This window comes from Lycorma delicatula, chromosome 3, assembly GCF_047948215.1.
Source record: "Lycorma delicatula isolate Av1 chromosome 3, ASM4794821v1, whole genome shotgun sequence".
Lineage (NCBI taxonomy): Eukaryota > Metazoa > Arthropoda > Insecta > Hemiptera > Fulgoridae > Lycorma > Lycorma delicatula.
Window position 1 is genome coordinate 53,803,093 of NC_134457.1, and position 1,153,433 is coordinate 54,956,525.

The 1,153,433-nt window shown below is 28.9% G+C and overlaps 2 protein-coding genes and 1 long non-coding RNA gene across 6 annotated transcripts; 1 reads left to right on the plus strand and 2 right to left on the minus strand.

Moving 5' to 3' along the window:
* Positions 1 to 16,165: 16,165 nt before the first annotated feature.
* Positions 16,166 to 832,365, plus strand: LOC142321604 (uncharacterized). 4 transcript variants are annotated; one of them, XR_012755672.1, is made up of 4 exons: positions 16,166 to 16,434; positions 103,128 to 103,209; positions 393,966 to 394,099; positions 832,302 to 832,365. It is a non-coding gene; the product is annotated as an uncharacterized LOC142321604 (long non-coding RNA). The 4 variants fall into 4 exon arrangements; XR_012755670.1 differs by lacking the exon at positions 832,302 to 832,365 and adding an exon at positions 454,243 to 454,438; XR_012755673.1 differs by lacking the exon at positions 832,302 to 832,365 and adding an exon at positions 454,249 to 454,438.
* nAChRbeta1 (nicotinic acetylcholine receptor beta1) lies at positions 55,656 to 412,644 on the minus strand. The gene is made up of 7 exons (XM_075359825.1): positions 412,397 to 412,644; positions 252,144 to 252,280; positions 193,683 to 193,727; positions 122,376 to 122,485; positions 89,492 to 89,582; positions 68,190 to 69,107; positions 55,656 to 55,865 (listed from the first exon to the last, which is right to left on the minus strand). The coding sequence occupies exons 1-7, from the start codon at positions 412,455 to 412,457 to the stop codon at positions 55,701 to 55,703; spliced, it is 1,527 nt and encodes a 508-aa protein (XP_075215940.1). The 5' UTR covers positions 412,458 to 412,644; the 3' UTR covers positions 55,656 to 55,700.
* LOC142320749 (neuronal acetylcholine receptor subunit alpha-7-like) lies at positions 476,842 to 631,765 on the minus strand. Its single transcript, XM_075358742.1, has 11 exons — positions 631,720 to 631,765; positions 631,144 to 631,283; positions 569,275 to 569,319; positions 566,427 to 566,471; positions 558,286 to 558,395; positions 539,847 to 540,027; positions 526,875 to 526,950; positions 511,425 to 511,619; positions 493,725 to 493,811; positions 482,957 to 483,066; positions 476,842 to 477,522 (listed from the first exon to the last, which is right to left on the minus strand). The coding sequence occupies exons 1-11, from the start codon at positions 631,763 to 631,765 to the stop codon at positions 477,052 to 477,054; spliced, it is 1,506 nt and encodes a 501-aa protein (XP_075214857.1). The 3' UTR covers positions 476,842 to 477,051.
* Positions 832,366 to 1,153,433: the final 321,068 nt, after the last annotated feature.

Genomic DNA, 1,153,433 nt, shown 5'->3' on the forward strand with positions numbered 1-1,153,433 from the left:
AATAATTCAAAATCGTAACAATCTCGAGTTATAATTTCATGTTATTGTTTCCAATAAACTAAGCAACATTTTAATTCTCATCTCAAATACTCAATACATAACTGAACTAATGTTTTTGTTATGAAAATATATATTTCACCTGGTATTAGTTAATACTGTACAGTTTGTATTAGATGTTTAGCTTTCCTCAGTTTTGCTTAGTGCTGTCTAGGCTCATTTAGCTTCTTGAAAGTCCAAGGTTGTAAGTATTTTGTCAAACTGCCATTTTATTTATTTATACAAAACAGCAAGATAAATATATTTAAAAACAGTTGTAATGTAAAAAGATTGGAATTACTTATTAATAGTATTTCAAAGTTGACAGCAATTGAAAGATTTAAAAGTAGATACACTGAAATACTGAAAATAATTACATATGTCTCTTTTTCACAGAAAAATGTATTAAATATATTCTTTTAAGATTATACATTTATTCAAGTGAAGTTGTTAAGGATTTATTTATTAGTAAAAACTGGATGAATATGTAGTTATTGATGGATGAACATTCAGAACAGCTGTATAGTTTACTTGAACCATTACAAACATTAAAAAGCTTTTGTGCTTCAGGAGGATGAAACAGATTTTCATATGTTCATATTCTGTACCTATAAAATTATTTCAATGGTATTTCATCATGTATAATTTCTTTTGAAAGCTAATGTTTTTAGATAGGACATTAATATCATTTATATAATTTGCATTTATTTGTATTTTATTGACTTTTGTTTAGGTATGCTGCATTTTCATGTTTTTATAACTGTAAAATTTACATTATTTTAAATTTTTTACAAAAACTTCTTTATCAGTAATTTTATTTAACTTAAAAACCATTGTAAGATTGTTCGTAATTACCAAAATAAAATTACAATTTCTTTTGTTAAAAGCAATTAATATGCACTTTTTTTATCAGTAAATGATTTTTTACTCATTCTTTGTTCTTTCTTAAGTTAAATTTAATGAAGGTAATTTACTAACTGTAAAGTCTCTCCAAAATATTCCAGTATATTTTACTTAAACGTTTTCAGATGTATCTACAACTTGTTAGTCTTACCACCTTTAAAGCATTCTTCCTACTGAGATGTTTTGCTTAAGTATATTGCTACTTACTGCGGTCTATTAGGACCCAAAACAATCATTTTAGGCCTTCTTTAGAATTGTGCATGTCTTGAGAATTTTCCTTAATATCTTCTTTTATCTTAAATCATCTCCCTTTCAAAGAGGAATTCAGTTCAGGAAATAAGAGAACATACCCTGGTAGTAGGTCAGGTGAGTTAAGTGACCAAGGAAGCATAGTTATCTTACATTTAGCCAAAAAGTTGAACAAAGAATAATTTGTAAGTTGGCACATGTCATGAAGGAGAATCTTAAAGTTGTTTCTCCACAATTCAAATCTTTTTCTCTCGGATATTTACCATACCAGATAATATCAGTGATTAACAGTTAATCCCTGAGGTAAAAAGAATTATGGCATTGATGTTAGGGATGCCCAACATCATCAGTAGCAAAATAATAAATCATTAATATTATTTTCAATCGGTAACATTATTTTACTAGACACTTTTTGACATTTTGGTCTTAATAAAATTAAACATCATAATGCCTTATTTATACCTTTTTATATATACCTTAATTATCAAATCCATGAATCTCATCATAAGTTATTCTTTTTTATTATTTTCTCTTGATTAGCACCATCCAGAAGTCCTTGGTACAAGTCTTTTTATCTACTTATGCTGTCTAATTTTGTTGTTTAGAATATCATAGAATGATTCTATCTATATGTTGCACTTTTCTGCTGTTTTTTGAACTGTCAAATGATGCTTGGAAAGCAAACTTTCACGAACTTGTGTGACATCAATGTTGCATGATGTTGAGAGCCATCTTGAGTATGGATTATCTGTTTACTGATGACACATTACTGTTTAGTTATCAACATGTTTTGCTCATGAACATCACCATATACCTTTCTAATAGTTTATGAATTTCAGTAAATATTTTCCAGGGTTTTAGCAAAATTCATGAATAATTACAATAAGATATAGCTAATAATATTTTGGGCAAAAAGAATGCTACTTCTCAGCACAACTTACTATTAGATGCTACAACTTCTCATTAGTGTATCGTATTAAAAGATTTGGCACTTTTTGATCTAACCTTATACAGTTTATCTTTCTAGTAAAAATTTTCTTCAGAAATGATTATTTATAACCGTAATAAAAACTGTGAGGTAGATAAAGATCTTTTTTAACTTGTGTTCTATTAATTAAGCTAACAGTTGAGAAAATGAATGATTTACCTATTTTCTTTAAATAATTTTATCCTGTAAAAATAAATACTTTAAGTCTATCAACAATTAAATTTGTATAAGGTTTTTTTTATTTCTTTTTTTAGGAAAAAAACTAAGGAAAAATGTATCTAAGTTTGGAAATTATTCTCTATTTTTTTTTTTTTGCTGCGTTTATTAAAATGTTTTCTATTTACAAGTCATTCCATGTATAAATGTTTTTTTAATGTACATAAGCTGGCTCTTTAATACTTGACATAGTCTTGTTTAATTTGTTCATATGAGCTAAATAATAAAAATGGAAAAATTATTTTCTTGTTTTAAAAAATATTCCTCTATAAATGTAATTAAAATTGCATTAGTTGATGTAATTTAATGACTTCTTTGTATAAACAAAGTATCAGGATAATTTATATGTATTATTTTGTGAAAAATGTTTGTGTGATTATGAAAAAACTACTAGTTAAGAAATTTATTTGGTTTTTGTTACAAATGTTTACTTATGGAGGTTAATTTAATTTTTAGATTATATATATTTTGCAAATATGAGCCAATATTTTGTTCTGTTTAAATATGCAGAGTTTGATTTTTATAAATTTCATCTTGTTAGAGCATATAGGATGAATATATGGTATAAAAAACCCACTTCCATTTCTTAAGATATTGTAAAAGTTTCACAATAAAATCCATTATTCGGACCATATCAGATAAATTGCATTTGTTTTACAGAAATAAAAACATTTAAACACGAACATCTGTACTTGAAAACATCGCTCTTGTTTTATCAGTTACATAATTATTGTGTATGCATCATCTTTTGTATTTTATTACTATCATTATTTTTTATTACCATCATATTTTTATTGAATTTTACTATTCTTTGAATTTATGTAAAATTAAAATTGTGCAAATTTAATAGCCATTTTTAGCAAATGATGTTTTTAAAGAATTAGTTCATAATTAAGCAAACTAAACCACAAGGAAGAAAAAAATTTGGTAATAAAATAGTTCTCTGAAGTAATGTTTAGAAAAGAATTAAAAGCAATTCATTAGAAATGTTTTTATGTTAATGTAAATGAAATAAACTTTGGTCATGACATTAAGTTTACAACAGTGGTAGTGAAATGGAGATTAATTATTGCAGGTGACTTCAGTAAAAAACAGGTCATTGCAGTAAATCAGAAATATTATTCCTGACATGAAACAGGAATTATCAATTTCTGAGTAATATTATTCATATTGAAAAAAAAGATTGCTCCTAATTTTGAAAAAAATTGCATAATTTTTAAGAAATTATATTTTATTAATAATTAAATTTAATGTAATATTCTTATGCATTTAAGAATTATTATTTTTTATGATTAAATAAATGTTACAAATAACTGCTAGAATAACTTTTAAAAAAATGAGATATTTGTTGCCACAGTTTAGGATTGCCTATGAGAGTAATATAAAGGTTTAATGTTATGTTTGAAGTGGGATTTATAGGGGTGTACTTAAGATTTACATTTTTTTTTTTTTTTGCTTGAAGATATTACCACATAAGCATGAAGCTTGTGCTTGGGTTGTGGAAATGGAATTGTGTAGCATATGAAAAATGCCATGCCTGGCCAGGATTTGAACCCGGGACCTCTGGATGAAAGGCCGAGACACTACCACTCCACCACAGAGATTGATTGATTATCAGTTATATTAATAATTGAAAATATTTCCACAAACTTTGATTGATTTATACAGCTGCCATTAAATGTAGTCACATATATATATGTGTGACTACAAATAAAATAATGTCATAAATCCAATTTGTTCACTATATATTATAACAAATCTATGATGGTTATTTTGATTCAGGTTATTAGTGTGATCAAGAAAGTATGTTAGGGAAAAATTTTTTTTGATGACAGTAAAAAAAGTTAATAATCATTTATTTATTAGCTCCTAGTAGTATAATCCAAATTAACTGTATTGTTAAACATCTAAATTCAGCGTCAGTCTCACTTGAAGTGGTAAGTAGTTGGCTAACAGTTAAGATTGAATGTCATTTCTACTGTTATGAAAGTAACTACCATTGTTACTCTTGTAAACAGTCCATTAATTTTAATTTATCATGTATTTTTTGAAAATTGAAAATACAGTTTAAACATGTACGGATTGTGATCTAAAATATATGTGCTAACATTATGTAAAACATGTAACATACTTGTGCTTTTCTTATGATGATACTTTTATCTTGCTAACTACAGAATCATTACTTCATTGTATGTGCGCGCGCGTGCGTGTGTATTGTTTGGTTGTAATGATGTGATCTATGCAGCTGGTGTTTAGCGAATTCCAGTATTTTAATACCACTTATAGGAATATCTGCTTATTTAATTAAACCCATTACTGTTTGGATGTCTCATTCACCATCAAGTGATAGTAGAGTTGTTTTTCTTTAATTTTTGAATCCATTTACATAAAATGGCACCTAATTAGTCTTTATTAAAAAATTTAATGAAACATGGTTGTTTTACGTGTTTTTTGTTTTAATATGCTACCCTATGTTAATAGGAATTTATACTTAAACTGTTAAATGATTAATTCTAACTAATAATCAGTAAAAATAAAAATATACACATTGAATGCTAGCCAATTAAATTATAATGTAAAAAAATCAATGGGTAAAGAAAATGTTGGTTAAAATTAGTTCAACAAAAAATGTTAACATTGAATACTGTTAATTGCAAGTTACCTAATTCCCTAGCCATGTTGCTACGCATGGCAAAACTCATCATTTAAGTGCTTTTTATTTTTGAAATCTTCTGCATTACTATGTACAGAATTATAAAGTGTAGTAATAGAACACAATACCATCTCAAAAAAAAAAAATATCTTTGAGTTCACTTTTACAAATTTAGGTGCAGTCAGTGTGTTAAGATGTACTTGTCTTTGATTATCATTAGATTAAAAAGTGAATGTCCCAAGACAGTGACCACATTTAAGAACAGTACATTTTTAGATACTTAATAATTTTTTTTTTAAAGTTGTGTATTCTTTTTTTTATTTATTTATTATCAATAACCTTTAATTGAGCTGTAATGTTCGACTAGGTTTAATTCAAAATAAATTTTGTATGTCAAATTCTTCCCATAATCTGTAATTGTGCTTTAGCTGAGCATTATTATTTTTTATTGCCATCAAAAATCTGAACCATCATATTTACTTCTTCACTTCTCCGCTTAAAGAAACTTTTCTATAACAATTATGATTTTTCAAAAGTGTGTCATCTGTTGATAATGTGTTTTGTTAATAATTAAAATGTTGAAGCCATTTCCATATATATAAGTGTTAAGACAATAACAGTATCTTCTCTAAATAATCTCTAACTACATTTCATTGCTTAAATTTAGTATTTATTCAGAATAACAATTTAATTTCCTTGTTTTCATTCCGTAAAATAAAAAATTTTTTATTTTTCTATTTTATTATTTTTTAATAATTTTTATTTAATTCATATACATCATTTTGTGTTCATATATGTTCACAGATCTATTTATTTACAATTATTCATTATTAAGATCAGTCCTAGTCAGAATATGTACTGTGCAACGTTTTTATTCTAATCTTATGTTTTTATTTAACTATAGCTCAACAAATTTTGTACTTGTCAACATCAAGTTGTTTTATTATTTTTGTTAAAATATTTTTTTTTATTTATACAATTTTATTTATTATTTACTTTTATTTAATTATTATTAATTTATTAATGTATAAAAACTTTTATCATATTATTTTTTAACAATATTTTTATTTTGTATTATAATTGAAATTATTTTTAAACACTTTTGTTTTCTGCATCTTATAATTTGTTGTAATAATTACATAACATAATTATTACAATATTTTAAAAAGCTTGTTTAATAATAATTTTGATACTTTGTAGAATGTAATTGTAATAGTGTAATAATATTTTTGTAGATTTTAGAATGTATTATATATTACAATACAACAATTAAAAGTAGTTTGAGTAGAATGTAATCTTCCTTATTTTTCTGTCACAAAAACTTCAAACTGAAAGTTGTTTTTACTTGAATTATGAATGTTAAAAGTAGAAGTACGATTTTATATGTATTATAAATAACTTATAAAATGATAGTAATTGAATGTTTAAATGTAAGTAATAGATAGTATAACTTTATTAATTGAAAATGTGACTGAATTAGTTATATGAAGAGTTTTTTTTATATATAATAATTCATCTAGGTAGTTTTTTCTTTAATTCTGTTATTACTCAATCTTTTATTGCTTTTATTTTTTTAAATTAAATTTTTTTTTATAAATTTTCAAAACAATCATGAGCTTAAATTAACATAATCATGAATAATTTAATCATTTATATGTATTATTATTATTATTATTACAAATATTATCATTGTCATTGTTATAATTTTAAAAATTAATAAATTAGAAAATTAAAAGTTTTTTACTTACACGTGTAATATTTATAATAATTATGTAAATAGCTTTGATAATTTTTTAAAGTAATAATGCAGCTTCTTAGTTTTATGTAAGAATTAATGTCTGTAAAAAGATGCTTTTATTAATTGTTAATTTCTACAAATAATTTTCTTTCTTTTAACTGCTATCAACAATTATTTATAAACTCAATGAATTTTGTATTTAAAAAAAAAATTGTTAAGTGTTCTTTTTTATGTATTAACTAACATATTTTATTTTTAAAATAATGAAAGTGTAATTCAGTTTTTTCACTCTTATTGAGTTTGTCTAAATTGTATAAACATAGTATAATAAATAAAGAAGTAAGACTACAGTGGTTTTATACATATTTAAGTTGCCTTACGATCACATTAAGGTATAACTGATTGTGGTGATTTATCCTGATGATGGGGCTATAAACCTTGGAAACCATTGTTATATGAAGCAAATGATGTCGCAAAGTAGATCCGTAAGAAGGTAAATTTTACTGATCATTATTATCCATATTCATATTGTAAAAAAAAAATGCACCTGGGAGATATAAATACCAAATCAACATAGAATATGTAAATGTAATATCTTTTCATTTGATTATAAAAGCTGGAATTTTAAGAGTAGTTAAGTAACTTGGAAGTACCATTCATTAACTGTTGGTGTATGGTTGACATTGGTTGGTAATTATTGGTGAAAAAATTTCATTCAACTAATCAAATGCTTAATACTCAGCAATTTTCTGTTATTTTTTTCATTATTTTAATGATTTTTTACAAAAAGGTTACCTGTCGTTAGGATATCCGAAGTAGTAACTAAAATTACTAAATAAATCTTAAAAACTAATTAACACATTCAGAGTAGAGATTAAAGCTGAGAGAGTCATTGATAATGTAAATTTGAGCACATAAACAAGCTGGTCTGTTTTCTACAACTCAATAACAGGAATGAAATTACAAATAAATTAGATTTGTGCTTTTATTCTACTATTTTTTCTTTTTCTATGCTCTGTGTTTCCTTCTCATTGTCTATTTTATGGTCAAATTAAAATGTAGGTTTTAATTTAATAAAACTTAAATAGTTCTACTACCACTTATCGAGTTACAAATCAAATTAAATATTGTAGTCTGTGGGTGGTTTGATGCTTAAAAAATTAAACACTTTTCATGGTTATTAGAATAGTTAATAGCACTTTTTATTAACACTTTTCCATAAGTTTATCATTTGTAAACATGTAGCATATGCATAACATCATCAAAAAATATAAAGAAACTCAACCAACTGTTATTTTGGATTTTATTTGCCAGAGAAAATGTTTGAAATGGATCAAATTCTTTTTTGGGAAAAGTCAGAAGTATAATGTTAGAAGTATAAGTTAGAAGTTATGAAGTATTTTTCATATGTAAGAAAAAAGTGTAGGTTTTAAAGTATGAAAAGCATTAAGCTATGCTCCTGGTCAAATGGCAGAATTACAGATTTTACCTAAAATATTAAGTTTTATCACAATTAGAATTTGCAGATTTTTAAAGGGTATGATCAACAAGGGTATGCATCATTCACAAAAATTCATTTAAAAAATTTATGATACAGTGAAACGGTCAATCAAAATTTCACTTCCTAATTTATCCTTGACATCATTCTAAGTGATTTTTGCTATTTAATGTTACCGATTATAATTACATAACTTTATAACATAATCAGAGGATATACTAGCTACAATGACAGTAACTAGTGTGTAACTATGTTGTCCTATCTTAATAAATGAGAAAATGATTGTTTAATGTTTATTATTCTGTATGCTTATATGAGTTACCTATTATAGATTGATTATATACAACTGATTAAGGTTGAGGAATAATCTTCATTATTAACTTGAGTTATCCAATCCTTTGTGCTTCATTGAACATAAATTACATTTAAGATTATGAGCTTTTGGGAAAGTCTGTGTTTGTATGTGCATGGTGAAAAAAATATAAAATTTTGTTTCTTTTGGATATTTATCACCAGATTTATAATTTATATAGATATTTGAGTTTAAAATTTTTATTATGTATGTTAAAACTGTTAAAATTATTGATATAATATTTAATGAAAAAAAAGTGAGAGCAGTTAAAAGGTAATGAAATTGTAATTTTTATTTGTTGTGTAATTCTTTCTGAAAATTTTTTATGTATATGTATATTTTTTTTGTAACTACTATTGTAATGATTGAAATAATAAAGCAATAGACATTGAGTAATTATTTTTTTAAATCAATTTGTAAAACATTGTTATTTAATATCACACAATAATTATACATGAAATATTATATTTACTTATAATGAATATATTAATGTTTAGAAAACAAAAAAATAACTTTGTAAATTGAAAAGTAGGACAATAATGAATATGTGTTTGATGTCAATTGTCATTGTAATTTTTAATTAACATGCATGTCGGTGTCATATCAACGATAATTATAATAATTATTAATATGTTAATTCTAGTAATTATGTATAATCAGACATGAAACGTATGTTTATATGTTGAATGAAGTATAATAATTTCATTCTGTTTTGCACTATACTAATGTTGTAATAATAATAATATTCATAAAAATGATAACGTTGTGGTAAATAATGTAAACTGATTGTTTTACTGTTATTCTATTGTAATATGCTTAATAATGAATGAATAAATAAATAATTGGAAATATATTTTTAGTAAAATTTTTACCATTTCTGAAAAAAATTAATCTCTTATTTTTTATTTTCCCAGCAAATGTAGCTAGACTAGCTAATTAAAGGGAAAAGTATGGTGATTATGTCAAAAATGACGTATTGGGTTTTTGCAAATCTTTACACTTAGGGTTCAACTAATTTCTAGAAAAAAAAAAACATGTATCATACATTTGTATGTCTTACTGCTTTTTGCATTGTATGTCAGGATTGACCAAACTTATTTTCTTCATACTTGGCTTAAATATTAATATATAAGGCACATTTATCATATTAACTTTTTTTTTCAAAATTTGGTTAGAAGGTGGATGATATAGTGAAAAACCAATTTTGATTTTCTGTAGAGGCATTTTAGAGAAAACTTTATTAAAGCAAATTTGTTATCTACAATATAAATAAAACTTTTTTTAAAAAAATCAACCTCCACTTCTTAAAAATTTAAATATATATTTTTTGTTCTTTTACTTTTTCTTTGGTTTAAATATTTTTCAGAAGTTTTTTGAAACTATACTTCACATAATAGTGTTATCAATAATTGTCTAAAAAGTGGAGAAAAATTATTAGAACATTTTCTTATTTAACTTTTATTGAAGGGGGATGTTAGATTTAGAGAAAACTTTTCTTAAAACTTATTCCTCCGCCCTGAAAAACATGTACTTTTTATTCCTCCCCTCTAAGAAACATATAGTTTTATTTTTTTTGGCTCACTCTTTCAATTTTTATTATTAATAGTTGGGAAAGTCATGCAATACTTAATCAACTTTTTATTATTTATTATTATTGAAATTATCATCTTGGAAATAGAATAATGCCAGATAAAAAAAATGCATTACACTATAACATGACTAAACAAAATATTACTGCATCTAAACAAGAAACATTTTGACCAGGTGGTGGAACTATTGCATCTGTAAGTTTCAATTAAAATAAAAACATATTAGAAATTAAATTAAATTATGATTTTTTTAAATTTACTTTCTGCTGTTACTAGCAATTTCATGTTAATGTAAGTAAAGTACCATTTACCAGCTCACTGAGATAGATATCAGGTTGTTAGTGTTTATTGGCAGCTGAATCTTTATCATTACTCATTCCTTCTAGATAGTTACGTTGTTCGTTATTGGTTATGTTAAATTTTCTTTTCTAATTTTATATGTACACATGCTGTGTGTATGTAACACAGCATGTTTATCCTACAGTCATGCAAACCAATCTTATCTGGAATATGCCCTTGTAACAGTTGTTAAGCATATTTTGGTATGATGATTGATTTGCTATACAAATTTATTTGATTGTAAAAATGAAAATATGAAAAGGTAAAATTCTTGATTGACATCACATTCATCAGTCATCACAAGGTGTGAATTATGCTTATAATGGATTAAAACTGCAGTTTTATCTACATAGAAGAGTCTTTTTTTAGGAATTATAGTGAGTGATTTTTTGATAAGTGCAATGTTTTTTATGTTACCCTATCCAGATTTTAAATTTTATAAAATCTAATTAAATAAATTTAAAAAATCCAAATTCAATAAAACTGCATTAAACATTAAGAAAATAATACTTTTCAATTTTTCTTTTATTTAATGAAGTTAGCTTCAAATCAACAATTAGTAAGTCTTTGGTAGTTGTTTTTAATTAATTGCAAACTTACAACATTTAAAGAAAGCAAGAAAATAAAATTTTTATTTTTTACAGACTTCTTTTTTTTGCTGAATTACTTCATTTACAATCAGCTTCTGTATTGAACCTATAAGTAAGTTGTATGACAGACTATCACTTGAAATAGGATCATCCAATGATAATCCTCAGCAAGTACAAAAACAATTAATATGAATAAATACTAGCAACTATGATATAACAATATTTTATAGTGTCTGAATATAGTTATTTAACTATATTATATATTCATACCATTAATGAAGTCGGGTATGTAAATAGAACAAAATAAACAAAACATTAACATTAAATAGAATATCATTAAACAAAACGTAAACTTTAAGATAAATAGTTAACATAAGCATCCGTAAATTTGAATAATCAAAAATAATCCAACAAACTGGATCATCATAATGATCCATTAAGAACATGGAGTCTTTTCAACCTCCTAATGTCCTCACTGTTGTCAGGTGAATTCAAAGCTATATGATTCCAATCTGGACACATATCTCAAAACTAGGCATTCAACTTCTTGAATGTATGGAATGCATATGTAATCGTGGATCTCAGTATTCCTTGTGAACCACGGCGCTTGGGTTATGTTCCACAGTATTTTATTCTGGAACTATGATCTCCACATTGCTAATACTGGTTGTGCCCCATACTTCAATTCCGAACGTTCATAATGTCTTCAAGAAAGCCTTGTAAAGCAGAATCTTGTTGGATAAAGAAAGTTCAGATCCCTTACCCTACATCCAGTACATCTTTTTAAACTTAATGTCAAGCAACTTCCTTTTCTCCCTTACATGATCTCTCCAAATTAAATGGCAATCAAGGTAAAAGCTCAGGTACCTTATCTTACTGACATAAGGTATTCTGACTATGTTTAAATGATCTTCAGGGCAATCGTTTCTTCTCATCGTGAAATATTACATAGGTGCATTTTGTTGGATTTACCTTTCTCCATTTATGCAGCCAAACACTAACAGTATCCAGTGCAGATTGTAATTTCTTAGAGGCTAGATTCAAGCTATCGTCAATCGCCAAGATTGCCATATCATCTGCATATGATGTAACTGTAGCACTGTCTGGATTAGGAGGTCAGCAGTGTAAACCAGGAATAGAACTGAGCCCTGTGGAACTCCTGAGTTATTGTCGAAAAACTTAGACATCTCTTGGATTGTAGTTAACCAATTTGTGAGAAGTGATTATCCAGATAACTACTTAGAATTAAGTATTAAGGCTGTGGCAGGTATGATTTTAATTTGAAAAGAAGACCAGGCAACCAAACTTTGTCAAATGCTTGTTCTACATCCAAAAAGGTTGCCAAACAATACCTTTTCGCTTCTAGACACCTGACAATAACACTAGTAACTCTGTCAGCTTGTTCCTGTTGAATGACCCTCTAAAGCTTAACTGATGGTCAAGTATCATTCCTTAGCTAAGTCCTAAGGAATGCATTAAATAGTTCTTGTATATAAGAAATAGCTCTAGATGGTAGTGCAGATATCATCCTATGCATAATGCAGTCAAACCCTGGAGCCATTCATATGTTCTCAATCCTCTTTACTTCTTGTGTTATGTCCATGTTTGAGAAAGACCTCACAGTGAGATATAATGGAACCAGGCTATTTAAGAAGTCACTATCACCTCCTTGATAACTACTTGCATCTCATGGTGAAACACCTTGCCTTGTGTTTAGCAAACCAACACTGGCTGTAACAACAGCCTTTTGGCTGTTGTTACAGGTCCACTCATTAGTTGTATTTAACGATGGGAATGAGACGGGTGGTCACCTTCCACAAAGAATGATCATCTCTTTTCAAGGGAGATAGACTTTCAACATATTCTTTAAATGATTCATTCCTGTGCATATTTATTTGTACCTTCAATCTGCGAGCCATCCTATTGATTGCTGCCCTATCAGGCCTCCAAAATCATTGCCATCTCCTTCTAAACTTTCTCTCTGTTCTAACTAGGTCCGTAGTCTCCCTGAGATAGTCTGTGCATTGTTGTATTTCATTTACCTCCAGTGGAGTAAAGCGCCATGCTGCCTCCTGCCTAACATGGGTAACCACCTTGTAGAATAAAATTATTTTATTTTTTTTAATGTTTATTTTATATTTAAACAAAAATTATGTTATTCTTTTTTATTTTACAAATATCTGTTTAGTAACTGCTTGAATAGTGTCAAGAGTGTAAAATGTTAATGAAGTTTTTCTCCAAACAGATGTCTACAGAAAAATAAGTTGACATGTTGTTTTATTTGTATTATAAAAAATTATATGTTAAAAATTTTAGTTGACCTAAATTTATATAAAATTATTTAAAGAAAACAAATAATTGGTGTTTTACTTATTTTTTTGGAGATTTAACTTTTAACATATGAAACTTTACATGCAAAATTAGTACAAAATGTAAATCTATTAAATACCTTGTCAATTGAGTATGGATATCTTGTGAGTCACAGGAGATGGAATGAATATTTAATAACACCAGTGATCTAAATGTTTGAAGAATGCATTAATGATTTACATGACAGATACTTCATGGATTGAGACATTGTATAAGCAGGTTTCCTAAATTTGATTATGATTACAATGTGGCATCTAGGCAGATGTAATAAAATATATTTGAAAAAAAATTAATTTTATAAAACTATAATATTTCTATTATAAAATTAATTTTTTTAGCATCCTTGATGAATTCCTCTAAAGATTATAGCTATGGCCTCTTTCTAACCAGTTGCCCAGGTATTGCTCTGCCTAGAATATTATTGATTAAATAATTCATAAATTTTTGAGCTGAAACTGTATTTAATAGATTTTTCTTGTAATTTTTTTATAAATGAAATGAAATTGAAATTATTTATTAGTTGTTTATTGTTTTCTTATCTGTTACATGAGTTTTGTAGAGCTACTGAAAGTTTCTAGTGATAGTTACATGTACCACTACTACATGTTTCTTCAGAAATATCTGTCAGTTATCTCTGTCAGTTGCATAGCTTCTATGGTGTTACTTTGACATTAGAGTCAGCGTAATTTCTATTTTTTTTCTTTGTATTCTTAGTATTTGAAAAAATACTACAGAATATGCATACATCAAGCTATATCTATATAATAAATATGTATAAACCTTTGACAGTCTGTTGATATGCATCCTCAGTATTAAGTTGTTCTTCTGAAGCTGCTTTTGCTACTTGAGATTGATTTATGTATTGATATCATTCTTTCCTCATTCACATTTAACTGTATACTAAATACATTTGTAGTTATTAAGTTTGTAAAAAGTATCTTTCTTAAAATGTTATTTCCATAGCCTGCAGTTTTACTTTTTTTTGTTTTTCAGTACCTAAATCTTGTCCTAATTGCTGTACAACTCTCTACTATTAAATTACATGAGAGTAAGAGCAAAGCTAGTCTCAAAAAAATGGTTTTGGCAGGCTTTCATACTAGACAAGTAATGATAATAATGACAAGGCCAGGCATACGGATTGTAAATGAAGTATATTCATTCATAAACAAAACATCATTATTGTATGGTATTAATTTACTACAGTATAACATATTATGCCTGTATTACATATTATGACTGTATTTTCTATACTATGGTAAGTATATACCAGAGCACAGAATACCTAGTAATTCTTAGTAGTGTTTATTAATACTTAAAGAGCGTGTGTTATTGTTTTATTTAAACGTGAAAAAATAAAAACCGATTAAATATCATTGCAAAGAAATAGAGAAGACTAAAATAAGTTTTTCAGAAGAGGAAGAGTATTGCATTAAATGCAATACTGAACTATTGTTATAAATTTTACTTTACAAACTTATTTCTTTTCATTCCACATACTTTATAAAGTAAATTTTTTTATAGAATGATTTCATACTGATTTCTATCCCCAAAAAATTCTTTCCATTTTTTAATTGCTAATATCTGACATTATCTCTGAAAACTATGTTATTCATTTTTTTTTTTTAATTTGAAGAGAGATGCCAACAGTTATTTACAATGTGATTGTTCTATTTTTCTAGGCCTTTCTATAAAATATGCAAAGAAAATAAAATAGTAGTGCATATTAATGACATCACACTGTTATTCAAAAGCATCACAAGGCAATGACAATACATTACTCACATGCAACAACAAACTATATCCTAGTTCACAGTTTACTGCAGAATATGAGAACATAAAAGACTTAATTTACTGTACCTCATCATATCCATAGAAGGAACAAGCTCACTTTGCTAAATATGCAAAAACCTAACAGACGTTAATTAATACACTTACCTGACTACACACACACCACAATAACAAACTAACTTTTTACTCCATGAACATTTTTCACTCATCTGACAGAAAAAAATAAAAAATATATACTTTTCCCCCTAATGTGTATGTTGCTATCTATTCAAGTGAACAATAAGTAACCCTCCACATGGCCCAATGAGAGGAGATTGATTTGCACAACAAGTAAATGAGTTGTAGTCTTGTACAGACTCCAATATCTAGTATTCAAATCTACATTAAAGCAACTAACGTTTACTAGGATTTGATGGAAATAATATTTACTACAAAATAGTAATAATAATTTTTTAATAGGAAATAAAGACGGAGTTTTAGTATGTGGGGATGTAAATGGAAAATTTAAAACATTATTTGCCAGAATAGAAAACTTAAATAAAATGAACGGCCCTTTCAGTTATGACTTTTTTCTTGGAAACTTCTTTGGGTTCATAAAATTATATTTGAAAAGAATGGGAACCATATTCATCAGGAATAAATGGTAGTAATCAAATCCCAATTACCCGCAAAGCCTCTCGGAAAAAATAAAGTTTCTCTTTTTGTGATAGGTTTTACGCCTTCATTCATTTGCTACTTTAATGCGAGCTTGTTTTGTAAATTATACGTTGCGCTATAGTTGATTGTGGATATGATAGGACAATAATAAATTGTGCAATATTATGTTACGCAAACTACGAAGCTCAATTAAAAGAAAGTGGTTTTTGTCACTAAAACAACAATCAACCGCGACTTATTTAAAAAATCTGAAAGAGTAAAATGAACAATTTATTAATTATTTTTTTTATTGTTTATGTATTTTTTTTCATCGTTAGCTAGAGTTTTAATAAGTGTTTGTTAATGCATTACGTAGTACATACACTACTGTACGTATAAACTGTTTACGTAAAGTTTTAGTGATCGTGAACATTTGTAACGGTTTAAAACGTATTTTGAAAAAAAAAGTTTGGGTGTTACTTTTACCAGGTAAGTAATAAATAGTGTACTGCAGTATATTATATTTTATTTTACTATTTACCCTTATACCTTATTTTAATGGTGCACGTTAATACTGTATTGCAATACCGTATTTTAATACCGTCATTTTAATACATATTACTCTATTAAATATTATTTTTGGATCAACTACGTTTTTGCTATGATTTTGGATTATTCGCGATTCTCTTCCTGGTTATTATCGCTGATAATCGGGACTTGACTATTTAATTCTTACAGTAATTATTTTTTTCTTTTTTAGTTAAAAATTATATTAATGTATTTGGTTATGTTTGTATTCACCTGATTATGTATTTTTAATTATCTTCTTTAAATATGTTAGATTTATTGTTGTTGTTAAAAGTTTCTTTAATCACCAATGAATGGGCGGGTGGTTGGTTAGAAAGGATGAACTTGTAAATTAACCAGCACTATACTACAAACAATTGGACTTGGAAGATAGCTCAAACTGTACCTATGTAGCAATAGGTGCCTACTGCCTAAGATCCATTATGAGGTTGAGACACTTTTATCCAGATGGAAGCAGTACATTTCTGGCCAATGTTTTGCTCTGATGAATGTAACTGTAATTCTGGAATTAAGATGAACTTTTCTCGGAAATTAAAGAGCCATTCAAAAGTAGGCAAGCCCTCCAAAGGGAACAAATTCACCAATACTTGAAATTAAGGGCAAATGAAAGTTTCCAACTGATTAGCTAGACTCCCATTGGAAGTATTTGCCAAACAACTAAGATTTCTTTATTCTTTTTAGGTGTGCTTTGTAGATTTAAGTTTATAGTATTGTTCAAGCAGTAATCTCCTTGAACATTTTTAGAATTTTATTTTTAATATACTTTTTTCATTTAAAAAATAGTATTTGACTAACTGCATATGATAATATAAGGTTCTAAAAAATTGGAAACCTCAAAATGTATGGTTTTCAAAGTCCTGATTTTTTGTTAATAGAAATTAATCTCTTTAAGATGGAAAATTCTATAACACAGCAATGGAAAAGAAACATGGATTTTACTTTTAATTTCACGTGTTAAATTTATCCCATAAGACGGAAAGGAAATAAAAAAACCACAGTGGTCTGTAATCAAATAATTGTTTAAAAAACAGATTGTACGCAAATCACAATTTGTAAAATAATGAATCAATAGACAACTAATTGTTGTTTAGCACAAGGTATGCCTTACGAGTATTAGCCAGGAAGTTTGTTCTCAGCTTTTATGATTTATTTTTGATGAAAAAATTATTTTTTTTTTTAAGTTTGCCGAGATGAAAAATTTTATTAGAGCATTTAAAAAATTATCAGCTTGATTTTTTTTTACTCATTTTGAACCTATTCCTCCAATTTGGTTAAATAATCTTTCCCACAACATAATTATATGAGTAGATTAAAAAAAATATTTTTTCATTATTTATTCTTTAGTGTTTTTACAAGAATAATTTTTACAGTTAGTTTTAGCATTATAAATATCAGTGATTCTAGGATAAAAAGTGTGTGTTAAGTTTTTAAGAGATATTTGTGTAGCAGTGTTTCAATAACTGAGATAATATTACTTTTACATGATAATTTTTACTTTTTTATATTACAGGTTCTTGAATATATGCGTAATAAAGCGTTTGTATAAAGTTTGCTGAAAGTCATTTGAATATAGACAATATATTTAACGTTTGTAGACTTTTGGATCAGTTAATTTATTTTATTGATAAGTGTGTTCCTCACCTTTTAAGTTTCCTTAATTTCAACAGTTTGTTTGATTCATTGGTGCTACATTCATGATATTTTTTTATGTTTGGGCCTTTATTATTATATTCTCAGTTTCTTTTACGGGTACCATTTTATCTGTATTGACTTGAAAATTGCTTATCAATTTTGTGAAAATCGTTCTTTCTATGTATATAAATTGCTCACTGAGAGAATCCGTTCCCTGGAGAGGAGATATAATCTGATTTTCCAAGGACTGAAGTATCTTTTGAAGTCTTGGACCTAGAAAATAAAAGTTTTTTTTGTCTGAGTGCAATTTTGGTCAAAGTTGCATAGGATCATATCCACTAAGAAGTCTATAAAATGTTTGAATTGAAAGGGTATGGACTCTTTGACAGGCTGGTTTTCCTCTAATTGGTAAGATAAATGGTTAACAAGTGGACTAATCTACAAAGAGATTCTAGGATGACAGAAATGAAAAATCTGTCTGCTACTATGTTTATTCTTTGTTTGAAATAAGAATTTATTATCTAACAAAATGAAATCTACAATGAGATGTAGGTAAAATGTTATTAACAAAAATAAATTAACTAAAATTGCTACAACTTTAGCACCAGTTGTAAAACAAAAGGTTTAACAATATAATTTCATTGAATGAGATATGACGTTATTTGTTACTAATCTGTTTAGCTAATGTTATTTTTCATTATTCATTGTTTTATGCGAAAAATTTATACTGCAATTTGAAAATAAATCTTCGTGTACCACCAGGTTCAATTTTCTTGTGTAAGTCTCAAGGCCAGTGTAAATAACACCAACTGCACATTTATATAGTATTGCTTTTTTTTGAGGTGACGACTTCTTATGAGTTATTCTTTTCTTTTTTAATTTTATATTTTTTCTTTATTGCGTTTAAAATAATTAAAAATGTTATTGTTAAAAAAGTACGATTTATGTCGAACAAACTGACCCAATTTTGACATAACTATCATAGATATGGTATTTTCTTCAGTGAGTAGTAGTCTTCTAAAAGAAATTGTTGAGGGCTACTTAGTTTATCAATTGCAAGTTTTCTTGATTTTAGCATAATTTCTCTCTGAAGGCCCCCTTTGCCCTGTTGGATATTCTCATTGCTTACCTAGAACTGAAATCTGGTATATATTGTGATGTTAAAAAATTTAAGTATTTATTCCTCATTTTTAATTAATTTTTTGTTATTGTTGATAGATGTGAAAGAGCTTTAAGAATCCCATTTTTCATCTAATAAAAATTTTGTTTTAAAATGATAAAAAAATTGATTTAAAAAGTTAAAAATTCATTTTAAGTTTTAGTTTTAGTACAGTTGTTGATTCATATTATTGCATCAATTTTGTTTTAGTAACCATTAAAAAGTTAAGTTAGACAAAACATTGTTTCATTTTTATTTTCTGTAAATTATTGTTGTTAATTTTTGTAATTGTAAAATTCCTGTATATCTAATTTTTTATTTAATTTATTGTTTTCCTTGATCAATAAAAAAATCATTCATTGTTGTTCAGATAGTTTATTTGTCTTGATCATTTTTAGTACTTTTTGTAACAAAATCACGTTTTTTAAATATAAATAAATAAAAATGCTATTAATGAAGTGTTTATTGTAAATTGTGTTTTTATTAAGGAAATTGTGGAGTTTTAAATTACAAAAAAATAAAAATAAATAAAAAATAATAAGACAACATTTTTTGTATTTAACATTACATTTATTTTTTTTATACATACAAATTTAAATGTTTTAGTATAATTATTATTATTGACATTCATTTTTTTTTTATTAAAAATTATATTTTAACCAATATAATATAACATATATTGGTATTTTTTTTTTAATATAGTTATGTATATATTTTATTTATTATATACACACACAATCATATTTTTTATTATTATTTATTATTATTATTAGTGTTAGTATTATTATTAATATAACAAGAGACCAAACAATAATATTTTTTTGTTATAAAATAATTATATAATAATTATTATATTTATAATTATAATTAATTTTCTTATAAAGTACAGTTTCTGTAGTGTACATAGCTGTTATTTTTATTATTTTATTTTGTGATGGCAGGATTAATGTTGTGATAGGTGGAGTTTAATGTGTATTTAATTGTTTTATTTCAGGTTTATTATGATATAATCTGTCAGTCAATCTTATTTATTTTTTAGTTTTATGTTATTTATTATTATTACTTTTTTGTGAAGGAGTGATGTAGAATACTATAATATAATGTATACTGAGAAAGAGAGAGGGATTCAGAGAATGAGAGATTACAGAATTGACGATGAAGAGGAATATATATATATATTTATATTATATATATATATAAATGGAGTATGATGTAATGTTAACATAAGGTTAAGTGAGTAGAGGGAATTAGAGGGTGGAAATACCACGACAGATACAAGACAAGACAATGTGAACAGTTATTAACACAGGACACCAAAGCAAGGGTACAGCACATGTCATTCGGCGAGTCTAACTATGCTATATATGTTAGGTCGGGAAGGAATCTCAACTACATCTAATTACTCCACAACACTTGTTAAGTTATACTTATTATTATTAGTTAATTAATTAATCATTACTTTAAAAGTTAATAAATAAACAAAATTATATATTTATTAATTGCATTTTAGTGGGAAATTTAATAGTTTTTTTAAAAAAAAAAAAAAAAAAAAAAAAAAAGCATAAAAATAATATTAATTCATTTTGATTAGTCATTTGATTATTATGTAAATATCTTTTAATTTTTTTATTTTCCTTGAGGTTTTTTTTTAAATATTTTAGTTAATTTTAGTGGAATACATTCAGTTCTGAAATAATGGTTAGGTAATATATTACAGGTAAAATGTGAATTAAGAGTTTTTTTACATTGCTAAACTCTTTTAAAAAAATGTTATGGGATTCTAAGTTTTTAAAAATTTTGGTGTTAACTTTTTTTGATCTAAAATTAGCTGGACAAATATTTTAAAATAAAAGTGAAAGAATTATAACTATAGAAATGGGCCATCAACAAAATGCAGATGCTGTTGGTGGACATTTTTTAAAAATAATTTCAACAAATAATGATCATTTTGTAAAATACTTTTTTAAAATGAAATATAACATTATTTTTTAAAATAAAATGTGTTATGAAAAGTGATCCAATGTGCCAATTGTATATAGATGTCAAAAATGAAACTATGTTTTATTTAATTTTACAAAATACAGATTTCATGAATTGTATGTTTTAACACTTTTTTTTTAGATTTTTAATATGCACTTAAATAAATTTAAATTTAAATTTAAAGAAAAATATGAAACAAAAAATGGATTCAGAGGTTTTTTTATATTCGGTATATTATCATTATCATTTAATATTAAAATAATTTTTGTTAAAATTTTCAAGTGATGTTCATCAGAAAAATAATTTTTTATTTTAATTATTTAACTAACTAATTGCTGAAAATGCTATGTACTGAGTAATTATTCCCTGCCAGTAACAATAAAAACATAGAATCAGCTGTCTGACAAGCATCAAGTACCAAATTACATTTTATTGGTCGCTTTGTTTAAAAGAAATTAATTAGAAAAAAAAGTTATATTTAGATAAACATTTTTTGTATTATAGATCCGGAAAAAAAATAAGATTTCTTAAAAGAGGTTTAGCATTTTAGAGGTACAGATAATCCATGTACTAACAATGTACTCTTTTAAATAAGGCAGTTTAAGTAATATTTGAAACATTTTCACTAAGAATTTGTCTGTTTGTTTATTCTGTCTAATGAGGTATGTTTTTTACATACAAATTTTATTAATTTTTCCTGTACTTACAAAATAAAATATTTGCCATTCACAAAGATCGACATTTAAAGTTACATGAATTTTGGTAATATTAAATAATTGATTAGAGCTATTTAGGGATCTAAGCATGATTGAAAAAGGTAAACTGTTGACACAATTAAACCCAATATAATATTCAGAATCAGATCTATTGACTTTTAATGAATATTTAAGCTGATCTCTTTCAAAATGAATGACTGAGATTTGATCTGAAAAATTACAATAGTTGTTCCCCTAGAAACTTATTTTCATACTACAGTAGCTTGTTGTGAATTGGCATACTATTGGCAGACATTGAAATTGGCATACTATTGCTGATGTACTTGAGTAATTATAATTAAAACAAAGGAAGTGCATGCTAAAAGAAGAAACTGTGAATTGTTGCTAAACTTTGCTATAAGCTATTTCATTGCTTAACTGATATCAGATAAATATAAGAATTACAGCGTTATGTTAGAAGTAGTAAAAACAGGGAAGGATTTATGAACACTAAAGAGATTACATACAATCATGAAAAATGTTGGTTTTTTTGGAGTTTGTAATCAGTATGTTAAAAAGATATAAATTAAAAAAAAAAAACAATGAGTTTTGAAAAGATATTTTTAACTCTCAGCCAAAAGATGGCTGGATTAAGATAATGAATCGCTTTCAAATAAATGGAACTTGTTTATTTCAATAACTTTTGGAGTTAATTATCACCATTTTCTTCATTGGAGATTCTGATAGTGCCACTAGAAAGCAGAGATTCCAATAGGGGAGGTTTTGATAACTAGCTACAAAAAGTTTTTTCTAAAAAAGTTCTGTTATTAAAAAAATGTGAGTGCTTAATGATTTTTAATAATTACTGAATTTCTTTATTTATTTTTGCTGAAACTCTTTACATTATTCCTGAAGTACTTTGAAATTCTCTTTATGTATAAACAGGAATACTCCTTCATTTTCCAACTAGTATATTAAAAATTCATGACTCCTTCACCATGATGATGTTACAAAGATGGATAATCTTTTGTTACTGATAAGCCTTTTTACACAAAGGCTGATCACACTCTAGCAATCATACAGGTGGATGATGTCTGCCAAAAAGTAAGGATTTGATGTGTAGATGACTGCTATATGATTTTTTCTAATAAAATTATAATGAGATTATTTCTAATAATGATTAGATGAACACTGATTTCGGAGGAAGTAAAAAGTGGAAAAGCATGTACGTTTGAATACTCTGTACAAAGAAAACTGGAACTTAACCTCTTTTCTGTGGCATATTTCTGAAAAGATGCCAAAATGATTTAAATGAGTTCTTTTCAGTCCATTTTGATATCAGCAATGTCTAATTTAGAATATTATGCATAGATTAAATACTGGGTGGACAAATGTAACATGTCAAATTGTTTTTTAACTATCAATTGATATTTTTTATGGTATGTGATATATCATTTAATATATGATTCTTTTATGTTATTAACCTGACTAAAAGTTAATAGATCTAACTGGGTAGATTTTAATATAAGTACTAAGTATGGTATCACAATTTAGGAGATGTTACACAATTCATGAAACTTTCGATAAAAAGGAAAAATATGCTGAAATAAGGCTGAATGATAAAACCTTATCACATGCATTTACGTTAGATTAGTTTTTTAGTGTAATTATTGCAGTATGATCTTAATTATTGTTGTCAAAAATAGTTTTTTCGTTTAAACCCTTTATTGTTAGATTATTTACTTATATATATTTAGTAAAAATCATAAAAAAGCTTTTGAAATTATTTACACTGCCTCATGAAAAACGTAATCAAACAATCGCTGATTTTTGATGACAAAAATTAAATATTGATGAAAGTATACTGTACACATACTAATATGTAAAATTGATTAACACCTACTTCACCAATTGTCCAGCAACTGGTTTTATGTAGTTGAAAATTGCACAAAATAAGAATATTTTACTTAAAAAAAAATTATAAAATAGTTTTTATTTTTCCCCTAATGTTTTTTGTATGCAAATATGTGATTTATTTGTATGTATATGTGTGTGTACATATAGTCACCTGATAGAAAGCTAGTTTGACCTATCCACTTCTGTGTAAACTCTAAGCAGAACTAAAGAGGTGCCTTTGGTCAGTAGTTATTAAATAATGGCAGTTAACTTTCTCTTAAATATTTATATGTATTCCACTAAAAACTGTATTGTCTGATAATTTTTTTTAATTTTTTATTTTTATTAATATGCCTATTTTTACACATTAAACTTTATCATTATTATCAAGGTCATTTTTACATATTATTCATGTGTCTTTTATGTAACTTTTATATGTTATATCCTTTATTTATTATTATTTTTAATTAGTTATAATAAAATCATCATACAAAATATTTATGGATAATTTACCAATTTTTATTTATTTGTTTATTTAGTTATTAAAAATGCATTAAATAACATGTTTTTATATAATATCTATTACTCATTTACTTTATTAGTATTTTATTTTACATGAAGTTCACTGTTACATAATAATTTATGCAACATTAATATTTTAAGTATTATTTATATTTTTGAATGTCCTCATTATTATAATATATTTATTATTACTATTATTATTCATTATTATTATTATTATTATATATAATAGTAACATATAAATTAATTATTGTATTTTATTATTTTTACTGTGGTAAAAATGCTAAAATGTGCTAATAAATAAATTAATGTTATAATACTATGGTATTTTCTTTATACACAAATAAAATGTATTAATTATTATTATTATTATTAATATTAGTATTATCATTATTATTAATATTATTATTATTACCATATTACAATAATAATTATATCAATTCTAGTTAATTTTGAGCAAAATTTTTTAGATGGAAGGTCTTTGTGAATGGAGAAAGAGTGAAAGAGTGAGTGAAAGTGAGACATACTCTTCAAGAATCTACTTAAAAATAAAATAGATATTATTAATATCTAGAAAGATGGGATTTAATATTTCATTTATTTATTTCATACGTGCACTGCATAAGCCCACTGTTTTTATTTTCATTTAACAAATTTTTATGTCCTCTTTGAAAAAACCTTCAATATTTATATTCTTTTGTAATCAATAGAACCCCATTTAACCACAAGTAGTTTTCTAGAATTCAAAATCACTGGATTGTTATGTAAAACTTTAAATTTAATGTGCATATTTTTATTTTACGAAAAAATAAAGTTAATAATAAACATGTATGCGTTAACAAAATAATGTTTTGTTTTTATTGTGTTATTTTTTTATGATCATTATTTAATTATAAAAAAAAAACGTCTTTATTGAACACAATATTTTTAATGTGTTATAAAAAAAACAGCCAAAATTTTGGTTTAGCGTTGATTGAATAAGTCTGGTTGAAATATTTTTTTTTACTGTATTAAAAGATAATTATATTTGTAAAAAATTATAGAAATACTATTGTAAAAAAGTGTAAGATAAAAAAAGATTTATAATTCTTGTCTGAATAAATGAGAGATAAACAGTCAGGTATGCAGCCATAAAAGATTTTTGTGTTTATTCTGACTATGTATTAGTACTTAAATACATAAAAAATTAACCGCTGTAATGATTTTTTAACAGAGATAAATTTTTTGTAGATTATGTATAGATTTGACTGAAAGAAGCCAGCTCATGTGATTTTGGTTAACCAGGGTTCTATCATACAATTATTATTAATGTTATATTTTATTGTTATTTAGACATTATTATTATTATTGTTATCATAAACAGGTTTTGAAGAATAGAACACTTCTGTCTGTGACAAAAAGACATTATGTATTTTTACCATAAAAAATAGTACAGTTAGTAGTCTATATTACAACATTGTGATTTCATCATATAATTATTTATTTTTGTTGTGATCTTTTTTCGATGCATTGTACAATAACAATAATTTTTTTAAACAAATTATTATGTGTATAATAAACTGTAACAATAATATAGAACATTTTTTAAGTTATAAAACTTATCTCTACTGTCCATTTCCTTAACCAGAAAAAAATTACGTTAGTAATGAAAAATTGTGCTTTTTTATGTCGAAGTTTAAGCAGCTTCTTTTTCTTTGAAAAATTCTTTTGAAGCTGCAGCAAAATCAAGTTATGAAGTTTTTTTTAGCTTATCAAGTGTACTATGTTACACTATTTATTTTAATGATTTTCTTTAAAATATTTTTAGATAATTTTGAAAACATTGTAATGAATAAAAAAAATCTTTATTTTTGTAATGTTACTTGAAACTTTTTTTATCAAATTCATACATTCTTGAATATCATTATCATTAATACTGAGTTTAGAGTCATTATAATACATAATATTTATGTTTGAATGATTATGCTAGCTCGTATAAAAAACAATTGTTACTTTACGAAGACATATTTATTTTTAATAATAATAATAATTTGTTTGATATTTTTTAACTTCTATGATTAGTCATTCAGCGTTTAAAAAATGTTTAATATTGTGCCAAGTAACTGAAATAGTAATGTATTTTAACAAGATTTTATGAACGTCATTTTACGATTATAAGTAAATTTCTTGATATTGATAAAATAAAAAAAAGTAATATTATATTTAGTGAAGTAGTAAATAATTTGCTGGGTCATTTACATAAGTTCAGTAAAATATATTACTCATCTCTTAAAACATCTGTTTATCAAGTCTTTAAATTAATTCTTCAGTATAAAATTAAACTGAATGTTACAAAAAATTAACAAATTTAGTTTATGAATAATGTTTATAATATTTTGAAAACTTATAATAAAGAACTGAAACTGACAAACAAATTATCGATAGATTAAAAAAATATAGTACTTGCAGTCTTTTGTCATGTAGTAGACTTACTACAAATTATTTTATTCAGTAGAAACAATATTTTGCTCAGGACAAGATTGTTAAGTACTTCTGCTGTTAACCTGATGACTTCATTATAACTTTAATTATATCTTTGGGAGTAACATTACAATACAATGGAATGAAGTAAGGAAAGAGACAATGACCAAAGCCGTGGTTAATAAAGTGGGTCTCTTGTGTCGCATGAAGTTTTGTCGTTTAAAGTATTGGTTCTTCCTTTGATATAGATAAGTATCTTGGACTTATTTTGGATAACTGACATAAAAGCCAATGATAAATTAAAAATTAATCATCATAAGTTTTTAAATGCCTTAAAAAGGTATGTTCATATCCTTTTTGTAACAGACCTTGATAGGATTTTTTTCTTTCTTTTTTTTTAATTTTGATAATTACTTTAGAACATTTCATGTTTGAATATGGGAACTAAAATATACTTGCAACGAAAATTACCTCTTTTCACCTAAGTTATGTTTATTTTCTCTATCAGACTAGTGCAGCAGTCAGGAGGGTAGTTAAGTATAGTTAAATTTAATTATAAAATATAAGTGAGATTTTAAAGAAAAATTAAACATCTCTACTGTAAGCAAAGAAATAATCTGATATCTACCTCTTTAAAAGAAAAAAGGAATTAGGAAAAATATGTGTAATGCTTGTTAAAAAAGTTGCTTCATCACTGCTGTAGGCCAAGTCCTAATGGTTTTATTAAAAATTATTTACTGTGTTATGAAAGGAGGTTGCTGTTTCATTTATTTATCATCCTTTACCCTTCATCAGCTTGCTAAATGAAGAATATTTCTTACATGTAATTTCATGTATTGATGTATTTCTTACATGTTTTCTGCAAGTAATAAAATATTAGTATTACTTAAATTAATAGAAAGTTAATTATTTCACCATAAGTTCCTTTTAAATATTTCAGTTAAACATTTTAGGTGAATTTCATTTAATGTGAATAATTTTAAAATAAAATGATTCAAATTTAAAAACGGTTAAGTGGTTTCTCTATTGTTCTCTTCAGTTTAAATTATTTTTATTTGTTTGGTATTCGTGTTGTTTACAATAATAAACTTACTTCAAACCCGTTTATTCTGTAAAAGGGTGCTAATCTCTGAATTTTTCTGGGTTTTGTGAAACCATCAGGTTATAAGGGTGTGGTGTTATATGGCAGTGTTTTGTAGGGAAGTCAAATTGAACACTCAGAATTATTTAGATTTTGATCTATTATAAATATTAAAAACAGTAAGTATTAATTAAAAGATAATTTGTTAATTAACATAATATATTTAAATGTTTTTATAAATAATAAGATATATGTTTAGTGTTACTTGAACTACTATTTCTTTTATTTTGTGATAAGAAAGTTTGCTAGTAGCAGAATTTTAATATTTTATTAACTACTAGATGGCTGTTTTATGTTTTTTGCCTTTGCACTTCCTAACAATTTTGATTAGTAATTGTTTTAAACTACAGATTAAGTATTCTCAATGACTAGGTTAGAAAAGTATACAATTGTATCTGTACTTCCTGAAGAGATGGATAAATAAGATTGAGAAATGATAATTTATGATAAATTAAGTTCTGTTATTGATATATCATTTTATTCCCCCAAAAAAATATATGAACAATATTATTTTTAAGTGATTTATTTAGTTTTATTATATGGATGTTTATCTGCTACTTAACAATGATGTAATTCAAATTTAGGTAACAAACCAAGGAATTCTCAGTATTATCTATTTATCTCAATTCCTTTTTTATTGATTTTTCTAAGTATCTTCAGTTTTTCCTATTTCTATAAATTGGATGTTTTTTCAGTATTTAAAAATTTAATGAGTTATTTTACTTTCTTTTAGCTGCAGATTTCTTATTCAGTCGTAACCAATTCACCTCATTGACTAACATAACATTTTTTTTTTTAGGGAAAAATTGTAAATTTATATGAAACTGCTAAATATTTCATATAATTAAAATGTTATTTAGTTATTGTTAGAGAAATATTGATTTTTTTACACCTTATTTTTTAATAAAAATTAAAAACCTTAATTGAACCAAGTGACTAACAATTATAGCTATTTACTGATTAATAAAACAATTTTAGGAGGTTTGTTGTTATTAATGTAACAAATGTATTTTTTGGTTGTGGTGTAAATGATAGTCCAATTTTTCTTGTGTGTTTATTGTTGATTATATATGATCATATATTACCTATTAATTAAAAATAATATCAAAACCAAAGTATTAAAAATATTATTTAATTATTAATGAAAATTTAATTTTTTCCTTTTTTTTCCAACAAAATAACTTAACAGTTATGACTGCATAATTTTAATGAAATAAAGAGGGCTAATTTTAAACTATGTAATGAAATATTAAGATATTAAGAATTCTTTAATTGTTTTTAATGTTTTTGAGGTATAACTGTTAAAATTAGATCAGTTCAATTCAGTTTATTCAACCAGATAAAATTCGTTAATTTTTTGTTCACTGTTAAAGGTAATTAAAATACATAGTACTTCCTTATTCAAATCACCAGCAAATCTAATGGTATTATTCTTCCTACCATACATTATATGTCACCCAATTGACAAAGTTAGAAATTAATTTGAGTTTTTAAATACATATTTATATATATGCTTAAAAATTCATGCACCTAATTCTTGGTTAGGAGAATTATTAATACTACTATTTGGATACCAGATAATATTCTGAATCTTTAATCAGCAAGCAGTTTCTTCTATATTATAAAGTCTTGTTGTTTACCAATTTATGGACAAAAACATTAAAACAGATTTAGGACTTGGTTTACTTGAAGTTTCATAATTACACGTAATACATTACATTTTTATTTTTTCTGTGCCAAGCTAAAGTTGGACTCAACTGATAAAATTTCAGTAAATAAAATATTATTTTTGGTTGTAAAATTTGGTGTTTCATGACTTATGAAATAAAAGTACTTTACACAATTAACTGACAGGAATATCAACCAGTTGAGTAGATTTATTTAAAAATTAAAATAATATTGAATATATAACAAAAATAATATATATTTTAACTTCTTTTCATATATAAAAAATGAACAGTTTTTGAGGTATTAATTGTGTGTTAACCTACTTGAACATTTTATCAGAATAAAGAAGTATGGTCATCTAAATAAAAAACGTTATAAATTCAGGATGATTTGCATATTATCAGTTGGTTTTATTATTATTTTTTTTGTATAAAAACACTATTATTATTATTATGTCATTCTTCATTGCATATTTCTCTCATCATGTCTAAATTTGAATACATTACTAAACCAGAAATTCTGATGGGTTAAGTGTTACATTTTTTCATTAAATTTCTTTTTCTCTTACATTATATGCAATAATAATAAAAATCAAGAAAAATCTTTCCTATAGATATTTTAAACAAATTATTTATGGTGTTTTTAGATCCTTTTCATCTTAATATTTTAAAAATATATTCTATTTTTGTAGTACAGAAAAAATGGATAAATGGAAGCTGATGTAATTAGATTTAAGGTCCAAAATGTTTTCCAAATTGGAAACATATAGTACATCAGTTGTTCATAGATTGTTTTAAGATATATTTGTTACAAAATTTGCTGGATTGTATTTTAACATAGTTGGTAAAAGATTTGCTGAAATGTTATATAATAATATTATTCAAGCAGTTGCATTATACTGATTAAGTAATAATAATAATAATTGTTTTTATAATAATATATATTTATATTCTAAAAACTAAATAGCATTTGATACTATTTTCCAATATAACTTAACATTTTTACGTAAAATTATTAGGAATTTTGTAATTATTTAAAATGTTATGTTTTATTAGGCCTGTTAAAGAGAAAATTAATATGTTATAACAGTTAACATTTATTAACTAAAATAGTTTTACTAGATACTTTTGAAATACTTATGATACAATATTTTATGTATATAAAAATGTTTTAGGATTATGTTGATAAAAGCTACTTTTTATCTCGCTTTAAAGGTCATTGAATTTTCTTTTGTGTGGGGAGTAAATAAGCATCATGTAGTAAAATTCTCTGAAGTAAACCTGGATAATCTGTGTAATAAATCTGACCCACTTGTTCAGTGCATTGTTGTTTTGGGATCACAACCTATCTCATCTTAATGTAAAATAAAACTTTAGGTTACTGATGATTGTCTGTTATTGATAATACTTAGATCCTAATGTGTCCATTATTTTTACTAAACTGTTTTAGGGATATTTTTGATTTTTTTTTTCATAACTATGATTAAGGATTTTCTAATAAAAAAATCCTGCCACAGTTTCCCTTTCTTCTTTTTTGATAGTTTAAAAAGTAAGTAATATAATAAAATAATGGAATGTAAGTAAAATGTAATTAATTTGACAATTTAAAACATAAAAAATTATTTATAGTTTAAAATTACTTATAGTTTTATCTAATTAAAGTTATAGTTTTTAATATATAAATAAGAAATATTTTGCCTAATGTAAAAAATATTTATAATCATCAGTAAAATACGAGATACTGTATTACAGTATTACAAGATATTTATAATATTAGTAAAATTTAAAAGCATGTGTTTTTAAATTTTTAAATAAGAAAAATGATAAAGATCGTTACTGGCAATAACAAATGGTTGAAACAAATTTGTGTAAATAATATTATAGATTAGCCATGTAAGTTATATGTGTAATACTTTCTTCATATTCTGATAAGTTACATTTTGCACATTTTCTTCTCTTATAATGGATTCACATTACAAAAATTTATATCAAATCTAATTAAGAATATTTTTATAAATTTTCATAAAATTAAATTTTCTTGGTTAAGATATTGTTATAATTTTTGAAAATCTCTTTTTCTATATATTACATCAATTAGTGAAGCTAATTTAGTTATTTATTCTCATAAGTAACTACAGGCTGATATTCAGTTTTAGTTATAATATCTTTATGAAAGAGAATTTTGTCTTGGTTGAAAATTCCAAGGCCGATTGGGATTTGAACCAATACTTGTTTATTATTATTATTATAATACAATACATGGATTTAAAATTTAATTTGCAGAATTATATAAATGGTTATAAGCAAATGTTTAAAATTACAGTTAGAACTTAAATAATTTTTATACCTATCTGCACTAAACATCCCAGGTTTGAAGTCTAGGAGGGTACAGGGCTAAATCTGAAATTTTGCCCTCTAGATTGATCCATAAGACAAGAACTGTAAGTTGAAAATTGTAGTTGCATGAGAAAAAGTAAATTTAGTTACTTAAACATATTTCTGTCAATAGTTATTCATATCAAAACAACATTTTGAAACCTATGTATTTCTAGTTAGATATCAGATTTTGCAAGTGTGATGGCAGGGGAGAATAGATGTGTCATTTGTAGGATATTTACTGAAATATTTTCTTAGTTTGTAAGCTTCACCTACATGAATGATAATCTTAATGAATGTTTGTTAGGTGCCTAAGCAAACAGTTATGTAGATTTACTGTACAGATATATAATACATTTACTATATTATTATTATACTGGGAAGTCAAGGGCAGTATAATAATGATTATTTTCTTAATTTTAAATCAATTTTTATCTTTGTTAGTGGGGCAGTTGGAAACTGGTGCAAAAATATTTCTTCAGAAATTGCATGTAGGCTTAATGATTCCATCTTAACTCATTTTGCTTTGATATGAAACATAAAATCTTACGTGACTGACTGGATATAAATTTCTGGTTTTACCTTTAAAATAAATACAGTGCATCCCAGTTATAACATATTCATTTATCTGTAAAACGCACGCACGCATTTACATATTCATTTTTTTCTTTTCTGATATCAGTGTATTACTGAGGAGTTTGATTTATTTGGTTAGATGTCGAAAATTAATAAAATAAAAAATTGTTTTCTACTTTGTTTATTTTTACTTACGGAGAAAATGATAGAATTTCACATAATCAGTAAGGTTCCTATATCATTCATTTTATTTTATGGAAAAAGATGTTTTGAGGCATAGGTAAAACAATCATGACAATATTTTGTGCAAATAATTAATTTTAAGTTGGGAATTTTTTTTTGTTGATATTTTATGTGAAGAAAATTTTCTAAAAAAAGTTTAAAAGATATCTCTTCAAGTTTTGATCAGGCTATTTATAGTTTACTTGGACTTCCATACACTGACACACCAAACAGTTGGGGGAGGGAGCAAAAGAAGTTTTTTCATAGAAAAGTCTAAGGCTGTTCTGAGTGGCTGTTAAGTGTCTGCAGAAAAAAACAATATTTAATAGTATTTTGCCCAGTCGTAAAATTAGTGTTCATTCTAAATAAAGATACCTCAATTTCCCAAGTAATTATGAGTGACATTATCACCACTACCGGGATTTGAAGCAGTTCTTTGTGTGAGCCCATTCATGGTACTCTGTGGTTAGATTGTTGCTTTTAACAATATCCACTATTTTTAATTATCCTTAACCTCCCTCTTCCCTGAGATGTTTGTGGTTTTGGCTAGGTGATCACTGAATTTGTGCTAATTATGGTGGGTACCTGTAAAGTTATCTTCCATTCTATTTGTGTTGTTTGGTTATGGCAAACTTGCCTTTTCTTTCTTTTTCCTGTTTAGCCTCTGGTAACTACCGTTTTAGATAATACTTCAGAGGATGAATGAGGATGATATGTATGAGTGTAAATGAAGTGTAGTCTTGTACATTCTCAGTTCGACCATTCCTGAGATGTGTGGTTAATTGAAACCCAACCATCAAAGAACACCGGTATCTACGATCTAGTATTCAAATCAGTGTAAAGATAACTGGTTTTACTAGGACTTGAACACTGGAACTCTCGACTTCCAAATCAGCTGATTTGGGAAGACGCGTTCACCACTAGACCAACCCGGTGGGTTATGGCAAACTTGCCTGGGGGCTCCATTTCCCAACCAGTGACTGAATAGAAAGCTCACCTCAGACCAGATTTTTTTTGTCAGATACAGCTGGATCTCCTAATACCTCAAAGTACATGTGTAGTTTGAAAATACTTAAAATCAGATGATATTATGTTTAATAAAATATTTTATGAATTTATTTTGTGTATATGTATATAATTTATTTAAAATTTATTTTTAGAACAATACTGTTTGGATTAATCTGATTGAACAGTAAAAAGAATTCCTGGATTTACGCGAATCAATTATAATACTAAGAATAAAAAAAAAAATTAATTAATTAAATTCTTTTTAAAACTTATGTTTAAAACTGCTAGAACATTATTTTCCGAGATTATACTTTACTCAAAAGGCTATAAGCCTGATTACAATTCAGCGGTCATTACCATTAGGCCGTCTGTTCCTGAGATAATATTGTTAATTGTATCCCAATGGTAAAAGCAAAAATTGGTACATATTCAAATCCAGTTACATTAATTACTTAACCTTCATATATTAATTTAAATACCTTTAGCAGGATTTAAATCGGGGTGCTGTAGCATATCGCAACAGTTATCGTAACAACTGAATGATGTACATTCTGACCTTTTCCTCAGACTGATAGGTTGACTGAATGTCACATAATATTTACATTATAGTAATCATTTTTGTCCAAACTACATGTGTACAAATCTAGTTTAGAGAAACATATTCATTCTGTACTTTTGTTAACACTATCCCAAAACTTTTTCTTGTACACCTTTTTTTGAATATATACTTAATATTTATAATATAATATTTAATTGCTTATTATTACAATAAAAAACAATTCTCGTTCTGTCTATTAAATTTTCTTTTTTAATTTCATTTATTTATGAATTTAAAAAAAATATGATCCTTTAAATTTTAAACAGCGATTAATTGTTATGAACAACTACTGTGTACGTTATCCATTGTTATATTGTAGTATATGTACACTTGGAATCAAATATATCATTGACACAATAGTGATAAATATTTTCTTTGTTTTTTACACACTGAATGATTGTGATGCATAGCAAATTATCAAAATAATTTTTATTTCTTAAAGAGCTTTTTCTTAACATTTAATTTTCAGTTTCTTACTGTCTAAACAAACCATGATATCTGGTTAACATTTTTCTATGCATTGTTTGTATCAATTCTTAATCTTTACAATGTGTTTATACAATTTCATTCAATTTGTTTATTTTGGTGTATCTGTAAGTGAATACAAAATTTTTATTCTAATTAATTAAAAAAATAAATAAATAATTAAAAACATAATACTGTATATCTGCTACATGATATTTAATTTTCCTACATAACTCGTATCATTTAAATAGCCTATGTTTTTTTTTTTTTTTATAAAGGTGTATTGTAAATTTATTTACATATCATTTTGTACTTCAAAAAAATTGCTAAAAAGGAAAAAATTAATTTTTTTTATTCAGTAAGTTATAAAAGATAATTGTATGCCAAAGTGTATTTGTTAAAATTATATTTGAAATAATAATGATAATATTAAAGAATTGGTTAATAATTAGTTAATTATGGTTTAAGATTCCTTTACTACATGCATAAGAAAAGATTTATTTCATGTTAAAGAAAATGCATATTTAATTAGTAAATTTAGTAAAGTAAATTTACTTCTAATATATTCTATTTTATTATCATTATATTTATAAATACGTTTCATATTATAATTCATTTTTAAATAAAATTTATTGGAATGTAATGAATAGTATTTAATAAAAAAGCTTCTATATATTTTAGCTTAGTTTACATGATAATTATAATCGTGACATTAGTTTTTTAATTAAGTTTGTAGCTAATAATTGATACATAAGAATTATCTCAAGATAATATTTATGAAGAATTTTGTCTAGGGTAATTTAATATAAAGGATATTATGTGCAGTAATTTTGGTAGCAAAATTGATTCAAATTTAAAATCTTAATTAAAGATTTTTATATTTAAATTAATTTTTTAAAACACAGTTAAAGATGTAATTCACAAATGAATTCACTTGAATGATTTACAAAGATAGGTATTTTATGTCTAAATAACTGGTATCTGAATTGCACACAGTAACCATCTAAGGAATTGCATGCAGTTGAGTTAAATCAATGTGCAGAAACCAAACTTTTGAAAGCTAGCTTATTTTTTCCTTTTCTTAAATTTAATTTGAATCACTAAGTTAAAATTATATTGAGTCATCTGTAAAATGTACCCATTACATATTAAGAGGTTTTCCCAGTAATAAAATATATGTACTCGAGTTTTAATTGTCTTAATTAATATCCATTATTGTCTTGTTTACATTTTTTTTTCTAAATGTCTGACAAAATTTTTCATCAAATTTCAAAGATACAGAAGCAACTGCTAAAGGTGAGGGTAATTATATCCACTGCCTTAGTGATTTTTATTTACTTTTAAATATAGGAATAGTATACACTTATAGAAAACTGAACAGTGTGAAGTAATGGGAAATGAAGCATTGATTAAATAACTGGTTGTAATTCAATATTGAAGTTAAACAGTGCCGGTTACTGTTCACTGCATACCATTGGCATTGATTAGTGGAATAACCCTTAAATATGATTTAAATTTTATAAATAGAAAAAATACCACATGAAGAATAGTGTTTAATTGATATTCAAACATGAAATTACAATTATTTTTTAAAAAGGAAATATTTTTATGCTTCTTTTTTCCTTACCTAAGGATCATTGCTTCATGCTGACTACCGTATTTAGTCTAACTACTTAATTTTTCAGTTTATCTCATGTTATGAGACCTTTGAATTATTTTTCTATTCTCTCATTAGGGTTAATACACAGAGTGAATTAACTTTTACGTAATGTTGACTGTCATAATGCTCTTTTCGTCTTTATTTATTAGATTTAATAATGCAGGTACTTCTCCTTTCCAGTAATTTCATGTTGGTCACGTGACCAACATGGTTACATGATTATCCAAAACAATACAGTTTTTCTTAAAAAAATTTTTATAATTTCTTTCATCTTCAATATTTTATTTCTAATTATTTCTTTTCTGATTATTCCTTGTGAAAATCAAAAAATGTTTATTTCTGGAGTTTTCTTTGCATCATTTTATCTTTGAGTGACTACGTATGATTCATTGATCTATGTATTCAGTTTAAGTGTGATTAAACTTTTGAAAAAAAAATCAGTCTAATAAGTGGAATTATTTAAGGAAGCATTTCTAAAATCAATCATTTTCTACATTTATTTAAAAAAAAATCTAAATAACTGGATTAGTTTATTTTTCTCTTCATTCGATCTTGCTATTCTATTTTCCTTTAACATCATTTCCTTCTTAACCGACGTCACCATCCTTAATAAAATTTCATTTTTAAGTCCTCTTGATTGATCTCTCTCACTAAGAGTAAGTACTTTTTGTTTCTTGATTGATCTTTCACTAAGAACTATAAGTTGAAAAAATTATAGGTGGATGGAAGTAAATATATATTTAGTTATGTTATATTATGTATATTCTTTCAATAGTTTTTGATTATATTAAAACAAAATTTTGAAACTTGTTTCCTTTAGCTTAACTAAAATTTGAAGTATTGAAAGAACTGAATTGAACAAAATAGTTATTAATTTCTAGGATATTCTCTGAAGTACTTTTTTTTTTAGCTTTTTTTATAGTGATAATAATGTATATTTGTTTGGTGTCAAAAACAAATGGTTGTAGCTGATGTGACATGAAACATGTGTCACTCAAAATTTGTACAGGCATTTCATGTATAATAAACAGCCCAGCCAGGACTAGGGGTAATGAGGATAAAAGGGTTTCCTATTGCCTTTTTTTGCAGAGTAGAACATACTGTCTACATCTGAATTTCAAGTCCATCATACTCCAGATAACATTTAATTTTAACAAATGTCTTTCACTCTGTTCACTGACAGGATTTTCTGAGCTGTGAGTTTGATTAATCACAAAGAAACCAACTACGACTGGTATCTATTGGCTTTCAGATGATTTACATATACTTGTGTACAGTACAGGGAAAGTAGTACAAATCATCCAAGAATAACATTTTGTACATTATTATTGTAATAAATTGGTGTACTCCTCTCTATTGAAATACAGTGTAGTGAACATATAAAAATGTGCAGTATATAATTAACATAAACAAATAAATACATAATGCACATTAAAAACATAAAAATGTTCACTCTAGATAATTTTTAATCGTTCATATTCTTCATTGTAAAAAAGATATAATCTTTGTAATTATTATTACATTAAAAAATACAAAAGGCTCAGTTTCAAAATTCTATACAGGAATTAAAGATCTTTTAAGAATTAATTGTATGACTCCTTCAGTGGAATTGTTGAAAACATTATTACTTCTCTTATTTTTACAAACAATGGATGCTTTAAACAAACAGTAAAATTGTTACCGGTTGTATGCAGTTGTCATATTAGATGTTGTCGATGTAGTAATGACTATTATAAATTTAATTGCAAATGGGTACATTCTGATGTCATATTATTGGTATTGCATACAAGTCTGTCTGTCTTAATACTTCTATGTCTTGAGCAAAGTATACAAGGTATGAAAAAATGACAGATGGGAGACCTCCCACATTCACTTTCTGTTCTTTACAACGGCTTAGTTTGCAACTGTATTTTGAATTTTAGAACAATTTTAATGTTGAATATTGTAAAATTAATTTAAATTTTGAATACTAGTTTAATTACAGCAAAGTGTATTATAAAAATAATGCTTTATTATTATTTGTATACAGATATTAAATTAATATTTTTACTTTGCTTTACATAAGCTGTTCATAAGTTACACTGAGAAAACCTTGATAATTGACATAGCTGTTCCAATAAAATTTTACCTTAATCATATTTAACTGTATTGAAAGTTACTTTTCCAGTCGGAAGTTTTTTTATTATTTAGAATTTATAATATATTTAAAAGCGCATAATATCGTTTCGTAAATTTTTATTGTTTATGCTAATAATTTGGTATAAATAAAATTTTGACTTAAATTAACAATTTAATAATAATTTTTTAATATTTTTTCTTCAACTTTAAGAGAAACAAGAAAAGGTTAAAGTTAAAAAACCTGACTATGCAAAGTATCCTCAAGCAGTGGTCTTTTCTAATTTATGCCACAAACTTATTGGAAACGTAGGTAAATTATTTTTATTATTAAAAACAAGGAAAAGAAAATTATGCAATTTCTGATGGAATTCTGTAGCCTTTAAATGACTGAAAATATAAGTAGTATTTTAAAATTGTTAAATATATTTTCCCAACTGCCTCTTACCCATTGTCATTCATTGGATGTAGAGACAAAGAATCTGATTCCTTATTCATTTTTTTAAATGTTGTAAAACAGTATTCAGTATTAATTAATATAATTTACAGCATGGAATTCTTTTTTCTTTACTTTTAATAAAAGTTATAATTTATTTCTCTAAAGAATTTCCACTGATTTAATTAAAGTTTATTTTAAATTATATTAGTTTTTGTAATTAATGATTTTCATATACTCTTCAAATTTATTTTATTATTTTTTTTTTATTAGTATTTGTGATTTCTTTTGTTTTTATAAATAATATATGTTGTTTTAATTTCAATTATTGTATTTTGTAATGAAAATATTTATTTTATGAAATGGTCGTATGCACTTTTATTTGAGAAGTTTCAAAAAGTTTTCATGTTCATTATCACTCATTCATTTCAATTCTATCTCACAAAAATAGATAAAACTGTTCTGGAGATGTACATACCATTCTCCTTCTGGTAGCGTTGGATTAAAATGACTCTTTTCTCAACTCTCTTGGCTGTCCCATTACCACAGAATATGGTACATGGATCCAATTAATCTCCTCAGAGAGGAGATTAATTGGATCCATGGAACAATAAGCAGCCTTAAATTGACTTCAATAAGTCACAAGGAGCAATAAGTTACAGAAAGTGAATCGCTTAAAAATAGCTATTAACATTTTGGTTATTTAAATAATCATGTAAACTAAGCCTTTTTAGTAATGAAACAACTAACTAATTATTATTATTGATTTAAAATAATTTTATTTTATTTTCATAGGAGTTAATTATTAATGAAAGAATGAAGAATATTATAAAATAATATAAGTAATGATATTTTAAATAATTATTAAAATATAAATTTTAAAATTTACTGTTATGTTTTTAGTAATATGAGCAGAAATCAGGTGTGTGTTTTAATAATAATAATAATTTAAATTTGTATGAAATAATATTATTTGAAAACTCTTTAATTTAAATTACGGCTTGGAAATCTCCATTCACTTTCTTCAAATCTTATGTTTTATTTTATTATTTATTTATTTTTATTATTTTATTTATTTATTTTTGTAAACTAGAGATAGCTTTTGTCAACAACAAACAAGGCATATGATGATATTAACAACTGATTTCATAGTATTATATCCATATTAGCATATTATGATTATTATTATCTTCATTATCATTATTATTTTATTATTATTATTTAATAGTATTACAATAAAATAAGAGTTCTCTACTAATACTGAATGTTGAGCATTCTATTTTTTTTTTAATATTATAATTTATTTAATATTCGTTGACCATCCGTAAATTCTTCTTGGTTGTAAAATAGTCCAACTTCAACTTTTTTTCACTGCTGTTTGTTAATATGTATATTTTTTTAATAACCTGCATGTTTTCATTATTTATAAGTCCATGGAAAACACACACACACACACACACAAATGGTGTATTATTTATTATTATAAGTATTTTTATTATTATATTAATGTATAATATTAGTTATTTCAGGTTTGGGATCTATGACTTATTGTTTAGCATACAACCTAATTTTACAAAAAAACAGTTTTTTTAAAATTTTTTGTTTTTTTATTTATTAATAATATATTTTTTCTTTTTTTGAATAGTACACATATACCTCTTCATGATTATTTTAAATATTTTAGTTTTTTTCTCTTAAAAATATAAATACATTTCATTTTACTAGAATTATTCTTGTACATGGATTTATTCTGTTACTACTGTTCAGTAGAATTAATTCAAAATTCTAATTTTCATAGTGTGTTGTAGTTATAACTTTTAATCATAATTTTGTGACTATAATTTAAAAAAATTGTATAAATTATTTATAATTCATTTAATTCAGTAAAATTAAAGTAAGTAAAAAAAAAGGAATTAAGATAATGTGATAATTTTGTATAACAATGATATTTATAAATACATATATGTAAATTTGCTGCCAGATGTATTCTACTTTTGTGTTGTGCTTATTTGCTGAAATATAGTATAGCTTACGATTTTAATAAGTTATGAAATAATTTTGATGTGCTTATATGGGCATTATTTATCACAGTAAATTTTTCTAACAGTGGATAAAACAAAAATTTGTTTTGCTGAACAGACTTTATATACTATAGTTATTCACTGATTTTTATAGTCATTTAAAATGTATCTATTTTTTTGTAGTTATTGATTATGATTTCTGTAATAGAAATTGTTAACTATCATGTCACTAAGTACTTCACCACTAATAATTAAATGACATATAATTCATGGTGTGTAAGTTAACATCAAATTACCATTTGGAAATAATTAGTCTATAAATTTAAAAATAGTTGGATAATTCTAGATTATCGTATTACTTTGTCATTAGTATCTGTTACAATTAAGAAAAAAATAAAATAAACAAATTAGCAGCCTAACATAGTTAAGTAATGATTCTAAGACCCTTGAGGAAGAATCCGTTGGACCTTATATAGTTGTGCTTACTGAAAATTATCTACAGTTTATTTTATATATGATTTACAGAACAATGCACTTAACGTACGGGAAAATCCCTCTGAATTGAGGATATCCATGTACATTAATATAGAGCACTGTTAATTAAAAAACACTGTTTATATGCTAGTATTTATGCAAAATTATTGTTGCTTATTGCTTATTTGTTTATTATAAAACTTTATACAACTTGTAGATTGATGGAAGAAATAATTTTTAATTTTTCTCTTGTTTTCCGTTTTACATATTTTTATTTTGTTATATCTTTTTGATTATTTTATGAAAATTATTTAAAATTAAAATTTTTAAGCAATAAACTGAACCAAATTTTATAAATAAAATGTATTTAATAATTTACCTCAACAGATTTTCAGTTGTCCTTGCAACCATCCACTGAAAATGTCCACAGAGGTACTAAAGATAGTGATGAATGAAAATGTTATTAAGTAAGTAATTAGGAATGTGTTATTTATAAAATCTTGCTCGGTTTATTATTTCAAAAGTTTATTGCAGTATATTTCAGTAACTAATCTTTGTATTAGTTACAAAAAGTCAAAAGTAGTAAATCCATATCATTCATCAGAAAGAACTTTACTATATGTATTCATATGTATTTATTGCAGATGATGTACTATACTAATTTTATTTATTTTGGTACTACTTACACTTTTTCTACAGATAGTGCATGAGCTAATTGTTTATAATTATTCATTTAGTTACGAAGGAATATTAATTTTGACATATATGCTTTAATTCAGCTATCTCATCAGTTGTTTGGCTGTGTGTGATCTGAGAAAGAAAGGTATTAATTAGTTACCTTTAACACTTAACTCTAGACTTTGTAGAGATTGTGGAATACAGAAGCCCATTTGTGTTAATCAAATCTGCCTTTAATTAATGTATTTTATATATTTTCATGTAAAATGTAGAGATGATTAAAATTCATATTATAAAAATCAAATGCCGGATGAAATATATTTACTAATTCTCTAAATTATATAATTTTCATATTTGTTTTATTTTGAGATAACTGCCTTACTTAATAGCAACGTTTATTAGCCCAGTAATAGTTTGGCAGATAGCTTTGTGTTTTCTCACACTGACCACTTCTGCAAAGATAATGTTAATTGAATGACAGTGACTAAGTACTGGTGAATAATATTACCCTGTTGTAATATGGATACTACAATCCATTTAAATATTTTAGGGTTGTACAAGAGCAATTGATGACAGCTGTATGAAGTTACTTAATGTTTATTGAACAACAAGATAACCTCAGATAAAGCTTTTCTCTTAATTTGATAAAGTTTAAATGTCAGTGGATTATTTGAGAATACATAATTTTTTACTAATAGACTGCTTAATCAATAGTAGCAGTTGTATAAAAAATAAAATAAATTATCTATTTAAAAAAAAAAAATGTGTAATTTATGTTATGACTGATTTTTCAGTCTACTGGTTAATACGAGTATAAACCACACAGGATTATAAAGGTAGTAGCATACCTTAAATGAAGAAATTTGGAAATTAATGAAGAGGGTTTTAGTTTCAAATTGTAACAAATGTTATAGGAAGAAACATAGTGTAGAGAAAGTTAAACTGATATGAGCATCTGTAGAGAATTGGAGATTACAGATGCCAAAATTAATGTGGGGCTATTAGAATAGAAAGAAAAGGTAAAATGAAAGGCCAGCAGAAGAAAGACATTGACAGTTGTGGGATATGCAAAAAGAAAAATCCATCAGGATTATTGCAAAAGTAAAATAGAATGGCACTTAGTATATGGGATATAACCCCAACAGATGTAAACAATGACTGTAAATTAATATATAATAAAAAAAGTACTTTTCAATCAATTCATAATATTCAAATTATTGAGTAATTATAAACTTTTTAAGTAGTGCCATTAACAACAATTTAAACATCATTTGAATGAACATTAACAACAATTTTTTATCTGAATATAGAATCTGGAAAGAAATAATTTTGACTTATCAGTAAATTGTTTATTGCTGTTTATGTAGAATTTTTTTTTGATAAGTGTTTTATATTTAAATATGAAATTAATAACCAAAGTAGATTAAATATTGATTCTAAAAGAAATATATATTGTATGTATGTATCATAAAATATTTTACTTTTTATTTCATTACATCAGAATAATTGTCATATGTATAAAATACTAAAAATTAACTTATTTTATTCCTAAAAAAAAATATATATATAACATTTTTTAAGTCTGCTCATGCTAACCAATAAAATTTTGCCTTTTTAATTTCTTAGAGAAAATGTTTGAATTTGAAATGCAATGAAAAATTTATAATAATGTTGTACATATAAGAAATGAGTATACTACATAAGTGCATACTTATTCTGTTCACATTTGAATTTATTTATGTGTATAAAAACCGGATGATCAGTAAATACTTAATGCAAGTTTCAAAAACTGTTTGGGATTTAGATTTGTAAAATTATTTATGTTTTAGAAAATTATTGTTGTGAAAGTATTAGAGTCGCGCTACTGAATTTACCAGTCGCTAGTGGCTTAGTAGTGGTTGCAACAGCAATAATTATGATTGTTTGTGATACGTGTTCTGTCTTATTATTATGTTACCTCAAACAAATATTTATTCAAACTGTTTGACAAGATATTCAGAATACTCTTCTGTAAATCAATATGATGACTAATCTTAAAAACCATGGCTGTCATCATGAATATGTTTCTGCCTTTGATTTCATGGGTGCTGGATAGAGTGCATTGATACACCTTACATCTAACTGACTGTACTAAGAAAAAGTACAAATGAAAATGAAAAATAAAATATTGGAAAAAATATTTTACATATTTTTTTAATATAAGACTAAACTTTTCCTGTTAAAAATTGTGTTGTTACCAGGAGTGCTTGTCTAATCTTTGAATTATATGTTCATATTAGATACCATAACCTAAATCTAAAAGATTACAAGTGACCTAACATGAGATGTGTTATTCTGGAAACTGAAATAGCTATTCCTCAAAATTTCAAGCATGCCGGCCTTACTGAAGAAGACAAAGAGCGAAGTGGTTTCCCATTGTCTTTTTTTACTAATTCAATCATACTGTTGAACAGTGTCGTGTCAAGCTCACTGAAATGAAGGTAATTGAGCTGATTACCTTTTCTATAAGTGATACATATACTCTATTCACCACAGAGACTGGCCATGCAGAGAACATCCATTACTCTGACTAAAGAGAACATCTCTGACAAGTGCCTTTTTTACCTCAGATGGTTTGGGTACATCATAGCAATAAAAAATACTGGTACAACTGGTGAAAAGTAACAAATTAATCTTTGTAATACTTCAGATTGCTTCTATTCATAAAGGGATATGCTTGAATTAAATAGTGATTAGATGTTCACTTAGAAAGAAATTTTTAGATACATTCTCTTTCACTCTTTCCATGTACACTATTAATATTCCATGTAATATTAATTGTTTCAATCCAGATGTTCCTATTTTTAAGTTACCTCACAGTATTTTAATATATATTTGTTTATTAAAAAATAAACACTTTTAAATTAATATTTATCTACTTTTATAAGATAGTGAAATGAGTTATTAAAAAATACCAGCCCTGAGCAAAATTTTAAAACCAAAGACCAGTTAATGAGCACTCATCCTGTTAACCGCTACACTAACTACATGGTTATTTGAATAATTGAGCTTGGAGTCCTACACACTAAAAACAAATGCTAAATAACATTGCCTATTAATTTAGTAGATTAATATGTGAAAAAAATATTGAAAAAATATTTTCTTGACTTCTTCGTAAGATGGGATTTAAAAACAGTCTCAGGGATTAAGACATGTTTGTTTTCATGAAAGGCTGTGTTACTAACCTAATGTAAATAAAATAATTTTATCAATGAATGTAATTGTAACTTTGTTTTTCACAAAGAAAGAATTTCCTAATAAACATTTATTAAAAAGATTTTCTAAAAAAAATTACCTGCAGTCTTGGAAAATTCTGAAATTTCATTCGTGTGTATTTCTTGATTTTGATCATCTGCATTTATACACATACAGGTTCAACAATTTATTTCATAGATAATGTATGATTTCACAAAAACAACAATGTTATTTTTAAAATAATGCTGAATAATAGTTATCTTGTATTCTTGGCAGCAGTTATAATTACTCTTTCATCAACAAAATCTTAATTCAAAGAAATTTATTGGAAAAAATATTCTTATTTCATTCATTTATCAGAATATATATCAGCCGTTTAACTTAAATGATTTTAAATAAAAGTAGCATTTAGTAATTATCATGCTGATTATTGTACTGATTTATGTATCCACCAAGTACTACAGAACTGTAATTACTTAAATAATATATCTTTCAAATTAATAAAGATTAATATTCAATTTCATAATTAACCTTATTTTAATTTATTGTTATTGTAATTATTATTTATATTTTTAAACTACTCACACTTGAAATATTGTTTTAATTTAGACAAAAAAAATTATGTATATTTTTTTAACTAATTTTTAAATCAAGTAATTTATTTAATAATAAATTATTATCATTATCATTATAATAATTAATTATTATTTTAAATATACATATAATATTAATATAATTATTGTTGTGAGGCACTTCTGTAGAATTATGTTAATTTAACAAATAAGTATAGTAATTATTTGTAAACATTTAAACAATTATTTTATTGGAGTTTATTTTTTTACTAGTAAATTACTAGTTGATTATTATTTAAAATCTTTTCAGCTAACATTTCATGCTAATACAATTACTTACTGTGATTTTATTAAAGATACAACAATAAATTAAAACAAATAAGTTGATTGATTTTATTTTAGGTATTATCAAATAAAAATTCAGTTTTTTAATACGATTTTTTGTAAAAGTTATTAAAATGTATATTATATACATTTCAAATCTTATACAAAAGTATTTCATAATGTGTATCATCCAAATAGATAATAAATTTATACGTTTTGTAATTCTTCAGGAATCAATAGTAATTTTACCTCTTTATAAATATTTATTGTTTTCTAAACAATCATTTCAAAACTATATTTAATCATTCAGTTAAATGCTTTATTCACCAAAGAAATCTGAAAGGTTGTTAGTGAAAATATTATATAAAAAATTGTTAGTGTATGTTAAAAATGCTTAACCTTCCCAAATTTTGAACCTGGAACCACATTTCTATGTGTTAGTTTATTTTCAGGCAAAAGGAGTTACGTAAAACTTTTTTTGTTATTTAATTAGTGAGATAATAGATGTAAAAATTTTTAGGTTTGAATTATTGGAACTTAACTGTATCTGTCTAAACTGAGATGTGTTTGTTGATATTTAATAATTGTATAATTTAGAAAGGAGTAAAGATAAATTATTGTGATATTGATAATGAAATAATTAAATTAATTTCTATTTGGAGATACATGATTCATATATATATATATATATATATATATATACATAAGTATAATATGGTTTTATACTTATAACTGATTGCCTAATTATTTTTTTTCTAATTATTGTAATTAATTAAAAATCTACTTTTAAAATAAATTTTATAATTCAAACAGAATATATTTTCTTTGCTAAATGTGTTTTTATTAAAGACTGTATTTTATGTTTTTTCATACCAAGAGACATTAAATTTAAATTTTATTTAGTAAACAAAATGTAGGTTTGATTTCATTTAACTAAAATTTTGGAACTTTAGATGCAAACCGACATGAAAAAGTAGTTTTTTACTTTGACATTGAAGAATATTATTTTAGTCCTGGACAAGATAATTGCAACTCTTAAAAGATGGTAGGTCCACTACACCAACAGAGATATACCATAGAGCATTATGCTATATAGCAGTGGTTCCCAAACTTTTCCGAGTCGCAGTGCTCTTTCTGAGTCATGGCGCCCTTTTTCAATTAAAATTTTTCCTTGGTGCCCTACCCTAAGTAAAAGTATGACTTCTTGTAAATAAGAGATAAAAATAAATAAAACATGTGTATCATCATTATTTTTTTACTTTTTAACATTAAATTAATAATTATAAATGTCTTGGTTCAATTAATTATGAAGCTTTTACAATATTTCATGGTGCCCCTGTGAAGAGGCTGTGGCCTCTGCTTTTAATGATACTCATCTGACAATGTTACGAAATCCATTTAATATAAGATCAAATATTAATTATAATAAATAAAGCATTATATATATTAAGCATTATATTGTATTATTTATAATATAATAAAGCACAAAACATAAATATAATAATATGTATTGTGCTCGAGCACAAAACATATTAATTTGGTTTTGTCTTTTTTAATTGTTTTTTTTTTGTTTTTTCAAACATATTGTGTAAAATTTACATTCCTGCAAGATTTTAAAATTCACGACTTTGCAAGTAATATGTAAAATTTAAACTTTAGGTTAATTCATTTGGAATGATTTTCAAAGATTAATTCTGATGTCTGGATTGTTTGTGAATATTTTTTATATCTATGGGTGACTTTACATACGGTATGTCCAGTGTAGTATTCATTGCATTTATTAGAGTTTAATTTTTTAGAGTATGATTATTAGTATATACTTAATCAGTTTATTATATGAAATTTTCATTTTTTGTTTGTTTTAATAGAAGTATGATTTCAAGTTTTACAACATAAAATTTAATATTTATTATCAAATTTGTCCATGAACTAAATGAGTTTCCAAACTAGTGTAAGAGCTATTAATAACAGCACATCTGCCAACACCAGTTAGGAAGGAACTGAATTATATTCCTGAAAAATATTTTGGGGCATGTGTTTTAAATATTTAAAATGTTGTAAATAACTTATAATTTTAAATTTCACACAAAATTTACTTTGTAACTTATGTTAATTGAGTGCTATTTATTTTGACTAGTATATGAAAAAGCCAATTTGACCAGTATGTTTTCAGTGGCATTAATACTGTTAAGATTATCTGAAAAATCTATTGGTACAGTAATTACAGCTAAACAATCTATACCTTTGGACTAGCTGTTTTTGACAGCAGCTAAAAGTGTGTTTTTTTTTTTTGTTAACTTACTTAGGATTTTAAGATATGGTATCTTGTTTAAAAACAGCTTAGAATCCAGTATTCAAGTCTAGAATTAAAAAATTGCCAGATCTATCTTAGCAAAGTTACTACTAAAGTCTCAACGTTTATTAAGATTTGCTTGTGGAAATTGCTGGTTGTGTTGGCTTCTGCTCTAAAAGTTTTACAACTCAAACCTTGTGTCTGTTGATAAAAAAATATCTGACAAATTTAGTCATTTGGTCATTACAGTCGATGACATCTTTTGTTTAAATGATTAGCTATTGAAAACAAAGAGGTGCAGAAAAACTGATATTAAGTTAAAAAATATAACATTAAAATAAATTTTGTTTTGTTTATAAAAAAAAAATTATTAATTTGATTTAACTTATTTGCCCAATTGAAATCTTTTAGTGAGCATAAATGCAAAAATACACTTGACTTAATTCCTATATTTTAATTAAAAAAGAAATAAAGATAAAATTAATAGAAACAGTATTTTTGAAAATTAAATATTCCTCTGCTTTAAAAAATAAATTAAAGTTAAGTTACAGTTTGGTTGTTATCTTGTCCAGTGTTAGAGTTACTAATTTAGACTTATTACTATTATTTGTGGCCCAATGATTGAGGCGCAATAATAACATGAGCGTTATCAAATTAAAAATAATAAATATTTTAAATAAATTTGAACCTGGTTTTTATTGCAACAAAGAATAGCTGCTTTGACAGCTAATTGAAGAAATGATAATTTTCCAGCAGTCAACTATATGTAGAAATATGAGTATTATTTAATTTTTTTTTTTACCTTGCAATATTTATTTATTTAGGTTGCTGAATTTAAGGAAAACATACAAAATATTTTGTAAAAGAAGAACACAGATTTTAACCACCAACATAACACAATTGTATTTTTATTGATTGGTTGCACTTGGCTTGTAGCTATATTTTAGAAATTCTGTATTTTAGGCAGTCTTTGAATGTGTAAACTATTTAGAGATTGTTTACATAAGATGTCTTTGGTATGAAATAAGCATTAAAAATAAACATTTTTGATCGAGTTAGTCATTTTGATTTTTAAAAAAATCACTTATGTTTTTCTACTGTATTATTAAAAACAATGTTGGTCTGTATTTTTTTATTTTTAACATGAATGCTTATAATATACAAAAGCAAACAGTAAAGAGAACCATTATTGCAGTGATTTCTATGTACAGAATTTAAAATGAAATAAATTTCAGAAATAATATTTTTATATAATAATATGTTGATCTACAACTAAGTAAAAAGTAAAGAAAGAAGTATATATATGTATATAAATAAATAAAAATTTAAAATAAGTAACAACATACATTTTGCATTAAATATTGAGCATTAAAGCTATTTATATATATATATTTTAAAATAACATTCATCATTATGTATTATTGTACAAAATACTTAATAATAATTTGTGTATCGTAAATGTGTACTATTCAAACAGAATGTTGTAAATTCATTCAGATTATGTATATATATATTTTTATTGCAAGTAATTACTTACAACTTTCACGGAGCAGGTTTTTTATGTCCACATCTCATGAAATCATCTTTTTTCAAGCTCATCCATTATGTATGTACTTTTAATTTTTAATGTAATTTAGTATGTTTTTTAATTATTGATGTTAATAATTTATTGAAATAATACATTAAATATTGTACTAATCTTAATAAATTACTTAAAAAATAACCTTTCTTTTTTAGTGATAAATGTCATTAAAAATTAATGATAAATACATTTAATAAAGTAAAAGATACACGTAATAAGTATTTAATTTTGTGATATTTATTTTAAAATGATTATTAATTTTAAGATTGAAAAATTCAAACATTTCAGTTGATTTGAGCGATACTGGTGAATCCAAGGTGTTAAGGTCAACCTAATTTAGTCAGGACCTTTAGAATTACCTTAATGGTATAGATATTTCTATTTACAACCTTGTGTCTTTGGTCAGGATGTGCTGGTATATTAAAATCAATAATGAATTTTGTTAGACAATTTTAAGGATAGGTATTTCAGGTTAGACAATATCAAGAAGCCACAATATCATTAAAATAAACTGGTTTGACAAAGCTTAGAACTGTAATCTTTCCATTCCTAGTGGTGAACTGCTGTTCCACCAAACCACTAATGTTGTGGTTTGAGTACTAAATCTAATCAAACTGGTCAGCAAATAATAAAAAGATTATTAATTTTTCTTGTAGTGTATGTTACAATTTTTATGAATGTACTTACCACTTAATAATGTATGTGTGTTTATATATATATATTTATTTATTGAGTGAGTGAGTGGGGAGGAGAGGAACCAACCATTTAGCCTGTTAATCATAACCTATTGCAACTATTGACCATTCTATGTTATGTAAGCTGCATACAACACTTTATGATTACACTATGAAAAGTAAAATCTACTTTTAGATTTACACAGCTTTTAACTGTACGTTAATTAATTTTTTTTTTTTGAGTTTTCAGACTTATTTGTAAAAATTCCAAATTTCAGCTAGAAATGTCTTCATTAGCAAAACAATCAGAATTATTTTGAAGGTTTGAATATAATGCTAAAAGATTTAAAACAAAATTTCTATTTTGCATTAAGCTTACAGTTAATGAACTAGATTTTCCCATTTTGTAAATGGCATTTAAAGTAATAAAATGTATTGAGTGTAATAAAACAGATATTATCTGGAAATTTTTTTTTTAAATCCAGTTTAATTAATTTTATATAATTAATCGCATAAGATTTTCTTATTTATTTTTTTGGTTATCATATGTATATTTAATTATGACAGTACCACTTTGAGCTCTATAAGAAAAAAGAAAACTATATTCAGGACAAGAAAATTTCCTTTTCAGGCAATTTTGAATTTATTGATGACATTGCTGGAGCTTTAAGATGGTCCGTTGAGTTCAACAACTTATCTGCATTAATTTGTTGTTTTATAATTTAAGAAAAAATAATGCGTTGTTTAATTTTTTGTGTTTTGTTTTGTATGAACATTACTAAGAAAGAAATTACAATACAACTGCAGTGATTCACTTTGGAATGCAATTCATTTTTATTTAAAGAGTGAGCGTGTATGTTTTGTTTTAATGTACCATACATTTTATTCAGATAAAAATTTCTTGGTTGAATGCTTTAATAAAGTTAAAATATTTATGAATTATTTTAAATTCCTTTTTTGAAATAAGGTGTTAAAAATAATACAAAACCTATTATTATATAAATTACACGATATATTATTTGTATAAAATTAGTATTGCTATCATAGGCCATGAACCATCTCTAATAATGGTTAACTAAATACATAGGCCGTTTGATTATAGTTTATTGTTAGCATTTTTGTAATTTCTTATAAAGTATGTATTTACTAGATTCTGTCCCAGAAATATTTTTTACGTATCTAATCCATTATTACATGAAAGAATGGTACAACCTCTGCTAAAGTTAATTTGATTAAATGAATTATAAGTTTATAAAATGTTTCTTAAATAAAATGATTATTTAAATTACTGGATCAGCTGTTAGAAGGATTTTGGTTGCTACTGTTATTATAATAACTTTCCAAACTCTTGTTTAGAACAAAAGAAATTCATAGGTTATTTTTTAACATTAGTAATCTATACATGTTAAATAATTTATTAAGTTTTGATAACTTTTCTTGAAATTTTAATTTGATTTACACATGTTATATATATTTATATTTTTAAATTACATGAAAAATAAGTAGTACTTATTATTAATTTACTCAGGATTAATTATTTATTGCGGAAAAAATTATTGATACCTTATTTACCGATATTATATGTTAATATGTATAGTGGTTTAAGATTATAAGAAAACAGGTTATTTTATTTTGTAAATAATTCTATTACTATGAAAAGAGAAATTTATTTGAGACTAACTCAGTGTTTTGAATAAAAATATAATGGAAATGTACTGTTTATAATCTACATTTAACATTGTTTTTCTTTCCTGAATCTAATATGATGTTTTATGAATAAATACCATCGGTTTTGAGTACTGGGTTACTGTCATTCAACAGTGTTATTAAAACTTATTTAATATTATGTGCTTAGTCATCTTCAAATTTTTAAAAATATTTATAAAGTAGCCAGTCTAGAAATATTGAGACTGTTATTTTATGTTTGATTGTTTGTTTCATCTTGCTGCCATATATGTCCCCAGCATTTGGATTGATTGTTATGTCAGCTCACAGTATTATTTAATATACAGACTAATATTAATATTAAATTTTTGTGCTTATGACACTTAATATCAATGCAAAGTGGACATTCATATGTGAAACAATAATACATTATATCACTGATGCATTATACAATTTATGTCAATATTTGTAGGATAATACTGAATCACCACTTATCATGACACATCTATCTCTAGAACTTCTTCACTGCAGTGTCAATCTTTATGGACTGACATTTTATAAAATGCACTATTGCAAAGAAATAGTTATAGTTAATATGCAACCAGTTAAAATTAAAAATTGGATGTAAATCTTATTTACTAAATTTAAATTTCTCAAATGTGTGTTATGTTAATATCTATTATTGGAGGAAACTTGGCCTTCAGTGACTCTACCATCCAAACCAACGCCCTGTTTGTAGCATTAATATTAATAATAATAATAGTTAAACGTAATCTTTAATAAATTTTATGTTTTGAATTTTGATTCTTACATATTAACTCGTATATCATTTATATTACTCCGACCTTGACAAATTCAAAATGAAATAAAAAGCAACTGTTTTAGTTTGTTTCTAAATTAATAGAATAAACTAATGGAATTTATCATTCAATTGATGTCTGTGATGGAGTAATAACCTTTCCTCACAAAGTACACACTTTTCATCCATATTCTAATCAGTAAGCTTCAGGCTTATATGATAAAGTAATCATTATAAAAAAAAAGAAAAGATGATACAGTCTAAGCAAGTTATGGGTTATTGTAATCTTAGGTTTCATTTTTCATTATAATTTCTTTTATGTAATCAGTCATTTGACTAGACTGATGCTTCTATACTCATTTTAATTTTGGGCCGATCGCTTGAGCTCTGATCTCATATCTAAAGAGCCTAAATAAAGAAACATAATAAAAAAAGTTAATTTTATTTTAGTTAGTTTTGATTACAGCTGATTTTATTATTATTTGAATAATTTGAAGGTATATTTTTATTATCATTGAATATTAAATTTGTCTTATGAATTTCTGAAGATAAAATTAAAGGTTAAAAAAAAGAAAATGATCCTTCTATCATGTGAATTTTGTAAATAGAAATAATTTGAATGATTTATTTCTGTTAATACCTCTGTTTACCTCTGTTTACCTCTTATAGATAATGACCGGTTTAAAAAATTCTTATAAATTAAATTTTTTAAAGTTTTCTACTATTGAAAGAAATCTAGCGATGAAATCAGTGATAATTTTTACTAAAGTAATATGATTTTTGAAAATTTTACTATTTTCCCCACAATTTGATATATTTTCAATATGATATAACATTTTAAAATGACAATTGATCACAAGAATTGTTTTTTCTCCAAAGTTCTGTTATTAAACATTGGTTTATCAAATTTCATTAACAAGTTTCCTAATAAATCTTTTGAAATGTTTTATTTATTAATTAATCATAACATTCTTCTAGATATTTAAAACAGCATTTTTAGAGGTATTTATCTAATTGGCTGATAAGTTTTTTAAAACTAAACATCAGTGTTTTCTTTTTGAATGAATTTTTTAATTAATTATTGATGATTTCAGCAAGTCTTTTAAATTTGTAGGGAAGTGAACTAAATATTGATTGATTTTTAAAAAATAAAATAAAGAGAAAGAGAAAGCATATTAATACTGAAACATAAAAGTTTGATAAATTGTTTTAATTGTAATTTTTATTGATTTATTATGAAATACACAATATTTGGCCAATGACAATTAACTCAATACATTGGATAATAAAATAAATTATGTTTAATATATAAATGTAATTTTTTTTTTTGTTAAAATACGTATGAAAAATTGATTGTCTTTTACTGCTTTTTATGTTATAATAGTTATAACTTCAATACTATTAGGGTACAAGCTTAGAAATCAAACATTAATCAATCGGTAATAATATTTATAATGATCACTATGTAGGTCGTATTATATAACGTAGATTATTTTTATTATATTATACATTAGGCTATTTAGGGAATAATTATAATTATTATAGTATTGTATTTATTATATTTTTATAATATAAATAATATATTTAAAAATTATGAATTCATGTATAAAAAAAAAACCAAAAAAACCAGTAATATATACACATTAGGAATAAATAATAAATGGGTAGTTTTCAAAGTAGTAGCTGTGTATTTAAAAAAAAATTATATTCAAACTTTTAATAGTAAAAATAATAGATTTTATTTCAAATTTCATAAAATAATACCCAATTTCTTTTCAAAATTTGAACCTTTTTAAATTAATTTATTATTATTTAACTACGGTTGATTAATTTTAATAATTTTTTTAATTGAAAAAATACATTGATAAAATTAAATTACTCTTGTATAAATAAAATATGATAAATTATTTATTTATTTACACTTCCTTTTATTAAATATAATTAAAAATAAGAATTATTACTACGTAATAATTAATAGTTTTTTGAGCTTTTTTTATTACAGTGATTTCCTGAGTTGTAGTCATATCTACCCCAAGTATTATAATTATGTAATAATAACAGTGATTTAATCAACGATATTCATTTTAATTTCTACAAAAAAATCAACAACATATCACTGGAATCTTACACAATTTGTAATAATAATAAATTATTATTATTTTTATAATTATATTATTTATAAGAAAAACAATGTCAAATATTTTTTTTTGAGGTACTATATCACGATAACAACTGGGAAAATATTATTTCCCCCGGTAAATTTCTATTATACGATCCTGATCGACGTACTCAAATATGTGAGGCGCGTCCATTAGGATGCCAACGGTACCAGCGGTGGTGACTATGAAGAATATGTAAAGCTGCAATCTGTCTATAACCATGGCCACGTACTTCCAGTCCTCTCGGATCTAAAGGAAGAGAATAAAAGAATGAACATCAGGCATAGAAAAAAAATTGTATTAATTTTAATATAAAAAAGTTTCCAGAACCGGAACTTACACTCGCTTCAAAAGAAATACAAATGTTTTTGATAAATGTCAACAAGGTTTAACAGTACAGTATTGCAAATAAATCACGTTTCGTTAAATTTAAATTAGTTTTGGTTTCCCTTTAAAAACAATGATAATTTTGTACAGAATTTAGAATGTAGTTGTGGTTTTTAATATTTTTATCCCAGAAATTCTAGTAAGAAGTTTTATTGTGGTCACAGCTCACACGATGCACAAGATTCATAAGCACATCTTGAAAGTTATTTTCTGGAACATAATTCTCATAAGGGTTTTGCATTTAAAGCACTTATGAACTGGAAAATACAATTTTAAAAATTTTCACTTTAAGATGAACTTAAAAAATCCAGAAAAAAATGCAATAAACACACACACACACACACACACACACACACACACACACACACACACACACACACACACACACACACACATATATATATATATATATATATATATATATATATATATATATATATAAAACACGCAGTGATATTGTATATTTTTTATGGTAACCAGCAATATATTTACAAAATTATGCCGCAAGGTCATTATAGTAGTTAGCTTGACATCATGACACCGAGATACAGTTTTACAGACAATGTTTCATTAACAGTTTTAAGCACATTCATATAACATTGGATACCATCAATTCATCGACTTACTTTTACCGGTCAAAAAATTACATTAATATTAACTTCACAATCTCCACTACCATACATTATCTTATCGTAACTTTCATTACCCAAAGAGGGCTAGTGTATCCTAGTAATAGTGAGTTAGTGATCCTAGTGTAGGTGACCTTACAAGTAAATCCCCAAAATAAATGGTCATTTTCAAGAATATCAATCGTACCTTGCAAGGCTTACTCGGGAAAGTGAGGAGGAGTGAAGTGATTTCTTCATTGAGCCAAATATACAGTTGCATATTACAGTATAAAAAAAAGAGGTGATATTTTGATTAATTGACTGATATCGATATAAAGTTTTTCAAGATGCTATTATTTATATATAATTTTTCTTACATCACTTGGTAAATTTTGTATTTCTTCTAAATTGATCCACTGTTTTTTATCCCTTTTTTGTTTTTCTGTTCCTGTTACATAGCAGTTCTGATCCTGTTAACTATCAGTCTCCTACTATTAGTTGATACTGATATTTGTGTGAATGTTATCTACATTTTTTACCATAAAAAAAAAATCATTAATCGACAATTTTGTAAGTTATTTTTATTATATTTAAAGACACCATGCCTTTATTTTCTTCCTCATTCCAGAATAATCAGCACAAGCCTGTGAAAAACACATACACTCTCTCTCACACACACACACTCTCTCTCTCTTAAAGAAAAGAAAAAAAGACTGTCATTAATTAAGAGAAACTGAATAATAGTTGATAAACATAGGGGGATTAAACACCATTAAAGGGATTAAAAGGATGCTTAGTCGGTTCATTATCGAGCTATCATGCATTTATACATAGCTTACTGACCGATCAATCCAGGCTTCATGGAATGTTAGGATGCGTACTTTTCTTGTCAGTAGAATTCTCGAATAAAAAATACCATGTTGCATAATAATTTTATACGTATACTTGTCGCACATATGTACTTCATACTGTATAATAATCCTAGGAGTTCATATATATGTAACTAGATTTTTCTTTAAACATATCTAAGAATAGGTGTTTTTCTTAAATCTGGATTTCTTATAAAATTAAAGTAATTAGTAGGAACCCTTTGTTTTCAGTTAATGTATTTGTTAATATGAGCATTTCTCAAGAACAGTTGAATCGGCGTAACAACCTATCTTACCTCTGATTTAATTTGATGAGGAGGACTATCTCTTTTGAAGAAATATTGTTTTAGGGTTGAACTTAAAAAGACTTTTGGGACAAAAGTTAAGATCTAAAACACGAGTAAAACCTCTTAAAGAATATTTAACGGACGTTCGAATCTATTTTAGAGATAATTTTTTTTTTAATGATTATATATTAAGAATTCACTCTACCAAAAAATTATGAAAAATTAATTTAAACGGATTAAAATTTTTAAAAACTAGATAGAAAATATTTTTTTCATCTACGGAATATAACTATTTTTTAAAAATTCGATCGATTTTTCTCCATAGGAATATTTTTTCTAATCTACATTCAGGATTGTGTCATAGTAAAGAATTTCTAGTGTTAAAGATAAAAAAAATGGAGTTTTAAACAACTTATGCATATCTGGAAGATTTCAAAATTGGATACCGATCTTATCTGCAGGAACATTGTTTTTGCGATTCACTCACAGAGTATAAATTTCGGTTAAAGTTTCTAGGAATCAAAATCTGAAACGATTTTCCTGCGAAATATTTTTCCAAATTCGTATCCCGGATTTTCTTTTTCCACTTCATTAAAAGAATTGGTACCGGTTAAACACTGTTTTTTTTTTAAAACATAAACTCAAGGAAGTAATTTTAAATATTTTTTCATATTAAAATGATTTAGAACTAATTTTCTCTGTAGTCACCACTGAGGTTCAGATTTTTACTTCGACTCATTTTTTTAAGGGCTGGAAATGAGGTTACCATTTTAAAAATACTCTGAAATTGTGTTGGTACAGCTGCTAAGCTCTTTGTGCAGCTACAGTTGCAAATTAAAATCGTTGAAATTTTTCTGTCGTATAATATTTAAAACGAACCCGATATCCCTTATTTTCTACAACAAATTCTTTTATTACTTTTTAACCGAATTACCTACAAGTAATATGGGAGATCATTTTTAAAAATAAAGAACTTACTGGACTAGAATTAGGAAAATTAATAATAAAAAACCATGGTACGGGAAGATGCAGTTCTTTCCCTCACAGTCCAACATTTGTCAATTTTATTTTTGTGGATTTCCACCCTGAAATGTATGATTTTTTAAATTTAATATAATAAGAAACAATAGTGAAAGTTAAAATTTTTATCACGAAGTTCGTTAGAACTTCGCCGGTAAGAGTCCGCAGAACTGGACGGCACGGCGAAGTCAACGAACTATATTTGTAGTTTCTTAACATGACCTGACCTAAAAGTAAAATTACAATGGGGGAAAAAATAAGTATAAAACATTATATTTCAGTTCAGTTAGATTTATAATAAAGAATACTTTCAAAAAATACCTCGAATTTTGTTAGATAACGTTTTTTCATCCATTTGATGAACCGCGGGACTGGAATATGTCACTTTGTCACAAAAAGATCGGGTTACGAATTGCGCCGCTAGGTAGCAGTACTTGACAGCACCAGGTAGCGTAAAAAAACTTGATAATATATTTGAAAAAATACAATTTAATCAAAATATACTATAACTTGTTTTAATAGTAAATGCTCTTATGTAAATGAAAGTAATGATCAAACAATTTTTTTAATTCCCATCTCTTCTTTAAAAAAAATAAAAATATTAATTTACAAGAGATTATAGCTGCTAATAAAACCCCCAAAAACACGAACAGTAGGAAAGTGTTGCAAATGTGGCAACAAAGATTTGTTATATAAAACAGAAATAAATTCGATCGGTAAAATTTTTATTCTACAATTAGAACTAATTGAACTAATTAATGAAATAAAAAAAAGTTCGTTTAATAGTAATAATAATAATACAAAAAGTGTGTCCACGGATGCGATAAAAATCGAGGGTTACACTTACAAAGTAATACGTGCATTACTGCATTACGGATTTTCGATTCGTAAAGGTCATTATACTAGTTTTATTAAAAAAGGAAAAATATAGTATGAAGTGAATGATATGACTCAACCAAAAAAATCGGCCGTGAAATTAAATTTGTTTGTTCCAGGGCAATAAATTTTAATAATAAATCCATAAGATAAAAATTCATAAAAAATTAGATCAGTAATTCATATAAAAGATAAAAGAATAATGTAATTAAACGATAAACGGTACGGTAAGAGTCTCGCAAAAAAAGATATTTCTTCCGCTCAAAAAACAAAAATTTCTGTAATATAGAAAACTGATTTTAACAAAATGATAGCTAGCCATCGGCTAGCTGTGAACGATGTATTGACGTATGCTAACAATTACAGTCCGAAATTTATTCTGGACATCGGTTCGTTCAACTACGGTATGAAAGAAAGTTTAGGAAACAAAATGATACTGACATCAAAAAAGGTAAGACTATATTTCTATTAACGAAATCTGTTATTCATTTAGAATTTTGTTTAAAAAAAATACAAGTTAAATATATGTAATAGACAATAGATTTACAATAATAGATAATAAACAATATATATCACATTTATATATATCACATTTACAGATGTAATACAATTCTTATGAGTATTCGTTGTTGAATAAATGAAATCGGGCCGGTAAGAGTTTTGTAACTAATTTTTCTATTTTTTTTCTTACTATATGGAACGCTTAAACATTGTTTATTATCTATTATTGTATTTATATTGTCTAGTACATGTATTTAAGATTTATTTATTTTTTAAACAAAATTCTAAATTAATAACAGATTTTTATAATAAAAATGTAGCGTTACCTTTTTTGATATCACTATTATTATGTTAAAAACAATTTTATTTATATTAAGAAATTTTTTTGTTTTTGAGCGGAAGAAATGATATCTGCGAGACTCTTACCGTACGGTTCACAATTTCATTGTAATTTTTTTGGATTATAAGTTACAAAAATATAGGAAGAAAATAATAGAATAGAATAGATAAATAATAATAGAATTGAATAATCAAATAATAGGAATGAAATAGTATAATTCTAGTTCAGTTTAGTAATTTATGAGTTTTTTTTTAAGTTCGAATTATTATTTTTTCATTAGGCAAATGTCCTAACGTGACTGTTATTTTAGAAACATAAACAGCGATAGTAATAAAAATTTTCTGTATTTTATTTTTATGAGTGGTATAAAAATTAAATACTCTATATATTATTCTTCTTTATCTTCTATATCTTTAGTCTTATATTAGTAAAAATAGTATTCGTTAATGTTAGAAGTGGGGGTATGTTTTTTTATTGTATGGGAAACAATATTTTGTAAAATAAGTGTGACAACACACGGTTTTATTGGTAACGACTTATTCGTTAACATTTTAAAATACATGTACATATATAACTTTCCAGCTTTTTTTGAGGTTAAAAAAACTCTAACAAAATTAAGTAATTGTTTTCTTTCTATATGTGTACAATAATATGATTTACGATAAATTTAAAAATATCATTAAGGGTTTTTTTTATTCCTTATCAGGAGGTACTGGAAACGGTTATTTCTATCTGATGTAGCTCGTAGAAACTGGAAAACCATTTTTTTTTTTGAGCGAATCTTATACTTTTTTACATGTCAACTTTCTTCAGATAATTATGATTCTATGTAATTTTTAAATACGTGTGTGTGCGCGCGTGTTTATAAAACATAAATATTTCTTTGTGGTTTGTAAGTTAAATACGAAAAAAATATTTTTTTATTCAGTTAGTAATCGATAAATTACTCATTGTCAGATGTACATCTTTATTAATTTCTTCTTATTTCTTATTATTCAGTGTTCGGTTTAACTTTGAACAATTCGTAATTTTTCAGATTAAAGAAAAAAGTTATTCATATATGCTGCCGAGTGTACATTAGGCAGTTGTGTTCACAGAATAATATATATATATGCAAATTTTTGAATTAATCTAGTTAAGATTTTTTACAAATACGGTTCTGCATTAATAATATTTTTCAGTTGAGTTTATGAATGTATAAGTATGTATATATATATATATATATATATATATATATATATATATATATATATAAGAAAAAGATATAAATCTTCTCTTAGTTTTTAAGTCAAACCTCCTTTGTATCATAAATAACTTCTTTTTTAATGAACTGCACTAAAATCGGAATGAAGGAACTGACTGTTAAGAAATAAAGAAACGTCATCAAAATTATGAAATAATTGTTTCGAACGTAAGTGCTCCTAATAGAAATACATTTTGCTAATTGTGAACCATCTTTTTTACAAAAAGGTAATTTCAATAAAATAGTATTTTAAATTAGTTTTGCAAATATAGACAGGGACGTGTTTTTATTAAAGCGAGAATTATTAAAACGGGCTTGGTAGAATACTAAAATTAATAATTTTTTTAATTGTGGCTTAGGATTAAAAATAGGGTTTTGTAAATAAGTATTGAAAACGAAAACAAATACAACTTATGAGAAAGTTGGAGAAAGCTCAAGTATAAGTTAAACATTTAAAATATGAAGATGAGATAGAGTACTGGAATAATGTTCAGTAAAAGAAGTGCTGGTTATCGTAGTGGTGGTAATAGTAGTAATAATAGAATAGTAGTGGTAGTAGTAATAGCAGCAGCAGCAGTATTGGTAGAAGAAGAAGAAATAATTAAACATGTATGGTGGATAATAAGATTTACTTTGTGAAAAGAGTATGAATGAATGAGCGAATGTACGGTATGAAATGAAATAAGCACAGTTTGAAAAATTACATGCAAGAAGAGGGAAAACGTGGTGATTCAAAATGCTGAACGCTGAAAGTTTTATTACGAAGTGGAAAAGTGGATTGAAGAAGAACAGATATTATAAAAGGATAGAAAGAAGAAATAAACGATAAAGAAAGAGGAAAAGTGTTCACAGGAAAAAAGAGAGAGTGTGCGATGGTGGAAGAAGACGAGAAAATAGTGTAGTGAAGTGATGAAGAGAAAGCGAAGAGTTAGTAGAAAAGATGTAGCGTGAGAGCGTGATGCAGTGATAGGAAAGAGGAGAGCGTGTACAAGAGAAGAAGAGGGAGTAAGCGAGCGAGAAAGAGAGATAGTGATAAGACAAGGTGATGTGGAGGGGTAGGAAGGGTAAATCGATCCAAAGGGCGCGGCTCGGCATTGTCAAATAGCCAATTATTTGGCGACCAGACCACTTCACTGTTCGGCGCACTAACAAAACTAATTCGTTTATTTTACGAATTCTGCTTATTGATCACGACGATGGATTGATGATAATCGTACATAAAAAATTCCAATTTTGAGGAAAGTGGGAGGATTAAAAATCATTTCGTATTTTCGCAGTATTTAAAAAGTTGGGATTTTTTTCTTTGTAATTAACCTTATTCGGATAAACACTTATTTGTGTGTTTTCAAGTTGTTCCTTACTTTATATACTTTCTATAAACTTAACGTAATATTTATTACTCGTATACATTAATAAAGTGTAGGTGTTTTAAATTATTATTATTATTTCATCAAATTGAAATTAAAATTGTCGAAAGGGTTCAACAGCATAGAAAAACAAAGGAAGGTACACTGTATTCTCGATGATTATTTATGATAATAATGAGTGGAGAATACTGAACAAAATAGAATCACGGTGTATAAATTTAGTATTTTAATTTTAGGAATGTGTAAGAAATTTTGTAATAATTCATATTTAAAAGGATTCTTATCGTGAAATAGTGATTAGAGGTAATAATGTATTATTTTATTCCGTCTATCCCAGATTTCTTGTGGATGTATGCGGAATACATTCATAACTTTCCAAGTAATCTAGGCCTGAGATGATAATTATTCTTGAGCACAATTTCGTCACTTTCGAAATTAAAAAATTAGGTCACTGACATATTATTGGTTATAGAATCATAGAATAGAAAATGAACGGAAATACGTAAAAAAAAAATCATTTACTATTTCACTATCCAAACTGTCTCGTTGAACTACTTTTTCTACGTTTGAAAATCAATCGCTATTAAAATTCCTTGCTATAATCCGTTTTTGTTAATTTTTTCGTCAAGGAAATTAAAAACTTGTTGGTTATAATGAGTTTCAGGATTCCTTGCCATTCCAGGCCCCCTAAGCCTGGAAATCTATTTTTTTTTACTGAAACAAATTTTGATATTACTGTATATTCCTTCTTTTCCAACAGTCTTCTTTTCACCGATAAATAAACAATTCAATTGTGTCCAAGCGTTCTGATATACTTCCAGCTCCCTTTCCCTTTCAATTATTGAAAGTCTAAGTGGGTTTAAGATTAACACAAAACTAAGTTAGCAGAAATTAAAAGAAGCTGTTGACACAGTTATAGGACTTTTCCGTCACACGGCTAAGTCGCGTTCCGGGAAAGTTCTTCAACTGGGATGTTTTTGATGCACGGCTTGCACGCACTACTTAATTTAAAATATTTATCATTTTTTATAAATGTAATATTTTTTCGTTTATATAATTCAATGATTCTAACTAACGCGCATACCGTATTTAATTCGCGAGGATGTGGGGTACTAGCGGTGACGGTCGGCACTAACTAAACTAATGTAATTTCACAAATTAGAACAAATTTTGCTTGTACGGTCGGGGGACTGGTGTAGCCGCGGGGATTAACGCACCAGGTTACGAATCAACAGGGCGATCGAGTTCGAGACCCAGCCAGACCGACTTTCTCTTTTACACTTTAAATTATTCATTTATTTAATTCTACCGCACACCTTCCTTTTTCCTGTTTAGCCTCCGGGAATCACCGTCAGGTATTACTTCAGAGGATGATGTGCATGAGTGTAAGTGAAGTGTAGTTTTATACAGTCTCAGGTCGACCATTCCTGAGATGTGTGGTTAATTGAAACCCAACCACCAAGGAACACCGGTATCCACAATCTACTATTGAAATCCGTGTAAAAGTAAATGCCCTTATTGGAACTTGAACGCTGGAACTCTCGACTTCGAAATCAACTGATTTGCGAAGATGCGTTTCACCACTAGACTAACCCGGTGGGTAAACAGCACACCTGTGATGTCACAAAATAACAGTAGTTTAGAGCATTTTTATGAGTTTTTTCGGGTGCGATTTTGCAAATATTGTTGTGTTTTAACAGTTATCAAATATGCCTAAGAAAAATATGACCTTAATTAGGCGAAATCTCGAGACACTGATGGTGTCCTTGTTCTACAGCGTCATCTCCTTGACCTTTTAAGTTGAAAATTGAATGGCATCAGTGCCCCATATATATATATATATATATATAGAAGTAATCTGACCAAGTTTGGTCAAAGTCGGTTCTGTAGTTCTGGAGAGAAGATGATTAAGTGTCAACACCGAACACACACGCACATACGAACATTAACATCGGAAAATTTCCATCCAGTTTTTTAAATTTTTTGGGTTCCTTAGGTGTCAAAACGTCAAGATCCGTTGAAAACCGCATATACCCAAATTGGATCGATTACAGTGCTTTCCCTTGTAGAGCTATAGCGCTATCTAGACTGAAAAGTAAAAGTTGTTGAAGTTATTAACACAGTAAAAGTCTATTGAAATTAATAAGTTGAACTTTGTCTTAGTGCTCAGAGTAGGGTTTTTTCATATCAGCATTTAAAAAAAAAACAAAAAAAAACGACCAAGCAGGTTATCGCAATGTACAATTCATTTATTTTTCATTACACAACAACGAAACAAATTATTATTATGAAAATTGCAAAGAAGTTAATGTTACAGTCAAGACTGAAACATATTATGCCCGTTTAATGTTAGCTATTTGTGGAGAGCTGATATTCTTACTTTTTACATTTAAAAAAAAAATTAACCGTTCAGGATTCATGTAAGCAAAACGTTTAAAACCCCGAAACAAAACGCACACAATTTCCTAGTATCATTATGTGAAACGGTGTTTCCAAATAGATACTGAACTCTGTTTTCCAATTCAGCCAAATTATTTTTTCTCTTTATACTTGTTAAGCAATAATTTTAGCAAAACAGTTAAGGGGGTTTATAAAATTGAAACAACTTTAGCAGAAACCATTAAAAAAAAGGGGGCATCCCTTCTACCCATCATAAATAAAAGATATTCAGAGTTATTATCGGTAAGAAAATAATCTTACCGTTTTCTGGTGGAAAAAATATTTTCGCTTCTTTTGGCAGTTACTGTGTTGTACCAACCCCGTATGAATCCGGGTACTACCGTTAGTAAATAAATGAAAGTTAAAACTGGGTTAAATGTAGCTTTAATTCGATGTCTCCTTTTAGAAATGAATTTTCATATCCGAACTGGTATAATGATCGTAACTTTACCTTTTTATTTTAGAAGAATTATAGATTAAAATTTGTCAATAAATTTAATATATATATATATATATATTTTTTTTTTTAGAAGAAGAAAAATACATCAGCTAAGAGAACATTTAGCTGATGTATTTTTTTATTATAGAAGTGATAAGCAGTAAAAATTAAAACCTTTTTTGTTTTTCAGACATATAAAGTGATATGTAGAAGACTAATGTTACCGTCATCATTTTAAATATATTTGTTTTTATAATTAGTTTGAAGAAAGATTACTTATCGATTATTTTATATTAGAATGATCTTAAAACGATTTTATACAAAAAATTCTTGAGAAATAAAATTTATTGTTCACGTATTAAAAAAAAAAAAAAAAAAAAAAAAATGGAACGTAAATGTGCTGCAGAATTGCTTATCGGTATGGAATATAAAATGCTAAAATAGAGTAAATAGATCTGTGATAAAGATTGTACTTCGGAAACTATGAAAAACCATTCTAGTCCTACACATCTAGAGATAAGAAAGTATCTCTACGTCAAAAACTTGTTTGTGAGGCCTTAGTCATTCTGCAGTCGATTTTCATATTTATTATTTAAAAAAAAATTCTTTCAACGGTTATCATTATTTTTATTTTTTCTTACAGTTAAGTATATTGAATTTTATCATTTCTTAAGCGTTCTCAGTATCTAATTTATTTCAAATATCAACTTCCGAGGAGTCTCGAAGAATGATAAATCAGATTTACTCGCTAGTAAATACTCTTGCCTAAAATTATTTCTTCTAACTGTTTAATTAACAATATTATCTCTACCGCTTACATTCTATTTCAGATGAAAATGTACATAAAATAAAAAAAGGATCCAATTATTGAAAAATTAAGGATTTTTTCGGAATTCCCCCCCCAAACACTTAATTTTTTACTAATGGGCCAAAAATCGTTTTATTTTTAATATCCAATAAGAATTAGGTGGGAATATTCATGTTTCAAAATAAAAAAATCAAAGTTGGTAGTTTTTCGTTTCTCCCCCACCCAAAAAAAAGTTTGAAAGTTTTTCACCTGGAGATAACTGAAAATAACAAGAAATATTGATGTTAACAATAAGCAGATTGGAGAAATAACTCCATAACCAGTTATAACCATTTATATTACCATTCTTATAACCATTTATTTTTATTTTATAAATATAATCTAACTAAATTTAACCTACGCTCGCTTCGCTCGGTAACCTTACTAATTAACAGTAATGTTTTGAATATTTAAATAATAAATTCAGTAATTATTGCAATTATTGATGAATTAAATGATGAAAACATTACTGTTAATTAGTCGAGATTAGCGAAAGAAAGAGAGCGTAGGTTAAGTTTGGTTAGATTATAAACTTTTAATAAATTCAGTTAATTTTTACAATTATTTATTTTTTAAATCAACACATTACTGTTAGTCGAGATTAGCGTTCGAAGCGAGCGTAGTTTAAGTTTGGTTGATTATATTTATAATTTATATCTATAATTATAAACAATAACTCTTATATTTTTAATATGTAAAATATTTTAATACGGAGAACGTTTAAAATGACCGGTATAAAAGAGCATGTTAGTGTGTTATCGGGTTATTTCTGCAACCTGGTTATTATTAATATCAATATTTCCTGCTATTTTGAAACATGCATATTCCCACGTAATTCTTATTGGATATTAGAAATACATCAATTTTTGGCCCACCGGTTAAAAAATTAAGCGGTTTTTTTTTTGGGGGAGAATTCCGAAAAAGATCGAAATTTACTTCAAATTGAAATCTGTCAAATAATTACTTAAAAAATTTACAGGCCTTTAATTCGTAGTTATTATTTTAAATTCAAAATTTCTCCTATTACAAAAAACAACCGATACTGATTAGCGTTTTCTCAATTTGTGAGTAAGAAGTTTTTACTCGATTACTTTGGTATATAGCTGTGAAATCTTTCACTTAAAAATAAAAAATTAAGTTTCACACAGCGGGAAGTATATTTTTTGGAGTTTACACATTACTCACCGTTTTATAGGATTTGTAAATTAAAAGAGAAGTAATGGATTTCAGAAACGCTTTCCAGCGACTTTAAAAACAAATTTGTTCTGATTAAGATTAATCTAACATTTAACATTACGTACTGATTTTACATACACCGATTTAAGAAATAAAACGAAAAAAATTATTTACCTGAATGTACTGGTCTTCGTTGCGAAGATGCTCCGCTATAAATTCGACAGCTTCTGTCGCTTTGGACGCCTCCGGAGAGAGTAAGAGCGAGTCGGAGCTCTCACTTTCCCTTCTTTCGGCGCTGGCCTTGCGGTTTATCTTGCAGTTAGGATGGTGCAGGTCGGACAGCTCCATCACTTCCATTTTGCTTTTACCGGCGGCGGCAGCGGGAGGCAGGTGCTTGGGTAACTCGGCAGGTGAGCCGTAGGAAGGGTGCGGCGGAGCGCTCATGCCCGGCATTTCCATCATCCACCGCAGTCGCGTCTTCTTCGGCCGCTTCATCAGCAGCACTATCGGCAAGTAATAGAGGAAGACTGCTCGGATCCAGGGCGGCATCCGGTGCGTGCGCGGACCTCGAAAATTCCAATTAATTATAATAACGGTTACGAGAATACTGACAGTGTTCATAATGAATGTGAAAAGGAGGTATTTGGCTATTAACGGAAGGACGAGTGACGTAGGCGGAAGGATCTTCGATACGAGAAGCAGGAACACGACCAACGACAGTAGAATACTGATTCCTAGCGTTACTTTTTCACCGGCCTCTGCGGGCAGGTAAAATACGAGCACGCAGAGGAAGGAGATGAGGACCGTAGGAAGGATTAAGTTCACCGTATAAAACAGCGTTTTCCTTCTAATTATTATATAGAAAGTGATATCGGTCTCTGTCGGCTCGTTGCCCTGGTATATATTCAAGTAGGCAGGCACCTCTATTATGTCCCAAGTTCCAGACTTCCAGTAATCAGACAGATCCACAAAATTTTTGTTATTGTACAGCGCTAAGGACACTTGGTCGCCATTGAAAGTCCACGATCCGAATTTCATTATGCACGTCTGTTGGTCGAACGGGAAGTACGTCACGTCGATTGTGCACGAACTCTGAAAAAATTACAAAAGCGTATCAGATTATAGATTGATTACATTTTTTATAAAAAAATAAAAAGATAAATGTATTTGATTTTAAGACGTACGGTTACAGATATAATTTCTAATTTTATTTGAATCTCATAACTTTAACCAGTTTCCTATAAGTTTGATAAAAATAGTATAAAATATTTATAATTTTTCGTGCGTAATTTAATGCTTAGGTCTATTATATACAATTTAAACATAACTGGCTTATTTGCTGTAACACTATATTACCAATAATTAAATGAATATTAATATTTAAATATTTTAGATTTGAAGCTGTAGTTTTGTCAGTATGAATAACTGGATTGCCTATAGTATGTGCAATTTTTTTGTAACTTTTATTGTTTATTATTAATTCTAAAATATTGATTTAAAGTACTGCATACTTGTCGGTTAATAATTTCTTTGTTTTCATTTTGTTACTTTTTAAAAAATATATGTGCATAATTTTTTTCGTAGCATCTATTGATTTTTTAACAGTTTATGACAAACTATATTAAATTTTAGTAAGATTTTTTTTGTATACCGTTTTTGGAGCATAACGTATTTTTCAACATATAAATAATAGAGTACTGTATAATTATATGGAAGGTAAACTTTAAAATATAGTTATTTAATATAAAATAGGTAATAACAAATAAGAACGTAATTGAAGAATGTTGGAGTTATTGGACTTAGCTAATGACGTTTTATTACTAGTACTAGGTGCAAGGGCGTGCCTAGGGCACGCCTCCGTAGCTAGGCCCCCGGGTGGGTTGCCCTGGCGGGCGGCGTCTCGGTATGCTATTATACAAATGTAGGGTAGGATTAAAAAATTGTAAACGTTTAAAATTTGTTGCTTTCTCGGTTAATCAGAAAAAAATTTAAGTTTACTTCACAAAAATAGAGATTATCATATTATAATACTGAAAATCGATAGTATCGATTTTATTATGTAATAATTCAGTATCGATAGTATTTTCTGTATCGATGCTTATTTTTTTTATTGAAAATAATTTATTTTTCTTGTTTAACCTCCCGGACAACCATTAGGTATTGCTCCAGAGGATGAGATGAATAATTTGTAGCGTGTATGAAACGTTAAATGTCTGACCGGGATTCGAACCCGGACCTCCGGATGAAAGGAGGACACAACTATCGAAAATAGTTGTGTTTTAAGATCTGCTACGACATTGAATGAATGAATTACGGTAGTAAAATTTATTAATTTATTTTATAATTATTATTACCATTATGTTTATAAACAATAAACATTTAAGAAAAAATCTTATGATTTTTTGACGGGCAGTACGTTCAATCATGTAAGCATGTTCTCAGCTAAGAGGGACGCACACACACCACAGACAGACACACATACAAGTGCCCTTTAGTAGGGTAGGATATTGCTATTCATGTCTGACTGTTTTACTGTTCCGGATATAATGGAATTATAAAGATTTTTAGATTAAACGTTGAAGTTGTCATAGATTTGTTGTCAGTTCGACTAGCATATTTAATAATGGAATTCATAAAAACTAAAAACATGTAGTTTAAATAGTGTTTTTTATTCTTATGTAACCGGATTCATTTAAGTAAATAAATATAAAACCAGTTATCATTGAAAAGTTTAGTAAGATTTTCCCGAACGAACATTCTTATTATTGCTATTCTCTCAATTATTAATAAATTTCTAACAAAGTTATTATTTCTTACTTCTACTTAACTCGTGTTACATATTATATGTTTATAATATTTGAGTATTATTGATTTAATGCAATTGCTATTTGAAGATTTTATCTGAGAATATATGAGAGGTTATCTCTAAAGTAAATACCGTTTTATTGTAAAACATTTATTCTGAAAACTTTATAAATATTTTTTATTTCTCTAAAACTAGACATACTTCTTTATATAATCACCACATGAATTAAGACATTTATCGTAGCGATACATCAGCTTCAATATAAGCTCGTCGTATTCTTCTGCAGCCAGTTCATTTAGCCACTGATTAACAGCATTTTTAAGTTCACCGTCACCCGCGAATTGCTTACCGTTAAAAAATTCTTTCAATTTCTCAAACAAATGGTAATCAGAAGGAGCTAAGTCCGGACTATATGGTGGGTGATCGTAAATTTTCCACCCAAATGTTCTCGGTAAATCACGTGTCGGATCCGCAACATGTGGACGTGCATTATCGTGTAGCAGGACGACGCCGTCCGTTAGCCGCCCACCGCGATTTTGAATGGCGTGCGGTAACTTACGTAAAGTTCGCAATAGGCTTTTGAATTTATAGTCGTTCCACGTGGCATGAAATCAATCAGCAGTATTCCAAACCGATCCCGAAAGACTGTGGGCGTCAGTCTGCATCGAAATGGCTGTGGCTTGACCTTTTTTGGTCTGGTTGGTGACTGAGGATGATGCCATTCACTTGACTGGCGTTTTCTCTCTGGCGTGTGATACGAAATCCATGTTTCATCGCCGGTAACGATTGAATAAGGAACTCATCACCTTTTTCTCTGTAGCGCATCAAAAATTCCAAAGCAGATCCGATTCGGATTTTTTTGTGACGTTTCGTTAAAACGTGAGGTACCCAACGTGCACAAACCTTTTTGAAGTCTAATTGGTCATGAACAATGCGACCAGTAATATTTCTTGAAACATCAGGAAAAAGAAGGGCCAGATCGGAAATCGTTGAGCGACGATCTTTTCTGATTTCATCATCGACACGTTTCAACAAGTCCTCGGTGATTACCGAGGGCCTCCCCGAACGTTCTAAATCAGGCAATGTTATCTGTTATTTCTAAACCTTTCACACCATTTTCGGACGTTTCTTTCATTCATTACATTACCACGTACACAGCAACCAACTACCTATGAGTTTCAACCGGCTTAACGTTTTGATGGTTTAAAAACGTAGATTCCACGTATTTCATTCGGCAGCAACATCGATTTTCCTATTCATTTTATAACGTAATAACTCGCACGTAATCAAAGATACTACAACGCGACAACTTACAGACATTAATGCAGTGTGTACATTACTGGTGTGGCCATGAACGACACAGGTGCGCCAACTAAGGGGGAAAATTTCCCAGCGGTCTTTACTTTAGAGATATCCCTCGTATATATTTTTGAAAATTCTAATATTTTATTATCATAGTTACCACTGCGTTAATTGATCTTAACATGATAAAGAATAATACAAAACACAGTTATATAAACGTTTAATAAACTTCCAAGTTAACCTTCGCGGTTATCCCGCATCGTCAGCTGGTGATTAATATTTTACTTGAAAAAAGATTAAATAAATAGATAAATAAAAATTTTAAGTGAAGAACTTTAAAATCAGCTGGAATTATGTGAATAATGTTGTTGCTAACTGACTGTTATAACATACTGTTTAAGTAAATCATTATTTTCATTTTGTTGATTGATCATTATATGTTTTTCTTTGAATTTATAAGTGTAATATTTTTCTAGTACGTTTATCTTTTTATTATCCTTGGATTTTATAATTATAATCAATGTAATTATAATATTAATTACTGACGATGCGGGATAACCGCGAAAGTTAACTCTTGGAAGTTTATTAAATGGGTACATTCTAATTAAACGGAAGACACCTGTTCTCACAGAATGATGTTTTAAAAAAAAAACTGTATTTTTTTTTTTGTTTAACTTCCGGGTCCACCGTTAGGCATGCTTCAGAGGATGAGATGAATGATTTGTAGCGTGTGTGAAAATGCCATGCATGACCGGGATTTGAACCCGGGACCTCCGGATGAAAGGCCGAGACGCTACCACATTTGGTTAGATTGTATTAATCTAACCAAAGTTAACCTACGCTCGCTAGTCAAGATTAGCGGCCTTTATTTATATCCTCTAACGATCGCCGCGCGCTGTGTTAGAATGGCCTCCGTTTAATCAGAAAGTACCATTAAATGTTTACATAATTGTGTTTTTGTAGTTTTTTTTATTAAAAAAAAAAAAAAAATTATATCATATATAAAATTATAATATTTAATATCTAATTAATATAATATTTAATTATAATAATATGTCGTAATATAATTAGTTGAATAATGTCATTATTATATATTAAGGTTACGTAAGTCTCTTAAGATATTATTTTTTATATTTAAAAGTTCCCATAGGTCACGCGATCATTGTTTGCTGGCCGGCCGATCAAATCAGTACTTGTATATTACGTGAACCATAATTTATAGTCTTATATGACATTGGTTCCTTTTTAGTAACTGATGCAAATAAGTTATTTACATTTATAAGTTATATTTTTGTAATTTTAAATTTAAAAATCTTTTTTTAAAACTTGCAAGTAGCACAAATGAGTTTTTTTATAGTGTTAATAAATCTCTAATTGGGATCTTACGTAAGCTAAGTTAATTTAATTTATTTATCTCATGTTTTGGCGGTTTTTTGGAATATTTTTTAAAAAAAATTATTAAAGAGCTAGTTTTTCCGTCATTTTGGGGTTTTACAGTTGATTTAAAAAATTTATATTTATATATTTTATGCATTTCAGTAAAACTTACACTAATGCGTTTGAACCAGCTTGATAGCTTACACCGTTTAGCGTAATGATTATTTCAAAATTTTAATTTTGGCGCCCATTTTGAGGTGAACCCGACAACCGACCACGGTCATTCATTGTATTTTTTAATCCTCTCTTATCGATTCTTAATTCGAGTCCGAAAACAAAATAAAAAAATAAAGTGTTCACATCCACCCACACACCCACCCACACACACACTCGCGCGCGCACACTCACTCTCTCTCTCTCTCTCACAACACCCCCCCCCCCCCAACCACACACACACAATTTGAATTCAGTAACGAACTATTCGTTCCTTGAATATTATTTATTAAATATTTACGCTCAATTTAGCCTTTCGTAAGCTGTATTACAGGAACGACTACTATAATTATGATGTCATGTCATCTGACATACACGGAAAAGGAAAACGTCAATTTATCTGTCAGCTTTCAGGTGGTTTTGTGTAAGTTGTGAGATACATAAACACATAAATCTTGTCACAACGTATATTTTGATCATATACTTTATAGATAAAATTTGTTTTTCTATAAATATGTACATGGAAAATTTGAATAAATCTTAATACATCTGTCCTAAGTAGAGGTTTTATAGTTAAATTTTAATCAATTTAACTTAAAGCAAACTGGTGCAGTTAAATTAACAAACTTATTAAAGAATTTAATGAAAGAATTATCAGGTTTTTTTTTGTTTACAAATAGAATGATTTAAAAATAGGTCTTCTTATTTTTTAATAGACCGATAAAATTTGTTTGACACACTATCTGCCTAAGCAGATCGTCATTCATGTTTAAAGTATGGTGGCTGCATGATGCAGAAGAGAGAAAATGGACATTTTGCAACTATCTTAATAAATAATGGTTTTAGCGAAAAAAGCCACGATATCGTTATTTACACCCCTTTAATTTGGTTTTTATCTTACAGTTCTATAAAAAAATTTATCGAAGATGCTTTATTGTTCATGTGATTTTATTATACATTGTAATAAAACTATGTTTTCTTTCATTTTTATTATGTCATTGTTTACGTTTATTATATAAAGTAATAAGTGTAAACATGTACTGTTCTGATTTTATAATATAATACCTGATAATAAATTCCGTTTGATAATAAAGGATACTGATATGACAAGATTAGTACTTTATATTTTTATAAATATTTATTGGAGAAATATTTGATAAAAAAAGCCTATATAAGATGTTAAATGAATTTTACAAGCTTTAATTGACTAAAATTAATGTTTCGGTTATAAATCTAAGAATGAATGGTTTTTTTCTTTTAAATTTCATTGATTTTTTGTACGCCTAGAGAATGGAATAAAACAGAATAAAATAAAATGTTCAAAACATTAAAAAACTTCTGAATTAAACTAAGGGAAAGAAGGGTTATTAGCGTTAGTAGAGAGATGAGTATCTGTGTAAGATACAAGAATCAGCAGTTATTAGAATAATGGAGGAAAAGACAAACAGAAGGGAGGGGATATAGTCGGCCCCATCGTTTTTTAATTTGTACATATAAAATGGAATACCGGAAAAATTTGAGAGTAGAATAATTATCGTAGAAGAAAAAAAATAAGGATATTAAAGTTTTCTGAGCAGAAATCAAAGATGAATTAGAAAAAATAATGAATGACATGGGTTTATTGCTAGTAGAAAACTTCGGTCTGAAAAAATAAGAATAAAACAAAGGTAATGAAATGTAACGGAAAGGAAATTTATGAAGAATTAGATATTAAGAATTTAATATCTATTAAGTAATTAGAATTTAATATTATAATATACACAGTATACCAGAAGTGAGAAAATTTTGTTGTTTACGTAGTAAATTTTCAAAGGATGGACGAAATTATGCAAATATCAAAAAAAAAAAAAAATTATCCAAGCAACTAGAACTTTATGCAGAAAAAAAATTCCTTAAAATCAAATATTGAAATTTTGAAAATATTTGTGTGTGTGTGTGTGTGTATATGTATATATATATATATATATATATGTGTGTGTGTGTGTGTGTGTGTGTGTGTGTGTGCGTGTGTGTGTGTGTGTGTGTGTGTAGCGCAAACGTGGATGATAGGATAAACAGAAAGGAAAAGAGTAGAAGCCATTAAAACATATGGTGTACACAGATTATATAATTAGAATCGAGCATTAGTTAATTTAATAATTGTGGGACTCGCAGAAGGTAAAATCTTCTGAGAAAGACAAAAATTAAAATACATGAGACAGATAATTAAGGTTGTTGGATGTCATAAATAGGATGAAGTTAAAATATTAGCGAGAACATTAGAGAAGGAGAATGGCATCAAACCGGTTGAATGATTGATGACTCCGAAAAAGGTATAAAACATTCTCCAACTTTTGAAGTCTTATTTAATGCTATTTTGTTTACATTTACCGTTAAAAGAGCAGTCAAAAAACAACATTAAATGAAGTTTTGTATGCTATAATACAATTATAATGGTAACAAATTTAAGATACTAATAGAAGATGTATTTGAAGATATTTTAAAAGGTTTATTATTCTATTTAAAAACCTTTCGACCTTTTACAATTTGTTTTTTCTTAAATTATGTATCTAAAATATTCGCGCGATTGCGCGCGCGCGTGTGTGTACATATATATATATATAAAATCTTGTAAAGAACTACTAGAAGGGTTATATTAATTTTTTGATTAAATGCTTAAACGTAACTCTAAATATCTTGATGTTAATTTTTCACAAATACTCGTACGCACAGTTTTTTGAACATTTTTGGTTATAAGTTAATGTGCAATAAAAATAAATCTAACTTCTTGGTATGCCGTTTATCCAGACTAAATAAGTTTTTTAATAAAGCTGTCTTCTTTCTTTTTCTGTTTAGCCTCCGGAACCACACGGTGGTTCCGTGTGGTTGTGGTTGGGTTAATTGAAACCCAACCACCAAAGAACACCGGTATCCACGATCTGTTGTTCAAATCCGTATAAAAATAACTGCCTTTACTAGGATTTGAACCTGAGAACTCTCGACTTCAAAATCAGCTGATTTGCGATGACGAGTTAACCACTAGACCAGCCCGGTGGACTTAATAAAGCTGTCTACTTCATATTAAGTATTTTTTATGTAAAATATTTAATTTTTTAATATCTTAAAAAAGATAAGCATAAAAAATTAAAATATTATTTAATGAAAATCACTATACAAATATTCTTAAAATTTTCTGTTATGTTTAGTTGTACAATGGAAGAGAAATCAAATTAAAAATAATTCGAGTAAGTAATCAAAGCCGTTATTTATTTATTTATTTTTTTGTTAAAATACTATTGTTTATTAAGATATTTCCAAAATATATGCATTGTTTCTCCACTTCCCTTTGATTATAAATGACGGTTTAGTTAGGTAGAAACTTAACGGTCTCTTGATAAGTATGCGGTTTTTAACAGTTCTTTGAACAAAACACTTCTGAATATTTTTTCCGTTTTGAAATCAGTTTTTGTAAAAATAAATTGTTAAGTTATAAAATTTATAAAATATTTTTTATATAACTGTTAGAAATAAGTAGAAAAAGAGATGTAATTCCTCGAAAAAGAAGACAATAAAAGAACATTAAAAAGACGAAAAAATTCATAATACTTTGACCGATAGTGAACATATTGAAAAGAGTTTTTTAAGGTTTGTAATATCTACAAATCTATAAAGCACTTTTTATTTATTTTGGTTTATTATTTAAAGTTTTGTATTTTAATTTAAAAAACTCACACGCGCACGCGATAAGGATATTAGTTAAAGTAAAACGAAGTTATAACGAAATTGCGAAATGAATATTACATTACGCGTTGACTGAAAAAGTCACAGGATAGGTTACTCTTGCAGGCTTATTATAGCGTAACGTTATCTTTTAACCTGTAGTTTTCAAATCAGTAGTAGACATTTTTTGTTTGAACGTATATTTTTTCTATTTTTGTTCACGCCTGACTCTTTTTCAACTATAGATTCCGATGATTTTTTTTTTATTGATATTTTCTAATGAAATTCTTCCGGTTATCCAACTAGACTTTGAATAGAAGAAGAAGAAAACCTGAACTAGGAAAGTCCAGAATCTCTTGAAATAGGAAATTAATTATTTTGATATTACAGTTAAGTGTAGCGGGTGAAAGTGCAGTGTGCTTTCCTGTATTCTTCACTTCATTAATTCTTTATCAGTTTTTGTAACTAAGTAAACAAATTCTTACTAACATAATTTTCATAAAAACTTCTGATTTATACATTTTTAATATTTAATTCCTCATTATTCTCATTTCTGACATTTTATTAGATTCGAATTTATTCTTATTTATTAACTAATCCGTACTTGTTATTTTATTTTTCGTTCACATCTGAAGAACAGTCATCAGCATATTTTAGCGCATTTTTTATTTCCTTCCCTTGGATAGTTACTCTGCCTACAATTCCTGGATTTCTTTTCTTCTTCGATGTAAATGACTGCCAACGGGAGCAGATTATATCCTTGTCTCGCATATTTTTTGAATCTGGGTTTTTTTCGTCTTATATATTTAGTAAGCAATCGGTTCTATTTTAATTGATAAACAAACACAGTTTGTTCAGCTACGTGTAAGAAACTAGAAAAAGGAACCGTTTCAGTTTCGAGGGTGGTCAAATACGACAGAATATAGAATTTTCTAAATTCTCTAAATTTTCTAAAAAAAATCTATTTTTGGCATTTATGAATCAAATCTTAACATAATAGCTTTCTTTAGTTTATCAGAATAGAAATAAAAAAAAAAAAAATTGATGAAAAAATAAAGGATCACGATATACATGTGGTCTGTGTTGTTTAAAAGAGGATTGAAGGAATGTTGGATCATTATCGTAGAAACACTTGAAAACTTTTTCTCCTTAAAATTTTTCTTAGGAACAGTAAAAAAAGAGGTTAAGGTAAAACATGTAATTAATTTCTTGTACATCACACAAAAGTATTTACTTAAGAAAATTTGAAAATATGTGTAACTCTTGTTAAATAGAATTTATAATATTATTAGCATCTCCACGAAACTTTCTTGAAATGAAAATAAAAATAACAAACATCACAAAGGCGTGTCAAGTTTAATAAATTTGATGAAAAACTACTTGTTTTGTGAACATCAAGAAAGGTGAATCCAAAGAAGATGGTAGGTGAGAGGGTTTTCAGAAACCCCTCTATCCCCTTCATTCTGCTGGTTGGACGTGCTTCACTCACCCTTGTATGCAAGGAATTCCAAATTCCAAACGTTGTTTATTGATTTCCCTCCTTTGCTAGAGTTTCAAAGCTGTACTTCTAGTCTTTTCTCCATCTCGCTCTCTCTGTCTCTTACCTACTCGTTTTTTCTCTTTCTCTGTCTCTGTCCTCTTTCTCTCAGGTCTTTTAGTTAGGAACGTCACGACACCTTTGAAGGTTCTCTTCTAGAAAGGACATTTTGCTCTTTCAGATCCACTCCTATCTGTGATGCATACCTTAAAAACTTATCCCATGTTGGCAGCTGTCGACTACACTATCCTCTCTGTTTTTATCTCGTTTCTTAAATTTTTTCTAAATATAAGTTTACTAACAGAATATTTCTTATGATAAAGTTAAGAAAGATTGTCTGTTATATTTTTCATAAAAAATATATCAAATATCTTTTTTGTATTAAAAAAAAAATAGTTTGCTCTCACAATAAATCCTTATATTGTAAATTCATGAAAACACGAAAATATCACATTATAACAGACTCTTACAAACTCTTATGCTTTTTTAAAGAGATTTCCTCTAATACAGTATTTTCACGTATAATACTAATACATATGACTTCTTTGTCGTTTTTTTTCAGTTGTATAAATTTGTAAATTTTGGGAAAAATATAATTTATGTTAATACATTATGTAGCTGCTCTCATTTATGTTTTATCAACCAAGTTATATATTTTAATCTTTATTTTTGTAATTAAAATAAGGGGTAGTCCAGTTACAATAATTTTCACTTAATAGGGAATTTTATTTATTATTTTTTTGTGTTTAGGATTTTACAATTTTTCTTTCGTTGTCAGGAAATACACAACGTTCTTCCGGCAGCTCTTATTATTAGCGCTATACAATAAAGAAATAGGCGATTATTTTTTTTTTATCGATACAGTACTAAAGTCGATGGAATTAATTAGTTAGAATAAAGAATAAAGTTCATTATTAAAATACTTAAATGTCAGGGTTCTAAGAGGAGCTAATCTGAATTCTGACCACTACCTATACAGACAAAATTTACTTGTTTCTCGAATGAAAAAACCTCCAACAAACTTAAGATCTAAAAGAGACGACCCAGAAAAGATCCAAAACTCAGAATAATTTACTGAAAACTTTAGACTTTACAGATTAAAATAGGGAAGAAATAAAAACTGAACTTGTTTGTAAAGCTGAAACAATTGTTCCTTTCCTCAGAATCAAGAAAAGTAATTAAAAATACTAGAATGAAGAATGGAATAATTTCATAGACGTAAACCAACAAGCATGACAGAAATGGAGTTCTCTAAAACAGAAGAGAATTGACTGAATTTTATTCAACTTCGTAAAGAAGTCAAACCAATCAGAAAAGGATGAGAAAATCAAATAAACAAAGGTTTAAAAAAAACGACTCAAGAATTTCAACAAAGAATCTAAATGAATGTTATCTAAATTCAATCCTCCTAATTTTTCAGCGTTACAAAAACGTAGGGTACTGCAAAATATTAGCGAAATACTTCGAGAATTTCTTAATTGCGAAGAACTAGAAGAAAAGTTTGAATTCTAAACCGATAACTAAAAAAAATAAAATTTCAAACCTTGGATTGTAGAAGTCCAAGAACTAATCTTCGAACTTAAAAGTAACAATGTTTCGAATGAAAATATAATTGTAGCAGAACTTAGGAGAACAAAAAATTAAACTTCACTTTAAAGTATATTTGAAATAACAAGTTGCTACTTATAGACTACAAACCACCCTTAATTCATCCTCTTTACATAATGGGCTCAAAGATATCCTAACAACTATAGAGGCATTTCTATGTTGGAAGTAACTTAAAAAATCGTAACAAAAGTTCTCTTAAACTGAACATAACCACAACTTGGAGAATATCAAAAATGGTTTCGGAAAAAGTAGATCTTGTACAGAGCAAATTTTTAATCTTAAAAGTGTTATGAACTATCTAAAACTTTCAAACAAAACCATTAAAGATAGAAACAAATTAAGGAAATATTAAAGAATGAAAGAAAAAGATTCCAGAAGAAACCGAAGTCAAAACGTGGAACACTAAACTAGAACAAAAGAAAGCCATGTCCGAAAGAATGAAGGCTTACTGACAAATAAGAAAAGAAGCTAGACGGCGTAATAAGTAATTGATTTAACCTATCCCTAAGGTGGTTGATTCGGAAAAAAAAATCATAAAATGGATGTTTTTAGATGACATAAATTGCATTTGCTAACCGATTGACGTTTATAACTTTCAGTTTACCTAAACTTACTGAGTATATCTTTTCTTCGACTTTTACCTGGACATACACATTCCACTTATTTGGGTAAGCTAATTTTCGTAGCAAACAAGATTCGAAGATTTTAATTAAAATATTTATGATCATAACTGATGCGTCTTGGTTAAAAAAAGAAGAAAAATTACTCTAAAATCCCTTACTATCTTTTTTTTTTGCTTATACAGATTACACAAAAATTAAATTTTCTTAAAATAATCAACCGGATTTATGTAAATACGTGATCTCAACTTATGACTCCATGTACGACCTGTTGACTGACGATGGAGTAGACATATTGGATAAACAGCAGTTTTACGTATATTTTTACATTTTCTTTATTTTTTTTTTCTTTCATCCCTTATCTATATAAATAAAAATGTAAATGTTCGTTTGTTCAAAATCTTAAATCTCCGAAAGTTCTTCACCGATTGTTTTGAAATTTTGACAGAACGTTGCATTCGAATACGTACCTGTTTTTATATATCTAGCATTTATATACCTAAAATGTCACCTGTGACAGGTAAAAACATGCTTTTTTGAAAAACAGCACCATCTGTTGGATGTAAAAGCAACACACGCTTTACTAAATATTTTACGATTCCATTTCAATGTTTCCGTTATGTGTGTCCGTTATAGAATAAAAAACTATTGGACCGATATATTCGCGGGGAAAGAGGGAGAAAGGGAAAAATCGGAAAGGAAAGAGGGAAAAAATCGAAGAAGGTAAAAGGGAAGAAGGGGAAAATGGAAAAGAGAAAATAGGAGAAAACGGGGAAAAGTATATGGAAAGGAGAAAAAAGAAAAGGGGAAAGCGGGAAAGAGGAAGGGGACGGGGAAAATGGGGAAATGGAATGTTGTAAAAACGAAAATGGGAAAATGAAAAGGAGGAAATGAAGAGGGAAAATGAAATGGGGAAAGGGGAAAAGAAAGAAAGGGTAAAAGGGAAAGGTTACATTTTGTAAAGTTCTGTAATGTTCATTTTTTAATGTTTTATCAAACTTTCAATTGTGTTCATTTAATCTATATACTCGTATATATGTATTATCAAATCTAAAACTAGAGAAATATTGCCTAGTCTGCAAGTATATATAACAATAAAGAGAACTTTATTTACATACTAATAATGTAAATTATAAATTTTTCTGTTAATTATTAACAGAAAAGTTTTTTGTATTATAAAATAACAATTCGATAACAAATGATTCTATAATATTTTTAGCAAACTAGAGCTCATTACGTTGAAAAAAAGCTTTCAAAACAATAATAATTATATTATAATAATTACAATAGTATTATATAATAATAAAAATAATAACAAAAAAATAATAATTAGAGAATTTAAATTACACTTTTCCTTTCTTTACATAATAGATTAAGTAACAATAAACTGTATGTATTTTTCCTAAGATGATAGAAGATTATTTTACTGCATATTACATCGTAAACCATCCAAATATAACTAAGATTTGTCACTAATTTTACTTAAATAATTTATATGAAAATAAAATGCATTACCTACAACTTAAATAAACCACATTAATATTCCTTAAACAGCGATGGTCTAAAATATGGACAGTCTGTAACGGGTTTCTATTATTATTTTCTCAGAAAATAATATAGAAACAGATTTAACATTTCAAAAATACAAGACAAACACTTGTAAATAAAATAAAACCAACAAACATCATTCATTATCAATTCAATTACAGGCAGGCTTACCTCAATATCTAAAATCTGAAATAAACAATATATATATATATTTTCGTATATCGTTTTTAGTAATTGAACACCATTATCAAAAAATTTCCATATGATCCACCTTCCCCCAGAAACCTTACCAGAGAATTGCAATTCTCTGTTCAAGTTACTTCATCGAGTGTTTTCTTCTTTCCAAAGCATTTTTCCCTGATACACTTTAAAATCGTGCACATGTCTATAAATTTCTGAACATTTTCTACCTTTCCAGAATCGCACAACGAACACAAACGAGCCAACTCTAGCTTATGCTGCTTATTATTTAGCTTGAGCTGCCTTAGCCTGAAAAATATCTTCCATAAATCGGCTATAGTTTTCCTTTCCTATCGTAATCTCTTCCGACTGTATATGTTTATGCAACTCGTTAAACATCTGCTTGACTCTCTCGTTCTGTCTGCTTTTAGTATATTTTCTAACAATTGTAAATAATTTCTCCGTTCCTTCCTACCGTTGAGAGTATTCAATATCAAAGTTAAATTTTTTCATATCAAATTTAGCCAGTATTTAAACCAGCTCACTTTTTCGATTTCTACCAACTCAATTAATTTTTTCACGAGCCGTTGTTGTGTCGGTAATATGAAGATCCGTAAGACGTAGTTAAAATGCAATTTAAAAAAAAAATAAATGAAAATATCCTCTTCTAAATACACAAACGATATGTAATGTGCCGTATTTAAGTCGAAGATTTTCTTAATAGCAGAACTTTGAAATTCTTCAATGTCTACGTAATTGCGAAGTTGAGACCTGTAAACAGCCAGTGAATGGTATGTTGCGTTTAAAACTTCCAATTCACCTGATATAGGGATTAAACTGTCGTTATAAAAGCCTATCCAAGCCTTATTTAAAGTAAATATAGATGTTAAAACGTTTTCCTTTCCTCGTGAGTAAAGGACAGCGTTGTTGATAATTTTATCACTAAATATTTGTGATTATTTTCTATTTTAACAAGCATCGTTTTCCTTTACCACCTGCGCATTTTTTTATTCTTTATCTTCGAAGAAAAATTATAATTTTGGACTGCTCGGATTAAGTTCATCCAAGATAGATCTAGATACTAGAACATTGCCTCAGTCTGTAGTGACTGAGGGGCTGAAGTTAGGAGTACTACATTACCCTCATAACAGAAATAAAATCACGGGACCTTACCTCACATCCCTGTACATCTTAAAAATCGTTTGGTTAGAGCAAAAACAAATACGGCAAACAAAAACATTCCTAGTCTTACCCCGGTTCGCGTTGACAAATGCGAATTTAACCCCTCGTAACACCAGAAACTGGATTACGTAGCTTCATAAGAACTTTTAGTACTAAGAATAACTTGGCTGACAAGTATCGAACGTAGCTTGAAAATCAACAAAGAAACAATATAATTTCTTATCCGTACGTTTTAATTCAATTTAATAATACTCGTCAAATGAAAAATGTTATCGTTGCCGCTTATCTCTTTCTAAACCCAGCCTGATGTTCAGCTAAGATTTCACTTCCATTAGCCCAGTCCGTCAGCCTGTTAAGTAAAACATTGGTCTCCTTTCTTATGGCTCGTTGGAGTATCAGTCACTGCTAATTGCTGGATTCCTGCAAGTATTTTAGTCATTTAAACCTTTTTATTACATTTACTGATTTTTATTTCTCATATGGTTGAAAAAAATCGGTATAAAGTAAAATTAAATTTGTATTGTTATATAAATTAAAAGTGAGATTATGAACTATTTCTTATTAAAAGAAGACATAACAGTAAAATATAAATTATCTTTACAAATTTATTAAAACAGTATTCAATCATAATGCAAAAACGTTTTAAAATGATTTTGTTGTCATTTTTTTCATAAAAACCAAAACAAATATCATGAGTGGTTGAAACTGTAAGGAAATATTTGCAATTATTAAAAATAGTGTTCTATTTCGATTTGTATTTTTTTTTTCAATCAAAAGTAGCCATCACCTATGATCATGGTGGATTGCCTGCCTTTCATCCAAAAGGTTCTGGTTTCGAGTTCTGGTGAAGCTGTCATTTATTCACTTTCTAAAAATTCATCATTAAAAAAGCTGTTAGGTTACCTGTAATCGGGCGTTGACTATTATATTTATTAAAATATGTTAAAAGTCTTTTTCCAAGAAAAAAAATTAGTGTAGAATATAATCATTTGTAACTAAATTACTTATTATTTAAAAATATAATTATTCAAAATGATTTCCATTCCCCTTAATACACTTCTGGAAAAGAAGAATTACTCTGCTTAATATTTTATGGTACAATTCATTAATTACTATTGAAGTAGAAGTAATTTTCTTAAATGGTCAAAATTTCAGGACTTTTTTACAAAAAAACTTTCTCACTATTAAAAATTACATGATGAGAGTTCACATAACTTTCAGACCTATTTGTTTAATCCTGCTATCCAATCCACTCATTGTATCAGGAATTTCTGTGATTGAAAACTAAATATATAGAGGAGCGTTCATTATCTTGTTATTCCATCAATATACACAAACATTAGCATTTTTAATTCAAGAGTTGTTTATTTGAAACATATCCAAATAAGCTAAAGAACGGTTTCTAAATTTGCCGTCGGGATCTCGCAGTCGCACAGAAAATATTTAATTTTGGAGAGTCCCTTTCGCATTGAAAGAGTTCATAGGAATTTATTGACCCCTAGATACGGACATCAAGTAGATAACTTTTTTCCATTAAGATGAAATGTTGACTCATCATTAAACATGTAAACACAGTACGATCAAGAAAGTCGTCAACTTTATGCTGCAACATTTCGATCGCGAAGTCGGCACGGATAAAGACGTAGGTAGGCTTCAAAGCATGTAACAGCTTACTGTGAACGCATATGTAAGCGTTTCCTTAAAACATTCAATACAGTCATCACCGGCATTGGGGGTCCAACAAATTTTTTTAGGATCACGCAGAAAAAACTCCCTGAACGTTCAACATTTTTTTATGACACTCGGTTGTCCCGTACTGGATCAGAATTAAATTTTTTATAGAACTCACATTGAACTTTCGCTATTGATTCACATTTAGCAAACTGAAAAAAACACAGAAGGCTTTCTGTTCAGGAGTTGCCACGTTTGCTACTGTAGCTACCTTGTTGAAAGTTAGGGAATCAATCTACGGCCATGCACGCAACTAAAATTATCATTGTTTTTGACTAGCTTCAAAACAATGTGCACCTTATCCAAGAGATGTTATTGCTAATTAAAATCCTAATTTCTGTTGTGAAATTAGCGCGGCAGCATGTATAAATGATTCTACTAATCGAATATTATCTTAAACATCTTTTTACTATTATTTCTTTATCAGAGAGCGTATTAAAAACTAACAACAAATTTTGAAAAACTCTCGTTATATATCAATTGTAATAATAAATGACTGTTTTTTTTTTTTGTCAAGGAATAGAACAGTTATTTTTATTGACAACTAGCATCCCCGTCGTGGCTTCGCCCGTGATATATAGTAACATATGATTAATTAATTGTGTGCCGACCAATATTTTGACATTTTAGACAAATGAGCGAAATCAAACCATAAATACAATTTTTCGAAATTCTCAACCCCCAGCGCCACCTAGCGGGCCCAAAGTAATTCAGAAACCTTCGCGGGCGTACGCACAACTCACAAACTTTTAATAAAATCTTATCTTAATTATGCAACCGTATGCAAGTTTGTTAAACACTTTATTTTATTTTTTATTTTTTACACTTTATTCACCAATGCACTTTTTCACAGTCCTTTTTCTGACCACTTAAGAAAAGGTGTCAGAGCTTAGATACTTTTGCCTGCGACATCTTCTGAACGAATTTAAAAAAATGTAAAATTTTGTAGTATGTGTCTCGTCCACACAGGTAATCTTCAATCTTCTATGTTTATATAAAGATGAAAGTTTGTATTTTGCTTGTTTATTTCGTAAATATCTCGACACCGGTGCCACTTAGCGGATATAGTTTTTGCAAAAATTTTTGTTTTCACGTAACTACTATATATTCTGAATATGAGCCAAATAGGACCATAAATACAATTTTTCGAAATATCTCGACTCCAGCGCCACCCACTTAGCGGGTCCAAACTAAATCAGAAACCTTCGCAGGCGTGCACATAAACTCACCGGTTCCATCTCAGTTGGATGAATGGTATAGAAACGCATACGGGACAAACAAACAAACATTCATTTTTATATATTGTTACCACGTATGTGCCTAATTTAATATCGGCGGCCGAACAGGTATAGCAACTTAGATGCGACTAGCGCAAAGTATACGGACGCGCTGATACAAGCATCACTACCGCCGCGCAGATGACCGCGCAGTTCTCTTACCACAGCGATGCTGCAGCTCCACCTCTCAGGCTCCAATAAAAGAGCGTGCACCACGAGAGTGAATCCAATTCATCGTCGACCACCACCTGGAGAAGACCAAGAAAAAGAAGAAGACAGAAAAAGTTCCCTGGCCGGCTCAACGTGGGACCTCCCGGCGGATGCCAAAATCCCGGTCGGAGTAGCAGGCCTGGCCGGCTCGCTGAGGAAGCCGCTGGACGCGGACGCTACCTTCCCGCTCCAGCTCTAGCTCGCCGGGCTTCAATCGCCCTGGCCGGCGGACTCAGCAGCAGGAGTCGGCCCAGCGTGGGATCGCTCGGGGAGAACCGGTCTCGGCCGCCCCGGCGAAGGACAACCGACGCCGACCCGACACTGCGGGGCTCTGGGGGCCACCACTGCCACGCTGTAGTGGGAACCCAACTGCCGCTGAGGGAAAGCCCGGTCGGATTTCAATGAACGAGCCGCAACTCCCCAACTTCGCCGGAGACCAGCTTTCGGACCCAACAACTCTTGAGATAAAGAAAAAAACGGTCCTTTTCACGGCCACCACAAAGTTATGAATTACGAACCGTCGAAGCCATTCGATGACAACAGTCCTTCTCAGGGCTACCGTAAGGTTAGCAATTACAATGAGCTGTGGAAGCCAATCGACGACAAAAACGGCCCTTTTCAGGGCCAGCATAATGCTAGTAAGCGCTACGTGCCGTCGAAGCCATTCGGCGACAATATATAGAAAATTCTATAACAAGATTATTTTTTAAATCTTCACTTGTTAATCTTTAATAGTTCCTTGATGATTTTATATTTAATATAATATTTAACACTACATTTGATAAGTAAACCATTTATACGTTCTGTCCTGGTAATTTCATTATTCTTAATATCAACACTAGACCGATCGAAATAACTCATTTAGAGAATAAATGCGTAGCGGAGGTTGCGGAAGGCTGATTTGGGGGGTTGAAAAGGGGTGAAAAATGATATTGCGATTTTCGGCGAAAGTTGACATCAAAATATTTTTTGGGTATTTAAGACACAGAAAGGTATATATACTTTCACCAAGTTTCGTTAAAATTAAATTATTTTTGCGGAAATGAAAAATAAAAACCGGAAAAAAGAGGATTTTTCACATTTTTCTCGGATATTTTGAGGTTATGTTAAAGTAACCTCTACAACAGTTATAGATTTTTGCATGATCTACAATTTTTGTATTGGAAAATTTCTTTTTCAACCTCCCTAACCCCCCAAATCACCCCTCCACCACTTCCGCTAACGTATTTTTTTTTTTTTAGGTTTTCTACAAGCTCCTTTACCATTTCCACTTATAAAATTCCAGGTAACATTTTTTTTCTTCTCTAAGCGTAATTTGGTTGGACTATACATTTTTATGTAGTTTTATAAAACATTATATTTTCGATGAACTAGAGTAATTTCGATCCTTAGCAGATGGTTGTAGTAAAAAATGATTTTCCACACTCGCTCAGCAATAATTCAGAAAAATATTGGAAAAAATTAAAACGAGTGAGCCGGTGTGTGAACATACGACGGAAGAGAAGCTTCTTACGCAATATATGAATTATTTTTGGTGTAAAATAACGTATACGCAATATACGTAAATAATAACATTTTTTATTAATACGAAATATGAACTAACAATGAAATACTCATATTATAAAAAAGTCTGTATTTACATAAAACAGAAAAATTTAAACATAACATTAATCATTTAAATCATTATTATGAGTTATCATTAACATTTAACCATTATTATGAGTTGGAGCACGTTTTTTCTATGCTATGTAATCAGTTGTATCGTATCACACGCGATAGGCATAGTGGGGTAATTAGCTAGCGCGACGCTCTTTTTTTATCAGTTTATTCCCCATCCCGAAGTCTGCGTTAAGAAGCTTCGTTTCAGTAATTTTTAAGATATGTTAAAATTTTCATTATTATATAACTTTATTGCGATTAAAACTGATATCTGCAATTGTTATTCTACGTAGGTTTTTAAATCGGGTGAGGCATGGGTACAGAGTTAACCATCCACCTTCTTTTGTATACCTTTGGCTGAGAAGACCTTACATTTATTGCAGAATTTAAAGATCTTGATGTAATGTTTAGAAAATGAATTGTATAACAATTGATATTTTTTGTCGTACATTATCGTTACAATTTCTCATAATTCTTAATAAACATCAAATTATTAAATAACAAGAAAATTAAATAAAACATCTTACTTGATAAATGGCAGGAGGAACCCAGAGGACTTCGCCGTTGGGGTATATGAGCACATTGGACTTGTATCTAACTTCATAATTACCGTCCGCACTGAAAAAAAAAGTGTTATAATACATTTTTGTCAATTATTTTAAATATGCAACTTTAAAATATTATCATGTTCAAATCACAAGTATACCATTAGTATACAACCTATGGATTGTATTAGGAAATTCAGTTTCACTCGATTCGCACCTTAACCCTTGGTTGGCCTTTTTTTGTGCAATCACCCGGTGTGAAACAAGAATGCTAGAACGGAGTGATATGCGCACCGACCTTTTTAGCATAAATCCACTGAGGGTCTTACTAAAACTCATTGAATAATGTATGGAAAGTGGGATCAAGGATAAGGAAAAAAGACGAGTATTGAAAAAGGATGATCTAGTCAGCACAGTGTTTATAAAACGTATAAAAATTTCACTTTCAGGTCCCTCTTCAGAGGGCATTGTTGATGGGAAATTTTAAAGAAAGTTAATTAAAAAAATATAGTTAAAAAAATTAATTCATATTCCTTTATTCAGACAGTCTTACCCAACACATTCGCGTACAGTTTACGTATCGTGATTTATCCTCGTCATTTTTAAGAACCGGTTTTTTCCACCTTTCACATTTGTTTCTATTTATAGCTCTGTTCATAAAATTGAAGATTTTTTTTAGGACAGTTAAATTTTTAATTAAAAAATGAATAAGATCATTTCAAACACGGTCTAAAAGCTAAAAACAAATTAAACTCTTATTTCAGTCTTCACGATGTAAGCCCCAAATTAACGGTCTGGTATTTAATTTGAGTGTTAGAAAATTTATTTTATTTAGAATTATTTATCAACGTTTTGGAGCTTGGAGTTCCAATATATATAAAAACTTTTAGGTAAAAAAAATCATTTGTTTCCTCCGAATAGTTCACCTTGGAACACATTAGATAATTTATTTATTTGTGGTTGTTTCTTTTTTCTGTTTTTATATCTGCCCTCTTCATTGTTTCTTATATTTCTTTCCTTCGGTCTTCAGAAAATTCAGCACCGTTGTTCTTGCGTTTTGGTGCTTCTTTGAATCTTCTATTTTCATTTTTTAATATCCTCCTTAAAATTTCTCTTTCTTTTATAATTTCCTCAGTTACATTCAGTTTTTAGGTCTTCTTCTACTTGTGTGAACCATTTGCCTTTAATTTTTTTATTTTGGAAGAAATCAAGAATTCGTTTAGTCAATCTACTGTTATTCATTCTAAATAAATGCGAGTAAAATGCAGTCGTCTTTTCCTTATCGTATTGACAGTTTTTCAATTTTAGTATAAAGTTTGTTATTTGAAATTATATTTACTTGATTATTTTAAAATTTGTGAACTAAAATGTTTCTTATAATTTTCCTTTCTTTTTTTCTAGATGCTATAGTAGACCTTTATTGTAAGTCTTAGGTTTCTGCCGTATAGAGTACTTCAGCCTTTATCCTAGTTTTTTTAGTGTCGAAATTTTCAGTTCCATGATAAAGACTGTTTGTTATATGTGTTTTTAGTTAGCTGGAAAGGTTTTCCCTATTAACTATAACTGTTTTTTATCTAAAGAATTCCAACCGATCCATTCTCCGAGATACTTGAAATTTCTTTCTTTCTGACTTCCTTGTACAAAGTAAAGGAAGTATCGTGATTGCGAAATATTTTGGTTTACAGATTTCAACGGAATTATTTTTGACCATCCCTGATTCCATTTTGACTACTTTCGGCGTGACGTCTATACGTACGTACGTATGTGTATATGTATCTCGCATAACTAAAAAACGATTAGCCGTATGATGTTGAAATTTTGGATTTAGGACTGTTGTAACATCTAGTTGTGCACTTTCCTTTTGATTGCAATCGACTGAACCAAAAGTGTCCAAAAAAGCCCAAAATCAAAAAAATATTTTGATTATGGATTTTTTCTTAACTGCAGTAATAAGCCCTGATTGAGAGTTTTTCAACGATATATCATAAATGGTACTTATTTTCATTGGTTCCAGAGTTATAACCAAATAAAAGTTTAATTAATGAAATATTTGGATCTTACAAGGGGAAGGCCACATCGGTTCAAATCTGACTTCATTTCCTTTTTTTTACTATTTTTAAATTTAAATATATTTATTTATTAATAATAATTAACCACTGATTGTAAAAAAAATTACAATTAGTAATTCCATAATAACAATTAAAAAAAAAAGCTAAAATATCCGTAGTTATTAATGAAATAAAATTTTATATACTTTTCATTTAAAAAAAAAAAATGTGTATATGTAATTTAATTGGCGTACAAGGAATTCATGTGGTCTCTACATCATATTTTTTCTTTTTTTTTTCTTTATAGAGATAAAAGTAAACATGTTTTACATTTTTAACGTGTATTTAAAAAAAAAATTAGAGAAAATAACAAATATTAATTTTGTATATAATTTTAAGTTCCTACTTTGGTTTCTTTTCACAAAATACAGCGTTATCATAAAAGAATGGTGCAGTTTCAGTAATTCATAGGAAGATTGTAGGGAAATTTCTAGATGTTATGTTGGTATCCCTGAAAGCCTCCTACCCAAAAGTTTGTTTATCAGCAGTAACCACAACGTCAGTTCTTCTATTGTTGTTGCGGTGAGTTTAGCGAGTTACTATGTTCTCGGATAAAGACAAAGCAAAGTGTGTTTTATTGATGGTTGAATTAAAATTCGTAATTTTAGTTCAACGTGGGTTTCGACGTGAATTCGGAAGAGATCTACCACACAAAAATAACATAACACGTTGGTTCAAACAATTCGAAGAAACCGGATCAGTTAAGAAACAGAAATCTACCGGCAGACCAAGTGTACTAGACGAAACGGTTGAACTAATTAGACAATCGGCAATTAGAAGTCCTGGGAAGTCCATCTCCCGTCGAAGCGTCGAATTAGGTATTCCAAAATCAACAGTTCACAAAGTTTTACATAAAAAACTGAAATTACACGCTTATAAAATCCAGATACTGCAGGAATCGAAACCCGATGATGGTGTAAAACGTTACAATTTCGCTGTTGAAATGTAGGACAGAATAAGTGAAAACGAATCATTTTTAGACGATATAATTTTTACTGACGAAGCTACATTCCATGTGAATGGATGTGTTAACAGACACAATTCACGAATATGGGGCTCTGAAAACCCACACCCAATTATTGAGAAACAACGCGATTCGCGTTGTTAATGCGATTCGAAGTTAATGTTTGGTGTGGTGTGATGAAAAATCGTGTAATAGGGCCTTGCTTCTTTGCTGAAAAAACAATTAATGGAGTTGTGTATCTTGACATGTTAACCGATTATTGCTTTCCTCAGCCAGATGAACTCGAAAACATTCATCGACTTCATTTCCAACAAGATGGTGCTCCCCCGCACTTCAATGCATCGGTCACGGACGGTTTGATGAACGAAAAATTTGGAGATCGTAGGATAGGCCGGCAAGGACCCATACTTTGGGCTCCAAGGAGTCCAGACCTGACACCTTGCGAATTTTTCTTGTGGGGGTACATTAAAAGCGTTGTTTATACACAAAATATTCGCGACCTAAACCACTTAAAAAATAGGATTAATGAAGCAATGACAACCATTAACGAAGAAATGTTAACTGATGTTTGGAGAGAAGTTGAGTATCGTTTGGACATTTGTCGAGCGACTAAGGGCGCACATATTAAAATTTATTAATTATGTAAAAAAATGTTTGAGACGACTAATTTGAAAAATAAAAAAAAACATAAACTGTAAGTAATTCTGTTTTAATTTAAACCATGTTCAAAACCGCACCATTCTTTTATGATAACCCTGTACTATCATCTCGAATTTAGGCATTCTCCTTCATGACCAAAATAAGATTTACGTTCAAAAGTTTTTTATTATTTTTTATTTTTATATTTCAATCTAATTTTTCGTCTGCGCCCCCATAAAATTACAAGAAGTTTTAATAAATGAAACAATTATTAAGTTCATTCATTTTTTATTTGAGTACTTTATTTATTTTTTCACTTCGACTTAAACATATTTTTGAGTATAAAGTAGAACATTTAGTCGTTTTTTGTAACAGGGGAAAGAAAAATTTCACGAAAATCATTCGTATGCATTATATTCCCTTGAACTCTGGGGGTCGCAGCAAAGAAACTTACTCTTCCCGTAGGTCTACTACATTTAATATTTAAATCGACAAACAATCTTTAGGATACGACTTCTATTGCTGACAAGGGGATTTTTCTATAAATCCTCCAGTGATGCTTGTATAATGATTACAAAAGGATAACAGTATTGACAAAAAAAAGCAATAATATTTTTATACAAATAATCTTTTTCATTTCATTTTGTTGTTATCGACTATCAATTTATTATAAGTTTACAAGAAAATCGGTTTATAATTATATTTTTTCCTTTTTACATATTATAGATTTGACTGTTTCGTGTTATGCAGTTTCATAACTAATTGACCTACATTTGGAAAAATATTCTCTTTTATACAATGATTATTTTATTGAGTATTACTTTTTCATATAAAAAGAGATCTTGAGCTGAAATATTGACCTGTGAAAAAATATTTCAAGTCACTAGAGTTGTTTATAAGATAAATACATTATTTCGAAGTTTTATTTTAATTTCGAAATTAGATTAAACGAATGATGGAAAATATATTTATAATTACATCAATAACTTGTTAACTTTATTTCACTTCTTTTAGGAAGATATTATTGTTATAATGACATTTTAATTCATAATGAAAAATGAAGAAATCAGGTTAAAAAGAAAATTATTAAAAATTAAGTGGATTGATAGGATAAAAAAAAAATTGGTAACTTAAGATATTGGGTGTAATAAATAAAATGAGAATAAAGAATTGTTTTATGTTAACTTGATTTAAATATAAAGTTATACAAATTATGATGAAAGAAGTTTTTCACAAAAATGAAAAAATCAACACCAATTTGCACGGACAAAAATTTATATTTTATTTTTATAAGTTAAAAACCAAAGTAAAGAAAGTAAAAACCGTAATTTATTCTCATCTGATCAACAATGAATTGATCTACTGCTGCAGGAATGCATTTCAAGAGGTTATAAGTTTTTTTGAGGCGAAATATATCCAGCCGATTAACCATTGTCAAATCATTTGCGTGCTACATTGTCAATATTTACTCCGATTTATTCCAGAGTAATAGTTTATTGATTAATGTTGCTCTAAATACTGTAACTTCTAATTATTGTTTTTTTTTTAATTGAGCCTTCCGATCGATTCTTCCTTTCAAATTTAAAGCAATAAATTTTATAGAGTACTCTTAAAAAAATAATATCAAGATGAAATAGACTGTTCAATTAATTATGTAATTCGATTACAAAAATTCCACGAACGTAGATTGGTATAAGAAATAAAATAAAAGTTAAGTAAGATTTAGAAAACATGTATCACGTCATTGAAAAATTACACACATTGGACTCATATTACTGTTTTATTAATGTGATATATGTAGACTTAACAGACGTAATCAATACATTTTCTAGCTAATAATTAATTAAAAGCAACTGATGGCAAACTTTGTAACATTGTTACTTAAATATATCTAATAAAACCACTTAGCACTTATTAAGAAATTAAAAAGTACTTGATTTTTACTATATTTTAGATGTAAGTCGAATTTTAGACTATTTAACTCGTGCCATTTATAATGAAAAGATTTATATGCGGATGCATACTTTTTAGTATGTTGGCAAAGTTTCAGCGCTGTTGCGCAAGGGATTAGGGAGTTTAAGAAGTTTAAAAAAATTGTTATTTCATTCCCAAGACACTTAGCGAAATGGTTCAAATATTGTTATCCTTACAGGTCGGAAAGAAATGCTGCACAGCATTTTAGTGCTTTATGACTTTTATATTAATGAAATGTGGAGTATTTAGATATAAGTGAAACGGATTCTTTACGTTTTTAAGAAAGAGCGAGTAGGATACAGAACGTATCGGTGGAGTGGTGTAAAGGCTAATTCTAGTTGCACCCGCTGATGTAATGTTTTGCATTCTGCTTTGATTTACAGCGGATCAAATAACTACTCGTATCATTAATATGTCTGATGAAATTTAACGAACTGGAACAACGTAGGATAATTCAGAAATAAGTTTCAGTAAAGTGTTTTAGAAAAATAAAATACGTGGTATATTTCACATTAGGTTAATTACGTATCTGTTTTAAAACATTTTATCAATCTGCTATCGGTAGGTTTGTTTTTATATAAATATACATGATCAAATTTTGAGCGTAATATTTTTTTCACAGTAGTGTTGCTTTTTTTTTTTGTAATTCTGCTGTACAGTATTTCACACGTAATCGCTTTGCCGTGAACATATATTTCCCAGCAAAAAAGTATCGGAATACGTACGTATTATAGCTGTCACAATTCGATACTTCATGTTGACACTATTCCTTTCCTTCCTTCCTTTATTTCACTTTATTTTGCAACACAGTGTTAAAGATAAGAGCTGTTATTTTTACTTCTTTGTACGAAGTAAAGGAAGTATTGTGATCGCAAAATATATTGGTTTTCAGATTTCAACGGAAATATCCATTTTGACCATCCCTGAATCCATTATGACTAGTTTCGGCGTGACGTCTGTACGTACGTACGTATGTGTGTATGTATCTCGCATAACTCAAAAACGATTAGCAGTAGGATGTTGAAATTTTGGATTTAGGACTGTTGTAACATCTAGTTGTGCACTTTTCCTTTTGATTGCAATCGACTGAACCAAAAGTGTCCAAAAAAGCCCAAAATCAAAAGAAATATTTGAATTATGGATTTTTTCTTAACTGCATTAATAAGCCCTGCTTGAGAGTTTTTCAACGATATATCATAAATGGTACTTATTTTCATTGGTTCCAGAGTTATAACCAAATGAAAGTTTAATTAATGAAATATTTGGATCTTATAAGTGGAAGGCACATCGGTTCACATTCGACTTATAATAATAAGTGTTCTGCCCAAACGCAGGTTTTCAGATGGCCGCTCTCCATTCTGCTCGATTCTGTGCCATCCGTTGCTTTTTATAGTAACTTCCTTTCCTTTTTATATTGTCTATCATTTTCATTCGTCTCCGACATCTTGCTCTCTTCCCCGTTACAAATCCTTCCAATGCCGTCACCAACAGGCAGTCACGTCTCAGCTCGTGTCCCAACCAACTGCATTTTCTTCTTTTTATTATTTCATTATTCTCTCTCTGTTCTCCTACTCTATGAAATCCGACTTCATCTCCTTTTTTTTTAACTTTTTTTAAAAATTTAAATATATTGTTTATTAATAATTATTAACTTCCAATTGTGAAAAAAAAAACTTTTACAATAAATAATATTCAATAATAACAATAAAAAAATAAAAAAAATAAAAAATATCAGAAGTTATTAATGAAATAAAATTTTATATACTTCATTTAAAAAAAAAAAAAATGTGTATATATAATTTAATAGGCGTACAAGGAAGTCATACGATGTCCACATCAGAGTTTTTTATTTCAGTTTGCTTGCATTACATGCCTAAATGATTTTGTGAATGTTTTACACAAGTATACTTTTAAAACAGTAAATTCACTTCACATAGATACTAAGCGTAGCAATTACTTGGTGCGGTTGTATCCACTAATTCTTAAATCTTTATCTTTCAAAATGCCGGGATTTTTGTTTTGGCAAAAGACCTGAATAAGCTCTAAAACAAGACGTGAATCCAATTTTTGTAATTTCTCATCGATGTGACACGTGTTTTATAAATCTTATTTAATGTTTTGTTTAGCTTGTTTTGTTTTATTCACGAATATTGATAATACATTTTATGAAATATTTATTATGTTTTTATCATTAATAAAAGATCTAACTTATTAAATCAGTATCAAATCTAACGGTCAACGAAATAATTAATTTCAATTCCGTTGGGAGTAGACCAAACAGCATCGTCTGATCAGTGGTGGCTCGTAGCTAAAATTAGTGGGTGTGCTGCTCTAGAAAATCTTTTTCTAGGCCTTTTGAAGGCCATGGTTAAAGTTTTCTGTAAAATAAAAGAACCGAAAAGAAAATGAATCAAATAGAATAGCTGGAAGCAGGATAATAATCTAATTCTACACTTTATCACATTCAAGAATACGGTATACGTTTTTTAAGCTCATTGTGCTTAAAAACCGTATTCGGTTTAACCGAGTAAATAATAAAATTACAATACAGATAATATTTTTTAGTATTGTTAGATACTTAATAAAATACAATAAATAACTTAATAAAATATCCGCTTAAAAATGCTGTAGTCCAGTGGTGCTTAATTTAAATTTCCATGTACACAGAAACAAATACATAATTACTTTTTACTGATTACCTTCTCTTTTGCCCTTACAACGTGTTTTTGGACAGATTTGGCAATCAAAGAGCCGTTGATTTCCACCATCTTCTGATCACTACTGAAGAAACAACTAAACCGCTTTCATATTCCTTCTACCGATTAAACTAGAAAAGGGAATGAACAGGGAACGTTCAGTACACACGCGAAGTAAAAAAAAAACTACCTTCCACCAGCACGCCAGGGTCGGCACTGCGGGAGCGACAGTGCTGCTTTCTACCTCGCAGCCTCGTCTGCAGATTCCTATGTGCGCATGCGCACAACAGCCAAACACCACGCTGATGGAACAGTTCCATACAAAACGTTTTGTATCTTTTTCATAAACTGGGGGATGGCTACTGACATAATAAAAAGACTGAGATAAATAATATAAAGAAAGAATTAGAGAAAAAAGGACTAATATTAAATGTTATCGATAATATCTAGTGGAAATAGAGGATGCTGCAGTTACATAGTGCCTATACGCGAGCCGCCACTGCGTCTGATACTAATTGAACGTTTCGTGAAATATTAGAGACTGTTCCTAAGACTTAATTTTCTTAAAACAGTATAAATTAATTTTCCATTAATTTATCAGTAATTAGCGTATGAAATTTGTTTTACGGAGTAATCTGTTTCGATCTTGGATCTCTATATAATTTTAAGGAGAACCATAGATTTTTTTTGTATTTTTATGAAATAATAAGAATTATTTAAAAAAATTTCTCATAACTAATAATCTTATATTACTTTTCTTAAGTTTATTGTCATATTATGTTATGATATTTTCTACTATTTGTTTTTTTTTTAAAGTTTAATATTAAAAAAATTATTTGCATTACTCATAAAAATTTAGAAAAAGTAAATATATAGATCCGCAATGGTTAGTCTACTCGAGATGATAAGCATCGTAGGCATTACTATCAGCGCAGTGAAGGGGTTAGTGTACCGCAACAGGATGTCGAAGGTAGCAAGACAGGCGCTTTGTTACGTTCATGTTGTTAATTTGCCTTCATTTACACGTTCTATAAACAGTATTTTTTCAATCCATTTTTTCATTTCCACGTTTTACAAATAATATTTTTCAGTACTCATTCTTTATTTTATCGTTTTATAAACAATATTTTCAGTGCTTAATCACAATTTTTTTTTTATACTTCCTTCTCATTTATGCTATCTTCATAATACCGTTTTAGCAACGATCTAATCTTTAGAACTTTGATTGGAGGAGTGGTATGAATTTTTAATACCACTCCTCCAATCAAAGTAAATGTATAATAACGAACGTTTGCTACAAAATAACTGAAGAAAATTCAGAAAGCTGGTGTACATGATTTTTACGGTATACCTGTCCCTATGGTGCATAAAGCTATAAAAAAAAAATGCAAATTAAAATTTCAGTAAGCCTGGAGAATTTAAAAAAATGAAAAAGTTAACATTGATAACTTTGAAAGATGTGTATTAGGAATATATTATATACGGCATAATACATTACCCACAGAAAACAAGTTATTCACCGTTTTACAAACAGATCAACTGATAAAATTCACAATGTAACTTACGAAAAATTCTCATGTAAACTATTTAAAACAGATGACGATTTAGAGACGGGAAGGAAGACCAGTTATTTCTCAGATAAGTCATGCATTAAATTAACATGCCTGTTCCGTTCCACGTCGAGCCGTCCGGTGCTGCGATCTAGTGGGTGCTAGCGCTCACCGGAGAGTTCCGCTCGTACTAGCAATCTGATCCATGGCGGTCACGTCATACTCTTAGTCCGGATGGACTCCATTGTTTGTTCGGATGAATATTTTATTTAATTTTATATTTTTTATTTTTATATGTCAAGTTATACGTTATGTTAGAATTCATTTCATTAACTGTCAAGACGACAATTCATTAAACCATTCAACAAGCAACAAGGCGTTGTCTTCATTCATCACCTCTGAACATACAGTCTATCCTCGCTCTGAAATATACTACTGCCTAAAAACTTTCAGTTGGGTTGGTGACTATTAATGGTTACAAAAAGTCTTTATCCAAAGGATCGAAGCTGGTTCTGGTCCATGTCGGCAGTGCTGAAGGAGAAATTAGAATGCAGTTTTAATTTTTTAATCAAAACTGCAAAACATAATCAAAACTACAGAAGTTATTAGTGAAATAAAATGTTATGTACTTTTCATTTTAATTAAAAAATTTCTACAATCACAGGTTAATAATTATTAATAAATCAATATATCTAAATTAAAATATATATATATATATATATATATATATATATATATATATATATATATATATATATATATATATATATGAAGTCAGATTCCAACCGATGTGTGCAAGGTTACGGTCGACACTTTCTAATTTACACCGTATATCTAATTATTAAAAATAATTTTTATGTTGTAATTTTTGAATTTTTCCCCAAAACTTTCTCTACTATGGATTTCCTATTCAGGATCCGATTTTCTTTCTAGCCTTTCTGGTTTTCGATATCAAGTTAATTTAATTTTTCCGTTTTTAAAGGATTTTAATATTTTCTGTCAATCTATTTTTGTCCTTCATTGAAATGTTTATTTTTGTGAGTTCTTTTATGGTATATTTTGGAATTATTTTTCTATTCTCCGGGTTACGTTTTCTTTTGTGATTCGTAAGATCCTCTTTATTTTTTCCAATTTTTAACCGATTTCAAAAAAGGAGGTTATGTATTTGACCTGTATATTCCTTTTTTAATGTTTGTTAGACTATAACCTTTTTCCTATAAATCTATTGAAATAAATCTTGTTACAATTATCGCACCTGCTTTTCGCGGTGATACTTTGATGTTGAAAAAAATTTAAAGATACAAAAAATCGGTCTGAAAATTGACAAAAATAAATTTTTCGTCGTCCGGTAGGTAAATTGGGACACTGGGAATCCTGATATTTTATATGTATGCGTCATATTAGATGTTATTGGTCTTCTGCAGGACAGATAATGTGAGTTTCTGCATTAGATATGTAGCACTGTTTATAAAATCGTTAAAAAATTCGAGATATCTCGTCTTAAACCTTTAAGAACCCGATATAAATTATACTCTATAACTATAATATATAACTATAACTATATATATATAATATATATGTATATATTATATATATAATATATTATATTATATTATATATATATATATAATATATATATATATATATAATATATATCTATAACTATAATATATAACATCGGTAGGGACAGTGAGAATCTTATAATTCTATATCACACTACTTGGTCTTTTGTGATTTAACTCTAGTGTTATAGTACTTTATTTTTGCGTTTATGAAAAGGTATCTGTTGCTGTTAATCCTTTAGTTATTCGTTACGCTTTCTTTTTTTCTCGATTCTTTCATCGATCGCCACTTTTTCTAAGCATTTTTTTAGATCATTCCTTCTCAGTATTAAAATTTTTAATTATTTGAATTTTTTCAAAGTTAAATAGAATGAATTTGGCTCATTTTTTATATTTATTGAATTCAGTTTTTTGAACAAGTTATATATAATCCGGTTTTCCCAGCTTCTTATATTTTATTTTAATTGATTTTTTTTTCCAGTAAACTTCTGTTATATGGTAGCTAATCTCAGTAAAGATGATTAGTTTCTGATTTACGTCACCGAGTAAAAAAAATCTCAAATTTATTTTGTATATGCTCATAGTTCTTTTAAGTTAAAAGTTTTTATAAAACACGAGTAAAGTTTTGTAGTAAAGGAATGATCAGTTATTCTTTTGAAGATTTTATAATTTCTTGGTGATTTACTCCGTACTTAATTGTAATTAGCTCAATATATAGATCGATTGGATAGCGAAGAACTGCGTGATGTGCGCGTTCATAACGTTTGCCAATAACTCACTAGCTTTGTGATGGTCTACCCCCTGGCCACCTTTAGATTTATCTTTCACTGTGATTTAGTAACTAATGTTTGATAGTCATTTTAAAATTAAATATTAAAATAAAAGAGTAGAAACTGATGCGTGTTATGAGACATTTATGAAATACTTGAACCGTGATGTTTTAAACAAACAGAGTGATTATTTTAAATCATGTTTTTTAGAATGATAATCTAAACTACGGTTTATTTTTTCGTATATTCTTGTTAACTTATTATTTCACTGGATTTATATTTAAATTGGAGTATAATGTTTTTATTTTTTTCGTTTAAAGAAGCCACTTTTAAAATAAGAATGTAAATGTTTTATAACAGAAAATAAAGAAACAAGTATAACCGGTGTTACATTATATAACCAGTGTTGAATTAAAAAAAGGAGAAAATGTAATTCATAAAAACAGAAAAACCGTGATTTGAGAACGAATGAAATAAATTAAAGGAAAAATATTCCTTCATACATTTTTTAAAATGAATAATGAGATAAAAAAGAAATATATTAATAAAAAATTGAGAAAAAAAAATTATTTTGGAGTTTAGAAGTCCTGATAGACACAATAAAGGCGAGATTTTTTTTACATTTACTCCTGAATGAATAAGGTTTAATAAATTTACAAGATAATTCTAATCTATTTCAGTGGTGAACTATCAGAAAAAAATGTCCGAAATGAATACATAGCAACTTCATTTATAATTCAAAATATTTTTTATTCTATTGATTAACCGTTAAATAATTAATAGGTATTCTTTAAATTTCTAAATGGCAAAGGTCATTTAGTTTTATTTATGACATTAATTGTTAATAAATAAGTTTAAAATTCTTAATTAAATTAAACAAAGTTAACTGAAGTAATCGATAATGGTGTATAGAATTTTAAATTTATTGTTTGAAATATTTTATCAGTCCCATTACAAACAAAATTTTTTTTTTCTGATGAAGTGTACTTATATTTTAGTTCCATTTATATTAATCACATATATCAGTTTAGAAAATAATATTCATATTTTTAAAAAGTAGGTATGTAAAGTGCTTTAACTTTGAAAGGAATATATTTAACTAAAGCAAGTGCAATGAAAATGTTTATTTAAAATGTTAAAAAAAATTAAGTAAAAGGATTACTGAACAATCTGATAAGTAAGATAGAAGTAAAAAGGAGTAAAATTATGTATTTTTAATTCATGTAGTTTAATACGGGAATTCAAGGAATTTAATGTGCTGATGAAAATCTTTTAACTAGTTCTATTAATTAAATTATTACTTTAATTTCATGTCTAATGTGATATCAGAACTTGAATAATAATTTTTTTTATAGGGAAAGTCCTCGTAACAAACGGATGGAAAATTTTCTGATGTTAAAATCTGACACACACTTCGACTTCGTGAATTTTTAATTTGTAAGTATCTCTTTTTATTTTCTTGTTCTTTTTATTTTGTAAGGTAATATAATAATGGCCAAAAATTTCGGTTTTCACGTTTCAACAAAATATCTATTTTGACCATCCCTGAATTCATTTTGACTAGTTTCGCGTGACGTCTGTACGTACATACATATGTATCTTGCATTACTCATAAACGATTAGCCGTACAATGTTGAAATTTTGGATTTAGCACTGTTGTAACATCTAGTTGTGAACCTCCTCTTTTGATTGCAATCGACTGGGCCAAAAATTACCAAAAAAGCCCAAAATCCAAAACATTTGGATTTTGGACTTTTCCGTAACTGCAGTAATAAGCTCTCGTCGAGAGGTTTTCAACGATATATCATTAATGGTACTTATTTTCTTTGGTTCCAGAGTTTTACCAAAGTAAAATTTGAATTAATAAAATATTTCTGTCTTACAAAATTTCTATCTGATAGCACATCAGTTCGAATCCTTCTTCATATACGTATAATTTTTTTAAATTTAAATATATTTATTTATTAATAATTACTCACCTCTGAATGAAAAAAAAAATTAACAGTAAGTAAGATAAATATTTTAAAAAATCAGAAGTTATTAGTGAAATAAAATGTTATGTACTTTCATTTTAATTAAAAAAATTCTACAATCGCAGGTTAATAATTATTAATAAATCAATATATCTAAATTAAAATATATATATATATGAAGTCAGATTCTAACCGATGTGTGCATGCTTACGGCCGACACGTTCTAATTTACACCTTATATCTACTTGAGCAACGTGAAACAATATTAATATACTTATAAACTAACATAATATGCTAAGAAAAATTTTAGGGCCATTTTTCTTGAGTGTAATTGAATATTCCATGTTAGTTTCTTGTGATGAAGACACGTAAACAGTGTACTATTCACACACGTAATATGGTTCAAATCGGTGTCCCGAAGCTCTTGCCTTCTCCTTGTTAGTTACAGTAATGTGGATCTTAGATACCTTATACTGCTTTAAACATTTATAGAAAAAGGTCACTATAGTTTTTTCTTTCAGAATTAGAAATAATTTACTTACGTAAAACGATTTTTTTTAAACATTAAGCACGATCTTAGTATATTGTAGTAATTTTATTTCCAAAGTCTATCATCTTGTTTTACCTTTTACACATTATCAAAAACGATTAGGCGTAAAATATTGAAATTTTGTATTTAGGACTGTTGTAACATCTAGTTGTGCATCTCCCTTTTTGATTTCAACCGACTGGGCAATCGACATTTAGAATAATTGAATGTTTTGTGTTGGTAATATAACCATTTATACGAGGTTACATCGTATTACATCTGATTATTTAATATGAATTGAAAATTATAATTTAGAATCGTATCATTTTTGGATTTTCTTAGCAAAATCTTTTAGAAATTGTATATTTATTTAAAAAAAAATAATTTTATTTAATTATTTGGCAGAACAATAAAACAATGATATGTTGGTACGAATTTTACATTTTTGAATTGTATTCAGTTTAAAACGATTGTATCAATTATCGTTGACATTTGAATTCAAATAATAATGGTTTTAAAGTATTTGTATTTACTCGTACTTTACTAGAAAAATTATTTTCATTTATAATGATTTGCAAATTATTAATTTCAGAATACTTACCCTATTCTTCAAATTTCTATTTCTATTTAATAAAATGTAAGTATCTTTCAAATGACATCTTTTTCTTTTTATTATGGGGAAGTGATTGTGGTCGTAGGAAAAGTATAGTACATAACTCGATTTTTTTCCTGATGAGGGGAGAATCCCATTTACGGACAAAGTATCGGACTCGTAACAGGTTCCGCTAGTTGTTATTAAAGCGCGTATGTATGCCTGCGCCCTATCGACTAAACCTGACCATCTCATCAATTCTCCATCCCGGGGCCGGATCCGCGATCAAGCACTACACGGCCCCAGAAGGTGACTTTGGGCAAGGGGGAATCCGGAATCTCTGTGCATGATCACCGCCGACAAGATAATTTAACTTGTAACACATATTACGCATTCGTATAAATACGTAACTTTTTCACTTTTTCGTAACATGCTTCTTACAACTCTTGTTACATAATAAACTATTCTAGATCAGTATTATTCGTATCTCCGTGAGTTGGTGATTAACAAAAGTTTCAAATTTCTGGTGTGTCGTATAAATAGAAGTTACTAATAGTTGTCGTATAAATAGAAGTTAATAATAGGTAAACTATTCCATTTTGTGAACTCCTGTATACTGGGTAAATAAAGTTTAACCAGTATAAGTTTAAATGAAGTGAAGCAAAAAATGTGTATATGTAATTTAAAGGTGTACAAGGAAGTCACATCAGATTTTTTTTGTACAAAACATGATTAAACTACTTTATTGCTTAGAATAACAAATAGTTAATACAAGAAGTAATACAAGGGTTGTAATTTACAACAACGAACCGTGAAGTGTATGATAAAGTAGTATTAATTTCGCAAGTTAGGACGTTTTCGTTAATCTTAATTTATCGATTGCAGTTCAGAGGTTTGTTAAAAATGAAACACGTGGTTTTGATTTATTATCCTTGTAAATCTCTGACATCAGTATAATGGTCGATTAGGCACAATTTTTGGAATGATGTATAACTGAGAAATCGATATTTTAATACTAGAATGAGCGGTTTTGTGTATTTTGTTGTACAGTTAAAGAGTGTAAATATAAGTATTCAAAACTTTCATTCACCGGAATAATTTAATTTCAATAGTCTGAAAAGCGTATGAAAGTGGGTTCAAAGAGGATATTTTCATCAGTCAGGTAAATCTTAATAACAAATTATTAACAAACCCTTTACTTTTGAGTTCATAAACTGTCCGTGGTCTCTTTTAACATTTTGTTAGTAACCTAGTAGATTTTATACTATGCTGTTAAGTACATGATAACTTTTCCTTCATGTTATTAGTTCTGTTTTACTTCAAATATTTAAAAAAAATTATACCGTAACTTTATCAACATAAAAATACACGAAATGTAATTTTAATATTGCGGATGGAATTTGTTTTTTACCCGCCACGGATTGGAGACGGTATATGCATTTAGGGTACGAAGTTGTGTGTGTGTGTGTTTAATATTTTCCTAAAAAACTACTGCACCAATTTCGATGAGGGTTTTTGGATTACACAGGTATCACTTCAAAGCAGGTACATGTTTTATGGTTGTAAGCTACCAGGGGACGCTGCAGTAGATTTGTTTCTCTAAAACGGCTCGGCCGATTTTGATGCGGTTTTTTGAATCGCATAGGTATCACCTCACTGCATTGCATAGATATCACCTCAGAGCAGGTTCTTAGATTAGTTTTACGGTTTTAAGTCGCCATGGAGCGCCGCAGTAGATATGTTTCTTTAAAACGGCTTTTCAATGTTCCTAATCTTTCTATTTAATATTGTTTTTGCTTAATGTTTATTTCGTCGTGCGGTTTTTAACATTTTTAATTTTATTTACTTGTACTTATTTCATAGTAGGCATTAAGGCTTTTATGAAATTTTTTTATAAAATGTGTATTCAAATTAAAAAAAAATATTTGCTCTTTCCCTTTCACTTATCTTCCCTTTCTAATACGCCTTTCAGGCTATTGACTTTAAATTACTCCGGTAAATGATAATTTTGAAGACTTATGTTTACGCTCTAACTGAGGAATACGTGGAAAACCTTCATTTTTGCATTAAAATATCGATTTATCAGTAGGAAATCCTTCTAGCAGTTGTGCCTAATAGACCATTCTATTATAAAAATAATAACTAATATAAATTTTTTTTTGTTAAAAAAAAATTTCTGTTAAATTTTAAACAGTTAAAAAATGATTCAATGGTATTATTGTTATTATTATTATTTCAATTTTGTTCCTTTACAGCGAGTAATTTCTTAAATATTTCTATTAAAGTATGAAATAATGAATTTTAACAAAATTAGGGAAAAAATAAATGATTTTAATTAATGTGATGTAATTTGGATCGTAAAATGTTCGTTTTTCAAACAAATATTATTTTAAAATACACGTCATGGGAAAAGCTTACAGTTTTTCTTCCAGATTTTGATAATTGTGATTATAACCGTGTAATTGTGATCAATTAATATTTTACTTTTTACTGTATTTATTTATTTTCATAAACTTAAATTTTATTTTTGTTGAATCTATTCACTGAATAGCATATTAAAACGTCATAATATTTTTAAACAATTATACATTATTAAACATTTTACTTTAAGATTGATGGAGCTGTTTCTTCCAAAGGCATATCAAAATTAATCTTTCTTTAAAAGAATATACGTTACAACAACTGTTATAATGGGGGTCTTTAAGCACTTCCGAATACTTACGGAAACTGATAATTAGATTAGAATAGCTTTGGAAGTGAAATTCCTATTAATTTTAAAGTCTATCGTTAAATATTTAATAATTTTATTAAAATATTGACTTGGTTGATATTTATTAATATCAAACGGGTTTGTTTGTTTTAATGAGAAACTATTGAATCTAAAAATTTTACTTTTTAAATGTCGATACGTTCACTAACGAATCACGCACAATATATCGATTGTTACTCCTCTCTCCCTCCGATTTTTTATCATTTTGTGATACACAACATTTTGTGATAATTTAATAAACAATACAATCAATGAATTTACAGTAAAAACCTGGGAGAAAAACGTCAATCACAAGTCCAATGAACTCTGGAAATTGATTCTGGAGGGTATAAATACATATTTAACTATCTCGGAACCCACGCAATAAGAATTTATATTTTTTTTTGTAAAACAAAATTTTGCCTCCAGGTGGGAAAAACATCATTGTGCTGAAGAATTCTGGAATTTCTTTTCTTTGAGATTAGTCTCCCTTCAATTTGCAAACCATTGAAATATTGTAAATATATTGTAACCATTTAATTTGTAAGTATGTCTTTTTTTTGTACAAAACACAATTAAACTCGTTTATTACCTAGAATAATAGGAAATATACTTAGAATAACAATAAAAAATAGTTAATAAAAGGGTTGTAACTTACAACATTGAACCGAGAAATGTATGATAACGAAATATTAATTTTTTAAGATTCTGTTAAAAAGAATGTGGTGTAAAAGAGCTCCTGACCACTTTTGTTCCTTTAGACTCGTATGTTTTATGAAATATTGCTATATTTTATTTTCAGGTAGATTTCATAAGAAATCTACCTATTGTAATGACCATGATTCCTACCTACCTATTGTATCATGATTCGATTTCCGGAAAATTTCGACATTTCTTCGCGTTTCACATCCCCCAGACTTCAAAATCACCGTCAGCTCAAAAGTTTATATATACATTTATGTATCTATTTATTTATTTCGCTTTTTTGTGGACACAATAACTGCCGTAATTTTGCGCCAATCACTTTTCAGTTGATATATAAAATATAACGACCCAAAATCTCGGTTGAGTTCGTTAATGGATGAAATCGGATCATGGGGTTGGAAATAGGGTTTTTTCCGAAAAAATAAAATATCTCTATAACTTTCTTATTAAGTAAATATAGAATTCGTTTAAAATTCCTACTATTCTTTAGTTAAGGGCCTAAAACTTAGCTAAGTAAAGCTTTTTGATATCACCAGCGATTGGCCCAGGGGGTGGAAAAAATGGGGTTTTGAAGACAAAAAAAAAATCATATTTTCCTTAATAGACATAGTATCGAATCGGTTTAAAGTGATCCTTAGTCCTCTAAACATTACCTAAAACTTTTATCTGAAACAAGTTTTTATATGACCAACCGTTACGGCTAGGGATGACCAAAATGTTGCTGGAATTGTAAGAAGATGGGGCTTGTCGTATGCTAAACATGTGAAACTTTTTACACGTGCAACCATTATCGTTTTGAGTGAAGTTTTTCTTAACTTTAAGATGGAAATCTCTTTTATTCCCTACTTTGCACCGAAGAAATCTACCTCCGCCTTCCCGCGTGCCGAAAGGGATTTTTTTAAATTGCTAAGCCCCTGATGTGAGTAAAATTTCAGTGTTGTTGAAACATTACAAGGCTCTTTCTCTGCCGTTTCCAGGGCCCTTATCAATTGATGATTTCGTGAGGTGCTTTGTGATTTAAATATTACCTACAGAATAAATTAATTTAAAAAAGATTTAATATTTTAAAAAGGAGTCTGCTTTTACATTATTAATACGGTTATTTTGTCTATTTGTAATAATATTCTTCGTGTTTATAACAACGAATAATAAGTTAAAACTGAAGCAAGCTAACTTATCGCTGTCTATAAAAATATTTTCTCATGGTGAAACAACGGTTTAATTTAAAATAAAATTTTAAACATTGGAAAGTTAACTATGGTTGAAATAACGTAGGTTGTTTTTTTAAGGGATAACCTTCCTCATTGGAGAATTATTTTGTTCTTGGAAGAACTTTTATTGCTCAGGATGCACTTAAACAAAATACTTAAAAGTCTTAATTAAAAAAAAATAAAATTTTCAATAATTTATATATTAAAATTTATTTGAAATTTCAAATAAAGTTTCGACTTTAACTTAATAACTTTTTGTGGTTTATTTGCGTAGCGTGTATTTAACAAATATTTAAAATGAAAAACAATTAATGTACATAAAATTTAAATAAAAAACTTTTGTTGAGAGTCCATTTAAGTAGGCCTTTGGAACGCTACTGGGTGTAATAAAAGTTAAAAGAATTTTTTATTTATTTAATAAACGTTTTGCGTGAAAATAATATTTTTTTATTTCTATGAATTGGTGCTGATAGCTTTAGACCATTACTTGGTTTTGGCCGTCTACTGCCGCTGCTAATTTAAACGTCAATAACAAAACATAATCCAAGATTTCTTTATTTGACAAAAATTTCAAGGTTAATATTTTTAATTATTAATTATTATTACTAAATGAATAATTAAACACAATTTTTTTTCATGATACCTACCTATAGTGATTACGCGTAGTTAGGAATATTATTATTATTAATAACATAATATTGTCGCAATGCCATTCTTAATTAGTTCCGTTTTTTTATTATTTTTTTTTCCTCTTGATCAACAAAAAATATTAAGTATTGTACTGTTACGCAAAAAAGAACTACTATTTTGACAATTTCCTATATTTTTTTTTTTTGTTCGTTACGGATTGGATTTTAGAATTATTCTTGAAGAGAAAATTGATATTCCTTGTGTTATTTAAATAGTATAAATCTTCAACAGAACAGGAATTTTGCTTCACATATTTATGTGTACCAATGAATTTTGGCAGAAGGTAGAAAGTGAACATTTTCAAAATCCCAAATTGAATGTTGGAATTTGACTTTATGGAGTTAAAAAAAAATAAAAACAACTTTGTGAAAGCCTCTAATAATTAAAGATATTTTATTTCATGATATAATTTTCTTATTGAAATATGTGTGAAAATAACATTTTTGAAAAAATTTGCCTCTGAGTACACGTTTCGATTTTCAATAACCCAATGACTAAACACCAATTTTATTGTACGAAAACCAAACCGCAAGTAACTATCTCATTATAAAAACGTCAAAACAAACTGACCTACTTAAATTCGACTTATAGATCGGAAGAATAATACAAAATACGTCTCAGGATTGAACGAACCGATTTTCTTTTTTTTTATTCAAATATTTCTTTTTGTATGGGGCATTGATGATTATTTTTTCAAACTTTGTTAAAGAGGGTATAATGCAAAAAAAATCAGATTTCGATTTTTTTCGGAGGCATTTTAGAGAAAAGTTGATTAAATTTGTCTCCCTCCTTTACAATTAAAATACATGTTTTTTGTTCCTTTGCACTATTTCCCTTGCTTTAAATATTTTTCAAAACTTTTATAAAGTTTATTCTAGATGAGAGGCAAAAAATGTTTAGAAATAATGTTAAATATTTCCAGATCGACTTAAAATTTTGGATTTTTAAATAACTTTATTAAGTAGTTTCCTCTTAATAACCTTAATTATCTATATAGTTATACTATATAAAGCACAAAAAAAACGTATTACTAATAGAAAAAATAAGTATTTTTATCCTAGATTCAATGTAAATGTTAAAATTCGATTACTTTTGCGTTGTATAAAAAATAAGAATTAGAGAGGATAAAAAATATAATTTTTTTTCTAATAAAATAATTCGAAACTAATAAAAGTTTTAAGCCATTTTGTGACTGAAAATTGGATTAAATATAGCCTTAATTGTAGCTGAATGAAATACTTTATATATAATCAATTACATAAATCATAGGCTGTTATCGATATTGGCTTGTCAAATATAACTGTATAAATGTACATTACATAAAGTGCTTCGGTATATCTTGTGCTTTTTATTTGGTATCAATGTTAGAGAATCTTATTTTTAAGTTCGACGGAAAGTAGTACGGTAATGTCTACAAGAATAATAAATGGGATTTACTTGTGTAACAAGATTTCTTTTCTGAAAATAGGGTGAACGATCAGCTTAAAAAAAAAACAAACTAAAATACGATGAAGGAAAACCGCAACTAGAAGTTTAATAAAATTTTCCTTTATTGAATTTCCTTTAAAATATCAGTCACAAATGTCGTTTCTCTGTAATATTAAATAGGTCTAATCTTAATAATTCTATTTTAAGTCCTTGCTGTTAAAAATTCAAGCGGGAATAATTCTGAATTTGTTTTTTTGTAAAAAATATTTTTTTTATATCTCAAAATACAACACTCTGGATATTTACCAAATAAATACTTGTTCAATCACATGGACTTACTTTTATACTGTATAAATAATTTTGTAAGATCCGTAGTCGCTTTTTTTTCTTCTTGAAGCTATTTCCTTGGAAAAATAATGTTCTATATTAGTCTTGGTAAAAGTATTAAACGAATAACATTAGAGCTAATAACCTTTTTTCCTGTTTAGCCTCCGGAAATCACCGCCAGGTATTAACTTCAGAGGATGAATGAGGATGATGTATGAGTGTAGGAGAAGTGTAGTCTTGTACGATCTCAGGTCGACCATTTCTGAGATTTGTGGTTAATTGAAACCCAACCACCAAAGAACACCGGTATCCACGATTTAGTATTCAAATCCGTATAAAAGTAACTGTTTTTACAAGGATTTGAACGTTGGAACTCTCGACTTCGAAATCATCTGATTTGCGAAAACGCATTCACCACTAGACCAACCCGGTTGGTCTAGAGCTTTCTTCGGACCATTTTTTAAATACAACAAGGGGTGACCGGTAACCGCCTAGAAGACATTGCCTCGGTCGCACCCGTGTGTCGCGGCGTAGACTGCCCACCCTGTTCCAGTCCTGGACCTCCCATCGGGGTCACCCCTGAATCATGAGAGATTTCTGTCTTCCTCTTCCTCTTCCGGACGGCCGAGGTACTTTTCCTCAGGAGGGCTACTACCCTTTCCGTTCCTAACCTACTTGTGGTCCGGGTATGCACTCCACGCATTCCTCCCCCCCCCCCACATAGAGCTAATAACCTATCATTTTTTTCCTTTTTAGCCTCCAGTAATTTATCTTTCAGATAATATTTCAAAGGATGAATGAGTGTAAATGAAGTGTAGTTCTTGTACAGTCTCAGTTCGACCATTCCTGAGATGTGTGGTTAATTGAAACCCAACCACCAAAGACACCAGTATCCACGATCTAGTATTCGATTCCGTGTTAAAATAACTGACTTTACTAGGATTTGAACGCTGGAACTCTCGACTTCCAAATCAGCTGATTTGGGAAGACGCGTTCACCACTAGACCAACCCGGTGGGTAGAGCTAATAACCTAACTGTGTAAAATTTAATTTTAAATTAATTATTTTAAATCATTCATTTATTAGAATGTAAATTATAATGGTGATCTTCAACGATGTTTAAAAGATTATTACTAAACATAAAACATGTGATAAACAAGAATCTAACTTTAAAAAGTTTGTTTACTATTCATTTATATAACCAGTACCTTCTAGTACTATGTATTATCTGATCAACCCAAATATGAAGCAAGAATTATAAAAGAAAATTTTATACAGAACTTACTATTCAAGAATCGGTTACGTACACGTTTTTCAACTGTTAATTTTACTTATTATAATTATATCAATAATAAAAAAAATCTATAACAGGATTTACTACATAAGTGGCTAACGGGGTAGTAAACTGCAAATATGTACATTGTCTGGACGGTTTCTTATTTAGGCAATTGATGAAAAACTTCCTAATAAGCAAATCGTTTGAGAGAGATCAGAAGTTATAATGCGTATTGGACTTCTCACGTAGTAGATTTCGTAAAGATGTCGAAAACTTTTATACATACACATTTGAGTTCATTGCAGAAGTAAGTCGCTAATAAGGGAATTAACCGCAAATACTTCGCCTGATCGGATTTTCATATTTAGGCAATGTTTAAGAGATGATAAAACCTCCTAGTAAGTAAATCCTTGAGAGAGCCACATGTTATAGTTCAAAATGGACTATTACGTAATGCTTCTCTTGTAGAATTGAGTATCTGTAATAGATAAGTGAACTCAGATAAGAATTACCATTCTAAACATGGAAAGTAAAAAAAAAATGTTAATAACCGTTTTTCAATTTTTCACAATCGGTAATAAGCACAGTTTATTTATTGGCCTATGAATTATCCCATTTGTGGTTTTTATATCTTCAACATGTACTAGGTTGTGTGATCCCATAAATGTTTTTGTTATCAAACAATATTTCAATTGTAAGGGAGCTATATTTTCGTCCAGTATTAAAACTAAATCTCCTTCTCATAAGTATTTCTTAGTAGTTTACCGTTCGTTACATTGTTGTAAATGATGTAAGTAATACTTAGACCAAACATTCCATATAGATTGCGTAAATTTTTGAATTAATTACCAACAGCCTAAGCAATTAATAGAAGTTTCAGCAAACCGATATTAGGGTTAGGAATTGTAATCGGTGAAGATTCAATAAGGAAGTATCTGGGAGTCAGTGGTTGTGGAACCCTCGAATTCAAAGATACAGTTTATAAAGGGCGTGAGATTAAACAGTTTCAATTTGTGTGAGTACGGTAGATTTTCCTCGAAATTAAGAACATTTTGTCTTATAATACGAAGAAGATGATATTTAACACTATTTATCCCGTTTTCCCGTAATCCGTCGAAGTGTAGGCATGAAGGGATATACTATCCTTCACAATAGGAGAAAATTGATGTTGTAATTATGTGTCTGTTTTCATGTTCTCCACCTTATGTTCAATTCGATGAAATACTGATAGTTTTTATTTATTGTTAATTCTAGTATTACAAATTAGTATCAAATTAAGTAATAATTTTTTTCATAGTAATTGACCTAATAATTACGACACAAAATTACAACATCAATTTTCTCCCATAACTCGACTATTTGTTAACCGATTTAAACAAATAAAATGTCATTTTGTTCAAAATAAAACGCTTAATATATTAGCAAATAACATAAATTTTGATAAAACTAATATTTATGGAGATATAACGGATTGAAAAATAAAGATGGCCGCCATTTTGTAATTTGCGAAAGTATTTAAGTACTGGTTTTTTTTATAATTTTAAAACTTTATTACCGCTTACCAAATATTAATGTGATTCGTCTGTCCGGACTTGAGATATAAATTATTACATAAAAATTACAAAATGGAAGACAGGGGGAGAGCGAAGGAGAAATTACCATCCTAAGGATATTTTTTGTATAGTTTTATAAGTAAAATCCGAAAAAGTATACCCAGTTTATCGTTTAAGAAAGACTTTGATATTCCTTGCGAAGGAGTGAAGATATGAGTATTGTTAGAATTCCTTTGAGTTAAATTTCGAAAATGATGTATGAAAAATCTATTTGTAGTTTTAAAGTTACTTTCATTATCAAAAAACTTTTGTTTCGGAATAACGTGTAATAAACGGTCTGAGTGCGGCGATAAAAGCTTCCAAAGTTAAATCCGAAACTAATTCTAAATGTAGAGCCTCATTTGAAAGGTATATTGAGACATTAAGTCTTACTTGGTTTCTGATGTCTGCTCGCCTTTTGTCGTTAGAATCTAATTCTACGTTTGATTGCGTTGTTTCGTATTTCTGAGAAAACTCTCATAAGTTTCTTAATTTACGTTTTAATGAATATTTGTGATAAGTTTCAGGATCAAAACTGTTGAAAAAAGTTTGTATTCTAGTTATAGACGATTTTATTACCGTATCCTTTGACTGTATAAACGTATCTGAATCAGTAGTTATATTTATGATAATAGTTACCTTTAAGACAGGTGTAATAAACACGAGCGTGAGTTTTTATTCGTAGATACGTGTTGATGTAATAGAGATGTGACTTTACTAAAAAAAACTCAAGATTGTTAACTTCAATTTATGCTCAATATTTCTCTATGATTTCCGAATTGTTCCTTAATTGCTGTCATCCGGCCAGGAGGATCAAGATTCAACGTACGAATCTTGCCTCTCGGTATATCGAGCGGATAATTCATCGCATTATAGAGGTGCCGGATTCATCAAATAAAGTACCAATGTTTATATAATTAGATAATGCTTATTTTAATATTTACCTTATTTTTTTTATTATTATTATTTAATTGTAAACATTACATAATAATTTAACTCGAACGTTCGTATTAATTTTACTTATACATGTTTACTTCTTTGTACGAAGTAAGGGAAGTATTGTGATCGCGAAAAATTTCTGTTTCTAGATTTCAATGGAAATATCCATTTTCACCATCCCTGAATCCATTTTGACTAGTTTCGTTGTAACTTCTGTACGTATGTATCATCGCATAACTAAAAACGATTAGCCGTAGGATGTTGAAATTTTAGATTTAGGAGTGTTGTAACATCTAGTTGTTCAACTCCCCTTTTGATTGTAATCGACTTAACCAAAAATGTCCAACAAAGCCCAATACCCAAAAAAATTTGATTTTGGACTTTTTCTTAACTGCAGTAATAAGCCCTCATTGAGAGCTTTTTAACGATATGTCATAAGTGGTACTTATTTTCTATGGTTCCAGAGTTATAGCCAAATGAAATTTTAATTAATGAAATATTTGGGTCTTAGGAGAAGGCACATCGGTTCGAAAGAACTTTGTCTAATTTTCTTTTTTAACTTTTTTTTTAAATTTAAATATATTGATTTATTAATAATTATTAACGTGTCATTGTAAAAAAAAATTAAGATGAATAATATTTCAGTAATAAAAAAAAAAAATCAGAAGTTTTTAATGAAATAAAATTCTATGTACTTTTTGTTTAAAAAAAAAAAAAATGTGTAAATGTAATTTAATAGGCATACATATATTGTCCAAGTCAGATTTTTAAATCGTTACTATGTGTTTTAAGTTGACTCATTAAAGATTATATTTTAATTAACTAGACAATACGTTCTTAAAGAGTAACAGTTAAGAAGAAGAAGTAATTTAAGTTTAACAAACCAATTCAATAACAAGAATGGAAACTCCTATGTTTCCATGATCGAAAAATAGTTATAAAAGAAAAATAGAGTAAGATTTTCCAACTTATTATACTACTTTTAATCGACTAAAACAAACAAAATGTATAAAGCAATGCCGTGTTCATTCAGTTGCCATTTACAAAGCTTTTGTAAAACTTCACTATTTAAATAGTATTATTCTGCTGTCTTGCTTTATTGAACCATATTTTGTTTGTTCAATGATTCTTTCTTCATCATACGGTAGTCTGCCATAAGACAGGTCCTTTACAACATAACCATTTCTATTCTCCTCTATTTCCAGCTGAACGTTTAGGATTCTAATAGCTTCCATTTAATTCTAGATCATATATTATCTTATACTCTTTTTTCCACCGTCTAACGACTCTTTTAGTACTACTTAATCAATCCTTCTCCTCTGTTGATAGGTACTAGTCTGTTAATGTTAGCTTTTCTATTTCGAATTTTTGTGATTAACATCCTCCACTTGTTAAATATTCTCGTTACTTCTTCATTTTTAACTTTATCCTTTTAATCTTCTCTATGCCCACTTTTCAAATATCTTCAACTTTTTTTTTAGTATCTTTTTTTTAGTGTCCATGTTTCTCATTCATATAAAAGTATACTCCACAAATAAAACCTCATTGGATGCTTTTCTTCAGCTTAATACTCTAGCAAAATTCGATACTTTAAACCTAATATATTAGGTTAATGATCGGTAATTATTATTGAACGATTATTGTTAATCATCGTTTCTTATGAATCTCATTATTAATTTTTGTTGCAGCTCTTACGGTAGAATTATCCTTGATTGATATCTTGGCTTGTACAAAGAAGTAGTTCAACCAGCGAACATGGTACTCTATTTTCTTACCTCTTTATTCTTTGATGGATAGGTTCATCACAATATATATATATATATAAATTGTTATACAAACTACAACATCACTGCATTATATAATAACTTTCCATTTATGTTAAATGTTCCCTTATCAATTGTTATTTTTGTTTTTATTTCGTTTTCATATTTGCAATATTCTGTTAACATGGTACCCAAGCATCTGTACTGATTTAGTTCAATTCTTTTCCTGTTTTTTCAAAACGTTTATTGTTTTCCTAATATTAATTTTCATTCTACAATCTGTCGTATCATATCCTTATTTCGAAAACGTCCTGTGCTTTATTTGCTTTATTTAGAATATCCTGTGCTTTATTTCCTAACGAAACCATGTCATATGCGAGCCGTATCCTAATTTATTTTCCTTTTTTGTACACTAATTCCTTCATCATTTTTAAAACACAAATTTTTTTTAAACATTCTAAATATCTATGAAATTCACCATACTGGATTTGATGCTCCAAACATCAGTAATGAAGGTAGACAAAACGTAGAAAATATCTAATCAATTTCCTTGTAAGTTTATCCTATTAGTAGTTTTCGAAATAAGAACATTTTAGTTCGGATAAGTAGAAAAAAAAGAAGTAATACATTTTTGTTAGCAGGGTGTGTCGAATAGTAATCAAAAGAGGATAGTAATAGTAATATCCAGTTTTGTTATATTGGTATAAATATGTTTCATTAATGCAATCGTCATCGATCGATAACGGATAAAAATAAGTTAAAACCTAAATAACATTTATGAGAGAGGCACCAAAAATCGTAAATCTCCTCCTATTTTCTTAAAAATCTTTCTAATATCTGTAATTATAAAAATAACTATGAAATATAATGATTCAGGTTTTAGATGCGTAGTTAGTATCACAATAAAAAGTAAACGTTGGATATAACTACCATTTAGATTTGGTTGTAATTTGTAATATTATTGTCAATTGAAAGATACATATACAATTTTATTCAACATATTTATCCTTGACGCAGCTAGCAAAAGAAACCTTGAGCACTAGCCGCGAGTTAATATTATAACAGGATGATTAATAAAAGAACTCATTTGTTTCGTCTTCAGTCATTTGACTGGTTTGATGCAGTTCTTCAAGATTTACTATATAGTGCCAGTCGTTTCATTTCGGTATACCCTCTACATCCTACATCCATAACAATTTGTTGTACATTCTAAACGTTGTCTGCATGCACAATTTTTCCCATCTACCTGTCCCTCCGATATTAAAGCGACTATTCTAAGTGCCTTAATATATGTCATAAGTTGTCTCTTTTTTAACTATATTTTTCCAAATGCTATTTTCTTTATCGATTTGCCGCAACACCACTTCATTTGTCACTTTTTCCCCCATCTATTTTTAACATTCTCCTATAGCACCACATTTCAAAAGGTTCGAATCTTTTCATCTGAGGTACTCCGATCGTCCAAGTTTCACTACCATATAAAGCTACGCTCCAGACATAAACTTTCGAAAGTATTTGACGTTTAAATTAATTTTTGATGTAAGCAAATTATATTTCTGAGTTAAAGCACTTTTCGCTCGGGCTATTCGGCATTTTATATCGCTCCTGCTTCGACAGTCTTTATTAAAAATACAATATTTAACTAAATAAAAATGTATAATTTTTATAACATGATACATAAAAAAAACAAAGATAAAACATTTAAATTGAAAAATTAAGTTAAATGAAATAGATTAAATGAAAAAATACATAGAACCAGAATGTAAAATTATTTAAATTTACATTGAAATCAAATAAAATGAATCAAATGGTTGAATCATAATATTTTTTAAGCAGGTTTTTTCGGTTTTCTAAAATTACTCTTCATGTCAAATTATAAATGTACTGTTACATAAAGCAAACATTTATTATATTTACGCTAAATTAATAAAAAAGTGCATATTTAATATCAATTAAATCTGGATAAACAAGATGGAAATAAAATATTTGATAAGTATTTCGTATAATTTGAAATTATGACGGTCTGATGTTCTTATCATGTAAAATTACTTTAGATCTTAAAAAATTATTCGAAAATGAAAATTTTCTTTAATATTAAATCTTCTTATCTAAAACTAATGATATTTATCATATAAATCCATTTCGGCTTCAGTATTTAAAATTTAATTTGGTGAACATATAAGTTTGGGGATTATATATAACATATAAGTTACTTGGCGGGTTCGTAAATAGAAAAATTGTTTTGAAATCTCTGATCATTAAGTAGCTAAAATAAGAATTATTAATATTAACTTTTCCTAAAAGCCTCATAAATAGATTTTTCTTTATCTTATAAGTAGTTCTTTTATTTCATCGGGACGTTTACTGTTACATGTCTGAAGACTGCTTTAAGAAAATCGATTTAGAAGGCAATCTAGATGTAAAAAAGTACTATAAGTAATTTTTAATTCTATTTTATTCATTCAGATCAAAAGACATATCGATAATATATCGTTTTATTTAGATTATGTTTGAGAAATATTTTTGATTTATCTTTTTATTATATTTCTAAAAATAGTCGTAAAAGTTTAAGTTCAGTTGTTTTACAAAGATATTTATTTTTGTTACGCGCTGGGGTTCCAGAAAATTGAGTCTTCATCTACATTTGCTGCAAATTTCATTCGCATTCTAGGTGATAAAATTACATTTTGCACAGAGTTGCAGACTTTATGGGGTTGGGGACTGATTATGGGGTTTATTCCTTTTAATTTTCTGATATATTTTAAATCTTTCGATTTAATTTCTTTTTAATGAAGTTTGATATTGTTTAAGGATGGGTTAAGAATGATAATATGAAAACTATTTGAAAATCTCATTTAGAAATTTGTGTTAAATATTGTAAATGATTTGTGCTAAACCCTTTAATGAAGAATATATGGGTAGGACGTGTTTTAATGTGTGTATATTGCTGGTATGATCATTAATTACTTTCACACGTAGAGTAACTGTGAGTTTCATTATTTTTTACAGCTTTTTTTTACAACAGTATAGCGTAATAATTAAAAAATATCCCTACAGCTGAAATTACTTGTAGGTCATCGCTTACAAAGACCTGTCGATTTTTTATTATCCAATTTACAGGTTTATAAAAATTCTATAAGGATAATGTAAAAACAAATTGCTTCTAACAACTATAGTATAACAACGTATTGCTTATAAAAGACAAATTTTTTACGCATCGAATCAAATTACATGTATTTATTTATGAAACTGTAAATTTATTCTAGAGAGTTAATTTATAAATGATAATAAAAATAATAGTAATTCATGACATATTTTTAGTAAATGCTTAAAGATAATTAGTTGCCGTACCCGAATTTAGTTTTATTCAACGTCAAAAGAGGAATAATGATGGCAAAAAATTGCACAGGTTTGCTCAAGAACAAGAATATCATAATTACGAGTATAACGGTAACAACAATAACGATAATAAAAACAAAAACAATACAACATTACTGTGCCAGGAGTTGCAAGGAAAGTTTAAGATGAGTTTTCATTGCTTTTCCCGCAGCCTAATATATTGTTGTACACCAGCGTGTCAAGGTTACCAAAATTCAGTTGGTATTCGAAGTTCCCAGTGATACTTTCAGTTTGTTCATAATAGGGACTGACCGTATAGGAAACATTATTATTCCCAGAAAAAGAAAATTTGATTAATCCCTCTAGTACCTCAGATCTTCTATCCGTGGCATACCCATAAGAAAGATTGGGACACATATTATAAGCAAAAATAAATGGAACTTTTTTTTTGTATAAAAGAGTTGCAGTATAGAATATACACTAATTCTCCGTTTAGTAAGAAAAATGAGTTGAATTAAAAAAAAACATCAGAAATTTCATAGTTATGACTGGAAAATTAACTCGTTTAATTGTTTTATTATGTTGCTGAAAGTACCTCCTGCGCTAAAGGAACTATCCAGTCAGGGCGTTCAGGAGTTATGTTGAAATAGCCAAAAAATTACTCAGCCAAACTAATTAACTAATTAAATTAAGGTGGCTAGACTAATACTTGGGTCATCGACTTGTTCCACCATTAAAGACAAGCGACTGGTCGATAACAATAGCGAGGAGGTCTGCTATATTAATTATATTTAAAATTTTAATTTATCTGAACCAGCGACCTTTAATTAAATTGTTGGTGTTACACTTTTAAGCCATACGGATCTAATTTTAAAGTAAAAAACGTAAATTTTTGTGGGCAGCAATCTCTAACATACCTAATTTGAAGTAACGGTAGACTTTAATGAAGAGGTTTTAAATAAAATTATGAATTCATTATTTTTTTGAACAATACTATAATTGTGCTCTTAAACTTGATAACATTGAATACAAGGTGTGTGATGGGATGTAATTGTTCCGAAAATTTTTGACGAGTGATAAAAGAAGATACTAACAACCAATCGTATTCCCAGTACCAATTTTATTAGTTCTAATCGATAGTTATATATTTTCAGTTACAAGATCAAATATTTTATTCTCGTGTAGTACACATTATTATATCATTATCGTAATAGTGTATAATAAATATATTTCTAATTAAAGGTTTTGTTTAAGTAAATTAGTTAAGAAATACAAAGGAAATTTCAAAAGAATAAATCCGTATTCTAAATCTAATATCGATTTAATTTTGGTTGAAATTTTTTAAAATAAACTTAAGTGGTTGCAAAAGACTTTTCTATTTCCATTATGCGAATAATTGTTTAATAAAAATTCATATGATATAAGAAATCTAATTTAATATAATATTCGTAAATTAAATGAAGATTAATGATAATATTTTTCATACTTACTTGTTAAAAAGAACAATGTCAGGTTTCCAAACCTTATCAGGCGGTAGCCTTAGTACTCCTATCCCTCCATAATCCGCTTCATCCCATTGTAACTGATAATCGTTCCATACCTAAAAAATAAAACAAGGTATAAGTTGAATATTTTTCAATATCTTCATGATGCTCTTTGCTTGAAAAGCTTATTTTTCTCTATTTTCTAATTCGATATGCGATATCATGTTCTGTATTTAAATATGTATTTATATATTTTATACTAGCAGACTCGGAAATGCTTCACTATTGCTAGATTTGACTATATATATAGATTGATTGAACACAATTGAAAGTTTGATAAAACTTTAACAAAATGAACATTACAGAACTTCACAAAATCTAATCTTTCCCTTTTACCCCTTTTCCTTTTACTCCATTCCTTGTTTTTATTTTAATTTTACCATATTCCCTTTCCCCATTTCACTTCCTATTTCCCCCTTTCCTCCTCCTTTCCATTTCCTTCTCCAATTTTCTTCCCCCTTATTCCCCTTTCCTCCTTCCTCTTTTACTTTTTCTTCTTTCCTCTTTCCATTTCCTTTTCCCTGTTTCCCCCTTTTTCTTATTTTAATTTTCCTCTTCTTCCCTTTTACCTTTTTCGATTTTTCCCTATTTCCCTTTTCCGATTTTTTCCTTTCTCCCATTTTCCCCGTGTCCAGTAATTTTTTTAGTCTATGGCGGACATACATATCGGAAATATTGAAATAGAATCGTAAAATATTTAGTTCAGCGTGTATTGCTTTTACGTCCAACTGATAGCGCTGTTTTTTTTTTTTTAAAGCATGTTTTTACTTGTCACAGGTGTGACATCTTAGGTATATAGATAGTAGGTATATAAAAACACGCGTTATTCGAATACAACGTTGTGTCAAAATTTCAAAGCAATCGGTGAAGAACTTTCGGAGATTTAAGATTTTGAACAAACGAACATTTACATTTTACATTTTTATTTATATAGATAATTTAAAAAAGAGAAAGAAATTTTCTATTAAAATAATTTATTTATTCAAAGTTATTACATCGGATTTTTAAAAAGAAATTTTTCTCCGGTCATTTGTAAGATAATTTTATGAGTTATATTTAGTTATTATACACATTTTCACAACTTTTAAAACAAAACGAATATCTATGTATTAAATTTAAAAAAAATCACCGTTACTGATTGTTGTAGGTGTTATTTGAAGAACGGGTAATAACAAAAAAAAAAAAAAAGAACCACTAATCCAAGATAGGCCAAATTGGGTAGAGAAAATGATAAAAGTTCATAATTTAGAGGTCAGTAAGATTTACTTGTAGATTTTATTTGCGTGTTTCGTAAAGGCGTTACGTTATAAAAAAAAAAATAATAAAAAATGAATGCTTTTCTTAGTTTTTAAAATTTTTTTTTCGTGTCATCAAAGCTCTAGAACTTGTTTTGCAAGAAGGGAAAGTATGGTAATCAGTCAAAAAATGGGGTAAGGTTTTTTTTGCATTTTTTGACGTTTAATGACTTAGGGACGCCAAAAAAAAGTGGCGATGATGTTTGTACTTACGTACATGTATACATGTTGAAGCTTATCAACATTTGACTGAATAAACCGATGTTTAATGAATTATGGCATAGAAACTGGTATATGAAGGACAGTCTGTTGGTAAAAATTTGGAATCAATATTTCCAAGAAGTGAGGTAGATAGTTTCTTTGGGGCTAATTTTCTCAAAATTTTGCAAATATAACATTTTATATTAAGCTCAGAACATATGACAATACTTATCTTACTATTATTTTAAAACATTTTTCCCCAAAAAATTCTCACCCGTCCACCAAAATTGAAAAAAAACTATTCTTTTATTTATTGCATATTTTTAGGAATGTTTTTTGTTGTCTTAGATTTAACAGCAGTGCAAAAGAAAAAAAAATAGAATACTTGGGAGTTACTTTTATTCGGATTTCAATACTAGATCGTGGACACCGGTGTTCTTCGGTGGTTAGGTTTCAATTAACCTCACCTCTCAGGAGTAGTCGACCTGAGTTTGTTCAAGACTACAAATTTACCGGTACAGTTACATTACACTGATAAGTCGCTAATGACTTTAATTGTTGATAGAATATATAATAAAAGTATTTTTAAAAAAAATGAAATCTTTTAAAATCTTTTTTGGTTTATTTAAAACTTTAATTATAATATTACAGTAAAATTTCATCATAATTCACCCCTAACCCCAAAAAATAAATCGTAGGTAATCTCTTATTGGTTGTACATTTTTCAGTGAAAAATCTTTTTTTAGTTTATTATATTTAACGTAGTAAATCAATCTAGAAAATCAATTCTCTTGGGAGGTGATTTTGGGGGCGGGGAGCAGAAAAAAGTATACAGTTTTTAATTTTTTTTCATGTATAATTATTTTTCCACTGTATAAGAATAAATAACCATTGCCAGGAAAGTATAACAACTCTGTTATTTTTTTGAAGAATAATTTTAGAAATGTGATGAATTGCAAGCAATTACATGCATTACTTTTATTATTAATGGTAACAGAGAAGTAACCGAGAATAAAATATGAAATCTCATATTTTACTATTATTATTAAGCTTCAAACCTATCAGAAAATATGTAACGCGACTAATGTAAAATAAATGAAACAACCAGCAATCGCCTGAATAGATGTGATGATGTGTCATGTAGCGCTAATACGTTATAACAAATCTGGGGGCGATACTGTAGATATTTTTTAAAGATTATTTATTGTTTAGATACATGATACCTGTCAGATCAAGGATCGCTTTGTTTACGTCAACCTTTAGCTGGGCTGTCATTTTATAATCAAGGTCCAACTAACGGAACAGGTATAATAAATTAACAAAATACTTGTAATTAATTGTTTAGGTATACTGCAGAAAAATTCTTAGTAGAATGAAATAAAACAAATAAATAAAAACTACTATAGAGTTCGGCTATAATTTAGGAATTGTTATTATGTAACTAAAGTAAAAAAAAAAACACATACAAAAATATAATAGATACCAAAGCAGTGCTGCTTGTTAAGCATTGTTATAAAATACTGTTTTTTATGATGCATGCAATTTGAGACCTCTGTAACTTCTATAAAAAAAAATCTGTGCAGTATGTGGTTAACCTACTGACTAAATGACGCGTATCTTGTTTAAACGAACTTTAATAAAATAATGTAAAACAAACTGACTTAATTTGATATATATTTTATTGTTTTTTTTTGTAACTGTTAGACGTTATAACATCCAGACTTAGGCGTTTTCTTTTACTGGACAGAGTGGACAAACAAAAAAGAGAAAAGTATGATTTATGAAATACAAAATGATAAAGTTTCTTCTAATATTAATATTAAATCAATAATAATTGAACAATACTGCACATACGTGTTTATCTACTAAACTTTTGTAATAAAAAAATATATTTTTTACATTATAACTTGTAATTTTTTGCAAGACAATTTTTGATTAAATTACTGTGATATTGTCTCATTGTTTATCTTTCGTTCCAAAAAACCTCATCATTTCGCAATGAATCTGCCCTGATTTTTTATATTTTTGCTTCCTTTTATAGTTTTAATTAATAGATTACAATAGGAATAAAAGAGAAGTAAATATTGTTGAAATAGATGTTTACATAAGACATAAGTAATTTACAGTTTAGACTAAACATTTTTTTCTTGAATTATTAAGCGATGTTTGATGTAAAACTTGACGGTTTAAATATTCCAAAAATAAAATAAGGAAATCGTGTTTATATAATACTTGGTTCATTTTAAAGAGAATTTCCTTAGTGTATGATTATAAAATTAAGTTATAATAAGTACCACATATCTCAGAAATGGTCGACCTGAGACTGTACAAGACTACACTTCACTTTCACAAATATATATCATCCTCTGAAGTAAATACCTGACGGTGATTCCCGGAGGCTAAACAGAACAAAACGTTATAATAAGCAGTTTTAACAAAAATATAAATCGGCTGTTTACTTGAACGTTTTTGAAAACAAAATTAAAGCATTTAATAAAAAATTTATGCATTTCAAAGCATAAATGCAAAAATTGAAAAAAATTAAACTTTTATTGCTTGGTTAGTTATTGCTGAGTTGATTACTTATAGAAACAACTCGGTTAACTTTTAAGTGGCTTAATAGTTTGAACGTTTTAATAAAATCTTGCGGAACCTGTTAGCGAGTCCGACACTTTACCCGTAAATAATGCTCTCCGATTCATCGAAACAAAAAAAAAAAAAAATAAAATAAAAATAGTTTGATCGATTTTTTATGGACTATATTAATTATTATTATTATTATAGACTATTATAATATGGACTATATTAATTAAACTTTTTCCTGTTAATTAAATTAAAATATGTTATATTTCATTTATCCATCCTATACATCAGCAGTATACAAATATAGAGCTGTTACTTATAGTCCGTCTCACGAAACGGTACAGCAGATATAAATATGAAATCAGCATGTATGACTAATATCTCAGTAGTTTAGGCTGAATCATTCTGTTCCTCCCACGTGCAGGTGCAATTATTGCTTTATGCGTGTAATAATATTTTGTATGCTATCACTTGTATGGCGTCGTGACATGCCGATGATAAGTAATTAAAAATTTTGTCGAGTCTTTGTTTGATGTTTAATTACGATGACATCATTTGTAATGCTTCAAAAAATTATTCAATTCAGTAAAAAAAATATATTTCAATCTACGTTATCGTGTTACTGTGTTCGGTACGATACAGTTTTATACTTCATTTTTATAAGGGCTTTATTCAACCTTTTTTTCATTAATTTTAATCTACCCTGTGTTTTTGTGCCAATCGGATTTTAACGATAAGTGATTCTGTTGTGAAACATTAACCGGGAAAACCCTTAAGTAGCTCCGAAAAAAACTATTAATGTATATACGAGTATATAACCTTAAAACAAGATAACCCAGAAACTGCAGTCAGTCATTGACCCGGAAAGCAAGTAATGCAAAAGTTGTTAGCGAAAGAACTGTCTTTAGTATATTAAAGAAACACAAAATTGATGATAAACATGTTATCTCTAAAAACACTCGAAAAAGTTTGAAAAGTTAGACGATTTTACTAAAACCGCTATCAAAAAAAAAGTTCATTTGTTTTATTTCAATAATGAGCTTTCTAACTTGGACAGAATATTAAATGTTGTGAATGCTAATACTGAACTGCCAAATTTTTTTTAGAAGTATATTATTACATTGTCTTTTAAATCAATAAATTTTCGGTTCGTGTACAAAAAAAATAATGTTTTTATTGATTAAAGATAAACATATTATTTCATGGCGTAGGAAATATTTAAGCGAAAATAAAAGATTTCGTGAAGAGGATAAGACAATTTATTGTCTAGATGAAAGTCGGGTTAATGCGGAACATGTAAAGGAAAAGGTACGGGTGGATAAAGTAATACTGCAAAAGATGTTTTTATGAAAGTTTTGTCAACTGGGGTGAAAACCCCGGCTGGAAAAGGTAAAGGATTAATAGTAACGCACGTAGAATGTGAAAATGTGGGTTTTGAACGGTGTTTTGTGAGTATTTGGATCGAGATGTTCCCAAGAGTATCAGGATAAAATGAATGGTGACAATTTTATGCGGTAGTATAAAAAAATTTCGAAATTGTTGCTAAAGAATCCGTCGTAGTAATGTATAATGCGCCGTACCACTGTCTGAAAACTATAAAAATTCCAAACGCTTCGTACGGAAATCGGAAATTGCCAAATGATTGCCAAAATTACGTACGTCGAAGCCATGTTAAAAGTAGAACTTTTAAAAATAGTAAAATTAGTTAAATAAGAATATATTCATTATCAAGCAGGTGAAATCGCAAAATAAAAAAAATATGTCGTGTGATTCTTCCTCCTTACTATTGCAATTTTTTTTCGATAGAATTGATATGGGTGCAAGTCAAATGCTACACTGGGAGTAATAACACAACACTAAGTTAAGTGACGTAAAAGATTTATTAATGTTGTTAATAAAATAGATGCAAATGCTTGGAAAAATTGCATTCAACATTAAAAAAAAAAGATAAAAAAAGCATAGGAAGCGAGCAGATAGTTTTTGTGAAAATATTATTGAAGATAAATTGTAGTGATAAATTTGGAAAATAATGATAATAATTCAACAGGCAGGAGGTTATTCCGTATTGATGAAATACATTGAGATTAAAAAATAATTTGAATCTTCATACGTTATATGTTTTGGTTTGTTGCACGTTTTCGTGAGACAAATTATAGTAATAATTATCAAAAACGTTATTGCTGAAACTCCGGTAAGACGTGTAAAATGTTTTTAATGAAACTTGTTTCACATTTTATGTAATTTAATATTTATGTTACTAAATAATTGTTAATCAGATTTTTCCCCAGTTAAAAAAAACACTTTCACCAATAGAAGTTGATTATTTGTTAAATATTAAAAAAAAAAAATTCGTAAAAACTTTAGTTTTGGAAATTTCATTCTTTTCTCAATATTTTTATAGTTTTCAAGCTTATCTAATAAATTTTCAACATTTTTTTTTTATTAGAAAGGGAAATAATGACTATTTAAAATTAAACATAACGTAAAAATTTCAATTATAAAAAAAATATGCAAAATTACCTCTTAGCTGGTGCGCGAACAAACAAAACAAATTGAAACAATCGGAATATTTTCTTATTTGGTTCAGTTTGTTATAATATTGAACAAAACTTTTTTTTAGGTGGTATCTGATAACAGATTATTCTTTAAACAAAATTTCAACTACTCTATCGTAAATATTACAAGATTATAGCTGTCTATATAGCTATATAGCTGTCTTATTATAAAAAGAGATAAAAAATATTTCCGTAGTCTGTTCATGAATTTAGTCGTGCTTTCTTAAAAATCCGTCTAAAATCATTTTATCTTAATTATTTTATAATATTAAGAAAGATTATTTTTCAGTTGTTTTGTTTTTAACCAGGACTTATCTGATAAGGATATTTTATTCTCATTTCATTAAAAAGTAGAAGAAAAAAGATTATTTTATTCTTTCAGATAACAGCATTTCCAAAGAATTAGAATAATCATACTCAAATTTTTAAACGTATCTTGATATAACCCTCATTCACAGTATAGTTGGTTTTGAATAACTTATTACTTAAACAATCAGAGGTTTCACCCCCCAAAAAAAAAAAAAAAAAAAAATGGGACGGATATTCGGATTAGAATTTTAATTTTTTTAAATTTAGAATAATAAGGCGTAGTCAGTGAAATAAATATTTTAGAAAACGAGGAGAATTATACGACTTAATAAGTAAAGGTAAAGGATTCTCATAATTATTGTAATCTGACTTTTTTCTTTTGTAACGCATTGTTCTAACGATGGACAGTCATTATTTTAGACTGCCGCTACAACTGGTTTTCCTAACGATCGTAAAAGAACAATATTTTTTTTTATAGAATAAGATTTTTTTTATACAGTAATAAGATAATTAAATCATTAAGCTACTTAAATAATAAATTAAGTACTTTTGTCTTTTCCTCTAAATCCTTAACTGAATTCAGTTGGTTGGCTTACACAATCGACTGAATTTATTTCGAGGTACAATGTAGAAAAATCGAAAACTGCTCCAGAATAGTAGTTGAGATGGTGGTTTATGAGAACAGTAGCATCAAAAATCTATCTCCATGTTCAGTTGGGCATATCCGTTTCATACTGAATAAATTTCGATCCGCAACTAATTATATTGGAATTATTAAAAGTTTAGAAGTAAATAGATTGCCGAAGTCAGAAATATTTTTTTAATGAATAAAAACATAATTGGGAGAAAAATACTATTCTTAATTATGAATAGGATTATTATTGCAAATAATACGTTTAATGAAAAATATTATTGATTACAGAGAAATCCACAATAAATCATGTAAAAAATTTTATTCTGCCTAGTCAGGTAAAAAGTAAAAAATAATTTTTATATCAACTGACAAGATTTAATACACTGAGGAATATAACTGTGTGCTAGGTTGAGAATATAACGGTAAATTAATGGTAGAATATCAAATACAAATAAATTTTGAGCAAGTAAACATACAATGTATGAAATGAAAATTAATATATTCCTTTCTATGAACTTCAGTTTTATAACTGGTTTGTCCTAATAGATAGCTGGTCCAACGCGAGAAATTTAAGACGTATGTCGTATTTTCTCTTCTAATGATGTGTGTGTGTGTGTGTGTGTGTGTGTGTGCATATATATATATATATATATATATATATATATATATATATATATATATATATATACTTTTTTTTATTATTAAGAAAATTTGATTTTTTTTGCAAACGCTTATTTTTTCAACTTTTATTGCTAAGAAAATATTTTTGGGAACGGATGTAACTTTATTTTTTATGCGATCCTTCAACCGGTTAGATGGGTTAAACTGTGATATTAAACAAGCAAAACTATATATATATATATAAAAAACTGAAATATTACTGATGTGATTTTATTTAAAAAAAAGAGAGAATAAAAAAGAGTGAAAAAAGAGAGAGAGTTAATTTGAACCGACCAAATCCATATAAGTGTAATGAAAGGAGTAAAAGATAACAAGTATTAAGGTTATAAAAACGTGGAAGCTTATTAAGGTACGTACCAGTACATTTTATGAAGGATTCGGGTGGAAAACAAGAAAAATCATAGAAGATGAGATATAAGAAGATGTAGTGGTTAGGATACCGACTCATTTATGTATAGAAAGGTTATAAAAGGAAATGAAACGCGGAGATGAAAACAAAAATACGTGGTGGGGATAATTTCATTAAAATTTATCCGAGAAAAAATTTACATTTGTGATAATGATTAACTATTTTCTTTCTAAAAAAATAAAAATAAAGAATAAATAAAAAATGAAAAAAAAAGTCATTTTCTTTGTTGAGAATTACTGCTTACGCATTAATAATTTTGTGGTATTAGATGTGCTTAAGTAATATTTACGCTCGTAAATTATATATCTGTATTTTAATAGAATTCATTAATTTTAAACTAAGCAGAAACATATTTATGATAATTGATGAAAAGAATTAAATGTGTGTTTATATTAGAAAATAAAATTGATTTTTTAGTAATAAAATCGTACAATTATAAAACATTAATATATTTAAAAAATGAATGCATGTTGTATTTTTAATTGCTATATTCAATATAGTGTGTTTCAAAACGAATTTCGGGGTTTTAAAGTTATGTAGTATTTATTAAGTTTTACTTACATTGATTAATTATACATGAAATGAAAGAACAACTCAAACTGTTTTTCTATGTGTTAATGTGAGCACCATTTGGCACACGGCACATATCCAGCCGATCGTAGAGTTCATCCCGTATTTTAATCATCAAGTCTGGAGTAATGGATGCGACAGCTCTTTCAGTCCTGTATTTCAAGTCGGGTAGGTCAGCCGGTAACAGTAGCACATACACTTTGATTCTTAATAAACCCTCCAAAGAAAAAATCGCAGACTTCTCCGGAAAGGGGAGCGCATTGGTTCTACAATTCAATATAATTTTAAGTGGAGTACTGTTTATTAGTCTCATGATAATATTATATTCACTGTTTTTTCAACAGTACTGAGTACTGAGTACTAAACTAATAGTCTATTAGTCTACTCCGGTAGGGGATACAGGAAATGGAAAGAGAGATTACCAATCGATAGGTCGATTTGGATCAGCAACCGATAGGTGATAGATAAAACTTTGATCTCTAAAATTTGTTTGTTCATTCTGTGCACGTATTTGTTAAAAATAGTTACTTGAATCTCTCTGCAAAAAGTGTTTGAACTCGTTTTTGTAAAAAGGGATTTATTTTGTTTAAAGAATTTCATTAATGTCACAACCATAGAAAACGCAGGGTATTTTTCCCTTTCACCGCAATTTTTATGAGTCAGAAAACGTGAGTTTCAAAATCGAAAATCTTTTCGCGTCACGCTGATCTGCTAGTGGGTCTTCCGTCATAAATCTATGGACATTCGTTTAAATATGTAGTTAATATCATTTTATTTTTTATATAATATTGAGTAATTTTAAATTAAGAAAAACGTTTAAAAATTTCCGCTGTTATCTTAATTGTGGAAAAACATGCGTAGATATAGCCGTTACTTTGAATCCGGTAGTACTTTGCTTTTTTAATCAAACTGTTAATAAAATCTCCCATTCCTTTCACTTTCTGTGAGCACGCGTACTTAAGAGCACGAAACGTACAAGCTACATTTAAATGGAAAAACTCAACGCTCTGTTGAAGTCAATGACCTTTCATAACATATCAAACTCCAGCTTGGAGAGCACAAGTGGCGTTCCATAATGGTACTCATGGGCTGATAATGAAAACACTTTTGATAACGAACCAGGAAAAGTTTTCTTAATTTCAATAGGGGAAAAGTTATTAAAAGTAAAATTACAAGAAGTAAATCGAGTGAAAAATATCTTTAATTAATATTTTCAAGTACTTCTTTTATTTAATTTTCATTGACCTATTTTTTGCTTCTAAGCTACATATATATAATAAATTAAAAGCATCGTGATTTATAAGTGATTTAGTCGCGTTATATTTTTTTAAGTTTTATTTCGGTATATTATATAACTTGAACTGTCTGGGTAAATACCTTAAGTATTGGAATTCATTAGGCAATAGCTTAATAGGAATTATCTAATCGATTGAGTACTTAAAATAATTAATTAATTAATGTCATCAAAGGAACTTCCTACCTAACGAATTTAGATACTTAGGCGCAAAATTGTGGTACTTAGGATTTAGCCTATGTTTTGATGCATTAAAAAAAATACTTAATTTCATAAAATTAAATTTTTTTTAATGTTAAAACTCTTAATATTTTAACTGAATTTAATTTAAAAAAAAAAAAAAAAAAAAAAAAAAAAATTAAATGCTTTAAATAAATTTTTGTTACTTAATGGTATATCCTCTGAGGCTAACCTACAGAAAAAAAGGGGAAAAAGTCCTCCTTTTCATTATACTAATGTAAGTTATCATAAACAATTAACGAAGTTGGGTAGACATTCGTACATTGCTTTTGGTTAAGATTACTTGTAGCAATTAAAATAAACCAGGAAATTCCCGTAGGGAAGCGAAAAAAAAAGGGTTCACAGTATAGGAAGTTCATTAAAATAGTCGTCTTTTCTTCCCTTCAAAGATTTTTTTCAATATTAGAGGATAAATTTTGTTTTAAATTGAGGATATACATTATAAAAAAGTTATGTGAATCGTATAAGTTCGGAACTTAATTACAAAATGTAACAGTTTTTTAAATTTATTTCCAGAATGGTAATATTTCTCTAAAGCGTTGTTTGTAAGAATTCTTCTTTTTATCTGTGTCTGATAGTTTAAAACAATTATCATACATTACTATATTTATCGGAATGGTTTATAATGTTTAATAAATTAAATATATGTATACATTTACAGTGTTTACAGAATACGTAATACGTATTAAAATTCCCATTTCATCGTCAAATTCTTGTGTTACCCCATCGTTTTTTGATTAGATAATTTATCCTTAAAGCCATCAGTCCCAATCTAATATATATCAGGTTGTCTAAAACATACTGAGGCTTTGGAGGTCAAAATTGAGAATACATTTATTGTTATTGGAAAATAAAATTATGAGACCACATATGCACCACTTTTTTTTTATGACTTCTGTCATTTTTTCGGCAACACTATAATCCCGTTGCTATAGAACTGCTGTGGTTTCTGGTCAATAAAATTGTGACAAGTGGTTTTCGCAAGCCTCTTTTGAAATCACCTTAACACTATTTAGGGAGTTCTGCAGAGACCGAAACAAATGATAGTTTGATGGATTTTTCTATGCGGTGGATGCATTAAAACCTCCCAGTCAAGTTCTCTCAGTTTCCGACGGATAGTTAAAGATGTATGCGGTCTGGCATTGGCAGCGTGGTATATGACACTCTTTCTGTTGACCAGTTCAGGCCGTTTCTTTTGAATTGCTAGGTGTAATCGCGCTAATTACCACAGTACAGGTTTGAGCCTATTGTCTGCCTTGCATCACGAGCTGCTCTGCAAGATGCACTTCACATCACTATGATGTGCAAGATGCACATCGCATCGTGATGCGCGATGTGGTCTTCCAATCCCACCAAACGCGCAGCATAACCTTCCTGGGCATCTGGAGCTTCTCCTCGTTTCGACCACGATCTTTTTTGCACACTGTTGTCGTAGGTTATCCACTTTTCATCACTTGTGATCAACCGCTTCAGGAATGGCTCGATTTCGTTACGTTTCAGTAGAGATTCGCAGATAGAATTTCGATCGAGTAAACGTTTCTTAGTCAGCTCATGTGGTAACCAAAGGTTGAGCTTCTTTTTGAAGCCAGCTTTCCCTAAACCGTTTAACACTGTTTGGTAATTGTTATTGCAGATATCGTGATTGCTTACATGTCGGTCTATCTTGACTTTTGTCAGAATATCATTCACTTTTTCTTTGATTGGTCGCTGACTGCGAAGACCATCTTGGACATCGAAATTTCCAGAACGAAAGCGACTGAACTATATTTTGGCTGTTACCTTTGATAACATATCTTGCCCGTAAACACCGCAAATTTCTTCACGGCCCTGGGTACATTTGCGCCTTTATCGAAATAAAATTTTAAAATGTAGCGCAGTTTTGTGGAAAGTTCACTCATATTCACGGCGCAATACCTTACGTCTGACTGTAAGGAATCCATCACTTTTTGCGCATCGACTAGCTTCAACTGCTTGCAAATGACGTTCAGGAACGGAACAGAACGCAAGGGTAGCGGAGTTTATTATCTTCCTCCTAATCGCAGAACCTGGACGAAAGTCCAGTTATGGAGTACCAATTATGGAGTAACCAATTATGAAGTAATTTAATCAATCTTTGAAATCTTTCCGGATCATAATTCCGTACACGAAATTTAGAAAGTGATAATTTCATTTATATTTGTTTTTCCAAAGTTTTGATCGTCTTTTCACACTTATTAACGGAAAACTTTACAAAGTTTCACTATAAGGAGTTGAAAAACATTCTTGAATATAAAAATTGTTCGTAAACAATTAGTAGAAATGACAATAACGATAAATAACGATTATACAAGTACAATATATAGACTTAACAAATTTAGAAATATGAAAAATTATAAATTTTGCATTTTCAAATAGGACATGCAAATTTTCATAGGTTTCATATTCAAGAATAATCAATTTAACTGTGCAAAGTTTGAGTTATTTTCGAAATCTAAGGTTAGTAAGAAAGTAATGTAATTTTTACAATTTTTTTTTTTTTTTTTTTAATTTCGAATGTAATTTCTTTCATGCACAGTATTAAGAATCAAAAATAATTAGAAACTTTGTAATTTTTTGGAGGCTACGGAGATTTTGAATAATTTATAAAATATTGGTGTCCATTTTATCTTTTTTTAAATTTCCGAAATCTAAGATTCCGGAATTCTCTGTAACAGAGCTATAAATTCTGGTTCTTTATGTTGTTGAATTTTTTTATCGAGAGCGTAATAATAAAGTAGGTAGAATAATCCTTTGCTGATTGAAATGCAGTTGGTTTCAAACTGCATATGCAGATTAACTTACGTAATTGAATTGAATGCCATTAAGCTTTTCAAGTCAAACTGGATTTCAAGATTATAACTTATTTTTTTATACAAACTTTTTTAATATTTTAAAGGAATAAATGAACAATTAATATAATCCACCGTTCTCTTCATCTTTCGGCTTACTTGGAAGCCGTAATCAGGAGTTAAAATTAATGCATTTAAGTCAAGTTTAAAAATCATAGTTAAAATTTAAAAACAGTCATGACTGTCCCGGTTCTACTAGTATACTCCTGGTACTTGTCTAGGAGTGTCTAGACTAGTATACTTCGGACTGTCCTGGTCCTACTAGTACACATACTAGTAGTATCGGGACAGTCATGACTGTTTTTACATTTTAACTATGATTTTTAAACTTTGACTTTAATGCAATAATATAAACTCCTGATGACGGCTTTCAAGTATGCCGAAAGATCTAGAGAATGTATCAACGTGCTGGTAAGGTGGATTATATTAATCGTTAATTTATTTATTTAACATATCAGCGGTACCAGTTTGAGAAATTAATATTTTAAATGCTATAATGTTAATTAAAATTTTATCTACTCTAAGATTCTTAATATGTGAAAACTAGAAAAAAGTAATTTTTTAACCCTAAATAATCCAGTCGTGTTTTATGACTTTATTTAATATTAATCTTGAATATGTATCACTTAAATGTATTTAAAAAAAAAAAACATTATACTGTTTTAAGAAGATTTTTGATTTTGAAACTAGTATTTTCTTGTAGTTTCATGTAAATTTCACATTTTATTTAATTTTATTTTAATATTGGGTAGTAAACTTTTCGGTATTTTAATTTAAATATAAGGAATATATAAGCTTCTTATCTGAATGTAGCTTACTTATTTGTATAAATAATATTTAAATAAAAAAAAAAAAATGAATAAAATAAATAAACATAAAATATTTGTTATTCATTTGGTATTAATTTTAATACCAAACGTAAGAGTATTAAGAGGTGAATAAATATTACAAAAATTTAGTACAATTTGCGCTTTACTGGGCGTTAGTCCTTCAGATTAAATTAATACTAGTGATCGGAGGGGTATTTTTATTTTACTTCTATCTTTTAAATCTCAATTAATTACGGTACAGTATTCTCAAATTGATCAATCTCTAAGCAGGAAGTGTTGTTAAATTTACAGCTCTTTAATTTCTTTACACGTAAATACAAAAATGCTAATGTAGTCGGTTGAACAAAAAAAAAAAAAAGAAAGAAAATTGTTGCTCTCCGTAATATTTTTTTACACGTACTCATACTCATACTTATATTTCCATTTTTAAACAAATTTCCACTGTTAAAAATCAGTAAATGTTTACGCTTTTTAGTAAATTAATAAACGTGATTGTTAATACATTTGTCTCGTTAATAAATTCGTTAATTTCCTTATTTCCGGTCAAATCATTTTAATTGACTATGTTATATATTAAACAATTCATTATAATATTAAAGTTTCAGACGGGGTTTTTGTACATCCAAATCAATTAATTGTCGATTTTAATTATTTTTAATAATTAATATGTGCAACCTATTTTGTTATTGTATTTATTTTTAAATTATACTAATAATGTGTATGATAGTAAATAATCCATTAACTTTGTTACTTTATCTAAGAAATGCTCTGATAGCAGGTACTATCTGAAACCATGGGAATTTAAAGGTATAAATCTTTAAGTTTACAACTTGGAACATTTATTCTCAGTTCCATAGCCACAGTTAAAGAATAGCAGGTAGACAACTTGTGGCTAAACCTAGATGTCAGTTGATTCTGTGCTTATCAAGTTACTGGAGAAGAAATACGTATATTTTATTAAAAGTGTAGAGTACGTAGTTGAGTTGAAAACAACCGAAGCAATTAAAAAAAAAAAAAAGTTATAATAAATCATTCTGTATTTTGTTATAATACTGGTATTATTTATTATCTCTTTAAATGTGGGATATCACTAGCACGCTATATAGTTTTGTTGAACAAAAATTGCCGAAATAAACAGTAATTTAAAATTCTGTTTTTATTTTTCCATGATATTTATCTGTCCTTATCGACTCATACTGCTTGCTTTTAGAAAATAGTGATTAAATAGTAAAGAGATTTTAATTAATCGTATACACTTTTGTCCAGTTGAGTTATAAATTTTTGGCTTTGTGTGCTTGTTAGCAGAAAAGAAAATGGGATAAATACTCCCTAAATGTTGGCTTAGTACGCCTTAACAGAGTAAGTTGTATTAGCTACCTAAAAATTATCGAGAATGTAAGTATTACTTTAATGTGAAAATAAAAAAAAATAACTAAAACAAGACGTAGTTGTTCTCACTAAATAATATCTGGGTTCATGTTTAAGCTTATACTTCATGAGGTGATGTGTTTGGAATATTTTTCTTAAACCAAGTACATTTCTGTAGTGGCAATTGTGTTTTCAACTATAAAAACATACTAGCCAGTTTATGATTATATCATTGGAATTGCAAAATTACACGAAAATTTAAAAGCTTCCAATTTCATTATATTTTTTTATTAGACGTAAAGTTACTTTTTTTTAATGAACCGTCTGCTCTGTCCTAACATAAAGTTATTGAATGTCCATCTTTAAGGTATAAAAATAAATTTAATTTTTCTTTAATATACAATACGTGAGCTGAAAGTTTGTCCCTCGCCAACTGCTTTGTCTAATGTACTAGTCATTGTATTTTACTAGCCTGTTACGTTTGCATTTTATATACAAAGGTGTCATGTGTAATTGGATGATGTCATCTGGTTAGATAGTACAAAAAACCCCGCTCGACCGTCCCGTCAAGCTAGCTGACAGTTCGGTTGACAAAGACGGGGACAAATCTTCAGCTCACTTAGTGTACCGTAAATAAAATCTATTTTCTTGAGACGTTTTGTTTTTTAAATTATGTTTAATAAAATAGAATTTCCATTAAACTTAGAGGATCGGTTTTAGTAATAGTTAACAATTTAGAATGACAGTTATTTGTGTGGTATGTATGGTAAAACTTGGGTGTTTTTTTTTAAAAAAGTATAATAGTGACAGTTGTAACTGACTTAACATGATCACAAATATCTTCTGGAAACGGCATAGCTATTTCGAAAGAATAAAACTTGACATTCTCATGAATGCCAAATGTATCTATGAAGTAGTGAGGGATGAAGTAGTTTCCGTTTAACTTCTCTACTGAGAAGAAAACACCTTTTCAGTTCACCTACTAAGCTCCCTAAAATTCAAACGGTATAACTGACACCTTCACTCAATTTACCTCAAATTATGACTATAATTATTTATCTTGATGCTAACTTAACATATTGCCTTCAGTTCAATGTAACCGTGACTATTGATTTTTAAAGTTTAGGTAATTTACAATTTATGCTAATGGACTTTAAATATACTGGTAAATTTGAGGGTAATTAGTGTTGAATACATTTTTTATGATACTCATTACGTAATGCAAACTTTAAAATTTTAGTCATGTTGAAAATAAAAGAGTGGATGGCAGAGTAGGAATGAAGCTTAAGACTAGCTTTTTGTTGATAATTACTTAAAAGAATGTAAAGCTGTCGTTAAAAGAATTTATTGTTTGGAATGTTCGTAAATAGGTTATGAGGTTTTGTACTACGACAACGAGATTAAAATAAAAGTACAGAAGTTTTATAAATTACGACTTGTACGGTTCAGAAAAAAGAATCTGTAGTAAAACGAGAAAACGTAAGATTAAAAGTAGACTATTTTTAAGAAAACTAAAAGAATCTGTAAGATATTTATATTTTTATGAACACAATAAAACAAATCCATTATAAGAAAAATAATATTTTCTTTTAGCTCACTTAATTATTAATAATTAATTAGAGGTAGAAAATGTAAATATTTATAGAGAAAAAATGCTGCACTCTAAAAGGTTATGTGTATTCAAATATTATTTTTACAAATTAAATTAGGAGAGAAGGAAAATTTTTGATAGAAACATTTAATTTGGCTTTTCAATTAACGCTTTTGTTTCTTAAGAATAAAAATCATAAAGTTATTTATAACTTAATGATTTTCAGTAATTTCATTAATTTTTAATGAAAAACGATTCTTACAATGTAATAAACGTTTGGAAAATTATGAAGAGGAAAAATACATATCAGTTTGTTACGTAATCTCATTAAGAGTAAAAAAAAGACGAATGCGTACTTCTTTTACAAAATTCTAACTAGAAAAAATGTACATTATTCAGAATAAAATAGAGTTAAAGACGTGTTGTAGAAAAGCTAATGAACTAAGAATAACGTGTTAGATTTGTTTCAAGCATCTTGAATGACACAGAAAATTGCTTATATGTATAATAATTTGTAAGGATAAACTCCAAACATTTAATTAAATGTTAATTCCATTCTTGCTTTGAGATCTTAAAACTGATGGAAAAAAGGCTTTTCATCGGTTGAAAGAAAGGTTGTGACAACAAAAATGATTAAATGTGATTTTTTTATTGGTTATTGCAAAATTGTAAACGAAACATTAATAATATTAAGAATAGGAGACGAGTGTTGCGAACAAAATATATATAAAACTATTGAAGAAAAAAATTAAAATAATGTCTGTTACGTATTTTAATTTGTGCTGGACTACATATAAATTTCAGAAAAATAAAGTCTAAAATAATTTTGGTATTCAGTAAAGGAGATAAAAGGAATTCATACCAGTGTTAAGAAATACGCCTGCTGAATTTATTGTGTAAATGATAGTGTTAGGATACTTCTTTCACAAAGTGTTTCTTCATCAGCAAATACTTGAGTTGACGGCTGGGATTCAATTTTTTTATTTTTGTTTTATTTTATTTTCCTAACGTGTACGTTGCAATCTGTTCAACCAGTGAACATCCCAACCCTGTAGGGGAAGACACCCTTCTTGTGACGCTTCTGGTTGCCGCACCACTCCTCTCCGTTCCAAACCCTGATGGGCTTTAACGAGAGTCGTCTTTCGCCCTCTAACTTTTTACATCTCATTGTAATAAGCCAAGCCTCGTTGGGATGCCACTGATGTAAATGCCTCGCTAGACATTTACATCACTGATTTATAAATTCAGCTTTTGCCTTCGCTGCAGACCTCATCCGGACATCTTGAACGTCCGGATCCAGTAGTAGATGTAGTAGTTACATCGCTGCCCTCTGAACTAGCTGAGTTCGCGGAAGCATGAACCCCGCGTCTAGTTCTACATTTTATAGAACCGATTCGTGTGTGTCATAAATGTCTCATACATTTCTCGCAATTGTATAACATACCACCAAAAATGTTGTTCGCAACAACGAAATATATTCCTAGTGAACTCGACTTCAGTTCATAGCCCTTGACTTGGTTTCGTTCAACTAGTGAACAATAAGCAACTCCTTCCTCACGGACCAATGAGATGAGAATGAATGATATTGTATGACATATAAGTAAGGTGTAGTCTTGAAACAGACTCAGGCCGATCATTCTTAGACGTATTCTTTAAAATCCGTATAAAATTTTATTTTAGTTAATAATTACTGAAAGAAAAAGGATTTTATTTACCGATCTTTGTATCTTGGTTAATTTGTATCTTAGTTAATTTGTATCTTAGTTAATTTGTATCTTAGTTGCATTACAAATAGGCATTTAATAGATTTGGTAGACAGATATTCTGGGAGATACTAAATAGGCGAGGAATTGCGATATATTTAAAAGAAGTTATCAGAAATAACTACAGGGAATACACCTGATTGACTTTACACAATGTTCTGTGCAAGATCATTCATACAAAATATTGGTGGTATTAATGTCAGTGTCAAATAAGGATGTTCTCTGTCACCATCTTTATTTATTTTTTACGTTGATTATCCGTGAAAATAGTTGAAAACATAAAATTTATTCACGAATACGATTAAACTCAAGAGAGTTAGATAATTCTCTTTGTTTTGGTGATGATCTAGGCATATTGTAGGAGTCGAAGTACATTTTTCGAATATATTGTTTTTACTTTGTACTTCATACGAATTTGAATACTAAACAGTGGATACCGGTGTACTTTGATACTTGGGCCTAATTAACCACAAATTTCAGGTACGGTCGACCTGAGGCTGTACATGACTACACCTCATTGACATATAATACATATCATTCTCATCTCATTGGACTAGGGGGTTGCTTATTATTTGCAGTTTGAACAGATTGCAACGTAGACATTAGAAATTAAAAAAAAAACTTAGTTTTGAATAAAGCATGAAAATCAAGCGGTAGAACCTTTTAAAAAACATTTCTGAACGGCCAAATTTAGTATTTAGTAACTAGATCAAGATTTTCGATTGTGGTATTTAGGATGCTGTGTCACACATGAAGAGGGTTAGACTTACATGGATATTAAGGTTTAAGTAATATTACTAGAAGGAAGTTTAAAATAAATATAGGAAACATAAGGTTAAGTTCTTTAAAGAGATATTTTTGTATGGCTCTGTAATCTTACTAATCGACATAAAAATAAAAGAAAGTTCTAGATAGACTAAAAACAGCGGAGATGAAAGTTTTGGAATAGGTGAAACAATTACAACTGGGAAAAACGGAAGAAACTCATAATTGTTTATTATATGACCACAGCTGTAAAGATTAATATAAACAACACTTGATCTAAATACAATGAACAAAGAAAGATTAATGTATTCTCAAAGGAGTTATAGAATACCACCAGTAGGAGGAAGTGTAGGCAGACCACCTAAATTCTGGAAAGAGATGGATGAAGCGGAATTAGGTGATATTTCTTAATCCGTGTTGGAAAATAATACGATGATAATTAAGGTTAGATCTTTAATTACAATGATCTTTATAAAATTCTAGTTTTTGTAAATTTTAACAGACGAGGCAACATTTTTTGGTGTTAAATAACGATCATTATGATATTTTGGAAAGATATGATTCTCTATTCCGAAATACTTACTCTTACGAAGATGATAAATTTACATAGTACGAAGTATAATATAATTACGTCACTAAACCTTTTAATAAAATAGTCTTCTAAATCAATAAAAGATTTTCGATCAGGAAATGCTTTTAGTCTGTGACGAAATATATGTAAATAAAAAACAAATGAAATTAAATAATTAAATATGTATACTTCTGTTGTATTAATGGCTTTTTCCTGGTCCGATTTTAACATAAAGCATTTAACTTCTTGTACTTAAAAAACTTGAATGGTAGAGAAATCCGATTTCTCATCTCGAAAAACTTATCCACACCCACTATTAAGATTCACATTCTTTAATTATTACTTGGGTAACTTATTTTTTTGTATAGATTTCATAATTCTATGTATTGTTTTACAATTATTCTGTTTCAAATGACAAACAGTTAATTTTATGTAGTTGAAATTATTTAACGTTATTTCTTGTGAATTCTTTGTTTAAACATAAATTTTACTGACTTACAAACTAAATTTAAATTCTTTACTTGACTTTAAAACTAACTTAAATTTGGTTTAGAGGTTAATTATAACATGAAATCAGTTTAGATATGCAGCTATTTCCTGTGTTATTTGAGTGTTATAAATCTTATTAATTATAGGAACAGCTTTCTACAGATAATGAACGATGAAACTGAGGACAGCAAATACTTAAAAATAAACGAAATTCTGGTGGTTTAAATGATAGTTTGAACATATAGACATGGTGACGGATATCCTTGACTGTGTTCTTCGGAATTAAAATTATGCTTAACCATTTAATTTACTTTGTTGGACTTTTCCTGATTTAAACTCATAGGACTGCGTTAAAACCGTGTTGTAATCGTTCAGGAATTTATTGAACTACAGTCCAGAGAGTAATCGGAAATTATGTCCGATAGCAACCCCACCGCAGCAGTTTACCGTAGAAATTCATTATCGATCTTATTAGTGCAAGCCTTCACCGATTCAATAATTTCCGCAATACAATATAACCAAAATCATTTTTAACTTAAATAACACGGAATTTGTATTCACTCACTTATTTCCATAAAAAAAACCTTATTATCCACTGATATCTGAAAATGGGGGGAAAACCACAGCGTAGTTGTACCGTAACTTATGCCGTGACGTATCTGAGTAAATTTACTTTAATTAAAAAATGTGTCTATGGATTTAAATAATTTTATAATGTGGTATATTTACTGAACTAACTAATACAATTAACGCCTTAAATTTAACTTTTCTGATATTTTATGAGGTGTAAAACAGTTTACCTTACATAGATATTCAATTTTATGAAAAACTGACCTTTATGCATGTGTTTTCTTTCGGGAATGTCTCTTTAAAATAAAATGTAATAATGATAAAATATCGCCATTACATGTAACGACATAAAGGCATCATCTCATCTCTTTCCGTTTTATTCCAATAAATATAAAAATGTACTACAGTTGTAGTATAAGATAAATGTTTCTCTTAAAAGTAGATTGTAAATTCGGTTATCTCTGCTCGAACTAAGTTTAAAATATTTTATTGTTTCAATGAACGGTGTAATAAAAGCGAAATACGGCAATATAATTAAAGCAGCTTGACTTGACTGACTGCCTGACTAACTGATTCATTATCGCTCAGTAAAAACTACTGAAGATAAATCTATGAAAATTTGTATACATTTTTTTTTACGATGTAAGTGCACACTAAGTAAGTATTTTTTGAAATTCCGAGTTTAAAGGGTTAAAATGGATTTTGAATCTTTTTTGAACCCGAGTATATTTTTAATTTATCGGTTACAGATGAAGATATCAACTTGATTTTTGATGTGTGTAATCTTCATGTGAATATCTAAAAACCGATTTGCAGATTTTTTTGAAATTCGACCTTGAAAGGGGTGAAGAAATGGTAACAAAATTTCGATTGTATATTTTCCCCAATTCCGACTATATTTAACAAGATATTCAATAGATTTTGGCTTGTAAATACTCTTCTGATAAATATCTAAAAAATATTTTCGGGATTTTTTGAAACTTAATGTTTTAAGGGATAAAACCATATTTTGTTTTCTACATTTTGCCATTTTATGCTATCGCTATACAATCAATATTTATGAGGTTTGGTAACACTGTGATTATAATTTATGTTTGTAATTCTGATCATGCATGTATTTTGCGAGCGAAACTGCGACGGGAAAGCTAAAAACCAATTAGTGGGTCCTGTACTAAGGAACTGTCGCTATGAAGAAATTACAATACATGGACAGTTTTTTTTCAATTGAACGTGCTGTAATTTTTATTTATTGTTATTTTTCTTACAAGCATGCGTTTAATGAACGCAGTGGAGGCCAGGTGGTGAGCCTCTGGTTAGATGGGAAGGGCGAGCGAAGCGTGTAAACATCCTCTGACCGCAACGGGAAACGCAAGTAACCATATAACGCAAGCGAAGCCGGGATGGGGATGCTAGTTTAATTACGTAGCGATTGTATTCACTTACCAATTAGAGAATTAATGTTTTTTACTAGAGCAGCAGATTGTCATTCGACGATCATAGTTACAGTTTGTGAATTAGTTGTGGAGTTGATATATCTTCCCCAAATTTTGATTAACACGTAACCGATAATAGAAATTATTTAAAAGCATAGAAGTTTTTTTAGTAGAAAAAAGTATGTAGGGAATAAGTCCCCGTAACGGCCACATCAAAAAACTGTCATAGATTGATTTTATTGATGTGGACAGTATAAATTATTGAACGTAATTTTTATTTTTAATTTTGGTATAGGTAAGATTTGCTCAATTAAAATTTGTAAAAAAAAATCATACAGAAATTTAACAGTTCTTTTTGTAAAGGTTGATTTCATTGTTGTTATTTCAGTGTAAATGTAATGAATAATAAATAATATTCTTGTATTTATTCAAATGCACTTTTATAATATGCTTCAGCTTCATAAAATTATTATTGTAAGACTATAATTACGGTTTTTATAAAAATTTTTATCGATTATGTTTATGATTATGGCTTTACCAAAGGTTTTTTAATTTATTAAATCTGCTTATTAAATGAGTGGTTTATGAATGAATGAACTATTTAAGATCAAAAAGGGAGAGTTTTTTTACCAAAATGTAAAAATTAATTGATTTTTAATTTTCAGGTAGATTTTTTATTGCATTTCCCTATATAAATAAAACTTTCCTCTGGTATTTTATAAGCTAATTTATAATAAATAATAAAGCTTCGATAATCAGTATATTGTTTTCATTATAACAGATGGAAATATAGTCAAGTTATGTAACTTTCAGTCCTAAAATATTGGATAGACAATTTTTATGTATACAACTTGTTAATTTCTTCTTACATTTTTGTAATACTTTGATCTAAGTAATCTATTTGTATTATATCTGGGCCGGATAGTCAAGTCGACGGATCTACCATCGTTTCATGGTCTTCGCGGGCCGGATCGTCAATGGCCGAATTGAGGGACAGCATCGTCGAGTCGCTGTATTAACGACAGGACAGCCGCTCTACAGCATTCATCCATGGGTTTCGATAAGGTCAAGCCAAGTCAATAACACGGTATTTATAATTTATTTATAAAAAGTTTATCAAAAATTAGGGGTGTGTATTAAAAGTGCAATTAAAAATTAACATTAGTGAAACTTCCAAGTTTGTGAATATTTCAATAGTTAAATATTTCAATGGTTTATAACACAGTTAAGTTTTTGACTATCAGGTTCAGTTATCATTTCATTAACTGTCAACGATTCATTAAACTATTGTTAAAAAATAAAAATAAATAAATAATAAAAAAAAAAAAACATGAAACGTGTGGTAGATTTTAGAGCGAGGTTGGTCTGTATATTCTTAGATGAAGAATGAAGACAACGCCTTGTTGCTTGTTGAATAATGATTTAAGGAATTGTCGTCTTGATAGTTAATGAAATGTATAATTGAACTTAATACATATCTTTACATATATAATTAAATTAAATAACATGTAACGTATACTAATAAACTAAACGTTCATCCGAACATGCCAAAGTGCATACGACCGCTCTGGATCGGACTCTTACGTAGAATACTAGTACCCGCTTAACTCTCCGTTGAGCGTTAACACCCACTAGATCGCAACACTGGACGGCTCGACGTAGAACGGAACACTATTTAATTATGCAACTTTAGAAAATATAGTTTATGATCTTTACTTTATTAACAGTTTAGTTACGTGATAATTGAAAAGAAAGCAATATAATGATAACATTTTACTTGACCTGTCCGTGGCTGGCGAATTTTTTTTACTAAGGTAGCGTAGTATAAGGAATAAAGGGAGATAGGAACAAAGTAACCAGAGCAGCTTGTATTCTGAGCGAAAAAAATTGCTATGTCCTTCCTCCGACCATATATTTATCATCGTATATATGAAATATTTATTATTATTATACTTGTATTTCATATTCTTTTAAGAGGTATCTAACATAATCTTGAGAAAGATACTGAGAATTAACGATCTGTCTCGGAAGTAATGCTCACGTTGTGCTAGTGATTAAGAAGTCATTTGTAGACTGTTCTAAGGGTGCATTCATTGATACTGATCATCAAATTCTCGAAAGAATGCTTTAGTTATAAAAGCCCTAATTTTCTGAATTTAACCGGGTGAAATCAGTAGTTATACTCCCTTCTGTTTGAGATTTCCGGCAAATTGCTTGGCTGGTCCATCAAGGAAAGAAATTTACCGATAAAGATGAATTTAAAAATAAGACCGAAGGCCTTATTACTGTGGATAAATCTAGACTGGAAAACACCGACTATCATTATCTTTTCGAAATGTTTTCTATTTAGAGATAGTGTTAAGATGAAATTTATGTTCTTATAATGTTTTTCGCTCGGACAAGTTTAGGGGAGCCTATTCCATGTATTCAGTGTCCTTAATGAAAGTCTTAGATCGGCCCATATATAAAGCGAAGAAGTGTAATAATTAATTACTTCATAAAAATTCATTTGTACCAGAAAATACATTGATATTTATGTAAAAAATAAGGAAATTCATTACGGTAATTTCAAAATTAGCTATAAATCACATTAATATTGTGGTTTAAATATTTTTTTTTTAAATTTCGCTCTGATTATTTGCAGTAATGTGTTTTTCATTAATCAGCGTACTATATTTTTCCATAAAAAAGTAATGTAGACGACGAAGTGAAAATTTTTTTATCAAGGACTGAAACGTCTAAAAATTAAGTATTATTATTAATTTTTATCCTTAAAATTGACATTACTAACTTTCTTAAGAAAAAATGAAAAAAAAAGAATAATCTCCTGTATTGATATTAAAAAGAAGGTTTTGAGAAGTTGAAATTCATAAAAATATATATTTTTTCGTGTAATGTATAGATTTCCATGTGTACGTGTGTTTTGAAAAGAAACAGGTATACATTTAAATACAGAAGCAGAATTTATAGTTAGACTAATAAACTGATGCTGTCAGCAGTGTCATCAATTTCGCGAAATCAATACTTGACTGCTAGTAGGAGATTCGTGTTTAAACAATGGACACTGTTGTAGGGCAACGCTCATCTAATTGAAATATGATGTACTCTAAATCATATAACTGTAGTTTCCATTTAACAGGTGTGAAATACTGGTTACATCATAAAAAGCAATACTAGTCTGTTTTATATGAGATATTTTTATTATTTTAAAATTAAAACGTTTCGTGTCCAAATAATTTGAAATTTTTTTTATTATGAAAAAAGTCTTTTAATTATTTATTATTTTTTCACAAACTGATTTTTTTTAGGCATAGAGATCTGCATCTCCATGATTAAATCAATTACCAATCAATATTTTCCGTGTTTGACGAAATTTTCTGGCCATCCAGAATAAAACAACGAAGAGTTGTTCTTAAGAGAGAATAACTATATAAATTTATTCTTAAAACTTTTTCTCAGATATCAAACTAAGAAAAAATAAAAAATGGTTGGAAAATTAATTTGTAAGGGTCATTGAAAAAGATTTATCTAATATTATCTTTATTCTTGCATCCAAACTTTTGATATTTTAAAAATTAAACTGCGTTGTAATATATTTTTTCCTGTTTAGCCAACGGGAATCATCGCCAGTTATTACTTCAGAAGATGAATGAGAATGTTACGTATGAATGTAAGTGAAGTGTAGTCTTGTGCAGTTTCAGGTCGACCATTTCTGAGATGTGTGGTTAATTGAATCCCAACCACCAAAGAACACCGGTAACCACGATCTAGTATTCAAATCCGTATAAAAGAAACTGCCTTTACTAGGATTTGAACGTTGGAACTCTCGACTTCGAAATCATCTGATTTTGCGAAGACGTGTTCACCACTAGACCAACCCGGTGGGTTGCATTTTTATATTAAAAATTTTTACTTTCACTGCCAATGTAATTTGAAAACAGATGCAGGCTGGAATTGAAAAAGAATTAAAGATGCCAACTGGAGTCCTTTAAAAAAATGAACTAGTTCTTTTGAAAAAAAAAAATCAAACACGTTCTTTTACCAAATCAAAAAGGGTTTGGATTTTATTCACCATTTTAGCTTTATTTTATGAAAACCTATAAAATAAGTTTATAATTTTTATGGTGACAAATTTTCAGGTTACCTTCACCAAACCCACCGGGTTGGTCTAGTGGTTAGCGCGTCTTCCCAAATCAGCTGATTTGGAAGTCGAGAGTTACAGCGTTCAAGTCCTAGTAAAGCCAGTTATTTTTACACGGATTTGAATACTAGATCGTTGATACCGGTGTTCTTTGGTGGTTGGGTTTCAATTAACCACACATCTCAGGAATGGTCAAACTGAGAATGTACAAGACTACACTTCATTTACACTCATACATATCATCCTCATTCATCCTCTGAAGAATTATCTAAACGGTAGTTACCGGAGGCTAAACAGGAAAAAGAAAAGAAAGAGGTTACCTTCACAAAACTTCTTTTAAAATGTCGATCATGATTTCCAGCACCATTTGTGATATTTTAACTTCTTTTTATTTGCAAGTATAGAAAATTTTATTATTTAAACTGATTAATGATTAATTATTCTGATTGGTCATTCATGAAACATTTAATGACTATTTTATGATTAATAACTAAATTTCTGGATATTTCACAAGGCTTTTATTTATTTATTTATCCATAATAATTCCTGTATCCGTAAGCTTTTATGAAACTTGATGTCGCCAGTCTACCTTCCTTGGTAGTAATATTATCTATTTCAATTTTATTAATTTTTATAGCGTGACATGAGTAGGGATGATGTTTGTTAACAGATACATTTTGTTAATTAATATTCTGTTTTAGGATGTTTTCTAATTGTCATTTGCTTTCCTGGCCAACTTTGAAAATTGAAGGCTCACTTGCTGATTTACCGAATTGAAAATCGGTATCAAATTTTGGTACCTAAAGCAAAATATTCTTTTGTTAGTTTAACAAATCATTGGTTCCATCTCTAAAATAAATTTACCATTGTTTATTACATTTTAAGAAAGTTTTAGGTACAATGTTTTTTATACAACTACATAAATGGATAACTGGTGTAAATTAATCCAAGAACCTCTTGGATTTTCAAACTTCATTTTTTGATTAGGGATATTTTGCATAAAACACGAATTATAAGATATATGATTCATGTCAATGGAATATAGAAGATAGTTTGAATTACCTGCTGATTTTTCACACATCAAAGTTTATCCATTCAGGATATATCGGAAATGTTATATACTAGAAAAAAGGAGGGTCAATGGTCCATCGCGAAAATTTTACGATCTGTGTAACATTTTCTACGATGTTTATTTTAACATTTTATTCGATTTGTGTATGTTATATTACGCATACGTAAATGTGTTTCATTACGCATGAATTTTGTTAAATGTTTTTGCCAATTGTAACTAAATAACGTTCATGAATTTAGCGTACTAACAACAAAAACTTTTATAACGAAAAGCTTAAAAATCCAGAACATTTTAGCTGTTACTTGACTTGTGATTTTTTAACACAGCTCTAACCCCAATGTTTTCCTTTTTATCCCAAAACACAAATATAATTTTAGATAAATTGTTCGTATCAAAAAGCATAAATCGTTCAAAAATTATAAATCGTTCGTGCGCTGCGCGCAGCCGCCCGACACATTACCATTCGTCCGCTCTGCACCAATAGCAGCTAAAACATAAATGTGAGCATGTGCAAGAAACACACGCATCATCTTTTTTTATGGAAAGTGAAAAATTCTATTGTTTCACATTTTCAGTGGGTAAACAAGAGATTTACTTAGAGAATCATATTTATGTATTATATACAATAATATATTCTCGTGCGTGTATGTGTGTGTTTGTATGTGTGTATGTGTTAAAAATGTTGTATTTAATTGCTAATGTTATTGTTTTTAATTATATCTTATTGTTTCGTACATAACTAGATTAAAAGCTATCTCGTTTTAAATTTCAGCTACTTAATTTCAAACAGAACAAAAAAAATATACATTATCAGTTTTCTAGTTCAGAATGCCGTAAAAAACAAAACAAAATAAAAAAGTTGTATTTTGTATCAGTTTTCCTTCAGAAAGAAATGTTTAACAGTTTCATCAACTGGTGTTCTGCCGGGCGGCAGATTCTTTACGTCACCAATGATTCCATATATTTCTGTTCTATGCCTTCTCATTCATTGCCTTGAAGTCTTTATCTCGTCTGTTAACTTAATACTTTTTTCTTCACTTTGTTTTTCCTTCTACTGACCCTTCCAATGCAATTGTCAAGATTGAACTTACTCAAACCGCATGGCCTAACCAGTTTCTTTTTGTTTTGAGTTCTTCCCGCGTAAGTGCTCTTTCTTATCTAATCGTATTCATTACTTCCCAATTATTATTTATTTTCTCATTCCTCACTTTAACTGTCTATTTTCTCCATGATTCTCCATAATAACATATCAAAAGCTTTAATCCAGTTCCTGTAGTTCTTCCTCATCATCAGTGATTCACTCCCACACGACACTCATGTACAGCATTTGGCTAACTTCTTCCTTAACTCTAAGTTTTTCTACGTTTTAGTTCCCTCTTCTTACTGAAAGCTTCCTTTGCCAAAGCTATCCTTACTTTTATTCCATTGCCCTCTTCCAGTTCTCTGTCATCGTAGTACCTAAATATCTGTAATATTTTACTTTTTCTATTCTTCCTTCTTTTGTCATCTGTAAATCCTCTTTATTTACTTTAGTTTTTCATACTTTTTCATTTCATAGTCTTTCATTCTTTTTCAGGGCTCCTGAGATCATTAACAACCTTTGAATTGGGTGGATGCCATCAGCTAAAATTAAAATATCATTAGCAAACCTGTAGCATTTTCTTTTTCTACCGAATATGTTTATTCTCTTTCATTTAGTATATTCCTTATCATATTTTTAATGTAAATGTTGAACAGTGTTGGTGAGCTGCATCTTACCGACACTGTTTAACATTTAACGAACTGACTGACCAGGTGGTCAGTCTTTATTTGGCATTCCTTGCCAAACATCTCACCGAGAACCAGCCGGTCAGTCATATTATTTATTTTCATCGCTGCTGTTTGTCTCATGGTTAACCTTACGTCTTTTCATTCTACGTTTTTCTCTTTAAGAATCTCCATCACCTTCTCAATTTGACTATATCAAATGCGTTCTTAAAAATCTATGGAACACAGATTCAATCCCCTTCCTTTGTTTAAATATCTCTCTTCAACCATCCTTAGCAGCCTGATGACATCTCTGGTTCCTTTCAGTTTCTTGAATCCAAACTGTTCCTTTCCTGCATATTCTTTCATTATTCTTACCGACCTCTGGTTTAGGACTCAACAATATTTTAGCAAGTTGGGCTATTAAACTTATTGTTCTGTGTTCTGTACATTTTCTAATACCCGTTTTCTTCAGAATTACTATTATTACTGTTTTTACAAAATCTTCAGGACATTCTCCCATACTGTGAATCCTATTTACACAATTCAACTATTTATTTCCTTCTTTAAGCATTTATAAATTTTATGGAAAGTTCATGTACTCTAGTCGATTTTTTTATTCATTTCTTTAATTGTTGCAGGTCATATTTTAATATCAATGGTCCTTTATCCTCTTCTTTACTTCCCATTTTTTTTTCTATGTTTAGTTCCTCAGATTTCTTTTTTGTCATTTCTTCCATCTTTTTCTTACTTCTTGCTCTTGTTACATTTTAAAGTACTTATCAGGTTAAAGATCTTAGATGCCAAGCCTCAATATGAAAAAATCGTTATCCTCAATTTCTTCCATCTTACCATTCCCTTTCTGTTTATCTCATGCAATGAATCTTCCTATTCATCATTTTTGTACTGTCTTTTATTTTCTAGATTTTCAATATCACTGCATTCTTCCTTCACCCAACCTTTCCCTAGCTTTTTGTGTTTCCTTCCTTAGCTCATTGTTTAATCTGTGATATATTACTCTTTCATTTTCTCTTTTTATTCTCATTCAGCTTTCCGCTTTGTTCTGATTTTCCTTTTTTCTTTTCTTAGTGCCCTTAGCTGGTTTTCTGCTATTGTTTCTCCATTCAATTTCTTCAACCTTTCTGTATTTCCATTTCTTATCTACATTCGCTTTCTCTACTTTTTGTCAAGCTCATCATTTTGTCAAAATGATGAGCTCAATCTATTTTTTTTGCTCAATCTTTTTGTCAAGTTCATTCCCATCATAAGTAGTACATGATTACTGTTGATACGTTTGATTGGTATGCCACTGGCCTTTATAAAATCATTGCTATATCTCATCTAGTAAGGTTTATGGTCTTTGTGATAGAGTGATTTGTCCCCAGGGGATACCCACATATACCTGCTCCTTTTATGGTTCAAGGAATTACGCTTCATGGAAACAAGCGTTGGTGACAAATAATTTTTTCTGTTGCTAGACTTCTACTAATGTTTCCTTTTCCATTCCTTCCCCTAAGCCAAATTTTACATGTCACAATTCCATCTTCACCTTCTCTAACCGCAGCATTCCAGTCTCCTATCAGTATTTTACAGCAATCCTTTACTGATTTTATTAAATCTTCAATATGGTTATACAACTCTTCATTATCTTTTTCTTCATTATTTGTTATTAGCATAAATTCTTGTGCCTTAACTAAATCTTTTGGTAACATCCCAATTCTTGCCGGCCTCCGTGGCGCGAGTGTTAGCGTCTCGGCCTTTCATCCGAAGGTCCCGGGTTCAAATCCCGGTCAGGCATGGCATTTTCACAGGCCAAAAAAATTGTCATTCATCTCATTATCTGAAGCAATACCTAACGGTGATCCTGGAGGTTAAAAAAAAAAAAAAATACATCGCAGTCCTTAACGGTAGTCGGTAGTCTATTATTAATATAACATACTTTCTTCATCTGTTTTGCTAGTTCATTCTTCATAATTAATTATTGTGACTCCGTTTTTTCCTTTTTTCTTTCAGAATAGAATACGGTAACTTATCCACTCTTCATTTCACTCTGCCTTTCGGCCCTTACTTCACTCAGTCCTAACATATCCGTTTTATTTATCTTTATTTCTCTATTGAGATTTTATAACTTTCCATTCTGTTACAACAAAATTTGGACATTCCACGTTCCTACAAGTAATCGGTCTCTTGACTTCTTTTATTGCTTCTGGAGATCCGAATGAGAACCTTTTTTAACTGTGGATCATTTAACAGAAGAAGGCAACATAAATTAATGGAAGGAATTTTATCATTAGGATCTTTAATTCAGTGGTTTTTCATTGTATTACGGTTTCCTTCTGTATTCTAGTATCGTTGACTTTCTGATTAAATTTCTCCGCTTTATTGGGCAGTTTCTCAACTCCAGGTCAATAGAGTGCTCGTGTCCACCTCCTCAGAGGGCCTACCTACCACTTTGAGGAGGCCGTTGGCACTTATAATGGGAAGAACTCCTTGTACCGGGATTAATTTGGTCCATTCATTCTTTAGCCGTTCGTGCATACTATCAGTTTTTAATATATACAATTGTTATTCCCTCTCTCTCTCTCTCTACTACCAGGAGATGAATATCGTGATCTTTCCTTCACACCAAATCTTTGAGCTAAAAAATATTTCCTAAATTCTCTAGCACTTTTAGAGAGATTTAACAGTTTAGGATCTTTAAAACGAAAGATTTTAAATAATAAAAATTAAAGAAAATAGAATGTATAGTAACCTTTTTTCGATTTAACAGAGAAGCCTTTTCCTCCTTATTTCACTAATAAATAATTTTAATTCGCTTGTGGGGAATGTTTTTCAGTAAAATAATTTAGGGGACATGAATTAAAGTAATTAAAATTTGAACGAAACTTGTTTCCTATAAAGCACTGATGCAAACATTAAAAAATACTTTTCTATGAAACATTTTTAACATTCTGCCGAAGATTTCTTGCTAATTGACATATGATATAATTGATGTTCGAGTAATACAATCGGACATTAAGCATAAAACAGAAACAGTTTTTAAACGTCATAAATTTGAAAACTTTAGCCATTACTTTAATTCATTTATTCGCATTTGGTACTATTTATTCAGAAATTTCTTGTAATTCAATAATAATTATTGTCAGTTATACTAATTTTTGACATTTATCAATAATCAATCGCCTTTTTCTTACCGATCATAATTTCAGTACGCTTGTAAATGTGGTCAAAAGCGCTCTGGGAGAATTATATAATTTATGCTTATTAAAACTCTATTATCTTTAAATCCGAATAGGATATTCTGATCAAAAATTTCTTAAATGAATAAACAATTCCTAAATTTCATGAAGCCTGTGACATGACAGGAAATGCTGTTCGTTACAAATGTCACTGAAGTTGACATCACTTGAATTTTCTGTAATATAATTTTGACGGTCTCACCACAGAATTATCAAAATTGTTTTTAAAAAGAAATAAATTTATGAAAAAAAAAGGTTTTTTATTTAATGAAGAAATTAAAAGTAATAATAAATAAACTAATTTTAAAATAATGAATGTGATTATAAAGAATACGATGAAATAACAAAGGATGACTACGAACTAAAAGTAATTTATTTAAAGAATAAAAGTAATGAATTATGAAAATAAGGAGATAAATCTGCTTTTATGTTTATTTTTTAAGTTCCAGGTTTTTGTGTAAAATTTGCGACGCGTTCTTAGTTTAGCAAGATTAACTATTCGTACGACCTTGAACATGGAAAAGCAGACAAGATTAGCGTGTAGCTTAGACTGTGTAATTGGAAAATTAAATTTAAAATACACTACTTCCATTGGGACTTATTTTGAAAATTTAATGAACACAACTGTTTTAACAGTGGCATAAACGTACAAAGAAAATCAGTTTGTAACTGTTAGTCCTAAATAATTTATAATTAGCTCGAGTATCATTTCAACTTATCTATATATAACTTGTGTACTACGCTTTGAGTAAATAAAATTCGTTTTATAAAAATCTTTAAAATAATTTATAATTTTCAATCGGTATAGAATAATAATTCTAAACGTCAGGAGGGAGGGGGATCAGAAGCTCATTATTTTCAGTAAATTGAGAAATAAAACAGTTTGTTAGAATATGTAGAACAAAAAAATAAGAGGAAAAATTACGGTTTGTAGAACATGGGTTCGGTGAAAGTAAACGTGACATGCTATTTAATAATTTGTTTATTTCACATAACATAACTCTTATATAAAAAGGGGATTTAGATGATAAATATTCACCTATTTTCATTCTATATAAGTTATATATTGATATCATTAATAGAGATATTTAAACAAATAGTTGAATTTTATTTTGTACTTAGCTGAAATTAAAAGTGAATGTAAAATGTACCTCCACCATCTGATTTCATTTAATGAAAATCCGTGGAGTAGTTAACAGATTTTTTGTATCAATTCATTTATGAATAACGGAAATCTTTTTTCTCATTAGGCTTTCCATATATTTGAATATATATTAGTTAGTGTTAAGCTGTTGGGTACCATTACTATTAGTCATTGCTTTTTGAACCAAGAAACATATACTGAACAGCTTTTCTTTCTGTTTAGCTTCCAGAAACACTGTAAGGTATTATTTCAGAGGATGAATGAGGATGATACGTATGAATGTAAATATTGGTACAAAATCTTATGAATGTAAATCTTGTGGAATGTAGTCTTGGTGCAGTATCAGGCCGACCACCCTGAGACGTATGGTTAATTAAAACCCAACCACCAAAGAATCATGAATACCGCCTAGCTTGCTTGGCAATTACCGGACCGCTCAGCGTGGAGAACATAATCGCCACCATGTTGCGGAGCTCCATGAGTTTTGATACCATCGCAAGGTTCGTGGCGAGGGTTCTTCAGGAGAAGGATGGAGGGGCTCGGGGATGTGGGACAGCCCTCTGCAGAGCTGCCGTTCGCACGTACTTACACGAGTGGGCGCTAACGATGAGGCACGGGGACTCTCGCACCCCCGAGTGAAAAAAGACCGAGTCCCGGCGGGGATGCCCCACTCGGGTTGTCTCCGTTAGGGGCATTGGCATAAAGACCGAGTCCCGGCTCCCGGAGTGGGGACCCAGGGACGACATAGCCGGGCCTGGTGGATCCTATTCTGGGGGTTTGAAGCGGGCGTAAAGTAAGATCCGACCGGGGGGCCGAGACGTGGAGGCTCGTTAAAGTAAAGAACACTCCCCTGGGCTGTGTAATACTTAACTGCAGGATCCGGCCCGGGAGAGAAAGTAAAAAAAAACAGAAAAAACGAACACCGGTATCCACAGTCTAGTATTCAAAACCGTATAAAAGTAACTGCCTTTACTATTTTTTGAATCTTAGAATCCTCGACTTCGAAATCATCTGATTTGCGATGACGAGTTCACCACTAGACCAACCCGGTAGGGTACATACTGAACAACTCTACAAAATAAATTTATTGGGCAGGAAGGAGAATTAACGTAGAGAAGGAACTCGTAGCAAAAATGGGAACAAGTTTTTCCTATAGCAGACAATCTTATATTAATAAGTGTAATAGTCATAATAAAAATAATAATTTTATCCAGGTATGATTGATTTACGCAGTCACCTTTTTTTTTATAATCATTCTTAATTCATGTAAGTGTTCATAATTTGTAATCATGGTTAAAACAAGAAAAACAATATACCCGTTCGGTAAAAGTTTTATTGATAATAGGGATTACATTCTTAATGATCTGAATACAGTAAAAGCTTCATTCAGTGGATTATTAACCGGAACAGATTTTCATAAAAGTAGTAAGTGAGTTATATTTAATTAAATATCCTGTAGCCTTGGTAAACAATATTTAGATTGTATTTATTTAACAAAAGGAAGGATAGTAATACATAATACTGTAGATATTAATTTTTCACTGACTTTTGACGTTATGAAAAGTGAATTTTTATAACAAAAAACATCGTTCATACTTTGCCACTACTTTTAGATTCCTGATCAACAATTTTTTAAGTTATACATTTAATATATTGAGTGTATGTATATATATATATTTTTATTTTTTTTAAATTCTTTTATTTATAGTCGCATCAACAATTAAGTCCTTAGCAACTTATCAATGTAATGAAATTGTACCGGTAAATGTGTAGTCTTGAACAAATTCAGGCCGACCATTCCTGACACGTGTGATTAATTGAAACCCAGCCACCAAAGAATACCGGTATCCACGATCTAGTTAGTATTCAAATCCAAAAAAAAAACTTTATTAGGATTTGAACCTGAGAACTCTTGACTTTGAAATCAGCTTATTTACGACGATGAGTTTATCTGTAGACTAACCCGGTGGGTTAGTTATACACATTTAATGTATTTATTATTTATTCTATGTATGTATTTAATATATTTATTATTTATTCTATTCTCATTTATATTATTGACAGCAAATATTAACTAACATACACACTGACCTGGCAGCATATTGTGGTTTGTGAGTATAAGTTCACAGATAATTAAGTCAAATATTGTTTCAATTTATTGATCAAATATTGCTATTTAGTACGCCATAAAAATCTGAATAATTAATAAAGTAGACTTTTGCTGGTTAAAAAAATTAATGGCATCAAAAGTAGAAATAAAAACATCGTCAAGAAGTTACACGTCTTAATGAATTACTCACATACACTCTTACATAAACATAACAAACCAATCTAATGAATTCTCTTTAATTACGTAAAAGTTCATAAAGAGTTTCATAATTATGTGACTTATAGATAATTTATGAATAATTTTGTTCCAATTTACAAACTTATTATAAAGATTATTTACATTTTGCTCCTGAATTTTTGTGTTTAAAAATAGCGTTTCGAGAATGAGGTTTAGTATTTAACTGAAATCAATACGGTATTTAAATTCATTCATTTATTTAACTTTGTATTTCTGTTAATTTCTCTGTACTAAATATATTTTAGTTAACCTGTAATCTAAGGAGGAGGTTTTGAAAATGGAAAAGCTTCTGGCTGTTTCAATTGAAGAGGTTGAGACGACAACTAGTGGTCATCAAATGTCTAGAAAGTGTACACCCTTTGTGCCCTCAAAAGGGATCCAAGAAAGCAGTCCTGCCGCAAAATTATTACAGACAATTTTGTGCTTAATGTGGGAGATATGTCAGAGAGAAAGAATGATATTCTCACCACAAACTCGCAGGTAGATTCTGTACTATAGTAGATAAAGGTGCCAGCTTTGCGTTCCAAGAAGGTTTCACATTCTTCCGTTGCTACCACCGATTTTCTACTATCAAATCAGGGTCTCCGATGGAGGATCGTAAGAACGATGTCTCTAAAAACCTCATTTAGCTCCAGCCAATAGACCTATACGGCATCACCTATGTTATCTGGCTTTATTTATTAATTGAAACGGTGGTTAAAAAGTATGACTACAATGTAAGGGTATCAGCCCTAAACGATTACGTATTATCTCGGAAAATCTGGACGTCTTCCACCGAATTATTGACGTGGTGCATGAACACAATCTGTTCGGTGATACCTCAACTAGGAAGTATGAACCTTCCGGGTTGTACTATGGAACTTAGTACAACTTAGAATTATTCTGTTCGGATCGACCTTATTAAAGAAGAACTTGAGGAACACGGTCAAGCAGTTCAAAGTATAATTAACTCCTTGGGCCGGCATTTAAATTGCCCAGTTTCTATGCTTCATGAGGTATTTAAAGTTACAGTCTGAACAGATTTTCATACCATGTTACAAAAAGATGTTTTTGGGAGCCATACTGTCCTATGAAAGGGATTTTTTGTCCTATATACTGCGCAGTTATCCCGCGCCACGCCCACTGAAGGTCTTTAGCTATTACTGTGACAAGTGCATTTCCCTCTTTCCCGTTATCTCTCTCGGCATCACGTACTACAAACTCCTCTTGAGCATGATCAGTTTCACTATTGTCACTAAATATACTACTAACGCTATCTCTACTATTATCTAAAGCCTCAATAATCTCGTCACTCGTCAAAGAACGTGAAGGCCCGGCCAGTTTTCAGGGTCACTGCATTACACCCTGAACTGAGTAAATCTCCTCGTAGTAACGGTACTATCAAATTTTACTTTATCGAAATTAATAATGATAGTTACACATCTTCAAAGATGATAAAACTAAAGATAACCCTCAATACAAGCAACTATGCATTCCTAATATACAGACGTCAAAAGATGGCATGAGCGCCAAGGATTTGGATTAGATATTTAAAAAAAGTGTTTAATACTGCACTGCAACAGCCACAGTTATTAATGACAGTTAATTGTTTATTCCAACAGGTAAAAGGTATTTACCCATAAATTAAATATATAATGCACATTTAATAATATTTAGCTTCAGTTATATGGTTTTAACAAACATGTTGAAGATAAAAGATTGGTATAAGACTGAAGGGAGTGGAAAACTAAACAAATCATTCTTAATGAAAAAACAAACATTAAAGAAAATAACATAGAAGTAAACATGGTACTTTAATAAAGAAAAATAATATTTGTACTTCCAAAAACTATTTTTGGCTAAATTTTCTTTTGTTAAATTAAAATTGTAAAAAATAAAACTGTAAGTTAAAAAAAAAAAATAGTATTAAATCTTCCAATAAAGTAAGTTAAGTAAAACAAATCTTCAAAGTTATGGATTATGCATTCATGTTATGGACGGATGCGGTCTCCGTGGTGCGAGTGGTAGCGTCTCGGCCTTTCATCTGGAAGTCCCAGGTTCGAATCCCGGTCAGGCGAGGCGTTTTTCATCCTTTGAAACAATACCTGATGGTGGTCCCGGAGGTTAAAAAGAAAAAAGACAAAAGTTGCCTCTTTGTATATTGTTGCCTCTTTGTATACTATTGTATACAAAGAGTGGATAATTATTCCCTAATAAAGCTTCTAAGATAAAAACAAAAAGCAAAAAAATAATAGTTGGTAAAGAAATGAAACATGTGGTTGGAAGGGATGAAAATGAAGATAATGTCTAATAAAGTAATATTGTTGGTTGGAATATCTCCTAGCGCTCGTTGCTTAGCAACCGTATTTGTTTCTGTTTGTTGTGGAAATATTTTTCCTCTTACCAGTCTTCATTTACAAGTAAAATTTCTAGCAAAGATGCTGCTGTGATCTGAAATTTGTTTACATCTTAAAAATTAAACTCCTTCCGGTGTAGTAAGATTACAAATTATTTTACTCTTACAAACTTTCTTATTTATTTATTAAACAAAAAATCTTAAACTGTATTTACTCAACAGTAAATACAGTTATTCAAATATAAAATCAAAAAAATCTGATGTGGGCACCATATGACTTTATTGTACGCCTATTAAATTACATATACACATTTAAAAAAAATGAAAAGTACATATAATTTTATTTCATTAATAACTTCTGATACGTTTTCATAATTTTTTTTATTGTTATTATTGATCGTAAAAATATTTTTACAATCAGAGGTTAATAATTATTTATAAATCCATATACGAGTATTTAAATTTTAAAAAAAAGTTAAAAAAAGGATATGAAGTCTGATTCGAATCGATGTGCCCTCCACCGTAAAATCCAAATATTTCATTAATTAAAATTTTATCTAGCTATAACTCTGGAACCAATAAACGTAAGTACCTCATGATATATCGTTGCTGCCAAAAAAAAGGAAAAAATCTAAATTTTTTGTATTTTGGGTTTTTTGGATACTTTTGGTCAAGTCGATTGCAATCAAAAGAGGGGAGGTGCACAACTAGATGTTACAACAGTGCTAAATCCAAAATTGAAACATCCTACGGCTAATCGTTTTTATGTTATGCGAGATACGTACATATGTATGTACGAACAAACGTCACGCCGAAACTAGTCAGAATGGATTCAGGAATGGTCAAAATGGATATTTCCGTTGAAATCTGAAAACCGAAATTTTTCGCGATCACAATACTTTCTTTTCTTCGTAGAAGGAAGTAAAAAGTGTAGGCTAACTTAATCTGAGATTAAAAATTTTAGTTAAAAACAAAAATATTTTAGATTACTTGAGCAATTCGTAAATCAAAGTAAATTACAAAGATTGAGTGGTTTTCTACTATTCCTTCTATGAAAGTGACTCATTTAGAAAAAAATAAGTAAGTCCTTTGATTTTAAAGTTGAGAAAATAAATTTAAAATAGAATAATAGAAATTCTACTTTTAGGAATTAAATGATTTACGATTACTACTCCTTTTTATGGGGTAAACAATGTTACCACCCGGTTAATATTTCGATAAAAACAACAAAAGATTGAAGTAAAAAGGGTTTTTAAAAAGTACCGTTACTAATTTTGTATTTTTAATTTAGTCTACAAGTTTGTATTTTCATTTAAATTTAAGGAGAGATTTTTCTTTTTTTACATATGCAAAGGTGAAAAAAGTTTTGAGTACTGAATTTCTCAGATTTATTTATTTTAAGGCTTGAAATATCTCATGTGATAATACTTCTGTTTTATTATTATTGATGTTTTTTTAAGAAAACTGACAAATTCCATATTTTATGTAAAATAATTTGATTTTTACGGGTTATTAACTTATTTTGAATACAGAATTAGCGCTAACATTGTTATTCTTTGGCTAACATTTAATCAATACAGTGTTTGTAACAAAAAATGCATATTTGTGTTTATTGAATTTTAATTTACTTTCGTTTTGTTTTTTAATTTTTAATTCTGCTCATTGGACTGTCATTTTATGTATATATATATATATAATTATTTAAAAGAACATGTCGTGAGTGATTCATAATCAACACCCAGCTAGAACTACTGAAAATAATTTGTATAAACGTTCTTCTTACGGTGTAAGCGCACACTAAGGATTTTTTTTGAAAGGGTTAAAATGAAGTAACAATGAAATTTACTATTTTTTGAATTTCTCGGTAACAAATGAAGATATCACTTGCTTTTTGGTGTGTAATCTTCATGTGAATGTCTAAAAATTTATTTCTAGATTTTTTAAATTCGGCCTTGAAAGGTAAAAGAATTTCGAACAATGATTTCAAGTTTTCCCCCAATTACTACTATAATAAACGAGATATTCAATAGATTTTGGCTTATATGTCAATAATAACCTTAAAAAAAATTTTAATTAATTTATGATATAATTTATAATGAGTCTATATTCAACTGTGTAATTGTCTACGGATATTTAAACATAAAGATTTGAATTTTTATTTTTAATAAATAACTGCAACCTTTAACCGTTAACTGCAACCTAGCAGCAGAATATAAATGTATTTTTAAAAAAAGATTTTCTCACAGTTATAAATTTTTATAACATTTCTTTTATATTAATAAACATTTTTTTTTATTTCATAATTTTTTTCCTCAATGTATTTTATTTTCGTAGTATATCAGAACGTTTTGTGGAAATTAGTTTAAAAGTGTAATTAATATATTACAAATAAAGAGCAGTATGTACTTACTACCATCACAGTCACTTAAAAATTGCCTATTTTGTTTCTCTTATAAATTGTGGCAGATAATGGAACTGATACTTTTTGTACCATATTTCAATGTATATTGTAAATATATTCTGAATATTTTAAATTAACTGTATCATTTCCTCAAATCAATCATGTCCAATTTTTACTTATTTATTCGTTATATTTTCCGTTTTTTTTGTTGTTTTTTTTTATACTTTCTTGTATGAATAAAGGAAGTATTGTGATCGCGAAAAATTTCGGTTTCCAGATTTCAACGGAAATATCCATTTTGACCATCCCGAATCCATTTTGACTAGTTTCGGCGTGACCTCTGTACATACATATTTATCTCGCATAACTCAAAAACGGTTAGCCGTAGGATGTTAAAATTTTGTATTTAGTACTGTTGTAACATCTAGTTGTGCATTTCCCCTTTTGATTGCAATTAACTGAACCAAAAGTATCCAAAATTCCAAAATCCAAAAATATTTTGATTATGGGCTTTTTCTTAATTGCAGTAATATACCCTCATTGAGAGATTTTCAACGATATATCATAAGTGGCACTTATGTTCATTGGTTACAATGTTATAGCCAAATAAAATTTTAATTAATATCTGGAACTTACAAGAGGAAGGCAGATCTGTTCAAATCAGACTTCATCGCCGTTTTTTAACTTTTTTTTTAATTTAAATATATTGATTTATTAATCCCCGTGATTGTAAAAAAAATTACAATAAATAAAGAGCAGAAAACGGTTCGTTTGCGAGTTTCGGCTTGCGAAACATTTTGCCTTAATTTCTGCTCCCTCTGTGAAATTCAACCGTTCTAAAATTTTGGGGGATTAATCGGGGACATTTTTTGCCTTTTTACGGTTTTCGATCTAAGAAATTGAATAAAAGTTATTTCAGACCGAGACCTTTCTTAGGTTTTAAGAAAAACGGAAATATATGAAAAAGGATTAGAAGTTATTAGTGAAATAAAATTTTTTGTACTTCTAAAAATGTGTTGTGTAATTTAATATGCATTATTATATATATGTATATGTAATAAATTTGGTGAAACATCTGATTATTTAATATTAATTCAAAATTATAATTTAGAAACGTATTATTTTTGGATTTTCTAATTTAATATCTATTTAATTTTATACATTTACTCTGGAATTTCTGTTTATTTCTTTTTACTTTTTTATGGTTTTCGATCTAAAAATTGAATAAAACTTATTCCAGACCTCTGCCTTACTTAGGTTTTAGGAAAACGGGATAAAACACGAAAACGTTTGTCAAAAAATACATTTTTCTAGGCTTTGAGTAAAATAATTGTTAATCTACCAATAAAAAAAATTCTATTTAACTTTTTATAAAATTTATTTTTGTGAAAACTAATGTAAATAACGTCTTTTAAAAGTAAACACAAATTTAAGATGTGCAACGTTGATTAGAAACAAAACACGAAAAGTGATACGATTTTAAACAGATCAATTTACATAAAATTGCTAAAATTATAAATATAAATGATATTCTTCTAAAACATTCAGAAGGAAACATATATATATATATGTATAATTATATTACATATTATTATTTAAAATTATATTTAAAAATTATTGAGAACTCAATAATTTATTAATATAAAATAATATTTAAAAATTAAATATTATTATATAATTGAAAAGGTGAAAAAATGTAACGGAAATTTATTGTTATTCTAAGGACGTGTATTCTAAGGAATACACGTCCTTAGAATAGGACATGGGAAGTATTCCCTCAACCACTGAATTCGTTACTGAATACGGCGAAACAGTAATCGGTAGTTATTTCTATTTTATAAAGAAAAATCAAATTTGTTTTGTTGGTTCTAGTAAAATAAAATTTGTACTTAAGAAAGGTTTAGAAAGTTTTGTTTCTAATTATTAAATAATTAAGAAGTTTTAATAGAAATAAATCTTACAACAACTTGTATATATGCATGTAAATATGGAAGGATTTTGTACGTTGTTTAAGTAAGGTACTGTACAAAAAGCAAATGTTAACATGGAAATGACTGAATTAAATTTTTTCCATGATTTTAAACTTCATTATAAAATAAATTTCGGATAATTACAAAAAATAATTTATTTTTTCTCTGTTAAATTAGTTTTATTTTTATACGAAAAATAGGGTAATGGAATTTTTCTTTACCGATAATAAAATTAAATAATGTTCAGTACTACTTACATGAGCTTAAAAGAAACTCCATTTGTGCTTACCGTTTTTCCTCGCTTTATTTGTTTTTTTTTTCTTATAATGGCGGTTTCGCAAGGTAAATTATTATCGCTTTATTTAAATTACTGTAGTATTTAAAATCAACAGTTTAAAAATAACAATTATCTTTTTAGATAAGTAGAAATAGATTTTTGTTTTTAAATTATAATTACTTTACGATAACTGTTTTAATAAATTATTAAAACATCTAATATTCAACATTGTTGTGTTATATACTAACCTGATTTTTCTGGATACATTTTATCATTTTTTTTTTAATTTCTTTTAATGTTCCTTTTTATTTATTTATTTTTTATAATAATATTATTATTCATTACATTATTTATATAATAATATAATATTATGTAAATATAATAAATTTTATAATAATATATCCTACTAAAGAGGATTTATATGTGGGTCTGTGTGTTGTGTTTGTCCGTCCCCTTAGTTTAGCAACGGAATGTACCGATCACTAGCGGAAAATCCCGATTCGTTAGTGTCAACTTCTGGAGTTAAATTTCTAATTTAACTTTTGTTGTATCAATTTTTATTATTCGAAAAAAATATTTTTACACAAGAGGTAATCGATTTTGGACACCTAATAATCCAGTTCCGAAACGCCCCCCCCCCCCGTCCGGAGAGCCTAGCTGCCGAGGGCGTACTCTACGGTACGCCTCTGCAGCGTGCCATTGTTGTAGCTAGGACAGTTAGTTTTACTATAAAATAAATAATAAATTCTCTATTTGTTGTATAAAAATGTATCCTTTCTTTTTCTGTTTTTGAATTATGATATTCAATGTATTTATCAAATTGACTGGACCGGTTCACTTATGTTGATGAATAACATACATGTTCGCGAAGAGGTCAAACGGTTGCGATCAAATTATAGATAGTGGTTACATTGATAATCATGTGAACGCTTTTGGAATTAATCTCCTACAGCAAGGATGTCCGGCGATATCCTCGCCTAAAAAATGCCTGTATGTGCTGGACTTGAGGAATCTGAGTGTCTCTTAAGCTATTTCAATATCACATATGTGATGATATGTTGATGAATTGTCGTCTTTCCATGAATTTGTTATATTACTATTTTTTTTGTCTTCTTTTATTGTTTATTGATGTTATATATTTTGTTTGTTTTTGTGAAACCATTATGAATTCTTGTATCTATGTGATCTTATTCAGTGCGAGTGTGTATGTAAATGAACTTTATATTTATTTGTATGTACTTTATTATACCTTTTTGCATATGTAAGTTTTACTGAGAGTTTTCGTTGGAAACCCCTCAGCATGTGCTTTTACTTGTGGTTTATTTTAAGATTTACTTGTGGTTCCTTACTCGGAATCGATTGTAAATAAATAAATTACGAGGACAAAATTAAGAAACAATGAAATAAATTGAAATTAATTTATTTTACATCTTTTGAAAAATAAATCTAAATAAACCTGTTAAGTATGGTGATGATGTGATGTTGGTGAAATATTAATTTGGAAGTGAATTTTAAATATTAAAAAAAAAAAAAATCTTTCGATGAATAAAGACAAATTCCTCTGTAATTTTTTTCTCATTTGAAAAAAATCATAGTTTGTGCTCCCATTTTCCGGGTAGAGAATCCTGACATCAGGATTTATACACAAAATGATTTAAAATACCATTTACTGTGCGATAAGAATGTATTCCAATGTTTCATTATAAAAGTTTTGATGTTTTTTCATATGCCAATGATGTATGTAAATAACCAGAAATTTTAGAAGCGCTAGTACTTTCTCTAATAGTATTACAGCCAGGCCTAATGGTGAACAGAATAAAGGTAGTATAGTAGGGTGAATATTCGGTACATTTAGGTGGGTATATCATCATGATATGTAGCAGTATATGAAGCTTTGTTAAGAAGTCAAGAAACCACTCTACTACCTATATTCTCTCGTACGCTCGGCGTGGGGTACTAGTTATTCTCGATTACGGGTTCGTTGTTACAAGGAGTGACTTATGACTGTCAGACCACTTAAAATCGTTACAGTGACTGCGATTAAGAAATATGTGGGAATATAATTCTATATATTTCTAAAAAAATTACCTTACAATTTATTTTTTTAATTTCGTAATGGATTATGAAATTATAATTTTTGTTTTTTATTTTAAAAGTTTAGATTACTACTACTTTCTTCTTTCTCTTCACAATCCACTTGAAAGCGCTTTGCGACTCACTTGTTGAAGACCACTGGATAGCTTTTCATCTTGAACGCCTCTACACTTTTTTTTAAATCGACCTCTATTGTTCGTATCTCTATCCATACAAAGCTATTCTCCTCAAATAAGACTTTATAAATCAATTCTGTCCTCAGACTCCTTGATTGATATCAGCATAATTTCATCGAAAGCAATGCCGGGTGTTAGTTCTATCTTTGGGTATAATTTTTCTTGTTATTTTTAGTCATAACATTGCACATTCTTAATTATTCTGCAAGGACTTATTTATTAACATTATTTCTTTTTACATATTAAATAAAAGTTTTTTAAAATTTAAACGTTCTATCCGGTGAATTACGAAGATTTCTTTATATTTTACGGAAGACAATTAAATATTATTGATATTTTATTAAATTTGTAAATGAATGTTAAAAAATTTCTCGAATGTGATGCCAAATTGTTTATTTTTACTATAAAAAAAGATAGCTTATATTTTTGTGTTAATTTCTACTATCTTGAAACTTATACAATTAATGTTTTGCACGCTATATTATATTGTAACAGAAGAGCTCTCGAGTTCGAAATCAGCTTGTCATCGTAAATCAGCTGATCTTTTATACGGATTTGAATACTAGATCGTGGATTCCGGTGTTTTTTGGTGGTTGGGTTTCAATTAATCATACATTTCACGAACGGTCGACCTGATACTGAACAAGACTACCCTTCATTTACGTTCATACATGTCATCCTCTGAAGTAATACCTTGCGGTGTTTCCGGAAGCTAAACAGAAAAGAAAGAAGAGTAAATCAGTACACTTTACAAGATCCCAGGAGTACGTTTTACGTACTGATAACAAATAGAAAACGTTTTATAGAAGACCCTGAATAGGTTTTATAGCCAGATTATGGCTGTGCAACAAACCGCACAAATAATAGGATGCAGTACACTAAGAGATACATCTTTAACACGATTATAATTTACAAGATGCTACGTCTTTAATGCGGATTGGATGGGCGTCTAGTAATTCCTATAACAAACAATGGGATGGGATGGCTAGAGAAAGGGATGGGTAGGATAAAGGGACGATCGGCCTGTTTAGTGCAACGGGATAAAAATTCGCTTTTATAGTATCGCAGGATACCTAAAAAAAATAAGCACCTTCCAGCCCTCAACTCTTTATGAGATCGACTTATCTTTACGTAGGAAGATCAGTGATCAACGTTTAGTAGTTAATCAGCGATTTTTCTTCGACAAACTTAAATGTATGCTGTAAAAAACTGCTTTTACAATCGATATCACCTGAGTGATTTTAGGTTTCCTTAAGGAAAACTCTTAACCCACCGGGTTGGTCTAGTGGTGAACGCGTCTTCCCAAATCAGCCGATTTGGAAGTCGAGAGTTCCAGCGTTCAAGTCGTAGCAAAGTCAGTTATTTTTACACGGATTTGAATACTAGATCGTGGATACCGGTGTTCTTTGGTGATTGGGTTTCAGTTACTCACGCATCTCAGGAATGGTTGAACTGAGACTGTACAAGATTCTTTTTACACAAGATTCATTTACATTCATACATGTCATCTTCATTCATCCTCTGGTATTATCTGAAAGGTAATTATCGGAGGCTAAACAGGAAAAAGAAAAGAAAAGGAAAACCCTTTCTTATGTCTAGAATTGTGTCACCTCTTTCTTTTCTTTTTCCTGTTTAACCTCCGGTAACTACCGTTTAGATAATTCTTCAGAGGATGAATGAGGATATGTATGAGTGTGAATGAAGTGTAGTCAGAATTGTGTCACCTTTTATGTCATTTATTTTTCCTGTTTAGCCTCCGGTAACTACCGTTTAGATAATTCTTCAGAGGATGAATGAGGATGATATGTATGAGTGTAAATGAAGTGTTAGTCTTGTACATTCTCAGTTCAACCATTCCTGAGATGTGTGGTTAATTGAAACCCAACCACCAAAGAACACCGGTATCCACGATCTAGTATTCAAATCCATGTAAAAATATCTGGCTTAGAATTGTGTCACCTAGAAGTATCCAACCGAACTGTACATAAACTTTAACGATTTTTCTTCTATTTTATCCATTTTTTGTGCATGCAGTACCTAATTGGGTTTTTAATTACCTTAAGCATACTTGTATGTTATTTAATATGTTGTTTTACTTTTTATATTGAAGAATGATTTAGATGTCTATGGAAAATTAAAGGTTAAATTCTATTTATGGAAGGTCATATTTTATATATCTAAGGTTATTATACAACATTTTCTTTGATATCGTTCAATTTATTTTTCTAAGAAAATATTATTTTTGTTTTAAAAAAAATCCTAAAAATATAAAAAAAACTTTTAAAAAGGGTGCAATTTAATATATTTTGTCCAATTTGAAGGGGTTTATTAAAATTTCGCAGAATCTTCCTTGCGTTATACTATTTGTGTAGAGCAAGTGGTAATAAATTTTTTGTGCTTATTGTGTACTGAATCAATATGATGAATGAAGTCATAGGGATGAATGAAGTTTTAAATCTGTATTTTCTATTCTATTTTGTTTTTCTGCTTGTTATAAAATATATAGATAGTGGATTCTCCCCCCAACTCAAATAAATGCCCTATTACATATAATATATTGCATGTATTAAAAACAAAATCCATCTAAATCAGTCCATGATTCTATTTCTTTTACACTGTATTCAAAAGAAACTATAAAAAATTTATAGGAACTATAACAAATAAAGAATTCTACGATCTTTTAAAACTAGATCAAGGAGATAACGATTAGAAAGCTGTATAATTTTTCACTCGGTAAGTGTTAGAAGCTTACTGTTATTTTCTTTCGGCGATCAATGCTTTAAAGGATTAACAATAAAAAAAGTAAATAAACCTGTTAATTTCTTCCTGCTATTATCTCTTATTAAATAAAAATATTGAGAATCATAACTTTAAATTCGGTTCATATAAATAAAATATAGCTTCTGAAGTAAACGGCTACAGTATAAATCTTTATTTAAAATTCGAATCGCTGAAAACACTTTCAACAAACAATTAATTGTAAATGGATTTTAAATTTTAGTAAATTTATTTTTACAAATAAATAAGTCAAAGGAGTAAATTAATGTACTAATAAAGTAATACGATTATACAGTAAAAAAAAAAGTTATACAAACAAGTTATTATTTCTGTAAGTTATTAGTAGGTATTATTTAATTATTGAAAATAAAAAAATATCTAAACATAGAGTATATTTAATATTATTGATGATGATTAAAAAAAATATTAGTAAAAGATTATCATTTTAATTTTAATCAATTTTGTGTGCTCGTATTTAAATAGATAGGAATAATTTGAAAGGTCAGAGTTACATGCGTCTATTTCTTAAAAAAAAATTTTTTTCACTGTTTTAGTATAAAGCTCTGTTATTTTTGTTCTGGTTGTCAAACTTATAAGCGTAACTCTGTGGTAAATCCATATCAATCGGACAATTTAATCTTCCATCCTGGTTATAAATTTTTGTTTGTGTGTATGTATGTATGCGCGTGTGTGTATGTGTGCGTGTGAGCTCATGTAAGTGTGTTTATAACCTAAGATCAGTTAATCTGCATTTAATTTAATTTTATTTAGGGTATTTAAGTTTGTTATAATGACGCAAAAAAATAATTGTGATAACGGACAATTAATTTAAATTAAATTTTATTGTGTTATTCATTTACTAGTAAAACGCATTCTTTAAATATAAGAATTTAGTTAATTATTTTAACCTGAGTTGGTTTTACTTGTGGACAGGATTACACGTAATTAAGGTGGGTTATTACAGAGCGTTCGGAAAGTTGCTGATCATTGGAGTTATGGAAGTGTAATGATGAAACTTTTTTAATTATTACTTTGCATTTTTATTTCATTATTTTATAGAAACGGATTTTACAATAACTGCAGTAGTTTATAAAGGTGTTGTAAATGACTTCCAACATTAGTACGTTGCTTCAACTCACACGTTTCAGTTTGTTTTTAAACACATTATCTACTGGAATATCTTGTAAGTATGCCGTTACTGCGGTTTGTAGTTCGTCAATCGTGTGCGGTCTGTTGCGACAAACTGCTTGATTCGCTACAACCCACAGAAATTAATCTGGAGAAGTCAGTTCGAGCGATCTTGCAGGTCACAAACCCCTCGAAACGATTCGTTCACCAAAGACATTTCGTAAGAAATTCATTGATGAGTTGTGTGCGCTCTGGCACCATCTGGTTGGAACCAACCGTGATTGATTTCTGTTAACTGATTAATGAAGTTTGATACAATGTGACGATCACTATTACTGTATTTTGAAAAGAGATTGAGATCACAATGCACGTTCTATTTGTACCGACCCGTACTCCAATTTTCGCTTCGTATAAAGATTGTTCTTGTAATTCATGGGGGTCAGTTGTCAACCACAGTCGTGTATTTTGTAAATTAATATATCTTCCCGGATGAAACCACGCTTCATTTGTAAAAAAAACCTAATGTCGAGGATACCAACGGAATTTTGGTCAATAAAACGTTTAAATTATTTACGATAATTTAGTCCTTTGGCACGTTCAGTTCTTGAACACGCATTACTTTGTAGGGGAAAGATTTCAATTATTTTCTTACAGCTTTATATGTGGTAGCAAGTCCGATATTTTGCTGCTGTTCTAACTTACGCGTTGACTTTGATGGACTTTTGGCCGTACCGTCTGAAATATCAAGCAGCTTCTGTTTGTTTAGTTTAGGTGGTCTTCCGCTTCGATCAGCGTCTTCAGCAGAGCTTGTTGCCCGAAATAATACGATAAGAGTTTAAACTGCATTGCGGTGAGGAACAGAGAAGTATTTGGAAACCGTTTCAAAACATTTTGCCCTTCACTAAATCAGTATTCTTTATCAACTTCACGAAAGGCGTATACAACGAGAAAACTGCGTTCCACTACCGAAAGAACCATTACGTTTCTCGCAACTATTTATTCTAATGAACGAATCAACACGAAACGAAACGAACCACGTTCGATCACAACTCAACAGCTGAGATCTTGGTTTATTACTGAGCGACGTCCATGAACCTACAGGGCAACAAACCTAACACTGAAAGAACAGAATGCGCCTCTTATTATAAACCGTACTGCACAACGACTTTCCGAACGGACTATGCAACATCAGCGCCAAGATCACTCTTGATAAATAAAATTCAGAAACGAAGAATTGTGGAATATAACTGAATGAGTGGTTAGTTAATTTTTGTTTTAGATATATGTACTGTTATCAATAATGGTAACATATTTTTTATCCGTTTAAACTAAAGAAAAAAGCTCTCGATTCGAAAGTGTTTTAAAAAAAAAAAAAAAAACTAAATGGATTTTTCATCAAATGGACTAATTCCATGATTATTTTAGAGAAATTTGATCGGTTTGTCCTTTGTAATTCTTTCCGCATACCTTATTTAAGTAAAAGATCTTTTAAAAGAAATAATATTTTGATTTTGTAAACGATTGGATGATAAGTTTTATTTATTCTTTTTTTCTACATCATCATACAATATTGGATTATTATAGTTACCTGATGTTTCAAAATCAGTTGAAAACCACGCTAAAAAAAGTAATACAAAATCTTATCTAATGAGCCTTAGATGACGCTCTTTAGAAATCACTTTTCGATGATCGTCCTCATTCTTTCATTATTTTGATTAAAACCCAAGTTTTTCAATTTTGCGTTGTTTTCAAACTATGCAAAGGTGCCGTTTCATGCAATATAAGATTTTTTTTTAGAATTTTTGCAACGTCAATCATGTTTATAGTTTTTACTACTAGTTATTATGTACTTAGCATTTAATAAGACAAATAAATCAATATTTATTTTTATATGCGTGCCATCTATTTTATATTTCACGTTGCCGTAATTTTTTTAATCTTTTTTTCTGTAGGTTTTTAGCAGTGATTGAATTCATTGTTCATTTTACTCACCATTTGTTTTAATAATAATTACTTGCATTTAATTTTAAACAAAATTATAGCTATCGTTTTTTTTTTGTCTCCTGTCAGGTTGTATAATTAGGTATTTAAAATTTTACTTTAATTAAATCAAAATAATTTTATTAATCTTTTTAATAATTTTTAATGAAAAAATTTAATTAAACTAGTTTTTTTATAATAAAGCATCACGTTATAAATTAAACAAAATAAATAATTTCGATAAAAAATAAATTAAATAATTAATGTCAGAAATGTTTGTAACAGAGATTAAATTTATTTATTGTTAAAAAGAAAGATATTGTTTTTATTATAAAAAACTGATGTTTAAATATTTCATGTCAAAATATAATATTATTATAAAAATCTAATGTTCGATGGAAATCAGCAAATTAAATTAATTTTTTTTGTATATATTTACTTTTAAGTGCAATATTAATTTATTAGTATTTTTAATATGGTAATAATTATTAATCGGTTAGCAAATGTTCTTGAACATACATTACTAATTAATCAAATATTTTCGGGTATAATTTTTCACGTTTCATTGTTAAAAATAAATATTGATATTATTTGTATATTCTATATTTTTAAATTAATCATATATATTTTGGTTAAAATATTATTTTACTTTTTTTTCTGTCGTTGTCATGTACAATTTAATAGTGAACTGCCTTTTTTTTTTTTATTAAAATTAAAAAGAAAATTGATAAATTTTTCTAGAAATTTTATATATATATATATATTTTGTTCGTGTTCGCGGCTTGATCAGGATATAGAGAGATTGACAATTGAAAATGTTTATATAGTTACAATTTATTGATTTAAAAACATAAGTAAAACAATACAAATCAATAATAATGACAATAGTAATAATAATAGTAAATGAGTCGTTAAAAAAAATAATAATAATAAAAAGTGTAGTAATCACAACCACAATAATAATCAGAATAAAAAAAATATCAGACAATAAAAAAATCTCAAAATAATAATTAGTATGATAGTAAACAATAATAATATTACATGTCAATAACAAATAAATAATCATAAATGTCAATAATAAACAGAAATTAGATACAAAACAGAATTTACTGTACTCGTGAGGATTTATTCACAGTTTGATAAATAGAATGGAAAGCAGAAAGACATTAGCATGACCGTTAGTCTTAACACTTTTAACCACTGATCTTGTATTAACAACAATAGATAGGACAAGTATAAAATTATTTCACTTGAAACACCTTTGTCGTTCACTAATAAAACTACCCTAACTGTTTATGAATGAAATTTAATACATTATCTCTATCACTTATAGTCTTACAGTAACTCACCGAACCATTTCTTGTTTTCGTGTACCGGGATTACTTGTGACGTCACCTTAGTTGCATCCAACCTGCACTCCAAATTCTCTCCTTCGCTGACCTTCTCGCAGAATACACATCTTGCAGACTGACGTCGCAGACTCTCCTCGCAGAACTGATTTTTAACTGATCTTCCCCGGAGTATTTATACTCCTATCCTCTTTACTTGCCGGACCGGACCCAACTCGAAGCGTGAGAATGAACGACCGCCCTCGCATTTTCGCATGAAATTCCAAGCCTTGATCCGATAACTCTTAGGCAGTATTAAAAAGAGCCACTGTTAAACGGACCTTTACATAAAGGGTTCTTTTTAGTCCCTTTCTGGATTCTCCCATTATTATATTTGTACTGCTCTCTTCTTAATTGGTAGAAATCCGTAACTCAGATCCGCTGTACCGGTTTTGTTACACTGCTCCCTCCTTATATTCGTCCCGAACAGCTCCCTGATAAGATGCCGAGCGATCCAAATGAACCACAACCTTCTTCGGCCTTGAAATGCGCTGGATCCTGTAGACCACATCGTTAATTCTGTTCAAGATGGTGTAAAGTGTCTTCCTTTTCGTCTAAAGCTTTGGACATCTTCCGATTGTTTTCCTTGGAGGGTGGAGCTAAACTCGATCTTATTCTTGAAATCTAGAAGAGTTGGCCTCATTTTGGCCTCGTATCTTACTTTCATATGATCGCTGGCCATCTTCAGATGTTGTCGGACATACTGATGTACTTCTGTTAGATGACTAATCAATTCTGCTGCGTAGTGGATCGAGGGTTGTTTCTCAACCGGTGAATCGAAAAGTAAATCGCATGGTAACTTCAACTCTCTTCCGAAAATCATCTTGGCGGACGTAATGCCGGTCGATTCATGTACAGCTGCTCTGTAAGCCGTTAGAAATAGAGGTAGTTTCTTGTATTTTAATAATTAAGAAATGTATACTAGTTATTTATAATGAATTATTAAAACAGAATTTTTAATGTTCTGTATTTCATTGAACTACAATGGGATTCTGCAATTTTTAAACAAATAGTGTTTAGTTTTGAAATTCAGAGTGTACAACAAATATTGCCTTTAAAGCTAATTAATATCTCTTAACCTTGACTTTCGATAATGAATTACGAATAAAATGAAAAAGTAACGCTTACAGTTTTTCCTGCAAGTGTTATGTGCGCCTTTCGTCACGCGGCACACATCTAACCGTTAGGAGAGTTCATCCCATACTTTAACAAGATGTTTGGAATAATGGAAGCGACAACAGCTGCTTCAATCCTGTGCCTGAAATCGCGTAGATCAGTTGATAACTGAGGCACATACACAACTTTATAAAACCCCAAAGGAAAATATCACATGAGACCAGATCTGGTAACTTTGGACGCCAAAGAAAAAACGTTCTGGCGTCGGGTCTATGCTGACCATTCCAGCGTTGGGAAAACGTCATTCAACCGATCCAGCTCAGAGTTGTGCATTGAGGAGGCACTCTACATTGTTGTCAAATAAAAATCTTGGTTTCATCTTGCAGTTGAAGAAAGAGCATATACGTACGTAGCATATCCGTAATAAGCAACTCCTGTTACGCTTGATTCACATTTGGTAAACTGCAATACATAGAAAGCTTTTTGATCAAGAATCATCAACGTTGGTAGTGGTCCTGTCAAGTGGATAAATAAAGAATTAATGTACGATCATGCGCACATCTAAATCAGCCGTTTTAGCTGTTTGATTTTAGCCTTAAATCATATCTGTATATCTCATCTAAGAGATATTAAAACCGTGATATTATTATTTTGTACAACCTTTACATCTTGTAGAATAATAAACAAATAAAGTTGTTGTTGATTTATTTTTATATGTTTTTAATTAAAATATCACTTCTACATTTAAATAAAAAAGTATTGCAAACTTTTAAATACAAGGAAGTTTATTAATTATTATTATAATTTTCATTTTTTTGAAAAAGCTTATTACTTTTAAAATAAGTGATAACTACTAGGGTTCTTGGTAACAAGTCAAACGAATTTTCGTATTAATTTTATTTTTCTAACAGCGAATGGTTACACAGTAAAAAAAAACACATGCAGCAAACCGTAAAAAGAAAAGAAATGCAATTCATAAAGATAAAAATACAAAAAAAAAAAAACGAAATATTGATAAAAAAAAATACAAAGAAGATTTTATTAAATTAAAAGAATATTTTATTTATGTAGGAATTTTAATGTCTTTGTAACAAAAAGCACGTCTTAAAATAACGAATAAGATGCTTATAGATAGTATCAACGATGACGTAAACAACATGCGATCTATAAACATTAATTTACTTATTGGGCACAGTTAAATTTGGCTGCGATGTAAGAGTTGTTCTGATTTTTAAAGTCCATCTTGTAATTTAATAATGAAAAGTCACCAGGAAATTAATTTAAAGTGTTGTTGTTTATTATTTTAGAATATAATTGTGTAATTCCTGTAAACTCAGAAATTACCTAAAAATACACCAAACCAAATTTTTTCAGGTAATTAAACTATTACTTGAAAAAGTTTGATTACTTGCAATCTTTTTTTGTATTGGGGAGTTTCATATGGTTTGTACAGTTAACGATCGAAAAATAAAACAAGACGTTTGTTAATAAATTTATCACAAGAAATCTTCGGATGCAGTTGTTATATGGCATATTAAATGGAAATACTAATTTATAAGTGCACATCTGATAAAGTAAAACCGTATTTCCGTATGCTAATTATGCCATTCAATAAAAAAAACACAAGTTTTGAAATATTGTAAAAATTAATATTTTAGATTATTAATTCATGTACTCCAGAGAAAAAGAATAATCTAGATCTCTTAAAAGACCAACTTCTATATTTAAGTAGGCTTAATGCAAAATTTACAATTACTAAATTTGATCAAAGACATAATCAATATCATAGTGACTTAGTACAGTGAGGAGATAAAATGTTCATTAAGCCTATTAAATAAAATTTTGTAATATCTCATATATCGTAATTATAATCTAGACTATACATGGACATTGCAGAAGCGTGTGAGTTCGTATATATATACTTACATCATATATTCACCCAAAAATCTTTTATTCTAGACTTTTCTCCACAATTCATGGTGATCCTAACTGTAAAAAAATAAAACTTTTATCTGGTCAGTTATTCCAAATCATTATAAAACAAGTTTTATTAGGGGTAAGATTGTGAATGTCTTACAACATTTCCTGAAATTATGAAATTAATTTTTTTCCAACACGTGAGCTTACTGAGTTTTTAGTTTGCCCAAATGTGACCCACCAGGGTTAGTCTACTGGCGAACGCGTCTTCACAAATCAGATGTGAAGACGATAGTTCTCGGGTTCAAATCCTAGTAAAGGCAACTGCCTTTACGAGGATTACTTTTATACTGATTTGAATACTAGATCGTGGATACCAGTGTTTTTTGTTAGTTAGACACATCTCAGAAACGATCGACCTGATACTTTACAAGATTGACCTGAGACTTTACTTACACTCATACATGTCATCCTCATTCATCGTCTGAAGTAAAACTTGACGGTGATTACCGGAGGCTAAACAGGAAAAACGTTTGGCTAAATGTTTCATGCTGACAATTTAACTAGTTTTTTTTTTTTATACAGTCCCAATGGCCTGTGAATTTCAATTGGGACGTACTAGAGTATTACGGGACCACGGCTGGATTAAGGGTGAAAATATTTAAAGTAATAAAATTGTTATTACAGAACATGAATTATTATTGCTTAAAATTTGTATCGAATTAACATGGAAGGTGTACGTGTGTTTTTCAGGTTTGCAAGTTCTACTGAAGTCTTAATTTTTAAAAAATAAATTAGTCAAACCATCTAAATTAAATAACAAGAAACAAAGTTTTAAAAATTTTATGAATTTGTAAAAGTTCTTTTGAAACAGTAGTTTCAATTTTTAGCTAATTCGTAACAAATAAATTGTGTTGTCGGTTAAAAATTCTAAATAAAATTTTACTGACTGGTAGTGGGTGTGTAAAACAATTTATCGGAATAATAAATAACATGTGTAACAGTAATGAATATCTGATGAACAACTTTTCACATTATAACAAATGTTGTTACCAGTAAGATCTTTCAGCTTGCAAGAAACAAATTTAATAATAACCAGGACAGCTTGTGAATTCTGACTACAATCTAATTGAGAATGAAATTTTAAAACTTCCTCCCAATAGTAAATGAGTTTTGTTACAAGAAATGTGATACTACCAACAACTCAACCCAACTCAGTAATAAAAGTCTATCATTCTTTTACCAAAACCTGGATAGTTTATCACATTTAGAATTTTCCTCACAACTGTATCAAAACTCTCTGGACGTTTTTTGTTAACCCTCATCACTCAATATTTTGAATCAGATTTGAATCTGTTTCAAAATATAATCTCATTTCAGATCATCGATTTGGCTTTTTTCAACACCATTCCATGATAAAAGAGCTCAACCGGTTATTCGACTTCATAGAAAGACGGATGCATCAGGTATTTTCCTCGATCTGAGCTTTGCATTTGGTAAAGTTAGGTATCGAAAGCTATTGTAAATACTGAAAAAAATACTCCCAGATTCCTAATTACATTGTTCGTAGATACCTTATTCCAAGTTGTTTTCTGAATACTTTAACACGTCAAGCATCTGACTTTAAAAAATAGAACCAAGAATTCCAGAAGGAACAATGGTCTCTCCAATCCTTTATACTGCAACAACTGCAGATAATTTACTAACTGACATCTACGTCGACGGTACTTTGTTTGAATTCTGTTACAGAGATAATAATTTTTATTGTTAACCTAAGTGATGTCAGCATTCAGGACATTGAAATGAGCAAAAAAGTTCACGCTTCATTTTCTTCCGGTTCGTTCGCCATTTTGTTTTTTCAATATAAATTTTTTTTTGGCTTGGTGTTATCGCGACATAAGCTTGAAAATTGTTCGTGAGATATGGAAGTGGACTTTAGTAGCGTATGGAAAATGCCGTACATGACCGCGATTTGAACCCGGGACCTCCGGATGAAAGGCTGAGATGCTACCACTCAGCCACGGAGATAGGCAAATTTGTTTCTTAAGAACACCTTGAGATGTTTTTTCATGACATTTGATATACATGCATTTAACAAAATTTATTGCAAAATAGTTTTGAGAATTAAAGAAATGGAGGGGATTTAAATATTTTTAAAACTGTTAGCTCTGTAAACATTAGTTTTGTTGAATTATGTTTTTATTAAATATAATTTTAAACCTTTTTTTGTTGAAAAATATGACACTTCATAATCAAACCAGTTGATAAACAGCTACAACAATAAACAATTGTTATACTGGGTCACAAATATTTTACAGTTTGGTTAATTTGTACTTGTTTTCACTTCTTTCAATAATTTAATTAAAAATTGTTAATAATTCTTTTTAATAATAATAATAATATGATAAAACAGTTGACATAACCACTTATAAGTTATGACAACCACTTTTAATAATTTTAGTCGTATCTTATGTCCTGTCAAATGTCAACTAGTATCCGATTATTTTGTTTGCATGCGTTTAAGATTTTATCACTGTTAATTCATCATATTTGTTGATCATTAATCTGGCACTTATTATTTTTTATAATGTGTAAATGCATGTTAGTTGTAATAATAACAGATTTAACAAAATACCACTATCCTCGAAACATTATGTTTATGGATAACAGTGAGTGTAATGGCATGATGGTGATGTTAGTTACAATATTGCGGCGTCCTTGCGTTAGTTTAACTTTCAATTCTAAATCTTTGTTCGTAGAATAATATAAGGGTTAAGTTGGCGGTAACTTTGGGACCTAAGCAATTTCTCAGCTTATCAAAATTCAATCGGCGTGTGTAATATTTAAAGCGACCGACATCGACCCCCGCACACCATACGCCGCCACACAGAGTCCCATCACACCAGTTAAACACACGACCCGTCTTGTTTTCAATAAAGTCAGAACGCCGGGACATGAGACCCTCCACCGTTTGGTTGTCCCTCTTCTGCTTTTCTCTTTCTCATACTCCTCGACACGCTGAAATACTATCCTGTTTTGTCTCCAGTGTCGCATGAGTATAACTCCTTGCTTTTATTTTCTGATTTATAGCGCAGGAATATTTTCCGCTTTCCTATTTCCCGAGTTTGTCTCTGCAGGAAATGTGGTGCGACTGGTGTTGGTGGAATATTTCTATTACTATTACTGTAACATATAAGCCACTGCTACTGTTTATATTCTGACACGCTAAAGTTCACGAATTTGTATTTTCTGACATCGTATTACTACTGTTGTCGTTAAACAAATAAAACTTTTATAGTTAATTGAAAATATCTAAACGGATTAAAAAAAGGTTATATTAACAATTAAAATTAAATTTTTTCAACTTGAAATTTTAGTGTTATTTTTTCCTTTTAACCTAAATCTGCATTTATTAACGATTTATCAGTAAATTCCTTAAATATCTGTTTAATTTTCTTGATTTATTTCAAATCTAACTAAATCAGATAGAACATCTTGTACACTTGGTGTTTGAGTAGAGTTTTAGGTTTTTTTTCAGTTACATTAGCACAAACCTACTTTGTTTTTTTATTAAAGCACATCCCAGCTATCCGATACTAAAACACTTTGCTTTATTTCCTTATTTAATAAAATTATATAAATAATCTCGTCATTTCTTTTAATTAAAAACTAAAGGAATTTCTATTTTCAATTTTCTATTTATTTTATTATTTGAAATATTACAAATAAATCTACATTTTTCTACATCATTGCTTTTTTGCTACTTCCTTGTTTAAAGTAAAGGAAGTATTGTGATCGCGAAAAATTTCGGTTTTCACATTTCACGGAAATATCCATTTTGACCATCCCTTCATCCATTTTGACTAGTTTCGGCGTGACGTCTGTACGAACGTACGTATCTCGCATAACTCAAAAATGATTAGCCGTAGGATATTGAGATTTTGGGTTTAGGACTGTTACACATCTAGTTGTCCACCTATCCTTCTGATCCACTGAACCAAAAGTGTCGAAAAAAGCCCAGAATCCAAACAATTTGAATTTTGGACTTTTTCTTAACTCAGTAATTAGCCCTCATTGAGAGATTTTCAACGATATATCATAAGTGGTACTTATTTTCATTGGTTCCAGAGTTATAGCCAAATGAAATTTTAATTAATGAAATATTTAGGTCTTAGAAGGTGAAGGGACTCGGTTCGAATCAGACTTCATCTCGTTTTTTAAGACTTTTTTTAATTTAAATATATTTATTTATTAGTAATTATTAACCTCTGATTGTAAAAAAAATTAAGATAAATAATAATTCAGTAATAATAATAATAATAATAGTAATAAAAAAAAAAAAAAAAATGTAAAACTATCAGAAGTTATTAATGAAATAAACTTTTATCTAGTTTTTAATTTAAAAAATGTGTTTCTTAAAAATTTTTCATTTTTTTTTTTTGTTGGTCATAAGTTATTGAAATGGTTTGATATCCTCTTTATTATTCTTGTGTTCTTTTAAACTCATTTTTACATTTTGTATCTGTAATTACTGGTTTCATTTAGTCTTGTATTTATGTTTCTCTTCAATCCCGCCTTCTATTATTAATTATTCTTGAATGCCTTAATGTATAATCCATCAATTTCTAGTGGTTTTTTCTAAAAAAAAAAAAATTAAAAAAAGAAAGGAAAAAAGAAAAAATCTTGGTAGTTATTTCAGGCTTCTTTTTCTTCGTTTTGTCTTGTCATTTTTAACTTAACCAATCCAATAATTTTCAACGTTTACATAAACTCATGTTTCAAACCTTCTATTCTTTGCCTTTTCGGTTTGATTCTGTCTATATTAGCTGTCATACAGCGTTTTTTCATAAAAATATTTAAATAAAATTTCTTTCCAGTTTCTAAATTTTTGTTTAATACAAAAAATTTATTTTCTAAATAAAGTTTGTCCTATTTTTTTCTTCTTTTTTTGTATTCCATACATTGTTAATTCTTTCTAATATTTCTACCTAAATAAGAAAATTCTTTGAACTTGGAAATATTACGTTCACCTATCATAATATTATTCCTTTCTTTTGACCTTTCTACTTAAGAAGAATAAGGATTAATAAAAATATATTGATTTCGCAAATTCATTTAAAATCGATTACAACTTATATTAGTTTACTTGTACGTATGTGTTAGTGTGCCTCCCCGTGTGAGTAAGTAAAGTGCATTTTTTTGTAGGTTATTAATTGGTTCATGAATTTTACATAACGTAAATTCCATTTATTGTGAACGGTTTGATTTTTAATGACCTACCTTTGCTTATTTTTGTATTTTTAATATCGATTTTTTTCTGTAAACTATCTGTCAAAGTACAGTACAGGTGATATGTTCATAAAAATGTTTTGTTATGCAAGCTCAACAGTTGTATCTTAAAATAAAGATCTGCAAAAAAAATTGAATTAAATAAAGAAAAGATGTTTTAGATTATAATTAATTAATATTTTTGGTTTTCTTTAAAAATAAAATATTAAATATTGTTCATGTGACTGTAAATAAAAGCATTAATAAAAAAAATTAAATTATTTTTTGAATGTAACTAATAAATAGTTGAACACTAGAAATATTGTTCTATACATATATTAATCTAATCATCGATATAAACTTTGGAAATACAAAAACGTTATGATGTAGAAGAAAATAGATGTAAAAGTAAAGGAGAAAGAAAGAAAAATTAAGAATTAAGAAAGGATTTAAAGAAAAACAGTTATTTCTAAAATTCCTTATGAGAAGAATTTATTGTTGTAAAATAATATAACAATGTCATCTACTCATTTTATGCAAAATTACGAACTATTATATTAAAAAAAAAAGAAAAAAACTGTTCTAGTTGGATGTAATAAGTCGCTAGAAAAAACTGGAGCAGAGAACAGGATGTAACGCATTTATGATAAGGAGCTTTTTTTAAAATGTCTTTTTAAATTCAGTGACGCTGTTGATAAATTGATGGTGTCTGATAAAAAGATATATGATGAAAGGGCGTTTCGAAATTCTTTTTTACTAAAATCTTAAGATAAGTCAGATACTATAAAAATATAGATCAAATTGAACAAAATTCTAGATCGTTTTGTTTTATTCATATTTCATTTTTTAAATTAATAGAAATACGTCCGTAAGTAAATTTATAAAATATAGGTTCTAGATATTTATTAATATTAATAAAACCTTATTTTTTCAGACTTGTATACACGCACTCGTGCACACACATACACTTACATACATTTATCTACTTGTTAAAACTATGTTTATAAAATTATCATCATGCTATTCAATTTTTTATATATTTTAATGAACGCCTTTGTAGTTATTGCTATTTTATCAAATAAGTATTTAAATTAAATTGCTTATTAGTTGGTTGAAAAGTGACATGTTTTTTCTTCTTACGTTTTAAAGTTTTTGAATTAAACATTTTTTATTTTAATTTTAATATATCTGATGAAGTAAGCGACCCCCTACGAAAGCGCTCAAGACCAAATATAAATAAGGTGGGGTTTTATTAAAATAATTTTAATATTATTCTACTGCTGGAATGCATTGTCATAAATTATTCATTAGCAGAAAGAAGATTTATACTCAATCTTCTTTCTGAATAACATTATATGTTATTAAAATATATAGATTCATGAAGGTCTTTTTTTGGAATATTAAAAACAAAAACGAGTTGAGTAGAAAATGAAAATAAAATTTAGTGAAATTGCATAATATTATTGTTTTTGCCTATTATTGTAAGTTTATTTAAATTGATTCCCAATTAATTTATATTGTGATACTAGAAAAAAGCGAGCCTACAGCCCGCCCTCAAAATGATATATGTTTATCTTTTATTACGCGTGATTTTGTTAAATATTTTTTGCCAATTGTAACTAGATAACGTTCATGAATTTTTGTACTAACAAAAACAAAAACTTTTACAACGAAAAGCTTCAAAATCCTGAACATTTTAGCGGTTTCTTGAGTTATTTTTTTTAACAAAGCTCTAATCCCAATGATTTCCTTTTTTATCCCCAAAATTCAAATATAATTTTAGATAAATCGTTCGTATCAAGAAGTATGAATCGTTCGAGAAGTGTAAGTCGTTCGAACGAATGAATCGTTCATGCGCTGCGCGCAGCTGTCCGGCGCATCACCATTGGTCTGCTCTGCGCCATTAGCAACTAAAATAATAATGTAAGCACATTAACAAACAAACAAACACACAAACAAACCCACGCACCATCCTTTTTTACGAAGTAAAGGAGGTATTGTGATCGCGAAAAATTTCGGTTTTCAGATTTCAACGGAAATATCCATTTTGACTATCCCTGAATCTATTTTGACTAGTTTCGGCGTGACGTCTGTACGAACGTACGTACGTACATTCAAAACATTTGGATTTTTTCTTAACTGCAGTGATAAGCCCTCATTAGGAGCTTTTCAATGATATATCATAAATAAGTAGTACTTATTTTCATTGGTTTTACAATTATAGCGAAATAGAATTTTAATTAATGAAATATCTGGATATTACAAGGCGAAGGCACATCAGTTCGAATAAGACTTTATCTCCTTTTTTTTTTTTTAAACTAAATATTTTTATATACTGATTATTGTTAACCTCTGATTGTAAAAAATATTTAAAATAAATAATAATTTAATAATAACGGTAAAAAGAAATATGAAAAATATCAGAAGTTATTAAAGAAAAAAAGGTTTATGCACTTTTCATTTTAAAAATGTGTGTATGTAATAAATTACATATACACATTTAGGCATATAATACACAACAGGCGTACAAGGAAGTCATGTGGTGTCCACATTAGGTTTTGTGGGAAAAGAATGATGTTGAAAGCTCTGAATTTTGTAGTTATGTAATAAGTTCTTAGTATTTGCATGAGTGTAATTTTCTTAATTTAATTTTCTGAGCAAATTCCAATTTTATTACACATTACTGAAAACGTTTCGTTTTCGAGAGTTTTTTAATTTTTTAAAAATCTTTCCTTCTTTTTATCTTTATGATTTATTTAATATTGAGTTGATTGTGGCATAGAGCAAGAAAATATTTTAAAAACATATTTCAGAAAGTAATTTAAGAAATAATTTTAAATTATTTCTTTGAGGACATATCGGGAATTTAAAAAAAATATTTTGATATTTCAGATTTAAAGTTACTTAAATTTGCAATTTTATCAATGTATGTGGGATGTTAACAACAAATAACCTTTATAATCTCGGTTACGATATAAATCCAGCTAAATTTTTAATTTCTTTGAAAAAAAAATACATTAAAAATTATTAAAAAAAGCTCGTACAAAGTTTTTATTACCCTTTAACGTAAGATAAAATGTGCGATAGATAATTTAAAGTAAATTTATATGATAGATATTTTACAATTATTTTAAACGTATGTTTACCCTTACTAAATCATTGCGATGTTAAAAATATTATTTAAACGGCAGATTTATTACGTAATTAAAATATATTTAATTTTTTCGGGTCGTAAAAAGTGATGTAATAATCGAATTTTATATATTTTTTTCTAAGTAAAGTGGTTTATCTTTGTGTAGATTTATAATACAAACCAATTTAGTACATCGAACCATAATAAAAATAAATGTTGGTATTTTTTAATAAAAATCCATGAACTTTAAAAAAAATATTAATTTCCATTATGAGATTTTTATGAGGAAGTATGAGTTTCGAGAGGGTAATTTATCCTCTAATGGAGTTCGTTGATACTTTAAGCGCAACATCAATCAATTACTGGTTATTTATGACATATTTCAATAACACAAATATAAATTAGGAAAAAAACGTAGCTATGGTTTTACATCATAAAATGAGAGAAGAGTTTGTCATCTCTAAAGTGAGTTTAATGTAAAAATGAAAAACACACACACATACACACACACACACACACACACACACACACACACACACACACAAACAAAAGTAATTTTATTATTCTCCACGATACATTGAATTTCTGAAAATGTTTGCATTGTTATAAAGGTTTCAAAATTTCTAGGAATTATTGAACCCTCTTATTTGGCCTGTAGTTACGTTTTCCAATAAGAGCAGAGTGTATTTTTTTATTATTCATCAACATACGTATTGACTTTCAGACATATTTTCCCATTGGCTTCACTGAAACCGAGTAATTGCTTGTGTATGAAATTGCTTTTTTCGCTCCTGAATTTAAAGGCTCAATTGATCCCTTAGAACGTACTTTTTACGTCGGTAAAAGCGATAGAGTGGTAATTTTTAGGCGCTTTCAAACAGAATAAAATTGATAGTTGACTCTTGAAGGGGTATCATTGTTAGATCAGTCGAAAAATCCAATTTATTTATTTTTTTTATACTAGTTACATTTATCTCAATATAAAGGTTATGATGATCTTAGCAGAAAATGTATATATTTTAATAATAAATCCAATTTAAGTTGAATTAAATATTCTTCTAATATTTTTATTTCATATGTAATTAATTTACGTGTTCTTAATTGGCAAAAGACAATAATTTTGTTGTTAAACTAATAAACTAGTTATTTCTCTTTAAAATATAAAATTTCATAAAGAAGATAAAAAAATTGTATTTTTTTGTTAAAAAAAAATGTACCAAGTTATGTTGTAAATATTAACGACAAATAGCACTAAAGCTATACGTCTCTGAAAAGCAAATGAGATATAGAAGTTAATTTATATGCAGAGTAGGTTGGCTGTTTATAATCTTGGGCAATACTAGTCACTCGTCAGTGCGTTCGAGTTAGTAACATGTAGAGAAATTGCCAGTTGAAAAATCAAAGCTCTCTCTCGCTCCCTCTCTCTTTCTTTTTCTCTCTGTCTTTCCCTTCCTCATGATCCCATATATAGCCTCCCTCTTACAGTGTGTAGTATAATGAAAGAATATGTTATGTTTATGGAAGCAGGGAGGCAATCTGCTTTTTGAGTATACAACCCTACTTCATAAATCTATATTACATTTAATCTACCTACTGTATGAATTATATTAAACAAATCGTCGCTACACAGGATTAAGTTTACATTATATTTATGCGTTAACAAAATCGTTGAATAAATGTGTGGTTTCTTAAATAATCTACTTTTCTAATTCCTTTTATTAAATAATATTAAATTTTATGCATACTGTTATAATGAATTTAAAAAACCCAAGATACTATAGTAGTGTTACTAGTTTATTATTTATTTATATGCCCCGTTGATTTTGTTTCTTTACTTTAAGAACTGAAGCTCATTTTTCGTAATCAGTGGCTTCTAAACGTGCAGTAACGTAGTTTTTTTTTTATTAATTTACGTATTCTTCATGTCCTCGATAAAATATATCAATTTTTTTTGTTGCTTGATGAAATTCACTACAGAAACTGGAAGCTTGTGCGTAGGAATATGAAATGCAATTTTTATAGGGTATGAAAAACGCCATGCCTGATCGGGATTCGAACCCGGAACCTCCGGATGAAAGGTCGAGACTAAAAGTATATTACAGAATTTACTCTTTAAAGATCAGCTAATTAATTTTATTCTACAGAACTAGGATCTAGAACGTACGAATAAATCATATATGCCGTTGTAGATTTCCAGGAAAATTAGAAAATTGTTCTGTTGTTTTGTAAGTCATTGTAGTAAGAGTGTAATTTTACTTCTAAAATATGTCTGTATATTAACAAGTAGTTTTTTAAGTTATTCAATAAATCAATTATCATAGATTAATACATTTTATCCGTTAATAACAACAAACATCAGAACAAAATCATGGAAGGGTCACTATAAGATTCAATAGAGAATTACTGGTTTCCAGATAATATTTTACTAAAAATAACTCTTTTACTGTCACTGGTAGGTAATAAACCTGAATAGATCATTTCAGGAACGGATAGGTATGCTAATTCAGATAAACCGGCAGAGCAATATACTAGACCAGAGCAATATCAGATGATTAAAAGCTAATTATCATGTAAAAAATAGGAAAAAAGTTGATATTGTTAATAATTAAAATATAAATATATGAAATAATGTTAAAGAGGATATGTGAAGCTATTAAATTTATTTATCTATAGAAAGAATAAATCACAATTCAAAAGACGTTAATGAAAAATTCTTGGTCACATTTATGTAAAAGTTATACAATCATAAAAAATGTAAAATCTTTTAAGAAATTAATATTAAAAAACTAGAAGTAATATTATTTCTGTAAAATTATATATTTTAATTTTCTCTTAAATAAGTTAGACAAAAAAGATCTGTAGATAATTCATTATTCATTGAAATGACAAATGAAGAATTTTTGTAATTAGGTCCTTTTTCTTAAGATAAAGTACTGTGTTCGAATTATACGAAAAAAGTTCTGTTGTTTGATTTGATAGAGGCGGATACTATAATGTTTTAAGATGTAAGTGACTACTCTTTTTAGGAAAGAATAGTAACACATATAAATATAAGAACCTGGAAAACATGAAAATCATGAGAATTTTTGCAACTTAAAAACTCGTTCTGACTTTGTGCGGTAGCTCCTAGAGATGATAGAATATTTCACATGTGAGCAGGAATAATTGATATTTAATAGTAATATTTTATTTGAATTTAGTTATAAGAGTAATAATATTAATATAATAGCGCGCGCACACACAGACACACACAAAGGTTTATATATACAGATAAAAACAAATAAAATTCTGTCTCGGTGTACATTTTTATTTTGTGTATTTTTTGGAGATAAAATTTTTTAATAAATGTAACCGATACATATATTTTTAATATTTTGCTAGCTTATTAGATTTATCAAGTAAATTAATTATTAAAAGGAGTGTGGAACTGGTGCCTTAGTTATTTACATTAGTTTATAGTTGTAAAGAATTTTGTCTACCTTTTATCCAATAACTCTTTCAAGGAAAGCCGATTTAAATACAGTTATTATTAAACTTTCTATCATTTAGAAATTTTCATTAGAAATTTTATTACAGAACGTATCTTTTAACCGTTTTATTATATTTTTTAGGAGAATGAATATTTATAATTAAAAAAAGTTATTAATTAATTTAAGGTTTATTAAAAAAGTAATTCAAAAATTTATTTAATATGTATTCTTATTTGGTTACACTGTTAGGGTTTGTTTTATTTTTTACTGCTACACTTCCCCATGGAAGTCTAAATGGAACACTTGAGTTAAAAGCGGTACACATCCTGGTCTAACGATCTACAGAGATGATAAATTATAGGTAGCTTGCGATCATATTTTCCAATTAAAGCTTTCTGATTAAATTAAATTTGCTTTTTTACTTTATTCACAGCTTAAGGTTAAAATTTTAGGAAGTATCGCTTGTTATATCTGAAAACTTTAAATTTTTTTCGAAATCGTGCTGAAGTTCATTCAATAGGGTTGGAAAAAACGTGCTGTCAAAGTTGGAGTATAGTGTATTAATAAAATGAATTGCGGTTTGTTTCATGAAAATCCTAAAAACTGTTACTATGATAATTATTACTTTAATTTTATTGCTGCTAAAAAATCAGTAATTATATAACATCGCATTTGGTAATTTTGGAAAAAATATTAGAGCATCATATTTTAAAACTATGTAGAATTAACTTTAAACTTTAGCTTAATCAATCTGTATAAAAGAACATGTCATGATTGACTGATTCATCAACATCTAGCAAAAACTTCTGAAGATAAATTGGTGAAAATTTGTATACGTATTCTTCTTACGGTGTAAGTGCACACTAAGAAAGGATTTTTTGAAATCCTGAGTTTAAAGGGTTAAAATGGAGTAATAATGAAATTTACTATTTTTTTTTTTTTTTTTTTTTTTTAATTTCTCTGTAAGAAATGAAATGTGTGTGTAATTTTCATGTAAATATCCAAAAATCAAATTCGAGAATTTTTGGAAATTCAACCTTGAAAGCAGTGAGGAAAGGTAATAAAAAAATTGAATAATGCTTGCAACTTTCCCCATTTCCGACTATACTAAACGAGATATTCCCTCGATTGGGGCTTGCATATACACTTCAGATAAATACCTAAAAACTATTTTTGGGGTTTATGAATTTCGATTTTTTAAAGGGTACGACGGTGTGCAGCGCGGCGGCTCAACCAAGGAACTGTTATTGTATGTGCGACGCGACATTGTATGTGCGCCGGTTGCTTGACTGAAAAGTATAAAATGAAAGTAATTAAAAAGTAAATGAGAAACAAAGTACGGTCACATCCTAGTGTGTTTGTCGGGTAAAGATAATACCGGACCAAATACATTTGTACTCGTACAAAGTACGGGTAACCAGTTTAGTATTTCTAAGATAAAGGCTGACTGTTTTGAAACCTACATTCTTAGATCACTCGAAATTAAGGCCTTTTGTTTCTTTCAACCTCCGGGACCACTGTTAGGTATTGCTTCAGAGGATGAGATGAACGACAAAGTTAAGGCCTATACTGACCAAACTGTTCCTGTGAAGAAGTTACAATACATGATAGTTTTTTTAAATTGAACGGGCTTTAAATTTTATTATTTTCGCAATCATGAGTTTAATGAATACAGAATACAGATGAGTTTAATGAGTTAGAAGAAAGGTTCAGGGGGCAGAGTATCTGTCTAGATGAGAAGGGCGAGTGAAGCGAGCCCTGACCGGCGAAAAACTATATGGTTAGTTTTGTTTCCTGTCCACGACAGGAAACACAACTAACCATATAGCGCGGGCGAAGCCGCGATGGGGCTGCTAGTCTATATATAAAATATTATGTCGTGAGTGATTCAGAATCTACGCCTAGCAAGCGTAACTTTGAAATTCTGAGTTTGAATTGTTGAATTTTTATTTTGGTCCTTACTTATGGGGTCCAGGGGCAGAGTCCCCTGGCTAGACGGAAAAACATCTCCTGACCGTGACGGGAAACGCAAGTAACCATACAGAGCAAGTAACCATACGTAACGGGAGTTGCTATTTAATACAATTTTATTAATATTATTAGTTTTATTATAACTAATAATATAATAATTTAGTTAATATATAACTAATTAAACTAAATATAATTAGTTACATAATTTAACATAATGAATCTTAAGTTCATTTACAGTTAAGGCAGTTACTATCTGTAAAATTAAGCGTAGAATACTCTTAGAATTTTAAATAAAACTTTATCTGAAAATAAACTCAACAAGGCGTCATAAAATAAAATTCTTGATTTTTTTAACTGATTGATATCCGTCAGTCGTATAATAATAATTATTATTTTTATTATTATTATTATTGTAATAGTTAATGTTTTAGTCATAAATTTGTTATATAATATTAATGTATAAAAACAATAAAATAGATGTTTTCTACTTTTATCATAAACATTTGAATCCTTTGAAGACAAGGTTGACATTTTTCATACACTATAAATACAAGTTCATCATATTTTCTCCATGTCCATGACTTGAAGCATATGAGTGAGTAGATCATCTAATAAAAAATAAAAAATATTTCACAATTTTTGAAAATAATTACTCCGGATATAAATCAATTCAATATTACTCCTGATATAAATTTTCAAAAAAATGTGGTAGATTTTACCTAGGTGATAATAAAACAAAATTTTCAATATTACAAAACAAAAGAATTAAATATTTTAGAAATATAAACAATTAAACTAAAAAAAAAACACATAATCAAAACAATTTATTAAACATCTTCTAAGCTAATTAAAATTAATTTTATCTATTTGAAATAATTTATTTCATAAGCTGTCAATACTATGATTCCAAAAATTAAAACGTTAGTGTTTTTAAAAAAGGAGTAATTGCTTAATTGATCTACGATAAAATTTTGTTTACTGCTAGTTTAATGAAATGAAATTAAAAATAAAACTCCAGTTTTGTTAAGCTACACCTTTTAGGGAACTACTTTATGATATAATAATTCGTATGAAAGAAAAGCAAATATCGACGTGTAAAATATTTTATTCACAATTAAATTTTTTTGTTTGTTTTATTACTTACCAATCTTAACCATACATTCGATTTCATAATTTGATTCTTTTCATTCTGAAAAAAAAAATAAAGTCATTAATGATATATACCTTATATTATTAATTCATTAAAATAATAAATTATGTAACTTAAAATATAATTATTTATACTCTTCCACATAAATTATTTTTCTTTTATTATAAAGATTCCTTTACGGGACTTGATATGTGTATGCAGTTTAAATTAGGACACTTTTTAACAACTATCTTTCTGCCCGATCTTCTTTTACGTTTAATTCAGGTTGATCGTGCTTAATAATTATTTTATTTTATATCCAGAAAAACATTGAAAAATCCTGAAACAATCGGATCTTTATCTCGATTGGGCTTCAATTTTAAGATAAAATACTTACATTTATCAAGAGCAGTTAGTATTTTTTATCAAAAAAATTCTGAACGAGAATAAATCGGAACATTACAAAAATAACGTATATTTGGATATATGAACGTAAATAAACAAATTATTACGATTAAAATAATTCTCAGATTACAAATTTATTTTAAAGAAAACGCTTACTTGGAGGAGTGTAAGCTTTAAGATATTAAACAAAATAAATATTTCAAAAGTTATTCAGAACGAGTAAGAAAAACCGTAATCAAATCATGAAAGCCTAACTTAAATATCGTTTGTGTGATTTCTTTGACATCGTGTTTGTATCTTTGTACTTTTTAACTTTTATATCTCGGCTTTCAAAATTTTCCTAATGTAGCGTTATAGATGCAGTAAAAACCTTTTTTGATCAAAACAAAAAATTAATATTCTATTTTAATATTTATATAAGTAAAAGTAAACAACTCCTAAGTAAATATGAATGAAAACCTTAAAAATGATAAATTTTCAAAACATTTCTCATATAATAAACGATATATTATTATGAACTAAAAGATACTGTTTGTAGATACAGATAATGGAAAGTCCTGGAAAAATAACTAACGGTATGTAACCCATAGTGAGGATGGATAAGTTGGATTTTCATAATTAATATGATAATTAATGGATAAGTTGTTTATATTAATAATTATTTAAGTTAATGACGACAGTTAATAAGAAAAAGTCGTATCGATATTGATCTCAAACTACGTTTTCCGATTAGCTTTGTAATAAATATATTTCACAAAAATTGGATATACGAGTTAAACTGACAGCCATTTATTAAAAACTCAAGTGAAAAGTTTAACTTTTATTTTATATTAAGCTAATATTTATAATTAACAATCAATAATGAATAGAATTAAAAAATGCCGAAAAGGATTTTTTTCACCGAAAAGGAGGTAGATTTCACCAGTGCTCAGTAGGGGATAAAAATGATTTCTACCTTAAAGTAAAGAAAAACTTCAAATTTACTCGATACGACAACGGTTGCATGTGAAAAAGAATTTCACATGTTTAGCATATGGTAAGCCCCATTTTCTGAACAATTCCAGCAACGTTTTGGTCATCGCTTGCCGTACGTGTTGGTCTTATAAAAAATTGTTTCAGACAAAAGTTTTAGGTAATGTTTAAAGGACTAACGACTACTTTAAACCGATTTGATACTGCGCCTATTAAGGGAGGTATGATTTTTTTTTGTCTTCGAAACCGAATTTTTTTCTACTCCCTGGGCTAATGGTTGGTGATATCAAAATAATTTACTTAGATAAGTTTTAGATCCTTATCCAACGAATAGTAGGAACTTTAAACGAATTCGTTATTTTACTTAATAAGAAAGTTATAGCGAATGTTTTTTATTAACCTTCCCTATTTCCATTCGCATGGTCCGATTTTGGCAGTTAACTAACTGGACCGAGATTTTGGGACGAGTTATTTTTAAGGAACAATCTGAAAGTGACTGGCGCAAAATTACAGCAGTTATCGTATCCACAAGAAAGTGAAATATGTATTTATAGATATAAGCTGACGGTGGTTTTGGGGTCTAGGGGATGTATAACGCGATGACATGTCGAAATTTTTCGGAAGTCGAATCATGGTACGCATTACAATAGGTAGCTTTATTTTGAAATATACCTAAAAGGCATCAGTTACAAACAATATTTATTATGAGACAAAAGGATTTCTGCATTTACATAATAACGTTTACATTTCAGATGGTTTCTTAAAATTTGTTATGATGCTACTCAAAATTCCTTATGTCTCTTTTCAGAAAGATGTGTGTTCTCTCTTTATTTAAAACATTTCTTTCATTTCCCTAGAATGCTTCTTAATTTTTTATGAACTATTTTTTACTCCCTTTTAGTATCTCGGGTTATCTCATCCCGCATTTGTTTCAAAACATCTTACAACTGGTTAAAGTTCAATCAACTATAATTCTCTGGTAAAAGTTTATTTAATTATTCATTTTTAAATGAATAATTAAATAATTATTCATTTATTTTTTATTTTATTTTTATTTTACAGTTAGTATGCTGATTATTTAGCAAAATTCTTGCAAAAAAAAAATTAAAATAGTATTTTTATTCTTAAAAACAACTAATTTTAACTTCTTTGTATGAAGTAAAGAAGTATTGTGATAGCGAAAAATTTCAGTTTTCAGATTTCAACGGAAATATCCATTTCGACCATCCCTGAATCCATTTTGACTATTTTCGGCGTAACGTCTGTACGTACGTAGGTATGTGCTTATCTCGTATAACTTAGAAAGATTAGCAGTAGGATGTTGAAATTTTGGATTTAGGACTTTTGTAACATCTAGGTGTGCACTTCCCTTTTGACTGCAATCGACTGAACCAAAAGTATCCAAAGTCCAAAAATATTTGGATTTTCGAATTTTTCTTAACTGCAGTAATAAGCCTTTATTCAGAGCTTTTCAACAATATACCATAAGTGGTACTTATTTTCTACGTTTCCAGAGTTATAGCCAAATGAAATTTTCATTAATAAAAAATTTCGATTTTACTAAGGAAGGCAGATCGGTTCGAATCAGACTTCATCTCCTATTATTTAACCTTTATTTTTAATTTAAATATATTCATTTATTAGCCCCGTGATTGTAAAAAAAATTACAATAATAATTCAGTATGAAAAACGATCAGAAGTTATTAGTGAAATAAAGTTTTATGTACTTTAAAAATGTGTTTATGTAATTTAATAGTCATTATTACATATGTGTATATGTAATAGATTTGGCGAAACATCTGATTGTTTAATATTAATTGAAAATTATAATTTAGAATTGTATTATTTTTGGATTTTCTAGTTTAATTTTATTTAATTATTCTTGAATTTCTGTTTAATTTTATGTACATTAAAATTAACCCTCACAAGAGCATTACATACACTGAGGCATACATGCCCGATCTTTAATAAGTTGCAAAAAATTGTTATCTTTTAGTTCAGTACTCCTCTGATATTGTCGAACAATAAATATTCTCTCTAAGTCGGAGTTGATCATCGTTTGGTTTATTTACTTTTTGTTGACAATCGTTTAATCGCTCTTCAGTTTGATATAATTCTTCTGATCTTAATTTGTGTACACGTTGTCTAGTTTCAGCAATTGTGTAGCTCTCCACTTTATTAAAGAATTGGAAGATCGTATCTCACTTTCAAATGAAATAAGTTTAAATGAAGTACAGAAAAAAATGTGTATATCTATTTTAATAGGCGTACAAGGAAGTCATGTAGTGTTCACATCAGATTTAAAAAAAATATAAATTGATGCAATTTAATAATTTTTTTTCTGAATTAACCATGTTGTTTACGTTAAATAAAATATAATCTTCGTAATACACTTACTTCAATCGTTGAATATTTATTTATTTTTTGTTTCATTTACGCAATATTACAGAGAGAAATTTAATAGAATATATAGAAAGAAAAACTGTTTACAAAATAGCCAGCTGGTAGGAGATATAACGCGATTGGAAGTAGGGAAAGAATTTGAATTTAAATTATTTGATGAAAAAAGAGAAAAGAGTGCAACAAAAAAATTATAAAAAGTGGCGAGTAATATTTGGGATGAGCCGGAACCAGCAGGAAAATTAGTGAAAGTCAAGGAAATTAGGTAAAGGTTGCTATACAGCAGAAGAGTAAGGAAATATGAAAGAATCGTTTGAAAGATAAGCAGTGTCTTTGAATCGTATTAAATTTAATACATCGATACATAACGATAAAAAATGATTACACATCGTATCACCGAGTGTGGCGATGAGAAAATGTATTTATATGGCGGTTAATATCGGCTAGTGGAAATACTTGAATGGGTTTCTATGTGTGTAAAAGTTTTGTATGTATATATATGTGTTTTATGGAAGCTATAACAGTATATTCAATGTTTAGAAGGAAACAAAAGATAATATATAAACAAGTTGTTCTTTGTGGAGTGATAAGTTGGGGGGGCGGGGACGGTTTCGGTTTGGTTAGAGAAACCACTCAAAATGTAAAACACCTGTCATGCCGGTTGAGGTAAATTGTTCTTCCTGCATAAAACATTCCTATAGAGAAAGAGTTTTTCTTACCCCCCTACAAAATGAAACGTGATTCACAATCTTTTGCGATAAAAATACATCGATACTACCGACCTGATTTTATATAAGTTTTATTTCTCAAGAATAATGTTAATATAAATATAAATCTTACTTCTATTCTAAAAATACTTGTATTAAGATATATGTATGTAGGTATTTACGATTCTGTTTTATCTAGTCAAGCGTATCTTCATTATTTAAAGGTCAGAGGAACGCCTTGTAAAAAAAATTGACTTTTTTGAAAATTGTAGGGAAATATTCAAAATTACACCAACATGAAGTTTCTCCGATTGGTAATTTTAAAACTGAACTTGATAATGTGAGTCCGGTGACTCAGCTATGATAGCTGAATATATAAATCTATAAATCTAAAGAAAAAAAAGTTAATAAAAACAGTCTTGGGCAGTAAAAATTAATTAAGAAATACTAAATGCTGTTTTACATAAAAGTTAAAATATTTAAATTTTAACAGAAATAAATATTGCTTCAGAGGATGGGGATGAATGATTTGTAGCGTGTATGAAAATGTCATGCCTGACCGGAATTCGAACCCGTGACCTCTGGATGAAAGGCCGAGACGATACCACTCACGCTATGGAGGCAAAACCCGGCAAATGTAAACGGTTTAAAGTTTACTGATTTTAATCTTAAGGATGCAGTTGATCAAACTAAATTTCTGGAACAACCGCCAATTTTTTCATTTCTTTTTGTGTGACCACAAGGAGACCTTACAATATTAGTAAAACAAAAATCTGATGTGGACACCACATGACTTCCTTGTACGCCTATTAGATTACATGTATACATTCTTTTAAAATGAAAAGTACACACAATTTTATTTCATTAATAATTTTTGATATTTTTTAATATTTAATCGTTATTTTTGAATTATTTATTGTAAATTTTTTTTACAATCGGAGATTAATAATTATTAATAAATCAATATATTTATATAAAAAGAAAGTTAAAAAAAAGGAGACGAAGACGTCTGTTTCGAACGATGTGCAAGATCGAAATTTCGTTAATTAAAATTTAATTTGGCTGTAACTCTGGAACCAGTGAAAATAAGACCACTTATATACATTGTTGAAAAGCTGTTAATGAGGGCTTATTATTGAAATTAAGAAAAAGTCCAAAATCCAAATGTTTTGGATTTTGGGCTTTTATTTTGGACACTTTAGGTCCAACCAATTGCAATTAAAAGGGGAGGTGCACAAATAGATTTTACAACAGTCCTAAATCCAAAATTTCAACATCCTATCGTTTTTGTGTTATGCGAGATACAAAATGGATTCAGGGATGGTCAAAATGGATATTTCCGTTGAAATCTTAAAACCAAAATTTTTCGTTATCAGAATACTTCCTTTACTTCGTACAAGGAAGTTTCTTGAAAAAATCGAAATAAATTTATATAAAGACGAAAAAAAGCTTGGCTGTACCTCCTTTGTTACTCTGTGGAGAGTTCCTGCATGCGCACGCATGTATGATGTCTAAAGTAATTAATTTTTAATCTTTTATATGTATTCTCAATAATGTTATTGTGCTTGCAATATCTTGAATATTATTTGAAGGGACCGTGGACTTCAATTCAGTTATGTCTTGGTGGTACAGGTATACGGGTACAGGTGGTATACAGGTATTTTATTCAGGTATACAGGTAGAAGAGCTAATTTTATATCCTCGTGATTTTTTTTTTTTGTTTAAAAATAAGTTTCTTAAGTGAAAATAATAAAAAAATATTAGAATTAACAGTATTAACATTAAGCTAAATGTTAACATTTTATCCAAATCGGAGAAAACACTTTCGATAAATTAATTCTGGAATCAGAACTTTTATGAAATATTTTTTTAATGAAACTTACAATTAATATATGAGATTCTTGAAAAATCCGTTTACTTCAGATTAGTGTCATAATTGCACGCAATATTAAAATACGTACTCTTAAATTGGTTCACTGTCTACATTTTATTCATTCTAGCACTACATTGTAAACAAATATAAGTAATAATTTCACATTTTCTTGAGGAAAACATATACGATTAAAAAATGTAAGAGATAATTTTACAGTAGGCAAAATATATTTGATATTAATTATAGTCCAAAATAACTAATAAAGACAGTACCTCGGTAAAATACTTATTTTCGTTTCAATATTTCATTTATCCTTTATGATTTTTATAGCCAAATAATAAAAGTCTTGAAGGGCTGCTAACCAATGATCTCTCACTTACACCATAAGTAATGTCTACGAAACATTCCTCTGAACGTATAAAAATAGTCCATAACGCTTCTTTATTTATAGCTTTTCTTTAATGTGTTCTTTAGTACCTTCCGGTGATGATTTACTGGATAAAAACTAGTAAGTAATCTTCACAATATTTCGACAGCTGTTTAATTCTTTCATAAGTTTCAATTAGGATTTCCCTCTGTCTTGGTATTTTTTGTTATTTAATTGATTTTTTAATTTTAATTAATTTTATAATGTACATCAAAGGAAATTGAATTTGTATTAGTGATATTTAGGTCAACTTTTTAACTCATCGTTCAAGGCGTTTAGTAGGTGCGATTTCTTTATTCCCCATTTATTGTAGTATATACAAAAAAAGTTATCAGTATAATATTATTACACCATTGATTTTTGAATTTTTCTACGTTTTCTGTCCAAAAATATTAAAATTTTGTTAACAAATATCTGAATAGGAAGATTAATAAAAATAGTTTTATTTATAACGGAACAGTTTTAGCTTTATAGCTCAAAACTAATTCAACTTATAACCGTTAAACTAGGTATCTTCTGCATTACGGGAATTTGTTTTCACTAATTATTATTTTTTGAATCTTGGTATAGAACAATATAGTCGACAAAATAAAGAAACTAAAGTGAGACCAATTCATTATTTACTTTCTTGGCATCATACCTCTATTACATTCCTCGGCGTTTCATAACTCAGGAACCCCAAAAAACCAAAAAAAAGTGGGAATAATATTTCTACGTACAGAGACTCTTGTACAGAGATTCGTGTATACTGGGCAATTTGTCAGAACATTTAAAAAAAACGGAAAACCAGAAGACAGGAAGTCCTACTTCTCGACAGTTCCACCGCTCACCTAAGTGAACTTGAACTCCAATCGGGTAATATTTTCACGTCTTATCTTCCTTCAAACGTGACGACAGCCATCCAGCTAATGGATCAACGTGTGGTGTAGAATATGATATGCTATTATAAAAAACAAGTATTTTTCAAAAACTTGTTCAACATGATGGATCGTTTAAAGAATTCTTAAAAACCTACAGCATAAAAGACGCGATATTCAATATAGCTGTTGCTTGGAATATAGTAAAATAAAGCACCTTAAAGCTTTCTTGGAAAAACTTGCCTACAAATTTAATTAAAGTTTCATTGAAGTGAAGACAATGTCGTTCAAGAAATTGATCAACCCGTAAAGAAATTTCTGTTTCAAACTTTATGAGTAACCTCATTCAAGACGATGTAATTGAATGAATTGATACCGATGCAGAAACTGAATTTTTACGGGAGATAACGGATAAAGATTTGTTTAGCGCTCTTCTACTAAAAAATAATGACAGCGATTCATCGGATGATGAAGATGAAATTGCTCGAGAGAAGATTGGTCGGGTAAGTGCTACAGATGCTCTGTTAAATTTTACTGAGTCAGCGTGCTACTCGGAACAAGCAAGTTTGAAGCTGCATCTGCTTCATTCAACTGTTCTTCAAAAGCGATTGTCACTTAACAGGCAAACCGATATATGCAAGTTATTTTTATAATAAGGGAGTGCAAAAACATAGTTATTTTATAACTGTACGTATGAATTTTGTGTACAATATTCTTTTTAGTTCGTATTTTTTATGTGGATTCAATAAGAAATATTTTGATTTATCTTATAAACTGTAAATTTAACCTGTTTGTTTAACCTCCGGAACCACCGATACTGCTGATACTGCTTCATAATATGAGATGAATGATTTGTAGCGTGTGTGAAAATGCCATGCCTGACCGGTATTTGAACCCGGGACCTCCGGATGAAAGGCCGAGATGCTACCACTCGCACCAGGGAGACCGGCCTTATATACTGCACGTTTTAATTAAAATACCGAAAGGTAGTTTTCAATGTTTTGTGATAATTGTGTGAATTTTAAAACCGTGGATGATTTTGCTACAATTTTTTCTGGACGGGTAAGATAATAATTTTACATTATTATCGTATTTAATTCTATTTATACTACAGTAATTTATACTGTAGGCCTACTGTAACTAAAATTCAATCACATTTAATCTTTAAATATGTTTTAATGCCAGATATCTATTACAGTATAGTATTAGATTAATTCTACGTTGCATTTCAGGTAACCCACGTAATGTATAACGTAAATGTTAGTACTGTACATATTTCAGTAGAGTGTTTTACGTAAATTTCTATTATCCGGATATATCGATAACCCGCAAAACCCGTCCTCCAATTGTGCCGGATATCGAAATTTACATATAATCTATTTATTTTAAAAAAATACTTTTTTTAAATTAAAAATATGTATATTTAAAAAATAAGTAAATTAAAAATACCTTTACTTCGAAAATAGACATACAGATGCACATGCGCGTATGTGTATTTTCGAAGCGCGCGCACACTCACACACACACGCACACACACACACACACACGTATATATATATATATATATTTATTTAGTAAAGTAGTTGAGATGTCGTATTAAGATAAGATATGTTCCTTTTTTCCTTACATTTTTTCATGACTGAAAACGATACAACCGTAAAAAAAATCCTTCATGAAGTTTTTCTGTTAAGATGAAGTAACAAACTTATATATGAGTGTAACTCGGGAGTTCTGTCTAGTTTATCTGTCTCTCATCTGTCATTTCTTTGACATCTTCTTTTCTGTTTATTGTCTGGTTTCGTAAATCTTTCACCATAATCTAGTTGTTCTTAATATAAAACAATTTTATTGTAATTTTTTGCTAAGCTTATTCAGTTTATTCATCTTCATATTTATCATAAATCATAAATTTATTTCGGGTTTTCTACTGAATAATTTCGACAAAACCAGATGTTAAAAAGTTATTCAAAATGTGTTCGTAAATAAATTTTAATGTAAAACTAGTAATGCAAGCTCTAAATTTGTAAACTGTAAAATATTAATTTTTTCCTAATTAGACTATCTAAAAAAAAATTATTTCAAGTCGGTTTTCATTGAAAATATAACATTTGAAAAAGATTAAATTATTTTAATGAAAAATTATTGTCGAACTTAAATTAAATTTATGAACAGAATAACCAATTGAAAGAACGAATTTTTGCAACAGCTAATTAAAATAATTTTGTATAACACTGCTAATGATTGTTTTTTTTCATAAGAAATTAAATATCACAAATATTATTTGATACATATAATTTCTAATGATCTATATGGATTAATAACTGAACTTGCGTTATTTTTCGTGTTAATAAATTTAAAAACTTTTACTGTTTTTTTACTGTTTATTTGTTGTGAAAAAGTCATTTGCATACGATAAATAGGGTTGAAGTTATAGGTATTTTTTTAAAATCCCGTCTCATAAAATTATAAGCAAAAACTTATATTATTCCGTCTCCCTGAAAAAAAGATAATCGAATCATTACATACTGTTAAACGAATTCTCAACCTTTCTAAAGTAAACGTATTTTTGTTTTAGGAGCGTAATCTGTAAACTGAGGTTTAGTGAATCATATTTTATATTTATAATATAAATTTATATAATTACATAATATTTTACGATTACTGTACATAAATGTTAACAAAATATGTTTTAAAAACGTTCCAAAAGAAATAAATTACAAGCTTTGAAAAACATTTAAAGTATTACGAGGGTTATTTTTTTTAAGGTCCGATCGGTCACGAAATTAAAACCACAGTGAAAATAAAAAATTTTTTATTTGTAACAAGTACTTACATAGTTACGCTATTTCTCTACATAGTCGCCACTCCGATTTAGACATTTTTCGTAGCGTGGTACCATCTTTCCAATACCCTCATCATAGGCCGGAGCCGCCTGTGTTTTCAGCCATGTTTCTACTCTGGTCTGCAGCTCGATGTCTATGCCAAAATGTTGTCCTCCTACCCAGCGTGAAAATCGGATGGAGTCAAGTCCTGGCTGTATGGTGGGTGATCAAACACTTCCCAACGAAAACGCTGCAGGTGCTTCTTTGTTACAGCTGCAGTGTGCGGCCGAGCATTGTCATGGAGAAAGACAATGTCTGATGACAACATTCCTCTCCGCTTATTCTGAATTGCCCTTCGTAGACGTTGAAGAGTCACGCAGTATGAAGCTGCAGTGATGGTCTGCCACGTTCCATGAATTCCACCAAGAGAACTCCATTCCGGTCCCAGAACACAGTAGCCATACACTTTCTGTTGGAAAAGGTTCGCTTGAACTTCTTTGGTTTACTGGGAGAAAGGGAATGCATCCACTGTTTGGATTGTTCTTTTGTTTCTTCAGTTTCGAAATGGACCCATGTCTGGTCCCCTGTGACAATTCTGTTCAAAAAACTTCTCCTTCATCGTGGTAGTGCTGGAGAAACGTTAGGGAGGCGTCCTCCATTTTCATTGTTTTGTGATGGTCGGACAGCATCTTGGGAACCCATCTCGCACACAGTTTTCGGTACTGAAGTCTCTCACTCACAATGGTGTAGAGAGCTGACCTTGAAATTTCAGGAAACTAATCACTCAATACAGAAATTGTGAACCGACGATTTTCTCGAATTGCCTCACTTCACTCGCTCAACGAGATCATCGGTTGACACTCGCTTCCTTCCCTGACCGCCTGTATTATGAACATCTGTTCGTCCTGCTTTAAAGTTTCTGCACCATTGTCGCACTTTGCTGTCACTCATTGAAGTTTCACCGTACACATTACTTATTGTCGATGAATTTCAGCTGCATTACGCCCTTCAGCTTGAAAAAATAGAATTACCGCACGTACTTCACACTTAGCGGGAGATGCTATTGTAGTAGAGATGTTTATGTGCTAGCTGCGTGTTCAGAACTAAACGAAGTGACGCGGCGTGATTGAAGGCCATACTAGAGACGCTGCGCAACACATATGCGCAAAGGTTCATCCGATTTTTGCGCGGGTTTTTATTTCACGCGGACCTTGAAAAAAAATAACCCTCGTATTTTGTATAAAACTTTTCTTATCTACATTTAAAAGGTCAGTAATTACGTACAATCTGTATAGTGTGCTTTCTTTGTTCTTTATATATTTATCTAACACAAGAACAACAAAATTAGTTCATTTTTCTGTTTTTATTACTTGAAGAAAAGAGATTTTCCGTTCTTGGAGGAGCCCCTTGTATTATTTGTTACTGGTCTTGAGTCAGCGTTTAATATATCACAAACATAAAAAATGAAAAACATCATAACTGTAAAATATATAATGGGGTCTGCCGAACCCCGTTTTCTTTATTCGGATAAAATACATTCTTAGCATTTAAAACTAAATTGTAAATGTCTTTAGTAAAAACTGAAAAACAAAAAAAATCATTCTCTGATTTGCTAAAAAAATTGAAACTGTCATGGGTCCATTGAAATAATTTTTTAGTCAGAATTCGAACAAAATGGTCTCGATAAATCAGGATTTAATTTGGTGTACATTAAATTTTCTTAAAATGATTTGTTACAAATTACGTTTTATTTTGTTAACCGAATTACGGTTCAAGGTATTTCTTATAAGAATTTCATTGTTTTAATTGTTTTTAATACCTTCATATACCTAGGCGTAGAAATAATTATTTTTTCTTAATATTTACATATTGTAACGGGATCGGTGTAACGGGTTTCTTCTAGAAAGAAGAAAGAAAAAACAAATACAGAAAGAGGAATCTAGAAGGAAAGAAAAAGGAATTCTATGTAGGAAAAGACTTATAGAAAAAGTTCAAGTTATAGCAGAACGTAAAAACGTAGAAGGGTCGGGTACTGGTGGTGCTGGGCAGAAGGTATAAATACTGCCGAGGACCAGCATCAGAGTTAGTAGTTTCTCAAGTTCGAGCTCGGTGCAAAGTACGATAAAAGAGATAATAGTAAGTGTTTGATAACCACCACTGAAGAGTGGGTCACAAGTATTTTGGATAGTAATTGAAAACAAGAAGCTGTTCGGCGAGTTATTTGTGAACAGTAGTGAAAGTGACAGAATTCTATACATTCATAAAGATTAGGGTAATTCTTTTGTAAACGTAAAAATAATTATACTTGCAGAAAGTGAATTGTAGATTTTTTTATTGTTATTGCAATATTAGTTTTTATTAGTCATTATAAAGTTTTTAGTAAATCGGAGTGAATTTTGGAATTTACAGTTTAATTATAATTTAATCGATTTTATTATTTTTTATTTGAATTACACTTTTGCATCTTATATGTATTTATTATAATTATTTTTTATTTATATTTTTAGACTAATAAATTGTATTTATAAGAAATTTTTACTTTTGTTAGTCATTCAATATCCTTGTTGAACCACGAACACGCGACAATATTATGTATTACATCTATGTTAATTTAATCTTGATGTGTATGTTAATGTTACATGTATTTATATGTAAGAGTTGGTTACTAATCAGTGGTGGTTACCAATAATTTTGGATCAATTGGGTATTATGGCAACTAACCAATATCTAGTGGTTACACTTGATCCTTCTAGGAAAGTGATGTACTCACCGGATTGGTCAAGTGGTAAACGCCCGTTCGCAAATCAGTTGATTTCGAAGTCGAGAGTTCCAACGTTCAAATCCTAGTAAAGGCAGTTGCTTTTATACGGATTTGAATGCTAGATCGTGGATACTGGTGTTCCTTTGTGGTTGGGTGTTCAATTAACCACACATCTCAGAAATGGTCGACCTGAGACTGTACAATCACCGTCATTCATTCTGTAAAGTAATACTGACAGTGACTCTCGGAAGGTAAATAGTAAAAAAAAAAAAAATAAAAGAAAAGGAAAGTGATGGAGAAGTTCCTTTTATAATTTTTTCTGAAGTAAGCAAAATTATTCAACCCTAACGTTTATTGCACAATAAACTATACTGTTATGAGGATTCCAAATACAATCCTTTTTCTTCAAAAAAAAAAAATTACAATCAATTACAACATTAAAGAAATCATAAGTAAATACAGGGTCATTCACAGGAACCGGATGATTTTAAAATAATCATAAAAAATTGAATATTTACTTTAAAAAAGTTTTATTGGCACTGAAACACTTGTTAAATCAAAGCATTTGTTACTTACTCATGAACGAAAAATTATGTCCGGCAAGTGATGTCCATTTTGGGCAATACATTGTTGTAGCCTTTCACGGTAACCGGCCTCAATTCTTTGCAGCATGTCTACATCAATCTGGGTGACGTGAAGACGAATTGCGATCTTTAGGTCCTCCAATGTACACGGTTTATTGCCGTACACACGCGATTTCAGAAATCCCACAGAAAAAAATCACTACTACTCAAGTCGGGGGACCGAGGGGGCCAAGGAATGTCGCCGAATCTGGAAACGATCTGTCCCGGAAACAAGTTACGGAGAACAGCCATCGTTGCCCTCGTGTGCGCTGTAGCTCCATCCTGCTGGAATAACACATTTTGAAAATCGATTACCCGGTTTCGTAACTCAGGGATGAAAAACGTATTCAACATCGCAATGTAACGATCAGCTGTTACAGTTACGGCAGCGTCATTTTCTTCAAAAAAATACGGTCCAATAACACCGACCTTTCCTATTGCACACCAGACAGTCACCTTTGGGCTATGAAGTGGTCTCTCGTGAAGCTGATGCGGGTTTCTTTCTGCCCAATTCCGGCAATTCTATTTGTTGACGAAGCCATTCAGATGAAAATGGGCTTCGTCACTCATTAACAATAATAAATTTTCATTTTCTTCAAAAACGGTAAGCATTTGTCGACAAAATTGTAATCGCTGCGTGAAATCTTGCTCGTTTAACTGCTGCACGACGACTATCTTGTAAGGATGGAAATGAGGTCTGAATGCAGAATTTGTCTTACTGTACTTGTGCTCATTTGAAGCGCTGCTGAATGCCTCTGAATAGAGCGGCGTGGGCTTCTGACAATGGCTTCCCTTACTCGTTCGATGTTCTCCGGAGTGCTAGCAGTTCGTCGGGGACCCGGTGGTTTTTTCTTCAATATTGAACCGCTTGTTCGAAGGTTGTTTACCCATCGCAATATTGTGTTACGAGAAGGGACACTTGCATTACGATCGATATTAAACTGGCGGCGGAAATCTCGCTGAACAGCAGTTACGGATTCGTCATTTCGCATAAAACTGAAATACGCGTACAGGCGTTGGTCTAGCGTCCACGGCTCCATCTCAACGACTAAAATGTAAATGCTATGAACAAAGGGAACGTCAGACACCAGCCACGTGCCCCTCCCACCACGAACGTCCGAGTACAACCCACTTCAAAAACATCCGGTTCCCGTGAATGATCCTGTATGATCACATAAAATAACATGCAAAGGTCCCTCAAAAATTACTTACTAATATTCCTATACAAGACATTCAGTGAAAGTACACGCATAAAGTTAAGTCAGAAGACAGTACCATTGGCAGCTCAACACAAAACAAAAACAATCATAAGGATTAATAAACAAGAGAATCGATGAAACGCTGAGAGTGAGAGTAAAATGAAAATAAAACCAAAATTAATAACGAAAAAACTAAATGAAATAATGATACGATGGGTAAAACTAAGTTGATTCAGTTCCACCTCAAATCACGTAAATCACCAACACGTGGAGTCGTTTTAGCCTTCTAACGTCTTCACTACAGTTTTGAAGGTTAATAGCTAAATAATTCACGTAATTGTTTAACCGCAATTTATACCGAATAGCTGTATTTCTTCCTGAACAAACGGAAAACCAAAATATCCGTGGATCTCACCGTTTCTTACAAAACAAGGCTCCTCTGTTATTTTACTCAATAATTTATTTTTGGAATCGCTGTATTATCTCGATGTTGATGCTGCTTTTAATATTCCAGAGCTAGATCCCGTAGGTCCAAATCAAATTCAGAATTGCCGTACAATAACTGCTTGTTAGATCGTGAAAGTTGTGATCTCTGTTCAGCGAACAATATATCTCTTTAAACTTAATATTCGGTCGTTTTTTCTTTTCCCTTAAGAATATCTGTTTATTTTTATTTTTTTTTTAAATCTCGGAAATTATAAAAAGTATTTATTATAGGACGAGTTTTTAATTGTGTTATAAAAAATCTGATGTTTGCATAACATGACATCCTTGTACGCCTATTAAATACATATACATATTTTTAAATTGAAAACTACGTAAAGTTTTATTTCATTAATAACTTCTGATACTTTTTCTTTTTTTATTATTGAATTATTATTTATGTTATATTTTTTACAATCAGAGGTTAATAATTATTAATAAATAAATGTATTTAAATTCAAAAAAAAAAAAAGGTTATAAAAAAACGAGATGAAGTCTGATTCATCTCCGATTTGATTCGAACCGATGTGCTTTCTTCTTCTAAGAACCAAATTCCTTCTAACATTCATTAATCAAAATTTCATTTGGGAACAACTCTGCAACCAATGAAAATAAGTACCGCTTATGATATATTGTTGAAAAGCTCTCAATGAGGGCTTATAACTGCGTCTAAAATCCAGAAAAAGTCCAAACTCCAAATTTTTTTGATTTTGGACTTTTTTGGACGCTTTTGGTTCAGTTAATTGAATTAAAAGGGGGAGGTACACAAATAGATGTTACAACAATCCTAAATCAAAAATTTCAACATTCTACGGCTAATTTCGTTTTTGAGTTATGCGAGATGAATACATACGTATGTACGTACAGACGACACGCCGAAACTAATCAAAATGGGTTGAGGAATGGTCAAAATGGTTATTTCCGTTGAAATCTGAAAACCGAAATTTTTCGCGATCACAATATTTCCTCTACTTCGTACAAGAAAGTAAAAAGCTGCTGTGTTACGAATCTTTACTCGTTGAGAATTGATTTATGTAGAATTAACCATAATGTAATTATTATATGAAGCTTGATGATGTATTTTATTTTCATTAAAATAAAACATAATACTCGTAATACTAGTAAAAAAAAATTTTTTTTAATATAAATATTTCTTTGATAAGTTTAAAAGGTAAAAATGATTAATTTATATATATATTATTTGCCAATCGTCAGCCGTAAAATTACCCAACTGTGGTAAATGCGTAAGTAGTCTTTATCACCCACTTTTTTAAATGTATATGCAACTATTCAATGAATGTTTTTTTTTTCTCTTAATATCTTTTTATTTATAATCAGATCAACAATTAGAGTCGTTTGCGACTGGAGTGTAACTGTAAATGTACCGGTAAACGTGTAGTCTTCAACAGACTCAGGCCGACTGTCTCTGAAACGTGTGGCTAATTGAACCTTAACCACCCATAACGCCGGTATCACGATCTAGAATTCAAATCCGAATAAAAGCAACTTAACTTTACTAGGATTTGAACTAAAAATCCTGGACTTCGAAATCAGCTGATTTAAGACGAGTTTTACCACTAGATCAACCTTGTGGGTTGAGTATGTTTTTAATGTTACACAAAAATTTTTAATATCTTAATTGTATCAAAAACAACAATCAATTTTAATCAAATATTATTACAACTTAGATCGCATGAAATCTTTTACAATTTTTTGTATAAATATTTCGACTTCAAATTTACGTATTACGACTACAAGTTTAATATTATTAATGTTGATTGTTAGTGATTTATTGTTAATATTATGATATTATTTTTATTATAGCATTATTTAAAATTTTTTTTTTATTTAAGTGTAATTACATTAACCTGATGACTATGTGTGATATTAATTGATTTTAAATAACACATCGGCTGAATAAATAAATTAAGACCGTAGTCCCCATGGGGGATCCCTTCGGGGTTCCCCATTTAAGGCGAGACAACGTAAAGACCGGAGTCCCGGTGAAGGTACCTCCGCGGTGGTCTCCTTATTTGAGGCATGGCAAGAACAGACCCAGTCCCGGCTACCTGAGTGGCGCCTTCGGAACGGCATAACCTGGCCCAGGGTTATTGCTCAGGTGGTTTGAGGCGATGGCACCCCCGCAGAGCGAGTTTCTGTTTGAGTGCGTGTGTCCGGCTCTGGAGGGCGGGACAAATAAAGTAGAAAGAAAGAAAAAAAAAACAGCGGCTGAGAGATTTAGATTATGATTTAAAACGGAATATCACATTTTAAGTAATTAGTAATTGAATATATTTAATCAAAATTATGGTAATATAATAAACCCCAGTAAAATACTTTTTTTTCTACCTACATGTATCACTTGTTTAAATTAGTTCTTAATAAAATTATTTTGAAAACAGGGGAAATAAGTAAATAAAAAGATTATTAAAATAATTACTCTTAAATATTATATATTATAATATACATAATATATAATAATATGTTTATATATATTATAATATATAATATTATTATAATATATATAACTTAAGACGAGAAATATAATATATACGAGTAAATCTAAATTCTGAAGGTCAGGTATTATGTGATATAATATGATATGTGGATAAATTTAATTAATTCTTAATTTACAGACCGAGTAACTCAACCACAGTCCTAAGGCGTATATAAAGTGATACCATTTTACATGATGAGTTGCGGAGAATAAAGAGAAATTAAAATGTTCAATTGTGAATTACGTAAATTAAATTAAAAGGGATTCGTTTGGGCTGACCTGAGCCCCGAGGATCCAGGTTCTGTCTAGACAAGGCGGGTAGTTGTTTTGACAAATTAAATGTAGGGAAATAAATAAAAATACTAAAAAATTAAAAACATATTAATAACAAAAAAAACAATTCAACAAAAAATGAAATTTCTTACAAAATCTTTAACAAGAGATAAATATTAAAAATTAAAAACACGACTATAAAAAAAAACCGTTGCTCTTTAATATAGGATAATAATTACTAATATAGGATAATTTAGGAGCGTGTGGGAAAAAATTTCATATATAGGATAACGTTTTCAAATTTTTAAAATTTATTTAAACATGTATGTATGTTTAAATAAATTAAAAAAAATTGCAAAAGTTATAATGCCTAAGTTATAATGCCTATGTTATTTGCAAAAGTTATAAAAGTTGTAATGCCTATGACATTCCCAGTAACGTAAGGATTCCAACCCGGGAACATACATCTAAGTAGGTTCAACTATTGAGCTGCTGCAGTGGAACAAACATACATATACACTCCTGCCCTCCTTTTTGGGCAGTCGTATAAAAAGGATTTCCATTTATATTTATAAAACTTCTGTCTACATTCATAAAATTAAATTAATAATAAATAAGTAGACAGGATAGCACGAACATCACCTTACTTTATGTTACGGGATACTCCCCGGTGTACTACAAAGAAAATGTTTTTTGTACAAATTCAAATATTGCGTAACATTTGACAAGAAACCCAACCAAAATCTTCGCTTCCATAGATTAATACTGTCTCTTTATGACATCGACTACAACTGATATGTATTCAGGCAACGTATTGAATTAATCGGCAGATATTTCAGGGCAAAACAACATCAAAGTTTTAAATATAATGACTATGATTCACTAAACAGAGTAAATCAGCCAATACGGCAAACAAAATATCAAGTAAAGTTATTAGAAAATCTAATCCTCTAATTAAAGTGCATTAAATTCTCCCGTAGCTCTCTAGATCAATTGAAGTAACCTGATTTCGTTTTGTAATTTTTTTACTGTCTTGTCTTTTCATGCAACGCTGTTTTATTATGGGTATTTCGCATAAAAGTGATATTTTAAATAAAAAATTTAAACATAAAAATTAAAATAATAAAAAACAAAAAAAAAAAAAAATAATAAATTGACGTTAAAAAGTAAGTAAACAAAAAATCATTAATTTTAAGAAATAGACGAAATTCATGTGTTAAATGTACAACAATATCATATATGAAAACAAAAATACGTAGAGAATTTCCCTCTCAATCTCATGTATAACAATATCATATATGAAAACAAAAATATGTAGAGAATTTCCCCCCCCCCCTCTCTCTCTCTCTCTCTCTCTCTCTCTCTCTCTCTCTCTCTCTCTCTCTCTCTGTGTGTGTGTGTGTGTGTGTGTGTGTATGTGTGTGTGTGAGTGAGTGTACGAGAGCAGTTGTTTGAGCTAACTTAAGCAAAAGATCAGTATTTTGTTATAAATAAAGTATACGGTAAAAAGTTAAGACAGGAAAATTTAATTCATCAAAGTATAATACAGAAAGTAACAAAATATTATGCAACAAATTTGACATATTCAATAAAGTTTATAAAGAGTAGTTTAGCTGTTCGTAGTAGGAAATTTGATAACAAACTTGTAGGTGACAGCCCATCAAAGGAAAAGAGAGATAAAATAAAAGACGGCGATAGAAGTGAACGAGTATGCCAGTAAATTTTGTAAAGAAAGAATAATATAAAAAAAAATATATTATAACGTGAATAATAAATTCAAAACGATCAGTAGTATGCAAATATGATTAATATACGGAAAAACTGTAATGTAGAATTGTAAATTTATTAAGTAATATAAGCTGTACATCAAAACAAACAGTAACTGAATAAAAGAACATTAAAAACAATCTCTGTATAAATAGATACTTAAAGTTCTTTTATTCATATCTAAATAAAAAATTTCAATATTAATGAGCAACAAAATCATCTCAATAAAAGATAGCATTCTTAAAAAAATGTATAGTTACCAAACTTTATTCTAAATTTTAACATTCTTTTTATCGTATTATTTTTTAAATTAAAAACAAACATTCTGTAATCTTTTCCGATATTTACATTGACCTTAAAATTTAAAACATAATTAAAAAGTTAAAATTAAATATTATTTTCACCCACACAACCTCAGTCTCTTTGCATATTTTTATCTTTATTATGTGTTTATATACTAAAACAAAATTATCTTGAAAAAATAATAATAAAATTTAATTCAGTGAACTGGTCTAAAAGGTGTAAATATAGGTAAAAAAGATATTCAATTTTTTTTTTAATAGATTTTGATGTAAGTAATTGGCGCCAAATTTAAAACCACTTTCTGAAGTTGTTTTAACTTACTAATCTTCAATTTGGTACCAACTTCAAATACTCGAAATTTAAAGTTCTGAACACGTATTATTATTAATACTTTTATTATTATTAATACTTTTTACTTTCTTGTACGAAATAAAGGAAGTATTGTGATCGCGAAAAATCTCGGTTTTCAGATTTCTATGAAAATATCCATTTTGATCATCCCTGAATCCATTTTGACTAGTTTCGGCGTATGTATGTATCTCGGATTACTATAAAACGATTAGGCATAGGATGCTGAAATTTTGGATTTAGGACTGTTGTAAAATCTAGTTGTGCACTTCCCCTTTTGATTGCAATCGACTGAATCAAAAGTGTTCAAAAAAGCCCAAAATTCAGAACAAATCTGATTTTTGCCTCTTAACTGTTGTAATAAGCTCTCATTAAAAGCTTTTCAACAATATATCATTAGTGGTACTTATTTTCATAGGTTCCACTGTTGTAGCCAAATAAAATTTTAATTAATGAAATATTTGGTTCTTAGGAGAAGGCACTTTGGTTCGCATCAGACGTAACTCTTTTTTTTAAATTTAAATATTTTGATTTATTAATATTTATTAACCTCTGATAGTAAACAAAATTGCGATAAATAATGATTCAATAACAATAAAAAAAATGAAAAATATCAGAATTTATTAATGAAATAAAATTTTATGTAATTTTCATTAAAAAAAAAAATGTTTGTACGTAATTTAATAGGCGTACAAGGAATTCATGTGGTGCCCACATGAATGTGGTGTCGTGTGACATGTGGTGTCACACGAGTGACTTATTGAGGTCTTTTTTTAATTACATTTTTATTCATTGTGATTATATATACTCAAACAGAAGGTCAACGTCGTGTGTCAAATTAAGTATAAGGGAAATAATAGGAGTATTTAATTCAATAAAATAGTGAATGCAGAAAAATGTCCTTTCTAAAACGATCAAGTTTGTAAAATCAACCGAGAAATTAATTCACCCGGTTGATCACCTGTGCAGTAAATTCAAAGGATATAAATAATTATTCCAGATTTTATTTTTGTTGAACGTTTAGGTAATGATGTTAATAAACTAATAAAATCCGGTTGAAATATATTGCTCTTAGATTATACAAATAAAGGTCTGAGAAAGATAATCGGACTTATATGGTGTGTTGAAACACGGTCTTCCTGATTATGACATGTTCAGCAGGAAAAAGAGTAGATCTTCATTGAGAAGACCCGTTACAAAGTTCACAACGTCAGGGCACTGAGAAGTTTAACTTGGACTGCAAGGAGTTCCTAAGGAAAAAAGAAGATTTTTGAGTTTTACTGTTTTCCGGGAATAGATTATGATTTTATCTGCTGCATCTTAATAAAAGCATTAAATTGAACTAATAGAATGTGATATAGTAATTAAAAAGCCTTTTAGTATTAGATGAATGTTATCGAGTACGAGGATAAAAATAATGGGCTTCCCGGAGGGACTGCGTGTGAAGCTAGAGTGGTGAGATATGTGAGCACTTCGTGGGAAGCTAGACCAATTATCATCCTTTACTGGTAACAAACGGATGCCTCTGGCAGGTGCAATTGGGTGCTCTTGTAATATCACAGCAAATAATCGTCCGATTTTCAAAATTAAACGAGGTATTTGTTAGTAGGTTGAAGGTTGACTTTTGCATGCATCAAGTACATTCTCGATTTAACAGATCACAATTATTCGGAAATGTATATATTTAAATAAAGTTAGTCTGTTATTGTATCACGCGAGAACAAACCGACCCATTACTTTCAAATTTACAGGATACGTTTGTATTATCCCAGTGAAGGTTTTAAATCATTGACCGAGGCCCTCGCTCCCTTGAAGGTTACAATATTAAAAATATACATTATTTCTTCGCCCCCAAGGAGGGTGAAGTTGTGAATTAAAGACATTCATTAAAGAAAAAATAGATTAATCCCTTTACTTCATTATTATATTTCTGCCACTATCGCAAAGAAATAAGTTAGTTTCTTTTTTCAGGTTTCTATAAAGCCTGAATACTGTAATTATTATTTATTTGCATTATTCTCACGACCATCAGGATAACGTACAGTGCGAGGGTCCAGGGGGTGGAGCCCTCTGGGTAGATGAGAATAGCTTATTTCCATAAGCTCTGCAGGTGTCCAGAGCGCCGGTCCCCCTGGCAAAATGGTAATGGCGAGTGAAACGAGCTCTGCGGCCATGAGGTAGGTCCCTTGGTCCCGAGGAGCCCCTGAATTGGCACAAAGAGCATCGGTATCTACGATCTAGTACCCAAATCCGAATAAAAGCAACTAACTTTATTAAGATTTGAACCTGAGATTTTTGACTTCGAAATCAGCCGATTTGCGACTGCGAGTTTACCACTACACCATCCCGGTGGGGGTAAAGTAAATTTAATTTTATTATTTTTGTAATATTCGTTTGATTGATTCAAATCATTCAGTTGAAACCCAGCTTTGATAGACTCACAACAGTTAATCGATTCACTAAAGTTTGCACTTCAACTTTTTCTAGAGATTTAGATGAAATGTATCTAAAAACCTTCTCACTTATGCCAAGAAAATGGGTAGACATTTGGGTGCGATTGATCGAGCAGTTTTTTTATTTATCCCGAACAAAAAAAAACCCTCTTCCTCTTTATATACTAGTACCGATTTTTAGATACTCGCTACAATTTGTCTGAATCATGTTTTATCAGTTGATAATGAGTGCTTAATAATCAAACTGTCATAACTTTTATTTCAATAATAGGTTGGTTTAACCCTTTTTATGAATCTAAAAAAATGATTAATAGCTTATTTTATTAAATTTTATTCTAATTTTAATATTTTAAGATATGCGAACCTTCAACAGCGTAATTTATGATAGAAGTAACAATTACATCGGAGGTCCCGGGTTCGAATCCCGGTCAGGCATGGCATTTTCACACACTAAAATTCATTCATCTTATCCTCTGAAGTAATACCTAACGGTGAACCCGGAGGTTAAAAAATAAAAAAAATATAGGAAAATTCGTTAATCGAGATGATATAAAAAATTGTAAAAAAACAGTCTGTCAGATACTCTTTATGGTTCATAAAAAGCGTAATTTAAAACCATTCAGCAGTTATCAAGTTATGAAGGAACAAGATCTGCAGGTCAAATTTATAACTTAAATTTTATAAAATCGGTTAAAATATTTAGGGTATAACTATTACGAATTATGGAGGTGTAAAAAGCAATCAAATTTACTTCTAATATTTTTATTCGAATTTTAAAACCATACAAACCTACAAACATTCTAGTCAGTTTTGGGATTTTTTTGTATTTATTTTAAAGTATTTTTTAATTTTTTTTTATGTAGTAAAAAGAAACCTAAGTCCACAAAAATTATAATCTTTATTTTTACTTTTCGGTAATTAAAGTTTGTCTTGTTTAATTTATTAATAAATTTCTAGATAGTTTAAAATGATTAATTATTAAATTTAATTAATAGTGATATTTATAGATTTTGTATTGAATTCGTATACAATATAATATTGTTCCTGTTTGTTTGGTGGTCTGTGAAGAAAAAAAAAATGTTAAGAAGACCTCTTGACTGCGCTCAAATATATAGTATACTCACCTCTATGGATCTCTTAGAAAATTTCCTTTTCCTTTGGAAAGCTGCCAAGTCCTTGGTATATGTGAAAAATACACACTAAATTCAGATATCTAATGTAATGTTTTCAAATCCTGACCCTTTCAACTTAAGTTGATAATCGGTAAAATTCCAGCTTTAATGTTTTCAGTATTTATTGAAGTAATTTTTAAAAAAAAAACCGGTTTTTGTTTAAATTTGAGCACTGAAAACTCAGTTGTTTTTAATTTTTTATTATTAGTCCTAAATTTTGCTTATAAAGATATATAAGAAGTTAAAAAAAATATCAATACGTTTTGCTTACAGATAATTTAATGCTATTTTTTAAATATTCATAGTTATTTTGAGTAAATAATTTTTTTAAAGTTTTATAACCAGTACATGTACATAATGTTTTAAAGCAATTCTATACAGTAATATATTTTTGGAAATCCTGTAATAGAGCTTTTAGATCTGACACCTCATTTCATGTATCGAAAAACGTTTGGGTAAAGCGGGGAAAAATATTGCTTCTAATTCTTTTGATACTTATTATAATCGGTGAAACAGTTTACTTTTTTATATTGATCCAATATTAACAGTGTAATAAATAAAATACTTTATTCAGATTTAATAAATAATAGTTTCTTGTTGATGAAAGAGACCAATTATGACTTTATAAAAAAAAAGATAGCATGTGAATAACTTATGAAGAATTAAAGCCATTAGGGCTACGACGTTTTATTTGCTACCCGATCTTTACATAGAATATTTCTGAGATATTAAAATATAATTTGAACATGAAAATGCATCACGCTAGTACGAAACGACTCGTTCTCTTTATGACTCTGTCATACTCATTCTTTTGTACGGCATTAGATGAATAAGACATTAGAAGCATTTTAGGCTAGAACAAAGAAAAACGTGAAAGGAGACAAAATTAATATTTTATTACATTTAAGTTGTACAGAAAATAATCTGAGCGTGTTTTACAATTTATTGTTTGTTTTTTCATTTATTGTACGTCAATAAAAAAGAAAATAGTAAATTAAAAATTATTGCCCCGACATTCGTAGCGGCGTGGTCTTTCATCCGAAAGACTCCCGATTCGAATCTTTGTCAGGCTTGTCATGTTTGTACTCTAAAGATTTGATAAATAATGTTATCATATTCAAGCAATCAGAATCTCTTAGCTAATGTAATCATTGAAAAGAAAATAAAAAATCTGATTAAAAAATACTTGAATTAAGAAAAAAGGAAGCTTATATCAATGTAAGTAATTGCTTTTTTGTTTTGAGTAAAAATTTTTAACGGAATTTCTTTGATGTTTAATGTTACCTTTGTATTATGAAATTCTTATAATTTATAATTTTATTGTCCTAAAGAAAGATTTCTTGGAGACTGGTACAAAAAATTCCAATTTATTAATTCTAATTCTAATTTATCCTTTGCCTAACTAGCGCATAACCTCTGCGATTACAACCTTTTTTTTTTAGCTATCATTTTAAGTATTTTTTTAAATTTATGTACATTAAAATTTAGTAACACTTGTACTTCAGGTGTGGTTTTATGATTCTAGTGTTCTTTTCATGAAAATATTTATTTCTGGTATGAATCAAAACTATATATGAAATATTCATTAATTTACTGCGATCCTTGTTTATGAATTAATATATTTAATAAATTCTTACTAAATCGTTTTTATATATTTTTTTTAATTATTAAAGATAAGTGAAATGTCAAGTATATTTTCGGAAAACTAAAAAAATTATCTAGGCTGACTGCTGGTAACAGAATTTTATAACTTTTTAGGAAGGGACGGTTTAAAATTTGGCTGTTACGTTTAAGTTTTCCCTAATTCTACTTATCTATTTTTTTTTTTTAGCCTCCGGAACTAACGTAAGGCTTTACTTCAGAGGATGATATGTATGAATGCAAATGAAGTGTAGTCTTGTGCAGTCTCAGGTCAACCATTCCTGAGATGTGTGGTTAATTGAAACATTGAAACCCAACCACCAAAGAACATCGGTATTGACAATATAGTATTCCAATCCGTATAAAACTACCTTTACCAGAAATTGAAAATTACTACAATTTGAGAGTTCTAAGGTACTCTTGACTTTAAAGTAAACTGATTTACGATGACGAATTCATCACTAGACCAACACAGCGGGTTCTGTTCATCTGTGAGGGACGATCAGAAAGTAAGTTACATCCCCTCTATGAAACAAATACATATTTATAAGACAATTTTTTTTTATTGAACAAAAAACTATATATTTTATCTATTTTCGACATAATCATCAAGCTTTTCTAAACACTTTTCATACCTTTTGACAGGTTTTTCAATTCCACTCTCATAAAAATTTCGTCCAATTCTTTCAACCATTTATGGACTGCTTCCTTCAGTTCATCATCATTAGCAAAACGCTCTTCCCCCAGGTCTCGCTTGAGAGGACAAAACAGGTGGTAGTAGCAGGGTGCTAGGTCAGGGCTGTAAGGCGGGTGAGACCACACTTCCCAATTGAATTTTTGCAGTAACTTCTTTGTTACATGAGCTGAATGAAGAGTAGCGTTGTCGTGAAGAAATCGATCCCATCGTTCAATCTTCCGGGTCTTCGATCGTTAATGTCTTTACGCAATTTTTTTAAAGTCTCACAGTAAGTTTCGGAATTGATTGTTGTTCCTTGGTGCATAAATCCACTGTAAACAACTCCCTCAGGATCGAAAAAGACTGTCAGCTTAATCTTTCGATCTTGTTCGGATGTTTTCACTTTTTTTTTGGCTGCGGCGAATTTTTTTGTTTCCATTCATGTGATGCTCCTTTAGTCTGAGGAGTGTAATAAAGCACCCAACTCTCATCCTATGTGATGATATATTTCAAAAACTGTGGACAAGTCCTAGAATAACGTTGAAGAAAAGAAAGAGCAGACGAAAAACGTTGATGTTTGTGGTTGTCGGTCAACAGATGTGGCACCCATCGTGCACACATCTTACGGTAACCAAGCTGATCGTGAATAATCGCAAACACACTACCATAACTGATGTTAAGTTCACTTGCAATTTTTCTAATTATGAGCCGGTTACTCAAGATCATTTCATTCACGCGTTCCGCGTTACCCATCGTGCTTGCAGTTGAAGGACGCCCAGCACGCAATTCGTGACTCACATTTGTTCTGATTTCTTTGAAACTACCATTTTCCAGAAATACTTGAGGTAACCTTGCGAAAAGTTTTGTATATATTCATGATGTTAAGGATTTTGAAAATTCCATTAAAAATATTTTTTTCAACTAAAATTTAATAGAAAATCATTGAAAATGGTTGGAAAAGAATCTGCTGGAGTACAATCTACTCATTGATAAAAATTTTAATTAAATTTTTTTTATAACAGCTTGAGATTCAATTCACAAATTAGTTATCGATCTACATGAATATTTCATAAAACTTTTTGTTTGTATTTAAAAAAAAAATCTTTTTAGGTTGCGATTAATAGTTCCACGCAGTATTGGGCATTTTTTTTTAGATTTTTCTTATATTTATTAAAATATTTCTATTATAAGTTAAAAAAAAATTAAGTCAAGAAAAAACCTGACACTTATGGGGAAATATTTTTAATTTGCTTCTTTTTTGTAATGTGACATTATAAATCATATTTAGGAAAAAAATTAAATTAAGTTTTGCTTATAATGGAAATCACATTGAAAGTTTTATTAAAATACAATTAAATAGATATAATTTGTCAAAACTTAACCGTATTTCCAAGATTTGGTATTAAACAATCAAATGGGGAAAAAATGATTAAAAGAAATATAATTTTCCTCCCTGTTTAATCTCTCGTTAGATAATAAATTAATAGTATGCAATCATTTAAAATCCTTATTAAGAAGGCAAAACAATTTATATAAATCTGACAGTTCAATGAAAATAATTTTTTACTAGGTGATCCACTTGATTTATGTAAAAAGTGAATGAATATTAATTCCGATAAAACAACTGATTATTTCATTTTTTCAAATATATTAATATTTCAAAGAATTGTAACAATATTTTGCAATTAATCAGACTTATTTTCTTTTATTGTTGAATAAATTATTTTATTGTAACAGATAGTTAAGTAGTTATCCGTTGTTAATAAATGTATATCTATACAAATATTAAATAAATATCACCTTTACATTTGTAACTACTTTACTCATCATTATCCACAAGGGATGATTCAAGTAATGATAAATTTGGAAGTTACAGGTTTAAATAGTAGATAGTAGCTGGAATATAATCAATTAAAATTAATTTTGATTTTATATTAAATGTAATTGATTCCTTTAAATTTTATTCATTACTTTCTTTACTTTAAAAAAAAAATTAGCATTAACAATTAAAAAAAAATCCCTTTCGGTACGCTGGAGGGCGGAGGTAGATTTTACCGGTGCTAAGTAGGGGATAAAAAAGATTTCCACCTTAAAGTTAACAACAAATTTACTCAATACGACAATAGTTGCATGTGAAAAGTTGGAAATGGTTGCATGTTCACATGTTTAGCATACGGCAAGCCCCATCTTCTATCAGTTCCATCAACATTTTGGTCATCCCTTGCCGTAAGGGTTGGTCATATCAAAAATTGTTTCAGAAAGAAGTTTTAGGTAATGTTTAGATGATTAAGAACCACTTTAAACCGATTCCATACTGTGTTAAGGAAGGTATGATATTTTGTTTTCGAAACGCCATTTTTTCTACCCCCTGGGCCAATGGTTGGTTATATCAAAAAACTTTACAGAAGTTTTATCCCTTTTCCAAAGAATAATAGAAACTTTAAACGAATTCGATATTTTACGTAATAAGAAAGTTATAGCGATATTTTGTTTTTTCGAAAAAGCCCTCGCATTTCCATTTTGTCCATTAACGAACTCGACCAAGATTTTTGATCGTTATATTTTATGTAGAAATTTGAAAGTGATTGGCGCAAAATTACGGCAGTTATCGTGTTCACAAGAAAGTGAAATATATATAACTTTTGAACTGACCGTGGTTTTGAGGTCTGGGGGATATGAAAAGCGAAGGTATATCGAGATTTTCCGGAAGTCGAATCTTGTTACCCATTACAATAGGGAGCTTTCTTATGAAATCTCTCGAATAGCTTTAACCTAAAAAAAGAAGAGTAAGGGACATTTTAAGAATAACCCAGATTGTCTTTTAAATTTATTGACATAATCAGAAACTATCACATTAAGTATTAACAAAATGGTATATTTTTAACATGGTTCAAAAAGAGGTGATTGTCAATTCGAATAGCATAGTTTTTGTAGATACAAAATTTTATTACCAATGTACTGACTTAGATGATTGCTTTTAAGTTTTTTATAAGGTGTTCTTTGAGGACCCAACATAGATGGCTATGCTAATACAAAAGGAATGTCAACATTTATGAAGTAAGATGGCTAACATCGAAAATATCACTGAAATATTACTATAACTGCGGAAAAGTGTCCAATATTAACATTATTAAAAAAAAATCAGTCACAGAGACACTTGGGCGTGCATCTCGATAAATGAAGTTAAATTAACATATAACAATAAATCACCGCTTTTTATAGAAGTTAAAATTTGTATACTAGTATTTTAAATTACAGAAGGATACAATTTGGGGGAACAGCAGCTCATGTAACCTAGAAAAACTTAACGTCAAGTTTAGAAAAGTTTAACATTTTTTCTATTGATCCGTAGATAATTACATTAAAGTTAAGCAAGACAAAAATAATCAAATCAAAAAGAAAAATATTACTGTAAATTCTATTATAAGGAAGAGGTTTAATTTTCTGCTTAAATAACCATAAAGAAAAATTGACGAAATTTTTTGGAATTTATTCTAGTTTTTATTTTACCAACTGGCCATTTATTTATTTATAGTCAAACTGTACAGCATTAAGTGTTGGCTTATATTCTCTGATATAGAACCTTTACAAATTTGTACATTTCATGGATTTTAGATGTATATATATCTAATCATTACACATTTAAACACTTCATGTTTTGTAGATGTTATATATGTCCTACTCAATAGAAATCGTTTTGTATTCTGTACACGTCACTGATAACAGGCCAAAATATAATTTTGTGCTAAGTATGTGTATATTTATGTGAAAGCGCTTATACAACATCTGTCAGTATTATTTTAGTCACATATAACATTTTACTCTGATTATTTATTGTTAAAGATTGTTATATTTTACTATTAATAGATTTATGAAAGAAATGATCATTAACCATTGAAGTAGAATGATTTTGTTATGAAAGAATCTGTAACGATATTACGAACGGCATAAGTCTCTTGATTTTAATAAGTTATAAAAGAATATTATCAGCAAGAAAAAACCTTATAATACCATTTTATAGAGATTGCTTATGATCCTACAAAATTTTTAATAGAAGTTCATAGGAGATTTTAAATGTTTTAAATTATGCCTTTATTAACCTTTTCTTAATATAAGTTATATAATAAAAAAAACTACCTGTAAAGCGATAGAACACTAAAGAAAATTTAATATTTTATTTTCATATATGTTAAAACTTTACTGAAAAGAATCCGGGTCTAAAGATTTAATAAAATCAACTGTTTGAAAAAAGTTAAATAGTTTTGATGCCTACCGTGTTTTAACAGATTAAAGGCTCACGTTCATAAAAGCATATATAGTAGGACTATAAAAGTTTGTTTCTCAAACTCACTATATAAGTAAAGCTACAGAATTGTACCTGTATCATGTATCGTAGCTATATGTCGTGCTACTCGTATATATTATATATTAGCTATATATTATAGATTATCAAAGAAGACTGAATTTCGTTTCCTTTGCTATACTTTATTGTTTTATCCATTTACTACATAAATATTTAGCCACACTTCAATAACTCTCTGACTAAACGGTTTTTAGAATGTTTGAATAACACATACTAAATGCCACTCAGTTTTGTGGGTGGGAGATGGATCTTACTGAGAAGCCGAGGCTGTTGTCAAGTGTATCTTTAATGTGTAGAGGAAGAGTAATTTGTTGTTTATTGTATAATATATTTTGTATGTCATATAAGATAATCTACTCTGGTCGATGCAATTACTGAATCCTAACTACCAACTTGTTGGTTAGTAATGAGGTGCTCCTACTTTTCTTTCTTTTTCCTGTTTAGCCTCCGGTAATTGCCATTCAGATAATACTTCAGAGGATGAATGGGAATGATATGTATGAGTGTAAATAAATGCTCTTACCTTTCTTTCTTTTTCTTGTTAACCTCCGGTAATTACCATTCAGATAATACTTCAGAGGATGTATGGGAATGATATGTAAATGAAATGTAGTCTTGTACAGTCTCAGTTCGATCATTCTTGAGATGTGTTGATTGAAACCCAACCACCAAAGAACACCGGTATCCATGATCTAGTCTTCAAATCCGTGTAAAAATAACTGGCTTTACTAGGACTTGAACGCTGTAACTCCCGACTTCCAAATCAGCTGATTTGGGAAGACGCGTTCCCCACTAGACCAACTCGGTGGGTGAGGTGCTCCTACCTGGATACAGATTTTCACATTTTCCAAGTGAATGTAGGAAGAATTATACCTACTACCTAGAACGGGACTTAAAGCACTTGGCCGTAAGGGATTTTTGTCTCGTTTCGTTGTAACCCTATCTACAGGGTAACAACGAAGGTTACCCTTTTCTTATTTTTCACACTTTCCCCTGATCTTTGATTCTTCTTCTGTGATGATCTTAAAGCTATATTCCGGATGATTTCGCTTGAGCTGTCCCTTTGTGGGTAGCACCATTTTCTTACTGATTATGAGTTTTCCTTTATATTTGATTCCTGAGTCCCTATTTTTAATGGGGTAGGTAAAAAAATTTACGTTATTTCTAATCCTTCTTAAACGTTAGAATATAAAAACAGTTGAATCGACCAGTTTCAATCCATTACAAGTGGTCTGATAAATTTCACTCACGCTGACACTAATTTAACAAAACTAATTGATTCTAACAAATTTTTATAAAGCTTTTTACCTAACTTTCCTGGAAGAAGTGAATGGATATCGTTTAGAAAATAATTTTAAGTCTATTTGTACTTATCAATCGTAATATGTATATATTTTTTTTTATTTTATTTTTTTAGTCTTTAGTCAAGTAACCGGAGGCAAGTGCAGCCCATCGCATCGCACATAAAGTAACAGCGGCTGCTTTGATGGTTGAGCCGCCGCGCTGTACACCGTCGCACCCTTTAAAAAATCGAAATTCATCTAAAATGGCTTTTTGATATTTATCTGAAGAGTATTTACAATCCCCAGTCTACTGAATATCTTGTTTAGTTATGTCAGAAATGGGGACAATTTGCAATCATTGATCGAAATATTTTACCTTTCTTTACCCTTTTTTTGATCGAATTTCGAAAAATGTAGAAGTTGGTTTTTAAATATTCACATAAAAATTACACCCACGAAAAATCAAGATGATGTCTTCATTTGTTAACGAGAAATTAAAAGAAATCTTCATTTGTTAACGAGAAATTAAAAGAAACAGTAAATTTCAATATTACTTCATCATAACAGTTTAAACTCGGAATTTCGAAAAATCCTTTTTTAGTGTGCACTTACATTGTAAGAAGAACGTGTATACAAATTTTTATTCAATTTATCTTCAGTAGTTTTTGTTGGGCATTGATAAGTCAGTCAGCCATTCAGTCACTTGTTTAAAAAAATAATAAAAAAAAAACAAACGATTCTTGTAATATTTTAAAACCCAAATGTTTGATCATAAGCATTTTTTTTCATTACCCTAGCAATAACTATTATAACACAAAGATGAGGTAAAATTCACCAAAAGTTAATTTTCAAAGAAATAAATTTGAAATAATTAAAGGAAACTGTGATTGACAACTTTTTTCACTTAAAAACTGTGATGGACCATAGCAGAAAAATTGTTTCAAACACCTCCCGACTATTATGTAATGTTATTATTTTTTTTTGCTAACCGTAAAAGGTTAAGTAAAGCAATCATCCTAAACTTAGTTAAATAAAATTGGAAAAAAATAAAACATTTTTTTACTTTCTTTTCTTTAACACACAATGTTTTTTTTTATGTTTGTCCTTAAATCTTGCTTCCTTAATTTAACATACTTCCTGACAATGCCGATTGATGAAATGTTTCACAGTTACTAAAGTCTGGTGACAATACAATATTCCATCATTATTTTTGCAAAAATCCCCCGTATGAAATGTCTTGTACAGTCTCAGTTCGATCATTCCTGAGATGTGTGGTTAATTGAAACCAATCATCAAAGAACACCGGCATCCACGATCTAGTATTCAAATCTGTATAAAAGTAACTGCCTCTACTAGGACTTGAACGTTGGAACTCTTCATTAGAGCACTGTTCAAAACATGTACCATCTTTTAGGGTGTGAAGGCCAAGTTCAGAGCTTACTTCATTATTTCCGGAGTGTAATTTTTTTAATGAACCGTAGACGATGGCCCTTTTTTAAATTCCACCAAAAAAATTTGATTCTTTTGTAAAGAATTTGTAAAAAATAATTTCATAGTAATTATAATATATTGTGCAAATTTATATGAAGAACATGACCAACCTTTAAACGTGTACTCGTTTATTTTATTAAAAATATTTATGTGTTTATCCACAAATATTTATTCGCCCTCCATCTTGTTTATTGATTACCGTTGGAACTCAGTGGGTTAGTATTGTAATGGATATGTATTTTTAAGGATTTTATTAAATTTAGTGCCTTGAAACATAATCATCGATCTTGCTTTTGTTATAACAAACCTTAATCCCGATTTGTCTCTTAATTATTCATTAAAGATATTTAATCTGATTTAAAACTGGGGAATTCCAAAGCTCTATAAGTTCAGATATTAATCCTCTATACATTTTTTCCACGTCAATTGTGAAACAGTCATTGCTAGAAGAGGCTTCTTATCAAATATTAGTTGACTTTCATTAATTTTTAACATAAAAATAAGTATTAAAATTTGGAATCATGATAAGAAAACAGCTCAAAACATTTTTATTAAAGGATGTTTGACAGTTGTATGTTTGGAGGTCATTTTATGTGTATGAAATATCTGTACAACTAATTTCGTCAAAGAAAAAGATAATTTTTATCTCAACATTATGTTTTCTGTCCGTTTTTAGTCCAAGTAATTAATTCTTCATGAAACCATTACGAAACTTTTATTCGTATCTCATGTAGCCGTATTCAAAAATATTTTGCATATAATTGAAATACGTGTAAATATTTTTAGGTCTGCTTCCTTGCTGTAACTTAAAAAAAATGTTTTTCTATAGATTAATCTTTACTGGTTTTTAAGGAAAACAGTTATTCTATATAGTAATCGCTTGGTAGGTCTTAAGTTCTTACTAAATTAACTTATTAGGTTCATCTATATATAAGTTAAATAATTTTATTTGTGTTGTATTTAAGTTTATTGGGTGTGATTATCTTCCTTACTTATTTTTAAGACTTAGTATCTTTTTTCTTCTCCTTCTTACTGTTATCTGCTTAGTACAAAAAGTTTTCTTAATCAATAGAAATTTTGAAACATAGTAGCTAAAGAATAAATGTAATTTTTGAAAATAAATATTGAATTATTGAAAGAAGAAAAACACCTACACAAATTGAAAAAAGAAAAAAAAAGATGAAACCGTGAGAAAATCTCAATTTCCAATCAATTTATGCGCGATTCTGTTTTCAAGTTGTTCATGAATTATTCATTTGTAAAGGATAAAGTATTTCGGAATTTAAGGTATTATGTTTTCCTCGAATTGAGCAGAATACAGAATTCGTGAGGGTAAAGTATTGACGAATATACGAACCGATTTTAAACCGTTTATAAATGAAATAAATTTCTGTTAATATGTGTAATTTTACTCGGTTTACTGATTTTTAGAAATAAAATTTCTAAATTGCAATTAATTACAATTAGTAAACGGTTATTAAGGTCGCAAAGAATTAATTCCATTAAAATTTTGATTGATCGTTCATAGTCAGCGACTGTCTTGTATTATATTTTATATTGTAAAGTGTTGGAGAGTTATTAATAACGATGCAGTATTAGACCGCTATCGAAACAGCAGCATCATAAATCGGTTTCTTTACTGAAACTGAATACCAATATTTTCTTCCCCGTCCTTTCATAAGATTTTTAATGTAGTTTCATTATGAAGTCGATGGCAGATTATGATACAACTTATTAGTATCTCCATTATACACGATACTCTTAATTGTAGTATATTTATTTTAAAACTTAAATTACAAAATCATTTTATAGTCTTGGAAAGGAAAACAACCTTCTATTTTTTTTTTTAATTTTCATAATCGTGTTTATTCCTTATCCATAAAATAGCTTGTACGGGTTTATAAACGACTTGTTTATTAATCATTCGTTATCGAAAATTTACAGCCGTCGGACAGGTTAAGTACATTTTAAATTGACTATATCCGTCTGTTTCAGGTTGATTGATTAAAAAAATACTGAAATTCATTTCTTAATATTTATTTTTTTTTGTTCTCGATTCCGAAAATTATTAATAGTCTGTTTGTATATTACTTATGCAATCACAATAGAATTTAATAAAAATAAATAAATAACAAATAAATAAAATTGATATGCACTCTGTTATTTGAAATTTTGGCGTAAATTAATTTAATAATTACGTCTTAATTCTAATAATTAATTTCTTAAAGCTATCTTTTGGTGTGACTAAAAAAAGCCAGGGAGAAACCGCTTAGATAAACTTTAGAGTGATTGAGGTTAGGGAAATCACAAAACTCTGTGCTGAATAATAAAGAGTTAGACGTTCCTAGAGGGTGATATCAAAATAAGGATTTCTAAAAGCATGTTTCGGTATGTTAGTTGAAATGAAGCACAAGCAACACAGTCAGTCCAACGATTCGCCAACCGGGGTAATACAGTTAACACTGTTTTGGAGATTGTTAACACTGTTTTGGAGAATTTTATTCGGTTCTATTGTTCAGATGTCTTGTTCGGTAAATGAAAAATGTAAAAGTGCTCTAATATCATCGTAAGTACCAGGTACTTTTGATGAAATTTTCTTTTATAGAAAGAAATATGATGAAATTTGTTAGGCAATATTGATAGAGGTCTAGTAGAGAACAACTGTCACTATAGGAAAAGGTGGAAACTGGGAATAGAGAAAAAAATTCACTTTAAAATTTAAAACACTACTGCAAAATTAATTATATATATATACTAGTTGTAGAGGCGTGCCTACGGCACGCCCTCCGGGCGGGTTGCCCTGGTGGGCGTTGTCTGGGAATGGGATTATTAGGTGTCCAAAATTGATTAACTCTTGTGTAAAAATATTCTTTTTTCAATGATGAAAATCGATATAAGAAAAGTTAAATAAGAAATTTAAATGAGTTAAAAATGCCAAGCCTAACCTGGATTTAAAATCAGGAACTTTCGGATGAAATTGAAGACGCCAACATACACGCGCGCGCGCACACAAACAAACAAACAAACACACACACACACACACACACACACACACGCGCGCGCGCGCGCGCGCACACTACATATAGCTGGCTAACGGGGTTCCGAGTATTGTTTCTCGGATATACTTTTTTCGGCCGATTTTCATCTGTAGGCCGAATCAGAGGACTGGATTTCACGGCCACCTACAAATACGAAATTCTTACAGATTGTGGAAATGGAATGATACCACCTTTAGAGCTGGCGATGTGGCGGCCACGGTCGAAGTTATTTGCAGGTGTAACGGAGACCTTTCGTTGTCCACATGCCCCCCGCGATGGCAAGCATGTAGTTAAGGTGCCCATGTTGTTCGGGGCATGGGAGCCCTGAAAGCCTCGGTGTGTAAGGGCCTGGAGTCAGTGACTGGGCCTGGAGACTGTGCCAGGACATATGCCGGTTCCACCGGAGTACCGGAACGGACCTCCAAGGTTGGTAGCCCTGGAGTGGGGGTGTACCCCGGCGGCTAGCCTTACTACAGAAGGGATCAACGATCATGCAAACTGATCAAAAAACAAACGTGGCAGAGGGTTCACGTAAACACCCTCGTCTAGAACCGGCCGTTTCGCCTGAGGCAAAACGGAGAAAGAATGTGGAGTTCAAGAAAATTGAAGGTGAGGCTAGAAAAAGCTTACAAAAAGCTTTTTTTAAGAATAGTAATGTTCCAAAGCCTAAGTATCTGGTCATTACAAAGGAGGATGGTAATTTCTCGAGAGTGAGTCCTTTTCTCATTGCTCGGGAGATAACTAAATGCGCTGGAGGCCCTGTGAAAGAAATAAGAAAAACCTTTAGTGAAGCCCTAAACATTATAAAATGTTTATCGAACATTAATTGCGGCTCAGATAAAGAGATATTATTGTGATTGTATAAGGCAATTGAGATTGGTTCAATCAAAACTAGACTACGGATGTATTGTATATTCATCCGCTAGGAAGTCGCATTTAAGAAAGTTAGACGTAATTCATAATAGCGGAATAAGATATGCGACAGGCGCTTTCCGCACAAGTCCGGCAACTAGCCTTATGTCCGAAGCCGGAATAATGCCACTACATTATAGAAGAGAGATCCTTTTGCTAAGATATGCAGCAAATATATGGGCTTTTGCTGCCCATATAAATAACAAACTTTTCAACAACCATCCTATGGCTGCAGTATACGAACGTTGTGCTACCTATTCCAGGTCTGGAATTAGGTACCACGAATTGAGAAGGAAATACGAAATTGCTATTTCAGACACATTAGCAATTTCTACTAGAGAAATACCGCCATGGCTCTTGCCAGCGGTAAATACAAGGTTGGATCTCTCTCAGGAAGAAATAAAAAAGAAACCAGCAGTGATCATCCAACAGAAATTTTTGGCAACCGTCAGTAGTTACGAAGAACATATTAGAATTTATACTGACGGTTCTTAAACCGAACATGGTGTTGGATGCTTCATATGTGTAAATGGAGAAGCCCACTTTTGGAAACTACAACATATGTCCAGTGTCTACACGGCAGAACTTACTGCAATTCACCAAGCTCATCGCTACACTGAACACTACTGCGAAGAGAGAGTGCTAATATGTTCCGATTCTTTAAGTGCACTTGTTGCAATTCGGAACAAGAACATTAAGGATGTCCTAATTGCAAATATCCTGTCCATTTTATACGTTCTAAATCAACGAGGACAGCGGTGCGTATTTGTATGGACTCCAGGGCATGCTGGTATTACAAGTAATGAAATCGCAGACGAAACTGCCAGAAAAGCAACAGTCTGCGATGATTTGGATGCATTTCCTGTAAGAGTGGCAGATGTTAAAAACCGTCTAACTAACATAGTAAGAAGCAAATGGAGTACTGATTGGAAGAGTTTAAATACAAAATTAAACTGAGTGAAAACTTCTCCATATAAATGAAAAAGCGACGCTAAGTTGACTCGCCGTGAACAAGTAGCTGTGACCAGACTTAGAATCGGTCACACGCGATTAACAAATTCATATTTGTTAACCGGCGAAGAGAGACCAATGTGCGGTGTTTGTAATAAAACACTGAAAATCAAGCATCTAATAGAAGAGTGTACAATATATAAGGACCTCAGAAAGAGGTTCCGTCTAAGAAATGATATTATTGCTGATCTGGATAATGGAAATGAAAAAAAGATAATGCTTATTTACACGCTAGTGGACTTCTTAGAAGTCTGTAAAAGTGAGAAATTTAAAGCTGTAATAAAGAGTCTCTGAGAGGTAGTTTTATTTATATATGGGAGTCTCGAAGCGTGGCACGTATAGTGACGGGAGGTAGTCCTCTTGCCTAGGTCACCCTGGCTCGTCTGCATTCAAGAGCAGTGAGTCGGGGTGTGTCCGATGATGGCATGGGGGACCCTCAAGGGTGGACTGAGGGCACGAGGCTATGGGTGGGCGTGGTACATGCCTGTAGTCTATTTATAAGGAGTCAACTGCCACGGCACCCTGGCGCGACTGATATACTGCTCAACGGCAGTTCTGGTCGCCCCGAGGGTGCTTAAACAAACTATAAACGAGACACGTTGAAGAAAGAAATGGTATTGATATCTTGTATTTTAATTTCATGGTCTTTTGAGAACCTTATCTCAAATTTTAATAACGGGGCCCTTTACACCCCATAAGTGTTGTTTTGTCTTGTTTGTTGTGATTAATGTTTCTGTGTAGATTGTGCTTTTAAATAAAGTGTAAGGGCTCTTTACACCCTTACATATGACGATCCTGATGGTGATACTAATTTCTTTTAAAGAATGTGACGAAGGCTAATGACATTAGTAGTCGATGCCCGTAAAAATACACTCACACACACACACAATACATTTTCAGAGTAGAACATAAATCTATTTTTGGTGCAATATGATTTAATTATTTTTCATAATAGGGGTTCTAATAGATGAGGGTAAATTCAGAACTGCAGAACTGAGACTGGAGATTTGCTTTGTTAAAAAAAAATTTGAAATTATGCAATAAATTTCAAAGTTTTACAACTTTATGATTTATCAATTTTGAAATATTAATATAATATAAAACAATAAGTTTCATAAAAATCTTATTAACAACGCAATGCGGGATTAGTTTATACATATATACAAATATATATATATATATATATATATATATATATATATATGTACACGAGAGTATATAGCAAGAGTAATATTATTTTATTTTAATTATTAGATTTTAGTTTAAAAATAAGTAACTGTTAATTTAATTGACTTTCGTAGCTTAATTTTATTACACTTTTTGTTTCTTTCTATAATAAAATAACATTTTAAAATTAATTTAAAGCGTCATGAAAATAAAAACAAATATATACAATAGCACATAGTATTGGAAAACAAAAATGTTTTTATTGGAAAATCAACGAACGTAAGAAAATGAAGTATTTCCGATATTTTGTTTTACTGGGTTCTATCTATCACGCTAATATAATTGAATGAACGAATAAAAAAACTTAGAATTTGACTATAAATAAAACGAAAGAATGTATCAAAAAAATTGATATAAAAATAAGTAGTTATAAATATATAAATCTGTAAAACATTTTGAAATAAATATTATATAAAATTGTTTATACATGCTGCTCTGAAAACGTCAGAACCTCATATCAAATTTATTATAATAATATAATATCTTAAAATGTTCAAAAAAATATACGGAATACTGTATTTGTAAATTACGTTATTATAAAATATTGTAATGTACTCAAAATGTTCTGTAATTATTATTTATTAATCGTTAATTTTCAATTCAAAAATATTTTAGTTGGTGGATCTTCCAGTTAACTACTGTTTATTTTCACTTGTTACTTTAGAATAAAATAGAATCTTCGTAAAATTTTTAACAACTTTAAAAATAAATTATTTTATTTTCCCTTTATTAATAATACCTTAAAATAGAAAGAAGGTATATGTTTCACTGCCATTATTCATAACTTCGTTTTCAAATAGGTATTGCATAACATTCTTGCATATCAGATCTCTTTAATTTCAAGGCACAGATTTTTTCTTAATATTTATTGGTAATATTAATTTAATTCTACTATTTAAGTAATTTGTTCATATTTCTGCAAATCGTATAATTATGTTTTCTTACCTGTACATTACATCAGTGTAATACTATTACTTAATTACATTTTAAGTTTACTCAATTTTTATTATTTTCAACCTTAACGTAGGTTATTTCTGTTACCTACTTATAGGTAACAGTAAAATCTAAGCAATTTAAAAAATAATGTGTCTCAAGAATTCGTTAGTGGCTTATATTGAATTATTTTTTTAATTTCGGTACGTAGGTTCCGTACAGTAATACTTACTGAACTTAATTCTGTTTTCAGGCCTTTTATCTGTTTTAAATTTACTGTCATACCTTAACGTTTTACTATTCTAGTAGTTATATTAGTTATGGGAAAGCGACAGCATTTAGTGATGCAGTTAGAAAGCCAATATTTTCATTATTCACTTTGATTCAGAACATAATCTTTCTCAAAGAAAGCAGCTCTGGTTTGATCGGTGATTAACTCACCTCATAAGCTCGAAAAATGTTCATGAGAATATGAAATATGAGTTTTCTAACATATGAAAAATAAGATTGACCGGGATTCGAAGCCGGGACTTTTCTAATGAAAGATTAAGTCGCTATCTTTCCGCCACGATGATCACGGAGGTGCTGAAACGGAAGCTCGATAGTATTATCAAGGCACGCCCGTCATTGTCCGTGGAATGAATATTAGACTGATCACAATTATTTCAGACATGAATAGACCATTATTGAAACTTGTTATTGAGTAATGCTTTTATGGCTTTTAAGTTTGTAACTTGCTGAGTTCGGTGAAAACTACCGACGAAGATCCGTCTCTTCTTTTTGGGAGACAGATCAATTCGGGAGAAGTAAGGTTGAAGATGTTTATTCTTTATTCACACACACACACACACATATATATGACAAACATATAACGCTTAAAATTCACAAATAATATTGAATGTCTGGGGAACAGAGAAAATCCCGCAAGAATGGAAGCGTACCTTGCTTGATACACTCACTCCATAAGAAATGAAACAGGACAGATCCGAACAATACAGAGGGATCTCACTTCTCCCAGTCATTTATATGATCCTCTCTAGAGCTTTGCTGAACCGACTTGAACTTCAAGTCGGTCCACATATTGGTGAGTATCAAGTAGAATTCGGAAAAGGAGGGTTCTGTATCGAACAAATCTGAAAACTTAAGATCACATTACACATCAGACGATATCTGAACACTGCAGTCACATTTATCGACTTTAAAAAAGCTTACGACTGTGTCGACAGATGAACCTTGTTTAATACCCTACAAGAATTTGGAGTCGATAAAAAGATCAGAGCCATCATCCAGGAAACATCAGGAACCATCTCAAAAGTCAAATTCATGGTAGAAATCTCAAACCCATTTGAAGTTCACACAGAAGTCACACAAGTCGGCTTATCACTACTTTTGTTGAGCATCGTCTTGGAGAAGTTAATCAGAGAATGGGAAAAGCAAGTCAAATGTATCCAAATCGGAAAACAGAAAGGAAATAAAATTACCGTGAAATGCTTGTCCTGTGCAGATGACCTGGCTACATTAACAAATAATAAAGATGAAGCCATTTTCGCATTGGAGAAACTGCATTAAATATTCTGTAATAAAGAATATTACAGAAAGACGGTCTGGCGGTTATATTGTTATGCCTGAGTCATAACATTTGGAAATATTTCCAAATTTCGTATGAAAAGACGCAATATATGGACACCAAATCAACTGGGAAATTCCCGCTGCAAACACAGTACGACAAAATCTCACAAGCACCTCACTTCAAGTTCTTGGTAGAAACCATCCAACCCACGGGACTAAATGCAATATCCAACATAGGAAGAATACTCAAACTGCAAAAGACTGTTTACAGTTGCCTTGTAAGGTCATTTACGGCCGTTCGTCTGCAAGAACAACCTGTCTCAATGAAGGTTTGGTATCAAGAGTAAATTGTACGCCTGCTACATGGCTTCTAACCGTATTCTCTAAGAAAATTACGTTGATCTGCAGTTGTTGACTGCAAATCGTGAAACCAAAACACACAGCGGGGCCGTTTCACACTAGTAAATGTATCCATTTTTAAAAACACTGGTGACAGCGTTGGTGGCTGAATTCGGTAATAATGTACTACCTGAGTCATAACCTGATGTGTTTTTCTAGGAAGTGAGATCTTGACCGAATCTGTAACTTATCTCAATAAATAATTATATGCTTTTAAAGTTGTGAAGTCCTTTTTGAATCACCCGTTATATATATATGTAAAATTTTTTTTTTATGTGTGTGTGTGGGGGGGGGGGGTGCGCGCGCGTGTCTAACGTTATATTGTAGCCCAAATTTTTTCAAGAAATTCCGTCTAAGTAAACAAAAAAAAATAATAAGAATATTAAAGAGTTGACATTAATTTTAAAATGAAAAGATTAATTTTAAATAAACTAATTGATTTATAACGTTTTGTCGTTATGATTTATAAAATCTCTAAAAAAACTAAATTCAATATTAAAAATAAAAAAAAAGATCTTTTAAAGCTGAGTTAACTAATCTAAACAATGTAATCTTTCTCTTTCAGTGATACAGTGAAAGAGAGAAAGATTTTGATTATAACAATCATTATTTATGATTGTTGTTATTTTTTTTTTTACGAAAAGGAAAGATTAATTTTTGTATTATCCCAGATTTGATGCTAAGTTTAGAATATTTATTTATCTTTTATACGTAAATGACAATTTTCAAACATATCTAAAGGAATACTGAAAATATTCAGTTATCTGTTACACATAATCTCATAATTAAAGTATTCCAATAAGAGATGTTATAACTACTACAAGGAACAATTGTCTGAACGAATTTCTGAATAATATGTTTTCTTAACATTATTTAACAGGAAAATAAATTTCTCTCTTACTTTGAGGGTGATATGAGTAATTACAATACAAATAATACAATTGTGTATTGTATACACTAAAACAAATAAAACATTTCAAACTTCTTAGAAAATATTTATTAACGCGTTAGAAAAAAAAAATAAAAACAATATTTAAGTTTTAAGAAAGTAATGGTTTATTGACTTTTGTAAACATCATCATGAAACTTGAAAATAACGTCATTTAATGAAATTACGATATTTTCAAGTTTCATGCCTATCTTTTGAATTTGTCGAAATAAAATATTTTCTGTATTTTAAAGTAACAGGTTTTTGTTGCTAATTATTGCTGTTTTGTCGCAATTCTATAGACATGATCTGTACACAGTGATATCAACCACTTTTTTTTTATCTGTAGTTTGTCAAGATTCACAAAAAGAAGCATAACAAAAACATTGTTTTTAATTTAGCTCTTGCGACAGAAGTCGTATTGTTGTACCCCAGGTTCTTAATTCACTATTTCAATTCAAAAAGTCATAATGCAATTGATTATAAAGATGGGAGTACTCCATTTGTTAAAAAAAAATTGTGTTATTGTAATTATGAATAATTTAGAAATTATTTAATTATATCAAACTGTTATTATTAGTTTAGCGAAATCGAAAGGATCTTTTATTTTTAAAGAGCTTAAAGAAATAAATTGTTTACCTTTGATGATATGCATACTCCTTTTATCTCTTGTGGAATATCGATAACCTACATATCTTGCCATTCAGAAAGTAGCTTTGGCATAACAATATTTTATAAAAGAATTTTCCATCTGTCTCTACCTATTCTTTCAATCATTTTAATACAAACTTCATGCATTTTTCTGTCACTGTCACTTAGAGAAGTAGTTGTAAACAATATGCCTTATATTTTATCCAATTCTTTAAAATATTCTTGTTTATAGCCTTGAAAATAATTCATTTTAAAGAAAGATAAAAACTTCATTAAATACGTTTTTTCTCTCAGCAGGGAAATTATTTTAGACAAAAATTTAAACAAATTAAATTATTTTGTAATTTCCAGTAGTGTAGTAGTTGTATTCCCTTATTAATGAAATTAAAATTACAAAAAGGTATTGTTTAGAATAACTCTTGATAGTGAAATTAAATTTAATTTACAGTATAATTACTTATGAAAAACGGAAGGTCAAAAATTAGCAATAATTATAGAAACTGAAGATTTATCTACAGGAAGTAATATGAAGTTTATTAATACTTATTTATAAAACGTTAAAAGTAAATAAATATTTTTACAGCTCGATAATTAAAGATCTGTATTATTGAATTCATTTTAAATATTTAAATCATTATTTAAATATTTTAAGAGATATCATTTTCATATTATAACTTTAAATCTCTTAGAACAAAATCCGAACTAATTTAGCTTGTAATCCATTAGACCCTTCTTAAAAATGTTCGAGAGATATTTATTTATTAATTAATTTAGATTTTTGCAAATCCTCAAATAGCTAATTTAAAGGAATCAGTCTTTACATTTGTACTGTAAAATAATAAGTTAGAAAATAAATTATTTGAAATATCTGTTGTTTAGGATGATTGATTTACGAGATACAACCGAAAAACTACATCAGACTGACAAAAACTCTGGTGTGGACACTACGTGACTTGTACGCCTATAAATTACGTATACACATTTTTTTCTGCACTTCATTTAAACTTATTTCATTTGAAAGTGAGATACGATCCTCTAGTTCTTTAATAAAGTGGATAGTTATACTATTACTGAAACTAGAGAACGTGTACACAAATTAAGATCAGAAGAATTATATCAAACCAAAGAGCGATTAAATGATTGGCAACAAAAAAAAATAAACCTAACGATGATGAACTCGACTTCGGTAGAATATTGTCGACAATATCAGAGGAGTAATGAACTAAAAGATAACAATCTTTTTGCAATTTATTAAAGATCGAGCATGTATGCCTCACTGTATATATTGTTCTTGTGAGGATCTATTTTTCAGTCATTCTGTAGTTAACTTTAATGTAGATAAAATTAAAGAGAAATTTTTCTAGAAAATCGAAAAATAGGACGATTGTTAATTATATAGAACTATAATTTTTAATTAGTATTAATTAAAAAGATGTTTCACCAAATGTATTACATATACACATATGTAATAATGCCTATTAAATTACATATACACATTTTTAAAGAACATAAAATTTTATTTCACTAATAACTTCTGATTTTTTTTATATTTATTTTTTTTTATTGTTATTATTGAAGAATATTTTTTTTTTATAATCACGGGTTAATTATTATTATTAATAAATCAATATATTTCAATTAAAAAATAAAGTCAAAAAAAAAGAGATTAAGTCTGATTCGAACCGATGTGCCTTGACTTGTAGATTCAAATATTTCATTGATAAAGTTTTATTTGGCTATAACTCTGTAATGAATGAAAATAAGTACCACTTACGATATATCGTTGAAAAGCTCTCAATGAGGGCTTATTACTGCAGTTAAGAAAAAGCCCAATATCCAAATTTTTGTGAAAGGTTTGGCTTTTCTGGACACTTTTGGTTCAGTTATTTGCAATCAAAAGGGGATGTGCACAACTAGATGTTACAACAGTCTTAAATCCAAAATTTCAACGTACTACGGCTAATCGTTTTTCAGTTATGCGAGATACGTGCATACGTACGTGTACGTACGTACAGACATCACGCCGAAACTAGTCAAAATGGATTCAGGGTTGTCAAAATGGATATTTCCGTTGAAATCTGAAAACCGAAATATTTTCCGATCACAATACTTCCTTTACTTCGTATAAGGAAGTATTGTATGTACAAGGAATTATTGATCGGAAGTAAGTCGTACAAAAACGACTGGGTTTAGATTTACTTTCACATCATCTAGTCTAATTATGCTCGTATAATTTAAATGCATAAATATCAAATTATAAAAATTATTATAACTTAATTTTTTTTCTTTTTTTTTAATAAAAACTGGCTAAAAAAGGCATACTGTAAAAACCAATAATTTTAACAATCTTTTAAATTTTTAAGTCATTCGCAGAAGATAAAAATGCAACAAACCTGTGTTTTGATAATAAATATATTAAAGGAATGAGGAAATGTGAGCATTTTTACGAACCATATCTGCAGCGCGTGAATATATATTATGCAGATTTTAACAAAAATCTATATTTGTTCATTTGTAATGTAATATACAAAGATAGAAAATTTTTTCAATCGCTTCTAAAATTTTACTTTGAAAGATATTTAAATTAAGATACTAATTGCTGGACCACAAAAGAAAATCCTTTGACGTAATAAAAATCTACGTTCAACAAAATTTGAATTTCTATAAAATAGAAATTCGATGAACACTTGATCCTACATAAAAAATATATACTGGTCTAAATAAGAACTTTCCTTTTTAAAATTCGGTTAGATAAGAGAGTTATAAAAAATCTTTACTTAAAAAAATTGTTTTTAAAAAGAATTATTCGATACCTTCTTGAAATTCTATCTTTAAATCTTTGTATTACGAACATTTTAGAATTTAATACTTCTTTTACTACAACTCGACGACTTTTGGGCTTTAATTAATGATACTATTTCAAGACTATTATTTTTTTTTCCTGTTTAGCCTCCGGAATCACCGTCAGGTATTACTTCAGAGGACGAATAAGGATGATATGTATGAGTAGTGTAAGTGAAGTGTAATCTTGTACAGTCTCAGGTCGACCATTTCTGAGATGTGTGGTTAATCGAAACCCAACCACCAAAGAACACATGTATCTACGATCTAGTATTCAAATCCATATAAAAGTTACAACTGGCTTTACTAGGATTTGAATGTTGGAACTCTCGACTTCGAAATCAGCTGATTTGTGAAGACGCGTTCACCACTAGACCAATCCGATGGGTAAGAATGTAATTCTTATTCTGCACAAACACCACTCGTCATTTATATCATTTTCTAATATGGAGTGGATAAAATTGTGGTTATTTTGTAGATTTCACACTAATTAAATGAAAATAGAAAAAGACAACGATTAAATTAAATAAAAATAATGACGATGTAAAACCTAATGAACACGATTGTTGAACGTTGAGTTTTTTAATATTAGCCTGATTGCTGCAACCCACCGGGTTGGTCTAGTGGTGAACGCGTCTTCCCAAATCAGCTGATTTGGAAGACGAGAGTTCCAGCGTTCAAGTCCTAGTAAAGCCAGTTATTTTTACACGGATTTGAATACTGGATCGTGGATACCGGTGTTCTTTGGTGGTTGTTTTGCAATTAACCACACATCTCAGGAATGGTCGAACTGAGACCTGTACAAGACTACACTTCATTCACACTCATACATATCATCCTCATTCATCCTCTGAAGTATTATCTAAACGGTAGTTACCGGAGGCTAAACAGGAAGAAGAAAGAAAGCCTGATTGCTGCACCGACTCCGATCTGTTTCACACTGCTTTCTGTTATTGGAATGCTCATGTTATTTGGATCCTTTTTTGATTCATTTTAAAATCACTGTCTTAACAACGTAATGTTGGACAACAAAAATGCAGAGTTCTAATTGGATTTAGGTTGGTATTTGATAAGTCAATCTAAAAATCGGTTTATATATATTTAAACAAAACATAGATTTTATTATTTTCTAATCGATAAATGTTTTTATAATTTATATTAATATTATTTTTTTAAATATTTAATATCGATATGGGAACTGCAAAAACAAGTAATTTTAATGGGAAAATAATTATGTAGAAGTGGTAGAACAAAGGGTATAGGGTGGTAACTATTAAATTACAAGTTTTGTTGTTGAGCTTCCCTTTCTGTCGTATATAAGAGTATTAGTATTCTAAAGGACTGACTCTTATGCTAATTGTACAACTCAGTATACCGGTGGTGTAATTGCGTTGATTATAAGCTACCTATTTCCAGCGCAAAGTTGGTTAATCATTAATAAGATTGTTATCCGAAGTGAGTTTTACAACATAATTAAAATTTACTGTATTTATCAAATGAAGCATTATTTTATTACTTTATTTGTACGTATTTCAATTTGTTATAGTTTTAATTACAATATACGAGAAGGTACTCTGAATAGCATTTCAATCAAACGGTTGATGTTAAAAATAAGATTTTTACGTAATTGCTAAAATATAAATTACCGGTAGTTACTAAAATCTTAAAACTAAAATGCGTGAATATGTTTTTTCGTTTGCTGGAAATATCCTTATTATTAGTAAATTGTTTAGCTAATCGCATCCTAAAAACAAAATGTTACAATATATTAAAATTAATTACACTAATTGCGTTTATTTATTACCTACATTTAGTATTTTTACAGAAATTTCTGCTTCATAAGATGTTATATAACATTCAAATGAAAAGATTATACAGATATATCTTTTACGCTCCGTCATTGACATTAAATTAATTATTCTGTTGAAATATTACTGTTGGTAAATAATAAGATTGTTGATTTCTGGTATCATTATTTTTTTTTTTTTTATATCGCCTCACAAGCTTGTGCGTGGGATATGGAAATGTAGCGTGTGAAAAATGCCGCATCTGAACCTAGGAAATCCGGATGAAAGGCCGAGATTTACAGTAAAATCTTATAAAATTCTTTTGAAAATAACAGGTAGAGTACATATTTTTATAATTTTAATGTTTCAGATTATAAAACAGGGTTTGATGAATTAGAGATCTTTCTGAAAATATTAAACGTGAAAAAAATTAAAGAAATTATTTTGGCACGTATGTAATAAAAATTTATTTTAACATCGGATGGATAGATGATACAGACATTATGAGTCACGATAAAAGGGTTAAAGTAATTAGGTAATAAAAAAGTTAACGTTTAGATTTGTAGAATAACAAGATTTTTTACAGGAATAACAATTTAAAAAAAAAAAAACAGTGTTATGTTTGGGTCAGAAATTTGGATTTTGAAAGGCGGATTAAAATAGAACTGAATGCCATAAAAATAGAGTTTTTGAAAATATGTTGCTAAGTGACAAGACAATGAGAAAACTTAAACGAGTTAAAAATGAAAGGTGGAAATAAATTAACGGTTACATCTTCATTGTAGGACAATATCCCTGCCGAACAATTTTTGTGGTTCGGACGTACGCATCGAATGGGTCCAGAGAGATTTCCAAATAGTTTGGAAAAAGTAGATATTTATAGAAAAAGGAAAGGAAAATTACGGTGAATGTGGAGAATAGTTATGACGGAAGCCGTAGAGGAAGTCGGTTTGGAAGAAGAAACGACCCAAAACAGAAAGGGTTAGAGATTGGGATGCGAGGCCTCAACGTCTATTGAAATCGTTAAAACAATATATATAGAAAAATTCTTTTACCTTTGTTTATTATATTGCGTGAATCTTGTAATATTTTTCATCCTTTGTTAATATTTACATCCTTATATCTAATATTTTGGTAATATAGTAATCAAAAGTGATAAAATTGAAATTTTGTTCAATGTCTAGTATTATAAGATAAACGATCAAAAAAAATTTTATTTGTATTACTTGTTATTTCAAACAAGAAGTTAGAAATTTTTTTTTATTTCCTAACATTAAAATTAAAATTTTGCAACTTAAAAAAGGATTAATTAAATGTAACTAAAAAATAAGTTCAGTGTATAACAATATCTATTTACTATTACTATACTTAAGGTGTTCACGGTAACAATTTTCTAAAAAATTAGCGTATAAATGTGCTCTATTAATTAGCTATTAAAACATTTCACAGGTGATGGGAAATTTAGCGTAATTATTTCCAAGTTTTAATAAGATATAGGACTTTATTTGGTATTAGCGTATAAAAATATGGAGAGTTAAGTATAACTTTAAGTTTTTGTAAGACGAAATGGATTCAGTTTTTAAGAATTATGAATCTTGGAAAATCCTACTTTTGGATTTCTTATTTAGGTCAACTATAATTTAAATAAAATTTTTAATTTTCCATGAATATAGAAGATGATTTATTTGGTGCGGTCAAAGGGTGAATGGTAGAGCAATTGGAAAAGTAATTTACTGGTCAATTGATCAGTGATTAGTACAGTTGCCGATCAGCTGTTCTGTAACGTTTAGGATCTAAATAACTCCAACAATTAAAGGTGTATTTACTTTTATTGATTACAGTACTATATTGATTGGTTCTAGAATTCATTTAATGAAATAAATTCAGGAATAATAGCAAAGTATGAATGGGATCAACTGCCAAACCGTATTTTGATAACAGTTAATTGTCAAGAAGTGTAACGCACAACCGTTGGCATTTGTAATTAATTTATTAATTCCAAACAGTTGAATAAAGAAGTGCTAATGAGATTAATATATTATTAGATTATCTTTGCTCGTTTCATATGAGTTTACGTATTTTATACTAGAATTAATAATTCACGTGTAAAATACTTTCGGCAAATTAATTACATTTAAATCTTGTTGAATTCATTCTAGTAATGGTTGTAAACTGAAAATTTTAAAACAACTTCTAAATGAGTCGTAATTAATGAGATATCACAGGAACCTTATTCATCAACAGATCATGCCAACTAGTAGTAGTATAACCTTATGAGTTGAAAGCTCACGTACAAATTTACTATTCAATCATTTTCATTTCTTAATGCGTTTTGAGAAATACTCTTTCTCTATTTAATTTTGTTTTATCAATGACTTTTAAATCTACGTATTTATTACACGTTGAAAAGGTTTAATATACTTCATCATAATTTTACTGCTATAAAAGCACAATTTGAATTAGAATTTTATTTTAATTCGCAAAAACAAAATTTTCATCCGAATCGATAAGCTACATTTCTCAGCAGAGAATTCGTATTGACATGTATGAAACAGCTTTGTAACATTAAATGGTAGTAAAGTAAATGCGTTTAAAGTAATAAAAAAAACAAAAAAACAACTAGAATCAGAAGGAAAAAGTGAAAAAAAAAAATTAGAATTAGATGGAAAATATTCGTGAAGTAAATATTTACTACAAATAAAATATTTTATTTGTATTATCACTCATATTTTTATAAGACTAACTTACCGTTTATAAAAGGAATAATTAAAGAGATATACGTAGATTTTTAATTTTTCAAGAGCTTACTAGTACTTGAAAACTACTTGACTTAAAAACAAGAGGGTTTAACTGAGAATATCTTACGATAACTGGAATTCTAATTATTGTAAGTGGGTTTTCTAACAATAACTAATTTCTGAAGCGTATGTGATAAAAAAATGATCTCTTACAAAAAAATACATTCGTATAAAACAGCTTGAATTATGTGAACAGGTTTTCTCCGCCACCCGATACATGTGTACTTGAAAACCGCAGTAAGAAAAATGTTTCATATTTTATAAACATTAAATTCTATACAAAGTTCATTATATCATTAAGTTATGTAGGTTTTAAACAGTGCTAATGAATTAATTTATTTCATTCATAGAATTTCTTCAAACGATTGATATATTATATTATACGATTGATAGATTGTACTATAATTATCATTCGAGTGATAAGAATTAGAGTAATAAGAATTACTTTATCTCAGAACTAGCATCCTCGTCGCGGCTTCGCCCGCGCTATGTGGTTACTTGCATTTCCCATCGCGTCGTTTTTTGTTTTTTTTATAATTTTTAATCAAGCGACCGGAGGCAGGTGCAACCAGTCGCATCACACGTACACTAAGAGTGACAATGGCTTGATTGTGCCACCGCGCCGTACCCCTCTCACCCCATAAAAGATCGAAATAAAAAAATACTCGAGAATGATTTTTTTATAAATATTTATCTGAACAGTATTTACAAGCTTAAATCGACTTAATATCTTGTTTAATATAGTCGGAAATAGTGAAAATTTGCAATCATTGTTCAAAATATTTTTATCTTTCTTCATCCCTTTCAATGTCGAATTTCGAAAAATCTAGAAATTGATCTTTAGATATTCACATGAAGATCACTCATACCAAAAATCAAGTTGACATCTACACTTGTTACACAGAATTTAAAAAAGTAGTGAATTTTATTGTTATTCCATTTTATCCCACATTATGATTGTTTCATAAGAGATGTCATAAATTTATTGAAAGAGTTTTATGACAGAACATCTTATGGTATTATTTTATTCAACGTCAAGATTTCTTAAGTTGTGTGTGTGCGTCTTTCGCGCTGAGTTTTATTGCATTCCATGGAGAAACAATTTATGAATAATTTATAATTAATAATTAAAAATGTTATATTTAAGTATTTATAAATTTAAACGTAATTATTTTTATGATTAAGTAAGTACGAGTATTTTTGCCAGCCTCCATGGCGCGAGTGGTAGCGTATCGGCCTTTCATTCGGAGGTCCCGGGTTCGAATCCCGATCAGGCATGGTATTTTCACACACGCTACAAATTATTCATTTCATTTTCTGAAGCAATATCTAACGGTGGTCCCGGAGGTTAAACGAAAAAATTAAGTATTTCTGTAATATTTCAGTTTACTTTCATTTGTTAAAAGATTTTTAATTGTACAATGAATAAAAATCGGGCTTGTAAAAATTCTCCAAATATATTTTGTTACGTTTGCGGAAAATTGACTACGAAAAATCAACGAAAACCAGTATGAAAACTACTGAAAACTGCTTACAAACATCATTTTGACTGACCCTTTGGAAACCAAAATTAATCCTGAGCTCCACTTGTAGCGCCTTTATATTTAAAGACAGAGACGGCTTTAAATATTTAGCTGAGTTAATTGAGTGAATGTTGGCTTAATTAAGTGAAGCCAAATTAAAAGAGGGAATATTCATTCGGCCACAAATAAGAAAATTAATTCGTGAAGATATATTTGACAGCAAACTGAATCCTAAAGAACTAGCAACATGAAAGTCATTCAAAGATGTCGTTACTGGATTTCTTGGAAACAAAAAAGCTGAAAACCATGCAGTTTATAAATGAATTCTTAGTGAACTAAAAAAATCTAGGCTGCTGAATGTCATTGAAAATTCATTTTTTATATTCTAATTTGGACTTTTTACGTTTAAACTCGAGTGACATCAGCGACGAACAAGGAAAAAGGTTCCAACAAGTTATACTGCAGATGGAACAACGTTATCAAGGCAGATGGCATGAATCTATGATGAGTGACTACTGCTGGATGATAAAAAGAGAACACAAGAGGGAAATAAGAATAAAATAAACGTAAATGTTTGCAAAATAAAGTAGGAATTTTAATCGTAATTATTATTATTTTTATATTCGATTATTTAAAAAGTTACTCAGTATTTTAAAGATTATAACAAAAAATCTGAGGGTGATGAAGAAAAACTGATTTCATTTTAAGATTCAGCATACAAATTACATTCTAATTCACCTATTTTTATCTCAGTTCCAAATCATTAGTTTTTTTTTTTTGTTGACCTTAGTTTTGAATCACTCAAGACTTGTGTTTGCTTTTCAACAAATATCATAAGCGGTAGACTACTTATTTTCATTAGTTCCAGAGTTATGGCCAAATAAAATTTTAATTAATGAAATATTTGAATCTTACAAGAGGAAGGCACATCGATTCGAATCCGACTTCATTCCTTATTTTTTTAAAAATTTAAATATATTGATTTATTAACAATTATTAACGTTTGATTGTAAAAAAATACAGTAAATAATAATTTAATAATACCAATAAAAAAAAAGAAAAAATATCAGAAGTTATTAATGAAATAAAATTTTATGCACTTTTCGTTTTAAAAAAATGTGTTTATGTAATTTAATAGGCGTACAAGGAAGTTATGTGGCATCCATATCAGATTTTTTTCTATAAAATTCGTAGATTTCATATTGGCTTTCAGCTGAAATAGTAAGGAGGAAAGAGTAGGTCTAATCACACCTAGTCTGGCTTCTTTTATTACGATTAGATGACTTTTTTTTGGACTAATGCAATGACGGTTTTTTTGGACTAATGCAATTCCACCACATGAGAAACTCCCGCGTTATACATGGTCGGACAGTATCCCAATTTTTTTTTTTGGAAGATAGTAATTAATTTCAACCTTATTTAAGACTTTTCACACTAAAACTTTCATTTACTATTTCAATCTGTTGATTTGGGGTTTTCAATAAATTTGAAATACAAATTATGTCGACTAGTCTACACGCTGCCATCGTATATATTAATCTTTTATGAGTATTTTTGGGTGTTATGGTTATCCTACCGATCAGGCTGTTTTGCAGACTTGTACTATGAATGATGAAATAGCGTAAAAATTGCAGTTGTTCACTAAAAAAAAATTATTTATGAATGAATATATATAAGTAAATTTAGCAAGGTAAAGGGAAATATTGTATAGAATCGAGGTTAGCCAACTGAATTATATAGAAAATTTATAAAAAGTGAAACGGTTTGTACATCGTACGAATGATAAAGGTCGATGGATAATAAATTTATAAATGAGATTACCGTATTTAAGGATTTATAGTGTTTGAGCTGAAATTAATGTTTATTTATAATTTGCTTATCTTATTTTTTTTTTTTTTATTTACTGTCGTCGTCTTATCGGACCACGAATTTGTTCCTAACAAATTCACGATAGGATCGGCTTTTCGTATCTAACATTGACCTGGAACGTTTGTTTTACACAAGCTTTAAAAACCGATGGATTAAGTGCATTGTCCTGGTTAAATAATTAAAGAATTTTTTAAAGGATAAGAAAATATTCCCTAGTTTTCGCGAAATCTGGGAAAATATTTTCCCAGATTTCGATTTTCTTTTAATAGCAACTACTTATACATTAAAATTTTTATTGAATAAAGCCATGAAAATTTGACTTGTACTATGTAAATCATTCTTTGTGTTTTAGTTTATCGTATGACTGAACATGAGTGGATACATACATACAAAGTTATTATTATTTATTATTAATGTTCGGTTTTTCTTGTACTTACAGGAAAATTTGTATATAATTAATTTTCATGTTTATTTTTTAGCCAAGTTTTATTTAAATTATAGTTGTTTGTTTTAAATCAAGTGGGCTTTAATTACTTGTTTCCGAAATATAAAATTTGTGCCAGGGAATAAGTAAAAAATCTTACTAATTCATATGCGCTACGTGTTTGTGCATATAATCAAAATTCACCTGCGAAAAATTCATAAATAATTTTAATTTATTTTATTAAAATATACTTTATTAAAAAAATTTCGGCCAAAGGGAATTAGATAACTGAAATCTTAATTAATGCTTAATTTCAAAGTTGTTAACTCACATAATTTTTAACTGTTGTAGGATTCACAGTTAAACAGTAAATTGTCTATTCTTTAATGTTAATCGGTGCTATGTTTTAGGTGCCATCAGAAAACCTTTGTATATACAATTCAATACGAGGTGTTAGTCATTAAAAAAGTAGCATAGCATTCCAAAGAATAATAAGGTTTCTTGCTCAGCATACAAGTGAAAGTGAGGTTTGAAACGGTTTACTTCTTTTCTTTCTTTTTCCTGTCTAGCCTCCGGTAATTACCTTTCAGAAAATACTTCAGAGGATGATATATATGAGTGTAAACGTAATGCAGTCTTGTACAGTCTCAGTTCGACCATTCCTGAGATGTGTGGTTAATTGAAACCCAACCACCAAAGAACACCGGTATCCACGATCTAGTATTCAAATACGCGTAAAAATAACTGACTTAACTAGGACTTGAATGCTGGAACTCTCGACTTCCAAATCAGCTGATTTGTGAAGACGCGTTCACCACTAGACCAACCCGTTGGGTTGAAACAGTTTACATCTATTGACTTCTATACAAACTCAAGATGATTGTTAATCAATGAATAGTAATTTGTTAAAAATATTATATGAATATTTATTTTTGAGTTTATTATCATGTTTAACACTAATATTCAATCTCGTAAAAATATGTTTGATAATAATAGAAGATATTATAAAACATTGTACAAAATTAATTATTTTTGTACCGCATATATTTTTACGAATAAATCTATTAACATACATTTTATTCTAGTGTTTGCAATTACAATTTTTGTTTATTTTCAAAGTAAGGATTTTTTTCACAAACGAAACTTTTGTAAATATTTATGTTGCTAAGATCCATTATTTATTTTGTTTGATTATATTGCATTCTCTTAAACTTTTTTAATTATATACTTAGAGAGAGGACGTGTATATATTATTTTTTATGGCTAATTATTTTTTATTAAACAAATATTTTATTTGATTATTTACTGAATAAAACGTTTATGAGGAATATTTTTCTGAATTATGTTTTGCACACATTCAGTTTTATTTGGATTTCATAATTTTGTTTTCTGTAACATTTTTATTACGTTCATATTTCTTTTACTTTATATTATTCTTATTTTGGTATACATATAATGGAATTACTGTAAGTTATTTTTTATATTACAATATAAAAAGTGGAATAGGTTGTGTGATTTTACTTGCGGTGTTGAATAAAATGTGATTATTTCATAAATAGGAGATGAATGCAGCAATAATTCTGTTGTATAAATTTTATTGGCTTTTATTCAATCTTTATTCTTTTTATTAAATTATTTAACTTAATTTTTATTATTTATCTTGTTTCTCTTTATTGATTATATTTTTTACATTTTCTTACAATAATTTATTTATAATAATACAGCTTATTTTTATATATAGCTTGATTCAATATGCTTAAACACTAGGTATGTAATTTACACATCACTCATACATTTGAGACCAGAATTTTGATCATTTCACCAGAATTGATTCAGCCGATTACTCTCAGATGGTAGGAATAATTCATACGCGTATTCAAACAACTAGAAACTTAGAAAATTTTCATTATTTCACTTTCAAAAAAAAAAAAAAAAAATAGTCAGATTTATAAAAAAATTACATTTGAAACTAGTTGATGTCATGTTTGTTACATATTAAATACGATGCAACATTTTAAATACATCAGATTTATTTCTATTAGGAAAACAACTGGATTTTATTTTTAAAAAATAGTTTTATTTTATTCTTAAAAATAAATCTACGAGTTATATCAATGTAAATTATTTTGGATTTTTGTTGTCATAATTTTTAAACGAATTTATATATTCGTTTAATATAAAAAATGTTATCTAACTTCTAATTTGAATCTCTTTTATATTAGTGACGAAAAAAGTAGTTAAAGGACTTCATCTACATTTATCCAGCAAAATAAACTCTCTTAGTATTTTTTTTTATCTAACTATCCATATTTCCCTTAAAACAATAAATAAAATTCAGTAAGTTTACTGAATTCCATTCAATTGTTTTAAAATTATAAAAGTAAAACAAAGAACTAATTCATAGATTCAAACTAATGGTTGATGGCAAAGTTTTCACAAGCCTCTCTCTTCACGCTGTCAATAATGTTCAATATCTGAATTACTATAACACAATTATGCGTATTGTTATAAAAATATATATTTTAGATATTTACAAAACGAACAAATCATTTTACTTAACTCTTTTTTATAATTTCCAAAATATATTTACTCGGTTTAAATATATGCTCATTTCGTAAACAAATACTTGAACCGATTAATTTAATTGTTCCAGGTCCTATCTATTCAGGATATTTCTTTGAATATTTTGAGTATATAGAAGAGAAGCTATTGGATAAAATTACTCAATATAATTAATAATTATAACTAAATTTATAGAATCTTTACTTACCACATTGATTAGCTGTACAAAGGCAAGCCCGAATCTAACGTCCACTTTCTGTGTCATGTTTTGAACGGGTCTTATGAGCTTATTGTAACCGCGAAACAAGTCCCTTACTAGACGCTCCTCATCTTCTGAGCACAGACCTGTAATAAAATTATATTGTAGTTATTATGACTTTATAATAATGTTAAATTTCATAGCAAATGATAAAATTCTATTTCTACAATCATATATTCACTACATATAATCACCAGCATACACAGATACACCTTTAATTAAATGTAAAACGTTGTTTTAAAATAAAAATTACTTTAATTACCGATGAAAATATATATTAAATATAACAGAAGTTTGTGATTTTATTAAAAACAAAATCTATTATTTTTTCTGTCATTTTATTTATTATTATTTTTTAATTAATGAGTGGTAAATTTTTGAAAAATATTTTGAGTTCTTCCACCGCTCTCAAAAACAAATCATTTTTTATAATCATATTTTGAAGATAGACTGCCTGAAATTATCAAAATTAGATGTTATTGAGGGGTAGCATTTAACTTTAAATAATAAAAACAAACCTTACTAAACCGAACATAACCTGTATTTAATATGCCTTGTTAATCTAATGTCTTTTACGACCATCGGTTCACTTCAAGCCACTTCCGTTTCCTTAAACTAATGTCAGTTCCAGCATTTCCTTTTACGTAAAGGGTTCTTTTGTGGGTTTTTTCTTTTTACGGAAAGAGTCTTTCATTTCCATTTATCAATTTTTTGCATGATAACTGTAATTTTATAAAACCAGTAAAAGTGGAAAATCCACAGCCATTTTTTGTGTGTCTACAACTAAACTAACCGGATAAGAGATATTAAATATATACGCAATAATGTATGTATACGCAATACCAATTACAGTTAGCACACTAAATTTCCATATGCAAGTGGCCTACGGTCGATGTTCGGTGTGAGATAGAACGATAACATAATAAACAACGATACAACACCGTAGGGTATTGTACTGAGTATAGGCATAGCATGATTATTGATCATTGTTAGAGAGTAATTTCAATTTATTCTAAACAAATAAATAACAAAAGAATTTAAAGAAACTGCTTTGTTTAGCTGGCGGGAGGGAAAATTAGCAATAATGATAGAAACCGATTGTTCCCAAATGCTAGATTTTCATGAAATCTCAGATCTTCTCAAATTAAAATTAAACTGATAAACATAGCATGTACAGTAGTGATTTATATGATTAAATGTGGGCTATATTTAATACATTATTATACCTATTACCGTTTTACTGCGTTAGCAAATAATTTTGTAAAAGAATATAACACTGGCTGTCACAATTTACTTTTTTATTTAAGTAATAAAAAAAAAGATGGATACAGAGCAGGTTAACATTATTAGAAAATTCATAGAAGTAAATATAACTTTCATGCTCCAAAAAGAGATCTTTTGGTATTGTAAATCAACTGAGGCATTTTCTTTTTAAAAGTTATGTATTCATGCAGAAAGTTATGACAACAAAATCGGGTAATAAGAAAAAAAAATTGTAAAACAAAGAGTAGAAATTTCTGAAATGTGGGATAGAAGAAAAATGTTAATATTAGGTAGGTTGATTAGGTATGAAATGAGGAGTTGATCTGGGGAAATATGCTTAATATCTTGTGAAATTTTGAGAAGATAGTTGTAGTAAGCGACTTCATGTTAGGCATTCAAATTTAAATAATTAAATTTTCAGAAAAAATTGTAGAGTAAAATTGTATTAGAAGAAAGAAATTAGAAATAAAAGTAAATAGAAAATTAAGGATATAGAAATTAGCAAATGTCTTTAGTTTTTTAAAAAAAATAGCAGCTCAAAATAGGAGAGGGAGATTGCCATAAACAAGGCAAATGACTGAAAAAAACAATTTGTGTAAATATTCACAGATTTACAAACACGCACATATCGAACACGTACACACTCTAAAGGTACTGTCGTGTGTTCCCGGTTCGATCAGGATATTGAGAGAATGACAATTGAAAATGTTTTTATAATTACAATTTGTTAGTGTAAGAACATAAATAAAGGAAGACGAATCAATAATAAGAATGATAACAAGAATAATGAACAACTCACAATAATAATCAGAATAATAATAATGACAACAGAAAACAACAATAATAATAATAATAAACGGATAACGATAACAAATAAAAATCATAATAATCCCAACCACAACAATAATAATAATAGACAGTGATTACATACAAAACAGAATTTAAAGTAATCGTCCGGATTTATTTACAGGTAGTTAAATACTTATTGAAAATCAGAATACAACCTCATTGACAAAAGACATTAGCATGACTACTAATCTTAACACTTATATCGCTTCTTCACTGACCTCCTCGCAGAAAACTGTCGCTTCAAACTCGCACATTAACTCCTCGCTTAGAACTCTATCGTAGCACTCTCTCGCAGACTTCTTCATCTCGCAGAACTAATTTTACAGACTTTCCTCACAGACTGACTTCAACTGATCTTCCCCGGAGTATTTATCCTCTTGACCTGCAGGACTTGACCCAACTCGAAGCGTGAGAACGATCGTCTGCCCTCATATTTTCCCATGAAATTCCAAATCTGGGTCCGGTAACTCTTCTCGCGGAACAACATCAGTTTAGGTGTGCCAGTGGGCAGTATTACAAAGGACAATTGTTTAACAGACCTGTTACCTTTACTAAAAGGGTTTCTTTTAGCCCCTTTTAAAGTAAACTGGTTTTGGAATAATGTTTACACCGTTTATTTTTTGCCACAGATTAATATCTATGAAATTAGTAATGAATCAATGAGTTACATAAATGCATTTAAAAATGAAGTTATCTTACGTATAAGATTTTTCCTACAAGATGGGAGACTACTCAAAATATTTTTTCCTTTAGAACTGGGAATAGGAAGTTTATACTTGGTCAGTTTATTTAACTTACAGTTACAAGTACTTTTCTAAATTTTCAGATAACTACATTCATTGCAACCCCTAAAATAGGGGTTGGGGTGAAAAAACACTTCTCGTCAAGAATAAATTTATATCATTTGTTACTAAAGATAAAACAAGTGTCTAGTGCCTCGTGTATACACAAAAAATACATTTCGTAGAATTTTTGTTACAGATTTTTTTAAACAAAAAATTATCCCCATTTTAATTTCGACCTCCTCGACATATAATTATATATACAAGACGATTATCACATGCATCTAGACAAATATATTGTGTACAATGTAAAAAAAAATATGCATTTATCTCAATTACAACTAAAGTTATGATTTTTTTTAATTTTAATGAAACAGAGAAATTAAAGTTTTAATGGTTTTAGCAATGTCCTATGAACTTGAAAGTGGCGTAACTTTTAGGATGAAATGTGAACTAAATATAATAAAAAACGATGTCAAAAATGGCGAAATATTCATATTTCTATAATTTTTCATTCGTGAGATACAAGCTAACGAATTTCGCATTTTACACGGAGAAAATACATATATTGCCATGGAAACAGGCTTATAATTTATTTAATTTAAATTTTTGTGATCAACGGAGAAGAAAATAATTACACAGTAAAAAAGAACACATTCCGTAGAATAAAAATCACTAAAAAGAAAGTTTTATAAATTTTTATTTACTGTATCAAGGATAGACTCCCCCTTTTTTAAGTCGGTTTGATAAACAACGTAAATTTTTCAATCAACTTTGTTCTCTCGACAATTCTTGAAAAAAAATGCTTTATAGGCACAGTTGAATGAATCGCACAATATTCTTAAAAAACTGTTTCCTTTGTATTTAAAAATATTTTTGAGGATCGTAGTTGTATTAAAATCAAATAATAAGTCTTAACTAATTAGTAAGAATCTATTTTTGGTGTGTAACTTTCGGTTTATTTTAACTGTTAATTATCTTCGTAATGATATAAGAAAAAATCTTCTGTTTAACAATCTGCATTAAGTAACTGCAGTTTTAGTGAAACAACTAGTAATGAGAATATCATAGTATTGCTGGTGGTGTATGGTTTTAGAAATCCCCAGTTCGCTGTTGTAGCCCCTTGGGACTGATCCCTCAGGATGTACAGCAGCAGAAGCAGAAAGAGAAGTTGTAAGGAGTGTCTCTCTCGTATCTTCTCACTCTTTCTCTGTCTATCTCTTGATTTTATCGACCTGCTTCAACTACTCTGATCTGTAGAAAGTTTAGACCTCTTAAACTCTGTATTACTTGCTGCAGATGATGCTTTTGTTTATAAGTCTGTCGTCATAAAATTCATAAAATGTCTGATTGACTTTTTTGAACGCGTTCATTTAACATGTTTTTCATCTTGAAAAGATAGAATTTAATAACTTATTAATTTCCTCTTTAAGGGTTATAAAGTAGAATAATTGCTTTTGTTTTGAATTTCGTTCATAATTTTAACTTTCTGTTTCAATAAAGTTCAAGCAGTATAATATAGCGTATTTCATAAAAAAGTTTAACAACAATTAAAGTTATCTGTGTGCTAGTATTTGTTTGTATTCATACACACACACGCACAAACAAATAAATTTTATCATATTATTAAAAAAAGTATAAATATTATACTGCACAGCAAACAAATTGCTCGAAGCAAATTCTGTAGATACTGTTATTATAATTTTTTACAGAAATAATTTTAATTGATAAAATTGGTAACACTAAGTCGTAAAAAATATTTTTTTGAATTAACTAATGGGATAACCTTCATATCGTCATTTTTGGAAAGAATCCAGCAGTTACCTTGATCGATTTTTTGGTAATATTATTTTTATAAATGGCAGTTCCATTTCCAATTGTTATCTTTTAAGAGAAATTATTATTATCTTTTCTTTGTTAAATGGTTGGCATGCTGGTTTAATGATTTGTTATTAGTAAAAATATTGGGATTCTAAATTCAGTATTTCGAGTAAATTTAATATATATTTTTTTAATTTAATATTTTACATTCCTTTTACTATATTTTCCGTGAAAATTGGCCTTTATAAATCTTTGATAGGATTACTAAATTTCCTGAAGCCAAAAAAAGAAAATAATAAAATAAAATTTTCAAAGTAAGTAATACTTGAATATCTGTAATTTTCGAGTATTTTTTAGTCAGTGAAAAATCATAGACTAGTCAACAAAAAAAACTTTTTTCGTGTATCTGGAATCGTACATGGTGATTTTTAATTAATTTTGGGTTGTTGCATGCAAAACTTTTATCAGAATTTGTGTAATACGTCATGTTTTTTTAGATACATATGATTTAGACGTAAGATTTATTTTTGAATAATGCGTAATCACTAAAATCAATATTTAAGAAAAAATATTTATGTGTATTCATCTAAAATTTGTTTAAATCAACAATATTTTTATTTATTCAAACCCAGATGAATTGAAATACGTTAAAGAATTTTAAAATAACAGTTTCTAAATCAATGGAAATGTCTTTAAAATAACAGTATTTAAAATTTTAAATCGTTGGAATTGTACGTATAATTTTTAAAATATGTTTGACAATTTTTTTCGCTTGTGCAATGTTTGATCAAACAAAAAACAATTATAGTCACCCATCATTTCAGGATCCCATATTCTTTGGTATTGATGCTCCATGATCAGAATATCCTGATGGAAACGCTCTCCTTGTTCATCGTTGACAGAGCCAAAAGTTTCGGGAGAAAAGTCTAGGTGGGAGGTAGGAAATGAATTTTTAATGACATCCTACAGCCTAAACGTGTGTAGTTATCTAACAACTTATTAACCAAAAAAAAGCATAGTTTCCATGTAAAAAACCACCAACACACATTCGCTAAGTTTATCATCAAAAGTTGTGTCCTTAAGCAGTTTCTTGTTTTTTTTGTTTTCCGTAGGAGGAGGAAAAATCTCTGCCAGCCGCCGCCAGGCCCGCTCTGACGGCAAGTGCGGGGCTCTCACCCGCTAAAAAACCTCCCCCTCTAGTCACGCAGGGGACAGAACTAATTCACATGGTATGTACACAGCTCCTGCACAATCACCCGGGCGCTCTTGTCACCGAATTAGAATAGCCAGAGCGACGTCCCCAGGGGATCATCGGAGTTTTATGTGAAGCGGTGGTAGTATGATTTTACCACTTTCAATTAATGATAAATGCTTTATATGTTTTTTACCAGCCACTAAGTTCTGTCGCAATGGCCAGTTCTTTACTTGGTAATGACTTTTTGTATCAATATCCCAAAGACAAAGAAAACAACACTATTTCTTAAACCCCCCTTATAAACCAAGAAGTAACGCAACAACTTTCAACAACGCTCATTCTACTGACAGTCATATTCTTTATCAACCGTATTTAGAATATGATAAGTTCTTTACGGAGCTTAGTCTTTTATTGTATGAATCAAACCAAAATCATGCTGAATTAACGTAAAAATTAAAAAAAACGATTTTCTTTTAACGGCCACTATTTTTCTTTGAATCATATCAGCTTCATGATATTAATTAAATATTCTGTGACATTAATGTAAGTTTCCAGATTAACATTTAAATTATAAATTTTTTTTTTTTTTTTTTTGATCATTTCTACTATCTAAAGGTAATTAAGATTTATATTAATTACCAAATAATACTAAAAACAATATTAAAAATATTATAATCATTAGAATATCCACTCAGAGTAAAATCTTTCGTGTTTTACATTCTACTTGTAACCTCTATTTGAAGTGAGACGTTTTTGTGCTGCCTTATTTTTATTATTCTGCCATTCAAAAATATAGGCTTCATTAACATTAAAAAACAAAATTTAAATAAATTTTTAATATTATATTTAAAATATACTGATGTAGTCCTATAAATGGTCGCTACAAGGAGTAAAGTTAGGTGTTTCCATAAAATCTCATATTTCCATACTGATATTTAATGGTTTTTATGACAAAAAACTGCGGTATGCCACGCCATCAGATATAACATGAGTAAAGGCATTAATATGTAGTAGTAATTTGGTACATTAAAAATCACCTAAAGCTGGCAGGAATAACTCAAGCAGACATTCGTAAAACTTTTGCGCACAAAATTCGGAAATAGCAAATTGACCAAGAGGATAGATCAAAGAAGGAGATCGGAACAAACTGATCCAAATAGTGAAGAGACTAACAGTAGAAGAATGAAAGAAATATGGGCGTAAAAAGACAAAGAAACATCTCTTAGTACTTTACATAGTCATAAGAGGGCATATTCGCATCCAAAAGAAAGAAATGCTAACTTAGTTGTTCTGAGGTACAAAACGTTATCTGTAAATTTGTTTACTAGTTGAATTATCCATCCTTCTTCGGTTGCAAGTGCTTTTACATCTTTATATATATATATATTTCTTGTGTGCGTGTGTATGAAGTGAACTCCTTCTAAACGACTGGACTGATTTTGATGAAATTTTGTGTGTGTTCAAGGGAACTCGAGAATGATTTAGATTCACAATTTGGTCCACTGGAAAATTTTTTATTTATAAGTAGTTGTTGATTTTGGAATGTTTTACATTGGATCCGGCAGACTGCACTACCATCGCAGTATCGAATATTCAATAATATTCTATTTTAATTTTAGTTTGTCCCGACAGTTGGTGCTGCGATCAAATTGAGAAAAATATTTCGTAATTTTGTGTTATTATTGTGTTACAAAAAATCGCGAGAAAACAGTTTTTTTATAAATAAGAGGCTAATAAATCAGATGGAAATTTAAAAAAGGAAAACCAATCAGATCAATGCAAGATGGCCGCTGTCAAACACAACGACCAATCACAAAGAGCCCGTATGGCCGTTGCCAATGTAAACAAAATCACAACTGATTAAGTAACAAGTAGGCAGCACTGCGATCGCGTTTAGAATTGTGCGCGTATTGAAAAATATTATATTATTATTTATTGAAATAAGGCTTTAAAGTGTAATTAAAAAATATACATTGTGCAAATTTGTAAGGTACAGTATTGAAGTGAAAATGTTTTCTTAATTTATTTATGGGTTGTTGATCTTGAGATGGTTAAGGTTTACAATTGGGTCCGGTAGGCAGAGCTGCGTTTTAGAAGTTTTTTTTTAAATTTTTGGTTTATCAGTCAAACCCGGTAGTTGGTGCTGCGATCGGATTCTAGGAATTTTTTTTATTTTGTTGCTTTTTCGCACATCAGTTACTTGCGTTGTAGCTTAGTGTTGTTCTTACATTAAAATTCGTATTTAGAGAATAGTTTGAATTAAATCCGATAGGTAGTGCTGTTCTGACAATTGGATTTATTTAAATTCTGAATTTTATGAAGTTAAAGGTGAAATTTTATAAGGTTCCGTAATGTTTTGTAAGTTTCTTAATGTTCAGTATTAATTGTAATGATTTTGCAGCCACAACACTTTTCGTTAAAAAAAAAATTCCACCGAATACTGTGATTAGAGAGTGGTGTGAATTAAATCCGATAGGTAGTGCTGTTGTTTTGCCATTTGGATTTATTTACATTCTGACTTTTATAAAGTGAAAGGTTAAATTATGTTAAATTGCTAATGTTCAGTTTTTTAAGGTTTTATGAAACTTTCAATTGTTGTCATTTAATCTGTATGTATACTCAGACCTGGCAATAGCGAAGCATTGCCGAGTCTGCTAGAATTGCGCGCTTTTTGAGAATATTATATTATATTATTATTTATTGAAATAACGTTTTAAAGTTTAATTTAAAAATGTAAATTGTGCAAATTTGTAAGGTGCAGTACTGAAGTGAGTATTTTACATGAATTTTAATGATGTATACACGTGCATTCAATAACAATCAACTTAACCGACAAATTTAAATTGTCAGTTCTCATTTGATTCTATGCAACTTACGAAGTATTGAATGGCTCTTTGAAAATAAAAAAATTAAGTTTGTAAAATAAATTATAACATTTATAAAATTAAAATAAAGTTACTTATAATATAGTTTAAAGTATATTTAAAAAATTTAATTTATAATGTTCTACCTGATTAATTTTATAAAAAGTTTTCTAAAATTATTTTTAATTTACAATTATCTAAAATTTGGTAAAATAGATGTTAAAATAAAGAATGAGAAAAATGATAAAAATTTCTACTAAAATTTTAACTACGTTGCTTTTTTACAGTGCTTTAATTTTTTTATTAATTGATTAATTAAGCTGTTACATGGTTATGAAACATCAAAATTATTAAATAAAAAAAAAATATGTAGGAGGTACTTTTTTAGAATGATGTTTAGTGAAAATTAGTAGTAATGTGGATGAAAATTTATTAATTACACTAATTATTAATTTTATGACGTTTCGATTTTTTAATTCAATTTTCATCGTACATCTCAATATTTAGTGAAAATAAATATTAACCATACTACACATAATTAATCAATAAACCCATTACAATAATACAACAATTACAAACTGATAATATCATACTAACAGTCATTTTAATGAAATTTAGAACACATTCCTGCTAATTTTAACTTAATTAAATTATATTTATGTCTGTGCATTAATTAAAGAATAATGCCGCGTCAGGACAACGTCTGTCGGGTCCGCTAGTTTCTTTATAATTTTGTTTAAAATGAATAATGAAGAGATAAAAATTACAGCATCTCAATATTTTCCATAAAAAATATTCAAATTTCAAATGAACTATTTTTGATTCTTTACTAAAATAATATCCAACTACTAAATAGTACAAGAAAAAAAATCCTAATAATAATTAGTTTTGTAATAATAAAAATAAAAATAAAGTATTTGAAAAAAAATCGCTCTTTATATGAAAAAAAAAATTATTATTTTATAATTTATAGAGTACAAAATGAATTTTCGGTTTATATTTTATTTTTATCAATGAATATAATTAATATTCTTTTACAGTTTTTAAAAACATATTTTTTTTACTTATATACTTTTATGTGAATTCATAGTTTTTGATCAAGCAAATAAAAAAAAATTTGCAACGCAACGCTTCAAACTGTTTTCTTACTCTTCATAGTAATGTTGGAACTCAAAAATCGGAATATCCTTCAGATGGTCTGTTACTTTATTTTTATTGTTTTCTACTGTTCCAAAATGGTGTCCTTTGAGGTGTATTTTTAAAGTCGGGAACAGGAAAAAGTCGGAGGGACTCAACTCAGGTGAATAAGGTAGTTGATGAACTACAGGAATGTTTTTATTTGCTAAAAACTCTTTTGTTGAAAGTTGAGTGTGACAACAAGGTGCATTGTCATATGGAGCATCCAGTTATGTTTGATGGCTGGTCTCAGGCGGTCAATTCTATCCGCAGTCTATCAAGAATTTCTCGGTAAACATATTCTTTTACTGTTTGTCCTGTACGCAAAAACTCCTTACGGACAATACCATTACTATCGAAGAAACAAATTAGCATTGTTTTGATTTACTCATTTTTTTTTTGGGATGTGGTGTGCCACTCATTGCTCTGACGTTTTTTACTGGGTTGTACCCAAATATCCGAGATTCATCAGCCGTAATAATATTTTTTTAGAAAATCAGGAACGGTTTCAATCCGCCCTAAAAGATCACGGCACACTTCCACCGTGTTGTTTTTCTGTTAAACAGTGAGGTTTTTTGGAACCAATTTTGCACAAATTTTTTTTTCATGTCCAATTCGTTTGTAAAAATTTGATGGACTGTGGTGTAGTTCAAATTCAATTGTTCTGCAATCATTCTGACCGTTAATCGTCGGTCGTACCGTACTAAGTCTGTGATCGCTCAACATTGTCATCACCTTTTGAGTTTAACGGTCTTCCAGTGGGTGGATCGTCCGCAACTGATTCCCGACTATCTGAAAATCCTTTAAACCGCCTAAAAAATTGGGCTCATGACAGAGCGTCATCTCTATACGCCCTTTTCAATTTTGAAAATGATCCAGTAGCATTCTCACCGAGTTTAACACAAAACTGGATTGCACAACGTTGCTCATAAAAATGTCACTCATTTTTGTAACTCACAACAAAAACTCGTTTTACGAAAAGTTTTTTTACGTCTCACGTGGCAACAATAGACTAAAAATATTTATACCTAATATAAATTACCTGTTCGTATAACCATATGTTTACTAGTAACTTTACAGTGTTGCTACTTTGGCTGCAAAAAACGCTAACCTCATTACTTTATTTACAGACCTCGTGTGTGTGTGTGTGTGTGTGTGTGTATACATATATATATATATATATAAATATATAAAAATATATATATTTTTATATATATCCTTTAATATATATATATATATATTAAAGGAAATTACATTTTAAATAAATGATATTTTTGTACTCGTCATCCTTCAAAACAAAGAAAATTTAATTTCACCGTCCAATTTCACAGTGCGAGAGAAAGTAATACCGTACTTTTCTTCGACTAGTCGGTAAAGACTAAAAATAAATCCTGTTTACTTTCTGTCTACAGGGAAAGAATGTATAGGATAATTATGTTAATTTCGGAATTTTATTAGTGAATAAAAACTTTACAGCTTAGTATTCCTAGATCCATTCAATGAAATTTTCTAATTTCTTCGTTTTTTTATTTTTACTTAAAATTGATTTAGTTATTAAAGTTAGTTGCTGTTCTATTTTAATTTGCTTTACTGTTCTAAGAAAATATTTTTTCTTTTACTTTATCTTCCTAATGTGTACGTTGCAGTGGGCCATGGGGGTTGCTTATTGTTCAACTAGTGAACAATAAGCAACCCCCCATGGCCCACTGAGATAAGGATGATATGGTTGACATATAAATGAGGTGTAGTCTTGAGACACCATAGACTCAGGTCGACCATTCCTGCAACGTGTGGTTAATTGAACCTCAACTACCAAAGTACACCGGTATCCACTATTTAGTACGCAGATTCGTATAAAAGCGACTAATGTTTACTAGGATATGAACCTCGGAACCTTCGACTTCGAAAATCAGCTATTGATTTAACTGAACTGCGACAACGAGTTAATCAATATACCAGCCCTAAGAAAATATTTTAGGTAAATAATACTGAATATTATTTATTATAAGAATTGACTCCATATTTTTAATAAATACATAAATTTTTACTTCCTTGTACGAAGTAAAGAAAATATTGTAGTCGCGAAAAATTTCTGTTTTCAGATTTCAACGGAAATATCCATTTTGACCATCCCTGAATCCATTTTGACTGGATTCGGCGTGGCTTCTGTACGTATGTATCTTGCATAACTCACAAACGATTACCCGTAGAATGTTAAAATTTTATGTTTAGCACAACTAGATGTTGTGCTCCACCTTTTAATTGCAATCGACTGGACCAAAAGTATCCAAAAAAGCCCAAAAACAAATTTTGATTTTCGACTGTTTCTTAACTGCAGAATTATCCCCCATTTAGAGCTTTTCAGCGATATAAGTGGTACTTATTTTTCATTGGTTCCAGAATTATGGCCAAATAAAATTTTAATTAATGAAATATTTGGATCATACAAGAAGAAGGCACCGATTCGAATCCGACTTCATTTCCTTTTTTTTGACATTTTATTTTAATTTAAATATATCGATTTATTAATAATTATTAACCACCGACTGTAAAAAAAATGAAAATAATTCAGAAGTTATTAGTGAAATAAACTTTTATGTATTTTTTATTTTAATTCAAAAATTTTTACAGAAATTATTAGTAAATCAATATATTTAAATTAAAAAAAAAAAAAAAAATATGTATATGAAGTCGGATTCGAACCGATGTGTGCATAATTACGGATCCGACACATTTTTAGTTACCCCACATAACTACTTGAGCGACGTGAAACAAAATCAATATATAAACTAATGTAAATGCTGATACGGATACCACAAAAAAAGTGATACATGTGGTGTCTACCACAATGCACTTGTGTAACTGTTCATTTTATTAAAGAATTGGAGGATCGTATCTCACTTTCAAATGAAATAAGTTTAAATAAAATGCAGCAAAAAACGTGTATATTTAATTTAATAAGCGTACAAGGAAGTCATGTGGTGTCCACATCAGATTTTTAGAAAATCATTTAAAGAAAGAAGTTGCATGGAGATTCACTTAATTACATTATGCTCGTTGCCTATAAAATCGTGTATTTAAAAAAAAAAATTGTCGTTGAAATATTAATTGTGCATAGTATGGCTTGTACGTATATTTCTAATTGAAGTAGTAGCAGTAGTAATAGTAATAGTCTGAAATTAATTAAATTTTTATGAAAACAGAAAATAAATATATATTTTTCTTTCAATAAATACAGAAGATTATAAACTTTAATCGATATGAATTGTGAACGTATCATTATAATACTTGTAATTTATCTTTAGTTGAAAACAGTATTTGTAATTCATTTTAAATGCTTGAATTCATTTTATCTGTAACGGCGCAGTGAGATATCCGATAAAGTCGGTATTGGTTTGGTGTTGATGATGGCAAATAACCGCAAACTTTTAAATAGCTTATGCAAGGTAATCTGTAACAGAAACGGTGCTATCGACGTAGTGGAACAGGAATTCAGGAAAATCAGCGGTAGAGATGGTTCTGAAGGAGAGAAGCTGCCGGATATATCGCGGAAATTTTGTTTCTCTTCTGAACGCTTCAGTAATCAGATATTCATTAGCTATCTACGTACCACCGACTCCGCCAGCTTGATTTCCTCGCTTTTCTCAAAACTCTATTCCGACTAAATCTTCCTTTATTACTCAAAATTTCCTACTGTATTAAAATTATTAATATGTTTTAACTGTAATGATTACGAATTATTATAACTGTTATTACTATTATCATCATTATTATTATAAATTATCAACAAAATCTCTACATTTTTCTTGCAACTTATTGCTTTATACAGATTTGATATTTTAGTTTCTCGCAGAATAATAAATAATTTTTTTATGCATAGCAGTTATATAAATTAAAATTATCCTTAAGAAAAAGGTACCACCAATAATATTATAAGTGCATCATTTTTCAATGAAACTTATATGTTGAGATTTTTTTATCCATTAAGGTTTAAGGCATATAGAAAATGAAATACTTATCGGAAGGGTCACCTGCATCAACAACAGTTATTTATTGCATTATTCTCATGTAGAGGATAATTTAAGTGACAGCATTAACTAATACGAACGTCTTTTCTATTCCAACTTTTAAATAACGTTTTTATTAATTTTTTTCCACTTTGAAATTCCGGATCCGTTATCCTCCTTACAGTAAATTAAAAGGGTATACCTAGAACTTTCTTTTCCATTAAAAAGATTATGAAGTTATTATTTGCCATATTTGATTTTACGGTTAATTCGCCCTATATCATGTAAAAGTGATTTAGTTCAAAATATGTTCACTAAACTAGTCACTGAATTTGAACAACTATATAACAAAAAAAAATTCTATGATAAAAAGAAGATTCATGTACGATATTACTGAAATTTGGATTGATGGATAATTTTACTTTTTTGGTAGTTTGAATCCACATAGGCCCTATTTCGTTATTCTTATGTAGTTAATACGAGTAATATGTCAGTTTTGTTCATTTAGAGTTTATAATTTTTTTTTAACGTTTATTCTACTTTAATTATTGAACTTTAGAAAAATTTAATTAAAAAAAATAAATGAAAAAGACGTATCGTATGGAGTGAAAGTGTAAGGCAAGTTACGTATTAAAAAGTTTATTCTCATCTGCTTTAAGTATTTTTTCCTTTGTTCTAAATCAGCAATTTTCGTGATATTTAATATCTGAAGATGAATTTTTATATTCATATAATACTATAAAGTGAATTTCCATTCCTTCACAATGTGATATATTTTAAAATTATTATCTGTACAAAAAAAAAATTAATTCTCAGCTTTACTTGTTATCTTTTTATAGTGTTTAATTTTTTGTAATTACACTAAATGTCATCAAAAATTGTGCTGTTTAAACTGTTACTCATAAAATATGAATTAACTGTTTTTTTCTCATAGATCTACTATATGCTAATTCATAATTAAAGTTGTATCGGCTTTGATACTTGGATGCAGTTCATGTCAGAATAATTTACGAAAAAAAGGAATTTATGGAATTTTTACTTCATTCAAACGTATTGAGACGATATACAATTTCTCCCTATATCCCTAGGGAAATTTTCTGCATTAACCAAAACAATAATATACTGCATTATATAATTTACTCATTTAACAAATGGTTTTTTAATCATAAAAATGATAGGCGTTAACAATATTTAATAAAAATATAGAACATTTTACCAATAGGCCTGTAATTTATATGATTTATTGTTTTTAATTTTAAAATTTACTGTAAAAATAAGATGTATAAGCCTGCATTTTGTGAAATTTGTAAATCCATAATTCTTTTTACAAGTGGTTGCTGACAAAGTAGATTTACAGTTTCAATTACATGTAATTCAGTATTATACAAATGTCCACGTCGGTCTAAAATACAAATTAATAGTCACTTGGAATTATTTCACGCGGAAAAGGTTTCAATTTGTGTTTTGCTTTACGTGATTTTATCCGAGCGTGTTTTTAAGTGTTTGGTCGTAGAAGTAATTGCGCGTATGAAAGACAGGAAGAGAAAGATCACACTAGATTTTATAGTTTTATTTTTTACGTTTTCGTGTTTAACGGTTGACCGGGTATTTCCAATTGTCTACTGTTCTTAGATAGATTTTTACCATTCTTTTTGTTCACCCACAGATGGGTGGGTCATGACGTTCTGTTATTTTTCATTTTCTTTCTTTTTTATTTAAAGATGTAACAAAAACTTTTCTTTTATTTCTTTTATGCTTTTTTCTTCTATCTTGTAACCGCACTAACAGAGGAAATGACACGCCAGACATTACACAGAACAATGACGTTTTTTAAAAGAATTTTTATACAATATAAAAGGGCAAATAAGAATTACGTTTTTTTTGTGATAATTGTACAAGAAAAATGAAAATTTCTGCAAGGTATTATTTTTATCACTACTTACTCTACAATAGGCTGCATTTTAAAATATCTTCTATAGTTTGTTTAGATTTTAACGAACCTAATTATCTTTAAAAATAATCTAATTTATATAAAGTAGAAAAAACATTAAAAAGAAAATAAACGTAATAACTTAAAAATAACCATTTTTTTAAATATTTTATTATTTATACTTTTGAAGTTGGGAAAGCCCCAGTTTATTTTATGTAACATAACTGTTTTAAGGAGAATTCGGAAGAGGAAAAAATTCAACAGCATTGAAGAATGCTTATTTTTTAATCAAAAATTTATTTTAAAGCTCGTAGTTTTTCAATCCTCGGTATCAAACTTTAATACATATGACATAATATGAAGTGAACAAGGTTTTTCATTGTTCTAAGAAATATTAACAAATAAATACAAAAAAAATAAATCCTATTATGATCGATTTTCATTAATTATTCTTGTAATTACTAAGAAAGTTGTAACTCTCAATTAAGTATTTAGATTAACTTTCAGACATTTTATAAAGTTATATCCGAAAGGTTTACAAAATAATTGCTGACGTATATAATTTAACTTCATACAAAATTCCTTATGAAATCAGTTAGTAATATTTTAAATAACATTTCGATGATTATAAAAATTCGTAATGAATTTAGTGTTTTTTATAAAATTTAGGTAGAAAAATTTCTGGAATCAAATAAATTTACGAATTAGAAAAAAATCTGAAAAATTGTTAATGGTGTTTAGCTTTTATCTGGCAGAAAACAGGTTATACATAGTTAAAAAATAAGTAATTCAGGATGTGTTAAAAAATAAGTAAACAAAGGATGCTAAAGATGTGGGATGCTGGGTATTTTGATGTTAAAAAGTTATCTCGGATTAGAAGGAAATTAAAAATTTATAAAAATACCAATAAATTACGAAGATAAAGGAAAAAAAATTAAACGTAGAAAAATTCGTGTCTATATAATTTTAGTGAAAATTTTTAGAATTATATTTTTGTTGTATTTTGTTGAGACAATTTTAAAATTACGTATCTATTTGATATCGTTACGAACATTAACAGCAACGTTTACTGTTGACTGTATAAAATTCATGGATAAAAGTGATTTCTAGAAGTGTCCTTTTTTAAGATTAAATTATATTATAACTTGTCCAAGCCGAACTGGTACATATCTGATGAACAGTATAGCTGTATATCTTGCTGTATAAGCGCACTTGTTTATAATACTATTTGATTAAAGACAGTATGTATACGGTACGACTATTATTTATTCCAATAAATAAAAAAAATCACGTCTTATATTTATTAGTTACTTATTTAATCCTGAGTTTATATATTATTAAATGAATAATTCATTTTTTTATTAGATACTGATATAGATATGTTGTGAATAATTATGCAGAATAATCGGCTGTTATTGATTAGTGTTTAGGCCAAAGTAAATTTATATGCAGTTTCGTTTTTATTTTTCCTGTTGTGTGTTGAACTCACTTTTACCTTCTGCGGTTAGGTAGTTCAATTCCTTTGTTTAGTTAGGTATTTTCAGTCTTGCCTAAGACTCGGTGAGATGTGTTTTGCTTTGAGTTCGTTAAATAGTAGTACATCGATGGAAATGTCACTTGTGGCATTCACATTGGTGGTATCCTGGCCTTGGCGGACTGGAATATGTCAAAAGCCGAGATTTCGAAGATGACCTCCGGTAAAGCCCATAAGGGCTTGGAACGGAGGGGGTCTTCGCCTACGGGATCAGGATGACTACTGTTTATGCTACGCTCTTCGCCCTTTGTTCTGGGAGTGGCGAACAATCGTACGCTACCGTAGGCAATGAGTCGTACATAAGAAAAATTTATTTATTCAGGTTTGTGTAAATAATTGAACGATGAGTCATTCTAAACTTTAAAATGAAACATTAGATCTCTATTTATACAAACCGTTCCTGATTCATTCAGAGACTAACTTGTTTTTGTAAGCGATACAAAAAACAAATTCTAATTTACAGTGTATTTGCAGTTGCATATGATATATATATATATAAATTATTACAAACAATAACATAAATCATATGATTTTTGGCGGGAAGTTATGTTAAGACTCAGGTATCACTTTAAATGAATTCTCACTATTTTTGTTATTTAATGAATTATTCTAATGTGGTTTGTCAGTCTAGTACCAGCCATCGGAGACTCAACATGTATTAAAACTTATCCAATTAATTTTGTGTGTCCGAAGAGTAAGGTTATTTTCCGATTATAACGTTCTTTGAGTTTCAATTCTTGAAAGTAGTTGAAGACTTGAAATCTTAAAAGTAATTTATTCGTGTTAAATTCGTAAATTTTTGTCGACTATTCTTATGGTAGTGAATTGATTTTATTATTTTGCATGGTGTATTTATACGATTCATAACGAACTACATTATAACGTAAAGTGTAAACGTTCTGCTGAAAAAAGGATTTTTGAGCTAGTAAAAACAATTATAAAAACACAGAAAAGAAAGAAATACCTACATTTCAAGGTAATAATTATATATATATATATTTACTTTAAGTATTTAAAATTAAGTTAGATAAATATTTATGTATTGTTTTATTCGGCTATGAATTTATTTATTTTTTATATAAAAATAATTAAAAAAAATAGATGTGAATTTGTTTATTCATTTGAATAAACATTAGTATAAATAATACTAAAAAAAAATTAGTATAAAAAAATTAGTTAAGTTAAAAATTACTATTAAAAAAAAAAAAAAATCATACTGTATAAATACCATAAAACTACCGTATATATACTGTCTTCCACGAGTAGCATATTATAGCCCGGCGCTACCTAGGCAATCATCGCTTAGATCAAAACTGTGCCAATTCGGCTTGTACAAGCTATACCAAAGAATGATAAAAGAAAAAACAATGAAACATACCTGGGTGTTTCATTTTAATCCTCCCAGGTGATTAACTCGTAAACTACGCACGATACAATAAAACGACCAAAACAAAAGTTACTCGGACTGAAGGGTGATCATGTGATCTTGGATTGGGAAGCCGTATGACCTTCAATAAAGTTTCGAGATCATATGTGTGACCACATATTCCGTTGATGAATTTTCCGCTCTTTTCATTGGTGAGATCAAAAATAGTTCCATTTGAAAACTCGCGTTAACCTTGAAATAACGGTCAAGTTAATGGTCAAATCCAAGGTCACTATGAGGTGTACACTTCTAGTCCTAGTAACTTTTGTTTCGGTAATTTTTTTGTGTTGTGGGTTATTTACGAGAAAATTGCCTGGGGGCGATTTTAAAATGAGACGTCTGATATATATATATATATATATATATATATATATATATTTATTTCATTGGTTGTTTCACTTGTCATTAATCCATGGTTTGAATTAATTTTATAAAAATTGTTTAATTAAACTAATATACTTGGTTTTTAAGGTAATAAAAACAAAAAAATATATATATTTAAAACTGATAAAGTATTAAATTTTTATTATTTTTTTGAAGGAAATATTTTCTTAATTCTTTAACAGTTGAGATAAAAGGATCTCTCTATCTAACATATCTGAACTTTGTACACCTGGACATGCACATATTGGTATAAAACTTCTCCCGAGAATAATTAGTATTGTTTTATACCATGACAAATAGTAGTTAGTAATGGTTAATTTTCTTATTAAAAATATATAAATATCATCAGAATTTAATCGATACATGAATATATTTCGAAATTATTTATCCGGTGGCTTTTTCTCCTTCTTTTTTTCTCCAAACCTTTTTTTATCTCTGTCTCAATGAATGTATTTAACGAGACATATAACTTGCATTATAAATGCATTGATTATTGAAATATATATATATATATATATATATATATATACTAAATATCGGATAAATTTACTTTTAGTCTCGTAAAAATCCAGCAACAAACTACAAGTTGATATAAAAGAGTTATGTAAAGTTTTCTTTTCCTGGAATCTAAAATTTTTATTCTTTTCCTGTGTATGTTTGATATACGTGCATCCTTTGCGAATGTGAACGTATAATAAATGATGTGCGTGGAATAAATGAACTTGAATTTTTATACGAGTTTCTTTTGGCTTCTTTTTTATTAAGGGAATATATGTATGTTTTATCCCTTAAGATAAAAAATAAAAATGAAGTAGTAAATAATTATGGGACCCTATTAAAGATGGTTATAAATTTTCTTGCGAATAAATAACTTTTGCTCTCTGCTGAATACTTTTGCAGCAGAATACTCCTGAATACTTTCAGCAGAGATTACAAAAGTAATCTCTGCTGAAGTAAGAAATTTGAAACTATTCTATAAATCTTTAAAATTTTGCAGCTACAATAAAAAAAGAGATTTAATTCCTTATCTGAATGATTAAGAAATGGAAACGGTACGCCCGAAATGAAATTTTAACTTTTAATCAACAAATAACTTTTTTTACGTCATAACTTGGTCTCTTTATGTGTATTAATGTAATAACAGTCGAGAGTAGTAAAAATTATCTTGGTAGCGGTTATGTTGCATATAAATTGGCGTCAGCCAAAAAGTACGGTTTCACTTGAAACCACCTGTGCCTTAGATTGGGCTTTAAGTATAGCGTGCGGAAAGAAAATCGGATCCTCGATTAATTCTTTGTTGGCAGACTACCTTATCAAGCTATATTAAGGACCAAGTAATAAAAGAGGTTCTCGCTTTCAAACCGGATCAAATTCACAACATAATCCTATTTATAAAAACTTACCCTTTCTATAAAGACCCTAAAAAAATCAATGGGAAGGAAGGCTCGAAAGAAGAATGATAATAAAGCGATGATATCTCGATATCGTTTCTAGAGGAAACGAAAAAAAAACAACTCAAGTAAAGAGTACCTATGATTCTCCTCTTGAAGTGGGTATTCATCACGCTCACAGTTTCTCCGTAGACTGTGAGAATTTTTTTCCTCTAGATACAACATGGCGTGAGGCCCAAGCTTCTGTGAAAAAAATACTTGTTCATTGAAAAGTTTATGCCGTGTAAAATATCCAGCTAAACTAAATAAATCGTTCACCAAATCTCGAATTGAGGATTGTTGAATATAAAATACAATTTCGTATTTTCATATGGGAAGCAAATGTGTTTTGAAAAAAAAAATAATCGATGTCAAAGAGAAGTCATAGTTGAGTAGTTATTTATTATATAAATATAAAACAATTTTTTAAAATACTATTACTTGGATTTTTTCGGTAAGTATCTTTAAAAAAGATGAATTTTTAATATAAATCCAAGAAACGTTTTTTTTTAATAATATATCTCTGTTATAAATATTAAGGTATATTACTCTAAAATATAAAATTACATTGTAATATATTACCCCTACAACTGCATTAACACTATTTAATCTTTTTTTGTTTGTCTGTATAATTTACAATCGGTCCTTGTAGAGGATCACAATTAAATTTGAGTCATGATAATCACGTGAAGAGAGACAGAACTCCTCACAAGGTTCAGCAACTCATATATAAAAAAGCACTTATTAAAATGGTCCAATTAAAGTTCAATACATAACGTATCATTAAAAATAAATTACAGATGAGAGGAAGAAAAAAATAAAAATGAAAACGTCATCAATACCATTATATTAAAATAACACTATAGATAAAACAAATTAGTTTCTAAATAAAATTAGTTATAATTCATTGATTATCAAAATGATGTTCGCTACACTTTGACAGGGTTATCCTGTGTTCCCGCACCTAGGTTCCTTCTTCAGGTCACCCCTCTGGTTACGTTGTCAGGTCCAGAAACGTTTCGGATCGTGGAAACGTTTCAGTCACCTGATGTCATCGCTGTTGTCCAATAGATTTACTGCCAGACAGTAAACATGTCTAACTTCTATTTGTACCGTGATCCTCTTTGTTGGATCACTTGAAAACAGAAGGTAATTCTAGATACTCATGAATTTAACAAAACCCGGCGCCTTTGTTATGGTCCTCTCCAATTTTTTTTTTTTAATCTTTGAATTATCTGAATACTGCTTTTTCTAGTCTCATAGCTAGATCCCATACGTCAAGATAGGTTTAAGGATAACTCTGTAGATCAACAGTTTATTAGACAACGATAACTGAGTTTCTATCCAGCAATCAGTTTAGTTCTCTATAATTGGTGTTGCTGTTTTTAATTTTCCACTACGTGACCCTTTCGCGCCAGGCGACGATCCAAGTGTAGGCCAACGTACTGTATCCGATCCGCGTGAGAGAGGCCATTTAGATGAACACGTGGATAATCACCCCTTCTCATCGTAAGTGCTATATGACTCGATTTGCCCTGATTCACCTTCATTTTCCATTTCGTCAGCCACCCGCTGATCTCTTCTAACTCTGATTATAGTTTATCTGAGGCTTGATTCGGACCATCATCATAAGCTAGGATTGCCACGTCGTCTGCAAACGATGGGACAGGTACGTAATCCGGAGCAGGAAGATCTGATGTAAAAATCTAATCCAGTACAGGCCTCAGAACAGAGCCCGGAGGAACTCCCGATTTCCCAGATTGTTCCAAACTGAACTTAACCTGGGAAAAGCGTCCATTCAGGCAACTCAGCAGAACATAGTAGAGTAGGTGAGGGAGGCTCTGATTTAGCTTATTCAGCAGATTAGGCATCAGACCTTATCAGAACCTGCTGAATTAAAAAAAAATAAAAAATTATAAGCACCATGTTATTGTAATTTATGTAAAGATATTATTGGGAAAGGTTGCTCTTATGTTTAATCTAATGTTAATACATTTCATAGCTGTTCTTTTAATTTTTAAATTAAAAACAAAATGAAAGATATACCAGGAAAATCTGACAATTGTGCTGCTGAACTTACTTGTAATTTTCCTCCTTCAACTCTGTGGTAAAATTAAACATTATTTTTATCGTTATGTACAAATTTATATACTTGAATTTTTTTCTCAAGAAGCAAACATTAAAAAAATTTCAAAATAATCACTTAGAGATAAACAACCTTTCAATATCCATTAACTGTATATGTACGAGTATTATGTGCCACAACCGTAATGTAAGCAGGCGATCTGGCATAATAATAGGATTACTAAAACATCATGGCTATTCCTATGAATATTAAATTCAAAACTAGGTGTACAGGGACTTGAGGAATCAAGTAGTTTCCCGTCGCCTTCTTCACTATGTCAAATAGATTGTAATTGAGCATGCCTAGTCTACTGAGATGCAGCTGATATTCAGATCTAAAAGTTATATTTTCATTCAGGGACTGATTGTACTAATATTCTTAGAGAAAGCTAATCTGATTAGTGCCACTTGTATCTCAGACGCTTTATATGCACCACATACGTAAGAAAGTGAGAGATGGTATAAAGTAACAAACTAATGTATCCATTTCTGTGGGAAACAATCTCTTACGTATACCGCCTTCATTTAGTAGGAGAAATTCATTTTTACCTTATACGTTCATCAATATTTCCTTCAATAATGTAATAGAGAATCTAATTTCTTATTACAGAAGCTGCCACATAAGATTTCACAACCTTTTTGGTAAAATAATTCCTGTCATTAAGAAAAATTGTCTCTTACACAGACAAATATACATATCGTACAGAAATCTTTTACTCAAGATTGTTGCATTTCGATCCCAGAAGCGCTTGAGAAAACTGTATAAATCCGAAGATGGTCATTTCATAACCGATAATAAATTTTTTCTACATTACATATTACGATAAGCAGAAAGTAAAAGAAAATTAATACATTTATATACATTTTATTTAATCCAGTATAAACTAAAACAGCAAATTAGTTTTTTTTTTTAGTAAAGTTTTATTAACTTATAAAAAGTATAAATTGCAAATATATTTTGGAACGAAAAAAATCAATAACCCGTTATTACGTAGCTAAAATTTATAGCTTAAATAAAAATTTAATCTAAGATTTATTACCTGTTCAAGGAGGACTGCATATGAACAAGCATACGTGAATGAATTCCCGCGTTTTCGTTATATGTCACTGCCTATCAAAATGAACTAATATCAATGTTGAAGATAATGTGCCGCTTCTAACGGTGAAATTTAAGCTATAATACACTATTGATAGCGAGATAAAAGACCTTGACATATATCTTCGAAAATATTTTATAAAAAATATTATTTTTTCTTTACCTCTGATACTGGTAAAATTTAATAAAACATATTACTTATAATTATAATAACAGACATTTTGAAAATATTTTATATTTCAGCTAGGATTGTCATAATTGTTTTGAGCGTTACGTTTAATATTCATAGTTAACGCGTTTCGGAGCACCTCCATTCTCGAAACTACTGTCAGCACTTAGTGATAAAGCACTAATATTCTAGTTGACGCGTTTCGGAGTACCTCCATTAAAGTAGTTAGCGCTAATTACTTTTAGCGCTAAGTGATAATCTCGAATGCTAGAGTGAAAATGCTATGAAGGTTAGAAAATAACAGTCAGCAATTATAGTAAATTAAATTTATTGAGTCAATAAAGCTTTTGTAGATCAATAACAAAATAACGAATAATTCATTTCTTTTAAAATCATATTATTTATAACATTAAATACAGATCAATTAAATTATTATACAATCACAAATTATGTTTATATTAAATATATATCAAACTACCAGCAAAATAAAACAATTTTGGCAACAGCTGTATAAATAATGTTTAAAAATATATTTAAATTATATTTAAAAATAAAATATCTCTCTATGTTGATTCGTATTTGGATCATTCTAATACTTCCTGGCTATTTTAATTACACATATTCAAGTAAGTGAACAAGATGAAAAAAGTAATGTTTTGGTATATTTTATTTTTTAAAATGCAAAATCAAATCATAAAAAAATATTTTTTATTGTAATAGAAAAAAAATTAAGACACCGAAAGGAGAATTCGTACATAAACTCGAAAGAAAAATTTATGAATTAGAAACTAGTAAGCTGTAAATATCTAAAAAATGAGGTTTAATAATTTATAATGGTCTATTACTGTGAAGATTAAATATTTTTTATTACCATTGTTCATAAGTGTGTACAAAAAACGTGATATCACATATAGAAATTAAAGATATACATTTAGCTTAACACAAAATTACATTTTGTAGGTGTCCTGAAGTACTTGAGTTAAAAAAAAAACTTAACTTTTTACAAAAGTTGGTGCGGATATCAGAGCTGAACGGGATACTTTTATCGGGAGGGGGTAAATCGTTCGGGATTTTTTATTATCGTCATTGCCCGTAGTCACAACAAGCCGCACCCATCTCTCTTCCAAATTTAGTGTATCTAAATCATCAAAGAATAACTGGGCTACAACTTTACTAAGAACTAAATAAGTACAGTCGTTGAAAAGTAACGGCGACCTTGGAGTGGTGACAATTACTACCCAGCGTAACATGTTTATGCTACTAAGAGATGACAAATCATGTTTCAGAGAACAATAGTGTAGCAATGACGTGCGGGCTGATCATCCATAGTTGACGTTACGTGGCGGCTACTTGTAGATTACAAAATAATCTGTAAACCTTCTGTTTCTTTAAGAGTTCAGCTTTAAATTAAGAGCGCTAACACGTTAAAAGAATGATACTGCTATCAATCAACTAGATATAAGATATTTAAATATCTTATATCTAGATTTTTAGAGGATTGGCAAAAAAATTGCTGACAATTAAATTTGAAAAGCGTAATTTTTTATAACTTAACTCCTGAAAAAAACAAGCAGAAATAACTACTTGAAATTACTTAACCAAATAAGTACAAAAGATGCAAAAACAAGTGAATACTTTACCTTCAAATTTACTTGGTTGAGTTGTATTATTTAAAGAAACTCTATTGAAATATTGGTAACCCAGCCATAAAGAATATTGTGATTTTGTCTGCATAATTTATCCTTCAATGCGTTAGTTGAATTTTCCGTACAATAGAAAACAGCTGAATCTATATAAAAAACTTCAGAGGGTAAGATTCAACTTGGAAGACATTAATTGATTATTGGTGTTTTTACCAACGTGTTAATGTTATAATTCTTTGTATTTAACTCACCCTATATCTTCGGTTATCTGTTTTATATAATTTGATTTACTCAAAGTTTTTCGTACCATTATCATTTAACTAATCAAACCTACACAATTTAATATCTGTCCTGCAACATTGATAATTCCTTTGAAATTTATATCAAAAAATCTTTTCTGTCTTATTTTTTTAAGTCAAGTCCCAAAGTATACGAGGGATATCTCTAAAGTAAAGACTACTGGGAAATTTCTGTCCTTAAGGTTGGCGAACATGTATCGTTCATGACCCGCTAGTAATGTACACACTGCATTGTTTGTAGTTTGTCGCGTTGTAGTATCTTTGATTACGTGTAGTTATTACGTTATAAAATGAATAGCAAAATCGATGTTGCCGCCGACTCTAAAATACGTGGAGTCCGTTTTTTAAACCATCAAAACGTTAAGCCGGCTGAAATTCATAGGCAGTTAGTTGCTGTGTACGGTGATAATGTAACGAATGAAAGAAATGTCCGAAAATGGTGCGAAAGGTTTAGAAATAACAGAATTAATGTACACGATGAAGAATTATTGAGGGGAGGCCCCCAATAACCACCGAGGAACTGTTGAAACGCGTCGATGATGAAATCAGAGGAGATTATTGTTCAACGTTTTCCGACCTGGCCCTTCTTTTTCCTGATGTTTCATGAGCTGTTATCGGTCGCATCGTTCATGACCGTTTAGGCTTCAGAAAGGTTTGTACACGTCGAGTGCCGCACGTCTTAACGGAACGTCACAAAAAAATTCGAATGGGATCTGCTTTGAAATTTTTGATGTGCTACACAGAAACAGGTAATGAGTTCCTTAATTCAATTGTTACCGGCGATGAAATATGGATTTCGTGTTACACGTTAGAGAGAAAACGGCAGTCAAGTGTATGGCGCTATCTTCGATCAACAACCAGACCAGCAAAGGTCAAGCCACAGCCATTTGGACGCAAACTGATGGCCACAGTCTTTTGGAATCGGTTTGACATACTGCTGATCGATTTCATGCCACATGAAACGACTATAAATGCAGAAGCCTATGCAGAACCTATGCCGCGCCATTCAAAATCGGCGACTTGAGCGGCTGACTAACAGCGTCGTCCTGCTACACGATAACGCACATCCACATGTTTCGAGTGATTTACTGAGAACATTTGGATGGGAAATTTACGATCACACACCTCATAGTCCGAACGTAGCTCCTTCTGATAGCATTTGTTTGAGAAATTAAAAGAACTTTTGATTGGTAAGCAATTCACGGGTGATGATGAACTTAAAAATGATGTTAATCAGTGGTTAAATAAACTGGCTGCAGAAGAATACGACGAGGGTATACTGAAGCTGGTGTATCGCAGCGATAAATGTCTTAATTCATCTAAGATTACATAGAAAAGTAGTATAAGGTATGCAGTTTAAAATAAATTAAAAATATTTAGAAAGTTTTCAGAATAAAATTTTTTACAATGAAACGGTTTTTATTTTTTGAGATAACCTTACGTATAATAAAGTATTTTATTATAGCGACCTTTCAAAATGAAACTCATTTTTTAATATTATTATTATACCAAACATTATCTTGTTTAATGTTATTAGTGGCTTAATGCTTTACGATATCTATTCAGCTTATTGTTCAGCTGTTTCATATTTAAATAAAATAAAACAGAAAATAACTTCGTTATCTTGAATAAAATACGAAACATTCATTTAAACAAAATGCGAATGAATAAATTCTACTTAAATACGCTAAAAATATGTAATGTATCTTTTTATAAAGAGACTATATCTCAATATCTATCACATTTCAAAGAATTAATATAATTTATGACATACCCTTAAAAATTAATATAAATTAAATATATAAAAAAATATTAATTACTAATTGCACAGCACGGAATTACTTTTTAAAATAATTATTATTATTGTATGTGCAGTTAGAAGCTAGTTGTTACTGTAAGTAGTTAGAAGTTAGTAGTTGAGAGTGTACAGTAGTAGGTCACTGCAAACTCTTTCATATATGTAATATTTTTTTTTATATAAAACGAAGAAAGTAAACAAAAATACCCCAGGAGAAGTAAAAAAAGAAGTAAAGAAGAAATGTAAAAAAAAAAATCACAAAAAACAAATGATCATAAAATTGAAAAATGAATCCGCTACATCAGCTTTTTAAATTTGTATATTACTTTCAATTATTCATCTTAGTATGTCATGACATTCTTTATAGCGTTGTCATTTTCTTACATTTATTGCTATTTTTCATCTTGATTTAACAAATTTGTATAAAATAATGTAAATGAACAATTTTTTGTTACTTCTAAATTTTTATATAAAAGTTTCACGTAAACTACCGTTTGGAATAAGTAGCAGCCTGCTTATGAACGACACAGAAGATTCCCTGCTCGATTCCCGTCAAGAATCTGGAAAACTTATCGTAATTCACCAGTGTAGCTAATATAATAGATAGTTGATGAAACTTTAAAAAATAACATAGCCGTTCTTAAGAATAATAAATATCCTATGACAGGATACCTAAGTACATTTAGAAGTGAAGTGGTTTCCCATTGCCTTCTTATTCGAGCCAAACATGTGATTGGGACCCAAGACGACTCACATGCAGTTGATATCTAGCCTTATAAGTGCTACCTTCACGCTTTTCATCAAAGGAATAGGTTGTATATTGAACATCATTACTCTCAAAGAAAGCAAATCAAACTAGTGTCTCTTGTACTTCAGAAGCTTTACATGTACATAACCTTAAAGAAAGTCTGGGATAAGTTTCTTCATAGAAATAACAAATGGATCTACCAACACCTTTCTTTTGTTAAACAAAAATGCTACATACATTATATATAAGTTTATTTGTATAAATTTGTGTGTGTGTGATATAGTTATTTACTCTCCATAAAAGTTGATTGAATGTTATAAAACAATAAAATTTGTCGTACAGCATTTCTCTAACATTTGTGGTCATGGTGGACTAATTTTAAATGGTGATCTTTTTCATTTGGAAGATTTTAGATTCAGATTCCGGTTATATTAAGCATTATATCAAATTGCCTAGTACATACATTTATATTTTCAAGTGGAGATTAATTATTAAAATCAAAACATCAAGAAAAAACATTTGAAATAAATCACTGATAAAAATTAATATTATTGTAAGTAAAATATTTGTAAGAAAAAATAAAGTACAAATATTATATTTGATTTCTAGAATGACTGAGCAGTTATCTCTATAAGAAATCAGGTATTTTTTTATCAATACTGCTCTTCGAAAGATAGTAATACTATCAATAGTCGTAGCCATAGCAATAAGACAACACCGTCATTAGTATTTTAGTTTCTTCTAAGAGCAGAAGCTAATTTAGTCGACAAACGCTAGAGAAAACTGTTATCTGAAATACGGTTATGTAAATAGTAAATCTCCTCTTGAATGATCATGAAAATAAGACGCACAATTGCATACCCTGCCAAAAAAAAGTTTTTTTTTTTTTTTTGTACTAGATGTCACTTAATGTTTAATGCTTGGCATTCTTAGGCATAATTTGTGTCTTAGGCTTAACTTGTATTTAGATTCACTGCCGGAAGATAATAGAAGGCTGGCGAAATAATATTGTGAGTACAGAACCACTAATATTTTGCCAATTATAAATGACTGTTGGATTTTGTAGAACATTAAGAATCTAAGGGGTTAATACAGTAACTTTCCAAATTCGGAATAATGAAAGTCGGAAAGACTTTGCTCCAGGAACGAGACAGTCTTCTATTTTATACAAATAGTTCTTGGGTCAATGAATAGGAAGAGTTTAGAATATGCTGCCTGAGAATTACCGTTTGGTTATTAAGTATCAATATATAAACCGTTTCCAAGTGGGATGTACATGCGGCCCTGTTCCGAGATTGGTAAGCCAGGTGGGGTGCATCCACCAAGGGCATGGACGCACCGCCTTATCGCGGATATAAAGCCCTGGGCCAGTCAGAGGTTTGGTGAGCTGAAGTACTAGCTCATGCAATTCCTGACCGGCCATGGGGTCTTCCGCGCCTTCCTGTATGGTAGGAGAAGTGCGGGTAACCCCTACTGCCCTTACTGCGGTGACCCGGATACCCCAGAACACGTGGTGTTCTGGTGCCCGCAATGGGATGATTACCGCCTAGCTAGCGGTCCGGCGATTACCGGACCGCTCAGCGTGGAGAACATTATCACCGCCATGTTGCGGAGCCCGAAGAGCTTTGATACCATTGCAGGGTTCGTGGTGAGGGTTCTTCAGGAGAAGGATCGGGGGGCTCGGGGATGGGGAACAGCCCTCTGCGGAGCTGCCGTTCGCACGTGCTTGCACGAGTGGGCGGTAGTGATGAGACACGGGGACTCTCGCACCCTCAAGCGAAAAAGACCGAGTCCCGGCGGGAATGCTTCACACGGATGTCCCCGTTAGAAGTATTGGCATAAAGACCGAGTCCCGTCTCCCGGAATGGAGACCCAGCGACGGCATAGCCGGGCTTGGTTAGCTGGGGGTTTGAGGCGGGCTCAAAGTGAGTTCCGACCGGCGGGCCGAGACATGAAGGCCCTTTAGAGTAAAGGACACTCTCCTGGGCTGAGTAATACTTAACTGCAGGATCCGGCCCGGAGGAGAAGAGGAAAAAAAGAAAAAGTAAACCGTACACTTTTAGGCAAAAATATACGTGTTTTATTTAGTAGAAAGAACGAGCTAATGAGGAAACTAGTCATGAGCACTTGGAACATTAATCATACATCGATTTTTACTGGCCGGGAATGCTTACAGATATTACTTATTCTCTTTGTCCAGAAGAAGTAGAATATTGACTACCACGGTATTAAAATTTAGAAGGCAATGAGAAAGATGAAGCACAGGTAAGAAGGAAGAATTTCTTCTACTTATGATTGGAAAGATTGAACTGTAACTAAAATGATAGTTGTGAAATGGATCTATAAGACGCTCGCAAATAATTTGTGTAAACAGCCTGGATGATAGAGAAGTTGCAAAACGTCAAAATTCGTTATTATTAGGTTATTCGTTATTAGTAGGTAGGAGTAGCTAAGTCCTGTTCTTCATTGATGGGCTTGTAATATTACAGAGGTATTAAGGTCTCCAGTGAATACAATAATATTGTATTCAATGGATATATTCAAGTTTTATACACAGTAAATGTTGTTTATAGTGACCTCAATGGACCGACGATTTTAGGTCATTATAACCGATAATTACAATATCCGATATTTAGGTATCTTAGTGGTACTACTTTAATATGTCATTTACACGGGTATTGTAATACAGTAACAATAATAATTATTAAAAATAATAATAATAATAATTTTTTCTGCAAAGATTTTTTTTGTCTTCATCATTTGACTGGTTTTATGCAGCTGTTCAAGATTCCCTATCTAGTGCTAGTCGTTTCATTTCGGTATACCCGCTACATTCTACAACCCTAAAAATATGTTTTAAATATTCCAAACGTTGCCTGCCTGCACAATTTTTCCCTTCTACCTGTCCCTCCAATATTAAAGCGATTCCAGGGTGCCTTAATATGTGGCCTATAAGTCTGTCTCTTCTTTTAACTATATTTTTCCAAATGCTTCTTTCTTCATGAATTTGCCGCAACACCTCTTCATTTGTCACTTTATCCACCCATCTGATTTTTAACATTCTCATATAGCATCAAAAATTAATTTTTGATGTAAACAAATTATATTTGTGACTAAAGGCTCGTTTCGCCTGTCTATTCAGCATTTTATATCACTCCTTCTTCGTCCATCTTATTAATTCTACTTCCCAAATAACAAAATTCTTCTAAAATATTAAAAAAAATATATATATAATTTTTGAAGAAAGATTGTAAAAATGACTTTTTCTGCAAAAAATCGGTTATTTTGTTTAACATCATTATGTTGACTAGGCCGTAATTTTTTTTATTTCACAGAATTCGTTTAAAAACCTTTCGTAATTTTTTCACTGTTCTTTCATATCACCGTTATTGTCGAATGACCTACGGCTAATTCTTGGGCAATGTCCTTATTAATTTTGCTATTCTCTAACCTCCTGATATGTGCCTGAATGTTTTCTCGAACCTCTATCGTGAATATTTTTCGCGAAGCCATAATTAAATCTCTATTGAATGAATTATACAGGAAACGTAAAATTAAATACTGTACCCGCACAATATTACGCTCAAAGCAAAAGGTTAATTACAACTGAATGTAACTACTTCAATTTACAATAATCTGGTACAGATTAGAGGATTACAGGAAGAAGTTAAAAAAAACAAAACTACAGTACATATGTAAGAAAAAAGGAACCGTCAAAATATTTTTGTAGTTACAACATAGATATACTCTACTACGTTACTGAAGAGTTACTTCTGTCCGTCATTATATTGCAGTAGGAAAAATAAATCATAATAACAGATATTTCACTATAACCGATGTAATTATAAACAATATATGTATATTGTTTATAATACATATATGTATATTATATATGTCGAACTTGAATTTGGAGTTTTAGTGGAAGTAATTCCAGAGGAGTTTTTGGAGGTATAAAAATTTTTAATACTGTAAAAAAAGTGTCTAGCATTTATTTTATATATATATTGTATAGGGCTGGATAGATTAAGTTAGTCTCTGGAAAATAAAATGAAATTCTATCGTATGTGCAGTATAACTTTTACTCATTTACTTTTGTTTGTTTTTTAGTCAGTCAGGGGATTCTCTTAAATCACTGACCTATTTATAAATTAAGCTGATTTCGAGTACTTATTTTTTTTGATAATTATTAAGTTGGTGAATTCCAGCGAGAATATGCTTAATGAAGAAAATTATTCCGATTGTTTTATTATTATTTTTGAAGCTAAGGCGTATCCAAATAATTATAATTTATTTTTTATTATATGTATTTTTTTTTTTAATAATGTAGAAAACATTTTTACGTTTAAAAGTGTGTACATCAAACAGATGTTGATAACTATAAAATATTTTTCAGAAAGACTTATTTTAGTTTGAGAACTCCAACATTTCAGCATGTCATAAGATATGGACAAAATAGTAGAGGGTTGTGGTGGGTTTTAGTGCTTTAGGGAATAAGTGCAACTTAAGTCACCGTTTGACAAATACTCTGTAATGTGAATTGGCCTTGGTGACCTCATTTCTTTGTGATGTTGCGTCACATCTTAAGTAAGCGCTCCGGGTTTATCTCCAGGGCTACATTAACGGCAAAGACTGTTTGTGGGTGCGGTCTCTTTTAATGTTCAATATCGACTGAACTGCGAGATCAAGTTGTCAAGCTTTCACAGTCTTCCACCACTTGCTTCTCTACTAAATTGAGAATTAGATGTAATCTTGTTAAGAAAAATTTCAAGCAAAATTTTTTTTGTGTACTTATATCCATAATCGTAGTTTATTACTAATACGAGAAGATTATTCTACGATATTGTAATTTTTTATTTGTTTCTATTCAACATTTTTGTTTTATTTCTTAACTTTTGATGATATTTTAAGATAAGGGTTTTACTTACTGGACGTGAGTATCACCTCAATGAAACTTTTATAGTTTCTTATATATTTTTGTTGCATTTAATGTTTTTTTTCCGTATTCTGTTGTTAACTTCTTTATGTATAACAAGAATTTTATGGAATGCAGTATAATACAAAATTTATCGTACTTTAAAAATGACAAAAAACTTTATTAAATTTCTGAAAAAAAAAAAAAAAAATATTTTCTCATTACACCTCAAATTTTGCTAAAAGGACATCAGTATTATATCTGAATAAATCTTTTGAAATTCTATAAACTAAATCGATGATTATTTTTCCCCATTATTATCTTCGTTTAATAAATGTTAATTTCTGTTTTCTTAGACGTGGGATAATCGCTAAAAAATTTTGAACTACTAATAATACAAAAGAATTAAATTTCTGTAATTATATATTTTACACTTTTTTTGAATTAGTAAAACTTTTTGGAGGTCATAAAAGACAGCACAGGATAAAAGACTGACGGACCTACATCTGACAGTCTTTTATCGCTGTACCACTCGTTGCAATATGTAGTCTTCCAGTTTTTACTAATAGTACTTCAGATAGGTGATATAATAATATTCACAGTGATAAAGTTGTGGTAACATTCGCTGTAATGGTGAAAACATCTTTGTTACATATTTCCATTTTCTGTTTGTGTGTGTGTATGTGATATTGATGTACGCGCGCGCATGTGTTATCAAAATAGATGAAAATTACTTAATTTGATTATTGTGGAATGTAAGCGCTCGAGTGCCTGTAAATTCAAGAAATAGAATATTGTAAATTTAACATGTTGTAAAGCAGTGATTCTTTTATTATTGGTTTTTTAAATGTACTTATAATCGAGCTACGTTAGATTCTAACCGCATCTATAATTTTTGAGTTCGATTGAATAAATCCATTTGGCCACGTAACATTAAACAGAATAAAAAATGATTTTACGTATATCACAGAGAAAGCAGCATTTAAAAAAATACAAATATCTTGCGTTAAAACATTATATTCTGAATGAATTTGGATCATCATTACATTCCGAGATGTTGCGATAATACTAAGTGGAAAATTCCTGACGGAGAATGAGCATTTAGTAATTTTCGTATAAATAGTCGGATGAATGGGGATGGTTGAACCAATATACCCATTTAATAGGCTGTTAGTTTTTTAATACACAAACATTTTTTTGTATGTAATTATTATTATGTATTCAACTTGCCAACAAGCTCGACTAGAATAAATATTTTTTTTCAAAAAAGAGAAGTTCATTGTAGCTAATTGTAATAGAGTTTCATTACTGTTCTAGTACTAAAACTTATTATGACTAACTAATATTTAAAGAAAAAATAAAAAAACTTAAAAAAAAAATAATACACAGGCAGATTTTTTCGAAAGAGAAAAACTGACAAACCAAAATGTTTAATTATTTACATCGTTATGTTTTTTAAATGTAACAATAAAAGTGTGTATCCCGATATGTCTTTTTAAACTTGGCCTACACTTAGCATTTCGAGGCCATATTATATTTTATTACTATTCGCTCTAAACGTATTGTTTTTCAAAACATATGTTGTACATAAAAACAATCGTAGAATAAAGTATGAATAGAAAATTTTAAAACACAACGTTTCCTTCTTAAGTTAAAAATGTAGTTTCTGTAATAAGGTGAATATAGAGATAATTAATATCATCTATTCATATCATAAGGCGAATTATTTTTTGTTCTAATATATATATATATATATTATATTATATATTTATTATTATAATAATTTTATTATTGGGTTATCCAACTTTCAGGACATGTTGTAGTTTTGAAAATAAAGAAAAAGTTTTATAATCAAAGAAATGTTTTGTTAGCGAGTGTCGGCTGGCGAAATATTACGCCTTGATTTCTGCGCCTTAGGTATATTAAGTCACATTCTAATTTTTGGAATCCAAATTAGTTTTATATGATTTCGGACCTGAAAAATTGAAAATATTAGGTCCACAATTGTATTTTTAGAAGTTTTCGAAAAGCTGGGGTACGATTGAGGTCGAAAAACACATTATTTTAATTTTGCTTAAAATAACTTGGCTAAAGTAAATGGGTAGTAAACATGTGAAAGTTTTAAACAAAACTTGTATAAAATTTGATCTTGAGTAAATTAGTACGAATAAATCCCCCAGAAACTAAATACAAACCTAAGAAGTTCATCAAATAAAACATCAAAATATGGGAAAATTTTACCTAGATATTAAATAAAACAAAATTTCCAGTATTACCAAATAATAAAAATTAAATATTCTAGACAGTTATCAATAATTTAATGAAATGTTTTTAAGACGAATTGTAAAAGTACATTGACGAAAATTTATTTAGGAGTTACGATTTGTAGATCGCTGAGCAAATTTTTTCTAAGCTCTGTGTTTATAGGTTATGTTTTAGTATTTTTCGTTGTTACTTATGGCTTTTGATTTATTAAGGTTTTCTTGAGGATGTATGTTTGTGTTAGGTTGTTTTAGTTTTTAGTTTAGCTGTTCTGCTTTGTTGGTTTAGAATAATTTTTTTTGCAATTTAAACTTAGCCTAGATTTTCTAGGGACTTGTTTATACAGCTGTAAGTCTGTTAACATTTGCAAGTTTGTTTACATAGGCTTATTTACATTTGTACATAGAAAATTTTACTGTTGTCAACCTGGCCGGCTCGCATCGGTCCAAGGAGATGGCCTCGCCAGAAGAGGAGGATTTCACTGCTATCTCTGGTGGCAGTGGAGCTGAGAGTTTCACTGACATGGTTGTGGAAGAGTTACGGCGTGCAGATCGTTTAATCTGCAGGTGTTCTGGGAAGAAGGCGAGGGATAAGTCGATTCGGCGGCGACGGAAGATTGCCATTCCGGTAGTCTCGACGAGAGGAGACCTTGGGGAAGGTTTTCCTTCTCTTCCGACTACGTCCAATGGCAGTGTGGGTGAACAGAGATGTTCCTTTACAACTTCGGGGAAGCGATGGCTGCGTGGCTACTCGCCTACTGGTGAAGAAATGAAAAAATCTAAGGCTGGTGGTTGGCGTGATCTTTGTTTGTCGGGTGACCCCTATGACTTGGGAGGGTGTGAATTGTTTACGGACGTATCTCACATGTAGGAGCATATACCAGAAGGAGAAATTAGTGCTGCAGGACCCGCGGAAACGCTTTTGTCACGGAAGAAATGCTTTCAACATAAATCTGATGCTTCTCTTGCGTGACGTTAAGGAGTTGAGCACTTTGGTTAAGCAATATACGGCTACCAAGGTAGAAATAAAAGAGTGTTCTTACCGAATGGACAGAAGTGCTCGTGTGTTGAATGTATTTAAGGGTGTTTTGGATGTGGTACCTCGGGAATCATAGGCGGGACTTTCTACCCGGCTGACGACGACGGAGAAGGCTACTCAAACGTACCATATAATCAGTGGTGTGGCGTCACAGACCCCGGATGGGAGCTTGGAGCGTACCGTGCGCTGGTCACTTCATGAACTTCGCCGGGCGGTTGACAGTGGGGTAGCGGACGCGGATAAAGCTGGCTGGAAGACGTTTTCCAATCCTACACGCTATTACAGGACATTACTGTTTTTGCGGAGGGAGTGGGATCCGCGTGGATTTTGGATGTGGCTGTTGGTGTCGATCGGACCACCGGGTTGGTCTAGTGGTGAACGAGTCTTCCCAAATCATCTGATTTGGAAGTCGAGAGTTCCAGCGTTCAAGTCCTAGTAAAGCCAGTTATTTTTACACGGATTTGAATACTAGATCGTGGATACCGGTGTTCTTTGGTGGTTGGGTTTCAATTAACCACACATCTCAGGAATGGTTGAACTGAGAATGTACAAGACTACACTTCATTTACACTCATACATATCATCCTCATTCATCCGCTGAAGAATTATCTAAACGGTAGTTACCGGAGGCTAAACAGGAAAAAAGAAAGTGTTGGCGTCGATCACTCGCGACATGTGCCAATTTATCGCAAGGCCCCGTGGATCCGGGACTTGGCTCGCGCGGGAAGGGTGAAGGCGGGTCAGGATCTAGCTGTGCAGTCTCCTGCCCGTGATTTATCTGGAGAAGACAGCGGCGGTCAGTTTCCGTGGAAATTCTGCCTGTGCAGCCGGCCTACGGGTCAACACAGGTGGTAACTTTGGCGTACCACCTCTTCTTGCGAGAAATTACTATCCGACGGGCATTCGTATTGGCTGGGTGGCCTGGTGACTCGACGTGCCTCAGATGAACTTTGCTTTCGGTGTGGGACGTAGGACCAAGTTTTGTCTTGATTAGACCGAAGTGGTCATTGTTTTGCCTGCGGTATGGCCGGCCACGTGAGGAGGGACTGCACACAGGAAACTGGGACATGCACCCGGAGGTCGAGGGTGTAAGGTGGCCCCACCTGCGCCAGCACCATGAATATGTACACAGCTGCGCTGTGGTATCTGCAAGGGACAGCATCATCCGGGAGTGTTGGGAAGCTCCGGCGTATCATCTTCGATGATCGGGTGGGAACTATCTTGCAGTGCCGTTGAGGGAAAAGTAAGACCGGCGGGGGATCCCTTTGGAGTTCCTCGTTAGAGGCGAGGTGTTAAGACCTGAGTCCTAACCGGAACCCTTTGGGATCCCCTCGTTTGAGGCATGGCAAGCAAGGAAGACCAAGTCCCGGCTGCCTGGGCGGGGCCTTGAGTCCTTCCGAGGTAGTTTGAGGCGATGGCACCCCTTGGAGCTGAGCTTATGCTTGGTCGCAAATCCAGCTCCAAGGGGCGGGGAAATCGACGGAGAAAAAATTTACCCTCGTCTCCTTTCTCTTCTTACGAATGGAAAGGTTTCTCTTCCACAGAAGAGATTAATAAAATTATTAAGTTTGCTAAAAATTTAGGCATTATTTTAGCTCATAGTTAATTTTTTGATATGAAGGAATCTTATTTCCTGGGAATTGGAAAAATAAATAAATTAATAAAATCTGGACTTAAAAATAATTAAAATATTTTATGAAATCTTAACTACAGATTTGCTGTTTGAAATTGAAATTCGTAACGCTTTATTTTTTGACAAACTGATCGTATAAAATTATAAGATGCTTGAAACCGTAAAAAATTTATCTGGTTTTTATTAGTTTAAGGGCTTATTTTCTCAGACAAATATCTGGTCTTGCATCTCATATTAACGCAAGTTTTTATTCGGATAAATTTTCTAAAAAAACTGAAAAATTATTTATGTATTCAGTAATACATAAGAATGTACTAAGAGCTAGATGTGTCTACATTAATGTATGGAGTTTAGTGTTAGTGGTGAAGCTTATTTTAATAATTTTCGATCTGTTATCACTTATCAAAAACATCTAAATAGGCTAATATTCCGAATGCCGGACGAAACTTATTCACGTGCGATATTAGCTTGTTTAAGAAAAATTTAATCGCTGCCTTTTAAATATCTAAACGTTTTTTAAAAGAACTCTTTCTTTTATTTCCGAATTAGTGAAATTGAAGTGAATTATTGTTATTCCAAAAAACCTCTTAGTAATACGTGGACATAACTACCGCTCAAACCAAAGGATGAGTATTTCCGATGTTTTTCTTTTCAAACTGCATCAATTTTTTCAATTATTTATTAAGATATATGAGAAAATACGACAACACGAAAGTTTCGTTTAGAAATAAACGATAAAATTGGTTAACATTTTACGAAACTGTGGAAAGAGTTTTTTGTTAATTAATCAACTATCCTGTTTAATTTTGTAATTTTTATTTTCAAGTTGATTTATGCAAAATTTATTATTAATTTTTCTCATATTATTCTATTTAATTAAGTAAGATTTGAGAAAGTAAAAAATTATTTATTTTGCTTAGTTACCTATGTGGTGAAACCGGCAAATATTCTTCTCAACTAACTGACTCGATAAGTAATTATATATACTATCATAGTGTTCGAGCCACACTGAAAAATCTTTACATTAAAGATCTGCTTACCTTCAAATGAAATTAAATCACATCTAACAAAAAATTTCCTTAAAAGCACCAATTCTTGTTCCGTGTAATAAGTGTGCGGTATAAATTGATTCCATGTGTGATGTAAGATAATTAGTATTTATATTATTATTATTATTAATTCATAATTTGTAATAGTAAATTTTATATTAATCGTGCATTAAAAAAAATTGTTGGAAAAATAAATTTATTGTTTACTTTTTATCCAAAAATAATTACTTGTTAAAAAAAATGGTAATTTTAAATTATTTGCTTACTAATAATAAAATGTATGAAACCAATATAAAATAATTGAGAAAGTGTTTAAATCTGATCAAGATTTGGCAAATAGATTCTTTAATGAACAAAAAATTTGTTTTAATTTTTTATTTATCTATATTTATTTTCAAGTTTTATTTATTTTAACATGTAATTTAAAAAAAAACGACTTATTTATAATGATTAGTCTTGGATTTTGGTAGGTTTCCTTTTGTTTGAAAGTTTTTGAAGAGTACGGGAAATAAATAAGAAGAAAAATAAATGTATATTAGAACTGTTTTTATTAAACTCTGCTTAGTTTGTTTTATTTATACTACATTAGATTTCGCTGTAAGCGTGAGATATCAACTTTAATTACTTCTACGACGACATATTATTTCGTCCTGTTTAACTTTCTGTTTTATCACGTTTCCGCCTAAGTTTATCGTTTCAAAGTCAACGGTTAGAAATCGTATCTGTTTTTATGTTTTCATGAATGGAAACAATAATAAGATTATAAACTGAAAGATGAATTCTTTCTGTGAAACTGGGTAAGGGTTATCTTATTTTTAAAATTTTCCCTTATTTCATCATTAAAATCTTTCTCAAACGTCTAAAAAGAAAATAATTATCTGTAGTATTTTCTCCCCGTGTCTTATCTAATCCACTGTCGAAATTATCCAAACGTTTTCCTTCCGGAACAATATTAAGTAGGCTCGTTTTACTGTACCAGGATCCATTACGGCAATTTTTTTTTTTGGGTTATTAATGGTCAGTGGGCGCCTAGAACTGTTTGGCAGTCTTCCTAGACGTTCAACAAGCATTCAACAAAGTTTGTCTTCCCGGTCTCCTTTTCAAACTGAAGTCATGCCTACCTCAATCGGTCTATCTTGTGTTACGTAGTTATCTGGATGGGTGGTTTTCTCAAATAAAATACAATCAGTCTGCATAGATTATCTGTCTACATAGAAAATCATCAGGAGTTCCACAGAGTTCTGTTTTGAGTCCGAGTGTATTTGATATACACTGCAGATGTCTCCACTACAGAAGATGTTAAAGTTGCGTCCTTCGCAGACGACACAGCGATTTTGGCTGTAGATGGTGATCACAATCTTGTTTCAGGCAAACTGCAAGCTGCTCTCGACCTTACCAACGAATGGCTGCGTGGATGGAGGGTGAAAGTCAATCTAGCCAAATCCAGTCATGTGACATTTAGCAAGAGGAGAGATAATTGACCACCGGTTCAACTGGACAATAATCTCATCTCTGACGCGGACACGGTACGGTACCTAGGGTTATATGTAGATCGTCGATTGACCTAGTAGGATCACGTCAGAGAGAAGGGGAGACAACTGAATGCTAAACTTTCCACGAATGTACTGCTTCTTGGTAGATGATCTCATTTGTCCTTGACGTATAAATTGTTGCAGTATAAAGTTTTCCTGAAACCAGTATGAAGGTATGGTGTACTAGTATGGGAGACTACGTTTTAATAGTAACGTTGAAATCATTCAACGGTTTCAAAAGAAGCTTCTCAGGATGGTATCAGGGTATCCGTGGTTCACTAGAAACGATGAGATGCACGGGTATCTTGGAGTGCTATTTGTTCGTGTGATTTTTTTTAGGTTCGATTCTCGGAACCAGTAGGAACTACATATCAATGCTGGACAAGCATGTGAATCATCTGGCGCTTATTTATTTGACAATGGTCAGGAAATAAGACGATTGAGGAGGCTCATGTACTGGAGGATCTCGCTGACTTTGATAGCATGGATGATCATTGAAGTGCGTGGCTCGTGATTATATAGAGTATATTATGCTAAATATAGCTTAAACTATTAAAATCTATACTATTTTTATCTGTATTTTTCTGACTTTATTATTTGTAACATGGATTACTTTAAACTTTTGCGACTTTATTATTGTTATCTCCTTTACCTGACTATTATCTGTTGTTATCTGTTACCTCTATTATCTGTTATATATGTTTTTATTAACTAATTTCTTATTTTGTGTCATGAGAGGTGATGCATGTCGTTAAGATTGTAATGAAGTGGACTATCTTTGGAAGGTCTGACATGTTACTTTTAGCCATACAATTTTACTTATGGTCGCAATCCTTTTGGCGACCGATTGTAAAAAATAAATTGGTCAAAAAAAAATTATAAAATTAAGTTTATATTTAGAAAAAACAAAAAAAAATATTTGTTCATGTTCAATACTCATTAAAAGTTTATAAAAAAAATATTTTTACTTCAAGTATTCCAATAATAATTTAGATTTTTTTTAATGTGCGCGCATGTGTGCATACATACACAAAATGAGATTTTCTAGGTTTTAATATACAAACGATTTAATTAAGTATATAATATAAGTTATGTTTAGAAAAAAAGATTATATAAAACATAATAGTTTACTTCAATTTTTTTGCTAATTTATTATTTTTTTTATTCTTATGTATATCTTATTTTTTGTTTTACTTAATGTTTCAGAAATACTTTTAAGTTTTAATTAATATTTATTTTTAATAGAAAACTTCCTTTATTTAAAAGAATTCTATTTATTTTATTTCATTTATTAAAATAAAAGATAAATTTAAATAGCTATGTTATGTAATCAATCAGTTGATTTATTTAGTAATCCCTAATTACTTTGCCAGCTTCATTTTTATAGCTACAGTATATATATTTTGTAATTATAATTTTGGTGTTAAATATTATTTATATGATTTCAAAATGAATCGATCTCTGGCTCATCTTTCCAATAGAATAATTTCATCTATTTTCTCTACCACCCACGCATACATACAAATGGATATTTATTCTGTTACTTATGTATAAGATCCTTGATTAATTTTAATTAAATAACACTTATAATGCATCCTGTACCTCATTTTCCGTAAATTAAATTAAATTAAATTTATTTTAACTAAATTTTTCGACTGAAATAGTTATGAATTGAAAACTAATCTTTAAATGGAATACTGTTTGTAGAAAATTAAATCAAATTCATCAAGAAAAATGGAAAAATATCTCTTGTTAGTAATTAATTAGGTATATCTTTTCCAGTTGTTCCCCGTTCAATATAAATGTGAAATTAAGCCAGATTGAAACGTAATGATGTAATATTATAAAAAAATCTGATGTAGATACAACATGACTTCCTTGTACGCCTATTAAATTGCATTTACACATTTTTAAAAGTACATTAAATTTTATTTCATTGATATCTTCTGATAATTTTTTATTTTTTTTTATTGTTGTTATTTAATTATTATCTATTGTAAAACTTTTTTTACAATCAGAGGTTAATAATTATTAATAAATCAACATATTTAAATTAAAAAACAAAAGTTAAAATAAAAAAGGAAGATGAAGTCTGAATCGAACCGATGTGCCTTCCCCTTGTAAGATCCAAATATAACATTAATTAAAATTTCATTTGGCTATAACTCTGGAACCAATGAAAATAATTACCGCTTATGATATTTCATTAAAAAGCTCTAAATGAGGGCTTATTACTGCAGTTAAAAAAAAAGTCTAAAATTCAAATTGTTTTGGATTTCGGGCTTTTTTTGACACTTTCAGTCCAACCGATTACAATCGAGATACACAACTAGATGTTACAACAGTCCCAAATCCAAAACTTCAACATCCTACAGCTAATCGTTTTTAAATTATGCGAGATACGTACTTAAGTACAGACGTTACGCTGAAACTAGTCAAAATGGATACAGGGATGGTCAGGGAATATCTTCGTTGAAATCTGATAACCGAAATTTTTCGCGATGATAATACTTCCTTTACTTCGTAGAAGGAAGTAAAAATAGAAGTATTTATCTTTTGTCAGATTATTGAATAAGACCTGAATGTTAGGTAGAAGGTATCTTTTCTTTTAGAGATTGCAGCAACGTGTTTATAATAAAATGATGTTTTTAATTTAATACGCTTAATATGGATAATTTACTAAAAATATTCCAGTTTTTTTAATAATGTGTAATTATATCTACTTATATAACTCAAAGTAGACCTGTTCCAATCTATAATAGTTTATGTTTTAAATAAAAAATTTATTTCAAATATTCATTGCGATAAACTGAATAAATATGTGTTCATTTATTAAAATAAATATTTACATCGAGGAATAATTAGAATTCACCAAATTAAAAAAAAAAAAATAACCGGTACGTTAGATGCTGCTGAGAAAGTCCTTCATTATCAAGTAACAACAGAAATCAAATAGCTGGTCATAAAAAAATTTGCGAGCACATTATTTCCTTTCATGGGTTACTCGTACATCTCCCTTAGTTTATATTTTATTACATTTTTATTTAATAATATCAAAAATACCAATTTCAAAACCAAATTTTTCGACTGAAATATTTATGACTTGATAAAATAGTGTATAAAAAGTAAAAATAAAAACAGACTTCGAAAAATAATGGTACTAAAAAGTTAAAAGTAATTATATTTTTATTTATTAACTAAAGTAAAAATATTAGCAACAAATTTTTGAAGTCAGTGCCAGCCAACACAAATTAAAGAAAAATTACATAAAGTTAGCACCTCAACCGACCGCTAGACAACTAAACTGGATTTTCACACGTACGCGTAAAATGAGATCTCAAGAGCATATAAGAGAGAGCGTCCCAGATCATACTTCATCTTGAGTTCGCTAAGGCATACAAGCACTGTATATATTTAATGATAATATATGTACCTAAGCATCTATAACGTATTCTTATATCATATTTTTGTACGTCGCATTTTATTGTTGCATTATATTTTTGTTGATCTCAACGTCTATTGCCAATTTTGCATTGTTTATAGTAGGATTTTTATTATTATATAGATCATAGGATACTTTACTTTTTAACTGGTATTAAATATATATATATATATATATATATATATATATATATATATATTTAACATATTTAACATATATATATATATATATATACTAGATACCACTGAAGATTTTAAAATATTGCATTTAATATATAATCTTATTATAATATAATAATTTCGGTTTTTTTGTACTTTTCCTGTGATTTAGGGTTTGGTTAAATTTTATATGGGACCATTCCGAAAGTTTACTTTTTCGTTAAAAAAAAAAAATTATCAAAATCGGTTTACTAATGTCGGATACATTGCGTAACATACATTAAAAAAACTACTGTCGAATTGATAACCTCATATGAAGTCGCTTGGTTAAAAACTAATCTTTAAATGGAATAATGTTTGTAGAAAATTAAATCAAATTCATAAAGAAAAATGGGAAAATATCATTTTTTGAGTAATTAATTAGGAATATTTTTTTACGTTGTTTAGTTTAACCCTATTCAAAATGAATGTTAAATCAAGTTAGAACGAAAAGTAATGATGATATTATTATCTTTTATCACCGCATAAGATCACTTTAGTCAGTCCATTAGCCGAGTCTCTTGGATGGGACTGTCCTTGCGGTCCTCCCAGTAATTCTTCATACGTTCCAATCTTTGTGTTCTTTCTAATGCTGAAGATGTTCGTATTGTGAGTTTCTTTCTTGTGAGTTAGAAGCAAGTGTTTTTGTGCTTGATTTTTCGTTTAATTTTATCTTGTGTGTGCTGTCTTTTGGTGTAAAGTCAATTAATTTCCTTCAGATCCTCTCTTATTTCTCTAATCCATCTGCCTTGGTCATATTCTGTCTTGGTGTTTTTTGAGTCGAGATTGTACCGTACCAGCTGTTTCAGAAGTCTCGAATCTTGCATCCTCATGATGTATCCTAACAAGCTTAGTCTTCTTTTATGCGTGGTATCAACGATGGGTTCTAATTTTTGTACAGGACTTTGTTGGGTACAATCCACCACTACCCATCTTTTTGGTACTTTTTGTTGATGTAGGCTCTTCCAATTCTTCTTTCAATTTTTTGGAGGCTGTCAGTTTTTGATTGTTCGTTCGGGTGGAAGAATGTTTATGCTGCATAAATGGCTTCTGGTTTTATAACTGTGTTGTAATGTCTTATTTTTGCGTTTATTGTTAGCAATTTTGGAACTTACGTATTAAAGCCCTGCAGCTACAGCTTTATTTAAAAACAAAGTAGTCAATCGGATTTCGGTGGAAAATGGGCCGATATAGAGTTTAACATAAATAAATAAATATTTATTTTATAAATATAATTTAACCTATAATGCTTCGCTCGCTAACCATGACTCATTAACACCGTAATTTTTTGAGTATTTATTTTTATAAATTCAGTAATTATTGCAATTATTTATTATTTAAATAATCAAATTGCAATAATTACTGACCATTTATTAAATAAATACTCAAAAAATTACGGTTTTAATTAGTCAAGGTTAGCGAGCGTAGGTTAAGTTTGGTTAAATTATATTTATAAAATAAATAAATATAAAACCATTTATATTCTGTTTTGAATCTGTTTCGGCCTATTTTCCACCGAAATCCGATTGACTACTTTGTTTTTAAATAAAGCTGTAGCTGCGGTGGCGTTAATACGTAAGTACCGAAATTTTTTATTGTAAGTTTACCAGGTTAATTTTCGAAAAGTAATTTAAAAAAAAAAAATTGAATTTTTTAAATTTTTTGAAGAAAAATAAAATAAAACAGAACTTTATTATGGAAGTTAAGAAATAAAATAAGATTACAAAATCTTTTTCTGTAAATATGAAGGAAGTTATTCAGGTTGAAACTCGTCAAATATGAGTTAAAAGTATAATTAACAACTCTGAAAAAATCAGAGTAAAAATATTTAACTTAAAACCCAGTAAATAAATATTAAGAAAATTTCATTTAATAGATTCTAATAAGAAATGATTCTTTTATGATTCAGAATTCTAGGAGAAAATATTCGATAATAACAAATAATATTATACGACAATTATTTCAATTGTTTAGAAATTAGTTATTAATTAAAATTACAATTATTGCAATTTTTAAATATTGAAACACACCTTGGAAATTAGCCATTTATAAAAAAAAATTAATATTTTTTTAAAAATATTTATATTAATTTATAATTTTGGTTTCCTTTCAATTAATATTCAAATATCTTACAAATACTTTTTTAAATTTTACGAAACAGTTCCTATCCTTCAATTTTACTTTAAAAATAAGAAAATTTATTCTTAAAAATTTAAAAACCCTCGATTTGGTTCATTTTTAAATTTATGTGCATTTAACATTGTTAAAAAACATACTTTACATGTAATCTGTAAAACATTTCAGCAGTACTACAGATGTTCTTTAACTTTGATAACGATAAATCATAATATATAATATGTAACTAACTAACTATGGAATAACGTACAGTTATACCAAAGTTAGAATAATAGATATAAAAATATTTTTTTATACCAAATATTTTTCGTAAACACATCCTTATAAATAGTTATTTCCCAACAAAAACGTTCCGCTCGTGTACGCTGTCTCGAATGTCTGCCTAGGTGTATTGGACCTTTTCTGAATAATTGACTGTGGTTTTAGCGGACAGATACCTAGACTGGGATCAATTTTTTCTTTTACATTCATATTTTACTATTATTCCAAACAGTAACTTCCCTTGATTTTTTTTTTTTTTCATTTTAATACGTGAACTACATTTGCTTAATACAATTTGTATATAAGTTTTTAAACATAGCACAGTTGGTATATATATTATTTATATATAAATAAATGAAATGCAACTTTACCAACAATTCGTCCGCGGTTTTATTTTTTAGTACTTTCGGTCATTCGACCATCTTCAGGAAAAGTTATTCTTCAATTTATATCATTAAAATTAAATTATGTAAAAAGTAAATTTATAAAATTTTAAAATCACGAATGGAGTATTAAGTTAGTCATGTCTGTTATGTAAAAAGGTCGCAGTTGTAATAAGCAAATAATAAATTTACTTTTTACATAATTTAATTTTAATGATATAAATTGAAGAATAACGTTTCCTGAGGATGGTCGAGTGGCCGAAAGTACTAAAAAAGAGACTGCGGATGAATTGTTGGTAAGATTGTATTTCATTTATTTATATATAAAAAAATTTATTTAAGAATTTTTTATTTGTGTTACTTCGTGTTCGATTTTTAATTTTTTTTATTTTATATTCTCTCACATGATTATCTCAATTTTTTCTCTCCGATTAAGACCAGGAACCTCTATTTTCAGGTAACTATCACGATTGATTTTATTTTTAAATTAATCTCCCTATTTATTAAAAAAAAAAATCCATTTAACCATGTGACCACAAACTACTTCAATCATGTTAAAATTGACATGGCTAAGTGCTTTAAGAACAGAACTCTAATAATTTGAAATAAAATTTACCTCTCAGTTAAGGAAGATGCAGACATAATTTTTTTGGTTCTTACTCTCTCATTTTAGTAATTATCCAAATTAATTTTAAGAATTGGACCGATAAAATACTATGTAATTAATGATATCTTAATTATTATTATATATACTCATTTAATTACTTTCTATTTTTAAGGTGTAGAAGTAACAAATTCTAGGGCTAATGTAGTAAAAATTATTTTTACATTAATTTTTTTAAATAATTCGCATCTTTTTTAGACGTAAAAAAGTAAAATATTTCTAAATATTCAAAGAATAAAAAGAGTTCAAAGACTGGCTAACTGTGGTCAGCCCACACTCTCTCATAAATCCACACTCGCCCTTTCTAAATTATTTCCTTACATATCTAAATTTCACCCTACATTGATCTCCGCGCGCTAACCTAAATCTTTGTGTAGGTATCATGTTATTTTCGTTTTGTAAACCTAATGTTTACAAAAGTAAAAAAAAAATGTATTTTCAATTCTGTTTCTTACAAAATATATTTTAAATAAATTTCTCTTGATAAAAATTTATTAACCAAATAACCACAAAAAAATATATTAAGTATATAAAAAAATACTTCAACTAAAATAAAAAATTAAACGTAAAAGAAAACACTGTTTGTTGTGAAAGGAAACTTCGAAGTATACGTTTTAAATGAAACATTCAAGTCATATAAGTTAAGTGAGATAAAAAGATTTGTAAGTAGCGTTTTAATGTAACAATCTAATTCGGGTAGTGAATACGTACGTCGCAAGGGTAAGGGATTAAAACAAAAATATAATAAACCGACAGAGACTAAAATAGTTTTAACATCATTAAAATGTGGAATAAGCATATTGGTATAATCCCGTTATTGTTTTAAGATTCTAACAGCAGGTTAAGACTGATAATATTTATAATAATAGAGTAATAAGATAATCTTATAACAAGTGGTATTTTCCTAATTACCTCTGGGAAATTTCCAGAGTTCTATATATTTTATTCGTGTTAATCAAATAATATTATTTGTAATGAATAGTATATCACCAACCTCCTTGGATGAGTTATAGGATTTTCGCTTCGGCCTTTTATCCGGAGACCCAATTTGAATCACGGTCAGGCCTAGCACTTCTCATTCACTTCATAATTTTTATTTTTATATTCCCGAGTACAAGTTTCAAGCTTATGTGGTGAATTAATTCATCGAACAAAATAAAGTCTAATTAATTGATAGCTAAAAATGGAAAATATTATTAACGATTATTGTCTGTTGAAAATAGAAACGGTAAGTCTATGACAAGATTTCAACTGTTTGATAAAATCCTCAAGTTATTAATGTTAAAGTTAAAGAGTTATTTTGAGGAAAAACTGTACCTATTTTTTCAGTTATACAATTTTATGAATTTATTAATATAATCATGATTATTATGTGTATGCGTGTGTGTGCGCGCGCGGTCATTGTATATGTAAGTATATTTTAATATGACTTTTTTATTTTGACTACTGTCTAGGAATATGTGTGAGATAATTATAGCTGGAGGCACCCTTGCAAAACAAATGTATAAAGTGCAAGTAGTTATAAGAATCTATTACAGATTAAATTGGTTTGAACAGCGTTAAAATATACACTTTTTTTATTACTTTATAACTTATTTACAATAATAAATTTAATTTCTCAACTAACGGGAAGTAATAAACAGTAATATCCTACTATCATCATTAAATAACTACATTAAGTGAAAAATGATATTTATAATATATATTACTATAATTAAAATAATGTATTTGTTTATGAATTAGTTATACTTTTTTAATATATCCTTATATGGTTATCTTTGGTCATTTGACAAATTTGATGCTATCATTCATTTCTTTCTGTATTCTATAGAATTTTAATCTCATATGTACTAAATCCTTCCATCCTGAATTATTTGCTTCACCTATTCTAATCGTGTCGTCATGACTTCATTATAAAATCTTCTTTACTACAACTAAACATTATTACACTAATGCAAGATCTAAAAACCTAATCCCTTTTATAAGAGTTTTTACCAAAACCTTTCATTTCATTCATTATCTGCTCATTTAACTTTAAACATTGTTTTGTAATACCACAAAAACCTCTAATATATTTTTTTTATTCTTCACATTTCATGTAATCCACCGTAAAACGTTATACTTTATCATAATTTTTTTAAAATAATTTCTTTCTAATTCATACTCCAATATTTATTATTAACTAATTTATATGATATTCCAAACGTTTTTAGTTATTTTCCGTAGCTATATCAGTTAAGGATTCGAAACCAGTTTTTTTGCAATCACAATACTGCCTTTACTTCCTTGTATGAAGTAAAGGAAGTACTGTGATCGCAAAAAAATTTTGGTTTTCAGATTTCAACGGAAATATCCATTGTGATCATCCCTGAATCCAATTTTACTACTGTCGGGGTGATGTCTGTACGTATGTACCATAACTCAAAAAACGATTAGCCGTATAATGTTGAAATTTTGGGTTTAGGACTATTGTAACATCTAGTTGTGCAGCTCACCTTTTAATTGCAATCGATTGAACCAAAAGTGTCTTAACTGCAGTCGTAAACCCTTATTGAGAGCTTTTCAACGATATATTATAAGTAATACTTATTTTCATTGGTTCCAGAGTTATAGCCAAATGAAATTTTAATTAATGAAATATTTGGATCTTATACCGTGAAAGCACATCGGTTTGAATCAAACTTCATCTCCCTTTTTTAATTTAAATATATTGGTGTATTAATAATTATTAACCTTTGATTGTAAAAAAAAATTCAATAAATAATAATTAAATAATAACAATAAAAAATATATCAGAGGTTACTAATGAAATAAAATTTTTTATACTTATCATTTTAAAAATTGTGTATATGTAATTTAATAGGCGTATAAGGAAGTCATATGGTTTCCAAATAAGATTTTTTCTTGTAGGGAATAAATTTGTAGTTTATTAAATCATTGAATTGGTGGACGCATCGTTTGATCACATTCATTGAACCGTGGGTTGGAGGAAGTTTGGCGACTTGGGATTCTGGTTGGTTTGGAATTCCTGACCGGCCATGGGGTCTTCCTTTCATACCTTTGTGGACGAAAAAGAGCTGAAGACACCTTCTGCCCCTACTATCGGGAGTTATATACACCGGAACACGTGATATTCCAGTGCCCGTGATGGGACGAGGAACGCCGCGACTGTACTGCCGTAATTGGTCATCTGGAGTTGGAGACAATCGTTGGAACGATGTTATGCAGTTCGGTGGACTTTGACACTGTGATTGGTTTTGTGTCGGGAATATTGCGAATGATATATCGGGTACCGAGGGGGTGAGGGATAGCTCCATACGAAGCTGCCGTTCGCCCGTGCGTGCACGGATGGGCAGTGGTGATGAAGTACGGGGACTCTCGAGCTCCTGAGCTAAAAGACTGAGTCCCGCCGGGGCCGCCCCTTCGGGGGTTTCCCTGTTAGAGGCGAAACACAAAGAACTGAGTTCCGGTTGCTAAGTGATGGAGGCCGGGAACGGCATAGCCGGGCCTGGCGTTTCCCTCATCTGGCAGCTACAGGAAAAGGCACCCCCGGAACCGTGTTCATGATTAATTGGGGGTCTTGTTCCGGGAGGTAGGGATAAAAAAATCATTGAATTACAAATAATAGGATATGCTTAAATTACATCCAAGCAACAGAATATTAATGGTCGATTAGAGCTCATCTGTTTTTCTTCGAACTCTCTATTTTTTCCATGCGAAAGCAACTTCTGGCTAATCCTGATACGTCTATACACTAACAGACTTGTTTTCTACATAAAATATCTTACTTTCATAAGTATCGTTGTTCCTTTCAGTTTTCAAATGTATTACACGGATCGTGCACCTAGATCTTTTCCTAGCATATTAAGTATGAATAATAACAATATGTTCATTGGATAAAATGTTGCTTATTCGAATAGTAATCTTATACGTTATAAGTACATTTCGATTTATTAAAAAATATCTCTCTTTAAGACTTTAAAGGCACTTAAAGAATAAGACTGCCGATGGCGGAGTGGTAGTGTCTCGGCTTTTAATACGTAGGTCCAGGGTTTGAATCCCGGTCAGGAATGGGATTTTTCATAGGCTAAAAAATTCCACTTTCATATCCCATGCACAAGCTTTAAGCTTTGTGGTTATATCATCATGCCAAAAAAAGAAGATGTTATAATTTAACTAGTACCTGTGTCAAACCTCATCTTGCCTGATTTTATTGGTTTTTTAAGTGCTGATTAAATTTTTAAGTTTGATATTCTAAAGAAATGCATAAATTTAGCCAGGTTTTAGTGAACGTGTTGTTATAATATCTGATAACTTAGAAATAGTCTCAAATGATTTCCTAATCGACCTTAATTATAAATGAAAGTTGTAATTTTCAAGTTAGAACTGGTATATCTGTAAATGAAAATTTTATATAAATTTTTTCGCTGGGTAATGGAAACTCGTAATTTTGAAATTCTGGAGTATATCAGAATGTAATTAGCTACAGAAGTTGGTAGTAAAATTCCAAATTAGTAAGTATATAGTAATTGTAAAGTATATAGTAGTATAAATTTTCACGAATTTTTTTTTAATTTATTTTATTTCTGAAATTTTACGTCATGAGTAGGTTTCAGTGTTCTTTAAAATGTTCTTAAAAGTATTTTAGCATTGATTTATTGTGTTGCTACAATAAATTCCGAGAGCGTACATAAAATAAACGACTTGCAACAAATAATTGAAAGATGAATTATAGTAACTTAAATGTAATTTATGTACATAGTAATTAATATATGTAATGTAATTTTTAAAAATTCTTTTTTAATTTTCAAGATTAGTTTTAAGGTTTACTATTTATTGTCTTATGAAATAAATTGAAGATTATTTTTCTACTGGACTATATTTTTTATATTTAGAAAGTAAGAAATTTTTTATGAAGTATGAATTTTCAATAGGAATCAGAGTCCTGTTTACTTTACTCTCTTCTATGTTCGTTGGGAAAGAACAGATTGTTTGAGGGAAGAGGAATAATAATTGAGGGTTGTGGAATAAATGCGTAATTTAACCGTAATATTACTTGATTACCAAGTATGAAACTACAGAAAAAACCGATTGCATTTAAAAACCTTAACTTTTTTAAAGCCAATGACTTTGTTGAAGGATAACTACAATTGTTTTACTAGTTATAGAATACTGTAATTTTAATTGACGACCTAATTAGTAGATTTCCTCATTTCTTTGGAAAACTTAGTTGAAAACGCAAAAAACAGCTTTGTTCAAAATAAGAACTTTAAGCGGTTTAAAAATTGTATTCGTAAGTATGAATTTATTTGTTATTTTATTTATATTTCCAACTTTTTACTTGTTGTTTATACGATTTCGAACATATTTGAATTCTCCTATTTCATTCTCCTATTTGAATAATTGTAAAATGTAGAATGTGTTTATTTTCAATAATACGATTTGAAAATCCGAACTGCACCGAAAATGTAAAATAAGAGGATCAAGAATATAAGTAAGACATAACAGGAAAAAATGACAAACTACTCAGGTAGAATAAGTAGATTAAAAAAAAATTTAAGTCGATAGATTAAAACAGTTTAAAGTTAGACAAAAAAAAACTCCTTGTAAGTGTTGGAACGGATGTTTCTTTTTTTAAGTGAGGCTAAATGTAAGGTATTATACTTAATAAAATTATTTTATATGAATTAGAACCCCGAATTTTTAATATTCGTATTTTACTATTTGGGCATATGAAAACATTCAAAAAACAATGATAAAAGGGAGATAAATTTTTATCGACAACAGTACATTTTCTGTATTTTATTTACTATAAACGACGAGATTGTAATGCAATGTAGGTGCTAAAATAAATGTTACGGGTAGAAATTTCAACCGGTTCATTATCTGTAATATAATATTGATAGGCCGCTGTTTCATCGGTCTATAACTTACTTACACAATAACATGCACAACCATTAGTCTGATGTTGATCAGAGTTGAATGCTAAGGATTTTAAGCTACAAACAATGTTATGACGGTAATGTAAATCATGAGTGACAGGTGTGAACAGTTTACGTAAATGGAATATACAGTACTGATTTAGGCTTATGTATATCTCATTTATTTTTAGTCAAAAACATTAAAACTTTATTCTTTAAAAATTCAATACAATATATATATATATATATATATATATATATATATATATAAAATAAAACAATTTTAGTTATAAAATATAGAAAAGTAATATTCTTCCTGAATTGGTGTGGAAGGCAAATATGTATTATATGGTTCTGCTAACCGACGTAATAGGCAAATGTTGATAATTTTTATTTACAATTAATCCAAATTTTCACGCTGTTTTAATATATTTAAAACTATTCTAAACATTTTTTTTCCTATCCTGAGAATTCAATTTGAAGTAATGCTTCTAATTACTTTTGTAAAAATGTTTTTTTTTTTTATATGTTAAGGCAGTATTTTTATTTTCAACGTCATCAGCAACGAGATAACGAATAAATTGTAAGCAAAGAAATTATTTCTAAAGGTAATTAAAGTAATCTTAGTTCTTTCTGTTGATAATTATCACTTCTTGTTCAAAAAAGGGTTTACAAATAATTCTCCTTGGAAGTAGATAACAGCATGACGTTTTAAATAAATTACAAATGAATAATACAGTTCCTGGTTTTTTTAAAAGGTAAGCCGGTTGTTGCTAATGATATGAATTCGAATGAAATCAAATGTAATAATAAAACGCATTTCTTGCACTTTAATAACATCTTTGATTAACATTAGTTAATGATTACATTAATTAATCTCTCAGGAAAAATTTCCTTTCAGTTCAAATTCAGGTCGGTAAGGTAATGAGTATTTTCAGGTACTCAGATCAGTACAGATTATTCACTACGGTATAATGCCGGCTGCTTTTATAAATACTAGTTAACTGACGAAAATTCTTATGGAGTTTGTTAAAACAATTGCAACTCCAACTGTTACTAAAATGAATTGAAATTTTAAGGATATATTTCTTACGAAATAAGTGTTTTATTTTGGTATGAGGTACCGTAATAAATTATTTTTTAGATCGATTTAAGTGAGAAAATGTTAAACAAATGGTAAAATTTAATTTCGTTATAATGCAGATATAAAAAGAAGAAAGCATAGATATATGGATCGGTATATCGCTGTCCAGTAGAGCAATCGATATACAAACGGTATTGCAAGCATCCACTGAGATGGGTGAAATTTGTTGAACGTCGTTCACACTAGACTATTGAAATATTCTTTGGTGAATTGTGCCGTGTTTAACAAAAGTCGTAAGGACAACTGTTATGATCGTTGTTTATCAGGGATTTCAAGAAGAACAAAATCACAGAAAAGAAGAGGTGTCAAGTTGGAACAAATGGCAAGGCTTCTTTTGCTTTACATCTTTAAAATAAATTGAACATTTTAAATCGTAGTTTATATATTAAAAGTAATATGTTATATGTAACAAATGTCATTTAGTTGTTCACAAAATTGCCATAGCATTCTATTCAAAGTTACTTTTATTTAAACAGTAATACGTTGATATTAAAGAGCGGTAGGTTACTGGTTGTTACGTTGGCATTGTCATTATTTAAACATGATTCCCATTTTTTAATGAGGAGAAACATTTGATTATGCAATAATGTCTGTGCTACCACAGCTTATGTAAATTTTTATTGATAATGGTTTAACGGAAATAATATTTTCTCTTTATTACTGATAAACTGCTTTAACTAGGTAACGAACTAATTCAAAAAAAAAAATTAAAAGTTGTTTTAAACGATCGACGAATTGATGTATCTCCAACATATGAAATTTATTTAACACCGAGGCGTATATTTTACATTTAGAATTATATATTTTTCAAATATGATCATTATACTTTCTACCTCATGCCTATTTAATAATTTTCCAGGAAAAATCACAGCGCTCTTTAAATTTAGATGAGCGTAAAGAAAAAAAATCGTAGTTGAGCTCCCCTCTGTATCGATGTCATCAACTGTAGCTTCTGTTTACAATTAAATACGATTTTCATCCAATTTAATCGTGTTTCAATTCTTTTTGTGTTCTAGAAGGGTGATAAAAATATATTTCTAAAGAATTTTTTTTAGTCGCTAATGAATTCTTCTTACTATGTAGTTATTTCTACAACTAATTTTTATAAATATATATCATCCGTTATTAAATCGATTAAAAATATTCTCAACAAATATTATATGGTGATATCTATCTTTATATTATCGTAAATGTCCAATGACTTATTAACTATTTAAAAAAAAAAGTGAACTAGGAAAGAAAATCAATGTTTAACTTTTCGAGTATATTTACCATATATAGGGATCTCTAAAAAACAGATAAGTGAAGACTTCAAAAAGAGCTGAGTATTTCTTTGTACTATATTTATAATATATATATATATATATATATATATATATATATATTAATGTTATGTTATATATGAATGTTGTATAAATTTTTGAACTGACGATGGTTTTGGGGTGTGGTGGATGTGAAACACGAAGATATGCCGAAATTTTCCGGAAGTCGATTCATGGTACCCGTTACAATAGCTAGCTTTCTTATGAAATCAACCTAAAAGATGGTGTAGGGTATGAAAAAAGCAATTTAGGTAAGTTTCCAGCAAAATTGAAATGAACATACGTTTACACATTTACGTAAAGTGTATAATTTTTTGTATCATGATATTAATTATTTTAGAATGTGTTGCATTTTTTGTTGTTGTTGACATGCCTTTCCTTACTATATATTTATTTTTATCCGTCAATAACTTTCTGTTGGAGAAACTCCATTGGATGTTCTCTTAAAAGTTATTAAAATCATTTATTATTAATTTTTGTTGATCGCGTTCGGTCGATGTTTTACTTTTAATGTTAAGAATTAAAGGGAATGTTTAAAAAAAATATAAAAAAGTTATTCAATGAAAAGAAATAATCTGTGGATATAAATGTAAATATATATATATATATATATGTTTCCTACCATTATATTTATATAGAATTTGCTTATTGGGCATACATTATAGCATATGTTATATAAAGGTAATATTTCATTTTATATATATATATATATATATATATATATATATATATATATAAAATTTTACTTATTACTATTTTTTATAGTCTTAATAGTGATTTTAATCCCCGGAAATGTTTCTGAGCGTGTCTGGTTGTACTTACAGGAAAATTTTAACTCGCTGGTTATTAGGTAGAAACATCAAAATAATTTTTACAGAAAATTTATTTATTTTTATGATATACTCATAGTCACATAATCGGCAGAATGAATTTATTTCCGTATTTTCAACTGTTCTCTCAGAGACATTCGGGTAGCATGGCCGTTCTCCAAAAGGTTTTTATCTCCCGAGCCAGTTGTTGGATTTGATAATATGGAAACCGTCTTTTTACATTGTTTCAACCAATCGTATTCTTTGTTTTTTAACCAATCATAAGGTGAGAGTAATTCTTATCATTATCGGGCGTAAAATTTCAACCAATCGTATTCATTGTTTTTTAACCAATCATAAGGTGAGAATAATTCTTATCATTATCAGGCCCGAAATGCCAACCAATCGAATACTTTGTTTTTTACCCAATCATAAGGTAAGAGTAATTCTTATCATTATCAGACACAAAATTCCAACCAATCATATTTGTTGTTTTTTAACCAATCATAAGGTGAGTGTAATTCTTATCATCATCATCATCATGAATAAAATTCGCACACTGCGCTGTAACAAAGAAGCTCCTGCAGCATTTTCGTTGGGAAGTGTTTGATCACCCATCATCCAGCCCGGACTTGCTCCATCCGATTTTCACATCTTTGCTCACATGAAACGCTGGCTAGGAGGACAACATTTTGGCACAGACATCGAGCTGCAGCAGACCGGCGTAGAAACACGTCTGAAAACACAGGCGGCTCCGTTCTATGACGAGGGTATTGGAAAGTTAGCACCACGCTACGACAAATGTCTAAATCGGAGTGGCGACTATGTAGAGAAATAGCGTAACTATGTAAGTACTTGTTACAAATAAAAATTTTTTTATTTTCACTGTGGTTTTAATTTCGTGACCGATCGGAACTTGAAAAAAAAAATAACCCTCGTAGCGTCATTTAATACGCTATTAGTTTAGGATATTTGTAACTCTGATGTTTATTACACCTCTGATGTCTAGTATGTATTTGAAGAAATTATTGAAAAGAGAACTCAGCTATGAGCAACAGTGAACTAAAGTTAACCTAGGTGTTGTACAAAATAATACGCTTTGAACATATCTTTATAATAACAGAAAGTTAAGAATATCGGAAACTGCTTTAATGAAAATGAGTGATCCTCTTAAGAGATGAAGGAAGCGTTACCTCAGTAGACCAGTGTATTCCTAGTACTTGACGACAATAGATTCGAAGGTACTTAGTTTTGCGCGTCCTTCATCAGTAGACTTAAATATTTTTATTCGTTATTTCGCTGAGGACGATATAGTCTTTTATATCCGTAAAGTTTCTTTTATTAAAAGGCTTTTTGTAATTTAAAAAAAAAATTATATTATTATAGTTGATTCCAGGGTAATGATCCTTTCTTGTCCTAGATTTATCTGGGTCAATCTTTCTCAATCCAGGAAAATATTAGGATTTCACCCTAAGTGGACTTCCTTATATTTCTCTTTGTTTTCCTTATACTTACGTTGCACCTTTCTTCAATGAACCGTTCGTTTTTTTTTAAAGAAGTTACCAGATTATTTTTGATATTAGAACGATGTCATACGCCAAGTTTTCTGTTTTGTTCAACACACCGTTTATTTTTATTCCACTGCTGCTCACAACTGAAATATGTTTCAATAATTTCTTCTAATATAATCTACACAGTAAGGGGACAGACCACTCTTAGGCTTATCCCTTTCTAAATTGTACTTTCACATTCTGTTTTCAAATCAAGGCGGTTTGATTGTGGCACAACTAATAGGAAATTTTCCAGTCTCTGTAATCTCTTTTTAATTTTTTAAGAGATTTGAACATTGCGTTTCTGGTAACATTACCTAACGTGGTTTGCATATCAATGAAAGCAGTATTCTTATTTTTTTAATATATTTTTAACGATCAAATTAAGACTTAGGATTGGGGTTTTATTTCTTCTGAAACCAAATTGGTGTTCTGGAAGTTTTTCATATATTTTTATCATGAAATGGTAGATAATACTGGAAGCACGATTCATCGGAATTGTCATACTTCTGTGTGTCCACCGGTTTTGCGAATTGGTATAAGTAAAGTAGGCTTGAAATTTCCGTTGTATTAATCCAACTTTTAAGAATTTTAACACAAGATTTTTGTTTTTTGCATCCTCTTAGTTCTTTAGATATATTTTAGTTTTACATTCACAATAAATTTATTTTTAGACTACCGTCCATTTTGAAAGTAAAATAATAAATATCTGGCCAAAAATTATGTTTCCTATAAAACAAAAAAAAAAAAAATATTTATTCTATGAAAATTGAATTGTCAACAAAAATTCTATTAAACATTTTAATCTGTGATGCAATCTCTTGTAAATGAATTGGTTGCTAGATCGTAGTATTATTGCCAATATGTAAGTTATTTGACAAAGATCCAATTTCATATCCATTAGAACATAATTAAAGCAATTAGAGCGTAATTACTTTCAATTAATTTAATTACTTTAATTTATGCTTAGTTGTCATTGGCGCTCAATATACAATATTGCCTAAGAAATGGTAACATGATACCAAGACGCCTGCCTACTAGCTAAATTGTAACTGATTACAAGTTGTTATAATGGAGTATAAAATAAAAGTTGCAGAGGGGAAATAGTTGAATGAATTTATAAGTGTTTTTATAATTTAATTATTTATCGTTGTTGGGGATATTGGGGAGGAAAAAAAGCGTTAATATCCAAATTATTTATTTAAACGTTCATTTTAAGCAATGATTGGTTCTATTCTTTATTCGGTAGAGATAAATATTTTTAATTTCCTGTGAAAGGTGATCTGTTTGCTTATATTGCGCTGTTGTATCTGAAATGATTGCAGGAGACCAAAAAATAGCGATTTCTTAACGATTAATCAGTAAGTGTAATTATTTCTGTTAATACAGAGCTACGAGGTGTGTGAGAAAAGTAATGAGATTGGTAACACTGCGAGCGATCTGGCACCGCTATGTCTACCAGTTTGTGCTACACCGGTTTGTTCATCCCTTCCACATGCTCAGTACGAGTTTCAACTTCGTTCTGGCAACACATTATTTTTGACAGCGCCATCAATGAAGTTGTGTTTTTGTTGTGTGTTACAAAAATGAAGCATCTGAATTTAGAGTAACGTTGTGCAATCAAGTCTTGTGTTAAACTTGGGGAATCCGCGAGTGTGACCTTTGAAAAGTTGAAACAGGCCTATGGGGAACATTGCTTATCAAGAACACAAGTTTTCCGCTGGCACAAATCATTTTTGGAAGGCCGAGAACACGTTGAAGATCAACCTCGCTCAGGGAGACCTTCAACTTCAAAATCTGACGAAAATGTTGGCGTGTGAGGGTTCTTGTGAGATCAGACCGTCGTTTAACAATTAGGATGATGAGTGAACAGTTAAATTTAAACACTTTCACTGTACATCAAATTTTGACAGACGATTTGTGCGAAATTGGTGCCGAAAAACCTCACAACGGAACAGAAGGAGAATCGAAGAAACATGTGCGTTGATCTTCTTGAGAGAATTGATAATGACCAAGAAAGGCTCAAGAAAAGAATGCTTCATCATGACAATGCCTAGTGTCACACGGCCATTTCCATTAGGAAATCTTTGACCTCAAAACGCATTCCTACGGTTCCTCACCCCCCCCCCCTATTCACCTGATTTGAGTCCTTGTGACTTTTTCCTTTTCCCGAAATTGAAACATGTCTTAAAAGGACGTCATTTTCAAACTCTGGATTACATTCAAAAGTCTGTGACCGAGCAGTTGAAAGCTCTACCAGTTGAAGTCTTCCAGCGCTACTACCAGGAGTGGGAACAACGACTGCGCCGGTGTATAGCTGTCCAAGGGAACTACTTTGAAGAGTAGTTATTGTTGTTTGAAAAAAATAAAATATTTGATAAGAAAAAAGTCAGTCTCATTACTTTTCTCACTTACCTCGTATGTAGTTACTGTAATTTCGAATATACTTTCATATTTCGCAAAACTTCGTACCTTCTCACACTCAATTCTTGGGTTTGCGCATCACTGTCCACTTCCAAAAGAGGTTATATCGATAGTTAAGAATAAATGCTGAAACCTTTTTCATTCGTCTTTTCATATGGAATGAATAGATACTGATAATCGAACTCTTTTGTCCGTGTGATTTTATTTAATTTGTAATGTAGGACACGACTTACCCGACATGTAGATTAGGAAAACCCAAACTCATAATTTTCAGGATAAATTTCCACAAATATCCATTCTTGTTCCAAAACTCGGCCAGCATTATTACTTTCCGCTTACTAAAGGTTTTCATCGAATTCAACAATTTCCTTTCATCAATTTTTTACCTGATATATTTTGTTCTTTCAATAACTATATATATAAAATAGTCATTTCGAATTCATTTTCATATCACTTCAAGGACCTCAATTCATGTGATCATGTGTAATTGAATCAGCAGTAAGGAAAATCACCTTAAACTGTTCAAATATGCATTACCCGCTGTAAGGGAAGTTTCGATTACTGATATACCTAATTTCTCCGAGCTGTAATAAATATTATTCTACTCCCATCTTTTCAAACGATACTACTCTTTAACATAGTCTTTCGTTACATAAATTCAGTTGGAAACTGAAGGTTTTTTTTTTGAAACTTTGATGAGATGTTGTGCGCACGCCCTTGAAAAATTAGTTTGCTCTAAATTAGTTTGGTCCCGCTAGGTGGCGCTGGGGTCGAGATATTTACGAAAAAACAAACATACAAACTTTTTTCTTCTATTTATATAATAAAGCCATTAGAAATAGGTAAATCCTATATTTGGTATTAGCTCTTACATGAGTGCACCGGCTAGGGCAAGAGAGTCGAATTAGAATTGGGCAAATAGAACAGTTGCATTTGTTTAAGAATGCCGGTAATAATATCTACTAATGAGGGTTGTTTATGTTTTTCTTATCTACATTTATAAAAATGAATGTTTGTTTGTCCCATTGCGTTCCTATACCATTCATCCGATCGCAATGAAACTTTGGTGAGATGTGCGCACGCCCTTGAAGGTCTCTACATTAGTTTGGACCCGCTAGGTAGCGCTGGGGTCGAGATATTGTGAAAACTTGTGTTTATGGTCCGATTTGGCTCATATTCAGAATATACATTAGTTACGTGAAAAGAAAATTTTTTGAAAAAACTATACCCGCTAGGTGGCGCCGGTGTCGAGATATTTACGAAAAAACAAAGAAATATACAAACAGACTTTTTTCTTTTATTTATATAATAAGACAATGTTTGTATATATGTCCGCCGTAGACTAAAAGACCGATTTACTAGCGGGTTTTTGCAAAATGGTCCACGTTCTCCGATAAATGTTTAAAGTATTGAAATTCTCGATCTGATCAGTAGAAAGAAAGTTAGGTAGAGGTATTTTGAACCGACTACTGCGTTTAGAGAGTAGTATGAATTAAATCCGATAGGTAGTGCTGTTTTGACCATTGAATTTATTTACATTCTTACTTTTATAAAGTTAAAACGTTAATTTCTGTGAAGTTCCGTAATGTTTTGTAAGTTTCTTAATGTTCAGTATTAATTGTGATAATTTTGCAGCCAACCGGGCTATATATGGTTGGCTATTTCGTTAAAAAGTTATTTTCCATAGACTACTGTATTTAGAGTGTGGTTTGAATTAAATCCGATAGGTAGTGCTGTTGTTTTGCCAGTTGGATTTATTTACATTCTGACTTTTATAAAGGAAAAGTTAATTTTTGTGAAATTCCGTAACGTTCAGTTTTTTAATGTTTTATCAAACATTCAATTGTTTTTTATATATATATATATATATATATATATATATATATATATACTCAAATGTAATAGCGAAGTATTGCCGGTCTGCTAGTATCATACAAAACCAAAACTAATAAATGAACATTAATGCTAGTAGAGCCCGGTTAATGAACGAGTATTCAAAATTTTCTTCTGTTAATTGTGGTACCACTATTGGAACGTTTTCAATTTTATTATCAATTGGTTTCAACCCATTCGATACAAGGCTTTTACCTCTTTTACTAATCATATATATTGGTAACGCTTAAGTGCTTTGTCTTTATCTGCTTTATTTTTTCTTTCTTTTATCTTATTCGCAGACATGCTTTACATCCTATATATATATATTTTTTTTTTTCTTGAACGACATAAATTTATCTTTAAACCTATTTTTTTCTTTTAGTATTGTCCTGCTTTTGATTACCTGTGGACTGTGATAAGTAAGTTTTTTTCTTGTTGCAGAACATAATGGTAGATTTATAAATATGTTTCTAATTATACATCATAAAAATGCATTTTTATTATCATATTTTCTGTTAAAAGTAACAACAAGAAAAAGACGATAATAATAATTTTAAGAAGACTTTAATAATTTTTTTTTTTACAACGATTAATAGTACAAATCCAAACAAAAGAAAATAAAAGATAAAATTTAAGTAATTAATTTTTACTTTTTTGTATTGAAATCAATTTTGTAATAAAACAAATAAAGTTAGTTTCAATTTCTAAGTTTAATTTTTCTTTTTATTTTTTGAGAAAGATAGATTTTCTATATTTCTATGATGTAATTTTAAACATTAACGCTAACAAAAATTTTATTTAGAATTTTTTTTTTTAATTCAATTGAATTTCTTATATTTTTCCCCATATATTTATTGGAATTTTAGGTTATCACATCAAATTTTCGCTGAAATGTTTTTTTTTAATTTTTTATTTGCGTGAAAAAAATTGAATCATAACGGAAAATTTTTCATTATAACATATGTTTCGTAATATATTTGTAAGATATTTTGTTTCTATATTTTGGTTAATCGGTAACGAAACAAATTCATAATTTTATTTGGTAACAATTTATTTTATAGTGACCACTGTCATTATAGAGATTTTCGTAGTTTTAGAAACATAGTGCATTTTATAATTTTTTTTTTTTTTAGTTAAAACTACAAGAAAGATACTTGTTTACGAATCTTATCTGAATTTATGAAATTTTTTCTGACAACCTGCATCATGGTGAATGACATTTTTTTTAACACTATTTACTACTTTCGGATAGAGTTATTATTTAAAATCAATTAAAATTTTAAATTAAGATATTTGTTTCATTTTTAACATTTTACCTCTATTTCTATGATTTATTGGAATTATGTTCTTAAACATTAGCCAGAATTAAATTATGTTCATTAACCTATGAAGTAGAAGGAAGATTAAAGAAAAAAAAAACAAACATACTTGGCGTTTATAGACCTAGAAAAGGCATTCGATAACGTAGACTGGAATAAAATGTTCAGCATTTAAAAAAAATTAGGGTTCAAATACAGAGATAGAAGAACAATTGCTAACATGTACAGGAACCAAACAGCAAAATAATTGAAGAACATAAGAAAGATGCCGTAAGAAGAAAGGGAGTCCGACAAGGGTGTTCCCTGTCTCCGTTACTTTTTAATCTTTACATGGAACTAGCAGTTAATGATGTTAAAGAACAATTTAGATTCAGAGTAACAGTACAAGGTGAAAAGATAAAGATGCTACGATTTGCTGATATAGTAATTCTAGCCGAGAGTAAAAAGGATTTAGAAGAAACAATGAACGGCATAGATGAAGTCCTGCGCAAGAACTATCGCATGAAAATAAACAAGAACAAAACAAAAGTAATGAAATGTAGTAGAAATAACAAAGATGGACCACTGAATGTGAAAATAGGAGGAGAAAAGATTATGGAGGTAGAAGAATTTTGTTATTTGGGAAGTAGAATTACTAAAGATGGACGAAGCAGGAGCGATATAAAATGCCGAATAGCACAAGCTAAACGAGCCTTCAGTAAGAAATATAATTTGTGTACATCAAAAATTAATTTAAATGTCAGGAAAAGATTTTTGAAAGTATATGTTTGGAGTGTCGCTTTATATGGAAGTGAAACTTGGACGATCGGAGTATCTGAGAAGAAAAGATTAGAAGCTTTTGAAATGTGGTGCTATAGGAGAATGTTAAATATCAGATGGGTGGATAAAGTGACAAATGAAGAGGTATTGCGGCAAATAGATGAAGAAAGAAGCATTTGGAAAAATATAGTTAAAAGAGGAGACAGACTTATAGGCCACATACCAAGGCATCCTGGAATAGTCGCTTTAATATTGGAAGGACAGGTAGAAGGGAAAAATTGTGTAGGGAGGCCACGTTTGGAATATGTAAAACAAGTTGTTAGGGATGTAGGATGTAGAGGGTATACTGAAATGAAACGACTAGCACTAGATAGGGAATCTTGGAGAGCTGCACCAAACCAGTCAAATGACTGAAGACAAAAAAATAATAACCTATGAAATTATGTTGCTCTATTAGTCTAGAGATAAAAATATATTGAATAATTTCTTGTATGCCACTCCTCACCATCAGTTATGTTTGAAAGGGAATTTGCCTACATTAAAAATGTAATTGTATTTATGCTCAATATGTTTTTAACTGAGAATGATATATAAGGATTTAGTTGTTATAGTCCCCGTTTATGTATATATATATATATATATATATATATTTTTTTTTTTTTTGTTTATATTGTGAAGTGGTCATAATAGAATTTAAGTGTAATTTATATGCCACTTACAAGCGGACTTTACGACCGCCAGTGCCAGATGAACTGGTTACTATAGTGTAAGGGGAGCCCAGATGCAGATTGATGGTAGAATGAGTGAAGGTGAGGTGGAGTGGTTGATGTTGAGGGGTGTTTAGGAGCAATAGTCTCCTCGTGGAAGGAGAATGGAGGGGGAGAGTCGGGCGTGGCTTTATCGATTGTCAGCCGACCACGCCATGTCTTTCTCATACTCCATCTCTATAATACACACTACCACACATTCGTAGCACACACTCAAGTGCGCTCGCGCATTTACGCACGCACATAGACACACACATAGACACACACATATACACACACACACACACACATAAACTCACTAACATATACACGTACATACACACTCGATGACAGAGTGAGAACCGAGAGGAATAAGCAGATACCCGCTCGCTAATAAATTACGTTTATTTTATTTAACACATAGCCTAATAATTATTATAAAATTGAGTTTTACTACGATTTTTTTTTACATATTTTTATATTTCAAAGATCATGTAAAACAAAACTAAATCTTTTATCTGTGATAAAAGCTTCATCCTTTTCTACTTTTTTTATTACGTAGCAGATTCGTTGTTTTATACATATTAAACTGAAGAAATACAGTATTGCCTATAGGCCTAATATAATTTGTAAAACTCTTATCAAGTAGCTTCATACGCTTTTGATAAAAACCTAGTACATAAAGAAATAATTACTTGCATGTCATTATATTCTGTGTTAATGACTTATTTTTTTATTATTTATGGAAAAAATATGATAATAAAGACAGAAATGCGAAGAATAGAGCTGTTTAAAGTGCGAAACTTATTTCAGAAGAATGTTTAAAATGCATTTTTTTAAAAATCATTCTAAAAATTAAGCTGGATTGTTAGTTTATCCAGTAGCATGGTATTTAGCTTAAGTTATGTTGCTAATGGAAGGAAATTTAGCATGAAAAAATGTGTAAGGGAAAATTAGAATAAAGATATGTATATATAATTGCACATATATACTAGGGATATCTCTAAAGTAAAGACCGTTGGGAAATTTCTCTCGTTAAGGTTGGCGAATCTGAGTCGTTCATGGCCACACACACTATCAATGTATACACTTCATTGTTGTCTGTAAGTTGTCACGTTGTAAAATGAATAGAACAATTTATGTTGCCGCCGACCGTGAAATTCGTGGTCATACGTTTTTTAAACGATCAAAACGTTAAGCCGGCTGAAATTCATAAGCAGTTGGTTTCTGTATACGGTGATAATGTAATGAATGAAAAAAAGTCCGAAAATGATGTGAAAGGCTTAGAAATAACAGAATTAATGTGCATGATGAAGAACGTTCGGGGATGCTGTTGATAATCACCGAGGACTTGTTGAAACGCGTCGATGATGAATTCAGAAAAGATAATCACTCAACGATCTTCGACCTGGCTCTGCTTTTTCCTGATATTTCAAGAGCTGTTATCGATCGCATTGTTGATGACCATTTAGGCTTCAGAAAGGTTTGTACACGTCGGGTGCCGCACGTCTTAACGGAACGTCACAAAAAAATCCGAATGGGATCTGCTTTGAAATTTTTGATGCGCTACACAGAAACAGGTAATTAGTTCCTTAATTCAATTGTTACCGGTGATGAAATATGGATTTCGTGTTACACGCCAGAGAGAAAACGACAGTCAAGTGAATTGCATCATCCTCAGTCAACAACCAAACCGGCAAAGGTCAAGTCACAGCCATTTGGATGCAAACTGATGGCCACAGTCTTTTCGGATCGGTTTGGTAAACTGCAGACTGATTTCATGCCACGTGGAACGATTATAAATGCAGAAGCCTACTGCAAAACTCTACGTATGTTACGGCGCGCTATTCAAACTCGGCGACGTGGGCGACTGACCTACGGCGTCGTCGCTGAGGTCTAAGGGCTTAGCTCCTGATGATTACCATTTGTTTGGGAAATTTAAAGAATGGTAAGCAATTCGCAGGTAACGATGAACTTAAAATTCTATTAATCACTGGCTAAAGGACTGGCAGCAGAAGATTATGACGAGGCTATATTGAAGCTGGTGTATCGTTTCGATAAATGTATTTATTCATGTGGTGTTTATATAGAGAAGTAGTATAAGGTATGTAGTTTAAGAGAAATAAAAAATATTTATGAAGTTTTCAGAATAAATTTATTTACAATAAAACGGTCTTTACTTTAGAAGTAAACTCTCGTATATAGATGTATATATATATATATATATATATATATATATATATATATAGAGAGAGAGAGAGAGAGAGGGAGAGAGAGAGATAGAGAGTGAGAAAGAGCATTATAGGTATTTTGTGATTAAAATGAATGCTCAAAATGTGAAAATTGACTATGCAATATATAACGAATAATGGTCACATTATTCCATGGTTAACACCAAAAATGAAGTTAGTGACATTATATTTTAAGCTAATAATTGTTGGTTGATTATAGAAAGATAAATTATAATGTTAGCTTAGTATAATTATAAAAATTATACTAGCCTACTAAGATGAAAATACATGTTTATACTAATTCAGACTAGTTGATTGAAGGGTATAAAATGTGATTCTAATATATGAAGCTTTGTTTAAATTAAATTTATTAATGAAATATTTTAGATACCAAATAAGAAAGTGGTTCAAATACTAATTAGTTGTTAGGTCTGTTGCAGTAATTTGTTGTGGTATATAGAAAAGTAGTATATTATATTTTCTGTGCGTGTGTATTTGTAATATTTATAGACGTAACCTCTCCATACTTTGATAAACAAGAAGGTTTTGGTGACGGGTGAAAAATTAAAATAAAATTTAAAGTGTATGTTATCACATATCATCATTGTTACAATTTATACAAACTGAAATAAGACAAAAATCACTCACAAAAAAAGGAATCCACGCGTAAGAGGCTGATGGTGTCATTTGATTCGTTATCTATTTTACTGAGCCGAATTTATTGTTGCATGTCAGTATGCCAAGCCCCCTAAAATTTAAATTATATTCAGCCTTATGAATGACATCTTCATTCTATTCAATCCAGGGAATGGGCGGGGTTAGAGCAACATTAATCAAAGAGAGAGCAACTAAAAAAGCCGCTTCAGTTGTATTTCGTTGATTTTTATGTATTTCACCCGTAAGAAATACCAAAGAAAGATAGAACAAAGGGGGACGACAGTATTAATGTAGCTTATTGCTGTAAAAGTCCGTTCTATGGAATGCTAATATTTTTGTATCAATTTAATAAAGAGAAAAAAGTGAATGTATTTTAAAACATGAGAAACAATTTAATATAAATTGAGAATTAAAAAATTACAATTTAAAATAATTTAATTTTTACTATAAGTTGCTAAAAGAAAGAAAAAAAATGTTTGCTATATTCAGAGGAAGTTACATATGTTATACAAAATCCTATATGTTTGACGCCAGCTTATTACTGAAAACATCCAATTTTACAATATTTTTGGTAAAATCTTGTCTTGTCAAACATTGCACATTTTTCTGTGAATAAATTTGTTTGTTTAAAAATTTTTTTTTTCTTCTTTAATGTGCTGCCAAGTGCTGCTGAATTTGATACAGTTTTTGAAGACGACCGATATATAAGTTTATAACTACTAAAATTTAAAAATAATAATGAAGCTTTCTTTTTTAAGAAGTTTGCAATCTTTTTACTTGATTTTGTTTAACGCACGATTTTTTTTTCCAAGTTTGTCCTCAAATTTTGCATTCTTAATTTAACATACTTCCTGACATTGCCTATTGATGAAATTTTGCACAGTTACTAAGGTCGGGTGACAATACAGTATTCCACCGTTACTTTTGCATACACCCCTTCGTACGAGATAAATGAAGGGTACGGGTGTAAAAAATTTCAAAATCTGCAAATCGGCTATGCGGAATTTTTGGAGTCTCAGATGACAACAAATCCGATAGACGTTTACATAAAAAAATGAAAAAAATACTTGTTATGGGAGTTTTTTTTGTTTTGAATTTGACATTTCGTCATCCCTCATATATATGTATATATAAAGATGATTTTTGGCGGGCAATATGTTGAAACACAACTCCTGACGATCACTCGGCTCCGTACCATTCACACACAACTCCTGGTGGTTCACTCGGCTCCGTATGATTGATAATAATTTGATTAATGTATGGCTAAAAGGTATAAAGCAAGTTTTTAAAAATTTTTTAAATCTTTATAATATTATTTATTAATCTTTTTTTTTAATTTTTTTTTTGAGAAAATGGAAACTAGTAAAATTTTATTGACAAATAAGACACTTCACTCTATTATGTTAGCCTATAAGGAAATTAATTTCTTAAATATTTAAAATGGAATGTAGAGAAATTAAACTTATATATTTTATTCCAAGTCAGTTAGTTATAGAATATGATTTTAATCAATTTGATATTTTACAGAAATTCTTTGATTAAACTTTTTTTTTATGTTAAATGTATAAAAATGCGTGCTTTTTTATGGCTCTACAGACCAATGTGGATCTTGGCTTCATCTCTAATCTGCGTCTCCTTTCTCGAGTTCAGAACACCCTATTCACATTTCCTGTCACGTCCTGCTGCCATCGAGTTCTGGGTCTATCTCTTCTTGATTCCTTAATTTTTTTATCCAAGATTTTTCTCCAGTTGTCAGTAAGCTAGCATTCTTTGTAAATGACTCAGCCAGCCAATTCTCCTAGATTTGATGAATCTTATCATATTTCTTTTTTTACAATATAATTCTTATTTTTTCATTATATCTTAATCTCTACGATCTATCATCATTGATAGGACCGTATAATTTCCTTATTATTTTCATTTCGGACAGCAGCCATTTTATATCTTCTTCCCGACGGGGAGTCTTATTCTTTAAGACTTTGGGGGTTGGCATCCCCACGGCCCTAGCCTCTGCAGCTTTTCTTCCCACTACACACAGAGCTGCAGAATACTTTACACTATACACATACACTACATTAAGAACACTACACAAATTACAACATATACCCTTACACAACTATAACACATTCTACACTATGTTTTTTTTCACCTACACTCAGTGACTTTGCGACACCTTATGAAACGCCATCGTAACCCAAGGTGAAAACTATCTTGCTAATGGATGAATGGTTCTACGTAGTGAGTCTCGAACGATGTCCTTTGGGTACCTGGGCAAATCCAGTTGTATGTAGCTCTAGCTCTAGTAGGCCTGCGCTCTGCTGTCTGTTATATTGCGGTTACTCGTGGGACCAAGATTTCAAGTTAATTATATGAAATTAAACAAATTAATTATATGATGGTTGATGCCATCTGAAAATAACCTCCAATACTTGTCTAGTGAAAAGATCTCGGTCAACTTTGTCTGACGAAGATAAATAACCTGCAGAAGAGAATTGTAGAGTATCAGACGTAAAATATAAAAATATCCGTTTTTTTTTTGTTCTTCAGAATAATCAGGGAGGCTCCCTTCATAAAGTCTCACCTTTCCTAATCAGTAAGGTAGTAACTGTTCAAGCGGTTCCCCTAAGAATATCAGACAAATTAGAGATGGAACAATACTAATAGAGACTTTCAGTTATGAGCAAATTCGACATCTCTAATGTCTAACGAATTGTGGCAGTATAAGTACGGTATGTCATAAAACCTTTTTGCGAAGGAGAAATTTTTTGTCGGAATCTTCTTGCGATGGACGTCATCTTTCTGCTCCTCTTGGGAAAATACGGTAAACAGAGTGAGATAAGACTTGGACTTTTGTGTATTGAATGATGGGCTCATACACATTCATGTCCTTAACGTCTGGTGCACTGTCAAACATGATCTCTCCTTATGTTTACCGAATTTATTTCCTCGTCTTAATTGGTCTGCCTGTGACGTCCTTCACGGCAGTGACCATAGGCCAATTGTTATAACCATAGGTGTCGACCGCAATGTGAATAAAAGGCCACCTCTTTTACTTTTCTGATACTTTACAATGCTACGATATATCCCACAAACATCGGGAAACCCAAGAAATCCTTCCATTCCTTGGTGAAATGATGATTGCAAAACCGCTATTAGCAGCTGACAACAAATACTGCGCAAATTTAACCGCAGGCATACAAATGAACATTTAGATTTATACTGTAAGGCTAGAGCGGTATCTCGTCAAATTTTCTTAGACGCTAGGAGGAATTACGTGGAAACCATCTTACGCATTACTCCCACGTTTACTGCGTGGTAAAAGATCCGTACATCTGCGGATCACCAAAATAATCCACTTCGGACTCATTCATGAAGGAGAACTCCTTACATCGCCTGCTACAGTGGCAAGTATTTTGGCAGTTTGCTTCTGTTTGGCATCCCTCACCTCATCAAACAGTAATGAATTTAAGAGGTACAAATTACAGATGGAAGTAGTATCGTTGAACTTGGTGATTCGTTCGGTGAATTAAACGCTCCATTTTCATTCAATGAGTTGTCACACGCAGTTAAAAACTCACGTGACACCTCCCCTGGACCTGATAACATTCGTTTCAGCATGCTCTCACATCTTTCTGATTCGGCTACAACACCTATTGTGTATTTATAATAGTCTATCATCCTCACAAGTTTTCCTTCGGTCTGGTCAGATTCCACGGTCGTACTAGTACTTAAACCTGGTAAAGACAAAGAAAGACCCTCAAGCTACCGTCCTATCTCTTTGACAAGCGTTTTATGCAAAGTGATGGAGAGAATAGTGAACGCAGGCATACATGGACTTGGAGAAACAAGGCCTTCTGTGTTTAGAACAATGAGGTTTCCGCCAAGGTCGTTCTTCCATTGACCATTTAATGTCACTGGAATCAGCTATTTAAAACGATTTCCTACTCTGCCAGCGCCTCATAGCTATCTTCTTTGATATCAAAAAGGCGTACGACACGGCCTGGCGACGTGGTATTCTTAACGTTCTTAAAGAATGGAAAGTCAAGGGGCTGTATGCTTGCATTTAACAGAGGTTTCTTAAATGATTGAACTTTTCATGTTCGTGTTGGAGATTCGTTATTGGGTAGCGTCACCTTGGAGAATTGAGTGCCTCAAGGAAGTGTTTTAAGTACCACGTTATTTTCTATAGCCATCAACAGTTTTACTGAATGTGTGGAGTCACCTGTTTCATGTTCGTTATTTATTGATAATTTTGCCATATATATTACGTCCCATTCAAATGCCACAGCAGAGAGACTACTACAGAACACAATATCTCGCCTAGAAACTGGGCCCAGGTTACCGGCTTCACCTTTTCATAGGAGAAAAAAATGTGTATTCGTTTTTCGGCTGCGGGACACTTCCATTCCGCAAGTTTTTTTTTTCAACGGAGAGCTAAATTACTATCAATCCCGATATCAGGTTTTAGGTTTATTTTTTGATAGCCGACTTAATTGGGTCAAACACATCTAAGAATTAAAAACAAAATGTTCCAAACTTTTAGATATGCTGCAGGTCCTTAGCAAAACCAATCGGGAAGCCGATTGGCCATGTATGTTGCGATTTTATTATTATTTAGTTCGTTCACGGATAGATTATGGTTGTGTTACTTACTATTCAGCGTGTACTACTGTGCTGAAAATGTTTGCTGTACATCATGCTTTTCTCCGTCTTGTTACAGTTGCTTTTAGATCAAGCACTGTCACTAGCATACTTGTTGAGTGCAATGACTCATCACTTTGGGATAGCCGTGACCAACTTCTAGCATCTTACTTTACCCGTCTTAAAGGGCAACCGAATCACCCGGCTTAAACCTCAGTTCTTGCGAATCCTAATTTACGAAGATATGAAAATCATCCACATTATACTGCACCATGGGTGTACGTATCCGGCTGTTACTACAGCTTTTAAACATTGACATATCTCCTGTTTTTCAAAAGTATTCCTGTTTATATCCTCCGTGGAGAATCAATCTTATAAATTTTATTATTGATCTTACCATATACAAGAAACAATCAACACCACCTAACGTCTTTCAGAAACATTTTCACCATATTTTCTCCAAAATAAACCCCGACACAATAGTATTTACAGATCAATCGAAACAGAATGATACCGTTGGATGCGCATTTATTCTTAATAGCAGAATCTATATGTTTGGTCTGCCTAATATTACAGTTTTATTTACTGCTGAACTGTACGTTATCGATAAGGCATTGTTAATCTAAAATACCGTATATCGTTATTTCTAATGACTCGTGTAGTGCACTCCAAGCTTTAGAAGATTTTTATTCTCGGTATCCTTTGGTCACTGAAATCTATAACGCAATCGCTGAGTTGAACCATCGCAATATACAAGTGAGTTTTCAGTTGGAATCCTAGCCACGTGGGAATTACAGATAATAAAAGTGCAGATTCCGCTGCTAAAGACGCATGCAGTCAACCTCCTTTCACCACTCGTGTTGCTGTTTCTGACTTTATTAATTGTATAAAACAGTCTCTTCGAGCAAACTGGCAAAGGGACTGGAAGGCTAGCGTTGATAAACTCCGGCACATTAAGGATTCTGTGTTGCCATGAGACTCCTCATGCAGAAAACCTCGTCTTGAGGAATTTGTCCTCTGCCGATTGCGGATAGGACATACGATTGCTACTCACGGATGTCAGCAGTAAATGCACCAGTATGCAAACGATGCAACTCCCGCTTGACTGTGCGCCACATCCTTGTGGATTCCATGCACAATGCGGTCTTGTGTCGTAATTTTAAAAGTCTAGGAATATTCGTCGAATCGTGAGCAACGATAAAGAAGTTTTGGACAGGATATTTTTTATTCTTAAAAGAGCCTTCTATACTGCTCTTGGAGTTCGTTAAATTTATTTCATTTTAATTTATATATATTTTAGTTGTTCTTTTTTAAATATTAAGTTTTTTACCTGTGATAGTAGTTGTATGTTTTTGTGTTTAACATTTTAGTTTAATTTTCATTTTGTTTTTTTATATTTTAGTTTAAGTTTTAATTTTGTTTTTTTATATTTTAGTTTAAGTTTTAATTTTGTTTTTAAACTTCTAGCTTAAGGTTTTCTTGTTTTAAAATTTTATTTTTGTTAGATTTTATACTTTATCTTTGTTTTCCGGATGATGATAACATGTAAATGTTTTCGCTAAAAAAAAATTATATCTTCTACATTCAGCGACCAATAAGTTTTCATTTTGCTGTAATAAGTTACCACCGGTAATTTATTGCTTTATCATACATTATTTATGCATAATTTATTTTCCTGAACGAGTTCTGAACCAAGATACGTAAAATTCTCTAGCTATTCAAAGGTATGATCATTGATTAGTACTTCATCATTCCGTCGTCCCATCCCTGTTCCTGTCATTCTCATGCGCTTAGTTTTCCTCGATCACTTCCAGGCTCACGTCTCTTCTGTCATCCTCCAACATCCGGAAAATCTCTTGCAGTTCTTTCGTATTCCTGGCTATCAATATTATCATTTGCATATGCATTCACCTGAATAATACTATAGGTAATATTTTCTCTATCAAATTTCTCATTTGTTTTGTGTAGAACCAAGTTGAAGAGCAGAGCCGACAGTGACTCCCTGTCTAAACTCCCAATCTACATTACACTCCCTACTTAGCTTACTTCCGAGTAATACCGCTCCAAGGCAGCTTGAGAGTCATTTATCAAAGGCCTGCTTAAAGTCAATAAATATTTTAAAAACGTTAAAAAAATGTACAATTGCACGTTTATAGACGTAAACGGCTGAAAAATGAAAGTTTAGGGTTCCTATATCCTAGATCAAAATTACCTAATTTAGACGAAAACTTTTTCCCAATCTGTAAACCTAAAAAAACATGTAAAAATAAACTGTTTTCACTTCGTATATAATACTTCTATTATACTTCGTATAATATTCTCAATTTTAATTTTAATAAAACATAATCATATTTTCACGATAAAATATTATTTTTTATCGGTAATATTTATTTCGTTGTAGTACACGAAATGTTGCTTTATTTTTTTTCGCCTGTATAATAAATATTCTAAAATCCTAACGGTTTATTTGATTCAGAACTTATTGTATGAATTACAGTACGACCCCACTTGTTACAAACATGACATTTATTTTTATTTCTCCTTTTATTGCCTCCGCAATAACGCTGGCTTACATTTTATATTTCAGTTGACTTGTAATACACACAAATGTACGCTTATTTACACCAACTCGCTATAGAATATTGTATATTTTATTCATCTTCGTTTACAATATACACATACAAAAAATTTATTTATTTTTTTTATAAATAAAATAGACCGTCTAGTTGTAACTCTACAGTATTATCTATGTAGAAAGTTTGACTGGCGATTACATCATTAAATTTTCATCACCATTACGGATCTATTCCATGATTACAAGAAAATTTTATATCATTTAGAGTTATAACCAGCTTTCCCTGTAATAAAAAAACAGTGGGTTTATTTATAGCTCAGCTATTTATTGTTTTTCCGTTTTTAATGTGTATGCAAAAATATTTGCAACAAATAATTAAAAACATATTAACATAAAACAACATATTAAACTATTTATATAATTTCCACTTACCAACAATCTTTAATAGTAATGGTCGAGCGCTTTCGGATTACTAATCCATCCTCAGCAACAATGATGTGTTATACATTATAATTATTTACTTCAAATATCATTAATTGTACTAAATTGAATTTTTAAAAAATATAAATATAACAATTGATCGTCTAAAGGTAAAATAAAGACAACGTTGTCTGTCATGTCATAACAATTGAGACCTTCATACTGACATGACGGATAAGGTTAGTTTTATTTTACCTATTGAGGATCAATTGTTTTATTTATATTTTTATAAAATACAATTTAGTATAATTAAAGATATGTGAAGTAAATAATTATGATGTATAACACATCATTGTTCCTGAGGATGGATTAATAATCCGAAAGCGCTCGACCATTACTATTAAAAATTGTTGGTAAGTGGAAACTATTATGTAAATAATATGCTAATATCTTAATCCGTTTCACAATGGCGGCCATGTAAACTTTTTAATTGTTAATATCTTTGCAACCGCTGGTTTTATTTAAATGTTACAAAAATGTTGAGCTTTTTATGACAAATAAAGTTACACCTCATCTTAACCAAACGTTTCCGGACATATTTTGATATAAAGTTTTTTCTTTATCTTGATTTGGGGGGGTGGGCATCCCCTGAATTCTTGTAAGTGTTTTTGTAAACACTGTATATTTCATTTGATTTTCATTAAATATTTTATACGCATATCTGTACCTATAAAACAAAACTGACTCGTAATCAACACGCAGTAAAAACAACTGCAAATAAATTGTTGAAATTTTTTTGCAAATTCTCTTGCGGTATAAGTGCACACTTAGAAAGAATTTTTTGAAATTTCAAGTATAAAGGATTAAAATAGGACAAGAATGAAATTTATTTGTTTTTTTAATTTCTTTGAAACAAATGAAGATATCTACTTGATTTTTAGCGTACACAATATTAATATTCATGTAAATATATAAAAATCAATTTCTAGACTTTCCAAATTCGACCTTGAAAGGGATAAAGAGATGTAAGAAAAAATTTTGGAACAGTAATTGCAATTTTTTCCATTTCCACCTGTATTAAATGAGATATTTACTAGATTTGGCCTGCAAATACTCGTCAGATAAATATATAAAAATCATTGTCGGTTTTTTAAATTTCGATTTTTACTTGTACGAAGTAAAGGAAGCATTGTGATCGCGAAAAATTTCGGTTTTCACATTTTAACGGAAATATCCATTTTGACTAGTTTCGGCATGACATCTATACGTACGTATGTATCTCGCATAACTCAAAAACGATTAACCGTAGGATGTTGAAATTTGTAATTTAGGACTGTTGTAGCATCTAGTTGTGCACCTCCATTTTTGATTGCAATCGACTGAACCAAAACTGTCCAAAAGAGCTCAAAATCAAAAGTATTTGGATTTTGGACTTTTTCTTAACTGCAGTAATAAGCCCTCATTGAGAGCTTTTCATCGATATATCATAAGTGTTACTTATTTTCATTCGTTCCAGAGTTATAGCCAAATAATTAATGAAATATGTTGATCTTACAAGGGGAAGGTACATAGGTTCGAATTCTATTTCATTTCCTTTTTTAACTTTTTTTAGTTTAGATATTTTGATTTATTAATAATTGTTAACTTGTGATTGTAAAAATATTTTTACAATATATAATTCAATAATAACAATAAAAAAAATCAGAACTTATTGGTGAAATAAAATTTCATGTACTCTTAAGAATGTGTATGTGTAATTTAGTTCGCGTGCAAGGAAGTCATGTAGTGTCCACATCAGATTTTTTAATGAATGCGATGGTGTACGGTGGGGCGGCTCAAGCAACATTGTCACTGCACTGAATGTGCGACGCGATTGACTCGATTGACTGACACACCTGCCTCGGAGTATTATTTTATGTACTAAAAAACATAAAATAATAAAACATTTTAAACAATTTAAAAAAAATGAAATAACTAAGTCCCGGTTACCAAAGTGGTAGCCAAAGGGGTGTTTGTTGCGTAACGCTAAGGACCAAGGAAAATAATTTTTATCCGAATAAATGACGAGTTTTTATCCGAATAAATAACCGTTGTTTTTAATTTGGAGGCCGACTATTTTCTTAAGATCACTCACAGTTTCGGCTTTATACTGTCCAAACTATTGCTCTGAAAAAATTACTGGTTTTTATAAACCGAACTGGTTTTCATTTTTATTTATTATTATTATCACAAGCACGAGTTTAATGAACCCCGGAGGTAGAAACCCTGATCCTCCTGGATTTCTCACCACTTTTACATGACTTTGGAGTCAGCTGGATAACCTTGTCCTAAGGCTTCCAGTTCTCATGACGGCATTAAAACATTTTTTGACTGGATAATTTAAAGAGGAGTTAAAAGATGTTTTCAAAATGAAGAAAAAACCTACTTCGTTTTTAAATCATCTTAAATGACCTTTCAGAAATTTCCGTTAACGAAAAATAATTATATTTCATTTGCTAAATTTGACATAAGCACAACAAAAATTTTATTAAAACTTTAGATTTTTCAATTAATAAAAACGATTAACCTTTGCTCAAAAAGTTATCTTTAGATTGTAATTAATTTAAAAAAAGTGAAGGATTTCCGTTCCAGCTGTATGCAACATTTTCGTGCTTATATGAGACCTACTCTTCACCAAATGCATTTCATTTCGTAGATGAAGTTCCTTTGGTTCTCCCATTGTAACTTTTAATCATAATTTAAATGAAAAATGTTTCAAACGAAAAATATCTATGCCTACATAATTTTCATTCGAAAATGGACAAAATTAGTTTTAAAGCCTATCTTAAAATATTATCTGTATGTACTCCAAAAAATCTTAGCTCATTTACTTTAGCATTCTGTTAAACGTAGGTTTTCTTTGTACGTAAGACTGCTCTAAAGAAACCAAACACATAGGATTCTAGAATTTTTATTTCATAAGACCAATTTTCTTCATACGGGTAGAGCTTTTGTTAGCCCATCTATATTAAAAAAAAAAAAAACTAAAATACGTGTTACAAAATTAATTAACTTTTATTATTATTAAAAAAAAAGATAATAAAAGATTTTACAATCTTCTCTAGAAAGGAAAAAATTATACTTTTTCTACAAAAATTATTTTTCAGTTGTTCTTTGTATTTTAACTTATTAAAGTTGGAGCCAAATCTTGGGTTAGTTAATTATTGATAGTCGTTTGTAAATACTGTTTGTACTTTATTGTACAGTATTCTCTTCAAAAAGTTTTATGATTGACGTAGTTTTGGTAGTAATTAATGATACCTTAGAACAAAATTAACTAATTTAACAAAGAAAGATCTTATATTGTTAACCATTTTTGTCAGCCATTTTTAATGAATCCGTATTTGTATATAATATGTGTGTGCGTGTGTGTGTTAAAATTAAACAATTTTATCATATTCATAAAAAATCTGATGTGGACACCACATGACTTCCTTGTACGCCTATTAAACTACATATATTTTTTATTACAAATTTTTTTTTCTTTTTTCAAATTTTTTGTTGTTGTTATTATTGAATTATTATTTACAGTAATTTTTTTTTTACAATCAGAGGTTAATAATTTATTAATAAATCAATATATTTAAATTTAAAAAAAAGGAAATGTAGTCGAATTCGAACCCATGTGCCTTCCCGTTGTAAGATCTAAATATTTCATTAATTAAAATTTTATTTGACTATAACTCTGGAACCAATGAAAGTAAGTATCACTTATCATACATCGATGAAAAGCTCTGAATGAGGGCTTGTTACTGCAGTTAAGAAAATGTCCAAAATTCTTTTTTTTTTAATTTTGGGATTTTTTTTACACTTTTGGTTCAGTTGATTGCAATTAAAAGACCAGCTACACAAGTTGATGCTACAGCAGTCCTAAATCCAAAATTTCAACATCCAACGGCCAATCGTTTTTTATACATACAAACGTACGTACAGACTTCACGCTAAAGTAGTCAAAATCTAGTCAAATTAGTCAAAATGGATTCAGGGATGGTCAAAAAAGATATTTTCGTTGAAATCTGAAAACCAACATTTTTCGCGATTACAATACTTTCTTTTACAAAGTACGTAAAAATAGGTATTAAGATTTTCTTTAATCTATATTTTCATCATTAAACAGTATCTCTTGATATCTGAAGTTGATTTTCTTTAGAACACTTGACAGTGTAAAGAAACAAATGACGATAATAAGAATTACCGGCCAGTATTCATAACCACATAGAAAAATGTGCACTGAATATGAGAATGTCATGTGCAATTTTCTGGAGAGGGTGGTTGAATACAAAACAGAACAATTATTATTTAAGTTTTTAACATAGCGAATAATTAATACGATAAAATTCGAAACTACTAAAATTACTACAAAAACGGAATTTTTTATTTTAATTAGAGAAATGTTATGAAACTGATTGAATTAATTTTGCTCAAAATAAATTCTAAGATAAGAGAATAAATCGATTCTTGCATAGAAGTAGAGATGTTTCCCCTTACCTAAACGCCATTTGAAATGGTTTAAAGTTAGTGTAAACAAGAAAGTAGGATTCCGTGCCAATTTTATGCGGCATCAACGAGATACCCGATTTTAACAGTTTAAAACTGTTTATCAAGTTAAATATCAAAATAAATAAATTATATGTACGATACTTTTCGAGTTTATTAAAATCAAATTCTGTTAAATAATTTACAATAATTCATTCCATAAATATTAAATTTTTATGAATTATAAGTAAGACTTAATGGCAAAAAATAAGGATTTTTTTTAAGCGGTTAGTAGTTAATGTTATTGTAAGAGCAATGTTAATAATGGATTTTGAAGATCTCCCTTCATTTTCATTTGTAAGAAAGTACAATTTTTTTATTAATGTTTTAGCCCTGCACTACATGTTATTACCATATTGTTACAATATGAGGTTTGATCTTGACCAGTGGTGAAGTAGAATTATAGAATCAACTGTAGAAGTAGATTTATGATTGTTTAGATATATTTCAAATATAGAAGTATATATTAAGATAAACCTTTATTTTTAGCTTTTCTACAGATGATTCACGAAGAATGTAACAAACTCTGAAACTTTCAGAATTTTTTCTACTGGTGAGAATAAATAAGAAAGAGAAAAACTAAGGTTCCGAAACGCTTCCTTTGTGAATGTCGGCTTGTCAAATATCCCGCCTTTATTTCTGGACCTATATACTCGTATATTTATTAGTAAATGTATGCATATCTATATATTATATACATACTTTGTTTTTTTTTTTTTTGCCTCGTTTAACTAATAATCGGTTCCAATTTACCGGAATTTTAAAAGTAAATTTGGATACAAAAAAATTACTTTCAGAGTTGGTTTTCCAATAAACTTTCTCAAAGAACTGTAAATGTATTCATATTTTATACAGTAAACATAAATAAGTACATACAACGATAAGTCAAAGGAATATTGATACATAATATTTTTGTGTAATAATCTTATCACACAAGTTCTATACTCCGTCTTCACTTTGGACCTCCCGATTCCAAAGAAAATCACAGTTCCATCTTTTGCGAATGACACGGCGATCCTAGCTGTGAGTGCTGACACTATCATAGCTTCTTCTAAACTGGAAACTGTACTGCATCTAATAAACGAATGGCTAGCTAAATTAAAGATGATGGTTAATTCGGCTAAGTCTACGCACGTTACATTTGCGATGAGGAGGAATGACTGCCTGCGATTTCAAAATAATGGCATTTTCATTCCGCGTGCTAACAGCGGGCGATTCCTAGGACCAAATCTGATCACCGTCTGACGTGGAGAATTCATGTCAGAGAGAAAAGAATTCAGCTTAATATTAAGATCAGGGAGACGTACTAATTGTTAGGCAGGGGTCGCAACTATCATTACCTTTTATATTTATTTATTTTTTTTGAACTTTACTCCCCTGGGCCTGGTTGGTATTGCGCCACCCAGGGGAGTGCCTGTTCTACTCTAATGGGCCTTCCCACCTACCGGCTATAAGTCCGGCATGGCAGGTCGGCCCACCGGTCAGTTCTTTTGCCCATCCGTATATCGCCACGTCAATACCATGTATTGTCGTGACGTGGCGATTGGGTCTTTTCAGGTCTTGATATTAACCTAACGAAAAACCCTTAGGAGTTCCCAGTGGATCATCGGAATCGACACACATCGGCATGTCAGCCCTCACCACTGAGGCTGTCCACCCTGCCCTCTGCTAAAGTTTAAAATCCTAGTTTCCTCTAATCGTTGTTTTTCTACATAAGTATTCTTTTGATGATCAACTCAACTTTTTTCCAAGTTTCTTCACTGTTTAACATGCTATTGATTAGTCTCCCAGTTCCATCAGATGACAGGTCAATACCGTCTGTCTCTTTCCTCCATTTATGCCTTACAGTAAAAGTATGTTCGACATCATCATCACAGTCACATACAAGCTGCAGTTTCCCTTCTACCGACTCTATGCAGATTAAAACTACCGTGTCCTGTAAAATACTGTGACGTGTAAAAGTTTATTTCACCGTGTTTTCTATGTATCCAGTTCCTTAGATTGGAGATTAGCCTTCTGGTCCTGTCTCCAGGGCCTGCTGTGCTCTATCTATCCTGCCATCTCTAGTAGCCTATGCCTCGCTTCATGAACTTCAACACCTTCATCTCTTTCGACTCTGAAATGAGCCATAAGGTCGATCGGAGGCACTCCTGATAAAATGCATAACGCCTCATAGGAGACTGTCCTGTACGCGGAAACCACGCCAAGCAACAGTCTCCTACGGTGACCCCCAAGTACTTTAATCTATCTATTTCTGCTATTACTTGTTCATTGACCTTGATATTTAGCCGCTCGATGATCCTTCTACCAGTAAATGTAATAAAATTACATTTACCAGTATTTAGCGTTAGATTCTTTTCACGTAGCCAACCATTTATTATCTGCAATGCCAAATTGCCCTTTTCTTGTTGTTTACGCCGTTTAGCGTAAAGTCGTTTTCATTCCAATGAATTCAAGGTTATGGTGTTAGCTCATTTCTATCACGCATTATTTCATTGCTGTTTAATCTTAATGTATATATTAGGCTTAGTGTTTTTTTATTCTCAACCAATTTCAATACTGTCATAGTTCCTAGAAGTCTATTTCTCTTTGTCGGCTCTGATGTCATTTCTTCAACTTGCGTATTCAGAATTATTTTTGTTATGTCTTCGGTCTCGAATTCCAACACGTTCTCTCTAATCGTTCTTATACTAACACTAAGACACTACTCTTGTTGCCAACACACACTCTCTCCTGTTCACTGCCTAGCTATGGTTTCCCCCTCCTATCGTTCACGACATCTTTTTGGCAGTGTTGACCAGACGTTCATAATGTAAACACGTCTTTACGTTTCGCTCTCAAGATTTGTGCTAATCTCATCATCACCTCCATACTGGCACGCACGATGCGGTATTCCTGTGTCAAAAATATTCTCTAGTTTACTCGTCAGTTTTTCGTGATTTCACATTTTTTCTATGTTCGTCCAGCCTCGTTTCTTCGTTAAGTTATTCTTCCAATTCACTATATTACGTTTCGCCTGAAAGTGCTTCAATTACTACAAACTGCCATTTCTATCGACGTCGAATCTTCTCGAATCGCAGACTTACATTTTCCTAGATCCAGAATCTCCAACCTCGTTGCTACATATCTATTACGTATTAGTCTAACTCTACACCACTTCTCACCCCTACGTTCCTGATACACCACGGCGGACTACGCCCAGAAATTACTGTATGTATTTATTTACCTTCATTCACGAGTTCGTCGTTTACTAATATTTGTGTGCTACAGGCAAGTTTAATTTTCATTATTTATTACGTTTAAACAGTTATTTTATCAGTAAAAATTTGTGGAACATTCAGTTCATCGTACCTTATGCATTTTCACTTTCAAGTGTAGTTCACAAAACCATTTGCTCACTTAAGTACAGTCACGACAGGTTACTTACATAAGGTTGTCATTGTTCAGCTGCAACCTATTTCACGTGCTCAATTAATTTCAATGCGATTATATTGTAATTAACTCTTTATTTTTATGTTTACTTATCACAATTTGATTATTGTTATTAACTCTTTTGTACTAGAATTTATTGTGGCCTTTTTTTACGTTGAACTAGAATTACATTTTTATATTATTTAATGCTAAGTTTGTTGGTCATAAATCAGGAAAGGCCAGTGCCAATTAAGATTTACTGTAATTCATTTTTCTAAGTTAATGTCATTTGTTCATTCCTAATTTTCAATATTACTGCATTTGTCCGCAAGGCAATAGTTTTTACATACTAAGACATACTATGCTTATTGATGTTATGTTTTTCTAAATTTATAATTAAAATTAAGGTGTTTCATGTTCTCTTGTTTGCAGGCTTTGTTAAAAATGTGTATTTAAAAGTGTATATTCATGTATTTTTTCATTTAATATTATTGCTATGCTGATTTCATTTGATATTCTTATGTATCATCAAATTATGTTATTTTCATAATTTCTTTTTAGTTTTTAAGGTTATGATTTAACTCAAGTTAAGTTGTTTTTCTTTCTCATTAAAGTCCAATTTCTTTTGGCAAATACAAGCTGTTTTTTTTTTTTTTTTTTTTTTTTTAGTTAACTTTACCCAACACTTGTGCCTCCAATTCATGCCTGTCACTCGCCAAGACCACCAAATCGTCGGCATAGGCCATAACTTCAACCCCAGCAGGATAGTCTAGATTTAAGATCTCATCAAACGTTAAGATCCATAATAATGGGCCTAAATTTGAGCCCTGGGGCACTCCACCGTGTATATCTATCTCCATTTCTCCTTCTTGCGTTGCCACCTTGCATGTTCTATCAGAGAGATATCTCATTAATTGCCTCCTCAAATATGGACTAACATTTTTTGCTAATAGAGCGCTCTATGTATATGGCTCCATTTAATGGAGCCAAACGCATTCTTGATATCCAATGAGACAGGCAACACTCCTCGTCATCCAGGTGCCGCGTCTTACATCTGATCCAGGAGACTACTTTCTTGGCGGCCATCACTGTGGAGCGACCTTTCCAAAACCCATATTGCTTTTGGCTAATCCCCACTCCTTGCTCAATTTCTCCAATAATCCTTGCGGCAAGCATCTTCACGATCGCCTTGCTCATATTATTTAAAAGGCTTAACGGCCTGTATCTAACTTGTTCTTGTTCCTTTCCACCCTTGGGGAGAAAAACAAATCTTGCTTCTCTCCAGCACCGCGGATAGCAGTCATTCTCTAGCCCATGGCTGGCAATGTCCGTCATTTCCCAAGGCCGTTGTTTAAAAAGTCCTTTAAGTATAGCGGCTGGAATTCTGTCTACGCCGGGGCTTCTTTTATTGCCAAGCTGGCCAATGGCACAATTCAGCTCGGCAGGTGTAAATCTCCTGGGCTCAAAATCAGGTAAGGTGACAATCGCTTCTTCTTCGCACGGAAATAGCTCGTCCAACTGGACCTTGGCGTGATGCTCGCTCAATATCAGTAAACGCCTGCCGAACTTCGTGACGATTTTGTATGCCTGGTAACTATCATTACCTAACAAGCAATTGCTGTACTTAGCGGTCGTGAAACCGATTTAGTCCTGCGGAATCCAACCATGGGGTACGAAAAGTGAGAGTAACTTAGAAGTCGCACAGTGATATAGATAATTTATTTATTTACAAATTCATAAAAACAGAAGTCCTGGATTTATGTTTTTTTAAATAAATTCCCATCGCAAAAGTAAATCGTTTTATTATTTTTTAAATCTGGGACTCAAGCTTAAACCAATTTTTATGACAAAATAAATTGATTTTTCTTTGTCTTAACTTTTAAAACGTCAACCTTAATTATTTGAGTGATTGCTTAATAAGATAGTAGTTTAAAATGTAAAGAAAATAAGTCTTTATCAACAAAATAACTTAAGAAGATGGTAAAATTGTAAGAATTGAAGTTAACAAATGTTTCGAATATTTTACGATAAGGTTGTTTGTAATAAACAAAATTTAAAAAAGATAATAATCCTAATTTTTTAATTACCTATATTTAGGAAAGTGTTACTTGATGTTGGAGATTAAATAATTAATTCATTATCAACTTGTGATTCTTACTTCCTCTTGGTTTCTGATGTTTAAACCACCTCGCCCGTGGCTAAAATCATTTAAACAAATTAGATGATTAAAATTTTATTTTATAAAATATGATATTTTTGAAATCCTTTTATTATGTAAAATTTAACGTAATCAGATTTTTACAGTTAAATAAATACATAGAAATATCAGATTTACTTTTTTCTCATAAAGTTAAGTTTTGAGCGCAAGTATAACATATAAAAAAAAATAGGCGATGTGTGTCAGATCTTATGTTTGTATTTATATGATATAGTCCTTCTGCCATGCACTGTCAGGAAAACGCTAATATGCGAGAAATAAAAATCGGGAAATTAAAATGCTTTAAGTTTGTTTTTCTTTTATTGTGTCCGTAAATCAATATCACGTAGGTAAATAGTTGTTATGAATATCAGAATGAGTTTACTCTTTACTCCTACAGTAACTAATGAAAAATATTTGATTATATAGAATAATGTAAAAAACGATTTAAATTGCGTCGTCTGCTGACCGTTTACTACACCTATCGAATACCCTTTTAAAGAAACGTGAGAAATGATTTTTTAATAAAATACTGAAAATGATAGCTTGTAAAGATATTTAAATTATTTTATTTCGTAAGACAAAAAATATATTCATAAAACTTAACTGAAACCAGTTTAAAAAATTAAGGTTGATACAATTTTTTGTTTAAATTGTAATGAAAATGTTTAAAAACTAAAAATAAACGTAAATGATAATGACATCCTTTCATATAATAGTGAATTGATATTTTAAGAGGAAAACAGATTTAAGGTTAGACTACAGATTACTAATTACTACAAAATTAGACAGTGATGTGTTCTATTACATAAATTAATTTTAAAAATCTTCTTTTAAAAAATTTTGACACTAGAAATTTATAGAGAAGGATGATATGTATAAGGGATTCTAGATCCTTTATAGAGAAGGATGAAGGTAGATTAATAATTTAACGAATATTATTGATCTACGTTTTGGTCCAAAGGTATACGAAATGGATATTTTAAGTTAAAATATACTAAATATTAGTTTTAATAATTATTGGATTAATTTTACTTAAAAAAACGTTTAAAGCTTTTATTGTTGATATTTCGCTATCAGTGGTTTTTTTAAATTTATATTTTTTATTTTCATATAACTTTTTAAAATTCATATTTACGGTAATTTTGAACTACTTTAACAACATGAGTTACGAAAACTAGAGATCAAAAAGATTAATCAATAATTTTTATAAAGACATGATTATATTAAAACAAATAATAAACAAAAAATAACAGTGAAGTTGAATAGTGAAAGTGGGAAGACGTCAAAAGGTAGACCGAGGAATAGGTTTTAAGTAATGTAAAAGAGATTATATTAAGTAGGGATGTGGAAGTAGAAAGTGTAATAGCGAAGACGTAAGGGGAAGATATAACGAGAGATGACGGTTTCTGATTCACCAAAGATAAGGAAGGGCTGTGAATAAGGGGCAGAGGAAGAAGAAGAATATTAATTATTTCTTATAAGTTTGTAAGATAATTATTCAAAATTTTGCTTAAGAACTATTTGTATTAGAACATTAATTCGTGTCAGTAACTAGATCAAAATATTTCCATTAAATCTTATTTACTTTCATAATCCACATGAAAAACACATTTTTAATTAAAGAAATCTTACTAATTAGTTTGTTTCTGTACTGTTTAATTATTTACACTTAACGAATTTTAGTTACTAATTAGAATTATTATACACATACGGATATCTATATGTATAAAAGAACAAGAGTGATTCATAATCAACGCCTAGCAAAGACTGCTGAAGATAAATTGATGAAAATTTGTGTACACGTTCTTCTTACGATGTAAGAGGACACAAAGAAAGTTTTTTTTTTTTGAATTTCCGAGTCTAAAGGGTTAAAAATGGAGTAAATGTGAAATTTACTATTTCTTGAATTCCTCGGTAACAAATGAAAATATCAAATTGATTTTTTGTGTATAATATACTGGTAAATAAAGTCTAAAAGTAAATAATATACTCTAAAATAAAGTCTAATTTTTTTTAAAACTCGACTTTGAATGGGATGAAGAAAGGTAAACAAAATTTCGAAAAATGTTTGCAAAGTTTCCGTGTTTGATTATACTAAACGAGATATTTATTCGATTTGGGATTGCAAATACTCTTCAGATAAATATCTAAAAACCGTTTACGGATTTTTTTAATTTTATAATTTTAAGGGATTAAAAAAAATATTTTGTTTTTACATTTTTGCCGTTTTATGCTTTCGCTATTGAATCAATGTTTATGAGATTCGGTTACATAGTGATGGTAATTTCTTCATTTTCTTCCTCAAGTTTTGTGCTATAGCCCGTTACATCAACACAAGCTGATCCTTCCATTATTTCGTAAAGCGACCCACACGTCTTCATCCAATTGGTTTATAATCATATAAACGCTTAGGTATTCTAAAGTCATTTATTTTCTCTAAATTTTTGGCTTAATTTTCCCTATATTCTTTCACACTAATTCAAATTAAATATATCCGAATCGGTGTGAATTTATGAGTTTCGTTTCTGATCCGATTAGCGGTACACTGCAACCCTCCTCAAAAAACTCATTTCTGCCGCCTGAATTCTTTATTATTTTCTTTTGTTAAGCACCAAGTCTCTGCTCCGTTCATAAAAATAGGAACCGAAGCATCTTATAAAAAACTAATAACTCTATTCTATGCATCTTATTTTTTAGGGCTTGTCTAATGGTTCCATTAAATTAGTTAAACTTCTCCATTTTAATGTAAACATCTGATTCGCCCCACATCGAAATTTTTCATCCTAAATATTGAACGTATGATATTTGGCTAATTATTGAAACGTTTGTTTCAAAATGAATATCAGAGTTTTAAAGCTGTGTAATATTTCTCAAGTTTCACTTACATGAACTAATTATGCATTAAAGTAAAGGGAAACTCATACAGTTTTAGCTACGCTTAAGCTTATAAACTGTTTCCTATATCTTCCGCTTGAAAGCGCTAGTAGCAAAGATTTCGACCCCCCAAACAAAAAGCGTTCTGTTTTGTTTGTAAAGTGTGAATCTGTAATTGCCGTTCTATCGGAATTGCATTCCGTTTGAAGTTCTGTTATGATGCTCCGAGTAACAATACCATTCTAGATGGTGTAAACAATTTGAAACCACGGGCTGTACTTGTAAAGGGAAGAGTACAGGACGACCGAGTGGGCCGTTCTTTTTCACGGAAGTAAGCGTGTATGGAATGAACTATCTTGGTTTGCTATAACTGTGGTTCTTTCCTCAAATATAATATGCATCGCAGAACTTTATTTGGCAACAAGATGGTGCGCCTCCTAAGTGGCAAAACGCTTTATGTGATCGGTTGAAATTCTTCCCGACCGCGGGATTGGTCGCCGGGGAGCTGATGACAGACAGGGCTTCTTTTTGCCGTGGTTCCACATTCGCCCGATCTGACCCCTTGCGATTTTTTCTTTGTGGGTTTATAAAGGATCAAGTGTATGTGCTACCTTTACCAGCTGACCTATCAAACCTGAGACACAGGTTTGAAGCAGCTGTCGCTTCAATTACTTGCTGAATTTCAGATTTACTGATTAAAATATAAGATGAACTTTCCTACCGGATGGATGTGTGCCGTGTGACGAATGATGATCGGATTGAATACGCAGGCAAAACTGTTGCTCTTTCATTTCATGTATAATTTATCAATGTACGTAAAACTTAGTAAATATTACACGTTGTTAAAATCCCGATACTCATTTTGAAACACACAGTATAATGGATTATTATTTTTGATCTGATTCCTTAAAGAAAGCCTTATGATGAAAGGATTTGTGTTTTGATAATAATTATCATATTAAACCCTTAGGGACAATTTCCTGAATTGTTCGGGAGGTCTCCTGAGCCAATCCGGTGTATGGGTTAGCAGCCCGTGCACTATGGAACTACTTGCTCCTATTACAAGACGAATAGCCTCGGGTGTATCAGTTGAAGGGTCTGAGATTGGCGCTCGAAGACCGTGGACTCCCTCTGACACTGCACTTACAGCACATACAGCACATACAGCTGCACTCCTCATACGTGTGGTAAGTAACAAATTTTACCGTCTATTGTGGGTGACATTACGTCTGATGATTAGGTGCCGTCTTCATAGCATATTGTAGAAAGCGGTTTAAATGGATACACAAAATGAATACTTTTTTTATCGCTTTTAGCTACAAATTATTCGACTGGAACAGGGAAAAAACCCATACATTGTAGAGCTGCTTCGCAGATCAATCAAGAGCTTTCCTGAAGGTAGAGATAAGATTGTATAGAACATTTTGGACCAGCGCAGATCTCTTTTCACATTTCACGGAATACCTGAGGGTTGGCAGCGTCAATTAGGGAAGAAACAACACGGGAACTTGGTTTGATTTCCAATCCATTTTTTTTATGAGAGGTTGAGAAGTAGAGTAGAAGAAGTAGTCACAGTCGTCAACCCTCTTGCTATTGTGCAAAATGTATTTGCGGAATGTGAGCTCAAATATAATGTAATAGGTACAACGAAAAGATCCGGAATTACGTGGTTATGGCAAACATATGAATAAAAAAGATCATGGAATATGTCAATTGTCTGTTCTTCAAAAGAATAAAGCACATAAACGGAATTTAAGATCTTTCCGACTAGTGTATATTGGTTCTTTACCAATAATAGTGATGAATGGCGAGCATGTCCGGGTGACTGCCGGGTAAAACACCCCAAAACCTCCAGGATGGGGTCTAGGCAGGAGGGTTAACAGGCTGGCCATTCGTCACTCATCGCATATGTCCTAATAGTGGAGTAGACTGTGATGATTCCTTCGCGTGACTGAAGAACAACGGGCTGTTTGCCGAAACTGAGTGATTTGCTTTTGCAATTCAGGACCATGTTATCGGCACTCCAAGTTATAAGAAGCATAGAGTTAAAGATTTCGCGTTAGATGCGGAGCGCTGTCGTCTGTGTGGCCTCCAAGAATAGTCCATTGAGCACATTACTGTGGGGTGATAGCTATTAGCCCTGAAAGAGTACATCTCCCATCAAATAGCAAAGAATCAAACATTAACCAGAATCCTCCAACACAACATCTTCCTAGACCTAGGACTTCTTGACATAACCGTTGCGTATATCAATATGGTCCACTTTCTGTGATGGAGAAAAGATCGCTGTAATATCTCTTATGATTGCATTGTCCTCACAGGTAGAGCATAATTTCCTTGGCATCGTTGTGGTAAGCAGGAGAAGATCACCTGGATTACTGACGATGTCATAGTTTTCATTATGAGAAGGAAATATACTGAAAAAATCTCTAAATACCAGGACTTGCGAAATGATATTTGAAAATTGGGGTCAGATTAAGTGCCCAGAATTATCGGTGAACCAAGTGAAATACCAAATACCCTTCATGGATCACTAAAAATCCTAGGGATTCCATCCAACCTGTATTTCACCATGCGGAAATCCGTGATTTTGGATAGGTGCGCATCGGTAAGGAAAAGTATAACTTCTGACCTCGGCCGCTGAAAGGTCTAAAAAGATGGAAGTTCCCGGTGCGCGGTGTCTGCCATTGCAGCCATGTGGTATTTGACCCAATACGTTTTTAATCTTCCTATAGCAAAACAAGAATTCCCTTACCTCATTTAAGCTTGCTGTGACCTTTTGCTAGTGAAAAATAAAATAATAATTTGCTGGTCAACAAAAAATGAAAGATATAAACCGATTCAACAGGGCTAAACCGACAGACAATCATAAATTACATCCAAATTCGTGCATTGAAAGAATTACAATTAGCCGAAAAGGGGTAAGAGGACTCACAGACCCTAAAAATATTACATAACAAGTAAATAGAGAATCAAAGATCATATTTCAAGAACAAAAACGCATCACTCTTCAAAGTAGAGTAAAATGATGAACACTCTACAAAGTGAACAAAACATGTTAACCATGTACATGACCCGTTCTACAACAAAAGGTCACACACAACACTCATCCAACTACAGAAAAACGTAAGAAAGAAGCATGAATAGGAAAAGCACTGCATGATAATCATTACAACATAATGAAAGACCCAAACATAGACCTAAATTTATTATATAAATTGCTCACAATAGGTCAACTATTCCCAGAAACTGTAGGATTTGTACTAGCCGTACAGGACAGAGAAATAGCCACGAAAAACTACAGAAAATACATCATGAAAGATACAAAGAAATACAAAGATACAGAAAATACAAGGAAACACATACGTGAGAAAATGCCTGTAATCCAAAGAAACTATGAACGTATAAGTGGAGGTTGTGAAGTAGTCACTGGAACAGACTACACTAAAAGACGCAACACTGAAGCGAAAATAATTCACAAAAAAACATTGAGTTAAATATGGACTTATCGCGACACACGTTTACGGCACGTGTGTCGCGATACACACTGAAAGCACACACCTGAAAGCATACTAGAGAACACAAACTACAAACTATACTGGGATAGATCAATACTAACAAAACAAATACGCGCAGTAGACCAGATATCATATTAATCATGAAATAAGAAGAATATTGGTACACTTAGTCATTGCTATACCTAAAGACAATAATTTAATATTAAAAGAAAGAGAGAAAATAGAAAATATACTCCCATTGCAATAGAAGTGAAAGAAATCTGGAAACAAAACTTAATAACAATAGTACCGATCATAATACCAGCAACATACATAACAGCAAAAACGATGACACGATATTTGAAAAGACTATATCTCCCAATACACAATGTATTCACCCTAACATACAGAAACCCATAATTCTAAAAACAACTGCAATAGTGAGGAAGTTCCTACAATAGAACAACTGTAACATGGTAAATAAATACCTGTCACATGATCTGAATAACCACTAAGATGATAAACCTCAAAATAATTGCAGTAGCTGAAATTAAGGAATATATTTATTTCGACTTTTAACATACATTGCAATATTTTTGAAATAAGATTATTTTCATTATGTGGAATTCTGTAAAATGTGTTAACCCACATATGATTTCAATTATTTTGTTATTTATAAACGGTTTTTGTAAGTTTGAGTAATGTGTATTAACTTTTTCATTTTAAGACCTTTGTACAACAAATTTTATTTTTTATTTATTTTTATCAACTAGAAAACTGGGTCAAATGTCACAATTACAATAAACATATGATACGATTATCAGCAATTATGTAAAAGTAAGATATCCAATTTCAGAATTATTAAAATAGTTATTGATATTATTAGATAATATATATTGAATATATGACAAAAATTAATATCCTTTGATTGCATATTGACCAGGTATTATAAAATGTGTAATGGTATAACCTAAACAAAAACCATTACAAAGCTGTGTTAGTTAAAGAAGTAAATTTTAATAATAATTAAAACTATATAATGCATTAATTTATGATGGAAAGGATTTTATGATTACCTTAATGCTTTGTATTATCTGTCTCTTCTGTTCTTATGACTGCGATTTATATAAAACTTTAAACACCGGTACAGGCTTGAGTTACTTTTTTTTTCAGAGATTAATCATATTTGGTACATAGCCTAAGGGGGACGAAAAGCAACATTTGTATAACTGATAAATCAGGATTTTAGTTGTCCTGGCTTGGTGATTTGCAAAATTATATGTTTCTCATTGAAGAAAACAAGAGATTTATTTTCACTATTAAGATTGTCATGGAATGCTTTCTATTTTTGAGTATATTCTACCATGTTTAGGAGTGGCGTGTATTTCATATTAGTCTATAAAAAATTTTGACAGTTAAAATATTATTTGTACCGTTGTAAAATATTTTCCCAGAGATTTAAAATTACAGATAGAATCGGTAAAGAATAATGATTGCTTATTTATGAATAATGAAAAGCTTTTTTCATTTTTCTTTAATTAAGATTACAGTTAATTTATTATGGAATAGATAGGCGGCTTATTGGTTAATAATAATTTCTTATTTTTGATAATAAAGAATAATTGATAATCTATTTATTTTTGCTCTGTTAACTGCAGGGAGATATTTACAATTTAAAAGCTATCCTAACTCTTTTGTTTTTGATGATAAGAAATTAATTTTGTGGCTTGTTATAAAAAGAAGTTAAGCATGATCAGATTTCCAAATCTTGAAGATGAAAAAAAGAGACGCTACCACTCCACCACGGATGTAAGGAACAATGTGTATGCTGCGATTACCACTTATTTTATATTTTCTTTTGTTACACAATAATTTTCCGGTAAAGTTTTTTATTTAAATTATAATACTACATAGTTTTCTTCAACAGTTCATAATCTATTGCTTAAACTAGATAAATGGTTTTGATTTATACTGTACACAAGATTACAACAGCAGTTTGTATTGAGACTGTATCGTGGGCTTTGTGTACGTATGGTGCGTTGAGCGTTTATTGATGGTATTCATACACGACTAAAGCTTATAATTTATGGATTGTGCGTATGTTTTTACTAGAACATAGTATAAATTATTTATTAAGTACTGAACGCGGGTTAATTCTTCAACTGTAGATTTATTTTTGTTTTATGTTACACGAAATTTCAAATTAAAATTTTTATAAATATCTTTGAAAATTTATTAATAAAATTCTAAAGCTTTGAGGATATAAGTTGTTAATATACACAACTTTCCAGAATACTAATGTAATTTAAATTATTACTACAATTATCTCATTAAAATCAATAAATAAACGCAAAATGATGATTGAATTACGTAAAAGAAGTTGTAAATCCGTGTCAAAATTTATAAAATGAGTCGTTGAAAATGAATTCGTAGTAAGATATGTTATGTCTGATATAAAAAAAAATATTTTTTAATTTACGCATTTATATGTATATTATAGTTATTATGTATTGCTAATCAAGCGCAGATTCTATGTAATGAGTGTTTGCTTCAAAACGCAACCCAGCAAAATATTTTTTAGAAAAGTTAATACAATAATTTCGAATGAAGAGGTTGGTAGCACTACGTATTGTTTTATTATCACCTGGTATAATTTTCTATGAACAGTTAGTTATTTTTTGTTATCTGTGTTTTTATTAATAAGAAATGGTTTTGTACAAGGAACACGTGCAGTTTCCAGGCGAAGAATAATTGCCCCATATTCTTTGAAAACATTCGTAATGCAGATCTATACCAAGAAATTAAATGAGAAATTTGTAGTTTTAACAAGATTGAGCCATATTTCACACTGTAAGAGCAACAGTGGACCCTTTGTGAAAGAGTAATATCGACTGGCTTGAGAGCTATGGCCAGCTAGGTCACCTGATCACTACTGCAGATTTTTTTCTCTGGTGAATCTGAAAGGTTTTGTACTGAAAAATAATCCACAAACCATTGAAGAAGTGAAAGCCAGCATAAATTAAAAATTACGTGAAATTGGAAGTGGTACACTTCGAGAGGTTGCACGGAATATGAAAAATAGTGTATTGGCTTCAATTGATAAAAATGGAGGACATTTTCAACATTTGTGATAAAAAAATCTGATCTCAATATTGTTTTGCACAAATAATTGTAATATTTATAACTAATCGCATTCAATATATCACATTAATTTTCTTTAAATTGGGTTGCGTTTTAACATCCGATATTTAGTATATCCATGAATAAATAAGGTATATTTTAACTTATAAAGTTGAATATTGTTATTTAATATTTTAAATAATCATATATAAATAATATACCATACATGATGTGGACTATGTACTATATTTATAAATATGGATGAAGTGAGATAGATATATTAAAAATAAGATTGAAGTACGTATTTCTTACAGAAGAATGAATTCAATGGTTTTAACACTTAAAATTTACAATAGCCGTTTAACTAGCTCCTCAAATTATCTAATCCTCCATGTTTCAGGACAAACTTTTCGGATATAGTTCAATATTCATTTTTGGATTTTGAGAAGTATAATCATGTGGTTAACCTATACACCTCTCTTAATACATTAGTTCATCTATTCTCAATATTTAACCGTATTTTACCATTCAACATTGAATTTCATAGATTGTGGAATATACGTATTTATAAAAGTTTATCTTTTAAAAATTGTATAATTATACAAAGGACTATAATTTACAGATCAGCTTCAGTATTCTGAATCATAATGAATTAATTAAATTAAAAAAAATTGATGTAGACTCATAAGACTTCCTTGTTCGCCTATTAAATTACATATACACATTTTTTGCTGCACTCCAATTCTTTAATAAAGTGAACAGTTACACAATTGCGTTGTGGTGGACACCATATTGTATCACATTTTTTTTGTGGTGTCCGTATCAGCATTTTATATTAGTTTATATATTAATTTTGTTTCACGTCGCTCCAGTAGTTTTGTGGTGTAAATGAGAACGTGTCGGATCCGTAACCATGGACACGTCGGTTCGAAACCGACTTCATATATATATATATATATATATATATATATATATATACATACTTTTTTAAACTTTTTTTTTAAATTTAAATATATTGATTTATAAAAAATTATTAAACTCTGTAAAGAGTTTTGAATTAAAGTGAAATGCACAAAAAATTTTATTTCACTAACTTCGGATTATTTTCATATTTTTTTTTTAATTTTTATTATTGAATTATTATTTATTGTACATTTTTTACAATCAGAAATTAATAATTATTAATAAATCATTATATTTAAATTAAAAAAAAAAAGTTAAAAAAAAAAGATTAAGTCGAATTTGATATGATGTGCCTTCCCCCTTTGAAGATTCAAATATTGCATTAGTTAAAAGTTTATTTGCTATAACTCTGGAACAAATGAAAATAAGTACCACTTATGATATATTGTTGAAAAGATCTCAATGAGAGCTTATTATTGCAGTTAATAAAAACTCAAAAATCATAATTTCTTTGGATTTTGGGCGTTTTTGGACACTTTTGGTCCAGTCGATTGCAATCGAGAGGGGAGGTGAGCAACTAGATGCTACAACAGTCCTAAATCCAAAAGTTCAACATTCTACGGCTAATTGTTTTTGAGTTACGGAGATACATACAACATAGTTTAGTCATGCCGAAACTAGGCAAAATAGATTCAGGTATGGTCAAAGTGGATATTTCTGTTGAAATCTGAAAACCGAATTTTCACCATCACAGTACTTCCTTTACTTCGTACAAGGAAATAAGAATAAATGACGGAAATAGTTCTTTTGATGCAAATAAAATCCGCGCCGTCGGTAATTATTTAGAAAGTAAGTACTTTTTAAATCTGATTTTTATAAAACCACAATTTGTCACGATAATCTACATTAGCATAACGTACTATCTACCTCCAAAGTATTGAAAAATTGTACAGAATAAACAGAAAAGTGATTTCCCTTAAGTGCCTCTTCCTTCCTGTTTTGTTACATTCGATGCTGCAATGAAATATAATTAAGAGGAAGAAGCATCTTTTATTTTTGTACTCCTTAGATCAGTTTCCTTCCTTTCTGCTACTCGAAACTCTTTCTTATTACTATTATTAATAACAGCAGCATAAGTTATTCTTTTAATTAAACTTTCGTTATTTTGCGTAAAATTCGATTCATTTATAGTTTTTTTTTTAGCTGTTAAAATGGAAAAAGTTTAAATAAATACATTATATTTACCTTGAGGTTTTGCGAATTATTTTCTTGAGCGGTTCTGAAATAATATCTGTAAAATATAAGTAACATGTTAGGAAAAAATTGAGTTTACGAATTCTACTATAAATCAACTACTAAAGGTTGATAGGTGAAAATTGTGAATTGATTTTATAAGAAAACTGCAGAGAATATAATGATTTGATTGAAAACAAAATTACTTTTTATCCTTTTTTGCTGAAGTACTGGTCAACGCCACTATAGAATTTAAAAGGTTATTTAAAAATCTATTCTTTCACTAAGGAAAAAACTTTTTTTTTCTTTATATATAAAAATAAATATATATATTTTTTTTGAGCCAATGATTTTTAAGAAATCGGATTTATGCTTTTTTACTTTATACATTCAATCATATTTTATGTTTGATATATAAAATGTACGAGAGGTTACACCTAAGGAAATGATCGTTTCATTGTAAATAAATTTATTCTGAAAACTTCATAAATATTTTTTATTTCTGTTAAATTACATGACTTATACTACTCCTCTAATCGCCACGTGAATTAAGATGTTTGTCGTAGCCATACAACAGTTACAATATACCCTCGTCGTATACTTCTGCCGGCAGTCCATTTAGCCACTGGAACAGCATTTTTGAGTTCATCGTCACCTGCTAATTACTTACCACTCAAACATTCTTTCAATAATCCAAACAAATGGTAATCAGAAGGAACTAATTCCGTACTATATGGTGGGTGATCGTAAATTTCCCAGTCAAATGTGCTCAGTAAATCACGTGTCGGATCCGCCACATGTGGGCGTGCATTATCGTACAGCAGGACGACGCCGTCGGTCAACCGCTCACGTCGCCGATTTTGAATAGTGAAATTTTTCGCGATCTCATTACTTTCTTTACTTCGTACAAGGAAGCAAAAACATCACGTGTCAACTGAATGCGTTGGACATAAGAGATTCATAAATTGGACAAGTCCAAGAACTCAGTGATCATAGTCTTTATGACAATGAGTGTTTGCTGGATCATAATTGATACTATAAGTATGTTTATGAACATGAAAGATTATGTTGTTTTAATCATTTACTGTTTGTTTTCGTGGTGGAGATGGGGTTATCAAAGGACGGCCCTCTCTTATGTGATATTTAACATATTATTTACTTACGGTTTCGTCAAGAGAAACCGATTATAAATTTTGGTTCTACAGCAAAAAAATAAGTTTATTTAACTCAAATAATATTTGAGTTTATGTGCCAGTGAGATCAAAAGAGTCCATTTGAAGGAGCACCAAACACTATTAATTTGTGAGCTTCATTTTTCTTTAATATGATTAGTCATTTTTCTCTTATTTACTCGAAATTTTTACTGAAAAGTTAAAATTTAGAGAGAAAATTTGTTTAAATGTTGCAGAGGTAGGAAGTGGATTAAAAATACCAATAAGAGTACTTCTTTTTATTTATGATTTATTTTTAGAATCAATGCATGAAAAACTTTGCCAGAACCGTGAACCTCCAGATTTAGTAAGCTCAGAACATATGATTTAGGAAAGCTGTTTGTGCTAAAATAATATTTTATAATAACATTCTAAGCATTTATCCTTGTTTTAAATCTATTTATGTTTATAGAATGACAGCTTCTTTGAACGTATTATTAAGTCAATTTCAAAACAATTCATAATTTTATTATAGATAAATAATAATACTTCAGTTCTTTTAATTTTTTACTGTAATACCAAAAACGTTCATCGTAACAAACCATAATTAAATTATTTAATCTTTGATGGAATTTCACTTTGGGAATAAAATCCAAAATAAACATTATATAACAAATACTCACCGTATCCAGATAATTATTTAATTTTGTATAAATTAATTTTCTTGTATGTATGAATGAATTATACGTAATAAAAATAAATATTTTTCTTTATACACCAGATAAAATTGAAGCTTTTGATTGGGAATATGCAAAAGGAATAAAGATGAAAAAGACAAATAAACAATGATTGGGGATGCTACTACTCCATGAAGATGTCGCGGAATTACGACCTCATTAGTCTTAAATCACTTAAATCACAAATTAATAATCAAACATCTATTTTGTGGAATAAAAAATATAAACCGATTTTAAAGATAAATATCTTAATTAGATTTGTAGGTATTATAATTTCTTCAATCATTAACGTGTAATAAAATAAGAAAATAAAAATTAAAAATATATACTAAGAGTCCGATTAATAAATTCTATTGCTGACTGTCATTGTTAAAAAAAAAATATTTTTATTGATGATATAAAATTAAATAAGTTTTTATTTTTAAATAAACTAATACTTTTTATACAAAATAGAAAACTAGTCAAAAAGCTACTTTTAGTAAAAATGAATACGCTATATAGATATATATATATTATTTTTTTTGTATCGGATATGAGAAACTGCAAATAAACTAAAATGACTGCAATAAATGTAAAAGTTCCACGATATTTATTTGGTTTTTACTCTTTTGAAGTCATGCAGAAAACATTTTCATGTTTTATAAAATGTTTTCCGCTGAATTCAAATGTTTAAAATTTAAGCACTGAAAGAATTCTATCTTTAATAAGTATTTATTACTAGCAGACCCGCCAATTCGCTGTTGCTAGATTTGAGTATAGATTAAATGAACACAATTGAAAGTTTGATAAAACATTAAAAAATGAACATTACGGAACTTCTCAAAATTTAACTTTCCTTTTTACCGTTTCTCCCTTTTCTTTACCCCTTTCTCTTCTTCCCCATTTGCCTTTTTCCCATTTTCATTTTACCACAATCCCTTCCCTTCCCCCATTCACCGTTTCCATGTTTACCACCATTTCTCTTCTTATTTTCCATTCCCCGTTCCTCTTTCCGTTTTCTTTTTTTCGCCTTTCCATTTACTTTTTTCTTTCCTTACTTTTTACTTTTTCCGTTTCTTCGTTTTTCTTTTTTTCATTTTCCTCCTCTTCCCTTTCTCCTTTTCCGATTTTCCCCCCTTTCCCGCTTACGATTTTTCCCTTACTTCCTTTTTCCCCGCGCGTAAATCGGTCCAGTAGTTTTTTAGTATACAGCGGACACACATATCGGAAACACTGAAGTGAAATCGTAAAATATTTAGTATAGCGTGTGTTGCTTTTACGTTCAACAGATAGGGCTGTTTTTCAAAAAAAGCATATTCTTACCTGTCACAGGTGTAAAATCTTAGGTATATAAATAATAGGTATATAAAAACACGCTCGTATTCGAATGCAACGGTGTGTCAGTTTCAATGCAATCGGTGAAGAAGTTTCGGAGATTTAAGATTTTGAACACACGAACATTTATATTTTTATTTAAAAATTAGTTTTCAATTTATTATCATAAAAAGTAGTTACCGTGTTTAATTTCATAGAAAATCTTTAAATTTTCATCTTTTATTCGTTTGGAATAAACATAAGTAATAATTATAAAAAAAATTTTTAGCAAGTAAAAGTACAATTTTTTTTTTACTGTAAAAATTAAAAATAATAACAAAACATCTTTCCTTACTAATTAGAGGCATCAGATACAATAAATTTCTGAAAATAAAAAATTATATTAAATTTTAAATAAAATATGTCTTATTATATTTAATTCTAACCAATCTAGAGGTAAATAAACTTTAATAACTTCGCCTAAAACTTACTAGTTTTAGGTTACTAGCTTTTTCCGTCGCGGACAATTTTTTATTTTATTTTTTTTTTTAGCCGGTCATGGCTCGTATCGCTCGCCCTACCCGACTTGTCTGATGGCTCTGCTCCTTGGACTCCGCTATGTTCATTAAACTCATGCTTGTGAGAATAATAATTGAAACTAAAAATTAAAGCCTGTTCATTTTATGAAAAAAATTAGCGTATTGTAATTTCTTCAGAGCAACACTGATCAGTACAGGACCCGAAACTTTGACTGGTCTAAGAATGCGGGTTTCAAAACAGTCGGATTCCATCTTAAAATATCGTTAAAATATTAGTTATAAATAGTTACCCGTACTATAAAAAATTTCGAAACTAGGTTTTACTTGAACCATTCGTTACTGTGTATTAAAACAATCTGTTGCTAGTAGCCCATTTAATGCATAATCTTTTGAAACAAATTTGTACGAAAATGCAATGAATTTTTTAATTGTTTCCGTTAACTACTTCGGACATAAAGAACAGATATATTATTTTAAATTTGTAAACCCTTAAAAACAAATTATTCGATTTTCTGAGAATATCACAGCATTAAAACAATAACTACGCTGTTACTGCTGAAGATAAATTGATGAAAATTTGCTTTCGTATTCGTTTTACGATATAAGTACACACTAAGAAAGAATTTTTTGAAATTCCGAGTTTAAAGCGGATTTTTTAATTTATTTTTGAACCCGGCTATTTTTTTTTTTTAATTTCTTGGTAACAAATGTATATTTCAACTTGATTTTTAGTGTGTATAATCTTCATGTAAATATGCAAAATCCAGTTTCTAGATTTTCTAAAATTTGACCTTGAAAGTGGTGAAGAAAGTTAAACAATTTTGAAGAAGATTAAAAATGTTTCAACGTTTCCGATTGTACTTAACGAGATATTTAGTAAATTTGGGTTTGAAAATATTATTCAGATAAATATCTAGAAACCATTTTCCGATTCTTTTGAATTTTGATTATAATACAAAATGGGAGACAGAATTATGGTCAGATACCCTTCACAAAATTGTTTTACTTACGATCTAATTAAGTAAATTTTATGATTACTAGCATCCCCGTCGCGAATTCGCTCGCTTTATATGGATATTTGCGTTTCCCGTCGCGGTCAAATTTTTTTTATTTTGTGGTTTTTAGTTAAGTGATTTGAGGTATGTGCAGCCAGTCGCGTTGCACATATAGTAGTAGTAACAATGGTTACATTGGTTGAACCGCCGCGCCGTACGCTTTTAAAAAATGGAAAGGCCCTTAAAAAAGATGTAACTTCTACGGGAAACGCAAGTATTCATATAAAGCGGGCGAATTCACGACAGGGATGCTAGTAATCATAAAATTTATTTAATTAGATCATCTTAAGTAAAACATTTTTGTGAAGGGTGCCTTTGACCGTAATTCTGTCTCCAAGTTTGCATTATTTCAATTTATAAAATGATTTGCATTTGTTACAGTCCTGGAATAAAAATTCGTTTTAAACTAATAAAACTAATACAAATAATTCAAGTATGAGCGAAGAATATCCAGTATTTACTACATTTTTCATCACTAATTTTTTCAGGGATAATGAAAATCCTTGGTTTTAATTTATCTTATGACTTACAAACATAAGAAAGAAAAAATCACTTAAAATATCAAACCTGCCACCTCTGAAATATCTATCCTCTCGTTAATGCCCAACAACTTATATTAGCCAACATTTCAACTCCACTTTTGTTGCCACTTTTCTCTTAAAATTTCTTATAGATTGCCGATGTTATAGTAATATAATGATGAAACTACAAAAGTATTGATAGCAAAGAATAGGTGCTGTTAACATTATTCTTCACTAATATATACACCCCTCTAGGGACTTGATATGAAAACTTGCGTTTCTCTTTGAGCTTCTAAATGAATCCCCTCCTATAATACTCGTCGTATGTACGTCATTTTTGTAATCAATGCATGGTGTTTTCTAACTTGCACTACAGCTCCATGGTTTTACATAATTTAGTAGCACCCACACAAATGCGCGTACGCACAAACAAACACACACACACACACGCATACACACACAGATTCATAATTTCTTCAACATTATTTTATAAGTTTTAGTAGCTTCATAAGTATATTTTCTTTGTTTTAAAATATTAAATTCGAAACGTTTTACACAATTTTGAGCAAAATATATTAAATTTTTAAATAAAATTATGAAAATATTATTATTAGTAAAAGAATAAAATAAGTTGTGATTTGTTAATTTTTTGAGAGTTTAAATTGGTGTCAATACTCATAGTATTTTTCATCATTTTTTACATGTGATACAATACACATTAACATATTTTTCAAGAAGTTCGTTAGAACTTCGCCGGTAAGAGTCCGCAGAACTGAACGGCACGGTGAAGTCAATGAGCTACGTTTACAGATCTAAACATAACCTAACCAAAAAGTGAAATTAAAATGGGAAAAAAATTACAAATTAGGATGAAAACATTATATTTCAGTCCAATTAGATTTATAATAAAGAATACTTTCAAAAAATTCCTCGAATTTTGTTAGACAACTTTTTTCTTCCATTTGATGAACCGCGGGACTCGAATATGTCACTTGTCCTCAAAAAGGTGGGTTTACGAATCGCGCCACTAGGTAGCGTACAGAAACTTGATAATGTACTCGAAATAAAGAAATTTAAAAGAAAATTTACTACAGCTTGTTTTAATAGTAAATGCTCTTGTGTAAATGAAAGTACTGAAGATGAAACAAAAAACGAAATTACAAGAGATTAGTATGCAAGAGAATGATTTGTGTCGTGTGTGAAAATGCCATGCCTGACGGGAGAATTCGAACCCGGGACCTCCGGATGAAAGGTTACCACTTGCGCTCCGGAGGCCGGTAAGGGTTATACTAACAAAGAAATAAGTGCAATATTACATCACGGATCTTCGATTCGTGAAGGTCATTATACTAGTTTTATTAAAAATGAAAAATATGGTATGAAGTGAATGAAATGACTATCCACAAAAAAAATTGCCCGAGAAATTCAAAAAATGTATATTTGTTTGTTGTATAAAGGCAATAAATTTTAATAATAAATCCATAAGATAACAATCAGTAATTCATAATAAAAGAATAATCTAACAAAATGCAGTGATATCCAAAAAAATTACAAGAAATTGTAAACCGTATGGTAAGAGTCCCTCGCAGATATCATTTCTTCCGTTCAAAAAACAAACATTTCTGTAATATAAATAAAACTGTTTTTAACATAATAATACTGCTATCAAAAAAGGTAAGACACTACATTTCTATTATCAAAATTTGTTATTCATTTAGAATTTTGTTTAAAAAAATATATGTTAAATTTATGTAATAGACAATAGATATGCAATAATAGAAAATAAATAATGTTTAAGAGTTCCATATAATAAGCACAAAATAGAAAAAATTATTACAAAACTCTTACCGGCCTGATTTCATTGTTTAATAAATGAAAACGGGTTCAGTAGTTGTCCAGTATTTATTGTAGGGCTTTTAACAATTTTTAGATAGAAATGGAGTTGTCAAGTCAATCCAGAAAATGGAATGCTCATGCATTACTGTATTTAATAAATATTTAAATGTTTGAGATTTTACCGTATTCAAGACAAATTAGAAAAAAGTTACTATATTATCACCGGAATAGGATTAAGTTCTTCTAGCAGTTAATTTTTACCTAAACACAAGTATGTATTAAATACGACCTTATTGACACCCACATACACAATCTACATTTCTGTATGCGACGTTACCCCTTTGATAATGCGTGAGTAAAGATTTTTCATTTACATATCACAAGAATTTTCTTTCTGACATATTATAATGCATAATGTTTAGATTAAAAGTATTCAGAATAGGATTTAAGCAATTTATTCATTCATGTATGAAATCATACATACAAATACTTGTTCAAATAAATGTACGCCCGCGAGTAGCTTTAGTTAAAAGATTAATAACACTTCTTCTGGCTCTTTCTTCTTCCTTCATGATCAGTAATTCAACTAATTTAAACAAATGCTGTTTATATTAGTTATACAGACAGAGAGAAACATTGAATTTAAGGCTACATTGACTTGAAACAGTTGTGTTGGTATTTTGTGTTTTTTTTAAAAGTTTTTTTTACCATTGAAAATGTTAACAAAAACGGAATCAAGAATTCTGGAATTTCGATGATCGGAATAAAAGATTTTCAGGCTTAAAATAAGCTCATTTTTAGCTTACTTATTTATAAGTTCAGTTGAAAACAATCCTTTGAAACGTGATTGTCTCTTTATTAGTTTTATTGCCTACTTACAAGGGTTGTATCATTACTAGTTACAAAATAAAGCTGAAACTACCAAATATCATAAAATCGATAAGCTCTTAAGAGATTTTAGTACAGCTTATATATACTATTTATTTATGATTCTAAAAGTTGATTTAACAAGAAAATAAAAATATGCTACTGTTTTGATTAAATTTATATATTTTCTTTTTCCAGAGATGGAAAAAGGCATCACTATATAAAAATGGAACAATAGTATTCATTTCATTTTTAGAAGAAAATGAATGATGAACTGATAATAGAGCAGTATATATTTACCTAACAGTGTTAGTATTAAACCAAAACTTGAAGAAGTATTTCAGTTATTTAAGAACTAATTTTTTGGTACTCCAATTGCCAATTAAAAGCTATCTACCCAAAATTGAGGTTATTGAAACGAAAAAGGTTTAGTATCCAATGAAAGATCTCAAACATACTTTTTTCTGAAATAACTATTAAAAGCCATGCAAAATTTTTAACAAAGATACACTCTGGCTTTTAAGGAGTGGGGAAATACATAATAATACATTTTAAATCATTGAAAATTTACTACTTGCATCTGATTGACAAATTCTTTCACAGAATCCATAATCTAGTGGAAAGAGGAGCCATATTTTACAGAATGAAATTTAACAGATAGAACTAATTCAGATTGAATGGTCCGTTAGCAATTATAACAACGTAAACTGGAGTGATTTAATTTCTCATCCAACAATCAGAAATTAAATTTTCTTGGTGTAAATGTTTGGATTGCTAATTTGAAGTTATATTAAAGGTCCTTGACTGTTTTAATATCACTGTGGTTTTGTGATTAGGAAATCGTTCACAAAATTTTATAAGTAATATACATCTGACTTAAAACATTTGCTATTTTTTTTTTTTTAACAGTTTTTAATTTTTCTAATATTGACATCTACAAGATGGTAATTTTAATGTATAAGGTGGTTAAAATGGACTGGTTCCAAGGTTTTGTGACCTCTTATCTTGTTTTTTTTTCACAGAAGATTATTCAAATTAAAGTGTCTTTTTTTAACAAAAGTCATATTTAAATTATTATTCACCCTACCAAATATTGAATTTTTAAAGTTAGAAATTTCCTCTTTTAACTTTAATTAGGCTTCATACTTTTATTGGTAGCTTAAATGCAGAGTTGCAAATATATGTGTTTTCATAATGTTTCAGTAATAATCTTCTCTAAATTGTAAGCTTCTATCGTGACAAATTAAACAAAAATTAGAAATACACCTTTCCTCTTATAGGTATGTCAAAGGACATTTTTTCAACTAGGAATGAATAATACTAATTCTGATATTATTAAATTAAGTATTTCTAACAAATTCAGCATTAAAACTCAACTGGAATGAGATATGCTGATTTTGTAAAAGTAATTTGCATTCTTCTAGATTAAGAGTACGTTTATTTATCATCAAAGGATGATTGGAGAAAAATAATTTTTAGCAGTGGTTTATTATGGTGGAAAGGAAATTTTCATGCTCTTTTAGTTTGTAAAAGATGGAAATGATTCAGTTTAAGTGTAAAATATTCTAATCTTCAAAATTAGTAAGTCTAATTTTCCTAATTGAATTTATATCTGTTTTGTGTGTTTCGCAATAACTTAGATTATTGAAACCCATACTTCACTTTTTTGTTCTAACAGATGGATGTAGGTTAAACAATTTTTTATTTTGTAAAATAACTATTTATGTAGTAAACAAAATAATTCATACATTAATGAACTCTAAAAGTTATTTTTTAGAAACATTTTACTTTATGAAATATAGAGTAAAATTTAGGTTTAAAGAGCAAAATTTTAGGACTGGACAAACAGGATGCAACTTTAAAAAAAATATTTAGCGGAAAAGTAACATAAACTTGTTCTTTATTTCATCTCGAACATGTTAATATCTATTACCATATATTTTTACAACTACAATATTGACTTTGCCCAAAAGAGACTCTTGAACGGTATGAAAGCAGGAACATCAAATTATGCACTAAGGAGATAGGTTAATTCAAGTAATTTTCTTTTATTTTGAAAATAATTATTACATGAAATATATGTATACATATAATAAATAGCTTTATAAAGATATTAGGTTAAATCGAGTTATAAAAAAAAACAAATCGATGTATTTCTTTCCCGCTAAAACTATGATAACTATAAAAATAATTTCTGAAAGGAAGCTCTTTTCCTTTTTTTTAATATAATCATACCACACAATAGCTAGATCATGTGTCAAAAGAATCTAAGAATGAAATTACAATTAATTTGTTCTAATAAGAAAAAAAGTTCAGAGAAGAAGGAATTTACCTACTTCATCGTTCATTCAGTATTTCATTTTTGTTACTGATGTTTCATTGGATATACTATACAGTTGAACATCATCATTGATCAGATGTTCTTCCGGTTCTAAAGAACTTAAATTTTTTATTTCCTAATTTTTATGTTGCAATATGTTTGACTAGTGAACAATAAGTAACTTCCTTACAGCCCAGTGACAGGAGGATAATATGTATGACATGTAAATGAGTTGTATCTTTCAGGCCAATTACTCCTGAGATGTGTGATTAATTGAACTCCCAACCACCAAAGTACACCATATAAAAGCAACTAACTTTTACTAGGATTTGAAACTCAGAACTTTCGACTTTGAAAATCAGCTGTTAACAACTGACCAGGCTGAGACCAGCCTGGTGTTGAAAAAAAGCCTGGTGTGGGCGTTTTTTTGAATACCAGCTTTAGTGGGGGAATTATGGTTCTTCCTTACTGCAGTAAAGGATAGTAGCTTTGGAAATACTAACTTATACCTTTAGAAGTGACTTTAACCCACAAACATTCACCTTATAAGTCTACACAAACAATATCCTATTAATAAAAAAATGGTTAAAATTCACACTTAAATGCCTGTCACTGGGCTGTTGCCTGTGCAATAGGCGTTTTGGAAAAAATAAAGTAATATTTTATGTGTATATATATATATATAAATTTTCTAAATAAATTTATATATAGAGCAAAACACATGTTATTATGCTTTGTCTACATATTCAATGTTATCAAGCATGTAAAAAAAGTAATAAATGTTAATGGATTTTTAAGCTGTTCGTTAAACTTAAAAGAATCATGTTTACCTGATGAAAAAAATTAAAATAATTTTTAAAGAATATTTTTAAAAGAAATTAAATTTGCTAGTTAATTTGTGAAGTTATTGATTGATAACAGTATGCAATTCAAAATTTGAAAGATCATTTATAGCAATTGAAGATTATTGTTCTTAACTGGTATTTTTGATTTCCATAACAAAAATAGCAGTAGACTATACATCAATATAACTGGACACAATCATTTATGGAATTGTCATTTTCTATTGCAGAGTCATAGTGAGATATTTTCAATTTATTACGTTAACAAGTGGATAGGTAATTTTTGAAATATTTAATGGATTTTAAAATTCCATTCTATGGATCGATAAACTGTAAAATTTCATTTTTTCATCCTTATTGAACTGTCACTTTGTTAGTGGACTCAAATCAATGCCAGAGATATTTGTGAACATTTTATTTCATCAAGCAGAGAAATATTTAAAAAAATCTGAACTGAGCTGAAACGTATAACAACCTAACTAAAAATAATTTTTTAAGTACTTTTATTTTTTATTATTATTCTTACTTCTTTCTCTAGGAATCCAGGGAGCGAAAGAAAAAAAATATAAAAGCTACTATTGAAAGAAAAGTAATAGAAAAATTATCAATTATATTCAATAAAAATAATAGCATTTATTAGTAACACAGAAGCAATTTCATATTACATCAGGATTTAAATATTTTGTATTATGCCCAAAAAAGCATAATATTCTATAATATTGGTTATAGATTTTTTTTTTTATTCAATTACTTTTATTTATAATCATGATTACACAAAACATTACCTACCTTAATTAAATTATGATCAAGTTTAACTTTTTTACCTTCTTTATTATTTAAGTACTCTGAAACCTGTTTCTTGATCGAACAAATTGTTTAAAAAGAGGTTTTCAGAGACTTGAATTATAAACTGTAAAAATTGTAATATAATTTTTTTTCTATTCATATTACAAAACATATAACAAAAAGAATCATTCATCAAACTTGAAAGTAATTAGGAAATCTAGGTAAATTAAATATAATCTTGGAAAAAACTGATAAATATTTTAACAAGTATTTATTCTTTAAGTATACAAAAAAATATTATAATCAAACAGATAGACATTTATAGGTAAATGGCTTGTAATTCAGTTACTTTAACAAAACTCTTCTAAATTACAAATTTTAATAATAATTAAGAGTAATGATAACAATAATAATAATCATGAGTTTTTTTAATAATAATTATTATTAATATCATCCTCCAACATGGATTCACCTGTGAGATATCCGTATATAACTTCAAAAATTGAAAATAATTTTTTAGTAATTATGTGTGCACTGTATACAATTACTACCACAACTAACTTGCATAATTGTTTAACTAATGAATTATACAGAATTGCCTGTTGTTGTGGTAATAAAACTAAACAAAATATTGTAGGTTAGACTGTAACTGTAATTTATTCAATTTTAAAATATGTTAATTAATAACTTTGAATCCGTGCACCATAGAACTTCTTCAGAATAAAAGATTTGATACATTCGTTCAAGTGTAAATATTACTTTTAAGTTGCTAATAAAACCAATATGTTTTGTCTCTCTGGTGAGTCAATAAAAACTAAATAAAGATTCATATGTTCATTAATAATGTGTTAAAAGAATTATACTAAAAATAATAACAATAACATTTAACAAACATTAGCTGATCAAAATAAAGTTATAATTACCAACAAAAGACTTACAGAAAGGGAAATAAAGGCTAACATCAAGGAACAAATCTCAAAAGACCTGAAAACCCATATCACACAAGAAAGAAGAGAAGCCGACACAAACACCAAAAACAAATGCAGAATGTGCCTTTCCCAGCTTAAAATATACAGCCCACCAAAATAACCAATCCACCAACCCAACATATAGACACAAACATATGAATAGAAAATATGATAAATATAACTACAATCATAGAAGATACAGTAAACAACGAAATAGAAACAAACGTAATCAAGTGGAAGGGAATCGCCCCAGCTAGCAGGCTTCTACTACCAAAACTCATACAAAGAAAAAACATCCTTCATCATCAGAATAGTTAATGGACAACTAGAAAAATACAAAGAACACAAGCACACTAGAAGACATCTTATGGTATACACTGCTGTTAAAACAGTTATACAAAAATTGGACAGTTCATACAACAACAAACCAACTGCAAAAGAAACAAAATGAAACCTAAATGGCAAATCAGGCTCAAAAACAAAATAAGCAATATTAGAAAAGATAAGGAAGAATGACTCAATACTGTAGAGAAAACCAACAACACATATTTTAAAACATGTAAGACATATCATAAACAATGAGGCTAACAAGGAGAAACCCACTCAGAAGCACTATAAACTCGAAAACAAGAGAAGAAAGTCACGAAACAAACAGTTCAGCAGAAATGTAAAATGATTTTATAAAATATCAATAAAAAAAATAAAAAAATAAAAAATAGGCTGGATAAACAAGAAGAAATGAGTCATACCACCAAGCATTGCATTGATCATGCATTTGGGAAAATGCATGATCACAACCAAAGCAACATAAAGTAATAACCACATGGATTACAGAAGAACAAAATAGACATACAAATATACCACAGCAAACACACCATATATAGTAAAAGAACTAACTGAAACTATTAAAAAAAACTCGCGATTGGAAATCACCTGAAATAGATCACACACACAATTTTTGGTACAATCAGTTCACTTCACTATACACACATCTAAGAGAAATCAACAGAATAATTAAACAGCCATGTGCAAGGCTCATTTCTTAACACAAAGAAGAACATTCATCATACCAAAAAACCAAGAACCACAAAATTCAGTGAATTACAGACCAATTACATGCTTATCAACATTATACAAGCTAATTACATCCATAATCACACATAAGATAGATAAATATTTGACACAAAATAAGATACTCACTGAAGGACAAAAAGGATGTAGGAAAAATAGTCAAGAGTGCAAACAACAAATAATAGTCGATAGTGTAATCATGAAACAAGAAGAAAAAATGCAACATGTAAACATGGATGACAATAATTAAACTCAGACCAACAAGAAATATAAATCAAAGACATCAAGATCAACAGAGGAATATTCCAAGGTGACTTCCTCAGTGCCTTGTGGTTTTGCCTATGCCTCAGATCTCTATTTCAAATATACTAAAGAACACATTCTTTTGCTTCAAAATAAAACATCAGAATAGATGCAGTCACTACTAAAATTAGTAGAAGAGTTTACAGAAGACATATGCATGGAATTCGGTATTAACAAATTCAAAATACTTCATGTAATCAGAGGAAAATTCAGACAAGTACAGACAACAAAAATACTCAACAATGAAACACTTTAAAATATGAAACCGTAGGAAACATAGAAATACTTTGAACAAAAGCAACTTTGACTTTGTACAAAATACAAGTATAGATCACAAAAACATTAAAGAATGGCTTAAAAAGAGATAAAACACAGACCTACCGGTACACTCAAATCAAAACTTAATGCCAAAACCATCATCAGTGCAATAAATACTTATGCAGTTCCAGTTCTAACATACTTCTTTGATGTAATTAAATGGTCAGACACAGACCTGGAAGATTTTAATTTTCACAACAGGACTAAACTAACAGAAAATCATAAATTACATCCAAATTCGTGCATTGAAAGAATTACAGTTAGCTGGAAAGAAGAAGGTAGGGAATTTACAGACTTACAAATATTAAACAATAAGCAAATAGAAAACTTTTGATCTTATTTCATAAAAACACATCACTCCACAATGCAGTTAACAAAGCTCATAAGCAATATACACCACTCAATCTACAACAAAAGGACACTCATAACAAACATACAACCACAGCACAACAAAAGAAAGAATCATGGGCAGGAAAAGCATTCCATGATAATCGCTGCAACATAATGCAAGACCCAAACATAGACTGAACATCATCATATTGGCTCACAGCAGGACAACTATTCTCAGTGACTGAAGGATTTGCACTAGCTGTACAAGATAGAGTAATAGCCATGAAAAACTACAGAAAATACATCATGAAAGAGAACATAGAAAAATATATGTGCAGAAAATGCCTGTAATTCAAACTATCAAACAAATAACAGGAGGTTGTAAAATACTCACTGTAACAGACTACACTTAAAGACACAATACCGCAGCAATAATAATTCACCAAGAAATGCAGTTAAATATGAACTTATCACAACACACATACCATACGACAAGTACACACCTGAAAACATACTAGATAACGCCAACTACAAATTATACTGAGATAGATCAATACTCACAGACGAAATAATTACATATAATAGACCAGATATCATATAAATCAAGAAATTAGAAGAACATAAGTATATAATAGATATTGCTATACTGAACGAAATTAATTTAGGATTAAAAGAAAGAGAGAAAATAGAAAAATATTCTCTCCTTGTAATAAAGATGAAAGAAATCTGGAAACAATCTTATTAACGATAGCACCACAGATATCATATCAGTCACAGGCATAACAGCAAAAAAAAATGACAGGATACCTGAAGAAATTAAATCTCCTAATACATCACGCCAACATACGTACAGAAAGCAATAATTCTAAAATCAACTACAATAGTCAGGAAGTTCCCTGCAATAGAAGAACACGTGACTTGGTACATTCCCATCACACGATCTGAATAACCACTACAGTGAGAAATCTCAAAATAATAATGCTATAGGATAATAGGATTCTACAAAATAAAGAAAAATATTTAGATGTTGCTTGTTTCTTGTCTAAACAGGCTGTTCACAGTATCGCCATTCACAACTTCCGATAAAATAAAATTTTTAGGTAAAGATGCGTTCCTAAAATCAAATTTTTAATGAAATCAGGAGGATATTGAAGTTCAAGAACTACTTGCACCCTACAAAACTAAGTCTAACAGTTTTATCATTCCTTTTTTTGGCATTGCAATAGTTATATTTTACTAATGTTACCTATTTGAATATCTTTGAAATTCATATAGTTAATTTGATGGTTATAATGAAAAGCTGATTTGAGATGTAATATATTTCCCGAAGGTTGATTGAACTCGATTTTTAACCGAGCGTATACAGATTTTTCAAATCTTTGATAACGGTATGGCGCAGATTCACCTTGTCTACGATCATAAATTGTAGCTTTACAAGTTCTTTTAACTGTGACCTTACCGACTTAGGGTTATGAAAATACTAATATCAAATTTAAAGTCTAATTTATGCCAGTTATGTGTGTGGCTTTTCCCGATGGAATGTCTTAGTTCACTATATTAAAATCTACGAAGGACATTAAAAGAAAAAGTAGCAAATGTCTACAAAAATGAAACACTCAGTGTGTGTGATATGGCAAAACGTTTTGATGTCGGGAAAATGCAGATAATCGATATCAGGATATCAGCCGATCAATGATCCTTCTTCCAGTGAAACTGATAAATTTGCATTTATCAATGTTCAGCACTAAATGTTTATTACTTAGCCAGTTTTCTATCATCTGTAATGCCAAATTGGCCTTATTTTGTACTTCCAGTGCATGTTTATCACTCGTAAGGATCACCAGGTCATCTGCATAGGCAATGACCTCGACTCCTGCAGGATAATCCAAATTCAGGATTCCGTCAAAAGTTAAAACCCATAATAACGGAGCCCTGGGGAACTCCACCGTGTTTGATGACTTCCAAATCTCCACTTTGCGTTGCAATTCTGCACGATCTGTCGGAGAGGTATCTCCGCACCTGTCTCTTAAGATATGGGCTTAGGTTCTTAGCCAATAATGCACTGTGAATATGGCTCCATCAAAAAAAGCATTCTTAACGTCTAGGGAGACAAGTAACGGAATCCCTCTTGTTCTCCAAGTACCTTTTCTGACATCTGCTATCCAAGTAGTTACTTTCTTCGCTGCCAACACGGTGGAGCGTCCCTTCCAGAACCCGAATTGATTGACGCTTATACCCACGCCTTCTTCAATTTCGCATACAATTCTGTTGGCGAGCATCTTCTCTACCTCTTTGCCCAAGTTATTTAAGAGACTCAGCGGTCTAAATCGAGGCAGACCTTTATCATCTCCGCCTTTAGGGAGGAAGACCACCCTGGCCTCCATCCAACATCGCGGGAATGAATCATTCTCCACGCCATAATTAGCTATATCAGTCATCTCCCAGGGAAGCTGTATTACAAGGCCTTTGAGTATTGCAGCAGGGATTCTATCAGTGCCGGGGCTCTTATTATTACCGAGTTGTCCGATAGCGTTACTTAGCTCAGCAGGGGTAAACCTCCTCAGCTCATATTCAGGCAAGATGTCAGTTGCCTCTGCTGGACATGGAAATAATTCGCCAAACTGTGCCATAGCCTGCCGTTCACTCAACAAAGGCAGACGCCTACCAAACCTCTTAGTAACTATCTTGTAGGCTTGGCCCATGGGATCATTGTCCAATTCCTCACAGAGTTTGAACCAATGATCCCTTTTTGATCTCTTAATGGCCCTGTTCAAGTAGCGTCTAGCCTCTATATAAAGTTTGGCTGCAGTATTCGAGAAATACCTGGTATTTCAGTTTGTAACGTACGAACTGATGTAATGATCTGATTTGTGATAACAATTTACTTCCACTTAGATAACTTACAAAAATATTACAGTAATTTCTTTCGAACCTATGTTTATGATCATCGATATTGTTAATATAAGTAAAACTAATTGTTCTTCCAACGTATAAGAATACAAGCAAAATTATAAGATTTAAAAATAGATTTTTAAATAAATTTATTTAGGAATGAGAGCCTTCTGATAAAAATAAAGACCGCTAAGACTTTAGTAAAGAATTAGTCTCATAGGGGTGATATATATAGCATCATTTAAAATGTTTAAATTAAAGATTTGTTAGGGTTTGAAAATAAATAGTTTAAGATTATTCGAAAAAAAAAGAATAAGGCTTATTGGAAATTTCGTAAAAATAGAGTTTAGTCTGGATTAGAATTTGATCAGAAAACGGTACCATCGGTAGCACAACAGCAAACAAAAACGATCATAAGAAATCATAAACAAGATAAAAAATGAAACAGTGAAAGAAAAAACTAAAAGTAAAAATGAAAAAATAAAAACAAAGAATAGAACGAAGTGAAATATCGAGGCGATGCGCAAACCTCAGGGGATGCGCTTCCACCTCAAATCACATGAAGTCAAATGACAAGGTCAATTCAGATCACAAGGTTCAAATAATGTCATTTCAGCCTTCTAACCTTCAAACTATTGTCTAGAATGTTCACAGTCAAATAGTTCACGTGATTGTTTAGTCGCAGTTTTCATTTTGTACCAAAACGCTGTATTTCCTTTCCAACGTACGGCAACCCAGATATTCGTGAATCTCACTGTTTTTCACGAACCACGGCGCCTGTTTTGTTTCTTTTTAATTAGTTTTGGAATTGCTGTATAATTTCGACGTTGTACGTACTGCAGATTTGGATTCCATAGCTCTAAATCGGTTTCAGAATCGCAGTGTACAACAGCTGAAATCTACTGCCCAGTAAACAATACATTTCCTTAAACTTAATATTCAGTGTTTCCTTTTTTCTTTACATGAATCTGATCATCGTCATCAAAAAATGAAACAAATAATGAAATAATAGTTTAGTTGAAGCTAGATTTGAGTTAAAATCTACAGCCAGGATAGCTATATCATCAGCAAAGGATGCAACAGTGATATGGAACATTCAAAAGATCCGCAGAGAATGTATATTAAAAACATGGTCCCAAAATCAGGACTTGAGGAACAATCGACTTAGTGTCAATGAATACAGACAACTCCCGATTATACTTACGTGGGAAAAGTGTCCTCCAGGTAGCTACACAGAGAGAATGTTACAAGACTACACTTCATTTACACTCATACATATCACTCTCATTCAGGAAAAGAAAAACAGGAAAAGAAAGAAAGGTAGCTACACAGAACCAAACAATACGGTTGAGACAGGCTCTTTTGTAGCAGGCCAGGCAATCATACCATGTCAAAGGCCTGCTAGACATCTATTTCTTCTCCTCAGGATAATTGCTCATAACGTTTAAAAGTCTTTGCGATTGATCAATTGTGGGGTGACCACTTTGCAAGCAGAAGTAATGATAAGGAATAACATGATCTTGTTCTAGGATAAGCCACAGCCTCCGAAGAAATAGTCTCACAAATATCTTTGTGAGATAGAATAGGTAATACTCGGTCAGGCATATAAGCCAAATATGGCTTATTGGCCTGTATGAAGATATATCACGCACCGGCTTACCCGGTTTCGACGCCATTATCATTTATGAGACTTTTAAATCCGTCAGGAAGCACGTTGTGCACAATATTTCATTAGAAATCTGGATTATGTACAGGATGGCTTTGAAAGGAAGCATAAGTAACATTTTTTACGTATTTAAGACAAAGTCTGGGGTTTTCTTTGAATCCTGTTCCTTCCTGATTATTTGCAGAACTTCTGTTAATGAAAAAAAAACTAACAGGAAGATACAAAAGAATCGTGCTGCTCAAGAATTCAAGTATTTCCTCTTAACCATCCCCCCTGTTTGTCGAGTGGCTGAAAGACGTTATTTTGGTAAGCAGAAAATTGGTCACACTCCGAGCCCATGATCCATTTTCAATGAATTAAAAATATATTTTAATTATGGTTTTTTGTTTATAAGTATCATTAAAATAATTTTAATTCAGTAAAAACATAAACGATACCATCGTTAATAAATCGGCAGTTATTTTAAGTAAACAATACCAGTTAAAGATCTTTCAATTTGTCAGTAATTTATCTGTCTGTATTTGTATTTTTTCTTCTTTTATCATTATCAGTTCAATAAGCATTATTCTGTAAATAAAATGCTATTTTTTTCTATAGTCGAAAGTAATATTTCGATAAGCTTTTTAAACTATAAAATTAAATTAAATTAACTTAAATTTTTAACCTCTATATTGTGTTTAAACTCTCTATGAAATATATTTAAACAAATAAGTTTTGGTGCTTATGTATATCTTGATACCATTTAGTCTAATAATACAGACTTTTAAGATAATTTATGGGATAAATACAATTATTCACAATAATTTAATTTATGTGTTTATTAGTTGAAAGCTAGTTATTAATAATGAATAAATTATCTTAATTTATTATTTTTTGTGTATCATAAAATTAACTTAAAATTATTCAGTACAAATAATTAACTAAGTCTTTTATTTTTCTCAGAAATACGCTTTAAATCTATAAGTGATTTTTCTTCGATTTCTAAATTCATGTGCTTCTAGAAGAGTATTTATTTTTTTATAAACGAGCGATTTATTTAATACTGAAAATAGCTGCAAATCTAAACGGTAGAAATTACATTAATAATCCTGAAAGATACATCATAATCAAGAATATACTTAGGTTCTACTATAAATAGACTAACTATTTAAGTATGACATTAGTTTGATTAAAACTTATGAAATGAAATGAAATAAAACTTTTTATTTAAAAAAAAAAAACAAGATAAATTATGTCTAATTCTATTTTATTTTGTTTAGTTGTTCTTGTTAAATATCATATCCATAATGTTTATAAAGGGGACCTAGCATATCAAGTCACTCCCAAAATTATTATATCCATTTTCAAGGATAGTAATCATCCCACGCTAAAGTTAGTAAGGGAAAATGATGAACCTAATAGTTTCCTGCTGCCTTCTCAGAAGCGATTATACGGATGGATATTAGCATTACAAACTCATGAAATTCTAAGGTGATATTCAGACTTACAAATGACAATTGTGTTCTGTTTACCATAGGAGTGACTGCGTAGTGAACATCAATATTATCAGAGAAAACGATTATGACTTAAGTCACTTGCATAATCAGTACTTTTCTGCATAACTGCCGTTAGAAATACTATGATAAATAGTTGAAAGCCACAAATTTATTCGCCCTTTTTAGTTTTGAAAGAAAGCATTCCTCAACTTATTAATGATTTTTTTTTAATTTGATTTCAAAACCTGGGAATTCTATTTGTTATGATTTGAATTTTTGTTGGTTATCATTGGATAGACATTTTTTTTATTAGTCAATTGAGATTGTATTTCTAGCGCTTTACTAGTCTTATTAGATTGGTTAGAAGAGATTTATATACTATAAATATCGCTGATTAGCATTTTTCGTGGCTAATTTGTTCTGAAAAAATTTCTATAGTGAATAAATCTGCAGATTTAATGATTGAGTACCGACTCGTTCTCTCAGCTGGATTATAGGATTCTTCATCAGCTACAAAATATTATTTTTTTATTTCCGTACCCAAGTTTTATGTGACAATTATTTATGAACTTCAAAACTGCTTCATTTCAATATTTCTTTTATTTTGAATTAATAAAATGATTACAAATAAAATATTTAACACAATTTACATAATCATTTTAAAATTTATTTTATAAATTAATCATAATGATATATAGTATAAAGAATAACTAACTAGGCTGGTTTTATGTAAAATTAACCTTTTTAAAATAAATAAATAATTTTGAGTTTGGTAAATAAGTTTGATTATTTTCATAATGAGCAGAATTTTTTATTGTCTTTATTCTGATTGTTCATTTTCCCTAAAATTTTAACAGATTTTTGTATTTTTTGATTTTATCTCCCTATTTCAGCAGCTCCTGAAATTGAATACGAAAGTATTCAACACAACAGTATATTAAACTGAAGGAAATCTTTTTACAATAATTCATGTCCTATATTTAAGTTTTACTTTTTAATTAAGTTTCAAAGCGTTAATAAAAATCCATATTAGTATGAAAATAAGTTAATTATATCAAAATCATACAGTATATATGTCCTTTTAATCAGATTAGATTAAATTTTTAATATTACATATGAGTAATACAACTTATGTTTTGTTATAACCATTTATGCACCACAAAAAACTTGTAAGTTTATTGCTTGCGCCAGCCGGTTTCTTTCAATTTGAATTAACGTTTTATTTTTTCTGAACCAGACGCAAAATTGAACGCATAATTCTACAGGATGTAAAATGTAACTTTTGTCTTTTTAGCTACTTGTCAAGGCGTCAGATGCTGCTTTCAGTACAATATTGTTGGTTTTATACGGACTCCTTCAAGCCGTCATGTGTTACCTGCAATAGCTTAAATTGTTGCTGGTTTTAAACGGCTCAAATGCGCTCGATGCAACTTGCAGTACTTTGAACAATTCTCAACTTTTACAGGGTCATTCACGGGAACCGGATGTTTTAAAAATAATCATAAAAAATTGAATATTTACTTTAAAAAAGTTTTATTGGTACTGAAACATTTGTTAAATCAAAGCATTTGTTACTTACTCATGAACGAAAAATTATGTCCGGCAAGTGATGTCCGGAAATTCTGTTTGTTGACGAAGCCATTCAGATGAAAATGGGCTTCGTCACTCATTAACAATAACAAATTTTCATTTTCTTCAAAAATGGTAAGCATTTGTCGGCAAAATTGTAATCGCTGCGTGAAATCTTGCTCGTTTAACTGCTGCACGACGACTATCTTGTAAGGATGGAAATGCAGGTCTGTATGCAGAATTCGTCTTACCGTACTTGTGCTCATTTGAAGCGCTGCTGAATGCCTCTGAATAGAGCGGAGTGGGCTTCTGACAATGGCTTCCCTTACTCGTTCGATGTTCTCCGGAGTGCTAGCAGTTCGTCGGGGACCCGGTGGTTTTTCTTCAATATTGAACCACTTGTTCGAAGGTTGTCTACCCATCGCAATATTGTGTTACGAGAAGGGACACTTGCATTACGATGAATATTAAACTGACGGCGGAAATCTCGCTGAACAGCAGTTACGGATTCATCATTTCGCACACATGTCATACGCGTACAGGCGTTGGTCTAGCGTCCACGGCTCCATCTCAACGACTAAAATGTAAATGCTATGAAAAAAGGAAACGTCAGACACCAGCCACGTGCCCCTCCCACCACGAACGACCGAGTACAACCCACTTCAAAAACATCCGGTTCCCGTGAATGAACCTATATAAGTGAGAATTGTGGATTTAAGTGTATCCAGGACGGCCTGCCTTCTTAAACGCTTTTTTCTAGATGTACGAATACTTACGCTATTATATTTCCTGTCTTTCAGTGAATATAAATTTTTGTCTTTGTTTTTTCTCTGTTTTAAAACTTTCTTTTTTTTAAACTGTTTTATTTACAATCAGTTTCCCAAATAAGAAACCATAAGTAAATGATGTAAAGCAACATGACGTAAAGAGATGTATCCAATGATACCTTCCAAGACAATATAATAAAAGTTGAAACAAACAAAAATACAATTATAAGAACAATGAATAAAATATAACAATCCACACAAAGCCCGTAACAAAGTGCACATAGTAATGAACCAGAGCAAAAAGGATAAATAGTCAACGCAATAGTTAAATTGTTAACAGTAACCACACGTTACCGTTAACAATTTTAGGCATTGAGCCCTTAATAATATGTCCTGATAGCTTTTATATTTAAGCCTATCCGCCCAAACAGGCGCTGCATGTAGCATATTAGCCTCGCACACGCCTTTATACAGAATGCTCATGGACTTAAAATTAAGACTCCAGTCAGGATTGACCACACGTTGAATACTGAAGGAGGCACTGCAGGCCTTCTTCGTGACGTATCGAAGATGCTTATTACATTTTAGTTTCTCATCACGAAACACCCCGAGGCACTTTTGAACCTAAACATACATTATACGCTGGCCTGCCATCGAAACACGGACTTGCCGACTCACTGCCAAATGACCTTTGAGAAGAATCATTGTGGTCTTTCAAACATCCTGCAAGCTTGAGTGGCTCGGAGTTCAACCTCGCTACGCGAGCATCCTTTGACCAGTAGGAGGCCATCGTCAGCATAATCCACGATGCAACACCGGCTAGGCAACTTCAGCTGCAGGAGAGAATCAAATTCCACCACTCACAATAAATGACCAAACACGCTGCCCTGAGGATATCCCTTGTACAGCGTCCTGCCAACCTCATGGGTGCTCTCGTGGAGCAGCACATTCCGACGACTGAAGTAACTTTGCATAACTTGCAATTCGTTTACTGTACATTCTCGTTTTTGGAGTTGGTAAAAACCACGTTATGGTGGTGGGAGGCTACCATAAATTATTAAATGCTCCGGAAATGTCCAGGAAAATTTCCGGGGTGTATTCCGTCTCACTGATTGTTACCATACTCATCACATAAAATATAGCGTCCTCAGTAGTCTTTCCGGTCCGAAAGCCGTACTGATTCTCTATCAATAATCTTTGCGAGGTTAACCTCTCATTTACACGAAGATACAGAATCTTTGCAAAGACCTTACCAGTAACCGGAAGCAACATCAAGAGCCTATACGAAGGAGTAACAGCAGGATTCTTGTCGCCACTTTTAAACAACAATTTTACAATCCCTTTCTTTCAACACACAGGGTATCCACACAGTATCCATCAAACAACAATTTATTAAACATTCGTGTGACAACTCTCGCACTCACGGCAACCGAGTGAACAAGAAGCTCCGCCGTTATTCCATTTAAGCCGGAGGCCTTGCCCCTACCTAAACTAAAGTTTAGGTAGGTTAAGGTGCTTGACGCATCTTAACCTGAGTAATCTCTAAGGATACTGGACCCCCCTCGGAACTGAGCGACCTCTCATGCGAGCGCACTCGCAGATGGTATGCGATCTCTCCAGCTTCACTATCTTCAGGCAGTAAATCGTCTAGTAATTTGTGTAAAATTTCAGACGTATTAGAAATTATTCCAAACCTGGTCAAGAGAGCAGACAGAAGAACATCCTTTTGTCATTTGTGTCCCAAGACCCTAAATACTACGCCCGAAGGATCCCTGTTCCCCTGCTCATGAACAAAGGAACGCCAGGAGTCCCTTTTCGCAGTTAGAACTTTATGAAAGTAATGAGATCTCAGATTTTTGTATTCAGCAACAAGAACTACCCGTCATTCCGGATCATCCTTACGTTGAGAAGCTCTCCGTAAACGACAAACAGCTCTCTTCATGCCTGACAATTCCCTATTCCACCGTGATGCAAGCCTCTCTCAACCGGAACTTTGGAAAATTGAATAATCAGCGGCATCAATAAAAACCGCCGACAAACCAACTGCCAGATCTTCCAAATCCAAGACATCCAGACTCCGATCCAAAACTCGGAGCCTGGCCAAAAGAAAATCAAAATAGTTTTTCCAGTCCGCATGCCTGTGTAGGAAACGACCCTGCTAAACCGGAACGTTAGCAGAGTAGATTGAATACAAAACCGGACCCAAGACTGAATTCTGAGGTATCCCGATTTCGTGTAAAAAAAGCTTGATAACTCTTGGCCATATTTTACCTGCGAGATCCTCCCTGCAAGGCAGTTGCGTAATACCAAATAATATTGTTGCGCCAGGTATATTTTAAGCTTGTACAGCAGACCAGGCGACTATACCTTATCGAAAGCCTGTTGGATATCCAAAAATACCTCCTTTCTAAACAAACATTCGCTGATGACATCAAGAATTCTATGAATTTGTTCAGTGCTTGAATTCCCGCTCCAGAAACCACCATTTGTGGTGGTAAGGACTAATAACCCCTTCTACTAAAATAGGTCAAATTCATCCGATGATGAGCCTCTCAATGATCTTAGAGCGATTCGGCAAAAGGCTGATAGGTCTATACGAAGATACATCTTCTTCAGATTTGCCAGTTTTAAAACCATTGTTATGTGGGACAACTTTCATTCCGATGGGAAATTCCTTCCCCCATTTATCTTTCCCTTATTCCCCTTTCCCTTGCCTCTTTTCCATTCTCTTTTTTCTCCTTTCCCCTTTCCATTCCCTTTTACCTTTTTCGATTTTTCTTTTTCTCCCTTTTTCCCCGCGTGTAAATCGGTCCAGTAGTTTTTTAGTATACAGCGGACACACATATCGGAAACATTGAAATGGAATCGTAAAATATTTAGTATAGCGTGTGTTGCTTTTACGCCCAACAGATAACGCTATTTAAAAAAAAAAAAAACATGTTTTTACCTGTCACATGTGTGACATCTTGGGTATATAAATAGTTGGTATATAAATCATACGTGTATTCGAATGGAACGTTGTGTAAAAATTTCAAAGCAATGGGTGAAGAAATTTCGGAGATTTAAGATTTTGAACAAACAAACATTTACCTTTTTATTTATATAGATTACTTCCTGTAGTTTCTTTGCATGGCTATTTTGAAAATTTTATTTTATATTTCATTTACTGAGTAAAAAAAGTGTAAATAATGTGCAATAATATGTTCTTTTATATTTTCCATGGTATTTATTACACTACGAGAAGTTAATCTGATATACAAGCGGAATTAGTCAGAATTAATTTTTTTTTAGAGAAATTATATTTATCATACAACTAATTCTGTGTTGCTTAAGTGTGGTTGTACCACACAAAAACATTAAGGGAAATCATTTATAATTATAAGTTTAGGTAAGTTTTTTATATTGTAAATTATCTCTTGCGTATGCAATAAATGGTCTTCGTCTTAAAAGTTCTTTCGCAACTAATGATTGGATTACATGTTATTTATACTGCGTTTAATACAATAAATTTAACCTGGATAGTCTGTATGTGTGAGATTTTTTTTTTACTAATTTATTTTGCAGAAGTTCGGTATCCTACTTAGTAAATTGGTTGGTAATACATGTAGCACGTAACCCATGCTAAATTTGTATCGTGTATTTTTCAGTCGTTAGTAAAACTGAAATTCAAACAGTTAATTGGAAGTCTAATGGGATTGACAACTTCTAATTAATATGTATTACTTTACGTTCTTCTTTAATGTCATTTAACCTTTATGAAGTAATTTTTTAATGTAGAAGCGTTGGTATGATTACATATATATTCCAGCAAGATATAGCTCTTAATAAATTATAATAAAAGTGACCAGTAAAATGTGCAAAAGGAATTCAATAAAATGTAGATGACCACTTTTTCAAAAAATTGTTCATACTTTTTTAAACAATAAGCTGTCAAATGTTTTTAAAAACGACTTTGTTCAGAAATTATTATTTTCGAAAATAGTCATCAAAAGTGTTTACATAAAATTTTATAAAGTTCATAATTTAAGTTTACTGTTTATTTGTTTGTGTATTTTACGTAATAATTTTATTTAATTTCCTTAGTTTCTTTATATAATGGATTTAAATTTATATTTTGCTTCCTTCTTTTCAATTGCTTTGACCTACATTCATGATACGGAATGATATTAACCTATATTGTAACCTGACCTGGTATTTACAAGTTTGTAGTTTAAACACACAAATAAAAATAACTCTAGGGTTTATAGGGTATGAAAGCTATTATTTTATTAATCATTGGAATAGAGTAGAATACTTAATAAAATTAAATATAACCTTTTTATTTTACGTTGCCTGTGGGTCTAAATCAGACTTTTGTTATAAAAGTATAAAAGTTTTGTTCATCGGTTTATTATAATAGTGTACCGTTCTATTCGATTTAATGTTATGAGTACGTTATAGATTTGTCACTATAAAGCTGAAATAAAACGTAAAACAACCACAGTGAGATTATTAGGTCTTTTATTATATAATTAACAGAAACTTACGTAGAGATGTAAATAGTTTCTACGTACAAATGTAGGCTAAGTGGTTTGTTTTCTATTCCTCTTGAATGGGCCACCGTTTGCAAAAATAATCTAATACTTCAGAATTTAAATAAAAACTTTTTTGGCTACTTCTGCTGAAATCGAATAATCACACTTCCATAAATAAAATTTGATAACTTAAGGAAAGAAAAAACATTTCTTTTAAAGTATTGCTTAAATAATAATAATATTTATTGATCCCATCATTTATCTAAAATTTGTAAAATATTTTGCTGCAAGGTGTACTTTTTTAAATTTTAATTATGGTAGTTCATAATGACGATATTTATCTCTAGTTAAATAGTTATAACGGTCTGGTCCAGAATGGACCTATCAGTTTTAAGGAAATGCTTTTGCCTGCCTATCAACTAATATGTACGAATGTTAATTATGTCAACTAGTAATGTACGTTTCTATTTTCCAAACTGATATTATGATAATAATAATAATAACCCGTTTGGAGTTTTCTGATTCTCATCGGGTACGGCTCCAGGTTGCCGGTAAGGAACCGCCAGCCATGTTTGTTTCCACAGCGAGCCGCGGTCTGATCGGCGTCTGTTTCCCAAATTGGCGGTTGAATATCAATATTATCGTTCGCATATCATCGATACCCATTCTTTCATAAGTCAAATAGTGAATTACGTTCCCCCAAAGGCGTGGAAGGAGGAAGTCCAGGCTGGCTCCCTTCGGGACCATGATATCTCAACGCATGATAGCTGCCTGATATTTCAAATCCGGCCGGAAGTTGAGTAACTGAAACAAGTGACGACCTTCAACCCTATGTATGGATCAACAAGAATTGAACCGAATACACGTTCTTTGACCCCTAGGCAAGAACTTGGGATCTTCAGACAAAGAATAGCCTGGGACTATTTGTACCTTCAACTACCCAAAAGAAATAGGAATTACAAATTAATTCACCTATTAAGGTTCCTTGGACCGAAAGAAATCAAATGATTGAAATCTTTGGTGCTACTACTATTCCAGTATGCTTGGTAAAGGTGGCTTTAGGCGTCATCGCATCCGGATAGCACTCTATACCGAATATGGACTCTAAAAAGTTAGAAAACAAACGGCGATGTATAAAAAGAAGTGAAAAGCTTTCAAAAGAAAAAATTAAGAAGGTAAAACAATACATAACGGATAGCTTAGGAATAGAAAATTTTAACGAGGACAGCCAAGTCAGAAATATATCAGAATCCAAATAGATCATCAACCTCTTCTCTGCAACAGGAAATATCTGTCTTAAAGTCCACATTTAGCTCCAGAGTTTTGTAACCTGCTAATTAATACAGTAATTATACTCCAAAGCCTAGACTAGTCTGAACGTCTGAAGAACCCAAAATTACCCGATATTGATAAGAATAGGGGACTAATCCAACTAGCCAATTTTTAGTTGAGGGATGAAGAACTCCTCTCATCAGTTATACCATAGAGGATTCGAATAGTTTATCGAATGCTGTAGCCTCAACAATTGCTACTACGTGTGCTGTTAGTACACGAGATCAGGACCAAATAAAAAAAATCGCTTTCGGCATGTGGAGGTAGATTTCACCGATTCTAAGTAAAGGATTAAAAAGATTTCCACCTTAAAATTAAGAAAAACTTCAAATTTACTCAATACGACAATGGTTGCATATGAAAAACGTTTTATATGTTTAGTATACGACAAGCCCCATCTGCTTACAATTCCAGCATCATTTTGATCATCCCTTGCCCTAAGTGTTGGTCATATCAAAAGCTGTTTCAGGCCAAGGTTTTACGTAATGTTAGAGGACCAACTACCATATTAAACCGATTCGATACTGTGCCAATTAAGGAAGATATGATATTTTTTGTCTTTGAACCCAATTTTGAAAAGTTTAAATTGCACTATCGGGAAAACAAAAGAAATGGAGAATAGATTTTTCTATAATTCATAACTTGACATGTGTGAAATTAAAATATTTTTGTTACCTCATTTGTAAAATATAGCTTTTCAGACAAGCTACTATTTATGACCATTATTTTAACCCAGATGAAAGTTTTTAGAGATTTAGAAATAAATGAGTATAATATTCTTTGATTTCAGTTCTTAGTAGGTTTTATATAAACTTGTTAATTTCAGATAAATGGAGAAAGATTTTTTTTATTAGATTTAATTTAAGATCATGCGGAATCGAATTCATTATTTTATTGCCATAAACTACGTGTGTTATTTTGAAACGCTTACTGTAATTTGAAATAATATTTCGTTTTTCGTTAACAACTCACACAAAGCTTAAAGCGTAAAATTAAAACCCGTCGTAAAGTTTTATCTGTTGTCCGATTAGTTCTTATTAATGTTTAAAATATGTTAAGTTTTCTACATTTTCACAGAATGCATATTGTTTAATTTTACAGTTTTCCAAATCTACTTTTTTATACCCTAAAGACAAAAAACCGTAAAGATAAACGTATTTTTATGCCTTAAGATAAAAGGTTTTTTTTTTTTTTAATTTAATAAATTGTAAGTTTTCTACTAACTTGAAATACTGAAGCCAGTTTTACATCTCTTTTTAACTATCGCCGCTTGTTAAATATTATATCATATAAGATGTACACAAGATGTGAATTGTAGATCTCTATCAAGAGTGGATAGCAATTTTCAGGTGGAACTAGCCAACCATTCATCACTTATTACGAAAATTTGTTTACATTTACATTTTTTATTAGAGAGTTGGTTGTAATGTTGCATATCAACATTCCAAACGTAAAAAAATACAGGTAATATTCAGTCATACAAATAAAACACATTCTGTTAAATTACGGCTCATAGAGAACATCATTTCTCTTGCAGAAAGTAACTCATAATATACCAGTCAATTAAACACGGCTGAAGTCGTCTACCGATTTCCCGAAATTCTGATGGCTTCTGATTCACATTTTGCTGAAAGACTATTTACAATTTAAATATGTAACAGAGTCGTGCTTCAATACCAAATCAGTTTTCTTATCTGTCTGTCATATTCATTTCTGAATATATCACATTTCTGAATATATCACTGTTCACGATTTGTATTCAATTTCACGTAATTCTTGGTGTTTAAAAAAAGAATGCTCAAATTCCTAATTAAAAATTGGGTCAATTTGTAGTGGTTAAATTAATGTAACGTTCTTAAATCACTTATAATGATAATAAGTGAATGAAATCGTTAGTAAGTAATGATAATTTAAAAATAATTGGTCATTTTTCATTTTTTGTCTTAAACGTTTTTCTAAATAATTTCAGATTTTCAAAGTAACATAGTTAAAAAATTAATTAAAATGAGGACAAATACCTGAAGAATAGTATTCCTTTTAGACTATATTGCTTTTTATAGTAATTGATTTGTTTGAAATAGTATTTGAATAAATGAGGTGTTATTTTGTTTACAATAATGTCTTTAATTAATTTTTTTTTATTGTAGATAATTTGGTTTTATACGATAGCCCAAATGGGAGTGTAATGTATTTATAGAAGGTATGTATGTATGTTTGTTCCACCTTAGCAGCTCAACGACTGAACCGATGTATATATATGACCCCGCGTTGGAATCCTTACGTTACGGGGAGTATCAAAGACTACTCCCACTTACGTATCAAACCCACTGCGCCTGAAGAATTACCAGAGAACTACTTTAGCAGATAGAATTGGAGCTTTATTCGTGATTTCTTCATGCAATTTTCACGTAAAGGAATGTTGATAAAAAGTCATTAATTTCCGTACTCACCAATAAATAGTTCTTTCCAACAGACATTCCTTTACAATTTTTAAAATAATCACATTCATTCACTACACACTCTCAGTTCATAACCCTGTTTTGCGCCTTACAAATGGCTCATCTAGATGAAGATATATATTTATTCGGTATAGATCGGCATCAAGACAGTCATGAGCGCGGGATCGTGTGACCTATCAAAACCAGAACTCAGTCGCTATATTAAAGGATAATGCTCATTTCTATATTTTTTTGGCAGTCGTGTGTTTTAATTTTTAATAAATTTAAAATTTGTTTGAAATTTATTTAAAACATTACAGGATTAGAAAAAAAATGTGGTTACACGTTTATTTGTTCAATACATATGTCTTCTGAAATTGAAATTGAAAAATATTCATGTGTATGGTTATTTTATAAAAAATAAAAATTTCAAGGTACTCAAGTATGTTTTTGAAATACGAGTTTCTTATAATGATTATATTATGAGATAATTTTCTCAAATAGAAATAAAAAATTATGCGTTTCCGGCTCTTGTTTACATGAACGTTTATTCTTGTAATGATGTGAAGAACACCCTGCTAAAATAAAGGATGATTTTTTTTATATATATTCAACATTTATGCCAATGTTACTTTTATTCAATAAAGGAATTATCCTAAATAAGTGGATCCAAAACAATCCTTTAGTGTGTTCCTAATGAATTTTCAGCGAACAATAAAATTATACTATTACCATTTTACAATTTATTCAATTAATTCTTCTCAGCAATTTAATTTTTTCATAGAATTTTACTGATGAAAGGAAATTAAATCTCAAAAAATTAACAGTTTGTTAGAATAAGCCTATTTATAACTATTTTTATTAATACATTTAAATATAAATAAATAAATAAAAATAAAATAAAATAAAATATCTTGTAACTTTTCGTACTAGTCTGAGCAATTCAAATTTCTACCACTAATATGTATTTTGATAATATATATATATATATATTTTTTTTTTTTTATTGTAATTAAATCCCTATTTATTTCCTAAAATAAACCTATATTGCAGTTGTATAATTGAGGTAATTTTAACAAAAATTATCATTAAGAACAGGATCATTTTAATTACGTGTTTACATTTTAGACAATGATCTAATTTTTTCCCTTTTTTCTCTAACTGCAGGTAATAAATGACCATAAATTTATTCTCACCAAAACGTAATTTAGTTAGTAATTGTCTTTATTTTTGCTGGAAATTTTATCTAAGATCTTTTATTTTAATTATTTAATTTATACTACATCATTTTTAAAACTTTATTACAAATATAATACATACCTTAATTTTTTTGTTTTGTTTATAATACCTCACTGTTTGAAATATTTCGTAACTAACAGAACAATCCTATTATTATTTTTTTAATTGTACTTCAAGAACATCTGAAAAACCGACATTATTTTAATTTCAGTAATGAATTTCATATTTTATAGTAGTTTCACAAATATCTTTGTAGCAATAAACTTTGAAATAAGAATATTTATACAAATACATGTATATATATATATATATATATATATATATATATATATATATAGAGCGTTATCTAAATTCGGTGTTTTAAATATTGAAAGAGAAAGCTACAACCGTATCCTAAATTTTAACAACTTATGATTTATTGTGCTGAATATATTTAAATTTTGATTTAGGAAACATTCTAACTTGTGAAATTCATAAATTAAAAAAAATTATAATGGATAATTAAGTTTTAATCAAAATTAAGAAAAAAATATTAAAAGAGTGAATTTGCAATTTCTAATTAAGTGCATATCCTGCCTTTTTTTTGAATTCCTACAGAATTTCAGGTGGAATGTGACTCTAATTTTCTACATTATATATTTTTTAGTTTATATATATATATATTAAATTAAATAGTAATTTATTTTCTATTTAGTAAAATGATAAAACATTTTCTATTGATTGCCGATTTATTTGTTTAAACGTTGAATAGTAAAAATTGGTGGATAAAATAATAATAGTTCAAGTAACATAAATTGTACGAGTGAAATAAAAAGAGAGAGTGGTATATGAAACTGTTAAGTAAATGAGTGAGAGAAAATGAGAGAAATTAATTTGATTGAAAGATGGAAGGGAAGAGATTGGACTGCCTATTTACTTCCACAAGCTCTGATGAATGGAAGCAATTTTAGCTGTAACCATATTTTATTATACATCCACCGATGAATTTCCTCATACAGACCAGTCCTTTTCCTGTGGTTTACAAAATCGTTTAGTAATCAGTAAAGGATTTAGAAACCTCAGGTAGAAAATCATTATAACGTTTTCATCAAAACATTTTATTTCAAATTTTTAATTTTATTTATACTTTAATGGTGTTCAGTATATATTTTTGACTGTTTAGGATATGTTTAGTTTTTTAATTTTAGATTCTTTCTTCTATTGAGACTCAGCAAGGGAACCTACGCTTTCGGATGATAGGGAGGGTCCCGCAGGTCTCCGTGCTTAGCCACCTTCTCTGGAACGTAGCTTTCGATGGAATACTCAAGCTTCATCTTCTGGAACAGTCGGAGGTGATTGCTTATCCTGATGACTTGGCTATCATCGTTGATGGTAAGACCGAGCAGGACCTCCAGGACCGGGGAAACGAGCCCTTACTAGTATAGAGAGATGGTTGACGGATCACGGACTACGTTTATCACCACAAAAGAGTGAATACATTGTTCTAACCAGTCGGAGGAAGGTGGGCCGGAGAGATCTACGCATCGGAGAACATCTTATCCCCGTCCAAAGCCACTGGCCGATATCTCGGGATGACTCATTGTCCGGCCATGTAGATTCAGCATCCTCGTCATTGGGGTCTGTGAGCGGGCAGAGAACACTCTTGCTGCTCTAAAACGACTCCTCTTGAGTCAGATGGCACCTCGAGCGTCGAAACGGAAGGTCATCATGTCTACCATTACTTCATCATTTTATATGCTGCTCCGGTTTGGGACTCAAGATTACAGATTAAAAGAAACCTCGTTAGACTTCGGAGCCTGCACAGACGATCGCTGCTGGGAATCATCGCTGCATATAGGACTACATCATATGATGCTGCTTGCGGGTTATTTGGTGTCCCACTCGTTGGTCTACTGGATAAGGAGAGGACCGACAAGTATACTGGAATGTCGACTGACTATGTTCGATATGTGACCTATAATATCTAACAAGATGCCTGTCTTGCCGTCTCCCCACCCAGCCACCTGACTGGGTGGGGAGACAGCAGCCTGGACGAAGATCCTGATATCGTATCTGCGACAGTGATGTTTAAGAAAGTTTGGTGACCTCTGCTACTACACTACACAAATGTTCACAGGCCATGGGAATTTTGGAAGCTATCTAAACCGCATTGGGAGGCGTGATTCCCCCAAATATATGTTCTGCACAGAACACGATACTGTCGACCACACCTTGTTTCAGTGCCCTGAGTGGGAGAAACATAGGATTTGTACAGGGATCCCGGCTTGACACTTACATCCATACTGATTCCCATAATTGCCTCTGCAGCCCGTTGGGATGCGTTCGGCATCTTTTCCCGGACTGTGCTTGAGTTAAAAATGATGAGGAGCGAAGAAGAGGCTTCTAGCGGGAGGCGTTGGACAGCCTCAGCTGTGAGGACTGGTACGCTTCGGTGTGCCAGCCCCGATGATCAGTTGGGGACTCCGTACATGATGTGTACTGCTATGACAGTTCCCTGTCGTGTTGACGATCTCCAGAACCCAACATCCAATAAGGGAGAGTTAAGACCAGAGTCCCGGTGGAAGATCCTCTTGGACACCTCTCATCTGAGGCATAAAGGGCAGACAAGATCGAGACCTGGCTTCCGACGGGGGGTGAATGTTGCAGCATTGCTCTGAATCCGGAGTCTCCTCGCTGAGGGTTAGAGGCTGCCACAGTATAAAAGATCCAACCGGCGGGCTGACCTGCCTTGCCAGACGTATAGCTAGTGGGCAGGAAAGCCCGTTGGAGTCAATGGACACTCCTCTGGGCTGAGCTATACTTAGCTGTGGGTCTGGCCCAGGGGAGGGGGATAAAAAAAGTTCCTTTCTTGTTATTACTTTTTATTTTGTATAAAAACTACTTTCCTTATATCGTTTAAAAATGTAAAGTATTTGTATTATATAATTTTCTGTTAAAAACGTTATTGTTGAACATTTTATTATATATTATTTACGTATGTTGTTACATCGTAGAATGTAAAAACATAACATTTTATTCTACCTGATCCCTATTAAATTTTATTACAAATCATAAAGATTATTAAAAAATATTTTATGACTCTTTTCCTAGAATTTTACGAAGTTATTAAGCACATAAAAGAAAAAAAATGTTAAGGAACAAAAAACTTATCAAATCGTTCTTTTTTAGATTATGAAATTCATGAACACCATAATTATCTGGTTTACAAAACCGTTAAAAGCTTTACAATCTAAAATGTAGGATCCAATCTGCTACGCCCTAGCTAGCATGTTATACTTAAATGCTGAAAGTATTTTGAAACCATTTTCTGACTTAATATTGACTTTAACTAATTACACATGTTAACTGCTTCCCCAGTAATTCACTATTGCGTATCATATTACTATATCTGTCTTAATCACACGAATTACTGTATTTAGTTAGAAACAGTAGTGCGTAATTAAGAGGATGGAAGAAATGAAAAAAAAAACGATCTCTATAGTGATTCTTATTTATATTTATTTCTAACTGCAAACTGAAGTGCCTATTAGTTAATTTTTTCAATTTTATCGCCGGATAAATCTAGTAGGTTTTCAATACCGGAATATATACAAATACATTTGCATATTCATTGTACATAAAGACTGATATATCATAATTTCACATGATTAAATAAATTTCATACGTAATTTTACCAAAGTTCGGAATTGTTATTCAGGCATTTATTATCGGGTGATTTGATCCGTTAAACATGTAATCATTGTTATTTATTACCACTACTTTATTTATTTGTATTTATTAATAATAAAAATTCGTTGGTTTAGTGGTAAATCAGTATTTAGTTATAAGTATTTAGTTATCATTTAATTATCAGTAGTAGTCGTCGTAAATCAGCTGATTTTGAAGTCGAAGTTCTCAGGTTCCTAATAAAGGTTTTATTGGGATTTGAATACTAAATTGTGGATACCGATGTTCTTTGATGGTTGGGTTTCAATTAACCACACGTCTCAGGAGTAGTCGACCTGAGTTTGTTCAATACTACAGATTTACCGGTACGGTTAGTTACATTACACTGATAAGTTAATAAATGATTTTAATTGTTGATGCGACTATAAAAAAAATTGAAATTGATATAACAGTCAATTCAAAATTGAATTGATATAACAGTTCAGTTATTCCTGACTAAATAATAGATTAAATCAAATAATCAAGTCTTAGGTCATTTATCATTGTTTTATTATTTAATTAATTTTTTGTCTTGTTCTCCATTCTTTCACTTGCTCTCTCTCTCTCTGGATTTTAACCGAAGTACAACTATTTTTCAGGTAATAATGATATTTTCTATTAAATCTGCTTATTCATTTTATAATTTTTTATTTATATAATTTTTCTTTCTCGCCTCTTTCTCATATTTTTCTTGTTTTTTTAGTGATAGCTTATTTCTTTATTTACTTTTATTCTTCACAAAAAGAAAAAAAAATGTTTTATGTATAATTTTTTTTTAATGAGATGTGTGGGCATCGACTACTATGATCATTTAACTCGAATGGAAATTTGCAGCGTATGAAAAATGGCATGTCTGACCGGGAATCGAACCCAGGACCTCTGGGAGAGGCGGTTATTTAATTCAATATTTTAGGAGCTCTGGGAGAGGCGGTTATTTAATTCAATATTTTACTGAGCGTTTCTGATTGTAAATAACCTTCGGTTTTTTTCTGATTTCTTTTTTTTTTAATTTTATTATTTGTTTTTTTTTTTGCCAGATTCATTTTAATGTTGATTGTCATTTTTTTTTAAATTTACTCTTTCGTAATTTTTTAATTATATTATTTTAGGTTTATCCATTTTAATAAATTTTATATTTATTTTTTAAAGCAGTATTTTAATTATCTTTGGAAGTGTTTAATGAGAATTTCTTTATTTAGTTATGTTTATCTTATAGGAGCTACACCTTTCGTTTCAAGCAGAAAGGACTATAAATTAGTGTAATCAATCAGTTCTAAGAATTAAAACAAAATAAAAAAATAAAAATTTGTTAATAAAAAAAACCCGAGATAAAAAAATCTTTTCTTAATAAATTTTTTTTTCTTAATAAAACTGAAATATTTATTATTTTTGAAACATACAAACGGTTTAGAAAATGTCACTATAATAAATCATATTATTATTTTTTTAATTTTCTTTATTCTTTTCCATACTAAAAATTTTTTTTTATCTTCTGATAGTCGTGATGAATCTTTTAAAAAAAAAATATGTAAAAAAGATTTTTAAAACACCACTCTTAAATTAAACACACTAAAAGGTAAAAAATAGTTCGGTATCTCAGAATGGATTTGAAAACAAGGTTTGAAGGTAATATGTGAAAGTCTAGCTTCAAATAAAAAATTTGATGTCTGCCAATTTTATCATTTACGTAATGAATGGCCTAAAGAGTGGGGGAGCAAAGATTTTTACTTTGGCATGAGCTTTGACATGATTTATCAAGCATATGAAAAAACTGGCAAAAATATTAGATTTTTAATTTGAAGGTAAGACTTTCACATAATCTTATATACCATCAAAGCTTATTGTCAAATCCATTTTGAGATACCGTTCTAAAATAATTTTTTACCTCTTAATGCGTTTAACTTAAAAGTGGTGTTTAAAATTTTTTTTTACATATTTTTTTATTTTATACTTTTTAGTCTTCATAAGTTTATAATTTACAGCTGCGCTAGCGCACAGGTTTAAGGGATCTTTCAAAGTTTTAATGCCTCCAGTTTCCAATACCGCAGACAAGATTACAGGCAATAAAGTTCATATATCTTAAAATATTAATATATTAAAGGGCATATACACTTCAAACATCACAAACAGTACAAATCTTAGGTCTCTAGTCTCATATATTAAAATCTCTCACGCATTCATTCATACACTGAACCAATCAGTATTGTCACTCAAATTCCAGATATACAAACTCCAGCCATAATTTAACAAAAGTTGCGGGAAATTTTTTTTTCACCGTGTGGACGGTCGCGTGTTCCAAGTTCTGACGGCAGAAAAATTAATTTTTTGATTATTTTTTGTTTTTTTTTCGCACCTTTATGATGTTTTTTTTTGAAATTTTAAGGTATTTGTAATCTACGCAGGGAAAATGCGCACTTCTGACTTATGATCGAAGAGGAGTAATGACTTTTATTTACTAGCTCGTAAGTATCATGAATCATCAGACATCGGTATTGAATGTAACGGTTATATGAAATTATAATTTTTACCTCAGCCGTAGAAAAAATACTTTCGTTCAATTTAATCAACTGAAACGACAATATCACAAAAATGGATAAATGGATAATTCTTTCGCTAGTAAAATTGCATGTAAACGAGGTTGCATAAGTTCAAGAACCATTTTTTTTTACTTAACAACTTAGGTCCTGCTTAGCGACTTGAAAATGTTGCTAAAATGTATTGTTATCAGGAGCAAACCTATACACAAAATTTCGGAGCGAATGGATAAGCGGAAGTGCTTCAAAAATCGACTGAAAGGTTCCGTACCATGAATCTTACATACGTAGTCCAAGAGCGCGTTAAAATAAGAGTGGTAAAAAATTATATAACGTTCATTTTTTGAATTAAAACTTTTATTCATTTTTAGCTTCGTAAATTTTTCATTAAGATCAAACATCGGTAACATATTTTCCAATAGTATTTTAACTGCTATAATTTTCCTTAGGAGTCATGTCATGTCATTTGAAAAAAAATCCACTCCTTATTCATCTTTCAGTATATATTTGTTTATTCATTTCATATTTAACTACATATTTTGTAGGTATGGTTTTAGATTGATAAAATATTTAAAAATTCGATGTCAAAGTAAGTTCTTGATTATTTTTATTATAATATATTATCTTAATTTTTAATTTTATTCATTTTTTAAATTACTTTCTTTTTTAAGAGGTAAAATTTTAGCAAATGTTAACATAGAATTAAAATAATTTTTTTTTTATTTAAAAAAAAATAAGGGGAAAATGTTCCCGAATCAATTCAAAATATTCTATATATTATTGTAAACAATCCAGCATTTAATCTTTTTCATTCATTTGAAAAGAATATATATTGCTTGATATTGACACAAATCTTTAACCAATAAAGCACGGCGGAATGAACGGTTAGCGGTTGGTTCTCGCCACACGCAACGGTGCAACACCGCTAAAGCTAATGTTTTTATTGTTTTACATCGGGGAAAAATTATTTTGCTATAATATCGACAGTGGATGGTGAGAAGCAATGCGACGACGGTTAAGTTAATGTTTTTATTTTTATTTTTTATTTTTTGTGGAAAGCACCCTTATGTGGCTACGATAGCTGTTAGTGCAGTGTTGGCTCCGCTAGTCTCTCTCTGATGATATCATATCCGCTACCTTATATATTAATTACAGTGTTTAATAATAACGTTAAAATTGTTTTTTTTTAAAAATATCCTAGAGTGAACAAAATGTCTTCTTATTTTTTCTTCATTTCTTATTTAATTCAAATATGAGGTCTTTACCCGATAACGATGGGTCATGATTCGAAAATGGCAATAAAATTTACCAGAATTGACCCTTTATTTTGCGGCCCCGCATTATGTAATTAATTTTTTTACAGTATTTACTGCTATTATTTTCTTTTGAATCTTATAAAGTCACTTAAAAAAAAAACCCGCTCCTTATTCAAACTTTAGTATACATTTATTTATTCATTTCGTATTTAACTATTAAATCTGACATTATTGCTACTAACGTCTATTGTTTATTCTTTTGTTTGAAAATAAACAAAGTAATCGTTAGAAATTCATATCACTCTTGAGTTTAAAATTACTGCGAAACAAAATTTTTAATGAACTGTTTTGTATTAGTCATGCTAAAATGTAAACGAGCAAAGATAAACAGGTGGTGTAGTAGAAACTTTTATACTCATTTCGAAAGGTTATGAGACTACACAAAGATAGGTTAGGTCAGAGGTCATTCGGTAACTACTACTTCTCCAGTCCGACAGAATGCTTACCTTTTTCTTCGTATGCCTTTCTACAAGTACAAAGAAAAACTTTTTTATTAGGTAAGGGATTTCATAAGTTATATTTGTTCGTCTCTATAATTTCTGAATTCCCTTAATTCAGCCCTCTATCAAAGGTTTAACGGTCCTTTATCTCTAAGATTACCTTTGATATTTGTATGTCTCCATTTCAACAGTTATCCTTTTAGTATTATTTTTCTTATACTTACAGCTTTAAATTTTATTGAGCGCTGTTCCAATACTCTTTTTCGTTATTATTCAGTGAAAAAGAATATTGGAATAATTTTAAAATTATTTTTTTTTTGTCTTCAGTCATTTGGCTGGTTTGATGCAGCTCTCCAAGATTCCCTATCTAGTGCTAGTCGTTTCATTTTAGTATACCCTCTGCATCCTACATCCCTAACAATTTGTTTTACATATTCCAAACGTGGCCTGCCTACACAATTTTTCCCTTCTACCTGTCCTTCCAATATTAAAGCGACTATTTCAGGACGCCTTAATATGTGGCCTATAAGTCTGTCTCTTTTTTTAACTATATTTTTCCAAATGCTTCTTTCTTCATCTATTTGCCGCAATACGTGTTCATTTGTCACTTTATCCACCCATCTGATTTTTAACATTCTCCTATAACACCACATTTCAAAAGCTTCTAATCTTTTCTTCTCAGATACTCCGATCGTCCAAGTTTCACTTCCATATAAAGCGACACTCCAAACATACACTTTCAGAAATCTTTTCCTGACATTTAAATTAATTTTTGATGTAAACAAATTATATTTCTTACTGAAGGCTCGTTTAGCTTGTGCAATTCGGCATTTTATATCGCTCCTGCTTCGTCCATCTTTAGTAATTTTACTTCCCAAATAACAAAATTAAAATGAATATCCTGTAATATTTTTCTATCGTTTTTTCTTAATAATTTTTTCATTCTCTTATTTATAAACGATATCAAGGATTATAATCATTAGCGACTAGAGTAACAAAAAAGTGTATCCAGATAACAATTATTTAACCTACCGGGTTGGTCTAGTGGTTAACGCGTCTTCCCAAATCAGCTGATTTGGAAGTCGGGAGTTACAGCGTTCAAGTTCTAGTAAAGCCAGTTATTTTTACAACGATTATTCAGGAACGGTCGAACTGAGAATGTACAAGACTACACTTCATTTACACTCATACATATCATCCTCATTCATCCTCTGAAGAATTATCTAAACGGTAGTTACCGGAGGCTAAACAGGAAAAAAGAAGATAACAATTATTTAAGACTCACAATAACAAACCTACAATAAAACGTACGTTGAACGTTAACATTAAACTAATAATTGAATATTAGAATATCACTGTTTAAGCTATATTTCATATTAACCGTGACGCATATAAAATTTGTAAAATTAAGTTCATCATCCTATTATCATATAAAAAAAATCAACATCGTCTCGATATCATCCTCTCGACTAAGCAACTTCTTCACATCTTGACTTAACCTCAACTGCGACGACTGGCTTCGAATTTTTGGCACTCTAGGAAGAGATGGTTTATAGTCAATTGTACGTTATAATGTAATTTAATGAACTTCGATCTCGCAGTAAGATCGAGGAGAGCCTTGCAGATGGGCAGGGCTTATTTATTATGTCCAATCCTCAATCGTGTCAGGATGACTTAGTTTCGTCTGTTAGAGGATACGAACGATTCTTCAAAGAAATTTTACTTAATTCCATGTAAACCTGAGGGTGAATCTAAAAACCAAAAATTTGTTCCACTGGTTATTTAGTTTATTGCGGATTTCTCTTATGAAGTCGTTCTGATTCATCAAATCCACTCAAAGTCCATTTAACGAGTCTCTCTCTTAGCTGCTTCGTCGGCTGTACATTTCCGTGACTGCCGAAATGGCTTGAAATCCAAACAAATACAAACCTCTAGTTTATATTTGAAAGTATCATACATTTTTTTAATTATTGGCTCTGCGTTTCTGCCGTTCAAGATTTGGAGCACACTCTTAGAGTCTGTTATACTTAGAAATTTGTCTTTATTGCGGGTCCGAATAATTATTCTTAATTTTATTACTACGTCTGCATTTCATAGGCATTTCATTTCATTCAATTTTTATTTTTCACCTTTTTATTTTGGTAATAATGTTTTCAGAAAGAATGAATCGAAAAGAAAATTTTTCTTAACATTTTTTTCATTTAATTATGTGATTTTAAGTCGATAAACAGTAAGAATATATATATATATATTTTGCAGAATATAATTTTAATTAAACCTTAATCGATATCTAAAGTAAATTCAACACGTCAAAAAAATTAATTAAAGGTCCGTGTTTGTAATTAAACAAAGCAAAACGTTCAGGATGTTTTAATTTTTCACGCTTCTAAAATTACTTTGAAGTTGTGAATAGATGTTAGAATTTCTAAAAAGGGTGACGGATACAGGCTTGTTTAAAATAAAGTTTTTATTATTTTTTTTATGTAATGTTACATGTTTAGTTTATAAATTATTTTTGTGTATGTATACTCGTCGTACGTTTGTGATATGTGTTATCGCGTGCGTGTATGAAATATGTAATTATCAATTTCTTTTCTTTTGTGTTACAGAAAAAAAAGTGAAAAGTAATTATTGTGGTATTAAAATGTATAAAATGTAAAAAAAAACTTTTCTTTTTACATTTTTTTTTTTCAGGAAGCTGTGAGAATTTTGGTTTGGTAATGAAATGAGGATGAAATTACGAGTTAAAAATACCAACGCATTACACGGGAAATTGAATTCACAACCTCTCGATCTAGTGGTTAGCACATTAACCAGGATATCAATTGGTCAGTTTATTATGTCTTTATTATTATTAGTATGTTGAAATAAAGGAAATAATATTATTTTAACATTATTTTTTTGTCAAAGAATTAAAAAAAAAATCTTTATTTGTTGCTAAAGATTGCAATAAGAATATTTCTATTGCTATAAAAATAACATGCGAGTAGTCACTAATGTACGCTCTATAATATCAGACTTGGTTAGAACGTTTGTGTTGTAATATTACATGCACTCAGTTCACAGTTAAACGGTATTAGTGTAAACTATTATGGCACTCAACGAAACTCATTGAATGTGTGAACCATCAAATGCAAAATAAAGATCATTTCTTTAAATAAAATAAAAGTAAGCTATTAAAATGAAAATAGCAATGCAGTTTTTATTGGCTAAATTTCTGTCTGAAATTGTTATGTATATATATATATATATATATATATATATATATAAAAGAACATGTCCTGTTTGACTGATTCATCAACGCACAACAAAATCTACTAAAGATAAATTAATGAAAATTTGTATACATTGCATACATTATTAATTTTAATATATGCACTTTGGTGTAAGTGTACATTAAGAAATGATTTTTTAAATTCCTAGTTTAAAGGGTTAAAATATAGTAACAACAAAATTTACCATTTTTTTTTTTTTTAATTTGGTAACAAATGAAGTTATTGATTTCTGAGTAGGTGTAATTTTCATGTAATTATCTAAAAAATAATTACTAGATTTTTGAAATTCGACCTTGAAAAGGGTGGAGAAAGGTAAAAAAAGTTTGGAAATGATTGAAAATTTTCCTCACTTCCGAGTAAAGTAAACGAGAAATTCACTAGATTGGGGCTTGCAAATACTTCTCAGATAAATATCTAAAAATTATTTTCTAGGTTTTTACAATTTAAATTTTTGCCTCCGCTTATTTAAACCTCCGCTTATAACGTTATTTATAAGGCTTATAAATAACCTCCGCTTATTTATAAGCCTCCGCTTATAAACCTGCCTCCGCTTATTTTAAAAAACATAAAATAAAAGTAATTAAATAATTTTAAAAAATGAAACGAAGTACGGCCACTTCCTAGTTGATTTTATCGGATAACGCTAAGAACCTGTCAAAATACATCTTTATTCGTAGTTCTTACGGGTAACTAATATTTTTAAGGTGGAGGCCGACTGTTTTGAAGCCCACATTCTTAGATCACACTAATTTAAGGTCTGTATCGACCAAACTATTTACGTGAAGAAATTACATCACAGTGATAGTTTTTATAAATCGAATAGGCTTTAATTTTTATTTATTATTATTATTATTATTATTATTATTATTATTATTATTATTATTATTCTCACAAACATGTGTTAATGAACACAGAGGCGTCTAGGAGACAGAGACCCTGGCTAGTAGGAAAGAGCGAGTGAAATGAACCCTGACCGGTTAAACATCATCTGACCGCTACGGAAAATGCAAGTAACCATATAGCGCGGGTGAATCCGCGCTATCTCGTATAAAAATACAAAATGAATATGCATAAAGTTAGCAGTAATTCTGCACATCAAAAATTGCTATTACAGTTCAAGTGTGTTTGCTTAACTTAAGTTTCAATTTGAAATTTGACAGTTAAATATTACTACAAAAGAAACTGATCGAATGAAATATTGAACTACGAACCGCAATCTTCCCCGTAAAACAAGTAATACAGGTTCAAATTCACTAATCCTTTAGATTTTCTTTATTTAAAAGAATCATATAAGTAGAATATAATTTTCGACTATAAATTTTTTTTTTATATTCAGACATATTAATATTTTTTTCTATAAATTTTTATATTTTTAGAAATCCCTTTACCGCTTTAGCCGTATAATACTTTTGCATTTTCATTAAGTTCTGCTTCACAAAATTTTACATTGTTCTGTTAGTTACAGTATTGCAGTACAATGATACACCTGTTTCATTTTTTTCATAACTGATCTTTTCTGACATAAAACTTTAGTCTATTCCGGATTCCGTGTTCCAAAAATAATTTTAAATGTATTCCAAAGAAACGTTTTGGTAATTGGACAGAAGTTTTCCTTTGTTCTTGCCTAATAAACTTCTGTTATATTCATCGATTCTAAAACCTGTCTGGACCTATGAGATACGGAGAGCAGAAGGATTATCGACATCTTCAGCGGGTTCAGATTAAGCTGGCGAATATGTATATAACAGAGGCATCTTGGTTTGCAAGAAATGATTAGATACAGCATTATTTAGGATTACGACCCGTGCCGGAAGAATCCAACGTCTCAGTTCAGAATATGACTTCGGTTTTTTTTTAACCTGCGAGACCACCTTAGGTATTGATTCAGAGGATGAAGTGGATAATTTGTAACGTGTGTTAAAATGTCATGCCTGACCGAGATTCGAACCGGCGTAACTACCTCACAGCTCTCTTGGGGGTGAACATGCTAGACATTGGAGATGTCGTTAGAAGGTTAAACCGACTGTACGTTCTAGATATAAGTGCCGCTGTGGTGTCTTAACATGTCTATGGTGCAATACCTAACAGTGGTCTCGGAGGTTAAAAGGAAAAAAGAAAAAAATATGTTTGTGGTAACTTCGGCTATGAACGTTCTGCATTCTCTGTTCGACTGTTAATTTGAAACTTGTTATACGTACTTTTTTCTTTAGAGTGTTTTTCTTTTTTTACTAATTATGCAATCTTATTTTGCTTTCTATTTTCTGATGTGGTGTTGAATGACATTCATAATTTCCTAATTTTATGAGCTTCCCGTAATAGTTTTTATAATACGAGTTTGTAATTTTTAGTAGTTTCAACGAGGACTGCTTACCATGTGATCGGGTACGTGATCCAAATCGCTAAAGGTTTATGTTAATGTAACAGATTGTAAATAAGTTTGGAAACGATAAAAAAAAAATATATATTCCAGTAACCAGTAATTATACTCGATACTCAAAAAGCTGACGAAATCCTTATCTTCTGTTGTTTTTTTTTGCGTAAATTTTGGTATATACTTTTAGTTTTTTCAAATAATATTTTAACTCCCCCTTCTTACAGTGGTAAATAGCTAAAATCTGTTAAACTGCTTTCACGATCTAGATATATGTTAGTTTATAGATAGATATCAAGTTGAAAATATAAAACGGGTATCTAGAAATGCAAGTGGAGAAGTGGTAATATTTCTACCCTACGATTAATTTTATAGCATTTTAATAATCGTGTAAGAATGTTCAGTTAATAAAGAACTTAAGCTTACAATGAAAAAATAATAATAAATAATACTGTAGGCGTTAAAAAATGAAAAATGCACTTTTCAGGTTATAATAAATCTTATCTTGATTATTATGAAAGTATAGGCAGGAACAAAATTAAATATTATTTCTGGTAACATTTTAGTTTTAAAACCTATTTATTATTAATTAGAATTATTAATAAGTCAATATATTGTGATGTTATAATTAATTTTTTGTATAAATACTTTTTCACTTCTGAAATTATCATCCGTTTAAGTGTAATGTTCTGATAAAAGTAACAATGTGGCCCTGAGGTAGATAATCCTCACGTCCGGAACACAACATCTACGTTCCACGTCCAGGGCGGCAACAGCTGTACCTTCGTACATTACATATAGCTGGCTAACGGGGTTTCGAGTAAATTCCTCGGTTATGCTTTGTTAAGTTTGACCTGGTTCCAACTTCAGGTCACTAAACGGACTGGATTTTGCTACCTGCAGGAAATGGAATAACAAACGATTTTGGAAATGGATTCATACTACTCTTAGAGCTGGCGATGTGGCGGCCAGGGTCAATGTTATTGCAGGTGTAACGGAGACCCTTCCGTTGTCCACATGCCCCATGCGATAGCAAGCATGTAGCAATGGTGCCCATGTATGTCGGTGCATGGGAGCTCTGAAAGCTTCGGTGAGTAGGAGCCTGGAGTCAGTGCAGAGACTGCGCATCCGCTCTCTGCCAAGACATATGCCGGTTCCACCGGAGTACCGGATCGGACCTCCAAGGTTAGTAGCCCTGGAGTGGGGGTGTATCCCGGCGGCTAGCCTTGCTACAGAAGGGATCAATGTTCATGAATATTCCTGAACAAACTAACGTGGCAGAGGGTGCACGTAAACACCCTCGTTTAGAACCGGCCGTTTCGCCTGGGGCGAAACGCCGAAAGAGTGCAGAAACCAGAAGGATTGAGATTGAGGCTAGGAAAAGCTTGCAGAAAGCTTTTTTCAAGAGCAGCATTCCAAAACCTAAGTATTTGGTTATCACTAAGGAAGAAGGTAATTTCTCGAAGGTGAGTCCTTTCCTCATCGCTCGAGAAATAAACAAATGTGCTGGAGGCCCTGTTAAAGAAATAAGAAAAACTTTCACGGGACTTCATGTAGAGACTGTTAATGATATACAGTTTCAGAAGATTCTAGGACTGATGAAAATTGGAGAACTAGCTGTACGTGTTGATCCCCACGGCACGCTCAACACCTAAAGGGGTGTTGTGGTCTGTCGGGATCTTTTAAATTGTTCGGAGCAAGAGATTGTAGAGGAACTGGCAGCACAAGGAGTAATAGAGTGCCGTCGATTGAACATGAGAAGGAACGGTGAGGTCTTACCCTCAGCTTCTCATGTCCTCACTTTCAACCGGCCTACTTTGCTGGAAAAGATAAGAGCAGGGATTCACCGTTTGGATGTGCGGGCATTTGTCCCACAGCCAATGAGGTGCTTTAAGTGCCAACGCTTTGGCCACACCACTCTTAGATGCGAAAGACCGCAAATATGCGTGTGCGGTGAAGAGGTGCATGAGGGAGAGCCGTGTAAAGAGCCTCCTACACGTATCAATTGCAAAGGAGCGCATTCTTGTAGATCAAGGAATTGTCCTGTCTACAAAGATGAAGTAGCTGTGCAGGAAGTAAAAACCCTGCAAAAGGTCAGCTACTTCGATGCAAAGAAGATAGTTAACGCCCGTAAGCCTAGAGCAACAACAACCTACGCACAGGCTGCGGCTGCCGCTCCTGTCCCTGCTCCAGTTGCTGTCGATGAAGGTCAACTCATCAGTAAACTTGCTCCGACCTTGGCTAATATGATCGAAAGAATTATTGACAATAAAATGAAACCTTTCAATAGTAAAGATCCTATAAAGCCAAAGATACAGCCTCCTTCCGAAGATAAAACACCGAAAGCTGCTCCTGTTCTGAAGAAAACGGACGCCAAAGCAGAATGCCAAGTCCGACTCAGTGAGATTCTTGATGACAAGGAAAAAGTGATACCTACAGAAACTATTATGGGGGCTCCCAAGCCTCCTGTAACTGAAGTGGTCTCTAAGCCTAAGAGGCCACAAAAAATCACACAGGGGGGCGAGTGTCCCCCCTCCCACAGGCGGTGACCGGTGCGACCCCCGTGTTGGGGAGCGGCCAGGTTGCCGCCCCACAATCGGCGCCTGTAACCGGTGCCGATCCATGCCCGTCGTCGTCGGCGGCTTCAGTGGTCTCCGATACGGAGACCGGAAGCCTTACAGGCGACGACCTTCTCCGCGAACACGATGCTGTTCGTAGGATGGAGAAGAAAAGAAAAAAAGGATGGCCGAAAGGCCCAGACAATAATTTAATTAAAAACTAGCGAGTCGATTGTACAATGGAACATCAATGGATGTTTTTCAAACATCCATGAGCTCCAACGCTTGGTACATGACGTAGACCCGATTTGTATATGTCTGCAAGAAACGCATTTCCGCCGAAATGAAAATTTTAAATTAAAAGGATTCGATATATTTCGGCGAGATCAACCGCCAAATGGAAGAGTTAGAGGTGGAGTAGCTATATTAACATCGACTAGAGCTACCACCGAAGCGGTTGTTCTAAACACAAACCTACAAGCGGTCGCCGTTAGAATGAAGCGTCCGCTTCAGATTACTGTTTGCAGCATATACTTGCCGAATTTTGATTGGAATAAGGATGACATAGCAAGACTAATTTCTGAGCTTCCCCCTCCTGTTTTACTGGTGGGTGACTTTAACGCTCATAATTCTCTTTGGGGATCGGATCGAGTAGATCCCCGTGGAAGAGAACTGGAAGGGTTCCTGATGAATTCAGAACTTATTTTAAACGACGGATCAGGAACCTTTTTCAATCCCAGAGATGGATCGACGTCCTGTATAGATCTTGCACTTATAAGCGGATCGATAGCACCGAGGTACAGCTTCCATGTCATAGACGATCTGCATGGAAGTGATCATTTCCCGGTGCAAATTGTAACTGATGTTACAAGAACAATATATCCCATTCCTAAAAGATGGTTATTTGAAAAGGCAGACTGGACGAGCTTCACAGCTAGAACGATACTCCCAGAAACAACTGGAGTTATCGAAGACGATGTCGACGCCATAACAAATGCAATAATTGAGTCAGCATCGAGATATATTCCCAAAACATCTGGGAAACTTACGAAGAAACCTGTTCCATGGTGGAACGATGAAATAAGTGAAGCTATAAAAAGAAAGAAAAGGGCGTATAACGCCTTTAAGAAGCGTCCTAGTATAGAAAATCTTGTTGCCTTTAACAACAGGGCGTATGCAAAACGTCTTATGATAGACTCGAAAAAAACGATCCTGGCAGCAATACGTGTCATCCATTGACAGAACCACTACTGCATCAGATGTTTGGAGGAAAGTGAAGGCGATTTGTGGGCGTAAAAATTTTGCTCCCATAACTAGTTTTCAAGATGAAGATGGAATTAAGGATACTCCAAACAAAATAGCAGAGCTATTGTCCAATCACTTCGAGAAGGCCAGCAAAACGGCTAACTACGAGGAAGGTTTTCGAACCAAAAAAGAAGAACTCGAAGGTCTACTAAATTTTAGAACTGAATATAATTACTCATATAATGTACCATTTAAAATGGAAGAATTCGTGAAAGCGTTGGAAAAAGCAGGTAACACAGCTGCTGGTCCGGATGAAATCCATTATAATATGATCAGGCAGCTGAATACCACTGCAAAACGCAGATTATTAGAACTTTATAATAAAATTTGGCGGGATGGAACGTACCCGCAACAGTGGAAAAAAGCTCATGTTGTTCCAGTACCAAAGAAAAATAAAAATTTAACAGACCCCAATAGCTATCGTCCTATTTCTTTGATGTGTGCTATGGGAAAAATACTGGAGAAAATGATTAATAATCGATTCGTCTGGGTTTTGGAAAAAGAAAACCTGATATCACCGTATCAAGCAGGTTTTTGGCAATACCATTCTACCACTGATCAAATGATCAGCTTAGAGAACGTTATATATAACAGCTTCATTAAAAGGAAACATTGTGTCGGAGTCTTCTTCGATCTGCAGAAGGCTTTCGATATGACCAGGCGTCATGGTATAATGCTCCAGATACATGAATGGGGCATTCGTGGCAACCTGCCTATACTACTCAGCAACTATATGAATGACCGTACTTTCCAAGTACGAGTCAGTAGCGAATATTCATCTGTAAGAAATTTTGAAAATGGCATACCACAAGGCTCGCTGTTGAGCGGTACCTTGTTTACCATTGCCAGCAACAAGACTGCTGTGGTGAGGTACAAATTGCAACGAGCGATCAATGCTCTAAATGAAGTTGCAAGGAATAACGGATTCCAGTTCTCACCAGAAAAAAAACGTGCTGTGTACACTTTTGTAGGAAGAGAATTCCTCATCAAAGTCCTGCGTTGACAATTGATGATAATCCAATACAATATAAAGACAATGTAAGATATTTAGGATTAGTATTGGATAAATCCCTTACATGGGGATTACATATACAGGACTTGAGTGATAGATGCAAAAGAGCCCTAAACATTATAAAATGTTTATCGAACTTAAATTGGGGCTCAGACAAAGGGACATTATTGAGATTGTATAAAGCATTGGTTCAATCTAAACTAGACTACGGATGTATCGTATATTCATCCGCTAGAAAGTCGCATTTAAAAAAGTTAGACGTAGTTCATAATAGCGGAATAAGATATGCAACAGGCGCTTTCCGCACAAGTCCGGCGGCTAGTCTAATGTCTGAAGCCGGAATAATGCCACTATATTATAGAAGAGAGATCCTCTTGTTAAGATATGCAGCAAATGTATGGGCTTTCCCTGCTCATATAAATAATAAATTGTTTACGAATCATCCCATGGCTGCATTATACGAACGTCGTGCTACCTATTCCAGACCAGCCGGAATTAGGTACCACGAATTAAGAAATAAATATGAAATTGCCATTCCAGATACATTGTCAATTTCTACTAGAGAAATACCGCCATGGCTCTTGCCAGCGGTAAATACAAGCTTGGATCTCTCTGAAGGAGAAATAAAAAAGAAACCAGCAGTGATCATCCAGCAGGAATTTTTGGCAACCGTCAGTAGCTACGAAGAACATATTAGAATTTATACTGACGGTTCTAAAACCGAACATGGTGTTGGATGCTCAATATATGTAAATGAAGAAGCCCACTTTTGGAAACTGCCATATGTGGCCAGTGTCTACACGGCAGAACTCACTGCAATTCAGCAGGCTCTTCGCTACACTGAACACTATTGCGAAGAGAGAGTGCTAATATGTTCCGATTCATTAAGTGCACTTGTCGCAATTCGGAACAAGAACATTAAGGATGTCCTAATTGCAAACATCCTGTCCATTTTATACGTACTAAAACAACGAGGACAGCGATGCGTATTTGTATGGACTCCGGGGCATGCTGGTATTACAGGTAATGAAATCGCAGACGAAGCTGCCAGAAAAGCAACAGTCTGCGATGATTTGGATGCATTTCCTGCAAGAGTGGCAGATGTTAAAAACCGTCTAACAAACATAGTAAGAAACAAGTGGAACGCTGAATGGAGGAGTTTAAATACAAAATTAAACTCAGTTAAAACTTCTCCTTATAAATGGAAAAGCGACTTTAAGTTGACTCGCCGTGAACAAGTAGCGGTGACCAGACTTAGAATCGGTCACACGCGATTAACAAATTTATATATGTTAACCGGCGAAGTGAGACCAATGTGCGGTGTTTGTAATAAAACACTGACAATCAAGCATCTAATAGAAGAGTGTACCATATATGAGAACCTCAGAAAGAGGTTCTGTCTTACAAATAATATTAGAGCTGATCTGGATAATGGAAAAAAGAAAATATAGTTGCATTTTTACACGCCAGTGGACTTCTTAAAAGTCTATAAAATGAATGTTTAAAGCTGTGACAAAAGAATCTCTAAGCGGTAGATTTATATATACATATACGGGAGTCTCGAAGCGTGGCACGTATAGTGACGGGAGGTAGCCCTCTTGCCTAGACCATTTTGGCTCTCCTGCATTCAAGAGCAGTGAGTCGGGGTGTGTCCGATGATGGCATGGGGGACCCTCAAGGGTGGATTCAGGGCGCAAGGCTATGGGTGTACGCCGTGCATGCCTATAGCCTGTTTATAAGAAGGATTCTACTTCCACGGCACCCTGGCGCGACTGATATACTGCTCAACGGCGGTTCTGGTCGCCCCGAGGGTGTTTAAACAAACTATAAATGAGACTTGTAGAAGAAAGAAAGAATGATATGGTATTGATAAGCTGAAATTTTAATTTTATGGTCTTTTGAGAACCTATCTCAAATTTTAATATTGGGGCCCTTTACACCCCATAAGTGTTTGTGATTGTCCTTGTCTTTTATGTCTTAATGTTTATTGTGAAGTTTGTGTTTTTAAATAAAATGTAAGGGCCCTTTACACCCTTACATATGACGATCCTGATGGAGATAATAATTTCTTTTAAAGAATGTGACGAGGGCTAATGACCTTAGCAGTCGATGCCCGTAAAAATTCAAAAAAAAAAAATAAGTAACAATGTGATGTTTTAAATTGATTCCTGTCTTAGTATGTCAATACACAGCCTATGTTTTGAAAAACAGATTTCGGTGAGGCTCAAAGTAGCCTGCTGGTTGATGATACTTTCGCATCTATATTTCAGTAATATAATTTCAAATGAACATTAACTCATTAATTTAAAATAGTGTGTTAATTTTTTTATTTTTTTAATATTAGACATAAAACTAGAGAATTAATGATAAAATAATGGTTTAAAATTTAATGTATGATTACTGTATATAATTTTTGTTTAACGATTTAAAAAAGAATCTTCTTCTAACAATTATACATTTTTATTTTTGCGCTTGATGATTATCACATAAGCCTTACGCTTCCGGGTGGGATATGGAAATGGAATAATTTAGTGTATGATAACTGGCATGCCTGACCGGGAATCGAACCCGGTACCTCCGAGTGAAAGTCGAAGATGCTACCACTCCACCTCGGAGATCGGCATTTTATTTGTCACTATATTAATTCCAACGATTATTATTCTTATGAAAGTAAATTTATAAAAAATGATATCCGGTTATAACTAATAGGGAGGGAGAAAATATATAAAACAAGTGGTTCGGAATTAGTAATGAAAAAATGATAAAAATTGTCAAATTGAGATTAGAATGGTGTTTTTTTTTTTTTTATTTCCTATCTGTATTCGTTAAACAGGTAATAATGAACTGATGTTATTTCACATTAAGCTAAAATTTTAGACGAGATATGGCCATTTTAATATAGTAAATAAAACTCAAACGGTAAAGGTTTCCGATAAAATATGGGAAAAGGTCTCTTACAGTTTATATTTTAAGAATATGCACACTTTTTTAAAATAAGAATATAAAAAATTATATATTCTTATCTTAATTTAATTTTTAATTAATTGCAAAACTACTTTCTTCTTTAACCCATGCTACGATATATATATTAGCATTATTACTTTAAATGTATCCGGTTTTCTGTTCAATATTTTTTCTCTAATATTTAACATAATAAATTTGACCAAATAAGAAAGGATAGAGAAAAAATGTAATTTATGCTTTTCCCTAAGAAGATGAAGTAATTATATTTATCAGTTATGGAAATATATTAGAATGAAAGCCGCAAAGTGTGAAGTTAATTTTACAACTTGATTTTATCTAAAATGAAAATTATGTTTTCATTTATGCTTATATCTATTCTTTCTTGATGCAAATTTTTTTATTTTATATTTTACCCTTTATTCTTTATAAACTCAGTGTTATATTAGAAAAATTTTAATCATAAATATGAAATCGAAGGAAAAATAAGCATATAATAAAAAAATCAGGTAATTAACTTAAAATAAATAAATAAAAATAATAATAATAATATTTTCAGTTAATCCTATATTAAATAGAATATATTTTGTATTCTATTTCAGTTAAAGTTAAAATTTTCTTACAAAATAAGTCTTTAAGAAAAGATTTAGTTGATTATGTTATTGGAATACCTTTTTTTTGTTGATTTTTGCTGCTTCATAAAGTAACACATATAAGTTGTGTAGGTTGGTCCTTTTAGTCTACTTAATAATTGAAATTAATATAAAAGATATTTAAACAATACTTTCTTATTTCTTGTCAATATTTCCCACTTATTTACTCGTATCATCGTCTTTTAATTACAGTGGAAAATTATAATATAAATGTTCTAAAAACTACTCGAGAAAAGGAATTTACAACATAAAAAAAGTTAATTTATTTCATATATTTGCATTTTTTGTTTCATATAGGTATCCTTTCATAATAAAAAATTAGCTCCCCAAGAAAATGAAATTACCTTAAAACTTGGCTTCACAGAGTTTATATAAATGGGAAACACTTTTGTTGGAATCAGGGTTTCCCTGATCTCAAAAAAAATATTCAATGAGGGAAATTTATCAGATCTTTTTTTTGAAACTTTAAATATACATATAAAGCAAAAGATAAAAACAAAAATATTTGATATGCAAATAAAAAAAAAAAATTGAAATATAATGACTGAAAAACACTTTATTGTAATGTTTTTTAAAAATGTTTTTTCATTCAAATAATCATAAAATTTAAAGTGATACCGAAGTAAATGAGAACTAACAGGTGGTACAACCTAAAACAGTTGTAGGGAGCTTTTTTTTAAACCTGTGATTCTAGACTGAAATATACCTTTATTTTTTTAAGGATAATTATTTATATTTTTTTAGAAATTCTATAAAACGAAATTTAAAAAAAATATTTGTTTCAAAATATAAACTTGAAAATTAAACATTACTTTCGTATGATTTTCGTTACGTGTTTTTAGACATTTAACACCAATCTAAAATTCTTCTAACGGGCTCTGTTTTAGCATATTAACTCACGAGATTACCAACGAATAAAAAAAAAATTGAGCATAGGTCAAATAGTATAAATTTATGTATACAGGACTAATCTTCAGTTGGTAAATTTACCTTTATATCTTTCTGTCAGCATGTAGAAGAAAGAATCTTCAAAACCTTCTAAAAATCTTTTGAAGGTGTAGCGTTCATTATGATACTTCATTGATAGAGGCTACCTGAGCCAGTAGAATATTTTCTTTATGTTCATTTTGCTTCTACGGCCATATGCGTACATTATATTAAAATTTCAACATATTATAATGAAAATTTCGACATATTTACATAATGAGACGATTAGTGAAAAAGTTCCAGACTGTAGGTGGAAGTTTTCGGATATAACGGTTTTAGAAATCCTCAGTTTTAACTTGAATTTAGATTAATACTAGCCGATAAACTTATGTTGAAGAAATTTCTGCATATTTATTATAATGCAGATAGAATAATTTATATGTTGAAAGTTATACTAGGGAGATGGCAGCAGAAGTCTTTGTTCTTTAATATGTATGGTGTTATATTGTGGTATATGGTATACTACGTACCAACTTTCAAGTACGGTTTATATTTTAATAATCTTATTGACGTTTGTTTCAGAGATATATTTATTTTGATATTAATTATTCTAAATTTAATTTTAATATTATATTTATTTGCAGCTGTTGTAAATGAAAATGTAAATTTAACCGCTGGCTATTGCCCGAGCAAGCACTAAGCCCGTGCTCGTGTCTGTCCTTCTGTCGGGTAGATTATACAATGTTTACAATAATTATATTTCTAAAATAAAATTAATTGTTAAATCTAATTTGATCATTGAAAAACAATTTTTATACAAGTGATATTTTGCTAATTTTTTTAACAATTAACAAATATTAAAATTAATGAGTTCAGAATTCATGAAGGAAGTTAATTGAATTAGTCGAAATAGTTTTTCAAACATTTTATTTATCATTATTTATTTAAATTACATTTATTTTGTGGCTTCTAAATACATTCTACTTAAAATAAAACTGATTTTACACGAAAATTCATTTGATAAAATTTATTTATTTAGAATTTTATTGACTTATTTTTATTTAAGTATAAATATTTTTTTTTAATATCTGTTACCCTAAAGATACTTATTTAAAATATCTATTTACTTATTTAAATTAAGTTAAGTTTAAAATAAGTTCTTTAAAATAAGTTTACTTATTTAAAAATTACTGAAAGGTTAAAAACAGTTTACTGAAAGGATTTTAAATAGATAATTTAAAATCCTTTCAAAACTGTTAAATAATAAATTGCGGGAAATTCGCTACAGATTATTATAATGTTTTCCTTATAGAAATTTGTAATCTATTTTTGTGAATTTTAATTTTAATTAATAATTTATAAATAATATATTTCATAAGCAAAAATTTACTAATATCTTATGTAATCTAACGTAGACAAAATCTAAAAGAAAGATATACATTTATTTAATTATTTTATTAGATCATAATGGTAATTTTTAAATCCTAATTAAAAAAAAAATCATTATTCTTTGCAAGTGTAATTTCGAAATGGATCTGGAAATACGCATAAAAAAGTTTATATCATTTTTTCGTTGAAGACAACAAACCTAACTCGCTTTGAAAAAATTAACTAATTTTATTCACAAATATTATTCGCTTTGTTTTTTAGTATAAATATTTACATTCAAAAAATAAATAGAAATGTTTTTTTAACGTTTTTATTTATAGGCGTATCATTAATTAAAGTCATTAGCAACTTATAAGTGTAATGTAACTGTATCGGTAAATGTGTAGTCTTGAACAAACTCAGACGGACTATTCCTGAGACGTGTAGTTAATTGAAACTCAACCACCAAAGAACACCGGTATCCACCATTTAGTATTCAAATCCGAATAAAAGCAACTACCTTATTAGGAATTGAACCTAAGAACTCTCGATTTCGAAATCAGCTGATACACGTTGACGATTATCTAATTGTTTTGTTTTTCTTTGTTCTAAATAAAATTGTAAAATAGGTTAAATATGTTGATTTATTAATATTTTACGTTTAATTATAAGGATTATACAGTTTATTTCAAAGCAAAATAACAATTATTGTGTAGGTAGTAACAAATTATTAAGAATGTATAAATTTTAATTGTAATCATAAGTAGGTTAAGTTTATAACAATTTACATATTCGTAGTATTTAAGTAAAAATTACAGTTATTAAGATTTTTATCTGTTTATAACTATAAAAAAGTAATTTTTTAGTTCTAGTATCAAACTATTTTAGGCCTCAGATTAATAGTAGAAGGAAGATTAAAGAAAAACAAACCAACATACTTGGCGTTTATAGACCTAGAAAAGGCATTCGATAACGTAGACTGGAATAAAATGTTCAGCATTTTAAAAAAATTAGGGTTCAAATACAGAGATAGAAGAACAATTGCTAACATGTACAGGAACCAAACAGCAACAGTAGCAATTGAAGAACATAAGAAAGAAGCCATAATAAGAAAGGGAGTCCGACAAGGATGTTCTCTATCTCCGTTACTTTTTAATCTTTACATGGAACTAGCAGTTAATGATGTTAAAGAACAATTTAGATTCGGAGTAACAGTACAAGGTGAAAAGATAAAGATGCTACGATTTGCTGATGATATAGTAATTCTAGCCGAGAATAAAAAGGATTTAGAAGAAACAATGAACGGCATAGATGAAGTCCTACGCAAGAACTATCGCATGAAAATAAACAAGAACAAAACAAAAGTAATGAAATGTAGTAGAAATAACAAAGATGGACCACTGAATGTGAAAATAGGAGGAGAAAAGATTATGGAGGTAGAAGAATTTTGTTATTTGGGAAGTAGAATTACTAAAGATGGACGAAGCAGGAGCGATATAAAATGCCGAATAGCACAAGCTAAACGAGCCTTCAGTAAGAAATATAAGTTGTTTACATCAAAAATTAATTTAAATGTCAGGAAAAGATTTTTGAAAGTGTATGTTTGGAGTGTCGCTTTATATGGAAGTGAAACTTGGACAATCGGAGTATCTGAGAAGAAAAGGTTAGAAGCTTTTGAAATGTGGTGCTATAGGAGAATGTTAAAAATCAGATGGGTGGATAAACTGACAAATGAGGAGGTATTGCGGCAAATAGATGAAGAAAGAAGCATTTGGAAAAATATAGTTAAAAGAAGAGACAGACTTATAGGCCACATACTAAGGCATCCTGGAATAGTCGCTTTAATTTTGGAAGGACAGGTAGAAGGGAAAAATTGTGTAGGCAGGCCACGTTTGGAATATGTAAAACAAATTGTTAGGGATGTAGGATGTAGAGGGTATACTGAAATGAAACGACTAGCACTAGATAGGGAATCTTGGAGAGCTGCATCAAACCAGTCAAATGACTGAAGACAAAAAAAAAAAAATCAAACTAAGACTTTAACCCTTTCGTTATCTTATTATCTATAAACTCATTATTTCTATATCTTAAAAATTTCGCACACAATATCATAACTTACGAAGCAACAAAAGTATTGCTTCATAAAGTACAAGTTAAGTAAGTATAGAAGAAGAGATATTTATATCCAGATATAAATAAAACCAAAACCTGTTTTACAAAAAATGATCAAAGAATTGATATCAAGAAGAAAGATCATTACCAACACATCTGAAACAATTTATTTTAAACTTATCTGATCAGTGGAAAATACTGAAGGTATTCTGATCATGTTTACACTAGGCCATAGCAAAGATGAAGCTTAAAATAAACTTAAATTTCATTAGGTTTGATGTAAACAGATTTTAAGATTTTTAACAGATTTTAAACAGATGGTAGAAATATATTTACGTCTGCCAATTGTAAGCTAAGATACATTGCAAAGTTGGAACTTTTCTTTCTTTTACTTTATAATTATGAGTTTTCGATTCAAATTCTTTTAAATTTTGACATAACAATGTTTGTTTTATTAGAATATCAGAAATATAAGTGTAATATCTAATTATAAGTCATTGCGCTGTAAAACTCTAATGATAAACACACACAAAAAAAACATGTATTTAATTTTATTGATTTATTATTATTTTATTTTAATATTTAAATTAAATTCTTTTTTAAAAAATCTTCCGTTTATGTTAAAAACTACAATGGAATCACATTATAAAAATTCTTTATGTAGTAAATAATCATTAAAGTAAGACCATTTGTTAAAGATAAATATTTAAAAAAAACCAAGTGTCAAATTTTGAACCTCCACTTTTTATTGAAGTCGATTAAAAAAAAAAAAAATACAACATAAAAATTTAAAACAGTCTTCATAATCAGAAAAAATTAATTATTTGTGGAAGCGGGTGGAATAGTCAGATACAAAATATTAGTTAATTTTTAACATATAGGCTTTAAAATAAATAATAAATACTAGCTAACTAAAGAGATGATAAAATAAGAAAAGAAAACACTGTAATATTAAGCAAAACGACCGTAAATGTTTTGTTAAACCGAAGTTTTTTTTTGAAAACCACCACAATTAAAATATTCCTTGCTATCTCTTTTTATTACAACTTAAAAAAAAATATATGTTATCAAAAACAATAAATAAATAAATCATAAAAATACTCCAAGATGACAAACCAATATTCAGAAGGAGTAACCTTTTAAAACGGAAAAAATATATATGGCGGGTAAATTTGCATTTACCCTCGTCATAATTACGTTTTACACCACACTTCCGGAAGTGAAATTTAGTTCATACAAATATTATTGTATATGTATTTTTTCTTTTCTTTTGATGTTGTAAATATTATCATGTCAATTTTAACAAAATTTAATTATTCCATTTAATTCTTTTTTAATAAGTTTGAAAGATTTTTTGTTTAAATGTTAGGTTATGACTTTCAGATGTATTTTATGATATAAAACAAGTTTATTATTTGAAAATTTATTTAAAATAGACGATTTATTTATATTTTTTTCATTTCGGATTAATTTTAATAACTAGGTCGTATCGTTTTATTTAATATATATTTAAAAATGCCTAATAATATTATTAAATTATTTTTTTTCTTAATTGCTATCCACAATAATAATAATTATTATTATATAATAAAATAGATTTACGATATCAATTTTATTTCTTATAATAAATTTAATTAATCATCAGACTTTTATTTGTAAATAGCATTTCATTCTGATGATGATATTACTTCTTATATTTATAAACTGTTAATCATCTTTTCATTATTTGAAAATAATACACCGAGTAGGAGGTAGTTTATATATATATATATATATATATATATATACCTGTAGATGTATGGGGTTCATTATTATTTCAATATGTATCTTTAACATATAATATTTAAATATTTTTTTTTCATTTAAATAAGGTAAGAATGAAAAATGTGTTTATGCACTAATGCAGGAGGCTTTTTTTATAAATCTATAAAGTAAATATATTTAATATATCGAATACACAAACGTTTATTTATATAAAAATGTTTACAGGATTACTTTTATTGTAATAAAATGTCTTACTTATAAACTATTTTTGTTTATTTTTTTATTTTTTATTTATTCACGAATAAAATAATAGTGACACGTACTTCTTGCAAATTAACATAAGCATCCCTCCGTTCGACCGTATATGCGCGTTAGCGATGTGAGCATAATTTTTTATAACATATTTTATAGCCTATGCACTCGTTTATATTATCATTAAATGTTTTTATAAACTTTACTTTATATCGGTTAAACTTTATTACACATTTATATACATAAAGGAAAAATATAAATTTTGAGTTTTTCCCTTTTCTTAAGTATCCCTTAATAATTTAATACGAATATGTTACGGATAGCGAAATACTAAATCGTATTTAATTTTTTTAATATATTTACAATATCGTGTACAAATATATTACCGTTATAATTATGCAAATTCCCTATTGAGATATGATTATAATAATTTAATAATAATAATAATAATAATAATAATAATATCTATATGGGGCTATAATAATAACAACAACAATAATAGCTGCTAATATAAAGGTGTTAACTAAGGGCGTAAAGTAGGAGGGCGGCGGCTTCGCCCCTGCTTACCAGGAATGATGACACCGAATACCAGCAGGACCATGGCTACGGCAATGATGACGGGGTTCATGCTGAATGTTGGAAGGATTCCATGGTCAGGCGGTCTGTCGCTCCATCAGGCAGGCAGGCGGTCTACACTCCACACGCACGGGGGGCTACAGCAGTTTCCTCATTTCACGAACTTAACCCGCTGTGTATCATTTAACTAACAGTTTGGGTGTTAACGGCCCGAGTCAAGGTGTGTTTATGTTAGTGAATTGTACGTTGCCAAGCGCCATACTGCAGACCTAGCGCCCGGCCGGTCCCAGCCCCAGCCGCGTATCGAACGCAACGTCACGCGCACGCGCCTGTAACGTAGCTTCTTCTTCTAACATTCAATTATTTGCTAATAATCTTTGTCTACTTTATAAAATTATTCGCTTCATTATATATTTTTAAAATTTTTTTAACGACATAAATCTGCAACGATCGAGATGTAACGTTTTCCTTTTCGCGATTAAATAAATAGCAAACGGTGAAAGCAATTTTAGGGAGGAGCCCCTCTTAGTGTGCCTTTGTTCCGAACGTTGTGCTGTTGTTCTGCTCTTCAACTTCTGAACAACCGTTGACCGAGTAATCCTTTCTAGACCCAGCCAAGACGTTAGAATCTCACTTAAATGATGTATTATGTATTGTCTGTGATATTCGTGCCATAGGGCATACGCGCGTGCACAGACATACACACGCCCTAGTGTGTATGTACATTATATATAAAACACTGAAATACAAAATAATTATTTTACCCCTATTGTAAATAAACAGACTATTTTTAAATTCAACAGTATCCCGATATGTAGGTAATAAAACAAACAATATTCTGTTGCAGTTTCTTCAAAATTCACATAGTGTATGTATCACTTATGATGTATATATATACGTATGTGTTTAATTTTATTTACCACTTAAAATTTTTGTTATTGAAAAAATAAGTTTTTAATTCCATTTAAATATACCAATATTTCTCATGATTCTCAAGAGTTATCAGACTATTAAAATTTCAGTTAAAGAAATAAATATTTTGATTAACTGTCGTTGATATTACACCTATTTATTTGAAACTTTTTCTTTTATTTAATTATTTATTAACCTTTTTTTTTGAATGTACAGTTAATTTACCACTTTGCTTTCAGAGTATAAGAATATAACATGAATTTTTTTTACAATATAAAAATACCAAATTGAATCTGATTTCAACCCTAAACCTTATGAATAAAAGAGAAAACAGTAACAGCTTTTCTCTAAGGGCATCAATATTCCTTTAATATTACTATGTAATATAAAATATTTAATAGAATATCGCTTTAATATTACAAAATTTATACTCTTTAATTCATTTTTTAATCTAAATTTTGAATGTAGAATAGATTGCTAAAAGTTTAATCGATTATCAAAATAGATTCTGTTCTGTCTAAATAAATACTGGAGTAAAATTAGCGAATATTTTTGATAACTTTATTGTATCCATTCCATTTATTTCTAAACGTCAACAGCCCTTTTAATCACCTAATTATTCATCAATCAGTGCAATAAAAGCTTACATATTTTTTTCTCTAAAGTAAACAGAATGAATATTGTAAATTATATATTTATTAAATAAAAGAAACAATATTAAACTTTGTTTAATAGTTTACAATAATAAAGTAGCATTTTTCATTAAACTTTTTGTGATCGCTAGGAATATTTTAAACTGAATATGTTCGCCTAGTTCCGATTTAATGTTATATTTTAAATACGGACCTGCGTACATATTCAAATTCAGCTATGTATACTCACGAGCGTTTGACTGTGCGTGAAAACAAATTGATTATGCAGAATTCTTAAAATCTCTTTTTCTTTTAATATACGTTTGTAAATATAAAATTATTAAATGTTTATCGGTATTTCCTAAAGAAATCAGTTCGAACGGGAAAACAATTTCCTCAATTATTTTTTTCCCTACGATTCGTATTTTCCCCCTTTTGTTATTCATACTCTATCCGTAAAAAAATTCATACTCGTACTCATCCGTAACAAAACACCCACTTCCTCTTAAGCATTTGACGCAGAACTTCTAAGTCCTACACCCTCACACATACACACTACACGCCCGTGCACGCGCCTATACGCATATACTTCCGGAAATACTACCTACAACGTATCCTCCAGCTTCCGTTTCTTAATTTATTTTTTTACCAGAAACTTTACCTGACAGGTAATATCACATTTAAACCCTAGTGTTTTATGAAAGCAGAGTTATTTTAATTTCTTATTCTTCATTACGTTATTTATTGAAAAGGAATCGGATAATGTTAATTGATGCCATATTTTTGAGTAAAATTTGATTAACATTCATGAAGTTTCAAGTATAACACAACCGATATCATAAAATAGTATTCCATAAAATATTCCATCTATTCAGAAAAAAGTTCAACAAAATTTGTTATTCCATCACTTAAAAGAAAATGAAAAAAAACACCTGGGATATTCATAGTTAATTTAATTGTAATAATATTACTAGTGTTTAAAAAATTATTTAAGTTAAAGAAAGGGCTTAATATTAACAAAAAAATATTCTTTCCTATTTGAAATATCAATGTGCGAAAATATCGGTTCAGGATGGGCAGAAAAATATACCTAAATAGGTTATATGGATTGAGTAAATAGGAATAAACATTTTTTGATGTAAGTATGATTAAAGAAGTTACTCTTTAAAGAAAGTATTTTTTTAAATTTATTTTATATTTTAGAATTTTTGGAAATATTACATATCACAATTTCATCTAAAGCCAAAATTATTTCTCTAAAAATCTCATCTTAGATATACGGAATTCAAATTTTTTCGTGTGTTATTAGCAAAAAATTAATTTCGTTCAAACATTCCGTTCGACATTTTTTTACTTCCTTGTACGAAGTAAAATAAGTACTATGATCGTAAAAATTTCGTTTTTCAGATTTCAACGTGAAATATCCATTCTGACCATCGCTGAATCCATTTGACTAGTTTCGGCGTGACGTATGTTCGTACGTAGGTATCTCGCATAACTCAAAAACAATTAGCCGTAGGATGTTGAAATTTTTTATTTAGGATTATTGTAATATCTAGTTGAGCATGTTCTCTTTTGATTGCAGTCGACTGAACCAAAAGTGTCCAAAAACACCCAAAATCCAAAACAAAATTGAATTTTGGATTTTTTCGTAACTGCTGTAATAAGCTCTAATTGAGAGCTTTTCAACGATATATCATAAGTGGTACTTATTTTCATTAGTTCCAGAGTTATAGCCAAATGAAATTTTAATAATGAAATATTTGGATCTTACAAGGGGAAGGCACATCGGTTCGAATCAGACTTCAACTGCTTTTTTTTTAACTTTTTTTTAAATCTAAATATATTGGTTTATTTATAATTATTAACCTCTGCTTGTTATTATTTACGATAAATAATAACAAAAAAAAAAAATCAGAAGTTATTAACAAAATATAATTTTATGTACTTTTTATTTTAAAAAGGGTGTAATGTAATTTAATAGGCGTACAGGGAAGTCATGTAGCGTCCACATCAGATGTTTTCATATATTCATCAAATTTCTTATCACGCATCTATCATTTATTATATTCTGATCTAAAAGTTCCTTACATAGAAATTTTTAAAAATAATTGCTCGCTATTTTACTCCAGTTAACCTGCATCCAAGAACCGATTGCTCAAATATCAGGAAAATCGAATAGTTTTTATCAGCAAACTAAATAAACATGGACAAGGATCTTCCTTATTTACATTTTCAAAATTCTTTCATTATTAAATAACTGTTTGATAGCAATATTTTTCAGTATAATGTAATTATTACGCATATAACAGTTTGAAAGAATTCTAACGTTTTATTTTCATGCTTATTAAAAATCATTCAAGTTTTTTTTAAAAATATTTTTGTTAATATCATATCATTTTGCTCTGCAATTCAGAGCTAGATTGAAAATTAAGGTAAAAAAATAATTTAAAACATTGTTCGAAAGAGATCTGAAAGTATTTTATCTTAAATAAAATCCTTCGGTGCAATTTTTCAGCTATGTAATAGTAAAACGCAACGAAATCCATATTAATAGTTTTTACACAGCTATATGGTTTTAAGTAATATTTATTTATTTATAAATGCAAAAATAGACTGACATTTTTTAATAGTTACTAAGATGTATGATGATGAATTTTGTACCGTGTAAAAAATACCACGCCTGACCGGGATTCAAACTCGGAACCTCCAGATGGAAAACAAAAACAATAAGATTTTAATATTATTTATAAAATAGTATTATAATTAATAATATTATAATGTTGTTGATGCTGAAGTATCTAAATAGTTGATGTAGAATTTCCATTACTTACTGTTAAATTTGAATTCTAGGTTTGATATCTGTAGTAGACTAATTTTTCGTAAACAATGGAAAATTACTGTTTTCAGTTGACCTGACTCATCTCTATTAGTATTATCATTTTCGCATCACTGCTCATTTTCATGAGGTTAACCGATTCCGAGTGGGTGTATTTTGCACACCAGATATACCACTACAGAAAACTTCCCTCGAAACCGTTCTTGAATTAATGAACCCTAAAACCGTCTAGGTAGTACAGAAGAAAGTGCTAGAAAAGTAAATAATAATGCTTTTTTGACGTAGTATTAAAATCTTCACACTAAAAATCATATGTTTTATAGGCTATTTGAACGGTTTTTTTTTTAATTTTCCTGATATCTTTAATTTGTTATTAATAGTTTCTATTAACAAAATCTATTTTACTATTTAACTGATTGTAAATTTAAAAAAAAATCACGAGATTTTCAGCCATTTTTCTTGAGATTAGTAAAAAAAAGGTTTTATGCATGTTTTACTGCTGATTCGTTTCCAAAAGCCACTTGTTAAAGAATTCTACACTACATTACGTAAATCAACGATTATTATTAGTTTACTTACTGTGATAAAAGTTATTAGACATCAACTTAACGAGTGATATTGGAAATTACTCAATTCGATAATTTTATTTACATTATTTTTATTCATAAAAATATTGATTTTTCATTTTCTAAATTCAATAAAGAAAAATTACAATTACCAGTATCATAATTAATTTTAAAAAAAGAAATAATATTTTGCATAGTTTCATGAGTTTCACATATTCATTCATTCATTCATTGTGTTCTGTCATTAGGGTAGATCTTGTTATGGCCTTTCTACACTTTATTCTATCTTGCGCCAATCTCTTTGTCTTTTCGTATTTTCCGTTTTCCATAATCCCATCCAGCATTTGAAATATTTTTCTTCCTCTTCCTTTTTTTTCTATGTACCAAACCCTCCATTGCATCTACCATTAAACATTTTCTTCTCATAAAATGTCCCAGCTAGTTCCTTTTCCTGCTATCAATTACATTTAATATTCTCCTACTACTTTTTTTTATCCTTATCTTTCGTTACACGACCTTACCATCTGACATTAATTATTCTACACCACACTCACAACTCAAATGCCTCAATTCGCCTTCTGTCCACCTTCTTTAGTGTTTCAGTTATAAATAGCATGATAATCCATATATAAAATCTTGCGAATCTCTTTCTTAAATTCTACTTCAATTTTCCACAAAACAGTTTTTTCCTCCTATTAGATGCTTACTTTTTTAAAAGTTAAGTCTTCAATCATAATGCTGCCAAAATATTAAAAATTTTTCACCTACTCTTAATATTTCATCTCCCACTCTCAGTCTTCTCTATTTTTCCGCCTGTTACCGTGCATTTTGTTTTATTTTTATTTATTCTCATTGTTTGATTTTCACAAGATTCATTTCAGCGATTAAGCATTTCAATTAGCTTTGCTTTACTCTGCTAACACCACCATTCATCAGCGAATCGTACACCTTCCACATTCGTTCCTCCAACTGTCACTCCTCTTTTGACATTAAAACAACCTTTAATTATCTCTTCTAGGTATTTATTCATCATATTAGGCGACGTGCAGCATCTAAATCAAAGTATTTCACGTATAAATATATTTTATAAACAAGACTATTTATTAAAAAAAGATATAGCTGTTGTCTTAGGTAAGTCACAGGTAAACACCCAAAATATATATGTGCATTCATATCTAATTGCTTAATTGAAACAATTTTCATAAATTTATTTAAAAAAAAAAATACATACTAATAAATCAAAATATAAAAGAATGACAATGTTTTAAAATTAAGGAAACTCAAAAATCATATTTAAGACCAAAGATAATCTTGAAATTATGTTTTGCTGGTTATCATTTTTAATGAAGCAGATACTTTTACATGCGGAATATTAATATTGTTAAAACTTCATCGAGGATTGAGAAACAGAAACAAGACTGCATGATGTTTGCATGATACTGTAGATTTGATAAATCTTGTAAAGGTCTATTGTCATATCTCTGGCTGCAGATTGAATTTAGGTAGTTAAAGAAAGATTTTTATGAATTGCTAGCAAATTATTGGGAATATATTACTGTTTAGCTATTACTTCAAATTATTTTAATTTTCAACGGGTTTTTTATTTCGTATAAAAGTATTTAATTTAATAATGATTATGCTCAAATTTTGAATAAAAAGATTCTAATCGTACACACACTTACGTAACATCTTTGCAATTAAATAATTTTCAAGTATCTTTATTTGATATTTAAATCAAAGATTTATAAATAATAGTTTCCAATTGTTCCATTCTTTGAATATCTATTAGTGGTGTGTACATTAAGATCTACTATACGCAAGGAAAGGTTTTAAAAAATTAGCCTGTAGGTTTGTTTTTAAAGTTTGTTATGAATACGTTAGGATTTCTATTTCTTACAATAAAAATAGGTTTATGTAGTTTTACATACTTAATTTTAAATCTTATTTTATTATCAGAACAAAAATTGGCTTTCATGACGATGCAATTTTCTTTGTTTTTTATTTTACAGGAATTGGTATCATTATTTTATGTAATGTAAAAGGGTTAAATTTTTTACGAAAATTTTATGATTTTTAGTTTTGAAGAAAACAGAGGGGTTTGAATTGAGTGTTTTTTAAGATATTATATTTGTAGATCTTCTATAAAAATTGGTCTAAGTTTATTATTTGTCTGATACAATTTTTCAATATTATTCTGTTATATAATATTTTATGTAGAGAATACTTTTCTCGAGATTCTGAAAATTTTCTGTACTTAAATAAATAAACAACATTAGACGGTAAGATATATTTATTTATTGCTGTATCATTTATCTTACGTTAATGATACTAAGAATTCAAGGAAACTAATCTATAGACATGGTTATAAGTGTAATTAACTTAATTACTAAAAAAAAGAGAAATTGATTATCGATATAAAATAAGGTATCACTTATTAGAATATCTGATTCAGAATAACCCTGCGGGCACATCAGATGACTTTTAATTTAATGAACCATTTTAATAACTTTTCTAACTCTTAAAAATATTAGAAAAAAAATGTTTTATATGTAAGCCTTAGTGTGCATGTGTGTAAGTGCACATGATGAGCGCGTATATAAAGAACATTCCCATGCATCGTAGAGTTTGATGGTAGGATGCTTGAATGTGTGTGTGTTGTGTGTGCGCGCTTGTGTTTGTTTATGGTATGGGGATAAAATACTGCTAAGGTGAGGGTTGGTGCTGCCTTCCTGACATGATATCACCGAAACATGATGATCCCGTTGACTACACATCAATGACTACCTACACCCTTCCACTCTATTCTTGCCTCCTGTTACATGTCGTAATGCTTTTCCCTACTTTGATTAGATAATGCACTTTAAAGTACCAAATATATACTTATCTATTACATAATACTTTTATGAAATTCCAGTGCTCTCTTGGCAAAAAAAACCCTGTAGTCGTATAAAAATTGAAGCTGTAAATATAACGTTTTAATATTAGTAATTCAGTAGAATATTACTCATAAAAATTATGATTATACCAATAAAAAAATATTTTTAAGAACAAAAGAAAAGCTGATGTTCTGTTTAAGAAATGCAAAAATTTATAAATGATGAATTTTTATTGTAATTAAGGAAAAATAGTAGGTAAAACTTAACTTTCTTTTTTATTTGAACACGTCTGTCATTATGTTTGATATACAAAAAATAATTGATTACTCAAGAAATAATATAAAAGATTTTTTACAGTAATGGTGTTTTCAAAGTAACGCTATAAAAAATTAAAATATTTACCAGACATAAATTATTATTCAGCCTTAAAATTACCAAATAGTTTAATTGCTCACCGAAAGCTGATATTTTCCAGCCAAAAATAAGGGTTAATACAACAGTAACACTCAGAAAATTCATGAACACAAGAATTTACTTTAAAATTCTTATTAAAATTTGTTGAAAAACGTTTTTTATTCTTCATAATACAAATTTGAAATTTTTTGCGTCTAAACATCTGTTTACCGTCAATATAATAATACAGTTCAAGCTATTACCCAATTTTTCTGACCCAGATGAATGAGTTCTATGAAGAAAAATTATTATTACAGCTTTTTTCTTGAAAAAAATCAATTTTACATAATTTCATTTCTTAAAGAGATTGTAGAACCAAACTGGTGAATAATTAAATATTATAATAGACATAATTACATATTCATCTTTCATTTAATAAATTTAGAAAATTAAAATTTTTTATTGTTCATTCAAAGAGCTTAGATATTTAGTTAATTTTAAATCATTAATATGACAATAGCTTTTCTTTTCTTAGGACTATAAGTTGGATGCCTAACTGTTCATACTTTTTCACTATAATCTCAGCGATCACTACTAGTTGATTAAAATAAATAATTATAATATATTTAGGGTACATTAATTTTTTTGAGTAATTTATAAGTTTAACGCATAAGTAGTACCTATTAAAAGGACTACAGAGCCGAGATTATAATCTTCTTCTACTTTTATGTTGCATAATTCTTGTCAGAGTTACCTAACATTTTTATGTTGCTGTGGAATGAAGAAATTCTTAATTTGTATTTAATACTTTTTTGTATGTTCAAGCCTCATTTCTGATCATTTTTATCAGTTGAGATGATTTTTTATTTATGATCTCGTACTGTTGTTTCCTAATTACTTAAGTAAAACTGAAAAAAAAATTACATTGTTTCACCGACGATTTGAAAATAATTTATCTTACATCATTTCTATCGATATTATTAAATTATTAAAGCATAATTGTAAATAAATAAGTTATAAATTAAAATAAAAACAAAATTTCTAGAATATTAGTTGAAAAACTCTAATAAAGATATATTACCGCGTCAAAAAAATCTTGAAAGAAGATACTTAACTCGTTTCTACTTCTTGTTTCTAGATCAATTTTTAGCCTTTTACATTTCTTATAAAATTTTGTTTTTATACGGGAACCATATTTCTTGTAGATATCAAATTTAAACAAAAAAAAAGTAAAATAACATAGACTTAAAAAAGGTATAAAGGCACATATAAAACAATGAAGCCGACTTCCAAAGAAGAAGTCACTGAAGTAATTTTTCAATTCCTCTTTCCATTTCGATTAAATTAAGGCAAATTAAATGTGAATTGTTGGTGGTTATTTTTAATTTACCGCGCCGTTTTCAAAAAAAGGACATTAAAGAATTGAAAATATATTATATTTTACTTTGTACAAAGGTTTTTAAGCTGATTGTATTTTCTTTTTAAAAATGAAAACCAAACTGGCCTTCAAACTGATAAGTTATTCATACACATCTGATGTAATATTCAGTCCTTTTTAAGAGGTCTGTTCAGAACGTAACCGAACATTTTTAATTAAGCGCCTACGGAGATATTTAATGACATGCTATTGGGAGCACTGTGTTCCGCATAACTTCCTCTGTAACCACGTGTTCTTGGATTGTTGATATCTCGTTTAATTTTTGGGTGTTATTGTTATTTGAGTGCAACATGCTTAAGTGTTAGCAGCGATTAGTTGATGATTGAACTTTTGTCTCAATATCGTTGCTGTAAACCCAGCTTTTATCTTCCTTTATGATCCTTTGCATGAACGTTTGATCGTCATTGGGTCTTCAAGAAGTTGCCGACAAACGTCTACTCGATGTTCTTTCTGCTGTTCGGTCATCAAACGAGGGACACATTTACTTTACTGCAACTCGATGCTTGTTCAATTATTCAGACAAAATGTCATGGCATGATCCGATTGAGATGCTCACCTCTTCTGCAAGTTCTCTGACAGTAATTGGCGATTTGCATGCTTCGGATCTTTGATTTTCTGAACGTGGATGTCATCAGTTAAGTCGAAGGCCTTCCTGGTCGAGGGTCATCTTCAATTGACTGACAACCACTTTTAAATCGTGAAAACCATTTGTAACATTGTGTACAACCCAAACCATTATTTCCGGTAAGCTTGTTCCAAAAGTTGAAACGTTTCTGTGAAAGTTTTTCCGAGTTTCACGGAAAATTTTACCTTGTATCGTTGCTCTCGAAAATATATATTGTTATATATTTCATCTATAACAGTGTATTTTAGCTTTACATATGAAAATAATAATCTACCTAAAATCGACTAGTTTGTTTATAAATGATGCGAAAATATTCAAGTTTGAAATATATTCTATCAATAATTTTTCTTTAGAAAAACATTTTTCTTTAGAAAAACATCATTTTTAATAAAATATAAAGAAATGGACACCATCGATGATAAAAAAATAGTTATTTCCCCTCACAAAAACAGAAAGTATTGTTTAGTCTTATACCAGGTTTTTACCTTTTTAAATTAAAACAAAAATTGTAGAAATAAATTCATCCTTTGTGAAATTACCACTTTTATGATATATTTGATATCTCAGCACCAAAAATGTACTTCCCAATTTCACACAGAAAGTTAATTTTTGATAGAGAAAATTGTGTTACTCAAATGTATGCAGCAACAAAACTCATTAATAGAGATAAAAAAATGAGGCTACAACCAAACTTAACTTGTAAAATGTATTTCAGGTATAGATATTTTCAAGATATATATAAAATAATATCTAATTAAAAAAACATATTTTATGTCTGATAAAAAACTAGAACATGGGCGTTTTATAAATCAAATATTTATGTTAACTGTTTTATAAAACCATAAGGTATTTTATAAAAAGAAAAACCTACCATCTAACTATTGAAGTTTATTTTTAAAATATACATTCTTTTTTTTAATTTGCCAATTCTTGTATGAAGGAAATTTTATGTTAGACATTGGAATTTTTATTTTTATTTATTAGTTACTATGTTTTTTAAAATTATCTGTCCTGAAATTTATAAGGTGATAGTAATAACCGATCCATCTTCATGGAGAGAGTGAATTCAAATATGTAACATTTTGAAAAAAGAACTTGCAGATAGTACGTGGCAGTGAGTGTTCTGTAGATTTTGTGAGTGATATACATCACTCACAAAATATATAAATGTTATTTTCTACATATATGAAAAAAACAAAAGTGGAAATAATAGGAATAGATAATACAAAATAAATTATAATTGCATCACTGGAAATTCTTTAAGGATTCAGTTCGAAATGATGAAATCATACTTGTATAACTTATTTAATGTACTCTTATAATTTATTATTACTATACTTATAAAATATAATTATAAAACTTTTAAATGATAATGTGAAACTTGTTAAGTTGATATTGAAACCAACTTCGATATAAATCCTTAAAGAATTTCCAGCGACGCAATTTAAATTACCAATTCATATTAAAATTTACATTTGTTAATTTAATCATAATAAAATTTTAGTTTTATTTCTCACTATATATATATATATATATATATATATATATATATGTGTGTGTGTGTGTGTGTGTGTGTAAGCTATAAATAATAATTTTTAAACCTTAATAACAACTTTTCATACGTAATAGAACCCTATACAAAAACGTACAGTACAATCGATATTTCCGGTGTAACCGATATAGATATATGCATATGTATAATGGTTTAATTCGTACGGCATCCATATGGTTATTTGGATAAAGAGAATATACATTAAAATATAAAATATTTATATAAATATATATATAATATAAAAATATTTTTAGAATGTTCATGTCGACCGACATATATATGACGAGATCTTTTAAAAAAACATAAGTTTTGAGTCATTAAGTTTAAACAACAAACAATCATGAGTAGAATAACCACTTCAATAAAATATTTTTTTTTTTACTATTAAGAGACATTTGAAAACAGTTTGTAAACACTATAAATAAATTATACCAGTTTTAAATAATTTTGAAAAGATACACTCTAGTTAGATCAGCTTAATTTAAAAATTTAGTAATTACTTATTTTTAAGCAGTATTATTTATGAAAGGAAATTTTAATTAATACTTTCGTTAAATAATATGTTAAAACTTAGAACGAATCTTTTTAGTTGGCAGATCTCTCCACTGCTATCATGAAGATTTATAACCAACGAATTTGGTTGTCTTTCAATCTCTTTTCATACAAGATTTTATGTGTTTTCTTTCTGTGGGTACGCTTAGAACTCTTTTAAGATTTCACTTGTTGATATATTATGGTCAGTGTGTGATTATGTGAAGAGTTTTCCATCAAACCTCTGAATTCCTTAAGATTTTTCGAATTCTGTGGTGAATAACATGGTTGAATTCGTTATAATCTAATACTTTTTATTACAGAAGCTTATCTGGAAGCTTATTTGTTTCTATTATTTAATATATTAATTATATTAAAATTAATATATTAATTATGTATTATTTATTAATTTCTAATAATTTAGTGGCGATGTTTCAGCTGCATTCATAATGATCTACACATAATCGATGTGTAATTTCACTACTTTTGTCCTCCAATCATTTAACTCTTTCACATTAGTTTATGATATTTTATTTCCAACTAGTGGTAATAGGTACATGCAAATTTGCAAAAGAAAGAAAATAAAATTAAATGAAAAAATAAAATAAATAAAAATAAAATATATATATATATATATATATATATTGTTTAGCATGCGAATTTGCAATAGTCATCCTCATACTAAAGAATTCTTCTTCTTTTATAAAAATAAAAGAAGAAACCAAATAAATATTTACTCGTCCAGTATTATTGTTTAGTGGATACGATTATTATTTTGTAGATTTTAGTGAATTGATTATAAAATGGGATTTTAATTAACTTTCAGTATTATTTTCTTCACCTTTCTTTTTAAATTATTGTTAAAAAAGTAATGATTTACAGTAAAGTGATATATTTTTTCGTCTTAATAGTCTATTTTTAAGTTTTTATTCCGTTTTTATGAATGACTCACGTAACATTATTATTAGAAATAATTTCCATAAATATAGATACGATTTTAAACTGTTTAATAAAACTGTTTAATTTTCGATTTTCCGATTTTAAACTGTTTAAAAAAATACTTATTAGATATAAAAAAAGAACATATAAACGTTATTAAACAAAAAATATATATTTATATAAAAAATAAACCTAATATCTGAAATAGGCTAATGTACGCTCCGCAGGAGGGACACTTCACAGTGTCAAGTATTTTGAATGCTACGAAGTTAGATTTTGGGAGATGAAACTATATTTTTGTTAGATCATTATTTCAGGACTTATATATTTTTTAATAAAATTACAATATTACAATCATAATGGATTTTGACTTTTACTCTTGGAAATCATAATAAAAACAATATTGTGCTAAAACGATGTAGGAAAGAATTAGTAAAATGTTCCTAGTACACTTAAATCTATTAAAATCATTAAAAATTTATGTTTTCTTAAAAAGATTTCTCTTCTTATACGTCTGACCAGATGAATATTCTAATAATACTAATGGATTCTGATATATATTTTCATCACCCAAATAACCGTATAGATGCCGGTACGATAACCATAGTACATATGCAATATAACTTACATAAAAGTTACACAGTAGTATGGGTCGTAGTTAAAGTACATTTTTGACTACTGCTTTATGAAACATTAAATTCTATATTACAGTTAAGGTTTTTTCTCACAATTTGTTTATTTACAATCGGTTTCGAGTAAGGAACCACAAATAAATTGTATTACAAAAAGCACATGATGAAGGGTTTTCAACGAACTCCCTCAAAACCTGCGCGCACACACACACACACACACACAGATATATACTCGTATATATTCATAAACAAAGATATAAATAAAGTATATACATATATAAGTTCACATTCGCGTATATGAACACACTCGCACTGAATAAGAATATATAGGTACAAGAGTTCACAAAAAAAAAAAACATACAAAAAATAAACAAACAGAAATTTATAACATCATTAAACAATAGACAAAGACAAACAAATAGCAACATAAAAAGCTCATGTAGATAAATGAAAAGAGGTTAAGTTCGTCAAGGCATAGAAAGATGCTCATTACATATGTGATATTGACCCAGTCTAAGAGTAATTCAGAGTTTCCCAAATCCAACAAATGTAGGCGTTTCAATCGCCGGACATCCTCGCTGTTGTCTCGGAGATTAACTGCTAGAAACTTTGCATGAATACCTAACCGCTGTTTATTTTGAACTGAACCGTTGGACCTCTTTGCGAACATAAAAGTAATTATAGGTAGACTTGAATTGTAGATAGTCACCTTGCGAATCACGGTGACTCTGCAATTAATATCGCCAACTTAATCTGAAAACGTTGTACAATCACAATGCTACTCTTGCTTGTGGTAGTCTAAAGCTCTACGCCATATGTCCAAATCGGATTTAGAATCACTTTGTATATTCAAAGTTTCTTGGGCAGCGATAAGTGTGAATTTCTGCCTAACAACCAATAAAGCTTCTTATTATCTTGTTTAACCGTTTCCTTCTTTTTCTCACGTGGCCGTATGTGGCCAGATTGTAGAATGAAAATGCCGTTTAGGTGGTCACGGAGACAGACACCTCTTCTCATTGCAAACATAATATGACTTGACTTATTCTGCTTCATCTTTATTCTCCATTTTGTTAACCGTACGCCGATCAAGTCTAATACCGATTGGAGCTTCGCTGAGACTAATTGTGGGTCTTCGTCAACAACCAGAATTACTGTATAATCAGAAAATGAGGTGACGGTGATATGATCCGGAGCCGGAAGGCCCGCTGTGAATATTGAGTACAGGACTGGTCCTAAGATGGAGCCTTGTGGAACCCCGGATCTAATGTCAATGAATTCAGATAACTAAATCGTTGCAGCAGACCTGGGAAAAACGCTCGTTTAGGTAGTTCCAGAAAACAATGTAGAAGGGTTGAGGAAGGCTTTCAGCTTATGGAGCAGACCAGGCAGCCAGTCCTTGTCAAAGGCCTACTGAACACGTAAGAGCCAAACAAAACCTCTTCTCTTCTAGGCACTTTATGATGACATTGAGAGCCCTGTGCGTTTGATCAATGGTAGAACATCCAATTCTGAATTCAAATTGATAATCTGGAATAACTTTTTCCTTTTCGCTCCAACGTCGGCCACAGTCTTCTAAGAAACAGTTTCTCAAACAACTTCAACAGAATCAGTAAAAAGCATTTTGGTCTGTAAAAAGACGGGTTGTGTGCAACTTTACCTGGATTCGAGACCATCACTATTTGAGACACCTTCCACTCTGATGTACAATATTCGTAGTACAGCTGGAAGTTTAATATTGGAAGTACAATATTCGAAGTACGCCACTGAGAAGGTGTGTAGTGTATTTGATGGCCTTGAAGGGGTGCATACATAACTAGCATACTAAGTAAAAATCTGGAGTTTATGTAGGCTGTAACTCCGAGACTACAACTTCTTAACGTTCGTTCTTTAGTTGTTGCAAGTCGGCACTCCCATACAGAATGCTTCGCGTTCCAATACCCCTGCGGTAAATCGGGATAACTAAGGTAGCAAAAAATTCTGAGAAAGATTCACTCGTTATAACATGACGACGAGGACAGTACACCGCAGATAATCTGTTGGGCTCCAGTGAGTATATGATCTCGATCCTTTAGGAGCTTTTAACTAACACCGCAGTAGTCTCATGTGCCCTGCCATCCAGATGATTTGTCATATATTCGGAGAAAACACAAATCAGAAGGTAATTCCGGTCAGTGGAATACGTTTCCGATATAAGGGTGACGTCTAATGATTCGGCAGATCCTAGAGATTCTAATTCCATCAACTAACTAGACCATTGTAACAATCTTTAGAAACCTAGCTGTTAGATGATTTTTGCAATCTTTTGGAATGGTAGTACAACGTTAAGATGTAAATAAATCTAAATATTTAATCCACACCACACGTTGTTCACCGACTTAATGCAAATAAATTCAACTTAATTTTTATACATACATATATCATCTTCTCTATCAATTACATCTTATTCTTTAGGTTAAAAATTTTATAAACATGTAAATAATGTAATGTATTCTTTGTTACAATTGTATATCCCGTCACTGTATTTTTATTCAAACAACAAAAGCTAAGTCACATAAAAAAATTCATAATTTCGCTTGAAATTATTGAAGAAGCAAAAATATTTTTCACAATGCCTCCTCCATAATTCTTTAAAAAAGTAATGAACAGATTTGATAAATGTAATTTACATATAAAAAAATAAAAAAAGTTCATTTAAATATTATAATTTTATTTTAATATAAAACGATTTAAATATTATAATTTTATTTTAATATAAAACGATTTAAATTATATCATACATTAGCATTAGATTAGCATTAACATTAGATATCATACATTTGCATGATTTTAGTTTTCTTAAGAATTTTTTAATGTCAATAATACAAATATCAGTGAATTTTTGCACCGTAGGGAGAATTTTTCTTACGTTTGGGAAATTTATTTATTGTATTTTTTAGAAACTCAATATTTTTAAGAAAATTATATATTATTTCACCAAAGAAAATTATTTTATAAATTTCTGCTTAGATGAAGGGTTCAAAAACCCTGGATCCTAACAATTGGGATTAGTCGATTTAAAAATTAAATTTTTGATACGTCTTATTACATTATAACATTTTTGGGACACATGAAAGATTTTTTTTAAAAGCTGAAAATTTATAATGAAATGTTATTTTATAAACGTAAGAAAATATTTTCATCTAAATTTCTATTAAGAAGAAGTGTGAAAAAATCTACAACAGGCTATGCGATAAGGATATGTTATAAAAATTGCATTTTTGATTAGAACAATATTTGGAAGGGTTATAATGTTATTAATAATGATAAACTATATATTCACAATATATTTTGATTAAAGGCAATTTGAGGTTTTAGTTTTCTCTTTTTTTTTACATTTTAGTCGATATTCATATGAATTATCGATAATCTTACACAAATGAAATCGCATATAGCAGAATCATTTACAACGACTATCAATTTTTACGATGTGATTTACAAGACCGTTAAAAAATGCTATAACACTAATTTTTGAATAAATTGCTCATAGCGACAATCGATAATAACGCTGTATCGCTTATAACGGCCAAAGTTTGAGACAAGACAAATAAAAATAAATCTTTATAATGATAATATTGTTTATACTGTAGTAGTTTATTCCATAAAAAAACTAAATTAAGTAGATACCAGTATTTACAATATTTAGTAAATATTAGTAGTTTAAAACATAAGTCATATTGGGGATTAGAACAGTTACGAAGTATTTTTCCTGGTAAATACTTCCAGTACCCTTACGGAAAACCTCAATATAAAATCCCAAAAATATCTCGTATAGAAGTTGTTTCTGTTTTTATATTCGCTTTAATCCTTTTATTATGTAAATTTTTTATGATATTTTTGTAACATATAAATAACAATCCCACTAATTCCGTGTAGAATTACGGCATGAAACATTAACAATATAAATAAGTATCTTGTTGTAAGTTAGTTGAAATCTAACTACTCACTAGAGTAGAATTATGATTTGTGCTCCGAAATTTCAAAAAAAAATTATTTAACCATCTGTAAAGAAATTAAATGTTGGATATTATGAATGACTATTTTACACGGCCTTATTTTTTACACTGTTATGGTGCGAGATGAAAGCTAGTATTAGAAAAGAATCGAGCAGTTAATACACTAAGATTTTCATTTGAAATAAATGAAAATTGAAAAAAAGATATATAATTTGAATTTATATATATGTATTAATCATTCAAAAATTTTTGAAACGTACATAAAGTTTATCAGTAAAAAAAATATCTGACTTTTAATGTGACACTCTTTTTGATATTTATTTTGGATATTTATTTTCTGAAATCCCGCATTTGATATTCCCATATTTTATTATTTCTTTTATGTTCTTGCCGATAGTAAGCATTTACATCATCTTTCTTTTTAACTCCCTTAAACAGATAATTTTAAAACCAGTATATCATTGCAAAATATTTCACTATAATTGCTAATTTAGAACTACTTTATGATAAATAATTTTTATTTTTGGTTAAATATCATGTATTTTTTGTTTTATTCTTAGGCTATACAACTTTGTTTTTATAAGTGATCTTTTACCATAAGTCGAATAGATATAAGAAATTTACTCGTATTTTAATCATATCCGTACATTCAACTTTGCCCAAATCATCCTTTGTTTACCACAAAAGAGATCATTTTTTTGAAAAATACTCGAAATTTAAAATTGAGTTATTTTTCGAGTGTTTGCATGGGAGGTTTATTAAAGTTGGTATCACTTTTTCGTCTGAATTGAATGATTAACTAAAGGAAGTCGGTGAACGAAATTTTATACGTATATTATTAATACATATAACATGAATTTCATTTATTACAATACGAATTAATAAAAATAATGAAAAAAATATTTCAATATTATTTAATAAAAATTAAGATTAATATGAAATATAGGAAAAATAAACTCCGTAACAATTATTGTAAATATTTTTCAAAATTTTTCTAATTAAACTGAAGTAAAAGTAACAAAAAAATTTCTTTCACATGTTATAAAAAAATTATGTTACTAAATTTGGATTTAGAAGATATTAATTAATAAAATTAAATAAACTTCAATTTTACGGTAAAGGCATAATTTTTTTTTTTTTAAATGTTGTTAGTGGAACCGGATTAATGATCAATCATTAAACAGAAATTAAAAACTTTTAAAGTATTTCTTAGGAAGAATGAAGGTAATAAATATAGCCGTTGTTGGTTTAGATAGTCAAATATTATTATGGTTTTACCACACCATCAAAATAAATAGTCTACATCATCTTTCAAAGTAAATTTTTTATAAACGTATTAACATAATTTCAGCCTGCGTGTTATATCCATACGTGTGATGTATTCAGGATAAAAAATTCAAAATATTAGAATTTCTTTAATAAAAATAATACTGAACTATTGAAGTAAATACTGAATAATTATTTAATATTGTATTTTTCTCACTTCATAAGTAAAAAAAGCTTATATATTGAAAAATAATTAGTATGTGAGTCTGTGTGCGCACGCGCAGGCACACATGAACAAATTCTGTATCTCACTCTTACGTATATCTCATTTTATGTTAAAATTTTATGTTTTGTAATCTGAATCAAATTAGAAGGAAACAAATTAGCGTATTTACCCTTAATTTGGCTCCCGTTTTAAGAAATTTATTTCACAGTATATGTATCACTTTATATAACTGGAATTACATCCTGAAATTATTGATTATAATTCAATTCAATTGAGAGAAAAAGAATTCAGTTTTATAGTAACTGTAATCAAATTGCAACAGAACGAAAGATACGTTGCGTTTAATGTTAAGATATTAAAATAAAATTAATCGAACTAAAAAAAAGTTTTTATTAATGTATTAATATTATAAAGGGCTAAATAAAGAAAAGAACCGAAAAGAGAGCTTTTATATGAAATAAGTTTTTTTTTATCAAATATTAATTTAGAAAATGGAAAGAAATTTCTTAAAAAAATTCTTTGTATCAAATACATTTTTTAAAATTTATGATATATTTCGTTATTATTAAAAAAATATTAAATATAGTTTATATTTTTATAAGTGAATTTTATGACTAATCTTTGAAGGGTATTGTTTTATGACCACGAAAAACGAATAATAGTAGAAATAGCCAAGAATAGAAAATTTTGAAATGCGTGAGTTTTCAAACCAGTGATAGTTATGTGGAACATATTATATAAATAAAAATGTTTTTCATAAAAAAAACTGTTTATTTTCCCAATGTATGGAAACTTATGAGACACTGTATATTTACATATTTATAAAGTATTTTGATTCAAATTAGTAAAAAATTTTGTATTACTAAAATAAATAAATTTTTATGTAGTCAAAGTAATTCATGGTTTATTTATATGGTAAGTTAGACGCATTCGAAATCTACCTAAAAATAGCTCTGGTATTCCTATAGTAACAGAGAAGAAACTGATCTGACCTATAAAAAATTGCAACCTCTATGTTTTTCTCGAAACAAAATCTAACAGCAATTTATTCTATTTCCCTATTGAATTATTATCTGTGTTTAGGAAATTCAATTGTTTTTTTTTTCTATCTTAAGTGATGCTGAATAATTCACGAAGTTTTTTTCTTTAATATTGTTATACATAATTTGGACTTTTTAATATTAATTTATTGATATTATTTAAAAGGATAATTGTAAAAATCTTTATCATATTTGCAATAAATAAGTATATATTACATATTACACAAGTAAAATGTAATTCTAAAATTTATTTTATTTTTAAATGCAACTGTAGTAGCAGAGTATAGGAATCTAACTACCATAAGAATGTGAAGAGACAGTGGTTGTAGACCGTAGGGCGTTCGATAAGGTTCCTTCTTTAGCGCATGTCCATAATATCGTGCCGTATCGACTCACACTCTAACAGCACCTACATACACGCGCACACACATATGTATATATTACATACACAAGCGCGGGAAAAATTTACTATTAGATTTTTTTTTTTATGTAATTGTCTTGTGAATGTGTATTTTTGTTATAAGTCGATATTTTAAGAAATATTAAATAAAATTGTATTTAATATAACTTTAGGAATGAAAGATCTGACTATTTTTTTATATTTTAATGGTAACCGGCTGATAATATCTTCTCTTATAAAATCATTAATCTTTTATATAAAATTTTTAATTCTATTTGAAATCATTATTATGAATAGCATTATGAATTATGTAATTGTTATTATAATATTAATTGTATTGATAATAAATAATGTATTATATGTTAATTATATGCTAAAAATAAATTTACTAAAGCAAATGAAACAATAAAATGTAAATAATTACGCTGATAAAATTAAAAATGAACATTTTGATAATGTTTTTAAAAATAGAAATTTATGTCGAGACAGAATCGTTCCATCTGATGTAACGTAGATTCATTTCATGACCTTATTTCAGTATAAACGAGAACGGAAGTATTAAAAATCAAAAATCAGTAAATTATTTTAATACAATTGGCCAGTAATTTTATAAAGTATAAGTTTAATTCGAATTGTTTCATTATACTATGTACAATATAAGAAACATTCACTTAAAACAATCAAATGTGGGTCAATACAGGTAATGTAAAATTTTGAGTGTAATTGATATACATGAATAATAAATAAAAAAGGAAAAAAAAACTTGAAAGCTTAAAGTTCATTTTTTACGGTAAATAAATCATGTGTTAACTAAACATTAAATCGAATAGAATCATTTTTAAATTCTCTAAACATACTATACAACGACACACCCTGGCATTATTTCGTACTACCTCAAGGAATCAAGTTAGAGCTTATGATTTTTTTAAATTATAATATATATATATGTATATGGTGTATAATAAAATAAAATTTAAAACAGTAAAATTTATGAAAGTTAAAATTTTTTAAAAGTATATTTCAAAAATTCGTTTTTTAATTTGTGTAAAAATCAGTTTTTAAGTTGATATTTTTTACAAGTTCTCAACTTAAAATGTAAATTATATATATATATATTATATTTTAATGTAAGAACTCAAAAGATCCTCACATTTTAAGTAAATTCTATCGGGAGAATATTCTTTCTATATTCCTGTGAAAAACTGCCAAATGTCAATGTGTACCTTTTTTTATTTTCACATTCAAAACTAAAAAAAAATGTTTTATAATGGCTTTTGTACGAGTAATATATATTTTTTAAAGTGATATTAAATGTATATGTTGATTTACGTAAGAAAAGATTAAAAGTATGAAAATTATAAAATATATTAATTCTTTATATGCTTCAAAATATCTAAAAGTTTATCTGTTATTGTCAGAGGAGAACAATTTTATAAATTATTTATTTTGAATATTTTTACTTTGAAATATAAAATTTATGTATAATATTATTACTTACTTTTGTTAAAAAGTGATAATTTTTACATAAAATAATAAAGAAATAAATTACTGTTTAATATTTTTAAAAAAATCAGTGCTCCAAAAATAAATAAACGGAAAATTACTTTTAGAGGCATTATTATTTCCAAAAATTGTGAAATAAAAAAAAACTAGATCCAATTTTACCAGTTTGGTATTTACTAAATTCCAAATAAAAAAAATATTTTAATTTTTGGGTCAAAATAAAATATTGTATTAATCCATGTTAAACTACGTTCTCAGTGGAATAAGTTGTGGCTGCCAAGTCCTTCTACGGCCTTACATAGCATCCGGGAGAACCTGTTCGAGAAACCTTTTATCCCAAGCAACAGAAGGGATCAAGTCATCTAAACTCGGCTGAGGATTGGACACGCTAAGCTTACCCACGACCATCTATTTGGCTCTCGTCAGCAGAACTGTGAGGCGTGCGATGTAAAATGGTCCGTACACCACTTGTTCATAGATTGCTCAATCTTCGGAACTATTCGACAAAAATTAGACCTGGGTTCAGATGTGAAGTCTTTACTAAACCAGAAGTAATGTATAAAAAGACTGTTGCGATTTCTCTCTGATAGTGGGATGAAGTACGTAATTTAGCGGTTTTGGTTACTTTGTGTTTATTCTTTCTTATTTTTTATGTTTATAATTTATTGTTTACGATCATGTTGTTACATTTAAATCGCTAATGATATAATTGCTGTTGCGATTGTAAATAAAAGTATTAAAAAAAAAGAATTATATTTATAAATAGATACATCGTCAAAATAAAATAAATCGGCCTCATTATATCTACATCGGCCTTTTATATATACATACATCGGTCTTTATATATACTATACATCGGCCTTTTATATAAATAAATCGGCCTCATGAAAAAAGCATTAATAAGAAGAGAAACCTTTGTCTTCATAAAAGTAAGAAAAAATCTAAAGAAATGGTGAAAGGTGATTAAACTTAAGGCGTAATTAAACTTTCCAAGTTTCTAAATAATTTTCTAGAAATTTAGTCCAATTTTTTTTTAATGAAACATAAAAGGTATAACTTGAAAAGTAATGATGTTAAAATGAATTATCTGCGATTTAATTTGGGATTATAGAACAGACATACCACTAAAGGGCATTATTTTTCCTGATATATTTGGCTAAATAAATAAATTTTTATACACAAAATAGGAGATTCTTTTTAATTTTACTACTTTTTATTTTTAGTAAAATATAGCACGTTCTGCTTTTTTTGACCGTATCATGAAATGAAATCAATGTTAAAGAAAAAATCGAATAAAATTTAAATTAATCAATTTGATATCTGAATAAAAAATAAATGAAGAAATCAAAAAGGCAGTTTTTAAAATGTTAAAAAGATTAGTAAGAAATAAATGAAAAATGTTTTGAAAAGGTTTTTAATGGTTATTTTCAACCATTTTTTAAACATAGTATTTATTTTTTGATTAATTTTTAAAATTTTAAAATATTTTACATTAAATGTGCTTGATTTTCTAAGAAATTATTTTTTTTTTTTTACGTAACATTTTAAACCTTCTGGAATTTAAAAACCAAAAAATAAACAATCAAAAAACATCGATACTTATTTTATTATTTAAGGATACTATTTCTAAACACAAATAAATTTTTTTCGAGTGATAGCTTAAAATTTTTTTATTGCGAATAGTAAATGCCAAGTAGAAGACAAAATAATTGATGAAGTGTACGATTTTGGAATTATGCAACATTTCTTGTTTTCGACTATTAATTTTGAAGATCACAGATTAATATTAGGTATACAGAACAATTCTAACAAACTGTTCTTCATAAATAATAATATATACTTATTGTTGAATAGAGTAAAAATTAATAAAATCTCTAATTATGTATCGTACAAATAAAAATAAAGATTATTTATTTATAGTCAACATATTTCCTTTTATTTATTTTTTTGTTTTTTTTTTTATTTTTACGGGTATCGACTACTAAGGTCATTAGCCCTCGTCACGTTCTTAGAAAGAAATTAGTATCACCATCAGGATCGTCATATGTAAGGGTGTAAAGGGCCCTTACATTTTATTTAAAAGCACAAGCTACACAGACACATTAAAACAAAACAAAACAACACTTATGGGGTGAAAAGGGCCCCAATATTAAAATTTGATATAAAATTCTCAAAGAACATGAAATTAAAAATACAAGTTATCAATACATTTTCTTTTTCTACCTGTCTCGATTATTTATTATTAGTTTAGCACCCTCGGGGCGACCAGAACCGCCGTTAAGCAGTATATCGCAAGTAAACTTAAATCATTATTTTTATATAATTGTGTAGCATATAAAGTTTAATTAGAACCGATTTTCATATTGTAGAACCGACAGGAATTTTTCTGATTCAATCTTTGAAGAAATAATTTTTTCCTGGTAAGGTGGATTTTCATTTTTTAATAGTTTAAACATTTTTTCTAAGCGAATCTTTGTTTTTTAAGAAAAATTTTAGATTTTTTTGTTAGTCTTTTTAATTTTATCTTTATAAATATTAAAAAAGAAAGTTTAAAAGTTAAGTCACGGGACTTACTTTCGGGTGAATTATGTTACAGATTTCACAGCATTCATCCTTCTTGTTCATTAGATGTGTAATGTTATTTAGCCTTTTAATGGCACTTTTCAAATTAATTGAATTACAAACTGAACTGTATTATGATAATACAATTTCTTTACACACGCTAACGAAGGCGTATGTAGAAGTGGAAAATACTTAACTTACGTTCAGTAAAAATAAACAGAATTTTTACGAATGTAGTTCACTTGTAATAATATAGTTTTTTATTTATTTATAATCGAATAGTTATTACCACTTACAATTCATCAGTAAATGAATTTTTGAGGTAAATAAGTGTATAAGTCTCTTTCGCGCAAAGAAATTTCTAAAGAATATCCTACAATCGTAATGTCCAGGTGTATAATAAAAATCGTATGTGGACACACATGACTTTCTTGTACGCCTGTTAAATTACATAAAGTGGACAGTTACACAATTGCATTCTGGCGAACACCACATTGCTCACATCTTTTTTGTGGTGTCCGTATCAACATTTTATATTAGTTAATATATTAATAGTGTTTCGTGTCGCTCTAGTAGTTACGTAGTGTAAGTGAGAACGTGTCGGATTCGTAACCGTGCACACAGCGATTCGAATCCAACTTCATATAGATATATTTTTTTTAACTTTTTTTAATTTAAATATGTTTATTTATTAATAATTATTAACATCTGTTAAAATTTTTTAATTAAAACGAAAAGTATATATAACATTTTATTTCACTAATAACTTCTGATTTTTTCATATTTTTTATTTTTATTGTTATTAGTTGTATTTTTTTTTTACAATCAGAGGTTAATAATTACTAATAAATCAATATATTTAAATTAGAAAAAAAAGTTAAAAAATATATGTATATGAAGTCGGATTTGAACCGATGTGCCGTCTTTTAAGATCCAAATATTTCATTAATTAACATTTTGTTTGGATTATACTGGAACCAATGAAAATAAGTACCTCTTATTTTTCCAAATCAAATTGTTTGGATTTTGGGCTTTTTTGGACACTTTTAGTTCAGTTGATTGCAATCAAAAGAGTAGGTTCACAAGTAGATGTTACGACAGTCCTAAATCCAAAATTTCAACATTCTACGGCTAACCGTTTTTGAGTTATACATACGTACGAACGTACAGAAATTACGCCGAAACTAGTCAAAATGGATTCAGGGATGGTTAAAATGGATATTTTTATTGGCATCTGAAAACCGGAAACTTTTGCAAATACAATACTCCTCTGCTTTGTACAAGAAAGTAAAAATAAACTCAAGTATATTATTGATTCCACAATAAATAGAGTATCGATAATCAGGGAAATTGATAAAAAAATCAAATAATCTATCATGAATATCATGAAATCATTTGATTACAAGATTCAATATAATAAAATCTAATCAAGTAGTTTTGAGAATTTTTTAAACCTAAAACATAGTTGGTATATCTGTGGAATCTTACCGACGAAGGCCAAACTATTAACAAAATATATTTTTATTGAAATAAGGGTTGAAATTAACGACGATAAAAACATGAATATGATTAAGCTATTATTGTACACTTTTATTTAATTTTTAGCAAGAAAAAATTAATCAATCGCATTATGTCGATTTATTTCTTTTTTTTTGTTATGAAAGAACCGGGCATCAACAAATATGGTCATTAGCCCCGTGGAAATTGGAACGTATGAAAAGATAACACGCATGATCGTGATTCGAACCTGGGACCTACGCACGAAATGCCAGGACGCTACCTAAATAAATAAGTATGATTTATTTGCATACTAAAATTAACAGAAGCAGGAAGTTCTTAAATTTAATTGTACGTGTATACATTTTTTTTTTATATGTATGATCAGATCAAGCTTTACTAATCCAAATGTTATTTCAATAATTCGCTGCTTAATTTGTAAATGAAATTTCTGTTATGATCCTATTGTAGATTTTACCCAGTTAACTTAAATATGTTAAGCAAAACTTATAAAAACAAAAAAATAAAAATTAAATATAATGGGAATTATATTTTGAATGTATAATAAAAAAATTAATAATTGTCCATATCGATTAGATATGTTTCACGTTTTTTTTTTGTGTTTATCCAGAAAAAAAAATTGTTGAATAATTTGCAAATTGTACAATAAATTAAGCAAAGTATTTGTTAAAATAATTTTAAAACTTTTTAAAAGAAAACTTTTTTCCGTTCTTTTTTTTACACGTTTGCTATTAAAAGAGAGTTTTTTTAGTTAAGAGTTAGATTGCTGTCTGTAATTGTTTTTAATTAAGAGCCGTCTTCCAAAAGTTGGAAGGAAATTAAAGAAGAATTGAAAACGTAATTTTTTCTTTACTTATCAGAGCGAAATTTTTAATTCTGTTTTATTTTTGTATAAAAGTTTTATTTTCAGTTATTTTAGCCTATACACGTTTCAGAAAAATTTTCTGTAAAACAAAAGTTTTTTTGTTTCTGAAACTTGTTTTAACTTACGTTAGAGTCTCTAAGAGATTGAGAAACGTAGCTTACAGGTGACGGCTATAAAACCAAAAGTTAAAACATGTATACCGTGTTCTGTCTTATGTGTTGCGATTGAAAATAAAAGTTTTGTAAAGCGACTGGATTTTTTCTAATATTTTCTACTGTGTTTTTAACGGTAAAAGATAATTTCAATTTCTCTATGTCGTTATATAAATTCATTTTACATACGTCTCACAGATGAACACGGTATGCTCTTCGGTTCGAGATTGTTAGTAATAATTAGCTTGGGTAATAATTGAACTTTCTTTTTAAAATTATAACATTATGACCTGAATGTTTTCGATAACTGAATAAGATGTTTGCCCTGTACGTCACACTCTGTACTTAAGCAGAAGTAAAAATTAAAAGGTCAGTTAACTTTAAGATGATAAATTGGTAGTACAATTTGTAATGCAAATTAATTATTAATGTGCCCACCAGAATGAGTTTGGCAATCGTGAAAATAAATATCCATTATTTTAAATTTTCTGGCTTTTTGTACTACTTAATTTTTACATCTCTTTTATTTTATTTATAGAAGAATACGAAAATGTATTAATCTTTATTTCTTAGTATGTACTATCAAAATTAAAAATTTTTCATGAAACTCGAAAGGGAAAATATTTGATACAAGTTCGTAAATAAAATAAATTATTTAATAATCTTTAGAATATTGTATACACTATCTTATTTTAAGAACGGTAGCGCTATTTGAAATATAAATTAACGCTACTTTTGTAGAGTGTACATGAGTATATACATAAATGCGTATAGACAGTTTATTTATATTCAGTTTATATTTATACAAAATTTCTGATTATATTTTGTAGTAAGAATAGGAAGAGAGATAGTTACATATTTAAAAAAATAGAAAGTCAGAAGTGGTGTTACAAAGGAGAGACAATGTACCCACATCGTACTCATCTGATACATTCACTTCTCTAGAAATGATAAAATAATTGAAATTAGGAATATCTGAAATACTGCAGAAGACAAATATGACTGTTACTGGTATTATTATTATTGTTATCTGATGTTTTAACAGCTTATTAAGCATCATCAAAGTATTAATTTTGTTATCATTTTCAAATTAAATTAATTTTGTATTTTTTACTGTTTCCAGTAAAAAATCATTATTAAATTATAAACATTAAACATATAAATCATTATTAAATGATTTAATGAAAAAATAGTTTTATTATTAAATTATATTATTTTTTTTTAAGTTGTGATTAATTATGAAAAAAATTACAGCAAGATTTATTAAAAATGAATAGTATTGAAAATTTTATGCAGGACCTACATCACTTATTATAAGTAATTGTAATTAAAAATAACATTTTAATTTTCATCTTAATTAGTCGTTTATGATTTTATATATTACATTTTTATATCATCTAAACTAGATCTGAACTTTTTTATATTCTTATACATTTTATACCTTGATATATGTGTATATATTAATTAAACATATATATATATATATATATATATATATATATATATATTTGTGTGTGAGTGTGTGTAGAAGTTTTTATTTTTTTCCAGTAAACTATTTGCTTTATATGAAAATGTTTAGAAATATTTTAATGATTTGTATATACTTATACAAAAATGTGTTTTTTGTATATTTTGTATTTAATAAATAAATATGTTTTTTCGTTTTTTTTAGTTTGTTTATGATATTTGTTAAGAGTATTACGAAATCCAAGTACTTTACAAATATATCGATAGATAATTGGAGAGATGTAAGTTCATATTAAAATTCCTGATAGTGATATTTAACTAAAACGTAAAAATATTTTTTGCGACCCAGAATAAGAAAAAAATCTTAATTTTAAGGGGCTTTAAAACGGACGTTTAGGGTACGTACATTTTTACTTTGATAGTTACGAAAAGTTTCATTAAAGTAATTATTATATTCTGTTGTGATCACCTAATTTTAATTTTGGTAAAAAAGAAAAGTATATATATGTATGTATGTATATCTGTTTAATACGAAATAATATTTTGAAATAATTTCTATTTTGTCATTAATTTTTCTAGTAATGTAAAAAAGGATTACACAAGACCAAAATGATGTTTTGTGATAAAATTAAGTTAAGAACTGTAATAAGATTTTTACTTCGTTTATTTATTAATCTATCCCTATTTTTTTCTATTCTGTAATTTCATATTAAAAAGTTAAATTGTAAGATACTTCAATTATTTGCACAAAATTTATTCTAATTTCCACTTCTCTATTTTTTTTCATGCACTGAATAGATTTTATTTTTTAATAATTGTCTAGAATTCGTAAATTAAATTAAGTTATAACAATAATAAAAAATAAATATATAAAACCAAATTTTATTTTCGATTAGAACCCTCAAATTAATTTATATACAATAAAAATATGTATGATATGAAAAAACTTAGTTAAAACAAAATGATAAGCAATATAGAAATAAAAATTTGAATAATTTATAGTAAAGGTAATCCTCTATATCAGTAGTAATGTCATGAAGAAAAGGAGGGCTTCCTTGAAGATATTACTAATTAGATATTCAGAAATTAGAATCTTGGGTCGGGATGGTGTGATTATATTTTAGATAATTAAATTTTCTAAAAATAAAAAATAAGCATCATCATTAAGGTTTGTCTCTAAATTTTATGAAATATATATATATATATATATATATATATATATATATATCATTTGTAATGAGTATCATTTATGAAGCAGAAGACTGGAAACAGAAGTATTATCAAAAATGTCTAATAGAGAAATATTTACCATAATGGAAAATCAAATACAAAGAAATTAATACCTGTATTGATTACAACGTGACTCGAACAAAATATTAGTAAATTGATTTATAGTACAAGAAATATATACACAGAAAAGAAATCACATCACTATGATTACATTTCGTTTTTTGACATAATCCGCAGATACCGTTACTGCAGTGCCCCTCCAATTCAAATCAATTTACGAATTATTACGTATAGTCCAGTATTTATAATTGATATCCTATAAACTGCAAGATAATTTATCTTAAAAAAAAAGAAATGTAAAATATCTGAGTATTTAAAACTTAAACGCTTTATTAGTCGTAACTAATTGTAATCATAAAAACATTTTTTTATAATGAAACTTGGAAATTAGATTTTTAATAAGATATATTTTTTATCGCTTCCTGTTTATCTTATAAATAACTTTAAACAATTCATGCAGAAAGTTTATTAAATGTATTACAAGTGTTGTATTCTATTATATTACATCATAATTCTCGTATTTTATAATAGATAAGCAATAGAAGTTTAAGAAATTATCGCTGGAAATTAAGGTATACGTAATAACGCCACAATTATAAGTGAAACTATTTTCTCTTAAATGAAATATAAATATTAATGGATATATATATAAATTATATATAAGTATTATACTCGTAATATAATTTTAAAATGTTTATTAATAATAAATTTTGTTTTAAACAAACTGATATTAACATCTCAAAATTACCAGAAATAAATAAATAACTGAGAGTGAAAAATTCGTATTAAAATTTGAAAAATATTATGGTGAATTAGTAATAAAAAAAAATAATCAAAATAAATAATAATAATAAAAAAAAATAATAATGTATCTTTTGGTTTTTAATGCGTCAAATTATAATAACTACCAAAATTAAAGTAGACTTTCCATTAAAAAATCTAAAAAATCGTATGTGATTATCTAAAAAGTGAGATATAAAATCTCTTATGAAGTGTGGATAACCGTAACATCCGTTAAATTGTAGAGTTTGCTGAATACAGTTTAAATGAAAACGGTAAACAAAATTTAAATAAATCCTATTTTCTAAATACTATATTTAATAAATAAAAATATATAATCGCATCAATTAATAGTGTGAAATTAGAAATATATCATTTAGTTATACTAACAAAAATAAATTGCCAGAAGATATTAGTAAGCAAAACTTTCTGTACATTATATTAGATTATTAAAATTATATTCATATCTGGATTTCTTACATTTTGATCTTACTTTCGAGGAAGTTGCTCTGACAGTAGAAATATATTTGGCCATAAGTCTTTGTTCGGACTCAGTGCATGTTATTAAAAATTTATTTAAGAATTTATTTAATAGTCTTTCTATCAGTTTGCATTCGGCTCCTGTCGTCTGCACTCGGCATCGTACAGTTCACACAGCTCCTTTCGGATGCACTCGCCTACTGTCGGCTGCAGTCAACTCCTTAGGGTTCAACGGCTTCTTTCGGATGCACTCGGCTCCTAACGATTTAGCGGTTCTGTTGTACACACTATATAAGCCGGCTTCGCACTACATTGAGGCAGTCTTCTTCCAGCCTTACAAAATATAATATATATTCTTTAACAATGTATCATTTATGGAACCATTAAAAGCATTTATATACACTTATGCATAATCTTGTATTATTCATTCAAATACATTAAAGGATCATATCTAGTTACAGGTATATTATACTCAAATGGGAAATAGATTCTCCTCTCGCTATGAAGCTACAAAATATTCAAAACCATTTCTTTTACGTCATAGTGTTTATAAAGTTTATAAGTTTCTAATAAGTCCAGGATTGAGTTGAATATCTCACAATAAATATTAAAAATATAGTATTACTACATTATTATTATTAGTATCTGAGGAAAACATTTATTTTTTTTTAAATTATGAAACCGCTTGTTGACCTAATTGGTCTTCGGCTATTAGTGTGGCTAAACTAATAGAAGGGTTTTCTCTGGAATAGGCAAAACAGTGTTACCTATGAAAAATCCACATCAGCCTTTTAAAAGAACATTATCTATCTAAAATTTTGATGATCATCTTAAAAAAAAAAATTGTATGTAACTGTATAACTGTGTATTTTATATATATATAAAATACCTTTTATATATATAAAAAACCTTTTTAAAATCATACTTAGAGCTAATTACCAGATTTAGTTTTAACTATAATACTTTTTTTTTTCTTTTAAAGTAGCTGAATTTAAAAGTATGACAAATTTCATCTTTATCAAATTCGGTAAGAAATACGGATATTTTACAAGGAGACGAAATGACTTTTTAACCTATGTATTTAATTTTCCATAATTATTCTATTGTAATAGTAATTTAAATAAAATAAAATTCTGATTTATACTTTTTTACTGTTTAGAACTAGAAATTTAACATTTGTCCTTATTCAGTTTAAATTATATTTTCATTGCTTTTAAGTTCCGAGGATCTGAGAAGAAACCTGCAAAATAATTTTATTCATGTCTGTAGATTTGGGCTGTAATGTAATGAGTTATTGAGCGAATGAATGAGAAACTGATATTGTAAATACGTAATATTTAATAAATAATACATGATAGAATTATTTCTGTATATGTTTCTCTTTATGTTTTATTAATTTTTTTAAAATTAATTTTAAACATTATAGTAGTGGTATCAAGAATTTATTTTGACTCTCTTAAATAATTAATCTAATATTTTTTATTAATTAATAATGAGTATATATTTATCAGCGCTAATCATTGCAATAATTCAAACTCTTCAGATAATAAAGAATATTATGGAGGAGGTTTAAGGAACAAAATTATAATTAAATTGATTGCGTAAAAATTTTTCTAAACCATAATTGTACTTACAATCTATAATTCGATTTCATAAAAAAAGAAATATAAAAACAAAAATATAACTTATTGTAAAAAAAATAAAACTTTATTCTACGGATGTGGTTTACCTGACTCTTTTCGTTACTGTAATGTGTCCTTTAACACAATTTTACTTTCTTACTCTACCTATTTTCATATGTGGTTGTAATTGGTAATCATTCTGTTTCATTCCATTCCGTCTATACTTTTTCTTGCCATTCCTCTAGATTTTATTCAAATATAACAGCAGTTTTTCTGTGTTTTTATAATATGAAATCCGGTTACTCATCCTAGGTCATAAATGTGATTCAATTCACGCCTCAGTCTATACAGATGGAAAGTCACAGTTGAATATTACATTTTATAATCAAGTACATATTTTTCATTACGCCACATTTTACACTTTTCATTGTTTCATTTTTTTTTCAACAAGTCATTGCGTACAATTCTTCTTCACTCTTTGGTAATGTATTCGAATACTTCATTCAAAATAAAAAAAAAAAATAAAAAAAATAAATAAATATATTGCTTCGGTATTTCATAATGTAACTTTTTTTCTTGATTATGGAAATTCACTACTCTTTCAAAGATACCAAAAAACTAGTGACAAATTTCTGACTACTTTATTTATATATAACATAAAATTATGTATTTATATCTTATTTCAATAATTTTATTAAATAATAAGGCAATTAGTTGTATGATTATTACTTGAAATTAATAGAAATACAATAAAATATTGGAAAAGTTATTCGTGAATTTTCATTGTTATTTTATGGTAGAATTTTTTACCGTAGGAACGGAATTCAGCTATTAACAAAACACACACACACACACACACACACACACACACATATATATATATTTTTTTATTCCTCTTAATTAACTTACTTAACTTTCGCTGTGTAATCAACATGAAGAACAGCTTATTTTGATTTTTCATCTCACAATTTGATCAAATATAATATACATTATTTGCTTTCAACAACATGTTAATATTTTTTATTTAATTAATATCAAAATTTTATATCAAACGCAAAGTTATTTCATTTTCTACTTACGTTCTTGTAGTGAACATCGTTGTTAAATTATTTTAAAAATGTAGCAAAATAATCTAACCGCTACTCGTGGTAATTTACAAGAAGTCTTATTTATTTATTCTTTATTTCTCCTCTCCTCTTTTATAAAAAATTTCATAGCTACATTATATTTTCTTACAAAAAAATTCTTATATTGACTTAATTGTTAATTGAACTTAAAAAGTAGTAACATTATTGGTTTCTGATATATCTAATTCTGACACAATTTATGGTTACAGTTTCTTTCAAAGGTGAAGAGAAATTAGGTACTCCTGATAAAAAACCTGTACGGATGTTACCATCACATTATTTTAAATTAATAAAAAAAACATTTTAATATAACATAAAGGCACTATGCTGCCTATGACAAAAGTAAATGAAATAATAATCATTACTTACAATAAGAATTAACATCCAACCTATTTATACCATCAGAATTGCATAACAATAGAAGTTTCAAGTATTTTAACACTCCAAAATACTAACATAAATTTAATTTGTTTAAATGTTTGTAGATAAAAAAGAAAATAAAGCAAAATATTTATTTTTATTTTTTTGTTAACATGAGGACAACTGTTACTGCAGACAAAAGGGTTACCCATGGGTTTACAATAACTGCAATCATAATCATGTCTGAAACTTTCTTACATCGTTTTGAAAACATTGCAATTAATATTTTGAATAAGCATCAAATATTGTGGATTAGATATGCGGACGATATATTGGTCGTACAATCTAACTACAAATGACGAACACTATTTAAGTATTCTTAATAACTATACTAATGACTTAAAATTCACGTTTGAAATGAAAATTAACAGAAAAATACATCTTTAGACATTGAAATTGAAATAAACGAAAACAACATTATTGAAACAGCCGTTTGTAGGAAACCAACCATAAATCACACCAATATACACAAGGAATCTAACCATGGTCGCAATAAATTGGCATGTAAAAAAATTTAATTTTCAGAGTGTTGCAATAAACAAAAAGACTTTTTGAAGACGATATTTTGATTAAAGATACAATAAATTATACTCAAAAAATTATTTATATTTTCATATGTTCATTTAATCATAACATCACCATAACGTCACCGTCTGATGATGCGAGTGGTTCGCGAAAGTACTTTTGGAGGTTTAATAAATCAATTCTTTAACTGTGTTGCAGTGTTAATCTAATTTATAATATCATATCGATTAACGCAGCATTTAATATGTCCATAAAATATTTGAATTTGAAAAAAATAGAATATATATCTGTATAGAGAAGGCACATCATTTCAGCTTAAATAAATAAATATTCCACGTTATGTTTACCTAAAAGCCATCGTTTAATACTAGATTTAAATTTTGTATAAATAAAGTTCTTTATTTCATCGGGTATAGTGTTGTAAAGTCGAGGAGCTATGTAAAGGTAAAACCTACGAAATGTCTCTTTATTTGGTCTTGATGGTATGAATTTCCCGAGAGATGATAAGTTGTTGTTTTTGTCCATTTTTGATAAAAAAAGGTTTTTAAGACCTTGTAAAAATATAGGTATCTTAAGGGTAGTAAGTTCCACTGTCGAAAAATCGGTAACGAAAACAAGACGAGATTTCTTTGATATTTTCCTGGTTATATATTTTGTCCCACGGTCAAGGGATGCATTAAACTGTGGTAAGTACCATCCCATATCTTTAAGCCGTATTGCAATCTGCTTTCGATTAAAGCGTAGTACAGATATTTTATTACAAAATCAGCGCAAATATTGCGGAGGAAAAAGTGTTCGACACTCATACACAAGTTCTCTCTTTAATTTTTTTATATCAGCTGCCCGTGTAAGTCCAGTAAATAAATTATACTCAAAAAATTATTTATATTTTCATATGTTTATTTAATCATAACATCACCATAACGTCACCGTCTGATGATGCGAGTGGTTCGCGAAAGTACTTTTGGAGGTTTAATAAATCAATTCTTTAACTGTGTTGCAGTGTTAATCTAATTTATAATATCACTATCTATTTTACGTACTATTTTAGTACTAGGTTACTGAAAAAAATGTTATATTGTCATGAATATTTTTTATTCTAGAAGAGTTTTTGTTAATTTTTTTCCCTTACTTTCAATTTTGATTTTTTGGTTCTATGTCTTTAATTTTATTATCCAAGTAGAGAGCCTTTTGCACTCCCTATCGGAATTCGTTAAGTTTTATATAGTTTCCTTTTTCTATTATTTTAGCTTTTATATTTTAAAGATTCCGTCTGGGATAATAGTTTTGAGTTTTATTTCACTTTTTTAACTTTTGTTTTAATTTAGTTTTAAATTTTTTATTATATAATTTATATTAATTTTAAACCTTATTCAGTTTTATTTTTTTAGTGTTATTTTACCTTTTTATTAAATAAAATTCCGGGCGATGATAACGTACTGGCGTTTTTCGCCCCCAAACAAAAAAAAAAAAAAAAAAAAAAAAAAAATATTTTACGTGACACATTTGAAATAATATAATATACTAATATTATATTAATTCAACGAATTGATAATGCTGAATTAGAAGTAAAATAAATTTTATTATTGTTAATTAACAACTGATGGATGTATTGTTAGTTTTAAAATCAGAACCTAGAAAAAAGTAATTTTACTTTTTTCAGACTAAAAGCAGTTTAAATTATACTTTAATACGATAAAATGTAAGAATGACATATTACCGCAAATAATAAATAAAAATATAATAAAATTAAGATATTTTTCAAAAGATAAAACACAAAGATAGAAAGCACGATTGAAAGCTTGAATTATTCACAACGGCGAGTTCTAACTTCAAAGTTGTTTGTCAAGGAAAAAATTAGGTAAAATTATTGTTTTTCTCTACTTCTTACTAGCTATTTTTTGTTTTATTTTTTATTAATTAACCATAAAAAAATTATACTGTAAAAATTATACCAAATCTTCAAGTTATGTTTTAAATTATAATATGTTTTCACTGTTTTTGTGAAGTGAAATTTATCACATACTTAATCTACAAAAATAATTTATTTTTATAACTTTCTATTATTTTACGTCTCTTCTTATTAGAAATTTTACTTCATGCGTTTCTGGTAATAAGAAACCGACATTATTACATTAAATTATGTTTTCCTACATCACACAACGGTAATAGAAGTTGATATCTTAAAAAAACAATTTTTTATAAAAATAATTCTATACAATATTAAAATAAAAAATCGTCAGTGGAAATTATGACTGTAATGAATTACCTACCTTTATATCTAATAAAATATAAAGAAATTCATGGAATAAGAATTAAAATTAACGTAAATCTTAAACCTCTTTTAAATCATGTACATTTTTCACGCACAAGTGTAAATCTGAAGAGTGAATTATACTTTTATCTTTCAGATCATTGAATATTGATATAAATAATAAATTATATTAATTTAGAACATATAAGATGTATTCTGACGGTTAACGTTGAACTATTAGATAAAGCAGTTATAGAAATGTAGTCGTTTTCCTCAGTAAATTTTAGACAATCCCTCATATCTTTTCATACAGAATCTAATATCTTTATTTTAATAATAGGGTATAAATGCGATATTTATAAATAATTTAGTCAACGTATTATTTTATTGTAACAATATTTTATTAAAATTTCATTCATTCCATACTTTTTTTTCACAAATAAATATGACGTCTGTAATCTTACTAACACTATGAGCAACAATTTATTTTTTTAATATTATTTATATATTTATATATATGTATAGGAGGTATACATATATATTATCATAAATTATATTTAATTAATAATAATAAACTCAATCGCACAAAATTACACTTGAGATATAGTTTTCCTTTAAATTTTATTTAAAGGAAGATGTAGTTCTGAAGGGGGGATATAGGCTGTTGGTTTCTATGTCGGTAAAGTATTATTTTTTCATTTATTATTATTAATACTCTTTTACGTTAACAAACTGTCAAACACACTTTCTTTTATTCAATTTTAATAATAAAGATTCTTAAGCAGAATTAATAATTATGATAATTATAACAGTAATAATAAATTTTATCGATTACAGGAAATCGAGAATAAAGTCATATTATATTTGACTATATTACTCGTAATAATTTTAACAAAACCGTTCACGGGTAATGATACATATGAAGGTACCTTAATAATAAATGTAATAACGATGATAATGATGAATGATGATAACAATAATAATTAATGATAATACAAGGTTTAATAATAATAATAAACTGAATAATTTTATGTAACACTTAAATGAGCGTGTTTCATTTATTATTAATCATTATTATTATTATTATTTATATATTTTTTTTCTTAATTTTTGTTTTTAAGAACAATGCCTCACAACCTCAGTTCGTACTTAACCCTAATAATATAATCAATCGATAATTTAATAAAGACAAAACTACATATATCACAATCTTAAATTTACATCATAATATTATAAATTATAATTATTATTATAATACATTATCTAGTTCTTTTTTAATTATTATTTTATTTACGTCTAGTGGAAAAGTTGTAGAACATCTTAATAAATAATTTAATATAAATATTATTATTATTATTTATCTTAATCTTAGTTTTAATAACTCTAAAGTTAATTTAATTTTTTAAGTAATCAAGTACAATATAATTTTATTAAAAATAATTACAGTTTCATAATGACATTCACCATACGTGTTAATAATAATTTATATTATTTATTTATTATTATGATGTTTTAAATTGAAAATATAACATTATTAAACCTATAATATATAAATATATAATTAATATAATTATTTTAATTCGTATTCAAATTTTTTAAAAATATTTATTTATAAAAAAGAAAAATTTATTTGTATAATTATTATGAAGTTTATTATATTGTCGCAATTATAATTTAATTTTTAATTCATTAGGTAATTTAAATAAATGTATTAACGGAGTAAAAAGAATGAGGTAAATAAACGGCACTGTAATCTAATAATAATTTCATTATTTTATAAAAATAACTGTAGTTTATAATATCTAATGGACATACATAATTATTGTTATTATAATACTTTAGTTAATAATCGCAATGTATATAAATAATTACATTATAATATTCTGTAATATCTAAAAGCAAGTTATTATTGTTTTATCAATTTTAAGGGTGTTTTTATTAATTAAGAATAAAGTATTTTATGTACTAAATTTAAAAAATATAAAACAGCTGAATATTTAATGTGAATCAGTGTGTGTGAATATAGATTGAATGTTAAGAATTTTTTTTTACAGAATAACTGTTGGACTGAAAAGAGATCTAATAATTATTTTAAAAATAATATTTAAAACGGGAATCAATGATGAAAATACAGCACCAGTTACGTTATGTTTACAGTAAACACTTTATAAGATTCAAAATATTTTATTATATCTTTAAATAAATGATAATACTATTTATTTAAATTTTCTTAACTGAAAAATAAATGGTCATAGCTGAAACGAACAGTGGCTTTGTTTAATTTCTATTCTAATTATTATTATTTTTTTTTTAATTTTCCACTTTATCACCGTAAACAATATTGCATAATTTAAATTAATAATTACATAAAATTAAAATTCAGTATTTTCAGTTACCTCATGGGATAATAAAAAAAATATTTACTTTATTAGTAACTGAATTAAAAAACTAAAGAATGTTGCTTTATAAAATCAATACTTCACATCTGAATTTTTTACCTCTAGTTAAGACAGGATTGTTGACTATATCTGTATGCTCAAAAATCATGTTATATAGTGACTGGTTTGCAATACCGCCGATCAGATATTGCCTTAATTCCAGTTGGTTCAATGAAGGTTTATATTTCGGATTCAAATTTATAAGAAAATTTAATATAAACGTTATCAATAAATATTAGTTATACGGGTACGATTGACGAATCTGTTTCAGGAAAATATCAGCTAGAAACTGCAAAAATGAAAATAATTTATAATATTGGCTTTACGGTATAATTTAAAGAAAAAAAAATTAAATTAATTATTGGTTATGTGTAACCACATTATACCATATATTTCATTTAATTATCGAATTTATATATTTAATAAAGATAAATTAATAAAGGTTATAGATAAATAATAAATAAAACGTTTCAAAATATTTGTAATGTCGAATTTACTTGGAGTGAGAGGATCGAAAAATACAGGATCCTAGCTGAAGATAAAAAGAATTGTTGAAACACCAGAAAATATTAGAGTAGTAATACAATACTACTATAATCCTACCCTACTAAAGAGCAATTTCTATGTGGGTCTGTGTATGTGTGTGTCCGTCCCCGTAAGCTTAGCACCGGAATGTACCGATCACTAGTGGAAAATCCCGATTCGTTTGTACATGTGTCATGGGTGGTCAGGGTCAGGTGTATACTTGTTATGTTATTATATATAGGTATATGCAAAATGTATATATTTAATATATTTTTTTATTTATGTGATTGTTTTTCTTCATAAAATAATAAAGTATAACCAAAAAGCTGGTACCGGAATGTCCCGATTCGTTGGTATCAATTATAACGGAAGTTAAATTAGAAATAAATTTCTAATTTAACGTTCGTTATCGATTTTCATCATTAAAAAAAAACATATTTTTACACAAGAGGTAATCAATTTTGGACACCTAATAATCCAATTTCGAGACGCCGCCCGTCAGGTCAACCCGTCCGGAGGCCCTAGCTGCGGCCTACGGCTCGCCTCTGCAGCTAGTAGTATCAATAAGTGAAGTTATACTTAAAAAGCAAATTAACGTCAATTATTCTTATATAGTCTGAATTTAACAAGCCCCTTAAGTAGTCATGTTCAATACTTTAAAAAGTCATGCATAAAAAGTTGACAGCCACTGTGTAAAATTAAACTGATTTTTTAAAAAAATGCCTCATCTAAAAAAGTATAAAACATCGCAGTCAATAGATTTTCGTTTTGACAAACGCCCAGGCGTTTTTCGCCCACAGACAAAAAATATATATATATATATTATTTCAGCCAACTGGTAAGTTTTAATATTTTTAAAGTAAGAATTTTTAATAAAAGATAAGTTTTAATTTTTATTTATCTACATTTTGTGAGTCTTTTAAAAGTAGTTTGTCTTTATAAAGTTTTTTCAGCATATGCCAAAAGCATATGCCAATAAATATTAAGTAATATTTATAATGTATTTTATAATGATAAATTTTTTAGCCTGAAAATTTCTCTTTTAAGCGCCATTGATTTTTCTATATATTATTTTCGGTTTTACTAAGCAATTAGTTATTGATAAATCTCATATTATATCATTACATATTTATTCAAAATAAGTTCTACCCACCCTAAATACATTTTTTTTTTTATAAAGCAGATAATATGACTGAGTTTATATAATGTGTAATTTATCTAATATATATATATATATATATATATATATATATATTTATTTAAATAAATGATATTTTGAGTTTAACGTAATAATTTTTAATATAAAAATAAGTAAGTTAAAGGTTTTAAATGGTAGTATATAATAAATACAAGAATATTAAAGTAGAAAATAACAGGTTTAGGTAAAGTTTTAAAATATGTTTTTAAAAGAATTCCGATAAACTTACCGAAAGCAGAAATTTCTTTTAAGTTGCAGGCTTTTTGGTGATGGTCTTTCACATCAAGATAAGATTTCTGGCTGTCCGGAAAAAAAATTTCAACTGACAACTAAAAATAAACCGACAAAATTATTATAAATTAATATATTGCAATATTACAATGAAATAAATTTTAAAAAGATAATATTTTTATAATTAGAAATTTTTTAGTTTAATTTAGGTATTTAATTTTTCAATTAATTATTTAAAATTTTAATTTAACATTTTTAAATAAAATAATTAATTTATAGCATCTTTATTAATATTTATCACGAGTGGGGAATGTCAAATATAATGATTAATATTAAAATACTGAGTAAATCATTTAATGTTTATTAAAGTTTAATTCGCTATAATAATAATTATAAAATTATTTAGATACGTTAAAAAATATTATAAATAGAGATTTAATTCTACAAAACATTTAATAAAGTATATATTTTTTTTAAATTATTCACAAATAAATATAATGTTTCTAATGTAAATAACAATTAATAAAAACGTAAAAAGGTCTATAATGTAATTATAATTAATATTAATAATAATAATGATAATAATAAATATCAATGTGATGTGAGGCACAAGGTTTACATAATAATAATAACATGACTGTACAGCGACAATATTAAATATCAGATTTTTTTTAAACTATTGTTTATAATACAATCATAAATAATAAAGAACATACATTTATATAACTTATAAAGTATTAGTGAATATTGCCTATTTTTTTAAAATAGGCCAACCTGTTCAATATTTTTTATTTGTAGTATTAATGATATTAAAAAAAAAAAAAATACAGAATATAACATATATAAGCTGTAAAATTACAAGATTATTGCAGTTTAAATAGAAGAAATTTATTTAAAAGAGATTTTCAGATAAGCGGTAATGTTTTTATGAGTAGTTTACATTTTTCAGATAAAATTATAAAAAAATGAGTTTTTACAGCAATACTAACAAATAAAATATCAAATTTTTTCATCGATACTAAAATTTAAAAATTTCAGCATTTTAAATTTATTTTACTTTTCGTGTTGTTTATTTATCCTCAACACATTTTTTTCTAGTTTAAGAAAGGTTCTTTGTTATAGTGATATTTGCTTAGGAATGCCTCAAAATATTAAGTGTAAATAAAAGATGTATCCATCGTGAATAAAGTTGTAATACAACTTTTATGAAGTTGATATGGTTTTTGCAACGTATGCTTTAAACGTTAAAATCCTGAATAATCCTCAATACCCCTACCACAATTAACCTGACTGCATCTTCATCCTTACTAGTATCAAAATTGGGTGAAACCAGTTTAGATATATATCCGTTAGAAAAATATTTTAAACTTTTGTTTCTAAAACAAAACTCTATTTACAAGTAAAATGTTTTTAAAGCATAAAAAACAATAAAATAATTTTAGTTTTGTCAATATGATTTATTTCACACGGATATTGATTAATTTTGTAATTTATTAATTATTTCTCAAATTTTAACTTAAAAATTGTAAAAAAATCAGAAATAATATATCGAATAATTTTAATACCTTTTTTAATAATAAAAATAAAAAAAACATTTTTTTTATTTAAAAAAAGTAATAATTCATTTATAAATTTATTTAAAACAATTATAGATTTTTGCAATTAAATAAAATGATTTTTGGTTATATATATATATATATAGATATATTGACATAAATAAAAATACAAAACAATTTTTTTTTTTGAGTGCATCATTTCTTATCCCTTCCTTGGAGCCGGACACACAATTAAGCCTTAACACAGCTCCAGGGGTTGCCTTCGCCTCAAACTGCCTCGTCGAGAACTAATGTTCCCCTCAGGCAGCCGAGACTTGGTTTTTTGGTTTTTGTGTCATGCTTTAATGATGAGGTGATATGCCACTGAAGACCGGAGGTCTTCAATGGCAATGGTGGAGTCCCACCGGAACTGCGGTCTTCACGTCTTGCCTCTAGTGAGAAACTCCCGGAGGGATTCCCCACCGGGACTACGTTCTTAGTTTACCCCCCAAAAATCCGAAGCCACGCCGAAGTCCCCGCCCAATCGTCGAGGGTGGGACACCTAAGCGGCCCACCCCTTCTGGACGGGGCTGTTCCAACCCTAAATTCATCCCAAAAGTGAAGACGACGGAATTCATTTCCGGGCGCCGGCCCTGCAGCCACGGCCCCCAAGAGTGTACCCACGGGCACTGCAGTGCGAACACTCAGCCTCCGTTGGAAAAGACAACTTCGACTATTTAAATATTACAACAAATAATGATAAGATTCGTCATGTGTATTTATAAACTTTATTTAATTTACTTTATATACTTTAATTTATTTTTTATATATATTCAAATAATTAGTAAACTAATTAGAAAAGGAAATTATACCACGTTAATTGATTATAAATTAAAAAAATTATAACTCATTGGAACAGTACTATTAGTAGAAATAAATTCAAATTTTTTATAAGAATAATAATAATTCCTTAATATAATTAATGTTAATAATATTTAAAATAAAATATTTGTATATATATATATATATATATATATACAATATTATTTATTATTTTATTTAAAGTTTCTGTAAAGTCTTTAAAAACATTTTTGTTTCACTAATTTGAAAATACGAAAGTAAATTCTTTGGATATGGAGGTCAACAGATCTTGAATGAAAATTGACTTCGAAAGTACATAAAACAACTGTAATACAGATGTAACAACTGAGGTAAATCATTATTTCTTATATATTTTATTCTCCTTTCACAAAAAAAAAAAAAAGTATATAAAACAGTGTTTACAAGTCTAAAGGCATTCTTTAGTAATATTTGAGGAGTTATGAAAGCTATAACATCTACACACATGAGATTCACAAATAATATTTACACCATTCTTTTGTAGAGGTAAACAATTATCATGAATTATAATAATTTAGATTTTTTAAGTATCTCAATTTGTTACCAGTAAAAAAATTGTATATCTATAGAATTTTTTTAAAAAATCTTGAGATCATTAAGAAGAAGTTTTAACCATTAATTTGCATCATATGTTTAGTAAATATTATTTTAAACCGGATTAAAGTAAGTTCTTTAAGTGAATTTTTAAATTATGGTTCGCTATATTATTTCTCTGGTCGTTTATAACCGATTGAGCGTGTTACGTTTTTGATATTTTTGTAATTTAAATCTGAAATATAAGTTTTAAATTAATCTGGAAACATTTATTTAAAATGTACATACTATTAAAGGCAAGTTATTCTATAATTTAATATTTTAAAAACTTTATTTTTCGTCTTATTCATTAAAATTACAATTTTGGCTCGTACAGTTGTAGAGATGTTTTTTTATGTTTATTATACTAAAGAGGAATTTTTTTAAAATTAATATAGATTTAAATCAACTTTTTTTTTTAATTTTCAATAATTTACCATTTAAAAAGAAATTGTATCTGAAAATAAGATCTTTTGATTGCTAAAGAAGTTTTAAAATGCATACGTGTCGAATTAATTTTTTTATTTTATGTTTAATATCTTCCTAGTATAGTTTAAACAAATATTGAATCAAATAAAGATATTTTTAGTTATATGATAATAATTAAAAAAGTAGAAAAGATTCGCTTATTTGCCTTTATTAATTGTACGTTGTATATTCTTCATTTTATAGTGGTATTTTTTAAAAGTAAATTTTTTATGCATTAAAATTTTTAAATTAATTGTGAAATTCAATAATTAAATTTTTACTTTGCTGTGGGTATTAACTTCTTTATCTGGTATAATTTTCTGCTTTTTTTTACCTTTTAAATTTTATCCTTTTAAAGTTAACTGAACGGTAATAAAAAGATTCTTATAAACCTATCAGAATGTGTGACATTTAATGTTTGTTAAATAGATTACTTAAAGAATTGTTATTTTAAATGCTAACATAAAAAATTACATATTTTCCTTTATGAAAAACATTCATTACCATTTGAATTTAATTTGTAGTCATCGTTTGGATATATACTGATAATGCTTCATTTTCTCGATTTTATTACTGGGATAATTGGGGAAAAAATCACAATTATATCTATTTTGAGAACCTGTAAAATTTAGCAGAGTTTATTATTAATACATGAAAGCTTTTTGTAATTCTTTAAATTAACAGACATTTATATGACTTTAAGTTTTAAATTATTTTATTTCTGTAAAACCGTTATTTATAGATTTGCAGTTTTAACTTTGTAATTGTTGTTGATAAGTTTAATCTTTCGTTTGGCTTTGAAATGAAATATTAAATCGCCTACTAAAACATACTATGTAAGATATAATTACATTTCACTTATTTAAATATATATTAAATATTTACAGTATTAATTTTATATTATTTATTGGAAATAAGCACCACTTATTTTATATATTCTTGCCCATTCTTGCTCCAACAACAAATGGCGGATAAATATTTCTGAAATAGAATCAATATGTATTATTTTTAAATAAATGTTTTCAGGTTAATTATGTATATATATATTTTTTTAATGTTTTTACAAGACTTTTTTTAATTAAAACCATTAAGAATACATTATAGAGTGATTATTCACAAATAAATATTTAAAACGAAATATTTCTGCTAATAGATTTATGTTGGAAAAGTTATCGTTACTTTATTTAGCCTTTAGATTTTAATAATAAATTATTATTATACTTATTTATATATTTAAAGTTATGATATTTATTATTTTTATCATTTATTGTGGCAAGAAACTAACACAAACTTAAAAAAATTTACTAATTTATAACTGATCAAAAGAACTAATATCTAAAATGTCAAGTATTGCTGAATCAACAAATTATAATATTTTAATGATTATTATTAATATTAATTTTACTGCTAAAATGCAGTAAAGTATATTAAGATACAGTATTTATTGTATGAATAGAATACAGTAATTATAATATAAACAGTTACGGTAAATGGAAACACACAGTTAAAGTTTTAGATTGTCATTCATGGAGAACAGGTTACAAACAAACTGCTAATAACTACTGTACAATATTTATTAAGACGGGAAATATAAGCAGCAGAATTATTGCAGTTTCAGAGTTACCATACAATTTTAACTGAAAAAAGAGGAATCGATATATACATTAAAAGGAATTATATACAAACTGCGTGTATATATATATATATATATATATATATATATATATATATATTAGAAAATAATTAAGTTATTCCGTATTTTCAATAATAATTATTTTGTAATTTATATACATCAGAAAACTATTATATCTTTATAACTTTTGCTTTTTAATTTTCAGTGAAGTATAATAAGATATTTTTAATAATTATAATAAAAATTAAAACTGTTTATTTTTGAATGAAATAAGCTAAAACGTTAGTAATAATAACAATAGAAGTACCACATTATTATTATTATATAATGTGTTATTCAGAAACTATAATTTGAATGAGTTCACACGGACACATACACACTACCGCGCACGCAGACACAAACGGAAGTGTACAACATCCAAAAAGAAAAACATGGTGATGAGAAAATAAGAATGAATGTTATTTTATGTATGTTTAGAGTTGAAAATTATAGTTCATAAGATTTTGCTTGAAGCTTGATCTTGGACTTTTATCTGCTTGGCAAACATACATATATATTTGAATGTGAAATCTCTACAACAAAAGTCTTTATTTCCAAGTTCATGCCTTAGGAAATACTTTATAATTTATTTATAATATTTTATAATTATAACGACTTATAAAAAAAAATATTTATTCCATTCTATGAAATAGATTTACTTGAGCGTTCTTTGAAAATGTAACACTTTACCTATCGTAATAGAAAAATCTTTTGTAAAAACAATCTTTAAACGTTGTACAATGTGCTAAGTTTCCGTCCAAAGAATGTGTTAAAATCTTTCCCTGCCCACCTGATTGTATTAAATTCCATTCTCTATATTTTAAAATATATAGTTGGGATTCACTTGGAGATAATCTCAAAGAACTAGAAAACCTGATCTTTATCCCATAAACTTGTCCCATAAACCCTGGGTCTTTATCCCATAGACTTAACTGCTCTACATACAAAAATATCTTTAATAGTAAAATATGGATAAAAATAAAATAAAGAATTATTTTATTTTTTTTATCGTCATTAGAAATTAACTTTGGATGTTTTGTCAAGAAATAATATATAGGCTATATATATATATATATATATATATATATATATATATATACACACATATATATATACACACATATATATACATACACACACATATATATATATATATATATATATATATATATATATATATGTGTGTAAGTAATAATTTCTTTTCATTTTTAGGTTTATAAGAAATCTAATATCTTTTCTCAAATTAGAATTGTGCTTAATTAGAACTCCGTTGAAGTTTTAAACGTTCAGCGAAATGAGTTATATGGTTTTCTCCAGTTTATAAAATTTCTCTCTTTAAAATGAAAACTGATCCTTACAAGAAATTTTTGAAAATTATGTCCAATATATACCCAACTATTTAATATTTTAGTTATTCGAAATAAGTAAATCAAGAATTAAAAACATTAATAAGGTTAATTAAAAATTAAAAATATTAATTAAGCATTAATATATATTGTAATTTAATTAATATTTAATTAAAATAAGAAAAATGCATAAAAAACAAACTTACGTAGACTTATATTTTAATATACTGCAAATAATTGAAAACGTTTTCTTTTTTTATATAGAAACCGCACACTCTTCTAGTCAAGGTCAAGCTTCGGCAAAATCTTATACACTCTACATTCGTGTTTCCTAGATAACTTTTTGTATAGCTAATTATTACGTTGTATTTTTATTTGATTAAATAACTTTTAATTTGTTAGTTTTTATACCTAAATTTTCGAATGATTGACAGATAAATTTTTTTTAAATAACAGTCTAATTCTGATATTTTTTACGTTAAAATTCAAATTTCACTAAAATTTATTAAATTTTACTAAGTTATATGATTTAAAAGTAAGTATAAATTTCAGGATAATAATTTTTTTTATATATTTATACATAAAGTGCATTATAGTTGTGTAGAAAAACGATATATCATTATATACAAAGCATTAAAGGAAACATTAATAAAATAAAGCTCAGATATAAATTGATAATTGGATTAAATTATTTCTCCTAAATTATTAAAAATATATATGCGTTATAAATATATAAAAATCCAGAACAAAAATTTTTAATAAAAATCTACATTTTTTTTAGTAATATATAAGTTACTTTAGAATATAGCTTGTATAAGAAAAATTCATATTAAAAATAATATGACTTCTTATATTTCATAATAATTCATAAAAAAATATATATATAAACGTATATATGTATATATATATATTTGTCATTTTTGTTAGAATGAATAATCAGAATTCAGTTACAGTACTACTATACAGGGAATATAAAAATTTTATTCAAACGTAAAACTTGATTATATTTTGTAAAAGTTAAACGACAGTATTTCAAGAAGTAGAGAAAATCATATCGCTAAGTTAAATTTTATTAATCTATACATCGTAAAATCGTAATGAAATTTGTAAAATTTATTAATTTTTATTTCATAATAATATAGAAATACCGACTTTTGTTTCAGATAATTTAATTAAGTACTGATTACTGAATCACATTAATACATCTGAATACATTAATACCATGATCACTGCCGATTCAGAATCAAATTTATTATATTTTGCTGTAAAGGTAATTAGTAGAATAATTATATTTGATTTGATGAATATGTTTTCATTTTTTTACGGTTGTAAGCGAAATTCTGTTTGTTAGGTAGTAAAATTTTGTATGATAAATTCTTCAAAATTTACACCTTCGGGTAAAATCGAATATACTAACAACAGTTTTTTTGATTTTGGAGAATACCTCTTAGACAAAATGGAAAGAGCAACACAATTATAAGCCAATTATAAATAAACCACATCTATTTTAATTTTTCAGTTAAATCTAAAAATTTTTCTATTTTATATTATTTTTACCGTCCGTCTAGATGTAATGATAAGTTATCGATAACAAACACAAATTAGTTTTTTCGTAACATTTACCATGTACTTTGGTGCAAAATTCATAGCCGCATTATCATTGTTTGTCAGTGGAGAATTTAGAACCCTGTTGCCGGGGTTTGCAACAAATTATTAACCAAAAGCCAATTCAGAATTAAAATAGTACGTATTTTCAGCTATTTTGCATGGAGTAGATTAATGATTTAGTCAAGAAATTCTATAAAAAATTATGAAGATTGAAATGTGGATTTACTCATGCCTATAAAAGATTTTATGAACGGCTGTGTTATAAAATGAGAATATTTTTTGTAAAACGAATTTACAAACATGATAAAACAACTTTTGTAAAAAATAAAATTAATTAATAATAGGAAAGCAATATTTTTTTGTGTAATTAAATGAACAGAGACCTTATTAGTGTTCTAGATGATAGTCTTTTGTAGAAGAGTTCCAGGAAGAAGAAATTTTACTCGACCAAGAAATCAAGGAAACAGTTTTACAGTATTATTTCTAAGTTATTTTAGTATCGTTTGTAAATGATTACTGGTTTGAAACCCATAAGTTGCCGTAAGAAGAAATATTATTAAAAAACTATATGATATATAAGTCAGAATTAATTTATATTTCCTTAGTATCAGAGAGATTCAACAAATTTTCAATAAATTCGACAAATTTAAAAAAAAAAATATTCTAAATATTCGTTGGAGCCTTAACGACAATCAAAGTGATTTGATGAGACTTAAAACTTCTAACCACTTTGCCGAATCTTTGAATCTTTGCCGACCACATTAAGAAATGTTAGAATTGGTGGAGTCTTTAGTCGGCTTCATCTCTGAGCTGATAGGATTGCATATCAGTATGAAAAACCCTCAGAAATGTTGAAAATAATCTACTCACAAATTTCTAAACTCATTATTTCAGGAAGACTAAAACAATAACGCTTACAAGTGTACTCTTTTACTTCTACTCTTTTACAAAGTATCTGGAATTAATAGGCTAAATTAAAGCATACCCCTCTTTCTACTCTTAAACTCTGCCTTTATTCAGAGAAAAATTGATTATAGCTAATAAATACGAAATTTTTCTGATGATTAACGTTATTTGATTCTTTTACCGTCGAAATGATTTTTTTAATATTTAAACTTTATATGTTTTTAATATTAGACACTTATCAGCGCTAGAAAGAAAGACAGATAAAGCCAGAAACGTTCAAAACTTCTGGTGTTGCCTCATTTAAAATTTTTCCAACGTATTACTTGCTCATGAAATTTTGGATAAGGTTATTAAACAGTCGGATGATAATTTATGAAAATTAATCTGAATTAAGTCATTATTAAATAAATATACTTTAAAATTTATAACTTATTAATAAATTTAACGTAACTGGATTATAAGAAACAAACACTTACGTGAAGCGTTACGTTTATGCATTAAAAAAGTTTTCCGAATAATTATTTAACGTAGCTAACATAACAGAAAAGAGCAATTTGTCATTAAATTTCCAACTGTACATTACCTTCTCTTATAAATAGAAACTTTTAATTCAAAATATTTGTATATCACATAATAAAAGCTATTTGTAAAAATACTAATATTGAAAATTATTTGTATGTTTTCGTCTAATTATATTTAATTATTTCTGCAAAGGATAATTTTATTATCTTTTTGTAATATAATTATTTTACGAAACGTAATTTGTATTAATGAAATTAACTGCTTGCATTACTTTAAGGAATAAAACAAAATATACATGACCTTTTAAGATTTTATTTTAAAAGATTAAACTAAAATAAAATTAATTATTAAACCTAAGGGGGTTGATCAAGTAATAAACTCGTTGTCGCAAATCAGCTGATTTTGAAGTCGAGAGTTCTCACAATTAGGTAGTTACTTTTACTCGGCTTTGAATACTAGATCGTGGATACTGGTGTTCTTTGGTGGTGGGGTTTTCAATTAACCCCACTTCTCATGAATGGTCGGCCTGAATTGGTTCAAGAATAAATAGTTACCGGTACAGTTACAATAGACTAAATTGCTATTGACTTTTAATTGTTGATGCGACTATAAAAAAAAAAAAATTAATTAAAATACTCTATCAAAATACTCTATTAAAATACTCTCAATTAAAATACTCTTTTCAACTAAAACATATTTTTCTGTAGTGTATCCTTCCTATAAAATTTGAAGATTAATTTTTTACAACCCAAATCTTTTTAACTTAAAAAAAAAAATGATTTCAACATTCTGTTAAAAATGTAGTGACATTAACATGATATATATGCATATAATTAAACAACGCTTTATAAATCTGGTTAAATAATTGCTCATTTAGAAAATGTACTTTGCTTTTCTGTAATGCTTTTTTTACAATCGGTTCCTCCTATGTGATGTGAAACTATAGGTAAATCGTATGATAAACAATCACACGAAGGAGGAGCATCAAGTGATATTCCTTGAAGAATTCAAGTAATTGTTAGTCTGAACAATTAAACAACAGGTAAATAAGTTATAATAAAATAATTGGAAAATACAATTAGTAAATAATAGATAAATAAAGTAAAAACTGAAAAATGTTATATAACAATGACACAATTGATAAATGAGGTAATAACTCAAGTGAACACAAACATTTTATCATTGTACACATAATCATTTTAGTTAATGTGATATTCTAGTCGAGAAACATATCATCATTACTATTAGGTTGCTACACCCAGGTCAAACACGTGGATCCTTTTGAGTCGCCTAATATTCTCGCTATTGTTTAGCAACAATGATACAGCAAGATGATACATATATGGTATTTAGTTTAAATATATATTTCGAGCTCATAACGTATGGGATCTCCAGATACTCGTGGATCTCATTATTCTTCACCAGCACGGCGGTTCTGTTATGTTCCTGAGTGTTTTTTTATTGGAACCGCTGGAATGTATATGGAATGTGGGAGATTTCTAAAAATCGCTGGAATGGAAAACGAATTGTATACTTTTTTTTTTGAAGAAATTAAAAAAAAAGACTAAAATTTTGTTTGTAGCCTATTTATAATTTGTTTAAAGTATACACACATTATCTCAGCTGTAAAGTTATAATTATGAATATTGAATAATAAAGGAGAAAATGTGTGAGTTGTACTTTTACAAAAAGTTTTTTTTTTACGTATCCATAAAGATGTAATTGAAATTATTGTTTTGTTGTGAAAATATTTTCTATTGCGTAACATTTAATATTGAAATTATTAACGTGCCGAAGTGCTACATTACTTTTAATGCAAAGATTCCCTTTATTACATATAACCTGAGTTTAAGAAAATTATCATTATTATAGATCCTGGTAATTATATCTTAGGTCAGTTTTATTCTTTACTATATTGGTACTAAGTAATTAAATCGGTAAATGATACATCATTATAACAAACAATTTACTATAACAATTACCTTTGAAAATCTTATAATCTAACGATAATTATTTTAATTGAATCTTTCTCTCTCAATTTCTTCTCTCAAATATAGAAAGTGTCATCGTAATATTTTTTTGAGAGAACTTAATGCTTATTACCACTTTCTACTTATTTTTGTGCAGAATTAAAATATAAAAAAAAAATATTACTGTTATTTATACAATCTATACAAGAATCAGAACTACATTTACAAGTAAAGGGCTAGGAAAGGCTGGCTGCAATAAAGAAAGGGGTGAGATGAAGATGCTCTATTATTTTTTATATTGTACATAAAAGAAATAGTGAAGTAATTAATACAAAGAAAACTTGAGATAGGGATAAGAGCGAATAAAAAAAGTTTTTAATTTGGTACCAGGATTATTGCTTTTGAATAAAACTCTAGATCAATTTTACACAAGAAGTACTTATTAGTATAAAATATCTCTATTATTATCAAAACTTCTGATATACAAATTAGTTGGAAATAAATGAACATAAAATTTAGATGTATTAAAAATGAAAAATACGATGATCTTAATGTAAGAGTACGATAACGTCATTAATCAAAATATAACAGTTGAAAAATGAAAATATACGAACAATTTTATTCGTTAATTACGACCAACCACAAGGAATTTCCTCTTATTATCGAATATATATTTAGGAAATAGGTAATAAACAAGATTTCTTTTTTAAACAAACTCGAACCATTTTCTGAATACACATAAAATACACATTGAAATCTAGTTTTTAAAAGATCTATTCTGTATATCTGTGTAGCTCCGAAAAACTATTTTTGATAAGTTTTTCAAGCATGTATAAAGTGCGTTTTTCTTGTTTAACTTTTTTAAATTTAATTGAAATTTTATTATGTTATTCAAGACAAAAATGATTTTAGGAAGAGTTGATCAATAAATATTTAAAAAAACTAAAAAGACATATATTTAAAAAATAATTTTAAATGTATATTTTGAAATAAAGTTTTTTAACACATATTCAGTTAAGAGGTTTCAAAGAAGAATGGAAATATTGCAAAAAAAATGTTTCTTATGATCTATTTAAAGTTTAACAGATAATTAATAATGTCACTTAAGGAGTTAATGAGGATCAAAATGTAATGGAGTAAAAATCTGTAAGAAATAAATTAGATTATTGAAGATCTTTTTAACGTAATATTTGCATTGTAATTAAAAGACCAAAATAGATGAAAAAATTACTAAAATCTATAAACCATTCACCCGATTATGAAAAAAAAAAAACAAAAAACATAAATCTTTACCACTTCAAATAGAAGTCAATGTAATGTTTATCTCTATTCCTACATTATTCTTTTATTTAAATTTATCTAAAATTTATTATTTAATTTTTTTTTGTATTTATTTTACTTCATTTTCTATCGTACGTTAATCGGCCAACCGCTGTTAGCTAAAATAGAAACTTTTATACTGGTCATATGAACCTTCATGGAACTTCCTAGCAATTTAGAAAAACTGTATCGACTACAAAAATTTATTACAATATTTTTGCATATTAATTACAAGCTATTTTCATTTTAGAGCTACAGTTAAGAACACAAAGTTCTTGCTTCAAATAAGCATACCTATTGAAAAAACAAAACAAATTTTCCTAATTAATTTGATGTATTAAATAATACGATCAGTAAAGGAACTTAATCTTATGGCAAACAATTCAACAAAATTAAAGTAATTAAATATAATAATATTATTAGTAAATTTACATAAGTAATTTACGTTTTACGTATAAAAAGGATAAAAATATTTACAAATAGTATTTATATACGTAATTTTTCTTAACAAATGTATTATTGTTGGTAACTCTGATATTACAATTGTTTTTTTTTTTTATATTATATTACAATTTATGCTCAGGAAAATTATTTAAGAATATTATCTATCCTAAAAAGACAGAAAAAGTAAGCTTTTGTACACATCACCTGAAATTTCCCTTACGTATTTCATAAAAAAATTAAAGTTTTATAATAATTACAAAGCTTTACTTAAATTATAATCATTATATCTATTTTTTTTAAATTTAATTTCATCATCAAATTTCTTAATATTTGTATAATAAAATTTTCTAATTACTAAAATATAATAATAGATGTAATCATATGACTAACAAAAAAAAATCCAATAACTCTATTTTTACATACTAAACAAAAATATATATTTATATATAATTAACTAAAACTTAACTAATATCATCTCTGTTGTTTATCGTTCTTTAATGTAATTCTTTTCTATTTGTCTACTTTACTTAAACGAAGCAAATTCATTCATAAAATTTCTTATGATTAAATTATATATATTGTTATATAATTCATGTTATTTAGGTGTCTTAATTATTTAGTTGTTAATTATTATTTAATATTTAACAAATCGCACCAAAACAAACATGAAAAAATATATTCTGTTTTTAAATTTTTTTTCTTAATAAAACGATTAAAATGTCTAATAATTCTTCAAATAAACATTTAATTACAATGATAAATTCTCTGTATTACTGATATTCATACAAAATAAACAATATAGATTACAATAATGATATACATTTTATTTTGCTTACAGTATTTAATAATATACAACATCTTTGGGTAACACAGACACGTTATGGTTTATTACATAACACGAAAATTTTATTTTTCACAACCATGATTTTGTTTAGCATGAAGAAATATTATAACATGTGATATTATATTATTTTTGGTTTGATTTATTTTAATATATATATATATATATATATTTTTTTTTTTTTATTATTATATTTCTATGCTATCTGAAATTGTTTCACGATCTAATTTACATACACAAGATAATTAAAATAATAATTATTAAATTACATGGCACTTACTTCGTTTTCTTTTATCACTTGAAGAAGAAGAACAACAAGAAGACATTAACATGTAATTATGATGTGTATGTGAGTGTGTGTGTGTGTGTGTGTGTGTGTGTGTGTGTGTGTGTGTGTGTGTGTGTGTGTGTGTGTGTGTGTGTGTGTGTGTGTAGGAGGAGCATTTAGTAATATAGTACAGCAGCACATATTTATTTATTGTTATGAATAAATGTGCACAGAGGTAGGAATTAGTGTACCATTTAATTATTTTATCATTATTATTTATTTAATATAAAGAATAAAATAAAGAATAATTATTTATAAGAATATATTGTGAAGTAGTAGTTGAAGGAAAATATAAGGAAGAAATATACAGTAATAATAATAATAAATACCGAGAATAATATCGTTTATATATAATTACAAAAAAATGATCTAAGTAAGAAATTGAAGAAATTTTTTTTTTTTGGCAGTATATGGAATACATTATAAAAAATTATTACGTGGAAGCGTTTACACTTATTTTTTTTCTTACAGTTCTACAGAATGGATGCTAACCTACCACAAATACATTCACTGAAATGCATATTAGTAAACATTGATTCGGTAATAATAGTCGAATTTAAAATTCAGAATCTATTCAGATGTTATAGATTAAACCTTTTTCATTACATTTCGGTTATTTATTATGTTACCTTACAGTATGTGTTTGATATAATTTTGTTTTTTAAAAATTATCAAAGATATTGTTCGATTTATAAATAAATAATCCATTTGAATTATCATATATGCCTAAATCGAATACTGCTTGATGTATCCATTTCAAAGGCGGCAAACACTAATCCAATCTTCAGGCTGAACCTCATGGGTGTATCTTTTTATTTTATTAATGAAGAAAATTCTATTTATAAAAAGCGCACAATAAAAAAAAAATTAACAAATTTAACAACTATGGACAAAATAAAAACTGCCTTAGGAAGTACATTATCAAAGTAGTTCTGCTTTAAAAATTATGACAAATAGAAAATAATTAATTAAAACGTTAACTTGTAAGAAGTACTATTTACTTCCATATACAGAGCCACATGTACCGGTTTTTAGATAGGTTCATTAAAGTAATTTTGGATATAAAAATTTTATATAAGGAAAAAATTCCTAACTTTCTGTTTTTTGATTAATTGTAGTCATCACTTCTGATTTTAAATTGAATTGATTAAATTATAAACTCAAATTGTATATAATAAGCTTAAAAATCAGATTTAAAGTACCATCGGACACAGAACAACACTTGAGTAAAGTTTAATTTTAAAGGAATTTTTTTTTCGAAAATGTTACAACTACGGTGTTGTAGTAGTTTGCTGTAGAAAAGATTGATAATAAGTGAACCGTGTTATTACTTTGATATTTTTCTTTTGTGGATAAAGTTAAAATAAAAAGTTAATTATTAAACAAAAAACCGATTTTAAAATTATTATTAAAGTTTTCGACTTCCTTTGGTAGAATACTGTAATACAACTGTTTAATAATAAAAATATTATACAATAAAAAATCTTCATCATTTATTATGTAATTTTTCATTAATTTAGAAACATCATTAATTTTTCTTCACAATTAAGTTTAAATTAGTGAAAATAAATATTTAAAGAGAAAATATGAATTATGTGTCGTATCATAAGCAGTAATAAATTGCTTTGAATTATACGTAATTTAAAATAAATAATTATTAATAAATAATAATTAATTTAAAATAAATAATAATTAATCGCTTTGAACTGCTAGAGCCCACTTTCATACGGTTTGATTGGGACCTATTAGTTCCTAATCAGCGACGTATCAAACGGTCATGTATTACTATCCGATCGATTATTACAAATATACTTTATTTAGTAATACATAATTGTAAACATCTGATTGCTTTGAACCGGTTTAATTTAAAATTATTTGTAAGCGACGGTGCAAAAACACAAATTCAATTTCTTTAAGCTAAAGCAAACAGATGTCCAATTTAATATAATAATTTTTATATTTTCTTAACGGATGCGGTTTTGGTTTTAAGTTTTACTTTGATCGTTAAGTATTTATACTTGTATATACACGTAGCAAGAATATTTTATAATATTAACCGAACCATTGTTTAATGATGTATGCATTTAAAACAACGGATAATACAATTGATACTCCGTCAAACTACAGAAACAACTTACAAATTTTCGAACCCTATGTTTCTGTACATATAATATATTCAAATCCCATTAACAGCGCTACGATGAGCGATTTAACAATGTAGGCACACGAGTAACGAATTTATACAATGGTTTTATAATAAAAAATTAAATTTTGTGCTCCCTCAAAATTAATAAAACATAAAACCGTCTTCAAAAAATTGGTTTTTATATCTGTAGGTACAGTCTTATAACTATGGTAAATAGATAAAAAAAACAAAACTAACAAAGAATGCAATAAATTTCAAAACCATTAGCATTCCAATTCATTTTTTAGCCGTATATATTTACTGATGCAACGATAAATTAAACGAAAAAATGGTATAATAAAAATTCATACTGTGTAAAATTAAAAAGAGAGAACTAAAATTTAATCTTCGTTATTGTTTTTTTGATAAAATGATAACGGAAAATTTTATGTAATTATCATGTACTGATTCTGTTATTTTCTTTTTGCAATTTTATTTTTAAATAATACAAAATTATTAGGCTTTTAACAAATAGACTCTGTCATATTGCTGAAATGAAGAATCTCAAAAAAACCAAGAAAATTTTTATCAACAGCAAATAAATGAGGTATTAATTTTAGTAACGTTTACAAAATTATTCTCAAGTTTTAAAAACTTTTTAAATTTCCCTTGAATATTTCTGAATGAAATTGAAAAATAATTTCGTGAATTTTAATTATTTAACCGGATACATATTTAACTCCACCGGATTACATTTTTTATATTGTTCTTTGTTCAGATCAAATATCCTAGAATTATATCAGTAAAAACTACGTAAAAGTTAATCAAATTACAATTTTTTTTTTGTGTCAAGGTAAAAAAAATATGTACATATTTTTTCTCTTTTTTTTCCCCGCCACCCGGAGCCAGATTTGCAACTAGCCTTTAACTATCTCGTCGGGAACAAAGTTCCCGCCAGGTAGCCTGATTGGGACTTCGTCGTTAGCCTCTAATGAGGACACCCAAAGGATCCCCCCGCCGGGACTCGATATTTATGCCGTGCCTCTAATGGGGAACCCCCGAAAGGATCCCCCACCGGGACTAGGTCTTGCTTTCACCCCAACGATACTAGAAGGGAGTCCCCACCCGAACATCGTAAGCGGGAGAACGAGGCCTCCGACCCCCTCCCGAAGGTGTATATTAACACCGTTAAACAAACAAATTACTATTTTATTATTAATAAATAGATAAATAAGCGATATATGTATATATTTATTTTTTGTTGAAATTTTAATTAAGATATTTCATTTAAAAGAATATATTCTCCGTAGATTAATTTAAATTATATAAAAAGTAGCGTAATTAAAGGTGAAATAATTTTTGTGAGGGAGCACATATTTATTTAATTATGTTAAACACCAGGATTAAAAATATTTCATTACCGTTATAATTAATTAATAAATAATACAGTACAAATATTAATTCATATTAAAACGCCTTTCATAACAGTAATAATCATAATTAATAATCGGATTACATAGGAATACTATTATCTATAACTTATTTAAATATATATGTATATTTATAATAAATATACAGTATAGTATTTATTATATATTATTATTAATAACATTAGACTGTCGTTATAAAATGTATTATATTTTACACATGCATACATATATATATACAATTATTTATATATATGTATATTTTACTAATATAATAACATGTCAACTACAGCTTCTAAAATCTATATTACAGTCCAGTTTATTACAATATTTATTATATATATATATATTTTTTATTATTATTATTAACATACGCGATATGAGTACAAATTATTATTTAATATTATAATTATATTTTTAAATATAATTACAAGTTCTTGTTACAATTACTTATCTTTTAATTTTTTTTTATGTATATAAATTTATTCGTAAAACTTACCGATTAAAAATATTCATAAAAAATAATGAATAAACTTCAGTAATAAATTCGTTTTATTAATTAATGTTATTAATTTTTTAATAATAAATTAATTTTGTGGTGATACCAATAATAATACTATTAATATAACTGAATTATAGGAGTAAATAATAATTTTATAAAATATAATATTATTTTAATATTATATTATAATATTATTTTTCACTTTATATTAATGTTATTATTTTCTAATTAATTCATTATTTCCAGATGCATGTAATATTAATAATAATAATAAAGATATTATTATTATTATTATCATTATCATTGGTATTATAAAATAATTTACTAGTATACAATCTATATTAATTATAAATATTTTTCAGTAATAAAATTTTCGACGATTTTTCGAAATTGATAGTACTCAGGAAATGTAACGTTAATTTATTATCGTTATTTTTATACCTTTTTATCTACATTCTGAAATTCTACAGGTTATTTAATTATATTTGAGCGGAAATTAATTAATAAAAATTATTAATTATTTTTTACAACTCTACAAGCAGCTTATAAAGAGGTTACATGAAAACAATTATATATTATAGTTTTTTATACTTAATTATTTGAAAATTAAATAATTTCTAATAATTTTTTTTTAATTTATGTTAAAAAACTTAGGAAAATTTAATTTTTAAATAAAAATAATTTTATTAGATAATTAACATAAACAAAAATAAAGTATACCCCGTTTTCCCGGATCACACATATCATGGTTTTCCTAATTTCTTTTTCAAGCAGTCAGATCAGGCTTACGATATTGAAAGCTTGACAAATAAAAAAAAAAATTCACCAAAGAAATCCACACCGAAAGTTCCATAATATGGAATAATAGTTATTTAATAACCTATTTTATTTAGGTAATGCTGGCTATTTTAACCAGCAGTTGTTCAAACTAGCCCTGATTTTATGTGTTTAGCCTACATAGATTAAAACTAGATGTAATATTATAGAATATACATTACCAGTTCAAAATACTTTTGTTGCATTTGTAAAACATATTCAGCTACATAACTATTCTATAACATTACAATACATACAAAATTTAATTTTTTACGTCTACGTAAGTATTCATATACGCTGATGTAACAAAAAAATATTACTGTTAAATTTTGTGATTTTATTAAAAACGGCAGCCAAATCATTTGCACTTACAAAGGGCGTTTACTCTTGGTATAAATGTAATATCAGGCCATTTTACACTATCTGTTACAACTGGCTTTTGGGTGAAAGTATAGAGGCATTAATAACACTAAAACGTGTTATTTCATAACAGTTAAAAAGAAATAAGTACAGGAAGTACATTTTTTAATGATTTTTCAATTAAAAAAAGATAATAACTTTAATAATTTAACATAAACATCTACTTCTTAAAGTTATTTAAAAAGGTTGTGGTCAAAGAAAGAACAAGCAGCCTCAAACAATAAGATAATATCTTATCTGATTATAAAGAATAATATCTTTCTAATCGGTTTCTTAGAGACTAGTTATTAAGACCGTTCATAAAGTTTGCTTGTCACTAAAACGATTTTCATTTTTTACTATCACCAATGACGCTAATCATAGAGTGAATATGTTCGAGAATCCTCTCTTATGATGGTAAACCTTTTAGCTTTTTATATGTCAGTATAACGTATATATTTTAAAAGAATAATATAAAATTCCACGATATCGTTTTTAGATAAAATTCTCACGAATTAATCCGGATTTTCGGTATCTTTATTAAGATCAACTTATCAATTAATTTATAACTCATTTATAATCTCATTAAAATCTATAAAATAACTACTTAGCGTGAAATAAAAATAAACTTATTTTTATGTTTTTTCTTTTTTAAATGATTGTCATCAATTAATCAGTTTTTTTTATTATCAGTAATTGTAAAAAAAAAAATGAATAAATTCATTATGAAATTAGGCCATTAAAGAAAAAATATTGTTCAAAACTTTTAATATTTCATTTTTCCAGCGATGGTAAAATGATGCTAGTTATTAATAACTTTTCTTGGTACTATCAATTTATTAGTAAGTAAGCAAATTATTATAAATTAATGTTTATATTATTATGTTTATTATTATCATTATATTATAAATATATTTAATATTTATTATACCCGTTCTCAATATTTACAATTAGGGGTAATTTATATAGTAATATAATAATATTATATAAATTGTTCGTACATCGCTCATTAATGTATAATGTTCAGGAAGTTGATTTATTTTCTTTTTTTATACATATACTTTTTTTTGAACACGACTGTCAAAACCTGGACCCGCACTACACGATTATTTTAATTGTATATTTGTTGTTAGATGAATATATTGTTATAATTAAATACTATTGTTATAAATAAAAATTATATTCCTGTTAATAAAAATAAACATATTTTTAATGTAAGTAGTACTATTAATAGTAGCAATTAATTAAAAGGAAAGGGTTATCAATACACATATTTAGTTTATATTTAAATAACTAAGCATTCAAATTTTTTAAAATATTTTTTCAAAGAATTAATATTTTTTGAAAAAAAAACTCTTTTCGATTATGTATATTTATTTTATTAAAATTATCCGATGTAAAAATAACCTGTTTAAAAATACCAATTTAGCTTATATAAAATGACCAACCTTTTTTTTTATTATATTAAAACGAAAATTATTGAACAGAAAATCAATTTTATTTTGTTTGATGTTATTTTAAAGTAAATATTCTTTTGTATCACGGGAACTTATTAAATATTTTACTTTGTAAATATAAATCAAGCGTTAATATGTTTTATCTTACTGTTACTTGCCTACAATTTTGGCTGCTAATCTTTCTTATGTATATTCTTTATTCATTTTTAATAAGTTTATTGGTGGGCACTGTACTCAGTTGATATGTACTTATTAGCTCTTTCACAAGTTTGTAAAAATATCGGTAACACTTTTGTTTGAACATTACTTTATACGAAGTTAAAAAATTCATCTCCATCAGCACAGAAATTACATTAATATGAGATATTCTTTTTTTTTTAAATAATTTGTTATTTATTTATGTTGATAACCTTATAAGAGACGTTTATAATATATCTTTATTATTTTTTAACTATTTAATTAAAAAAAATAAGATGCAAAAATGCTAAAAAATTCTGTTCAAGATTGTATACATAATTCAATTTTACAAAAATAGATAATTATTTTTCTTTTATTTTAAGACTTACTTTTTCTTTTACCCAGTTTATGATTCGTATATTACTGATTACTGATGATCTTTACATCTCAGTAATTTCAGCCTTTCGTATCTTTTGATGAAACTACGACTGATTAATATGTACATTTACAACTCATTGTTTTGAGTATAGAAACTGATGTTCCTATGAAAAACTTGTAATTATCGCTTAGTTTTACTACTCCTTGCAAAATATTTATTATCCGAATTGCTTATAGAAATAAAAAAAAAAAAAAATAAATAAATGATCGGGGAAATTTTTCTACCATTATATATTTCTGGTTCTGTATTGAGTGATCGTCCTTTCACTCAATACCCACCATTAGAATATCTCTGCTTTGAGGGCTTACTAGTGGTAATATGACAAAATATTTATAATAAAGATAGAAATAAAGAATAAGCACAGTAAGGAAACCCTCACCAAGTCGTTATTAGATATTTTTTAGAAATCAGAAAAAGTCTTATTGTACTTTAAAACTTTCACCTCTCTACTGAGAAACCTTATTCAGTGTCCTCAATGTCTATTTTTCTATTTTCAATAAAATCTTGTACTTAAAGTTTAACAAAATATAACAAATGGGATCGCGGATTATTGCCTAAAATTAATTAATTAAAATATTTTTTGACATTTCAATATTTTAATTTATTATTTTTTAATTTTTGGCTAATCGTAATTATGTTTTAAAAAAAAAGTTGTTCATTAAACTAAAAAACGTTACAAACATTTTTCTATTTTAACAAAATATTTTAACTTTTTTTATTTATTTCAATAAACGAAAACATGTAAAGTGAAAAAAAAGTAGGTCGAACGAGTTTTAAACTAATTATGATTCAAATGGATTAGATATTATAAGATTATTTTTGATAGGAGTAAAATTTTACCTGCTTTATATATTATTTTCTCCGTAAAAACTTATTTTTTCATTATCTTATATAAATATAAATCTTGGGATAATTGTAAAATATTGTGTCGCATTATTTTTATTTACAAATCTTAAAGTAGTGCGGGGCCAACAATTGTTGACGGTGGTGGTGATTAGTATATAAATATGGCATGGTTGAGATGGTGAATGTGGCAGATGGAGGAGGCCATGAAGTTATGTAACTATGATGTGCGGAGCGGAAAATAACACCGCTATTGTGGCTATCACTGTGAACAATGTGAACACGATTAGGCATAGTCTATCGACGACCATCGCCGCGAACTTCCAATCGTTTGTTACCTCCGACGCCTCGTCTTCTTTTCTCAACTTATCCGTGATCGTGCGAAGTTCTTTCAGTATGAGCGTAAGTTCGCGATGCGGGCCGAGGCAGGAATGTAGGACGCCCCCATCTTCGTGGCCTCTTAGGAAGCTGTGACTGGAAGACTGAAGTGTCCCGTGTCGAAAGTCGTCATCGATATCCAATACGTTCGCCAGAAGACTCTTAGAAGAGCGTTCTTTCAGCTCTAACTCCCGCAGCTGAAGAGACTTTCGGCTGTCGGACATCGACTCTCCACTACCTCCATTTGCGGCAGGTCGGGACATTCGAAGTAGGCACGGCAACCAGTGGAGGAATACTGATTTGATCTACAAAAAAAATAAAATCAAGCGATTAGTGAGTTCGATAATCTTGTGTTATCTCCAGCTGAAATAATTCAAGCTTTATTATAAACTACATTTTGGCATACTAACTGTTTTAAACGCGATCCAAGTTTCTGATTTTAGTAAACCAACATTAGTTTTGTATTATTAACTACAGAATAATTAAAAGGTTCCAGATCAAGCAAGGATTAAAGAAAAAATTAAAAAGCAACTCGATGAAATATTGTAATCGATATGCTTAATTAATCAAGTATTGCTATAGCTATTCGGATCGCTAAATTTATCTACATATAATTTTATCAATAATGATTTTATAAAAAAAATGTAGATCTCATCTCCAATTTATTTTAATTGGGTGATATATATTGATGATAAGTTACATTCTTCGTGAATTTTGTATTTTGATGGATTATTTAAAATCTTGGAATGAATTAATAATCTTTTCAAAAAAAATACTCTAAACCTTTGATTTATGACATGATCGTGAGATTACCGTAAACTGATTTGTTACTATTTCTCAGTTAATGAACGAAAAACATTTGTTGCAGTTTACTTTGTTTTTAATCTCACTCTCTCTTAGGTTCTTTTTGTCTGCAAAAACATACTTTTTGTTTGATAATATTGCATAGTTTTATTTTATGTTAGCTAATATAAAATACTTTACTTATTACCCAAATAAGTTACTGAGAATAATTAAATAACTCCAGCATGTAACAATTCGATAAAACTATGAATTCAAAGGTTCAATTCGATTCAAAGGTTAAAACATCTTATGTAAGATTTCTTACATAATTATGAGGAGAATGTTGAGGTATATTCTATAAATCAAATTTTTAGATATAATTATTGGTAAACTGGCTGCTGCTTCTGAATTCAGAACTATTTATTTAATTTACTGTAGACAAAATAATTTCAAATTATAAATTATGAATTTATCAGTATCCAATAAATGTGCAGTAGAATTTATTTCTATTAAGGTAGCTATAAATTAATTACCGAGAATTATTAATTATATTTTTGAAAAGTTAAGTAGTTTTGACAGGAGTACTTATTAAACAGTAATAATAATTTATTAATATTTGTTTTTTTATTTTGAATTTATTCTTCCTCAAGGCATTACGAGTGAAAATTCGGTAGCGATCCAGTTCAGTCTCCGGTAATATGTTCCGGTGATAATTACATTAATTGAACTCAACTAATTAGCACATCGATAGAACGAGGAGAGCTAAGGTTCAGAAGTAATTATCTTTAACTTCAATAATTTTTATTATTTAATTTTAATTATATAATATATATAATTTTATTTCTTTATTTTCTATCTTTATTATTTTTAATAATCAAATCGGAATTCTGCAAAACCACAAAACAGTTATAAAAATACTACTCACCCTGGCTTAGCAAGGATGAATCGGCTAAATTAGCTTTTCTAATTCCAGGAAAAATGGGCCTATAGAGCTATAAATAAATACAAATTTTAATAATAAAAATAAATATATAATGAATTTTATTATGGTCTCAATTCCGTAATAAATTGAATGATCTTCAGAAGACTAAGTAATTAAAGCCCTTGTAAGTAGTGAGCCCTTGTTCATCTTTGATATGGGAAAATAAATCATTCTTAGAGATGGTGTTTAGAGGAAAGAAAACATTTTTTTAACAAATACGTTGGAGTTAATTTCAGAATCAATCGTAAGCTTAATTTCAAACTTCTACAATTCCATATTTCCAGTTGATTATTTTGTACCATTTTTCACCTCCAGGAATGAGTAAAGATCAATTTTCTTCTTGGTGGAAGAAGCTAGATATCTTGGTGGGATGGTCTAGATATAATCTAGACAGTCTTTCATATCAAATTCACTTTTCTACATTTTCTAATCGGCGCTTATTTTCAAATTTAAAATATATTATGTACGTATGGTTAATCAAAATAACTTTTTTTTTAAGGTAAAGCCACCTTGAGAAGGATTGTGCTTTCCAGCTATCGGGTAGTAGAGATACAAGCAACGATTGAATCAATATACACTTACGCATTTATGTACGTGTAAAACTGGATCGTTATAGAAATTAAGGTGGTATTAAAAAAAAAGAATCTCTTATGAACTGCAAAGATGAGATAACTACGTCTCGTTAAAAAAAGGAAATGAAATGGAGAAACATTATGATGAATCTGCTACCAAGCGTAATTAATCTCTCTAGTCTATATAAAGAGGAAACATTTGTTTTTATGTTAGCAAAATCTCAACAACCTCTAAACTAATCGCTACCAAATTTTAACAGTAGCTTCATTACATAATCCGGAGTATAGCAGGCTATATTAAGAAGAAACATTTTTTATTAAGACGTGTAAAAATATAAATAATAAGTTACGATACTGCACTTCTAATTTGGACCGCTAGATGGCGAACCTCTCCCAAGATATTTTTCAATAGAGGTCTTATTGAAATTGAAGACAGGGTTGTAATCTTGGTGAAAAGTATTTATGTGATTTCGGTTTATCAAAACCAATTCGTAATGAACAGTATAATGAAAACGGCTCTAATACAATGCTCCGAAATTCTTTTAATATTAATGAACTTCAAGAGTACATAAATATTAAACTTTCAAAATTAGTACTAAATTAGCTCCAAGCATATGATTCCATCATCACAACATCCATGGTGACAGAAAAAATATTTTTTTTTTTTAGATGCTCCTGAAGGCACTGGGGAAAACCTTTTTGATTAATCTACTTCTAGCATATGTTCGATCGATAGGTAACTTGGCTTTCGATGTAGCTTCGTCTGGCATCGTCGATGGTAGGACTGCTCACTGCTCATTCAATTTTTAAATTACCGTTAAATTTTTGACGTGGACAAGAGTCAGTTTGCTTTATACATAAAAATGGTCCTCTCGGTAAAATTCTCCAAGATACGAATATTTATAGAATGAATGCACCATTATTCATCAAGCTCATGTTGAAGCGATTGAGCGTACTCTCAGAGATCTTCAGTAACGTGATAAGTTGATGGGAGGAATAAGTTTTATCTTTGCTGGAGATTTTCGGCAAACTTTGCCAGTACGGGCAAACCCGCAACGGGATATGCTAGTTTTATATATATATTACTTTATTATTATTTCTTCACTGTGTTTTCATAATAAAATAAATAAAGTAAGTAAATTAAATGAAGGGGTAATGTTTGTATTTCTGAAATCTATATAAATAAAAATGTAAATGTTCGTTTGTTCAAAATCTTAAATCTCCAAACGTTCTTCACGGATTGCTTTGAAATTTTGATACAACGTTGCATTCGAATACGCGCCTGTTTTTATATACCTAAGATGACACACCTGTGACAAGTAAAAACATGTTGTTTTTTTTTAAAACAGCACTATTTATTGGACGTCAAAGCAACACACGCTATACTAAATATTTTACAATTCCATTTCATTGTTTCTGATTTGTGTGTCCGCTGTAAACAAAAAAACTACTGGACCGATTTACGCGCAGGGAAAAGGGAGAAAGGGAAAAATTGGAAAAGGGAAAATCTAAAAAGTGAAAGCGAAGAAGGTAAAAAGGGAAGAACGGGAAAATGGAAAAAAGATAAAGGGGATAACGGGTAAAAATAAAAAAAGAAAAGCAAGTGGAAAGGGGAAAATAGAAAGGAAAATAAGGGAAAGAGAAACGGGGAAGGAATGAAAAGGGGGAAATGGGTAAAGGCAATATGATAAAAATGAAAACAGGAAAAAGGGAAATGGAAAAAGAAAATGGGGAAAAGGAAAAGGAAAAGGGAGAAAGGGAAAAAGAGAAAGTTTAAATTTTGTGAAGTTCCGTAATGTTTATTTTGTTAAAAGTTTTATCAAACTTTCAATTATGTCACTTAATCTGTATACTCAAACCTAGCGGTAGCGAAGCATTGCCGGGTCTGGTAGTGTGGAAATATATATTACATTTTTCACAGATTTTTTCGTGAAAATAATTTTGAATATAAGATTGAGGTTAGACCGAATCCCTGATATTCATTTTGAAATACTGTGCTGAAATTATCCGATTCTAAGTACTGATACACGAAAAAAATATGATAAAATCTTCAAATCATTAACGCATTGAATGTATTTTATTTTTAGGTAAAAAATAAAAATTTCACTCAACTTACAAAAAAAGGCTTACCTGATAATCTTCTGTACAAAATAAAAATTCCATTAATACATTTTGGTTTAGTGTAAGGCTTAAACATACATAAAAAAACATACTAAACTTAAAGGTCGAATTTCCTTTAATGAAATTGATTAATAAAGAGCAAAAAGATCAGTATTAATAATTAAGTTTAACATTTTTCAATTCTTTTTTATCTTGTAGTTATGTTGAACGTTCCTTAAAATTTTACGTAAAAAAATATGTAATTGTATTATAATTATCTGGTTTTATCAAGACATATTTTTCAAGCAGTTTTTTTGCCTCAGTGTTTAATTTACAACCGGTTCCAATCTACCGGAACCATAAGTAAATTTGCATACAAAAAAATGACATGCAGGGAGAGGTTCCATTGAAATCCCTCAAAGAACTGTATATGTATCCATATCGTACGTAGTATACATAAATAAATACACACTAATATGAGTCCTAGGAACACTGATAAAGTTCAGAACATAAAAATCAAAGAAAACATCAAAAAATAATCTTATTAATCACACAAAGAATAACTAATGAAATAAAGCAACAGTGAAACAAATCAATGAACCGATAAAAGTAAATATCAAAACGAAATGAAGAATTTTGACAACACTCTAGGGTAGCCGATTTACCTCAAATCTAGGAAAATTAATAGATTTAATATATATAGTCGCATTAGACGCCTAACGTACTCACTGTTATTCAAGAGGTTAACCGCGAGCTAGTTAACAAGTTTTTCAGTCTCATTTTTTATGTTATACTGAATCGTCGTATCCCCTATCGAACGGTTGCCATTCCCAGGTAATCTTGTATTTCAACTTTTTTCGCAAACCTTGTCGCTTCTGTTATAATTCTCCATAGTTTGTTCTGGAATCGCTGTGGACTTGATGTTATTCTCACTTGTGCCCCGTAATTCGATTCCGTAGGTTCAAACCGGTTTCAGTACAGTTGAGTACAGCAATTGCTTGTTAGCTAATGAGAGTTGCGATCCCCTGCCTAACTACCAGTACATCTCTTTGAACTTAATGTTAAGCTGAATTCGATTTAGCCTGACGTGAATCCTCCATGTTTAATTAAATCCTTCTGGAATTTTATTAAACATTTTGTTGGTGTGTGAGGATTAACATTTGTTAGTGCGTCTTACAGCTTAATTTTCTTTAATAACGTAACGTAAGAAATATTACTTACGATTTAAAAGATTTTGAATAATACATATTAAAATTTGTACTTATAGATGTAAAAAATAATTTAAAAAAAAATTACGCTTACCCACGGTGACATCTCGTGCGTATCGGCATTTCTATGGTGATAATTAAGAATAAGAATGGTGGATACAACGGAAGAAGCCACCATGAACATAATGCAATTAAAGTATGTGCCTGTTGATCATAAAAAATTATGTTAATCTTTGTTATTAATCGTTATAAATTCATAATTAACACGGGTGCATGCATAAATACAACCGTAACACAGATAATACATGCAAATGAAACGGTACATATTCATTTACTTATACGAATATATATAAATGAAAAAGAAGATTGCATGCTCAAGAGTGTTTGAGTTTAATACAATATCTTATTTTAGCTTTTTCTTCACTTAATTTTTAAAATTATTATTTCAGATTACAATTTGTATTTACAAATTATTAAAATTTACTGATAAATGTTTTTATTTAGTCGAATGAAGTTTCATAACTTAAGTTTTTAATTAGGGTACTTTAATTCATACGATATCATTCATAGTTATCAACATTTACTTAAGATATGATAATTGATCAGAGTATAACAACTTTGTAACAATTTTTTTTTTTTTTTACTTAATAGCTATCAGTTAAATAACATATAATAATAAATTAACAACATTTTTTTATGAACAAAAAAAAATTATTCAATTAACTCAGTAATGTGATTAATAGTTCAGAAAAATTAATAGTTCTGAATGTAGAGGTCGGGTAAATCTTTACCTTAATCATTCACCCCTTGACCAATAAAGACATCATACTCGTTGGGATGTGAAAGTACACCCAACGTAATAAAACACCACTAATTTCAGAAAAATATCAGTAATTTTATAATCAGTAGTTAAAATATGGATCATTTCAATTTATTTCCATAACGATTTCGTTGAGTCAATTTCTTTAAAAGTGAAAAAACTGGTCTGATATAGCATATATATTTAATTTTAAATGCACAAGATTAATCTTGTTTTTACTGTAATGTAAATATTAGTAAAGTGCATTTAGTATTTGTATACGATCCAATAAAATTGGCCGAAGTATTTAAAATAAACTAAAATTTTACATGCATGAAAATTAAATCTTTAAAAAATTAAAGTCCCTCAAAATTTTCACTTTTGAACACAATTAAGCTCATTTTCTAAGCTTTGAAAATTTACAGTAAAAATTAACATATTTACTTAATCGTATAATAACTGAAAAAATCATTACGGAAATAGTTGGTAATAATATCTTTAAAACTATGTTTACATTTACTCCTTTAAGAAAATAACGAAATTATTTAATGAAAAACACGTTCTTGTTATCTTTTAAGATTTTTTAAGTACTTAAAATTTTCTTTTATATATATATATATATATATATTAAATGAAAAGCAAGTATTTTTACTACTGAACATAAGTTCTGTTTGAAAAAAAAGAACATTAAATTTCATTTATTTTATGAAAAATATTATAACTATATATTAGTTTTAATATTGATTAATTAAATAATAATTTAAAACATCAGTTAATATTATTTAGATTTTAATATAAAAATTATCTAATTTTTATATTACGCATAGTTTTTCACTAAAAAGAATGAAAACTATTCCATGCATTACTAGTATTAAAGAAAATACCAGTTTAACGATCTCAATTTTAGTTATTCCAACTATATTTATCATTTCACCATTAATAACACGATATCTGCATGCTTTATTAGAGAAAAAATAAAATGTTTAAAGATAGATAGAGAAGTAATATAATAGTTTTATTACTTTCATGAAGGTATTATATATAATATAATATATACATGCAATTACTGCACATCAATAAGCGTTACCAATAAGAGAAAAAAATAAAAAATAAAAACTATGTATTAGCAATTATAAGTCAGTTAAAAAAATAAATAAAACACATAGAAAGGACAAAACAATAATTCGCACAGAGATAGTGTGTTGTTATTTACAATCTGTGTTAGTATCAAAAGATTAAAGTAGTAAACATTTAAATAAAAAAAGTAATAAATAAAATAAATAAAAAAATTATACATACAAAATAATAGGAATTTACGAAAAGATGAAAAATAAAATGATAAAACAAAAAAATCACACTTATAAAAAAAACAAAACAAAAAACATTCGTTTAATATTTATTTAAATTAGTATTATTTAGATATCATATTATAATAATTTTCATTTTTTAACATGGTTTCTGTTTTTTTTTTCATGTTACTTTTTAATGTAACGCCTAATTAATGTGACGATTAAAATATGAAATTTAAAAATAAGATATTTAATGCCGATTTTTTTTTCTATTAAATCTTTTTTTTAATAGACATATTATGTAAAAATTAAAATATTATATTTTATTAAAACGGCAAAAATATCTTATTTTTATCTTAATTTTATAATAATAATTAATCTTATGTTACACATTTTGTTATTTAGAATGGTTACTTGGAGGCAGAGAGGTGTATATTATTATTATTTTATTTCTTTTTTGTTTTGTTTGTTAATATATATTTTTACTTTATCGTTAATTTATTTATATATTTTTTGATTTAATACATTTTATATAATTCCTTTTGTTATAATAATTATATTTTATATTTGTAACATTAAATAACAGCTTATGAATGTGAATGCGGAACATGAGGATGGATATTATACCTCTGGATTATAGGTAGGTAGGTAAAAGGTAGGAATTTTATCGGAAATACAGATTTTATAATATTATTATAATTATTTAAGACGCCGTTGATAGTCGATTGGACGGCGCTGAATTTAATCGATGAAACATTATTTTATAACAAATATGTCTTTACATCTTAACATTTTAATCAACAACTGTAGTTATTTGTGAGAGAGAGAGAATGTGAGAGAGATTTAGTGATATTGATAGGAGGACAGCCCAAGTGGTATACATCAGTGCTGTTGGAACCAATCTTCTTATTCTTTATCTGTAAGAAATGTTATCGTAATTAATAATAAATTAATTATACAAATTATTAGTTAAATGCAGTTTTATTATATATGTGATGTTATATATCGTATTGTGATAAAGAAGGGATATAGGATGGTCATGATAGATATAAATAACGGTAATGAAAATAAGTTAAGGATGTGCAAAGCTTTAGGAAGAGGAACAATATCAATAATGTTTACATAAAAAAATACGATAATATTATTTCCTTTCTATAAAAATTACATTTTTTTTCAGAAAAATAAAAAATAAAAATAAATAATGAGCATAATTATAAAAACAATGATATTATTCGTAAATAAACTATATATTTTTATAAAATTTAATATAATATTAGAATTTATTTATATTTTAATTTAGCGACAGTTGAAATACTGTACCGAATACTAAAATTTTGTTAAATACATAAAAATATTTTTAAACTGTACTAAAAATTTATATATTTAAATTACGTTGTAAACAAATTCAGTAATTAAACAAAATTAATTTTTATTTTCTTATATGAATATCTAAATATTTTTTTGTGTTAAAGATTTAAAAAAAAAAAATAATTAGAGAAGCCACCTTCACAATCGGTCTCTAAAAGGTTTAAAATTAGCGTGGATAATTGTTTTTACAGAAACACATATCAGCTATCCGTATTGACATACTCGTCTAGGAAATTCCTAGCTTTTGTCTGAACCGACTGGCAAGTAGGGCAGAACGGGATTGCTGGCAGCACTTTTATCTATATAAAAAATTACCCACTCTTAACTTATTCACCGTCAGAGGCCATTTGTTCAGGGTTTCCTCTAGGCATTATTACTTCAACAGCATGATTACAGGATAAGCTCAAGGCGTACGGGATTTATTAAGGAAAAGTGTGTCAGTATGTATTTACATTAAATTTATTATAACGTAAAATATTGATTTATATAATAATTATTATTTATGTATTATATAATTATATGTTTTTAATTAGTAGTATTTTATTTATTAATTTATGTTTATACATTTATTTTTTAAATTTTATTATTATTTTTATAAAAATAATAATAATATAGAATAATAATAATAATAAAGAACGAAAAGAGTGGAAATATATATATATATATTTTAACATACTGAACGCAATAAGAAAACCTAGAAAGAAATGCGGAAAACATCAAGAATGCTACAGAAGGAAAACACTGGAAGCTTTGGACACAATCTGCTTTTCTTTAATTATTTTAACATTGTTTTTCCTCTATAATATGTTAATAAATTTAAGCTTCAAGTCTTTGTTAGAAAGATTTCAAATCTTAATTTTTTAAACTCGCATTGTTTATTTTTTTATGGTAGCGTGTATTTTTGATAGTATATATATATATTTTTTTTTTTAAAGAAATAATGTTTGTATTATTTTGCTAGGAATACTCATTATTTCGGGAGGTAATAGAATTGTCAATGCGAAAAATTATTTAATATTATCTAATTGTCTTACTAATTGTTGAAATATATATTTATAAATACATACATATTTCAATCATTTAAAAAAAATATATATTTTTACAGAATATAAAAGTGAATTTTGTAACTTTTTTACTAATAATTTTTTTATAATAAATAAATTAATATTAACATTTTTAGGTGACTGTTTCTATAAATTAATTGTCATATTAAAAGTACACAAACAGGAAAAAATACGTTTAATTAATCTGGCTATTAGAGAAATATAATGGTAAATAAAAATTTTTTATTAAAATATACACTTTTATGTTAAGAAAAAAAAAATTTTTATTATAAATCAGTCGTATCTAATCGATATTTTCAATTAAATTTTTATTTAGATAATTTTCTCTTTTTTATTCAGTAAAAATATGGGTTTTCTTCTTAAATTCTAATGTGCACATTTCAAGAATAATTGGGATTTATATACACGTTTGTAAAATTTTTTCGCAAATATTTATACTATTTCCTCTCGATATATTGAACCATCCTTCAGGAAATTTCTGCATGTAAAACAAAATAGGCACGGTTATTTTAACTCATTATTGGTTTTTAATGATTTTTTCCGTGCCTGATAAAAAAATAATTATGAAAGTTTAATCCGTTTCACAACAAAACACCTATTATGATTTTTTTTTAAATTTAAAATTTAAAACTTAGCTTTCTTTAATCTATTCTGCAGCGGAAATAAAATATTATTATAATTAATAAAAACAATTTTTATATTTTTCATTGATATGGGTATTTGAATAAATTTAGATACGTTTTGAAAAATAACTTTTTTAAGAGCTATTGCTAATAATAGTGTTTTATTTATCTGTTTTTAAGCCGATTTATATAAAGTAGCAGATTATGTCCGCCGTAAAGATAGAGTAACGATAGATTTATAGTGCTATCAAGCATGGATATCTGTTTGACCTTGAGCCCACCTAGTAAGGGAATTGCTTCTGAAGTCTGCGGTAATGCATCGGCAATCATGAGTGAAAAGACAGATAGAGATAGTAGGATTGTGACTCCTGGAACACAGACCACAGGCTAAAGCAAGGACTTGGGCCCTAGGGTAACTTTACTGACTGATTCACCGACCAACTCGATAACAAACAACAAACTTCTTGATGCGAGTAATTTAAAATAATCATTTTATATAAAGTTAAATACGTTTAAAGTTCAAAAATTATATAACTTAGGACTTCAAATTTAAGATAATAGTTAATGTAAAAACATCAGTCTGTGATAACGAGCTTTTTTTTACTGAAATTCTACTTAGATCTTAATCTTAAATTTTAATCTTTTTTAAGTATATACATTAGTATTTTTATCTTATTGTTATTTTTGAGATTGAAAATTTGTGGAGTATTTCTATAACAGATTCCCAAAAATTAAAGTGTGTTATTCAAAGAGGAATGAAGAAAATACTTCTAATAAAAACTTTTAATGATAGTGTAAAGATTATTTTTTCAATTTTCGAAAAGCAGCGTTTTAAAATTCATTTTTAGTAATGTTATATGCAAAAGATAATTTTTTTATTGCATAATTTTTATAATATAAAGTAATTTTAAATTAATTACCTTATAGGAAAATTAATTATTCTAGAATTACAAAAACATTTAATAAACATAAGTGTTACAATATAAATTGTGGTAAAGTATTATTAATATCCCAAAATCATAACTTTTACAAACAAAATGTCCAAATTTTGTAAATAAAATAAACGTAAATTTTTTCTACTGACATTAATAAATATTTATTTACTATAAGGATATCCGAGACGGAGAGGTAGAGAGGGACCGATTAGAGATATTTAATTACATAGAAAAAAATTTTTTCTATAAGAATTGGGATGAAATTAATTGATAGGTAATTTTGGTGTTCAGAAATAATTAAGTAGAAAAAAAAATTAAAATAATTTAACATGTTATATTTATGTAATCAAATAATTAACGAACAATCAATATCATCGAGTCCAGATTGAAAATTTTTGTTTATGTATTATAATATAATTGGATTTTAAAATTATTAGATAAATACTCGTACATCTTTCGTTTTGGAAATCTTTATCAATGCTTTACAAATTTGACACTTGTACTTTGTGTAATGTTTTTCTCGTAATTAAAAATTTTCACTCTTATTCTAATGATCTTTATAAATTGAAATAATAAATAGTCGATAATCGAGATGGTTATAGTTGAAGTATCAAAGACGGAAATTATTTGCTTAAAGAAAATTGCTTTCTATGTTAAATTTTTTCTGAAACATAGGGTTTACTTAAGCATAAGGTTGATAGTTTTTGAAAGTAGGAGCTTCAACTTGACAAGTAAAATTTAGATATATGCCGGAAATCGAACTAATTGTCTCTTAATTCAACAAAATAACCCTGCTGACCGTATCAATGCCGAAGTTGTGACGAATTGAGTAATTAATTGTTTAAATAATAAAATTAATTTTCCTTGTCTAAATATGACTTTTAATAATCGTGTGATCATTTCAACTATACTGTTGCCGTAATGGCAAATTTACGGTAATGGTATATATTTACTACCACTTAAAATGTAATCTTAGTAATTAACTTAATTATTAAGCATAAATTCAGTATTTATAAGGATTTTAAATGTATATTTTAACTGTTATTAACAAGGAATTACGTTCAACATATTAAAAGGAACATAATAATCGTAAACAGTAACAAAAATTAAATAACTATAAGTTAAAACTATAATTAATTGAAAATGTAATCTAAATCATTAATTGTTTATAAAATTTAAATTTTCAATCTCTTGATCGCACTGTTTGAATTGTTTAAATTTTTATAAATACTATTAGAAAAAATAATAATTAATTAGACGTAAATAATATAGAAGTTTTCAAATATCAGTGGAATAAAATTCTTTCTATATTGACCAATAAAATCCTTCCGCTTTATTTTATTTTATTAAAATTGAAAATAAAGTTTGTTGTTTGCTTATTAGTTGGTTTTTTTTTTTTTTTATCTGACCAGAATGATAAGGTTCCAGGCGAAAACACAGCAAACAGCTTTGTGACACAGAAATCTATACACAAGCAAACGATTATTATATATAAATATTTAAATAAATACAAAATTATTTATCTAAAATACATTATTTTTAACTGAGTTCAGAACTTTACTACTTATTTTATACGCAAAATAAATATTTTTAATATAGATTTTATTATATATGTATATTTTAATGATGTTAAAAATGAATTAATTTTGACATGAAAAAATTACAATTTATTTCACTTGTAATTATAACAGAATATTTAATAAAAAGAAAACAATTAACTTTTCTTTGTCCTGAACTCAGTTTTAATTAATTTTTTCCATCCTAGTCAGTGGCTTCCTTTTCTGCCATTGAACGGAGTCACACAACGCTGGCTTAAAAAAAATCATTTTTATTTTTTTTTGTTTGAAAAGCGAATTATTATATACTTAATTTGCATGATTAAATCATTATGAAATCTTATGTACATATTAATATTTTCTATTGAATAAAAATATACTTAAATTATTTATAGTCAAACAGAAAATTACTGTATTTATTTATATCTTTATAATTTTATTTCATATTTTTATATGTAAACTTACACTTTTTAATATTTTTATAGCTATTAAATATTATTTTATACTAATTATATTGATATAATTGTTATATTTATATAAACGATTTATTTTGGTTTAATTATTTTTGGGTACTTAAACGTAAGTTCTTGCGTACATGTATTGAAATATATTTGTTCATAATAAATAACCAAATATTAGTTCCACGGTAAAAAAATTATTGTTGTAATTTTATGACTCGCACTAAATTATTTAGTCTTCATCGAATCATTTTATAGAAAATGAATGAATAGGAAAAAAAGATTGTTCAGTTCCGACGTCCTAAGCGATTCTAAAGATATTCAATGTTAGGATATTCAGATCACGATACAAAATACATAAATCTTAAACATATTAACTATATATATTTAATATAAATAAATACGGTCCAGATTACAACTTTACGTTTTGTTAGACAGTGGTCGCTCAAAGAACTATATTAAAATCTCTATTATGACTTCAAATTTACAGTAATTATTCATACGATTATTAATTTTTTATAGAATTCATAGGTAAATGAGATTTTTATAAGAATTTATTTTCTAAATTATCGTTTTTTTTTAATGGTATTAGGATAGAATTTTGCAAACAAATTAGTGTGTAATTTGTTTTTTTTTATTTCAGTACATTATTATTATTAGACTGAAATATCTACAATCTCTAAAAATTAGTATATGTTTTTAATTTAGAGATAATATATTAAAAAATGTATAATTAGATTACAATTTTCAGATTTTAAAGTGATAAAAAAATTTTTTTTATTAATGAAATCATTTTTTATTTTATCACTCGATAACCAAAAAATCTTAGCGTATGAAATGCGTTACGTATAAGTAGATGGTACAGAAATTTATACTAGAAAAAGCAAAGTTTGAGGGTCAATAAAATGTTAAGTGAGGAAGAAAAATAATAATTTTTAAGTTGTATGTACCAACTAAACATTTATTTTTTTAAAATATTCTAGAGAAAAAAACAATTTTATAAAAAAAAATAAATATTACTTAACACCCATTCTCCAGTACCTAAATCACTAGATTTAAGTATAATTTGACCAAATGTTATACAAATATCTACTACTGATACAATTAACTTACCTAGGCTGCTGGTAAGCATTATTTAAATTAAAAAAAAACCTTCCAAATCTTTTATTATCCATTTACGATATAACATCAGTAATTCATGTTAATATTTTATTTTCTTCCTCAGAGAAAAAAGAAATACGGGAAAATCAAAAATTTATTTTTTCAATACCCACAAATAAGGTTTAGTAAAATTTGAGGTGGAATTTCTATAAAATTTGTTTGATTTTGATCATAATTAAAGAAATCTCACTCGAAGATTTTACATTATATTTTGAATATTGAAACTGTATTGTTTATTAATTTTTATTCACCCAAGAATAAAAAGAAACACACACAAAAATGTTTTTTACTTATTAATTTAATATGCTGCATTCTGTAATATTTTCTTGGAATTTACTTAGCACTAGCGAAAAACAAAGTTTGCGCACCAATGAAACAATAATTGAGGAAGATAGATATTTACTGAACGGGAGTGTTTAATAGATAAATATTTAACCTAAAAAATATCCTAACGAATAAGAAATTTAATTTTTATTTATTTATCGTTTAAAATTTTTTCTAAATAATATTATTATTAGGTATCTCTTACAAGTTCATTGATAAAAATTAATGGAATACGGTTTTTATAGCAAGAACATAGTACATAAATTATAAATTACATAATTATTCAATGATTTACATTTTATTTAAATCATTGAAATCATTTAATCATTTTATTTGAATCATTGGTAATTTTTAAACTCTATTATTTTGCTGTTAGAAATAAAATAAAAAAGTTAAAAAATTGTTTAGTTTTGAAAAATGGACTTAATATAAATAATATTCTATCTTCATGATATTTTTATTTTATTTCTCTTATCAGATTTGAAAAATAGTACTCTTTTATAAGTATGTCTATTTATTTTAATGTAGTAACAAGTTTAATAAAGTCAATTATATATCAATTCAAATATGCTCAATAGGGTTTTTCACAGTCATGAGAAAAACATCTGTAAAGAGTTAAATCATTTACTGAGAAGATTTAGTATTTTTCTTTGTAAAAGGAATTTACTTTTCCGCCCTACTAAATGTGGATTTTCACTCAATCGCGAATCTTTTTTGTCTAAATCCCTTTTGATGCTGATGCGATTTATTCCAAATTATCAAACGGTATTTGTTTTTGTTATTTCATCTATTTCCGAAGATTTTGAATATATGTCATGATGAATAGAATTTAACTATATTCGACAACTATGATTGAAATGTACCATAAAGCGAATAGAACGAGATTACTATCTCGTTTTTATTAAATACTATTTAGAGTTGGACATTTAATATTAATAATTATTATTGTGATTCAAAAATAATTTTCTTTATTTAATTGTATTCATTTTTCACAGATTATTTTATTTAAATTTTAAACGTACGTTGAATTTTTATAATTTTATTTTAATAATTATAGTATTTTTCCAAGAGTTAGAATAAAATTTATATTATTATTATTTATTAGTTTTATTTATATTTAATTTGGCCTATAAATCTTTTCGCGGAAGCGTATATTCTGCGGAATAAATTCTTTACATTCGCGGAAATATTTTTTTCTGTTATAATTATATCTGGATGATGCAGTTAAAATTCATCTAGGCCGGAGTTAGTGCGACGCCGTTCAATGGATCGGAAATGGCCGCACCTAGGACAGGCATGGCATCAGACACTTGCGGCAGGGTCTCGGCTACAAGATTATGAAACACGGTCAATGAGAGCAAGATTGTCACCCCTGTAACACAACAGATTTTTTTGTTAAATTTATTCTGCAGCTTCTTGTCTGTTGACTTCTTCACAAGAATATAAGTACCTGAAAATGTTGCTGAAAATTCTATTCTTTTCCTCATTATTGATAATAAATTAAAAAAATTATCTTTTCCTATTAAAAAATAATGTTGACATTCTCTTGATTGTTAATCATGCAGTATGCAACTTTCGTGTGTATGTAACTGTAAACTATGAAAACTTTATTATATATATATATATATATATATATATATATATATATATATATATAATTTCTAATTTTCTTTCTTTCTAAAAGGTACGGTTTCAAGATTATTAAATGAATATTAATCTTCCACTATCTATTCCTCCTTTTAGGTTTCATTTAATCTAATCGTTACAAAAATCATTTCCTTAATTCAAGGATTTAAAAGGACTATTTCAGAATTTTAAATTTATTATTTTTTTTATCAAAGTAACGTACAGAATTCATTTATTGATTTTGTTAAAATATGACGAAAAAACAGCTGTTTTCCTATAAACATCTTTTTTTTAATTATAAAAAAACATTACGTTTTTTAATGTACATAAAAAAAAAAACAGTATTTTTCAAAAAGGATTTCTTTTTAATAGTCAATTGATTATAATTATTTTTTTGACTGCTATCCGTGCTTTAAATTTAATTCATATATTCAGAACTGAAGAAGTGTATTATTTGTTTATTAATATTGTTAAAATTATTTGATCTTAATAAAAATTAATTTTCTTATAAAATTATTTTATGATTTATGTTTATATTTTATATATATCGGAGTTTTAGAAGGTAAAGAATATTTATTTAGGTTTAAAATTTATAACATTAACTAGAAATTTAATAGTAAAAAATAAAATTTCAAAACATTAAAAATAATTCTGATCAATATCACCAATTTTACTCCCGTTCTTTTCTATTTGTTTGTTTATTAGAAAAATGTAATTCTTTAAAAATTGTGTACAATTGTAGTCGTGAATACCGTTATAATTCATAGTGAACTAATTATTAAGTTTATACATATATCATTTAAAAATTAATTATCTTTAAAATTTTTAAATATCTGGATACAAACAATTCTGTTAAAAAATTTGTTGTTATATTCATAACGAAACAAAACACGTGTAGATATTATTTTTCGAATGAAAATATGTCCTGTTATATATATTTTTTAGTTGTTTTTCGTCGATTATAAGTCTAGAGTTTTATTTATCTTACAAATTTAATAAATTTCTGTATTCCTAACAATAGAATAATTCTATAATGAAATATCCTAATAATGGATTACGGAATTGAAAATATTTAAACAACAATAAATTTATTATCTTTCATTGCCTAACAACTATTTGGAGAGGATAGAAACAGGGCGTATTTGGTTTTATCATTTATTTGATAACATTTTTTTAATGAAATTTGTTCTTTACTAGCATAAAATCTTACGAAAAATTTTGGAGTGGTGATTCTACCAATGGTATCACACTCTTGAACCCAGATCATTTATGAAGAAAATCTTTATTAAGGAAATACTCAATCAATATTTCCTTATATAACGCCCAATATTGCTGAGTAAACAATGCTCAGAGTGGTATTGCAATATTCTGTCGAAGCACTCAGACTTTATTTACTAAAAAGTTGTAGTAGGACACGGAAATGTTCATCCACCAAATTATTTTTATTTTTCATGTTTAATTACTTAAGAGCTAGGGTTATGGTACTTTCGATCGTACGATTAAAACCGATTATCAGATATAAACCCGCCAGATACTTTCTTAAGAGGTTCTGACAAACAAAAACTGTTTTCAAAGATTTTAGTTGATTTCCAAATATTGAAGATAATGATTACAGATCCTGTTGCTAACGTATTGAATGAGGTATAACAATAAATTTACAATTATTGATATTTTTTAAATATCAGACACATGGGGAAATGCACTACCAATTTAAGTAAAACCTTAATTGTTCACCTAAATTCTCCTACAATTTATTCATTGTGATCGAAGTCTATTTATATTCGATGGTTATGTTTGGCCGGCTTTGAATTGTTTTTCTAGATGTCTAACAGGACTATTCTTTATTTTTTAAATAAAATATTTTATTTTACTTACGAGATTACATACTAACTGGAATAGTTTACGTGAGAAGATTAAACGACTAGGATTTCAAGAGTAATCTACGCGTAACTTATCATTTTGAAATTAATCAGTGATACTTAATTCTTAAGCCAACAATTTTATTATCTTTTTTTTTACAAAAACGTAATTTGTAAAAATTACAAATTACAACTAAAGGCTATGATTCCAGAAAAATAGTACAAAAAGAAACTAGAAAGTAAGAAATCAATTAAAATGTAATACTGTAGGAAATTATTAAAAATGCAATGCATCCGCTAGGCCAATTATAAACATGTTCTTGATAGGAGAAAAAATGGTAATAAGCGTAATATTGTGAAGAAAATAAACAAATTTATTTGTCACATACGAGTTATAAGGAATTAAAACAATAATGAAGACTGGAATGAGTGTAAGTGATAAAACAAAAAGATCAGTAATGCAATTTATAAAAAAAAATAATAAAAGCTGTAATTTTTACATAGAAGTGAAGAAAACGGCTTAAAAGCGATATCTTTTAACAGCTACCCCGACCTCGAATACAGTAATCTATGGATTGAGATCTAAAAACGATTTCCTACAGTGTTTACCGTAAGACCATCTTAACAAGACCCTTTGTTATTCCGGATCATATAAATAAGACATTTTCTGAAGAAAAATAAATAAATTTTTCTGAAAAAAAATTTAATATTTATTCTTTTATATTAAAACAAATTTGTTTCTAGTGCCAAATCATAACAGCCGGTATTTTAATTTACTACTTCATTGAAATGATAATAACTTCTATATGGATTTTAAAGAAATTCTAATACATCATTATTATCAATAATGAAGTTTAGATGCCATTTTCGGAGTTTTTTGAAGTTACTGGACATATTAAATTATTTCCCTGATTACTAGTAAAGAAAGATATTGTTGATTAGAAAGGTGATTCTGAATATTAAGAATTACATTTAAATCCGCAGAAAAAAATTCTCTGGAAATCACTAAATATTTTTTATTAACTTTTTAATCGATTTGAGTTAAATATTTAATGAAAATAAGGTTTTTGACGGCTTCTGATTTTATGATGATGCTTAGTGGTTGTTGTATACTCCAATATGAGTTAAACGGTTCTAATGGGAATGATTATTTCAAATTATTTCTTATTATTAGTTTAATTTATAAAATTTAATTTTAGTTCGCTTTTAATTAATAAAATTAAAAGTGTTTATTTTATATAGTAAACTAATTTCCTGTAAAAGCTGAAATCTCTTACTGGTACAAATAATTTGAGTTACCATAATATCTTTATGTGAATTTTCATGATTGATATGATTTTTACGGCAATTTGAAGTTTTCTGACGAAAATGTTTTCTGTAATAAAATATTGTTGAGTTTTACGAATAGATGGTAGTCAATAATTCAATTGAAAGGGTATCCTAATTCATATAGTCTAACTTGGAAAATACGAAACCAGTAACAAAAAAATAAAGAAATCATTACAAAATATGTAATAGAGTAAAACGGTTGTTGATCGTGTTTGTTTAGTTTTCCCTCAAAACAATTATTTTGTTCGCAAACGGTACATAAGTAGTATATTTGATTATATGCAGTATCCGCTAAATTCAGATAACATTTATTTATAAATAGATTTTCATTAAAGCAAAAACAATATAATCATGTCGATACGTTCAACGATATTATCTTTCTATTCAAAATTTTTAAAAAGAGGAATGTGAAATTTTCTCAAGGGGATATACTATTAGAGTCTGCACAGATTTAGAAAAAATATGTATTTCTTTAAAGTAATTAAAAACCAACTTGTAGCTTAACTGCAATCCACTGAGAGAGGCACTGTATACAAAACCTGAAAAAAAATTAGATATAAGATAAGAACAAAGAAAAATTGTGGAACTTGGAACGGATGAAAAGGATGCAGGCTGGTAATCTACCCTATTTTGATCATCACAATAACTGCTAGAATTCTAGTTTTATATACATGGGCTTTGGTCAATAATTATGTACAAATTTAATGTGTAATAAATAAGTTTTTATTGTGTCTAATATCCCTTAATGTGAAGTTTAGTGTTTAGAAAATTAAAATCGAAGTTTTTGGTTGAAATGCACAAGGGTAATTAAGATTTGAACCCTGAATTTTAAAATTAATATTTTATAAAATAAAATTGGCTCTTTCCATATTTTCTGTATTTTAATGTGATTTTTTATTAAATTATGGAATTTTATACCTAATCGAAGAAATACGAGTGTATATTATTAAATTATGTTAAAATATTTATGACTTTTATTAAAAGGATCGTTATATATTAATTAATTATATTAAATTAATTATTTGGATGAAATTTAGTGGCATATAATGAAATTTCACGTATAGTGTTTTGTCCAATGAATTATGCTCGATAAGATTAATTTTTTTTTCGTTCACTTTTGGATTGACATACAAAATATGTGTAGACAAGTGAGCGTATGACTTTTATCTTTAAAAAAAATGTTTTTTTACTGATAGATATAAAACCATAGTGAATAGATATTATTTTTTTATTAAAAAAAAAACATTTTCAACCATAAAATTTTCGTTATAACGTGCTTAATAAATCCATCATGAGGTTCCGATTTTATTAAATTAACAATTTCTTTAAAAGTGTCTATTTTTAGATCGATCTCGCTATAATTAAATTCTAGTTTGTAGAGAATTTCAAAATTTGCATAATTTTTGGATTAATTAACCGTTACTAAATTTTGCTTAAATTATATATGTAAATAATAATTTTTTACTCGTAATTTAACTTGTTTAAAGGAGAATCTTTTTTTATACTGAAAAATCTTAACCTTATTTTAAGTATGTTTAAGCATTTCATTAATAAAATAATAAAAATAAGAATATTACAATAATAGAAATTTTAATATTAATATTACTAATATTAAGTATACCAATTCCACCTAATCCCAAGAGTGATAAATAGTAAATATTTTAAACTTGTCAAATTTCTCAAGAATTTTAAAATTATAGTCTTTTATTAATTCTTGATTCTTTAAATGGTGCCTATTTTATAATTTTTTATAAAATATTACCTTTTTTCATTTAAAAAAAGAAGATTTTTATAAAATTTCACCATGTTTTTTAAAATTCCAAATTTTTTTATTAAACTTTTGTTTTTTTAATTTTCTACTGAAGAAAATTTTAATAATAATTAAAAACTATCTTTAAAAAAATAGAAATGTTTGTTATTGGACAAAACAGTATTTATTGAGAGGATAAAATTATAAGCTAATAATTTATATTTTAACGGAGGTTAAACTGAAGAAAATCAAACATTAAAACTAAGTTAAATTATAGTATTATCTGTATATTTTGCTTTAGTGATTTTTGCCTGCAAACGTTTCGATAAAACCTAAATAAGTTTGTTTTTTGTTTTCTACATTAATATATTTATTTGAAATACGATTTAATATGTATCGGTCTACGAACGATATATTAAAGTAATTGAATTGTTATTAATTAATTGAGTTAAAATATTATGTGTATTTTTCTATGCAGAAGTTTTAATTTCTTTACAATAAATGTGTCATAAAATATTATTTTCGTTAACTGAAAATAAAAAAAACGGATTGAGATTTGACAATTGATTTTATTATTAGCTTTTAAAAAAAGAAAAATCTCAAATGAACAAATATTTAATGATAGAATTTAATTATGAAGATGACATGTTTTTAAATAATTTCAGAAAATTTTATTTATTTCATTGTTTTAAACGGTTTCAATCGTAAAGTTTATCATGAATTAAATAAATTAAACGATATAAATATTTAGCCGAAAAGTGAAGTAATATTTTAGAAATATATAGTTTCAGATATTTCTACTGTAAAAATAATTTTGTGATTTAAAATGGTATAAAATATTTTTATTACTTACCAAAAATCGAAAAAAAAAATTACTATAAAAAAAAATTTGGATGAAATTTGATGCAATTAAATATAATGGGGAAGGAAAAAAAGGGTTTAATATATTCCTTCCATAAATTCCTAAATTATTAATACTTATCAGTTATTAAAATAAACAGCTAAATAATTATATAAAAGTTTAATTTGCCATGCATGCAAAAAAGCCTAAGAAAAAACCCCTCTGAGTCCAAGTATCATTCAATAGGAAAAAATGGGGCAAAAGGGGAGGGGAAAATTTGTAAGCAATACGCTTTCAGCTGTTACCTATCAGTGGCCTCTCCGATGTTGGAGGCATTGTCTCAGCTACCATGTTTAGAAAAAACGTTAGCGAGAGCAATACAGTGACATCTAAAACAAAGAGCCACAGCATGAGAAAAAAACTGATTTTCTATTAAAACAAAAAATCTATAAAAATAAAAAATTACACATTCATTTCTTGAGGTTGGCTGATGACGTTATAAACAAAGCAATGTACAGGATGTTATTTAGGATAAATCAGCTTATTAAAATATACAATTATCGCATTTAGAAATTACTTTTATAAGTAAAATGAAACTAATTAAACAAAAATAAAATGAATAAACAAATCAACATTAAAACAAGCTGTTAAAAAATATCTTCTGTTATATAATAAAATAAATCAACAAATTAAAAAATTACATAAAAAACGTATTAGCTTACAATCTAATTAATTGGTGGAACTATTGTGATTAATTACTTCTCTTTAAACGTAACATTTATTGAACAAATCTGTAATTTTCTACAACAAAAAAAAAAAAAATAAATAAATGAAATAAATAAAAAGAATAAATAAATGAAAGATTCTAATAAAGTATAAAAAATGAATTATGAACAATATGGAAACTTATAACATGATATAATATTTTGTTCTTAAAATATTAATAATTGTTTAACTTTTAGTTTGGGGATTGTTTGTAATCATAAAGTAGAAATAAAAGTTAAAAAAGTAAATGTATTTGCGCAGAAGCTAAAGCAAGCAAAATATGACAAGACTATGTTTACTTTTTATTTCGATTTTTAAAATTTTAATATTTCTTTTAAATTTTAATAATAACCCAATGTTCTTGAAAAACGGTATGCAAATTCAAAAATTTAATGCCCCATTACGAATATGTTTTTTTTTTTTTATAAACAAGTGTAACCAACTATTATGTTACTGCAGTGTACGGTAAATAATTAAAGAAAAACGCACGTAATTAAATAATATTTAAGGTGAAAGTATTATTTAAAACATTAGTTTTCTAATTCTTTAATCGGTAAAAATGTTTGTTTCATTTTATCATCGATTAATAAAAACGCGCGATAGCCAACAGTAGAGATCACATTCATTTTACTTATGGACCACCGTTTAGTAATATAATAACGTTTAATAATTTACAAGTAGAATTGAATTTTATGATTTACGTTATGTTAAAGTGGAAATAATAAATAAATCTAATCGTGAAGGCGTATAAAGAGAAATATTATGAAGGGATATTTGAAATGTATCCGTAGTGTTTGCGGTATAAACTACTTCACGAATTAAAACAAATAGGAAAATACTCCACTATAATCTAGTTTTTAATTTTCTCTATCTCTGTCTTTTCCATTAGATAAATTAAAACATTCTTTCAAGACTTTTTAGTAATGAAGGAAGAGTTGATATGAATATTCGTTAAAGTATTATATAAATATTTTCTCGGATTTATATTCCTCAAATGAATAGCCAATTATTTTGTAAAAATTTTTTCAGCTTGTACAATTTCAATTTTATTTAGTGTATTTTGTAGGTTTCAATGTAGAGAAATATATGGGAATGGAATTTGTGTTGAAAGAAATGAAGTTATGGTAGAAGGATCACAATGACGGTCGAGTATTGACGGTGTACTCCCCGTAAAGACCGCATAAGTGTGTGATAAACGAATAAAAAACTGAATATTCGGAAACTATTAAATCGTGATACAAATAGTGATTTAGGTTGAAAGAGAGTTATGTACTTTATATTTTTCATCCATGAAATGTAACACTTTATATCATTAAAATATATTATATTCATATTTACAATTGAAGGGTGTAATATATTTACAATATTCAGGACTTCAGCCTTGGAGAAGTATATGACAGAAATGGCGGCCCAAGTGTAAAATAAAATGAAATGTTTCTACTGAGAGTAATTTCCTTTTTTAATAAATCTTGGTATGAAATTCGTATAAATGTTACTATTATATGGACTCAGGTAAATTTCGTAAAGCATGTACTGGAAGGAATGTATAAATTTAAGGATGGTATTGTATATAATAAAAGCAAAAAATATATATACGTAAAAGTAATAGCTGTATGTTAGTTACATTTTTAAATTAATTATGCTACAGCAATAATGAAACTGTAACTGTAATTCATTCTGTATTAAGAATGTATCATCTGAAAATAAATTGAATAATTGAAATTCATATACAAATTAACAAAAAAAAAATTATATTCATATAATTTTAAAAAATATTAATTTTCTGGATACAAATAATACATTAGAAAAATATTAAATTCAACCAATTTTAAATTTTTTCTTCCCGAAAAAAGTTTAAAATTGAATAGTAATACTATTCTGATTGAAAAAAAAAACACTGGATAGTGCGTTTATTATTGATAATATTTATCAATATTAAAAATATGCTGATCTCATGATGGTAGGTGTTTATGCAATAGGATTTGAATGGTTTACAGTATAGGATATTTAAAATGATTAAATGAAAGCAAATAGTAAGCGTATATATATGTATGACATGTTAGTATACATATACAACGATATATGTATAAATATATATGATACAAGTGACATCGACTGAAACCTAAATTTGCATTTGAAACGATAGCAAATAGATATTTAATGCGGTAAAAGTAAATAATTTTAATTACTCGAACTATTTCCTCTACCGGACAAAATAACCAATAGTTATCATTAATGCTGTAAGGTGACTTTTCAACCGATGTCTTATGTATTATCTATTATATATTTATACAAATTTTTACGACAGAGCACAGAAAAAGAACGATGAGAAAAACTAAATATCGTGAAAATAAAAGACAAAGTAAATAAAGAAAGGATGAAAAACAGATATAGAGAGGAAAATATATAAAATATTCCCCTCTGCCTCCAAGCAATATTCTGATGATTTAATGTTACCTAGGAGAGGGACAGCATCAGAAGTAGCGGGCATCGTCTCGGCTACCATATTTAGGAAAACGGTGAGTGACAGCAGAATTGTTACACCTGTACATATCAACCACTCTAAAGTCAATGAACGATCAAATAATCAATCACTCATGATTGATGCCCTGATTTATCTAAAAATCATTTCTTTTCTTTTCCTTCCACTACCATAAATTTGTTTAAAACTATAAATAGGATGTAGAACTACATAAAATTGAATAATAAATTTAATATAATGTAAGAAAAGTTTTTTATATTAAAAAAATAATACTGAACTGACCCCAGACGATAATTTTTTTTTGTAATTACGCGACGTTTTCAAGAATAAGTGAAACCAGTTGAAATATTAAGAATAATAAATTAAAAAAAAAAAATAGGGTGAATTTTAAAAAACATATATTTTACAACTCGGCAAACACTTTCAAATTTTAATAACTGCTTGTTTGAAACAAAAAATGCTAACCGAATATTAGTAGAAAAAAAATTATTGTTCCCAAAATCAAGAAGCTTTTGTATTACCTTAACACGATTTTATGTATGGTTATAATTTTCTAATAATTATGCTTTTTAACTTCTTTTTTCTTTCAGTTTGACTTGATAGTTTACAAAACGAGTAATGTATAATATTAAATTTACAAGTTTCAATAACTGTTATGAACGTTTTTTGAAAGTAAACTAGAATGTTTAATATTTGTTGGTAGTGTACGGTTTTCGAAAAGTTGTAAGTTTGCTTCAATTTTATTTTTCAGAGCTTTAATGAAAAATATTATAGATTTTATTACTTGTATACCAGAAGTACTTCGTAATTTGAAGCAAATGAATAAATGCATGGGCAGCAGTATAATTCAGTATTGTTAGGAGATTGTTAGAAATATTTGATTGAAGTAGGATTAATAATTTTACTAGTGTTATAGTTTATTAAAAATTAATCAGAACCCTTACAATTTATTGAAAAATCTTTATCAATAAATATAATTTAATTAATTAGGGTATTTCAAGATAATACAAAAGACTAGGATTATAATATTATAATCAATTATGAAAATTAATTAAATTCAGTTACAGATAACGAAATAAAAAATAGTTTTTATAATACTATATCAGACGTTTGCTCTTAAAACTATTAAAAAAAAAAAAAACAAAAAAAAACTAAGCAGTCACTTTCCTTCCCAGATGACGATTTAAGAGTAAACTAGTTTTTTGTTGTAATTATAGATAATATTTCTTAAAATTTATTTGAAAATGTTTACCATACGTTTAAAATTGATATATTTACCTATATTATCGAAGCAAGTATAATTAAATAAGCAAGTATAATTAAATCCGAATTTTAATTATTTTACTGAACAGATTTTATTTATTAAATTACTTTGTACGTAAAGAAACAATAACAGTGTTGTTATGCGTTTTAAAATTTGTTGTCTGATTCAATCTTAATTAGTAAAATTATTTATTGTTCAAAATTTACTATTGTTTATATTATAAAAACTATAAACCGTGTACCGTCAATTGTAAATTGAAAAAAAAATATATATATATTGTACGTTTATGTGTATCTACATCATATAATTTTTTCTAATTTGACAAAAACGTGCCCTCCCAGTCACAATGAACTGAAAATACTGATAAAAAAAAAATCAATTTTTCTGAACGGTAATTTACTTTAATAGAAAATAAATTTAAAAAAATCATAATTATTAAGAAAACTAATAAAATAACATAAAAATAAATTTTGTTATATTTAATTATTATTTTAGTATTAAAACACAAAAATTAATTATATAAGAATTTATATTTTCATTATTTATATGTAATTAGTTTTCTTTTAATTACATTTAATATATATCTTGTAAAATAATGAAACCAAAAAAAAAATAAAATAACACTTAGTTTTTTTTTAATTAAATGATCGGTGAATTTATGGTTAACGTAATGATTATAAATTAATATGTTACAATTAATTAATATAATTATATTATATGCGAGTACAATGTATATAATTTAACAATGACATTTTATTATGTATACACTTCTTGCAGCTCACCTGTTTACGAATACATATATTGTAGACTTCATTCTGTACTGTAAAAAAGATTCTGAAATACACTTTTATAAAATCGGTAAGCAATAAAGAAAAGCAAAATAATATTTGATTAGTAACAGAAAAGAAAACAGTAATTAGAAACAAATACTTATTTTTTTAAATCATAGTTTATTGATTATATCGGGTGGAAATACGTACCATGTTGTGAATAATTAAAAAAAAAAAGATTTCCAGTAATAAATTCTTACACTTTTGTTGATACATGCAAAATTCATGTCCTCATATTATTAACTGAAATTGGCAGGCTATACTCATAGTAACTGTGCTAGAATACTTAAAAAGTTCTTGAATAAAAAAAGGCGTTTTTATGTCACATACCTATCTAGGTGTATACATTTATGAGAATATATATATACATAAACTTTAAATATTTCTGATAAGTATAATTTAAAATTTGCAGTAATGCATTTAATTTATCTATCTATAGAAGACCACATAATTTTGGTACTGAATTTTATTTTTAAACTATTATCTGTGTTTTAAAGCTCTGATCATTTCTTTTGTTAATTTTAAATTAAAAAAATTAGCTGATTGCTTTTTTCAGATATTGGTTAATAATCACTGACGATATTAGAGGTTATTAAAATATTAAAGATCAAAATATTTGTGTGGTTTAGCACACTTACTTAAAGATAAGTTGGGATGAGATTGATAATATAAGACAAAATATATTTGAAAGATATTGTTCATGACCATAATTTGATACTGATGTTAAAATTTGAAATCCAGACAGAATATTAAATTAACAAAATATATGCAATACATAAAAATTTTAATTAATCATATTCGTCCAGTAACCAGTTAAAAACATAAGACGAAGAGTAATAAAAATAAAGGTTTTTCTAGAAAGTCTATATCAGAAGTCTTTCAATTTTTGAAATTGTTGGGTAATTTCAAAGAATCTGGATACATTATACTTTAATGGATTGTCAGGCCATCTATTAAATAATGTAATTAAAATATCTGATGTGAACAACACATGACTTCCTTGTACACCTATTAAATTACATTTACAAATTTTTTTTTTTAAATTGAAACGTTCATAAAATTCTATTTCATTAAAAACTTCTAATATTGATGAGAGGTTAGTAATTATTAATAAATCAATATATTTAAATAAACAAAAAGGAGATGAAGTCTGATTCAAGCCTTCCCCTAAGATCCAAATATTTCATTAATTAAACTTTTTTGGCTATAACTCTGGAACCAATGAAAGTAAGTACCACTTATGATAAATCGTTGAAAAGTTGTCAATCAGAGCTTATTATTGCAATTAAGAAAAAGTAAAAAACTCAAATGTTTTTGGATTTTAGGCTTTTAGGCTTTTTTCGGACACTTTAGGTTCAGTCGATTGCAATAAAAAGGGGAGGTGCACATCTAGATGTTACAACAGTTCTAAATCCAAAATTTCAACATCCTACGGCTAGTCGTTTTTGAGTTATGCGAGATACACACATACATACATACATAGGTATGTGCAAACGTTACGCCGAACTAGTCAAAATGGTCTCAGAGATGGTCAAAATGGATATTTCTGTTGAAATCTGGAAACCGAAATTTTTCGCGATCACAATACTTCCTTTACTTCGTACAAGGAAGTAAAAGCAGTAACTTATATTTTCAATGATCATATACTTCAGTGAAGTTGAATGTTCTTCAATGGAAAATTAAGAAAACTCTTTTGTAATGTAACACTGTATTTTAATAGAAAAAACTGTTGTAATAAAAATAATGAAAGAAAATATACCTCTTACTAAGTAATCTATAGCTTTTAATTATATCTTATGGGTAAAATTGAAAGTTATTTGAATAAAGATATACATTTCTTGAAAAAAAAAAACAGTTATCTGCTCTTATAGGTTGGATGAATACTGTTGATCGTGAAAAAAAATCAATTTGCTGAGAAAGAAGTCTGTTGCATGTAAAAAAAATGAATATTCTTTCTCATCGTATGAGCTCTTTCTGTAGCTGCAACCTAAATGTATAAAATTACAGGTATATGACTGAGATTAAAAAAAATGTATGAACTTTAGAAAATTTTATTGCTGCGGTTTAAAACTTTGCTATTATTTTTTGTTTAGAAAAAATATTTACGTTTACATTTTTTTGATTGTCTAAAAACATAAAAGTTTGAATAAATGGTTTAAAATATTTTTAATAGATCTATTTTTCACTTTTCGTAATTAAACATAAATATTGTGATGAAAAAATGTATCGTTCTTGTTATAAAAAAAAAGAAGAAGAAAAAAGAATTAATATCAATAACAAATAGTGCATGAAATTATTCAGAATAAATTAAAAGTTTTGAAAAGTAATCAACTTTTTTTTCAAAATAAAAAAAAAAAATTAGTATTCTAGGAGTATAGCCAAAATTTTCAGTTTAAAAAAATTTTTCTAAATGTATATTGTAAACTTTTTGTGAAATTTATATTAGTTTACTGTGCGTAGTGAGTGGTTCAATTCAAAATAATTTTGAATTTTTGTGAAGAATAATTATAACCTCCAGTAATTGATTATAATAAAATTTTTAATAGATTAATTTAAGTAAGTTTGAAAAAATTTACTATGTAAACCGATAAGTACGAGTAATAACATAATAAAACAAATAATAATAGTTTATTTATTATTATTATTAAGATATGAAAATTTGGCTTTTGGTGGCAGAAAATTGGAATACCCTAGGCCAATAAAAATAAGGTGAGAAGAAAAAAAATCATTATTTTAAATAATACAATGATTTTCAATGTAAAGTGAAAAAAAAAAAAAAAAAAAAAAAAAACATTACCAGTACAAAAATGCCAAACACATGGAAACTGAAAATAAAATTTAATTTTATAAAGATCGTTTAAAATTAATTTAAAGGTTTAATCTGTAATATCAAAACACAAATGATAGGCAACTATTAACCAGCAGTCAGGGGTGTAATATTTCGGATTCGCTCGGATTGACAAACCCAGCAGTCATAAGTAATATCCTCCGAATAATATCATCCCCGTTTAGAGTATTAGTAGTAGACTGTATAAAACTGTCATCGTAATTTTAATTGAGGAAAATTGTAATCTTTATCAAAGATCCTTTAAAGAATCGGAGAGTCCGAGAATTTTTAACTGGATTTATTATAATTTTTCTTCTTCCCCAAAACTTGTTTGGATTACCAAACATAACTTGTCCAGCAAGGGATCTAAAGATATTATAAATTTTAATTTTATTATTATTTGTCAATTTACAATAAATTAATTAAGATAGGCTAAAAATTCATTGTTCTTATCTTCAAGAATAAATTGATTCAATTTTCTTCAGTCAATCTTTATTAAAATGGTTTGTTTAGGCAGAGTAAATTTCACCTTCATCCTCTGTATCAATTACATAGGCCTATAATATGGCGATGTGATATTCTATTTCATTTTTGATTATGTTCAGCAGAGAATCCATTTAATTTTCTTGAAATTTATGATATGAATTTCAAGAAGAATCCCTTTGCCACAAAGGGATTTAAAAAAAAAAAAAAAAATTAGTGGTTGCACTAAATGGATACATTTTTATAGCAGTATTTTAATATTACTATCTATTCAATATGAGATATATAGGCATTTCAGACATATCAGTATAGGTATTTTAGGTATTCTGAACATCTGAAAAAACTCTAGGTTAAAAGTTTAAAATATCAACTAAAAATTCGCATTATAGTTTGAAAACTACTGGAATAATGAAAAACTGTTATTTTTTTGAAAGATTATTCAGGTAGTGTATTACGAGTATTATAGAGAGATGTATGTACCAGTATAATGAAATTCAGCTAGAATAAAGGAGCCAAACTAGTAACAGGTTTGTTTATCAAGGAGTAAATTGTACGTATTCTGTTGCCTTCTACATGCAATGAGTAAATATCTAGGATCTCTAAGAGCTACCAGAAAATTAAAAATAGTATTTGAATTAACAAATGGAAAAATGAATCTTTCTTATATTTTTATAAAAATATATAATTTTGGTAGAAATTTTTTTTGTGTTTTACCGTTTGTTGATAAAATTCATATTATTCTCGTTGTTAATATTCTGTTGATGGAATTGGATAAATACTACAATATATAATACTCGTTTCAATTATAATTATGTTACAGTATAAGTAGAAATCGGAAATTAAAATAAGAGAGAAAAAAAATGACCTGTGACACCTCTTCTGCAATCTACAATCTTCTAATGATTGTAAATCGATTTTCTAATAAAAAATTATAATTAAAAAAAAAATGTTTTTGAAGTTTACTCTTCAAATCGAAGACAACACAATGATAGTCATAGTTAAGAAGACTTTTGATTCAGAACTCATAATATTGCGAATTGAAAAATGTTGCAACATCATACAATTTTTAATACCAATAATTATTTGACGTTATCTTTTTTTTTTAATAATATAAATTTTTCTTGCTTTTTCTCTTTACCAGTTTCAAACTATATATTTTTTAAAAGAAGTTTCTACGACTTAATTTTACTTTTAGTCTCTCCTAGACTAACATCTTTCAATTTTCTCTTTACACTGAATTTCTAATATGAACCAAGTAAAGATTCTTTAAGATTGAATCGTCTCGATTTCGGTGTTATTACGGTGAGTATGTACATATTCAATAAATGAAATAGAGTACCACTTCCATCTCCATTTCTTTAGTGTTCCCGTTATAGCATTCTTGTTACTTAGTAAGTTATATTAAAGTTTCACTAGAAATTTGTGTTTCGTTATGTATCGCATATAACTGTTTATTTATGGAATCTATGATTAGAAAATATATTAAAATAAATTAATACACCGTTTATCATTATAAAAAGAAAACATATTAGTTCTTTCAATTTCTGGAGGTTATAATAGTGGAATTTCCTTCCAATACCATTGATCTACCTAAAGTCAATTTCTCTCCGCACTCATGTGGCAGAGTAAAACCGAGTAGAGTCATTGATGAGATGATGACGCACGGAACGATCAGGTTAACCATGTAGAACAGTGTCCTTCGGCGAATATTTATGAAGAATGTCACATCGTAATACATTCTGTCCGGACAGCAAGTGTACGGAGTCAGATTCCGGATCGCAGGAACACCTATAACAGACCCCCATTAACCCCCCAAACAGAAAACACTACTCTAAGCCACTACAGAACTAACAGCTGCTAAAAGGAAGAAATACACATTTATTTACTGCTGCTAGTTCACAATTCACTTTCAAATGGGATCCGTGCTACAATACTTTATAGCTGCAATTATTCAATTAACAAATCCTATTTTTTTTTTTTTTTATAAAAAATTTAATTATTACAAATAATAAAATTTATTTGTTTTAGACTAAGATTGCACTACAATTATAAGCTTTTATAATATTTAAAAGAATAATAAAATCATTTACATTGTTTTCATTTAAATAGTAAACGGTGACTTTATCAATTTTTCTCTAATTACAAGTTTTGTAATCTAAGCTTCCCATCGGATATTTACCCTTCGTTGTTTTCAGTTCTTCAAAAATCAAGGGATAATTATATAATTTTATAAAGAAATTTGCTGATATTTCTTCTTATAATTAACATGTTTATTTTTTATTTTACAACCACTACCGCGTGAAAGAGATTTGGGTTTGATCAGGGGTTCTTAATTTGGCCTTTGCTTTTTAAAACAAAGTTATTGTCTAAAACCGTGAAAATAATTCAAAATTTAAAATCGGTTGTCGTAGGAAATTAAAAAAAATTCATTTAGGTACAAACAAAAAATTTAACATGCTATAATTTAGTTGTAAAATTACAAAAATAATCTTTCTGTCGATGTATAAAAATAAATTTAACTTTGTTTCCCGAAATCTGTTTTTTGTTTTCAGATTATTACTGATATTTTTATTGTATTCTGAGATTAGTTAGGTGTTTTATGGCAGAATACTATTCCTAGTACGAAACAATTAGGAATTAAATTAACTAAAACAATGTAATTTTTAACAACTTCATCGCGTAAATCAATATCCAATTTTTAAATTAATTGATACCAATTTAGATCGCTTGGTTCAATTAATTTATTAATCGGTTTATTTAAATAACATATTATTTGATAATATTTTAGGTTGAATTCTTAAGCCATCGAATCGTGAATATAACACGTAACAATCAGGTTATTTATCAATCTCTGTTATTTATTTCGAAAACGCTGTAGAGTAAGATAGAGCGGATCCCATTCGATTGTGTTTTTTAATTTTGTATTTACCTAAGGATAGCTTTTCCCCTGAGTCCGGTGGCAGGGTGAATCCAAGCACGGCCATGGAGGCGATCAGCACACAGGGTACTATTAGGTTGAAAAAGTAGTAGAGCGTCCGTCTCCTTATAATTATGATAAATGTTATATCTATGTAAGGTTCGGGGCAGCAATTGTAGTAAATTTCGTTCCTTTTCCCGGGAACACCTGGAATAAACAGTGAGAGGAAGGGAACTGAGCTGAAAGAGGAATTAATAAAAAATATAAGAAATAAAACTTAAAAAAGAACAACAATAACACAACGATTACAGAAAGTTTTTGTAGTTAACACTTTCATATTTTATTTTAACATCGTTGTAACAAAACACACACTAATAATTTTTTAAATAAAAAATAAAAAAAAATAAAACACATTTATCTTTATATGATCTTGTGTATATCACCTAAAGATAGTCACATTTAGCTATACAAACATTTACATGATGTGTCTATATAAATATCTTTTAGTTTATGCAGTGTTAATCGATTGTCAGTAAAGTATATAATTAATTAAAACTCGTCATTCAATTTGATGAACGAAAAAAATTTAATATTTCATATTACATTTCTTGTGTTTTATGCCTGCTTGTATGTTGAACGTATAATAAAGAAATACATAATGTAAATGTGGTTTTTTAAACCGATATGAGTTTTGTTTTTGCAAAAACTACCAGATTACAAAAAAAGTTTAATGAAGCACAGAATTTAACAAAGAATATTATAATTAAAATTTAATTATAGAGGAATAAATAATTTTTTTTAGGGTTAAAATAATACTTTGTTGTAAAATTACGGTATCAATTTAACCAATATTTCTGGAATTAAAAATTAAATATGTTATAAAATTAACAGTACTTTTTTTATTTATTCTAATTTGATATTCAATTGTCTTACTGTAGTTAAGTTATATATTTTCTAATACGAATTAAAGAAAATTAAATTATCGTGGGTAATTAATAAATTGTAAAAAAAATAAATATTTTATATAAAATTAGCATATTTTTTATTTGTTATATTGATCAGTAATATCTACTTTTTATTAAAATTTATTAAATAAATAATTAAAACTTTTTATCCGGTTTTTAAAATAAAGATTTTTTTTAAATGCTTGATATAAACAGAATAAGTAGGTCACACTTCTGACCCATATATCTGAGCTCCATAAAATCCAGCTTGCAACAATTGCATATTCCGTATCTAGAAAAAAATAATAACACATCAATCTCTTGAGGGTAATCAACTGCGGATGATTACTTTTAATAGGAATCTGTTAGTATTAATAGCATACTGTCAAAGAATACAATAATAGCAGTGATGATTTTAAAATAACCACAACTAGTATTCAGTGAATTCAATTAAAAAACTGTGGATTGTTCTCATTTTATTTGCACAATACATTCATTGATTAAAAAAAGAAAAAACGACATTATAATCTGCTATAATATAAAATACTTTATTAATTTTTTTTAAAGAAATTAGATTATCTTAAAGGAATAAAATGTGTATTAGGAATTAATTTCCAAACTTTGTTCAATAGGATTTTTTTTATAATTTCATATTCTGACATTTATAATGTTTTGGTTAGTATAAATATTGAGTAGAATTAGTAACATAGGCTATATCGAGTTAGTTTTTAACGAAAACCGAAATTTTTATTTATATATTTTATCTACAGGTTCTAATTTAAAAATTTTGTAAAAATATAGTAAATCTTTTATACATTGATCAATTGATTGTCATATGTAAATGGCTAAAAATGTAGTTTAATTTAACATTTTCATAAAGATATTTTACAGTCCAGGCGGTATCTGTTTTGGGTTGGATTTTTTCTATATGATCGCTAATTTTTGCTTTAAAGTCTCCGGAATATGATAAAAAATGATTATTTCGTTATCTACCAGTTGGAAAAGGTGTGCTTAAATTTTTATTAAACAAAACGTAAAAAAAATCGCAAAATATCAATTTTTATTCTATTTCCCTTGATGACTGTTCATTTTAGAGAAAGTTTGGGAGAAAGAAAAAAGTTTTGTTATTAAATTTTACACACAATATCGTAGGTTAAAAATTGAAAAATACGTTATTATTGATGCAAAAATAGCAATAAGTGTCTAAGAAATGGAATAAAAAAAGCTGATTTTTTGGAATTTTTTTTTATATACATAGGACCTTCAGATTTTTCCTTAAAAAACTTTTTGATACATAAAGCAACACGGAAAATTTCAACAAAATTTGACAGTCTTTAAACAGTAATTTTGCAATCCAGATTTAAAAAAGAAAAAATGCAATTTTTCCGAATTGTGTAGCGCCTGAAATATAGTCTCTAGATTCTTGAAAATTTAATCACATATAAAAGAGTACTCAAACTTTCAAATGCATTTTGAAAAATTTTAATGGGGTAATTAGAAGAGCCTAAGGAATTTTGCAAACATACTTGCAATTTGTTGCTTTTAAAATATTTAATATCTTTACGAATTTTTATATAAATTAATTTTAAAGAGGACACCTCGAAAGTACTCTGAAAGATGCTTCTTTAAAAAAAGTTTCGATTCTTTAATTATCTCTGAGATATAACCGGATAAAAATACCGCCATTGTGCAACATTTGAAATAAATTATTATTGATAAATTAATAGACCAATATTTAGCAATAATTCGCGTTTGCGAATTATTGCTATATATTGCTTATATTTGAACTTTTTAGCTTACAAGACACCGATTTAAAAAAAAAAAAAAAAAAAAAAAAAAACAATAATTGTGGTTGTTAAAATTGCACGTATGTTTATATAAAACCTTTTTTCTAAAATGAACAGTTATCGAGTTATTTAGGGTAATAGGAAAAAAAAATATATTTTTGTGATTTCTTTACACTTTGTTTAATAAAGATTTAAGCATACCTTTTTCAACTGGTGCATAACAACATAATCATTTCTGATGCTATTCCGGAGGCATTAAAGCAAAACTTAGTGATTGTGTACAAAAAGTCCAAATATGCCAATTTGGAAACAGACATTTATGGATAGCCGGAGTATTATGACAAACTGTGAGTAGATAATTACTACATTTTTAATACCGCTTAACAGCAATATTCAAATCTTGTAAAATATGTTATTAAAGTAAATTCCATTCCTTTTCTCTAATAAAATAAATATTTTTTTACATTTATTATTATTATTCGGGTTTTTTTAAATTAAACTTTTTTGTTGTATTCTTCTATTGTATTTACGGGTCCTAATAAGCTGAGTTTCTTTACTGATAGAATGATAAATTATAACTTTTTAAATTAAAAATTTGAATTAGAGATAACAAATTTTTGAGTTTATTTTTATTTACCGAGTAATAAATTTGTTTTTACTTTGGATTTTCCTGAATATTATATTTTGCTTTTAAAAACCTACCAGCAATTTTGTAAGAAGGTATAAAATATAATTTTATATCATTTAATATTTTTATACTATAATATTATTACGTAAATAAAATATAGCCTAAATTCAAATGCAAAGTAAAAAAAAAAAAATTGATACGATCTTTAAAGTTAATTATTATGTAAATGTTTGTGTGACATTCGAAAAAGAATAATTTTATTTAAAATAAAAAGAAAATCACTTTCTGTAAAAGTTGTTTAGAAGAAGATAGAAGAGAGTGAAGAGGAAATTATATTATTCATAAATTATTTAAAATTTACAATAATTAATTTATAAAGAATTAATTATTTTAAAATTACTCCTTTTAAATTTTAATAAATTTTTATTGATTTGTTATATATCGAATTAAGGATTTTACTTGAAAATATATATGATTTATTACTTAGTTATAAGTTTATATAATGTTATTTAAGATTAATGTTTTTAGGAAAGCCACGGTTTATCCAATATTGTTTTTACATTTAAAATTATTATCTATGCTATTATTTATTTTATTATTATTGTGAAAAATGAGAAGGAAAAGATCTTTATGTGATAGAAAACGAGAACGGTACAGTGAGTTGTAGTCGGAAGGGTATTGCAGGGTGGTTGAAAAGTATTGGAAAAAGGGAGTAGACATGTTTGATGCTGTATCTGGAGCTTGGATGAGAGAGGGGACCCTCCTATTGATTTCAAACGCGCCTGCCACCGGCAGTGACTCATATGCCATCTACTGGGCTTTCCTAAAAACTTATCTATCTTCATTTTCAGAGAATTTAATTAATTAATTTTTGTACGGTATTTCATTATTGTAATAGTATCATTAGTTTTTGTAATGACTAATGCCTAATAATTAATGGATGTTAATATTTTTTGTGATCTTTTTAATACGGGATAAAATAAAATTTATTTATTGTAGCATTAATAATAATAATTTTCTTGAGTCTAAGATAGTATTATGTTCATCAATATAAAAATTTAATAAGGTTTAACTATAAATTTAATAAATAGAAATCTATAAAAAAATATCACACAGGTGTTCATATATTAAAAAGACTTAATTTAGTAAACCATAATAATTTTAATTAGCTGAGAATAAATAAAAAAAACTTTTTTCGTGATGAATATTTAGTTTTTTATAGCTATTTTTAGATAATGAATTCAAGGCTCTCTCTCAAGGCTCTGGATTAATGGTTAATAGTTCAGTTACTGGTTAATAATTAATGGTTAATAGGGGTTGATTCTTTTCATTCTGCCTGATGGAAAAGGTCATTTCTTTACAGATAGGTGCTTCTAATTACTGAAAGAAAATAACTTTTTAGTTACAATATTTATTTTAGCTAATGAATGCAATGTTGGAAATGATTAATATAGAGCACCCATAGTGGTAAAAACGATCTTTCTCCTTAGGAATCGAGCGAGAGAGTCTACGTAATGTACTGATGATAATGTTAAAAAGACTTCAAATATTCTCAGGGTATGTTTTTAGGTCACATAGGTCTTGTAAGGATGAAGTTTTATTTCCCTCGTTATCCTTATTTTCGATCCGGAGTTGCAAGAGATCAGATCATGGAAGGTCTATTCTAAGAACCAAGGATTTAATGAGTTTATAGGTTTATCGAAGTCTATACATCCATTGTATCCTTGCTGTCTACTCGTGGGAGTGACTGCTATGCACTGAAATAAGGGAGAGTTCATTGTCCAGTGAATCCACAGTGAATAATCACTTACGTGCATATCGGGTAAAGTCAGTTTATTTACGTTCTCCTAAAATATAAATACAATACAAGAATATGACAATGGGATAGAAATCTACAGTTTCATAAACTAATAACAGTTGAAAGCATAGTCTAACGTTATAAAAGTAAATTTTTATCGACTGTTTACAAACAATTTTACTCTAAATTTCTAGTAAGGTAAAACTGTGAAACATTCAAATGGAAAGTACTCTAACTATTCAACTGTTTTCTATGAGAATTTCATTGAAGTGATAATCTATTTTTTATTTTTAGGTTTTGTTAAATAACTATTTTAGTAAAATAATTCTTGATACTAAATTGGTTATTTTATATTTATACGTAAAATTAAAATATGATAATATTATTTTTATTTGATTCCTCACAGACTCTTGTCTGAAGTTATAATGCATTTGAAACTGAAAAAAAATGAAGTTATTTAAAACAAATTGAAAAAAATGGGTTAGTATTTGTTAGTTTTGATTTCTTATCATTTGATCTAGAAGTTTTAAAAAACGAAAGTTATATTTCCGAAATGAGAAAGTAAAACATATTAGTTTGATGGTATGACTCAATTAAAATATGTTCTTACTCCAGTTACACAGGCAACATAATTATTTACTAATCTATGAATCGATTTCATTTTAATATTTAATGTAATTTGAAAACTTAAAATTAATATAGGAGTTTATTGCGTTCTAATTTATTTAGGTAAAATCTAATAATCCATAAGTTTAATGTTCCCTATAATTTTTCTTTTTATTAGATCACAGCATATGACTAGTTAGTTAATGTTGTTTAAAATAATAAAATTTATAAATAAAAAACTTTTCAGCGACTAGTATATAAATAGGATTTTTTTTATTTGTTGGTAATATAAATAGATGAACACCTTGTGATGTACATCTTACATATAATACATTTTTTTCATCATATTAATGGGATATAGAGAGATAATTTCTTATACTGTTAGTAGTTAATCAAAAGAATATACAGTTATACTTTTTTCAATTTTTACCAAAAAAAACTTGGTATTAATGAACCTAAAGTAATCATTTACATAGACACATTACAACCACAACATTAATAAAAAAATAAATAAAATTGTGCATTATTTTAACATAAGTAAATAAGCATGCAACATACATTACACATACATACACATAAATTTAAATATGCTTAAATATATATTTATTAAATTCCACAGATATATTTTAAGTTTAAATTTGTTAATACGCAATAAAAAATAATCTACCTTTGAATTACCGATATTGCAAATTCAGCTGGATAGAAAGATTAACCATTATCCCAAAACATAATATGTATTACATATTTTAATGAAATTTACAACATAGTAAATTTGTCAATACTTTCTGTAAAATATCTGATTAATATATCATATATTTTTCCTTTAATTTGGAATAGTATTTATAATATTTTTGAAATCAATCGAAATTTGCTCAGGTTCAGTATAATAAAATAAAAACCTGCATAAGCTTATGCAGAATATTTAATATGTGTTAATACTTATTTATAATGCACAACTAGTTACGTCTAGTTAATCGAATAGCTTCTCTTATATACTATTATGATTATGTATGACAAAATGAATTTAATAATTTTCTCGTGGAATTGAACACTTGGATTATATCAGATTTCTTTCTTCTTGATTTATACCAGATTTATCAATAAAAACGAAACCATTTCTTTATCATAATACTAACAAAACTGTCGACTTGTCTTATAGGTAGACTAATGGATTAAAAAAGTACATCAACATTCTTCAGAGTGTTCTTTTTTATACTACATTGATAAATTAGTTATTGTAGCAAAGGTATTTTTTGTCATATTCAACTTTGAAAAATGTTATTTCAATGTACATTGAATTTTACTTTTCATTTTGTATTGAAAAGATAATACAAACAAACATTTATAATAACAGCAGGTTTTTATCCAAATTATTGAATGTTAATATGATATTGATTTTCATCAGTGAAATGTGTGCAATACTACGAAGGAAATGACCAAGTATAATCTAGTGGTTATGGATCATGAGTTTTATAAATGCTGAATATTATTTAATGAAAAGTCATCCTCGGTATCTATAATTAGAGATAACAGTAAGTTAAAAAAAATGATTATTTGAATCGTGTGTTTTTCATTTAATATTTATATATATATTTTTTGTATTGGTAATCATGAAAGTTTGATTTCTTATTTCAGATTTTTCAGTTTATGAATTTTGAAATAGTTCGAAGAATTTTTATGTTCATAATTTGTTAAAATGAGTGAATATTTCATTATCTAAGTTTCTTCTTATTTGACATAATGTTCGACTTTTGCTTTTATTTTATTCTTTTCTAATCATATCCCAACTGGTCGTTGTACTTTTCCTTACATTTCTTTTTGGAAACGTATAAAGACAAATCGTTACCGATACTCATTCTATTTTTCTTATCTTAGCTCATACCTTTGCTATTGATATTTATATTTTTTATCCGCTTTTAAAATATCGATCCCCTAATTATAAATGAAAATGTACTATTTGTTTATCTCTGTATATAAAAGGGTGAGTATATTTTTTGTAGCAAAGCAAAAAATTAATCATTTTACATTAATTTCTCATTTTATAAAATTATACAGAATATAAAGATTATGTTTGTATTATTTGGACATTTCCGTATCTTGTAACAATATTGTTAAATATTAGTTTATTGTGATATATACATAATTATCAAACAGTTAAAATCTAACGAAGTTAATATCAAAAACCTGACGACAAAGTTATTATACTTTCCTGATATTTAGTTATTTACTAATGAACAATAGAAAGTAATAATAATAAAAACATTCAAAAAATTGATATTTTTTATTTTCCCTACCCCCAATATTAATCATATATATATAAAATATCATCATATATAAAATATATAATATAATTTGTTTCTCTATCCCAATATTATCGCCAAAGTATTTTTTTGGGCCATATTTTTTTTTTTTTTAATGGTAAGATACAGGTGTACGCATGTACTGAGCTTAATACAAAGTGAAGTTATGTTTGCAGAATTTTGACAAAAGTTGACCCCAAAGAAAATATCTACTCCACCCCTTGGAGATATTGACTCTAAACTTTTACCAACAAATGGTCCCATACACCAATACTTTGTGCCGAATTTCATCAAAATAGTTTTATCCAGTCAAAAGTAATTACGCTTCAAACACGTCAACACACGTACATAAGTGCATACGTACGAACATTAACTCCCTATTTTTTTTGTTTTTTTGGAATTCCTAGGTTGTGAAACGTAGAGCACAGTTCTAGTGCTAATAAAAAAAAATGATATTGCTAGATTACTTACTTGTCAGTTAATAATAGTAAAAACAACTACTTCGCTTGATCCAAATGGGTTTAGTAAAATAGCTATATGAAAAAGATCACTGTCGCTGTGATTTACCAAACCTTACCTATAAATCCTATTTTTTAATTAATTGAACGTAAAAGTTTGTCGGTATTAACTGTAGATTGTTTTATAATTTAATGTGTTCAATATATAAATATATTCTAGTTAAAAAAAAATTACGTGATACTTTTCACAAAATTTTGTAATCTAGATAAAATTAAAAGAGAGGGATCAAGATTCTGTAAAGTTTATCGATGATATTTTATGGCAAAATTTTATAGTTTTTTTTTTTTTGAAAAGAGGCAAAAAATTTTGGAAGAGAAATTTGTTTCTATAACACGTAATTTTATTCTTAAAATTTGTCTTTAGTATAAGAAAAATAACTTAGGAACTATATAAATTAACCAAATGCTAATAACTTAGCAACTACTCAGGTTGGCAACTTAGCAACTACAGCAATGACTCAGGTTGGAGGTATGTTTAGCCTGTGACTGGGTAAGACCAACCCTTTCAAATTTAACTTTAACTTTCAATTTACTTCAATAGTGCAGTAGAAAATTTTCAAAATAAATTAAACAATGCACGACCTTATTTAATTATAATAATTTGACAAAAAACTTCTAAAAACATAATTTTTGTGACAATTGCGTATTAACAAATGGGATTTAAAATAATTAATTCTTGATATTTTCTGTTGTTATACTGAGAATAACATGTATATATAATATATAGCTTTAAAACTTTATTAAATTGTATTTAATATATAGTTTTTTCTTGATGAATTGGTGCTAAATTTTATAAAATATTTAACAAGTGTCCATTCAAATAATATTTATAATTGATTATTCGTGATTATTACTGGTACATCCTCACTAGCAATATCAACAAAACACAGTTTTCAACGGTTTACTTTAGCAAATAGTGAGTGTACTACACAAATTAAATCAAGTGCACCAGTGTAAACGAAGTGAAACATTAAGTCCAGTAATTAATAAATGATATTCTTTGAAAATATTTTTGTAATGCATTTATCTTGATATCGTTCTTCTATTGTTATATGAAAAATAGAATAATTAAAATTTTAACAATAATTATATACCTATGGACGGATTTAGTATAATAGTTTAATTTAATTGTGATAATTTATAACTAAAAGACTAAAGAGAATATTTTTTTTTGCTCAATAACAATTATAATTACTATCGGCTCTCTTGCGGAGCCATAAGTTAGTTTCCTGACAAAAGCACGTGATAAGAAGGTCCTTAAGGAACCCCCAAAATAAATAATACACAATAAATAGTTGCAAGCAAACTTAAAGTCAAATATGAAATTTCAAGCTGAGTCATAAATCACAAACCATTAATTTCAGCACCATATAGTTCACAAAACAAACATTAATAACAAATAAAAAAGTGAAGTAACAAGGAATTAGATACGACACCACTAAACTTGACGGTGTTAGATTCCAAACTGTTACGCAGACCCAAAGTCGAGTACATGGGCTCGTTTCAACCGTCGGACGTCTCTGCTGTTATCGAGTAGATTAATTGCAAAGTGGTTTACATGATTCTCAAGCCTCTGCGGGTATTTGACATTGCGCTGTTGTGCAATCTCACGAACCGATGGGAGCTCCAGATAATCGTTCCGCGTAAACCATGGAGCTTCGGCAATTATCCTCGCTACTTTGTTCTGAAATCGTTGTATAATTTCCACATTACTAGTACTAGCCGTTCCCCACATTCTACACCGTACGTCCAGATTGGGCGCAGGATAGCCTTATAAATTATGATCTTGTTGGATAACGTGAGGCCTGAGTTCCTCCGTAGCAGCCAATGAAGTTCCCTGTACTTTGCGTTTAGCTGTTTCCTCTTCATCCTCACGTGACACTTCTAGGTCAAACACCGATTCAGGTGAAGTCCCAGATACCGCACAGTCACCGTTTGCGGGATCAAAACACCATCGAAGTACACACCAGGACAGTCACTTCTCCGCATGGCAAATGTGACGTGCCTGGACTTATCTTGATTAACCTTAATCCTCCACTTTTTCTGCCACACGCACACACGTTCCAGCGCCATTTGTAGGTTCTGCGAGGCTAGGCCAGGGTTTTCGTTACGGCCAGGATACGTGGCATCAGTGAACGTGGCAACGATGCAATCATCCAGGATCGTAATGTTCGCAGCGAATATGGAATACAACACAGGGCCCAGCATAGAGCCCTGAGGGATACCCGATCCAATCTCAAAGAACCTTGAAAACTCGTCATTACATTTCACCTAAACAAAACGCCCCTCAAGATGATTCCGCAAGACTTGGAAGTAGGGTTGAGGAAGTTGTAGCTTTAACTTGTAGAGTAAGCCAGGTACCTTATCTAAGTACTGTTGGATGTCTAAGAACGCCGCCGAGCAGAATTTCTGCTCCTCCAGAGACCCACTGATGACTCTATGGGATTATTTGATTGTGGAATGGCCACACCTGAACCCAAACTGATGGTCCGGAATTATCTACTTACTCTCCAACACTGGCCTAAGCCTGTGCAGTAGTAGCTTCTCAAACAATTTAGATAAGACCGGTAACGGGCTAATTGGTCTGTAAGAAGAAACTTCCTGTGCAGGCTTCCCTGGCTTAAAAATCATTGCCACCTGCGACACCTTTCATTCCGCTGGGAAGTAAGACGTCCGCAGAACAGCGTTAAACAAATTCCTGATGTACTCGATGCCTTTAAGGAGTAGAATGACAAGCATTTTGTGCGTCACTAAGTCAAAGCCTGGGGCCTTCCTTAATCGTCTTCCTTGGTAGACTAATTTCAGTATCTCCCTTGCAGAGATCGGTTTAATCGGGAAGCTGATTGGCATCGGGCTCTCAAGGAAGTCGTTAATATCCACATCACCGGGTCCCTCTGCTTCGTGGGGTTTGAACGTTACCTCTAAGTGTGAAGCAAACAGATCGGCCTATTCTTTGTCAGTCCTCGCCCACGATCCAGTACGCCTCTGCAGGGCGGGGAGCGTTCCTGATGATCGTTGCAGTCTCTTTGTAGCCTTCCATAAGGAGCATCCATTCCCATTCAGGTGAGAAAGATTTCCTAAGTACTCCTTGAATATCTCGTCCCTGATAGTCCTCAACAACTTCCTCACCCTCCGCGCTGTCCTATTAAGAAGAGTCCTATCTTCTGGTCTTCTGAAACGCTGCCAATTCCGCCGAAGATGACGCTTCGAGACAATTAGTTTTGTCACTTCCCTCGGATAAGTATTGTCTCTGGCTGAGTGCAAATCATTAGGTGTAGACCGCCATGCTTCCTCCTGCATGACTGACGTCAAAAAGTACGTCGCGTGATCAACATCCCCAGGGGTATCGAGTGGAAACGGGTCAGTCAGTTTCTCTTCGATCCAATCCTGGTAAGAAACCCAATCCATTCGTCTCGTATGAAGAATAGGTCTCTCTTTCCTCCTTAGCACCGTATTTTTGCATATAGATTTTACTCTTTGCGCAAAAAGAAATGTTAAAAAATATCATCATTGAAACGATGTTACGAAAAAAATAATAGAAAATAGACTGGTTGATAACAATTTAAACTTCAGGTTAGATGGAAAGAAATGTATTAGGTACATTTAGAGCATACAACAAATTCGGAGGAGTATACATTAAAATAATCAGTAATCTGATATTAAGGAGAGCTTAGGAGGTTATAAGCAATATACTTGTAGATGGTGATTTATGATTCGTCTACTACTATTGAAAAAAAATGTTGAAATTAAAAATTTGCGGCAACAATAAAAGAAATAAAGAATTAAATTATAAGATTCAAGTAGCTCAGAAAAATGATGATGACCTTTGGGTTGTATTTTAACCGTATTCTAGAGCAAGTGGTTAAAGACTTCTAAATAACTGCAGTTTCTTGATTTTGGTTTCATCAAGTAATTGGAATGTGTTTAAAAAAAAATAAAATCAAATTAACAGATTTAATGTTTCTCTTCATTTTGTGCAAATGTGATGATTATTTTCATTATATCAAACAGTGATTTATTAAAAGTTTAATATACTATAATGTACATAGGCTAGAATATACTGTGCCAAATTACACAAAAGAAAGCAATCTTTCATAGTAAAATCGAAAAAACACAGACACTTACTTATTTATAATTTCCTGCTGTAAATCATTTTTCCACTAAGTCGATATAAAAAATTGAATAGTGATATTCATTATTAAAAACTATCTAATATTATGCATTTAATTAATATCAAGTATTTTATAAAATAATTTTTCTTTATTTCTTTTCTGCAGAACTAATTAATTAATTTTAATGTATTTTTAAAAGTGTACAGTAGATTTTTAAAAAATTAAACAAGATTTAGATTAAAAATATTTTTCTCTTATAAAATTAAATTAATATGTATGATATTGTAATATCATACGATGTGCTATTGAAAAGAAATCTTTACTTATTAATTTAATTTTCAGCTTTTTTTGCACTTCTAATCATTTAACAATAATACATTTTCTCTAACAATAATGACGTTTATTAGTAAATTTAATTTTAAATATATATTAAAACTACAAAGTTGTCATAACTATAAAGATATAATGTAATATTATTTGATTCATTTAATTATATATTTAGCAAAGTACATACATATATAGCAAAATATTTTCTCTGAGGATAGTTGTATGAAATAATTGTTTTACGTAATTTAAATTTGTATTTAATTAAACAATTATAAAAACTTCTGTTGTTTTATATAAAGTTCTTTTAGAAAAATAATGAATATAACGAATGTTTTTGAATTAAAATAATATTTTACTTCAGCTAAAAAAATAAGGTAATTAAAAACGTTACAGTATATAGGGTATTTCCAGATTATCGGATACGTATAAATATTTTACAGGTCTTGGCATCAATAAGAATTAAAATAAAGATTACTACATGACGCAGTATATTTGAGTATTTGACAGAGTGCTGAGAAAACTGAATAAATAACTGCTCACATCATTATAAACGAACTAAAATATAATGAAAAATCAAGAAACTATTTAAATTGATCTCCTCTTTTAATATTACGACAAAAAAAGACTGCTGTAGTTATAATAATCTGTATTTAATACAAAGAAATCTCATAGTTCTGGTTTTTTTTATGATATAGGCATAAATATCAATGCTTACACTCTTATTGGAAGGTGTAGGTATTGACCTCGCTCCCGAAAGCGAACCAGAGGAGAGAGAGATAGGGTATGTTTTCATTAAAGACTTATTAAATTTTTTATTGATTTTTGAGTAAATCAAGAGGACGTTGAGTAAACTGAGTTATGGAACAAAATTGTGATTGTTGCGATCAACATGGAGGGGGGTGGTGTAGCAACCGGAAGCGTCACAAGGAGGGTGTCTTCCCCTAAGGGGATGAGATGTTGCGATCAACACTTGTTTTGTTGGTATGAGGATAGAATTTCTAGTGGGATCGCGCTTCCACAAATCGGTTATTTGATAGTTGTTGAGGGTTTCAAGTTATGGTAGGTGGTCGTGGTTGGAAGAGGCTATACGAAGGCGATACTATAATGTGTAAATACATTGATGGAAATGTCTGCCGAGGCATTTTGCATCAGTGGCATCCTAACAGAGGCCAAAATGATGATTGTGGTGTGTTGTCAACGGGTGTAAAAGGCTCCTGTAAAGTCCGTTCATGGCGAGAATCGGAGGGGGTGATGTGGTGACCAGGATGGTCACAAGTCATCTCTACGGGGTCAGGATGTTTATGTTGTAACAATTTTTCTCTATTATCATTTTCAGTGGCTGAAAACTTACTCTGAAAAGGAGGGAAAAATGTGGCCAGAAAAAAACGAAAGAAGTTAATTAATTCAGCCAGGTACTTACAAAAGTTGAAATATTGTTTATTATATGTTGTAAGAGAGTAAATTATGTTGTTTAGTTTTCTGAGTTTCATTCTTGATAAACAGACTACGTATTAATAGAGTATATAGTTTTTTTTCTTTATATGAATAACTAATTTGATAAGCAGGATTATTTTGTGCCCTTTTTGTGCAACATTGTGCAGAATACATAATAGGTGCTATAGAGCACTAAATGTGTCGTGCAGAAAAATAAAACATGCAGTAATAAACTGCATAGAATCAATTTAATAATAAAAAACATCTTGCGTATCATTATAAAAAAGAATAATGGAGTTTTTAATGAAAACAAAACAATACGTAAATAAATAGTTGTTTTCAAGAAGATATACAGAAATAATAGTCTGTGTTTATTAAAAAATAAATATAGAAATGGAATACATGCTGATAAAGCATTTACAGATCTACAAATTAAAAATTAGTTCTGATGAATTTTATTAAATTACTTAAGAATTCAGTTACAAAAACAAGTGTATTTCTTTTTCAGTTTATAACCTTTATTATACTTTGGTTTGAAATTAAGAGTAAATTACCTTCTAAAAAACCGTTTCGTAATTTTATTATGAAAAAAACTTTTGTATAAATGCAAAATTTATTAAAAAAAAAATAATCTCAAAATATTGATAATTGTATTAATTGGATATTGTTCCCCAAAAATTATTTATCTTTTTTTCTATGAAGTTTATATATAATCCGTGTAATAAGGATTTTATATACGCAATGGAAAAATAAAATAAATTTGTTATTAGCTTAAATACTATTGATTGTCTCAATAAACCGTAAGAAGGCATATTTAAGAATTAATAATATTTTCATTTAAGTTCTGTTCAAGATATTTTGAATCAAATAATATGTACAACGAATGTAATCTTAAATCATGCATTATTAAATACAGCAAGCTTTTTTTTTGTCCCTCATTTATGTAACGTTTGAAAGAATAAACCAAAATAAAACCTGTTACCTGAATTATTTTTCAGCATTTCTTACCTAGAAGATCCCATTCCCCATTTGTTATAAAACTACTAATATCTCCACCACCTTCGTCTTGAAGCTGAAGATCCAACTGTAAAAAAAAAAATCATAATAATAATAATAATAAAAATTGTAAAAAGATAATTACATATATACAGGCTAAATTTGTTACTTTATTACAGAAACAAGCGGCTGTATAATTTAATTTTATGACTGTTCGGAACATTTCTTTATTATAAGATATTAAATTCTTTTCTTATTTTATCATCTATTAATATTCACACTATTCTCTCTGCTTTATACATATAAATATAATTTATATTTTGAGAAAAATTTGATAGCTATTTACTGTGTTTGCTTTCAATAAGGTTATGTAATAGGACTTAAATTATATATGGTGGGAAGTGATGTTGATTTTAGATGAATCAATTCTAGAAAACAGTACAATCCCCTATGAATGATTGAATTATTTGTACTAACATTTTAAAAATATATTTATTTTACTTCGGATTAGTTGTTTAGATATTACAGCTACTTCATTATACATATATATTAATATACTCATACTATTATCCGTGTATAAAAATAAAATTTTTATCAAAATAAATGACTTGGATATTAGATTCATTTTACAAAATAGAATGTGATTGGCTTAAACAGAAGGGAATTTAGTGGTGTTATTTCCTGTATAAAAATTAAGAATCTCGTACGCGTTTTACTTATATTTTATAAAGTTTTATTTTGAAAGTAACGAAGTATCTTGCAAATCACAGCCGATTCAATACCATTTAAGAAAGATAATAGAATAAAAATTCCGATAAAGATGATTAATTTTGTAGTTCGAGCAAATACAACTAATAAACCTTCGCCAGAAACTTTTACATTCGATCTCCTTTGATCCGCAAACTTTTATGTTTTGAGCGTGATTGAATTACATAATTTAACAACGGATATTTTTTTTTTATTATAACAAATTGTTATTTAAACATAATAATATAATTGAAAAAAAAGATGAGAAAGCCAAGAAATCTTATGATATTCCAGTGATTTTTGGCACGTAAGGACTGGTGATAGATTTATCTATGCATTCATAAACGTGAGTAGAATGTAAATAATATTTTTATTGATTTGATAGATTATTAACGCTATAAAAAAAAACCCTGTCTTTATAATGATTTTTCTGTTCAAATTTTATTTTATTACCAATCACGATAAGTTAGATCAGACTATTACAAACATGATAAATTTACAATTTTATTGGGTGGTTTTAGATCTTTGAACTATGTACTGGCAAAAATATATATTTGAATGAACTTCGTTTAATATTTTCAATGAGAAATAATTGATGTTAAAGTTGTATGATCTCAAGTTTATAAAACATACATTTTGGAGTAACTGCAATAAGAATAGAGGAGAGGAAAAGATTATAGTTTATTTTAACTGAATTTAATAGTGAATTTACTGCACTATTACATAATTCTAGGTGTGTGTGAATATATATATATCTTTCTGATACAGAAAATTCAAGTTTATTGAACCTTATCTAACGAAAAAATGATTGTTTATTTATTACGACGTAATTAAATCAGGTACAACTTAAATAAATATTAATAAAACACAGTTTTAGTAGTTGTTATAATTTATTTCTACGAAATAAGTTATAAATGGTACTTTAACCATGTTCTAACAAAATTAGAAATGAAACTATTGAATCCTGAAGTAAAAAATACATTTTTTTGGTAATTTTGGAGCCGATACAATAAATATAAACTCTACATCATTACTTTATGTCAACTCTTTAGTTTTTAGTTTTTATTAATTCATTTTGAAGAATAATTTTTTATAGAAGAAGTACTTAATTATGACCAAGTTTTCACCATAAAGAGTAAATTTTGTAAAGTCTTTTCTAGTTAAAAAATTGTTTTATCTATCTCATTGTAGTAGTAATATATCTCGCTTCTGTTCAGCGAGATATATTTATATTTTTAGATTTAATCAAAATCTTAATATAACGATTTTTTAAAGCAAAATTATAATATAAATATAAAGCAGATCTTATAAGTTTTTAAATATATTAGCATTGTAGAGAATAAAATCAGCCTTGTGAGTTATAGGCTATAAATAATTATATTTTTATGATTTCTTATTAATAATAATATTACTAACTACAACAATTCTGCAGGCTAAATTATGAATAAGATTCTATATTTTTATTAGGAATTAAACAAATGAGTTAGACTCTAGTTGTTTGTAACAAAACATGGTAAATTTTTCAAGTAATCAGTCAAATTTCTTATAATGTCATAGAAATACTATGAGTATATTTTCCTTAGTTACCTTACTGATATCAGAGGTGCCTTGATAAAACTTATTTGTTAGAGGATATCTCTCTGAAAGTGTGAGATTATTTTATTTTAATCTACATTAAAAATTATTAGCCGAATTCAAAAAATTATAAAATTTAATAAATTTATAAATCTATAAAATTTAATAAAAGCTAAGTTGCACGGATAATTTTTCAAAATCCAGTTATGTATATCGGCTGATAATAAAATACTTTTTTAATTTATCTTAAAATATTTCATCATAATTTGGATATAGTTGTCCAGTATTAAAATGAATAATATTTCTATATAATATGAATAAGAATTTTTTTTTACAGCTACTAAACAAATAGCTGCACATTTGATTACCACAACTATTTCTGTACGTAATGATATTAAAAAAAAAATACAAAGATAAAAAATAATTTCTTGTAATAAAAAAGTGTAATAATGAAATATTTCATTATTATTATTAATAAAAATAATATAATAAAAAATTAGTATTAGTAAATCTTAACAAATAGGTAATAAAATTTTACTTACCACTTCCATGTAAATATTAGTTATAACTAAAACATATATGTTTGAAATAAACAATAAAAAAACTTGTGTGCAAAAATAATGGAATAATGAAAAGAGTTTGTTGTAAGTATAATAATTAAAATATATTAGGAGTATATAATTTGATTATGTTTTTGTTTCTTTTTTTATTATCTATTTACATTTGTATTTTTATCTTTATAGTTCCATTTTTATGATTTTTAAATGAAAAACTATTTATTTTATTATTTATAGCAAGATTAACGTGGTTTCTTTATTGGTTTTTTTTTTTTGTAGAAAGGGTATAATAATTTTATTTTTCTGTTTTATTGATTTTAAAAGTATATATTTTTAAATAAATCATTATGAATTTAATTTTATAAACATTTTTTATGTTAATCTTTATTTCATTTTATTACAACTTCTTTTAATTAATTATTAAATTTTAAGCCAAATGTAATTATTTTCAAATAATTATAAATTAACATTTTGTTCAGTAAGAATATTACTTTTAATCTAATTTCATCTTATTTAAGCTGTTTATTTTATATACGTAAATAAAATATTCTTTTTTAGATTTAAAATAATATTATTACTTTTACATTAATATTAATTAATAACAAAGAAAACTATATAATCGCATATTAAATTAATATAAAATTTTATTAAATTCAATATATATTCAGTAATGAAACTACAAAAATTTAGAAGGACTTTTTATTTCATATAACTCTTAATTCATTTTTTTACTTTCTTTCTCACTGAATAAACAATTTTTATCATTTTAATATCTTATTATTTTATAATATACTATACCATAATTATAAAAATATACCGTATTGACTTTGACGAATTACTTAGGCTGAATTTGATAGAGAAAAAATACTTACCATTCCATACTTTAAAGTTGTTTCCATATTGAATATTATGATTTTAGTACCTTAGTAAAATTTCAATTCAAACTTACCTTCGTCGATTTAAGGAGAACAGGTTTAATCCGGTTTCTGTACTAATCAATGATTATTAAGATAAGGTACACAACAATAATTCAAAATACACAACCGTACAATATTTATTAAATCTTGTATTTTCAATGTCAGATTCTTTGTTTGAATATTTATATTTTACAGTTAACACCAAAGAGGTCTTTAATATCTATTGATAGATCAAAAAGGTTATTCTCACTTCTCACTTAATTTACTGTAATTTATCAGGTATTTAATTTAGAAAATTTGTTATTACATAAGTAACATAAGAAAGTAAATTTATTGTACTTAGGTAGCAGTAGAAAAAAGCAGTAAACGTTATTATTCAATTAGTTTATTTTTTATTTAGTATCCTAATTAACCAAAATAAATTTAATATTAATCTGTCAACTATGATAAAATCTTTATTGTTAAAAAATGCTTTCATTTGGATGGAGTACAAAATTTTGAATTCCTGATTGGTTAAAGCTTCCATAGAACTCCATTTTTTAAAATAATTTTAATTCGTTTTTGTAAAAGAATGAATACAATTAAGCACTAAATTTTTTTTACACTAAATAGTAATATTTTTAAAATTGTATTTTTTGTATAAAATGAAAGAATAAATTTTACAATTTATACATTAAATTGGATTCTGATTTAGTTATTATCAAAACTTCATTAATTATTTAACTGACTCATTTTTTTATTATAAATAAACGATAATTTGATTTAAACTCAGTAAGTTAATATACTGAGTGTAGCAAGTACTATGTTGCTTTACTTCAACCTGCGGAAAAAGGTGTAAACAATAGTAAAGTTTTTCTTGATAAAGAAGAAAACTGAGGAAGCTATTATCAAACATGATAATGTAAGAAACAAATAAAAGTAGATTAAAATGATTTCATGATCAGATAAAAGAAAATCGTATATGGAAAGAAAATCTGTTTATTGTTTGTTATTTTATTTTTCAAGGTAAGCTATATTTTGTTTGAATTTAAAAGTTCCTATCAGAGTTACTAGACTGCGATTTACGTTTACAGTAAATATATATATTTACATTATTTTATGTATATGGGTAAAGGATCTTTGAAGTTCTGTAATGATTGAGTGGTAATGCGACGCTTTTTGTCACGAAATGTGTAAAGAAAGGTTAAAACAAAATAAATTTCTATTTTTTTTGGTTTTGTAATCAAACTTTTGGGTTAACCTAAAGCCTGTATTGGAGAGGTTAATTACGGTTCAGCTGCCAGCTATTCCAAATGATGAGAACGAGACGACGATCGGTTCTTGTTTACTATCTTATAGAAAACGTGTCTCCTTGGTGCCATCGAACAGGGATCCCAGGAAACAATCTCGTCGAAAACTAATTAGAGATAACATTTTATTCGGTCTGGGTGAGGTCTCTGGAAGTAAAACCGATGCTGACATAAAAAATTCACAGATCACTCCTATAGCATGGGAGAATGTGCTAGTCTTGCATTCATCTGCACTGTCACGATTTCCTGTTGATGTCACTACTAAATTACCGTTAAAAAATCGTTACCAGATCCTCCCGATGAAGAATGATAACGTAGAAGCTTGTCAAAAGACCGCCGGTAGGCACCCGTCGATAGTTCTCTACGGCTTCTTTGATGCTATGCGGCTGTATAAGTTATTTGAAATGGTGGTTAGTAAATGTGAATACAATTTAAATGTTATTAGCTCTAAAAACTGAGTGTGGTCTCAAAGAATGTTAATGTCTTCAAGAATTAATTTGGCCTGTAACACAACCTTTACGTAACACAACGTGGTCACACGTTTACGAGGAAAGATGAGAGGGATTTTCGTGTTGTTCTGAGAAACTTAGACTTCTAGGTTGCGATGGAAATTATCAAAGAAGAAATTGAGTCCGAAGCGTAATTAATGCTAGTCCTCGAGCCACAAAAGAACAGTTATCGACGTTCTTTATTAATTTGGATCCCAGCGGTAACAAGGAGATATATAATTTGAAATATATCGCGATCTGAGACTTTTGAGACACCCACAAAACCTCCTGGATTTGTGAATTATTACAGTGCATGTGATGCTAACACTATGGTCACATGAAACAAAATTGCATGTGGCCTTACCGTTGTGTTAAATGAGCAGAACGCCATAAAAATACAGATTGTTCTAAGGGTAGAAATACTGCGGTTACTTGTGTGCTCTGCCATTCGTTCCATCCTGTTAACTATAAAGGATGCAAGGTTTACAAGGGAATCTTGGACAGAATACGGAACAGTATAATTACAAAAAACGTTACTCCACTCAAGACTTTGGAAAAACGGACTGCTTTCTTTGGTTTTGGTAGTTCAATTTTCCCAATTAAGTAAAAGATCAACTAGGGATGCAGACACGCATCCAACGCTCGTTCACGGTCTTATGCCGTGGCTGTTGAGCGCGAAGTCCATAATGATGCCGAAGACTGTAATAAAACATAGCATTTCTAGTTCAGCAGATAGGTTACCTGATACGCTTGCTAACCAATGTTATTAGCAAAATATGTTGATGAGATTTCTAAGGATTGCCACTGGAATTTCAGTGATCTCGTTGGTTGATACCAGGAATTGGAAGCTTTAATTATGGCCGAGTCATTAGATGTTGGTCTGCTCTTTGAAACACTTCATAAATCGTAGTTGTTTTCGTCTTCCCGGGTATTCAGTCTACACCACTAATCATTCTGATTGCAGAGCGCATGGAAATACTGCAGTGCTCATCAGAATTGTGATAAGCCATTACCAGCTACCAGAGAACCGGTCAGGTCACATTCAAGCGATCTCGGTTGAGATCCTAGACTGGCTTGGACCTTTCAGGTTGTCGGCGATCTACTGTCCTTCTCACCACTTAATCACAGATGGTTCATTCTCTGAACCTTTTCAACGCTAGGTTTCCGTTTTATCGTAGGAGATGACTGGAACGCAAAATATCTTCTCTGGGCCCGGGCTTTAAAAGGTTGTATCATTAACATGCACCTCAATGTAATCACCTTAAGTTGCTTGCAATATAATTAACAATGCAATCAACTTAAGGCCTTTGGATCCAACAAAAATTCCACAGTTGTTGGATTTTTACGTTACTTTAGCTATTTCGTCATTGTGTAGTGAAGTTAGAAATATCTACGATTCGCACAAGTTTTCTTAGTATTTTATTGTTGAATAATTACTATGATGATAAGGAAGAAGAAATTGCTTATCCTCCATAACAACAGGACCGACTGGAATTCGTATCAAAGCTGGGTACAAGACGAGTTGATTGTGCCTGTTCCATTCAAATGTTCCGCTGACATCGATAATGCGGCATAGTATTCCTACAGGAGGCTGCTCAGCGCTCGATCCCGAGATTGGGCGTGAGTCGCGGCGAGGTACGGATTACACAAGGGAAGTGATGGATCTTATTGCTGATTAGAGAAGGCTTAAGAGAAGGGGGCAATGTTTCAAAGACCTAAGGGTAGAACATCTTTCAACAGGGCTGCTGATAGTCTGCTGAGGTCTATTATGAATGAGACATTTAAAATTACCTTGAGAATTTTTCCTTTTGTGTAAAGACGGCTACACTCTATAGAGAGCCACGAAGAACTTTCGACCTTCACCCTCGTTTCTTCCTTTGAAGCGTCGAATTGGTCATGGACTTGGAGTGACCGAGAAAAGGCTGATTGATTTGCAGGTTACGTGTGTAGGATCTTTCAGCCACTCGGCATACAGGGGCTGGTAAAGAGGAAGTTCTTGAATTCTCGAGCATTCCTTTTCTTGTAAGTCATTAACAGAGGTTCTGCAAATAATCAGGAAGAAACAGGATTCAAAGACCTGCCAGGATTTGACTTAGTTACTAAGAAAATGCTAGTTATGCGTCTCTCAAAACCATTCTGTACATAACGAACCTCTTTAATGGTATCCTGCGTACAATATGTTACCCGATGGAGTAGAATTTTTCACAAATGGTTGGGGTCCCAAAAACGGTTAAAAGGGTACATGATGTATATTCATATATGTCAGTAAGCCTATTACCTATTCTGTCTAAGATATTTGAGGGACTATTTCTTCGGAGGCTGTGGCCTATTATAGAGCAAGATCATGTTATTCCTGATCATCAGTTCGACTTCTGAAATAGTCATGCCACTATAGAACAAACGCATAGGCTAGTAAACTTTATCAGTAAATGCCATGAGAAGATGAAACACTGTTTGGCTGCCTGACCTGCTATAAACGTTTATAAAGATCCTGCCTCAACCGTTAATACTTGGTTGGTTCTGCATAGCTATCTGGAAGAACCTTTTTCCCAGGTGAAGTATAATCAGGAACTGTCTGTGCTATTTGATACAAAAACGGGTATTCCTCAAGCTTGGGGTTGGGACTTGTTTTATACTCTCCATCGTCACAGCGGACCTTCCGACTCCGGACCATATCACTTTCATATTACTTGGATCATATTTCTTCGTTTCCTAATGATACAGCTAATAAGCAGTAGTTATACTCAGCGATTCTGATCTGACTTATCGGATTCAGATCTGCGGTGCAACAAGCAACAGCAACGTTGAAATCATACAGCAATTCGGAAACAAATTGGTAGAGTAAGTAACAGAGACCCCATGATTCGTGGAAAACAGTGAAGTCCACGAATATCCGAGTTTACTGTAAATCTGAGAAGTACAACGTTTCGATACTAAATACAAACTTCGGCTAAAAAAACAACGTTAACTAGTTGCCTGTGACCTCTATACAACAGTGAGGACGTTAGAAGGCTAATATGACTTCACGTGTTGCCCATCATCTTGCTATTTCACTCTGTTCTATTCTTCTTTTTATTTTTTCATTTTTACATTTAGTTTTATTTAAATTTTTTTTCTCTCAGTGTTTCATCGTTCCTCGTATTTATGAGCTTATGATTATTTTAGTTTTCTGATGTGCTACCAATGGTACTGTTCTTTGAATCTACTCCATGCATTTTTACTTACCTTCAATGTTCTGTCCAGAAATATTAATAATTTTTGAGGAGTGTCGATGGAAACCTCTGTACATTAGGTTGTATAAGATCAATATTTAGTTATGATCGCTATAAAGGTGTAAACGATTGTAAATATATTTTGATACAGAAAAAGTTCTTCTTAATGATGATTGTCTATATTTAAATATAAAAGTAGATCAAGAAATACAGCATCTCAATGATTTGTTTAAATTAGTTAATTCTGCTGCTAAGTAACACTAGAAATACTATTATAATAATAGATCGTAAGACCTAGGCAAATATTGTTTCTTATTATTATTAATATAATATATCCTATCATATTATTTATAAGGAATTTGTCATTTGTAAATTTTCATTCATATTGTGTATCTTATTTACGTAATGATTACTACCAGCTTTTTGTAGAATCAAGGAAATCTGTAGTTGAATTACTGATGAATATTTAAATCATTTAAATATTTTAGGCTTGAAAAAGTGAAATTGGACTTTGAAGTAAAACGTATTATTAATTTATGAGTTTTCAGAAATATGAATTTTAAAGTTGAAATATTAAGCAAATTAAAGATTTATTTTTAGAAATTTTTTTTAAAAAATTAGTATTTCAATATCATTTTAACTAAGAATGAAAAAAATAAATTACTATTATATTAAAAAAAAAAGAGTTTTTTTGTGAAGCATTATTCAAAACTAAGTTTATTTGGTTTCAGATTTAATTTTCATTTCACCATCAAATTATTTTACATACACTAACCATTCGATTAACGGTTTTGGTTAATACACATTGAGTAAATAGTTTGATAATTATAGCACAAATTTTATACACTTGGGTTTCTTACAGCGTTTACATTCAGTTTGATAATGATACGATGAATAATATTTTTTACCTACAAAACCTTTTTATCTATCATATGATAAGGTTACAAACAATTCTCTCATATATTAAAGAAATTAATTTGGTTAAAACCTTAGTCTACACACGGTGTTACTTGGCTGAGGTTTTAAATGAATTTAAAAGTTTTTTTATTTTGACATCGCCACATAAGCTTGAAACTTGGAAAATTAAATGGAATTTTTTACATATGAAAGGTACCATGGTTCACCGGGATTCAAACCCGGGATCTCCGGATGAAAGGTTGACACGCTACCACTCCTTAAGATTTATATAATTTTAAAAAACCTTATTTTCATTTTACCTCAAAATTTAATTAAGGTAAAATCAACAAGTCAATATTTATTTCTATTCAAGAATTAATTTATTAATAAAAATAAATATTCCGATAAGGGTTTCCTTTTGAAAAAAGGAATATCTACGAAAAACCAACGAAAAAAAGAGATTGCCAAATTAGAAATATTTAAATTAAATGTAAATATTGATCTGATATTTTATAAAATTCATAAGATACAAAGACACATATTTGTAATGACATTTTCCGGAATGGAAGTTTTAAAAATAATATTTTGTAGCCTTAAGTGATTCAATCATAAAGAATTTAAGTACGAGGAAGAAATATTAAAAAGGATTTGTTAAAGATATCATTTCCGAAGTTAAAAGTTATTACAAATAATGTAACAGATGTTAAGATATTGATCTCGTATTTTTATTTTCTTTAAAAATTTATTATTTTGAAGATTACTTTTATAGTTTTATTTCGTAATAACAAAACTAAACATGAAAAACCTAAAACGAAGTTAAAATCGTTAACTGAAAAAAAAAGTTTTAAAGCAAACTTGGAAAGGCGAACAAATATTCTATGAATTTAAAGTTCACACGTAATACTTTGCTTTAAAATAATATTTTGATAATTTATTACTTTTACTCTTACTCGGAAATTATTTCGTCTAAAAAGATACGTATGTCGTTTAAATTAAAACAAAAATACTATCCGAAATATATTAGTTTGAGAAACATCTAACGTAATATTTTTCTACAAATATAAATTATTAATTAATTTGTATGCCGGGTTAGTCTAGTGATTAAACACGTCACCGCAAAATCAGGTGATTTTTGAAGTCGAGAGTTCTATGGTTTGAGTCCTTATAAAGGCAGTTGCTTTTACATGGATTTGATGCTAGACTGTGGATACTGGTGTTCTTTGGTGGTGGGGTTTTAATTAACCGCACGTCTCAGGAATGGTTGACCTGAATCTGTTCCAGACTACATGTTTACCGGTACGTTTACACTTACATTGCTTTACATTTGCAGCTACATCAAGCCTTGCAAGCCGGTAGTAGTAATTGCATTTGCCTATACACACACACACACACGCGCGCACACACACACACACACACACACACACACACACACACACACACACACACAAACCCGGTAGTAACCGGAAAACTGATTGGAGAAAACAAAATTTATTATTATTAAAATAAGTTTTTAATATGCATTTACAAAAAAAAAATTACAAATTTTATATGATATAAACTTAATATTAAGTATTTCTTATCAAATGAAACTGGATAGTGGAATTTTCCTATCTGTCTGTGAAATTTATCTACTAAACCTATGCTGAAAAAATAATTTTGTAGAAAATTAATTAACATGCACATAAAATATAAAAATATTAATATTATGTTTAAGTAGAATCTTTTTATTTATGAGAAAAATTATTCGTGAAAGGTTATTTCATTGGAAAAACTAATAAACTCAAATTAAATGAAGATGAAATTGAATATGATCATAATTTTACATTAATCAGAACATAATTTTAAAAAATCTCGTATACTCAAGATTTTTTTCATGTAATTTGAAGTGAAAAATTGGTGAAATTAAAAAAAAATTGTTTTTTTTAAAATTTAAAATTCCAAACAAGATTTGGAGCATTATCTATTTATAGTTGTATTTCATGACCCCCATCTACCTTGACAGTTTGATCGTTCAGGTCACAAAATTCAAATTAATTATCGATACAATCTGCCAGGGCAAACATCGTATGAAATTCTCATTGTAAGTTAATTTTCGCATTATGAGTATGTAACCTAATGTGCCATACTAATTGTGAAAATATATTTGATTATGAAAGTACATTATTAATTCATCATCTTATATTAGCTGTACTTCCAGACGAGGATCCCGTACATAAAATCTATTCTAATGTAGTATGTATTTTCAATAAAATTAATAATCTAATGAAGTATACAGCAGACTATATAAATAATATAGTCGACGTACGATGAATTCATTTTAATATACTTGCCGTATTTTACTTGTATACATAATATACAGGCTAATAAATACATATTATTCTCATATTATCTCATAAAAGGTTTTTTTTTATTTGTTACATATCAATAAATCTTAATCAAGAAAATTAGTTTATGAACAATAAAGGGAATTTTATTTTTTGATATACTGTATAAATACGTAAGTCTAATTTTACCTGAAAAATGACGTTAAAATGATCTTCTATTCGATAATAATTAAATTAATAAAAATAAAATTACCTTTAATAGTTTGTAGGTCTTCCGGTTCCGTAAATCCATTCGAATGGCTCACTTCCACGCAGATACGATTGGATTTCAAACAAAATAACCCCACCTGTTTTTTTTCACACGTTCTCACAAATGTTCATACGCCCTGTGGTTGCTGCTGGGACGAAACGGTTCCTTTGAATTATTCATTTGTAATCAAACCTGTTCGTAATCCTTTTCATAAATAAAGAATCCTTCAGAAAATCTTCATCTTCGCATGTCTACTGAAGAAGTATTTACTTCGCGCGCTGAAGTCTTTAACAAAATTAGTTCTCTTTAACATAAAAATACATATATGAATTTTTCCCCGTATATCATTAAATATTATACTGACAAAAGAATTATATCTTTACGAAAAAGTATTCCTTTTAAATGCTAAATTAATTAACCGACGGACGAACTGCGTTACGTACGTTTAAAAAAATGTGAACGATTCGTTAGTGGAATTATATTTTCATCGTTTTCAAGGGGACAGTTTCTCTCTTAAGCAGCAACCAGAGGGTCGGCTGAACCGTGGGGTTATTTTTTTGGTAATTTTTTTTGATGTCGAGAAAGAGAGAGAAAAATAATTAGATAATATGTAATAAATACTGAGAGTTAAGGATAAAGATAGAGTGAGAGAGAGTGAGAGAGATAGAGAGATAGAGAGAGATTGTAGAGAGAACGTGACCACTATTATATTTATGGATCTTAGCTACCTGGAATCCGTCATAGGTCCAGCTACCAAACTTCATTTCGCATCGTTGGTCATCAAAGGGGAACCACGTTATGTCTATCTTGCATGTGCTCTTGAAGATACCCGGCGGCACATACAGGCAGCTACCGTTATTCCTGACCACAACATTGGTCGGATATGTCCCGTCGAAACCTTCATCAGCACTTCGGATCAAACAAACAAAATTCAACGTAAGAAGAAGATGAAGAAGTTGTAGAAGTAGTTGGGATAACAAAAATAATAACACATTTAAATGGTTTTTAATAAAAAAAATAAAATCAAATAAAAATAAATAAATAAAAGGGGTAAATAAAATTTAGAAGGGTAAATAAAATCTGAACTAGCATGCAAATAAACCAACATGCTTTGTCTTTATGACTGGAATTAAATTTATTATTTTTGTGTTTATTAAATATTTAGTTTTTGTAATATTAGAACATTTTATTTATATTTATTTGTTTTTTAAATTGCGTTTTAATAATAATAGTTTATTTATCTTTTATTTTTAAATAATATTGTTTTCTGAAAGTAAATATTTCTTTGTAATACATTTATTTATTTTATCATATTTAATATCTTTTTAGTGTAAAATTTTATTCGTACCAATAATCATAATTTTAATTTTAATCATGTTTTAACTTACGTAAACAAATTGATTGTAATCTTATTATTTAATAATTTATCAGATACATTGTAGGTTAATTATATAGTTAAAAAAATAAAAATAAATATTTGATAACTATTTAACAGTTAATAATCTATCTAAATAAAATTAACACTTTAAAATGTCTTTGTTGTTAGGATTGATATATACGACTACTACCAGTTATGATGTTTTTTAAACGTTTTAGATCTTTTGAAAACTAATTAAATTGTAAATATCGAGATAAAATTAGAAAATTATTAAACTTAAGACTTTTTTAAACTATTATTAAACTTAGAAATGGTAGTAATACTTTAAGTGTAATAAAATAATTTTTCTTAATCGATATTAGGGTGAAATTCTAGTTTCCGAATACGAAAATCGAAGTTAATTTCGCTACCTGTGGGTTTTTTTTATTAAAAACAAAACTCATTTTTAATATAAAAGTATGAAATTAAGAAGTATTTTTGTTGCTTTTTTAAAGTACTAGCTAAAGTTTTTAATTTTAAAATTGAAAAGGTACAGCATATATTATTTTGTAACTTACATATAATCAAACTTGTATGTAAAATAGTAGATGTAACTAGAAAATTAAGTTAAATACTAATTAAGATAAATTATCTTAATTTAAACGGTAATTTAAAATATTTTCTTGACTCCATTGTTACCCCTAAAACATACAGAAACAGATCTCTCGTGATAATTTTTTTAAGAAAATTATTTACTATCTATAATTGAATATATAGGAATTTAATTAACACCAATATTCAGTTTGATTAACCAAACATTAGACGATGATCTTACAATTTTTTTTTATGACTATTATTTTTTATTGGTTATTATTTTTCTGGAATTAGGTGAAAAAGTGAAAGATAGTTGGCAGAATTTCTTCGGCCAAAATACTGTTGGATAGCAGCAACACGTAATATAAATGAAATTTATTTATTAATTATGTCTAATGTTACTAAACTTTGATAATCAAATTAAATTTCTTACGTAGCTGTTGATTACCTTAATTTTAATTTAAATAATACTACATTTAAACATTGTAGAGTATGATTGAATATAGTTGATTTTGTCAAAAATGAGAAAAAAGCAAAATATTTTGAGATTGTGAGTAAATTTTCAAGAAAGATTATATAATTATATGTATGAAATATTTTATAATGTCTGAAAAGTTCGAGATTCGAACCCAGGACCTTTCTGAAAAAAAGGAAAGATGTTGCAAGTCGGCCATGGATTTTATACATTAGCCTAAGTGCATTGCAGAATAGAAAATTATTTTTCTCAATTAAAATTATTTAGTAAAAGGATAATTAAACAAATATATAACTATAAAAAGAAGAATTTTAATGATACCGAATATAGGTTACACAAAAATAAAGCGTGAAAACAAACAAAAAACTGTTTCAGTAAAACAAACTTTTAGTATGATTATTTAGCTTTTCCAGGCATTTTCAGTTACAGAGTAATTTACTTCACTTGTGGATTTCAAAGTGATGGATGGGGTGGTATAAAAACCAATAATACAAAAGCTGGATTTCAGGATATTAAGTCAAGGCCAATATCCGAATCATCAATATTCAAGCTGGAACTGTTCACTGACATACAACCACGCTTAGTTAACATAGAATAAATGATTCTACCATTTTATTTGTTGCATAAGAAATATAAGGAGGTTTAGTAAACGAGTTCAGCTGCAAAAAGTTTATTACTCAAGAGAATTTGAACTATTTGTTATTTAAATTACAAGATGAAGTACAGACGACTCCAGAATTTTCTTCTATATATTAATTGAATTTCGTGTTAGATTTTGTTGAATTCAATGTTAAGTAAAATTGCAATAGAATAATAAATCCTAGAAGATAGGGTATTAGAATATTTTTTTATAATAGTCTCTACGTTGAACCCGTTTTCCTTTTCATTACATTTTGTACTTTACAGAGAGTTGATTCAATAGAAGATTACGACGGTAAAAATTGTCAAATCATTTTTGTTCAATGAAAAATATAAAAATTAAGAGAAAATATTAATCGTTTGATTTCAAAAGAAGCTTTTGATAATATTATACCTAAGAAAATATCATCGGATTTACCTGAAAATGATAAAATCCAACAGTTTTTTTTTTATTCTTAGAAGAGATAATAAATAATAAATTTAATTGAAACATTTCCACTGCTACGAAGAGTGTAATTTCGTTATTTACCACTCATGATCAAGTATATCGCAATTACATAAACACAAAATTAAAGATGATGCATAAGTTCGATTTTACTACCAATATTTTATATTTTTAATTTTCACTACACCTATGAAAAATAAAATCAATATTTTTTATGTATTATTTTCATTCTTTTTTTATAATTTTCATTATTATTTTGTAAAAAAAGTTAAAGAAGTGAGCGAATCATGATAAACTATAAGTATGTTTTAATTTTATACGCTCATTATTAATGAGTTTAAATAGATGTGAAGGAAACGTTCCCATGGATACATTAAAATTGATGTAGAATCAGAATTAATAGGTAAAAATGGATGTTGAGGTTATATTCCCTTTGTTGTGGCTCTTTCTCCGGTTATCCAGGAAACTGTGAATTTCCGCTCTTTGATACAGCCTACTATTTCAAAACAAAACACAAACATATTGTGTTTACGTGATCACACGCAAAGTTCATGTTTGTAAGAGGATAAAAGGAGGTTCCAGGAATTTTTAACGGTTTGTCTGACTTACTTTACCACCCGGATTGTAACCTGTATCTCGTTTTAGTTATATGTAAATATATACAAGATATAATTTTATAAATGTGTATGCTAACTGTCAAAGGTTTACTTTAAAAAGCTTAGGTTTTATCAAACTGTAATCTGCGTATACGATTAATTTACATTTACGTTAATTAATTTTGTTATTGTTTTTACAACATACTTCACCAAAATCAGGAATTGATGATATTCAATCATTCAGAAAAATGCACTTCATGCTTTTACTTTCCCGTCTAGCGCTATAACAGAGCTATAGTTTTAGAAGGGAAAGTATTGTAATCGGGCATAAGCGGTTTTCCATCGGATCTTTACATTTTGACACCTAAGGAACCCAAAAAACCGGATGGAAATTTTCCGGACGTTCGTATGCTCTCGTTTGTGTTAGTTGTCGCACTATAAATCACCTTAAATCTACAGAACTATTCGACCGATTTTGATCAACCTTGGTCAGATTACTTCTATATATGAGTCATTGAGCTATTAAATTTTCAACTGAAATGTCAAGGAGGTTAAGCTGTGAGAGTGTGAGAAAAGTTACCCTCAGTATCTCTAGATTTCTCCTAATTAAGGCATTTTTTCCTTAGGCACAGTTGTTAAAAATTACAAAACAATATTTTGAAAAAAAAAATTGCAAAATCGCATTCCCACCACAAAAAATGCTCTAAATAAACTAGTGGCTAAGTGGGTGTATCATGTCTTAAGTACCCCCTCTCTTCAAAAGGAGCGCTAGTGTAGCACTGACTTACAACTGCTGTAGTCGTCCACTGTTTGTTTTTTTTTTTTGTTTACCTCCCGGACTAACGTCACGTATTGTTTCAGAGGATGAGATGAATGATTTGTAGCGTGTGTGAAAATGCCATGCCTGACCGGAATTTGAACCCGGGACCTCCGGATGAAAGGCGTCCACTATGTTGCGACGCCATAGGTGATCGGTAGAATTAAATAATAAATAATATTTAAAGGGTCAAAAGTATTTAAAGTGGCCGCTAGTACCGCCACACCCGCGCGAATGAACTACGTTATGCGCGCGCGCTTTAGTTAGAATCATTGAATTAAATTTAAAAAAAATATTATATTTAAAAATAATGATAAATCTTTTTAATTAATATGTGTTTTGTGTGTGTGTGTGTGTGTGTGTGTGTGTGTGTGTGTATGTGTGTAATCAGTGTCTCAGAAAAAAGCTACGCGACAGGAAAGTCCTACAACTGCGTTGCCAGCTTTTTTTATAATCAAATTAAAATGTAGAATTCCCATCACGATTGGGTTGCCATACGAATATTCTTTCGCAGCTTTTAGTACAATATTAAACTAACTCTCTGGGTTGAACTTCTTAGGACAGAAATCTAATACAGTGAACAATTTTTAAGTAAATTGTGAATTATATTACGTACTAAATATTATTTTAATTGTTATTAGCAATTATATTAGTGAAATGTAATATTGTTTTTTATTTAGGGAAACATTAAATTTACCCATCGGATTGGTCAAGTGGTAAGACTCGTTGTCGTAAATCAACGGATTTCTAAGTCGAGAGTTCTAAGGTTCAAATCCTTATAAATGTAGTTGCTGTTATTTGGATTTGAATACTAGATCGTGGATATTGATGTACGTTTGTGGTTGGATTTCAATTAACACATGTCTCAGAAATGGTCGGCCTGAGTCTGTTCAAGACTACACGTTTAGCGGTACATTTATATAGATATTGATTAATCGCTAAAGTTTTTCATTTTTGATACGAGTGAAAATAAAAAAAAATTAAATTTTTCCTAATTTCTTTTGGAAAAAATATTACATAGCTTCGTATTGTAATCTTTACATTAAATGAAAAAAAAAATTATAACCCCAAAGAATAATTTTTTAAAAAATATGGTAAGGTTTATATTAAAATGGTTTCATTTTTGTGGTTTAACCAAAATAAAAAAAAATATTGTTTAAGAAAATATTTAATAACGAGCTCATAAAATGTCGAGTATAGTAAATTTTATTGTAATCTTTACAAAGCGAAAGAATATATTGTTGGAGAATGATGTAACAACAAAAGATACATTAAGAAAAAGGGAGCATCAAACAACTTCCTTCAAAAGAAGAAAGTATGTTTAAGGTATGGAAGCTGAATAATGAAAAAATTTGCAAAATCAGAAGGCCTGTCATGATTGCTTCCCGATGAAACACCGTAGTTGTGAGAAAATTATTAATTAAAAGCAATTTTGTAAAGAAACTAGAAAGAACTTAATGAAAGATTTGTGAGATAGGTTTTTAATTTAATACAATTAAAAACATATTGCCTTTCAGAATGTTATAAATGGAGAATAGCAAATACTTTATATTTATATTATTCCAAAATGACTGTTCATAACGTGAATATTATTTTGTTCTTATTAAATGCATCTTATTAATAAAAATAAATAAGAATGGATTTGTTTTGAAATTATAACGTTTAAAAGATAATAGTCTGTCATTATGCTGAGGAAAGGGACCAGGTCAATTTTTTATTTTTTAACCTCCGGAACTTCCATTAGGTATTGCTTCAGAAGATGAAATGAAATAGCAATTTTGTAGTGTGAAAATGGTGTGCCTGCCTGGAATTCGATCCCGGGACCCCCGGATGAAAGGCCGTAGAAACCGGCAGGTACATTTTTGCTAAAACAATATAACATTTTCCAGGATTTTATCTCTGTAGAATATGCCTTTTACAATAACAATTTAAAAAAAAAATTAGCGATGACTACCGAAAGAACCGTGGTATTACCGTCTTTAATTAAGGTTGTAAAATAAAATTTATACAGAGATGAAGACTTTCAGGAGCAATCACATCGATTAATATATTACTTAAAAGTTATTATTATATTATGTTAAATGATTTGAATGATATTCCGATTATATATACGGTCGATATATTCAGTACGGTCTGGAAATTCCGGGTTCGAAATTGCATTGCAAAATTCTATTGATTTGGATCTTGTAAACAGCAGTCTCACTTGTACAGTGATTAGCTTATTACCTATTAAGGTAATTATTACCTTAATAGGTAATAAGCTAATCACTAATATGATGCCAGACCATCATATGGCATCGATCAGAATCGAACCACAGAATGATGGCCAAAAAAGAGTATCGAGGAGCCGTTAAAATATTACTATCCCTCGAATTGATTGTCTCTCGCAGAAAATTGTAAACACTAACACTGTGTCACTCTGAATTAACAATTGTATTTTGTAAACAGAAAAATTGTTTTGTTGCAGATCTTTCAAATAATTGACCACTTATTAAGAATGAACTATAAACCAAGAAGTTAGCCAAAATTTCAGTTTATTTTAATATCCTATATCCTAGCTGTATTTTTTAAGTGACGAAAATGAGTTTCCAACTCGGTATTAAATGTGTAGTAATGATTATTTAATCAGTTTGTTATTAAGTGGTAATACTTAGAAGGAGTAGAAAACTGAAAATGTGTTTCATACATCGGAATAATAGAATCTTTTTGAAGTAAAACTATGAAATTCTTTGAAAAGTATCCTATTTGATAAAAATTGGAGTTCTAAAGTTAATATCGCACCACAGTAATTTGAAGTGAGCCGTAGACTTTAATGTCAATTTCCAAGAATGATAGAATATAGTTTTAAAACCGTCTAATGAAATGTTTAGAATAACAGGGAAAAAGGAAAAAGCAAAAATATATCTTCCACTACGTAATCGCTTCGAAGAATTTATTTAGTGATATCATAAATTATTTCAAATTAACAAAACTGTAAGATATAAGTGGTTGAGATGTATTATTCTTGTAGAGAATAAAGGGTAATATCATTCTGGATTAGATTACGAATGAAAACATAAAACCAGATATTTTTAACCGCCTAAATGGAGACGGTTGGGCAGAGAATAAAGTAATTATTTAATTGGTTCTTACAATTATCACTTTTATAATTACATATGGTAATTACATATGGTACTCAATTACACTAAATAGTATTTATTACCAACATTTTTGAAAATGAAACATCAACTTCTTTGATGTTTTTCAACATCAAAGAAGTAATTTACTTCGCATCAATACTTTTGTAACCTATAAACAGGCATAAGATTTATCAATAAGAGAAAGGAAAGACTATTTTTGTAGTCTTTACTTCTGCTTGATCTACTTTGCTTTAGTCTAATCTAAACTAAGATACACCAAGCAACCATCTCTGATTGTGAAAGTTGTTACAGTTGTGTGTTTCGTACGCAATGCGTAATATGCACCATTATTGTTGTCGGAAATAATTTGCTTGATTTATTTCATCATAATACAATTTTTTGTGCTTTCATTATTAACTGGGATTGTACACTTATATGATCCGTTTACTATTACAAAAATTATAAAGATATTATGGTCTGGAAAATTTAAAAGAATTTAAGATCAAATAAAATAAAACTATAGAATCCACTGTATTATATTATCAGAGATATTTGTAAATTTTATATACGAGAGATATCTCTAAAGTAAAGACCGCTGGGAAATTTCTCTCCTTAAGGTTGGCGAACCTGTGTCGTTCAAGGCCACGCTAGTAATGTATACACTACATTATTGTCTGTAAGTTGTCGTGTTGTAGTATTTCTGATTACATGCGAGTTATGAAATTAACAGGAAAATCGATGTTTCCGCTGACCGTTTTTCAAACCATTAAAACCTTAAGCCGGTTGAAATTCATAAGCAGTTAATTGCTGTGCTCGGCGATAATGTAATGAACGAAACAAATGTCCGAATATGGTGTGAAAGGTTTATAAATAACAGAAATAATGTGCACGATGAAAAACTTTCGGGGAGGCACTCGATAATCACCGAGAACTTGTTGTTGATAAAATCAGAAAAGATCGTCGCTCAACGATTTCCGACCTGAACCTTCTTTTTCCTGATGTTTCAAGAGCTGTTATCGGTCGCATTTTTTATGACCATTTAGGCTTCAGAAAGGGTTTATGCAAGTCGGGTGTCGCACGTCTTCACGGAATATCACAAAAAAATACGAACGGGATCTGCTTTGAAATTTTTAATGCGCTACACAGAAAAAGGTAACGAGTTCCTTAATTCAGTTATTACCGATGATGAAACATGGATTTCGTATTATACTCCAGAGAGAAAACGGCAGTCAAGTGAATGGCATCATCCTCAATCACCAACCAGACCGATAAAGGTCACGCCAAAGCCATTTGGATGCAAGTTGATGGCCACAGTCTTTTCGAATCGATTTGGAATAATGGTGATTGATTTCATGCCTGGTGGAACGACTAGCAGAAGCCTACTGTGAAACTCTAGGTAAGTTACGGCGTGCCATTCAAAATCGGCGACGTGGGCGGCTGACCGATGGCGTCGTCTTGTTGCACGATAATGCACGTCCACTTGTTGCGGGTCCGACATGTGATTTACTGAGAACATTTGATGGGAAATTTACGATAACCCACTATATAGTTTGGACTTAGCTCCTTCTGATTACCGTTTATTTGAGAAATTGAAAGAATTTTTGAGTGGTAATCAATTCGCGGGTGACGATGAACTTAAAAATGCTGTTAATAAGCGGCTAAATGGACTGGCGGCGGCAGAAGAATACGACGACAGTATATTGAAGCTGGTGTATCGCTACGATATATGTTTTAATTCATGTGGCGATTATATAGAGAAGTAGTATAAGGTATGTAGTTTAAGAGAAATAAAAAATATTATAAAGTTTTTAGGATACATTTTTTTACAACGAAACAGTATTTAAGTTAGAGATAACCTCTAGTAAATGATAACGTAGTATCATTAAAGCAATTATAATAAGATCGTATTCTTACATGACGCGAATATATGGTAAAAATATTATGGGTATATTAAAATTATATATTATGGGTATTGAAAAATTATATTTCTTTATATATTATACATTTTATGTTGGCTCTTATTAAAAGAAATAATTTTAACAGCTAGTATCTCTCAACTCGGATTTTGGCTGAGTTAAGTAAAAATGGAATAAAAGGTGTTACTTATCCATATAAAATACGGATAGTCGTAGCATTTAATTACCGGTTTATCGTATTTTGAAGAAATTACGTTTTATTTCTAATGTACCTCGTATTGTAGGTATAAGAAAGTGAGTTAGAATCATCACGTAGACTCTATTACAGTGTGAACTTGAATTGGATTATAAATCAGTATACGTGCGTTAGTTACCAAAATCTTTGAAAGGAAACTGATATTTTATTTGTATATTAGTATACGAGTGAATAATAAGAATTAAATATTTCTGAAAAAAAAAAACAGGTTTGAGATTCTTTTATAGAAAGGGTTAGAAGGGTTACTGAAGTACGAATTAACAACAGAAGTTTTTTAAAATAATCGCGTATTGCCCTTCATTTTTGACCTCCAAATATTAATAGTGCATAATTGATGCTTTATATACTAAATTCAATATACGATTTTTAGTATAATTTTCACACTTAGTTATATATATTTTCATTTTAAAAATCAATGGAACCGGATGAAAATTGTGTTCAGAAGAAAATGTTGAAGACAACTGCATTGGAAAATCTACTCTATTTAATTTTCAGTCATGGGCGTGGTCCATGAAAGAGGACAACGAAGTGAAAACTCCATCATTCCGGAAAGGACGTCGTTTATTATTATAATTATAGCGGTTATTTTTAATTATCTTAAATACATGTTTATATACTATAAATTAATGTTTCTTTAATTCCATTTAATACATGTATTCAAAAAGGTTAATTATTAATCTCATTAATTAATTAATTTTTTACTTATATATATAAAATCTATTACTGTATTTTTAGGGGCCCGGTCTAAAGGAGGATTATTTGCCCTTGAAAGTAGCATGATAATTTTCTAAAATATTTATGATAAATTACATTTTTTTGATCAGCATTTATTTTGTCATACAAATTTTTTTGAACGTGATAAAAAAAGAAGTTTCCTTCACTTCTTAATAATCTAAATGATGTAAGACGGTATAAATTTTAAACTACTAATATTAACCGGTATAAAATTGATTTTCATGTAATGCTATCAAAAGATAACCAAATTTATAATAATGCTAATTTAGTCTATAAGGGTTATTCTTTTATTCATTAAAAAATCTATTCAAGAAACCGCTTTTATTGCCATTATTAAAAAAAAAAAAAAATAGATATCACAAAACATTTGATTAAGTAATATCCCAATTGAGAAAAGCAATTTATAGGTAAGCTTTTCACCATATACTACATGGGATGCAATTTATAGTAGATTATTATTCAAATATGTTTAAATGATTAGATCGTACATGCATTATATTCTATAATTTATTCTTTGTTATTTCGTATTTCTTTTACAACCGTGGGTTTATTATCTTTATTTTGTTTGTTAATAAAATAACCTTATAAAGTATTTAATATTGATAACAATTATGCATAATTACAATAAAAACATGTATATAAATATATACAATATGTGCATGTGTGTAAACAAAATAAAAAAACAAAATAAATTTAACAAACATCCAGTCAAAAGACAAATTCAATATATATATATATATATAATACGTATAATAGTCATCTAATTTTCAAATATCTTTCAAAACAGGACACAGGCGGCATGCAATATTTACGGCTAAGCAAAGGTTGCTGCTAAAATGGATTATATTTATTATTATTTTTTTTATTTTATTAATATTATGTTTTACTAATACTGATTAAATAAAAATTATTAATAAAATAAGCAGGTTATGAATAAATAAAATTGCACATTATCCTACAAATAATTTCCACAGAGGCCTTTATCCAGAGAATCCTAAATAAGTTACACTGTTTTTAATTTTTTTAATAAAAAGGAGTCTGGATCGTAAACAATTTTTCTACATTGTTAACATAATTTTATCTCACATTTTTATTTATTTAATAATAATTTTGTTATTATAGTTAAAAATATTTTTAAAATACTGGACATCTCATTATTATTTATTAATTGTGTTTTTTGTTGGTTTTTTGAAATAATATTATAAATAACGATATGATATTACTGTAAAACAAATAAAACTATATTTAAATAAACAATATTTTGAAAATTTATAATACTAAATATTTTTTGCTAACTATTAAATAAAATCATGAATTCTTAAAACAAATTACAAAGGAAGATTTTTTTTTTTATTAAAATTATTTTATTGTTATGACTTTTTTCAAGTATTAAATTGAAAATTAAAAACTGCATAAAAGAGTAGTACATTGAAAAGAAAATATTTTAAATGTGGAAAATTTAGTATTATATTTCTAAATAACCCTATACTATTGTAGCTTTTTGTTTAATGATATCATTTGATGGAATTTGATGTAATCTTTTCTCAAAATTTAATTAAATTTCAAATTTTGAAAGATTTTTCATAGTCGAGGGTGAGGTTAAAAACTGTTAAAAATTATCTTGAAACAAAAATAAATATTTATGTGGTTATCTCACAATATGCAACAAAATTATATTATATTGAAAAATTATTGTCTTCCACAAATACTCCTAGAAGTAATCATCATTCTGTAATGGAATCCTATTATTCTTGTTTCATAAAAAAATTTATTCATACGGATGTAAATTACATGTATTTGTATTTATTTTTATTTAATATATGTGAAAAAAAAAATATATTTAAGATTTTTTTTCAGACTGGGACAAGATTTGTATTTAAAATGTTTTTTTTTTTTTTAAATAATAACAAGGCAATAATAATCTAAAATTGTATCCTTTAAATTAATTGTATTTCATAGTAAATTCATACTTTATTAATGGTTAACTTATAAGATTATCTGTATACTTTTCATCTTATTTTGATATAATCATTTTTTAAACTATTTCAGTTTCATTACTATATCTACTTTTTGCTATTTTTATTATAGAAATTAATGCATTTAATACGGGGATATAAAGCTGTTTCATGATATTATTGAAAATTAAAATATTTATTCTAATACATTTTGTAGCCAATAAAAAATAATACTAGTCATTGTAACGGTGAACGTATGAATGTATAACAATTATTTATATTTACTGAAATACCCCATGTTTTCCTATGAGGAGAACGTAAATAGTCATTAAAAGTCACTAAATCTGACAGATCATATATACTATTAAGTAAAAGCTAATTAAGTTAATTAAATTTAATTTAGAATTTACATCTTTTGGATTAATCACTTTGTGTATTTATTTTTTCTGAAAATAATAAATAAATTAACGTTAAAAATCCCTTAAAATTCTCAATACTGAAATTTTTGAATATTCTAAAAATCTTTCAAATATTTCTGTAAAACTAATGCATCTGTGGAAACTAAAAGATTTTCTAAAATGTTGGGAAACAGCGTAGTCCTGGATAGAGGAAAAATTATAAAAATATTTTCCTCAATCCAAGACAACACCTTTTTATTTCTGCAGTCAAGAATAACGGCGCTGTTGCTGCCAGCTACCGGGTACAACAGATACGTTTGGTTCACTTTCTAAAAAAGATAAAAAACTGGTAATAGGTGAATAAAAATATGTCTAGGGACTGATACGATCTCTTTCAGGTACCACAAAAATATATTTTATTCACCGCATTATAATTATTTTTTTTTTTAATTTTGTGCATTTTGATTAATAAATAAATCTTTGAATCGCTTATGTTTGTAATAACAACATTAGTATAGAGAAAAATTTATTTATTTTTTTTAAAAATAAGTAAACACTTACTAAATTAGTCGAATCAAGATAAAATATATGCGTCATAAACGGAATGTGAATTATTAAAAAAATAAGTTAATATATTTTTTACTTTACTTTTTATTAAGTTATTACATTTATTTTGGATTTACATAATTTAAAAGGGAAATGTTTCTTTACTTAACTTGTAAACTACAGCGTATAATTTAATTTTTTACTAAACTACAAACATTTATTAAACCATCACTCAGTTGAGAAAGTTTGAAAATAAAGTTCTAATAAGAATATTCAGGTTTACACATTTTTTATTTAAACGAATTGTTCTGGTTGAAGATAGTTATAACAAACGGTTTGGTTACAAGAAAAATCGAAAATTAGTTGGGAAGTCACTTTCTACATACTCATGACTGTAAACATAAAGGCGTGCCGATTAGAAAAAAATCAGATGTTAATAAAAAAATCGTTAAACAGTTTAAGTAAGTCAATCTACCCTTACTTCTTAAGTTTAACGGCTCCTTTGATATTGACCGATGAACATAGCGTATAATCTGGGAAACAGAATTATTTATCAAGACTTAAAATTTATTGTTATAATAATAGGTAGTCTAAAAGCAATAAGCCTTTTGTGCACGAGATAGCATCAGCATCCCAAATCTCAGCGTATATGAGTTGCAGTGGATCAGGCCGAACGTCATTTGACAACTGGCACTTGAAGCTAACAGATTTGCAAAAAATGTTGAATTCTTATATATACTCGATATAAGGTATTGCGTCGTAAAGTTGAGTGAACTTTCCGTAAATCTGCGCTACATTTTATTTCGATAAAGGCGCAAATGTTGCGTAGGCCTGTGAAGAAATTTTTTCTGTTTACGGACAAGATATGTTATCAACACCAACAGCCAAAAGATAATTCAGCCGCTTTCATTACGGAAATTTTGATGTCTAAGATGCTCCTCACAGTGGACGACCGATCTCAGAAAATGTGAATGATATTCTGGCAAAAGTCGAGGAAGACCGGCATGTAATCACTCATAACATCACCAGTGGGCTAAAAATTCATCACCAAAGAGAGCTAAATCATTTGGAGAATGTTGGCTAAAAAAAGAAGCTCGATGTTTGGGTGCTACATGATCTTACTCGGAAGAATTTACTAGATCGAATTTCTGTCTGCGACTCATTACTAAAACGTAACAAAATCGAACCATTTTTAAAGCGGTTGATCACGAGTAAAAAAAGTTAATAACCTACGACAACAATGTGTAAAAAAGATCGTGGTCAAAGCGAGGAGCTCCACACTCTGTGGCAAAGCCCACACTGACGCGCAGGAAGGTTATACTGTGCGTTTGGTAGGATTGGAAGGGCGTCGTACATCACGAGTTGCTGCCACCAAACAGAAAAATAGATTCAGAACTGTACTGTCGATAATTAGCGCCACTGTACCTGGCAATTCAAAAGAAACGGCCCAAACTGGTCAACAGAAAGGATCCCGTATATCACGCTGACAACGGCAGACCGAAAACATCTTTAATGACCCGTCAGAAATTGAAAGAATTTGACTGGGAGGTTTTAATACATTCACCGTATAGCCCGAACCTGGCACCGTCAGTCTATCATTTGTTTCGATCTCTGCAGAACTCCCTGTGAGGTGTTAAGTTTCAAAAGAGGCCTGTGAAAACCACGTGTCACAATTTTTTGACAAAATCCACAGAAGTTCTATAACGACAGAATTATGGTGTTGGAAGATAAATGGCAAAAAAAATGGTGTAAATCGAAACAAAAATTATTAAAAAATTGTGTATATGTGGTCTCACAATGTTATTTTTCAATTAAAATAAATTTATTCTCAATTTTGGCTTCCAAAGGCTCGATACGTTTTAGAGAGTCTGATATATCCCTTTCAAAGGGTCTGCCTAATCTGAAGGAAAGATTTTCACATCCTCAAGATCAAGAGGCTCTTTTAATTATTATTATTTTAGACTTAAGTGGAGATATATCAAAATAAGTGTTAAGTTTATTTTATGTAATTCGTGAAACATTCACGCTGTTTGTTTTTCTGTATATGAGTTTAATTTTAATTTTATATTCAATTATTGTGAGATAAGTTAAACGTATGACAAAAGAAACAATATATTTAGTGGTATTTATTTATATAAATAATAATTGTAATTTTAAATATCGTTTTATTTTTTTTTATTTTTTTGTAAATAAATAAACATCGGAATTAAAAAACACGTCTGTTAATTGTTTTTCAAAGTTAAGTTTAAAGGTGAAAATACGAAATATCTAAAATTGAAATAAAATATATCATTCCCTGTAGCAAAATTTTAAATGAATTTTTATATGTGTGTACTTGTACGTAATGTGTAGACAACAAATCAAAATGCACAAAACAGGAAATTATTGTGAATAAAAAAAATATAGCTAAATACTTTACTTTTAATGAAATATATACGAAATTAATTAAGAATAATGTGGCCCCTTTGATTTAATAAATGTTTTTAAACTACATAATTAGTATATTACGAAACACAGTAGTTCGATACATTTTACCTAAGGCAGTAGAAAACAATATCTTCGTAAATAAAGTATAGAAGTTAAATTTTAACAATTAATTATGTTAAAAAAATAATAAACTATAAATAAATAGAAAATATTTGTAACAATTCACTGCGAAGCTGTAATTAAATTTTTATATTAGTTGTTTATAATTTTTTTTTTCAATTATATTAACTTTTTAATATTTAACAAAAAAAATCATTCCTGAATTAATCATAGAATTTATCGATACTATTCGTATTACATTATATATATGTATATATAAATATATGGTTTAAAAAAATTATGTTTATTATTTTGGAATATTTTAGCTGTGTATATTTATTTTAAGTTATTTTATTTATGAAATTTTATTAATGCTTTTTTTTTTGAATTATATTTTTATGTTATTTTTTATATATATTTTTTTTAAATACAGATATGTAAATAATATTATGATTAGTTCAGGAATCGTTTATATAATATTATTTATAATATATTATATATATATATTAATTTAATAATTAATATATTTTATTAATTTGTTCAGTGTCATGCAGATTGTGACATATATTTTTGAATAGTGGTTGAATGTTCATGTTTTATGAACAGTATTACGTATACGTATAATAGTAAATAATTAGTGTACAAAAAATAAAAATCATAATAAAATAAAATATATTCATGCAATACATAATAACATTTACACAGTATTTTAACAACGATATTGTCAATGTACTACAAAAATGTATATATGTAAATACATACATTACTTTGTTAAAATGAAAATTATGCAAGCATTATTTTTCTCTAAAGGCTGTGCAATGGCTGTATATTAGTACAAAATTGCAGATTACAATTTCTTAAACAATTCCAAATAACAATACATTTTTAGCGCTTACAATATCATAAGGAATAAACGTATAATACTGAATTGTCAAATGAATAACAAATAAAAACGAATCATCAACTACGAAAATACTTGTATACAAACCTCAAGTTAGTGTTTTAAACTTTCGAATACAGAAATATCGTACTTTACTTTATCGTAAATTCCGATATATATTTACCACTACTTTGAACGTTTCATTAAAATGTATGAATTTAAAAAATCCAATAGAACACAAAAATATTTTATGTTAGTAATTTTGTGTTGGTATAGTCACTGTAAATCTTGTACTTTAAAATAAATTTAGATAACGTTAAGGGTGAAGGAAATAAGACTCAGTTAGTAGATATATTTTTGTAATCTAACTGCTTGATAAGAGGTACAATATTTTAACTATTGCATAAATATTACATTAAAATTTCTCAAAACTTATTTTTCCTCTGGAATTTGCTTCTATTAATCAATTAAAGCTTTCAACGCTTTTATCTATTCCTAAATTTAATCTCAGTTCAATGTCAAGAAATAAAAAAAACACGAAAGAATAATTCACAATTTTCATTTTGTTAATTTTTTATTTTTCTATTAATAACAATTTAATTTAAGTGTTCTTTTATTTAGTTATGAAAATTAAATAAATTTGTAAATTTAATTACATGTTATTTAATCTGATTGTAAATAAAATGGGTGTACTTTTCGCTAGTAATTTTTATTTTTGGACCATTTTCCAGGAATTGTCTGTCTAAATAAGAGGCTAGACTGTAATTATATGTATAACTTATTACGAGACTCAAAAAAAACTACTAAAAAAAATATTGGAGTATTCAAATTTTCTATAGATGTATTATTTTTTGTGGTACATTGACAAAATTTAAATTGCACACTTACATTTAAATAGAATGCAAAAAAAAAAACTCAGTTATGCTACACATATTGAAACGAAAACGATATAAGTGCATTTTTATTGATTTATTTATCGTTAATATATTAATTATTTTTTAAAGTTATTAAAAAAACGGTATGTGGTGAAAATCGCTTTAAATAAAAATAAACTTATTTATAATGTATTAAAATCGTTATTTTAACGGAATAGTTCATTAATTTTATTTAATAAAATAACGACATTATATTAAGGTGTTTTAAACAACCTGGAAGTAACTGAATTTCTAATTAAAGAAAATGCCAGAAAAAAATGTTTAATGTCCATTTTTCATTACAATTATTATTATTATTTTAGCAATTCTTATAAATGTGCTTACAAAGGATTATGCAAGGAGCAAGGTGACAGACAATTTTTATTATTTTTTTTATAAGGAAAAAACATTGTGCAAAACTGGACTTCTAATACTAATAAAAACAATAAATTTTAATTTGTTCCTTTAAACGAAATTTAGTTTTTAAGTTTCATTAAACTTTGATATTATTTTAATAAATTTATAGATGTATTTCAGGAAAAATTATTGAAGTAAATCGATTGTTTGAAAATTTTACCGATCAGTTATAAACCACAACAAAAGGTTTTTTCTTTAATTAATCCGATTAAATTTTGTACTGAATTATAGCATGCAGTTGTGGTCAGTTTATATTGAATAAATAGAAAAAAATATCGTAAAATACTTCCAGGATATGTTAATATGTTAAGAAACATTGTTTCCTTTATAATATGAAATTTTAGAAATCTTTAACGAACAATATTTATATGAATTTCGATTGTAATAGTAAAAGTAACTTACAATTTTTATTCCCGCGTTACTATTGTTATTATTATTATTTTTTTTAATATTTAGTTTAATTGGAAACATAACAACTAAACACATACACACATCTGGTGTAAATGATGTATTCACAAAAAACTGTGATGCTCTTTAAACACACACAAAGATATACAAAAATATTGATATAATTTTCGTTACCTGTTGTACATCAGAACATCTGGTTTCCATATTCTGTGTGGAGGTATCCTTAAATCTTTTACCCCTCCGAATTCTGATGAGTTCCACCTTAAGTTGACGTCGTTCCATTCCTGATGGGGCAATAATAATAAAAGCAATTTATTGTCTGACACTTAAATTTTTTGATTCGTTTAACATCTTAAACCTTAAAGAAGGAAATATTATGTGAAATTTTTAACTATAAAAACATGGAAATTTTAATATATATTTAGATTAACACACTAGCCAAATTCTAAAATATAAGAATGATATTGCATTTTTTCTTTCATATTTATTAAAATACACTACTTAAAGGTTCTTAAATATAAGTTTTACGCTAAATTTAAAAAGGGATAGCATTTTATTTTATAATACTTGGCCGTTTTATATAGATATTTCGTAGATATGAACTTCTTCTATGTTACTACAATTTTTATCTATCATTAAGGAAAAATTTTATATAATCTCTTATATCAGTGGTTCCTAAACTTTTCCGAATCGCGGCGCCTTTTTTTAAGTAAAATTTTTCCATGGTGCCCTACCCTAAGCGCCTTATTCTGTTTTGTCAATGACTACTCGTAAGTAAGAGATGAAAATAAATAAAACTAGTGTATCTTCATTATTTTTTCAATTTATTAAGATTAAATTAATAATTTTAAATGTCTTAGTTCAATTAATTATGAAGCTGTTACAATATTTCGCAGGGCTCATCTGAATAGGCCGCGGCGCACAGTTTGGGAATCACTGGCTTACATTATAGTTTAAATATTTTTATTCTAAGATAGTTATTTATTTTCCTATTTTTTGTAATAAAATCTTTAACTAAGTGTAAATAACCATTAAATACTCAGATTTATTTCAGTCTGGTCAAATTCCAGGAAACTTATTCTTTAAACTATCTTTCAAAACAGGAAGAATTAATAAGTATAAAGAATGATGGTAATAAATATTGATAAATATTACTATCAAAATAATGAGCTGGTTTTTGTACAATTAAACGGTAAGATAACAGTAATAAAGATAAGTTATAAAAAAAGTAAAATTTTTTATCCGTTAAAAAGTTAATTAAAACTCTTTTTATCTTTGATAAATAGGTTAAATCATTGAGTAAATGATTTAAATTTAAACAAATTAAATTAAATAGGGATTGGTGTCTTCTAAAAGTTATTTCAGTTAAAAATATGATTTTTTATTTTATCTATTATTTATTTCAAGGAAATGAAGTTTCCTTTTTATAGGTATATTATTTCTCTTTCTACAAGTATAATGTTTTATTCATAACTATTAGAAAAATTGTCCTGAAAAGGTCATTGTTAGGAGTTTCACTTAGATGAAAGTTTTTCATTTCTGTAACGTACTTCAAAAGGGAATGTATTTATTCTACATTCAAAGTTCTTAAGAATTTCGTTTGCAAATGATTTATAATTGCAATTTTCTGTCAGTGACTTCTACAAGGACTTATTGTTCAAATTCTTAAAATCAGAGTTATAGTCATATATTTGCAACTTAAATTTTAATAGTTATTGTCTTCAGCCACGACTAACGGTTTTATCCTTAAGACGATCTGATGTTTTTTTTTTGTAAGCTTTCTATATCTTTCATTATTTTAGACGCCATACTTTATTCCATTTATTGATACTGTATTAACCTCTTTTTCTAAAAAAGTATCAATCATTTAAAAGGGAAGGGAATTTACTAGGAAATTTTTATTTTAAAGTCAGCATGTTACAGCAAGAGAATAAAAAAATAAAAATTAATAAATAAATATATATTATATATATATTGCATCCGCCATGAACAGAATTAAAGAAACATTCTTATATTTTTTTTTACTTTATTTCCTTTACATTAGAGCCTTTCAGGCATAAGTCCATCCTTAATAATTTTTCTGATTTATCTTTAAATGTAATGTAATGTTTTTCTGATTACTAAGGATGGGCTTATGCCCGAAAGCGCCCTAATGTAAAGGAAATAAAGCAAAAAAAAATGTAAGAATGTTTCTTTAATTCTGTACTTGGCGGATTCTATATATATATATATATATATATATATATATATATATATATATATATATATAGTTAAAATTTTACGTACATAGGAATTATGGACTATAAAAAAATTAATTTAAATTAATTGATATATATATATATATATATATATATATATATATATATATATACATTATAAGTGACATAGAATAGTCTTTGATTTTGATAAAAATACAGTTTAGTTATGACCAAAATTAAATATAACTTAATGGATATACGTAACTACCTAATTTAGGCTCATCCTCAGAATTTTTAGTCTGTATAAAAACTTTTTATACATTAGTCATAAAATAATTTTTTCATTAATTTGTATCGCATAATTTCGTCCTTAGGTATATATAAACTGATAATTAGAATTTTCAATTTATTTTATTTGTAACTTATTGGTATTATATTTCATAAAACAATGATACATGATCTGTTCATTATAGATTACCTGCTTTTTTTAATTAGAGATTGTGTACTGTTGTATGGTTGGGATATATAGATGGTGATTTAAAATTAATTCTCTTTATCACATTACATGCGATACGGTAGTATATTTATATTCACTTATCCAGACAACCTTGTTGATCGATTATTTTATACATATATATATATATATATATATGCATAAAAGTTACTCTCTACTGCTATGGAGTGTTAATGGCAGCTTAACATCTATTATTACGTAAACTTGAAGTAAAATATTGTCAAAACATAAAGTGATATATCAAAAATGTATATTTTATTTAAAACAATAAACTAAAACATATATATAACATAATACAAGTATTTACTCTATATCTAAAAATTTCATTCAGAAGTATTGCATTCACAAAATTAAATATGTGCATTTGGTCGCAAAATTTTATATACTATACATTTATTTAACACAATATATGAAAATTTGAATTTTCTTAAAAGTTAGTAATTTTTTCTACGATTTACATAATTAAACATGCTTAATTATTCTTAAAAGTGATCCACGATGCGTAAAGTATTTAAAATAAATTTAAACGTATTTGACATGCATAAATAATCCAAAAAGCAAACGTATTAAAATGAACATACAACTAATAATAGTAGTGAAAATAATTTTTAAATAACAAATTAATTAAAAAATACAATAGTCAAAATATAATCTACTAAACTAAGAATACACTCGTGTTTAATAATGAATATGTTTATTGATTTTTTCAAATTCTATTAAAATATATTTAAATTAAATTATTGCATATTTTTTTGGAATAGAACAAAAATATTCTCGCAAACGAAGTTCATCTAAATAGTCGATCTTTAATTACTCAAGGCAAGTTGCAATATTGAGTTAATAAACTAGACAAGCTAAATGAGCAAAACTGTAAATAAGATGACTTATGGTAAAAAATAAAACGGTATTTTTTTTTTTTTTTTTTTTTTTTTTTTTTTAAGAAAAGTATCAGCAAAAGTAATTATTAATGTAAAATATATTTTCATGTTAAAATTTTAAAATTTATTTATATATTTATCAATTTATGCCTAATCAAAGTACAACCGCATTTGTATTACAGCTTGTCATTATATTATTGCCTGTGTTATTTAACTGGTATTGTAATATCTACTGTTACATAAACAGGAAGAGGGATTTTGTTTGTTCTGGAAAACAAAAAAACTACTCGATTAATCGCAACCAAATTTTACCCATGTCTCTTAGCATAACTGAGAAGGTTCTTAGATATATTTTATCGAAAAAAAAATATATATAGTAGTGGAGATTTGCAGGTTCAAACACAAACTTTAATTAACTGAATTAATGAATTTGGGACAGGGTTTTAACTGAATTGTTCGAATCAGTCGAATGATTAATATTACATAATAATAGAATTAAATTTACACTAAAGTAGTGTATCTATACTATTAAATAAAGAGGAAGAGGTTGTTTTTTTGTTCCGGATATACAAAGTACTACTTGCTTAATCGCAACAAAATATTTGCCCTTGGTATAACTGCAAGGATTTTAGATATATTTCACCAAGAAAGAATAAAAAAATATGTAGTAATGAAGATTTTCAAGTTGAAGTACAACTTTAATAAATTGAATTAATGAATTGTAAACTGTGATTGTAAATTGTAATCGTGTGAGCTGGGTTTGAACTGAATAGTTATGAATATATAAAAACAAATTTATATATTTTTGAAGTTCCTATATTCAAGGGTTAAAATTAAGTTTTGAATTCCTGTTTTTTTTTTTTTTTTTAATTTCTCGGTAACAAATGAAGAAATCAACCTGATTTTTGGTGGGTGTAATCTTCAGTCAATAAACCAATTTCTAAATTTTTGAAATTCGACCTTAAAAAAAGAATGAAGAAAGGTAAACAAATTTTGAAGAATGATTGTAAATTTTCCCGATCCCTATTATAGTAAAAGAGATATCCAGTAGATTTGAGCTTGCAAATACTCTTCAGATAATTATTTTAATAAAAAATTTTCGGGTTTAATTTACTTTCGATCTTTAAGGGTTGCAAAGATATACGGCCCTTTGGCTCAATAAACACAGCCATTGCCATCATTACTGAATGTGTGACTGGCTGCACCAGCCTCCAGTTCTCCAGTTGCTTGACTAAAGAAAATAAAATTGACCGCTACGGGAAAAGCAAGTAACTATATAGCGCAGACGAAGCTGCGACGGTGAGCTAGTTTGTTTATATGTAAGGTATCGTTAAGTATGTGACATGGTATAACGAAAAAATTAACTGGAAATGGAGAAAATATATTACAAAGTTAAAAGGAATAAAGTTTTTTAAGTTATTTTGATTAAAAACTTAAAAATAATGGAAAATATTATGTATTTGAAAATCAGATTTTTTTTCTTTTTCTTTTATATGTAAAATGGCATACCTTTAAAAGCTTAAAAAATTAAATGAATTGAATGTTTCAGCCGTAAATAATTTTACTACTGAAAAAAGAATTAAAATTAAATAATGGAGTCCTGTTAATAGTATAAATTTCAACAGTGTTTCTTGAATAACAGTATTGTACGAAGAAGTAAAAGAAAGAAGATATTAGGTCAAAAGATGGAAGAAGAATATCTTGCAAAATGGCAAAAACCATCGATGAACGAAAAAAATTTATTCACTTCCTGTACATTTCTCATTAGTTATCTTTGAAATTATATATAATAGGAAGTGGGTAACAGAAAAAATTTCCATGCACAAGTTTTCAGTATTCTAATTTGGGTGAAGATAGGTTAGAAGTTTCTACGACAACTGCAGTTGAATTGGTAATTAAATGACAAATAAATAAAAAATAAAAAAGATTTATAATTTCTGCCTATAAAATTATATGAAATGAATGGTTAAAAAAAAATCTTGCCTCGTATTTTATGACTGTTTATATGACACCATATATTCAGTTAAAAAATTAGTCGTATTTTAATGAATTATATTTTTTTTTTTAGTTCGATTATCCTTACGTAGTATAGATAACCTGCAAATATAGATATCTAGTGTTTTATAATATTCTATGTTGACTTTTTCGAGTAATACCTTCCATAAAAAGATCAAAGTTTTGATAACTATTCTTTGAGTATATTTTCTAGCTAACTGTTATCACCCTTGTATAATTTTATCTCGTGGAAGTGTTTTTCACTTACTAATTGTAACCTTCAGTTTGTCATTTTAATTAAAAGTTTAACAGTAGTTCATTTTAAAAAGATGGACATTTCAAAGCAGATAACCAACGATATTTGTTTTTTTTTTATCACAACAATAATTTTTAAGATCAATATAAACAATATTTGGTAGATTACAGAATGTCATTATTTAGCAAAAAAAAAAAAAATAATACGATTAGCAGTAGTAAAAGAATAATATTAATATATATATATATGTTAATTCGGAGTTAAATAATTAAAAAAAAGGTACATACATGCATGCAGTTGAAAGGATTTTATGTTGAAAAAAGCAACGAAAATTAAGCAAACTGGTTTACAGATAACATAAGTTTTATAGAGTACTTTAAACATGCTTTAAAAACTACCAGTATAAAATGAAAATAAAATTATATATGTTTTCATCACATGCTATTAGGTGGGAAGATCAACTATTTTTTTTTTCTTTTTTTATTAATCAGTTTTATATCTAAAGTATAAACCTTTTTATCATTTTATATCTAATTTTTATTATACGTTTTATAATCTAATTTTATATGAATATATTTTTATACGGTTTTAAATATATTTTTACATAATTTAATTTTTAATATTACTTTAAGAAATAACAAAAAGAATTATAAAATTAACTCGAACTTATTTTCATTAAAAAAAATTATAATAAAAAAATGTAAAAATTTGTATAAAAAATAAATTTGAATAATACTTAAAAAGATAAATGAAAAAATAAATAATAAAAATATATGGTAGGAAGTTAGTGGAAGTATGGTTTTATATTTAAAGCATTTTTATTCTTAAATTACGGCCAGAAATCGGGAAATTTTATTTGTATCAAAAGAATATATTATGTTATTTTCAAGATCAGGGAGAATCATTACGATCAAAATTACATTAAATTTAGTTTATTTAATTATTTAATAATATTGGAATAAACATCTAAAATCTATTCTAAGTTTTAAGAAAATATATAATAATAAAAAAAGGAAAAACATTTGAATCTAAAGAGGTGATAGGATGTCTGAAAAAAGCAGTTTGACTAACTATTTTCTAGAAATGGGATAAAAAAATTTATTACTTATAATTTTAAGAAAGGTTAAAAAATACTAACACTTATTAGTGTTACCTACAGAAAGACCTAACCAATTATATACTGTGATATATATATAATAAAATATATAAAAAAACATGCAAAAATAATATATTAAAAAAATAAATACGTATTTATAAACATATAACCAAGTTACATGTTATCAAACATAAACATAAATATATAAATTAAACAAAATTAAAGTATTTTTTATTATATTTTAGGAATAACAAATTGCACCCAGGTAATATAAAAATTATTGCTGTTGTTTAATACAAGTTAAAATACAGTATTTTTTATTGGCAAATCTAATCGTTATGAGTAAGTTTAAGTTTTATAAAACGAGGTTGCTGACCAAATATTATGAAAAATTTTGTTGAAATTTTTTTTTAGAGTAGAAGTGGATCTAAATTTCATTTTGATTTATTCATAGTTCTTAGTTTAAATTTACTGATGAAAGGTTTATATAGGCTTATGTTAATATGTGAAAATTTCTATTTGGAGTAATTAATAATAAATTTAATTTAATAGAAAATCAACGTTTCCTGTTAGTTATTTCATATTTGAATATAAAACCCCTGTAACTAAATATAGCAGTCACTGTGATCATAAACAAGTATTACTTTTTATTTTTATTATATTGCGGAAATATACATATTTATATATAAAAGTAACAGTTAGTAAAAAGGGGAGTGATGGGTCCTGAATTCACTACCGCTTATGCCAATTTTAATTTATTTACATTTTCTAATAGTCATATGTTTCCTTTAACTTTTATTTTATAATTTGGAATTGAAGGAAAATAAAGTATATATCTTAATTTAAAAAAGTATATTGCTCCACAAACCATTTATTTTTACTGGATAAATTAAAATTAATTAGGTCAACAATTTCTTTTAATTCTTTAAAATACAGTAGCTAAATGAGATATATACTAATAAATTTAAAGTATTATAAAATAAAATTACTAAAATTTATACAGGTTTGGATTTTAGCAAGTATATAAGTGGAAACCGGATTTTCTGGTTTGTTTAAATAGATAATTTTAAATACATGAATATTTAATTTTACAGTTTTGAATATTATTCATTTAAATAATCGGACGTTAAGCTAATATAACAGTATTTAGTAAATACAATACGTGTTTCAGCCTTAAATAAATAAAATTTCTGGCAATAATATAATTATTTATTCGTTCATTATTTTATAATTTCCTTATGTTTATCTGGCGTACAAATTTGTTTTTCCTTTTCTTTGTTTTTCTTATTTATTTTAAATATAATAATTATTTATCATCATAATACTGTATTCATATTATTTAGATAATATTTTAATTTAATTTAAATTTTAAACTTACCAGTTTTAGCCAAATGTTTGTTATAAGTAGCTGATTCTTCTCATCCTATCAAATCCATGCAACCAAAAACAACCCAATTTGCATTAAATGTGGACAAAAAACATATACGCACACCCACACCCACACAATAATGTAATTATTATGAATTATTGTTTAGTTTATAAAAATCTTTTTTTTTCTTTTATTTGTGTATAAAATTTGTTTAGAAATTAACATTATGGATTTTGCTTATAGTAAGTCATTTTTCCAAATTTTTGATTGAAATACGTTTATTTTTTTCGACTACATAGAGTTATACCAAGTTAATAAATACACTCACTAGACTTTATAAACCCACGTAAAAGGAGTACCAAAATACTAACAATAAGAATATGATTGATTATAATTAAGATAATAAAATTTTGGTTAATACGGTATGGAATTATAAGTTTTGAAACGAATTGTAAAAACGAATTTCCTGTAAATGAAAATCTGGATTATTTTGATTTCGTAGTTTTTTATTTACCTAGAACAAATTTTAACTTATTTTTACGCTAACAATTTTTTCACTGTTGATAATCAGAGTATTATATTAGACATAGTATAACAATTCTGGTATTTAAGATATCTCCTTTGTATTTTTTTTTACTAGATCAGATAAGTGTTTTAGATTAAAAAAAGGGAAATAAAAGTTTAAAATAATTAATAAAATTAAAAAATATATAGCTACAATTATTATGACCTGAACTAAATATTTGAGAAATACTAATAAATAATGTACGCATTTCCTGTAAAATTATTGTAATAAATAGGTTTAACATTGATCCAAAAACAGAAATTTATTTAACTTCAAAAAAATGTTACATAATTAAATTACTCATGTTTAACAGAACGTTTAAAATGAAATCATTTCAAAGTACCCGAGTTAAGGATTCCCTTTATTGTGTGAAAATTAACATTTTTTCGGGAATTTCCGTAAAACTTAAAAATTCTGGCAACCCTGTTTACGTTTATTTTAAACATTAGACGGAAATTTTTTTTTTACTGATCCTAAAAGGAAAATATATAATAGTAGTTTTTTGTGAATTTTATTTTTCCGGTTAGCCTCCGTAACCACCACAAGTATTACTTCAGAGGATGAATGAGGATGATATGTATGAATGTAAATGAAGTGTAGTTTTCTACACTCTCAGATCGGCCATTCCTGAGATGTGTGATTAATTGAAACCCAACCACCAAAGATAACCGGTATCCACGATCTAGTAATCAAATCCGTATAAAATTAACTGTCTTTACTAGGACTTGAACGCTGGAACTTTCGACTTCCAAATCAGTTGATTTGAGATGACGCATTCACCATTAGACCAACCCGGTAGCTCGTTGTTTGTGAACTTTCTTTTTCCTGCTTAGTCTCCGGTAAATAACCTTACAGATAATACTTCAGAGGATGAATGAGGATGATATGTATGAGTGTAAATGAAGTGTAGACTTGTACAGTCTCAGTTCGACTATTCCTAACATACGTGGTTAATTGAAACCCGAGAACACCGGTATCGACGATCTAGTATTCAAATCCGTGTAAATATAACTGACTTTGCTAGGACTTGAACGCAGGAACTCTTGACTACCAAATCAGCTGATTTGGGAAGACGCATTCACCACTAGACCAAGCCAGTGGGTTAGTTGTTTGTGAACATTTCTTTTCTTTTTCCTGTTTAGACTCCGGTAACTACCGTTCAGTTAATACTTTGGAGGATGAATGAGGATGATATGAATAAGTGTAAATGAAGTGTATTCTTGTACATTCTCAGTTCGACCATTCCTGAGATGTATGGTTAATTGAAACCCAACTACCAAAGAACACCGGTATCCACGACCTAGTATTCAAATCCGTGTAAAAATAACTGGCTTTACTAGGACTAACAACTGCCTTTCTTTAACGTCACGGTATGTTAACCTCAGCAGTCTTCTTTACAACGAAAAAGTTTAATGTTTGTTTGTCTACAATTGAAGAATTTTTTGGATTGAAAATCTTTACACACCGTGCACCTGGAACTGTGAATGTAGTAGAATAAATTCAAAAATTTCCCTTTGTAATTTAAAGTTATAGGAAGAATATCAAAGAATCCCACATTAACGTTAAATTGATAATAGTTAAATAAGTATCGGAAAAAAATGTTTTTCTCAAGAAAAAGAAACAGGAAAGTTTAATTAAAAAAGTAAACAAAAAAATATTTTTTGGAGGTAATGTTTTAATAATTATTAACGATCCCGACAAAATTTTTTTTAAATGAAATTTCCCAAGAATAAATGACTTTTTGCAAGGTCCATACTGTTACTTTAAATCATAATTTCGTTAAAAAATGATTTTAATATTATTATAATTATTATGAAGAATATTATTTCTTTTAAAAACATATATGTGTTTTTACGTACGAACTGAACTCTATTTTAATGTAATAAAAATTATAACGAGGATTATAATTACAGGTTTTTGTACTTAAAAAAAATTTTAAATATTTTATTTATTTTTTAAATATTGCTTTAAAAAATTTACAGAATAAAATTCGATTGTGTATTAATCAATATTTTTTTCTTTTTTCTTTTGTTATTTATTTTTACAACTTTTTTATACATACTTTTTTGAATTAAAATATATATACATAAGTATATGTAATAATAATACAAGTTTTTTTTTGGTAATTTTTACAATGGTTTTAATGTTTAAAAAATAATTAGGTAGTAAAAAACACACAAACGATTCATAAATAGAGCAGCACTCTTTTAATATGTATACAAATGTACAAAACGATATATATATATATATATTTATATATGTATATTCGTTACACCTTTAATCAACACTTACCAAGTTTAACCACGCGTTTGTGGTTACAATTTGATTTTTTTCATCCTGGAAATAAATTCATTAATAATGATAAGTTTCACAAGCATTAAAATAATATAAAAAAATGTAAACCTTTTTTAACAGTTTACTTACTTTTAAATAACCTAAATGAAATTAACATTTTTATTCAGTACTTTTCAAAATAGTCTTAAATATTCTAAAGTAAAATGAAAATATTCATTGAATAAATAATTATTTTTAATTGATAAACTGGCTTTTATTCATATACCTTTTTTTTTTTAAATATTATCAGCCAATAAAATAATGTCACCATAACTTCTTTCGTGTTGTGTAGGTTTTACAGCTGATAATAGTTTTTGAGAGGATATAAAAGTAATTGGAGTGATATGTATAATCATGGATGTACTTGTTTGTGGTAGCTCCGTAAACAATTAATTTATTTGTTACGGTGGTAACACCATAAACAGACTGTTTTTCTCCTTTTGTTTGTTCTACTTTTCCTTTTGAAAAATGTATAACCGGAATATGTGAATGCTATGGTTTTAGTTAGAAAATGTTATCCATTAAATAATATATAGTAAATGAGTGTTTCTAAAACTGCACTGATATATTTATAGTAATAACTGCATTATCTTCTTTTACGTAAAAAAAAAACTGTTTTGATCCTATTTTTTTCTGAGAAAGCTTTGCTTCTAAATTGATGAAATTCTGTGTAATGCTAATCAGATAACTTCTGTGATGGTAAAGCAGCATAAAATATATTTTTCTTTTCTCCATTAACATAAATAAATACTGATAATAAAATTTGCTAAGTTTCTAAAAATAATTTTTCTTTCTTTTAATTGATGTTTACAATAGATGTAAATTTGACTATGAAATCTGATTTGAACTACGTATTAATTGAAATTAAAAATAATTGTATTTATTTTTTTGCCTTTTTATTCGTTTAATACAAGACTTACATTTAATACTGGTTTGCTAATTTGTGATTTAAAACAAAATCAAATATTATTAAATATATTCCTTTAGTTTTTAAATATTTCTTAAATATTATAAAAAAGATGTACATTAATATTTTTGTAGTTACTTTTTTTAAACACTTGTCGAGAATAATGTCTGAAATATTTTCTGGTTTTAATTATTATTTTAAATTAGGTTAAGTTTAGTTTGAAAATGGATGAGATTAAACAAAAAATAATGAAATATGACATAAAGGAGGGTGAAATATTATAATGAATATAATGAATTAGACGTAAAATTACAAAGGATTGTCGTAGTAAGGTAGATATTAAAAGCAGACTTTTGATCTCAACTGACACAAGCAAGATGAGCTTTTATGTAGAACAGAAACGTGCTGCTTTCTAAAATAGAACTAAGATGTAGAAGGTTTTCTTTAAAATATTTATGGAAGAGTAGCAATTTACAGTACGAAACATGCAAAATAGGGTAAAAAAATAAAGGTCTTTGAAAAGAAATAGTACAAGAGGATGCTAAAATTTAGGTGAGTTAATAAAATACAAAATGAATAGGTTTTAAGACGAGTAGGAGCAAGGAAGACGTTTCTGAAAGAATCCTGCAAAGAAGCAAGATTAGTTCAAATTGAGATATTTTGTGTTAGGGGATATACAAAAATACTGAATAAGAAAAAGATCAGAATTTATTATACGGGTAGCTGAAAATGTAAAATTTATTTGAGGTCAAAATATTAGAACAAGTCAAACGTATAAGGAAAGTAACAACGTAATTGACAATTAAGAAATTAAATAAAGTCTAGTCACGTCAAATAAAATATTATATGTACTTTTTAAATTTACGAAATTTCATAATAGATAAAAATATTATATTGATTTTTATATCAACGATTATATCTTCCTTCTACCTTCTATCTGTAACTTCAAAATAATACAAAAAATCTGTTTCAAGATCTGATTGGACTTACATGAGTCAAAAGGTTGTGCAAAATCTTCAGCTAATATACAAATATAAAGAATTCAGTAAACAAGAGATAGATATCAAAAATTAAAAAAACACTAATGCCGAAAAAACATTGCTCTTTAATATAGGATAAGATCGACTGAACCTTTTTTCTTTTTCTGTTTATTCTCCGGAACCACCGTAAAGTATTAAACTTCAGAGAATTAATGAGGATTAGATCCTAGCAATACTAGGATAATCTAGGAAGGTACTAGGAATAATCTAGGATTACATCCTAGCCTTTAATAGGATTGAACCTTAGAACTCTCAACTTCGAAGAGAGTTTATCTGATGCATGAAAAAGTTAGTCTTCTACCTACTAACAAATACCCCGTTTGAATTTTGAAAATCGGATGATTTTGTAGGGATATTATAAGAGCACCTCAGTGCACCTCCCAGTGGCACCCGTTTGTTACCAGTTGATAGTGAAATAATTGGTCTAGCCTCTGACCGAGGTGCTTGCATACCTCACCACTCTAGCCTCACACGCAGTCCCCATGGGAAGCCCATTATTATTAAAGAGAAAACTTTTAAATTTATTTAATATTGTTTTATTTAACGTAAATTTAATTCTATTATTTTCGTAATATTATTCATTCGATTGATTCGAATCATTCAATTCAAACCCAGCTCACAGTGATAGAGGCTCGAAGTTCACAGTTCATTAATTCAATTCAATAAAGTTCGTGCTTCAACCGACAAATCTTCAGTACTACATATATATAGCCTATGACACTCCCGGTAACCTAAGGATTCCAACGCGGGGTCATACATCTAAATCGGATTAGCCGTTGAGCTGCTGCGGTGGAACAAATATACATACATTCATACATTCACATACCCTAAATACATTACACTCCTGTTTGGACAGTCGTGTAAATACATTAAGTTTACTCTTAGATGAATCGTTTATGTTCCTAATAAAAGTAAACACGACGACATACGTCCTTCATCATTGACATTTACGCAGGGGTAGTATTAAAGATGCCAGTATTATTTTATTTGACATTACCTTACATCAGTGAAGTTTACATCTTGAAAAGATTTAAAAAATCGATATTTTTAGGATTTAATCGGCTCCCCCACCCACTAAATTGCTCCCAAAATTTTTTTATGATTACTTGAACTACTACTATGCCAAAGAAAACAAATTTTTTTGGCGAAAAAACAAATTCTGTTAAAAATATATATATATATATGTAGATCAAAAGGTAGCTTTTTACAATTTTTGGGGAAGTGGGAATTTTGGGGCAAATTTTTTTTGAAATGAATGGTTAAGATAAGCATGTACGCATTACTAGCTTAATATAAAGTGAGGTTATCTTGAAAAAATTTCGAGATAATTGACCTCGAAAAAGTATCTACCCATCCCATGGAAATATTAACCAAAATTTTAGCAACAAATTCCCTCATATTCATGAATCTTTACAAAATTTCGTCAAAATCGGTTTATCCAGTCAAAAGTTAGTTGACTCGCCACCACATTTTTCCCCCCGCATTGAAAATTTCCACCACATTTTTTTTTTGTTTTTTTCGAGTTTCTGGGTCATGAAATGTGCAGAAATGCAAAAAAAGCCATACCCGATTTTTTTGATTAATTTTTTCTTCTTGCAGCATAGCTCTAGTGTTAAGATGTCAGGAAAGTAAAAGGAGTGTTGTTATACTCCTTGTAAATCCGAATCTAAACTACATCCTTCGAAACCATACCGCGTTATAACTGTACAACAACTGAAGGACACAGACTAATCGAAACGACTTGATCATTGCAACTGGCTTTTCGAAAACATTGTTGCTGGATAGATAGATCCGATCTCGTATTTCATGGCAAACGAGGCATGGTTTCATTTATCCAGCCATGTTAATTCGCAAAACACCAGGTATTGGATGGCGAGGAATCCTCACGAGATATTCGAGCTTTCCTTCACGATGAGAAAATTGGTGCTTGGTGTGCCATTTCCGGTAATCGTATAGACTGGGACCAATATATTTTGATCGGACTGTCAGTACACAAGTCTACTTCAAAATCTTTAAAGCATTCTATGCGCAATTAATGATAATGATAAAGAATACAGTTTCTGCCAACAAGACAGAGCAACGTACCACACAAACGTTTCACTGAATCGCGTTCGTGCAGCTTTCACAAATGAACAAGCTGTCAGCAGAGGTCGGTGGCCTCCACGTTTTCCAGAGTTGTCTAAGGAGAGAGTTTATGCATTTAATCCCCACAATATTGATGAACTGAAGATGAACATTCAACTAAAAATCAACGCGATTGACAAGAACGTTTTGCGTCAGACGACTCTTAGTATGATCAGTTGAGCACAAAAGTGCATTGATGCCCAGGGTGGTCATTTTGAAGATTTTTTGTAACTATAAGGTAAATAAATGCAACATTTAAATTACGTCTCATGTTTTTCTTATTTGATTTATCCGTATCATTCATAAAATTTCATTCCAACATAACCTACCGATTCTGCAGCGGTTACGTTATGCGTTCGGTTTTATGTTGCTAACTATGTATAATCAGATATCGCGGGATGGAATGTCCCCGCGGCAGTGGAAGAAAGCATATATTGTCGCAATTGCAAAAAGGATGAAACTGTGACCGGTACTAGTAGTTACCGCCCTATTTTCTTGAAGCGTGTTATTGGAAAAATCTTCGAAAAATGTAAATAATTGATTCATTTGAGTTTTAGAAAGAGAAGGTATTTTAGCCTCCCATGAAGCAGGATTTCGACAGAACCATTTAACTATTGATCAAAACAGTTTCATCACTAGGAAACATTTTGTTGGAGTCTTTTTTATTTGCAGAAGGCTTTTGATCATGATTTGGCGTCACGGAATCAACTATATGAGTGGAACATTTGCGGCAATCTACGGTTATTCCTTAGCAATTATGTGAACGATTGTACTTTTCAAGTACTGGTTTATAATTAGCACTAGACAGATAAAAGACTGGAAAATCAAATACTACAAAAAGTTTTGTTTTAATAAATAATAAATAAATGGAATTAAAATACTGAAAAAAAAAATGTCTTTTTTGCAACTAATTTTTTTTTGCTCAATTACAATCGGCTCTCCTGTGAAGCCCTAAGTAAGTTTAATGACAAAAGCACACGATAAGGTGGTCCTTAAGGAACCAAAAAAAATAAATAATAGTTGAACAATAAATAGTTGTAAATAAACTTAAAAGTACAATATGAAATTTCAAGCTCAGTCATAAATCGCAAAATATTAATTTCATCATCATATAGTTCACAAAAACGAACATTAATAACAAAGAATAAAAAGAAAAAGAAAAAACAAGAATGAAAATAAAGATTAGTAACAAATAAATTAGATACGACACCACTAAATTTGATAGTGCTAGATAGCAAACTGTTACGCAAACCCTAAGTCGAGTACATGGACAAGCCTCAACCGTCGGACGTCGATGCTATTATCGAGTAGATTAATTGCAAAGTGGTTTACATGATTCTCAAGGCTCAGTTGGTATTTGACATTGCGCTGCCGTACAATCTCACGAACCGGCGGGAGCTCTAAATAATCGTGAATCTCATCATTCCACGTGAACCATGGCGCTTCGGCAATCATCCTCGCTACTTTGTTCTGGAAATGTTGAATAATTTCCATATTATTAGTATTAGCCGTTCCCCACAATTGTACACCGTACGTCCAGATTGGGTGCAGGATGATAGCCTAATAAATTAAAATGTTGTTGGATAACGTGAGGCCTGAGTCTCTCCGTAGCAGCCAATAAAGTTCGCTGTACCTTGCGTTCAGCTTTTCCTCTTCATTCTCACGTGACACTTCCAGGTCAGACGCCGATTCAGGTGAAGTCCCAGGTACCGCACAGTCTCCGTTTGCGGGATCAAGACACCATCGAAGTACACACCGAGACAGTCACCCCCTCCGCATGGCGAATGTCAAGTGCCTCGACTTACTTTGATTAACCTTAATTCTCAACTTTTTCTGCCACGTGCAGACATGGTCTAGCGCCATTTGTAAGTCCTGGGAGGCTAGGCCAGGGTCTTCGTTAACGGCCAGGATAGAAGTGTCATCGGTGAACGAGGCGTAACTTTTTTTAAATAAAAACAAAATTGTTAGAACAAATCTTTTTTTAAATGAAGCAAAATACTGATATCGCTTATTATTATTTCTACAGATTCATTTTATTGAACATTAATACTTAAAAATTATCCTCAACTTAGTAAAATTTCCATAAATTTGGAGAATTAATTTTTCCAATCTTTAACTTTCTAGAAAATTGTTTATATCCCTTCTAAAGTTACATTATCATCCTAATTAAATATTTGTAATTATATATCATTTTGATTGTCATTAGTACGTTTTTTGTCGTGAAAAAAGTAATATAAAATTAATTTTTATATACATTTTTTTTGTGGTTTATTTTAAACTCGTATTGATATTTTAGAAATGCAAGTGTAAAAATAAAAACAATTTTGACAACCGAATTACGAATCTTAACAAACTTTGGATTTGCATTCGTTATCGTTTTTTTCTCGTTTAAAAATTAGAAACCTTATAAAAAACGAAGGTTTTGAAAATACGATTAATGAGACCGGAGATTAAACGACCTTATTCTAAACCAGGCCTTTTTTGATTTCTCACTTATCCCCCACATAAAATTTCCCCCACATTTTTTTTTGTTTTTTAGGTTTCTGGGTTGTAAAATGGGTTTCTGGGGGTAAAATTAAAGATTTAATTTCTTAAATCTTTAATTTTATTTGAAAACTGCATCTTAGTATTTTAAACATGGAATGAAAATTATCTCATGTAATAAATTAAAAGTTTTTTTTAAAGTAAATTTAAGAAAATGAAGATAAATTATTTTGTAATTGGTAAAAACATTTTTAATATAATGTCCGATATCACATCTAGAAAATACTTTGTGTTTTAGAGTTTAAAAAAGGAACAGAAGTTAGATTTAATCTCGAGATAAAAACTTTTCAACCTGAAAGCCAACTTTATAAATCAAATTAACTACTTATATCTGATGATCTAAAATTTTAATTAAATTTGTTAATGAAAAAGTAAGGCTAAGTTATTTACTTAAATTTAATTTATTCTTCAGACTAAGCTGGATACTTTTATTTTGGTTTATAATTATTAAATTTTATACAACAGAAAAATTTCGGAGATTCGGGTGAAAAATCCAAAGTTTAATTAATTTATTATAATTATATTTTCTGTTATAAAAAATGTATATTCAAATTTTACTTTCTCGTCTAGATAGCGCTATAGCAGGGCTATGACTGTAGAAGGGAAAATATAGTAATCAGTCCAATTTGGGCATACGTCGTTTTCACCGGATGTTGACGTTTTGACAGACCGGATGGATATTTTCCGGATGTAAATGTTCGTATGTACGTGTGTTCGGTATCTGCTTCTAAATAACCTTATATCTCCAGAAGACCGAATTTAACCAAAGTTGGTAAGATTACTTCTTTATATGGGGGCATTGTTGCCGTTAAATTTTCAGCTTAAAAAGGGGGAGGGGTACATATTCACATTTACATATGAATACAGGGGACGAGGTGTAGAGCAAGATCACCCTTAGTTTCTTGAGATTTCGCCTGATTATGGTCATATTTTTCTTAGACACATTTGTTAATAATAAGAAAATAATAGTATCTGTAAAAAAACGTTTTACAAAATCGCACACCCTCACCCCAAAAAAATACTGTTGTAGTCGTCCGTTAGTTGTGACGTCACAGGTGAGTGGTAGAATTGAATAAATGAATAATATTTAAAATCTAAAAAAGTAACTCGGTCTGGCTGGGTCTCGAACTCGATCGTTCGGTACTTGGTACGTTAAGCCTTGCGGCTACACCAGTCTGCAGACTATACAAGAAATTTATTTGTGTAAGTTGTGAAATTACAGTAGTTTAGTTAATGCCGACCGTCACTGCTAGTACCGCTACATCAGGACAAATTAAATAATACGGATGCGCGCGCGCTTTAGTTAGAATCATTGTATTAAATAAACGAAGAAAATATTATATTTAAATAAAATGATATATATTTTAAATTAAGCTGTGTGTGTGTAAGCTGTGCATCAGAAATAACCCACAGTTGTTATTTTATCAGCTTTTTTTAACACATGTGATTGATATATGAATACATTTCCGATACTGGTGGTTGTATCAGCTAGTTATTCCTATCTATTAATCAGTTTGAAGATTTTTCAAAACCATAATTTTTGCAATTTTATATTGAGATTACGAAAAATTTCACCCTGATATCATTAAAGAATGGATTTATTTGCTTTTAATTCATTCAGCTGGGTATAATTTTTTATTAATTGTAAAAACCTACAATGTTTCATAATTTAAAAAGATAAATAGATGTTCCACCAATGTGCAGGCAGGCGTAACTTATAAATAATGTAACCACTTTCGTAAGAGAAGTGAAAAGTAAAAAGCATAAGCACGGTAAGCTCTGCGCTCTGTAAGCAAAATTTGTTTGTATCTTCTCATCACCAATGTATTAAAGCACTGGATATTATAAACGGCATTTAATCTAAATATAAGCAGATAGATCAGCCTATTCTCTATAACCTTGGGTTGGAGTTGTCGAAAGTTACATGATGTACAACTGTATAAACGTACGTAATCCCAACCGTACTGATGTACGTCCGTGTTCCCAACCGTGCTGAGTTTTCTATATATATATATATATATATATGTTTATATATGTTATATTATTTATATTTATTTATGAGTTATATATATATATAAATTTTTTACATAGATATTGTTTCCTTCTCATATTCTCGCTACTCCCTACTCTTTTCTATTATAATTTATATTTTCCATTATAACCATATAATATTTTTCTTCTCTGACAATAAATACACGTAAGCGTGTACACGTTTATACTGTACCTTTCTGTAAGAAATTCTTCCACATTATTCAATTTATCTGATGACACAGACTTTCGCGCCGTCTTATTTATTGTTGTTGATTTTTGCCTTCGCTAACGCATCGTTATAAAAGAAATTTAAACAAATGAAAATTTATACAAAATTCTGATAGCTTCTATGTTAGAATAAATTCTAATATATAGAAACATATATTAGAAAGTTTCGTTCAAAACAAATTACATATTAATTTTTTTTCTTTATTTAGCCCAGTATCTTTATTGATGAGTTAAAATCTAAAAAACTTATAATTTTCATATTAATGGCAAAATTTCAAAGGTGATCTTAATTTAATCCTCGATCATTTAGTTTCATTTCGATTCAATTCCATTTAATTTTAGTTTTATTATTGAAAATTTTCTTAAAGTTTTGATGAAAAAACTACAGAAAGATTTTTGGCATATTTTTCAAATCGATTTTATGTTTATGTGATAAGAGCAAACTAATTTGAAATAATCGTCCTATAATCTGCTTGGAAACTAATATTTTATTATTTTTCTTTCCAATTTGGACGTTTTTTAGATCGGTTTTCCAGTTGCCAGAAAGTTTAAAGAATTCGATATTTAAGATAGAATTTGTTAATTTTAAAATTAAAATTTGAAGTGTTAGTAGTTTTAAGAGGTTGTTTGAGAAAATCGTTTGAGTGATACGACAGGATGAAATGGAATTCGTAAAATATTACTCTAAAATTATGGCTACATTAAATATTCTACATCAAACTTGGAGATGGCGGCTTGCGTACAGGCACTGTGGAACTGCAGCATTCCCTGTTTCCACTTGATATTATAGATAACATTTAAAATAATGAGTCCTTTTTTCTTTAATTCTTTCTTTATACTTGAACAATATATAATCATTAAGCTTAATGTCAGCAGTCATCCCCCAGTTTATGAAAAAGATACAAAAATCTTTGTATGGAACTGTGCGCTTCACAGTTCCAGCGGAGTGGTGTTTGGCTATTGTGCACATGCACACATAGGAAGCTGCACATGAGGCTGAGAGGGAGAGAAGAGCGCTATCATTCCCGCAGTGCCGACCGTGGCGTGTTGGTGGAAGGTAGTGTTTTGTTACTCCGCGGTGTTGCTCTTAAAAACGTGTGCCATATTCTTGAATGTGATAAAGTATAGAATTAGATGAATTTCCTGCTTCAAACTGTTCTATTTGATTCATTTTTTCGGTTCTTTAATTTTACAGAAAATTGAAACCATGACCTAAAAAAGTTTCTGAAGCAGCACCCCCACTAATTTTAGCTACGAGCTGCCACTGTATATATATATATATATATATATATAAATTAAATTTGAAAAGTAACTGTTTATTATTATGAATTTTTATTTTCTGTTTATTTTAATGTAGGCAATTTTTTATTCTGAATATGGACTAATCTTACTCGTATCGCCTACGGTGTTATAACGTCCTATAGATGTCATATACATGTAATTTTAATTTATATAGATGTTTATAATTATTTACGGCTGCTTACATTATTGCATAAGTTAACTTTTATAAAACGAAAACGATGTTTTGTTTTCTTGGATTTTTTTGGTTATAATTTATAGATGTATAATTTTAGGTTTAAATAAATATTAATATTTATTTGAGTTTACATTTAAATTTATACTCGAGGTTATATTCAGTTGGATTTAACTTTATGAATGTTTATGTCTATTATTTATCTTCTTACTTTATTTATGTATATTATTTTATGTGATAATTTATATATCTATATCCATATTATGATGTCTACATTATTTATGTTGTTTAGTGACGTGAAATTTTATTCTTCGTTAATTTAAATTAATTAAAATTGATTCGGTATTTTATATTTCTCCCTTTTGCGTTCAACTCACTTTATTGTGAATTATTTTTTACGATTAATTATGCACGACTTTAATTATTATCTGAGGAAGTTTATTGGAAGCTCATTCTAGTGTGTATGTTTGGATCTAGATGGTGGCTCCTATGGTGAACATATGAGATTCTCGAGTTGGATATTTTCAAATTAACGCGCTGGACAGGGTTCCTGAAATGTAAACTTAAAAATGTATAAATTTATAAACCTTGTTTATAACTTAAACCTTGTTGTACTTTTATAAAATTACAGGTTTAATGAATTATACCAACAGGTAAAATTGCTGGATATTTCTGTAATTTTTGTAAAAAATCTCCTCTCTAAAAAAATAAAAATATTATTTAATGCGATGACTTGAAGTAGAGGTATTGTCTTACCAAAACTAGAATGGTTTGATATCTCTAATTAAACAGGAAATGTTTGTTTATAATTTCTTCAGTACTCGGTTCCAATAATATATATAGTATACACATTGATACAATATTCACGAAAATGATCAATTTTCGATTTAAGAGTTTTAAAACCTGAAAAATAATTACGGTATTTTTATTACATAGTATCAGTCACAAATATCATCAAAAAACTAGCAGGAAGCAATTACAAGTATTATTTTATTATTTATGATAAAATATTGCTCCCAAAATTTAATAAATTCTTCGAACGGAAGAATAAAAAGCAAATAAATGTTAAATTAAATTAATTAGAAAATTAGTTATAAACGATGGAACGAATAAATTTTCAAGGATAATCAAAAAAAAAAAAATCAATAACATAACAAAATAAGAAAACAATTACTTGTTATGTTTTAAAATGCGACTACAGATCATTATAGGATAATTATAATGGCAATCGTATCTGTTAATATGAAGTAGACTCTGTTTTCAGCTTATTATTACTTGTTATTTTTTTTGATTGGGTAAAGCGGGGAAATTACATTATTATTTATAAGTCAAAATACTATCATTGTAAGTATCATTGCTGTAAATTAGTGAGATAAAAAGGTAATTACAAATTACGGTTTAAAAAATGAGGATTAAAAAAGTAACGTGCATTTGATGGAGTGTTACTTTGACTCATTTTTGAAAGGTCACAGATCATAGTGCGTGAGTATTCATTTACAGAAAAATTTCACTACAATATGGGTCTAGCGTAGCATCATGCATACTTAGTTCGCAATGAGCGAAAAATATGTACTCAATTTCTAACTGATGGTGAAATATGTACAATCTTCTTAATATATGCTTTTATACCAAAAGTTTATAGTTTAAAATAAATTTTTCATTAAAAATTCTGTTTTTATTAACTGTTAAATCGCGTACGGGTCTCGGTCATTGGATGGATCATTCTCCTCCACTTCCTCTGGAATCTTGACAGCTTCTTTCAGTTCCGTCACGCTCTTTCAGTTGCTCTTTTAATAGTAACCAGCCAACGGGTTCTTGGTCAACAAAGTCGTCTTTTTGCGTCCTTTCTTTTTTTCCTGTTTAGCCTACGAATTACCGTTCAAGTATTACTTCAGAGGATGAATGAGGATGATATGTATGAGTGTAAATGAAGTGTAGTCTTATACAGTTTCAGGTCGACCATTCCTGAGAAGTGTGGTTAATTGAAAACCCAACCACCAAAGAACACCGGTATCCACGATCTAGTATTCAAATCCGTATAAAAGTAACTGCCTTTACTAGGACTTGAACGCTGGAACTCTCGACTTCCAAATCAGCTGATTTGGGAAGACGCGTTCACCACTAGACCAATAAACATGACGGACGGACTTCCGTCCGTCATGCGTAATTCGATACCATATGGCATAAGAACTGTGGCTTCCAGGTTAAGATACTAAGCATACAAGATGTTGTAGCGTACCCATATCTCGGTGGCAGTTCCCTAATATGTCTTGATCGATGGCGTCAAATGATTCGGGGTAGTCAATAAAGTATATAATGTTATAAATACATTTCTGTTTTTTAGAATATATGTAAAAATATATCAATACATTCGAATATTTTATTTTAAAATGATAAAACTAAAGTATTCATTTATATTATGTCTTCTCAATCCAGCTCTGTACTACTAACCAAGATATAATGATATATTGCAAAATTTTTTAAAACAAACATGACAAGTCACTGAAGTTATTATTATATGAAACTTTTTCATGTCAGTCGGTTGTCTGCTATGATCGAGCAGGAAGACTTAAATAAAAAAAGGAGTAAAATAGTAAATAAGTTGTCCGTCGCTCACTTACTCACTCTCTCTCTCTCTCTCTCTCTGACAGACTACCACTGTTTTCAAAAACAATTACTCTTAGAGATATGTCACATATATATAAGGGAACAAAGCTCTCGCTTAAAGCTTTTCACCGGACGTCGTTAGGCAGATTGCCCAATTATACTCCCTCAAAGAGAAAAAAAAAAGAAAAAAAATTCGCTTGTATGCATGAACTATCGACACATGCGCTTCACGCTTGCAAACACCATTTTATGCTAATAACATCAAGGTAACTTCTCTTAACTTCTAAAACTTGAGCTTTAGAATGATTTTTTAAAATTTTTTGATTAAAGTAAATTAAACTAAATTTAGATAACCCAATCAAATATTTTAATAATATTTTATTTACAATCTTTTGGTGGTGATTATAAATTGATACAGATAACAAAGATAATTTATGTATAATTTTAACTGTTTATTCTTTTATTTTGTACTTAATTATTTCACGTAATAATGTAATAAATAATTATAAAATGCGGAATACGTTTGCAGTATTCTATCATGAGAGTTTTCAGTAATAATTTATTACTTACCTGTTTATACTTATTTTATATTTACTTATTTATATTAATTAATATTTATTTAGCCAGTTTCATTTATAATTTATTTTCATTTCATTGTTTAATTAAAATTAGCAGCAATTTTCTGTTAACAAAATAATTGGAAAAAAGGTTTTCCAGCAAGAGAATTTTCAACTATACTAATTCTAATTTAGTTTGATTGAAACATTTTTAAAATTGAAAAACAAGGTTTCTTCTCGATTCTGATCCCCACATTCATATTTTAACTTTCGCGTTTATGATATGGTTTGATTTTAACTTTCGAACTAAGGAAAATATTACGAAAAAATATTGTTTACATACTTGGTTATTACGGGAAAGAACGAAATTTGGGAAGAATATTGGTTGAGGAGTTTGGTTGTCCTTTGTAAACTGAACTCTAATCTTTCAACACTTTCGATTTTCTCTTTGTCACGTTTCTTCTTGTTTAAACTTGTTAATTGTTAACTTTGATTTATTAAGAAAGATATTTCTTGAGCTAATGTATTATAATATTGATAGTTTTAAGTGTAATTAAACGTTTATCACTGAATATTTTATTAATACAATGGCACAGAGTTTAATCTGATTAAAATTCTAGTATGTCTTTAAGATAACTTAGTTTTTAAGGTAATCCTAATATCATAGAGGGTCTTCTGAAGAAGTATCATCAAATTTTAAAATTGTATTACTTTTTCCGTACCAAATAGACCGCAACAGATAATTGCACAGACAATAACATCAGTTTAATTATTAAAAAAAACATGTATTTGTAATACATAACTTAATCGTCTCAAAATTCATTCACATAGATTATTTATTGCTGTACAGAAAGACAGATACAACTTGTATTAAATGAACACTAATTCCGTTCAGAAAGGGTAAAAACACGAGAAGAGCCGTAAAATTAATTGTAAAATTTAACTTACATAAATGTCATTTACAGATTTTGTAAAGCATTGTAAAATTAAATAGAATTTTAAAATGAGCAAGGATGAAATGTATATTATAAATAAGTTGACTTACTTATAAATTTATACAAAGAATAGGTAGTTGTATTAAAATGAGAAAAGGGAAGTTACCGTTGCTGTTAGGTAGATTTCATAAGAAAGCTACCTATTGTAATGGGTACCATGATTCGACTTCCGAAAATTTCAACATATCTTCGCGTTTCATAACCCAAATCGTAAAACCACCGTCAGCTCAAAAGTTTATTTATAGATTTATATATTTCACTTTCTTGTGGACGCGATAAGTGCCTGAATTTTGCGCCAGTTGTTTTCAAACAACTGGCGCTCAAACAACTTTGGATCGTTAAATACGATCCAAAATCTCAGTCGAGTTTTAATGGGAAAAATCGGAGCATGGGGGTGGAAATGGGGATGCTTTTTCTAAAGAACGAAATATCGCTATAACTTTCTTATTAAATAAAATATCGAATTCGTTTAAAGTTCCTACTAGTCTTTGGATAAGAACTTAAAACTTATCTAAGTAAAGTTGTTTTATATCACCATTTTTTTTTAAATTCAGTGAGAAAATTGCTGAATAGTGTGGATTTTTTCTTGGTAGGACAATTGTGTTAAAAAATAAAAATGTTAGATAAAAAGTAACAGAATGAGAAAAAAATGAGGATAAATTATAAACAGTAAGATCGGCAAACGTTGAATTAAATTATCTGGATATCTAAAAATACAAATCACAGCACCAAAAAAGCAATTTCACTGTAAAAGTGTTAGTGAATTTCCTTACGACAAAAACATATGAAATCAAAAACAAAAGGTGAATAATACAAACCCCCGAAAAACACATACAGTATGAAGGTACCCCTCAAAAAACAATAGTTTGTCCCGAATCCGAAAAAAACTTATATTTTTGAAATTACAAATTTTCATTCGCCACGGGACTGTTTCAATTACAAAATAATGTTACTCTAAATAAATGTCGCTCTTAACTATTGAGTAACTTGCTTGTTTTTTTCTTGTTTTTTCTAAACCACTTGTTTGTTATATTTTGACACAGCTCCTTAGCGAGTGAACCTTTAGAATTAAAAAAAAAGTAATTTTTTCGGATTTGGAACAAACAATTGTTTTTGAGGAACACCTTTACTAAGTCGGGGGTTTCTATTATTCACCATATTTTTTATTTCAAAATATTTTTGTCACAAGGACACTTTAACAATAAATTGTGTTTTTTTTTTGTGGTTGTGATATCAGTTATTTTGGTTTTAATATCTTCCATCGCTTTCGTCATGATGTATATGATGAGATAGAATAAATAAAAAAACATTTTGCCTTTAGATTGTAATTGTCGATTTTCCCTGCAAAAACTCTTATTTCATGTATGTGTAATTTTTATTATTTACTAATAATAAATATCACGTATGTATTGTTTCTATTTAACTGTTAATTACCTTATCACGCACCAGCCGATCGTAATTCAGCTGTGATTTTAGTCTTTTTACTCTTCATTATAATAATAATTTACGAAACCACAGTGGCTAATAATTTAATATACCTTTATCATTATTTTTGTTAATAATTAATCATTCATAAATTCTAATTTAATTATATTTAATTAATTTAATATTAATTATATTTCAATTTATATGAAATTAATAACATATATTTTATATTTAATAATTTTTAATTCATTTTTTTAAATCGTATTAACTTGTTCAAATTATTTCAATATATGGGGCATTGATGCCATTAAATTTTCAACTTAACAGGTCAAGGGGGTGAGTGTGTAGAGGAACGTCACCCTCAGAATCTCGATATTTCGTCGATTTAAGATCTAATTTTTCTTAGCCACATTTGTTTACAATTAGTAACAACAATTAGTAAAAAACAAATAATATTGCCAAAAGTTTTAAAAATCGCACTCCACCTCAAAAAATGCTCTAAATAAACTAGTGGTATAATGCGTCATTAGTACCACTCTTACCACAAGGAGGGCTAGTGTAGCACTGACGTACAGCTGCTGTAGTCGTGTGCTATGTTGGGACGTCACAGGTTACCGGAAGAATTCAATAAATGAATAATATTTAATAATATAATTTTTAATAATAGGCGCGAATGAAATAAGGTATGTGCGCGCGCTTTAGTTAGAATCATTGAATTTTATGTTCAATACACATTTTATGTTTAATAAATAAACAAAAATATGTTTAAATAAAATGATAAATTAGGTTGTGTATGTAAGCCGTGCATCAGAAAAAATCCGCGTGACGGAAAAGTCCTACAACTGTGTGGTCAGCTTTTTTTATAAAACCATCGAAGTTGGGCTTGTTCTTGGAAAAGACTAAATCTGGCGAATTCATTTTGCTTGATGATAAATATTAAAAACATGTAAAACGGTCAATTAATGAATATTTAATAGTGAAAATAACTTTTATATAAAGAAAAATGCATAACAAAGCGCTATTACCGGTTATTGTGTGAGTACCGTTTTTTTAATGAAAGAAAAGTCGCGACCTTTCATAGGAAGATACCATTTACTAATACCGTGAATAACACCCGTTTATTGTTTTCTTGTGTTTTTCAACTTTTTCCACTCTTGTTTTACCAGCAGAGATTTACTTGACTCCCAAACGGGAGTCTTTGTTATAGATAAAGTAAATAATATAACAGAAAGAGGGTTTCACAAGTAAGGATACAATTCTACATATATAAAACTTATTTAGGAATTAGAAAGAAATATTTTAAAAATATTTGTGTGAAGGGTACAATATATGATTATGAAACGTTGAAAGGAAAAAAAGAATAGTAGAAATTCTTGAGATTTGGTGTTACGTGAAAATGTTGATATTTTGATGGGTCGATAAAATATAAAATGAAAAGTTTTTAAGGAAAATTCAAAAACAAAAATTTGTGGCAGAATCTTGTAAAAAGAAGGGCAAGACTAGAATGATACGTATTATACTGGAATAGGCTTCTAGGGTGAGTCAATTTGATTCTAGAAGAAAGTACAAAGTAAAAGTAATAAAGGATGATACCCTTTAGATTAGAAGTATGGAACTGAGTATTGAGGTTGTAGAATGTAAAATACCGAGGGGTCCAAAAAAATGTACTCCCTGTTTGCTTGTCTATATCTCGTGACAAATTTGACTTGACGTGACAATTTTTAGCACTGAGAGAGGGTTATGGTATGTGTTTGAAATGATCACCAGCAGCTTCTATACAACGTCCATGGCGCTGAACTACGGCTGTTAATGCATCTGGTATAATGGCAGCTCATGACTATGATTTTTTTTCATGTAGCTCGTCGATTGTTGCTGGTTTTTGTCGATACACGTGTGGACTTGTAACTTCTGGACTTCTACCTATGAGAGATCCTTCTTGACGGTCTCCCAGCAAAATACGCCTCACCAGTTACGGTACCCTCGAAGAAGAAGGGACCAATCAAATCACGCAGTGATAGACCACACCACACAGCAACCCCCGGCAGATTCACCCTGTGCACATGAGCGTGAGGATTTTCAGGAGCCCAGTAGACACAATTGTGGCGGTTCGCAGTACCGTTAAATTTGAATTGCGCCTCGTCAGTCCACACAAACCTCCCTGAAAATTCCTCATCCTCGCCAACCGTGTGCTGAAAACATTCACAGTACTCCATCTTTCGATCTGAGTCGTTCTCATTCATCGCGTGTAGCAGTCTTGGAATGTACACTTTTCACTTTGCAGTCTTCAGAATGCGTCCTACACTTGACCGGCTCACTCCACTTTCACGCGCTTCCTAGTTTACTGATTTTTGCAGTGATCGGATGAAATGTTGCAACACCGCAACCTCACTGAACGCCGGCCGGACTTGTAGCCGTTCGTGGTCGGCTGAATCTTTCCTTGTTTCAAACTCTCTCTGCCACTGCCGTTATACCTCGTGAATGTTCTCGTACTTCCGTAATACTTTAGTTCAGCTTTGCATTCAACAAACGATAAGCGTACCTCAGCCATTGTTGCTAATCGACTCTCTTGTGCTGCACTGGCTAATACGATTGGCTCGCTCCACTACCAACCACCCGCGCATGCACGGCATAAATTGTCAGCTCCGCCTACCACGACAAATTTGAAAATTTACACTACACTACACATTCGATTAGTGATTGTAAGTCTTTTTGTTTAGATATTATTTAATTACAAACAGTGAGTAAATTTTTTTGGACCCCTCTGGTAACATTAACAGATATGTACAGAAGGATTACACAATATTATATGTATAACTCAGAAAATAAGTACAACTCACAATAATGCACGACTGAAGAGAAAAGTAAATTAAAATTGAATAAAGTTTTAAATATATACATAGTATCCATTATTACAATATATCTAAAAAAAATCGAATATATTCGTTGAAATTAAATAACAATATTAATTTAAAAAATTAATACTCGGTTTTGGAAAGTAAAGAGTATGATTAAACTGTTACAATGAATATGAACTTTGTAATTTTATTCTATTTTTTTTTTTAATTTTATAAATTTGTTATTTTATTAAAAATTGTTTAATTAGATTTTGCTGTCACTGATTAAAATTTGAAAAAGGTAAAAAGGGTTTAATGAATTCAGTATTTTAATATATATTTTTTATATTGTGTAAAAAAAGCTGTACATTATAAAAGATATTTAAGAATTTATTTATGAAACCTCATCATATCTTTATGTGAGTTCCAATACCAACAGATAGATAGGTTGGTTCATATAAGCGATGAAGGGTGGAGTAGGCAGTTTTCAAACGATTCGTTCACAATGAGTATGACATCACGAGATAAAACCCGTCAGTAACAGAATACTGTAGCAGACCCCATCCCTTTCATTAAAGCGAACTGTGCGCTATCCTACAGTTAAACCTTGAACTAAAAATACGGGTAGTTCATAATGTCACCGCTAGATTGTAAATCCATTCAATTTTCTTTTCAAGATAATATTGTAGTCTAATCCAATGAACTAAGCCAATATGTATATTTGCTTTTCGTGTAACTACGTGGTGAATTATATTAAAAAAAAAAAAAATTAAATGTATAAATGTCTCATGTTACTGAAAACTGAAAATATTCGTAACATGATTAACGATCTTTACTCACTGTAAGGTATAAAGCAATAATATTGTTAGATGATAATGATGACAAGCATTTTCTCTAAATTTGAGATTAAAAGATATTCACTAAAAAACATGAAAACACAAATAATTTTTATCTCAATTTGTTGATTTGAGGCATTTTCTTCTCACCATTCTTTGACAAAGGGATACTTTACAGAAAAAATTGTTTCCAGTAGGTTACAGTTTAGTTTTATTTTAAATTGTAAACACAGTTAACAAATAAATAAATATATTTAAAATTTTCTAATTTAAACAGATAATATTTGAATAAAACAAATTATAAAAAACCTTCTGTCACTGTCACTCTTTTTTTTCATCGAAGTTATAAGATGATACCGATAGACAGTTTTAATGGATATATTATTATTTCTTTTGAAACAAACAATACTTATTTTATTACCGAAATACGTAATAAAATTACCTATTTAAATACACCAGAGACTGATATTTCTTATGCTCTCCAAATAATTACAAAATCTTGAGTTTTTTCGTCAAAATTTTGAAGGGGATTCATTCTATTAATTGACATAGTACGTTATTATTTCCCACAAACTTTCAATGCGAGGAGTTGAAAATGTATTCAAAACCGGCTAATTCTTACAGTAATTAAATTTTAGGAAATATTTTAATTTTTAAATATTCTGTTTAATGTATTTAGATAAATTATAAAACGAAACTGCGTTTAAGTAAGGCATTTCTAATATTTCCAGAATGTAACCAGTTTCTAATATTTTCTTTTGTAAATTCACAATTTTAGAGCTATAATCTAATGACTTTTTGGATAAAGATAGGGAGAATTTGAGCTCCTGAGGAAATTCTTCGGTTTGTAATTAAATTACGCGTTTTTTTAGTTTAATGTCAATGTTTGTATGTAGAAGAAAAAATAGGTATTTTAAAATATTCACTAGAAATATCTTCCAGATTATAATTAAGTAAGCGTTTATATATAGTTTACACACACGGTTGGCTCACGAAATGATCCAACATTTGTTTTGGCAATAATTGTTTATGTTAATAATTATTTTTATGTTTTATATTGGCAAAAGTGTCAGCAGTTCATGAATATTAGTTTATACTCTTTCCATGCGCGCCATTTGTGTATCGACCCAAGATGGCTGACAAAGGAAGACTGACTAGTGACCAGCGCGTATAGACTGTAATGTTTTTTTAATGAAACGAAGTGTGGTGTTTACATAAAGACAGTATCGTGAACATTTTCGAACTCGGTGGTCGCCCTCATATAAAACATTACATAGACTATACGAAAATAGTGATGGTTCAGTATTTGGGAGTTTATAATTAGGAGTTTACAACGAACGGCCTGCCGATGTTCGTTCCCCACAGAATGTCGAAGATGACAGAGCAGCGTTGCTGAGGAGACCGGGCAAACAACAAGAAAAGTAGCGGCACAACTTGGGATTTCTAGACGAACTGTGCAGCGAATTTTAAAAACTAATTTTCATTTGTATACGTACAAAATAATAGCGTTGCCTAAATTAACAGTTAACAATAAACATCAAAGAATGGCATTCGCTGAACGGGCTGTAAAGCAAGATGTATTGTTGAACAATGTTTGGTTTTCAGATGAGATCCATTTTCACCTAGAGGGGGTTGTTAATAAACAAAATGCGCGTTTCTGGGAAAAATCACACTTCCTTCCGAAAATCCACACGTGCTTCATGAAAAGGTGCATCACACTCCAAGAATTACTTTAGAGCCACTATGTCAAGTCATTGAGTAATAAGACCATTCTTTTTTGAACAGACAGTGAACGGTGAACGTTATCTAAATATGCTGCGTAACAATTTTGTTCCTCAGCTTCTTGCAAAATGGTTTCAATTAGAAAACGAGTGGTTCGTGCAGGATAGAGCCAGATTACACACAGCTAATATTGTTTTAGACTTTCTGCATGAAAATTTAACCCAAATGTCATTTTAAACCGGTTTCCTGATAGTTTTGCGTGTGGACAGAACTGGCCCTCGAACAGTCCTGATTAGAATCAGTGTGATTATTTTCTTTGTGGACTTCTAAAGGAAAATAATATTTCCTAAGCATCCTCGTACAGTGATGGTACTGCGAATGCTGATCATTGAGTCGTGCAACGAGATAACCGAGAATATGTGTCGTACAGTTATTAAAAACATAGGAGTTCATGTTGAAGAAGTTGCAAGACATGATGCTGGTCATATTGAACATCTGAAAGGCAGAACACGATCTCCAGGACGTAGTAACCACGTTGTATTTTACTTTTCTGTATTGCGACTCAAATATATATTTTTTAACAAAACCAAATATTGGATAATTTCGTGCGCCTCTGTATTTATTTTTTCATTTGAGTTTAATTTCTAAGATTACTTCATATAGAATTACATCATGTAATTTCTTTAAAGGTTAATTCAAATTCATTGAGTAACAATCTATAATTTATTTTTATTAAAACATTCCCATTTCAAGTCTGATTTAGTCCCAAAAGTGTGCATTGAAACACTTAAAAGCGTCTCAGAGGAATTATTCATAATCATTGTTAAATACTTAATGTGACTATGTATATATTTTTATTTAATTAGATTCACTAAATTTTGTGATATGAAAAATCAGAAAATGTAGTTAAAAAGTAATATTTCTAATTAAAAATAATATTTCAGATAAGTAAGCTACACTAAATAAATATAAAGAAATTAATCTACCAAGTAAAAGCACTGTTAACAACAGCGTTTGAATAATTTTTTTTTAAACCGACCAATGATAAATAATTTTTACACAACATAAGGAAAGAGAAAAAAATCTGATGACCATACCACATGACTTCTTTGTACACCTATTAAATTACATATATACATTTTTTTAAATGTCATAAAACGTTATTCCATTAATAATTTCTGATATAACCTTTTTTTTATTGTTATTACCTTTTTTTTATTGTTATTATTGAATTATTATTTATTATAAATCTTTTATCAGAGGTTAACTGTTAATAAATCAATACATTGATTTATTAACAGTAAATAAAAGTGCCCTTGTAAGATCAAAATATTTCATTAATTAAAATCTTATTTGGCTATAATTCTGGAACCAATGAAAATAAGTACCACTTATGACATATCGTTGAAAAGCTTTCAATGAGGAATTATTATTGCAGTTAAGTAAAAACCTAAAATCCAAAAAAATGGATTTTGGGCTTTTTTGAACACTTTTGGTCCACTCGATTGCAATCAAAAGTGGAGGTGCCCGACTAGATGTTACAACAGTCCTAAATCCAAAATTTCAAAATCCTACGACTTATCGTTTTTGAGTTATACGAGATACATACGTATGTACGTACAGACGTCACGCCGAAACTAGTAAAAATGGATTCAAGGATGGTAAAAATGGATATTTTCATTGAAATCTGAAAACCGAAATTTTTCGCGATTACAATACTTCCTTTACTTCGTACAAGGAATTGAATATAGAAAAAAATAATATTGGAACTAGTAATTATATTTGATAAGGAATGTATACTTCTAATATTCTTTTATAAAATTTAAAAAAAATTAAAACCCAACAAATAATGTACCACTTTATAATTATAAACATATTATAGAAAGAGTAAAGTTTAAAATAAAATAAACATTTGGCATATTTGTGAAATCCATTTTAATTTAATATGCGGAAATAAATACATTATGTTAAATTAATACGGTTCACAGACGATATACAGTTACTGTAATTATAAAAGAAATATATCTTTGTATAAACTAAAAATAAAAACCATATTATAATTTAATATAAAACCACATAAAATGTAAACAGTTATTCATAAAATCCTTCATAAAAACAATATTTATGAAATTAAAATTTCTATCCCTTTTATGGCTTTTTTGTTTTCATAAAGTAATACGGAATAGAAGCTTTGAAGTTTGCACGTGGGAATGGAAATGGGATATTTTATGAAAAATGTATTCGTGACCGCGATTTAAACCCGGGATTCCCAGATGAAAGGCTGAGACACTACCACTCATTTATAAACTACCTTTATCACAGGATTTATATAAAAAAATATATAATATTGTTCTTAATAATAATTTAATTTATTTTTAATAACATTGACAGTATCTAATACTCATTCTTTCCCGTTACACCAGAACACATCAGTACAGAAACATTTTGACCAAAAAGAATGAAGCTATACATTATAGACTTCCGAAGTGCTTTGGCTGATAACATATGATTCATGACATGAACATGATGAAACTATACGCAAGGAATTGAAAGTAAGATTACGCAACGAAATTATGATAATGATTTGTAATTAAAGATTTATGGCACGAACAGTAATCTGCTGTGTCAAATTATTACAAATCATTATTTTTAAAACTTAATTTGTTTGTATCGGCTCTTCATACTAGTCGTGCACCAGTTGGAAATTTTATTCTGATTATGAAGAAAAATGTGATATCTGTTTAATTATTGCAACAAATGTGTCATGTCCAGGCGATGATATCACCGAGGTGTTTTTCACCCGGAAAAGACAAAAAAAACTTTTTTAATTATTTGTTTACAGAAATTAAATAAATAAAACACCTACTCTTTCGTTAACTCAACAGTATTTACATGCTTGATAATTTTCTATAGAATCTGGAAGAGTTTAATTATTAAATTATTAGTTTGTAAAGAGCTGTAGTAGTAAAAAAAAATAAACTTTTATTAATGGTTCTTTGTTCGGTATTCTGTTTTACCAATGAGTAGTACCCTACTTCATTATATTTGTTATCTGCATTACAATATTTTACACAGATAAAAAAAAATAAGTAAAAAATTATAGCATACTAATTATAAAAAGCATAATTATTATATTATTTTTACAATATTATTCTCATACTTGTAATAATTTAACAAACTTTAAATTTTACATGTCAAAATCTATATAAATAAAAATGTAAATGTTCGTTTGTTCAAAATCTTAAATCTCCGAAAGTTCTTCACCGATTGCTTTGAAATTTTGAAACAACGTTGCATTTAAATAAACGCGTGTTTTTATATACCTACTATATATACCTAAGATGTCACACCTGTGACAGGTAAAAACATGTTTTTTTTTAAAAACAGCGCTATCTGTTGGATGTAAGGGCAGCACACGCTATACTAAGTATTTTACGATTCCAATTCAACGTTTCAGATATGTGTGTCCGCTTTAGACTAAAAAAACTACTGGACCGATTTATGCGCGGGGAAAAAGGGAGATAGGGAAAAATCGGAAAAGATAAAAGGGAAGAAGGTAGGAAAGGAAGAAGGGGAAAATGGAAAAAAGAGAAAAGACAAAAGGGAAAAAAGAAAAGGTAAGAGGGGAAAGAGAAAAAGGGAAAGGGAAATAAGGAAAAAAGAAACGGAAGGAAAGGGAAAGGGGAGGAAAAGGAGAAATGGGGAAAGCGAAAGGGGAAAATGGTGGAAAGGGAATATAGTAAAAATGAAGATGGGAAAAATGAAAATGGGAAAAGGAAAACGGATAAAAATGAGAAGGAAAAAGGGAAAGGGGGAAATGGAAAAGAGTAAAAGGGAAAAATGGTAAAAGAGAAAGGTTAAATTTTGTGAAGTTCCGTAATGTTCATTTTGTTAATGTTTTATCAAACTTTCAATTGTGTTCAATATATATATACTCAAATCTAGCGTTAGCGAAGCATTGCCGGGTCTGCTAGTAAATAATAAAATGAATGATCTGTCTTAAGAAGAACACGAAAAGGATTCAGAAAGATGGATTGACAAAAAAAGTTTATAAGTTGAAGAACAAAACTTGTACCATATAGTTTTAAATAGAAAAGTACAAAAATATCTGAAGCGGATAAGTTCAGCGATGAAATTAATAAATTAATTCCAAAGTACAAAAGAAGACGAATATTTATTATATTGAGATAATCAGATAAATTTTTATTTTCATTCGATTTTTGCATTAAAATGCATTCATCTATAAAAAATCTCAAATTAATTTGAGTTACCTGATTTTAATTTCATGAAATACATTAATATCCATCAGTTAAAACAAAGTGAAATTTTTTTTCTTATTCTGTCCGTTTATCTAATAAATTGAATTGTAAGAAAATAATGATATAAGTTTTTAGTTCAAGCCTAATTTTTTTGATATATTTAGTTGAGATCTTAGTTTTATCTATTCTTAATTTTACTCTTACGTAAGCAAACTGAAATTAGTAACCGGTTTTATCGCTACGATTTCACAAGCAAATTAAAAACGTTTCATGACGTCACACTGTTTACATTAATATGAAGATTAGTATAAATAACGTTAATTTGAAAATTATAATGACAAAGAATTATTAAAAACAATCTCTTACAGTCAGAATGTAATTTTTCAAATGCTTTTATTAAACTTTCTTAAACTTTTGGTTTTTAAATTAATTAAAAAATAAAAAAGAAAGGAAAATGATTCGCATTTCAAGTAAACAATCATAAATAAAATGCGTAGTAATTTTATTTAAAATTACATTACCAGATAAAGTGCTTATATAATATTTCTTTGGATATGTATAATTAATCTTTTATAAGAGAGATACAGTTTTTATAAACGTCAAAAGTATAATTATTTCTTGATTTGATTTTTATTTCATTGTTGTACTAGATAATAATAGCGTTTCAGAGATTTCGGCCTGACGCTGGACAACAACAACGGCTTTTAATTTTTATGTTTTCAGTTTGTGAGCTGGGGAAGAATAATCCTGATATAAAGAAAAAGAATGCCTGATGAATTGATCTTTTGATGTTGTCTACAGTAAACATTTCTAATTAAATTTTTTCTTAAAAATAAAAGGGTTAAGACGGTTATATAATTTAAAATCAGCGTACAACGTGATTGAAATGAAAAATTTTATTCAATTGTCTTATTAAAAAATAAAGTCACGAAGAAATACACATTTTTTATTGGAGTGTATATATATATATATATATATATATATATATAAGTTTTGAAGACTCGTGCAATAAGATGAGTAGCAGAGGGGTGTTGGTTGTCTCACCAACTTACTGTGTTCTGTACGTGCCATTTTCTAATACCATCTCTTTCCTACTCGCCATCTGCTAGTTTTCCTTTTTTTCCTTTAACAAGTTTCATTTCTATTATTGTGTTTGACTTTTTTTTTTATTTGTTTTCCATTAAAAACTTTGATACTATTTCATTTTAAACGATTTCTTTTTCTTTCTTTTGTTATAATTTTTTTTTTAAATATCATTTTAAATATTAAGAACTTATTATTATAGCCTTTAGTAAGTATTACAGAAATTGTAGTGGTTTTTATAGGCGCTTATATTTTATAGAATATTGTTATAGATGTAGAGTGTAGGGAGTATACCAAAATGAAACGACTGGTACTAGATAAAGAATCTTGAAGAGCTGCATCAAACCAGTCAAATAACAAAAAAAAAAGAAAAAAAGAATAATAATAATAGGAAATTGAAAAGATTTCATGATTATTAAATCACGTTAGTTTTTACTGTAGTTTATTATAAACCATAAAATTGAAATTAAATAATTAAACAGAAGGTTATATAATTTGAATAGGAGGTAAAAAGTTTTTCCTGTATAAGAAAATAAAACACAAACACGGCGACCGTTGCGTTATAATTCGACAAATTAACAGCATTTTTTCTCTGAACTATATTATGGAGATAAACCGTTTTATTACATCTGAATGTATTACATAACTTATGTATTTTTACAATATAATGTTTTAAGTTAAATATTATGTTGGAAAATTCCAGGATTTTGAAATTTTTTTACGTTTCATTGAATATAGGTATGAAAAAAACATTTTATACTGTTATAAAAAAAAAGTAAAAGGCAAACATTCGCCAGTTTTTATGGGTTTACATTGGGAGAGAATAAAGTACACGGTTGTTAATAAGATATATATCTACCGGTATATGTATTTTGGTTTTCATGATATGAGAGTGGGTTAAAAATCATACAGTTAGCATACTTGTAGGGAATTAAGTTTTTTAGATTTGATTCTTTACGGTAATAAAAAAGAAACATTAATTTAAAAATTTTCATTTTTTTTCAGACATCTCCACTATTTTCCAGGTACTCAAATATTTAGTATAATAAAATAATAAAACAACTGTCCTTTTATTTAAACGTCTATTACTTTTGATAAAATATAGAATTTGATACGTAATAAACATGATGAGATTAATGCAAAAATAAGATTTAATTTTTGAATAACTTTTTATGATACTGTTAAAAATGGTAATCCAGACTGATAATCCAGACTGTAAGATATTGTAGTTACTGGTATTTAAAATTTTTTTTTGAAATTTTTTCAGGTTCAAAGTTTTTTTTAAATTGAAAATTCTCCAACACCTGTGACGTATTTAAATCAATGACTTATACAGAATATTTCTAAAATGGTGGGTAAGCTATACTTTTTTGGATTCTACTTGTAAAACTAAACAAAAAATATCCTTAGAAAAAATGGCAGTTTTACCTTTGCAAATTACAAAATGGCGGCTATGTTTATTTTTAATCCGTTATATCTCCATAAATATAAGTTTTATAAAAATGTATGTTGTTGTTAAAATATTAAGCCTTTTATTTTGAAAAAAATGACATTTTACTTTTTAAAATCAGTTAACAAATAGCCTAGTTATGGCAGACAATTTATGTCATTTTGTGGCTGTTTTCATTTCCTTCACTTTATATTCAATTCGATTAAATATTAATTGTTTTTATTTCTTGTTAATTCTAGTACTGTAAATTAGTACCAAATTAAGCAATAATTTTTTCACAATAATAAACCTAATAATTAAAAAAAATAAAACAACTACCTGTGATAATCTTTGTTAATTGTTGTAGAACATTAGGTGTACTTTTTTTTTAAACAAACAGTTAACAATTGTTAAAAGTTATTGCATGTTCAAATGTCCACCATTAGAAATTACACAAATCTCCAGTCTTTTTCTGAGATATTATCTTAACCGTTCAAAAATTCCGGGAATATTCCTAATTTTTTGAAATCCATTTTGGATCTCTCTGTTGAAGACCCTCAATTTTGAGTATTGGATTTGAATAAACATTATGTTTCAAATGGCCCCACACATAAGTCAGGTGATCGGGCAGGCCAGGGGATAGGCCCTCCGCGGCCTATCTATTTTTCATGGAAAGTTTCATAAAGGAAATCTGATACTGACTGACTGAAATGTGCTGGAATGTCCATCGTGGTGAAACCACATAGTGTATTTCCTCTTAATTGTAGAGGTAGGTCTTCCAAAAATGTAGAAGATTTTCGGTTAAATGAGCAAGATAATTTTCTCCATTTAAACAGCATACTTTTCATTTATTTTTAAAATTCTTTCATTTTTTAAATTACTTGGCATTTGAATACGGTCTAAATACTTTTGTAGTTTATATTTTAATTTATCTTACACTGGTTTATCATTTTGGTGTGGAATTTTCATGTCCTTTGTGGTTGCGCTATAGTTACGTATTACACTGATAAAAAATATTAGTAGGTTATACATACACATACAAAAAATCAGTTATTATTTGGGATACATGTTAACTGAACTATTTACAGCATCAATTATGAAATGGAAACCTGAACCAGTAACGGTTTTCACCGATACCTTGATTACGATAAGCAGCTACTGGAAAAAACCTTATTTGTGGATGCTTAATATCTTCTACCTAAATCTAATTTTTTAATGATTTATTTTTTTACTTATTAATAACAGATGTTTTTCCTGTTTCTCCCATCCATTAAGAATTAATTTAACCAAATCGTGTGGTCAATACTATGGTTTCTAACAATAATTTGTTACACGATGAACATATATAAGAATTAACGATTTTTTTTGTTATCTGTAAGCATTTATTTTTTATATTAATCACGGAATTTTACTTGCACTGCCCAATGGATTCCACAAACATTTAAGAATAAACTTATTGAATTGCTTTGCGTGATATTATTATTATTCTTTGATTTGTTATTCTCATTTTTTACTCCCTTGTACGAACTAAAGAAGTATTATGATCTTGAAAAATTTCGGTTATCGGATATCAATGGAAATATCCATTTTGATTATACCTAAATCTATTTTGACTAGTTTCGGTGGGACGTCTGTGTATACGTATGTATCTCACATAACTCAAAAACGATTAGCCGTAGGATGTTAAAATTTTGGATTTAGGACTGTTGTAACATCTAGTTGTACACTTATTCTTTTGATTGCATTCGACTGAACCAAAAGTGTCCAAAAAAGCCCAAATTAAAAAAAAATGGGTTTTGAACATTTCTTAAGGACAGTAATAAGCCCTTATTGAGCTTTACAACAATATATCATAAGTGGTACTTATTTTCATTGTTTCAAGAGTTATAGACAAATCAAATTTTAATTAATGAAATATTTGGGTCTTACAAGGGAAAGGGATATCGGTTCGAATCCGACTTCATTTCCGATTTTTAAAAAAAAATAATTATATTGATTAATAAATAATTATTAACCTTTGATTTTAAAGAAATTTTTACAATAAATAATATTTCAATATTAGCAATAAAAAAAAGAAAAATTCAGGATATTAGCGAATTAAAATTTTATGTATTTTTAAAAACGTGTACGTGTAATTTATTAGGCGTAAGGAAGTCATGTATTCACATCGGATTTCGTGAAACGTCTGATTATCGAATATTAATTGAAAATTATAACGTTGAATCGTATTATTTTTATTTATGCATTAGTTTCAATCTACTTGATAATAAATATCGCTATAAAATTTAATAACCTTCTCCTGTTTTGTTTTTATTTTCATTTTGTTGGTGGTTACATCATGATAATTAAAAAAAAAAAAAATAGTATTAGATACATAGAAGACATACATTTATTCAAAGAGTAATAAATGGATTTTTACTCTAACCTAGTACTTCAGGTAAGATCGTTGAATTAATAATTGTATAAATATTTTATGTTAATAAAAAGTAATATTTTAACAATTGTGTAACCGTCCACGTTTATTAAAGAACTGGAGGATTCTATCTCACTTTCAAATGAAAAAAATTTAAATGAATTCCAGCAAAAATGTGTATGTGTAATACAATAGGCGTACAAGGAAGTTTTGTGGTGTCCACATCAGATATTTTATAATAAAATTCCAATTACAAATAAAAAAAACAGTTATAACTATCAGTTTAAATAAGGCAACACGGGATTGAGTTTAACTGAACTACAAAAAATAAAATAGATAGTTTTCTAAAGGCAATCATTTACTACCTTTACTTAGAAATAAGATGGTAATAGATATAAAACTTCATATAATGGAAGTAAAGAGTATAAACGTACGTTTATAAAATATTAAAGATTCAATAAAACATTTTTATATCGTAAAAAAGTCAAAGAAACTTAAATTTAACGAGATAAAGTTATAATATAAAAGTCAGGCAATAGAAAAGTAAATTTATCCGACAAGTTTTCTGTAAAGTGGAAACAGGAAACGTGGAATAATAATTATTTCCGTGTTGTAGTTTCCAATAAAGTACAATAAATGTTTGTTTCAGAAGAAGCTAAAGGGCATTCCGTTACGAATTAACTTAGTTAAATATTCTTTTATTAAATTATTTGTGCCATTTTAACTTCTAACCTTGTTAAAAAATTTGTTTTGCAAAATTTATTTTAAATGCATTTGTCACGTTATTTTGTATTTTCAAAACCATTCATTGGTGTTAATAAAATTTAACATTACCAATTAGTAATTTTAATGATTACGCTTAAAATTTCAATTTCAAACCTTCAGATAAAGTAAACTAAGAATGCAGTCGAAAGCCAAGGTTTAATAACATCGTTAGGGTTTACAATAGCACTTCATCAATGGTTTATTGAATTGAAACTAAGAAGTGGTGAATAAATCTGCAGCTAGCTGTTTTTTTTTCTTTTCTTTTGCTGTAGAACAAACATTTACAATCGGTTTCTCCTAACGAAACAATAAGTAAATAATTTTAAAATATCTGATGAGAGATGTCCTTTAAGTGATTATCCCCCACGAAAAGAAATAGTAAATGATTTTAACAGTAATAGTCCATTTTAATAAACATACTTATAGTAACAATTAAGATCCAGTAAATTCTCATTAGGTTATAAAAACTATCATCATTTCTGGATTCGGGCAATCCTTCGACTCCATGTGTCGAACATATTCAGTTCACAGATTTTTTTCAAATTAATACTACTAAATACAATTCTTAAATAATATTTTTGTAACGGAAAGTAATTTAAGAAAAAATGTGTACTAAAATATATATGTATAAATAATAAGAAATAATGTCTTCTTTTGAAAAAGTTTGAATAATAACAATAAGTAATAATAAATATAACTAAAATTAAAAATAAATATTATAATATTAACTAATTTAGAAGCATATTATGAAAATATGACAACTTATAAGTTTTACTTCATTCTCTAAAAAAAAAAATAATATTTTAATAGCAGTTCTCTTTAGAAGTTAGTGCCTCCATTGTATAATTAAAGTAAACGATCCTGGCTAATTAATCTACGAAAACAATAATGCGTAAACACGGTCCTTGCCTTTGGTTTTTGCATTTATAAGTTTCTGCTAATTAAACTCGTCAATCTGTGTAAGAAATTCATGAACGGGCACATTTGGCAAGAATTTCATTATACGAGATTATTATTCTACGTATCGATTTGATCGTAATTATTAATTGATTAAAATGTCTTAAAATTATAACGGTTTAATATTTTATTAAAATTATTTTTGAGAAAAAAATTGTAGAAAAACGTTTTTGTCAATCTGTAAAAAATTTATGTAGAATTATTATTATCTATGTTAAATACTATTTAACCGAAGGAAGAAATAATATTTATTCTGTTCTTGGATAATATGTGTATTGTAAACAAATTTGTGGCTAGCAGGTTTTAATAAATAAAATTACATATTAAATACACTTGTAATCACCCTTGCTGGATTCATGTTGCTTAATCTTCAGTCACTGAACGTTCTGGAATTGCGAAGAACGCATACATAACTAATATTAGCAGAAAAAAAATATTAAAAAAATTATTGTTTATGGAATTAATAAAGCATGATATATTAATTAAATAAATTTGAAAAACCCTTATAAATCTTAACTCTCTAAAAAAAGACAAGCCTGATTTTTTAAAATTTTTATTCCAAAACAAACGGATTATAAACAAGGATTAAATCCTTAAATGATTACATATTAAATAAGATTTCAAACCCTTAAACAACTTAATCTTAGAAAAATTGAAATAAAACGGCATAAAGGGACTTCAACATTTATTTCTGTCATAAGGCTAAGCTGATTTCCGGCTGTCAAATATTAAATATATTTATAATACTTTGGTTTAGAGCAGGTTATGAGTTAATCCGTCGACAAATATTTTACCTATTAGAAATTTTGTAAACAGAAAGTAATTTTCAATGTGCGTTTTGTTAAAAATATTATCAATCAAAGGAATATACAGGTTTTTAGAAAATAACAGTTTTAAGAGGTTCTAAACAACTACGCTCTAACTTTCACTTAGTTATTATTATTATTATTGTTCGAATTTTATCAATTTCACAAAAAAAGAATTAAATTGTTTTTCACTTCGATTATTTGATTTACCCTCTTCATTAATATTTTGTTGTTTTTGAAAAACAATTAATTCTGACAAAATCTTTTATTCCTTGATATTAAAAACTTATTAGATAAGCATTTATAATAAGATTATAAATAAATAGTAGTAAATTTTTATTTATTTTGCTGATTAATGAAATTAAATACGCCTATTTTTCTCAAAACTCTCGAATTCCATTATTTTTTAATTAAAATAATTATAATTTCTAATTACCTTATAATGAAATCAATGTCTTTTCCTAGTGTTTTCAAAAATGTTTTTTGATCTTAAGTTTATGATAAACGAGTACGAGTGATTTCCTATATATATATTATATGTTTTTTTTACCATACGTGAAAAAGAATTTTTTTTTAACATGTATACGAATAAAATATGAAACTCTTTAATAGCTTAACGTTTACAAAAACGAAAAAGAAATTCTTCCTTTTTCGGTAAAATGAAATAACTTAATATTTGTATATAATAATTTAACCCGGGTAAATTGACATTTTAAAATTTTACAATTTTATTCATTTCTGTTAATCAATAAAAACTCTAGATCTATTTAAAATTTTTCGGATATTAGAAAAATGTACTTCCCATTATGTTATTATTATGTACCACTAATTTATGAACTAAACGTTTATAGATTATTACTGATAATAATCTGATTAATAAACTGATTATAATTCAATAATCTCTCTGTTTAAAATTAGATATATTTGATTAAATAGACGATAATGTAATTCAAAATAGAAAATTAAAAAAACCATATACTAAATCTCTGTATAATACTAAATTTTAATATTGCAATTAAAATAATTTTTTAATTAAATAGTAGTTATTAATGTAATAAAGAAATATAAAACATTAATTATAGATATTTCTTTAATGATTATATTATATTGCTTTATATTTCACGTCTTCAATTGTACGTTGACGATTATATTTTCGCTTAAAAGCTTTAGTGGCCTGAGAGACGTTTAATGTTACTTTTCCCTTGAGGAGGAAATCCATTTATTAAAAGAGAATGATGTTACTACGCTATCGACGATTTATCACAGCGAACAAAGAACAGAAATTAATTTCAGAAATTTCTAATAGTTAATAAATTTTCTGTAAGTAAAATTTATTATTTATATTCATAACTGATAAAGATTCAATTTATATCAGACGTACACTAATAAATAACAATTCTATATACGTAATTATGTACGTATGACCCTTATAATTATTTAAAATGATATAATCTCATTTTAGGTTTACATTTTTATACTATATATTGATCCTTTGCAGTGTTTTTTTTATTTTAGCAAAACCTTTTAAAAATAAATTTGTATTTTTTATGAAAGTTAAATTATTTTTAAAGATAATAAATATTTTAGCTTTTTAAATTTTATATAAAACAGAGCTGTAACAAGAAGAAAAAAGGTAAGCAGATGTGCATTATCTAAAAAAAAAAAAATTAGAAATATCTGAAAAAAAATTTAATTATGTCTAATTAGTGTGATTCAGAGGTATGATTTAACGTTTAGAAGTAAATACAGAATTATATTTGTTACAGTAATTTATTGGGCCGGATCATCATTAGAACTTTGATAAAAGCTAATCTTAAGAAGGCAATTCCCAAAAATTTAGTAAATTATACTTTTCTTCCTTTTAATAAAAATTAAAATCTAATTTGTAAATACAAACAAATAATAATAACAGATAAAGGCCTTTGCCGCTGTACAGAAAAAATAACTCCAATTACTTACACACATTCATTAAAAAAAATCTTATTAAAAGAAAAACAGATGTAAAAAGAATGTGTTTTTTTTAGAAAAATAAAAGGCAGGAGGATTATAGAAACATGTAATATAAGAAAGAAATAGTTTTGATAATATTTTTCAGAGAAATTAAAGATAAAAATGGAACTACAAATAAGAAATATAGAGATCGAGACACCGAAAACGAAGAATATATAAAAGGATATTTTAGAATTGGATGAGAAGTAGGACAAGTTAAGGAGAAGATCGGATGAGAAAAGTTAATCCGGACTAGCGATCTCATATAAGTCGAACAGAATGTGCTCTATAAGGGAAGAAACTTATTGAATTACAGGGGGTTGAGCGGGAGAGAAAAACTGAAGGATACCTATAAGCTCAGGCCATATCTGCTCTAGGAGATTAATTATTTTGAGTGATATTAACCTAATAGTTCTTTTTCCCTTAGTGTTTAAATAAATGATTCGTTTTCGGGAATTCAAGAAAATGTTGACAAAATGAATATACGGAAAGTTTCGTTACACAAGCCTAAAAAGATGTTTTAGCGTGTTATATAAAATATACTATTTTAGACTGCGGTTAATATTGAATCAACAGATAACGATAATGCTTTCAGAAGGATTATTAGAATGTTAGCCAAAAGGATAATGATTTCAGCAACCAGAATATTGTAAATTAAGAACAGGTCAATGGTTTTAATCAATAACTATACTATTCTATAAAACACTTTTAATTGTGTAAAATAATTGGTAATGATGCCGCTAAACTTACTCCTTTCTTCACAATTCTAAAACGTTTAAAATTTATTCTCTCCAATGCTGATCAATCTTAAAGTTATTTTTACCGTATGACGTTTATTATTCTCTAACATACTTAAAAAGAAACGGTGTAGATTGATTTCGTAAATCAACTAAAAATTCTAAGTTTAACCCTATGCTGAATAATTAACTTTCTTGAGGTGTATTAAAATTGAATCACCCTTTGTTGACACGCGTGATTAAGATTTACAAAATATATTTCCGTATATCTTAAAAAATTTCCGTATATCGAAAAAAAAAATTGTAAAAAAATAGTCGGTTGAAAAAAAAAGAAATAGAATTTAATTTTTGTTTGTTTGTTATGAAAGAGCGGGCATCAACAGCTACGGTCATTTTCCGGTAGAATTTAGTCGTATGAAAAGATGCCAGGCCTGATCGGGATTCGAACTCGACTCACACACGAAATGTCGAGATGCTACATACTTAACCACGAGAGGTCGGCAAATTTAAATTTAATTTGATGTTGTAGTAACATTCAAAAGTCTTTTAAATAGTATTACTTTTAGGTAAAGCACGCGCACTAGATTTTCGTTATGTAAAATTTCTCAACTTTTCGTTAGCTCTTATCCCATATTAAATAAAATAATAATAATATCAGTTAAAGAACTCTTAAGTTCTTGTAAAAAATTTTAGGATTTTTGTCCAATCTGTTCCTGGGATATGACACAAAATAGAGTTCAACGTAGATTTATTGTATCTGAGTAACTGATTATTATATTTTATGGATTTAGTATTCTAAAATTGTTAATTTTTACGAAATGCTTCTTAAAAAAATATTTACGTAAGTAGATTTTTTCTTTTTACTTCCTTGCACGTACGAAGTAAAGGAAGTGTTAGCGAAAAAATTTGGGTTTTCAGATTTCACAGAAATATTCATTTTGACCTTTCTTGATTCCATTTTGACTAGTTTCGGCGTGACGTCTGTACGTATGTATCTCGCATAACTCAAAAACGATTAGCCGTAGGATGTTGAAATTTTGGATTTAGGAGTATTGTAACATCTAGTTGTGCACCTCTTCTTTTGATTTCAATCGACTTAATCAAAAATGTACAAAAAAGCACAAAATCCAAATTTCTTGGATTTTTGACTTTTTATTAACTGCAGTAATAAGCTCTCATTGAGAGCTTTTCAACGATATAGCATATAGTGGTACTTATTTTCACTGGTTCCAGAATTATAGCCAAATAAGATTTTAATTAATGAAATATTTTGATCTTACAAGGGGAAAGCATGTAGGTTCGAATTCAACTCCATTTCCTTTACTTTTTTACTTTTTTTTTAATTTCAATATATTGATTTATTAATAATTATTAAACTGTGATAATAAATAATAATTCAATATTAAAAATACAAAAATTAAAAAATCAGAAGTTATTAGTGAAATAAAATTTTATGTACTTTTAAAAGTGTGTATGTGTCATTTAATACGCGTACAAAAAAGTCATGTGGTGTCCACATGTCCACATCAGATTTAAAAAAAAAAATTATTTAATGTCACATCATTAGCGAAACCTAGTTGGTCATATGTGTATAATATTAAATTACAGAGTCATGCTTGTAGCAATAAGTATATCTCAACCCCGGAGGGGAAGACACCCGCTTTGTGACGCTTCCGGTCCCCACACCATCCCCCCCCCCCTAAACAGCAAGTACAATTCAGGTGTTTAACAAACATTTAGAATATACATGTCTAATTTGTTACTAATAATTCACACTTATATATAATGCTAAAACTTCAACCCCTTCAGATAAGAGCTTTCTCACAATTTGTCACGTTTTTAACCAACAAGCTTTAACCAACAAGTTTCAAGCTTTTGAGGAACCTTGTGCTTCATTCTTTTCGCTTGGTAGTATGGAAAGTCAGTAATAATTTGTTTTACTGATAGATAATCCTGACAAAATTCTCAGAGATTTACCTTCTTTTTCAGAATGAAATGTGGCTGAAGTTAGCGTGTCTTATTCTCAATCGAGTAGTGATGAATTATTTTTTACCTAAAGGGGCATGTAGGATTTTCTTCATAAGTACTTTTTCGTGTTTCATGAAATTTTTGAGGTTTGATTTGTCGCTATTCTTCGTTCCAATTATTGATTACTTTCTTCTTGGATAGTTTTTGAGCTTCTTTAAGCGTCGGAAAAATTGTTCAATTGCACAAAGTGTTCGTGAGATTCAGCAGCACATTTATCCAACTTGTCTGCTTCTTCATTCGGTTTAATGCCTAAGTAGTATGGTATCCAGCTGAGTTTGATGTTTGCAGATCGTCTTTTGCTTTAAGTTGTACGTCTCGTTTATTCTGTTTAAATAATTTTTGTTTCATTCGATTATTTTTAACTCAAATATCTATTATGAAAACGAATTAATAAATTCTTGCATTCTTTTTTAAATTAATGTTAAAATATGTATATTAAAATGATAGAATATTGGTAAGTGCAATTCCTTAAATGGAATGCTAATGACTTCAGCAGTCTTATACAAATTATAATAAAAAATTAAAGCAAAACGAATGGATCAGAGATTAAACTAAATTGTAATTTACTTTTAATTTTACCTAAAACTTTAGAGTATTATATAATCAACAATGATATAACTAATAAAAACATGGTAGAAATCTCTTTTCAGTTTATTACAGTTTATTTGTGTGTGGAAATAATCCAGCAATTAAAACAAATCCGCATTAAATACAACTGAATAGAATTTGTTTCAATTAAAATTCTGTTATTGTGTGCAAACGGATTAATTTAAAGGTTTTAGGTTTACTATTAAATTATCACTAATGTCTCATTAAATTTATTGTTCTCCTACGATTTATAAAACAAAAATAAATCTTGTTTCCTATTTTATTATTAATTGGTTATAGGAATAAAATAATTTTAAAATCATCAAATATGTAGCTATAAATTAGTATATTCTCTATACTTCAACCACTGCTCGCATCAGAAAAGTATTTTTGAATGTTATAGAAAATTAAACCATTACAATCTTTTAATTAGCACTTATCAAATATTTTAAATAGTTAAAAATATTTTGAAATTGTGTAAAATGTTTTTGACATAATACTATTTTAACGAATTTATGTTTATTTCGATAACACTTAAAAAACACACAAAAAACGGGAATTTGAAAGATGAGATTGTACAAAATCAAATATTAATGTTAATTTTTAATAAAAGACACTTTTTTATTGAAGCAAAACCCTGTTGTCTTGTTTTTACTTTAATTTTGTATTATTACTTTTTTAATCTGTAGTTTTGTAAAAAAAATAACGGTAACTATAACTTTCTTTATTGGTAAAATAATCTACATCTAGAAAAAAAATGAAATTCTTAAAACTAGTTTTCGTTTTTTTCTTCGTATTTTAATAAGAATTATTAATTTTATTTATACATTATTAATTTTAATTTATTAATTTAATACTAATTATGAGAAATCTAAAAAAATTCTGCTGCTTTTGGCACTATTAATTAAGTATGTTTTGTTTTTCTGATTACAAACTGGAAGCACCCAAAGGAAGTTGAGTATACTGAAAGAAGACAAGATATATGTGTATATTTAATCATATGATAAAACCAAATTGTAGATAACTTCTATTGGTTATAGTTAACCAATTCTTGCCCATTTAATAGTGCTCAAATCCATGTTTGATCGTGTTAATAAGCTTGTAACCAAATCTACAACTTTCTTAAAAAAACACAAAAATAAATAGCCCGGAGGTCCCGGGTTTGAATCCCGGTCTGGCAAGCATTTTCACACTCTATAAAAATTATCATTCATTTCATCCTCTGAAGTAATACCTAACAGTAGTCCCGGAGGTTAAAAAAATCCTAATGATTGGAAGAACTTCGTAAATTATTTATCCGTAACGTCTTTGATAAATTGTAAAGAATATTCAATATGTTAAAAATATAAACTCTACGTAACAAAATATTTATTGAAAGAGTAAATAATAGTTTATTAAATTAAAGAATGTAGATATTCAAAAGACTGAGAAAATTGTTTGATCTTTAACAAGAAAATTTTTAATTAAAAAAAATTGAAAAAAAATCAACGAATTGTAATTTAAGTGATAGGTAAGTTTTTATTTTAATCTTTAAATATGTTCTCCCATCTGGCCCGGTTAATATCTAAGTGTTTGGCTGGATTTTAGAAGATCGTTTCAGGTACACATCCAGAGGATGACGCAGAAAGCGGAAAGAGCAGTTAAAGCTCTGTTCAGGAATATGGCTAACGTCTATGGTCCGAGTAAAGAGAAGAGGAGGTCATATAAGTACGTAGTACACAGCGTCATCCTCTATGCGGTCCATGTTTGGACGAGAGGACCGGCGGTGCGGCGCGAATGCTCCATGTTGCAGAGCGTATAGAGGTGCCTGGCATTGAGAGTTCGTCGAGGATATCGACAGTTTACACAGAAGTTGTGGTGGTGATATCGGCTACCTCACTGATTGACCTTGCTCGACAGCGAGAAGAGAGAGGTGAGGGAATGTGGAAGGAGCAGGCCAGGAACTGCTGATGAACAGGCGGCAGACCAGATGGGAGGAATCTAGGAACGGTGCTTGGACACAGCGGTCGCTCCCTACGATTAAATCTTGGGTGGAAAGAACCTATGGTGAAGAGGGGTACGAGCTCGTGGACATGGGTGTTTCCGCTCGTATCTGAAGAGGTTCAGACGGACGGAGTCAAATCTGTGTGTCTACCGTGGACAGGTTGGCTCCGTTGAACATACCGTGTCTTCTTAAACTGCGACCGCTGAGAGCAATCGCAGGCAGAATGTTGTCAGAATCTGGAACATCTAGATCCTGATAACGTTATGGGCTGCATGCTCAGATCCTGGAGAAGCTGGGCTTGGTAGAGTACATGATCACGGACATCATCAAGGATAAACTTGATGATTGACGGATGGGTAGTGGGTGTCGGCCAGTCTCCGGAGTGGGCAGCGGGAGCCAACCCGGGTCGTCACCTGCCGATGACTCCCGGTGAACGTCAGATCCTGCTGTTCAGAAGCCGGCAGTACGTGTATCCCGCATCCGTCACATAGGAAGCGTGTTCACGCCTCGCAGCCAGGTTCAGTTCCTATGGGAAGAAGGGGGAGGTTTTTAGTCGGTGAGAGCCCGACACTACTGTGCGGGCGGCCGTCCGCAACTACCCGTTGCGGGCGGACGGTGGCTGGCAGAGCTTTTCCTCCTCCTAGAGAAAAAAAATTTCGTTTCTAAATTTATTTTCTATTTTGATCATATTTTAAACATTATTTTGAATTAGTTTTATTATATTTAACTATTCTGTTCGGCAATTACATTATTACAAAATCATAAACGTTATTCAAATTCCCCTTTTTAACCATATTTAAAAGATCTTTCAATAAATTAAAAATAGTTATAATTTTGTACGGGAAAAAACGGCAACTGACATCCGCTATTCTGGTTAATCCAATTCTCAATGTAGCTTTTTCACTCATGTAGTTTTAATCTGTGTTTGTTATCTATTTCTGGAAAATCGAAGCAGTCATTGTGGAGTTACAGGCAGACTATAGATTTTCAAACCTTGTTTTCCAAAGAGAGGTAAAATATAACATATTTTAGTAACCAATCAGAATGCAGTTGGAAAAGATTATTATTTATCAAAATACAAACAGTTTATTTATACGTATATTGATAAAAATTTATTTTGTTATTTCTTAATAAAGAACCGAAAGATAAATGAATCATTTTGAAAATTACCTTGCTCCCTGTGAAGTTACAAAATAAATGCAATATTATTTTGTAATAAAATTATTTACTTTGTTAATTATTTAAATATTGTTCTAGTGATAATTGACTTTTCTCTAATTACAATCATTTTATACATAAATATCTATCTGTTTATTTTTATGGTAGGTGAAATAAACTTCGTGTCATGGGAAAGTTGTCATTTGTTTTACACATATCATTTAATACATAGATACCCTTACAAGTTATTTTATTTACAATTATTATGGTTGGTTTTCTTTAAGTTTTTATTTTCAACTAAAGGGTAATTTATTTACGTGTTTTGTTAGTAAGATTTTGGAAACGTTCATAATATTTTGAACTGACCTATATTAGTCTATACGTTGTATATAAAATATTAATTTAATTTATTTCATTCTCATATTTTATATTTATATTATTAAGAATAGATGATGAAATATTCTATCAAGCAACGTACCATTATTTTTCACATAAATTTGTAATCAGTTTTAATTGTTTTTTCTTACTTTAAAAAAACTTTCTACGTACCAATGTAGTCATACTGTTATCTTTTTTGATAAATTCACCTTCCGTGGCTCATATTACAAGTGTTGAAATTAAGTTAGTTGAGTTGTTGAAGGTTAAGTTTGAAATATTACTATTGTGTATGGAAGCTTAATGAACGTAAAACTTTATTTTTCTTGTTGCTCTCTTAAAACAACTAGAAAAGTAGTTTTTATTGCAATAAATTTTCATCTACCTAATTGCATAAAGTTTCATTCCCTTAGATTGATAAAAAAACAGAATTATACTGTTCTCTTGAACACACAACCACTAATAACGTAGGCCTATTTCTCATAAAGTATAAAAGCGGATGCTAGTTATTATTTTATTTAAAAATTATAAAGTTTATTATACAAAATTTAATTGTTACTAACACAATTTTAAACAGACTATACAAAATAAAATAGTCGAAAAATCATTACGTCTAGACAAATGAAAGCTTTTTTTTCAAACAACGCACCAATATATGTATACATATATATATATATATATATATATATATCTGTTTGATGTGTAAAACGGGCAGCAATTTCTCAGGGGAAATTTCAGACTGGTTTCTATAGTGTAGTTCTTCATTTGAAACTCGTACATTGAGAAGGACTTCAAGACAAATTTCGCTACAAATTATCGGAGCAAGAAGGAAAGACTCGGTCGAGAGTTTCGATAGATGTGACAGGAAATAAAAACTCAACTCTGGTAGGTATCTCTACTTATACTGCTAGAAGAACGTTTTCTGGTTTGCATGTTTCATTCCCTTGCTTTGTAACCTCCGCAATTTCTTTTCCAATGGTGAAGGAAAAATTTATTGTTTTCCATTTATATAGAATACGGTTTATTTTATACTATTAGACATTCTATCTTATCTTCTTAAAAAATATCTTTTCGTTTACGTTATAACAAACTAATATTATAATTGCAATTTATGTAGTAAATTATCATCAATATTCAGTATAAAATTAATATTAAAATATCTCTCTTATTTCATTGCTAAAAATGTATTATATTTACGCTACTCCGTAATTTTCTTTATCGATTAATTTGAAAACGTAAATGTTTAATTTCAGAACTTGACCTAAAAACGAACTTTTACGGTTTTTAACTTTTAATTTATTTGCGTGGTTGTTAAGATTATTTTTTAGTGTTTCCTTACTTTTTACGTTCTGAAATTTGGACTTTGATCAATATTCTTTGAACTTATCTTTGTTACATTTAGTATATATTTATGTATATATATACATTTATCGTTTTTTGAGGGATTTTTAATAGAAACCCCACTCTGCATGCCATTTTTTGGGGGACTTCAAATTTACTTATGGATTTGGTAAATTGGAACCAATTGTAAATTAAAAACTGCGGCAAAAAAATTAATGTCACGATTTATTAAACTGATTTTATAATATGCTTTACTACTATTAAGATTAACGAGGTACTGAGGTACTGAGGTTTCTAACCTCAGTAATCTGTGGAATTTATTTTTTCCACCTGATTGGTTGTGGAAATATCATTAAATAATATAAATATTCATAAAAGGGTATATAAAATAATTAATTTTTAGATCGAAGAAAATAAGTGGTAAGGAACAAAACATTATAAAAATTGTATTAAAAAACCAAAATAAAAAATAATTGTAATAAAAATAAAAATATTTTAATCAGAAAGGATGAAAGAAAATTGATTCAACTTAACCATTTTTCAAAACATGAACTATAAGGGAGTAGATTTATACTATGGCTTTAAATACATATTTTTTAAAAATTTTAGTTGAAACCGAGAATCCGTGTTTCATCTAGCAAAAATCATTGTACTCAATCTTAATGCAAAACGTATTAGAAAATATATTTCCAGAATTAATAATTTACATAAAATTATTATCTTAGGAAAGGTATCAAAAAAATACTAATTTATAAACAAAGAGAAAAGTTAATTACCTCCATCGCTGCAAGATTATCAAGTAATGGATCAAAAATAAAACGAAATATTAGTAATTCTGTGCCTAGAGAAATAAATATAAAATTTCATTGTTGAAATTATTCAGTAATTCGAAAGAGAGACAAAGAAAGAGAGAGGGAGAGAGAGAAAAAATACAGAGAATGAGTGTATGTATCATCTCTTACTTTACGTGGTTTGTAACTTTTCCTAATGGTAGGATAGTTTTGGTGATTGCAAATAATAGTCTTATATTCTTATTTAGACGGTTTTTTAGGAAATTTAAAAGAAATATCTTCTTAATTTGACTTACAAATTTGAAAATTTTACTAATAAGAAAGTGATTTAATCAGGAGTTTTTTTTACTTTTGAGGATAACCAGATTGTAATGAAATTTGTGTATAAAAGACTGCAATTTATGAAATAAGTTACGTACGTGGTTTAGTTTAGATTTAAATAAAAAATAAATTAAAGGATACGAATTTCATTCCTTTACTGAATAAAACAGCAACGCGTACCAAAATAAATAAACGATTGTAGCTCACAGATTTGCATTTAAAAAGGGTAATTTACTGTGGATATGGAAAATTATTTAAAGGTTGAAATAGCACACCATGTAATTCTGATAACGGAATATTGATAACAGGATTTTTCAGCTGCATATTTGAATTGAATGGAAACGTTTTTTACCTTACTTTTCTTGAATTTCAATTTCAAACTTTAATCTACACAAATTAAACTCTTTCTTAAGTTGGACGAATAAAGATTTAAATTTTAGTGCCAAAATTTGGCATAAATAATTAGTAAGTAACTTATAATAAAAAAAAACAAAACAAATACATATTTTGTTTTAGTTAAGTACATGAAATATTTATTCTTACTAAACCATATATTGCATATTTTTGTTGAAGTTTACCACCACTAAACAAGGGAGACCCCTTAGTATGGTGGTCAGTTGCGAATAAGATAACCTGAATAAGCATTTGTGCATCGCCTAGGCAATGGCAGTGTCTGAGACATGAGGGTTTCTGCTCTAAGGAGATGAGTAGTGCACTTATAAAATACCATACGCTGAAAAGAATGCTTTAAGATGGCAAGCATCGGCTGTCAGTAAATATATTTTGTCGAAAACGGGAATCCACCGTCACTAGAAATAGCAGCGTGGGACAAGATTCTGGGGAGTCACAACCGTTATCCTCGAAAGTATCGGAACCTTCTAAAAACCCTACATGCAAACTATAAACAAAATGAAAAACATACAAAGCAACTTTACACACAAACTCGCTCCTGAAAATCGGTAAACTCAAGTACCTCATCAACACATTAAACTTCCAGAAAATCTTAGTACCAGCGTTACAGGAGATCAGGTACCGATATGACGTCTTTGAATCGGAAAACTTTAGAACGTATATTTGCAAAATCTGGGAAGAGCTTTTGTATGCCAAAACTTAATAAACTCAGTGATAGACTTTAGATCAACATCAGACTCAAAAGTGACATTTTCGATGTTTAAACTTGCCGAGACAAATGAAAGAATCATTAGTTGGAAGGTATACAGCCTAAAACCGAGTAAATAGTAATGGAGAAAGATTCACCTCTCTTTGTAAAACAGAAAATCTCAAAATAATGACAACACATTTTAAAAGACTGGTGAAGAAGATGGATATTGGAGTTCTCCGTACCTTGGCGAATTCCAAATTGATTACTTTGACTTTTCTTGTCGTTAAGGTCAAGAAAAGTCAAATTTGTCTTGAACCATTATTTGACCATAGTCAAAGAAAAAACAAAAGTATTCAACCCAAGATCCTAAGAATAGACACCCAAAAACTACTCGATTGAACAAAATTTTCAAAAAGGTTCAAAAATCTCAAAACTGGCAAGATTCAAAGAAAACTCTGATAGAACCAGCCCAGGAAATCTTCTACTAGACTAACAACTGTAAAAACAGATGGTAGAACGAACAATGAGACGAAATAATCCATGAAAGACTACAAATATGGAACAACTGGTATGCAAACAAGACAGCAGTAAACAAAAAAAAAAAATATCACACTCATAACTCTCTCAAAACAGAAAGACCAAACTTTGAAAATAATCTTATAGAACAGATAAATTCCCTGAATTAATTAATTGCTATTTTATTATTATTCTATTTATTAATTACTATTTACGAGTATTTGATTATATTTCGGATTAAATTCAGAGAAATTATCTGGATAATACTACCGAAATTCCAGAGAATACTATACAACATTTAAACAGAAATTAACGAAATACATCTCATTGAGCTTATGCTTCATACGAGAAAATGAGGATGTAGCGACAAACAACAAAGAAACTTATGGAATATTATCCAAGTTCTCTGAAAACTTATTCAACCCTGAAGAATCCAAAGAAAGTCAATCATAACAAACACCAACTACACTCAGTTACAACAAGGTTAGAAGAGACCAAGAGTGCAATAAAAACCTCAAAAACAACAATGCACACGCGGAAGGTTCAATAGTGGCACAAATGTGGAGAGCTGCAGGCAATTCCGCAATATAAGTTCTACTCAGGGATATCACAAGAGTATGGGTAAAAGAAAAACTCTTAGAAGAGTAGAAACTATGTAATTCACTCACACTAAAAAAATTGACAAAAATAGGTCAGTAATTTTAGAGGAATTTCTCTGTTACCAATGATAAACAGATCTCTCAAAATTGATCCTAAATCAACTAATTTATTAAAGTTATTAAAACTACTAGATTGGCAAATAGGCAAATATCAAAGGAGCTTTAGAAAAGGCAGGTCATACGCAGAACAGAAACTTAATCTAAAAACAAGTTTCCAATTATGCAATCAAATAAAAAAATTGTAGTAACTTTTGTAGACTTCAAGAAAGTATACGATTCAACAATTCCGATACTTTTCAACATAGTATACTTTTAGGGATGACAAACCCTTTTCAACACCTTTGAAGAATTTAGAGCGGACAATAAACTAATTAATCTCATAAAGAAACCACTAACAGGAACGAAATCTAAAATAAAGTTCAACGGGAATTGACGGAACCGTTCAAAATTCAAACAGATATAAGATAAAGAGACTGTTAGTCTCTTTTTAAGAGATTAACGCCCGTGTAATGCAACGCTAGGGAGGTTAATTACGTAATGACGAAATTCGAAGAAAAGGCCTCTCGGTAGATCGCTTGGCATTTGCATATAATCTCGCAATCCTAGCAAAAAACTTTAAAATAGTCAAAGAATAGATCAACGCATTGAAGAAAATATCTGAAAAAACAAGCTGACGAATATCTTTCGATAAACAGTGCTTATAACATAAAAAATTCCCCAAAACACCTTAGCACGAGATACGGTAAAATCAAAAGAACTGAGAGCTTCAACTACTTTGGAGAAATAATACATCCTAATGAACTAGACAAAGAAGCCTATAAAACTACAGATATATATATATATATACACATATACAAAGTGCATCACGAAGTTCTGCTGAGACTTAACCTATAACCTGTAACCTATTCTATTCGTGAAAAAAATTGAAACAGTCCACATGTATTAAAATGCTACGTTTTTGAGTTACGGGTAGTGAAAGATTTCGCTCGGATTTCAATTACCCAAGTGAAATGAGGTCGTACTGAGATTTCAAAGATTTTTTATAATATTTGATCTGGAAAATTAAATATACACGTATATAGGTACGAGAATCGTATCTGCAGTCGTTTTTGAGAAATCTGAGGTGAAAACCAATAAATTAGAATGAAATATCCTCTTTTTTATGTTTTACATACAATAACTTTGTTAAATAGATATAAAGTACATAAAATTTTAAAACAAAACTTGCAGGGAATTTACTTCTGAACAAAATGCTTTAAGACACTTTGAATAAAACAAAGAAAAGTTACAAAAATTCGAATTTTATTTAGAAACGGTATAGTAGACCAATGTGCATTTATGTACCAGTTCATAATAAATGTTCAAAAATGAGCCCGCCATTTTCAACACTGTTGAAAATGGCTCAGTTCTGTATATATTTGTTGCTATATTTAGTTCTTAAGGGCTACCCTTAAGTTGCTGAGCCGTATCCATAATGCGGACAATTAATTCCTCCCGAGAATATACATTTCGTTTTGTATACAGTATGTGTAATATGTATACAATATTTATTTACGACCGATCCGTTTTGTCAGGGAAATGATGATTAAAGTGAGTGGGAAAGGAAACTGAAATTCGAGTGAAATCTTTCACTAGCCGTACCTCGGGAACGAAGCATTTAAGGGCATATGTTTACATGCACATTTTCCATTATTTTCACGAGTAGAGTACGTTATGAATGTCCCGAGAGAAGTTCGCGATACACTCTGTATATACATATACATATATACATACACATATATATATATAAATATATACATATATGTATATGTATATAAAACAAGAAACAAATCCAAATAAACTACATTTACTTGTGTGGAAGTATGTAATTATCACTTCTAGTAAGGTAGAATCTACGACTGTGAAATGAAATATGTAAACAATTTGGACCCTAAGAAACATCTGAATGCTTAGAGCCATTCTTGGCCAGCGTCACGCTAAGATGCTCTGTAAAAATTTACACGAAAATTTAGTCACGCGTTCATTACACCTTGATCTTGCAGACTGGTGAAAGGTCAGCCGGCCTGAAGTTCTGATAGCGGTGTATTCAGCACGGTGTTAAGATATTCGGTATTTTTGAAGGTATTAGCAGATAGATGATCATGTTTCACAGTGAAACTAATAATAATGACTGAGAAAATCTTGCTATAAGAAGTTTAATTCTGCCAGCCGTAAAATTCTGGATTCTAGCTTTTCTTCTTAATAATACTATCCTATTCTAGTATGGCAAGGATGTTTCGTGCTTTTTCTCCTGAAAATAACGTCAATGAACCTGTAGTAACAGTAATAACGATAGGAATAGACTTGAATTAGCTCCTTGAATTACCTACGTTTTTTCCGTCTTGTTTTCTAATAAAACACTTAGTTACATTACTAACTGTATTTTCAAAAGAGTACAAACAGTGCAGCTGTAGAGGAAGGAAGGTTCTTCTTTTTAGAAATTTCTTGAAAAGAGGAGACTGTTGGAGTGCCAGCGATATGGAAAAAATGAGTGCAAGAGCGTGACGAGGCATTAAAACATACAGGAAGGCCAACAAACTTGAATACAGTGCAGGCTAAAGACAATTGCAGTTCCCGAGAAAAGTATTATCTTATCATGTGAAAAAAATTACTTAATTTACGTCTTTCAAAATATCTTACTCAATTCACAAGTATTCTAAATTTTGGTAAAACTGATTGATCCGTTCAACACACTGTACTGTGCTTAGATTTCGATATAATTAAACACAAAATATATATGTTTTTAAAACATAACTGTTTTTCTTATTATATTATAAAATAAAACACAACTGTAATTATCTTGACAACTCATTATTTACGTTTTTATTATTGTGTTAAAATTTTATCTTTCAATTATCAAAATTGTTTAAATCACTGAAGTGACATTAACCTTTATAAATGCCGCCTAATTTTATAACAGAAAAGAAATCCGATTTTAATTTTTATTCCCATGTTAAGAATTAAAATTTGTACAGGTACGTCAACAGATTAATTTTTTTAACTTGTTTTTTTAGTAGGTGATCAATCATATTTCTACTCCTTGACTCGTTTACTAGTTTACGGACAGGCTTAATTAACATCAATGGTTTTTACACAATCTGCTTAGATTATCTTCTATAATGCAAGCGTATGTGAAGTAATTTAGCGAAAATGTTTTTATTTTTTTACATTATTTATTAAGCATTAAAGTTAGCAAAAATCCAATCTGCTACAATTTATACTGTTTAAGTACATATAATAACGAACTAGTTATGGCCAGCCTTGCTTTCTAATATTGGGCATTTTGTTTTGTAAAGGTTCGTAATATCCTGCTACAGGACTTTATATTAAAATGTTTATTTTTCTGTCACTATATCACATAATTCTTCTAGTAGAGTCAGTTACACTATCTATTCCAGATTTTATCATTGGAAAGATAGTAATATTAAATGAATTAATCAGAGTAATCCGATAAGAAAGGGAAGAAATAGTTGTACCCGTCTTAAAGTGGCACTACGCACTGTGCAGTTTCCTCAACCAAATCGCTAAACCTCGCGCAAGCCTAAATATAGATCAGGGTTAAATACATTTTCAAAATATTTCTGACACATCATTTCTCATTGTACGGCAAATTAGAGTATCATCCTGACCACCGTAGGGGAAGATCGTCACAAGACTCCTGTCTTGTGACGATCCCGGTTGCCACACCACTCCCTCCGTTCCTAGCCCTGATGGGGTTTACCGAAGGTCGTCTTTTAGACTATTTAAACCTGACAACACAACAAAATCATCGATCTAGCCTCTGTCACGATGACACCGATGCAAATATCTCGGCAGTCATTTCTATCAGTGTATTTACACAACTTACTGTCGGCTTCGTATGCCCTCTTTCAATCACGACCACATATCATAACTTGAAACCCTCATCTATCAAATTAACTGATTCGCAGAAACGCGATCCCCGTGCCTTCCTTTAACACCGAAGGTTTCACACAAAATCTCTTCCTACATCTAACTTCAATTAGATTATGCACTCAAATCGTTACTTGATTGAGTCTTTAAACATGAAAAGCAATCCTTATAGCAACAGAACAAGTGTTTTCGCAACGACGACAATTTTTTCCTACAACTCAGTTTATTCAAAGTGTGATTTACTAAAAAATCAAGAAACCAATTCACAAATCTAATTACCTTGTAATGGAAAACATACTCTGTCTCTTTCTGCACTGGTCCGCTTTCGGGAGCTAGGTCAATGCCTATAACCTCCCATACCGCAGCTTTTAAGTTCAAATTTATAAGTTTTTAATTTAATTAAGAAAAATATACTATAAAAAAATAGTCGCTTATAAAGAAATAACTATCCATCTACCAGGATAATTTTTATAAGATTTAATATTATTAAGGCGTATTATTTTTATCCTAATATATTATGACTGTAGCGAAGAATAATAAAATATTAATTTGAAAATTATAAGTATAATAATAAGAATGACAATAAAGAAGATAGCGTCAATCATTTTTACAAGCTTAAGAATTCTGTATAAAGTGTACATAAAAAATTGAGCCCTTAAAATGTCCCTTAACTATTATATTTTGATTGATGATTGTTTACCAAGCGAAAGTTGAAACCAGTCGGGTTCGTGGGGAAGTGTACGAGTATGTGTGTGTATTTGTATATAAGCCGGTATTGATGGGAACTGATCCAATACGGATAAACTACATCTAATAGACCTGTATAAAGTATACTATTACACAACTTATCGATAGCCTATAACGTTTAGAAAATAATTGATAAAATTATATGGGATTATAACTATTCGTTAAATTACATGTAGTAAACTATATATAATAAAGTTTATCCTATTTTTAACTTCAAGAAATATTGTTCGATTAAAAATTAACTTATTTTTTTCTACTACGTTATTATTATTATACGAATATACTTTCAAAGAAGCGAAGCCAATTTAATATAAGACCTTTAAATTCTTTTTTAATAAATTACGTTAGATAAGCTTAGTTTTTCAGCTTAAAATGTATTAATGATGAAATAAGGTCAATATTTACAAAGTATTAGCTTGTTTTTTTCCTATACTTAAAAGATTTTGTAGCCTAAATACCGTCATCTAGGGATTTGTTAGACATAAAAATAACTTTTCATTTCATTTTAAATATTTTCATTTTGTAGGTCAGACCAATTTATTGTTACATTTTTCTTTTTTCAATATATTTACGAAAAACTCTTAAGAAAGTCGTGATACCAAATATGACAAATTTTTATAAAGATATTTTACTATTTTTTATTTTTAATTAGGTTTTAACTATAGATTCATTTTCCAATTAAAAAGAGATAACTGAAGGTTTGAATTCTTTTTTTACTTTATACTACAATCGGTTGTTTGAAAGACGTTATATTCTTTGTTTTTTTTTATGTCTGATATTGTTTTATAAACGACTCGTGTTAGGTTTTTTGTATTTTCGACTGCGCGTGACCCTATCTTGTCCTTTATTTCCTGAAATCCCGTCTGTTCTACAGAAAATAGAATCTTCAGGCTGAATTTTTATTACTTATTATTTTTATAATAATATGTTTCTCTTTTTATATCATTTTCTTGTTCTTACTTTTAGAATTTTTATCTTTATGAACAGTAAAATGTATTTTCTTCTAATATTTACGAATAGCTATTAAAATTTTGTTGATGTTTTGCAGTATTAATTTAATAAAAAAATATAAAATTACAAAAAATATGTCGGTTAAAAATAATTCATTATTTTATAAATGGATAATATTCGTAATTCACCAAATATGTTATTGAAAAGTAACATTAATTATTCCATAAATTTATTAAAATTAACAAATTAAAGATATGCAACTCATTTATTATCATGAATGAAATCAGAATTTTCTTTACGGTGGCATGTAGTAATAAATTTTCATTAAAGTTATTAATGTTGATTGTAATAAAAATTTAATACAAAAGAACACTAATTTTTGTTATAAGTTAGAGATTTATAAGTTCTTATTTTTAATTATTTCAAATTGAACGTAAAGTTTTTCAATTATTTTTTTGATAGATTACACAACCCGCAACTTTGTCAAGGTAATTTTTTCCTTTCACAAGTGCGTGAAATGCTTCTTAAGACAGAGATTTTAGAACCATATTTTTTTGAAAAATATAAAAATAGTTCTCAGCGTTAAAAATGTTTACAAAAATTTCAGATTTTCTTTTTTACAAGCAATAATGCAAAGTTACTGAAATCTAAAATATAAAAAGATTAAAACCGATGTTTAGGTCCTTAATTTATCTTACTAGTGCATAAAACTTACTTTATATTCTAATTTGCGATAAACCCCAATTACAAATCAATTGTTGAAATTAACGCATTGTTTATTTATTAATTAATTCTTCCCTAGGTATCCTCAGGTCTACTTCCAATTTCACCTTTTTTTTCTAAGCCTCCGAGACCGCCGTTAGGTATTGCTTCAGAGAATGAGATGAAATGACGATTTTTTAGCATGTGCAATGCCTGATCGGGAATAGAACCCGAGACTTCCGGATGAAAGGCGAGACGCTACCACTCGCGCCATAGCAACTAACTTTAATTGTTTTATGATAATTTATTTTAAACTGAAAACCTTTCGAATGAAAGACAAAAGCTATTGCTCTACCACGTATATTGAATATATATAAACGTTGAGTAGTCACCTCTCAATGCAAAAAAGTGTTTTATATTAGTTTTCTAAAAAGGTGAATAATCAATTATTATTTTTTGTTCTGTAGTGATTGCGCATGCTTAATATTGAACATAAGTTTTCATAAATAATATTGCGTTAATTATTTAGGTTTATAGAATGTTTATTATATATGGTGTAATAATGTTATGCAAGCATGCATTTAGAAACGTTGATGATTCTCAATACTTTATTGCCGATTAGTCCTTCTTACATCGGGGCATACAGAAGAAGAGGTAGAAACGGAGGCTAATGACTATATTGGAAAAATAAGCAATTGGCTGAAAGAGAGAGGCATAAGGTTAGCTTCCCAAAATACAGCTACCCTACCGATTGTGGGCAGACGGAAGTTAGCGGTGATAAGCATCATGGTTGACGGACTTAGATTATGTACTTCAAGACAAATGAAATACTTGGGTGTGGATAGATAGGTCAGGCCTGTTCACCACTCGCATCAGGAAGATTCAAACAAAACAAAAAAAATCATTAGGCAGGCTAATGACTAACAGAAAGGGGCCAAGTTCTCGCAAAAGGAAGTTTATTCTTGCAGCGACTTCCTCAATCCTCCTACATACGATACCGGTTTGGGCATTAGCGCTTAACAAGAAAACAAACTTACAGAAACTTGTCTAGCTGCAGAGGAGGGGGCCATTAGGATTGCAGCAGCATACCGCACTATCTCAAGAACAGCGGTTGGAGTCATTACGGGTGTTCCCCCTATACATCTACCAGCCACCAAACTCTAAAGGATTTATGGCGGTGTGTGAAAGGACGAAGAAATGACATTATTGACACGTGAGTGGCAAGAATACTGGGAGAGCTCGGAAAAAGGACAAAAATACTCATACCATTTATAGAGCCCTGGATTAGAAGAAAACATGATGAAATTGGGTTCCTTTTGTCCTAACTACTCTCGGGGTATGACGGATTTAATGCTTATCTACACAGATTTAAGAAAAAAGACTTCCCCCTGTGTATGTACTGAAAAAAGCTAGATACCTGTGAACACACCTATTACAGATGCATACGCTGGATGCACACGAAAGAAAGGCTGGGACTAGGAGAACTCACTCCAGAAAATACAATCAACTTAATGCTGACGGGAAAAGAAGAATAGGCTGCGGTTGAACAGCTTACCGCCAACAGGCGGTAGAATTTCAAGGATGGGGTGCGGATTAATGCAGATGTACCATCCAGGATGGAAGACCTATGTTTGAGCATAAATGCCTCGAATAAGACCTCCAAGGCTGAAGTGAAGAAATCGACCTGAGAGCGAAAGGATGACGGACAGCGTCCTGCAGATAGGTCGCGCGTCCGCGCTTGACTGGATGGACGACGGTGATGATGCACGGGGACTGTCGATCCCCTGAGCTGGAAGGCACCTCCTAGGGCTGTGTTATGCTTAATTGTGGGTTCGGCTCCGGAAGGGGAGTTGGTGAGATAGGAAGTTTAATCGGTGGAACGTAGGCACACATACCCACCTTAACAACATCTGGCGGAACCTGTTGGCGAACTCAACAATTCGCCCGTAACTGGGGTTCCTCCGTCTCACCAAAAAAAAAAAAAAAAAAAAAAAAAAAAAAAAACATTAATTGTTGAATAAAGAAACATAATCTCACGCGTTTAAAACTTTTCCATGTTCTCAGAGGAGAAAAAAAACCGTTTGCAGAGTAGTTCAATTACGTAGACATCAGCGTAGCGGCTATGTTATCAGCATAATGGTTTAACTTATTATTGCATTATAAAATGGTATTATTATTATAACAAATATTAAATAATTGGTATTCCTAAAAATTGAATATATGTAAAATACTTCTCATATTATTAATATATATATATATAAAATAGTCCATTTGGAGGAGTAAATTAAAATCCATTTGGATTAAAGATTAAACACAAGACGACCTGGAAAAATTGAACTTCTCAGAAGAAGAAATCAAGGACAGGAGGAAATTTAGGGATGAAACTAGAAATAAGAAAATTGAACAAGAGCAAAAAAGAGAATCGATAGGAAAAAGATGGACGGAGGAGAGGAGGAAGAAACATTGTGAACGAATGAAGAGGTTTTAGGAAGAAAACAAAAGAGAAGGAAGTAAATCCATTATTAGCTCAAGTTCACGCGATCTCGCCTAATGGGGAACAATTAAAAAATAATAATATATATACATATGTATGAATATAAAAAAGTGCTATAGGAGAATGATAAAAATCAGTTGGCTGGATAAAGTGACAAATAAAGAGGTGTTGTGGCAAATTGGTGAAGAAAGAGACATTTGGAAAAATATAGCTAAAAGAAGAGAAAAATTATAGCCCACATATTAAGGCATCATGGAATAGTCACTATGATATTGGAGGAACACGTATATGGGAAAAATTGTGCAGGCAGGCAACGTTTGAATACGTAAAACAAATTGTTAGGGATGTAGGATGTAGGGGGTATACCGAAATGAAACGACTGGAGCTAGATAGAGAATCTTGGAGAGCCCAAACAAACCACTCAACTGACTGAAGACAAAACAAAATAAAAAAAGTAATTTTTTATGTATCCAACAATTCAATTTAAATATTGGTAATAATTTATTCATTCAAGTCTACTACAGTAGAAACAGCAAACTATTTTAAAAAGATTATTGTGAAGAAGAAAAGGAATTTCTGTTTACCTTACCTACTCCAAAGCTTATTTTTATTAAATAAAACCCTTAAGCATTCAATTATTAAGTTAATGACTAAAACATTAAGTGTAGAAAAAATAATAATTCCTATTATTGTCAAACATTTTAAATAAAAACTCTTTTCCAAAAAAAACTTTTACGTATTACAACATAATTGTCCAACATACATTTTATTTTTTTAAAGCTATTTCAGTAATTAAATACGCTTAGACTTTTTCATTTGCTAAGTAGTTGAATATAAATTTTTTGTTTTTCAAACGCGGAAGCGCTTTGTAATTAAATAACGTTAACATTCTAAAAGCAAATTGTATTTATTTGTTTTAAAGTTTCAGTACCATTATTTAATCCTTATGTAAAATTTAATAACAGCCAAAAAGAAACTAATATTTTTTAGCGAATTTGAGTAAACTAATCATTAACAGTTCATATCTTATCTCACCGGGTTTAAAAAATGCATATTTTCATTAAAACCAATATCTACAATAATTTTTCTTTAGGATACTTTTTGAATTATAGCTGTCGAGTATTTTATAGAATATTGTCACAATATCAACAAGAAAGGTTTTTTTAGCATAGAAAAAAATATTGAAAAATGGTGTTTGTAATAAACGAGATTATAAAAATTTTGAAATCCAAATAGAAAATTCTTTTTTTTTGTTTGTCTATTTGTTTATTTACAATCGTCCGATTACGAAATGATAAGTAAATCGAAACACAATAATCAGTTGAAGAGAGGTATCCAACGAAACGCCTCCCTAAATATACGTAAGAAAATAGTTCATATACCTAATAAAAGCAATTGCACTGATTCAGTCCATTAAACTCCATTTAAATGTCTCTAAAACGTTAACGAAAAATCATATGCCATAACAAATATAAGATAAAATAAGCGAAGATCATTCTACTCGTATTTGAAAGTTTAATAATCTACTATTTAAGCAAGTTTAATAACATGTTATGTTATAAACGAGTTATTTGATTTGTTTCGTTACTGCAATGTTCGTCTTTATTATACGAGTATTGGGCTTATTTTCAGGTAATATCTGGAAAAAACGAAAAGCGAAAGACTGAAATATCTGGAAAGACGAAAGTGTAATCATGAAATTTAGTATGATGACCCATGTATTCGGAGCATTGTTTTCATTAAATTTTTATAAAAATATAACAGACAGTAGGGTGATAAGGGGATTTCTCCCCATCATTCTGACTACTTCCGAAACAATTACATTTTTTTAAAAATTCTTTACCGGCGGGATCTTTCAACAAAACAGCTGAAAACGCAGAGATATGAAAATAACAAGATGTTTACTTAGTTTAAAAGTCATCTTCACTTAAAAAACTTAACAAAAATTAAAAAAAGCTGACAACAAAATTGTTATACTTTCTGGCCATTGGTTATTTATTTTTATATAGTGGAAAAATAATTATTCAAGAAAAAAATTCAAAATTTTGATATTTTTAAAATTGATTGGCTCCCCCATCCACAGATGGGCCGATATTGACCCCTAACAATTTTTTTTGGATCAGTTGCACTATTACTACACTTTATTTATTTATTTTTTTTAACCTCCTTGTCTACCGTTAGGTATTGCTTCAGAGGATGAGATGAATGATTTCATCTCACGAAATCGTGACATTTGAAAATGTCATGCCTGACCGGGATTCGAATCCGGGACCTCCGGATGAAAAGCCTAGTCGATACCACTCGCGCCACGGAGGCTGGTGCATATTACTATACTTAGGAAGACATAAAAAAAATTCCGTTGCAAATATGTAATAAATAAAAAGATAGCTTTTTCGATTTTTGGGTAAAGGGAAAATTTGGGGGAATTTTTTTTTTTAAATGCATGTACGCATGTACTTAATATAAAGCAAGGGTTAAGTTTGAAAAAAAAAAAATAGAAAATTATTCCAAAGAAACTATTTACCTAACCTTATGGAGATATTGACTTTTGGTAACCGTTTTTTTGGTAAACGTTTAGGGGAAACGTTTACCAAAAAAGTTTCTTTTAGACACGAGTCTCTGGAAAATTTCATCAAAATCAGTTTATCTAGTCAAAAGTTATTAAGCTTCAAACACTCCAACGCACGTACATACGTACGAGCATACAAACAAACATTATGCCCCAATTGTTTTGATTTTTGGGGTCCTTGGGTCATGAAACTTCGAAAAAGCAAAAAAAAAAAAACAAAAAAAACACAAAAATACGTATACCTCATTTTTTGACTGATTGCCTTACTTTTCTTCTTGCAAAAAAAAAAAAATAATAAAATTGTGGGAGTTTTGTATTTTTCAACAAACTAATATTAAAAAATATAATAGCAATGAAAAATGTACAGGAAAGGGGCTTTATTTTATCCGATGCAGCAAAGGGTATAATCTTGTTTTAATTAATTACTTTTATTTTTGAACAAATATTACGAATTTTTTAGTTTAAGACTATCGTGTAAAAAATCAATTTATATAGTATTAATAAATTGCATAACATCAGACATAATTCTAGTAATTTAATAATCATTAACTTAATTTAAATAACAATTGGGGATAAAAACTTTTAAAATGCAGTTGTTGATAGAGTGATTGTAAGTTAGGTTATTCTACACACAACAATCAGTAAAATTGATTTACGTACAACAGCATGACTGTAACCTGTATGATTTTAGTCAATGCGCTTGCGCTCTGCCTTCTGACCGTCTAGTTGAGTTGACGAACGTGTTCAGACAGGCACAAAACATTCAGTTACTGCGCGTGTCAGTGTATAGTGGTGTTTGCGCTGTACAGTTTCATATTGAATGTTTCATATTAAAATGAAAATTATAATTAAACTAGATATTTGAGTAAATTTAGTGTTTATTTAATGTGTATTGTGTTGTATTTAGTGTATATTCTATTTTAACCATAATCAGTTAATTGAAGGAACGGAAATAATCCTGTAAAATGAGGTGAGATAACTTTGTAATCTATTCTTGAAAGTTATATTATAATAACAGAAATATTATATTATATACCAATAATATAAAATTCCTTAGTAATATAATTAATTAATATTTTCTTATTTTTTAGTACAACACACACATTATATATATATATACACACACATATATATATATATATATATATATATACCCAGTTGTTGAAAAATCCTCATCTTACCTGCCACTATATTAATATACTGGTCTGGAAAGTTCTAGGTTCAAATCTTTAAGCTTGACATTTTTCATAGTTAAAACGTTTTTCTACCACGGAGTTAATATAATTAGGTTAGGCTGATTTTGCTTAAAGAATGAATAAATAGATTAAAAATCATTATTATACAAGCATATATTCTTTTTGATTTTTGGAGTTTATTTATACATATGAGGTTTTACGAGTTGAGAAATACAAAAATTGAAGTTAAAAAGTTTTGCGTAAATGTGTGTATGCGTTTCGTTATTCGACCTAATCCGTCTAATATCTCAGGAACTGTTTAACTTTCACCAAGAAATTCAGTATAGTAGATTGTGGATTAGGATTAGAATAATTCAGGTTTTATAATACCAGATAGAAGGGTCAAACAACGTTATATACCCACAACGCTTAAACATTTTTCTATAGACTACACTTAAACGATGTTTTTTAGTTACTGTTCTAATAACTGAGTTTAGAGTAAACATTTCAAGCTATTTCGGTTGAAGTTGTTGTCTTATTTACTTTAGTAATTCATTGATAACAATAGGTCTACGCATCGCCGCGCGTCGTAACTGGTGAACCTTAAATAAGAATAACTAAATAAAATTACTATATAATGTAATTAACCTACGCTCGCTTCGTTCAGTAACCTTGACTAGAGAACAAAGCGAGCGTAGGTTAAGTTTGTGGTTATTGGCCACCTGAATAGTTGTAGGCATATAACGAATTTTGACTGATAAAAGGATGGGCTGATATTGAGAAGGTTCTTCTTGATGAAAAGTAAGACATAATGAAACTGTAATGGAAGTAATGTTTTAATGGTTCTGTGCTTAATAAAAATTTAACTTTTGAATTTATTTAAGCTTAGAAAAAAAAATAATATGAAAACACAAATGACAAAAATGAAATTAATTTTTCTATTGGAAAGAAAAATAAAAGTCCCATTATTAGCATAGATTTTATTTTTTAAACGTTTGTTGTAATCTGACAAGTTGAGTAATTTTTTCTAACATGACTATATGAGAAAGAAAAGTTTTTAAACCGTTTTAGAGGATTAATGGGCTAATAAAACTCACCACTAAAAGTAAGGTTTCTAAAAGATTTTTATACTTTATCTTTATTGTTCCTACAAATCGACTGATTTTTATTTGTCGCTAAATGAGATGTTATTAGGAGGGGGAGATTTTTAAATCTCCCCCTCCTAATAATTAGTAACAACTATCTCCTTAAAAAATTGCTTTAAGTTTTTGTAATTTCTGATTATCTACTTAAAATGTTATAAAGGAGACATACCGGATGGTAAATAGTTTTTAGATTTTATTACAAAATTAAAATTAAGGTTAATTTGAAAAAAAATTCGTTTTGTGACAATATCCAAAAGAACTATTAATTGTTAACGTTTTGTCTGATAACATGCATATCGTCTGGAGTAATACTAAGCATTACGTTTCAAAAGGTTTGAGTTTGTTTTGATTTTATAATTTTTCGGAAAATTTACAAATAACTAAACAATTTTTTTTTTAAATTATGCGTTTTTTTTTTGATGTTGTAAAGGTAATAAATAATCTTTAAAGTATCTTTTCAAGAATTTTAATTCGTTAATTAAAAATATCTGTTAAGATTTTTCTAAGGACCTTTTAACTATAAAAATAAACAGTTATAAATATCAATAACCTTTTAAAGCATATTCTTTAAACTGTGAATGAAATTTATTAAAAAGATTGGTTAAAATTTTAAATATAAATCAATTTTTGATATTTTCTTATGTAACAATGAAATAATTAAATTATTAACTTTTTTTTAAATATATTAAAAAAATAACTGGCGTTGATTAATCTTTAAAATATTTTTGTAATTGTCTTACCAATAATAATAAATTATAAAAACAGTTCAAATCAGAATTTCAGTAGTTTATTTTTTGTTTAATTTTAGTTTGACCATCCATTTTCGTGGTTTTGTAATTTATTTGCGATGTTAAAAACCAATGGTTGTTACTGTAACCACATTATTGCCCCGCATATAAATGTAGGAATACACTTTACGTTTCACAGTTAAAGCATTAGAATCGAATTCTCCCTTTTACAAATAATTAAACTTTTAAGTTCGTTGTATTAATAATGAAAAAAATCACATTACGGCATGCTGTTTCGAGTGTAATATTAATCAAGTCACTTTTTGCAATGATTGTAGATAATTTTTATTTATTTAATAACAAATCACTATTTTAGATTTTATAACTTGCTTGTTCTATCGTAAATTCTTCATTATGTGCTACTTTTGAAGGCGTATCTAACTTAGTAGTTGATTACTATAATCGGTACTATATTCCCCAAAAGTTCCAGGTTGCACTTTTCCTTTATATAAACTTAAATAAGGAATTGAAATGATTAGTAAAATATATAACAGAATCTTCGTAATTTTTGTATTAATATAGCATTTCATTAAATTCTCTATGTCATTTTATTACTATAATATTCGCTAATGAAATAATATTTTTCCCCTATTAAAACGTTAATTTCTTAGATTTTATAAACTTAAATCCAGTTTACTCTTTTTGATAACGTTCAATATTTTTTTTAACTCAAGCGATTACATAAATTAATAATTACTTACCACATCAATTATCTGCATTAGTGTTAGTCCAAAACTCAGCTGTAATGGATCTGATTCGTTAGCGACCGGTCTTTCCAGGACGTTGTAGTGATCCAGTAGGGTATGCAGTAGACGTTTCTCATGTGGACCTTGCAGTGATTCTGAAAAATTAAAAACCAGGGATAATGTAAATTTTTGTTTATTGATTTCAATATTTTAAATTATTATTAAAGAAATAAAATAATAAATAATGACTTACTTTAAAAAAAATAGAATTACGTATAAAAAAAATTGAAGAAAACTTTAATCTATTATTTTTTTATTAGCTGGGAAGGTTATGTAACCTGTGGTATTTTGTCTCGATGAAAAATACTACTATTTAGGATTATCCAGTTCCAAAAGTCCAATCAAAGGTTAAACTTCATTGATGAATGAATAACAGAATTTGGCTGCCAAAGATTACGGTAATTCTTGTCAATCAAGAAAAAACTAATCAAGTATTTAATTGTCTTTTTCATACATAAAAAAAAAATAATAATGAGATTATTAATTTTTTCATTCAAATAAACCGTAGTTATCAGTTCTGTTTGGACATACCAATAGTTGATTTTCTCCCTTCCTGTAATATTCGAGATTTAATCATTTTTTGGAATATCAAGGAAATTTCTCTTTCTCCAATTTTACGTTTGCTAGATATAGATAGATAGATAGATAGATGTTTCCTTAGGGTTAAGGATTTTATTTTGTGTTATCGGTGATACAAATTTTAGAGCACTAAAGATAATTGCACTTTAGAACAGTATTAATAATTTTGGTAATTTTCCCTTTATAATATTTTTTGTGTCTTATATTACTTAATTATTCACTATGAGCCTTAAAATTGTACAATAATTTTATTTACTGTAAGATTTATATTTCGTACGTTGCAACCAGATAGTTATATTATTAATTGATGAGACGCAAGAAATAAAATATAACACAAATACAAGCTCAGAATAAATACTTTACGTCACATTAAAAATTTGGTATACCAGTCATATTAAAAATAGGTTAACAAAGGGCGCATGTAAATTTATGCGTCCTTGCACGCAATCTTTAGAATGCGTAGAGAAGAGTACTTATGATTCCAGAAGTACTCTTCTACATTCAGTAAGAGGTAAAGTTGCATTCCACTGAAGAAAAAGATATTCATTGTTAGAATTGGTTTGTTAGACAGACACAAATTTTATCCCTTACAAAATCTAGACAAAAGAGCTATTCATTCAAAATCTAACTGAATTATACTAAATTGAGATTGCAAATTTTAAAGTAATTTTGGTGATGGAAGTCTCCTATCTGTCTTTTAGTTGTATTAATAATTTTCTTTTAAATATTTGTTTTTCTGTAGAAATGTTTATAATTTATCATTGTAATTAATTTCACGTATACAGTGTAATAAAAAAGTTATTATTTAGAAAATTATAGTGAGTAAAGTTTAAATTCAAAACTTGTTTATTGTAAAATGATGAATATGAAAACATGAAAGAAAAGAAAAACTGAAAGATGTATAAGAAACAATTATTTTTACTATAATAATTAAATTTCCAAGGAAACTTCCATGAAAATTTCGGTCATTGTAATGTTTTCATCCAGCAAGCGTATATACAAACATCTAAAAAAAATCTTTTAAAATGGCTGAGATATATAGATAAAAAAAATCGAGAAAAAGTATTAATTTTTTTAGCCCATTAAAGTAAAAATGTTCTGTTTGTACTTTCCGCATTTTTCACTGAATAAATTTAATTTTTAAAACGAGGAATGAAAAGTTTAGTAATGTAAACAGAAAATGAGTTTATGCATTTTATAAGAGTTTAGTCAGGGACTATAAAGTTCAGTCGAGAAGTATCTTTATATTCGTGTATATGAAATACAAAATGAAAACAACATTACCTAATAAAACTGGGTTGTGTCAATAAAATCTGTATGCAAACAGCGTTGTGAATTCTTTATATATTACTTGTTCTAAGAATCGTGTTTTCCCTTGATCATTATTCCAAAAATCGATTTAAGAGTTAGCTTGAAATTAATTTAAATAAATAATGTATTAGTAAATTAAAGGATAAATATTACTATAACGTTATATTAAATACATTATTTTACAGTTATAAATTATTTTTATTATTATTATGCAGGAGTATTGTCTTTTTTTTTACATTTATTGAGTAGCAATTTTTTTATTTTTATCAAGTAGATATTTATTGACTTCAATCATTTTAAATACAGTTTTATTTATTGTATCTGGTAGCTAAATTTCTCTTGAAGCTTATATATTCGAGGAAATACAAACAAATGTATCATCTAAACTTACAAGATATTCCAGTGCTTATCGAGTGATAAAACGAACTAGCAGCCTTGCTAATCATAAATTTACCCTTGCTTAAATTTATATTTTATAGGTTTACAAAAAATCAATATCAATCAACATTTATGTAGGAAATTTAGATTTCAGCAACTGTAGTCGCGTATTACAAATAAAAGAATCGTCTGGGTAGTTAACGATTCTTAGATATATTTTTAATAAGTTAAGATGAATAAGCGTGAAAAAATCGAGAAGTAATATTCTGTATAATTCCATTAGATCTTGGTACTATAAATTAGATTACCGAGGTATTTATGAAGTTATATCCTTAAATAAAACAGATTGAGAATCTCAACAAAAAAAATAATGATAAAATGTTATTTATTTTAAGAAACAGTAAAGATATCTGAGCAGATTATTCAACAATTCTACTGGTTCTGTTAGTTCTCATCCGTAGCTTCACAGTCGTCCAAAGCGATGGAATTAAAGAGGGGCACAAAGCTGGTTAGAATGAGCTGTCGGATTGCGGTACCGCTATATTTGCTCCATTTTTGTGCCATAGAATACAATAGGCGAGCGGTTTCTCATTAGAAACGTCTTTTGTAAAGCCTTACAGTCATTATTCCCTTCTGATAAGCCACTATACACACGCACAAAGTACACACAAACTCACACATCTATATCCAAACTACGAACAAAGCTAAAACTTATCTCGTATAAAATTATCAGTTATTATATTCTTCCCTCTCATCTAAGTGACATTAATTATAACAAATATAGTCAGTTACTTATCTCTACGCGTGTGTGTGTTTTTGCGGATATATATATATATATATATATATATATATGTGTGTGTGTGTGTGTGTGTGTGTGTGTGTGTGTGTGTGTATCTCTCTCTCTCTCTTTCTGTGTGTGTGTGTGTGTGTGTGTGTGTGTGTGTGTGTGTGTGTGTGTGTGTGTGTGTGTGTACATATATATATATATATATATATATATATATATATATATATATTTGTAATATTGAGCAATATAAAGATATTTATAATTATAGAAAATCAATAATAAAACGTTTATAGTAGCTTGTGTGGTTGAAGATTTTAAAAGAAATTTTGCGATTAAAAATAGAAATCAATCTTCAATTTTATAGATAGTTATGGGTATCTGAATACCAAATAATGCTCAATGGAATCTGTGCAGTAAAAGCATCAAATTTATTAAAAACTTAATACATTATATTGGAAACAATATTTACATTTACAGAACCTACCTTAATATTCGTATAAAAAAATCTTCGTTCAAGTAAAAATTTACAATTAAATGATTGTATATTAAGTAGTTTTATTGAACCAATTATATTATTACTTATCAGAATAATTTTTCATTTCAATATCAACCGGATCGAAAATTGACTATAAGAGTTACTTCTGCTTTCTGTTCAAAAGCGTATATATATATATATATATATATATATATATATTTGTATATACGTACATATCGGATGGCTGAAAAGTAAGTTACACTCTTCTATAATCTTTTTTTACTTCTCTATACGAAGTAAAGAAAGTATTGTGATTGCGAAAATTTCGGTTTTCAGGTTTCAACGGATATATCCATTTTGACCATCCCTGAATCTAGGTTTATTAGTTTCGGCGTGGCGATTGTACCTCCGTATGTATAACTAAAAAACGATTAGCCGTAGGATGTTGAAATTTTGGATTTAGGACGTTTGTAACATCTAGTTATGCACCTCCCGTTTTGACTACAATCGACTGGACCAAAAGTGTTCAAAAAAGGCCAAAATCCAAAACATTTGAAGTTTGAACTTTTTCTTAACTCCAGTAATAAGCTCTCATGGACAGTTTTTCAACGATATATGGTACTTATTGGTTTCAGAGTTATAATCAAATAAAATTATAATTAATAAAATACTAGGATCTTACAAGGGGAGCACTACGGTTCGAATTCGACTTGATATACATACATTTTTTAAAAAATTTTTTTAAAATTCAAATGAATTGATTTATTTATAGTTATTAACCTCTGATTATAAAAAAAAATTACAATAAATGATAATTTAATATCAATAAAAAGAAAAAAATCAGAAGTTATTAGTGAAATAAAACTTTATATACTTTTCATTTTATTTAAAAATTTTTTACATAGGTTAATAATTATTAATAATAAATCAATATTTAAAAAAAATATATATATATGCATATGAAGCCGGATTCGAACCGATGTGTGCATGGTTACGGATCCGACACGATCTCAGTTGCACCACGTAACTATTTGAACGACGTGAAACAAAATTAATATATAAACTAATATAAAATGCTGATGCGGACACTACAAAAAAATTTGATTCATGTGGTGTTCACCACAACGCAATTTTGCAACTTTTCACTTTAATAAAGTATTGGTTGATTAAATCTCACTTTCAAAAGAAGTAATTTTAAATGAAGTGCCGCAAAAAATGTGTATATGTAATTTAATAGGCGTACAAGGAAGTCATATAATGTCCACATCAGATTTATTTATAATCGAGATTACTGGTTTCGATTTGCGGCATTTTTTTTTGTACGGAGGGGCTAATTCAATGAACCTATATTAGATTATTTTTTATCTTTGAGCGGCGGTGGGCGGGAAGCAATTCAAAAATTTCAGTGGGGTCAATTCTCATTTGATATATCAAAATTCTGATCGCCCAGTCCAAAATGGCGGCTAGCAATGTGTTTGTTTCAGATAACTACGGCTGAATGATCCATTTAATTTTTTTTGTTATTTGAGAAATTTTCTCCGATAAGAGTGGCTAACTCAATAAGCTCCAATTTTGAGTATTTGGTCTTCAGAGGGGAGTAAGGTACAGGGGCGATCAATAATTTTAAACAGGACATACGGTCGTGTGATACCTGTTTTTAAAGATATTTACGAGACAAGCAAAATGGTTCAAAAAAATAAATTCTAACTATTAAATCAAAACGGCGATTTTCTTTTCTAATTAAAAATTCAAAAAAAAAAAAAAAATTAAAATTTTTCAATTAATTTTGATTAAAATTAGTCTTTAATTATAATATGATTAAATAATTAAACAGTTTGCATTTTAATTACTTTTTCATGAATACTTAATTTTATCATTTATTTAAAAAAATGAAATAAAAATACACAAATCAAAGATCATACTGATAACTTTATTTGTCAACGAAAAATTATGAAATAATAAACTTCATTGTTACTCCATTTTAAACCTTTAAACTCGGATTCAAAAAAATCCTCATTAATTAAAATACCGCCTTATAAAATTATTTCAGTTAAAAGATGTTATTGCTTCTCATCTCATATTAAATGATCAAACTGCCCTCTTTGTTCCTCCATGCAGTAATATAGATGCTGCTAGAAAGCTTCTTTCACATGTGAAAAGTTTCTGGTGAAATCTTCCTACATTTTACCTCAATGCGTTCCGTTAATTATTTATATTGTGTACTTTATAACTGTGTGTGTTACATTGTGTATTTTATAACAGACATGTATTATATTTTTATCAAACTGTAAATATGTCCCTAAAAAATCATGCAACGGGAGAAGCTCTTATCAATAATTGTGACTATGACTCTGTAGCTTACTTGAGTTTCTGTCTTTGGTGAAAACGCATACGTACTCCTCGTATTGGAGGAGGTAATTTTACGATTTACACAGCCATATCCAGTTATCAATAATAAACGGCCGAACTCTACCAACTATTATCTTTGTATTAATCATATAAAGTAAATTAAACTTCGTCAATGAACAAAATCTAGAAGCAAGAAATAATCCTTGCTGTTAATCTTTTTATCAAAAGTTCACTGAATACAACCCTACTATCAAACATCATTTTCAAAAAGTTCTTATATTAGCTGAATCATGTATGGATGATATTTATGTTTTTTTTTAATACTTTGTACTGACCAACTCGATAAATTATTTCGTGCAATAGTTCTTGCCGACTGTTTTATAGACTGTATTAAGAGAAATTTCTGTTAATATTCCTTCTTCAATAATTTCATCTGTACTGGGTCGGCCAGGCATTTCACCATCTAAAACGCTACCAGTATGTTGAAATTTTTTTATTAAAGTGATTGTGATCCTGGAAATTGTATGATAAGGATATCACGCATTCACTACATTAACTATTCCTTTGAATGATTTTACTTCTAATAAAAATACTAATTCTACTCTTTCTTGAATTGAAAAAAAATTTTTTACCCAAGAGTTTTTTCGTAGCTTATGATTTCTAAGTCAGGTTACGCATTTTTGATCAAAATTAGGTTTTTTAAATTCTGATATTATTCTTTTTTACCTTTTTTATTGTTTGACCTTTGAATTTGAACGTCTTAAGCTTACTAATAAAGAAATACATAACTTCATCGAAAAATAACGCTAATGCAGTTAAACTTCATCATCTGTTAGCTACTTATCACAAAATCAACTCTGAATATAAATTTTATGCTGCAGATAAATTGATGAAAATTTGTATACAGGTTCTTCTTATGGTTTAAGTGGATACAAAAAATAATTTTTTGAAATTCCGATTTTAAAGGTTTAAAATAGAATAACAATGAAATTTATTATTTCTTAATTTTTCGGTGAAAAAGTTATCGGTTTGATCTTTCATGTGTGTAATCTTCATGTAAATCTCTAAAAAAATTTTACAATTTTTCGAGATTCGACCTGAAAAGGGAGTGCAGAAAGTTAAAAAAAAATGTTTAACAGTGATTGAAAATGTTTTAATTTCTGACTGTACTAAACTACATGTTCTCTAGCTGTAAACTCTACCGCAATGTTAACGTCCCGTCGACGTCGCAACAAAGTCTTGGCCGTCACTTTCTAGCCTGAACAATTATGTTTTTCAATAAATGTTATTTTAAACATACTCCTTTAATTTGCTGCATATAGTTATGAATTATATTTCTGTTGTTATGAAATTTGTCTTTTCGTGTTGATTTATTAATCCATATGATATTCTCAGAGTTATACGAGACCTGCAGTGAAGATATTTTAATTTAATTTTCGTAGCCGTCCTCCGTCTCGCGGGTGGTATCATCTCGGCCTTTTACCCTGAGGTCCTGGCTTCGAATCCGGTCAGACATGGTATTGTCACACACGCTACAAATCATTCATCTCATCCTCTGAAGCAATACTTAACTGTGAACTCGGAGGTTAAAAAAAAAATCATTTTTTTAGATAACCCCTACTAAAATCCCTTATTTAGGATAGTAAGTACTCTCCTAAATCAAAAAGAAATTAATGTTTTTTCTTGATTTCCACCCAATAATGTGTTGTTACTTATATAAATAGTATTAATAACTAAAAGCTAAAAAAAAATTAAGAATTACAACAAAATTAAATAATTATATGAAACAGTAATGTATTTTTATTTCTAATATAAAAACAAATCAAAGTAATATGAATAAGATCGATGTTAACTTAAAGGAATGGCATATAAAAATATTAAATATAAATGGTAAATAAAATGGAATTTAATAAAAAATATAATTTAATTCATGAGATTTTGTTGTCAATTTTACTGGTAGGTTTTTCAGAACACTAGGCAAAATTTTTTTTTTTTCATGAAAAACGGTAATTCATCATATTGTTGAGCATAACAGTAATGATTTAACAACAATAAAGCTTTACCTGCTCAAATCATTGTCACTACTTTTATTCATTTCTACCATTTCATACAAAACTTTGAGCTTATCAGATGTGGTAACTTGACCATTATTTCACTTAGAAAAAAAATCGAATAAATAATTCTCTACATATATATATTTATATATGTATATATATTTTTACATTTGAGGAAGTATTTAAAAGATCTTCATCGGATTGCAGCGCAAAGGTTAAACATGTTTCAAAAGTATTGTAACGAAACATTAATTTTAAATCAGACTATTTAGTTCTTCCTTTCGATGCAAAACGTTTTAGATTTTTTTATAAATGGGTTGTCCGATAATCTAATACAGATTTATTTATTCGAGACCCTAAACTGTGTTTCTAATTCATGAATTGAAGATGTGGGTTATGTGTAGCTATATTGTACCCTAAGTTAGCCAAGTCTGGATATGTTGTTAATAATTATTAGAACTCAACAACAAACGGGACCCAAGGGACAGTATGTAGGAAAGATAGTGGTAAATTTATCTAAAATGTCAACGCCTCGATTAGTCGACCTTTAAGAGAGAAAGCCAGCCTATAATCGCAATCCCATCCCAAACTACTTCAGTAGTAAAGTAAACGTAGCAAAGAGTTCAATTTTATTTGCTCATAGGTAAGTAATTATATTACTTACCTTATATTACTTACTTATTATTAGTAAATTATATTACGAAAATCGCAATAATTGCAGAAAATTTATTGGGTTATTATGTCTAACAGATGCTAATCTAATGTTACGAAAATTACACAGTTTAAACTTTTCATGAACTATGTAAACTGCTAAACTGACAAACTATTTTCTAATCTTCACAATTAACTTTTCTTGTTAATTAAACAAAAAAATTAACGAAATATTGCATCAGTAACTGCCAATTGTGTAATAAATAATTTAGAATTATTTTAACTTTATTATTAAAAAAGAGTTTATTGTTTAAATTAATATATAGTTAAAACCTCTATAATTACTCCTTTACTTAAATAGCTTATTTTTTCCCGACGAAAATGTTCATATAATACGGAGACGAAACATTTTATTTTTTGGCCAATAATAGTTTAGTGAAGGCAATTAATTTTATCTGCAGTAATAAATTCCTTTGTGTATTTTAGGTGTGTCACATATTTAAAATTACCGACTAGTCAGACGTGCTGCCAACTACGTATCGGTGAACAATTTTGGTGTAAATCATGTCTATCAATATATTGATGGAGTGTTGTTATCAGGAAAATTTATTTTACTGCGCTAATCGCATTAAGTAGTTTTGTTTATAATTTAAACTTTAAAAACTTGCATAACAATAACAGTAAAGAAATTAATCAAATTTGAATTTCCAATTAATTTCATTACTGAAACTTCCCTTAAAAAACTAAAAAAAAATAAAGTGAAATGTTAAGACTATCTTTTTCTTAACAAAACTCGAATTCAGGTCCATTGTTGCATAACAATAACAGTAAAGATCGAAATTAATCAAATTTGAATTTCCAATTAATTTCATTACTGAAAATTCCCTTAAAAAACTAAAAAAAATAAAGTGAAATGTTAAGACTATCTTTTTCTTAACAAAACTCGAATTCAGGTCCATTTGACACGTGTCAGATAACCTTAAATATCTCCAGAATAAAATAACTTTTTCTCATTACCTCACCGATTTTTAAAGCTTTTGGACCAATGACATTCTGACCCCATAGGGAAAGACACCCTCCATGTGGCGGCAGTTTCGGTTGCCACACCACCCCTGTATACAATAAAGCCCCTCATATTCAGAACCTTGGCAAAAGGCCTTGTTCTTGCCTCAGTCATTACTAGAAAATGAATTGTTTAAAACAAACCACATCTATGTCGATTCTTTAACAAGACAAGAGTGATATGAAGGAACTGAAAATAAGAACGCAACTGCCTACCCGATAGGTTAAAAGCTGAGCTAACATGCACCTCAATTCAGTTTATATGCATAACTCAAAGCAAGAAATAAAAATAAAACTAAATAAGCAAAATACTGCAAGAACATGAAACCTTATAACACAAGAACAACAAAACCAAAACACAGGAAGATGGTATTACTTCTTTTTTGTATTTAAGCTTTTCTGGACACTTTTGGTCCAGTCGATTGCAATCAAAAGGAGATGTGCACAACTAGATATTACAACAGTCCTAAATACGTACGTACGTACATACAAACCTCATGCCAAAACTAGTCAAAATGGTTCAGGGATGGTCAAAGTGGATATTTCCGTTGAAATCTGAAAACCGAAATTTTTCGCGATCACAATACTTTCTTTACTTCGTACAAGGAAGTAAAAATAACTGAATAAAATAAAAAATAAAAAAACATTTTTCTACTGAGAAGATGTTGTCCAAATTTCTTTCCATTGTTTGAAACAACCCCTGATAATCTGCTGTGGATGAACAACCAGACATGAAGGCACTTGCAATTGTGCTTTGAACATGGTGAAACCCACACAGACGTTTTAGATCCGTGGAAGGAAAGCTGCATCTATCCTAATAATTTTATAACTAGCGTAAAGGGAGTTCCCGCCTACAACCACATCCGGTGTCCTTATTCTCCTTTCGTAAAAGAATCTTTAACTATCTTACCTGTTACCCGTTATTAAGTCCTGACAACCTGGAATGTGAGAATCCCAGAGAAGTACTGTCAAGTGATAATAATGTCCTGAGTTTAGAATAGAAACGATGACGATAGATACGCAGCACTATTAACGCTAATACAACACTATTAATATTGAATACAACACTGAACAACGGACCAAATTACTAAAAATACTTTCAAAAAAATAGAAATTTAATAAATTTACAAATAATAAAATAATTACTAAAAAAAACGACTGATAAATTTCTATTAGTCTTTTTACTTCCTTGTACGAATTAAAGGAAGTAAATTTATCGTGATCGCGAAAAATTTCGGTTTTTAGATTTCAACGGAAATATCCATTTTGATCATCCCTGAATCCATTTTGGCTAGTTTCGGCGTGACCGTCTGTACGTATGTATCTCGCATAACTCAAAAAGGATTAGCCGTAGGATGTTTAAAATTGTATTTAAGACTGTTGTAACATCTAGTTGAGCATCTCCCATTTTCATTGCAATCGACTGAACCAAAAGCGTCCAAAAAAGCTCAAATCCAATATTTTGGATTTTGGAAGTTTTCCTAACTGCAGTAATAAGCCCTCATTGAGATATTTTCAACGATATATCATAAGAGGTACTTATTTTCACTGGTTCCAGAGGTACAGACAAATAAAATTTTAATTAATGAAATATTTGGATCTTATAAGCGGAATGCACATCGATTCGAATCAGACTTCATCTCTTTTTTTTAATTTAAATATATTGATTTATTAATGATTATTAACCCGTGATTGTAAAAAATCTTTAAAATAAATGTTCAATAAAAAAACCAAAAAACAAAAAAAAATCATAAGTTATTAGTGAAATAAAATTTTATGTAGTTTTAAAAATGTGTGTATTTAATTTAATAGGCATTATTACATATGTGTATATGAAATGGATTTGGTGAAATATCTGATTATTTAATATTAATTGAAATTTATAATTTAGAATCGAATAATTTTTGGATTTTCTAGTTTAATTTCTGTTTAGATTTATCTAATTATTCTGTAATTTTTGTTTTATTTTATCTACATTAAAGTTAAGTACCGAGTGACTGAAAAGCAGACTCTCATAAGAACAACATATACGTTGAGGCATACATGTCCGATCTTTAATAAGTTGCAAAAAATTCTTAGCTTTTTGTTTATTACGCCTCTGATATTGTCGGACAATACCCTCCCTAAGTCGGAGTTGATCATCATTTCGTTTATTTGTTTTTTGTTGTCAATCATTTAATCGCTGTTTGGTTTGATATAATTCTTCTGATCTTAATTTGTGTTCTCTAGTTTTCAAATTTTCTCTCCCATCATATTCATCATCCTCTTTAATCTTTTTATTTTTTCCTTGGTCGTATAATAACGTTTTCTTCCTCTTGATATTTATCATGTGTTTTAATGGTTTTATTCTCTCTGTGTTTGCAACATTTTCTTCCTGATTATTTTCTTTTGCAACGTTTTCTTTCTTTTTATTCTTTATTTAGTTTTAACATTTTCTTCGTCTTTATATTTATCACCTTCTCCTAATCTTTTTATTCTTTCTTTGGTTTTAACATTTTCTTCCTCTTTATATTTATCATCTTGTCTTATCTTTTTTATTCTTCCCTTGTTCTTAACATCTTCCTTTTTATATTCATCTTCTTGTCGTTTTTTGATATATTTCTTCATGTTATAGTTCTTTTTCTGTATGCTTGTTTCTTTTTCATTTTTGATTATTAACCAAATAATCCAATGATAAAAACTGAATATTTTACATCGTAAAGTAGAAATTAACATTTATAACCGGTATACAATAGTTCACTAAACGGAATAGTTTAATTATTATTAACTTTTATTTATACGACACCAGAAATCTGAAACTTTTGTTAATCAGCAACTCACATAGATACGAATAATACTGATCTAGTAATACGAGTAGTAAAGGCACTTATACTCTATCCTAATATTTCATGTAAGATTGTTGGGTTAATAATTGTATAAATATTTGATGTTAATAAAATTTAATACTTCAGCAATTGTGTAACTGTCCGCGTTATTAAAGAATTGAAGGATCATATCCCACTTTCAAACGAAATAAGTTTAAATGAATTGCAACAAAAAATGTATATACATAAATTAATAGGCGTACAAGGAAGTCATATGGTGTTCACATCATATTTTTTTGTAAGTTAAATAAAGGAATTTCAAATAAAAAATTTAGAATTTGTAATCGTTAACTGTCATAAAGAATAATTTAATATTTTTATTACAAAAGAATAAATGATTATTTAAAGTTATCCATCTTTTATCTATTGAATAGTGTACACCATTCAAGGGCTTTTGTGGGTTCAAGTTAAATGTTCATCGCATAGATATTGGGCATCTGCATCCCCTTACTCTAGTACTTTGGGTAAGCCACTATTTCCTATAAAATAGTGTCTCTATTTAGGCGTTGTTAGCTCTACTCAGAGGTCACACATTCTATCCTTTCTTTACTGTAGTATCTTTTGTAACATTATAGCCAGTAAAACTATACTTAAAGTAATTTTAAAACTTACTTGAAGAAATTTCTTTAAGACAAGTTGTAAAGAATTTACGTAAAATAAGTTTAGTATCGGTTGTTTTTTATTTGACCATGAAGTTCGCGTATTAAATAAATATTTAAATTTATAATATTTGTAACTCAGTTTTAATTTAATTTGATGTTTACTGTTTGGAACTCAAATGTTTTAATTTGAGTTTTCGTAATCGTAAAATGTTTACAATCTGCAATTAAAATTTACAACATAATTTCTAAAGCACATTGTGTATCTTATAAAATCCCTGCTTATAATGTAAACAAATAAAATTAAAATTAGTATATATTTATGTAATGAGATGCATTATATATTAAATATTATAACTTTTATGCTACAAGAAAGCGATAAAAAAAAGAAAAGATTTAACTATGTTTTACTCATTTAAAAATACGACTTGGTAACCGCAAACTTGAATGTTTTAAATATTGTAATTGAATCAGTTTACTTTATAAACATTATTATGATGTACACACACACATATGTATATATATATTTTTTTTAATTTAGAAAAATTATGTTTTAAAAAAAGAAAAAAATGTTCCCTTTTATTGACTGTATTACACAATAGTTTATCAATCGATTAGTTTATCAATCATTTTGGATAGTAAAATTCATTGATTTAAAAAAATCGTAAGATTTAAAAAAAAAATCTTTTCAAATTATTGCAAGACTTTCCCAAAAATTATTAATAAAAATTAAGAGTTTGAGACAAAATATAAATACATTTTTTAGAGGTGGAATAAATTTTAAGAAACATTTTTGTAAAAATATTCATATATAAATTAATCTTAACAAATTTGTATAAGTAGGTTTTTCTAAATCTAACATCTATAATTAAGGCTATAATAATAAATGCTAAAATATGAAAAAGAAAATTTTCCAGAAATACTTTCTACATTTTAGGTCCGGAATCTATAATTTTAAAAAATGGTAGAGATTTTTTGATAGCTTATGTATGATTCAAACTTCCAAAATTATCTTTGAAATATAGACCAAAGGGAGATAGAGAAAATGAATAAAAAACTTGCATTTCAATTTTAAGAGGTGGGGGTTGATAATTTTACAAATTCTTTTCTGTATTATTTACATTTGCATTGAAACTAACAAATTTGCTTTAATAAAATTTTATCTAAAACACCCCTGAAGAAAATTGAAATTGGTTTATTCGCGATATCTCTACTCCTTTTTACTTTAAATTTGAAAAAAAAATTAATATAATTAATGTCCCATATATAGAAACATTTTAACCAAATTGGGAAAAATCGGTTAGGTCAATTTTGAGCAATAAGACCAAAAGGAGTGTACAAGTGTACATACATATGTATATACGTAAGTACATAGGTACGCACTTACGTATATATGTGTTTTTTTTTGTCTAGATCATTCGTTCTCAAAGTGGGCGATAACGCCTCCTTGTGGGCGCTGGTGGCCTTCATAGGGGGCGATAGAGGCCCACAGAAAATTGGGGGCGTTCAGGCGGTCTAGGAAAGACGAATCAGCGAAGGCTGATTAAAAAAAAAAAAAACAGAAATTATGTTTTCCTTTCTTGTTTCCTATTTAATTTCAAACAAAAATTAAATACCTATACAACACTACTACAAAAATTAAAGGGATACCGATATTTTATAATAAAAAATGATTGTATTCAGCTACTTTAACTTTGCAATTAAGAGGCCTAGAGACACGAATAAAAAAATTAAAGTTTGAATACTCTACTTTTTGACTGACTACTTCAAATTTAAAAAATTATCAAATTAAGAAAAAAGTCGGTGAGAAGTTTTAAAAATTTGAAAGTTTGTCTTCGTGTTTGATTGAGCGCATGCTGGATGGTGGAAACAACATTTTTTCCGTAAACTGCATTAAAGTCGTTTAAAAGCTTAAGACTTTAATTTCTTTTTTTGTATGTCTCTTACGATTTTTCTGAACCAAAATATTCCACTTTAAAGAGAAAATGCCACTTTTATGTTTAATGCTGGATATCTTCCGATCTAAGCAACGTAACGTATTGATACAAATATGGAAATTAAGGGTTTTGAATTAGCTGATCTTGCTTCAATGAAAAATTGTGAAGTAGCGTTGCAATTTTTGACTTTTGTTCATTTTGTGCCACGGTATTGAAATCTTGAGACTACATATGACCTGCTCTCAGCTCAACCCATGATCATGTTATACCTCGTTTAACCCAGTAGGATATGCCTCGTTTAAAAACAATAAATGCAATTGCTGTTTTTAAGAGCGCATTTTAAAAACAGCAATTGCATTATTATTTTTAACAGAGGTAAGTTTAAAAATTTTGAGGGGTGCTAGAGAATCTTTGATTCTCAATGTGGGATGGGCGAAAACGTTTGAGAATCAGTGGTCTTGATGAACTAATTGGACATTAAAAGGTAAATTTTGTGAAAAACCCGCTACACCCATTTACAATATGTTCACTACACTTTCCCCTTTAATATACCTAAAATCTCAGTGCTTATGAATTATTTGATAGAAAAACTATGTTGTAATAATGAAGTTCTTAGAAATTAAATAGACATGTTAGCGTACTTCGCGTGAACAATAATCAATATTATTTTGATAATTCACTCGTCATTTTTTATAAGGAAAGCTTCTTGGTTTAAAAAAAAATTGGTTTAAAATTTTTAAATCTGGCGCTAAATACATTCTGAAATAAATAAAATAATTAACGTAAATCCCAAACGGTATTCTGCATCATTTTTGCTACGTTTAGTGAAATTTTATACTCACTTAATGGAAAAACCGACATAAGTAATACAGATTAATAAAATAAAAAGTCTCTCGCAGTTCTGCGGAAGACCAAATTCCGAAGTCATTACTATTTCACCGTCAAAAAAGCACCGATTTTCATAGTACATTACAAACGTTCGATTAATGAGAAGACGATGCACACAAACATAAAGTTTAAACTCGCTCACTGCATAAGCGCGTATGAAAAATACAGTAATACAAAATCAACGTAACTGTATGTGGTTATGTGGACAAATTTTTACCGACTGTTTGGTAAAAATTGAAAAATTATACACCTTTTCAATTAGCTAAAGCTATAGAAATCAAAAATTTTCTTTAAGGGTTATTTAATCATAAAATATTACTCAACTAATCAGGACGTATATATATATATATTTTTGTTTTTACTGTATACAATTGTTAATTACGATATAGATTTCTTGACTATTATTTTTCGTGCTTCTTTTTCATATTTCTACGGTTTATTTTTCCTACTTTATTCATTAAAATTCTTGTTAACCACTACTTACTATAATATTGAATTTCCGAGTTAAATTTCTTTCAACAACAATGAATGACATAAGTCTCTATGATTACATTTGCCGTAGGTTTTTTTATAAATTTATAAAGTTAAAGCTATAGAAATAATACGATTTTCTTTAAGGATTATTTAATTATTACATTAATCGTTAACTATCTTTTTTTTGTATAAACTAATAATGAAGAATAATGCCTAAAGTGTAGGGCAGAAGTAATGTTTACTTCTTTCTGGCTCGTATATTTATTACAGAATTGATACAACAATACGGGATTAACTATTAAATCTAGAATTAGAAATTAGTAATTACAAAAGATATGTTCATGGAGGATTACTAATATTTTTCAAAACTTTGTCTACAAACTAAATTGTTCTTTCTGTAATTTATCCAAATGGAATGTTGTAAGAGGCAAAAAACTAACGTATATCATTTCAAATAGATTTTTATTATAAGTTTATAATTATAATATTTGCTGTTTTTCCCGTTAAAATATTATTTATACTTGAAAAATTTCAATAAATATGATTAAAATATTTTTCAGTAAATTTTTATTTTCCCGATTACTGACATTGTGCTTGTGGCAGAACTTACAAAGCTGATTGCTATTGCAATTAACCGCATCAGTAGACAAAAACGAGTAGAAAAAAATATTTATTACAAACAAGGGAAAGTAGAATAATGTATGATTTTTGATGGTGGAGTTCTAAACCGGTAAAGGCTATAAGATATTTAGGAATATAAAATTAACTTTAAACGTCTTTTAAAGTTGTCTTCAAAAAGAGATGCACCTGTTGTCATTTGTAGATTTGAATAAAGAGTACAATACATTTTGAAAATTAAACATTTTTAATTTTGTTACATCAGAATTTTTTCAACCTATACTGTTTTATTTATTTTCTTTAAATATACAATTACAAAATACTTTCCATTAATTAAATTTAAATTCATCTTATAATTAGGTCTTCTCTTTAACTTAATATTTATTAATTTATTAAATGATCTTCAAGGTATTATATTTTTCGTAATATTTAATATATTTTTAATTTTTTCGATTAAATAATGCATTATTAATTTTATTTTATCACTACTCATCCGGCATAATGTTTTTACAAAACATTTTCATTTATAGATTTTGAAATCCTCTTTTCAAGGGCTTTTTATCTTTTGATATCCGGATTGATAAGTTTAAAACAGCTTTGAACGTGGAGTTATAAAAAGCTGAAGTAATATTACACGCTTTTATTTTCTATATTTTTTCTTTTTTATATTTTATTTCACTTGAGAAAATGAAATGGATCGTTTGATATCTATTTCTTAAAAACTGTAGCATCCATTCTAGAATTACATTCTAATAATATATATATATATGTATATATATATATATATATATATATGTGTGTGTGTGTGTGTGTGTGTGTGTGTGTGTGTGTGTGTGTGTGTGTGTGTGTGTGTGTGTGTGTGTGTGTGTGTGTGTACGGATACGGTATATATTCTTAAACTAATCATGAAAATTACATATTTTCAAGTTTGGCAAAAATACGTCCTTTTTAAGTTACATAACTTGGTTATAGAAAAACACAAAGTTGCGCCCTGTGCGAGAATGAGTTGAGTGATCTATCTACTGTTTCTGTTTTTCTTTTGTATACATTTAAGATTGAATGGCATAGACAAATTCATAAAATCTATTGATAGTAGGATATTTTATTCTTTGGCTAAGTTTTATCACAGAAATAATTAATAATAACTTAAAATTAATTGTTTATTTTATTTATTATTATTATTGTTTATTGTTTATTCCCAACCGTAGCAAATCGAAAAAGTAGGGTTACGTGTTTCACCTGTCCGATGGATGTTCACGATTTTCTCGGTACCTATTGCAGTTATCGACTTTGTTCTTTAAAGAATTATTTGTCATGTTCTCCTAAAGGTTTTGTGCCATAAATGTAATGTCATCAGCCTTAAAAATTATTAAATTTATTATTTTTAATTTTTTACTTAAAGTTTTAACGTCGGGATTTAAAAAAAAAACTAAATTTTATACTTGTATTTATCGAAGATAAAGATCATACAATGATACCCAGATATACAGGTATTAATTGATTTAACTACTTTTACTCTCAGAAAGGGAATTATTATTTTGTTTATTTTATTTTATTGTATCCGATTACAAAATCATCATTCTGTGAATGAAACAAGGTGCAGACTCTTTTTCTGTTTAGCCTCCGGAACCACCGTAAGGTATTTCTTCAGAGGATGAATGAGAATGATATGTATGAATGTAAATTTAGTGTAGTCTTGTACGGTCTCAGGTCGACCATTCCTGAAGTGTGTGGTTAATGGAAACCCAATCACCAAATAACACCAGTATCCACGATCTAGTATTCAAATCCGTATAAAAGTAACCTGCCTTTACTAGGATTTAACCTTAGAATTCTCGACTTTGAAATCAGATTTGCGATGACGAGTTAACCGCTAGACCAGCTCGTTGGGCTACAAAGCAGATATTGCTAATAATCGTCGCTTCTTTGGTTATTTTGAATTTGATATAATATTTATGCAGAATTCTAACTTTGACGAACATAAATTATTATGCCTTTTTATAAATCATTTATTGACTCTTTAACGTTTCAGTATGTTCTACAAGTCATCATATGCATTTATTAAAAATTTTGGAAATAGTTACTTTAAATTACTGAAAATTGCACTGAATGGAATCTGCATAAATTTAGTCAAACATTTGCATAAATTATCTACATCCTAACACAGTAAAATACGTTTATCGTTTTTTCTACAGAAATGTGAGCTTCTACACTTTTTCTACGTAAAACTCTATTGTATTACGTAAACGTCTATCAGTTTACGTTTACCTAAGACAGTAATTAGTAACTTGTTTCCTTTCAAATAAATACTTTATTTGAAGAAATAGCTCTTTCCATAAATCAAAAAGTTGGAATGACAGTCCCAGCTGAAATTTTGTGCAATAATATATACGTTAAAATAAGTAAAATATATACAACTATATAAAATAAAAAGTTAAATTATTTTTTTTAAATTTTATTTAAAATATATTAAACATAAATTAATATATAATTACAAAAAGCTATATAATAAAATGTTATTTAAGTGAACTTACATATTTTATACTTTTACTTGCTATTAACTTTGCCTTTATACAAAATTTAATTTATTTCGAAGTCCACCTTTTAAATTACTTTGTTAAAAGGGAAGTTAGTTAATTTTCCTTTAAAATTACCTTCTTGAACAATAAAACTTAACAAATAATAGCATATCGTTGTTTTTATTAGAAATTGAAATTTTGGAAATATGTTTTCTGAAATGGCGTAATGATTTTAGCGTAAATGATTTTTATTTTTTTCTAAAGAAAGAAAATGCTCTCAAATATTGCAACAAAGTTTCAGGAAATGTTCTACTGATGAAAATAATGAAGAAAGTTTTTATAAACATCGGTTCGAAAACGCTTCATTAATGAGTGTGTCAGCCGGTGTTAGATTTCGTCGCTTCGGTAAAATAAAGACAGACTGTAATTCTTACGAATCCAAATTAATGGGTAAATTTTAGTAGATTTTTAGGTACTTACGTATTTACGCCACCGTAGCTACAGCTTTTTTTAAAAACAAAGTAGTCAATCGGATTTCGGTGGAAAATTGGCCGGTATAGAGTTTAACAGATTCAAAACAGTCTCTTTATTAATTTTAATAAATTTATATTTATTTATTTTATAAATATATTTTAACCAAACTTAACCTACGCTCGCTAACCTTGAATAATAAACAGGAGTTTTTTGATTAATTATTTAATAAATAATTGCAATAATTACTGAATTTATTAAATAAATACTCAAAAAATTACGGTGTTAATTAGTCGAGGTTAGCGAGCGTAGGTTAAGTTTGGTTAAATTATATTTATAAAATAAATAAATATAAATAACCATTTATTAAAATTAATAAAGAGAGAGTGTTCATTTTTCACCGAAATCCGATTGACTACTTTGTTTCTAAATAAAGCTGTAGCTGCGGTGGTGTTAATACGTAAGTACCGATTTTTATGAAAGCTGATGTAATATATTGCAAGAATTGATTCCGTAACTATTTTTAAGTAGTTTTTGAGAAATTTTAAAAATTGGGGTCTAAAAACCCACTATTTTATGTTTGGCATAAAATAACTTTGTTAAATGTGTGATAAACCATAAAATTATAAAGAAAACTTGTACATAACTTGATTTTGGATAAAAAATACGAATAAAGTCTACAGAACTAAATACAAATCAGAATTTTGAACTTTATTAAAAACAAAACGTATTAAAACGCGGTAGATTTTAACCAGTTATTAAACGAAACAAAATTTAATTTTACAATTTTAAATGTGTAATACATACAACGTTAAATAATGACATACAAGCACTAATCCCTTTACTTATTTAACGTTTATTGAATTACAAAAATTTTATTTGTTGGAATAAGTCGATAGTATTGCCAACTTATAAAATAAATTATTTAATTATTACGGCATGTAATAGCAATATCGAGATCATCCAAAGTTCCGAGACAAAGTACTGAGGAACATCGGAGCCGCCGTGGTTTGCGAAGAACAAGGATTCACACGATTACCTCTAGGAACGCCATTTGTTCACCGGTTAAGTTCTCACAGTATACTTAAGCTTAACACGCACGAAAACCATCTGGCTATTGGATAACCTATTGGATAACAGTGAGGTTTTGAGATGACTGAAACTGTTGAAGGTATTGGATGTTGAGACTGTTGTGCGGTAAATATTATCCTTTTCTTGGTTTTATTAACCTTTTATCCTTTTTTGTTTTGTTTGATTACTTGTTGATTTATGCGTACTTCGCTACGGACTTTGTGTGAATTATCAATTTATATTTTTTTTCGTTATACATTTATTATACTTTGTTCAAATATTTACTGTTCTGTCTTACGAGGTGTCATTGGATACCTCTCTTTTAAGTCATTATTGCTTTATAGATTTATTTATAGTTTCATTATTTGGGAAACCAATTGCAAATAAAACAGTATAACAAAAGATTTGAAATTATTCGATGTGCATATAAATACTGATTATGTGTATTTATTAAGATCATTAACAATCAACAAATACGTAGAAATATAAACATTTTCAGAATATTTGTTTTAAATTTAAACGGTAAATGTATTTAAAGAAAATAAATATTCATGAAAAAAGGTAATATTATTATTTTGATAACAAGATTTAATGGAAAATACCTAAAATAAAAATTATCAATTTGAGGAAATAAAAAAAAATTGTTATGTTAGAAATACTATACGCCGAATGAAAAGTTCAGGATATAAAAACGTTTCACTTATTATTAAAGTAAGTATTAAATCTTAGATTAATGCAAAATGCTTAGATTTTTTTTTAATGAGAAAATATATTCCAGTCAACCTTAAAATACAACCGGTAACTAAGTTAATAGCGTTTAAAAGTCAAGAAGTTTTGTCAGACAAACCTGTACTTTTAAAACCTTTCTGCGATTTTCTATTTTACGTAATGTAGCAAAGATATACTGTAGTAATATCTATGTAATGGAACGTTTTATTAGTAACAACAATACCCCATTAGATTTTATTTTCCTTGGCTTATTTTATGAACCATTACTTGTGTATTTAAATTATAGGAAATTAGTTGATATTTTAACAAAATTATTACGGTTATAAATAACTTAATACAATCTATTTAAGGATAAAATTTACAATGTTTTACACCATTATTTTTTATATTTTAGGTTTGTGTACGTAATTTAATATTATACGTAAATATAGTCGTAAAATTTTAACTTTCATCGTTTTATCGAATCTATAATGTTTCTTTAATAAACAATTTACTGCTATCCTACGTTCATATACATTATAGATACCGAAAAAATATTATACTTCGCACAGTAATTTACAAATATTTCATCGCAGAATCGTTTTTTTATTTTTTATTTTTTTTTAGATCATTGAATTTATTTAGTTTACCAGTAAATGAGAGTAGGTCACCCTGATAATGTTATAAGTAAATTTTTTTTGTAATACATGATACGCAATATTATTTCTTGTAGATAATGTGGATTTAAAAAACCATGATAAAATTTGATATTAGTTTTCCCCTCCAATAACTTGTTTAGAGAAAGTGGAAGAAGCCTATTCGGTATAATCATATATTTTGTAATAACGCATATCTATTTCATGAAAAAAGAAGAGAGTGTTTTGATAGACTATAATGTTCATGCTGGGGTATTGAACTCTTTCCTACATTATACCGTGTTTTATAAATCTCTGTTACACGCTTCTCTTTATCTCATTCCCTATTTTATTTTTTCTTCTTCGCTTACTCTTTCATATTTTTATTAAAAGTATATATTCTATCAAGGCGACTCATCTAAGCATTTTTCTATTTTCTTCTTTTCATATATATGACAAATGACAAAATCTGGATGCTCAGTAAATGGGGTGACTTCTCTAAATCTACCTCATTTGCAAGTGTCTAACTTTTGAAAGGATAACGTAAATAAAGGGATTTGATTTTTTGAATAAAGTAATAGTATAGATCTATGAACTTCTTATGTATAAATGTATAATAAAGTACATTAAAATTTCGAACTTAACAAAAAAATACTCGATTTATATTTTTTATTATTTATAAAACCACATTTGTTCAAATTAATATTCTTTTTTTTTCTAATTTCAGTTTTGCTATTTCTGTTTGTCCGTCAATCATTTTTAAACGTGGAAAGAATTTCAGTAGAACTTTCAAGATTGGTCCTGCAATGTGTCGGTCTTCGTGGCACGAGTGCAACAGTCTCTGCCTTCATTTGGAGGCCCCAACTTTGAATCCCGCGCAAGCACGGCATTTTTCATACGCTACAAAAATTAAATTTTATATTCTTAAGCACAAGTTTCTATCGTAAATTTCATCAAGCAAAAAAAGTGGGAGAACAATTTTCGTACCATAAAATGTTTTAAGAAACAACTATTTGGTACCAAGAAGCTTTAGTATAGGGAGATCCACGATCTTTAAAAAATTTGAAAATAATTTATTTTATTTCTGAAACGACGTTGACGCCCAATTATAGTTTCTTAATAATAGATCATTTTTTAGCTATGAAACTTTTCATATCTAACCGAAATTGGAATTCAAAAACTTCCGGATAAAAGACATGGACGCTATCACTCTGCCATGGAGTCGGCGTTTTCCCTTTTTGTAACGTACAATAATTGATTACTGTATCCACATTTCAGAATTCACCTATATCAAATTTTTTATCAGTCGCTTTTTATTTTTCAACGTTAAGTTTCCATGAGAAAATTACAATACAAATGAGATGATTTCTAAAAAATTCTTCTAAGTGATGTAAAGAAGAGCAGACTGTAGTTTAAATGTTAGTAATAGACGTGTAGTGCATGTCTTTGGTCAGTTAAATCAGAGAAACTGCAAGGTGGGTCGTATGAAAACGACGTAGAAATTTCTAGGATATCAGAGTAGCTGAGCAGCTTTATTTAATTTACTCCTTGTTCGTTGCGGCAATGTTCGTGTTACAGTATAACATCCAAGATTTACTATAGCATGTTAATTAGAACATTACATGAAATGTTGGATTGGAAATACAAATCAGTAGTGTTAAAATTTAACCAGTTTGTCCAAGATTCAATATGTCAACTTTTCCTGCGGAAAGTTTTTTAGTTTCGTCCTATTTTTTTCAAAATATGTTAAAATTAAGTAAAGACTATTCAACACGGTAGATTTACTTCATATTAATTCTGTCCTGTTTTTTATAACTTTTATAAGTAATTACGATACTGTTACAGAATGGCAAAAAGACACAAATTAAATAAATATTGAAGCATTAACAAAAACTGCAAAATTTCTCATTTAAAGATTAAGTTGTGTTTAAAATAATGGTAAAGAAAATGATTAAATGATTATACAAAGAAATTCGATATAGGAAATAAATAAATAAATAGGTCAGTAAATTTTCTTGTTTTCCTCTCTAGTTTAAATTAAGTTTATAAACTTATTTCCCAATAAATATTTTATTTATGTTATTTGATAACGAATCTTGTCATGACAGTACATTTTCCATCAACATTAAAGAAAGTAGGTGATTCTCAACTCAATCCGTATAATCCTATTAATATTATTTTCTTTTACCGATGTTTAGTCTTCGACGTCTAACGTCATTATTATTATTATTATTATTGTTATTATTATTATTATTATTATTATTATTATTATTATTATTATTATTATTATTATTATAATTAATTTACATTCAAATTTTAATTATTTTTCCTTGAAGGCAGTTCCTCTTGGCGTAATTTTTTAGAATTAGATTTAGTGGAAGACATACTAAATTACTATAATTATTTTTAAATTACTAAAGACTACTTGAAGATATTTTTTTCTGTCATCGCGTAATTCCTTATTAGTTTATATTAGCGTATTGATAAAACGTTTTATCATCGTTATGATTAGTAATATCTATTTTCTGATACTCATACTATTACCATGAAAAAATTTAAAGAAATTAGACGATTAATTTATGTTTATTATTAGATAAAAAAGAAATCTTATTCTTAAAAATCCAGCAAGCCTTAGCTTACGCTCATTAGCCGTCTTTTTTTTGGTAGTTTTACTGCATTTTTCTTGTTCTTATCAAGACGCCGGTCTCTTAACTCTTGGTTTTTCAAATAATTTTTTTTTCCATCTCGACAGCGTTTTTTTTTGCAGTGTTGTCAATATTTTAAATATTTACTCTTTTAGGAATCAGAAACTGGAAAACGTAATAAACTTAAAAAGAAAAATATAAAATGATTAAGAAAAAACCCCGTAGTGCGTATAGAAAAATTCTTTTTAATTTTTCTTTAAATTATGACATTCAGACGTGAACGTCACATTAAAAAAACTAATAAGTTACTAACCTTTACTTTGGCAATGATTTCAAAAAGTTGAAATTAAAAAAAAAAAAAATTACTGTTGAACCTTTTTCTTCAGGCATTCATTATATTTTTATTTCTTAAACGTTTTTCTTAAAATGCTATACTTTTATCAATACTATAAATAAATATACAACTAGTGATTTCAAAAGAACTAAGGAAAGATGGTTTGTGTCTTTAGATAGATTTTTACAAAAATGAATAAATTGCATTTAATTTAAAAAAAATCTGATGTGGACACCATATGACTTCCGAGTACGCCTATTAAATTACATATACACATTTTCTTAAAATGAAAAGTACATAAAATTCTATTTCATTAATAATTTCTGGTATTTGTAATATTTTTTTTTTATTGTTCTTATTGAATTATTCATTGTAAAATTTTTTTACAGTTTGAGGTTAAAATCAATATTTTTAAATAAGAAAAAAAAACTTACAAAAAGATTCAAACCGATGTACCTTGGAAGATTCAAATAATTAATTAATTAAAATTTATTTGGCTATAACTCTGGAGCCAATTAAAATAAGTACTACTTAAAACTTGAAAATAAGTACCACATTCAATATATTGAAAAAGCTCTCAATGAGGGCTTATTTCTCCATTTAAGAAAAAGTCCAAAATCCAGGTGCACAACTAGATGTTACAACAGTTCTAAATCCAAAATTTCAACCGCTTTTTAAGTTATACGAGATACATACGTACGTAGACGGTACGCCGAAACTAATCAAAATGGATTCGGGGATGGTGAAAATGGATATTTCTGTTAAAATCTGAAAACTGAAATTTTTCGCGATAACAATAAATGCTTTACTTCGAACAAGGAAGTAAAATTACAAATTCATTTGTAAGTTATTTTTTTGCCATACACAATTTTCTTTTTGAATTCTTCGTCTATTTTTTTTATTTTTTACCTATATATTTTTATATTATATACATATACGTATTTATACATAATAATAATAATTATAATCTGCAGCATTATTTTTAGTTGCTATCCAAATATTATTAATTTTTGAGTACTCACGATTTTAAAAGATCTAAACCCAATTTTTAGCCATTTATTCAGAAATTTAAAGATATCTCTTGTTTTTTCATTGAATAAGACAAAAATAAAAATTTGTCAAATTAATAATTATTTATCACATCAGAAATTAATATTCTTTATTCAAAGATTACGAGAGAAAAGAGATTATAAAATTATATGAATGACGTGTATGAATCCGTCCGCATGAGGTATTTTTGTTTTACATTAAAAAAAGAAAATGATAAAAATTTTTCAATAGATAGAATGCATTTTGTAAAATGTATCTGAAGTATTGTAATTGAATTATGAGATTTACTTAAGATAGACACGAATCATTTCTGAAAATTAGTTATCCATAAAAGAAAAAGAAAGTCATGATTAAGTGTCTAATAAAATTTTGAGAAAGAGAGGTTTGTTTCCTTTTTTATTTAATGTACAAAATAATTACGTAAGTAAATAAGTTTTTATTAGCTTATGTGTTGAAATGTAGAATAAAACGGTCTGAGCGATTACAGTTTTGTACTTTGTGTTAATACGACATGAATTTTACTCAAGTATAAGTTTATTACTTATGTACTCTATGTATATACTTATGTACATCATAAGTGACACTACTTATGTAACATCATAAAAGACATTATAAATTACGTTATCAGAGTTTAGCTAAGAATCAACTAATACCTTTCAAACTCCTTATTTTGAGCCTTGGCAACTTTTACCGTGACCATTTTTATAAATACATATTAACATAAACAGAATAATATAAGTGAATCCAAACGTACACCAATGTAAAAGAGTCGATAGATTTTTAAAGAAAATGTGCCTCATCTGTTCGTGGTGTATGTGGCATCTACTAAATAAAGAGAGGGTTTGTGTTAGTGAGAAAATTCAGTATATGTTTTAAATGTCTAAAATATAAGTAGATAGCTTTAATTAAAATTTAAGTTTTTATGAGTCTGTACTCTATAAATTATTTTTTGAATTTTGTGATAAAACTGTCTTTAGGTGAATGCTAAAATGTATTTTTTCTTTTTATTTAAATACAATTTTAAGATGTTATAGAAGTGTAAAAACTATCTCAAATCTATTTATTATACTTCTTACGAATTTACTTACTTAGTTTAGTATTCCATAAATTTATTATGTATATTTTTTAAAATATAAAGATCTATTGGATGTAGAAATATATATATAAAATTACGAAAATACAATAGCTATAAATTATTAGTAAATTATAAGTTTCTTCATAGAATAAGTATGATTTATTGTTTTATAAATGCTATTTCTAGCCGGTCAGTGACAGGTTTGAGAATAGACAAGAAATGAGGGTTCAGTTTAAGGGTTGTAACCTCTAAAGATGAGTTCTATTCGAACAACGCGGTGTGACAAATGATAACACAAATCCTTCCTGCCTACCCACTACTGTATGACACTTCTACAGTCGCTATCTTCTCTACTACATAACCCCAACTCTTCAGACTTATCTGCCAATTCATCGTCACACGGTTTAGTCATTCTACCGAGCTACTTGTTGCCTCCTTCTATTTGTATGTTATACGAATTTATGTGCGTTTGCGTGTGTGCTTGCGTGTGAGTGTATATGTGTGTTCACACGCAAGCACAGAATGAGAGAGTGTGAATAAGTACTGATGAGAGAGACAACGTGCTCATTAAGCGAGCTATTTCTCTCCAAATTACTCATCACAAGCTTCCTTTACACCTTACACAACTCACAACAATAAGCAATCAATCAAACTGACTAGTATCCCTCTTTGTAATAAACTTTATGGAATAAATGTTTTCATATATTCCACACCTGCTGCCATAAAAAAAAATTGAAGACAGTTATATAACTATAGATTACACAGCTACGTTTGTTTACATGTATTATTAATTATTTTTTTACAATTTGATATCTTCAAAAATTATTCATTCTTTGGCTTCATCTACTATGGTTATTAGGCAGATTTCTGTTTGAATGTGTTATTGTTTCGAGAGCTTAAAAAATCAACAAGATTTAATACATAAAGAGCTACCTTTAAAAAGGAACTAATATGCTACAACAAACGCAGAATTGGTATTTAATTAACATTCTTATGCCTAATTTTATTATTGTCATTTATAAAACAGAAAGACATTATTTTAAATTTAATAGGTTCAGATAAATTAATCAACTGTATAAAAATACAATTTGTTAATTTATATTTAAACAACTATTAGCTGATTGCCCAATAACAATTGCTGTTTTATTTTTGATAGATGAGATTTACTTTTTTTTTGGAGTTTAAAAAAATTCCAAATCTGAATAGAATTCGAAACCAGAAATCTCTAGAGGAAAGGCGAGACGCTACCACTTCATTACGGACATCAGAGGAATGATGTTAAATTTAAAAATACAATTCTAGTATTAAAATTTATTTTTTATAAAGACACCTATAATGATGAATTATTTTCAAATAAATCTGTCTGAAAATAATAGATAAACCGAATGGTATTGTACGAAAACTGATAATAATATTTGTTGATAAATTTAAATTTATGAAGAGAGTAGACAGATAAATAGTAAATAAGGTTTCAGTAACCAATAAATTGTACATGTTTAAAATCCATTTACTGATATATAAACATAAAATATATGTAATATTAACATAATGGTTTGGAAAACACATGACAGTTTTGAGTATGTTCATTCTGTTATTGATGAAAAATAGGTGTATGCAAAAGCATGATAATATATTAGTACCGTTAGATTAATTTAATTATATTCTTGTATTTTGAAAAACGTTTTAAAAACACAATTAAATTTGCCCATTACGTAATTTACCATATGAATTAATTTATTATAAGATATCTATTGAAAATGTATGTACCGTTTTAGAATAACGGAACATAATTATTAAAGCTAACATTAAACATTTTTAGCTTTAAAGTGTTACGTCTCTACGACAACCAGTTCTATTTTATAATCGTAGATGATGTATTAGTTTATTAATTTCACCAAGTCTTGCAATAAAATTCACACGTGAGCAATGTTAAATATAATCGTATAAATGTTTATCGGTTGAAAATAACCAATAAATTCATTGTATTTTCAGAAAACTAAGATCGTTTTATATGCAAAACCAAGTAGCTTCGTGGGCTTTAATTTTTTCTAAGAAGTAGATTTTATTAAAATGCGAGTCTGGATAGTATAGTTACTTCACGAGGAGGGTCTCAATCATCCTTCTCTTAATTATAAAAATGTAATTTTTCAGATAAAATGCGTTCATAAGTTAGGCAGGTTAGTTGCTGTATTAATAGCAGTATTTATATGTTGTTATTCAAGAGAAAAAATGTATTAAGTCAGAAAGTGAAATTTAATTAATTATATGTTCATGAAAAACAGCACTCGTCTTAAAGGGTTACGACATTCCGTATTTAAGTAGCTGTCTGAAATAAAAGTCTTACCTTCATCGTTGACATACATCTGCTGTAAAACCGCATCCTTCAGTTTCTTATACAGTACCAGTTATGAATATTCAGTTCATTCGTTCAATTATCTTTAACCGTATCGTGTATCTTCAGTTAACACCGCATCAAAAACCACTGATCATTAGGGGAAAAATTACACATTTTTTTAAAACTACTTCATTTTATAATAACGTAATTATTTTTTTCATTTTGTAACCAAATACATATCTCAAGAGTAGATTGAACCTCAATTCGTTAATGCAATTAGAAATAATAGCATAATCTTTAATTGAACTTATTATTATTATAAGAAAAAAGATCTGATTTGAACATCACATGACTTCCTTGTACGCCTATTAAATTACATAAACCCATTATTTAAAATGAAAAGTACATACAATTTTATTTAACTAATAACTTCTGATATTTGTTTCATTTTTTTTTCATTGTTATTATTAAATTACTATTTATCGTAATTTTTTTTACAATTAGAGATTAATAATTATTAATAAATCATTATATTTAAATTAAAAAAAAAAAACGAGATGAAGTCTGATTCGAGCCGATGTCCTTTCCCTAGTAAGATCAAAATCTTTCATTAATTAAAATTTTATTTGGATATAACTCTGGAACCAATGAAAATAAGTACCACTTATGATATATAGTTGAAAAACTCTCAATGAGGGCTTATAACTGCAGTTAATAAAAAGTAAAAAATCCGAACTTGTTTGGATTTTGGGCTTTTTTGGACACTTTTGGTTCAGTCTATTACAATCAAAAGGGGAGGTGCACAATTAGACGTTATAAAAGTCCTAAATCCAAAATTTCTACATCTTACAGCTAATCGTTTTTGAGTTATGTTAGATACATATATACCTACAGACATTACGCCGGAATTAGTCAAAATGGATTCAGGGATGGTTAGAATGGATATTTCCGTTGAAATTTGAAACCCGAAATTTTTCGGGATTACAATACTTAATTTACTTCGTACAAGGAAGTAAAAACTCGCCTGACAGTTATAAAAATATATTAAACGCTAATAATAAATGCCTTAAAAATGAAATTAATTTAATTTTGAGCATATTTATCACCATATTAAATCAAATAAGCAGATAAAAGAATTAAATTATGATAGAAATTAAAAGTAAATGAAATGAAATGATATGCCACACTGATGGGCTGGCTCCATTTAAATATATAATTTTATAAAATTATTTTTGATGTTATTTTCCAGTTTTTTTTTTTAATTTCACATATTTTCGTAATGAAACCTTGTAGAATTTTCCGTCTCATGCAGGAAATTTATTAATAATTTTAATAGTTTCTTTTTTATTTGTTAATTTTATTAAAAAAAGATTGCCTATTAAAAGTACAAATCCTTACCTATTCTATAACTAGAATTCAGCTCAATAAATAAGATTGCAATTAATATGAAAGATTGAAGACTGAAGAAAAAAATGATAAAAGAACTTAAAAGTCATAGTGGTTTTAATGAATATTTTAAGTTGTAACTCGAATATTCAGCAGATATTAATACGTTTTGTGCATTTGTATAAATGTATTGTGTTTACTGTTTTAGAAAAATATTCTCTCTTCTTTTCAGAATATTTTTATCTAATTAAATAGTCGAAAAGTTGAAATCTTCTAATAATTTTTAGCTTTAAAGTGTTAGGTCTCTACGACAACCAATTCTATTTTACAAAAGAGGTTATCGTCTTTTACATAATCAGTATCTGGACGTCATTTGTATTTTTAATTTTTCCGCAGCTTTATATACCGCTTTATGTCCCAGAATACCGCAACGAATTTATCTAAATACGACTATTGTATATATTATTTCGTTTTTAGAATTACACATAAATACTAAGCAAGTATTACTTCTGTAAGGATATCTCTAATAATATTATATTGGAGACAAAACAGAGCGCTAGATGACGTAATAAAATAACCAATTATTTTAAAAGAAACTCTTTTATTCTTTTACTGTGTAAAACACAAATCTATTTTCCTTCAGGTATTAATTTGTTATAAATAAGTATCTACTAGATGTTATATTTGCTATATTTATGTAAGAAAAGAAAGAAATTTGCAGACGGGTGAAAAATCCGGATTATACCTCCGTTTGAAACAACAAACACAATTTTTAATCTATTTTTTAAAGTATACTTAGATAATAAATATATTATTGCGCACCTTCTTTTTCATGTATTATTTTAAAGTAATTCTTTATTAGAAAATGTATCAAGATAGGTTTTTTAAAACATCTGATGATTTTTCATTTTAAACGTGATTAATAATTCTGAACTACCAACAGAAATGGTTAATTTCCTACTACTTACATTGAGGATTAATACCGATGTATTGGATTACGAAATTGTTAAATTTTAATTTATCTTTAAGATTGTATAATTCTATATGGAAAATTTTAATTTTATTTTCACGGCGAACCGGGTTATCGGGGTTTTGCGAATATTTACGTTTTAGGGTCCAACTAGTTCATCTAGTCCAAAAAAAATGTGTTTACGTATGGGTATCGCACAACTTTTGGCCTAATATCTCAGGAATGATGAAACCGATTATCTTCAAATTTGGCTCGAATATTTCTATATAGAGGGCATTTGATCGTATTAACATTTTTCCAAAAATCATTAACGGGTACGGCGGATATCGTGAGAAAACGAATATCGATTTTCTTTAGATTATTTTAGAGAAAACTTTATTAAATCAATTTGTTATTTGCAATTCATATATATATATATATATATATATATATATATATATATAATCCAAAAAAACATTTAAAAAAAAAAATCAACTCTCAGCTCTTAAAATTGAGTGCTTTTCTGTTCTTTTGCTTTACCTTCCTTCTGTTTAAATATGTTTTGAAAGTTTATACATTGTATATACAGGTATCAAGAAATGCCCACAACTTTTATTTAAAATTATAAACCCCGGACTAAAATACAGAAAAGAATTTTTGAAAAAAATTATTTTTCTTATTTTAGCCTTTATTGAAGGGAGTGGTAGAGTTAGAGAAAGCTTTACTTAAGCAGATTTTTTAAGCTTAATCTATACATTTATATTTTTAGAAAAAACTGCTCTAAAATTTATTTTTTTTTTAGTCAGATTTTTGACTAATTATTTTAATTTCTATTATTAACAGCCGGGAAAGTTATGTAACACTTTACCAGATTTTTTTGTAACAACTGATGATTTCTCGTTTTAAAAATGATTAATTCTAAATCAGCATCAGAAGCGGTAAAATTTCATATTACCTAAATTACAGATGTCTGTATAAAATTGTGAAATTGTTGTTTTATTTTTTTAAATATGTAATGCGTCATTGAAAATTAATTATTTTCGTCAAGGCCTGGCTGCCTGGACTTTTATACAAGTTGAAAAAGAACCTTCCTCAAACTTATTATCTTGTTCTTCGTAGCTACCTGCATGGACGTTTCTTCCAGGTAAAATATAATCAAGCATTATCTGTATTCTTCGGCACTAAGTCGGGGGTTCTGCAAGGCTCAGTTTTAGGACATGTCTTATACTGTATTCTCATCACCGACCTCCCGGTTGAGAATGGAGTCACTGTCGCTTCTTTTGCCGATTACGTGGCTCTTCTGCCTGTCGGTGACAACCCAACTGCAACCTAAACTAACCTATAATCCGAATTAAATTTAATCAGCAGGGGGTTGGGTAACCGTTTGACATTCACAATGAGGAGTGGAGACTGCCCACGAGTCCACCTTGATGGTACTTTAAGGTACCTTGGTCTTCACTTGGATCGCCGTTTGATGAAGAACGTTCACGTGAGGAAGAAGAGAAAACAAAAATATGAATTTCAAGGAAATGTACTGGTTGCTTGGCAGGAGGTCTGAGTTATCTTTGTCTAATTAGCTACTTTTACACTCAGCAATTTTGAAACCAGTATGAACATTTGGCGTCTAACTATGGGGTATAGAAAGTAAAACAAATGTTGAAATCATACAGCGGTTTCAGAACAAATGACTAGGTGTATAGCTGTGGCACCGTGGTTTGTTAAAAACAGTGAAATCCCCAAATATCTTTATCTACGGTTCGTCAAAGAAGAAATACAGCATATCAGTTTGAAATATGAACTTTGGCGAAATCACCACGTTGACCATTTGACCGTAAACCTTCTGAACAACAGTCCAGAATACTAGAAGACTTAAGCGGCAACATTTCCTGAACCTTATTCACTCTATAGTTTAATTATACCCGCTAAGTGTAGAGAATTAATCATCAATCCTTCATTCCCTATCTCTCTGTTTTTCCCCCATTCATTTTTAACTTTTCTTGATTTTGGTTAATCTTTTATTTTCTAAGTTTTTCATCAATCTGCCAGTTTTGTGATTCTTGTTATACTTATTTATTTTATGTTATAGTTCTGAAATTACCGTTCTTCAAAACTACCTTGCGTACGTTTTACGTTCTACCCTCAGAAGTTCTATATAGCAGGATTGCAAGTATGCATTTTTTGAAGAATCTCTCGAGGAATTTCTTTTTAATGTCAATTTCTATGATATAATTTACTTAAAATTCCAGCAAAAATTTAACCGATTCTAAATAAAATTTGAAACAAAAAAAAAATTAAATTAATTACAATGTTCTAGCTACTTTTTTCAAATATTTTTCTGATTTATATTTTGGGTTTTTATCGAACAGAGTGTTGTTATTAATATAAACAGAAATGGATGTGCTCTTGCATGTAGATTGACAGAAAAAAAAATCATGTCATTTTTTTTTTTTAAATAACGAATCAATTATTCAAAAACCAGCATTGAATGCTATATCCTTTATCTGAGAAAAAGTATATTAAAAGATAACATAACAGAAATTTATATTTTGAAATTATTATTAAAAAATTGCGGACAGTTTATTGAAATTAATTTAAACGTATGTAACTTTGAAATAATTTATTTTAAAGCTGTATATTTTAAAGCTGAATATATATTCTTTACTTTTGTAACAAAACTTTAAAAAACTGTTTTTTTTTTGTTTTTTTTTTTTAATATAAAAAAGAATTAATTTAAAAATGGATAGGAAAACAGTTTTATAGGTAACATAATTCAAAGAGAGTGGTTAGTGGCATAAAGTAAATGAGTTGTTATTAACGGGCAAAGAGATGTATTAGTGTTGACGTTGGCAGACGGCGAAGGCACACTTACTATGTGGTTAAAGCCGAAGCCGAAATGTAATATAAACTCCTGGTATTATAAATGATGCGATGCCCCTTCCAGATGAGCTTGTCAAGAGCTACTGCCGCTTTCACTTCTCTACGCTTCTCTTATATTTCCTGCGTTGCAAGGATGTAACTATATATATATATATATATATATATATATATATGTATATATATATACCGCCTTGCTTTTACATTTTATCTTTCAACCAAATGGAAATACGTGGAGTTACCTTATTTCATATATTAATAAAAATACATTTTTCCCTTGTTCTAACAGAAATTCTACTCCTCTCTACTAATTTTATTTTGTTTAATAACTGGAAACCTTTTAACTTATTAAAATATTCTGACCTTTTGTTAGGCCAAATCGTATTTTTAGTGTGATACCGTGATAACATTAACAAATTAATTTTTTGAAGAACTGAAAATTGATTTCGTTTTATAAAAAAAATAAAGTTTTCTTTCAAACGAATTTATAATAAAAAATAAAGAACCCGAATAAAATTGATAATTGGTTACTTGCGTAGATTAAGACAAAAATAAAATGTATTGTTTCCACAATCTTAAATATATTGAACCAATTTAAGTAAAAATAAGTCAGCTGTCAAGACGTAGTTTCCAGTGTATTGATTTTTAAATAATAGTTATAGTATCATGTGAAAAGAATATAACTAGATCAAAGTGTACTAATATGCACAATGCCTTTGCACTAGAAGAAAAAATTATTTTTCCATTGAAAATGTTGTATAGGGCAGTAAATTGAGAAAAAAAAATAGATATAAGTGTCATGGTCTCTCTATTAAAGCTCAAACTTTTAAATTACTTTAAGAGTTTATGTATATGGTTTTTACTAAAACAATGGCTTTCCGAGAAAATGTTTTTTGGTGTTTTATCGGATAAAATCTTTCGTGGTCTTTAAAGTTAATTATCATTTTTTTTAAAGTATTTTAACAAGTAAGTTTTTTCAATTTTTAGGGAGTATAATATTTTGTTTGAGAAACTGGCAGATAAGAATGAAACAATTGTTATTTGAATTTAGCGTGGAATCAATTAAGATGACAAAATAATATTAATTCAATACTCGGACGATGGTAGCACAGAACGGTATGAACTTTTATCGATTTTTTTGATAAAAAATTTCTCTATTTGTTTTCATTAACGCTCTCATGTATAAATACTGATAATTTTAAACTATACACAAACCGAATTTTAATGTAAAGTAAAGGAATCTTTATTTATCAGTTTTGATAAACTTTACATATAATGTTGCAAAATTATTTTGACTGTGAATTCAAGGAAAAATGCAATCAAAGAAATCGTAACTGTGATAGTCTAGTGTATGAACAAATTTTTAAAATGAATTGAAATGAAAATAATTTTAAGTAACACAAATATTTATTTGAAATGTTATGCGTTTCATTTCAGATTTCTTATAACAGTTTGTTTATAATATCTAAAACGAAAAAATAAATACATCTTAAAAGTGTGCATTTTCCTATGTTTTGTCCATAGTTTGATCTTAAATTGTAATTTTTTTGAATTTTAATGATGATTTTACATGAAATTTTTTAATATTCTATAGAGGGATAACATCAGATGAAGTTTAGCTCAAACCTTTACAGTAATTTTTAAATAATTAATTTCAGCCGATTTAAATTTTTCTTTTTCATTGTTGGGAAAACTTTGCAAGTTTTAAGCCTGAATTTTAAAAAGGAAACATTTATCCCTATGAGTTGAATAAATTTTTAATTTATTTTGTGCTGTATAGTGTATTCAGTATGTGACAAAACATACAAAAAGTAAATGAGATAAAGTGTTAAATCATAGGTGGATAACGTGTAAATTATTATGGAGATGATTTTCTCAAAATAATTTAAAAAAACATGAATTTTTCAATTTAAAGCGCTTTATTTCAAATATACTTTGTAAACTATTGGAGGGATTTAATATTTACGAGGTGTGTGAGAAAAGTAATGAGATTGGTAACACTGCGAGCGATCTGGCAACGCTGTGTCTACCGGTCTGTACTAGACCGGTTTGTTCATCCCTTCCACATGCTCAATACGAGTTTCAATTTCATTCAGCCAACACATTATTTTTGACAGCGCCATCAGTGAAGTTGTGTTTTTGTTGTGTGTTACGAAAATGGAGCATCGGAATTTACAGCAAAGTTGTGCAATCAAGTATTGTGTTAAACTTGGGGAATCCGCGAGTGTGACCTTTGAAAAGTTGAAACAGGCCTATGGGGAACATTGCTTATCAAGAGCACAAGTTTTCCGCTGGCACAAATCATTTTTGGAAGGCCGAGAACACGTTGAAGATCAACCTCGCTCAGGGAGACCTTCAACTTCAAAATCTGATGAAAACGTTGAACGTGTCAGGGTTCTTGTGAGATCAGACCGTCGTTTAACAATAAGGATGATGAGTGAACAGTTAAATTTAAAAACTTTCACCGTACATTAAATTTTTACGGACAGTTTGGACATGCGAAAGGTTTGTGCAAAATTGGTGCCGAATAACCTCACAACGGAACAGAAGGACAATCGAATAAACGTGTGCATTGATCTTGAGAGGATTGACAATGACCAAGAATTCTTTAATCGTATGATCACAGGTGATGAATCCGGGATATTTAGTACGATCCTGAAACAAAGCGGCAAAGCGAAGAGTGGCACACTCTTGTCATCTCGACCGAAAAAATCGAATGAGCAAATCAAAGATCAAAACCATGCTGATTTGATTTTTTTCACGGTAGGGGTATTGTGCATAAAGAATTTGTTCCTCTAGGACAAACTGTCAACCAAGTGTTTTACAAAGGTGTCTTTGAAAGGCTCAGTAAAAGAGTGATTCGCGTGAGACCAGACATTGCAGACAAATAGATGCTTCATCATGACAATGCCCCGTGTCACACGGCCATTTCCATCAAGGAATTTTTGACCTCAAAACGTATTCCTGCGGTTCCTCAACCCCCCTATTCACTCGATTTGAGTCCTTGTGACTTTTTCCCTTTCCCGAAATTAAAACATGTCTTAAAAGGTCGTCAATTTGGAACTCTGGAGAACATTCAAAAGACTGTGACCGACCGACCAGTTAAACCGCTACCAGGAGTAAGAACGACTCCGCCGGTGTATAGCTGCCCAAGGGAACTACTTTGAAGGGGATAATATTTTCGTTTGAAAAAATAAAAACTTCGGTAAGTAAAAAGTCAGTCTCATTACTTTTCTCACACATCTCGTATATAGCATCCAGTAATTATTATAACAATGCATTTAACAAATTATCAAATTCAAGTTCCGTTCATGTTATAATCATGTCATCCTGGTCGTAACTAACAAAAATTCAGCTTGCTTTTTCTACAGTGCTGCCAAAGATTGTATTTTATTCACCCATTTTATATTTTATTTAATAATAAAATAGATTTTCAAAAAAACTATTATTGATCAAATTTTACAAATGTCGGTTAGCTCTCAATTACGAATGGATTTCTGGATTGGCGACTGGCTTTTTGCTACTTACTATCTACGACGTACTATCGCGGTGCATTATTTTGTCTTAACATATTATTAGCCTTGCCATTAGTATTTCAAACACTTGAAGTAGAACTAATTGCGCATCTATGTGTTAACGTTTTCTAAACTTTGATTAGTAATAATTTATTACAAATGTTTTGTAGGAAATAATGATTAAACTTATGACCCATCTAAATTTTTCGACAATGATCCTATTATGAACATCCTGTACTGTATTACTTTCAATCAATTTGTTAAAATAGAGTTATGAATAATATATTAAAACCAATTTTAATAGTAGATCCTTTGTTAAATAAAAGAAAAAGTATGTAATTAATTATAAAATTCTTGATTGTTATATTCTAATGTAATGCAGATTTACATATAAGAATTGTATTAAATATGTATAAAAACAAAATACTGATCTTTAATATCACGTTGAACTGGAATATTTTATTTTCATTTTTTGTGAATTTAACTTTTTCTTAATTCGCAGGAGAACTATTTCAAGAAAAAAAAGAAAGAAATAGGTTACGTATATTTTTATTTTTTTTCATAAAGAGACTCAAGTGACAAAATGTATCATTCATAGACATATGTGAAATCTTGAATGTTTTATTTTTGTACTATATAACCCCTTTTGAGTTTTTACTTTAGGGAATATGCCAAGCGTTCAGTCCCAACGGAAATGTCTATATACCTACTTTTTTCTCTTTCCTTATTCAAGATAGCTTTCAGTTTCCTTAAAAAAACTTGATGCATACAAATTTCTTGAATAACCCAAAATAAGAAGAAAAAAGAAAAGGTGTATACTTCCTTTGAAGAATCCTTTTCGATTATGTCTTAACATTTCAAAAGCGTTACATTTCCCGTTTATAAATTTAAATGTTAAAGGACGTACTTAAATGTTACATTTAATACACTTGTAGTTTAGCTACCGATAAAATTTACTTAGTATACGCTTCTAACCGTCTACATACTATTAAAAATTTCAACACTTGGTTACTATTTTTCAGGAATGTTTAGAAGATTGAAATTATCTAGAAATGAATGTAGCGGGTTATAAATTAATCGATTATAAATTATTACATCGCACCGTAGTAAGCGTTAAGTAAAATTAAGTTATTATTTTGTTATCATTTAAATATATAAATGTTATTTTCACATACTTTGTAAAAAAAAATTAGGCCAGGTAAGATCAATGACGTACGATTAAAGAAATCGAAAAATCCTTTATATTTACCTCACTGGTTTGTTTAAAATTTTGTAACATAAACTCATGTTTCAAGTGGACTGTAATTTGATGATTCATCCGTCGGGAGGATAAATAATTTTTACAATGTGGTGTTGAAAGCATTATATTTTAAATGTAACTGAATACATACATAATGTTCATAAATAAAGAATAATAAATGTACAATTGCTGCAACATATGTGAACGCTTGTCGTTCGAGAGGCGAGAGAAGGGACCAAGCGGCCATAGTAGGAACTAAGTTCCTACGTCATAACAGTGTAGAAATACACCAAACACTCATTACTTAGTACGTATATGGTATGGATTCTTTATTAACTGCCAACAAATAGTTCAATTTATTCCAATAGTTAAATTATTTCATTTCACCTTAAAATTCATATGAATTGGGTGATGAATTTATGAAAAGAAAGACTCAAGAAATGATTTTAATTTGTTTTTCTTAATTTCAACGATTTGCAAGTTACACAAAAAAACCTAAGGAAGACATTGTAAAATTTCTGTAAAGAATTTTTTATTCCAGTCCGTAGGCTTTCATATTAACAGTTAATTTAACGTACTTTTTATCACATAGCCTTTTCATATTACTAGAGAAATTATTTTTTATTTTCGGTTTTAAAAATTATTTTTATGAACGTATAATACATTATTGTTGTAAGAGATTTGACATAAGACATGTCATTCCAGAAAATGTATCACCCCTTTTCAGGAGTAGTAAAAAACCCAACATGTTTATTGTTTATATATACATATATATATATATATCAGTATGTATAATGTATATAAATGTTTTTTCGTGTTTATGTGTAGTTAAATGTTTATGTATGTAGCATAAAATTAACCAAAGCCTATCATAATGCAGATTGCAGGTGATACCCAACCTTGCAAATGATATAAATATTAATTGAAGGTAATGAAATTGTAAACATTCATGCTCTGAGAAAATTCAACTCTGCCTAGCCCCAGTACTACCTCAAGTGATTTATACGAATAATTAAAATAATAAAAGATGCTTTCAGATTATGAAGTAAACATTTAATATACTTTTTTCAGTTCAGAGAAAAAATGGAAATACACCTACTTTTTTTATTACTGAAGAAGAAGAAGTTTTTAGGATTACAGTTATATTTTTAAAAGTAGAACCATTACCAAAAACCTTTCAATATTTTCAAAAATAAAGGTCAAGGAACTACTCATTTCTCCTCAATTTACTGCTAAAATGGTGGATTATTTGGTTCTGTAATATATATTTTTTTCTTTATTTGTTAAAAATACCTTCATTTTCATAAAGCTCATAAACAACCAATTTATTTATAGAATGGACTGGTAAGAGTCAATATAGTATCAACTCAAACAATTCATACTATCAAAGAGTTGATTCTAATCTTTGCTTAATCGCTTTAACTCCTACATAATGTTGAAAAGATTAATTTAACACACTCTTTGAAGAAGATATACAATATTCCTGATATTAACCATTAGAATATTGTGTTCCACTTCTCAAAATTTAACTGACACACACACACACACACACACAGTCTACTTATCAAAATTTCCGTAAGCGCAGTGATGATGATATTAAACGTGTAATACCACATCTACTATTTAAATTTTCTTGTTATATCTACCATGGTTTATTATTCAAATTTTTAAAACTAAAGAATTGTTTCATATAGGTTTATGAACTCAATGGGTTCATTTTTTAAATGTTATAATCAGAGAAGAAATTCAGTTGCAAAAAGAGAGAACTCTGCGAGATGAAGAGGTCTACAGCATTTTATGAAGGTAGAAGGAGAACATCAATTTTATTCGTATACTTTAATCGTTTTTCCAATTTTTACTAAGAATTAAAAAATGGACAACAAATATAATAATGTTTTATGATTATGAAATAAAATAAAACGTTTATTATGAAATTAATAAAGAAAGTTCAATAAATATATCAGTTAATGATGAAACAATTGAATAAGAAGGTGCAGAAAGGGTGCAAATATTTGTTAAATATTCTGGTAAAAATCAGCCATACTTTTTCAATGCTTTCTTCTGTACCTATCATGTTTTGAACAAATTTTTGTCAAATTTCATTACTTATACATTTTTTAAAAAACATCACTTGTCTCCTTTATACAAAATTCAATTGTTCTAGGCAAACTCCAATTAAAATTATATTAATATCTGTTAAAACATTAACTTAAGTCGTTTAACATAGAAACTTAATTTACATTCGATCTGAAAATTATGCTTAAGGCAGTCTATAAGTTAAAAAGTTCATTGAGTATGAAGTTTCACCTGTTGTTAACTTTTAAAAATCTTTACTTTCCACTAAAAATGATCTATTGTATATATTTAAGGCAATAAATGACCAATTAAACTTCAGTTAGTTAAAATAAAAAATAAAAAATTTTTTTTAACTTTTAAATATTTTTGACATAAACAATGATAGGCTTTTTTAAACATTTTTGAATACACCGACTTTTTTCATCCATAAAATGTGCACTTTATTCATTATCACTAATATTTTCTTCATTTTGTCATTGGAAGAAGTGGGTTGTTGGAGAATTTCATTGTACAACTCAGCATCAGTAATATACTTAAACATTTTCTTAACATCTTCTATTTTTTTAATGTTGATAGGAATTTTTCCCTTGTAGGCTTGATAAGGTTGGATATCGACATTCACACTGCTCTGCTTAAGTTTGAATGTGTGAGACTGCAATCCATCATTGTAAAATCTTATAATGACTTTTCCTGTTTGATTTGCGCTACAAATAAATTCGTTGAATTTCCTAATCTCAAATGAAATTTTTTTTTGTCGCAGCATTTGTCTACCATATGAACCATCAGATAAGCAGATAGATAAGCAACTCTACCAACACTTGAAGTTCAGAATCATATCTGTTGTTGGATAAATTACTGAGAATCTATTGTTACTTGAAGCTTTTAATATTAATTCTCCATATTGTTCAACAGTATAAATCCTGTCTACCTACCAAATTAGTCGTTTTGTTTTCCCAAAGTTCCTATCACACACCAAGAAACAGTGATCTCTAAGCGATAAGTGGTGTGTTACGATTCTGAACATGTTTTCTGGTTCAATGAGGACTAGGAATATTCAAACCACAGTGTGGGTTTTATTGTGCCTGTCACACCCATCACTAAAGACCATTAAATTTTGTATTTACTCTTTTTTATGGTGTTTAATATAATCTAAAATAAAAAACTACAAACTTCAATTAGACATTTCTTTTCTATACCCTCATGATAAACAAATATCTGATTAATTATTACCCATATTGTGAATGCAGAATGTAAATACCCAGAGTTGTCTTAAATAAAAAATGCCCTGGACCGGGATGTTGAATAGTGGCAAGTTTTGCATATAATTGAATGTTAAAACTAGATTTACTTTTAAGAAGTTTAGTTTTAAGAAGTCTTATCATCTAATTTGTTTTACATTTCAGTTAATTTATTGTAAAAATGTTTTCCTCTTTGCTTGTCAACTATTAATTCTGCAGCAACCGTTCTCGAAGTGTTGTCACTCAAATATGTGTTGCTTAACTTTTGACCCAGCTCCTCACAAGTTATATATACATTATTGTTATATAAAATTATTATTGTTATATAGTTATAGTTATATATACATTAGTTATATATATATAATTGTAGCCATACAAAAGAATTTTCATTATAATAGAGCATAAAACCGTCATATAACAGTTTGTCTATTGGATTGTTTTAAATATAAGTATCACAAGGTGTTTTTCTATTAAGCCTATCATCTAGATAGTATTTACTTTTCCCAGGGTAGTGTGATTTCTTAACATTTAGTGAACTAATGAAATCATGAATTTTTTGGCAAACAGGACCTGAGGTAACATTACCTGTGAGTTGTTTCCCCTTATACCATTTGGAATCTCATTTTTTGACAAAATTTAGCAAATACGATCTACTCTTTTTTTTACTAACCTCATGAATTGATACAAAAGCTTGTTTGCAGACTACATGCACCTCTCCCATACTTTTAACATGGTACACATAGGAATTATTTTTTGGCTTTTCAGAAGTACTTTGTTCAGCATTATCATTAGGTTTTCTTCTTCTAACCATCTATCTAGATTCAATTTAAGTTGTATATATACATCTTGCATGTTTTTGTTTTCCAGTTCATTGAAATATTGAATAATCCCATTAAACTGATCATCAAGAAATTAAAAAAAAAACATTTGTTCTTACATACGCAGTCACTGCCAGTTGTTCTAGAGGGTATTACTGTATCTTTTCAGTTTATGTGTTCTTTCCCAGTTACCTTACTTTTCTTAATAAGATTCCTTTTATAGTTATCAGAATGGTTTTTTATTTAATTCTCACATTAACAGAATTTTCCTCTGATGACATCTTGTAAATATTATTAAATAACTTCAATTAAACAGTTAAAGTACAACAACTTAAAGGTTATTCACATTCAGTATTTTTATAGCTGGAATGCTATTTTAGAGTGCTATTTTAGAAGCTATTTTTAATAGCTGGTATGAAAATGGAGGGCAAAGAATATGGTATTAGATGCTTGAAGAGTTGTAAACGTTGTATGCTACCGACCTTGAAAAACAAAACTTTGTAAAAAAGGGATATGTGCAGTACATGCTACCTTTCTGCATCACTCATTCAAAATAAAGTAAATGAACAGTTATAAGCAGCTCTAACACATATATTTTAGTTGCTTAGTGTATGTAACTACCCTATACCAATTGATTGACATAAAAAAACATTTAAAAATTTCTTCACATATTTCTTTTCTGCATCTTCCTATTCAATTTATCGTTTATCGGTTATTGTATCGTGAAAAATTTAATTAAATTGCCGAGTTCTTACCACACATTCCTTTCGATTTCTTTCTGACAAAAAACTACTAAAGGGATTGCATATAATAAGAAACTCTTTCCAAGTAACACCAAACCTGATTTACCTTTGAATTACAAACTTCGAATAAAAGACAAAAAATATATGCTGTATATATCCCTGCCATCGGGGTGGGATTATAATTGAAGATTCAAAAATTATTTATTTTTTCGCTTAGTTAAAGTCTTCCGTTTGCTGTTTCATTTTCTTTAAATCGTCATATTCACAACGACTAGTATTTTAAAAATAATGTTTGATACCTCTTTCACGAAAAAAAGTTACAACCGTTTGAAAGTAACCGGTGTTCAAAATAATAACAACCAAATCTTATTACAATCACCGAGATTTCAGTACTTAAATGATTTGAAATCTAATTGATTTTTTATTTTAAAATTATATATAAATCTGTATATAAGGCAACTGATAGAATATAATTGTGTGGTTTTTTTTAATTACTGATTAAATTTGGTATCTTAATTTTAAATATAAAATTGTTTAGTTTAATTAAAAAGTTGTATTTTATGTGTATTTACCTTTGGGCCACGTAGAATTTTATAGTTGAACTGTAAAAATAAACTAGTCAATATTTATTGCATAAACGGTTTTTTGTTTTGTAAATTTAATTGAATGTTGAAAAACAAAATACTGTTTCAGTTAGCATTTTCGCAAAATAAATAATATTATTAATATCTCAGGGCGACAAATATTATTTACGATCGGAAAACTTCAATACAGTAGCTCTTTGATGAAAACACTTTGACAGTTTTATACACTTTATAAAACAACATTTAATTAAAAAAATTTAACAAGCAGAAGTGGACTTTTAATTATCCTTTGAAAAAAAAAGACTTCTGTAAAGTTACATTTTAATTATTTCTTTCAGTTAACTAAATTTATTTAGTTCACTTTAATAATAATTATTTAATAGCATTATAATTCTAATTTGTATTTTAGAGAACGTTGTCATTATTACATTTTTTTTTTTTTTATTTTAAGTAAAGATTAATGTAACCATAAATCAGGAACTGTTAAAAGTGTACAGTAGTAACTGAACTTGATTAAATTAATATTTTTATACTGCAGTTTCCTTTTTCTTTTAATAGCTTATTAATAAACTATAATTTTACAATCACCTTTGACTGCCTGAAAAATATAATAGTGCTGCTTTCAATTTGCGATGATAATGAAATTTAAGATTTTATTCATTCCAAAAAAAGTAAAACAAATTACAAAAAGCTTTTAACAGACTAATATTGTATAAACAATAATTATAAGACTTAAATTATGGTTTCAATACGTAGGAATGACGTTAAATATTAATATTAATAAATATATATATATTAAAATTATAATATACATATATATAGCTTTTTTATTTACTGGAAAAAAAAATTTTTAACTTTTAATTTCTTTTATAAACATGATTTTTCCACCCACTTCTACTAATTACAAATGAGAGGATTGGTATTGCTTATACCCTTCCAAATATAAACGCATGTAAATTTATAATTTATAATTATTCATACGTGTACTTTACGAAAATATAAAGCAGAGAATTTATTTATAAACAAATTTACTGTTTAAAAAAACAAAATAACGTAATATGTTTTAGTAAAATATTTTTCTCTATGTTAAATTCATGAAGGAATGTTACTGGGTAATTCATTTCCTCATTTATTCATGTCAAATATTTTTTAAATTTCAAAATATTTATTTTGTCTTAATTTATTGTATACAGGAAGAAATAAATATAACAAAAAGAAAAAAGTATAACTAGAAATTGAAAATAAAAACTGATTAATCGTAATAATTACTGGATTTAAATTTTAATTGAATGTCTTCCGGTTGAGAATTAAATGAAAGTTTTTCTCTTGAAAAACGTGAATCAGTCCACTCGCTCACTCATATAGTACATAATTATATATTTTCCTTCGTTTATAGTAATTCTTATTCATTCGTGACATCAACAAAGTTTTTTTAAATTGAAAAAAGGGGCAAATCTGAATCCAAAATCTAAATCTATTCTTCTGGTATATTAAAATTTTCAAACATGTTTCTATACTGAATATAATAATTAAAATTGTGATTGCAGCTAAAATTGAACTTATTTGAATAAGATAGAGGAAGAGAAAATTTCAGTGTAGGAAATAATAACTTTGGTTATATCGTGAACCTTAATTTTCTTCACGTAACCTGCTTCGATCAGTAATTTTAATTTCTAAAATTTATTAAATTGTTCTTTATGACAATAAAGCAGAGTATATGAGCTGTCTTACGTCTATAACAACTCACGATCAGAATAATTTGTATTCTTTTTTATTTTCTTGTCGAATACAGGAAAATTTTATTGATCACGAATATAAAAATTTTCTTCGAAAAAAACTAAAACATTCGTTTTGAAATAAGTACTAAATGACATCCGTTAATAAAAATTAATGAAAAATATAATTATTTTTAAATTGAAGTCAACGAGTTGTAAAGGTAGAATTATTTTTTATTGTGGTGGACACGGTTTATGGCATAGCACGTAATGAGACCGGCTATGTTGTTTATTGTTTGTTGTACTATTAACGCAATACAAAATAAAACAAGGGTTTGAGGGTAGAGATGAGGTCGAGCATGTGAAGCTAACATTGGATTCGGATGGTATTCAATTACACGTGCATTTGTTGTGAGGTTATATAATATATTGTATGTGAACATGGATCTTCATCAAACGACTTCAGAGTAATTGCACGTAACCCTTTCATGCTCCGGCATGAATGTTATGCTATCTGTAGTTGTTTCTATTGTACTGGTAATTTATATTACTTAAAATTCTGCCGTAAATTCATTGTGACATTTTATTTTCTGTCTCTACAATATATAATAATAAATACAACATTTCTCGCTTTTTTCCTATATTTTTACCCGTGTTATATTTCTGAGGATTGTAACTTAATATTTATAACACGATTTAATCAGATGTATTCTTAACGTATAATTCCGTGTAAGTCATAAGCTAGAAACTTTTCTAATATTCACAAAACCATTACTAATTGTTTCATATTATTGTAATAAGATGCACTGCCATTTTAAATATTCATTGTAATGACAACAACATTTTTTTTTTTTAGTTATTACAATCTCTGAAATGCCTAAATATATGTAATTTAGCTGGTTTTCATTTTAACTCTTCTTTGTAGCTTAGTCAAATTTTATTTCCATTTTTTGTCTTATTTGTAGAAGTATAGATTATCAATGATCACAGTAAATGTATTATTGAAAAGCGGGGAAACTCCTGCTAGTTATTTTTAGGAACATTTTAAAAATAATTTGTCATTTAATGCATGCGATGCCAGCAGTACGGCCACACAAAGAACAACTACTTGAAGCCGTTATGTTAAATATGCAGCTGGCAAGAGAACTACAGATTGTCCTAAAGACAGACATACTCCTGCTAGTAGTGCGTTTTACCAATCAGACCGTACCGCTTATTACTGAGGGTGTAGAGCTTGTAAGGAAATCCTTCACAGAAACTGGAACAAAAAGGGAATTGATAATAGTCGTAAACATCTTACGGATATGACGTTACAGTCTTATCGACGTAAAAATTATTTTTATTTCTTGACGACCGACTATTATAAACGTAAAAAATTTTAATTTAATTGTAATTATACACTTGAATTTTGAAGTAACATTTTCCAAGGAATTTCTGATGTTGGAGTAACGGCTCCGAAAGTACTCTGAAATATATTTTGAAAATTGTTGGTAAGTGGAACTTTAATTTATACAACAGAAAATAGAAGCAAAGGTTCAAGCTACCATGAAGAATGATATGCTAATCTCCAGACTCGGAACGAACCGAGCCCTTTCTTTGACTTAGGCAATGTAAATGTTCCTTCCTTAAGTAAAAAAATGACTAAGGATCCACTTGCACATGCCAACTTTTATCTTCATTCTTATGTCACGGTTGGTGAGCGCATCATCCATGGTGATACCGAAGACAAGTTACAAAAACTAACAATAATATAGAATCTCTAGTGCAGCCAATAGATAATCTAAAGCACTTGGTTTCTAAGGTTATTAGCAAAATCTGTTGATATCTAGATTTCTAAGGATCGTTACCTGTAATATCCGTTCAAGCGTGGCTGATGTAACATTCTCGTCACGAACTTTTCATTCCCCAGTATGGTTGACGAGAAACTCACGTTCAGTGTACTGCCGTCACGTTTTGGCCTTTAGTGGCTGTAATATAAACTGTATCTCTGTGATAACTGTACGGTTGGATTCGTGAAATTATACTATTTATTTCGGTTTGTAATTTATCGATATTTTACCATTTTTAACGATTATATCATATAGATAACAATGTATTACTTTGGTTATGTTTGCGCTTATATTCCACGTGCTAAATGCGTGCGTTATATAATGTAGCTCTCTTGAATTTATTTGTGTATTCACTTTATTTATTTCTTGTTCTCTTTTTATAGTGTTCTAATTTTATATCTACTATATTTTATTTTATCGGATTTTTGTGCTTTATCTGCGTTAGTTTTATACTAGATTAAGTTTAGTGTTTATTTTTTTCCAACGGCTGGCTGGATGTTCGCGTAATTTAGCCGACGATGAAATTGAAGACTTATTGAATTTGGATCTCGATTCAGATTTTTCTGATCATGAAATAATAAAAGGTCTGTTTGAATCTAGTGAGGGTGAAAATGATGAGATTATTCCTAATATTGGCTCTTTTGGTGATAATAGTACAGTTTATGGGGATGTAAATTTTATTTGGAATGAAATAGATGCTAAATTTATTAGTCAATCATGTCAGTTTACCGAAATTAGTAGAGTAGATTTAGATGTTTTTGGGAACCTAGACCACAATATAACACCTCTGGGTGTATTTTTGAAATTTCTTGATGAGACACTGGTAAACGAAATTGTAGAGGTGACCAACATATATGAATTTAAATTTAGATTATGTACTATTTTATTGGAAAAATTCAGGGTTTAAAAATGCAATGAAACAACATTTAATGAAATATATACGAGTATATAATTAGCTGTAATTTTATCGATGGATATTGTACAAAAAAACCATCTGTAAAATTACATTACTCCAAAAAAAACTGTTTGAGACATCTGGCTTTTCTGATATGATCCCTATTGACAGATTTATATTATTAACAACGGATTCTTTAAAATTGTAACCGATTGCAAATTTTATTTTGAGACCAAAGATTTGTCATTTAGGAAGATTCTTTGATATCATTCATTTCATTATTATTATTATTATTATTATTATTATTATTAAAGTTTTACAAAAGTACGTAAAGTTGATTCCATGAATTCTGAATATCAGTTATAATTTCTCCAAATATAATTACAAAATGTATTTCATATTTCTTTGGAAACCGCAAAGCGGTTTTAGCTGTGTATGTAAGTAGATGTAATTAAATAAGTTATGAAACTGTTATTATTATTCCGTTTCAGTGAACCATAGGCTGAAGAATTATATTGCATAATTTATCATAACGCTTCATTATCTTTAATTTTTATGAAAGATAAATGATAAATATTTCTTTACAAATAACTTGAGGTACAGATAATTTTTGACATGCTGTGATATTATCCGTCTTGTATAAAAAAAGAGAACAGTAGAATGATATTATTTTTATTACATTAGTAGAGGATTTTTTTTTTCTAATAAATGACAATCAGAGGAAAAGTTATCTATTCAACGGGCATCAGTTTATATAAATTTAAGTATTCTTAACCAAAAAAATCTAAGTCTGAAAAATAAACACTTGAAAAGCTATCTGAAAAAAGAAAATATCATGAAGATACAACAGAAGTTACAATAATTATTTAATTTTTAATAAAAAATTGTTACATTATTTTAACAGAATTGTGTGTGATTTGTCATTCATTAAATTACGCATTAAAAACATACAAAAAAAAAACATAATTTTTAACATAATAAAAAAACTAAATAGAGATTAAAAGAATAGAGGGTTTTGAAATATACTGATACAGAGTTCGTTGAAAATTCAATGGGTGATAAAATTCGAAATAAAGAGAGCTTAAGGCGAACAGAAAAGAAGAGAGATTTGTACAAAATCTTGTGAAGAAACAAACCGAATCGTTTAGACCTTTTTTTAAAGCTAATTTAATTAATTTAATAAACAAGGTATGTGTGAAAGGTAAAAACAGTAAAGTAAAATAAAGTTTGTTTTATATAATTATTAAATAATTATTTTTCTTGTTATTATATGTAAAAAAATTATAAATAAAAACTGTAATATAATAAATAATAATATAAAAACAATAATATATATTTATATATAAATAAATATATATATATAAAATAAATATATATATATAAAATAAAATATACGTACGTTATTTTGTAATTAATTAAATATTAAATTATTTTTATTAATTTCAAGGAAATTAACAATAATAAAAATAAAATACAATATCAGCTGAAGTCTTTGAAATTTGATCTAATTATAACGGCTAAAGGTAATAAAGCGTGCATAAATTCAATGGTGCATGTTTATACTACAAAAGTTGAGAATTGAGGGTATAACAAACTTTAGGTTACGAATTTAACTAGTTCCATCAGTAATATACATCAACCATTTTATACCAGTACATTGTGTTAATACCAGCATTACTTTAACTATTGGTGAAACAGATCCAACTAGTTGTTAGATCTACAGCTTCCCATCTCTTCTCTTGCTCTACCCTATTCTCATTAATGGTATAAACTTGAATGATAATGATTTAAAGGATATTTGAATTGTGGAAGAGCGTACGGCGAGCAAATGCTAGCGTCCAAACCATTTAACTGTACCGTGGAATCTCTGCTCAACGACAAATATTTGCCGGTTTGGCTACTAGGATTAGTATTGGTATCACAAATACTAGTAAGAATAAAAATAGCGGCATTAATAATGATAGTATTAATAATAATAATAATGAAAATAGTAATATCAGGAGTTGCAGTTTGCACAGTCCGCAAACTGAAATTCGCCAATAGGTTATAATTAAACCCTCCATTCCATTACTTTGATAGCAGACAATGAGTCCGAGCTATATTGATTTCCAACTTAAATCCATACGTTTTGGATACTTCTCTTTATACTATCCTCACTCATCCGATCAATGGATTACTCGTCACTTCCTCTCCCCGTTTATCTATATTTTATTACACCCTTTGTTCAGTGTAAATAACAAAAATATTTCCAAAATGTTAACGTAAAATATTTTTAAAAAATCTGATGTGGACACCACCGACTCCTTCCATGTCTATTTAATTACATATACACATTTAAAAAAAAATGAAAAATACATAAAATTCTATTTCATTAATAACTTCTTATATTTTTCCATTTTTTTAATTGTTATTATTGAATTATTATTATTATAATTTTTTTTACAATCAGAGGTTAATAATTACTAATAAATCAATATATTTAAATTAGAGAAAAGAAAAAAAGGAAATGAAATTGAATTTGAACCGATGTGCCTTGCCCTTCTAAGATCCAAATATTTCATTAATTAAAATTTTATGTGGCTATTACTCTGGAACCAATGAAAATAAGTACCATTTATGATATATCGTTGAAAATTCTCTATGTCGTATGTATCTCTCATAACTCAAAAACGATTAGATGTAGGATGATGAAATTTAGGATTTAGGACTCTAGTAACACCAAGTTATGCACCTCCCCTTCTGATTGGAATTTACTGGACCAAAAATGTCCAATAAAGCTAAAAATACAAAAAAAAAAAAATATTATTAATAATTCAATAATATTATTGAATTATTTATCGTAAATATTCTTTATACAATCAGAGGCTAACAATTATTAATTGGTCAACATATTTAAATTAAAAAAAAAAGAGTTAAACAAAAGTAGATGTAGTCTGGTTTGAACAGATGTGCCTAGTAAGATCCAAATATTTCATTAATTAAAATTTTATTTAGCTATAACTCTGGAACCGATGAAAATAATGACCACTTATAATTTATCGTTGAAAATCTCTAAATAAGGGCTTAAAAGAAAAGTCCAAAATCAAATTTGTTTTTTGGATTTTAGGCTTTTTTTGGACACTTTTACTTAGTCGATTGCAATCAAAATGGGAAGTGCACAACTAGATGTTACTAGAGTCCTAAACCGAAAATTTCAACATCCTACGGCTAATCGTTTTTGTTATGTGAGATACATACGTACGTAACGACGTCACGCCGAAACAAGTCAAAATAGATTCAGGGATGGTGAAAATGGATATTTCCGTTGAAATATGAAAACCGAAATGTGTCTAGATCATAATACTTCCTTTACTTTGTACAAGGAAGTATAAATGTGTTTATGTAATTTATTAAGCGTGGAGGAAGTCCATGTAGTGTCCACATCAGACTTTTTCTTTTATATAAATCTTTAATAGTCTTTTTACTTCCTAGTGCGAATTAAAAGAAGTATTGTAATGGCGAAACTTTTCAGTTTTCATATTTCAATGAAAATATTCATTTTGACCATCCTTGAATTTATTTTGACTAGTTTCGGGGTGACGTCTGTACTTACGTATATAAGTGCATATGCATCTCGCATAACTGAAAAACGATTAGATGTAGGATGTCGAGATTTTTTATTTTGCACTGTTGTAACATCAAGTTGTGCACCTCCCTTTTTGATTGCAATCGAAATTATAATTAAAATTTTAATTAATGAAATATTTTTATCTTATAGGGAAGGCACGTCGGTTCGAATCAGACTTCATATCCTTTTGTTTTTTTTTAACTTTTTTTATTTATTTTTTAATTTTTATTTTTTTAATTTAAATATATTGATTCAATAATTATTATCCATGGTTGTAAAAGCATTTTACCATAAATAATCTTTGATAATAAAAAAAATGAATAAAAATTATAAGTGAAATGAAATTAGAAGTAAAATAAAATAAAAATAATAGATTTGGTGAAACATCTGATTATATGATATTAATTGAAAATTATAATTTAGAATCGTATTATTTTTTTATTTTCTTAGGAAATTCTTATAAAACTTATTTATTTATTTTTTTAAAACAATCTTTGTATTTAATTGTTTGACAGAAAAATAAAATACATTTTTGAATTGTATTCAATTTAATGTGTTTTTTGAAAATTATTTTCACTTGTGCGTTAAATGCACAAGATTTCTGGTGTGTCGCATAAATAAAAGTTAATAATAATTAAACTATTCAGTTTAGTGAACTCCTGTATTCTGGTTACAAATGTTAATTTTGACCTTACCATGTAGAATAATTAGTTTTTATTATTGGATTATTTGGTAAATATTTTATTTAAAGAGTAAACAAAGGACTTTTACTCTAACCAAATTTTTCAGGTAAGATTGTTGAATTAATAATTGTGTAAATATTTGATGTTAATAAAAACTAATATTTTAGCAATTGTGGAACTGCTACCACCTCTACCACTGCTACTACTTTTAATAAAGAATTTGAGGATTGCATCTCACTTTCAAATGAAATAAGTTTAAGTTAAGTGCAGCAAAAATGTGTATATGTAATTTAGTAGACGTACACGGAAGTCATTTGAGTCCACATCTGATTTTTTTCTATAGAATTATAAAATGTATAAAATAACATAATATGATTTATAAATTATTAAAATATCTAATGTATACAAAAAGAAAAATACATTTCATAATTTCCAATTATTTTAATGCTTTTATAGAAAAAATAAATATTTGTTAATAATTTCAATTATGAAATAAGGAAAGGAAATCAAATAATTACTGTAGGCGAAATTTTTCAGTCGTAACTGTTTTAAATAATCTTTTAAATATTTATACATTTTTTTAATATATTTATGTTTTTTCTCTAATTTATTGTGCCATTTATAGGACAGGAAAAATATTTGATACATTATTCATGCAAAATTTGTGAAATTATTATACTTTTAATGTAGCTGTAAAGTAGCTGTATCACTAGTCAAAATTGCCTTTTCTAAGTGAATTGACGTAAGAAAAGGGATATTTCTCAATATGCTTATTTTTATTATTATTATTTGTATAATTTGTTTCAACTGATATTGTATACGACAAAAGTATTTCATTATAGAAAATTTTGATTGTGATTTTAATTTTCGAAAGGGTGGCCCATATAAAACGCAACCCATCAATCACTCATCCATGAAATTTCAAAAGTCAAGTTTACTCCCCTACTCGTTACTGAAATAGACTCGTCCAACATCTGAACATCGCGGCGACGCAGTAGAACACTACCGATAGTAACAACAATGCAATCATAACGTTCAGTGTATTGCTAGAGACAAGATGGTGTTTTCGCTAGATGAACGTGTTTTCATTGTTGAGTCGTACTTCACTACGAAATCAGTGGTTGCACTGCAAGATTTGTTTCGCCATAAGTACCCAGATAAACCAGCTCCTAACAAAACATCAGTATTAAGGTTAGTTGCAAAATTTAGAGAGACTGGTTCTGTTAATAACAAGGAACACAAAAGATCTGCGTCAGTGTTGAATACAGATACAGTCGCTGAAATCAAAGACCGATTACTGGCTTCGCCAAATAAATCGATCAGACGGTTGTCTTCTGAAATTAATTTGTCTAAATCAACCGTTCATCCGGCGACCAAACAATTACAATTACGACCTTATCGCATTCAAACGGTTCATCGACTTCTTGAGCCCGACAAAGAAAAACGGCTACAATATTGTCAACGGTTCCGTCGATTTCTGCGTGAGGGAATTAATGTTATGGATTCGCTATTTTTCACAGATAAAGTACGGTTTCATTTGGATGGCTACGTAAACAGCCAAAACAGTAGAATTTGGAGCGCTGAAAATCCCCACGTTTATCACGAAAAACAATTACACCCGCAGAAGTTGGGCGTGTGGTGCGCGATATCGCGGAAGAAAATAATCGGTCCTATTTTTTTCGAGTACACCATTAATGCAGAACGATATCAGAATATTTTATTTCAGTTCATTGCACTCTTGGAAGAGGAAGACAGACACTGCTGGCTACAACATGACGGTGCGACATCGCACTACGCAGGTTCAACTTCTGATTTCGTCGAGGAATTCTTTGGTAATCGTGTTATCGCTCGAAGCTTGTGACCTCCAAGATCTCCAGATTTGACTGCGGCGGATTTTTTTCTATGGGGTTACCTCAAAGAAAAAGCCTACAGCAACAAACCACGAACACTTGAACAATTGAAAGTCAATATTGAACAAGCTGTATTAAATATCCAGCCACAAACTTTGAAAAAAGTTGCAAGAAATGCTGTAAAAAGAATTGAAGCTTGTATTCAAGAAGATGGCGGCTACTTCCAACATTTACTCTAAATGTAAGGTAATGGATGGTAATAATAAAAATTACATTTACATTTACACATGCCTTTTTATTATTTCAATACCCACCAATATAAGGTTGGGTTGCGTTTTATATGGGACACCCAAATTTCTGTAGCCGCATATATATATATATAATATCTATCTCATAATAATTATAAAATCTGATATAGTAGTATCTTCCTTAACTGAATATTCTTTCTTACAACAGCGAGCTATTAGATAATTGGTTACGAAACATTTACGTTTTTATGCAAATTAAGAATTGTAGCTACGCTTAGATTTATACTTAACGAGGTATAAAACTAATCGCTCCTAACAAAGAGAAGAGTAAAACCACAACTTTTCAACATTTTTAATTCTGTTGGTTATATTCTGAATATAAATATTCTGAAGATAACTTTAAAGATCTTGGAAAATATCACGGTTAATTAATAATTTCTTTGAAAGGGATGATTAAATTTTAATTGAAAATAGGAAGTAAATTCGAGAAATGAACTTATAATCTTTCGAGTGCGCAGAAAATTTCTTGAGTGGTTATTACATCGCATTCGCATTGAATGTCTATTCAAAAATCATTTAGAAGACTATATCATTGGATGATCCATACCTGCAATACTCTTTATTTTATCTTCTTCCATATTATATTTTTCTTTCTCCATCTTACTCAACTTTTTTTCCCATTTATAAATATTTTTTATATTAATTTCATTTTAAATTTGTGAAAAAATAAATTGTTCAGAAAATTAGATTCGGTGAACATTTTTTTTCTATTTATTTTTTGTTTCTTACTTTATTTTTTCTTGCAAGAGGTGTGCTTTAGCAAAATACTAGATCGTTGCAAAAAAAATAATAAAACATGGTTTTTACGTTAATTACACGACTTTTATAAGAACAATGTAACTAGCATTTCCTTTACAGTAATCATTCTCCTTTTCCCGCTGCCTTTAGATTGATAATCATTTAAATATCCTTTGGTATTAAATTAATTTACTTTTTGTGTTTATTTTTTCCAACTCTATTAGAAGAGTTGGATCAGAATAAACAAAAAGCATTTTTTTATATATGCGTAGTCAATAATTAAAAATAAATAAAGAGTATTTTGATTGATTACGTATTCAAAAAGAAATACTAATATTGTTACACTGTACTCTAGAAGTACAATGAAAAAAATGGAAAGTAAAATTCATACGATAAACCTGTTTTTTTATCATAATTGTAAAAAAAATCAGAAGTTTCTTCTATCGCTGATTTTTTTCTATAAATTTAGTTGTTGCTTTTATTCTATAGCAATCTTTATTTTTTACTGCATTATTAACGGTCATTTACTGTAATCAAGAAGAAATGTTATACACGGTGGTCACCTGCGCTTTGTGAGCGCAGTGACCACCAGTAGAATCAGTTGTGAAAGTTCAGAAAGTGAATCAGTTTTGATGGAAAACTTGTATATAAATCTAAATTATTTAAAGTACTTCCATTTTTAAAAAAAATCGGGAATAAAAAAGTTATTTGCAATTTAATCCAATTATACATCAGCTTATGATTGATTAAATAATAATATATTAAATCCAAAACTTATTTATAATATTTCTTCCATGAAATTTTTCAAACTTGGTAAGATTTAACATTAAAAACAAATAAATATTCGTATTCATTGCATGAAGTTGGTATGAAAAATCTTTCTTTATATATGTTATATATAATTAATTACTTATACCACTAATTAAAGTAAACATTTTTCATTCGTTGTTTAATTTATTTCAAAAACCTTTAACAGTGATACGCATAATTTTACTCCAAACTCCGTGGTGGAATGGTATCATTTCAGGCTTTCATCCGGAAGGTCCCAGGTTTAAATCCCGGTTAAGCTTGGGATTTTTCATGGGCTAAAAATTTTCATTCCATCTTTCCAAATATTCATTCATTCATAGTATTCTGCCATTAGGGCAGGTCCTCTCATGGCTGCTGATCTTCACCTTCTTCTATCCTTTGCATACCTCTTTGTTTCTGTATATTTTCCCTTTTCCATAATGTCATCTGTCATTTGAAATATCTTCCTTTTCCTTTCATTCCATTCACCAAGCCTTCTATCTTATCCGTTTGCATCCGTTCTATGATTTGTTTGCAAATAGGGCACACTAGGCTGACTCATGTATATCTGATGACACAAACTGATGCACCCGTTTGCACTCGCTGCTAACTAACTGTACACCACATCCTTGTGGATTGTATCTGTTATCCGGCATTACGCCACATATTTAAACTAGGGGTTGACAAGCAAAGTACGTTGGGAACAATGAAACAATGTTATCTAATCTTTAAAATTTCTCAGGGCCGTCCGTTTATATTGAAATATTTGAATATTCTGTATAGCTTTCAGCTATTTATACCATTTGGCTTCTAGAAGATGGTAATTTTAATGTTTTAAATTAGATTATTGATGTAATATTTCATTGTGGTTTTACGTCACTTTTTGGGTTTTTAGTTTTTAATAGTTATTTTTTAATATTTATTTAGGTAAATATCGTGTCGTATCGGGCGCTGTTAACGACACTTCGTTGTATACCCAGTGGAAGAAATCTATCCACTAATAACGCCCTCTTATCATGCAATATCCTAGCCAATTCCTTTTTCTATAGTCAATCACTTTTAGCACTTTCCTGTTCTCTCCGATTCTCCTTAATATTTCTTCATTTATTACACGGTCTTGCCATTTGACATTTATCATTCTGCGCAGCACTCTCGTATCAAAAGCCTAAATTCATTTTGTCTGCCTTTCTCGTCGTCCATATTTCAACACCATAAAACATCACACTCCAAGTAAAGCATTTCATTAAGCTCTTTCTTAACGTTAAGTTTAGTTTTCCACACAACAATCTTCCGTTCTTATTAAATGCCTGCCTGCTTACTTTTTTCAAATAAAACGTTTGAAATTACATGGTGGTTAATTATTTAAATAAAGAGAAATATTTCGGTATCAAGGAAAAAAGTAATGATTAAAATGAGGTTTAAAATAATGTAATCAAGTTCAGTACACTTACAGATCAGTATCTAAAAACAATATTAATTTTTTTCGTTGAAACTGAATAAAAAAATAAATAAATTATTTTCATATGCTTAAATTTAATTTTACTCTTTTAAAATTCTATTTAGAGTAACCAAACTTACATGCTTACACAATATTTTAGTGTGATAATATCTGGGTTATAAATTAATAAAATTAATTTTTTAGTCTAAAACATCTTAATATTAAAATTAAATATACATAAAAAATGTATCATCAAATATTTCCAGTCAATGATATTTCAGTTGACCTACAGGCTAAAAGAGGGTGTTTCAAGTGGAGCAGAAATAAAGATTGCAATTCGTTTACACAAAGTTTACTTTTCTACATGATGATATTGTTGGGGACTTCAGTTTCCAAAACAGTTTATACTTTTATAATTATTAAAAGAAAATTAGTAAAATTTTTCATCTGTTGTTAGTCTGTTTTTTCTTACTTTTTCTTACCCTAATGGAGACGTGTCTATACACATAAACACACACGCCTGCCACCCGTAAAACATGAATCACCTAAATTTGTTCATAAAATTTTGATCTCTGATGAAATATTGATCAAACTGTTAAATAAGTAGAGGTAGTAATAATAATTGGAGCTAGGTAATAACAATAGTGTTTTGGCCTTTCATCCGAAGGTCCCCGGTTCGAATCCCGGTCCGTCATGGAAATTTCACATGCTACATTTGTCAATATATGCCGGTGGTCTAGGAGGTTAAAAAAAATATTATAACAATAAAAAAAAAACTTGACAACAAAGTTGTAGGACTTTCTTTTCACGCTGTTTTTTTCTGATGCACGGATAACATATACAATTTAAAATATTTATCATTTAGAGATGTCACAACGTAGCAGATTACTGACTACAGCAGCTATACGTTAGTGCTACATTAACACTTTTTGTGGTGAGAGGGTGTAATAATGACGCAATATACGCTCTTAGCCACTAATTTATTTAGAATATTTTTTTTGTGGTGAGGTGCGATTTTGCCATTTTTATTTGGAAATATTGTTATTTTTTAATTGATAACAAATTTACGTTAGAAAAATAAGACCCAAATTAGGTGAAATCATGAGATGCTGAGGGTAACCTTGCTCTACATCCTCATCCTCTTGACCTTTACAATTGAAAATTTAATGGCGTGAATGCCCCATGTATAGAAGTAATCTGACCAAGTTTGGACAAAATCGGACGAGTAGTTCTAGAGATATAAAGAGATTTAGGGTGCGACACCAAACACATTCTCTCTCTCTCTCTCTCTCACACACACACACACACACACACACACACACACCCGCGAGTAAATATGAACATCCGGAATATTTCCATCCAGTTTTTTGGGTTTCTTAGGTATCAAAAAGTAAAGATCCGGTGAAAACCGGATGTGCTTAAATTGGACCGATTACGATACTTTCCCTTCTAAAGCTATAGCGCTAGACGGGAAAGTAAAATTACGTTTATTTACATAAGTGGTATTTGTTTTTAATATGATCTCGTTTATTAATGGATATTATATCGCCAAGGTTTTTTTTTCAACTTGGCATGATAGAACCTATCTCTGGTTATTGGCTTTTTTTTTCTTTTATGTTCTTCGGGAAAAATTAACAATGATAAGTGTTAATTTCCATTATTAGAAATTATGTTTTGTAATGCGTTGATTACCTAGTAGCTACAGTTACCAAAACTAACTACAGCAGAGCTAAAAATAAACTATATCTGTTCTGTTCTCACCTCACTTCATTACTAAATTGAACATAGAAAAAACTACAGGTAGGGTATTTCGTAACTGTCATTACTAGAATTTGAATGTCGAGGGTTCCAACATTCAAATCTTAGTACTTTTATAGGTATTTGAATACTAGATCGTGGATACCGGTGTTCTTTGGTGGTTGGGTTTCAATTAACCACGCATCTTAGAAATGGTCGACCTGTGACAGTAAAAGACTACACTTCACTTAAACTCATACATATCATCATCATTCATCCTCTGAAGTAATACCTGATGGTGATTCCCGGAGGCTAAACAGAAAAAAAGGCCTTATTTCGTAATAACGGCAAGTAAGAACGCCAGTACGTTGTTTATTCCAGGCCAATGAATAATGAAAAAATTTTACTTTTTTTTTATTTTCCAAGCTAGAGGGGCCACAGAACAAATAAAGTTTTCTTTATTATATATATATATATATATATATATATATATATATATATATATATATATACATATACAAACATATATATACATATATATGTAAATATATTTTACTGAAAAGTTTTTCTCGTTATAAGTTCGCCCCTTAAGAATATATATACTGTGAGGTGTCAAGAGTCCTTCTTATCTAGGTCTTCACACTCAGTTGACATGTGATTTAAATTCAACGCGATTTTTTTTTATTTTGTTAAGCCACTTCTCTCTACTAAACTTCTTGCGTGGACATTTCATCTTAAAGTGATCTAGTACAAAAGAAAATGATGCAATCACATCGACTTCCTGATTTAGTGTCAAATATATGTATTTTTATCATTCTTAATTTCATTTAAGAAATCTTTTAACTAAAATATATTAAGAGGTACTGTTATAATTGTAAAAATGCTATTACTAAGTACTTACGCGTAATTATTGTAATACCGTGACGTATTATATTCTTAACAATAACAATAAATTTGGTATAAAGAATACAATTTTTTTTTTAGTATTTATGTAAAACAGTTATTAATCTATATCCATTCACTTATTATAGTTATAACATTTTTTTTTATTTATAGGTAAAAATCTATTTGTGTAGAAAATCTTTTTAGTAATGGGTTTTCTTTTTTTTTAATGTAATATCACTGTTTCATCAATCTAATGTTTCAGAAAAAGATACCAGTGTTATTATATTTTTTAATAATCCATGAAAAATTCTTGCGTGAGGAAAGCCGCTAATGTGTCTATAAATTTACTTTTATAAAACCAGCTACTGTTATTATTGCGGTAAATCTGAGGTTGTTAATCGAATAAGGGAATTACGTATAGGTGGAAATATATTAATTAAAAGCCACATAATTATATAATCAGCATATTAGATAGGTTTTACGTAGCATAATATACACCAAATAAACTAATACTTCAATCAAATTTGCCAACATGATTTAAAAAAAAAAATTATATTGTAATATTATTCGATTTAATTAATTTTCTACTAATGCAAATAATTCTACCTTTAATTTCAGACCAATCTGGTTAATTCTTAGGTAAGACTTAATACTTAGCAGATTTGTTAACGTAATTGACTTTGCAATAGTTAAATAATGTATAGTTGTGAGTGCCGTTATTATTCTTTGGGTCATTTATTCCTAAAATAACTTTTTAAAGTTTGTAATTTCATCCAGTTACAAACTTCAGAATTACATCTAATTCTGAAGGTAATAGGAAATAAAAATGTTGTTGCGAGGCGTTTATCTCTTTAGTTATTACTATAACGATTTATCCGTTTTTAGAACGTCGATTGCTTGTAACTCAAAAACGAAATAATTTATCGAGAAACTGTTTTCATCATCGTTTTTCGTGTAACATTTTACATTAAAATCATGTACTCTGTAGCATGCCATCATCTTACTAAAAACAAATTTAATTTATTATGTAAATAAAAATTTCAAATACGCCATAACGTACGAGTGATAAGCTAATATTGTAACTGTGTAGATCCGAGGATGTTTTTACCTCCTCAGTTTTGAAATACGAACCCGTTTCCTTAATTTAATATGATCCTCTATAATATAATATAGTAGAGCTGTTCAACGAAATAGATTTCTATATCTTTAATATGTTAAATTTTAAGTTATTTACTTATTCAAGATAATCGAACATGATTTTAATATAAATTAATATTAAAATTAATAATCAAAACAAAAATGTAATACTACAAATTGATACGACGTCTATTAACTATTCTTTCCAGAAAAACTAATTAATTATTAATCGCCAATCACATTTCTTAGTTATGGTTTATTGTGTAGATTCAGTATACTTAATTTTTTATTATATTGCTTTAGAAACACATTAGGTTTGTTGGTTTGAAAATAACTGAATCTTAACAGATACCAGTTATGCCATAAAAAGCTAAAAATTTCGTTGTTGTGCAAAGGTTTGGAAAAAATTATTAGGTTCAAACTGAATATCGGGGTTATAAAGCTGTGTATGTAATATTTCACATGTTTTACGTACATGATTAATTATACATGAAATGAAAGAGAAACTCAAACAGTGTTACCTGTGAACAAGCTCATAAACTGTTACCTGCACTTTTCGCTTGAAAGGCTTAGGCAAAGATGGCGACCCCCAACAGAAATCGTGATGTGTTTTTCAGTGTGTGAAATGTGAATCTGTAATTACCGTTCAACGTGCGTTCCGTTATGATCCCCCGACTTGACAATAACATTCGTAGATGGTATAAATATTTTTAAACCATTGGCTGTTTTTGTAAAGGCAAGAGTACAGGACGACCGAGTGGGCCGTTCTTTTTCACGGAAGCAAATTTGTCTGGAATGAACTATCTTGATATGCTACGATTATTCTCTTTCCTCAACTGCAGTACGAACCACAGAACTTTATTTGGCAACAAGATGGTGCGCCTCCTCACCGGAATAACGCTCTACGTGATTGGTTGAATGAAATTCTTCCCGATCACTGGGTTGATCGCCGAGAACTAGATGACAGGGCTTGTTTGCTGTAGCCTTCTCGATCACCTGATCTGGCCCCGGGCGATTATTTTATTCTTTGGGGGTTCATAAAAGATCAAGTGTATGTTCCACGATTACCAGTTGACCTACCAAATTTAAAACACAGGATTGAAGCAGCTGTCGAATCAATTACTTGCTGATTAAAGTACAGGATGAACTCCCCTATCGGCTGGATGTACGCCGTGTGACAAATAGTGTTCACATTGAACACACAAGAAAACTGTTTGAGTTGTTCTTTCATTTTATTTATAATGTATTAATGTAAATAAAATATATTTACATTAACTTTAAATATAAATATATTCATGTTGAATCATTCAGTATAATAAGATTCAAATGCAATAGGGTTTTGTTTGTAACTAAAGTTAAGTTACACGTTTTTCACTTAAGTTATGTTCTTAACTTTTATTGTAAAATTAAAATTTTGCAAATATGTCTTTTTTCATATTTCAATTGATTGATTATAGAATGAATGGGTACATCTGACCGATAGTATTAGAATAAAGAAATTTAATGAACTTTTAATAAAAAATATACATCTTAAATACTGTTAAAATTATATTTGTTTGGGTTCTCATTTCTATTTTTGAAAACCGAATCAAAAGGTAACTATGTTAGAATTTAATATTACATAATTTTTTCTAGTTCATATAGTTTAATCAAAGAAAATAGATTAACTTTTCTTTTTTTTTAATAAATAATTTTATCTCTTTCTTAAAGCAATATAAGGGGTTTTTTATCAACGTAAAACGTAATTAAAAAAAGAACGATGTTTTATCACTGGTATCTCTTTTAAAGGCTACATAGCCTCAGGTTTCTATTTGCCCTTCATCTCGTTTCCCTGGAATACACCATACCCCTTACCTATATCATCGCTTACTCTTTCTTTGTGTGTGTGTTTGTGTGTGGTAAGCCAGCTCTGTTGCCATGGAAATGGGACTGCCATCTCCATTATCAGTGCTGATATAACGGTTCATCTGGCTGCATGCTAGACTTTTACGGAACCTTAAAGCCCTTTCATTAGTTCAAACAGCGTTAATAGGAGTTTTTTTTTATACAACTTAGACAATAATAATATCTTCATATAATATACTGTAATAATATTTTAAGTATTCAAGTATAATTTTTTATTGTGGTAATTTTTCGTGTTATTTTCTGTCTTATTGAGAACGTTAATATAATTTTTTAAATATTTAATTGTAATTTAAAAGAAATGAGACTAATTTTATGGCTACATTAAACAACCAGTTTTCGAGATATTGAAACGTACGTAAAGCTTTTTAATACTCTCACTCTCTCTCTCTTTCTCTCTCTCTTTCTATATATATATATATATATATATATATGCCATTAAAATAATTTATATATGAAACATCTTTAGATTTATTTAATAATGATAAGTATGTTCTGGTTCTTAAGAAGTTTAAAACCCCGGTCTAATCCTTTCTTCCCCCAACTTGCAAATCTTTACCCACCAGCTGCTATGCTTGATTTTTGGCGTAACATATTTAATATTACAAATTACAACATATTTTTACTAATTTCTTATCAGTCTTTATTTCTGTTGTGATAATATCGTTTAATACACCGCGCATGTTTTTCGTCCCTGTTGGTTGCCTTTTACGCTACACAAACTTGCATAAATACCAAACGGTGGGAATTTGAGGTTTGCTGCTTTGCATAAAATTACTTAGGAGTTGTCCACAAATCTGCTGAGGACGAGCACTTGTCTTAAGGATCGATCAGAATTTTAGAACTGTTGACCATCTCACAAATTAGAAACGAATGAAATGGAATTAGAAGCGTTATTGTTAACGTTTCCATTGTATCCACTCTACTTATCTAATGTAATATTGTTTCCAGATGCAATTCAGGCTACGATTATTTCATTAAAATTTCCGCAGATTTCTATTACCAAAATAAAGAAGTTCTTCTTTCTATAGATACCGCCGAACATCCATTTGGTCACTCGGTAGGCGTCCAGCATTATGTAATCGACGGAGGAAATGGGACTCGTCAGACGTAGACTATTAATTACAACTTCTATTGTCAACAAGAGTGAAATTACATAGCTTTCACAGGTAATTATTGTCAATTGGTAGCGTTGTTATTTAGCTACAGTATCTCAGATTAACTACTCCTCCCTGTTGATTTGAGGCAGGCGTTGTTCACAAATGATCCAACCGGCAAGCCGAACTGGAGGCCCGTTTAAGTTTGAAGGATACTCCCCTGGGCTGAGCTTTACTTCATTGTATGTTCGACCCAGGTGAATAGGGGAAAAGTATATGTTCACAAAACGCCAAGAATGTCAGTTCCGTTGACCAATAGTAAATGAACAACATAATTTTGTTGAACGGTATTCTGAAAAATTCTAGTAATGTTTTGACCAACCACACAAAATTCAAAACCATCACAACCATCTCAAAATTACCACACTGCTTCCCAAACTTCGTAAATGTGGGAAAGTTTTTTCTATTATATAGAAAGAAATTAATCGACTTTGAAATGGAATTGTTTGTAAGTTTGAAGTACCTGAAAATATTATTTATATAATAATATAAAATTTGAATTATAAGGTACCGATCTAGAATATATATTATGTAGTAATAATTTAAGCTCTTACTAAATACATTTCCCTAATAAAACAAAGATTTATGATTTTGAACAGAGTAAGATAGTGATCTAACAAGTTCTGATTTAAGATTTAAGATCTAATAATTCTGATACAAATTCGAGTATTTATTTTATATATGTTTTTCCTAGTTAGGTCGAATGAGGGCCAGTAGAAGTAATATTTTGCGTTCATTTCTATTCCTTATGGGTTTCCTCTTTTCTGTTCTTCCACTTACTAGATCTTCATTCTTCCGTTTATTTCTGCTTTTTCCCTTGTGATCAGACCTTGTTGGTTTTTATCTTTCTCTTGGAAACCCTTAAATTCTTGGACACTTTTCTGAACGTTGTTCTATCTTGTATTATTTCTTCAGATATTTTCATTTATTTTAGATTTTTTGTACCATTAAAGTCCATTGATTTCCGTTCTTTTTGTTTTAAGTGAGTTTGAAAATTTATTTTGTGACCAATGATGATTGGTCACGTAATATATTTTATTCTCATAAGATGGTCAAAGAACTTGGTTGTTTTTCTTCTGATGGAATCAGATATTTTCTCAGTTTCATTGTATTCATGAAGATCTTTCTTTATTCCTTCTGAATTTTTATTCGTTTTTACATGTTTTTATTGTTCCTGAAATTTTGCTTAAGATTTTCCTTTCTTTTTTCCACTTGTATGTAATCGCTGTTTATTATTATTATTATTATTGTTATGGTTGTGATTATTATTTGTTTATTATTGTCATTTATTTTAATTTTTGTTTACTGTCATTATTATTATTATTATTTTGAGTTAGTATTGTCGTTTATTATTCTTATTATCACTGTTATTATTGATTTGTCTAATTTTATGTATGCTCTTAAACTAATAAATTTTATATATATAAACATTTTCAATTGTCAGTCTCTCAATATGCTGATCGAGCCGCGAACACGCGACAGTGTGACATATTGGAGATGAAATTAAGTTATTTTTCAAAGATTAAATCTTATAGAGTTTTAACTGTTTTTTATCGGTTCTCAGAATTTCTTGGATATAATTCTCAGTTGTGATTATTAAAGTAAAAAAAAAAAAAAATAAAATAAAATATATAAAAAATGTTTAAGTATAAATATTGAGCTTTCGATTGTAAAGATTTTTTCTTTTTTAAATTTTAATACACCGAAGTAAGAAGTCAGGTTTATATTCTTGCTGTTCCTATTTGTTCTCGTTGGTTAAATAATATATAATTACCTATGACAAGAATACATGGTAATTGAATAAAATTATTTCAGTCCGACTTTGTTGGCGTTTTCAATTAATATTTTGATTAACATTTTAGAGTACTTCGTTTAGATTAAGTAAGCAATCCCGAAATAAGTTTATTGTATATATAATATTTAAAATGCCGGCTTCTCGTGGCATACTTTCCTTCCTTTTAAATTAGTTTCCTTCCGTTTTAAAGTACCTATTAGTGTTCTTCTTTAAATCATCAATTAACTTTATCCTTCATTTATTTCCTCCACAACGTCTCTTCTAAAACTCCTCTCATTAAGCCTGCTCTTCGAGGAATATGACCGATCTTGTTTTTTTCTCTCTCTTATTATAGCAGATAATAATATCCTTTTTCATCCCTACTACCTCATTAATCACTTTCTAATTTCTAACCCTTTCTATATGTTTTATCTTTAGCATGTTCCTTCATACCCGCATCTAAAAAACCCTTGTCAGTTTTATCACTCATTAACTAGAGCTGTATTTTACAGCCATGAACTAATAACAAACTCCAATTAAAACACTTTTCTTGATGTTTGCCTTGATTCCGGATTTATTTTCTTGCATAACAGGCCGACCATGCCCTTTTTGAAGTTTTTCGCCTTTATACTTGTTGCAATTTTTTTTAGTTATCACTTATTTATTCTTCTTATTTTCCAGGTGATTATCCGTTCCGGATATTGACTTTTACTATTTTAATATCCCAATGTTAATGGTACCTTTGTTCTGAAAATTCTGTATTCCCGATAAGTACGACGTTGTGGAACATTATGTATGTATTAAGAGACTACTTAGCCAAAAGTTCCTGCTATTATATACTTTCAAATAACAATACTTGACAAAATGTCAAAATTTATTATTTTTCGTTTGTTCTTTACGATACAAAGCAACCTACCATTCCTTTTATGAAATAACTATTTCAACTGCTTTTTCTATCCTATTTTTGGTTAAATGAAATGCTCAAATAACATTCGGAATTGTGATACAGTCTCATTTTAATGCAAGAAATGTTTCTTTGCTATTGTCTACATTAACGTTTAAGATCCTTTCCCGCTAAACAAACAAAAGGTAAACGTTAAAATATTGCAAAGTTATTGAGTCTTTAACTCTTAAAATGTTTAATCTGTATGCTTATGTCTTGTACTATTCGTCGATCCTTAATTTCCAAAATATGATTCCAGCTATCGTAAATGATGTCATGATAGAAAAGTTATTTGGATTCAAATATCAGTTGAAGCGTAAAAAGAGAAATACCTAAACCTAATATCCTAATTACTGACAGATATGCGAATTATATTTTATTAAAAAAATCTGATGTGGAGACCACATGACTTTTTTTGGATTTTGGGCTTTTTTCAGCACTTTCTGTTCAGTCGATTGCAAGAAAAGGGAGGTGCACAACTAGATGTTACCACAGTCCTAAATCCAAAATTTCAACATTCTACGGCTAACTCTTTTTGAGTTATGCGAGATACATACGTACGTACAGACGTCATGCCGAAACTAGTCAAAATGGTTTCAGGGATGATTAAAATGGATATTTCCTTTGATATCTGAAAACCGAAATTTTTCGCGATCATTGCACTTCCTTTATTTCGTACAAGGAAGTAAAAAGGAAAATAAAAGTAATATATGATTCTAAACTGTAGTTCAAATATTCGCAAAATAATAATGTGGAAGATATTCAGAATGGTTTCAGAACTTTTTATGTTGGTTAAAGTCGTACACAAAAGTCAATGTAATTAAAGTCAATGTTTATGTTGGTAAAAATGTCATAAATAAAACTAATAGAACAAAAAAAATTATTTAATTATTAAATATCTAGTAAACGATACTTAGTTCAAGGTATCGTTAACTAGAATTTTTTTTGAATGATTTTAGGTAAACATATTTGATACGAATATTTTTAATTCTGTAGGTAAGCAGATAAAGTGAATGCATCTAAAGTAAGCATCTAAAGTGTTATGTAATAAAGTGTCGATTTACCATAAAAATCAAATTATAACTGTTTCCTTTTTGTTTTATCATCATTATTTTCATCTCATTATACTGTAATAAATTTATTTCAACTGTATTAAAGGAAACCAGAACTCTTAATAAAAGAATCGAAATGTTTAGTTAGAACAATTTTTTCCTTGTATCTAGCCGACATAGCATTCGATTGAAGACGTTTGTGAATGCAAGAAGTATAAAAAAAGGGATTCCAATTTATCAGTCAGTAATGGGAATAGAGTTCGAAAAACAAAATTTTTTGAAACGAATCGAAATTAGTATGCATATACTTAAGAGTAAAACATATAAGATACAGTATATATTATTTTATTTATTCATTAACTGGTATTATCTACTTTTCATTTTATTGACACGTAATTTAAGAAGTTAATTTATAACTTATTAATTTTATATGACTGCTGAAGCTGTTAGTTAATACCTTAGTTATGAAGAATTTTCTTTTTCTAGATAATAACATTATTAAAACTGTTTATTTTTTTTCTAGAAATAATGCTTTTTTCACATAGTTTATTAAAATAAAATTAATTCTTATACCTAGTTTAAATAAAATTTACTAACAATAACTGCATAAAAATCTCGTAACTGGAATAACTACACAGCATCTCTATTTTCTCTTATACTCGTATTCTCTTACTATTAAAAACTTCCTCGTATTTATATTAACTCTCAAAACACACCCACTCACCTTTTTCCCTTTTAAAAACAGAAGACCGTATAAAAGGAGCAGTTTCAAGAAATTCAAATATTTTCCTGATTTCCTAAAGAATGGTAGGAACGTAGAGGATTACTATTCTCGACTACAAACGAGAGCATTTGAGATCTCATTCAGAGAATGTAAGGATTCTTATTCGTGCCTTACCTTACGTTGGTTATTTCAATCTTTTTCTTTGTATGTACCTTTCTCTTACCTTGTGTTATGTATAGGATGAATTTAACTTTTATTATCTTCCTGAAATATTTTCTTATTCACGGTGAAATTTTCCTGTACATTCCGATTAGAGTAGTTATTTTATTGCAATTTTACTCCTTTGTTATAGAAATAAAGAAAGAACAATACGAGTGTATCACATCTTTTATATGAAAAAAAGGTATTATAAAAAGAAATTATTTATAGCTAGCAAATAGTTTATTTTATATCTTGTGCCGAATTATTTTTAATTACTAGGAACCCAGAGTTATTTTTGTAACTTTATAAATGTCGTTAATATTGATGTAAACACTTTTAGTAGAGTTTACACTAATCCTAAGCTATTGGCGGATAAAGTGTTTTGTCACTTTCAAAACGTTCTATAAGTACCTTTCCATTTAATTTTTTTTTGTATTTCTTGAATATATATATTTTATATTTCTTACATATATGCCTGATGTGAGATTACCTGCTTATTAATTTACTACACTTTGGAATAATGGAAAAATTATGATATATTAGGTAATTTTGAGGCAAGGATTTTGATTTATATAATTTTTCACAAATAAAAAGACGATCTTTGTGGAGAGGTGGTAGCATCTCAACCTTTCATCCTGAGGTCCTGGATTTGAACCCGGTTAGGCATGGCATTTTTCAAGTGATACAAATTTCATTCTCATAGACAAAATTACCATAGCAGAGGATGCCCGTAATTTGAAAATAAAATCTTGTCATTAAAATATACACAATGATTTATTTGATAATAAATAATATTTTTTATCTAGATTTCAATATTAAAAAATATTTATCGTCCTGTATAAACGACGTAGTTTTTGGTATTTTAAATTCACCTTAAGCAGATTGTTATTAATAGAAAATAATAAATAAATTTATTAATGTAATAGCACTTATTGAAAAAATAACTCACCATCTAATGAAATAATTAAAATAAAAATAAATATTTGCCACAGTGATATTCGACCCTTGGCGATTCCTAATTTTTTTAATTTTCCTGGCATGTTTTACGCGTGGTTTGCCTTACCAGTGCGGTTAATTTAAACCCAACCACCAAAGAACACCGGTGTCCACAGTTTAGTATTCAAATCCATATAAAAGCAACTGCCTTTATAAGGACTCGAACTTTAGAACTCTCGATTTCGAAAATCAGCTGATTTTGCGATGACGAGATTAACCACTGGACTAATCCGGCGGGTTGAAATAATTAAATATCTATTTAAATAAACGAAAGGGAATAATCATCATATAAAGTGGTGGTGTTAAACTATTAAATGTAATTATTTAATTTTTATAATATCACTTGTTCACGGTAATTTAGTCGTGATTAATCGAACGAAACCAATGCTTATTGGATTTCATAATTGTATAAGGCAATACACCATTTTCCTGCAGATTAATATTTTATTCATTTTTTTTTCAATTATAAACAAGTATAAATAAAAAAATGAAAAAAAAAAGATTAAATTTCCATAGAGCCGTTTTCTTTAATATTTTTATTTAAATATATTCTTAGTAATAAAATTATGTAAATTTCTCTTAATCCAATTTCCTTTTTTAAAATTACACAATTGCTTTTTTTAAAGAAGACAATTGTGTAGCTATAACGTTAAAAGAACGTTGAATAAAAGTGATGAGATAAGGGTTTGGATGTTTACTTTGGATTAGTTTTAGGGTACAGATATCAAATTTTATTTGATAATTTCCAAAAAAAATTGGTTTTCAATGAAATTTAAGATGAATATTGCATTGCGAAAATTGTGTTTTGGTATTAAATCGAAAATTTCTGTACTGTCACAGAGCTGAAAACTCAGACGTGACGACAATTTTCATTTCAAATTAACTCTTCTGTGTGTGTGCGCACGCGTGCGCGCATGGGAGAAAGAGAGTTTGCTATATGGATTGTTTGCATTAATTAAGAATGAAAATAATAATGGATTAATGTTAATGATATAGATTATTTTTGTTTTTACACACTATTAATACATTATATTTTTAATTATAAATATATTTTATGCAAGAAAACGAAAATTGAAATTATTCAATTTTATTGAAATTTGTTTATAATTTGTTTTAAGTAATTTATTTTAAATATTTCTCTTTGTTGTTTCTTTATATTAAGGAAAATATAAATAATTTGAAAGAATATACATTTCCAAAATACTGGTAGATTTATGATAACAGTAACATGAAGAGTGGGAAATATTCAGCGGAAAGTTAATTCAGAGTCTGAATAAAAGAGATAGCGCACGAATATGGGATAGAATAAATATGAAAATGATCTTTGATATAAATTGTGTGAGTGGGTGTTATGTAATTTATACACGAAATATCTTTAAAAATTTATCAAGTAATATATATAGTAATCTTTTTTTATAACTAATACGTGGGCTTGTACGATATGCATCCAATAGAATACATTTGCGTTGGAATATCTTCTTTATTAATTTATATCGTAATCTCCAAACTTCTTTCAAGCAGTGATTTACTTCTAATCACATGCAGTATTTTCAATTTTACAAGAACCGTTCTAAAATTAACTAGGAAAAATAATAGATAAAAACAGCATAAATAACAAACATCTGAAACGCAATAGAAAATTCAAAAAGCTCTAGGTTGAATAAAAACTCAGCATAATTTCTACGTTCCAAATTCATTTTGAATAAAACAAATTTTCTAAATTAAAACATCAATGAATGGAAAGAAAAGTGTAGAAAAATTAATACAGTAAAACCTCCCCAAAACGGAATCTGACAGGACCGAGTAAAAATTCCGTTTTGAAGAGGTTTCCGTCTTGCAGAGTTTTTAAAAATCAAGCTAATTTGTCGTGAGGTTCTGTGCTATGATTTATACAAATATAAAATTAAGTTAGACAAGGATAAACGTTTGGACTAACCCAAAAATTATACTGCATATAGAGAACATTATTTTAAAATCACCTGACCAAAAGTTGTTTTCCTCTTCCCACTGAACCTCACTAATTCCTACTACATCTACATTTATCCTAACCATTTCCCTCTTTAAATTTTCTAACCTACCAACCTTTTTTAGACTTCTAACATTCCACGCTCCGACTCGTAGAATGTTATTTTTTAATTTTCTGGTGACCCCTTCCTTAGAAGTCCCCTCACCCGGAGATCCGAACGAGGGAATAGTTATCTCCGGAATATTTTGCCTCCGTCTTTGTTATATGAAAATTCAGAGAGCTACATTTTCTTGCAAAAAAAGCAGCTGTAGTTTTTCATTGCTTTCAACTGCGTAGTACTCAGAGGATTCCGTAATGTTGATGTGGCCATTTAAGTCTTTCTAACCTACATCCATAACTACTGAAAGAGCTGCTGCCCTCTTTCAGAAATCATTCCTTAGTTTGGCTTTCAACAGATACCTTTCCTATCTGGTTGCATCTTCGGCCCAGCTATGTATCACTAAGCATTCAAGCCCCCTCACCAACGACAAGGTCTCATGATTCATATAGGAAGTGATGCATCAAAAGTCTTAACTAGAATTCTGTACAGAAGATTTGATAGGAGAATGGAAGAAGTGTTAGGAGAAGACCAACATACTTGGGATTAATAGACCTAGAAAAGACATTCGATAACGTAGACTGGAATAAAATGTTCTGAATTTTTAAAAAATTAGGATTCAAATACAGAGATAGAAGCACGATTGCTAGCATCTACAGGAACCAAACAGCAACAGTAATAATTGAAGAACATAAGAAAGAAGACGAAATAAGAAAGGGATATCGGTGTTCTTTGGTGGTTGGGTTTCAATTAACCACACATCTTAGGAATGGTCAGAATGTACAAGACTACACTTCATTTACACTCATATATCATCCTCATTCATCCTCTGAAGAATTATCTAAACGGTAGTTACCGGAGGCTAAACAGGAAAAAGAAAGAAAGAAGAAATAAGAAAGGGAGTCCGACAAGGATGTTACCTATCCCCGTTACTTTTTAATCTTTAAATGGAACTAGCAATTAATGATGTTAAAGAACAATTTAGATTCGGAGTAACAGTACAAGGTGAAAAGATAAAGATGCTACGATTTGCTGATGATATAGTAATTCTAGCCTAGAGTAAAAAGGATTTAGAAGAAACAATGAACGGCATAGATGAAGTCCTACGCAAAAACTATTGCATGAAAATAAACAAAAACAAAACAAAAGTAATGAAATGTAGTAGAAATAACGAAGATGGCCCACTGAACGGAAAAATAGGAAAAGAAAAGATTATGGAGGTAGAAGAATTTTGTTATTTGGGTAGTAGAATTACTAAAGATGGACGAAGCAGGAACGATATAAAATGCCGAATAGCACAGGCTAAACGAGCCTTCAGTCAGAAATATAATTTGTTTACATCAAAAATTAATTTAAACGTCAGGAAAAGATTTTTGAAAGTATATGTTTGGAGCGTAGCTTTATATGGAAGTGAAACTTAGACGAGCGGAGTAACTGAGAAGAAGAAATTAGAAGCTTTTGAAATGTGGTGCTATAGGAGAATTTTAAATATCAGAAGGGTGGATAAAGTGACAAGTGAGAGGTGTTGCGGCAAATCGATGAAGAAAGTAGCATTTGGATAAATATAGTTAAAAGAAGAGACAGACTTATAGGCCACATATTAAGGCATCCTAGAATAGTCGCTTTAATATTGGATGAACAGGTAGAAGGAAAAAATTGTGCAGGCAAGCATCGTTTGGAATATCTAAAACAATTTTTTAATAATGTAGGATGTAGGGGTATACCAAAATGAAACGACTAGTACTAGATAGGGAGTCTTTGATAGCTGTATCAAACCAGTCAAGTGACTGAAGACAAAAAAAAAGTACATTAACCACTAATTTTTAAAAGCTGTTCAGTTACACCAAAAGAGGATGTTTTTTTTACAAGATCGTAATGCTTCATCTAAAAGTTACGTTTAATTAGCAGAAATATACTTAGCCTAAAACACAACATGATGTAACACTAATTCTAAAATAATCAAGTACAGTTTTCTGTTTCAATAATTTACTCTTGGAACTTTCGTTTTCAATAACATTTGTAGCGGTTAACATATCTGTCGCAAATCATCACTGTTTATACGAATCACAAATTCTTCCAACTGAACGAACATACCCAATGCTTCTCCGAAACTGTTAATTTTGTTTTCTGTGTCCTTTCCTTCATTCTTCTTAACTTTCGTTAATCTGGCTAGACAAAAATAATTTCATCTACAATCTGAAATCTTTCTTCAGTTACCAAATCGCTAACAATACCCACGTAGTCTTCAGCATGGACCGCTGTTTGACCACTGTCTTGCAACAGAAATTCAACTTCGTACAATATTGCTGTATTGCGCAAAGTACATGTATCGGGAACATAATCATTATCGGTTTCCGTGCAGAAAACAGCTTTTTAAAACGCATTTTTAACATAGTTATTTGTAATTTTTTTGTACGACAAAGAGAGCCACCTTAGTGCATCCAGAACAGTAATATTTTGCGACAGGAGTTGAATCGATGAACATGAATCCATATTAGTGACTAGCGATTGCAGAGTGTGTTTCCGATAATTAATTTTTATGTTTTTAATAATCCCCTGATCCATCGGTTGAGTAAGATTAACTGTGTTAGTCTTAAAGGAAAGGACACAAGTTTTATGTTAGAATAATTTCCATGATAGTGACACGACGCATTATCTAAAAACAGTAGAAAATTTCTTTCTATATTCACTAACCATTTTTTCATTTAAATTATGTAGCCATTTTTCAGTTGTGTTAGACGTCATCCAAGACTTTTTATTTGCGTACTATTAGTGATAACTGAATGACATTTTTGAAACAGGGAGGCTTCCTAGATTTACCTATCACAAATGGTTTAAGTAACGTGCCATCCGCAAAACTGCACACCAGAACAGTCAGTCTTTCTCTGGACTGTTTGCCTCCAATACACTTTTCATTTTTGTAACAATGTTTGTTCGGTAAAGCTCGAAAAAATAAACCAGTTTCGTCGCAATTACCGTTATTTTTTGGTTTGTAACCTGCTGTTATTTGTTTAATTTAATTTTTCCAGTCGATAACTATTTCTTTGTCTACATCTTTAGCCTCACCTGAAATTTGAATGTAAGAAATAGAACGCCTAAAACGAAATTTTGTCTAGCCATCCATTAGAAGCGTCTCCTACCTTAGCTTCAATTTCTTTCGCCTGTTGCAGGATAGGCCCCGAAATAGAAAGATTTTTTTATCTTGTGTGTATGAATCATTTAATTAAAATTTAATTTATTTCTTTGTTTTTGGTTCTAGTCTGTCGTGTACAATTAGCATTTATTTCACCCTTTAACCATTCTTCCTTGATTTGATCTTTATTTTTTTAAATTTCGTAAATTTGTGTTTATCCACAATTAAACTTTTTACTAAGTTCTTTAACGTTCCTTTTTGAAATTAAATTTATAACTCCTATTTTGTCCTTTTAACGTAAAATATTTTTTCTCGGCATAATTATGAGCAAAATTTTAAAAGAAGAAAAACGCACGTAACTAAAACTAAAATGAGTTACAGTTTTTAAAGTGTTAGTGATTTAAAGTGATTAAACTAAAAATAAAGGCACGTACTGTATTTAAACTCTCAACAGAAACAAACAGAACGAGAAAATATAACAATTTACTTCTACGACAAAATGAAAAATGTTGTTCAAGGCACTGAATAAAATTATTCTCAGAACAGTATATTGGATTATTTCCTTTCCATTTCCGTATTTCGAAGTTTTCCGTCTTAAAGTGATTAATTATAAAAAAAATATTTCGGGATTTGGGAAACCGTACGTTTTGAGGAGGCTTCCGTTTTTTTTAGGTTTTATTTTGTAGAGGTTTCCGTTTTTTAGAGTTACGTATAATAATCTAATTCAGTTTTTAATATGGTTCGAGTTTAATTTATTTATTTAGTTTCTTATGGAATTTTTTTTAAATGGTTGCAATCCACATTCAAAAGTTTGTCTTAAAAAAAATTCCTTTTATAAATTAGTATAAGTCAGCACTAAAAAGTATAAATTAAAAATATTATACTTTTAGAAGAAAATAACTATAAATTGTAAATTTACAGTACATAGTGATATTTCAACAAAAATATATAACTATCAGTATTAATAAAATTATAAAGTTATATCAAGCTTTCATAAATATTATCAAAAGTGTATTGGATAAATGACAGTAAATAAAATCAAAATATCAAGTAAAATAATTAGCTTCGTTCAAAATGTAATTTTTTTTTTTGCACGGAAGATATATTTTAGCTGTTTTATATCATTTTTATAATTGACTAATCAAAGTATAATTTTGGGATCGGTAAAGTTTCTCGGTCAAAGGTCCGTGTAAATGTATCATGAAATAAACCATTAAGTATTAAAAACGAATCAGAATTATGTAGCTGAGCCGTTTAGAAACACGATTTCTCGTCTGGAACACGGATCCTAACGAAAAATTATGATAATAATTAATTATAATTGTTGATTAGTTCGGCAATAGTTGGAGTAAAAATTGTATTATTGTTCCTAATCACAGACTATAAAATCAAAATACTATTAATTTCAACAGTAATTACATAATCTGATTTTCTAACAAAATGATGTAATCAGTAAAATAAAATATTAGACGTAAAACAAAAATCATGTTTTTCTTTTTTTCTTACACATTATACATCTTCCATATTGCCAAATTAATGTAACATGATAATTTTCCTTTTCAAAGAAAATTAAGTTTCGATTTACAATATCCAACTGAAAAAAATAAACTTCCTATAAAAAAATAAACGAAATTTTAATTACGTTTAAAATAATTATCAACGAAATTAATAAAAAAAATTATTTTTAGGAATTTCTATCGGGCAGGGATTTTTTAATTTAATCAAAATCATAAATTTTTATTTAATTTTTAATTCAGCGATTGGTACCAAATTTAATGAATAGTTCAATCTATTAGTAAATAAAAATGATAAAAAGGTCATTTATGCGATATATAACTAAAAAATCTGAAACTTTTGTGTTATATTATCTTAGTGTTTGTCTAAACCATTATTGATGCGATGGTATGTTTAAGTAATATGTGGATTCACAAAACATTAAATGCGTATGCATATTGCAGAACAAACTTGACAGCTATCTACATCAACAGTTTCAACAGAATCTGTAATCATTTGTTTATTTATACAATGTATTATTCAACTTCCTATTACTGTAATGCGCATATAATTTTGAGGAAAGATAAGAATTATTGGATTAATAACTGTGCATTGAGTGGTTTCGGGACTTTCCTTACCATTACAATGAACGAAAATTGAGTTCAGAACCTTTAATGCGGAATAATAACCTATATATTATTGAATTGTGTATATGTATTTTATGATAAATATGTTTTATTTCGCTCGTTACATCTTTCGCCTTATTTAATGCCGAATAATGTGGAGACACTTCAAATCTTTTTCAAAAAGTGAAATAAAGACTATTATTATATTATTAACTATTCATTAGTCGATCAAATGAAGTCTCTATTTTATTTGATTTGATTTACAAAGTTAAGAATTATTCGTAATTCCAAACAGGATAAGTTATTTATAATATGCGCGCTTCATGGTAAAAAAAAAAAAAATAATTTCAGGCAACATATCTAAACTTATCAGGTTGTATAAAAATTTAACGGTTATGCTATTAAATATTCAATACAAGCAAAGTAAGTAAAATATGGACATTTAGAAACAAAAAATAACGCTGATGAAAAATTTAACTTCTTTGGAACATTCCAAAGTTTGTATGTCTTATTTTTAGGTAAAATATATAAATTCAAATTTTATTTTTACTATAGATTTTTATTTCTTTGTACGAAGTAAATGTGATCGCGAAAAATTTCGCTTTTCAGTTTTCAACGGAAATATCAATTTTGATCATCCCTGAAACCATTTTGACTAGTTTCGGCGTAACGTCTGTACGTACGTATGTATCTCGCATAACTCAAAAATGATTAGCCGTAGGATGTTGAAATTTTGGATTTAGGAATGTTGTAATATCTAGTTGTGTACCTGACTTTTTTATTGCAATCGACTGAACAAAAGGTATCGTAAAAAGCCTAAAATCCAAACAAAATTGGATTTTGGACTTTTTCTTAACTATAGTAATACGCCCTCATTGCGAGCTTTTCAATGATATATCATAAGTGGTACTTATTTTCATTGGTTTCGGAGTTATAGCCAAATAAAATTTTAATTAATTAAATATTTGGATCTTACAAGGGGAAGGACATCGGTTTGAAGCAGACTTCATCTCCTTTTTCTTATTTTTTTTTTCTTTAATTTAAGTATATTTATAATAATTATTAACCTCTGATTCTAAAAAAAATTACGATAAATAATTATTCAATAACAACAATAAAAAAGAAAAAATATCACCAGTTATTAATGAAATAAAATTTTATTTACTTTTCATTTCTAAAAAAATGTGTTTAGTAAACGTACAAGGAAGTCGTGTGGAGTCCACATCAATTTTTTTTTATAAACATTTTAAAAATTATTTGCATTATTATTATACCAAAGTCAAAAAGTGAGGCAAAGCAAGAATATTTCTTTAAAATATCCTTTGCATTTTCAATATTATAATTTATTTTCATCTTAATAACTATTCAAATTTTTACACACTAATTTACCGGTGCCTAACTTACTAAAATACCAAATTACAAGTGAAAATAACTGCTTAAAAAGTGTAATTAGTTTTTTTTAATATTTTTTCGCTCTTTCGTATGTTAATTAATCATAAAATTAGGGTTTTTTTATTTAAAAATTAATATTTATAAGTCTACTCGTGTTTTTTTTTACTAATAAATTGCTTATTATGTTTGTACATGGAATGGATGGATATACTTGTGCAGGTTAATAAAAAAACATTACAACGTAAGCGTGCTTATATTGTATGGTTGTGTATCTCTATGCCTGCTCATATACGCAGTCAACATTATCCGAGTTGTTGTGTATTGCTGTATGCGTACAACTTCATGTGTTCATAAAACACAGAAAACAAACATACAAGGACAAAAACATACATAAGTTTAAGGGCAGTTAAAATAAGGCGGTGTTTAGAACAGGTACATAAGGTTAAATTAAGGTAGTAGAAGCAAAATAATAAGAACTCCTCTGTGGCAGTTTAAGGTGAATTAATGTATGTTTATAACGAAGATGGAGCAGAAAAAAGGAGGATAAGATTGCAAGAGGAAAAGAGACGGATAGAGAGACAAGTTATATGTTACAAGGTCTCAGAAAGACACTACACAAAACATATTCATATACACATACAAAAAACATGTACACACACACACACACACACACAGAGAGAGAAAATACAGTCAGTGGTCTTGTTTTCAGAAGTTATTGTTTTTCTTGGCCAGGATGGTTTTGTTTAGCAACCACTCGCATATATCTATCTCTCTAATATTAGTCTGCGGCCCGAGGGGCTATACACTGCAATCTCAGCTTGCGAACATCATTTCTATCCCAAAACCCCCAACCCTTTTGACTATCTCGCCAAAGATATAGCTTTTTGCTGTGCTCCAAAAACTGTTTATACTTTAGAATTGTCCAACTTTTGTTAAAATAACTTGAAAAATATAAAAAAATTCATATAAAGTTTTACATGTATAGATTTTTTTTTTGTTAACAAAGAAAACGTCAATCCTAGTTTTCTATAACCTACTTTGTATGCATTTCGTTACATTTTCAATTGGTAACGTAATTGGTAAATATTTTCTATATTGAAAATTAATCTAAACTACAATTTGATAGTAATTTTTAGTTTTTTCAGTTATGTACTCATGAAAAAATCTTTTTTAATTATATTCAATAATATTATGATTATAATTCAACAAAGAAATCTTAAAATGAAAAGCATCTCAGTATCTGAATAGAAAATGAGAATGAAGAAGATAATGAAAACGAATATCAGTTTTTCGTGTTGCTAAGAAATTCACATTTTATTTTTAAAAAAAGAAAAAAAAACAAAAAACCAGTAATTTATTTTTGAACTGTTGTAGAAAAGGATACTGTAATTATTTTTAGTGATTCAATGAACTTATATATTATTAAATATATTTTCTCACGTCGATGTGAATTGTTAATTTTACAAGTCACATCAACACTTTTAGAGTGCTAGAACATATTAATACAAAATACATTCATTATTCTCTTATAATATAACTTCTCTTCTCATAGAGGAACTTCGAAGTATTACCGGGATTTATGCAGAGCTTATTAAGTGAAATCATTGATCTGTTTATAAAAAAAACATTGTAGTTCATGTCAAAACGAAATAAAATATTTATTTATTCTTGTTAATTATTGAAAATTAATTTACTCATAATTTTTACGCATAGTTCAAAAATTCACTCATAATATAGTATAAGATAATAAAACCTCTAATAAAAAGTTAGTTAACTCAAAATAAGTTTTACATTAATACTATTTTATTAGAAATACTAACTAATTGTATTAGATCAGATGCACGAAAAAAACTAATTCCATCATTTTACAAATAGTTATCTCTTCTTTTATTATTATTTTTGCATTTGTAATTATTAAAAAAAAAAAATTAAAAAACTCCACAGATGATTTGTTTCGTGAAATTTCTCCTTTCGTTAGAAATTTTCTCCCTTCACTTTTCCGAAATCCCTTCTTTTTTTTGTACAACATTTTCTAATGTTTCAAAATTTTATTACTGAACAAAAAAATACCTTTTATTCTGAGGTGTATTTTGAAAGAAGTTTCTTTTTGTACCAGAAATTTTGTACGTAGAAATATTGGACAGGATTTTTTTTTAATCAAAATAAAAATTGTTCTCCGTGATTATATAATTATTTAATTATCTTCGGGAGGAAGAAGGTTGTCGTGTTTAATTTTTAGAATGATAAAAAATCATTAGAAGTGACATGTACCCAAGTAGATGCGAATATCAAATAAAGAAATAAGTGTATTTTTAGGTAGATTTCATAAGAAAGCTACCTATTGTAATGCGTAACATGATTCGACTTCTGGAAAATTTCGACATATCTTCGCGTTTCACATCCCCCAGACTCCAAAACCACCATCAGTTCAAAAGTTTATATACATATATATATATATATTTATATATATTTTTTTTTCACTTTCTTGTGGACACGATACTGCCGTAATTTTGCGCCAATCACTTTCAAATTGATACATAAAATATAACGACCTAAAATCTCGGTCGAGTTCGTTAATGGGCAAATTCAGACCATGAGAGTTGACATACGGGGAATTTTTCGAAAAACAAAATATCGCTATAACTTTTTTATTAAATAAATTATCGAATTCGTTTAAAGTTTTTACTATTCTTTCGATAAGGCCCTAAAACGTATTTGAGTAAAGTTTTTTGGTATCACCAACCATTGGGCCAGGGGGTGGAAAAAAAGGTGTTTCGGAGACAAAAAAAAAATCGTATCTCCCTTTGTCAGTATCGAATTGTTTAAAGTGGTCGTTAGTTCTTTAAATATTACCTAAAACCTTTGTCTGAAATAATTTTTGATATGACCAACCCTTATGGCAAGGGATTACCAAAGTATTACTGGAATTGTAAGAAAGTGGGGTTTGTCGTTCGCTAAACATGTGAAACATTTTTCCATATGCAACCATTGTCGTATTGAGTAAATTAAACATTTTTCTTAACTTTATGGTGGAAATCTTTTTTATTCCCTACTTGGCACCGGTGAAAGCTACCTCCGCCTACCGGTGTGCCGAAAAGAATATTTTTAAATTTAAATTATATACATATATGATTTTAGTTTCAAATGTAATGAAGTGCAGCATACTTGTAATTGTACTATTTTTAACATTATACATCATTCTAAAATATTTGAATTTTATCTTATCCTTACCCTTTCTCCATACTTCAGGAAAGTGCGTAATTTCATGGGAATCTTTTAGGAGTAATGAGTATTACTTTAATCCTAACAATTGACTTACACAAGAAACATAGACTTAAATATTGGATTAAAATAATGTTGTATTGTTAAATATTAACATACAATTATATGGTAGAATATTTGATAATCATTATCATTATTCAAATCACAATTATACAAGACTCGGAAAAACTGATAAAAAAATTCTCATTTTTAAAAACTTGCTCGAATACATGTCATATGTTATGACATAATCACATTATGACCTAAAACAGACCGTAACAACAAAAATACGTTAACCAAGATCAATCAGTTTTTCCAGAATTAGGTTCGAAAGAAAATTTTATGAACAAAATTTAAAGCGCACATTATATAAAATATTAATTTACTTTTAACAAAAAATTAAAAGATTTAACAGAATTTTAACCAGATGCGGTCTGCAATGTTAAAGTACTTTCGATTAACAAGAACGCTTACCAGTTACGCAGAAAGCGATTTAGTTTCTAGATAAATCTGTTAACTTATTGAGTAGGTAGTATATACAAAATAATTGTTTATAAAATTGTTTTGTTACATTATTAAAATATTTTATTTTTTCTTTTCTTCTTGTAAAAACATTGTCAATACTACAATCACATCTTATTAATTTGGTCTTTTTGATCGTCAAACAGCAATTCATGTTTCAAAATCTTTCATTATAAAGCAAACCTAAATTTTCAGTAACTGTGGACAGATTAACTAACTAATATGAAATCTCCAGTTGTCTTGTGCAGCTTTGTAATTCAATTACATTAGTAGCTGCTTTACCTATATTTTTAAAATATCTGTGTGGTTGTTAATTATACAGAATAAATCATCGATAGAAAATACCAAATTAAATTAGGAAATTAATGAATTTTCCTTGAATTCATAGACTTCGTCAATTTTTTAACGACACATTTTTTTTATAAAAGTATGAATCTTTTCACATTAACAGTTGATTAGAATTGGAATTTAAAAATAAAAGAATAATAATTCTCAAATGATTTTTAAATATGAATATAAAATATCTCACTTTTTTACATCTTATTTTTAATACATTTTTTTTTTTTCATTTAATTATGTTTCGGGTAAATAAACTTAATCGATTACTGAATAATTTCAAATTTTCAATAAGAAATAATTATACTTTATACGTCGAATCTTAAAGAAAAAAATATTTCACTGGGATCTATTCGCATTATTCCTAGTAAAATTGTACTATTACTATTCAGTGAAATTTTATACTATTCTTCTAAGTGGAGAGGATTAAATATGAATCTCCAAACTAGTGAAAGGTCAAGTAATTGATTACAGTTGAAATTTTATAAAGCTTTATTTTAATTAAAAGTCGGATTTACTCGTTAACAACTGTAAGAATGAATAAAAAAGATAAATTTTTAGTGGTATTTGAAGTTATCAATTTTTTATAAGATTCCTTCAAAAGAATCGATAGTACTGAATACAACTAAACACTAAGGTATTTTGTAGCTATATTATAATACAAGTAATCTAAATATCTCTTCTGAAATTCATATCCTACATAAAGCCACCGCGGGCAAGCAGCTGAAATCAAGAAGAGTGTGAGACCGAGGGTTTAGGTTAGCGTCTTTATATTCTGCGCTTTGTCATGATAATAATAATTGTATTTTGCTACAATGAATTATCTCGGGTCCACTGCTTAGACCGTAGTAAACCCAAGCTCATCTCACCGTCACTGAAAACTTTAACCCCTTCTGGCTGTCTGTTACATTCACAAAGGCATGTTACTGACAAGATCTACAATCCTTTATTACCTTTAGAGGAAAATCCATTTACATAGGACTCGCATCATTTCTCTAAAGCCCCTTTAAGATGAAGGATTATCTTTTATTTCTCATTGGAAAACTTAATGATAAAAGCTCTTTGCTAGTATCAGTTTTACAAGTGAATAAGAAGTAAAGTAATTCTAGAGCAATTGCAACAGCAATAAAAATAGAATTAACCTGTATGCAATACTAATTACTTTATATTCGTATTATGAAGAAAATGTCTTCCTTTCATCTGAAATTTTTAAATTTGCTATAATTAAAGTGTTAAATTAAATCTTTAAAGTAATTTTTTTTATCTTTAAAGACTGCTACTTTTATTTCGTAAGGAATGATTATAATTAAATTATAAAGTAAATAAAATTCGTTTCGGATGCGCTTCCAATCTTCCAGTTTAAGATCCATTTTCGTAGTAAGTTTTTTGTGCAGTTACACCTATTTTTACTTTTTATTTTACCCAATATTAAATCTATTGAAGGTTTATTGGAAGATTACTAACCTCAGATTTATAAAGTAAGTTAAAGAAATCTAAATTAAAAATAAAAGTTAAAATGATTTATACCTAATCAGCCTTAAAAAGAAATATGTACACCACAAAGTTTGTGGTAAAGTTATACATTTCGTTGAAAGAGAAATAGTGTGTCGAGAATAAGGGATCATTATGTGAAACTTCAAGATCCTGGGTCATTCACGGGAACCGGATGTTTTTGAAGTGGGTTGTACTCAGGCATTCATGGTAGGAGGGGCACGTGGCTGGTGTCTGACGTTTCCTTTGTTCATAGCATTTATATTTTAGTCGTAGAGATGGAGCCGTGGACCAACGCCTGTACGCGTATGACAGTTTTGTGCGAAATGACGAATCCGTAACTGCTGTTCAGCGAGATTTCCGCCGTCAGTTTAATATCCATCGTAATGCAAGTGTCCCTTCTCGTAACACAATATTGCGATGGGTAAACAAACTTCGAACAAGCGGTTCAATATTGAAGAAAAAACCACCGGGTCCCCGACGAACTGCTAGCACTCCGGAGAACATCGAACGAGTAAGGGACCCATTGTAAGAAGCCCACGCCGCTCTATTCAGAGGCATTCTGCAGCGCTTCAAATGGGCACAAGTACGGTAAGACGAATTCTGCATACGGACCTGCATTTCCATTCTTACAAGATAGCCGTCGTGCAGCAATTAAACGAGCAACATTTCACGCAGCGATTACAATTTTGTCGACAAATGCTTACCATTTTTGAAGAAAATGAAAATTTGTTATTGTTAATGAGTGACGAAGCCCATTTTCATCTGAATGGCTTCGTCAACAAACAGAATTGCCGGTATTGGGCAAAAAGAAACCCACATCAGCTTCACGAGAGACCACTTCATAGCCCAAAGGTGACTGTCTGGTGTGCAATAGGAAAGGTCGGTGTTATTGGACCATATTTTTTTGAAGAAAATGACGCTGCCGTAACTGTAACAGCTGATCGTTACATTGAGATGTTGAATACGTTTTTCATCCCTGAGTTACGAAACCGGGGAATCGATTTTCGAAATGTGTTATTCCAGCAGGACGGAGCTACAGCGCACACAGCGAGGACAACGATGGCTGTTCTCCGTAACTTGTTTCCGGGACGGATCGTTTCCAGATTCGGCGACATTCCTTGGCCCCCTCGGTCCCCCGACTTGAGTAGTTGTGATTTTTTTCTGTGGAGGTTTCTGAAATCGCGTGTGTACGGCAATAAACCGCGTACATTGGAGGACCTAAAGATCGCAATTCGTCATCACGTCACCCAGATTGATGTAGACACTGCAAAGAATTGAGGCCAGTTACCGTGAAAGGCTACAACAATGTGTTGCCCAAAATGGACATCACTTGCCGGACATAATTTTTCGTTCATGAGTAAGTATTAAATGCTTTGATTTAACAAATGTTCCAGTACTAATAAAACTTTTTTACAGTAAATATCCAACTTTTTATGATTATTTTAAAAACATCCGGTTCCCGTGAATGACTCTGTGTTATGAATAATACCTTTGTTTTTTTAAGACATTTATTTTTTCTGTAATCAGTTATTCAAAGGTACGAGTAACTTTTAGCCTTCATTGTTATACATAGTTTGGATTACCTATCGGCTGATCCTGGCAACAACAGTGAATTTATGTCTATTTGTAACAGTTTACAGACTAATAAGAAGCGAGGGGCTCTTAACTCATCAAGCAGAGATCCAAAAAATTGTCGCGCCGTAGGTTGATCATTGTCAACAACCTAAGAGGTATTTCCGGGACCGAGACGGATAGCGATATCACGGATTCACAATCGGCAATTCTGTCATGTCAGACTGTACCGGTGCTGCGTAGACTGAAAAATTAGACTTTACTAATAACTTACCACTATCTAATCGATGTGAAGGCCTGATGTTAGCCTAATAGATGATTAGAATGATGTTAGTTGCAGAGCATAATTATAGTGGTTTTGATGCTGAAGAAAAATTAAACATACTAACCTTTATTATTGAATTTCAAGAAACGGGAATCTGATATGCCTGCTCACCAAAATGATCATTAAACGCTGCTGATGATAAATGTCTGAGAATTGCAATTTGAAACATCAATGGTCTTGTGAATCGGCGACAACAATTTGAGGCAATAATCATTACTGAATTGTTGAACGTTTTCTTATTTCTGAAACCCACTTTACTGATTGCGATTATATACACCACCAATCATCCAGCGGTTCAAGAATAAATTAATTAGTAGCATAACAGAAGCTCCGTGATTTGTAAGGAACAGCGATATCCATGAGTAGTTAGGGATACGTTCACAAAACGCACTTTTACCGCACTGCTGTGAGAAGCTAACCTAGAGATATATATGGCTGTCCACCAGCCAATTAAGGCTCCAAGCGCTTTAATATGGTGGACATTTACTTGCTGGTATTCAGCGACCTAGGCGTGGCAGCGAATTGCTGTCTCGACGAAATGAATTTTAATTTATGAATGTCATATATAGTTTTAGTAGTTGACGGGGTGCGCCTACCCATTTTAGCAAATATATGACAAGTGAGCGGTTGGGACACGTAGGCCGGTGGTGCGTGGCACCGCGCTTAGTCCGCTCACAATGTTAGGTAAGCTATTTAGGATATTGGTCGCTAAACTGTTCGAGGTTCAGTAGGCGTTTTTGGCATAGACATTTGGTCGTATGCTTTAGGGTGATCGAATGGGGTGTTGGCGGAACAAATAATAAGCAAACCAATACGTTAACGGAGGGATTCGACGATTCAGTTCGAAATATAAATTACGGCTCAACAACCATGAGAACTATCTTCTGTAACGTACTTGATAAGAGAAAGTATATTAGATGCAATATTGCTTAAAATAATGCTATAATAATTCTTAAAGAAGCAATTTAAATTAGTTTCTCCAAATATTTAGTTAATCCGATCTTTGAAGCATAACTCGAATCTTTGTACTTATTATTATAACAAATAAACCATTTTCCTGGGGTGTCATTATACACCCAATCCAACCCTACCCTCAGAAGTAGTTACAGCTCTGAATTAACAAGAAAGCAACTACAAAACTTGAAACTGCACTAAAAAAATATCTGAACCATTTTTAGCAGGCAACTCATAAAAATGATTAATTAGAGCATATTTTTGGAGCCTAAAGTAATTTATTTTTTATCAAGATTGTTTAAATGGAAGTTGAATGGTTTCAAAATATATTGTTATAACTAATAGATTACTGTAATCAGTTTTAAAATACTTTAATGTATTCTTTTTAAATATCACCTGCATATGTATTTAATTTTCTAGTTTCTTCATTTTGACTTTTGTTTTGTTTGCTTGTAAATAGTTTGCTTGTAAATTCCCTACACATGTTTTAATATTTAATAATTTTAATTATTATTTCACTCCAGAACATTTTAAAACTTATATTGCAGGATAATTACCGAGTGGTAAAAATACTACGCACAGCAAACTTACAATATCTCAATATTTGATTTTTCCCTTCATCAAATAGCAAGCATCTGTTATTTTCTCTGTTAAATATACAGAAAGAATTTATTCAAATAATTGGATTTACAAATTCAATAAATGGAGGTGTGAAGAAATATCCTTTATCTCGTAGTTTTAAAGGATATGAAATTTAAAATTTCTTTCACTTTCTACTATTTTTTTCAGAAATATATGGGAAAATTTAATTCTAAAAAGTGTAACCTATGGATTCAGTAAAAAGAGATTAGTTTTATCTTCCTTTTAATTAAAGTTTTTTAATTAAAGTCTGCCACGATTCAGATTTTTCCCCTGTAAAATATTACTTAATTTCATCTATGAAATTTTCAAGGTCTCGTTTGTCAGGAAATATTGAAAAAAATATTAGGTAGAAAAATTACACAGTAGTGGAAGTCTTTTGTATTAGTATTTATATTTTTTTAATTTATTGTTGAGTAAATTGCTTAGCAACCAATATTTAAATAAATTTTCATTCCAACTGAATTGTAACTAATAGCAGAGTTATACAATAAATAACAAGATAACACTTTTAACTACTCAGATTTTATTCATTTATTTCTTATAAATTATGAAAGAGTACTTAAAATGAAGCAGAAGAAAATAAAAAAAAAAAATAAAAGAAGAAGGAATTTTACAAATTTTGAGTTGAAGATAAAGGCGTAGACAAGACGAGAGAATAGCAATTCACCATAAATTCATAAATAAACGAAAAAATTCACAAAATGTTTCTCTTACTACTGACTTTTGAGTGTTTATATTTACTCTATCAGATTTTGAAGACATCTTGCAGCTTGGTTAAAGTGACTACCATGATAGTATTCTTATTGTACTTCAAATGTATGTATTTAATTTATTTGATGTTAAAGACTTTTCACGACTTCGTTAAATTTATTATCAAGACAATATTCTTCTTAGTTAAATGTGAAATTTATCTGATCTTCAAAACCATTCACAACTTCCTTGAACTTATTACAATGATAATATTATTACTCATTTTTCAATTCCTATTGACATGTTATTCGATTTTGTTTCAATTAAAAATGATATTTTATTTCATCAGAGTCTATCAAGCAGTGATTTTTAAAATGTTTAACATCCTTGTATTAATGTCTGCTATTTTACTTATTTATACATCATTCTACTTATCAAGTTATTCATAATTAACTTTTTTAACTTTTACTAATCATATAATATTTATGTGTTTTACTTATTACTCAATTGTTTATAAAAAAATAAATATTTAAAATATATGTCTTTTTTTATTTATCAGTTAAGAGTTATAAAAGTAATAAATTGAAGGATTTCACAGTAAAACATAAAAATTAACTTAGAATGAAAAAAAAAAATTGCAGAAGAATTTTATTTAACTTACTTAAAAAAAATAAGATTGACTTTTTCGATTACTTGATAAACTTCTATTAAATTTGTAATTTCAAGCGTAAAAATTAATTTAGTGGTGACTGAATAATCGATGAACGGTACGGAAATTATTTCAACAATATAGTTAATAACTGGTAATAAATTTGTTAGCGATAATAGGGTTTAGTAATTTAGTTTAATAAAGAATACGTTGTAATGCCGTAGTAAAAATGTAATTAGAAACTGTAAAATATATTATAAGGAACACAATAGTGCGAATAACTTGCACGATTTCAGAACAATTTTGAATTATAAAGCGTAGAAACTTATTTAAAACTTTATTAACATAATGAAAGTTTTTATTACTTTGTAGAAAGAGTTTTTCATCATAGAGAAAGAATGAAAAGTTGAGCTTTTAGTCGGATGGCAAGAATTTTAATGAAAGAGTTTTCGTGAGAGAAACACAATGTATTTAAAGAATTCCAATGGAAATTCTAAAGGAGGGATGGAATAGAAGAGAAGATTTGTAGCTGCAACTTCCGCCTGGTAATTGAACAAGTTCCGTTCAGCGGTATTGATGACGTTAAGTGGGGTAAGAAGGGAGCCTTAAAGGGACGGTCGGATTGTATAGTCAATCCTATTCAGTTAGTTTGTTTGATAAAATCCCCATCTAGATAGCTATCCTTTTTCCTATTCACAGACTGAAAAAAACTTATAAATATCAATTGTCATGTCATAAATCTTAAAAAGAAACTAAACTTTAACATGTAAAGTCCAAACAATTTCACAATAAACGTAATACTTATTCGGTTTATGAAAATATAAATAAAAAACTGTAATAATGTATAATCTTTATTAAAATTCAACTGAGATAGATTTGTATCATTTCTTAAGAATGCAACAGAAACAGTTTCCGTAACAAAACATTCCAAATTGCTAACAACAGTTACAAATTTTCTGATATTAAATCATAACTTATCGTTAGATTTATTATACAGTGGCAATTTCTCTTGCACCAAACCATTTTGCTGACTTTTTTAAGTAATGTAATCGATTGAAATCTTAAGAAATCAAATTTAGTAGATAAGTTAGCCGATTATATACTTATTTATATTTTAAGAATACTTATTCGGTGTCGCAGAAGATCTGGCCAAGTGAAATTAAATACAACAAGCTGTTTAAAATTCTAGGTTAATTTCTTTTGAGCATACAGTTCAATTAAAAGGAGAAACCCTTGTCATAATGAGTTAAAAATGACATTAATTAACATCTTAGTTGAATTTGTGTGCTAAACCATAACACAGTTGGTGTTTTATAATACAGATATGATTTCTGTATATATTGTTCATACTATTTATAATCCAACAGGCAGTTATATTACGTGTAGATTAAGATTTTTATTATAAAATGATTTTTGTTTAATTATGATTCAACGGAGAAATTATGTAACATAAACCGAAATAAAAAAAAAGTTTGTAAAAATAGATAAACAAAAATTATTTGATAACAGATTTATGTTAAGATACAAGCTTGTTGCTTAAAAATTTGGTTTCTTTGTTTTAACAAAAGAAAATAATTTACAACTTGTAGCATAATTTATAAATGTATTAAAATAAAGTAATATTTATAACCACAAATTTATTCCATGCGAACGTAAGCCTATGAAGTCAATATAAAATCTTCCTGTGGGATAGTAAACATCATAATTTACTAGCAAGGTAAAGGGAAAATGACGTATTAATCCCTTGGTAGCACCACCTCTAAACACCGACTCTGGCCTTATACACAATTCACGATACCTTGTATCGAAAGAACTAATATCATGAATTAAAAGGATCATTACATTTATATTAAGTTACATAGAATTTACGTGTGAAAATCTAATCTATTCTCGTTTGATAATGTTAGACGTAGTATAAATCAAAAATCATTAATATACTAAATTTTAATAGGTGTTTGAGTGTTATAACTAACACCATATTTATACAGTTTACATGCATATAAGGATGTTATTTTATTATTTTTAAATTTAATTTATAAACTATGTGACATTATAGGATAATTTTTTATCCTAAAAATTGAATTTCATCCTTTTAATATGTGAATATCCCCAATGGGTTTTCCATGTATTCTTTTTAAAAACGGTAACTAGATGTGAAATCGTTAACATCATATTATTAAATTCATACTTCAATAATTAAATAAATAATTTTTTTTTTTTAACGTGATAAAGTCGAATAATTTCCATTGACTTCCTTGAACACCCTAGAAGAATAGTAAAAGCACCTTTTTCAGAGATTGCTCACTGAGCTAAAGTTTTCTCTTGGATTCACGCAGTAAAGCGAGGAGAAACCCTCGTTACATGTTCAAACAATTGATTTATTCTCTATCGTGAGACGATACCAAAGATTTTCACTTTATAACAGCCGTTAAACATTTAATGTGTAAAAAGATGACATGTTTTCCCTTCTATTCACTACCTTCTACGCACGACGGCTTTGAGACTGAGGAACGTATTGGAGTGTGATATACTTTGACTCTTAACTAATTTCTCTTTGTTTAACTGTACGCCATGCAGTTAATTATGAAGATCCCTTTAATTAATGTAGTATAGGTTTTTTGAAAAAAGTTATTTGTTGATATTTTTTTCATCTCTGTCTCATTTCAGTGAGAGATAATCTAAAAGGTATATTTAACTGACATCCATTTCTGGATGATTCAAAGTGAATCTTCTCAAAACATTTTATCATTTATACGTTCAATTTTTGGACCTTCGAGTAAACTATAATAATATCTTAACATTTCTACGAATGTAACGAGAAACAAAACTTTGCAAGAGGTACAGATCATTTATTCACCTCTTTTCTATTGTTATAAACCCTGCTGTATAAAATTTTCAGTTACGAAATAGGACGTACATTCCACATATAAAAATCGAAATTGTAAAATGAAATAAATATCTACAATTTTCTTTGTACGATTATTTTCAGGATAATAAATTGCAGATACTATGATGAATAGCAGATACGATGAATACAAAATTCATCGTTCCATACGATGAATTTAGTATTTCTGTATATCTTTTCTACATGTATTAATATCCTTTTGTATTTTGATTGATTTCACTGTTAACTTTCGTCATCACACTTCTGGGAAGGTCCGGCTAACCACTGGTGTGCATTCTCCCTACCACTAGTCTCTTTTTTCTGTAAATTTTTTTTTAGCTGGAATCTCTCCCGCCACCACTCCATTTGGTCGCCCTAGAGCATAGACCAAATGTCCGTGCCAAAAAACGGCTACTGTACCTCAGAAACAGATTTGCGACCTCGTATCCTAAATGCTCCTAATGAGCTCCTAACTAGCGTGAGCGGTTAAGCAGGGTGCCGTTCAGCACCCGCTTAAGTGTCCCTACCACTCACTTGTCAAACATTAAAACTAAATCTAAATCGGGGAGGCGTACCCCTTGTTACAATTAAAACTATATAGTCATACAATAAAAGACGGTAATTTAAACCGCCACGCCTCGGTCGCTGTCAGCCAGCTAGTGCCTGTCCACCATTTAAAGCGCTTGGAGCTTTTACTGGCTGGTGGCCAGCCATTATTTCGGATAAGGATTTCCTACAGCTCCGCTATAGGAATCAATAAATCCCATTTAAATTTAAATCTAACGATGACGGTTGAATATCGCAACCTCATCGAGGAACCCCCACACAGTCCGACAATGCGGCTCTCGCCACATCGACTCGCCGTTTATGAGCGGCCAGTTTTCCCCCTGACCTCTAAGTTTCTAAGTTCCAGGGTCCGGTCTCTGGACCCCCTAGAGCAGGGCAGTCGAACATCAGATGTTCGTTCGACTGGACCTCCCCGCAGACACACAAGTCATCAGTCGCTAGGCGAAACAGATATTGCATCAAATTCACATGGTTGGTGAGCACTTGGGCACCCGACGGCCTTAAAATGAATTCGAGGCATATCATCCCCCCAGATCCTGTATAAATCTATACAGGGATCTTCCCTTATTCGTGGTGTGCCATTCATGCTGCCATGCATCCATCGCGAGGCTCCATAGCCTCTTCCGCAGGCGGGAAATGGGCAACTGAACGAAATTTGGACTTGGTGCATTGTGATAGTCGTTCCGCTCCGGTTATAGCCCGGCTCGAAACCGCATCCCAAATACCTCGGTTTTCCGACCTCTTCGCAACTTCCACATGGCTGCTCGAACTTTCACCACTAAATCGATTGGGAGAGCCTTTCCCAATACGGTGGTAGCCTCGTAGGAGGTTGTTTTAAAAACACCAGTGCATACTATTAAGGCTCTGCGCTGGGCGCTCCTTAAATTTTGAAGCAGTGCTCTATTTCTATCCAACCTGTGCGCCCAGACTGGCGCCGCGTATGCGATCATACTCTCGAAGACACCTCGGTACACCAAGTACATTTGGCGACCCGACAGCTCGTAGTCTTTCCGAGCAATCCTGCTAAGTTTGTGCATCACAGAGACAGCGTCCGCCGCAACTTGCTTAATGTGGTTGCTAAAAAGCAACTTATCATCAAACAAAACACCTAGGTACTTATGAACCCTTACTCGGCTGATTACACAGCCTTTATATTTAATGTGGGGGTTTCGACTGCTTGATAATTTGTTTGCACCCTTCAGAAGCATAAACTTCGTCTTGGGCACAGAAATCTATAAATTTTGCATGTCCATCCAGCCCTCGGCGGTTGACAAAGGCGCCTGCGCTCTACTTTCCAGCTGCGGTCGTGAATTACCACGAACTAAAAGAAGATAGTCATCGGCGAAAGCCTGGGCCCCTTCTGGGAATTTTGACCCCTTCTGGGAATGTCAACCCCAGAAATCCATCAAACACCAGGTTCCACAGCAGGAGACCGAGAACGGAACTCGGCGGGCTTCCCCTGGTGATGGATTTTTCCACAACTAGGTGCGCATCTTTAAACAGTGCCGTACGGTTAGACAAATAGTCTCTTACCACGGCCTGCAGGGCTATGGGACCATTGCGGCGTTCCAAAGTATAGAGGACAGAACTCCAACACAAGGAAGGAAATGCTGCCTCTATATCAATAAAAATAGCCAAAACATATTTGCAGTCGGCGCTTTCCACCTCGGTAAGAGCATTTAAGATGCAATCCTCGGTGCCAACCCCTTTCATGAAGCCATATTGGCCTCGATTTAGAATACAGCTCATATCAATGCTTTCCTCGAGCCGTTCCACAACCAGCCTTTCAAGCAACTTGCCGAGAACCGGCAAAAGGCTGATGGGTCGATAACTGCCGACCTCACCAGGATCCTTTCCAGGTTTCAGGAGTACCCTTACCAAGGCCACCTTCCAGCAAGCAGCCCCAGCCTAGGAAAGCAGCCCCAGCCTAGGCATCCCGTGAACAGTCTGCCAAGCGGCTCTCTTATGACAGGCAGTAGATGGTAAAAAATATCCGGGTCAAGTTGGTCAATCCCCGGTGTCTTCTTCAGTGCCATTCGAGAAACCACTCGGTCTATATCATCGGGTTCCACGGTCCGAACGCCAGGGAATGGTGTTTCACCCGCCCTAACGCCGATTTCCGCTTCACCCTCCGGAGCATCTGGAAACAGAGTATCCATAAACGCCCGGTAAGTCGCCACAGATGTTAAAGTGTGGTCACGACCACCTAACCCGCACCGGACGCTGGACAACACGTGCAATGGCCTTGGCCTGTAACAAGTCTTTGCGAGCTGCCAGGGATCGCGTTGCAACTCGCGCATGGAGTCTTTCCAAAACTTTAGTTTGGCTTCCTTGATGGCGTGAACATATGTGTTACGGGCACGCCGGAAGATCTGAAGACGCTCAGCGCGCATGTGGTTAACGATATTCCCCGTTAGGGGGCAGCCCTGGTACCTTATCTTTGTTGTGTAATAGTTTTTTTTAGTGTATTAGTCAGTCGCATAGTTATGTTCGAATAGAATGGCTGTGTGTTCGAAATATTAAGCCGAGTCTACTCGCATGAGTGTATATTATAAGTTAATTATTATGATTGTTTTCCGTATTTTGTTATTATAATGATATATGTTAATCTTCAATAAATTAGTGAGTTTCATTGTTACTCGTTGTTTTATTTATGTCATAATACCGGCCAGGGATTGAACTCGATACCTGTTTTATTTTATCTATACAGTTCACAAATTATTAAGTTTGTTTTACGCATTAAACAAATTTAAATATTTAATTTGTTTTTCTGAAATGTCTGTTTATTTTAGATTAGTTAGTTCATGAGCTCTCAGTGACTTAAATAAATTAATACTTAAGCCACTGTTACTAATATATTTTTGACGCTAGTATTAAAGGTCAATACAAATATGTTAAATTAGTAAATTGGCTTTTTAAGATTTTAGCATAAAAAATATTTAAAACGTTTTACCCTTGCTGAAAAGGTGGAAAGATAATTGTGTAAACGTGATATGTGCATAATGAAAAAATGTTTAAAGAGAAAAAAAATATTATAGATAAAACGGAAGTGTTAAGTTGAACAATCAGTTCCCTTTTTTAAATTGCATATTTAAAATAAAATTACTACTCTATAAAAATGATTACATAATACCAAAAACAGTATAAACAGAAATAAAAAATGGAGCCCTCTAATGTTCACCAATCGTAAATTGTTACTTACAATTTAAAAGATAAAACGTATTCATCCCCCAAAATTAAAAGGTAAAATAACGGTTGTTTTTTTTTTAAAGAGTGTGTGGTTTATCTGTTTAATCACCATTTGCACCCTTCAGACAGCATTCTTAAAATTTGAAAGTAATCTCTATTTGACCTCTAATTTTGATTTATTTCACCTCTTTATTTTGTAGTTTGACATTATCTTTGAATAAAGAATTTTTTTTAAAGGAGTTGAATTTTAAAGATAACAAATTATTGCATATCCCATTATTAATTGTTAAGCAATGCGCGTTTAAAAAAAACTCACTGAAATTACTTGAATTACTTGTATACAATCGCAAAAAATTTATATTAATTTATTAGTTATATTAGTTTCATATCTTTAATCAAAATTCCTTTGAAACTGGAAAAAACAAAAAAGTGAATCTTACTGAAAATAAAACGAGGAGGATTTTTCAATTATTATGAAAATTTTAACTTTTATTTAAAATAAGAGTATTTAAAAACAATTCGCTAAACGACATTCGTATCAAAAATCTAATTACTTCTTTTACTAATAACTTTTCAAGTTTTTTCCTGAAATCTATGATAAAATTGTTTACTTTATTAACTAGAAGATAATAATGGTATAAAGATGGTAAATTGAAACGGAATCATCGAAATTGATCCATTTGGTGAAGTGTAAGGCTACAACTTATAAAAAAACCATATCGAACTAATTGAGAATCACATCCTTTCTTTATGACGTAATTCAGGCTTTTTAGCTGAGCTTGTAATTAAAGAATCTACAAATTCTGATTGCGACTTAAACACTAATAATATCAATAATATATCACTTTTTGTTTTTAAAATACCTGAATAAATTTGAGAGACTTCGGCAGATTGTTTAGTTATTCTCGAATAGACCTGTATCCTTACCAGATGTTGATACATATATTTTACGTTACACAATGATTTTACTGTAGGTAAGAATAAAGCTGTATTTCAACTTATTTAAAATATTTTATTTTGAACTTTTCTAAAACTAAGCTGGATTTGATAAATTCTTCATTCTTTTATTTAAAGTTGTTTTGAAACTTTTTAACTTTATGAAAGTTTTTTTCTAAAATAAAGAATAAAATACCTTACCCTAATAGTTGTAAAACAAATTTAATGAATTTGAATTTAGTAAAGTTAAATTAATTGTATTTTCTAAAAATAATTTTTTTCTATATAGTATTTTTTTTGTGGTTATGGATCGTACACATAATCTATATTAATTATTATTTTTTAAAGTTAATAACTTTTTTTTTTTTTAAAAAAAGGACTAAATAAGTTAAATTTATATGTTATACAAGTCTAAAATGTTAAAAAGGGTTGAAAAATATTTGAAATGTAATACATTTTCGCGCATCCTGCATTGCTAGAATAGTCTTCTTTTACATTTTGAAAAAAGAAAGCAATAAAATTAGTTTCCTGCCATCCTCCTATGGAGCTTCCCATATATTACAGTCGCGTCGTGTTACAGATTTTAGAACATACTCTTTTGTTAGTGTTATAAAAAGAAAGTAATGTCTAAATATATTTTTTAATATCCCGTAGCTACGTAACATAAATAACCTTTTTTATATACATTACAACGTATTTTTATTTTTAATAAATCATCTGTATTAAAGGTAACAATAATTAATATTTAATAATATATATACATAAAATTATAAATTTAATAATATGTACGCATATATATTTGTAACTCTATGTTTGGTACTTAATTAAACAAATTTATATAGACTACATTTTTTTTAAATATTATTTTTTTTACCGATTAATTAATTCAAATTCTTAGCACCTTTTAGCGATAGCTCCACATAATTTTTAGGTAAAATTTAACAATTTAGAAAAAAATAAAAATTATATTAAAGATATTAAAGTATTTGAATGTTAATGCATCTGCTTAAAATCTATAACCTAATGGTTTTAAATAAATATCTGCGTATATTATCGTATCCCCGTTTGGGCATTTTTTTACTAGATTGCTTCTTCATTAACGAGTTCAGTTAGAAATTATGTAGAGTGGAGCATACAACGTTAATTATGCTCCAAAAATAACAAGAACTTAATATATTACATATTGTACCTCTGATCTGAAAGCGATGTTCCTTCAAGTGGCAAATAAAATTGCTTAAAAGTTTTTTGGCTCTTCTAATTGAGACGGTTATTATTAGTTTGTCGATTGATCACACCGATGAAAATATCTTATTATCTTTAAAATACGGTGAAGCTATAAAGTTTTATAAACCTAGTATTGCAAATGAAGAAATTTCTTGGGGTTGTATATTTGAGTATTTAAATCCAGTATGGAGAACATACAGGCGACTGAGAAATTGGGCAAGACATTTTCAGGAGAGCAATGCTCCATTTTTAGGGAAACTGTTTGTACTGATTCCTTTAGGATTCAATAATATTGTTATTAGAATTGACAGAAACGTTTATATTCTTGCTCCTATTTCTTAAATCTTTAGGAATTTAAAAAAAAAATTGCTACGTTGTATATTTTTCGGTACAGTACTTTATATTCGACAAACTGTTAGGAAGATTTAAATGACGCTATTGTTTTTATAATAAATGTAAATTTGAAAAAAAAAATGGCTTAAAATTCATATCAAAACCTATTATTTATTAAATAAATACATTTATTATAGTGTTAAAGTGCAAAGAAATTTAAATTAAAGTATATTTGTAAACAATATTTTTTTCCGTGAAAAAATTAGTTGAAACAAATCAGTCATACACAAAATGATTTACAACTACTTCACTTTGTAGAATTAAAATAAACTGGTTAGACTTTTGAGGCACGATATGTAAACATAAAAGCACCGTTTCTTACATAATTCTGATAAAAACAATATTGAACTAATCAAAGTTTGTGTTCACCAACAGATAATTAATATTATTTTTACCAAAATTATAAAGATTGTAAATTAAAACGGAGTTATCGAAATTGATCCATTTGGTGAGGTGTAAAGCTACAACTGATAAAAAACCATATCGAACTAATTGAGAATCACATCCTTTCTTTATGACGTAACTCAGGCTCTTTAGCTCAGCTTGTAATTAAAGAATCTACAAATTCTGATTGCGACTTAAACAAAAATAATATCAATAATTTTAATTTTTAATTTGTTTTCTGAAATATCTGTTTATTTTAGATTAGTTCATGAGCTTTCAGTGACTTAAATGAATTAATACTTAAGCCATTGTTACTAAGACCTTTGTGACGCTAGTATTAAAGTTTGATGCATCGATATATCACGAAGATAAATTTTACGAATCTTCTAAAACCCAGAAATAATACTTGCTTATAATAATTCAAAAGTTTGCATCAACAGCTGACCAAAAGTGTTTGGCTTGAAATATCAAAAATCATAAAGACGATGGCTTATAGCAATATAATAGTCACCATGAATACTCATGTAAACTTAAATATATTAACGCTAAAAGGGGAATGTATGTAAATCATAAAATAGAAGTTTATTTGTTGTTAATCTCAGCATGAACTTGATTTGATCGCATTGTACTATACGAGTGTCAAAGATAGGATTTCCAAGAAAATCTATAAAATTATAAAGCTGTAAAAAACCTTGAATATCATCAACTTATAGCTTGAAGGCTCACTTCAACTCCTACTTAAATCACGGCTGAAAAAAAAAAAACGTTATTTGTTTCTACAAAATTGCAAAAGGAAAAACTTTACTTCGTGCATGTATAATCATATGTTTATGATTCAATTTCATATATATGTTCAATGCGTGACGAGCTAGGAATAAAGATATCCATTATTAGAACACTCGGGGAAATGCATATTTTTTTCAGTCTTTCTTTATTTACATCAAAATCTGTTTCTATTGTATTTTTTTTTATTCATTTGAAAATAAAATTAAAGAAAAAAAACCAGGACGATTTATCTACTAATAGAGATTTTTTTTCTGTGAAATGAATATTATTTTATCAATAATTCAAAATTTTTATCCTAAATTTACTAAATATTTTTTTACATCGTACATTTTTACTTCTTTCTACGAAGTTAAGAAAGTATTGTGATCGCGAAAAATCAAGTTTTTCAGATTTCAACCGAAATATCCGTTTTGACCATCCTTGAATCCATTTTGATTAGTTTCGGCGTGACGTTGTATGTGTGTATGTATCTCGCATAACTAAAAAATGATTAGCTGTAGGATGTTGAAATTTTGGGTTTAGGAATGTTGTGGCATCTAGTTATGCAGCTTCCCTTTTGATTGCAATCGACTAGATCAAAAATATCCAAAAAACCCAAAATCCCAAACATTTAGATTTTGGATTAATTCTTAACTGCAGTAATAAGCCCTCATTGAGAGCTTTCCAACGCTATATCATAAGTGGTACTTATTTTCATTGGTTCCGGAATTATAGCCAAATAAATTTCTAATTAATGAAATATTTTGATCTTAGAAGGGGGAAGGCAAATCGGTTCAAATCTAATTTTTTTTTTTAATCTAAATATATTGATTTATTAATAATTATTAACTTCGGATTGTAAAAAAAATAAAATAAAAGAAATAATAGTCAATAATAATAACAGTAAAAAAAAGTTATGAAAAATTATTAGAAGTTATTAATGAAATAACGTTTTATGTACTTTTCATTTAAAAAAAATTGTAAATGTAATAGGCGTACATGAAACTCATGTGGTGTCCACATCATATTTTTGTGTTTTTTTATATGATTTACAGATATATGTTGTTGTACATATAAGGTGTAATTTGTACATTAAGGTGTATATATATATATATATATATATATATATATATACACCTTAATTACATTATATATATATATTATATATATATATATATATATTATATATATATATATATATAAATAAATATATAAATAAATACACCTTAATGTACATTTTATATGTATATGATATATATATATATATATATATATATATATAAATTTTCTAATCAGTTAATTCTGCTTCCTTTATTGCTTGATTTTTTAATATTTCATTTTTATATTTTCAGAAAGTTTTTAGTTATTAGTAAAATATATAATCATGCTAAAATTACACAAGTGGGGGAAAAAAAGTGTTTTGTATATTATAATTAGTAAAAATTTGATTTGTTCTGTATAAAGTATTCCGAACCCTGGATATCGTAGTTTATATGCTCCATTATTATTTAAATGCTCTGAATATACGTTTTAAATCAATACATCTGTTGTTTAGGCAGTACAGAAATATATATGTGTATCTTATGCTCTAAGTAATTTTTATGTACTTAATTAATGCTACTTATTTCATTATAAATATATATTTCGTGGAATACTGGATTGATTCAACCGAGTAAAGTTGGTTTTTGTATTCTAAAGTTGAAGAGTGTTTATCCATCTTCAAATATTTATTTTTCTTTACTTTCATTGAAAGTATGTAAAAAAAGATGACTGCATAATCTATGTTTCATCTCGGATTGTCAGACATGACATCCAACCGTAATCAAATCCTCGTGCTTTTACATCCTCTCATTCCTTAACAAAACAATTAAAAAAAATTGAACAGGATGTAGTTTAAAATTTAGCTCTCTGTTACTAGTAAAGACTGAAAAATATCTTTATATTTATAATCAGGGATATTTTATTATCATAAAATATGTTTGTTCTTTTTATATTATATTTGTTGAATTGACTGGATCTTTAAAAAATATTTTACTATTTTCTAATAATATAAACATTAAATAATAAAAGTCTGATTTTTAAGGTAATCTAAAATTGCGTTCATACTTTATACATCTATAAATATAGTACGCTATAATATTAACTAGTTATAATCTAGTTCTAATACATGTAAAAGTATTAACTAATATAATATAATTATAGTATTAACCAATTACAATGTTATTCATCTAAACGATTGCAAGTAAATCGATTAGTGAATTTAATCGTTAAGTCGTGATTTAATTAAATGATTAAATAATAATAATAAAATGAAGATAAAACAAAAATTAAATAAGAAGGAACATATAATGTAAACTATATACTCCCTATTTCATATATATGTGTATATATATATTTTTTTTCTCTAACCAATTTTTCAGCTACTGCTTGGTTTGGGTAGGAACTGTAATGGAAACTGTATTCTTCCTACTTCATGTAAATCTTAATTCAAACCAATCTTTCCATGAAAAATTGTTTCAAAATTATAAATATAATTTTTATACAGGTTAAATAATATGTAAAGTAATTTTTAATATACTACGGTATAAACATAATATTTCAATAATGTTACTTTGAAACAGTCTTACTTAATTTATATAAATTTCTTGAATACGGTTCCGTTGGTATATTTTAATAAAATAATTAAAAGTAATTAATAAATGATATATCCACCTTACCAGCAACTGAATGATGTAGCCCTCGAGATCTTTCGGTTTTTTCAAACCATCATATAATTAAGTCAAAAGTTAAAATACGTAAACAGTCATGACTGTTTGCACGTTAAAAGTATCTTTGGTACTGAATCTCTTGATAGTCTTTTTGATACTATTAAAATGTACTTTAACAGTCATGACTGTATACTTTTATTTTTAATTTTGATTTAATTATAATATTTTAACTCCTGATGATGCTTTGAAAAACCAAAAGATCTTGAGGGCTTTACACTGGTAAGATGAATATATCACTTATTATTTATATAGCTCTATTTAACAAAATTCTATTCTATTATAATTACATAATTAAAAAATAATAAAAAAACATTTTTACCATAAAATTTCTTACATAACGTCAATATAAAAAACAGTTTTATTAATAAAAAAAAAGAAAAAAAAACATAAAAAATTGGGATAACATATGAAGAAATAAGTTTAAGTTAAGGGTGGAAAAAAAAAGTTTAAGTTAACATTTCTTAATGCTATATCGAACTCTATCATTATTAATGGAGAAGTTTTGGTAGAAAATTAACAGTTTGCCCAAATGGGCTGTAAACCACATAAACCCACATCACTAAAGCCCACAGTGGGAAATGCGTACCGGGACTTGCGGCTCACTCAAGAATTCTCGCTCCTCTTACTTCAGCATGCCTGAAGTCCTACAAAATCTCTCCCTCTCTCTTCTATCTCACACTCTCTCTCTGTCTCTTTTTCAACCGATGCAAATAAATGTTAATTTTGTTACACTCAAATGACTATGAGTATGCGCTAGTATTTTTAAATTAAAATAATGCACTTACAGCTATTTATATGTTAAAATAAATACGCAGGCAAATTTTCTGCCCATCATTGCTGTAAGCTACCAAAAAAACCAGCAGTCAAGTTTAGTTTTCTGACTAAAGTAAAATATTGAAATATATTTTATTTATAAAAATTGCTTTGTTTGCGTAACTTCAAATACACGTAACAATCCCTGATACCAAATAAGGTAACAATAAAAATATATGTTTTAAAATTTGATTTATTAAGGTAGGTAGAAATTTCCTTATCAAACTACTCTCCCATTCAAGACGTTGTTTTTCAAAACACTTAATCATTTACCATATTTGATATGGCAGGACTGAAATCCTACCCTTTAAAATTTAAATATAATAACATATTAAACTCCTAACGAAATTAAAAAACAATATTATGTAATAGTTTTACAGATAAAGACATTGTCAATAATGAAAATTTATAAAAAAGAACATCCGGTTTCTATTATATGGTCGTCCAGAAAGTAAGAATCGTCTGCGCATATCGTAATCGCACAGCTTCACTCACAACAATGGGTCAAGTCCAGCTGGTATCAGTTGTTCAGCCAGTGAAATTTTGTAACTTTACTGTGACACGGAGTGATTTTGCGTGTGTTTGTAATGAATAAAAAAGACATTAAATCCCACCGACTGTGAGTTACGATTTTTGAATGCGCAAATCGTTTGTCCTGTGAAAATTCGACAGGTTTCTGCTGTCTATGGTGACAGTGTAATGAATGAGGAAGTAAGGAAATGGTGTCATTTATGTCCAGCGCTTGTTGCAAGCAATTTCCACATGTTTACAAAAGTGAAAGAGTTTTTTTGTCAAGATCCGCTATGAAAATGACTACGTCGTCAAGAGAACTATTTGTGAATGAGTTAATGGACTGGCGGTAGACTTCTTTGACACGGCAAACAAAATCTAGTAAAACGACTTAATTTTAGGAGGTAGTTATGTGGGATAGCTTAAAAAAATATAGATTGGGATACAATATTAAAGTTACAAAATATAGTAAATTTGTTATAAAACAACAATGGACTTTACTACCTGGATGACCCTCGTAAATAAAAAATAAGTAATACGAAAGCTTAAAATCATTAAATATTAAAAAATGACAAATTAAGGTTGCAATCAACCAAATTCGCAGCGATTAGAAATCAAATATTTAATTTTTATTGCATAAAAACAAGAACAAAACAAAAGTAATGAAATGTATTAGAAATAACAAAGATGGACCACTGAATGTGAAAATAGGAGAAGAAAAGATTACGGAGGTAGAAGAATTTTGTTATTTGGGAAGTAGAATTACTAAAGATGGACGAAGCAGGAGCGATATAAAATGCCGAATAGCACAAGCTAAGAAAGAAATATAATGCCTTCAGTAAGAAATATAATTTGTTTACATCAAAAATTAATTTAAATGTCAGGAAAAGATTTTTGAAAGTGTATGTTTGGAGTGTCGCTTTATATGGAAGTGAAACTTGGACGATCGGAGTATCTGAGAAGAAAAGATTAGAAGCTTTTGAAATGTGGTGCTATAGGAGAATGTTAAAAATCAGATGGGTGGATAAAGTGACAAATGAAGAGGTATTGCGGCAAATAGATGCAGAAAGAAGCATTTGGAAAAATATAGTTAAAAGAAGAGACTGACTTATAGGCCACATACTAAGGCATCCTGGAATAGTCGCTTTAATATTGGAAGGATAGTTAGAAGGAAAAAATTGTGTAGGCAGGCCACGTTTGGAATATGTAAAACAAATTTTTAGGGATGTAGATGTAGAGGGTATACTGAAATGAAACGATTAGCACTAGATAGGGAATCTTGGAGAGCTGCATCAAACCAGTCAAATGACTGAAGCCAAAAAAAAGAAGCATAATATTTGTTATAAAGATTTTCAAAAGTAATCACTCCTTTAATCTTGCTAAATCGAAATATAACGTGTACTACAGAATAATTATTTTAAGTCGTTGCTTTAGGCTGCTGTTTCAGTCATTTTTACCGCTGTCACTCATGTTAAGTACTTGAGGTATAAAATGCACCGATCCGACATAATATGTCCAGAGTAACGATGTTCGTTTTACAACCAGTCCATTGTAGAGCCAGAGTGAAGATCACACTTTTTAGACTAAATATTAGCTGAATTTTTAATGCTTGCAATACCAATTTACAGTTTTTTATATTTAACTTAGGAAAGAAGGCAACATAAGCCACTTCATTCCTCTTTTTTCCAGGAGCTTTTGATTTGGAATGCTTGTTATTATTCAGAATGGATATTTATTTTAAGGATATGACTTGTTACTCATAACACGTAGCTTGCCACATGGTTAGATGATTAACAGATATAATCTATTCTTTTTTTAAGAAACATTTCGTATGAATAAACGAAAAAATTGTTTCAAAACCTGAATTCTGATATTTTTCAACTAAAAGGTCTGATATGGAATAGAAGCTATACGCAAACATGTCGACCAGTTCAAAGAATTATTTATCTTGGTCAATGATTACTAATTGCGTGAACTCAGTTATAACTTATGTACACGATAGAGATTGTTTATTTACACGGAAAGAGAAATTAGCGACTCGCTCAATTATAAATGAAGCAGATCCACGAAACAAAGACTTAATGTGCACAGAGAATTTCTGTTCAGCCAATCTAATTGGCTATGTACTGAACCAACAGATGCATTGCTAATTTATTTAAATTAACGGTTCGTCGGAAATAATGTTCTTTAGTATGTCATGCTGAAAAAAAATCGATGAACTGTTTTTCGAATTAAATTTTTTTCCACCAATTTCCTTTTTTTATGTTATTTATTTATAATAAATAAATAATGTTATACGCTTTTAAATAAAAAGTTTTAAATAAAACTTAACGCTATTAAATATGATTTAACTGGTAAAAGTTATGATGTACTGACATTGTTATCTATTATATACTGTATGATTCATGTTACGTTCATTCATAAAACACAAATCTCATAAAAAATCACATGTAATATACGTTTATGTTCCTTGATTTTAATCATAAAGAATTTTCCGTAATGGTGCAAAAATTCTAGAATTGGGCTCATACACTAACAGGTGCAGAAAAACACAAAATTGGTTATTTAAAACATTTATGTTTTACGTAATAGAATACCCAAGTAAAAAAAAAAACCATTTACTAAATAATATTTTGTGTTTCAAATGGTTGGAATTTTTATTGAACTAATTTTTTTACTTCTAATTCTTATAAATAAGGAATAGTTCCAAAAAAATTTGTACTGAGTAATGGAAGGTTATTGTAATTAATAAATCCAACTAAAACTTTCTTTCCATTCTTCTCAGTTAAATGGCAATATATAGCTATAGTTTTTAAATTATTTTCTATTACTGTAATTGTTATTACCTTTCTACAAATAAATGTAATAAAAATTCTAGTAATTGAGATGTCCAACTCCAAAATTGTTTAAAATTAGTTTTTCAATGCTATTAATTATATAACCTTCGCAAAATAAATCGTAATTTTTTAACAAGCAAAAAATAATAAATAAAGCCTTAAGTTACAAAAGCCGGAATTCTTTCACGTTAGGCAATTACAATTCCTGCAACTCTGTTTAAAAAATACAAAATTGATTTTTTATTACTGCATTTTTTAATTGAATTCTGGCCGATTCTAGCGATTTTATTTACACAATATTCTTCATATATGTAAATAAAAAATTCTACAGTAATATTAATATCAGTGTTATTTTATTTTTAATTCTCTTAAGTTACCGAAAAATCGAATGATTTATAAAATACATTATTTTATTTTGTTTTTATTATTAATTTTTTTTATATACACTCCATAACAAGAGATATTAAAGCTTCAGAATTAGTTTTCTGCAATCTGAGCCGGGTTAACCATTCCGGGAGAAAGTGCTGTTGAATAAACTACAAAGAAATTATAAAAAAATTAATAATTTTTTATTTATATCTTTTTATTTATAGTCACAATAACAACAACAACAACAACAGTCAACAATTAAAGTCATTAGCGACTGAAGTGCAACATTAAATGTACCGGTAAAAGTGTAGTCTTGAACAGACTCAGGTCGACCATTCCTGAAACGTGTTGTTAATTGAACCCCTAACACCAAATAGCATCGGTATCCACGATCTGGCATTCAGATATGAATAAAATTAACTACCTTTATTAGATCTTAGATCTTTCGACTTTGAAATCAGCTCAGCTGATTTATGATGAGAAATTTAACCACTAGACTAACTCGGTGGGCTAATAATATTAATTTATTTCAATTTTAATGTTAATATAATTAAGGCTATTATTTGTTCGTAAACTATTTAGTAAAACATTATATAATTATTCTTATTCCCGTAAAGGATTATCAAGGATATTTTTTTAATGCATTAAGAATACTACGTATTCACAGGAGACTTATAAAATCTTTTAAAAAAAAAGATTTCACTGTAAAATAATTATAAATTTTTACAAAATGTAATTATTTTATCAAATAATATACATCTATTAGTTTAAATTAAGATTTTCATTACAAAACTTACCAAACTGTTTTCAGCCAAAAATATATTTCAGAGGATGGGTTAATCTTAAATCAATCTAAAATTTCATATCTTTATTTAAATAAGCAAACAAAAAATGTGTAATGTTGACAACGATGATTAAGAAGCAATCCAATGTAAACGTGTTGAAGTGGATTAATGGCTGCCAGCCAAATACGGACATAAAAAAAAAAAATGAAAGGTAGATGAATGAATTGGAATTCTCAGTTTTAAAAATAACTTAATGAAAACATTTTTCTGAGATTCCGTCATTTTTCCTCTCTTAGGCTATTATTTTCCTTACTTTTGTTACATTATTTCTGACATAATACCTCTTAAATAAAAATCAGATAGAGAATTAAAAACAATAGAAATATTTTCTATTGTTTTAAAATACTGCTGAAAGGTTTTTGAACAACAAATATTGTTAGCCATGGTTATGTACTTCTACAGTCCAGTATATGTTTTTTATATATTTAATCTTTGTCATGATTTTCTTCTTTTTAAGAGTTTCTTTTGTTGTCTTCTCAGAGAATTTTTTTATAATTGTAAGTCGAGTACATCCCATAAAACACATTTTTATCAACTATCTAATAATTAATCTGATATCGCCCAGGTACTATGCCAGATGCTTTTTTCTTGTTAATTATCCGCTTTTTGGAGACCAGTAAAATATTCTTATGAGAAAAAAGGGGAAGGAACAAACTGATTTAAAATAGTGAATAATAATAAATGACAATAATAATAACAATAATAGGGTTCACTCATAATGACTGAACCCAACAAATTTTTCTTTCCCAAATAAAAAAAAAACAATGTATTCATCCACTTTTAATCTTTCTTTTTAAAAGTGACGGGTTTATATGTAAGGTATCTTACATATATACTCTTACTTAAGATAAGTAGATACAGATATTGAACAGTTCAATAATGTATATAGATATATATTTTTTTAAAAAGAGTTTTCTTATTAAAAGTTTGAAGTGATTTCAGACTTTAAAAAAATATACTTTTTATTAAAATATTTCTAAGTCGTTAAAGTATATCAAGAAACATTTTTTTTATTATATAGGGAAAGTTTATAATTAATAGCATTCTAATAAAAATTTAATGGGTTAAAGAAGATCGTTGGATCTACATCGAAAAGAAAATAGGGCTTTGTAAGAACAATATTATAATAAAATGATACTCGAAAAAAAATAATACAGTTTTATGTTTATGTTGGCAAACGAAGTGAAGGATGTCTTTATTGTTCAAATAAGTAAAATAACTATAAATTTAATACAAGATATTTTTACAAAGAGAAAATAGAATTAATTTCTTGCAAAAATGAAAAATAATATTTCGTTGAATAAGATTTTTTGTAAATTTTTCTTATATTTTTGTATACGTTGTTTGTCTTAGATTTTTGAACGACGTATATGTTTCTAATACTAATTGAACTATTAGAACTATAAATGAAAAAAATATTATCTTTCCTCATGTATTTATTCGATAAAATTGTAAAAATTACCATAATTAAAACACAATGAACTTCAGGTGCTATAGATAATAATAAAAAAAAAAACGTACTAAAGCTTATTACATTCCATAGCCAATTAATAAAAGCAGGTAGTCCGAAGAAGTTCGTGTAGAGAATACGGTACGTCTTACTTCAAACCCTTAACTGATTTCCATTGGATTGTAATCTCAGCAAATCAACCGGGCGTTAATAATTGTGGAGAGAAAACCGTACTATTCCACTAATCACAAATGCCCTGATTATCCGGTCTCAACTCAATTTATACTGGTCATTGTTTAAAACAACGACTTGTTTGTAAATTAGCTACTTGTTTTGAAATGAATTTTTTATTTAATGTAGTTTGGAATTATTTTCAACTTTATTTTCTCTTTTTATGTAAATTAGTACATAATTTTTTAATTGATTTTTCAATTTTTTTATTTTTCATATATTTTTAGCGAATCTATTTCTCTAACATAACTGCTCTTTTAAATATATTTAATTATAGTAAAATAGAGATCTGTTAATTCAGCTGATAAGCGTGATAATAATAGGGGATCGGAAAGAAAACCTATCTACAATGAGTTAAAATGAAAGGTTAAGAGTATTATCATATAATTTTCAAATCATTGTATTAACGTTGAAAAATTTTATCGTTTATTTAATAAATAGCCTTACAACCAGATCCTCTAAAGAGGAGTGAATATTGATGTAAATTTTCTTATCAATTTTAGCTGAGATTTATACCAAAACTGTAAGTTAAAAAAATCATACATTTCGTTTCATCAACTGGAATGTCAAGAATTAAAAATACATTTTTATATCCTGCAAGCTTTAAGATTAGGTGGCGATATCATCAAGAAAAAAGTACATAATTTAAAATAACTTCAAATCTAATCACTATGAAGTGTATATAAATATAAAAAACTGAAAAAAATCAAAAGAATATAACCTGTTTCTATTACAAAAAAATATATATAAACAACTTAATTTTGTATGAATAATTTAATGATTTATTAAAAATTAAGACACTTTTAGAAAATATAAGTGCTTTTTTTCAAAATGTGTAGATTGTTTATGTAACCGCTAAAAGATTTGTATTACCACTTTTGAGTTCTTGCCTTTAAAAATTGTATAGCTTTATACATAGACTATTTCCAGGTGTGAGTGTGGCGATGCCGGAACTGGTTTGTGGGACAAATAAGAAAACTGTTTTTTCACGTAAAATTTTTTTAACTTAAAATCTGGTTTTGTTTTAACATTAAGTATTCGTTGTCATAATGAAGAATCTTATCACTTCTTAAATGTTTTGTGACAAAATACACTGCTGTTGGCTAATCATATCCTCCAATACTGCTGACCATACGCTGTATTGAAGCGAGCAGTTTGCTAACGTACATCAGACCCAACCATGATAAGCCAATAACTGACTGCAGACGATTAAGAGACAAGCAAACCAATACCCTGTAAATTAAACGAACGAGACAAGCAAAACCAACCAATTTGGAGATTGCTAAGTTTTTGTAACTGGACTGTACATAAGGAAAAAAGTAAAAAGTTTGACATGAAAAAGGTAACTTTTGCTTTTTAATAATGTACTGGCACTGAAAAATTTGCATCCCTGATTATTTCAGATTAATAAATTGACGAAATTAGGTTCTAATCTAATAGTAAATGCCGAAATTCATCCTCTGTAATAAACAGAACACCAGTGCAATGAAAAAATGTCTATTTATTGACAAATGATTTAATCAATGTTGTTAAAAAAATTAAAAATGTTAGATATACGTTTTTGAAGTATAGTGTATTGTAACATACAAATTTTATATATTTTATATATATATATATATATATATATATATATATATATATATAACATTATCTTCATCTTAATGACAAATAGATTAATACAAATAAATCCTGTAAATATTATTTTTATAATTCTCTTTCATTGCATTTACACATGTGATTAGAGAATAAATAAAAATGAAAAAGAAGAATCTATTCTGACCTAGTAGAAACAGCAGCATTTGTTTCTTTTTCTGAAGCGCTATGTAGCCAGAATTTAAATCAAATCCACGTCGAAATCACGCGTAAAATAAGTTTTATTAAAATACAATAGCATGTATCTGGAATAATTTTTAACGCAATAGTTGAAAAGTTGACACGCAACCTTCCAATAAGTAGTGTTAGATAAATATAAAATTTAACCTGTAGTACACAGTAACAGTTTTCTTTTGGAACCGGAAGCCAAGGAAAACTGCACTGAGAACTACAAAAACCTTTAGGTAGTCAAGAACAATATTCCTGAAAAAAATAAATAAAAATAAAGTTTTATACCATTAATGCTTAAAAAAAATCGATCATTTCTGCAACTGATATCGGTCAAAATGAGATTTCAACTGTCATGTTTTGTCACCGCTCCTCAAAAGTTGCAAATTAAAAATTTTAATGGACGTTTTAATTATGAAGTAAGTATATCTTTTTATTGTTCTTTAACCATAATTATTTGAGCACCGACTGATATCACTTCATTTTGTTTTCCCAGTTTAATTTTACATTTTTCAAGTAAATTATGTGGAAAAAAGAAGTGTTTAACTATGTATATAGAGGTAAATATTTTGGTCGACTATTATTAATTGTAAAAGAAATTTTAACATCTTTCCTTTTTTTTATTTGACCGCATACGTTTATTTTTGGATGCAAATTAAAAGTTGCGTTATAAGTCTAAGTGAAAGAGTTAAAACTAGTTTTATTTTTTAATAATTTAGGTTTCTACATAAATTATTCTAAAGAGAAAAACTTGATGTATTTTTAAAGACTAGAAACGTCGTCAACGTTTGTAAGTGTTTCATCTGCTTTTCTCTTTGCTTGTCTTGAGAGTAGATAGAGGGAGTGTGAGAGAGATTGAGTGCGAGCGCAAGGGGTGGCTAGGTCGTATCAAGCAAAAGGCGGGAAGAATTTCAATGACTGCTGAGTAAATAAATAGAAAGAGAAGAGGTCGCTCTACTCGCTGACTGGTTGGTTGTGCTCGTTGCCACCAGAGTGAGTGAGAATAGATCAATATTGCACAGAACATTCTTCTCTGTGTACGTACACATTGTGAATGTTACTACTGCACGTACGCAGATAAAACACACACACGCCACGGTATGGGATGTAAAATTCTATTACGTTATATGCGCGAATGTGAATTTATATTACAATTTAGGCGTTTATAGCGCCTACTAGAATCCCATACCGGTTCCAAATCATTTAACACTGCACAGTATATTCTTCCTAAGATAGGAGTACTAAAAACATTTTAAGAAATTCAAATAAATATGATTGCAAAAGTTTCAAGTTTTCTGAAAATTGTAATTTAAAAAAAAAGATGATCATTACGTGTTTAAAGATTATTTATCTATTATTAAATATTATATAGATATAAAATAAATACTATAAACTTTTTAATCTTTAAGTTTGTTTTCAGAAGTTTAAGGAAACATGAAGCACCAAAATATCTAAAACTTAGGATATTTATCATAAACTGGTCATAAATGTAAATATACCGTATATTATTGTGTTTATGATAAATTTTTTTTTATTAAGTTTTTACGGTTACAAATCGAGACTTAAGAATAATAATTGAAACATATAATGATTCAATTAAAATCACTGGCTATAGTTTATAATGGATGTGCAAATGGAAATGGATTCGAATAATTTTTTTTTTGCAATGAGTTGCACAATTTAACATTCAATCAATTTTTTTTATACTTTAATTGAACTAGTTGTTCATTTATCGGCTAATGGTTGGGCCTTTCTAATCATTAGTGATAATTAATGATTGAAATAAGCTTTTATTTTTACATCAAATCAATATTTTGCAGTCATGAGAAGTTACACGCATTATACAAGAAAATTACAGTTGATTACAGGCGTCTAATTAATCCTTGCTCGCAGTTGACTGCGTATACAATTTTTTTTTTCGCTCTGATAACTTATAAAGTTCTGGATCACAAATAGATCACTTGATATTGTTTTTTGGAGAACTTAAGATTAACCAATAACATTTAAATTGGTAAATAATTCACCAGCAATCTAGTTGTTTGCTTTCTATTGCTGTCTTATCCTACAAAATGTACTGTGGAGAGGTTCTTGAGAAAAAATTAAAATATTAGAAAAATACTTCATCAGTTATTCTGTTAAAATTTATTTTTTCATATAAATTTTATGACCGTAGTACTTTTTTTTTCTTTAATACATTTCTTTGGCAGAACAATCTTACAAAGATTTTAATTTCATTCACGCTCGTACCAGATCCATTCCTGTTTTTTTACGGCAATACATTCTATTTATGAGCTAATTATATACCAAAGCAATCTTAAGTATAACTAATTTATGTGGCTTAATATTAAAATGAAGGAAATATTTCCTGTGGAAGAAACGTGTCTTCAATAATGGCAGTAAAGAAATATTAGTTGTAATTAGGGTTCGACAATTAGGGTTTCGACTCATCTGATTGGTCTATTAGTGAACTCGTCATAGCAAATCAGCTGATTTCGAAGACGAGAGTTCTAAGTCCTAGAAAAGACCCTACTTTTCCCTACTTTTGTAGGGAATTGAATACTGGATCGCGTATACTGGTGTTCTTTGGTGCTTAGGTTTCAATTAACCACACATCTCAGAAATAGTCGACCTGAGACGACTGTACAAGACTACACTTCATTTACATTCATACGTATCATCTTCATTCATCCTCTGAAGTAATACCTTACGGTGGTTCCGGAGGCTAAACAGAAAAAAATAGAGTTTCGACAAGATGTGTCCCTTACGGTGGATCCTTTGGATTATAAGAAGAATTCTTTTGTTTCAGTCAGAACGAGGAGCCATAAATTATTTATCAAATGAACATTTGTTTTTGTACATTTAACAGTTTTATTCAGTAAAATATGTAAATCTATTTAGACCTTGCTAAACAAACCATTAAGTATACGATATCTTAACAATTTAAATAGAAACTTCCGACTTTTAAACCCTTTTTTTAAATTAGAACCCGATGGGAGACCTCCCACAAGAAAAAAAAAGTTATTTTATATCGGTTCGTAAATCTTCAATATACAGTCGTATATTTAAGTTGTTATTCAGTTTTTAAATTTTCCTTAATAGATAACACACCAGGTGAAGAAAATAAATAATTTGATGTAAATAATCTTTTTACCACAAAAAGTGCAATTGGCCTCCGACCAAGAGATTAATTAAATTAAAAGGATAATTAAAATTATGATAACAATAACAACAATAATAACAATGACAACAATAGTAATAATAATTTTTATAACAACATCAAAAAAAAGTAAAATAAGACGAGAAAAAACCATAGTGAATTTGTACAATATAAATTATTCTGATCCACGGAAAATAATACTCAAACGGTAACATCTGGAAATTTACAGCTTCCATTTTTAAGCAATATATTACTTTATATATATTGCTTTTGTGTATTTTTTTTAGCCATTTCTTGTTAAAAATACATAGGTTCTAAATGTAAAATTATTAAAATAATTCTTATAATATTTTATCGTGCAAATTCAAAGAGAAAATTTTCATTCTGTGTTAACACATTATTATATATTTACCATATGATTATAAATTAGCTGCAAAAACAGTGCTATGAATGCATTTTAACTAAAAATCATTATTTACAATTACTCGATTCTAATGTACAGAGTATCTCATGAGGAAACGGAGAAACTTTCAGAACATGTTGCACTGATTAAAATAATGATAAAAGTTCATAAACATGTCTGAATATGCTTTGTTTTCGAGTTACAAAGATATAGTGAGATATAATGTAACACATATATAATTTTTTTCTTTATTTTTAAGCTCATCTCTTACGTTTAGAATCAAACACGCCGTTTCATTAAACTTGCTTATCTTTATTGTATAATCCATTAAGTTTGATATGAAAGACATGATACAAACAGCTATCGTTTGTTATTTATCATATAATCGCTTTATTTCGTATCGCATTCATTTCAAAATCAACCTACGTAACTGTAAACTTTCTCCTGTAATATCCCACCTAAGATATTCAACTGCCCCGAACTCTGTCTACTGTATTGTTAATATCTTCTGCCATTAAGCACTACACTCTATAAATATTTTCAAAAGGTTCATTATAATATCTAAATTTATCCTTTATAATAGCATGTTTACTTTCTGCAGAAAACCCCTTCTTGATTTCCACATCTGTTTTTGATATATTGTTTACTTCGTACATCATTTTTAATTCTACTTTCTCAAAAATAAAATCAAAATTAACGGTATTTGTTGGTTTCTATCTTATTTTTATTATGTACAGTGTTAATTTCCTCTTTTTTGTTTCATTACTTTTGTTTTACTACTGTTTTCTTCTTTAAAACGGAACTTTCCCACAAACAACATAACCGTTCCCTACTTACCTCAATCCTGATTAAAAATAAAGAGTAAATTTACCGTCTACGAATTATTTAACCACTCTTATGGTTAAATGATCTTCAACTTATATAGCAGGTATCATTTGATTACATACATCATTAAATTCAATTTAGCTTAATTATTAGATCTTAAATTTATAACCATAATTGGAACAGGTTACAAATTTACTGATTTTTAATTTTAAAAATCGCATAAATGTTGTTACGGACATTGATATACGTTTATCAATGTGGGTTTTGAATAAATTTGCGATAAAACTCATATTATTTAAATTAAATGATGATTCAAGTGAAAAACAGAGAATAAGTTGAAGTGTTAAATACAGTTATAGTGAACTATCATTTGCACGATTCAACATTACCCATTACAGATTTGCCATTTAATGGAAATTTACATTTCTTAAAATAATAGTTTTATTCATTATGAAAAAAAATTGAAAAATTAATATTTCTTCCAGAACAAATTTTAATTAATTTTTTTTTTAGTTTATGTCAAGTATTACCAAAGATCACCTGTCTAAAATAAAATGATTTTGCTGAATAATGCGTTAGTAAGAAAATTGTAAACTGATCTTCATTTTTGGCCATTTTTGGGGAAAGCTATAATAGGATAAAAATTTTATTAAAAATATTGTAATTTTTAGAAATATTCATTATAATTTTTTAATATTTTTAGGATATATCAGAACAGAATTTACTAAAATAAATATTACAAGCTCATTTAAATAAAAAATATTATTTTTTTATATACAGCCTACATCTAAAATCAGATTTTTTTTTTAATTTTGTTAAAATCTATTAAGAAATGGACTACAGTAGTTTTTCATAATACATATTTTTAAATATAATATAATATTTTAATTCAATTTAATTAAAGTACTGCTCTGCTTTGAAATTACTGAATAATGTAGCGCACGTAATAGTAATAATTGATCATTAAAAAATCTAGTATTTTTCTGAGGTTTAAAAATGGTTATATTATTCACCCGGGTTATTTTACAATAAAAATGTGAAAGCGGTAATATTAGTATATATGGTGGTTATCGGATATTGCATTATATCGTATTTGTTTGCTAACGGATACGAATCGATGTTCGTGTGCATGTGTATGAAGATTATGAATATGACCAATCATCGGATACCAAATGAGTCCCAACGGAGTAATTTATACTTAAACCACGATAACTATTCATCCATTACCTTTAATTAAAATCGTGATGGATTTATTGAATTGTTTTGTTTATTTAATATCTTTCATTATCTATACTATTTATAAAAAATTATACTAATAAACAAAAGTTTTGATATGTATGAGAAAAAAGGTATTAAATTTTATATTAGTTTTATCATTAAAATATCAGCAGAGTTGTTTCAACGGCATACCATTAGTTAAGCTACTGCAAACGTGTTTATATCTCAATTTTATCATTATTAATTATATGAAAAGTATAGTACAGTATTGAATTTTGAATAAATATAATCAGTTAAGTTTAAATTTGTTTTATTAAAAGAAATTTTGGGGAAAACTCTTCTTTTTATGGTATTTAAACGCGTCTTTTGTTTTCGTTATTGAAAACAAATCTTTTGTTTTATGGAAAGTTAAGTTATATTTCTATTCAAAATGTTAATAGTGTTGAAATGATTGCCGCCGTGGTAGAGTACCTTGGTTAGGTTTAATTATTTCATAAAAACTTGCCGGTTCATATTTTGTAATAAATAAAATACATTATTTAGTGATGTTTAAAAATATATTTTGATAAGTTATAATGTTCATTACATATTTTACATTTAATTTAATTTATTTATATATTACGATGCTAAAGAATACATTTACTATATGTACATGTTCACTGTATAAATGCTTAATTTAGACTGAAACTAATCTAGTGCGGAGGCGGATTTTATAGCGTGGATGGAGCCGAGTGAGCCGCCAGGATCTGCGTCTCAACATAACTGTTCGCCAAAAATCATATGATGATTTTTTTTACATTATAATCATGCAATTGAAATTATTACAGATAATAATATAATTAGAGATTTCAAATAATTTACATACGTGAATATGATGTTTAAATCATAATAAATTAATATAAGTATGTAAATTAGATTATAAATGTTAATACAGTGATTATGGTCATGTTAACAATCATATTATAAGAATACAGATCAAATGAAATTACAATAACATAGTATGAAAATGATTACATTGATAAAAAATATTATTTAAATCAATCATTTGAGATTGGTAATAGGCATAATTTAAGCACAGTGTGGATGAGTTTGTTGCTGCGAGTAAATTGCATAAATGTTTGAAGTAGTTCCCAAATTGTTGAACATATATTTTAGTCCTCTGCCCACCATGAAGAATCACAGTTGGACAGATTGATAAGAATTTGTTTGTGGTAGTGATGGTAAACATCACTGTAAACAATGTAGCTTTGTTCTTCGTTTGAAAGTTTTGATTGTGGCCTTAAATCTTGATAAGGATTACGTTTATTATTACTATCAATATTATTATCGTTTGTATTTTTAATATTATTTTGATAATCAGGATTCTGTTCTCCTTGTGAATAAAGTAACGCATTTAAATTTATATTAATGTTAAGGTTCATTTTTTGTACACGCGATTTCTTTTGTTGTGAACTGAAGGTTTTCATTGGCATCTGTAGGTTTTTTAAAGTCAAATAGTTGTGTTTTAGGAGTTATAAAACAGTTTACCTTTTTCAGATACCTATATGTTTATGTTTCGATTGAGGAGTTTTCTCTTGAGATAACTTACGCGATCTATTTTCATAAATACTGTCATCTCGTTGCGACAGATAGTTATGATTATAATTGATATTTGAATGACCTAGTTTATTCTTAGATTACTGTGAATACTGTTTATTATTATGGTAAAATTGTTCGATCGATGATATCGATACTCTAGGTTGTGGTTTCTCAGTAACAAAATGTCTTTCGACGTTCAACCTCTGTTGTCTTATCTGGATTTTTTGATCCCACGAATAGCATGAATTTAGTTCTTTTAACTTTCCTTTGATTATTTTTTCTTCATTACATCGCCAACACATGATATGTATGACTGAACTCTACCAATTTTTCCTGAAAAATTAATTTCAGACTTATTACTTTCTAATTTAGAATCATTCATTTTTTCCATATTGTGTTTCTTAGCAGAAATCTTAAATCTTTTTTTGAATAACTTTGATTAATGGAACGACCTTTCCGCCGACAATTAGAACAATTATTATTTCCCAAAAAGGCTTTACGATTATCAGTGGGCAAATTTAAAATTTTTTTACACTGATATCAATAACATGTAATTCAAAATGTTAATAGTGTTGAAATAATTGCCGCCGTGGAATAGTACCTTGATAAGGTTTAATTATTCTATGATAACTTGCTGGTGCATATTTTGTAATAAATAAAATACATTGTTCGATTAGGTTTAAAGATATATATTGATAAGTTATAACGTTCATTACATGTTTTACATTTAATTTAATTTGATTTGTATATTACATTGTTAAAGAATAAATATATTTACTATTTGTGCATGTCTACTGTACAAATAGTCGGTTCCGTACTATTCCAGTGCGGAACCGGATTTTACAGAGCCGTCAGGAGCTGTGTGAGCCATACGGAGCCGAGTGAATGAGCAGCGTCTCAACAAATAATTTTAACAAGATTTACCTTTATTTTTGCACGGGCTGGTATTTTTTATTCCAATAACAATTTTTAATTTTATATTAAACTTATATTTAACCGCAAATAAAATTTCAACGATTTGAAAACAAAATTCTCAAGTATTTTATGAAGCTCGAATTTTGTTTAGGTAGAGAAGAAAGGTAGAAAATTGATAGACGTAGAAAATTAATTAAAATTTCTCCATCAGAATAGAACAGTCGAGAAAATAATACTATAAAACTTTTGTTACGTTTTATAACAAAACACTTCAGTAAATGAAACCTAAGGAAACCAATACACTTGATATCTATTTTAAAAATATAAGCAGAGGAATCCTTATTATTATATATTCCATTGACACAAGAAAGGTTCAAATTATCCTGTAGGACATCTGAAATATACGTATTCAAAAACTTCTTAGCGTTTTAAAGAGTGAATAAAATTTAATACTCTTTATTGAAAAAATATTATTAATTAATTATTAAATATTATTGAAAAAATAAATGTAAATATATTATTTAGATGAGATATGCACCGAAAATATTATAAAACCTCTAAAAAAAAGGAAAGAAATAAAATAATAAATAACAGCCCGATACGAATGCATATCTTTATAATATCATATCCTTACAAATAAAATATGAACTGAAGATAATATTATTAAAAAAAAAAAATTCTTTTCTGTGCAGATAGTAGTATCTTTAATTTTAAACAAAAATAACGAATAAAAAGGAAATCAAACCTTTTAAATGTATTTTGAAAGGAAACTCTATTAAATAATGTTATGTTTATCATAGCTGACTGCAAAACCAGAACCCTCGAATTCAATTACGTTTACGAATGAAATTTTTATGCAAAAAAAACGTTCATATTCACAATAGATCTCGTTAAAGTTGGTCTTGGATTCCGCCTGCTGTAGTAATTCAACTTTCCATTCTGAGACTCGAAGCTGTTAAGGAGGTATATGCTCATAGAATATAAATAAATATATACACATACAAACATACACACGCACACGTGTGTGTGTGTGTTTGAACAATTGTAAATATTCAGATTAATATTTGTAATATTAGCATTCCATAATAACTTAAAATACTTCTTCAATATTATCTGTATAGATAGGTAATATTTTTAGATAATTTATAGGTAATATTTATAGATATCTGTATAGGTAGGTAAATTTTAGACCAAAACCTATTAATATATATATATTTTTTTTTATTCAAAAACTAGTGACTCAAATTTAAATACAAACATATTTTATGGGCTACCTACTATCTGTTTATTAATACTGTAACTAAGGAAGGATAAATTCACATGAATGGATCATCATGAAGTACAGATAAAATTTTATCCATCAATTTTACGTATTTATCACCTTTTAAATTTTTGAAACGCTGTTTAATTGGTGTTTCAGGTAAGTCGAAAAAACCTTTTTGTTAGACAACTGATTCCAAAACAACCGAAACTAGCTGATGATAAGTAAAATTCCATGATCAGATTGATTCAAATTACTAAAATGCCCACCTGGGTGGTCTAGTGGTAAATCAGTTGTTTAACAGCTAATCTTTAAAGTCGAAGATTCTGAAGTTCAAATCCTAGTAATCGTTAGTTGCTTTTGTATGGATTTGAATATTAGACGGGGGGGGGGGGGTACCGGTGTACTTTGGTGGCTGGCATTCAATTAACTACACGTCTCAGGCGTGAGCCTTAGGAATCGGACTGATTCTGTCCAAAACTACACTTCATTAACATGTTATATATATCATTCTCATCTCATTAAGCCGAAGTGGTGGGGGGGGGGGTTCTTACTGTTCACTAGTTAAACAGATTGCAACATACTCGTACATACATACATACATACATACATACATACATAAGGAAAAAAAATTTCAAGTTTTAAACTGTATAATTTTTTTTAATGAAAATGATATTTTCGCATCTACAATCTACAGGGATGGAACACCATGTGTTGGCTTACCGACAAATTCAGTGTTACAAGTTAAAAAGACAGTTTTGAGTGAATAGGGTTTATTAAAATACTTTTTTTTAATTTTAATTATAATGTTTATTAATTTATTATTATTAACAGGTTGACGATACAGAAAAGAATATATAGACTGGTTCAGGAAATACGTTCTCAAAACGTTCTAAAACGTTCAAAGCGTTCTAAAACGCTTTGCTAACAAAGCGTTTTACATTCTTGTATGTTTGTATGGAGGTTTTCCTTTTTCAAGCTCTAGAATCAGTTCCAAAATTATTTCCCTTTACTCCTGAATCACTCTATATAACTTTACAGTCCTTTACATCAAAGCAACGTTTTTTTTTTTTATTAGGAATGTAAATACCTTTTTATTCATCGATTCAAATTCATATAAAATTAACATCTCTTTAGTTGCCGCTAAAAGAGATTCTGGAATACTTGAAGTATAACGCATTGCACCCAACTCATATAATTAAACACACAATTCAACAACTTTAGTATTTAAAAGAAAGGTTTGATAGTGAAATGTCATTTAAAGTATTAGAACATGCGAGTAATCATAAATTCGGGTTTTTTTTCTCCGTCGATTTTCCCGCCTTTTGGAGCCGGATTCGCGACTAAGCATAAGCTCAGCTCCAAGGGATGCCATCGCCTCAAATTACCTCGGAAGGACACAAGGCCCCGCCCAGGCAGCCGGTCTTCCTTGCTTGCCATGACTCAATTGCCATGACGAAAGGGTTCCCCTCACCAGGACTCCGGTCTTAACGCCTCGCCTCTAACAAGGGAGCCCAAAGGGATTCCTCGCCGGGACTACGATCTTACTTTCCCCTCAACGGCACTGTAACAGAGACCCCATCCGATCATCGAAGTTGAGTCGCCGGAACCTCCCACCCCTTCCGGATGAGGCTGATCCTTGCAGATACCACAGCGCAGCTGTGTACATATTCATGGTGTTGGCACTGGTGGGGCCACCTTACATCCTCCACCTCCAGGTGCGATCTACATGACAGACAACGAGGTTCCTGTGTGCAGTCCCTCCTCACGTGGCCGGCCATACCGTAGATAAAACAATGACTACTTCGGTCTGGACCAAGACAAAACTTGGTTCTGTGCCCCACACACCAACACCAAAAGCACAGGTCATCTGAGCCACGTCCAGTCACCCGGCAGGCCACCCAGCCAATGCGAATGCACCCATCGGATAGTATTATTTTCCTCAAGAAGAGGTGGCACGGCCAAAGTAACCGCCTGTGTTGACCCGTAGGCCGGCCGCATAGACAGAATTTCCACGGACACTGAAACCCCAGTGACCTTACGAAGCTCCTTCATGAACTCATTTCTCGTTATAAGTACGTCTAAGTCCTTGACAACAACATGAATCCTCCTGCCACCTTTCCCAGTTAATGCCGCAGTGACGCTCTCGACCTTCTCCACAATGTCTGTGCTGAGTTGTTCTGCTACACCACGCACGCACCCGGAGATGCAAGTCTTCTCCCTGACCATGCCTTGCGGATAGACCAGATAGAATAAAATATGAGTCCAATTATTCTTTTTTCCTATTACCTTATTTCATGATTTTATAAATTTTCAGTTTAATTATTTATTTTAAGAAATCAAAATTTTAAGATCATAGCCTTCATTCCAAGGCAGAAAATATTTATTAAATGGACTTTCCCGTCCACGTTATTTAATGTAGACGACACCCGCATTTATTTTTTCTATTCAGTGGTCAGATGAAATTAAAAGTTTGTACAATTCACTGACATTACGTAGACTGTACCGCGAGTTTAAAACAAATGATATAACATTTTTTGTTAATTCTGTTATACTTGTTATATTGTACGTGGGCATGTGTGTTTGTATGCTTATTTATATACGTGTGTACATATGCACAGATAGATAATAATATAATACCTAATATAAAACATAAAGTATAACATTGCGGTTGATATATATTATCCAGTTGTTGTAGCAGATGTAAAGTTTTCACAACTTGTTTGCATTCCATTCACACCAAACACTTTGGTACATTAATTGAATTATTCATCACTGTGCCGTTTTAAACAGAATACATGTGAAAACAGTTTAGTTTCGCCAGTTATGTTATGCAATACCATCGCAATATAGTCGTATCCTAACCACCATGTCCTTTACCCCTATCGCATATTATTTCCTAACATCTCGCCATAAATTAATTCGCGGGAATTATTGAACATAAATTCCATATTTGAAAACAGTATTATCGTATCATAAAATTATATTCGCAACAATAAACGTTTTCAGATAATATATTAAAGCAATTTTACCATACTGCTCTTCAACAAATATTTTAATTTCTAATACAACCAGTGAAGCCGATCAATGTTTACATTTTCTGAAATTACTGTTCCAATAAAATTAAAATTACGAAAATAATATGTGAAAGTGCAAGTTTCAAGAACAATACAATTTGTTTATTCAGCTTAAAAATTTTATTTATTAATATTTTGAAATACGCGAAAAAATGTTATAAATTTTACGTCTGGTGTTTAGATCTGGAATTATTTTCGACCTGTTTGTTATGACGTGATAGAAGCGCATAATTCCTGGATTTAAATTTTAGCCCGGTCATAAGTAGCTAGTTAGTTTACATTAAACTGGAACTTTAATACAATAACTGTTCCTATCCTTTCTATGCTAAATAAAATTATTACCCTTGGACGAATAAATAAAACATATATTGCAATTTTTAAAACTTATCTGTTAGATGTAAAGTTTATAAACTATTACTTTTTTAAACCTCCGGGACCATCGTTAGGTATTGTGCTTCAGAGGATGTGATAATGATTTGTAGCTTGTAAAAATGTCATTGCATGATCGGGATTCGAACCCGGGACTACCGAATGAAAGGCCGAGACGCTACCAATGAAGCCGGCTTTGAAGTTGTAAGTAACTTGTCTTAATAGGTATTATGCTTGATTTGTCATAATATGTTAATCACTCCAGACAATTGCGTAGCTATTTTTAAGGATAGTAAACGTACCGCGTTAAATTTTCTTTGAAAATGAGAAATGATGTGGTTTACCGTTGTCTTCACTTAATCAAATTTACTCTTGTTATACAGTTTGATTCTGTTAACCGCATTTTCTGACAGTATTGTAAACATCATTATCATTATTTACAGTAAAACTAACGTTTTCTGAATTTATCACAGTTAAAATAAAGTTTCGGAAAGGTTGAGTAACATAACAAACCAACGGGGATTCTGTTGAGTAAAAATACATTGTTACTCGCTAACATATACTGTCATAATAGTAGATATTTGCACAATAAATTAAATAAATATTATAAATTCAAGAATATGTTGGTTTTTTTTAAAGAAAAACACCGTTATAAAACATCTTTATTTTATTTTTTAATTTCTGGAATATTACTCCTCCCTTAAAAAGAAAAACTTGTGTTGCAGGAAGGGAGGAATTTGCATTATTAGCATATTATGTTACAACATATCAGCATTGTTATATTTTTCTACATCTGTGGGCCGGGTTAGTCTAGTGATGTTTCGGATTGGTCTAGTGGAGAACGCGTCTTCCCAAATCAGCTGGATTTGGAAGTCGAGAGTTCCAGCGTTGAAGTCCTAGTAAAGTCAGTTATTTTTACACGGATTTGAATACTATATCGTGAATACCGGTGTTCTTTGGTGGTTGGGTTTCTTCAATTAACCACACATCTCAGGAATGGTCGAACTGAGACTGTACAAGACTTCACTTCATTTATACTCATACGTATCATCCTCTGAAGTATTATCTGATGGGTAATTACCGGAAGGCAAACAGGAAAAAGAAAGATTGCGTGATGGTTTTTAGCTTTAGTTGTTATAAAAGCAATATACTGTTGTACTATGATCTATTTCTTAAATTATGTTTAATTTTGATATTTTTCTTGTCCTGAAATTTTTTATAATTCATAACCTGATATATCCTATAATCTATATTTTATCAGAGGGTATGTTGTAGAACTTTGGTCACATTCACAGGCAAAATATCTTCAAGCCTCATTTCGGTAAGAGTAGCCTTTTTAAATCTTTGTTTAAAACTCTTATTTATTTTAAATAAGAAACAAAAATAATAAGTGATCATGAAAAGTTATTTTTCGTGTTACGACTATAATTGTCATGTTTGAAACGATAATACCCAATTTTCCACAAAAATCTCAAGTTTGACTTAAAAGCAACATATTTTTGTTATTAGGTTCTAAATAGTTGAAAAATAAACTTTAGCTAGAATACCAGATTGAAAGGGATCTAGAACATATCAATGTAACATGATGTAACTTTACTTTCTTCTAAATTGATTTTTTTATGTAAATTATGAATTAATATATTATTCTCCCAAGTTTGAAAATGGTGAAATTACTTGATCTGTCAAAAATTATTCAAATCATTTATGAATAAAACGAAAATTTTCTTAACGTTTTTTATTCTTATATTTTTATTTTACGTTTTAGTGCGTTTTTTCTACAAAGTCTCAATTTTTAAAAAACTGACTTCTAATTTTTCGTAATACTGTTAATTTTCAAATTATTACAAATTGTAATAATATTAAAAAAATGTACTTATAAATATAACGCTACTTTTGTTTTATTTTAAGAATAAATTTAAAATTTCCATATACTATTAATTTTATTCAAACTTGGATACATCAATTAACGATAAAGAAGGATAAGATTATTTATTATTCACTAGAAAAGCAGCCTTTGTGTGACTTAGGGTTTAATTATTTATTACATGGCCGTAAAAGGGATATGTAAGCCTCACCAAGTTTGCTAAATAGGGCAAAGAAAGCTTTCCATGACAAACAGCCCGCAAGATGGTTTAAAAACATCTAAAAAAAATATAATAAAATCCTATTATCAATATCAGAAATAAGTTATTTGCATAAAAGATTTCGTTTCAAAAGTTTCCACTAAAGAAATCTATTCGGTTTAAAACAAACGCAATTTTTTTACGTTAAAATTTTTAATTAACAAGTTGAAAAATATATTTGTTCTTTTACGTAGAAAAATTATCATGTATTCACCTCTCGGCTGTTAAAAATTATATAGATTTAAAATACACGTTTAAGTTTCTAACCTAAAATTTAAAATTTGTTGGGGGAAGTTCCTAATCTACGATAAAAAACTTAGTTTAATTTTACTTCATGTTTATTACAAAAGGAAATAAAATTATATGAAAAACCTTCATTTTAATTAAATTATTTGAAAGTATTTAAAAAATTAAATATCTAGAATCAACAATTTTTTTAGATGAATTATAAATTTTTCTTCATTGGTATAATGAGAGATTAAAATACCTGATGTTGTGCATCAACGAATATCTTACCTGAAAAAAAAAACATATCATTAATAATCGACCTTTAATAGTTAGACGAAAAGAATTATAATTAAATCTAACGAATTAACTCTATTAAGAATATGTATTTTAAAATAAAAATAACTGTGGGATATAATAAAAGAATAAACAAGTTGTAACCCTATCTCGAAGCTTTTCTTTTGAAAATCTGTAATATAAAAAAAAGCCACATATCAAATTAACTTACTGGTTCAATTACATTGATCAATCACTATACAATAGCAGCATAAATTACAGCTTTAGTATCAAAACACATCCAGTGAGTGAGAGGTTAACGCTATCACCAATCAACTATTCTTAGTTGTTTAAAATCTCTGACTCACATTCGCCTAACCTCAAAGATAGACGACTCTTTATAATTCAATTTTAATTCCCATCTTACTTTTTAAATATTAAGTGCTATTAGTAAAGTGCAAGGTACTGTGTAGCTGTACTGTATATTATAAATATATATTTATTTTTTTACGTTGCATCTAAAATGCATTATGTTAACACGGTTTCTATTAACAAAATCAATTTTTTTTAATGTTTCATCCTCGTACGCGAATTTACGTTTGAAATCTTATAAAAAAATAAGATGAATGAAAATAGTGGTGAAAATGTAAATTTCTCTAACAAAAGTTGAAGCAGGAATAGTAATCATAAACCGACTACAATTTTATTATTTATAATTGTTTGGTATAATTACGAGGGCGAGTAGCCAGCTTAGAATTTCTGTAGAAACTACTTTTATAGCAACAAGAAGTTCTTACTAATCCTCTTTTAAGAGGAGAACTGCCGAGTTATCAAAAACTATTTTACTCGACTACAAACTAATAAAACACTGGACTACAAACTGTAAAACTGTATATTCCAAGTTAATAAAAACTGTTTTTTTTTTGTGGTATTATTACTATCTATTTGTCAAATTTTCTCTACGAGAATATTTGTCACCTTATAGATACTAAACAAAATATTCTTTGGATCTAAGAACCAAAATATTCTTTTGGATAAAAAACAATTGATAACATTTACAGAAACCTAACTGCAACAGTAATAATGGAAGAACATAAGATAAAAGCCGTAATAAAAAAAGGAGTCTGACAACGGTGTTCCCTATCCCTGTTACTTTTTAATGATTACATAGAACTAGCAGTTAATGATGTTAAAGAACAATTTAGATCCGGAGTAACAGTGCAAGGTGAAAGGATAAAGATGTTACGATTTCCCGATGATGTAGTAATTCTTACGAGTATAAAAAGATTTAGAAGAAACAGTGAATGGCATGGATGCAGTCCTACCCATGAACTACCGCATGAAAATAAACAAGAACAAAACGAAAGTAAAGAAATATAGTAGAAATAATGTGGATGAACCACTTAATATATAAATAGGGAAAGAAAAGATTACGGAGGTAGAAGAATTTTGTTATTTGGGAAGTAAAATTACTAAAGATGGACTAAGCAGGAGCGATATAAAATGCTGATTAGTACAGGCGAAACGAGTTTTCAGTCAAAAATATAATTATTTTACATCAAAAATTAATTTAAACGTCAGGAAAACAGTTTTGAAAATATATGTTTGGAGTGTGGCTTAATATGGATGTGAAGCTTGGACGATCGGAGTACCGATCGATTGATAAGAAGAGATTATAAGCTTTTGAAATGTGGTGCTATAGGAGAATGTTAAAAATCAGACCGGTGGATAATGTGACAAATGAAAACGTGTTGCGGCAAATTGATGAAGAGAGAACTTCTTGGAAAAATATAGTCAAAAGAAGAGACAGACTTATAGGCCACATATTAAGGCATCCTGGAATAGTAGTTTTAATATTGGAGGGACATACAAATGAGAGAAATTGTGCAGGTAGGCAACGTTTGGAGTATGTAAAACAAATTTTTAGGGATGTAGGATATAAGGGATACACCGAAATGAAACGACTGGCACTAGATACAGAATCTTGGTGAGGTGCATCAAACTACCAAATGATTGAAGACAAAAATAAATGTTGAAATGAGGTAATATGTAGTAGTCCTTCATTCCGTACGTACAGTATATTACGTTTATTCTATTTTTGTAGATTGGGGTGTCCATAAAATAGTTGGCAAATGTTGATTCTGGGTTGTTGTATACCAATTTTAAATGTTCGTGCTTTTTTTGAAGGTGACGCCTTTTTGTAGAATCTACAACATTGTATAATAAGTTTAGTTTTACATTCCAGGAGCATCACGTTTGTTTGGCGATTGTGATTGTGTTACATGAAATGAATTGGTTATTTTTTGTTCTAAATACTAATTGTATCCAGACTTTCTAAATTTTTTAGCTTTTACCCGAAAGTCTGTATTTATATAAGTTAATAAAGTATATTTTTTGTTTTTCTTCTTATTATTATTAATTCTTTATTCTGTAAGCGTTAGAATTGATTGCTATGCTGGTCTATACATGTAAAAATATTTTTTCTACTCAGAGTTCAGATGATATTAGTGCATTGAATAGTCTGTAGATAATACTTCTAAGATCAGATTCAGATAATTCGAAATTTCAGCAGCACTTATTTAAAATGGTCGTAAAGAAATTGAAAACATTTGCTGTAAGTTATTAAAAGTTTTTATAAATTTTATTTTGGTTCGTTGTTATAAATGTTTTAATTTTAAATAATATTATCAATCATTACAAACAGAAAAATAGGGAATATAATATTTCCATTTCATGTATAATCATCACTATACTTTTTCTTTTGCATTGTTTTGCCAACATGAAGTTTTCACTCTCACCTACTTAAATTTTAAGTAAATAATAGGAGAAAAGGCAACAAAAAACACTACGGGAACGAGCTGAATAATCGACGCATCAGCTAAAAATACTATCACTAATCAGGCCAATGATGTTCATGTAATTATGAATAAATTTGTGTGTTCAAAAGTTTCAAATATATAATTATAATTATAGTTTTTAATTATTTAATTTTATAAATGAGAATAATTTTGTTGTTACAGCCTTTCAGAGATGTATTCCGACTTAATATCAAATTATTTTTAATCATTAAGTAAATTAGTGGTTTTGAAGTATGTCATCAATTCATTAAAAGTTTTTATTTTTATATTCATATATCTCGGTCAAGAATTTATTTTTACTATTTTACATGTTCAACCATATTTTCAAATCTATTTTTTAAATAATGTAATACAGCTGGGAACAAATATAAAAAATGAAGTACGCATAGAGTTATTAATAAAATTTAGTATGAAATGAATATAAAAATTGCATATCAAAGGAAGGAGATATGAATTGACACAGATTTTGACGATAGACAATTTTATAAAAAACAGCTAAATATATTAAACGAAAATTTGACATTATATAAAAAAAATTATCAGTTATTGAATTTCAGAAACGACTAACTAAATTGCATCTCGCTTATAGATACTATAAAAACTACTTATAGGGGTTCAACTAAAAACAGTACACAAAATGAAATAAAGGAGAACATAAAGGCGTCCCGAGACCTTTTAGGAAAACAGAGGAGTCGTTTAGATAGCTTACATTGACGCTAAACGACTCTAACGAATAATCGGATACTGCCTTAAAATTGAATTATGTGTATTACACAAGATCTTGTGGAAATTTTGAAACCCAAAATAACAGGAGTACATGAGAATCACAGTCTTGTATACTGGTTTTATGAAATATGATTATTTTTGGGTAAGATAAAAATTTAAACTTCGTTTAATTTATATCGTTGCTATAATATATGTAGATTGATAGATAGCGAGAGAGAGCAAAGAGAGAGATAATGTGGGAATAATCTCAGGAATAAATACCGTTAATGTAATATTGATTGAGTAAATAAATAAATACGTTACTAATAAAAGTTTTTTTTTTAATCATTGAAATGCTTATTTTTATTATAATTATCAAAATTGTATCTGTGTTGCCCTAAGGTATAAAACTAAATTTAGAAGTTCGTTTTAGAAGTACGACTCGGAGACTCTGATGCAAGAGAATGAGAAATAGGTCCGCTATGTCGTATAATTAATTAATTGTGCAGCCATAGTATGCAGTTATCAGAATTAATTAAAATACCTTCAAATGCTATTTTCAGTAAAATTGTCATTATTGTTATAATTATAATACGTAAATATACATTGTGGTCACTTTCTCAATTTAGAAATCTCATAGTGTAAATTTAAAACTCTTGTATCGTACAAAACTCTGCAAAAATTTTGATTTCGCTTTCCTTAATATGAAATTGTTTCCCTGTTTAAAAGAATAAAAATATTGTAATTGTAGAAATCATAGTTATAATTTATCTTGTCATGTTTTAATTTAGAAAGTGTTTTACGAATTTTTTTCCGAGTGTTTAATTTACAATTGGTTCCAGTTTACTGGAACCATAAGTAAATATGAATACAAAAAAAAAAAACAAAAAGAAAGCTACATACAGTGATAGGTTTTTATTGAAATCCCTCAAAGAACTCCATATGTATACGTATGTATATATATCTTAAACAGTATACATAAATATATAATAAATATAATTACGTGCCTACAAAGATTAGTCCAAAGAACATCCAAAAATCCTTTCAATCACATAAAGAATAACTAATCAAACAGTGAAACAAATCAAAAAACCTAGAAAAGTTAGTGGCGAAACGAAATGAAGAATTTTGACGGGGCTCAAAACCGTAGGTAATCTGATTCACCTCATATCTCGTGGAACTTACAGATTTAATGTATGTAGTCACTTCAGGCGCCTAACATCCTTGTTGATATCAAGAGATTAATAGCAAGCCAGCTCACATGTTTGTTCAGTCTCATTTTGTACCTTGTTCCGAATCGCCGTATTTCCTCTCGATCGTTGCCAATCCCAGATAATCGTGTATTTCAGTGGTTTTTTTCAAACGAGGCGCCTGTGTTATATTTCTCAGTACTTTGTTCAGGAATCACTGTACGACTTGGGTGAAAATATCACTTGTGAAACCCACATTGGATTCCGTAGTCAAATTTGATTTCAGGACAGTTGAATACAGCAATTGATTGTAAGATGATAGTTGCGACCCCTTCCCTAGCAACTAATACATTTCCCTGAACTTAATTGTTAGTGACCACGTCTGAAGCTGGTTAGGAAAATCACGCCCTTTCACTAAAATAGTAGCTTCAGATGTGATCTTTCAAATACCTTCTATAGCATATAGGTTTGTCGGTCTGTATGAAGTACATCATGGGTCGGCTTACCCGGTTTCGGGTCCGTCTGTGATACCTTCCATTCCGTCGGAAAGCTCGTAGTTCAAAGAATTCCACTAAAGAGATGTTTTATATACTGAATGGTCTTGGATAGAAGCAAGCATTTTAGTAAATTAAAATATTTAGTACTGAAAGTATTAAAATACTTCGTATTTTTTGCCCACCATTTCACTTTTGTTCACTGTTAGTCTAAGTAACGCCATCGTCCAAAAGCTGTTCACTCGCAGTAGACTCTCTGCTTTATGCTACGATAAAAAAATTAAACTTTATTCGTATAATGAATAAGTCTAAGAGAATCGAATAATATTAATATTTTGAAAAATAAAATGCATGAAGCATTTTAATTTTTGTTTGTTTGGATGATACTTGCACAAATATTTCTTTTAGACGTTTATATAATATAAATTTAAAAAATGGATCAATTCGTTACGTAAGCCTAGAATCGAACCTGAGTTTATTTAACCCATTTTTTACTAACTACATAGAAGAAATTACTTTAGATCCAATTACCTATGAATTAAGTTTTATATGATTTTAACATGCAAGCACTTACTGTTATCGAAATTTATGTAGTATTTGCTATTAGTGCACTACGAAATAATATTACTGTAGTATTCCATGCATAACTATCATTAATTCATTCATAATTTAATTTAATAAAACGTGTTCTTTTGTAGTAATCAGTCTGTGTTAAACTTTCAATAAAAATATTAAAAAAATAAAAATATTTTACATACCATAATTTTGTTAATAACGTTACTTACGCTTTCAGTCAAAAGATGACAAAATCTGGGTGTGAAATCAGTATTTTCTATAATTTAAAGTAATTTTATAATTTCATGCTGGGTAGTATGGTATTGTTTAAAAATTTGAAAACTGAAATAGATAATTATTAACATATTTATCTAAATAGAACTCTTTTTAAATTACTTTAAATTGAAAAATAATTTTTCATTATTATCCGTTAGACACGTTTGTTTAACCACTGTTTACAGGTTTATTTTTGTAGATGAAGTTAGAAGGCGCGACAATTCCTGTTAGTTAGTCATTTTTCTTTCTTTTTCCTGTTTAGCCTCCGGTAACTATCGTTCAGATAATACTTCAGAGGATGAATGAGGATGCTATGTATGAGTGTAAATGAAGTGTAGTCTTGTACATTCTCAGTTCGACCATTTCTGAGATGTGTGGTTAATTGAAACCCAACCGCCAAAGAACACCGATATCCACGATCTAGTATTCAAGTCCGCGTAAAAATAACTGGCTTTACTAGGACTTGAGCGCTGGAACTCTCGAAATCAGCTTTACCTGGCTTTACTAGGACTTGAGCGCTGATCGGAAATCAGCTGATTTGGAAAGACGCGTTCACCACTAGACCAACCCGGTGGGTTTGTTAGTTAGTCCTACCATTAGTTTCATTTTGCAGTCACCAGACAGGAAAGTGTTCTTGAGTGAGGTGTCAAATAGCTGCCCTAACTAGATGTATAAGGTTATACCGGTTTTCATTTCCACAAATCAAATCTGGTAAAACCTGATGACTAAAAATTATCTAACCACGGAAGAACCTCAGAATGGCGCAAATATTCCCATCCAGAGAATAATTTCAAAATTCTCTCTTGACAGGTGGCACTCCTTGAGAAATCAAGGTATACTAAAATTTTGCGTTGGCCAGCTTAAATAAGTGTTGAAGCACACATTTTATTTTCGAGAAATTAAAGATTTACTCAAATTACTAGATCGTAATACTAGATCGTGGATACCGGTGTTCTTTGTTGATTGGGTTTTAATTAACCATAAATCTCAGGAATGGTCGATCTGAGACTGTACTAGACTACACTTCATTTACATTCATACATATCATCTTTATTCGTCCACTGTAGTAATATACCTTACGGTGGTTCCGGAAGCTAAACAGCAAAAAAAAGGCCAGCAGGTGAAGACGTTTTAGTCACAGGACATCATCTTCAGATCACCTTCCACTCTGATGGGAAGTACGATGTTCGAAGCATGCAAAGGTGTGTAATATACTTGATGGTTTTGAACGGGAGCATAACTAGAATTTCATGTGTATGAAAGCCTGGAGCTTCCTTTGACCGTTCCCCCTGCTTGACTACTTGTAGCAACCCTTGAAAAGGGTTTAATCGGAAGGGTTAAAGGTATTCAAACGTCCAAGAATTCAATTATTTCCTGTTTATTAGCTTCCGTTACAACATTTGAAGTTCAATTTCTCTGAATGAAGATATTTTTGAAATTTTTTACTTACTGTAAGGGAAAGCTTACAAACTAGGATTTAATTCCTTGCGTTGAAGTTAGAGTATAAAATAATTATTCTATTAATATAAAATTTAGAATCAAAAAATAATTAATGTTATGAGTGCGTTTGTATAATTTACAAAAAATTCTATGCGAAAGAAGGGTTACCATTTTTCTCTCTGCAGTAATGAATTAAATTATTTTCTAACTTGATTATTGTTACTACAAATTTTAATTTGTGTTCATAATTCAAATAAACTGCTAGACTTAATACTTTTATTTGTTATTCAGTGTTGTAGGAATGTTTAATGGAATTTTGGAGTGTATTAAAAAAACTCTTAATGTAATTAAATGTGGGAAATAAGAAAAACAGAATGAAAAAGAATAAGGGACTTTAAATATAGACTTACACGAATGTTAAACATTATGTAGGTCGATGAATTACGCAATGAAGAGGCATTAAGAGCATTAATAAAAGAGATAAATCTTTTTCACAATTTTGAAAAATAAATCTTGTTGACAGTTTTACAGTGGGTCATATATTAGGACATCCAGGTTTGTTAATTTGATAATGAAGAGATATGTAGCGTAAAATGGAAGAATTCACAAAGTTTGGAATTTATAAAACTGATAATTGAGAATATAGGACGTGTATAAGTTAATAAATTACTTTACAGAAAGAAACGGTGAATATCGTAAAATCAATCGATTATTCAAAATAAAAAACTGATGTGGACACCACATGACTTCCTTGTACGCCTATTAAATTACATATACACATTTTTTAAATTGACAATTTCTGGCCAAAGTAAGTTTAATTTCATTAATAACTTCTGATATTTTTTCATATATTTTTTTTATTATTATTATTATTATTGAATTATTATTAATCGAAAAAATTTTTTACAACCATAGTTTAATAATTATTAATAAATCAATATATTCAAATTAAAAAAAAAAGAAAAAAAAGAAAGGATAAGAAGTGTGATTCTAACCTATGTCCCTTCCCCTTATTAGATCTAAATATTTCATTAATTAAACTTTTATTTGGCTATAACTCTGGAACCAATGAAAATAAGTACCACTAATGAAATATCGTTGAATAGCCTCAATGAGGGCTTATTACTGCAGTTAAGAAAAATCCAAAGTATTTGAATTTTGGGCTTTTTCGGACACTCTTGGTCCAGTCGATTGCAATCAAAATGGAAGGTGCACAACTAGATGTTACAACAGTCCTAAATCCAAAATTTCAACATCCCCGGCTAATCGTTTTTGAATTATCCCAGATACATACGTACGTACAGACATCACGCCGAAACTAGTCAAAATGGATTCAGGGATGGTCAAAATAGATATTTCCTTTGATATCTAAAAATCGAAATTTTTCGCGATTATAATACTATCTTTACTTTTTACAAGGAAGTAAAAATAAAAAGATACTAAACAGTTATATTCATAGTGAATTTAATTGTTAAAAAAAACTTCCAAGACCACTTGATAACCTAATATGGAGTTCTTCATTTCATGATCGGCTGTTTTGGAAGTTCAGCTTTTAAACCTTATAAATATTACTAATCATTATTACCACGAACTTCTTTTACGAAATATCTTTTTAACTAAAGGTTTGAAATTAAAAGGACAACACTATCTATACTTAACTAGGAATATTCCTAATAAAAATACGGAATCTATTTATTTTAAGAAAAGGTTTTATTATTTTTTATTGAATAAATTTAATAAAATTTAATTTATTTACTTGGAAGTAGTCTTGTGAATGATATTAGGTAACTAAAAGAATATACCATTCCTTTGAGACAAAGAAGATGGTGTTAAGTTTTCTTTTCTATTTTTTTTGCGTTCAAAGTGTTTTATATTAGGTTAGAAAAAGTCTTTTAAGATGCAATAACGTATCTTAGCTGGAAAAAGAAAAGAGAAAAAAAGGAAAGGAGAATTGCTTAAATTAATTTGACGGTTCATTTACTGATGGGGTCACAGTTTTTTCCGTTTTTCTGAATATAGATCCACGATATTTATTTTAACTTTATATTTTATAAAGAACGTTTTTTGTATAAAATTACGGATCAGAATATTTTTTTATGTTGGTTTATATATCTATCTTATTTTTAATTATTTATTTAATTTTTATTTTTTATAGTTAGAAATTCTTTTTATATTTTCTAGTGGATTATATGTTACTTCCAGATAGCTTTAATGAAATATACTTTTGTATGAAAAATTAGAAGTACACGTAGGCGATTTAAAGAAATTTTTATATCTTCGTTGTTCTTTGGTAACTGCATTAGCGTAACGACATAAAGGATAAAATCATACAGATATTCGAAGAATTTTACAAGAAAATATAAGGAAAAAAAGATGGGAGACTAATACAAGCAACCGTATTTCACAGAGCCTTATCTTATACTTGATAGTAGTTAATGTTTATTTCTCTGCCTTCCTTTTCTTATTTTTATCAAGAAGCAGATTTTTCCCGGTTTACGGAGTTCTGGCGTACAGATTTTTTCATACGGGTGTAACATATCCATTTTCTGTCCTACATATTCTTAAAATAAAATTAAGTTGAAATAAAATAAACTTAAAAAATAAAAATAAATTCATTTAACACTCATAATGTAAAAAAATCTAGTTTTTTAAAAAATTCCATTATTTAAATTTACGGCAAATTAACAAGTTGTTAGTAATGTAGAATTTTAATTTAACTTAAATATGCGAAGTTTAAAGAATAAATAGATAATAATTTTCTACATTAAATCCATCTTTTAAACTCGATTGTAATTTATTTTCTTATAACTTTTTTATAATATCTTAACTAGATTTTCTGTTAATTCTGTTATTTTTTTTTTTTTTTTTTAATGTGATTTTACAAAGCTCAAAAAGGATTCAATTTTATTATAGAATGATCCATAATTATTTCCTAGAAATCCAGAATTTAATTTATTTTAAATTTTTAACACAAAATAACATCGTTTATGAAAAAAGGTATGTATGTATAAAATAAAAAAGTAAGCAAAATTGTGCAGATATTTATCGAAATAGAATTTTGATTAATATAACAAAAGTATGGAGGTATACCGGTTTGTGTATCTCGAGTCTAATAGGATTTTCTTGTATGCGTTATAAAATAGTAAGCTGTATTCGGCTTACAATCATACGATTTCTCGTATTACGTTTAACGTCTTTTAGATTAGCATATTGGAAAGTAGAAAAATATAAATTAAGTTTAAAATTCTAACGGCTAATCAAAAATTTAATATACTGGTTTTCTCAAATTAATTAAACTGGTTAAGTTTAGTTTTCTTTTTTTTATTTGGTCGTTACTTTCGATGTCTAGTCGTTCGTGATAGTAGAAGTTTATCATTTTTAAAACATGATCGACTTCACAATTTAACAAAAGTAAATAATAAAAAAATTGTTTTTGTTGAGTGGAATTATCTTGTTTTTTCTTATTGTTATCTGATTTTACGTGGTCTCTTAGATGAAAGTACTGTAATACTTGCATTCTCATCTTACAGAAGATGGTCGTGTTAGAAATATTCTTTTATTAGAACTTATTCGCTTTGCTATCATAACATTTCAATTTTTAGGGTTATTTCTCTACTCCGCTATTAAGTTCGAATTTTCCCAGTACAGCATACTTTTTCACTGAAAAAGAAGTTAAATTATATAAAACTTTAGTATATTCCACAGTATTTTATTTCAGTATCAATATCATTAATGTTACTTTATTTCATAATCATACCTTCTCATAAATTCATTCTCCTGACAGTGAAGAATATAAGCAATTATTTTATCTTTATAGTATTTAATATACACCATAATTCTCCAGTCTTTCTTTAGTGTCACGTACTTTTCAGTTCTTTGTAAATACGTTATCGAAACCTTTGCTTGCGCCATATTTCAAATGATTGAAACGAGATACAATTTCAATGAAATTTTAATTCGCTTCATTTTTTTAAAAGAAGTCAGGGTGTTCCCACTCAAGAGCATTAATTTTTTTTTAATATTTTGAAACGTTGATACAATAATAATCTATAATAATAGTTTTTTGAAATTTAGTAAAATTAGGGATAACAATACGAAAAAATCTAAGCTGTTTTATTATATTAAAGCTCTGTAAGGGATCAGCTTTGGAAACCAATATAAAGATAACAAATCTTATATTTACACGCAACCATGAGCGAGCGCGCACGTACACGTACACTCAAACACAAGATAGATTTAAGATTAATAGTGTTATTTATATGTAGTTTTAAAAACAAATCAGCCAATGGAAGAAAATATTGAAGATTAACTCGGTCAAGAAAGTGATTTATACGTAACAATGTATTCATGAAAAAAAATAAAGGGTAACCAATTTTGTTAAAAGGAAAGAGTTATGCTAAACGATTTTTGCAAACGAAAAGCGTTGTAAACCCCTTAGAAAAAAGTATATACATATAATTTTTTTAGCATTTTAATCAATTAATTTGTGATTTTGAGCGGCTAATAGTCTTAGTTTTAGGTTTAATAACATTTTCTTTTTTATCGTGTTTTATCGTGTTTTTACTAATAATTAAATTAGTAATGGATTTTATTTTATTTTCTACTATGTAGATCACAGACATTATGAAACATAATGTCTGTGATTATGTTTAAATTACCGTCAGTAATGAAATTCTATAAAAGAGGTACATATTCTTGCTTACTCATTACTGAAAAATACTGAGGTAATAATAATTGAAAAAAGGAATATATTTTTAAAAGATAGTACTTTTTAAGCAATATTTCAGCCTTTGATAATTTAAAAATATTTTGATCCGAAATAAAAAAATTGTAATCATTTTTGAAAAACAGGATACTATAAATTTTTTATTATGTTTTGTTTTAATTATAGACTTTTTGTTGTATAGTTCTTTGTAAGAACATTTTGAAAAAAGAAATGGAATTATCATTCAAGTATTTTAAATTTTATGTGTGTGTGTGTGTGTGCACGCGTGTGTATACAGAGTTTACCGAAAGTGATTCAACCTGTGAATCACTTTTCAACGGTTAAAAATAGAAAAATGAAATTTAGCAAACGATTCAACTACAAAACGATCTATTTTTTGCTATGAGATTACCATGTTTTTAACCATCCATGGAGTCATTATAGTGGGCACCTGAAAAATTATAAAATGGGAATGATAGAATACTAGATGCTTGTTTGAGCTAGGCGTTGAAATCACTTCATAGAACCAAAGAAGGAGCAAGTTTTAACATTTAAATATAAAGGGTCGTATTATGATATATGATTTAAAGAGCATTATTCGTAAAAACAAACGATTTGACTTAAAGAACTTCGAGCTATGTCAACCCTAATCAAAGTAGCGGCCATTTAATATTTTTCTCAGCTAGTTTAAAAAGTGTTTTAAACTATGTCTTAAATAACTGCTTAACAGTGAAATATTAAGAATTAGAATGTTTTGATTTGGTGTGCACTGTAGGCCGATTTTAAAACTATTTGTGAGAAATATTTAATGCACACCGTTTTGGTTTATATATTTTATGACCAGAATTATTTTTACATCAAAAAATTTGCTTTTCAAGGCCTTTTAAATGTTGTGATACAACTCCACCTTTTTTTATTTAAACATTTTATGTTGTGGCCTGAAGCTTAGGTGGTTTGAGTAATTTCAACAAGCTGCCTTTTATTGCATTACTACTCAAAGTTCAGAATTATAGTAGAATATTATGAAGTAGAGAAACTGGTTTGAATGTGGTTATATTATAAAATATATGAACATAGTAAAATAAACAAATAAAAAAAGTATACCAAATACTAATAATTATGTAGGTTTTTATTATAAATTTTAATAATACATTCGGTCAGATGTTAAACAGTAGTATTCAGAAAGTAGATTACGAGTATTTAATGAATAACTAAGATAGCATGTATTCTGCTACAACCTAATAGAAATAACAAAAAAATAGAATAATGTTTAAATTAAACAAAGAAAAAAGAAACTACCCATATGTCTAAATTGTTTGACTTAAAAGTTACAATTTATTATAATAATGTATTAATATATCTAGTAGTACAAAGTGTATTATACTATAAAATAAAACGTGAACTTCATTCATATGTAAATTAAAAATTAAACACTCACAGCAGTTAATTAAAAAAACAAATTATTTGGTTCAATAAAATTATTTTAATATAATGTTGATGTGGAAATAAATAACGTAATCTCCATTGATTCGTATACTAATTACAAAGAACAATATAGAAAAAGGTTAATATATTTTTTATACCTAAACCGATTCTTACATGTGAACTTCATTAATATTTTAGTGTTTGAATGAATAAAAACCTACAATAAAAAATTTCAGTTGTCAGCTGTCTATCAGAAAATGAACCCATAATAAATAATTTAAACGATAACTTTATTAAACACAAATGCAACCCGGTCGTTTTTCATTTAATTAAATCGGACGAGTTATTAAATTACTAAATGCATGATAAGTTGTTCGATTAGAATATAAATTATGAAATCAAAATACGGTGTATTTCAAAATTTTTGATCAAACACGCTAACTACAATTACTGTTATAAATAAAATATTGCCGGTTATTTTTGCAATAAAATATTATTAAAACGTTACAACGTTAGTTACTAGGTTGTACTTAAATGTTTTCAATAAGCTTTTGTAATTTATATGTCGTATTTATGGATTATTAAGGAGTGTTGAATTATTACCCCCATAAAGTGTGGTTTTGAACGTAGTAGCCTATATTAAAAAGGCGATTCTGAAACCAATACTTTCGCAACGCTATGACTTACTAATATATAGTATGAAATTATAGTTAAAACAAATTTAAAGATATTTACGATATTTTGATAGTTTAATTAAAAACAAAAATAATATATAATTTTCATAGTAATTAAGATTATTAGTTAAAGAAAAAAAGAAGAAGATTAATGGCCAAAATTATTTTTTAAAGACTAATTATAAAGTTAATAAAGTTATAAGTATTAAGTTATAGTATAAACTTATATCTTTTAAGTGTGTGAAAAAGTTTTGTTTGCGTTTCTTTATTCTTATTCCATTTTTATATATTATTCTTAAATATTTAAATGGCCCTTAAGTATGTCCTCGATTACTTCGTTAAACACCTTACTGGTATCATAAAATTTCATACAATTGAAAAGTAAAAACTTTTTTGAGTCAAAGATTAATAAATTCAAAATAAAATTTCTAACAGAAAAAATTATAATTTCTCAATATATATCGATTATTCATTGCGTTACTATAATTTAATTGCTTTATTGTTTTGTTTTTTATTAGCAGCATCAAGATACACGTTAGCCAAATGCGTATAAATAGGAAATTAGGCTGTGATGCTTTGATACATGTTATTTCTCTACATATAAAATATGCTAAGAATTTTAATTACTTAGTTGGGGATTCTGGTGTAATCAAAAAATTAAATAATTAACAATGTATAAACCGAAATCAATAATTTTATGCGATGTAGATTTCCCTTGGCCATCCCTTCAGTTTTTAGTTTCTAACGTTAGGCAAAGTCCGCCTAAGAGTTGATGTCATTCTTATTATTTGATATCACAACACTTTCAGACGATAGTCAAGTCCGCTTCTAGCAAAAAAAAGCACTTACAGTACTTTTACGGCAGGATGGCGATCGTCTGAGAGTATTATGATTTTGGATGATGAAGAAAGATACCAATTCGTAGTTGGACTTTGCCTAAGGTTAGTGTTTTCTCTTTTTACATATCTATATATAAAGAGGAAGAAGCTTTTTTATATTGAGGATAAACAAAAAACTACCCAAACTATCGCCACTAAATGTTTATCCATGTTTCTTGACATAATTGAAAAGATTTTTTGATATATTTCATCTCGAAAAAAAATATGTATGTAGTAATGGAGATTTGCCAGTTGGTTGAAAAAAAGCTTTAATGAATTGAATTAATGAACTGTGAACAGTTTTTGAACTGAATGATTCAAAACAATTGAATGAATAATGTTACGTAATAATAGAATTACATTTACATTAAATAAAGTAATTTATATCTACTATATACTATTAAACAAAGGGGTAGAGGTTTTTTTTGTTTGTTCGGGAAAAACAAAACAATTACCTGATCATTCGCAACAAAACTTTTACCCATGTTTACTTGCATAAGTGAAAGGTTTTTGGACATATTTTATCCCGAAAAAATGTTAAAAAAAAAAAATATATATATATATATATATATATATGCATTATATATAATGCAGTAGTGGAGATTTGTCAGTTGAATTACAAACCTTAATGAATTGAGAACTGTGAGTGTCTATCACTGTGTGAGTTGGAAATGAATTGATTGATTATGAACATCTAAAAATCAATTTCTAAATTTTTGAGCTTCATTCTGAGTTTCAAGTGTTAAAACTGATTATTGCAAAATCGTTATTGTGAAATACAGTAACACCAACTTCATTTTTGTTGTTATTACGCAGCTTAAATTTAAAAATGATTGGGGTGTTCGCATTTACCAGCGTCCCTTTTTCATATAGTGGTTGTATTACATCCATGGATCACCAACCCATAATGTTATTAATTAACAACAATAGACCGGTGGCCTGGTACGATATTGAGGTGTCGTTTGCAGTAAATTATTGTTGCTCCAGTCGGGCATCTAAATTTTTACCTTACCCATGGGAAGAAAAGCCCTAATCTTTTCGCCAATCCAACAAATAATTTTTATGGTATTACTGTAAGGGAAAAAATATGTGTTAGCTAAAGCGTGGGAGTAAAAGAAAGAAATAAATTAATTATTTAATATATTATTCCAATAATACAGCCGTAAAACGCAGCAGATATGGAGGAGGATAGAAAAATAAAGTTAAAGGAAACCAAAGTTTCAAAGATTTTGAAATTAAACAGGGAGTGAGGATGAGGAAAGAAAAATAGACAAATTTAAAATGTTGTAACGTATCAAAGAATGAGATTTATAATAAACGTTATGTTACGGTAAATTTGATTAATTCGGTGATTATCCATAATTAGGGATTAATTTGATTAATCGCCTCCAATGTTGTAGAATAACATATATAATTTGTGTATTTAACGTTAATTGGACGAGGATAGCGAGCGTAGGTTAGTTTGGTTGGTTCAACGTAATCTAACTGAAGTTGGCTTTCGAGTTCAGTAGCGATTGAACGGGTCTGACCCCAGCTCTGAAAAAGTTTTTCTTTCAAAGTCTTTCTGTTCCTTGTTCGTGTGTTATTTGTTCAGTCGCTGTTAATCTTTTGGTTTGTGGTGTTTCTGTTTTGTTTTCTTTATTTTTTTATTGAATTGTTCGGTTTAAATGAAGTTTATTACTTCAGACTCCCGTTGCCAGGATTTATTGTCCTTGGCAACGGCCGGTTAATTTTAATTTTTGTTAAGATTATTTATTGTATACTGATTTTTGTGTTTACGAACTCATTTTGGGTTATTAAAAGATATTTAGAACCTATTTTAGAGTTTAAGCCTTTTCAAACTGCGGTTAAATTTATTTTCACTAATTACTTGCGGCTACGACTCCGAGTTACTATTTCCCATAGCAACTGATTTTCATCAAAATTATTTTATTCTGTTTAATTTTCTAATATTATTTAGGAGTTAATTTAAGTGATTATAGAAGAGATTATGGGGGCGGTAAAACAGATTTCGGGCGAGAGTGAAGAGTTTAAAGTGTACATCAAATCGTCCAGCGTACAGTGGTACTAAAAACGCCACCATCATCATCACATACGGGACGGCAAAGAAGCTCGCGGCTTAAAGGATTAAGATCGGTTAAGTTCATTGCAAGGCTCGAATTAGGGACCTTGAGAACCGTTTTTTTCGATGATGGGCCGTAGGGCACATGTCAGATGCCTGTATAGGACCCGATCGGTCGGGATTATGCATCAACTGCGGGCAGCCAGGACATAAGAGAGCCAAATGTACACACAGGACGATATGTATGGTTTGTGACTCGGAGAGTCATAGAACTGAAGTCTGTCCTACTCAAAGATGAAATATCTTCAGATAAATGTGAGAAGGAGTAGGAGGAGATCGTTAGATCTGACTTGGGAAGTTGCTTTGGAACTTGTGTTCAGGTGTCGACGGTAGATTGTTGAACGAGACCGATGCGAACAAGTGACTGGACCACTCAATGTAGACATCATTGTGACGAGCATGCTGGAGCTGATAATTTCAGGGCAGTGTCTCGTTATGTGACACAGATATTGCAACGTAAGGACAGGGATGATGGGGTAGCGAGGGGGTGACGGACAGCCTCCTGTGGTGCCATTGTTCGTCTAGGCGTCTAGGCTTGCTTGGATGGGCGGCGATGATGGGACACGGGGACTCTGTTACTCTCAAGCTCTTAAGACCGAGTCCCGGGGGGAATGTCCTTCGCAGTGTCCGTGTTGAGAAATGGGAATGAAGACCGAGCCCCGATTTCTTGGGTGGTGCCCAGAGATGACATAGTCAGACCTGGTCACCTTACCCAGGAGGTTTGGGGCAGGCATAGAACAAAATTATCCGACCAGCGGGCCGACCTGTCATGCGGCATATAATGCAGGTAGACGGGGAGGCCTGTTTGTGTACTTAGACACTCTCCTGGGCCGAGTAATATTGAATTGTGGGTCCGACTCAGAGGAGAGGGGTAAAAATTATAAAATGATATATTAAATTATTTTAATATATAAAATGATCGGTACATTTAAAAATCGCTATGCATTTATTAAATTCTCCAAAATTGGAGGCGATTAATCAAATTCACCGATAATTATGCATAATCACCGAATTAATAAAATTTTTTTCATAACAGTTATATTCTTCATTAGACCCATTTTGAGGGAATTTTTATTTTGTTTTTATATGATGAAAAACCTTTAGGGTTACTATCACAAGATGAAACAAATAATGCGTACTAGACCTGAGAGAAAATAGAGGTGTGATGTCATAAATACTACAGCAGAAATCGATTAGATTTTCCTAAAATAGAATGAGGTATATAATTAATTGACCCAAATTCATCACAATCTTAGGATTAAAAAATTAAAGAAAGAAAAAAAAGAATATTTTAATATTAAGTTAACTTATATCAGTGTATGTTATTAATCTAAAAAAAAAAAGATTGAAAGAATATAAACAGTAATTTCTAAGGTATTCATCATGATATAACCTGGTATCATGTTGTGTATGTTGTGCTGAAGCCATAATATAACTAGGGTAGATAGCCGCTTTATGTCACCTGATAGAATTGATATTCACAGGCGGTTGGGAAATTATGCTACTGATTGGGTTTTGATCGCATCCATCGATATGCTACATAGCCGTTCTACTAAACGCTCTGGGTATAACTAACGTTTAGCCCATTAGACTGACATAAATATAATACCAGTAGCACGAGTGTCCGACGATACCGGTGTATATGTCTGCAATAAGATACAAATAATATTAACGTTGAAGAACGGTGTATTCCAACTGCAGTATCCGTTTATATAACCACTATTACTTTTAAAATAAACGTATTTTTTTTTTACTTGCATTTTATTTTTACCCTGACGTATGAATAGTACGATATCATATTCGATGTAAACTTTGAATTATAAATTCATAATTTCGGTTTCGAACTAAATAGAATATTTAATGTTTTGAAAATTACACTGGGATTTGTTATTTTTATGTATTATTGAATACTTGTACATTTTTTTTTTTATATTATGAAAGATTTTATTTTCAGTAGTTAAAATTATAAAATACGATTCATTTTAAATCTAAATATAATAAAGAATATTCTAAATATAATTTTAAATAAAATTAAGTTTTTTAATAAATTGAAAATATTTTCAACTACGAATGGTTAATAATTAGAAACTAGAGACTTAGAGAGGTAGATACTTTTCATTCAGTACTTATTCATATTATGAAATAACTGATAAAGTATACTATCGGTTGTGAAATAACTTTTTCAGGGTTGACCAGTGTTAATGCGAGTTTAGATTCAGAGTAATCGGTTCGGCTAGTAACAAGTTGTTACACAATCTAGTCAATCTTCAAATAAAAGTATTCGGTTGACTTATCTCTGTCAATACATGTTTTACTAAAGGAATACACAGGTTATGTACAGCAGATATGATCTTTTGTGATGAGTGATAATTTACGTGGATTTTTGGCAACGTTAAGAAAATTGGGTTTTGAATAACAATCGGGGCGTAAAAGTTTAACAAATCCCTTTCTTCTACGCACAGAAAATCCTAGAGAAATTACCTAAAGAAAAAACAACAAAATAATGTTAAGAAGTATCTTAAAATTTGATTTAAAATTTAATAATTTAAAATATATACTGGTTTTTTCATCATTGCGTTCTATAATGGGCAAGTTAAGACTATATTATTAGTAATTGATTAAAGAAAGTGTAGGTGGCACTTATTTAATATTCAGTCATTAATATTCAGGCAGGCAGATATTTAAATACGAGTAGTACAGCTTATTTTGTAATAGATATTTTAATTAATTTCTGCACACATTTTTTTCTGCATCCGGTAAAATGTTCAAATTGGTTGAATAACAAGTAATATCGATGTACATTGTAAAACTTGTAAATATTTTCACAGATAGGATAATGTTTTTGTTTTTCAGTAAAAAAAAAAAAAAATAAAATAAACATTAATGAACGACCAGTGTTGTAACAGATTATTACAATTGAAAATTCGATCCTAATTTTACACCTCAAAGATTTTTACTCATTTAATAATAATTTGAAATAGAGTTATATATTCTATTATTATTGTCCATCAATTTAGATAACGAGCAATTTAAATTATACAATAAAATATATGAATAAAATCTTTTATCTTTTTCTAATTTTAACGAGATTTCAAAATATTCTATCTTCATTTATGTTAAACATAGAGAAAAAATAACCATTACTAATAGGGCTAAGATACTTTATAAAATTTTATATATAATAGTGGGGGTTAAAAATGTTGATAAATAGAACAATTTCTACATCAGACAGGTTTTTATTGTATTAAAAAAAAAATATATATATTAATGTTCTTTAACAAAACTGCTGAAATAGGTAACTCTGTGTATAACTGATAAGCAGCTGTCTTAGATTGCCGGTATGAGGCACCAGGGTCGCATAACGATGTATGCCACCTCCATCTCTCTTTTGCAAGTCTGAACATGTTTGTTTCATTGATGCGTCACGTCGTGAATTTAGTGTCCCGCTATCAGTTCATATCTTTGATGACAGTAGAACAGTTAAAGCTACCTGCTCGTACCTATCTCAATGGCAGTATCCCAGTTAAATGAATAAACGATTTTGTAGTTGAAGCTAATTTAGGCAGTTAAGAGTAAGTCTTCAATTAAATAATATTATTAACGTAGACTAAGGTTTAATGAAATAATTTTTTGTATTATTTTATTTAAGATTTATTTTAAAATTAAATTCTTGATAGAAAGAATTTAACTTATTACTAATACATAAATACATTACTTAAAATTTAAATGAGACCGTCTAATTTCCCAGAGGGAAAGAATAAATTCCTGCACACTTTTTTAGTATTATATTTATTTAGTAATTTATACTAAATTAACTTCTCTGTTATAAACAAAAAGAAAACCAAAAAATGTTATTTTTACATAGGATTTAGTTATTTATAAGTAAAGAGACATATTAGTACTTAGGTTGTTCTGATCCTGCAAAAATTACATTTTATATTGAGACACATCAAAACGTTGAAGTTTAGTTTTCTCTACTCTTATCGGTTTCAATCTTTGCCTGTTAAGTATCTCCAAAAACTTACTTATAGAAACAGCTACAATTAATTTTTTTACCGACTTTCGAAGAAAAGTACGGCATTGCTTTCGGTCACATGTTGGGGGGATTGGTGGGTGAAATTAATTTTTTTTTAGGTTTTGAGGTATGAGAAGTACGAAAATACCATTCATTTAAAATTTAATTTCTTTTTATGTATCTATATATATTTGTAGCTCGAAAATCTCCAAAACTAATAGATCAGTTTCATTGAAATTTAGATATGCTGTAGTAGTAGATGTTAGATAAGCTGTAGTAGTTGATGAAAATTTGATGAAGATTGGTTGAGTCGTTTTTCAATTTATGGTCGACAACAACAAGATAACCTCAATTTGAGGTTACGTTAACATTGTATTGTCGAATTTTTCATACTCGTTTATGCAGGGAGTCCCAGTGGTGATTGAGTTTAAATTTGACGTTTGTGTGTAGGGAGTACTCGTTAATTAAACGCATGTAGTGGGTTGTACTCAGCAAATCACTGTGTTTTTGACTATGAAATGGTAGGGCGTCAACGAAAGTTTATCTTCCTGCGCAGATCTGTGCAACAGTTTTTTTAATCACTTTATTATTTCGGATAGAGCATGCAAAATTATATTGATTTGCGTTGAAACCTCAAAATTGCATTTCGTAGATACGTTTATCTAATTCTACCCGATACTTTTAATTTATTATAATAACAATAATATTATTCTGGTTACACACTATATTTTTGGCTCATAAAACTCAGTTAAGGAATTTTGCGAGCTTTTTTTCTAGTTCAGCTCAATAAAAAATTTTTAATATTTCCCACCTCGAGGTAAACCGTAAACAGATATTTATTGTGGTAATATACTTTTCATGTATTACTTAAATCACTTATCGAAATATTTCAAAAGCAAAAAACACAGTTAGATTTTTAAACAGAATTTTAAGAAGGTTCCTCACAGGAGTAGAAATTAAAAAAAAAAAATTTTTTTTCAAACTCAACCGTTTAAGATTTCATTGAAACGAAAAGGGATAAACGGAATTAATTAAGTTTTGAAGGAAAAATTTATTTAGAAAATATTTTTTCATGCTGAACTAAGGCGAATCAATGAATTTCCAATGCTAAACAATTTCAATTTTTTAATTTTCAGATCAAACTATATTTTTATAACTGTGCTGGAAAGTATAGTTATTTGCCAAAAAAGTAAATAAAAAAATTAAAAAGTGTATAAATACATTCAATTCTGAAGTTATTTAATTTCTAATTCCTGATAACGTTACATAGGTATTGGTTGTTTTTCTGTTTCTAGCCAAAGATCATTTTTATTGAGGATTAAATCGATACATGCATGACATACTATGAAGGCGTACAAAATTTTCAGCCCAAATTGGGGCTGAAATATTGTATTCAGCCGTTATTTTGTGGTAAAGAGACATGCTTTGAAGAAAGAATGGCGGTTAGCCATCTATCTCTACAAAAAATATTTCAGGGTCGCTTGTTTGTTAATACTTTTGATATCTTTTACGCTTAATTTAAGCTTTTTACTGATTAAATAAAAAAAATAAATAACTGTTATTAAAAAAAGAGATTGCAACGTATTCTATTAAAAAAAAATTGCTTAATGCTTAACCTAAATACTAATTACTTGGTTTCCGTTTAAAATAGAATCCGTAGAATAATAATTTCTAAACAGGATCAACTGTAACTGTTAAATTTTTTTTTTCTTTCCGCGGACGAGGATAAATCTGAAACGTTTGTATTAGAAAAATAAAAATAGAATTGGAGCATTCTAAAAGATTTCAATAAAAAAGATTTCACACCAAATTACTTTAAATTCTTTTCGCGTATTAGTATAAGATAAATAGTTTGGGTACTTGTGTATTAACCCGTCGACCAATAAATTGCAAACTTTTGGGTTAATGTTAATGTCATCCGATACAACCATTATATTACCATTTTTATAACCATTTATATTTATCTATTCTATAAATGTAATTTAACCTACACTCGCTTCGCTCGCTAACCTTGACTAAGTCACACAGTAATGTTTTGAGTATTTAAAAAATAAATTCAATAATTATTGAAATTAATAAAAAATTAATTTAATAAATAAAAAAGGATTTTTTTAAAATTAATTTTTTAAAATGAATAATTACTTTAGTAATTATATCTAATAAGATAATCTTTCCGTAATTACGAATAAATATTATATTAAAAAAAAAAATTATTATTATTATACATTTACTTGTGATACCTAATACATTATGTCTAAGTAATTATTAAATATGGGTGTGAATTGAAGAAATAATTTAACTAATCCGTATTTTTTTACTTATCTAAAAACCTAATAATCACAATTTTTTCTTTTGTAAAATTATAATGATTTAAAATAATACAACAAATGGGAAATATTTTTCATTTGTTGTAATAACGTTTTAATACAATTCCCACAATTTATCACAGTATCACAAGATTAAATTTAATTTTTTCTATTAAACAGTTTTTTAGCAGCATATTTTAGCAATTGTAATTTACATTAGAGGTTATTAAGTTAAATTTATAAGCCAAGTGCAATTCAAATTTTATTCTTTTCAAAAAAAAAAAATAGGATTAATTAATTATATTTTTACAAAATATATTTTTATGAATTTACCAAGTGATTCAAAGAAAAACTTTTTTTCCATAAAATTTATATTCTTTTCATATTTTTCATTAGAAAATTTCTATTGAAATTAATCAAAAATTAAAGAAAAAAAATAATAGGTTTGTTGAAATTTGAAAATATTTAATTTTTTGAAGAATTTTTTTTTTAAATTTTTCTTATAAAAGACTGACCATTCAGGTAAAATTATCAGGTTAAGAGAGTGTTAGAATGGTAGCTCCGATTCGTAACTGTGGCTATATGCTGCAGCTGATGAGCGAAATGTCTGCGACGCTGCTGACGACAAACTGGAGAAGCTAACATCTAATACAAAGTTCCTTGTATAGCAAATAGGTAACCTGATAAGCCTACACACCACGGCGATTGTCAAAACCGTTGGTTCGATTTTTCAGGATTTCTGTCTGGAAACACGTCGACGTTTCTGTTGACTTTTGTAGTTTTGCTATTGAAACTCTTGTTGACGTCAGTAAGCTAAAAATCATTGATTGTATTAATCTCTAAAAAGCACTTCACTAATCGTAATTATTTACGATTTCTCCGGGGATACTCGGTTTACACGACTAACCCCCAAATGGCAGAGTCCATAGGGGTACTACAATACTCGTCAAAAATGTTATAAAGCATCAAATTTCCGGAATACAGGACCGTCCGTATTTAGCAACCTCTTAAATTAACAATCTTTTCTATGTCACAAAGAAAAATACAGTTCTTGTCAACCCCTAGTAACATAATTTTATTTAAAATATAAATTTTGGTATTATTTTGACGAATCTAAAACGAAAATAAGTTTTAGTGATTGTTTATTAATGATTATTTTCAAATATTGATCCAACACGATATATTTCAGATGACAATTGAATTGTACACATTTTCTGAGAAAATTATACTTTGTGAAATTTTTTTTTAAATATAAGAGAACTGAAAATCGGGCTAGTATGTTTTTTAAAACAATAAACTAAGCTTAACGAAAAAAGGATAATTTTATTTCAAATGAAATTAGCTGAAAAATTACGAAGTTTTCCAGATCTGATCTTATGATCGGTCGTTGTAGACTTGTTTTGACATCTTGTTTTTTGCACGAATGATCTTAAACGGAGGTTTTGAAGATTAAATTGAAAGGAAGGAGAAAACTTGTAATCCTTCTTGATGAGCCTAAGATGTGTAAATTGAGTTGTTTACCACAGTTCGTACGAGTCTCAAGTATATTTCCCAAAAAGAGTAATATTACCAAAAAGAGAATTTCTATTAATAACTGAAATGATTTAAACAAAACATCAATAATAATAATACAAATTGATGAGCAGTTCAGTTCTCAACGAATTAAAATTACAACTATTTTTATAATTATTTAAGTTAATAATTTACACTACATTTGACAAGGTATATGTGATCATTGAACATTTACCGCAAATGACTGTTTTAAAGTAAAATTAAGATATAAAAAAAATATTAATATAATAACAAAAACATTACAAATAATAAATTTATTAGAGCAATTCAGTTTAACTAAACTACTATCATAATAGTGTATCCACGCTTAATATGCTCTTGGAAAAGTTAATCACCCATTTATCCCAATAGTAACCGATAGTAACCGCACTCAAATCTCGTTAAATATTTTTTTTTTGCATTAAATACATAATATCATTGTTAATTGTGTTTTTTACGAGGCTTGTATACATTTAATAACCATTTTAATTTAGTGTAAATAATAACCAGCCTACACTATAAAAATATCAATTTTAGGAATGAAATTTTACCGATAATCTTATAAAAATAATTGTGCTAATAAATAAACTCAACATGTTTTCCACAGATAAATCTGTGTTTAAAAATTTTAGGCTTTAATATTAACATTTGAAGAAATATATCAATATATTAAAGGTTCTGGAATAGTTAAACTCTTTTTTAAACTTTTTGCACGTAATTGAAACTGTAGACTATTATTTTGCGTTTTACTTAAATTTTTTGTGTTAAGTATAAAAAACCTTTTGGGCACAAACGATTCAAAAACCAGTTATTTTAGTCATCAAATACTGCGAATTTTTATAAAAAAATGATGTCATTATATCAAGAATATTCAAAATACATGTAGTCCAATCAATAAAATCAAATATCTTGTAAAACGAAAGTAAATAATATCTTGTGTATGGAAAAAATTTCACTGATTTAACACCATCTTAAGTCCGTTAAAACGAAATCTTTAGAAAACAGGATGGAATTGGTTTTTTTTAATTAAAGTTCTAAGTTTTTTTTCCAACCAGTTTTTCCAGCTTGTTGCCAGATCTCTCTCTCTGTGTGTGTGTGCGCGCGCGCGCGCGCGCGTGTGTGTGTGTATAGGCAAATAAAATTACTGCTACCGGCTTGCCAGGCTTGTAGCTAGCTGCAAATGAAAGTATAGATGCACCAGTAAGTAGCCCTCAACCGACTCAGGCCAACCATTCCTGAGACGTGTGTCTTATTGAAACTCAACCACCAAAGAATACCGGTAACCAGATTAGTATTAAAATCCATATAAAAGCAACTGCCTTTACAAAGTCTCGAACCTTAGATCAGCTGATTGGAATATCAGATGATTTTGCGATGACGAGTTAACCGCTAGACTAACCCTACTGTTTTTTTTTTTTTAATTAAGCTTTTGTTGTGAACAATACACTCTTATATTAAGATTCAACTTAAATTACTTTTATGTAATAGCTAAGTACATAGGAGAATAGGATAAGAGAAGCAATAAATAAAATTAAAATTGTTAATAGGTAAATTAAAAATTTTTATTATTAAGCTAGAAACCCTAGTTTTAAGGGAAATATAAAATAAGTCTTGATTGTTTTTACCAAAACTATTGGGGAAAAAATAAGTATTCAAAAAAAAAGGAAGGATGAGTTTATTATTACACATAGTAAATTATGCAAAGATGTATGCGCATATATTACAAAATTCTCTTTCTTGAATTATTAATTTAATATTGTACTTCAAACAAGGAACATTTTTATTAAAAAAGAATTTTTTTTATAAGCGACAGTAGAAAATTACAGTAATTTAAAATCTTTATTAAAGCAATTAATTGGTAAACGTTTGATGAATTTTCAGTGTCCGTTTTAATTAATTTTACATATAAATTTTCTAAACTTAAATTCGTAAATAACTTTAATTATAAGCAGACTTCCACGCAATTATGCTTCGAATAGGAAGCACATCAAGAATATGTGGTTAACACCATTCTAATAACTAATAAATTCAGGCTTATGTTCACTGTTATAAAAACATGTGATTTGAATGAGTGCTATTGTATTTCGATATTTAAAGTTCATCTTTGTTTTTTCTGTTTAGCCTTCGGAACCACCGTAAGGTATAAATAAAGTTTTCATAGCTTTCAACGTGAACGTAGGTTATTTGTGTAACCAACTTACATGTAACAATCTGTTTTTCTGTTCAGTCACAGGAACAACCGTAAGGTATTACTTCAGAGAATGAATGAGGATGATATGTGTGAATGTAAGTGAAGTGTAGTAGTAGTTAATTGAAACCTAACCACTAAAGAACACCGGTATCCACGATCTAGTATTCAAATCCGTAAAAAAGTATCCGTAAAGACTAACTGCCTTTAATAGCATTTGAACCTTAGAACTCTTGACTTTGAAATTAGCTGATTTGCGATAACGTGTTCACCACTAGACCATCCCAGTGGGTGTTAACCCCACTTGGATAACGATGGTTATCCAAGTGGGGTAACGATGGTTACATCGTTATCTAACAAGCAATTCCTGGTCAACGGTCCTGAAACCGATCTGGATCTACGGAATCCAACTGTGGAGTACGACATACGAAAAGTAACATTGAAGTCGTACTGCGGTTCCAGAACAAAATATCGAAAAACATAACAGAAACACCGATATATACGATTATCTAAGATGGCCAAGCGTTCGTCAGGGATACGGCAATTCGGTACAATACACGAAATTTCACTGAACATACGTGTGAACAGGGTCGCGGTTAACCCCCCTTATAACAGTGGGTACGTAGACGCCTAAAGCGATTCCGTATATTAGATCTGTATATTTTCAGCCACAGATTTGAGGTGAATCAGCTATGCTAGAGTGTTTTACATCGTCTAAATTCTTCATTTAGTTTTGGCACTTACTTTAGTCGATTTTTGATTTGATTCGCTATTTCTTTGTTTGATTATTTATTCTTTGTCTAACTGATAAGACAATTTTTTGATATTTTCTTTGCTTTTTACGTTGTGAACTTGATCAGTGTTCTACGGACTCATCTTTGTATGTAGTTGTTTATGTTTATTATATATTTAAGTATACTACATAAAATATGAATATATATGTATTTATGTGTACATATACGTACATATCTTTGTGAGATTTCGATGGAAACGCCTCTCTCTTTATGTATTTCTTCTTTGATATTAAAATTTACATATAGTTCCAGGAAAATGGAACCGATTGTAAATTAAATATTGCAACAAAATAATTAAGCGAACAATTTCCTTATAAAAAAAATGTATTATTTTAAAGATGAATTTGGTAGGAGCTGCTACAAAACGACGAATAGAAACTGGTATAGAATTGGAGTCTAGATAATTTTGCTTTAATAACAGAATTTGCTTTAATTTTGGTCAATTGGCATCTTCATGCTTGTTATTAGTTTTGGAGAAAATCGTTAACAAAGTTAAACTTGTGTTACTGTTCGAGCAGAGTAGTGAAGCACCTGATATACCTTAATAAAAATAAATCTCATTTTTTATTTAAAAGGTCCCATTACTGTTTTTCGTTTTTTTTTAAACTTTCAGAAATTGAATTGTTTATTAAGTAGGTATTTTTCTGATAAAATATGTCTACCTTGAAGTAAAAATAAATGTGTTATGCCTTAATGTATTGAAACCTAACGAGATCTTAAGTTTATTGTAAGTTTATTATTTCTCTACCGCTTAAGAATAAATGAAAGTAATCTATTTTATACTAACTTGTTTTTCGAATTCTTAATAAACTTCTTAGTTACTTTTATCGATTTGACAGATCATAGAAAGCAAATGCCCAAAATAAAATTTCTTTATCCCATATAGTTAAGAATTTTATCCTATAAATTTACCAAAAACAGGCTTTATCGTTGTTACTGTTTCTTTCATGTATGATTATTATTATTACTATTATATTAAGTATCATAAATAAATTAAAATATATTAACGTATTTATCTTAACGTAATAATTAAGTTGGAGGAACTCATGATATTGTAAGTTAAATAAATCTTAAATAGAGTTGAAAATATTCAATAACTGCGTCAAAATCAGTTTAATTATGTCAATAAATCTTTATCAGCTTACCTGATGGAATAAATAAAAAAATAATACAAAGATAAGATTTATGGAATAAATGAAACATGGAAATTTATCAACATTTTCAAAGCGGTATGAGAAAACGTCGTTAAACAAGTTGAAGCCAGTGTTGTCCATTTTATTCTAAAGTTTTTTAATTCCCTTTTTTTTCTCTAAAATACAACAAAAATGAAATTTAAATATCAGTCCGCAAGGGATTTGATGGAATACAACTATTTTTCACATTTATTTTTATAATGAAAATGTAAAAAAAAACTTTTTATAATGCAGGAAACGCAAAGTTAGAATTTTTAATGCCTCGCATATCTCAATAAAATTTTTACTATGTTTATTCTGTGTGATTAATCATGCATAAACATTCTTTAACTAATAAAAAATGAAGTCACTGAATAGCATTAAAAGAAAATTTTATCAATAATTTTACAGTTGTTAGAAATGAACGATCCTATTGAATATACGGTTATGGTCAAACTAGTATCTATTAATGTTTGTATCTTAAATAACAGCGTTTTGTTTATTAAATACTGTAATGAAATGAATGATTAAAAAAGTAACCAAAAATGCTTTTATGTAAATGTGATAAGTAAAATGTCGCGAAGTCGTAGGTGTGTATTTTACATTTGAATGCTTCTACAATAAAATTACGATATTTAACCTGTAAAATTTACACAAGAATAAGTTGAACCAAACAGAACACGTAGGATTTTACGTAAATTCTAAAATTTAATTATCTTAAACACAATTTCAATCAACAATAAATGCCGACATTCTTGGTTCTGATTTTCCATTTCTTTTTCACACACACACACACACACACACGCGCGCGCGCGCGCGTACCAGGCGTCTTTTCGTGAGTCGGTATGGTTCAAATATCTACTAAAGTATGTACAAAAATTGCAGTAAAAATACAGTCAGCCGTTATATAAGTGCAGTCTTAAATGTATTTGAGAAACTTTGCTTACAGTCCGTGTTATAAATTTTTGATTCCGATAACAATTCCTTAAGTAACGAGTTATTTCTTCAGTAGGTATTTTAATTTATTGTGTAATTGCTTCGGGTAAAATTGTAACCCTACCCTTGAGCAGAAATACCAGCCATAGAAAATATTAGTGCGATTAGATTTCAGTCGAATCTCTGTGTAAGTACGAGTAACTGATTCTTTATAAAATTCAGTACTCTTTAGCAGTATGTAACTGTTCTTCTTTGATACCCTGCGTGCAAACACAAACATACGAACTTATAAAATAACCTGCTAACCACCATATAATCCATAAAAACATTTAATGGATTGAATTTGAAAATAAAAAGTTCTGTCCCTCACAGCGTCACGCAATTATTTGTTTGTGGTTAGCGACGTGCAGATACGTGTGTCTTGACAATTCCCAATAATAAACTGTCTGGTGTGGTAGGATCAACAAATTCGTTGTGGCCATGATAACGGACTGATGACGCTTGAGTATCGCGCCATCCATCGTCCTGGAAATTTTTCATTCAGAAACGCGCGAACTGATAGAGCAAAATGTGCAGATGCTCCATCCTGCTGCAGTCATACTCGTTCCATGAGATCCTTCCCTTGAAGCTGTGGTATTAACCATGCCTCCAACATCTCTAAATAAATTTGTGTATTCACTTGCCCGTCAAAAAAATAAGGACCAAACAAACAAAAAATGATAAGGGGTGTCATTTCAGTCCTTATCATGCATGACGTGCGGTGGCTTTCTTTCCAATTCTGCCGTGTAACAACGATTTTCCTTCGTTCAAAATACCACATTTTTGGCACGAGAACTGCGATAGATTGCACATTAATCAGTAAAAAGCACCTTTCGACGATGACCTGCAGCGGGGAATTTTTCTGATAAAGCTCGGATTTGATGCAGCGCGGCGTTCCATTTCTGCATCTGACAGTTCATTGATGAACATCGGAGAAATGGCCTAACATTCTAGTCCTTCTACGTATGGTTGCATTGCCGTCCGCGGTATATGAAGTTCAGCCAACCATTTACGAGTTGATTTCATTGAGAATTATTGAATGGAAACTACAAGAGCAGCACATATTTATAATCGCGTTAATTTTCGTGTACTCCGCGGCCTATCTTTAACACTGTCTAATTCAAATGCACGTTTTTCCCAAGCCAATATTGTTGCTTTTCATAGTGGCGGCTTATTAAAGCTTTGCCGAAACTTATCGCTAATTAGCTTCATTTTTTCGTATGTTGTCGTTTATGAACCCATACACACATCATTAACCGCTCCTAGATGCTGTAACTGCTTCTGCCTGTCAGCCATTTTAGCACGATGTTCTTTTACTCATAATGTGTGTCTTAAAAAACTGTTGCCAACCAACCCCCAACAAATATACCGTTTGTTCTAAACACATATTCTAACTCATATTTTTCGTTAATCTTAGGGCACGGGGATTTCCCGGCCACAATGCACATTACATCTATATTTAATTTTAGTAATTTAAAATTAATTTTTTATTTTCTATGCTTGGATGGCGAAGTTGCTTTATTTTTTGTTAGCTGTTCAACTGTTTCCTTTCTAAGTACAGAATCACTAAATATTTGAGTGTGTACGATTATCATCAGTTAAGAAAACAGACTTTTTTGTAGCGTATTTGAGTTTAGATTTTAACATGGTTGGTAAAACTATTTTGCTTTTTTTTTAATCCTATAATAATTAATATAAACTTAAAATTAACAATTTTCTTTACACTAATTTGTTATTACTTTAAACTTTAGGTCTAATAATATTTGAATTTCTTTATCTAAAATTTATTGAACCAATTTTTCTTTACTGAAATTGCAATAGATCATTGCATATTGCATATTTTACATTGCATATATTACATATATTACATTGCATATTTTTAGATTGCAGTTCAATGTCAATAGGTTAGAAGAAGTAGAAAAAAGATTTTTAACAGTTCGTTTGATATACAGCTTCTTCAGCCTACATTTACATTTTTTTCATTTTGTAGAGGAATTATATAGTATAATTTAGAATTTTCATTTTTACGTACTGAAAAAAATAAGTAAATGAGGATTCAGTACTTAACTGTGCTGAATAATTTTTGTGAAAAGTGAATTTGTAAGGAAAAATTAGAATGTAGGGAATCTAATGTAGATTAAAGCAATTTCAGCAGCGATATATCATCATTTTGTTTTGGAGAACAGGTAAGAGAGTAAAAAAAAGGAAAAAAAAAACGCTTACTCGAGAAATCATTTTCCGTCAGATTTCATGCTCTCTTTCATAAAGTTCCATATTTCCCAACCCCTTCTCATACCTCATCCACCGCTGTGACATGGCGTATTGCCAGTTACTCAAGCCTATAGTATAAATATCGGCAGGGATAGAGAAACATGGGAAGAAATAATAGTAGGGGAAAATAGATGAAGAGGGATTTTGTCATCTCCATCGCAGCTTTATTTCCTAGAAAATGACATGCTTCCAGAAAAACTCGGATGAAAACTAGTTCTACGTATAAATTTATATTTGGATTTTATCCAATTCTGTAACATCCACGCTAACTAAACTCTGATACAGTTGAATTATGAACTTATTCTTTGTCTGTATGATTCTTTATTTTCAGTATTAAAAATATTTTTAAGATTATTTTTTTCCAACATTGGAACAAAAACCCAGTTTTCTAATAAGTTATTAGGTTATAGAATAATGGGGGAACATAAAAGTAATGTTAGTAATTTTGTAAACCTTAATAATAAGTTTATTATGAAAGTAATTAATGTAAAACTTCATCCATTTTTTCATTTAGCGACATTTTATAAACATTATATAAAGCCATTTTTATTCATTCTGTTATTAAATCAAATTTCAATACTAATATATTTTGTTATTTTTATATTTATTTATCTCGTAATAAATAATGTTGATTCTTGCATTTTGAAACATATTTGTGGAAGAAACGTAATTACAAAAAAAATCTAGAAATATATTAATTAATTTTAGATAAAACAGTTTCAGATAAGTTAAAACAGATCGTTTCTGAATTATAAAAAAACCGGCCTCAATTTTTTTAAAGTTCAGTTTAAAATCAAAACTTTTAAACATATATAACATATATCTTGTCAAATTTACTAGAAGATAAAATAATTATTTGGATAACGATATGAGAAAATGACTATGACAGAATGATTAGTGTTGGAATTTTTTCATAGAATTAATTTTCTTAGGATTTAAGTAGAAAATCACTGGTTTTACGAAAACAATTTCAAGATTAATTTTTTTTGTTTTGCAACTTGTTTTAAAATTACTATCTTTTATGATAGCCTATTGTGCGGAAACCATTATAAATTAACTGAATAATAGATCAAAATACTTGAATTGTTATTATTTTTATCAAAAATGCCGTGGTTGTTGTTGAATCTGCACATGGATGCCGTTCAAGGTGATGGGGTATGCTCGCCAGTCACATGATTGGAGGGTACGGAGGAAATAAAATACCTAGGGTAGACAAAAAACCAGTTCAACGGTCTCGAAGGCGGAGGAGGAATTATTTTCCCAACCGTGGCGAGGACGGAGAAACGTAGAAGGCGGGTCTCTAAAAGAAACCTGAGGCAGGTCCAGCGGCTCTAAGAACCCCGCCTTTGGTCTCACCTTACAAAAGCCAGAAACGATTTAGGGGAAGTTTCTTTACTTTCAAAAGCATAGAAAAAGGAAGCGGGATGGGAATTGTGAACTAGAGGAAGGATTTTTGGAAACCGGATAAATTTAACTTGGCAGTTTGGAATGTACGTAGTTTAAATAATAATCAGTTTGAGTGATGAGGAAGCTTGAGAGTGTTAGAGTGAATACTCTAGGAAGTAATATACGAGACAAAAAAGAAACAGAAAGGCTCTAAAGAAATTGGTGATTTTATATTGATATATAGTGGAGTTGATGTGGGTAAATATTCTGCAGCAGGGATTTCTATTATGATAAAAAAAAAATTACTCCTATATTTTTATTAATAAGAGAATTTTTAATGCTCGTTTAAAGATAAGGACACAGTTTTTAACGATTTTTGTGATTTATGAACCTGTGGAGAGAAAGAGGAATGTGTCGAAGGAATTTTATTATGTTCTTCAGCCGACAATGGTTAGAATAAACCCCAATGATTATCTTGTAATTTCGGATGACTTTAATGCCAGAGTAGATAACAAAGTTGTGCCTGGAGTCATGGGAAGGCATGGGTAGCGATTTTAAATGTTAACGGACAGTCTCGTATATTTTTTGCTTTTTTCGCATAAGGATTTACATAAATACATATGGGCTGCGCGACTTTTGATAATGTGATAGTGGATTATAAATTGTAACGTCCTCTTACGGTCAAAAATTGCAATATCTTGTGGTTGGAAAAGACCATGATTAAGATAACTTATTTCTGAAGAAATATTTAGAGCTAATCTAGTTAATTACTAGGGACCGTTACAAGCGAAGTTGGATGAATATTTTTTGTTTATACGGTATATATTTAATATTAATAGAGAGTAGGAAGATATATTAGCTTATTGTTAATGACAGCCTCAGAAGTTCTTAGTAAAAGGAAGAAGAAGGGCTTCAGGAAGAGACTTTCGTTCTGAAATGAAGATACAGCTACTCTTATGCAAGAAAAATAGCGGTTTATTTAAGATATTTACAGAACAGATCACCTGACGTGATTACAGTAGGAAATCGGCTATTCTGAAGAAGAAAATACAGAAATGTAAATGCCTTGAATGTTGATAAAATAGGAAAACGCCAAGTCCTGACAAAATGAAAGGAGCTGGTTAAATATGCATCATCGAGATACAAGATAAGACAGATTACTTTTCTTCTATAATGGTTGCTGGAAGTTGTGAAATTGTATAGTTATAGAGTTCAAAATTTATGCTAAATAATAATGAATAGATTAAAGGGTATTCCCGAGGTTATGGTACGGGAGGAACAAAATGGCAGAGGACGATCTTGTACAGACTGTTTATTTGCACAGGGACAGCTGATAAAAACCGTGACATTAATATTCCAACGTCTGCAGCTTTCAGTGACTACACAACAGCTATGATTGATAAGGTGTCTTATTTGAAGCTGTGGGAAGTTTTAAAAAGAAAAGGAGTCCAGGAAAATTTGATTAGGACAATACAAAGTCTCAATTATAATACCAATATTGGAGTTAATTTGGATGATCAGGTTAGTGGAAGAATGTGTGAAATCAAGAACTTAAGTAGGCGTTTCCGTTTTCACCTACTTAATTAATTTATACATTGGCGACGCTGTTGAAAACTAGAAAAATTAGAAAAAAAATCATTTCGTGATTATTTAATTCACAATGTTGACACAATATTATTTGCGGATGACAGGTGGTTCTGGCCAATTCAGAGACAAATCTGCAATAGAAAGTGTTTAGGTTATATTCAATACTAAGCCGATACAATTTGAAGATATCTACTAAGAAGACTAAGGTGTGGGACTTCGTAGGTGAGGAACCTATGGGTACAAAGATAATAAATACTGAGATATTAGAACAAGTAACTGTATTTGATTATCTGGGTTGTCATCTGTCTTTTTTTAAATCAGAAGATTTTGAAAATAAGCTGCATAGATTTCAGAAGCTGCTAGGTACCATGCAAAGAACTCTTGTCGACCTAGTAAGAAAGAGACGGCTATTAAATTTTACAAAACTATGGTAGTACCGTCATAGCTGTTTCTGAGACTTGGACCCTTACTTCATAACAAAATTGAAGAATTGAATTTATGGAAATAAGATTTTTTCGTAGCTTGTCGGGTATTCCATAAGGATTATATCAGTAGCAATGTATACGTCAGCAATTAGGAGTCGACAGTACTGGAAGAATGATGCAAAAAGTAGGCAGTAGTGGACTCATATCGACAGGACGGATGGAAATAGGATTCAAAGGATTATGAGGGATAAAGCGGTAGGCATGAGAAAAATAGGACGGCCGAGGAAGAGATGGAGGGAACAACTGTGAAACTTGAAAGATTAAATAATTTAGTCTATGGCGATGGTACAAGTTTTTTTGGTCTACCCATAACGTTCATGATGAGAATGATTTTAAAATTATTTGAAAATGATTAAAATTTGTTTAATTATTTCATTATTAATTTTCTTAAATTATTAAAAATTTTTAAGAATTTTTTTATTAGTAATATCAGACAAATTCAACCATCTTCCTTTATTCAGTCATTATATTAAAAAACAATATTTGTTAAGCCGAATATTCTCAGAACGAAGACCTATATGCGTGTATTACGTCAGGTTGAAACTAAATTATGTTAAATAAATTAATATAATCCACCTTACCAGCATGTTGATACGTTCTCTAGATCTTTCGGCTTACTTGGAAGCCATCACCAGAAGTTAAAATTAATGCATTAAAGTCAAAATTTTAAAATCATAGTTAAAATTTAAAAACAGTTATGACTGTTCCGGTCCTACTAGTATAATACCAGTATTCTACAGTATACTAGTAGGACCGAGACAGTCATGACTGTTTTTAGATTTGAATTATGATTTTTAAATTTTTACTTCTTCTTTTTCCTGTTTAGCCTCCGGTAACTACCGTTTAGATAATTCTTCAGAGGATGAATGAGGATGATATGTATGAGTGTAAATGAAGTGTTAGTCTTGTACATATTCTCAGTTCGACCATTCCTGAGATGTGTGGTTAATTGAAAACCCAACCACCAAAGAACACCGGTATCCACGATCTAGTATTCAAATCCATGTAAAAATATCTGGCTTTACTAGGACTTGAACGCTGTAACTTTCGACTTCCAAATCAGCTGATTTGGGAAGACGCGTTAACCACTAGACCAACCCGGTGGGTTAAATTTTGACTTAAATGCATTAATTTTAACTCCTGATGATGGCTTCCAAGTAAGTCTAAAGATCTAGAGAACGTATCAACATGCTGGTAAGGTGAATTGTATTAATTGTTAATTTATTTATTTAACATATCAGCGCGGTACTATGTTTGAGAAAATAAATTCTCTTAGTGGACAATTATAAAATTTTACTTCACTTTAAATTTTTTTTGATTCAAAAAAATAAAAATTCTTCGCTTTATCTCCAAGAAAAATTTTCTGTAACAGACTATAATGTTTTTGCTTGACTCGTACAGTAATTAAACTTAATTATAAGAAAGATAAATTAATAAAATTCTCCAATTTAACACTAATTTAATTTTACTGTAAATTGTAGTTTAATATTTATTTTAGAATAAAATTAGAAGGATAGTAATTTCTTTTTAGATTTCCCGTTAAAAGTATGTTTTATTGGAATATCAATTCGCTGTTTCTACGTAATCGTTGAAATCTTACTATACTTTTAATTTAAGCTCAGTTTTAATGAAAAATATCGGATTAAAAGTTTGTAAGAGATTAATTTATATTTTATAAAACTAGTCTAATTTTAATTTAAAAACTCTTGACATCTTTTTCATTATAATTTTCATTTTTTGTTTTTTTTTCTTTGACAGTTTAACATCTCTTGATTTTGATTGGCGTTTATTTTCTATTATTTTATTGGGATACAAACTGAAAACTTTATAGAATGTAAAAACTTAAAATAAATAACGAATTGTCTAACTGTTATACGTGCAGTACACATATTTATGTTTTGACTATGTATATGGAGATAATTTTTCACCTTTATAAAAAATTAAGCAATTTGTAAACAGGGAAAATATTTTTAAATAAATTAATTTAAATTTTCTAATTGTGGTCATTTTTTGCCGGTTATTTTTTTATTTTTATTTACCACATTTCAGTGTGATTTAATTAAGAAAACGCTGTAAAGGTTTTAAATGAAAGTAATTTTACGGAATGTAGTGTACCGAATGTTGTTTAAAAAGTACATAAGCATAAACAAACGGTGTACCCTATTTCAGTTGTATTGTTGTAGATGTTGTTAGTAGGGAGATAGAGAAAAGTTGGATGTACGGTGGGGGGGAATTTGTCGGAGAGGAAGTTGATGCAGAATTGTTGGATGCGAAATGTGAGTCGTTGGAAAGGATAGGAAGGGTGTAAGGGAATAACGGTAGTGTGTTTTTGCGGGTGTTAGATGACAGGATGGGTAGGTGTCGGCTGGACTGTTTTATAATTAAAAACGAGGAGAGCCACGATACTGCATTCTACGGACTACCGACAGTTCTTTTATATTTTATTCATTATTTTATAAAATATTACTGTCCCATGTGGTCACCCACGTGTTTACTGATTTTAACGAATCGAATTCTATTAACTTGTGTCATATTCACTTAATTTTCTACGGTTTAGTTATAGAGTGTTTAACAGTGATTTTATGTACTTTATTTATTTAAATTTAGGTAACCTGCAGTTTATTTTCTTGTTCAGATTATAAGTAATTTTATAATTGCGTAGTAATTTCTGCCTTGTTAAATTAGAAACCCTAACAAGATAAAAATATTAAATTAATTATTTCTTACATATATTTTTATTAAACCATCCGTTCAAAAGTATTAAGCTAAGGGAATAGCCAGAATTTATTGTGCAAATATTCTTTTTAAATTAACATTTACATTGTACATATTAATTAACATTAAAATATACATTTAATGGCGGTTTCCTGAGCACATTTTTAATTACTTATACGTAAATTTTAAGTGCCAGTTAATATTATAGAATGATACTAAGCTTTACACGAAAGGCACATTATGCAGCCACCGGACGGGAAATTTAATCTTCGGATCGATCTAAAGATAAACCAAGAATATGAAAATGTGTTCGAAACTTAGCATTTACATCCTCGGATATGTTCTACCTAAACCGACAGAATAGAAAAAGGGAAGAACGATCAAGAAAAATGAAAAGAATGGGTAGCGAGGAAGAACGGAATAACGACCTACCTTGGAAAAATCATAAAACGGGACAAAAAATCCTGCACCAGAGGAATGCTCGATTCCCTCCAGGTGACATACGCCAGTTCCATCCACAGTCGCTCAAAAGACAACAATACCTCAATGCTGATCAACGAGTTTTCATTTCCTAGCTTCAACATATGATACAACAGAAATCATCCAAACTTCACATATGAAACGGTTACCGGAAGATAAATGTAGGTTGTAACCCTACAGGGAAACATAAGTGGTTGTAAGGAATGACCTCTCTTACCTCGAGCTGTCTGGCAAGCAAAGTTATCTAACTCAAATAAAAACCGTTTAGCTACACATTCCGTTGTAAATGCTGTATCTTACAATTTTAAATCACAAAAATGGATCCTTTTTTGAAAAAAAAAATAATTTGTTTAATTGGATATTCACCAGTGTTTGCATATTGTGTTACATGTGTGTGCTCGTGTGCATTTGTGCGTAATTCGTAATAATTTTACAGATGTATTTTTGAAAAATAATTGTTATTAAACTCGATATCTTATTATGTTACATTCTGTGAACAATCGTTAAAAATTGACAGCTAATAACTTCGTACTTATCAGTTTTTATCTTTCAATTAAAAATATTAATTAAAAAAAATTCAGTAAATTTTTGAAAATTTTACAGCTCTTCTGCAAAAGCTAAACATTTTTTATTTCACACAAATTATAAACTATTTAATGTTTAACACAATTGTGGAAAGAAGTTTAAAAGAATAAATATTTAATAAACATTTCTTCACAACTTTTCAATTGTTTATGAAAATTAATAAAAAAATTGAAAAAAATGCTATGTATTGAACATAAAAGCTAATCCGTAAAAACTTTGTGAAAAATTCTCGAAACTAGTTTAGGAATCGGGTTTGATATAGAAAATGCTGAAAAAACACAATTTTTTGTATCGGGTATTATTTTTGTATGCCCGTTCTTCATGATTAACCGTAAATATTGAAGTATTTACCATATTTTTTGTTATAACTATATTTCATAACTTGTGCCCTTAGGTTTGCAAATAATCGTGTGCTTTTTTAATAAAATTGAAAGGCTAAACAAATTTAAAAAAAAATTGAAGTACTTCGATGGGAGTACTTTTGATATTGAAGTTTTGAATTGAAGTTCTTAGATATTGATTAAAAGTAAGGTAACTAAAATGTAGACTAAGTTTCGGTTTCTCTCTCTCTCTCTCTCTCTCTCTCTCTCTATATATATATATATATATATATATATATATATATATATTACGTAATTAGGGGGCGTTGATTTTGAGTTGCGTTCGGGGAAAACTGAATGTAAATATTTTCTTAAGCATCACTGATGAGTTCTGTAGTGAAAAGGTAGAGAATATAGTGTACTATATAAACATTCTTCATTTCCTCATGTAATAATAGATACACAGACACACATATGCGGCGCCATGTATGTTAAATATGAAAAATTCTATTTAATCTCACGATGTTGTTTTTTTTATCAAATAACTTTATTTCTTGAAGAAAAGTAATAAAAATTGCTGTAGATCTACTTTTTTTCCAGTAAAGTTATTTTTATTTACAATCACTCTCAATTAATCGGAACCATAAGTAAATTTCATTACGATAAACAAATGACATGCAAAGACACGTTTCCACTGCAACCTCTCAAGATTTACAAATACATACACATGTACGCATACGCGTATGTACACATATCTTATACATTATATTCAAGTATATAATAAGAAACAATTACATTCACTGAATAGTCCAAAGTACTTTGATCAAGTTTATAACATAAAAAGAAATCACTAAAAAGTATATCTCACTGTTCCACAAAGAATCACAAAAAACGTACCAAACGAAGAAATATAAAAAAAAAAATGATGAAAACATAACTAAACGGTGAAACAAAACGAGATATTTTGACAAAGCATAATATTCCAATGTAATAGACGCACCCTAATCTCGAAGAAGTTCACAAATCCAGTATGTGCAAGCGCTTTGGGCCCCGAACGTCCTTGCTGTTATAACAAGAGGTTAACTGCGAGGCAGCTCATATGACCGTTAAGAATTTTTTTTTTGTATTTAAAACTGAATTATTGTATCTCCTCTCTGTATTGCTCTGAAGTTCCAGATAACAAAGTATCTCAGTGTATATGTAAATATATATATATATATATAAATAAAGTTAAAATAAAAAACTCTGTTGTTGTTCTCCATAACTTATTCTGAAATCACTGAACGATGTCAGTGTTAGCTCTATATGTTAAACAAGTAAAGATTAATACAAATTAAGAGAAATTCAAACATAGCAAAGTAAGGTAGTATTTTCTAACATATAAAAAAAATCCATTCTTAAGTGTTGGGGGTTTTTAACAACATTTCTGTTTAATAATTTGGAATTCCTTCTAAGGATTTAAAATTATCTCTATCCTAAAATCGCATAAATTGTATAAAAATACTATTTAAATTACTTTTACAGAAGATAATAATAAATTTGAAGCGATTAAAAGTTAGTGAAATAATTGATGCAAATTTTTGACTTGGATTACCCAAAAAAATCTTTCAATGCTAAGGATTTTTTGAATTGACCCGCTTTAAAAAAATATTCGTAAAATCTTTTTCAATATTATTATTATTATTACCATTTCTAACTATTATCAAATTAAAAAAAAAATCAAAATAAATCCTTAGAAGTAAAATTTTTGAACAGTCCGTTCCGTTTGTTGTACATAATTCGTAATTATCATCATAATTTTTGTTCAGACAAATTTTTCATCACTTAAGCCGAAATACGGTTGATATACTGTGTGGAATCTGATCAGAATTGAATCAGATACCTTCTGAATGAAATTCCAAGGCATTGGAGTCAAGTGAAGAAATGTGTATCTGATCTTTGTTCGATTTCTGTTAGAATTAAACTGAAATAATCCTCACTCAAAATTTCTAAATTATCTTTCAAAGTTTAAGAATTTTGTTAAACCGTAAGCAAAGTATACTTCAAACGATTTTTATTCATTCGGCCTGCAAACATTCATTCGTTCATTAAATAAATTATTTTGCAGTTCTGAACAAAAGTAAAACCAAAATTAATTATTTTTATAATATTCTAGTATTAATTTCTAATTTTTATACTGCGTATATCTTTCCCTTGATGATTTTCTTATATTTTTTAAAATTATTTTTTTATGAGATTATAAATTGAAGTTAATTAAAGCGCTTGGATCAAAACTGATCGATCCGCTTAAGTACAATAATTAAGAAGTCCATTTTGTTGATGAATATTAAAGTGTATGATAACTGAGAAAAACAAAATGATTATTTAAATGAAAAAAGACAAGAGGAAGGGTTTTTATTTTTTTATTTATTTTTAATTTTTATAAGGAAGAAAAAACGTTTCCGTTTGCAACTATTTTTAATATTAAGAAGAAAATAAAAAATAGACTTTTTTTATACAATTAGTTAACGTGAAATTACACAATCACAATTTTTTCCGAGTAACCTGACAAATTTATTATCTTGTTATATATGTTGTTTTAGTAAATTTAGCTGCCGAGAATATTACCTACATGAACTGTATTTTAAATTATAATATATTTATAAAAGGAAACGGAATATGTTTAAAAACAAGGTTTTTTTTAGGATTTAATCTCAAATTTGGCATGCTCTTTTTTAAAAATCAACCGTCTATCTTGTTTAGGGACAGTAAGGAAATATTCAGTTTTATTTATACGTTATTCTCAATGTACAATTTAATCGCCTACGTCAGTATACGTTGAAAAAAATATAAAACAATGAAATACACATTATAAAAATACGATTATGTGAAATATATCTGTAAAATATTATTTAATGAGAAAAAATTAAGAATGATAAACTACTGTAACTAATAATTAAGAAAAAAATAATAAAAATAAATTATCAGCTAAAAGAGCGACCAAGTGTATTCCATTGGCGTAATATATGAGAATGATTTTTTACATACAAAATGTCAAAATATTTGGATCAAGAAGTGTGGAAAAACAGAGAGATGAATACGATTCCAAAGTAAGTACTACATCTCGGTTAGAAGTTTGTCGTTTCAGCGGATACGGATGAGCACAACAAACTACAACGCCGTTGGCAGTGGTTATGTGACGCGATTCCTGGAGGCAAAATAAGTTGGTTGTTCAACTTTCTGCTTTATTACAATCCTATTTCACAACAAAAAGCCAGGAAAACAACCGCTTTCTCACAATTACAATAAAACAGAACAGTTTTGTATTATAGGCTATATATTTAAGCTTCACTATTTACAAAACACAGAATTAAGAAATTTATAATAACGAAGTAATATAATAACAAATCATATATAAATTTTTTTGTGGGTAATCTGTTGTAAATATGCAAGTTGTAATTTTTTTCAATATAAAAAACCCATCAATTTTTTAATTACAAAAAAACTTGATTTTGAGTAACCATTTTATTGATTCTGCGCATAATATAATAATATTTCCTGTGTTTTTCTTCATTATTTGTTCAAACGATTCTTCATTACTTTATACCACACTTAGGAATTAATTGTATTGAGGAATGTATGTTAAAAGGGCACCAAATTCTATCTATGGAATATATAAAATAGTACTATCAGGTAATTAAACCGTGTGGGACTGTAATACGCACTACTTTTAACATATTTTTAAAGTTTTCCCTTAAACATTAAATTATATTTGCTGTGTATATTAGTGATAGGATTAACCGTTTCGTTATGTATTATGTATTTCTCCTATATTTAATTTTTAAAAAAAATCACCATCATCCTTAAAAATTCAAAAGTTATTTTGAATATTTTAAACATTGATAAGTAAGATGTGTTATTAGGCATGAATTCCTTGCAAAAAATTCAAGATTTTTGGGCTAGAGGATCCTCAAATCGGAACCAAAAGTGATACAGATATAATTTTGTTATTATTTTATTATGATATTTCTATAGTTTATCATAATAATATAGAGTTTTATAAATTCTATAGAGTTTATAAAATTTTCCCCTAATATCAATGAAATATTATTTTTAATTTGATATCTATGAACTCTATTTATTATTTTTTATGCAATAATGATAGGTGCAATGACAATTAAAACTATTTATTTAAGTTTTTCCGCCAACCCATAAAAAACAAATCAATAAATTTCGTGGTGAATAAAAGTATGAACTAAGTTCAGAATTGGCTGATACGATAGTGTTTTTCTTTTAATACAAATTGAAACCGTCATAAAAAATATAAATTTTTATTAAAGACTAATGAAATTAAATTACATTAAGTTTTTAAAATTAATAAATTTAATATTGTTATAATTTATTATATAATAAATTAATATCGCTGTAGAAAAATTCCCGTTAAAATCATTCAAACTTAATTGTAGGTGATTCAAAAATATCTTTAAAATTATAAATGAGTATTTTTTATTTCTTATTAAGAGTACTCGGTATCTGTAGACTATCATTTTGTGTAAATATTAATAAAATTTGATTCGGATAGTACCGTAATAATAAATTCCTTCACCATGAGTTCTAGTGGTATGCGTTCAAAATTGCAACTTTCACCGATGGAGAAAATTGTAGCTAGTTACTTAAGTTTCATAAATTAGAATCCGTGACATCAATTCTAAGTAAATTTCCCATACCTCTTTCTTTAGAAAACCAAAACGTAAAGAAAATTTTGTTGATATTGGTTGTGTTCCTAGACATGAAAATTCTTTCCAGACCTTAAAAGAATTTAAATTACATGATCCACATAATTTTTGATTGATTTAAAAATGATATCATTTCGTTATAATACGAAGATAAACAAGAAAGCTTTATTACTGTATTTCCAAAAAAATGGTTCATCATCTTATTTCTTAATAGATAATTGTTCGATAACTTTTTCAACAATGGGTGAATAGTGAAGCAGGGCAAAACTTATCGCCACCTATAATTCAGATTTCACACCACATTTTTTTCCGAGGTTTCATTTATTTTTAAGTGTAAATAGAAAATAAAATTATTTTTCAACTTGAGAAGTTACACCTAACGAGCTGAATTATGTTAGAAATTGATTTCAGGAATGATATGACTAATGTCACTAAGAGCTCTTATAGAATAAAAATTGCTATTCTGTTCAAAATTTTGACTTTAAAAACTTTAAAAACAAAATTTTGACTTTGGAAAAATAATACTTCATCCATTTATGGAAATGTTTTATTACATAAACTACGATGATCATTTAAAGGAAATGTTTTCGTAAATTATGAATTATTTTCAATAAGTTTAATGTATTTGTTTGCTTAACTTTGTCTTTCAAATTTAAGTGGAAGAGTTTTAACTTAATTCTTGTTTTAAAGAAAAACGGTTTATTATCTAAACTAATTTTGTATAAACAATAAAATATTAATTTTTTAATTTAACGATATACATTCAACGATATCGTTTTAGAATTGTTCTACTCCTAATTTGTTTCATCTCACTCTAGTATATTAAATGAATAAATGTATAATGAATTAAATAAGCTTTGAATTTGTGCTCACTAATACCGTGGTATTGGTAGTATAAATACACCACTATTCTTATAATATAATACTATTCAAGGGGGGAGATTAAGTGAAGTGAATTGGTAGCGAAGAAGTTTACTGAGAGTAGTTCACTTTAATTTACAGTAAAGTTTTTCTTAAGAAGAAGAGAATTACTGTGGAATAAGAACAGAATAAAATGCGCATTACTTTTTAAATAGTTCATTCAATAAAGGAGCTTTAAAATAAAAGTAGATAATCATATGTTTGTATATATATATATATATATATATATAAAATGTACGCTATTTATAATTTTTTTCATATAAAGTCCCGATCAACAGATAATTTGTTATTATTCACAGCGAGCTTAAAGTTTATAACCAGTCCAGTTACCTATTACGGATAAAAATTTTTACTGTGTAGATTTTTTCAACCGAATGAAGTATTAGTAAGAATATTTTGGTCACTTAAATACTTCATTGTAATGATTATTTATTTTTATACAATTCATAAACATATTTACATATATATGCAACTTTGACAACATTAACATAAAAAATATAAATATCATTTAGTCTACATTTATCTATAGCATAATAAAAAAGGAAAAATATATTTGTAACAAGACCGGTATAACGGACCTGTGTTACCAATTAAGAAGAAAGTAGTAGAAAATGTAATAATGGGTGGAATCCAGAAAGGAGCAAAAAGAAACCCTTTTAACAGGTAACAGGTCCGTTTAACAATCGTCTTTTGTAATACTGCCGACTGACACACCTAAACAAATATTGTTCCGTGAGAAGAGTTACCGGAGCAAGATAAGAATTTCATGGGAATGTGTGAGGGTGGACGATCATTCTCACGCTTGGGTCAGGTCCGGCAGGTAAAGAAGATAGGAGTATAAATACTCCGAAGAAGTCCAGTTGAAATCAATCTAAGCGAGAAGTTATGATATCATTTTGCGAGATATAAAGTTCTGCAATATGTGAGTCTGCGAGGGAGCTACAATAGAGGAGGGCATATTATGCGAGTTTGAAGCAAGAGTATTTTGCGAGGAGATCAGTGAGTACACGTTCGACGCGATTAAGGTTGACGTTACAACTAATTCCAGCGTGGACAGTACATGAAAACAAGAAATGGTACGGTTAGTTACTGTAAGGCTCTAAGAGAAAGAGCTAATGTACTAAATTTCATTCATAAATTATTAGGGTAGTTTTATTTGTGAGCAGCAAAGTTATTTGCAGTAAAAGAACTTTACATTTCTGTTACCTATTGTGATAATTTTGTTAATAAAAGACTAGTGTTGTTAAAAGTGTTAAGATTAGCGGTCATTGACAATGGGACTGAATTAAGGTTTTCATTATTTATCTATATGTGAATAAATCCTAATGATTACTTTAAATTCTGTTTGTATGTAATCACTGTGTATTATTATTATTATTATTATTACTGCTGTTGTTTGTGGTTATGACTACTATTTTTATTTGGTTTATTACTGTTGTTTTCTATTATTATCACTATTGTTATTTTTATTATTATTATTATTATTATTATTATTATTATTATTATTATTGATTTTTGTTGTTTTACTTACGTTTTTAAACCAATAAATTGTAATTATATAGACATTTTCAATTGTCAATTTCTCAATATCCTGATCGAGCCGCGAACACGCGAGAATATGTATATTATCTCTAGAGATACTACTTTTACGGTAAAAAAGTTCATCTTGGATTTTTAGGTTTATCGAGTTTGATTTTACATTCCCTGGTAGCAAAGACACACACATCTCGTCAGATATTTATTTATTTAATCTTCCCTGTATGCATATATTTGATATTATAATCTAGCACCACTAAAAAGATAATATACTCGTAGATTGTAATATTAGTTTAATTTTTAAAATTAGAGTTGAACTGTCGAAAGATTATCATAGGTAGTTGTTTTATTTTTTTTAATTTTTAGGTCTATTATTGTGAGGGAATTATTACTTATTTGATAATAATTTACAATACTAGAAATAACAATAAATAAGAACAATTAATATTTATTCGAGTTGAACATAAATTGGAGGACATGAAAAGACACAATATTACAACATAAATTTTTTGCAATTGTAAACCGGCTATTTGTAAACCGATTTTAAAAAGTAAAATGTAATATTGTTCAAAATAAAAGGCTTAATATTTTAACAATAAAATATTAATTTATCATTAATAATAAATTAATATTATATTAATAATTCATTATTATAATAATTTCATTTCCATAAAACTAATATTTATGGAGATATAGCAGATTGATAATAAACATGGCTGCCATTTTGTAATTTGCAATTTTGAAGGCATTTAAGGCAATTTTTAAGGCATTTGCATTTGAAGGTATTTAAGTCCTGATTTTTTGCTAATTTTGAAAAATTTATTACCAAGGGGCTTACCCAGTATTAATGTGATTCGTTTATCCGATCTTAAGATGTATAAAGCTATATTTTTCCTAAGGATATTTTTTGTTTAGTTTTACAAGTAGAATCCGAAAAAAATATAGCCATCCCACCATTTTAGAAACACTCAGCATATATATATATATGTATTTATTTATTTAATATTATAAAATAAATTCCTATACACAAATTTTGAATATAATTTTTTATTATATGTTAAGCAATAGCAGTGTTAGTAAAGTTGTAACATTTATCTGGGTGAAGTGGTTTTAAAACAATTACAGTAATGAAAGTAACGTTTTTAATTAATTTTATAGACATATTATGTATTAATATAATCTATTTGCGTGATAATGGTAAATTACCTTAGTATGAAATAATGTTTGAATACAATTTTATTGACACCGTCACAAAAATAGTTTGAGATAAACTTGCAAAATAATATTGCGGTAATTAAATACCCAGTTTATTAATCATTTTAAGGAAGATTAACCTTTTAATTCCCTATTCACCCACCCGGTATATGTTATATTCAACTAATGAATGAAAAATTGTAGAAAATAGTTGGGGATGGGGATAAAATTTCTAAAATTAGGTTTTAGTGAGGTTTAATTTAAACAAAAAAACCTTTTTTCGATTTCTTTAGTTATTGAAAAAGTAATGTATTAATAATAAACTAGATTAAGGTACTTTTTGAAGAAATAACTTACGATTTAGTTTTTCAGAATCTGTTTAAATAAAAGTTAAGTATATTCAAGAAAGATGAGATTTATATTTGGTTATCATTTCTATTTTCTAAAGGTTTGCCTTTACGATTTATTTTATATATACGAGTATATTAAAATGTTAAAAGAGGTTATTTAAAGTACGGTCAAAGTTTTTTCGTTTAGAGAAATATGATTTTTTTGAATTCATATCTCTGCATACATACAATAAAATTATTTTGTATGAATTCTCTATAAAAATGAGATTATATATTAAACTAAAATTGTGTGTATCTAATGTTGTAATAACGTAGTAAATTAACTATAACAATTGCTACATTTGAATTATTTTATTTTCTAAACAAAAATTATTGCAATAAAGAAAAGTATATCAAGAAAAATTATTTCATTTATTATAATAATATATACATATAATACAAAATAAGACATAAACTTATTAAATTAAAAATATTATAAAATCTATTCTTGGAGTTAACAGTCATGTAAATAAACAATTATGAAGAAACAGTTTTGTCTAAAGATGTTCAGTTATCAGCAAATAAGTTTATCTAGCGGGTAAAGTCCACCAGGTTATGTTAAAATATCAGCGGTTTATTAGTAATATTTGCGCGTAAGTTCTTATATCAGTGCATCTTCTTTTTTAACAATTTAAAAATTTGTCTTTGTGGTACTGGAACATGTAATAATTGTTTGAAGCACTAATAAGTATTTCCGTATGAAAAATTTTATAACAAACCACAGAGTGTAGTATAAAGGACAATAAACACTAGATTTATCAACAAAAATAATTAAACATGTGATATTTTTATGTTTGTTCGGTAAACTGATTATTTATTGTTGTCAGTTTTACTAGCAATAAATTTTCACGAGTACAACTTAAGATACACTATTACAGCATATCTAAATTTCAGTGAAATTGATTTCGTAGTTCTTGAAATTTTCTAGCCAAGAATTTTTTACATAGCTTATAAATAAATAAATAAGAAAACCACAATTTAACTGAATGGTAGTTTTGTAATTATCATGTCTCAAACGTAAGGAGAATCCATTTTAACATCCCCCCCCCTAACCGTAAACAATCATGTGATCGAAAGTAATACCTTACTTTTCTTCAAAACGTCGATAAAAATCTACTTAACTGTCACTAAATATCATGTCTAGAGTCGTGGTATCAGTCCATACCTGATCGCTTCTCAGCCTCTGGCCCCATACTGCAAACTTGCGTTTTTAAGTTACCGGTAGCTATCAAATTTAATTGTTTCTGCAAGAGCATTGTCTCTACGTTCCCGTCGTCGGGGTTGTAAACGATTAGTGGCGGTTAGTCAACTTGGGTAGCTGTAGAGCTAATAGCTGGACAGTTGCGTAGTATGTTGCAAAAGTACCACTGTCGGAATAATAAGAACGCTTCCTTTGTTATTGTGTCCAGATTTCGTAGATTAATGTTGCCAATTGTGATTGTTTTCATCTGACAGGTTTGGGAAGCAATTTGCTCGTACCTTGCCGCTGGTCATCATTTTAAGAGCATTTTAGGGTTTGACCTTCGAGCGGGGTTGTGCAAGAACAGGAAGCCTTGGTTGGAGTAATTTGCTAGCGCTCACAAATTCTTGTGTTTGGTGATAGGTTTATTTCTAGCTACATTGTAGTGCCTGGCAGTACAGCTGGTGTATTTCTTTTGAAGATCTGCGACAAAGCAATATCCAGGGGAGATTGCCTGGAGGACCTGGTGGGTCTAGCAAAAGATCTAGGGGATCAACCCTTCCAACCGAGAAGGTCGATCGTCAGGTCACTTTCGAAGCTGCGGGTATCCACTAAGGAATCCGTTATCTCCACGAGGGAGGTACCCTTATCTCCTCATGAAATGGTGGTATTGCACCAAAGTTCTGACGTAGCCTCTGCTTCGAACCGTGTGGCGAAGACGGTAGCGGAAACCGCACGAGTAGCGGAGAGCACGGTAGCGGAGGGGAAAGTGGGTCTGAAAGGCGACTCCTTACGAAGTCGAGGGTGCCGGAAGACAGCAATGTGGCAGTCAGCCTTGAGCCATAGATATCCGGGTGGGCTTCCCTAAAAGAAGCATAGCAGTTTGAATGGAACACGGTTTGAGTTTCTGCATAATTTCGTACAAGACATGGGGAGCATGGTATGTCTCGAGATCATTTGTAAGGTCAACGGGGACCCAAGTGCTCGTCAATCATGTAAATTTGAAACAATATCTGTTCAGGTTCCACCTGGCAAACATGAGCTGTGTGTCTGCGGGAAGGTCCAGTTGATTGTTCTTATGATGTATGACTGCCCTGCTCTTGGGAGGGAGCAGAGCTGGGGCTAGTCATAAACGGCGAGACAGTGTTTTGTGAGCCGCACTTTCGGACCTTGTGGAGTTGAATTGCTCAGTAAAATGAAGTTGAATTGTTCAACCGGCATCAGTAATTTACTGAAGGGAAGACTCCGACCGCACTGTTGGAAGAAGCTATCCTTGAGTAACGATCGGCCACCGATCTATAGCTCCAAGCAGCTGTAAAGGATGGACAGGTATTTGCTGACATTCAGCTGTCAAGGCGCGGCAGCAAATTGATGTCCTTATTAATTTTCTTTTTTTTTAATTTGACGAGATAAATCTGAATTTATGATGTTCATATATTTTATTTTAAGACCAGGTGCGCCTATACAGAAAATATATGACGTGAACGGCTCTGCACAAAAGCATCTGGTGTAATAGACCGTGCTTCACGCATTTAGGTTAGGTCCGGGAGCTATTTGGAACCAGGTCGCTTAAACTGTTTTGGACACAGTAGCCCTTCGAGGCACGGACATTCGGTCACATGCTCCAGGACGACCGAATGGCTTGGAAGAGAGAAAAATCAAAATTCAGTCCATAACTGAAAATAATAATCCAATGTTATCTCTTCGAAAGGTCGGTGACGGATAGTTCTGTCGATGGAAAGGTATGGATCATAATGAGTTGCGGTGTTCTACAGAGTTCAGTGTTGGGACCAACACTGTGGAATATTGCGCATGATGTCCATCGCACTTCCCATTGGGGCAACTCTAACCTGGTTTTCCGTCACCTTGGCACTAATGGTAAAGCCGAGGTTAGATCGGGCGGTGAAGGACACTAAGACGAGGCGATAAACATTAATGTTTCGTGTCTGCAGGAGATTGGGCTTCGGTTTTTGCCGCAGAAGACGCAAGTGATCGTAGTCTCGGGTAGGCGTAGGCTCACCCCAATTTTTTGTATGGTTGGGATCACGGTATTCTGCCCTTACCCCTGCAGTGAAATACTTCTGTGTGTAGATAGACAAGAACCCGGTTCTAGAAGCTTGTAGCTGAAGTGTCCAAAGCCGAGAAAACGACTGCCGCCAGTGTTTGGATAATGATCAACATCGGGAGCGGAGGGTCTTATCTCAAGTGAAGTCTTATCTCGAAAGTAGTGTATGGAGGACCAATCTTGTCCGTCGCACTGGAAAGGGGTGGAGGTCGTGCAGTTCTTAGCAGGCTGCACAGACTGCCTCCTTTATGGTATGCTGCGAATACATGACCATTTCAGGCGGTGCCGCCTGCGTAGTGTCAAGACTTGGGCTCCTGGATCTCCTCGTTCGGAAGTGGGAGGAGATGTACAGGTGAGTCGGTAAGGTGTGTGCGGAGGCATCGCTTATCCACATATTAGATAGATGGGATTAATTGAAGAAAGGCAGATGGATCTACTGACTGATACCGGACCTCCAGAGATATCTGTGTGGAAAACACGGGGAACTAGGAGGATAAAAGTTGACTCAGTTCCTTACCTGTCATGTTTATAAATGGCGTACATGTTCGTATGGACACTGAGGAATGCGATTATAGTACGGAGGAGAATACGCAGAATAGACGTTGTTTCTGTACGATTCGTTCCTGCAATATATGGAAGCATGCATGAGACAATTCGAGGTGCTAACCCCATGGGGGATAGTCCCAAAATTATTGGGACAGTGATATAAACCAACGATCGTGGCACGCGGTATCCATGATGTTGGCTAAAATCATCCGAGCCAAGTTTGTAGAAAATAACCAGGGGTGAAAAACTACCCGTGAGGAAGAAGTTAAAAAAAAATGGCTGGATCCCGATAAGTTGAAGGCTTGGACCAGCAATGTAGGTGCGGATGGAGACAAAACACATGGGTGATTTTATAATACCGTCCCGTATTGTAGGAGAGAAGAGGTTTTAATGAGTAGGTCCGCAAGGAGAGTCCCACATTACTACAAGACCAAACGTGCTTATAATCGGATTCCTCTTCTACGACGAAACAAAAAAGGTACAAGACCACATATGCCTATAAACCTTTTCCCCTTCCACGGGGAAATAAAAATCCAATGTTTGCCGTTATTATCAAGGATTATGTAGCCCTTTCTTAGATTTTCTTTCCTCAGTAAAATGATTTTTTTTGTCAAGTTGCTTCTTTACTATTTAGAAGATATTCTTACTTAGAAAAAAATATCACGATATTTTACTTGCGTTTGCCTGACTCGCAGATCAGTCTCAGTCCTAGATTCCTTTCCATATAACAGTACTGTAATCGATGTTGTTTTGTATAATATTTAGATAAGCACTTCCCTTTTTCTATTATTACTTGTATTTAATTTTAACGTTAAATAATTTACATTACAATATAACAATATAATTTCTATTAAAATTTTAATAAGTTTTATCAGAAAATGTTTTTAATTTTCAACGTTTCTTTTCATTATCATGGGATATAACAAGTGGATAAGCCCTGTATGCTATCATAATTATGATAATTATTCTAAAAATAAAGTAAAAAAATGAAAGATGGGTGTAGAATCAGTGTGATTCCGCATGGTGAAGCAGTAAAGACTAGCCGTATTATTACTAATATATTTATTTATTTTTCTTGTTTAACCTCCAAAGACTACCGTTAGGTATTGCATCAGAGGATGAGATGAATGATCTGTAGCGTGTGTAAAAATTGTCATACCTGACCGGGATTCGAACCCGGGTCCTCCTGATGGTAGCCGAGACGCTACCACTCGCGCCATGGAGGCCGGCACTATTTATATTCTTAATGTTCTGATTTATAGAAACGTTGGATTCCACGTTCATGAAAATTCAAAACCTTGTATTCATATATGTTTGTTTGTGTGCGCGTGTGTTAACAGAGTATAGCAGCTCTTAAGTAATTTTATTTATACGCGTAGATAAAATATCTATATTAAAGGCGAAAATTCTTGATCATGTCAGAAATTCGGTTTCTTTTTGTTCGTGCTAAGAAAAACATCGGGTTAAGACAACTCCAACCATAATGGCGGCCATTTGATATAACAGTAATTTTCATAATTCCAGTTTTTTATGAGTTGGGTAGAAATTTGATCAGTTGGATCGTAACACCGTAAAGTACATTTTTTTTGAGAAAAATTATGTGAGTGTGTGTGTAACATATAATAATTAACACACATACTCACGCGCGCACGTACATACGAACGAGCGGGCGCACACACACGCGCGGGCGCGTCCCACAAAAGTAGACATTTATAATGAAATATCTTAACTATTGAACTATGTAGAAAACAACTCAATTGACAATTTCCTGTATAAATTAGATTTCACAGAATAAATATATAATGGATATTATAAGTAAGTTAACAGTACAATAATAACGTGCTTCATATCTACACGAGCCAAGTTCAATATGGAAATTTCATTTCTGGTTTGACCAAGCAGAAAATGATATTTCACGGTAGCCTATTTTGTCGTATATATTTATATATATATATATATATCAGTATAACTGAACGAGCTTATGTGTGTAGAGAGAGCAATAGTACTTCCGACAAAACCTACTGAGCGATGGATTGAAATTGTAGTAGACACATTTTAGAGGCTTTGAGTCCAAGTGGAATAATCTGGGATTGCTGATGTTGCATTAAACCCGCTTAGTGGACTCCGGTTAGGCTGGTTTCCAACAGCGATGAATTGTGAATAGCCTGTCAGTCAAAATACCAATATAAATATTACAACCCCTAACTCTCTTACCTTCATGTCATATCAGTATATTCTGTTCACGAGTCATGTATTTATATTCGTAAATGCATTCAAGTGAATAATAGGTACCTGTTTTAAGAAAAAAACTGTTTTATTATTCACAATTTAAAACAATAATTGTACAATTAATCAATATTGCTTTTATAAAAGATCTGAATATCCTATTATCATAAATTATATTGTTTGTTATACTAATAAATTGTGCATTGGAACCACTTTTCATCATATGATTTAAACGTTTAAAAATTAAAGATTTTCTTTACTTCTAATTAGTACTAATTTAGATAGTTTTCTACTGTATGATTGGTTAATGGGATTAAAAAAAGTAAATATTATACCCAATTTTAATTTAAAAATTATATATATGTATGTACAGAATTATATGTTATATAATTAACTGAAAAGCGTTTAATTTCTTATAATTATCTTAAGTTATATAATTTCGACCATCCGGCAAAATAATATACTGAAATGATATATTGGTATTAACTTCATGATTCAATTACCTTCTTAGCGAATTACTGTTGGCTAGCTATCACAAGTCATCTCTTGTTTACGTGGGATAGTCATTCGCAAGCTGATACACATAACTGATTAGAATAACATCTCTTGTTAATTATTTATGATTTTTATGAAATTTTAAGAAAATTAGTAGATAAGTAGTACTTATCCACTAATAGTAGTAATATCTACTAATAGTAGTACTTATCTACTAATAGTAACAGTAAAATTAGTAGTAGTATTCTCCATTGAAGTAAGAATATAGATTTCGGACAAAATGGTGAAAAGGGAAAGCTCGGTGAAAGTAGGACAATATTATTTTTGACAAGAATGAAACTATACATTAAAAAATAAAATATATATATATATATATATATATATATTTTATCGTTTAAAAAAAAGATTATAAGTAAATACCAAGTATATTTAAATTCAGAGAACATTAGTTATCTAGTAAAAGATTAATGAGAAGGTGAAGAACAAGCTAAACTGTTAGCTTGGACCAACACCTGGTGGGCAATATGATTATACATAATATTCATATATTTGTGTTACTATTTTAACAAAAAATTGAAGCCTGACAATATACAGTCATGCAAGTTTTTTCCAATAATATACTTTTCTTTTTCCTTTTTGTTAATATTATATTTTATTTGAGTCAATTCATTTGCAATATAAGAGTATGTATTAAATAAAATATTTAAAATAATAAAATTTTAATAATTAACCTCTTTTAATAGAACTTTTAATGGCAAGGGAATTTCTTTACTGTGACCAGTATCTTTACGATCTTTAATATCTTAACGATATTTACAACTGTATTACCCATCTAAACAATGTTAGTTTGGCATTTATTCACTCATGATTAGTTTTAAATTTAAAAAAAAAACGTGTTTATGTAAGCTTGATTGAAACGAAAATTGACACATTTAAAAAAAAAAAAAATTTGAATAACACTTCCGCAACAATATTTAAAAAAAGAGAAACATAAAATTCGAAACGGCTTTCTTTGAAAGGATTTTAGTCTTTTAATTCGGAGATGTGGACGGTGATGCAGTAGAATCACTACTCTCCGATTTATTTTTCGTCAAACTTTTCATTTTTAGTGAATTTTTATGAAAGAAACATGATTAAAAATTATATTTCAGATTTATTTAATCATTCAGTAAATAAATTATTGACTTTTCAATAAAAGTACTTTTCCATATTTACGGAAAAGCTCGTCTCTTAATTTAGTTATATTACGTAAATCGTTACTCGAGAAAACTGGTGAACTATATTACATGCTTTTTCCATACTTCTTTATCTTTCATCATTTTACTAATTGTTATTGATAATTTTTTTAACAATAAAATAAAAGTAATAATTATTTTATTTCTGATGTTGTAAATTATATATATATATATATATATATATATATATATATATATATCTTTCTCCCCGTATGTTTGGAGTGTATGAATTATAATGGTAACAGGGCAAGAGATTATCGGTTCTTTACCATTCCTGTCAAAATAAAGATACGTGGTGTGAAATACAGAACCGTGGAACAAGTTTAATAACACGTTTTTCATTTAATTATTTTTTTTAATTTACTAATCAATCGTACACATATTTATGATCTGTAAAACTTATTATTATGGAAATATTTTTTTACTATTTTATTAGATAAATTAAAGTGGAATTCTATTTCATTAAAGCGATTTATAGATTTTGGGGATAAACGTAGTAGAGAAACTTATCAGTTGTACCTTCGTAGAATTTCAGTAATGACATCAAAATGGTAAGAAAAGTTAAACTGTAGACAGTGATGTTAGCCATATTATTCTTTTCTATATCATTACCTGACATTGTTTTTCTTCTTTTTGTAGGCACGATCTTCCCGCGCAAAACGGTAATGTCCGGCTTTTACCGACTAAAACACCTCCCCATTAAACAGCAGACCGGAAACCCGCCTTTGAACACAACTCACGGCCTTTGTTTCATCCGCGGACATCTTGTTTTGTCATTCTGTTTTTGTGTGTTGTTATTCTTGTGTTTTTCTTGTGTTTTTGTCATTGTGTTGTCTTTCAACTCTTGTCGTTCCTTTCTCTCGTTACCTATGAAATTAGGTAACTTTAACTTACCTTTATAGTTCTCCCTGGAGTTTAGCCTTTGGTTTAAGAGATAACTAACTGGTAACACTAACAACTGTAGTACATGCAATAATACTTCGAGAGGTAAATGTTTAGTTTATTACGATTTAGGAAGAGAATGTTATAATTAAACGTATAGATTTTTTTTTAATTAAACACTTCCTCTGTCATTAGATTGAAACAGATAATTTGGATTAATATTACTTCCGAGAACCGAAAAATCTATAGGTAGCTTAAATCAAATATCATAAAGTTTAACTTACATTTTTTGGTAGGTAATAAATTGAATTTTTTTTGTAGTTCAGTTATTATCTACTTCCTTTTCCCGAGAATTTCTACTAGAAAATATTTGAAGTATAAAACTATTTGGAAAACAGAAAAAAATTGTCATATCTTCTATTAGTTACTGAGTTGATTAAACAAGTTAATTAATTATTAAACAAGTTGATTCAGACAGCAAATGAACTTCAATTCATTTGTTGTCAAATTATACTATAAATTATAATTTAAATCTAATCTTATTATCCTTCATTTAGAGAGGTTCTCCTTTCAGTTATCTTATTGTCTTCTCCTAGCGATCTTACCTCTAACTCCTATTGTTTAACACTTCTATTCCTCTCTCCTTTCATATTCTCAACTTACGCATGATGTACTTCGAAGTCCCCTGTGTTAGGGTTTGATTAATTGTTCCACAGATTGCGTAAAAACTTTGCAGCTTGAGAGGAAAAATATGACTCGATATTAAAGGTCATATTACTACCAATATAATAAATATACCAATTGCTCGGATTTTTTTAATTACTACGAAAGATATTTTTGAAATTAGAACTGTATTAAATAAAATATCCGTTTTTCTCGGGTTTCGTAAATTTTTTATTTGATTTATAAATTGAAGTAAACTTTCTTCCACTTATTATAAAGTAGGTAAAATAAATTTGAAGCATTAGGATTTGAAAATGGTTACGTGAAGTTCAACGGTGATACCACCATTATTTTTCTTATTCTTAAATGACTGACCTTTTTCAAAAGTTTTCTGGTAATACGAGTAATTTTACTTATATAAAAGGTTTTTGATCAGTTGAAGACTGAGCTTAATGGTATGTATCAGAAATTATGTGTTGGTATATAACTAGTCTATCTTTCAATTTAAATAATGCATTCTTTTGGTAATATGTAATTCTGTAATTCCAAACACAGGCTTTTGTTAAGTATTCTGTCTTATTTGTGATCAAAAACCAACTTTAGTTTTATTATTCTTATCTTTACTAAAAAAAAAAACCGTTCTTATCAATAAATTACATGAGAAATCGTTTCAGTATTTTTTATTTTAGGATTTTTAAGCCAGTATTTAAAGTTTTTTTTTTTTTAAACTTTTTAAGATTATTTAAGAAAGCCTTTCCCTTTACAACCTTGTAAGCGGAAATTATCACCAACTTTTATAAACATTTTTTTTCTTTCCGAAGGTGTATTTTTGCTTTAAAAAGAAACAGAAATTGTTATGCCCAAGATCAATCGTTAATAAATTAAATTTTGAGTTAGAGTGTAATAAAAAGAGTGTATTAATTAATTATTAAAATTAATTAATACTAGACTATTATTTTAATTAAGATTAGTATTACTTTACAAAAAGCTTAGCTGACAGAGCACATTTCATAACGTTTAAATAACTAATTAAAAAATCTAAATTATAAATTATTGCGTAATTTGTTACGGATAAATCCATTTACGTAAATTTAATTTTACTTGTATGACAAAAACCAGTATTTGAAACAACAAGATTACAAAACTTGTTGACAATTTTAAAAATACTTTCGTTATGGTACGGTAGGAAACAATTTTGTCCATTAGGAAAGTAGCAGGTTGTCTGTTTTACTTGTTAACACCTGTTGCACGACGATGATGATTTTCTTAAGTGACCATCTTTGTATTTGATTTTTTTTTTTTATTGTAAATTGACAACTGTTATTCTTGCCCGAAAATTTTCTTTTTATGTGGCAGCATATCGGTCAATTTACCATTAATTAAATGTTTGTCTATCAAATAAACTTTATATGTAATTAAATTTGATAAAAAAATTCTGTAGCGGTAAAAATAGAAAATTTTGTTTTTAAAATTCCTCAACCCTAATTTAATCCCGGAATCCTAATTGTCATTTATATATTTAAAAGTTCTTCAGTACGCTAATACTTTCCAGTTACTATCAGTCAAGGTTTTTCGTCACTTTAGCAGTCTTTTTTTAAAGTCACCTAAGAAAAATAAACAAAAAATATATAAAAAAGAATTTTGAAGAGTTTGACGACACTCCAGTGAATGTTTTCTCATTGAGCATAGTTGCCTCGGTTTTTACCTCAGTTTACATGACGTAGTTTTTTTTTGTATCAATTTTATTTTGTGAATAATATTTTTTGATTCAGAAAATAGTTTTTGGTGCAAAATCTTTCCTTTACTGCCAATAAAAATTTTAAAAATTCTTAATTGGGAGTTATCAAAAAATGATGTCCCAAATAAAAAATTGATTCTTTGAAATCTGGAAATACAAAGAGATAAATATTATTTGTAAATGGAAGTATAGTCAAAGCATTACAATCTTTAGTAAGGGGATTTCAAAATGTTAAGGAAGTCATTAATACTCCTCAAATAAACTTTTCGGGAACTGTAACAACATAAAAATATGTCTTATTTTCATGTTTAAATGCTACTTGGCTACTTAAAAAAATCATACTAAGTTCACGTGACACGCGAGCTACAACCAATCGATTGTGGTTTAAACTACTGTTACTGACGTACCGTTACTGGTACTGTTACTGACGTAATTGCTTGTTCATAAGATCGTTGAAGTTTTGAGAAAATAATTTATAACGTGAGATAAGGTTTTATTAAAATGCTATAACTGGAGTAGTCGAACTCAAGGTCTCAAAATTATCTTGACTTTATAATCTTTACACTTCAAAGGGTAAGTGTTTGTGTAAATATGGCGAGCGATTTCTGGTCATTGAGTCACTTATCCCATCTTTTTTAAAAAGACCTCAGGAAAACTTTTTGAAACGTTTTGTACTGTATAGTAGTTTGGGATGAGAGGACACTTGGCCAAAGCAAGAATTTTTTTAACTCTGGTAAACATTCTGCTTACCGAAAATTATTTCTGTGTAATGTAGTTTAACAATATTACTGTTCACAATGGTTGTTGTACTACTAAATTATTCAAAATAAATCTAAAATTAAGACTGAATTGCTAAACGCTTATTTAAAAAAAATAAAAGAAAAGAAAAAAAGAAGCCATTATACAAATTGAAATGTTTAAATTTTGGGAAACTAGCGCTAAATTAAGTACATGTTCTAATCCTTTACTTTAAAAGTTAAAAAAAAAATTGAACTGTTATTCGCTGGTCAATTTTTTTTTAACTATATAGGCTCAAAGAAGCTTGCAACATGTAAAAATCCGTTTAGAAGAAATAAAAAATGTAACTGGAACAAATTTGCCTTTTTATAAAAAGTAAAAAAAAGGGAGTAAAAAGAACTACTTAAAAAAGTTGCTACCAAGCGTGAGTAAGTCCAATGGAATGTGAAAATCTGTATTATTTTTACCGCATTTTTCTCAACTAACTATCGCGTGAACATACTTCAAATATTAGTATGCACAATATTTGAGATAATCCAGTCCTAAGATTCACACAATGATGACATCGGTAAAAGATTTTATTATTTCAAATACAAGTAGAATACTCGTACCAACAGTAATAATTTATAGTCGTTTAGTATTACACTTTTATAATTAAGTAATAAAAAAAGAAACATAAACTAAATAATATTTTGTAATAGTAATATAAAACAGAAAAAGGCACTTTACTTATTTTTCAGTTAATATAAGTGTTAAAATTAAAAATGAAAATGAATCTTGAATCACAAAAAATAAAAATAATAAATAAAACTGCCAAAATATCCAGCGACTTAAATCCTCATGTATCTAAACTACACTGAAGCAGTAAGAAAACCGGTTTTGTTCAAATAAAATAGTTCTTTATGATCTCTTACCTACGACGATGATCATGAAATATTATCTTCATAACAAAAAAACTTTATGACCTGAACAACGGGTTAATCATAGTCAATTTAAAAGGCATATGGATATCTAGAAATTTTTATATTTCACCAGAAAGGACGTTAATAACGTCCTTCGATAAGACTATTTCCCTTTTTTCTATTTAGCCTCCCGCACAGTAAGGTATTACTTCAGAGGATGAGTGAGGATGATATGTATGAATGTAAATGAAGTATACAGTCTTAGGTAGACCATTCTCCTAAGATGTGTGGTTAATTGAATCCCAACCTCCAAAGAACACCGGTATCCACTTTCTAGAATTCAAATTCGTGTGAAAGTAACTGCATTTACTAGGGTTTGAACCTTAGTACTCTCGACTTCGAAATCAGCTGCTTTCCGTTGACGAGTTCACCACCAGACTAACCGGGTTGCTTAAGACTATCTAACCCACCAAGTAAAAAATTAAATTATATCTCTTTAAATTGGGAATTGATTAAATTTTATTTCGATGTAAAAATAAAGCTTTGTTGTATCTGAGAGATACAATATATAATTTTTCCACAGCCACTATCCAATTCCCAGCAGATAATTTATTATTTGATTAGATGAGGCGGCTGACCGTTAAACAACATTTATTAAATATGATAATTCTCACAAAGAGAATACTTTTTTAAAAGTAGCTTATTATACTACCTCTAACAGAACTTAAAATATTTTTTGCTTTTAGTTTTTTGTCTTTTTTTTAGGGATATTAGTAGACCGATAGGAATGTCACGTGTGGCATTTGCATCGGTGGCATCCTGACTGAGGCAAGAACAAGAGAACAAGGCTGAGGTGCCTTTTGTTGAGGTATTGAAGATGATCTCCGGTAAAGCCCATAAGGGTTAGTTCGGAGGGGGTAGAGTGCCGACCGGAACTCTACCCACACGGTCACACGGTGGGTGTCTTCCCCTACGGGGTCAGAACTCAAAATATTCCTAAATACTATGATTAATGAAACATTATTTAACGATATCAAATCTGAATTTAGATTGCCAGAACATTTAAAAACGTTTGTAAGCAATGCAGTAAGGGTCAGCGGATCACATTTTAGAATGGATAAAGAAAAAAGAAGAATATTTTCAATTATTCAAATTATATTTTACCCAAATTATAAAAATTAATTTATTTTCTCATAGTTAAAAAATTAATTTATTTTCTCATAGTTAACCGTTCGAAACGGTTAATAAATAATTTCTATAGCCTAATAGTTTGGTCAATTGTCTGTCTTTTAACATTTGATACAGCTTAACTTATTCAAAGGAAAGCGCTTTGATTACGTAATTTATATATTGTAACTGATTTGAATTAACTATGAACTTTTATCAATGGGTTTACAGATGTCATTGTTGCTTAAAGTAACGCATGGCGATTAAATGTGGATGACATGAGGAGTAAAACTAGACCGTTACATGTATGCGGGCTTCAATTGAATTAGGACAACCCACAGCTAATTGATTAAGTCTAATAAACCAACACGCAAAACGGTTAGTGGAGCATATATCCGTACACACATAGATATATGTAAATGTATAACTACTTATAAACGTCCCAGCTGCTTCAATTAATTTTATCAAACAAACTAATGAAGACTGTCTTACTTTAATATGAAACCCACCCTTCCAATTTGTAGACTTTTCACACAATTTTATCTTCACAAATTAATTATTTCTGTGTATTATATTGTATTTTGATTTCATTTTATTGATGAATACGTTGATGTAATTTGAATTTCTATAATACGGTTTCCTATTTTTGTTTTTTCTAAATTTGACTAATGTTACTAAACTTCTAGATTTTCTCATAACTTGCAATTAATTGAATTAAGCAATAAATATTTTTGAACAACTGATTAGATTTAAACACCTTCTTTATTTCATATTGGATTATGTCACCTACCGTAATCATAATGATTATAACAACCCTGATACGAAATATCAATCATCCTAGAAATACTCCACAGTCATTATTAGTAACAACAACAATCTTCTTTCAGCCTAAAATAAGGAAACTGAATGATAAAGGAATTTCCCATGGCTCTCTGAAATTAGTATCAATATGACACTGAATTATAGTTGATATTCAACCCTACAACTAACACATTTTCTCTACGTTACAAGTTATTAGTCATCATTACTCGCAGAGAAAGAAAATATTCTTAATGCTACTTACATCTATATGGTAAAAATATGTTACAACTAAAAGGAAGTCTGAAAGTATTATTATCAAGCAACAATATCATATACCCATTTCTTTATGAAACAATGTTACATAAAGATAAAGAAAATCGTTACAAGAAGATAGCTCTTGGTCGGGATATTATTTACAAAAAAATTCCCAAAATATTTCGTATGAGATTTTTATTAAGTTACAACTTCTTGTTCGTAACATTTTGTTTAAATATTTTCTAAGGAATGCAAAAAGTTATTTTTATGCAAATCGACGTTATAAAATGAAAAAAAAAAGATTTGTACAAAAATTTTGTGTTTTTTGTAATATAATTATAATTATTAACGAAATAAATTATAACTAAATAAATAAACTGAATAAATTTTAACTGCTTTATTAAGACAGGAATTTAAATTATTTCTGGATCAAGTCGACTACCAAGTTTTAATTTCGCGCTTTCATCTATTTTACGGTAATGTATTATCTAAATTGAATTATTTATTTTTATATTTATATTTGCTTTCTATCTACAAAACGCCAAAGAAAATTTTTTTGGAGATAAATGGTCCGCATCAGATAGGTTCAACTTTAGATATACTGCCTAGATTTAAATTCATTTTGTTGCAAATTAGATTGTGAACATCTATAAAAATCATTGATTAATAAAGTTTTATTGGTATTTCCGTTCTTAGATTATGAGATGTAGATAAATATTTACAATTTTTTATAATCGACAAATTTTATTCACTTCTATATGAAATAAAACTTCTATTTCATCGCATATAAAAGAAATCATTTAAGAAAATAGATTTATTCAAATTTTCAAACTATATTTATATACTTAAATTCATTGTGTTTCGTATAAAGATGTCTTGACAGTTTTCAAGAAAACTTAAAATTCTCGATAAGTCTTAATAATTAAACACCCTAATAAAATGTAATATATTTTTTCAGTGCTTCTGTCAGAATCGGTTTCCTACATCTACTTAATCACCATAAGAAATGTTTATTTTACACAATGTATATTCTCTTTGTATTTTAATTGAAAGTTACGGGTAACCTTTATAATCATTGTTTACTCTTCGACAACGCTATTGCATGTAACACGGTGGAATGTTTTTGTAACATATTACATATCTTAACACCATCTGATCTCTATACATTATAATTTAACACGAACTGGAAGTTGAATGTGTATGAATTTTTAGGTTTTAATAAGTGCTGAAACCTAAATATGACTACGACTATTTAAATGACTACGACCCCAATTCGGTTGATAATTAAATTTATAAAAAAATAGTTTGTTAATCTTGCTTTTTAATTAACCGATTACAAAATTCTTACACATATTTTAGTTTTTATGAAAAGTTAAAAAAATAATGTTAAATAATAAAGTAAAAAATAAACTAAAAATTCTAATTAATAGCCTGAGTTCTATTGCAACAAAATAACGTTATGAATTAAAACATGAAAATAATTAAACCTGTATCTAAAAACTGAAAAACTCTTAGACACCATGAGAAAAAAGAATAGGTTATATAGTCATTTCTTTAAAATGGATAATAGATGTAGAAAACAAATATTTGAATTTTTAAAGATTAGAAAATCCTAAGAGCAAATTCAAGTTCAAAGAAATTCAACAAAACTTAAAGAAATTATTTACGAGATGAATTCTTTGAAAATAGAATCTTATCTCAGAAAAATTATTAAAACATAAAAACCAAGGGTTCCAAGAAAAAGAGGGTAGAAAGTATCATCAGAAGAAAGGAATAATTCAATTTCAGGAAGAATGAAAGGATATTTGATAAGACGAAAGCAGACAAAACACGTTAAAAAAAAATTGATTCAACGTATCACAAAGTGGATGTTTTGAAAAACCTCACAGTATTTTAATTTAATCCCAGTTATTTCTACTTATTTATATCATCGTCATGCTTAGATATTAAAGTTATGAAAAGGAAACATGTGGTTGTAATAAGAATATTTATAAATTAAAATTTGTTTTAGAAATTATTTAATAATTAAATTTTAACTGCGAAAAAATAATTTAAAAAATAAATTAACGCATTCAATATATAATTCAAACATAGTAGTATTTGTATGCTTATTCATAATACGCAGTAAGTTTTATTTAAACAAGATCTTCATATTGTTATAAAGTTTAATTTAAAATTATAATTTATAAATTAACCTCTTTTATTATTTAAATGTAACTTATTAACTGATTAAATTTAAATTAAAAACTTTAAGATTATTATTATTAAATTTAAATAATAAAATTTTAGTTTAAAGTTTAAAAGTAAATAATAGATGTTAAATAAATGTTTGTAGAATGAAATGAATCGGTTATTAGTTAGGTTTGTTGGCTACAGCTGTAGTATAATTTTTTTAGGAATTATTTCTGGAATACGTAGGAATCAATGGAAATAATATATGATCGGTTAGCCGCGGGTTACTAGCACGGCCTGGTCGGCAGAACTAATGACTAGCACAAAAACCACCAAGACCAGACCAAAAGTTCTTGGTTAATGAGTTAAAGGGAGAAAACCAAACTATTAAACCTAAAAAGCATATATTATATAAATAGAATCTTGAACCTTAAAATAAGATCTTGAAATATAAAATAATATTTGGGTAGCATTTACGAAATGAATTACGGTAATAATTTTTAATCACAGTGAATAGTTTTTATGTTTATATATATATATATATTTATATTACTAATTTTACAACTCTAGGGTCAAACTATAGTTTTGCCTTTCAATAACTATTTTATTGAAATTAATTCATGATTTTATTTCCTTAATCAGATTTATAAAAGCTGTGTCCTGTAATTATTTCTAACTGTCTTTATCTCTCAAAGAACCTACGAAACCTAGAGTCACTATCCATTTTTCATCCTATAATTCTTAGTTAAGCAATCGCCCACAGACACTACATTCGACTCCTTCCGCGAAGGGAGTGCGTGCACCCTTCAAAAACTAGGACTACATCAGGCGCATTCCTATAAGACCAAAGAGCAGTAGCCGCGGAAAGCCTTCAGCGAACGACTGAAAGAGAATCGCGTGGGAAGAAAGTAAAGAAGGACCCACATATCTTTCTTTTCCCCCCAAGTATAACCCCGGTAAAAACTTCTAAAAAACCGATCTACAAAAAGAACCGGAACACAGTTCCCAACTCCGTCCATTTTAAAATAAAAACAAATGCATAACCATCACTAAGAATTAAATATGCCTCCCAGATAATTAGAAAGATCCAGCAGCAAGGGACTTTCGTCCATTCTCAGAGATGAATATGAGGACTATAGCGTTTTATCGTTACTATACGTAATGATGTGAATATAATACTTTATTTATAAATATATACAATTATACTTTTATATTATGCAATTATAACTATTATTAACCTATTTCTATAATGCAATAAAATATTCATTTTTAATTTATTATTACTGTTTTGCAGGTTATGTAAATTTAAGTTATATTTAAATTAAATATGTGTTTTACCAATCTTTTCAGTCTTCTACCTTTAATTTCTTTAAATTATATTACGTTGCGTATTCAACAACATGCAAACACTAAATTTTGAGTATAAAACCCTATAACGGATTTACTTTAACAAAGTCAGGCCTATGGCCCGCCGCGAAAATGTAACATGGTTCATGTTTCATTACACACAATTTTGTTAAACGTTTTTGCCAACTGTAACTAAATAACGTTCACGAATTTAACTTACTAACAACAAAAAATCTTTTACAACGAATAGCCTAAAAATCCTGAACATTTTTGGCTATTTTTCGAGTTGTGATTTTTTAGCTCAGCTCTAATTCCAATGTTTTCCTTTTTTCATGATTTATCTAAAATATAAATCGTTCGTATGAAAAACTATAAATCGTTCTAACGAATGAAACATTCGTGCGCTGCGCGCAGTCACCCGACGCACCATGTGGTCCGCTCTGCGCCAATAGAAGCTAAATAAAAATGTGAGCACCTGCAATCTAACAATCAAAAAACTCACGCACCATCATTTTCTATGAGAAAGTTTATATATATGTATAAATACTATATATATACATACACGAGTAATATTGACACTATAGGCTATTTAATTTATTTAAATTTAAATTTTTAATATATAATATTTCCCAACGTTTAATATAAATAATGTTAATGAATTTGATATTTAAAAAATAAACAAAAATAGTGCTACATTTTTGTCAGCAAAATAAAATGTATAAATTTCGTTTTTTATTGAAATCTTTTTTTAAATTAATTAATTGTTTTGGTTTAGAAATAAGTAATGTTCTTTATTAGTTCAAATGAAATGCTTAATACTTACTATGATTACTAGAAAACTTGAAAAATAATTATTTTCTGTCCTTACCTGAAACAAAAAGAGATATAAAATGATTTGCACTTTTAACAATGAACTAAGAAAATCTGTGTGTGCATTTGTGTAGTCTAAAAAAAATACAATAATTTTACTTTATAAAGTATTTTTTTAAACAAATAATATATTTTTGGCAGAAATTAATACAAAAAATAAACAGAAGCAAGTTCAGTATATCATTTTGGGTATCCAGAATGTTATTTAATTTTGATGTAAAGCACATAAGCTGGGGAAAAGAAAGAATAATTTAAGTTCACAGTTGACGATGGAGTGAAAAATATATTGAAGTAACCAAAATACTGTTTCAAAAAAATAATAGAATGTGTAATTGGTTTAATTGTAATTGTAAAACCCATTTCAACGGAAATATCCATTTTTACCATCCCTGAATCCATTTTCTCTAGTTTCAGCGTGACGTCTGTACGTACATATGTATTTCGCATAACTCAATAACGATTAGCAATAAGCAGTAGGATGTTAAAATTTGGAATTTAGAACTGCTGTAACATCTAGTTGTGCACCTCTCCTTTTGCTTGCAATCGATTGAACCAAAACTGTCCAATAAACCCCTCCCCCCCAAAAAAAATGGATTTTGGACTTTTACTGAACTTCAGTCCTTATTGAGAGCGTTTTAACGATATAGTGGTACTTATATTCTTTAGTTCCAGAGTTATAGCCAAACAAAATATTAATTATTGGAATATTTGGAACACAAGGGGAAAGCACATCGGTTCGAATCAGACTTTATCTCTTTTTTTAAATTTAAATATATTGATTTATTAGTAATTATTAACTTCTATTTGTAAAAGGTTTTTACGATAATTAATAAGCCATTAATAACATAAAAAAAATATTTATATATATAAAATAATATCAGAAGATATTAATGAAATAAAATTTTATGCACTTTTCATTTTACAAAAATGTGTATGTGTAATTTAACAGTAGTAGTACAAGGAAGTCATGTGTTGTCCACGTAGATTTTTTCTTTTTTATCACACTCTATTTGTTGGATATATTTTACAACGTTAAAGATAAGATCCTCTAGTTAAACGTTTAGATGTTAAATTATACATCGTAAAAAAATGATGTAATACGATATAATTAATTAAATTACATAATGCAATATGAAATTAAATTAAAATATTTAAACAAAAAGTAAACATAATTGTAAAATAAAATACCGTTATATATAAGAAATTTTTTACATACTATAAAAATTTAATTTTTAAAATTAAAAAAAAAGACAAAATAAATTGAATTACTTATTTAAGTAAATTTGTAAAAAACAATTATTGTTTTAATATTTAAATTTAATTGTTTAATTAATAAAATATTTCTTTAGGCTATTAAAAAACCGATATTGAAATTAAAGTGGAATAGTTAATATACTTTTAAAGCACATAAAAAATAGATTCGATGTTACAAATATCGTGGCTTAAGTTATAATATATTTTTCAATTAAACAAAAATGTAAGCATCGAACATTTAGTAAATCCATACATCTTATTTATTAAGAGTCATTAATACATTAGTGCGTATATAATGGATAAATATATATTATATTTATTAAATCTGCGACGGCTAGAACAATAAAATGAGTTTTGGATATATATAGTTTATATTTGAAGTAAAGAGGATAGCATGCTTGCCTCTTCCATCAAACATTTCCGGTTCGATTACCGTTTTAGATCTGAAAAATGTATTTAAGGGCTCAACTAAAACGAAATGACTAATTGATTTAGTAGTTATGATTTGTTTTAGTAATTTTGAATTTACATTTTAAAAAATCTTCAACTTGTCTAGCATAGAGGAATTAATGTTACAGATTAAATTTATTGAGAACAAAACAATAGTTATATGCATATATTTTACATATTAAGTGTAACATCAATATCGATAACAAAACAGTATAAGTTGATTTTGTTAATAATTCTGAGAATAGAATTGATTTGAATCAGTTTTAAACATTCATCTATTATCTTTATTTGTAGATGTAAACTGGTAAAAGAAAAATATTAAAACCCTGAAAATAATAATAAAAAAAAGTAATTTAATATTATATTAGTAACATTTTTCTTGATTGCCAAATTTTATTTGATAATCATTTCATTTAAGAAAATGAGGAAAATAATTGTTAAAACGATAGATGTTATCTACCTTCTAATTTATCTTATATTTATTTCATTATGTCTATTTTATTGAATCTGTTATTTTTAAATTTGTGCAAAACTCTTACTCCATTGTATGCTTTTATTAGATAAACTTAATTTTAAGTGCTTAATATAATTACACTTTAATTATTTTGTTTCACTGTTAGCGATTTTCTTACATCTCCAATATTAATTGTGTCAAAAAATTAACAATATATTTTTTTTTATGCGATTTGCTACAAGAATCATATGTTTGATTCTACAAATCATTTTTGTGAAAATTCGTTTTCAGAGTATTATTATTTGAATAAATTAACAGTTAATGTAATCCACCTTACCGGCACATTGATGTGTACTCTAGATCTAGAAAGCAGAAGTAGAAGCTACATTATACTAGTAGGACCGGGACAGGCATGACTGTTTTAAAATGTTTAACTATGATTTTTTAAACTTTTGAATTTAAATATATTAATTTTAACTCCTGATGATGGCTTCGGGTAGGCCGAAAAATCTGGAGTACATATCAACGTGCTGGTAAGGTGGATTACATTAATTATTAATTTATTCATTTAACATTTCAGCGTTACCATTTTGAAAAATTAAGAATTACTATTATTACTTTGATTACATTTCTGTAATAAATACTGTGTATCATTTAGAATATTTAGTATTAATTTTTATTTTTGTTTCACAATTAGCTAGAAAACTATACATTTTGTCAGAGGTATTAATTTTTAAATACATGATTACATTTTCGTGTCGTCATTAGCATCATCTGGTGTTCTGCCTAGTGGCAGATCCCCCTTACGACACTTCTGTCTTCATCCATTTCTGTCCCAAATCTTCTCCTTCGTCCCCTTATATTTCCATTCTTCACTTCATCTACTAACTTTGTCCTTCTTCCTTTCTCCTTTTACTGATCCTTTCAATGCAGTTATCAGGATTCTACTTCCTCTAATTACATATCCTAACTACTTTCCTTTTTTTTTACTTACTACCCGCTTAAGTACTCTTTCTTCTACAAGTCTGTAGAAGAAAGATTAGTTTCTCATTCCTCACTTTATCCTTCCATCTTATTTTTACCATTTTTTTTTCATATCCATATCTCAAGCAGTCTCTCTCTCTCTCTCTCTCTCTCTCTCTCTCTCTCTCTCTCTCTCTCTCTCTCTCTCTCTCCTTTCTTATAGTCCATGCTTTACTACCACACGACAAGACATTTCATGCATAATATTTGGTAAACCTCTTCCTTAACTCTGTTCTTATTGAAGGCTTCCTTTATCATTTCTTTTCTTCTTTTTTACTTCTCCAGTGTTCTTTCATCATAAAACCCAAATATTTGAAAATTTTCCGGGCATTAGTAATAAAAGCATATTGGAAACATTTTTTATGCCTATCAAATTGGAAGGTTTGATTTTTCTAGATGATATTTAAGCATTTTAAAATAATTTTATTATCCATGAAACAATAGTCTTTCTGTCGATATTCTATCTTTTTAGTCTGTTACGTGATTCGTCTATCTTTTCAGAATGATTATCTGACTTACAATTAGTATTGCAGGTTTGAATTTTACTTATAAAACAGATTTTAAGTAATTTCAGAATTTAGATTTTCAGAACTCTATTTTAAATAATTTTTGTTGGGCGTAAATAAAAATGTTCCCAACATATTGCTTAATTGTAGAGATTATTTTTACAATTTTGTATCCATGACAGACTAGTCGATTTTTGTACAATTAGAAAAATTTTCAAATATTTGACAGTATCCCTTTCTTAATTAGATTAATGTTATATTAAATGTAAAATTCAGTGGTTCGTGATTTACGTATTTAAATAATTTTTATTCAGTCTTAAATCTGGGTTTCTCATTTAATAATGAGAAGATCTTCAGTTTAAAAACTAACCTTTTTTAAAATTTTACTAATATGTACTTATTTTATGAAATTTTATTATGGCATCTTACATCCGGAAGTTTCTAGGTTCAAATCCCAGTCAGGCTCGACATTTTATCACACGTTACAATAATTAGTTTCTCAAAAATTTCATTAGTTGTACTGTTTATATATAACCGTGTATTTATCACCTAACAATTTTTTTAATGACTACATTTGTATCTTTCTTTTGGTTAGCTTCTAAACTAATATATTACAAATTTTAGTTTTCTACAACAGATAATTACCGATGACTGTTATTAAGAAATCCATTCATTCATTACTAAGGCCGATAAAGCCTACCGTTTGAATATTTAACAGAGAATTCCTAACTAGTTACTTCATCATTTAATTTAAGAACTACTATCATCTTACATTCTATGACTAGACAAAAAGTTATATTTTTTCTAAAAAAAAATTCCTTCCAGAAGTAGCAGGTATTGTGAAAAGTAACAAAGAAATTAGATAAAGATAACAAAAATAAATTAGGTATAATTGGATAAGTAAATGAGATTTCCTTATGAATAATATATATATACTTTTAGAAAAGTCCTTTATCACGTAAATTATTAAAAAAAAACTATTGATTAGATGTTATTCCTTTGTTGATTTTTTTTTACAGAAGCGGTTGTTAAACAAAAGGGAAAAAGAAGACAAAATTCTAAGGTACAAAAGCGCTAAACCCTTGAACACCAGTATCCGTTTAAAATTAGGTAAGAGTGATCAGATATAAAATACGTATAAAAATTAGTTTTAAGATATTTATATTACCTAGTTATTTTAATCCAGATGTTTCTTATGTGAAGGGATATGTAGTGAATGCAGCAGAGTTTGCCTTACTACTTCAGAAAAGATATGGGATCATAGCTAGTTTTTAATGTGACATCTACCACATACACTATCTACGAAAACGTGTGGCGTATATGGCACTTGGAATAAAAAATTACAGTTATCTATTATGGTTTTATTTCTTACCATTTCAACAGCATTTTATTCCAATTTTTAGAAATTAAAATGAGAATTCTGTGTTTTATTCCAATTTTAAACCCATAAATCATTCAAACTAAGAGTTGCTTACCTACATTATTAATCATTATCATATTAGAATAATTAGTAAGCTATACCAGGATAAATAAATATTTCACTTTAGACTGGAACTGTTTATCTGTATAATGTTTTATTCTCTACTTTATTTATTTTTTAACAGAAATCTATTGATTAAATAAAAATATATTCTCTTTTATTAGCAAATGCTAACATGAATATAACCGGTTTGATGATTGTTTAATTTCCGGTATTTTTAATTCTTTCATTTTGTTTTTTTTTTCATTTTTTTATGCTTTATTTAGCTTTTTTTTTAACGTGATTTATATTCTAATAGTTTAATTAAATAAATATTTTTTAAATCTAAACCGTACAACTCTGAAACGTCGCTATAGTGAGTAAACGTGCGTGTATCACCGTTATGGTCTGCTTATTTATCTTTTAAAAATACAATTTTATTATCAGTAATGAAATTACAAAAGAAATTGTTTATAATAACCAAGTTGGAGGGTTTTTACTTCTTACTTATATAATTTAATTTTGAAATTGGTTACCAATTCTAACAAAGCTAAATTACTGATATTATTTAATTAGCTAAATAAATACTTACGGCTCCGCAGGAGAGCCGATTGTAATTATAATTGTTTTGTTTTGTCTTCAGTCGTTTGATGCAGCTCTCTAAGATTCCCTATCTAGTGCTAGTCGTTTCATTTCAGTATACCCCCTACATCCTAAATCCCTAACAATTTGTTTTACATATTCCAAACGTGGCCTGCCTACACAATTTTTCCCTTCTACCTGTCCTTCCAATATTAAAGCGGCTATTCCAGGATGCCTTAGTATGTGGCCTATAAGTCTGTCTCTTCTTTTAACTATATTTTTCCAAATGCTTCTTTCTTCAATAACTAACTATTTGCTGCAATACCTCTTCATTTGTCACTTTATCCACCCATCTGATTTTTAACATTCTCCTATAGCACCACATTTCAAAAGCTTCTAATCTTTTCTTCTCAGATACTCCGATTGTCCAAGTTTCACTTCCATATAAAGCGACACTCCAAACATACACTTCCAAAAATCTTTTCCTGACCTTTAAATTAATTTTTGATGTAAACAAATTATATTTCTTACTGAAGGCTCGTTTAGCTTGTGCTATTCGGCATTTTATATCGCTCCTGCTTCGTCCATCTTTAGTAATTCTACTTCCCAAATAACAAAATTCTTCTACCTCCATAATCTTTTTTCCTCCTATTTTCACATTCAGTGGTCCATTTTTGTTATTTCTACTACATTTCATTACTTTTTTTTTGTTCTTGTTTATTTTCATGCAATAGTTTTTGCGTAGGACTTCATCTATGCCGTTCATTGTTTCTTCTAAATCCTTTTTACTCTCGGCTAGAATTACTATATCTTCAGCAAATCGTAGCATCTTTATCTTTTCACCTTGTACTGTTACTCCGAATCGAAATTGTTCTTTAACATCATTAACTGCTAGTTCCATTTAAAGATTAAAAAGTAACGGAGATAGAGAACATTCTTGTCGGACTCCAGTCTACGTTATCGAATGCCTTTTCTAGGTCTATAAACGCCAAGTATGTTGGTTTGATTTTCTTTAATCTTCCTTCTATTATTAATCTGAGGCCTAAAATTGCTTCCCTTGTCCCTATACTTTTCCTGAAACCAAATTGGTCTTCTCCTAACACTTCCTCCACTCTCCTCTCAATTCTTCTGTATAGAATTCTAGTTAAGATTTTTTATGCATGACTAGTTAAACTAATTGTTCTGTATTATTCACATTTATCTGCCCCTGCTTTCTTTGGTATCATTACTATAACACTTTTTTTGAAGTCTGACGGAAATTCCCCTTTTTCATAAATATTACACACCAGTTTGTATAATCTATCAATCGCTTCCTCACCTGCCCTGCGCGGTAATTCTACAGGTATTCCGTCTATTCCAGGAGCCTTTCTGCCATTTAAATCTTTTAATGCTTTCTTAAATTCAGATCTCAGTATTGTTTCTCCCATTTCATCCTCCTCAACTTCCTCTTCTTCCTCTATAACACCATTTTCTAATTCATTTCCTCCGTATAACTCTTCAATATATTCCACCCATCTATCGACTTTACCTTTCGTATTATATATTGGTGTACCATCTTTGTTTAACAAATTATTAGATTTTAATTTATGTACCCCAAAATTTTCCTTAACTTTCCTGTATGCTCCGTCTATTTGAGCAATGTTCATTTCTCTTTCCACTTCTGAACACTTTTATTTAATCCACTCTTCTTTCGCCAGTTTGCACTTCCTGTTTATAGCGTTTCTTAATTGCCGATAGTTCCTTTTACTTTCTTCATCACTATCATTCTTATATTTTCTACGTTCATCCATCAGCTGCAATATATCGTCTGAAACCCACGGTTTTCTACCAGTTCTCTTTATTCCGCCTAAGTTTGATTCTGCTGATTTAAGAATTTCCTATTTAACATTCTCCCATTCTTCTTCTACATTTTCTACCTTATGTTTTTTACTCAGACCTCTTGCGACGTCCTCCTCAAAAATCTTCTTTACCTCCTCTTCCTCAAGCTTCTCTAAATTCCACCGATTCATCTGGCACCTTTTCTTCAGGTTTTTAAACCCCAATCTACATTTCATTATCACCAAATTATGGTCGCTATCAATGTCTGCTCCAGGGTAAGTTTTGCAGTCAACGAGTTGATTTCTAAATCTTTGCTTATCCATGATATAATCTATCTGATATCTTGCAGTATCGCCTGGATTTTTCCAAGTGTATATTCTTCTATTATGATTTTTAAATTGGGTGTTGGCAATTACTAAATTATACTTCGTGCAAAACTCTATAAGTCGGTCCCCTCTTTCATTCCTTTTGCCCAGCCCGTATTCACCCACTATATTTCCTTCCTTGCTTTTTGCAATGCTTGCATTCCAATCTCCAACTATTATTAAATTTTCATCTCCTTTTACGTGTTTAATTGCTTCATCAATCTCTTCGTATACACACTCTACCTCATCATCATCATGGGCGCTTGTAGGCATATAGACGTTAACAATCGTTGTCGGTTTAGGTTTTGATTTTATCCTTATTACAATGATTCTATCGCTATGCGTCTTGAAATACTCCACTCTCCTCCCTATCTTCTTGTTGATCACGAAACCTACTCCTGCCTGCCCATTATTTGACGCTGAGTTAATTACTCATAATTATTAAATTATAAGTAATTATAAATTACTTATAATTGTTATTGAGAAAAAAATATATTACTTAATAAATATTGCTGTATGATTGCACTAAACATCAATCTAAAAAAAATTACGATTTTTATTTTCAATAATCATGAATTATTCCTCTGGAATTAACATGATAATTAAAGTATACTAAGATAATTGAGTAGCAATTTTAATTGTATCGCAGTCTTTCTATTTCCCACTAATGGTCATAACAAAATTTGGTTAAGATTATTAATAGTACGGAAGAAAATTAATATCAGTATTAATTTTCTTCCATTAGTTTTTTATGATGATATTTATTATTTTAACTAGTTCACACCTTAAACTATAGCAATTTGCATCCTGTTTTTACTTATGAAGTTTAAACATTTTTTGATTATTATCTTAAAGAAGATTACATTTAAATGATTTAATTAAATCTATAGTTTTGTAAACGTTTTATTTTGTAGTTAAACCTTAATGGATTTTAATGGTTTTTAAATATAAGTTTTAATCAACGTTACCTTTGATGAAGTAACTTATCAAAAAGTAAATTAATTACTGTATTTTCGCTTACTACCATATAAATGATAAATAGAGGTTTCATAATAACATTTTTTGAGTACGAGTTATATTTTCGTACAAATGATATAAAAATTATACTGAGATTTTATTTTGTTTGCTTACATGCTCATGAACATATTTTGACTCCTAGAAATTTCTACACGTAAGTCCATCACGTATAATTTCTTTTCATTTCATTTTCCAAAAATAAGTTTATAAATAAAAACTCTCTAAGGGACAGAACGTAATATTAAAGTTATAAACTCCTCCAACAACCGAGATTAATAAATAAACGTGGCATCCGACTTAAGTAAGTTTGATTGTGTCTTGATTAAACTATTATACGTAATACCTTCTTGTGGGAACGATGTATTATGGAAATTGTTAACTATAATCGCTGATACCGAATAACAATACATTCTCCATCTCTCTCTTTTTCTCTGTTACCCTCAATATGTATGCATATTTACTAACTAGTCATTAATAAAGTAGTACCTTTGTAATATTACAGGTGACTGCGATATTACTTTGCTAAACTATGGACCGATATCAATAACGGCAAGTTAGTTAACCTTAGTGGTTTACCTCCCTTCATATGACATTCCATTATTGTATTAATTTTAATTAATTAACCTACATTCACATACGATTCTATTTTGTATCGCTTACTTTAACCTATAAAATATTAGTCGTTTATTATAATGTGTAAATTATCTGATTTATTAGGCCATATAATCAGCAATTATTTTTATATACCGTGAAATATTTATAATAATATTTTCTGGATTAATCATAGAGTTGCTTACAAATACCGGTACTTTTTCTTTTCACCCTCCTAAAAGTTTGCAAGTTTTTCATCTGGAAATAATTCAAAATAGCAGGAAATATTGATATTAACAAGAACCAGGTTGGATAAAGAACCCAATTACACACTAACATGCTGTTTTATACCATCATTTTAAACATATTAACATATTTTACATATTAAAAATATGAGTATTATTGTTTATAATTATAGATATAAATTATAAATATAAGCTAACCAGACTTAACCTACACTCGCTAACCTCGATTTATAATAGTAATATTTTGATTATTTAAATAATAAATAATTGCCGGCCTCCGTGGCGCGAGTGGTAGCGTGTCGGCCTTTTATACGAAGGTCCCGGGTTCGAATCCCGGTCAGATATAGCATTTTTACACACTCTACAAATCATTCATCTCATCCTCTGAAGTAATACCTAACGGTGATCCCGGAGGTTAAATAACAAAAACATATATGCAATAATTACTGAATTTATTACTTAAATACTCAAAACATTAATACTAATTAATCAAGGTTAGCGAATGTAGGTTAAGTTTGGTTATATTTATAAAATAAATAAATATAAATGGCTATAAAAATGGTAATATAAATGGTTATATCGGGTTACTGAGTTATTTCTTCAACCGGGTTATTGTTAATATCAATATTTCCTGCTATTTGAGTTATTTCTAGGTGAAAAACTTGCAAACTTTTGGTGTTGAGGAAGAAACGAAAAGTGCTCAAATACATTTTGATTTTAAGCTTGTGAAATCTTATCTTTCGTTTCAGGTTTTTATAATTATTAATTTTTTTACAAAAAAAATATCGATTTATTTTTTTAATTAACTTTCAAAAAATCAATACGTTCTTTACTTTTTTAGCATCATAGATCAGGAGCGATGATGCAAGAAGGATAATATGGTCATGAGAATAAAAAAATAAAAAATAAAAAAATGAAATATGGGTTTCTTTTCATTTCTCGATGTTTCACGATCTAGCGACCTCAAAAAACAAAAAAAAAAGTGGGTTTAATGTTCTTCATACGTATATATGTACGTATGTTGGCGTTTTTGGTGTCTTGTGTTGGCGTTAATAACTTGACTGGATAAACCGATTTTGATGAAAGTTTGAACAGAGACTTGTGTATTTGTTGGTAAATTTTTGGGGTTAATATTTCCAAAGTAGGATAGATAAATTTTGGGATCAATTTTCTAAAAATTTTGCTAACATAGCCCCACTTTATATCAAGTTCAGTGCATGCATGCGTGCTTATTTAAATTTAAAAAAACAATTTCCCCAAAATTCCTCCTGCCCAAAAATTGAGAAATGCTATATTTTTTTTATTGCGCATATTTCTAACCTAATTTTTTTGTCTTCCTAGGCGTAGTAATAGGAAAAAAACCGTCCCCCCCCCCAAAAAAATACTTTGGGAGTAATATTGTAAGTGGAAAAATCGATAAAAGTTTAAAAATATCGATTTTTTGAAATTTTAAAAGTTTGTTTGGCTTATTTAATCTTTTAGCAATATTATTAGAATAAAATTTCATCAAATTCTAGTAAAAGTTAGTTGCTTTTATACGATGACAGTGAATACCGGTGTACTTTGGTGGTTGGGGTTTAATTAACCAAACGTCTCAGGAATGATCAGCCAAAGTCTGTATAAGAGCACACTACATTTACATGTCACGTACATGTCCTCATCTTATTGAGCTGTGGGGAGGGGGTTGCTTATTGTTCAGTAGTTGGAACAGATTGGAACAATATTTTTTTAAGAGGTGGAGGAACCCCATTTATGGGCGCCGAAGCAATGTGGGACTCGCTAACAGGTTCCGCAAGATGTTATTAATTGCATATATATTCCGAGCACTACCGACTAAACCTCCACTCATGGCAAACAGTACTTAATTATAGTAATAATTATTATAATCAAAATAAAATTATAATAGTAGTTATTCTTACAGTACTTAATAACTTTACAATAAATTTGTTATAAGAATATCCTTTTATAAATTATGAACATGTAAAAAGCCTATCTTTTTTGTTATGATATCATCGGTATTTCATTTCAGGATTTTTCTTGCAGTGCAATAGTATTGATGTTATTTAGTATTCATTGTAATTCACAAAAAAAAGTCGGTTAATAAAAAGAATTTTACTGCTTTTAAATTTTGCAATAAAAAAAGTAAAAATTGTTAAACATTTTTAAATAATAATCTTATTTTATCCTGTTCAAGATAAGTATAACAGAAGCTATAAGCCTTTCGAGCAAGGGTAATAATGTGTGAAAGAAATTACTTTAAAAGATGTTAAAATATTATTCTGAGTATAAAACCAAGAACTTACGTAATTAATTCAGTTATTTCGTTTTATGATTTAAATAAAACACCTTTAATGAAATAAATGGTATTATGTTCATAAAATTCGGTTTTAAAATAAAGAAAAAGATTAAATAAAAATAACATATATTGGCGAAGGTCATCTAGTAATCAAAAGTATATAAAATTGTAAAATTTAGATAATAAAATTAATTTTCGCTAAATTAAAGGACAGTAAAAGAATTTTTAGTGTATTAAGAGTAAACTAAATCTTACAGGGACTCTTACACAGAATTTTACGCTAAGATAATACTTTTGATTAGTTTAATGCAAGATTTTAATAACAGATTTAGTATCCATGATACGCGTAACTTTTACTCATATTATAGGGAAATTGCTTAATTTTCTTTATCTTTTAATTCAGCATCCTCCTAGAATCTAAAACTTCTAGGTATATTTATACTGTTTTAGATTTTAATAACGGTTGTACTTCATTGATATGAAGTTACTTCATATCGGTTTTGGTATAATCTTTTTTTATAAAATTTATTATACATATTATATTTCACAATATCAAGTCTTTTTTCTTTTCGTTTACCACTCCACCGACCTCCGAGGCATAGCAGTAGCATCTTTTTTATACTGAATATTCTGTTTAGAATCGAATTCCAATGATTCCGGTCAAGCTTGAAATTTTTCAAACGCTACAAAATTTCACTCTTTATTAAGATCGGTACTGTAATATAGTCCAGTATTTGTGTTGTTACTAGAAATAACAAATTATTTATGTTCACTGATTTTTTATGATCCACATAATATTTATACTAATCCAATTTATGAACAATATATCAGTTAAATAATTAAGATTTTTATCACAATTCGTTCGTTCGGTTTTCTATACTACCTTAAAAATAATTGTATCTGAATTATGAAGTTCATTTCACTTACTGTAGTGCTAGAAATATTGGTTTTTACTATAAATAAGACTTAAAAATGATATTCTTCTGGTTCAATAACGAGAAGTATTTGATTCATATATTATAAATATTTTTATAAAAATTTCTTCTTTCCTTAAAATAAGTAATTCAATTTCTGTTTATAATTTTGATACCAGATCTGTAAAATACTGATTTAGAAGAAAATCAAGTGTGTAGGTTCAGTTTTTTCATGAAAAACGAACAAAAAGGTTCGTTTTTCATGAAAAAATGAAGCAATACAAGTTTTGGATTCCAGTTATTTTTTTATGAAAGACCGGGGGATCGACAGCTGCGGTCATTACCCCGGTGGAAATTGGTAGCAAATGAAGAAGTACCATGTCTGACCAGGTTTAAAACTCAGGATGTTCTCACGAAATGCGGAGACTCTACCTACTTGGCTACGGAAGTCCAGTTACTTTTAATTTTATGTTTTCTTGTATTTAGATATTTTATTTATTTTTATTTTTTTGATTGTTTTGTTTCTACATAACTGTTGTCAGTATACAACGGCAGCAGTGGTCTCGATTTGTAGCGTTTGGTTTTATAATCAGTAAATTTTACGTCTTAGGCAATTTATTTTTAAATTTTTTCCTTTTTCTCGTGTTTTTCAACGGTGACTTTATAAGTTTCATAACCACCTGCACGCCCAAAAACACGCGCGCGCGCAGTCATAATATATAATCTTGTAATATGAATTTTGTATTGGTTTAGGTTAAAAAAATTTCTTTTGTATGCTGAAATAACTTTTCTCCTATTTAGTTAATTTATTTTTAATTTTTATTAGCTTTTTAATCGAATGTTACATGTATGTTGTTGATATTTTATGACAGATATGCAAATATTTTAATCTAATTTTATTAGAATCTCACTTGAAAGTTTGAGGATCATCAATTCTATGGTTCTGAAATAATAAAATTCTATCTGTAGGCCTATATTTAAATCAATTATTGTAATGAGTAGTAATATATTTATTATTGTTCTTTTACCATTTTATACTGACTATACTTAACAGAGGATTACCTGATTCTGGGATATGGTAGAAAATATATATTATTATTTCAATGAATGAAGTTAGATTTATTTCATTTGTGTAAATTAATAAAATAAGACATAAAAAACGAAACCTCATGAACGATATTAAGTAAACCAATAAAGTAAATGCATTACTGAGTCTACGTCTACTATCACTGAATAAGAACAGTTTCTACTATTAAGAAGTTAAATAAAGTTAATTAGTTCAGGAATACATTTTAGCAAATACAGTAGTATTACACGTATATATTATAACTGCATATATATTTTATGGAATAAAGTAATTTGTTTTTTTTTTTATGCGGATTTTTTGTTTAATCGTAGCCAAAAAACTTTCACTTCGTAGCAACGAGTACCCTTTTAGAATGTTGCTTTTTTCCATACTTCCATACCATTCTATTAGGTTTATCGTGCATTTTTTATCTGTACTTATTACACTCATTTTCTTGAGGGAAAACCATCCTGTATGTATTTTTTTTTTTCAATTTTTGTAGCTTTATTAGAAACTATAATGCATTTAACTAACTTTTCTTTTTTAAATGAATAGTCATGTAAACTAGGGAATAGCGCTGAATAATTATGAAATTGTTGAATTTTATTTATGTCTCCAATAAGACATAATTTAAAAAATAAACATTTATATCCAGCTCCGATTAAAAAGTTTTTAATTTCATTCAAATACTGTAGGTCATTTTTTCTTGTAGAAGTACATTTTTTCATTAGACAATTTTATCTTAAATGGATCTTACGTGACATTTTAAGAGATGTGAAATTGAATCAACTAAAATTTGTAACTAAATAATACGTCTGTATTGTACAGTGAAAAAAAAACAAAAAACAATCATTGTATATGTAGGTATGGAATAATATATAGGATGAAAAATAATAATATGCTAATGGTTTACAGAGAAAATAATTACAATATGAACTTCAAAATCTTAAAAAAATTACTATTTATCTAATTAGTATGAGTCACACTACTCTTTTGGTGTACTACTCTATGAATACACTACTCTCTTACCGTTTCTCTCCAAAGGAATTAGTATTTAATGAAAAACTTTTCCATTGTATTCTATACATTGGTAATTAGCTTCAAACTATTTAATTTAATTTCAAGGTGAGCTAGCAATATTGTAGGAAGTAATAATTTTCATTTCTTTTATCATAAGTCTAAATTACTGTGAGATTCATCTTTTAAATGTCGCTTCAACTCTTGAACCATCTTCTTAAAACTGTAATTATTAATTTATTTAATCATTAAAATACGGTGATGCTAAGAAATTACGTTCTAATAGCAGATCAAAATATGTATAAATATATATATATATATACATACAAGTAAGAGATATACAATATGAACATGAAATAAATATGCATTAAATCCAAATCTTTATTACAAATAAAACGATTAGATCACACAGTAGATATTCTTTATGTAACTACTGTAAGGCTTTTCATATAAGTTCTTCAATACCCTCTAGAAGTTGGATAAAAGCACGTTAAATGTAGTAACATCTAGGAGCACTCTAGTCCGAAACAATCCTTGGAATAGACTGTCTACTCACGGTATCTATAGTGATCGCACTGGGATCAGAAGTAACTACTTTGATTGATTCTACAGCGTATAGTGTAAAATAAAAAATAAAAAAACATGAGTCCTTTTTTAATTTTTTCATGGTATGATGGTCCATTTTTAATTATTTACGTGAGGATTTTGAACCTAGTAATTTCTAATTGGATCTTTAATGAGGAAAAATTTATAGATAGATTTTCTGATCAGCCCACAAAGCAATCCAGTTCTTATTTTCACCAAAGTTTATAATTAGAGTTATATTATTAAGGTTTTAATTATAGATATAATCATATTTTTATTTATATTTTATTTTATTTATATTTGTATTATAAATTATATTTTTTTCGAGATTTTATCCTTCTTTTCTTTGAGCGCTAATAATTGCAGCAGTAATCTAATAATAATTCGTTTACTAAATAAACGTGTCCAGAGTGAATTTTTGCCTCTTCATGGTGTTTAACAGAGAACAAAGAGCAATGTAGTAATAGTACTGGTAGATCTTTGATGATTGGATTAGAATTGACATTGTTGTACCAAATGTTAGCCTCAACTATTTCATTGATCATTTGTATGCCGACAAGACTGATATATCTGGTATTGCATATAAGCTATTCAGGACAGTACTAAGTAATAGATTAAATTACCACCATAGCTGAACATCTAAGTGATTCTCTATTGGCACTCCAAGTGGAAATAATTTTTAAAGAATATTATTTCTATTTGATTTTTTCTGCTAGATTTGGAAACAAGGGTTGAGTTTAAATGTTCTGTGTAACATGATTTCTAAGAAGTAGGATCTGAAAATTATTTTAAAGTAAACTTCTTACAAGATATTCTATTTAGCTATCGGTTGTTAGCTAAATTTTAGTTTCTCTGTTATTTAAATGGATAATATTAACCTCTGCTTCTTTGTGATTTCAATAGTAGTCTACTTTAGAAAATAATGAATGATTATTCGGAGGACTGGTTTCACTATCTTATTTGACGCGTGTTTAATTTCTACTCTAAAACTTAGTGGATGAATTCAACCGATATAGATAGTTCTTAATTATTACGTTCTTAATTATTTATTACGTAAACCAACATAGACTAAACACTGTTACAGTAATTCCTAATACATAAAATATAACATGTTTATTAGAAGAACGCATGCGTAAAAAAAGTGGAAAGCTACCTCTTGTGAATTGTTATTTTATATTCTGTATATAAAGTTGGTTTTCTGAAAGTTTACGTATAAGTATTTTCTAACAAATTATTAGAAATAATACACTTCAATAATATTTAAAATTACTTTTATAAATTTGTGTTTTTTTTAATTACAATGAGATGGTTATTAACCCGATACGATTACTAATACTACGGTTATTAAAAATTATTTTCAATTTTCTACTTAGCAGTTTTGACGAATTTATTTTTTATTTTCTTAATCATTTATTGAGTACATACGTTTTTAATTAATGCTAACTTGTTTATTTTTAACCTCCGGATCTACCGTTAGGTATTGCTTCAGAGAATGAGATGAATGATTTTTAGCGTTTGTGAAAATGCCATGCCTAACCGGGATTCGAACCCGGGACCTCCGGATGAAAGGCCGAGACGTTACCACACGCGCCACGGAGGCCGACCTCCGAAATAACCTGAAGTGAATGAACGTTATATTATATAAACAAAATATCCACCTGTATTTTGTTATCACCATGATTGTTGTACTGCGTAATTAACTGGTACTTAGCTACCGTTTGGGAGACTAGTTAACTGACCAATAACATGCTGTGATAGAGCTACGACTACCAGGCAGATTGATTGTTATTCTGAACAATACTTTGACTAATTCAATTGATTAGAAGCCTCCCATTACTGTATAAAGTAGCTATAGAAGTAACGACTGGTTTAACTAATGTAGAATGTCATCATTTAATAGTCCAAAAATTTATTGAAAACGAAATCGTTCAGAGCAGAGGAAATCTGCTACTACACTATATCCGTCAATTCCCAGTTCTACTTCTGAAAACGCCGCGCCGTCTATTGGCAAGCAAAAATAGCTTTTATAAAAAAAAAACACTCCAAAATTTGGGGTTCTATGCGATCCAGTCGTCAGTATTCTAACTCCTGGAGTTCACTAATCAGACTGTTTTTTTCAGGGGTAACTATTACTAGTACGCCTGCCTACCACAGTTATCTTTGCTGACGCGCTGGTAGTCTAATTCCTTTTTCAGGGTTACCACTATTCAAGCTGCCTCTAATTGCTATCTAATGATAGCTCATGCAGAATTTGTCTAATTAATAGTTAGTTATATTATGCGGTTATAGTTAAAACTATAAAAAAAGTACATGAAAGGCAAAACACCTCTTATACCTTTATTTTTTTTAAATATTATGCAGCTGCTATTATCAAAAAAAATAGTTTATATATATATAAAATAGTTTTTATAGCTGTTATAAAAACGGTTTTTTTAGCAATTAAAATAACAATGCATTTAAAAGGTTTTTAAATCGATAAGAAAATAATATATTTAATAAACTGTCACTCTCATGAAAAAAAAAAAAAAATGAGAGCAATAAATAATTTTCCACACAGTTTTTTAGGATAGCTCTATTGTAGGCTATTTTCCCATTAAACATTAGCTGTGCTAAACACAAATTTTACACGAATATGCATATGGCTAACTTTGGATCGCTGAATATTTAACCACAAAGCGATATTGAAACGGTCCACAAATTAATCTGCCCCACCAAAGGGATAATGACAATATAACTGACAGATGCAAAATTTTAGGTAATAACTATCTTTATAATTAACGCCATTATATTCTTTTACAATTTTATCATCTGAATGCCATTTTATAAACGAATTAATGAAAAATTCCTTCATTAAAATAACCTATTTTTCTTTACTGTTTATATTACATTTTCAATAATATTTAATAACTTTTTTTTTTAAATAATTTAAAGTAATACTCCGAAAACTTACTGCTACCTTAACAATATTTTAAAAAAGAATTTTCTTTTCCTTGAAGCTAAACCCTTAAAACCTTTTAATTTTGAAATATCCAATCAACCTGAACTTCACCAATCCTTTAGTCTATGAATTTGAAAAGTATTGAACGTTTTAGTCTAGTGCTATACTATTTTTTTGTCAATCTGTTTTTATTTTTACTCATCCTGCTGTTTTATCGGATGTAAAGTACTTACTTGTAACTATTTTATTATCCAAATAATTATTTGATACTATATTTTATTGTATCTTAATATTATTTAATGCATGTAGTTATATAAAGCAATAAACAAATTAGTTTATCGTGTAATTGTATTACGATTTTTAATAATGGAGGGCAATAATAAACATTATTTTTAATTACGGGTTAGCATCCTATTTTGTCTAACGATTGGGATTTCAATGAGATAAATTAATGTGTCATTAGCATAGATGTTTTTACTAATAATATACTCAATACAAATTTCATCAAAACTACTCTGTTGCATTGGACAATAATGTTTGTAAAACAAACTGTATTGATGAGGGTAATTTAATGCAAAATAGTGTACAAAGATAATACAATAATGCATGAAGACTGCAATACATTAGCATATCTAACAGCTGTGCAACTTGTTTCCATAATAACAATAATAATAATAATAATAATATTTGTTCCATGAGCCTTACCTGAGGGGTAATGTAAAATTTTATTAGGAGAAATCTTTTTTAACTAACCTCTTCGTGTAAAAATATATATTTATTAAAAGTACAGTAAAAACACTGAATTTAATACTGAAATAACAACATAATGATTAACGAACTTTATGAAATGCTTTATGTTTTAAGGTTTTTGAACATAGATTAAGGTAATGTAGTTTCTACCTTTGGTATTAGTGCATTGATTTTGTAATTTTTAAATTTCGAACACCTTGTTTGTAATCTTCCGTTATATTTATAACCTACCGTATTAAGGTACGGTAGGTTTATAGTGGGAGATTATATGAAGATCTACTGGCGTGGTATATAATTGGATCCTTGGTAATTCAAATATTTACACGTGAAAGATATTTGTACCAATATCTATTACTAAAATCTGATGATAGAATAAAAAAACGCATTGTATCCATTTCAACAGCACCAACAATAGCAAGAAAATAACAACTTTTAAACATATAATTTACGGTATTACAGATTGACAAAGATTTTAATTAAAAATTTCAGCAAAAATTCATCAGTGATATATTTACTAGTAAGAGTTATACTGATTGAAATGAAATTAAAATGCCAAACAGCTAATCGCAATTTTTAGTATCGATACCTAATTTTGTAGATAAATTTACAAAACTAAATTACAATATATTAAACTAAATTTACAAAAAAAAAAAAAATCCATGAAATAAAGTAACTTTTTCAACGATAAACATATTAAGCTCAACTGGATGCGTTATGAGATTAAAAGGTTGAAGGATAAAAAAATGCATTTGATGTTTAAATTTGAAGTTACAGTTGTTTTTGACAGTTAAGTAATTTGGGTATATATTGCTAAGCAGTCTTTCAGTGAGATAGGAAAATCTCCTTTTGCTGTTGTATACATAACACGTTTAGAATAAATCCATACAAAATTGGACACACACATTGCTTGCTCTCTTCTGAAAATACGTAATACGAAAGTTTTGCATAAAATATACTTAAAAAAGTTATTTCACCTTGTAAAATAATTCTAAAAATCGCATGAAAAATCTTGATATAAATTTAAAAATCAAATATTATTTTTTTATTTGTATATTTTTGAATACGAGTTTTTTTTATTGTATCTTGTTAAGAGTATCTAATAAAAAAAATAGTTTGAACTCGTGGCACATCACTACTGCAGATATTTAACTAATATACTGTGACAAAATGTTTCACATATTAAAAAACAGAAATAGAACTACAAATACACCAAAAATAAATCTTCCTTTCCTTCTTCCACAACGATATAGTAACAGTTTACACAATTTTAATGCTCTTAATTCACTGCTATTATGTTTATATGCTATAATGTTTATGGCCTAAAATCTATTCTGTTTTAATCAATAAACTTATCGTAGTTTCTTGATAATTTATTATATTCTGTATATTTTATATCTCATCAGTCAAATGAGAATTTCTACATCGTTTATTTTATTGTGTTACATCAGATTTTAAAACTAGATTTTATTTAAATTGGTTACTGAAGAAAATTACGAGAACTTTTATGATACTTTTTAGAAATAAGTAAATTATATACTTAGAGAAAGACAACTTAATTTTAAAATAATAGAAAGACCAAAATAAAATTTAATATTTAACAAATTAACTTATAAATCATATAAAAATAATCTAATTATTTGAAATTAATATTGACAAAAATAAATATCTTCTGAAGAAATAGAAATTTTTCCAGATTACTTATACGAATATCACAAAAGTAATCGTAACCGTAACGTACGAGTAAAAGCGATTTATTACGTAGCAATAATTTACGTTAATAGTAAAACTTGTACATCTATACTGTAGGTTTTAATTCAAATGAAATAATGTAAATTTGGAATTATATAAAATTCAAAGATTATCAAATATATGTTAAGTATTAGGTATGTGTTCGTTACTTACAAAGTTTTTCTGAAGATAGTCCGTTTGAAGTTACTTGTAAAAAGATAAGAAGAGAAGAAATTTACATTTAAAAGCTTAAGTAATTCCAACCTCAAAAAAAAAGAAATTATGTAATTTAAATTGCAAATTATCCAGATAATACATAACTTATCTTCGTATAATATGTATTGACTCATAATAAATTCCTAGTTGTACAATAAAATATGGCCGTTGTATTATTTCCATCAATGTAACTTATTTAAAAAAAAAAAAAAAATCTAATCAAAATTATTCTTCTAATGATATTTTGAATCGCTTGGTTAGAATGATACGTTACTTTTCATTCGATCGTTCTCCAGCAATCTCTATAGTACAGAGATTGCTAAATTAGCTTCTGTACCTAGTACATAGATAAAGAAAAAAACAATAAAAAAATGAGTATAGGAGTCTATACTTTTTTTTTTTTTGATCTGGTCTTACACTATCTGAAACGGCTTGGTATAGAATTTTAAATACGCGTTATTAAATATTTATCTCAATGACGAGAACATGAGTATCTGGAGGTTCCGACGGTTGGTGAGGTTGTAAGACAACATAGTGTTAAATACTAACATTTAGAAGATCACGTCAACCACTTAGCGATCAATTTGCTTGATAACAGTGGGAACGTCCGAAGGTTGAAATGTTTCCATTTGTTTGATTTAGGGACTACTGAATTATAGTTTGCAGTTATTATCGCCAAATCTGGTGATACTATTTTGTTTACTTTATTTCTTTATTTATTTTTTCTTTTTTGTGTCTACAAGTTAGTTGTTTTGTTCTTTTCTCACTAGCTATCGCTTCATTATTTCTTTTTTTATTTTCTTGACTATTCATTTGTTTATTGGTTTTTTATTTATTAATCGTAGGTGCGCCTACTTATTAGTAGGTGCGCCTATTTCCTGCAGAAATGGGGTAAAACACCGACGCCCCTTTGTGAGTGTGGTGAAAATCAAACTATCAGACACATCACAGAAGTTTTCCCTAGGACAGCTTATGAAGGGAATCCTGAAGATTTCCTGATGGCGACTCCAGAATCGATAGCTTATATTAGTTTGTTAAATGTTTGTTTATAATTTTGACTGTAATTGTTGTTACGTTTTAGTGCTATACGCTAAATAAATAAATATTAATCGTTTATTTTTATTGACTATGAAGTCGGCAGAAATATATTTTTCTAATGATCCTTTTGATTACTGATAACTATTATTATGGACCGACTTATTATGGGAGAGTTCCTTAAGACCCACCTATCATGTGCTTATTATCAAACTATTTACTTATGGTTCCGCTTAACGAGCCAATTGTAAATATACTGGTTGTGGAACAAAAAAACAAAAATAATAAACATTTACAAAATGAAATTATCGCAGAAAATTATTTATTTTTATCTTTTTCTTAAATCATAATCATCTTTACGCCATCCTCACTCTAAATCATTTTCAAACCCGAGGACCCTTCCGGGCATTAATTCCTCAATGATTTAAAGGTTTATATTCCCTTTATAATAAGGCAAATTTTTGTGGAGAAAACGCAAATGAACCACAAATGGAGATAATTTTATCTGGTGTTTAATTTGTTTAAACAAATAAAATTGCTGTAAAAAAAAGTAACATAGTGCAAGCATAAATAAAAGCGGTTGATTTTGGTGTAATCAAGCTCTCAGTTCCAGAACCAGCTCTTGTAAGAAATTCTTAAGTAATGTAAGTCGAATATCAATTCTTTTAAAATTTAAAGTTACAAAGGATAATTAATTACATGGCGAATTTGCGGTTAAAAAACTAATTTTTGCTAAGGTAGATTTTGATAACTATATTTTTACGCTACTGTATTTTTTTTTTACATATTTATATGGTTCTACCAACTTTATATTAAGTAAATTTTAATTAAGAGCTTTCTCATTTGTTATATGCATAATTTAAAGTTTCTTGTTAAATTTAATTTAATTGGCGTATCATAAACGTGATTTCAGGAAAGATTTTTCAGTTCTTTGATGGAACTGTACGAATTGTGACAAATTTTCATGTACAAAATAATTAATTATTGACTTTTGCAAATGATGTTTTCGAATTCGTTTTAAATACTTATATTGTAAATACAAATATCAATTTTTAAGATTATATTTTCACTTTTATCATCGGGATATCAACTGTAAAACTATTTTTTCGTTAAACCGTGCTGATTAGTCCCTTCTTATTAAATCATAAACGTATGGCATTTTTAAAATTTAACTCTTTCATTGCTGCTTTCTGACGAATCTTTAATATTAAAATTCCGTGAAATTTTGTGAAAGATTTATTTGCTATTTTTTGTTGCGGTTATAATATTTTAATTAAATGCTTGAAAAAGGATTACTTTTTGAGTAAAAATAATTTTACTGTAAACCGATAACAATTTATTATGCTTCAATACCATTGTTTCATATTGAAAATTGACATTTAAGCACGTTATGATCAGGAGAGCTTTGAGAGCAAAGTTTCACATTAAAATCCGCTTGTTCAACAATTCTGCCACGTGTTCTTTGAACCAGTGAGATTTTGGCGGACGACTACAATATTTTTCATCTGCTTTAAAGTTCAAATACTTTGGTAATTCAAGAAAATATGAAAGTATGCCGTTTGATAAGAAACTTACGGAGGAGTCTCCAACTGTTTGAAAGTGGAGAGCACGTGAATTACTGTGAAGCAGACTCGCCCCCATAAGTGAGCAGACTACGTCAACGGTTTTGTACAATGCATATAATTTTTTAAAGATTATCAATTTTTTTTTAAGTGATCTGATTTTCTCCTCGAGGAGGATAATCACCTTGCCTTTCCAGACAAGAAACTTTTCCCTTGATGGCACTTAAATTATATTACATTTTAAAAATAATGATATACCAGAAAACGGATCACAAATTTATCAACCTAAAACTTAAACGTCTACAATATTTAACAAAATTTGAATTATAAAAAGCGGTTCTTTTTTTCATAGAAAAGAAATCTCAGTCAAGTACAATATTATTATTCTACGTATACGTGATATACTATAACCAACAAGTAGGTTTTGAATGCGCATCACAGTGAAAGAGAATTATTGTCAGAATTCTAACCAAAGTCATTTTGTACTTTGATGATCACTGACAAGTCTGAAAGTATACAGCATTGTAGGGGCGAAATTAGCTATTAATAAAATTAAAATTAAATTCTCGTAATATAATTCTTTAAAATTTTTAGCCTTCTTTTCAGTTTGGTAAGTAAAAATTAAGAAATAGTGTATTTAAAATTTTTTAATTTTTGTAAATTATCCTAGTATTTTTCTTGGCTTAGGAATAAACAAGTTTCTTTTAAGAATGAATTTTCTTGTGTACTCCGATCTGTTACAACATTCCAAAGTTTCACATTAAAATTCGGATTATTACTTATAAATATACTGATTTTATCTAATTAATAATCATTTTTTTATGTTTATACCTAATATTTAACTGTTTCCGTTTTTCTCTCTCGTGATACTTCTACGTTAAATAACAATCAAGGTTAAGCCCACGGTACCATACGCGGTTAGAATGTGGGATGAAAATGTCGTCTAGGTGGATCCGGGGACAGTCACCTCTTCTTATCGCAAACGTAATATGAAGCTTTATTGGTTGTTAGGTAGGAATTCACTCTTGTTACTGAACCCTATTTGACGTATGTTATAGAGCTGTGGAATACGACGGATAAGAGTAACAATGAGATTATACAACGTATCCAGAGTAAGTTAGCGACATGCATTTCCAAGGCACCACGGTTCTTAAGAACCACAGATTGAAGAAATTTACGACTACCTACCTTTTGTCCGCCAAGAGGTCAAACGGTTCGGTTCAAATTTAGACAGGAGTTAGATAATCATGTGAAATTTCTAGTAGTTAATCTTCTAGAAAAAATTTGACAGGAGAGATATGCACTACCTAGAATTACCTTTTGCCCGCCAAGAGGTCAAACGGTTCGGCTCAAATTTAGACAGGAGTTAGACGACCTTGTGAAATTTGTAGCAGTTAATCTTCTAGAAAACATATGACAGGAGTGATATGCATAGGTGGTTGTTCCGAGAATGGCAAGTCCGCTGGGACCTGTCCTCCATGGGGTGATGGACCATTGTCTGATACGTGTACTTACATGCCAGGAGGAGAACTAATGACTAATTTTTCTTTTCTTTCGGAAAGCTCGATACACCGGAACACGTCATGTTCGACTGCCGGACGTGGGCTGCTGAACGTCGCTGCTGTGAATTGGCTGCCCCTTACAGTTGACAAAATCATAGACTGTATGTTATCAGGGGCAGAAAGGTTTTGTGCAGTAACTGACTTTTGTGACACGGATACTCCAGCACAAAGCCAGGGAGAATGGGGTGGCGAGGGGTTGAGGGACAGCACCCTGCGGAGCTGCTGTTCGTCTGTCCTTGCACGGATTGGTGGCAGTGATGAGGCACTGGGACTCTCTTATCCCTTCCCGAAAAAGACTGAGACCCGGTGTGAGTATCCTGCACAGGGTGTTCTCATTAGAGGCATTGGCGTCAAGACCGAGTCCCGGCTTCTGGGGTTGGGTCCAGGAACGATATAGTCGGGCTTGGATACCCCGTCCTAGGGGTTAGAGGCAGGCAATGAAAAGATCTAACCGGCGGGCTGACCGTCGGACTAAATTTATGACCGGCGGACGGGGAGGCCCGTTTGAGTAGACATCTCCCTGGGCTGTGCTTTGCTTTGGTATGGATCCGGCCCGGGAGGTAGGGTGAAAAAAAAACGATAAAAAAATATTCTAGACAGCAACCCCCCGGGCTGGTCTAGTAGTGAATGCATCTTCGCAAATCATCTGATTTGGGAGTAATACCTGACATCCTCTGAAGTAATAACTGACGGTAATTCCCGGAGACTAAACAGGAAAAAGGAAGGAATCTCATAGACAACAGCGAGGATTGAAACGCTTACATGTGCTGGACTTAGGAAAATCTGAATGACTTTTAAGCTGGCTCAATATCACTTATGTGAAGTGAATTTTTCTGTGCCTTGATGACGAAAGCCTAGTTTCTTTCAGCTTGTCTTAATGAGCTTGTTAGGTTGTTAGGTTGCTATTCGTTTTTATTTGTGTGTTGTTTAATGATGTTACAAATTTGTTTTCGTTTTTCATGAACATGTTTTCGACCTTTGTGAATTCTTGTACCTATTTGGTCTTATTCAATGCGATTGTGTTTATATATACGTACGTATGTACTTTATTTATATCTTTATGTATATTTACGTTTTATTGAGGATGTTCGTTGGAAAACCCTCATCATTTGCCTTTTTTAATACGATTTTCTTGTGGTTCCTTACTCGGAACTGATTGTATATAAACGATTTGTGAGGCAAAAAAATTGACTCTGCGAATAATTAATGAAAGTACTTTATTGTAATGAACGAAAATATATACATTTTTATTTACATTAATATTTATTGAGTATTCCATTCTACATTTTAATATTTTTTTATTATCCCTTTTTAATGAAAAGTAGAGATAGAAATTCGTAGTAGAATTACTTCGTGAAGATGGAGAATAACATTTTGAACAGTTGCATAGTTTACTAACGATTTCTGCGATAGTAATCTGTTTAGTTACAAATTATGATCTTCTTTCACGGTTTATGCATATCCGCTATTTTATAACGGAATCTCTTTTTTATTAGTTTATACCGATATGAAGCCAAGAAATGAAAACTGGGTGATAGGCTTTAGGCAATAAACCGGCGAAACAATTTGTTTTTTCCGTTAAGAACTGCGGCTCTGTTCAGAAAGCGTGAAATTGCGTTTTAGTGGCGATGCATAGCACACAACCAAAGTATTTTCCTTTCTGTTCGCTCGTTTACAGGGGCGCTTCCATGCACAGCTTGCCATGTCACGGAAGATCCTTGCTATTTTCTTCACTTTTATCCCTTTTTCACTTCACATTAAATTATACAAATTTCACACTTTATTATTACCGTTACATCATTACTAGCTTTTATGTTTGGAAAACTCAACTTTAATATTTATTTATAATAAATAAAAATAGCAATAATAAAAATTAATAAAGAAAAAATTAAGTTATTCTATTAAATTCGAAGAGACGATTTAAAAATAATTTTATTTAAAAAATAAGACAGAATATCTTATTCATTAATGCAACACTCCCCTCCAATAAAAGAAAAATTGAAAAATTAATTATCCTATAATCTAAACTTAATTTAACAGTAATTATAATATCGATTTTACACTATTTCTGTTTTTATTTAAACGTACAAAATATTATTGAGTACTTATATTGTTGTATGTAAATGTATAAAGCTAAATTCTATTTCTTTGTTACGCCTGGTATAAATTTATATTCTATTTCTACATGTTTAGCTACGGTGTCAGAAACTGTGTTAAGAAATTTTTAATTTTGTTTTATAGTATATATTGGAATATGTTTGTAATGTATGATAGCAATATATACCAATAGCTATTATATATTTATACAATATGATTGTGTTTTCTACAGTCTGCAATTTATTTTCAAACAATTCAATTCAAAATTCTTCTTTTACGATTAATTATTGTTGAATTTAATTGAAATATAAACTCAATGTTATACTTTGAAGGACCTACTTGTTTTTTGCTTTATAATTATTCTTCTTTTTAAAAGGAAAAAATTATCTTTAACAGGACTTGCATACTCTTTTATATTAATGGATTTTTGTTTTTTATTATTTCTATGTATTGTATTTTTTCTTACTTTTAATTTTTTCAATGACTGCTATTTAGATTGATGTATTTCTTTTTATCAATGTCATATCTTTTTTTTAAATATTGTCTCTTTTTATAGATAGCTTGTCACTGAAACCTTTGTTCTGTAATTCTTTATTTTTTTTCCATTTTAGTTACTTATTTCAAAAGAAATACATTTTTTTAAATTTCTGAATAATTTTTTTTTATTTTGGATAAAAAAGTTGATGAATTGTATACATATATATTCATTAGTAAAGATATATATTTTATTTAAGAATAAATATTGTGTATTTTCAAACTGGAAATGATTTACAACTTACAAACATAAATGTTTATGTAATTAAAGGAATTCATCCTTTTTTTTAAATTCCTTATTTTAGCACTCTGATAATCTGAACAATCTATATTTACAACAGTTTATCTGTTAAATAAATTCTATTTATTTATTTCTTATTTATTTTAGTTTTTGAAATTTTATTAAAGACTTTTATCATTTCCACCTTTATTCTAAATCTCATCCAACCCTAGTAATTACAGTGTTTGAGAAATTCACTCTTCACTGACTTCCTTTTTAATATTTTAGTAATATTTTTTCCACCTCTTTCTTACGAGTAGTCACTAAAATAAGGGAGGACCCTTTTTTCAGTGAATACTTGTAATGAATGAATTTATATTTCAGTCAATGACCATTCACTAAACTTATCTATTTTATTATATATTTCTACCAACAAGTAATTTATGTCCTTTTGTAGATATTCCGATACTGATTAAGGTTAATCCAAAGGTTAATACTACGGTTAATGACTAAGGTTAATACTAAATACGTGGATTCTTCGAATCAGTAAAAATTTATCGTAAAACTTTACCCTTCGTTTCTACCGTAATTTTTGTTTTGTTCACTGTATCAAAATAAAAATATCTCGAATCATGATTTTCTTTCCATAAAAGTCTGGCAAGGAATTAAATTGATTTATTAGGATATTTATGATGAATAAAACGTGCTCTTCTTTAATTTAATCAAATTTTTTTTGAGATTTACGAAATAAAAATTGTTAAACATATATTTAGAAAATTATTTTACGGATTTAATTCACTTGTAAGTGCTAAGTTTCTAAATATATGTAAATTTTACTAAATCGTTCATTTCATTTTATAATCATATATAACTTACGTTATATTTTTTATAACCAAATAACGTTCCCGTCACGGCTTCGCCCACGCTGGACCCCTCTGTGTTCCTTAAAATTATGTTTGTGAGAATAATAATGATAAATAAAAATTAAAGGCTGTTCAATTTATAAAAAATACCATTGTATTGTAATTTCTTCAGAACAGTTGATCAGTACAGGCCCCGAAATTTTAAGAGATCCTGAAAAATGCGGATTTCAAAAGAATCAGCCAACATCTTAAAAATGTTAGTTATAACTGTTTTTCCCTGAACTTGGTACGGATAAAAATGTATTTTTCTCAGTTTTTAGCGTTACTGGAAATACACCACTAGGAGGTGGCCGTACATCATTACACATTAAAAAATTTTTTATTTCATGTTTTTTATTCAAGTAACCGGTGGTAAGTGCAGCCAATTGCGATACAGATGCAATTACTTACAGTAAAATATCAAAATTTAAAAATCTGAAAATGGTTTTTAAATATCTATCTGAAGAGCATTTGTAAACTCAAATCTACTGAATATCTCGTTTATCAGAGTGGGAAAAATTTACAATCATTCAAATTTTTTTTACCTTTCTTCACCCCTTTAAAGATCGAATTTCTAACAAAATTAAAAATATGTTTTTAAATATTTAAATGAAAATTACATCCATAAAAAATCAAATTGAGAACTTCATTAGTCACCGAGAAATAATAAAAAAAAAAAATACCCGGGTTTAAAAAATAAATTGAAAGTCTATTTTTGCTCTTTAAATTCGGAATTTCAAAAGATCTGGAAATTAGTTTTTAGATATTCACATGAAAATACACACATCAAAAATCAACTTTATATTTTCATTTGTTACTGAGAAATTAAAAAAATAAATAAATAAATTTCACGGTTACTTTAGTTTCTTCAACTCGGAATTTCAAAAAATTCTTTTTTAGTTTGCACTTGCAACATAAGACCTTATATTAAATTAAAATACACATAAGATGTATACAAATTTTCAACAATTTACCTTCAATAGTTTACGTTGGGTGTTGATGAATCTGTTAGTCAGGACAAGTTGCTCTATAGGTACAGATATAAAATAAATTATATTTATCCGTCTAATTTAACTTCATATATATTATTACTATATACTACATATTACTATTTTATTTTATTTTTTTGTCGTTGCTATGAACTATTATTTGCAAATAATGGATTAACATTTTCAAAGGATTTCTTAAAACGCATTATTTTACGAATAATAACAAAGTTATTTTTCCGTAAAAAAAAAAATAATTCTTATCACTCCGAGATAAATATTTTTTGTTATTCGTGAAAGATTGAAGTAAACTCAACGTTAGAGTTAACCGTGATAATAGAATAAGAAAAAGAAAACAATACCGTTACGTCGGTAAATAAATACAGTAATTAACGAGTTAATTAGGTTTGATGATAATTTTTTAAGCAAGTTTTATAAATTAACTATTATCTTTATATTATCTTTATTATCTTTTATATTATCTTTCTTCAAGTCTAATGAATCATTTTATTTGATCATTTCCCATTTAAATTCATAAAAGGGATCTACAATCCGCTAATTTCAATCATTAAGGTAGATTTATGGAAATTTATAATCAAATTACTTTCAGTAAGTACGGCTAAATATGTTGTGAGTTAGATTGGTTATGAGTATTAAATTATATTTATTTATTATAACATTTGCTACTCGTTTTAAACTGCTTAAGAAATGTGTAAATAGTTTTATATTATTAAAGTAAACAAAAAATTAATAAATAAAAATTTAACTTGATCCAAATAATGAATTTTAAAACTATTTCTCGTATAATAAAGTTAACTCAGATGTTAACATTGGTTTTATTCCACAAAAGTTATAAAACATTTGAAATTAAAATTATTATAAAGATACCGTAAATCTTTGTCATTAGTGCTTATACAATGTATCTCCCTGATGACTGTCTATTGAAGCTGGCAAAAAATGTTAGGTTATCCTTTTACTATTCATTTTTTATGGTAGTTTCCTGGAATTTCATAGATTAATCTTTGTTTTAATTATAAAGAGAACCGTCTTATTATTAAGGAAGTTCAAATTTCGCATATCGATTTTTCTAAATGCTGGATTACTTTGATACTTATTTTTGATACTTTAATTCATATCTTGATTTTGTTGTTTGTTATGTAAAAATAGTTATGTTAAGTTTAACATCAATTAAAATATGATACGATTAATTAAGTTATTTTTAACTAACTTTTAAGAAACGTCTACAAGCAGATCGCTAAAAAAAAAAAAAAAAAACACAAGGTTGTGACAAATAGTTCACTTTATCTTTTAATCTTTATGTGTTAAATATTCATTTAAAGCAATAGTTAAAAAAAAACAAAAACAAAAAAAAACGCCTAATACGTTCTCCTAGAAAACGAGTTTTAAAATCATGAAACTTCTTTTTTAGGATAAACTTGAAAACGATAGGCTAAACTATGAAGCTAAGAAACCAGAACGCGACAAAAACTTCTTAATAGAAACTAAGTTCTACAACTTTTCTAACGATTTTTGAAGCCATATAACAATTTTACAACCTGTCTAAAGTTTATTGATTTTGATACATTATTCATATTATTTTCCGGTTCAAGTTATATCATCCTTTATATACTATTTATCACTTATATCAGGATTTTCTTTAGTATGACATTTGGATATGACGTTTTATTTTTAAAGCGACAATGATTTTTACTACACTTGTTTTGTTTTTGTTTATTTTTGCTTAATGGTATCGCTACATAAGCTTGAAACTTGGCTTGGGATAACGAAATAGAATTTTTTTTTAGTGTTCTTCCACCGGGATTCGAACCCGGGACCTCCGGATGAAATTCCGAGATGCTACTACTCCGCCACGAAAATCGGAAATAATAAAGTGATATAACATATTATCTTTTGAAAATAATTGACCAATGTTTAGAGAGAATTTATTAAATTGGCTGTATTGATGTTAATGTTCCTGTTGAGTTGCCTTACTTTTAAGTATTTCAGAACCGTATATTAAAAAAAAATCATTGATTTATTTTTCTCATTTTTAAATATCTGTTTTCCTTTAATTTATAAAAATCACGATATTATTTGTGAAAACTAGAAAAAATACTTTTTCTGTAATTTTTATTTAGTGCCGTAGATCCTATGGCATTAAATTTTACATGGTTTGTGTTTTATTACACATCATTTTTGCTAAATATTTTGCCAACTGTAAGTAAATAACGTTTATGAATTTAGCGTAATAACAACGATAAAAACTTTTACAACGAAAAGTTTCAAAATCCTGAACATAAAATCTTTCATAATCCTGAATAAAAGCTGTTTCTTGAGTTGTGATTTTTTAACACTGCTCTAATCTCAGTGTTTTCCTTTTTTATCCCCAAGACACAAATATAATTTTAGATAAATCCTTCGTATAAAGAAGTACAATTTGTTCAAAGGAATGAGTCGTTCGTGCTCTGCACACAGCTGTCCGGTACTCCACGTGGTCTGCTCTTCACCAAAAGTAGCTAAAATAAAAATGTGAGCGCATACATTAAACAAACAAACCCACCCACCATCTTTTTTTTACTGGAAAAATTCAATATTTGTGATCATAAATTTGCCATATAAAATTATTTCATGAAAATAAATAAATTATATTTTATTTGAGTAGAAATATACGACCATTTCGTAGGGATTTTTGTTGGTATTAATCTTTACTATACATATATATATATATATATATAGGTTCATTTTATATTACCAATTATATTCAGCTTATTTTCAGATTTTAAAAAAATAAGCTAAAATAGATTATCACATATGATCTTAGAAATAAGTTCAAAAATCAATTAAAAACTCTTCTGTGGCACTACATGACTTCCTTGTACACCTATTAAGTTACATATACACTCTTTTTGAAATGAAAAGTGCATAAAATTTTATTTCATTAATAACATCTGATATTTTTTCATATTTTGTTATTGTTATTATTGAATTATTAATCGTAATTTTTTTTTACAATTAGAGGTTAATAATTATTAATAAATCAATGTATTCAAATAAAATAAAAAATAAAAAAAAAAGATGAAGTCTGATTCGAACCGATGTGGATCGGTTATACGATCTAAATATTTCATTAATTAAAACTTTATTTGGCTGTAACTCGGGAATCAATGAAAATAAGTGCCACTTATGATATATCGTTGAAAAGCTTTCAGTGAAAGCTTATTACTGCAGTTAAGAAAAAATTCAAAATCCAATTTTATTTGGATTTTGGGCTCTTTTGGACACTTTTGGTTCAGTTGACTGCAATCAAAAGGGGAGGTGCAAACCTAGATGTTACAACAGTCCTAAATCCAGAATTTCAACATCGTATTGCTAATCGTTTTATGCGAGATACATACGTACATACATCACGCCGAAACTAGTCAAAATTGATTCAGGGATGGCCAAAATGGATATTTACGATGAAATCTGAAAACCGACATTTTTCGCGATCACAATACTTTCTTTTTTTTTTTTTTTTTTTTTTTTTTTTTTTTTTTTTTTTCTCGACTCTACTCCCCTGGGCCGGATCGACTGTGTGGTATTACGCCACCCAAGGGAGTGCCTGCTATACTCTAATGAGCCTTCCCACCTACCGGCTGTAAGTCCGGCATGGCAGGTCGGCACACCGGTCAGTTCTTTCGAGTCTCAATTTTAATTTTTTATATGCCCTTATGCACTTCACACGCCATACCTTGAACAGCCGTGACGTGCGATTGGGTCTTTTAATCTTCATTCCCACAATTCCTTACACTTCCAACAAACCCTTGGAGTCCCCATTGGATCATCGGAACTGACACACCTAGGCATGTCAGCCCTCACCAATGGGGCTGTCCACCCTACCCTAATTTATCATCAGTACCCCAGTAGCTTCTCATCCTCACTCTTTTGCATGAGTATTTTCCTAATCACTCTTTCTACTCTATTCCAGCTCTCCTCGCTGGCTATCATGTTTAAGGTTATTCTCTCGTTTGTATTGGATAAGTCCACCTCCTGCTTATCCACCTCCCATCTACTGCATTCTGCAAATGTATGCTCGACATCATCCTCCATGCCGCAGTACATACATGCCGGTGTCTGCCTTCTGTTAATTTTGTACAGGTAATGGTTGAAGCAACCATGACCTGTGAAGTACTGCGCAGTATAAAAATTAACATCCCCATGTCTCCTGTCAAGCCATCTCTTTAAATCGGGGATTAGCTTCCTTGTACGCCCTCCAGTAGTAGCTGCATTCCATCGCTCTTGCCATCTAATCAGCATCCTTTCCTTGGCATCCCGCGTTTCTATACTTTGTGCCTTCTCAACCCTGTACTGCGCCAGCAGATCTATTGGAGGCACGCCAGCGATCACACATAACGCCTCATAGGAGACTGTCCTATATGCGGACACCACGCCGAGCAACAACCTCCTATGTGTTTTTACTAAACATGCCAAATTCTTTTTAATGCGCAATGAGGACCACCAAACCGGCACCGCATATAATAGCGCAGATACAACAGACGACGCTATTACTCGTCTCTTTGAGGCCCTGGGTGCTCTTTGCCTACTCATGATGACATTTAACGCCTGTATGGTTGCATCCGCTTTCCGACAAACCTTGTTTATATGTACAGTAAATTCACAATTCTTCTGGAAAGTAATTCCCAGATATTTCAAATTATCAGTCTCATGTAAATCCTGCCCGTTAATCTGCACATTAAGTCGATTAATTCTTCTTCTCCCCGTGAATAGGATAAACTTACACTTATCAACCGACAGCGACAGCTGTTTTTGTAGAAGCCAGTTATTTACCATGCTCAATGCCTGATTGGCCCTTTCTTGTACCTCCGCCGGTTCTCTGCCACTAACAAGGACAGCCAGGTCATCCGCATACGCGATGACCTCAACTCCTTCTGGGTATTCCAAACTCAATACCTCCTCAAACGTCAGCACCCATAATAGTGGGCCCAAGACCGATCCTTGGGGCACTCCCCCATGTATACTGAACTGTACTTCGCCGCCGTGCGTGTCAATTTTACACTTCCTTTCGTCAAGGTACCTCGCCACCTGTCTCCTCAAATATGGGCTGATGCCTTTTGCCTCTAATACTTTGTGTATATGACTCCATCTTATAGTGCCGAAAGCGTTCTTAACATCCAAGGAGACAAGAAGCGGAACGCCTCTCGATCTCCAAGTACCTCTCTTCACTTGTGTGGCCCAATCTATCACTTTTTTTGCCGCTAGTACCGTAGAGCGCCCCTTCCAAAAACCAAATTGGTTTTGGCTTATTCCCTGCCCTTCCTCTACCTCGCTTCTGATCCTAGCTGCGATCATCTTCTCCACCGCCTTACCCATATTGTTCAATAGGCAGAGCGGCCTGAAACTGGGCAGCTCTCGCTCCTCACTATTTTTTGGGAGGAAAACGACTCTTGATTCCTTCCAGCATTCCGGAAATGAATCATTCTCCATACCATAATTTAAGATGTCAGTCATTTCCCATGGTATTTTTTGTACCAGCCCTTTAAGAATGACCGAGGGTACGCGGTCAGGCCCTGGACTTTTGTTGTTACTAAGGCAGCAAATGGCACCGACTACTTCTGCTGGCGTAAACCTTCTCGTTTCATACTCCGGCAGTTCCTCTATTACCTCTTCATCACATGGAAACAAAATCTCAACTTGCGTTTCTGCCTGTTCTTTCCCCAATATAGGTAATCTTCTGCCGAATTTTTTGGTGACAATTCGATACGCGTTACCCCAAGGGTCATTGTCCAACTCCTTGCACAGTCTCTCCCAGTGATATTTCTTGGACTTTTTAATGGCTCTATTCAAGTTCCTTCTTGCCTCTACATACTGCTGGGCTGCAACTTCAAATTCAGGACCTCCTCTGGGCCTTAATCGTAGCTTCCTTCTTCTGGCCTTCTGAAGAGCTTCCCTAAATCGCGCTATCTCTTGGTTCCACCAGTAAACATGCCTTCTGGTATTAGACCTACTCATTTCCTTCTCCATTTCTCTCTGTATGATAACAGTAACCAACTCCGGCGTCACTACGGTCGCGCTCTGAATCCTTAGGGTCACCCTGTCAACTATCCTCTCAATCTGCTGAGATGTAGGTCTTGAGCAGATCGGTCTATCAACTGCAGTATAGCCATTATCTCTAAAACTCAAACGCAGCGGGAAGTGATCACTAGCAATACAATCATCCAAGACTGTAAGTTCAAATTGGTTTCTCGAAAATCTTTCGTCTATTATAACTAAATCTAAAATCGACCGATGCCCACGAGCTTCAAAAGTGGGGGTTCCATCATTGATACAGAATCCTCCCAGTGCTTCTATGAGGTCTGCCATCATTTCCCCTCTCCTGTTGCTATGTGAACACCCTGCAAGCGTTAACTTGCAGTTAAAATCACCAAGCAAAATGAATTTTCTCGCTTCCCTAGACAATCTTATATATATGCTATCTAAGAATCTGCCATAATACTTTCTTTAGTAGTAGTTCTTCGTACAAGGAAGTAAAAAATGTAGTAAAGATAAATTTTTTTTTAATTCTTTCTTCTTCATATTTTATAAATTTTTCTTACCTTTTAGAAAGTTATGAATCTGATCTTCTTTCAGTTTTTAATTTTTTTGAGTTACGTAAACTTTTTTGCTGCCGTAAACATTTATACTTTAAAGGAATAATATTATGATTTATTATTTTTTTTAATAAATTGAATAATAAACAAATAATATTTATCATTTTAATTAAAAAAATATTATATTATATTAAAAATTATTATTATATTTTAATTTTAATTAATTTTTTATTAATAATATTTACTTTACTGAATAAATTATGAATAATATAAAATGTTGTTAAAGCGGGATAAAATGGAGAACTGTCAAGTTTGAGGAAAATGAACTGTACGCAAAAGACGACAAAGCAGTTGAATTATCATCAAATAAAAATACAAAAGAAACCCTGATCTAGTATTTCAATAACCTTATACTGATTTGTAATAATTATAAAATTATTACTTAGCGGTTTAGTCAAACTTATCAACAAAAACTTTTTCTACGCTTTATGCAATGTAAAATCTTTCAAAAATATTACCACTAATAGTAACCTCTTTTCTTGATTAGGGTGAAATGCACGATTTTCCTTGAATCCTAAATTTTTGTTTTCATCCCGTACACTTATTTTTTTTTCAAAATAATACAAATTTTCTTTTGGATCTCTCAAATGAATTAATTTTTTGAATTTTCAGTTCAATGACTGGTTTGATGTTATTCTTCTCCCCTTTTTTTCTGTTACGTGTGAATCTGGTGACTACTACATATTTTACCGCACTGTATATTCTCGATGACATATTTTATAAATTCCAATCTATGTATTCCCCACAGATTCTACCTTGTACACGACGCTTTGTTGTTACTAAAATTAACAAGATCTAGATGTGAATGTATATGATCAACCAATCCAGTTCATCTTTTTATAAGACTATATCAATAATTTTTCTTTTCTTTTTTCGTCTTAAGATATCTCTGCTTCAAGTTTTTATACATGGGATTCAGAATTTTATTTTTGTTTACAAGCAACAGTATTATTAGTAAAAAAAAAAAAATCTTTATTTTTTTTCTATGGATAATTTGTCTATTCTCAAATTACATTTTCTACGATTCCTATATTACATCTACGCTGCTACTACTAGGACAGTCTGCATTGTACAGATTCTTCCTGTTACTTAGCAAAAAAAAATTTAAATATTTTTTATATATTACACAATAAATATTATTATTGAGAGCATAAATAAAATATTCATACTCCTTTTTCAAACGCATGTTACCTCCCTTCATCATGACCTCTAGTTATGTGAATATGAGATGTAGGCCTAAATAGTATATCAATACAACAGCAGAAACCTTTTGTTGATCCAGCTATTTTAATATCTGTAGATTTTTTTACTTTATTTTAGCTTAATGTATATTAGCTTCTGCTTTTTAAATTAGACATTAATACTAGTTACTCAGAACACAATGTGTGTGTCTATGAACTATCTCATTTTTACCTACATCAGTCTAATTATTACGTTTTAATTTTATTGTTTGGAAGAGGAACTGAACTAACAGCTACTTTACATTTTCTTGAAAAAAGAATACCACTCAAGTGCTACCTAGGATTTCTGAAACAATTTTTATTAAATAATATATCATACCATGCTACAGATTGATTTCATTTCATATTTAACGATCAGGTATTAAAATTAGGAAGTAAAACTTGACGATAAAAAGATGTATTTCTAAGAAAAATATATATTTAAATAAATATTCATAGCGCATTGATAACTAGACTTATTAGAACCGAATAGACCTTCATTAATTAAATTTTCACTCGTAAAAAAATGCTAAGGAATATTGCAAAGTCGGAAAAATTTTACGGTTTTAGATTTATTATGTTGGCTCTGTGCCGCAGTTACATCAGTGTACAGTTTAAAATAGTAATATTCGCTTTGCCATCGCGCAGGCGCAAGTATATAAACAGTATGTATCGCGTCAGCAATATTACTACACTAACTTGTGGAGGAAGGGCGAGATCCCTACCAATGAGAAGTGTGCGAGTAAGCCATTTAGTAATCACAACTGATACTTTGCTTATAATGAATTTTAAAAGATCTGTTTTCACTACTATTAAATTTTCGATACTGTATTTTAACACTAATCTTTTGGCAAATACAGGAATCTTTAAAATAACATATTGTAGTCGTTCAGTCGTTGAAAATGAATTCCAGATCGTAGTATTTGATTTCAGATCGTTATATTTGTAGTCTTCAGAATATTTTTTTTTGAAAAATTTTATGTCTATGATAAATCAGATTAGAATCGTAGAAATCTTCAAAGCCTTTCTACTCCTCTGAAAACGAAAGACGTTGGGAACGAATTATCATTCTTTCTGACCTTGATTTTCACTCTTATACTGCTTAGAAGCGCTGTGCTTCCGACTGAAAACTTAATTCGTCTGGTATTTGATATATCTTTTGCAATTCAGAAAACTTAAATAAATTTTTGGCCGGCAAATTGATGGAGCCTTTCCTAATGAATTACGGGATCTTGAATGGATTCAGCAAATGCATATTTCTCAAATAGACTATGTATAGGGTTAGAAGTACCCAGTTTCGGTAATCTGGCAATATTACTAATTTTTATCAAAGTATTGCAAGTTACATTAAACTTTACTGTTAAGACATCAGTAATATAATTTAACGTGACATGGTTTGGAAAATATCAGTTTTGATATTTTTTGTGAATAATTTGATGCGTGACAAGCCATAAGTAAAATTGCTGTTTTTATTATTAAATCATCACTGCAATATTTCACAATAATGACCTTAATTTCCAAATGAAAAATGATCCGACTTTCTGGAAAACATAATGGTTAAATCTTCCAATTAATAATCTACAATTTACTCATAGAAAAATTTCTTCACATTTTGAAATTATTCAATCAGCTAGGATTTCTCCATATCGGTTTACTACCGCTTTCTGTTGCTGATTACCACTGTTTAGGTTTTTTGGCCATAAAGATTAGCTGAATCACTGACTGCTTTTGAAAGGAGAAATGTAATGTAAAACCTTTCAAATATTTCATTGTTTTTTTCAAAAATTGTCATACTTTTTTGAAACATTCTGAAACCATTATTCAGGGTAAATATTTGTTGGTTAGGTATGAATGGTAGGGAAACTCAGAATTACACGGTTTGTGATACCTTGCGGTATAGACTTCAGGCATCAAAACGTTAAGAAATCTCTTTGAATATTTTGAAATCAAAATATCCCAGATATTGCCACATGCGTTAGTGAAGACACTACTTGGGATTTGCCGGTAGTGATGTATAATTATAGAATAATTCTACATTTACATCATAACACCACGTAATAATTAGGTAAAAGGCGGCTTAATAAATGGTTCATTAGGCACATCCCAATCCCGTTGGGGAAGACATCCGCCTAGTGACGTTCCGGTCGCCACACCCCTCACACTTCACTGTTGGGCTTTAACGGGAGTCGTCAATCTCCCTCTGACTTTTTAAATCTCACAGTAATAAACCTGGCCTCGTTGGGATGCCACTGATGTAAATGCCTCGGTAGACATTTACATCGGTGATTTATTCACTCAGCTTTTGCCTTCGCCGTAGGCCTCGTTCGGACATATTGAATGTCCGACATCGTATCCCTCTGAACTAGCTAACTGAGTTCGCGGAAGCATGAACCCCGCGCCTAGTTCTACTTATTATGAGCCAATTTCTTGTAAATCGAGGCAAATTAAACACAACATACCACCAAAGATGTTGATTGCAACAACGAAATTTAGTCCTAGTTTCCCTTACTGAACTCAACTTAGTTCAAACCCCACACTTAGATTAAATTAAATTATGGACTCCGGTCTGATCCACAAAGGAGAGGCGGACCAGTATCGATTATTGAATTTCGGTGAAAATTCACATCCTTCTTTACTTCCTCGACTAAATTACTTTATTACTATTACTGATCGAAGAATGACCATGTCAAAAGTTAAAGTAGATTTAGGTTTCAGATAATCTGAAGTAGGTTTAATTGATGTTGAACTTAAGAACAAGAACGCTATCAGATCTGTTTCAGTTAAACCATACGCCTACGAATAATTCAATTAAATATCAAAATTTAAAGTTCATAGTAACAAAATTCATTTATTCAAAGTTAATGGCGTTGAACATATCCCATTTCTTCTACTGATACGTATTTGTCAATAATTTTGTTTTTAGAATTTGCTGCTTTCCCGCTTCACTTAAAAGTATTTTTACGTATTCATGAGATTTAATGCATATAGAAAATATATAAATAATTTATATTAAATCGAGCATCGAATTATCATCCAATATTGAAAATTTGCTACTATTCATTCACTTTCTCATTCATTCTCCGGCGTAGTTCTTATTCCTTAGTTGTTAACTCCATATTAGCTGTATTTAAAAGTAATAATAAGCGGTTCAAGGGTTTCTAGTATACAAATTAATGATTACTCTAATTATACTATAAATATAATAATAATTAATTTAATTTCTTTGCCGGAAGTACAAATTTTTATTTGTTATTGCTACATTTTTTCGTCAGAAACCGTATATTGCAATACTTCAACATTCTGTAAAAAATAATGCTTTTTTCTTGGCATGACAATAGATCTTCACTTTTTAAACAATATAATCAGATAAAAAACTTTTTGCGTAAGTGACAAGAAATCATAAATTATACTTTTATGCCGTAAGAGCACGTTATTCTATAAAAACTAAAATAATAGTAATACTTTAATAGTCTTCTTTTCGTTTTGAATAGCTTGTTATGGTGTAACGTAATAATTTATTTTTGTACATCAGTTTCAAATCAAATTAACCTTCTCATACTGTAAGTATAAATGTAATATTAGATATTATTCACTTTTAGTCAGCATATTATTATCTATGTTTCATTAAGCGGGTTATTTGTTAATTCAAGAAATGGTGTTAAAGCAGATTTACATTTGAAATTGGCTCCACTGCACTCTTGCATGCCTGGCTTAGTTATCTTATAAATAAACCATCATGCCTTTAGTAGTTTAATAAAGCCTTTACAATAACTTATTCCCTTAATAAGACGTTTATTCATCTACCTTTAAAAAGGATTATGAATTACACAAGTTAAAAACTGTTCTTTTTAATTGACTTTTGAATAGAATCATTCATTAGATTTTGAGATGAAAAATTTAGTATCCTACGTACGATACGGTAATTATTTTTCATTAACAGAATTTTACCTATCATTGTCAAAAAAAAGAAATTTTATTTACCGATATTAAGTGTCATATAACTTAATTTTTGCGTGGTCACGATTGTCTATAGAGATATTTCCACCTAATTGATTTTTTTATTATCAGTCGTTATAGTAATTTTTTCGAATAACACTCTTGATACTGAACAAGGAATAATATGAATACACAGAAGCTTGTTATCAAATAAGTATCTGCCAAAAGTATTATCATTTAATCACACAATATCTGTAGGTGATGGAGGTGAAAGACAAAATATCTGTTAAGATGTTTTTTTATGGAAACTGCACTTTTGTAAAACTTATAAATTATACATATTTTTTTTTAAATCCATACAAGTGATAATTATTAAGTGGTCATCTAACCAAATATTTAAATAATTAACATCTAGCCAGCAGTAATTAACGTGGCATCATAAATTTCTGGTCACTTTAACGTAAATTTATCTTAAAATAATTCTTTTCTTAACTTCGAGATTTTGCCAGTCAACTTTTACTCTGCAAACAGATTTGTCAGTTTGATTTCTCGTAACTTCTAGTTTAAATCATCTTGTTGAAACAGGAAGTTGATTAGTTTAACTTTGTGAAAATTGTGAATTACATCAGCGGCAGGCTGTGTAATATCAAAAACAACCGTAACTTACCATTAATTAATAAACTGTTATAAATGAAAACGTTAATATTAGTTAAAAAGTTATAAGTTACGTTATTAGGTAGTCTATATTAATCAGTTTTATTTATTTTTACACATCAATCAGTTTTCAATCATCAATCAGTTTATCAATCATCAATCAGTATATGTTATTTTAATTATAATTTTTTACGTCCTTTTCATTTTTATTTACAAAAAAAAAAATTGATAATTGTGATACAGAACTATATATATTTTCAGTTTCACCTTTACTGGAGTTTCTCATTATTATTAAAAATATTCTAACGTTGAATTAAATTCAAAAAACTACTTTTTTGGAGTTTTTTTTCACTTCACCGACTTTTTATATCCTCTCTACTCGAAGTTAATTTTCTAAGTATATCAGTGTAGTAAAACTTTTGTGATGCTCAGGCAACGAACAAAACTCTCAAGTGCTCTTGAATTGATAATTGGAAACGTAGGTTCACAAACTTTTTTGTTTCAAAATCCTTTATCATCAATTATTATTATTTTTTTTTTTTTTTTTGCTTTTGCCCCTGATAATTAAGAGTACTTAATTGTGTTGTGTGATCAGTAAACCAGACACTAGTAACTTATTTAGTAATTGATTAACTGGTATTTTGGTGAAATCTTAAAATTTTACGAGATAGTTTTACGGTGATAAAAATAAATATGATATTTAGATTTTTTTAAAACATTGTGGTAATTATAATCAGTTTCTTGATTTTTATTTTTATTGTACTAATTAATAGCATTAGTATAAAAAATCTAAAAATATAAAATTATATCGTATATAAAATATGAAAGTTATTTTTAATGACATTAATAAAATTTATTCTCCTAGCTTATGCCATCTATTTGTATTTATACGCAGTAAATCATTTGCAATTTTATTTTCTATGAAGCATAACTATACAAATTGGCTTATTGTGTTACCTGTTTAATAGTTACTTCATGCTATAATTCACAACTTTACTTAATTTGTTTTAAAATTGAATTTCTGCTTTACCAAAAAGTCAAATCAATTCTAATTTATTTTTAGTTTCTCTCAAAAAAACAATGTCATCAGAAAAACACGAATTTGTATCCTTTGGCATTATCATTATATACTTTTAATCTTTTTTTTACAATGAGTGGTATGGATAACGTCCTACGCAATAACTGCCATACGAAAATTAACAAAAACAAAATGAATGTGATGAATTGTATTAGAAATAAAAATAGGAACACTGAATATAAAAAAAGTACAAGAAAAGGATATGGCGGTAGAAGAATTTTGTTATATTGGAAGTAAAATTACTAAAGATGGACGATGAAGGAGTGACATAAAATACCGAATTGCAGGCGAAACGAGTTTTTAGTCAGAAATGTAATTGGCTTGTAGCAAAAATTAATTGAAACATCAGGAAAACATTTTTGAAATTATATGTTTGGAGTGTAGCTTTATATGGAAGTGAAACTTGGACAATCAGAGTATCTGAGAAGAAAAAATTAGAAGCTTTTGAAATGGGGTACTATAGGAGAATGGTAAAAATCAGATGGATGTATAAAGTGACAAATGAAGAGGAGGTATTGCGGCAAATTGATGAAGAAAGAAACATTTGGAAAATATAGCTAAAAGAAGAGACAGACTTATAAACCACATTTTAATAAGGCATTCTGGAATAGTCTTTGTTATTAGAGGGACAGGTAGATGGGAAAAATTGTGCATGCAGACAACATTTGGAATATGTAAAACAAACTGCTAGGGATTTAGGATGTAGTGGGTATACCAAAATGAAACGACAGGCTCTAGATAGGGAATCTTGGAGAGCTGCATGAAACCAGTCAAAAGACTGAAGACAAAAAAAACTTTTTAGTTACTTCAATCTAAAATTGAAAAGCAATGTGAACAAATTATGTCACTAATTTCTACATCAGAGCCAACCTTATCTAAAATATTTTATCCTATTTTACATTGTTAAAAAGTTTCTCCTGATCTAGAGATCCATTTAAATGCTTTTAATATGAAAGTTAGAATCGCTTCTCTTATACTTGAGCTATTTCTGAAACGTCAGAGGTAATTTACTACTACTATACATTCTGTAGGTTGGTAAGTAATCCTCATTAGTACGATGCATTAAGTCAGTCTAATACACTGATAATGTTCTTTAATACACTGATAATGCTCACTTTTATCTCTTCTGGCCTTTTAAGGAACAGATATATTTATTCTAAAATCTGTGGGTACTTTAACAGTGTCATAAACTATAAATCACTAAACTATAAAGCAAATTCAGTCCTGCTTCTGCCAAAGAGAATTTTTGTTTGGTATAATTATTCGGGTGGTAAATCATCTTTCCTTACTTTCTTATTTCCTTGAACATTTTTAAGAGCTTAAGAGGTATCTAACTCTGAGATTCAGTAGAATTTCCTCTGAAATTAATTTTTTTCTTCTAACAATTCAATTAATAATTTTTTCCTTCTCTGTAATTCCTATAAACAATGATTCGAAATTGCATGGCAATCTTTTGGGAGATGACTTTAAAACCAAAATAAAGAAAAAAATTCATATAAACATAGATCAGAGAACAATTCGTAAGAGAGTTTCGTTCCGTTTTATATTTTGCCCTGCTTTGAGCTCTCCCTGTGAAATTTACTAAAATTCTTGGGGTACAAATCGAGGGATAAATTTGGTGCTGCCTTACGGTTTTTGATCTAAGAAATTGAATAAAAGTGTTTCCAGACATCTATCTCAGTTAGACTAAGAAAAATGGGGTAAAACACGAAAACCTTTTGTTGGAAGATATACTTTTTTAGATTTGGAATAAAAATAGCTTTGTTAATTTACGAATAAATTAAAAAAAATTCTAATTACCTTTGTAGAGAATTTTATTTTAAGAAAATTTATATAAATAATGTTTATTAAAATTAAGCATAAATTTAAGAAGTTCAATTTTAATTACAAACAAAACACCCAAACTAGATCGGAAAACTGATATGATTTTAAACAGAATAATTTTCATAAATGTTTGAGCAAAAAAATTCAAATAAAACCAATAGAAAACTATTAGTAACAGAAACAAATGAATAAAAAAAGATTTACGAACGTAAAAATTACATATTTTTTGTGTCTTTTTTCTAAACATTATTAAATGTTGAAACATAAACATAAATTGGTCATCAAACAACCAAAAAAAAAAACAAAAAAAATGATTTCTTGATAAAGCTGCAAATGTTTTTTCATAGCAGTTGCTCAATGTGACCGCCATTCTGTTCAATGCATAGTTCAGCTTCGCGAATCCATGCTAGCCGGGCACGTCTAATAGCGTCATTATCATTCCCAATAATAATTCCAGCTTTTATTTTACGATGTCTCAATTTTTCTTTTTTACCAATATAAGCGGAATAGACTAACGACTTCATCCAACCCCAAAGAAAAAGGTTCGCTGGCATTGGATCGAAAGGTTCGAGGTGGCTATTTTACTAGTCCGTTTCGACCAATTGCTTAATAAATGCGTTCATTTAAGTGATTCATCGCATCATGACAGTAGTGAGCAGGTGCGCCAGCATTGAAAAACCCCATCTGCACTCTTATCTGCAAGTAGAATATCTTCCAAAATTTCGATCAGATTTGTTTGCAAAAAATGCGAGTACCGCTCTCCATTGAGCCTTGGTAGTGGGAAAAAAGGGCCTGTGAGATTATCACCAAGAAGAGAATACCAGACATTAAACGAAAAAGTGAGCTGGAAATGACTTGTAGCAGTCTCATGGGGATTTTTTCTACCCAAGTGTAAGTGTTTGGATCATTTACAATGCCATTTCCTGTAAAATAGGATTCGCCAGTAATTAGAATATTAGTTAGGAAATCGGAATGACGTTCACAATTTCTAATAAACCATCGAGAGAATTTCATCCTTTTATCAAAATCAGTGGTAATAACTCTTGTACTCGTGTTGTGTGTAATGAGTATAATTGTTACTCGAACTCGCCTCTCCATATCCTCCAATGTTTTACGTTCCCGTACTCTTCGATCTGGATAATTTTCCCGGTATTCACGCACAGCAGCCAATCCATTTTTATTTACAGTACTTTACCATATATTAACAACTACTCCGTCAACTCTCCAAACGAAAAAAAAATTGTGGTATCACTCACTGTGATTGACTGGCTAAACAATAATAGCACAAACGCAGCTAAAATGAATATTGAAATGCTAGACACTAAACTTAATTGTTGATCAGCTGTTATTGCCAACCTATGAAAAAATAAACATTTTTAATATGTTTTAGGAGAATGCTTTCAAATTTATTTTTATATTTTTTATAATTTGTATGTAAATTTTTCTATTTAAATTCGTGTCACTTTTCTGATCCAGTGTTTTTGTGTCTAATTAAAGTTTAACTTCTGAAATTTGTGTTTAATTTTAATAGACGTTCTTCACATCAATTTCTCAGAATAAAATTCTTTACAAAATTAACTAGAAATTTTTATTTGTTTATTGGTAAATTAACAAAGTTATTTTATTCCAAACCTAAAAAAGTGTATTTTCTGATAAAACGTTTTGGTGTTTTATCCCGTTTTTCTTAAAACTACGGAGATAGAGGTCTGGAACCACTTTTACTCACTTTCATAAAACAAAATCCGTAAGGAAACTCTACCCCTAGAGCAGAAACATACATTTTACATACATTTAGCAGAAACATACATTTTTTTATGTATCATACAGATACATTTTTCGCTAACCAAAACTCGCTAACGAATCATTTTCTGATCTGTGTTTGTATGAACTTTATTTCTTATTTTTGGCAATAGAATCATCTCTCAAGAGATTTATTGTCTTGAAATTTGGAATTATTCTGTGTGTTACTGCCATCTGTTTAGCTTTTCCTTCCTAACCTAACAATCCTCATCTTGAATACTAATGTATTTTGAGTTCATTTCCCCAAATTATCGCTTATTTTTCTACACGCAACATCTTCCTACCTTTCTAGTAAACATATCTACATCGACCGATTTTTCTTTGCTATTTTATAGATTATAATAGCTTCATTTTTAAGGTGTCTGATTAGTTTCCTTCCTTCACCATTATTTTATTATATTCATCAATCAATTTAAATACAATTTTTATTTATGTTTTTCTTTCTGCTAATACGTTTATATTTATACCCTCTTCTTCTTTTTTACTTATTTCCTTTTTTAAATTATCCATTCATTTTTAATTGAATCTGCTTTTACAGTAAATTTTAGATTGTATTTTTTTCTTTTGTTCACCTTATCCCCCGGGCCGAACCCACAACAAAGCATAGCACGGCTCAGGAGGTTGTCTACTCTAAAGGGCCTTCCCGTCCACCGGCTGTAAGTACGGCACGACAGATCAGCCCGCTGGTTAAATTTTTTCAATGCCTGCCTCTAACCCCTTGGGGTGAGGTATCCAGGCCCGACTATATCGTCCCTGGACTCCACTCCAGGAGCCAGGACTCAGTTCTTGACGCCAGTGCTTCCAGTGAGAACACCCCGCAAAGCCACTGGATGTTCTCACTACATCTGTATTTATTGATCGATCAAATGTTTACAGTATATTCTATTTTTGTCTGTTTCTCTATTTCTTAATCTCTTTTACACATTTTTTCTTTAATTTCTTTTACTTTAGGATATTTCATTACAATTAAATTACGGCTAAACTCAATGCCTGCTCTTTGAGATAGTTTACAGTCCATAATTTAGTTTGAAAATCCTATTTTAATCATTATGTAGTCTACCTAGTATCTTCTTCCATCTCATGATCTGATTCATGTTTATTTTTTGCTTTAATGATTTACGCAAAGTTGCTTCCAGACACTTCTTTTTGTCATTTAATTAAGTCATTTTTTCTTCATATAACCTTTGTATCTCAGGATCTTTTTTTGAGATGTTTTAAAATTACGTGCAGGTTGCTTGGATTTAGAGCTATGGCCGACTAAAATATTTATCCCATTGTGTTTCCTGTATTATCATTTGCTTTGTCCTTCATTCTTACTTATTATTATTTCTATCCATACAATTTTATTTTTAAAGTACTAATTATCTTTTAATTCCATGGCCAACAATCTTGCTTACATTTTTCACCTTGTGTGAAATTCATATTGTATCTAACTCTGACATTTTTCATTTCATTTTTTTAATTATTCAGCCTATCTCGTGTTTTAGCTTTAAAAATTCAAAGCTTCAAGTCGAAAAACGCCTTTTTGACCTGTTGTTATAAAGCAGAAAACAATTACGAGGTATCTGATATTGAATTTTATAATCTACTACATCTCCCTTATATTATTACTGGAAAATAGTAACTAGTATCGGTTTGTTTTGTTTCTCTATTGAAGAATTACTCGTTATATATGTATAAGAATGGCTGCTGTATCTGTTTTGCTCTAATAATTTAATGTATATTTCTTCCTTCAAGTATTGAAGGAAGATTGTATTATATTGTTCTTGTAATGATAGATTTATTTCTAGACATAATGTAGTTTCTTTTTCTATGCATGATAGATTTACTGATAAATTTATTTCTAGCCATAATAGTAATATAATAGAGTATGAAAATGTTATTGGAAATTATTAATTCGTTTCATTATCTCTTTGTAAGTAATGTATTTTGTTTGTATTCTAATGTAATGCATTTTTTATCGTAACTTAGAAAATTTGTAGTTAATGAAAAATAACTGTAACAAGAAGAGTTGTAAGTCACTTCCGTAGAATCTATTAATTTTTCATATTAACTATCTTGCAGGGCAAACAAAAGAACTTAAATGGTTATCCTACTGTTAGATAATAAAAATGTAATTAATTTTATGAGGTCAAACTCTGCTACTCGAAAGGCTTATAATTTGAATCCTGTAATTACTACAGAAGACTTTAAGATTTTAAGCAAAACTTTCAATACCAAAATTTGAAGAATTTTTAACTTTAGGTTAACTGCTTACCAGGAAGACGTAAAATATTCTAAAATTCTTTACTTCGCTTACAATATTTTATTTTATTTCACCTGAGTAATTAAAGTGAATTTACGGATGGTTCTTGATAATTTTTTGATGATCTTCATAAACTATATAAGATTTTAAATCAATTCTTCAAGCAAAGGTAATAAAAGGAAACACTTCGGTTGTTTTCATCGGAACCAGTGAATAAACTAATTTATTAATTAAAGCTTATTTTTTTCTTGTAAAAAGAAACAGGATTTTTATTAAATTAAATAGATTTAAAAAACGATTTTTAATGATTACGACCGATAAATTTACCCCTTGTTCCATACCACTTACAATTTTGCTTTTCTATATAAATTGATCATAATTTAAAAAACTAATATATAATTAACTGAATTAATAGTAAAGTAACAGTAATATAATTGTAAATAATAATAGTAAATTATAATTATATAAAATGAAAAACATCATTACTCTTCAAAATGTAACAATTTAAGGAAATAGCTTTCCATACTTTAAGTGGTGAATATTTTTGCTGTTATACTACTGGGATGAAAAAATATTTTTTTGAATTAAAAATATCTTTTTATTTTTCTATTAAAATATTATTCCTTAATTATAAATTTAGCAACGACAATAAAAAAAAAATCCTTTCTATAGTTATATTATCAGTTGCAATGTCAAAATGGTTGAAAAATTAATAAATTACTTTAAAAAAATACTTCACTATTTAAAAAAAAAAAAAAAAATTGAAAGCTGACTTCCAAATCTATTGCTTGAAAAATCTTTCTTTTAAAACTTCGTAATTGATTACAAAAAAAAAAATTAATGAAAGTAAATTTTTTAAAGCTACAAATATTTCCTAGTAACATGGTTGTTTAAAGAAGGTTTTGGTATAATTTTTCGTAACGGTAAAACAAACTGTTCCAAACCTTCTTATCATTTTTTTTAAATTTTGTATTCTTTTACAGGGTATTAATTAAAAAAAATAAAAAGTAGTAATAATTTTCGAATTTGCTAAATGTAATACATATTGGTGTAATGTGAAACATATTAATACAATTAATGCATATGGAATATCTTATATTTTATTTTACACATTTAAACAATCAATGATTATGATTTTTTGTATTAATGTAGTTTAAATTCACTGATAAATTTAAGAAATGAAGAAACTTGATCAAATTTCTTCTGTGACGGGGGTGTGTTTAAAATAACTTAAGACCACTGCAATTATCGGTCTAGTAAATATATTCTTTTGAACGTAAATAGGTTTGGAAATTAAACTTATTTACAGTTTAATTTGTTTCAACGTTTTCTACATTTTCTTATTGTGTACGTTATTCATAATTTAATGCATTAATTAGGACTGTTCAGTAAATTTATTTAAACTATTTACAAGAAATACATGATAATCTTTTTATAATAACGTAAAATGTTGAAACTCGTAACAGTTCATCATAGATTTTACACGATTTAGCGAGAATTTTAGGTTGATAAAATTTAAACAGACCGTCCAGTTTATATTCATTTTAAATGAAGTCATTGAATTAATGAATATTTGTCATTATATAAAAAAAGAAACACTCACTATAAGATTTCATTAAGCTTGTTGAAAAATATAGGGAAATGAAAAACTCGTTCTGAATAGAAATGCTTAGGGAGGGTAAAAGAGGACCTGGTGAGGGCAGGGTTTGATTATTATCTACTGGTGAAAATCAAGTTTCTAAAAGTAATTATTTTAAAAACATTTTTAACTTGATTTTTTAAATAATTTATCGTTCAATTTGAATTTTTTTATGTTTCACCTGATTTAATGTCTATGCAGCCTTGATTATGTAATGGAAACGTAACATCTGAATACAAGTGATTAAAGTGGTAAAAATATTATTATTTTCATTATGAATCCAATAATAGTAAAGAAAGATGATCGGTATTGATATTTATAAGCGGGAAATTATGATTTTATGAAAGATTTCTAAGTTGACTTTTCTATATAGAAATGGAGTACGTGGTCGTTATCAAAAGTAGTGGAGACGGATTTATAGAAAAAAAAAGGTAAATCATTCAAAGATGGAGTTTAGAGAGCTGTAACTACTTATGCCTTAAAGGCAATGCAGAAAAATTTAGATGGAAGGATTAAAAGGATTTAAAATAAAACATCTGTGCATATAATGGGAGAGAGAAGACCGTGGTTGCTATGGAGACAGGGGTCTCCCTCTTCGTTATCGATCCTCGTAGCGTAGTGGTGGTACTAGTGCAGTGGTGGCTGCTGTACGTACCGACCCCCTTTCTGCATCCATTCGTTCTTCTCTTCAGCCTCCTCCAAAACCCATCTACCCTACTCAGCCACTACGAATAGCCACGCGCAGTCAAACGGCTGTCCTAATTAGTTGACCACAAACGTCCTTTCATACAACGCTCAGAGAAATATTTGAACTAAACCAACATCAATATTTGAATTGTGATTGTGAGTATCGTGAAGTAGTAATATAAAAGATAAGAAAAAATCAAGTTCTTCTTACATTTTATACGGCTAGAATTTTATGAAATACCAAACAAATTACATTTCTAAATAACAATTTAGATAGTAATGGATTATTTATAACATATGAATCAAATTCTTATGAGTAAAACTATTGATTTCTCATTTTAGTTAAAAGACCCGTATTATTTTTAGTATACATCCTTTTCTTTGTTTCAGTCTGTCTCTTTGCTAGATCGTACTTTTGTTTTAAATCTTTGTATGTGAGAGCACATAAAATTTTAACTTTAATTTATTGTAATAATTTTTAAATGTTAAAACAATCTTAGAAATAAGAATTAAATAAGTAGAAAAATGTATACACATTTCTGTATATAAATATGTATGTGTGTGTGTGTGAGCGCGCGCGCGCGCGCAGATAATATAGATTCGGCCTTTATCTTGACCTCTGTTGTAATGACTGAAATTAATTAAGTTGGTCAGAATATTAAACTTCTTTATCATTACAAGTTATTTTTGGTATAATTTCAATATATGTTCAGGTAACTTTAACTTCTGATTACAAATGTAAATCAAATGTAAAATATACAAACATTTTTTACTATTAAATCTCATTCTCAATTTAGCAGGATAGCGTTATGATTATTATAGTAAATAGACTAATGAGAATTTTTTAAAACACTTCTGTTCACCGAACGAAACTTTCATGAGATAGCGGTTGTCTCAAGGAACTGCTTTACTTCATAACCTTACACCCTCATTCCTTTCAAATGAAGGATTGGTTGTTTGAGTTGATCTATACTAAAACAAATTATAGCTGTAAGATAACTGCATGATTCAGCTTTCAACGTTTTATGTCATAAATCAATAGTATAGTTAATGAAAATTTTATTTTAAAATATTGGTTTTATCACAGTATCTTTTTGAATATACCAACCTAAAGCAATACAAATAACTTGAAATATTACCTTACAACAACCAAACCACTGTTCTAACTTATTGTAAAGAAACCAAAGGACATGTAGTTCTACGAATAATATGGAATTCCGAAATACCTCTTCATAATTGTTTTCTCGTGGTTGAAGTAAAATGATTTTGCATTAAAATCTAGTTTAGTAATTTATATTTTTTGTATTTGTTTAATTCTTAAGAGATGATTTAGTATATTGGAATTTGAAAGTCGCTACCTGTGTACTTGAACGAGTGTGTAAAGAAACAATAATCATGGAGATTATATCAATAATAAATAAAATAATGTTTTAAATAAGCTGTTAATTTAACTATTTTTAGGTGGAGATAGCATACAGATAACAAAAATTAATCTTACAAAATATAATTTATTTTAGATTATATTTATAGTTTCTTGACATTATTTAATATTAGACTATTCCAAACAATTTTCAAAATATTTCTAGTTTAGGGCACGTCATAATTTATATAATCGTTTGGAGATACGTCATATTTTTTTGGTAAAACATGAATGGAATGACAATTTTAAATATAGTGAACTGAGGAATTTTTATGTTATTTACATCACGTTTTCGCCATGAATTTTTTTAAAATAAAATAATGATATACTAATTTTTGGGTTTCTTTTGTTATTCAGTTTTATAATATTCCTTGTTTAAAAAATGTCTGTATATTTAAATAATACATACATGTTATATTTGTATAAAACAGGTCGATTGGGACCGTTTCCCTCCGTTCTCGGAGAGAACGGAGTGGTTTGCAGGAGAGAGTAAGGCGGATGCTAAATTGTCTGTTATTCGACGATGGAGTGAGAGCTGGAGGGTTACTGTTAAAGCAAACTGGACCGGAAGACTTATTTTTGACCTGGGGAAATGGCTCGCTAGAGAACACGGTGAATTAAATTACCATCTGACGCAGGTCATGCCTGGACCTGGAAATTTCGAGGGTTACCTGTATAGAATAGGCAGAAGGAAATTGCCAACGTGTATGTACTGTCACGAGCAAGATTCAGTGGAACACATCGTGTTCCATTGCCAGAAATGGCAAAAATTTCGGGTCAGGGCGGGAGTCGCTGCCCTAGCACCAGAAGAACTAGTAGATTATATGCTGGCTTCAGGGGCAAACTGGAGAGCCGTCGACGGTTTGGCGAGGACGATTTTGAGCGGAAAAGATGACGAAGGACGTCGAAGGGGATTTTAGTTTAGCGTAGGGCGGACAGCCCAGGCTGGGAGGGCCGGCATGCTGAGGTGTGTCGGCTCCGATGATCAGGACTCCTGAGGTCTGTAGGCTGGGGAATCAAAAGACCGAGTCCCGGCTGTTGGTTTGGGCTCGAGAACGACATAATCGGGCCCGGTTCCCCCCCCCCCCTAATAGTTAGAGGCAGGCAAGAAAATGTACCAACCGAGTCCCGGTCCTTGGGGGTCCCAGGAACGACGTAGTCGGATTAACTTCTCCCTGACGATTTGAGGCAGGCGTTGATCACAAAAGGTCCAACTGGCGAGCCGAACTGGAAGTTCGTTTGAGTTTTAAGGACACTCCCCTGGGTTGAGCTTTACTTCATTTTGTGTCCGGCCCAGGTAAGTAGGGGAAAAAAAAGAAAAAAATAGTTTATGAAATTTCATTCAAGATTAAAAATCTACTTGAGAATTTTTTGTTATAATTTTAAACCTTCTATCATAGATTATTTGATATAATGACGTGACGTAATGAAGTATTCAGGAGTGTTTTTTAGAGTAGCGTAGTAACCAGGATTTTGAATGATGACATCATCGGCATTACCCAATCAGAATGCAGTATTTCTTGCCAAAAAGAATGTACTATTTTTCTGTCCTTGCGAATGCCTGTCTTTTGTGTACCTTGTTATTATCTTTCCAAATAACATTAAAAAATGAAATTATTAATAAAATAAGATCAAATTCATTTTTGTATAAATATAATTGTTTTTTTTTTTTTTTTTTTTTTTTTTGGTAAAACTTCACTCGTTTATTTCTGAACTAGTAGATTTAATACATTTTGTTCATATATACAGAGTGTCCCATGAAGAAACGAAGAAACTTTTAGAAGATGTTCTACAGGTGAAAATAATGGAAAAGGTTCATATAAACATAGGTTTGGAAATGTTTTGTTTCCGAGTTTTATAGCTAGAAAAAATTTCGCCCGGATCTCAGCTCTTCTAATAAAAAGAAGCCCTACTGTCGTTTTTGAGACCCAAATTAAGGAGAAAGTTAATGGTTCCTTATGTAATTTGAAATAAAACAGACACCAGATAAGTACGTAAAACCGATATCAAAACTGTACTCCAGTCGTTTTTAAGATATCCGACGTAAAACAAAAATTTGGAGTCGTAAAACAAGTTTTTGTTAGGTTTGTAGTAGTGTACAGTTCTTAATTTGGTTCCCAAAAATTACAGTAGGGCCTTTTTTTATTAGAAGAGTTGAAATTCGGGCGAAGTTTTAGCTTGCAATAAAACTCTATAACAAAACGTTTCCAGACCTATGTTTATATGAATTTTTTTCACTATTTTCACATGTCCTGAAAGTTTCTCCGTTTCTTTGTGGGACTGCATAAAAAGTTGTTTCACATTTTAAATCACAAAATAAGCCGGAAAAATCTAATTCTACCATTAGAAATACAAAAATAAAAGGAACGGGAGAAAGGTAGTATTAATTGTAAATTGATTAGGCTTTGCTGCTTTTATACATTTTTATTTTTAATTTAGCTGGAGAACAATCAAACTACTTCATTAAATCGTATATTTTTGTATAGTTGTGTCGATTTTGATATTCTTGGTTTAAACCTTTTTTTAATCGGATCAACAGTTTAAACGATTTCTAGAACGACCAGGCTGTCAAGACAAGAGGTCTTAAACAACAAATTCCAAAGATCATGTTGACCGTTCTGAATTTGAATTTACGCGAAAAACAACAACTCTCTCTGGCTAGATAAGTAAACACTTGCTTGGTTGTGGGCAATAAAAATAATGAAATGTAACATGACGTATTTTCTGAAGAGTACGTAGAAAATAAGAATACAAATACAAACTAGATTAATTTCTCAAAAATTAAAATTTGTATTATATTATTTTCTGTTATTAAAATATTTTTCCCTTTAATAGCGAATTAATCTGCTTATTGTAAATTCATCTAATTCTAAATTATAAAAAAAAAAAAAAAATTCGTACGATTTAAATCAACTGAAATCCTGTTAAAATAACTGAAATGTTTAAAATTAAAAAAAAATTATGCATGATTTAATTTCAAATTTCTGTTGGTATAAATTATCTATCAAGAAATTTTATTTTTTTTTAGTTTAGATATTTTTTAACAAAAGTAAAATACCGGTTGTAACATTAAAAATAGTTACTCGAATAATATTCTGTTTTCATATGATACAAAATTTTAATTGTAATTCCTTTACAAAACTTTAATTTTAAATTCGAATTACATCATTTCATTATAATCTTTTATAAAAAAGTGAGAACATTTTTTTTAATCAAAAATACGTAGTAAAAGTAATAGAAGATAAGCACTAAATTTAAAAACTTGGATTAGAGAATAACACAGAAAGAACGAAATTTATTTATCAAAACCTAACTTTCCATCTTCAAAAAAAGAAAACATTTTAATATTAACGTTGTTTTTTTTTTTAAATCAGATTACTATTTTACAGATAAAACATCATTATTTTAAACTCACCTTACTATGTATAGTAATCTAAGGTAATAGAATTTCTACCTGAAAAATTGCACCAGGTTGATTATACCGGATTGCAGAAAATAAATGACAAGTTTAGAGATCGTACTCAGCGGTAAAGACCACCTACCACAAAAACACCCTCGTAACACTGACCCTCTAGCTGCAAGAAAAAAAGACTTTCACTTCTGCTTGGATGAAATGTAATACGGTAATAGAAAAGTATCCACAATGAAACGAGGCAACGCATGGAACATTCTAATTGTTTTCTGTCATCAGTCACTTGACCTGTTGACGCAATCCTCTTATTTCTTTTTATTTTGCGCTAATCTTTTAATACCAACTTATTTGTAACCTCACGTCTGTTACCTTAGTTACTCTAACCTTTGTTTTCTTTATAGATATATACATCTACAATTCATTTCATTAATAAATCAATCCTGATAATCGAATGTATTCTATTCTTTCCCTATTTCCTGTTTCGAGTAAAATCTTTTTACAAGGCATTCTTCCCCGATTAGTTTTTTTATTTTAAATCTGTTTAACTTCTTAAATTAAAACAAAAATTTCATACCACCATCCTTGAATAGTCTACGAATTTTTCTGGCTTTCTTATTGTTCATGTCTCACTGCCATATAATGCCAAAAGCCATATCTTTTTTAATATTGTTAAATTAATTTTACCCCTTTATCAATGAATTCATACTGATTAGTATTTCTGTCTTGTTTGTAGTTCAACAAAGATTTACTATTATTTCAGCGAATTTTAGTACTCGAATTCTTTCTTTGGTATCAAATTATTCTTTAATATTTTGGCGCTATTTCTTTGAAACTTTATTTTTTAATCTTTAACAGTGTTATGTTCGTATGTTTGAGGAGTTCGCAGATGTTTTGGATGAAATACTTGTGGAGCCTCAGGAGAGGTCATCTACTCGGCGGACCACAGCGGATGAGGCAACACAAACATATTTTATCATCACTGATATGGCGTCGCAGACTCCGGACGGGGGTCTACAAAGAGCTGCAACTTGGTCGTCAATTGACGAGCTCCGGCGAGCGATTGTTTGCGGAGTTGCGGAGGTAGACACTGAGCGAATAGTTCTAAGATGCTGGCCTCAGGAGGTCTTCCTCACATCAACTCTAGTGGAGAAAACAGCTGAGTTGACACAGGATGTTGGGTCTGCTTAGATTATAGACATGGCGTTGTGAGTCGAACACCCGCAACATGCATCGATGTTCCGTAAGGCTTCATGAATTCGGGACCTGGCCCGAGCCGGCAAATTGGAGGCGAGTCAGGTCATTGTGGGGTAGTCCACTGCACGTGATCAATCCGGAGGAGACAGTGGATGTAAAATTGAAGTGGACCGGACTGACTATGCTGTAGTGATTGATTCGGCAGTTGGGGACTGCAAGGCGCCTTCGGTGAATGCAAGTCCGTACCGCAAGTGATACAAGATAGACAGAATCGACTAGTCTACTTTTTTTGCCCCTTGAGTCGGCTTGGGCAGATTCTACGGCATTCCGTGGAGTACATGTGTAGGCGGGTGGAGAAGAAACATTATGTGTGTGTTTCACTAATACCATCGGCATCGTCGTTAAAGAGCAAGAAACCACCCGTGGGTCCGCCGACAACAACGGTGGTGATTAGGGGAGAAGGTAAGACCTTTGCTGACCTCCTTCGATCCGTCCAGGAAACAGTGTCGCCGGCTGAGGTCGAGTTCATCTTCACACGAAAGGAGCACGGGGAGCACCTACATCTCCGTGTGTGAGTCGATAGCGGTGCGGCTGAACAACTGTGCAAGGACATCGTCGAAAAGATAGAGGGTGCCACTACGGCTCTGAGAGGAAGAGGCGCCAGAGGGTCCACGTTGTTGTTAAGAAGGTGGATGTACTAACTACGAAGGACGAGTTGCTAAAGGAACTTTGTCAGGTTACTGGGGTGTCGTCTCACTAGATGTATTATCCATGCGGCCGGCATTTGTGGCGACGCAAGTGGTCACCTTGGCAATGCCGCCCATCTTGGCGGAAACTTCTGTCCGATGGGCGAATTTGTAATGGGTGGGTGGCCTGCCGAATGATGAGGCGCAACTTTGATGACTTATGTTTTCGATGTTGGAAGCCAGGCCACAGGGACGTATTGTGTCTTGTACCAGATCGCAGGGGTCACTGCTTTACCTGCGGCGAACCTGGCCAGTTGCGAAAAGACTGCATGAAAGAGCCTCAGTGTCTCAGATGCAAATTGCACCGCGTTACTCCTGGAGGCTGTGGATGTAAGACGACTTTGCCCACGTCATGTATCCGCTGGCGTTTGCATCCGAAGCTGCGTGGTCTGTAGGAGATAGCCCCATCTGGGAGGGGTGGGAGGCTCCGGCGTCCCGTCGCCAATGATCGGCTGGGGACTCCCTTGCAGATGCCATTGGGGTGGGAATGCAAGACCGTAATTCTGGTTGGGGATCCCTCCGGGAGTTCTCCATTAGTGGCAGGACTTCAAGATAGGAGTCTCGGGGGGGGGGGGGGAATCCCTTGGGGTTCCCCGCTAGAGGCATGTTATGTAACACAAGACCGAGTCCCGACTACCTGGGGCCTGGCGCCCTACCGAAGTAGTTTGAGGCGATCGTACCTCTCGGAGCTGAGTTTATGCGTAATTGCGGATCCGGCTCCGTGTGGCGGGGAGATTAGAGGCGAAAAAAACTTTTTATTTAATTTAGAAAATTTTTTAATTTGCTATGTTATAAAGGTTATAGGAGATATTAAAATTGTTTAATAAGTTAACGTTGTTATTTTCCCATGATTTTTTTTTCAATATCTTTTATTATTTTTCTCCTATATGAAGTTATTTTATCGCAGTTTAATAATAAAAGTATTATTTACATACGGATTTTTAATAACAGTTAAAATATTTAAAATCGGATATATATTTTAGTATTAAAACGAGAAATAATAAAATTTTTAAACGTATTGAATAGATATTTTTTTCTCTTAATATTCTGTAGTACCAAATAAAATTGTACTTCGTTTAAATAAATGTTAATTGGAAAATGTAATTGCAGTATTAATACAAATTTTAATAAATATAATTTAATTTAATAAATATATTAGTACAAAATTTAATTGTATCATTTTAAATTATCTAAACTTTGCACGTAATAGTATAATTAATCATATGCTGGCTGCATAAGAATTTACTTATAAATTTCTTTAATAAAAAATTCGTTCAACGTTAACTAAAACTGGAACAAGAAAACCCCAGACTCAATTTACATAATAATAAGGGAATGTCTCCAAAGATAAACCTAAAAGACACTGTAATAATGTTGGCACCTTATAACCGAGCTATTTTAAAATAATAAACTCAGTAGGTGAAGACAACTGACCTAAATTTAGGGTGTGTTCTTTATATAAAATAATGACTGTCGTATTTTTTTTTAATTTGTTCTAAATGCTGATTTTACATTGCTACTCAGGAAAAAAATTATTATAAAAGAATAATAATCGATAACAGTATAATCCTAATGCCAGTCGTATTTAGATTTTTGACACTTAATGCAGGTATATTGAATATACAGACAGTACACTCAGTAAAAGATAAAAATAATTCATTAGGCACTGACTAACGACAATACCATTTCTTACATTAAGTGTTTCCCTTTCCATTGACATAAAAAAAACTAATGAATAAAACATTACTTTTTTTATTGATTCTTTTCTTATATCTTTTTACAGTTTCTTATATTTATGGAAGTTATTCGTAATGTATTTATGATGTTTATTCTTCTAGATGATATCTTTTCATTTTTTTTCTTATTTTTAAATTTTTATGAATACGTTTTATTGGTTTTGTAATTTCTGTTTTATTTTCACAAATCAAAAAATGTGTACGAATGAACTGATATTTAGATTCAACTGAATTTTTGGTTTTGTGTCATTAAATTAGAGATTATACCTTAACTTTTAGGACTCAGAAAAAAATTTATAAAGAAATCTTCATGAATTTTTAGTAAAAATTTTATTATATCGTAAAGTTAAACTAGAAATAATCATTAACATTTATGTAATGTTTATTTGTTTATATATTTTTATTTATTTCAGTTCTCTAATATTTTTTGTTTATCACTGGCAACACTGATACAGGGTATCATTTGTAACTGAATTTTTAGTAAATTTTATTTATATCTTTTTTTTATTTTAGTTACTTCTAGTGATTATTTATGTTTTGTTTTATTTTAAACTTGATTACATTGTGTCATTACATAAATTTAATAGATTAAGGTAACTTATATTTCTGCCGTTTACACTCTGACATAAAGTTGCTGCGATAAAACAGGAATCGTTGACCAATAAAACTAACTTTCAATCGATTTTAGTCTAGAAATAGAATTCTGTATTTAACCAGAAAATATTCATTAGAAGTTTAATTTACTTTTAACGTAATTTTATGTGAGTTTTTAGAAGAAAGAGTAGTTATAATTTACTTCAAACTTGTTGAAACTATTTTTAACTGAAAAATTTTTAATCTCATTATAATAGCCTTGGGATATTTTACACAAATTATTATTTTTAAGATCGGTAAAAATGATAGTGTAATATATTAAGTTGTATTTTGGCTGGTGGGATTACATTTGGAGTTGAATCACAGTAATTGTAGATTTTTACTAATAATTTATAACATTCTTAGAAGTAAATTACATTATTTTTTTTTTAAATTTATGTACATAAATGTAAATTAAAAATTTTATATTATATAATGATACAAACATTTTCGTTTTACGATATAAAATGATTTTACTTGATTTTAATAGTTTTCTTTCTCATCAGTAATAAGAATAATGCTTCGCAGAGAAGTGTATGAACAGAGTATTCAAAACAACGTTTTGATGAACGATAATGACAGTTATCACATTTACTTATCACTGTGCTGGAGAACCCGTATAACCGTAACGGTAAACGAGTTTCTTCACTAAATACAGTTTAATTATTTTTGTAATTTATCTAGTTAGTTTTCTTTTTTATTCTAAAAAGATGATTTTACTGTGGAATCGTTATATTCTTCTAGTTCGTCAAACTGGGTATTTACATCGTAGTCATTGAGTTAATTTGATCGTTACATTTAATATAAGGTCTTTAGGGTACAAAGGTAAGAAAATTCTGCTATAATTCACTAGATAGTGTAACTTATAATTAATAACGCAAAAGTTATTATTTTTTGTTCATTCGAGCAGAGTATTTTTTATTCATCTTTTCACTTATGAAATAGGAGTAGAACTTTAAGATTCTAAAACCCTGATTGAGACTGCTAAAATTTCATTTACAGAAAATATAGCTTATTTTCGTAGAATACGAGTATGTATGATTTTTTCTGTTTACCAATTTATGTACTCTTTTATTTGAATATTAATTGTTTACTTTGTGTAAATCGAGTTTTTAATTTTCATTTTTTGACGCAAAGGTGTATATAAAACACAAATTTATGTCCCACATTCTCCTCATGGATTTTTTTCGATACCCTGTGATTTTTTTAATTTTTCAGTAACAAATCAACCTGATTTTTGGCGAGTGTAATCTTCATGTCAGTAAACTAATTTCTAGATTTTTGAAATTCAACCTTGAAAGGTAAAAATGATTTTGAACAATGATTATAAATTTTTCCAATCTCGACTATAGTAAACATATAGTCGATTTGGGCTTGCAAATACTCTTCGGATAAATATTTTAAAAACATTTTTGGGTTTTTTTAATTCCGATTTTTTTAAGAGGTGCAAAAGTACACGCTGCTGTGGCTCAACCAATACAGCCACTGCCATCATTACTGTATGTGTGACTGGCTGCACTTGCCTCCGGTTACATGACTAAAACACATAAAATAAAAAGTTTGACCGCTGCTGGAAACGCAAGTAACCATATAGTAATTTACGTAAAAGTTCTTTTTTTTGTAGTAGATAATTTAATCTTTTGTTGTTGAAAACAGTACGTTCTGAATATTTGTTCCGAATAACATAACATTTAAAATCTTCTACAAAAATCTAAGGCAACCAAGAGTACCAAGGCAAGAGTTTTAAGAGAGTAGTTCCTTCTTCATCAGAATTTACTATTAGTGAATTAGGCGTATTTGAATTACTGTAATTCTGTTGTGACGTAGGGTATCGATAAAAATTCTTCACCAATTCTTTTCAATGATATCTACGTACTTTATTTCTCCGACCGTTTCCTAAACCTTTGTTTGTTTATTCTTATGTATTCTTCTGCTTACACCATAGTTAAAATATTATTTCTTCTGAACCGCATGGATTTTCCATGGATACCACTAATCTATTTGATCATCTCTTTATGGAAACAAATAATTTTCATTTTTAGGTCGGTTTTAATTAGCAGTTACCGTGTGGTGAAAAAGTAAAAGTATGAATTTTAATATTTTAATATATATTTATAATATTCTCCGTAGATACCTTTTGACAGACAGATTTTAGATTGAGGCTACTGATTCTACTTCTGTGCTAAAAGAAAAAATTAACGTTGTAAACAATTAAAAGGCCTACCACAGAATTAATACATGTTAGTTTAGTTCAATTTGCAGCATAATGATAACATAAAGATATCAGTATAATATTAGTATTAAAGATACTGATATCCTACGTAAAACTTACCTAGGGATTAATGACTAATCATGGTAATGATTATTCGAGCTTTAAAAGCCGTTCTGAGACGTATAAAATAAATCAATTTTATGTAAGAAAAGTGTGTAACGATATATTAAATTTAAACTAAATTAGATGTCAAAAGTTAGTGTCATTATTTAATAATGGTTACTTTAAAGTTCCGTTTTTCCCGATAAAAATAACATTTTAGTACGGTAAAGAACCAAGCGGTTGGATTAAAGAGTTTTTATTTTAATAGTAGATGAATGTAAATATTTTATGCTAGTTTAAAAAGTAGAAATAAGTAAACGGCTATAACGAGCGTAAAGTTTAGAACGCACCATTATTATCTAAATACAGTATTTTTAAAAGAGTTCGAAAAGTTGCAAAAATTTATCCTGGTTAAACAGTAACTTTATTGATCGAGTACTTAAAATTATTAAACTTATTTTAACTTTAACAACGTTTCTTCCCTCATCCGTAAAGTAGATTATTACATTAATGTTTAGTTAATTAATCGCCTTCCAGAAAATATTATAAAAAAAGTAAATTAATTTAAGAAGCAAATTTAAGACCCTTTTACTCTCAAAAAAATTAATTTTTTCCCCATAAAAGAGAATTAGAAAAAAAGCAATTTCTAATTAAGTTTATTCGTCCTGCTCTCTACACAGCATATACTGAATAAAAGAGAGTTATTTTAAAATCATAGCGTGTTATTAATTTTTTTTTTTTGCGTTATAAAAAAGTTTTTGAAATCATATTAAGTTAGAAAACTCTCCGTGAATTATGAGTCTGCGGTATACCTTTATTTATTTAAGAGGAAGACTCTATAAAAATCTCGATTACACCTTTTAATTTCCAAGAAGTTCCCTTTTTAGAAGTAAATTTTAATAGACTTATATTTCAAAATAAATTGTTAGCTCGTATATTAAAAAAAATAAAATTGCACATATTACATTTTTCAAAATATTTTTGTAATATTTCCAGGAGAGAGAACCTTAAAACCATCTTTTTATAAATTTTTAAAGAAACGTATGGTATTACTTTCGGTCAAACGGTGGGATTGAGAGGTGAAATTGGATTTTCTTTACGTTTTGGAGTAAGAGAAGTATAAAGTTACCTCAATTTTTGATCATTTTTTCGGTCAAATGGTGGCTGGGAGTTGAAAATGAATTTTCTTTACGTTTTAAGATATAATTATTACGAAAATACCATTCATGTATAAAATTTTGTGGCCCAAAATTCTTGAAGATAACTGGATCAATTTTATTGTTATTTAAATATCTGAAGTTGTGTATCTGAAGTTGTGCATCTGAGAATATGATGAAGATTGGTTCAATCGTACTTGAGTTCAATTTAAGGTCGAAAACAGACAACATAATCAAAAATTAAGGTTATGTTGACTGTGTGGTGGCCTATTTTTCATACTCGCTTATACAGTGAATAACATTGGCGAGTGAGCTGAAACTTGATTTCTTGTTTGTAGGATCTAGTTGTTAATCGAACGTAGGTAATGTGTTGTATTGTGAAAATCAATGACTGCGAAATAGTGAGGACGTAGGAAAAGAAAATTCGTTTTTTTTTCAGCCGGTTATATTTATGTTTCTTACTGTTAAGATAATGTGTTCTACACATGCCAAAGAAAATTATTTCGGTTGTCACTTTCGGTTATAGGTATAGCACCAATTTATTTATTACTTTTAATAAAAGATTTTATTTATTGGATCTCAACAAAAATATGATGAATTTTTTGCCCCTTTTAAAAGAAAAAAATCATTAATGATGTTTTAAAGATGAATACCACTAGATGTTATGATAAAGAAGAGAATAACTTTTGTCATTTTATAATTATTGGTTATGGCTGTAATTTAGTAGTATTACAGAGTCTATAACTACTTATAGACTTAGTTATGGTTGTAATTTAACGTACATTTTCTTTTTTTATAAAATTTAAGTTTGATCAATTTATAATCAATAAAATACATTTTACCTTTCGAGATTTTTTTTATAGAACGAATTTTTTACTGCTGCACTTAAATTGTAATTCCTAATGCTAAGAATATGTAAAATCCCAACCAAAAATCACACCTAAGAATTCACCCAAATAGTGGATAAGTTTTCATTTATGAATTAATTTTCACGTAAAATTATTATTTACCTAAAAAATGGAAAGCAGGGTTATAAAATATTCGATAAAAACATAACCCATTAGTTTAAAAATCTTGTTAATTAATTAATAAATTTTGAAATTTGTAACTATGGTCTTGATCTTACAACATAGTTTAATAAAACGTTAACGAGATCAATTCACACTTTGTTTTTTTTTTTGCTTTTATAACCTGTGAAAACTATACCAATAATTTCACTTATATAAGTTTCTAATATTTCTTAGTAACATAAATATAAAACGTGTTATAAAATGTTTACTGTGATCGTGAAAAATTTCGGTGCCCAGATTTCAACGGAAATATCCATTTTGATCATCCCTGAATCCATTTTGACTAGTTTCGTTGTGACGTCTACACGTACGTATGTATGTATGTATGTACATATGTATCTCGCATAACTCAAAAACGATTAGCTGTAGGATGTTGAAATTTTGGATTTAGGACTATTGTAACATCTAATTGTGCACTTCCCATTTCGATTGCAATCGACTTAACCAAAAGTGTCCAAAAAAGCCAAAAATTTAATTAATGAAATATTTGGATCATAGAGGAAGGCACATCGGTTCAAATCAGACTTCATCTCCATTTTTTTACCTTTTTTTAATTTAAATATATTGATTTATTAATAATTATTACCTTTGATTGTCAAAAAAAAAATACAATAATAATAATTCTATAATAAAAAAAGATTAGAAAAAATGTTAGAAGTTTTTAATAAAATAAAATTTTATGTACTTTTCATTTTAAAAACATGTGTAAATGTAATTTAATAGGCATACAAGGAGGTTATGTGTTGTCCAGATCAGATTTTTTATTTTAAAGTTAACGTTAATGATGATACAGAATTAGTGAGTTCTTTCATTTTTAGGAAGTACCTTTTTTTACCAGGAAATGGGAAGTACCCATTTTTAACCAGTCGCACTTATTCACAAAACTATTTTTTTTATTTGAGTATTATACGCAAAATACTATACATTAAAACATTTTTTAAAGTAACGGTAATAAAAGAAATGTTACTGATTAAAAATTGTGTTAATTTTATTTTGTGAAGCAGAGTCACTAAGTAGTCCCTTTTAATTATTAATGCTTAAAGCAAGAATATGCATGTGATTTTATCTAAAGTAAAAGGTTCTAAATGAAGACGCATTTGATAAATAAAGTAAATTTGTTTTGGTAGTAGCAAGTAAAGTCAAATATATGTGGTTAATAATAATTCCAAACGTTTAACTTTCCTATCGGTAAAATTAAATTACCACTTAATTAGGTTAAGAAACCATTGACTCAATGCATAGGTGTTCTGTTAGGTTACAAATTTTATCATTTCTTTAGCACATATTGTAATTAATAGTAAAATGCACACTATATGCATGAACAAATATTCTAACCTATGGTGTACATAGTGAATAATTAAAAAAAAAATTAGAATCTGAATTCATTATTCATTAATATCATAAGAAGTGTGAGCTAGAGAGCTATAAACTTTATATATGTCAAGTTTTTTAGTTAATTTTTTTTCAAAAATGGCACCGTTAGTATATAAAATTAGATATAAAAATAAAAATTAATCTTACCAACCAATTATATTATATCACTAGCGCTTTTGGTCATTCGACCATCTTTAGGGGAAAAACTTTTCGTAATTTAAATCTTAAAAATTAAAACATTAATTAAACATATAAAATATAAAAAGCATAACAACTGGTCGTCATTGTATAAAAATAAATACTTCAGTTCAGTAAAAGTATCTCAGTTGTTATGAATAAAAACTAAATTACGTAAAGAATTTTTCTCCTGAGGATGGTCGAATGGCCGAAAGCGCTAGGGATGTAATGTAAATTGAAGTTCACCAGGTACGTGGAGGAGGTGTCTGACAAGGCAGATTGACCGGTACGGGCCCTCACCGTACTCATGAGCAATGTGGGAAATCCTCTGTACTCCAAGAGGCGGTTGCTTATCACGACGGTGTTATCTATAATTATTTATGCGGCACCCGTCTGGCAACGAGCCGTGAACACGAGAGATGTAAGGTTAGTCTTAACATGGTTCAAAGGAAAATGGCATTGAGTATCGCATCGACATACAAGACTGTGTCTACGACGGCGGTGTTTGTGATAGCAGGTGTGCCCACGGTTGAGCTACAGTTGGCAGAAAGGGTAGGAAGATCTAATGGAAAGACCAAGGAAGTAGCTTGCGAGAGTATTCTAGCTGAGTGGGAAAGCAGGTGGGAAACATTTGACGTGGGAAGATGGTCTTACCCGTGATGTCAAGAAATGGGTCTGTCGGAGGCACAGGGAAGTTAACTTCTGGCTGATCAGCTGCTGACGGCCTATGAGACATATTATTCATACCTGTGTAGAATGAAGAGGTGGCTTAACCCGGGGTGCACCTACTGCGGATAGGACGATACAACTGACCACACATTTACTGAATGTGAAAGGTGGGTCTCAGAGAGGCAGAAGTGTCTGGCGGTTGTGGAACAATTGAACCCAGATAACATAATGGATAAATTATTGTTTGGTGAAGCTTCCTGTTGAGACCAAAGACAAGTTGTGAAAGAGGCTACTTAGAACGAAGATGACAGAAGAGGACCGATAGCAATAGCTGTTTGCGCAGATGGATGAGGAGGGGATAGCCTTGGTACGGAGGCTTTCGGGGGCCCTCAGGGGTCGTCATTGTCGTTGACGTGTCGAGGTCTCTCCGATTCATTCATCTAAAAGCCCGCAAGGACACAGCAGCCCGTGAGTGATGTTAAAATTACGGCAGTTATCGTTTCTACAAGAAAGTGAAATATATTTAAAATTTTGAGATGATGTTGGTTTTGGGGTCTGGGGGATGTAAAACGCGAAGATATGTCAAAATTTTCCGGAAGTCGAATCATGGTTTCCATTACAGTTGGTAGCTTTATTATGAAATCTACCTAAAACATTATATTACAAGAAATTTGTAGCTTCTGTGTTTGCTTAGACCGGTTCATACTTTAGCAAATATTGATTTTTCTTCTGAGATTAATTTGGTAAAAGTGTGAAGATTTATTTATTTCTATTATTTTACGTTATTTAGGAGTAATGATTATTTACTGCCTTGATTTAAGCATAAAACAATGCAGCAAAAGAAAGCATCAAATGAATGTTTATTTTAACGGTGGCAAGTATGCATTTTCTTGTAGATTATATTTTAATTTTTTTTTTTATTTGTTCATGTTAATAAAACATTGAAGAAGCCTTTATAAAACAATTAATTACCGACCTAATAATAAAATGAATGCTCTTCTATTTAAATCGCTGTTTGTTTTGGAAAAACTTTGAAAAAATAAATCAGGATTCCAATTTAGGATAAGTTTTGGCTTGTGACAAGGGTTAGAATAAATAGGTAAAAACGGAAAGGATAAAAGTGAATAAGATAAGAAGGGATATGCTCAATGGAGGCTCTCTTCAATCCGTTACAATATATAAAAGAATGAAATAAAATAACGAAAAAAGCTACATACATAACAAAAGTATAAGCTCACTTTAAGGTCTACCACAAGATTCAATACAAAGAGAAAAAGAAAACAAATCGCCTTCTTTTTTAAAAAAAAAGTTAAAAAAAAGAAAAAAGTTCTCTAAAGCTATTCTGACTGCTAAAAGAATCCATTTACGTTACTTTACACGGCAGCGTGAAAAATCTATCCAATAAATATTTACCATTATTTTGTTTGAAAGGTACATTTATTTAAAAAGTAAATGCTATCACCTAAACTAAACGCTTAACCTGCAAAGGTTTTGTTAGTAGAGTCGGTAAACCTATAATTTTTCTCAGCTCAAAGACTGCTTTTAAAGAGATAAGCGCTACATTATAGTCATCTCTACTTCATTGTTTTATCAGAAGTAAATATTTGTTTTACTTTAACTTTTTCTCTTGCATTCGATGCAAACGTCCCGATAGGTTTAAAAGTGCTTATAATAGGTAAAAGTAGCTTACCATAGGTAAAGGTAGCTTTACAAACATTGTCGAAGGATGAATGTATTGCCTCATTAAGAGAATTTCTTTTTTCAGAACTTAGAGTTGCTTTATAGGTTATTTCGGTACTGCTTCTAGAAAAATTGTTGATTGCCGGTTGCTTTATTGTCAGTAAAACTATATTTTCTTCCCCCCCCCACAATAAAATGTTAAGCGGCTTACGATGGATTTAGTATTGGATATAAAGCATCTGGTAAATGTTATTTTTGACATTTTGTGTCCGTTAATGTTTTAATATATTTTTCAAGATGCTTGTTTTGTCTAAGAAATTGCTTGTTATAAATTAAATGTCTTTTAGTTATAAAAAATGAAAAAGTTGAGGAAAAGTGGGATTTATATATATATATATATATATATATATAAAATTTGTTTTCCTTTATTTATATATATATATATATATATATATATATATACATATTTATTTTTTCCCTGAAACAAGACTGAAATGCGTTTCGAAATCAAGAGTTTCAATAGGTTTTAAGAAGTAGCAGAACAAGTCAACGAAAACTTGGCGTAGTCCGAGGAGAGAAAATATTTCCATTCACAAAAAATGAAAAATGATTGCCGTAAAAAAATTAAAAATGTTACATAAAGAAGTTTAATCGGTTCATAGATGGCCTAACTATAAAAAAAAAATTGGGTGCGCTTGTTCGCACATGTGTGTATTATGTTTATGCATTTTATAAAACAATATATTCCTTTCAGATATTTTACCGGAAAATCATAAAAATTGATTGAAGCCTAATTAATTTCAGTAGAAATTGCTAGTTATTATTTAAAAAAAAGGTATTTATAACTTTGTGTAAAAAACAATAGTTAATCTCATGTAGTTATGTTATGGACAGAAAGTTGAAATATAATATTTTCTTAATTTAAGGCGCGTATTTTTATTTGTGTCTTATTATTTAAAACTGTATTCTAATCACAAAAAGAAAATCAAAACCTTCGAAACGTGTCATTGCAACTTTATTATAAATCTCTCCAACCAGTTTTTCAGCTACTGTTGTGTCTGGATGTGTGAGTATAAGCAAGTAAAATTACTGCTGCTGACTTGCCAGGCCTGATGTAGCTGCAGATGTGGTGCAGTGTAAGTATAAATACACTGGTAAACACGTAGTCTGCAAGAGAATCAGGTCGACCCTCCTGTGACATGCGGTTAATTGAAACCCAACCACCAAGGAACACCAATATCCATAGTCTAGCATTCAAATCTATATAAAAGCAGCTGCATTTACAAGGACTCGAACCTAAGAGCTCTTGAGTTCGAAAATCAGCTAATTTTGCGATGACAAGTTTAACCACTTGACTAACCCGGCAACTGAATTATCAATATTAAATAGATTTTACTCGAGTAACAAAGAGTTTCAATTTGGAACGATTGAAAAGAAATTTTGGTAGAAAAATAATAATAATACTGGAAAAAAATTTTGGGCCTATTCATTTACATAACTGAGGCTGACTAAATAATATTAGAAACATTATATAAAAGGTGAAAATAAATATGCTTATTAAATGTAAACATATAAAGAACTAAAATTTATATATTAAGCTTATCTAATGACTACATTATGAAACAATTTTTCTTTAAAAAGAAAATCATCTAATTTAATCTTTGAACTGCAAAATAATAAAATCTTTGAAAATCATCTAATTTTTGAACTGCAAAAAAAGGCTTATAAAGTGGATTAAAATTTATACGTTTTCTCTTAATTAACAGGAATTTTAAATATTTCAAAAAATACAATGCAAATGCCAAGATTTTACATCCAAATAACAATTATATTTTGTAATCTAAGTTTCTTACAGAATTCAAAAGTACAGATTACATTCTGAAAGGAATTAATTACAAATAGTTAATTATCGCATTATCACATATTATAACAAAGGAACACATTGAATTCTGATATTTTAATTAATTTCTTACTAAATAGCATAGTTCAACTTTATATTTACTCAACACCGACGATAGTTAACTTGCACAAGAAAAAATAAATATATATTTTCATTACGAGTAAATGAAATTACGTAAATCATTACGTATGATGAAATTTCTTTTTATAAAAATTTCGCATTTTGTATATTTTATATAAGGATTGTTTTGTTATTATAACGGAAAATTGTTTTATTAATAATTCTGTATCACTGATTGAATTAAAGTTGCATGATGCGTGTTTCTTTTTTTGATTAGTTTAGATAAAAATAAAATTTAAAACAAATTTAGTCATATGTAATTCAAAACTCATACCGTAAAATGAAGGTAGTAAAAAACTACAAGAAAAATGCTGTTCAGAAATGTAATTATTTTTTATTGAAAACTTTGTATAAAAATCTTTTACTGTCTTAAAATATTTTAATGGATAATTTTTAATAATAGGTAATTTCCGCATGTTTTCTACTTTGCTAAAGTAATTCATTTTCATTAAATTATCTTTCTATTTCATACTTCCATATACTTTATATGTAAATGGGTCCGTAAATATATATACTTAAAGTGTTTGTAATTTATAATTAGTTTTCACCTTTTATCATATTTTTATTATCAATATGTTTCCGCCTTAAACTGTCTTAGAAATAAAGAAAAAAAAAATCGATTCTTTTTTTTTTCTTGGGAGGTTATTTTTCTGGGTGAAATTCGCTTCGGCGTTATCATCGGCCGAGATTCTTTCAATTCATATTTTTCTCCTTTTGTCATTACAGTGGCTGATGAATAAGAGTATTTTAGTTTCATGAACCATAAGAATATTTATCGATCAGAAAACAAGGTTTTTAAAGTAATTTGCATTCAAACTTGTAATGGACTTTTCATGTGCGATGTAATAGTTTTGGAAGTACTAGAGGTTTGTTTCATTACAGTGTGAAATAATATCAGGGTTAACTAATGTGTTATATAGCAGAATAGTGTACAATTTCAACAGAAATTTCCTAATGTCAGAATCTTTTGTTAATGAACATTTGTAGCTGCCGCAATGAATCTTAAACCCTGGAATACAACGCCTATTACGACGCCTGTTTACCAAACTGATAACATTCAGTTTAGTTTTCAAGCGCAGAAGCAAATTGCTTTTTTTGTAAATACAACTTTATTTTATGCTACTGGATGGTTTTATGGATTACTTTTAAATATTTTCTAATTCTGCTGTTTATAGGGTACAAATGATTAAATATCCTGACGTATATAATAAACATAGTTTATAATCCATCATGATTCTATTTATTGTAAAAATAAAAAAAAAAGCCAAATATTATGACACAGGAGATGAGTCACTTTCTAAGTAACATATCAAGAAACAATATAGCTATAGTTTTTGCTATGTGCTCATAGTTTTCAAATACAGCCAGGACATTGTAAAAATAAAAAATTACCCATAAGCCTACGTTATTGACTGCTTGAGTATAATCCAATTAACTAGTGGTCCTGTATTATTCATCATCTAAGATCAAACGTTTCATTTTATTTACCAGATGTCAGTGTCACCAAGCTTGTACAGCAGCTTTCTACCATTAAGATAGTCTTTCAACATCCTTCTAAGATAGCCACTCACACCCCACCCCCTCAACGCCAGGAAGACAAATTGTCAGCTGAGGCAGTTTAAGGCATTACGAAAGTCGAGTACTACCACCGGAATCCTGCGTGTCCTCAAAGTGCCCGCCGCTACTGTATCCACAATCTTTATCACCGCGTCTACTGTAGCGACCGTCGTATGTTCAAGTCGAAAATCATATTGCCTCACTGCAGCCCACCATTCATCGTAATCTCCTCACGCAGTCTGGCATCGAGCATCCTCTCGAAAAGCTTCGTGAAATTATTGCTTTTTTTGTAAATACAACTTTATTTTATGCTACTGGATGGTTTTATGGATTACTTTTAAATATTTTCTAATTCTGCTGTTTATAGGGTACAAATGATTAAATATCCTGACGTATATAATAAACATAGTTTATAATCCATCATGATTCTATTTATTGTAAAAATAAAAAAAAAAGCCAAATATTATGACACAGGAGATGAGTCACTTTCTAAGTAACATATCAAGAAACAATATAGCTATAGTTTTTGCTATGTGCTCATAGTTTTCAAATACAGCCAGGACATTGTAAAAATAAAAAATTACCCATAAGCCTACGTTATTGACTGCTTGAGTATAATCCAATTAACTAGTGGTCCTGTATTATTCATCATCTAAGATCAAACGTTTCATTTTATTTACCAGATGTCAGTGTCACCAAGCTTGTACAGCAGCTTTCTACCATTAAGATAGTCTTTCAACATCCTTCTAAGATAGCCACTCACACCCCACCCCCTCAACGCCAGGAAGACAAATTGTCAGCTGAGGCAGTTTAAGGCATTACGAAAGTCGAGTACTACCACCGGAATCCTGCGTGTCCTCAAAGTGCCCGCCGCTACTGTATCCACAATCTTTATCACCGCGTCTACTGTAGCGACCGTCGTATGTTCAAGTCGAAAATCATATTGCCTCACTGCAGCCCACCATTCATCGTAATCTCCTCACGCAGTCTGGCATCGAGCATCCTCTCGAAAAGCTTCGTGAAATTATTGCTTTTTTTGTAAATACAACTTTATTTTATGCTACTGGATGGTTTTATGGATTACTTTTAAATATTTTCTAATTCTGCTGTTTATAGGGTACAAATGATTAAATATCCTGACGTATATAATAAACATAGTTTATAATCCATCATGATTCTATTTATTGTAAAAATAAAAAAAAAAGCCAAATATTATGACACAGGAGATGAGTCACTTTCTAAGTAACATATCAAGAAACAATATAGCTATAGTTTTTGCTATGTGCTCATAGTTTTCAAATACAGCCAGGACATTGTAAAAATAAAAAATTACCCATAAGCCTACGTTATTGACTGCTTGAGTATAATCCAATTAACTAGTGGTCCTGTATTATTCATCATCTAAGATCAAACGTTTCATTTTATTTACCAGATGTCAGTGTCACCAAGCTTGTACAGCAGCTTTCTACCATTAAGATAGTCTTTCAACATCCTTCTAAGATAGCCACTCACACCCCACCCCCTCAACGCCAGGAAGACAAATTGTCAGCTGAGGCAGTTTAAGGCATTACGAAAGTCGAGTACTACCACCGGAATCCTGCGTGTCCTCAAAGTGCCCGCCGCTACTGTATCCACAATCTTTATCACCGCGTCTACTGTAGCGACCGTCGTATGTTCAAGTCGAAAATCATATTGCCTCACTGCAGCCCACCATTCATCGTAATCTCCTCACGCAGTCTGGCATCGAGCATCCTCTCGAAAAGCTTCGTGAAATTATTAATAAGGCAGATGGGCCTACACGAAGTGGGCGCCTCCACCGTACCGGGTTTCTTTACCAAGACCAACCTCGACAACGTCCAATCTTCCGGAAAAAAAAAAATATATTACCTATAGATATATATACTCGTATATCTATATAAGATTTTGCAAATCTCGTTCTTAGATAAATAGGATCAACCGTCACATTTAAAAAAAATCTTGTTGGTATTATAGAATTTCGACAAAAATATTATTATTACACCTTTAAATTCACCAGTCTACCTTTAATTACCAGTAAGTATAATCTTCTAGTTGATTTCTCAACTGATAAACATTCACCAGTTCAGTAATAAACATTAAGTAATCGTATTTATACAGAACGATTCAGGAGGAAAGCGGAATAATTTGGGAACTGATTCTAGTGCTTGAAATAAGGAAAAAGGTTCATTCAAAGATATGTTCTGAAACCCTTTGAAATCCATTTACGGTTAGCAAAAGATTTTGCCTAGATTTCAGTTCCCCTGGTTAAATGAGTTCATACAGAAATTTTTAAAGTGTTATATAAGGGATAAACTTGATGGTTTTTTATGATTTTTTTACCCGTCATTTAATAAAACAGGTCCTACAACTGCATCTTCCATACGTTTCATGATATCCAACGTAAAGCAAAGAAATTCGGTAACAAGAAAAATTTTTCTTTAGGTTTGCAGTACAATAACTTTGTTAAATAATTAATAAAGCGTAAATTATATTACCAAGACTTGTAGAGAGTTTAAATCTGAGAGATTAATATAATAATATCTATAACAAATAAAAATAAATAAACCAACTTCTGTTATTATTAAAACCAAAACTAACAGAAAAATGAAATTCCTAATTTCTAAAAATTAAAAACATCTATAATTAATGGCCCTTTTCACTAGTAAAACGTGTCGTGGGGAGATTTTTTAAACAATGGATGTTTTACAGTGCTTGAAAACTTCTCATTGACAAAAAGAATTGAAATCGCTTTGTTTGAGCACCACCACATTTCAGGAATGAAGTAAGATATTTTTTCGATGAAAAATTTGCTGTTGACTGGATTGAACGTAGAGGGCCGGTAAATTAGCTACCTAGATCATCGGACCTTATTATCTTAGATTACTGTTTAAGAGAATTGATGAAATCCATTCTATTTAACAGATGAAAGTTAAGGAAAAAAAAAGCAAGTTATACAAGCAAACATTACACACATGCACTGAGCGCTTGCGTTATCAGTGCAACTGCCCTCCTCAAGGAACGTAAACCACATCATTAGTTTGGGGAAGAAAATATAGTAAACGAGTTACATTATGTATCGATGACAATGGAGGATTTTTTGAACATTTATTTAAATTAATACAGTGTAAACCATAGTAAGTCATTTTATTTTAATTAAATTAAAAATATTTTAATTTTTCGAATGTCTAGATTTACTGTACTAAAAATAAATAATTAACAAATAATTTACACATCAGTTTTGTAATTTCATTTTTTGTAGAGCCTAATTATTTAAATAATTTTTTCCAGTATATAGTTCATAGAAAAATATTTACAGTTTATACTATATACACATTTATAATTTATTTTATTATTGATTTACATCCTGTTGTTTACAGAATCAGTTTATATATTAATGAGAAAACAGTATTAATTAGGGTAGGTAAACGAGTAATCCTGTGTATTAGATTTGTTCTTTTAAACATTAATTTTACTTGTATTTTCTTATCTGAATCATACTCTATGTTTTTCTAAATTTTAATTTTTCTGAATAAAATTTCCTGGAATTTTGCATTAATTTCATGTCGAATAAATAATGAAATAAACTGCTATATGTTGAATTGTAAAGTATGTGCGTGAACACAGAACGTGTTCTCTTATATATGAATACATGATCTATCAGTGTATGAATGTAATATCGAAGAAAAGTTATTTTAATATCTGGGAGAAGTAGATGTGTTTTGTAGCAACTGGATGTGGAAAGATTGAGAAGAAGGAGAAGAAGTAGAATTGGAGGCGGAAAGAGAAAAACAGAACATTCTAGGATAGAAGTTTGTTTTATATTAAAGCTTTTCTTCCAGCAACGATTATTTATATCATTACTGTTATTATTATTGAGTAGAAGTTTTGTGTTATTAAGGAAAGCTTAAATTCTAAACATTTTGTCCTTCTTGTGCCTTGTATTAGCTGAATAATAAACAGTCACTTTTAGAATTAGTAGTTATACTAGTAACAGTAATAGTTCAAGTATAACATATATATGCAGTCTATCTGTCTATCTATATATTTAATGTAAACACCGAGTCAGTTTGTAAACGTCATCCCAGGACTTTACAAACATCAGGACGGTCAGTAAACTAATTAGTGCGGTAACATGTGCTGTCCAGCCCCGTCTACCGTACGTGCCTTCAAACTCCCTAAATTTCTCCCATGTTATCTTGAGCGTGATGACGGTTATACTCTTCTCAAATCCTAGCACATATGAAGGGGAAAAGAGTGTGTGTGAGTACAAGGCGCATAGGGGAGGATACACAAAAATTCCTTTCTTTTATCGAATGAAATTCCTCTCTTTTCATTGGATTTCTAAAAATAATAAGCCTCTATATCAAGGATAAGGAAACTAGGAGGAGGGAAAGTGGAAAAAGGTGTATTGTATTACTTTTACTGGAACTTAAAATCTGTATAAATATCGATGACGTGCATTACCTCAGCTACGTAGATACGTTGATTGCGATTGTTTCTTTAACTATAAGAAAATAAAATTTTTATTATATTTCTCTTACAAAATAGAATACGATTGTTTTTTTTTTTTAATTTTGTTTTATGCATTACTATTTTCCTCTTTAATTACATTTCCATAATTCAAATTAAAGTACGGTAAGTGATTCATGTGGTTGTCATTCGCAGTTCGTATTTCGAACTGAAACGTTGTATTTTCTCTCGAACGTATCTGAACATATATATATATATATATTTTTTTTTTTTTGCAAACCAAGGTGCCTCAGTTATACACCTCGCTAGTTTATTATGAAACCGCTGTATGATTTCGCCATAGGACATGCTTGGAGTAAATTGTAGGGTATTCGTTGCTATAAATTAGCTCGCATCAACAGCGAGAGTAGATGTGTCATCCACAAACAAAGCGACATTATAACCTCATCTGTAGTCGGAAGGTCTGCAGTAAAGATGGAGTATAATACGGGTCCGAAAGCAGAATTCTGAGGAATCCCCGACATGTTTTCGAAAACGTGGACAACGTGGTGGTTGTATTTCACCAGACAAAAATATCGTTCTAAGAAGCATCTAGAAAAAATCTAAGTATCTAGAAAAAAATTAAAAAGGTTGAGGAAGGCTCATCTTCAATTTGTGCAAAAGATCACGGTTCCAGACCTTGTCAAAGGCCTGTTAGATGTCTACGAAGGCTGCCGAACAGTATTTTTTCTCTTCAAGATTTCTGCCGATCGCTTTTAGGAGCCTGTGTGTTTTCTTGACACTAGAATGCTCATAGTGGAAACCAAAATGATGGTCAGGAATTAATTACAAGGCCATGGTTCAAAACATTTCACATTCTCCGAAGGAACAACTTTTCGGACATGTTCGATATAAGAGGTAATAAGCCATATTGGCCTATATTAAGCAACATTGTGTACCGGTTTGCCCGATTTTGGGCCCATGACTCTTTGTAAATCTTTCCACTCCATTGGGAAGTATGATGTCCAAGGATTCCATTAAATAGGTGTGTCATATACAGAATGATTTTGGAAGAGCATTTTGTTTGTGATAAAATCAAAGCTGGGGCTCTTCTGTGAACATTTTTCCTTTATGATCACGTGGAGAAAGGCTTAATAGGAAAACACATAGGGATCAGGATGTCTAAGAGACCAACAATTTATTTCTAACGAGGACTTCATATTTCAAGCAGTTAGAAAGAAATCGCTCTTGTAAGTAACAAATATTTCAGCCTTATCCTTATTATACTTAGCTCAAGAACCTTCAGACCAAGTTAAAGGAGTATCTCAGGATGGAGATCAGGGTGAAGAATGTCAGGATGGTGTCGCAATCCCCTTATGGCTCTCCATAAGAAGTAATTGTCTGTACTTAAAGGGTTTCAAGAAAACATTTAAATGCTTCATTCAAATGCTTCAAAAAAATCAAACTTTCCGTAATAGGCACAGTATCGAATCGATTTAGAATGGTCGTTAGTCCTCTAAACATTACCTAAAACTTCTGTCTGAATTAATTTTTCATATGATCAACCCTTACGGTAAGGGATAACCAAAATATTGCTGGAATTGTAAGAAGATGGGGCTTGTCGTATGCTAAACATGGGAAACATTTTTTCACATGCAACTATTTTCGTAGAGGAAATTTGAAGTTTTTTTAACTTTAAGGTGGAAATCTTTTTTATCCCCTACTTAGCACCGGTGAAATCTACCTCTGCCTTCCGGCGTGCCGAAAGAGATTTTTTGTTTGTTTGTAATAGTTAATAAAATTGTTTCATTAATCAAAGTTAACGTTCCTTTAATAAATGCAATGAATATTTAATATCAGCTTTTTGGTGCGTGTTATGTTTTAGGTGATATTCCTAATAATGAACATTTACATTAAATTTCATGTAAATTTACGGCTAACACGAGTTAATTCTGAGTTATCAATAATTGTAACAATCTGGAATACAAGTTTCTAAATAAGTATACATTTCATAATTAAATAATTTTCTTTCAAATCTTATTTAACTATTTTCTACTTTTTTTTTTTTTTTAATTTACATTACTTTTTTATTAACCTTTGTAAGTAAATCAAAAAAAGTTTTTAATGATCTTTAATTTACCTTTTTTTTTTGGTTTACTTATAAAGGTTAATAAAAAAATAATGTAAATTAAAAAAAAGAGAAAATAGTTAAATAAGATTTGTAAGAAAATTATTTAAAGTAAACCTGCTTCATGAAAGATTATTATTCTTTACAAATCTCATAAAAACTATTTTAATAAAGATAAAAAGGTACCAATAATTAAAAATATATTGTAGACTTTATTAAATATTTCTATCAGTTTTACAATTTTGTTTGTCTGATTCTGCTGGGTCCTTCTTTTTTTCTTGACTTAGTTAATACGTCCGGATAGAGCTTCTAATAAAATCAACCTACCAATTTTTTCTTAGCTGGAATAAAGTTGTCTTTATTTCAAAACCTTAATATTTCATTTTATTATCCACCCACTTTGTAGTTAAATATATTTAATTTGTATTTTTTCATTAATTTTAGTTGGAAATGTTTGTAAGATGTTTTATGAATAATTATCCTGAAAATTGACTGCCTCATTAATATTAGGGATACGAATCGTTTTTATAGTATGGTTTTAGGAAGTAAATAAAAAAAGGTTTTTTGATAAATAAATATTTAATTGAATATATATATAGGTTAACGGTTAAAAATGATATCTTTAATTCATAAAATTTAAACTCTGCAAGTAAAATTTTGTATCACGTGTTATTTTTAAGGATGATATAAACTGGTTTAAAAGGAGTTTTTTTTTATTGTATAACATTGTAAACATATTAATAAGACCATCTTCATGCGATACCTTTCTTGTAATATTCCTTCAAGTTTAAATAAACTTTAAATAAGAAAGTTCTTACTTAGGTTGATAAGAACATTAAGTAATAAAATAATGTTATGAATACAAAAAAATTGATGTAATTTTTAAAATCGTGGTATGGAAACAAAGAAAAAGATTTTCATGTTAAGATTAATTTAAAGTCATCACTATGCTACTACTCTGTGTTACCAGACTAAACATTTTATTTACTAGCAAATAAATATGATTTTTTAATATATTAAAAACGTACTAATATTTTAAATTTACATTTTTTATAATTTTTAAAACACGGTGTGTTAGACTTTTTTTTAGTAAAGATGCTTATTTCTGTTAGCTGTACAAACAAATCACCGATTTCTTTCTGAAATAAGAATGTCGCTTCCACTGGAAATTTAAATTACCACAGTACGTCAGTCAATTCAACAATATTTAAATCAATATTAATTACGTTGTTATAGTATTATTTTATGTCAGCTCCTGAGTTTAAACTTGGTTTGTTAATTACGCTTCGATTAGTGTGTTAGTACTTTGATGGAAGATAAAATATCATTTTTTTTAAAAATTAATAATAAAAATGCTATAAGAACGTGAATATTATTTAAAATAACGAACAACAAAAAATGTAAATTGGAAGTATTAACCATTCTAGCGTTTAAATTCTCTAAAACCAACAATAATGGTACCAATTCAGTTGATTATTCAACAAATCCCAACTAATAATTTATTAATAATGAAGCTAAGGTAAACCCCCCAAAAATGAAGTCAATAAAAAATTACCGGTTTTGATAAGACCCTCTCTTTTTTGTAAAATATTTAAAATTATACTAAAACTTACTATGCACCAAAAGAAAAAAGCTTACAAAAAAGTTATAATACTTTCCTGGCAATGATTGATTTATTCTTCAGCAGTGAAAAAATAATTATACATGAAAATAAAGCAAAAAAGTTTAAAAAAATGTATTTTTAAACTTTGATCGGTTTCCCCAACTCCAGTTTCCGCCCAAAGTTTTTCTAATTGGCAATCATGCATTTCTTGCAACATAGGAAAGTAAAAGTATTTAATTTGTTGTTGTTACACGAAGGAAAAATACCGTGTATATTATTTGACGGCATTGTTCATCGGCCTTCAAATAAATATTCTATCTTTGCAATTACTAGATTTACTTCTAAGCGATTTAAAATTACTTTCAATAGTAATAATAATAATAATAATAATAGTATTAAAAATTAATTATAATTTTAAATGAATAAAATTTTATTTCCTGCTGCTACTGTGATGAAATACATTTTGACGACAGTGAGATCGGGCCACATGTTGAAAGTTCTGCCGGTGAATTTGAGACATATAAAGTCATGATGTCGAAAATGCTTGAAAGCAATGCTATTTATTATACGTGCAAGCTCAAACTTGAGAGAGCATATGGAATGGTCATGCGAGGCATGCATCACTCGGAGGACAAGACTGTAATCGTTGATGAGTTGCTAAATTGGGCCACGAGGTTAGAAATATTACTAACGTCCCCCATCGTCAAACGAAGGAACCGTGGATTTAGAGCCAAACTCTCATATAAGGAAATTTTTAACGTGTCTGAATTATACAGCTGTAAACTTTGAGGCTCCATTTGTCAAAAAAGAGATGGTCCAATACAAACGTTGTCAATTTTGGGAATACAAAGAATCAATGTAATCTTCCACACCCTTATGTAAAATGTGGTGTAGATCTTGCGACTATGGACGGTTCTAAGGCACCACAGGTCCCGGCTTCCTGCATTAGCTGCGGCAACCAACATCCTGCAAGTTACAAGTAGGTCTTTTCATCCCACCCGGTCCTATCTTCCGGAATTATAACTACTAACAATTTTAATGGCAATTATACTAATACTCTAGTCAATAACAACATTCCGCGTGCCAAAAAGGAGATATGCGGGCAACTGGCTTGGGTGGCAATGATTCTCGTGTTTGTGATAGTTACAATGTTGATGATAGCAATAATGATGGCTTTATTAATGGGGTGAATTTTTCTGGTCCTACCCACGCTGAAAAAAATACAATGTGTAGATCCTCTGATGGCAATGATAATAGATATAAAGATAGGCTGAATGCTTCCGGTCCTACCTACGCTGAACGAGTTAAAATGGGTAGTTGCTACGGTCAGTTAGCTGCTGATACCAGAATTTTCAAGGGCTCATGCATATCATAGACCATATGTTCCAACAGTTTGAGCTAATGATGGGGATTATGACGGGCAGGGTGTTTGGACTATTGTCGTCTTAAGGGGAATTGAATAACGTTTTAAGACTAGCAATCTGGAATGCTAACGGATTGTCTAATAAAAAGCTGGATTTGGAAGCGTTTTAAATATTAATAAGAGTCTATCTTATTAATATTTAAAACGCTGATGCTTGTGTCTGAAACACGGTTCACTGATAGACATTTTGCCAAGTTTCATGGTTATACACCATGAATCCTAGGTATTGCATCTACCACTTATCAGGGAATACGCACGATGGTACAGCTGTTATTATTAGAATTACCGTGGTTGTCCACGGTAGACGATCAAGGTTTTCTGTCCCCTCAGTTTATTGCCCACCACGATACGCTGTGCAGGCGGATCAGTTTACGACTTTCTTTAGATCTGTGGGTCCAAGATTCATGTGTGGTGGAGATTGGAATTTTAAGCATCTGCAATGGGGTTCACAACTGACATCACTAAAAGGCAAGCAACTTTATCGATCAGTGGCTGACAATAACTTGGAATGTTTGTCACCAGGGCGACCAATCTACTGGTCTACGGTTCTAGATAAAATCCCGTTCTCCTGGATTTTTTCGTTTTCAAAGGTATTTCTAGGAACAATTTGTATGTCGAACCACATTTTTACTGTCTTCGGCTTATATACCGGTTGTACTTATAGTATATTGCCGTTACGCCAGCTGCTAGATCTCCCACTTTGTTTAACAAGTTTAACAGCAAACGACGTTCTCAAGACTTTTTGAAGGAGAATATAAAATTGGATGTGCTTTTGAAGTCACCGGCCGACGTGGAAACTGCAGTACACGAGTTTACCAAATTAGTTCAATCAGTGTCATGTGTCTCCATTCCCAATTTGGATTTTGCTTTCCCTGTTCAAAATACGTATCCGGTCTTCAGTTAGTAACGATTAAATACATTCATTAAAGGCGCCGGGTTGTGATTTGATCACCGTATCCGTGATACACTTGGTTACTTTGATTTTTAATCAAAGTAACAAAGTGTATCACGACGAACGGCTGGTCCGTAGAAAATTTCACAGTCAAAAATAGCAAACCCGGGTGATAGCAAAACCGGGTAAAGACCCGACAAATGTAGCTTCTTATAGGCCTATCAGCCTACTTCCTGTGCTGTCTTTGTGTTTGAGAAGCTCTTTTTGAGAAGGCTGAAGCCGTTCGTGGGCGATCAAATTCTGTCTCACCAGTTTGGATTTAGGGAGCACATGCTGCTGTGGAACATGCAGGATTTTTAACGTTATAAATCATGCTCTAGACGAGAAACAGTACTATTAGCGATTTTCCTCGATATCAGTCAGGCTTTTGACAAGGTTTGGCATGTAGGAGTGCTTTATAAACTGAAAAAAGTTGAGGAACAATAATCTTGGTTTGCCTTATCGTTTCAATTAGGTGACTTTATGGTCTGGCTGTACAGAGTGCTCTTCTATTTCATTTCCTTAGTTTCGTTGTTATCGTCAAGTCACCAGCCGCTGGGTCTGTGACTACTTAATTTTAGTTCAAAGAGATTTTATTTACTTATTGTTCAATTATCCTGATGAACAGATTGTAAAGTTGCTGTGTCGGTATAATAAAAAAAAATTTAATTATTACAGTTAAGTTTTTGTGTAATCATCAATATTCAGAATCGAATTTCCACAATGTACTTTCAATGTTATTAATAAAAATTACATTTAAAAAAATTATGTTTAATGGGTAGTATATTATACAAGGGCTTGTTATTAATTTGTAAAATGTGATATTTATTTTTTTCTGTATCTAGTTGAATTTAATTTTTTGAAAAATATTTAAATGCAATTTAAATTTATTTTAATTACCATCTTAATATTTATTGATTTATGAGATATTCTTTTTAGATTTTATAATTTAAAAAAAATATAAAAAATTGTGTTTAAAATTCACTAGAGCTTTTCATATCCAGTATTGATGCGAAATCTTATAAAATAGAGTAAATAAATGTCTCTTCTTGAGTACCTTTTAAATCCAAGTTGACGTTCACCATCCTCATTCTGTTTTTATCAAGTTGTCACGTTATTAGTGTTATTTGACCAATTATGATGAATCGTTGGTTATTTTCATAAAAACTGGAGTAGTCATTATATATTTACGAAGAAAATAGCAACCAACATCTACAACCTAGATTTTACCGCTATATGGATAGGTAAAAAATGGTATAATATTACAATTTATTGAAGGTAACCAGAAATAAATGTTTGTTTTATTGTGATTTTTTTAAAGTTATTAATTAATTTAGCTGTAATTTACTCATAATTAATAACTAGATTCTATTAGATAAATTTTTGAAAATAAGTAGTAATTTTCATTTTATAAAATTTTATTCATATTTATTTGGATTTTATTAGATCGGCTACTTACACTGTTATTTCGTTAATATAATTAACCAAATCTAATAGAATGTAAATAAATAATTTGTTTATTACCCTATTAATTACCTATATTTTATTTATTGATATTTTATAGAAAGATGTTTATTAATCTGATGAGTAATAATTTGAACTAGTTAATAGAGAGGATCTGTAAATTAATTTAAATGTAAATATAATGAATATATGAATGGTGATTAGGTTATGGACAGTTTCATTTTATTTCACTCATAAATCGTTAACTCATTTCTAGGTATTGTTTCATATTAATAACTCGGTTCCATTCAAAGTAATTATCCAAGTACTTATAATTATATCATTGATATTTTTCTTATTCAATTAAATACATGTTTGAATGCAAGTTAATTTATAAAAGGAAAATTATATATACATATATATATATCTTATATCACCAACCATTGGCCCAGGGAGTGGAAAAAGTGGGGTTTCGAAGACAAATAAAATCATACCTCCCTTAATAGGCATAGTATCGAAACGGTTTAATGTGGTCGTTAGTCCTCTAAACATTACCTAAACCTTTTGTCTGAATTAATTTTTAATATGACCAATCCTTACAGTAAGGGATAACCAAAATATTGCTGGAATTGTAAGAAGATGGGGCTTGTCGTATGCTAAATATGTGAAACTTTTTTCACATGTAACCATTGTCATTTTAAGTAAATTTGATGGCTTTCTTAATTTTAAGGTGGAAATATTTTTTATCCCCTAATTAGCACAGGTGAAATCTACCTCCGCCTTCCGGTGTGCCAATATAATATATGTTTGGTGTATGTTTGCAGTTATATGTAATAGTATTTTTTTTTTTATAATCTCCTAATCTCTACATCACTTACAGCCATCCCAGCTTCATGATAAAACTCTAGAGAAGCTAAATTACCTACTCTAATGTGAAGAAAGTGGTTAGAACAGTAAGTCAAACCTTGTTTTATGCACTAGTCCTATATGAGAACGTATGTGTCAAGGAACCGTTGGAATACTAGATCGAGTATAAATCCTATCCTACTAAAGGGCATTTATATGTGTGTCTGTTTGTCCGATCATTAGCGGAAAAGGCATATTCGTTCGTACATGTCTCGTGGTGGTCTATTGTATAGATGTTATAGTATTATATATTTATTACTTGTACTTGCTATTATTTATAATATATATTTATTTAATCGATATATGCCAAATATATATTAATAATAATCTTTTTTTATTGATTGTTTTTCTACATAAAATAATCAACTGTAACCAAGAAGTAGGTACCGGAATCTACTGATCACTAGCGGAAAAGTTACGATCACCTGACCATTCGTGGTGGTCAGGTGATACTTGTTTAATAATAAATAAGGCCGGTCAAGTGTGGTCAAAGTCCCGTGTGTTTTCCATTGAAATAAATCAATTAACGAAGTGGGTTACTTGGTCGATTCCTTTTTTTCTATAGCGATCCCATTTTAATACGAGATATATTGTTTTTATCCTACTACGAATTGTACAGAATGAATTCAGTAAGATACGTAACACTATAAAGAATAAATTGTGATACATTTTTTTCATCATATCTCTCTCGTTGCTATCTAAATATAAATGGTTTGTAAAAAACATTAGCTTAACATAAGTATATTTAGCCATAGAGTTGTATGTACAAAATAATGTCTTATATTAAAATATAAAAGAAACTTCATGTAGTAGGAAAATAAATGATTGAACGAAAATTTAAGCTTGACAGAATGTGTTTTAAATTCATTTTTTGCATACAGTTGAAGAAAGAATTTTCCATAGAGTTCCACGTAGATAAAGTCATACTTTCACCTAAACAATCTTTTTTGGAAAAAAAGAATGATCACTAATCTACATACATATAAAAACGCGAAGATTAAGTACCCCATAGGTATGCAAAAAAATCCAATTCGGCAAAAAGTTTATATTTATTGCAAGGGTGGTTTTTATGGTTTTATTTTATACTTTCAGTTATCCAGTTGTCAGTTTATCCGGAAATTATCTTATTCCGAAATTCAGTTATATATAGAGACGGTATGACCAATTTTAAAAATTCAAACGGCTTATATTTTACCATGTTGAGCGCTAACGTTTGCATAAAAAAGATGTACGCTCGATCATTTAGTTATCCGGTTATTCGGTTATCCGTTATTTTTCCAAAATTTACTTATATCTTCGGAATGGTACTACGACCAATTTAAAAAATTCAAACAGCGTATTTGATAGTAGTACAAGGGATAACGTTAAAATTATGAAATAGAAATAAGAAAACAAAATGAAGAATTAAAGTACCGGAAAAACAAATAGTAAAAATCTTTTAATACAGTAATTTTTCTTAATATGCAGTTAATGCGAGGTACGAAAAATGAATCGTGTGTTGAAAAAATTTTCAAGAGTATAAAAAAACGCACATTTAGTTGTACCTCATGGGTTGCGTGGAAAACAGTTACAATTATTTTGTAAAAGTTTACTGAATTTTATAACTAAAGTTAAAGTTATGTTTTTTTTTACACGATTACGATAAATAAATCAGTTTTCAAAAACTGAATCTCCTTTTTACGCTCCAAAGGGGAGAGCAAAGCGATGCCTGACTGTGAAGCCCGGCAAAGCCAATCTGAGCAGCTAGTATGATACTAAAATACAATATACTACAAACTACAAAAGAATTAGTAATGCGACAAAACCAAAAATACTAAAAAGTAACTTGCAAGTCACTAATAAAATAAAAAAAAAAACCGAGATGCCAGTAAGAAACCTATTCCAATACATTCATTATATCACTAGGTTTAACATGAAATATATGTATCAGCAATAATAATAATAATAATAATAATAATAATAATAATAATAATAATAATAATAATAATAAAGGGGCTAATGGCCGCAGCAGTCGATGCCCCTAAAAATTAAAAAAATATGAAACCCTCAAGTAAGTTTTGCATAGTATTAAATTCAGCAGTGGATTTTAGTAGGAAAAACATACTTTTGCGTAAACTTATAATTGGATGAATGAATTTTTTTTGTAGTTAAAATTTTGCCTGAAAAAGTGCCATTCAGCGGTTTTATTTTCACCGCAAATTAATCTGTTTAATATGTATGGAATAAATATGTGGACGCACGACACCCACAATAAAAATGGATGAATTAAACTGTATTTAGTTTTATTTTTATATTTTTAATTTCAAAAACTGTATAACTAATTAACAAAATTATTATATTTTTTATTAATTAATAATGTGTTTTGTCATTTAGTTTTTTTAATGCGAATAAAAGATTGTTTACATAGAATTTCTTGAGTTTTTTGTTTCGTTGTATTATTTTAGAGGATGTGAGTTGTTGATTACTGTTTTATACTGTTTTATATATTTATTATTTACTATTTGTTAGACATTCTATTTCTCTCTGTAAATCGGTGAAAATGGGTCGGAAAGTAATTGAGGCCAACGTCGTCTCGAAAAGGTGGATCCTTATTAATTTCTAGAAGTGATTCAAGAAAAAAGACTTATTACGGACGATATTTTTTTTTATGTATCTGATGACAGCGAGACCGGATAATACATATCCGCATGTAACAGATGTACCATGATAAACTGTTTCGGGTTTGGGTGGACGTAACATACCTCAGTCCCAAGCATCAAGTGATCCGAATAGATATCCAAGTTGGCTACACCTTCGGTCTAGTTACTCTGTATCACTGAGCACTCAAGCGCCCTTACAATCCTTAAGGTCTCATGATTCATACAGGGAGATTCATAGATGATATTTGTCTTAAGGGATACAAAGATCAATTTCTTTTACTTTACATTTCTGACATGTTAATGGAATGGCTGGTGGCGCAGTATCCCTATTTCCGTACTACTCACAATAATTCTCAGTTCTCATCCCTTTTACAATTATTTTTAAGGAAGTGCTTCCTATATAATGGCTGTTATAAATATTGAATTACTAACGGACATCAAATTTTTTCTATTTATTCTTTTCCCGCATTTTCGATTTATCTTGAGAAATTCCTAATAATCTTTGTTAAAAATAAAGTTATGTTATCTTCATGACAAATGGTCATATTTTATAGCCAAATATTTATGTAAAAATTATAAATTAAATTTTTTTTAACTTTCTATGATTTTTGTAATAAATTTTTACTGATAATATTATTTGTTTCAATATTGTTTGCAAATATTCTTCTTCTGTAGAAGTTTTACTGAATGAATGCAAGTAACTTTACTTTTTTCAATCGACCCACGTCTTTTAGGCGGTTACCGGTTTACCTAGTGTGGCTAAAAAAAGAATTGAAAAAAAGTAACTTTATTTTTATTTACGAATTATTTTATAATTTTTGATAGAGATATAAAAACTTTTTAAATAAACAGAAAGGCACGGAGATTGTATAAATTAAATCTGTGCAGCCCTAAAATATTATATTTTTCGTTAGATTTAATTTAAAAAAAATATGCAGTCTGATATCCAAGCGTTCGCAGTAGAAGTATCATGTTTGGTTTCAAGTAAAATGATCAATAATAAGAAATATTATTTAAAATTTTATTTGATTAGTTTTTAATTGCATGTGAAGGGGTGTTAATTGTGAATTTGGTGTTTCAAAGCACCTCTTATAATTAACTTATGTTTTACTTAATTTCAGTGTAAGTTATAATATAATATAATAAACTTCAGAATATAAATGAAAGAATAAATATAGAATCGGGGTCGGCAAATATTTCTTTTAATTTTAAATAAACCTAAAGAAAGAATGGTAGATATTTTTGAAAAAATAATGGGAACGTTTCTAAAGCATTTGACTGTTTAAAAGGTCTCATGTCTCTTGGGTTTAAAGAAAAATCGAAGGCGAATAATTCTTAAAGAAAGATACAGTAAAAAGAAAAAAGAAAAGAGAAAAATACACTATTATTTGTATAGAAAAGAAGAACCCACGTGGGAAACAAAATTCTAGTTCATGCTACAGACTGTCTTCCATCGCTCTTCCTTTTTTCTTCTACGGTAGCTCAATGTTTCCTCAATACATAAAACCTCTGGAACATTAGTGCCATTAAAATACTGTGATACTGTGTTCTCGTTTTATTCCTCTACACACCATATTATACATCTGCTACTGACTCTGATGTTTATTTCCACATTTCTGTCTGTTTTTCACTTACCTCAAGTAATTTATTATACAATTTTTATATTAGCATTCAATGTACATTTAGTATTATTTTATACTGATATTCTATAGGACATTTTTAAAAATTGCTTTCGTTTTATAAATTTATAAATTGTAACAGAGATGACAATGTAATTTTACATTTTGCAAAAAAGAGTTCAATAAAATAGACTGTATTGATTCTAGCCAATTGTTAAATAAAAATGAATGCAAACTTTTATTTAACAGAAACTAAACTATATATAAATTTGTAAGTAGTAAAAATTATGCACAGTATTTTTTTGTATTTTTGTTTTATTACCTGCATTACAATATTATTTGTTTATAAAAATATATTTGATACACTTAAATGCATAAAAATAGCATTATTTTTATGTAGTTTAATCCTATTTTTAAGTTGTTTGCGAAAGGATGTAGGTCGAAAAATTTTAAGTAGAAAATGAATGTTCAGTAGATTTTTATTTCTCTATTTGATAATTATTTTATTATACTGATTTATGTATTTTAATATATTATATATTATTTAAATTTAATATTACTAATAGTAAGTATTTTATTTATTAATTAAGTATATTAAAGTTGAAAATCGTATGACCATATTTTTTGTAAGAAATAAGAAGGTACGAGAAAATTTATTATAGAATAAAGAAAAGTTTGAAAAGTATTACATGATTTTTCTGGGTATGCCGATCAAATATTGCCAAATAAAGTTTTAAGCATCGAAATACCCAAATTTCAAATAGAAAAAAATATTTTTGGGGCTTCCTTAATTTATGGGGAAAATTTTGGAGAAATTTATTTATAAAGAAGTGATACCTAAAAAAATTAAATTAGAAAAGAATTGTATAAAAATATTAAAATAATAAAGTATAATTTTTATGAACGTAATGAAGAAATGCTTCTCGTTTTGAGAATATATAAGTGTCAAAGCTATTCTAACTTTATTATCCATTTAAGCGATGAGAAAAAAACATTTTACTAATAAAAATTAAAAGAGTTACATCCAAAAACGATTTTTTTTTTTTTTAATAAACAGAATATATATTTTTTAGAGGTGAGCAATAAATTTTAAGAATAACTTTCTTAAAATATTCATATATAGGTTAAGCTTAACAAATTTTCTTAAATAAAGTTTTCTCTAAATCTAAACCATCTTCATTAGAGATATTTTCATAAAATAAGAAAAAGAAAAATTTCCAAAAAACTGTTCTGCATTTTAGGCTGGGGTTCTATAATTTAAAAAGAAGTTATAAACATTTTTATAGCTGTATAAAATTTCAAAAAAATTTCGAAAAATATTTAAACCGAAAGGGAATTGAGTAAAAGAACATAAAATATATATTTTAATTTAAGGGGTTGATTGAAAAAAAATAAATAAATACAAATATTTGAACAATTCATGTATAGGTAAAAAACTTGCTTTAATAAACTTTTCTCTAAAACGGCTCTGAAGAAAATCGAAATTGTCTTTTTCGCGATATCCTCCATCCTCTTAACAAATTTTGAAGAAAAATAACATGACCAATGCCCCACATATAGAAATATTTGAGCCAATTATTATTAGAAAAATTATTGTCCACATTCTAAAAATTGAAAATTTCAAAAAATCACGTGATTACATGACTTGTACGATTTATAAATTAATGTCTTATGATATCAGGAAAGCAGGAACTTATTCTACGAGAAAAAGAAGATCCTTTTTGAATAAAATATTTGAGATATTCTTCTTGTCAACTGACCAATTTCCATGCTTATGAAGTCTAATCGCACTAGCTGTATACTTGTATATGATATAAAACTGATTAAAGATTTTTTTATATAAAAATTTTTGGATTATTTATACGTACATTTATTGTAGTTAAGAAATTTTCTTTAATAAAATTTTCTCAAAATGGCTCTGAAGAAAATCGAAACTGACCTTTTCGCAATATCCCCCAATCACTTGAACGAGTTTGAAGAAAAATAACGTGATCAATGCCTCATATATTGAAATATTTGAACCAATAATTATTAAAAGAATTATTGTTTCCTTTTCAAAAAGGAATTAACAAAAGGAAAGTTTCTTGAATGGGAAATTCGTTACACAATAAGTTTACGGTAAATACCGCGCCACTTTTAAACTAGTATTAAATTGATGTTTTATTTTTGCTCTCTTTGAATTAATTATCATAAAGCTAATAATTTTTGAAACAGGTTTACCTCTAGAGAAACCTTATTACCAGTAATATGGAATTTTGCTAAACTGTATTATTAAGGAATCTAAATTAAGTTTGATTGTTAGATAGAAATATAATTAGAGTTTGTAATATTTTATTTAACTGTAAATAAAATTATTTTTATTAATTTAAAAAAAAAAATCATTCGCTTAAGTACATAACTATGCACAAACATACATAAATACGTTTTTTATAATTTCTATGAATTGTTTAGACCCTAAATCGTAAATCTTTTGCAAAACCAGATACCCCCAATTTTAACATGATCACCATAATTTCCCCTTTAATACAGTTGATCTATCTTTATTCACCGGAAAAATATTAAAATGTAAATTATTGTAATATATTACAGATATAAAAATATAAGGCTGTCCTTTTCTGGAGACAACCACATTATAGCATACGCCGATGATCTGGCATTGCTGATTGTAGGTTACACCGAAGCCGATTTTGAGGATACGGCCAATGAAGCCGTCGCGTTTGTGAGCGGCTGACTCAAATATAGATGCATGTGCTTGGACACTAAGAAGACTTAAATGCTTACCATGGTCGGAAGGAGACACGTCCGGGAAATAGAGTGTGTAGACGGAATCAGAATATTCACGTCAAGGGATGTAAAATATCTGGGGGTTAAATTATCAGAGATGGGGCCTTAATAATGAACATACATTTGATGTTAAAGACCGGGCTGATAACGCGATGAATCCTCAGTATGATAACGCGATGATAACCTCAGCAAATTGTTGTGTAACAGGAAGGGATTGCGTGCTAGTAAAAGGAGGTAATAATGTCCTATGTAATGCTTTATACCATTCCGGCCTGGAGGTGACGCCCTTGACAGAAGGAGGAATGTCAGAAGGTTTTCCTCTATTCAATGATGGGTGGCAATGAAAGCGTCCGCCTTCCGCAGAGTGTCCTGTGGTGCAGTTGAGGTTATCACTGGTAACCCCCAAACCCCCAGATACGCCTCAGAACGAAACAACTGTCAGGAGTTTATGATGGAATGACAAAAGATGCGGCCAACAAACAGCTCCTCCAAAAATGCCAGGTGGCATGGGATGATTCGACAAAAGGAGCATTGACAAGAAGGCTGATCCCTAATTTAAACCCATGGATTCGGTGGGGCATGGAGAGGTGAATTTCTATCTCACCCAGCTAATATCCGGTCATTGGGACTTCTCGGGCTACTTATACCGATTAAAAAAAAGAAGAGAATCACCTCGGTGCAGGTTCTATGGGTTGGTACATACGCCTAAACACACATTTTATGTCTGCCACAGATGGGATATAACAAGGAGACGTCTAGGCGTAGATTGGCTCACCCCGAAAACATAGTTGATTATATTATTATGGGCCTGAAAGAATGTGCAGTATCCCAATTGTCATCGGACATTCTGAAAGTTAAGGAGGAGGAATTCAGGGAATGACAGGCAGACAAGGAAGACTCATATCAAGTTAGATCGGAAGAGAAGACCTCCAATGTTTGAGGTGAAGAATGAACCGGTGAGTGAAGGGATGACGGGCATCCTTCTGTAGAGCCATCGTTCGTCCGCGTTGTGCGGACGGGCGACGGTGATGAAGCACGGAACCCTGGATCCCCAGCAATCGAAGGCACCTCCCGGAGCTGCGTAATGCTTAACTGCGGGTCCGGTCCCGGGAGGGGAGTTGGTGAGGTGGAGGTTTAGTCGCTAGGGCAGGTACTCTCACTACACCCACTCTCACTACATCTAGCGGAAGCTGTTAGCGATCCGACATTTTGTGCGTAAATGGTATTTCTTCCCTCACTAGGAAGAAAAAAACAAAACAAAACGTTATTTTATTTACACTATTTTCCACTGCATGCAATCCATTTTATAAATTCGAGTGATATTAAAGAAATATAATTGCTACTTACAAATCTTTGGACAATTATTTACATACTTATAAATAATAAAATTAAATACAAGTGAACTTCAGCGTGAATATTTTCTTTAAAATATCAACATTAATTATTTTATATTAACATTAATTATTTTCTTCCCTTTTTGATAATTATAAATTAATTCCATTATTATTTAAGAAATAAAATTTATATTTTATATACATACTAGCAGACTCGGCAATGCTTCGCTGTTGCTAGATTTGAGTATATATATATATATATATATATTAAAAGAACACAATTGAAAGTTTAATAAAAATTTAACAAAATAAACATTACGGAACTTCACAAAATTTAACCTTTCCCTTTTTCCCTTATACCCTTTCTCCCTTTACCCTTTCTTCCCTTTTAATTTTTGTTTTCCTCCTTTCCCCATATCCTTTTCCCATTTTCATTTTTACTCTATTCCATTTTCCCTATTTCCCTTTCCTTTTCCCCATTTTCCCATTTCTCCTTTCCTTTTCTTTACTCTATTTCTTATTCCCTTATTTCCCTTTACCCATTACCTTTATCTCCTTTCCCCTTCCCATTTCTTTTTTCCATTTTTTTTTGCCTGCTTTCCCTTTTTATCTTTTTTCATTTTCTCCTTCTTTCCTTTTACCTTTTTCGATTTTCCCTTTTCCCATTTTTCTCTCTTTCCCTTTTCCGATTTTTCCCTTTTTCTCCGCGCGTAAGTCGGTCCAGTAGTTTATTACTCTATAGGGGACAAACATATCGGAAAAATTGAAATGGAATGGTAAAATATTTAGTATAGCGTGTGTTGTTTTTACGTCCAACAATTAGCGCTGTTTTTTTTAAAAAATGAATTAATTTTGCCTTTCACAGGTGTGAGATCTTAGGTGTATAAATAGTAGGTATATAAAAACACGTGCGTATTCGTACGCAGCGTTTGATTCAAATTTTCAAAGTAATCCGTGGAGAACTTTCGGAGGTTTAAGATTTTGAACAAACAAATATTATATATATATATATATATATATATATATATATATATATATATAATATATTTAATATTTTTATTTATAGTCGCATGAACAATTAAAGTCATTAGGGACTTATCAATGTAATATAATTGTACCGATTAATGTTATCTTGAACAAATTCAGGCCGACCATTCCTGAGACGTGTGGTTAATTGAAACCTTACCATAAGGTAGTTGTTTAACTGTATATTCAGGTAGTTACTTTTATTTAGCTTTGAATACCAAAGATCACTAGGTGTTCTTTGGTGGTTGGATTTCAATTAACCGCACATCTCAGGAATGGTCGGCCTGAGTTTAGTTTACAACTAAATAAATTTAGTTGTAGATGGGACTATAAATAAAAGTATTAAAAAAAATTATAATTCAGCAAAGATTTTCTAAATTTTTTAATATTTCTATATAAGTCAGTTAATAACATAACATTAACATTTCTTTGATTTTTTTTTTATTATTTTATGTAATTTTGTAATTGTTCTTCCTTTTTTGTTCCTATAAAAATGTTTCATCTTTTCTTTAGTATTTTAGTAAGTACTAAGTTAACAATATTGTTAATTAACTAAATTCTGCTTTTTTTAGTAAGTTCTGGTGTCAAAAACTTACAGACAATGCATCTATGCACAGTGTAATAATACGATAATTTATCTATCATCGTAAAATTATATTTTACGATATTTAAGATGTATAAAAAAATTATTAGATATAGTACTTTATTTACGTAAACATATGCAACACCGCTCATTAAAATGATTTGAATTTATTTAGTGTTTAGTAATTGAAAATTAGGAAAAGGGATTATTTTGATAAAGTTGTGCAATTTCTGCTTTATAGATTATTCAATGTTTTTTATTAAATCAAATACCCTTCATTGATTTTCTCACCGGGGAAAAAAATTTGCACTTTAAAATTATTATTGTTATTTAATTTTAAAGTATTTCCATATATATGGAATGGGAACGATTACACACAGGATTTTATTTTTAATTTAGATTTTAGAACAGCAGAGATAATGAAATCTGGTGGGTGGATAAATAATGAATGAAAAGAGTTTAAGGCACAGTAAAAGTTCTTTTTTTTTTATAGAGATTAAAACAAGTATTTTGTCCTACGGTAGTTTAAATAATTTACTATTTGCATCCGATTAAATGTTTTACCTCGCTTAAACGTTGTTTTAACTGAAAACTTATTCTTTATTTAGTTTACATCAATTTAGAAGAATGTAAGATATATTTTGTAAAAAACAAAGTAAACCATTTCGATTTCAATTAAATGAAAATAATTTATTATTTTATTTTAATTGAAAAAATAATGCAAAATAATGTAAAAAGATTAGTTTTAAACTAATAAATATCAATTGTCAATTTTGTTTTATCGATTACTTACGATTTGGCTGATAAAAAATCGTATACAATTATTTTATTTTTCTAGAGGTAGTGGTTTTTTTATTTTAAATACTTTAAAATTAAAAGTAATTAAGGAAATTGAGAAATTTTATACGAAATTATATATCTTATTTACCTAGAGTGAAAATCTACTCCACCCATTTGGCCATGGCTGATGGCCAAAAATGGGCCATCAGCCATGGCCTACGCCCACGTAAAATAAATTAGTTTTCTCATCAGGATTTTGAGTTAAACATTTCGTGCTTTTCTACATTTTTGTTTAATTATCAAGTGGGTTAATTTTTCAGTAACACTTTCAATTTTTAGGAAGCAATCATGAAAAGAAAGGATTTACAAAAGAAATATTTTTCTTTCTATAAATGTTGTAAGCATGAAAAATAAATGGCCGTATATTCTAAAAATATTTACATAAAAAATAGAAAACTAGGAATTAATTAATTAAATTGTTTCTGTGTTGGCTCATCAGTTGTTGATCCTAAACATCTGATCTTAATTCGCTGGGACTTAATTCAGTATTAAATTAATAGTTCTAAAAATCTTATTTGGTTAATTATAGCTCTTTATGTTTTGCAATGTTCATTTTTTTTATCCCATTAAAAAAGAATCTAATACGTGTATAAGATGCATATTTGTATAAGATATATGTCGTTATACATCATCACGTACATCATGAGATATATCTTATTGCACGTGTTCAATCTAAGTTTCTTGATAGATCTTATTACAGTTTGATGATTCTGTCATATCATATGTACGTTAAGCGAATTTGTTTTCTTAAAGACCAAATTTACTTCCTTGGAGTATATACAGCATTTAGATTATATGATAGCATTTTTTTAAAATGTAAGTCTGTTCTATTTTATTTACCCTGTTATTAATATTATTTAATGTATCTTTTGTCACATTATCGTTTCGTATACTCTTATTTATGTGAATAAGTATGAGAATATAATAAGAATATCATACGATATATCTAAACGAATATCATACGTAAGATCTAAAGGCATCCAGTGACGAAAAGTAAAGATAACTATGTAAATTTAAACAAACTAAGAATTTGTGTTTTGTCTATTTCTTTTTTCTTTCAATAAAAAATAAATCCTCTGTGAATTGGTCAGTTATGGTTATTTTTTTCTGTAATTTACTTAAAAGAAACTTAAAATGTTTTCGTCTTGAATACAAATTGCTAACTCATCAAAAAACTTTTAAGAATCTAACAATTTAGTTCTTTTGGACTGTAATCAACAAACTTAAGTTATCTGTGTGTTTTCAGATGTGTTAACAGAAAGCGTAAGAAGGAGAGAAAGAGTGATTGAGAGAGACACAGTGAGAGAGTCACTGAGTGAAGAGTATGTTTGTGCCATGTGTAAAAGGGTATGAGTGTTAGTAAGAACTTATGTAAGTACTACTACACATATGTGTCTTTTCTAAACTCTTTTAAAAATTTCGTAAAAGAAATATTTCGTAATAAGTGAAAAAGTTTATATTCTTGAAGTCGTTAAAAAAAATAAAATAAAAATAAAAGTTTTTTCTCTAAAGGTTCTAACGATATATTTTAATAAACATTCAATGTAATTTTTATTATAACCTATTAAGTCAGATAAATAAATGTATTAATAAAATTTTTTAATCCGTAATTAGTACTAAGAATTTAATTAAATTAGTTGTTTGAATTTATATGATAAATGCAAAGTTTAGACTATGTGCTAAATTTAATATAGCGTGAAAACTGTTTGCGGGATCTCAATACAACAACTAATTTCTTAAGAATTTATTAAAAAAAGAAGATTCCATCACGACATGTATATTCAATTACTCATATCTCTGCGCAGTGTACGTATGATGTACATAAAATGGTATGATACATTATCATTATTATTATTATAGCAAAATAGATTCAAAATTCTTATCCAATAGAAAAATTACATTCTTTAACCTTTTTAAAAATGTTTGGATAGAATTGGACGATTCCGATTTTGATAATGAATTTTTATTTACAGAAATCCACATCTGTCGCTACATATCTAGAAATTTTTCATACAAATTTAATTTGAGAAGATATCACTTTAATATTTTTAAAACTATTGTATAGGCTTTTAATAAAAATTAATTATTGGTTTTAATTTTTTATTACTACATGACGCGGAACTAGTAATTTTACGTTCTCTATCACACAATCTTTAGGCTAAAACTGTACAAAGGTAATCCACAAAGCAGTTCATAATACAGGCAAATTTTCAGTTTACAGATAATGTTTTAATTTATTTATTATTTTTTTGTACTGTTTTATTTCCAATCATTTTCTCAAATAAAGAAACTATCAATAAATCGTATAAAGCAACAGTGACATGAAGGAGAGGTATTCAGTGATATCTCCCAAGAAAAACAATAAAAATCTGATAAAGAATATTACAATTCAAAGTTCAATGAATAAAATATAACTAACAATCCTCACAAAGTACACTTAAATTGATAATTAATGAAACAGAGCAAAAATAATAAGTTCAATGTAACAGTTAAATTGTTAATAAAATAAAGAAGGTACAATATTCACCGAACAACAGTTTCAAGATCCAATGCATGAAACCTTTTCAGTAGTCTCACACCTTCACTGTTATCCAATATGTTAACATTCAGACGGTTTTCATGCGTGTTAAGCTTAAGTGTATGCTTTGAGCTAAACCGGTGAACTTATTCAGGGAATTGATGGCATAATCGTGGATCTCTTTGTTCTTCGTAAATTATGGACCCTCCCATATTTTCCTCAGCACTTTCTACTGGAACATTTGGATGATGTCAACATTGCTATTGTTTGTCGTACCCCAAAGTTGTATTCCGTAGGCCCCATATAAGTTTTAAAATCTTATGGGGCCTCTTAAAAATCTTAAGGCCCTCCTTATCACAACCGTCACATGACTTGCATTGCATTATGTACCTCTCATTGGCAAGACATTCACTGAGAAGTTCTCCATTCCGATTCCACTTTCTCCGACGCTACTGTTGGGTTAACGTCAACCGCCATAATCGCAGTATCATCAGGAAAGGACGAAAGAGTGATACTTTCCGTGCTAGGAAGATCAGCAATATAGATTGAATACAAAACCTGGCCCAAGACTGAACCTTGCAGAACCTCCAATTTCCTATCAAAAAAGCCTGATAACTCCTGGCCATATTTTTTTTTTTTTTTGTTTTGCGTAGGAGGAGGAAAAATCTGCAACTATACGCCCAGCATCCTGTACTTCTGAGTGTGTGGGATTTCCTGCCGAAGCAGGGACCCATTAAAAACCATGCCCCTTCCACCACACGGTGACGGAAACTGCCAGTTAGGAATAACCTCATCACCGCTCGTGCAACGGATACTCCAGTGCTATCGTCCGGCAACCAGGCTCCAGCGTCCCCCCGGGATACCAAGCAGCGACGATTCGATTGGACCCTCGCTGCTCATCTGCGAGGGCTGACCTTCCTCTTTGAAAGAAAAACTTTATTAAGTTTGATTTGAAATTAACCGATAATAGTTTAGTCTTTGGACGAATTTAACAATTTTTGAAAACTATAATTATTTCTATTCCTTTATTTATTATTCTTATTCCTTTATTTTAGTGAGGGTTTGTGTTGTACTAGATGAAAACTGCATTCCTTAGGTTAAAATATTTCCTTTAGTTATTAGAATTAAGCATTTTACCATATTTTACGTATTATGAAATAATATTTCAATATGTGTACTTAAACTCATCCCTTTAGCTATTACAGAATGCATAAATATTTGTCTGGTAATAATTAAGCAGAGTATTTATATATTTTGCTTAAAATAAGGTGAAAGAAGGAGAAAATTATATTCATTATTCAATTTTATTTTTTCACTTCACACAATATTTTTCATGGAGCATCGCTATGGAAATAATTTGATGAATGAAGTTAAAGAATAACAAGGTATCCCAGTTGCAAAGCATTGGCTTTCTGATAAAAAATGGTTGGTTGAAGTTTATAAAATATTTATATCTACAGTAGGTTACTTTGTAGAAAATCTTTCTTAAAAAAATAACCTGTAATCTTTTATAAAGTGTTCATTGACATATCAAGATACATGCAAGCATGACTATATTAACACTTTAATTACAAAATGATGTTGATTATTCTGTCTTATACCTATTCGATCCAAAATGGTTATCGTTTATGTTCAGATTAATTAAATTTGATAAAAAATTAGTTTGTCAAGTTAATGAAAATCCTATTAGAGTACACAATATTAGCATCTCTCATCACGGGTTTGTTCGTGCTATATGCATATAGAACTTCAAAAATTAAATATAGATTTTTAAGTATTTCTGTGTGAGCTGCTGCTCTCAGAGTTGTAGCTATTTCGAATAAAACATTTTAGTTTGATAAATAACAACTTTTAGTAAAAATAAAATTTCATAAAACATGATAAAATAAGAGCTTTTGGGTAAATTATATTCTTTTATAAATATCACCCGTTGATATCAAATTTATTTAGTTGTTACGATTTACATTTCTGGAAAATCCAGTATATACTCGTAATCAGCCTTGGGGGTTCCAGTCGAACGTAATTGAAAATTTGACCTTGTGACTTGTTAATAATAACAGCAAAAGAAACTTTGACGGGGAATTATAAATGTTTAAATTGAAATGATAGATCTGTAGGGTTTATAGGAATAATTGAATTTTCTCTTGTCGCTGGCCCAGGAAGAATTTTAATTTCAATGGTATTGTTACGAATAGTTCTGATTTTTAGTATAATACCATAACAAAGATTGAATGTTTGAATAACATAATAGGAGAACCAGATTTTAATTTCAGTGTATGAGGTAGAAATCATCCATAAATTTAAGAAAACACATAATAACTTTAGAAATCAATCAGATAATCGATACTTTATTAAACATGTAAATAGTCGTCATTCCCGTTTATTTTATTATCAAACTAATATGTTTTTACTTATATTACGGAAATAATACAAATTCATCGCAAAGACTTTAAAAAAATAAATAAATAAATAAATTCATAGACAACATTAGATTTATAAAATCAGATAATAACTGTCTACAGAAGTCGATATTGACATAGACAATATTCTACATAGACAATCACAGTAGATATTGATAATAGCTATCGATATAGATAACATTAAATTTATTAGAGGAAGTTCTAGGTTATTTACTTTTTATTTTAAATTCTGATTTAAGTAGTAACTTTTTGAGGCTTGTAAACATTCCGAGGGTCATAACAAAGTTACAGTTAAAATTTTGTAATGATTGGTTAGTAACAGTTCTCTCAGTTATCTAGTGAGAATACGTTTTCTCGTTATACAGTGAGATAACATAACTATCAACATAGAAATTAAAATTTCCTGATAAAACTTAATTTAAAAACCATTAATAAAAACACACGTTACTTTATTCTCACATAATGCCTTTCGATTAGCTAATAGTGCAGTACTATACGTACAACATTAAATACTTTGTTTACTATAACAAACATTAGGTATCTGTTTAGTAACTCATTTCAATGTACTACAAATACATACATCTAACTAGCATTTTAATTTATACTACTTTATGCAGAATATCTTCCGGGCTTCTATAATGTAAAATTTATACTGTATAGGAAAGGACGTAGTAATATAATAGCTACGGCCAGAATGCCGCCAGATATAATCAAGTACGAGTTACATTAAATCATTTCATGGTAACATCGCTGAGGATGATCATTCATTAGTCAACCCATCATTATTGCGTAATGAATAATATAACAGATCGGACCATTATAGGTTCTATATTTTCTGTTAAATTTTGAATTATGGGTAATACGCAGTTATAAATATACTAAATTAGCATACGATCTAAAATTAATGTTAAATATTTTTCTTTTTTGTCGAAAACCTTACGATCTATTAAAGAAATTTTACTTAAAAGTAAACAGAAATTATTTAATTAAATAAAATAATGATTTCAATAAAAAATATATCAAATATAAAAATCCCTTTTTAGTCTACCTCTAAAAGTTCCCATAATTCCTATTCTTATCAATGATTTGACAGACTGAAAAACAATATTAATTTTCTATGATAAATAGTTATGTTTATGAAGTTCTTAATTGAAACAAAAATTCTAAATCGAACATAAATTAACTTTTTTTTTATTATGATTCGTTTAGGAAGACCATAAGCTTGAACTGTATGTTTAATAATTCGGCATATTGTAACGTTTTTTCTTTATTATCATTTTAACATTATGATGTTAATTAACATTTGTTTCAAATTTGAGTTATATCGTGAATTTACAACTAAATCTTAGGAAATTCATATCAATGATTAAAGAAATACTTTATTTTTCAAAAACGTCATGGATATCAATCGAGACCGGATTATATGCATTTGCATATGCAATTGCATATTAAGCCCATTCTCGTTGGTTATCGCATATTTTGCTTAAGGTCTAGTGATGATTTTCGCTGTATTTACAATGTTTTTCGTTAGAGTACCTTGTTAATAAATAAAATTTTAAGTTGTAGCCGGCCAAACCTATTAGACGCACGCGTTTTAGAGCGCACATGAAGCCGCGCGTCTATTGTTATGGTAGAATAATATTATTATGAGGCCAAGTAAATCATAAACTCAATACGAGACAAGACCGGACAATACGATTCTTCGTCGCGCATGCCTACTGCAGCACTTCTCCTACTAGACAATTAAATTACGCATTTTATTGTTAATCCGTAAATTGCATCAGTTTAGTTTTTTTTTGTTTTTGTAAAGTTTAATGTATACCATGCCTCCCGAAAAAAAGTGTTTCTTCGTGGATAGCTGACTATCCTGGAACATTTACATACGACGGAAATGTTTTATATTGTCGAGTTTCGAGAAAAATATTTCGTGCACAAAAAGTTTCTAATAGACTAGCATGTCAAGACAAGTCTTCATATCGCAGGATTGCAAAAGAAAGGCCCACGACAACTTGTAACAGCGGCAAGTTGCAGTGATTTCATTTCCAAAGGTAAACAAAAAACCACTTTAGCATGGATTTATGTGAAGCATTGCTTACAAGTAATATTCCTTTTCACGAACTTACAGATCCTACCTGCAAAGATTTTGTGCGAAAATATTGCTTGAATCAAAATATACCAGATCAATCAACATTGCGTAAAATTTACATACCAGCAATTTACCCGCATGTTCTGTAAGAAATACGCAATGAACTCAAGGATAGCATTATTTGGATTTCAGCTGACGAAGCTATCGACACTTGTGGCAGTTACATTGCGAATTTAATTGTCGATGCATTAAAACCTTTAAAGCCTTAAAGCCTTCTTCTTTCTATTTGGTGGCCTGCAAATACCTTGAAAAAACAAATCGTTCTACGATCGTCAGATTTGTGAATGAGAATATTAAAAAAATATTTCCTGAATCTTCTGCACATAAAAAGAGGTTTACATTTCTCACAGATGCTGTTCCCTATATGATCAAGGCAGCCAAAGCCTTCAAGTATTTTATTCGAATCTGATTCATGTGATGTGCTTTGCTCACGAAGTACATCGACTCACTGAAGAAGTAAGATTCACGTTTGGGAATGTAAATAAACTGGTTTCATCATCAAAGAAAGTGTTTCTTAAGGCACCTCCTCGCAATAAGGCCTATAAAAAAACTGCCAAACGTTCCTTTACATCTCGAACCAGTGGTAACTCGATGGGGGATGTGAATTGAAACTGTACTGTTTTACAATGAACATTTCGAGACCATCAAAGGTGTAGTAAACGACTTCGATAGTGCAGAGGCTATGGCAGTTTGTCAGTCCAAGGATTTAACGATTTAACGATTTTGGTATAAAAACAAGTAGCAGTGATTAGCACTCAACCCACCTGCAAGTAAAAGCTTGAAACACAGGGTTTAGCGTTGACTAAATTTATTCAATTAATGAATAAAATCTGCAAAATGAACTCCGCATTGCCAGAGGTATTCCCACGTAATCTTGAAGAAAAATTTGAAAACATTTTGAACAATAACCCAGGTTTTGAACCTTTGTGTCAAATTGATAGTTTTATTAATGAGACGGGTGAACTTTTGGCAGAAACAATAAATTCTAAATTGCGCCCAGTTACCTCAGTGGATGTGGAGCGATCCTTTTCTACTTATAAAAATATTTTGAGTGATCGAAGACACATTCTTGCTACCGAACAATACTACCCGATTGTTTACGTTTACAAAAGTAACAAAATGTTAAATAATTGTTAATTATCGACGTTATCGGTATGTTATTCAACGACTTACTAATTGTGTTCTGAATTTGAAATAAAAAAACTAAAAATTAGTATTTTTTTATTATTAAAAGTTGCATATTTTGAAACCTTTCATGCATATTTTAAGCATTTATCATGGATATTTCAAGCTTTATATGTTGCATATAATCCGGTCTCTAAATATCAAATTTCAAGTAATTATTTGCACGGAAAATAACTAATTTATTTATTCTTAAATCTCTTGGACACAATAAAATTGATGTGTTTTGTGTATAAAATATATGTACATAGTGATCAGTTTTTTGTGTATACATATTTAAATATACCTCATAAATATGTAACAAATTGATCGGTATTTAGTTTTTATGGTTATAGTATAAAAAAATAATAACATGAAAAAAGTAATAATATTAAGAAAATTATTTTTTATTAGAACATTAAAGACTACATTTTTACGTGATCAGATTCTATTTTATATTAAGCTTTTAAAGTATTTTAACTTTATGATTTACTTTTATTACCTATATATATATATATATAAGTTACGCAACAAATTTATTTATTTTCTATGGTGCAATCTAAGTAATATGTATGTTAGTTTTATATATATGTATATATAAACTGATAGATTTTTCATAAATAATTAATTAAACTATTAGCCTCTTTCATTTCGTGTTAATAAGGCTGAAATAGAATATTATCTTGGTTTTCCAATTTATGTGCTTGCTTCTAGCTGATTTCTAACGTAACGTTAAAAAAAGAGAGAGGAAATGATCATCTAAAAAGTGACTGAGTAAGAGAAAGAGAGAAAGAGAGAAAGAGAGAGATAGAGAGATAGAGAAAGAGAGAAAGAGAGAGATAGAGAGAGAGAGAGACTGAGAGTGATTGAGATTTGGAAAGAGTGATATTTTGTAGGAGGCAGTATGAAAGTATAGAAATGCTGGTTGGCATAATATTAACGACAATTTCCCCTTCTCCTTCATCTACATCGCTCCACCCGCAACACTGCGGTGAATTCAAAACTCTCTCGAATGTCACACATCACCCTTTAAATGTACCTTCATTATTTATCCCTTTTCTATTTATTTCCTTAAAAATGTTACACCATTTTATGACTTATATTACAGTATAAAATATTTTGTCAGGATATAAAATTCCATTTACTTATTTTATTTTTATTTTTGTAATGTGTAGTAATAAATCTGAATATAAAGAATGATACTTAAAGAAAAATAAGTTTTCTAATGTCACTAAATGTTTTGATAATTTATCTTATAAGTTTTAATAACTAATCCACCCTTATCTTACCCCAAGAAGTTGGTTTTATCTGTCGTAGAAATCCAATTAATATTTATTTCTTGGTAATTGTCAGACTGAGTCGGTTGAAATCCCCTTGTACAACTGTAACACTAACCCCCCCCCCCCAACACACACACACACACACACACACACACACACACACACACACACGCACACACACAACTGACTGTGCGCGCGCTCGTGAATATTTCCTTTTAAATTTTTTCTTTTTCTTTTGGAATAAATAGTTTCAAAACATACACACTTTTAAAAAATTCTCATTGGTTTTTAAAACTTAAACCATATAGATATTTATTAGATTCCAGAAAAATTAATATACTCGTAAAACTATATAAAGATTGCATGTGAGCTTGCCTACAGTAATTTTGATTTTATTAAGCATAGATATTCCTCAAAGAGATAGTTATTACTTTTTTTGTTTTTTTTAAATTTATTTAACATCCATTCTCAAGTAACACTATGTTTTTTATTTCATAGTGTCTAAACAATAAATTTATGTCCATATAAATTTTGAAAGACTATCTTGCGATTTTTTCATATAATAAATTTTAATTTATTTAGAAGGTATAAATTATTTACTTCAAAAACAGAATCAAATTCGAATGTAAAAGTTTTTATGTAGGGTGCTTAAAAAAATACAATAAACCAATACAGAAAGAATTAAAAATTAAATCTGATCGAAATGATGAGAGTTTTTGTAGAAACCGCTGCGTGTGACGTGATCCATTTAATATTTAAAGGGTTTATTTAGAATTCAGGTGATTCTGTGTTGTGTAAAATGGAATAAATAATGAATGAATGCGTCAGCGTCGCCGAGCAATGAATGGCGTAGGAAATATGAAGCTCAGAACACCGATTCTTTCTTTCTTTCTCCCTCTCTATGTCTGTGTATCTATCTATCTATCTATCTCTGTCCTCCGCAACCACTTCTTCACCAACACCCATTCATGTATATATAAAAAGGGAGGACGAAAGACCGTTATACGTGCTATATTCGCCCTTGTAGCCATAGCTAATCGAGATTCGGGTTTCAGTATTCCAATGACACTAGTACTATCACGCTAGAATATGAGTGAAATCACGTCCAAAACTACCTATTTTTCGTACAGAAAATCAGATGACAATGCTCATAGAATGAAATTTTTTAGTGATATGACTTTTTTTTTGTTTTTGATTGTCGATTGAGAAAATAAAGATTTTTATCATAAACTTCTGTTGTATTTAACGATAAAATTACAGTGGTTTTTCAGTCTTTTCTGAAGAAAATACTGAAAAAATCATATTTTATCAAAAACACATATTCAGAAACAAATTACAAGTTGTTATTTTTTATTGTTATTATTTTGTTTTTCCATTGGGGTGCTCTAGAGGAATAAACACGTTGAGCAAATTCGATTGTTTAACAGTTGATTTTCGAAGGTTCAGAGGTTCGAATCCTAGTAAAAGTTAGTTGCTTTTATACGAATCTGAATATTATATAGTGAGTACCGATTTACTTTAGTGGTATTTTTTACTTTAGTGGTTGGGGTTCAGTTAATTGCACAATTTATTAATAATCGAACTGAGTCTGTACAAGACTACACCTATTTACACGTCATAAATATAATCCTCATCTCATTGGCCTATTGTGGGAGGGGGACTTCTTATTGTTCAATAGTTGAACAGATTGCGATGTAAATATTAGGAATATATATACTAGCGGACCCGACAGACATTGTCCTGTTCAAACGTTTTAAATCCAAAAATTAAACAATTTTTCAAATAAACTGTAAATTGTTTAGACGCTTTTGATGAAAAAATATGTAAAAAAAAAATTTTTTTTAAATACCTCACGCCACCATGCATACAGTTATCACAACTCGACTTACGAGATATTTCAGCGTTCTATCGAGAGCTCCAAGTGAATGCTTGTGAGCCATAGTGCATTCATCACAGATAATAATTTCGCATTTTCTCAAAACTTCAGCCATGCCTGAATGTTTCTTTATGTTACACATTGCGTCTGGATTTCTGTGAATGTTTCATGGCAATTTCAGTGCTGAATGCGCAGTCCGCCCACCATCAAGCAAGGTCGGTGCAGTGGCTGATGAAGCAATTGCCAACGCAAAAAAAAGTTTCCAAAGTTGCCACTATTTCTCGTTTCTCCAGCTGCTCGATAGTATTGTATTGGCAGCGTGTGTTAATTTGTTGTTCCTCATTGCCCATGAAGTAGATTTGCAAAAATGTTGGATTTGCATCAGACATTGAGAACAAAGAACCAATTTGATGATACACTTGGCCCTGAATCTTAAATGTTGATTCAAAATTACGACCATCCTCATTCTGAACGATTTTTGTCATTTGGAAGCAAGAATTAAATTTACGAATTTTACAAAAAAACAATTTCGATTGAGATATGACTCCAGCCAATAGTGTTTTCAACGGTTCTGGCGGCGAATTCAAAGGTGGAAGTGAAACTTTTTCGATGCGCAGCAAAGACCGGAAGATTCACCTTTATATTTAAATGCATGACAGTGTTAGCATTGTTTGTCCATATTACCGATGACAATTAGTGCATGTGACGAAAAGTCTATTCTGGCTCATATTCGAACGCAAGGCGGTGAAGTGATGCAAGTGTCAATGCGTGACGTTCTTGCACGCGCTGTCGACCATGTGCTCTGTGTGCGTCGGTGACTCGTTGACGTGCCCTTCTCTTTGTCTCAATGCATTAGCTCGAAGACGTTCAATGTGATCCTCTCGACTTTCATTTGCACGTGTGTTTGTAGCCTGGTCTCTTAAATTTACATTGTCCGTCAATTGATCTTCTGCCCTTCTATTTAAGCGACGGTTATGGACTATTTGTGCATGGCGTTTACGTCGTAAAATTAATAATTAATAAATTTTCATCCACATTACTGCTAATTTTCAATTAACATCATTCTAAAAAAGTACATCCTACATTTTTTTTAATAACTTTAAAGTTTCATAACCATGTGATAAATTAATTATTCAATTAATAAAAAAATTAAAGTACTGTAAGTAAATAAAGCAACGTAGTTAAAATTTTAGTAGAAATATTTATAATTTTTCTCATTCTTTATTTATTTTCTCATTCTTTATTTTAACGTCTATTTTACCAAATTTTAAATAATTGTAAATTAAAAACAATTTTAGAAATTTTTTTATAACATTAATCAGTTACAAAAATTATAACTTCAATTTTTTAAATTTACTTTATACTATAATTATTATAATAGTTATTATAAGTAACTTATATTTTAATTTTATAAATGTTACAATTTAGTTTACAAACTTAATTTTTTATTTCAAAGAGCCGTTCAATACTTCATAAGTTGCTTAGAATCAAATGATTTTAAATTTGTAGGTTAAGTTGATTGTTATTGAATGCACGTGTATACATCATTAAAATTCATGAAAAATCATGTAAAATACTCACTTCAATACTGGACCTTACAAATTTTCACAATGTTTATTTTTTAATTACACTTTAAAACGTTATTTCAATAAATAATAATATAATATAATATTTCTCAATAAGCGGGCAATTCTAAACGCGATCGCAGCGATGCCTACTGGATTAAATTGTGAACATTAACCATCCCAAGATCAACAACAACATAAATAAATAAATAAATTAAAAAAAACATTTTCTATCGGATCAAATTGTGAATCTAAACCATTCTCTAATCAACTTAATCACACACACAAAATTTCATCAAAACCAGTCCAGCCGTTTAGGAGGAGTTCAGTCACATACACATGAACAGAAGAAATATATATATAAAGATATTATTTTGTAAAGCCTTGGGGGAAAAGCTGATACATTCTAAGCTCTCTTATTAAAAATGGAGTTCCTGTCTTTGCACTGTATGAGATATGAGAACATTTTGTTATAATCTCTTTAATTAATAATAATAGTAATAATAAATGTGTGTTTATTGATGTAAAACAGAATTATAACAACAATTTACTGGAACACGGTGCGGTAAATAATTCGAAAGCGTTCTGGCAGGTAATTAGTTGTTTAAGTGTTATGTGTACAAATGTGTGTCTGATATTAAGACAAATGACTGGATTAATAACTTTTTTAAGTTTTGGGAAGATCAAAAAAGACTGATGTTACTGTTTACGTCATTGATTTTGTGGCTAATGAGACTTTAACTGAGAAATTTCCATAAATGAGTTGCGAAAAGTTATTAGTAAGACCAAAAGTAAAAAATTCCCGGGTTTTGATAAAATAACTCTCGAGTTCTTAAGTCAGTAATAGAACTTTCAACGCAGTCTTAAACGAAAGTTAAAAGCATGAAAATTCATCTAATTATTTAAAACAAGCAGCAAATAAATTTAAAATAAAATTTTGAAACTAAAAAACTTTTGAACAGACAACCGATTCAATAAAAAGATTAATTAATAAGTGTTCTGCCCAAAGGCAGGTTTTCATATGGCCGCCCTCCATTCTGCTCGATTCTGTAAAAAGATAATATTGAATAAAAAGATAATTTTTAAAAAATTTTTATCAATTCTAGTGGTTTGTTGAAAAAAATCCCTAGAGTATGATGTTGGTTATGGGAAGAGACGTCATTAAAATCAATTCTATCTCTAAACAGACGGAAATTGCAAAAAATTCAATCTTTATTACATTTGAAGAAAATGATTTAAATAAAATTTTGAAGTTTATGTATTTATTTATTTTTTTTAAATCTAACAATATTGAATGAACGCGAAGAGCTTGTTATGTAGTGCAAGAAATGGAAATTAAAAAAAAAATCTTTTTTTTTGGATAAAGCTTGAGAATGACATAACAAATTTAAAGAAAATTGCTTAAGTCCTTGTTATTGTATCAAGGAATTTGTTCAATCGCAGTTCTGGTTGTAAGTTACAACATCAAGGAATAACAGGAATTTTATTTTCAGAGACGAAACTTTAAATGTTTCTCAGGCATTTTAATAAACATTTAAAAAATTTGTATATTTTATTATTTTACTGATAATTTAAAAACCTTTCAAGATTTAATTTGAAACTCAAACAGAAATTGTTTAGTTGATATTTTTACTGAAGTAATTTAATTTTGATTTGTAATAATTTAACTACTTATAATTAAATTATATTAGCAATGAATTTATTACTAAAAACTAAAACTTTAGCTTATCTGCTTACAGAAAAATTAATTTAACCATTTTAGATGATTTGTGTTACAATTGGATTGACAAAAAACCGATCCAGTTTTACTCTCTCTCTCACTCTCTCTCTCTCTCTCTATATATATATATATATATATATTGGATAGAGAGAGAGAGAATATGTGTATAGAGAGAATACGGAATATGTGCATAGAGAATATGCACATATTCCGTATTAGATTAACAATAGATTTATTTATATAATATATCGTATGTAACAACTAGTGATGGCATGTGCTCTTAAGTAAAGAGATTGTATGTATATAAATCTTAATTTTCCTAAAAAATTATAATTATTACAAATTTTCTCTACGATACAATAGGTGTAGCGCTGAACTGTTGCAGTAAAATAAACAAAAAATTTAATAAACAAAAGGACTCATTTTTTATAATTTATTTGATAAAAGTATAATCCCTTTATATTTTTATATCGTCATCCTTCCATTCCTCGTACAGATTGTTTTTTTTATATATACAGAAATTCGCGACTTTTTTTAAAGTACTAAACCGCAAATATTTTAGTTAACCTGACTTTGAACACAAGTCACTCTCTTAAACCTTAAACCCACTCTGTTTCTAATAATAACAAGAATCCTATGGCAGTCTTAAAAGAGAAAGTTAAATAAAGTGAACTTCCACGTTTTCTTTACTGAGCCGAAAATATTAGTACAGATCATCATATCAAGGTCACCAAAAAGAGGGGGCCATGGTCCCCATAGTGGTTCGAAGGCCTTGAATTTTTAAAACCTAGTTGAAAAAATTGAAAAATTTAACTTGCTCTAATGCATGTTCCTAATGACATGCAAATTGTTATAGATTGGGTTATTGATCGGTATGCTTAGATGCGCAATCATGAAGATGAATTTATTTTGAACATAAATTACTCTATTATTATTGTATGAAATAAAATATGTAACATTTTGGATTGTAATGGATTAATTATAAATACTGAAATGAATGAAAAAAAAAATCAGCTTAATTTATAACTTCATCTTATTACTTTTTATCCCATCTAATATTATTATATAATTTTGATTGCTTGCATTGAAATTTGATTAATATTGTTAGGATTGTACAGTCCGAGTTTAAAGCAAATTTTGTTTCTGGCGTCCCCGTGAGAGTCACTTAGAACTTACAGCTAAATTTTTATAGATCGAAATAAAATTGAAGAAACTTAAGCACGTTTTTGGTTTTGCCGAAGCCATCCCTTTAGGCCTCTTTTATAGCAATTCTAATGACTGGTTAAACGATTTTTTTTGTTTAAAAATAGTTCAAAATATACGAGGCGAGGCGGATATATTTTGCACACTAGCGTGCTACACGGAGACAAAAGATACTATCGAGTTGGGGGTGGCAGCACATGGTAGTTAAATTCTCCTCTATAAACCTGCGATAATGCGTTGAAATTCGTTTACCGGTTTCTTTGCAGTAGCAGTTAAAATGGAGTCGAGTACGGCCAATATGACAATACGGATAAAACAACGCGCAGTGATTGAATTTTTAACAGCAGAAAATGCGAATCCTACATATATATTTTTCATCGTTTAAAAACGGTTACGGTAGTGAAACCGTTGGCCACTGTGAACCGTAAAGTACTGTGAAAAGGTCTGCTTTGAAATTTTGCGAATGTGAAGCTGGTAAAGCGACAATTGAGGACGCACCTCGCAACGGACGACCAGTTTCTGTGACTGACGAGAAACGTCGAAAGGAGATGGACGATTTGGTTCAAACTGACCGGCGAATCACCCAGCAACGCATCTCTATTCAGTTATATCTAAATATTATAGTCATATTCAGTCATATCTAAAGAACGAGGCCATATTATCAAGCAGTTGGGTTTCCGTAAAATCTGTATACGATGGGTACCGCGCAACTCGCTGATGGCTCTCCGCAAGAAGAAATTTGAGCGTATTCCGTATCCGCCATACTCACCGGATTTGGCTCCGTGCGAATTCCACTTCTTCCCTCATCCCAATAGGGATCTCAAAGGTAATCATTACACCACCGACGATGAGATGAAGGAAGCTGTGGTCACTAGGATCCGATAAAGACCGCCAGAAGTTTTCAGTGATGGAATGCAAAAACTTGTCTCACGTTGGGAAACGTGTACCAGTGTAAACAGAGATTATATCGGAAAATAAATACTACAGTTGTAGCTATTGTACTTTTAATCATTTCTTATTTAATTCCAATATCTCTTTTCATTCCCATGCTACGCATATATGTGCAAAATTTATCAGCCGAGCCTCGTAGTATCTATTCAACAAAAATGTGTAAAATATATACCCATCCCAGTTAGAAGGTACTAGGAAAATGTGACCGTTAACCTCAATGGCAACCTAAAAATTCAGTTTCTGGATCCGCTCCTGCCAAAAAGCAGGTCATGTTTAGTTCTATCAAGATATCTTCTTTATGTTCATCACAATATAAAGAAAAGTAAGAAATACTTTTCTCAGATAACGAGCTCTCATTGTTCTCACTTGAACCTCAGACGTTTTACATGTATGTCGGCCATGGGAAAAGGAAGAAAGCAATTGTCAGTATAAAGCAGCAAATTAATTTACTTCTTTTGTTTTGAAACAATACTACTTATGAGTACAATAATAGAGTAATTGTACTCTTAAATAGAATTATTTAAGTTTTAATACGTTATTAAAACTACTCGATACAGAAAATTTAATTAACACAAATTAATTAAATTTTTAATGTTGAAATACATTTAATCTCATTTTCGCAAAAATGTATTTTTAAGTCTCTTTGTAGCACGCAGTAACTGACACGGTTCAACCCACCTTCCGTTTTACTGTACACGCCGTAATTAGGTTTGCGGTAATTGCTTCTTCTTTTTTTTAATTTTACTGAGATTGTACAAATTCTGTCTTTAGTTGAGTCATCCTACGTAGTAGTACTTAATTAAAGTAATTTTAATTTATGTAATCAAACAGCTGCATTCCCTGTGTAATAATAAATAATTTGAAATTATCAGAATATTAAAACTGAAAACAATAAATTATAATAATAAAAATCAATTTGAGATTTACATTAACAGGTAAAATAAAAAGATTTCGTTTTGCTTTCATTAGCTTCTTTATTGGGGAAACACAGGGAAAATTTCCGTTTTCTTGAAAATATTGTATTATTAATTGTCAGTCAATATGTAAATCGCATAAGTAGATCTGATAAATCTGTTTTACTATTGTACATACCTTTTTTTGTTTGTGTATCGTTTTTTACAAAAAAAATAAACGTTATAAAAATTATTGTTCAAAAGATTTTTAAATATTAATTTTACACTGAAATACTAAAAAAATGTTTACTAAACAAAAAAACCGTGCAAAAATATTTTTTTTTTTCTGATAAACCGACATAAAAAAGAATTTTATAAAAATAATATCGTTTTAAAGCTATTTAATACCTAAAATTTGACTTAAAATAATGTATTACAAATAAAATGATAGAGTAATTCTTACAGGTTTTTCCAAAAGAGTTCAATCTGAGCACTTTTTGGCACCCGGCACACATCCAACCGATAGGAGAATTCGTCCCATACTTTAACCAGTATACCTGAAGTAATGGAAGCAATAGCTGATTCATCATGTGCTTCAAATCGGGTAAATCATTTCTTAGCAGAACGCATATACAAGATTTCCGGTCCATGTTGCAGTTGAGGAAAGGGCAGGCCATCCATGTACTCAGAATATCCAAATAAGCAGCTATTTTACGTTTGTTTCAACAACAAAGAATTATCCGTAAACTTTCCATCGGCATATTGCACAGAAAACATTTATTTATGAGGAGTTTCTTTTGCATTTTAAGAGTTCATGGTGATATTCCGACCCCCCCCCCCCAAGATACGCACATCATGTGTGTTAACTTTTCCATTACGATGGAATGTTGACTCATCATTAAAAACAATATGATGAAGAAAGTCTACGTGCTGCAACATTTAAATTGCGAAGTCGGCATGCATATATAAGCGTTTCCTTAAAACATGCCATACTGTTATCACCGGCATTTGCTAGTTCGTGGCTGGTCTTTCAAACAGACTTTTAAGGACTACGTAGGAAAAACTTCCTGATACGTTCAATATTTTCTTCAGACAGTTTTGGTAATCCCGTACCTTTCCCTTTACACAATCATCCAATTGTTTCAAATCAATTATACCATCAACGAATGTTGTTATTACTTGGAAGAATTAAAATTTCTACGGAACGCACGTTGAACTAAACAACTGATTTGCATTTTGCTAACTTCAAAACGCAGAATGCGTTTTGTTCATTTCTGTTAGTAGCGTTGTCAAGCAAAATGAAAGGGAATAAATTTACGGTCATGCATGTAACTAAAATTGTTCTTTTTGCTTTTTGATTCTATCCTTCAATCATCACTGTTCACCTCAGATTGTAACAAATTATATCACCAATATTATTTTTTGTAAATGTAGTGTATATTTTAGTTAAAATATTCATCTTCTTTTCTGGTATCTACTGCGGTTCGAGTCAAGAGATGTGATGAATATTATTTTGTCATACAATTACGAATCTATAATATGCTTAATGTTTTATTCAATAAATTGATAATATGAGGTGACTATACTAAGAGGTGACTTGAAGTTATATCCACTGAACTTCCTTGTTACAACATTTCAATATTATTTTTTATGTTTTGCCATATTATTTACTTTATCGTATTGTCAGGAGTATCGATTGTAAATTTTTGTTCTACAGAAAAAATGTATTGTCATAGTTTATATTTTAAATTGAATGAACGTATTGATTTGTGTTTCCTTTAAATCAAATTTGTCACTGTAGTGTACTTAGCGCCTTACTAAAAGATCAAGAGATTTTATTTATTCGTAACTTGAGAATTTTATGGTTATAAATTCCTCAATAACAGTTTTTAAGACAGTAAAAAAAAAGCTTAAAGTATCAGATTATTAGAACGTAAATACTTGAAACTTGAAATTCTTTTTAAAGTATTTATTAATAGAAAACAGAAATAATATTAATTTCGTTCTGATAGTAAAATAATTTGAGTATGTAGGCTACACACATGGTTGCCTTAGATAAAATTGAAGTTTCTTGATTCTTTTTTAGTGAAATCGTAGTAGTACTTTGTTGAAAATTCAAACACTATATTTTTATCCGAAGAAGTTCATCACTGAGTAACAAGTAGACAAACACATCATCATATACACATACCGCTTATACACCCCCACAAACGTAGGAATTTTTGTATAAAATTGTCTGAACCAAAATCTAAAATTTAATACTTTTGTGTGATAGATGAAACTGAGCTCCTTAAAATATTTGAGTAGATTTTAGAAAATATAATTATCTTTTTTTTTATTTAAAATAATATATTTTTATAATCCATTTAGCACCTGTAAAATATTTTGTTAAAATAAATTGCTGAAGGTAATTTATTTTCTTTAAACAAGTTTTATAAAACAAACTTAAGAAATAAATATTTACATTTGAAATATATTTGTAAACTTCGGGAAGTTCCAAAACAAATATTAAGCAGTTGCTTTACAGATAACAAAAAAATAATTAAGCACATTTAATGCTTCAAATTAATATTTATTAAAAGCTCTTAACACAAAAAATCTATTGAAAGAGAAAAATTTGAAAAATTGTTCAAAAATATTTGCAAAGGTTATAATAATTTTGCATACACAAAAAATTATTCAATTATAATGCATTCTGTGATCTTTATAAAATAAATAAAATTACAGAAAAAGAATAAATCGTGCAATCAACATGAATATTAGGTTATCATTTTTCGTTATGAATATTGAAATTGAAAGTAAAAGGGGAAGTTGTCAGTGAAGATAAGATACGTGGATGTATAAACAAATATATATATATATATATTGTGTGTATGTGTATGTGTGTGTGTGTTTTATGAGTGAGAGGAGATGAATATGAATAATCTAATTTGTGGTAAATGTGTTACACTCGAACATAGATAATGAATACACTGTGATAAATTTACCTTGATAATATTACGTTAATTGATTATTTGTAGTTTTATTTGTGTAATTAATGAGTATAACCGACACTGTGTATAATATCGCATGTATTCATCTTATTTGACTGCTTAATTTATTATTCCCTTAATTTATAAAACGTAGCGAAAATTTCAGAAATAAGATGATTTAAAAGATTTTATGAATGAGTAACGTCATTAAAATATTGTTTTAATAATTTATAAAAATGTAAGACAAATAATTGTATTTGAAAGAGGAAAGTAAGCGTATAAAATAGGGCTCGAGTAAAGAGGCAGAAGAAAAACCCGTGAGCAGGATGATGAGTTTGAGGTTACCCGAGAAGGGCAGAGCAGTACCTAGCATAAATATATACGAGAAAAGACTGCAGACAGAAAGAGATGTACAAGGAGGAGGGTATACGAAGTGATGAGAAGACGAAAAAAAAGAAAAATAAGAAACAAGAAGAATTATAGAAAAAAGTGTAAGTGTAAGAAAGAGAGGAAGAGTGTATGAGCGTTGCTGAAATGGAAAGGTGGGAAGAGGGTTTTGTTTGCTTTCTACTACTTCCAGTAATAATGAATTTCTCGTCATCCACTCATTAGGGAACCATCAGTACGTGTGGTAGTACTTGCTTTGCCTTTATCCGCACGCTTTCTACACTCCTTACCTTACCGTACCCGACCCATACCGATCTATCCATCTCTTTTTCGTCTGTTCATTCATTTTATTCATTTTCTTTACAATTTCTGCGTTCAGATGCATGCAAAAATGATTAAAGTAGCAAAGAAAATGGACTTCATTATTTTTCTGCAATGAGACGTCTTCCTTTTATTTTACATTTAAAATATATCTTTCTTTCTCTACTTCATTTCCAAAACTTAATTTGTCATTTGTAAACATTCTTGTGCACATATAATAATGTTGATTGTTGATACAAATTTTCAGGTATTAATTTTTTCTAGATATTTTATTTACAAACCTTCAATTTATTTATTTATTTTCCCTATTAAAACATTTTAATTCGAGTTTTAATATAAATAAATGAAAATCACTTGCGATTATATATATTTATAAAAAACTTTGTTAGATATCTAATAAAGATGACAGTCAACGTTTTCTTCAATAGATTGTCTTACAAATTATTTTTCAGCGTATTTTGAAAACATGTTTTTAGCTCAATTTATGACACATTTAAGAAATCTAAATTTCTTTAACATTTCAATATACTTTGAATTTTGTAACTCCTATCCTCAAAATATATGAAAATATTATTCTAAAGAAAAAAATTTCAAGCAAAGTTGGTCAGGTTTATCGACAATCATGGATACAGATCTTGAATATCGGTGTTCTTTGGTGGTTGGGTTTCAATTAACCACACATTTCAGAAATGGTCGACCTGAGGCTTACAAGACTACACTTCACTTTAACTCATACATATCGGGTGAGATTTTGGGTCATTATATGTTATGTATCAATGTGTAAGTTATTGGCGCAAAATTACGGCAGTTATCGTGCCCACAAGAAAGTAAAATATATAAAGTAAAAAATATATATATATAATAGAAAGTAAAATATATATAATATAATATAAATATATAATATAATATAAATATATATAATATAATATATATAGAAAGTAAAATATATATATATATAACCTCTTGAACTGACGGTGGTTTTGTGATCTGCCGCGGCGGGGGGGGGGGGGGGGGGGGTGAAACGCGAAGATATGTCGAAATATTCCGGATCATGATACCCATTAGAATAGGTAGTTTTCTTGTGAAGTCTACCTAAAACAAGAGGAACATATACAGATGTATGTGTGCTATGTGAGTGAATAAATGATGGGAAATAAATTAAGAAACGTTTTTGTAAATTTTAATAGCGTCAGATTAAATAGACATAGCACATCTCTACAACATATCTCTTCAGCACACATCTGATGAGATCATCCGAGCGTGCCGAGAGTGTTTTTGCCAAGTTAGGTCAACTTATGAGAAGCCATAAAGGACCGCGGGCGTTCAATAGGCGACTTAACCATGTAGTAGCCAACAGGGCACCAATAGCCAATAGGGCTTTATCCATACTTTTCTATGCGGCTCCTGCCTGGATGGATGCATTTACCTATAAAAGGAACGTTGATAGGCTGTCGTCTATTCAGCGACGAATTGCCATTTAAATTATTGGAGCATACAGGTCTGTTTCCCGTAATGCTGCTTAAGTGGTTTCGGGCATCCCTTCTGTTCTAATGAGGGCTCAAATGCTGTACAGGATGTATAACGGAATGCCTAAAGTTGAGGCTAGATTAATCCTTTTGAGAGAATGGCAAGAAGTCTGGAATGCTTCTCCTACGGGAGAATGAACAAGACGCATTATACATACCATTGATCTGTGGGATCAGCGTGGCTTTGGGGAGGTGGGAGGTGGGATTCTACCTCTCCTAGCTGCTAACCGAGCATGGGGAGTTTGAGGGGTACCTGTGCCCCTGAAACCCCTGAAGCTCTGAGCGATTTAAGAATGTGTGTTTCAAAAAACGGGTTCCATCTTCTTTATTTTATCATCTGTAGTTTCCCCGCCCCCTGCACCACCCGGAGCTGATTTTATGCTTAATTGTGTGTCCACAATTATAAACTCAGCTCCGGAAGGTGCCTTCGCCTCAAACTACCTCGGAAGAACGCAAGGCCCCGCTCAAGCAGCCGGGCGGGATTATTTTTATAATGGGATCCACCTTAAAAATATTAGTTGTAACTAGTTATTCGTACTTTGTACGGATAAAACTATATTTTTCCCAGTAATTAGGGTTACCCGGCAAACACCACTAAGTCACCATACTTCGTATCTCATATTTTTAAACAAATTTTTTAACTATTTTATTTTATATTTTTTATTCAAGTATCCGGAAGCAGGTGGAGCCAGTCGCGTAACATATACAGTAACAGTGGCCTGTTAATCTCCGCTGTACACCGTCACACCCCTTAAAAAACCGAAATTCAATAAAAACTAAAAATGGTTTTTTAATATTTATCTGAAGAATATTTGCAAACCACAATCTACTGAATATCTTGTTTAGTGTAGTCGGAAGTGGGAAAAATTAGTAAGCATTGTTCAAACCTCTTACCTTTCTTCCCCGCTTTAATTGTCGAATTTCGAAAAATCTAGAAATGGGATTTTAAATATTTGCATGAAAATTATTCACACCAAAAATCAAGTAGATATCTTCATTTGATTCTGAGAAAATAAAAAAAATCTGATGTGGATACCACATGACTTCCTTGTACGCCTATTAAATTACATATATACAAATTTTTTTTAAATGAAAATTACATCAAATTTTATTTCAATAATAACTACTGATATTTTTGTTATTATTGAATTATTGTTTATCGTAAAACTTTTTTACAATCAGAGGTCAATAATTATTAATAAATCAATATATTTAAATTATAAAAACAAAAGTTAAAAAAAGGAGATGAAGTGTCATTCCAACCGATGTGCCTTCCCCTTATACGATCCATATATTTCATTAATTAAAGTTTCATTTGGCTATAACTCTGGTAACGATGAAAATAAGTACCAGTTATGATATATTCCTGAAAAGCTCTTAGTGAGGGCTTGTTATCGCAGTTAAGAAAAAGTCTAAAATCCAACTTGTTTTGGAGTTTGGGCTTTTTTGGACACTTTTGGTTCAGTCGATTGCAATCAAAAAGGGAGGTGTACAACTAGATGTTACAACAGTCCTAAATCCAAAATTTCAACATCCTACGGCTAATCGGTTTTTAATAATGCGAGATACATCGTATAATAATACGTATTCATCGACGTCACACCGAAACTAGTCAGAATGGATTCATGGATGGCCATAATGGAAATTTCCTTTGAAGTTTGAATACCGAAATTTTTCGCGACTACAATAATTCCTTTACTTCGTAGAAGAAAGTAAATAACAAAACAACACAGGGAATTGTATATGAAAAACTCGTCAATTTTATTTGTTTTAATTGAATTAATTTATTCATTTTACTACGGAATGAGCTTGCAAACAGAGATATGTTTTACCTATATACTCCTACGGTAAAAATTTTGTCTAAATTAAATTTATTACGACAAAATTTATTACGATATGATAAAATATATCATATCATATGCAAACATTTTCAGACGAGCCTTGCCAAAATAGTTTCTCTACAGGATGTGACTAAATCCGCGAATGATATCGATATCGAATCCGTGTTGAACTTCGATAATAAACTACAGATTGGAAATCAAGTAGCCGTAAGATTATTTTTATTTAGAAATGGGTTTGTAAATTATATTATGTGAAATCCATATAAACAGTATCGTGGAATCAACTTTGCTATAACTATGTTAATCGACAATAAAAATTTATTCATGAAAATAGAAACGAATCATATTGCTTTTTTTTTAATCTTTAGTTAGAATTAGATAAAATTTTATAACAAGTAATCAAATTTTATCGTCATTTATTACCAGAAGCTGTAAATAAGTTACCAAAAACTACGTTATTAAATAAATATGTATTAGAGTGTTATTTAGTTTTAAGTAAAAATTATATCATATAAAAAAAATACTGTAAATCAGGTCAACAAGTTATATCCATCAAGAATGACGATGTAAATGATTCACAGATGTGGTAATTTATATCAAATAGTAATGTTTAATAAAAATAATTTTATTATCTTGAAGGTAAATAAAATAATGGTAAATATTTTTTACTCTGAAATTAAAAAAAAAATTAATAATGGTTTCTAATGATATAAGATGACATTTTATATAATTATATTTTCACAACATATAGTCTGAATCATTAATCAATTATCATTGTTATCAACACTTCGTAATGATATTGACCAGATGTATGGTCTTTTTAAGTACGATCTATATTTTTCTTCACATGAAATAGGACTAATGTAATATTTTTTAACCTTTTTATTTAGAATACTTTGAAAAAATGTATGCATCAGATATCAGAAAATCACACATTCCATTTAACTCAGAAAAATTGCATAAAATTTTATAGAAATTCACAACGCAAGATGCAAATCGGTCATCAATTAAACTTGTCTTTGTTGCAGTATAATTAATCACAGATTCTTTTATTCATTAAGTTTAAAATAAATTACATTTAATTGATTTTAATAGAAATCTGATTAAAAATGGCACAATATTACTTTCTATAAATATTCCAAACAAAAGCGGTAAATAAATTATTAACATAACAAGCCAAACACATAGCTCGGAACAATCCTGACTAAAATATAGAGCATCACTGTTATCGTTTTAATAACACAATCATTTTTCAATATTGTTTTATTTCTCAATAATTAATCTTTACATACTAATCCATGCAGAACTAGTGGAGTTATACTCATTCGTATGGAAATAACTGTATTTGCTTACTCTTTGTGAAAAATATATTATTGATTAGTATATTTAAGTATTTATTTTTAATTCGAGTTAAAAGTGATATTTAAAAAACGTAGAATAAATTTTAAACATTTTTTCGATGCAAATTGCATCTGAAAATCAGACAAATTATATTCACTAGTTCTCAAATGTTGTTAAAATAGTAGAACCTGTAGTCCATTATAAATTATGGCCTCCTACGAAATCTTGGTACAATACATAACAATCACATTTTGCATAATATATTCTTACTTAAACGCCCTATTTAGGCTCTTTATATGATGTAAAATACAGAATTTATGCCCTTTTATATGATGCTGACTGATCACAACAGAATCATATTTTTATCACTTCACAGCAGGTTCATGGACATGTTTTACGGTTGCAGGACACCAGTGGGCGCTGAACGGAGACAGTATACGCGTTTGTGGTAAGAGGTTTTGTGTGTGTGTGTGTGTGTGTGTGTGTGTGTGTTATCATCTTTCTCAAAAACTACTGGGCCGATTTTGATGGGGTTTTTGCCATGAAGTATCAACTCATGGCATTGCATTATCATCTCAGAACAGAGTCTTAGATTAGTTTTCGGTTATAAACCGCCAGGGGACGCTGCAGTAGATATGTTTCTTCAAAACGGCTTTTGAATGTTTCTAATTAATATTAGAGTATTTCTAATTAAATATTCCTAATTAATATTTTATTATTTAATTATCCCCTTTAACTATCCAATTTAATTTCTTCGTGGGTTTTTAAAATTTTTAATTTTATTTCCTTGTCATTCAGTCATCGAATAAAACATAAAGCATTTAAAACAGTATATAATAATGATCAGGAGGTCAAAATAATTATATTACTTGAAAGATGGTTGCGTTACAATTAATGCTAATTTTATGTTCCCGTACCAACATATTTTTATCAAGATTGCATTACTACTTACCATTAAATTTGAAATTATTTATAATATTTTGGAAGAAGAAAGACTATAGCGATAGTTAACTAAAAAGTAAAAAGTAACAAAGTCTTAAGATTTCTGATAAAAAAGAAGAAATTGAAATGTCAATTATTAGTTATTCAAGTTTTATTAATAATCTAATTAAGCTCTGCTTTATTAATAAAATTATTGTTGAGTAAAAGTTTTATTTTTAGGGTTACAAATTTTCAAAAATAATTTTATCTTGCTAAGAACACGATTTATCGATTTTTTAAGTGTGCTATTTTGTATATGTGCTAAAATGTATATGTACGAGTACATTATTTTAGTGTGTTTATACAATAATTTTTCAATGTGACTGAATCAAAAGTACATATTTTTTAAATATTTTTCAAATGAAAATCATGCTGATTTTAACTCACTGGCGGCTTAGGGATTTTATTTATTTTATTTTTTATTTTTATTGTGGCTTACGTTTCTTATAACAAATCTTTCCTCTTTTTTGTCTTCTAAACGGGATAACATTGGTAAATATTAAAAAAACATGTGCAATGTTTTAATTTTATTTAAAAACTCATAGTAATTATATTTTTCTTGCATTTTCTGGTGTGTTAGATATAAAGAAAATAATCAATTTTATTTTTATTATGGAATACTTAACGAAATTTCTAAGTAAAAATGATGCAGATCAACGATTGTGTAGACTTTCGTAAAATCTTTGCGATGTCAACGCTGAATACTACTGCTACTTGTTGCCTATTACAACAATTACAACTGTTAAAACACAATTAAAAACTTCAAGTAAATTAAGTTTTGTTCCCTCAACACAGTTAAAAACTTTTTAAATGTTATCTCAGAGTTATTACAAAGAGTTGGATTTAACAGTCTTAATTATTTACTTCGTGTAAAATGAGCTTCGAATAATTAGAGCAGCATTTTTTACGTACAAAATGTATGTAATCTTATACTTTAATAAATTTTATATTTTTAAATTAATGAATTGTAAGTCAATTAATTAATTGTAATTGTACTTATTAAAACCACACACTAGGAAAACCTCATAATCTTAATTTGAGTGTAATTATCAAATAACATTTTTTTTTAAATTTTAGTCCGTAAAAAGTAGTAAAAAAATTATGACTTTTCCGAAACTCTTATATAAAAACAACTTATACTCAAAATAAAAATATCATTTATGCTTATAAAGTAGCAATACACTAAGCATTTGGAAACTGAGTTCACAAAGATACTACTTTAAAAGTTTATTTAATCGTATATCTCTCCTGAATCTTATTCAGGAGAGATATACGATTTAAATACACTCTCTCTGTGTTAAAATATTACATAAATATTACGATCAATGTTTTAGAACTGCACTCTAAATTACTTTTACTGAAATAAAAATTAAACTCGGATAAATTCCCTTTTCCTCTTTGTGATAGCAAGCAGGTTACCATTTAAATCTCTTTTTCAAATGAACCCAAAACTTTTTGTTTTATTATAGAAACTACAGTTCTTCGTATTCAGCAATAAAATCATGAATATTTTAAATCATTCTAAGATTTTCTTTCAATTTTTTAAAAATATTTTTTGAACTTTAAAAAAAGAAATCTTTTGATCTTACCACGACGTTGTTTATATGCTGGTATTAAAAAAAGTATTTTTTTACAAAATTTCAGTAATGAGGAAATTAAAATAGTTTCCCCTTTATTTTCTTTTATCCCTTTTTTGTTTCTTTAAGGGAAAAATCGTGATGAAAAATAAATCAGGTTCTTCAGAACGAAGAAAAGTCCCATATAATACATTAATAGCACAATCCAATTATATTCTTGTGAATACCGTCATTGGTAGACAAAGATAAAGAAAGCGCTGTTTTTTTTACATTTAACATTCATCGGATTTAAATTTTAAAAAAACCACTAGAAAGTATATTATTTCATTTCTTAGAGAAATAAGTTTTCCTTTATAAGGATCAGCCTAAATTGAAAGAAATTCAAGTGATATGGTAAAAGACATATAAATTTTTTATCATAGTCCATGGTTTTCAACAGAATGATGCAAGTCGTTACTTTAACTGAGATGTAAATTTTCACATCGTTACACATTAGTCAACAATTTATATTACTACAGCGAGCTACTTCAGCAAATATGATTAGCAATATCAAATTTGTTATTTGATATTCCTCTTGACTAAGGTAATGTAGTAATTATAGCTGAATTATTATTAAAATAAAGAATTTTATTATATAAATATTTTTATAAATGATTTACTTTTAACCTTAAATACACATACAATATAAATTGTATTTTTGTAATTTTATTTTTTACAATTATTGTGAATACATTCCAGTTTTAAAACTTTATTTTTATTTGACATGTAAGCTTTACCGGGTTATTTATTATTTTAAGCTGTTTCATAAACTTCCTTCCTAACCTATAAAATTTGCCGTGGTCGGAATTTTATACAACCTAAATATAAAATCTGTTGATAATAAATCCGATTTTGAAAATTTGGTGTTGAATTATTACGAATAATACAATGACGTAAAATAGATTAAATGATAAAAGCTAAACTACCTAAATGACGTGTGTAATTCTGCCTCTAACTAATTTAAACTATCAAAGTTGGCATTTATTATTTCATTCAGTTAATATCGATGAAAACATATTACACTGTAATATTACATTTCTTTTGAGTTGAAAAACATCTCCATCATCATGTTTCTAAATTAAATTTGTGTGTTGTTTCCAGTTTGATACTTAGAACAAATTATCTTGATAATATTTTTTGTATATATAAACAGAATTATAATTTTTAATAAAAAAAAATCTGCAAAATTTTAGGCAGATTTTAAAAATTAGAAGTATGTAATTATTTATAAATTTGTTGTGTTTCTGGGTGTGCTTCTGTGATCCACAAGGACGGGTCAGACAAGTCATACGGCGGTCCGACAGGGAGAAGGGTGGAGAAACGCCTTCTCGTTCATCTGACAAGTGCATTACGATCATCGATGCTAGTAGATAAGAAGCGACTCGCGGGTCCGCCGACTACTACAGTTGTGGTCAAGGCGGAGGGGCGGACCTGTGCAGATCTGCTCCATTTGGTGAAAGGGGAGTATCAGCAGAGGATATCTGAGTCCTCTCCGTCCGGCAGGGCCAACTTCACCGACGGGTTCGGGCGGATAGTGCTAAGCGGAACAACTCAGCAAAGATATTACCGAAAAGATAAAGGGTGCTTCTACGGCTTTGGATGGTAGGGGCGGTAGAAGAACCTAGGTCCTGGTTAAGGATGTGGATGTCCTCACATCACCGAACGAGTTTCTTTGGGAGCTACGCAAGATGTCACTATTGATGTCTTGTCAATGCGGCAGGCTTACGGCTCCACTCAGGTGGTTACACTGGTAGTGCCGCTAATCTTGGAGGAAAAAGTACTGCTTGATGGGAAAATTCGGATTGGATGGGTGGTTTTCGAGTAGTGCTGCATATAGCCGACGATCATTGCTTCAGATGTCGGAATCCAGGCCACAGGCCAAGTTCTGTTTTGGCGCAGACAGAAGCGGCCACTGTTTTACAGGTGGTAAGGGTGGCCATTTCGCAAGGACTGCCATCAGGATCCTAGGTGCTTTTCCTGCAAGTCACATGGTCATGCACCTGTGGGACGGGGATGTAAGGTGGCTCCATCGGCATCTGGAACTGCTTCTTCGTAGGAATACCATGGTGTCTCTGAGGGATAGCCCCATCCTGGAGAGGGTGTTAAGAGGCCTCGGTCTCCCGCTTTCGATGATGAGGTGGGATTCCCTTGCATTTCCGTTGGGGGGAAAGTAAGACCTAGTCCCGGCGGGGGATCCTTTCGGAAGTTCCCCATTAGAGGCAAAGCATAAAGACCGAGTCCTAGTGGGGGATCCTTTGGGGGCCCCTCATTACAGGTATGTCGCCTAAAAGACCGAGTCCCGACTATCTGGCGGGAACTTTGTTCCTGACGAGGTTAACAAGGGGTTAACGATGGCACCCCTTGTTAACCTCGTCAGGAACAAAGTTCCCGCCAGATAGTAGCCGAGTTTATGTTTAGTTATGGATCCGGTTCCGGTGAGCAGGAAAAAACCAAAGATAACCGATGCTTGCTTCCCTCGGTAACCTCGACTAATTAACAGTAATGTTTTGATTAGTTAAATAATAATTTCAGTAATTATTACTGCTTATTGTCGAGTTGTTATTTTAATACGTAAAATACGTTAATATGGAGAATATGTAAAATGACTGGTATGTTTAATAAATTATTATATATATATTTGTTAAATTCCCCAACACTGGAGGCGATTAATGAATTTCACCGGTAATTACGCATAATCACCAGATTAATCAAATTTACTGTAACTAACATATATAAGTATAAAAAATATATTTTTCCTATTTCATTATTCATATAAACTAACATGAATGTAGTTATTACCGAATTTTCTAATTTATGACAATTATGTGTAATTACAATAATTATTTTTTTTTTTAGGTTACTCTGGTTAATACATAACTTACAATACACAACTACTTAATACTATTTATAACTAATGAGAAAATTCGAAAATTATAATGTTAAATACAGCTATATAACTGGAATTAGGTGAGTAATTTTATAGTATGATTGTTTTATTCTTCTTTAGAATTCTATAAAGGTATTATTTCTAATCACAGCATCACTGTAAGAAACCATTCAAATTAAAACAAAATTAAATCCAGTCTGTACCTACAGATTTCACGCTACGGGAATAGCGACCTTAAATCATGAGATTTCAATATGAAGATTAAGTATTCCACGTTTGTAAAAATGGATTTATTATGTAGTGAAAAAGATTCATGTACAGTTATATGACGATGGAAAGATACCTTTTCACATTTGAACCAGAAAAAAATTGTTTTAATGTCTGAATAAAAAATACCTGTTTATCATAACCATGATTTTCTCTGGAAGGAAGCTATAGGAAAAATGTTTAGATTGTTTTCGTTCAAAGAGTAAAAATAATTTTAGCACACTAACATCATTAATTTAGTAGATTTAGTAATTTTTCAGCAGTTAAGGAATATATAGCACTCATTTTATCGTGTAAATTGTAAAAAGATTGAAATATTCAATTAATAAATGTGTGCGCGCGCGCACACACACATACACACAGGTATACAAAACATTTTAAAAGCTAACTTTAGTAAATTTTTCCGAAGTACATTTGTTTAAAATGATTAAATAAAGAGAAAGGCGCTGTACTAAAGCTGGCACTTGAAAAACTAGAATTTTAAAGAGATAGAAACCATGCATAAATAATTTTCATTGAATTATTGTTCAAAAATGTGTAAATAAAAGAAATGTTAATAAATTTGAACCGTTAATCTACTGTGGTTGTAAGGATTATGTTCTTAAAAACATAAATTAGTCCTGTTTTGAAAATGTTAGGGTATTGACAGATTTCATTGTTATAGTCTGAATGTCGGTAAGTAATGTAATAAGTAAGAAATATCGTATAATTTATTTACTTACCCTTTACAAACAATATCTTCGAATTCTGTATAGCTGAAGTTAAGTGAAAATGAAATATATGTTTGGTATTTGAAATCAAACAAAATGAACTGAATTATTTGTAGTATCTTCATATAAAATTTATGGTATTTATTTGTATGAGCAAGCTGGAACTAAGTTTTATAAGATGTATGAGCACTTAGTCTGGCATATCGAGAATCCTAAACTATACTCTAAACCTTTTGCGCTGTGCTGGGTGTTGAAATAGGTTGTAAAACTAATTTTATCTTAAACAGATTTAATATTTTTAAGAGTTATCTGTTGTAGCAGGACCGGGATAACGGATTTCTTCCTATTAAGAAGAAAGTATGAGAAAATAATTATGAAAGGAATCCAGAAAGGTTCTAAAAGGGTCCCTTTTCTCAAGCTAACAGGTCCGTTTAACAATCTGTTCTTTGTATTATTGACATTAGGCACACCTCCAACAACTGTTGTTTGACGAGAAGGATTACCGGACCGGAATAGAAGCTTATGGAAAATGTAAGCGCGGACGATGAAATTATTGCCCTTCAACAGTTAAGGAATGAGGCGTGTACCGGTTCTGCTGGCAAGGGGATTAAATACTGTACTTACCAGCAAGAACAGTCAATAGCTAAGCGAAAAATTTGGCGGGTAATTCTGGGAGGCCGTGTTCAGCTAGTCGCAATAATATTAGTATGGTTCTATTAGTATTTCTGCGAGGCTGTGTTCGATTTGATTGTGTGATAGCGTTATCAGTAAGCATGTAGTAACAACTAGGGAAGAGTACGTCATAAGCATTCTATTTTAGTCAGCGGATGAGTTTGGTGGGGAGGGGGGTTGAGAGTTGAGTAGTTTGGTGAGTTATTTTTTATTTTTATTTTTTTTGAGGTTTTTAGGGGCATCGACTACTTTGGTCATTAGCCCCATCCCACTTCAAAAAACAAAAAAAAAAAAAAAAAGGTTCGATGATTCATTTTTATGAATCAAAAACTTTCAAAAATTTACGTTCTTCTATAACTTCGAATCCAGAATATTACTTTCTAGGCTTTCCTTTCGGCCATCCTTTTTTGCACCGTTTCTCCATTCTTCTGACGGCCTCAACCTCTGATGAGAGCGTATCTTTTGTCTCAGGAGACAAAAACATCGTTGGTGCAGTTAGCATCGTTGCTATTGAATCTAAACTAGCAAGCGATGCACTTTCCGCGGCTCATGAACTGGATTCTACCTCTACTGCAGTGCTGGGTCTAGCTGAAATAGATCCTCTCGCTGAAGCTGTTCTTTGAGCTTTTGGAGGCTCCATTGTTGCAGTTTTTATTTCATCTTTGGTGCTTTTTCAGTAATAACTTGCACCTCCATTTCGGTAGACTCGCACTTCCTTGTCACAATTTCTTTAGGTTTGTGACTACACAACGGAGTGATCTGTTTCTCATTGTCAGATAAGTCAAGATTTTTAATTTTTACGTTAGTTGGTGGCTTTACAATCGCAGATTTAGCTGGTTTTTTAAACAGCGCTGGTGCGTCTCTCATGTCAACGGCGTCAGTCCGGGGATGAGCCGTCTCATCTTTACTTTGTTTTTTCTGATGAGTCGACTCAATCTTTGAATCAATGATTCTTTCAATCATTGTCGCAAGACTTGGTGCCATCGTGTTAAGCAACTGCTCCACATTAATTTTAGATGTGGAAGGGGCAGCCGCTGCTTCTGCATAAGAAGTCGATGGTCGTGGTGTACGCTGAATAAATATTTTCTTTGCTTCAGGATAACTGACCTTCTGAAGCGTTTTAACTTCCTGAATGGTTGTTTCTAATTTATATGTAGGGCAGTTTCCTGAACGACAATTGTGATGCCCTTTACAGTTAACGCAGAGTCTTTACATGAGTTATTGATAGACAGTAGTAAACGTGACAGTATTAAATTAATTCTAAGTGTAGTGTAGTTTACTAAAAACAATAGAAGTAATAATATTTGCAGATAATTGAATCTTATGAACTTTGGACTTTCTAATATCAACTTGTTGTTAATGCAGTAACACAATAATAGATATTAATATTAGCCGCCATTATAGTATTTTATTAAATTTGAGTGTATTCTGGTTATAATAATCTGTCTATAAATAAATATTTTCCTTACTTGAATTACCATTTTGTATGTCATGCATCATCATCATCACTCACTACTACCACCACCATCATTAGTATCACTATCATCATTATTATTAATATTATATTATTTTTGTTTATTATTATTATTATTTTTTATTTATCTTATTTTCCGTGTTCTTAAAGTAATAAATCGTATTTATATAAACATTTTTAGTTGTTAGTCCGTAAATATCCTGGTCGAGCCGCGAACGCACGACACTATGTAAAAGAAAATTATGGAGTGAATTAAAGTAGCAGTTAAATTAGAACAATGCGTTCATGTTCAGTTTTCGTTAATTTAACGCTTCTACTAGCATAACCTTTACTTCAGCTACATATACATTACCATTGTACTGTATACTTTCGTTTGTATTTCACACATTTTTCTACAAAATGTCAATCTTCAACTGAATGGAATAAATCACCCCAAATAATATAACGCTAAGGCGTTAACATACGGAAAACGTCAAAATCATATGATTGTATTTAATTTATCATAATAGTTAGGTAAATATATTATTTTCATTTAGCAGCATTAAAAATTTGAATTTATACAATAAATCGAATGTCTTTAATTCAGGTAAAAGAAATAAGTCATAAGAAAAACAAACCAACATCATTAATAATATATTAATAATGTGTAATAAGAAACTGTAAATGCAATTTAATTAATATGTTATATCTTAATAATTAACATTAATGTTAGATTTAATTAATTTTCTCTAAGCGTTATTTAATTAATAACAAGAAATGACTTAAAAAGAATGTAATTACCAGGGTCTTTTATTTAATTTAAACTATTAAAACATTAATGTTACATAAAATGTCGTTCATAGATTTTAATATAATATGGAAAATTGAACCCTGTTTCAAGCATAAACTTCTTAATTACTAAATTCCTGTACTTGATGTATAGAATAATGTTTAAATTGACGATAAAATGAAATAATTCGAATGAAAATGTGCAATTACACTTGGTAATTTTAGTTTTTAATTGGTAATTATTGTTAACAGTATACTTAATTTATCAATAAAAAAATACAATTATTTCACAAATAAAAATCTTAAAAATAATCGTTTTCTTTTAATTCTATATTTAAGCGTACAGATTTTGTTTGATTTTGATAAATCAGAATCGCTAACTTGAAATATATAAATCTTTCAGTATTTCCGCTCAAAAAAATTTAAACGGTTAACAAAAACGTTTGATTATTTTATTTCCAGTAAAAATATCTCTTTTAATATCTCTAGCAAAAACATCTATTATAGTACATTGTTATTTTGAGAATACTTTTTTTAATAATTTTATTTATAGTCGGATCTACAATTAAAGTCATTAGCGACTCATCAGTTTAATCTAACTGTACTGGTAAATGTGTACTCTTGAACTAACTCAGGCCGACCATTCTTGAGACGTGTAGTTATTTGAAACCCAACCACCAAAGAACATCGGTATACCACGATCTAGTATTCAATTCCAAATAAAAGCAACAACCTTTATTAGGATTTGAACCTGAGAAGTTTGACTTCGAAATTAGCTAATTTACGACGACGAGTTTACTACTAGACCAAACTGGTGGGTTATTCTGAGAACTGTTAACAATATTTTCGTGTTATTTTCAGATAGGCTCTGAAATTTATATTTAATAAATGGCGTTGGATAATTAAAATATTTAGAGTTCTTGGAGAAATTATTTTAAAATATAAAACCGCTTTTTCTGCATAAGTCGGTATGTGAAAAAATAATTATTTTATTCTTAATAATTCAGATCAGCCCTAAAAATATGTTGTTTATCACATTATATAAAACTCAGAAAAATAAACAATTTCTTTTTAGATAAAATTTTACGGCAATTTTTTTATTATCGCATATCAGTTGTTTTTAAAGTAAACTTCATAAATTCTCTTATCGTATCTTATAATCTGTTTACAAAATAATAGGTAGATTTTTTGAATCTAATCTAATGAGTTATTTTTATTTCATTAATATTTATTTATTTTTGTGATCGTATAGTTGTAAGTAAAACAAATATTTTTTGGCACAGAAAATTGTATTTTCATGTAAAATATGATAAAAAATAATGCTATCTAGTATATGAATTTTATTTTATCTTAAAAATCTCCTTCCGATCGCGAGTTTAGCTTTCGAAATGTCAGAAAGTATAAGGTAGAACAAACAATTAATCTAACGAGATGATGTTAATTTGTTCCTAAACCGTTGGAAAAGTTTGATATAAAAGTAGTATGTCACTAAACATTAGGATTCTAATTGGATTTTTTATAGATGTGAAACTCAACTCTAATAAATTACTTGTATTTACCCTTAGTCATCCATTACAAAAGTAATTTTTATACCATTAATTTTAAGGTTATGGGTAGCATAAATCGAGTTATATCTGTTTAAATTCGAATCGTTCAAATCTTACGGTTTAATGAGCAGCAATTTCTTCCTTTTCTAATCGTTTTTCGAAGTATAAACCGTAGAGTCACATAATATCATTACGAAAAAGAATCATAATATGTGAAAACGATCAGGCAAAATCCTTTTGGAAATCTAAATGTTTAATATGCAACATTTAGTAATATATTTTATACTTCACTTTTTTAACCTAAATTCTTTGCAATCCGAAGTGGTTGAAGAGTATAGCTAGAATTGATTTTTAAACTTTTATAGGTTCATAGGACCGTCAGACTTTGAAGCAAAAATATGGGAAGAGAATATACCGTAGAGAAGGAATTAAAACTGTCTTTCTGTTTTACTAACTGAAATAAAACATGTTAGTGGATTCTAGTCAACTTTATTAAGTTCTACACGGAGAAAAAGTTAAATTAATAAAACGTATGCTATGTTTAATTTAAAAGACATTTACATATGTCGCAGGGAGATGATAAAAACGGAGATTTGATAAAATCACTAAGGTAGATGATCAATTCACGGAAGATGTTAAAATTACAACTCTTCTGTGGGGTGATTTCCCTAATGAAAGTGATTTGATCAAATCCCTTAACTGTTTTAGTGAAAAGTTGAAATAAACAAGTCAGGACTTGCACAGCTCATTACATGAGGAAAGTTTCGCGCGGTTTTATTATTGATTTATATATTTCTAGTTTTATCAAATACCTACCGTAGGAAAATGGGTTCAGATATAGAAAAACAATAAAAATTAATATTAATAGTAACTATAAACGAAATTAACTTTAAGCAAAACTAACTTAACTTAAAAATAAACTAAACTTAATTTTAAACTTTAAACAAAATTAAGTTTTACACAGTTAATTATATTATTTCAGTTCTTCACTAAAACAGTTAGGGGATTTGATCAAACCACTTACTTTCTTTAGGGAAATCGCCCCACAGAGTTGTAATTTTACCATCTTCCGTGAATTGATCATCTACCTGAGGGATTTGATCAAATCTCTGTTTTCATCTTGTCCCTGCGATATATGTACAATACGAGTATTTTATATCAGTTTAAGGCTTGTTATCAGGGCTGTAAAAAATCGAATACGTTTAAATTCTTTACCTCAATTCATTTTTTTTTAAATGGTATTTAGACATCATATTGTCACGAATATATTATATATTTATTATATAATAATAGCAGAAGAAATTATGTATGTGAAACCAGTATTGTCATAAAATGTTATGTTATAATCCGAATATAATGTCTAGCTTCCTTAAGTGATCTCATTTATAAAAGATGCTTTTCCGTGTAATTTATATACCGGATAGATTTATAATCTTTATTACGTAAAAATGCAAACCAGGACTATATTCCATTGCATTTAAGTAACAAAACTTAAAATCTAACTGAAAATGTTAGATTGTAATTTCTATAACAATTTATGAATTTTTTATTTATAACCAACTAAGTAAAACATATGTAAAAAGTAGTAATAAATCTATGAAACTGCAATTAAATCGTGTCGTAAAGGTTTTGAATATATATGAATAACTGTTTGAACTATTATTCGAAAAAAGTGGAAATTAACAAAAAAAAAAGGTATAAAAATAATGTAATACTATAATTGAAATATTAAAATAATGCGTAAAGCTTTATGAATAAATCCACATGACAATAAATATAGTTTTACGATTCTAATGATATTTTTATCAATTTTTTCACGAATAACATACCATTCGTAAACAAAGTGACACAGAACAACCGTAGTCGAAATATGAAACATACCTGAAACAGAAAAAAAGAAGATTTATTATTTTGTTTTATTTAAATCTTGCCTTTTTGTGTTATATTTAATATTAATCATAAAATTATATTTATACTAATTGTTATACCAATGGTGTAACAAAGAAAAAACTAATGCAGTAATGTTTTAAACTTAGTAAAAAAATGTTATTAAATTCTCAACTCTGTCTTATTAATATTACAAATAAAAACGTCTCAATGTAATCACACGTAAGCCACATATTTATTATGTAAAATGTACCAATATAATCACACTCATTAAAGTGTGAAAGTGATCAAAGTGAAAGATCATCTGTATCGTATATACACTTCTAAAAATCCTTAAGGATTTTTTTTAAATTTGTTAAATATCATTTTCATCACGATGTGAAGAATAGATTAATCTTAAAGTTAATGAAAATCAACAATATGTTTACTACCTAATGTATACGACCGTGTATAGCAGCGTATGAACTTGACAAAAGGAATCGTAAAACATACAATATCATACTAACTATAACCACTGTAGCGATAAAGTTACGTTGATCAATTTCTAATGTTACAATGTTTACTAAACCCTTGATTATGTCAGGAAAGCTATAACTGTACTTTTACATTCGTAATTTCTGAATCTTTTATTACAGCTTACATAGAAAAAATTTCGCTTGTATGATCGGTAGACTGGTGTAGCCGCGAGGCTTAACGTACCAGGTACCGAGTCGACCGGGTGACTCGAGACCCAGCCAAACTAAGGTACTTTTTTTACACTTTAAATAATATTCATGTATTTAATTCTACCGATCACCTATTACGTCATAACATAGTAGACGACTACAAGAGTAGTCTGGAAAATTTTATCCAGTTTTTTTTTTGGTTTTTGGCTTCCTAAGATGTCAAAACATCAAGATCCGGTGAAAACCCCATATGCCCCAAATTGGACCTATTACAATACTTTCCCTTCTAGAGCTATAACTCTGCTATAGTGATATCTTGACAGAAAAGTAAATAAAAAATAAAAAAATGGAACATTTTATTGTTTTACTCTATCTGTCTCAAAGTTTCTTATAGTACAGACAGACGTAAAGCATCTGTGCTGCAACCTTTTCTAATTAGAATTTCTTTCCTTAAGAATAAATATGCTTTATTATCATACATATTTTGGTGCTCTTAACAAATAAATATATATGCAATAATATATTTAAATCAGTGTAGGAAGCGACGGATATCAACAAATTTTCTGGTAAGCTTTGCATGAAACACTTATTATTGATCACGGCAGTTTCATTTTTATGAATAACTTGTGTTTCATATCAAGTCGCTTAGAATAGTTTAAAACAGCTAACATTTAACAGATTTTGTTTAAGTAAAAATTTAGTATCATAATGCAATGAAGAAATGTTTTACTTGGTTAATAAATAATTAAGGTAAACAAAACTGTACATATATATATACACACACCCAGAAAGATGTTTCATGATTAGTTTCTCCCTGAAAACACTGTAATAAAATACTGTTCTTTTTTCGAAACAAATATGCTTTAAAAACAGCAGTACTAAATATAAGTAGTTTAAAAATAAATTATACCTTCATGAAAATGGAAATTTTTAACTGAAATATGAGTTACTTAAATTTACGTATCACTTGATATGTAAAGGAATTTAGGAGCACTAATGATCTTTTCACTTCTCGTTTCCGCTCCAGCAGTAGAAGCAGTAAAATGAAATAAAGTAAACCACGTCATCGTATTACATGTACTCCTTATGCTACAACTAGTACAACCACTTGCGCTCATTAAGGTCTCCGACAGTATATTCCATTTCTTTGAATCTATATTCTAAATTCTTTATAAAATAATTTCATATTACATTATACTTACTATAATGAAAAATTACTCTGATACAATTTTATCGGAATGAGACTTAAGGTAAATTTTTATAAGTGTTGATGTTATATCTAATTAAAGGAGTATAATAAATAATACACGTTTAGATATTTGTAAACGTCTTTTTACTAAATATTTTTTAACTTCAGATATATTCTACAATATTTTGTTTAATTTAGCTGATTTTACTTAATGATAAATTTTCTAAAATTTAAAAAAATAATTATTTTAATAATATATCTTATCATACCTAAAAAGTCACAGCAGCGTGTGACTTATAAACGCACAAACCCTGTAATACATACAGTAAGATTTACTCTTGTAGTTATAATATTTATACGTATTCAACATTCTTTTGACCTGATTTAATGTTTGCAAAGATTTATTTTTTTTTAAAGAATGGCTGAAGTTTGTAGTTTTATTGCTCTGAGACTGGATAACAATCGTCTATCATATGTTTTTTGTAGATTATGTCTTATAATAGAGATGACTTATTATCATTATGGACTTAATCAATTTTAAAGGTTTTTATTGGATGACCAACATACTTTCCCAATTAAAATTAAAAATACTCAATCCAATACATTACAAAAAGTTATTTTTTAGATATTAGATTTATTTTTCGTCTACTTGACTCGTAAACAATCACCTATTCTATCAGATCACGCTAAGAAAGTACTTGGTTTAAATTGCCAGCAATGACAGAATCGACCTGGTAGTGACAGATTTGTATAAACAGGATAAAGAACTGAAAACGGAAAAGAAAGAATGTTTAAGAAGGACACAAGGTTTTATTTTGGAGGAACCGTAATTTGAAACGAACAAATCCGGCTAGAGTAATACTTAACATTCCCTGCAGTCAACGGGCGCTCTTCCTTATCATTGGGAAGGAAGCCTCAGAGATGTGTAAAAATTGAGATGTATTTATGTTATAAGTTACAGATCTTTGAATTCATCAGTTTACAATATATAAAAAAAAATTACTTTGTCTCCAAAAATTAAAGAACTACCTAAATACAGGTACAGTGTTCAGAAGGAACAGCTTTTTTTTATCAGTAGTATCGTGTGTCATGAGAAAGTATCAAACTGGGTCTTATAAACTGTTCAGTTAAATCCATTCTCGACTATTGTTATCTCGCTCTCAGAAAGTTATTATGTCCCAAGTGCAATGTTTATTTAGTCTGATAACGATAGTTTTGACTTTTACAAATTTCCGGGAACTTTTTTATAATATGGTTGTTATGCAATGTCCCTAACTGGATCGAAATTTGACTTTATCTATTCAGGTCTATATAAAACTTTTTCTTTTTTCTGTTTCGCCTCCGGGAATTACCATTCAGGTATTACTGCAGAGGATGAATGAGGATGATATGTATGAATGTAAGTGAAGTGTGGTCTTGTACAGTCTCAGTTCGAGGTCTATATAGAACTTGAATGAATATATGCTGTCCAGTTGTAGCAAAAATCTACTACTTTTGCTGCTGTTATCTATTCCATGTTTTTATCGAATAATTTAATTATTCATAGAAATTTTTTGAAGATATAAAATATATAATAACTTCATCAATAAATTTTTTTTTAAGTTTAAAAAATTAACTTTGATAAATATAGCTGAAATATTAGATATTTCAATTCATAAGGTAATATAATTGCAATAACTAATGAACCAGATGTTTACTTACTGTGTCATCAATCAATCCCGTATCGAATACTATTACCAAGAGATGACACCTTATGTTAATTAATATAACCCCCCTCTTCCCGAATAACATCAAGTTTCCCTTATGAATATTCTATTAGGAGTACAATTTCCGGTAAATATTAAGCATTTGAGTATATGTATATAGATATATCTGACACTATGCTGGTATGCACTCAAATTAATATTACAAAGTAGAATTTCATAAATTGTTAATAAATTATATTTATACGTATATAACGAATAAGTTTGTTTGTATTTAAACTGTTGTCATGATACATTAATATATAAACTTAGTAGAGAAACAGTGATATGTTGATTTCTATTTCATGGAGTTTATTTTTTCTATATTGACTTTTTATCAAAATACGTAGCCCGATATTGGAAACAAGTAGAAAGTTGAAAGTTAAAAAGCAGAGCTCAAAAATCGAAATAGATATTGCTAAGAATTATCACAGATTTCTGATTTTTCACAATTTCATAAAACCGTAAAATAATGATTTTATATCTCTTGCAATCATGATTTGGGTGAGATCAGCTTTCAGTTTATATTAGATATTCATTTCTAATTACATTGAATTGTTTTTTATGTAAGATTATACTGTATTTATTTAAGTTAAAAATAGGTAATTTCTTGTAGAAATAAAGTAGCATTATTTTTAATTAATAAATCATATTAAAAAAATTGAGCTGAAAATCTACTTCCAGTCTTTTTGAGGGTTCTACTGGACAAATAGAGCTGTTTTTTATTATTCTGCTCGGAGTGATCCAAAAATATGTCACCAAGCGTCATGGGACTCCAAACTTGAGTCTCATCTGAGAATTAATCACAAACTCCTCCTTTATTATTACTTAATTGAGGAAATTTCCGATGTTATTAGTCACAGGAAAATCACTTTGAACGTTTTTCGATGCTTGATAACATATCTGCAAACCATTCCGAACAGAATAAAAAGTATAATCAGACCAATCCGTTCAACAGAACGTATGGATGGATTAAAAGTAGGTTTTGAGCATGTATTTTACCTGTGGCAGAAAACAAAACAGAAAAACAAGATAATTGGTGGGTGAGAAATGTTGTAAAAAGAATAAGTTTTTGACGATTTTTAAAAATATATAAATTAGGTTGTAATAAAAACGCTGTGATGTAGCACGGGCCTACTAGGATTTAAGCTTGAATAGGTTTTTAGCCGATGATTTTTTTTTTTGTTAAGCCTCCGGAACCACCGTCAGGATTACTTCCGAGGATGAATGAGGATAATATGTATAAGTGTAAATGAAGTGTAGTCTTGTATAATCTCAGGTCGACCATTTCTGAAATGTGTGGTTAATTGAAACCCAACCACCAAAAAACACCGGTATCCACGATCATTCAAATATTCAAATATAACATTACTTTGATAGTAACGCTGCACAGCAACAAGGGGCCACATGTTAGATTTTATTGTATCAAGTTTAGAGGGTCTAAAAGACGACCTCCGGTAAATCCTATCAGGGCAAGGAATGTTCTCGCATCACGCGAGAACCAACCGCCAAATCGTTTTCAAATTTGCAGGATACATTTCTGTTATCCCAGAAAAGTTATAGACTGAAACCCTAGCCCCTTGAGGATGATGTTGTGAATTAAAGTTATTCATTAAAGAAAAAGAAAATTAATCCTTTTACTTCATTATTATATTTTATATTTTTGTCACTATGGCAACAGAAATATGTTGTGAATTTTTCGTCGCCATTTTCCGTCTTGCCAGAGACGGAAACAGCGAGCAAAACGAGCTCTTCAGCCCTAGGGTAGGCCCCGTGGCACCGAGGAGGAACCCCAGGTTTGGCTCCAGGTTTGCGTGGGCTGACCTTGGCTCCTCGGCTAGTAGTTTGTATGTTAGTATATGTATTATATATATTGCTGGATCACCGATTGTACTGACTTGTTTGTTGCTACCAACGACTTCCTGACGCAGCGTACTATTGCTTCTACTATACTATTAACAGTGTTACGCTATTTCAGGGTAACATTTATGATAAAACGTGTTATATTATAAAATTTATACTTAAATTTGCTAAAATTCAACTAGTAATGCTGTATATACAATAATATATATTTACATAAACCCAGATGAACATTCATTCTATATAATTTAACATAAAAACGAAAATAAAATACCACATGATATACAGTTACAAAATTGCTATTTCATGTTTCCCGTTTATGTATAATCGATTTCAGTTTTATTTTTATTTATTAATTTTATTAATAAAAGAAAGGGATTATTAGTTAATATTTACAGTAAAAAAAAGGATTCTTTATTTAGCGGGAAAGAGTTGTTGGCGCGCATCACGTGATCCACTCTGCGCCAATAACAGTAACTGAACTGGCAACTAACACAACCTCACACGAACACATACACGACTAAACGAAGAAGCCAACTCCCTGTTATCAATATGACTCCTTTTTCTGTTTAGCCTCCGGAATCCCCGTAAGATATTACTTTAGAGGATGAGTGAGGATGATATGTATGAATGTAAATTATGTATAGTCTTAGGTCGACCATTCCTGAGATGTGTGATTAATTGAAACCCAACTACCAAAGAACACCGGTATCTACAATCTAGTATTCAAATCCGTATAAAAGTTATATGGATGTGGCTAGCGTTATACATTATATTTTTATTAATAATTATTAAATTCTATATCTAATCACTCCTTAAGCCTAATACAATAAAATATAATACCAAAATGTTCAAAAAAAATTTCTCTACGCACTAATATATCTTTTCTTAAAATATTTCTGTAAAATACTTAATATTCTCACAAACATGAGGATAGGAACGCGTTGAGAGTCCAGGGAGCGGAGCCCCCTGGCTAGACGGTCGTGGGCGAAGCGAGCCCTGACCGGCTAGTTGAATGATTACCCCAGGGTAGAATTTATCGTGACCAAACGCTCTGAACCTTTTTTTAAATAATAAAAATGTACCAAAAAGACATTCCTACAAACATCAGAGGATTTTTAAAAGGTAAAGGAGCTCTCTTTCAAAATATACAATCTTCATATACTGCTTTATGCTATAGTCCTGTAAGTCTCCTCCAAGTAGTCTTAAAAGTTTTTCAACGCATCATTTTTGCACCATGGTACCAAATCACAACACCATTGCACCCAAGGTATCGAATCATCACAGAAATAACATCATATCAGATTAAAAAACTGCGGTTTACAAAGAAAGTCTACTATTGTCCAACAGTTATATGAGTCGTAAATATTTTATCGTACGATTTTGAAGAAAGAAATTTACCTTACATGTGTTCCGTGATGTAAAATCATTTTTTAACATATTGTAACTTAATAGTTACACTATGCTTAAACAATTATTGATATGCATAAGCACACTCATTGATTCTTAAACAAGTATTGATATCCTTCTATTTCCCTGGTATTAAAGCTATATTGTTAGTCATTACTGCTATTTTCGGAGGGAAGATGTTTTATAATGCATCGGTATATACCCCCCTTTTTTTTGTTTAACCTCCGGGTCCGTAGTCAAGCAACTCTATTCGCAGAGGATGAGATGAATGTTTTGTAGCGGGTGTGAAAAATGCCATGCCTGACTGGAATTCGATCCAGGACCTCCAGCTGAAAGGCCGAGACGCTACCACTCGCGCCACGGAGGCCGGCGGTATATACCCCTTATTCTAATATAAATAATATTGGCACAATAGTTCCAATGCGTCTACAATCTCACTCTTTCTTTGTTAAATTTTCACTTCTGGCTTCCCTATTATTCAGAAGTCTGCGATAGATGACGCTGTGGTCAATATTTACACTGTCATTCCGGTTATTATTTAGAACATTATTCTTTATAACTACCTACCTTAAACTTATAATATCACTTGCCTCTGGTTTCATTCTTGGAAATGAGAGGATTAAGATTAATGAGAAACATTTGCAAAAGTCAGCTAACTCTGCGCGAAAATATGATACTCATTAAGTAATAAAGCAAAAACTCCATTATTCACTAACTTCACCTGGATTAATGGCTTATCAGAAAACGTCGTATTAAAATTCAGTACATTATTAATTGCCATTAACTTCTCTACTAACGGGTAGAAAATACTTTTAAAGATTTACTTAAAATACTTTAAAATATAAGGTAATTCTTCTTCCATTCCCTTAAAAATGTTATTTATTTAATTTTCATATTCATTCGTAAAAGATTTAATGTTCAAAAAAATAAATAAATATTGATTTTATTTTAATCCATTTCGAGTTTGTGTACAACTTCTTATCTAAATTATCTTATTGTTATAGTTACGTTCTATAGTCGGTGAAAGATTAAGATTAAGAGTTAAAAATGATTGTACTTCCATAGTGAGTTAGAAACAGGTTGAATAGCAAGAAATAAATTAAAAATTATTAAACTTTTGGCCTTACTTATTTTTTAGTTTATTTTTCTAATCTACTCATAATAATTTCATTCGTGTCTTTTTTTCTGCTAAAATGCCAAACATTATACACAGGCTTATTTCTTTTAATGTTTTAATTCCCAGAAAATAGAAATCTGGATCTGGATTTTGTACTCCTGTCGCACTATTATAGTGGTTTATTATTAAATTTATTTAAATGTGTTTCTAATATAATATTTAACCAGAATTAAGTAATTTATAATTTCATGATAATGAACGTAAATATATATATTTACAAATTAAGAATATAAAATACCGAAACCAGAAAAAAATTTAATCTAACTTTAAACTAAAAAATATCTATAATAAAGATGAAATATTTTATCACATCGACTGACACATATATACACTCGTACGTAGCTAAACGGGAATTCCGCCAACTTTATTTGATTTTTCTTAGCTTAAAAGAACATTATGAAAATATTTTAAACAGAAAAAAGTTTTTTCTACAAGACACTTATTTAAAGAACAAATTTTTATTTTTAAACTATATATATAATCTTGTCATACAAATAATATAAAATTAAACATTAATGGTAAAATACTGTAATTTAATGCAACATTCAGTTTATTTTACATTCCTACTTCTTTCTTACCATTTTTAGCACTTAAACGAAATAAAATGAGTTTTAGAGTACTAAAATGTGTAATCCCTAACTCCTGAGTAGAAAACTGATATAAAATATTCACGTAGATATCAGTTTTACAGTAAAATGAAATTTTCCTGGTAAGTAATTTAAAAAAAATTCTAAATTTTCACTATTTTATTTTGTATATTTTTTTACGCAAGAAATGAATAAAACATAAATAAAATGAGAAAACTACAAGAGGTATAACTTTTTAAATTTAATATTAAAATATATTCTTTGTTTATAACAAAGTTAATTTATTATAACCGAAATTGGATGAAATAATTAAAAATAACGAGTAGACTCTACACACAATCATTAAATTTAAACTCACTCACAACTGTGACTCACCGGATAAGCGCGTATAAAATATACACCAATGCATAACTTCAATTTGAAGTTATATTGTCTGTTGTCGACCTTAAATTGAGCGTAACTGAAGAACGACACAACCAATCTTTATAAAATTTTCACATATACAACTTCTAATACACTACCACAGCATATCTCAATTTTACTGAAATTGATCAAGTAGTTTTAACGATATTCGAGCCACAAATTTTATACGTACGTCAATATATATATATATATAAAATTGACTTAATTTTCTACCACTCATTTTACCGAAAAAACGAGGATTAATTTACTTTTAACACCTTTCAGAAAACGTCAACATTACCTAAAAGACTAAAGAAATAATAAAGCAAACTAAGATAGCATTAATTATTCCATTGTTTTATATTTCAGATAATTTAATCAGTATTACTTATTTGGAGGAAAATATTCTGAAATATACGGTTGTCTGGGATTGCCAGCCGTTCAAGAGGAGATACAGCGACTCGGTAAAAGATACAAAATGAGACTGAACAAACAACTGGCTCGCCATTAACCTCCTGGATAAAAGAGAGATGTAAGGCTTCTAAACTGACTGGCTACATGTATTGGATCTCCGAGATTAAGGTGAGTTAAGTTCTCCGAGATTTGAGGTAAATCAGCTACCCTAGGGTGTTGTTCATCGTAAAAATTAATTTCGTTTTGGCACTTACTCTTGTTATTTCATTATTAGGTCTCACTGTTTTTTTTTATTAGTTTGTGTGATTAAGTTTATTTTCAGCGTTTTTATGTTTTGAACTTTATCAATGTTCCTTTGACTTATGATTGTATGTATTTATTAATGTTAATTATATATTTATGTTTACTGTATAAAATGTATATACATATGCATCAATATATAATTCTTTAGGAATTATATATTTTGCATGTCATTTTTTTGTATTCATGTTAAAATTTACTTACAGGTCTGGTAAATTGGAACAGATTGTAAATTAAAAATTAGGGAAAAAAATATATTACATAATTTAAACGTTAGAATGTTACGTTAACCTTATAACCGCTGTTTAAATATATACTCGGTTAAGGTAGAGCAGAGAGCCAGTTTCTGTGGCGCTAGTGGTAGCGTCTCTGCCTTTCATCTGGAGGTCCTGGGTTCAAATCCCGTTCAGGCATGGCATTTTTACACGGCTACAAATAATTCATCTCATCCACTCAAGTAATACCTAACGGTGGTCCCGGAGATTAAAAAAAAGAGATAGAGCAGAGGAGAATCGTGTCGTAAATTGTTGAACTGAGTATGTGTTGTATTAAAATGAATCCGTACACACAGACGACTATATGTTATTGTGTGTCATACCATTTAGTAATGTTCCATTTTCCAGAAGAAATAAATTTTCTGAACTATTTCTTGTCTCCAACATATGACCTCTAACATTTCTTTCAAATTCTACAGTGCATTTCGTAAAGCCGATTAAGTCAAAAGAGTAGAAAATAAAGTATGAAGAAGATGTGGTTGCTAAAGGGGGTCAAAGAGAAAGCTGAGTTCATAACCCGCTCTCTTCCTTTATATTTATCCCCCCTTTAAAAACAACCTCTATACTTTCCCATCTCGACATTCACTTCGTAACCACACCTTCTTTTCGAATGAGCCAACTCTTGGTATGAGTAAAAAAAAAAAAAAAAAACATTACTACATGAACACAACCGAGTTTTCCCTCGTTTTCTAATTTTATTTCTTCTTCGCATTCGAAATGTCTTAATTCCATATAAAAAACCAACTATAATTTATATTTTTTTTCAGTTTTAGTTTTCCCAACAAGGCCTTTTTTATGATTTAATTTATTTTAGATTACAGTGCTTATGTATCCTTTTCTCCTTTCTTATTTTGAAGCAGACCTATTATAAAGATTAGGATAAACCGCATAAAATGAACTATCATCTTCTTTATCCTAGATATTACTTTGATTCAGTAATGGAATGTATTATAAAAATAAACAACTTATAAAATGGTTGAAATTTGCATGTCTAAAAAAAACATATTCCTTTTACCTGGGTTTCTATTAGTAATTTGAGGTAAATAATTACCGCTCGCCAGTGGTCACTTAAATGGCGTACCAAGAACTCGTTTCAGAAATTAAAAATTATAATTATATTATTATTTCTTCAATGACCAGAGGCAAATGGGTTTTTATTTGCACAAATAACTTTACACTCCGCGTAATATTTAGTTCATGGCTCCCAATATTAAAACATAGCTGTACATAAATAAATATGAGAACATTGGTGTACAAATGCACAAAGCATAGGGATAGTATATTTTTAACATTAAAAAATCCAAATACGAATAAATATGATACTACAGTGCGTGTTTAATAATCTACATAAACACATTTGTGACTGAGGACGTAAATTTATTTTATTATGAGTTAGATAAAGAAAAATCTTTATTAGCTTTGATTTGAAATTAAAGGATTCTATAGCCCGAAAATCTAAAAACGAGATTATAAAAATTCAAAATACAATATATTAATTTTATTGTGCCCTTTACGAAGTGAACACGAAGAATTTTAATCCTTGTTAAAAAAATTACAAATTTTTAACATTAGTAACTTAAAATCTTGCAATCTTAAAAAAGGGCTGTCTTTTAATTTTAACTTTTTACATGTTTTTCTAAGCTCAATTTCGTTCCACGGTTACCTTGTATTTAATGCTCAGAAGGTGGAGGGAAAAGTAGTACACTTGCTCAGAAGGTGCACTAGTACAAATGCCTTTAATTTGTATTAATATTATACACATGCCTCAATTTACATTTTTATATGCTTTTCTTTAACTCACTTTCGTTCCACGGTTACTACTTTCTGAACCGTGTTTAATGCGCAGAAAGTGGAGAGGTGTAATACACATGCGCAGAAGGTTTTTGGGATGAACATCGATGTAGTCGATCAATCAACGTAAAACGCTTTGAACACCCTTTTATGAGATATACTAAAACTCCGGTATTATATTTACTACCGTAAATATTTTTAAACATCTTACTAATAAAAAGTATAAAGTAAAAAAATGTAAAAACATGCTTTTAAAAAAAATCTAAAAAATGGATTACCCAGTAAACATAAATAGAAGATAATATTGTTTTCAACAAAATCATATTTATAAAGTTGTCTATTTTCGCAAGAACACGTTGAAAAACATGGGGCGCGTTTTCATATTCAATATCTAAATCATAAATTCTTTAAATACGACTAAGGGTTTGATGCAACACGGAAATATTCAATATACAATATCTAATAAATCTCTACGGATGGACTAAAGTTATGGTGCAAAGTAGAACTGAGGTCGCGTCCCATGCTTTTGATTGTGGTCTTGCGAAAATAGTTAACTTTATACGTATTATTTTGTTGAAAACAAAATTCTATTTATGTTTACTGGGTAATCCAATTTTCAGATTTTTTTTTAAAAGCGTGTTTTTAACATTTTAAAAAAATTAATTTTTGAACAACTTTTAATGAAAATTTGCTAATTTTTTTTTTCGTTTTTTATGACTTCACCACAATAAGCTTGAAGCCTGTGATGCCATGCCTAACTGGGATTCGAACCCAGGGACCTCCGGGTGAAAGGCCGAGACGCTACCACTCGCGCCACGGAGGCCATTTAACTAAAATTATTTTTTACATTACCTTTTTGTATATATATATATATATATATATATATATATATATATTGATTGTTTAATTGACAGTTTGATGACATTTACTTTATTACAACTTTCAAGATTATTTATAATAAAAAATAAATTTTCTTTCATTATTTTAGCCTAAACTTTCAGTATAATTATGTCATTCAAACAATTGAAATGGATTTTTTTAAACTAAATATTTCTTGAATATTTGTTATGGAAAGTAGTATTTGTTATGGAGTATCTGTTCTGGAAAACGAATAAATAAATATGAAGCCTTCTCCTTTTTTCTAGTTGGTAAAAAATAGAATTTAATCATATATCATACTAGCAAAATTTAAGATCTGCTGAACTCTATTAGAATAAAAAAAAAAATTATGTATTTTGTCTCTTCTAAATTATTTTATGGTGTTTAATCATATAGTTATTTCCTAAGGGATAAGTTTTAATTAGGGACTAAAATATCAATTACAAGAAAGGTTGTCAAAATTTTGATTTAACTATTAACAAAATGTAAATTCATCAATAGTATGTAAAAGAGTAAAAGAACAGTTATAATTTGTAAGCTGTAAATATTTTAAAAGAAAAAATCAAATTCATTAAACGAAAAATTATTTAAAAAAAATAAAACCTTGAACAAATTTTTTAAAATTAAAAAAATAAACTAGATTAATAGAAATCCAAAATATCATACATGTTTACTTTCTCGTATGAAATAAAGGAATATTGTAATTGCGAAAAATTTCGGTTTCCAGATTTCAGCAGAAATATCCATTTTGGCTAGTTTCGGCGTACGTACGTACGTACTTTATATCTCGTTTAACTCAAAAAAGATTAGCCGTAGAATTTTGAAATTTTGGATTTAGGACTTTTATAACATATAGTTGTGCACCTCCCTTTTTGATTGCAATTCACTGAACCAAAAATGTCCAAATGAGCCCAAAATCCAAAAAAAATGGATTTTGTACTTTTTCTTAACTGCGGTAATTAGCCCTCATTGAGAGCTTTTCAACGATAAATCATAATTAGTACTTATTTTCATTAGTTCCAGAATTAAAGCCAAATGAAATTTTAATTATTGAAATATTTGGTTCTTAAGAGCAGAAGGCACATCGGTTTAATCAGACTTCATCTTTTTTAACTTATTTTTTTTTTAATTTAAAAAATATATGTATAATTAATATATTGAGTTATTGGTAATTATTTTACCATCATTGTAAAAAAAAAGATTACGATAAATAATTTAATAATAACTATAAAAAAAAATATCAGAAGTTATTAATGAAATAAAATTTTATATACTTTTCATTAAAAAAAAAATGTGTATGTGTAATTTAGTATGCATACAAGGAGCTGGCCTCCGTGGCGCGAGGAGTAGCGTCTCGGCCTTTTATCAGGCAGGAGGTCCCGGGGCGAATCCCTGTCAGGTATGGCATTTTCACTACGCTACAAATCATTCATCTCATCCTCTGAAACAATACCTAACGGTCGACCCGGAGGTTAAACACAAAAAAAAGAAAAAGTATTGAAGGAAGTCATGTGGTGTCAACATCAGATTTTTTTCCCCTTTATAACAAATAATTCACTAGGCCTTCTAAAAGTAATACCCATTCAAAAGTAATTCTAAAAATTTTGTTACTTTTATAAAATTTGTAGAACTTCAGCATATATAGTATATAAAATAACACGTTCTTTTCATGTTTTATGTAAAAAGAACGTGTTATTTTATGTACTATATATGCTGAAGATTTACAAATTTTATAAAAGTAACAAAATTTTATATACTTTAGTATTATATATATATTGTTCATGTATAAATATACATAATATATATATATATATATATATTGCTTCAGTATATTTACCTGTAACATAACAGTTATGATTCTTAGTGGAGAATAAAAGATATATATTTCAGAAGAAATAATTACATCATTTATTTATTTTTAGACTTATTCGATTTTATAAATTGTAGATAAGATTTTCACTAACTGTAAGTTCTGTATTACCATGACATAACAAATTATTACCCGACTATAATAAATACTGATTAACTTATGAATCTTTGCACTGCTGTACTTATTTAAAGTAGTTATCGTTAAAAAAATGATTCGTTAAATGTCTGTAAATCGCTTCGATTTATTTGTATACTTAAACCAAAAATAATGATTACTAAACTTCACAAATCTGTTTAAATATCAGCACATCGATAGTAATTCAGTCAACTGAAAACTAACTGCAATTTAGTTATTACGTTTAGTCATTTAAAAACTTAGTAACAAAAGAGCATTTATTGACCATGCTTTTTTGTTAAACCGTTGGAAATAAATTATTCTGTTTTAACCTTCATCAGCAAAAATCTGTTTACCGATTATAAACAAATAGAAAGCACAGTGTTATTATTGAAGTTTAATAGAACACCCGACGTTTTCATATATAGGTGATCTTTTGATTGGTTGTAAGTAGTACTATTATTAATGGGTAATAATTGCTACTCGTGATATAAAATTTTTTAAGCATTCAAACTAATTTTTCAGAAAGTAAAAGGTTTAAAAAATTGTTATAATTTAGTTAACTCTTTCCCATGATCCATATTCCGGAGATAGGAGAAGTTGAATGTATTCTCGGATGGCTCTTTAACTCCAGGAAAATAAATTTAACTTTTTCTATTAGGTAAAATGTTCACTATTTCCCGCGAAATTCTGTTCGTAATAGATCCCTTTGCCTGGAAGAAGGTTTTATGGTTACCATTACATGGAATTTTGTTTCGTGCTGTATTTCATTCAAGGATAGATTGTCAGTATCCCCTTTCCTAGTTCCTGATTCCTTTTTTCAGGTTCTGTTGGTGTAAGTCTGATACTTTTAGGAGTCAAAACTGCCTAAATTGATATCAGTCATATACATATTTAATATAACCTTGGGTGGGAGACAAGCTATTTACTGACCGAGTGGGGAATTCATATTTTTGTTGGTAGCTGCTCACCTTTTATGCTCAATAAGCCTAAAAGATCATATTCTTATCTGATAAATGGATTTAGTGCCTCTTAATCCCATAAAAAATAGAAATACGAAAGAGAAGAGGCTTGACGTTCCCTTGTAGGAATAATACTTATTTTTACTTGTATTAATTTAGTTAAGCAGAATTTATTTATCTCTACTAGAATTACATTAGTTAGGTCAAGTTTCAGAGACAGGAACTAAAGAGCCCGAGTCAAGACAACCAACAATCGTTTGGCGTTTCTGCCAAAATATATTAGAAATAGGCTAGTCGATACGGTAAAAATTCCATTGTTACTCAAAATTAGGTTCAAATTTTTAGTATATTTATACCGTGTGAAACATCTAAAAAGTTATTAATCTGAGAACAAAACGTATTTTTGGGTAATTTAATATTTATCTTATTTATTTACCATTGAAAACAATACCTTAGTAATCTTTTCAATTATTTGTTTCAGATTAATACTTTTGCACAAATTACAGCAAAGAATTAATCATTTACAATTTTCGTATAAAACATTTTTTATTTTTATAAAAATAATTTTAATAATTTCATTAACTTAGGAATAATTTTTTTTTCGTTATTGGACAGTTTTATTAAACCTCTAACCTCCATTTTCCATTTATAAAACTAATCAAAAAACTAACCAATAAAAATATTATAATTATATTAAAATAACTATATGGATAGCTATATGTTTGGAGTGTCGCTTTATAAGGAAGTGAAACTTGGAAAATCGGAGTATCTGAGAAGAAAAGATTAGAAGCTTTTGAAATGTGGTGCTATAGGAGAATGTTAAAAATCAGATGGGTGGATAAAGTGACAAATGAAGAGGTACTGCGGCAAATAGATGAAGAAAGAAGCATTTGGAAAAATATAGTTAAAAGAAGAGACAGACTTATAGGCCACATACTAAGGCATCCTGGAATAGTCGCTTTAATATTAGAAGGACAGGTAGAAGGAAAACATTGTGTAGGCAGGCCACGTTTGGAATATGTAAATCAAATTGTTAGGGATGTAGGATGTAGTGGGTATACTGAAATGAAACGACTAGCACTAGGTAGGGAATCTTGGAGAGCTGCATCAAACCAGTCAAATGACTGAAGACAAAAAAAAAACTATATGGAAATTCTTATTTTGAAAAAAAAGAATTTTTTAACTGCTGAATTATTTTCAACTTTAATTTATGGTAAGTAATAAACAAAATTAATTAATTTTCGTTCGCTGTATGAAAGCAAATTTGTTTGTTGATTAAGACGTGATTTATGAGTCAGTTTTATTATTATATTAGCTTCTCTTTCAGTCTCTGATTGTAATTTAACTTTTACTACCCACCAGTAACGAGAAAGGTACCCGGTGTGCAGTTTGTTTGTCGTAATAAACTGGGATCAAGACGAACATTTTCAGATAAAGGGTTTCATTCAACTACATGTAACGCAAGCCAGCCAGGTAAATGTAGAAAGTACATACTCGTAGTTGGAACTGAAACCAGAGAGAAGTTTAGAGAGAAAGAGAGAGTGAGGATGAACAAAGAGAAAGTTGAAACGATATATACCTTACGGAGAGATAAAGGGGGAATTGGTTGCTTGGTCAGCATCACGTACAGCCCCTCGCAGAATACAAATCAAAAGTGGAAATATTATCGCTTAACGTGATTTATCATTCAACACATTTTATAGGACAGGTAGAAACGTTATTGGCAGACCATATGTGTTCAGTTTTATTTTTTATTAACCACGGCTGTTACAAAATGTAGAATAACGCCATATAATGGGGAAAAATTGCGTGTGTATATTCCATGTTTCGTACGGAAAACAAGAAACAGTATGAAAGTCTATAATAACATGTAGGAAATCTCTTTACTTATTCTAACTACTCACAAAATATGATTTGTTCTATTGTTTATTTATTGTTTCAATTTTAGATTGCTTGGGTGAAATAAAAGTACCTTATTATTTAGGTATAAAAAAAGTAAACTTCCCTACAAACGTGAATTAAAAAAAATTATATGATGTGGGTAAATTATATCTGTGTGTGCTTTTTTTTAACTTCTGGGACCACCGTTACGTATTACTTCAGAGGATGAGATGAATGACAATTTTTTTTAGCGTGTGAAAGTGCCATTCCTGACCGGGATTCGAACACGGGACCCCTCTGGATAAAAGGTTAAGACGCTACCACTCGCTCCACGAAGGCCGGCACATGACTTCCTTGTACGCCTATTAAATTATATGTATACATTTTTTTAAAATGAAAAGTACATAAAAATTAATTTCATTAAAAACTTCTGATATTTTTTCATATTTTTTTTTTATTATTGAATTATTATTTATCGTAAAAGTTTTTTTTACAATGAGAGGATAATAATTATTAATAAATCAATATATTTAAAATAAAAAAAAATAAAGAAAAAAGAGATGAAGTCTGATTCGAACCGATGTGCCTTCCCCTTATAAGATCCAAATATTTCATTAATTAAAATTTAATTTGGCTATAACTCTGGAAACAATGAAAATAAGTACCACTTATGAAATATCGTTGAAAAGCTCTCAATGAGGGCTTATTACTGCAGTTAAGAAAAGTCCAAAATTAGGATTTTGGAATTTTTTGGACACTTTTGGTTTAGAAGATTGCAGTCAAAAGGAGAGATGCACAACTAGATGTTACAACAGTCCTAAATCCAAAATTTCAACATCCTACGGCTAATCGTTTTTGAATTATCCGAGATACGTACGTACATACATACATACATACATACGAATGTACAGACGTCACGCCGAAACTAGTCAAAATGGATTCAGGGATTGTCAAAATACATATTTCCGTTGAAATCTGGAAACCGAAATTTTTAGCGATTACAATACTTTCTTTACTTCTTACAAGGAAGTAAAAAAATAAAAATTAATAGTTTCATGTAATTCAAAACTTCCTTTGGTTCATTATGGTAAATCTAATTTTTTTTTTGTGTATTGTTTTATTTACAATCAGTTTCCTGAAAAATAAATACACTTATATGTATATTAATTATGTAAAATGAATTAATGAAATGAAATTCCTAAGACGAGTGAACGCACCCACTGCTACAGATTTTGTTTAATGAATTCGAGTAAAATCCTCCAGTTTCATTAGTTTTATTAGTAAATTAAAAATAAAAGCCGTTGATCTAAAGCACATTTTAGAAAAATTTCTTTATTATTGCCTAAAGCGCAAAAAATATACTCAAAATTTACTATTCTGTACAATTATAAACCTTTTAAAATTCAATGAATATCATATACATTGTTTTGTTTTAGGAATGACATGTTTTTAGCCCCTGTCTTTTTTTTCATTATTATTATTATTATGAATTAGACTTTCTAATTAATGGTGAATAGATGGTTGTAAAGGTTTGTAAATTCTTAAATTGATAAATTACATATAAAATAGAGATTTGACAAACTCGGTTCAGGTATATTTGGGTTTGAGAGAAATGATTGTTACATTCTCCAACCGTATTTATAAAAATGTGACATATGGGCCAGATATTTCATATTTTTCACTCTGATGTTTATTCAGTGTAGCTAACCGACCGTTCAACTGTAAATTATACACAAGTCACGCTAGATTTTGGATTACGGTTCTGTGCAAGTCAGTTGTAGATTTGTTTACTCGCTTGACTCCTTACTGTGTATCAAAGATATATCATGGCATAATATAAACAAGATATAAGGAATAATATAAGCAAAAGATATAAGGAATACAAACAAGTAATATTTACTTTTTTGAGATGAATTTTTTACCGAGTTTTGGAAGAAAATTATGGTATCACTTTCGGTAGCATGGTGTGAATAGAGGGGGTGAAAATGAATTTTCTTTACGTTTTGAGGTATTAGGAGTACAAAAATACCATTTACATAAATTGTAATTTTATATATATATATATATATATATATATATATATATATTTATTTTTTTTTGGCCTATGTAGAAAATATTATGGCTCAAAAATCTCAAAAACTACTGGTTCAATTTCATTGAAATTTAGATTTACTGTAGTAGTGTATCTGAAATTGTGTATGTTAAAATTTGATGAAAGTTGGTTGAGTCTTTCTTGAATTAAGCTAAAATTAAAATCAGAAAAATTTGAGTGCGGCAAGTTATAAGCGGATTTCTTTATGATGTACAAATTGGTAAGTTGACGTTCCTTTATCTGCGGTATTTATTGTTAACAATATTGTTCGGCGTATTTAGATTGCATTACCTACTTTGAGGGTCATAATTGTTGGATATGTGTTTGAGCGAAGCAAAAGAAAACAAAATAATATAACAAAATGACAGTTTTATTGGGCTGATCTGCGCAAGAGTTTTTTTATTTAAATACACAATAACTATAATAATATACGTTCGTTTATAAAGTTAATTTAGAAGCCTAGTAACTTATCTTTTATGTGTAAAGTTTCGTTTTTACTCGTACCATTTACGAGTATTAAACAATTTCTTTCGGTACGCCTGGAAGCGGAGGTAGATTTCACTGGGGCTAAGTAGGGGATAAAAAATATTTCTACCTTGAAGTTAAGAAAACCTTCAAATGTACTCAATACGACAATGCTTGCATATGCAAAAGGTTTCACATTTTTAGTATACAACAAACCCCATCTTCTTACAATTCCAATATTTTGGTCATCCTTTGCCGTAAGGGTTGGTCATATCAAAAATTGTTTCAGACAAAAGTTTTAGGTAATGTTAAGAGGAGTAACAATCACGTTAAATCGATTCGATACTGTGCCTATTAAGGGAAGTATGATTTTTTTTGTCATGACCCCCTGAGCCATGGTTGGTGATATCAAAAAACATTACTTAGATAAGTTTTTGACCCTTATCCAAAGAATAGTAGGATTTTAAACGAATTCGGTATTTTACTAAATAATAAAATGATAGCGATATTTTGTTTTTTCGAAAAGCCGTCCCCCATTTCCAACTCAATGATTCGATTTTACCCATTAACAAACTCCACTGAGATTTTGGGTCGTTATATTTTACATAACAATTTGACAGTGATTGGCCAAAATTATGGCAGTTATCGTGTCTGCAAGAAAGTGAAATACATGTATGAATAAATGTATGTATAAACTTTTGAACTGACTGTGATTTTGGAGTCTGGAGATGTGAAACGCGAGGAATGTAGAAATTTTCCGGACATCGAATCATGGTACCTATTGCAATAGGTAACTTTCTTATGAAATCTACCCAAAAGATAAAATATTATTATATTCCACACATTCAGCATAACCTGAATGTTGTGGAGTAGAAATAAATAGATAAAAAGTTTTGTGGAGTTTGAAAATCATGAAACCAATTAATTTTAAGTAATAAATTATTAAATTGTAAATTTAAATCTGTTTGAAACTATAAACAATAAAAGCTTAAAATTGGGAAAATGTTAAATTATTGAAAAATGAAAATATTCCCATATATGTTAAGATTGAAAAAGTCTGTTATATTTATTAATTTTTTTTTTTTTTTTTTTTTTGAGAAAATGATAGTATAAAATATATAATTATTTTTCTTACCGTTTAATAATTTAATATTTTAATTGTTGATGCTATATTAATTACAATTATATCGGATCAATAACCTTTTTTTATCTTTACCAATATAGTTTTAATTTACCTCTAGATTAAATTGACTTATTCAAGTTTAAAATTTTTTACACACGGTTAATTAAAATATCTGTATTTCTAAAGAGATTTTCATCCAGCGTATAAACTTAATCTCTAATCATAAGTTCATCACATATGTCAAAAAACCTTCTTTCTAAAAAATTATAAAAATTGCCTGTTTTAATATCAGTTGTTATTTCATCTCATTGGGATATAAAGATAATAAAGTAAATAAAAGTAATTATAATAAAATGTTGTTGAAGTGTTTCTCATAAGAAAAAATTCAGTCTTTGAGATTATTTGAAAACAAGAATAGTGTAAATTAACAATCCAGCCATCTAAATTCTTAATTATCACCATCAATTTTAGAGGTGCAAATTTAACCAAATGAAATAAGATTCACAAAATAACATTTTTACTTATGGTTTCTAATCTTTGATTAGAAATATAATTCGACTGTAAATATAATTTGAGATACAAATTTGTATAAAAAAAATACACGTAAAATTAAGTAATATTTTACTTACATTTATATTGAGTAGTTTACTGTTTATTGAATTTAAAAAAAACACTTTTTATATTTATTTATATTATTACTTTAAATAAAAATTGACAAGCTGAAGAATTATAAAGGTTAAAATTACTGACTTACAAGCATTTAAACAAATTTAATTTCATTTTAATATTTATAATTACAAATGGTTTTCAGTTACATGATCAAATAAGATATAAAATTTACGTAACACAGTTACAGACACGTGTAATTGAATTCAGTAGTACTACGATTTAATTTAATTTTTAGATTTTAGGAATAAAACAAGACTCTATTTCATGAATACATTTTATTTTAAAATGTTTAATCTTACTGTATTAATTAAATGATCTACATACTTAATTTTCTCATATAATTCTTAATTTATCTTTATTAATTTTTAATGTCTTTGATGCAAAACATTCATTGTTCCTACGATCATTAATTTAAGTCTATAGAATCTTAATTTGTTTTTTAACTTCATCGTAAAATAACATTCGTTGGAAAATATATTACGCACATTCGTACAGAAAATATATTTAGAATCATTTAAACGGTAAAGTATAAATCCACCATTTCAAATGTGTTAATAAAATAATTTTATTTAAAGCTGTTTTGCGTTAAAACATAAAGTAGTTTAATATTATTAGTAATTCAAAAATGTCACCAGTATTAGGCATTTTAATGTATTTTTGCTGATGTTTAAAAGTTAGTTTGTTTTTTTTTTACCTCTGCAGAACTAATTTATTCTACCGAGTTAGCAAAATTTACGGGTGTGTAATACTTCACGCGCAATTAGTTTTTCCACTTTTCTCTATTATCTAAAAGATGAATAATAAATGTATTTTGCTGCTCCAGTTAAATTGTTAGTTAAACCAGCAGTTTAAAACTTGCGCAAGAAAAATCCTCTTATTAAATTTTATATCTAACTGTTCTGAAAAAAAATTATATTGAGGACTTAATTTTAATATGTTTTTTTCTTTTAATATTAGTAGAAAACGTAGAACGTAACTTTTTAATAATTATTGTAATTATATTTTAATCATAAAAAAATAAGAAGAGATCATTAAAATAGTGAAACAATTATATTTGACAGTATCATAAGTATAGCTTGTTAGAAGTAAAAAGTTAATCTATGCCTTGTAGAAAGAACAAAATTATTTAATATTTATTATCATTAAAATCTATTAATGATGATAAAAAACTGGAATGTGACGTGAAAGCACGTTAAATTCGCCATGAGAATTGGTGACTGTTCCATTGTGAACATGGAGGATGTCTTGATCCCATAAACAGAGATTGTGAGGTACTTAGGACTGCATTTACATCAGCGTTTGACCTGGAAGTATCACGTGAAGTTAAAAAGAAAACAATTTAACGCAAAGTTTAGGAAACTGCATTGGGCCTTCTGTGGAGAAACTCACACTACACGTTGTCTAATAAAGTTCTGATTTACAAAGTTATCCTACGAACAATCTGGAATTATAATGTGGAGTTGTGGTCAACAAATAATAGTAAAGTAGGTGTCATTCAACTCTTCAAAAACACGGTAACGAGGACAATTGTGAAAGCCCCATGGTTTATACGTAACGATGAGATTCACGAACATCTGGAGCTTCCAACGGTTCGCGAGTTTGTGAGATTGTTACATATAAATACGTCTAGAAAATCCTGTCAACCACGTAGCGATTAATCTGATTGGTAACAGCATGGAGGTTGAAACGTTTCCACGTTTTTGATTTAATAACAAGCTAGTAAATGACAGTTTACAGTTAATATCTCATATCTAATGATGTTATTTTGAGTTTCTTCTTTACTTTTATTTTATAATTATAAATTGTATTGCGCTTGTTAATCTCTACGTTGTTTTGTATCTATCAACTCGCTATCACTTGATTGTTTTTGTTGAGTATTTATTTGTTTATTGTTTGTTTTTATGGACCATGAAGTGAATGGCTAACATCGGAAATATTTTAGGAAACGACAACTATGTTATTCAAAGTCTTACTATTTCTTAAAGACGTGCATCTATATTCAAATACTTGATTATTATTATTATTTTACCGTCTTTCATCCAGTTTTATTGTTTTATGTTAGTTTTCAGTGTTGTGTTTTATTTTTCTTATAGAATACAAATATGCGTTTTACATGAGTCTAATTTTTAAGTTAATTTTTTATTTCTTGCGATAGTAATTTTATGCCCGGGCGCTGATAACGACACTTCGTTAAGGCCTTAGGAAAGAAAATTGAAGTGAAGGCAGATACTAATGATCTAAATGATACATTTTACTAATGATCATTATAAACATGATTTACAGATAACGTTTGTTATGGATTGATTTATGGGAGTTTCTTCAGAAGCCTGTATCATGCGCTTGCTATGTCAAACGATTTGGTTATTGTTCCACTTAAGGAACCCATTGTAATTATATGTACTAGTTGTGAAACAAAAAAAATAAAAAAAATTAACATTACACATGTGTAATACGTTTTATTTTTTATTAGAAGCACTTAAGTGCCACAAAAATCTCACAGGTTTATCGTTGCAATTTATTTCGATTTGTGTTAGCCTTTTATTTATTATTTTTTTTATTTAAACCTGACGCATAGTTGAACGCAGCCGTAAAATATTTCTGTAATTTTGATTGCATCATTTTTTAGGTTGTAAGATGCAATATGGAATACATTAGTTTATTGTTGGTCTTTGTACCAACTTCTAAAGGCGTCAGATGCTACTTTCAATACATTATTGTTTGCTTTATACCGACTCCATCTAACCTTCATATGCTACCTGCAATACTATAAATTACTGCTGGTTTTATTCAGACTTCATCAATACTTCGAACGATTTTCAACTGTAGTATAAATCTTTGTTTTTTCTTTATTTAAAAACTTTAAAAAAGATTTTTTGAACCCTAATTTATTCGTCTACAGAAAAAACAATTGTAAGAAAATTTTATTTGTGTAAAAATTCAATTTATCCATTGGTGTGTACCTATGAATTGTTTTACTTGGTTATTTTTTTGTTTTTATTGACTATTTATTTCTTAATTGGTTATTATTTGTTTGTTGGTTGTTGTTGTGGACTGTGTATTGAATGCAGATATATTTTTTTACTAATGAACTTTAAGAACCTTACTTACTTATAATTTTTGTTATGGATCTGCTTATTATGGGAGTTCCTTACGAATCCCCTATTCACGTGGATATTATCATGCGATTTTCTTATTCTCTTAAAGATTCTCAGGAAATTATTGTTCCTCTTAATAATCCCGGTTGTAAATATACAAGTACTAGTAGTAGAAAAAAAAATCTTTCTTCAATATTCAAAAGACATAAAGAAAAACAAAAAACTTAGATTAAAAGAAAATAATCAACTTAAAATATTTATTATGAAGAAGAAATTACACAACACGAAAAATAAATTATATTTAATTTTTTATATTTATAATTCTTACAATATTTTTGCACAATCAGCTAAAAGACTAAAAGAAATGATGTTATTTATAAACAAACTGAAGACGTTAGTTACTTTATTATTATATCAATTAAAAAGATTCAATTAGTTCAGTTAACATTTTTCAATATACCTAGAAAGAATATAGCTGTCTTACGTTTTTCATATTATCTTTAGAAATTGAAGGATTTGTCATTAACACAAATTTCACACTGTTTAAATTAAGGAAAATTTTTTCTGAGAGTTATTACTCTTTCTACTAAAAGTGATGTGAATATTTTAAAAATATGTTTAAGTTAGTAAAACCATACATTTCCAAATAAGTATATAATATAGAAAAGTTGGCTTAAATTGTTTAATGATTTTTTTAATAATATTGGATGTTAAAAACCGAGAACATCTGCAACAAAAATACAGAATTACTGAAGTTATAATTACGTAATTTATTTGTTCGTAAAACTTATACTACTGTACGTAAAAATGTTTAAATAAAATACCTTTGAAAATTTACAAAACTAGGAGAAACAAATCGCTATAAATTTAATAATAAAAGTTTTGTGTCTAAATTAACTCCTGTTTAAAATATGAGTTGAGTTTATAAAAGAAAATAATTTTTTTTTTTTAAATTAGCTATAATGTTTGGTTACGTGAGCAATAATAAATTTGAAATGGATCTTTAAACGTATTATTGTATGTATCCTAAACTAAATTGCTTAATTAAATACAATTCAGAAAACATTTGAAAAAAATATTTTTAATTAAGTAATCAATTCAATAAATTTATTAAATATTTTTTAAAGCAGTTCAGATATTTTATTCTAGTTTTTATTTTAACATTCTAGTTTTTTTTTCAACATAAAACTCATTTATTTATCTAACACAATACAAAAAAGGAATGAATAGTGTTGGGTAATTTAAATTTCAATATAAAATTTGTTTAACTTAATATTATAATTTCACAAGTATGTTATTGATATCGGGCCATCTTTTGGTTGTCGTTCTTAAATAATAATGTATTAATTTTATAAGTCATGCTAGTAAGTTACTATATATAAAATGATTCTTTTCTGGAAAAATAAAATATAAATTTATTTACTCCGGAAACTATAGGCTGATGGGTATTTTGAATAATGAGTTATGAATTTTATATGGTATAAAAAATACAAAGTCTAACCGTAATTGTAACCGGAACCTATCAGGTGAAAAACGAGGACTCATACACTCTACCACTATATTATCCTGTAAAATAATCGTTTCTTTTTTAACTTGTACGGTTGCACTTTATATTAAAGAAATTTGGTTACCATCTGTTTCCTGAGTTTGCAAAGAAAAAAAAATTATTTTTATCATTCCTTATACGTTATCTAGATTTCATATACCTACTTTGGCCTACAGTACAAATTTCTATTCAAAACAATTGATTCTATATTTCTGAACCGGAAAAATTGTTTTCTTTGTTTTTTGTTGACTATGACACGTAGATGATAATATCCCTTTGTTTCACTATACGGCAAATATTAGTGAATATCATACTGAACTGTAGAAAGGATCGTTTATTTTGAATTTTATTTTATTTTATAGTTTTATCCAGTAAAATCTCGGAAATGTATGAATAATTCTTGTTGATTTGATAAAATTAGAAAAAAATTTAAAGTATAATATTTGCAAATTCACAAAAACACCCTTCGCATATATTTCCTAATTTGAATTGTAAAAGAATAATATACGGAATAAAAAATCAGCTGTTAAATACATGAATATTATACTGTGTCGGAGAAATGTTTCAGTTTGCTGTAAAATGGCTAATAACCAACAATAGACGGAAGCTATAAAAAAAATTAATAGTTCAATTGTTATTAAGCTCTTAAATGCAAAACTGTATTTTTATGTGGGTGCCAACTGTTTTATAAAAATATATTAACGTCAAAATTTTTATAATGTCGTTAACAATTTATGTTAACTTTTATAATATTCGAATTTATTAAACATCGAATTTGTTGTATATATATATAACATACACATATACATACATACATGAATTATTAAAGAAATATAATAGTTTTGTTTGTTCTCAGACTATTTATTACATTGTACTATTTGTTAAATTGCAGTGATGGTCTAGAAGTATAAATTATGATTCTTTCATTCTTTTATATCATCTGCACAACATCGATAAATTACACCTCAATCTATTCTAACTTAACACTTTAGTCATGGAAGAAAAACGATATATATATATATATATATATATATATATATATAAGGGCATATATTAAAGCGGTTCAATGCAAATTCGTTGATCTGCAATATTCTTTTTCCATCTCGGATAAAAGTTTTCCGATCAAAAAAATTAATTGCTTGAGGATGGGATGAATCTTACTACCAGAAAAAGACTTTTGGCTATCGTCAGGGACTATCGAGCAGATGTATCAATAGGATTTTATTGTTATGAGAATGGTTATTGTTATGAGAATGCGCTAACAAAATTCTGTTCTCTGTTCAGTACTGTAGCGCCTTCACTGATTGCAGTAACTGTTGGATACCAGACCTTTTAATCTCAAATAAAAATCTTATGTGGGAACCACATTACTTTCTTTTACGTCTGTTAAATTACATTTACATATATTTTTAAAATGAAAAGTACATCAAATTTTATTTTATTAAAAACTTCTGAAATTTTTTTCATATTTTTATTATTAAATTGTTAGTAAAATATTTTTACAATGAGAGGTTAATAATTATTAATAAATCTATATGTTTAAATTAAAAAAAAAAGGAGATGAAGTCTGATTTAAACCGATGTGCCTTCCCTTGTAAGATCCAAATATTTCATTAATTAAACCTTTATAATTCTGTAATTCTGTAACCGATGAAAATACCTTTTTTTATTTACACACAATACCTTTTTTTATTTCGTACAAGGAAGTAAAAAAGAAGAATTCAAAGAATAAGTTTTAAAAAAGTACTTTGAATAATTACATCTTTTTGGTAAACATGTAACCTTATTGATATAAAAATAATGCAGAGCTACAGGTAAAAAACATAGAAGCAGGATTTTCTATAGTCTCTACAGGTATGAAAAGTTTATAACAATTTATCTTTTGAAAGGAAAATAGTATAAATTCATAAGAAAATAAACATAGAAGGAGAGAATACGAAGTGTGTTTAATTTTCTTTTGATAATGTTGTTCCGTAACCATTATTGAAACAATCAATCTTTCTATGATTGATTGTTTCTCTAATAATTTTAATATCTTTAGATTTTATATTTCTGATTTAAATTTTTTATATTTTAATTGTGAAATAAAACAAAAAAACTTACTAATCATCCAAATCATTTATTGGAAAGTTAATCCCCATAAAAAAAAATATTTTTACAAGGTAATTTTGCTGTAGATTAAGTGTAATCATAATGATTTACAAAGAAAAAGAAAAAAAGTTTTAATTTAGAACTCATTGAATTAAATTTACTAATTGTTTAAATCTTGATTAGTTTTTACTTTCCCGTTTAGCACTGTAGCAGAACTATAACTTTGGAAAGGAGAGTATTGTAATCGGTCCAATTTGGGCATATCCAGTTTTCACCGAATCTTGACGTTTTGACACCTAAGGAACCCAAAAAACCCAAAACCAGATCGAAATTTTCCGGGTGTTCGTATGGATGTGTGTGTGTGTGTGTGTGTGTGTGTGTTCGGTGTCTCATACCTTATATCTCCAGAACTACTTGTCCGATTTTTACCAAACTTGGTCAGATTACGTCTGTGTATGGGGAATTTGTTAAAAGATCACAACTCAAAAAACAGCTAAAAATGTTCAGGATTTTGAATGTTTTCGATGTAAAGGTTTTTGTTGTTGTTAGTACGTTAAATTTGTGATCGTTATTTAGTTACAATTAGCAAAAACATTTAACAAATTACATTTAATTGTATTGCGGCAAATAGATGAAGAAAGACGCATTTGGAAAAATATAGTTAAAAGAAGAGACAGACTTATAGGTCACATACTAAGGCATCCTGGAATAGTCGCTTTAATATTGGATGGACAGGTAGAAGGGAAAAATTGTGTAGGCAGGCCACGTTTGGAATATGTAAAACAAATTGTTAGGGATGTAGGATGTAGAGGGTATACTGAAATGAAACGACTAGCACTAGATAGGGAATCTTGGAGAGCTGCATCAAACCAGTCAAATGACTGAATACAAAAAAAAAAAATTAACAAAATCATGTGTAATAAAATATAAACTGTGTAACGATTTTGCAGCTGGCCGTAGGCCAGCCTTTTTCTAGTACAACATGATTTTTAAAATTATATGACAGGTGTTTAGAAAAAGTAATTAGTTTGTAATTACTGTATTAGTTTAGTCAATGATTAGTTTGTTGAATATTTACCATTATTTAAATGAATATGGCATAATGTAAAGTTAGTAATTCTACGAGTATTTATTTTATCCATAAAATGAATATAATTAGTAAATAATCTAATACGAACACGAGCAATATTATGTTTACTGATGGGAACTGAATTACTTATGAATCCTATTATTAGAAACTAGAATGTACTTGTGAAGTATAACCGACTTACTAATTTTATTAACAAGTTATATCCATTAATAAATCATTTAAACATTGATAAATAAATGGGTATTTTATGTTATTTCCAGAACATTTCGTATTAAATCACATTGAAAGTTTACTTTGGCTAAAGTTTATATCGGGTACACTAAAATATTTTGATAATATATTCTACTGTAAATATGATTAATTAGATTTTATTAATAATCATAGACAAATCAGTAGTAAATTGGATATTAAATATTTTAGAGTAAATTACATAATATTTTATGAATAATGTGAGGGATTTATAGCAAGTAGTACCTGTTGAATAATCTAGCTGAAATTTTGTTTTTCACATTATTATAATGAATGCAAAATTGAACAGGACTATTATATTTAAAAATAATTTTTAATTTTTTCCTTCGTTAATGATGTCATTTTTAATATGAGTTTTTTTAATACATTTTCGTATCCCTACCAAGACAGCCATCAGGCTGTGATTCTTTTCATTAGTTGATAATTGTATTTTTCAGTATAATATAAACTTGCAGCATTTCTAGAACCTATATAAATAAATACATAGCTCAGCAGTTCCCAATTTTTGTGTATCCAATTATAACCCTTATCTAAATTTAGTGTACCTCTTTAAAGATTTAATATATATATATATATATATATATATATATATATATAATGTTACACAGACCCACACACAAACACAAACATATATATATATATATATATATATATATATATATATATATATATATATATGAGTCTATAAGTTATCGCTTACATGGTTATTTAAAAATCGAATACAAATCTACGGTTTTAAATAGTTTGTAAAAATTCATTTAAACCCCCACCCGTTTTAAAAAATTAAAAAAACAATTGTTTTATATTTTACAATAGGTGAGAAATAAATCTTTTTAAGTAGGTAGGTTAAAACATCCAATATTTTTAAAATAATAATTTTGGAGAACAATTGATTACAAAACTGTTTTAACTCTATTAGTTACGGTGAAATTAAATTTGTTTTACTAAATATCAAATACGAGTAACAGTTACTCCAAGTTATTTTAAGATATTACATTTATCCAGTTTGATCGTATCCATCTACTAACTAAAAGATATTGTTTTGATTTTTTAAGTTGGAGATTAAATGGGTGGATATAATCATAACAACAACATTTACTCATATGACCATAATTTTTATGAAAATAATTATAATTACACACGCTTAAACGTTTTTTGATTACAAAGTATTTTTATAATTTAGTACAGAGTGATTTACAAAAAATGTAACAAACTTTCAGGAAATGTTTTACTGGTAAAAATAAAGATGAAAGTTTATATAAACACGGATTCAGAAACGCTTCGTTAGCGAGTGTTGGCTGGCAAAATATTTCGTCCTAATTTCTATAACTTCGGTAAAATTAAATAGACTGTAATTTTTTGGATCCAAATTAAGGGGTAAATTTAGTGGTTTTATGTGAAATCTGATCTAAAATTTTTTTTAAATTAGTTCCAGAACAGAATTTTTAGAAGTTTGTTAAAATTCTGGGAAAAAAGATTGGTTAGAAAACTACATTGTTTTATTTTTAGCGTAAAATAACTTTGGTAAATGGAAAATAAAAACACAAACATTGAAACAAAACTTATAGAGAATCTCGTTTTAAATGAATATCAATGTATAAAGCTCATAGAAAATAAATACAAAACGTAAGAATTTTAAAATTTATTAAACACAAAACATATCAAAATGTGGCAGATTTGAACTAAGAATTAAATGAAAAATGAACTGAATAAATATTTATAAAATAAAAATTAAATATTTTCAAAAAATAGCAAACACAAAGTCTAACAATAAAATTGATTTAAATTTAAAATAACTCATTAATTAAAGCTTAATTATTTAATAATAATAATAATTTAATTTTTAACCGCTACATTAATTGTTGAAAATGTCCTTCACCAGAGTGTTTCTCTGCTCAATGAACAATATTTTTGGTGAATTTTCGCATTTCAACAGGATTGATCTGTAGAAGTTATACTGCAATGAAAATTTTAATAACAACTAACTCTTCTTTTGTATTATACTTTTCTTCATGTTTTAATGATTTCAAGTGTTAGTGATATTGAAATTTTTGTTTTGTTGCTACGTTTTGTTATTAATGAATATCAAAATTATTACGCTTATATTTAGTTTTCTGTAAACTTCATTCATATAGTTTTACTTAGAATCAAATTCTCTACAAGTTTCATTTATAGTTTTTATGTGTTAAAGCCAATTTAAGAAAGTTATTTTATATCAAACAAAAAAATAATGTGATTTTTCATCCAAACTTGTCTATTACCCTAGATTTTTAAAAAAAGAAATGGAAAAAAGTAACTAAAAATAGAGCTCTACCAATGTTTTTTTTTTTCAATTCTTCAGGTCAGATTTTATGTAAGACTATTAAGTTTATTCCTTACTTTGAGTTCCAAGAATTACTGTCTGCTTAATTTTACCGAAGGCACAGAAAACAGGGTGAAATATTTTACCGCCGAAACTCGTAAACGAAGCGTTTCCGAATTTACGATTACATGAATTTCTGTTTTTATTTTTATCAGTAAAACATCTCCTGAAAGTTTACATCTTCTTCGTGGATCGTTCTGCATAATTAAAAAAAAATGATATTTTTAGTCGAAGTTAATAGGTTTTGTATAGTTAACTCTTTTACATCCATTTATTTTGTTTGTGTTTTAAACTTTAAATTCCAAGAACCCTTGCATTAGCATTCTTATGCAAAAATATTATCAGAAGTTTCAAAGATATTTATTTTAATAGTACTCAAGAATTATGAGTTCTTGAAACCTTAGGAATTTCAGAATTTCAAAATTTAATATTAAATTTATTTTTGGTTAAATTACTTATAATGAATATATTTAGTTATAATTAGGTTATTCTGCATTAATAATATATTAAATGGATACTTACTTAATAGTTTTATTATAATTCGTTTAGTAATATCAAGTACAAATATTGACTAGTTTAAATAAAGGGAAACAAGAAGCTGAGTCCAGGAAAAGGGAAATTTGTCTTCAGACCGTGTAGAAGATAAAACTGAACATTTATTTGACCTTTAAGTATTAAATAAATACATGCATTGTTCATTTGTTAGAGTGCTGAATGTTTGGATACCGTTAGATATCCATACTGTGTAAATTCCCTTGTGAAAACAATCAGTCATATATCTTATTTCTTGGGGAAGCATTTTCCTTTACCATTGCATACAATATTTATTTTTATCGCATTTATTTTTTGTTACACCATTATTGTTGCAAATTATATTAGTTAGATAAAATAACAGAATAATACATTAGGTAACAAAAAAGTAAAAAGATTTTTCTTAAATTATAATAAAATTCACAATTTTTAATTATTATTTGCAATACTCATCTCCAACCAACTGAACACTAGTAACGTGTGTTCAGTAAGTGTATTTTATATTGAACACTTCTGTAAATAGTACATTCGGTTTCCATATTTTGTACAGAATCTGTTTCCGTAATAATGTGAGGTTGGCAGTAAGCCACATTGCTAAGGCGGCTTCCTTAGTTGAAGAGGTACCATACATTCATTTTTAGAATAAAAATGAAAAAACGACTATTGGTTATTATATTTTCTTTCGTTTTGAAAATGCACAAATGTATTGGTAACTCATTTTAAAATTTTACAAAAAAGAATTTTTAATCCATAAAAATAATTACACATCAAAAAAGCACTAAAATAAAAACTAAAAAAAAATAATAAAAAATTCAAAATTAATAAGTTTCAACTCACTCACCACTGTGACTCGTGCATAAGCGCGTATGTAAAACATACCACGAGGGTTTTTACTTTCGTAGTAGACAGAATAAACATTCTTTTAATTTATTAGTCACAATTAATTGATTATGCCCCGATTTGATGAACCGCAGGATGTCTCACGTACCCTTCGTGATGGGTCATCAGTTCGGGCGGAGGGAGACTGTCAGGAAGGCTCCTTCGGGTAGTCTGCACAGTATCCGAGGAGGTATGGTCATTGTAGGAAGAGAGATGATGACTTTTCTGTAGGGAGTGTACAGGAGGAGACATATGAGAGAGAGTACCCACCGTTATCAACAAAGGCTGTACCGGGCGGGACTCCGGTTCCAAGTGAGATTGAGATGGACAATGATTATGAGGTGGAAATTAAACCGACTAATAAACGCTCACAGTCGCGGTCTCCGCCACTGGCGGGCCATAAGAGGAGGCAGCGTGCTGTTGGAGGAGGTTCTGATGCGCCGATCGTGGAGTCAGGGGATGATTTATCAGCTGGGAGTCTTGCCGGGAGCCATTCTGTGTTAAGTAGAAAGGAATGTCCTATGTTGACGAGCTCTGCAATCACGACCGCTCTTCAAGAAATCTTTCCTGGTGTCGGGATACTGCACGGCTTGGTGCAGGTAAATTTGAATACGAAACATGAAATTAAAGAGGGCTTGGAGACGATGGTAGATTTAGTGAGGGCACTGAACATGGTTGCCTGGTCTGAACTACTACAAGAGTCGCTTGTAGTACTACAAGGAGGGACTGTGGAACCGCTCCATCTGTATAAGATGCTGCGACGCAAGGATGCTGCACGCCCCCCGAAGGACCGTGATTTGAATGATATCCTGTCGCGGTCGCTCACGGTTGCTTGATGTTGTAGGTGTGAACTGGCCAGCCAGTGTGATGACGCTAGTAGATCGTGTTATGGAAAAGTCTTCGGCTGTGGTAAATACATGTGGATTTATTGACCTCTCTAAGACCAAGCTGGAAGACGGTCATGGAATGTGCTCTGGAGTTGCAGCAGGAGATATTGTAGAAGATAGTTCCCGACTCTTGGGCCGAAGTGAGGCCATGTCAACGAACAAACGTTTCACTATATACTACGATTCTGAGGCCGGGGAGACTGTAGTCTTGAAGACAATCTTGGGAGCATTGAAGAATATTGAGGGGGTGTCTCCCACCTAAGTTTCTATTACCGTCTGGCAAGATTGGTCGATGTGTCGAAAGTCTAATTTTGTATTTATATGGTCGATTGGGGACTGGGGTCAAGGTGGCGCAGCAAAAACCTACAGTCGGGAGGCGTGATATAATTCCCCCTCCTGAACGACGTTCCAGCCCAGCAGTGACGGAGAGCGGCACAGTTGTCCGTGCCGTAGCTGGTAAAGAAAGTCAAGCAGTCGATGGCGGATCGGGAAGTTAGTGATATCCTGTCCTTGCGTCAGGGCGCTGGAGAAGAACTGTATGATACAGCTTTTTTCTCTCTTAGAATAGGTTATTTTTCAATAACCTATTCCTATTTGAAATTGCTATAGGTATTTCAAGAATTTAAAAAATTAACTAGAAAACCGTTTATATAAAAAAACATTCGAATTTGGCGAAGATAATGGAAAAAATTGAGAGTTATTTGGTAGTATAAAAACATTTTTATTTTATTATTTTATACAACAAACAAACTTTAAAGTCATATAATTGAGTGGTCAAAAATGGTTATTTCACACAAATGTATGGGTGGGGCCCAGGAAATACACAGTCGGGCTTGAATACCCCACACTAAGGGTTAGAGGCAGGCAGTGGAAAGATCTAACCGGGGGGGTTATGACCGGCTGACGAGGAGGCTCGTTTGAGTAGACAACCCCCTGGGCTGTGCTTTGCTTTGTTGTGGATCTGGCTCGAAGGGTAGCGTGAAACAAAAAAAATAAAAATATACTACTACACAGTCAACATAATCTCTGATTGTTTCGACCATAAATTGGCCGTTACTTAAAAACGTTTCGACCAATCTTCATTAAATGTTCTTATGCACAACTTGAAATACACTATTACAGCATATCGAAATGAAATTTTTCTAGTAGTTTTGAAAAGTTTTGGGTTAAAAATTTCATTCATAGGCCTATATAAGAATAAGGAAACCTCGATTTTGGTAAATAGTATTTTCCTACTCCTCATTCCTCAAAATGTAAAGGAAATTCATTTTTACGCCCCTCCACCCTCACCATGCGGCCGAAAGTAATACCGTACTTTTCTTCGAAGAGTCTGTAAAAAATTACCATCAACAGTAGAAGAAGAACAGATTGAAGGATAAATATCAGTTAAGAGAAATTTATTTTTTTTAGATTACAAGCAGTTCCAAAATCAGTGTAATAATTTATTTTATCATTCACATTCAGTTGATGTCAAAGTTGATTACTTAAATTGAATTGTCACTTTAGATAACAGAGCTGAAAATTTACGGATTAGATATAAATGAAACCACAAACTACTGTAAATAACAATTCTGTAGAACGGAAAAGTACCGATATGAGTATTACTGCTATTTAAATGAAATGTGACATTCAAGTCAGGCCCCAGTTCGTACCACAATATTAAACGTGGAACCTCGAGTTTAACTTGTACTCAGACCCCGAATTATTAAACTGAATTATTAAAACACAGGTAATCTTTGTTTAAATTTTTTTTACAAATTTTCATACTTACATCACATTATTATTTTATTTTAAATTTAAAGATTTGCTTGTCATCTAATAAAGGATATTGCCAAAAAAATCTACGAACACCGATTACTCGGGTGAAATTAATTAAAGCCAAAGCAGATGTTCTTGATAGTGTTGGATAAAATTACGGAATAATTTGTTTATTGTAGTAAAAAATACAAAAATGCATTATTTTTATCTGTCAGTAATAACATTATAATTATTATTCAGATAAATGATTTGTAAAAAATTTTATTTTCTAATATATCTAACACCGATATCTCGGTATACCACTAACTGAAGACTGGAGGAATAAAGAAGAGATTACGATAAGAGCTGTAATAGCAAGGAAACATTTTTAGAAAGAAAAACCTGCTCAGCAGAAGAAGACTGGATCTGAACCTGAGGGAGAGATTAGTAAAATGCTATATTTGGAGTACACGTTTTTACTGTACTGAAGCATGGACACTGTGGAAAAAGACATAATCGAAACTTTGGAGATGAATGTATGAAGGTGGATGGAAAAGACAAAATGGGTGAACAGGTTAAGTAACGAAAAAAGTATTAAGAGGGATAAATGAAGATAAAACAATATGAGAAAGAAAACTGGATTGGATATATGATTAGGGAAAAAGAATAATAAATGCAGTTTTCAAAGTTTCCGCGAAGGTGAAAAAAGAAGAGGAGGAAAGAGGCTGAAGTTAGTAAATGACATAATGAATAGTGAAGATTATGATGAGACGAAAAGAAAAGTTTGGGACAGAAAGAGATGGAAAAAACAGTAGTGTCAGGGACCTGCCAACAGGTAGAATACCACATGAGGATGATTATATCTAAATCAATCTAAAAATTTGTATAATGTTATAGAAGAATTTATTACAGTAATTTGTAAAAATATTTATATTTCTATGATGGATAAACTTACACTTATTTGTATTATTATTATTTTTTTATATAAATGAAATAATAATACAACTATAACTAACAAATAAATAAAAATTTTTTCGAAGGTCTAGAATTAAAAACAAAATTTATGAATTTCGAACAACTAACCTTATATAAAACAGTGTTAAGATATTATTTCAAATCATGATTTAAAAATATTGCTCTGACACCGTTCGATATATGATCAGATTTCCGTATATACATGTTCAATAGATTTAGAACATATTACGGCTAATACTTGCCATTATTTTTTGCGCTCCTTGTATTTAACGACGTGAAGAATATTTTAATAACAGTGATATGATAGATACGTATTCAGAATTAAAATCATATTTGTTCAATGTTATATTTGAAAATTGATGAGCTTTGTTAATATTTACCAACTAAGAGTGTGGTGAACACTTTATATTATTTGAATAATTTAAATGTAATATACTATACCTAAAATGCAAGATCATCAATAAGCAAATTTTAGCTTGATGAGCATCGAAAAATGTCTAATTATTGTAAATATTTAATTTATATATATATATATATATATACAACAATTGTTCGCGTTTCATTAATAATCAACGACTAGCAAACACTACTGAAGATAAACTGATGAAAATTTGTTTACACGTTCTTGTTACGGTTTAAGTGCACATTAAGAAATGATTTTTTGAAATCTCATGTTTAAAGGGTTAAAATGAAGTATCAATAAACTTTTCTATTTTCTAGATTTCTCAGTAACAAATGTAGACATCACCTTGATCTTTTATGTGTGTAATCTTCGAGGGAATATCTAAAAAAACAATCTCTAGGTTGTTGAAATGCCCAGAGTAAAGAGTTAGAACATATTTTTTGAATTTTGTTTGAATCCCGGCTATTTTTTTAATTTCTTTGTAAAAAAATGAAGTTATCAACTTAATTTTTGATGTGTGTAATCTTCATATGAATATCAACAACAACAATTCCCTAGATTTTTTGAAATGTCGAGTTTAAAGGGATGAATAAAGGTAAAATTATTTTGAATAATGAATGAAATTTTTTCCCATTTCCTATACTAACGAGATGTTCAGCCGATATGGCTTTGAAAATACTCTTCAGATAAATATCTAAAAACAATTTTCGGTCTTTTTTTAATCTGGATTTTTTAACGAGTGCGAGGAGGTATGGCACTGTGGCCGAGCTAACACAGACACTGCCACTGTTTCTATATGTGCGACGCGATTGTCTGCACAGTTTCTTGACTAAAAAACATTAAAAAAAAAATTGACCACGTCGAGAAACGCAAGTAACCATATAGAGCGGGTGAAGCCGTGACGGGGATTCTAGTATCTTAATAAACTGAAATAAAATTATTATTATGTGAATTACCGTTTATCTAATTATTTTGATCAGTATATTTATTTACTTAAATGTATTTTTTATAAGAACTTAATAAAACCGAGGAAATTTATTTCAAAATTAATTAACTTTCTAATTTCAGCGAATATTCCGTAATAATATTGAGCTCAAAAAATAAATACATAAGTAACTTTTACGGTATAAATTTATATGAACTTTTAATTACATCAATATTTAAATTAAAATGAAAAATTAGTTAAATTAAAAATTATCTAACTTTAATTTTAAAATATTGAAACAAAAACCTATATATTAATAACTTTTATTACATAAATTTACTTGAACTTTTAATTAAATCAATATTAAAATTAAAAATTTCTACGCTTTAAATTCTGAATTTCGTTCGGAAAATGAATTATTGTCAAGTTAGACACAATAATGAATAGTTGTTTCATAAGTGACTAAAAAGTTTTGAGAATAGGTACGGAAAGGAAATTGTAATAATAATAGTTGAAATAAGAAGTCTAACCACCCTGTTTCAAGCTGTTTCGCTCTCTCCGCTCGAATATTCCACAGTGAAATAGGAGACAAGTTCTCTAATCTCTTCCAATTACTCAAAGCTTTCTCCTCAAGGAGTAAAAACTGAGGAGAGGGAATGATATAGAAAGAGAGAAAGAAAGAGAGAGCAATAGACAGACATAATATTAGAAAAGGAAAGAGTATGAATGGGTGTTCTTGCGATCCAAGTGGGTAGGGAATAAGAGAAGCAAAGTTGGAAATTGTTACACTACATCAATGTTGACTCTTCTCGCTGTAACTTGTTCAGTAATCATGTTTACTCATGTTCCTTGTTTAATTAAAGAGAGTTGATTATGATTTATCGTCATTTTAAACCTGCCAAGAATATTCTCTCTTTCTAACACTCACTTCTTCGCCCCTTGTGTTTATTCCACAATTCTCTACCCTCATCAGCATCCACTACTTTTATTGTTAAACTATTAATACGCGAGTGCTAGTTTAAGCTACTAAAACACAAGTAGTAACTTCCTTATCAGTTTTAGAAGCTTTCAGTTTTGTAAACAATGTAAGGGGTACTTGATAATAAAAGACGTTTACATTGCCCTTCAAACATACTTAAAAATAATTTAGATCAAATTACCTCTTAAAACAAAGGGTTATAATTTATCACATCATTATTTAATAGATTATAAGTAAGTAAATTAAATAGACAAACCTAATTTTAAGTTAACTATACCAATAAATAATTAATTTTATTTATAACTTTAGTCGTTTAGTCTAACAAAGATTTAATACGAGATCTCATGTCGACCTACAAATTTTTAAATAATACCGCAGAATACCGCTTAGAAAACTCTTGTGATCTTCTTAAGTTATTATTATAAAACCTGACCTAGTTTTCTTTAATGATTGTTAAAGATGTTTTCGTAATCAATCGTATCTCTTTGTTGATAAGAGAAATTGTGGTATGATTTATATTTAAGGTTATATTATTTTTAATGCATACATGGAAGTAGCTTATAAAAAAAAAAGATTTGGTATAATCACATAAATTACTTATTGAGCTAATTTTTGTGTTAATAATAATTATTTGCAAACATAAGAATAATATAATAACTTTAAATTATAATTATTTATCTTGATTTAATTTCAAATTAATTTTAACAGAAACAAAATTCAACCCTTAAATTACGTTTATTTAAAACGAGATAAAAATCAATAAAATTACAATCTTAACGCACGTAACTATCGAAATTATTGTTATAACAATAATAATTATTCTACATTCATTAAATAATGTAAATATAAAAAAGAATAATCTAAACAATAAAAAATAATGTAAATATTAAAAAAAAATCAAAACCGATTTCATAAAAAAACTTCGATCCAACGAATCAGTTATCCAGAAGGTACATCTGGATTGAGTGATAATCTTACAAAGAATTGTACAGTAGCTTTTATGCAAAAATTGGTTCTTTCATAATTCTTAATCATTTATTCTTAATCATTACTTAATCATTATGCCGCAGATAGATTAATATAAACAGATATGTTACAGATTAAAAGTTCTGTAACAAGTAATATGTTTATTTGTTGAAAAAAACCGTTGATAAGGTTTTCTGATATGCTATTTTATTTACTCAAATTAATAAGTTGCATCTTTTTTTCCTAATGTGTACATTGCAATCTGTTCAAGTAGTGAACAACCCTCTCCCGCCAAACCAATGAGATGAGGATGTTTTGGTATGACATGTAGATGAGGAACAGATTCATATTCTTGAACAGATTCAGTTGACCATTCACGAGACGTCTGGTTAATTGAACCCCAACCACCGAAATACACCGGGATTCACTGTCAAGCATTCAAATTTGTATAAAAGAAACTAATATTTACTAGAATTTGAACCTCAAAACTTTCGACTTAGAAAATTGGCTGTTAAAAAACTGATTTGCGGCGACGAGGTAACCACTCTAGACCAGCCCGGTAGGATGGTCGGCATCGTATCATTTTATTATAACAGAAATTTTTACCTATTAGAATAATTTCAAAATACTACGGTAATAAAATTTCACCACAAACCAAAATAATAATAAGTATTGAGAAATATATATATATATATATATATATATATATATATATATATATATCAATTACTAATGACAGAATAATACTGAAAAACATCACGTATAAAAAGACAATAGTAGTTCATTTTTCATGAGGAAATACACAAATATTTGAAGTAATACAACAAACGTTTACACGTATAAATGTTTAGTTTCAGTAACACTTATGACAGTCGAAGAATAAAGTCAAATTTAATCTTACAATATCATAATATTTTTTGAAATCTTCACAGAATAAAGACTTATTAAATGTAGAAATATGAAATGACATTTCCTATAAATTAATCACTGTAATTAAATTATTATTCAAATGAAATTCAAGTTCGTGTACTAAATCTATCTAAAATACATGTACTAAATTGATAAGTGAATCACAGCTTATTTATTTATTTTGTTTTCTGTATTAATATAATCAAGGAAAATACTGAAATATTATTGTTCAACTGTTTTAAAAAAACATTATTTGTTTTTTATATAATTTTATATTAAAAATAGTCGCCATTAAAGAATAATAAGACCGATTAAAAAAAAAAAAAATTCTACGTCAAAGCAAAAATTATTTTAATTTTAAAAGTTTGATATTTACAAAAAAATAATTCAATTTTTTTTTAATAATTTTTTCTACAAATTACATAAGTTTACTTATAAGTTCATTTATCTTATTCTTTTTCTATGTACAGTGCAGTTTAAGAAGTACAAATCTTATTAAGTTCATTCAATACAAATGAAAGATGAAGACAAAGTAAATGAATAATGTCTTCAAATTCAAATTCTCAATGAAAAAATTTAATCTTTGTTTAGAAAATCGTCCTTTTAGTAATTAGGAAAAACTTAAAATCTGGACCACCACAAAAATCATCGAAATTGTCTATTTAGTGATGTGAAGAAAATACTTAGACCTTAGATAAAACAAAAAACAACATATGCCTTGTGTAAATATTTTCGCCCATTTTAAATCGGCAAAAATGAATTCGTATTCGAAATTTGAGCTATTTCATTGATTTATGTACGGAAAGATTTCTCTTTTTCATTATCCGAATAGAAATAGAAGAGGTAAGCTTTGATAGCACTACATACCCAGTAAATATACATTATTATTCAGCCTTGTAATATTCTACCAAAATTATTTTTTACATAAAAAACAAAATTAATTTGGTATATTTATTAAGATTTCAAAATAAAACATTAAATTTACAGTTAATATCAGGTCAAATATGATATTAATAGTTGTAATTATCTTTTTTTTAATAAACAGAAAAAGGTATTTAAATCCAACACTTACAAAACCCAAGTAATTATCACTAATATCATTAGAATTTTGATTCATAAGTTTAATATGTGGGAAGTTTTTTCTGCTCAATAATTTTCTGGTATAAATACAATGTTACAATATATGTGCTGTATGTTTGTATTAACAAACCGAAAATTTAATTTTAATGAATTATAAGACTATTCTTGTCTTTTTAAGACAATTATAAGATTTCTTGCGCTATTTTTTTCGACAGAGTAGAATATTACAGATTGGTTTTTATCCTAATTATCGGTTAATATTTAAAAAAATCCTTTTCGGTATGCCGGAAGCCGGAGGGAGGTAGATTTCACCGGTGCTAAATGGAAATAAAAAAGATTTCCACCTTAATGTTAAGACAAATTTTTAATTTACTCAACACGACAATGGTTGCATGTGAATAAAAGTTTCACATGTTTAGCGTACGACTAGCCCCATCTTCTTACAAATTCAGTAATATTTTTGTCATCCCTTGCGGTAAGAGTTAGTCATATCAAGAATTGTTTCAGACAAAAGATTTAGGAAATGTTTAGAGGACTAACGCTCACTTTAAACCGATTCGATACTGTGCCTATTCAGTGAGGTATGATTCCTTTTTGTCTTCGAAACCCAATGATTTCAACATCCTGGGTCAGTGGTTGTGATATAAAAAAAATTACTTATATAAGTTTTAGGACCTTATCCAAAGCATAGCAGGGACTTTAAACGAATTCGATATTTTACTTAATAAGAAAGTAGTTAGTGATAGTTTTTTTCTCGAAAAATTCCCCGATTTCCACCCCCATGGTCCGATTTTGGCCGATAACGAACTCGATCGAGATTTTGGGACGAGTTATTTTTAAGAAACATTTTGAAAGTGATTGGCGCAAAATTACAGCAGTTTTCGTGTCCACTAGAAAGTGAAATATATATTTTTGAGCTGACGGTTGTTTTGGGAACTGGAGGATGTGAAACGCGAAGATATATCGACATTTTCCGGAAGACGAATCATGGTACCTGTTAAAATAGGTAGATCTTATGAAATCTACCTAAAATATTCGGGAAATGGTATTAAGTAATTGAATAATAAAAACAAGGTACTTGAATTTCAGATAACCTTAAGATTTTTTTGTTCAAATTTTACTTAAAAATCGTTGAAGCAGATCCTAGATTTACGAAAATTGGATATACACGTAAAATGAATATTGAAGATACAAATTATAAACTTGTTGGTCTAATTGTTTTTTTTTTTTTTCATTTGTTTATATTATAACATCATAAATATTTTGTTGTAATTGGAGAGGGTAGTAGGCGCGATTCACTTCTACTCATAATCTAATAAATTTCCGAATTTACATTAGTTTCGTTGAAAACAGTAACAGTATGTCATACAATACATTATGTGACCATTTGTCAAATTAGTACGTTTGTTGACTTAATGTTTACTTCTATTACTTTTTATTTAATAAATCAAGTCTATTTTGAATTTTTGTTACAATAATAACATATGAAATATATTGTTCTTTAGTCCATTTAATGTTTTGTTTTTAAGCATTATATCATGGTAATTTGAACACTTTTTTTTTCATAACGTTGTTAAGAATTAAATATATAGTGGTTGATTTTTATATATGCACCTTATACAATTTCTCAACGTCAGATTCCTAAGTGGTCTTTTATTATGCTTTCCGCTTCCAGTAATATGCAGGTAAGTATTTAGGGGATAACTGACATTTTGACTCGTAATTACTTAATAAAGTGTTAACTCCATTAAGTTTCTTAAGTATAGAACTTCATATCTTTGTTACTACTAATTACTTTCCTGCATTTAGTTGTTCGACTTACTTATTGACTAAATTATCCTTCAACTACCATTTTCGTGAAAATTTGTTAGTAACATTGTTATTTCTATGTTATGTACTGTAGTACCAAACTTTCTATGGCGTTCAAAAGTTTTAGCATTTACTTAATTTATATTTCGTATTTATTGAGATATATAATTAGCATGTATTATATATACGCAGCTTTGAATCATTAGAGATATCGCCATAACTATAACAAAGTGAAATATTTTTTTAAATTATGCCAGGACATTCTAACTAGATACTATTCTAATAATATCTTAAAGGTTATTTAAAACATCATTTTTCATTCTGTCAACAATTGTGGCCGAATGGTAATATCGGTATTATCTCAACTTTCCGTAAGAATGTCTTAGGTTCGAATATTGGGTAGGCATAGCATTTTTTAAAGCTGCAAATTTCCATTCCATACTCCCACGCACAAGCTTCTAGTTTATGTAGTGAATTTATAATAAAAATGTTTATATTTTTATTTTTTTTAGGTCCTTTTTACGTTTAATTTTCTGATATTAATGTTAATCTTTGATTCTGAGAATTACTATTGAAATTATTATGATTTCGACGGAAGTTGTTACTTTTTAACGTGCAGGTTGCCGTTTTATAATTTTATGAATTGTAATTGTTCTGTGGGTTCTTAAGTTTAGGTAAAATCTAAATACGCCAATTAATACAATTAAATGTTGGATTGTTAAATTTATTTTCTATAGAGATTTCAATTGATTTTTCTTTAGTTAAACTATTACTTTATAATATTTTAAGATAAACAATCATTTTGCTTAATTATGAACTATAAAAATTGCAACTGTGCATGTAATAATTTATATTGAAAAAATATATTATGAAATATATAAAAATATTACATTCATTCTTCTTTAATCATTTTACCACAGAACGCAGACTTTCACAGTGAAAAATAAAATAAAATTATTAAGAAATGGGTTTAATAAATCGTAAAGTACCAGTACTTAGGTAGCCTTTGATTTATAAACACTAAATTCAATCTTTTAAAATGTATTAGAGATATTTTTAAAGAAACTTAAGAGTCAATTTATTTCATTAATTTAATGTAATTCAATGAAAACATTGATTTTTTTTAAAACTATAATTGATATATTGATATTAAATTAAATAAGACCTTATTTATTGAATAATAAACTAATTTGAATAAAAATAATTTAAATCTTATTTTATATTGATTAACCTAGAATATAACCGATTTTTTTTTTAATGTACGTCCATGAAAACCAATATATATATATATATATATATATATATAATTTATAATGGATATTATAAATTTTATTTCCGGGATGATTTAGAAGTCTTCTTTTTTTTGTACTAAACGCCGTTATCGGTTCTTCATTCTCCATAGCTCTACTAATTTATATATATATATATATGTATATATTTAATTTTGTACTTTCAAAACTGTCACATATATTTTAGCTACCATGTTATTCAATAAAATAATTATTATCACACTAAACAACATACATAAATATATACATATTTTAATGAAAATGAAACATTTAAAAAAAAATTGAACTATCTACGAAATTTGTTTTTGTACTTTAAATAGTTTTTATTTAAAAAATACATAAAATTTCAGACTTTCCTTATCTTAGTTATAGGTGACTTAATAAATAAGTCTAATAAATAAATAAATAAGATTATCTTTAATAAATAACTTTATTAAGTTTTAATTTCATCAAATTTAAAAATGTTTATCATTTAATGAATGAACCTATTACAAGTTTAGAAGTAATTTAATTGCTTTATAATTATTTATTCATAATATTGGCCTATAACTTTAATACGAAAAACATAATTGATCAAATATTGTAAAATAAACTATAGACAATCTTGCATCAGAGTGTAGTTAATTATAAACTCTATAATATAGTGAATTATTTCGTTTGTTAAAAAATTTTTGGGAATGGTTGAGGTTGTTAAATTAGAAATTTTATATTTATATTTGACCCATTGAATTTAGCAGAAATTTGTTTTATTTTATTTTTTTTTTTTTTACCGTTTAATTATCCTGTTTATGATAAACTTATTAATTAATAATTTCTTTACTCCCATCTGGGTAAAAATGTTCTGGTATTTGGAGAGATTTTAGGTGGATTGATGATAGCTACCGGGGGAAGCTGTGTAATTCCTTAAAGTTTAGTTGAGATTAATTACCTTGGGATGGGATTCCTGTGTGGGTAAATCTTCCTATCTCACCGTCCACCAATTTTAGATATCGTTGATCTATAAAACTCTTTTATCTTTTTTTTTTTGTGAATTTTTGACATAAATTCAATTGAGAGAAAGAGAGAGCAATTAGGAATCAATGATTATGCGGTTGAGAACATCGTTCTACACTTTGGATGATGTAGTGGGAGCTGCCTGTCAACAAAGTCATGGATTTCGTTTACTTTACGATGGTTGTACAATAACCCTTTCTTTTTTCCTATTTAGCCTCCGGCAATCACCGTCAGGTATTAATAAAGTAATACTCATATATATCATCCTCATGATAACATGAGGATGTTATATATGAATGTAAGTGAAATGTTGTCTTTTACAGTCTCAGGTCGACCATTTTTGTGATGTGTGGTTAATTGATATCCAACCACCAAAGAATACCGGTATCCACTGCTTTTACTAGGACTTGAACGTTAGAACTCTCGACTTCGAATTAGCTGATTTACAAAGACGCGTTCACCACTAGACCAACCCGGTGGATTGCACAACAACCCTAATGGTTGAAATACCCACCTAATAAAATTTTGTTAATTTCTCCTAAAATAATAATGCAAATCAGAAAATTTCATATAAAACGTTGCATCATGCTTACAATACTTAAATCTGTGTTATAAAAACGTGTTTTAAAAAGAGTAATACCAATATATGATTCAAAGAAATTGGAATCAATAAATTCTTTATATTGAATCCAAGTAAAAGAAATAAGAATAAACTTTATACTTAGTCTTTTTGTATGTATTATCACAGATATATTCACATTAAAAAATAGTATTTTATAATTACTTGAAAGTATTTAGGTAGAAAATATTAACTAAATTTTTAAAAAGAATTTAGAAACCACTAAATGAACATAGTAATAATTCTTCAAGTATATCTAACTTGATGTCCTATCTACCTATCTTGCTTAAAGTAACCAATGAAGAATATTACATTGGAGAAATGATAAAATATTACATGAGGACAGCTATCCATATGAGCTGCAAGACCCATAATTGTATAAGACTAGATGTATTCTCGTAAATTAATTTTACCGGTTTAATTCAGCCATTAAAATTCTATAAAAGATATATATCGGATGGGAAATTTTGAATTTAGTCGAGAATATCTACAGGAAATGTAATTGTTGGTATTAAAGCCAGTTTTGAGGTAGTATATTCTTGAAGTAATAAAAGATAATATAACCTATCCTTTTTCTGAGAACAATTCGTTATGTATAGCTCTTTTTAAAAACAAATTGTTCTGTTTTGTTAATTTAGTATTTAATTAAATATTTACATAACTAGAATGAATTCTAAATTCACTTTTTCTAATTGTAAATTATACGAGTAGCTTGAATATAAGCTTGTATTCATACGAGTGGCTCTACATCCATAGATGTTATACATAAAGAGGTTTAATTAAATGGAAAGATAAAAGAAAGGAAGGTACTTGGTTGGTAGCACTGACTACTATGTACTAAGCTATTCAAAATAAAACAAGTAAGCAAAGAGTAAACAAGAGTAACGAACAAAATAAATTCTTTATTAGAATAGAAAGCCGCACGCACGCTTGTTGGATAATTTGCAGCCTGTGAATTAGGCAATGAACATTTCTAAGTTCGCTGTAATTAATTTTAAAAAGAGGCTACACAACGTGTTACATTACACTGAATTACATTACAGTAAAGTTAAACAGTGTTTGTGTCAGTAAGGAGAATGGGAATAAGTGAGGTGTAATAGTAAAAGGGTGTGAGACGAATGAGAAAGAGCGGGGAGGAAGAAGCCTTATCACGTTTCCCTTTGGATACGGACATTGCAAAGCGATACAAAACAAGGTAACAATTCACTGAAGGAGTATTACGTTTCTCGCTGTTCTTGCACGTAATGACATATACGAAGTAAATGTAATATAAAAGAATTCACTCGATGATGACAGATATCTTTTTATATAACAAATGAAACAGAAGAATTTCTTACAATGAGATGAAACGATTTCTTAGTATGATGTAACATTATACATAAATTTATCTAATTACATTACACCAGAAAAATATTTATTATCAAAATCATTATTAATAAAAATCCTTAAAGTTTAACGGTTCAGATCTATATTTTTATATTAAGCTATTTTAGAAATTTAATGCAGTGTTCTTTGTGTTAGTGAAGATGTAATTTGTTAAAAATGTGGCGACTGAAAATTTCAAAATGTGCTGCTTATAGAAATATTTTAGCTTATATATTTTCATAATATAAATCTATTTAGGTAAAAAGAAAAAAGAAGTTATTACAATACTATTACCGCAATAAATGTCTATCTACATAAATCCTAAAATATTAGTCCATGAAACTGAAATTAAAAGTTTCCCTTTAAAGTACGCTGAACACTTATACATTAGCTAAACGTTTAATATGAACGTGCATTTGCGAATGAGTTCAGTGATTTTCTTTATAAGATTACAGCGTACTTTTAATTAATGTTAGCAGTTTAAAATAATATTAAAATTCATTTTGATAAAAATTTGCGGATTTAAAAGAGATATTTAAAAAAAAGTTTAACTTTTAGAACGAGGTATTTATTTAAAATTCCGTACTGGAGAAAATATTTATTAAAATTACAAAGGAATTTTTTTTGTTTATTAAATTTCATTATATTTTAAAATTAATTATAATAGCCTATTTAGAACGATTCTATTAACCACTTAATGAAATTTGCAACCTTTTGTATTCAACTTAGTGGAATTTATTATGGTTTTATTAAAATCAAAAAACTAATAACTTTTATTATACTGCAAGAAAATCTTTTTTTATTATTGTTTTCGTGGAATGTTATGTTTTGTTTTTACCGTTGACTTTAATTTACGTAAAAATATTTACTCTGATACTGTTTGCATAGGCGCTGTTTAAATAAAAATGTTAGAAAAGAAAGAAACATGTTTGCTGAAAATTTATCATTTAGATTTCGACTTTAATTAATTTTTTTTTTTTAAAGAATATATATTTTTGTTGTTACTTAATACCAGGGAAATTGATATTTGAGATAAATATTTTATATCATTTACTAATAGGTAAACGTAGCTCCTAATATAAACCCCAATAATGAAATATATTACATCATAGACTGATGAATTACAATATCACTTTATATGCAAATATTATATTTATTAATATTTACTGTATGCGAAAGTTAAACAATTATCAGAAGTTTTTTCACAATAAACAAATAGATAGAATATACCTCTAAACTAACTGAATTTATAAAGTAATTTCCCTACTAAAAAATTCCACTTGAAACTCAGTTGCGTAAGGGCAAAATAATAATAGGTAGTTAAAAATATGATCAAAATGTTTGAATATTGTTAAATGAAAATCCCATCGAATTTTTCAATCACGTTATCGAGTTTAAAGCTTCTGGTATCCGGAAAAAAACCTGCTTTGTTGCGTTAGGGGTAAACCCTAACTTCGAAGAGCACTTATCTTAAGTATAAACCTGAAAGCAGTAGGATGAAACTGTGCTCACTAAAACACTTTTATACAATGTTTTTATTTATGTTTCTTCTTTTTATATCATAAAAAAATGGTGGATTAAATTTATTCTTTTTAATGATATTTAGTAATAAAATATGCTATATTTTCTATTTAGTTTTGCAGTTAAATAATCAATCTCTTTTCATAATTTTTTTTTGAAAATAAAAAAATGAAGTTTCTGTTTGATATGAAACAATTTTAGGATTATTTAATTCTCACATTTAAAATTTTTTAAGTTTAATACTGTGGGAAAATAAGGTTTTTGTGTTTGAATTATTTTATTATAAACATATATATATATGTAGATTATGCAATGTATTTACAAAAATATTTATTGTTAAATTTGTAGGTACCATAAAAGTTTACTACAACAAAAATCTTTCATATGATATTTAAGGAAGCACAGCTCATTTTATTCTAATACTTTACTTTACTAACGAATTTCAGTAGCTTAACTCTCTGAAAAGTAGGGATTTATTCATAAGTTTTTAAATTTTAAAGGACTTTAGTCAATTTAAAGGATCTGTTTTTACCTTTTTATATTTGTATTTTTTATAAACAAATATAAAATCTTTTTTTATATATTTTGTGTGAATCTATTTTAATATTTGAAAAAGTAATGTTATGATAAAATTTCTCATTATTTGTGGTACTGAATGAAGTGTTTCTTTTTAAAGGTAATTATGAAATGAAATTTTGAAGTAGAATTATTTGGATAATAGTAATAAATATATATTTGAAAAATTTGTATAACTATTTTATATAAGAAGTTGTATTTATTTACTATTAGGAACTGGACATGTCAGCCATGATCATAACTTAATACCAATATTAAATTTTTATTCACCTTGAATATTCAACGAAAAATTACATTTTTTCCTACGTTGGTTTCCAGTGATATAGTTGATGGCTTTTAAACTAGCTTGCAAACTAATAATTTTATGCTAATTAAAAATCTTAATTAATAAGAAATATTAGATTTTTACCAAGAATTAGTAAATTTAGGGCAGATTAAATGAAATTTTAGAACTTTATTTAAGTTTGAAGGTATCTGTTAAGACAGTATTTATCTTATTAATAGTCTATATCTCTATTAATCACGGAAAAAGAAACAAAATAGTGGTAATTCATCTCATTTGAAAATTTTTCTAGTTTGTATTGTTATCAATGAATTATAGAGCTTTTGGTATAATATCCTGCTTTTAGAAACCATAACACTTATTATGTTTTTAAAACTATTAATCCCTTTGGTTTTTTTTTTTAGTGTATATTTTAAAGTTGAAATTAATACAAAGAGAAAACAAATCTATAAATGAATTTTATTTTTAAAAAATTTCTACGAATATTTTTATTATATTAAAATTTTGAGATGTATTTTCATTTCTCAAATTTCCTGCATTATTTTTTTGAGTTTACAAATATATCACTCCACATTTTTAATTTCTACACGGATTGATTTTTAAAAAAATATATATTTACCATTTTAAAAACTATCTAATTTCAGAAATAATAAAAAAATACGACTAGTTATTTAGCTCCAATCCACTTTTGTAGTCACTAAAACACGTGTAATTACTGTTGTACTTATGTAATATTATTCTGAAATTCTTGATTACTGAAAATGTTATTTATTTATAGCTCTTTGTTTTACATGTAAATGATAAATAGCTAGAAGTAAACTGGACACTAAAATTTAAATAATTCTTAACAAATAACTAATATTAGTAATCGATAATATAATTAATCTATTAAGTGTAATTATACGTATAAGTATTTTAATTTAATTGTGAGATGTGGTGATTTTCATATTCTCAAAAAGCTATTAAAAAAACAAAAAAATTTAACTTGTTGATTTAATAAAAATATTATTCAGGATCTGATATGTTTTTATTAAAAAAATAATTGTTCTAATATTAAACGTTAAATATAGTGTAGTAAAAATTTATTCATAAGGCAGTGACAACTACACTACATTAAAAATTTATGTTAAAACAGGCAAAAGTACATAAATTAAAAAATATTAAATTTAAAAAAATGCAAACATAAAAAGACCGTGCAGAAATAAACTAATAAATAAATTTATGTAAGTTATTCCAATAATTTTTTTTTTAATAACAATATATTAGTGAAATGAATTAAAAGAAAGTAATGAGTAAATAAATAAAACTTAAGAAAAATGAGAAAAAAATGTATTACTTTAAATCTTTGTAGGTGTAACCTTTTCAGGAATTCGTTTATGATATTCGTTAGTAAGCCAGGAGTTCTATCCTTACTCTAAAAGTCTGAAATTTGGTATGCAGTTACAACTGCTTACAAAGAGTCGGAATAAATAAATAAATTACTCAAATAAATTTATCACGCAAGTAAATATTTCTTTATGTATGAAAACTTTCAGAAAATATGATGAGGTTGAGTTTTGTCGTAAGATAACACCGTTAGTGAACCAAATTATTCTAATTCGATAATGTTTACGACCTATTAATTTCATAATGAAGGATTATTTTTAAAAAAAATAAATAATTGGATGTTAAATTACTTATTTTTGCATGCTATTATGTTTTATCTTTCATTGCCAAATATCCATAAAAATAAAAAAACTGATTATGTTTCATCAAAAAAATTATTTCATCAAAAAATGTTTCGTTCATATCAGAAATCATTTATAAATATACATTTTTTATTCATAAACTTGAGAAATTAGCTTTCAGTAGTTAAGATTAAATTAAATGTACAATTTACTACTTATACAGACCAATTATGTCATTATCTATATTTTTATATAAATTTGAAAAAAATTATGCAAACATTACCTTTACAAAAAAAAAAATCTACTGACACACTTTCAGTTTAGTTGTATGGATAAGATATTAATTTTAGTAAAATTTTCCTCTCATGTAGTTTTTATCTATGACAAATAATGTAATTCGGTCAAGTGAAGATGAGGAACCAAACCATTCTATTCTTTATGTTTTTCTTGGTGAGTCTAAAATAAGATGCTTTTCTTCTTGCCAATGCAATATTCTACAGAATAAATTGTAATTGTAATAAATTGTGATTCCAGTCATAATTTTTAACAGCACCAAAATTCATAGAGCAAATATTAATCTTCTTGTTTAGAGCACAAATTTGCAAAAATATATAGGCATACTCTTTTGGTTTATCATTTAATAACACTGGTCAATATGATTTTTATCTCACAAAATCCAATAAGAGTAATTAATGCTGTTTTTTATCCTTATTTCAAATATGCATTTGGAATTTCTCCATCACCCACAGTTTTTTTGTTATTTTTATTTGTTTAAAAATTTTATAACCTGTTTTCGTCGTGCTTTATTTGTCTGAATTATTGCGTGTTACATATTTACAACTTTATTTCTTTTAATTAGTCGTTAGTTACAAAATGCCTAGAGTTTGTTTAAATCATCCTAACAATTTTTTTTTATGTATGTCGTGAAGTGACGCTCAAGTTCCAAAGGCGAAACCTTACTCCATTAGTAAAAAATGTGTTTTGAACTTTATTTTGGGTGTAAAGTCGGGGACCAAACTCGAGCCTGGACCCCACGTATCTGTTGTTTATCGTGATCTAGGCTTCTCATTGCATGGAAAAATGGCACACGCCACATGCCATTTGAAATCCCTAGGATTTGGAAGGAACTCAAAGATCATTCTTTTGACTTATTTTTGCGTAACAAACATTAAAGGGATTACATCAAAATCAAACATACAGTGATGAACCCTAATTTGCAGTCTGCAATGAGACCTGTTCCACACTGCAAAGAATTGTCCATACCAAAGCCTCCAGAACATGTGACATTAGTTAAAGAGAGTTCAGAGTCTGGTGGAAGTAAGGAAGAAAAAGAAACAAATTCTGGTGATACAACTTTTGAACAAAGCAGTTTATCTGTGCCTCATTTACTGACTCAAGAAAATCTTAACGATCTCATACGAGATTTGAATTTATCCAAAAAACATTTTGAGATGCTTTGTTCCCAGCTAAATGCATGGAATCTTCTTCAAAAAAATACAAAGATATGCACTTATCGTAATCGTCATTCTGAATTTAAAGACTATTTTTCTGAAGAAGATGGCTAACGGTTTTTAAATGACGTTTCTTCTCTTATGGACACACTATGTAATAAACATAACCCAGCAGATTGGCATTTATTCATTGATTCCTCTAAAGTTAGTTTAAAGCTGTGCTTCTGCTTAATGACCATAAATTCCCATTAGTACCTGTGGCTTACTCTGCTTGTGAAAGAAACATATGAAAACTTAAAATTTATATTGGTAAAGGTTCAATATGCAGTGTATGAATGGAATATTTGTGGTAATCTGAAAGTAATTGCACTTATTCTTGGTCTGCAGCTAGGTTACACAAAGTACTGTTACCTTTTGTGTGAATGGGATAATAAGGATAAAATACCATTTCATTAGCAAAGAATGGCCTATGCGAATCACTCATTCCTAAATGAAAAATTTGAAACATGAACCATCATGTAATCCTAAAAATGTGTATCTACTCCGTTACATATCAGACTGGGATTAATGAAGAATTTCATCAAGGCCATGGGCAATACTCCTGGTTTCATGTGCTTAAAACAGAAGTTTCCTAAAATTAGTGATACAAAGATTAAAGAAGGAATATTTGTGGGTCCATAAATGCGATCACTAATGCTTGATGAAAAGTTTGAGGAACTATTGAATCCACTAGAGGAAGCAGCTTGGCAAGCATTCAAAAATGTTACTCAGAGTTTTTTGGGAAATCGAAAGGCGGAAAATTACTGTGATAAAATTTCATCTTATAAAATTTGGGTTATAATATGTCCTTCAAAGTACACTTCCTGGATTCGCACCTACATTTCTTCCCGGATAATCTTGGCGCAGTGAGCGATGAGCATGGGAAACACTTTCATCAGGAGATTTCAGCTGTGGAATCAAGGCGAATGGAAACCTAGTATGCTGGCCGATTATTGTTGGACCATGGGGTGCTTGTTGGACCATTATTGTTGGGGTCAAACAAAATATAGCAGAAAATCGTCATTTCTTATTTTCTATGCGAGTCAAATGTTTGACTATTGTATAGTTAAGAATGCAGATAGTATTAACATTTTTGAAATTATAAATGTTTGTTTCTCGGAAACTTTGCGTGTTGGGAAAAACCGAAAACATATTTGAATTCAGGAAAAAAAAATATTAGCAGAATCACATATTTTTCTTCCTGAGACAAAGAAAAAATTCTTTTACGTTCCCCAGTGAACGTTATTGTTCATAAGCATAACCTAATTGAAGTAATATATTTCTTGTAAAGTTTATGCTGAATATATTGTTGAATATTTTGGATTTTCTGAAAGTTTGATACATTTAGACCGTATAAAATGATAATAATAAAAATAATTAGTAAAAACATCTTTGTTTTATGCTCTACTATCAGTAGTCTTCAATAATTATAATAAATTAAAAGTTGATCCTTATAATCATATTAGAGTTTAATGAAGGGAGTTTTATTGTTTTTAAAGAATTTTCATAGATAAAGGTATTTATCATTTAAAAAATTAAAATTAATAGAAATTAAATGATAATTCAACACGTAATAATAAGAATAATACATAAATTTAGTATTTTTAAAGGAAACATTCACTTAAGAGATAGAATATAAGAAAAGGAAAATAAAAAACAAATAACAAAATGGAAACAAAGATAGATAATGGATGTGATGAAAGGAATTGTAGTTTTTCTTTTTAAAGTGGAAATTACGGGATACTTGATAGTAGGTATTATATGAACTATTACTAAAACGTGGAAGGATATATTTGTTATAAAAAAAATCTTTTGTGGGAAAAATTAAGCGTAGATCTGTGAAGAAGCTTTTAAAATTTTGTATTTTGAGTGTCCTAATGTATTCAACAGGGATGTTGATTAGAAAGAAATGGGATATGAAGAGGGTAGAAGCATTAGGAAGAGTACTGAACATTAGGGGATGATGTTACAAGCAATAAATAGAGGAGAGTTTGCCTGAGTCAAATAATTTAAGAACCCGGTTGGTTACCGAAATGATTTTAAACATACGTATGTAATAAAAGAAAATTGTAGATATTTAAGAATATTAAAAAAAAAAACCGTTTGCCGATTAATTTTATTATTAATAAATAACTATGTTAATTATTTATTTTAATGACTTAAATGTAGTACATTAATACACCCACTACACTGAAATTATTTCAATTTCAACTTTCTCCGTTTTAATTTACTGTTATATTTTGGCTTACTACCGGCATAATTTATAAATGTACATTTTTCAGACATATTATTAAAAATGGAAGCAAAAAGAGCTATGATAAAACTTAAAAATCATTTACAAAATATTTACTTGAAATTTAAACTGAGATGATCATTTTCATATAAAAATGCCGTCTTCAGTTGAAGAAATAATAAACATAAGAAAATAGGTAAATAAATTTAAAAAATGGCATAAGTATTCGGACTTAGGTTTCTTTAATTTTTAAATACTCTTTACATATTTATATTTTGTTATTATCGTTTAAATTTTGGAGCTTTAATGTATTTAATAGAATTTTTAAATTTAAATATCTTCGGCATCGGTCGGATTCATTCAGATATTTGCAGTACACTCGGCTCTTTTCGTATGCATTCGGCTGCTGGCAATTCAGCGGCTCCTTACATGTCAGTCGGCTGCTTTAGAGCCGACATCACTCGGCTCATGACAGTTCATACGGTTCCTTTCGTATACACTCGGCTCCTGACGAAGCAGCGACTCAAGCAACATTATTTAAGCAAGTCCAACGTCATTCTTGTGGTCATTCATTAATCATTCTTCAGTCGTCACTCTTGTTCAGTTTCAGCCAATCGCCTACAAATGGCAATTGCATTATTCTTGTACAATCGCATTCAGTAACAGTTCCAGTTCATAATTTAATTATAATAAACATTTAATAATATAGAAATAGTTAGTTCATTTAATATTTAAGTATATTCAACATTCAATTTATACATACAAAAGTATTTTCAAATATAGTAAAGAATTGATAATAACATCATCTTTGACTTGAATTTTTTAAGAATCAGCGCCGAACGTAATCTGTTCATGCAATAATAATAGTTTAATTTACAGATAAATACTACTTTCGAAATACTAAAAAGAGTTTTTAACAGTGAATTAAAATATGGTTAAAAAAATGTTGTTGTCATTTTAGACAATCGAATTAGAATGCGTAATTTTAGATTAAAAACGCCCAATGCACAGAGTTAACCCAATTGAGTTAAGCCATAATCGCTTAATGGAAACTCATTATATAAGTTTGATAAATAAGTTTTATCTCAAGAAAGATAAATGAAGCATGTCCTTTAATCCAGTGAAAAAGATACCCCCATCCATGAACAAAATTTGAGGGATTGGATAACCAATCAATTTTCTTTTGATTTTAAACTCTCATAAAAAGAGTTTCAATGAATGTAAAGATTAAAAAAAAAATAAGCTATTGAATATTTTGATCTCCTATTCTTGTTGAAAACTTAAGTTTATTTACCAATATTGAAAAAGTAAGTTTTCCAGCTATCTAGTTCCTGTTTATTAGTTACATTTTTTAGAAACTGATGTTTCTAATAAACTAATTTTGTGAAGTATTACAGTTTCCTGCGTATTACCGGTTACAACCGATTCCCCTATTCTTTTATATTTATCATAAAGCAAATTCTTCTTATCTCTTCTTTAAATCTTTATTTTCATCTGCCCTTTTTAAACTAATTTCAATTATTTTCTTTATAAACATACAATTTACAAATGCCCGTTCTTTAGACGGGTTTACTTTTATTCTTCGCTTACAAAGACATATACTATGACCTTACTACTTTTTCTGTTTAGCCTCCGGAACCGCCGGAAGGTATTACTTCAGAGAATGAATGAGGATGATATGTATAAACGTAAATGAAGTGTAGTCTTCTTCAGTCTCGGGTCGACCATTCCTGAGATGTGTGGTTAATTGAAACCCAACCACCAAACAACACCGGTATCCACGATCTAGCATTCTGATCCATATAAATGTATAAACCTTTACTAGGTATGCTATGTTGCTATGTCCTAAATGAGTTTATGGTTACTTTCAAGTATAGGATTTTAAAAATATATTTTTTACTTTATAAATTTTTCCTCTTTTTTCTCGGACTCCGACTTTTTTTCCCTCTTTTTTCTCCGCTTATGTATTGTTTTTAAGTAAGGTTTTTGGCTATATTTATAAAACGATCAACAATTTTTATCGAATTTTTCTATTTTCTTTTCTTTTTTTTTTTTAATTTAACCTGAATCTTTTACAAAAATCATATCAGCGTTAATCCTCAAGAGCATGCAGCTCCCGGTTTGCTCTGTAAATCATGGCATTAAAATCTGCAACTTAGGTAGTCAAATGTAGAAAGATTATTTCGATTTTAAGAAATTTTTTTTTTAAACATAATTTAACCATATTCTTGTTTTAAAATTTAGATTGTCAAGTTTTCCAAATAAATCAAGTTATATTACGTTTGCATTGAGGAAGGGATGACTATCCCTAAGTCCATCCCTAAATCCAAGTTGGATGGAGTCGTCATCCCGTACCCGTGAAAGAGAAAAGGAAGCAACCAAGTATAAGAGCCATTACTGGTTGTTAGGTAGGAACTCGCACCTGTCGTTGTCCAATAAAATTTTTATGTACAAGGTGATTCAGAAAACCAGTTTGGGCATATAGCATACAGCTACGGTGTAACTATGGAGCATAACATGCTGAAGTAACGTTGAGATTATACATCTTTTAGAGAGAAGTTGGCGAGATCCACTGCAGAGGTACCGGCTCACTGTGAATAAGGATATTCAAGACTTTCTTGAATTGTCTTATGTCGTGATGAAGTAAAACGGTTCGGTTTAAGTTAAAGACAGCAATTAGACAGATATGTGAACTTTCTAGCAGTTAATCTCCAAGACAACAGTGAAGATGTCCGGCGACAGAAACCTCAACATGTATTGGGCTTGGAATATCTGAGTGACAGATAAACTGGTTCGGTATCACCATATGATAAACGTCTCTAATATAAAAATATAATATAATATAAAAAATTACAAGTAGACAACTCTATCTGTCCACCAACAATGTTTTCGAGAAGTCAGTTGCAATAATCAAGTCTTTTGGTTTGTTTGTCTCCTTCAGTTGTTGCATAGTTGTAACGCTGTCCGGTTTCAATTTTAATTCATGAAGAATTTTACGACAAGATATGTATTTAACACTAAATGTTGGGATAACTTGCGTAGTGATTTTTTGGGAGTGGCAGTAATTTTCCTTTCAATATCGACAATGGCGTGTGGAGTCCTAAGGGAAGGTTGCCTATTTCGTTTTGCATTTGAAACTATTGTACGCCATTTTTTAACTAAATCGTATATGCTGCTCTTCGCTGGGATATAGGCATTCGGAAATTTTTCGACGAATACTGACGCGACTCTTCACATGATCCAGAACGAATGTAAGTCTCAACTACAGATGTCCTCTTCTGAATTCAAAAAGGCATTTTACACAAACATAACTGCACTGCAACAAAACCTATACTGCACTGACACGTAACCACCTGACAAACGGCAGCAACAATCGGTAGTAACATATACATCCTACTAGTCGCGCTTGTTGGATGAGTCTTTCATAAATAATGTTGAATAGCGGTTTTATTATGGGTTCGGTTTTATGTTGCTCATCCTGTGTGTGTGTGTGTGTGTTTATTTGCGTATGTACGCTATATTAAGTAAAACCTTCTTCATGTGGTTTTTGTGGAAAATTTACTTGTGGTTTCTTGATTGGAACCTATTGTAAATACACGAATGTGAGAAAAAATAAAAAAATATCTAGATTCCTGAAAACAACAAATTTCTTTTTTATCAACATTCTACAATTATATCTATTTTAATGCTAGTAATTCGTTAATTATCTTATGAGCAGAATGCATAATGATTTTTTACTTGATGTCAGAATTTAATGTGTTAAACTCAGTTAGAGGTAATCATTCATCCCAATTGTCTCTTCGAATTAAATTTAATTATTTTATAGTTAATCAATAATAGTCATATTATACTATCTATTAAAATTAATAATATATGTAGTATTTTCTTATTTTCTGGAAATGGATAGATTGTTCTAAAAACAGAAACGATTTCTTAAAATCTAAAATATTGGATTTAAAATATAAAAAAAAAAATTACACCAAAGAACACCGCAATATAAAGATAATAACATAACCCTAACATAAAGATTTGTTTTCAAACTAAAAAAAAAACGTTATTATAATTTTGAGCTGTTATTAAACAGCTTATAATAATCTGCTCCTACGGTTTTTTCTGTATATTCACATAATGGTCTGAAAATGAACCTACACATTAACAAAAACCAGGTATGTATAAATTATATACATTTTGACTCATTATACGACTTTTTTTATATCTATTACGCAGTTTTACGACCAGAGAACGTAAAACTGCATAATTACAGATTATAAATACAGGATATCCTTCAGTTTACTGAATAGACTGGGAATTTATTTATTAATAAATTTAATGTCTTTGCTTAGAAATTCCAATCTTAGTATACAAATTTGTATTCATGAACTCTCGTGTCAAGAGCGGTGATATGTAGACTACACATGGCAACAATATATTGCAAATGATTTTACATAAACGTTTTGGGTAATTGAACCCATTAGGACGCCCATTAGAGAATGATCTTCCCAGATGGCCCATAATGAATTCCTGTGACGTTTGGTCTCTATAGCAACAGTTAACTGATATGTTGTTATTCAAACGTTCAAAACACCTCGGTTTTAATAATATACACAAGGGATTCAAAATGTTGATAACGTACAAGTCTAAAGTGCCTGACAATAATATTAAGGTAACTTTTAATTTTAATAATGTTACTCTTTTACAGTAAGTTTTTTTCATAAAGTGAAGAAATGAGAAACATTGTGTTAACTAATCAAGCAAAATGTTTTCTTTTATAAAAATACTTTTAAAAGACTTCTTTTTATGAATAATATTCGTCATCTCATGTGTTTTTTTACAATTTACAATTTAGCGTGCTGTCTCGTCTCTTTCTTCTTCTTACTTTTTCTTTTTAATATAAACTACATAAAAAATGTAATTCAGTTGTCCCATCATTAGCTGATAATTTACATTTATTACTTCCACTGTTTATTACATTTTAATAACATGTACAGTACAGTTATATTTATTCATAATTTCATTTATGTACAACAATGTGATATGAAATATTTATCAATAACCTTCATGAGTGTTTATTTAACTAGTGAAAAATGAATCAGTGACAACCACAGTCAGCAAAATATTTCAACATTTTTTGATACTCCGAACCGTGGATATATTTAATTTTCCTATTTTCATATTCAAAGGAGTTTAATATTTAAAATATTATTATCATAAAGGAACCATGGATATACAGATATCATATAATGGATTACGATTCGCAACAATGGATGGTCAGTAATTTACATTATTAAGAATAAGTAAATGTTAACAAAGGCTTCCATAGCTAGGATTGGCACATTCATTGATAAATTTGATCCGCTACATCATGATTTACAAACCAAGTTACACAACCTTTTAGATCTACAAGGCAAATATGATTCTATTCAATCTATGCTTGAAATGAATTTTCATGATGTTCTATAACTGGATCGAGAACAGATCGAGGATGCACCATTGAGTGTATATTACGATACTTAATGGATCACAATGACAATCAAAAACCATCTAATGAAAACATCTTATATATACTTAAAATATATATAATTGTCAAATACAATTAAACCCAATTAGTTTACCATTTATTCTCAGGTAATACTTTAGAGTGGCAACATTTTAAAATCATTTATTGATCTAATACACAAAACAGCTGATTCAACATTTTTGCGAACTTCATTATTTTAATTCTTCTTTAAAACATGAACCATTGGTCATCATTAAAAATGTATTTATTACCAATGAGAATTATCTAATTGCCTTAGATTTACTAAAAGCAAGATGATAATAAATAATTAATCGCATTTGCGATTAATTATTCTTCTTCTGGAACCTCAAGAAAGGTATTGCTGGTTTCAGCAAGACGGCGCTACGTGCCACACGTCTCGAGAAACCGTGGATTTTCTTCAAGAGTTCTTTGATGATCGAATATAAGCAAAGACTTATGGCCTCCACGCTCCCCAGACCTCACATCTCCTGACTACTTTTTGTGGGGGTATATTAAGTCTGAGGCCTTCAAAAACAATCCTCACACTATTGATGAACTTAAAGTCAATATTACAGACTTAATCACGAATATTTCCAATGCAACTCTTAAAAAGGTTTCTGCTAATATGCTGAAAAGAGTCCGTGCGTGTAAAACCGCAAGGGGTGGGCATTTTGAGCATATTCTTTAAAAATTATGTAAGTAATAGCTTTTTATTAAATCTCTTTTGTAAGTAACAAATACATTTTATTATTCCACCTAAATTTCCCTTTCTTAAATTACATTTAAAATTGGGTAACAGGACTAAAAAATCATCCTGTATTTGTTGTTATCGGACATAACGTTGTTTGATATTTATTTCATTTAATATTACAAAAATCATTTAGGCTGGCAGTATGGTCAATCTCATGTTTTTTTTTTTATATTTACAATTTAGCATGCTGTCTCATCTTACTTAATTTTTCTTTTTAATATATGAACTACACAAAATATGTATTTTTAGTTGGCCCATCACCAGCTGACAGTTTTATTTATAATTTACATTTATTAATTCTATTCATTACATTTCAATAACACGTACAGTACAAATGTATTTATTCATAATTTAATTTATGTACAACAATGTAATATGAAGTTTATTATGTATCAGACATTGCGTTTAAGTAGCGAAAAATAAATCGGTGACACCAGAGTCAGCAAAACACTTCATCAAACATAAATGTAATTATTAAAACAACCGTTAGTAAAAAATTAAACTTACTTTTTAAAAATCTACAAGGAAAATGCTGTTAACGGAAGAAGTAAAATAAACTTGAGTAAATTTAAGTACCACTTGACCGTTATGATATTCCTGTGTGATATTAACCATATGATTTTAAACACTGTGTGGTTATCACATCATAAAGTTTTAATGTTGTGTTAACTGAAATTGTGACCGAATGACGAAATTCGGACCTTGTTGGATTAAAATATTTTAATTTTTTTAAATTATATAATATATTTATTTTTCTTTTCTTTTTTTTTTTTAATTACATAAATGAATGTTTTTTGTGAAGATTGTAATAATTACAAATTTTATTTAACTTTCCAATAAGAAATATTTACAAAGATATATAAGAATTTCTCACAAAAAAAAGTGTCGGAACTCTTTTCCAGTTTTTTAAAACCTTCTGAAAAATATCCATCGTTTAATGGAAAATTAAAAAAGTTATAATATTTTCCTGGCATTGGTTATTTATTCATATATATTGGAAAATAAATATACATGAAAATGCTAACTATGATTTATTTTTTGGTGGTTGGCGGTGAATTATGATGAAACTTTATAAATAATTTTAAAAATCGATATTTTTAAACTTTGATCGGCTATTCCAAAACCAATTTGCCCCCCAAAGTGTTTTTTAAGTCACTTGCACTACTGCTATGTCTAAGAGAATATTAAAACAATTTTTTTCAAGTATATGCTATAAATAAAAAGATAGCTTTTTTTCGATTTTGGGGGAAAGGGGGAATTTTGGGGTAAATTGTTAAAACAAAATGGTAAGATACATTCATGTAATAAGATTAATATGAAGTGGGGTTATGTTTGCAAAATTTGTAAAAAAAATTGACTCACAAATCTATCCCCACGCCTGGAGATATTGAACTAAAAGTTTTACCCACAAATTTTCCTTCTATACACGAGTTTCTATACAAATTTTTATCAAAATCGGTTTATCCAGTCAAATGTTAAGCTTTAAATACTTTATCGCTTTTACATACATATTTAGGAAAATTCCCTAACCAATTTTTTTAATTTTTTTGAGGCCCCTAGGTCATGAAATGTCGAGAAAAATTGCAAAATATCCACACCCTATTTTTTATATGATTACTGTACTTTTCTTCTTGCAGCATTACTCAGAGCTGTGATACCATGAAAGTAAAAATAAATAGTAAAATATAAATAAGTAGAAAATATTATATGATATGTAATTAAGTATATCATGAATTCTCTTTTTTTAAATTTAAATAATTAATAAATATTTATTTTATTTGATGGATACATTTTTCCAGTATAGATGATTGAGTAGAGAAATATCATTATTTTTATTTTATTTCTACAACAGTGTTAATTGTTTATTTTCTGACGGGATTTTCTATTTTAACTGTAATAAGATCAGTAGTAGATAATTAAATTATAATACAGAAAAAAAGAACATTAACTCCATGTGTAAAACAATTTTAATAACGGTAGTTATAAATACAGAAAATCGTCTAGCTTGAACAAAAGCGATAATCTCAAAACCCACGGGTTCACTGAGAGGCTAATCCGATTTCAAATGAAATCTAATAGAATTATTCCAATCCATTTAATGGAAAACCCCTCGGGTTCCGACTTTCATTTGGAAAGGGAGATAGAATTCGTTAGCTGCGTTACTACGTTACGGTAGAACCCAGTAACTCAATAACTCTTCTAATAATTCCATATCTCACCTTCAAATTAGGTTAATAAATCATATTATTTTGCATATAATTAAATACTGTTTCCATCGTTGATCTTTTCTTAATGTTTGGCACTCTTATTAATCTTACAGTAACATAATTTAGGAATCTATCGCCTAATATTTTATACCGAATAAATGTTTCATTATTTAATTTGAAAATGTTAAGTCCTTTGTAATTTAACATAGATTATTCTTTAATATTAATAACATATACTTATTTTCATTTGGTGAGTTTAAATAAAATATATTTATTTTCTTATATGAGTAAAATTATGAATTAATTACGCGTAGTTTATTGTACTGACTGAAATAAATCAAATATTTTCTTAGAAATTATGAGATATATTTTAATAAATATTATTCTTACAATTATGAAAGACTACCAGAAGAAAACACAAATGTATTTTTAAAGTATTTATTTTAAATTCATCCTTAATCTCTGATATCCTTATATTATTTAATTGATTATAAATCTCGTATTTTTACGAGATATATAATTCCATTTTTGGTTAGGGTGTGCATGTGCGCGAGCGAGCATGCGCGCGTGTGTATATACAGAAAAAAAAATTACAATGAAATTATAAACCGTACGGTAAAGAGTCTCGCAGATATCATTTTTCCCGCTAAAAAAAAAAAAAAAAATTCTCTAATATAAATAAAACTGTTTTTAAAATAACGATAGTGATATCAAAACAGGTAAGACACTACATTTCTGTTATCAAAATCTGTTTCTAATATAGAAATTTCTTTAAAAATAAGTACATGTTAAATATATATAATAGACAATAGATGCCGGCCTCCGTGGCGCGAGTGGTAGCGTCTCGGCCTTTCACCCGCAGGTCCCGGGTTCGAATACCGGTCAGGCATGGCATTTTTTACACACGCTACAAATCATTCATCACATCCTCTGTACAGTAATGCTTAACTGCGGCCCCGGAGGTTAAACAAAAAAAAAAAAAAAAAAAATAGACAATAGATATACAATAATAGATAATAAACAATGCTTAAGCATTCCTTATAATAAGAAAAAAATATTGTTAAAAAATTCTTACTGGTTCGATTTCATTTGTTATACAACGAATAATCAATCATAAGAATCGTATTATTTCTGTAAATATAAATTCGATTTTACCAATCGAAATTATTTCTGTTTTATTTATTCCTTTTTTTAAATAAAACTAGTATAATCTCTTGTAAACTAATATTTTATTTTTTTTTTAAAGAAGTGATGGGAATTAAAAAAATTGTTTCATTTTCAGTACTTTCATTTATATAGCATTATTTACTATTAAAACAAGCTGTAGTATGTTTTCTTTTAAATTTTATTATTTCAAGTACATTATCAAGTTTTTGTACGCTACTTAGTACTGTCAAGTACTGTTATCTAGCGGCGCAATTCGTAAAGGTACATTAAAAATATTAATAAAATTACATACTTGAGTCCCGCGTTCATCAAATTGAAAAAAAAAGTTGTCTAACTAAATTCGAGGTATTTTTTAGAAATTACTAATCTAATTGAACTGAAATATAATGTTTTACGCTTATTTTTTTCCTCATTTTCATTTCACTATTAGGTTTGGTCATGTTTAAAACTGTAAATGTAGTTTGTCGCCTCTTACCGACGAAGTTCTAATGAATTTCATGATATAATCTTTCTTTTGGTGTGTGTGAGGAACTCTGTTTTTCATTCTGAAATTTTTAGTTAATCGGATCAGGCTTTGTAACCTTTACACGTTATAAAACTCATAAAGTATCAATAAGGAGTTTTGTCAATAATTGCTGTATATATTACTTGTTGAACCATTTTTCCACACAATTTAATAGTACATTACTTTAATGGCAAATATCGGATTATAGCTTTAAAAAGAAAAAAAACACTTAAATTATATGAAATTGAGTTGTTTTATGAGTGATCTTTGATTATTATTTTTAAACGGCACGATAAAATGTTGTGATATTGAATATATTATTTTTGGCTTAAAAAGGATCGATCGTATTTTAAACAAAACATACACATTTGTTTGTTAATTTAATCCATTGTACAAATAAATTTAATAGTTTTAGGTTCAACAAGGAAATTTTTTTATGGTATTACTAGTATTAAGAAATTTATTAAAATGGAAAATACAATATAGGCTTTATTTTGACAATGCTTCACTGGTTATATGTTCTTTTGCTGAATGAACAATATAATAAATTAATACGATTTGTTTGTAAGACGATTTACGTACATCGTATTTATATCTGATTGTTTCAATAATTCCAAATATTCCTATTTCATTTGGATTACTTGTTTAATTCCAAATAGGTTTTCTTAAATACGGTAGTTATGAAAATTATTTGGATGTAGATTAATTTGTGAATTTATCTATAAAGCCCTGATAATGATGTAAAGATTGATTCATAGAATATTTTTTACTATTATTTTCGTATTAAAATTTATACATTTTAATAATGTGTGATACATAATTACAAAATAGTTTAGCTGTGAAAATCGGATACATATAAATTATATTTATGTTATTTATAAAAAGTAATTATCATGTACTTTTGTTCATAATTTTCTCTTTTATTCTATTAAGCATTCTTAGAAATCGATATTTCATCAGAACGTACGAAAATACAGTTCATATGTTAGAGTAAAATCATATTCCTTAAAAGAATTAATAACTTACTGTATATCAATAACTGAAATGGTAAACATGGTTCTCTACATTTAAATTTTCTATAATATGTTTTTAATCCTATATATATATATATATATATATATATATATATATATATATAAACAAAAATTTCCACCAGAGCACTAAAGGTGTTTTTTTTTTGTCTTCAGTCATTTGACTGGTTTGATGCAGCTCTCCAAGATTCCCTATCTAGTGCTAGTCGTTTCATTTCAGTATACCCTCTACATCCTACATCCCTAACAATTTGTTTTACATATTCCAAACGTGGCCTGCCTACACAATTTTTCCCTTCTACCTGTCCTTCCAATATTACTCACTAAAGGTGTAAAAAAAAAGAATTAACAATAATGAAATGATAATTAGTTTTTATCACAGAGTTCGTTAGAACTTCGTAAGTAAAAAAGGCGACGAAGTCAACCAACTACGTTTACAGTTCTATGACCTAACCTAACAGTGTAATGAAAATGGAAAAAATAAACGTGAAAAAATTATATTTCAGTTCAATTAAATTAGTAATAAAGAATACTTTCTAAAAATACCTCGAATTTTGTTAGACGACGTTTTTTTTTCATTTGATGAACCGCGGGGACTCGAATATGAAATTTTATTAATTTTTTTAACGTACCTTTACGAATCGCGCCGCTAGATAGCAGTACTTGATATTACTAGGTAGCGTAAAAAACTTGATAATTTACTTTAAATAATAAAATTTAAAAGAAAATATATTACAGCTTGTTCTAATAGTAAATGCTGTTATGTAAATAAAAGTACTGAAGATAAAACAATTATTTTTTTAATTCCCATCACTTCTTAAAAAATTAGTTTACAAGAGATATACTTGTTTTAATAAAAAAGGAATAAATAAAACAGAAATAAATTCGATTGGTAAAATCAAATTTAACGATAAAAATCGAGGGCTACAATTACAAAGTAAGAAGTACAATATTACATCACGGATTTCCGATTCGTGAATTAAAAATTCACGAATTCGAATTCGTGAATTCGTTATTAAAAAAGAAAAAATATGGTATCAAGTGAATGATACAACTATCAACAAATAAAAAATTGGTCGGGAAATTCAATTTGTTTGTTATAAGGCAATAAATAAATCCATAAGACACAACCAGTAATTCTTAAAAAAAATAAAAGAATAATCTAACAAAACGCAGTGATATCCAAAAAAAAAACAAAGAAATTCTAAACCATACGGTAAGAGTCTCGCAGATATCATATCTTTTCCCCTCAAAAAACAAAAATTTCTGTAATATAAATAAAAGAGTTTTTAACAAAACGATACTGATATCGAATACGATACTGACATTTCTATTATCAAAATCTGTTTTTACTTTACAATAAAAAAAAAAAAAAAATGTTAAATATATGTATTAGACAGTAGATACACAATAATAGATATTAGACAATGTTTAAGCATTCCATATAATAAGTAAAAAGATAGAATCATTTGTTACAAAACTCTTACCGGCCCGATTTCATTTATTAAACAACGAATAATCATAAGAATTGTATTTTTTTTTGTAAATGTGATATGTATTACATATAAATGAAATCGGGCTGGTAAGAATTCTGTAACAAATTTTTTTTTTGTTTTTTCTAATTATATGGAACGCTTAAACATTGTTTATTATCTATTATTGTATATATATTATCTATTACATATAGTTAACATTTATTTATTTTTTTTTTTTTTAATTCTAAATTAATAATAGATTTTGACAATAAAAATGTAGTGTCTTACCTTTTCGATATCAGTATCGTTTTGTTAAAAACCCTTTTATTTATATTACAGAAATTTTTGTTTTTTGAGCGAAGAAATGATATCTGCGAAACTCTTACCGTACGGTTTACAATTTCATTGTACTTTTTTCGAATAAATTTTATGTATATAATTTATATCTAGGAATAATGATTTTATTAATAAATTTTTAACCGATAAATCAGATAAAAAATTAGATTATCCCTGATTTTGTTTAAATTAACTAATAATTTATTAACTAATATAACTAATAATTAACTAATATTTTATTTAAATTAACTATGATAAGTGTGTAGAAATGCGCTTTAATCAGTTTTTTAAATGTCGAAAAATATGACAAAAAAACTTTATATTTCGAATAAAGACAAATATTTCACAATTTTTTATTTATGCATAGCCAATAGCAGATTAAGACATTTTTAATTTATTTTAAAATATTAAATAATGTATTCATCTGTTGATAATGTTAATGAGAAATTTGTATTTTGGATATTAAATTATAGAAACTTGATTTCGGTTAAAGGGATCTCAAAATAGAAAAAAAAGCGTATATGTATCTCGACTAACTCCCTCTAATACCATGTAAATATCGAACTTTTCTATATATTTTTTTTTGTTTTGCTAATCATGAATCCATTTATATAATTTACTGCATCACAACATAGTACCTTTGCTTCATCCTGCAAATATAGCAACACAGCACTAGAAAACCTAATAGAGCTTTCATATCACGAATTTTAATTTAGATAACATCAAGATATTTAGATAAATTAGAATTTAGTTTTGTTACAGTTTTTTGGAGGGTTTTAATATTCATTTAGAGAAGAAAATGATAACCATATCATTGTTATATTACTAAATGCAAATGATATTTTCTGTATTACTATAATGTGTAGGATTCTATGTGTCTAAGATGTAGGTAACAAAAAAAAAACAACGAATTTATTTCCGCTTGTATTCTGAAATCAAATTTGGAATTTTTTATATAGAAAAATTCATTCACTTGAAAGACTGGAGTTTAGTTCACGAACATTATCGGTAAATAATAAAAGTTTCTTCGTTATTTAATCATCTATAAATTGCCATACTGTAATATAATGCGATCATTTTACTGCGCACATCATTTAATGGGATGGCCATACTGGATAATGTGGTTTTAGAGATGAGGCGTATTTTCACGTTAGCGGTTACATCAATAATCAGAACAGTAGATATTAGTCAACATAAAATCTACACATCTTGTATGAATTGCCGCTGCACTCAAAGATGGTGTGGTGTGTGATTTATCGACGTCGAACAGTGGGCCCGATTTCTTTTTACGAAACCCTTAACAGTTCAGCATAACAGGATATAATTATGCAATATATAGCTCTTTTCCAACCTGATGAACGCTATTGTTATGTACAACAAGACGGGGCAACGTTGTCATACATCCAAAAATATCATGGAATTTTCGGAAGAAATGTTTGCTGATCGCGTACTATCGAATCGTCTGTGGCCCCCTCGTTCCACAAACTTATCGTCCCCAGACTTCTTTCTCTTGGTTTTTTGAAAGGTCTTGTATATCAAGAACCCACGTACCCACGTAGAGTACCCACGTACTCTATGAAATCTGGAGCGAGCCGTTACTGCAGAGATAAGTTCCATTAATCCTGATATTCTACAAAGGGTACTAAAAAATATGGTGCTAAGGGTTCAGATCTGCCTTCAGAAAAATGGTGGACATTTATATACTTGCTGTAAGACATTATCGCTTGTGCATAACCATATTCCATGAATCAAATCAAATGTTAGTATCTCTGTATTATAGTCCACAGTTGAATTATAGAGTATTGTATTATGTTATACACGAGAAGATGATCACACTGAATGATAAATAAAAAGCACAGAAAATTAAAAGCACGGTGAAATCATTATCCGACTCTATTTCATTTGACATTTTTATCAAATGTGAACTAATCACAGTATTAATGAAATTATATTATTACTGCGATAACTGAAGTAGGCATATTACTAAATACCTGCTTCACGGATATAAACTAGTATTTTTGAAGCCAAGTACATTAATTTTTTTTTAAATTATTAAATCTATCTTAATCTGTAAAAAAAACTGAAGAAAATTTTTACGATCCAGATTCACTAAGATTTACTGTTACGAATATTACCGATAGATTATTTTAAAAAATGGAGAATAGTGTCTATTTAAAATTTGTAACTTCTTAGAGGGATATTTATCTGTTTAATGATTAACATACAATTGAATAAAGTTAGTTTATGCATAATTTAACTAATAATATTTTATTTTTAAATGAAAAATAAAAGAACAGTTGAAGTATCGGAAAAGTATTCGTTTTTATCAATTTAAATTAAATATATATAAGTTTTAAGAACATTTTAGGCATTTTAGGAGCATTAGGCTCCTTATATAAATGATTTACAAACGAACTTAAATGAGACAAAAATCATTCCCGAAAATTTTTACAAACATCTAATTCAAAAATAAATAGAATCCAAAGCTTTAATTGCTGGAGAAAGTAAGCAATGATGTAATTTTATTGATTTTCACTTGGTCTTCTTGACTAGACATAATAAACTAATCACACATCAACACGTTAAACTAAAAGAAATGATGGTATCGTTTTTCTGAAAGTAATATCTTCGTTCTAACTCCATTATATAGATTGATTGTAAACTGAAAATCTTCGCTAAAATAACACTTGATTCTTAAAGTTTTTGTGGTTTAAATGCTTACGTGCATCATTATTGTAATAAGTACAATATAAATCTACTGTTCTTGCTTCAAAAGGAATTTGAATGAAGAAAAAATCATCAAAACTAGTTTTAAAACTGCGAATTACTAAAAATTATAACGAAATAAAGTACTTTAGTACAAAATAAAAACTGTCATCCTTATCATTCTATTTTTATTAAGGTTAACTTTAGTGATAAATAATTTTACAACCCTTCAGGATTTATCTTTAGCTAACAGTAATATATATTTATAGTAAATATGTTTAAATTATATAGTAATATAATGTATATTAACTATACATTATAGTTATGTATAGTTAATATAACAACAATAATAAAAATACTAAAGTACAAAAATAATTTGTTTTTACTGTAGTAAAATATAGTAACATGTTATATTTACGTATTATAATATATAATTAGTATATTATAATAGTGACGATTCTACATATTATATACATACTACTAATAAAACAAACGATGACAAAATAGTGAATGCGTACGGAAATTCTATTTATAATTTTGATTTTTTTAACAAAAAAACAATTAGGGAAAAAATATAATCATTTTAAATAAAATTCGTTCGTGATACCAACGAAATCTTCTTCTATCTGTTTTCAATATTGCTTAAAGTGCGATACTGATAACACTTCCTACTATTCGTTCAGATAATTAATTTAAATCATATTGAATTCATGAATTTATGATTGATTTATAATCATGCTTATGTTTTTTATTTCGTAATTAAGGTCATGTTAAAAATGACCTTAAATTATATAATATTTTCATAATTGATTTTCATTTTATTATTTTATCGTTGAAAAACACAAATAAATTATTGACAAATGATTAACAAACACAAATAAATAACACGATAAAACGATCTACAACTCATCGGTGAGTTGATGAATTCCTTACATAAGGTGGGTAAGTAGTAACAAAGAGAGTGGTTTCGCTGGTGTCGAGGTTTGTTACTCTCCGGTCTGGTTAGTTGTTAGACGATATGCATGCACTATGCATTCTCTGCAGAGGGCTGTTGAGATTCTCATTAGAGTAGTAAAGACGTTGTGGTAAGGGTAAGAGGGTGAAAGAGAACGGATAGAGTGAAAGAGTGAGTGAGAAGGAGATAGATTGATGTAGGCATCGGGATAGGAACGAGCGTCGGTGTGGGTGAGGGAGCATTGTTATACATCAGATTGTTTTGTGTACCCCGTTTTCCCTATATACCGAACCGTTCCCTATCGGGCTGGGAGGCATTCGCTTGAATATCCCCCCACCAACGGTTTTCAGTCGCCGCTTGTTGCTGCATTGCGGGTCACAAGAGAAGTATTCCCATGCCGCTTGCTCATTCACTTCCATACCCCGATATCCCTATCCCACTCCGCAGCATCAAAACACAATCCGACTCTACTTCTTGTTTTTCATCTTCATGGTGGGTAGACTTTCTGTACTTCTTCCGGTCCACAACTTCCTTTAGTCGGCAACAATTGAATATAATCCTCGTAATAATTTTAATAAGTCTTCTCTGTTTTAACAATTAAAGTACGATAATTCAACAAATAAAGGCCGATTCTAAAATTAGGGATAAATTTATTTATTGGTTTGTTCTCTTTTTAGAAGAAATCTTTTGTGTTTTTTAAAATTATTAATTGTAAATAATACATAGGCTTTACTTCAATTAGCTAAATGTCTGGTAATGCACTATTTCTTTCGAAACGGAAATATGGTCTGTAATTTATCGCATTAACTGGACTCTAAATTCTCTTTTTATCTTTTTTTTCCTTTTAAATTTAGTTTATCCGATTTAATATTTAACATTGGATAATACAAAAAAAGAAGATTATTAAGAAAAAAAATATATATATAATCACGAATTCTTGTTAATCCTTTTATAATACTACCATGTAATTTAAAGTATCTATTTAAAAAATAAATATATTATAATTTAATATTTGTAAAAGATTTCTTTTTGAGCAATTTATTTTTACAGTATGTTGCAAAAAGGATTGCGACCGTACGTAAAAGTTTTGGCTAAGAGTTTTGTGTCAGACTATCAAAAGATAGTCCACCTCAAATAGAATATTACACAAACGGAGCAATTAGTTAACAAAAACAAAGATAAGACATAACAAATAATAATGTCATTGAATTAACATCACAAATATTAAAGACAGATAAAAACAACACAGTCACAAAACAATAGACACCGAATTCTCAGCAGAGAATCAGACCGCCGAATCAAAGTCAACCACCAACTTCAAGATATGTCAGATTCCAGAATAGGTTCTTAAAGTTTAAATCTCTAACATAATAACCATCGCATCATCACACGGGTCAAGCACTCCAGTGATCATCCATGACCTCAATGATCAGTGAGGTTCAATGTATGTAGCCTCCTCAAATGTCTTTCTTTCTCACCACTGTCAAGTAATTCAGCGCTAGATAATTTACATGCTTGTTCAGCTTTGGTATGTAGTCCCTAATGATCCTCCGTATCTCTTCACGAATACGTGGCACCCCAAAATATCCGTGCACCTCAACATTCCTAGAGAATCATGAAGTAGTTATTTTGTTTTTACATTTTTCTTATTTTCATATTTAAATATTACTTATTATTTATTAAATAATTGCCAATCTTGAAATAATTAATTAAATTATAATCATATAAATAATAAAATCATTTGTGAAGTAAATTTTTTATTTTCAAAAAAATCCCTAATATATTTTACTACTGTCCCCGTGTGGTCGATGGTAGAATTTATTATATCTGCATTATGGGTATTAAAAGATGTACTTTGATTTGAACTTTACGTTTAAAATATCCAATATTTATTAATTAGTTTATTTTTAAATCTCTTTTCCACAAGTGACTTAAATTTGTGGCACAAATGTTGACGTTAGGAGATTTCTGCAGTGTATTGTATATTGTCCAATTTATAAAAAAAAAATATTATGAAGCAACTGGATAACTAGCCGTTATGTTTATATTATTCTCCCGTGCTGCGGTATAACAGAACTATAGCTTTAAAAGGGATTGCAATCGATCCAATTTGGGCATAAGCGGTTTTCACCGGATCTTTACGTTTTGACACTTAGGAACCCAAAAAACCGAATGGAATCCGAAAACCCGGTTGGAAATTTTCCGGATGTTTGTATGTGTGTGTGTATGTTCGGTGTCGCCCCGCAGATAACCTTATTTCATAACGGATGATGAGGCTTTGATGCCATTAAATTTACATTTTAAAAGATCAAGGGGTGAGGTTTTAGAGCAAGGTCACCCTCAGTATCTTGAGATTTCGCTTAATTATAATCTTATATTTCTTTGGCACATTCGTTAAAAATTAAAAATAGTAATATGTCAAAAAAAAATTGCAAAATCGCACTCCCACCGAAAAAATGCTCTAAATAAATTAGTGGATTAATGGTTATGTGGGTCATTAGTATCTCCTTTCACCACAAGGAGCGCTAGTGTAGCACTGACGTACAGCTGCTGTAGTCGTCTACTATGTTGAAACGTCATTAAGTTCTTTGTATAAACTGTGTATCAGAAAAATGCACCGTGACGGGAAAGTCCTGGGTTCTCAACTTTCTTGCTTTTGTAAGTAAATTAGTTTTCTTTGAAATGAAGAAAAATTAATGAAACGTTAATAACTTTTCCTTTGAAAGCCAGAAATTGACATGGTTTATTTTAAAAACAAGAGTAATATAATATTTTTATTTTAAATTAACTGAGTTTATATTATGAGATTGATTTTAAAAAAAATTTTAATTTTTTCATTACAAAAAGGTTAATTTGTTATATCGATGAAAAATAATTGTTTTAAATGAAAATTAAAAAAACATTTATATTGGTTTGTTTAATTTTTATACTGAAAATATAAAAAAGTCGGTTAATTACAAGCAAAATATTAATTTAACTTCTAGTTATTTATTGATTATTAAACTTAAGATATTTTGATGTAATTAGCAAAATATTAATGAAAAAATGTTATGTGCATTTATCATATACATATTTTTTAACTAAAACAAACGGGAAAACACATAATCGAATCTAATGGCTAGTGGCTAAGTGGGTATACTGCGTCAATAGTACCCCTCTCACAACAAGGAGCGCTAGTGTCTCACTGATGTACAGTTGCTGTAGTCGTTTCTATGTGGTGGCGTTACAGGTGATCGGTAGAATTAAATTAATGAATAATATTTAAAGTGTAAAGTAGTATTTAAAATGGCCGCTAGTACCACCACACCCGTGGAAATGAAATACGGTATGCGCGCGCGCGCTTTAGTTAGAATAATTGAATTAAAGAAAAGAGATTATATTTTAATAAATGATAAATATTTTAAATTAAGTTGTATGTGTATGTGTGTATAAGCTATGCATCAGAAAAAAGCCGCGTAACGGGAAAGTTCTACAACTGTGTTGTCAGCATTTTTAATATATATTTGTTTCGAAGTGTATCCTGTAAATTCAATTTAGAATTTTGTATCTTTCACGTATTAGAAAATGAATAAATTTGTTTCTCTCCAAGTTTTATTTGACCATTTTCCAGATTTATTAATGTTTTCGGATATAAAATTATTGGGGATTACGAAAGTCTCAAATATGAAGAAAACAAAAGCATTTGTCAAGCTTATCCTTAAGCTTTATGGGTCGCAAAAAATAATGACAGTATAAATCTAAAATTTTTCAAAATCATTTTGTGATTAAGCTAAACATTTTATTATGTATGTATGATGTATTCTATGTAAATATCTATAAATATTTAAGTAATATTAAGTTGACAATAATTTATAGAGGGTAAAATGAACAGAATTTGAAATGAAATTTAGTCCTTGAGACTGCAGTAAGGTCACGTCTAGTAGCATATACGTGTATAATAGACCAGTTCAATCAATAACTAGATGAAGAGAAAGTAACATTTTAATGCTCTGACACGGTAATCCCAGCATCAAAAGACCGTTTTACATATTTTTTTTTCTTTTTACAATATAACTTTTACTAACTAGAACACTCAGTTGAGCGATATATTATCTAAATTACACTTCACTACTTCCAACTTCTTTTTGCTGAATGTTCTGAATATCAGCACCTTGAACAGTCTTTTTTTCCATTAAGCGTCAGTTAATCTAAAATGATGAATATTCGTAGTAATTAAACAATAGAAATATATTGGAATATTTTCATTATTATTGTAACTACGTACGTACTTGCCAATAAAAAGGGAAAAGGTCGACATAAGCTCGACTATTTTATATATAAACCCGTGTATATATATATATTATAATATATATATAATATAAAATTTTATGTGTTGGGTTTATGGTAGGAGATTGATTCCATTATCCTCATTTATAAACCGTGATGAGAGTGATAAGAAAGTTGGTGATATAGAAAGATGTATCACGAATTGGGTTAAACTTTACGAAAAATTTCTTGATACTTAATTTTATCTCATCATAAACTATCACTGAAAATTTTTTGGAAATTGATCGCAGTCCTGAAAGACGGTTTTACATAAAACTTAAAAATATATGTTCAAACTAGTTCTGTGTTTGAAACTTAAAACAGAAATTTTAAGTAGTTTTCATTGAATACTTTTCAACTTATGTAGTACTGTTAATAACTAACAGAAAGTTAGTTGGATTTCTGAAAATTTTTATTACTTATGCTACTTGTCAAAATCGACATAGAACGCGTCTTAATTCGACATAACTTTTATTTTTATAAGTAATGTATCTGAGCTGTTATAGAGAAAAACTGTCTTTCCTTTGACAAAGTTCGTTTAAACACGAAAAAATTTAATTTGTTCACGATACATAAATTTGTGTGAAAGTGTTTTTAATCTACATCATCAGATTTCACTGTATCTTATCTATTCATTGTTATTTTAAAATCAACTTTGTCTTATAAAACTGTTCGTTTACGCTTAAGCGTGTTAATTATGAATTTTTTTTGGGACGGGAAAAATTCATATTGAAATTAATTAAAATGTAAAGATCCTTTTATTAATGGTACTAAAAACTTTTGTTCCTCTAAAATTAAATCATTCACGAGGGCAGGAAAATTATATTACGGAAAATTTAGTAGTTAAATTTCCGACTATAAGCAAAACTTGTAGTAGTGAAATTAACCCGAATAAGATGAAAACCCTCATTTTGTCTTCTCCTCTCTTCTGTTCCTCTTCACAGGTGTCCTCCACGTACAAACTAACACAAGTACGTAAGGGGATGCGAATACACACACCCCCATCACAGATATACGTACACAGAAACACATCAGTAAAGTTAGATCAAACTGAACTTCAACCGAAAGGCATTAGGGTAATCCTATTGTGTAAGTGAAAACAAACTTTAACAGCGTGCGGTTTTACTGAGTACAAGACAAATGAAATAACATAATTTTTATGGTAAGCCGTTGAGAAGTGGAGATCTATTAAAAGAAATCTGAAAATCCCTGTTGAAAAATAGTAAAACTAGAACAGATTATTCGTGTCACGCAAACTATTGATCGTTAAAGTGAATTTCTACCCGGCTGTAACATTTCAGAATATTATTTCAGGCATTAAAATTATAAGCAATTATTTCGTAGTTCTGGATATTAACATAACCAAAAAGACAATAAAAATTACATTTAAATAATAAAGTAAATATTTTCGAAAATGTTACTGTACGATCAAACTGAATTTTTACTGTATGATAATTAGTTTCGATATTTATAATGTACATTTACTGAAATTGTTTTATTTAATCGTTTTCTGTAATTATGTTATAATAAAATAAACCAGCAGTTCCGTTATGGCTTATAAAACGATAGCAAAATATATAAACAAGTCAACCAATAGATACTGAAGTTCATGTTTCCACCACACGCTGCTGTATTTCATCTTGTATTAAACTTTATTAGACAGATTTAAGGGCTTGAAGGAATTAAGGATATGTAAAATCGCCTCAGCTTCAGATTGAAATCTTTTAGTATAGTCATCGTACAGGTAAAATAATAAACTACTTCAAGTCGTGCATAAATTCATAAATTTACACGAATTAGTGTGGTATTTATGCAATGCAGCCAGTGAAGATTTTGTAAAAACCCACAGAAAATCAATAGGACGTAAATAATTTAAATATGGAAAAAGGGAAAGATTGATAAAGGAAAATTTACCCACTGAGGTACAATTTCGTTAACAGGAGTATTTATGGCTAACCATTCAGACAAACAGTTGTTATTCATACTGCTTACAATCCATTGTTAGTTTTTTTACAAATTTTTCCAAGATAGGGATAGAGCATTACTGAAAAAAAAAAAAATAGATTTTGTAACAGATTAATTTTTCGTAATTTATAATAAAATTTAAATAAGGTAAGGTTCAAGTTTCCTTAAATAAAACCATTGCTCGACCCCAAAATTGTTTGGCGTGTGGAAATTTCCGAATGAAGTGTATAAATCGTTTAGCTAGATTCTATATAAAGAGAAATAATTCTTGTTAAAAACTATATTTATTTCAGAACTATTACTCATAAGACTCCCACTAAAAATTCTATGACTTATACAGGTTTAAATTTTTGTGAATATACTGAAATAATTTCAAGGAAATCTATTTCCTTTCAACTTTTATTTCCCTTATCGTAAGGAATAATAATAGTTAATGATTAAAATTTTAATTCAAAGTAAAATATTTGAAATAGATTCACATTAACATAGATTTACTTTGAAAGACATATTTTTTATGACGGCTACATCCAGAAATTTATTTTTTCTCTACCTAAAACAACGGAAGAAGAAATTATTACTGGGAAAGTTCATTAGTTTTACAAAATATATATATCTGTACTTAGAAAATAAGTTCTTTAATTTCTTATTAACAGGCAAAGTAGTTGAAATTTTATCTAAATTAATTAAAAAAAGTAATAATAATATCTGGTTTGCTTTGATTTATATATTTTTATCGAGTTTACCGACTGTTTATTCCACATACATTATGACGAATTATATTTTTGTTGCCAAACATCGGTGACAAAATTAGTATAGCATACTTAAAAACTGTTTTTTTTATTGATAATGTCTATAAAAGTCAATCCTATTTTTTGCCCATTAATTGTTATTTCATTCACAATTATTTTTTTATACATAAAAGTTATTAATATTTATTTATTCAAAGATTACATGTTGTTACAACATAAGAAAATTTAATTAATTTGAAAAAATATTTTTATGTAGCTTTGATACAATTTTAAATAATAAATAATTGCTTAGCAATTAAAATATAAAATATATAAAAACCAAAGGAAAAATAAATAAAACACAATTTTATAGAACTAATACTGAAAATTTTACTCGGGTTTTATAAAAATAATTGCAAAAAAAAGGAAAACATAAACGTACCTTTCGTATACACGGAAGTTTTTTTAGAATATAAATATCAAGTGGATTGCAGGAAGTGCAGAACTCACTTGAATTTAATAGAAGAAACCAAATTAAATTAAAACTAGGAGAAACCTTAATATTCTCTACCGCAAATGGTATTTATTACAGAAAATTAATAGCCTGAGTTTTTTTTTTTATTAATTTAATTAAAAAGTTAAATGTGAAGAAATTAAAATTTTTCTCTATTTCGTTAGAGTATACCCAACCTTTCTACAAACACTGTCCAACGCACGTGCAAGTGTACGCACAACCACATGTACTCAGATATACCCTGCCGTAGATAATATATAAACACGTATGCATCCCCTTTCGACCGTTCTCTAATTGTTTAAATGGATACAGTGCAATTGGTGTTAGCATTATTAGAATAGCGGTTGTTAGTGTACGCTCACATACCTAATTAATTGCAACGTTATGAAACGTTGTTTTGTTGTTTCAGATGCAGTTGTTAAGTTTGTTATTGGTGTTTTTGTTGTTACAACAATTAGGCGTTTTAAGTAGATTACAGATTCGTGTTGTATTAATGTTTAGCCGTTTATACCGTTATAATTAGCGGTATACTATCCACATATAGTACTTTATACAATCTGTATTATTAATATTTCCATAACGTCATCCCGCTTGATTTTATCAGCTAATTAATAGACTATTAATTTTAACAAAGTTATTAACTTTATCGAAAATAGGGTTGAGATGGAGATAAATTGTTTATTATTGTAATTATTCTAATGAAAGAGGGCTATTTTAACAGAATATTGAAAAGGGATGTTTCCGTAAATGAGGCCTTTTATGTAAACTTAGATTAAAATGATTTTATTATATTCAAGTGCTGGTTTATGTATAATAATGTTGTTAGCTTTTAGCTTATAGGATCAATGAATTGTAGTACAAATTTTAGGCTGTCGAATAAAGGTTCATGTTAGGAGACTAAAATTCTTTATCTGACATTAAAAAGCAGATTTTAATAAAACAAACAACAAAGAATTGAATCATAACTTTTTTTTTAATGCTACTGATTATAAATATTTTTTTAATAAAAAGATGGGGAAAACAGACGCCAGTAAAAGGTATGTATATAGTACCAAACGCAGTATTTGCTAAACTTGTTTCTTCTTTTATTAATAAACTGATTAATTTATAAAATATTCTATAGTTATTTATTTTATGTATTCATTAGTGGCTGTGAGACACTATTCTGTTGTAATGGATAAAAAAAAGTCCAAAAAAAAAAAATCCCCAAAAAAATCTGGATTTAGGACTTTTTTTTAACTAAGCTCTCATTGAGAGCTTTTCAACGATATATATCATAACTGTTACTTATTTTTATTGGTTCCAAAGTTATAGATACATAAAAGTTTAATTAACGAAACATTTGGATCTTACTAGGGGAAGGCATATCGGTTCGAATCCGACTTCATCTCCTTTTTAACTATTTTTTTTATTTAAATGTATTGACCTATTAACAATTATTAACCTCTGATTGTAAAAGATTATTTACAATAGATACTAATTCAATAATAACAATAAAAACATATATAAAAAACTATCAGAAGTTTTAATGAAATAAATTTTACTTTTCATTTTAAATAAATGTATATATCTAAGTAATAGGCGTACAACGAAGTCATATGGTGTCGACATCAGATAGTTTTAATGCGAATAACAGATTTAAGTTGCTCAAAGATAATTTAAAAATATTTTTTGATATACAGTTAAATGTAGTGTTTCGCTTATATTAATTAATATATGTTAAACAGTAAAACACCTTTTATTTAATATATATATATATATATATATATATATATATATATATATAAACAAAATTTGTCTTCAGTCAGAAATAAAATTTGTTCAAAAATTAATTTAAACGTCAGGAAACATTTTTGAAAGTGTATGTTTGGAGTGTAGCTTTATATGGAATTGAATTTTGGACGATTGGAGTACCTGAGAAGAAAAAATTAGAAGCTTTTGAAATGCGATGCTGTAGGAAAATGTTAAAAATCAGACGGGTGAATAAAGTGACAAATGAAGAGATGTGGCGAATTGATAAAAAAGAAGCATTTGGAAAAATATAGTTAAAAGAAGAGACAGACTTATAGGCCACATATTAAGGCATTCTGGAATAGACGCTTTAATATTGGAGGGACAGGTAGAAGGAAAAACGTTTGCAGGCAGGCAGCGTTTGGAATATGTAAAAAAAAAATTGTTAGGGATGTAGGATGTAACTGGGTATACCGAAATGAAAAGGCTAGCGCTAGTTAGGAAATCTTGAAGAGCGGCATCAAACCAGTCAAATGACTGAAGAAAAATAAAAAAAGCAAAATTATGAAATATTAAAACAAACCATGAATATTTGTGTTATTTAAACTCCTACAAAATTTATTTCTTTACAATGCGAATGTACAGATTAGAGTTGAATAATGAAATGTGATTGAAAAACATTTGGTGACCGTTTGTCTGAATAATTTATAAGATTCCTAAATACTGATAGATTTTAATTTTTCTTTCATTTTCATTTATTCAAAGTGATAAATATTAAAAAATACTTTATAAATACTAATTCGTTTAATTATGGGGAAAAAATTGAAGGTAACCAATTTGTAGGGAATTAGTTTACAAAAGAATATTTGAAACGTTTTTCCGTAATGCTATATATTACACATTAATTAATTATACACTATAATATTATGTTAAACACTATGAATACAGTGTAACATTAAGCTTTATGGAGGTGTGAACAAGTGGTCTGATGTATACTGGAGGCGAATTCACAACCGTTGATTTTAATCCTTAATCATAACCATCAGTTTTTCATTTGTTGTACGTACTGGAGAGGCAAATAAAATCGACATTTTTTAACTGGAAGTCTTATATTCTAACTTTATTCCTCAGATATATGTTGTTTCTTTTCATATTATTTATAATAAAATAAAATTTATTCGATTAATACATTTTATTATGATTTATAATCTAACAGGAGAAACTGGGCGAAGTGTTATTTCCCTTATAAGGAAAAATAACTAAACATAAAACGTAATTTGCAATGAATGAACAATTTTAATTTTTATACCTGATTTTTTATAATTAATATTTTCCGTTAATCTTGATATCATTATAATTTTTTTAATGAGGTGTACGATTAAGTCTTTATTATTACGTATATAATAATCGTCTAGTTCAGGTAATAAATGGTTAGCTGCTTATTTTATACTTTAAATCAAAATATTTTATTTGTTGTATTTGTAATAGTGTAATTAGAAAATATAATAACAAATAAAAAGCATTCTGAACACGAAGTTAATCATAATTTATGAAAATATGTTTTTGTTAGTTGTTCAACAGAGCACATTGTTAGCTGCTTTTCGTTTTATCAGAAATAATTACTTCATTACGAGATCATTTTAGAAAATGTGATCTTATTCTGATCGAATCTCTACCACAAATTTATAACTGCATGTTTCTCCTTATCAGTCTTGTAACGCAAGACTTAGTTTTGTACTACCATAGATCGATTATTGTCGAGATATGGACTTAAACACATAATGGACGTAAATTTTATAGATGATAAAATGAAATTACATTAAATATTGTCGTAGTATTAAATTACAAAATCAGAAAAGAAAGCTAGAGAAGACAATAAACGATAAAAATGTAACAAGAGAACTTACCATCTCAAGATATAACGTTTAATTTACTAGTGATGTCGGCTGAAGATAAATAGTTCAATAATTTAATGAAACAAGTGAAAAACGTAGAGCTGGCTAAGCTATTATTCAGTATGGGATAAAAGGCTGTATTGTAGTAGAAATGACATTGTAAGGAAACTTTTGAAAATTTAGTGTTATAAGGAATAGGCTGAATTCTCTTTTCTCATTTGATATAGCCTGCTTCCTTTGATGTAGCTCCCTCAATGTAACTTGCTACCTTTGAAAAAAAGGAAGATAATAACGTGAAAACATTAAAAAAATATAACAAGAATGAGATATTATGTCACATACGTATATAACTTTTTTTATTTTCTGTGATACTTTTATATAGCGACCAAAGTTCTAACTTGTTTTACTAAAATTACACGTTTCTTTAAGTATTACAATCAACATTAAAAATACATTCATCATAAAAAAAAAAAAACAAGAAAGCTAAATGTTTCATGTTTTATTATATTTTTTCAACTCAGGAATTAAATATGTATATATATATATATATATATATATATACATATTTAATAATACGAATTTTTTTATTTTTTCATTCTGATATTTAATTATTAGTGAGAATTGATTCTACCATTTTTAGAATGATTAGTGTATAATTTCACGTGAAGTTATCCTGAACTGTTCAGTTCTGATGGTAATTGACGTAAAAAAATATCCTTAAAAAAATAATATCCGTAAAAAAATAATCCTTATTTTTTCATTCTGATATTTAATTATTAGTGAGAATTGATTCTACCATTTTTAGGATGATTAGTGTATAATTTCACGTGAAGTTATCCTGAACTGTTCAGTTCTGATGGTAATTGACGTAAAAAAATATTAAATTTTACTGTTAAATGTTTTTATGTATATATATATATATATATATATTTATATAAAGATAAAAATAATTATTTACACACACACATATATATATATATATATATATTATATAATAATAAAATTATTTAATTATTTTTGACAACTTGTATTTTGATTAGTAGATTATAATTTTCCTTGAGTAATGATGTAGTATATTAAAGAAGAAAGAAAGAAGAAATATTGTCAGTTCACGTCAAGTAATATCATTTCATCTCTTTTTTTCTTCTGAAGTTTGGATAAGCAAAATCACTTTAAGTTTTTATTTTTTTTTGGAGTTTACTGAAAAATGAATGTTATACTATGTCACTCTTGGCATGCTTCTTAAGATCTTTAAGTATGTCACATCTAGTAGAAAATATACGATAAACTGACGGTTTTAGGATGTTACAAGATATATAAATATGTGAGTGTTAGTGGATGTGTTTGTGGGCGCGAGTAGCATTTGTCAGAGATAGAAATTTTGTATTACGAAAATAAGTAAACATGAGACATATTGTTATCATTATAGCAAATGATTAAGTAATAATTTTACAGACTCATAAAATGATCAATGATTCTGTGTCCGCATGCAATTCCTAAAATCATTTTACATTTGAATATAAAATAATTTCTTTTTTCTTTTCTTTTTAATAGATGTACAATATTCAATCTATTCATTACAAACTATAATTTAATGTGTTAATTCAGGACAAAAAAAAAAAGGTAAATTAATTTATTGTTTTTCAATATCTGCCCAAGCGTTTTTTATGAGCGTAACTCAAGATAATCCTCAAGTATAATAGGAACAAATTAACTAAATAGCCAATTGTGAAAGTTAAAGAAATAAAGATATCATTTGTCGAGTTGCATTTCATTTTATGGAATAACCTGTCCGTTTTCTGATATTCATTTTTTATATAATAACAAAAAAAAAAACTTTTACGCTACATATATTTAGTATTAGTAACGATTTAAAAAATATCTTCATAGTTATAATTACTATCAACCAAATGAAATGCATTATTGTATATCTCATTAAAAAAAAAATTGACTAAATTTATAATATGAGTAATCCTATTATTTCCTGATGTACTTCACACTTGCATACATGCATGTCAAATCAAACCGAAGCAGATTTTGGATTAGGGCAATATTTGAATCGATGTGTGAATGGGAAACCAAAACACCTACCTTATTTTTTCATTCTGATATTTAATTATTAGTGAGAATTGATTCTACCATTTTTAGAATGATTAGTGTATAATTTCACGTGAAGTTATCCTGAACTGTTCAGTTCTGATGGTAATTGACGTAAAAAAATATTGTATTATTACTTTCTATGAAATGTATTCTTGATTTTACTGTTAAATGAAAATCTTCCAGGTATATATTCTATTTGTGTATAAATGATTAAAATATATAGATGAATGCAATTTGTATGAAACTATTCGTTTATTCTTTTAGAAAATTATTATTTTTTAAATGTATTTAAAATTTTATATTAGATTAGGTAGTGTAACTCTTAATCGCTGATTTATATATATATATATATATATATATATATATATATATATATATATTTGCTTATATAAATATAAGTTTAAATTAAAAAATTATCTTGATATTTTACTTCAAATTCTTTTTTTTAATAGAAAAAGTATTTTTTCTGATAAATTTCATTTGATAGTATTCCGTGTCGTAAGATTCATAAGTACAAAATGACATAAAATCTATTTTTTTTACCAATTGTATAGCCAAATGACGCTAGGTAATTTAATTAAATTTCTCACCACTGAATACAATGTTGGAGTGGTAGCTACTCTGTCTATCACCCGGAAGTGACGGGTTCAAGTTGAGGTCAGGGCTCAGCTTCTACTGGGCGTTTGGTTGAGGCTAATTTTCCCACTCCGACGTAAAAAAAAAGGGCTGAAATTTTTTCAACAAAACTCATTTTCATGCATTAGAGTAATTATTAGGCACTTGTTAATGTTTTAATAAATAGATAATAGAATAATAAAGCTTGATTACATTTTGTAACACTCTTTATAAACCGCGAAGTTTTAATCAATCACCTCAGTGATTCAAATTTAATGAGTAGATAAAAAAACAAATGTATTAGCTAAATAAAATATCACTCTTTTGTTCGTTAAGAAACTACTTACTTTACAATGCATTTTAAAGAGAAGCTTGGCCAGACTATAGCTTTATTCATTGCAATTCAAATTAGTTAGATAAACAAGATTCTACTTAATATAATATATATTCATAATTTTATTTATATGCGTTAATTACAGAAATCTATATTATTATTTAAATTATTTGTTTTTACGACCTTATAATATTTTCTGTATAAAATACAGTTTTGGTTGAATTATCTTAGAAAAAAAAAAGAAATATATTTTCTCGATTTATTTTGTATAAAGTTAATAAATATTTAAGACCTCTAATAATAAAAAATGATTTTGATCGTAAATTTAATAGCAAAATCAACATCTATATGAAAGGATATAATTTGAAATAATTTTACTGGAGACTGCTATAAAGCGTCATGGAGTATACAGAACTTGTCAGAGCTTTAAAAAATCTTCTTACCCAAACAGAAAAACTATTACCAGAACTTTTATTAAAAGATATTTAAATATAATAATAAATGAATTAATAAAATAAGTTTTCAAATTTTAGCGTTTAATTTAAAAATACGAATTTATTCATTTTATTATTATTCATTAACAAAAACTAATAATTTTACAATAAAATTTTGTTAATTTTAAAAGTATTTCTGTACACCTTAATTTGCATCCATTATTCATTAGTTTTATAAAACTAATTTTAAAAATGATATTTTGCATATCCTGATTATATCTTGTCAGCTAATTAGATTATTAAGAATCTTTAATCCTCCTCATTATCAAAGTTAATTAGAATTTTTTACATTCTACTCAAGTACTTTATTTAAGTGTAATAAAAATTTTGTTGAAGCAGCTCATTAAAAACTGCATTATATAATTTTAATTAATTAATAGTTAGAACTAATATACTTCTAATTTATTAATTTTTGTAACATTAAATATATTTTTATAAAATTCATAAAATCTATGCCCGTTATTCTAAGAAAGTTGTATGATCTTTTAAAATAAAAAAAAAAAAGTAATAAATAAGTCTGGATCCCAAGAGAATAGTTTAATTTTTATTTTGTAACAACGTTTAATAATATAAAAGGAAGGTGAAAGACATTGAAGTTCAGTGTTTAACTTATGAAATATGCATTAAAAGGAAACCGTTGCGGTAGGGTATGGGGGTTAGATGCTTTGTCCCGAGTGAGGTCGAAGTTAGCTATGCTTCTACTATGTCAGATGTTTAATTTTGCCTGGTTTGAAGACAAGAGGACATTATGTCAAAGGACGTGCTTCGGGCCGAATTCTTGACATGGCATTGCGCCGGGAGAAAATGGAAACTTTCAGCTGCACCAAGAATGTTGATTTTGTCCTCTGATCTCCCCCTTTCCTGTAAAATCCAGACAACTGATGTATCGCTAACCTAGGCTTATCTAATGAAATATGCATTTCCTTTAGATGTATTTAAAAAAAAAAATGTTTTCTTATTTCCACGTAAATATTTCTGTTTTTTTTTCCTATCTCATTATTTGTTAACGAAAAAATAATATAAAAAATAAAAAATTCTTTTTATACAGAGTCATTCACGGGAACCGGATGTTTTTAAAATAATCATAAAAAATTGAATATTATAATACTTTAAAAAAGTATTATTGGTACTGAAACACATGTTAAATCAAAGCATTTGTTACTTACTCATGAACGAAAAATTATATGCGGCAAGTGATGTCCATTTTGGGCAATACATTGTTGTAGCCTTTCACGATAACTGGCCTCAATTCTTTGCAGCATGTCTACATCAATCTGGGTGAGGTGATGACGAATTGCGATTTTTAGGTCCTCCAATGTACGCCGTAAACACGTGATTTCAGAAACCCCCACAGAAAAAAAATCACAACTACTCAAGTCGGGGGAACCGAGGGGGCCAAGGAATGTCGCCGAATCTGGAAACGATCTGTCCCGGAAACAAGTTACGGAAAACAGCCATCGTTGCCCTCGCTATGTGCGCTGTAGCTCCATCCTGCTGGAATAACGCATTTTAAAAATGATTCCCCGGTTTCGTAATTCAGGGATGAAAAACGTATTCAACATCGCAATGTAACGATCAGCTGTTACAGTTACGGCAGCGTCATTTTCTTCAAAAAAATATGGTCCAACAACACCGACCTTTCATATTGCACACCAGACAGTCACCTTTGGGCTAGGAAGTGGTCTCTCGTGAAGCTGATGTGGGTTACTTTCTGCCCAATACAGGCAATTCTGTTTGTTGACGAAGCCATTCAGATGAAAATGGGCTTCGTCACTCATTACAATAACATATTTTCATTTTCTTCAAAAATGGTAAGCATTTATCGACAAAATTGTAATGCTGCGTGAAATCTTACTCGTTTAACTGCTGCACGACGGCTATCTTGTAAGGATGGAAATGCAGGTCTGTATGCAGAATTCGTCTTACCGTACTTGTGCTCATTTGAAGCGCTGCTGAATGCCTCTGAATAGAGCGGCGTGGGCTTCTGACAATGGCTTCCCTTACTCGTTCGATGTTCTCCGGAGTGCTAGCAGTTCGTCGGGGACCCGGTGGTTTTTTCTTCAATATTGAACCGCTTGTTCGAAGGTTGTTTACCCATCGCAATATTGTGTTACGAGAAGGGACACTTGCATTACGATGGATATTAAACTGACGGCGGAAATCTCGCTGAACAGCAGTTACGGATTCGTCATTTCGCACAAAACTGTCATACGCGTACAGGCGTTGGTCTAGCGTCTACGGCTCCATCTCAACGCCTAAAATGTAAATGCTATGAACAAAGGAAACGTCAGACACCAGCCACGTGGCCCTCCCATCATGAATGCCCGAGTACAACTCACTTCAAAAACATCTGGTTCCCGTCAATGATCCTGTATTTAAAAACTTTCTCTAATATCATTCAATTGTATTTAAATAGATATGTACAGATATTAGGTCAACATTATTCACAAACGATGCATTACTCATGATTATTTTTTGTTATTCAGTAAATTTAATATAAAAAAGTAAATATAATTTATTCACACTGAAATAAAAATTTAACACAGTTAGGTTTCAAAATAATAAAACTTGCTTTTATAAAGTTTTTTTGGAATTAGTTGTTTAATTTTTCCAATTAAATTTCCTCACGGTTTTTCCTACATGAACTTCATGGTACCACTATTTTTATAATGGCACCCGTCTTATAATGTATCTTTTATCTAAAATGATGCTTTTTCAAATTTACTGTTTTTCAATTTTCGTATAATTCTATAAAGGGGAAATCTTGATTTTTAGATATCAAATCTGAATTTTGTAGTTAATGCTGTTATTTATTTTCTCTACCTATTAGGTAATGGAGAAGTAGAGTCTTTTGTAAATCTTCTGTGTATGTTCCCACTACCTGTGGGTATATGAGTGTCTAGTCTGTTTGATTAACTATTTAGTTCATCAAACTACTATCACTAATACTTGGTGGAATCACCACAGTTAAATTTTTATTATTTTCAGCTAATGTATGGTTTTGTAGTAATTATTGTGAATACATCACAATAAATAAAATGTATCTAACTTTTGAAAACATTCCTCAGAATGTTTGAAATTTCCTATGACTATTGATCGATTTACTAGTATTATATATTCTTTGTTACTACGTATGTTTTTTCCGCATTTTATTTAGCATGTTTTCCATAACTGTGGGTTGCATGGGTGGGTAGTAGTATAAACAAATATCATGTTTTATTTCATTAAATCCCTCATTGTAGTCGTCCGGTAAAAAAGATATATAACTAACTAATTAATACATATGACGAAGGTACATGGTTTTGAGTAGGATGTGTCAGGTGCATTATAGATAGATGAATCAATTGAAGTTGATTATCAGTGTTTTAAAAGGTGTCATCTATTTTGGATGGAGAAGTCGAGGGAGCTAAGTGATTTGTTATGTTGATATTCTGTAGTGAAATATAAATGAAGATGTGATTTACTGTTGCATATGAGGATTGAGTATCAGTATCTCATTTTTCATGAACCTGGTATAGCGTTTTTAACAATGCGTTAACAGTACATTACCTTGTTTACTTATTTGTAATTTTGTAATGTGTGTTTTCAAAGCTTTTTTTAACTTATTTATTTTCCCCGCCCCTCAGATCAGGATCCAAAACTTAGCATAAACTTAGATCCGAGGGATGCTAGCGCCTCAAACTACCTCGGAAGAGCACAAGACCCCGCCCAGGTAGACAGGACTCGGTCTTTTCTTGCTTGCCATGCGTCCAATGGGTAACTCCCAAAAGTAAACCACCCACCGGGACTCCGGTCTTACTGCCTTGCCTCTAGTGGGGAACTTCCAAGGGAATCCTCCACCGGGACTACGGTCTTACATTCCCCCAATGGCATCTCAAAGGAATCCCCACCCGATCATTGAAGGTCGAAGACCGAAGCCTCCCACCCCTCCCGGATAGGGTTGTCTCCCAAAGGCACCATGACGTTACTGTGAAGACACAATTCCTGACGCAGATGGAGGCGTCCTCCCCGACCTCCGGGCGCATGATAGTGGAGCTTGCAGGATGTACATCGAGGCTCCTGATTACAATCTTTATGTGCATGGCACGCCTTATCACACGTGAAACAATGGCCACTCTAATCGATGCCATTACAGACTTGGCCTTATGGCCTGGATTGCAACACCTGAAGTAGAGTTCACCGGAGGTACACCTCATCACCAGACAGGCCATTCACCCAATACGAACACGCCCATCAGACAGCTGTTTGTCCGCAACGGCACTGCCAATCTGACTATCTGCGTCGAGCCCTAAGACGGCAGCATTGATAAAACATCTACAGCGACTGACTCACCCGTTATTTTGCTAAGTTCTCCAAGAAGCACATTCTGTATTGTAGAGTCCACCTACTTAATAAGGACGTGGACCCTCCTACCACCACTTCCAGTCAGAGCTGTGGTAGCACCCTCCACTTTTTGGGCGTTATCTCTGCTCAAATATTCGGCATCATCACTATCAGCCCGCACCCGGAGGTGTAAGTCCTCCCGCTGTCCCGTCCGTACGGAGAGAATACCAGTTTCACCCGGCGTACTGCTCCCTTCACCATGCGGAGGAGCTCTGCGTAGGTCTTCTCCTCCACGCTGACCACCGCTGTGGTAGTTGGAGGGCCTGCGGGTCGCTTCTTGCCGGTCGGCATCGATGTTAGTGACGTTAGATGTTAGTGACGAACAAATGAACGAAAAGCTGTTTTTCCATCCTTCTACCCACATATTCCATATACCGTCGTAAAATCTGCCCAACTCGCCCTTGTGGACCATAGAACCACATCTGCCGATTCTGTCCATCCGTCAGAAGCCCCGGGATAGGCCTGTAAATAGCAGAGGCTACCCCACGATCTCCTACTGATGATTCGACGACCAGAGCGTAATGAGTCCGCCCCAGAGCAATTTTACAACTGCTACCCTCCTCAGAAAGATCTTCAGCAGTCGATTGCAAAACCAGGACCTGACCCGGCTTCAATCTACCCGCACTGGCCAAGTCCCGAAGCCACAGAGCTTTTTGGAATACCGACATGTATTGCGAATGCTCGATTCCAACCGCCATGTCAATGATCCAGGCGGATCCAACACCATCTTCCAAGTCAATAGTATCCTCTACTAAAGCCATGTACCGAAAGATGTCATCGGTACATCCCCTCAGGACCAGCCGCTCAAGATCGGCAACAGCAACTCCATTCTCGACTGCCAGCCGAAGCTCTTCAATCGACCAAGCCGTGACTCGTTCCAGTGACCGGTCTGGAATCTGCGATACCTAATCGGAAACAATATGGTACATCTGCGTACCCTTATCCGTCACACTCGGTCGAATAGTCCTCCCCCCTTGAGATCCCTCATCAATTCTGTCTAGAACATCCTCGAATGTTCCCAACATACGAACATTTCTGTCCACGTCCTCTGAGCACGTTTTGATCTCAACCTTGGTTTTTAAAGCTTAGACATTTTAAACTTAACATTAATGAGTGAACCTTTTAATAAGCGTAGTACATATTATTTGATTATTTAGGGATTATTTCAAATTGTTTTTAAATTTTGGCATTAAAAAAAGTCTGCCAGCAGTCTTCCATTGTGAGAAAGATGCTAATAAATCACCCTGAAAGGCCTTTAAAAAAATGTTTTCCATTAATTTAATAATTAATTGCTTAAATTTTTTTATAATTTTAAAGTGCTATGGCGTTCCGTGTTGTTGTTAAATAATAAACTTAATTTCGTATTTCTTAACTAGTTTAATTTCTTTCACTAGTAATGGATATTACGTAATACGCTAACTAAAACAGCACTGTCAGTTTTTTTTTTGTTTTTTTTTTAAAGAAACACGTATCTTTCTGTTTTCGTATAATAAACAATTTTTTGTTTGTTTTTTATTGTTTTTTTGTTAAAATCATTATAAATAATTATTTGTTTTCCGAATTAAAATGAAGTTACAGACTACGTTTTTTTGTAAAATACTAAACGAAAATACTGTTTCAGTTACAGTGTGGAAAAACAGTTTGACCCATTTTCTGAAAAAAAATATTGCTCTGGTTAGTTCTACCAAACTTACTAAACTAGTAAATGGATGAAGCATGTAATATATTGTAAGTCTAAGTAGGCCTTAGATTTCAACGGTCTACATGTTGCTTTAAATTACATGTCGATTAGTCTTATTAAATCACAACAAAATTTATTTACTTAACTACTAATACAATCACTAAATATTGTTTGCGTATGAATTATTTTATGGTTAAATTTATTTCTAATATTAAGTTTTCTTGTTTTGTTTCTGATTAATAAATGTTAACAAACTAAGTGAATTTTAAGAAAATATTTTACAAAAAAAGCTTAAAATTTATTACGATGAACAAGTATTTCTTAAATAATAAGTCAAATAAATATTTGAATCCTATATTTTACGTAAGGTATAAAATATTTTCTCAGTTTTACTTAAATTAATGTATTAAAAACATCTGTATTTTTGAAAGACAAGTTTTGTAGATAATATATTTTATAATGTATAATTTATATAAAGTACGCATAATTTTACATTTTAACACGTTGCTAATTAATTATTTAATTTGTAATTAGTTTTAATAAAGTAAAAATGGATAAAAGGAGGATATAATAAGGAGATATTATAGTTTGCGTTTGCAATTTTCATTTTACTCACGTATTTAGATTTTATAAATCCTAGCGGTAGAATGGTCTACTTTTTTTTTGGAAAGAATAGGAAGTTTTACTTAAATACTTTTTATTTTATAATTCAGTAACGATTGCTCTTATAAAAAAATCTTACTAGACTTTGATGCTTATAAAATTCCCTGATTTATATTTTGTTCAATTTTACTTCTTATAATAGAATTAAGTACCTAAGTTATGACTCAATTTTTTTTTGTTCTTTGACCTACAACACTAGTATCATTAATTCTGAGGTTTTTAATTTAATGTTTCGCGATAACTTAGTTATTTTAAATAAGAGTATAATTTATTTTATCGTATTTTAAATAATACAAATTTCTAAAAAATTAAAAATAAATAATTTTTCTACAATTTCCGCTTTCTTTCTCTACTATACCTGTAAAATTGTTCGAGTTTTGTTTGGATTGGACAAAGAAATTCGGATCAGTAAGAACTCTTTTAATTACATAAAATTTTTTTTTAATGTAACTCAGTTATGGCAAGTTTCAACCAACCGGGTTGGTCTAGTGATGAACGCATCTTCTCAAAGCAGTTGATTTGGAAGTAGAGAGTTCTAAGATTCAAATCCTACTAAAGCCAGTTACTTTTATATGGATTTGAATACTACACCGCGGATACCAAATTGAAACCCAATCTTTGGTGATTGGGTTTCAATTAACCACACATCTCAGAAATAGTCGAAGTGAGACTGTACAAGACTACCCTTCATTTACACTCATACATATCATCCTTTGAAATAATACCTGAACCGTAATTCCCGGAGGCTAAACAGGAAAAAGAAAGTTATGGCAAGTTTATTTTTAAAAATTCAGTTTATTCACCATTTTTTTTTGTTTTGCTACTAATAAAGATAGCGTTGCTTTTATTTAATTTATGTTATCGTTAATAAGTAAACATAATAATATAATATAATTATATTTGTTATTAGAGTATAAATGAATTGTATAAATAGTTCATTATCATATATGATAATTTCTTTAAAAAAATTACGTTTGTTTAATTTCAACAACTATAATATTTTCAAATATACTCACGGTGTTTAAGTTTTAATTTTTTTTTTTTTTTATTCTTAAAGTTAAAGGAAAACTATATTTTAACTTTATTTTAAAAAAAATAACACTTAAGCTACATTAAAATACAGAAAATTATCTGTTCAGATTGACTAAAGTAGACTTTGTCGCATTAAAAGATAAACATATATTTCTTTTATGAAATTCTAAATTTGAGTTGTACTAATTGATAATTATCTTGCAGTATAAATTACCGAGACTTATGTAGATTATACTTCTTTGAGTATAAAAAATGTTCTATAATAAACAACCTTATGTAGTATAGGCTGTCTTGAAAGTTTTAAGCTGTTTTATTATTATTGAGGAATAAAGAAAAATTATTCTAAAGTAAATTCAAAATTACTTTGACTTCTATACTAATTTTCAGATGTCAGGTACATAAGAATACTTAAACGTGTTAATTGGTTTCATTCATTTACATTTAAATACACTACCAAATGAGAAATCTTGTATTTCAAATTTTATTACTAAAAAAACTATTATTAACACTTGAACATTCTACAGAATTTATGGTAAGAAGAACGAATAAAATAATAAAGAAGCGTTGCACGAATGATGATACCACTTACAAAAATAATTTACTGTAACGTTTACTACAGACCGTAAATCTGCAGATAACGTTAATTATATTTGTACCCGGTAGAATGATTTTTTCTTTAAAAAGTTCAATAAAAATACAATATAGAAGCGCGTGCATGTATGCACACGTGTAACTGATAAAAAAAATTGAATTACTTAAATATCAATTTATTTAATCATTTTTTATTGCATAATTTTAAGCGTAAAAGTTACTTCAGAAATATAGAATAATTTTAAGCTACTTCATATTAGAAAGGTAGAATTTTTATTAAACTAAAGTTAATATCTGTTATCAAGAATGAAATCTTATATTAGTACCGTCACTCGAACTTTGTTCCTTTCAATTCCATTAAATTAACTCTTACTGACAGAACAACAAGATACGTCACGAGGTGTCGGTTATAATCGATTTTACAGAATTGGTAGGTAATAAAATGAAAAAGGGAGTAGGTTAGAATGATAGAGTAAGAAGCGATGAAGAAAAAGTGACAGAAAGGGAATGAAAATGAGGGTGAACATGTGATAATAAAATGAGTGAGTAAGTGGGTAAAAGACTGAAAGAACGAGAGAGCGTGATGGGTTTTGAAGTGGGGGGTGAGTGAAGTATTTGACAACACTCCTCGAGCTCGTTGAAAGGCATAACGACTGAAAAGCAACTGAGAGTTCTAGGAGGAGAGTGGAGGGACACGATTGATCAGCAATAGGGGGAATCATTGGTGATTCCGAATAAGCGGGTTGGCTGAGCAAGACTGTGATAGAGTGCGGAACCAGCTACCAGCATAAACTCTGTAGCCTAATCGTTGTCTGCGTGAAGCACCCGTTACCGATTGCAGTTACAACTTACTGAAAAGAACTTCAACACCACTACCCTTCCGTAATAGCCAGTTCAATTAACATTCATTTCTTTGTTATCAATTTTACTTCATAATTCACAGACATTATGTGAAATATAAAAAAAAAATTATGTAAATATAAATTATATAGTATTTATTTACATGAAATATTTTGTTTAACCTATTTAATAAACTGATAGATAAGTTTTTTGATATTAGTCAAAAAAAGTAATGTACAGTTCAGGAATTCTGAAAAATGCCACGGCGTTTTAAATAATTATCCAAAAACAAGTAAACTCTACTTTGTACTTTTGGGGATAAAAGAAAATCCTATTTTATCTCATAATGATAAACGTAATGATGAAATGTGTTTTTATATTGAATTTTCTGAAAATCTTATAGTTTTAAAATATATGATTCAATTAAAATGAAATTAATACCTCTTTTAAATCCATATGCATCTTCATTTAAAATAATTACTCCTTGCGAACTAATTATAATAAGCTTAAAAATATCTTTTATCTATTAAGAAATTACAGAGGTATTTTAAAAGCTCTTTTATATTTTTTAACTCTATTTTTCTGTAATCTTATTTCAGGAAAGTAATTTAAGGAATTACTTAGAAGAAAATATTTTAAGACTGAATTTAATTTTATTTTTTTTAAGTTAGCATATTTTATACAATTTTTAGATTCTTACAAACAGCTTACCTCGTTTTAACTAAAATCGTTTGTAACAAATATAATAAAATCCTAAATTATGTTAATAAAACACACATTTTAAGGAGTACAATCTAAGCTAAAATAAAAATAATAATTTATTTATTTTGTGCAGTAGGACAGCTACCTATACAGCCTTTGTATGTTACACAATAGTACATAAAAAAATATACACAGTAAATATAAATTAAAAATACAAAATTTAAAATTTATACAATTCGTAATAATTTTATAATCATTAGTTCATAAAAATGACAGTAATATTGGTGTTTTAATTATGTTACACAATTATATTATTATTTGTCCTTTAATTCTTTGATCATCAATTCTTTGATCATCAAAAAATATATTAGAAAATATCAAAAATGTCTGAATTAAAAAACTTCTGTTGTCCCAAGAATCGATTGACAATTATTCTATTTGGTTCATTGTCAACGATCTGTATTATTTATTGAACTATTCCTGGAATTATTTGGTACAACCTTCAAAAAATAATATTTTCTAAGATCTAAAACCTGATGTCCGAAGAATCGGTTGACAATTAAAAATGAAACTGAGTCGAGCGTTACTTTAATCTAAATAACTATTTTTGAAATGTCATGGGGGAATAAAAATAAGTAAGAAAAGAATTTCCTAATATCTGCAGAGGTTTCTGTAGATTTTGAAGTCAAGTGTTCTAAGGTTCTAATCCTAGAAAACGCCCTTTTACACCGATTCGAATGCTAGACTGTGAATACGTTATTCTTTAGTGGTTGGGTTTTAATTAACCACACATCTCTGGAATGGTCGACCTGAAACTGTACAAGACTACACTTCATTTAAATTCACACATATCATCCTCATTTTCATTCATCCTCTGAGATAATATTTTACGGTGCTTCCGGAGGTCAAACAGAAAAAGATAGAGGTTTATGTAACGTATAGGTGCCGCAATGAATCTTAAAGCGTAGACTACAACGGCTAGTACGATGCTTGTTTTCCAAACTGTTAACATTTAGTTAATTTTTCTTGCGCAGAAGGAAATTTCTTTCATATATTACAACTTATTTATTTTACTATGGTATTATGGATTACTTCTAAATATTTTCTAATTCTGCTGTTTAAACTTTATGATTAACTATTTTGCCATAAAAATAAATGTTATGATATATTTTTAAATGTTATAAAAATGGATAAAGTGACAAATGAAGAGGTATTGCAGCAAATAGATGAAGAAAGAAGCATTTGGAAAAATATAGTTAAAAGAAGAGACAGACTTATACGCCACATACTAAGGCATCCTGGAATAGTCGCTTTAATATTGGAAGGACAGTAGAAGGAAAAAATTGTGTAGAGAGGCCACGTTTGGAATATGTAAAACAAATTGTTAGGGATGTAGGATGTAGAGGGTATACTGAAATGAAACGACTAGCACTAGAAAGGGAATCTTGGAGAGCTGCATCAAACCAGTCAAATGACTGAAGACAAAAAAAAAAAAATTCTCAACAAGTATTATTATTACGTCGCAGACAAACACTAAATGATCTGGTCATCTCACACATATAAACAGAGATTACAATCTACCGTGACTTTATCGTAAAAATAAACTCGGTGGCAAGTATTAAAACTCAGGAAATGATTCAACTTTCTTAGAATCATACCATGAAACACTATACCTACATTGTTTGCTACATGTTCCTAGTTTCAAATACAGCCAGACAAATATAAAAATAAATAATTACCCATAAGCCTACGTTATTGAATAATTGAGCATAGTTTGTGCAAAATCCATTTCCTTTTATTCGATTTTTGATTGAGAAAAGTAATTACATCGGTTGTGTATTTTTAGTGTTTTATAATTATGGGTGAACTTAAATCTACCGTAAAAAACAAAAGCAAAACGGCAGGCCCGGTAATCATAAATCGTGTGTATCAGTTTATGAAACAAGAAGGTGATTGATTTCCGAAGTCGGAAAAAGACAAATACCTGATTTACGTTAAAAAATATTAAGAAAGAACAGCAGCTGCGTGTGAGGTATCGCGATTTCAAGTTCAAAGAGTAACAAAAGAAAAAGCGGTTGCTAGAAGAATTAGCCGAAAATCCGGTGATGAGTTCTTTCTTTACTCCGGTAAAATACAAACCCCGTGAACTTCTCTTACGTGCTTCTGTACATATCTTCTTGCAGAAAACGGTTGGATATTAATTAAACATTATTCAGTTAACAAATTAAATTTTATTTAGTCAAATTAAATTTAAAACTGTAACATGTTCAAAATATTAGCTATACATTGAGGTGATATAAATTTCAAAATTGTGTTCTGCGATTCAATACTTAACACTGCAATACATGTTGGCCCATTTGCTGTAAGGTAATGAAGCAAGTATTATGCTAAAAGGATAGTAAACTGATTCTAAGAGTGTTTGTTGCTGCTGTGGCACCAACCTCAAGATTGGTTGCGCCACCTGCAGATTATTAATTAGGCATATTATCCTTACGTTTTTTACGAGTGGAAAATTTCCTTTTTTAGTGAAGATACATAAGTATTTTTTTCCATATTTCCAACAGATGTGTCTTAAAGTTCCGGGTCAGCAGTTAATCGAGAATCACGCACTTCACCTGTTTCAGAGGGACGAGATACTCTCATTCTTTTAGCAGACTGAATAATAAGAAAGGTTACTTCTCTTTCCTGAAGACATATTTTTTTATCTTTTGACAATCTATTATCGACATTTAAAATAAACAATTAAAATCCATTAAAGTTCTCTAAACGTCCTTTTTTAAGCTAATTGTAAGAGTAATAATAATTATTAATGACGATCTTTAATATCTTAACCCCCATAAGACAAATCGTGAAAATTGTAACTGGAAATAATTAACAACCCTCTTAGATATAAATATGCAAGTTTTATTAAAATCTATCCAAAAGTGTTGCGTGATGTGCGCACAGGAATGACCTTAATTATCACGTTATTATATGTTTAGATAAAAAGTCTTATCCAAAAAAAATCTAAGTTTATAATTATTTTAAAATTGTTTATTAGTTTGCCAATATTAATATTTATTACATGTTTAAAGTACAATACAATGTAAAAGACAGTCAATTCTACTTTCATGTAATAATTTTAATGTAAATGAAATACAGTATCTGAGAAACATTTGAAAACGTAAATAATTATAAATTAGTATAATTTTAGTTCTAATTTAAATGCAAAACATATTTCATTTAGTTAATAAAAAAAAAAATATATATGGAAATAAAGGGTAATGATACAAAGTTATCACTGAAATCAGCAGTACAAAGGATGCTTGCCTGGTTGAGGCAGATGTAAACTCTCTATCAGCTTTATTCATTGTATGGAGCGGGCAAGTTTAAAGTAACTGATGCGTAAACGATCCGGCAACCAAGGCTGGATAAAATGGGATATCATAGGTTCTAGGGTTTATCCTACCGTTCAATGTAAATCAGTCTGCATTTTGTGCATGGGATGACTACATCCAGTGTTTATTAGGGTGAACGAAAATTACCTATTGATTCATCCATTCATATTATAGTAGGTACCTAAATATTAAATATTTGTAGCTTCTAGCGAAGTTGTTAAACCGGTTAAAATAAACCGAAGCAAAGTCGGTTAGTTAATATTTGGTCCTTTTACCTAATTATTAAGGTGAGAAATACTGTAATTAATAGGGCTTTAGAAAAATACATTAACGCTTTTTTCTTGAGGTTTTTATCCTGTAAATTAGTAAACCGAATACTTTCAGAGTTAATTTTTATAGGAAGAAATAGGATGAATATAATGGCTATAAAAGTAGCCAATATCTTTGTGGTAAATATATTAAAGAATAATTATTTTGTCAAGTATTAATCTCGAAATAATTTATTGCGTATGCATGTAGTTAAATAGAAATTTCATTAAAACATTTCTTGGATGAATATTATTATTTATAAAAATGAAAGTCAAGATGTGTTTTCTTTATTATCTTTAATTCCAATCATTCGGTTACAGTCGTATAAAGTTTTATAAAAGAAGAACACAAACAATTGAAAATATATTTAAAAACAAATAATAGTTATGCTAAAAGAAAATTTGGCTAAGTTCACACATATTTAATCTAAAATTCTAAACCTTTTCAATGCGAAATCACTTGTAAATATATGTATTGTAAAACAAACAGAACTGACCAATTTATATAGTATTGTATTATGTTTTATGTTATTAGTAACCTAATGAAAAAATAAAATCATTAAAATAAAACAAAAGTTAGGCCTGCTTAATAATATTTCTGAAAATGAAACGCTTTTAAACGATTTATGAAACAAAAAAGCTTAGATTATTTTTAGTATTTTTCAAGATCATCGAATATTTTTTTTACAGGATCGTCTGTTTTATTTATTTAGTTCTCTTTTATTTAGGAAATAGTTTCTTTTACCAATAAAGTTTTTTATTGGTCTATATATTTTTGTCTCAAAATTTACAATCAGTTACATTACTACAGAATCTACAAGTAAATGTGATCACATACAATCACATGAACAAAGGCTTCCATCGAAGCTTCTACAAACTAATATTCCTACAGAGAATGTAAGTACACATATAAAGTTAAGTTAGAGAACAGTGTCATCGGTAGTTGACACGAAATCAAAACAAAGTATAAACGGTCTATACAAACCAACAAAATTTTTAATTATTATACGAGGTGTGTGAGAAAAGTAATGAGACTGAGTTTTTACTTACCAAAGTTTTTATTTTTTCAAATAACAATATTATCCCCTTCAAAGTAGTTCCCTTGGGCAGCTATACACCGGCGGAGTCATTGTTCCCACTCCTGATAGCAGCGCTGGAAGGCTTCAACTGGTAGAGCTTTTAACTGGTCGGTCACGCTCTTTTGAATGTTCTCCAGAGTTCCAAAATGACGTCCTTTTAAGACATATTTCAATTTCGGAAAAAGGAAAAAGTCACAAGGACTCAAATCAGGTGAATAGGGGGGTTGAGGAACCATAGAAATGCGTTTTTAGGTCAAAAATTCCCTGATGGAAATGGCCGTGTGACACGAAGCATTGTCATGATGAAGCATCCACTTGTCTGCAATGTCTGTTCTCACGCGAATCACTCTTTTCCTGAGCCTTTCAAGGACACCTTTGTAAAAAACACTTGGTTGACAGTTTGCTATGGAGGAACATATTCTTTATGCACGATACTCCTACTGTCAAAAAAGCAAATCAGCATGGTTTTGATCTTTGATTTACTCATTCGAAATGTTTTCGGTCGGGGAGATGACGGAGTGTGCCATTCTTTCCTTTGCCGCCTTGTTTCAGGATCGTACGCAAATATCCAGGATTCATCACCTATGATCACACAATTTAAGAATTCTTGGTCATCGTCAATCCTCTCAAGAAGATCAACGCACACGTTTCTTTGATTGTCCTTCTGTTCCGTTGTGAGGTTTTTCAGCACCAATTTCGCACAAACCATTCGCATGTCCAAATCGTCATAAAAATTTGATGTACGATGAAAGTGTTTAAATTTGACTGTTCGCTCATCATCCTTATTGTTAAACGAAGGTCCGATCTCACAAAAACCCTCACACGCTCAACGTTTTCGTCAGATTTTGCAGTTGAAGGTCTCCCTGAGCGAGGTTGATCTTCAATGTGTTCTCGGCCTTCCAAAAATGATTTGTGCCAGCGGAAAACTTGTGCCCTTGATAAGCAATGTTCCCCATGAGCCTGTTTCAACTTTTCAAAGGTCACACTCGCGGATTCCCCAAGTTTAACAAAAAACTTGGTTGCACAACGTTGCTCAAAACTCCGATGCTCCATTTTTGTATCGCACAACAAAAACACGACTTCAGTGATGGCGCTGTCAAACATAATGTGTTGGCTGAACGGAGCTGAAACTCGTACTGAGCATGTGGATGGGACTAACAAACCGGTGTAGCACAGACCGGTAGACACAACGTTGCCAGATCGCTCGCAGTGTTACCAATCTTATTACTTTTCTCACACACCTCGTACATGTTTTAAAGTTTCTGCGATTCCAGAAGATACATCACACTATTTCATTATGACAAGTATTATTTTCAATAGTGTTATTTTTATTGGTGTTTTTGCCCCTTATTTTATTATATCTTCTTTTTCACTAAAGTGAAATATTGGCCCTTCATAATTTATAAATGTTAAAACTTGGAGACGTTCCTAAATATCACCATTATGCAATTACCTAAATTTATTTTTAAGCTATTGTTACGTCTACTTTAATCACATAATTCGATATTTTAAAGTAGCACAATTATAAAAATTACATTAATTTACAATTTAAAATTACTGTTTTATTTGTAACACTTTTATTTTTCATACGTCGATTTCTACATAATAATAAAACTAATGCTTCTGATTTAAAATTATTATTTAATGCTTAGGCTTATAAGGAATATAACTAGCATTAAGTAATACAACTCATATTACAAATGTTGAAGAGCTGTTTCAAAGAAATTAAAATTTAAAACTTGATGTACGTTTAAAAGTTAACGAATATATAATTAAAAATAAATACAAGCAAAAGTGAATAAATAAATTAAATAAAAATAAATTAAGAAAAATTCAAAATTTAACATTTTTACCTCAAATTGGTTAGAACAAGTAGAAAATTATGATTTTAATTTGGTGAAATACACATGTAAATATTAATTTTTATTTTTTTAATTGGTTTTGAACGGTTTTCTTTGATTTCATTCAAAAAAACAAAAATAATCCAAAAAAACCATTACCGCTGTAAATCCTAAGAAAAGAAATATGACTTGAAATTATTTCGTACAAACGTTATTACAAATTTGATTGTGTTCATTTTTTATCTTCAAGTTTTTGGATAGAATATCTCTTCCTTACGTATACCGTAAAACCTTTCTCCACTACAAGGAAAGTCGAATTCCCGCTTACAGTTTCAAGCGGAATGTTTCCTTCAATTATTATTGAAAATTTTACGGGTTTTAATCATTTTTATTATATGCATCCTATGAAATAAATTAGATAAGTATGATTTTCCATCAAACGATAAGTCACAACACATAGCTAAAAATGGTCCTGCGTTTCTCCTTTTCTGATGCTTGTGAAAATGCTAAAAATATATGTAATTAGAACAAAGTTTTATCTGCTACATTTTTATTATTATTTTTTCCCCAAAAAATAAAATAAGTGTTTTAAGTAATGTTCAGACCTAACGTAAAATTATGATACATTCAAAAATATAAAAACAGTTTTTCTTTATACTTTAAATCTTCTTAACAATATAAAACTGACACTCTAAAACATATTTATTAATTCTGTATAGAACACTCAAAGTATATTGTATGGAATGTATTGGTTTACAGTAAATCTTTAAACGTGAGTATGGCTTCTATGGAATTCACCTTCCCGCCTAGGCTTCAGACCATAACTCGTGGGCTATAGACTAAATTCATTTGATTTTTAAGTTAGTCAGGAGGAAGCAATGAATTTACTTCTTTTTCTTCTTGTTTTGTTTATCTAATTTTCTTTTATTATTATGATTATTACTGCAAGGATTTCTTCTGAATAACATATTTACATTAATATATTAACGAGTAAACATATACTGTGTTTCTTTTACAGGAAGTAAAATGTTTCTTATTGTTAATTCGTTATTATTTTTATCTAGCAGTAATATGTTTTCAAAAAAAAAAAAATCCTGTAGCATTTTTGTCAGCTTTAAAGAAATTAACTATTAAACTATTTTACTATTTCCTATTTAACTATATGCATATATATTCGCTATTTAACTTTTTACAATATGAAATAATTATTACAAAATAAGTTTTCAAAATTTAACATAGAATTAAATATTTTTATGCTCTATGATGTTTTATATCATTTAAACTTCCACCTTTTAAAATGTATTATTTTATATTATTGAACTCAACATTATTAGTTGAAGAAAATATCTATTAGTTTTTATTCATTTTTTTTTTAAATGATTAAATATTTTCTACTGAATTCTTATATATATATATAAATTTTAACTATTCAATTACGTTAAGATATTATATTTTAATCCATTTTTTAATATTAGTATAAACATACAAGAATTCATGCTACATTGATAAACTTAAGCAATATGATTACTGCAATATTTATTTTACAATGAAGTAATTATATATATTTATGTTATTATAATTATTACGATATAAGGGGATTACATTCGATTTCACGTATATTACTATAAATTTACGCTTGAAATTTGAGTCTTTATGAAAGGAATAATTAGATATTTAAAAATATTTGAAATGATTTTTTTTCTATTTTAGTGTCAGTGTTCTACAAATCTAAAATACAGAATATTACTATCGTTATTACTTTACAAAGTAATTTATAATTATGTTTAATAACATAAAATACGGATCTTGCAGATAAGTGATTATCTAATTTACTACCGTTTAAATACTAGGTTGGATAATTTTAAAATATTAAATCACTTCAATTATAAAGATAACATTTGTATTAAAAATTAAAGTTTAACTGCTATTAGATTACAAATTCTGTTTGTTGGGCATACACTTTACTTACAGGTCGTTATACATAAGTTATTATAGCACAAAAGAGTCTTGACAAAATGAAAAATATGAACCTTCTGCGTCTTTAAAAACAAAATATATACATTCTAATTCGAGATTTTATACTTTCAATTTAAAGGGAATTCTTTACTCTTAGTTTATTATAAATCTTGTCTGTTTTTACTTCCTTGTACGAAGTAAAGGAAGTATTGTGATCACGAAAAATTTCGGTTTTCAGATTTCAACGGAAATATCCATTTTGACCATTCCTGAATCCATTTTGACTAGTTATGGCGTGACGTCTGTACGTATGTGCGTATGTATCTCGCCTAACTCAAAAACGATTAGCCGTAGGATGATGAAATTTTGGATTTAGGACGCATCTAGTTATGCGTTTCCTTTTTTGATTTAAAATGACTAAACGAAAAGTGTACAAGAAAGCCGAAAATCCCAAAATATTTGAATTTTTTCTTAACTTCAGTAATAAGCCCTCATTGATAGATTTTCAACAATATATCATCATAAATGGTACTTATTTTCATTAGTTCCAGAATTATAGCCAAATTAAATTTTAATTAATGAAATATTTGGATCTTATAAGGGGAAGGCACATCGGTTCGAATCACAGACTTCATCTCCTTATATTTTTTTAAACTTTTTTTAAATTAAATATATTGATGTATTAATAATTATTAACTAATAATTGTAAAAAAAAAATATAAAAAAAATAGTAAAAAATTATTAAAAAATACCAGAAGTTATTAGTGAAATAAAATTTTATGTACTTTTAAAAACGTGTGTATGCAATTTAATAGGCATTATTACATATGTGTATATAGTAATACACAATAAATAATTGCAAGTAAAGTTAAAGTCGAATATGAAAATTCAAGCTCAAGTCAGAAACCACAAAACATTAATTTCAGCACCACATAGTCCACAAGAACAAACACTAATGACAAATAATAAAAGAAAAAGAAAAACCAAGAATAAAAAGAAAGAGAAGAGATAATGTCACTCCAGTTCATATGGTCTTATTGTTTTCTGTGGTTATCGATTCAAGAAGTCGATGTGGGCTTCTTAGTTACCCTGTGGCGTGTATTTATCAAGTCGTTCACCCAATGCCCGTGGTCTTCGATTTTGTCCTATATCATTTTTAATGGAATCGAGTAGTGAAGGTTTCTGATTAAACATGAAAGACTCGTTGATTCTTCCTTGTGAAGGTATGACCTATGAGACCATGCTCCCGAACAACATGTATAATCTTTTACGCTTCGATGTCCCTAGAAATTATTCTGAGCTGCTTACCTCCAACCAGTTATATACTATAATCACTCTTGCACACGGCCGGTTCCAGCAGTTCGAACAGTTTCATCACGTTGTTTATCCCGTAAAGCAGAATCGAAGAGGCCTGACCGGCTTAGGTTGGATCACAACGTCCGTACCCTCTAGTGGAAGGCCACTAAACCTGTTCGATATTGGTAAGTCGTCATTGCTAGTCCTACCAATCACCGCTTGCCTCCTCGGCACAAGTATGGTCCTCCACTGACTAGTAGTAGGCTGGGACTTCATGGTTGTACTCTCGTCATCACGCGAAGCACTTGACAGATTGTTCGCCAAGTCGTCTCAAATAAGCTTCCTGCGCGCAGTCCGCAGCGACGGCAGCGGACCATGTTTCCGGGACGGCTCATTACAAACTCCAATATTAGATGGCCCCTCGTCTGCTACATCTGGCGAAGGCAGCTGATGTATACCGTGCGAGACTAAGCGTTTATAAACATAAATCCTCCCTAAGTCGGAGTCTCCTTAAGTGGAGCTGATCATCATTTGGTTTATTTGTGTTTTATTGCCAATCAATTAATCGCTCTTTGGTTTGATATAATTCTTCTGTTCTTAATTTATGTGCACGATCTCTAGTTTTAAAATTTTGTGTCTCGTTATATGCATCATCCTCCCTTTATCTTTTTATTCTTTCCTTGGTCTTAACGTCCTTTTTCTTTTTCTTTTTATCATCTTTTCTTAATGTTTTATTCTTCTTTGGTTTTTAAATTTTCTTCCTCTTTATATTTATCATTTTCTTTTAATAAACATGAAGAGAAAATGAACATTTTTTTTGGTTTAGATTTTCTTCCTTTTAATTCTTTCTCTGGTTTTAATAATTTCTTCCTCTTAATATTTATCATCTTATTCCTTCTTTGGTTTAATCATTCTCTTCCTTTTTATATTTATCGTTTTCTCTTAATTTCTTTATTCTTCCCTTGTTCTTAACATTTTCTTTCTCATCATATTCATCTTCTTGTCGTTTTTTGAGATATATCTCTTCATGTTATTTTTCTTTCCTATATGATTGTTTCTTTTTCATTTTTGATTATTCACCAAATAGTCCAATAATAAAACTGAATATTTTACACCGAAACTTCGAAAGTAACATTTGCGAACAGTATACAGGAGTTGACTAAACGGAATAGTTTATTTATTATTAATTTTTATTAATACGACACACCAGAAATCTAAAACTTCTGTTAATCAGCAACTCACCAAGATATGAATAATGTTGATCTAGTAATAAAAGTAATAAAGGGACTTTTACTCTATCCTAATATTTCATGTAAGATTGTTGAAATAATAATTATATAAATATTTGATTTTAATAAAAATTAATATTTCAGCCATTTTGTAAACTCGCCACTTTATTAAAGAATTAGAGGATCGTATCACTTTCAAATAAAATACGTTTAAATGAAGTACAGAAAAAAGTATGTATATGTAATTTAATAGGCATACAAGGAAGACATGTGGTGTTCACATCAGATTTTTGGTTTCATATACTGATAATAAGAGCGATGAAAACATAATTCATCTTCTCAGAGAATTCTAAGAAATTAATATAAGGAAAACCGATTCTGTTTGTATAGCCTAATAATTGGGAATAATTTACAAAAGAAAATAAAAATATCCTTGTTTAAAATCCCGCCTTGATTGTAACATGAATATAATGATTATAGATTTTAAACAATTGTTAATTAAATTAGAAACAGTAGCTAAATTATTACTGTTATACTGGAAACCAATTACTTTATAGTAATTTTATATTATCTTTTGAATAAGGAATTTATTTACAAATTTTAAATTTTGTAGAGTTTAAGGCTCATTGAACTTTTGATTTAAGTAAATTCAACCCTCGTTTTTTTATAGAATCTATTCGGAAAATTTCTTCCCGTTGAGTACAGTTGCCTTTAAATGTGGCTTACAGCCAAAGTTCTGTACTCGACTAGAGTGTAGCTGAATTTATGGTGCTGATTATTCAGTATTTATACTGTTTCAAACTCCAAGAATGTCTCACATTACGCTTGACTGATTGTAAATAGCATTTAATAAAGATATGCGTTGACTTAATTAAATTTGTATTAAAATTTTAAAGTTAATAATATTAACTTAGTCTACTAGTATAACCAGAAACTTTCTTCAATAAAAATTAATTCTAACTTGAATCTGTAGGTGAAATAAAAATAAGCTATATTTGTTTTATATTTAAAAATCTTATTTTAATAGCTCTATATTAAATTTTGTTAATATCTCTTTTCGGCTTATGAATTTTGTACAAGATCAACTTGATATTATTAGTTCAAAGTTATTCTCAGTGGTGGTTGAAAGTAATGATTTTAGTATCTAAAAGGCCAAAAACTGAAGAGTAAATATTACTTTATCTGTGATTAAAATCTAATAATTCAAATTTACTAAAATTATACTAATTATGGAGAAAAATTCCTGACCAGAACATAGTTGTGGTGATTAATTCATTTGATTTTAATTTCTATTAAACAATTATCATTTTACTATTGATAATATTTACCTATACCATAATATACTAATTATAAAATGTACAAATTTTCTCTATTTAATATGACTTTCCCATTAAAAAACAAACTAAATTAAATATACATCAGGTTCAGGAAAGGATAACATTTTAAAATAAAGTTAATTGATTAAATTCTCATTGCAGGATGTACATTGCAAAACACACTAGTATGTTCTGTTTAAAAATTATAAAGTACATTCACAAAACAAACTTAATGTCAAAAAATAATCTTTACCTATGAAATTTAACAATTTATTGTTGAAATCAATAAACAACTATGAATGGTTGATTTTCTGTAGTTTAATATCGTAGTTCAGTATATTTACTTGATATTGTTAGGATTAAGTGTATGCTTGAATTTTAATTTATATTTATTTATTTGAAAAAAACTGTAGTCATCATCATGTGGCATTCTGCCTGTTGGCAGGTCCCTGCCACCTCTGTTGTCTCCATCTGTTTCTGTCACATGCTTTTCTTTTCATCTCGACATAACCTTCACTACTTTTTATGTCATTTATTAACTTCAGTCTCTTTCTGTCTTTTTTTTTTCACCTTCAATGAAGCCTTCAAGAACAGTATTTATTATCATTTTTCCCCTAAAATTATTGCTCGTTCCAGTTTGCATTCCTCCTGATAGTTACCATTTTATTATTGTTCGATCTTCATTTATTCTTCTTAATACTTCTATGCTAGTTTTTCCATCCTTTTAATCTTCTCCATCGTCCTCCAGACTCATACATCAAAATCCAAGATCTTTTATTTTTCCTTTTTCCCCGGTGTCCATGTATCACTGCCTTACAAAAGTATACTCAAAACATAGGAGTTTTTACCAATCTCTTCCTCAGCTTCAGATCCATGTTACTGCAGAATAGGTTTTTCTTTCTAAAAAATGCTTCCTTTCCCGTTGCAATTCTCATCTTTACACCTAGTCTTCAGTTAGTACCATCTTTTTACTTTTCTCCTTGTTACACTCTTTATACTATCTATAGTATTTTACTATCTATCTGAAGTATTTCGTTATTGTCATTTTACTATTTTTTTTTACTTGTCAATTTTCCCTTCTGCTGTTACAACATTCATATCTTTCCTCTCATGTATATTCATAACTTTTGTTTTCCTCATTTTTATTTTTTTTCATTCCTTATTCCTTCATTCCTACTTCCAATGCTTTTATCATTCCTTGTAATGTCTGAATGTCTTTAACTACAATCAGCAGATTGTCAGCAAATCTAATACAATTTATATTTCTTGTATCTATGCTTATTTATTTGTGGCCATCCAATAATTTCTTTCAACATTTTCTCAACATAGAGTGAACAGTTTGGAGATAAACAGCAACTTTACCTCACTTCTCTGTGTAATTCCAATCAATTTGTGAGATTCCCATTTATTTTCACAGCTACTTTTTGGTTCATATACAATTCTATGATCAGTCTCCTATCTTTCCAATCAACTCTCTTTTATTCCAGAACCTCAAGTAACTTTTCCCATTGTATTCTGTCGAATGCCTTTTCCATATTTATGTAACACAAGCTCAATCCTTTTTCTTTTTCAAAACATCTCTCTCCAATCATTCTAATCAGTCCTTTAGCTTCTCTTGTTCCTTCTTCGTAGCAAACTGTGTTTCCCCAACATTCTTCTCAATTTTTGTTCATAACCCTCAGCATTATTTTTGTGTTATTTGATATTAAGCTGATAGTTCTAGTTCTAAGTTCTTCACATTTTATGGTTCCAACCGTTTTAGGTATCGATATGATAATTGTTTCACAAATATTCTGGCCATATTCCACTATCATAAATTATATTGCACGTTGAGAGTATTTCATCTATTCCTTCATCTTTTAAACGTTGAAAGAGTTTTATTGAAAGTTAATCTATTCCTGTTGCTTTATTATTCTTCATGTAGATACATGAAGATTTGAAATTATATTTTAATAACTTCAAATCTCAAAATTGGCAAGTCTTATTCCTCTTCCATAACTTCTTCTTCCAACTCAGATTCTCATATTCCTTCATCGCACATGCAAGTCCTATATACACTCTTCCCAACGTTTCTTTATTTCTTCTTTTTTATAAATGCTTTTTCCATCTTCTCAATTTTTCTCAGTGTATAAGTAGGATTTCTTGTATCCCATATGCAGTCTTTTACCTTCTCATACAATATTCTTCTCTTAGCCACCTTTCCCTAGCTTTATGTGTTTTTCTCTTTAATTTATTATTCAATCTTTGATAGATTGCACTATTGTATTCTCTGTCTTTATTTTTATATTTTATCCTTTCTTCATTTTTTTGTATAATTTCTTATTTTACCCAGAGTTTCTTTGCCAGGAGCCTTCGTAGAAACCCGATTTCTTTCTCAGCAAATTCTCTCATAGATGATTTTATCCTTCACCACATTTTCTCTTCTTGTTCATGTTTCCTTCTACTTTGAGTCATCATTTCATCCTTTGCTTGCCATCGAGTCATCCTTTGCTTTTGTCATCATTTCACCCACTTTTACTCTCCCTATTCTCTGCAGCACTTCTATGTTCCATTTTTGTACCATAATTGGAGTTTGAATTTATTTAATCTTACCTTCATTTCTATTATTTACAGAATGCGATCACTTCCTATGTCAGCTCCTGCAAATCATTTCCTTTCTACACAGAATTCTTGTATTTATTTTCCAACCAAGAAATTATCTATCTGAAATTGAGATCCATCTGTTGGTCTTGTCAAAGAATATCTTCTTCATTTATGATTCTTAAAAACTGTATTCATAGTAAACAAATCATAGAAAAATTCAACCAGCTGTTCTCTTTCATATCGTGTTCCCAGTCCAAACTTGCCCACTGTTTTTCAATCTTCACCTTCTCCACTGCTGCGTTTCCATTTCTTGTAGTTATTTTACAGCAATCCTGTTCATTTTCTAATAACTCTTCCATGAAATTGTACATATTTTCCTCCTTATACTCCAATGTTGGCATGTATACCTGAAATATTACTAGATTTTTTTGGAATATCAAAATCCTAAAGCCATTACTCTATTGTACAGATAAATTACTTTTTGTACTCACTTTTTTTACAGCCTTTCCTAATTTGTTTTTTCTTTTAATTCCTAAGTAATATTAGGAAACTTCACCACAACTTAACTCTCCTCTACCCTCCCATCTAACCATACTTGTCCTTGCTGTATCCATTTTATCAATTTTTATCTTTTTCTTCAAGTTTTCCTACCTGATGGTAAAACTATGCATTTTCCATGCACCTATTCTCACTGCTTGGTCTTCTCTATTATAACTGGTCTTCTGCTACTTCTCCTGGAGATCAAAATTGGAAATCACTTTCCTTTCAAAATATTTAACAAAAGAAGACATCACCATGATGCCATTTTAACCATAAACACAGCCCTGGGAAACATCACCATGGTGCCTGATTAGGAAAAGTAAACAGTGATATTCCGTTGGTTAATTTTATTTTATCCATTTACAATCATTTTCCCCTCTCTACAGGGGGAGGTGAATTTCAGAATTCTCCCTTCATGAAATGGAAACCTGATTGGGATTTCTTATATTTACCATTACTTTTAGCAAGATTTACATAGTATATCTAGGAAATAAATCTGTTTTAATTAACTATGTTTTGAAATTTTTTTTAAATTTAGAACTAACTTAAACCAACTGTATAAATTATGTGTCTATGAATAATTATTGTTGAATGTTATACAAATTGTTCAATATTATTTGCAATCTCTGTAGAGTCATTTATAGCTTTATTTATATATTACAATGTAATTATTATGCCATACGCTAAATAAAATAAATAAATGTAATTAATATAGAATCAAAAAAAGTAAAATCATCATGAAGTAATTACCAACTAGTTAAAACATAACAATATTACTTCTGCTTAGGAATTAGTAATAATAATAAAATCAAAATTTGTGCTATACAGTATACATTACTGTCTACAGCATGTATGACTTAATACAAATCTTAATCATCTAATATAAAAATTTTCACAATAATTATAAAACCAACTAAATCAATTCACATATACTTAAAAATTATTAACATTTATGAATTACAAAAAGGCTTTGGAAATAAGCAAAACTTATTTGCTTGCAATAAGTTATGTATTCACCTCATTAGCTATTTTTCTGGTTTAAGTTTGAATGAACCTAAACTCAGTTTTTAAAATCATAATTTATTAAATGAAGATAAATATAAAAAAAATACATTCCTTAACCATTTTTTTATATTGTGTATATTATATTTATTTTTTTTAATAGGTTTGTTTATAATTGTTTCGGGAACAATATTAATCCATTTAGAACCGATATAATCAAACTGTCTTCTGCATATACCGAGTTTAAAATCAATTATTATATATTTATTTATGCAGGCATCACTCAATATATAATTATCGTTATGTTTAGTGCTAAATTTGTTTTTTGTACTTTCTTTACATAAAAAATAAGGTTTTAGCGTAAAGTTGCCTTACTGTTAATAAATTGAATTCTTTAAATAACTCTATGGCTGGATGTAATCTATGCTTCTTCATAATTGCTTTTATAATGCATTTTCTGAGAAACGTATCGTATATATATGTTTATCTACAATCCCACCCCATATGATAATTCCATGTTGCAAAATAAATAGAACGAAAATATACCAAATCATAAATAATCAGATTTTACATTTCAGTATTTAGGGAAAAATTAAGTTTTATCCAATTTTTTTACTTTTACCTATAAATGTTGTATACTCATAACATTTAAGAATATAAAACCGAAATTTAGTAAAATATCATTTAGGAGATTAAATTATTATTGCGTTTATTGTGGAATGAAAAGAAAATGTTTTTGAATTATCACGAACAAAAAATTTAAATAAAGAATATCAATAATATATCTTATATGATTTTCAGTTAATTTTCTTCAGCATTAGAAAATCGTTTTAATTACAAAATTTACAATGTTTACTATACACATCATGTTGTAATAACAATTTTGTTTTGAACTAACAGATTTTTAGAATGCGCTTACAGTATCAGTAAAAGAAAGAAAAAAATACGGATTTTGCATTATATAATCTTCATCCATAACTCAAATAAGCGCTGACAAAACAAAAAAAAGAAATGAAAAATAGCGTCTTAAAATATAATTTATGAAGATGGAATAAATTCAAGTCAAACCTCCCCAGTGGAATGTATTGTACAGAATAAAAAATATATTTATATTTATGTTATCGTACTCCGATTCATATTGACTGTTTTATTTGGAATAAATAAATATTTATATAGCAAATTCCCAAAACCAATTTAAACAGATTCTTCTACTGCCAGTGATTTGTAGCTGATATATGTTCCTTGAATCCAAACCTAACTTTGTCTATTCTTTACGTGATGCAACACTGCTTTATATTTCTGGATTTTCTAATACGAGAACAAACACGAATTTACAAGAACATTAATATCTTTATGGATCAGAAATATACTTTTTATTTTAATCGTAAAATATCATTGATGTTATACATACTAATTACATAAATGTTTAATTAGCCATTGTGATTATTTTAAAATGAAAAAGATATAATTTTTCACCTCCGCTAAGTATGCAAATATATTTGAAAAGAAAAATTTATGTAAACTTTTCAACTCGCATTTCACTGTTTAGCAAATATTCGGTTTTGTAAATCCATGTTGTTTTTACATATTATACATACTATTACATATTTAATATGCAAATGTGATATGATTTTATTTTAACTTGTCACCGTTGCAATATCAGAAAAATTTCTTAATTAACTTATACTTTGAAATTTCTATATTAAATTAAACGATACTTTTCTTAAGATGAATTTAGTTATATAATGAAACAAAATGTTTTCATCTGTGACTTAGTTATCTCTTTTCTGTTTAGTCTCTGGAACCACCGTAAGCTATTACTTCAGAGGATGAATGAGAATGATATGTATGAATGTGATTGAAGTGTAGTCTTTGTACAGTATGAGGTCGACCACTCCAGAGAAGTTTGGTTAATTGAAACCCAACAATCAAAGAACATCGGTATCTACGATCAAGTATTCAAATCCGTAAAAAAGTAACTGCCTTTAGTAGGATTTGAACCTTAAAACTCTCGACTTCAAAATCAACTGATTTGCGATGACGAGTTAATCACTAGAACACCCCGGTGGGCTATCTGTGACATTATTTGTATAATTATTACACGCTGAAACTATTGAACACAATTCTACAAAATTTTCATGTAAGGAATACAAATTTGATATTTTATTGTTGAATGTGCTTATGTGTTCTTTGTATAGTAAAATATTTTTTTCTTTATGAAAAAGAAAGTTCTATTAAAAGCTGAAAATATTTATAAAAAGAAAACTGTTCACGATTTTTCAGGACTTCATCTGACAACGATAATAAGAAACTTGAATAATGAAATCTCTGAAGAAGGTCGTGTTTTAAGAGTGTCAAAGATAACTCGTTGGTAAGGCTACAACTTATTTTCAGTCAATAAATGTAATTCCATACTACTACTACTACTTTTCATATTAGGTAAAAAAATTAAATCGTAATAATAAAATTATAAAATTAATTAATATTATTCATTACATACTCAATATTAAATTGCAAAATACTGTTTATAACGGTAGACAAATAGTCTGATCAAGCATTTTCTGTAGAATATTTACAGGAAAAAATGAAACGAAATGTATCTACCTCTGGCAGTAGATTTTCAGCGTTATATATAAGAAGATAAGAAGTATTTATTGTACGTAGTACCGGATAAGTTTACCTCAACATCTGATCAAGAAATTAGAGCTTATATACGAAGTTACTTAGACCTTTGACCTTAGTATGAAGTTACTTCATGTATGTGGTACAAACAGGGGAATTACTCCTAAAATATCAGGAATAAATTTCAGTTATTATACCATTAACCACAGCAAAAACTTTAGGGAACCTACTACTGGCGCGTATACTCAGATAATATCAAGACATTCTGATCACCAAAATCACTTGCAATAAAAATAAATATATTTATCTTTATTGTCTTTAAAACTTGATCCTTTGACTAATTAAGTTATTACTGTAGGGATAGTATAATGGCGTCAACAGTAAAATATAATTTTTGAGGTTACATTCTCTCTTAATGATATCTAAACAAATTTTATTGATCCATAATATTTAATATATAATGCTTAAAAATGCTCTGTTAAAACTTTATGTAAACATAAAAAGCACAATAGTATTCTAATGAACAAACTTCTACTTTCAGACTCCGAAATTATTCTTCATGCATGAGCAAATGTTGTGAGGCTGCGTTTCATCGTTTCACGGGCTGAAATATACATTTACATTTATGTTGATAAAATTATACACTCTGCTGCAGAATTAAAAGTGCTTTTTTATCATTATTTTTTTAAGTTTGTTTAGCTCTAAATTTAACTCAAAAATTAATTAGAATTACAACGGTTTATTTATAAATACGTTGACTTTTATGGATTTATAAAGGATCGTCGATCCAGAATTTCAAATTTATATTAAATCTTTTGAATTAAGGTATTTATTTTCATTCCATTATATAACATTTTTTTGAGATACTTTTACTTTTTTAACTTATCTTTGTATAACAGTTAATTTACTCATTTTTCTTTAATTAGCGACATGAAACACGAAAAATACACTTTTGTACAAAGACTAGTTTGCTGGTGTTTGTCAATACGACACGGAAATAAAATTTTAAAGGGTTAAAATTTTACCTCAGGTGGTAACGGGACAAACTGAAAATGAGTTTTCTAAACATTTGTTTCTTTTTCTTATTTCTCTTCTAAAAAAAAAAAAATAAAATAAAATAAAACTAGCGAGCTGACTTTTGAAAGTAAGGATCATTACTGCAGGCTTTTTGTCGAATAGAATACGTTGTAGGTTTCTTTTCTTTTGTAAAAATCTTTATATTTCTTGAATTCTTTTTACATGCCCTACAGTCAAAGAACATTGCATCAGCTAAGAATAATATTATTAATTCATAATTTCTTTATATAAATTATTACGAGATAAATTTATTTATATAATTTTTTTTTGTAATTTACTCGAAATAATATTTATCAAAATTAAGTTTTCAAAGATATTCTATTATAGATTGTGTTCTGCAGTATTGTGTCAGGATGTAAAATAGTAAGAATTAGAATATTTTGTGATTTTTAAGAATTATCATTAGAATTGTTTGAATCGTAATAAAAATAATAATAATAATAATCCTAACAATACGAGTTCTTGCTGTTTTATTAATCAAGAGCAATACTTTGTCAAACACAAAATTTCTGAAATTCTATAGAACCTGCAAGAAGAATATTTAAAACGATATCAAAATATTTAGTAACTACTAGTAATAAAGCTTCATATTAAAATATTTTACAGTTTAATGTATATCATTAAGTTTTCTTCAATCCTTTTAAGTTATTTAATCCATAAACATTAGTATTTGAAGTTGTGTAAACTTCAAATATGTCTTAATCTTAAACTTTTTTTACATCATTCTATTTCTATCGGAAATATTTCTTCTTCTTCTTCAAGCTGCATCTCCTTTCAGGAGGTTTGCAATCATCATCGCTACTTTGACCTTGGAGTAGGTAGCTCGGAAAAGTTCAGTGGACGTTGCGCTAAACCATTCACTCAGATTGCGCAACCATGAAATTCTGCGCCTTCCAACGTTACGCCTGCAGGGGAAGATTATCTTCCCCTGCACGATCAACTGGAGCAACTTGAACTTCTCTCCCCTCGTTATGTGACCTAGATACTGTAATTTCCTTGTTTGTACTGTAGACGTATTCTCAAGTTTTTTATTCATACTCCCTAGTACCTCGACGTTTACACCTTATTCTTCCAAAATAGCATGCGTCTATAGCACCACATTTCAAAGGCCGCCAGCTTTTTCATATGTAGATTTTTCAATGTCCATGCCTCCATTTCATATAGCAGCACACGAAACGCATAATATTTTACCATTCTAGCCGGCAGATATAATCTGACCTGCCGATCACACAAGAAAGTACGCGTTTTGAGAAATGCGCTTCTAGCCGTTTCTATCCGGGTTTTAATTTCCAGTGTTTGCTCCATGTTTTTGGTTATTCAAGTACTAAGGTACTTGTACTTAGTTGTTCTTTCAATAATCGCGTTGTCGGTGTATAACTCTGGGCCCGCCGTTTGTAATTTAGTTATCACCATGTACTTTGTCTTCTTGAGGTTCATTCTAAGTATACTAAAATCTTTTATCTTTTGAACTACTCTCTGTAGATCACTCAACGTCTCCGTTACGATTACAGTGTCGTCCATGTACCTCAAATTACTAATTGGCTCACCATTGATTATAACTCCAGCTTCATCTTCATTTAGAGCCTCCTTGAATATCGCTTCGGAATACAGATTATATGCATGGGGGACAAAATGCATCCTTGCCTTACTCCCCTTTGTATTTGTATTTCCTCTGTAACGTCATTATCTACTTCAATGGTAGCTGTTTGATACCAGTGTAACGATTCAGTAATTTATATATCTCGGGAGTCGATATTCTGCTGTCTAAGTAAGCTTATTAGAGTATGGTGGCGAACTTTATCAAAAGGCTTCTCGTAATCTATGTGATCTATCTTCTACGTAATCTTATCTCTTTTTTTATGCGCTGCGAATATTAATTCGTATTAACGGAATGTTTGCAAACAACCTGTTGGGAATCATAAGTCAACCAAAATGATTATAAAAATGTCCAAGCATTCATGCTCCAGTTACTCGAAAAATTGAAGAACAAAGTAGTCTCCCGATAACTTCACTGAACCGAATAATCTGTTGAATATCTAGTAACAATCATTTATTCACCGGGTTCTTCTTGTGATATTTTTAGAATAATTTTCTCCTAATAACAAATAAAGTGCGTTTATACATTTATAAGTAGTATCTTTCCAAAGGGTGCCGAGGGATAAGCAAGTATCTATCAAATTATAAACATACTTTTTATAAAAACCAGAGAAAATAGTGATTGAATTATTTAATTTTATTTTTAAATTAGTTATATAATTAATTAAATATAGTTTTTAGTTCTGGTTTGAAAAGAAAGAATCTGTCATACTGGAAAACATTATGTTCTTTTCTTTCATTGTTGTAATGAATTGTTTGGATCGTTATGACATTAAACGTAAATCTACTTCGGTTTTTTTAAATAAATTTTAATTCCAATTAATTGACTTATTAAATTTTTGTCCGTAAAAACAAATCCTATATTACCAAAATTGTAATGAAAAATAATGAATTTGGGTTTTTTCTTTAAGTTTTCATATTTGGAGAGAATTCAACCTAGGGAAATTTTTTATTTTTGTTTTTTCCTATCCCATACGATGTTACACGTAGGAAAAGCTATAATTTGACAAAGCTAAACACAAAAAAAAACTTGTGTTCTTCCAAATTGACAAATCTAAACCAACTGAATCGATCATCTGGAATTTTACCTTTAATCTGAGTGTTTTATTTTTTTGTTTTTATTATATAGCTTAGATCAACTAGCTGTAAAACATTTTGAAATTTCTCGGTCAAAATTTTTATTTTTATTTATCCATGCCATTGTAATATATACAATGTATATAATTTTTAAATTTCTGTAAATACTTATAATACAGTATAGCACGTATACTATATTTTCTGTAAATATGACGAGCTGACGATTCAAAACCCAATTTATTTTTCATGAATCTACATGTATCATTAGATGGCTTTTTATAACTCTAATTGATTGCCTTTATTTTATTTTATTTTTTATTTTTTATTATAACGACACATTAACTTTACAATCTGTTCAGCAAGGTAATTGAACAATAAGTAAATAAGATCTGTATTTGAACTAACAGTAGTCATAGATCGAGCGGCTGGTAACTTAACGATAATAACGAAATGAAAGAAATGAAATAGAAGAGCACTCCGTACAGCCAGACCATAAAGTCACCTAATTGAAACAATCAGGCAACCCAAGAATATTGTTCCTTAGCAATCTTGAAAAATCACTGATCGTGTTATATAATAAATTGAACGCCAAACAATTCGGGTGCCGATCCGAACGATTTTGATACCGAAGGCTGATCAGAGAGATTTCCTGCCGAACGGTCTCATATATAAGATCGTTATATATGAGACTATTGCTTATGTTAGCATTTTTTACAATGTTTTTGTCTGGCAGCGTTGAAGTATATCAGTATTGGAGTTGCATGCTGTACCCCACAATTCAAGCCCGTAAGTCTAAACAGGCTTCAAAACTGATTTATAAATCAATAATTTACTTTCTACTGAAAGCAGAGTTCTACATACTATCAGACAGTACATGTTCTTAAGCCGTAAGATTCAACTGTTTCCGTTTAGATTAGGTATGTTTCGCCCAAGTAAGTCGTCGGTAAAAATTAAAAGCCAAATATTTACAGTCCTGAGATCTCGGAATCGGAACATTGACGATGCCTTTATAGATTGCTTTTATAAACGTTCCAAAAATTTTATTAGAAATAAATTGAAAATATTATTTAATATTAAGATCAGCAATGTTTAAAATAATACTACACAAAAAAATAATAACCTTTCGCCTGAATTAAAATTACTAGTTAAAAAAGAGTATACGTAACACAGCATTAAATTTGCATTTACCAAATCATAACATTTTTTTTTTAGAAAATATAAGAAGTTTTGAATAACAAATTTTTACTTTTCTTTTATTAAAGTTTTCTTTGTGTTTCTAAAATAATGTAAATAGAAAGGAAGTAAAATCTAATTATGCGTTCTAAAGAACAAATTCGATCGTCAAAGTGATAGTCAACTTTTGAACTTTTGTACTCTACACTTTTGGAATTTAATGTTTAATTGTGAATGATAACTTTGTCTCAGTTTTAGTCCATCCTTATTGATTTTCGTACAGAAGTAAAATAAGTATAAAGTGTTTCAAGAGAATACTAACTTACTTTACTACAACTTAACCAAAAATTTATTTCAGCTTTCCTTTCATATCTAATGCAAAATGCTAATTTAAAAATAATTTGAAAATTTATAAATTAAAAAAATTACAAAATTGAATTGCCAAATAGAAACAAACACAAGTATTTTTAAAAATGTTTCTAACATTACCATTATTATACTATGTATCATTACAATGCGAATTTTAACATTTTATCTGTAAGTGGTAGATCACGAATCAGGATAAAAAAAATTACAAAAATTGTTTTTCTATGTTATCAAACGTTCCGAGTGGGCTGATTAAATTTTTTTTCAAAATTGTTATTAAAGTAAAGCTAATCAATCTTTAGTAAATAATGATTTAATAATATGTAAAATAGTTTAAAGACATTAAGATTTTTTGTTTTTAAAAGATTTATTAATTTTTCAGAAAATATAACATGAATTCATGTTGTTTTTTTTTAACTTTTAAAGTAAAATAATTAATATTATATAAATAATTAAATATTGTTAATATAAATAATTAATATTAGATCATACAGACTGTAACGTATTAGTTTGATTAATATTGTAGAAAAACCGGATTTTTACTGGTACAGTAAATAACGAAAGAGTAAATAATATTACCCATAGATAAACTACAATTATTTTAGTGTAAAATGTATAACTGATTCTTCTTAGATTAAGGTGTAGTTCATAACAAATTTAAAGCAATATAAAATTAATTATCCATGCTCGATAAAATAAGTGCATGGCATGTTTCAAAACCTTTTCAGGTAACTTTTAATATAAAACGTTACTTTACTTTCCGTTCAAAATAATTTTCTTTGGCAGGTACAAACTTTGTCATAGTTCTTAAGTTTATGGTAATATTCCTGGTATCCATTAATTACAACTGCATCTTCGTCAATTTAGCAATATCTTCATCAATATCTCTGTATTTTTTTCCTTACTAAATTCAAGGAAGGAAGAAAATAAAAACGTTCAACTGTTTACCAGTCTGTATGGTATGACATTAAAGTGACATTACATTGTGCTGTAATAGGTACTAATTGTTTCGTCTTTTTGCGGCATCGGTACTTTCTAAAGTTTTCTTATACGTAATTAAAAAAATAATAATATGATTTTTATACGACTGGCAGCTTCTCACTGAAAATATTTAAGAAACGGTATGAAAGAAATAGAAAGTTCAATGTGATAAGGTGTTCTGCCTGTAAGCAGATCACTGGCACCACGGTTATCTTCATCTGTTTCTATCCTATACTTTCCTTTCGTCTCACAGTAACCATCACTGCACTTTATATCATTTATTAACTTCAACCTCTATCTTCCTTATTTTCACTTTTCTTCTTATTTTCACCTTCAACGGAGATTCAAGAACTGTATTTGTTATTCATTTTCCCAAAATGAATAACACACACACATAATCCAAATGTGTTGTTTTTTTTAATTTTTTTTTAAAATTATACGAGTAAATCCAATGCAGTTTCCACCCCTCCTTCTGATAGTTGCCAATATTGTTCTTCATTTCCATCATTAACATAATGTGATCACTTTCTATGTCGGCTCCTGAAAGACCATTTCCTTTTTTAATAACATTCCTTTATCTATTTTCAACAAAAAAAAAACATTTGTCTGTAAGCGAGATTCATTAGTTGGACTTATCCAAGTATATCTTCTTGCTTTACGATTCTTAAAAAAAGTATTTGTAATGAAGAAATTCTTCTCTTGGAAAAATTTAACCAGTCTGTCTTCTCTTTCATTTCGTGATCCCAATCCGAACTGGCCTACTGTCGTTCCCTTTTCGCATTCACCACCACTGCTTTCCAGTCTCCGTAATTATTTTACAGCAATCCTGTTCACTTTTTAATAACTCCTCAATATTATTGTACATCTTTTCAATATATATTATGTTTACACCCCGACGTTGGCTTGTACACCTGTACTATAACTGAATTTCTTACCAACATTAAAATCCTTAAAGCAATTCTTCTATCATCCATTTAATTTACTTTTGAACGTTTCTTGCTATACTATTTTTTACAACTATTCCTACACCGTTTTTCCGTTTCTCGATTCTTGAATAATATAAGGTAACTTCACCACATCTCAACTATTCTCTTCCCTCTTCCGTTTAACTTTGCTTATCCCTGCTATATCCATTTTATTTATTTTTATCCCCAAGTTTTCCAACTTACCAGACGGCAAAAATATTCTCCCATTCAATGTTCTCACTTCTTTGTCTTTACTACGAGACTCCTTCTGCCACTTCCCCCGGAGATCCGAATGGGAAGTCATTTTACCTCTGTAATATTTAAAAAAAAAAAGACATTACCATGGTGCCTGACTAAGAAAAGGGTAATACAGCGGTATTCCGTTCCCTCCTGTTTCCTAACGCCGTTGACTTCCTATAGAAGTGTCTTCCATCTTTGGGGCGATTTTCCATCCCCGAGGCAATAGAGTGCCCCAAACTCCTACCGCTCATCTGCCGTCCGAAAAGGCTGCTGGAATTTGTAGGAGCGGATCTCCTTATCCAGGGAGTTATTCGATTCCTTCACTTGTTATCCGCTTGTCTATACCACTCAACATTTATATGTACAATCGTTGCCCACTCTGTACCACGAGGAGGTGAATTTCAGGCTTCTCCCTTCATGAAATCTAAGACCTAATTGGAATTTATTATATTCTTTAGTCCGTTTAGAGAGGAGTAAAAAGGTACCATTCTTAATATGATGATGTACTGTTTCCTACGTTAAACTCCTTTAAACTCTGATGTTATGTTAGCTCTTAGCAAATCGTTGGACTGTGAATTCACTTTGGACAACACGTTATGTCTACAAGTTACAGTATAATAAATAGGTCGGGCTTAAAGTACAGCAGTATTCATTACTCATAAAATATATAGTAATAATCAAATGCATTTAAGAATTGAGATTTATATTGAAGCGTGAAAAATAATCTCGACTTTTAATATCGGATAAAAAAATACACACATACTCACGTAATTTAATTAATGAAATCGTTCTCACAACTGCAGATTCGTTTATCATATTCATCATCAAATATATTTACGCTGTAATTAACAACGCGATTATTCGTATGGATAATTTTGTTTAAAATAAATTTTGTTTTATTAAAGCATGCGTGATATGAATATCATCAAATAAAATTGTACTTTTTGTTCTTTAGGTTAATATCAGAGAGAACTGTTAACATATACTATTTTTAAGGTGATGTTTATTCATTACGATGACGCTTATATATTTAATCCTAAAACAATAAACGAGGTGACTTGAAATCCTAAAATAATAAACGAAGCGACTAAACACGAAGTTCAGTCGTTTATAAATAAATTTGGGTTTTCCGTAATTGTAAATATAATTTAAACTTTAATATGTGTCAAAATGTTTAATTCAAAATAAAATTAATATCTTTATAAAATTTCTTTACGTTGATTAACATTTCATACACTAAGTAAATTGAGTATATCCAACAAAATTATACTTGGAATTTTTTTTCTTTTTTTTATTATAACGACACAGCAACTTTACAATCTAATTAATCCAATTAATTAACCGCCATTTAATTAGGGTGCCGATCCAAACGATTTTGGTAAGGTAGGCTGACCAGAGAGATTTCCTGCCGAACGTTTCGCAACCTAAGATCATTATACATAAGGATTTTGCTTATGTATTAGGATACGTGTAGCATTTTTCGCAGTGTTTTTGTCTGGTAGGGTTCAAGTATGTCAATACTGAAATTGCACGCCGTACCCCATAATTCAAGCCCGTAAGTCCAAACAAGCTTCAAAACTGATTAATAAATCAATAATTTACTTTTCGCTGAAAGCCAATATCTACTCATATGTCCTTTCAGCCAGTACATGTTTTTAAACTTGAGTTTATTTAAACTTAAATTCCATTAAAAAAAAAACGGAATTAAATTATTTTATAAACTCGTCATAAATTTATGATAGAATACTGAAAAAATATTTTTAGTTAGTTAAAACATTTTTTTTTAATATAATATGTATATATGAAAATATATAAATAAAACTAACTTAAGCAGTGTGCTAGACGAATTAGAGAATATAATTATAATATATTTTTCAAGAAAGCAACAAGATAAATACTAGATTTGGATTTAAATATTAAAAATAATGTTCTAAATTGTACATAAAATATATTTTATGTTGTAAAATACAACGTTGTAACACAGTTCTCCTACTGAAATTTCTTCATCAAATTTTTATAAGACCAGAAATTATGTTACAATTTTACAAAAATAAACGTCAAATATATATTTTTAAAATTTTATTTAATTGAAAATAAATGAAAGGGAAAATTATTACTTGATAGATAAGATGGCCATAAAACCATATTTAATGAACAGATTCAATTTCAAGGAAAAATTTAAATCGGATTACTTAGGTTCCATTGAGAAAATGATTGTAAGGCACTAAAGCAGTTAGGATTTTGAACAAAGTAAAAAAAAAAACCTTGAACCTTTATTTCCCTAAATTTTTGGGAAAAATTTCACTTGCCTAACATAATTTTTGACACCTTTGAATTGAAGGATTTTGAAACAGATATCATGTAATAAAATGGAAATAAAAAATAAATAAATAAATATAATACGCAAAAAATAATAATTTACACACATGCATAACTTTTCATATTATAACATTTAGTAATTTAATACAATTTTACAATAATGATGTCATTATTTTTCACTGTAAAACAAATTCATTTTGTTTGCATTGACTATGTACATATATTCATTTCAATTAATAATTATATATAATTAATATTATTAATTATTTAAATTGAATTGGTCCTCAGGATACTTATTAATCAATATTTTAAATAACAGTAGTGGTAATAACATTAACATAATGTTAATTATTTTATTAACTTTTCACAAAAAAAGAAAAAAATTATTGAACAAGAATTTAATATTATATGCAAAAGGAAATAATAATAATAACAATAATAGTAAATACTGATTATGTGGATAGAATACATAAAGGTAGAAGTTTTATATTGAATTACATGCCAAATATTTGCTTTTAATCTAATCATATTAAAATGTTAATTATTGGTGGTTATTAAATGCTATATTCAACAAGTAAATTAAATGTAGTAATATTAATAAATAAAAAAATTATCATTCAGGTTTTTTTATTAAATTTTAATTATAAAATATTCCTTTGAAAACTTAAATTGATGTATTTTAAAAAGTTGTTATAATTACATAAGATTTTATTTACAACTTATTTCAATAAAAATTATATATTAATGTTCTGAATTATTCAAACGTGAAAACTAAAACAAAATGTTGAACCAGATTTTTAATGAGTAAAATTCTGTAATCTGCTTAAAATACTATTTTACCTATCACCTTTATGAGTATTAGAAATTTTTATATAATAAAATTACAAAAAAATAAAATAACTATATCATTGACCATTTTTTTTAAAGTTCTGTTTATACGAATTAAAATTTTATTCATGCTTATAAGCATGAATTTGTAATAAAACAATTTTAATTTTTCAACTAGTATGAAAAATTATTTAAACATCTCAGATTTTTTTCTTCCCCCTCTTGTAGAGAGTATACTAAAATACTTTAGATAATACTCATATTAAAATAATACAGAGAAAATTAAAAATCTGTGATCCAAACACAACTTATGGAAAATTATAAATCTTTTATACCTGGACGAATCGATTTTTATTTTAATTTATTATAACCTGTTTACGGACGGAGTAATATTACATTTTTTATAGTATATCATTTTTTTATTGAGTAAGATTGAATCTCGTTTAGGAGTATATAAATTCTGAATGAAATAAAAAGACCGAGTTTTACATATGATTAAAATGTGTTAAACTATTCAAATTCAAATTCATATTTATTCTAATATTAATTTTATAAACAGATATACAAAGTTCCATTCTCTGGAAAACGTAGAGAAACATGAAAGGTAAAGGTAATAATATATATTATTACCTTTACCTTTCATGTTTCTCATTTTAAAGCTAATTAAAAAGTAAAGGTTATAATATATATTATTACTTTTAGCTATTAATTAGTTTTAAAATTTAACCTAATCTAGATATAACTAATCTAAATTTTGTCACGTCGAGTCTGTTTCATGTTACTAATCATTATATATAAGGCGGTGTGTGGTTCGATTCACACAGTAGTATAAAACCTTGATCATATTGTAAATTTTGAACACTATTTCAATTTTTATGGGTTAAATTGTATTATATTATTTAAAAAAAATATATATATATATGAAATTTAGATGTTTAGAATAAATATATGAAGTGAAGATTTTTATTACACAATAGTCTTCTTAAAAATAAATATAATGATTTGATTTTTATTCATAACCTAACACTTTGATCTCGTCCTTTATAATTAATGAAAATTGATTACAATTTATTTTACTACTCTATATCGGATAATGAAGATTATAATTTATGAATTTTAAGAATGTTTTTCAATATATTTTACTAAAGAGAATAATAGATCTTAATAGATTATTTTATTTTGGAAAAATAATAATTAAACATTTTTGTTACCCTCGGCCAGTTTTTGAGACTTGAACAATTTTTTCCTCTTTAACCTTACTTTATTGCAGCTGTCTGCTTTGCTTATTACCATGTTCCCGAAAATCTCCGTTCAATGTATAGCAGCGCTGAGAACACTGCAGTTTAATCAGAGGTCGTTATATCATGATAAAATAAGCTATCATTGACTAGTCTGCGCCTGAATGCACTGGAGGTAATAGTTGTGGTAATCAGATCCAATAATTAACCTCTGTGATGCAAGCAGCTCATTACGCTGCAAACCATGTCGAATTCTCCTCGTTTCATCAAAACGGCTAGTTTTTCTGTCTTTGACATGCAATTAATATTTTATCCGAAACGTTTGAATTCATATCACTTGTGAAGGTTCAAACATTTCATCCGCATATTCATAATTTTAAATATCGATTGATTTAATTTTAACTTGTAATTAACTAGAACTAAATTTGTAGGGAAAAGCATAATGAGTTATGTACTTAAACAGATAAGTTTTTAATGAAATATATTACTGAATTTTATATGAAATACAGTTCATTCAATTGAAATAAATATTTTTTACCTCATGTCAGCTAAATTTAGTTTATTTTTACTTTCCCCAGCGAATATAATGTAGCTAGAAAGCTGTATTAATGGGGAAAGGATGGGATCGTATCAAAAATAGGATATTGGATTTTTGCAAATTGTCACGTTTCAAAGTTCAACTACCTGTAGACCAAAAAAACATACATGTGTAGTCCTCTTTTTGTATGTATGTGCGTACATATGTACATACGAATGGGCGTTGCACTACTTCTGAACTTATAGCTCACGATTGAAGAAACCGTTTTTCTTCACATTTAATATACATTGAAGTTCGTCAAGGAGGTGCAGGAATATCGCAAAAAGACAATTCCGATTTCCTTTAGAGGTATTTGAAAAAAAATATATATATATTTTGGCCAATTGGTTACTTATATTGCTTAGATAAAAGGTTTATTTTCTTTAAAATCAACTCCACGTCTTAAAATTGAAGTATGTAAGCTTTTTTGTTTTTTTTTTTCTCTATCACCCTTTAGTTTTAATATTTGAAAAATATTTTTTGGTATTTTATATATCATCTGTAGGGGTATAAAAATACATACAATTTTCCAAAGTTATAAACCCCGAACTTTAAACACAGAAAAGTTTTTTTAAGAATTTAGGGGGATGTTAAACTTTCCTTAAAAAAACTTGTGAAGCCTAACCTATATATGAATATTTCTAGATTTTTTTTTATTTATTCCACACCTCTAAAAATGTAGTATTCTACCTTTTTATTTTGTTTTTTAGGTGTAATTTTTTTAATTTTTATTAAATTTTTTTCAGTATCACTTTTAGGGCAAATAAAATCAAAGTCGTTTTGACCCCTATAATATATCCTGTATCCAAAATAAAAGGTAATATTTTCATTAAAGTCATAAAAGTTATATTCTATTTTTAAACAATTCTTTTATTAAATGTTTTCTTTTTTCGTTAAAGATCCCTTCTGTAAAAAAAATGTTTACTAAATTGTCCCCGCAGAGTAATGGAGCCTCCAAATACCAAAGGTTTTTCATTTGAAATTTTAAATCTTATTTTGGTAATCAGTATAATCAATAAAAAAGCTCCACTGATACGGAGGTTCAAAAATTTTAAAAAATTCGGAAAATTCTTTTTTGTTATTTTTATTAATTAACATTTTTATATTGAGTATAATAAACGTTTATTATGAAAATAAAAATAAGACTTTTAATGATTTAAAGACATGTGAAAGATATCGTTTGATGACCGGCTTAGACGGGAAAATCATGAAATAGTTGGCCGGATTTTTATAACATTAAATAATAATTTAAATAAAAGTCAAAAAACGTAGGAAGGTGAAGCAAAAATAATAAACTAGGCCAGTAATTGTTATATACCAATGAACATTGGTATATAATTCTGCCCGCATTTTTTTTTCTAATAATTTATTTTAACAGCAGAGACCTTAGTGTTGTACTGTTACAAAAATTAAAATAATTACTCATTCTGTTATTGATCAGCTACTATTGATAATTAATATTTTTCAAAGAGGTATTATTAATTTTTTTTCTTATTCTTTTTCTGTTTTATAAACTAAAAAAAATTATAAAGTTTTTAAAAGACTCGCTAATAAAATAGGTGTCGGAGAGCTATGGAAATATTAGAGGATATCTTGAAATTTATTTAAAAAAATAAATAATTGCACTAAACATATGTAATATGTTTAAACCTTGTAATGTAATTGTATTGTAATCTAATAATGTAATTGGAGATTAAATTAATAAATTACGCTATCATATAATCTGTGTGAACGATGATATTGAGCCCGTGTTTCTGAAAACTTAGTGTACTAAATTACCTTGATAAAAGGTTAAACATTGCCCAAGTCAAATCAGGCAAGATTTGTGTTATTTTTGTTATTATTATTACTTTGGTCATTAAATTTCTGTCATATATATTTTAGAAATCGAGTTCGGTTAGATTCGCTTTCTTATATAGAATAAATTATTTTGGAACGAATTTTAAGTTCTTTTTACATTATTACTTACTGGCTATTTAATTTAGTATTAGTATGAGATTCTATCGCATTATTTCCCCTGTTTTTGATAGTTTTGCAAATTGTAAAATTAACAAGAAAAGTAAATGAATAGAATGTTTAGGTTTCTCAAGGCGGCATTTTGAACGTAAAAAAAATTTATTTATACTAAAATAATTATGCAAAGCATTATTTTTCACTGAACATTTAATCATTTCTATTCAAACAAAATCAATATTTATTTTTTCTCTATAAAATCGATTAAAAAGTAACATAAAATTCCATGAACATAAAAGTTTAAAAGATCTGGGAATTCAGATATTTTTTTACTGTAAATTAAAATTAAAATAAATTCGAAAAACCAGGCACGCTCGCACTTCACTACTTGAAGGAAGGAGCTCCTTAACGCAGTCTTTCAGCCTTGGGCTGCTTCGCTATCACCAAGAACTAGTTTTGCCTGCTGCGAAGATCCTTGGAAAGGAAATAGAATGCGGCGCCCCTTGGTTACGCGCATCTCCAGAGATCGTAGCCACCTGGAAATCTAAACGTGATCCATGTTTCCAGTCTGCTAGAGACCAATTTAACAAAATGGCTAAGAAATACAATGGGTACCCTCTCATCTATATAGACGGCTCTGTCTCGGCCGACGAAAGTGGCCGTTCTATTGTACTCCCTTACACCGAGATATTATATAAGCTTAATGCCTGTTCCTCTGCGTTCTTTTGCGAGGCCTATGCGATTTACTCTGCCTTGAAAGTTATCGAAGCCCGTAGTGATGACAGGTTCCTAGCAATTACCGACTATAGGAGTGTACTTGAGAGATTGAGCTGCAGACGTTCTGAATATTTTTCTTTCTGAAAAATTATTATTTTTTTTTTCGTTCTGAATATATTTAGTTCGTCCAGATTATTCATGATATCCTTTCAAGGATAAATAATACTGTGGTACTGGTATGGGTCCCTGGCCATTGTGGCATCCTCGAGAACGGACGAGCTGATGATACTGCCAAGAGAACGGCAATAAATGGCCTCTGAGTTCAATTGACGTGTAAGAGAGACTTCATAATATTAGTCCGTGTAAATTTGCGAGCTCACTGGAATAGATTCTGGCTGCTAAGTCCTCCCACGGCATTACATAACATCCGGGAGAATGTGCTCGAGAAACCTCTTTCCCTAAGCAACAGAAGAGACCAAGTCATCTTAACTCGGCTAAGGATTGGACATACTAGGCTTACCCTTGCTTATCTATTTGGTTCTCTTCAGCAGATCTGTGAGGCTTGCTAGGTCAACTGGTCCGTGTATCATCTACTCTTTGATTGCCCAATTTTTGGAACCATACAACAAAACTTAGACCTGGGTTCAGATATGAAATCTCTACTAAACCGCAAAGAAGGTATAAAACGTTTGTTGCGGTTTGTCTCCTACAGTGGAATTTATTGGTTTTTGTTCGATTTATGTATTTCAGTTTGTGTTTGTTTGTATTTGTCTATGTTTTCTCTTTATTGTTCCTTTTATTTTTATTTTTGATCATGTAATGTTATTTTAGTCTCTAATGACTGTAATTGTCGATATGACTGTAAATAAAAGCATTTAATAAATATGTATTTGATATTTTAACTGAATTTTATAAATGAAAAAACGTTAAGTAAAATAATTTATTGGATCGATTAACCAATGCTAATTAACTGAAATATGATTTTCATTCGACGAGTAAGTTTAATTAAACCTTATAATTTATTACAGAAATTGATATTTTATTAGGATATCACCTGTCGATAAATAATTTCGAAAAATATAAGAAAGTCGTTTTTCTAAGATATAATTAATTTTTTTACATTTATTCTTTAAACTTGAATCTCTTTCGATAATAAATTTGAAAGTTTTGAGTGATCACGTAATGAGATATTTTAGTAATACACTTTGAAAAAAATAAGAAGGTAATTGATAAAAAAAAGAAAGCAGATATTGAAAAGAAAGAGAGAGAGATAAAGAATTAAAATAAAATAAATTTCTTTAAAATCAGATTTAATCTTCGCATCAATAAATATTCGATCGTGAACTTATAAGAAGTACATAATGACTTCTTCCATTAGGTAAACTAAAGCTTTCCGTGTTATTGGCTGGCATCGTTCGTTATTATTTCTTAGTCTCCTCTTTCTTTTTATCCTCTGTTAGTAGTCCAAATGACGCATTCGATTGTGGATTGAATCCTGCAAAACACAGTTTCTTAGATGTGTTTCTTTATTTTTTTAATTAAAATATTATTCTATTCTTTTGATATTACATATTTTTAGGTTTTAGACCTACTTGAACTATAAATCAGTTTCCTTTACTGCAAGATTTATCATGAAGTCTTCTAATGTAATTGGTATATATTAGTTTTATCAACAAAATCATACGGAACGTACTTAGTTGCCAACGTTTTCGCTACGTGATATTAGTAAGAAATGATTGAAAATACAAACAAACGCGTTCGTAAAATTAATTATTCAATGGCCTTATTTAATATGGAAGTTATATATAAATAAATTATTTATAAATTACAATCTAATATAAACAAAATGGTTTTAGAACTGACATAATATTTGTATTTTTAATAACACAGTTAATTATTAATATATTTATACATTTTGATTATCAAGTTATCAATTTATAACAGTGATTATTGTGTGTGTGAGTGTGTGTGTGTGTGTGTGTGTATATACAGGAGAAGTTAGAGATAAATTCTCGTTAAAGTAAAGACCGTTTCATTATAAAAGAATTTATTCTGAAAACATTGTAAATATTTGTTATTTCTCTTAAACTATACACCTTACACTACTTCTCTATATAATCACCATATTGTTTAAGACATTTATCGTAGCAATAGACCGGCTGCAATATACCCTCGTCGTATTCTTCTGTCGCCAATCCATTTAGCCACCAATTAACAGCAGTTTTAAGTTCATCGTAACCCGCCAATTGCTTACCGTTCAATTCTTTCAATTTCCCAAACAAATGGTAATCAGAAGGAGCTAACTCCGGATTATGTGGTGTGTGATCGTAAATTTTTCATTGAAATTTTGTTTGAGCATGACGCCATTCACTTGACTGCCGTTTTCTATACAGCGTGTTTATACGAAATCCATGTTTCATCACCGGTAACAATTGAATTAAGAAACGCATCACTTATTTCTGTGTAGCGCATCAAAAATTCCAAAGCAGCGATTTTATCTGATTTCATCATCGACGCGTTTCAACAAGTCCTCGGTGATTATTGAAGGCCTCCTCGAAGGTTCTTCATCATGCGCATTAATTCTGTTATTTCTAACCTTTTCATATCATTTTATATTTTAGATTAACAACCGCCTATGAATTTCAGCCGGCGTTTTGGTGGTTTAAGTTTTAGTTCAAGTTTTGGTGGTTTAAAAAGTGTGACTCCCCGTACTTCATAATCGGTGGCAGCATCGATTTTTATATTCATTTTGTAACGTAATAACTCACACGTAATCGAAGATACAACAACTCAACAAGTTACAGACAACAATGCAATGTGTACATTACTAGCGTGGCCATGAACGACATAGGTTCGCCAATCTTAAGGAAGAAATGTCCCAGCAGTAGAGATATCTTAGTGTATATATATACGATATAATTATATATATATATATATTCTTTTTTTGTACAACCTTTTATTTATTACGTATTCTCCTATTTGTTCATTTACAATATTCATATTTCCATAAGTTAAAAGTTGCACATAAATTGTATAATAGAGTTACTTGAATTGAGAGTTTCGATGCGTAATACTCACACCAATAGTTAGGTATAAATAAATATTTTCAGGTATGTCGTGGAAAAAATTAATTGATGGAAACTACAAAATAAAAATAACCTTTGAGAATTTTTTGTTTAGAAATATCTTATTGTTTGAGTACGCAATCTAGTGTCCTCACTATTTAGTATCTTTCTGACATAATGATCTTAAACATGCAAAATTATCATGCAGAAATTATTTCTTCGTTTTTTTTTCCATTTACCGTGTTATCAACCATATACGTACTAGTAATATGAATAAATATTTGTCGACTCGAATTTAAAACTAGACAATTTGTAAAAAGCCCAAATTTTTTTTTAAGAATTTTATTTTGAATTTGGCATACTTATTTATGGCAATTATATTTAATGTCAATTAAATATTATGAATTTATTATAAATATTTTTTGATGTTGCAAATCACTTTCAGTGTTGGAAAACAGAAATAATTGTCAGTTTTTTATTTCATAATATGTAAAACGTGTTACCAACTTAAACTAATTTCTCTTTTATATATATTTTTTTATTTAGGTATATAATTATGAGTATATTCTTCAAAATTTACATTTTTTTTTATTCCGGGACCACCGTTTGGTTATGCTCAAACTTTATAATTAACTTCAAAATAAATTTTCTCTGTAAATGTGAATTTTTTTACTGATGTTACTTACTTACTTGTCATTAATTGAGGAACTAAATTAAACGTCATTATCGGAGAGTAAACGGAACTTAAAGTTAACGTGCAAATACCCACAGTAGTCACTGATTGTAATTACTGGGTTTTGCCACGAACGAAAATAAATAACATATCATCAGGTCGCTTTCCCTTCATCGGTTTCAATTTGTATTTGCATTGCATGGGATGGAATAAGAGTATTTATCTGTAGTAATCGATAAATTATATGTTTACCCAGAGGACATAACTACGTATATATAACACAACCTGATTGACAGAAATGTTAAGTGAAATGATAAAAGATGGTTTTTTCCTTGCTTTTTTTTTGGTTGAAAAATTTAAGGCTTTTCTCAACAGTAAAAATAGTATAGCACATGGTCTGTTTATAACCCGGTTGGTGAGGTCGCAAGGCGCTCTATAAATGATGCAGATTAACCGACCTCTTCTGTTATACATAAAAAACTGCTGCCTACTTTTTTCATGTTCTCCTTCATCTCCCTCTTACTTTTTCTTCTCGTTCTTCTAAATCCATACGTAAAAACCCTCCTTTTTTATATTCAACTGCAGAATTTAGGTAACGAATACGACTATATATATTTTCACTCAATTTTTTTAAAATAAAAATGATTCTAACTTTATACATTTAAGGAATAATTTCATACATATGTGATACGGTATTCATATAAATTTGCTCCTATGTAGTACACACACACACACTCCTACGTGTATATATGTATATAGATGCATATTATAACAACTAATTAAAAAATATATGGTTAGAAAATATCTATTAGCTCAGTTGTAGCTGTTGCATATTAATCTTTGATCCAACTTTATCATCATTTTAAGGCTTACTTATAATAGCAATTTTAACTTTAACGGTTAAGAGTTTTTTAACTTAAATCCTTCTTTTAAGGATTAATTTATTTTGGATAGAATTATTATTGGAATTCCTATTTTTTGTTAAGTATTCTGTTATGTTGCTAAAATCGATGTTAAAAATTCTAAAATGTAAATAACAGGTCATTTCAATCAAATGCCAACGCAATTTAAATTATTTGTCTTGAATTTGATTAATTAATATTATTTACACGTCTAATAGATCACATACACTTATTATGTGGTTCTCTCTAAAACTGATGGTAAATAAAAAAAGAATACATAGAATATGGAGAGTATTTCAACTTGCCTAAAACCATGCCATTTTTAGGAACTTAATCACGATGCTAGTTTTTGCTTGTTCAATATTTTTTTTAACAAAAACGATGTAATTTTTACAACACAAACTAAATTTCGTTAAATGTATACGACTCTCGTAAAAAGATCTTAATTGATGGTTTATTTATTCATAGAATTTATCTTGTATTTACTCGTATGAATTGTTTTTGAACTAGTTGAGGATTGTCATTGGATGATTCTATTTCAAGTGATAGTCTTGTCGTACGACTTATTATAGCTTCTATATGAAAACTGATAGTAAATAAAGGAATTCAACAAACAAAAAAACTGGTTTAAATACAAATCTGGAATTTCAAAAAAAATGTTTCATGGAGTATAGAAATATTTAATATGTGTTTATTTATAATTCTATTGAAATTTTTCAATTCATAAAATTATTAACATTTATAACTAGCAGAGACCCAGCAATGCTTCGCTATTGCTATATATATATATATATATATATATATATATAAAGTGAGAGAGAGAGAGAGTTTAAATGAACACTATTGAAAATTTGATAAAAAAAAAATTCACAAATTTTACCTTTCACTTACTCTCCTTCCCCTTTTCCCATTCTAACTTCTCCCTTTCACCCTTCTCCATCACCCACTCACAGTTTCCTTTTTACCCTTTCCCGTTTTCCCCTTTCCTCTTTCCACCTTTTCCCATTTTCCATTTACCCTTTTTTCCCTTTTGCCCGCGCGTAAATCGGTACATTAGTTTTTTGGTCATTAGCGGACACACATACGAACATGCCTTTTATATACATATATATATATATATATATATATATATTCTACAATACAAACAGACTTTTTTATTCTATATATATATATATATGTATATATATATATAGAATGAAAAAGTCTGTTTGTATATTTGTTTGTTTGTTTCGTAAATATCTCGACACCGGCCCCACCTAGCGGGTATTGATTTTGAAAATATATTTCTCTTCACAAAACTAATATTCATATTCTGAATATGAACCAAATCGGTCCATAAATATAATTTCTCTAAATATCTCAACCCCAGCGCCATCTAGCGGGTTCATTTTTTGCAGAAATAATTTTTTCGATGTAAGTAACATGTATTCTGAATATGAGGCAAATCGGACCATAAATACAATTTTTCGAAATATCTCGTCGCCAGCGCCACCTAACGGGTCCAAACTAATTCATAAACCTTCCCTGGCATGCGTCCAACCATTCCCCAAAGTTTCATCGCTATCGGATGAACGGTTTAGGAAGGCATAAGAGACATACAGACAGACAAACATTCATTTTTATATATATATAGATTTATTAATATGAATTAATAATTGTTATAGATGGACTTCATTAATATTTTTGTAATACGTAATCGATTATTGAGTTTTTGTACGACTAAATTGTTAAAACAGTAAAAGTTTCTTTCTTCGGTAATAATTTCTTTGGTAGTTGCATTGTGATAGGCAGCGCTTGTATATGCGTATAACTTATTACATTAAGAAGATTTATTATGATAAAAATTGTTTAAAGAATTTTCTATTAAGATAAAAATAAATGAAGAAAGGAAGATAATAAAGAAACGCAGATATAGGATAATGATTATATAAAAAAAAAAGATTCAAAATGTGTTTGTATCTTTTAAGGATTTTTTTTATGATATCTATTTTAGGAAATTATAACCTCTACTTTTTCATTTGATTTGTAAATTACCACTTTCTTAAATATTAATTACAAAGAAATATTTTCCTAATTGTTTAAATAAAATAAATGATAAGATATTATTTATAATCTTTTCTTTTTTTATAGATTTTATTTATATTACAAATAACACATAACAAGGCCATAGTTTAGTCAATTAATTTTTGCATCTTTTACAAAATAAATAATGAAACATGTAACAGAGGTTCATGACTAAAATCAATTAAAATTTTATTTTATAGGAGAAAAATTAAAACGAAAAAAAATTAAATTAGTTTCTTATAAATAAGACTACTTATAACAAAATGTTTGTAAGTAATGTTTTCATTTTTATAAATTGTAAATGTATTGATAAGCTTGCTTACATAGACACCCTTAGGAAATATCTGACTTGCACTTTTAAATGCCATTGTTACTTTATTCAAATTACTATTTTAAAGAATATCTGATATTCCTAATATCTGAAGATATTAAAAATTTTATACAAACATCTGTTAACTGTTTTTACTTTCTACCCTATATGTTTTACGTATACTGATTTTCTTATAGGAAAAGCTTTATTTATTTTAAACATATAAACCTAAAATATTTGAGAATATAACTCCTTCACTTTTACCTATTTGCCTTAAAGTATGCAATTTTTTTTAACTTTTTTATTTTAAATTTCCAAAAATTTGAATTTCAGTTAAAAAACTATTCATTGTAACTTCTTTATAAAAACTATTTTTGTGAATGCTTAATGATTATTAATAAAAATAAGAAACAATAGATTTGAAGGAAGAAGTAGTATAGAAAAGGTATAAATGTAATAACTTAAATTTATTAAAATTGAAGGATTCAGATCCTCAGGACTACTAAAATTTGTTGTAAATTCTTGGTTCATTTTTTAAATTTATTATATTTCATAAATTCTGTTAAATCAGTTTAGTTATTACAGAATATATCTTTAATTTAAACTGTACGAAATACTTTTACTGTAATAATTTAAAAAAAAAATAAAACAACAATTAAGATAGTACTGCACTACTTAGCCCGCTGCAAGTAAAATACCAGTATATTACACAAATGGAGTAAACCTGACGAATCCACGTAATTGTTTTGGAATGTGATTCGGCACATTCTAGTTGAAGTGTATTTAGTGTAGAATCTAGTTGATTCTACACGAACAAATAGGATTTAAGTAGTATTCATATATTGTGAGCTTCATTGATTTTAATTAAATAATTTCTCGATTTAAGATCATGTATTTCATTGAAAATTTATTACAATTCAATTTCGTGTGCGTGAATAATAGAATACAGTTTAAAGCTTTCATAACATTTTAATATAATTTTTGAGCTATCAGTTCATTATTTTGTCCATTTAAGATTTTTTTGTACTTTGAGTAGTACTCTAATCAAATTTAATAATTCCTTTTCCATTTATGGATTATCTTATTTTTTAATTTTATTAATGAAAAGACTTTTAGTCTAAACAAGCATTATAAGAACGACTGTAAGTTTTATTCCATACAGCAAAATAACGTGAACAGATTCCAACATTTTTTTAAGCCTTGTATTTTTAAACATTAATTTTTTTAAAAATTAAACAACAAAAAAATATTATTTTTAGTATTTATATATTCCATTTTTCTAAAGCAGTAACCTTAGTAAAAACAGAAATGAAACACATTGTAACAGCAAACAGCAATTTACTATTTTTCATATTAAATAGAACACATTTAAACTTCAAATGAATGAAAGGCTCAAATGTTTTTACAATGCACGTCTTTCCCATAGATTCTACAACATACATATCCGTAACCTTTTGTCGACATCCATTCGTTTATTTCTCGATTTTCATTCAATTCTATATTAATACATCTTTCAGGTACAGACTCTAACGTATATTTTATATAGATTAATGTCGTTTCCCTTGCAAAATTCAAATTTTATTTTTTAACTAAATATTATAAAGAGGATTTAAAACTTTTATAAGGTTTTAAAATCATTTTACATCTTTAAAGTATTTTTAATGCTATGTGAAATGAAAAAATGAAAAAGTGAAATGAAATGGAAAAAATTCATAGAATTTTTTCTTCTTTTGAAAAAGAATTTTTTTTAAAACTTTTTTCTTCTTTTATCGTACTCAGTTATTAAAATAAAACGCAGACACACACACACACGCGGGCTCGTCCATATATATTTACAATTCATAATTTTTAAATATACATTACATCAAATTATTAATTTACATAAAATCAAACTAATTTTTACAAAAAACTTTTTATTTTCTTTGAATGATACAAACAAAATTACAAAAAAAAAGAAAAACGATATGAAGTCACATTCTTTTAACAGTAATTATTATTTGAATTTTCCGTCTTCAACTAGTAAATATTTAAACTAAAGTGGACAAATTAACAATTTTTTTAAAAGAAAAAACAAATTTTTCTACAAAATATTAACTATACCTGTTGAGTTACAAAGACTAAACTACTGTTCAAGCCGGAAAGTCAAATGAAATAATAAGGTTACCCGAGTATTTCGTTTACTTTGAACTAAATCTAACTTGAAAATTGTTTACATTATTTAATTTTCTGTACGCACCTCTTCTACATAATAAGTAACAGTAATTTAAATATTCAAAATTACTTTCTGCAAATACTTCTACAAATACTATTATTATTATAAATTATAACGTTTTTCATGATTTTTAACTTCGAGTGCATTTAAACCACACTATAAATGAAGCTACTATCTCCCCTTATCTGTTTTGTTGGAGTTTTCATTTAAATTTTAAAATTCCATTAATTTAACATGAATGCAAAAAAATGTTAATTTGTCGTTTTCTATACAGACGTATAACTATTAAAATACTATTATCACGAAGAATAGGTAAGAGATAATATTTATAACAATTCCACTCTTCTACATAAGATTACTTATGGAATAGAGAAATCGTACGAGAATACGTCTCTAAAGACGAAGTCTGCTTATATCAAAGTATGAAAGAAATATTCATTAAAAGGTATACCACATCAGTACCGTTATAAATCCATCATAGCATTGTTTTTCAGTGTGTTCTGTTTCCTACACCAGATCCCCAAAATAGTGTTTACACTGGCAGTGTGGAACTTTTATGAATTAAGTTTGCTACTTGATCGTAAAAAGATACAGAATACAGATCTGCTTGATATTTATTTTGAAATAATAAAAATCTCTTCTTCTATTCTTTTGAAATAATTATTATTTCAAAATAAAAATCAATGAAAGAAAAAAGATAAAAGAATGAAAGCTGAATATTGAAATTTATCTCTAGGCAAAAATAATAAGCATTTTATAGAGAGAAATATTGTATACAATTCCAACTACCTGTAGAAAAAACGATGGTACATTCATTTTATATTGTTTAAAAACTAGAAAAAGGAAATAAATAAATTTTCCCTGAGATAATAGTTGAAACAGTCCCATAAACTAGCATTTTCATTTTCGTAGTAACTAGTTTATTAAATGTAAACACATACATTTATTACATGTAAACATACAGAATATCTCCTTTTCGTTCACTGCTAATAAAACAGCTTAGTTAAATATTTCATACAAAAAGAAAAAGAATATTAATTTATAAAATAATAATATTTATTAATTAAATTAATAAATGAAATATTATTGTTTAATTAAGATGATAAATTCACTTTCAGATAAACAGTGGTGTGACTGTTTTTCATCAGTAATGTAACTAACTAAATGTAAGTGAAAAGGAAACTGGCCCGGCGTGATTACTACACAAAAGTTAACACCTTCTATATTTTACTTACTATTTATGTTTATAACTATTTCGTATTATACCAAAGAAAACTACACGAATGTAACGTAAAGAACTATTAAATGTTCTCAATAAACTATTAAATTTCAGCGGCAGAATTTGCTGGTCTACCATGAAATTACTGTATTTAAAAATTCGTCTCAAACAATGCAAAATTTCAGTGATTCTGAAACGATTTTACTATCATCCAGTTTTACAGAAACTAGTTTATTTCTTCATTTTTTTATCGTCTTCTAACAAAATACATATAATTTAAACATATAGAGATATATAAAATATTTTTATATTTTTTTTTTAATTTTTAAATCTCATATCTTCTCTAAAAATAAGATAAAATAAATAAAATTTAATATGGGTGTATTTTTTTTAAAAACAAATTCTAGAAGAACTATGTCACACCGAATAGTTCATATTAACAGGATAGAAATTTATAATAGTTTAAAGAAATAAAAGTATCAAATAAATCAATTTTATTTAGAATTCTACCGGTAATAGACATTACAATGAAATAATATGTATGTATGTTACGTGCCAATATCGAAAAAAAAAGATGTAGATGACACTAAATACAAGTTACTTTCAAAACTAGCGTAGAATCTCATGCCAGGCTGTGCTAAGGAAAATGAGAAGTAAAGTGGTTTTTTATAATCTTCTCCAATATTCTTGTTCGTTACTTTTGTTTTTTTTTTTTAACTTCCGGGAGCACCGTTATGTATTATTTCATAGTACGAGATGAATGACAATTTTGTACCGTGTGAAAATGCCATGCCTGATCGGGATTTGAACCCGGGACCAAAGTGTCGGACTCGCAACAGGTTCCGCTAGTTCTCATTAAAGTGCGTATGTATGCCTGCGTCCTAACGACTAAACCTAACCACCTCATCAATTCCCCATCCTGGGGTTGGATCCGCGATTAAGCACTACACGGCTCCAGGAGGTGCCTTTGGGCAAGGAGGAATACGGAGTCTCCGTGCATCATCACCACCGCTCACCTGCGCAAGCGCGGACGAACGACGGCTCCGCAGGGCTCGTTACCATGTTAAACTGATCTATGTCTACGAAAATTTTAATTCAACAAGTGACAAATTTACTAAATTCAAATTCAAAATGTAATGAAAATTATTTTGTTAATAAATTCTTTGAGATCATGTAAAAACATGATAGGTGTCAAAGCTTTGTGATCATTTGTATCTTCTGATAGATAAGTTAAGAGACGTGAGTTTAAAATGTATTCTAACACGTCTATGTCGAAAAACTTGAAGTTTATCCTCAACGCATCATAAAAATCGTAAAAATTCACGATCTTTATTTATTTCAATCTGTAAAAATTTCTTAGGAATATCAGCAATTACTACAATATAATTTTCCCTTAAAATAAGTAGAACTGTAGGAATTAAATTAAATTTGGGCTTTTTTCAAGATATTGATTCAACGAGGGATAACCCTATTCACTAGCAGATGCGTCAAAAACTGGACGAATTTTTGTAGTGCTTTTCATTTTAACAACATGGTGATGAGGCAAATAATGAGATTTGAAATCTAATTCATTTTTCGGTACGCGTTCTATAATTTTTTCTTCATGTTATTCTTTAAAGACTTTTTCATATTCATCGTAAAGATTATCTTTATGAAGCTTCTTTACAAGTGCTATCTAGCCTTTTCTTAGCTAAATCATAATTGTTTGATAATGGAGCATGATCTTCGATACATAGTAAATAAACTGTATAAAAATCCTTTTCGTATTTAGAAAATTTAATTTCACGTTTTGCTCTTTTTCAACTTGATTTGTAATACCTAAAGTATCTAAGTTCTATAATTCAGAAATTTTAGATTCACTTATAAACATTGAAAGTGTAGCAAAAGTAATGTCTGAACGTTCATCATCGTTTAATGCTTTACCATTTAATTTCTAATCTAATTTACTTTCAAAAACTGTAAGACCACTAGATAAATTTAATTATTTATCTGTCATATGTTTTCCAGCAAAACAGCTCCAATAAGCATATCAATACTTTCATTGTAATTATATCAAAGCTATTATTGAAATCACAAACATTAATATTTTTACCTTTTAATTCATTTAACCAATTAGGGTTTTTTAACAATAGTTACATCACCGCAAATAACATCGTTATCCATAATCAAAAAATTACATGCATAATCTCCGTCAAGATTTTTTACACAAGCTAAATAAATGTCATGTATATTACTTTTAGTACTAACTCCGTCAAAAAGTGAATGTACAATCTCTTTTTCACCAGTTAGTATTTAACCTTAATCTTTAGCGATTTCGGAACGTATTTAAGATCTTTGCAATCCAGAAACAGTAACTGCTAGTATGACGTTTTCACAACTATCAGAATACAAAATAACGCATAAAGTTTGTAAATAGACTTGTGGCAGATTACAAACATTATTTAAGTTTTGTTCCTGAATGTTTACATCTGCAACCTTATCAATCGCAGCAGTATTTGAATTACTTGATACAATATTATTATTATTATGCAAAGATCGGTAAATAATAATTGGATGACGTTGGTTGCACATCTACAACTTTGTTTTAATTAGCAATCACTGGAACGGTGACCACGTCTTAAGCATTTAAAACAACAATTATTATTTTTATCATACCCTTTCTAGCCTTAATAGTCATTTTTTTAGCTTTCTCTTAGGAATCATTTTCGTGTTTACCTGAACAAAATATGCAAACTTTCTTTTTTCCTTCGTTGGTAAGACGAACATAGGCTGTAGGAATATCTTTTGGAGTAAAGCGTCTTTCCTTTAATGATTGATTTTTTAACTCAGTTCTAAACCTAATTTTCTCTTTTTGTCCCCAAAACACAAATATAATTTTAGATAAATCCTTCATATAAAGAAGTATAAATCGTTCGAACGAATGATTGACTCGTGCGCTGCGCGCAGCTCCAGGCGCACGAACGAAAAATATATGTAATATGGGTCAATAGTAGCTAAAATACAAATATGAGCACCTACATCAAACAAACAAACCCACGTATAATCCTTTTTTATGGGAAAGATTAGAGAAACAAACTATTCCATCATACTGAAGGTCAATGATGTTCGGTGAGAGCTTATAAAATCAGATTGTCAGTTTACTTCCACCACAAGTGTCATCTTTTGGAAAGTTTTTTTTTATTTTGGTAAAGTTATATAATTATATATCTTTTTTTTTATATTATAAATGAAAATTCTCGTTTAATAGAGATTTATGGAGATGAACTGTTCTATTTCAAACTTGTATCATTCTTGTAATTAAATAATAAGTCTTTTAATATATTAATTTAATGCAGGAAATCTACCTTATATTGTAATCTAACTAATAATTACAGTTTCATAAATCAGTATGAAGTGAATTCCTCCTATTAATCTATTGGACCACTACTTCTAAAAATATTTAAAAAAATAATGATAAAATAAACTGGGCCTTCTTTAAATTCACCCCTGACAAATTAATTATAATTCAGGTTATTCATTAGATATTTATTTTATTTTTATTTTTCATATTTATTTAAATTTTATTCAACTATTTGTTGGATAAGTACTTTCAGAAACAAATTAACCTCATTTACATTTAAGTATTTATTATCGAAATAATTTTATATTAAAGTATAATAATTATTTTAGGTAGAAAATATTTAATTCTCAGATTAATTTAATCTTAGTAACATAATTTACACTCAATTATATCTTCAAAAAATTGAGTAACTGAAGTTTGCACGGCAAACTTTAAAGCATCTAAATAGTTTTACCAAAAAGAAAATAATGATGCTGAAATATTACATGTGGTATATATATATATATATATATATATATATATTTAATGTAAATTCGATGAATAAACGTCTAAAAAACATTAATAATATGAACATAAAAAGCTCCAGCACTGAATATTAGTGATAGTTAACTAACACACAACATACTGCATTAAAATAGTGTAATGATAGATATAGTTTTATAATATTTTTCTGGTCTTCATTCTATGACATATTTATAAAATCTGAGGACAAGAGATACCAGTCAGAGTTGACCTCTCAGTCAATTCTCAGAGTTAATTGTAGATAACAAAAAGAAATCTTCGATAACCATCGATTATTTTAATTGTAAGTAATTATTATTGTTATTATTGTAAAACAATAATCGATTATTTTTATTGTAAAAAGAAATAATCTTTTTTGTCAGTAGTAATTAATTTTTAAGCAGTTAACTTTAAAATTTAACTAAAAAATACTCTGTCAAATTAAATTTTTTTTATTTTAGCCATCGAAATATTAATATTATATTAATGAATATTTACATGTAATTGCTTACATGTACAATTTAGAAAGAAGGTGTCTATAAAGCTTGATAGTCCTCAGTAAGCTTTATGACTGAAGTGTCTTTCGAGTTACTCAAGCTTCCGTTTAGAACAAAATCACTGAATATCACTTGAATTTCGATGTTCTTGGTACGCTGATATTTTATATTACATTTTATTCAGTAACGAGGAAAAGTAGTTTTACTTTAGTCCTTAATTCCCTAAATAAGCCTAGCACAAAATTTACTTTATTCTTGAGAGGGGCTTTATTATTATAACTTCTACGTTATTGTTTTAATTTCACGTTACATTGAACCGTAATTTTATGGCATATAACAAACCATTCGCAATGGGAGGACAGTAGGGTTGTGCAATGGGAGTAGGAGACTGTGGGATTAATCGTTACATAACGATTTTGACCACATATCTATCTCAATGCAATATGTAAGAGGATCAAGTTTCAAAGAACTGTATAGTTGTTACATTTTTATTAAAAAATAAATACTCTTTTTTGTCAGTATTAATTAGTTTTTAAGCAGTTAACTTTAAAATTTAGCTAAAAAATACTCTGTCAAATTAAATTTTTCTTATTTTAGCCATCGAAATATTAATATTATATTAATGAATTTGTACATGTAATTGCTTACATGTACTTATTAATGTACATTTGTTGTACCTTACATGTACATTCATTGTAACTGCTTTTGTTATTTTCTTTTTAATAACTATCTGATAACATTAAGTATATTGATAACAGGATACGGTTCGGTAAATGAAAAAAATTCAAATAGATATTATCGTGAAGGTTCACGGGATTTTGTTTGCATGTCTGTGTTGGACGGTAACTTTAATTTGCAAAAATAAGTAAGCTAGAATACAAGCACACTTGCTATGTTACAACATAATGTAACATATGTAACTAACATAGTTATGAATCTATTTTTTTAAATTGTTTTATTGTAAGTGAATATTGATTCATCTTTCTACTTAATCAGTTTATGATATTTTCTCTCTGTATGAACAAATTTTATTCACTTATTTACTTTTAAATTAAACTCACTGTTTATTTATTAATTATTTTTATTTTATTTAGTAGTTGGTTTATGCGACATATGTTTAAACTTAGTATTTTAGTATGTGAAGTCTAAAGTTTGTTTAACAGTTTTTTCCTTTATTTGTGTAATTTTATTTTAATAGAAAGTTTATTCATTGTCACTCAAAATATATTTAAATAACAAATCAATAGTCAAGTATTTTAATTTTTATTACTGTACTATTTATTGTTAATAGTAATGTTTTATTAATAAACATTAAAATATTTTTCCATTATTTAAATTTTTTTCATAATGATTTTTTGGTATTCTTTTAGAAGCCAATTTTAAAATGTTATATGCAGTAAAAATTCATCACCATAGAAAAATAATAATAAATACGTTAACTTGATAAAATAATCCCTTTATTTTTCCCGTACCAGTGTTAGCGTAACAATTTCAAAACTGCAGATGAAAAATTTCTATGACTTGAATTAAAAGGAGAAAAAATATAATCATAAAATTCTTTTATCTCGACGATGAAAATTCTGAATTTTAGAGAATGTAAAATCAGACTAATATTTCATATTTCTTGTAAATCTCATTCGTTATTGCAAATTCGTAATCAAAAAATTAATTACGATCCAGAAGAAAACTTTTTGTAAAAGGTTAACGACAAATTTATAAGAAATTTTCGCTTAAAGTTTTATGAGATCTAAAAGAAATTTGCAAGCATAAAAATTACTGTTAATACCAAATATTATATTTAAATAAAAACAACCCTTTTTTTGCTCTAAAAAGCCGTGAAATTACGTAGTACGGTAGATTTAAGCCTCAAAACCAGGAATCGGTTTTTTTAGTTTTGACGTATGCATGGATAAACCTTAAGGGGATTTAAGAGCAATACAGAGGAAAAATTATGTTTTTAAACGCTCCATTAACTCGATAAGTACAAAATAAATCGTTTCCCTCCGATGTAAAAAAAAAACATAATTCCCGCAGTTTTAATTCTGATAAATGTTATACGTGGTTTTAAATACAATTTTTTATTTAAAAATATGGGTCACCAATTCAATGTAATTTCAGTTATTTCCTCACTTATTCTTCTCCCGTTTCTCCAGTTTACGATCCCACCTGGGCTTTCTGGTTAATAGAAAATACTATTATATTTCTTTGCGTGTATTTTTAAAAATAATTTAAATAATATGTTTTAAAATAGTCTCAGAAAATAAAACTTCGTGATAGTAACAATTTCTTACTTTAGTCTCATATATTGTAAAAATTAGATTGCTGAACTATTAAGCTATACTAGATATTGAAAATAATTACATTCTTATACATTAACAGACGATTTTAAGAAATGTAAATTAAACGTCTGTAGCTAGTCATACAGTAAAAATATCACTATATCTCACGAAATATATAATACATACGTAAAATATAAAATTATATAATGTAATACATATGTCATACACGTGTGTATAATTTAGTAAATGTGTATAACGTTAAAGTGTATGCGTGTGTATATATATATATATATATATATATATATATATGTATTTATATATATGTATATATACATTGTGATAAAAAAAATGTATTTTTTTTCATACCAGTAATAGCCTAAAAATTTCAAAAATGCAGATGAAAAAAGTCCTATAACTTGAATTAAAAAGGAGAGAGTACAGTTAAAAATTCTTTTATATCTCGACGATGAAAATTCCGATTTTAGAGAATTTAAAATCTCTCTAATATTTCATATTTCTTCCAAATTTCATTTGTTATTGTTAATTCGTTAACAGTTACACAACTCAAAAATTAATTACGATCCAGAAGAGAGAATTTTGTAAAAGGTTAACAGCTGATATTTATAAGAAATTTTCGCTTAAAATGGGTGTGCGCGCACTCGCGCGCTTGTATATATATATATATATATATATATATATACATATTAAAAATATGTATGACAATAAAATTGCTTGTTTCATGGATACTTAGATTGTTATTTGCTATCATATTACAACATTTATTTTAAAATATTAAGTAGGATTCTAGATGCCTAAACTAAAATGTTATACTGTCAGAGAACTATAAATTTCAATCTTGAAAGAAGATTTCCGAAAGATTAGATTTTATGACTAGCAGCGTTGTCATTTAGAATTACTGAAACTTAAATTATAAGTTTTTCTAAAAGAAGATGCTATTATAACTGAAAAAATAAATCAAATAGAAATTCGGGGTAGTTAGGTTACTCTAAATCGGGTCAGCAAAAATATATACTCCGTCACAATTTTTATGTTAGTGATTTAAGCGAAACGAGTCGAGACGCCGGAGTATTATATTTAAAATATTAATATTCAGTCATGTGCGTATGTACACTAGATTAGATTGGGCAAAAGATTCAATATTTTAATAATATTCTGTTTTTTGTTAGGCAAAACAGTATTTATATTACCCGACCTATTTCTTTAGAGTATTTCGATCAATACAGATCATTCGTTCGTATTCATAGTTGAAGTTTTTTTTTAAAAAAGATAACCATCGTGGAAGAGAAGAACTGACCAAGGAAGGAACCTTATAAATCAACAAAAAATACACCTTACCAATGCTGCCTAGACTTTACATAGCAGCATAACACGAGTATTGAGTATTCAGCCAACATTCTGACAGAAACTTTCACCATTCGCGAGCATTTGATATACACACTTCGTTTTATTAAAATATATTTAATATTAAAATACTTCATGTTTTATATCTAGACCTAAACAAGATTTGTAAATAAACATGGTGAATTATCTGAAATTCGCTGAAGCATTTAAAATTGGGCTTCTATTGTTACTGTGAATTTTATGGATTTAGTAAAATTTTATAGTGTTTTTTTAGTTATTGATTTTAAAACGTTTTTTAATTTTTAGTCCATGCTACTGCTTTTTTGTTATTTCAGTACGAATTCTGTTATATCTTATGAAACTAACATGTTTTCATCTGTATAGTTGTGTGTGTGTATGTGTGTATATGGGGTTTCCCGCGTGCGCGCGCAAATCAGAATGAATGCAGACGTGTAAAATTGTGATTATATTCTTTTTATCGGATATATTTGAGGTTTTATCTGCTCGATAAGTCTGATATTAATGTTCAAATATAAGTTACGTATTTCAACGATAAATTCCATTGAAAATATTTCATAAAGTATGAAACAAAAGGTTACAAATTTAACGTTTTTATTTTGAGGTGAACGAAAGAGTGGGCTTTGTGCCAATGGAATTTATAATATATCCAGGCGTAGTATATCGTGGAGGATGCTACTCAGTAAAAAAAAGGTTATAAAAAATGTGGGCATAATTATTCATGGATAACACTCTCTCAATCCTTTCTATCTTTTTCCATTATACTTTTTTCTCACACTTCTCTCTCTCTTCTGGATAACAAAGTAATGTTTTATTACACCACCATGTTAACAGAATGTCATTCATTTTTAACTTGTTTCATTTAGAAGTATTATTTACATCCATAAAAAAATAATTAGATTAACAAAAAAATAAATAAATTTATTTAATTTTTAATAAATTAATTTATTAAATTTAAATTAATTATTATAAATAAATTTGATAAATTATTTCATTTATATCCGATCATTGGTTCTTAAATTTAAGGCAAACATAAATTATATAAAGAGGGACTATATACTATTAAATATAATTGATTTTAACTATTCCAATATTTATGCTATAAAAAAAATAGCATATATATTGAAAATAAAATAGCATAATTAATCAATATTAATTAAAGACAATTGTGTTAAAGACAATTCTTTAACACATAATTATAATATCAATAATAAGTAAATTATTATTAATAATAAGTAAAGTTTTTGAATATTGAATACATGTATTCAATATTTCAACTCTTGTATTCTTCCAAAAAAGTAAGACGTGAAATTTAATTTGATTTTGAAAGAAAAATTATTACTTATACAAATAGTAATATTATTTTGAAAATGAAAAATAGTACGCTGATATTTTCTAATGAGCAAATTAGCAATTATATAAACTAAGGAATAATAATATAATAAATTAATACGCTAAAACTTAATACAATATAAATTGTAGTAAATTTAATAAAATATTTAAAACTTTTAAATTAAAAACAGCGTATACAAATAATAAAATACTTAATAATGAAAATCATTTTATTACAATAAATAAAAATAATAATTATAATTTAGAAACACGAGGTGTGGATAGTCTTAATTTCGAAAATTGTGACTTAAAATTTATTGGAATGACAAATCGCTCATTTGCCATTAGAATTAAAGAACATTGTTGTATTATTAAAAATAATAAAGAAAAATCTAATTTTGGTAATCAAACTTTAGAAACTGGGCATAATTATAACCCTAACAAATATATCAAAATATTAGAATACAATAATAATTATCATAAAACCAGTATTTTAGAAAAATTTCATATATATTTGAATAATAATAAATTGATGAATGAAAGGGTTAGATTCGATAATGATATTCTTTATAAAGAATTTTTTTTCTCTGTTTAGCCTCCGGTAACTACCGTTTAGATAATTCTTCAGAGGATGAATGAGGATGATATGTAATGAGTGTAAATGGAGTGTAGTCTTGTACATTCTCAGTTCGACCATTCCTGAGATGTGTGGTTAATTGAAACCCAACCACCAAATGATGGAATCTTTCCACTAAAGCTACCTGGACCAGGAGATTGATACCCGACTTGGGCATGTGGCTTGATAGAGGACATGGGGAGGTTGGTTATTATCTTACTCAAATACTTTCTGGGCATGATAGCTTCGAATATTATTTACATCGATTCGGTAGAAGACCAGCACCTATTTGCATGTTCTGCCATGATTCGGATACTGCCGAACATACTCTGTTCCACTGTAATAGACGGACTATACATAGACGACGTGCAGGGCTGCATGAATTAAATCCGGAGAATCTGCTTCTTTTTCTCCAGCGATCCACTGATAATTGGAACAAAATGGAGGAGTTTGCCAAGATAGTGCTAAAGGCTAAAGATGATGTAGCCCTTTTAAGAGGCCATTGAGGCCCCGTGGTAACTTAATAGTTTAATATTTTCGTTAAGGCAAGCAGCTATGAGGAGAAGATCATTCCTTCGTTTGGGGATCATAACAACTGGGTAATGAAAAGACCGAGACCCGGTTCTCTCGGCGGGGGCTAGGCTTTGTCGGCTTTGTTCGGCTTTGTCGGGCCTGGTTCTCTGTGGGGGGGGGGGGGGGGGGCTTGAGGCAGGCACATTAAAACAAAAGATCCAACCGGGGAGGCTGACCTGCTGTGCCGACGTACAGCCGGCGGGTGGGGAGGCCTCCTTTGAGTTTAAAGGACACTTTCCCGGGCTGCGCATACTTGAATGGATACCCGGCCCGGGGGAAAAAAAACCACCAAAGAAGACCGGTATCCACGATCTAGTATCAAATCCGTGTAAAAATATCTGGCCTTACTAGGACTTGAACGCTGCAACTCTCGACTCCCAAATCAGCTGATTTGAGAAGACGCGTTAACCACTAGACCAACCGGTGGGTTTTATAAATAAATTATATGATAATTAATTATTAATAGGTTGGTAAAATAGTTCATTTAATATTAACTCTACTTCATAATAGTAGCAAACATGACGTTACGGTCTTATTGATGTACAATTTAATTTTATTTCTTGATGACCGACTATTATGAATGTAACAATTTTAATTTAAATATAGTTATACATTTGAATTTGAATTAACATGTTTTAGGAAATCTCAGATGATGGAGTAACGCCTCAGAAAGTACTCGGATACTTTTAAAATTTTTGGTAAGTGGAACTTTATTTTACATAATTATATTTTACCAACGGTGCCAAATGCTTAGTAAATTAAATTAGCAAATTTTAATTTTTATGGTGTGAATAAATTTGATCTTATTTAATAAAAATCTGCCAAATTGATGCGTCTATACATCTCATCTTCTTTTGAACATTTTCTTTAACTGTTCAGAGCATTTTCAGAGCAACATCTTCTGAAAATAAGCAACTACGCTTGAAAACTTAAAACCCATAATTGCTAATAATGCTTTTTTATTAGCACTTAAAAATTTAATTTATTTAAAAAAATATTTCCATGAGTTGTTTAAGCATTAATTAAAATAAAATAAATAAGTTTTTTTTTTAAATAATAAAAAAACTAAAAATAAACTTTACTGGAAGAATGCGCATTTTCAATTTACTGTATATCAACGACATTCTCGTCTTAGAGAGTTCGTATCCTTGCGTACAATTTTCCTTATTTTTTTTTAATGTACCGTAATCTAAGGACACTTAACCATAAAATTAAGCCTTAAAATTAAGGCTAATGTTAAGTGTCCTTAGATTATGGTACGTTAAAAAAAAAATTTAGAAAAATTGTACGCAAGGATACAAACTCTCTATGAGAGAATTTCGTTTATATACAGTAAATTGAAAATACACATTTTCAAAAAAAAAATGCATTAGCTGAGATTTATTTGGGATATTGTCTAAATATTTTACATAATGAAAGCGTCTTTGATTTTTGAATGAAATATTCTGGATAGAATTCGGCCAATTAGACATTTTTTCTTCATCAGGAAATCCAATTGAAATTAAAACTCATCCTGAATTTTTTAAGCTAAAAAATTAGTAACGCTTAAAATACACATTTTTAAAAATAAAAATAAATTATTTTATATTAATGAAACATTTCATTTTTAATAAATTTTATCAATTTTTACATTATTAATTTTTACGAAATCATTAGTTTTCCTTAGAAAACATGTGTACGTCTCTAATTCTTTTTCATCGAAATTTGTTGTTGATTTATTTTTTCTACCATCAAAACATATTTTCTGAGCTAATGATGTATTGGAAAGAGAGAGTAACAGAAAATTTTATGTTACATATAACAATGAATTTAAAAATTTTAGTAATTACATGATAAATCTAATAAAGGCACCCGAATATGATAAATCTAACCTGGACAAGCATGTGAATTATCTGGCGTTGAATCTAATTAAATTTAAGAATCTATACTAGAATTTGACATATCTTGAAGTTGATTGTTGACTCTGAGTCGACGCCAGATTCTTAACTGAGAATTTTATGTCTTTATTGTTTTATGACTGTTGTTTTTATCTGCCTTTAATATTTGTGACTTGTTTATTCATTTGTCTTTATCTGAATTTTTATTCGTTATGTGTCACGTTTGTTTTTGTTACATACTTACTTTGTGTTATGAGTGATGATGTATAATATTAATGTTGTATTTGAGGTAGGCTATCATTGGATGATCTTACACGTTACTCTTAGCCAAACAATTTTATATATGGTCACAATCCTGGGCGACTTATTGTAAAAAAAATTGTTTCCTCCAAAAAAAATTATAAAAAAAAAATGTATATAAAGCAATCTGATATTTTTTTAAAAAATATTTATAATTTCCTTATACGTTTCACCATCATATTTCATAATATTTTTGAATGAATATCTATTAAAAATTAAATTAAGAATTAAAGTTATTTAAGTAACTTGCAGAAGATAAATAAATACAGTTTTAGGATCGTCATTTATTTTTTATAACTAACTATAATAAAATATGAAAAAATGCATATCAAAAGTATTTTTGTACCAAGATTTAAATTTGAGTTACAATTTTTAGAATAAAGTTATCTAACATCGCTTAAAGAAAAAATATGGTAATATTCTATCTTTTTTACATAAAGAAAGATTAAAAAATATTTTTTCCCATTTTAAATAAGATGACACTATCTTATTTTCCCTCGTGGTTGAACATAACTTTGTTCCATTCTCTAGCACTATCGTGTTCCCCCTAGAGAATTTGTGATATAATATTTCTTACGGACTCTGCTGCAACACCTCGGTCTCAGATAACATCTTAATTAGTGAATGTTTGCATTAGGAAACTTGAAGTAAACTACAGAAAGATATTTTATTTCTTTGGGGATTTATATAAAACACAAGAATCATTAATTAACTTTATATTCATTCGTTTTAAATTTAATATAAATGGATTATTTGTTATTTTTAAAATAGTTTTATTTTATTTTTTATTTTATACATTTTCTAAAAGAGTGATTTTTATTTTATTTTTTTGTTTCAAAATAAAATTTACAATCAGTTACACTATTACAGAAATCAAAAGTAAATATGATCACATATCATATGTACAGAGGCTTCCATTGAAGCTTCTCAAAATTTACATGATATTATTCCTATACAGAGCATTTAATGTTCATACATTCATACATATAAAGTTAGGTCAAAGACTAGTACTATTGGTAGTTAACACAAAAACAACCATTAGAATTTATAAACAAGAGAAAAAATGGAAATAATATAATTAATAATGAAAGAAAAACAATCAAAATTAAGCGAAGTATAGATATGATTGGTAATACTAAATTGACGCAGATCCACCTCAAATTATATAAAGTCACCAAGATCCAACACGTGGTGATTTAGCCTTCTAACGTCTTTACTATTGTCTAGAATAATAATAGCTAAATAGTTCACATGGTTGTTTAGCAGCAATTTAAATTTTGTACCGAATCTCTGTATTTCTTCTCGAATATAGGTAAATATACATATTCCTGGATTTCACTGTTTCTTATAAACGTTAGAGCCGCTGAGATGCTCCTCAGGAATTTGTTTTGGAATTCCTTTATAATGTCAACATTACCACTGCTCGCAGCATCTCAAAGTTGGATTCCATAGGTCCAGATCGGTTTTAAGATCGACGTGTACAATAGTTGTTACCAAGCTCAGTGATAGTGATAGTTGTGATCACTTCCTAAGCAAACAGTTAATTTCCTTAAACTTAATATCCTGTTGTTTTCTTTTTTTTCTTACACGGACCTTCCACGTCAGACGACGATCAAAATGAAGACCGACGTATCGTATACTTTGAGCATGTGGGATGAGAACGCCATCGAGATGGAATTGTTGGCAGTCTCCTCTAATCATTGCTGATGTCACTTGACTCGACTTCACTTGATTAACCCTAATCCTCATCTTGTCTGCCGTTCGTTGATTGGTACAATTCAGCTATCAGATTACTTTAAGCTAGAGTTGAGTCAATAGCAACAGCAAGGATAGCCATGTAGGGAAAAGAAGTGACAGTAACACAATCTGTGGTTGGAAGGTCCACTATAAGGATGGAATATAAAACAGGTTCTAAAACCAGTCCTTGAGAAATACCCCAATTAGTGTTAAAGAATACAGACAACTCCTTATAACACTTCACCTGTTGAAAACGTCTGTCCAGGTAGCAAAAATAGCTGCGATTAGTGAAGTGTTTCTCGGAAAGAAGAATAACATCTAATTACTCGGCCATCATTAAAGCCTCTAATATTCCTGTCCATTGTTATTCCAGATAGTGATCCTTAGAAGTGTAGACATCAAAAATTTTGTTGATCACCTCAGTTACAAAGACTATTAGATTACCTATTTGCTGTACTAGAAATTCTGTTAGTTATTTTTTGTAGCTTCTTTTATCTAATGAAGGGAGATTTGCATTGCCTAAGTCAAAGGAAACGTTCCGTTTGTTCCGAATCTCTGGAGTAGCAACATTCTTTATAATTGATTGTACTTCTTGCCTCTTTTATCTGACTAGGATTTCCTTAAAAACCCTGCACTCACTGTAATTAGAAGGATGTCCGTTTGGCAGAGCACACATGTAGTCGGAGTATTTATTTCTCTAGAACAATCTGCAGTTCTATTGCTTGCTGTACATTTGACAAAACGATAAGGCCGCATGCACTTGTTCTTATCGTGGCCTTATGTTGGTATTGCTTGTACTACACCAACCAGGAGGTTTGGTGAATTAAATGTAACCTCATAATTCGGGATTTCTTATTCAAAAATATTTAACTTAATATTTTTTATTAATATTTAAAAAACAACGAAACTGTGGAATTTCTATTAATGCCACGAGTATTTATATTCAAATCAAAATTTAGATTCAAATAGGTTCACCATTTTAACTACTAAATTTGCTAATAAGAGATTTGAAATAAATTTATTAGTTTCGAAAAATTAATTAGGCACAGAAATATTCTGTTTCATCAAATTAAAATCAATACTTTATCAATTTCTGAAATAAGCATTTGTTAACTAATACAAGTTTCAGCAAATTAAACAAACTTGTATAGTCATTAAATTATAATTTATTTATAAATTAATTTTACTGATACAAAAAAAAACAGATTTGTTTGAATACAATTAAAAGTTAAATTTAGACTGTCTTATATAATTTTCTATATATATGTTTATTTTTGCTTCAAAATTTATATAAATAACGATATTTATTCCTCTTAAATATTTGAAAATTTCATCCAACTACATTTTAAATCTATTATTTTAATGTTTTATTTTTTTTTTTGTAATAGAAACTATATTCATTACATTCAAACAAAATGTTTTTCTCGAATATCCAAACGATTGCATTATATGAAGATTTATAATAAAACTATAAAAATATGAACAATAAATTGCATTAAAAAGATTAACAGAAAAATATGGATTTAAAACAAAAATGAAAATCATAATGAGAAAATAATCATATGCATAGATAAAATAGGTGTATACCTATTTTATCTATGAAAAAAATTGTGAAAAAGAAAAAAATTGTGAAATATCACTAATTTACCATCATCTGAAGCAATATATAACGGGTGACGCTAAAGCAATTTCAAACGTCAGTTCGAGTTTATACATGTAACTCCTTGTATGTCATATTGGTGAATTATAGCAGCATAATGTTAAACGTAAAAATTTACAACAAATTACAAATATGGTTAACTTTCTCCAAGAGGATGAAAGACTCACGTCTATTTATTTTTTCGATGGTTAGAATCGCATTTTAACCGGATGCAATTTGTATCTGCATGATTTTTTTATATATAAGTTTTTTAATGTGATAGAATATTATAAGCTCTATGATTTTTCCCTCTTAAAATACTCTGATAATAAACTCTGTTCCCAAATATTACTAATTTTTAAGAAATGACAGATTAAAGAAAAGCAAAGCAAAGAGAATAGCCTTCACTACTTTTTTCGTAAATATCTTTGCTCGATAATTTGTATATTTTTCTGATAAATATGTGATCATGTGCGCGCGTGCGTGTGTGTATATTGAAAATTTTGAATTTCTTTGTACATATGATGCTAATTTTAGAACTGTTTCCTTGCCATGATCCATCTGAAGTAGAAAAAGTTGTTTTCCATGTATATGGGATATTATTTAACACCTTGCTTAAGTACAAAAAAGGAAAATATATAATAATATTTCAAATTAATTGTTATTGTTCTAAACAGTATGTATTTTCTGTATTTTTTTGATTCTGACCTAAGAAAACGATATTTTTATTTCAAAAATATATCATAGTTAAATCGAGTTTATCAAAATATAATGAATTTTTTGTTTTATGTAATCACAAATTCTTCTAAGTTTTTTGAAGCAACTATTAAAAATGCACTTTGGTGGTGTTTAAAATAATAGACAGTAAGTAAAATAAAATTTAATTTTTTTTTTCATCAAATTACGGATAAACGTTGAAGTAATAATGAATGAAATTCCCAGATATTTCTAGAAATTTAATAATTAAAAATTTAATTTTTCTAACTTTGTGTAAAAAAAAACTAAACCTTTTTAATGAATTATAATGGTCAAGTGATGAGAGTAGTAAATTTTGAATTCGGTTTCCTTATTGGATTTCAGTTGAACAACCAGGCTTGCATAGAATAAAGACTATAAGGAAATAGGAAGTTTTTTATTGGTAAAAAACTTGCCCTCAAAAAGGGATTTTTCAAAAATCTCAATATCAGTGATAGATAAGTGGAGTTACCCACTTATCTATTCAGATATATAAAAATCTAAAATACTCGTACGCTAAACTTGCTCTGTACCTTTATAAAAATAGAATAAATAATCTTCAAAAAGGTTTATGGTTTATTTTATAAGAATTGATTTATTAATAAAAATGTTAGAAAAAATATATTTACTGTTCCACTTAAAGTCATTGAAAACGAAAGGGATCAAACTGAACTTAAAAACAGAAGTAAACAGATTTTACGAACCAACGAAAGTAAATATTTACAAAATTAATGCCTATACTACGTGACTTAAAATAAATAGGCGTTAAAATAAATTAAATATATTTGCAATTTCGTTTACCTTCTCCATCTCCTCTATCACTTTTCATCATTACCTAAGCTTTATTACACGAACCGGAGAACACCCAAATCTTTGTTTATATTTTTTCCTAAAATTTTATATCTTAAAAAACTTCTTTTCGAATAGTACTTTATGTTTAAGTGAATAAATAACGAATTTCATCCAAAAGTCTAATAATAATTTTTTTAATTATCTGAAAATTTTGAAAGTTAATGCTCTGAAAGAATTTAATTAAGGGACTGAATAAACAACTAAATAATCGTACTCAATGTAATCACGCACGCGCGAGTCAAGACATAAAACACAAATAAAAACCATTAAGAAGGCAGGAAACAATTTTTTTCTTAAATCTCATCCAGCATCAGGACCAAACCCATTCTTTGCATAATTCTAGTTCACCGTCTCAAAAGTTCTGATACTTAGTTTTTTTTTCATTAAACAAACTTTACATGATATACAAGATCTTTCACCAGAAGCTTTTAGCTCTAAAGGTAAATATAATTTTTTAAGTTGATTAAATTGAAATTATTTTTTTAAGTGTGGGTCGTATACTCTCAGTGATGAAGTAAAAGAAATAATGAATTAAATATTCAATCTTTAGAGGTGTTTTTAACAGCGGTTAAAATCTATTAATTTCTACTGAGTAAAGAAAACTCTATAAAATTGATTTTCTGACAGTTATTTTGCCGTCGATAAAATATCTTCCAACATTTTTGTGAAAAAAGATATATATATATATACACGAGGTCTGTTTAGAAAATAGCCGAACATTTTTAATTACGCGCCAACGGTGATATTTAGTGACGTGCGGTTGGCATCATTGTGTTCTGCATAATCTACTGTGTAACCACATGTTATTGGGTTGTTAATATCACGTTTAATTTTCATGTTATTATTATTTGAGACAACGTATTTTAAATGTTAATAGTGATTTTTGTAATGTGCGATTTTCGGGAACAACTAAAATTTTGTGCGAAACTGGGAAAACTTTCACAGAAACGTATCAACTTTTTAAACAAGCTTACAGAGATGATTCTTTGGATCGTAACAACGTTACGAATGATTTTCACGATTTAAAAGTGGTCATCATCAGTCAGTCAATTGAAGATGATCCTTGACAAGGAAGACCTTCGACTTCAACTGATGACACCTACATTCAGAAAATCGGATGTTATATATTAATAATGTATATATATATATATATATATATATATATATATATATATATATATATATATATATATATATATATATATATTGTAAATAATAATTGTAATACAGACAATTTACAATTTATATTATTCTCTGTGTGGCATTATTGTTATTCTTTTAATTTATGAATTTTCACGATAACGGAAGAACAATTAATTTAACTTTTATTTTTTATTTTTAAATAATATTATTTAATAAAATATATTAAATTTTTAATAAAATTTTTATTAAAATGAAATATAGTACATTTCACAAAATTCTATATTCAAAAAAAGATTTATTACAATAAAAATCTAAAAAAAAAAAACAATAGAAGTAAAAACTGATAACAAAAAGTGTAAAAATAAGATAAAGTTCAAACCATATAAACATGAATACGCTTGGTCTTTGTCTTTCTTATGGTAGATATAAGAAATTGTTCGTAAATAACCCTCAGAGATTAAAGTACTATGTTTATTTCTTTGTAAATAATAACACAAATCAATTTTTTAAATTATTATTTCTACAGAAAAATAACACATTTTTCTAAACATTTTTTTAGAGCTATAAAAATTTACTGGAATAAAGATATTTTATACGATTCAATTACATGTGATACTACACACCCATACCTTTGCTTCTCTCTTCTACGACTAACACAGTTTATGGTAAAATGATTGATGATCAATCCAGAAACTTACACACAGATTACATCGATCGATATGTGGACCGCCCCCCCCCCCCCTAAGATGGCGGTCCACATGTTAACTAGCTAGGATATATTCTTAGAGCAAAAGATTGGTTATACAGTGTTTAAAAATGAATAAAGATTATAGTCAAATTAAAAGGAACTAGGAGCAATAAGGATTTAAAATTTCAACTGGAATATAGAGAATGGAGACCTGTTTGGTTCAAATACCATACGATTATGATGATAAAAGAGATTCGTTTTCAATATAAAATATTCGTATTCTTATTATTTACTTAAAAATTTAAACTTAAATAACAAATTTGTTTGGCCTTTATTTTAAGATACCGTAATGAAACGAATGATATATTCAGTTCGGCTCATTTTTTATAGATTGAATAAATAGTTTTAAAAGATTTTGATAAAATTTGCCTTTAGGTATGTTACGGACAACGGTACCTTAGATGATTTGTCTTTCAGATATTATTTAACAAAAACAACTTATACAACTTCTAATTGTTTGATATTTTTCTTTCTTAATTTTTTTTACGGAAGAAATAGTGAAAAGTAAAACTATAAGAAATTAATATGTATCCACAAACAACTAATTATGTATTTTTTGCATTAGGGTGATAGTATAAGTTTTTTTGTTGGTATATTTTATTCACCGTTGGTTTCATATTTATTTACAATCAAAACTATAACTAAATAGATTGAAAAATAATGAAACGAATGAAGAATATCCAGAGAGAGATACTTCTCATGAAATACTTTCCTCTTCATAACGAATATTTACTAACACAAGCGCAATAATAAAACAAGAAAATAATAACAATTAAAAAAAAAAACAGATAATAGGAAACAAACTATTACAGGTGTTTAACAAACAAGTGATCTAAAGAAGCAAGCCAAACACAAACAACAGATAGTAGAACGCATCATTATTTAATAATATCAATTGAAAGCACAATTGACCACACAGTTGCCATCAGTATACCAATAATACTCAAATAATTCCTGTCGGTTACCGAATACTCTCTCGTAGCAGATACATAAAAGTAATATACAAATATGAGAATGGTAAATTCAATAAAACAAACTAGATTGTCAGTAATAATTGATATTTATCTCTGAATGGTAAAATTCATTGCTAAGCAGCATAAATAGATGAAGAAAGAAGCATTTGGAAAAATATAGTTAAAAGAAGAGACAGACTTATAGGCCACATACTAAGGCACCCTGGAATAGTCGCTTTAATTTTGGAAGGACAGGTAGAAGGGAAAAATTGTGTAGGCAGGCCACGTTTGGAATATGTAAAACAAATTGTTAGGGATGTAGGATGTAGAGGGTATACTGAAATGAAACGACTAGCACTAAATAGGGAATCTTGGAGAGCTGCATCAAACCAGTCAAATGACTGAAGACAAAAAAAAAAGAAAAAAAAAAGCAGCATAACTCAAGTCCAACACGTGTCGTTTCTTTAGACATCTAATATACCTACTGTTGTCCAACAGATTAACCGCTGACTGTTTCACGCGTTCATTTGGTTCAGATATGTATTTTACCCTTAAACTTTTGATGTTCTCACGAATTTATCTAAGGTATTAGTGGATCCACCGTTTCTTAAAAATGGCGATTCTGTTCGTGAGCACTTTGTTTTTGAATCTCTACAATGCTGTTACCGACTTCCTCATACCTGTAAGGTGTGTACTCCATCCCATTGGTATTATGAACACCTTATATAGTAGTAATTTATTCGATAGAGATAAGGGAGATCTCCTGCCCAGCAAGCCTTACATTCATAGTATCAAATTGCTCTTTCTTCTCTTTTATGACGATATCTCTGCGTTAAACGACCATTCAATTGCAATCCCAGATACCGTGCACTGTTCGTATGTGGGAAATATGTGATCGTAAAAGTTAAAATTAATAGATACGCCCCACCAAGTTTCTGGTCCCCACCAATCCATAGTAATAGATTATTGTATCATTCGTATGACATATCTATAGCAGTTTTCTTGATTTGAAGCCTTCTGCGCCCATTGTTAATGTTATATCTACAGACCACAAGGTGAGGACGTGTTGGTATAACAAAGTAGATTCTTCAGCAGGTAGTACCTGAACGGTAATTCCCGGTGGCTAAACAGGAAAAAAGAAAGGTTCTCCAGTAGAAATTGATATTTTAGTCCTGAAAGGTAAAATCCATTGCTACGTAGCATTGCCCAGGTTCAACACGTGTTACCTCTTTAGACGTCTAACATCCCTACTATTATCCGATAGATTAACCGCTAGATGTTTTATTTGTTTATTTACTTAAAATATAAATGAATCATCCGTTTGAGTTAAAATAAAATTTGTTTGTCCAGTTCTCGAATTATCGCCTTACACTCGAGAAATCTAGCTTTTAATCACCTTTACTACACCGATCTAAACATAATATTGGTCTAATAATTTTATTTAACCAATTTATTACTTAATTTATTATTATAAATAATTAATACTATTTTATTTTAATAATATTTTAAAATAAGTTTAAGGACGAAACAAATTACAATTGAGGTCGAAATTTTCATATAATGTTATATATGTTATTTGGGCGCTGATCAATTGTTGTTTTTAGAGAATTTAATTTTGAAATATGTATTTAACGAAATCATCATGAGGGATAGCAGACTTTTATAAGTGTACTCAACTTTTATTTCCCAGACTAAAGATTTAGACGTAAAGTATTGTATACAATAGTCAATACTTACTTATTTTCATTTGAATGTATTATACTCGTATTTTTCAAAAGAATAAAGTTTTTACGTGTACCTGGGTTGTAAATATTTGTATCACAAAGGGCAGTAATTTATTTTTCACTAAAGGTTATTGATTAAGGTAGTTTAATACCGTAACAAATTTAATTTAATAAATTAATCAACGAGAATTAAGTGAGAAAATAACTTTTTATTTACACTTTCTTTTGAGTTTTCGATTTTCTTCATAGTTTTAAAAATAATCTCTGTTATTCATTCATTTTCTTATTTATTTATCTTGAAAATTAATTCTACTATTAGCTTATCCTATGTATTGTAAATGAACTATAAAAGATCTTTTAATTAAATTTTCCTTGTTCATTTTTCCATTTTCTTGTAATTTTAACATAATGTATCAACCAATTTTCCTCATATTACTCTTTATAATAATAGTCTGTATCATAAATTACATTTAATAACTTAATATTTTTATTTTATTTTTATAATCATACAACAGGCCTATCATTTGGTGTACTATTCGGCATATTTTTACTCCTTAGAAAAGTAAAGGAAGTATTGTGGTCGCGAAAAATTTCTGATTTCACATTTCAACGGAAATATCCATTTTGACCTTCCGTGAATCCATTTTGACTAGTTTCGGCGTGACTCTGTACGTACGTATATGCGTATAACTCAAAAATGATTAGCAGTAGGGTGTTATTTTGATTTAGGATTGTTATAACATCTAGTTGTGCACCTCCTCTTTTGATTGCAATCGACTGATCCAACAGTGTCCAAAAAGCCCAAAATCCAAACAAATTTTGATTTTGGATTTTTTCTTAGCTGCGGTAATAAGCCCTCATTGAGAGCATTTCAAGATATATCATAAGTGGTACTTATTTTCATTGGTTCCAGAATTATAGCCAAATAAAATTTTAATTAATGAAATATTTGGATCTTATAAGGGGAAGGCACATCGGTTCGAATTAGTCTTCATCTCCGTTTTTTAACTTATTTTTTAAATTTTAATATATTGATTTATTAATAATTATTAACCTCTGATTGTAAAAAAAAAATTATAATAAATAATTAAATAATAACCATAAAAAAATAATAAAAAAAAATACCAGCAGTTATTAATGAAATAAATCTTTATCTACTTTTGTATTTTTAATGTGTATTTGTAATTTAATAGGCGTGCAAGGAAGTTATGTGGTGTCCACATCAGATTTTTTTTGTTTGAAATAAGAATTTATAATTCAGTTCCTGATAAGATTTACTTTATTTCCACAATCATATCCTTTCATATTTGAAACTTTAGTAATAAACGTATGAATATAAATGCTGAATTAATTCAATACAGTTGATGAAAAAAATTTTACTAAATGGAGCTATCAAAATGTTCATGTCATTTAGCTTGGTGAAATTTGTCATTAAGAAGAAAAGCAATAAGAAATACTAAATTGTACCCTGTGATGTAAAACTAGTATTATCAAATAATTTGATTAACTTATCCAGTAAAATGTAATATTTATTTATTCACCCAATAACAACAAACTGTCGATATCCGTGGCGGAGTGGTAGCGTTCCAGCCTTTCATCCGGTGATCCTGGGTTGGATTTCCGGTCAGGAATGCCATTTTTCATACGCTACAAATTTCCATTCTACTAACAAAAAACAAAAAAAAACAGACGGATGATAATGAATTTTTTAACTTGTAAAAATGCTATATTGCGCATTAGATTTGGAACCACCGAATAAAAGGTACCATTCTACTAACTTTTATTATAGTAGTTTAAAGAAAAAAAATTGTATATTGTTAGAATTAGCGGAAGTACATAAATTTTCGAGTAAATGATATTTTATTGATTTTAATATAACTTAATTACGAATAATCGACTATTTTATATTTAATTTTAAAATAATTTACGAAAATCAATTAAAAATTAAATAGTTTACGAGAACTGTCTTATTTTGTATCCAAATAATTTTTTATAACTTTTTTTAAAGGTTGATTTAAAAGAAATAAAAGTCATAAACAATCATTATTGTGGGAATAGACACAAACAAAATATTATTAATATTTGGGAGAAAGAAAGATTAGTTAAGATCTAATACTGCAGTTTATTTAAAGGGTGTATAATTTTAGAATCCTTTGAATTTATTCAGTATTTAAATACATATCTGAATATCTATTTAATGTTACGTAACCAGCATCGAACTCCAAACCAGTTACTAAAACGGACAGATAAGAACTCGGTTAAACAGAAATCAACCAAATTGAAAGAAATTCTTTAGTTTACACTGAATACTCTTTGCATAAAGAGTTATTGAATGCATTTTGAGTTTTAATTAAAAACCTACAGACTTGATGTAAGTAGCTTGTGATAATGCGTTCTATTATTTTGAATGTACGATGCGTGCACACGTCTAACCTCTTACTTCAGTATTTTATTTTTTTCTCTTATGTTATGTTTTTTGCATGACTTATTTTGAACTTTGAACTTTATACACTTCGTTTTTCAATAGGAGGCATTACATTGAAAAGTTTGTATCAATTGTAAAAAGACCCTCTTCTGCACCTTCTGTTTGCGTATATGAATATGTATACTCCTATACGTTCATATATTCAAATATAGGTACATAGATGTGAAACACAGTTATACAAAGGCTTCATCACTGTTTAACAAAAAACATACAAAGAAAACACACAAAAGTAAAAAGACATCGAATCTAGTGTAGGGAAAGTATTTCATTCGGGTATTAAATACGCGTTGATGTTTGTGCTATGGATGTTTATACTCTATAAATTTAAAATTTACTTAATAATAATACAGACAAGAAAACACAGTGATAATTTATTTAATTTAAATTTAAATACTTATAAATTATTTTAATTTTGATTTAAAAAATACACGCAAATGAAAAATGTAAAATGTAAAATTGTTTTATCCCAAATTGAGAATAGAAATTATTAAAATATAACAAAAATAAAAAATATTTTATTTTATTATTTGTAAAATCTTCTTTTTTTTCCATCCAGCTAAAAGTTACCGCAAGAAATAATCTGGTGTGGTATTTCCCAATATATAAAATTAAAACAACAGTCTTTCCAGCCAGAGAAAAAAATTGGTAATATTTTACTGTACCACGTTAGGGTAAGTAAACAAATTTAATATAATCTCATAATATAATATTGTAATATAATATAACATAATATAATACAGTAATACCGTAGTAACGGTGGCGGATCCCTTTGGGGGTTCCCCAATAGAGGCGAGGTGCCAGGACCGGAGTCCCGGTGGGATGTTCCCTTTTGGTATTCCTCATTTGAGACATGGCGTGCAAAAAGACCGAGTCCCGGCTGCCAGGGCGGGGCCTTGCTTCCTTCCGAGATAGTTTGAGGCGAAGGCATTCCCCGGAGCTGAGTTTATGTCTGTTTGTATCTTCGGCTCCGAGGAGCGTGGAAACTACAGATGTATAAAAAAAAATAATCTCATAAATAATATAGTCTATTTTGTATTTAAATAGCATATGCACCATTTTAATTTCATTTATTTACTGTAATTTTAATTATGCATTTTTAAATGAACATTTCACTAAAAAATCATTACCGCGGCAGATTATATATACTTTTTAATATATCTGTATTTATTCAATGAAAAATTTTACAATTTCCGAATTGTTTTTTTTTTTAAAGCAAATAATTAGTTCGTAGTCTTAGTTTATAGTTCTTACGTTTATAGTGTTAGAATCTATAGGTTTTATTTTAAAAAATTCAAAAAATTATCAGAAAACGGCTGTTGCATGACATAACTAGAAGCTACCCGCTAGTGCGCCATAGCAGCATGAGAAGATCCCATGAAAAGGATCTTGAATTCTTCAGAATGACATACTCGTCGATTCTGGTTATTACTTCCTGCCTGTCCTTAAAACCAGCATTTCAAAAACACCACATTATACACTCTGGGGCCTTAATTAAAATAACTTTCAACATATATTGAACTCATTCTACAGTTATTAGGTTATTAGGGTCCTTAGGTCGATCCATGAACTTTCTGATTTTAGCCTACTGTTTAGAAGAATACCCTAATATTTTCCCATAAAAGGCTGATTACTTAGATATTCCAGTAAATACTATTTATACAAGGTGTGTTTGTCATAGAATAGGTACGGAATATTTTCTTCAGTTAGAAAATATATAACTAAATTAGGAAACGAATTTATTGACGTTAGATCGTAGAATATACAATGCTCTATTACATATATTCTTTCTTTGGGAAGCATTTTTTTATTAAACAAAAAATTATATATATGTATAATGATGGATTGGAATAAAAGTTTATTTGTATTTAAACGCAAAAGCAAGACAAGGTATTTTATATTTCAATAAAAGTTTATTAAATCAAATATATACCATTTTTATCTACCACCTTTTATGATTTTACGTCCGTAGGAGAAGTGGTATTGTATTTACTTGTAATGTACGTTTCTTTGCTCCCTTGTGTAGTTGCATAAATCCAACCAATTACAATTAACGTTTGAGTAGTAGTAGGGCTTTGATCTGGAAGTAACATAGGTTATCTTAATTTGTTTTATCATGAAAGGGCGCTTCACTGAGGAAAAAATTTAAAAATTACACTATTTTCAAATTTTAACGATGGTATTCCATAAGATAATTAAAAAAGAAACACTTTTTGCCTCTAGTGATTTTTTCGAAAATTTCACCGTTTTCGAGGTATAAGAGAAAAATGTGCGCAACAAAAGAACGCAGGAATGCATCGTAGCTGGCACATACATGAGTTAGGGGCAAAACGTAGATAAAATAGTCCAACGTTTCTTAAAAAAAAAAATCGTATATCAGTATCTTGTTTTGATGACTAGTGTATTGAATAGTGAAGATATGGAAACAAGAAAAAAATGCTAAATAAAATAATTATTAAAAAAAAAACACTACTAATTGTACACACGTACCTAGAATAATTACGAAAAACAAACAAAAATAGTTAAATAAGTTTATCTTTCGTTTCTTACAGGCATATTTTTAGGATACTATAAATTTAATCAGTAATTTGAAGTTTAATATTACTTTTAGATTTTATGTTAAATTGAGTGCTTGTGTTTAGTATTTAGATTTAGTTGTATAGTGTATGAGATTGGGACTTTAATGGTTTTGTTAAGACCAACTTTATTAGAAATAACAGGGGTCTGACTACAACATAAAAAGTAGAAGTAATATTAAACTTCACATCGCTGACTAACATACTGTATATAATTGAAGTTAGATATAAGAAGAGTTTTAATGTGAAACCCGTTCGAGATTAAAGGAAGATGCGGGGATTGCGCTTCCATGAATCTGTTAATTTGATAGTGAAAGGTTGTAAGTAGTGGTAGGTGGTCGTGGTTGGAGGAAACTGTACGAAAGCGATAGTAAGTTGTGTAAATATACTGATGGAAATGTCTGCCATTTGTATTGATGGCATCCTGACAGAGACCAAACTGATGACTGTGATGTGTTATCAGGTTTACAACTCTGAAAGACGACCTACGATAAAATCAATCAGGGCTAGGAACAGTCTATTGGTTTGGCAACCGGGATCGTCACAAAGCGGGATGACTTTCCCTACAGGGAAGACATGTATACTGAAAATACGGCTGTAGGAAAAGAAAGAAATACTTGTTTATTTTTTGTTCGTTTTTCATAATTATTCAAGGTAGATGTATGCAATTAGCAGTCGGGTTTTTGTTTTTGAATAATTATTTTATTTAGGTAAAATAATAATTACGTCACTGTGAATTGAGTTTTTAGATGAAAAACTGTGATTTATTTTTACAGACCCTTTTTGAAGCCAACTTTCTACCTTTAAGAAAGTTCTGTAGAGACTGTATTAAATGATAATCTGACGGTTCAAGGTTAATGAAAGCTATCTACAAATGATTGTTGCAGTTTTAAAAACGTAAAAAGATTTCTGTCATGAAAAATTTGGCTAAGTTTTATTTAAAAGTAGTCATTTACCTAATATTTTTAACAGCCTTATTTTCACTATTACATCAAATCTAAATATAGAAATGCAATCTAGGTAGAAATACTAACTAAAATTTAGTAATGGGTTGAATTTGATATTGTGAAAATATTTAATTTTTTAATATCATTTATTATACTGTGAATAGACGTATTTATATATAAAATAATTACAGTAGTAATGCAATCAGAAAATCTTTTTCCACTTCTAAGATTATCACCATTATATTTTTAAAAAGATTTAATTAATTTGTTTTAATTAAAAATAACCGAATTTTACATAGGATTTCAAATCTATTTTACATAAGAAAATGCATCAGTAAAGTATCTATTTTTTGCATCAGTAAAGTCGGTTGTAAATCGTCCATTAGTAAAAGGCTTGGAAACTTTTGATTAAATTTTTTTTTATTGTTATTTTCTCTATTAGAATAAATTTAGAAGTTAGCGACAATGAGAAATTATTTAATTAAATGTTGAAATCAATTTTATTTATTAAGACAATGAAATTCTGCGCACATTATAATTTTCTTAAGAAAAAGGAAATCGATGACATGGTATGTGAAAAACCATAATAAATCGAACCGTAAACTATGTATAAATTGCTACACTATCAATTTTCGACGTTTAATATTTTATCTACGAATATTTAAAATGCATACACGTGATAATTTACGTGTTTAAAATAGCTTGTAGTTTTATTACAATTTTGAACTGAATTAGTTTTTATTTTAAAATAAAAGTTAAATAATTTAATTATTCAAAATTAATATTTGCATTAAATGAAAATGTATTATATATTAACATAATAAATAAGGTAAAGATTATTTAGATAAAATATTACTGAGTAGTTAATAATTGTCAAATATCGGATAAAAATAACGATTGATATTGAAAAATTATATTTTCTTAAAGGATTATACCATTACGAATTACTAAGTCATTGAAGACGAAAGAAGTATCATAGGAGCACACCGTCTTACCACTGCGCATAACTGCGTTGTGTTGCAGATGTCATGATCGTTCACTGTTGTCGAAGTTGCTCTGTTCTGTTTTACGCTCTTAATATTCACAATTCCCACTTCCCCCTTTTCGTATTCTATTTCCCCTTCTTAACGGTATCTTATCTTGTTATTACAACGACAGTATCCTTGTCACATTTTGAATAATGCCACTTAAATTAAGGGTAAACTTTAATACTACAAAATGATACCGTAATATTATATAAACAGTCCACTTTTCGGCAGATTTTAAATTAATTTTACTAATGACAGGAAAAAAAATTGTAAAATCTACAAATGATTAAAATTTATTGTATTATTAATCATTTCTTTTTATGGTTAAGGTAATTAAAATGTGATTTTGATGTTTATAAAATACTTTTTTTTGTTAATGTTAAATTACCAAAAATCTATGGATATTTTTAATAAATCAAGATTATGATTAATTAAAATAAACAAAAAGTTTTTTCCACATGAACTTCTTTATCAAAATTCTCGACCACTCTACGTAATGTAACAACAGTATTTTTGATCTTATTTTCATTATATAAATCTTAGACTACAGTTAGGTTTATCTTAGAAGTATTTTTAATTTATCAAACATCTAACATAGGCTTTTTCAAAATCTGTTATATTACAATAGTTCATTTATCAGTTATTATATATATATATATATAAATTTGAAACTAATTGACCTAATTTGTATGATTCAGAAGATATATGTGTTATGTGTTATACTGTGTTCAAACGAACACAGTTGATTTATTTTAAGGGTAAAATTATATTAATAATGGATTTATAACTTCATTAGTCATAATGTAATATAATTAAATTCTAACAATGAAATTATAATTTTAATTTCCAACACAATCGTGTAAATGATTAATCAAAAGTGTTAATAAATAATAGTATCACATTATAACAATGAACATATTGTTAAACAATTAATAAAGAAATTTAATTATTGAAAAAGTTAAGAAGTAAGTGGAATTAATCTATTTTAATTAATTAGAAAACTGCTTATGTTACATTTTTTAATAAATTACAATTTAATAATAATGGAAAAAGACCGTTAAAATAAACGAATGATTTTAAAATTAATTTTTAAACTGAAGTAATATCTTTCAAGTATTTTGAATAAAATTGACCACCATTCATTTGTAATAACATGATAGATTTTAAAAGATTTAACGAATTTCGAAATTAAAAACTGAATTAAAATTGGTGAAATAGATGTCATGACACTACACTAATATCGGTTTGAGTCAGTTTCCATGAATCCATTGATTAAACATCAAATAAGGGTGTTTGGATTATACAATGTAAAACAGATGGGAGGCGTTCCATTGAATGTCGGTAGGATCGGGTGAAAGGGTATGAGTGTTAAGGGCAAAGCTTCTGCTGCATCCCCAGCCGTAACCATAGCAACGAAATATGACGTCAACACGCAACACTAACAATTAGATTAAAATAAAAAGAAAAGGTAAATTATTCATTTTTTATTAAATTTATCCCATTCTCCTTTATTTTTTTTTTAACTCGTGACGATTTCCGTTCGAATTCATAAATGGAATTAAAAAGCCACTTTACGAAGTTTACATTCAGAATAACAGTAACAATTCTATATGTTAAAAGATTTAAGGTAACATTTTAAAATTTAATTGAATTTAAAAATATTAATTAAAAAAATTAAAGCGTACCACCCTACAAAAATAAAATTAAAAACCCATTTTTAAGTATTTAATTATTTGTTGTTTTTTTTACGATTTATCATAGTTATTTTTTTATTAAAGGAAAATAATGAAAAATAAAATTGAAATTGAAAAAATTATTAGAAAGAGATGATATATTCTGGAATATTTTTCTTGTAAAGTTCATACACTGATAAATAAAAATGGGATTAATTGTTGAAAAAATTACAACCTTTAAAAAATAAATCAAATATAAAACCCTAGTTATCAAAGTTAGAAAATGTTATCCTGTATTAAAAATAAATGAAAAAGAAAATTATAAATTGAAAAACGGAAGATTGTTTTTCAATGGGATTTATTGTATTAACCTTAGTGTGATTATTTATTCGTTCTATGGAAAATGTTTCTGAATGAGAAGAAAGTTATAAGTATGTTTATATCATATACAACGAGACCTGAATAAGTTGTTTAATAAAACAACACAACCACTTAACTGCATATTTAACAGTAATAAACGTTTTATTTAATCCATCTAAAAAATTAAGTATGGAAATTAACTTACGAGTAAATTTAATTGAAAAACAAAAGCTTATAAATGTCTAGTTAAGAAGCATTTTTAATTTATAAAACATCCAACTATCACAGGCATTTTCCAAATTTTGTTAGACTACAATAGATTATCTATCAATAATTTAAAAATATAAATATATAAAAATAAATTTAAAACTAATCGCCTAATGTGTATGATTTACAAGATATATCATTGTGTTTGTTTTTTATCAATTTATTTCAAAGAACGAAATATTTTCATTCAACGACCAAAGATAGAATGCGAGAACGATTACATACGTATGGTTTTAGCATAAATAAGATTCTTTTTGTACTGAAATTTACGTATATATTATATTTAACTTCTAATTCTATTTTTCAAACAATTTATTAGAAAAATTAGAAATTTTCTGTAAAAAAATTTATTTAAAAAGATAATTCCCATTATTATTACATCCAATAAGAACTCGGTGAATTTAAAAGAATGAACAAATAAAAATGTAATAAAAAATAATATTAATAATAAAAAAACAAAGATAGTAAGTTTGCTAAAACTACGAAAAAGTTAACGCGTAATAGAACCAATGGTGTAAAAGGAAGTCATCGCATCATCTGGTGTTCTGTATGGAGGCAAGTCCCTTATGGCAGCTATTTCTGTAGCAAGCTTTCTCCTTCACCTAACCTATTAACTTTATCCATCTTCTTTCTCACTTCTTCCTCATTCTACTCACCCTTCTAATGCAGTTGTCAAGATTCCACATCCTCTAATCACATGTGCTAACCAGTTTCCTTATCTTTTATTTAATTACAGAATAAGTGTTACTTCATCTTTAATCCTGTTTATTACTTCTTCATTCTTCACTTTATGAATCTGTTTTTATTTCTCTATACCCAAATCTCAAAAGCCTCAATCTAATCCAGTCTTCTCCCTCTTCCTCATCATCCATGCTTGACTTCCATACATTCTCTCTTCTCACTGTAGGCTTCTTTGCCTTGTAAAAGAATTCTTGAGAAATTAATTTGAATAAAATGAAGTAAAGTAAATGAATTGAGTTCTTCGTCCTATCGTAATGAGAAGATCAACTAACTTCATTGACTTTTTCTTGCTTATGTTAAAACATAAATCGTATAGTATAGTGAACACTTAAATATTTTTGATGATTTTTACAAAATGCAAAAACTTTGGTATTTCTGGCGGAAAATCAAATCTCTTCTCTGAAGCGTGTCAGTAGTAAAATATGGCGCATTCGTGATCAATTTAGAAACTTCTGCCACAAATTTTTCTATCACCCAGTTCACTTAAAGACCTGTTCATTTTTAATTTTACCGATAAATCCTATTTTCAATATTCCCCTCTAATATCATATTTCAAAGGCCCACAGATCACTACCGTAAACCATTAGGTTTCACACAAATATTTTCAAAATCTCTTTCCAGTTCTTAGATCTATATCCGATAGAAGCAGATTTCTATTCTGCACGACAACATTTCTTACTCGTGAAAAAAGTTATCTTTTGATTGGAAACTTTGAAAAATTACAATTTTCGTGTTACTTCAAAAATTGTATTCCCCAAGCTTACGAGTATATAGGGCTTAATATAGCTTGGTACAGAAGTAACGTGTTTTCTTGTGATAAATATGACTTTTAATATAATTCAACGTAAGATGGTTCTGCATTACGCAAAATCAACCTATGATACGGGATACGGTTGAACTGCTTTTGAAGACAGCTCTCTTCCCACTCTTCACGTGATTTTGGATTCTTTTTGACTCGTGACTCGTCTTATGTTTCGTTTCTGGTAACACAGTAGGTTCTAAACAACCAGTTGGTGTTTTACGTGAACCCTCTTCCACGACAGATTTTTCAACATGATGAATGGCTTCTGTAGAATGGCTAACGGCCGGGGTACACTCCCATTCTAAGGCTACCAATCCTGGAGATCCGGCCAAATACTCCGGTAGAACTGGCATATGTCCTGGCAGAGAGCGGATGTGCAATTTCTACAATGATTTCAGTCCATCAAAAGTTTTAGTGCTCCCAGCACCGACACATATGCCACCTTAATACATGTTTGCCATTGCGGTGGGCATGTGTACAACGGAAGCATCTCTTTTAAATCTGCTGTCACATTGACTTTGCCGCCAAATCCCCAGCTCTAAATGTGGTGTGTTCATTTCCAAAATAGTTTTACATTGTTCATGGACTGCAGATGGTCGAAAAGTCTAGTCCGTATAATGACCCGAAGATGGATTTCAGGGCAAAAATTGATGAAATTTGCTATAAAAATTCTCGCAGCTTCAGTAGCCAGCTGTGTTGAACTTATGTACCGCTGTTACCATACTGGAGCTGGAACGTAAATTATATGTTGCGGACGTGGGGATGAGCTACCTCAGGGCATTATTGTAATATTATTATGAAATAAGTTTAATTTTGGAGATTTTTTTTTAACAAGATAACTAATATGGAAAATATAAGTAAGCATATAAAATTATCTTTTATCTTTTCAAATATTTATACAAAATACCCATTACGATAATTATGTAGACTCTTAATTTAAATAATAATAGTGTTTAATAAATTCCTTTTTCGAAAATTTATTTTAACATAAGGTTAATTATTTTCTGAACTCGGTAAATAAAAACATTGAATTGTTATTTTTAAACGAATTATATTTAAAAAATGCGTAATTTTCTTTGTAAATTCAGAAAGGAAAAAATATCGGTTGTTTCTTATTGGGTAACAATAAGGATAACAATTTGTATAACTTTTTATCTTGGATAACAAGTACTGTCTTTATCTAATGGAAGGGAGAAGCAGCCTGTTGATTAGAAATAGATGTATTTTAAAATCTTTGCATCAAAAGTAATTTTTGAGACAGTATTTTAATATTTCAGTTCTCAATATTACATGGTACTGTCGAACATTATTTTAACATTTTATTTTATTTATGTTTAATATTTTAGTTTTATTTTGTGTTTTATGTAAATGGTCCTTTACACTGCATAAGTGTTATATGTATGTGTTTTGTATAAATATTTCATGTAACGTTTATTTTTGTATTTTATTAAAATTAAAGAGCCCTATACCGTTACATCTGAGATTTTATTGATGATTTAATTCTCTGTTGTCATGAATTTAAACATGAAAAAAAACATGATATAAAGTAAATTCTATATTGAAAAGTGTTTGAATTTATTTTTTTAACCAGTTTATATAGACAGAGGTTCCCAAACTTATTTTTCTCATAGACCACTTTCAAAATTTTGCTGGTTCCAGTGGACCTCCTGCAACTAGTGTACTAGCTCCGGTGGACCCCCTGCAGGTAAGTACTTACTACTTTTTCCGACACTGGCAAACGCTAACATCTATTCACTTTACTTTTCTTTTCGAAATTCCGGAAACAAATGAGTAACGTTTATCCTTGGCAATCGTATTTATATTAGTGAAGAATCAAACAAGTTCATGCAAGATTGCTAGCACACACACCACGAGTCATATTTCGTCCCTTTGCACGTCTGAACAAGCGTTGCGGACGGCGGCGGCGGCAGCGGCGACGCTTTGCAAGTCTCGACACGTTCGTTGTACTGAATATGGAATATGCAAGTTTTTACAAGTAACAGTCGCTGAGCTTCTCAAAACATTATCTGCCTAGATTGATACGCAAAGTCAAGCCAACGTTTTGGTTTTTCACTATCGAAACAAGATGAATTTTCGTGGACCCCCGCTTACGAATTGTGAACCCCCATTTTTTTGTCACGCCAACGTAGACCCCCGTCGAGTCTCCCGTGGACCCCTGGGCGTCCACCTGGACCACTTTGGGAATCAATGATTATAGAACGAATATTTACCAAATTTATATGCTCCGCTAACATGATTTTTTTAAAAATAGTGTTTATATTAAGAAGGTATAAATAATATAGACAATTATAGAATATGACGAGTGCTAATGATCTTAGAAGTCGATGCACATAAAACTTTAAAAAAACAAACGGTATAAAAAATAATAATAAAATATTTTAATTTAGACAAAATGCAGTTAGTAGGTTTTTTTTTTAATTAATAAATTAACTTTAATTTTTATTAATTTCTTTAGTTTGTATAAAGTAGATCCTATGCTTAAAAACTTCGCTCGTATTACAAAAAATATAAGTGACGTCAATCGTTTTCATTGAATCTAATTTCTTCGCTCGTTTAATTCTTTTTTGAATATGTTTCAATAATTAAACATAAGAAAATTACAAACCTGTTAAAATTTGTAACCATCTTTGTAAACATATTTAAAAGTTTTCTCTCAAATGGCTATTTATTTACATCTTTTATATTTTCATAGTTTCCATTTTTTTTTCTCTTTATTTGAAATGAAGTTTAAAAATACTCGTATAAACAATTTGTTATGAATTTAAACAAGAAAAAAACATGATATAAAGTAAATTCTATTTTGAAAAATGTTTGAATTTATTTTTTTAACCAGTTTATATAGAACGAATATTTACCAAATTTATGTGCTCCGCCAAAAATAAACATGTATTTTTTAAAAATAGTGTTTATATTAAGAAAGTATAAATAAAATCATTGAATTTTAAGTGAAAAATTAGGATGAATATTGAATAAACATTCTGGGTATAGCAAAACTTCAGTGAATCAAGTTTTTTTTTAGCTATTTATTTTTACGATCGACGCCAAAAGATAGCGACCATAAATAAATCTGTATTGTAAAGAGTAACGTGTCAGGAGACCATTCTAAGATAGTCCAGTTCAAATACAATATTAATAATATGCATCACCTCTCACAACACAAACGAAGCAATTATGTAACAAAAACTATGATAACAAATAATAAAGTAAAATCTGACGGCAGATAAATAATAAAGTTCCAAAACATTAAATCATCCAAATGAATTCACAATATTAATTCCAATCATGCCTAAATTATATCCTAGGTATATATTTTTATATAAAGTACAAACAAAATTATATAAAGTAAATAAAAATTATTATTACTGCATAAGAATTGCACATGTTTATTGTAGCTTTAACAATAAAATAAATAAATCTCCAATTTCATAATGTCATAAAGAAATATAAGTAGTTTTTATTTATTTTTTTCAAACGTAGTATTTTCATTAATAAAACGATGTAAAAACATTTCTGTATTCTTTTTCCAATATATTGGCTTTTGTACGTCTGGTATAATTTTTACGGATATTAACTGAGAAAACTGAAAGCATAGTATCGAGGATTTTTATTTATAATTCTCTCGAGGCTACTCGTATTTTCTCAAATTATTACAGTGGTTGACAAAAAACAATACGAAAATACACAATACACTTTACAACAATATAAAAATGAATTGAAAGAAAGTGAACCTGGTTTGGTGTTTGAAACTGATATTTATAGATCTCTATACACAAGAGCCTTTGCGGGAACGAGGGTTGAAATTACCGATTTTATTTCTCAGCTTCATGAAAAATAAAACTTAAATTCAATTATTTAATAAAAAAAAACTTGTGTAATATTTTTAGAAATGTAAACGTGGAAAACGGAACAAGATTGTACATTCATAATAATTTTCTTTCTACATTTCATTTGCTTTGGAATTAATAATTTTGGTATTACTTCCAACGTTTATTAAATAGGATTCTAATTTTCTTCTATTATTTACTTAACTTTTACTACGAAATTCGATTTAATAATTAATAATATTAAATTTATCATTAATTTATAAGTTATCATATTATGCTATTTAAAATAAAGATAACTCTTATATTCTTAATTAATCTTTGAAGTAGTGAAATTTAACTAATTGATGTAAACAATAATATATTCAGTACTTTGAAGTAACTTTCTCAGAAAGTTTTACTCAATATTCTTTTTGATATTAACTAATCAAATAAATGTCTCATTTTATGAAATTTAGAATAAACTGCGTAATTATAATCAGATAAAATTTATTGTATAGTAACATAAAAAAATTATAATAAATAAGCAGATATATGAAAAATAAAACAGTTTGATTACAAAGAAGCTGACCAAGTAGCAATTTTGAAAAACTAAATTGTCAGAAAACGATTATTATAAATTTCTGCATGATTATATTAACTTTAAATTGTGCCTTATGATATTTTTTCCGAAAGCCCATATTTTTTTCCCTGAATTTCTTTATTTACTTACAATTAGCTACTGCAATGGAGTTATAGTAAGTAGTATGTCTGACCATGACTTGCAAAAGGACCACCCAATGATAATCCTCAAGTGATATAAAAATAATAGTATAACATAATAATATAACGTTTGATAGTGCCTTTAAATCCATTTGAATGTCCAATCAACATTAACCTTAAAACAACAAAATAAATAACAACTACAAATAGAATAGTAAACGAAACAGTTAAGAAACAATAAACGTGAGCACCAAGCCTAAATAATTTGAACCATTGTTTTAATGTTTCTGCAGTATATAGGAATCGGATATAAATTATATTTTTCAAATTTGTGACTCAAGAATCAAATATACAAGATTTCCCAAACAAGATCTTAATTTACAAGACTATCCTGCGCCCAATCTGTACGTACGGTGTGGAATTGTGGGGAACGGCTAATAGTATTAATGTGAAAATTATACAACGATTTTGGAACAAATTGCCGAAGCTCCGTGGTTCTCGCGAAATTATGAGATTCAAGATTATCTGGAGCTCCCATCGGTTCGTGAGATTGCACGACAGCGCAATGTCAAATACCTGTAGAGGCTTGTGAATCATGGAAACCACTTTGTAATTAATCTACTCGATAGCAGCAGAGACGTCCGACGGTTGAAACGAACCCATGTACTCGACTTAGGGTCTGCGTAACAGTTTGGAATCTAACACCGTCAAGTTTAGTGGTTTCGTATCTAATTTCCTGTTACTTCTCTATCTTTTTCTTTTTTATTTGTCATTAATGTTTGTTTGGTAGACTATATGGTGCTGAAATTATTGGTTTGTGATTTATGACTGAGCTTGAAATTTCATATTTGACTTTAAGTTTGCTTACAACTGTTTATTGTGTATTATTTATTTTGGGGGTTCCTTAAGGACCTTCTTATCAAGTGCTTTTGTCAAGAAACTTACTTATGGCTCCGCAGGAGAGCCGATTGTAATTATAATTGTTATTGAGCAAAAAAAAAGATTTGTGACTCCTAAAATTTTAAATCTTGGGAAAACTCGAAATTAAATTATTGTTCGTTTATAATAACTCTGTAATGCAAGTCTTATTATTTTATATTATGAAAAATTAAAAATTTTGGTTCTAATAGAAAGGAACACAAATAATAATAAAGTTCATAGGATTTTTCCAAGTATTTTTTAAGTATTAAATTTTCAAACTTTGTTCTTTCTGTGGTGTAAAGCAACCTTTGTTATTATACTTACAACATATTTTTGATTAAATATATTTCTAAAATGGTGATAAAGCTGTCGGAAAATTTCCGTTATTGAACTTATATATTGAATTATTTATTTATATTTTAATGCAAATAAATAAAGAAAACATTTGCCAATACACGACATAATCATTATTGTATAAAATTTGATTGCAGGTTTGTGTTGATTTTGTTTGTCTGCCGAAAATAATTTACTCTATTTGTCTATTTTTATATAATTGTATTTTCCAACTTTTTATTATTATAAATTAATGATTCAGATTTATTACTTCTCATATTTATAAAAATGCTTTCCTAGCAACGGGTTAACGTGTCAAATCGCTAATGTTTGTTTCTACACATTAGCCCCTGCAAAGCCGATTTGCTAACATTTACCCGTGCAATTTGGATTTAATAATTTACAATACTCAATGCGCTACATGTTTATTGTTGGTTTAGAATCAATAATTTTGTAGAGAGGTAAATTGCAGAGGTAATAGGAGAAAAGCAAACCGAGTGCAGTTTTCATTGGTTCAATGTAGTACGTATAGATCGTTGTATGTGCATTTATTTCATTCTCTATTCCAACTGTTTCTGACGCAGTAACAAAAACCCTATTATAACTTTCCTCTCAAATCACGTGACCTATTACACTTCTGTTACTGTAACCCCTTATCAACTCAACCCCTTTCAGTAATTTTATGTTATAAACGTAGAGATAGTCTGACTATATTCCAATTTTGACTGTATCCTTCTTCAAAATTTGCAGCTCTGTTTACTTCTTTTATTTCATTAAAATTTACCAGTCTACGTTCATCATTATTCTTGTCTCCACTTTACTTTGTTAAGAAATTTTCATCACGAAAACTAATTTACAGAATTTTTTTTGTTGTGTTGCCTCTCTTAATAATATGATTTGATAACTCTCTATTTTATTAATATTAAAAAACTGTTAGAAAACGTTTCATTTGTTTCATTTTTATAAAGGTTATATTTTTTTTACAAATAGTTGCTTTAATATTACAAGGGTTATCAGATATCACTAATGATGGAGATAATTGAATAAAATTTCATCCGGTAATATTGATTTCTGTTAAATATTTACCTGTGAAGAAAAGAGATTAACTGAAGTGGTTATCGTAACTTAAACGATAGTTCCAATTTTAAGAAACTAATTACTTGAATTTATTCTTCCTGCTTCAGAAAACACGTATTGGTGAAAGAATATATTTATGTGGCACGTAAAACTTTCTCAGTTATATTGATTACCGTCTATTTCACACATCTCAATGTTTATTTTATATTTTAGTAATCAGTTCTTATTTGTTATATTACATCCAGGAGGTGGAGCCTTATTTTTATTAAATTGAGTTGTATTTCTTATGATATCATATATTGGTCAATAATCCCCGGCTAATAATAATCGTTAATGTTTAATCTTTAATAAAATAAACAGATTGGTAATGACAATCAACTTAATTGTTAATTATTAATATTAATTGGCAGTGAAAATTAAAAAAGCAGAAATTGATTTCTAGGAAAGATGATTGCAGTTTTTTTCTTTTATGTGATAGTAAAATTTTTAAAACAAAACAAAGTTTAATCTACAAAGAGGAAACTAACATAAAACAAACTTTGCAATTTGTATTAATGAACTTTAAAAAAAAAAAATATTTCTTTTTTAATAATTATTATTTTAACGGAATGATTTCTTTTTCCAAATGAATTACAACCGCTATAAAATATTTCCTTAAGCAGAAAATCGTAAAAGGAAGAATAGCTCCTGAAATAAACTCCTGAAAACTCCTTTCAAAGGAAATATTTTCCTTTTCTTTTATCATCTTACAATTAACTCTTTTACCACAACAAGGTTATTGTTGTATATAATACAATCATTTTCCATATTTTACATCTTCCATATATAGTTTTTATGTAACTGATGCAATTAATTTAGAGGCTATTAAATTGCATCTTTCTTTTTTTTTAATGTTTTAACTAGATGAGATACGCAGTGAAATATATATACCAGAAACTATCTGAATATACTCGTAATTCCCATGTATAAAAGAATAAGTAATTATCTTAATAAAATATAAGTCTTACTTCAGAATAATAGTGGATTAAAACATCCCAAACAAATGGTATTGGAGTGTGAGCCTAAATGGAGAAGTGATTAAGAAATCCATTCCAATGCTACTCTATAGATATTCTTGGAGATTCATAATTAAAATGATATGTTAATCTCAGAAGTGGTTATTTATCCCATAAATTAAATATAAGAATATAAAAACCCATATTTAGTTTTAAAAATTAAAAAAAAATTGTAAATGAAACTTCTATGATAACTTCTTCCAACTGTGCTCTACATACATATAAGAATTCTGATATTATTTTAACTTGTTCTCGAATAAATCTCCGTTATTTATGCTTTACAATTTGTATTAAGGAACTTTAAACCAATTTTTATTATTTCATTTCTATTTTTTTCATTTTAATGGAACGATTTCTTTTTCAAAATTAATTACAACCCATATAAAATATTTCCTTATGTAGAAAATCATAAAAGGTAGAAACACTCCTAAAAATATTTCTTACAATTTTTTAAAATATGTTGAAGAATTTTACAAAATGTACGATCTACCTATCCAATAGTTTCCTTTTAATTGAAATATTATTCTTAGCTCAGTATGTTAAATATTAAAAGTAATTTATGATTTGCACAGAAAATTACAGTAAAATATAATAGTAACAAAAATGTTAAATCTTTTATAAAAATAAGTAAATTGTAATAGCGTAAGAAAATTTTCAAATCAAAGGTAATAAAAACAGCTTAATAATGATTTAATTATACTGTTTTATTCAGACAGGACGGGGATTATAACACTTGTTAAATATTACCAGCGTCAAAAGAATTGATTAACCCTGACATTATCACATCGTTGAGGCTTTATTTGTCTATGTTAAATCATATTGCAGATGAGCTGGTTTTCAAGCTTTGTTTCTTTTTCTATCTATTTATCTAATCAAAATAATAACTACTAAAAAATATTTTGCTTAATCCTTTGTTTTCCCCCTAGCACACAGCTACAAAAATGATGTGACATTATTACTTCCATTTACTTTTTATTTTTTAACTCTGCTTCAAACAGCTGTATCCTCAGCCGAGATATTCAAAAATGTTTACTTAATTTTTAACCATTATAAAAATAAATTTATAAAAGTTTCCTTAAGTTATAAATTTATAAACTTAAAAGAAGTTTCTTTAATTTTATTAACAATTATATAGTTAATAATGCTTTTAAACTTAACATTTCTAAGAATAGATAATCAAAACATTATTTAAATTGAGAGTGACGTAAACATTTTTACTTCAAGTATATATTAAATTTTAACCAAAAAGCTTTATTTTAATTTATTTATTTAAATGTCTTTTTGAAAATAAATTTGGAAAACGTGTTCATTAACACATTTTAAATATAGATTATATAAATTTAATATTACTTTATTATTTTTTTGATAGTTTATTTAAAAGTTTTATATATATATATATATATATATATATATATATATATATATATATATATATATATATGTATACTTGCACAAGTATATTTATACATTAAGTCAGGAATTATTAAATATTGTTTTCATTCAGGAATTTTGAAAGAATTTACTTTTATAAGTTTAAAAATAACTTCGTAATACTTACACCAGGGTAATATTTTCCTTTGCTTCTATCATTTAACATTTAATTAGTTCACCATAATCAGGTTATTGTTGTATATCATCTAACTATTTATATATTTTGTGGCATTATAAAATATTAAATGTATCCAGTTTGAGGAAAGTGGAATTAATTTAATCTAAGCAAATTGTTTTTTAATGCAATTTTTTAACTACTTCATCTACTTCGACAATAAATATAAGAAAATTTGATCCATATTAAATAATTTGAAGAATGTTACACCCATACTGTTCTGATCCATTACTTGACTTTGACTCGAATAACATATTTAGTATTTGTAAAAAATTTCATATGTAGTGTCGATTTTGAAGAATGTAAAATACTAAGGGTTTTCCCCTTCATTAACTGATTTCATTTTGATCAGTAAGTACAGAAAGACTGTACCGTAATATTTAGCTGATTTGAATCTTTAATTCAATATTTAGTTTGTAACATATATTGAATTAAAACCTTATAAAAAGAGCTATTTTTACGTTAAATTTGGGTCAATATTTTGTATACATCCAAAATGTTTAAATACATAAATGTATTATTATTGTTTGTACTTACTTCATTTTCATATTTTATTTAAACAGTTAGATAAAATTTATGTCAGAAATTATTGATTATAATAGTTCTAATTTTAAATTAGTGAATTGTAAATTTTAATATTTACCTCTGCATTAAATACAGACATGAAAATTTAGTATTTAAAGAACATATCCAATGGACACGTACTGTAATTCCGTACACATTACGACAGCGTAGGAAGGTGATCCCTCATAGTTTTCCCAAACACGTATCAGCCATGGCTAATGAATAAGGTACAAGGGTCCGTTATTCTATTCTATAATTTAGTTGTATAATAATTTCATTTTTAGTTACCTGCTAAGAAAATATAGTTCATGATTTTAAGTTTACAAGAAATGGATCACCATTATACAGTGTTGAACTTAAAAAAACCTCCATCGCTTAGTAATTTACACTAATGCATATTTTTTTTTAAATGCATACAATATATGCATTTAAAAAAATAGTGTGAGATGGGTAAAATAAGGCGGAAAATTTTGGTATGACGAGCTGGAGTGGAGAGGACTGTTTATTGCCTGCTCATTTGTGCATTGCTAGTGTGTGTGTGTGTGTACCACTGGATTTTGAAAAAGTTACATAATCGTGTGTTGCTGTTTGTTAAAATGGAAACTTATTTAGAGACAAAATTTCATGTTGTGTGACGGCGAAAGTTCAGGGATAAATTTGAAAAGGAAGCATCAGTGAAAAGTGTTATTTAGAAGTTAGTTAAACATTTTCTTGAAACAGGTTCAGCGTTAGACCCGAAACGTGCCCGAAACAGGTCAATTTTAACGAAGCAGGTCATACAGAACATTAAAGGGGAGGATACAAAATTCCCTCATAAATCTTCGCGGAGATTAAGCCGGGAAAAGAACGTTTCATTCGGTTCAACTCACACTGAAATGAGGAGAACGATGATCCGTATCAAATACAGGTTTTCTATGTACTAACTAATACTGATTCTGCTAAAAGGGTTTACTTTTCGATGATTCATGATTTTCATTAGAGGCAAAATTGACATTTAGATCAAACTTTTTTCTTTTACAAATAAAGTGTGATTTTACTACATAAAGTTATTATGTTAATAATCAGAAATACCGGACGTGGGGTACTGAATACCCGCACATTTTCTTTGTATCTCCCCCTATACCGACAAAAATCAGGCGTAAAATCCGACGACTGATAGCATCCTTGTTTTCTAAGAAAATCTGCCGTCTACCAATAAAGTATTCAGCAGTTCATAGCCTTTATACAAGAGGATGAGTGTGACTGCTGGTTGTAACAAAATAGCGCCGCTTGCCATACAGTTTGCTCTACGGTGGAGGTGCTACAGGATTTTTTCGGTAGAAGAATCGTTGTAAAGGGTTATGGTCATCATGATACCCTAATCTGAGTATTCCAGAATCCTTTCTGTGGGTTTACTTAAAATAAATTCTTTATAGGAGCAATCCACACACCTTGCAGGAATTGAAGACAAACATTACCGATGCCATCCAAGAAAAAGCAAGGTATAGCTAACAAAAATAGTCAAGAATGGTTCAAACATGTTCACTAGTGAATAGAAGTGGGTGGATATTATTTTTATTAAGTGTTATCTTAATAAATTATTATTATTAAGTAAAATTATTATAAGGTGTTTGTCGATAAACTATTATTTGTAAGCTATATTAAATGCCGTCTTTCAGTTCTTTAACATAGCTGATATATTTAAAGGTACTGAGGTACAAGAGTTACTAACCATTTGCTTTTCCAGAGAGTAATGACTCTCCGATAAAATGTGAATAATAAAAACTTTACCGGAGTTTTTTTTATTAAAGTTGTAATATACTCTTATATTATGCAGCCAACTCCAAAATCCTGTGATGAAAAAAAGTTATGATGTCGGTTGTTAACATGAATATCTTATGCATCTTGTTTAACTCGGCCTGCTAACATTCAAAAGTATTCTTTAGCTCGGTGAAAAAGGTAACAGACACTGCAATACTTCTTACTTTCTCTAGAAAGCTTGACGTACGATCCAACAATACGAACATCCTACAACTAACATAGGAGTAGATTCAGATTTTACATAAATTATAACTTTGGCTGTTAAAATTTAGATAACAGTATATTACTCTATGAATAGCTAATGTTGAGAATTCAGAAAACATTATCCACTATAAATCCCCTTGTTTGTCAATGAGAGCTGTCCAAACAGTTAAGTTGTTTTTAATTTTGTAATAAAAATAATTTGAGGTTGTAAATTAATTGGTTGTATAATATAATATTGGGTGATAAAAATATACAAAACCCACAGATGAACAGTAAATTAATTGGAAATTCCTTAGACATTTTTTGTAAGATGTAATTTAAACACGTTATCAGTATGTTAAAGTTACTTTAAATAAATAACTGAACAGATGAATATAATTAAACAGTAAACCTTTAAAAAATTAGTGAGATATTTCTATTTCAGTAATTTATAAATATCTATTAAATTTTCGATATGCTAATAGTATGATACATTGCTTCTAAAATCAGAGATATGTGTTTTACAATTTGTGTGTGTTATTTATTTGCGTGTACACTCATATGATTTAGATCGAAAATATAATTTCAAGAGGAATAATAAACTTTTATGCTTCAATGGAATCAGTCAATAAGGTACAGAGTATATATATATATATATATATATACTGTAGTTATGAACGTCCTGCCTAAGTTCTAAAGACGTAGATATAATAAAATTATAAGTTATAAGCTCATCTTTCTTTTTACACCTTATGTAAAAAAAAAACCTTTTTAAGTTTTCTTAAAGATTCAACCTTAAATTTTTTCAGAATCACTTATTCATTCTTTCTGTCTGTACCAGTTAATTTTCTAATTTTATAATCCCAGGAAATTCAATTTTTTATTTAAAAGAAAACGAAAACTTTCTTTAACTTTTTCGGATTCAGCGAATAATTTATTCTTTCAATCGTTTTTTTTCCTCATTTATCATCTTAGTTTAAAAACTATTTTAAATATACATCCCTCCTTATAATATTTTAATATCTAAGTATAATATTTCCTTACGATTCTCATAAAATTAAAAAAAAAAAATAAAAAAAAATAGGTAAAGTATCATAAGCGTGTTATGATTAGCATATACAACATTAATAACATATTAAATGAATTATATTGATTTCTGTAAAAGAAGATTTAACACTGAATCATAATTATATCATTATGCATGATAAATATAATCAAATGCTTTTAATAATAAAAAAGAGGTCATAACCATTTCTTTTAAAGCATTCGGAATATTAAACAAAAGCCTAATTCTTGTAATTTGTTTTTGTTTTGGACTTTCTTATCAATAATAATAATATTATTATTAAAATTATTACTCGTATCCTTCTTTTTTTTGAGTACCTAATTGGTTTAACCCCCCGGGGCAGGATTCGCAATTAAGCATTTACAGCTCCAGAGGATGCCATTGCCTCAAAATACCTCGTCGGGAACTAAAGTTCCCCCAAGTAACCGGGACCCTTGAACCACCGGGTTGGTCTAGTGGTGAACGCGTTTTCCTAAATCAGCATATATGGAAGTCGAGAGTTCCAGCATTCAAGCCCTAATAAAGGAAGTTGCTGTAATACGGATTTTAATCTTAGATCGTGGATGCCGGTGATCTTTGGTGGATGAATTTGAATTAATCACACATCTCAGGAATGGTCGAACTGAGACTGTACAAGACTCATTCATCCTCTGAAGTAATACCTGAACGGTAATTCTCGGAGGCTAAGCAGGAAAAAAGAAGAGGTAGCCGGGACCCGATCTTTTAATTATGTGCCATGCCTCTAATAAATCGTATTGTAAGGAGTAGGAATTAAACCCTCAAAAAAATAATTTATTTATTGATATTACTTATTAAAAATTGAAACGTAGATAATTATGGGATATACTGAAGGGTCATAAAGCAAACATATAAGAATTCGGGTAGTATTAATTTTTTTTCTATATTTTTTAAAGTGAATTTGAAAGAGACACTTTGGGCTGAAGACATTAAATTTTTCTAGATTTAACAGCTATTTATTAAGTTTAAAATTTAATACATAATAGAAAGATATTTTTGTACGTTTATAGTTTTCCATACGATTATCAATTGATTACATATAGGTTATATAATTTAACAGTTGTGTAACAGAAAAAAAATATCAATAGTGTTTGTAAATTAATATTTACCGTTAGCATAGCAGATAATGTTAGGTGGTCGCTTATAATAATTATTTGAATACTATCAACATGCCTTTATTTGCTAAGGCACAGATAAATATAAAGAAATAAATTACATTAAAATTATTTTAATTTTTGTACTTTTATCCGTAATTTAGTAAATATTGGTTTAAAGTTTAAATATCGTAAAAGACACAGAAAAATTTTCGTTCTCGTAAAAATAAGGAACTCATAATTGAATTTTCAGAAATATTATTAAAGTATATCAAACTTTAAATTATGCTGCAAAACAATCTGCATACTTTTTAACTGTTTTCACAATATTAATACGTTTAAAATTAATTGTAGAAAGTTATACTTAAACAGAAGAAACACATATTTTATTATTCATAAAACACCGAGTTAATTATT

What these genes read in the sequence shown, in the direction of transcription:
- LOC142320749 (XM_075358742.1), bottom strand. Translation starts at nt 631,765, where the DNA reads ATGATTAAATCTCGAATATTACAGGAAGGGAGAAAATCAACTATTG. An exon ending in GGACCTATGACGGATTCCAG is followed by an intron (nt 526,951 to 539,846) that starts GTAGCTAAGATC and finishes TTTTTTTTACAG; the next exon opens with TTGGATCTTCAGCTTCAAGA. An exon ending in TGATGCCATGCCTGTCCTAG is followed by an intron (nt 483,067 to 493,724) that starts GTGCGGCCATTT and finishes TATGATCAACAG; the next exon opens with GCACATACTTTAATTGCATT.
- nAChRbeta1 (XM_075359825.1), bottom strand. Translation starts at nt 412,457, where the DNA reads ATGAACCCCGTCATCATTGCCGTAGCCATGGTCCTGCTGGTATTCGGT. An exon ending in ATTCGGTGTCATCATTCCTG is followed by an intron (nt 252,281 to 412,396) that starts GTAAGCAGGGGC and finishes ATTTTATTACAG; the next exon opens with GTCTGTGCTCAGAAGATGAG. An exon ending in ACGAAGACCAGTACATTCAG is followed by an intron (nt 55,866 to 68,189) that starts GTAAATAATTTT and finishes CTCTTCCTTTAG; the next exon opens with ATCCGAGAGGACTGGAAGTA.